Source organism: Pseudophryne corroboree, chromosome 10, assembly GCF_028390025.1.
Source record: "Pseudophryne corroboree isolate aPseCor3 chromosome 10, aPseCor3.hap2, whole genome shotgun sequence".
NCBI lineage: Eukaryota > Metazoa > Chordata > Amphibia > Anura > Myobatrachidae > Pseudophryne > Pseudophryne corroboree.
In genome coordinates, this window is record NC_086453.1 from 255590107 (window position 1) to 256701427 (window position 1111321).

The 1111321-nt window shown below is 46.3% G+C and overlaps 2 protein-coding genes, 6 long non-coding RNA genes and 2 pseudogenes across 14 annotated transcripts; 6 read left to right on the top strand and 4 right to left on the bottom strand.

Annotated features, from left to right (window-relative positions):
• The first annotated feature begins 8363 nt into the window (after nt 1-8363).
• LOC134965484 (uncharacterized) lies at nt 8364-8737 on the top strand. Its single transcript, XR_010188391.1, has 2 exons — nt 8364-8433; nt 8507-8737. It is a non-coding gene; the product is annotated as an uncharacterized LOC134965484 (long non-coding RNA).
• A 10317-nt stretch (nt 8738-19054) lies between these two features.
• On the top strand, nt 19055-19428 carry LOC134965485 (uncharacterized). Its single transcript, XR_010188392.1, has 2 exons — nt 19055-19124; nt 19198-19428. It is a non-coding gene; the product is annotated as an uncharacterized LOC134965485 (long non-coding RNA).
• Nucleotides 19429-29742: 10314 nt separating this feature from the next.
• On the top strand, nt 29743-30116 carry LOC134965486 (uncharacterized). Its single transcript, XR_010188393.1, has 2 exons — nt 29743-29812; nt 29886-30116. It is a non-coding gene; the product is annotated as an uncharacterized LOC134965486 (long non-coding RNA).
• Nucleotides 30117-40442: 10326 nt separating this feature from the next.
• On the top strand, nt 40443-40816 carry LOC134965488 (uncharacterized). Its single transcript, XR_010188394.1, has 2 exons — nt 40443-40512; nt 40586-40816. It is a non-coding gene; the product is annotated as an uncharacterized LOC134965488 (long non-coding RNA).
• A 7417-nt stretch (nt 40817-48233) lies between these two features.
• On the bottom strand, nt 48234-49692 carry LOC134965489 (uncharacterized). The gene is made up of 3 exons (XR_010188395.1): nt 49662-49692; nt 48546-48632; nt 48234-48352 (listed from the first exon to the last, which is right to left on the bottom strand). It is a non-coding gene; the product is annotated as an uncharacterized LOC134965489 (long non-coding RNA).
• A 155105-nt stretch (nt 49693-204797) lies between these two features.
• On the top strand, nt 204798-412546 carry TEX12 (testis expressed 12). Of its 4 annotated transcripts, none has more exons than XM_063943201.1 (6): nt 204798-204987; nt 250675-250810; nt 299292-299357; nt 391476-391575; nt 391655-391706; nt 412168-412546. In XM_063943201.1, exons 2-6 carry the CDS (start codon nt 250682-250684, stop codon nt 412310-412312), a joined length of 492 nt encoding a protein of 163 aa, XP_063799271.1. In that variant the 5' UTR covers nt 204798-204987; nt 250675-250681; the 3' UTR covers nt 412313-412546. The 4 variants fall into 4 exon arrangements, with proteins under 4 accessions (XP_063799271.1, XP_063799272.1, XP_063799274.1 ...); XM_063943204.1 differs by lacking the exon at nt 250675-250810 and adding an exon at nt 278098-278154 and having other exon boundaries at nt 204809-204987; XM_063943202.1 differs by lacking the exon at nt 250675-250810 and having other exon boundaries at nt 204806-205041.
• Nucleotides 318506-505334, bottom strand: LOC134966451 (uncharacterized). The gene is made up of 4 exons (XR_010188652.1): nt 505253-505334; nt 427191-427286; nt 345486-345631; nt 318506-319352 (listed from the first exon to the last, which is right to left on the bottom strand). It is a non-coding gene; the product is annotated as an uncharacterized LOC134966451 (long non-coding RNA).
• LOC134967850 (5S ribosomal RNA) lies at nt 461453-461571 on the bottom strand (annotated as a pseudogene).
• LOC134966447 (carotenoid-cleaving dioxygenase, mitochondrial-like) lies at nt 505042-910347 on the top strand. Of its 4 annotated transcripts, none has more exons than XM_063943198.1 (12): nt 505042-505515; nt 615736-615943; nt 619920-620131; nt 645204-645319; nt 772478-772580; nt 777288-777416; nt 795669-795829; nt 800362-800529; nt 815180-815317; nt 867252-867437; nt 887611-887721; nt 909916-910347. In XM_063943198.1, the coding sequence occupies exons 1-12, from the start codon at nt 505494-505496 to the stop codon at nt 910030-910032; spliced, it is 1671 nt and encodes a 556-aa protein (XP_063799268.1). In that variant the 5' UTR covers nt 505042-505493; the 3' UTR covers nt 910033-910347. The 4 variants fall into 4 exon arrangements, with proteins under 4 accessions (XP_063799268.1, XP_063799270.1, XP_063799267.1 ...); XM_063943197.1 differs by lacking the exon at nt 505042-505515 and adding an exon at nt 568095-568271; XM_063943200.1 differs by lacking the exons at nt 505042-505515; nt 867252-867437 and adding an exon at nt 568094-568271.
• Nucleotides 803991-804109, bottom strand: LOC134967081 (5S ribosomal RNA; annotated as a pseudogene).
• Nucleotides 910348-1111321: the final 200974 nt, after the last annotated feature.

The following is a 1111321-nucleotide window of genomic DNA, read 5'->3' on the forward strand; positions in this document are numbered from 1 at the left end:
GTGCCCCCCCCTCCCCCTGCAGTGCCTGTGTATGTGTGGGCAACATGGCGCGCTGCACTCCCGCCAGCCGCGGTACCTCAGCCATCACTTTTCTTGATAGAAGATCTGTCTTCTTCTACTCACCTGTCTTCTGACTTCTGGCTCTGTGAGGGGGGTGACGGCGTACTGTGGGAGTGAGCATCTAGACACGGCTAGTGTTCAGTACCCTTCAGGAGCTAATGGTGTCCTGTCAGCCAGAAGCAGAGCCATGAAACTCTTCAGGAAGTTGGTTCCTACTTCTGCCCCCTCAGTCCCACGAAGCAGGGAGTCTGTTGCCAGCAGTTCTCCCTGAAAATAAAAAACCTAACATAAGTCTTTTCAGAGAAACTCAGTAGAGCTCCTCAGAGTGCATCCAGTCTGCCTGGGCACATTTATAAAACTGAGGTCTGGAGGAGGGGCATAGAGGGAGGAGCCAGTTCACTCGCATTGAAAAGTCTTAAGAGTGCCCATGGCTCCTGCGGTACCGTCTATACCCAATGGTCATGAAGTGGACCCCAGCATCCTCTAAGACGTATGAGAAAAATAATTAATACCGACTCTCATTGCTCCTCCCACTTACAGTCTTGCCCAACTATTTTTGGTCAATATATGCCACACACTGCCCCCCAAACAAATTATATGCCACACAGTGCCCCAAACACATTTTATACCACAAGTTGCCCCCAAAAGCACATTATATGCCACTCGGTGTACGCCAAACACATTATAAGCTACAGAGTGTCCACGAAACAATTATATGGCACACTGTGCCCCCAAACATATATGCCACATGGTGCAAAACACATTATATGCCCCACAGTGTCTCCCAAACACATTATATTCCACATGGTGCAAAACACATTATATGCCCCACAGTGTCTCCCAAACACATTATTTGCCACATGGTATCCCAGCAGGTGGGGGAGACTTGCTAGGACCTGTAGACCTCCTGTAAAAGATAATATTATTTAAATTTTTACTGACTGCTATCAACTCAGCACCCACCATGAGGGGTGCCAGGGATGGCCCTGGGGGAATCATTGGGAGGTGGGACCTTTATTGAGGGGTTATCCACTTTCTGAGGAATCCCAAGGCTTGGGTGACTAGTTGAGAAAGTTGAATGCTTTACACAGGGAATCCCATCAAGTGTGTCCCCTGACTATGGCATTACCCCCCCCCCACTCCCCATCAGATTCCAGTGCTAGTTGTTGGACATAAGGGGGACCCCTACATATTTTTCTCCTGTATTTACGGGACCAGGGCCGACTTAAGAGCCCAGTGCTGGTTCAATGTAATATAGGGGACCCCACATCATTTTCGCCCCCATATTTCTTGTATCAGGATGATTAGCTCACACAGCCTTATGCTGGTTTTGCTTTTCGGGAGAAGAACTCCAAGCTGTGCTTTTTTTTTTACGTTGTCTTTGCAGCAAACACGCTGCTTTATTGCAGATAAATTCACACCTCACAATACTCCACAAAATGACTACATATACCATCGAAATAAAATACGCAAGCCAACACGATTATTAGTAAATGTGCAATTTGCGGTGCAAAAACATTTTGGCGATAAGGTGCAATCATAGATCGCAGCCAAAAACTATTCTTAGTACATTTCCGCCCTGTGGTACAACACTGCTTTGCCCAGATGCTTGCATTTTTGCTTTACTTAAAAACATAAATTAGGCCCATAGTTCCACAACTAGGAAAATAAAAAGAAATCTTAAGTTTAATTAATACAATCGTAACCATATATATCACTTTTATGAACCGTTTAAATTACACTATAATAGTTGTAATATAAAACAGATAGAATACAATACAGTACTTGTATTATATCTAACATGTAGATTTCCATTTCAGACTCAATTTGGTTTCTCTCCAATAGCTCACAGCAAGGAAACAGTCATGTCATCCTATTTTTTGGAAGACACCCAAATTTGCAAGATATATAGGAAACAAGGATGAATGAAGAACACTGACGGAAAGGACTGTAAATGCTAGATAAACCTAACTACCAGCTTCACTCTCTTCTGATTTATAAAATGGAAGCTGCTCAATTGAAATTAGTAATACTCCTCATGTGCTGAAAGGGAGGGGTTATTCTAAATTAGGAAGATGCACAAAACAGATTTTCCCCAGCACAACAAGGGGCATTATCAATAAGATTTGAAATACTACATGGTAGTACAGTAGATAATTCAGAGATCTTAGTTACATATATTTGCTAAAATATGGTCAACATCAAGGCTTCTCTGATACAGGAGGTCCCTACAGTGCATGATATCAGTACCCACTCTGAGACATATAATTGTCTACTGCACAGGTTCTCAAACTCGGTCCTCAGGACCCCACACGGTCCATGTTTTGCAGGTCACCTGTAGCTTTTTAAAATGTGACAGTTGGTGACACACAGTGCAGCTGCTGGGTGACATGGAAAACGTGAACCGTGTGGGGTCCTGAGGACCGAGTTTGAGAACCACTGGTCTACTGTATGGCTACATCATCAGTGGCCAACCCACGGCTCCCTTTGTGTGATGCAGCTCCCGCACCCCACACTGCTCCCACTGTCAGCCTGCCTCCTCTGACAGGCGCAACTGTTCAGAGGAGGCTTCACTTGCAGCTGGGAGGCACCAGCATTGCTCCACTCCATACGTGATGTGACATCATGCCACAGTGTCCCCCAAACACATTATATGCCACACAGTGGGTCTTATTCACTAATTTAGCAAAACTGCAACTGAAGATGAATAGGGTCCCGTGTCCCCCAAACACATTATATGCCACACACTGTCTTCCATTACCTCTGTGTAGTTGGAAGGGCACAAGGGCAGCTACCGATCCACGGAGCTGCCCAGGATTACCATGCTGCACAGACCAGCTCCTAGCTGTCCATCACCTCTTCTCACCGCTGCCCACAGACATGTTGGTGGCGGCCATCTCTGGAGGGAGCAATGCATCTTGAGATTTGTAGTTTATCTTTTACTGCTCAGAGCCTGATCAGTAAAAAAATAAACTACAAATATCATGCATCCCTCCTCCTGTTCTGGCCGACCAGGGATGACAGTCTCAGCTGCCTAACTGAGTGGTACCAGTATGGCTAGGTCATGGCCATCACCCGCAGCTTCCCCAACCTCTGCTGCCTGCAGGAGCAGCTAAGTTGGTGGGGCTGTGTGCTTAGGGGGGAGGGGTGATTGGCCTGATCATCTCCACGTAAATCCGCCTATGTGTGGGGGCCATATAAGTTTTATTTCTCTTACGTCCTAGTGGATACTGGGATCTTGTACTTTAGTACCATGGGGTATAGATCGGGTCCACTGGAGCCTAGCACTTTAAAACTTTTAGTGTGTGTATGTGTGTGCTAGTTCCTCACCTCAATGCCCCTCCTGCCAGACTCAGTTTAGAAAAATGTGCCCAAGGAGCCGGGTGCACTTATCTGGCGCTCCAGAATTTTTTTTCTTTATTATTATTTTAGTTTATTATTTTCAGGTAGCTCTGGTTGGCAACCAGACTACCTGCTTCGTGGGACTTAATTGGGGGATCGAACCAACCTCCTGAGGGTTAATGGTTCGTAATCCCAGCTGATAGGACACTGAACTCCTGAGGCGCTGATCACACATCGTTAGTATGTGTTCCCACGCCAGCAGCTAGCCGACACCCTCTAACAGATGGCAAAGTTACAAGGTGCGGTGAGTGTTACACCAGGGTCCCGGTTAGCGGGTCCCTGGTGCAGTTTTGGCGGCAAGTCATGCGGTGGTCACTGGCCCGGAGCTGCGGCGCTCACCATGGACAAACTGGCTCAGGGCTGTTGCCCCACAGTGCTCACTGTCTTAAAAGGCTTTGTGTCTACTGTAACAATGCATGCTTTACTGTTTTTAATGTGGCCAGTATAATCTGTATTAGGGACCGCGCACCATTGCAAGGGGCGGGGCTTCGTGGGGCGGGACCAGCGGCAGGAAGGCGCCATTTCCTGCTGCTGCGGATCTTAATGGCTGCATGCACGTTGCTCCTCAAGTGGCGCATGCAGGGGGGGGGGGGGGGGTTCCGAGTACCTGGAAACTCCCCTGATGATCTGAATTTAATATTTTAGAGACGGAGACAGCTGTGTCTCCGTCTCTGCAAAAGCCGTGATTGCAATCGCGACCACGGGGCTGCAGCATCAGAGAGCTCCATAGAATGTCCCGCCACTCAAATGCCTGTATATTTGCCGTGTGCCCTCCACCAACAGCAGAATGGGTAAATCCTGTGTTTCCCCTGTCCTCCATGACCCACGCAGCTACAGATTGTAAACTGGTACCAGGGGTCATAGCAAGGGGGGAATGCGCCAGCGGTAGCGCCACTGCACTAGTATCAGGTCAAACGTAGCCGCAGTAAGTCTTGATACACACACGGCCCCTGCTGTAGTAGGTCCTCTCGAGGAGGAAGAGGCCGAGGATCTTCTATGAGCAACTCCTGAAGATCTGGATACCAAGCCCTCATTAGCCAGTCTGGGGCAATAAAGATTGCTCAAACTCTTGTTCTTATTATTATTTTGAGAACTCTTGGAATCAGTGGAAGTGGAGGGAAAACATATACCGACCGAAACACCCACTGGGTCACCAGTGCATCCACTGCTATTGCTTGAGAGTCTCTTGACCTGGAACAATATCTCTGAAGCTTCTTGTTTAGACGAGATGCCATCATGTCTACTTGAGGAACTCCCCAAAGACTTGTCACCTCTGCGAAGACTTCTTGGTGGAGGCCCCACTCTCCTGGATGGAGATCATGTCTGCTGAGGAAGTCTGCTTCCCAGTTGTCCACTCCCGGAATGAAAATTGCTGACAGAGCTCTAACATGTCTTTCTGCCCATTGGAGAATCCTTGTCACCTCTGCCATTGCCGCTCTGCTTTTTGTTCCGCCTTGCCTATTTATGTACACGACTGCTGTTACATTGTCCGACTGGATCTGCACGGGATCTTGAAGAAGATGTACCGCTTGTAGAAGGCCGTAGTAAATGGCTCTCAATTCCAGAACGTTTATGTGAAGGCAGGCTTCCTGACTTGACCATTTTCCTTGGAAGCTTTCCCCCTGTGTGACAGCTCCCCAGCCTCGGAGACTTGCATCCGTGGTTATTAGGACCCAGTCGTGAATCCCAAACCTACATCCCTCTAGTAGGTGAGAACTGTGTAGCCACCACAGGAGCGAAATCCTGGCTTTGGGGGACAGGATTATTTTCCGGAGCATGTGTAGGTGGGATCCGGACCACTTGTCCAACAGGTCCCACTGGAATACTCAGGGATGAAATCGGCCAAACTGTATGGCCTCGTAGGCTGCTACCATTTTCCCCAACAACCGAATGCATTGATGGATCGACACGCTTGTTGGTTTCAATATTTGTTTGACCATTTTCTGGATTTCCAGAGCTTTTTCCACTGGAAGAAATACTCTCCGTACTTTTGTGTCCAGAATCATCCCTAAAAAGGACAATCTTGTCGTCGATTCCAACTGCGACTTTGGAAAATTCATGATCCAACAGTGTTGTTGGAGTATTGACAGGGAGAGTGCGATGTTCTGCACCAACTGTTCCCTGGATCTCGCTTTTATCAGGAGATTGTCCAGATAAGGAATTATATTGACTCCTTTTTAACGAAGGAGGACCATAATCTCCGCCATCACCTTGGTGAATACCCTCGGTGCTGTGGAGAGTCCGAACGGCAACGTCTGAAATTGGTAATGGCAATCCTGTACTGCGAATCTCAGATAAGCTTGGTGAGGAGGATAAATGGGAACATGCAAGTAAGCATCTTTTATGTCTACTGACACCATGAAGCCCCCCTCTTCCAGACTGGAAATCACTACCCTCAGGGATTCCATCTTGAACTTGAACCTTTTCAGGTAGAGATTCAGATTTTTCAGGTTTAAAATCGGTCTGACCGAGCCGTCTGGCTTCGGAACTACGAAGAGGCTTGAATAAAAAACATTGGCCTATATTTACTAATATTCGTGTTTGAGTCGGTTTATGTAGTGTTTAAACTCGTTTTGTATCGGGTGCATTTTCATTCAACTTTTTGAAACTATATACGCCAAGTTACTAAGCAGTCGAGTTTATGGTTTTCGTGTTTTCCGATGTCGATGCCAGTCGTTTTTTTTTTTGGCACAGTTACTGCCATCATTGTCGTTTGCGTACGTGTTTTTGTTGTTTTTACAGGGTTATTTTCTATGTTAAACGCGGCAGGGATTTTTTTCAACCACGGCCGCATTTTCACTTTGTTTCGTTTTTCATCCCCGTTCGTGATTGGTTGTGTTTCAGATGGAGTGTCTGTGCGCAACCATATAAATACACCCCAAACCGTCCGCACCTCGTGGGTTTAGTTAGTGGTGAGGAGGGAGGTTGTGCTGTGGAGGTTGGTGAGTAGTTGGTTTGGTGAGGAGTTTTTTGGGCGGTTTCTGAGTGTAGTATTGTGTTTGAAAGTAGTCTTGTCATTCTTGTAGTCTTTTTTTTTTTTTTTTGTCTCATTTTTTTGTCCAAGTTTTTTTGATTTAGAGTCCCTTGTCTTTTGTGTGTGTGTGTGTGTGTGTGTGTGTGTGTGTGTGTGTGTGTGTGTGTGTGTGTGTGTGTGTGTGTGTGTGAGTTGTGCAGTGGTAGTGGAGGAGTGTGTTGTTGTTGTTTTTTTATCTGTGTTAATTGTTTAACCAGACAATTATGTCTGACTCAGAGGTGAGTGAGGGGGAGGAGGTTGGTCAGGTGGAGGAGGTGAGTGAGAGTGAGGTTAGTGAGATGGAGGAGGTGGGTGAGGTTGCTGCAGCAGCCTCAAGTGACAGTGATAGTGACAGTCAGACAGCTCCGCAGCCACGCACCACTACTAAGACTGGGCGGAATGTAAAGTTTAGTTATGCAGAAAATGTGGCATTGGTGCGGGAGCTGATGAAGTATCAGCGGCAGCTATTTGGGCCTGAGTCCGCCAAGGTGCCAACACGGAAGACGGTGTTGTGGGCGAAAGTTGTTGCTGCTGTAAATAGTGAGGGGGTGGTCAAGCGGACAGAGGACACGTGCCGCAAACGGTACTATGACATAAATCGACGTGTCGAGTCCAAAATGGCCAAGGAGGTGAAGTTGGCTCGCAAAACCGGTGGTGGACAGCCCTATATTGCCAGATATCTGGACTATGAGGAGCCCATGCGGAGTTTAATACCTCCTGAAGTAGTGTCTGCAACCCATGTCCGTGATTCCGATCTGCCCAGGAAGGATGGTGAGCATGTGTATTTGTCTTATCATTCCATTCCATTACTTCTGTCTTTAGGTTTTTTGGTAATGTGTGTCATGTGTGCGTCAGCAAATACATTGTTTTTGGTTTGTTTTTTTACCAAAGCCAATATAACATAGTACTTTATAGTATGTCATGTGGTTTTTTTTTACAGTACATTTTCCATGTGTAGTTTGGATTTGGTGTGTCATTGAATTGTACAGCAATAATGTTTTCCTTTGACACATTTGCCAGTTTGCAAGTTGGCCTATGTTTTTGTTTTCAGTTATCCATGTGCAATGTTTGAAAATCAGTGGTTGACATGTTAGAGGCTGGAGTAGTGTAAAGTGGCTTTGAAGCCAGTTACATGTGTCATTTCATTAGTACTGTATGTAATGTTGTTTAAGACAAAACCACTATTTTTTGGTACATTTAGAGTCTGTATTTGTACCCTGACACAACACTGCAGACTTAGTTAGCGTACTATTATGATGGTTTTTTTTTATGTGTTTTGGTTTTTGCCTCATATTGTGCTAATGTGTGTTTGTAGTGCCACATCACAGAGCATTTTCTATATTGCATCTTTCATTAATGACATAACATTTTTCAATGAAGATGTATGTGTTTTGGGTAGTTAGTGTATGTATTCGTAATTGTGGGGCAGATTTATTAAGCCTGAAGTGATAAAGTTGATAAATTACCAAACAATAATAATTATAATAATAATTTTATTTATATAGCGCTCTTTCTCCAATAGGACCCAAGGCACTTCAGCTCATAACTTCCATGTTACAGGCTGGGTTTGCAAAATGTCACTTAGGAGGTGATTGGCTGGTGCTTTATTAACAACCACTTTATCATTTCACCAGGATTATTAAATCTGCCCGTGTCCTATGTCTGTGTCCTGTACATTATTTCCTGTGTTGCACTTTCCATAGTGCATATGGCTATTGGCCAATGTGTGTATTTTTTCAAAACATTTATGGTTTTGTACAGAAATTATGCGCACATAAATAAGCATCCATTTGAGAAATATTTAATGTTTGTAAACATAATGGGTGGATGTATCAACAATAGCATGAAGAAATGAGATCTTTTATTTGTTTCATTATTTACAGTGTTGAAAAAAAGCAGTACTGGTCGGCCTACAGTCACTCCCATTACATCTGATGATGATGACGCTGCGGAAGCAGGTAAAGTGTCCATTGTAGTATAGGTTATGTTTGTAAAGGAATGGCCATAACCAAAGTACACTTTAAATCCCAGGTCCATCCCAAGAAGTTTTGACCAGCAGAAGGAGGACTCCTGTAGCACACCAAACAAAAGTACATGTGGCAACAAAGAAAGCAAGGTCTGATGTCCAATCACAACCACAGCAGTCTACTCCGCCACGAAGATTGTCGACAGTTTCTTCGGTACCACCACTCCAAATTTTGGTCACACCTCCAAGACGCCAACCACACTCCCCTCATCTTGATTGTGAATAAGAAACTGTAATGATGAAATAAATTAATCATCTCATAATAATCCATTTAATGAGACTAATTAACTCTAAATTCCACAAAATCTGCTATACTTACCAAAAAAAAAAAAACATCAAATGGATTCTGACCAAAATGGCCTTGTCCACATCCAGTAAAGATACGTATGTCCACTTCAGCCATACAGCAGCAGATTGTGTTGAAGATGCTGCAAAATAAACACATGTGTAAGCTTGCAAAATAGTAATATTATTTTCCGCAATTTAACTTATGTGTTTGTCGTAACATTGGCACCAACATGCCAAAACATTACTAAGTTTAAGATTTAAACACTATAAGGCCAAAAAATAAGATTTTAAACCTACCGGTAAATCTTTTTCTCGTAGTCCGTAGAGGATGCTGGGGACTCCGTAAGGACCATGGGGATAGACGGGCTCCGCAGGAGACATGGGCACTTTAAGAAAGACTTTAGGTCTGAGTGTGCACTGGCTCCTCCCTCTATGCCCCTCCTCCAGACCTCAGTTAGAGAAACTGTGCCCAGAGGAGACGGACAGTACGAGGAAAGGATTTTTGTTAATCCAAGGGCAAGATTCATACCAGCCACACCAATCACACCGTATAACTTGTGATATACTACCCAGTTAACAGTATGAAAACAACATAGCATCAGTCCAAGACCGATGAAAACTATAACATAATCCTTATGTAAGCAAAACTATATACAAGTCTTGCAGTAGTAGTCCGCACTTGGGACGGGCGCCCAGCATCCTCTACGAACTACGAGAAAAAGATTTAGGTTTAAAATCTTATTTTCTCTTACGTCCTAGAGGATGCTGGGGACTCCATAAGGACCATGGGGATTATACCAAAGCTCCAAAAACGGGCGGGAGAGTGCGGATGACTCTGCAACACTGATTGAGCAAACAGGAGGTCCTCCTAAGCCAGGGTATCAAACTTATAAAACCTTGCAAGGTGTTTGAACCCGACCAAGTAGCCGCTCAGCACAGCTGTAGTGCCGAGACCCCTCGGGCAGCCGCCCAAGACGAGCCCACCTTCCTAGTGGAATGGGCCTTGACCAATTTAGGTAACGGCAATCCCGCCGCCGCACGCTCACTGAATCGTATTACAGATCCAGTGCGCAATACTCTGCTTTGAAGCAGGAGCGCCAACCTTGTTAGCTGCATACAGGACAAACAGTGCTTCTGTTTTTTCTGACTCTAGCAGTTCTGGCTACGTAAGTTTTCAAAACCCTGACCACATCAAGGGACTCGGAATCCTCCAAGTCACGTGTAGCCACAGGCACCACAATAGGTTGGTTCATATGAAAAGATGACACCACCTTAGGCAAGAATTGAGGACGGGTCCGCAATTCCGCTCTATCCATATGGAAAAACCAGATAGGGGCTTTTATGAGACAAAGCCGCCAATTCCGACACTCGCCTAGCCGAAGCCAAGGCTAACCACATGACCACCTTTCAAGTGAGATATTTTCACTTCACCATTTTAAGTGGTTCAAAACAGTGCGACTTAAGGAAACTCAACACCACGTTAAGGTCCCAATGCGCCACCGGAGGTACAAAAGGAGGCTGAATATGCAGCACTCCCTTCACAAAAGTCTGTACTTCTGGGAGAGAAGCCAATTCTTTTTGAAAGAAAATGGATAAGGCCGAAATCTGAACCTTAATGGAGCCTAATTCTAGGCCCAAATTCACTCCAGTTTGTAGGAAGTGAAGAAAAACGGCCCAGATGGAATTCTTCCGTAGGAGTATTCCTGGCCTCACACCAAGAAACATATTTTCGCCATATACGGTGATAATGTTTAGTTGTCACGTCTTTCCTAGCCTTTATCAGCGTAGGAATGACCTCATCCGGAATGCCCTTTTCCGCTAGGATCCGGCGTTCAACCGCCATGCCGTCAAACGCAGCCGCGGTAAGTCTTGGAACAGATAGGGCCCCTGTTGAAACAGGTCCTGTCTTAGAGGAAGATGCCACTGATCTTCTGTGAGCATCTCCTGCAGATCCGGATATCAGGCCCTTCATGGCCAATCTGGAACAATGAGAATTCTGTACTCCTCTTTTTCCTATTATTCTCAACACCTTTGGGATGAGAGAAAGAGGAGGAAACACCTAGACCGACTGGAAGACCACGGTGTCACTAGGGCGTCCACAGCTACCATCTGAGGGTCTACTGACCTGGCGCAATACCTTTTCAGCTTTTTGTTGAGGCGGGACGTCCTCATGTCTATTTGGGCCAGTCCCCACTGACTTGCAATCTGTGTGGAGACCTCCTGATGAAGTCCCCACTCCTGGATGCAGGTTGTGTCTGCTGAGGAAGTCTGCTTCCCAGTTGTCCACTCCTGGAATGAACACTGCTGACAGTGCGCTTACATGATTTTTCGCCCAACGAAGAATCCTGGTGGCTTCTTGCCAGTCTGCTCCTTGTGCCGTCCTGGCGGTTTACATGAGCCACTGCGGTGATGTTGTCTGATTGGATCAGAACTGGTAAGTCGCGAAGCAAGGTCTCCGCTTGACGAAGGGCATTGTATATGGCCCTCAGCTCCAGGACGTTGATGTGAAGACAAGTCTCTTGACTTGACCCAAGACCCTGGAAGTTTCTCCCCTGTGTCACTGCTCCCCAACCTCGGAAGCTCGCGTCTGTGGTCACCAGAATCCAGTCCTGAATGCTGAACCTGCGGCCCTCTAGAAGGTGAACACCATCACAGGAGAGATACCCTGCCCCTTGGGGACAGAGCGAACAAATGAATCTGTAGATGTGATTCGGTCCACTTGCCAGTAGGTCCCATTGGAAGGCTTTGTATGATGCCACCATCTTTTCCAGGACTCGAGTGCAGTAATGCACTGACACCTGTTTTGGCTTCAATAGGTTCCTGACCAGAGTCATGAGTTCCTAAGCCTTTTCTATCTGAAGATAAACCCTTTTCTGGACCGTATCCAGAATCATGCCCAAGAAGGTCAGACCAGTTGTAGGAACCAACTGCGACTTCGGGATATTGAGAAAACAGCTGTGTTGCTGTAACACCTTCAGTAAAAGTGATACACTGCTTAGTGACTGCTTTCTTGATCTCGCTTTTATGAGGAGATCGTCCAAGTACAGGATAATTGCGACATCCTGCTTGCGCAGAAGCACCATCATTTCCGCCATTACCTTGGTGAAAATCCTCGGTGGAAAGCCCTGGTAATGATAACCTGTACCGCAATTCTTAGGTACGCCTGATGAGGTGGATATATGGGAACATGAAGGTATGCATCCTTTATGTCCAGGGATACCATAAAATCTCCCCCTTTCTAGGCTGGCGATGACCGCTCTGAGCGATTGCACCTTGAACTTGAACCTTTTCAAGTATAGGTTCAAGGATTTTAAATGAAAAATGGGTCTGACCGAACCGTCTGGTTTTTTTACGTTGTCTTTGCAGCAAACACGCTGCTTTATTGCAGATAAATTCACACCTCACAATACTCCACAAAATGACTACATATACCATCGAAATAAAATACGCAAGCCAACACGATTATTAGTAAATGTGCAATTTGCGGTGCAAAAACATTTTGGCGATAAGGTGCAATCATAGATCGCAGCCAAAAACTATTCTTAGTACATTTCCGCCCTGTGGTACAACACTGCTTTGCCCAGATGCTTGCATTTTTGCTTTACTTAAAAACATAAATTAGGCCCATAGTTCCACAACTAGGAAAATAAAAAGAAATCTTAAGTTTAATTAATACAATCGTAACCATATATATCACTTTTATGAACCGTTTAAATTACACTATAATAGTTGTAATATAAAACAGATAGAATACAATACAGTACTTGTATTATATCTAACATGTAGATTTCCATTTCAGACACAATTTGGTTTCTCTCCAATAGCTCACAGCAAGGAAACAGTCATGTCATCCTATTTTTTGGAAGACACCCAAATTTGCAAGATATATAGGAAACAAGGATGAATGAAGAACACTGACGGAAAGGACTGTAAATGCTAGATAAACCTAACTACCAGCTTCACTCTCTTCTGATTTATAAAATGGAAGCTGCTCAATTGAAATTAGTAATACTCCTCATGTGCTGAAAGGGAGGGGTTATTCTAAATTAGGAAGATGCACAAAACAGATTTTCCCCAGCACAACAAGGGGCATTATCAATAAGATTTGAAATACTACATGGTAGTACAGTAGATAATTCAGAGATCTTAGTTACATATATTTGCTAAAATATGGTCAACATCAAGGCTTCTCTGATACAGGAGGTCCCTACAGTGCATGATATCAGTACCCACTCTGAGACATATAATTGTCTACTGCACAGGTTCTCAAACTCGGTCCTCAGGACCCCACACGGTCCATGTTTTGCAGGTCACCTGTAGCTTTTTAAAATGTGACAGTTGGTGACACACAGTGCAGCTGCTGGGTGACATGGAAAACGTGAACCGTGTGGGGTCCTGAGGACCGAGTTTGAGAACCACTGGTCTACTGTATGGCTACATCATCAGTGGCCAACCCAGGGCTCCCTTTGTGTGATGCAGCTCCCGCACCCCACACTGCTCCCACTGTCAGCCTGCCTCCTCTGACAGGCGCAACTGTTCAGAGGAGGCTTCACTTGCAGCTGGGAGGCACCAGCATTGCTCCACTCCATACGTGATGTGACATCATGCCACAGTGTCCCCCAAACACATTATATGCCACACAGTGGGTCTTATTCACTAATTTAGCAAAACTGCAACTGAAGATGAATAGGGTCCCGTGTCCCCCAAACACATTATATGCCACACACTGTCTTCCATTACCTCTGTGTAGTTGGAAGGGCACAAGGGCAGCTACCGATCCACGGAGCTGCCCAGGATTACCATGCTGCACAGACCAGCTCCTAGCTGTCCATCACCTCTTCTCACCGCTGCCCACAGACATGTTGGTGGCGGCCATCTCTGGAGGGAGCAATGCATCTTGAGATTTGTAGTTTATCTTTTACTGCTCAGAGCCTGATCAGTAAAAAAATAAACTACAAATATCATGCATCCCTCCTCCTGTTCTGGCCGACCAGGGATGACAGTCTCAGCTGCCTTACTGAGTGGTACCAGTATGGCTAGGTCATGGCCATCACCCGCAGCTTCCCCAACCTCTGCTGCCTGCAGGAGCAGCTAAGTTGGTGGGGCTGTGTGCTTAGGGGGGAGGGGTGATTGGCCTGATCATCTCCACGTAAATCCGCCTATGTGTGGGGGCCATATAAGTTTTATTTCTCTTACGTCCTAGTGGATACTGGGATCTTGTACTTTAGTACCATGGGGTATAGATCGGGTCCACTGGAGCCTAGCACTTTAAAACTTTTAGTGTGTGTATGTGTGTGCTAGTTCCTCACCTCAATGCCCCTCCTGCCAGACTCAGTTTAGAAAAATGTGCCCAAGGAGCCGGGTGCACTTATCTGGCGCTCCAGAATTTTTTTTCTTTATTATTATTTTAGTTTATTATTTTCAGGTAGCTCTGGTTGGCAACCAGACTACCTGCTTCGTGGGACTTAATTGGGGGATCGAACCAACCTCCTGAGGGTTAATGGTTCGTAATCCCAGCTGATAGGACACTGAACTCCTGAGGCGCTGATCACACATCGTTAGTATGTGTTCCCACGCCAGCAGCTAGCCGACACCCTCTAACAGATGGCAAAGTTACAAGGTGCGGTGAGTGTTACACCAGGGTCCCGGTTAGCGGGTCCCTGGTGCAGTTTTGGCGGCAAGTCATGCGGTGGTCACAGGCCCGGAGTTGCGGCGCTCACCATGGACAAACTGGCTCAGGGCTGTTGCCCCACAGTGCTCACTGTCTTAAAAGGCTTTGTGTCTAAAGTAACAATGCATGCTTTACTGTTTTTAATGTGGCCAGTATAATCTGTATTAGGGACCGCGCACCATTGCAAGGGGCGGGGCTTCGTGGGGCGGGACCAGCGGCAGGAAGGCGCCATTTCCTGCTGCTGCGGATCTTAATGGCTGCATGCACGTTGCTCCTCAAGTGGCGCATGCAGGGGGGGGGGGGGTTTCCGAGTACCTGGAAACTCCCCTGATGATCTGAATTTAATATTTTAGAGACGGAGACAGCTGTGTCTCCGTCTCTGCAAAAGCCGTGATTGCAATCGCGACCACGGGGCTGCAGCATCAGAGAGCTCCATAGAATGTCCCGCCACTCAAATGCCTGTATATTTGCCGTGTGCCCTCCACCAACAGCAGAATGGGTAAATCCTGTGTTTCCCCTGTCCTCCATGACCCACGCAGCTACAGATTGTAAACTGGTACCAGGGGTCATAGCAAGGGGGGAATGCGCCAGCGGTAGCGCCACTGCACTAGTATCAGGTCAAACGTAGCCGCAGTAAGTCTTGATACACACACGGCCCCTGCTGTAGTAGGTCCTCTCGAGGAGGAAGAGGCCGAGGATCTTCTATGAGCAACTCCTGAAGATCTGGATACCAAGCCCTCATTAGCCAGTCTGGGGCAATAAAGATTGCTCAAACTCTTGTTCTTATTATTATTTTGAGAACTCTTGGAATCAGTGGAAGTGGAGGGAAAACATATACCGACCGAAACACCCACTGGGTCACCAGTGCATCCACTGCTATTGCTTGAGAGTCTCTTGACCTGGAACAATATCTCTGAAGCTTCTTGTTTAGACGAGATGCCATCATGTCTACTTGAGGAACTCCCCAAAGACTTGTCACCTCTGCGAAGACTTCTTGGTGGAGGCCCCACTCTCCTGGATGGAGATCATGTCTGCTGAGGAAGTCTGCTTCCCAGTTGTCCACTCCCGGAATGAAAATTGCTGACAGAGCTCTAACATGTCTTTCTGCCCATTGGAGAATCCTTGTCACCTCTGCCATTGCCGCTCTGCTTTTTGTTCCGCCTTGCCTATTTATGTACACGACTGCTGTTACATTGTCCGACTGGATCTGCACGGGATCTTGAAGAAGATGTACCGCTTGTAGAAGGCCGTAGTAAATGGCTCTCAATTCCAGAACGTTTATGTGAAGGCAGGCTTCCTGACTTGACCATTTTCCTTGGAAGCTTTCCCCCTGTGTGACAGCTCCCCAGCCTCGGAGACTTGCATCCGTGGTTATTAGGACCCAGTCGTGAATCCCAAACCTACATCCCTCTAGTAGGTGAGAACTGTGTAGCCACCACAGGAGCGAAATCCTGGCTTTGGGGGACAGGATTATTTTCCGGAGCATGTGTAGGTGGGATCCGGACCACTTGTCCAACAGGTCCCACTGGAATACTCAGGGATGAAATCGGCCAAACTGTATGGCCTCGTAGGCTGCTACCATTTTCCCCAACAACCGAATGCATTGATGGATCGACACGCTTGTTGGTTTCAATATTTGTTTGACCATTTTCTGGATTTCCAGAGCTTTTTCCACTGGAAGAAATACTCTCCGTACTTTTGTGTCCAGAATCATCCCTAAAAAGGACAATCTTGTCGTCGATTCCAACTGCGACTTTGGAAAATTCATGATCCAACAGTGTTGTTGGAGTATTGACAGGGAGAGTGCGATGTTCTGCACCAACTGTTCCCTGGATCTCGCTTTTATCAGGAGATTGTCCAGATAAGGAATTATATTGACTCCTTTTTAACGAAGGAGGACCATAATCTCCGCCATCACCTTGGTGAATACCCTCGGTGCTGTGGAGAGTCCGAACGGCAACGTCTGAAATTGGTAATGGCAATCCTGTACTGCGAATCTCAGATAAGCTTGGTGAGGAGGATAAATGGGAACATGCAAGTAAGCATCTTTTATGTCTACTGACACCATGAAGCCCCCCTCTTCCAGACTGGAAATCACTACCCTCAGGGATTCCATCTTGAACTTGAACCTTTTCAGGTAGAGATTCAGATTTTTCAGGTTTAAAATCGGTCTGACCGAGCCGTCTGGCTTCGGAACTACGAAGAGGCTTGAATAAAAAACATTGGCCTATATTTACTAATATTCGTGTTTGAGTCGGTTTATGTAGTGTTTAAACTCGTTTTGTATCGGGTGCATTTTCATTCAACTTTTTGAAACTATATACGCCAAGTTACTAAGCAGTCGAGTTTATGGTTTTCGTGTTTTCCGATGTCGATGCCAGTCGTTTTTTTTTTTGGCACAGTTACTGCCATCATTGTCGTTTGCGTACGTGTTTTTGTTGTTTTTACAGGGTTATTTTCTATGTTAAACGCGGCAGGGATTTTTTTCAACCACGGCCGCATTTTCACTTTGTTTCGTTTTTCATCCCCGTTCGTGATTGGTTGTGTTTCAGATGGAGTGTCTGTGCGCAACCATATAAATACACCCCAAACCGTCCGCACCTCGTGGGTTTAGTTAGTGGTGAGGAGGGAGGTTGTGCTGTGGAGGTTGGTGAGTAGTTGGTTTGGTGAGGAGTTTTTTGGGCGGTTTCTGAGTGTAGTATTGTGTTTGAAAGTAGTCTTGTCATTCTTGTAGTCTTGTTTTTTTTTTTTTGTCTCATTTTTTTGTCCAAGTTTTTTTGATTTAGAGTCCCTTGTCTTTTGTGTGTGTGTGTGTGTGTGTGTGTGTGTGTGTGTGTGTGTGTGTGTGTGTGTGTGTGAGTTGTGCAGTGGTAGTGGAGGAGTGTGTTGTTGTTGTTTTTTTATCTGTGTTAATTGTTTAACCAGACAATTATGTCTGACTCAGAGGTGAGTGAGGGGGAGGAGGTTGGTCAGGTGGAGGAGGTGAGTGAGAGTGAGGTTAGTGAGATGGAGGAGGTGGGTGAGGTGCTGCAGCAGCCTCAAGTGACAGTGATAGTGACAGTCAGACAGCTCCGCAGCCACGCACCACTACTAAGACTGGGCGGAATGTAAAGTTTAGTTATGCAGAAAATGTGGCATTGGTGCGGGAGCTGATGAAGTATCAGCGGCAGCTATTTGGGCCTAAGTCCGCCAAGGTGCCAACACGGAAGACGGTGTTGTGGGCGAAAGTTGTTGCTGCTGTAAATAGTGAGGGGGTGGTCAAGCGGACGGAGGACACGTGCCGCAAACGGTACTATGACATAAATCGACGTGTCGAGTCCAAAATGGCCAAGGAGGTGAAGTTGGCTCGCAAAACCGGTGGTGGACAGCCCTATATTGCCAGATATCTGGACTATGAGGAGCCCATGCGGAGTTTAATACCTCCTGAAGTAGTGTCTGCAACCCATGTCCGTGATTCCGATCTGCCCAGGAAGGATGGTGAGCATGTGTATTTGTCTTATCATTCCATTCCATTACTTCTGTCTTTAGGTTTTTTGGTAATGTGTGTCATGTGTGCGTCAGCAAATACATTGTTTTTGGTTTGTTTTTTTACCAAAGCCAATATAACATAGTACTTTATAGTATGTCATGTGGTTTTTTTTTACAGTACATTTTCCATGTGTAGTTTGGATTTGGTGTGTCATTGAATTGTACAGCAATAATGTTTTCCTTTGACACATTTGCCAGTTTGCAAGTTGGCCTATGTTTTTGTTTTCAGTTATCCATGTGCAATGTTTGAAAATCAGTGGTTGACATGTTAGAGGCTGGAGTAGTGTAAAGTGGCTTTGAAGCCAGTTACATGTGTCATTTCATTAGTACTGTATGTAATGTTGTTTAAGACAAAACCACTATTTTTTGGTACATTTAGAGTCTGTATTTGTACCCTGACACAACACTGCAGACTTAGTTAGCGTACTATTATGATAGTTTTTTTTAATGTGTTTTGGTTTTTGCCTCATATTGTGCTAATGTGTGTTTGTAGTGCCACATCACAGAGCATTTTCTATATTGCATCTTTCATTAATGACATAACATTTTTCAATGAAGATGTATGTGTTTTGGGTAGTTAGTGTATGTATTCGTAATTGTGGGGCAGATTTATTAAGCCTGAAGTGATAAAGTTGATAAATTACCAAACAATAATAATTATAATAATAATTTTATTTATATAGCGCTCTTTCTCCAATAGGACCCAAGGCACTTCAGCTCATAACTTCCATGTTACAGGCTGGGTTTGCAAAATGTCACTTAGGAGGTGATTGGCTGGTGCTTTATTAACAACCACTTTATCATTTCACCAGGATTATTAAATCTGCCCGTGTCCTATGTCTGTGTCCTGTACATTATTTCCTGTGTTGCACTTTCCATAGTGCATATGGCTATTGGCCAATGTGTGTATTTTTTCAAAACATTTATGGTTTTGTACAGAAATTATGCGCACATAAATAAGCATCCATTTGAGAAATATTTAATGTTTGTAAACATAATGGGTGGATGTATCAACAATAGCATGAAGAAATGAGATCTTTTATTTGTTTCATTATTTACAGTGTTGAAAAAAAGCAGTACTGGTCGGCCTACAGTCACTCCCATTACATCTGATGATGATGACGCTGCGGAAGCAGGTAAAGTGTCCATTGTAGTATAGGTTATGTTTGTAAAGGAATGGCCATAACCAAAGTACACTTTAAATCCCAGGTCCATCCCAAGAAGTTTTGACCAGCAGAAGGAGGACTCCTGTAGCACACCAAACAAAAGTACATGTGGCAACAAAGAAAGCAAGGTCTGATGTCCAATCACAACCACAGCAGTCTACTCCGCCACGAAGATTGTCGACAGTTTCTTCGGTACCACCACTCCAAATTTTGGTCACACCTCCAAGACGCCAACCACACTCCCCTCATCTTGATTGTGAATAAGAAACTGTAATGATGAAATAAATTAATCATCTCATAATAATCCATTTAATGAGACTAATTAACTCTAAATTCCACAAAATCTGCTATACTTACCAAAAAAAAAAAAACATCAAATGGATTCTGACCAAAATGGCCTTGTCCACATCCAGTAAAGATACGTATGTCCACTTCAGCCATACAGCAGCAGATTGTGTTGAAGATGCTGCAAAATAAACACATGTGTAAGCTTGCAAAATAGTAATATTATTTTCCACAATTTAACTTATGTGTTTGTCGTAACATTGGCACCAACATGCCAAAACATTACTAAGTTTAAGATTTAAACACTATAAGGCCAAAAAATAAGATTTTAAACCTACCGGTAAATCTTTTTCTCGTAGTCCGTAGAGGATGCTGGGGACTCCGTAAGGACCATGGGGATAGACGGGCTCCGCAGGAGACATGGGCACTTTAAGAAAGACTTTAGGTCTGAGTGTGCACTGGCTCCTCCCTCTATGCCCCTCCTCCAGACCTCAGTTAGAGAAACTGTGCCCAGAGGAGACGGACAGTACGAGGAAAGGATTTTTGTTAATCCAAGGGCAAGATTCATACCAGCCACACCAATCACACCGTATAACTTGTGATATACTACCCAGTTAACAGTATGAAAACAACATAGCATCAGTCCAAGACCGATGAAAACTATAACATAATCCTTATGTAAGCAAAACTATATACAAGTCTTGCAGTAGTAGTCCGCACTTGGGACGGGCGCCCAGCATCCTCTACGAACTACGAGAAAAAGATTTAGGTTTAAAATCTTATTTTCTCTTACGTCCTAGAGGATGCTGGGGACTCCATAAGGACCATGGGGATTATACCAAAGCTCCAAAAACGGGCGGGAGAGTGCGGATGACTCTGCAACACTGATTGAGCAAACAGGAGGTCCTCCTAAGCCAGGGTATCAAACTTATAAAACCTTGCAAGGTGTTTGAACCCGACCAAGTAGCCGCTCAGCACAGCTGTAGTGCCGAGACCCCTCGGGCAGCCGCCCAAGACGAGCCCACCTTCCTAGTGGAATGGGCCTTGACCAATTTAGGTAACGGCAATCCCGCCGCCGCACGCTCACTGAATCGTATTACAGATCCAGTGCGCAATACTCTGCTTTGAAGCAGGAGCGCCAACCTTGTTAGCTGCATACAGGACAAACAGTGCTTCTGTTTTTTCTGACTCTAGCAGTTCTGGCTACGTAAGTTTTCAAAACCCTGACCACATCAAGGGACTCGGAATCCTCCAAGTCACGTGTAGCCACAGGCACCACAGTAGGTTGGTTCATATGAAAAGATGACACCACCTTAGGCAAGAATTGAGGACGGGTCCGCAATTCCGCTCTATCCATATGGAAAAACCAGATAGGGGCTTTTATGAGACAAAGCCGCCAATTCCGACACTCGCCTAGCCGAAGCCAAGGCTAACCACATGACCACCTTTCAAGTGAGATATTTTCACTTCACCATTTTAAGTGGTTCAAAACAGTGCGACTTAAGGAAACTCAACACCATGTTAAGGTCCCAATGCGCCACCGGAGGTACAAAAGGAGGCTGAATATGCAGCACTCCCTTCACAAAAGTCTGTACTTCTGGGAGAGAAGCCAATTCTTTTTGAAAGAAAATGGATAAGGCCGAAATCTGAACCTTAATGGAGCCTAATTCTAGGCCCAAATTCACTCCAGTTTGTAGGAAGTGAAGAAAAACGGCCCAGATGGAATTCTTCCGTAGGAGTATTCCTGGCCTCACACCAAGAAACATATTTTCGCCATATACGGTGATAATGTTTAGTTGTCACGTCTTTCCTAGCCTTTATCAGCGTAGGAATGACCTCATCCGGAATGCCCTTTTCCGCTAGGATCCGGCGTTCAACCGCCATGCCGTCAAACGCAGCCGCGGTAAGTCTTGGAACAGATAGGGCCCCTGTTGAAACAGGTCCTGTCTTAGAGGAAGATGCCACTGATCTTCTGTGAGCATCTCCTGCAGATCCGGATATCAGGCCCTTCATGGCCAATCTGGAACAATGAGAATTCTGTACTCCTCTTTTTCCTATTATTCTCAACACCTTTGGGATGAGAGAAAGAGGAGGAAACACCTAGACCGACTGGAAGACCACGGTGTCACTAGGGCGTCCACAGCTACCATCTGAGGGTCTACTGACCTGGCGCAATACCTTTTCAGCTTTTTGTTGAGGCGGGACGTCCTCATGTCTATTTGGGCCAGTCCCCACTGACTTGCAATCTGTGTGGAGACCTCCTGATGAAGTCCCCACTCCTGGATGCAGGTTGTGTCTGCTGAGGAAGTCTGCTTCCCAGTTGTCCACTCCTGGAATGAACACTGCTGACAGTGCGCTTACATGATTTTTCGCCCAACGAAGAATCCTGGTGGCTTCTTGCCAGTCTGCTCCTTGTGCCGTCCTGGCGGTTTACATGAGCCACTGCGGTGATGTTGTCTGATTGGATCAGAACTGGTAAGTCGCGAAGCAAGGTCTCCGCTTGACGAAGGGCATTGTATATGGCCCTCAGCTCCAGGACGTTGATGTGAAGACAAGTCTCTTGACTTGACCCAAGACCCTGGAAGTTTCTCCCCTGTGTCACTGCTCCCCAACCTCGGAAGCTCGCGTCTGTGGTCACCAGAATCCAGTCCTGAATGCTGAACCTGCGGCCCTCTAGAAGGTGAACACCATCACAGGAGAGATACCCTGCCCCTTGGGGACAGAGCGAACAAATGAATCTGTAGATGTGATTCGGTCCACTTGCCAGTAGGTCCCATTGGAAGGCTTTGTATGATGCCACCATCTTTTCCAGGACTCGAGTGCAGTAATGCACTGACACCTGTTTTGGCTTCAATAGGTTCCTGACCAGAGTCATGAGTTCCTAAGCCTTTTCTATCTGAAGATAAACCCTTTTCTGGACCGTATCCAGAATCATGCCCAAGAAGGTCAGACCAGTTGTAGGAACCAACTGCGACTTCGGGATATTGAGAAAACAGCTGTGTTGCTGTAACACCTTCAGTAAAAGTGATACACTGCTTAGTGACTGCTTTCTTGATCTCGCTTTTATGAGGAGATCGTCCAAGTACAGGATAATTGCGACATCCTGCTTGCGCAGAAGCACCATCATTTCCGCCATTACCTTGGTGAAAATCCTCGGTGGAAAGCCCTGGTAATGATAACCTGTACCGCAATTCTTAGGTACGCCTGATGAGGTGGATATATGGGAACATGAAGGTATGCATCCTTTATGTCCAGGGATACCATAAAATCTCCCCCTTTCTAGGCTGGCGATGACCGCTCTGAGCGATTGCACCTTGAACTTGAACCTTTTCAAGTATAGGTTCAAGGATTTTAAATGAAAAATGGGTCTGACCGAACCGTCTGGTTTTTTTACGTTGTCTTTGCAGCAAACACGCTGCTTTATTGCAGATAAATTCACACCTCACAATACTCCACAAAATGACTACATATACCATCGAAATAAAATACGCAAGCCAACACGATTATTAGTAAATGTGCAATTTGCGGTGCAAAAACATTTTGGCGATAAGGTGCAATCATAGATCGCAGCCAAAAACTATTCTTAGTACATTTCCGCCCTGTGGTACAACACTGCTTTGCCCAGATGCTTGCATTTTTGCTTTACTTAAAAACATAAATTAGGCCCATAGTTCCACAACTAGGAAAATAAAAAGAAATCTTAAGTTTAATTAATACAATCGTAACCATATATATCACTTTTATGAACCGTTTAAATTACACTATAATAGTTGTAATATAAAACAGATAGAATACAATACAGTACTTGTATTATATCTAACATGTAGATTTCCATTTCAGACTCAATTTGGTTTCTCTCCAATAGCTCACAGCAAGGAAACAGTCATGTCATCCTATTTTTTGGAAGACACCCAAATTTGCAAGATATATAGGAAACAAGGATGAATGAAGAACACTGACGGAAAGGACTGTAAATGCTAGATAAACCTAACTACCAGCTTCACTCTCTTCTGATTTATAAAATGGAAGCTGCTCAATTGAAATTAGTAATACTCCTCATGTGCTGAAAGGGAGGGGTTATTCTAAATTAGGAAGATGCACAAAACAGATTTTCCCCAGCACAACAAGGGGCATTATCAATAAGATTTGAAATACTACATGGTAGTACAGTAGATAATTCAGAGATCTTAGTTACATATATTTGCTAAAATATGGTCAACATCAAGGCTTCTCTGATACAGGAGGTCCCTACAGTGCATGATATCAGTACCCACTCTGAGACATATAATTGTCTACTGCACAGGTTCTCAAACTCGGTCCTCAGGACCCCACACGGTCCATGTTTTGCAGGTCACCTGTAGCTTTTTAAAATGTGACAGTTGGTGACACACAGTGCAGCTGCTGGGTGACATGGAAAACGTGAACCGTGTGGGGTCCTGAGGACCGAGTTTGAGAACCACTGGTCTACTGTATGGCTACATCATCAGTGGCCAACCCAGGGCTCCCTTTGTGTGATGCAGCTCCCGCACCCCACACTGCTCCCACTGTCAGCCTGCCTCCTCTGACAGGCGCAACTGTTCAGAGGAGGCTTCACTTGCAGCTGGGAGGCACCAGCATTGCTCCACTCCATACGTGATGTGACATCATGCCACAGTGTCCCCCAAACACATTATATGCCACACAGTGGGTCTTATTCACTAATTTAGCAAAACTGCAACTGAAGATGAATAGGGTCCCGTGTCCCCCAAACACATTATATGCCACACACTGTCTTCCATTACCTCTGTGTAGTTGGAAGGGCACAAGGGCAGCTACCGATCCACGGAGCTGCCCAGGATTACCATGCTGCACAGACCAGCTCCTAGCTGTCCATCACCTCTTCTCACCGCTGCCCACAGACATGTTGGTGGCGGCCATCTCTGGAGGGAGCAATGCATCTTGAGATTTGTAGTTTATCTTTTACTGCTCAGAGCCTGATCAGTAAAAAAATAAACTACAAATATCATGCATCCCTCCTCCTGTTCTGGCCGACCAGGGATGACAGTCTCAGCTGCCTTACTGAGTGGTACCAGTATGGCTAGGTCATGGCCATCACCCGCAGCTTCCCCAACCTCTGCTGCCTGCAGGAGCAGCTAAGTTGGTGGGGCTGTGTGCTTAGGGGGGAGGGGTGATTGGCCTGATCATCACCACGTAAATCCGCCTATGTGTGGGGGCCATATAAGTTTTATTTCTCTTACGTCCTAGTGGATACTGGGATCTTGTACTTTAGTACCATGGGGTATAGATCGGGTCCACTGGAGCCTAGCACTTTAAAACTTTTAGTGTGTGTATGTGTGTGCTAGTTCCTCACCTCAATGCCCCTCCTGCCAGACTCAGTTTAGAAAAATGTGCCCAAGGAGCCGGGTGCACTTATCTGGCGCTCCAGAATTTTTTTTCTTTATTATTATTTTAGTTTATTATTTTCAGGTAGCTCTGGTTGGCAACCAGACTACCTGCTTCGTGGGACTTAATTGGGGGATCGAACCAACCTCCTGAGGGTTAATGGTTCGTAATCCCAGCTGATAGGACACTGAACTCCTGAGGCGCTGATCACACATCGTTAGTATGTGTTCCCACGCCAGCAGCTAGCCGACACCCTCTAACAGATGGCAAAGTTACAAGGTGCGGTGAGTGTTACACCAGGGTCCCGGTTAGCGGGTCCCTGGTGCAGTTTTGGCGGCAAGTCATGCGGTGGTCACAGGCCCGGAGCTGCGGCGCTCACCATGGACAAACTGGCTCAGGGCTGTTGCCCCACAGTGCTCACTGTCTTAAAAGGCTTTGTGTCTACTGTAACAATGCATGCTTTACTGTTTTTAATGTGGCCAGTATAATCTGTATTAGGGACCGCGCACCATTGCAAGGGGCGGGGCTTCGTGGGGCGGGACCAGCGGCAGGAAGGCGCCATTTCCTGCTGCTGCGGATCTTAATGGCTGCATGCACGTTGCTCCTCAAGTGGCGCATGCAGGGGGGGGGGGGTTCCGAGTACCTGGAAACTCCCCTGATGATCTGAATTTAATATTTTAGAGACGGAGACAGCTGTGTCTCCGTCTCTGCAAAAGCCGTGATTGCAATCGCGACCACGGGGCTGCAGCATCAGAGAGCTCCATAGAATGTCCCGCCACTCAAATGCCTGTATATTTGCCGTGTGCCCTCCACCAACAGCAGAATGGGTAAATCCTGTGTTTCCCCTGTCCTCCATGACCCACGCAGCTACAGATTGTAAACTGGTACCAGGGGTCATAGCAAGGGGGGAATGCGCCAGCGGTAGCGCCACTGCACTAGTATCAGGTCAAACGTAGCCGCAGTAAGTCTTGATACACACACGGCCCCTGCTGTAGTAGGTCCTCTCGAGGAGGAAGAGGCCGAGGATCTTCTATGAGCAACTCCTGAAGATCTGGATACCAAGCCCTCATTAGCCAGTCTGGGGCAATAAAGATTGCTCAAACTCTTGTTCTTATTATTATTTTGAGAACTCTTGGAATCAGTGGAAGTGGAGGGAAAACATATACCGACCGAAACACCCACTGGGTCACCAGTGCATCCACTGCTATTGCTTGAGAGTCTCTTGACCTGGAACAATATCTCTGAAGCTTCTTGTTTAGACGAGATGCCATCATGTCTACTTGAGGAACTCCCCAAAGACTTGTCACCTCTGCGAAGACTTCTTGGTGGAGGCCCCACTCTCCTGGATGGAGATCATGTCTGCTGAGGAAGTCTGCTTCCCAGTTGTCCACTCCCGGAATGAAAATTGCTGACAGAGCTCTAACATGTCTTTCTGCCCATTGGAGAATCCTTGTCACCTCTGCCATTGCCGCTCTGCTTTTTGTTCCGCCTTGCCTATTTATGTACACGACTGCTGTTACATTGTCCGACTGGATCTGCACGGGATCTTGAAGAAGATGTACCGCTTGTAGAAGGCCGTAGTAAATGGCTCTCAATTCCAGAACGTTTATGTGAAGGCAGGCTTCCTGACTTGACCATTTTCCTTGGAAGCTTTCCCCCTGTGTGACAGCTCCCCAGCCTCGGAGACTTGCATCCGTGGTTATTAGGACCCAGTCGTGAATCCCAAACCTACATCCCTCTAGTAGGTGAGAACTGTGTAGCCACCACAGGAGCGAAATCCTGGCTTTGGGGGACAGGATTATTTTCCGGAGCATGTGTAGGTGGGATCCGGACCACTTGTCCAACAGGTCCCACTGGAATACTCAGGGATGAAATCGGCCAAACTGTATGGCCTCGTAGGCTGCTACCATTTTCCCCAACAACCGAATGCATTGATGGATCGACACGCTTGTTGGTTTCAATATTTGTTTGACCATTTTCTGGATTTCCAGAGCTTTTTCCACTGGAAGAAATACTCTCCGTACTTTTGTGTCCAGAATCATCCCTAAAAAGGACAATCTTGTCGTCGATTCCAACTGCGACTTTGGAAAATTCATGATCCAACAGTGTTGTTGGAGTATTGACAGGGAGAGTGCGATGTTCTGCACCAACTGTTCCCTGGATCTCGCTTTTATCAGGAGATTGTCCAGATAAGGAATTATATTGACTCCTTTTTAACGAAGGAGGACCATAATCTCCGCCATCACCTTGGTGAATACCCTCGGTGCTGTGGAGAGTCCGAACGGCAACGTCTGAAATTGGTAATGGCAATCCTGTACTGCGAATCTCAGATAAGCTTGGTGAGGAGGATAAATGGGAACATGCAAGTAAGCATCTTTTATGTCTACTGACACCATGAAGCCCCCCTCTTCCAGACTGGAAATCACTACCCTCAGGGATTCCATCTTGAACTTGAACCTTTTCAGGTAGAGATTCAGATTTTTCAGGTTTAAAATCGGTCTGACCGAGCCGTCTGGCTTCGGAACTACGAAGAGGCTTGAATAAAAAACATTGGCCTATATTTACTAATATTCGTGTTTGAGTCGGTTTATGTAGTGTTTAAACTCGTTTTGTATCGGGTGCATTTTCATTCAACTTTTTGAAACTATATACGCCAAGTTACTAAGCAGTCGAGTTTATGGTTTTCGTGTTTTCCGATGTCGATGCCAGTCGTTTTTTTTTTTGGCACAGTTACTGCCATCATTGTCGTTTGCGTACGTGTTTTTGTTGTTTTTACAGGGTTATTTTCTATGTTAAACGCGGCAGGGATTTTTTTCAACCACGGCCGCATTTTCACTTTGTTTCGTTTTTCATCCCCGTTCGTGATTGGTTGTGTTTCAGATGGAGTGTCTGTGCGCAACCATATAAATACACCCCAAACCGTCCGCACCTCGTGGGTTTAGTTAGTGGTGAGGAGGGAGGTTGTGCTGTGGAGGTTGGTGAGTAGTTGGTTTGGTGAGGAGTTTTTTGGGCGGTTTCTGAGTGTAGTATTGTGTTTGAAAGTAGTCTTGTCATTCTTGTAGTCTTGTTTTTTTTTTTTTGTCTCATTTTTTTGTCCAAGTTTTTTTGATTTAGAGTCCCTTGTCTTTTGTGTGTGTGTGTGTGTGTGTGTGTGTGTGTGTGTGTGTGTGTGTGTGTGTGTGTGAGTTGTGCAGTGGTAGTGGAGGAGTGTGTTGTTGTTGTTTTTTTATCTGTGTTAATTGTTTAACCAGACAATTATGTCTGACTCAGAGGTGAGTGAGGGGGAGGAGGTTGGTCAGGTGGAGGAGGTGAGTGAGAGTGAGGTTAGTGAGATGGAGGAGGTGGGTGAGGTTGCTGCAGCAGCCTCAAGTGACAGTGATAGTGACAGTCAGACAGCTCCGCAGCCACGCACCACTACTAAGACTGGGCGGAATGTAAAGTTTAGTTATGCAGAAAATGTGGCATTGGTGCGGGAGCTGATGAAGTATCAGCGGCAGCTATTTGGGCCTGAGTCCGCCAAGGTGCCAACACGGAAGACGGTGTTGTGGGCGAAAGTTGTTGCTGCTGTAAATAGTGAGGGGGTGGTCAAGCGGACGGAGGACACGTGCCGCAAACGGTACTATGACATAAATCGACGTGTCGAGTCCAAAATGGCCAAGGAGGTGAAGTTGGCTCGCAAAACCGGTGGTGGACAGCCCTATATTGCCAGATATCTGGACTATGAGGAGCCCATGCGGAGTTTAATACCTCCTGAAGTAGTGTCTGCAACCCATGTCCGTGATTCCGATCTGCCCAGGAAGGATGGTGAGCATGTGTATTTGTCTTATCATTCCATTCCATTACTTCTGTCTTTAGGTTTTTTGGTAATGTGTGTCATGTGTGCGTCAGCAAATACATTGTTTTTGGTTTGTTTTTTTACCAAAGCCAATATAACATAGTACTTTATAGTATGTCATGTGGTTTTTTTTTACAGTACATTTTCCATGTGTAGTTTGGATTTGGTGTGTCATTGAATTGTACAGCAATAATGTTTTCCTTTGACACATTTGCCAGTTTGCAAGTTGGCCTATGTTTTTGTTTTCAGTTATCCATGTGCAATGTTTGAAAATCAGTGGTTGACATGTTAGAGGCTGGAGTAGTGTAAAGTGGCTTTGAAGCCAGTTACATGTGTCATTTCATTAGTACTGTATGCAATGTTGTTTAAGACAAAACCACTATTTTTTGGTACATTTAGAGTCTGTATTTGTACCCTGACACAACACTGCAGACTTAGTTAGCGTACTATTATGATGGTTTTTTTTAATGTGTTTTGGTTTTTGCCTCATATTGTGCTAATGTGTGTTTGTAGTGCCACATCACAGAGCATTTTCTATATTGCATCTTTCATTAATGACATAACATTTTTCAATGAAGATGTATGTGTTTTGGGTAGTTAGTGTATGTATTCGTAATTGTGGGGCAGATTTATTAAGCCTGAAGTGATAAAGTTGATAAATTACCAAACAATAATAATTATAATAATAATTTTATTTATATAGCGCTCTTTCTCCAATAGGACCCAAGGCACTTCAGCTCATAACTTCCATGTTACAGGCTGGGTTTGCAAAATGTCACTTAGGAGGTGATTGGCTGGTGCTTTATTAACAACCACTTTATCATTTCACCAGGATTATTAAATCTGCCCGTGTCCTATGTCTGTGTCCTGTACATTATTTCCTGTGTTGCACTTTCCATAGTGCATATGGCTATTGGCCAATGTGTGTATTTTTTCAAAACATTTATGGTTTTGTACAGAAATTATGCGCACATAAATAAGCATCCATTTGAGAAATATTTAATGTTTGTAAACATAATGGGTGGATGTATCAACAATAGCATGAAGAAATGAGATCTTTTATTTGTTTCATTATTTACAGTGTTGAAAAAAAGCAGTACTGGTCGGCCTACAGTCACTCCCATTACATCTGATGATGATGACGCTGCGGAAGCAGGTAAAGTGTCCATTGTAGTATAGGTTATGTTTGTAAAGGAATGGCCATAACCAAAGTACACTTTAAATCCCAGGTCCATCCCAAGAAGTTTTGACCAGCAGAAGGAGGACTCCTGTAGCACACCAAACAAAAGTACATGTGGCAACAAAGAAAGCAAGGTCTGATGTCCAATCACAACCACAGCAGTCTACTCCGCCACGAAGATTGTCGACAGTTTCTTCGGTACCACCACTCCAAATTTTGGTCACACCTCCAAGACGCCAACCACACTCCCCTCATCTTGATTGTGAATAAGAAACTGTAATGATGAAATAAATTAATCATCTCATAATAATCCATTTAATGAGACTAATTAACTCTAAATTCCACAAAATCTGCTATACTTACCAAAAAAAAAAAAAACATCAAATGGATTCTGACCAAAATGGCCTTGTCCACATCCAGTAAAGATACGTATGTCCACTTCAGCCATACAGCAGCAGATTGTGTTGAAGATGCTGCAAAATAAACACATGTGTAAGCTTGCAAAATAGTAATATTATTTTCCGCAATTTAACTTATGTGTTTGTCGTAACATTGGCACCAACATGCCAAAACATTACTAAGTTTAAGATTTAAACACTATAAGGCCAAAAAATAAGATTTTAAACCTACCGGTAAATCTTTTTCTCGTAGTCCGTAGAGGATGCTGGGGACTCCGTAAGGACCATGGGGATAGACGGGCTCCGCAGGAGACATGGGCACTTTAAGAAAGACTTTAGGTCTGAGTGTGCACTGGCTCCTCCCTCTATGCCCCTCCTCCAGACCTCAGTTAGAGAAACTGTGCCCAGAGGAGACGGACAGTACGAGGAAAGGATTTTTGTTAATCCAAGGGCAAGATTCATACCAGCCACACCAATCACACCGTATAACTTGTGATATACTACCCAGTTAACAGTATGAAAACAACATAGCATCAGTCCAAGACCGATGAAAACTATAACATAATCCTTATGTAAGCAAAACTATATACAAGTCTTGCAGTAGTAGTCCGCACTTGGGACGGGCGCCCAGCATCCTCTACGAACTACGAGAAAAAGATTTAGGTTTAAAATCTTATTTTCTCTTACGTCCTAGAGGATGCTGGGGACTCCATAAGGACCATGGGGATTATACCAAAGCTCCAAAAACGGGCGGGAGAGTGCGGATGACTCTGCAACACTGATTGAGCAAACAGGAGGTCCTCCTAAGCCAGGGTATCAAACTTATAAAACCTTGCAAGGTGTTTGAACCCGACCAAGTAGCCGCTCAGCACAGCTGTAGTGCCGAGACCCCTCGGGCAGCCGCCCAAGACGAGCCCACCTTCCTAGTGGAATGGGCCTTGACCAATTTAGGTAACGGCAATCCCGCCGTCGCACGCTCACTGAATCGTATTACAGATCCAGTGCGCAATAGTCTGCTTTGAAGCAGGAGCGCCAACCTTGTTAGCTGCATACAGGACAAACAGTGCTTCTGTTTTTTCTGACTCTAGCAGTTCTGGCTACGTAAGTTTTCAAAACCCTGACCACATCAAGGGACTCGGAATCCTCCAAGTCACGTGTAGCCACAGGCACCACAATAGGTTGGTTCATATGAAAAGATGACACCACCTTAGGCAAGAATTGAGGACGGGTCCGCAATTCCGCTCTATCCATATGGAAAAACCAGATAGGGGTTTTTATGAGACAAAGCCGCCAATTCCGACACTCGCCTAGCCGAAGCCAAGGCTAACCACATGACCACCTTTCAAGTGAGATATTTTCACTTCACCATTTTAAGTGGTTCAAAACAGTGCGACTTAAGGAAACTCAACACCACGTTAAGGTCCCAATGCGCCACCGGAGGTACAAAAGGAGGCTGAATATGCAGCACTCCCTTCACAAAAGTCTGTACTTCTGGGAGAGAAGCCAATTCTTTTTGAAAGAAAATGGATAAGGCCGAAATCTGAACCTTAATGGAGCCTAATTCTAGGCCCAAATTCACTCCAGTTTGTAGGAAGTGAAGAAAAACGGCCCAGATGGAATTCTTCCGTAGGAGTATTCCTGGCCTCACACCAAGAAACATATTTTCGCCATATACGGTGATAATGTTTTGTTGTCACGTCTTTCCTAGCCTTTATCAACGTAGGAATGACCTCATCCGGAATGCCCTTTTCCGCTAGGATCCGGCGTTCAACCGCCATGCCGTCAAACGCAGCCGCGGTAAGTCTTGGAACAGATAGGGCCCCTGTTGAAACAGGTCCTGTCTTAGAGGAAGATGCCACTGATCTTCTGTGAGCATCTCCTGCAGATCCGGATATCAGGCCCTTCATGGCCAATCTGGAACAATGAGAATTCTGTACTCCTCTTTTTCCTATTATTCTCAACACCTTTGGGATGAGAGAAAGAGGAGGAAACACCTAGACCGACTGGAAGACCACGGTGTCACTAGGGCGTCCACAGCTACCATCTGAGGGTCTACTGACCTGGCGCAATACCTTTTCAGCTTTTTGTTGAGGCGGGACGTCCTCATGTCTATTTGGGCCAGTCCCCACTGACTTGCAATCTGTGTGGAGACCTCCTGATGAAGTCCCCACTCCTGGATGCAGGTTGTGTCTGCTGAGGAAGTCTGCTTCCCAGTTGTCCACTCCTGGAATGAACACTGCTGACAGTGCGCTTACATGATTTTTCGCCCAACGAAGAATCCTGGTGGCTTCTTGCCAGTCTGCTCCTTGTGCCGTCCTGGCGGTTTACATGAGCCACTGCGGTGATGTTGTCTGATTGGATCAGAACTGGTAAGTCGCGAAGCAAGGTCTCCGCTTGACGAAGGGCATTGTATATGGCCCTCAGCTCCAGGACGTTGATGTGAAGACAAGTCTCTTGACTTGACCCAAGACCCTGGAAGTTTCTCCCCTGTGTCACTGCTCCCCAACCTCGGAAGCTCGCGTCTGTGGTCACCAGAATCCAGTCCTGAATGCTGAACCTGCGGCCCTCTAGAAGGTGAACACCATCACAGGAGAGATACCCTGCCCCTTGGGGACAGAGCGAACAAATGAATCTGTAGATGTGATTCGGTCCACTTGCCAGTAGGTCCCATTGGAAGGCTTTGTATGATGCCACCATCTTTTCCAGGACTCGAGTGCAGTAATGCACTGACACCTGTTTTGGCTTCAATAGGTTCCTGACCAGAGTCATGAGTTCCTAAGCCTTTTCTATCTGAAGATAAACCCTTTTCTGGACCGTATCCAGAATCATGCCCAAGAAGGTCAGACCAGTTGTAGGAACCAACTGCGACTTCGGGATATTGAGAAAACAGCTGTGTTGCTGTAACACCTTCAGTAAAAGTGATACACTGCTTAGTGACTGCTTTCTTGATCTCGCTTTTATGAGGAGATCGTCCAAGTACAGGATAATTGCGACATCCTGCTTGCGCAGAAGCACCATCATTTCCGCCATTACCTTGGTGAAAATCCTCGGTGGAAAGCCCTGGTAATGATAACCTGTACCGCAATTCTTAGGTACGCCTGATGAGGTGGATATATGGGAACATGAAGGTATGCATCCTTTATGTCCAGGGATACCATAAAATCTCCCCCTTTCTAGGCTGGCGATAACCGCTCTGAGCGATTGCACCTTGAACTTGAACCTTTTCAAGTATAGGTTCAAGGATTTTAAATGAAAAATGGGTCTGACCGAACCGTCTGGTTTTTTTACGTTGTCTTTGCAGCAAACACGCTGCTTTATTGCAGATAAATTCACACCTCACAATACTCCACAAAATGACTACATATACCATCGAAATAAAATACGCAAGCCAACACGATTATTAGTAAATGTGCAATTTGCGGTGCAAAAACATTTTGGCGATAAGGTGCAATCATAGATCGCAGCCAAAAACTATTCTTAGTACATTTCCGCCCTGTGGTACAACACTGCTTTGCCCAGATGCTTGCATTTTTGCTTTACTTAAAAACATAAATTAGGCCCATAGTTCCACAACTAGGAAAATAAAAAGAAATCTTAAGTTTAATTAATACAATCGTAACCATATATATCACTTTTATGAACCGTTTAAATTACACTATAATAGTTGTAATATAAAACAGATAGAATACAATACAGTACTTGTATTATATCTAACATGTAGATTTCCATTTCAGACTCAATTTGGTTTCTCTCCAATAGCTCACAGCAAGGAAACAGTCATGTCATCCTATTTTTTGGAAGACACCCAAATTTGCAAGATATATAGGAAACAAGGATGAATGAAGAACACTGACGGAAAGGACTGTAAATGCTAGATAAACCTAACTACCAGCTTCACTCTCTTCTGATTTATAAAATGGAAGCTGCTCAATTGAAATTAGTAATACTCCTCATGTGCTGAAAGGGAGGGGTTATTCTAAATTAGGAAGATGCACAAAACAGATTTTCCCCAGCACAACAAGGGGCATTATCAATAAGATTTGAAATACTACATGGTAGTACAGTAGATAATTCAGAGATCTTAGTTACATATATTTGCTAAAATATGGTCAACATCAAGGCTTCTCTGATACAGGAGGTCCCTACAGTGCTTGATATTAGTACCCACTCTGAGACATATAATTGTCTACTGCACAGGTTCTCAAACTCGGTCCTCAGGACCCCACACGGTCCATGTTTTGCAGGTCACCTGTAGCTTTTTAAAATGTGACAGTTGGTGACACACAGTGCAGCTGCTGGGTGACATGGAAAACGTGAACCGTGTGGGGTCCTGAGGACCGAGTTTGAGAACCACTGGTCTACTGTATGGCTACATCATCAGTGGCCAACCCAGGGCTCCCTTTGTGTGATGCAGCTCCCGCACCCCACACTGCTCCCACTGTCAGCCTGCCTCCTCTGACAGGCGCAACTGTTCAGAGGAGGCTTCACTTGCAGCTGGGAGGCACCAGCATTGCTCCACTCCATACGTGATGTGACATCATGCCACAGTGTCCCCCAAACACATTATATGCCACACAGTGGGTCTTATTCACTAATTTAGCAAAACTGCAACTGAAGATGAATAGGGTCCCGTGTCCCCCAAACACATTATATGCCACACACTGTCTTCCATTACCTCTGTGTAGTTGGAAGGGCACAAGGGCAGCTACCGATCCACGGAGCTGCCCAGGATTACCATGCTGCACAGACCAGCTCCTAGCTGTCCATCACCTCTTCTCACCGCTGCCCACAGACATGTTGGTGGCGGCCATCTCTGGAGGGAGCAATGCATCTTGAGATTTGTAGTTTATCTTTTACTGCTCAGAGCCTGATCAGTAAAAAAATAAACTACAAATATCATGCATCCCTCCTCCTGTTCTGGCCGACCAGGGATGACAGTCTCAGCTGCCTTACTGAGTGGTACCAGTATGGCTAGGTCATGGCCATCACCCGCAGCTTCCCCAACCTCTGCTGCCTGCAGGAGCAGCTAAGTTGGTGGGGCTGTGTGCTTAGGGGGGAGGGGTGATTGGCCTGATCATCTCCACGTAAATCCGCCTATGTGTGGGGGCCATATAAGTTTTATTTCTCTTACGTCCTAGTGGATACTGGGATCTTGTACTTTAGTACCATGGGGTATAGATCGGGTCCACTGGAGCCTAGCACTTTAAAACTTTTAGTGTGTGTATGTGTGTGCTAGTTCCTCACCTCAATGCCCCTCCTGCCAGACTCAGTTTAGAAAAATGTGCCCAAGGAGCCGGGTGCACTTATCTGGCGCTCCAGAATTTTTTTTCTTTATTATTATTTTAGTTTATTATTTTCAGGTAGCTCTGGTTGGCAACCAGACTACCTGCTTCGTGGGACTTAATTGGGGGATCGAACCAACCTCCTGAGGGTTAATGGTTCGTAATCCCAGCTGATAGGACACTGAACTCCTGAGGCGCTGATCACACATCGTTAGTATGTGTTCCCACGCCAGCAGCTAGCCGACACCCTCTAACAGATGGCAAAGTTACAAGGTGCGGTGAGTGTTACACCAGGGTCCCGGTTAGCGGGTCCCTGGTGCAGTTTTGGCGGCAAGTCATGCGGTGGTCACAGGCCCGGAGCTGCGGCGCTCACCATGGACAAACTGGCTCAGGGCTGTTGCCCCACAGTGCTCACTGTCTTAAAAGGCTTTGTGTCTACTGTAACAATGCATGCTTTACTGTTTTTAATGTGGCCAGTATAATCTGTATTAGGGACCGCGCACCATTGCAAGGGGCGGGGCTTCGTGGGGCGGGACCAGCGGCAGGAAGGCGCCATTTCCTGCTGCTGCGGATCTTAATGGCTGCATGCACGTTGCTCCTCAAGTGGCGCATGCAGGGGGGGGGGGGGGTTCCGAGTACCTGGAAACTCCCCTGATGATCTGAATTTAATATTTTAGAGACGGAGACAGCTGTGTCTCCGTCTCTGCAAAAGCCGTGATTGCAATCGCGACCACGGGGCTGCAGCATCAGAGAGCTCCATAGAATGTCCCGCCACTCAAATGCCTGTATATTTGCCGTGTGCCCTCCACCAACAGCAGAATGGGTAAATCCTGTGTTTCCCCTGTCCTCCATGACCCACGCAGCTACAGATTGTAAACTGGTACCAGGGGTCATAGCAAGGGGGGAATGCGCCAGCGGTAGCGCCACTGCACTAGTATCAGGTCAAACGTAGCCGCAGTAAGTCTTGATACACACACGGCCCCTGCTGTAGTAGGTCCTCTCGAGGAGGAAGAGGCCGAGGATCTTCTATGAGCAACTCCTGAAGATCTGGATACCAAGCCCTCATTAGCCAGTCTGGGGCAATAAAGATTGCTCAAACTCTTGTTCTTATTATTATTTTGAGAACTCTTGGAATCAGTGGAAGTGGAGGGAAAACATATACCGACCGAAACACCCACTGGGTCACCAGTGCATCCACTGCTATTGCTTGAGAGTCTCTTGACCTGGAACAATATCTCTGAAGCTTCTTGTTTAGACGAGATGCCATCATGTCTACTTGAGGAACTCCCCAAAGACTTGTCACCTCTGCGAAGACTTCTTGGTGGAGGCCCCACTCTCCTGGATGGAGATCATGTCTGCTGAGGAAGTCTGCTTCCCAGTTGTCCACTCCCGGAATGAAAATTGCTGACAGAGCTCTAACATGTCTTTCTGCCCATTGGAGAATCCTTGTCACCTCTGCCATTGCCGCTCTGCTTTTTGTTCCGCCTTGCCTATTTATGTACACGACTGCTGTTACATTGTCCGACTGGATCTGCACGGGATCTTGAAGAAGATGTACCGCTTGTAGAAGGCCGTAGTAAATGGCTCTCAATTCCAGAACGTTTATGTGAAGGCAGGCTTCCTGACTTGACCATTTTCCTTGGAAGCTTTCCCCCTGTGTGACAGCTCCCCAGCCTCGGAGACTTGCATCCGTGGTTATTAGGACCCAGTCGTGAATCCCAAACCTACATCCCTCTAGTAGGTGAGAACTGTGTAGCCACCACAGGAGCGAAATCCTGGCTTTGGGGGACAGGATTATTTTCCGGAGCATGTGTAGGTGGGATCCGGACCACTTGTCCAACAGGTCCCACTGGAATACTCAGGGATGAAATCGGCCAAACTGTATGGCCTCGTAGGCTGCTACCATTTTCCCCAACAACCGAATGCATTGATGGATCGACACGCTTGTTGGTTTCAATATTTGTTTGACCATTTTCTGGATTTCCAGAGCTTTTTCCACTGGAAGAAATACTCTCCGTACTTTTGTGTCCAGAATCATCCCTAAAAAGGACAATCTTGTCGTCGATTCCAACTGCGACTTTGGAAAATTCATGATCCAACAGTGTTGTTGGAGTATTGACAGGGAGAGTGCGATGTTCTGCACCAACTGTTCCCTGGATCTCGCTTTTATCAGGAGATTGTCCAGATAAGGAATTATATTGACTCCTTTTTAACGAAGGAGGACCATAATCTCCGCCATCACCTTGGTGAATACCCTCGGTGCTGTGGAGAGTCCGAACGGCAACGTCTGAAATTGGTAATGGCAATCCTGTACTGCGAATCTCAGATAAGCTTGGTGAGGAGGATAAATGGGAACATGCAAGTAAGCATCTTTTATGTCTACTGACACCATGAAGCCCCCCTCTTCCAGACTGGAAATCACTACCCTCAGGGATTCCATCTTGAACTTGAACCTTTTCAGGTAGAGATTCAGATTTTTCAGGTTTAAAATCGGTCTGACCGAGCCGTCTGGCTTCGGAACTACGAAGAGGCTTGAATAAAAAACATTGGCCTATATTTACTAATATTCGTGTTTGAGTCGGTTTATGTAGTGTTTAAACTCGTTTTGTATCGGGTGCATTTTCATTCAACTTTTTGAAACTATATACGCCAAGTTACTAAGCAGTCGAGTTTATGGTTTTCGTGTTTTCCGATGTCGATGCCAGTCGTTTTTTTTTTTGGCACAGTTACTGCCATCATTGTCGTTTGCGTACGTGTTTTTGTTGTTTTTACAGGGTTATTTTCTATGTTAAACGCGGCAGGGATTTTTTTCAACCACGGCCGCATTTTCACTTTGTTTCGTTTTTCATCCCCGTTCGTGATTGGTTGTGTTTCAGATGGAGTGTCTGTGCGCAACCATATAAATACACCCCAAACCGTCCGCACCTCGTGGGTTTAGTTAGTGGTGAGGAGGGAGGTTGTGCTGTGGAGGTTGGTGAGTAGTTGGTTTGGTGAGGAGTTTTTTGGGCGGTTTCTGAGTGTAGTATTGTGTTTGAAAGTAGTCTTGTCATTCTTGTAGTCTTGTTTTTTTTTTTTGTCTCATTTTTTTGTCCAAGTTTTTTTGATTTAGAGTCCCTTGTCTTGTGTGTGTGTGTGTGTGTGTGTGTGTGTGTGTGTGTGTGTGTGTGTGTGTGTGTGTGTGTGTGTGTGAGTTGTGCAGTGGTAGTGGAGGAGTGTGTTGTTGTTGTTTTTTTATCTGTGTTAATTGTTTAACCAGACAATTATGTCTGACTCAGAGGTGAGTGAGGGGGAGGAGGTTGGTCAGGTGGAGGAGGTGAGTGAGAGTGAGGTTAGTGAGATGGAGGAGGTGGGTGAGGTTGCTGCAGCAGCCTCAAGTGACAGTGATAGTGACAGTCAGACAGCTCCGCAGCCACGCACCACTACTAAGACTGGGCGGAATGTAAAGTTTAGTTATGCAGAAAATGTGGCATTGGTGCGGGAGCTGATGAAGTATCAGCGGCAGCTATTTGGGCCTGAGTCCGCCAAGGTGCCAACACGGAAGACGGTGTTGTGGGCGAAAGTTGTTGCTGCTGTAAATAGTGAGGGGGTGGTCAAGCGGACGGAGGACACGTGCCGCAAACGGTACTATGACATAAATCGACGTGTCGAGTCCAAAATGGCCAAGGAGGTGAAGTTGGCTCGCAAAACCGGTGGTGGACAGCCCTATATTGCCAGATATCTGGACTATGAGGAGCCCATGCGGAGTTTAATACCTCCTGAAGTAGTGTCTGCAACCCATGTCCGTGATTCCGATCTGCCCAGGAAGGATGGTGAGCATGTGTATTTGTCTTATCATTCCATTCCATTACTTCTGTCTTTAGGTTTTTTGGTAATGTGTGTCATGTGTGCGTCAGCAAATACATTGTTTTTGGTTTGTTTTTTTACCAAAGCCAATATAACATAGTACTTTATAGTATGTCATGTGGTTTTTTTTTACAGTACATTTTCCATGTGTAGTTTGGATTTGGTGTGTCATTGAATTGTACAGCAATAATGTTTTCCTTTGACACATTTGCCAGTTTGCAAGTTGGCCTATGTTTTTGTTTTCAGTTATCCATGTGCAATGTTTGAAAATCAGTGGTTGACATGTTAGAGGCTGGAGTAGTGTAAAGTGGCTTTGAAGCCAGTTACATGTGTCATTTCATTAGTACTGTATGCAATGTTGTTTAAGACAAAACCACTATTTTTTGGTACATTTAGAGTCTGTATTTGTACCCTGACACAACACTGCAGACTTAGTTAGCGTACTATTATGATGGTTTTTTTTAATGTGTTTTGGTTTTTGCCTCATATTGTGCTAATGTGTGTTTGTAGTGCCACATCACAGAGCATTTTCTATATTGCATCTTTCATTAATGACATAACATTTTTCAATGAAGATGTATGTGTTTTGGGTAGTTAGTGTATGTATTCGTAATTGTGGGGCAGATTTATTAAGCCTGAAGTGATAAAGTTGATAAATTACCAAACAATAATAATTATAATAATAATTTTATTTATATAGCGCTCTTTCTCCAATAGGACCCAAGGCACTTCAGCTCATAACTTCCATGTTACAGGCTGGGTTTGCAAAATGTCACTTAGGAGGTGATTGGCTGGTGCTTTATTAACAACCACTTTATCATTTCACCAGGATTATTAAATCTGCCCGTGTCCTATGTCTGTGTCCTGTACATTATTTCCTGTGTTGCACTTTCCATAGTGCATATGGCTATTGGCCAATGTGTGTATTTTTTCAAAACATTTATGGTTTTGTACAGAAATTATGCGCACATAAATAAGCATCCATTTGAGAAATATTTAATGTTTGTAAACATAATGGGTGGATGTATCAACAATAGCATGAAGAAATGAGATCTTTTATTTGTTTCATTATTTACAGTGTTGAAAAAAAGCAGTACTGGTCGGCCTACAGTCACTCCCATTACATCTGATGATGATGACGCTGCGGAAGCAGGTAAAGTGTCCATTGTAGTATAGGTTATGTTTGTAAAGGAATGGCCATAACCAAAGTACACTTTAAATCCCAGGTCCATCCCAAGAAGTTTTGACCAGCAGAAGGAGGACTCCTGTAGCACACCAAACAAAAGTACATGTGGCAACAAAGAAAGCAAGGTCTGATGTCCAATCACAACCACAGCAGTCTACTCCGCCACGAAGATTGTCGACAGTTTCTTCGGTACCACCACTCCAAATTTTGGTCACACCTCCAAGACGCCAACCACACTCCCCTCATCTTGATTGTGAATAAGAAACTGTAATGATGAAATAAATTAATCATCTCATAATAATCCATTTAATGAGACTAATTAACTCTAAATTCCACAAAATCTGCTATACTTACCAAAAAAAAAAAAACATCAAATGGATTCTGACCAAAATGGCCTTGTCCACATCCAGTAAAGATACGTATGTCCACTTCAGCCATACAGCAGCAGATTGTGTTGAAGATGCTGCAAAATAAACACATGTGTAAGCTTGCAAAATAGTAATATTATTTTCCGCAATTTAACTTATGTGTTTGTCGTAACATTGGCACCAACATGCCAAAACATTACTAAGTTTAAGATTTAAACACTATAAGGCCAAAAAATAAGATTTTAAACCTACCGGTAAATCTTTTTCTCGTAGTCCGTAGAGGATGCTGGGGACTCCGTAAGGACCATGGGGATAGACGGGCTCCGCAGGAGACATGGGCACTTTAAGAAAGACTTTAGGTCTGAGTGTGCACTGGCTCCTCCCTCTATGCCCCTCCTCCAGACCTCAGTTAGAGAAACTGTGCCCAGAGGAGACGGACAGTACGAGGAAAGGATTTTTGTTAATCCAAGGGCAAGATTCATACCAGCCACACCAATCACACCGTATAACTTGTGATATACTACCCAGTTAACAGTATGAAAACAACATAGCATCAGTCCAAGACCGATGAAAACTATAACATAATCCTTATGTAAGCAAAACTATATACAAGTCTTGCAGTAGTAGTCCGCACTTGGGACGGGCGCCCAGCATCCTCTACGAACTACGAGAAAAAGATTTAGGTTTAAAATCTTATTTTCTCTTACGTCCTAGAGGATGCTGGGGACTCCATAAGGACCATGGGGATTATACCAAAGCTCCAAAAACGGGCGGGAGAGTGCGGATGACTCTGCAACACTGATTGAGCAAACAGGAGGTCCTCCTAAGCCAGGGTATCAAACTTATAAAACCTTGCAAGGTGTTTGAACCCGACCAAGTAGCCGCTCAGCACAGCTGTAGTGCCGAGACCCCTCGGGCAGCCGCCCAAGACGAGCCCACCTTCCTAGTGGAATGGGCCTTGACCAATTTAGGTAACGGCAATCCCGCCGTCGCACGCTCACTGAATCGTATTACAGATCCAGTGCGCAATAGTCTGCTTTGAAGCAGGAGCGCCAACCTTGTTAGCTGCATACAGGACAAACAGTGCTTCTGTTTTTTCTGACTCTAGCAGTTCTGGCTACGTAAGTTTTCAAAACCCTGACCACATCAAGGGACTCGGAATCCTCCAAGTCACGTGTAGCCACAGGCACCACAATAGGTTGGTTCATATGAAAAGATGACACCACCTTAGGCAAGAATTGAGGACGGGTCCGCAATTCCGCTCTATCCATATGGAAAAACCAGATAGGGGCTTTTATGAGACAAAGCCGCCAATTCCGACACTCGCCTAGCCGAAGCCAAGGCTAACCACATGACCACCTTTCAAGTGAGATATTTTCACTTCACCATTTTAAGTGGTTCAAAACAGTGCGACTTAAGGAAACTCAACACCACGTTAAGGTCCCAATGCGCCACCGGAGGTACAAAAGGAGGCTGAATATGCAGCACTCCCTTCACAAAAGTCTGTACTTCTGGGAGAGAAGCCAATTCTTTTTGAAAGAAAATGGATAAGGCCGAAATCTGAACCTTAATGGAGCCTAATTCTAGGCCCAAATTCACTCCAGTTTGTAGGAAGTGAAGAAAAACGGCCCAGATGGAATTCTTCCGTAGGAGTATTCCTGGCCTCACACCAAGAAACATATTTTCGCCATATACGGTGATAATGTTTAGTTGTCACGTCTTTCCTAGCCTTTATCAGCGTAGGAATGACCTCATCCGGAATGCCCTTTTCCGCTAGGATCCGGCGTTCAACCGCCATGCCGTCAAACGCAGCCGCGGTAAGTCTTGGAACAGATAGGGCCCCTGTTGAAACAGGTCCTGTCTTAGAGGAAGATGCCACTGATCTTCTGTGAGCATCTCCTGCAGATCCGGATATCAGGCCCTTCATGGCCAATCTGGAACAATGAGAATTCTGTACTCCTCTTTTTCCTATTATTCTCAACACCTTTGGGATGAGAGAAAGAGGAGGAAACACCTAGACCGACTGGAAGACCACGGTGTCACTAGGGCGTCCACAGCTACCATCTGAGGGTCTACTGACCTGGCGCAATACCCCCTTCTACAGTTTAGTGTTCTCCTTCCTGCCCCATCTGTGCAGTAAAGGAATAATTAGCAGAAATTATTTCTCCAGGTCCTACTGTACATACTGAGCGAAAGATAGAACCCCCCCTATCCCCCGCGGAGCATCAAAGCTGCCGCTGATAGCTCCCCCCACCCCTTCCGCTGGTGAGTGGGTAGGGGCCCCAGTGCATTGCTGTGTCCAGGGGCCCACACTGCTGTTAAGATGGCTCTAGTAATTGAGCTAGGGGATTGTGACGCTCCTTCAGCATTGCCCCTGGACTGTACCATACTGTATCTCACTCCATATCCAAGCGCTGCCACGTGCTGGGAGTTCACGGTCGGTGGCCATTTTGTCAGGTTGCTAAGCGATCCAGCTCGGTATAACGTAATGTACATAGACCTTGCTTATCCCGGTGTACTACAGGTATGTGCAGTAGTACTGAATGATTGCTATCACTTGTGGTGAAACACCTATCTTATCAAATACAGTAACTACTGTACAGTATAGTTGTTCGCACAGGTGATGGTAATCATACTGTATATTTAAACTGAAGTCCGTAACAGAGCATTCTGTCCCTCCTGCAGAGGTTCTTGTTGGGAGGCACAGGGAAAAAAGGCAAATACTGTACAGTACTGTATTTGCACTTTACTGTTGTGCACTTTATTTGAAAATGTACAGTTGTTTGCTATTTTTAGCATGCTGTGCTTTACATGTTTTCTTATTGTGGTTTTTATATTTTTAGACAAAAGACAAAGAATGCAGACTACCAGATTTTACGGGAGTGCCAAAACCCACCCATCAGTGGCACAGAAACTTGCTGCAGTAGTCCCACAAAAGAAGAAGAAAACTGCCAAGGCGGCTCAGAAAGAAAATGTGGTGAAACCACGAAAAAATGCCAAGGCAAAGAATAATACGTTGGAGATGATATGTGGTGTGGCAAATGATGTAATTGTTCCATCTCCTGCAGATCACAGTGTTCAGCCAATGAATCTGGAAATACCGGTGCTAGAGGACGTGACAAACACGCTGCATCAGGAAGCTTCTTTTTTGGACCATGTAGCCACCCCTGGACAAGAAGACATGACACATTCACCACGAAGAAAGTTGCATTTCACAGATGTGAACACCAAAGTGCAGGACTGCCAGTGTACCTGTCCTGTTTTACTAAAGGAGCTACTCAGTAAGGTGACCAATATGGAGTCAGAAGTTGGTGGACAGGTCAATCAGCTGCAGACCGATGTGGCTGGCCTTAAAGAAGGCATAAAGGAACAGATGGTAGAAGCCATGAAGAAAGTCATTGAACAAACGAGGGAAGAATGGCAAGTTGGAGTTTGCCGCACCATCATTGCAACACACCACCAAGCGGTTCAAGTCAGCGGCCTGGACGACCGAGGCCTGGAGGACCGCAGAGGAGGCCTGGACGACCGCAGAGGAGGCCTGGACGACGTCAGCGGCATGGAGGACCGCAGAGGAGGCCTGGAGGACCGCAGAGGAGGCCTGGAGGACCGCAGAGGAGGCCTGGAGGACCGCAGAGGAGGCCTGGAGGACCGCAGAGGCCTGGACCACAGCAGCGGACTGGACGAAGTCAGCGACTTGGACGACCGCAGAGGAGGCCTGGAGGACCGCAGAAGAGACCTGGAGGACCGCAGAAGAGACCAGGAGGACCGCAGAAGAGACCTGGAGGACCGCAGAGGAGGCCTGGAGGACCGCAGAGGAGGCCTGGAGGACCGCAGAGGGCTGGACGACCGCAGAGGAGGCCTGGAGGACCGCAGAAGAGACCTGGACGACCGCAGCGGACTGGACGAAGTCAGCGGCATGGAGGACCGCAGAGGAGGCCTGGACGACCGCAGCGGACTGGACGAAGTCAGCGGCATGGAGGACCGCAGAGGAGGCCTGGAGGACCGCAGCGGACTGGACGAAGTCAGCGGCATGGAGGACCGCAGAGGAGGCCTGGAGGACCGCAGAAGAGACCTGGAGGACCGCAGAGGCCTGGACCACAGCAGCGGACTGGACGAAGTCAGCGACTTGGGCGAACGCAGAGGAGGCCTGGAGGACCGCAGAAGAGACCTGGAGGACCGCAGAGGAAACATGGAGGACCGCAGAGGAGGCCTGGAGGACCGCAGAGGAGGCCTGGAGGACCGCAGAGGAGGCCTGGAGGACCGCAGAGGAGGCCTGGAGGACCGCAGAGGCCTGGACCACAGCAGCGGACTGGACGAAGTCAGCGACTTGGACGACCGCAGAGGAGGCCTGGAGGACCGCAGAAGAGACCTGGAGGACCGCAGAAGAGACCAGGAGGACCGCAGAAGAGACCTGGAGGACCGCAGAGGAGGCCTGGAGGACCGCAGAGGAGGCCTGGAGGACCGCAGCGGACTGGACGAAGTCAGCGGCATGGAGGACCGCAGAGGAGGCCTGGAGGACCGCAGAAGAGACCTGGAGGACCGCAGAGGCCTGGACCACAGCAGCGGACTGGACGAAGTCAGCGACTTGGGCGAACGCAGAGGAGGCCTGGAGGACCGCAGAAGAGACCTGGAGGACCGCAGAGGAAACATGGAGGACCGCAGAGGAGGCCTGGAGGACCGCAGAGGAGGCCTGGAGGACCGCAGAGGAGGCCTGGAGGACCGCAGAGGAGGCCTGGAGGACCGCAGAGGCCTGGACCACAGCAGCGGACTGGACGAAGTCAGCGACTTGGGCGAACGCAGAGGAGGCCTGGAGGACCGCAGAAGAGACCTGGAGGACCGCAGAGGAAACATGGAGGACCGCAGAGGAGGCCTGGAGGACCGCAGAGGAGGCCTGGAGGACCGCAGAGGAGGCCTGGAGGACCGCAGAGGAGGCCTGGAGGACCGCAGAAGAGACCTGGAGGACCGCAGAAGAGACCTGGAGGACCGCAGAGGAGGCCTGGAGGACCGCAGAGGAGGCCTGGAGGACCGCAGAGGAGGCCTGGAGGACCGCAGAGGAGGCCTGGAGGACCGCAGAGGCCTGGACCACAGCAGCGGACTGGACGAAGTCAGCGACTTGGACGACCGCAGAGGAGGCCTGGAGGACCGCAGAAGAGACCTGGAGGACCGCAGAAGAGACCTGGAGGACCGCAGAAGAGACCTGGAGGACCGCAGAGGAGGCCTGGAGGACCGCAGAGGAGGCCTGGAGGACCGCAGAGGAGGCCTGGAGGACCGCAGAGGCCTGGACCACAGCAGCGGACTGGACGAAGTCAGCGACTTGGACGACCGCAGAGGAGGCCTGGAGGACCGCAGAAGAGACCTGGAGGACCGCAGAAGAGACCTGGAGGACCGCAGAGGAGGCCTGGAGGACCGCAGAGGAGGCCTGGAGGACCGCAGAGGGCTGGACGACCGCAGAGGCCTGGATTCAAGTGTGCTGTTGCCAGGAACACCAATGATGACCAGCACACCTGCTCACAGGCCACTTCGCAATACATTCGGAGGCTCTCTGAACAATATTGCCCTGGCTGTCATCTCAACATCCCTGGACGACCATCTGTACAGAGCTTCAAATGGACATATTCAGAAATATGCATATTCTCTGTTCCAGCACCATGTACGGTACGACAAATACTTGACGTGGGCCAATCGTGTGAACTTTGATGGTTCCAAGGGCAAACTTCCGCTGCCCAAAAATCTGGTACATGACATCATGGCTAGGTGTGAACGCCGCGTGAGGATTGGTGATCCAGAAAAGAGGAAGATAAGGGATACCATAAACTCTGTGCTGAGAACGAAGAGGAAAATGACTTGGAAGCTCGACTATGATGAAACCAGATCATTACCTAACTCCTAGCTTCTGCACATCAGCTTCACACAGCTGAAGTTAAAAAATTGTGTCAATGTACCTGTATTACCTGTACATTTTCTGGGGCTGCATGCACTGTGCTGAATCCACTTGGAGCAGCTCGGTTACTCAAAGGGGAGTGCATGAACTTGGCTCACCACATTCCTGGTAATGTAAGGGCCTGTTACAAGTTGCCCCTTTTATTCCTGTTGATTTTTTCGGCGCTGCTGTATCTATCCAGTAGCAGCCGAGTCCATTGTGCTGTGTCCATCTGGGGCCTTGGGCTGCGTTTCCATCCAGGGGCTGCTGTTGTCAGTCCTCTATTCTGGTGTCCGTATGCGACAGTGTTAAAAAGCAAAAGACAAAAACGAAAAATAATTCCAAAAAGCAAAACCTAAAAATAAAGTACAAAAACCATTACCCCGCACCACCACCACAAAAAAATAAATTATAAAAATGTTAAAGTTGATATTGTTACTGTATTTGTGCTGTTACCTTTTGATTAAAGTACCGTACAGTATGTGTGATGTTGGCTTTATTACAATACAGTACAGTATGTGTGATGTTACATGTTCCAAATGACTTTGTCCGTAAATAAAGTGTTTCTTAAAATAAACATGACGTGGTTTCCAATGTTTGTATTCCCAACTTCCTGTACTGTATAAATTAGTACTACTGTATGATGGGAATTCAATTAAGAGTGGTATACTGTATGTAAAACAACTTGGTTAGGCATCTTGCATTTCATATTTTAATAAAAACCACAGGAAACTTCTATTTTTAAAAGTTTATTGAAGAAAAAAAAGGTGTTTTTTTTTTTAAATAAAGTTTGAAAGTTAATTAAAACAAAAAAGTAGTTTGTTCTTCGTTACATTCTTTTCTTGTGTATATAGATATCTGTGGGGAAAAAAAAAAAAAAAGTATTAAAGTAAAGACACTCATGTTCATTTGTTTTCCAAGAAAATTTGTGGAACCACACAGCCCAGCAATAAGTCATGCTGGGCTGTGTGGTTCCACAAAAGGCATGCGGTACAAAGTGAAATAGTGGTGTCAGTGGTCAGCACTTTGACACGCTAACATTTGTGGAACCACACAGCAATGGCTGACACACATAAAATGGCTGACACACACAAAATGCCTGACACACACAAAATGCCTGACACACACAAAATGCCTGACACACACATGCTGGAGTGAAAACACATGTTTGCCAAACAGTCGACAGCACATGTCGGCAAGATGGCCGACCAAACTTGCTCCAAATCACCCCAAACTGGCCAGAAAGCACCCCAGCACACTCAGGAGGTACTGTACACCACAGCTAAATTAGGAGAGAATTTCATTACAAACAGCCAGATCTTGCAGATTATCTGCCAGATAATTGTATGGTGTACAGTATGCCTATCTTATACAGTAGAAAAAGATACTATACAATGGAGTACAAGAACAAAAATTTTTATTAAATAAAATTAAATAAAACTTAATAAAATATTAAAATAGTGGTCCACTAGGAGGTGGTCCACCACCCGCTGGAGCTGGATGGCACGCCGCAACTGTTCTGTGGGAAAAAAAGGACAGTATTACAAAACAAATACTGAATACTTTACAGTGTAGTAATGGCAATACAGTACTGTACTTTACTCTATATTAGACAATATTGTTATTTACAATGTACAGTACTGTATTGTCAGTACAGTAAATCAAACACTACTGTATGCTGTCGAGGTAATTTAAACATTGCTTTAGTTTACCTCTTGTATAAGTGGGCTGCTGCCTGCCCGCTTCTGGGCCAGCCCACCTATCTTGCCCCTGTCTGGGGCCCCCATAAATAATTGGCACTATATTGGAGAAAAAAAAACATTTAGTCACATTCAAATAGTAAACAATTATTACTGTATACTGTAGGTACAGTATTATACTGTATTGCTGGTATTCAAAATATAAAGTACTGTACAAGAGTTTAGCTTCAATAGGTCATAAACAAATTGTCAAAGGAATTAAACACCACAGTACAAATACTGTAGACATTTACTGTATGTATTAGCAGTCATGACATTTCATGACCGCTTCAGAAAAAAGAGGGTTACAGTACTGTAGGTGGTGTTGTAGGGAGTACTATCCATAATAGTGGACTGTACTCAGAGCCAGCCATAAATAATATGATTCCCTAGTCAAGTTTTTGGATGCTGCCCCCTTGCACAGATGCTATTTCCGCCTCTGAGCCTGTACCCCTTTCCCAGCACCATCACCCCTCAACCATAGCAGTCGTCATTTTGGTGCTCCTCCAACTTACTGTACTGTATGTTTAAAATAGCAACAGTGTGCACATTCGGTGTGCATCCCAAAACGGTGCATGTTCTTGCTGGGAAGGGGCAAGGCCACACAGTAATTCCCCAATCTGAAATGACGCCACACAGTACTGCAACTTTATTCACAACATATCATGCAATAGTGTCTCTTTTTCTCGTTACATCATATGATAGTACCACATTACTCCTCAAAGTATTCCCACTTATTCACATTGCATCACATCATATTGCTCTTTGTTCACATTAGACCACACAGTAGTGCCCTTGCTACAGTATATGTTACACAACAAAGTACTGTATACACATAATGCTGCACATTAGTAATGCATTTTGTATGCACAGAATATACTGTAGGCATGCTGCATATCATATTAATCAGCAGAAGCTGCTTGTGCCCCTGGGCATTTGGCAAGTATGCCTATGCCTAGGGCAGGCTCAGTTTGTACAGTTTGTACTGTAAGGTTATGTCAGAGGGTGTGAAGATGATCAGCTCAGTGTTATACATGTTACAGTAAGTTAGAATACAGTACAGTGCATTATGTATTTCTATTTTATTACCAGGTGTCTCCTCCACTGGTTGGCGACGGACTGTAAAAAGATAATACAGTACAGTTAGTCATATCAGTTTGACTTAAAATAATGTTGGAGAAAAAAAAATACTGTAATTACAGTACCAACTATTGCTACTGTACAGTATATTTACCAAAAATGTATTCTGGCTCGTCGTCTGTGGGTAAAAGAGAAGAATATTATAAGATACAGTATACAGTAAAAAGTATAGTAATAGTACACTAGTGTCCAGGCCCAGTGTCAGGTGGGTAAAAAAAGGTATGCTTGTGACAGGCATGGTGATTCCAAGGGACCCCACCGAGACCATCAGAAAATTTGTGAGTGACCCGTATGCCGGTGATTATGACTAGAATAAGGTACAGTAGCAACTCTTTTTTCTTTTGAATTATGTATACTGTACAGTACTGTACTGTATGTGCATATTGTACAGTACACTTAAAATATTTAGCAGTTACTGTTGTGGTAATTTTTGGGATGACAGTATTAGCATACTGTAAGCATCCAACTGAGGCCCCCAAACAGATGCCGCCACTAGGTACAGTACGTGCCTCTCGTGCCTAATGGGAAATTCATCACTGACAGTATCTAGAGAGATGAATGGAGAGACAGTGACAAGGGGTGAGAGAGAGAGAGAGAGAGAGAGAGAAATTGAGTAAGATGGGTGTTTTTTTTAGAACAGGATGTTGTCCATACAGTAGCAACCAATCAAATATTACCTACTGTACTGTATTATCGTCTGTAAGTGTAACTAGATACTGTAAATGTTAATGTGGGATGTGATCGGTTGCTACTGTATGGGCAATATCACCAGTTCAAACAAAAACAATTTTCATCCGATTTCTACGCATTTGCCAGAAAAATCTGATGAAAAGTGCTACTCTGATGGCATCAGATCAATGTCAGTAATAATTCTTACCACTAAATGCAGCAGCATCATCATCATCCTCCTCCTCCTCCGTGGCCTGTTCCAGTGTAGGGCCTGTGAAAAAAAACATTAATGTGAAAAAAAAAAAAGGTTAATTCCAGGAAATACACATACCCTCCAACATGGTACAAAATGCTCTGGTTCTGGACTTCCCTCTTAATTTATTATTGCCATCACCTGTGAAGAAACAGCTTTCTTATCATATAACTAGTTCAACACAGGTGATGGAAATCATAAATTAAGAGGGAAGTCTAGAAACAGAGCAGTGCGGCGGGTCATGTTGGAGGGTCTGCATACAGAAACATAGAATTTGATGACAAATACTGTAAGAACCACTACAGGAGGCAGAGATATATTCATAATACAGTAGGAGCAGAATGACTGTCCAGCGGTAGGGGACATACAGTACTGTATTTAAAAGACCTGCTGTCTGGATCCCGACATTCAGAATGCAGAGTGTGGATTCAGAGTATGATTGGAGGGTTAGGCTAGTGGAGGGTGGGTCGGATGCACAATTTTGGGCACCATAATACAAAATGGATATCGTGGAACTACAAAAGGTTTAGAGGCGGGCGACCAAAGTGATGAAGTGGATTGAGAAGATGGAATACAAGGAAAGGCAGGCTAGGCATGTTTACATTGGAAAAGAGGAGATTAAGAGGGGACATGATTAACCTTTACAAATATACTGTATACAGTAAGGGGACAATACACAGGAACGGTTTTTGATAAGATGGACACAGAGGACACGTGCACAGTAACTCTTGTTGAAGTAGAGGCGATTTCGCACAGAGGCGAAAAGGGGTCTTCACAGTGAGGGAAATACTGTACAGTACATGTTTGGAATTCCCTGCCTGAAAAGTAATAAAAGTGGACTTGGTCAATACTTTTAAGAATGGGCTTGAGAAAATCCTACTGTACTTACTATAATCTGGCTCCTCTTCCCCCGAATCAATGGGAATGAGCTCCTCCTCTGTATCAATTACGAGGCGGTCTGTGTGTAAAAGATGACAAGTATTGTAAAATACAAAAATTACAGTAATACTGTAGGAAACTAGTGTGTCTGTAACAAAAAGTAATTATTACCACTTCCGGAGCTCTCGGATGCAGCAGCAGGTGGTGGTGGTGGTGGTGTTGGTACTGTGGGAAAAAAAATAACAGTACTGTAAGTGAAGCTGTCAATTTGAAACATGTACTGTACAGTATCCAGGACACATGTACAGTAGTGTAACAACGATGACAGTAGCACCAGAATTCTCGTTACACAATACCTGGCAGCGCAGCAGGTGGTGGTGGTGGTGGTGGTACTGTGGGAAAAAAAATAACAGTACTGTAAGTGAAGCTGTCAATTTGAAACATGTACTGTACAGTATCCAGGACACATGTACAGTAGTGTAACGATGACAGTCACACCAGAATTCTCGTTACACAATACCTGGCAGCGCAGCAGGTGGTGGTGGTGGTGGTGGTGGTGGTGGTGGTGGTACTGTGGGAAAAAAAATAACAGTACTGTAAGTGAAGCTGTCAATTTGAAACATGTACTGCACAGTATCCAGGACACATGTACAGTAGTGTAACAACGATGACAGTAGCACCAGAATTCTCGTTACACAATACCTGGCAGCGCAGCAGGTGGTGGTGGTGGTGGTACTGTGGGAAAAAAAATAACAGTACTGTAAGTGAAGCTGTCAATTTGAAACATGTACTGCACAGTATCCAGGACACATGTACAGTAGTGTAACAACGATGACAGTAGCACCAGAATTCTCGTTACACAATACCTGGCAGCGCAGCAGGTGGTGGTGGTGTTGGTACTGTGGGAAAAAAAATAACAGTACTGTAAGTGAAGCTGTCAATTTGAAACATGTACTGCACAGTATCCAGGACACATGTACAGTAGTGTAACAACGATGACAGTAGCACCAGAATTCTCGTTACACAATACCTGGCAGCGCAGCAGGTGGTGGTGGTGTTGGTACTGTGGGAAAAAAAATAACAGTACTGTAAGTGAAGCTGTCAATTTGAAACATGTACTGTACAGTATCCAGGACACATGTACAGTAGTGTAACAACGATGACAGTAGCACCAGAATTCTCGTTACACAATACCTGGCAGCGCAGCAGGTGGTGGTGGTGGTGGTGGTACTGTGGGAAAAAAAATAACAGTACTGTAAGTGAAGCTGTCAATTTGAAACATGTACTGTACAGTATCCAGGACACATGTACAGTAGTGTAACGATGACAGTCACACCAGAATTCTCGTTACACAATACCTGGCAGCGCAGCAGGTGGTGGTGGTGGTGGTGGTGGTGGTGGTGGTACTGTGGGAAAAAAAATAACAGTACTGTAAGTGAAGCTGTCAATTTGAAACATGTACTGCACAGTATCCAGGACACATGTACAGTAGTGTAACAACGATGACAGTAGCACCAGAATTCTCGTTACACAATACCTGGCAGCGCAGCAGGTGGTGGTGGTGGTGGTACTGTGGGAAAAAAAATAACAGTACTGTAAGTGAAGCTGTCAATTTGAAACATGTACTGCACAGTATCCAGGACCAAAAAGGGGTCCGGCCAATAAACAATCTGCATCAGAGAAGCAAGATACAGTATGCTTAAAGTATACAGTACTATATACTAGATCGCCAACAAACGTAAATTAACAAACAACTATCACTGGAATTTACCATCCTCATCCCGTAGCGAAGCACGGGTATTCAGCTATCTACAATGTTATTTATACTTTGTGTTTAATATTTACATTTAGTTTTGTAAACAGACATTCTTAACATTAACGGATTGCAGCGAGTTATCTGTGATGGTCAGGACAGGGGGTTGGGACTATAGAAATCACTATGTACTGTACACTACTGTATTTGACAATACTTACCAGCTTGGCGGCGCCTGTCCCGCCTCCTGTGACGTCGTGCTACCAGCCCTGTAAAAATATATATACAGTATAATGGCAGCATACTGTACAGCCAATGAAATTCAACATTGACAGCATCTTTATGACATCACAATAAATGGAATTGTTCATTCTAGTACCCTGCACCTAATCACTCAGGAGGGCATAGTGTACTGTACTGTCTTCAAAACTTAAGGGGCACATTTCTAAATGTGACATACAGTACACTTACAGTATCGCTACAGTACAGTAGGTCCAGGGTATTAGACAGAACACTACCTTTATAGACATTGTAACACACATAAGCATTGCCCTTATAAACATTATGACACACATCAGCATGCAGCCCTCCCACCCTTAACCATCTCAGTACTGTTCATTACATTACAAATTGATTTCATGACAGATGATGCAGTACTCACCTGAATTCATCTTATTCACGTCATGTCACAGTAGTGCAGTTTATTCACGTCACATTACTGTCCTTGATTCACGTTGTGTCACACAGTAGAGCACCGTATTCACGTCACAGTACTGTCCTTGATTCACGTTGTGTCACACAGTAGAGCACCTTATTCACGTCACAGTACTGTCCTTGATTCACGTTGTGTCACACAGTAGAGCACCGTATTCACGTCACAGTACTGTCCTTGATTCACGTTGTGTCACACAGTAGAGCACCTTATTCACGTTACTGTACGTCACAGTAGTGCAGTAGTATATCCACATTACGTCACAAAGTAGAGATCTGCCAGTCATGAACCTTATGCAAGAGTAATGCACGTCAGAACACATTAGGCCACTGTAACATCCCTTAGAATAATTTCTGCCAAAGTAACATCCCTTAGAACACTGTACTATCTGAAACACAAATTTCGGCACACTGCAATTAAACCACACAATGCACTGCACGACTGCGTGATATGACAAACTGCACATTTCCCTGCAAAATATGATACAATGTACACTACACAAAAAACTGCAATTACCACATGTGTATACAGTACACTGCACGACAGTGCTGGCCCTAGCCAGGTACAGATACAGCCGCAGTCACGCAAAATATAGGCATGCCGCATATCATTTTAATCAGCAGAAGCTGCTGGTGCCCCTAAGCATAGCAAATGCCCTAGGCATTTGCCTACTGTAGTTTGCCTATGCCTAAGGCCGGCTCTGCTGCACGATGTGATTCACTATGTATTACAATCACTGCACAATACCATATTCTGAATGTACACTGCATGACACGCTGCAATTACGCAGCACGATACACTGTGATACATTGCATATACTGTACACTGCATGATACTGTACACTGCACAATCGTAGACCACCTGGATTGTAAAGAACTACTGTATATACACAAGTTTAAAAAAATAACAATTGTTTTTGTAAAACGCATGTCGATCTTTTTCCATGTCAACTTAACGACCATGTCAACCTACAGTAACTGGTGTCAACCAATTTCAAAAGCCGCACCATCTAGGTCGACGCAAAAAAACAAATTGACCTTTTGACCCGGGTTAATGTTTGGTCCTTGTTTAACCATTTGTTTACCACAAATACTGTACAGTGCTGTATAGACCGGATACCTGCTGCTACAGCAGCCCCTGCTATAATGTACTGTACCTGTAACTACAGTAACTTAAAGTACAGTTATCTACAGTAATGTACTGTACTTACAATCCCTTATGGCCTGCAGGCGTCGTGGGGTCCGCCTCACGAGGTCACTCCACCTCCTCTGGAGAGACCTCACCGTTCTCCTCCTGTTATACTTCCGGAGGATGTCCCTGCTGGCCCTCCGGTATGCCCTCACTTTCTCCTCGTTGCTGGCGAGAGTTCTGTCCCGCCAGCGAACGAGGAGACGCAGCTCACCAAGAGCATAGGGACGGTCCCGTGCAGCAGCCATAACCGTCCTTATGCTCAATGAGCGTCTCAGACGTCGTGCGTCTCAGACGTCGTGCGGTCCAGGCATTCAACGTACAGTACTGTAGTTACTGTACTTTGTGACAGTTTCCCTTAGTTTTAAATATGCCCTTTCTTTGACCACAGTATTTTCCACTGTCTTGCCCTACGCCCTTCCCTCCTGGGAGCCTTCACAGGTCTTATGCAATACACAAATACCGAAGATGCACAGTCCGTCAGAATACACTCATTTCATTCCCGCTGTTTAGGTGCATTTAGCGTAAAGAATCGCTCCTGCAGATGTACTTTGATTTATGTGAAACCTGTGTGCATCCTTCCATTGACTGTCTTACAATGTAAATAAAATAATACAGTGCATTATTACAGAAAAAAAAAAAAAAAGAAAGAAAGCACATCAGGTCTCGAACCCTGGACTCCCAGCGAGGGAGGTGGGAGCCTTCACCCCTAGCCCACGACGCCTCATGAGAGATTTCCAATTTCATGTGTGAAAGTACTGCAAACAGCGCCCGGCCCCCGCCCCATTGCTGTTGGTTTATGCCTTAGAGGACTCGGACGCTCGCATTTGTAAAGCACGGTGTTTTCCTCCGCCTCCTGCTAGCCTGTTGCCCTTCCCCCATGGGAGCCTGCACAGATCATGCAGTAGACAGGGAGGGAATGCAGGTCATGTGCAATACACAAACGCCCACTGTAGTACTATTTTGCTCACTTACAGTACCGTACTGTAGGTTGCATTTAGCGTAAAGAATCGCTCCTGCAGATGTACTTTGATTTACAGTATGTGAAACCTGTGTGCATCCTTCCATTGGATGTACTGTATTGGAGAGAATTTTTTTTTTTTTAAAGTGAATGTCACGGGAACACATTAAAAATAAGGTTGGCACTTCCTTCCCATTGGTGTTGGTTTACAGTATGCCGTAGTGTACTCGGACGCTCATGTAATTGCATTTCAAAGGCACAGTATTTTCCATCGTCTCCCCCCTACCCCCATCGCCCTTCCCCCCTGGGGGCCTGCACAGGGAGGAAATTCAGGTCCTGTGCAATACACAAACGCTGAAGATCTACAGTACTGTTTTGCTCAGTTGGTAGCGTCAGAATACACTCATTTCATTCCCGCTGTTTAGGTGCATTTAGCGTAAAGAATCGCTCCTGCAGATGTACTTTGATTTATGTGAAACCTGTGTGCATCCTTCCATTGACTGTCTTACAATGTAAATAAAATAATACAGTGCATTATTACAGAAAAAAAAAAAAAAAAGAAAGAAAGCACATCAGGTCTCGAACCCTGGACTCCCAGCGAGGGAGGTGGGAGCCTTCACCCCTAGCCCACGACGCCTCATGAGAGATTTCCAATTTCATGTGTGAAAGTACTGCAAACAGCGCCCGGCCCCCGCCCCATTGCTGTTGGTTTATGCCTTAGAGGACTCGGACGCTCGCATTTGTAAAGCACGGTGTTTTCCTCCGCCTCCTGCTAGCCTGTTGCCCTTCCCCCATGGGAGCCTGCACAGATCATGCAGTAGACAGGGAGGGAATGCAGGTCATGTGCAATACACAAACGCCCACTGTAGTACTATTTTGCTCACTTACAGTACCGTACTGTAGGTTGCATTTAGCGTAAAGAATCGCTCCTGCAGATGTACTTTGATTTACAGTATGTGAAACCTGTGTGCATCCTTCCATTGGATGTACTGTATTGGAGAGAATTTTTTTTTTTTAAAGTGAATGTCACGGGAACACATTAAAAATAAGGTTGGCACTTCCTTCCCATTGGTGTTGGTTTACAGTATGCCGTAGTGTACTCGGACGCTCATGTAATTGCATTTCAAAGGCACAGTATTTTCCATCGTCTCCCCCCTACCCCCATCGCCCTTCCCCCCTGGGGGCCTGCACAGGGAGGAAATTCAGGTCCTGTGCAATACACAAACGCTGAAGATCTACAGTACTGTTTTGCTCAGTTGGTAGCGTCAGAATACACTCATTTCATTCCCGCTGTTTAGGTGCATTTAGCGTAAAGAATCGCTCCTGCAGATGTACTTTGATTTACAGTATGTGAAACCTGTGTGCATCCTTCCATTGGATGTACTGTATTGGAGAGAATTTTTTTTTTTTTAAAGTGAATGTCACGGGAACACATTAAAAATAAGGTTGGCACTTCCTTCCCATTGGTGTTGGTTTACAGTATGCCGTAGTGTACTCGGACGCTCATGTAATTGCATTTCAAAGGCACAGTATTTTCCATCGTCTCCCCCCTACCCCCATCGCCCTTCCCCCCTGGGGGCCTGCACAGGGAGGAAATTCAGGTCCTGTGCAATACACAAACGCTGAAGATCTACAGTACTGTTTTGCTCAGTTGGTAGCGTCAGAATACACTCATTTCATTCCCGCTGTTTAGGTGCATTTAGCGTAAAGAATCGCTCCTGCAGATGTACTTTGATTTATGTGAAACCTGTGTGCATCCTTCCATTGACTGTCTTACAATGTAAATAAAATAATACAGTGCATTATTACAGAAAAAAAAAAAAAAAAGAAAGAAAGCACATCAGGTCTCGAACCCTGGACTCCCAGCGAGGGAGGTGGGAGCCTTCACCCCTAGCCCACGACGCCTCATGAGAGATTTCCAATTTCATGTGTGAAAGTACTGCAAACAGCGCCCGGCCCCCGCCCCATTGCTGTTGGTTTATGCCTTAGAGGACTCGGACGCTCGCATTTGTAAAGCACGGTGTTTTCCTCCGCCTCCTGCTAGCCTGTTGCCCTTCCCCCATGGGAGCCTGCACAGATCATGCAGTAGACAGGGAGGGAATGCAGGTCATGTGCAATACACAAACGCCCACTGTAGTACTATTTTGCTCACTTACAGTACCGTACTGTAGGTTGCATTTAGCGTAAAGAATCGCTCCTGCAGATGTACTTTGATTTACAGTATGTGAAACCTGTGTGCATCCTTCCATTGGATGTACTGTATTGGAGAGAATTTTTTTTTTTTTAAAGTGAATGTCACGGGAACACATTAAAAATAAGGTTGGCACTTCCTTCCCATTGGTGTTGGTTTACAGTATGCCGTAGTGTACTCGGACGCTCATGTAATTGCATTTCAAAGGCACAGTATTTTCCATCGTCTCCCCCCTACCCCCATCGCCCTTCCCCCCTGGGGGCCTGCACAGGGAGGAAATTCAGGTCCTGTGCAATACACAAACGCTGAAGATCTACAGTACTGTTTTGCTCAGTTGGTAGCGTCAGAATACACTCATTTCATTCCCGCTGTTTAGGTGCATTTAGCGTAAAGAATCGCTCCTGCAGATGTACTTTGATTTATGTGAAACCTGTGTGCATCCTTCCATTGACTGTCTTACAATGTAAATAAAATAATACAGTGCATTATTACAGAAAAAAAAAAAAAAAAGAAAGAAAGCACATCAGGTCTCGAACCCTGGACTCCCAGCGAGGGAGGTGGGAGCCTTCACCCCTAGCCCACGACGCCTCATGAGAGATTTCCAATTTCATGTGTGAAAGTACTGCAAACAGCGCCCGGCCCCCGCCCCATTGCTGTTGGTTTATGCCTTAGAGGACTCGGACGCTCGCATTTGCTAGTCCTCCATTCCCATTATGCATTAGCGAACTCAGACGCTCATATATTTTAAAAGCACGGTGTTTATACATTGTACTGTACATTCTTCCTTTTACACAATTACTGTAGTTGCGTCTCCATACACATACTGTACAGTACTCCATACTTTTTCCACCGCCTCCCGTTACGCCTACAGTATTGCCAGAGCTGTAGATCAATCCGCCGCTATACTGTACGATCGAAAGTACTGGATTAGTGGAGCATTAGCGACACAGTGGTGGAGATGTGTAATGCATGATGAGTATCTAGATCGTCTCAACGCGCCTGCCTGTGATGAAACTCAGCTATCGCCTTAGCGTGGCTAAATGCCCGTCTCGGCGGAGAAACAGTCAAGGTAAAGGTGGCTACATCTGTATAGGAAACAAGGATGAATGAAGAACACTGACGGAAAGGACTGTAAATGCTAGATAAACCTAACTACCAGCTTCACTCTCTTCTGATTTATAAAATGGAAGCTGCTCAATTGAAATTAGTAATACTCCTCATGTGCTGAAAGGGAGGGGTTATTCTAAATTAGGAAGATGCACAAAACAGATTTTCCCCAGCACAACAAGGGGCATTATCAATAAGATTTGAAATACTACATGGTAGTACAGTAGATAATTCAGAGATCTTAGTTACATATATTTGCTAAAATATGGTCAACATCAAGGCTTCTCTGATACAGGAGGTCCCTACAGTGCATGATATCAGTACCCACTCTGAGACATATAATTGTCTACTGCACAGGTTCTCAAACTCGGTCCTCAGGACCCCACACGGTCCATGTTTTGCAGGTCACCTGTAGCTTTTTAAAATGTGACAGTTGGTGACACACAGTGCAGCTGCTGGGTGACATGGAAAACGTGAACCGTGTGGGGTCCTGAGGACCGAGTTTGAGAACCACTGGTCTACTGTATGGCTACATCATCAGTGGCCAACCCAGGGCTCCCTTTGTGTGATGCAGCTCCCGCACCCCACACTGCTCCCACTGTCAGCCTGCCTCCTCTGACAGGCGCAACTGTTCAGAGGAGGCTTCACTTGCAGCTGGGAGGCACCAGCATTGCTCCACTCCATACGTGATGTGACATCATGCCACAGTGTCCCCCAAACACATTATATGCCACACAGTGGGTCTTATTCACTAATTTAGCAAAACTGCAACTGAAGATGAATAGGGTCCCGTGTCCCCCAAACACATTATATGCCACACACTGTCTTCCATTACCTCTGTGTAGTTGGAAGGGCACAAGGGCAGCTACCGATCCACGGAGCTGCCCAGGATTACCATGCTGCACAGACCAGCTCCTAGCTGTCCATCACCTCTTCTCACCGCTGCCCACAGACATGTTGGTGGCGGCCATCTCTGGAGGGAGCAATGCATCTTGAGATTTGTAGTTTATCTTTTACTGCTCAGAGCCTGATCAGTAAAAAAATAAACTACAAATATCATGCATCCCTCCTCCTGTTCTGGCCGACCAGGGATGACAGTCTCAGCTGCCTTACTGAGTGGTACCAGTATGGCTAGGTCATGGCCATCACCCGCAGCTTCCCCAACCTCTGCTGCCTGCAGGAGCAGCTAAGTTGGTGGGGCTGTGTGCTTAGGGGGGAGGGGTGATTGGCCTGATCATCTCCACGTAAATCCGCCTATGTGTGGGGGCCATATAAGTTTTATTTCTCTTACGTCCTAGTGGATACTGGGATCTTGTACTTTAGTACCATGGGGTATAGATCGGGTCCACTGGAGCCTAGCACTTTAAAACTTTTAGTGTGTGTATGTGTGTGCTAGTTCCTCACCTCAATGCCCCTCCTGCCAGACTCAGTTTAGAAAAATGTGCCCAAGGAGCCGGGTGCACTTATCTGGCGCTCCAGAATTTTTTTTCTTTATTATTATTTTAGTTTATTATTTTCAGGTAGCTCTGGTTGGCAACCAGACTACCTGCTTCGTGGGACTTAATTGGGGGATCGAACCAACCTCCTGAGGGTTAATGGTTCGTAATCCCAGCTGATAGGACACTGAACTCCTGAGGCGCTGATCACACATCGTTAGTATGTGTTCCCACGCCAGCAGCTAGCCGACACCCTCTAACAGATGGCAAAGTTACAAGGTGCGGTGAGTGTTACACCAGGGTCCCGGTTAGCGGGTCCCTGGTGCAGTTTTGGCGGCAAGTCATGCGGTGGTCACAGGCCCGGAGCTGCGGCGCTCACCATGGACAAACTGGCTCAGGGCTGTTGCCCCACAGTGCTCACTGTCTTAAAAGGCTTTGTGTCTACTGTAACAATGCATGCTTTACTGTTTTTAATGTGGCCAGTATAATCTGTATTAGGGACCGCGCACCATTGCAAGGGGCGGGGCTTCGTGGGGCGGGACCAGCGGCAGGAAGGCGCCATTTCCTGCTGCTGCGGATCTTAATGGCTGCATGCACGTTGCTCCTCAAGTGGCGCATGCAGGGGGGGGGGGGGTTCCGAGTACCTGGAAACTCCCCTGATGATCTGAATTTAATATTTTAGAGACGGAGACAGCTGTGTCTCCGTCTCTGCAAAAGCCGTGATTGCAATCGCGACCACGGGGCTGCAGCATCAGAGAGCTCCATAGAATGTCCCGCCACTCAAATGCCTGTATATTTGCCGTGTGCCCTCCACCAACAGCAGAATGGGTAAATCCTGTGTTTCCCCTGTCCTCCATGACCCACGCAGCTACAGATTGTAAACTGGTACCAGGGGTCATAGCAAGGGGGGAATGCGCCAGCGGTAGCGCCACTGCACTAGTATCAGGTCAAACGTAGCCGCAGTAAGTCTTGATACACACACAGCCCCTGCTGTAGTAGGTCCTCTCGAGGAGGAAGAGGCCGAGGATCTTCTATGAGCAACTCCTGAAGATCTGGATACCAAGCCCTCATTAGCCAGTCTGGGGCAATAAAGATTGCTCAAACTCTTGTTCTTATTATTATTTTGAGAACTCTTGGAATCAGTGGAAGTGGAGGGAAAACATATACCGACCGAAACACCCACTGGGTCACCAGTGCATCCACTGCTATTGCTTGAGAGTCTCTTGACCTGGAACAATATCTCTGAAGCTTCTTGTTTAGACGAGATGCCATCATGTCTACTTGAGGAACTCCCCAAAGACTTGTCACCTCTGCGAAGACTTCTTGGTGGAGGCCCCACTCTCCTGGATGGAGATCATGTCTGCTGAGGAAGTCTGCTTCCCAGTTGTCCACTCCCGGAATGAAAATTGCTGACAGAGCTCTAACATGTCTTTCTGCCCATTGGAGAATCCTTGTCACCTCTGCCATTGCCGCTCTGCTTTTTGTTCCGCCTTGCCTATTTATGTACACGACTGCTGTTACATTGTCCGACTGGATCTGCACGGGATCTTGAAGAAGATGTACCGCTTGTAGAAGGCCGTAGTAAATGGCTCTCAATTCCAGAACGTTTATGTGAAGGCAGGCTTCCTGACTTGACCATTTTCCTTGGAAGCTTTCCCCCTGTGTGACAGCTCCCCAGCCTCGGAGACTTGCATCCGTGGTTATTAGGACCCAGTCGTGAATCCCAAACCTACATCCCTCTAGTAGGTGAGAACTGTGTAGCCACCACAGGAGCGAAATCCTGGCTTTGGGGGACAGGATTATTTTCCGGAGCATGTGTAGGTGGGATCCGGACCACTTGTCCAACAGGTCCCACTGGAATACTCAGGGATGAAATCGGCCAAACTGTATGGCCTCGTAGGCTGCTACCATTTTCCCCAACAACCGAATGCATTGATGGATCGACACGCTTGTTGGTTTCAATATTTGTTTGACCATTTTCTGGATTTCCAGAGCTTTTTCCACTGGAAGAAATACTCTCCGTACTTTTGTGTCCAGAATCATCCCTAAAAAGGACAATCTTGTCGTCGATTCCAACTGCGACTTTGGAAAATTCATGATCCAACAGTGTTGTTGGAGTATTGACAGGGAGAGTGCGATGTTCTGCACCAACTGTTCCCTGGATCTCGCTTTTATCAGGAGATTGTCCAGATAAGGAATTATATTGACTCCTTTTTAACGAAGGAGGACCATAATCTCCGCCATCACCTTGGTGAATACCCTCGGTGCTGTGGAGAGTCCGAACGGCAACGTCTGAAATTGGTAATGGCAATCCTGTACTGCGAATCTCAGATAAGCTTGGTGAGGAGGATAAATGGGAACATGCAAGTAAGCATCTTTTATGTCTACTGACACCATGAAGCCCCCCTCTTCCAGACTGGAAATCACTACCCTCAGGGATTCCATCTTGAACTTGAACCTTTTCAGGTAGAGATTCAGATTTTTCAGGTTTAAAATCGGTCTGACCGAGCCGTCTGGCTTCGGAACTACGAAGAGGCTTGAATAAAAAACATTGGCCTATATTTACTAATATTCGTGTTTGAGTCGGTTTATGTAGTGTTTAAACTCGTTTTGTATCGGGTGCATTTTCATTCAACTTTTTGAAACTATATACGCCAAGTTACTAAGCAGTCGAGTTTATGGTTTTCGTGTTTTCCGATGTCGATGCCAGTCGTTTTTTTTTTGGCACAGTTACTGCCATCATTGTCGTTTGCGTACGTGTTTTTGTTGTTTTTACAGGGTTATTTTCTATGTTAAACGCGGCAGGGATTTTTTTCAACCACGGCCGCATTTTCACTTTGTTTCGTTTTTCATCCCCGTTCGTGATTGGTTGTGTTTCAGATGGAGTGTCTGTGCGCAACCATATAAATACACCCCAAACCGTCCGCACCTCGTGGGTTTAGTTAGTGGTGAGGAGGGAGGTTGTGCTGTGGAGGTTGGTGAGTAGTTGGTTTGGTGAGGAGTTTTTTGGGCGGTTTCTGAGTGTAGTATTGTGTTTGAAAGTAGTCTTGTCATTCTTGTAGTCTTTTTTTTTTTTTGTCTCATTTTTTTGTCCAAGTTTTTTTGATTTAGAGTCCCTTGTCTTTTGTGTGTGTGTGTGTGTGTGTGTGTGTGTGTGTGTGTGTGTGTGTGTGTGTGTGTGTGTGTGTGTGAGTTGTGCAGTGGTAGTGGAGGAGTGTGTTGTTGTTTTTTTTTTATCTGTGTTAATTGTTTAACCAGACAATTATGTCTGACTCAGAGGTGAGTGAGGGGGAGGAGGTTGGTCAGGTGGAGGAGGTGAGTGAGAGTGAGGTTAGTGAGATGGAGGAGGTGGGTGAGGTTGCTGCAGCAGCCTCAAGTGACAGTGATAGTGACAGTCAGACAGCTCCGCAGCCACGCACCACTACTAAGACTGGGCGGAATGTAAAGTTTAGTTATGCAGAAAATGTGGCATTGGTGCGGGAGCTGATGAAGTATCAGCGGCAGCTATTTGGGCCTGAGTCCGCCAAGGTGCCAACACGGAAGACGGTGTTGTGGGCGAAAGTTGTTGCTGCTGTAAATAGTGAGGGGGTGGTCAAGCGGACGGAGGACACGTGCCGCAAACGGTACTATGACATAAATCGACGTGTCGAGTCCAAAATGGCCAAGGAGGTGAAGTTGGCTCGCAAAACCGGTGGTGGACAGCCCTATATTGCCAGATATCTGGACTATGAGGAGCCCATGCGGAGTTTAATACCTCCTGAAGTAGTGTCTGCAACCCATGTCCGTGATTCCGATCTGCCCAGGAAGGATGGTGAGCATGTGTATTTGTCTTATCATTCCATTCCATTACTTCTGTCTTTAGGTTTTTTGGTAATGTGTGTCATGTGTGCGTCAGCAAATACATTGTTTTTGGTTTGTTTTTTTACCAAAGCCAATATAACATAGTACTTTATAGTATGTCATGTGGTTTTTTTTTACAGTACATTTTCCATGTGTAGTTTGGATTTGGTGTGTCATTGAATTGTACAGCAATAATGTTTTCCTTTGACACATTTGCCAGTTTGCAAGTTGGCCTATGTTTTTGTTTTCAGTTATCCATGTGCAATGTTTGAAAATCAGTGGTTGACATGTTAGAGGCTGGAGTAGTGTAAAGTGGCTTTGAAGCCAGTTACATGTGTCATTTCATTAGTACTGTATGTAATGTTGTTTAAGACAAAACCACTATTTTTTGGTACATTTAGAGTCTGTATTTGTACCCTGACACAACACTGCAGACTTAGTTAGCGTACTATTATGATGGTTTTTTTTAATGTGTTTTGGTTTTTGCCTCATATTGTGCTAATGTGTGTTTGTAGTGCCACATCACAGAGCATTTTCTATATTGCATCTTTCATTAATGACATAACATTTTTCAATGAAGATGTATGTGTTTTGGGTAGTTAGTGTATGTATTCGTAATTGTGGGGCAGATTTATTAAGCCTGAAGTGATAAAGTTGATAAATTACCAAACAATAATAATTATAATAATAATTTTATTTATATAGCGCTCTTTCTCCAATAGGACCCAAGGCACTTCAGCTCATAACTTCCATGTTACAGGCTGGGTTTGCAAAATGTCACTTAGGAGGTGATTGGCTGGTGCTTTATTAACAACCACTTTATCATTTCACCAGGATTATTAAATCTGCCCGTGTCCTATGTCTGTGTCCTGTACATTATTTCCTGTGTTGCACTTTCCATAGTGCATATGGCTATTGGCCAATGTGTGTATTTTTTCAAAACATTTATGGTTTTGTACAGAAATTATGCGCACATAAATAAGCATCCATTTGAGAAATATTTAATGTTTGTAAACATAATGGGTGGATGTATCAACAATAGCATGAAGAAATGAGATCTTTTATTTGTTTCATTATTTACAGTGTTGAAAAAAAGCAGTACTGGTCGGCCTACAGTCACTCCCATTACATCTGATGATGATGACGCTGCGGAAGCAGGTAAAGTGTCCATTGTAGTATAGGTTATGTTTGTAAAGGAATGGCCATAACCAAAGTACACTTTAAATCCCAGGTCCATCCCAAGAAGTTTTGACCAGCAGAAGGAGGACTCCTGTAGCACACCAAACAAAAGTACATGTGGCAACAAAGAAAGCAAGGTCTGATGTCCAATCACAACCACAGCAGTCTACTCCGCCACGAAGATTGTCGACAGTTTCTTCGGTACCACCACTCCAAATTTTGGTCACACCTCCAAGACGCCAACCACACTCCCCTCATCTTGATTGTGAATAAGAAACTGTAATGATGAAATAAATTAATCATCTCATAATAATCCATTTAATGAGACTAATTAACTCTAAATTCCACAAAATCTGCTATACTTACCAAAAAAAAAAAAAACATCAAATGGATTCTGACCAAAATGGCCTTGTCCACATCCAGTAAAGATACGTATGTCCACTTCAGCCATACAGCAGCAGATTGTGTTGAAGATGCTGCAAAATAAACACATGTGTAAGCTTGCAAAATAGTAATATTATTTTCCGCAATTTAACTTATGTGTTTGTCGTAACATTGGCACCAACATGCCAAAACATTACTAAGTTTAAGATTTAAACACTATAAGGCCAAAAAATAAGATTTTAAACCTACCGGTAAATCTTTTTCTCGTAGTCCGTAGAGGATGCTGGGGACTCCGTAAGGACCATGGGGATAGACGGGCTCCGCAGGAGACATGGGCACTTTAAGAAAGACTTTAGGTCTGGGTGTGCACTGGCTCCTCCCTCTATGCCCCTCCTCCAGACCTCAGTTAGAGAAACTGTGCCCAGAGGAGACGGACAGTACGAGGAAAGGATTTTTGTTAATCCAAGGGCAAGATTCATACCAGCCACACCAATCACACCGTATAACTTGTGATATACTACCCAGTTAACAGTATGAAAACAACATAGCATCAGTCCAAGACCGATGAAAACTATAACATAATCCTTATGTAAGCAAAACTATATACAAGTCTTGCAGTAGTAGTCCGCACTTGGGACGGGCGCCCAGCATCCTCTACGAACTACGAGAAAAAGATTTAGGTTTAAAATCTTATTTTCTCTTACGTCCTAGAGGATGCTGGGGACTCCATAAGGACCATGGGGATTATACCAAAGCTCCAAAAACGGGCGGGAGAGTGCGGATGACTCTGCAACACTGATTGAGCAAACAGGAGGTCCTCCTAAGCCAGGGTATCAAACTTATAAAACCTTGCAAGGTGTTTGAACCCGACCAAGTAGCCGCTCAGCACAGCTGTAGTGCCGAGACCCCTCGGGCAGCCGCCCAAGACGAGCCCACCTTCCTAGTGGAATGGGCCTTGACCAATTTAGGTAACGGCAATCCCGCCGTCGCACGCTCACTGAATCGTATTACAGATCCAGTGCGCAATAGTCTGCTTTGAAGCAGGAGCGCCAACCTTGTTAGCTGCATACAGGACAAACAGTGCTTCTGTTTTTTCTGACTCTAGCAGTTCTGGCTACGTAAGTTTTCAAAACCCTGACCACATCAAGGGACTCGGAATCCTCCAAGTCACGTGTAGCCACAGGCACCACAATAGGTTGGTTCATATGAAAAGATGACACCACCTTAGGCAAGAATTGAGGACGGGTCCGCAATTCCGCTCTATCCATATGGAAAAACCAGATAGGGGTTTTTATGAGACAAAGCCGCCAATTCCGACACTCGCCTAGCCGAAGCCAAGGCTAACCACATGACCACCTTTCAAGTGAGATATTTTCACTTCACCATTTTAAGTGGTTCAAAACAGTGCGACTTAAGGAAACTCAACACCACGTTAAGGTCCCAATGCGCCACCGGAGGTACAAAAGGAGGCTGAATATGCAGCACTCCCTTCACAAAAGTCTGTACTTCTGGGAGAGAAGCCAATTCTTTTTGAAAGAAAATGGATAAGGCCGAAATCTGAACCTTAATGGAGCCTAATTCTAGGCCCAAATTCACTCCAGTTTGTAGGAAGTGAAGAAAAACGGCCCAGATGGAATTCTTCCGTAGGAGTATTCCTGGCCTCACACCAAGAAACATATTTTCGCCATATACGGTGATAATGTTTAGTTGTCACGTCTTTCCTAGCCTTTATCAGCGTAGGAATGACCTCATCCGGAATGCCCTTTTCCGCTAGGATCCGGCGTTCAACCGCCATGCCGTCAAACGCAGCCGCGGTAAGTCTTGGAACAGATAGGGCCCCTGTTGAAACAGGTCCTGTCTTAGAGGAAGATGCCACTGATCTTCTGTGAGCATCTCCTGCAGATCCGGATATCAGGCCCTTCATGGCCAATCTGGAACAATGAGAATTCTGTACTCCTCTTTTTCCTATTATTCTCAACACCTTTGGGATGAGAGAAAGAGGAGGAAACACCTAGACCGACTGGAAGACCACGGTGTCACTAGGGCGTCCACAGCTACCATCTGAGGGTCTACTGACCTGGCGCAATACCTTTTCAGCTTTTTGTTGAGGCGGGACGTCCTCATGTCTATTTGGGCCAGTCCCCACTGACTTGCAATCTGTGTGGAGACCTCCTGATGAAGTCCCCACTCCTGGATGCAGGTTGTGTCTGCTGAGGAAGTCTGCTTCCCAGTTGTCCACTCCTGGAATGAACACTGCTGACAGTGCGCTTACATGATTTTTCGCCCAACGAAGAATCCTGGTGGCTTCTTGCCAGTCTGCTCCTTGTGCCGTCCTGGCGGTTTACATGAGCCACTGCGGTGATGTTGTCTGATTGGATCAGAACTGGTAAGTCGCGAAGCAAGGTCTCCGCTTGACGAAGGGCATTGTATATGGCCCTCAGCTCCAGGACGTTGATGTGAAGACAAGTCTCTTGACTTGACCCAAGACCCTGGAAGTTTCTCCCCTGTGTCACTGCTCCCCAACCTCGGAAGCTCGCGTCTGTGGTCACCAGAATCCAGTCCTGAATGCTGAACCTGCGGCCCTCTAGAAGGTGAACACCATCACAGGAGAGATACCCTGCCCCTTGGGGACAGAGCGAACAAATGAATCTGTAGATGTGATTCGGTCCACTTGCCAGTAGGTCCCATTGGAAGGCTTTGTATGATGCCACCATCTTTTCCAGGACTCGAGTGCAGTAATGCACTGACACCTGTTTTGGCTTCAATAGGTTCCTGACCAGAGTCATGAGTTCCTAAGCCTTTTCTATCTGAAGATAAACCCTTTTCTGGACCGTATCCAGAATCATGCCCAAGAAGGTCAGACCAGTTGTAGGAACCAACTGCGACTTCGGGATATTGAGAAAACAGCTGTGTTGCTGTAACACCTTCAGTAAAAGTGATACACTGCTTAGTGACTGCTTTCTTGATCTCGCTTTTATGAGGAGATCGTCCAAGTACAGGATAATTGCGACATCCTGCTTGCGCAGAAGCACCATCATTTCCGCCATTACCTTGGTGAAAATCCTCGGTGGAAAGCCCTGGTAATGATAACCTGTACCGCAATTCTTAGGTACGCCTGATGAGGTGGATATATGGGAACATGAAGGTATGCATCCTTTATGTCCAGGGATACCATAAAATCTCCCCCTTTCTAGGCTGGCGATGACCGCTCTGAGCGATTGCACCTTGAACTTGAACCTTTTCAAGTATAGGTTCAAGGATTTTAAATGAAAAATGGGTCTGACCGAACCGTCTGGTTTCGGGACTACTAACAGGGTTGATTTACTACCCCTTCTCATGTAGAAGTAGGGGAACTTTGACCACCACCTGTTGATGATACACTTTGTGAATTGCATTTAACAGTAGCTCCCTTTCTGGGGGAGAAGCTGTTAAGGCCGATTTGAAAAACCGGCATGTTCGAATTCCAGCTTGTAACCCTGGGAAATAATTTCTATTGCCCCGGGATCCACCTGTGAGTGAACCCAGATGTGGCTGACAAGTCGAAGACGTGCCCCACCTGGGGCGGACTCCCTCATCGGAGTTCCCGCATCACGCTGTGGATATGATAGAGGCCAGGGAGGACTTCTGCTCCTGGGAACTAGCTGTGGTTGGCAGCTTGTTTTCCCTGACCTTACCTCTGGCAAGAAAAGACTATCTTCGTACTCTCTTGTTTTTATATAACCGAAAGGACCGCATGTGTTAATGTGGTGCTTTCTTAGGCTGTGAGGAAATACGTGGCAAAAATTTTATTCAGTTGCAGTAGTTGTGGAGACCAAGTCCGAGAGACCTTCCCCAACCAATTCCTCACCCTTGTAAGGTAAAACCTCCATATGCCTTCTGTCCATTGCCGGGTCCATAGGACTCGTCTAGCAGAAATCGACATAGCGGTGATTTCTAGAACTCAGTAGGCCAATGTCTCTTTGAGCATTTCCCATATATAAGACAGCATCTTTAATACGACCCAGGGTCTATAAACCGGTATCCTTATCCAGGGTATTAATTTCCTTCGATAAGGTACCTATCCTTTCTGCTACAGCGCTACAAACCCAAGCCGACACTAACGCCGGGTTGAGTAAGGTACTAGATTGTGTAAATGGACTTCCAGGTAGCCTGCTGTCTGCGATCAGCAGGATCCCTGAGGGTAGCCATAATGGCAGCGCTACATTTTTTGGATAAGCGTGTCCAAGCTTTTTTCCCTCTTGGGGAAGATTCTTACCGTATCCTGTCCTTAGTCGGGAAAGGATACGCCCTAAGAATCCATTTTTGGGAATCTGCAGTTTCTTGTCTGGAGATTTCCAAGCCTTTTCAATAACTCGTTCATGAGATGGGGGAAAGTTTACCTCAGGTTTCTTTACCCTATACATGTGTACCCTCGTGTCAGGGACAGGGGGTTTGATATGCAAATCATCTTTTATTACAATAATCATATATTGAATACTTTTAGCCAATTTTGGCTGTAACTTTGCATCATCGTAGTCGACACTGGAGTCAGAATCTGTGTCGGTATCTGTGACTATTATTTGGGATAGTGGGTGCTTTTGAGACCCTGAAGGCCCCTGCGACATAGGGACAGACATGGATTGACTCCCTGGCTGGTCCTTCTCATCTTTTGTGCAATAAATTCACATTAGCACTTAAACATTCCACATATCCATCCAGTCAGGTGTCGGCGTTGTTAACGTAGACACCACATTCATTTGTTCCCCCTCCTCCCTAGGAGAGCCTTTTACCTCAGACATGTCGACACACGCGTACCGACACACCACACACTCAGGGAATCCTCCTATCTGAAGACAGTTCCCCCACAAGGCCCTTTGGAGAGACAGAGAGAGAGTATGCCAGCACACACCCCAGCGCTATATGACCCAGAAAAAAACACAATAAACATGTTTACCCAGTAGCGCTGTGTATAAATGTATATATGCGCTTAATTATGTGCCCCCCCTCTTCTTTAAAACCCTCTTTAACCGTGGTATAATCAGGGGAGAGTCTGGGGAGCTTCCTCTCAGCTGTGCTGTGGAGAAAATGGCGCTGGTGAGTGCTGAGGGAGAAGCCCCGCCCCCTCGACGGCAGGCTTCTGTCCCGCTCAAATATACTGAAAACTGGCGGGGGCTCTTATATATATATACAGTGGCCAGCTGTATATATACTATTTTTTGCCAGAAAAAAGGTTTATATGCTGCCCAGGGCGCCCCCCCTGCGCCCTGCACCCTTACAGTGACTGCCGTGTGTGAGGTGTATGGGAGCAATGGCGCACAGCTTCACCGCTGTGCGTTACCTCAGTGAAGATCATGAAGTCTTCTGCCTCCTCTGAAGTCTTCTATCTTCTCATACTCACCCGGCTTCTATCTTCCGGCTCTGTGAGGAGGACGGCGGCGCGGCTCCGGGACGAATTCCAGGGTGAGACCTGTGTTCTGATTCCCTCTGGAGCTAATGGTGTCCAGTAGCCTAAGAAGCAGAGCCTTGAAACTCACAGAAGTAGGTCTGCTTCTCTCCCCTCACTCATTTGATGCAGGGAGTCTGTTGCCAGCAGGCTCCCTGAAAATAAAAAAACTAACAAATATACTTTCTGTCAGAAAGCTCAGGAGAGCTCTCTGAAAAGCACCCAGTCTCCACTGGGCACAGTATCAAACTGAGGTCTGGAGGAGGGGCATAGAGGGAGGAGCCAGTGTACACCCAGACCTAAAGTCTTTCTTAAAGTGCCCATGTCTCCTGCGGAGCCCATCTATCCCCATGGTCCTTATGGAGTCCCCAGCATTCTCTAGGACATAAGAGAAATTAAGATTTTAAGTGTGTTTTTATGGTGGAGTATGTCTGATCTACCATACAACTCATGTGCTTGTTTTAATAATGAAGTAACCAGACACATTTGCCACAAACAGGAATATGTCTGTTTTGTAGTTCTGAGTGATGATGTTGCTATGCTGGATATCTGAATGCACCATTTAAATACATGTGTTCCATGTTTATTGGCTTGCTTAAATTTTTCAAACATATGTCAAACTTACGCAAAAATGGTTCTAATTCCAGATTCTAGTACTGGTACCAGCATCCAGACGCAACAGCAGCAACACAGTGACATGGATGAGACAATCATGTTACAAATGCAGACATTAATCCAAGGAATTAGCCACCCAGCACCTGTGAGTACACCACCACAGCAAAGCACTCCACCACCACAACACAGCCCAACAACACCAGTAGCACAAGGCCCTGATCAAGTGTTTTGGGACAGTTGGGCTACACAGCAGGCCACTAATCAAGATTGCCTGCGTAGGCAGACCCAAATTTTTGCAAACCTACCAGCTCACCTCAGAAGAATCAGCAGAAATATCAGTCGCCAAAATGAACCAACCACCAGAATTGCCAATACCATGGAAATCATGCGTGCAGACATTACACATGTCATGGGCAACTTACAATGCATAATGGAAGAACAGCACAGACAACAGCAAAGCTACATCAACATCTTAGAAAACAATCAAATGATCAATGAATCTATCACCAGAATTTTAGAGAATCAAAATGCTGCAACACGTGAACTTAATGCCACCCTCACTAACCTCAATGAAACACTCAGATCCCAGCACCATCAGCAACCAAGCAGCAGTTCTGGTACGACTACTCCGATTCTATCGCCAGTGTCCTCACCACCAAGGCGCTCCACCAGAGCACGCAAACACGACAGTGGTAAAGGCAAAGGCCAGTTCAAGCAGCCAACCACAAAAAAATAAAAAATAGATACACCGATCTCTGTATAGAGAAGTAAATAAACACATTTAGTAAGTGTAGGTTTGTCACAATATCTATTACACTTACCACCTTAACAATTTTTTGTACATCATTAATTATAAGTGTTACAAACAACAACAGAATTTTGGCCAACACATTTATTCTTTCACATCTTTGAATTTTTTAGGAGGAGGACAAAGTTATTTGATCTGCACATTGATGTTAGCATGCAGTAACAAGACCACTTGATTTTTTTCTAATCATTACTCTTTCTAGATTCCAATCACTCTCATATCCTGCAGGCAGACTAATTGGCAGCCATGCAGAATGTCTTTAGCATGCAGTAACAAGACCACTTGATTTTTTTTTCTAATCATTACTCTTTCTAGATTCCAATCATTCTCATATCCTGCAGGCAGACTAATTGGCAGCCATGCAGAATGTCTTTAGCATGCAGTAACAAGACCACTTGATTTTTTTTCTAATCATTACTCTTTCTAGATTCCAATCATTCTCATATCCTGCAGGCAGACTAATTGGCAGCCATGCAGATTCATCCATGACCAATACAAATTACAATGTGATTGTTAACTCTTTTACCTTTCTTCTCTATACAACATTACAAGAATAACACAACTGAGTTGGCTAAAAAGGTCCTAATATGTTGTGATCGAATTTAGATAAATCAGTGCCAAAATGAATGTCATTATTGTTGGGCCATGTTTGTGTGTGTTAAAAATGAGTAATCAGTTTCTTACACATGATGCAGAAACAAATAGATTTTTTTTTTAATAAGCACAAATAATGTGTATAATAATGGATATATGTGGCAAACTGTGTATTGACTTACAAATCAGCAAGTTTACTGCAGCAAACATAACGAAATAAATTATTTTGGATGATACTAAGTTTGTGTCCCTTAAATACGATGGAGCATCACACATAGGGACACGTATTCCTCAAGGCTAACATATTATATGTGGAGGAGTGTTTAATTAGGACACAGGTTCTCAAACTCGGTCCTCAGGACCCCACAGTGCATGTTTTGCAGGTCTCCTCACTGAATCACAAGTGACATAATTAGTTCCACCTGTGAACCTTTTAAAATGTGTCTGTGAGTAATTCATACACCTGTGCTTCTACTGGGTCCATGCACTGTGTGGGGTCCTGAGGGCCGAGTTTGAGAACCTGTGCATTAGGACGTTACACACAATCATAAAGTAAAATACTAAATAAATTACTATGTGGTTTATGTGTGCTTGTAATAAATCATCTGTGTAAGTTTAATAACACTTATCCAGACTTCATGCATGCCACTCATAATCTGTTGTTTTGAGTTTTAAAATAAACACAAGACACATGCTACATTTGTTTTGCATAAAGCGAGGGTATGTTTGTATGTCTCAAGGAGACAGACACATTCTGAGTAATGGTTTGTAAATGAAAAATGGGGCAACATATATTTAGGCGTACACAACAAATGAAAGAAGCAAACAAAACTTACCTTAAAAATAACGATTTATGATGTCTTGCCTAACCTGTCTCCCTACATCTGTACTCCAAGTATCACCAGATGTATCTAATTCCTCTGCTTGCTGGCTGCTTTCTTCATCCTCCTCCTCCTCAACATGTGGCAGATGTTGTTGCAAACACATGTTATGAAGAAAGCAGCAGCAGAACACAATTTGAGTCACCTTCAAGGGACTATACAACAAAAGGCCACCAGACTTATCTAGACACCGAAACCTAGATTTCAGCACACCAAAACATCTTTCTATCACATTCCGCGTGGACTTATGTGCATGATTGTAATTTTGGTATATAGAAAGAAAGATAAAAACCAGCGCTGTTATTATTTTATAATAAAAACAATAAACACCGTTATATAAAACGTCTGACTAAGCTGTTATGCGAGTTAAAATTCAGATACTTGAAGTATCCATGCTGTGACAAACATCCATCTATTGCGGGACGTTTCTTGTTGCAGAATCCATGTGTGTTTTAGTCTCATCAAATAAATCTGTGTGTGATTTTAACTACATCGGTCTGCTGGTCTCCTGTCTACAACGTGTGGGAGATAAAGAAACCTTTCAGTGTACTCGAGACTGAATTTTAATGTAAGTCTTATTCTTATTGTTTGCTGTGTCATTGGAAAAAATCATCTTTTACTCTGCTATCAATATAAAAGATACCTTTATGGGAATGCGAGACTGAATTTGAAAGTGAGTGTCTTTCTAATTACGTTGAATCATCCTGAAGACCCCATTGGAACAACTCGCATAACAGCTTAGTCAGACGTTTTATATAACGGTGTTTATTGTTTTTATTATAAAATAATAACAGCGCTGGTTTTTATCTTTCTTTCTATATACCAATATTTGCACTTGTGGAATTTTGAGGGTGAATTCCATTGATTTAAGACCAGCTGCTCACATAACAGCGCAGGGCTGCATTCACTACATCTTTAATCCAAATGATTGTAATTTTGTTCAGCAGGGATATCAGGTCGGGACAATGGAGTTAGAAGCCAAGAGAAACAGCCATATCCTCCATCACCTAAAAGACAGATATAGTAACGTGATTCATGTTAAGATACAGCAACACATAAGTAACACACTGTGGGGCAGATGTATTAACCTGGAGAAGGCATAATGAAGTGATAAACCAGTTATATGTGCAAGGTAATAAAGGCAGCGGACAATCTGTTCCTAAATGATAATTTACATATTGGAGCTGATTGGCTGGTGCCTTTATCACCTTGCACATATCACTGGTTTATCACTTCCTTATGCCTTCTCCAGGTTAATACATCTGCCCCTGTATTTGGACAAAGTAGACACAGGCCTACACATATAAAATTACATACCCAGCAGCCATCCATCTGGCATTTGTCCGTCCTCAAACTTATCAAAGAGGGATGACTGACTGAGGATGAAGGAGTCATGGTAGCCCCCAGGGTAACCAGCAACAACACTCATTATTTTGAGATTTGCATCACAAACCACCTGCACATTTGTGGAGTGCTCTAGATGACGATTAGTATAGATGTGCTGCCTGCCCCTAGGTGGTCTCAGCTGAATGTGTGTGCAATCTATGGCTCCCAGCACATTGGGCATGCCAGCCAGCTCATAGAAATATACCCTGACAGCATGCCACTGAGACGCCTGGGTAGGGAAGCAGATTGAGGCATCGATGTGGGGCTGCAAAACAGCCAACACCTGTGTGTATATTTGAAAGAAAATTAAACATGAGATTTTAGGACAGAACTGGCCACCAAGTAATTAAAACCAACCAAAAACAGAAGAGGTAGTTAGGTATACATCACCTGTGTTAATATTCTAGAAAATGAGGGCTGTGAGATTCCTATGACATCCCCAGACACAGCCTGAAAGCTTATACGCAAAAAAGGCGTCCGCTACTGTTTAATGCCGAGGCAGTGAATTAAACATTGTACACACTCCCGGAAGGGAAAGATTACTTAGATAGACGAATGTGTATTTAGATAGCAATGTGCAGTATAGCATTCTAGCATGACAGTGATTTAGGTGGTTATTTGGACATCATACCCCTCGAAGGGTATTTTCACATAGACAGAAGGTGTGCTCGTGTCAGTGATCTAGTATGTCAGTATTTTAGACTGATACTTGGATATCACACCACTCGAAGGGTGGAATCACACAGATAGAAAGTGTGTCCAAATAGCCAGTTCAGTATATATTTATTTAGGTGAAAAACAGTGTGACAATAGTAACCAACAGTTGTCTGTATTAATAGGAGTTGAGCTCATGAGAAACAGTAACAAAACTGAACACTGAGCTACGATCAGTTTGTGTGACCTATGTTGATAGTAAAGGATACAAACGCTGTGTAATTATATCCATTGATAGCTGTCTGTACTGACAGGAACTAATTCTACTTAATTAATTACAACAGCGAAACACATGTGGGAATATACAAGTCACAATTAACTTATGTGTATGTACTGCAGACGAAGAATAGACACGTAAAAATAAGAATTTACTTACCGATAATTCTATTTCTCGTAGTCCGTAGTGGATGCTGGGAACTCCGTAAGGACCATGGGGAATAGCGGCTCCGCAGGAGACTGGGCACAAAAGTAAAGCTTTAGGACTACCTGGTGTGCACTGGCTCCTCCCCCTATGACCCTCCTCCAAGTCTCAGTTAGGATACTGTGCCCGGACGAGCGTACACAATAAGGAAGGATTTATGAATCCCGGGTAAGACCCATACCAGCCACACCAATCACACCGTACAACCTGTGATCTGAACCCAGTTAACAGCATGATAACAGAGGAGCCTCTGGATAGATGGCTCACAACAACAATAACCCGATTTAGTTAACAATAACTATGTACAAGTATTGCAGACAATCCGCACTTGGGATGGGCGCCCAGCATCCACTACGGACTACGAGAAATAGAATTATTGGTAAGTAAATTCTTATTTTCTCTGACGTCCTAGTGGATGCTGGGAACTCCGTAAGGACCATGGGGATTATACCAAAGCTCCCAAACGGGCGGGAGAGTGCGGATGACTCTGCAGCACCGAATGAGAGAACTCCAGGTCCTCCTCAGCCAGGGTATCAAATTTGTAGAATTTAGCAAACGTATTTGCCCCTGACCAAATAGCTGCTCGGCAAAGTTGTAAAGCCGAGACCCCTCGGGCAGCCGCCCAAGATGAGCCCACCTTCATTGTGGAATGGGCTTTTACAGATTTTGGCTGTGGCAGGCCTGCCACAGAATGTGCAAGCTGAATTGTATTACAAATCCAACGAGCAATAGTCTGCTTAGAAGCAGGAGCACCCAGCTTGTTGGGTGCATACAGGATAAACAGCGAGTCAGATTTTCTGACTCCAGCCGTCCTGGAAACATATATTATCAGGGCCCTGACTATGTCCAACAACTTGGAGTCCTCCAAGTCACTAGTAGCCGCAGGCACCACAATAGGTTGGTCCAGATGAAACGCTGAAACCACCTTAGGGAGAAAATGAGGACGAGTCCTCAATTCCGCCCTGTCTGAATGGAAGATCAGATAAGGGCTTTTACAGGATAAAGCCGCCAATTCAGACACGCGCCTGGCCTAGGCCAGGGCCAACAGCATGACCACTTTCCATGTGAGATATTTTAACTCCACAGATTCAAGTGGTTCAAACCATTGTGACTTTAGGAACCCCAAAACTACATTGAGATCCCAAGGTGCCACTGGAGGCACAAAAGGAGGCTGTATATGCAGTACCCCTTTTACAACGTCTGAACGTCAGGAACTGAAGCTAGTTCTTTCTGGAAGAAAATTGACAGGGCCGAAATTTGAACCTTAATGGACCCCAATTTTAGGCCAATAGACACTCCTGTTTGCAGGAAATGCAGGAATCAACCTAGTTGAAATTCCTCCATCGGGGCCATACTGGCCTCGCACCACGCAACATATTTTCGCCTAATGCGGTGATAATGCTTTGCGGTTACATCCTTCCTGGCTTTGATCAGGGTAGGGATGACTTCATCCGGAATGCCTTTTTCCTTCAGGATCCGGCGTTCAACCGCCCTGCCGTCAAACGCAGCCGCGGTAAGTCTTGAAATAGACAGGGTCCTTGATGGAGCAGGTCCCTTCTTAGAGGTAGAGGCCACGGGTCCTCCGTGAGCATCTCTTGAAGTTCCGGGTACCAAGTCCTTCTTGGCCAATCCGGAGCCACGAGTATAGTTCTTACTCCCCTCCGTCTTATAATTCTCAATACTTTTGGTAAGAGAGGAAGAGGAGGGAACCCATACACTGACTGGTACACCCACGGTGTTACCAGAGCGTCCACAGCTATTGCCTGAGGGTCCCTTGACCTGGCGCAATACCTGTCCAATTTTTTGTTTAGGCGGGACGCCATCATGTCCACCTTTGGTTTTTCCCAACGGTTTACAATCATGTGGAAGACTTCTGCTGAGGAAGTCTGTTTCCCAGTTGTCCACTCCCGGAATGAACACTGCTGACAATGCTATCACATGATTTTCCGCCCAGCGAAAAATCCTTACAGCTTCTCTACGTGGGCGACTGCCGTGATGTTGTCCAACTGGATCAGCACTGGCTGACCTTGAAGTAGAGGTCTTGCTTGGCTTAGGGCATTGTAAATGGCCCTTAGCTCCAAGATATTTATGTGAAGTGATGTCTCCAGGCTTGACCACAAGCCCTGGAAATTTCTTCCCTGTGTGACTGCTCCCCAGCCTTGCAGGCTGGCATCCGTGGTCAATAGGACCCAGTCCTGAATGCCGAATCTGCACCCTCTAGAAGATGAGCACTCTGCAACCACCACAGGAGAGACACCCTTGTCTTTGGTGACAGGGTTATCCGCTGATGCATCTGAAGATGCGATCCGGACCACTTTTCCAGCAGGTCCCACTGGAAAGTTCTTGCATGGAATCTGCCGAATGGAATTGCTTTGTAGGAAGCCACCATTTTTCCCAGGACCCTTGTGCACTGCTGCACTGACACTTGGCCTGGTTTTAGGAGGTTTCTGACTAGTTCGGATAACTCCCTGGCTTTCTCCTCCTGGAGAAACACCTTTTTCTGGACTGTGTCCAGGATCATCCTTAGGAATAGAAGACGTGTCGTCGGGATCAGCTGCGATTTTGGAATATTAAGAATCCAACCGTGCTGCCGCAACACTACTTAAGATAGTGCTACCCCGACTACCAACCGTTCCCTGGATCTTGCCCTTTTCCGGAGATCGTCCAAGTAAGGGATAATTAAAACTCCCTTCCTTCGAAGGAGTATCATCATTTCGGCCATTACTTTGGTAAAGACCCGGGGTGCCGTGGACAAACCAAATGGCAGCGTCTGAAACTGATAGTGACAGTTCTGTACCACAAACCTGAGGTACCCTTGGTGAGAAGGGTAAATTGGGACATGGAGATAAGCATCCTTGATGTCCAGAGACACCATATAATCCCTTTCTTCCAGGTTTGCCATCACCGCTCTGAGTGACTCCATCTTGAATTTGAACCTTTGTATGTAAGTGTTCAAGGATTTCAGATTTAAATTAGGTCTCACCGAGCCGTCCGGCTTCGGTACCACAAACAGCGTGGAATAATACCCCTTTCCCTGTTGTAGGAGGGGTACCTTGATTATCACCTGCTGGGAATACAGCTTGTGAATGGCTTCTGATAGAGTCAAATAACTACCTTTTAACATTAGCTATATATTAATACCGTGTAGCCGTAATGGCTGCTAAACCATGTGCACATGCTACGCACTCCGTACGCTATTTGCGTATGAAGACCTCGCACGTGGTACGCAAATAAAGTACACACGCTGTGCTGGGTGTACAGAATACCCACAGTGAGCACACACACAGACAGTAACCTTTATAAACTTTAAACACAGATTATGCTTACTCTGTAACCCTTGCATGCAACACACTATGATTGAGTTTGTGTTGTAAAACCTTACTACTGAAATACTGCAGCGATATAACGCTGCTTAACCTTGTTAATGTAAATGCTGTTAGAGCGATTTAGAATTCAGAAACCCTTTGTACCAGCTAGAGAGACACAGACACCCTGCTTAGGTTCTAACACCTTATATGAACGTTCTATTTGCAAAAGAATAATACAATACAAGTCATACACTACCAATATAACATAGACTACCTAACCAGATAACTGCACATGAAATACAATAACAGTACAATAACACTTAGGAGAAAGGAGAGAGAAAGAGGAGAGGAGAGAGAGATATGGCTCACAATAACAATAAAGACAATATGATTGCGGAGAACTTACGCACAAGGGAAACAATCGCATGCGCCTCTGGATATCCAGCTCCCGATTATCAGTGATGAGAACCGTTGAAGAGAATAGTAGAATGGGAGCTGGATCAGATCGGCTTGTCTTTTTATACCCTACACACAATACAGTACAATGGTCCCTATATTCTTATTGTTCATTGGACACAGGAATTCGTCTCCTCATTATAACAAAAGGTCATAGGTTGATTCATACAGGTGGGCTGTGACTATTTCAAACTGCTCAGGTGGGTGGGAAACTAGGTTTCCCCGCCGCATGGATAATAAAGTGTAAATAATAGTAAAAGTCCATAAACTTCTTATGTCCATAACTATTCGCACGAGCGATTAATCCGCTTCAAACCAACACCGGAATATTGCTAATTAAATACTCTTCCGATGGATACTAAACACCACTGTATAACCCTTGTCTGACCCTTCGTATCAAACAAAGAGGGATCTCTTTGTCTATGAACATGCTACATTAACTAAACTTTCAGATTCTATCAAAGGGACCATAATCTACAAAATACATTATATGGTTAAAATATGTAACGATCGAGTCGCCCGCTAGACGCACACAAACTCTACCGTAAATGCGCACACCGTGCGCCTGCGGGTGCCCGCAACGGCGAGTATGTGCACGCACGGCGGGGCTCATGAACGTGCAACAGGCACTCGCATGAGGTGCAAATATGGCAGTGTGTAGCGTGATATTTTTCTGACTTTGACACTTCCCATACCGCCTCCCTGTCGGAGGGAGACGTCGGTAAAGCAGACTTTAGGAAAACGGCGAAGGGGAGACGTCTCGAATTCCAATTTGTACCCCTGAGATACCACCTGAAGGATCCAGGGGTCCCCTGTGAGTGAGCCCACTGCACGCTGAAATTTTTGAGACGGGCCCCCACCGTGCCTGAGTCCGCTTGTAAAGCCCCAGCGTCATGCTGAGGACTTGGCAGAAAACGGGAGAGGGCTTCTGTTCCTGGGAACTGGCTGTTTGCTGCAGTCTTTTTCCTCTCCCTCTGCCACGGGGCAGAAATGAGGAGCCTTTTGCCCGCTTGCTCTTATGTGGCCCAAAGGACTGCACCTGATAATACGGCGTCTTCTTATGTTGAGAGGCTACCTGGGGTAAAAATGTGGATTTTCCAGCCGTTGCCGTGGCCACCAGGTCTGTTAGACCTACCCCAAATAACTCCTCCCTTTTATAAGGCGATACTTCCATATGCCTTTTGGAATCAGCATCACCTGACCACTGTCTTGTCCATAACCCTCTTCTGGCAGAAATGGACAGCGCACTTACTCTTGATGCCAGTCGGCAAATATCCCTCTGTGCATCACGCATATATAGAAATGCATCTTTTAAATGCTCTATAGTCAGTAATATACTGTCCCTATCTAGGGTATCAATATTGTCAGTCAGGGAATCCGACCAAGCCACCCCAGCACTGCACATCCAGGCTGAGGCGACTGCTGGTCGCAGTATCACACCCGTGTGAGTGTATATACATTTTAGGATATTTTACTGCTTTCTGTCAGCAGGTTCCTTAAGGGCGGCCGTATCCGGGGACGGTAGTGCCACCTGTTTAGACAAGCGTGTGAGCGCTTTATTCACCCTAGGGGGTGTTTCCCAACGTGCCCTATCCTCTGGCGGGAAGGGGTATGATGCTAATAACTTTTTAGGAATTAACAGTTTTTATCGGGGGAAACCCACGCATCATCACACACTTCATTTAATTCCTCAGATGCAGGAAAAACTACAGTCAGTTTTTTCTCACCCAACATAATACCCTTTTTAGTGGTACTGGTATTATCAGAAATGTGTAAAAACATTTTCCCTAGCCTCAATCATGTAACGTGTGGCCCTACTGGAAGTCACATTCGTCTCTTAATCGTCGACACTGGAGTCAGTATCCGTGTCGGCGTCTGTATCTGCCATCTGCGGTAACGGGCGTTTTAGAGCCCCTGATGGCTTTTGAGACACCTGGACAGGCACAGGCTGAGTCGCCGGCTGTCTCATGTCATCAATCTTTTGTAAAGAGCTGACTCACATAATTCCTTCCATAAGCTCATCCACTCAGATGTCGACTCCCTAGGGGGTGACATCTCTGTTACAGGCAATTGCTCCGCCTCCACCTCATTTTCCTCCTCATACATGTCGACACAACGTACCGACACACAGCACACACACAGGGAATGCTCTGATAGAGGACAGGACCCCACTAGCCCTTTGGGGAGACAGAGGGAGAGTATGCCAGCACACACCAGAGCGCTATATATATATATACAGGGATAACCTTATATAAGTGTTTTTCCCCTTATAGCTGCTGTATTGTTATACTGCGCCTAATTAGTGCCCCCCTCTCTTTTTTAACCCCTTTCTGTAGTGTAGTAACTGCAGGGGAGAGCCAGGGAGCTTCCCTCCAACGGAGCTGTGAGAGAAAATGGCGCCAGTGTGCTGAGGAGATAGGCTCCTCCCCCTTCTCGGCGGCCTTTTCTCCCGTTTTTCTGTGGAATCTGGCAGGGGTTAAAATTCATCCATATAGCCCTGGGGGCTATATGTGATGTATTTTTCGCCAGCCAAGGTGTTTTTATTGCTGCTCAGGGCGCCCCCCCCTAGCGCCCTGCACCCTCAGTGACCGAAGTGTGAAGTGTGCTGAGGAGCAATGGCGCACAGCTGCAGTGCTGTGCGCTACCTTGGTGAAGACAGGATGTCTTCTGCCGCCGATTTTCCGGACCTCTTCTTGCTTCTGGCTCTGTAAGGGGGCCGGCGGCGCGGCTCTGGGACCGAGCTCCGAGGCTGGGCCTGTGTTCGGTCCCTCTGGAGCTAATGGTGTCCAGTAGCCTAAGAAGCCCAATCCACTCTGCACGCAGGTGAGTTCGCTTCTTCTCCCCTTAGTCCCTCGATGCAGTGAGCCTGTTGCCAGCAGGTCTCACTGAAAATAAAAACCCTAAAACTAAACTTTCACTAAGAAGCTCAGGAGAGCCCCTAGTGTGCACCCTTCTCGGCCGGGCACAAAAATCTAACTGAGGCTTGGAGGAGGGTCATAGGGGGAGGAGCCAGTGCACACCAGGTAGTCCTAAAGCTTTACTTTTGTGCCCAGTCTCCTGCGGAGCCGCTATTCCCCATGGTCCTTACGGAGTTCCCAGCATCCCCTAGGACGTCAGAGAAAGTACAATATTTATTAGACTTGCAATACGCAGTACATTCAGCACACCCAGTCAGTGATCTAGTACATCAGTACTTTAGGCGGATACTTAGACATCACACCCCTTGAAGGGTGGAATCACAGATAGAAAGTGTGTCCAAATAGCCAGCTCAGCATATGATATATCTACTTAGGTGAATCACGTCCTAAAAACAGTGTGATAATAGTAACCAACAGTTGTCTATATTAATAGGTGTTTAGTTCATGAGAAACAGTAACAACACTGAACACTGAGCTACGATTAGTCTGTGTGACCTGTGTTGATAATAAAGGATATAAACGCTGTGTAATCACATCTATTGATAGCTGTTTCTAATTCTAGCGAACTAATCACAATAGTGAAATACATGTGGGAATATACAAGCCACAATTAGCTTATGTGAACATATCGCAGACGAACTGTCTGCATAGAAATGAAACAGTTACAAAATTGTAACTTACACAGCACTGTATGAGTCACAGTAAGACTACGTAACCAGGTTACCATTGAAGGACATAGTTACAGTGTAATGATTCTAACCAACAACTGCGTGTGCTGATAGAAGTCATCTCTGTGATAAATAGCTACATTACTGAAACATTCTGAGCTATACAGAAGCTGCAATTAGACTGTGTCATTTTTTGCTATCAATAAAGGACACACATATGGACTGGTGTGATCATATTTATCAATAGATATCTGTATAGAAGGGAATTAATCCCATAGAATTGATCATGATAATGGGCAGCATATGAATCACGGTTGGACAGCAAAGATTATATAACATTGAGCTATTGTGGCTTGCTTTGACTCTCCAGTGATACGATCTGATACTGACGTTTCAGGGCTCTTTTTGAGTGCAGACTGACTTCTTAAGAGACTACCATAGTGATTCTCTTATATATGGACTGAGTGGCAGTATATTCTGCTACTTGTGACTTATAACAGCCACACTGGAAATAAGGAATAATAGTATATAAACAATTAAAAATCACATGTCAATAAAGATAATAGAGAATAAGATATGAATTGCTAACAACTGCATTTTGCTTATCAATATAGAATCAGACACGAATCACTGCTGGGGATTACATAACGTTTATTTATAAACACGAAAAGACGTATAGATATTCGTAGATCACATAGGCATATAGAACCTGCAGTCTAGCGGACGCCCTGTGTGCAGGAAGTCATATATTTTAAATACTCTCTCTATCCTTTTATTTCTGTACATTTTATCTTATATTTCGCAATGGTTTTATTAACATAAATTAAAAGTTAAATTTTATTATTAGTAGCGTGCATCACAATAAGGCAATCTTGTTTTTCTCTTTTTTGTGTACGTACAGCCTGAAAGCTGCCAGTAGCCATAAAGTGCAACACAGCCAGGAGTTTGTGCAGGCCTGAGACAGAGCGAGAACGTGCTGTCTCAGGGTCTAGGCCCAGTTTGACAAGGTCATACAGACGGAAAATGTTGTCACGATTTAGACGGAACATCTGCATTCCCGTATCATCAAACAATGCGTTCAAGACGACTTCCGGTGGGCGGGGCATCCAGAATGGCCGCATCTTAACAGTCCTCCCGGCAGAAGCAGCTATATCCCTTCCTTAACACCCTCGGAGAGCGCTTCTACCCGAGAAACTTTTATAGCCTAAGGGAGCTGAGACAGTGTGGTCCCTAAAAATACCACCTGCGGGCCGGGAGATCGTCTTTACACCGGAGTCTAGCCTGATTTGTGAAAGGCGCGAATGACCGCCATTGCTTTGGCGCGAAAACTGGCGTGGAGCGAGGGACGCCTGATCTGACATAATCGGAAACCTTCAAGCACCTAAACATTGCAAGGGCCCTTGTCTAATGGGTCTCACACATGCAGATGCTCACCCGTGCAGATGAAAATTGGACAATTCCTCGTTCTGAGCTCGGACCGGCGAGGGAGAAGCCGCTTACGGTGACGGCCTGACTGAGATCCCGCTACTTCACTAGTTGCAAGTGTGGGAACAGAGGTGAGTGAATCTCATCTATATATGAGACTGTGAAAGCCTGCACCTGAAGCCTGCTCTCTACGACGGGGGCCGTGAGATGCTGTTGCAGGCTGGATGCAGCGGGCCCTCGCCGCTGTGAGCTGCAGGGAACTGGGTGGTACGGCCCGGAGCCGTGACTCGGACGGAGGCGGCGGATACGCCCGCACACTCGTATCTACACTGACATCCAGCACCAAACTTGCTGGGTATCCACAGAGAGGGGGTCCTGCGTGTGGATACATACCCTGTAGACATTTCCTCGTTGGAGGACAGGACTGCGGAACATGGACGATGCCCCTTGGAAACTCCCCACTACCCTGAACCCTGCTAGGATTGCCTGAGGCTGATGCAGATGCCGTGCAGCACCATTGCAGGTTGCTGAATTCCCCTGCCGTTGTACTCCGCATGGGCTGTTGGCAGTAGGGTCCGAGTGCCTTGGATCGGAAGGCGACGGTGGATGCACCCCCCCGCCGCTCATTGTATTATAAGCATCAAACAACAAACCCGCGGCATAATAGGGGAAAGAGACGTATGCAACGCAGGCTGACTTCTAGACACATCCCAGATACCCAACCCCGCTGGACGTGGTCTCCTCGCTCGGTACCCCCGCTCGCAAGGAGGCAACTTAGACACTCCTCGATACCCTTGTTGGTGGACACCTATCCTTTGGACTGGAGAAAGATCTGATGGTTCGTTGGCAGCGGTAGGGTAAAGCATCTCCCGGGGCCTTCCTGGCTACAGAAGGCACATTAACAAGACGACTGCACCTGCCCGCTGGTTCATTCTTGACTGTTACATCTCACGCCTTGCGGAATATCTGATGACCTGCCGTGTGTCTTTGCTCACGCCGTCTCCTGCCTGGTGAGTTCGTTCTGACTTGGGGAGGTATAGGTAACACTTAAACTTTGTGAATCCTCGCGACTGAGACTAATATCTCAGCTGGGACTTTTTGCATGAACATTGACAGCACGGTGCTTGTGCCCGGACGATCCGGGAACCTCATGCCCTTACCTCACACGGGAACGAATCGCTCCCTGCTCACTGAATTATATGTTCTGTGATACACATGCAGGCTACGTAGACCCGGGGCTTTATATTCCTGTCAGAGACACTAGTATTATCTTTTTGTTTTAGTTTTTGTTTCAAAAAACAGTGCCTGAAGTGGGATAGTTTGCTTTCCTCTGTATTGCAGGAGGATATCTTCACACTGTTCTATTATCCGTATTGTTTACTATGTCTAGGTTGTAACCTCAAATCGTTGTAATTTGAATACCTCACTGATATAGTGAGCTCCTTGCGGGCTTAATTATAGGTTATCAGTATCCTGTCAAATAGTTATATTAGAATTTAAAGGTGGGCCTTGAAATCCCCTTACTATACACGCCTGGGATACACTGACGCCTAATGACAACGGCACTTGTGGCGGCCGATTTTGTGTACCCACGCCATCTCAGATTAATACATTAGTATTTGAGGACCCTTGGTCATTGCCACCTTATATTTACTTATTTTGATTTATAACATCTCAAAACACATTGGGGTTTTTTTTTTTTTTTTTTTCTCCCTCTCTCTCTCTCTCTCTCTTTTTTCTTTCTCCCCTTCTTCTTTTCTCTCTCTCTTCTCTCCCCTCTCTTCTATTCTCCGTCCCCACACACCCCCAGTTCACATACTGGATAGGTATGACTTGTGTCAGACGATTCCTAAGATATTTTCGTAATAATATGTGAAAAAAGAAAAAATCTCCCCTATGGTGAGCCTATAGCCCTTCCTTGGTGCAAACAAATTCAGAGTAACAATTATCCTGCCGTCTGGGGCGCCTATTTAGTTAGCTCAGTGAAGGTGGCCGGTCAGGCCGGGTATGGACAGATTTGTGTCTAGAACAACTACTCCAAACTCATCAATATTCCCCACTGATACAAACATGGTTAGAAATAAAAAACGCTCTGCACAATCGCAGAATCCCCCATCCCCATCGGGATCATCTTCCTCTTCCACGGGAGGACTCTCAGCCCACACCCCAACTCCTCAAGGCGTTGCTATTCCGTCATCCACGGAAAACGCAAAAGAGGTAATCTCCATGCTAATGCCTTTAATGGATAAACGTTTTGAAGATCTACATGCCCGTCTTGATGCCTCTCTGGCTAAAATTGATGCCAATACGGCAAGAATAGAGGAAGTAGAACAACGCACCAGTGCGACAGAAGACTCTGTGCATTCATTACAGGTGACTGTTGCCTCTCAATCGCAGACCATTGACGCCTTAACAGAAAAGCTAGATAATCTAGAAAACAGAAATAGGCGGAGTAATCTGCGATTCATTGGTATCCCTGAGTCAGTCAAAGACGCCCAACTTGATGAATATATTAGTATCAGAATCCCTCAAGCTTTAGACTCTCCGGACATTTCTAATGTACCGCAACTAGAGAGAGTGCATAGACTAGGCCCCCAGAGACAACGTGAGGACTCTAGACCTCGCCCGGTCATAGCCAAGTTCTTGGATTATAGGGCCAAAGAACGGATGCTATCGGCCTATAGAGCCAAACAAAAGTTACTCTTAGATGGCAATCATGTCTTAATCTTCCAAGATTTCTCCACGTTGGTGACGCAGAGAAGAAAAGCCTTCTCTGAGGTATGCAAAATGTTAATTGACCAAAACCAGCGCTTTGCGCTCCTTTATCCAGCTAAACTAAGAGTGATGATTGATGGTCGACCAGTAATTTTTACTGACCCGCAGAGAGCCAAAGACCATTTTCAAAGACGGCGTTCACCCTCTCCACCTAGTTCTGTAGCGGGGTCTGCAGGGGGTTCCTGAGTAATTTTAACGATTAAGATTTGCACCTTTAACATACTTTGATAGATTATATTCTATAAAATTTGGGCTATAGGCCCCAGATTTCTCATACAAAATGTATTACATTGTAGCAATGACCTTTTTTTTGCATGTCCTGATTTATACACTTTTGTGGATTCTCAGGGGCGCCCCTCCTGATCCAGGAAGGGGCCCTCCAGTTTATCCGGTGGAGCAGATGTTCCTCCACCATGCTATATGTTTTGTAATTTTGTTATATGGAAAATGTTTACACCGCATTTTGTCACTGTTTTCAATTATTTTCTGTGTACTTGTTGCCTTCCCTGGGGGGGGGGGGATGGACGTGGGGCCGCACGGAGGGACTTTAGGCCTGTTTTCTGGGATGGATCATTTCCTTAACAGCCTGAATGGCAGCACAAAATAATGACGACCCTGCAAGTCGAGCCCCTTCTAGTGTTTCTCTGTTGTCATGGAATGTAGGAGGACTAAATTCTCCTATAAAACGCAAAAAGGTACTTACACATATTCGTAGATCACGCCCTCAGTTAATCTTTTTGCAGGAGACCCACTGGGTGGCGGGGGGTGGTTCTGCTCTCCGGGCTTCGTGGATTGGGGAATGCATATCGGCATCCTATCACTCAAAATCACGTGGGGTGGCCATTCTCTTCCATAGAGACTTGCGATATTCTATATTTGACTCAATGCTGGACCCTAATGGCCGATTTGTGGTGGTAGATGTGGAGCTGGAGGGAGCCAAATACACTCTAGTCAATCTATATGCTCCCAACGTAAACCAGAGCGAGTTCTTTCGTGACCTGGGTCAGAAACTGGCCAGTCGTACGTTATATCCTTTGGTTATTGGCGGTGACTTTAACACGGTAGATGACCCAAGCATCGATAAATCTCCACCTGCTGCCCGAACAACGTCACAATGTTGGCGCTGCATACAAGAGATGAAAAATATGTTTCATCTGGGGGACCCCTGGCGTCTATTGAATTTAACAGATAGGACATACACGCATCACGCTAGAGCACATAACTCGATGTCACGTATCGACTACCTCCTGGTGGCCTCTTCACTTTTAACCCAAGTTAAATCTACTGATATAGGAGACATAGTAATATCTGACCATGCCCCGATTCATTTATCTCTCTATTTACAGAACGCTTGCCCTCGAGACCGTTTTTGGAGATTCCCAGATTATCTGGCGCAATCAGAAGAGTTTAAACGGTTTCTAACTTACAATTGGACCAATTTTGTAGATGACAACGTTGAACACTGGGAAAATCCAGTGCTTTTCTGGGAATCATCCAAAGCGGTGATGCGGGGCCACATTATAGGATATGTTACAAAATTAAAAAAAGAAGCCGCCCGAAAATATCACACATTACAATCTGCGGTCTCTCACAGTTTCCAGGAACACGTCAGATGTCCCTCTGACCTAACATTGGAGGGCTATTTGCAACACAAAAAATTGTTAGAATCCTTTTTGACTGTGCAGGCAACCCAACGCTTAGATTATACCAAACATTCGTTCTATCGCTGGGGTAATAAACCAGGACGATTACTATCTATGATGTCGAAGCCTGGGAAGAAACGTACTTTTATATCTTCCATAAAGGATTCAACCTCGGGTAAACTTCTCCTTAAGACATCAGAGATACTATCTAAATTTACTCAGTTCTATACTGAACTATATTCAGCAAAATCTTTTGACTCTGACTTACATTCTAAACTACTGACTGATGCAAACCTTCCTGTACTTACACAGGCTCAGAGGGACATACTGTCGGCAGACATCACAGAGGAAGAGCTTGAAGCGGTGATTAGTAATCTCCTGCCACACAAGTCCCCGGGTCCGGACGGATACACGGGAATATACTTTAAACTTCTCCAAACCGAGATTACCCCTACCCTTCTTGAGCTTTACAGAACACTCTTTCAAACCACTCCGACATACCCCTCATTTTCTCAGGCACATACTACACTAATCCCCAAACCGGGCAAGGACCCTAATGAGGTAGACGCATATAGACCAATTTCATTGCTAAACAATGATTTTAAAATTTTTGCAAAAATCATGGCTAATAGACTCCAAAACATTCTCCCTGACTTGCTCACGCACCATCAGGTCGGATTTGTTAAGGGGCGCCATTCAGTAAAGGCAATACGAACGGCTCTTGCGTCAGTAATTGCCGCCTCTCAACCCATGGGCCCTGATTGCATGCTACTAAGTCTAGATACCCATAAAGCCTTTGATACAGTGATTTGGCCCCATCTATTTGGGGTCCTCGAGAAACGAGAATTCACCCCATCATTTATACAACTAATTCAATATTTCTACTCCTCGCCTACTACATCCTTGATTGTCAACGGAGTACGTGGCCCTATGATAAATATGCAAAGAGGCACACGCCAGGGATGCCCCCTTTCGCCCCTATTGTTCAACCTGGCAATTGACCCGCTATTTCGAATTCTTCAGGCCTCCCCCTCCTACAAGGGAATCAAAATCGGAACAGTAGAAACCCGCCTTACGGCTTTTGCAGACGACGTCCTATTGCATATATCCAACCCCCAAGACTCTTTACCCATAATTTTAAATATATTGACTGATTTTGGGCGGGTATCGGGCTTTGAGGTGAATATGTCTAAATCTATGGGCTTATTTCTGAAACCAGGGGTTACCCGGCCTGAGTGGAGTAGTCACCTGCCATTGTCTTGGGCCAAGTCGCACATAACCTATTTGGGGATTCAATTGCCAAAATCGCCATCGGCTCTCTACCGGCTAAACATCACTAAGGCTATCTCATCCATGGCGGCGGAGCTCGGGGGGTGGAGCCATCTCCTGCTATCTTACCTAGGTAGGGCAAGTCTAATAAAAATGGTCACCTTTCCACGTCTACTCTATTTATTTCAATCTTTGCCACTCCTTTTAACGCAAAAAGACACCCTACAGATCAATGCTCTATTCAGAAAATTTTTGTGGAAAGATAGGCGTCCCAGGATCGCCTTGGTGAAGCTGCAACAGACCAGGGGCAATGGAGGTATCAATTTCCCGAATATAACACACTATAACCATGCATCTCTTTTAAGACATTTACGTGATTGGTTACACGATAGTGACATCTATACAGACTCGTCTTTGGATAAACAATTTCTGTCGGAGGGTAACTTAATTACCTTCTTACATCAACATGATGCAGAAATTGATCAGGTAATACGAGAAAATCCACTGTTGTGGTCCACGAGGAAGGTGTGGCATATCCTACGCCATCAAAATAATTTAAATGCTCATAAATCCTTGTTTATGCCATTTCTGTCCAATCCGGACTTTCAAAGTGGATTAGCATCCTTCCCCTTTACATTGTGGAAGAGGGGAGGAGTGCAAGATATAAGTAATATAGTTGACACGTCTACTAAAAGTCTGATGACGTTTGAACAAGCTAAGGGAAAATACCCAGTTCTTCATAGTTTCCCCTTGGCATTCTTCCAGGCACAACATTATGCAAGCTCAATCATTAGGGCTCTTTCAGAGCAAGATTGGCAAAATGCCACCGATAGTATGCTTCGATTATCTCCACCGAATAAAAGGGCTATTTCTTGGCACTACTCGATTTTAAGAAAACATATGGAACACGGGCGGGTTACCTCGGGGGTTAGTCAATGGATATCCTCGTTCCCCTCCTTGTCATGCGACGATATACTAAAAAATCTCCGCAGTTGTTGTAAACTACTGCCCGCTGAACAATATAGAGAAATGTTCCTGAACATTTTTCACCGGTCGTATTTCACTCCCCATAGGCAATACTTGGCAGGTATGACGGCTTCTCATAACTGTTTGAGATGCATGTCCCCCCGAGCAGACTTCCTCCATTGCTTCTGGTCTTGTCCTTTGCTCCGGAGATTTTGGTTGGCGGTGAGGAAGTTCTCCTTGGAGCATCTGGTCAATTACATTCCATTTGACGCTGAATGGGCAATATTCGGGACGGTACCTACTACACAAAGAGTTGCTAAGGGTTGCAGGAAATTATTGTTAGCCATAAGCGCAGCTGCCCGCAAGTCTATACTGCAGTGTTGGATTTCTGCTTCCCCGCCTTCTATGCAGATGTTTAGAAATAAGCTGTTCCACATTTTTAATATGGACTGGATTGAAACTTCATTGAATAAAGAACGATTGGCTTCGCCCTTTTTTGAAACTTGGGAAAGCTATTTCCCTATTTTGCCCGGGGAGTTTCGGAACAGAATTATAGAATCACTTACGAACACAACGTGGTTCCACCAGAGAAGAGTTGCAGGTGATCTCCCCTTTGAAGTATGAGAAAGTGCGGTTAATGGCTTCCCCCCTCTTACTGCTCATAACTGACACTTCGAGGTTTGGCTCTTGCGGGCATGTGCGGCTCTTCGTCCTCTTTTCCCCCCCCCCCATTTTCTCCCCTTCCCTCTTCCGTCATTTCACTTGGCAATGTGTATTGTAAATGACAGTACTATAATGCTCTTTAGTTTACAGTTCTAACTGATAAATTATACACTGTCTTATAGATAAATGGATGGTCTTTTAACATTGATTACTCTATTTCACTGTGATATGATTACTTTATCTGATTTTAATTGATGTTTGAATACACATTGCTGAATAATATAATGTATTCTATGCACAGATTGTAAATTGATGTTGATAATTGCGGTGATTAATAAAAAATAATACTGAAAAAAAAAAAAAACAATGCGTTCAAGTTTAAACGCCCCCTAAAAAAACGAGGCCTTCGCAGCCTCCGCGGAACCTGTACAACCTGCTGACCATGTTCAGTTTCTTGGCCCTGGTTACTTACAGGCTGATGTCTGAGTCTGAGGAATCCCACAGCACACAAAATTTCACTGGTCCACAGTCCTGCTGCCATTTCTGAGTGTAGGTGGATTGAAATGGGCCAAAGATCCTTTTATAGGCATCCTAATTCAGGTGTGAGTGATTTGTTAGTTGCAACACATGTAAACACGCCTGAAAAAAGCAGGTCTATTTTTATGCCACTTTTTTGCCGAATCGCAAAAAAATACGACCGCAATTGAGCACTCAGAGACTAACACCCAAATACGAATGAATAGTGAATACCCGTGTTGTATGAAATAACAGCCGCGTTTGACCGATGGTCTATTCATTTGTATTTTTGAACTTTGCCGTTAAAACGATTACGAATAGCCCAAACACTGCCGAGATTTGTGCTTAGTAAATTCCCGTGTTGGGACATAGAAAAAAAAACACAAATCGGTCAAACTCGGATTATTAGTAAATATAGGCCCTTCTCCTTACTGTGCCAAGGGTACCAGGACAATGACCTGATCCTGACGAAATTTTTGAATTGCCGTTGTTACTGCCTCTCTTCCCGGAAGAGAAGCTGGCAAGGTCGATTTCAAAAATCAGCATGGGGGGACGTCTTGAAACTCTAGTTTGTACCCATGGGACACTATTTGTAAGACCCATTGGTCCAGGCCAGATTGAATCCAGATTTAGCTGAAAAGTTTCAAACGTGCTTCCACCCGAGCTGACTCCCGCAAGGGAGCCCCAGCGTTATGCTGCAGATTTGGCAGAAGCAGGGGTGGACTTCTGCTCCTGCGATCCGGGAGACGTTGCAGATTTCTTTCCTTTTCCCCTTCCCCTACCTGCAAAAAAAGGGGGAACCTTTGGCCTTTTTGCATTTGTTGGGCCGAAAGGACTGTATGTGAGAGTGATGTATCTTTTTTGTCGGTGTAGGAGCATAAGGCAAGATGTCGACTTACCTGCGGTAGCCGCATCACCAAACAAGGCCTCACCTTTATACGGGAGAGCCTCCATATTTATTTTGGAATCTGCATCAGCATTCCACTGGCGGATCCACAACGCCCTCTGAGCCGATACTGCCATGGTAGCTGTTCTTGATCCCAAGAAACCAATATATTTCATGGTTTCTAGTACGTACGCAGCAGCGTCTTTGATATGACCTAACGTTAGGAGTATCTCGTCTCCATCTATTGTGTCAATGTCTAATGACAAGTTTTCTGACCACTTTTCAATAGCACTACTCACCCAATCACAGACAATGGTAGGCCTGAGTAGTGTCCCATTGGCCACATCAATAGATCACCTCACTCACTTGCGGTCTGTCAGCTCCTTAAGTGAAGCCATTCCAGGCGCAGGAAGAAACACCTTTTCTCTTTTATGACAGGGCCCTGTCTAAAATGTGGGGTGACTCCCACATTTTCTGGAAAAAGGTAAGCTGCCTGAATATCTTTTGGGAATCTGAAATTTCTTTTCAGGTTAAATCAGACTCCCTGAGGTGAAGGGAAAATTACATTACTTCTTTACTAAAGTAAACCCTCTCCTTGTGGTAAAAGAGGGGGCTTCGTAACTTCTAACACCTCCTTTATAGCTAAAACATGTTTTGAATGCTTTTTTGCTAACTTAGGACCTATTCCCCTGGAATCACTAGTGTCGACACAGGAATCAGAGTCCGTGTCGGTATCAGTTTGTACTACTTGTGCAAATTTATATGTGACCCAGAAAGGTCCATGTGGATGAAAGGCAGAACTACTAAAAATCACATCTTCAACAGATTATTTTCATTTCCTGTATGAGATTCAGTCCAACCTCTTACTGATATGATTCACACCATCATGTAACTTTTCACCCAGTCAGGCTCTTGGTATCATATTACACATCTATGTCCCTAACATGTCTCCACAGAGTTCCCTGCCACAGACATGTCACACACGTGCACAACCACACCACAGACACTCCGGGACTTATAGGGGACAGACCCACAGTAAAATCTGTCAGAGGGACACAGATAGGATTTGCCAGTTCACAACCCAGCGCCGGTCACACAATGTCTGTGAGCACAAAATGCCCACTGACATGCAGCGCTTTTATAATGTTAATCACACAATTATATAGCACCAAATTCACTGTGGCCCCCCCTGTTTTGCACCCTGATACTTGTTCAGTAGTGGAGGAGGACCAGCGTTGTCTCTGCAGCCTGAGGAGAGAGAGAAAATGGCGCTGAGCAGTGTGCTGGCTGACTGAGGAGGAAGCTCCACTCTTCAATGGTGTGTTTCTCTTCAGCTTTTATGAGGTAATTTTTTATACTGGCGGGGGCAGGACTGTGCCTCAGCAAATTATGCCCTTTATTTATGCCAGTTTCTATAGGTTTCATGCTGCCCAGGGCCCCCCCCCCTCCCCTGCACCCTGCAGTGCCTGTGTATGTGTGTGCTACATGGCGCGCTGCGCTCCCGCCAGCCTCAGTACCTCATCCATCACTTTTCTTGATAGAAGATCTGTCTTCTTCTACTCACCTGTCTTCTGACTTCTGGCTCTGTGAGGGGGGTGATGGCGTGCTGTGGGAGTGAGCATCTAGACACGGCTAGCGTTAAGTACCCTTCAGGAGCTAATGGCGTCCTGTCAGCCAGAAGCAGAGCCATGAAACTCTTCAGGAAGTTGGTTCCTACTTCTGCACCCTCAGTCCCATGAAGCAGGGAGTCTGTTACCAGCAGTTCTCCCTGAAAATAAAAATCCTAACATAAGTCTTTTCAGAGAAACTCAGTAGAGCTCCTCAGAGTGCATCCAGTCTGCCTGGGCACGTTTCTAAAACTGAGGTCTGGAGGAGGGGCATAGAGGGAGGAGCCAGTTCACACGCATTGAAAAGTCTTAGGAGTGCCCATGGCTCCTGCGGAACCGTCTATACCCCATGGTCATGAAGTGGACCCCAGCATCCTCTAGGACGTATGAGAAAAATGATTAATACCGACTCTCATTGCTCCTCCCACTTACAGTCTTGCCCAACCATTTTTGGTCAATATATGCCACACACTGCCCCCCAAACAAATGATATGCCACACAGTGCCCCAAACACATTTTATACCACAAGTTGCCCCCAAAAGCACATTATATGCCACTCGGTGTCCGCCAAACACATTATAAGCTACAGAGTGTCCACAAAACAATTATATGGCACACTGTGCCCCCAAACATATATGCCACATGGTGCAAAACACATTATATGCCCCACAGTGTCTCCCAAACACAGTATATTCCACATGGTGCAAAACACATTATATGCCCCACAGTGTCTCCCAAACACATTATATGCCACATGGTATCCCAGCAGGTGGGGGAGACTTGCTAGGACCTGTAGACCTCCTGTAATAGACAATATTATTTTAATTTTTACTGACTGCTATCAAATCAGCACCCACCATGAGGGGTGCCAGGGATGGCCCTGGGGGAATCATTGGGAGGTGGGACCTTTATTGAGGGGTTATCCACTTTCTGAGGAATCCCAAGGCTTGGGTGACTAGTTGAGAAAGTTGAATCCTTTCACAGGGAATCCCATCAAGTGTGTCCCCTGACTATGGCATTACCCCCCCGCCCCAAACCAGATTCCAGTGCTAGTTGTTGGACATAAGGGGGACCCCTACATATTTTTCTCCTGTATTTACGGGACCAGGGCCGACTTAAGAGCCCAGTGCTGGTTCAATGTAATATAGGGGACCCCACACCCCACATCATTTTCGCCCCATATTTCTTGTAGCAGGATGATTAGCTCACACAGCCTTGTGCTGGTTTTGCTTTTCGGGAGAAGAACTCCAAGCTGTGCTTTTTTTTTTACATTGTCTTTGCAGCAAACACGCTGCTTTATTGCAGATAAATTCACACCTCACAATACTCCACAAAATGACTACATATACCATCGAAAGAAAATACGCAAGCCAACACGATTATTAGTAAATGTGCAATTTGCGGTGCAAAAACATTTTGGCGATAAGGTGCAATCATGGATCGCAGCCGAAAACTATTCTTAGTACATTTCCGCCCTGCGGTACAACATGGCTTTGCCCAGATGCTTGCATTTTTGCTTTACTTACAAACATAAATTAGGCCCATAGTTCCACAACTAGGAAAATAAAAATAAATCTTAAGTTTAATTAATACAATCGCAACCATATATATCACTTTTATGAACCATTTAAATTAATGATATTACACATTTATGAATGGTTTAAAAGAATCACACTATAATAGTTGTAATATAAAACAGATAGAATACAATACAGTACTTGTATTATATCTAACATGTAGATTTCCATTTCAGACTCAATTTGGTTTCTCTCCAATAGCTCACAGCAAGGAAACAGTCATGTCATCCTATTTTTTGGAAGACACCCAAATTTGCAAGATATATAGGAAACAAGGATAAATGAAGAACACTGACGGGAAGGACTGTAAATGCTAGATAAACCTAACTACCAGCTTCACTCTCTTCTGATTTATAAAATGGAAGCTGCTCAATTGAAATTAGTAATACTCCTCATGTGCTGAAAGGGAGGGGTTATTCTAAATTAGGAAGATGCACAAAACAGATTTTCCCCAGCACAACAAGGGGCATTATCAATAAGATTTGAAATGCTACATGGTAGTACAGTAGATAATTCAGAGATCTTAGTTACATATATTTGCAAAAATATGGTCAACGTCAAGGCTTCTGATACTGGAGGTCCCTACAGTACATGATATCAGTACCCACTCTGACACATATAATTGTCTACTGTAAGGCTACATCATCAGTGGCCAACCCGCGGCTCCCTTTGTGTGATGCAGCTCCCGCACCCGACACTGCTCCCACTGTCAGCCTGCCTCCTCTGACAGGCGCAACTGTTCAAAAAGACTTCACTTGCATCTGGGAGGCACCAGCACTGCTCCACTCTTTACGTGATGTGACGTCATGCCACAGTGTCCCCCAAACACATTATATGCCACACAGTGGGTCTTATTCACTAATTTAGCAAAACTGCAACTGAAGATGAATAGGGTCCCGTGTCCCCCAAACACATTATATGCCACACACTGTCTTCCATTACCTCTGTGTAGTTGGAAGGGCACAAGGGCAGCTACCGATCCACGGAGCTGCCCAGGATTACCATGCTGCACAGACCAGCTCCTAGCTGTCCATCACCTCTTCTCTCCGCTGCCCACAGATATGTTGGTGGCGGCCATCTCTGGAGGGAGCAATGCATCATGAGATTTGTAGTTTATCTTTTACTGCTCAGAGTCTGATCAGTAAAAAAAATAAACTACAAATCTCATGCACCCCTCCTCCTGCTCTGGCCGACCAGGGATGACAGTCTCAGCTGCCTTACTGAGTGGGACTAATATGGTCAGGTCATGGCCATCGCCCGCAGCTTCCCCAACCTCTGCTGCCTGCAGGAGCAGCTAAGTGGGTGGGGCTGTGTGCTTAGGGGGGAGGGGTGATTGGCCTGATCATCTCCACGTAAATCCGCCTATGTGTGGGGGCCATGAAAGTTTTATTTCTCTTACGTCCTAGTGGATACTGGGATCTTGTACTTTAGTACCATGGGGTATAGATCGGGTCCACTGGAGCCTGGCACTATAAAAAAATTTGTGTGTGTATGTGTGTGCTGGTTCCTCCCCTCTATGCCCCTCCTACCAGACTCAGTTTAGAAAAATGTGCCCAAGGAGCCGGGTGCACTTCTCTGGCGCTCCAGAATTTTTTTTCTTTATTATTATATTAGTTTATTATTTTCAGGTAGCTCTGGTTGGCAACCAGACTACCTGCTTCGTGGGACTTAATTGGGGGATCGAACCAACCTCCTGAGGGTTAATGGTTCGTAATCCCAGCTGATAGGACACTGAACTCCTGAGGCGCTGATCACACATCGTTAGTATGTGTTCCCATGCCAGCAGCCAGCTGCCACCCTCTAACAGATGGCAAAGTTACAAGGTGCGGTGAGTGTTACACCAGGGTCCCGGTTAGCGGGTCCCTGGTGCAGTTTTGGCGGCAAGTCATGCGGTGGTCACAGGCCCGAAGCTGCGGCGCTCGCCATGGACAAACTGGCTCAGGGCTGTTCCCCGCAGTGCTCACTGTCTTAAAAGGCTTTGTGTCTACTGTAACAATGCATGCTTTACTGTTTTTAATGTGGTCAGTATAATCTGTATTAGGGACCGCGCACCATTGCAAGGGGAGGGGTTTCCTGGGGCAGGACCAGTGGCAGGAAGGCGCCATTTCCTGCTGCTGCGGATCTTAATGGCTGCATGCACGTTGCTCCTCCAGTGGCGCACACAGGGGGGGTTTCCGAGTACCTGGAAACTCCCATGATGACCTGAATTTAATATTTTAGAGACGAAGACAGATTTGTCTCCGTCTCTGCAAAAGCCGCGATCGCAATCGCGACCGCGGGGCTGCAGCATCAGAGAGCTCCATAGAATGTCCCGCCACTCAAATGCCTGTATATTTGCCGTGTGCCCTCCACCAACAGCAGAATGGGTAAATCCTGCGTTTCCCCTGTCCTCCATGACCCACGCTGCTACAGATTGTAAACTGGTACCAGGGGGTCATAGTAAGGGGGGAATGCGCCAGCGGTAGCGCCGCTGCACTAGTATCAGGTCAAACGTAGCCACAGTAAGTCTTGATACACACACGGCCCCTGCTGTAGTAGGTCCTCTCGAGGAGGAAGAGGCGAGGATCTTCTATGAGCAACTCCTGAAGATCTGGATACCAAGCCCTCCTTAGCCAGTCTGGGGCAATAAAGATTGCTCAAACTCTTGTTCTTATTATTATTTTGAGAACTTTTGGAATCAGTGGAAGTGGAGGGAAAACATATACCGACCGAAACACCCACTGGGTCACCAGTGCATCCACTGCTATTGCTTGAGGATCTCTTGACCTGGAACAATATCTCTGAAGCTTCTTGTTTAGACGAGATGCCATCATGTTTACTTGAGGAACTCCCCAAAGACTTGTCACCTCTGCGAAGACTTCTTGGTGGAGGCCAAGCTCTCCTGGATGGAGATCATGTCTGCTGAGGAAGTCTGCTTCCCAGTTGTCCACTCCCGGAATGAAAATTGCTGACAGAGCTCTAACATGTCTTTCTGCCCATTGGAGAATCCTTGTCACCTCTGCCATTGCCGCTCTGCTTTTCATTCCGCCTTGCCTGTTTATGTACGCGACTGCTGTTACATTGTCCGACTGGATCTGCATGGGATCTTGAAGAAGATGTACCGCTTGTAGAAGGCCGTTGTAAATGGCTCTCAATTCCAGAACGTTTATGTGAAGGCAGGCTTCCTGACTTGACCATTTTCCTTGGAAGCTTTCCCCCTGTGTGACAGCTCCCCAGCCTCGGAGACTTGCATCCGTGAGGACCCAGTCGTGAATCCCAAACCTGCATCCCTCTAGTAGGTGAGAACTGTGTAGCCACCACAGGAGCGAAATCCTGGCTTTGGGGGACAGGTTTATCTTCCGGAGCATGTGTAGGTGGAATCCGGACCACTTGTCCAACAGGTCCCACTGGAATACTCTGGGATGAAGTCGGCCAAACTGTATGGCCTTGTTGGCCGCTACCATTTTCCCCAACAACCGAATGCTTTGATGGATCAACACGCTTGTTGGTTTCAATATTTGTTTGACCATTTTCTGGATTTCCAGAGCCTTTTCCACTGGAAGAAATACTCTCCGTACTTTTGTGTCCAGAATCATCCCTAAAAAGGATAATCTTGTCGTCGGTTCCAACTGCGACTTTGGAAAATCCATGACCCAACCGTGTTGTTGGAGTATTGACAGGGAGAGTGCCATGTTCTGCACCAACTGTTCCCTGGATCTCGCTTTTATCAGGAGATCGTCCAGATAAGGAATTATATTGACTCCTTTTTAACGAAGGAGGACCATCATCTTCGCCATCACTTTGGTGAATACCCTCGGTGCCGTGGAGAGTCCGAACGGCAACGTCTGAAACTGGTAATGGCAATCCTGTACTGCGAATCTCAGATAAGCTTGGTGAGGAGGATAAATGGGAACATGCAAGTAAGCATCTTTTATGTCTACTGACATCATGAAGTCCCCCTCTTCCAGACTGGAAATCACTACCCTCAGGGATTCCATCTTGAACTTGAACCTTTTCAGGTAGAGATTCAGATATTTTTAGGTTTAAAATCGGTCTGACCGAGCCGTCCGGCTTCGGAACTACGAAGAGGCTTGAATAAAAAACCTTCTCCTTACTGTGCCAAGGGTACCAGGACAATGACCTGATCCTGACATAATTTTTGAATTGCCGTTGTTACTGCCTCTCTTCCCGGAAGAGAAGCTGGCAAGGTCGATTTGGCAAAAACGGCATGGGGGGATGTCTTGAAACTCTGGTTTGTACCCATAGGACACTATTTGTAAGACCCATTGGTCCAGGCCAGATTGAATCCAGATTTAGCTGAAAAGTTTCAGATGTGCTCCCACCTGAGCTGACTCCCGCAAGGGAGCCCCAGCGTTATGCTGCCGATTTGGCAGAAGCAGGGGTGGACTTCTGCTCCTGCGATCCGGGAGACGCTGCAGATTTCTTTCCTTTTCCCCTTCCCCTACTTGCAAAAAAAGGGGGAACCTTTGGCCTTTTTGTATTTGTTGGGCCGAAAAGACTGTATGTGAGAGTGATGTGTCTTTTTCGCCGGTGTAGGAGCATAAGGCAAGAATGTCGACTTACCTGCGGTAGCCGCCGATACTAACGCATCCAGCCCATCACCAAACAAGGCCTCACCTTTATACGGGAGAGCCTCCATATTTCTTTTGGAATCTGCATCAGCATTCCACTGGCGAATCCACAATGCCCTCCTAGACGATACTGCTATGGTAGCTGTTCTTGAGCCCAAGACACCAATATATTTCATGGTTTCTAGTACGTACGCAGCAGCGTCTTTGATATGACCTAACGTTAGGAGTATCTCGTCTCCATCTATTGTGTCAATGTCTAATGACAAGTTTTCTGACCACTTTTCAATAGCACTACTCACCCACTCACAGACAATGGTAGGCCTGAGTAGTGTCCCATTGGCCACATCAATAGATCACCTCACTCACTTGTGGTCTGTCAGCTCCTTAAGTGAAGCCATTCCAGGTGCAGGGAAAAACACCTTTTCTCTTTTATGACAGGGCCCTGTCTAAAATGTGGGGTGACTCCCACATTTTTTGGAAAAAGGTAAGCTGCCTGAATATCTTTTGGGAATCTGAAATTTCTTTTCAGGTTAAATCAGACTCCCTGAGTGGAGGGAAATGACATTACTTCTTTACTAAAGTAAACCCTCTCCTTGTGGTAAAAGAGGGGGCTTCGTAACTTCTAACACCTCCTTTATAGCTAAAACATGTTTTGAATGCTTTTTTTGCTAACTTAGGACCTATTCCCCTGGAATCACTAGTGTCGACACAGGAATCAGAGTCCGTGTCGGTATCAGTTTGTACTACTTGTGCAAATTTGTATGTGACCCTGAAAGGTCCATGTGGATGAAAGGGAGAACTATTAAAAATCAAATCTTCAGCAGATTATTTTCATTTTCTGTATGAGATTCATTCCAACCTCTTACTGATATGATTGACACTATCATGTAACCTTTCACCCAGTCAAGCTCTTGGTGTCATATTACACCTCTGTGTCCCTAACATGTCTCCACAGAGTTCCCTGCCACAGACATGTCACACACGTGCACAACCACACCACAGACACTCCGGGACTTATAGGGGACAGACCCACAGTAAAATCTGTCAGAGGGACACAGATAGGATTTGCCAGTTCACAACCCAGCGCCAGTAACACAATGTCTGTGAGCACAAAATGCCCACTGACATGCAGCGCTTTTATAATGTTAATCACACAATTATATAGCACCAAATTCACTGTGCCCCCCCCCCCCCACCCACCCCTGTTTTGCACCCTGATACTTGTTCAGTAGTGGAGGAGGACCAGCGTTGTCTCTGCAGCCTGAGGAGAGAAAATAAGAATTTACTTACCGATAATTCTATTTCTCGTAGTCCGTAGTGGATGCTGGGGACTCCGTCAGGACCATGGGGATTAGCGGCTCCGCAGGAGACAGGGCACAAAAGTAAAAGCTTTAGGATCAGGTGGTGTGCACTGGCTCCTCCCCCTATGACCCTCCTCCAAGCCTCAGTTAGGATACTGTGCCCGGACGAGCGTACACAATAAAGGAAGGATTTTGAATCCCGGGTAAGACTCATACCAGCCACACCAATCACACTGTACAACCTGTGATCTGAACCCAGTTAACAGCATGATAACAGCGGAGCCTCTGAAAAGATGGCTCACAACAATAATAACCCGATTTTTGTAACAATAACTATGTACAAGTATTGCAGACAATCCGCACTTGGGATGGGCGCCCAGCATCCACTACGGACTACGAGAAATAGAATTATCGGTAAGTAAATTCTTATTTTCTCTGACGTCCTAAGTGGATGCTGGGGACTCCGTCAGGACCATGGGGATTATACCAAAGCTCCCAAACGGGCGGGAGAGTGCGGATGACTCTGCAGCACCGAATGAGAGAACTCCAGGTCCTCCTCAGCCAGGGTATCAAATTTGTAGAATTTTTCAACGTGTTTGCCCCTGACCAAGTAGCAGCTCGGCAAAGTTGTAAAGCCGAGACCCCTCGGGCAGCCGCCCAAGATGAGCCCACCTTCCTTGTGGAATGGGCATTTACATATTTTGGCTGTGGCAGGCCTGCCACAGAATGTGCAAGCTGAATTGTACTAGCAATCGTCTGCTTAGAAGCAAGAGCACCCAGTTTGTTGGGTGCATACAGGATAACATCAAGTCAGTTTTCCTGACTCCAGCCGTCCTGGAAACCTATATTTTCAGGGCGCTGACAACATCTAGCAACTTGGAGTCCTCCAAGTCCCTAGTAGCCGCAGGTACCACAATAAGCTGGTTCAGGTGAAACGCTGACACCACCTTAGGGAGAAACTGGGGACGAGTCCGCAGCTCTGCCCTGTCCGAATGGACAATCAGATATGGGCTTTTGTGAGACAAAGCCGCCAATTCTGACACTCGCCTGGCCAAGGCCAGGGCCAACAGCATGGTCACTTTCCATGTGAGATATTTCAAATCCACAGATTTGAGCGGTTTAAACCAATGTGATTTAAGGAATCACAGAACTACGTTGAGATCCCACAGTGCCACTGGAGGCACCAGACATGGTACTTGCTGAAGCAAGTCCCTTCTTAGCGGCAGAGGCCATGAGTCCTCTGTGAGCATTTCTTGAAGTTCCGGGTACCAAGTCCTTTTTGGCCAATCCGGAGCCACGAGTATAGTTCTTACTCCTCTACGTCTTATAATTCTCAGTACCTTGGGTATGAGAAGCAGAGGAGGGAACACATACACCGACTGGTACACCCACGGTGTTACCAGAACGTCCACAGCTATTGCCTGAGGGTCTCTTGACCTGGCGCAATACCTGTCCAGTTTTTTGTTCAGGCGGGACGCCATCATGTCCACCTTTGGTCTTTCCCAACGGTTCACAATCATATGGAAGACTTCCCGATGAAGTCCCCACTTTCCCGGGTACAGGTCGTGCCTGCTGAGGAAGTTTGCTTCCCAGTTTTCCACTCCCGGAATGAACACTGCTGACAGTGCTATCACATGATTTTCCGCCCAGCGAAGAATCCTTGCAGTTTCTGCCATTGCCCTCCTGCTTCTTGTGCCGCCCTGTCTGTTTACGTGGGCGACTGCCGTGATGTTGTCCCACTGGATCAATACCGGCTGACCTTGAAGCAGAGGTCTTGCTAAGCTTAGAGCATTGTAAATTGTCCTTAGCTCCAGTATATTTATGTGGAGAGAAGTCTCCAGACTTGATCACACTCCCTGGAAATTTTTTCCCTGTGTGACTGCTCCCCAGCCTCTCAGGCTGGCATCCGTGGTTACCAGGACCCAGTCCTGAATGCCGAATCTGCGGCCCTTTAGTAGATGAGCACTCTGCAGCCACCGCAGAAGAAACACCCTTGTCCTTGGAGACAGGGTTATCCGCTGATGCATCTGAAGATGCGATCCGGACCATTTTTCCAGCAGATCCCACTGAAAAGTTCTTGCGTGAAATCTGCCGAATGGAATCGCTTCGTAAGAAGCCACCATTTTTCCCAGGACCCTTGTGCAATGATGCACTGACACTTTTCCTGGTTTTAGGAGGTTCCTGACTAGCTCGGATAACTCCCTGGCTTTCTTCTCCGGGAGAAACACCCTTTTCTGGACTGTGTCCAGAATCATCCCTAGGAACAGTAGACGTGTCGTCGGAAACAGCTGCGATTTTGGAATATTTAGAATCCACCCGTGCTGTCGTAGAACTACTTGAGATAGTGCTACTCCGACCTCCAACTGTTCTCTGGACCTTGCCCTTATCAGGCGATCGTCCATTTTCTTTGAAGAAGAATCATCATTTCGGCCATTACCTTGGTAAAGACCCGGGGTGCCGTGGACAATCCAAACGGCAGCGTCTGAAACTGATAGTGACAGTTCTGTACCACGAACCTGAGGTACCCTTGGTGAGAAGGGCAAATTGGGACATGGAGGTAAGCATCCCTGATGTCCAGGGACACCATATAGTCCCCTTCTTCCTGGTTCGCTATCACTGCTCTGAGTGACTCCATCTTGATTTGAACCTTTGTATGTAAGTGTTCAAATATTTCAGATTTAGAATAGGTCTCACCGAGCCATCTGGCTTCAGTACCACAATATAGTGTGGAATAATACCCCTTTCCTTGTTGTAGGAGGGGTACTTTGATTATCACCTGCTGGGAATACAGCTTGTGAATTGTTTCCAATACTGCCTCCCTGTCGGAGGGAGACGTTGGTAAAGCAAACTTCAGGAACCTGCGAGGGGGAGACGTCTCGAATTTCCAATCTGTACCCCTGGGATACTACTTGTAGGATCCAGGGGTCCACTTGCGAGTGAGCCCACTGCGTGCTGAAACTCTTGAGACGACCCCCCACCGCACCTGTTTGTACGGCCCCAGCGTCATGCTGAGGACTTTGCAGAAGCGGTGGAGGGCTTCTGTTCCTGGGAATGGGCTGCCTGCTGCAGTCTTCTTCCCTTTCCTCTATCCCTGGCCAGATATGACTGGCCTTTTGCCCGCTTGCCCTTATGGGGACGAAAGGACTGAGGCTGAAAAGACGATGTCTTTTTCTGCTGAGATGTGACTCGGGGTAAAAAAGGTGGATTTTCCAGCTGTTGCCGTGGCCACCAGGTCCGATGGACCGACCCCAAATAACTCCTCCCCTTTATACGGCAATACTTCCATGTGCCGTTTGGAAACTGCATCACCTGACCACTGTCGTGTCCATAAACATCTTCTGGCAGATATGGACATCGCACTTACTCTTGATGCCAGAGTGCAAATATCCCTCTGTGCATCTCGCATATATAGAAATGCATCCTTTAATGCTCTATAGTCAATAAAATACTGTCCCTGTCAAGGGTATCAATATTTTCAGTCAGGGAATCCGACCAAGCCACCCCAGCGCTGCCCATCCAGGCTGAGGTGATCGCTGGTCGCAGTATAACACCAGTATGTGTGTATATACTGTTTAGGATATTTTCCAGCCTCCTATCAGTTAGCTCTTTGAGGGCGGCCGTATCTGGAGACGGTAACGCCACTTGTTTTGATAAGCGTGTGAGCGCCTTATCCACCCTAAGGGATGTTTCCCAACGCGCCATAACTTCTGGCGGGAAAGGGTATACCGCCAATAATTTTCTATCGGGGGAAACCCACGCATCATCACACACTTCATTTAATTTATCTGATTCAGGAAAAACTACAGGTAGTTTTTTCACACCCCACATAATACCCTTTTTTGTGGTACTTGTAGTATCAGAAATATGTAACACCTCCTTCATTGCCCTTAACATGTAACGTGTGGCCCTAAAGGAAAATACGTTTGTTTCTTCACCGTCGACACTGGAGTCAGTGTCCCTGTCTGTGTCTGTGTCGACCGACTGAGGTAAATGGGCGTTTTAAAGCCCCTGACGGTGTTTGAGACGCCTGGACAGGTACTAATTTGTTTGCCGGCCGTCTCATGTCGTCAACCGACCTTGCAGCGTGTTGACATTATCACGTAATTCCCTAAATACGCCATCCATTCCGGTGTCGACTCCCTAGAGAGTGACATCACCATTACAGGCAATTGCTCCGCCTCCTCACCAACATCGTCCTCATACATGTCGACACACACGTACCGACACCCAGCACACACACAGGGAATGCTCTGATAGAGGACAGGACCCCACTAGCACTTTGGGGAGACAGAGGGAGAGTTTGCCAGCACACACCAAAACGCTATAATTATACAGGGACAACCTTTATATAAGTGTTTTCCCCTTATAGCATCTTAATATATAATCATATCGCCAAATAAGTGCCCCCCCCTCTCTGTTTTAACCCTGTTTCTGTAGTGCAGTGCAGGGGAGAGCCTGGGAGCCTTCCCACCAGCAGTTCTGTGAGGGAAAATGGCGGTGTGCTGAGGAGAATAGGCCCCGCCCCCTTTTCGGCGGGCTTCTTCTCCCGTTTTTCTGACAACCTGGCAGGGGTTAAATACATCCATATAGCCCCAGAGGCTATATGTGATGTATTTTTAGCCAGTATAGGTATTTTCATTGCTGCCCAGGGCGCCCCCCCCAGCGCCCTGCACCCTCAGTGACCGTTGGTGTGAAGTGTGCTGAGAGCAATGGCGCACAGCTGCAGTGCTGTGCGCTACCTCATGAAGACTGAGAAGTCTTCAGCCGCCGATTTCTGGACCTCTTCTCTCTTCAGCATCTGCAAGGGGGTCGGCGGCGCGGCTCCGGTGACCCATCCAGGCTGTACCTGTGATCGTCCCTCTGGAGCTAGTGTCCAGTAGCCTAAGAAGCCAATCCATCCTGCACGCAGGTGAGTTCACTTCTTCTCCCCTAAGTCCCTCGTTGCAGTGAGCCTGTTGCCAGCAGGACTCACTGAAAATAAAAAACCTAATAAAACTTTTACTCTAAGCAGCTCTTTAGGAGAGCCACCTAGATTGCACCCTTCTCGGCCGGGCACAAAAACCTAACTGAGGCTTGGAGGAGGGTCATAGGGGGAGGAGCCAGTGCACACCACCTGATCCTAAAGCTTTTACTTTTGTGCCCTGTCTCCTGCGGAGCCGCTAATCCCCATGGTCCTGACGGAGTCCCCAGCATCCACTTAGGACGTCAGAGAAAATGGCGCTGAGCAGTGTGCTGGCTGACTGAGGAGGAAGCTCCACTCTTCAATGGTGTGTTTCTCTTCAGCTTTTATGAGGTAATTTTTTATACTGGCGGGGGCAGGACTGTTCCTCAGCAAATTATGCCCTTTATTTTTGCCAGTTTCTATAGGTTTCATGCTGCCCAGGGCGCTCCCATCCCCCGCGCCTTGCACCCTGCAGTGCAGAGCCGGTCATAGGCATAGGCAAACTAGGCAGTTGCCTAGGGCATTTGATATGCCTAGGGGCATCATCAGCTTCTGCTGATTAAAATGATATGCGGCATGCCTATATTCTGTATGTAGCATTTCATATGCAGATACAGCCACAGTCTCACACAGTATATTGGCATGCTGCATATCAGTTTAATCAGCAGAAGCTGCTTGTGCATCCTAGCCACATAGCAATGCAAATAAGATGCATTTTCATTAAAAAAAGGTGCCAGACGTTAGCATCGATGCAAGATTTGTGAGGACACATCTGTATCCAAGCAGAGGCAGAGGTCACAGTGTTAGTGGAAGTGTGAGTGCTGTGTGCATGTGAGTGGGTTGGTTGTGCAGTAGTGTTCAGAATATGTGTAAGGAGCATTATGTGTGTCATGTAAAAATGCATTAATAATGTGCAACATATGTGTAAAGGGCCACTGTGTGTGTCATTATGTGTATAAGGGCATTAATAATGTGCGGCATATGTGTAACAGGGTACTACTGTATGTGCGTCATTATGTGTATAGGGGCACTAATAATGTGCAGCAAATGTGTAGGGGGCACTATGTGTGTCATTATGTGTATAAGGGCATTAATAATGTGCGGCATATGTGTAAGGGACATTATGTGTAAAAGTGCATTACTAAAGGTTGTCATAATGTGTAAGGTGCATTATGTTTATTAGGACATTAATGTGTCTCATATGTGTAAGGGGCATTACTGCGTGGAATTGTGTAAAAATGCATTACTAATGTGTGGCATTATGTGTATAAGGTGCTCTACTATGTGGCGTTGCATATAGAAAGGGCACTACTGTTTCATCTAATGTGAATAAAGAGCAATAAGGTGTGGTGTAATGTGAATAAGGAGCAATTCAGTGTGATGTAATGTGAATATGGGGCTCTACTGTGAGGAGTAACGTTTATAAGGTAAAGTGATACTACTGTGGGATGTAATATGAATTATGGACACTATCGCAAGATAAAATGTGAATAAAGTTGCAGTACTGTGTGGCGTAATTGGAATTGGGGTTACTATTGTGTGGCCATGCCCCTTCCCAGCAAGAAGATGCCCCTTTTTGGGCTGTGCGTCAAATGTGCGAACTGTTTCTATTTAAAATATAGGGGGTACAAGGACTGGTATGGGTGAGGGGTGATGGTGCTGGGAAAGAGGTGCAAGGTCAGAGGCAGAACCAGCGGTGGTGCTAGGGGGCACCAGCCAAAATCTTGCCTAGGGCATCATATTGGTTAGGGCCGGCTCTGCTGCAGTGCCTGTGTATGTGTGGGCAACATGGTGCGCTGGGTTCCCGCCAGCCGCGGTACCTCAGCCATCACTTTTCTTGATAGAAGATCTGTCTTCTTCTACTCACCTGTCTTCTGACTTCTGGCTCTGTGAGGGGGGTGACTGCGTGCTGTGGGAGTGAGCATCTAGACACGGCTAGCATTCAGTACCCTTCAGGAGCCAATGGTGTCCTGTCAGCCAGAAGCAGAGCCATGAAACTCTTCAGGAAGTTGGTTCCTACTTCTGCCCCCTTAGTCCCACGAAGCAGGGAGTCTCTTGCCAGCAGTTCTCCCTGAAAATAAAAAACCTAACATAAGTCTTTTCAGAGAAACTCAGTAGAGCACCTCAGAGTGCATCCAGTCTGCCTGGGCACATTTCTAAAACTGAGGTCTGGAGGAGGGGCATAGAGGGAGGAGCCAGTTCACACACATTGAAAAGTCTTAGGAGTGCCCATGGCTCCTGCGGAACCGTCTATACCCCATGGTCATGAAGTGGACCCCAGCATCCTCTAGAACGTATGAGAAAAAGAATTCATACCGACTCTCATTGCTCCTCCCACTTACAGTCTTGCCCAACCCATTTTTGGTCAATATATGCCACACACTGCCCCCCAAACAAATTATATGCCACACAGTGCCCCAAACACATTTTATACCACAAGTTGCCCCCAAAAGCACATTATATGCCACTCGGTGTCCGCCAAACACATTATAAGCTACAGAGTGTCCACGAAACAATTATATGGCACACTGTGCCCCCAAACATATATGCCACATGGTGCAAAACACATTATATGCCCCACAGTGTCTCCCAAACACATTATATTCCACATGGTGCAAAACACATTATATGCCCCACAGTGTCTCCCAAACACATTATATGCCACATGGTATCCCAGCAGGTGGGGGAGACTTGCTAGGACCTGTAGACCTCCTGGAAAAGACAATATTATTTTAATTTTTACTGACTGCTATCAACTCAGCACCCACCATGAGGGGTGCCAGGGATGGCCTTGGGGGAATCATTGGGAGGTGGGACCTTTATTGAGGGGTTATCCACTTTCTGAGGAATCCCAAGGCTTGGGTGACTAGTTGGGAAAGTTGAATGCTTTGCACAGGGAATCCCATCAAGTGTGTCCCCTGACTATGGCATTACCCCCCCTCTCCCCATCAGATTCCAGTGCTAGTTGTTGGACATAAGGGGGACCCCTACATATTTTTCTCCTGTATTTACGGGACCAGGGCCGACTTAAGAGCCCAGTGCTGGTTCAATGTCATATAGGGGACCCCACATCATTTTCGCCCCATATTTCTTGTAGCAGGATGATTAGCTCACACAGCCTTGTGCTGGTTTTGCTTTTCGGGAGAAGAACTCCAAGCTGTGCTTTTTTTTTTACATTGTCTTTGCAGCAAACACGCTGCTTTATTGCAGATAAATTCACACCTTACAATACTCCACAAAATGACTACATATACCATCGAAAGAAAATACGCAAGCCAACACGATTATTAGTAAATGTGCAATTTGCGGTGCAAAAACATTTTGGCGATAAGGTGCAATCATGGATCGCAGCCGAAAACTATTCTTAGTACATTTCCGCCCTGCGGTACAACACGGCTTTGCCCAGATGCTTGCATTTTTGCTTTACTTACAAACATAAATTAGGCCCATAGTTCCACAACTAGGAAAATAAAAAATAAGAATTTACTCACCGGTAATTCTATTTCTCGTAGTCCGTAGTGGATGCTGGGAACTCCGTAAGGACCATGGGGAATAGACGGGCTCCGCAGGAGACTGGGCACTCTAAAAGAAAGATTAGGTACTATCTGGTGTGCACTGGCTCCTCCCTCTATGCCCCTCCTCCAGACCTCAGTTAAGGAAACTGTGCCCGGAAGAGCTGACACAACAAGGAAAGGATTTGGAATCCAGGGTAAGACTCATACCAGCCACACCAATCACACCGTACAACTTGTGATAACCATACCCAGTTAACAGTATGAACAACAAATGAGCCTCAGTAACAGATGGCTCATAACAATAACCCTTTAGTTAAGCAATAACTATATACATGTATTGCAGAGAGTCCGCACTTGGGACGGGCGCCCAGCATCCACTACGGACTACGAGAAATAGAATTACCGGTGAGTAAATTCTTATTTTCTCTGACGTCCTAGTGGATGCTGGGAACTCCGTAAGGACCATGGGGATTATACCAAAGCTCCCAAACGGGCGGGAGAGTGCGGATGACTCTGCAGCACCGAATGAGCAAAGGCAAGGTCCTCCTCAGCCAGGGTATCAAACTTGTAGAACTTAGCAAATGTGTTTGAACCCGACCATGTAGCAGCTCGGCAAAGCTGTAAAGCCGAGACCCCTCAGGCAGCCGCCCAAGAAGAGCCCACCTTCCTTGTGGAATGGGCTTTTACTGATTTAGGATGCGGCAATCCTGCCGCAGAATGAGCTTGCTGAATCGTGTTACAGATCCAGCTCGCAATAGTTTGCTTTGAAGCAGGAGCACCCAGCTTGTTGAGTGCATGCAGGATAAACAGCAAATCAGTTTTCCTGACTCCAGCCGTCCTGGCTACATAGATTTTTAAAGCCCTGACTACATCTAGTAACTTGGAGTCCTCCAAGTCCCGAGTAGCCGCAGGCACCACAATAGGTTGGTTCAAATGAAACGCTGATACCACCTTAGGGAGAAATTGGGGACGAGTCCTCAATTCTGCCCTGTCCATATGGAAGATCAGATAAGGGCTTTTACATGACAAAGCCGCCAATTCTGACACACGCCTAGCCGAAGCTAAGGCCAATAGCATGACCACTTTCCACGTGAGATATTTTAGCTCCACGGTCTTAAGTGGCTCAAACCAGTGGGATTTCAGGAAATCCAACACAACGTTAAGATCCCAAGGTGCCACTGGAGGCACAAAAGGGGGCTGAATATGCAGCACTCCCTTAACAAACGTCTGAACTTCAGGCAATGAAGCCAGTTCTTTTTGAAAGAAAATAGATAGTGCCGAAATCTGGACCTTTATGGATCCTAATTTTAGGCCCATAGTCACTCCTGACTGTAGGAAGTGCAGGAATCGACCCAGCTGGAATTCCTCTGTAGGGGCCTTCCTGGCCTCACACCAAGCAACATATTTTCGCCATGTACGGTGATAATGTTGTGCTGTCACGTCTTTCCTAGCCTTTATCAGCGTAGGAATCACTTCATCTGTAATGCCCTTTTCCGTTAGGATCCGGCGTTCAACCGCCATGCCGTCAAACGCAGCCGCGGTACAGACAGGGCCCCTGCTGTAACAGGTCCCGTTTGAGAGGCAGAGGCCATGGGTCCTCTGAGATCATTTCTTGTAGTTCTGGGTACCAAGTTCTTCTTGGCCAATCCGGAACGATGAGTATAGTTCTTACTCCTCTCTTTCTTACTATCCTCAGTACCTTGGGTATGAGAGGAAGAGGAGGGAACACATAAACAGACTGGTACACCCACGGTGTCACTAGGGCGTCCACAGCTATCGCCTGGGGGTCCCTTGACCTGGCGCAATATTTTTTTAGCTTTTTGTTGAGGCGGGACGCCATCATGTCCACCTGTGGCCGTTCCCAACGGTTTACAATCTGCGTGAAGACTTCTGGATGAAGTCCCCACTCTCCCGGGTGGAGGTCGTGCCTGCTGAGGAAGTCTGCTTCCCAGTTGTCCACTCCCGGAATGAACACTGCTGACAGTGCTAGCACGCGATTTTCCGCCCATCGGAGAATCCTTGTGGCTTCTGCCATCGCTATCCTGCTTCTTGTGCCGCCCTGGCGGTTTACATGGGCGACCGCCGTGATGTTGTCTGATTGAATCAGCACTGGTTGGTTTTGAAGCAGGGGCTCTGCTTGACTCAGGGCGTTGTAAATGGCACTTAGTTCCAGTATATTTATGTGTAGTGAAGTCTGCTGACTTGACCTCTGTCCTTGGAAGTTCCTTCCCTGAGTGACTGCCCCCATCCTCGGAGGCTTGCGTCCGTGGTCACCAGGACCCAGTCCTGTATGCCGAATCTGCGGCCCTCGAGAAGATGAGCACTCTGCAGCCACCACAGCAGAGACACCCTGGCCCTTGGGGACAGGGTGATCAACCGATGCATCTGAAGATGCGATCCGGACCATTTGTCTAACAGATCCCACTGAAAGATCCTTGCATGGAACCTGCCGAAGGGAATTGCTTCGTAAGAAGCCATCATCTTTCCCAGGACTCGCGTGCAGTGATGCACCGACACCTGTTTTGGTTTCAGGAGGTCCCTGACCAGAGATGACAATTCCTGGGCCTTCTCCACCGGGAGAAACACCTTCTTCTGTTCTGTGTCCAGACTCATGCCCAGGAAGAGCAGGAATCAGCTGCGACTTTGGGATATTCAGAATCCAGCCGTGCTGTTGCAACACTTCCTGAGAGAGTGCTACGCTGACTAACAACTGCTCTCTGGACCTCGCCTTTATAAGGAGATCATCCAAGTACGGGATAATTATAACTCCCTTTTTCCGAAGGAGTATCATCATTTCGGCCATTACCTTGGTAAATACTTTCGGTGTCGTGGACAGACCAAACGGCAACGTCTGGAATTGGTAATGACAATCCTGTACCACAAACCTGAGGTACTCCTGGTGAGGTGGGTAAACGGGGACATGCAAGTAAGCATCCTTGATGTCCAGCGACACCATAAAATCCCCCTCTTCCAGGCTTTCAATAACCGCCCTGAGCGATTCCATTTTGAACTTGAACTTCCTTATATAAGTGTTCAAGGATTTTAAATTCAGAATGGGTCTCACCGAACCGTCTGGTTTCGGTACCACAAACATTGTGGAATAGTAACCCCGTCCCTGTTGAAGGAGGGGAACCTTGATTATCACCTGCTGGAGGTACAGCTTGTGAATTGCCGCCAGTACTACCTCCGTTTCCCTGGGAGCAGCTGGCAAGGCTGATTTGAGGTAACGGCGAGGGGGAGTCGCCTCGAACTCCAGCTTGTATCCCTGAGATACAATTTGTACAGCCCAGAGATCCACTGGTGAGCGAACCCACTGGTTGCTGAAGTTTCGGAGACGCGCCCCCACCGCACCTGGCTCCGCCTGTGGAGCCCCAGCGTCATGCGGTGGACTTAGAGGAAGCGGGGGAGGATTTTTGTTCCTGGGAACTGGCTGCCTGGTGCAGCTTCTTTCCTCTACCCCTGCCTCTGGGCAGAAAGGATGCGCCTCTGATCCGCTTGCCTTTCTGAGGCCGAAAGGACTGTACATGATAATACGGTGCTTTCTTAGGCTGTGAGGGAACCTGAGGTAAAAAAGTTGACTTCCCAGCTGTTGCCGTGGATACGAGGTCCGAGAGACCGTCCCCAAACAATTCCTCACCCTTATAAAGGCAAAACCTCCATGTGTCTTTTAGAATCAGCATCACCTGTCCACTGCAGAGTCCATAATACTCTCCTGGCAGAAATGGACATTGCATTAATTCTAGATGCCAGCAGGCAAATGTCCCTCTGTGCATCCCGCATATATAAGACGACGTCTTTTATATGTTCTATGGTTAGCAAAATAGCATCCCTGTCGAGGGAATCAATGTTGTCTGACAGGGAATCAGACCATGCGGCTGCAGCACTACACATCCATGCTGAAGCAATAGCAGGTCTCAGTATAGTACCTGAGTGTGTATACACAGACTTCAGGATAGCTTCCTGCTTTCTATCTGCAGGCTCCTTTAAGGCGGCCGTATCCTGAGATGGCAGTGCCACCTTTTTTGATAAGCGTGTGAGCGCCTTGTCCACCCTAGGGGATGTTTCCCAACGTAACCTGTCCGTTGGCGGGAAAGGGTACGCCATCAGTAACCTCTTAGAAATCACTAGTTTCTTATCGGGGGAACTCCACGCTTCCTCACACAATTCATTTAATTCATCAGATGGGGGAAAAGTCACTGGCTGCTTTTTCTCCCCAAACATAATACCCTTCTTGGTGGTAACCGGGTTAATATCAGAAATGTGCAATACATTTTTCATTGCAGTAATCATGCATCGGATGGCTTTTGTAGACTGTGCATTTGTCTCATCCTCATCTACACTGGAGTCAGACTCCGTGTCGACATCTGTGTCTACCATCTGAGCTAGCGGGCGTTTATGAGCCCCTGATGGCCTCTGAGACACCTGGGCAGGCGCGGGCTGAGATCCCGGCTGTCCCAAGGCTGCAGCGTCATCGAACCTTTTATGTAAGGAGTTGACACTGTCTGTTAAGACCTTCCACATATTCATCCAATCCGGTGTCGGCCCCGTCGGGGGCGACACCACACTTATCTGCCCTTGCTCCGCCTCCACGTAACCCTCCTCATCAAACATGTCGACACAGCCGTACCGACACACCGCACACACACAGGGAATGCTCTGACTGAGGACAGGACCCCACAAAGTCCTTTGGGGAGACAGAGAGAGAGTATGCCAGCACACACCACAGCGCTATATAACACAGGGATTTACACTATACTGAGTGATTTTTCCCAATAGCTGCTTATTATCTTATTTGCGCCTAAATTTATGTGCCCCCCCCTCTCTTTTTTACCCTTCATGTACAGGATACTGCAGGGGAGAGCCTGGGGAGCGTCCTTCCAGCGGAGCTGTGAAGAGAAAATGGCACTGGTGTGCTGAGGAAGAAGGCCCCGCCCCCTCAGCGGCGGGCTTCTCCCGCATTTTGTATATCTTAATGGCGGGGTTTTTTGCACATATACAGTTTTCCAGACTGTATTATGTGCATAATGTGCCAAAAGCTATTCTTATTGCTGCCCAGGGCGCCCCCCCCCCCCCCCAGCGTCCTGCACCCTACAGTGACCGGAGTGTGTGGTGTGCAGTGGGAGCAATGGCGCAATACCTTAATGAAGACCGGAGTCTTCTGCCGCCGATTTCATCTCCTTTCTTCTGTCTTCTGGCTCTGCAAGGGGGACGGCGGCGCGGCTCCGGGAACGGACGATCGAGGTCAGGCCCTGTGTTCGAACCCTCTGGAGCTAATGGTGTCCAGTAGCCTAAGAAGCACAAGCTAGCTGCACGCAGGTAGGTTTGCTTCTCTCCCCTCAGTCCCACGAAGCAGTGAGTCTGTTGCCAGCAGATCTCACTGAAAATAAAAAAAACTAACAAATACTTTCTTTCTAGCAAGCTCAGGAGAGCCCACTAGGAGCACCCAGCTCTGGCGGGGCACAGATTCTAACTGAGGTCTGGAGGAGGGGCATAGAGGGAGGAGCCAGTGCACACCAGATAGTACCTAATCTTTCTTTTAGAGTGCCCAGTCTCCTGCGGAGCCCGTCTATTCCCCATGGTCCTTGCGGAGTTCCCAGCATCCACTAGGACGTCAGAGAAATAAATCTTAAGTTTAATTAATACAATCGCAACCATATATATCACTTTTATGAACCGTTTAAATTAATGACATTACACATTTATGAATGGTTTAAAAGAATCACACTATAATAGTTGTAATATAAAACAGATAGAATACAATACAGTACTTGTATTATATCTAACATGTACATTTCCATTTCAGACTCAATTTGGTTTCTCTCCAATAGCTCACAGCAAGGAAACAGTCATGTCGTCCTATTTTTTGGAAGACACCCAAATTTGCAAGATATATAGGAAACAAGGATGAATGAAGAACACTGACGGGAAGGACTGTAAATGCTAGATAAACCTAACTACCAGCTTCACTCTCTTCTGATTTATAAAATGGAAGCTGCTCAATTGAAATTAGTAATACTCCTCATGTGCTGAAAGGGAGGGGTTATTCTAAATTAGGAAGATGCACAAAACAGATTTTCCCCAGCACAACAAGGGGCATTATCAATAAGATTTTAAATACTACATGGTAGTACAGTAGATAATTCAGAGATCTTAGTTACATATATTTGCAAAAATCTCATGCACCCCTCCTCCTGCTCTGGCTGACCAGGGATGACAGTCTCAGCTGCCTTACTGAGTGGGACCAGTATGGCCAGGTCATGGCCATCGCCCGCAGCTCCCCCAACCTCTGCTGCCTGTAGGAGCAGCTAAGTGGGTGGGGCTGTGTGCTTAGGGGGGAGGGGTGATTGGTCTGATCATCTCCATGTAAATCCGCCTATGTGTGGGGGCCATGAAAGTTTTATTTCTCTTACGTTCTAGTGGATACTGGGATCTTGTACTTTAGTACCATGGGGTATAGATCGGGTCCACTGGAGCCTGGCACTTTAAAACTTTTCGTGTGTGTATGTGTGTGCTGGTTCCTCCCCTCTATGCCCCTCCTACCAGACTCAGTTTAGAAAAATGTGCCCAAGAAGTCGGGTGCACTTCTCTGGCGCTCCAGAATTTTTTTTTTTAAAGATATTTTTATTGAAATTTGTCAATATACATATTATAAGTATTTAAAGCAAATAACAATTAGTGTAGACAATTTTTCTATAAAAGAAAAGAAAAATGGACTGTATAGTGCAAAATCATAATAACAGGCTTGTTACAATGCTTAACATTAGATGTATGTCAGTTATAACCAGAGTTATCTCTATGTTAAGAATATAGATACATAACTACAAATAAAAGCATTATCTTCATCCTTAATCTCTTCTCTGACATTCTCGAGACATAGCCCTGAAATAATCAAACCTTATTGACTAATAACAGTCCCTAATCACAAATTAAAATACCTGGGAGGGAGGGAGGGAGGGAGGGAGGGAGGGAAAAGAATTTAGAATAGAAGAAGACCAAGAAGAGATAGAAGAAAATAGAAATAGAAAGGAAAAAGAAAATAGACATTAGACTATACTCCACAATTCAAAATCTTTCAAATACAAAAAGTGAATAATCCGGTGTAGGATCAATTATTTAATTATGTTCTTATCCATCTAAACCTTCTAAAAGGGGAACTGAGTCACATTTCAAAGTTATACCAATCTTACAGAGGAAAATCGCCAAAAATTCTGTAAATTTGTGTTTGAGTCTCAGATTCTAGTGTATTTATAAATGGAGCCCATTTGAGATAAAACTTTTGTATATTCACAGCCACATTTGAACACACGTATTTTTTTTCATAATATAACATATTTGTTAACTTACATTTAACTTCTGCAACTGTAGGGGCTGACTTTTTAGTCCAATGTAGTAGTATACATTTCTTACTTATAGTAAGAATAGTAATAAGAAGAGGTAAGATATGTTTTTTATTATGCCCTAAATACCAAACGGATAAACTAAGACCCAGACAGGCTTTCGCATCCGGTTTCAGCTGGAGGTCAAACACTGAATTTATAAAGCACATTATCTTACACCAAAAGTGTCTTAACTTATAGCAATCCCATGTGCAATGAATAAAATTTGCAATTGCAGCTCCACATTTAAGGCAGTTCCCCTGTTCATCCTTTACCATATGTCTCCTTTGATGCGGAGTAATATATGCTCTATGTAATATCCGTATATAGACCTCCTGCAAATATGCAGAAGACAAAGCTTTAAGAGAAATACCAGCTAGCTCTATCAATTCTGGGATGTCTGAAAATGAAGGAATATCTGCTTTCCATTTCTGCAGCAAATTATCCCATTGCACATGTTCATTATCACCCATTATTAATTGATATAAATATTTAACTTTATAACCTTTATTCAAAAGAAAAGTGAGTAACATATCCACAGATTTCACTTGTGACACATGAACACCCACTTTAGGTATAAAAGGTTTTGATGCCTTAATAGAAGTTAAAAAATGACGTGTTTGGAAATACATGAACATATGGTTTTGTGGAATAGAATAAGTAAGACATATATCAGAAAATGTTGAAATTAAGCCTCCTGGGTCAAAAACTTTGTATGACAAATCTAGCCCTTTCTTCTTCCACACTGTAAATCTTGAATTAGTCAAAGTTGGAGGGAATGAAGGATTTCCCCACAATGATATAAATTGAGTCACATAAGGATTAGTTTTAAATTTGTTATTTATGGCTAGCCATGCTGTATAGGTATCTTTGAAAAGAATATGAGACTTAATCCATTGAGGGATTACTGCTAATTTGGATTGTAGTAGTGCTCCCGGAGCATATGGGTAAAATATAGCTGATTCTAAATCAAAATCTACGTATTCAGATTTGTTTAAAATCCAGGCATTAATATATCTGAAAAAAATAGAAAGTGAATAAGCTGGCACATCAGGATATCCCAATCCTCCTTTCCGTTTATGTACAATCATTTTTGCCCTAGAGATCCGTGGGCGTTTACCTTGCCAGATAAATTTGAAAAATATAGAATCTAATTTCTTAATATCCGAAGCAGATAAAGCTATTGGGATTTGTTGCATACAATAAAACAGTTTCGGAAATAAAATAGATTGAACAACAGCCAATCTTCCCAAGAGAGAGAGCGGCAAATCTTTCCATGACTCAAGTCTTAATGCTATTTTGGCTATTACTGGAGTAAAATTGGCCGAATACATCTGAGAGAGATCTGAGCAAATCTGTATTCCTAAATATTTAAAACGGGAAGGAGCAAGAGCTAGTGGGATGTTCATAAATTTCAAAAAATCAGGATTTGTATTTCCTAACAAGAGTACTTCTGATTTTGTTATATTTATTTTATATCCCGATATTTTGCTAAAGGAATCAATCAGATTAAACAAAGCTGGTAAGGAACTAATAGGGTTTGAAAGGAAAAGAAGGGCATCATCTGCAAATAAGCCAATCTTTAATTCTACCGAATTGATTTTGATGCCTTCAATCGTCGATGACTCTCGAATAGCAACCGCTAAAGGTTCAATCGCAATAGCGAAAAGGAGAGGGGACAAGGGACAACCTTGCCTAGTTCCTCTGCCTAATAAGAAGGAAGAAGATAGAATACCGTTACAAGCTACCTGAGATTTAGGATTAGAGTATATAGTACGAAGAATATTAATAAATTGGGGGGGAAAGCCAAAATTAGATAGGGTTTTAAATAAATGAGGCCATAAAACTAAGTCAAATGCTTTTTCCGCATCTAATGTGACTACTATCGAATTAGAAGATGAAGAAAAAGCATTAGAGCATACATGTTGAATCGCAGCCAGGACCCTTCTTACATTCACCACTGAGTGGCGTCCTGTAATAAATCCAGTCTGATCTCTATGGATCAGTGATGGCAGAATCGGTTTTAAACGTTCAGCTAGTATTTTTGTAAATATCTTATAATCATTGTTTAGGAGCGATATAGGTCTATATGACCCTGGTATATTTAAATCTCGCCCTTCTTTAGGTAAGACCTTAATAATCGCATCCGAAAAGTGTAAAGGGAGTTCACCACTTGTGATAATATGGTTAAAACAATCTGCTAATTGTTTAACTATAAGCGGACTCATTAGATGATAAAATTCGGTAGAAAAGCCGTCTGGGCCCGGGGCCTTTGCTGCTTTCAGCTGTCTAATAACTGTAGATATTTCTTCAGTAGTAATCGGGTCTATCAATGATTGTGAATGGGGATTAGAGAGTTGAGGTAAAGGAAGAGAGTCCCAAAATAAAGAGGAAGTAAGTTCAGATTCTTTAGTATCTAAAGGGGGGGAATATAAATTTTTATAAAAAGTCTGCAAAATACTCGCTATTTGCTGGTCAGACGTAGTAAGAGAGCCATCTGAAGTTTTTAAAGGGTGTACTACTGTTTTCCGTCTAGATCCTTGTAGAAGATTGGTAAGAAGTTTTCCAGTCTTATTACCAAATCTGTAGAACTTAGAATTGACATTAAACAAATATTTATCTCCGCTTATTTTAAGGAATTCATTAAAATGTATTTGTGCATTAGTATATTGAGTCTTAGTAAGAGGAGAAGGGGATTGCTTAAATAATTGAAACGCATTAGAGAGCTGAGATTGAAGATTGATATATAAATCCTTTCTCTTTTTTGACATTTGGGATTGGTATTGTATGAGATCACCTCTTAAAACTACTTTGGCTGTCTGCCAAAAAATTGGGGGATTCTCCTTTGCATATTCCTCATTATAAGAAACATAATCCTTCCACTTTTGCATTAGATTATCTTTAAATAATTTTGAATTAATCAAATAAGCCGGGAACTTCCACACTGGGTTGGTATTATTAGGTTTATTTATGCGTAGGACTGTGCAGATCATAGGTGTGCGCAGGGGGGGTTCCTGGTGCGCACAGGCACCCCCTAATGTCTGGCACCCCAATCTCACATGCCTGATGCAGCAATTGCCGAGCAGGCTGATTACTGTCCCCTCTGCGCTGCACCCTGTCAGGATTGCATTACTGACCGGACGCCTGGGTTAATCAAGGGTGCCACTGCCACCGGCTTTCAAACTCCATGTACAAAAACATGCTCGCACGTCCTCTGCCACATGCCTACCTCTCTCCTTCTATGCTATGCCAACGCCAGCCACTGATGAGGATCAGCATGCAGCCAGCTTTCCTCTTAGGAAGACAAATTCAATACTGGCAGGCGGTCGGCAGCAGCATTGACACGTCACTCGTTTTTACCAGCAGCAGCAGTACTAGTCTGTGACTGTCAGTGTCAGTGAGTGACTGACTTGTAAGTAAGCTGCTGCAGCTTGCAGGAGAAAGAGAGGGGGAGCCAGACCAGGCTGAGGAGGAGCAGAGTAATTGCAGTGAGTGCCATCAGGGGTGTTTGTTTGGTGCACACCACAACATCTGACAATGTATCTGCTTTATTAGGATTGGTACAAGGGTGGATATTTTATATGCGTTGACCATCAATAGATGGTGCTAGACACGCCCATAAGGTGGTGCTAGACACACCCCTCCGATGGTGCACCCCCTAATAAAATGTGCTGCGCACGCCTATGGTGCAGATTAATCCATGATCTGATAAAACCGGAGGCTCTATAGTTGCCAATTCAACTTTAGGAAATAGGGAGTTAGCAACAAAAATGTAATCAATACGTGACCATGTGTTGTGAGTCATGGAAAGACAAGAATACTCTCTCTCTATGGGATTAAGTACTCGCCAGGAGTCTATTAAATTCAGTGATTTAGTAAAAAATTTAATACCTAACTTAGGAAGTCGTAATAAAGATTTCGGGGGAGGGGAGCGATCTAGAAAGGACGTAATTAAATTAAAATCTCCACAAATTATCAGTGTAGATGGATCATAAGTATGTAGTTTGGCTAGTATTTGTCTCATAAATGATTTTTTATACGGCGTAGGGGCATAAATACTGCAAATATCGTAACTAAAACCTGCCATTACTATTTTTACTATGACATAACGGCCCTCTAAGTCACTATCTACTGAGATAACCTGAAGATCAAGAGAGCGTTTAGCAAGGACTGCCACTCCGCTTGATTTTGTGGTATATGATGCCGATCCCAGTAATGCCCAATTTAACATTTGTAGTTTCTTGACTTCAGGAGCCAGCAAGTGCGTTTCTTGTAAACAGATAATATCCACAGACAATTTATTGAGATATGTCAATAATTTCCGACGCTTAGCTGGTGTATGGATACCACGAATGTTTAACGATCCAATTTTAACTGACATTAATACCTTATGAAAACATGCTATTAAATATAGTTTCGAATTGTGAAGTCAGACAAAGAGGAAATAGAGGGGGAGAGTAAGGGAAGAACAATAGGGGACACACACAAACCACTACATAAACAAACCGAATCTTGTCGGTAATAGAACAATTTGAGCAGAATAACAACATTTGCAAAGAAGACTCCCAGCTTTTAACCCCAGTCTGCACCTCCAAGGTTCCAGACATAGGGAGATCCAGTAGAAACATAACCATAAACTGAGAAAAATCCGGCTCAGCTCCTCCTTTTGCCCCAGCCTAAATCTGGCACAAATACCATCTAGACAAAACTGTCACCATAATTTCATGGCTCTAATAACAGATATGCACATAAACTAGAAAACAGGCATATTTAAAGAATCAGAAGCGATCACTTAAAAGGTAAAGTCACCCCTCGATACTGTTAGAATTACGTTTTCCATCGACTTCCTCCTTCAGAAAGGCTGCCGCATCCGCTGCATTAGTAAAGTCTAATTGTCCCGAATCAGTAAAAATCCTCAACCTTGCTGGGAACATCATGAAGAACTTGCGTTGATCTTTAACCAAAGCAGAACACACTAGTGAGAACGATTTCCTTAGCTTAGATAGCTCCACCGAAAAGTCCTGAAACAATCTTAGGGAATGGCCCTCCCATTCCAGGTTCTTAACTTTACGTGCTGCTTTCCATATCTCTTGCTTATGCAAATAATTTAAGGTCTTAAAAATAACTGCTCTCGGGCGATTCGGGGGAGGCTGTGCTGTGCCCCCAATTCTATGTACTCTTTCGATTATAAGATCGGCACAAGCATCTTCGATATGCAGCATCTTAGGAAGCGTGATTCTCACAAAATGGGCAAGAGAAGCTCCAACCAGCGATTCAGGGAGGCCAATAATTCTTAAATTATTTCTCCTTGTTCTATTTTCTATATTATCTAACTTCTCAGAAAGGCGTGTATTATCAGTCGTTAACATACGGACTTCTTTCTGTAAAGTGTCTATGTCGTCTCTAGCAGTACTGATGTGGCTTTCAGTATCAGACACTCTCATATTAAGATGTTGAAGCTGATTAGTAATATCTGACACAGCCTTATTTAAAAGGGGTTCAACAGTTGCTTGAATAGCAGCTATCATATCAGCGTATGTTGAGGTAAATGTACCTGAGCCAGTATTCCCATCTCCACCTGTCGCAGTCTCAGAAAAGAGGTCTGGTATCACCTTCTTAGATGCTGGCGTCCCCGGAGCTGTATCCGCACCCGGCGCCATGTTGTGCTCTCCACGGCGTTTCTCCTGACGCGTCTGCTGTAGCGGTGTTGGTGTTTTCGAAGCCGGAGACGCGGCCAGGTATTTGTCCATTGTGACCTCCGTGCGGCGGGGGGACCTTGACCTGTGGGTTCGTGAGGTAGACAGCTTTGATAGCATCAAAAGCTGGGGCTAGTTGCGGAGCTGATGAGAGACGCTGCTCACGCTCTCATGCCGGAACCGGAAGTCCCAGAATTTTTTTTCTTAATTATTATTTTAGTTTATTATTTTGAGGTAGCTCTGGTTGGCAACCAGACTACCTGCTTCGTGTTACTTAATTGGGGGATCGAACCAACCTCCTGAGGGTTAATGGTTCGTAATCCCAGCTGATAGGACACTGAACTCCTGAGGCGCTGATCACACATCGTTAGTATGTGTTCCCATGCCAGCAGCTAGCCGCCACCCTCTAACAGATGGCAAAGTTACAAGGTGCGGTGAGCGTTACACCAGGGTCCCGGTTAGCGGGTCCCTGGTGCAGTTTTGGCGGCAAGTCATGCGGTGGTCACAGGCCCGGAGCTGCGGCGCTCGCCATGGACAAACTGGCTCAGGGCTGTTGCCCCGCAGTGCTCACTGTCTTAAAAGGCTTTGTGTCTACTGTAACAATGCATGCTTTACTGTTTTTAATGTGGTCAGTATAATCTGTATTAGGGACCGTGCACAAATGCAAGGGGCGGGGCTTCCTGGGGCGGGACCAGCGGCAGGAAGGCGTCATTTCCTGCTGCTGTGGATCCTAATGGCTGCATGCACGTTGCTCCTCCAGTGGCGCACGCAGGGGGGGTTTCCGAGTACCTGGAAACTCCCTTGATGACCTGAATTTTATATTATAGAGACGGAGACAGCTGTGTCTCCGTCTCTGCAAAAGCCGCGATCGCAATCGCTACCGCGGGGCTGCAGCATCAGAGAGCTCCATAGAATGTCCCGCCACTCAAATGCCTGTATATTTGCCGTGTGCCCTCCACCAACAGCAGAATGGGTAAATCTTGCGTTTCCCCTGTCCTCCATGACCCACGCTGCTACGGATTGTAAACTGGTTTCAGGGGGTCATAGCAAGGGGTGAATGCTCCAGCGGTAGCGCCGCTGCGCTAGTAACAGGTCATACACATAATTCAACACATTGTGCTGCTGTGTTCTGAGTGCTGGTGCCTGTTCCTCAGTGTCACTCCAGGGGCTCTCTAGGGTCTGTGTAGGGTGTTGGTCAGTAGGCTATTGGTGTATTACTTCTGTATATGATGTCTGTTGACATGGTTATGTGAGCTACTTGCAATTCTACCCCCTCTTCAGCGGAGTCACTCATGTATGAGCAAATAATACATTTTGGAATTAGCTGCAGCTAAAAGAGAGAGACAGGTATTAAAACACTCTATTGATTGTGTGGCTAAAGCAGCAGATGCCAAGAAGGCTACTCAGCCCCCTCTAGTGGTGTCACATAAACGCTCACTCCCACAGGTGCTCCAATCTGATTCCGATCAGCCTGATGTGGATGATGATGATGATATGGATGAGGAGAGCTCTGTCCCCTGGGGTGGAGGCTCTCATTTTTGCTGTAAAAGAGGTTCTCCACATACCGGATCAGGAGGCGGAACCAGATGAGGAGTTATACTTAAATGTTAGACCCAAGAGCTCAGCAACTTTTCCGGTGTCTAAAGAATCCCTGGCCAGGGAGGCTTGATTAAACCCTGATAAAAAATTAAAAATTCCTCAAAGGTTTTTATCTACTTTTCCCCTCCCTGCTGAGGTTAGGAAGGTATGGGAAAAACCCCTGTCAGTCGATACGTCTGTGTCCAGACTTTCTAAAAAAAATTGGTACTGCCGGTACCAGGGGCTATATCCATAAAAGAGCCAGCTGACTAAAAGATTGAGACCATGGTAAAGGCAATATATATGGCAGCAGGCGCAGCACAACACCCCACAATTGTTTGTGGGTGGATTTCCAGGGCAGTAGTCAAGTGGTCAGATAATGCAATTAACGGTTTGGACTCTCTGCCCCGGGATGAGGTCATTACTCTACTGTAACATATACAGGATGCTGCAAATTTTATTGAGTGAGGCTATTAAAGAGTTGTGTAAGATAAATGGCCGCACTACTGCTATGGCTGTTTAGGCGCGCAGAGCTCTGTGGTTACGCAGTGGTTGGCTGATGCTGATTCCAAAAAGGGTGTAGAAAATCTTCGCTTTACAGGTGATGCCTTGTTTAGAGACAAATTAAATAAATGGATCTCCCAAGCAACGGCGGGTAAGTCTACCTATCTACCGTCGGCTGCAACACCTGCTAGACATTCTTACACTGGACCCTCCTTGCAGTCATTTCGTGTGGCAAGGTTCAGAGGCAGGGGCTGAGGGGTCTCCACTACTCCCAGAGGACCTCGTGGTAAGTCCCGTAAACCTGCGGCTGCTATCTCCCTGGACCAGACCACCGGATCCCCTGCCGCAAAGCCTTCTGCGTGTCGGTTGGCCCCAGCAGTAAGTCGAATTTCAGGTAGGTGCTCGCTCCAGAGGTGGGGGAGTTCCTGGTGTCTCTGGATGTCAAGGATACTTACCTACACATTCCCATGTGGCCTCCTCATCAGGCTTACCTCAGGTTCACCATATTGGATGACCATTTCCAGTTTCAGGCCTTACCCTTTGGATTATCCACAGCTCTGAGAGTCTTCACCAAGGTCATGGCAGAGGTAATGCTGCAACTGCACATGAGGGGGGTCAACATGGTCCCCTACTTGAACAATCTCCTCATAAAGGCTGTGACCAGGAAGCGTCTGCTGCATTGCATCGATCTGACAACTCACCTACTTACGGATCATGGGTGGATCCTAAATTTTCAGAAATCTCACCTGGAACCGACCCAACATCTTCAGTTCCTGGGAATGATATGGGATACAGTGTCTCAAAAGGTGTTTCTTCCAAAAGACAAGGCCTTGGCTATCCAGGCTATGGTCCGCTCGGTCTCAGTCCTCGCAAGGTTTCCATACATCTTTGCATCCGCTTACTGGGCAAGATGGTGGCTGCTTATGAGGCAATCCAGTACGGCAGATTCCATGCCCGGCCATTTCAACTGGATTTACTGGACAAATGGTCGAGTTCTCACCTTCACATGCATTGGGAAGTGACCTTTTCTCCGAAGGCCCGGATGTCTCTATTATGGTGGCTACAAGTGCCTCACCTGGTAGAGGGCAGCAGTTTCAATATCCACTCATGGATTCTACTGACAACGGATGCCAGCCTCCAGGGTTTGGGGGCTGTGTCCCAAGGGGTCCAGTTCCAGGGGATATGGTCGAGACAGGAATCGGCTCTGCCGATAAAAATCCTGGAACTCATGGCAATTTACAATGCCCTTCTGCATGCTTCTCATCTCCTGAAGGATTGGGCGATCCAGGTGCAGTCGGACAATGCTGCGGCAGTGGCGTAGATAAACAGACAAGGGGGAGCAAGAAGCAGAGCGGCGATGCAAGAGGTGTCAAGAATCCTCCTCTGGGTGGAGGCCAATGCAAGGCCCATTTCCGCTATAATTATTCCAGGAGTGGACAACTGGGAAGCGGAATTCCTCAGCAGACACGACCTCCATCCAGGGGAATGGGGCCTACACTCCCAGGTGTTTCAACAGATAATTCACCGGTGGGGCTGTCCACAGATAGATCTGATGGCTTCTCATCTCAACAAGAAGCTATGCCGTTACTGTTCCAGAACGAGGGATCTGCAGGCTGTAACAGTGGATGCGCTGATGACACCGTGGATGTTCCGGTATGTGTACCTGTTCCCTCCTCTGCCGCTAAGGGCGCTAAAAAGTCTACGAAGGAAAAGCGTTCAGGCAATTGTAATTGCCCCGGATTGTCCTTGACGGGCATGGTACTCGGATCTCCTGACCATGTCTCTGGGGGATCCCTCTGGAGACACTGGAGGAGCTGCTCCAAGACGATCTTCTTCAGCAAGGCCCGTTCATCTATACAGACTTACCCCTCCAGGGTTATTTCCACCATGGTCTAGGCCAGGAAGATGGTGACATCAAAGCATTATCATCGTATCTGGAAAAAATAGGATTTTAATTACCTACCAGTAAATCCTTTTCTCGTAGTACGTAGAGGATGCTGGGGTCAGATTTAGTACCATGGGGTATAGACGGGACCCTTGGGAGCCACTGGCACTTTAAGAGTTTAACAGTGTGGGCTGGCCCCTCCCTCTACGCCCCTCCTACCAGAACCAAGGAAACGGACATACTTAAGAGAGAAGGAAAACACAGATAGTGGTGAGATTCACACCAGCTCACACATAACAAAAGGAAAGACAAGCTAACCAACTTGGACCAATTCAGCAATGGCTGAAAACAATACTGAACCAAGTAACAATGCAGGAATATGAAGCACTGGGCGGGCGCCCAGCATTCTCTACGGACTACAAGAAAAGGATTTACCGGTAGGTAATTAAAATCCTATTTTCTCTTACGTCCTAGAGGATACTGGGGTAGAATTTAGTACCATGGGGATGTACAAAAGCTCCCAGTACGGGAGGGAGAGTGCTGAGGTTCCTGCAGAACAGATTGACCAAACTTTAGGTCCTCAGCGGCCAAAGTATCGAACTTGTAAAACTTAGCAAACGTGTTCGACCCTGACCAAGTAGCTGCTCGGCAAAGCTGCAAAGCCGAGACACCCCGGGCAGCCACCCAGGAAGAACCCACCTTACGAGTAGAGTGGTCCTTAACAACACAACCTTCGGAAGAAATTGCTGATGAGTACGGAGCTCAGCTCTATCCTCATGGAAAACCAAGCAGTGGCTCTTGCATGACAATGCCTCCAATTCAGACACACGTCTAGCCGATACCAATACCAACAGTGTGACCGCCTTCCAAGTAAGAAACTTGACATCCACCTCCCGTAAAGGCTCGAACCAATCCGATTGCAGGAAGTGCAACACCACATTAAGATGTGCGGAACCCCTTTCAAGAAAGTCTGAACATCAGGGAGAGCAGCCAATTGTTTCTGGAAGAAAATGGACAAGGCCAAAACCTGGACTTTTATGGAGACAAGCGTAGGCCCACATCCATACCTGCTTGCAGAAAAAGGAGAAACCGTCCCAGTTGAAACTCCACCGTAGAAAACTTTGTGGATTCACACCAAGACACATATTTTTTCCAAATGCGATGGTAATGTTTAGACGTTACTCCCTTTCTAGCCTGTATCATGGTAGGAATGACCTTGTTCGGAATACCCTTCCGAGCTAGGATCTGGCGTTCAACCTTCATGCCGTCAAACGTAGCCGTGGTAAGCAGAGCTGGATTAAGGCTTCGGGGGGCCTGGGGTACTTAAGACAGGGGGGCCCTAAGATTTAAAATTAAAATTATGTGGGTTCCAGTAGCAGGTGCTGCTGACAAATGTACCCTCTACCGCCCCTGCAGCGGCATGTCTGTCGCCGGGCCTGCTGACCGAGCATAGAGGGTGAGTGTAGGGAGGGAAGGGTCGGGTGGATGATGGACGCGGGTGTAGAGAGCGGGTGTGGGTGGGCGTAGCGAGCGGGATGTCTCTGCGCGCAGGAAGTCTGTGCGGGCGGACGGCCGTAGAGAGTGGGCTGTCAGTGCTGCTGGGCGGAGAGCGTGTGCGGGCGTACAGTGTAGTCACAGTCAGGAATAGAACTGAACGCTCAGTAATGAGTCAGCTACAGGCGTGTGTGAGGGGGGAGCTGGACATTAGGGGGTGCCTGTGTGCACCAGCCCCCCCCCCCCCCCCCCGTGCGCACGCCTATGATAAATATGTCTATAATACATACACATATATATATAATTTATATATATATATATATATATATATATATATATATATATATACACACACAACACACATATATATTCATATATATATATATATATATATATATATATATATATATTGTAACACTGTAGGGGTGCAAGGTGCCTTTTCCTGGGGAATATGGCAGCCCGCAGCAGCTGAGGAACAACACAAGTCCAGTTTCTGGTACAACTGACCCCGGCCAGTTTTATTGAAACAGAAAATAAAACAAACCCCAAAATAAAAATACCTTGCCTGTCCGGCACTAACTAAACATAAGATGTTCCTAACTGTCACTAAACAAAACACAGAGTTCTTCAGTACATACTGTATAGCTTACTTGCATCAGAAAGCGTGTCTCTCACACACAGATCCTGCAGCCTTCCCAGGCAGTCTGCCCATACTAATCAGGTTAGAAGCACTATATCACTCTTACACAGCTGAAACCCTGATTAGCCCTCTGTGAGGCCAAAGACCCGAACTGGGCCCAATGTCTAGAACTCGCCTTATCTCTCTCTCAGAGCCTTTTCCCAGCTTTTACAGCAAACTGAAAAGGTTCAGACAAAACAAAAAGCATTTTTCCTAGAAGTTAACATTTTCTAAAACATGTAAGACAAGAACCTGGGACAAATATACCTGCCCTCAAACACTATCCCAGTGTTCTTGTCACATATCCCCCTCCCCTGTTTCGACCTAGGGGCCGGAACACTTGTAGCCCCCAAACAGAAGATGCGAGACAATGCATCTGCATTGGCCAATTGTGTTCCCGGTCTATGTTCGACAGTAAACTTAAAGTCCTGCAACGCTAGAAACCATCTAGTTACACGAGCATTCTTGCCTCTATTTACATACATCCATTTTAAAGGGGCATGGTCTGTCACTAGTCTGAATTGTCTACCCAAGAGGTAATATCTCAAGGTATCTAGTGCCCACTTAATGGCCAAAGCCTCCTTTTCCACAATGGCATACCTTTTTTCATGCTCATTGAGTTTCCTACTCAAATAAATGATAGGGTGTTCGTCCCCATCTCTGGTTTGGGACAGCACAGCACCTATCCCTACCTCTGAGGCATCTGTCTGTACCACAAATTCTTTTGAAAAATCTGGTGTTATCAACACCGGTTGTGAACACAAAGCCACTTTTAATGCTTGGAACGCCTTTTCTGCATCAGGGTTCCATTTCACCACATTTGACTGCTTCCCTTTGGTAAGGTCTGACAACGGCACCGCTGTGGTCGCAAAATTAGGAATAAACCGTCTATAGTACCCAGTAATTCCCAAAAAAGCCCTTACCTGTTTTTTATTCACTGGACGAGGCCAGTTTTGAATAGCATCAACTTTATTCAATTGGGGCCTAATCAGACCTCTGCCTATGGTGAAGCCCAAGTATTTGACCTCCTCCATTGCGAGGCAGCACTTCTTTGGGTTAGCAGTTAACCCTGCCTCTCTGATTGAGTCCAGTACTGCTTGTACTTTAACCAAATGGGACCCCCAGTCTGTACTGTGAATTACCACATCATCCAAATAGGCAGCTGCATATTTTCTATGGGGCCTCAAAATTTTATCCATCGCCCGTTGAAAGGTTGCTGGAGCCCCATGCAACCCAAAGGGTAACATCTTATACTGGTACAGCCCCTCCGGAACCGAAAAGGCTGTTTTTTCTTTGGCGCTATCAGATAAAGGTATTTGCCAGTAACCTTTGGTCAGGTCCAATGTGGTGAGAAACCTGGCTGTTCCCAGCCTTTCTACAAGCTCATCCACACGGGGCATGGGGTATGCGTCAAACTTGGACACCTCATTTAGCTTACGAAAGTCATTACAGAAGCGTATGCTACCGTCGGGCTTCGGGATGAGCACTATGGGACTGGACCACTCACTGTTAGACTCCTCTATGACTCCAAGTTCTAACATGGTTTTAACTTCCTTAGAAATAGCTTCTCGCTGAGCTTCAGGAATCCTATATGGCTTTAAATGAACCCTGACCCCTGGTTCTGTGACAATGTCATGTTTTATTATGGTCGTTCGGCCAGGCAGCTCTGAAAATACCTCCCTATTTTGGATGAGAAATTCTTTAACCTGATTGTTCTGATCAGCTGATAATGTCTCTGACACCTTCACTGCGGGAAGCAACCGGGGTGAAGACACCGAAGGGCAAGGCTCCGCTGACAGAGACAACCTATCTTTCCAGGGTTTGATTAAGTTAACATGGTAGATCTGTTCGGGTTTTCTCTTTCCCGGCTGGTATACTTTGTAATTAACCTCATTCACTTTTTCCCTAATCTCAAATGGACCCTGCCATTTAGCTAGGAATTTGCTTTCCACAGTGGGTACCAAAACAAGAACTCTATCTCCAGGAGCAAATTCCCGTATCTTGGCACTCCGGTTATAGACCCTCTGTTGAGCACTTTGGGCCTGTCCCATGTGCTCTCTGACAACAGGTACCACGGCTGCAATCCTATCCTGCATTTGTGTTACATGCTCAATAACGCTTCTATAAGGAGTGGGCTGTCCTTCCCACATCTCTTTGGCAATATCCAACAGCCCTCTGGGGTGTCTACCATACAACAAATCAAATGGAGAAAACCCCGTAGAGGACTGAGGGACTTCTCTGATGGCCATTAACAAGTAGGGCAACAAACAATCCCAGTTTTTCCCATCTCTCTCAACAACCTTTTTTAACATACTTTTTAATGTTTTATTAAACCTTTCCACCAACCCGTCAGTTTGGGGATGGTAGATGGACGTCCTGAGGTGAGTGACCTTAAATAACTTGCACAATTCTTTCATGATCCTTGACATAAATGGAGTACCTTGGTCAGTCAAAATTTCTTTTGGTATTCCCACTCTACTAAATACCTGCACCAGCTCCCTAGCTATCGCCTTGGTTGTGATAGTGCGTAAAGGGACAGCCTCAGGATATCGAGTGGCATAGTCCATAATTACCAGGATATACTGATGGCCCCGAGCAGACTTTAACAAGGGCCCCACGAGATCCATGGCTATTCTGTCAAACGGGACCTCTATAATAGGCATGGGAACTAGTGGGCTCCTGAAATGGGGTCTAGGGGCATGATACTGGCATTCAGGACAGGAAGAACAATATTCAGACACTTCTTTATAAACCCCTGGCCAAAAGAACCTTTGTAAAACTCTTTCAGTGGTTTTTTCTGCCCCTAAATGTCCTGCGGTAACGTGACTATGAGCTAAATCTAGTACCGTTCTCCGATAAGGCTGGGGAACTACCAGCTGTTCCACCACATCCTCACCCCTTTTGACAATGTGGTACAAGAGCTCATTACAGATGGCCATGTGGGGATACGTAACCCTGTCACCTGGTACCACAGGTTCCCCATTAACAATCTTAACATTCTCTCTAGCCTTTATTAAGGTAGGATCCTTTAACTGTTCAGACGCAAACAGATCCTTCTTTACCTCCAGGTCAGGCACGCTTTCAGTTCTAACTACTATGTCTCTGTTCCCGGCAAGAGGGTCCTCACTGGACTCCCCATCTGTCACTTCCCCAGCCAAACTAGCAAAAGGCAAAGGGACAGAAAGTTCCGAAGACCCACGTACATCCATAAAATCACCGGTATTATCAACTGGTTTTTTACTTCTCACATCTGTTGATAACCGTGATTCCCACAGTTTCCAAAAATGAGGAAAATCCCTCCCTATTATGGCCTCATGCACCAAGGTAGGGACCAGTCCCACTTTAACCCTTGCTGACCCACAACAAGTTTCTATATTCACCTCAGCAGTGGCATAATATTGGGTATCCCCGTGTATGCAAGTTACCCCAATAGGTATTTGCTGGACCTTTAAGGGGTTCACTAACCCAGCTTTCACGAGGGTAACTAAACTTCCTGAATCTAGCAAGGCCTCTACCCGGTTACCTTCTAAGAACACATCACACATTTGTTTTTCCAGCTCAGGTGAAGGTACCACAGTACAGGCTAACCTAGCAAAGAAAGACATTCTGCGACATTCAAAGGCAGCATCACATTGCATGGGTTCTTGCGTGACTGGGCAATTGGCAATAACATGACCTGGCATACCACACCTAAAACATTTAACCACACGATTATCAACCCATTTGGGCAGCATAGACCGTTCTAGCCCCATTGGCCTGTTTCCAGGTCCAGTGTTTACAGTCTCTCCAGCCTTGCGTTCTCTTAACCGCCCAGCAACGTTTTCCCACGGAACAGTCTTACCAGTCTTTACTGAAGGGCGCTGTCGAGGACCTATGGGTTGCTGGGTGGTCATCAGTAGTTCCTCTGCTGCCAAATACCTCTCTACCATGTCCACTAATTGGTCAGCAGTACCCGGGTTTCCATGGCTCACCCACTTGCGCAGGACCATGGGCAAAGATCTCAAGTAGCGGTCCATGACGACTCTTTCCACCATCTGGGGACCAGTTAATGTCTCTGGCTGCAGCCATTTTTTTGTTAGCTGAATAAGGTCGTGCATCTGGGAGCGCGGAGGCTTCTCCATGGCGTACAGCCAACGGTGCACCCGTTGTGCTCGTACTGACAGCGTGACTCCCAGGCGGGTCAGGATCTCAGTCTTTAGTTTATCATAGTCCCGAGCCTCAGCAGGGCTTAAATCAAAGTAAGCTTTTTGGGGCTCACCTGACAGGAAAGGTGCCAGCAGACTGGCCCACTGTGCTTTCGGCCAGTTCTCACGCTCGGCAGTCCTTTCAAACGTGGTCAGATAGGCCTCCACATCATCAGCCTCTGTCATTTTCTGCAGGAAGTGACTGGCTCGTATAGAACTAGAGCTGGTTGGAGCACTGACGGCCACATCTCCAACCCGAGCTGCAAGTCTCTGCACCACTTCTGTTAAGGCCTCTCTATCCTGACGCTGTTGCCTGTAAAGTTCATCAACAACTGCCTGCTGTTGTCTCTTATTTTCCTCCATTGCCACCTGCTGTAGTCTCCAATTTTCCTCCATTGCCACCTGCTGCTGTCGGTTGGCCTCCTGCTGAGCCGCTGTAGCTTGCAGCAAGGCTTTAAGCAGATCCTCCATGTCAACAGATTTTTCAGGCGGCTTTGCAGCTGCTTTCACCCAGGACATATATCAAACCCTCAGGGGTGAGTCTCAGTAACTTCACACTGGGCTGTATCTGCATAAACCACCGTTTTCTGCAGGCCTCACAAAGCTGCTGCTTTCACTTATGCGCAGAACGGCCTGCTCGCATTCTCCACCAAGTTGTAACACTGTAGGGGTGCAAGGTGCCTTTTCCTGGGGAATATGGCAGCCCGCAGCAGCTGAGGAACAACACAAGTCCAGTTTCTGGTACAACTGACCCCGGCCAGTGTTATTGAAACAGAAAATAAAACAAACCCCAAAATAAAAATACCTTGCCTGTCCGGCACTAACTAAACATAAGATGTTCCTAACTGTCACTAAACAAAACACAGAGTTCTTCAGTACATACTGTATAGCTTACTTGCATCAGAAAGCGTGTCTCTCACACACAGATCCTGCAGCCTTCCCAGGCAGTCTGCCCATACTAATCAGGTTAGAAGCACTATATCACTCTTACACAGCTGAAACCCTGATTAGCCCTCTGTGAGGCCAAAGACCCGAACTGGGCCCAATGTCTAGAACTCGCCTTATCTCTCTCTCAGAGCCTTTTCCCAGCTTTTACAGCAAACTGAAAAGGTTCAGACAAAACAAAAAGCATTTTTCCTAGAAGTTAACATTTTCTAAAACATGTAAGACAAGAACCTGGGACAAATATACCTGCCCTCAAACACTATCCCAGTGTTCTTGTCACAATATATATATATATATATCTATATACACATACACACGAGCGTGTGTGTGTGTGTGTATATATATATATATATATATATATATATATAAAAACCCAGAACATATTGTAATGCAGCCTTACGTTTTTTTATGTGCTTTTGCACAGGTACAGGTAGCCAAGGAGTCCCCTGAGCTGGCTGAGAATGGGTGCTGTGCTTGCTGCTGCCTCCACGGAGTCCATGGGCGGCTGTCCGACTACTCCCTCCTCCTTCCCTGCAGCCTGCGTGCCCGGCCAATGACTGAGCCGCAGGCTGCTGTTCCTCACACTATTGGACAGCTGAGCCGTCGCTCAGCTGTCCTTCTATCACGGGCAGTTTTGTGTTTTTGTGTTTGTCTATATGTTTTGTCCTACCTGTATAGTATACCGTTATTATAATCTTTTATCTTATTATTAATAAACATTTGTGTATATTTCCATGCTTCCTCTTGATTTTGTATATATTGGAATACAGTTTTTCACTAAAATTTGCCACTTGTAAAGCTATATGGTAAGCGCAGGTTTGAGTAATAACCTTTGTGGTGTAGGTGAGGTGGAACTGGAACAATGACATTTGTTTGCACCAATTTTTGAATGGCATCTTGTAGGATAACCCCTTCTGTCAATGAAACTGGCAAGCCTTATTTGAAGAATCCGTGAGGTGGGAGATCTTGAAGCTCCAGTATGTACCCCTGGACAACAATATCTGTTACCCAGGGGTCCAGGCATGATGACGCCCAGATGTGACTGAAATCTTTTAGTCTCGCTCCCACCTGCCTGACTTCCAGGCTGGGAGGTCCACCGTCATTCAGAAGATTTTGAGGAAGCAGAACCCGGTTTCTGTTCCTGAGATCCTGTTGGTGCAGGTTTTCTGGATTTCCCCCGACCTCCCCTAAAAAAAGTGGGGTTTGGACTTCTTAGACTTTGCGGTCCGAAAGGACTACAGCGTAGACGCAGGATAAGGTTTCCTATCCTGTGGTGCTGCTGAGGGAAGAAAGGTTGACTCACTCGCAGTAGCCGTGGAAATCCACGCATCCAATGCATTCCCAAACAGAGCCTGACCTGTGAAAGATAGGTTCTCCACACTTTTCTTGGATTCTGCATCCGCAGTCCATTGGTGTAACCAGAGTCCTCTGCGTGCCGAGACTGCCATGGAAGTAGCCCTTGCATTCAGCATGCCAAGGTCCTTCATGGCCTCCACCATGAAACCTGCAGAATCCTGTATGTGATGCAAAAACAAGTCAATGTCACACCTATCCATGGTATCTAAATCCTCAAGTAATGTGCCTGAGCACTTTACTATGGCTTTAGAAATCCATGCACAAGCAATGGTGGGCTGTAAAGCTACACCAGTAGCTGTGTATACTGATTTAAGCATAGTCTCAATCTTGCGGTCAGCTGGCTCTTTTAAAGCGGTTGAACCAGGCACAGGTAAAACCACCTTCTTTGACAACCTGGATACAGAAACGTCTACTATAGGGGGGTTTCCCACTTTTTCCTGTCCTCCTCAGGAAAAGGGAAAGCAATGAGAACCCTTTTAGGGATCTGGAATTTTTTCTCTGGGTTTTCCCAGGATTTTTCAAATAAAGAATTTAATTCCTTAGAAGCGGGAAAGTAAGGGAGGATTTCTTACTATCAGTAAAATAAGATTCCTCTACCTGTTCAGGTACCGTCTCAGTAATATATAAAATATCCCTAATGGCTTCAATCATCAGTTGCACCCCCTTAGCGAGTGATGCATCCTTCCCTGCATATCCCCATCCCAGTCCCCTATATCAGAGTCGGTATCCGTGTCAACTTGCATTATCTGGGCAAGTGTACGTTTTTGTGGGTATGCAGGGGGGGGGGGGTCTTAGATGAAGCACTGGGGACTGAGTATGTCAAACCCTCCACAGATTTTTCAAAAACTGCGTCTCTTTCTCATTATGTAACATCCTAGTTGAAATTTAAAGAATCCACCAATGGGGGTTCGGATTCGGAAGGCTGAGAAAGCATATTACAGTCCTGAGTACATGCAAGAGACTCTTCAGGAGAAGATAAACACTCTGCAGCACAGGAGACAGAGGGGGTCATTCCGAGTTGATCGCACACTGCTGATTTTCACAGCGCAGCGATCAGGTTCCTACTACGCGTGCGTATGCACCACAATGCGCATGCGCGTCGTACGGGTACAAACAGTATTGTTGCTGTGCAATGCTTCTAGCGACGATTCCATTCGCACAGCCGTTCGCAAGGAGATTGACAGAAAGAGGGCGTTTATGGGTGTCAACTGACCATTTTCTGGGAGTGGTAGGGAAAACGCAGGCATGTTCAGGCGTTTGCAGGGCCGGTGTCTGACGTCAATTCCGGGACTGAACAGGCTGAAGTGATCGCAAGGGCTGAGTAAGTTCAGACCTACTCAGAAACTGCAAAAAACGTTTTCATCCCGCTCGGCTGCACATGCGATCGCACACTTGCAAGGAGAAAATACACTCCCCCATGGGCGGCGACTATGCATTTGCGCGGCAGCAAAAAGTAGCTAGTGAGCGATCAACTCAGAATGAGGGCCAGAGTTCTTAGACTTGGTAATGTGGGATATGCACACTTACACACATACAGGAAAATATCAGACACAGTTCCCCCAGAGTATATTCAGAGAGTCACAGAGTATAAGGAGACAGCCACACAGGGCCTGTACAGGCAGTTATTATGATAAAAGCCCGGCGCTGATCATATAACCTTAATAGATTAATTAACACCAGTAACACACTCCCCCCCTGTCTATAACACCCTGGTACCGCAGAGGATAGCTGGAGTCATGTGGAGGGCAGCGTTCCCTGTCAGCGTCCAGTTCAGCAGATCTGCAGGGAGAAAATGGCGCTGGTGAGAGCTGGAACCGCTCTGAGAAGCCCCACCCCCTGTAATGGCGCGCGGCTTCCCGCACTGTGTGATTATACTGGCCTGAGGATTTATTTGCTAACAGTGGGACAAACCCCTGTTAGCAGCGGTGACCAGTGTAGGGCATGTGCGCTGGCTCAGGACGCATCTCAAACGCTTAAACCATGTTACTGAGCCAACTTGGAGCACAGCCTGTCAGAGCTGCACTCCCACCCTTGTACCGCCATTCCCGCCGGCGACCCGCTAACCGGGCCGCCGGTGCTGTACTCACCACTCTTCTTTCTTCTGGCTCTGTTAGGGGCCGTATCCTCTAAGAGCCCTTATTTGATTTTTCATGAAGACAGGACACCAAAAGTGGTGTCAGCTTTTCATGTGAATCAGCCTATTGTGGTTCCGGTGTTGTCTGACTCTTCCGTTGGCCCTGAGACCTTGAATGTGTTTAGGGCTTTGAAGATTTACATCAAAAGGACAGCCCATTATCGGAAATCTGACCTGCTGTTTGTCCTTTATGATGCCTCCAAGATTGGTTGGGCTGCTTCTAAGCAATCTATTGCTCGTTGGCTTAGGTTGACCATTCAATAGGCCTATACGTCGGCGGCACTGCCCTTGCCGACGTCTATTCAGGCCCACTCGACAAGGTTGGTTGGGTCTTCCTTGGCGGCTGCCCGGTGTGTATCGGCCCTACAGTTGTGCCGAGCTGCTACTTGGTCTGGTTCGAACACTTTTGTTAAATTCTATCGGTTCGATTCTTTGGCCAAGGATGACCTTCAGTTTGGTCAGGCGGTTTTACAGGGGTCTCAGCACTCTCTCATCCGTTTGGGAGCTTTGGGACTTCCCCATGGTACTAAAGTACAAGACCCCAGCATCCACTAGGACATAAGAGAAAATAGGAATTTAATACCTACCAGTAATTCCTTTTCTCCTAGTCCGTAGTGGATACTGGGAACCCGCCTCAGTGCTTTGTTCCTGCTTACCTGTGTAAGTGTTTGGTTGGACCGACGTTGCGGTTCCATTCTGTTGGGATAGCTGTGCTATCCGTGTTAGGTTGGTGTTGTTATCCTCGGTTCTGGTTAGCACCCTCCTTTCGTTTATGGTTGTGAGTTGGCTTGTTGCCCCACCGGTGTTGTATTGTTCTTCTCACGTGTTATGTCCGTCTCCTTGGGCACAGTTTTCCTAGACTGGTAGGAGGGGCATAGAGGGGAGGAGCTAGCACACACATACACACACTAAAAGTTTTAAAATGCCAGGCTCCAGTGGACATGATCTATACCCTATGGTACTAAAGTACAAGATCCCAGTATTCACTACGGAGTAGGAGAAAAGGAATTACTGGTAGGTATTAAATACCTATTTTTTTCTCGTGTGGGCTTGTGCCTCTGGGCCATGAATCACATGGACAAGCACAGGCCCACAGGAAAAAGGTATACAAATAATAAGATTTTACTTACCGGTAAATCTATTTCTCGTAGTCCGTAGTGGATGCTGGGGACTCCGTAAGGACCATGGGGAATAGACGGGCTCCGCAGGAGACAGGGCACTTTAAGAAAGAATTTGGATACTGGTGTGCTCTGGCTCCTCCCTCTATGTCCCTCCTCCAGACCTCAGTTAAAGAAACTGTGCCCGGAAGAGCTGACAGTACAAGGAAAGGATTTTGGAATCCAGGGCAAGACTCATACCAGCCACACCAATCACACCGTATAACTTGTGATAAACTTACCCTGTTAACAGTATGAACAACAATAGAGCATCAGATCAACCCTGATGCAACTATAACATAACCCTCATGTAAGCAATAACTATATACAAGCATTGCAGAAAAAGTCCGCACTTGGGACGGGCGCCCAGCATCCACTACGGACTACGAGAAATAGATTTACCGGTAAGTAAAATCTTATTTTCTCTGACGTCCTAGTGGATGCTGGGGACTCCGTAAGGACCATGGGGATTATACCAAAGCTCCCAAATGGGCGGGAGAGTGCGGATGACTCTGCAGCACCGAATGAGCAAACACAAGGTCCTCCTCAGCCAGGGTATCAAACTTGTAGAACTTTGCTAAAGTGTTTGAACCCGACCAAGTAGCTGCTCGGCAAAGCTGTAATGCCGAGACCCCTCGGGCAGCCGCCCAAGAAGAGCCCACCTTCCTTGTGGAATGGGCTTTTACTGATTTTGGCAGCGGCAATCCCGCCGCAGAATGAGCCTGCAGAATCGTGTTACAGATCCAGCGAGCAATAGTTTGCTTTGAAGCAGGAGCACCCAGCTTGTTGGGTGCATACAGGATAAACAGTGACTCAGTTTTCCTGACTCTAGCCGTTCTGGCCACATAAACCTTCAAAGCCCTGACCACATCTAGTAACTCGGAATCCTCCAAGTCACGAGTAGCCACAGGCACCACAATAGGTTGGTTCATATGAAAAGATGACACCACTTTTGGCAGAAATTGCGGACGGGTCCGCAATTCCGCCCTGTCCATATGGAAAACCAGATAGGGGCTTTTATGTGACATAGCCGCTAATTCTGACACACGCCTAGCTGAAGCCAAGGCTAATAGCATGACCACCTTCCACGTGAGAAATTTTAACTCCACGGTTTTAAGTGGCTCAAACCAGTGTGACTTCATGAAACTCAACACCACGTTAAGATCCCAAGGTGCCACTGGAGGCACAAAAGGGGGCTGAATATGCAGCACTCCCTTTACAAACGTCTGAACTTCAGGAAGAGAAGCCAGTTCTTTTTGAAAGAAAATGGATAGGGCCGAAATCTGGACCTTAATGGAACCCAATTTTAGGCCCAAAGTCACTCCCGACTGTAGGAAGTGAAGGAAACGGCCCAGCTGGAATTCCTCCGTAGGAGCATTCCTGGCCTCACACCAAGCAACATATTTTCGCCATATACGGTGATAATGTTTAGCCGTCACGTCCTTCCTAGCCTTTATCAGCGTAGGAATAACCTCATCCGGAATGCCTTTTTCTGCTAGGATCCGGCGTTCAACCGCCATGCCGTCAAACGCAGCCGCGGTAAGTCTTGGAACAGACAGGGCCCCTGTTGCAACAAGTCCTGTCTTAGAGGCAGAGGCCATGGGTCCTCTGTGAGCATTTCTTGCAGCTCTGGATACCAAGTCCTTCTTGGCCAATCCGGAACAATGAGTATTGTTCTCACTCCTCTTCTTCTTATGATTCTCAGCACCTTGGGTATGAGAGGAAGAGGAGGAAATACATAGACCGACTGGAACACCCACGGTGTCACTAGAGCGTCTACAGCTATCGCCTGAGGGTCTCTTGACCTGGCGCAATACCTCTGTAGCTTTTTGTTGAGGCGGGATGCCATCATGTCTACTTGTGGCAGATCCCACCGACTTGCAATCTGCGTGAAGACTTCTTGATGAAGTCCCCACTCTCCCGGGTGGAGGTCGTGCCTGCTGAGGAAATCTGCTTCCCAGTTGTCCACTCCCGGAATGAACACTGCTGACAGTGCTCTTACGTGATTCTCCGCCCAGCGAAGAATTCTGGTGGCTTCCGCCATCGCCACCCTGCTCCTTGTGCCGCCTTGGCGGTTTACATGAGCCACTGCAGTGATGTTGTCTGACTGAATCAGCACCGGTCGGTCGCGAAGCAGGGTCTCCGCTTGACGTAGGGCGTTGTATATTGCCCTTAGTTCCAGGATGTTGATGTGAAGACAAGTCTCCTGTCTTGACCACAGACCTTGGAAATTTCTTCCCCGTGTGACTGCTCCCCACCCTCGGAGGCTTGCGTCCGTGGTCACCAGGACCCAGTCCTGAATGCCGAATCTGCAGCCCTCGAGAAGGTGAGCACTCTGCAGCCACCACAGGAGAGACACCCTGGCCCTGGGGGATAGGGTGATCAGCTGATGCATCTGTAGATGTGATCCGGACCACTTGTCCAACAGATCCCATTGAAAGGTCCTCGCATGGAACCTGCCGAAGGGAATGGCCTCGTATGATGCCACCATCTTTCCCAGGACTCGCGTGCAGTGATGCACCGACACCTGTTTTGGTTTTAATAGGTCTCTGACCAGTGTCATGAGCTCCTGAGCCTTCTCCATCGGGAGATAAACCCTCTTCTGGTCTGTGTACAGAATCATGCCCAGGAGGGGCAGACGAGTCGTAGGAATCAACTGCGACTTTGGAATATTTAGAATCCAGCCGTGCTGTTGTAACACTTCCCGAGAGCGTGCTACGCTGATCAGCAACTGCTCTCTGGACCTCGCCTTTATGAGGAGATCGTCCAAGTATGGGATAATTGTGATCCCTTGCTTTCGCAGGCGCACCATCATTTCCGCCATTACCTTGGTAAATATTCTCGGTGCCGTGGAGAGACCAAACGGCAACGTCTGGAATTGGTAATGACAATCCTGTACCACAAATCTGAGGTACGCCTGATGAGGTGGATAAATGGGGACATGAAGGCAAGCATCCTTTATGTCCAGAGACACCATAAAATCCCCCCCTTCCAGGCTTGCGATGACCGCTCTGAGCGATTCCATCTTGAACTTGAACCTTTTCAGGTATATGTTCAGGGATTTTAAATTCAATATGGGTCTGACCGAACCGTCCGGTTTCGGTACCACAAACATGGTCGAATAGTAACCCCTTCCCTGTTGAAGGAGGGGAACCTTTACCACTACCTGCTGAAGATACAATTTGTGAATTGCAGCTAACACTATTTTCCTCTCTAAGGGGGAAGCTGGCAGGGCCGATTTGAGGTAACGGTGAGGGGGCATCTCTTCGAATTCCAGCTTGTATCCCTGAGACACAATCTCTATAGCCCAGGGATCCACCTGGGAGTGAACCCACTTGTGGCTGAAATTTCGGAGACACGCCCCCACCGGGCCTAGCTCCGCCTGTGGAGCCCCAGCGTCATGCGGTGGATTTAGTGGAAGCCTGGGAGGACTTCTGTTCCTGGGAACTAGCTGTATTGTGCAGCTTCTTTCCTCTACCCCTGCCTCTGGCAAGAAAGGACGCACCTCTGACTTTCTTGCCTTTTTGTGATCGAAAGGACTGCATTTGGTAATACGGTGCTTTCTTAGGTTGTGAGGGAACATATGGCAAAAAATTTGACTTTCCAGCCGTAGCTGTGGAGACCAGGTCCGAGAGACCGTCCCCAAACAATTCCTCACCCTTGTAAGGTAAAACCTCCATGTGCCTTTTTGAGTCGGCATCGCCTGTCCATTGCCGAGTCCACAGGACCCTTCTGGCAGAAATCGACATTGCATTTATTCTAGAGCCCAGTAGGCTAATGTCTCTTTGAGCATCTCTCATATATAGGACAGCGTCTTTTATATGCCCCAGGGTCAGTACTATAGTATCCTTGTCCAAGGTATCAAGTTCCTCAGATAAGGTATCTGTCCATGCTGCTACAGCACTACACATCCAGGCCGACGCAATCGCCGGCCTTAGTAGGGTACCTGAATGTGTATAAATGGACTTCAGGATACCCTCCTGCTTTCTATCCGCAGCATCTTTTAGGGTGGCCGTATCCTGTGACGGTAGGGCTGCCCTCTTGGATAAGCGTGTTAAAGCTTTGTCTACCCTCGGGGAGGATTCCCAGCGTAACCTGTCCGTTGGCGGGAAAGGATACGCCATAAGCATCCGTTTGGAAATCTGCAGTTTTCTATCTGGAGATTCCCAAGCCTTTTCACATAACTCATTTAACTCATGTGAAGGGGGAAAGGTCACCTCTTGCCTTTTTTCCCCATACATATAAACCCTCTTGTCAGGGACTGGGGTTTCCTCTGTGATGTGCAACACATCTTTCATTGCTATAATCATGTAACGGATGGCTTTAGCCATTTTAGGCTGTAACTTTGCATCATCGCCATCGACACTGGAGTCCGAATCCGTGTCGACATCTGTGTCAACAATTTGGGATAGTGGGCGCTTCTGAGACCCTGACGGCCTCTGCGACATAGGATCAGGCATGGGCTGAGACCCCGGCTGTCCCAAGGCTTCAGCTTTATCCAACCTTTTATGCAAGGAAGTAACATTATCATTTAAAACCTTCCACATATCCATCCAATCGGGTGTTGGCGCCGTCGGCGGCGACCCCACATTAATTTGTTCCCGCTCTGTTTCCACATAGCCTTCCTCGTCAAACATACCGACACAAGCGTACCGACACACCACACACAGGGGATGCTCTATTTGAAGACAGTTCCCCCACAAGGCCTTTTGGAGAGACAGAGAGAGAGTATGCCAGCACACACCCCAGCGCTATATGTCCCAGGAGTCACACAGTAACTTAGTGTTAACCCAGTAGCTGCTGTATATACTGTTTTTGCGCCAAATTTATGTGCCCCCCTCTCTTTTTACCCTCTTCTACCGTGATTCTGCAGGGGAGAGCCTGGGGAGCTTCCTCTCAGCGGAGCTGTGGAGAGAAAATGGCGCTGGTGAGTGCTGAGGAAGAAGCCCCGCCCCCTCAGCGGCGGGCTTCTTTCCCGCGTTTCTGTGTAAAAATATGGCGGGGGCCCATGCACATATACAGTGCCCAACTGTATATATGCCCACTTTTGCCAAGAGGTCTCTAATTGCTGCCCAGGGCGCCCCCCTGCGCCCTGCACCCTACAGTGACCGGAGTATGTCGGTTTAGTGTGGGAGCAATGGCGCACAGCTGCAGTGCTGTGCGCTACCTCATATGAAGACTGGAGTCTTCTGCCGCCGATTTCGAAGTCTTCTTGCTTCTGTCACCGGCTTCTGTCTTCCGGCTCTGCGAGGGGGGCGGCGGCGCGACTCCGGGATCGGACGACCAAGGGTGCGATCCTGTGTACGATCCCTCTGGAGCTAATGGTGTCCAGTAGCCTAAGAAGCAGGACCTATCTTCAGTGAGTAGGGCTGCCTCTCTCCCCTCAGTCCCACGTAGCAGAGAGTCTGTTGCCAGCAGATCTCTCTGAAAATAAAAAAACCTAACAAAATACTTTCTTTTTAGCAAGCTCAGGAGAGCTCACTAAGTAGCACCCAGCTCGGCCGGGCACAGATTCAAACTGAGGTCTGGAGGAGGGACATAGAGGGAGGAGCCAGAGCACACCAGTATCCAAATTCTTTCTTAAAGTGCCCTGTCTCCTGCGGAGCCCGTCTATTCCCCATGGTCCTTACGGAGTCCCCAGCATCCACTAGGACGTTAGAGAAAATAAAATAACTTTATGCCCCCCCCCCCTGCACACACACATGGCCAGGAAGGGCATATTGGCATACCAATGGAGAACGCTGGGTAGTGATTGATACATGTCAGGACAACCAAGGTACATTCGGGTGGTCTCTCTTTCAAAGTAATCCAGGCCTGACACACACCTTCTGAGAAGAACATGGGGTGCCCTGTAATAGAACAGAAGAGAGCATATTCTGTGACCTGGAAGGCTGCGGCTGTGTAACACACAAACATAGAATTAGACAGCAGATAAGAACCATTTGGCCAATGGGGGTCATTCCGATTTGATCGCACGTAGCAACTTTTTGCTGCTCATGCGATCAACTTGGCGCCGCCTATGGGGGAGTGTATTTTAGCATAGCAGGGCTGCGATCGCTTGTGCAGCCCTGCTATGCTAAAAAGGTTTCCTGCAAAACAAGATCTGCCCTGCAGCTACTTACCCAGTGCGACGAATCCAGCGATGAAGGTCCCGTCTGTGACGTCAGACAACCGCCCTCCAAACGCCTGGACACGCCTGCGTTCGCCTTACCACGCCCGGGAAACGGTGAGTAGACACCCCAATCCTCCTTCCCGCTGTCAATCTTCTTGCGATCGTGCCTGCGATCACTTTCTTCGGTCCTGACGTCATTGCCCGGCGACTGCCGTCGTTGGGCAACGGCACGCGTGCACATTGCGGGCGCCGCGCAGCCGCAGTCCCAACCCGTTCACACCGCAGCAAAGAACCGCTGCGTTTGAACGGGTCGGAATGATCCCCTATGTACATACATACACACATTTACATAGGTGAATTGCCTCTAAACAAAAATTAACCCTAACAGTATATTTTTGGAGTGTGGGAGGAAACCGGCGTTCTGGAGGAAATCTACTCAACATGGGGAAGAATATACAAACTCCACACAGTTAGGACACTGGTGAGAATGGAACCCCAACCTCATTCGTATACCTACAGTATAATGGGGAGCATTTTGCACCCACCAGATGCACTTCTGCAGGAAAGCAAATTTCTAGGTGCCCTACTAGCAATGTTACCTATCATTGTACAGGTGGGGTAGGAGTCATGTGACTAGAGAACACAGGGCGAATAAAAACGCAGGTGCTGGGACTTACAGTACAACATTCTTTTTTGTCACTCTCATCAAAGCAATCGGGTAGCCCATCATACTGCCAGCCACATGAATAACTAATGGCTGGCACATGAATCTCCCGGGAATGTTACATTCTGTGGTGACATTACATAGTGATGAGCGGATTCGGTTTTACTCGGTTTTACTCGGTTCTCAAAACCGAATCTTATTGGCTCACTGATGTCACGTGTTTTGGATAGCCAATAAGATTCGGTCATTACATTACATAGTAATTGAGGTTGAATAGAGGCAAATTGCCCATCGTGTTCACAGAGCCCAGCAGGAGGTAGAAGAGCCACATGACCCCGCCCACCGACCGCTGAGCTGCACAGGCTGCGGCCCCTTTCTCATACCACTGCGCACATGTTACCTGGAGAGGTGGATCCATTCAGTGGTGTATCTATCCGGGAATCATTGCGGCTCACCAAGAAGTGTAGAGGAGGGCTGACGTGGGGCTGGAGCAGCCTCGTGGATACCAGGGTAATAATAAAGAAACCCTTTGTAAGTTAGTGTCTAGTGGTGCAATAGAATGTTACAAATAATAAATGAGTTCCCCTTTGTAAAAAAAAAAAAAAAAGTCTCCTATTAAATAACAACTGATTGTTTGTATATTATAGTAAAGTGGTGCCCCCATTTGGGGAAAAAGAATTGCCTACAAAGAAAGATTTCCCCTAACTGAAGACTTGGTTACGGAAAGTATCCTTAAAAGGTAGGGCACTTCCCGTGCAGTCAGCGGGGGTCATTCCGACCCGATCGCACGCTGTACTTCTTCGCAGCCGTGCGATCAGGTCGGAACTGTGCATGCGCCGGCGCCGCAGTGTGCCGGCGCATGGCAGTCATCGTTGCCTAGCGATCGCCTCTGAGACAGAGGCAGTCGCTAGGCGGGAGGGGGCTGAACGGGGGGAGCGGTCCAGCCAACGCAGGCGTGGCTGGACCTTTCGGGGGGAGGGCCGCAGCCGCTGCGGCCAGCGGGAGCGATGAGTAACTCCCGGCCAGCCGCAGGAGCTGCGCTGGCCGGGAGTTACTCCTCAAATACAAAGGATATGCAATGCTTTTGTATTTGTGCGGGGCAGGGGCCGCACTGACATGCTGGGCGGACTAGCCCTGTGTGAAGGGTGGTGCCCCCTTCCCCACGTCGCGTCGGGCAACGGAGCGACGGGCGGCGGCGCGGTGGGCAGGTCCCAGTCTGGAGGGGCTTGCATCTGAAAGGATTCAAGCCCCTCCAATCACCGCGGCGCATTTCAAACGGCGCGCCAAGCGCGAGCCAATCAGGGCTTGCGCCTTGGCCGCCAATCAGAGCTCGCCGCGGCGTGCCAATCGGGGCTCGCCGCGTCATAGCTCCGCCCACTCCCGGCGCCATATAAGAGGCGCTGCGGAGCGGGAGCAGTCAGTCGGGCGGCGGGCGGCAGCGGAAGAAGACGGCGGCCGAGCAGCGGGAGAAGACGTCGGCGGAGCAGCAGAAGAAGACGTCGGCGGAGCAGGAGAAGACATCGGCGGAGCCAAGCAAGAAGGCAGAAGACGGCGACCAGCGGCGGATGTCCGGCGGAGAGTGCTGCAGCGTGTGGAGAGCAAAAGAGCTAACGAAGCTCCCCGCTGCAGCCTCTCCCTCCGCGACAGGTAGGCGGCCTTGGGCCACCTCCACTTATTTATAACCCTCCCTAGAGCACCAGGGACAGGCACTAGGCCAGCGGGGAGAGTCAGGCCCTGTCGGCCTGTGCGCCCAGTAGGCAGGTTCCGGCCTGTGCCCACACCAGGCCTCCGGCCTGTGCCCACTCCAGGCCTCCGGCCTGTGCCCACTCCAGGCCTCCGGCCTGTGCCCTCACCCAGGCCTCCGGCCTGCGCCCCTCATTCAGGCTCCTGCCTGCGCCCCTCCGGCTGGAAGTGGGCTGTGCAGCAGCTCTTGAGGGATCAGTGGCTGTTGTTTGAAGCCGACCGGCCCCACGCGGTGTATGGCCCAGGGGATTGGAAGTGTGGAGTAACGTTCCCGTCCCACACGTCGCCATCCTCCGGCCGTCGGGAGTGGGCCACCGTCTGCTCCAGACCCCCGTCCTTCATTGCGAGCCGAAGGCACCGGCTGGTGTCCAACATCTGGAAGGTAGGACCGGTAAATCGGGGTATACTGTTGGGCCGGGGAATTGTTCCACTGACTTGCCGGGTAGTGAACGTGATTAATTAGTCCGGTCTCTGTTTGATTGGGGTAGAACCAGTAGCCTCCAGTTGTTTAAGTTAGTTTGTTTAGGCAGGCGTAGTTGGCTGTATCGTTGTTAGCCGTAGAGTAGCCTGCAGGTAGGGAGGCTGTTCTTCTTGCCCCAACAGGAGCGGAGAGGTGCGACAATCAAGGTGACCCGCAAGTTTGAAGTGAGTATCACCCTGTGCCTGTCTGTCTGTCATCCCCCCCCCCTGTATACCGGTCGGGAGGGTTTGCTCGCGGACGCGAGGACCCCCCTCTCACCACACAACGTGCGAGAGTGCGAGTGTGTGAGAATTGGGTAGCTGAGGCCTATTGGCCAGTGATGACCTTCCGCCCAGCCGGTGAAGGTCGCGGCTACCCCTGACGTGTCCCGTACTCGAGGCGGAGGTCGGGCGTACGTCTCAACCGGCATATCCCTCTCTTTCCAGACCCCCGTCGTCCGCGGTGAGGTGGTGTTCGCGCTGGTGCCTGGTCCGGAGAGCGGAGTCCCTACGCATCTGGATATCGTCTGTGACGGCATTGCACAGGTGGGTGAAGTGACGACACCTGCACAGCGGCAGGCAGTACATCCTTGTTAGGCCTGCCATATTTGGCGTAGTCGGCAGGATGGACGAGGATCGGTCACTACCCGCAGCCGAGAAGACATGGACAGATGCGCCGAAACAACGCACTCGGAGAGGCTCGACTGCCAGCTCCACTGATGTGGTACCGAGGGGAGAGGGCGACGAGCGACAAGGGTCATCGCGTCGACTCAACGTCGGACCAGCCCTCGCCCACCTACCCCGATACGACGGTCGTAATATGACCTTAGAGGACTGGAAGGCCCGACTAGAGGCGACGTTCCTCATCTATCGGGTGCCCGACGACCTGCAGGTGCCCCTCGCCCTGAATTCTCTGGAAGGCGAGGCTCGTCGGACAATTCTTTTACGACCCGACGATGAACGCGAGGAACTGGAGGAGATCTATAGTATCCTAGGGGACATCTATGGGGACACCTCCTCGGCGGGGACCCTCCGGCAGCGTCTGTTTGGTCGGTTCCAGAGGGAGGACGAGTCCATTCCCCAGTATGCCAACGCACTCCAGGAGATGATGGGAGAAGTACGTCGGAAAGACCCCGATGGGTTTGGGGCACTCACCAACACTAGTCAGATACTGCGAGATCAGTTCGCCATGGGACTCAGGAACGTGCCCCTGAGGCAAGTAATGCTGGATAAGATATCCCAAGATGACACCCTGACCTTCCATCAGGTGGAAATCGACGCCGTGGCCAGGGACCGCAATGCCAATTACGGCCCACACGCTGTATTTCCCCAATGGGTGCAGCCGATCTCCGCGCCCGTGGCTAACAGGGAGGCCAACCCGTTAGAGACCTGTGTACAAGACCTGAAAGAGGTCTTTCTCCGGGTGACCAAGGAGATGAGGGAAGAGGTCTCCCAGCTGAGGGAGGAGGTGTACCGGCGTGACCAGCGGGGCACGGAGTCCCGTGAGCGGGAAACCAGGCGGCCCCGTGGACGAAGCACGGGGCCCGACAGCCGTCCGGGAGAGGGCCGGGGCCCTCGTTGCTACCGCTGCCATCGGTATGGGCATATTGCACGAACCTGTACCGAAGCAATCCCGGAGGCGCAGTTAAACTGACCTCCCTCGCGGTAACGGGACCACCCGTGGGGGAGAGCGATGAGGGGAAGTCAGCCATTAACGAACAGGCTGAATTGGTAGGAGAGTGTCCCGTAGTAGTCAGCCGCCTCGGTGGGAAAGACCAGTCCTGCCTGTTGGATACCGGCTCTCAAGTATCCACCATTTCCGAGGCCTGTTTCCTTGAGCACTACGCCCATCTCAAAAGCGAGGTGTCCGAGAGCTTCATTACCCTCACGGCAGCTAATAACCTATCCATCCCCGTGGTGGGGGTGGTGTGGATGGAAATGGTAGTTTGTGGCCGAGAGCTTGGTAAGAAGGGGCTATTGGTAGTCAGCAGCCCGGGGCTGAGCCATGGCCCGGTGATCCTCGGGATGAACGTACTCCGATATCTCGACCAGCTCTTGTTCCAGGAAAGTGGGCCACAATATTGGAAGAATCTGGGAGTCCGGCGCCCTGTCCAGCAGGCTCTCCAACAAGTGGGGCGGCGGGGGACCAGGGCCCTAGGGGCTATCGATGAGCACCTGGGTCTTTTGAAGGTCGGTCACCACCAGCGCCTGGAGTTGCCACCTCGCCAAGAGGTCCTGATCCCTCTGGAAGTACGGACTCATCAGAGCCTAAATGGCATGGAGGTGATGGTAGAGCCCACTGATGTGCTGAGGGTAGGGTCTGGAGTGATGGTGGCACGTACCGTGTCGGTGGTGACCGGGGGGAAGGTCTCCGTCCGCCTTTGTAATCTCACCGATCAGCTTTGCCGAGTCCCGGCTGGGACAGTCATTGCTCAGGTGGTGGCGATTCACGAGGATAGCATTCAGGGTATGCGAAAACTCTCCCTACGGCCGGAGGCTTCCGAGGCATGGGCATTATCTGTTCAAGTGGAGGAGCAGGAGGGGGCCGGCCCCGAGTGGAACGGTACAATTATCCGTACGCAGATGGACGTGTCGCTGGAAGAGTGTGCGGCCGGGGACGTGGCCAAGCTGGACCAGATGCTCTGGAATCGTCAGAAGGTGTTCTCCCGGCATGAGGAGGATTTCGGGTATACGGAGGACCTGCAGCATGAGATCCGCACCGGAGACGCCCCCCCGGTTCGGGAGCGGTATCGGCCGATACCGCCCCGGTTGTACCAAGAAGTAAAGAGCATGTTGCGTCAGATGCTGGACAACCACGTGATCCAGGAGAGCAAGAGTCCATGGGCTGCACCCATTGTCCTGGTCCGGAAGAAGGACGGGACTATCCGGTTCTGTGTGAATTACCGGAAGTTGAATAGTTGCACCGTCCGGGATTCTTACCCTCTCCCTAGGATCGAGGAGTCCCTAGCTGCACTGGGCAATGCAAAATTCTTTTCAACCCTGGACCTGGCCAGTGGGTACTGGCAAGTGCCTGTAGCCCCCCAGGATAGGGAGAAGACCGCATTCGTTACTCCCATGGGGTTGTTCGAATTTTGCCGCATGCCGTTCGGGTTGAACAATGCGCCCGCCACATTCCAGAGGATGATGGAGAGGTGCCTGGGGGACTTGAATTTTGAGGCCTTGCTGATTTACCTGGACGACATCATCGTGTTCGCCGCGACCTTGGAGGAACACTTTTCTCGACTCTACATGGTTCTTCAACGGTTGGAGGAGTACGGCCTGAAGCTCAAGCCCCGGAAGTGCCACCTGTTGAAATCCAGTTTGGAGTACCTCGGGCACGTGGTGTCACGCGATGGGGTGTACCCAACCCCCAGCAAGGTGGCGGCCGTCCAGGAATGGAAGGTGCCCACCACTGTCACGGAATTGCGGGCATTCCTGGGTTTGGTGGGGTACTACCGACGCTTCATCAAGGATTTCGCCCGGATTGCGGAACCCCTACATGCCTTGCTTCGAGGGATTGCGACCACGAAGAAAGCTGCCCTGGAGACTTGGGGAGAAGCGCAGAACCTGGCCTTTGACCGACTGAAGGCAAGTCTCACGGAGGCTCCGGTGTTGGGGTACGCAGATTTTGAGAAGCCCTTCGTTCTATACACGGACGGAAGTCTGCAGGGGTTGGGCGCGGTCTTGGCTCAGGTTCAGGATGGGCAGGAGCGGGTGATTGCTTACGGCAGTCGTAGCCTGCGAGAGACCGAAAGGAACCCAGACAACTACAGTTCCTTCAAGTTGGAATTGCTGGCGGTGGTGTGGGCCGTGACCGAGAAATTTGCGGAGTACTTGACCGCCGCTCACGTGGATATTTTTACAGACAACAACCCCCTGGCGTACCTGGAGACCACCAAGTTAGGCGCCTTGGAGCAACGGTGGGTGGCCAGGTTGGCCAAGTTCTCCTACAAGATTCGCTATCGGTCGGGGAAAAGTAATACCAACGCGGATGCCCTGTCTCGCTTTCCAGTGGAAACCCCCGAACCTGGTGGAGAAGATGATGACTGCGGAGAAGAAATGCCGGATCTCACTCGTGTGCGGCAGCCCGTGGGCGGAGAGTTGTGTCGACAGAACGCCCAGGCTGCCTTACTTAGGTACACGGAGACGGACTGGGCACAGGAACAGCAGGCCGACGAAGGTTTGGACCTCATTCGACAGTGGGTACAGAGGGGTCAGATGCCATCTCGCCGGGAGCAGGATGGGCTGACCGGGTTCTGTAGGAAGGTGGTGCGTCGTTGGGACCAATTGCGGGTCTGCGCTGGTACCCTACGGAGACGATGCTACTTGGAACAGGAAATGCGTACTGTTGAGCAGGTGGTCGTGCCAGAAGGCCGGGTGCGGTCAGTGGTGGAGGAGGCGCACGAGCAGGGGGCCCATTTGGGACCCTATAAAACATACCATTGGTTGAGACGCCAATATTTCGCCCCCCGGCTGCAAGCGGTCGTGGACCAGGTATGTCGCGAGTGCAGGAGGTGTGCGGTAGTTAAGCCGCAGGAACAGCATGTGCCCATCCAGACGATCCGGACCAGTCGGCCGCTGGAGATGCTGATGATCGACTACGTGTTGATCGGGGAGTCAGTAAGTGGACACCAGTATGCCCTGGTAATGACTGACCACTTCACTAAATTCACGGTAGTGGTCCCCACCCGAAACCAGACTGCAGAGTCAGCAACACGAGCGATCGTCGAACATTTCATTCGGCAGTACGGTTGCCCCGAGCGGATCCATTCGGATCAAGGGTCCTGTTTCCAGGGGCAGCTGATGGAACGCCTCTGCCAGCTTTATGGCGTTCAAAAGTCCCGCACAACACCTTACCACCCGCAGGGGAATGGCGCCTGCGAGATGTTTAACCGGACTCTGCTGCAGATGCTCCGCGTGTTGGAGTGAGCTGAGAAGCAGCGATGGCCCGAACATGTTCAGGAACTGGTCTGGACTTATAACAACAGAGTCCATCACACCACGGGATTTTCCCCCTTTTTTTTGCTGTTCGGTCGACCAGGACGGGAGGCACACGACTTGCAACTGCCCGGGACTGAGGAGGGAACGCCCCTCGCCCCTGCCGAATGGGTCGAGGACCACCGCCTGCGGCTGAAGGCGGCACACGAGTTGGCTGGGAGGCTGATCGCAGACCACCAGCATCCACCCGTGAGGTCCCACGAGCCTGGACCGCTGGCCGTGGGCCAGCGAGTGTTGGTGCGAGAGGTTCGCCCGGGGGGGAAATTGTCTGAACGGTGGGAAGTTACCCCATACCTTGTTCGCCGTCGCTTGGCCCCAGGTGGGCCAGTGTATCAAGTGGAGTCTACCGATGGGACGGGACGCCTGCGCACGTTACATCGGAGTAAGCTGCGACCTTGTCCGTTCCTGGATCCGGTGAGCGAGGCTGAGCCCCCTGAAGCGGAGGACGGGGTGGGCGCCCCTGCCTGGGAAGCTCCGACCCCTCTGCCAGACGAGGAATGGTGGTCGCCGGTCGAGGAGAATCAGCCGGAGGAGGCATCGGAGCCTCAACCCCCAGCCGATGTAGTTGCCTCCCCCCTACCAAGACGCTCTCTGCGTTCGAATAGGGGAGTCCCAGGCCCTCGCTACGCGGATCCGAACTTTGTGTGGTCGGATTCTTGCAAAGGGGGGGGGGAATGTGAAGGGTGGTGCCCCCTTCCCCACGTCGCGTCGGGCAACGGAGCGACGGGCGGCGGCGCGGCGGGCAGGTCCCAGTCTGGAGGGGCTTGCATCTGAAAGGATTCAAGCCCCTCCAATCACCGCGGCGCATTTCAAACGGCGCGCCAAGCGCCAGCCAATCAGGGCTCGCGCCTTGGCCGCCAATCAGAGCTCGCAGCGGCGAGCCAATCGGGTCTCGCCGCGTCATAGCTCCGCCCGCTCCCGGCGCCATATAAGAGGCGCTGCGGAGTGGGAGCAGTCAGTCGGGCGGCGGGCGGCAGCGGAAGAAGAGCTCCAGCGGAAGAAGACGGCGGCCGAGCAGCGGGAGAAGACGTCGGCGGAGCAGCAGAAGAAGACGTCGGCGGAGCAGGAGAAGACATCGGCGGAGCCAAGCAAGAAGGCAGAAGACGGCGACCAGCGGCGGATGTCCGGCGGAGAGTGCTGCAGCGTGTGGAGAGCAAAAGAGCTAACGAAGCTCCCCGCTGCAGCCTCTCCCTCCGTGACAGGTAGGCGGCCTTGGGCCACCTCCACTTATTTATAACCCTCCCTAGAGCACCAGGGACAGGCACTAGGCCTGCGGGGAGAGTCAGGCCCTGTCGGCCTGTGCGCCCAGTAGGCAGGCTCCGGCCTGTGCCCACACCAGGCCTCCGGCCTGTGCCCACTCCAGGCCTCCGGTCTGTGCCCACTCCAGGCCTCCGGCCTGTGCCCACTCCAGGCCTCCGGCCTGTGCCCACTCCAGGCCTCCGGCCTGTGCCCACTCCAGGCCTCCGGCCTGTGCCCACACCAGGCCTCCGGCCTGTGCCCACACCAGGCCTCCGGCCTGTGCCCTCACCCAGGCCTCCGGCCTGCGCCCCTCATTCAGGCTCCTGCCTGCGCCCCTCCGGCTGGAAGTGGGCTGTGCAGCAGCTCTTGAGGGATCAGTGGCTGTTGTTTGAAGCCGACCGGCCCCACGCGGTGTATGGCCCAGGGGATTGGAAGTGTGGAGTAACGTTCCCGTCCCACACGTCGCCATCCTCCGGCCGTCGGGAGTGGGCCACCGTCTGCTCCAGACCCCCGTCCTTCATTGCGAGCCGAAGGCACCGGCTGGTGTCCAACATCTGGAAGGTAGGACCGGTAAATCGGGGTATACTGTTGGGCCGGGGAATTGTTCCACTGACTTGCCGGGTAGTGAACGTGATTAATTAGTCCGGTCTCTGTTTGATTGGGGTAGAACCAGTAGCCTCCAGTTGTTTAAGTTAGTTTGTTTAGGCAGGCGTAGTTGGCTGTATCGTTGTTAGCCGTAGAGTAGCCTGCAGGTAGGGAGGCTGTTCTTCTTGCCCCAACAGGAGCGGAGAGGTGCGACAATCAAGGTGACCCGCAAGTTTGAAGTGAGTATCACCCTGTGCCTGTCTGTCTGTCATCCCCCCCCCCTGTATACCGGTCGGGAGGGTTTGCTCGCGGACGCGAGGACCCCCCTCTCACCACACAACGTGCGAGAGTGCGAGTGTGTGAGAATTGGGTAGCTGAGGCCTATTGGCCAGTGATGACCTTCCGCCCAGCCGGTGAAGGTCGCGGCTACCCCTGACGTGTCCCGTACTCGAGGCGGAGGTCGGGCGTACGTCTCAACCGGCATATCCCTCTCTTTCCAGACCCCCGTCGTCCGCGGTGAGGTGGTGTTCGCGCTGGTGCCTGGTCCGGAGAGCGGAGTCCCTACGCATCTGGATATCGTCTGTGACGGCGTTGCACAGGTGGGTGAAGTGACGACACCTGCACAGCGGCAGGCAGTACATCCTTGTTAGGCCTGCCACACCTGTGCTGGGCGTCCCCCCGCATGTCTGAGTTAAGGATCGTAGCTGTGCTAAACTTAGCACAGCTACGATCAACTCGGAACGACCCCCTGTGACTGTTATCCGGACTACTCCAGCATTATGCAGCACAGCCTACCTTCTCCTGTATCCAGTAGCTGCAGCCTGCACCGCTGTTGTGCTCTCACTCCGGTAACCGAGACCTGGATGCCGCCTCATTGCTGAGGGTAATTGCCAGCCTCACCCCATTTGTCTTGCATCAGCTAATTGCTGCTATACTGGATATAGCAGTTTCTTCACACTGACGAACACCGCTGATCTACCTTTCGGAGTTACAGAAAGGAACTCCTACAGCGGTGAGCATAGACTTACAACTACTGGGTGAAGCTGTTACAGTGTCCAAATGGTTACACTGAGTGACTTTGTTACGCTAAGTGCTGTGACCAATTAGAGACTTCACACTGGAAATACATAATATTATAATTAATACTTTTCCTCCAGAACTATAACGAACTGTGTACTCTCCATGGGAGGTGATTAGCAACCAATTTATTACATTTATGTATCATGTTTTATCTATGAATTAAACATATAGGGGTATATTCAATTGAAGTCAGTTTTTGGATTCGACACTATTCGACAGCCGAAAACCCTCCACCCGGGACCCTGAATTCGACATATTCAATTAAAAACGGATTCAACACACCCTCTGTCGAAAAACGGACCAATCGTCGAATAGTGGGCGGCCTGGATTTGACTTCCCGCTGTTTGGAATCCTATATAGGGCTTGTTTGCTGCGTGCTCAGCAGCCATTTTGTGAACCTGCAGAGCAGAGTGAGGAGCTGCAGAGTGATCAATTTGGTTGTTTTTGCTGTGGTATCGTTTGTATCATACTTGCCGACTTTCTGGCTGCTCTCTCCGGGAGAGAGCAGCCAGGTCGGCTCAGCAGGGGTCGGGCAGTGATGGGGCGTGCAGGGGGGGGGGCGGGCCAGAGGCGTGACGGAGGCGGAATGGGGGCGTGGCTGTGGGATCGCGTTACGTAAGCCACGCCCCCGCTGTGTAATGCCGCTATTACCGGCATTACACTGCAGGGGGCGTGGCTATGATGACGCTTTTCAACAAGAATGGCGTCATCGCCTGCCCGGACCGCCCACTTTACTCGCTAAGTGGGCGGCCGGGCAGTGGGGAACACCTGAAATCGGGAGACTTGTCTGTTCTTCCGGGGGGGCGGGAGGGTCGCCCGAATTTCGTGAGCCTCCCGGCCATTCCGGGAGAGTAGGCAAGTCTGGTTTGTACACCCAGCAGACTTTAATCCAGGACGGACAGAAGACCTGTCATCCCGTAGGAGAGTCGTTTTTGGAGCGAATTCTACATTTGTAGGTAAGTACCACATGTGGTCTGGTGTTGCATGTAGGTGTTTGTGTAGTGTATGGGTGTTGTTTTGAGTGCTTGGCTACTGTTTTGGATGAGGTATGAGTGCCGTATGTAATGTTTGGGTGGTGGGGGGGTGCCACGAGGTGTACATGTGGCGTTGCTTTGGTGTGTTTAGGGTATGTATATGTGTACAGGTGTGTGTATATAGGTCCTGTTTGTATTGCTGCAGGTCCTGCTTGTATTGCTGCATGTATGGGGGTAGTTTTTCACGTTTTTGTTGTTGTTGCTGAAAATGTGTTTTTTGGTCATGCTTTAACACTGGTGTACTACCAGCATGACATGTTGGGGTGCAGGAATGCATTTACTGGCTTTTTGGGTTGTTTGGGTGAGGTTTTTCATGTTTTTTTGTGCCGTGTGGTGTACATTTGGTGCTGCTTTGGGGTGTTTGTGGTATGTATATGTGTACAGGTGTGTGTATATAGGTCCTGTTTGTATTGCTGCAGGTCCTGCTTGTATTGCTGCATGTATCTTTTGGAGTTTTGTGTTTGGGGTTAGTTTTTCACGTTTTTTTGTGTACTAAAAATGTGTTTTTGGTCATGCTTTAACAATGGTGTACTACCAGCATGACATGTTGGGGTGCAGGTATGCATTTACTGGCTTCTTGGCTTGTTTGGGCGAGGTTTTTCAAATGTATTTTTATATATATATATATATATATATATATATAAAATGTGTTTGGTCATGCTTGAGCACTTGGGTTCCAGCAGCATGACATGTTGGGGTGTCTATAATGGCTTTTTGGTAGGTTTTTCACGGGTTTTTTTTTAACAGTTTGGTCATGCTTCAGCACTGCTGCACCCCAACATGTCATGCTGCTGGCACATTTACGTGCTTTTTGGCAGTTTGAGCGTGGTTTTTCATGTTTTTTTATGTGCTAATGTGTGTTTGGTCATGCTTGAGCACTTGGGTCCCAGCAGCATGACATGTTGGGGTGTCTATAATGGCTTTTTGGTAGGTTTTTCATGTTTTTTTAACAGTTTGGTCATGCTTCAGCACTGCTGCACCCCAGCATGTCATGCTGCTGGCACACTTACGTGCTTTTTGGCAGTTTGGGCGTGGTTTTTCATGTTTTTTTATGTGCTAATGGTGTGTTTAGTCATGATTGAACACTGGGGTCCCAGCAGCATGACATGTTGGGGTGTCTATAATGGCTTTTTGGTAGGTTTTTCATGTTTTTTTTTTCAGTTTGGTCATGCTTCAGCACTGCTGCACCCCAACATGTCATGCTGCTGGCACATTTACGTGCTTTTTGCCAGTTTGGGCGTGGTTTTTCATGGGTTTTTTTGTGCTAATGTGTGTTTGGTCATGTTTGAGCACTGGGGTCCCAGCAGCATGACATGTTGGGGTGCATGTAATTATGTAATGTGGGGTACATATTGTTGGGGTATATATGTAAAAATACTTTTTCTTTTTACACCAGGGATGTCCAGGGACCAGCGCCCCTGATCCCCCCCTTCCTCCCACCCCTCAGAATTATTGCTGGACAGCAATGAGGAGTGGGAGCCGACCCAGGAGGAGAAAATGGATGAACAGGCATCCAGCGATCAGCCGCGGTCATCAAGGGACCAAACGGAAAGTAGAAAGAAAAAGAAAAGGCCAAGAAAGGTAATTCCTTTTAACACCTACAGCCTCAATAGTATCCAAGTTGACACACCCATGGGGTAGTTTGCGCACTGCCAGGTACACCTACAGGTATCTTTGTGCACTGCCAGGGACACTAACACACTCCCAGGGACATACAGATCATTGTGATAGTATTAATTGCATATTTTATTTCCGTAGAAGGCATGAAGCCAGCCAGAGGATCAGTCGGAGGAGGAAGCCTCTGGTGAAGATACAGGACGGAATATTCCGCTTGGACCCAGATACACCGAGGCGGAAAACTGTGCCCTAGTGGATGGCGTCGACAGGTCCTACAACGTTCTGTATGGACCAACGGCACAGACAACAGCAGCAAAGACGAAGAGAAACAACTGGGATGCCATCGCGAGACAAGTCACTGCAGTATCTGGAAATCGCCGGAGCACCAGAAACTGCATGAAGCGGTACAGTGATTGCCGTAGACAGACCAAGAAAAAGATGGGGATTCAGCGCCGACATGAGACAGGAACCAGAGGTGATCCGCCTCTCACTTTCAAGTGGTTGCCCTGGGAGGAAGTTATAAAAAGGCGCATGAACCCTGCCATGGTCCAAGGAGTTCATGGAGGTGTGGACTCCACCCGTCCTGCTGGCTTTCCCGAGGAGGAAGAAGAACCGCCCAGAAGACGGAAGACAGCGGGAGCACAGCAGTCCAAAAGGAGGCGTGATGGTAAGAATACATTCAGATGAGCTATACTAAACTTTTTTTGATTTTATTTTGTAATGTGTTTGTTCTTTCCCCTAGACACGCCTGCCCAGAGGACATCATCTGCGCGCAGGACGTCACCAGTGTGCAGACCATCACCTGCGCACCGGACATCGCCAGCACGCAGACCATCACCTGGGCGGCAGGCATCATCAGCGCGCAGACCATCACCTGCCTGGCAGACATCGTCAGCGCGCAGACCATTACCTGCGCGCCAGACATCGTCAGCGCGCAGACCATCACCTGCGCACCAGACATCATCAGCACGCAGACCATCACCTGCGCGCCAGACATCATCAGCATCCACACCACCACCTGGGCACCAAACTACATAACCTGCGCGCAGAGCATCCCCAGCTCGTTATCTAACCTCCAGGAGCTCAGAGACTGTGACACAAGAGCTTCAAGAAGACATTACCCTTGTGGACCCATCACCTGAACTGTTTGAGTCGACAGGGTTAACCGACGAGACATTTCTAGGGTTTAATGACAGCCGTGCAGACGCATCCAGCCATACCCAAGTAAAGTCTCCAGAATTGAGGACCAGTGAAGCTCCTGGAGCAGCGGCACCACAGGATGGAGAAGGTTAATATATAAATTAGTTTTTTTGGGCTGGGGGGTGACCATTTTGTATAGTTTATTACCTTTTTTTTGTGTTTTTTCTTTTGCAAACAGAGGTGCCACGGACCAGCAGCGGATTCGCGTCAGGGATTGGTCCCTACTTCAGGCCGGATCTCTTATAGGAAGAGTCGGCCGACGAGATGGAATTGCAGCAGCCCGCAGTTTCTACATCCCTGTGTGAGTAATTATATAACAAATTGTGAACCTTCAAACATATGTATGAATGTGTATTCTAATTTCTAATTTTCTTTACAGCTGCACAAATGCAATTGGTGGCAGACATTCAGCAAGGGCAGGATCCCTCAAATATTCAGAGGGTAAACACCCTGGCAACAGAGATGAATGCCCGCCAGAATAATTTTACGGATGTCGTTGATACCAGACTGGAGGCCATTGAGAAGACAATGGAGAAGATGGTAACCAGTATGGTTGAAATGCAGAAGGCTCTTGCCGACAGCACGGCAGAAACATGAAAGACCAGGCAGGAAGATCACAGGCAAACTATGGACATCCTTCACGTTCTGGTCACATCCATCAACTGGCTGGTGAATAACACTGGATGCCAGTCACACAGCATTCAGAACATGTCGGAGAGCCAGCGACATTCCTCAGCCAGCCAACAGATCATTGCAACAACGCTACAGATGATCTACTAAAAAACTCCCAGAGCCAGCTCATCAACATGCTGGTCAACCACCACATCCGCCACCACAAGCCACACTGACGCCTTCTGCCCTTGCTCCACCACATTCCTGGTATGGACAGTCACAGCTGTACCAAGGATATACAGGGATGTACCCCACTTACCAGATGCCTTCACCACCACCGGCCTCAACATCTACACCAGCACGGCCACCAAGGCAAAGACAACGCACTCCACAGCCGCCAAGGACACCGTCGCCACTTCAGGAGGAAGAGGATCCGGATAGCCCCCACACACCATAGCACAGTCGTATTATTTCATTATTTCCTATGTTTTTCATGTTTCCCTTTCTCTCCCTCCAATTATTATTTTTTTTTTTTTTCTATTGTTTAAATTTGAGTTCTCCTCCCCCACCCCCAACCGGGTACTACCAAGGAGCTATGTCTAGACATACATGCTCGGGCATGTATGAGTGTGGTAACTGATGAAAGCTCCTTGTGGTTACATATATGATGGGCCAAAGAGCTAATCTGATACCACTTTTAATTTTTTTAAATAAAAAATCCTTGTGAATTTGTGTAAATTAGGCATTCACTTTTGTGTTACTTGACCATTCACTAGTGTATGTTTGGACTTCTTCATAGGAATGGTTGAAAAATTGTCATGGACAGCGTTCGTGTTGTGCGTACCAAGGTGAGTAAAGCCATGTTTCAATGTATATATATATATAATTCAAGAAACTTTGTCCCGCCTGCCCTTGGGGAACAACACAGTCCAGCAATGGGTCATGCTGGACTGTGTGGTTCCACAAGTGCAGGCGTGTCAAAGTGCAGAACACTGACACCACGACTCTGCTACTTTGTCCCGCCTGCCCTTGGGGAACAACACAGTCCAGCAATGGGTCATGCTGGACTGTGTGGTTCCACAAGTGCAGGCGTGTCAAAGTGCAGAACACTGACACCACGACTCTGCCACTTTGTCCCGCCTGCCCTTGGGGAACAACACAGTCCAGCAATGGGTCATGCTGGACTGTGTGGTTCCACAAGTGCAGGCGTGTCAAAGTGCAGGACACTGACACCATGACTCTGCCACTTTGTCCCGCCTGCCCTTGGGGAACAACACAGTCCAGCAATGGGTCATGCTGGACTGTGTGGTTCCACAAGTGCAGGCGTATCAAAGTGCAGAACACTGACACCACGACTCTGCCACTTTGTCCCTCCTGCCCTTGGGGAACAACACAGTCCAGCAATGGGTCATGCTGGACTGTGTGGTTCCACAAGTGCAGGCGTATCAAAGTGCAGGACACTGACACCGCGACTCTGCCACTTTGTTCCGCCTGCCCTTGGGGAACAACACAGTCCAGCAATGGGTCATGCTGGACTGTGTGGTTCCACAAGTGCAGGCGTGTCAAAGTGCAGAACACTGACACCACGACTCTGCCACTTTGTCCCGCCTGCCCTTGGGGAACAACACAGTCCAGCAATGGGTCATGATGGACTGTGTGGTTCCATAAGTGCAGGCATATCAAAGTGCAGAACACTGACACCACGACTCTGCCACTTTGTCCCGCCTGCTCTTGGGGAACAACACAGTCCAACAATGGGTCATGCTGGACTGTGTGGTTCACAAGTGCAGGCGTGTCAAAGTGCAGAACACTGACACCACGACTCTGCCACTTTGTCCTGCCTGCCCTTGGGGAACAACACAGTCCAGCAATGGTTCATGATGGACTGTGTGGTTCCATAAGTGCAGGCATATCAAAGTGCAGAACACTGACACCACGACTCTGCCACTTTGTCCCGCCTGCTCTTGGGGAACAACACAGTCCAACAATGGGTCATGCTGGACTGTGTGGTTCACAAGTGCAGGCGTGTCAAAGTGCAGAACACTGACACCACGACTCTGCCACTTTGTCCCGCCTGCCCTTGGGGAACAACACAGTCCAGCAATGGGTCATGCTGGACTGTGTGGTTCCACAAGTGCAGGCGTGTCAAAGTGCAGAACACTTTGACACGCCTGCACTACTTCGTAAGACCTGTGGAAGAGAATAGTATGAAGTTCCAGGTATTTGGAATAGTGTCATCTTCCGTGGAAAAGAACAGGTACCAGCAACATTGCAAACAAACAGGATACATTTGCCTTTGTCCCAAATGCAATCCTCCAGCGGTTGAGAAACTATACATCCCAGCATGCCCTGACATAGCGTAAGCATTGTCTGATATCAAAGCTGTGTCAGGGCATGATTTGAGATGCAGTTTTGCAAAAGCTGGAGGGCCCCAGTTTGGACATGCCTGGGTTACTTGGACAAGAGGGACTTTGGGGCAATACATCTCACCTGAGTGGTATCTCTGCAACATGGCGGAGGTTCAGGCCACATCACAAGTAGGCCGACCATGGTAGAGCTGGGGTACTGTCGTGTCACTTTTACATCCACGCTGGGTACTTTGCACTTTGGGAAGGCTACTTCATAAGACCTGTGGAAGAGAATAGTATGAAGTTCCAGGTATTTGGAATAGTGTCATCCTCCGTGGAAAAGAACAGGTACCAGCAACATTGCAAACAAACAGGTTACATCTGCCTTTGTCCCAAATGCAATCCTCCAGCGGTTTAGAAACTATACATCCCAGCATGCCCTGACACAGCATAAGCATTGTCTGACATCAAAGCTGTGTCAGGGCATGATTTGAGATGCAGTTTTGCAAAAGCTGGAGGGCCGCAGTTTGGACATGCCTGGGTTACTTGGACAAGAGGGAGTTTGGGGCAATACATCTCACCTGAGTGGTGTCTCTGCAACCTCTTTACGGAGGTCCAGGTCCACATCACAAGTAGGCCGACCATGGTAGAGCTGGGGTACTGTAGGGTCACTGTACATCCACGCTGAGTACTTTGCACTTTGGGAAGGCTACTTCGTAAGACCTGTGGAAGTGAAAAAGGATTAAGTACCAGGTAATTTGAAAGCGTTTCCTCCATCCTGGGAAAAAACAAGAGGTCCCAGCAACACTGCGCATACACACAGGTTACTTGGACAAGAGGGAGTTTTGGGCAATACATCTCACCTGAGTGGTGTCTCTGCAACATGGCGGAGGTCCAGGTCCACATCACAAGTAGGCCGACCATGGTAGAGCTGGGGTACTGTATTGTCACTGTACATCCACGCTGGGTACTTTGCACTTTGGAAAGGCTACTTCGTAAGACCTGTGGAAGTGAAAAAAGATTAAGTACCAGGTAATTTGAAAGCGTTTCCTTTATCCTGGGAAAGAACAAGAGGTCCCAGCAACACTGCGCATACACACAGGTTACTTGGACAAGAGGGAGTTTTGGGCAATACATCTCACCTGAGGGTGGCTCTGTAACATGGCGGTGGTTCAGGTCCACATCACAAGTAGGACATCAAAACACAACGTCAACTGGACATCAACTGGCCAACTCTGTAATACATAAACATTTTTTTTTTAAATATGACAATCTGAGTTTACATGAAAATACAAATATTACAAGTATACTCACAGGCAGAGGAAAAAAAGTGTCGATAAGCGTCCTTCGAGATTCATTTCTTTCGTCCATACCCACCAGTGGAGAAGAAGAACGGTTCCCGTGGTGGAAAGCCCTGTGATGAAGAGTCACCGGCAAACGGTTTGCGACACATATGTTGTGTAAAATACAACATGCATTTACCATGCCGCAAACCTTCGCCGGTGAGTACAAAAGAGCACCACCGGAAGTGTCTAAACTAGTGATGAGCGGGTTCGGTTCCTCGGAATCCGAACCCGCCCGAACTTCAGCTTTTTTTACACGGATCCGAGCGACTCGGATCTTCCCGCCTTGCTCGGTTAACCCGAGCGCGCCCGAACGTCATCATGACGCTGTCGGATTCTCGCGAGGCTCGGATTCTATCGCGAGACTCGGATTCTATATAAGGAGCCGCGCGTCGCCGCCATTTTACACGTGCATTGAGATTGATAGTGAGAGGACGTGGCTGGCGTCCTCTCCGTTTAGAGAAGAAATAGATAGGAGAGTGAGAGTGAGACAGTGACACTTCATTTACTGGAGCTTAGGAGGAGTACTCAGACAGAGAGTGCAGAATTTTGCTGATAGTATTAGTTAGTTATACTAGTGACAGAGTGAGACAGTGACACTTCATTTACTGGAGCTTAGGAGGAGTACTCAGACAGAGAGTGCAGAATTTTGCTGATAGTATTAGTTAGTTATACTAGTGACTGACCAGTGACCACCAGTGCAGTTTTATATTATTTAATATAATCCGTTCTCTGCCTGAAAAAACGATACACAGTGACTCAGTCACATACCATATCTGTGCTCAGCCCAGTGTGCTGCTGCATCATCTATGTATAATATCTGACTGTGCTCACACAGCTTAATTGTGGGGGAGACTGGGGAGCAGTTAGGTTATAGCAGGAGCCAGGAGTACATATTAAAATTAAACAGTGCACACTTTTTTTCTGCAGGAGTGCCACTGCCAGTGTGACTGACCAGTGACCTGACCACCAGTATATAGTATACTATATTGTATTGTGAATGTCTGCGTGTAAAAGTTAAACACACGTCGTGTGACTTGTGTGGTGTTTTTTTATTCTATAAAATAAAAAACTCATTCTGCTGACAGACAGTGTCCAGCAGGTCCGTCATTATATAATATATACCTGTCCGGCTGCAGTAGTGATATATATATATATTTTTATATCATTATTTATCATCCAGTCGCAGCAGACACAGTACGGTAGTTCACGGCTGTAGCTACCTCTGTGTCGGCACTCGGCAGTCCATCCATAATTGTATACCACCTACCCGTGGTTTTTTTTTTCTTTCTTCTTTATACATACTACATCTCATTATCATCCAGTCTATATTAGCAGCAGACACAGTACAGTACGGTAGTCCACGGCTGTAGCTACCTCTGTGTCGGCACTCGGCAGTCCGTCCATAATTGTATACCACCTACCCGTGGTTTTTTTTCTTTCTTCTTTATACATACTACATCTCATTATCAACCAGTCTATATTAGCAGCAGACACAGTACGGTAGTCCACGGCTGTAGCTACCTCTGTGTCGGCACTCGGCAGTCCATCCATAATTGTATACCACCTACCCGTGGTTTTTTTTTCTTTCTTCTTTATACATACTACATCTCATTATCATCCAGTCTATATTAGCAGCAGACACAGTACAGTACAGTAGTCCACGGCTGTAGCTACCTCTGTGTCGGCACTCGGCAGTCCATCCATAATTGTATACCACCTACCCGTGGTTTTTTTTTCTTTCTTCTTTATACATACATACTACATCTCTTTATCAACCAGTCTATATTAGCAGTAGACACAGTACGGTAGTCCACGGCTGTAGCTACCTCTGTGTCGGCACTCGGCAGTCCATCCATAATTGTATACCACCTACCCGTGGTTTTTTTTTCTTTCTTCTTTATACATACATACTACATCTCTTTATCAACCAGTCTATATTAGCAGCAGACACAGTACGGTAGTCCACGGCTGTAGCTACCTCTGTGTCGGCACTCGGCAGTCCATCCATAATTGTATACCACCTACCCGTGGTTTTTTTTTCTTTCTTCTTTATACATACATACTACATCTCATTATCAACCAGTCTATATTAGCAGCAGACACAGTACGGTAGTCCACGGCTGTAGCTACCTCTGTGTCGGCACTCGGCAGTCCGTCCATAATTGTATACCACCTACCCGTGTTTTTTTTTCTTTCTTCTTTATACATACATACTACATCTCATTATCATCCAGTCTATATTAGCAGCAGACACAGTACAGTACAATAGTCCACGGCTGTAGCTACCTCTGTGTCGGCACTCGGCAGTCCATCCATAATTGTATACTAGTATCCATCCATCTCCATTGTTTACCTGAGGTGCCTTTTAGTTGTGCCTATTAAAATATGGAGAACAAAAATGTTGAGGTTCCAAAATTAGGGAAAGATCAAGATCCACTTCCACCTCGTGCTGAAGCTGCTGCCACTAGTCATGGCCGAGACGATGAAATGCCAGCAACGTCGTCTGCCAAGGCCGATGCCCAATGTCATAGTACAGAGCATGTCAAATCCAAAACACCAAATATCAGTAAAAAAAGGACTCCAAAACCTAAAATAAAATTGTCGTCGGAGAAGCGTAAACTTGCCAATATGCCATTTACCACACGGAGTGGCAAGGAACGGCTGAGGCCCTGGCCTATGTTCATGGCTAGTGGTTCAGCTTCACATGAGGATGGAGGCACTCAGCCTCTCGCTAGAAAAATGAAAAGACTCAAGCTGGCAAAAGCAGTAGCACCGCAAAGAACTGTGCGTTCTTCGAAATCCCAAATCCACAAGGAGAGTCCAATTGTGTCGGTTGCGATGCCTGACCTTCCCAACACTGGACGTGAAGAGCATGCGCCTTCCACCATTTGCACGCCCCCTGCAAGTGCTGGAAGGAGCACCCGCAGTCCAGTTCCTGATAGTCAGATTGAAGATGTCAGTGTTGAAGTACACCAGGATGAGGAGGATATGGGTGTTGCTGGCGCTGGGGAGGAAATTGACCAGGAGGATTCTGATGGTGAGGTGGTTTGTTTAAGTCAGGCACCCGGGGAGACACCTGTTGTCCGTGGGAGGAATATGGCCATTGACATGCCTGGTGAAAATACCAAAAAAATCAGCTCTTCGGTGTGGAACTATTTCAACAGAAATGCGGACAACAGGTGTCAAGCCGTGTGTTCCCTTTGTCAAGCTGTAATAAGTAGGGGTAAGGACGTTAACCACCTCGGAACATCCTCCCTTATACGTCACCTGCAGCGCATTCATAATAAGTCAGTGACAAGTTCAAAAACTTTGGGTGACAGCGGAAGCAGTCCACTGACCAGTAAATCCCTTCCTCTTGTAACCAAGCTCACGCAAACCACCCCACCAACTCCCTCAGTGTCAATTTCCTCCTTCCCCAGGAATGCCAATAGTCCTGCAGGCCATGTCACTGGCAATTCTGACGATTCCTCTCCTGCCTGGGATTCCTCCGATGCATCCTTGCGTGTAACGCCTACTGCTGCTGGCGCTGCTGTTGTTGCTGCTGGGAGTCGATGGTCATCCCAGAGGGGAAGTCGTAAGACCACTTTTACTACTTCCACCAAGCAATTGACTGTCCAACAGTCCTTTGCGAGGAAGATGAAATATCACAGCAGTTATCCTACAGCAAAGCGGATAACTGAGGCCTTGGCATCCTGGGTGGTGAGAAACGTGGTTCCGGTATCCATCATTACTGCAGAGCCAACTAGAGACTTGTTGGAGGTACTGTGTCCCCGGTACCAAATACCATCTAGGTTCCATTTCTCTAGGCAGGCGATACCGAAAATGTACACAGACCTCAGAAAAAGAGTCACCAGTGTCCTAAAAAATGCAGCTGTACCCAATGTCCACTTAACCACGGACATGTGGACAAGTGGAGCAGGGCAGGGTCAGGACTATATGACTGTGACAGCCCACTGGGTAGATGTATGGACTCCCGCCGCAAGAACAGCAGCGGCGGCACCAGTAGCAGCATCTCGCAAACGCCAACTCTTTCCTAGGCAGGCTACGCTTTGTATCACCGGTTTCCAGAATACGCACACAGCTGAAAACCTCTTACGGCAACTGAGGAAGATCATCGCGGAATGGCTTACCCCAATTGGACTCTCCTGTGGATTTGTGGCATCGGACAACGCCAGCAATATTGTGTGTGCATTAAATATGGGCAAATTCCAGCACGTCCCATGTTTTGCACATACCTTGAATTTGGTGGTGCAGAATTTTTTAAAAAACGACAGGGGCGTGCAAGAGATGCTGTCGGTGGCCAGAAGAATTGCGGGACACTTTCGGCGTACAGGCACCACGTACAGAAGACTGGAGCACCACCAAAAACTACTGAACCTGCCCTGCCATCATCTGAAGCAAGAAGTGGTAACGAGGTGGAATTCAACCCTCTATATGCTTCAGAGGTTGGAGGAGCAGCAAAAGGCCATTCAAGCCTATACAATTGAGCACGATATAGGAGGTGGAATGCACCTGTCTCAAGCGCAGTGGAGAATGATTTCAACGTTGTGCAAGGTTCTGATGCCCTTTGAACTTGCCACACGTGAAGTCAGTTCAGACACTGCCAGCCTGAGTCAGGTCATTCCCCTCATCAGGCTTTTGCAGAAGAAGCTGGAGACATTGAAGGAGGAGCTAACACGGAGCGATTCCGCTAGGCATGTGGGACTTGTGGATGGAGCCCTTAATTCGCTTAACAAGGATTCACGGGTGGTCAATCTGTTGAAATCAGAGCACTACATTTTGGCCACCATGCTCGATCCTAGATTTAAAGCCTACCTTGGATCTCTCTTTCCGGCAGACACAAGTCTGCTGGGGTTGAAAGACCTGCTGGTGAGAAAATTGTCAAGTCAAGCGGAACGCGACCTGTCAACATCTCCTCCTTCACATTCTCCCGCAACTGGGGGTGCGAGGAAAAGGCTCAGAATTCCGAGCCCACCCGCTGGCGGTGATGCAGGGCAGTCTGGAGCGACTGCTGATGCTGACATCTGGTCCGGACTGAAGGACCTGACAACGATTACGGACATGTCGTCTACTGTCACTGCATATGATTCTCTCAACATTGAAAGAATGGTGGAGGATTATATGAGTGACCGCATCCAAGTAGGCACGTCACACAGTCCGTACTTATACTGGCAGGAAAAAGAGGCAATTTGGAGGCCCTTGCACAAACTGGCTTTATTCTACCTAAGTTGCCCTCCCACAAGTGTGTACTCCGAAAGAGTGTTTAGTGCCGCCGCTCACCTTGTCAGCAATCGGCGTACGAGGTTACATCCAGAAAATGTGGAGAAGATGATGTTCATTAAAATGAATTATAATCAATTCCTCCGCGGAGACATTGACCAGCAGCAATTGCCTCCACAAAGTACACAGGGAGCTGAGATGGTGGATTCCAGTGGGGACGAATTGATAATCTGTGAGGAGGGGGATGTACACGGTGATATATCGGAGGATGATGATGAGGTGGACATCTTGCCTCTGTAGAGCCAGTTTGTGCAAGGAGAGATTAATTGCTTCTTTTTTGGGGGGGGTCCAAACCAACCCGTCATATCAGTCACAGTCGTGTGGCAGACCCTGTCACTGAAATGATGGGTTGGTTAAAGTGTGCATGTCCTGTTTATACAACATAAGGGTGGGTGGGAGGGCCCAAGGACAATTCCATCTTGCACCTCTTTTTTCTTTTATTTTTCTTTGCGTCATGTGCTGTTTGGGGAGGGTTTTTTGGAAGGGCCATCCTGCGTGACACTGCAGTGCCACTCCTAGATGGGCCCGGTGTTTGTGTCGGCCACTAGGGTCGCTTATCTTACTCACACAGTCAGCTACCTCATTGCGCCTCTTTTTTTCTTTGCGTCATGTGCTGTTTGGGGAGGGTTTTTTGGAAGGGCCATCCTGCGTGACACTGCAGTGCCACTCCTAGATGGGCCCGGTGTTTGTGTCGGCCACTAGGGTCGCTTATCTTACTCACACAGTCAGCTACCTCATTGCGCCTCTTTTTTTCTTTGCGTCATGTGCTGTTTGGGGAGGGTTTTTTGGAAGGGCCATCCTGCGTGACACTGCAGTGCCACTCCTAGATGGGCCCGGTGTTTGTGTCGGCCACTAGGGTCGCTTATCTTACTCACACAGTCAGCTACCTCATTGCGCCTCTTTTTTTCTTTGCGTCATGTGCTGTTTGGGGAGGGTTTTTTGGAAGGGACATCCTGCGTGACACTGCAGTGCCACTCCTAGATGGGCCCGGTGTTTGTGTCGGCCACTAGGGTCGCTTATCTTACTCACACAGTCAGCTACCTCATTGCGCCTCTTTTTTTCTTTGCGTCATGTGCTGTTTGGGGAGGGTTTTTTGGAAGGGACATCCTGCGTGACACTGCAGTGCCACTCCTAGATGGGCCCGGTGTTTGTGTCGGCCACTAGGGTCGCTTATCTTACTCACACAGTCAGCTACCTCATTGCGCCTCTTTTTTTCTTTGCGTCATGTGCTGTTTGGGGAGGGTTTTTTGGAAGGGACATCCTGCGTGACACTGCAGTGCCACTCCTAGATGGGCCCGGTGTTTGTGTCGGCCACTAGGGTCGCTTATCTTACTCACACAGTCAGCTACCTCATTGCGCCTCTTTTTTTCTTTGCGTCATGTGCTGTTTGGGGAGGGTTTTTTGGAAGGGACATCCTGCGTGACACTGCAGTGCCACTCCTAGATGGGCCCGGTGTTTGTGTCGGCCACTAGTGTCGCTTATCTTACTCACACAGTCAGCTACCTCATTGCGCCTCTTTTTTTCTTTGCGTCATGTGCTGTTTGGGGAGGGTTTTTTGGAAGGGCCATCCTGCGTGACACTGCAGTGCCACTCCTAGATGGGCCCGGTGTTTGTGTCGGCCACTAGGGTCGCTTATCTTACTCACACAGTCAGCTACCTCATTGCGCCTCTTTTTTTCTTTGCGTCATGTGCTGTTTGGGGAGGGTTTTTTGGAAGGGCCATCCTGCGTGACACTGCAGTGCCACTCCTAGATGGGCCCGGTGTTTGTGTCGGCCACTAGGGTCGCTTATCTTACTCACACAGTCAGCTACCTCATTGCGCCTCTTTTTTTCTTTGCGTCATGTGCTGTTTGGGGAGGGTTTTTTGGAAGGGACATCCTGCGTGACACTGCAGTGCCACTCCTAGATGGGCCCGGTGTTTGTGTCGGCCACTAGGGTCGCTTATCTTACTCACACAGCGACCTCGGTGCAAATTTTAGGACTAAAAATAATATTGTGAGGTGTGAGGTATTCAGAATAGACTGAAAATGAGTGTAAATTATGGTTTTTGAGGTTAATAATACTTTGGGATCAAAATGACCCCCAAATTCTATGATTTAAGCTGTTTTTTAGGGTTTTTTGAAAAAAACACCCGAATCCAAAACACACCCGAATCCGACAAAAAAAATTCGGTGAGGTTTTGCCAAAACGCGGTCGAACCCAAAACACGGCCGCGGAACCGAACCCAAAACCAAAACACAAAACCCGAAAAATTTCCGGCGCTCATCTCTAGTCTAAACATCTAAACCGGCTTTTAAGTACACCGAAGGCATGCTCAATTACTCCCCACGATGCAATGTGTGTCTCTTGGTACCGTTCTTCAGCTTCACTGACAGGATTAGACAATGGGGTCAAGAGCCAAGATTTGTTGGGATAACCCGCATTGCCTATGGGGGAAAAAAAATGGTGGGTAATATTAAAAAAAAGTAATAAAAAAGAATAAATAAAAAAATTACCTAACAGCCAGCCACCCGGCATTTGTCCTGTCTCAAAATCCTGAAACAGCGATGACTGGCTTAGGATGAAGGAGTCGTGAGATGATCCAGGAAATCCCACAAAAAGATTCGTAAATTTCATATAGGCATCACAGACCGCCTGTATATTCATGGAATGGAAGCATTTTCGGTTCCGAAAACATTCTTCCGAATTCCGTGGCGGCCTGATGTGCACGTGGGTACAGTCAATCGCGCCCAGAACATTGGGAAATTTGTGTTCGGTAAAAAAGCCTAATTTGATCTCACGCCATCCACTGTCCGTATCTGGAAATCTGATGAACTGGGTCGTCAATTTGCGGAAAGCCCTAATGACCTGGGTTATACAGCGCGACAGTGTCGGCTGTGAAAAACCGCATGTTTGTGACAAAGTAGGCTGGAATGTGCCTGCCCCAAAAAAATGTAATGTAGCCAGCAGTTTCTGGAAACCGCTGACTGCCCGATTGGTCCGTACCCGAGGCTCCAGGTCGGCCTCCAACAGATCGTACAGCGAATATATTTCGCGAGCTGATAAGCGATAATTTTGAATCACCTCGAACTCGGAGAGATCCTCCAGTACACGCCTAGTGCGATACTGGCGTGGACGTGGAAATGAAACATGCACTACTGACTCACCCAATGCAGACATTTGCTGACCACGATCCTGATGTTCATCAGCCTTTTCTTCCTCCATACTTGCAGCCAGCATGAACATCACAATCTGGTCAGAAAAAGGCTCCATTATTGTAGTCAGTAAAAAAACAGGATATATGTTGTAAAATGCAGGGATTGTCCTAAAAAAACGATTCCACAAGAGAGCTGACTGTAATGGCTCCTCTCCCTGAAGTCTCAAAAACGGGAGTGAGGAGAGAGGAGTGGCTTTGGAGAAGTGTATTCTGGGTAATAACTGTGGAATCATGGGTACATTTCCCTCAGCCGAGTAAAGGAAAAAATATTCTTTTAAAAAATCGATTATATAATACTGTGGGTCATAAATAGAAAAACCAAGTAGATAATCCCTTCAAATATAAATAGATATGATATTAGCAATCAAAAAAGCACCAAAAAATAAACAGGATTTTGATACCTAACGGTAAATCCTTTTCTCCTAGTCCGTAGAGGATGCTGGCATCCACTTCATGACCATGGGGTATAGACGGTTCCGCAGGAGCCATGGGCACTCTTAAGACTTTTCAATGGGTGTGAACTGGCTCCTCCCTCTATGCCCCTCCTCCAGACCTCAGTTATAAGAACTGTGCCCAGGGAGATGGACATTTCGAGGAAAGGATTTACTTTAAACTAGTGGTGAGATACATACCTCAACCATGCCGCACAACATGGCAGAACACACGCCAACAGGCATGAACCAATTACAGCAACATGCTGAAACTAATATAACACAACTTGTGTAACTCTAATAACAAAACTGCAGGTAAAGTACGCACTGGGACGGGCGCCCAGCATCCTCTACGGACTAGGAGAAAAGAATTTACCGGTAGGTATCAAAATCCTGTTTTCTCATACGTCCTAGAGGATGCTGGGGTCCACTTCATGACCATGGGGTTTATACCAAACCTCCAGTACGGGCGGGAGAGTGCGGATGACCCTGCAGCACCGATTGACCGAACTTGAAGTCTTCATCGGCCAAGGTGTCAAACTTCTAGAATTTAACAAATGTGTTTGACCCCGACCAAGTAGCTGCTCGGCAAAGTTGCAATGCCGAGACCCCCCGGGCAGCCGCCCAGGATGAGCCCACCTTCCTAGTGGAATGTGCCTTTACCGACGTCGGTAACGGCAATCCAGCCGTAGTATTAGCGTGCTGAATCGTACTTCTGATCCAACACGCAATAGTCTGCTTGGAAGCAGGACACCCAATCTTGTTGGGAGCATACAGGACAAACAAAGACTCTGTTTTCCGTATTCGAGCTGTTCTAGCGACATAAATCTTCAAAGCCCTAACCACATCTAGAGACTTTGACTCAGTGAACATGTCAGTAACTACTGGCACCACAATAGGTTGGTTTATGTGGAAAGATGAAACCACCTTCGGAAGAAAATGTTGATGAGTCCTCAACTCTGCCCTATCTTCATGGAAGATCAGGTAAGGGCTCTTGTGAGACAAGCCCCCAATTCAGACACCTGCCGCGTGGATGCCAATGCCAAAAGCATCACCACTTTCCAAGTGAGAAACTTCAACTCTATCTCTTGTAGAGGCTCAAACCAATCTGATTGAAGGAACTGCAACACCACGTTAAGGTCCCATGGTGCCACTGGAAGCACAAATGGAGGCTGGATGTGCAGAACCCCTTTCACGAAGGTCTGAACCTCAGGAAGAGAGGCCAATTGTTTTTGGAAGAACACTGACAAGGCCGAAATCTGGACCTTGATTGATCCCAATCGTAGGCCCGCCTCCACACCAGCCTGCAGAAAATGGAGAAAACGTCCCACTCAAACTCTTCCGTAGGAGCCTTCTTGGATTCACACCAAGACACATATTTTCTCCAAATACGGTGGTAATGTTTTGACGTTACTCCTTTCCTGGCCTGAATAAGGGTGGGTATGACTTCCTTGGGAACACCCTTTTGGGCTAGGATCCGGCGCTCAACAGCCATGCCATCAAACGTAGCCGTGGTAAGTCTTGATACATGCACGGCCCTGCTGCAGAAGGTCCTCGCGAAGAGGAAGAGGCCGAGGATCTTCTATGAGCAACTCCTGAAGATCTGGGTACCAAGCCCTCCTTGGCCAGTCTGGGGCAATGAAGATTGCTCGAACTCTTGTTCTTCTTATGATCCTGAGCACTTCTGGGATCAGTGGAAGTGGAGGGAAGACAAACACCGACCGGAACACCCACTGGGCCACCAGCGCATCCACTGCTATTGCTTGAGGGTCTCTCGACCTGGAACAATATTTCTGAAGCTTCTTGTTGAGACGAGATGCCATCATGTCTACTTGAGGAACTCCCCAAAGACTTGTCATCTCCGTGAAGACTTCTTGGTGTAGGCCCCACTCTCCTGGATGGAGATCGTGTCTGCTGAGGAAGTCTGCTTCCCCGTTGTCTACTCCCGGAATGAAAATTGCCGACAGAGCCTTTACATGTCTTTCTGCCCAGAGGAGGATCTTCTTCACCTCTGCCATTGCCGCTCTGCTTTTTGTTCTGCCCTGCCTGTTTACGTACGCGACTGCTGTTACATTGTCTGACTGGATCTGCACGGGATGATCTTGAAGATGTACCGCTTGTTGAAGGCCGTTGTAAATGGCTCTCAATTCCAGAACGTTTATGTGAAGGCAAGCTTCCTGACTTGACCTTTTTCCCTGGAAGCTTTCTCCCTGAGTGACAGCTCCCCAGCCTCGGAGACTTGCATCCGCGGTTACCAGGAGCCAGTCCTGAATCCCGAACCTGCGTCCCTCTAGTAGGTGAGAACTGTGTAGCCACAATAGGAGCGAAATCCTGGCTTTTGACGACAGGATTATCTTCCGGTGCATGTGTAGGTGGGATCCCGACCACTTGTCCAACAGGTCCCACTGGAATACCCTGGCATGGAACCTGCCAAACTGTATGGCCTCGTAGGCTGCCACCATCTTCCCCAACAACCGAATGCAATGATGGATCGACACACTCGATGGTTTCAATATCTGTTTTACCATTTTCTGGATTTCCAGAGCCTTTTCCACCGGAAGAAATTATCTCTGAACTTCTGTGTCCAGAATCATCCCAAGAAAAGACAATCTTGTCGTCGATTCCAACTGTGACTTTGGATAATTTATGATCCAACTGTGTTGTTGGAGTATTGACAGGGAAAGTGTGATGTCTTGTAACAACTGCTCCCTGGATCTCGCCTTTATCAAGAGATCGTTTAGATAAGGAATTATATTAACTCCTTTATGAAGCAGGAGAACCATCATCTCCACCATCACCTTAGTGAATACCCTCGGCGCCGTGGAGAGAAAGAAAGGTAACGTCTGGAATTGGTAATGGCAATCCTGAATCGCGAATCTCAGATAAGCCTGGTGAGGAGGATAAATAGGAACATGCAGGTAAGCATCTTTTATGTCTACAGACACCATGTAGTCCCCCTCCTCCAGACTGGAAATCACTGCCCTCAGTGATTCCATTTTGAACTTGAATCGTTTCAAGTAGAGATTCAGATTTTTCAGGTTTAGGATCGGTCTGACCGAGCCGTCCGGCTTCGGAACTACAAAAAGGCTTGAATAAAACCCTTCCACTTGTTGTGACAAAGGTACCAGGACTATGACCTGATCCTGACATAATGTTTGGATTGCCACTGTTACTGCTTCCCTTTCTGTAAGAGAAGCTGGCAAGGTCGATTTGAAAAATCGGCATGGGGGACCGTCTTGAAACTCCAGCTTGTATCCCTGGGACACCCAGGGATCCAGGCCAGACAGAATCCAACCTTGGCTGAACAGTTTGAGACGTGCCCCCACCCGAGCGGCCTCCCACAAAGGAGCCCCAGCGCCATGCTGAAGATTTGGCAGAAGTAGGGGTAGACTTCTCCTGGGAACCTGAAGCTGCTGTGGACTTCTTTCCCTTTCCCTTTCCCTACCCGCAAAGAAGGGGGAACCTCTCGCTTTTTTGTATTTATTGGGCCGAAAGGACTGCATGTGTGGGTGATATGTCTTTTTTGCCGATGCAGGCGCAGAGGGCAAAAATGTTGACTTACCTGTGGTAGCCGCCGAGACTAACTCATCCAGTCCATCGCCAAATAAGGCCTCACCTTTATATGGGAGAGCCTCCATATTTCTTTTGGAATCTGCATCCGCGTTCCACTGGCGAATCCACAACGCCCGCCGAGCCGATACTGCCATGGTAGCGGCTTGTGAACTCAAGAGTCCAATATCTTTCATCGCTTCTAGCATGTATGCGGCAGCGTCTTTGATATTCCCTAACTTAAGGAGTATCTCATCTTTATCAATCGTGTCAATTTCTGATGACACGCTTTCTGACCAATTTTCAATAGTGCGACTCACCCACGCGCAAGCAATTGTGGGCCTGAGCAGCGTACTATTGGCAACATAAATGGATTTCAATGTAGTTTCCATCTTTCGGTCTGCCGGCTCTTTTAGTGAAGCCGTGCCAGGTGCAGGGAGAATTACCTTCTTTGTCAACTTGGACAGTGCACTGTCTAACACAGGGGGTGACTCCCATTTTTTCCTGTTCTCCACCGGGAAAGGATAAGTTATCTGAATTCCCTTGGGAATAGGAAATTTATTTTCGGGATTCACCCACATCCCTTCAAAGAGTGTATTAAACTCGTGGGAAGGAGGGAAAGTGACCTTAGATTTATTTTCTTTATAGAAATAAGCCTTCTCCTGAGGTACATGAGTGGTTTCCGTGACTTCCAGAACTTCCCATATAGCTACAATCATATATTGTATATTTTTTGGCAATTTATGATCTATTTCTCTGGAGTCACTATCGTCAACACAAGAATCAGTGTCCGTGTCGGTATCAGTATTCACAATATTCGCAAATGGTCTCTTATGTGACCTAGAGGGGTCACCTGCGGATGGAAGAACAGAGCCCTGAAAAATCACATCCTTCACAGATTTTCTCCAGCACTCAGCATGAGATTCAGACTTATCTAATCTCCTATTGATATGATGCATACTATCACATATTTCTTTCACCCATGCAGGCTCTTGGTGTGCCGGCAGCGCCACCACATTACACTTCTTTGTCCCTAAAATGGTTTCCTCCGGGGAGGAACTCCCTGCCTCTGACATGTCTTACACACGTGTACAACACACACACAAACACAGTGGGACTTATAGGGGACAGACCCACAGTAAAATCTGTCAGAGGGACACAGTTTAGGAGCAGCCAGTTCACAACTCCAGCGCCAGTATCTAATGCCTGTGAACACAGAATGCCCACTGACATGCAGCGCTTTTTACACAGTAAAACACACTTGTAAAGCACCAAATTTGCTTGTGCCCCCCCTGTTTTGCACCCTGATACTTGTAGTCAGAAGTGAAGGAGGACCAGCGATGTCTCTGCAGCCTGAGAGAGAACATGGCACTGAGCAGTGTGCTGGCTGCCTGAGGAAGAAGCTCCGCCCTTTTTACCTCAGAAACTTTTCATAATATTTATACTGGCGGGGGTATGCCCCCTTTTTGCCAGTAGAGGTATTTTTGCTGCCCAGGGCGCCCCCCCCCCCCCCCCGTACCCTGCAGTGCCTGTGTGAGTGGGCAGCAATGGCGCGCTGCGCTCCCGCAAGCCGTGCTGTACCTCAGCCATCAATTTTCTTGATAGAAGATCTGTCTTCTTCTACTCACCTGTCTTCTGACTTCTGGCTCTGTGAGGGGGGTGACGGCGTGCTGTGGGAGTGAGCATCTAGGCACGGCTAGCGTTCAGTTCCCTTCAGGAGCTAATGGTGTCCTGTCAGCCAGAAGCAGAGCCATGAAACTCTTCAGGAAGTTGGTTCCTACTTCTGCCCCCTCAGTCCCATAAAACAGGGAGTCTGTTGCCAGCAGTTCTCCCTGAAAATAAAAAACCTAACATAAGTCTTTTCAGAGAAACTTAGTAGAGCTCCTCAGAGTGCATCCAGTCTGCCTGGGCACATTTCTAAAAACGGAGGTCTGGAGGAGGGGCATAGAGGGAGGAGCCAGTTCACACCCATTGAAAAGTCTTAAGAGTGCCCATGGCTCCTGCGGAACCGTCTATACCCCATGGTCATGAAGTGGACCCCAGCATCCTCTAGGACGTATGAGAAAAAGTATTTAAGATTTCTTATCAGCTCACGACAGAAAAAGGAGGCGCAATGAAATAGACTAAATGACTGTCGAAAAGCACTGATGTCGAATCGACATTCTTCAATTGAATATACTTTTGTCGAAATGACGCATTTTTAACATTACAGACATGAAATTGTCGAATAGTAAAAAGTCGAAACTGAAACGACAGTTTTTTTGTCGATAAGTGCCATATTGAATTGACGAATCCGATTCGACATGGTTTTTTTGTCGAATAAGGTCCATTTTTCGACAACTTCACTAATTCGACTTCAATTGAATACACCCCTTAATCAATTTAAATTTGGTATGAGCTCTCGTATATATTTGTTACAGAAACAAAATAACCCACCCAAATCTAAATTTCTCTGCACATGTTATATCTGCCCCACCTGCAGTGCACATGGGTGGTCATTCCGAGTTGATCGCAGCCAGCAACTTTTTGCTGCTGGTGCGATCAACTAATCCACGCCTATGGGGGAGTGTATTTTAGCTTAGCAGCGCTGCGTTCACTTGTGCAATCCTGCTAAGCTTAAAAAGTTTTGTGCTGCTCAAGAGTAAGTCTGGTTATACTTACCCTGTGCGACGGATCCAGCGATGATGGGGCTGGCTTTGACGTCACACCTCCGCCCTCCGTTCACATGGACATGCCTGCGTTTTACTTACCACTCCCAGAAAACGTCAGGAAACGGTAAGGTGACGCCCAGGAGTGCCCTCTTGCTGTCCATCTTCTTGCGGTCGCCGCTGCGACTGCTTTCTTCGTTGTCAGCGCAGCATTCCAGACCCGTTTGCACTGCATCGAAGTGCCTATTTTTTTGGAGGCATTGTTTTTTATCCAAATTGTGGCACAATTATTTTAATGAGGCACAACATTTTATTTTATTTTTTTAAATGGCTCACTAATTTATTATTTAAAAATGTTATTACAGCGTTAAATAATAACGTTAGTTTAGAAACTGTGCCCACTTTTTTAAAACAATATTATTTAGTGCCGTTTTTAATAATAAACTAGCTGGAGTACCCGGCATTGCCCGGGATTTTAAAAATGTCTTTTTACAAAAATGTATTTAAATATTAAACACACAGTATAAATAACATTGTAGATAGCTGAATACCCGTGCTTTTACGAAATGAGGATGGTAATTTAGAATGATAGTTGTTCGTTAATTTACGTTGGTTGGAGATCTAGTATATAGGCATATCTTGCTTCCCTGACGCTCTTTGTGTAGTGGCCGGACCCCTTTTTGGTCCCCCCAAGGGACCCTGCTCTTCCCACTATACAACTCTCAGTCTGTGGCTTCCCGCTGCCTCCATTCCCCTCCACACATCATGTCAGTGCCCCTGTGAAATTATCGATTTTACAGTTTATTATATAGTAGAGCACATTATGTATCTCCTGATACACTCGGTGTTGCTGGAGGACCGTGCTACTTCCACTATATAACTCTCAGTGTGTGGGTTTGTGCTACCTGCATTCCCCTCCTCACATCATGTCACTGACCCTGTCACATGCAGCCTTGTCATCACTGACATATCATGCATGTCCTGATATAGTCTGTGCTGCTGGCCTACCGCTAGGAGTGCTAGTGGTGTGTTACCTGCACAGTGTTTGTTCCCAGAGTGTAAGTCATATGTGTACCAAGTTTGGTGTAAATTGCTCCAGGCCTTCCACAGTTATGCTCTCTTCTGACATACTCTGTGCTGCTGTCCCACCCCTAGGGGTGCTAGGGGTGTCTGACCCCCACAGTGTTTGTTTCCAGAGTGAAAGTCATATGTATACCAAGTTTGGTGTAAACTGCTGCAGGCATTCCAGAGTTATGCTCTCTGCTGAAATACTCAGTGCTGCTGCCTCGCCCCTACGGGTGCAAGGGGTGCCTTCTCCCCACAGTGTTTGTTTCCAGAGTGTAAGGCAGATGTGTACCAGTTTTGGAGTACATGGGTCCAGCAATTCCGGAGTTATGCTGTCTCCTGATATACTCTGTGCTGCTGTCCTGCCCCCTAGGGGTGCTAGGGATTTCTAATATTTTTTGTTGCCTCCGGCGTGTTTTAATATGCTCGTATGCCAAATTTTACGATCTTCGTTTGTAAACTGTGGATCTGTATCTTCCCACCCAGGAAGTGAACAAGCCCTGCGGGGTGAAACGCGTTTTCCTGATACAGCGGGTCTGCCGGTACCAGTTTCAGCACATGAAATTACACCCTTAATACTGGACATATGCAGGTTATGCACACTAAACTGTGCCTGTAACAATATCTTGATATTGTTTATTCATTGTTACTTGTGGGATGACCTATATTTATTAACTTACTCTCTTGACCTGTGACAATAGTGTTTAACCATATTGGACCCTGACAGGCTTATTCAAAGCCAACATACATATGTGTCCCCTCTGTTTTTTGGTCATCCATATTGTTTATATAAATACACCACTTAGGCTGCCTTCTCAGCAGACCTTTTAGTCTAACACCAGCCTCTTCTACATATACAGGCATTTTGTACAATAGGAACTCCTAATCCTGGGTTAATCTGAGACTCTTCAGTTAAACCGACATAGGGACTCCATACCAATGTACAAATGTATTCCCTGTCTGGGTGATAATTATTTATGTGCTACAAGTGTGTATAATAACATGATTTGCATATATTTGTATACTTTATTGCAGTAACTTCTTTAGGATTATTCCAATATTTATTATACATAATTTGTGGGATTTCTGTTTTCATTTCTTGATTTACGTGGACTCTCATCTACGATCCAGGGTGCACAATACCACAGATGTGGGATTTGATGCATCCAGCCTAACGTAGAAAGCAGATCCACACCTTTATCCTAGTGACTAAACTGTCACACTCTCCTATTTTAGGTGCACTCCCATTGGTGTCCGACCCACCTTTTCTACTATCAAACCAAACTGCCAGCGCCCGATCTCGTCCGATCTTGGAAGCTAAAGTGTTGGGCTGGGTCAGTACCTGAGGAGGAGACTCACAGGGAATACCCAGTGTTGTAGAGTATGAATAATTTTATATGATGTGCGTTATATGACACCAACAGCAGTATCATCACTTGTCTCCACTTTTCAATAACCTTTTCTTGTTACTGCATACAGTAATTAAATTTATCTTAAAGACTAATCATAGCCGTGCGCAGCTAATTTTATTAGGGGGTGCAACCCCGGAGGGGCATGTCTAGCACTGCCTTTTGGACGTATCTAGCACCGCCCATAGACATGTCTAGAACTATTTTACAATCTCTCAGTAAAATCACATGGCTTAGTCTAATTTCTCCCTAATAATAAAGTAGATATAGTACACCCCAGAGTGAAAAAATGAAATATAATGGTGCGACCACCAGGCAGTACTTACGGTCCGCTACGGCATAACCCTGAGTGCTAGCTGAGTGCTGAGTGCCACTGTACCCTATCACTGCTTACACTTCCCCAATCTATCCCTGACCCAGTGGTGGAACTAGAGAGTGATGGGCCTAGGTGCATATACATTCCCCTCCCGACCCCCACCCCATACACACCCCTTGCACCCCCCAGCATTACACCCTAATTTTGAGTGGGCCACTCTGAAAAGTACGGGAGATTTACTGAGCCAAATGGGAGGCGATCACGAGCCTGCCTGGCGGAATACCGGCGCCACAGGCTTTTCTCCCTCTGTGGGTGTCCACGACACCCATAGAGGGAGAATAGATCTTGTGGCAAGCGGAGCGAGCCGGCGAGCCTGCAAGGGGCTTTCTAGCACTCGCCCAGCTGCAGGGCATACTGGTGGTCGGTATCCCACTGTCGGGATCATGACCGCCGGTAAGAGGTATGTATTCCGGGACGAACATTTCCATTTTAATATAACACAAGTAAGTTTATAATTTACACATGTGCCATCAGAGCCTCATTTGCCTCTTTCTATGCCAACAGACCCCTCCTCTGCAGTACACCAGCATTTGTCACATATGTCCCCATGCTCACCAGCTACTGACAGTAGTGCCCCTTATTCACAATATGAATCAAAATTCACATTATGCCACACAGTATGAGCCGAAATTCACATCACACCACACAGTATGAGCCGAAATTCACATTACGCCACACGGTATGAGCCGAAATTCACATTACGCCACACGGTATGAGCCGAAATTCACATTACGCCACACAGTATGAGCCAAAATTCACATTACGCCACACAGTATGAGCCAAATTCACTTTTTGACATACAGTATGAGCTGAAATTAACGTTACGCTACACAGTATGATCCAAAACTCACGTTATGTCACACAGTATGAGCCGGAATTCACATTATGGCAAACAGTATGCCCCCAGCAGTGCCAGATACACATAATATCCCCATGGTGCTCACCGCTATTATAAAAGTATAACACATTATTAATATTAAATATTTTGGGGGATATAAGTAATCCATAGTAATAAAAAATAATAATCTAAATTTAACATATATTAAAACAGAGCTGTCTCAGTGACACACTGACAGATAGGAGTGTGTCTTACCCTCTCTGCTGAGTGCTGAACTGTCTCAGGCTCACTCAGCTGTGTCCTCCGCTCCAGCGGCGGCTCCGATTCCTCCTGAGATGAACGCTACCTGGGCTGGGCCTGTGATGTTGGCGTGGCTGGCGGCGGCAGTTGCAGGACAGTGAGGACACGGCGCAGGAGCAAACACAGGATTTCTATGGGGGGGTTTATATATATATACACACACACACACACACACACACACACATATAGACAAGGTGTGGAGGCGGCACTCAGAGGCTTTCACACGGTGTATAAATCAAGCCAGGTGTGGTTATTCAAGTCAACGTTTCAGGGGACGAACCCCCTTCCTCAGGACACTACAAACAGTCCCCGAAACATTGACTTGAATAAACTCACCTGGCTTGATTTATACACCGCCTCTGTATCGGGGCTGCACCACCCCTAGGAAGGCACCAGGGCAAATACACCTTGGGGGATGTTGGAGTGCCGGACTGCTGGATGTACTAATATATATATATATATATATATGTTCGCAAAGCCGTCACTCCACTGCTGTACATAAATTACTTGCGGCCGGTGCCCTCCAGGTGTATTCGGCCAGAACGTTCAGTCACAATACATGTCACGGGTAGGCAGCACTTACGGCGGCTATGAATAATCACACGGACCCCAGCAGTTTGATCAACGTTTCAATCTTGTATTCAGATTTTATTTTTATTTTATTTTTTTCCACAAAAACAATGGGCGGAACTCTTAGGAGATGTTAATAATTAAACCACATCACAGCATGTCACCAATCACATAGTACACACACACACACACACACACACACACACACACACACACACACACACACCAGTATACATACACATACATGACATACTTACATGCATAAACACACAGACATAGCAGTAGTACACAAGGTGCATACATAAAGTAGACACACATAGTAGCATACATATACACAGCAGACACAGCTGACACCATAGTATATACTGTACACACACATCTCTTTCACAAAATATAAAACACAGCCACCATATGTAGACGCTGCCAGCCCCTGCCGGGTCAGCGAGAGCCCGCCCGGCCAGCATCTTTAATCAAAGACGCCCGCGTACCGATCCCCCCACCAGACCCGCCACTACTGCCGTCACCACCTGACGTGCGTCCCATACCTGCAGACAGGAGACCGTGCACCCGACTCGGCCAGTCCACCCCCATGAGAAGGGAAATGCCTGAGGAGCTGCTTGCCTCTCACTCACCCCGCTGCGTGCGCGTAGCCGCGGGAGAAGACTGGAGGGCGCGGGCGGGAGGTGGAGCTTAACCTCAGTCACCCCCTGTGCGTCCGCTGGGCAACCATGGCCCATTAGTGACAGCAGCATATGATGATGTGCCTCTAGTCTATAAATATATTGTCCACGGCGGCGGGCGCAGCAGCTCAGTTTGTCGGTGACAGACTGCAATGAGCAGCGCTGGCACAGCAGCAAGCTGAGATCGAGGGCTTATCATAGCCTGCGGCGATCATCGCAGGCAGGGGGTGCAGGACATTAGGGGGTGCCTGTGCGCACCAGGCACCCCCTGTGCGCACGCCTATGAGACTAATAACAGTCTTTTATATATATATATATATATATATATATATATATATTTTTTTTTTTTTTTATTATTTTTTTTTTCAACACACTAGTGCATTTCCTGGTAACCAGTATGAACTTTGTACTGTCTCATCAATTACTTTGACCCTCTTTATACAGACTTAATATCTAATCGACCACATAGTGGTCTCATTAATACAGATTGTCTGTACTGGTCGGGTTGAGATGGGTGTAAGACTTTGAAGTGTCTACAACCTTTCTTATCACATTCTGTGAGACAGGACCAGAACAATTTTACATATTTTTCCAATTCATATCTTATCCTCAACATGTTTATTTTGGATCATATCCTTTGCAATGGGCAATCATATTGATTTTAATGAATATCTAAATAAAGTTATGTCTTATCAGTATTGTCTATGATCAATTAAATAAGTATTGAAATTTATTTCAATTAATTAAGAATGCGCCCACACAAGAGCCTTCTCTTTCTCTCTTCTTTGACATATGTTTTTTCTGGCTCTGGGCGCACCACCAAACCGGACACAGATTTGATGATTTCATGCAAAATTGTCCAAGTTTTGGTTTTACCATATTAGATTCTGATTTTTGTATGACCAGTGCCGGGTCACTCCCCTTTTTTTTCTGTATAGAAAGACAGACAGAACGACAAATTTTCACTTTTATATAGTAGATTAGTCGGCACAATTTTCTTAATCAGTACACCATACCTCCCAACTGTCCCGATTTTTGGGCACTCTCTATATACAGCATTATTCATGGGAGACAGAGTGGATGAGGGGAAGCCAGCAGCTCACAGACATGCCCTCTTAGTGCTGAAAATGGAAGGTGTGGCTTATGATTGCGGCATTCCAGGGAAACCATATCCCTTTCACAGAGGCCACGCCTCCTTTTTGGGCGCACACGGCTTTGTCATACCAGAAGCCCCACATCTGTGTACATTAATCTTGGAAGGTATGGTGCACTGATAATAACAACCCAGGAGTGCCAAAAACATCCCAATGCTATTCAGGGCAGATTAGCTCTAGGTACTGTAGGCTGGGGCTGCACATTCATGTAGTAAGGCGGGGGGATGGGTGCACACAAATTATTATTTTGATTTTATAAAGGTTAAGGCACATTAGCACAAGTAGCCGACAATGTGTGGGTTCTTTTATACACACCTCACATGGCTGGCAGTTTGGGGTTTCACCCTCCACCAAATTAGAGGGCAGAATCGCAGTAAATGTAAAATCCGGGGATTGGGTAAAAACCAGAACGGTCCGGACTGGCTCCCTGCAACAAACTGTGCCATTCTGGAGCATGTAGTGTTTGTCAACATACGGCTGATGTCCCGTAAGCGTGACTGTCTGTAACAGCTGCCACCGGGGAAGCAGGTAGGTAGACATTACAGCCTCCCCATATGGTCCGAGATAGGGTAATAACCGTAACCATACAGGGAGGCTTTAATCTTTCCCTCCCTGCCTCCCTGGTGACAGCTGTCACAGGTACTCACCCCCGATGGACAGGAGATCCCCCCATATAGGGATGACAGGGACAAGCACTACAACCTCCACAATGACAGAGTTTGCTGCATGGAACCTGTCCTGTGACTATGGTACATGAGTTTGGATTCCTAGCAAGTGTAAACAGTACGTTCATGGGGTTGGTGTCAGGATCCCGGTGCTTGGGATGCCGGCAATCAGAATACCGATAGCGGCATCTTCTTACACCGTCCCCTTCTACACCCTTATCCCTCCCTTCCTGCATCATGACCCTAATTATCCCCTCCCCCCCACCTTCCCCTGCAGCCTGACCCTTCCCCTTTCTCCCGCAGCCTAACTCTCCCCGGTGGTGCCTAAACCTAACCTTCCTCACCCCACGTAGTATACACCAATGTAGCAACATCACTGACTCTGCCATTATATCATCAGTTGAACACAGTTCTGCCTCCTCCAGCTCACCTCACCCCATGTGTGCCTGGTGCCGGAGGGAGATGCCAGGCGCCCGCTGAGATTATGTTACCAATGTGCGCCCGGCTCCCTCTCCACAGTGGAAGCCGGCGGCAGGAGCACACTCCTGAGCTCTGGATTCCGTCTCCCAGCTCTGTCAGTGTGCGCTATGGGAGAGTCGTCATGATGTCTCTCCCATAGTGCCGAGGGGCGGACGCCAGAAGAACCACAGTGGTCGGACGCAGGAGCGGGGCTTGGTGAGTATGGTGTGAGTGTATTAGTGGCGCATCTGTTGGGGGCAAGCTACACGGGGCTAACTACTGGGAGCAAGCTACAAGGGGGCAAACTACAAGGGGGCAAACTACCGGGGGCAAACTACAAGGGAGCAAGCTACTGGGGGCAGACTACAAAGGGGCAAGCTACTGGGGGCAAACTACATGGGCACATTACTACTGGGGGCATAACTACAAGGGCAGTACTACTGGGGGCATTACTACTTGGGGGCAAACTACTGGGGCATAACTACAGGGGCTAAACTACTGTGGGCTAAACTACAAGGGGGCATTACTACTGGGGGCTAAACTAGCGGGTGCTGAACTACTCGGGGCATAACTACAGGGGCATTACTACTTGGGGCAAACTACATGGGGCTAAACTACAGGGGCTAACAACTTGAGGCTAACTACAAGGTGGCAAACTACAGGGGCGTATTACTACTGGGGCCATTACTACTGGGGGCATTACTACTGGGGCCATTACTACTGGGGGCATTACTACTTGGGGGCAAACTACTAGGGGCATAACTACAGGGACTAAACTACTGGAGGCATAACTACAGGGTCTAATTTACTGGGGGCATAACTACAGGGGCTAAACTACTGGGGGCATAACTACAGGGCCTAAACTACTGGGGGCATAACTACTGGGGCTAAACTACAGGCAGCTAAACGACTGGGGGCATTACTACAGGCGACATTACTACTGGGGGCAATACTACACAGGGGCATTAACATTAAGGGCATTACTAATGGGGGCACTACTAATGAGGGCATTGTAAAGGGGTCAATTCATAAGGGGCATCACTCCTGGGGACATAAGGGACACTACTACTGGGGGCATTGCATAAGGGGCACCACTACTATGGGCTCTATATAAGGGGCACTACCAGTACAGTGGACATTGCATAAGGAGCACTACTGTGGGCATTGTATAAGGGGCGCTACTGCTGTGGGCATTGTGTATTACGGGGTGCTACTACTGTGGGCATTATGTGTATTAGGGGTGCTACTCTGTGGGCATTATTACTATTGTGTGACCATGCCCCTTTCTTTTTGAGACCACGACCCTTTTTTGGGGCGCGCGTAATAACTTTATTACATGGGAGCCAGGGGGTGTTGGGAGGGGGGGGGGGTTGAGTTCCACCATATCTCTAGGACCACTTTAAGCACTGTATATTGTGACAAGAACACTGGAATAGTCTTTGAGGGCAGGTATGTTTGTCCCAGGTTCTTGTCTTACATGTATTAGAAAAATGAAAACTTCTAGGAAAATGTTTTGTTTTGTCAGAACCTTTTCAGTGTATTGGAAAAGCTGGATAAGGGCCCTGAAAGAGAGATAGGGCAAGTTTCAGACATTGGGCCCAGTTCGGGTCTTTTGCCTCACAGAGGGCTAATCAGGGCTTTCAGCTGTGCAAGAGCCTTTTAGGGCTGCTAGCCTGATTAGTGTAGGAAGATTGCCTGGGGAGAAACTGCAGAATCTCTGTGAGAGGAGCTTCCTTATACAAGTGAGCTATACAGTGTTTATTGGAGAACTCTGTGTTTTTGTTTAGTGATAGTTAGGAACGTCTTATGTTTAGTTAGTGCCGGACAGGCAAGGTATTTTCTTTTGATGTTTGTTTTGTTTTCTGTTCAATAAAACTGGTCGTGGCCAGTTACACCACACACTGGACTTGTGTGATTCCTCAGCTGCTGCATAGCTGCCATTTACCCCACGAAACGGCACCTTGTTCCCTTACAGTGTTACAACTTGGTGGAGAACGCGAGTAGATTTAGCTCATAGTCACGTTACAGCAGGACATTTAGGGGCAGAAAAAAACACTGAAAGAGTTTTACAAAGGTTCTTTTGGCCAGGGGTTTATAAAGAAGTGTCTGAATATTGTTCTTCCTGTCCTGAATGCCAGTATCATGCCCCTAGACCCCATTTCAGGAGCCCACTAGTTCCCATGCCTATTATAGAGGTCCCATTTGACAGAATAGCCATGGATCTCGTGGGGCCCTTGTTAAAGTCCGCTCGGGGCCATCAGTATATCCTGGTAATAATGGACTATGCCACTCGATATCCTGAGGCTGTCCCTTTACGCACTATCACAACCAAGGTGATAGCTAGGGAGCTGGTGCAGGTTTTTAGTAGAGTGGGAATACCAAAAGAAATTTTGACTGACCAAGGTACTCCATTTATGTCAAGGATCATGAAAGAATTGTGCAAATTATTTAAGTTCACTCACCTCAGGACGTCCATTTACCATCCCCAAACTGATGGGTTGGTAGAAAGGTTTAATAAAACATTAAAAAGTATGTTAAAAAAGGTTGTTGATAAAGATGGGAAAAACTGGGATTGTTTGTTGCCCTACTTGTTAATGGCCATCAGAGAAGTTCCTCAGTCCTCTACGTGGTTTTCTCCATTTGATTTGTTGTATGGTAGACACCCCAGAGGGCTGTTGGACATTGCCAAAGAGACGTGGGAAGGACATCCCACTCTTTATAGAAGTGTTGTTGAACATGTAACACAAATGCAGGATAGGATTGCAGCCGTGGTACCTATTGTCAGAGAGCACATGGAACAGGCCCAAAGTGCTCAACAGAGGGTATATAACCGGAGTGCCAAGATACGGAAATTTGCTCTTGGAGATAGAGTTCTTGTTTTGGTACCCACTGTGGAAAGCAAGTTCTTAGCTAAATGGCAGGGTCCATTTGAGATTAGGGAAAAAGTGAATGAGGTTAATTACAAAGTATACCAAGCGGGAAAGAGAAAACCCAAACAAATCTACCATGTTAACTTAATCAAACCCTGGAAAGATAGGTTGTCTCTGTCAGCGGAGCCTTGCCCTTCGGTGTCTTCACCTCGGTTGCTTCCCGCAGTAAAGGTGTCTGAGACATTATCAGCTGATCAGAACAATCAGGTTAAAGAATTTCTCATCCAAAATAGGGAGATATTTTCAGAGCTGCCTGACCGAACGACCATAATAAAACATGATATTGTCACAGAACCAGGGGTCAGGGTCCATTTAAAGCCACATAGGATTCCTGAAGCTCAGCGAGAAGCTGTTTCTAAAGAAGTTAAAACCATGGCCCTCATTCCGAGTTGTTCGCTCGTTCTTTTTCATCGCATCGCAATGAAAATCCGCTTAGTACGCATGCGCAATGTTCGCACTGCGACTGCGCCAAGTAACTTTACTATGAAGAAAGTATTTTTACTCACGGCTTTTTCATCGCTCCGGCGATCGTAATGTGATTGACAGGAAATGGGTGTTACTGGGCGGAAACACGGCGTTTCAGGGGCGTGTGGCTGAAAACGCTACCGTTTACGGAAAAAACGCAGGAGTGGCCGGAGAAACGGTGGGAGTGCCTGGGCGAACGCTGGGTGTGTTTGTGACGTCAACCAGGAACGACAAGCACTGAACTGATCGCACAGGCAGAGTAAGTCTGGAGCTACTCTGAAACTGCTAAGTAGTTAGTAATCGCAATATTGCGAATACATCGGTCGCAATTTTAAGAAGCTAAGATTCACTCCCAGTAGGCGGCGGCTTAGCGTGTGTAACTCTGCTAAATTCGCCTTGCGACCGATCAACTCGGAATGAGGGCCCATGTTAGAACTTGGAGTCATAGAGGAATCTAACAGTGAGTGGTCCAGTCCCATTGTTCTCATCCCGAAGCCAGACGGTAGCATACGCTTCCGTAATGACTTTCGTAAGTTAAATGAGGTGTCCAATCTGATGCATACCCCATGCCCCGTGTGGATGAGCTTATAGAAAGGCTGGGAACAGCAAGGTTTCTCACCACATTGGACCTGACCAAAGGTTACTGGCAAATACCTTTATCTGATAGCGCAAAAGAAAAAACAGCCTTTTTGGTTCCGGAGGGGCTGTACCAGTATAAGATGTTACCCTTTGGGTTGCATGGGGCGATGTATAAAATTTTGAGGCCCCATAGAAAATATGCAGCTGCCTATTTGGATGATGTGGTAATTCACAGTACAGACTGGGGGTCCCATTTGGTTAAAGTACAAGCATTCCTGGACTCAATCAGAGAGGCAGGGTTAACTGCTAACCCAAAGAAGTGCTGCCTCGCAATTGAGGAGGTCAAATACATGGGCTTCACCATAGGTAGAGGTCTGATTAGGCCCCAATTGAATAAAATTGATGCTATTCAAAACTGGCCTCATCCAGTGAATAAAAAACAGGTAAGGGCTTTTTTGGGAATAACTGGGTACTTTAGACGGTTTATTCCCAATTTTGCGACCACAGCAGTGCCGTTGTCAGACCTTACCAAAGGGAAGCAGTCAAATATGGTGAAATGGAACCCTGATGCAGAAAAAGCGTTCCAAGCGCTAAAAGTGGCTTTGTGTTCACAACCTGTATTGATAACACCAGATTTTTCAAAAGAATTTGTGGTACAGACAGATGCCTCAGAGGTAGGGATAGGGGCTGTGCTGTCCCAAACCAGAGATGGGGACGAACACCCTATCATTTATTTGAGTAGGAAACTCAATGAGCATGAAAAAAGGTATGCCATTGTGGAAAAGGAGGCTTTGGCCATTAAGTGGGCACTAGATACCTTGAGATATTACCTCTTGGGTAGACAATTCAGACTAGTGACAGATCATGCCCCTTTAAAATGGATGTATGTAAATAGAGACAAGAATGCTCGTGTAACTAGATGGTTTCTAGCATTGCAGGATTTTAAGTTTACTGTCGAACATAGACCTGGTACACAATTGGCCAACGCAGATGCATTGTCCCGCATCTTCTGTTTGGGGGCTACAAGTGTTCCAGCCCCTAGGTCGAAACAGGGGAGGGGGATATGTGACAAGAACACTGGAATAGTGTTTGAGGGCAGGTATGTTTGTCCCAGGTTCTTGTCTTACATATATTAGAAAAATGGAAACTTCTAGGAAAATGTTTTGTTTTGTCAGAACCTTTTCAGTGTATTGGAAAAGCTGGATAAGGGCTCTGAAAGAGAGATAGGGCAAGTTCCAGACATTGGGCCCAGTTCGGGTCTTTTGCCTCACAGAGGGCTAATCAGGGCTTTCAGCTGTGCAAGAGCCTTTTAGGGCTGCTAGCCTGATAATGTAGGAAGATTGCCTGGGGAGAGACTGCAGAATCTCTGTGAGAGGAGCTTCCTTATACAAGTGAGCTATACAGTGTTTACTGGAGAACTCTGTGTTTTTGTTTAGTGATAGTTAGGAATGTCTTATGTTTAGTTAGTGCCGGACAGGCAAGGTATTTTCTTTTGATGTTTGTTTTGTTTTCTGTACAATAAAACTGGTCGTGGCCAGTTACACCACACACTGGACTTGTGTGATTCCTCAGCTGCTGCATAACTGTCATTTACCCCACGAAACGGCACCTTGTTCCCTTACAGGGTTATACTATCATAATCAGTGAGTGATGCTGCTACATTGCTCTCTTGCACCCAATATTGGGCCTAATTCAGATCTGATCGCAGCAGCACATTTATTAGCTAATGGGCAAATCCATGTGCACTGCAGGGGGGGGGGGGCAGATATAACATGTGCAGAGAGAGTTAGATTTAGGGTGGGGTTTGTTCAAACTGAAATTTAAATTGCAGTGTAAAAATAAAGCAGCCAGTATTTACCCTGCACAGAAATAATATAATCCACCTAAATCTGACTCTCTCTACAAATGTTATATAGGTTGAGTATTCCTTATCCAAAATGCTTGGGACCAGAGGTATTTTGGATTTCGGATTTTTCCGTATTTTGGAATAATTGCATACCATAATGAGATATCATGGTGATGTTACCTAAATCTAATCACAGAATGCATTTATGTTACATATACACCTTACACACACAGCCTGAAGGTAGTTTTAGCCAATATTTTTTATAACTTTGTGCATTAAACAAAGTGTGTGTATATTCACACAATTCATTTATGTTTCACATACACCTTATACACACAGCCTGAAGGTCATTTAATACAATATTTTTAATAACTTTGTGTATTAAACAAAGTTTGTGTACATTGAGCCATCAAAAAACAAAGGTTTCACTATCTCACTCAAAAAAGTCCGTATTTCGGAATATTCCGTATTTCGGAATATTTGGATATGGGATACTCAACCTGTATCTGCCCCCCTTGCAGTGCATATGGTTTTGCCCATTTGCCAACAAATTTGCTGCTGCGATTAGCTCTGAATTACCCCCATTGTTCTGTTTAGACCCCCAGCAGACACATTTAATGGCAGGTACTAAGTGTAAGATTATTTATTATATGTGTCACGTGACGGTATAAAATATACAGGTATGTGGTGATACAGGTTATAGCAGAGAACAGTCCTCTGCTTTAACCTGTATCACTACCTGTCTGTTTCATATTGTATGTACTATAATTTTTACTTTCACGTGACATATATAATAAATAATCTTACACTGTGAGCATCTGCAATTAAATGTGTCTGCTGAACTGGCTAGAGAGAACAATATTGGGTGGACCTTGGAAGAGAGCAATGAAGCAGCATTACTCATTTATAAACTTACAGTAAATACATTATATGCAAATGCATGGGTTTTTAACCTTTTTTATTACTTGTGAAGGCGCAACAGCAGCGTGAATAACTCTGTTTCCCTCCGTCTGTCCCTTCCCACAGCGTCCACGTGGGTGGGTACTCAGTCAGGATGGCTCCTCCTGCTCCCTACTGTAGCTGCAGGTGCGCAATGCCGTAATTTTTCACGCCTCCCGTCAAAGGATCTGGAGGAGACGTGGGCGGACTAAATACAGGGGTTAAAGTGGGGCAGAACTGTGTTCCAAAACCTCTAATTGGAGGCAAAACCAGTTTGGACTCCTCCCGCCCACATTAACTAATAACTGAAACACAAGCACAGGCAGCGTCGCCATTAAAGAAACTAAAGGTGGATTACCAGTCCTCTCGGCGCTGCCAGGTTGAGCTGCTGAGGCGGCGCCACTGCCGGCTTCAAGTGCTGGGCTCAGGGCTGCCGTAAAGAATCCGACAATGGGAGGATGAGGCTGGCTTCAATTTTGGGGCTTCCCTATGCGCCGCCCACTGGAGCCATGGTTCCCCATACCAATGATGTGGTGATCAGTGGGCAGCACTTTAGAGGGAATAATTGATTTAGTCCGCCCACACCTCCATATCCTCTGTCCGCGGCACAACAATAGCCCCACCCATGCATACTTCCAGTGCTGTCATTTGAGATCCCAGGCTGATAACGTCCCTATTGGCTGACACGTTATGGCAAATGATCCTGGATAGTGATACTAAAAGGGGAGGGACCAGGGTGTGTGGCATCTGCCATGTGGGAGGGGCTAGAAGTATGGCATACCAGGTGGGAGTGGCTAGGGGTGTGGTACCCACAGTCGGGGTGAGTTCCACCACCTCTCTAAATCAATCATTCCCTCTATAGCCCATAGGGAAGCCCCGAAAATTGAAGACAGCCTCAGCCTCCCATTGTCGGATTCTTTGCGGCAGCCCAGAGCCCGGCACTCGAAGCCTGCCGACCCGTGGCGCCGCCTCAGCAGTTCAGTCTGACAGCGTAAGCCTCTTACTATTAATTCGCCTTTAGTTTATTTAACTGTTTATATAGCGTTGCCTGTGATCGTGTTTCAGTTATTTGTTAAGATAGGCGGAAGGGTCCGCCTCCAATTAGAAGTTTTGGAACACAGTTCCGCCCCACTTTAAGTCCTGCATGCAGTGGCGTAACTACTGCCCCCGCAGCCCTCACGGTGGCATGGGGGCGAGGGGCTGCGGGGGCGCCACTGATTTACAGCAGACTGACATGCGGACGAGCGTCCGCATGTCAGTCTGCGGTCTCCTTCCCTCCGCCGCTTGAACTTGGAGGGACACGGAGGGCACAGCGCGCCTCCCTGTGTCCCTCCTGCATCATCTCCGGCGGCCGCGGGTCTAATAGGAGGAAGTGCCGTCCGTGAGCTCTAATTGGCTCACGAACCGGCACTTCCCCCTATTAGACCCGCGGCCGCAGGAGATGATGCAGCAGGAGGGACACAAGAGAGGCGAGCTGTGCCCTCCGTGTCCCTCCAACCAACAAGCGGCGGCGGGAGGTGGGGGAAGAAATATCTGGCACTGGGGGCATATATGGCACTGGGGGGGGGGTTGAATATCTGGCACTGGGGCATATATGGCACTGGGGGAAATATCTGGCACTGGGGGGGGGATATCTGGCACTGGGGCATATATGGCACTGGGGGGGAATATCTGGCACTGGGGGCATATATGGCACTGGGGGGGAATATCTGGCACTGGGGGCATATATGGCACTGGGGGGGAATATCTGGCACTGGGGGCATATATGGCACTGGGGGGGAATATCTGGCACTGGGGGCATATATGGCACGGGGGGAATATCTGGCACTGGAGGCATATATGGCACTGGGGGGGGGGGAATATCTGGCACTGGGGGCATATATGGCACTGGGGGCATATTTGGCACTGGGGGGGAATATATGGCACTGGGGGCATATCTGGCACTGGGGGCATATGTGGCACTGGGGGGGAATATCTGGCACTGGGGGCATATGTGGCACTGGGGGGGTATATGTGTACCTGGCACATGGGGGGGGGGGCTATATTTGGCACTGGGGCATGTGAGTACCTGGCACCGTGGGGAATATCTGGCACTGGGGACATATGTGGCACTGGGAGCACAGCCCTAGCAACAAGAACTACCTCCTAGCAACGAGCATGACACCCAGTGCATGAAACATCTGGCAACGAGCATGACACCCAGTGCATGAAACACCTGGCAACGAGCATGACACCCAGTGCATGAAACCCCTGGCAACGAGCATGACACCCTGAGCATGAAAACCCCTGGCACCGTGCATGGAACCAAGAGCATGAAACCCCTGGCAACGAGCATGACACCCAGTGCATGAAACCCCTGACAACAAGCAGGTAATTGAAAATAAGAATTTACTTACCGATAATTCTATTTCTCATAGTCCGTAGTGGATGCTGGGGACTCCGTAAGGACCATGGGGAATAGCGGCTCCGCAGGAGACTGGGCACATCTAAAGAAAGCTTTAGGACTATCTGGTGTGCACTGGCTCCTCCCCCTATGACCCTCCTCCAAGCCTCAGTTAGGATACTGTGCCCGGACGAGCGTACACAATAAGGAAGGATTTTGAATCCCGGGTAAGACTCATACCAGCCACACCAATCACACTGTATAACCTGTGATCTGAACCCAGTTAACAGCATGATAACAGAGAAGCCTCTGAAAGATGGCTCACAACAATAATAACCCGATTTTTTTAACAATAACTATGTACAAGTATTGCAGACAATCCGCACTTGGGATGGGCGCCCAGCATCCACTACGGACTATGAGAAATAGAATTATCGGTAAGTAAATTCTTATTTTCTCTAACGTCCTAAGTGGATGCTGGGGACTCCGTAAGGACCATGGGGATTATACCAAAGCTCCCAAACGGGCGGGAGAGTGCGGATGACTCTGCAGCACCAAATGAGAGAACTCCAGGTCCTCCTCAGCCAGGATATCAATTTTGTAGAATTTTACAAACGTATTTGCTCCTGACCAAGTAGCTGCTCGGCAAAGTTGTAAAGCCGAGACCCCTCGGGCTGCCGCCCAAGATGAGCCCACCTTCCTTGTGGAGTGGGCATTTACAGATTTTTGGCTGTGGCAGGCCTGCCACAGAATGTGCAAGCTGAATTGTACTACAAATCCAACGAGCAATAGTCTGCTTAGAAGCAGGAGCACCCAGCTTGTTGGGTGCATACAGGATAAACAGCGAGTCAGATTTCCTGACTCCAGCCGTCCTGGAAACATATATTTTCAGGGCACTGACAACGTCTAGCAACTTGGAGGCCTCCAAGTCCCTAGTAGCCGCAGGCACCACCAATAGGTTGGTTCAGGTGAAACGCTGAAACCACCTTGGGGAGAAACTGAGGACGAGTCCTCAATTCCGCCCTGTCCGAATGGAAAATCAGATAAGGGCTTTTTCAGGATAAAGCCGCCCATTCTGACACGCGCCTGGCCCAGGCCAGGGCCAACAGCATGACCACTTTTCATGTGAGATATTTTAACTCCACAGATTTAAGTGGTTCAAACCAATGTGACTTTTGGAACCCAAAACTACATTGAGATCCCAAAGTGCCACTGGAGGCACAAAAGGAGGCTGTATATGCAGTACCCCTTTTACAAACGTCTGAACTTCAGGGACTGAAGCTAGTTCTTTTTTGGAAGAAAATTGACAGGTCCGAAATTTGAACCTTAATGGACCCCAATTTCAGGCCCATAGACACTCCTGTTTGCAGGAAATGTAGGAATCGACCCAGTTGAATTTCCTCCGTCGGGCCTTACTGGCCTCGCACCACGCAACATATTTTCGCCAATTGCGGTGATAATGTTTTTGCTGTTACATCCTTCCTGGCTTTGATCAGGATAGGGATGACTTCATCTGGAATGCCTTTTTTCCTTCAGGATCCGGCGTTCAACCGCCATGCCGTCAAACGCAGCCGCGGTAAGTCTTGGAACAGACAGGCTCCTGCTGGAGCAGGTCCCTTCTTAGAGGTAGAGGCCACGGATCTTCCGTGAGCATCTCTTGAAGTTCCGGTTACCAAGTTCTTCTTGGCCAATCCGGAACCACGAATATAGAGCTTACTCCTCTCCATCTTATCAATCTCAGTACCTTGGGTATGAGAGGCAGATGAGGGAACACATACCCTGACTGGTACACCCACGGTGTTACCAGAGCGTCTACAGCTTATTGCCTGAGGGTCCCTGGACCTGGCGCAATACCTGTCGAGTTTTTAATCATGTGGAAGACTTCTGGGTGAAGTCCCCACTCTCCCGGGTGGAGGTCGTGCTGAGGAAGTCTGCTTCCCAGTTGTCCACTCCCGGAATGAATACTGCTGACAGTGCTATCACATGATTTTCCGCCCAGCGAAGAATCCTTGCAGCTTCTGCCATTGCCTCCTGCTTCTTGTGCCACCCTGTCTGTTTACGTGGGTGACTGCCGTGATGTTGTCCGACTGGATCAACACCGGCTGACCTTGAAGCAGAGGTCTTGCTAAGCTTAGAGCATTGTAAATGTCCCTTAGCTTCAGGATATTTATGTGAAGTGATGTCTCCAGGCTTGACCATAAGCCCTGGATATTCCTTCCCTGTGTGACTGCTCCCCAGCCTCGCAGGCTGGCATCCGTGGTCACCAGGACCCAGTCCTGAATGCCTAATCTGCGGCCCTCTAGAAGATGAGCACTCTGCAACCACCACAGGAGGGACACCCTTGTCCTTGGTGACAGGGTTATCCGCTGATGCATCTGAAGATGCGACCCGGACCATTTGTCCAGCAGGTCCCACTGGTGCGAGGAATCTGTCGAATGGGATTGCTTCGTAGGAAGCCACCATTTTACCCAGAACCCTTGTGCATTGATGCACTGAGACTTGGCTCGGTTTTAGGAGGTTCCTGACTAGCTCGGATAACTCCCTGGCTTTCTCCTCCAGGAGAAACACCTTTTTCTGGACTGTGTCCAGGATCATCCCTAGGAACAGAAGACACGTCGTCGGAACCAGGTGCGATTTTGGAATATTGAGAATCCAATCGTGCTGCCGCAACACTACCTGAGATAGTGCTACACCGACCTCCAACTGTTCCCTGGATCTTACCCTTATCAGGGAATTGTCCAAGTAAGGGATAACTAAAATTCACTTCCTTCGAAGGAATATCATCATTTCGGCCATTACCTTGGTAAAGACCCGGGGTGCCGTGGACCATCCATACGGCAGCGTCTGAACTGATAATGACAGTTCTGTACCATAAACCTGAGGTACCCTTGGTGAGAAGGGTAAATTTTGACATGAAGGTAAGCATCCTTGATGTCCCGAGACATCATGTAGTCCCCTTCTTCCAGGTTCGCAATCACTGCTCTGAGTGACTCAATCTTGAATTTGAACCTCTGTATGTAAGTGTTCAAAGATTTTAGATTTAGAATCGGTCTCACCGAGCCGTCCGGCTTCGGTACCACAACAGTGTGGAATAATACCCCGTTCCCTGTTGCAGGAGGGGTATCTTGATTATCACCTGCTGGGAATACAGCTTGTGAATGGCTTCCAAAACTGTCTCCCTGTCAGAAGGAGACATCGGTAAAGACGACTTTAGGAAACGGCGAGGGGGAGACGTCTCGAATTCTAATTTGTACCCCTGAGATATCACCTGAAGGATCCAGGGGTCTACTTGCGAGTGAGCCCACTGCGCGCTGAAATTCATTGAGACGGGCCCCCCACCGTGCCTGATTCTGCTTGTAAAGCCCCAGCGTATACTGAGGGCTTGGCAGAGGCGGGAGAGGGTTTCTGTTCCTGGGAACTGGCTGATTTCTGCAGCCTTTTTCCTCTCCCTCTGTCACGGGGCAGAAATGAGGAACCTTTTGCCCGCTTGTCCACGAAAAGACTGCGCCTGATAATACGGCGTCTTCTCATGTTGAGAGGCGACCTGGGGTACAAACGTGGAATTCCCAGCTGTTGCCGTGGCCACCAGGTCTGAAAGACCGACCCCAAATAACTCCTCCCTTAATAAAGCAATACTTCCAATACGCATCACCTGACCACTGACGTGTCCATAACCCTCTACTGGTAGAAATGGACAACGCGCTTAGACTTGATGCCAGTCGGCAAATATTCCGCTGTGCATCACGCATATATAAAAATGCATCTTTTAAATGCTCTATAGGCAAAAATATACTGTCCCTATCTAGGGTATCAATATTTTCAGTCAGGGAATCCGACCACGCCAACCCAGCACTGCACATCCAGGCTGAGGCAATTGCTGGTCGCAGTATAACACCAGTATGTGTGTAAATACCTTTTAGGATACCCTCCTGCTTTCTATCAGCAGGATCCTTAAGGGCGGCCATCTCAGGCGAAGGTAGAGCCCTTACAAGCGTGTGAGCGCTTTATCCCCCCTAGGGGGTGTTTCCCAACGCACCCTAACCTCTGGCGGGAAAGGATATAATGCCAATAACATTTTAGAAATTATCCGTTGTTATCGGGGGAAACCCACGCATCATCACACACCTCATTTAATTTCTCAGATTCAGGAAAACTACAGGTAGTTTATCCTCACCGAACATAATACCCCTTTTTTTTGGTGGTACTCGTATTATCAGAAATGTGTAAAACATTTTTCATTGCCTCAATCATGTAACGTGTGGCCCTACTGGAAGTCACATTCATCTCTTCACCGTCGACACTGGAGTCAGTATCCGTGTCGGCGTCTATATCTGCCATCTGAGGTAACGGGCGCTTTAGAGCCCCTGACGGCCTATGAGACGTCTGGACAGGCACAAGCTGAGTAGCCGGCTGTCTCATGTCAACCACTGTCTTTTATACAGAGCTGACACTGTCACGTAATTCCTTCCAACAGTTCATCCACTCAGGTGTCGACCCCCTAGGGGGTGACATCACTATTACAGGCAATCTGCTCCGTCTCCACATCATTTTTCTCCTCATACATGTCGACACAAAAGCACCGACATACAGCACACACACAGGGAATGCTCTGATAGAGGACAGGACCCCACTAGCCCTTTGGGGAGACAGAGGGAGAGTTTGCCAGCACACACCAGAGCGCTATATATATACAGGGATAACCTTATATAAGTGTTTTTCCCCTTATAGCTGCTGTATAGTTAATACTGCGCCTAATTAGTGCCCCCCTCTCTTTTTTTAACCCTTTCTGTAGTGTAGTGACTGCAGGGGAGAGACAGGGAGCTTCCCTCCAACGGAGCTGTGAGGGAAAATGGCGCCAGTGTGCTGAGGAGATAGGCTCCGCCCCTTTTTCGCGGACTTTTCTCCTGCTTTTTTATGGATTCTGGCAGGGGTTAAATGCATCCATATAGCCCAGGAGCTATATGTGATGCATTTTTTTTGCCATCCAAGGTGTTTTTATTGCGTCTCAGGGCGCCCCCCCCCAGCGCCCTGCACCCTCAGTGACCGAAGTGTGAAGTGTGCTGAGAGCAATGGCGCACAGCTGCAGTGCTGTGCGCTACCTTGTTGAAGACAGGACGTCTTCTGCCGCCGATTTTCCGGACCTCTTCTGCCTTCTGGCTCTGTAAGGGGGCCGGCGGCGCGGCTCTGGGACCCATCCAAGCTGGGCCTGTGATCGTCCCTCTGGAGCTAATGTCCAGTAGCCTAAGAAGCCCAATCCACTCTGCACGCAGGTGAGTTCGCTTCTTCTCCCCTTAGTCCCTCGATGCAGTGAGCCTGTTGCCAGCAGGTCTCACTGAAAATAAAAAACCTAATCTAAAACTTTCACTAAGAAGCTCAGGAGAGCCCCTAGTGTGCACCCTTCTCGTTAGGGCACAGAGATCTAACTGGGGCTTGGAGGAGGGTCATAGGGGGAGGAGCCAGTGCACACCAGATAGTCCTAAAGCTTTCTTTAGATGTGCCCAGCCTCCTGCGGAGCCGCTATTCCCCATGGTCCTTACGGAGTCCCCAGCATCCACTTAGGACGTTAGAGAAAAGTAATTAGAAGCCTTACTGTAGGACTTAATGTGTAATGGGCATTACGGTGTGTGGCATAATGTATCACGGACATTGCGGTGTGTGTCATAATGTGTCACAGGCATTACGGTGTATGGTATACTATATCGCGGGCATTGTGAAATGTGGTATAATGTCTCAGGGTCATTGCAGTGTGTGGCATAATGTATCACGGACATTGCGGTGTGTGTCATAATGTGTCAGGCATTACGGTGTGTGGTATACTATATCACGGGCATTGTGGTATGTGGTATAATGTCTCAGGGTCATTGCAGTGTGGCATAATACATAACAGGCATTGCAGTGTGTGGCATAGGGTATAACGGGCAGGGCATTGCGGTATGTGTCACAGGCATTACGGTGTATGGTATACTATATCACGGGCATTGTGGTATAATGTCTCAAGGTCATTGCAGTGTGTGGCATAATGTGTCACAGGCATTGTATGTGCTATAATGTATCGGGCATTGCAGTGTGTGGCATAATGTATCACGGACATTGCGGTGTGTGTCATAATGTGTCACAGACATTGTATGTGCTATAATGTATCGGGGCATTGCAGTGTGTAGCATAATGTATAACGGGCATTGCGATTCCTGTCATAATGTGTCACAGGCATTACGGTGTGTGGCATAATGTGTCACAGGCATTACGGTGTGTCGCATAATGTGTCGGGGGCATTACAGTGTGTGCATATTGTGTCATGTGCATTATTGTGTGCGGTATAATGTCTAAGGGCCATTGCAGTATGTGGCATAATGTATACTGGGCATTACTATAAGGAGGAAAAATGACAAATAATGTAAGGGGCATGAATCAGGATTATTTTTCTTTCCTGTGGTGGCCAACGTATGGGCGTGCAGGTTGAAAAGCTGGGGTATAAGGTAGTCTTTTCCTGCAATGCCACGCCCCTTTATGCGAAACCACACCCATTCCAACAAAACCACGCCCCTTTTTTGGCGCGCGCGCCTTCGACGCGTGCATATTTATCCCTTTCTTGCTCCCGATTATGGAGCATGAAGGGCCAGGGGGGGTGCCGAAGAATTTTTTGGCTTGGGGGAGAAAAATTTCTAGTTACGCCACTGCCTGCATGTCACCATTATTTAATGCAGAAAACCCTTTCAACTAATTGTATGTACAATGACCATCCTTTACAGCAAAACAAGACACATCAATTGGTTACCTTTTCTATAATAGCAGAGCTACATGAACTTGTTATATAGTGCCTGACACAGGCCAGAGCCCTCATCATGGGCGCGGCCACGCGGTGCTACCGCCTCTCTCAGCAGCAGCACTGTGTCAGCAGCAGTGGCCGCTACATGATCCCGACCCGCCAGAAACAGTGCGGTCACGTGATCCCCTCCTCCGCGTCATCCGGGCACCTCGCTCTCGCTCTCTCTCACAGCTGAGCGGCCGCCTGTGGTGTTGTTGCGCTGGCTCCGCACCTGTCCCGCTGAGATTTGCGCACCTCGCCTGTGGCCTTTCCACGTTATAGTCGGTAAGCAGGATGTGGATTGTTGTTGTTATACACAGCTGATGCATGCATTGTCCGGTAAGCAGCAGAAAGTAGCAACCTGGGGGGCCGGGGGTTCTCCAGCTGTGGTGAAGTCACAGGTCCAAGCAGGCTGGTACTTGTAGTATCATATTAGCTAGAAAGTCCCAGATTGGCAAAGTCTGATTTACTGTAGCGTTAGGCCATTATCTGTGATATAACCTGGCCTGGTACAGGATCTTTCCTTAAGGTACTATCACGCTCACAATACGGGATGTATCATTGGGGGGAGGGGGGGGGGGAGTGATATTGGTCATTTACTGTGTTATTGCGCTATGTGCTGCACCAGAGCAGAACATTGCATCTGTTGCTTTAAAATTCATACCTGCCTATTCCCGAAATCGCCGGGAGGCTCCCGAAAATAGAGTGACCCTCCCGGCTCCCCGGAAGAGCAGGCAAGTCTCCTGATTCTTCTGGTCCCCCTGCCCAGACGCCCACTTAGTGAGTAAAGTGGGCGGTCCGGGCAGTAGTTGATGCGATTCTTGTTGAATCACGTCGTCATAGCCACGCCCACTGCAGTATAATGACGGTAACATCGGCATTACAGAGCGGGGGCGTGGCTTAAATGATGTGCCATGGTAACCACGCTCACCCCACCCCGCTCCCTCTGTTCGTCATTGTCCTGCCCCTTCCCCCTGCTGAGCCGACCTGGCTGCTCTATCCCGGAGGCAAGTATGCTTTAAATTGAATTTGCTCCATTTTGACCTCGGCCGTCTTAATAGCACAGTAGGCACCTGGCAAAGCAATGCACTGAGGCCCCTAACCACCCATTCACAGGAGCCAATTATAACATGCGCCTCCTTCGGTCCCACGCCGCCTCTCTACATGCTCGCTTATTGGTAGACAGCTCCTGACATCCACCAATCAGCATGCTGACAGCCCTCTACTGTCTGGCTGCAGGCTCTGATTGGAGGCCTCTGGAGTTGTGGGGCCCTGGGCAGCTCCCCAGTGTGCCTGTACCATAAGATGGCTCTGATTGTGTTTTAAACCAAAATAAGAAAATTCTTTGTATGGTGTTCAGCTCTTGTGTCCTTTCAAAACTGCCACAGATCGGAAGCCAACTTGTTGATGTGTACAGTGATAACATTACTGTATGTCACGAAAACAGGGTTGGGTTTGATGTACTGCCAGTGGTGGACATGCTTGGCCGGCTGGATCGCTGCTCATTTTGAACATCTGTTCAGCTGTTATCAAAGGCAGGGCACCAAACCCAAACCTGTTTCCGTGACATGACATTATCACCATACACCTCGACAAGTTGGCAATGAATTTCAGCTGCTGATTTGTCAGAAATCTGATCCCATTATGCCTAAGTTTCAAAAATAGGTGGATCCCTTCGTCTGCGCTAATATCAGCAGCTAAAACAGAAAATGCTCTAAAGAGTAATCCTCAAAACACTCTAAAAAATGCACATGTAGTCAGAAGGAAAGAGCAATTCAATTGTCAACGCTTAATATGGAGGTTTATACATTCCTTCACTTCCTGGATCAAGGGGGGTCATTCCGAGTTGTTCGCTCGCAAGCGGATTTTAGCAGATTTGCTCATGCTAAGCCGCCGCCTACTGGGAGTGAATCTTAGCATCTTAAAATTGCGAACGATGTATTCGCAATATTGCGATTACACACCTCGTAGCAGTTTCTGAGTAGCTCCAGACTTACTCGGCATCTGCGATCAGTTCACTGCTTGTCGTTCCTGGTTTGACGTCACAAACACACCCAGCGTTCGCCCAGACACTCCCCCGTTTCTCCGGCCACTCCTGCGTTTTTTCCGGAAACGGTAGCGTTTTTTCCCACACGCCCATAAAACGGCCTGTTTCCGCCCAGTAACACCCATTTCCTGTCAATCACATTACGATCGCCAGAACGATGAAAATGCCGTGAGTAAAAATCCTAACTGCATAGCAAATTTACTTGGTGCAGTCGCAGTGCGGACATTGCACATGCGCATTAAGCGGAAAATCGCTGCGATGCGAAGATTTTTACCGAGCGAACAACTCGGAATGACCCCCAATAAGCGGTGTCAGGTTTCTTTACTCCTCCCCTCTCCTTGACTTGTCAATTACCACGCAGATGTAGATTCTTCCACATTTAGCATGCGATATGGAAAACAGGAGAGGTGCATAGCATAGTACGTTCCATTTTCTCTTTCGTCCTAGAGGATGCTGGGGACTCCGTAAGGACCATGGGGTATAGACGGGCTCCACAGGAGACATGGGCACTATAAAGAACTTTACAATGGGTGTGCACTGGCTCCTCCCTCTATGCCCCTCCTCCAGACCTCAGTTAGATCCTGTGCCCAGAGGAGACTGGGTGCATTACAGGGGAGCTCTCCTGAGTTTCTCTGAAAAATAATTTTGTTAGGTTTTTTATTTTCAGGGAGCACTGCTGTCAACAGGCTCCCTGCATCGTGGGACTGAGGAGAGAGAAGCAGACCTACTTAAATGATAGGCTCTGCTTCTTAGGCTACTGGACACCATTAGCTCCAGAGGGAGTCGGAACGCAGGTCTCACCCTCGCCGTACGTCCCAGAGCCGCGCCGCCGTCCTCGCAGAGCCGGAAGATAGAAGCCGGGTGAGTATACGAAGAAAGAAGACTTCAAAGGCGGCAGAAGACTTCAGATCTTCTATGAGGTAACGCGCAGCGGTAACGCTGCGCGCCATTGCTCCCACACACTACACACACTGCAGGCACTGATGGGTGCAGGGCGCAGGGGGGGCGCCCTGGGCAGCAATAAACCTCTAGGACTGGCTCATATGAATATATAGGCTGCGGAGGCAATATATTTTATAATCCCCCGCCAGTATAAATAAATTTGAGCGGGACCAAAGCCCGCCGCTGGGGGGCGGAGCTTGATCTCACAGCACTAACCAGCGCCATTTTCTCCACAGCACACTGCAGAAGCTGGCTCCCCGAACTCTCCCCTGCTGAACACGGTGACAGAGGGCAAAAAAGAGGGGGGGGGGGGCACTTGTAAGGCACAGTGAGTGTATAGATTTATCTATATGATTATATAAAAGCGCTGTTTATCTGGGAATTTTGTTTCCAGTGTTATTGGCGCTGGGTGTGTGCTTACATACTCTCTCTCTGTCTCTCCAAAGGGCCTTATTGGGGGAACTGTCTCCATATATATATATATATATGGAAGATAAACTCCGGCACTCCAGTCCTCCCCCACGGGGTGTACCTTGCTCAGGTGCCTTCCCCAGGGAACCAGTCCCTGACATGTGCAAATTGAAGAAACCAGAGGCGGCACTCAGAGGCTTTAGAATCAGTGAAAAAAACTTATATTTGTGAGGTCAACGTTTCGGGGACCACCTCCCCGTCTTCAGGACAAACACACAGTGAAACAGTGAACATTAAATACACCCCCCCCTCCTCCTTTCGGTCTCCCCGCCAGCGCCCGCCGCAGCCACGCCAGCCGCACTTCCTGTCCGGCATTCTGTATGCATCCCGTGGGCGGAAGTGACGTCGCGGTACCCTGCGGGCCGCGTGACCATGGCAACGCTGGGGGGGGGAAAGAAACAAGTGCACACATGAATTTCCGTATTGCCTAACATTAGAAAGCCCACATCTATTGTACACATTCTAAAAATATGCAATAAATACACTAAGCTGAAATGCCATAAATTTTTCTAACGTCCTAGTGGATGCTGGGGACTCCGTAAGGACCATGGGGAATAGACGGGCTCCGCGGGAGACATGGGCACTTTAAGAAAGAATTTAGGTTCTGGTGTGCACTGGCTCCTCCCTCTATGCCCCTCCTCCAGACCTCAGTTTGATACTGTGCCCAGACGAGCTGGGTGCTTTTCAGTGAGCTCTCCTGAGTTTGCTGAGAGAAAGTATTTTGTTAGGTTTTTTATTTTCAGGGAGCTCTGCTGGCAACAGACTCCCTGCATCGTGGGACTGAGGGGAGAGAAGCAGCCCTACTCTCTGAAGCTAGGTCCTGCTTCTTAGGCTACTGGACACCATTAGCTCCAGAGGGACGTACGCAGGATCTCACCCTCGCCGTCCGTTCCCAGAGCCGCGCCGCCGTCCCCCTCGCAGAGCCGGAAGACAGAAGCCGGGTGAGTATGAGAAGGAAAGAAGACTTCACAGGCGGCAGAAGACTCCGTTCTTCACTGAGGTAACGCACAGCACTGCAGCTGTGCGCCATTGCTCCCACGCACCTCACATACTCCGGTCACTGTAAGGGTGCAGGGCGCAGGGGGGGGCGCCTTGGGCAGCATTTGGGACCTCTTTTGGCAAAAGTTAAACATATATACAGCTGGGCACTGTATATATGTATGAGCCCCCGCCAAAAAAATTGCATATTTAAGCGGGACAGAAGCCCGCCGCCGAGGGGGCGGAGCTTCTTCCTCAGCACTCACCAGCGCCATTTCTCTGACGTCCTAGTGGATGCTGGGAACTCCGTAAGGACCATGGGGAATAGACGGGCTCCGCAGGAGACTGGGCACTCTAAAGAAAAGATTAGGTACTATCTGGTGTGCACTGGCTCCTCCCTCTATGCCCCTCCTCCAGACCTCAGTTAGAATCTGTGCCCAGCCAGAGCTGGGTGCTCCTAGTGGGCTCTCCTGAGCTTACTAGTAAAGAAAGTATTTATTAGGTTTTTTATTTTCAGTGAGCTTCTGCTGGCAACAGACTCACTGCTACGTGGGACTAAGGGGAGAGAAGCAAACCTACCTGTTTGCAGCTAGCTTGTGCTACTTAGGCTACTGGACACCATTAGCTCCAGAGGGTTCGAACACAGGCACCTGTCCTCGATCGTCCGTTCCCGGAGCCGCGCCGCCGTCCCCCTCGCAGAGCCAGAAGAACAGAAGCTTGAAGACGACGAAATCGGCGGCAGAAGACTCCTGTCTTCATTTAAGGTAGCGCACAGCACCACAGCTGTGCGCCATTGCTCCCAGCACACTTACACACTCCAGTCACTGTAGGGTGCAGGGCGCTGGGGGGGGGGGGCGCCCTGGGCAGCAATTGAAGTACCTTTTGGCAATAAAAATACATATATACAGTCTGGCACTGTATATATGTAAAAACCCCCGCCATTTTTTTTACACAGAAAGCGGGACAGAAGCCCGCCACTGAGGGGGCGGGGCCTTCTTCCTCAGCACACCAGCGCCATTTTCTCTTCACAGCTCCGCTGGAAGCAGCTCCCCAGGCTCTCCCCTGCAGTATCCAGGTACAAGAAGGGTAAAAAAGAGAGGGGGGGCACATAAATTTAGGCGCAAATAAAACATATAAGGCAGCTATTGGGTAATCACTTATTATAAGTGAAAATCCCTGTGTTATATAGCGCTGGGGTGTGTGCTGGCATACTCTCTCTCTGTCTCCCCAAAGGACTTTGTGGGGTCCTGTCCTCAGTCTGAGCATTCCCTGTGTGTGTGCGGTGTGTCGGTGCGGCTGTGTCGACATGTTTGATGAGGAGGGTTACGTGGAGGCGGAGCAATGGCAGATAAGTGTGGTGTCGCCCCCGTCGGGGCTGACACCTGATTGGATGGATATGTGGAAGGTCTTAAACGACAATGTAAGCTCCTTACATAAAAGGTTTGATGACGCTGCAGCCTTGGGACAGCCGGGGTCTCAGCCCGCGCCTGCCCAGGCGACTCAGAAACCGTCAGGGGCTCATAAACGCCCTCTATCTCAGATGGTTGACACAGATGTCGACACGGAGTCCGACTCAAGTGTCGACGATGATGAGGCACATTTACAGTCTAAAATGACCAAGGCCATCCGATACATGATTATTGCAATGAAAGATGTATTACACATTTCTGAGATTAACCCTGTTAATACCAAGAGGGTTTATATGTTTGGGGAGAAAAAGCAGCCAGTGACTTTTCCCCCATCTGATGAATTAAATGGATGTGTAGTGCTGTAGCAGCATGGACAGATACTCTGTCAGACGACATAGATTCCCTCGACAGGGATACTGTTTTGCTAACCCTGGGCCATATAAAAAACGTTGTCTTATATATGCGGGATGCTCAGAGGGACATTTGCCTGCTGGGCTCTAGAATTAATGCTATGTCCATTTCTGCCAGGAGGGTCTTATGGACTCGGCAATGGACAGGAGATGCTGATTCTAAAAAACACATGGAGGTTTTGCCTTATAAGGGTGAGGAATTGTTTGGGGACGGTCTATCGGACCTCGTGTCCACAGCGACAGCTGGAAAGTCGACTTTCTTGCCTCAGGTTTCCTCACAGCCTAAGAAAGCACCGTATTATCAAATGCAGTCCTTTCGTTCTCAGAAAGGCAAGAGGGTCAGGGGCGCATCCTTTCTTGCCAGAGGCAGGGATAGAGGTAAGAAGCTGCACCATGCAGCCAGTTCCCAGGAACAAAAGTCCTCCCCTGCTTCCACTAAGTCCACCGCATGACGTTGGGGCTCCACAGGCGGAGCCAGGTGCGGTGGGGGCGCATCTCCGAAACTTTAGCAACCAGTGGGTTCGCTCACAGGTGGATCTCTGGGCTGTACAAATTGTATCTCAGGGATACAAGCTGAAATTCGAAGCGACTCCCCCCCGCCGTTACCTCAAATCAGCCTTACCAGCTTCCCCCATGGAAAGGGAGGTAGTACTGGCTGCAATTCACAAGCTGTACCTCCAGCAAGTGATTATCAGGGTCCCCCTCCTTCAACAGGGAAGGGGTTACTATTCCACAATGTTTGTGGTACCAAAACCGGACGGTTCGGTGAGACCCATTCTGAATTTAAAATCCTTGAACACTTATATAAAGAAATTCAAGTTCAAAATGGAATCGCTCAGAGCGGTTATTGCAAGCCTGGAAGAGGGGGATTTTATGGTGTCGCTGGACATCAAGGATGCTTACTTGCATGTCCTCATTTACCCACTTCACCAGGAGTACCTCAGGTTTGTGGTACAGGACTGTCATTACCAGTTCCAGACGTTGCCGTTTGGCCTGTCCACGGCACCGAGGATATTTACCAAGGTAATGGCCGAAATGATGATACTCCTTCGGAAGAAGGGAGTTATAGTTATCCCGTACTTGGACGATCTCCTCATAAAGGCGAGGTCCAGAGAGCAGTTGTTGATCAGCGTAGCACTCTCTCAGGAAGTGTTGCAACAGCACGGCTGGATTCTGAATGTTCCAAAGTCGCAGCTGATTCCTACGACGCGCCTGCTTTTCCTGGGCATGATTCTGGACACAGAACAGAAGAAGGTGTTTCTTCCGGTGGAGAAGGCCCAGGAATTGGCATCTCTGGTCAGGGACCTCCTGAAACCAAAACAGGTATCGGTGCATCACTGCACGCGAGTCCTGGGAAAGATGGTGGCTTCATACGAAGCCATTCCCTTCGGCAGGTTCCATGCAAGGATCTTTCAGTGGGATCTGTTGGACAAGTGGTTCGGATCGCATCTTCAGATGCATCGGCTGATCACCCTGTCCCCAAGGGCCAGGGTGTCTCTTCTGTGGTGGCTGCAGAGTGCTCACCTTCTCGAGGGACGCAGGTTCGGCATACAGGACTGGGTCCTGGTGACTACGGATGCAAGCCTCCGAGGATGGGGGGCAGTCACTCAGGGAAGAAACTTCCAAGGGCTGTGGTCAAGTCTGGAGACTTCTCTACACATAAATATACTGGAACTAAGGGCCATTTACAACGCCCTGAGTCAAGCAGAGCCCCTGCTTCGAAACCGGCCAGTGCTGATTCAGTCAGACAACATCACGGCGGTCGCCCATGTAAACCGCCAGGGCGGCACAAGAAGCAGGATGGCAATGGCGGAAGCCACAAAGATTCTTCGGTGGACGGCGAATCACGTTCAAGCACTGTCAGCAGTGTTCATTCCGGGAGTGGACAACTGGGAAGCAGACTTCCTCAGCAGACACGACCTCCACCCGGGAGAGTGGGGACTTCATCAAGAAGTCTTCACACAGATTGCAAAGCGATGGGAACTGCCACAGGTGGACATGATGGCGTCCCGCCTCAACAAAAAGCTAAAAAGATATTGCGCCAGGTCAAGGGACCCTCAGGCGATAGCTGTGGACGCCCTAGTGACACAGTGGGTGTACCAGTCGGTATATGTGTTTCCTCCTCTTCCTCTCATACCCAAGGTACTGAGAATAGTAAGAAAGAGAGGAATAAGAACAATACTCATTGTTCCGGATTGGCCAAGAAGGACTTGGTACCCGGAACTGCAAGAAATGCGCACAGAGGACCCATGGCCTCTGCCTCTCAGACAGGACCTGCTGCAACAAGGGCCCTGTCTGTTCCAAGACTTACCGCGGCTGCGTTTGACGGCATGGCGGTTGAACGCCGGATCCTAGCGGAAAAAGGCATTCCGGATGAAGTTATTCCTACGCTGATAAAGGCTAGGAAGGATGTGACAGCAAAGCATTATCACCGTATATGGCGAAAATATGTTGCTTGGTGTGAGGCCAGGACGGCCCCTACAGAGGAATTCCAGCTGGGTCGATTCCTGTACTTCCTACAGTCAGGGGTGACTATGGGCCTAAAATTGGGGTCCATAAAGGTCCAGATTTCGGCCCTATCCATTTTCTTTAAAAAAGAACTGGCTTCACTGCCTGAGGTTCAGACGTTTGTTAAGGGAGTCTGCATATTCTGCCCCCTTTTGTGCCACCAGTGGCACCCTGGGATCTTAACGTTGTGTTGGATTTCCTGAAATCCCACTGGTTCGAGCCACTTAAGACCGTGGAACTAAAGTATCTCACGTGGAAAGTGGTCATGCTGTTGGCCTTAGCATCGGCTAGGCGTGTGTCGGAATTGGCGGCTTTGTCATGTAAAAGCCCATATCTGATCTTCCATATGGACAGGGCAGAATTGAGGACTCGTCCCCAATTTCTTCCAAAGGTGGTATCATCGTTTCATTTGAACCAACCTATTGTGGTGCCTGCGGCTACTCGGGACTTGGAGGACTCCAAGTTGCTGGACGTAGTCAGGGCTTTGAAAATATATGTTTCCAGAACGGCTGGAGTCAGGAATACTGACTCGCTGTTTATCCTGCATGCACCCAACAAGCTGGGTGCTCCTGCTTCAAAGCAAACTATTGCTCGCTGGATCTGTAGCACGATTCAGCTGGCTCATTCTGCGGCTGGATTGCCGCATCCAAAATCAGTAAAAGCCCATTCCACAAGGAAGGTGGGCTCTTCTTGGGCGGCTGCCCGAGGGGTCTCGGCTTTACAGCTTTGCCGAGCGGCTACTTGGTTGGGTTCAAACACCTTTGCAAGTTCTACAAGATTGATACCCTGGCTGAGGAGGACCTTGTGTTTGCTCATTCGGTGCTGCAGAGTCATCCGCACTCTCCCGCCCGTTTGGGAGCTTTGGTATAATCCCCATGGTCCTTACGGAGTCCCCAGCATCCACTAGGACGTCAGAGAAAATAAGAATTTACTCACCGGTAATTCTATTTCTCGTAGTCCGTAGTGGATGCTGGGCGCCCGTCCCAAGTGCGGACTTTCTGCAATACGTGTATATAGTTATTGCTTAAATAAGGGTTATTGTTATGAGCCATCCGTTGAGTGAGGCTCAGTTGTTGTTCATACTGTTAACTGGGTAAGGTTATCACAAGTTGTACGGTGTGATTGGTGTGGCTGGTATGAGTCTTACCCTGGATTCCAAAAATCCTTTCCTTGTAATGTCAGCTCTTCCGGGCACAGTTTCCCTAACTGAGGTCTGGAGGAGGGGCATAGAGGGAGGAGCCAGTGCACACCAGATAGTACCTAATCTTTTCTTTAGAGTGCCCAGTCTCCTGCGGAGCCTGTCTATTCCCCATGGTCCTTACGGAGTTCCCAGCATCCACTACGGACTACGAGAAATAGAATTACCGGTAAGTAAATTCTTATTTTTTTCTCCACAGCTCCGCTGAGAGGAAGCTCCTCAGGCTCTCCCCTGCAGATACATGGTAGAAGAGGGTAAAAAGAGAGGGGGGGCACATAATTAGGCGCAAAAAACAATATATAAACAGCAGCTACTGGGTTAACATTAAGTTACTGTGTTATTCCTGGGTTTATAGCGCTGGGTTGTGTGCTGGCATACTCTCTCTCTGTCTCTCCTAAGGGCCTTGTGGGGGAACTGTCTTCAAAAAGGGCATTCCCTGTGTGTGTGGTGTGTCGGTACGCTTGTGTCAACATGTCTGATGAGGAAGGCTATGTGGAAGCAGAGCGGGAGCAAGTGAATGTGGTGTCTCCGCCGACGGCACCTGATTGGATGGATATGTGGAAGGTTTTAAATGATAATGTTAATTCCTTGCATAAAAGGTTAGAAAAAGCTGAAGCCTCAGGACAGTCAGGGTCCCAACCCGTGCCTGATCCTATGTCGCAGAGGCCGTCAGGGTCTCAGAAGTGCCTACTATCCCAAATTGTTGACACAGATACCGACATGGATTCTGACTCCAGTGACGATTACGATGATGCAAAGTTACAGCCAAAATTGGCTAAATCCATCCGTTATATGATTAAAGCAATTAAGGATGTGTTGCACATCACAGAGGAAATCCCAGTCCCTGACAAAGGGTACATATGTATGGGGAAAAGAAGCCGGAGGTAACCTTTCCCCCCTCACACGAGCTAAATGAGTTATGTGAAAAGGCTTGGGAATCTCCAGATAAAAAACTGCATATTTCCAAAAGGATTCTTATGGCGTATCCTTTCCCGCCAACTTACAGGTTTTGCTGGGAATCCTCCCCTAAGGTGGACAAAGCTTTAACACGCTTATCCAAGAAGGTAGCCCTGCCGTCACAGGATACGGCTACCCTCAAAGATGCTGCGGATCGCAAACAGGAGGTTACCCTGAAGTCCATTTATACACATTCAGGTACCTTACTGAGGCCGTCGATTGCGTCGGCCTGGGTGTGTAGTGCTGTAGCAGCATGGACGGATACCGTGTCTGAGGAAATTGATACCTTAGACTAGGATACTATATTGTTGACCTTGGGGCATATTAAAGACGCTGTCCTATATATGAGAGATGCTCAAAGAGACATTAGTCTACTGGGTTCTAGAATAAATGCTATGTCAATTTCTGCCAGAAGGGTCCTGTGGACTCGGCAATGGACAGGTGATGCCGACTCAAAAAGGCATATGGAGGTTTTACCTTACAAGGGTGAGGAATTGAAGTAGAGAGAAAAGAAGACTCTATTTTGGGGGCACTCTTTGAAATACAAAACAGGGCCAATGTTATCCTAGTTGTCTTAAAATATAACCTTTATTAATCCATTAAAATATATCATTGTAACAAACATAAGCATAATAGAACTTCACATTGATCTTCATAAAAGTACTGCAACACAACTATTCATATGTGTTGATTGAATAACCAAAATTGTTCCTCACTGTTAATAAATCAATCAATACCCTCTGTAGATATTACACTCCCATATAAAATTGTTGTGAGTTTCACAAGTGTGGCTATACCCAGGATTAAGGATAATAGTAAAGGGTTATCCCCCACTAAGACTGAAAATTGTATTTAAAGTTTACCATCTCAGCATACACGGACACCAAAAAATCTTCCATCAGTGTTTGTACATTAGTCAAAAAAAACCTAACTGTATTTATCTTTAGACCTCATTGTAGGTTTTTAAACACAATAAATGTAACACTCCTTAATATTAATAGTTGTCACTGAAAGTGGTGACAGTTTTAAGCGCTACAATAAACCTGTACCCATAATAGCCTGAAGTAGTTTAGCATTAAAGAAAGTCACTGTGTAACATAAGTAGTCTTTCCCCTTTCAACTTGTAAAAACAATGGGTATTTGTTTTAAAGGAAGATCAGCAACTCATAACCTGTTGCTTCTGCTGTCTCTCCGTCATGAGTTAGACAAAATTGTCTGAGAGACAGCAGAAGCAACAGGTTATGAGTTGCTGATCTTCCTTTAAAACAAATACCCATTGTTTTTACAAGTTGAAAGGGGGAAGACTACTTATGTTACACAGTGACTTTCTTTAATGCTAAACTACTTCAGGCTATTATGGGTACAGGTTTATTGTAGCTCTTAAAACTGTCACCACTTTCAGTGACAACTATTAATATTAAGGAGTGTTACATTTATTGTGTTTAAAAACCTACAATGAGGTCTAAAGATAAATACAGTTAGGTTTTTTTTGACTAATGTACAAACACTGATGGAAGATTTTTTGGTGTCCGTGTATGCTGAGATGGTAAACTTTAAATACAATTTTCAGTCTTAGTGGGGGATAACCCTTTACCATTATCCTCAATCCTGGGTATAGCCACACTTGTGAAACTCACAACAATTTTATATGGGAGTGTAATATCTACAGAGGGTATTGATTGATTTAAAAAACAGTGAAGAACAATTTTGGTTATTCAATCAACACATATGAATAGTTGTGTTGCAGTACTTTTATGAAGATCAATGGGAAGTTCTATTATGCTTATGTTTGTTACAATGATATATTTTAATGGATTAATAAAGGTTATATTTTAAGACAACTAGGATAACATTGGCCCTGTTTTGTATTTCAAAGAGTGCCCCCAAAATAGAGTCTTCTTTTCTCTCTACTTCTATTTGACTTTCTGACTCTGGGGAGCAACACCAACCTTTGCCTGTGACGGATTTCCACAGCAAGTATAGGTATCTGGTTTATAGACCCTTTGTGTATATTTACTTATCCTTCAACAATACTTATGTTAATAAGGGTTTTCTTGTTGCGGATCATCTCAACTGTCTTTTTTAAGGGTGAGGAATTGTTTGGGGAGGGTCTCTCGGACCTGGTCTCCACAGCTACTGCTGGAAAGTCAAATTTTTTGCCGTATGTTTCTTCACAGCCTAAGAGAGCACCGTATTATCAAATGCAGTCCTTTCGATCACAGAAAAACAAGAAAGTCCGAGGTGCGTCCTTTCTTGCCAGAGGCAGGGGCAGAGGAAAGAAGCTGCACAACACAGCTAGTTCCCAGGAACAGAAGTCCTCCCCGGCCTCTACAAAATCCACCGCATGACGCTGGGGCTCCACAAGCGGAGCTAGGCCCGGTGGGGGCACGTCTTCGAAATTTTAGCCACAAGTGGGTTCACTCCCAGTTGGATCCCTGGGCAATAGATATTGTGTCTCAGGGATACAAGCTGGAATTCGAGGAGATGCCCCCTCACCGATACCTCAAATCGGCCCTGCCAGCTTCCCCCCACGAGAGGGAAAATAAGATTTTACTTACCGATAAATCTATTTCTCGTAGTCCGTAGTGGATGCTGGGGACTCCGTCAGGACCATGGGGATTAGCGGCTCCGCAGGAGACAGGGCACAAAAATAAAGCTTTAGGGTCAGGTGGTGTGCACTGGCTCCTCCCCCTATGACCCTCCTCCAAGCCTCAGTTAGGATACTGTGCCCGGACGAGCGTACACAATAAGGAAGGATTTTGAATCCCGGGTAAGACTCATACCAGCCACACCAATCACACCGTACAACTTGTGATCTGAACCCAGTTAACAGTATGACAACGTAGGAGCCTCTGAACAGACGGCTCACAACAATAACAACCCGATTTCTTTGTAACAATAACTATGTACAAGTATTGCAGACAATCCGCACTTGGGATGGGCGCCCAGCATCCACTACGGACTACGAGAAATAGATTTATCGGTAAGTAAAATCTTATTTTCTCTAACGTCCTAGTGGATGCTGGGGACTCCGTCAGGACCATGGGGATTATACCAAAGCTCCCAAACGGGCGGGAGAGTGCGGATGACTCTGCAGCACCGAATGAGAGAACTCCAGGTCCTCTTTAGCCAGGGTATCAAATTTGTAGAATTTTACAAACGTGTTCTCCCCCGACCACGTAGCTGCTCGGCAGAGTTGTAATGCCGAGACCCCTCGGGCAGCCGCCCAGGATGAGCCCACCTTCCTTGTGGAATGGGCCTTGACAGATTTAGGCTGTGGCAGGCCTGCCACAGAATGTGCAAGTTGAATTGTGCTACAAATCCAACGAGCAATCGTCTGCTTAGAAGCAGGAGCACCCAGCTTGTTGGGTGCATACAGTATAAACAGCGAGTCAGATTTTCTGACTCCAGCCGTCCTTGAAATATATATTTTCAATGCCCTGACAACGTCCAGCAACTTGGAATCCTCCAAATCGCTAGTAGCCGCAGGCACCACAATAGGCTGGTTCAGGTGAAACGCTGACACCACCTTAGGCAGAAAATGAGGACGCGTCCGCAGTTCTGCCCTGTCCGAATGGAAAATCAGATATGGGCTTTTATACGATAAAGCCGCCAATTCTGACACTTTCCTGGCTGAAGCCAGGGCCAGTAGCATGGTTACTTTCCATGTAAGATATTTCAAATCCGCCGATTTGAGTGGCTCAAACCAATGGGATTTGAGAAAATCCAAAACTACATTAAGGTCCCACGGAGCCACTGGGGGCACAACCGGGGGCTGTATATGTAGTACTCCTTTTACAAAAGTCTGGACTTCAGGAACTGAAGCCAATTCTTTCTGGAAGAAAATCGACAGGGCCGAAATTTGAACCTTAATGGACCCCAACTTGAGGCCCATAGACAATCCTGTTTGTAGGAAATGTAGGAATCGACCCAATTGAAATTCCTCCGTGGGGGCCTTCCTGGCCTCACACCACGCAACATATTTTCTCCAAATGCGGTGATAATGTTGTGCAGTCACCTCCTTCCTGGCTTTTACCAGTGTAGGAATGACCTCTTCCGGAATGCCTTTTTCCCTTAGAATTCGGCGTTCAACCGCCATGCTGTCAAACGCAGCCGCGGTAAGTTTTGGAATAGACACGGTCCCTGCTGAAGCAGGTCCCGTCTTAGAGGTAGAGGCCACGGATCTTCCGTGAGCATCTCCTGAAGTTCCGGGTACCAAGTTCTTCTTGGCCAACCCGGAGCCACGAGTATCGTTCTTACTCCCCTTTGCCGTATAATTCTCAGTACTTTTGGTATGAGAGGCAGAGGAGGAAACACATACACTGACTGGAACACCCACGGCGTTACCAGAGCGTCCACAGCTATTGCCTGAGGGTCTCTTGACCTGGCGCAATACCTGTCCAGTTTTTTGTTGAGGCGAGACGCCATCATGTCCACCTTTGGTTTTTCCCAACGGTTCACAATCATGTGGAAGACTTCTGGATGAAGTCCCCACTCTCCCGGGTGTAGATCGTGTCTGCTGAGGAAGTCTGCTTCCCAGTTGTCCACTCCCGGAATGAACACTGCTGACAGTGCTATCACATGACCTTCCGCCCAGCGAAGAATCCTTGCAGCTTCTGCCATTGCTCTCCTGCTTCTTGTGCCGCCCTGTCTGTTTACGTGGGCGACTGCCGTGATGTTGTCCGACTGGATCAACACCGGCTGACCCTGAAGCAGGGGTTTTGCCAGGCTTAGAGCATTGTAAATCGCTCTTAGCTCCAGTATATTTATGTGAAGAGACATCTCCAGGTTTGACCATACTCCCTGGAAGTTTCTTCCCTGTGTGACCGCTCCCCAGCCTCTCAGACTGGCATCCGTGGTCACCAGGACCCAGTCCTGTATGCCGAATCTGCGGCCCTCTAACAGATGAGCACTCTGCAACCACCACAGAAGAGACACCCTTGTCCGTGGCGACAAGGTTATCCGCTGATGCATCTGCAGATGCGATCCGGACCATTTGTCCAGCAGATCCCACTGAAAAGTTTGTGCGTGGAATCTGCCGAATGGAATCGCTTCGTAAGAAGCCACCATCTTTCCCAGGACTCTTGTGCATTGATGCACAGACACTTTCCCTGGTTTTAGGAGGTTCCTGACAAGTTCGGATAACTCCTTGGCTTTCTCCTCCGGAAGAAACACCTTTTTCTGAACCGTGTCCAGAATCATTCCCAGGAACAGCAGACGTGTCGTCGGGATCAATTGAGATTTTGGAAAATTCAGAATCCACCCGTGCTGTTGCAGCACTATTTGGGTTAGTGCTACTACGTCCCCCAGCTGTTCCCTGGACCTTGCCCTTATCAGGAGATCGTCCAAGTAAGGGATAATTAATACGCCTTTTCTTCGTAGAAGAAACATCATTTCGGCCATTACCTTGGTAAAGACCCGAGGTGCCGTGGACAATCCAAACGGCAGCGTCTGAAACTGATAATGACAGTTTTGCACCATGAACCTGAGGTACCCTTGATGTGAAGGGCAAATTGGGACATGCAGGTAAGCATCCTTGATGTCCAGGGACACCATAAAGTCCCCTTCTTCCAGATTCGCTATCACTGCTCTGAGTGACTCCATCTTGAACTTGAATTTTTGTATGTACAGTTTCAAAGATTTCAGATTTAGAATAGGTCTTACCGAGCCGTCCGGCTTCGGTACCACAAATAGTGTGGAATAATACCCCTTTCCCTGTTGTAGGAGGGGTACCTTGACTATCACCTGCTGAGAATACAGCTTGTGAATGGCTTCCAATACCGTCGCCCTGTCTGAGGGAGACGTTGGCAGAGCAGACTTTAGGAACCGGCGAGGGGGAGACTTCTCGAATTCCAACCTGTAACCCTGAGATATTATCTGCAGGATCCAGGGGTCCACCTGTGAGTGAGCCCACTGTGCGCTGAAATTCTTTAGTCGACCCCCCACCGCCCCTGAGTCCGCTTGTAAAGCCCCAACGTCATGCTGAGGGCTTTGCAGAAGCCGGGGGGGGCTTCTGCTCCTGGGAAGAAGCTGCTTGGTGCACTCTCTTACCCTTTCCTTTGCCTCGGGGCAAATATGACTGTCCTTTCGCCCGCTTGTTCCTATAGGAACGAAAGGACTGCGGCTGAAAAGACGGTGTCTTTTTTTGTTGGGAGGGGACCTGAGGTAAAAAGGTGGATTTCCCGGCTGTTGCCGTGGCCACCAAATCCGATAGACCGACCCCAAATAATTCCTCCCCCTTATACGGCAATACTTCCATATGCCGTTTGGAATCCGCATCACCTGACCATTGTCGCGTCCATAAACTTCTTCTGGCAGATATGGACATCGCACTTACTCTCGATGCCAGAGTGCAAATATCCCTCTGTGCATCTCGCATATATAGAAATGCATCCTTTAAATGCTCTATAGTCAGTAAAATACTGTCCCTATCCAGGGTATCAATATTTTCAGTCAGGGAATCCGACCAAACCACCCCAGCACTGCACATCCATGCAGAGGCGATGGCTGGTCGCAGTATAACACCAGTATGAGTGTATATACTTTTCAGGGTAGTTTCCAGCCTCCTATCTGCTGGATCCTTGAGGGCGGCCGTTTCAGGAGACGGTAACGCCACTTGTTTTGATAAGCGTGTGAGCGCCTTATCCACCCTAGGGGGTGTTTCCCAGCGCGCCCTAACCTCTGGCGGGAAAGGATATAATGCCAATAACTTCTTTGAAATTAGCAGTTTTCTATCGGGGTTAACCCACGCTTCATCACACACTTCATTAAATTCGTCTGATTCAGGAAAAACTACAGGTAGTTTTTTCAGACCCCACATAATACCCTTTTTTGTGGTACATGCAGTATCAGAGATATGTAAAGCCTCCTTCATTGCCGTGATCATATAACGCGTGGCCCTACTGGAAAATACGTTTGTTTCTTCACCGTCGACACTAGATTCGGTGTCCGTGTCTGGGTCTGTGTCGACCGACTGAGGTAAAGGGCGTTTTACAGCCCCTGACGGTGTCTGAGACGCCTGTACAGGTACTAACTGGTTTGCCGGCCGTCTCATGTCGTCAACTGATTTTTGTTATGTGCTGACATTATCACGTAATTCCATAAATAAAGCCATCCATTCCGGTGTCGACTCCCTAGGGGGTGACATCACCATTACCGGCAATTGCTCCGCCTCCACACCAACATCGTCCTCATACATGTCGACACACACGTACCGACACAGCAGACACACAGGGAATGCTCTTATCGAAGACAGGACCCCACTAGCCCTTTGGGGAGACAGAGGGAGAGTTTGCCAGCACACACCCAAGCGCTATAAATATATAGGAACAACCCTATAGAAGTGTTGTCTCCCTTATAGCAGCTTAATATATATCAAAAACGCCAAAAAAAGTGCCCCCCCCTCTCTTTTTTACCCTGTTTCTGTAGTGCAGTGCAGGGGAGAGTCCTGGGAGCCTTCCTCGCAGCGGAGCTGAGCAGGAAAATGGCGCTGTGTGCTGAGAAGATAGGCCCCGCCCCCTATTTCGGCGGGCTCTTCTCCGGAGTTTGTGAGACCTGGCAGGGGTTAAATACATCCATATAGCCCCAAGGGCTATATGTGATGTATTTTTTTAGCCTGAACAAGGTATTCTCTTTGCTGCCCAGGGCGCCCCCTGCAGCGCCCTGCACCCTCCGTGACCGCTGGTGTGAAGTGTGTGACAACAATGGCGCACAGCTGCAGTGCTGTGCGCTACCTCATGAAGACTGAAAAGTCTTCTGCCGCCGGTTTCTGGACCTCTTCGCTTTTCGGCATCTGTAAGGGGGTCGGCGGCGCGGCTCCGGGACCGGACTCCATGGCTGGGCCTGTGTTCGATCCCTCTGGAGCTAATGGTGTCCAGTAGCCTAAGAAGCCAATCCATCCTGCACGCAGGTGAGTTCACTTCTTCTCCCCTAAGTCCCTCGTTGCAGTGAGCCTGTTGCCAGCAGGACTCACTGAAAATAAAAAACCTAAAAACTTTTTCTAAGCAGCTCTTTAGGAGAGCCACCTAGATTGCACCCTGCTCGGACGGGCACAAAAACCTAACTGAGGCTTGGAGGAGGGTCATAGGGGGAGGAGCCAGTGCACACCACCTGATCCTAAAGCTTTATTTTTGTGCCCTGTCTCCTGCGGAGCCGCTAATCCCCATGGTCCTGACGGAGTCCCCAGCATCCACTAGGACGTTAGAGAAATAGTGTTAACTGCAATTCACAAATTGTATCTTCAACAGGTGGTGGTCAAGGTTTCCCTCCTTCAACAAGGAAGGGGTTATTATTCGACCATGTTTGTAGTCCCGAAACCGGACGGTTCGGTCAGACCCATATTGAATTTAAAATCCCTGAACATATACCTGAAAAGGTTCAAGTTCAGGATGGAATCGCTGAGAGCGGTCATCGCAAGCCTGGAAGGGGGGGATTTTATGGTGTCTCTGGACATAAAGGATGCATACCTTCATGTCCCCATTTATCCACCTCATCAGGCGTACCTCAGATTTGTGGTACAGGATTGTCATTACCAATTTCAGACTTTTCCGTTTGGTCTCTCCACGGCACCGAGAATATTTACCAAGGTAATGGCGGACATTATGGTACTCCTGCGGAAGCAAGGAGTCACAATTATCCCATACTTGGACGATCTCCTCATAAAAGCGAGATCAAGAGAGCAGTTGCTGATCAGCTTAGCACTTTCTCTGGAAGTGTTACGGCAACACGGCTGGATTCTAAATATTCCAAAGTCGCAGTTGGTTCCTACGACTCGTCTGCCTTTCCTGGGCATGATTCTAGACACAGACCAGAAAAGGGTTTATCTCCCGATGGAGAAAGCTCAGGAATTCATGACACTAGTCAGGAACCTATTAAAACCAAAACAGGTGTCAGTGCATCACTGCACTCGTGTCCTGGGAAAGATGGTGGCATCATACGAGGCCATTCCCTTCGGCAGGTTCCATGCGAGGACTTTTCAATGGGACTTACTGGACAAGTGGTCCGGATCACATCTTCAGATGCATCGGTTAATCACCCTATCCCCCAGGGCCAGGGTGTCACTCCTGTGGTGGCTACAGTGCGCTCACCTTCTCGAGGGCCGCAGATTCGACATTCAGGACTGGGTCCTGGTGACCACGGATGCAAGCCTCCGAGGTTGGGGTGCAGTCACACAGGGAAGAAATTTCCAAGGTCTGTGGTCAAGTCAAGAGACTTGCCTTCACATCAACATCCTGGAACTAAGGGCCATATACAACATCCTACGTCAAGCGGAGACCCTGCTTCGCGACCAACCGGTTCTGATTCAGTCAGACAACATCACCGCAGTGGCTCATGTAAACCGCCAAGGCGGCACAAGGAGCAGAGTGGCGATGGCGGAAGCCACCAGAATTCTTCGCTAGGCGGAGAATCACGTAAGCGCACTGTCAGCAGTGTTCATCCCGGGAGTGGACAACTGGGAAGCAGACTTCCTCAGCAGACACGACCTCCACCCGGGAGAGTGGGGACTTCATCAGGAAGTCTTCGCACAGATTACAAGTCGGTGGGTACTGCCACAGGTGGACATGATGGCATCCCGCCTCAACAAAAAGCTACAGAGGTATTGCGCCAGGTCAAGAGACCCTCAGGCGATAGCTGTAGACGCCCTGGTGACACCGTGGGTGTTCCAGTCGGTCTATGTATTTCCTCCTCTTCCTCTCATACCCTAGGTGCTGAGGATAATACGAAAAAGAGGAGTGAGAACAATACTCATTGTTCCAGATTGGCCACGAAGGACTTGGTATCCAGATCTGCAAGAAATGCTTACAGAGGACCCGTGGCCTCTTCCTCTAAGACAGGACTTGTTGCAACAGGGGCCCTGTCTGTTCCAAGACTTACCGCGGCTGCGTTTGACGGCATGGCGGTTGAACGCCGGATCCTAGCAGAGAAAGGCATTCCGGATGAGGTCATTCCTACGCTGATAAAGGCTAGGAAGGACGTGACATCTCAACATTATCACCGTATATGGCGAAAATATGTTGCTTGGTGTGAGGCCAGGAATGCCCCTACGGAGGAATTACAGCTGGGCCGTTTCCTTCACTTCCTACAGTCCGGAGTGAGTTTGGGCCTAAAATTGGATTCCATTAAGGTCCAGATTTCGGCCCTATCCATTTTCTTTCAAAAGGAGTTGGCTTCTCTACCTGAAGTTCAGACGTTTGTAAAGGGAGTGCTGCATATTCAGCCTCCTTTTGTGCCTCCAGTGGCACCTTGGGATTTTAACGTGGTGTTGAGTTTCCTGAAATCCCACTGGTTTGAACCACTCAAGACGGTGGAGTTGAAATATCTCACGTGGAAGGTGGTCATGCTATTAGCCTTGGCTTCGGCTAGGGGAAGATTCCCATCGTATCCTGGCCCCATTAGGGAAAGGATACTCCCTGAGAATTCTTTTTGGGAAGCTGCAGCTTCTTGTCTGGAGATTCCCAATCTTTTTCTTCATGAGAGGAGGGAAATTTACCTCAGCTTTCTTCCCCTTAAACATGTGTACCCGGGGCGTGGTCACGGCAGCAGAGGAATAGGAAGCTAGTCCCGGGAGCTCCCCGGCTGCCACATCCTAAACTCAAATCCTGATCCCCCTCTGGTGGGCCAACCTGCTCTCGTCTCTCCCAGCACTGCAGGTCACCGGCGGGCGCCCTCCTCCGCTATCTCCGCGGTCCGGCGGGCTGCGGCGGCACACTTCCGGCCCTGCGGCCTACGACTCCTCCGGATCCCCGGTCTCAATTACGGAGCCCTCGGCCGCGTGATGCCCGGAGCTTGTGCGGCGGGCTCCCATCGCCGCCAGATGCCGCAGGACATTGGGGACGAAGCAGCTACCACTCCTTGACCTGACAGGCTGCGGCCCGGAGCCCTGACACCAGGAGGGGAGGCAGGTACTCCTGGGGAAGGGGAGAAGACACTTTGAGCCCGGCGGCCATTTTGGGAGCAGCTGCACAGATTATTCCACTGCTCTGTATTAATATTCTAGCCTGGAAGGGCTGTGAGCATTCTGGGGCTGCCTGACCTGCATTACTGTGCCCTATCTATGTACTGACTGTGTCTTATGAGAACATACTGCAGTCTGCTCTCACCTGCCCTTACTCTACATATTAATTTCCACGCTGTTCCTGACTTCACTTCTATTTTGGGACGCTGCCTGTGCATACCCTTCCAGTTGCCTATTATTCGGATACAGCTATATAACTCCACACTGAACGATTACGACTTCACTGCTATCAGCTTCTTTATACACTTCTGTACTGCGAGTCTACTTCCTTCTATTCATCATGGTTAAGGATGGCCAGCGCACAACTGCGGCTAGGCTGGAGAGGTTTGTGAGACAACCTAACCCCAGGGCCTCGTTGGCTCCTCCTCAGGGGGCCTCTCCGACTCACTCCTGCTCCCCGTCTGCGACAGCTGCCGACTCCCCTACGACACCCTCAGCTCCGTCTATTCAACAAGTGCTAGAGGCCATTGCAGGATCTGAACAGCGTCTTTCGGATAAGATGGAAAAAGTGCAATGTGACCTTTCCTTACTTCGGCAGGATCTCCAGCGCATCCGAGAGAGAGTGGGTGAAGCGGAGACTCGCGTCTCGAATTTGGAGGATATGTGTGGCCCTTTACAACAGTCTGTCTCCACAGTGACCCAGCAAGTTTCCTCCCTTCAGTCCAAGCTGCTAGACATGGAGGGTCGGCTACCTTGAAATAATGTAAGGTTTGTGGGCCTGCCGGAGAGGGAGGAGGGCTCTCACCCTGAGGATTTCCTTGAGTCATGGCTTAAGGAGCTGTACGGCGCTGAATCCTTTACGGCTCAGTTTACGGTGGAGCGTGCACACCGGATACCATCCCGTCCTCTTCCTCCTGGTGCCCCTCCGTGCACCTTCATTGCCAAATTTCTGCATTATAAAGACCGTGACTCGGTCCTCCGCTTGGGCCGCACAAAAGGCCCCCTTGTCAGGAATGGGGTTACGGTGTCGGCTTTCCCTGACTTTGCTGCAGACGTCCAGAAAGACAGAGCCCAGTTTATGCCTATGAAAAGCGCCTCAGAGACCTAAATCTCTCCTACTCCATGTTGTTCCTGTCTCGGCTCAGGGTGGTGGCGGATGGGGAAACCAAGTTCTTTAATTCCCCTAGAGAGGCGGCCCAATGGATGGACAGATATGCACCGGGTGCTCGTCAGATGGCTCCAGACTGATGTCCTGCATTCCATATGCTGTGAATTTGCTCACCAGAGGAGTCCACTTATTGTCCGGGGAGCCCCCCCCTCTGTTTTGGTGGCTCAGGACCTTTCTCTTTCTAGCGATTTGATTAAGGGTTGTACTGAGAAATTAGTTCTTGGTAGTTAGGGTTGGTTGTTTGGGATATAAGTATGCTGAAGTTAGGGGTGGTGTACGGGGTAGGGGGGGAAAGTTGTGGAACAGTCAGTTGCTGTTCCCTATGCCTGTTTTTTTTTTTTTTTTTTACAGTTTGCTGTTTTTCTTATGTTGGTATCTATATTTAATTTTTTTGATGTGGGAAGTATGTAGGATGCATCGGATACTGTGGTTTTCAAATCAGGGATTATATATGATAAGTGTTGTTACTGCCTTTGCTAATAATTTCCAGGAGTGGTGGTTGGAAGGTATATCCGCGGTGACACATAGAACCCTACCGGGAATATGGCTAATTTGAAGTTCTTGACATGGAATGTCCGAGGTTTGAATAACAAGATAAAATGCTCCTTAGTTCTGAATACACTTAAGAAATATGACCCGGACATTGCATGTCTTTGTGAGACTCATCTGGAAGGGAATAGGTTGTTGTCACTTAGAAGACCCTGGGTGGGGTGGGCCTACCATGCTTCTCACTCCTCCTTTTCCAGAGGGGTGTCGGTCCTGATAAAAAGTCGGTACAATTTGAGTTGCTGTCAGTCAGGACTGACCCGTATGGTAGGTTTGTCTTTATTGACTGTAAGCTGTGTTCCCGGCCCTACTACATTCTGGCGGTATATGTCCCCCCCCCTTTCTCATACGATGTGCTACAGCAGGCCGCTTCGTTCATAGCCTCCTCTCCTTGTACCCCGGTGATCTGCTTGGGTGACTTCAATAACATTCTGGATTTATCTCTAGACAGGTGGCGCTCTCCGAGGGCTGCTGGGGTGGGAGCTGGTTCTACTAAATTTGCTGATTTTTTGAATAACTTGCAGTGGGTGGATGTATGGAGATCTCGGCACCCTACTACTCGCCAGTTCTCATGTTTCTCCAGCACGCATGGCTCGTTTTCCAGAATCTACCTGATCCTACTGTCTCCCGTTCTTCTCCCCATGGTAATTGACGTCCATTACGAAGCCCGGGGTATTTCCGACCACTCCCCTCTGATGTTGACTCTTGCTATGGAGAGCCAGAGGGGACAGTCTTACTGGAAACTGCACCCTTCTTGGCTGGTACAACTGGGCGACTGCTGTGACCTGGTGACTCAGTGGGAGGGATATTTTAATGATAATGTATGGTCGGCCCTGGGAACATTGGTCTGGGATTCATTCAAGGCTTTTTTAAGGGGAACGTATATCAGACGTATATCTGCTCACAAATTATCCTGTAGAGAGAGGGAAAGGGCCTTTGAGAGTGACGCCAGAGATCTGGAATCCCTCTACTTTGTAGATGGTACCCCGGCAATGAAAACACGCTGGTTAGCGGCTCAGTCGGCTTGGTTGGCTCATCTGTCTGATAAAAACTCGCATTCGCTTCTGTTTCGGGCTACTAATATTTATATGCAGGCGGACAGGCCTGGTAGTCTGTTGGCTCGACTGATCCACCATGACCGGCCTGGCTCTACGATTACCCTAATGTCCGACGGTGATGGCTCCCTTGTAGACACCACCCCGGACATTGCGCGATTATTTCATTCTTACTATGCTGATGTTTATAGTTCGCAGTTAGGGTGCTCTGCTTTAGATATCTGCAATTATTTGGAAAATATTCCCTTACCCACACTCTCCTCTGGGGCCTATGCGGTGCTGGAGGCACCTTTGACGCTGGAGGAAGTGACTGCGGCCATTGGTCTATCTCCAAATGGCAAGGCACCGGGATGTGACGGCATTCCCTCTGAAGTATATAAAACCCATATTGATTTCTTCGGGCCCAGGCTTCACGCCTTGTACTCAGATATATTTGTTAATAATGAGCTTCCCCCTTCTATGTCGGAGGCGGTTATTATAGTGATCCCGAAACCCGGAAAGGACCCTAGGTTCCCGGAATCCTATAGACCGATCTCTCTGATTCCCACTGATGCTAAGATCCTGGCAAAAATTTTGGCAGTTCGGCTTAACACAGCAATTACCTCCATTATTCACCCTGACCAGACCGGCTTTATGCCGGGAATGTCCACTTCAATTAACCTGCGTAGATTATATACCATTTTACAAATCCCATATGACCTTCCCTCTGACTCGGCAGTGGTCTCGCTGGATGCCGCCAAGGCATTTGACAGTGTTGAATGGGCTTATCTATGGGAGGTCATGACTTGTATGGGCTTCGGGCCTAATTTCATAAAATGGTCTAAACTACTGTACCAACACCCGAGTGCCAGGATCTCGGTGAACGGCTATGTGTCTCCCTCATTCCGACTATCTCGCGGCACTAGACAGGGCTGCCCTCTGTCCCCCACATTATTTGCTCTTGCCATTGAGCCCCTAGCCTGTCTGATAAGGTCGCACCCGGGTATTGTGGGAATCCATACCGGCCCCCGAGAGGATAGGATTGCTCTTTACGCTGATGATATGATGTTGTTTTTGCAGGATTACACCAAGTCTATGCCTATTGCGTTGCAATTGATCGAGGAGTTCGGTACATATTCAGGCCTTCGTATCAACTGGTCTAAATCCTACATTATGCCAGTGATAGGCCCCCCTCCTACTGCTCCTAAAATCCCCCTGCCGATATGTTGGACAGCACAATTTAAATATCTCGGGGTTCAAGTAACCAATGACCCCTCCGACTTTGCACTTTTGAATCTCGATCCGATCATGCAACAGGTTGCTCGCAAATCTAAGACTTGGTGTAAGCTTCCACTGACTGTATCTGGCAGGGTCAGCCTTATCAAAATGATAATATTGCCTAAAATTATGTATATTATTCTTCAATCCCCTGTATACATTTATCCTTCCTTTTTTAGAAAACTGAATAGCATTTTGTCTTCTTTAATATGGGCTAACAAGCGGCCTAGAATTCAGCTGAACACTCTCACCAGGCAGCGTTGTGATGGTGGGCTGGCCTTGCCTAACTTTCAGACGTATTATTATGCCACTCAGTTGACTCATATTAGTGCATGGGTGCAGGATACTGGCGTCACTTCTCTACACTGCTATTTCCCTGATCTATCTCCTCTGCAGGTGTTGTTGAGTGGGAGCATAGCTCGATTCCTTCCCCCAATTATATTTCAGGCCTTGCGGATTTGGCAGGCCCTGAGGGACCTTTAACGGTTTGACAGTCTGGACCCGAACACCCCCCTCTGGTACTCTAGATGGCTCCCCGAGCTGCATACGCTTGAAGGGAGGGCGATTTGGGCTCCTAGATCAGTGGTTTCCATTTCTCACCTATATACAGATAATATATTTAAATCCTTCCAACAATTAAAGGAGGAATTTGACTTACCCAACTCATATTTTTTCAGATACCTTCAACTTCGACATGCTCTACAGTCCCAATTTGCTAGTTCTCCCCCCGAGATCCTTCCATTTCCCATTGAGACCTTTGTAAGTACGTTGGGTCGAGATAAGATGATTTCCCTTGCTTATGGTTATCTTCTTGCTAAAATCCATACATACCCTTTGACACATCTCCGTGGAAAATGGGAGGAGGATCTGGGCCCCATAACTGAAGAGGACTGGACCCTTGCTTTGGAATATCCGAGCACGGTTACCAAATCCATTAGGTATCAACAAATACAATTCTTCTTACTGCATAGAACATATATGACCCCGGTTAGAATGGCTAGTTTTGGGACAGGTCGCTCGGGTGACTGCCCTAAATGTGGGGTGGCTATGGGTACTTTTTGGCATCTTATTTGGGATTGCCCATTGCTGCGGGTGTTTTGGTCGGGAGTCAGGTCGGTTCTGGAGAATACAGGAATAGCTGGTGCTATGCTCACCCCACAGTTTTGTATTCTGGGGATGGGATGTTCTGTTATTGTTTCCAGCCCGGAGGGCCTCTATGCTCGCAGTATATGTGCCTTGGCAAAGGTGTGTATCGCGAGGTTGTGGTTGGCCCCCAGTGGCCCCTCGATACCTGCTCTTAAGGTCCTGATCAATGACACTATTTTTAAGGAACGCTACATATATATGAAGTATAATGCCTCTGCTTAATTTGACAGAATTTGGTCCCCATGGATAGAATCCCCATACTCCTTCCCTGACCCTACGATTTAAAGGTTGCTGGGATGCTGCTAGGTCCCTGAATTGCTATTTTGTCTTGTATGTTTTACTCTTAATCGATGCGCCTTGAATGGAAATCTAGCTGTGGGCCCTGGTAGTTAGGGTTTGAGCTAGATTGGATCTCTTCTGTGTCTCTTTTTCCCCCTTTCTCTGACGTCCTAGTGGATGCTGGGAACTCCGTAAGGACCATGGGGAATAGCGGGCTCCGAAGGAGGCTGGGCACTCTAGAAAGATCTTAGACTACCTGGTGTGCACTGGCTCCTCCCACTATGACCCTCCTCCAAGCCTCAGTTAGATTTCGTGCCCGGCCGAGGTTGGATGCACACTAGGGGCTCTCCTGAGCTCTTAGAAAGTAATAGTCTCAGATTTTTTTATTTTCAGTGAGACCTGCTGGCAACAGGCTCACTGCAGCGAGGGACTAAGGGGAGAAGAAGCGAACTCGCCTGATTGCAGCCGGATTGGGCTTCTTAGGCTACTGGACACCATTAGCTCCAGAGGGATCGACCGCAGGCCCAGCCTTGATGTTCGGTCCCGGAGCCGCGCCGCCGTCCCCCTTACAGAGCCAGAAGCAAGAAGATGGTCCGGAAAATCGGCGGCATGAAGACTCTGTCTTCACCAAGGTAGCGCACAGCACTGCAGCTGTGCGCCATTGCTCCTCTCACACACTTCACACTCCGGTCACTGAGGGTGCAGAGCGCTGGGGGGGCGCCCTGAGGCAGCAATAAAAACACCTTGGCTGGCTAAAATACCTCAATATATAGCCCTATGAGGTAAATACCCCTGCCAGAATTCCATAAAAAACGGGAGAATAGGCCGCGAAAAAGGGGCGGAGCCTATCTCCTCAGCACACTGGCGCCATTTTCCCTCACAGCTCCGCTGGAAGGAAGCTCCCTAGCTCTCCCCTGCAGTCTACAAAGGGTTAATAAAGAGAGGGGGGGCACTAAATTTAGGCGCAGTATACATTATATATAAAAACAGCAGCTATAGGGGACATAACTCAGTTAGTCCCTGCATTATATAGCGCTCTGCTGGCATACTCTCACTCTGTCCCCCCAAAGGGCTTTTGTGGGTCCTGTCCTCGTTTAGAGCATTCCCTGTGTGTCTGCGGTGTGTCGGTACGGCTGTGTCGACATGTTGAATGAGGAGGCTTATATGGTGACGGAACAGAGGCCGATATATGTGATGTCGCCTCCTGTGGGGCCGACACCAGAGTGGATGGATAGGTGAAAGGTATTAACCGACAGTGTCAACTCCTTACATAAAAGGGTGGATGACGTAACAGCTGTGGGACAGCCGGCTTCGCAGCCCGCGCCTGCCCAGGCGTCACAAAGGCCATCAGGGGCTCAAAAACGCCCGCTCTCTCAGATGGCAGACACAGATGTCGACACGGAGTCTGACTCCAGTGTCGACAAGGTGGAGACATATACACAATCCACTAGGAACATCCGTGACTTGATCCCGGCAATAAAAAATGTGTTATACATTTCTGACTTTAACCCAAGCACCTCTAAAAATGGGTTTTAGGTTTGGGGAGAAAAAACAGGCAGTGTTTTGTTCCCCCATCAGATGAATAAATGAAGTGTGTGAAAAGCGTGGGTTCCCCCGTTAAGAAACTGGTAATTTATAAAAAGTTACTGATGGCGTACCCTTTCCCGCCAGGAGGATAAGTTACGCTGGGCGATATCCCCTAGGGTGGATAAGGCGCTCACACGTTTGTCAAAAAAGGTGGCACTGCCGTCTTAGGATACGGCCACTTTAATAGGTACCTGTTGATAAAAAAACAGGAGGCTATCCTGAAGTCTGTATTTACACACTCAGGTACTAGACTGAGACCTGCAGATAGTGCTGCTGCAGCGTGGTCGGTGACCCTGTCAAACAGGGATACTAGTTGGCAAACATAAAAACATATTAAAGACATCGTCTTATATATGGGGGATGCACAGAGGGATATTTTGCCGGCTGGCATCCAAAATAAATGTAATGTCCATTCTGTCAGGAGGGTATTAGAGACCTGTCACTGGACAGGTGATGTTGACTTAAAAAGCGCATAGAGAGCCTTATAAGGGTGAGGAATTATTTGGGGATGGTCTCTGGGACCTCGTATCCACAGCAACTGCTGGGAAGAAATAATTTTACCTCAGGTTTCCTCACAGACAAAGGTACAGTCCTTTCGGCTTCAGAAAAGCAAGCGGGTCAAATGGCGCTTCCTTTCTGTACAGAGACAAGGGTTGAGGGAAAAAGCTGCACCAGTCAGCCTGTTCCCAGAATCAAGATTCTTCCCCCGCCTCCTGTGAGTACACACCATGACGCGGGTGCTCCACAGGTGTAGCCAGGTACGGTGGGGGGCCGTCTCAAAAATTTCAGCAATTAGTGGGCTCGCTCACAGGTGGATCCTTGTTTCTTTCAAGTAGTATTTCAGGGGTACAAGCTGGAATTCGAGATGTCTCCCCCCAGCCGTTTCCTAAAATATGCCTTGCTGACAACTCCCTCAGGCAGGGAGGCTGTGCTAGAGGCAATTAATAAGCGGTATTCCCAGCAGGTAATACTCAAGGTGCCCCTACTTCAACAAGGACGGGGTTACTATTCCACACGGGTTGGGGTACCGAAACCGCATGGTTCGGTGTGACCTATTTTATATTTAAAATCCTTGAACACATACATAAAAAAATTCAAGTTCAAGATGGAATCGCTCAGGGCGGTTATTGCAAGCCTGGACGAGGGGGATTACATGGTATCTCGGGACATCAAGGATGCTTACCTTCATGTCCCCATTTACCATCCTCGCCAGGAGTACCTCAGATTTGTGGTACAGGATTACCATTACCAAGTCCAGACACTGCCGTTTGGACTGTACATGGCACCGAGGGTGTTTTATCAAGGTAATGGCCGAAATGATGATACTCCTTCGAAAAAAGGGAGTTGTAATTATCCCGTACTTGGACAATCTCGTTATAAGGGCGAGGTCCAAGGAGCAGTTGGTAGTCGGGGTAGCACTATTTTGGAAAGTGCTACAACAGCATGGTTGGATTCTAAACAGTCCAAAGTCACAGCTGGTTCCTATGACACGTTGTTATGCACACCAGTGCCTGCAGGAATGTACTGGTGTCTGAACAGAGAGGGATGCAAAACAAATGAACTAACAGACAGACTGGGAAATATGACATCACGTACACAGAAAGTGATAGGGTAACAAAACCAACACAAAGTGAACAGAGAAGCCCAGAGGCTAAGAAACTGGGTGTCTCCCTAGTATTACAAATGCTAAGATGGAAAAAGCAAGATGTTGTGTTTTAATACGTAGAGAACCCGAAATGCTGTTGCTAAGGGCAACAGCAAAACCCTAAAGGGTTACCAACGGGTGTGGCAGCAAACTCCTTGGTCAGAGATGGAATAGTAGGCACAAGGAGAGTCTCCACAATCCTAATTCTCACTTGCAGGGCCCAGGTTCAGATTACTGCCACTAAACTGACACATGGACGCCCTGCACAGTGAGAGAGGATTAAGCATGCAGGTCTGAAAGTACAGCCACAAACCTGCTGGGTTCACAGAATAGCAAAAGAACCTCAGCAGGCTAAACGACTGACTCCAGTCTTACTGCTAGGTCTGGATTGGCAGAGTGTAGTACCAAATCCCCAGGCCTATTTGCAGTAAGCAATAACAAATACAAAGCTACACAGTACTGGCTAATTTTCAGGAACTGACTAACCAACAAAGATTCAGCAGCATCTGCTTAATCTGAGAAGAGGCCTTATAAAGCAGGTGCTGTCCACGCCCCACTCAGACCTCACAGACTGTGAGCACAAAAACCAGCACCGGATCCCCTGCCTGTAACCACTGCACAGCAAAAGACCCGAACCGGAGTATCAGCTGCGCTCAGGTTACTCCGCTAGCACTTGTCTCCCGGTTGCCATGACGACGTGGCAGCACAGGGCAGGAGACCCTAACAGTACCCCCCCTCTGACGAGGGGTCAAAGAACCCCTACCACCGGGTTTATCGGGGAACTGCGAGAAGAAAGAGCGTATCAGTCTGGGGGCATGAAGATCACAACTGCGCACCCACGACCGCTCCTCCGGGCCATACCCCTTCCAGTGCACCAAAAATGACAGCCGACCCCGAACCATCTTGGAGTCAAGAATCCTTTCAACAACAAACTCCCTCTGGCCACGTATCAGAAGAGGGGAAGGTCTTCCTCTGGAAGAAGGATTACTAATCGCCCGTTTTAAAAGGGAACAATGAAATGTTTTATTGATACCCAAAGAACGGGGCAGATCTAACTGAAATGCCACTGGATTGATAACCCTGGTAATCTTATAAGGGCCGATGAACCGGGGGCCTAACTTATGAGATGGCTGTCTCAACTTCAAATTCTTGGTAGACAACCAGTCGAAGTCTCCTAATTTGAAGCTGCAGGGTCTTTTCCGCTTATCAAAAACCCTTTTGGTCACTAATGACACAGACACAAGGGCTTTCTTCACTTTCCTCCAAATACCTCTAAGGACCGAAACGACAGAGGAACCACCAGGCGTGGAGTCCAGGGGGTCAAAAGAATTGGCCTTAGGATGATGCCCATACACACAAAGGAAGGGAGATATCCCTGTAGCAGAGTGAGCCGCGTTGTTATAGGCAAACTCCGCCATGGACAGATGAGCAACCCAGTCAGTCTGACACTTGGAGACATAACACCTGAGGAACTGCTCCAAGGACTGGTTCACCCTTTCAGTCTGCCCATTAGACTGCGGATGGTAGCCTGACGACAAGCTGACAGAAATCTGGAGATCGGAACAAAATGCCCTCCAGAATTTGGCCACAAACTGGGATCCGCGGTCAGAGACCACATCAAGTGGCAACCCGTGGAGACGCACAACATGCAGCATAAATAATTCAGACAGGCGTCTGGCCGATGGCAGCCCAACCAGTGGAACGAAGTGCGCCATCTTCGAAAACCTGTCAACGACAACCCAGATGGCTGTCATCCCCGAGGATTTGGGCAAGTCCACCACAAAATCCATTGAAATGTGGGTCCATGGCTTAGATGGAATAGAGAGTGGATGTAATGGGCCAACAGGAACCCCTCTAGGAGTCTTATTTCGGGCACAGATGTCACATGCCCGAACCCACTGATCCACATCCTTAGCCACCGAGGGCCACCACACCGCCCTAGATAGCAACTCCCGAGTTCTGGCAATACCCGGGTGACCTGCCGACTTCTTGGCATGGAATTCCAGGAACACTCGCTGTCTTAACCTAGGAGGCACAAACAAAAGACCTACCGGAAGGTCTGGAGGAGCCTGCTCCTGTGCTCTAAGGACTAATGACAAGAGGTCCTGGGTAATGCCCACTTTAATACATGATGGGGACACAATGGGCAACGGCTCCTCGGTGGTCTCTTGGATTGGAGCAAAACTCCGCGAGAGCGCATCAGCCTTGATGTTTTTTGACCCAGGGCGATATGTTATCAAAAAATTAAAGCGAGCAAAAAACAAAGCCCATCGTGCCTGCCTGGCATTGAGACGCTTCGCTGACTCTAAATATGCCAAATTCTTATGGTCGGTGAGAATTGAGACCACAAACTTAGCCCCCTCAAGCCAGTGTCTCCACTCCTCGAGTGCATCCTTAATAGCCAACAATTCCCGGTTACCCACGTCATAATTCATCTCGGCAGGCGAAAATTTACGGGAAAAGTAAGCACAGGGATGAAGGCGATTATCAGACACTCCCATCTGAGAAAGCACTGCCCCAATACCCATCTCAGAGGCATCCACCTCCACCACAAAAGGACGCTCTGGATCTGGGTGTCGCAGCACCTTGGCCGAAACAAATGCCCTTTTGAGACGGGCAAAAGCCGCTTTAGCCTCACAAGACCAGTGAGCAACATCCGCCCCTTTCTTAGTGAGTGCCACCAAGGGCGCCACTATAGACGAAAATCCAGCGATAAATCGTCTATAAAAATTCGCAAAGCCCAGGAAACGCTGAAGCGCCTTCAAACTAGTGGGCTGCACCCAATCCAGGACTGCCTGTACCTTGGAACCCTCCATTTGGAAACCTTCTGGGGAGATAATATATCCTAGAAATGCGATTTGCTGAACTTCAAATTCGCACTTCTCCAGCTTCGCCCCAAGCCGGTGGTCTCTGAGTTTCTGGAGGACTAAGCGTACATGCTTCCGATGTTCCTCCAGGGAATGGGAGAAGATTAGGATGTCATCTAAGTATACGACTAAGAATCTATCCAAATATTCCCTGAGCACATCGTTCATGAAATCCTGGAAGACTGCCGGGGCATTAGAGAGCCCAAAAGGCATCACCAAATATTCATAATGCCCTGAGTGGGTATTAAAGGCAGTCTTCCATTCATCCCCCTCTCTTATTCGGATTAGATTGTACGCACCGCGTAGGTCAATCTTAGAAAAAATGGTGGCAGTACGAAGCTGGTCAAACAAGACCGAAATGAGAGGCAGTGGGTATGAGTTTTTAATCGTGATACGGTTCAATTCCCTGAAGTCGATGCAGGGTCGCAATGAACCGTCCTTTTTACCCACGAAGAAGAACCCCGACCCAACTGGAGACTGTGAAGGTCTGATAAATCCCTTAGCCAAGTTCTCCTGAATGTACTCTGCCATAGCCTGAGTCTCAGGACGTGACAGGGAGTACAACCTGCTCTTGGGAAGCTTAGCATTCGGCAACAAATTAATGGCACAGTCATAGGGGCGATGGGGAGGTAGTACCTCTGCAACTTTTTTGGAGAACACGTCCGCAAAATCTGCATAACACCCTGGCAATCCTGGCAAACTTAGCTGCGAGAGCCTGACTGGAAGGCTCAAGCAACTCCTGAAACAATCAGTACCCCAACTAAGAATCTCCCCAGAGACCCAGTCAAATTGAGGATTGTGGGCCCTTAACCAGGGTAACCCCAACACCAATGGGGCAAAAGTACAGACAGTCACATAAAAGGACAATTTTTCAGAGTGTGTGGCTCCAATAAACAAAGAAATCTGGCTAGTGCAAGAGGTAATTTTACCCTGGGATAATGGTTCCCCGTTTAACCCACAAATTTCAATTTCCGACGCCAAGGGTACTAAGGAAACAGAGTGTTTCAGGGCGAATTGGCGGTCCATAAAAACCCCGTCGGCCCCACTGTCCACAAAGGCCTCAGTCTTGACAGTTTGACCGAGGATCTTCAAGGTCACCGGAATGATAAAAGTCTTCTTGGGAAATTCTGACTTCTGGCCTGACAGGATATTTCCCATCACCCTCAGGCCCTGAAGTTTTCCGGCTTTTCTGGGCATGATACTACCACATGACCCTTATTCCCACAGTACAAACACAACCCCTGCTGTCTCCTCCGCATCTTCTCACGCGAGGAGAGGCGGGTAGCCCCAATCTGCATAGGCTCCTCGGAAAATTCCTCAGAGTCTGAGGTTCCCTTGGGAAAGAAGGAAACCTCGGTCTCCCTTTCAAGCCTACGCTCTCTCAGCCGTCTATCCACCCGGATGGATAACTGCATGAGCTGATCCAAGCTATCAGGCAAGGGATATTGTACCAGTTGGTCTTTTATCTGGTTAGAAAGACCTCTTCGGTACTGGTGTCTCAGGGCTGGGTCATTCCACTGGGTATCATGGGCCAACCTCCGAAACTCCGTACAGTAAACCTCAACTGGCCTTCGCCCTTGCTTAAGGATCGAAATCTGAGCCTCGGCTGAGGCCGTCTTGTCAGGGTCATCATACAACATGCCCAGTGCCGTAAAAAAAGCATCAACACTTTTAAGCGACGGACAGTCAGGCTGCAACCCATATGCCCAGACCTGTGGGTCTCCTTGTAGCAAGGAAATCACTATGCCCACCCGCTGAATCTCTGACCCAGAAGACTGAGGCCTAAGCTGGAAATATAGCTTGCAGCTCTCCTTGAAACAAAAGAACTGCGAGCGATCTCCAGAAAAACGATCCGGAAGATTTACTTTCGGCTCCTTAACCCCTGAAGGTGCTGCTGCTGCGGGAGCTCCACCAGCGGCCTGAGAGGTGTGCATTTTAATGGACAAATCACTAAATTGACGAGTCAGGACCTGCACCTGATCGACCACCTGTTGCAACGTATTTTGAGGGGTATGCTCCATATTCCCACAAAATTTCAACAGGAGTATTGGGCTGCTGAATATGTTATGCACACCAGTGCCTGCAGGAATGTACTGGTGTCTGAACAGAGAGGGATGCAAAACAAATGAACTAACAGACAGACTGGGAAATATGACATCACGTACACAGAAAGTGATAGGGTAACAAAACCAACACAAAGTGAACAGAGAAGCCCAGAGGCTAAGAAACTGGGTGTCTCCCTAGTATTACAAATGCTAAGATGGAAAAAGCAAGATGTTGTGTTTTAATACGTAGAGAACCCGAAATGCTGTTGCTAAGGGCAACAGCAAAACCCTAAAGGGTTACCAACGGGTGTGGCAGCAAACTCCTTGGTCAGAGATGGAATAGTAGGCACAAGGAGAGTCTCCACAATCCTAATTCTCACTTGCAGGGCCCAGGTTCAGATTACTGCCACTAAACTGACACATGGACGCCCTGCACAGTGAGAGAGGATTAAGCATGCAGGTCTGAAAGTACAGCCACAAACCTGCTGGGTTCACAGAATAGCAAAAGAACCTCAGCAGGCTAAACGACTGACTCCAGTCTTACTGCTAGGTCTGGATTGGCAGAGTGTAGTACCAAATCCCCAGGCCTATTTGCAGTAAGCAATAACAAATACAAAGCTACACAGTACTGGCTAATTTTCAGGAACTGACTAACCAACAAAGATTCAGCAGCATCTGCTTAATCTGAGAAGAGGCCTTATAAAGCAGGTGCTGTCCACGCCCCACTCAGACCTCACAGACTGTGAGCACAAAAACCAGCACCGGATCCCCTGCCTGTAACCACTGCACAGCAAAAGACCCGAACCGGAGTATCAGCTGCGCTCAGGTTACTCCGCTAGCACTTGTCTCCCGGTTGCCATGACGACGTGGCAGCACAGGGCAGGAGACCCTAACACACGTCTACTGTTCCTGGGGATGGTTCTGGACATAAACCAGAAATAGTGTTTCTCCCGGAGGAGAAAGCCAAGGAGTTGTCATCTCTAGTCAGAGACCTCCTGAAGCCAAAATAGGTAGCGGTGCATCATTGCACGCGAATCCTGGGAAAAATGGTAGCTTCCTACGAAGCAATCCCATTAGGCAGGTTCCATACAAGAACTTTTCAGAGGGACCTGTTGGACAAGTGGTCCGGATCGCATCTTCCGATGCATAGGCTGATAACCCTGTCTCCAAGGACCAGGGTATCTCTACTGTGGTGGCTGCAGAGTGCCCATCTTCAAGAGGGCCGCTGGTTCGGCATACAGGACTAGGTCCTAGTGACCATGGATTCCTGCCTTTGAGGCTGGGGGGCAGTCACACAGGGAAGAAACTTCCAGGGACTTTGGTCAAGTCAGGTTATTTCCCTACACATAAATATTCTGGACCTGAGGGCCATTTACAATGCCCTGAGGCCGGCAAGGCCTCTGCTTCAAAACCAGCCGGTACTGATCCAATCAGACAACATCACGGCAGTCGCCCATGTAAACCAACAGGGCGGCACAAGAAGCAGGATGGCGATGGCAGAAGCCACAAGGATTCTCCGATAGGCGGAAAATCATGTGTTAGCACTGTCAGCAGTGTTCATTCCCGGAGTGGACAACTGGGAAGCAGATCTTCTCAACAGACACGACCTCCACCCGGGAGAATGGGGACTTCCTCCAGAAGTCTTCCAATAGGATTGTACACCATTGGGAAAGGCCACAGGTGGACATGATGGCGTCCCGCCTCAACAAAAAGCTATAAAAGATATTGCACCAGGTCAAGGGACCCTCAGGCGATAGCTATGGACGCTCTGGTAACACCGTGGGTGTACCAGTCGGTTTATGTGTTCTCCCCTCTGCCTCTCATACCAAAGGTACTGAGAATAATAAGAAGGCGAGGAGTAAGAACGATACTCGTGGATGGCCAAGAAGAGCTTGGTACCCAGAACTTCAAGAATTTATATCAGAGGACCCATGGCCTCTGCCACTCAGACAGGACCTGCGGCAGCAGGGGCCCTGTCTGTTCCAAGACTTACCGCGGCTGCGTTTGACGGCATGGCGGTTGAACGCCGGATCCTGAAGGAAAAGGGCATTCCGGAGGAAGTCATTCCTACGCTTACTAAAGCCAGGAAAGAGGTTACAGCAACTCATTATCACCGCATATGGCGAAAATATGTTGCATGGTGTGAGGCCGAAAGGGCCCCAACAGAGGAATTTCAACTAGGTCGATTTCTGCATTTCCTGCAAGCAGGAGTGACTATGGGCCTTAAATTGGGTTCCATTAAGGTACAGATCTCGGCTCTGTCGATTTTCTTTCAAAAAGAAACTAGCTTCAGTACCTGAAGTTCAGACCTTTATAAAAGGAGTGCTGCATAGTCAGCCCCCGTATGTGCCTCCTGTGGCACCTTGGGATCTCAACGTGGTGTTGAGTTTCTTAAAATCACATTGGTTTGAACCACTAAAAACCGTGGATCTGAAATATCTCACGTGGAAGGTGGTTATGTTATTGGCCTTGGCTTCTGTCAGGCGAGTATCAGAATTGGCGGCTTTGTCTTGTAAAAGCCCTTATTTGATTTTCCATATGGATAGGGCAGAATTGAGGACTCGTCCCCAGTTTCTCCCAAAGGTGGTGTCAGCGTTTCACCTGAACCAGCCATTTGTGGTGCCTGCGGCTACTAGGGACTTGGAGGACTCCAAGTTGCTAGACGTTGTCAGGGCACTGAAAATATATGTTTCCAGAACGGCTAGAGTCAGAAAATCTGACTCGCTGTTTATCCTATATGCACCTAACAAGCTGGGTGCTCCTGCTTCTAAGCAGACTATTGCTCGTTGGATTTGTAGTACAATTCAGCTTGCACATACTGTGGCAGGCCTGCCACAGCCAAAATCTGTCAATGCCCATTCCACAAGGAAGGTGGGCTCATCTTGGGCGGCTGCCCGAGGGGTCTCGGCTTTACAACTTTGCCGAGCAGCTACTTGGTCAGGGGCAAACACGTTTGCAAAATTCTACAAATTTGATACCCTGGCTGAGGAGGACCTGGAGTTCTCTCATTCGGTGCTGCAGAGTCATCCGCACTCTCCCGCCCGTTTGGGAGCTTTGGTATAATCCCCATGGTCCTTACGGAGTTCCCAGCATCCACTAGGACGTCAGAGAAAATAAGAATTTACTCACCGGTAATTCTATTTCTCGTAGTCCGTAGTGGATGCTGGGCGCCCATCCCAAGTGCGGTTTATCTGCAATACTTGTACATAGTTATTGTTAACTAAATCGGGTTATTGTTGAGCCATCTGTTGAGAGGCTCTATTGTTTCATACTGTTAACTGTGTTTCATATCACGAGTTGTACGGTGTGATTGGTGTGGCTGGTATGAGTCTTACCCGGGATTCAAAATCCTTCCTTATTGTGTACGCTCGTCCGGGCACAGTACCTAACTGAGGCTTGGAGGAGGGTCATAGTGGGAGGAGCCAGTGCACACCAGGTAGTCTAAGATCTTTCTAGAGTGCCCAGCCTCCTTCGGAGCCCGCTATTCCCCATGGTCCTTACGGAGTTCCCAGCATCCACTACGGACTACGAGAAATAGAATTACCGGTGAGTAAATTCTTATTTTTTTTTGTTTCTTCTTTCTCGTTTCCCCTTTTGTTTTTTGTTTTTTTGTTTTTTTTCTCTTTCCTTACCTTTTGTTTTGTTGTTAGTAAGTGTTAATATGGCATAAGAATAAAAAAGTTTAATGCGGTTTTCTACATTAAATTCCAGATTATGCAAGTTTATTTGATAAAAAATAAATGCATGTACATACACGTTCCTGTAATAACATGGTTTGTTATTATGTTGAAAGCGAATGATGTCTTACCAGTGTTATCCTGCCTTAATGTACATGTTCTGTCAACGTTATGTATTTTCTGGGATCAAACCGTTCTCCTCCGAAATAAAAATTACTCTATTAAAAAAAAAAAAACGTGTACCCTCGTGTCAGGGACAGATGAGTCATCAGTGATATGCAAAACATCTTTTATTACAATAATCATATATTGAATACTTTTCTGCCAGTCTTGGCTGTACTTTGCATTATCGTAATCGACACTGGAGTCAGACTCCGTGTCGATATCAGTGTCTATTATTTTGGATAGTGAGCGTTGTGAGACTCTGTGACATAGGGACAGACATGGGTAGATTCCCTGTCTGTTCTCTAATCTTTTGTAATAAATTCATCTTAGCACTTAATTTCACATATCCAATCAGGTGTCGGCGTTGTCGACGGAGACACCACACACACACATTTGCTCCATCTCTTCCTTAGGAGAGCCTTTTACCGCAGACATGTCGACACACACGTACCGACACACTCCACACACACAGGGAATCTCTTATCTGAAGACAGGTTCCCCCTTAGGCCCTTTGGAGAGACAGAGAGAGAGTATGCCAGCACACACCCCAGCGCTATATGACCCAGGAAAAAACACAGAATGTTTACCCAGTAGCGCTGCTGTAATGTATAATCGCCAAATATGTGCCCCCCCTTTACTTTAAAACCCTCTTTCACCGTGTGTCAAGCAGGGGAGAGTCCGGGGAGCTTCCTCTCAGCGGTGCTGTGGAGAGAAAATGGCGCTGGTGAGTGCTGAGGGAGAAGCCTCGCCCCCTCGGTGGCGGGCTTCTGTCCCGCTCAAACTTACTAAAATATGGCGGGGGCTCTTTTATATACATGTACAGTGCCCACCTGTACATGTATATAGTCTTTTGCCATAAGAGAGGTGTTTATATTGCTGCCCAGGGCGCCCCCCCTGCGCCCTGCACCCTTACAGTGACCGGAGTGTGAGAGGTGTGTGGAGCAATGACGCACAGCTGCAGTGCTGTGCGTTACCTCAGTGACGCTCTGAAGGCTTCTGCCGCCTGAGATGTCTTCTGACTTCGTTTCTTCTGGCTCTGTGAGGAGAACGGCAGCGCGGCTCTGGAAGTGAACGCCCAGGACGAACCTGTGTTCACCCCCTCTGGAGCTAATGGTGTCCAGTAGCCGAGGAAGCAGAGCCTATCATTTAAGTAGGTCTGCCCCTCTCTCCTCAGTCCCTCAATGCAGGGAGCCTGTTGCCAGCAGTGCTCCCTGTAAAAATACAAAAAAAATCCTAACAAAAATGCTTTCTAGGCAGATAACTCAGGGGAGCTCCCTGCAGTGCACCCATTCTCCTCTGGGCACAGTGTAAAACTGAGGTCTGGAGGAGGGGCATAGAGGGAGGAGCCAGTGCACACCCAGAATCCAAAGCTTTCTTAAGGTGCCCTATCTCCTGCGGAGCCCGTCTATTCCCCATGGTCCTTACGGAGTCCCCAGCATCCTACGAGAAATAGATTTACCGGTAAGTAAGATCTTATTATTACTATTTGCTTTTTACAGGAAATTAATGAGTCCCAAGCTGTCATTTAAATCTCCCGGTTTCATGGTGTTTAACCTGTGAATCCACCTAGATTCTAATCTCAGTAACTGTTGTCCTCTGTTCCCACCCCTAGGTAGTTCCGGCACATGATCTATGATCCTGTGCTTGAATGTTGCCATACCATGCCTATTTTCCAAAAAATGCCTGGCCACTGGCTGATCTCCACTGCCTGTGGCCAATGCATTACGGATAGCCTGCCTATGTTGGGCCATCCTCGTCTTGAACTGGCACTCAGTTTTGCCAATATAATAGCGCCCACATGGGCATATAATGGCATACACAACGAATTTCGTACTACATGTTAGCGGCCATCTGATTGGGAATTTCTTCCCGGTATATGGATGGACAATATTGTCTCCAGGTGACATATGTGAACATGTAGTACAGCCAGTGCACTTATAGCATCCGTTTTTGCGTGTCAGGAAATTTGTCGGGGTTGTTTTTAATTTTGACATGTCCGTTTTAACCACGATATCCCTAATGCTTCTGCCTCTCCTGTAGCTTGGCATTAGTCTTTTATCCTGGAAGATTTTTAAATCCGGGTCAGAAGTGACTATCGGCCATAACTTTATCACCTTCTGTTTAATGCCCTCACTTCTTGTTGAAAACTCATTGACCCATGGAATAACTTTAGACATATCCCTTACCCTGGATGGTTGTACAGGTTGAGTATCCCTTATCCAAAATGCTTGGGACCAGAGGTATTTTGGATATCAGATTTTTCCGTATTTTGGAATAATTGCATACCATAATGAGATATCATGGTGATGGGACCTAAGTCTAAGCACAGAATGCATTTATGTTTTATATACACCTTATACACACAGCCTGAAGGTAATTTTAGCCAATATTTTTTATAACTTTGTGCATTAAACAAAGTGTATTTACATTCACACAATTCATTTATGTTTCATATACACCTTATACACACAGCCTAAAGGACATTTAATACAATATTTTTAATAACTGTGTGTATTAAACAAAGGTTGCGTACATTGAGCCATCAAAAAACAAAAGTTTCACTATCTCACTCTCACTCAAAAAGTCCGTATTTCGGAATATTCCGTATGTCGGATATTTGGATATGGGATACTCAACCTGTAATAAATCCTCTCTATTTTTGTCTACAGCTTTCGATCTGGCTGCTCTCAACAATTTCAGAGGATATCCTCTCTGGAGGAATCTCTGTTCCATCTCATCTAGTTGTGTTAACATGTCGTTCCTATCGCTATTTACTCTACATACTCGTAGGAACTGAGAATAAGGGAGGCCTTTGACTGTTGCTGGGGGGTGAAAGCTATCATGTCTCAGCATGGTGTTGCGGTCTGTAGGTTTTTTATACAGCCCCGTAACAATCTGTTGATCTTGGATTCTAATACAGATATCCAAAAAGCAGATTTCCGTTTTACTGCATGTACTGGTGAATTTGATAGGACTGGTTGTGGCATTGTGTGTCTTCACCAAACTGTTCAATGCCTGTTCTGTGCCCTTCCAGAACAGCAATAGATCGTCTATGTAACGATAATAAATAAACAGACGCTCTGCCACTTCCTTCTCCGCAAAAAACAACTCTCTCTTTACCTCCCACATGTAGGAGTTTGCAAACGAGGGTGCCACCGAAGATCCCATGGCACACCCCGTTTGCTGCCTGTAATAACCCCCGTCAAAGATGAAAAAGTTATGGGTTAAGGTAAATTCTAACAAAGACATGAAAAAATCTACATCTGGTCCCCCATAATGCACATTACCTGTAATCAAACGCCTCACAGCCTGTAACCCCTGTGCATGTGGTATACATGTATACAGGCTTGTGACATCTAATGTTGCCAGTATTATATCTCTTGGTACTTCCTTGATAGACAAAAAATTTCTAAGTAACATGCTAGAATCTTTAAGGTGGGAAACTGTGCTCTGGATGCACGGCTGTAGATAAGTATCCAAGTACACTGCCACTGGTTCGCACAGCGACCCCCGGGCAGATATTATTGGTCTGCCCGGAGGCTTCTGTGTGTCCTTGTGTATCTTGGGGATCGTATAAAAAACTGGTGTTACCGGATATTCTGGGCACAACCTTTTAACAATATCTGCTGTTATAACCCCCGCGTCCTGCGCCTCCTGTAACAAATTCACCAATTGCATTTTGTACTTTTGTGATGGATCAGAACTCAATCTACAGTAAGTGTCTTGGTCACTCAAAAGTCTGTGACACTCAGCCTTATACTCTGCAACATCCTGCACCACTACAGCCCCTCCCTTATCCGCGTTGCAAATAACAATGTCTTTGCGGTTACCGGGGAGGACAAAATCAAAGGCAAGATCAAAACCGCCAAGGGGAAGACACGTTCATTTTCAATTTGTCCTCAACCCCCTCACTCCTGCAGAGGTGAGTGTACTAAACAAGGGGTTATCATATGTCCCTACTAATTTTGGTGATGACTTTGGGTGGACTGTTGACACATTTAAGTTACATCGTACCTTAAAGATTAAGGAACATTTCAGCAAGATTCCACCTGTTAAAGATAAAATTTAATTACCACCGAGAATACAGAGGTTGGGGCCCAAGTCGCGTTTTGATCCTATAACTCAAAATGCATCTCTGAAAACTTTTCATAGGATGCTGGAAACAGCAGGAAAGGATACAAGGTCTCATAGATATCATAATTTACAGAGAGAAGAACGTGTGGCTTTGAAGGGACGCGGTAACCGCAAAGACATTGTTATTCGCAACGCGGATAAGGGAGGGGCTGTAGTGGTGCAGGATGTTGCAGAGTATAAGGCTGAGTGTCACAGACTTTTGAGTGACCAGGACACTTACTGTAGATTGAGTTCTGATCCATCACAAAAGTACAAAATGCAATTGGTGAATTTGTTACAGGAGGCGCAGGACGCGGGGGTTATAACAGCAGATATTGTTAAAAGGTTGTGCCCAGAATATCCGGTAACACCAGTTTTTTATACGATCCCCAAGATACACAAGGACACACAGAAGCCTCCGGGCAGACCAATAATATCTGCCCGGGGGTCGCTGTGCGAACCAGTGGCAGTGTACTTGGATACTTATCTACAGCCGTGCATCCAGAGCACAGTTTCCCACCTTAAAGATTCTAGCATGTTACTTAGAAAGTTTTTGTCTATCAAGGAAGTACCAAGAGATATAATACTGGCAACATTAGATGTCACAAGCCTGTATACATGTATACCACATGCACAGGGGTTACAGGCTGTGAGGCGTTTGATTACAGGTAATGTGCATTATGGGGGACCAGATGTAGATTTTTTCATGTCTTTGTTAGAATTTACCTTAACCCATAACTTTTTCATCTTTGACGGGGGTTATTACAGGCAGCAAATGGGGTGTGCCATGGGATCTTCGGTGGCACCCTCGTTTGCAAACTCCTACATGTGGGAGGTAGAGAGAGAGTTGTTTTTTGCGGAGAAGGAAGTGGCAGAGCGTCTGTTTATTTATTATCGTTACATAGACGATCTATTGCTGTTCTGGAAGGGCACAGAACAGGCATTGAACAGTTTGGTGAAGACACACAATGCCACAACCAGTCCTATCAAATTCACCAGTACATGCAGTAAAACGGAAATCTGCTTTTTGGATATCTGTATTAGAATCCAAGATCAACAGATTGTTACGGGGCTGTATAAAAAACCTACAGACCGCAACACCATGCTGAGACATGATAGCTTTCACCCCCCAGCAACAGTCAAAGGCCTCCCTTATTCTCAGTTCCTACGAGTATGTAGAGTAAATAGCGATAGGAACGACATGTTAACACAACTAGATGAGATGGAACAGAGATTCCTCCAGAGAGGATATCCTCTGAAATTGTTGAGAGCAGCCAGATCGAAAGCTGTAGACAAAAATAGAGTGGATTTATTACAACCATCCAGGGTAAGGGATATGTCTAAAGTTATTCCATGGGTCAATGAGTTTTCAACAAGAAGTGAGGGCATTAAACAGAAGGTGAGAAAGTTATGGCCGATGGTCACTTCTGACCCGGATTTAAAAATCTTCCAGGATAAAAGACTAATGCTAAGCTACAGGAGAGGCAGAAGCATTAGGGATATCGTGGTTAAAACGGACATGTCAAAATTAAAAACAACCCGACAAATTTCCTGACACGCAAAAACGGATGCTATAAGTGCACTGGCTGTACTACATGTTCACATATGTCACCTGGAGACAATATTGTCCATCCATATATAGGGAAGAAATTCCCAATCAGGTGGCCGCTAACATGTAGTACGAAATTCGTTGTGTATGCCATTATATGCCCATGTGGGCGCTATTATATTGGCAAAACTGAGTGCCAGTTCAAGACGAGGATGGCCAAACATAGGCAGGCTATCCGTAATGCATTGGTCACAGGCAATGGAGATCAGCCAGTGGCCAGGCATTTTTTGGAAAATAGGCATGGTATGGCAACATTCAAGCACAGGATCATAGATCATGTGCCGGAACAACCTAGGGGTGGGAACAGAGGACAACAGTTACTGAGATTAGAATCCAGGTGGATTCACAGGTTAAACACCATAAAACCGGGAGATTTAAATGACAGCTTGGGACTCATTAATTTCCTGTAAAAAGCAAGTAGTAATATTTACTTTAAATCATCCCCTATACTCATAGAATGCCAGATATATCTAACAAAATAAAAAATATGTGACATAAATGGAGAGGTCTGAGTGGTAAGAGGAGAGGTAGCAAGGCAGTTTAATAGCCTGAGATCGATATTTATCATTGAGAGAAAAGGTATTAATTGCAATGAAGTATATGTAATGCACTGTTTTAAGACACATGTTAGTTTAGATGTGGGTTTGTGCACAAGAATACACTAGGTATTATATATCCTGTCATCAACTAATTATGGTGATGTACAGGTCTTAATCACTAGAGGAAATTTTTATGGGGGCAAGGTGAACACATGCATGGAATTTTAGACAAATGGGGCTCATATTTATTGCCACAGGTTTTAATGATATATTCATGGTATTTCAGCTTAGTGTATTTATTGCATATTTTTAGAATGTGTACAATAGATGTAGTCTTTCTAATGTTAGGCAATACGGAAATTCATGTGTGCACTTGTTTCTCTCCCCCCCCCCCCCCCAGCGTTGCCATGGTCACGCGGCCCGCAGGATACCGCGACGTCACTTCCGCCCACGGGATGCATACAGAATGCCGGACAGGAAGTGCGGCTGGCGTGGCTGCGGCGGGCGCTGGCGGGGAGACCGAAAGGAGGAGGGGGGTAAGTGTGTATTTAATGTTCACTGTTTCACTGTGTGTTTGTCCTGAAGACGGGGAGGTGGTCCCCGAAACGTTGACCTCACAAATATACGTTTCTCTAACGTCCTAGTGGATGCTGGGAACTCCGAAAGGACCATGGGGAATAGCGGGCTCCGAAGGAGGCTGGGCACTCTAGAAAGATTTAGGACTACCTGGTGTGCACTGGCTCCTCCCACTATGACCCTCCTCCAAGCCTCAGTTAGATTTTGTGCCCGGCCGAGGTTGGATGCACACTAGGGGCTCTCCTGAGCTCTTAGAAGAAAGATAGTCTTAGGTTTATTATTTTCAGTGAGACCTGCTGGCAACAGGCTCACTGCAGCGAGGGACTAAGGGGAGAAGAAGCGAACTCGCCTGCTTGCAGCCGGATTGGGCTTCTTAGGCTACTGGACACCATTAGCTCCAGAGGGATCGACCGCAGGCCCAGCCTTGATGTTCGGTCCCGGAGCCGCGCCGCCGTCCCCCTTACAGAGCCAGAAGCAAGAAAATGGTCCGGAAAATCGGCGGCATGAAGACATCAGTCTTCACCAAGGTAGCGCACAGCACTGCAGCTGTGCGCCATTGCTCCTCTCACACTTCACACTCCGGTCACTGAGGGTGCAGGGCGCTGGGGGGGGGGCGCCCTGAGGCAGCAATAAAAACACCTTGGCTGGCAAAAATACCTCAATATATAGCCCCAGGGGCTATATATGAGGTAAATACCCCTGCCAGATTCCATAAAAAAGCGGGAGAATAGGCCGCGGAAAAGGGGCGGAGCTATCTCCCTCAGCACACTGGCGTCATTTTTCCCTCACAGTTCCGCTGGAAGGAAGCTCCCTGGCTCTCCCCTGCAGACTACTCTACAGAAAAGGGTAAAAAAGAGAGAGGGGGGGCATTTAATTTGGCGCAGTATATAGTTTATATTAAAAAGCAGCTATAAGGGACATAACTCAGTTAGTCCCTGCCTTATATAGCGCTCTGGTGTGTGCTGGCATACTCTCACTCTGTCCCCCCAAAGGGCTTTTGTGGGTCCTGTCCTCTATATAGAGCATTCCCTGTGTGTGTGGAGTGTGTCGGTATGGCTGTGTCGACATGTTTGATGAGGATAATGAGGTGGAGGCGGAGCAGATGCCTTTAGAAGGGATGTCACCCCCTGGGGGGCAGACACCTGAGTGGATGTGCTTATGGAAAGAAATGAGTGCACGTATAGACTCATTACATAAGAAATTTGACGACATGCCGACTGCGGGACAGCCGAGTTCTCAGCTCGTGCCTGTCCAGGTGTCTCAAAAGTCATCAGGGGCTCTGAAACGCCCGCTATCTCAGATGGCACAAGTAGATGTCGACACGGATACTGACACCAGTGTCGACGACGATGAGTCAAATTTAATGCCCATTAAGGCCATTCACTGCATGATTGAGGCAATGAAAGAGGTGTTAAATATCTCTGATTTACATCCAGGTACCACAAAAAAGGGTATTATGTTTGGGGAGAAAAAACTACCTGTAGTTTTTCCCCCGTCAGATGAATTAAATGAAGTGTGTGAAGAAGCGTGGGCTTCCCCTGATAAGAAATTGGTAATTCCTAAGAAGGTACTAATGGCGTTCCCTTTCCCACCAGAGGATAGGTTACGTTGGGAAACACCTCCTAGGGTGGATAAAGCGCTCACACGTTTGTCTAAAAAGGTGGCACTACCGTCTCAGGATACGGCCGCCCTTAAGGAACCTGCTGATAGAAAGCAGGAGGCGATCCTGAAGTCTGTATATACACACTCAGGCATTATACTTAGACCAGCTATTGCGTCAGCATGGATGTGCAGTGCTGCCGCTGCGTGGTCGGATAAACTGTCAGAAAATATTGACACACTAGACAGAGACACGATTCTGCTAACAATTGACCATATCAAAGACTCAGTCTTATATATGAGAGATGCACAGAGGGAAGTCTGCCAGCTGGCATCTAAAATAAGTGCATTGTCCATCTCTGCTAGGAGATGCTTATGGACTCGCCAGTGGACTGGAGATGCAGATTCCAAAAGGCACATGGAAGTTTTGCCTTATAAGGGGGAGGAATTATTTGGGGATGGTCTCTCCGACCTAGTTTCCACAGCAACGTCTGGGAAGTCAGCATTTTTACCTCATGTCCCCTCACAGCCTAAGAAGGCGCCATTTTATCAGGTTCAGTCCTTTCGGACCCAGAAAAACAAGCGGGGAAAAGGAGGGTCTTTTCTCTCTAGAGGCAGAGGTAGGGGAAAAAGGCTGCAACAAACAGCAGGTTCCCAGGAGCAAAAGTCCTCCCCCGCTTCCTCTTCCAAGTCCGCCGCATGACGGTGGGGCTCCACAGACGGAGCCAGGTACGGTGGGGGCCCGCCTCATGAATTTCAGCGATCAGTGGGCTCGCTCACAGGTGGATCCCTGGATCCTTCAAATAGTATCTCAGGGGTACAAGCTGGAATTCGAGGCGGCTCCACCCCACCGGTTCCTAAAATCTGCCTTGCCGATTGCTCCCTCAGACAGGGAGGCGGTGCTAGCAGCGATTCACAAGCTGTATTCCCAGCAGGTGATAATCAAGGTACCCCTACTTCAACAAGGCCGGGGTTACTATTCCACACTATTTGTGGTGCCGAAACCGGACGGTTCGGTGAGACCCATTTTAAATATGAAATCCTTGAACACATACATAAAAAAATTCAAGTTCAAGATGGAATCGCTCAGGGCGGTTATTGCAAGCCTGGAGGAGGGGGATTACATGGTATCCCTGGACATCAAGGATGCTTACCTGCATGTCCCCATTTACCATCCTCACCAGGAGTACCTCAGATTTGTGGTACAGGATTGCCATTACCAATTCCAGACGCTGCCGTTTGGACTCTCCACGGCACCGAGGGTATTTACCAAGGTTATGGCGGAAATGATGATACTCCTTCGAAAAAAGGGAGTTTTAATTATCCCATACTTGGACGATCTCCTAATAAAGGCACGATCCAAGGAACAGTTGTTAGTGGGAGTAGCACTATCTCAGGAAGTGCTGCGCCAGCACGGCTGGATTCTGAATATCCCAAAGTCACAGCTGGTCCCGACGACACGTCTAATGTTCCTGGGAATGATTCTGGACACAGTCCAGAAAAAAGTGTTTCTCCCGGAGGAGAAAGCCAGGGAGTTGTCTTCTCTAGTCAGAGACCTCCTAAAACCAAAACAGGTATCGGTGCATCACTGCACGCGGGTCCTGGGAAAGATGATAGCTTCTTACGAAGCAATTCCATTCGGCAGGTTCCATGCCAGGATTTTTCAGTGGGACCTGTTGGACAAGTGGTCCGGATCGCATCTTCAGATGCATCGCTTGATAACCCTGTCCCCAAGAACCAGGGTGTCTCTTCTGTGGTGGCTGCAGAGTGCTCATCTTTTGGAGGGCCGCAGATTCGGCATACAGGACTGGGTCCTGGTGACCACGGATGCCAGCCTACGAGGCTGGGGGGCAGTCACAAAGGGAAGAAACTTCCAAGGACTATGGTCAAGTCAGGAGACTTCCCTTCACATAAATATTCTGGAACTAAGGGCCATTTACAATGCCCTAAGTCAAGCAAAATCCCTGCTCCTACACCAGCCGGTGCTGATCCAGTCAGACAACATCACGGCAGTCGCCCATGTGAATCGACAGGGCGGCACAAGAAGCAGGATGGCAATGGCAGAAGCCACAAGGATTCTCCGATGGGCGGAAAATCATGTACTAGCACTGTCAGCAGTGTTCATCCCGGGAGTGGACAACTGGGAAGCAGACTTTCTCAGCAGGCACGACCTCCACCCGGGAGAGTGGGGACTTCATCCAGAAGTCTTCCAAATGATTGTAAATCAGTGGGGTCGTCCACAGGTGGACATGATGGCGTCCCGCCTAAACAAAAAACTAGAGAGGTATTGCGCCAGGTCAAGAGACCCTCAGGCGATAGCTGTGGACGCTCTAGTGACACCGTGGGTGTACCAGTCAGTTTATGTGTTCCCTCCTCTACCTCTCATACCAAAGGTATTGAGAATAATAAGAAAGCGAGGTGTAAACACAATTCTCGTGGTTCCGGATTGGCCAAGAAGAGCGTGGTACCCGGAACTTCAAGAGATGATCTCAGAGGACCCGTGGTCTCTGCCGCTCAGACAAGACCTGCTACAGCAGGGGCCCTGTCTGTTCCAAGACTTACCGCGGCTGCGTTTGACGGCATGGCGGTTGAACGCCGGATCCTGAAGGAAAAGGGCATTCCGGAGGAAGTCATTCCTACGCTTATTAAAGCTAGGAAAGAGGTTACAGCAAATCATTATCACCGCATATGGCGGAAGTATGTTGCATGGTGTGAGGCCGAAAAGGCCCCAACAGAGGAATTTCAACTAGGTCGATTTCTGCATTTCCTGCAAGCAGGAGTTAATATGGGCCTAAAACTAGGCTCCATTAAAGTACAGATCTCGGCTCTGTCGATTTTCTTTCAAAAAGAACTAGCTTCAGTACCTGAAGTTCAGACATTTGTGAAAGGAGTGCTGCATATTCAGCCCCCATTTGTGCCTCCTGTGGCACCTTGGGATCTCAACGTGATGTTGAGTTTCTTAAAATCACATTGGTTTGAGCCACTAAAAACCGTGGATCTGAAATATCTCACGTGGAAAGTGGTCATGTTATTGGCTTTGGCTTCAGCCAGGCGTGTGTCAGAATTGGCGGCTTTATCATGTAAAAGCCCTTATCTGATTTTCCATATGGATAGGGCAGAATTGAGGACTCGTCCCCAATTTCTCCCAAAGTTGGTGTCAGCGTTTCACCTGAACCAGCCTATTGTGGTGCCTGCGGCTACTAGGGACTTGGAGGACTCCAAGTTGCTAGACGTTGTCAGGGCCCTGAAAATATATGTTTCCAGGACGGCTGGAGTCAGAAAATCTGACTCGCTGTTTATCCTGTATGCACCCAACAAGCTGGGTGCTCCTGCTTCTAAGCAGACTATTGCTCGCTGGATTTGTAGTACAATTCAGCTTGCTCATTCTGTGGCAGGCCTGCCACAGCCAAAATCTGTAAATGCCCATTCCACTAGGAAGGTGGGCTCATCTTGGGCGGCTGCCCGAGGGGTCTCGGCTTTACAACTTTGCCGAGCAGCTACTTGGTCAGGGGCAAACACGTTTGCAAAATTCTACAAATTTGATACCCTGGCTGAGGAGGACCTGGAGTTCTCTCATTCGGTGCTGCAGAGTCATCCGCACTCTCCCGCCCGTTTGGGAGCTTTGGTATAATCCCCATGGTCCTTTCGGAGTTCCCAGCATCCACTAGGACGTTAGAGAAAATAAGAATTTACTCACCGGTAATTCTATTTCTCGTAGTCCGTAGTGGATGCTGGGCGCCCATCCCAAGTGCGGTTTATCTGCAATACTTGTACATAGTTATTGTTAACTAAATCGGGTTATTGTTGAGCCATCTGTTGAGAGGCTCAGTTGTTTCATAATGTTAACTGGGATTCATATCACGAGTTGTACGGTGTGATTGGTGTGGCTGGTATGAGTCTTACCCGGGATTCAAAATCCTTCCTTATTGTGTACGCTCGTCCGGGCACAGTGTCCTAACTGAGGCTTGGAGGAGGGTCATAGTGGGAGGAGCCAGTGCACACCAGGTAGTCCTAAATATTTCTAGAGTGCCCAGCCTCCTTCGGAGCCCGCTATTCCCCATGGTCCTTTCGGAGTTCCCAGCATCCACTACGGACTACGAGAAATAGAATTACCGGTGAGTAAATTCTTATTTTTTTTCACTGATTCTAAAGCCTCTGAGTGCCGCCTCTGATTTCTTCAATTTGCATATATATATATATATACTAGGTGATTCATCGCGCCCTACGGGCGCTCTTCACACCGTCGTAAGGGGCTACGCCCCCGTGATCTCTCCAGAAAAGTTAAGGCAGTGATTTTCAACCTTTTTCAACTCGCGGCACACCTGCAAGACTTAAAAATTGCCAAGGCACACCATCAGTGCCCCACGGGATAAAAACTAGTGATGAGCGAGGTTCGGTTTTACTCGGTTTTACTCGGTTTTACTCGGTTCTCAAAACGGCATCTTATTGGCTATCCAAAACACGTGACATCCGTGAGCCAATAAGATGCCGTTTTGAGAACCGAGTAAAACCGAGTAAAACCGAGTAAAACCGAATCCGCTCATCACTAATAAAAACCCCATACACACACATTGGCCTCCACGGCAATTAAACAAAAACGCAGGCCCCAACAGAAGTGCAAACACATTGGCCCCCGCAGTATTAAAACTAATTTATAATAATGCCACACACTGTCCTCCAGAGTAATTCAACCACACACTGCCTCCCCAACTAATTTCACCTGCAACTTAACCTGGTCACTATTTACTCCTTATTTATAACTGTATAATGCAGAAGGAGTCATCAGGACCACGTCTAAAATTCCCCACCAGCAGTACAAAATTGCCACTTCATATATGCACAACTACATATTGCATAAACATTGTCCCCAACAGTAATGTCACACTGCCCCCCCAATAGAAATTCCACTCACTGCACCCCCCTAGTAATTCCACTCACTGCCCCCCCCCCCCCCCCCCCCCCCATAGTAATTCCATGCAATGTCTGCCCCCACCCCACAGTAATTCCACACATACATAATGGAAAAAAAATATATAAATAACCTATATCTGTTAATTCTGGGAGAAGTGAGGAGCATTGAGTGGATGGACCAGGCAGCGGCAGCAGCAGCACGGAGTAGCAGCAGTGGGTGGGCCGTGCGTGACCTATGACTCGGTGGGTGGGTAGCGGAAGTGCACAGCACTGCCGAACCGGCTACTGATTGCAGCGGCAGCTGTGCTGGCATCTCTGGCGGGCGGCGCAGGTCTCTGGCGGGCGGCAGCAGGTCTCTCTGGCGGGCGGCAGCAGGTCTCTCTCTGGCGGGCGGCACAGGTCTCTCTGGCGGGCGGCGCTGGTCTCTCTGGTGGGCGGCAGTGGCATCTCTGGCAGGCAGCAGCGGCATCTCTGGCAGACAGCGGCACACCTGGCAACCGCTCACGGCACACTAGTGTGCCGCGGCACAGCGGTTGAAAAACACTGAGTTAAGGTGTAGAATAGTAGTTGTATAGTTTGTATTGGTGGAATAGGAGGTTTGTTCGTGGATAGATGTAGTATGACAAAAGGGAATGTCATGGTGAATGGAGTTCAGGGTCTTGTGAGTGGGTGAACAGTGTCTGCAGGGGAGGGTGTATAGAATGTGGAAGGAAATGACATGTATAGTGAACATGGTTGCGTAAGTAAAGTATGTGGGTGTCAGGTGGCACATGGAAGACAGTGTATGTTGTGGTTGTGGGGAAGGTGGCCGTTGTACGGGGATGCTGGGGAATGTGCGTGTGCGGCGTGCTGCGGGACTATGTGGATGTAGTGTGAGCGATGTTGGAGAGGGTGGTTTGTAGGCTAGGTGTGTGAACGGGGCGTAACACAGTGTGCAGGGTCGGCAGACAATTTGTGTTGGGCTTGTGGGGAAAGTAGTCTGTGTGTGGGGGTGTTGGGGAGTGTGTGCGGGTGTGCTGCGGGACTCTGTGGGTGTGCCGTGGCTGTAGTGTGTCAGATGGTGGTGGTGCATGTATTAGTGGTGTGGGGAGGGGGTCCGGTGGCACACAGTGTGCAGGGATGGAAGGTAGTGTGTGTGGGGCTTGTGGGGAGGGTGTCCGCTGTGCGTGCGTGCTGGGGTCTGTATGCAAGTGTGGTGTGTGCATAGTGCTGCGGGATTGTGTGGGCGCGGGCTGGCAGGGGGTTAAGCGGCTGTACAGAGTGTGCAGGGAGGGAAGACAGTGTTCGTGTGGAGGGTGGCCTGTGGTCGACCATGCTGGGGAATATGTGCGTCCGTGCTGCGGGCGGTGTGCTGCGGGACGATGTGGGCATAGTGCACAGTGGACAGGAGTCTGTGTGGGGCGGTGTTGAGGAGTGTGTGCGTCCGTGCTGTCGGTGGGCGTGCTGCGGGACTGTGTGGGGGTGCCATGGCTGAGGTGTGTGAGATATTAGGGGGGGTGAATGTAGCAGGGGTGTGGAGCGGGAGGCCGGCGTCTGTCCAGACTGTGGAGGGGGGGGGGGGGGGAGTCCGGTGTGCGGCCGTGCTGCGGGAGTGTGTGAGGTAATTAGCGGGGTGAATGTAGCCGCGCCGTGTAGCGGCAGTCGGGCGTGTGAGCAGACTGTGTGGGGGGGGGGGAGAGAAGAGAGGAGGAGAGGAGGTGAGGGGAGAGAAGTCCGCTGTGCTGCGGGAGTGTGTGCGGTAATTAGCGGGGGGGGGGGGGGCGGGGGGGAGAAGTCCGCTGTGCGGCCGGAGTGTGTGAGGTAATTTGCGGGGAAGGGGGGGCGGGGGGTGGAGAAGTCCGCTGTGCGGCCGGAGTGTGTAAGGTAATTAGGGGGGGGGGGGTTTGAGAAGTCAGCAGTGCGGCCGGAGTGTGTGAGGTAATTACCGGGGGGGGGGGGGGGGGGGGAGAAGTCCGCCGGAGTGTGTGAGGTAATTAGCGGGGGGGGGGGGGGGGGGAGAAGTCCGCTGTGCGGCCGGAGTATGTGGGGTAGCGTGTAGCGGCAGTCCGGCGTGTGTGTAGACTGTGCGGGGGGGAGAAGTCCGCTGTGCGGCCGGAGTGTGTGAGGTAATTAGTGGGTTGAATGTAGCCGCGGCGTGTAGAGGGATGCCGGCGGCTGTACACACTGCAGGGGGGGAAGAGAGTGTACCTTGGTCTTGTGGGGAGGGTGGCCTGTGGTCTGAGACGTGCTGCGTACCTGGTTGGAGATGGTGGTGGGATGACGTGTGTGCTGCTCAGTTCTGGGCAGGAGCTGGTAACTCCACCCAGGCCTCTAACTCCGCCCAGCGTTAGAGGGCCAGGCACACACAAGGCAAATATATAGGAGATATATATATATATATATATATATATATACAATCCCTGTGGGTGTGTGTGTGTGGGTGTCGGTACGCCTGTGTCGGCATGCCTGAGGCGGAAGGCTCTTCTAGAGAGGAGGTGGAGCAGATGATTGTGGTGTCTCCGTCGGCAACGCCGACACCTGATTGGTTGGACATATGGAATGTTTTAAATGCAAATGTGACCTTGTTACATAAGAGATTGGACAAAGCAGAGTCCAGGGATAATACGGGGAGTCAATCAATGGCTTTGACGGTGTCACAGGGCCCTTCTGGGTCTCAAAAACGTCCCCTATCCCAAATAGCAGACACTGATACCGACACGGATTCTGACTCCAGTGTCGACTACGATGATGCAAGGCTACACCCAAGGGTGGCCAAAAGTATTCATTATATGATTATTGCCATAAAAGATGTTTTGCATATCACAGATGACCCCTCTGTCCCTGACACGAGGGTACACATGTTTAAGGAAAAGAAACCTGAGGTAACCTTTCCCCCATCTCATGAGCTGAACGCGTTATTTGACAAAGCTTGGGAAACTCCAGACAAAAAACTGCAGATTCCCAAAAGAGTTCTTATGGCGTATCCTTTCCCGGCACAGGACAGGGTACGGTGGGAATCCTCGTTCAGGTAGACAAAGCATTGACGCGCTTATCCAAAAAGGTGGCGCTACCGTCCCCAGACATGGCAGCTCTCAAAGATCCTGCTGATCGCAGGTAGGAAACGACTTTAAAATCAATTTAACACATACTGGTGCTTTACTCAAACTGGCTATAGCATCGGCTTGGGTCTGTAGCGCGGTAGCAGCTTGGACAGATACCTTGTCAGCTGATTTTGATACCCTAGATAGGGATACCATTTTGTTGACCTTAGGTCACATCAAGGACGCAGTCTTATATATGAGGGACGCTCAGAGAGACGTCGGACTACTAGGTTCAAGGGCCAACGCGATGGCGGTCTCGGCTAGGCGAGCACTGTGGACCCGCCAATGGACGGGTGATGCCGACTCAAAGAGGCATATGGAAGTTTTACCTTACAAGGGTGAGGTTTATTTGGGGAAGGTCTCGCGGACCTAGTTTCCACAGCTACCGCGGGTAAATCTACCTTTTTGCCTTATGTTCCCCGGCAACAAAAGAAAACTCCACAGTATCAGATGCAGTCCTTTCGGTCGCATAAGTCCAGAAGAGGTCGGGGCTCTTCCTTCCTCGCCAGAGGTAAGGGTAGAGGGAAAAGAATGCCTGCTACGGCCAGTTCCCAGGAACAGAAGTCCTCCCCGGCTTCTACTAAATCCACCGTATGACGCTGGGGCTCCACTGAGGGAGGCCGCACCGGTGGGGGCACGTCTTTGACTCTTCAGCCACGTCTGGGTTCAGTCGGACGTGGATCCTTTGGCGATGGAAATTGTATCCCAGGGCTACAAGCTGGAATTCGAAGACGTGCCTCCTCGTCGATTCTTCAAATCGGCTTTACCAGCTTCTCCCCCAGAGAGGGAGATAATTTTAGCTGCAATTCAAAAGCTGTGTCAACAGCAAGTGATTATCAAGATTCCCCTAACACAACAGGGGAAAGGGTACTATTCAACCCTATTTGTGGTTCCCGAAACCGGATGGCTCGGTCAGACCCATTCTAAATCTAAAATCCCTGAACCTGTTCTTAAAAAGGTTCAAGTTCAAGATGGAATCGCTCAGGGCAGTCATCTCCAGCCTGGAAGGGGGGGATTTTATGGTGTCATTAGACATAAAGGATGCATACCTTCACGTCCCCATATATCCTCCTCATCAGGCATACCTGAGATTCGCTGTACAGGACTGTCATTACCAGTTTCAGACGTTGCCGTTTGGGCTTTCCACGGCCCTGAGGGTGTTCACCAAGGTAATGGCGGAAATGATGGTGCTCCTACGCAGGCAAGGAGTCACAATTATCCCGTACTTGGACGATCTCCTGATAAAAGTGAGATCAAAGGAACAGTTGCAGAAAAGCGTGTCGCTCTCCCTGGGAGTGCTACAGCAACATGGATGGATTGTAAATCTACCAAAGTCGCAGTTGGTTCCAACATTTTGGCTGTCTTTCTTAGGCATGATTCTGGACACAGAACGTAAGAGGGTTTCTCTGACGTCCTAGTGGATGCTGGGTACTCCGTAAGGACCATGGGGTATAGACGGGCTCCGCAGGAGACTGGGCACTCTTAAAAGAAAGATTAGGTACTATATCTGGTGTGCACTGGCTCCTCCCTCTATGCCCCTCCTCCAGACCTCAGTTAGTATCTGTGCCCGGCCAGAGCTGGATGCACCCTAGGGGCTCTACTGAGCTTCCTAGAAAAGAAAGTATTTGTTAGGTTTTTTATTTTCAGTGAGATCTGCTGGCAACAGACTCACTGCTACGTGGGACTGAGGGGAGAGAAGCGAACCTACCTGCTTGCAGCTAGCTTGGGCTTCTAAGGCTACTGGACACCATTAGCTCCAGAGGGATCGAACACAGGCCCAGTCCTCGGTCGTCCGGTCCCGGAGCCGCGCCGCCGTCCCCCTTGCAGAGCCAGAAGAACGAAGAGAAGTTGAAAATCGACGGCTGAAGACTCTGGTCTTCATTAAGGTAGCGCACAGCACTGCAGCTGTGCGCCATTGCTCCCTTAGCACACCACACACTCCGGTCACTGATGGGTGCAGGGCGCTGGGGGGGGGGCGCCCTGGGCAGCAATTAGATTACCTTACTTGGCGAAAAGCACATAATACAGTCTGATAAACTGTATATGTGCATTAACCCCCGCCATTAAAGTACATAAAAGGACAGAAGCCCGCCGCTGAGGGGGCCGGGCCTTCTTCCTCAGCACACCGGCGCCATTTTCTCTTCACAGCTCAGCTGGAAGGAAGCTCCCCAGGCTCTCCCCGGCAGTATCCTGGTACACAAAGGGTAAAAAAGAGAGGGGGGGGGGCACATAAATTTAGGCGCAAAACTGTGTATATAAGCTGCTATAGGGGAAAAATCACTCAGTATAGTGTACATCCCTGTATTATATAGCGCTGTGGTGTGTGCTGGCATACTCTCTCTCTGTCTCTCCAAAGGGCCTGGTGGGGGAACTGTCTTCAAATAGAGCATCCCCTGTGTGTGTGGTATGTCGGTACGCGTGTGTCGACATGTCTGAGGTAAAAGGCTCCTCTAAGGAGGTGATAGAGCGGATAAGTGTGTGGGAGGGTGTCTCCGTCAACAACGCCGACACCTGTTTGGATATGTGTAAGTGCTGAGGTAAAATTATTGCACAAAAGGTTAGGGAACAGAAAGAAAATCTACCCTGGTCTGTCCCTATGTCACAGAGTCCTTCAGAGTCTCTCTATGTTCACTATCCAAAATAACAAAGTATCGACACAGAGTTTAACTCCACTGTCGACTACGATAATGCAAAGTTACAGCCAAGAGGGCTAAAAGATATTCAATATATGATTATTGGAATAAAAGATGATTTGCATATCACTGATGACTCATCTGTCCCTGACACGAGAGTACACATGTTAAGGGGAAGAATGCTGAGGTAAATTTCCCTCCTTTCATGAGGAAAAAGAGCGGGAATCTCCAGACAAGAGATGGCAGCTTCCCACAAGAGAATTCTCAGGCTGTATCCTTTCCCCACTAGGGCCAGGATGTGTTGAGAATCTTCCCCTTGGGTGTCCTGTTTGCACTAGCTATTCTCAGGGATCCTGCAGATAGCGTGCACATTCTAGTATACTACCCAGACCGGCGATTGTGTCGGCATGGGTTTATAGCGCTGTGGCAGCGTGGACAGGTACCTTATCAGCAGAGATTGAGACCCTAGTATGCATATAAATATTTTAAGATGCTGTCTTAAGTGATAGATATATAATTATAAAGCATGCCCAAAGGGTCATGAGTATACTGGGTCCTAGAGACAAAAGCTATGTCGATTTCTGCTTGACGTGTCCTGTAGAATATACATTGGACAGATGATGCCGACTTAAGAGGCATATGGAAGGCTGAGGATTGTGTGGAGAAAGGTTCTCGGGCCTGGTCTCCACAGTTATAGCTGGTAATTCTGATATTTTGCCTTATATTCCTGCACAGCCTAGGAAAGCACAACATTATTAAATGCAGCTTTTCGAATAAAGAAACAAGAAAGTCTGAGGTGCGTCCTTTCTTGTCAGAGCCGGGGGCAGAGGAAAGAAGCTGTACAACACAGCTAGTCCCCAGGAACAGAAGTCCTCCCCGGCCTCTACAAAAATCCACCGCATGTCGCTGGGGCTCCACAGGCGGAGCTAGGCCCGGTGGGGACATGCCTTCGTAAGTTCAGCCACAAGTGGGTTCACTCCCTGTTAGATCCCTGTGCAATAGAAATTGTATCGCAGGGATACAGGCTGGACTGTGAGAAGATGCCCCCTCACCGAGGACCCGGCGGGCTTCCCCCCAAGAGAGGGAGCCAGTGTTAACTGCAATTCGTAAATTGTATCTTCAACAGGTGGTGGTCAAGGGTCCCCTCCTTCAACAAGAGGGTGTTATTATTCGACCATGTTATAATCCCGAAACCAGACGGTTCGGTTAGACCCATATTGAATTAAAATCCCTGAACATATACCTGAAAAGGTTCAGGTTCAAGATGGAATCGCTAAGAGCGGTCATTGCATGCCTGAAATGAATCGGGACATAAGGGATGCATACCTTCGTGTCCCCAATTATCCACCTCATCAGGCGTACCTCAGAATTGCGGTACGGGATTGTCATTACCAATTTCACCAAGGTAATGGCGGATATGATGGTGCTCCTGCGGAAGCAAGGTGTCACTATTATCACATACTTGGATGATCTCCTCATAAAAGCGAGATCAAGAGAGCAGTTGCTGGACAGCGTATCACCTTCTCTGGAAGTGAAACGGCAACACGACTGGATTCTATATATTACAAAGTCGCAGTTGGTTCCTACAGCTCATCTGCCTCGCCTAGGCATGATCCTAGACACAGACCAGAAGAGGGTTTATCTCCCGATAGAGAGAGCTCAGGAGCTCATGACACTGGTCAGGAATCCATTGAAAACCAAAACAGGTGTCAGTGCATCACTGCACTCGAGTCCTGGGAAGGATGATGGCATCATACGAGGCCATCCCCTTCGGCTGGTTCCATGCAAGGACAATGGAACTTACTGGACAAGTGGTCCGGATCACATCTTCAGATGCATCGGTTAATCACCCTATCCCCCAGGGCCAGGGTGTCTCTCCTGTGGTGGCTGCGGAGTGCTCACCTTCTCGAGGGCCGCAGATTCGGCATTCAGGACTGGGTCCTGGTGACCACGGATGCAAGCCTCCGAGGGTGGGGGGCAGTTACACAGGGAAGAAAATTCCAAGGTTTGTGGTCAAGCCAACAGACTTGCCTTCACATCAATATACTGGAACTAAGGGCCATATACAACGCCCTAAGTCAAGCGGAGTTCCTGCTTCGCGATCAACCGGTTCTGATCCAGTCAGACCGCAGGGGCTCATGTAAACCGCCAGGGCGGCACAAGGAGCAGGGTGGCGAGGGTAGAAGCCACCAGAATTCTTCGCTGGGCGGAGAATCAAGTAAGCGCACTGTCAGCAGTGTTCATTCCGGGAGTGGACACGACCTCCACCCGGGAAAGTGGTGACTTCATCAGGAAGTCTTCACGCAGTTTTGCAAATTGATGGAAACTGCCTCAGGTGGACTACATGGCGTCCTACCTCAATAAAAAGATAAAAAAGGTTTTACGCTGGGTCAAGGGACTCTCAGGCGATAGCTGTGGTCGCACTAGTAACACCGTGGGTGTTCCAGTCGGTCTATATATTCCCTCCTCTTCCTCTCAGACCCAAGGGCTGAGAATTGTAATAAACGGAGGAGTGTGAACAATATTCTTTGCTCCGGATTGGCCAAGAAGGACTCGGTACCCGGAACTGCAAGAAATGCTCTCAGAGGACCCATGACCTCTGCCTCTCAGTCAGGACATGTTGCAACAGGGACCCTGTCTGATCCAAGATTTACCGCGGCTGCGTTGGACGGCATGGCGGTTGAACGCCGGATCCTAGCGGAAAAGGGCATTCCGGATGCAGTTATTCATACGCTGATAAAGGCTAGGAAAGACGTGACAGCAAGACTTTTTCACTGTATATGGCGAAAGTAGGTTGCTTGGTGTGTGGCCGGGATGGCCCTACAGAGGAATTCCAGGGGGGTCGATTCCTGCACTTCCTACAGTCAGGAGTGACTATGGGCCTAAAATTAGGATCCATAAAGGCCAAGATTTCGGCCCTATCCCTTTTTCTCTCAAAAAGAACTGGCTTCACTGCCTGATGTTCGGACGTTGTCACAGGGGTGCTGCATATTCAGCCCCTTTTGTGCCTCCAGTGGCACCTTGGGATCTTAACGTGTGTTGGATTCCTAAAATCCCACTGGTTTGAGCCACTTAAGAACGTGGAGCTAAAATATCTCACGTGGAAAGTGGTCATGCTTTTGGCCTTAGCTTGGACTAGTCGTGTGTCAGAATTGGCGGCTTTGTCATGTAAAAGCCCATATCTGATCTTCCATATGGAAAGGGCAGAATGGAGGACTCGTCCCCAATTTCTCCCTAAGGTGGTATCATCGTTTCATTTGAACCAACCTATTGTGGTGCCTGCGGCTACTAGGGACTTGGAGGATTCCAAGTTGCTGGACGTAGTCCGGGCCCTGAAACTTTATGTTTCCAGGATGGCTGGAGTCAGAAAAACTGACTCGCTATTTATCCTGCATGCACCCAACAAGCTGGGTGCTCCTGCTTCAAAGCAGACTATTGCTCGCTGGATCTGTAACACCATTCAGCTTGCACATTCTGCGGCTGGACTGCCGCATCCTAAATCAGTAAAAGCCCATTCCACGAGGAAGGTGGGCTCTTCTTGGGCGGCTGCCCGAGAGGTCTCGGCTTTACAACTTTGCCGAGCTGCTACTTGGTCGGGTTCAAACACTTTTGCAAAATTCTACAAGTTTGATACCCTGGCTGAGGAGGACCTTGAGTTTACTCATTCGGTGCTGCAGAGTCATCTGCACTCTCCCGCCCGTTTGGGAGCTTTGGTATAATCCCCATGGTCCTTACGGAGTACCCAGCATCCACTAGGACGCCAGAGAAAATAAGAATTTACTCACCGGTAATTCTATTTCTCGTAGTCCGTAGTGGATGCTGGGAGCCCGTCCCAAGTGCGGACTCTCTGCAATACATGTATATAGTTATTGCTTAACTAAAGGGTTATTGTATGAGCCATCTGTTGAGAGAGGCTCAGTTTTTGTTCATACTGTTAACTGGGTATAGTTATCACGAGTTGTACAGTGTGATTGGTGTGGCTGGTATGAGTCTTACCCTGGATTCCAAATCCTTTCCTAGTAATGTCAGCTCTTCCGGGCACAGTTTCCCTAACTGAGGTCTGGAGGAGGGGCATAGAGGGAGGAGCCAGTGCACACCAGATATAGTACCTAATCTTTCTTTTAAGAGTGCCCAGTCTCCTGCGGAGCCCGTCTATACCCCATGGTCCTTACGGAGTACCCAGCATCCACCACGGACTACGAGAAATAGAATTACCGGTGAGTAAATTCTTATTTTTTCTCCCGAGGGAAAAAGCCCAGGAACTCCAGAACATGGTAAGAGACCTGTTAAAACCGAAAAGAGTGTCAGTCCATCAGTGCACTCGAGTACTGGGGAAAATGGTGGCGACCTACGAGGCCATCCCCTTCGGCAGGTTTCATGCGAGGACGTTTCAGTGGGACCTTCTGGACAAGTGGTCCGGGTCCCACCTTCACATACATCAGAAAATAACTCTGTCCCCCAGGGCCAGGGTGTCTCTCCTGTGTTGGCTCCAGAGTGCTCACCTTCTAGAGAATCGCAGGTTCGGCATTCAGGACTGGGTTCTGGTGACCACGGACGCGAGCCTCCGAAGATGGGGAGCAGTCACACAAGGAAGGAATTTTCAGGGACTGTGGTCAAGCCAGGAGGCTTGTCTACACATCAACATACTGGAATTGAGGGCCATATACAACGGCCTACGACAAGCGGAGAATATTCTTCGCGACCTACCGGTTCTGATTCAATCAGACAGCGTCACAGCCGTGGCTCATGTAAACCGCCAAGGCGGGACAAGGAGCAGAGTGGCAATGGCGGAAGCCACCAGAATTCTGCGCTGGGCAGAAAATCACGTAAGCGCTCTGTCAGCGGTATTCATTCCGGGAGTGGACAACTGGGAAGCAGACTTCCTCAGCAGACACGATCTCCATCCAGGAGAGTGGGGACTTCATCAAGAAGTTTTTGCAGAGATAACAAGTCTTTGGGGACTTCCTCAAATAGACATGATGGCGTCACGCCTCAACAAGAAGCTTCGGAGCAATTGTGCCAGGTCAAGGGAGCCTCAGGCAGTAGCGGTGGACGCTCTCGTGACACCATGGGTGTTTCAGTCGGTCTATGTGTTCCCTCCTCTTCCTCTCATCTCAAAGATACTGTGAATCATAAGGCGAAAAAGAGTGCAGACAATACTCATTGTTCCAGATTGGCCTCGAAGGGCCTGGTATTCAGATCTTCAGGAGCTGCTCACAGAAGATCCATGGCCTCTTCCTCTCAGGGAGGACCTGTTACAGCAGGGGCCCTGCGTGTTCCAAGACTTACCGCGGTTACGTTTGACGGCATGGCGGTTGAACACCAAATCCTAGCTGGGAAGGGTATTCTGGAAGAAGTCATCCCTACTCTTATAAAGGCTAGGAAGGAGGTGACGGCGAAACATTATCACCGTATCTGGAGGAAGTATGTTTCTTGGTGTGAAGCCAAGAATGCTCCTGCGGAGGACTTCCACTTGGGCCGTTTTCTCCACTTTCTACAGACTGGAGTGGATATGGGCCTAAAGTTAGGCTCCATTAAGGTACAGATTTCGTCCCTTTCTATATTCTTCCAGAAAGAATTGGCTTCTCTCCCAGAAGTCCAGACTTTTGTAAAGGGAGTGTTGCAGATCCAGCCTCCTTTTGTGCCCCCAGTGGCACCATGGGACCTTAACGTGTTGTTACAGTTCCTAAAATCTCACTGGTTTGAGCCTCTTCAAACTGTTGAGTTAAATTTCTCACTTGGAAGGTGGTCATGTTGTTGGCCTTGGCATCTGCAAGGCGGGTGTCCGAATTGGCGGCCTTGTCTCATAAGAGCCCCTATCTCATTTTCATGTGGATAGAGCAGAGTTGAGGACTCGTCCTCAATTTTTGCCTAAGGTGGTGTCATCATTTCATATGAACCAACCTATTGTGGTGCCTGTGGCTACGGGAGATTTGGAGGATTCCAAATCCCTTGATGTAGTCAGGGCCTTAAAAATGTACGTAGCCAGGACGGCTCAAATTAGTAAAACAGAAGCTCTGTTTGTCCTGTATGCAGCCAACAAGGTTGGCGCTCCTGCTTCTAAGCAGACTATTGGTCGCTGGATCTGTAACACGATTCAGCAGGCTCATTCTACGGCTGGATTGCCGGTACCAAATTCGGTAAAGGCCCATTCCACTAGGAAGGTGGGCTCTTCTTGGGCGGCTGCCCGAGGCGTCTCGGCTTTACAGCTTTGCCGAGCAGCTACTTGGTCGGGTTCAAACACTTTTGCTAAATTCTACAAGTTTGATACCCTGGCTAATGAGGACCTCATGTTTGCTCAATCGGTGCTGCAGAGTCATCCGCACTCTCCCGCCCGGTTTGGAGCTTTGGTATAATCCCCATGGTCCTTACGGAGTTCCCAGCATCCTCTAGGACGTAAGAGAAAATAAGATTTTAAACCTACCGGTAAATCTTTTTCTCCTAGTCCGTAGAGTATGCTGAGCGCCCGTCCCAGTGCGGACATATTTCTGCATGACTTGTATATAGTTCTTGCTTACATAAGGGTTATGTTACAGTTAAGATCAGTCATTGACTGATACTGTTTGTTCATACTGTTAACTGGTTGCGTATATTCCAGGTTATACGGTGTGGATGGTGTGGGCTGGTATGAATCTTGCCCTTAGATTGACAAAATCCTTTCCTCGTACTGTCCGTCTCCTCTGGGCACAGTTTCTCTAACTGAGGTCTGGAGGAGGGGCATAGAGGGAGGAGCCAGTGCACACCCATTCTAAAGTTCTTTATAGTGCCCATGTCTCCTGCGGAGCCCGTCTATACCCCATGGTCCTTACGGAGTCCCCAGCATCCTCTACGGACTAGGCGAAAAAGATTTACCGGTAGGGTTAAAATCTTATTTACTTAGACACACAAACAACTAAACTGATAAAACACTGGATCTCTTAAAAACAAATCCACATACACCAAGTTAGGCTAATTACCAGAAGACAGTAATCAGTGTGGCATGGAAATTCCACTTAGTAATAGATACATTTCATTCAGAGACACTAAAAAAAAAATTGTGGCAGCTTGTATAGTGCTAATGTAACCCTGAAGGTAAACTAAAAATTGGATGTATCATAAATTAGCCTAATTAGCTATGAAACGTTGTTATGAGATGAAAGGTTCTGGGACCCTGCTGCTCTGCCCGCGAGGACAGAGGCAGTGATAGTAAAAGCCACGAGGCAACAAAGAACTGTTGGATGTGCGGGTGAAGGGCGGACGGGGGGTATAACGGAGAGGAGGAGAGAGAAGACGGGGCAGTGCGAGCAGGAAGGGAAGACGACAGAAGCCTCTTCCAGGGACTCCGTGAAGCTGTCAAAACCCGGTGAATCGCGGGGCGGTTAGGAGGAGACACCGAGAAGCCAACGCACGATCCTCTGTGTTAAGGATCCATCAGCCGCAGTGACCTCATGTGCGCTGGATTAGAAGATTCAGTGAAGGTACTTACCAACGCAGATCTCCGGTGCTCCGTGGCGGGGTACGAGGGACGTGAGCGGCCGTGGTTCCAGTGGATGGCGCTGGGCGGTGGAGTGGCCTCAGCATTGACATCACCGCTTTAGTCGAATCAGACTGGGCAGTGCCGATCGTCCAACCCCAGCCCACGCCCCGTGGGCCGGATAAGAACGGCTACACCAACCCGACGGGGACAGCTGTGACGCAGCAACAGTGAGTGACAGTAATGGGGAGTGAGAGGCGGCTCAAATCACTTCATCACAGGTGAGGAGTGGTCCTGCATAGACAGCATCAAAATAGGAGCTCCCTACAGCAGGGATTAATTACCATAATCCCTGATACATTATACATCAGTGGCATCCCACTTAGCCAACTGACACTGAAAGGGGAAATTATTCCATTTTGCATTATAGACTATACTTCCGTGGTATCCCACAGAAGGATAGATTAGCATTTTACTTCAAGTCAGCTTCGTGAAAGGAATTTTCTCTATCGTCCTAGTGGATGCTGGGGTTCCTGAAAGGACCATGGGGAATAGCGGCTCCGCAGGAGACAGGGCACAAAAAGTAAAGCTTTTCCAGATCAGGTGGTGTGCACTGGCTCCTCCCCCTATGACCCTCCTCCAGACTCCAGTTAGATTTTTGTGCCCGGCCGAGAAGGGTGCAATCTAGGTGGCTCTCCTAAAGAGCTGCTTAGAAAAAGTTTAGCTAGGTTTTTTATTTTACAGTGATTCCTGCTGGCAACAGGATCACTGCAGCGAGGGACTGAGGGGAGAAGGAGTCAACTCACCTGCGTGCAGGATGGATTGGCTTCTTGGCTACTGGACATCAAGCTCCAGAGGGACGATCACAGGTACAGCCTGGATGGTCACCGGAGCCGCGCCGCCGGCCCCCTTGCAGATGCTGAAGTCAGAAGAGGTCCAGAATCGGCGGCTGAAGACTCCTGCAGTCTTCTAAAGGTGGCGCACAGCACTGCAGCTGTGCGCCATTTTCCTCTCAGCACACTTCACACGCGGTCACTGAGGGTGCAGGGCGCTGGGGGGGGGCGCCCTGGGAGGCAAATGTAACCTATATAAAGGCTAAAAATACCTCACATATAGCCCCAGAGGCTATATGGAGATATTTAACCCCTGCCTGATTTCTCTAAATAGCGGGAGACGAGCCCGCCAGAAAAGGGGCGGGGCCTATCTCCTCAGCACACGGCGCCATTTCCTCTCACAGCTCCGCTGGTCAGGACGGCTCCCAAGTCTCTCCCCTGCACTGCACTACAGAAACAGGGTAAAACAGAGAGGGGGGGCAAATTTATGGCGATATTTTGATATAACAAAGCAGCTATAAGGGAGCACTTATTATAAGGCTATCCCTGATATATATATATATAGCGCTTTTGGTGTGTGCTGGCAAACTCTCCCTCTGTCTCCCCAAAGGGCTAGTGGGTCCTGTCTTCGTTAGGAGCATTCCCTGTGTGTCTGCTGTGTGTCGGTACGTGTGTGTCGACATGTATGAGGACGATATTGGCGTGGAGGCGGAGCAATTGCCAAATATGAGGATGTCACCCCCTAGGGAGTCGACACCGGAATGGATGCCTTTATTTATGGAACTACGGGATAGTGTCAACACGCTAAAGCAGTCGTTTGACGACATGAGACGGCCGGACAATCAATTAGTGCCTGTCCAGGCGACTCAAACACCGTCAGGGGCTGTGAAACGCCCTTTGCCTCAGTCGGTCGACACAGACCCAGACACAGGCGATGACTCCAGTGGTGACGGTGACGAATCAACCGTATTTTCCAGTAGGGCCACACGTTATATGATTTTGGCAATGAAGGAGGCGTTACATTTAGCTGATACTACAGGTACCACTAAACAGGGTATTATGTGGGGTGTGAAAAAACTACCTATAGTTTTTCCTGAATCAGAAGAATTAAATGACGTGTGTAATGAAGCGTGGGTTGCCCCTGATAAAAAGCTGATAATTTCAAAGAAATTATTGGCATTATATCCTTTCCCGCCAGAGGTTAGGGAGCGCTGGGAAACACCTCCTAGGGTGGACAAGGCGCTAACACGCTTATCTAAACAAGTGGCGTTACCCTCTCCTGAGACGGCCGCACTTAAAGATCCATCAGATAGGAGGATGGAAAATATCCAAAAAAGTATATACACACATGCAGGTGTTATACTACGACCAGCTATAGCGACTGCCTGGATGTGCAGTGCTGGGGTAGTTTGGTCAGAGTCCCTGATTGAAAATACTGATACCCTGGACAGGGACAATATTTTACTGTCGTTAGAGCAAATAAAGGATGCATTTCTTTATATGCGTGATGCACAGAGGGATATCTGCACACTGGCATCACGGGTAAGTGCTATGTCCATTTCGGCCAGAAGAACTTTATGGACGCGACAGTGGACAGGCGATGCGGATTCAAAACGGCATATGGAAGTTTTGCAGTATAAAGGGGAGGAGTTATTTGGAGTCGGTCTATCAGATTTGGTGGCCACGGCTACAGCCGGGAAATCCACCTTTCTACCTCAAGTCACTCCCCAACAGAAAAAGGCACCGACCTTTCAACCGCAGCCCTTTCGTTCCTTTAAAAATAAGAGAGCAAAGGGCTATTCATATCTGCCACGAGGCAGAGGTCGAGGGAAGAGACAGCAACAGGCAGCTCCTTCCCAGGAACAGAAGCCCTCCCCGGCTTCTACAAAAGCCTCAGCATGACGCTGGGGCTTCTCAAGCGGACTCGGGGACGGTGGGGGGTCGTCTCAAAAATTACAGCGCGCAGTGGGCTCACTCGCAAGTAGATCCCTGGATCCTGCAGATAATATCTCAGGGGTACAGGTTGGAATTAGAGACAGATCCACCTCGCCGTTTCCTGAAGTCTGCTTTACCAACGTCCCCCTCCGAAAGGGAGACGGTTTTGGAAGCCATTCACAAGCTGTACTCTCAGCAGGTGATAGTCAAGGTACCTCTTCTACAACAAGGGAAGGGGTATTATTCCACTCTTTTTGTGGTACCGAAGCCGGATGGCTCGGTAAGGCCTATTCTAAATCTGAAGTCCTTGAACCTGTACATAAAGAAGTTCAAGTTCAAGATGGAGTCACTCAGAGCAGTGATAGCGAACCTGGAAGAGGGGGACTTTATGGTATCCTTGGACATCAAGGATGCGTATCTCCACGTTCCAATTTACCCCTCACACCAGGGGTACCTCAGGTTCGTTGTACAAAACTGTCACTATCAGTTTCAGACGCTGCCGTTCGGATTGTCCACGGCACCTCGGGTCTTTACAAAGGTAATGGCCGAGATGATGATTCTTCTTCGAAGAAAAGGCGTATTAATTATCCCATACTTGGACGATCTCCTAATAAGGGCAAGGTCCAGAGAACAGCTAGAGATGGGATTAGCACTGTCTCAAGAAGTGCTAAAACAGCACGGGTGGATTCTGAATATTCCAAAATCCCAGTTAATGCCGACAACTCGTCTGCTGTTCCTAGGGATGATTCTGGACACGGTTCAGAAAAAGGTTTTTCTCCCGGAGGAAAAAGCCAAGGAGTTATCCGAGCTTGTCAGGAACCTCCTAAAACCAGGAAAGGTGTCTGTACATCAATGCACAAGAGTCCTGGGAAAAATGGTGGCTTCTTACGAAGCAATTCCATTCGGCAGATTCCACGCAAGAATTTTCCAAAGGGATCTGTTGGACAAATGGTCAGGGTCGCATCTTCAGATGCACCTACGGATAACCCTGTCTCCAAGGACAAGGGTGTCTCTTCTGTGGTGGTTGCAGAGTCCTCATCTATTGGAGGGCCGCAGATTCGGCATACAGGATTGGATCCTGGTGACCACGGACGCCAGCCTGAGAGGCTGGGGAGCTGTCACACAAGGAAGAAACTTCCAGGGAGTATGGACGAGCCTGGAAACGTCTCTTCACATAAACATTCTGGAACTAAGAGCAATATACAATGCTCTAAGCCAGGCAGAACCTCTGCTTCAAGGAAAACCGGTGTTGATCCAGTCGGACAACATCACGGCAGTCGCCCATGTGAACAGACAGGGCGGCACAAGAAGCAGGAGTGCAATGGCAGAAGCTGCAAGGATTCTTCGCTGGGCAGAGAATCATGTGATAGCACTGTCAGCAGTGTTCATCCCGGGAGTGGACAACTGGGAAGCAGACTTCCTCAGCAGACACGATCTTCACCCGGGAGAGTGGGGACTTCATCCAGAAGTCTTCCACATGCTGGTAACCCGTTGGGAAAGACCAATGGTGGACATGATGGCGTCTCGCCTCAACAAAAAACTGGACAGGTATTGCGCCAGGTCAAGAGATCCGCAGGCAATAGCTGTGGACGCGCTGGTAACGCCTTGGGTGTACCAGTCGGTGTATGTGTTTCCTCCTCTGCCTCTCATACCAAAAGTATTGAGAATTATACGGCAAAGAGGCGTGAGAACGATACTAGTGGTTCCGGATTGGCCAAGAAGGACTTGGTACCCGGTACTTCAAGAGATGATCACGGAAGATCCGTGGCCTCTACCTCTAAGGAGGGACTTGCTTCAGCAGGGTCCCTGTCTGTTTCAAGACTTACCGCGGCTGCGTTTGACGGCATGGCGGTTGAACGCCGGATCCTAAAGGAAAAAGGCATGCCGGAAGAAGTCATTCCTACTTTGATTAAAGCAAGGAAGGAAGTAACCGTGCAACATTATCACCGAATTTGGCGAAAATATGTTGCGTGGTGCGAAGATCGGAGTGCTCCGACGGAGGAATTTCAACTGGGTCGATTCCTACATTTCCTGCAATCAGGATTGTCTATGGGTCTCAAATTGGGATCTATTAAGGTTCAAATTTCGGCCCTGTCGATTTTCTTTCAAAAAGAATTGGCTTCAGTCCCTGAAGTCCAGACCTTTGTTAAGGGAGTGCTGCATATACAGCCTCCTGTGGTGCCTCCAGTGGCACCGTGGGATCTCAATGTGGTTTTGGACTTTCTAAAATCTCATTGGTTTGAACCACTAAAAAAGGTGGATTTGAAATATCTCACATGGAAAGTGACCATGCTTCTGGCCCTGGCTTCGGCCAGGAGAGTGTCAGAACTGGCAGCTTTATCTTACAAAAGCCCATATCTGATTTTCCATTCGGACAGGGCAGAACTGCGGACTCGTCCGCATTTTCTCCCTAAGGTGGTGTCAGCATTTCATCTGAACCAGCCTATTGTAGTGCCTGCGGCTACAAGTGACTTGGAGGACTCCAAGTTACTGGACGTTGTCAGAGCATTAAAAATATATATTGCAAGGACAGCTGGAGTCAGAAAATCTGACTCGTTGTTTATATTGTATGCACCCAACAAGATGGGTGCTCCTGCGTCTAAGCAGACGATTGCTCGTTGGATCTGTGACACAATCCAACTTGCACATTCTGTGGCAGGCCTGCCACAGCCTAAATCTGTAAAGGCCCACTCCACAAGGAAGGTGGGCTCATCTTGGGCGGCTGCCCGAGGGGTCTCGGCATTACAACTTTGCCGAGCAGCTACGTGGTCAGGGGAGAACACGTTTGTAAAATTTTACAAATTTGATACTCTGGCTAAGGAGGACCTGGAGTTCTCTCATTCGGTGCTGCAGAGTCATCCGCACTCTCCCGCCCGTTTGGGAGCTTTGGTATAATCCCCATGGTCCTTTCAGGAACCCCAGCATCCACTAGGACGATAGAGAAAATAAGATTTTACTTACCGATAAATCTATTTCTCGGAGTCCGTAGTGGATGCTGGGCGCCCATCCCAAGTGCGGATTATCTGCAATAATTGTACATAGTTATTGTTAACTAATTCGGGTTATTGTTGAAGGAAGCCATCTTTCAGAGGCTCCGCTGTTATCATACTGTTAACTGGGTTTAGATCACAAGTTGTACGGTGTGATTGGTGTGGCTGGTATGAGTCTTACCCGGGATTCAAAATCCTCCCTTATTGTGTACGCTCGTCCGGGCACAGTACCTAACTGGAGTCTGGAGGAGGGTCATAGGGGGAGGAGCCAGTGCACACCACCTGATCTGGAAAAGCTTTACTTTTTGTGCCCTGTCTCCTGCGGAGCCGCTATTCCCCATGGTCCTTTCAGGAACCCCAGCATCCACTACGGACTCCGAGAAATAGATTTATCGGTAAGTAAAATCTTATTATTGCAGCTCTTTATAATTGAGGGATAGACTTAACCCTGTTAATCCTTGAATAGTAGCATCTCCATCCAATATATGGATACCGACTCCCCTAAAGGGGGAATGAAGCAGCCACAATATATATCGCTAGTATATAATTAACAAGAGGGCCAAGTCAAGGGCTGATCCGGGAGAGTCAGTCTGAAAGAGAAGGAGACGCCTCTGTTAGAGGTAATTAATTGATACATAATTTCAATGAAAGGGACACTATAACTGAGAAGCTAATTGAGCCGCTAGTAGGACTGTCAATTGGAAGAGTGCCGAGGTGAAGAGCAGTGTCTATTACGGAAGAGAACTGCACAATTCGATTATAAACCTCTATATCCGTGCAAGAGACTTGGAGGAATGGACTGAATACGCCAATATTAACTGTATACATCATACTGCTGAGGGAGAGATTATAATTCTATAGCCCCTGAGTAGCATCCGACAGCGCTACTACTACTATATAGTGGGCAGTGTAGTCACTCATTAGAGGAACTTAAAGAGGGAAATAGTGTCCGTTACTACCCATTATTCTACTGAAGGGTATACGCCCTACCGGGTAACACTATCCACCAAGTGTGGGATACGATACTTGGTATTTCGCCTTCGTTAACGAGAATATTGTATGGATATGAAGGACTGAATTCTATTCACCTCCTAACTATTTATAGTTTAATTATAACTTACTCTGGAGACAAATTATAAATGGTAATAGTATATCCTATGAGAGTAGAAATAGCATGACTACATAAGTTTGAGTAAGATGTATGAGTTTGAATAAATATTATTATATACCGAACATTTATACCAGTTTGGGAACGTCCCATTTCGACTTTCCATGATCCTATTTGCTACCGGCCTACGTGGAATATAGAGAGACATCTACTACAGGGACCACCGAGGATCGTTCGACTAAGCAAGCTTGCCATAAATTAGTGTACTGCTGTAGACATTAACCTGTGTCACCAGCTTATAACCAGTAGCCGTTAATTGTAAAGGATATCCATCCCGTCTTGATAACTTTGATCCAAGAAAGCGAAAGGTACATCACCATTCCAACCTGAGTGGGACACCTTCCGGATTCATTCGATTTCAGGAGAAGGACTAGTTGGGACATGAATATTTATGGAGAAATTGACCTAGACTATTTCCAGTCCCCTAGTGTAAATTGATTTAGATATTAAGGGTAAACACTGAGCTCAGTTTTTTTATTGTTACCTAGGTACAACCATTTGTATTTTTTGTATTGCATGCACTTGAGCTTGTATAGGCCCAAATGTTAATTTGTTAATCTAGCCTATGTGTGTCTAAATATATATATTTCGCATTATACTGTTCCACGAGAGAGTCCGACTTCATTGTTTACACATACTTACCAGGAAGTGGATCCAAGGGACGTAATCCATAGAAGAGCTGAAATACACAGAAGAAAGAAGGTATTAATAGTAGTACGAGTAATATTATTGGGTATAAAGATAACTATTCTATCTTTATAGGCTTTCCCAAGCAAGCCTGTTTATGTTAAAGCTTGGGTGGAGGCACGTCATAGGAGGTAGTATCGTGGCCCTACTGCCATTACTCTAGGTATCCAGAGGGGTTACACTAGGTTACAAACAATTACCAGAATGAGGAAATAACTAGCATTTAGTCAGTCCTTTAGGGAACAAAAGATGTCATGTCACCAGTCTGCGTTCCGGAATCGCTGCCTGGGCTTCTGTCCGCTCTTGGTATGGTTCGGTCCTGGACACTATTGCTGCTCCCCACCACGCGTTTCAACTCCTACCTGGAGTCTTTATCAAGGTGATGAATGTCTCCCCCTGTTCCCTCCGGATATTTAAAGACCCTCTTATCCAATCCACAATGCTAGAGGCGATTTAATCATGATTTACAGGTGCCTCCGATTCCTGCCCAATCAGGTTTGTCCCATACTATCACATGATAACGAATATCATTATGTATCCTAGCAACCAGGCATAAACGGGAAATGGTGTTCTATATCCCGTGTACCGCTGTCATGGCAACTCTTTGTGTCCCTACGTCACAACCAATCACGTTTCTGTCCTGTGGTCACATGGTTAGTTATCCTCCCATGCTCCCCTTCGGCATCTCCCGTCACCTCTGTTGTTAATATTGGGCAGGAATCAAAGGCACCTGTAAATCATGATTAAATCGCCTCTGGCATTGTGGATTGGATAAGAGGGTCTTTAAATATCCGGAGGGAACAGGGGGAGACATTCATCACCTTGATAAAGACTCCAGGTAGGAGTTGAAACGCATCGGTGGGGAGCAGCAATAGTGTCCAGGACCGAACCATACCAAGAGCGGACAGAAGCCCAGGCAGCGATTCCGGAACGCAGACTGGTGACATGACATCTTTTGTTCCCTAAAGGACTGACTAAATGCTAGTTATTTCCTCATTCTGGTAATTGTTTGTAACCTAGCACTATACAAGCTGCCACAATTTTTTTTGAGTGTCTCTGAATGAAATGTAGCTATTACTAAGTGGAATTTCCATGCCACACTGATTACTATCTTCTGGTAATTAGCCTAACTTGGTGTATGTGGATTTGTTTTTAAGAGATCCAGTGTTTTATCAGTTTAGTTGTTTGTGTGTCTAAATAAATGGAACGTACTATGCTATGCACCTCTCCTGTTTTCCATATCGCATGCTAAATGTGGAAGAATCTACATCTGCGTGGTAATTGACAAGTCAAGGAGAGGGGAGGAGTAAAGAAACCTGACACCGCTTATTGGTGGTCATTCCGAGTTGTTCGCTCGGTAATTTTCTTCGCATCGCAGCGATTTTCCGCTAATTGCGCATGCGCAATGTTCGCACTGCGACTGCGCCAAGTAAATTTGCTAAGAAGTTTGGTATTTTACTCACGGCATTACAAAGTTTTTTCTTCGTTCTGGTGATCGTAATGTGATTGACAGGAAGTGGGTGTTTCTGGGCGGAAACTGGCCGTTTTATGGGAGTGTGTGAAAAAACGCTGCCGTTTCTGGGAAAAACGCGGGAGTGGCTGGAGAAACGGGGGAGTGCCTGGGCGTGTGTTTGTGACGTCAAACCAGGAACGAAACTGACTGAACTGATCGCAGTGGCAGAGTAAGTCCCGAGCTACTCAGAAACTGCAAAGAAATTTCTATTCGCAATTTTGAGAATCTTTCGTTCGCAATTTTGCTAAGCTAAGATTCACTCCCAGTAGGTGGCGGCTTAGCGTGTGCAATGCTGCTAAAAGCAGCTTGCGAGCAAACAACTCGGAATGAGGGCCATTGATCCAGGAAGTGAAGGAATATATAAACCTCTATATTAAGCGCTGATATTTGAATTGCTCTTTCCTTCTGACTACATGATCCCATTATGCACCTCAATGTTTGACCATGGGGGTAATTCCAAGTTGATCGCAGCAAGAAATTTTTTAGCAGTTGGGCAAAACCATGTGCACTGCAGGGGAGGCAAATATAACATGTGCAGAGAGAGTTAGATTTGGGTGGGTTATTTTGTTTCTGTGCAGGGTAAATACTGGCTGCTTTATTTTTAAACTGCAATTTAGATTGCAGATTGAACACACCACACCCAAATCTATCTCTTTCTGCACGTTATATTTGCCTCCCCTGCAGTGCACATGGTTTTGCTCAACTGCTAAAAAATTTCCTGCTGCGATCAACTCAGAATTAGGCCCCATGTTTCCGCCAGCCCCGCCATCTTACAACTGCTGTTGGAACAGTATAACTAATACGAGGCACAGTCTACTGGGTATGAGGGGAAGCAGTGGTCTACCTACTCTGGCCAGGCGGGAAATTAGAATGAAATAAAGAACATTACACACGTGAGAGGTCTTGTTACCTTACTTATTGAACCACCCTCATATATGCCATGCCCGGAATCAGTAATCTTGTAGTGAAAATTTCTGCAGCGGGGTATACTGGTATTCCACAGGGAATAACGTTGGGGTGTAGAGTTGGATCTTGAGGCACCAACAGGCTAAAGCTTTGACTGTTCCCAGGATGCACTGCACCGTTTCCTCTATAGCTTCGCCTGCAGGCACTAGAGCTCAGTTTGTAAGTTGGTGCCTGCGGGGCTGCACTAGGCAGCCCTGAAAAGAGCTTTTTTAGAAGACTTCAAGGGCCGTAGAACAAGTACTAGTTGCAGTGTATGTTAGGTTGACATTCTGTGCTGCGGCTCCATCACCTCCCTCAGCGGCGCTGTATACTCCCGCAGCCTGGTTCCCGGGTACTTACAGCGGAGGCACCGGTCATCAGGCACACATCACCGCTGCTGCTCTCCTGGATCACGTGGCCACACTTCAGGGAGGAGGTAAGAGGGTCCCCCAGGTGGGACCCACCAGTAAATCGCGGTCCCGGGAGACGGACCGCGCCGCTGGCGTGGACACTGTACTGTTCAGGGACCCCACTATATCCACCAGGGCAGGGTGCACAGGTCGGATTTACTAAAATCCCTTTTCTCATACGTCCTAGAGGATGCTGGGGATGCTTCAAGAACCATGGGGTATAGACGGGCTCCGCAGGAGACATGGGCACTTTAAGACTTTAAATGGGTGTGAACTGGCTCCTCCCTCTATGCCCCTCCTCCAGACTCCAGTTAGATTCTGTGCCCAGAGAGACTGGTCACACACTGAGGAGCTCTCCTGAATTTCTCAGAAAAATACTTTTGTTAGGTTTATTATTTTCAGGGAGACCTGCTGGCAACAGGCTCCCTGCATCGTGGGACTGAGGGGAGAGAAGCAGACCTACTTCTCTGAGTTCAAAGGCTCTGCTCCTTAGGCTACTGGACACCATTAGCTCCAGAGGGTTCGATCACTTGGTCCGCCTAGCTGCTTGTTCCCGGAGCCGCGCCGTCACCCCCCTCACAGAGCCAGAATATAGAAGCCGGGTGAGTATGAGAAGATCAGAAGATTTCAGTGACGGCAGAAGAAGCGTTTGAGGTACCGCGCAGCGGCCACGCTGCGCGCCATGCTCCCACACATAACACGGCACTGCAGGGTGCAGGGCGCAGGGGGGGTGCCCTGAGCAGCATGAAAACCTCAAACAGCACTGGCATAAGATAAAACAGTGCTAAGGCACTAGTTAAGGAACCCCCGCCAGTATAAATATAAGTTTAAGCAGGACTGAAGCGTGCCATGTAGTGGGCGGGGCTTAGCCCACACAGCTCTGACCAGCGCCATTTTCTCTTTATAGAAGCTGTAGAGGCGCTGGCCCTGACCTCCACACTGCTGTGCAAGTAACAGGGTGCAAAACAGGGGGGGGGGGGGGCACAAGTGATTTGGTGCTAATTGATATATATATATATATATATAAATAATAAAGCGCTAACAGGTCTGGGCAGTCTGTTTACTCGCTTCAGTACCGGGATAGGCGCTGGGTTGTGAGCTGGCAGAACTCCCTCTGTGTCTCTCTAACAGGCTTTGTTGTGGGTCTGTCTCCTATAGCCCCAGTGTGGTTGTGGGTGTCGGTACGTGTGTGTCGACATGTCTGAGGCTAAGTGCTCTTCCCAGGAGGAGGCTGGAGTGGGGACAGAAAAGACTGTGAGAGTGACCGTGTCGGCACCGCCGACGGATGATTGGGTAAATATGTTGAGTGTTTTGAATGCAAATGTGACTCGGTTGTCTAAGAGGTTTGATAAATCTGAGTCTAAGAACCAGACATGAAGAAAATCCATGGAGGATACATTGTCACAAGCTCAGACCCCTTTGGGGTCACAGAAACGTGCTTTTACCCAGATAGCAGATACAGATACCGACACGGACTTTGATTCCAGTGTCGACTATAGTGATGCTAGATTGAATCCAAAACTGGCTAAGAGCATTCAGTATATGATTGTGGCAATAAAAGAAGTGTTACATATAACAAAGGACCCTGCTGTTCCTGATACTAGGGTCTGTATGTATAAAGGAAAGAATCCTGAGGTAACGTTTCCTCCCTCTCATGAACTGAACGCTCTTTTTGAAAGGCTTGGGAAAATCCTGACAAGAAGATACAGGTTCCCAAAAGAATTCCAGTGGCATATCCGTTTCCTTTTGGGGACAGGGAAAAGTGGGAGTCAACCCCCACGGTAGACAAAGCTTTATCGCGTCTATCCAAAAAGGTGACACTTCTGTCTCCTGACACGGCAGCCCTAAAGGATCCTGCGGATCGTAAGCAGGAAAATACACTAAAATTCATTTATGTCACTACGGGTTCGCTACTCAGGCCTGCCGTTGCTTCGGCATCGGTGAGTAGCGCTATTGAAAAGTGGGCAGATAACTTGTCATCTTAGATAGATGCTCTAGACAGGGATAATGTGCTTTTGACTCTGGGTCATATCAGGGACGCTGCAGCATATTTAAAAGAAGCTGTAAGGGATATTGGCATTTTGGGATCAAGGGCCAATGCCATGGCGGTCTCAGCAAGGAGAGCATTGTGGATTCATCAATGGAATGCTGATGCTGACTCTAAGAAGGCGATGGAGTCTTTACCGTTTAACGGTAGTGTCTTGTTTGGTGACGGCCTCACTAATCTGGTATCTACGGCTACCGCGGGTAAGTCGTCATTTTTACCTTATGTTCCTGCACAACAGAAGAAAATGCCCCACTATCAGATGCAGTCCTTTCGGCCCAATAAATGCAAGAAAGGACGAGGGTCCTCCTTCCTTGCTGCGAGAGGAAGAAAAAGGGGAAAAAGGTCACCGGCTGTGGCAAGTTCCCAAGAGCAGAAGTCCTCTCCGGCTTCTACCAAATCCACCGCATGACGCTGGGGCTTCTCTGCGGGAGTCCGCACCAGTGGGGCACGTCTGAGGCTCTTCAGTCAGGTCTGGGTGCACTCGGACCTGGATCCTTGGATATTAGAAATAGTAGACCAAGGGTACAAATTAGAGTTTCAGGACATGCCCCCTCACCGATTTTTCAAATCGGCCTTGCCAGTTTCTCTTCCAGAAAGAGAGGTTGTATGCGCTGCGATACTAAAGCTGTGTCAAAATCAAGTCATTGTCATGGTACCCCCGTCATAACAGGGGGAGGGTTTTTATTCGAGTCTGTTCGTGGTACCAAAGCCGGATGGCTCGGTCAGACCGATTCTGAACCTAAAATCTCTCAATTTCTTTCTAAGAAAAAATTCAAATTCAAGATGGAATCTCTCCGAGCAGTGATCTCCAGTCTGGAGGAGGGCGATTTTATGGTGTCGGTCGACATAAATGATGCCTACTTACACGTTCCCATATATCCTCCACATCAGGCATACCTGAGGTTTGCTGTTCAGGATTGTCATTACCACTTCCAGACATTGCAGTTTGGTCTGTCCACGGCTCCGAGGATTTTCACCAAGGTTATGGAAGAAATGATTGTCGTTCCTGGGTATGATTCTGGATACAGAATTACAGATAGTTTTTCTTCCATTGGAAAAGGTTTTGGAAATACAGAACATGGTAAAACAGATTCTGAAACCGGCAAGAGTGTCGATTCTTCAATGCACTCGGTTGTTGGGGAAGATGGTGGTGGCCTACGAGGCCATTCAGTATGGCAGGTTCCATGCCAGGGTGTTTCAGTGGGACCTGCTGGACAAGTGGTCCGGGTCTCACCTGGACATGCACCGGAAAATATTCCTATCGTCCAGGACCAGGATCTCCCTTCTGTGGTGGCTGCACAGTTCTCACCTTCTGGAGGGACGCAGGTTCGGGATTCAGGATTGGATCCTGGTGACCACAGATGCAAGTCTTTGAGGATGGGGAGCAGTCACACAGGGGAGAAATTTTCAGGGAAAATGGTCAAGCCAGGAAGCTTGTCTGCACATAAACATTCTGGAATTAAGGGCCATTTACAACGGCATTCTGCAAGCGTATCATCTTCTTCGCGGTCTGCCCGTCTTGATTCAGTCAGACAACATAACAGCAGTGGCGTGCATAAACCGCCAGGGCGGAACAAGAAGCAGAGCGGCAATGGCCGAGGCCACGAGAATTCTTTGCTGGGCGGAGAAACATGCAAGCGCTCTGTCAGCGGTCTTCATTCCAGGAGTGGACAACTGGGAAGCAGACTTCCTCAGCAGACACGATCTCCATCCAGGAGAGTGGGGTCTTCATCAAGAGGTCTTTGCAGAAGTGAGAAGTCGTTGGGGAATTCCTCAAATAGACATGATGACGTCCCGCCTCAACAAGATACTTCAGAGATATTGTTCCAGGTCAAAGGACCCTCAAGCGATGGCGGTGGACGCCCTAGTGACACCGTGGGTGTTTCCGTCGGTATATGTGTTCCCTCCACTTCCACTCATTCCAAAGGTGATAAAGTTGATAAGAAGAACAAGGGTTCAGGCGATACTCATTGTTCGAGACTGGCCAAGGAGGGCCTGGTATCCCGATCTTAAGGAATTACTCATAGAAGATCCCTGGCCTCTTCCTCTACGAGAGGACCTGTTGCAACAAGGGCCGTGCGTGTATCAAGACTTACCACGGCTGCGTTTGACGGCATGGCGGTTGAGCGCCAAATCCTAGCCCGGAAGGGTATTCCCAGTGAAGTCATTCCCACACTTCTTCAGGCTAGAAAAGAAGTAACGGCAAAGCAAAGCATTACCACCGTATTTGGAGGAAATATGTGTCTTGGTGTGAATCTAAGAAGGCTCCTACGGAGGAATTTCAACTGGGGCGTTTGTTCCATTTTTTAGCAAGCTGGCGTGGATGCAGGCCTAAAGGTTGGGCTCAATTATAGTACACATTTCGGCCTTATCGATTTTCTTTTAGAAAGAATTGGCCTCCCTTCCAGAAGTTCAGACCTTCGTGAAAGGCGTACTACACATCCAACCTCCCTTTGTGCCCCCAGTGGCGCCATGGGATCTGAATGTGGTGTTGCAGTTCCTGCAATCTCATTGGTTTGAACCTTTGCGTAAGGTTGAGTTAAAGTTCCTTACTTGGAAAGTAGGCATGTTGTTGGCCTTGGCTTCGGCAAGACGGGTATCTGAATTGGTGGCTTTGTCTCACAAAAGCCCCTATTTAATCTTCCATGCTGATAGGGCAGAGTTGAGAACTTGTCAGCAATTTTTGCCAAAGGTGGTTTCATCGTTTCACGTAAACCAGCCTATTGTGGTGCCGGTGGCTACTGACGCTTTGGCGGAATCGAAGTCTCTCGATGTGGTCAGAGCTTTGAAAATCTATGTCGTCAGAATGGCTCAAATTAGGAAAACAGGCTCTGTTTGTCCTGTGGGCTCCCAACAAGCAGACTATTGCACGTTGGATCTGTAATATGATTCAGCAGGCTCACTGTACGGCAGGGTTGCCGTTACCTAAATCTGTGAAGGCCCATTCTACCAGAAAGGTGGGCCCATCCTGGGCGACTGCCCGAGGGGTCTCGGCATTACAGCTTTGCCGAGCGGCTACTTGGTCGGGATCAAACACCTTTGCAAAGTTTTACAAGTTTGATACCCTGGCTGAGGAGGACCTCTTGTTTGGTCAATCGGTGCTGCAGAGTCATCCGCACTCCCTCGCCCGTTCTAGAGCTTTGGTATAAACCCCATGGTTCTTGAAGCATTCTCTAGGACGTATGAGAAAATAGGATTTTAATACCTACCGGTAAATCCTTTTCTCTTAGTCCGTAGAGGATGCTGGGCGCCCGTCCCAGTGCGGGCTGTATCTGCAGTTTGGTTGTAGTTACGCTCATGTTGAATTAAGTACAGTCAGTCTGTGACTGATATTGGTCATGCGTTGCATGCGTTGTTGTTGAATGCCATGTTGTACGGCGTGTTTTGAGGTGTGAGCTGGTATGTATCTCACCTTAGTTTAAAAACGTTAAATAAATACTTTTCCTCAAAATGTCCGTCTCCCTGGGCACAGTTCCTATAACTGGAGTCTGGAGGAGGGGCATAGAGGGAGAAGCCAGTTCACACCCATTTAAAGTCTTAAAGTGCCCATGTCTCCTGCGGATCCCGTCTATACCCCATGGTTCTTGAAGCATCCCCAGCATCCTCTATGGACTAAGAGAAAAGGATTTACCGGTAGGTATTAAAATCCTATTTGTTATAGGCTCCATAGTACCCGACAGTGAAGTCCAACAGAGGGGATAAGGCGCTGACCTGTAGCCCCTCCCCCAGCTCCAGGCGCCATCTACAGCAGGTGTTCCCGCCCTGGAGCTGCATCTCTCTCTCTCCCTCATTCCCTGCCATTTCACATAGCTGCACTGATCCTGGGACTGCTGCCTCATCAGCGCTGTGCATTTACAGGACACTTAAGTATCCTACTTGTCATTTAGACAGCGCTGGTTACGAACAAGTGCATAACTATATGAATATTTAGTACAAGTATTCTGTGATATACATCCGGTGTTTACTGTGCATTGTTATATCTGTATACATTCATATCTCTATGTAGTATTACTAGTCAAGTGCAGTCTTATTGTTTTATATGTAATAATTTCTGCATTGTACCTGTGACTGTGTGTGCCTATAGCTGCTGTGTGGATTCTATTCTGTGTATCACACATATTGCTATCACTACATTCTGTACCCTGGGGAACTAAGTGCATCAGGGTCTCATATTCCATATATTGTTCCACAGGATACACTGTTTTGTATCTTTCACTGTGTGTTTCAGTCACCTCATACTGCTTAAATCCTCTGTTTCTGCTCTGCATTTGTGGTCACATAACACAGGGGTTTTTTGTCAGGTATTGTGTCTGGCTATATTGTACTGTTGGTCCCTTTGGCTACATTCCCAAAAATGTCTGCTACACAGGGTGGGAAATCCGCAGACGCTCCTGCATCATGCAGTGCTGGCGCCATGGATTTACCTGAGGAAACTATTTCAGCTGAGAGTTCAGTTACTGGGTGCCCTGCACCGTCTAGTCAGTCTGCAGCACCTGTGGCAAATCAAGACCCACCTTGGGCTGCATTTTTAAATATGCTGACTATGCTTGTAACACAACTTACACCCCCTGTGGGACCTCCTGTGCCATTACAGCCACATATTGTCCCTGTAGGTTAATCCACCATGGGCGGATACTCTGTCAACCCAGTTACAGCAACTAAATCAGTCCTTGGTTAAACACAAACCTAACCCTCGCCCTACTGGGACCAAAGGGTCCTCTAAGCGGGCCATTTCTTCGTCACAATCCACTAACATTTCGGATGATTCTTCCGATGAGGATGGGGATTATACCGATCCTTCAGATTCTGATACAGTTGTCTCTGATGAGGAATCTACAACTCAGCCTCAGGCTATCAATCTGATCCTCCAGATTGAGGATGAGATTGAACCTCCTGCTATGTCTAAGAAACCTGATAAGTTTAAACGTCAGAAGGTTGCTAATGTAGTTTTACCTCATTCTGACCTCTTAATTGACACACGCCAGGAATCCTGGTCATGTCCAGGAAATAAATTTTCCCTATCTAAAAGGATGTTGGCTTGTTATCCTATCCCTGCAAAGTTGAGTAACAAGTGGGAAACTCCACCGCCGGTGGACTCTCATGTGGTGTCTTCTACTCTGCCTGTCACCACTGTCACTTCACTGAAGGAACCGACGGATAAGCGTGTGGAGGAATGCCTGAAGTCTTGCTACACACTTACCGGTGCTGTACATAGACCCACTATAGCAGCCTCTTGGGCTGCAAAAGCTATTGAAGCATGGGTGCAGGCAATTGAGGATGAGCTACCTCTGAATTTCTCTGACGTCCTAAGTGGATGCTGGGGACTCCGTCAGGACCATGGGGAATAGCGGCTCCGCAGGAGACAGGGCACAAAAGTAAAAGCTTTAGGATCAGGTGGTGTGCACTGGCTCCTCCCCCTATGACCCTCCTCCAAGCCTCAGTTAGGTTTTTGTGCCCGGCCGAGAAGGGTGCAATCTAGGTGGCTCTCCTAAAGAGCTGCTTAGAGTAAAAGTTTTGTTAGGTTTTTTATTTTCAGTGAGTCCTGCTGGCAACAGGCTCACTGCAACGAGGGACTTAGGGGAGAAGAAGTGAACTCACCTGCGTGCAGGATGGATTGGCTTCTTAGGCTACTGGACACTAGCTCCAGAGGGACGATCACAGGTACAGCCTGGATGGGTCACCGGAGCCGCGCCGCCGACCCCCTTGCAGATGCTGAAGAGAGAAGAGGTCCAGAAATCGGCGGCTGAAGACTTCCCAGTCTTCTTAAGGTAGCGCACAGCACGGCAGCTGTGCGCCATTGCTCTCAGCACACTTCACACCAACGGTCACTGAGGGTGCAGGGCGCTGGGGGGGGCGCCCTGGGCAGCAATGAAAGTACCTATGCTGGCTAAAAATACATCACATATAGCCTCTGGGGCTATATGGATGTATTTAACCCCTGCCAGGTTGTCAGAAAAACGGGAGAAGAAGCCCGCCGAAAAGGGGGCGGGGCCTATTCTCCTCAGCACACAGCGCCATTTTCCTACACAGCTCCGCTGCTAGGAAGGCTCCCAGGCTCTCCCCTGCACTGCACTACAGAAACAGAGTTAAAACAGAGAGGGGGGGCACTTATTTGGCGATATTATTATATACAGGTTGAGTATCCCTTATCCAAAATGCTTGGGACCAGAAGTATTTTGGATATCGGATTTTTCTGTATTTTGGAATAATTGCATACCATAATGAGATATCATGGTGATGGGACCCAAGTCTAAGCACAGAATGTATTTATGTTTCATATACACCTTATACACGCAGCCTGAAGGTCATTTTAGCCAATATTTTTTATAACTTTGTGCATTAAACAAAGTGTGTGTACATTCACACAATTCATTTATGTTTCTTATACACCTTATACACACAGCCTGAAGGTCATTTAATACAATATTTTTAATAACTTTGTGTATTAAACAAGGTTTGTGTACACTGAGCCATCAAAAAACAAAGGTTTCACTATCTCACTCTCACTCAAAAAAGTCCGTATTTCGGAATATTCCGTATTTCGGATATTTGGATATGGGATACTCAACCTGTATTAAGATGCTATAAGGGAAAACACTTATATAAGGTTGTCCCTGTATAATTATAGCGTTTTGGTGTGTGCTGGCAAACTCTCCCTCTGTCTCCCCAAAGGGCTAGTGGGGTCCTGTCCTCTATCAGAGCATTCCCTGTGTGTGTGCTGTGTGTCGGTACGTGTGTGTCGACATGTATGAGGACGATGTTGGTGAGGAGGCGGAGCAATTGCCTGTAATGGTGATGTCACTCTCTAGGGAGTCGACACCGGAATGGATGGCTTATTTAGGGAATTACGTGATAATGTCAACACGCTGCAAGGTCGGTTGACGACATGAGACGGCCGGCAAACCAATTAGTACCTGTCCAGGCGTCTCAAACACCGTCAGGGGCTTTAAAACGCCCATTTACCTCAGTCGGTCGACACAGACACGGACACTGACTCCAGTGTCGACGGTGAAGAAACAAACGTATTTTCCATTAGGGCCACACGTTACATGTTAACATGTTAAGGGCAATGAAGGAGGTGTTACATATTTCTGATACTACAAGTACCACAAAAAAGGGTATTATGTGGGGTGTGAAAAAACTACCTGTAGTTTTTCCTGAATCAGATAAATTAAATGAAGTGTGTGATGATGCGTGGGTTTCCCCCGATAGAAAATTATTGGCGTTATACCCTTTCCCGCCAGAAGTTAGGGCGCGTTGGGAAACACCCCTTAGGGTGGATAAGGTGCTCACACGCTTATCAAAACAAGTGGCGTTACCGTCTCCAGATACGGCCGCCCTCAAGGAGCCAGCTGATAGGAGGCTGGAAAATATCCTAAAAAGTTATACACACATACTGGTGTTATACTGCGACCAGCGATCGCCTCAGCCTGGATGTGCAGCGCTGGGGTGGCTTGGTCGGATTCCCTGACTGAAAATATTGATACCCTTGACAGGGACAGTATTTTATTGACTATAGAGCATTTAAAGGATGCATTTCTATATATGCGAGATGCACAGAGGGATATTTGCACTCTGGCATCAAGAGTAAGTGCGATGTCCATATCTGCCAGAAGATGTTTATGGACACGACAGTGGTCAGGTGATGCAGATTCCAAACGGCACATGGAAGTATTGCCGTATAAAGGGGAGGAGTTATTTGGGGTTGGTCCATCGGACCTGGTGGCCACGGCAACAGCTGGAAAATCCACCTTTTTTACCCCAAGTCACATCTCAGCAGAAAAAGACACTGTCTTTTCAGCCTCAGTCCTTTCGTCCCCATAAGGGCAAGCGGGCAAAAGGCCAGTCATATCTGCCCATGGGTAGAGGAAAGGGAAGAAGACTGCAGCAGGCAGCCCCTTCGCAGGAACAGAAGCCCTCCACCGCTTCTGCCAAGTCCTCAGCATGACGCTGGGGCCGTACAAGCGGACTCAGGTGCGGTGGGGGGTCGTCTCAAGAGTTTCAGCGCGCAGTGGGCTCACTCGCAAGTGGACCCCTGGATCCTACAAGTAGTATCCCAGGGGTACAGATTGGAAATTCGAGACGTCTCCCCCTCGCAGGTTCCTGAAGTCTGCTTTACCAACGTCTCCCTCCGACAGGGAGGCAGTATTGGAAACAATTCACAAGCTGTATTCCCAGCAGGTGATAATCAAAGTACCCCTCCTACAACAAGGAAAGGGGTATTATTCCACACTATATTGTGGTACTGAAGCCAGACGGCTCGGTGAGACCTATTCTAAATCTGAAATTTTTGAACACTTACATACAAAGGTTCAAATCAAGATGGAGTCACTCAGAGCAGTGATAGCGAACCAGGAAGAAGGGGACTATATGGTGTCCCTGGACATCAAGGATGCTTACCTCCATGTCCCAATTTGCCCTTCTCACCAAGGGTACCTCAGGTTTGTGGTACAGAACTGTCACTATCAGTTTCAGACGCTGCCGTTTGGATTGTCCACGGCACCCCGGGTCTTTACCAAGGTAATGGCCGAAATGATGATTCGTCTTCAAAGAAAAGGCGTCTTAATTATCCCTTACTTGGACGATCTCCTGATAAGGGCAAGGTCCAGAGAACAGTTGGAGGTCGGAGTAGCACTATCTCAAGTAGTTCTACGACAGCACGGGTGGATTCTAAATATTCCAAAATCGCAGCTGTTTCCGACGACACGTCTGCTGTTCCTAGGGATGATTCTGGACACAGTCCAGAAAAAGGTGTTTCTCCCGGAGGAGAAAGCCAGGGAGTTATCCGAGCTAGTCAGAAACCTCCTAAAACCAGGCCAAGTGTCAGTGCATCAATGCACAAGAGTCCTGGGAAAAATGGTGGCTTCTTACGAAGCGATTCCATTCGGCAGATTTCACGCAAGAATTTTTCAGTGGGATCTGCTGGACGAATGGTCCGGATCGCATCTTCAGATGCATCAGCGGATAATCCTGTCTCCAAGGACAAGGCTGTCTCTTCTGTGGTGGCTGCAGAGTGCTTATCTACTAGAGGGCAGCACATTCGGCATTCAGGACTGGGTTCTGGTGACCACGGATGCCAGCCTGAGAGGCTGGGGAGCAGTCACACAGGGAAGAAATTTCCAAGGAGTGTGGTCAAGTCTGGAGACTTCTCTCCACATAAATATACTGGAGCTAAGGGCAATTTACAATGCTCTGAGCCTAGTAAGACCTCTGCTTCAAAGTCAACCGGTGCTGATCCAGTCGGACAACATCACGGCAGTCGCCCACGTAAACAGACAGGGCGGCACAAGAAGCAGGAGGGCAATGGCAGCAAGGATTCTTCGCTGAGCGAAAAATCATGTGATAACACTGTCAGCGGTGTTCATTCCGGGAGTGGACAACTGGGAAGCAGACTTCCTCAGCAGGAACGACCTCCACCCGGGAGAGTGGGGACTTCATCTGGAAGTCTTCCACATGATTGTGAACCGTTGGGAAAGACCAAAGGTGGACATGATGGCGTCCCGTCTGAACAAAAAACTGGACAGGTATTGCGCCAGGTCAAGAGACCCTCAGGCAATAGCTGGGACGCTCTGGTAACACCGTGGGCGTACCAGTCGGTGTATGTGTTCCCTCCTCTGCCTCTCATACCCAAGGTACTGAGAATTATAAGACGGAGAGGAGTAAGAACTATACTCGTGGCTCCGGATTGACCAAGAAGGACTTGGTACCCGGAACTTCAAGAGATATTAAGAAGGGACTTGCTTCAGCAAGGATCATGTCTGTTCCAAGACTTACCGCGGCTGCGTTTGACGGCATGGCGGTTGAACGCCTGATCCTAAGGGAAAAAGGCATTCCGGAAGAGGTCATCCCTACCCTGGTCAGAGCCAGGAAGGAGGTGACCGCACAACATTATCACCGCATTTGGCGAAAATATGTTGCATGGTGTGAGGCCAGGAAGGCCCCCACGGAGGAATTTCAACTCGGTCGATTCCTGCATTTCCTACAAACAGGAGTGTCTATGGGCCTCAAATTGGGGTCCATTAAGGTTCAAATTTCGGCCCTGTCGATTTTCTTCCAGAAAGAATTGGCTTCAGTTCCTGAAGTCCAGAAGTTTGTCAAGGGAGTACTGCATATACAACCCCCTTTTGTGCCTCCAGTGGCACTGTGGGATCTCAACGTAGTTCTGGGATTCCTCAAATCACATTGGTTTAAACCGCTCAAATCTGTGGATTTGAAATATCTCACATGGAAAGTGACCATGCTGTTGGCCCTGGCCTCGACCAGGCGAGTGTCAGAATTGGCGGCTTTGTCTCACAAAAGCCCATATCTGATTGTCCATTCGGACAGGGCAGAGCTGCGGACTCGTCCCCAGTTTCTCCCTAAGGTGGTGTCAGCGTTTCACCTGAACCAGCTTATTGTGGTACCTGCGGCTACTAGGGACTTGGAGGACTCCAAGTTGCTAGATGTTGTCAGGGCCCTGAAAATATAGGTTTCCAGGACGGCTGGAGTCAGGAAAACTGACTTGCTGTTATCCTGTATGCACCCAACAAACTGGGTGCTCTTGCTTCTAAGCAGACGATTGCTAGTTGGATGTGTTGTACAATTCAGCTTGCACATTCTGTGGCAGGCCTGCCACAGCCAAAATATGTAAATGCCCATTCCACAAGGAAGGTGGGCTCATCTTGGGCGGCTGCCCGAGGGGTCTCGGCTTTACAACTTTGCCGAGCTGCTACTTGGTCAGGGGCAAACACGTTTCAAAAATTCTACAAATTTGATACCCTGGCTGAGGAGGACCTGGAGTTCTCTCATTCGGTGCTGCAGAGTCATCCGCACTCTCCCGCCCGTTTGGGAGCTTTGGTATAATCCCCATGGTCCTGACGGAGTCCCCAGCATCCACTTAGGACGTCAGAGAAAATAAGAATTTACTTACCGATAATTTTATTTCTCGTAGTCCGTAGTGGATGCTGGGCGCCCATCCCAAGTGCGGATTGTCTGCAATACTTGTACATAGTTATTGTTACAAAAATCGGGTTATTATTGTTGTGAGCCATCTTTTCAGAGGCTCCGCTGTTATCATGCTGTTAACTGGGTTCAGATCACAGGTTGTACAGTGTGATTGGTGTGGCTGGTATGAGTCTTACCCGGGATTCAAAATCCTTCCTTATTGTGTAGCTCGTCCGGGCACAGTATCCTAACTGAGGCTTGGAGGAGGGTCATAGGGGGAGGAGCCAGTGCACACCACCTGATCCTAAAGCTTTTACTTTTGTGCCCTGTCTCCTGCGGAGCCGCTATTCCCCATGGTCCTGACGGAGTCCCCAGCATCCACTACGGACTACGAGAAATAGAATTATCGGTAAGTAAATTCTTATTTTTTCTGACACTGCCAGACAGTATCTGTCATATATTACTACAGCCTCTCACTATATTCAGGAGGCAGCCTCTAATGCCGGTGTAATGGCGGCCAAGGCGTCTACTACGTCTGTCCTGGCTCACCGGATTTTGTGGTTAAGGTCCTGGAAAGTGGACCTGGACTCCAAAAAGACCTTGGAGGTGCTCCCTTTTAAGGTGGACATACTGTTTGGGGAGGATCTGAACAAGATCGTGACTGATTTGGCAACAGCCAAGACTGCATTTCTCCAAAGTACTAATCTCTCTGCTCCGAAGGCTAAGAGTACCACTTTTCGTTCATTTTGACCTCCAGGTAAAGCAAAGGGTCAAGCGTATCCGAGACAGGCTCGTACTTCCAAATCCACCAAGCCCAAGTCTAAGCAATCTTGGGCCGCCCATCAGCCTGCTTCCAAAAAGGATAAGCCTGCAGTACGACGGGTGGGAGGCCGACTTCTGCAGTTCGCCGAGATCTGGTTAAGGACCACTTCAGATGCTTGGGTGCGGGAAGTTGTCTCTCACGGGTACGCAATCTCTTTCAAAAGATGGCACCATCAAAAGTTCTGCTCGACTGTTATCCCTTCGGATCCGCTGAAAGCACAAACTTTACACTTGGTTGTACATTCTCTCCTAGATACTGGAGTGATTGTGCCGGTACCTCTGTCTCAAAGTGGCAGGGGTTACTATTCGACCCTGTTTCTAGTCCCGAAACCCAATGGGTCCTCTCGGCCTATACTCAACCTCAAATCTTTGAACAAATTTGTGAGGGTATCCAAATTCCGTATGGAAACTCTGCACTCTATTGTATTGGCTATGGAGCCCAAGGACTATATGGTATCCCTGGACATAAAGGATGCTTACCTGCACATACCTATTGCCATGTCGCATCAACAATATCTGCGGTTTGCTATTGGCAACCTACATTATAAATTCCAATCATTGCCTTTCTGAATGACCATGGCTACTCGGATCTTCACCAAGGTCATGGCTCTTCTCCGCCGTCAGGGTGTCAGGATCATGCTGTATCTGGACGACTTGCTGATGCTTGCGTACGCCCCGGAGGTTCTCCTCAGTCATCTGGAACTGACGGTCCAATTCCTACAAGCCCACGGGTGGCTCATCAACTGGAAGAAGTCCTCGCTGGTTCCTACTCAAAGCATGGTGCACCTGGGGGCATTGCTGGACACACACAACCAAAGACTGTTTCTTCTCTCCAGAGAAAGTCCTGAAACTTCAAGACAGGATCAGATACTTCCTCTCTCGCCGGAGAGTGTCTATACACTCGGCAATGCAAGTACTAGGCCTCATGGTGTCGGCATTCGACATGGTATAGTTCGCTCAATTTCATTCCCGCCCTCTGCAACGATTAATCCTGTCCAAGTGGAATGGCCTGCCCCACCAGATCAGGTCTCAAATGATCTCCTTGACTCCGGAGGTTCGTCTGTCACTAAGCTTGTGGCTACAGAAACAACAGTTGAGCAGGGGCTGTCCCTTCTGGATCTCCAACTGGGTCCTTCTCACAACGGATGCCAGTCTGCGGGGTTGGGGCGCGGTGTTGGAGCAACACTCTCTTCAGGGTCGGTGGACCAGGGAGGAATCTCTCCTCCCGATAAACATTCTGGAATTGCGGGCAGTGTTCAATGCGTTGACTCTGGCCCTGCCTCTGGTACAGAACAGGCCTGTTCAAGTACAATCAGACAATGCCACCATGGTGGCGTACATAAATCATCAAGGCGGCACTCGAAGCCGCATGGCAATGATGCAAGTGTCAAAAATCCTCCAATGGGCAGAACGCCATCTGCCAGCCAAATCGGCAGTGTTCATTCCGGGAGTCCTCAACTGGGAAGCGGACGTCCTCAGTCGTCAGGACATGCACGCCGGAGAGTGGAGTCTTCATCCTGAAGAATTTCAATTCATAGTGGACAAGTGGGGCCTACCAGATGTAGACCTGATGGCATCTCGACACAATCCCAAGGTTCTGGTCTTCAGAACAAGGACAGGGGATCCTCAAGCAGCGTTCGTGGACGCACTAGCAATTCCATGGAACTTCTGCTTCCATACGTGTTCCCTCCAGTGTCACTCCTGCCCAGGGTCATACGGAAGTTCAAGAAAGAAGGAGGAATACTACTTCTAGTTGCTCCAGCGTGGCCCAGATGGCATTGGTTCTTAGACCTACAGGGTCTCTCGATAGAGCGTCCTCTTCTACTTCCTCAACGCCCAGACCTCCTCGTTCAGGGCCCTTGTGTCTACCCGGACCTGGCCAGACTGGCTTTGACGGCATGGCTCTTAAAACATCACTCCTGAGAGCAAAAGGATTCTCTGAGGCGGTCATTCAAACTATGTTGAAAGCCTGTAAACCAGCTTCGGCTCGGATTTATTACAGAGTCTGGAATTCTTACTTCACTTATTGTGCAGCTAAGAATTATGATGCGTATACTTTCAAAGCTTCCAGACTTTTGGATTTTCTCCAGCAAGGCCTAGACTTGGGCCTTCGTCTGGCCTCCCTCAAGGTTCATATATCTGCCTTGTCGGTGTGGTTTCAGAGAAAAATTGCGTCCCTCCCTTTCATTCAGGGTGTTCTACGAATTCAGCCTCCCTGTGTCCCTCCTGTGGCTCCATGGGATCTGTCTGTCGTCTTGAATGCCTTACAAGAGTCTCCATTTGAACCTCTTGAATCTGTGGACCTTAAATGCCTTACACTTAAGGTGTTATTTCTATTGGCTATTGCTTCTGCTAGGAGGGTGTCGGACTTAGGCGCTTTGTCCTGTCGTCCACCCTTTCTGATTTTTCGAACTCGCCCTGGTTATTTGCCTAAGGTGGTATCACTTTAACCAGGAGATTGTGGTTCCGGCCTTCACCTCTTCTGGTCTCTACTCCAAAGAAAAATCTTTGGAGGTGGTACGAGCTCTCCATATTTATGTGGAAAGAACTGCCTCCCATCAGGAGGTCTGATTACCTTTTTGAAATTTTTGGTTTTCACAAACGTGGCTGGCCTGCGAATAAGCAGACCTTAGCCAGATGGATTAAAATGGTGATTTCACAAGCTTATGCACAGGCTGGGCTACCAGCACCTGCTGCTATTAAGGCCTATTCTACTCGGTCAGGTTGGACCTTCTTGGGCAAAACAATTGTGCAAGGCGGCTAACGTGGTCCTCTGTGACCACCCTTCATCAGGTTTTATGCCTTCCTTTGGACGCCGGGTACTTGTGCCCGCTACAGTGTGTCCCCTCCCTTGAGGAACTGCTTTAGGACATCCCCGATGTTATTCCCTGTGGAATACCAGTGTACCCCTCTGCAGGAAAGGAGATTTATGGTAGACTTACCATTGTTAAATCTCTTTCTGCGAGGTACACTTGATTCCACAGGGCGCCCACTCTGACGCACTTAGCTTCTTTGGGTTTGTATGGCATTAGCCGCTGGTACCTTCTCTTGTCGTGAGAATGTGGTTCTATGTGGCTAACATCTACCGTCTCTATTTTACCTGCTACTGCATTAGACTGGTTAACGAAACTGAGCTCCAGTGCCTGGAGGCGGGGCTATAGAGGAGGCAGTGCAGTGCATCCTGGGAACAAAGCTTTAGCCTGTTGGTGCCTCAGATCAAGATCCAACTCTACACCCCGATATTATTCCCTGTGTAATCCTGTGTACCTTGCAGAAAGTGATATAACTATGGTAAGTCTACCATAAATCTTCTTTTCAGACATAAATTTATGTAGCGAAAATAACAGGTTTTATTGTTACACTTGATGACTTTTGCTCTTATAAGAGCAGCTGTGGAACTTTTATTTCTGCTCCTCTTTTTACATATTTAGTGGAACGGTATTGTTAATATATTGTAGCTTGCAGTTTCAAGAGCAGTTGTATACTGTAGGCTGCTTAAGGTGGGTAAACACTGAGCAATCTAGTATATCGACTTTATTGTGAGCCCATCAGCGGGTGTGTACCCTCTATATGCATGTCCTACTGCACATCCGATGGCCGATACATCTACATATATATTGTCGCATCTGGCTGTGTACTCTTTCTGGTGGGACCGACGGTGACTGACATCTCAAATGGGCGTCCATATGTGACATCAGGCACAACACATCGGGCGGACGAATGGTAAATGTGTATGCACTTACTAATCGTCAGGTCGGCGGATCGGCCGAAAGATGATCCGTCGGCCAGTTGTGTACCCAGCTTTATGCTGTGGCCGAAACTGCAGCCACTCTATGGTGGTAGCTTACAACAGTATCAGCCTTCTGAAGTTCAGTGTTGCTTACTGCTGGAAATGTGAGCACCAGCTGTCTGTGTTTAATTCAGTGATTCTATATTGCCTGTGCCTGTGATTGGATAGAGGAATAGGTGGTGTGGTGTAGACAATGGGGTGTGTGCAATAAATGATACCCCTTCAGACATAAACAAAAACCTGTGAATTTGACGGGGCTTGGCGAGTCGATACAGGTCCTGCTGATGTCTGAAAGGGACAGACCCAAGTTGACAGTCCCGGGTCCACAACCCTGGATTTGAAACCTTGGTCAGTGCATCGGCTTATGTGTGAAAGGTATTTCCTGGGTCTATATAACACGAGTCATGCCTAAAAGGTGTTCATTTGTGGCCACAGTAGCACTTACACATTACATAATCTCCAAGCGTCCACTACTAGACGGAAGACCAAGGGTAATGGATCCAGGATATTCCATAGTCATCGCTTTAAGTACTGAAGCCACGCCTTCATCCCATGTTCCGCGTCCAGGGTCTGAGCAGGGGTTTATATCTGAAAGTGGTACTGTATAACTTATTTTGTCCACTGTGGGACTTCGTCAGGGATGAGATGCTTATAGTACAGTATAGTAAGCTGATTTTTCTGTGTTTTTTTTAATCCTTTTAGGTTATAATGGCAAACATTGCACTAAAATATGAAAGCAAATGTTTAAAACGCAAGAAAGAGATGGAGGTGAGTATCTTTTGCTAAATAATGTTATTTACTGTAAGTTTCGAGTTAATGATAGTTAAAAATGCGACAACCACAACCTTTTTGTTTAATAGACACAGTAGATGTGGAAATAAAGGCCCTCATTCCGAGTTGTTCGCTCGGTATTTTTCATCGCATCGCAGTGAAAATCCGCTTAGTACGCATGCGCAATGTTCGCACTGCGACTGCGCCAAGTAACTTTACTATGAAGAAAGTATTTTTACTCACGGCTTTTTCTTCGCTCCGGCGAACGTAATGTGATTGACAGGAAATGGGTGTTACTGGGCGGAAACACGGCGTTTCAGGGGCGTGTGGCTGAAAACGCTACCGTTTCCGGAAAAAACGCAGGAGTGGCCGGAGAAACGGTGGGAGTGCCTGGGCGAACGCTGGGTGTGTTTGTGACGTCAACCAGGAACGACAAGCACTGAAATGATCGCACAGGCAGAGTAAGTCTGGAGCTACTCTGAAACTGCTAAGTAGTTAGTAATCGCAATATTGCGAATACATCGGTCGCAATTTTAAGAAGCTAAGATTCACTCCCAGTAGGCGGCGGCTTAGCGTGTGTAACTCTGCTAAATTCGCCTTGCGACCGATCAACTCGGAATGAGGGCCAAAGTTATAATAAAAAAATGCATTTTAACTTATTGCCTTGCCTTAGTGTAGTTATATGCACTGTTCCTACCATTCCTCACTGCAGACGGTACTCAGTAGCTACAGCTGCTACAATGACGCAATTTTGGTAACTTTCAAATGCGTTTTTTTGGCCTCAGTGCAACGTGAGATACCTGGGGCGAGTGAGCCGCCAGGTCCCATGCAACTCTATTAGCGACAGCGTTGGGCGTCTCTTATGCAAATAATGTGTTTTAGTCATAACGCGATGTGACTAGGATGCACCAAAAGACTCTGCTGATTTATTTCATCTGTGTGACTGAATCTGTATATGAATGAGAGTCTGTAAACAGAGCACAATGAACTTGTATTGGAAAAAGCTGCATCTGCTACTTTGTAGCGCTTCATATAGAGATTTAGAGACTAAGTTGCACACAAGTATACAAGTGTCGCATATTAAACTAATCAGCACAGTCCATTGGTGCATCCCTGCAGCATCGTGTTGCAACTAAGATGCATTTTTGGCAAAAAAGCTACCCAACATTAGCAGAAGTATGTTGGGACCTGGCGCACCGAGAGGGGCTGTTTGGCGCCACTGCGGCAATGATGTATGAGGACACATCTGTAAACATCTTCAGTATCAGTACAATTTTATTTAAGCCTTGTCTTGAGCTGATTTCAGTGTAACCAAGAGCAGTGACAAGATGAGATCCCAAATGCTGATCCTGGTATCTTATTACGCAGAACTGATGTATATTTTCCCGTACTACCTACTTAGCACTTTGGTTGCACAATTTTTTTTAAATTAACATACGTATAAATGCTTATATACTCCTGAGGGGTTTTGAAATTCCGGAAATAAAAATAATAATTTAATAAATGAGCCACATAATGAAAATGAATAAAAAAAGCTGTAATGGCTCCACCTTGTGGTTTCTTTATTTAGGTTACTGCTATCAACAATTTTCTATAAGTTAATAGAGCCATATAGGGCCCGATTCAGACCTGATCGCTGTTGTGCGAATTCGCAAGGCAGACGATTCTCAATCGACTGCGCATGCAGACGGATCTTAGTGCGCACGCGCGAGGCCAAACTGCGAAAAAATCCAGCTTCGGTTTTGATCGCTAGGCGTGCGCAAGTTGATTGATAGGAAGCCGGCGTTTGGGGGTGGTAACTGCCCGTTTTCTGGGAGTGTCAGGAAAAACACAGGCGTGCCCAAGCATTTTCATGAAGAGTGTGTGACGTCAGCTCCGGCCCAGATCAGCCTGATTCTATCGCACTGTAGGAGTAGGTCCTGGGCTACGCACAGACTGCACACGCTGGAAAAATAACTCGATGGTGAGTGAGTTGCGAACAGATTTTGTAGCTGACCAGCGTTTGCAGAGATTTTCACAAGGCGTACGCAGACTTGCACAGGGTGGGTATTCACTCTGTCTGGGTGGCGACTATCTGATCGCAAACCTCTGCAAATTCGCAGAGGAGTGATCAGGTCCGAATTAGGCCCATAGTGTTATAGCAGTAGGGGATCCAGAGAGAAAGATGCAGAGTTGAATGCATGTCAGCATTAAGTGCTCCCAAACTACAGTATGTACAGCACTAAGGGGGTCATTCCGAGTTGTTCGCTCGCTAGCTGCTTTTAGCAGCCGTGCAAATGCTAAGCCGCCGCCCTCTGGGAGTGTATCTTAGCTTAGCAGAAGTGCGAACGAAAGGATCGCAGCACGGCTACAAAAAAAAGATTGTGCAGTTTCTGAGCAGCTCCAGACCTACTCCTAGCTTGCGATCACTTCAGACTGTTTAGTTCCTGTTTTGACGTCACGAACACGCCCTGCGTTCGTACAGCCACGCCTGCGTTACCCAAGGCACGCCTGCGTTTGTATCTGACATACCTGCGTTTTTACACACACTCCCCGAAAACGGTCAGTTACCTCCCAGAAACACACACTTCCTGTCAATCACTCTGGCCAGCAGTGCGACTGAAAAGCGTCGCTAGACCTTGTGTGAAACTGCATCGGCTGTTGTGAAAGTACATCATGCGTGCGCATTGCAGCGCATACGCATGCACAGAAATGCTGCTTTTTTTACCTAATTGCTGCGCTGCGACCGAAAATAGCTAGCGAACAACTCGGAAAAACCCCCTAAATGTGTAATTTATCCAAATGCAGAGTTATATACATCTCTGTGGCTGGACTAGTATGCATGGTTTTATAGCTTTCATCATATTCGCTGCGCATACACACCAGCCCTATATGAGGTTGCATCTGAAAATAGGTGTAATTGTACTCTGCATAGCCCGCAATTCCTTCGACATACCCTCAATAAATGTTGCCTAGATGTGAGCTCCGCATCACCATTCAGTTACTGTACAGACAATCTCCAGATATGTATCTGTGTTCACTCAGCTCCTGAGCCTACACAAAGCAAAAACATACAGGCATGTGTATAGGAGGGAGGTAGCACATGTATATGCAGTGAAATACTGAATGGGGCTTAACCCGTAACTGCAGTTCCCAGGCAGTGGATTGGCGAATAAGAAAGCACCATAGTAGACAGAATGGAGGAGCTCATTTATTCTCACAGAGGTCAACAAAGATTTTACAGTGTTAGTAGACATTGACAGCAAGGTAAGGCTGTTTTAAATAATTTTGTTACGAATTGTGGTGCGATGACTTGTGTCTCACCACAATTGCCCACATTTCTGTGGGATCAGCTCCCTTCAAGAGAGAGGAAACAAGACCTGCACATTATGCACCTGCATTAGTAATTTGGAACTCCGGGCTATCTGAATTGCACAGCTCCAATTGGAAAAATAGAAGCCCGGGTTACTGCAGCAGGGTACATTGGGTTCCACAGGAAAATATCGGGGTGTAAAGTGGATCTTGATCCAGAGGCACCAACAGGCTAAAGCTTTAGGCTGTCCTAGGATGGATTTGGACCTCCTCTATAATCTCCGCCTCCAGGCACTGGAGCTCAGTTTCGAGTTGGTGCCTGCAGCAGCAGGTCGCTTAACAGGGGGGCTGCGCTGGGCAGCCTTGAAAAGCTTTCTAAGAAGACTTAAAGAGCTACAGTGCTGATATGTCAGTGTGACATTTAGTGCTGCGGCTCCACCACCTCCCAAGTAGCGTCACATACTCCCGCGGCCTTTCCCAGGTACTTGCGGCGGAGACTCTCCGGCTTTAAGAGGGTTCCCCAGGCAGGACCCGCCATTAAATCACGTTCCTGTTGCGGTCTAGGGAGATGGACCACGACGCTGGCATGGACACTGTCACCGAGCAGGGACCCCACTAGACCGCCAGGGCATAGGAGTACAGGTCAGGTGTACTAACGCCCATTTTAATAAGACTCCGTAGTACCGGTGGTGAGGACTAGCATAGGGGAGCCGCACTTGACCTGTAGCCCCTTCCCCAGCCCAGGGAGCCATCTACTTCAGATTTTCCCGCCCTGGAGCTAGGTCATACTCTCCCTCACTGCCTGACTGAGACGCTGAGGCGCCATCTTCTAAGCATAGCTGAGGCTGGTCTCTGGGACTGCAGCGCAAGGTCTCCCTTGTAAAGCCGCCTGTATACAGCACTGTGAATTTACAAACACTTGAGTATTTTACATGTCTTTATAGAGACAGCGTTAGTTAAGAAAGAGTGTACCTATTACAGGATATAGTGGGGGTAATTCTGAGTTGATCGCAGCAGGAACTTTGTTAGCAGTTGGGCAAAACCATGTGCACTGCAGGGGAGGCAGATATAACATGTGCAGAGAGAGTTAGATTTGGGTGGGGTGTGTTTAATCTGCAATCTAAATTGCAGTGTAAAAATAAAGCAGCCAGTATTTACCCTGCACAGAAACAAAATAACCCACCCAAATCTAACTCTCTCTGCACATGTTATATCTGCCTCCCCTGCAGTGCACATGGTTTTGCCCAACTGCTAACAAAATTCCTGCTGCGATCAACTCAGAATTACCCCCAGTGTTCGAGTATTCTGATATATACCTCCTGTCTAGGATTGCGCTGTGTTATATAAATATTTGTACTTATACTAGTCCAGTGCAGTTTTATTGTCATAATAATTATCTGCATTTTCTGTGACTGTGTGTGCCTGTATCTGCTGTGTGGTTTCACTTTCAGTGTTTCCCAGATATATCTATCACTATGCTCTGTACCCCAAGGGACTAGGTGCGTCTGGGTCATATATATAGTGCGTCACAGTATTTACCCATTACGTGTATTCTATTGTGTACTCAGTCACATAATACTGGATTTATTCGCAGATTTTGGGCACTGTGTATTCAGTCACATACTAACGGATTTATTTGTAGGTATTGTACTCTGTCTGGCGTTACTGTACTCTGTTGTTGCATTTGTGTACAATGTCTAACAAGAAGGGCAGTAAGTCTGTGGACGCTCCTGCATCATACAGAGCATGCGCCATGGATTTACTAGAGGGGGAAGTTTTGTATGATGGTCTGTGTACTGTGTGTCATACATCTCCCAGTCAGTCCGCAGCTCCTGTAACCAATCAGAAGCCACCCTGGGCTGTGTTCACAAACCTACTAGGTACTCTGGTGAAACGCCTTACGGCTCCTATGGGACTAACTGTGCCACAACAGCCACAGATTGTCCCTATGGTTAATCCGCCTTGGGTGGAAAATTTGTCTAACCAGTTGCAGCAATTAAATCATTCCTTGGTCAGACAAAAACCTACTCCAGGTCACTCCCGTGTCTCTGTGTCATCTAAGCAGGCTGCTTCCTCCTCACAATCCACGTATTTCTCAGATGTTTCCTCTGAAGAGGAGGGGGAGCATACTGTCATGTCAGACACTGAATCAGGTGTTCCCGACGAGGATTCTCCATTACAAATTGATGTCCCTGTCCTAGTGGTTGCTATTAAGCAGATCCTACAAATCACTGATGATGAGAATTCCACTACTGTGGCTAAGAAAACTGATATGTTTCAACGGCAGAAGGTGGTTAAAAATCTATTTTTTCCTTCGTCCTAGAGGATGCTGGGGACTCCAAAAGGACCATGGGGTATAGACGGGATCCGCAGGAGACATGGGCACTTTAAGACTTTAAATGGGTGTGAACTGGCTCCTCCCTCTATGCCCCTCCTCCAGACCTCAGTTAGATTCTGTGCCCAGAGGAGACTGGTTGCACACTAGGGGAGCTCTACTGAGTTTCTCTAAAAAAGACTTTTGTTAGGTTTATTATTTTCAGGGAGCACTGCTGGCAACAGGCTCCCTGCTTCGTGGGACTGAGGGGAGTGAAGCAGACCTTCTTCTGTGAGTTCAAAGGCTCTGCTTCTTAGGCTACTGGACACCATTAGCTCCAGAGGGTCTGATCACTTGTTGCTCCTAGCCGCGCCGCCGGAGCCGCGCCGCCGTCCCCCTCACAGAGCCTGAAGAGAGAAGCCGGGTGAGTAGTAGAAGCAAGAAGACTTCGAAGGCGGCAGAAGACTTCAGATCTTCCTGAGGTACCGCACAACGGTCGTGCTGCGCGCCATTGCTCCCTCACACAAGGTTCCGGTATGAATGGTCGACCATGTTATGGTCGACAGTCATTAGGTCGACCACTATTGGTCGACATTGACATGGTCGACATGGACACATGGTCGACACATGAAAATGGTCGACACATGAAAAGGTCGACATGAGTTTTTTAACTTTTTTGGTGTCGTTTTTTGCGTAAAGTGACTGGGAACCCCAATTAGTGCACCGCGTCCCCTCGCATGGCTCCCTTCGCTCGCCATGCTTCGGGCATGGTGCCTTCGCTCCGCTACCGCTTCGCTCGGCACAGATTACCGTTCCAATCGTAGTCCACGTGGATCGTAAAGTATGGAAAAGTTCCCCGAAAGGAAAAAAAGTTAAAAAACGCATGTCGACCTTTTCATGTGTCGACCTTTCATGTGTCGATCATTTTCATGTGTCGACCATGTGTCCATGTCGACCATGTCAATGTCGACCAATAGTGGTCGACCTAATGACTGTCGACCATAACATGGTCGACCATGTGAACGGATACCCTCACACAAGCGGCACTATATGGGTGCAGGGCGCAGGGGGGGCGCCCTGGGCAGCAATAAAACCTCACTTTTGATACTGGCATGACAGTATACATTGCATAGGCAATGTATACAGACCCCCGCCAGTATAAATAAAAGCGGGACCGAAGCGCGCCATGTAGGGGGCGGGGCTTCCTCCTTCAGCTCTAACCAGCGCCATTTTTTCCATAGCTTGCTGCAGAGACGCTGCTCCTGGCCCTTCACTGCTGTACACAAGTAACAGGGTGCACGAAACGAGGGGGGGGCACGAAAATTTGGTGTTGATTACTTGGTATAAAAGCGCTTACAGGTCTGGGGCATTATTTAATTCCTTCAGACCGGTGAGGCGCTGGGTGTGAGTTGGCAAACTCCCTTTCTGTCTCTCTGAAGGACCTTACTGTGGTGTTTGGGGGTGTCGGTACGCGTGTGTCGACATGTCTGAGGTTGAAGGCTCTTCCCAGGAGGAGGCTGGTGTGGGAGCTGAACAGAATGTGGGAGTGACTCCGTCGGCACCGCCGACTGCTGATTGGGTAGATATGTGGAGTGTTTTAAATGCAAGTGTGGCTTTATTGCATAAGAGGTTAGATAAATCTGAGTCTCAGAACCAAGCATGGAGACAATCCATGGGAGATGTTTTGTCACAATCTCAGACCCCCTCAGGGTCACAGAAACGTTCATTTACCCAGATAGCAAACACAGATACCGACACGGATTCCGACTCCAGTGTCGACTATAATGATGCCAAGTTACATCCTAAGGTGGCTAAGAGTATTCAGTACATGGTTGTGGCAATTAAAGATGTGTTACATATCACAGAAGACCCCACTGTCCCTGACACAAGGGTCTGTATGTTTAAGGGAAAGAAACCTGAGGTAATGTTTCCTCCCTCTCATGAACTGAACGCTCTTTTTGAAAAAGCTTGGGAGTCTCCTGACAAGAGACTGCAGATTCCCAGGAGGATTGCTATGGCGTATCCTTTCCCCTCGCAGGATAGGTTACGGTGGGAATCCTCACCCACGGTGGACAAAGCTCTGGCGCGTTTGTCCAAGAAGGTGGCGCTACCGTCCCCTGACACGGCAGCCCTAAAGGATCCTGCGGATCGTAAGCAGGAAACTACCTTAAAATCTATTTATGTTACTACGGGTACGCTGCTTAGGCCAGCCGTGGCATCGGCATGGGTGAGTAGCGCTATTGAAAGGTGGGCAGATAACTTCTCATCTGACATAGACACCCTGAATAGGGATAGCGTGCTTTTGATGCTGGGCCACATCAGGGACGCAGCGATATATCTAAGGGAGGCGGCGAGAGATATTGGCCTCTTGGGATCAAGGGCCAATTCCATGGCAATCTCGGCTAGGAGGGCGTTGTGGACTCATCAATGGAATGGTGATGCTGACTCTAAAAGGCTATGGAGGCTCTGCCCTTCAAAGGTGAAGTTTTGTTTGGTGAGGGCCTCGCGGACCTGGTTTCTACAGCTACCGCGGGTAAGTCTTCTTTTTTGCCTTTTGTCCCTTCACAGCAAAAGAAGACGCCTCAATACCAGATGCAGTCCTTTCTGTCTCATAAATTCAGGAAAGGACGTGGATCTTCCTTCCTCGCGGCCAGAGGTAAGGGAAGAGGAAAAAGTTCGCCGGCTGTGGCAAGCTCCCAGGAGCAGAAGTCCTCCCCGGCTTCTACCAAATCCACCGCATGACGCTGGGGCTCCGCACCGGTGGGGGCACGTCTTCAGCTCTTCGGTCAAGTCTGGGTTAGCTCGGGCCTGGATCCTTGGGTGCTGGAAATTGTGACCCGAGGATACAAACTGGAGTTCCAAGACGTGCCTCCACACCGATTTCTCTAACGTCCTAGTGGATGCTGGGGACTCCGTCAGGACCATGGGGAATAGCGGGCTCCGCAGGAGACAGGGCACATCTAAAAAGCTTTTTAGGTCACATGGTGTGTACTGGCTCCTCCCCCTATGACCCTCCTCCAAGCCTCAGTTAGGTTTTTGTGCCCGTCCGAGAAGGGTGCAAACTGGATGGCTCTCTTAAGGAGCTGTTTAGTAAAGTTTTTTTTTAGGTTTCTAATCAGTGATTCCTGCTGGCGACAGGATCACTGCAACGAGGGACTTAGGGGAGAGACTTGCAACTCACCTGCGTGCAGGAGGATTGAAGTTTTAGGCTACTGGACACTGAGCTCCAGAGGGAGTCGGAACACAGGTCAGCCTGGGGTTCGTCCCGGAGCCGCGCCGCCGATCCCCCTTACAGACGCTGAAGAAAGACGGCGGAACGGAGGTCCGGAAACAGGCGGCAGAAGACTTCACAGTCTTCAGAGAGGTAGCGCACAGCACTGCAGCTGTGCGCCATTGTTGCTACACGGCTCACTGACACGGTCACGGAGGGTGCAGGGCGCTGCTGGGGGCGCCCTGGGCAGCAATATAAATACCTATTTGGCAAATAAATACATCACATATAGCCATTAAGGCTATATGTATGTATTTAACCCAGGCCAGTTTTCCTAATAACCGGGAGAAAAGCCCGCCGTGAAAGGGGCGGAGCTTATTCTCCTCAGCACTCAGCGCCATTTTCCTGACCAGCTCCGCTGGTGAGGAAGGCTCCCACTCTCCCCTGCACTACAGAAACAGGGTTAAAGAGAAGGGGGGCATAAATTGGCGATATAATTATATATTAAGAGCCCATATATAGAAACAACACCTTCTAGGGTTGTTATATACATTATGGCGCTTTTGGTGTGTGCTGGCAAACTCTCCCTCTGTCTCCCCAAAGGGCTAGTGGGTCCTGTCCTCTATCAGAGCATTCCCTGTATGTGTGTGCTGTAGGTCGGTACGTGTGTGTCGACATGTATGAGGAAAATGTTGGTGAGGAGACGGAGAAAATTGCCTGTAATGGTGATGTCACTCTCTAGGGAGTCGACACCAGAATGGATGGCTTACTTATGGAATTACGTGATAATGTCAACACGCTGCAAGCCGGTTGACGACATGAGACAGCCGGCGGACAAATTAGTATCGGTCCAGGCGTCTCAGACACCGTCAGGGGCTTGTAAAAACGCCCAATTACCTCAGTCGGTCGACAGACACTGACACGGACACTGACCCCAGTGTCGACGGTGAAGAAACAAACGTATTTTTCCTTTAGGGCCACAAGTTACATGTTAAGGGCAATGAAGGAGGTGTTACGTATTTCTGATACCACAAGTACCACAAATAAGGGTATTTTGTAGGGTGGGAATAAACTACTTGTAGTTTTGCCTGAATCAGATAAATTAAATGAAGTGTGTGATGATACGTGGGGTTCCTCCGACAGAAAGTTATGGGCGGTATACCCTTTTTCCCGCCAGTAGTAAGGGCGAGTTGGAAAACACACCTTAGGGTGGACAAGGCGCTCACACGCTTATAAAAAACATGGCGTTACCGTTTCCAGATACGGCCGCCCTCAAGGAGCCAGCTGATAGGAAGCTGGAAAATATCATAACAGTATATACACACATACTGGTGTTATACTACGACCAGCAATCGCCTCAGCCTGGATGTGCAGCGCTGAGGGGGCTTGGTCGGATTTCCTGACTGAAAATTTTGATACCCTTGACAGGGACAGGATTTTATTGTCTATAGAGCATTTTAAGGATGCATTTCTATATATGTGTGATGCACAGAGGCATATTTGCATTCTGGCATCAAGAGTAAATGTGATGTACATATCTGCCAGACGAAGACACGACAGTGGTCAGGTGAGGCAGATTCCAGACGGCATATGGGAGTATTGCCGTATAAAGGGGCGGTCCATTGGACCTGGTGGCCATGGCAACAGCTGAAAAATCCACCTTTTGTTACCCCGAGTCACATATTGGCAGAAAAGGACACAGTCTTTTCAGTCTCAGTCCTTTCGTCCCCATACGGGCAGGCGGGCGAAGGCCAGTCATATCTGCCCAGGGGGAGAGGAAAGGGAAGAAGACTGCAGCAAGCAGCTCATTCCCAGGAACAGAAGCTCCTCACGGCTTCTGCCAAGTCCGCAGCATAACGCTGGGGCCGTACAAGCGGACTCAGGTGCGGTAGGGGGTCATCTCAAGAGTTTCAGCAACACTCGCAAGGGAACTCCGGGATCCTACATGTAATATCCCAGGTGTACATTGGAAATTCGAGACGTCTCCCCCTCACACAATTCACAGGCTGTATTCCCAGCAGGTGATAATCAAAGTACCCTTCTTACAACAAGGAAGGGGGTAGTATTCCACACTATATTGTGGTACTGAAGCCAACCGGCTCGGTGAGATCTGAAATATTTGAACACTTACATACAAGCGTTCAAATCAAGATGGAGTCACTCGGAGCAGTGATAGCGAACCAGGAAGAAGGGGACGATATGATGTCACTGGATATCAGGGACGTTTACCTACAGGTCCAAATTTGCCCTTCTCACCAAGGGTACTTCAGGTTCCTGGTACAGAACTGTCACTATCAGTTCAGACGCTGCCGTTTGGATTGTCCACGGCGCCCCGGGTCTTTACCAAGGTAATGGCCGGAATGATGATTTTTCTTAAAAGAAACATGGACGCTTTCCTGATAAGGGCAAGGTCCAGAGAACAGTTGGAGGTCGGAGTAGCACTATCTTAAGTAGTTCTACGACAGCACGAGTGGATTCTAAATATTCCAAAATCGCAGCTTTTTCCGACGACACGTCTACTGTTCCTAGGGAAGATTCTGGACACAGTCCAGAAAAACGTGTTTCTCCCAGTGGAGAAAACCAGGGAGTTATCCGAGCTAATCGGGATCCTCCTAAAACCAGGAAAAGTGTCAGTGCATCATTGCACAAGAGTCCTGGTAAAAATGGTGGCTTATTACGAAGCAATTCCATTCGGCAGATTTCCCGCAAGAACTCTTCAGTGGGATCTGCTGGACAAATGGTCCGGATCGCATCCTCAGATGCATCAGCGGATAACCCTATATCCAAGGAAAAGGGTGTCTCTCCTGTGGTGATTACAGAGTGCTCATCTTCTAGAGGGCCGCAGATTCGGCATTCAGGATTGGATGCCGGTGACCACGGAGGCCAGCCTGAGAGGCTGGGGAACAGTCACACAGGGAAAAAATTTCCAGGGAAGTGTGATTAAGTCTGGAGAATTCTCTCCGCATAAATAAGCTTAGAGCAAATTTATAATGCTCTAAACTTAGCTAGACCTCTGCTTCAAGGTCAGCCGGTATTGATCCAGTGGGATAACATCACGGCAGTCGCCCACGTAAACAGAAGGGCGGCACAAGAAGCAGGAGGGCAGTGAAAACTGCAAGGATTTTTCGCTAGGCGGAAAATCATGTGATAGCACTGTCAGCAGTGTTCTTTCCGGGAGTGGACGACTGGGAAGCAGACTTCCTCAGCAGGCATGACCTCCACCCGGGAGAGTGGAAACTTCATAGGGAAGTTTTTCAACATGATTGTGGACCGTTGGCAAAGACCAAAGGTGGACATGATGGCGTCCCGCCCGAACAAAAAACGGGACAGGTATTCCGCCAGGTCATGAGACCTTCAGGCGATAGCTGTGGATGTTCTGGTAACACCGTGGGTGTACCAGTCTGTGTATGTGTTCCCTCCTCTGTTTCTCATAACCAGGGTATTGAGAATTATAAGACATAGAGGAGTATGAACTATACTAGTGGCTCCGGATTGGCCAAGAGGGACTTGGTACCCGGAACTTCAAGAAATGCTCACAGAGGACTAAGGGCCTGGGGAGCTAAGAAGGGACTTGATTCAGCAAGTACCATGTCTATTCCAAGACTTACCGCGGCTGCGTTTGACGGCATGGCGGTTGAATGCCGGATCCTGAGGGGAAAAGGCATTCCATAAGAGGTCATACCTACCCTGGTCAAAGCCAGGAAGGAGGTGACCGCACAACGTCATCACCACATGTGGTGAAAATAGGTTGCGTGGGTGAGGCCAGGAAGGCTCCACGACGGAAATTCAACTAGGTCGATTTCTACACTTCCTGAAAACAGGAGTGTTTTGGACCTCAAATTGGGGTTCATTAACATTTAAATTTCGGCCCGGTAGATTTTCTTCCAGAAAGAATTGACTTCAGTTCCTGAAGTCCAGATTGTAAAGGATGTATTGCATATACAGCTTTTTTGTGCCCCTAGGGGCACCGTGAGATCTCAACATAGTGTTGGGATTTCTTAAAATCATATTGGTTTGAACCGCTCAAATCTGTGGATTTGAAATATCTCACATGGAAAGTGACCATGCTGTTGACAAATATCTCACATGGGAAGTGACCATGTTGTTAGCCCTGGCCTCGGCCAGGCGATTGTCAGAATGGGCGGCTTTGTCTTACAAAAGCCCATATTAAAATTTTCCATTTGAACAGGACAGAACTGGGACTCGTCTCCAGTTTCTTCATAAAGGGGTGTCAGCGTTTTCACCTGAAACAACCTCTTGTGGTGCCTGCGGCTACTAGGGACTTGGAGGACTCCAAGTTACTAGACGTGGTCAGGGCCCTAAAAATATATATATATATATATATATATATATATATAGTTAGGACGGCTGGAGTCAGAAAGTCTGACTTGCTGTTTATACTGTATACACCCAACAAGCTGGGTGCTCATGCTTCTAAGCAGTCTATTGCACGCTGGATTTGTAGTACAATTCAGCTTGCACATTCTGTGGCAGGCCTGCCACAGACGAAATATGTAGATGCCCATTCCACAAGGAAGGTGGGCTCATCCTGGGCGGCTGCCCGAGGAGTCTCGGCATTACAACTTTGCCGAGCAGCTACGTGGTCAGGGGAGAACACGTTTGTAAAATTTTACAAATTTTGATACTCTGGCTAAGGAGGACCTGGAGTTCTCTCATTCGGTGCTGCAGAGTCATCCGCACTCTCCCGCCCGTTTGGGAGCTTTGGTATAATCCCCATGGTCCTGACGGAGTCCCCAGCATCCACTAGGACGTTAGAGAAAATAAGAATTTACTTACCGATAATTCTATTTCTCGTAGTCCGTAGTGGATGCTGGGCGCCCATCCCAAGTGCGGATTGTCTGCAATGCTTGTACATAGTTATTGTTACAAAAAATCGGGTTATTACTATTGTTGTGAGCCATCTTTTCGGAGGCTACTTCGTTTTGTTATCATACTGTTAACTGGGTTCAGATCACAAGTTGTACGGTGTGATTGGTGTAGCTGGTATGAGTCTTACCCGGGATTCAAGATCCTTCCTTATTGTGTACGCTCGTCCGGGCACAGTACCTAACTGAGGCTTGGAGGAGGGTCATAGGGGGAGGAGCCAGTACACACCATGTGACCTAAAAAGCTTTTTAGATGTGCCCTGTCTCCTGCGGAGCCCGCTATTCCCCATGGTCCTGACGGAGTCCCCAGCATCCACTACGGACTACGAGAAATAGAATTATCGGTAAGTAAATTCTTATTTTTTCAAATCGGCCTTACCAGTTTCTCATCCAGAGAGAGAGGTAGTGTGTGCTGCAATACAAAAGCTATGTCAACAGCAAGTCATTGTCACGGTTCCCCCGTTACAACAGAGGAAAGGGTTTTATTCAACCCTGTTCGTGGTCCCGAAGCCGGATGGCTCGGTCAGACCGATTCTGAACTTAAAATCCCTCAACCTGTATTTAAAAAGATTCAAATTCAAGATGGAATCTCTCCGAGCTGTGATCTCCAGTCTGGAGGGGGGGGATTTTATGGTGTCAGTCGACATAAAGGATGCATACCTACATGTCCCCATATATCCTCCTCATCAGGCGTTCCTGAGGTTCGCTGTTCAGGATTGTCACTACCAATTTCAGACGTTGCCGTTTGGTCTTTCCACGGCCCCGAGGATTTTCACCAAAGTAATGGCGGAAATGATGGTGCTGCTGCACAAGCAAGGGGTCACAATTATCCCATACTTGGACGATCTCCTGATGAAGGCGAGATCAAGGGAGCAGTTACTAAAAAGCGTTGCGCTCTCCCTGAAGGTGCTGCAACAACATGGATGGCTCCTAAATTTACCAAAGTCGCAGTTGATTCCAACTACTCGGCTGTCGTTTTTGGGCATAATTCTGGACACGGAACTGCAGAGGATCTTTCTCTCGTTGGAAAAGGTCAGGAACTCCAGAACATGGTCAGGGAACTTCTGAAACCGCCAAGAGTGTCGATTCATCACTGCACTCGAGTGCTGGGGAAAATGGTGGCGGCCTACGAGGCCATTCAGTTTGGCAGATTCCATGCAAGAACTTTTCAGTGGGACCTGCTGGACAAGTGGTCCGGGTCCTATCTGCACGTGCACCGGAAGATAAGCCTGTCCCCCAGGGCCAGGGTTTCTCTCCTGTGGTGGCTCCAAAGTTCTCACCTTCTAGAGATCCAGGATTGGGTTCGGGATCCAGGATTGGGTTCTGGTGACTACGGACGCGAGTCTCCGAGGTTGGGGAGCAGTCACACAGGGACAAAATTTCCAGGGAAAATAGTCAAGCCAGGAAGCTTGTCTGCACATAAACGTACTGGAGTTCAGGGCCATCTACAATGGCCTTCGGCAAGCGGACCATCTTCTTCGCGACCTGCCCTGATTCAGTCGGACAACATTACAGCCGTGGCGCACATAAACCGCCAGGGCGGAACAAAGAGCAGAGCGGTGATGGCGGAGGCCACCAAGATTCTTTGCTGGGCGGAAAAACATGCAAGCGCTCTGTCAGCGGTCTTCATTCCAGGAGTGGACAACTAGGACGAAGGAGAAAATAGGATTTTAATACCTACCGGTAAATCTTTTTCTCTTAGTCCGTAGAGGATGCTGGGATCTGTAGTAATTGTAAATAGTTATTGCTTATGTTACACAAAGGTTGTGTTTTGGTAAAGGTCAGCCTGTTGCTGGTCTCTTTGGTTCACGCTGTTAACTGGTTTTAGTTAAATGCCATGTTGTACGGTGTGTTGTGGTATGAGCTGGTATGTATCTCACCCTTAGTTTAACAAAATCTTTTTCCTCGAAATGTCCGTCTCCTCTGGGCGCAGTTCCTATAACTGAGGTCTGGAGGAGGGGCATAGAGGGAGGAGCCAGTTCACACCCATTTAAAGTCTTAAAGTGCCCATGTCTCCTGCGGATCCCGTCTATACCCCATGGTCCTTTTGGAGTCCCCAGCATCCTCTACGGACTAAGAGAAAAGGATTTACCGGTAGGTATTAAAATCCTATTATCCCATTCTGACCATTTGGTGAACATCAGGCATGAACCCTGGTCTAATCCAGGGAAGAAATTTCCTCTGTCTAAACGGGCCTTGGCTCGCTATCTTCTCCCTGCAGAGTTATGTAACAAGTGGGAAAATTCACCGCAGTGGATTCTCATGTCACCCACCAAGTGGTGTCGTCTACTCTGCCTGTCACTACTGTCACTTCACTGAAGGAACCAACAGATAAGCGTGTGGAGGGATGCCTGAAATCTATTTTCTCCCTACAGGTGCTGTACTTAGACCCACTATTGCAGCCTCTTGGCCTGCAAAAGGTATTGAAGCATGGGTTCAGGCATTAGAGGAAGAGCTTTCCAGACAATACCTGTCTCACATTACCACCGTCGCCTATTACATTCAGGAGGAGTCCTCTGAGGTGGGTGTGTTGGCAGCCAAGGCGTCGACTACGTCTGTCCTGGCTCGCCGTATTCTGTGGTTGAGGTCGTGGAAGGTGGACCTAGACTCCAAAAGGACCTTGGAGGTACTCCCCTTTAAGGGGGACATTTTGTTTGGGGAAGACCTTAATAAAATTGTGTCTGTGTTAGCAACTGCCTAAGACTGCTTTTCTCCCAAATACTAATCCTTCTGTACAGAAGGCAAAAGGTACCACTTTTCATTCCTTTCGGCCTCAATTGGAAAAATAGAAGCCCGGGTTTTCCAGCTCACGCAGAGCCGGCAGTAAGTCAGTAGAAGGAGAGGAGTTTAAAACTCCCATACACCCACTACACAGGGCACTAATGCCTGTTAGAGGCCAGCGAGTAGGCTATAGTTTTATAGTGCTAGGACCCTTAAATGTGGCTGCAGGTCGTTGCAGCAGAATACTGTTGAGTATGGGGAGTGCTAAGACATTTACTTTTCATTTGTTCACTTTAATGGGGTGATTCTGACCTGATCGCTAGCAGGCTACTGCTGCGATCAGGTAGTCACCGCCTACAGGGGAGGGGGGAGTTGCTGTGCAGGGCTGCGAACCGCTGTGCAGAGAGCTTCACAAACAAAAGTTTGTGCAGTTTCTACACAGCTCAGGACTTACTCACCCGCTATGATGATCTTGTCTGGAGCTGACGTCAGGATCCCTCCCTGGAGACGGCTGGACATGCGTGTGTTCGCTCAGACACGCCTTCAAAATGATGAGTAAACACCCCCGGCCGGCCTCTTCCTGTCAATCTTGTAGCGTTCGCCGCTGCGACCGCTTTCTTCATTCATTTCATCGCTGCTCGGCGACGGCCGTTGCAGGACAGCGACGCGTCTGCGCATTGCCGCGCGAGCGTATGCGCAGTTCTGACCCGTTTGCACGGCTGCTAAAAATTGCAGGGTGCGAACGGGATTGAGTGACCCCCTAAGTTATGTACCTATGTGACCAGGCCCAAGCAGTGTCTGATGCCAGTAAAGACACTGGGGTAAATTTATTAAGATTGGAGTTCTATTTAAGATGGGATGTCACCTACCTATCAGATTCCAGGTATTATGTTCTAGAAGGTGCTAGATACCGTATATACTCGAGTATAAGTCGACCCGAATATAAGCCGAGGCACCTAATTTTACCACAAAAACCTGGGAAAACTTACTGACTCGAGTATAAGCCTAGGGTGGGAAATGCAGCTCTAGCCGTACACAGCCCTCATAATGCCAGATATGCCCTCATACTGCCAGATATGCCCCCACAGTGCCAGATATGCCCTCATGCTGCCAGATATGCCCCACATTGCCAGATATGCCCTCATGCTGCCAGATATGCCCCACAATGCCAGATGTGCCAGATATGCCCCACAGTGCCAGCTATGCCCTCATGCTTCCAGATATGCCCCACAGTGCCAGATATGCCCTCATGCTGCCAGAGTTGCCCCACAGTGCCAGATGTGCCAGATATGCCCCACAGTGCCAGATATGCCCTCATACTGCCAGATATGCCCCACAATGCCAGATGTGCCAGATATGCCCCACAGTGCCAGATATGCCCTCATGCTTCCAGATATGCTCCACAGTGCCAGATATGCCCTCATGCTGCCAGATATGCCCCACAGTGCCAGATATGCCCCACAGTGCCAGATATGCCCTCATGCTGCCAGATATGCCCCACAATGCCAGATGTGCCAGATAGGCCCCACAGTACCAGATATGCCCTCATGCTTTCAGATATGCCCCACAGTGCCAGATGTGCCAGATATGCCCTCATGCTGCCAGATATGCCCCACAGTGCCAGATGTGCCAGATATGCCCTCATGCTGCCAGATATGCCCCGCAGTGCCAGTTACTTACCCTCCGTCGCTCCCGCGCTGTCTTCTGATGGAGGGACACGGAGGACACAGCGCGCGGCTCTCCTGTGTCCCTCCTGCGTCTCCGGCGGCAGCGGCGTGTGTGTGTTAAAGGAAGTGCCGGTGTTAAAGGAAGTGCCGGTGTGTTAAAGGAAGCTGCCGCCGGAGACACAGGAGAGCCGCGCGCTGTGCCCTCCGTGTCCCTCCTAAATACTGATTCGAGTATAAGCCGAAGTGGCTTTTTCAGCACAAAAAAAAGTGTTGAAAAAGTCGGCTTATACTCGAGTTTATACGGTAAATGAGAAGTAAAATCTGATTGGTTGATATGGGCAACATCCCATCTTAAATAGAACTCCCATCTTAGCAAATTTACCCCTCTGTTTTACTGGAAGACCTGCCTATGGGTCCTATTTAAAGTACCCGTTTTACAGAATTAATTCCTCAAAACTTGAAATATAAAAATGTACCCCATATAAATAGGATATCACCGCATTTTAGGGATTAAGGGCCTAATTCAGACCTGATCGCTCCTCTGCGATTTTGCAAAGGGTTGTGATCAGATAGCCACCACCCACAGAGAGTGAAAACCCGCCCCATGCAAATGTGCGAATGCATGTGTACGCCATGAGAAAACTTCGCCAGACAGTGAACATCTGCAAATCTGTTTGCAGCTCACCATCGAATAATTTTTCCAGTCTGTGCAGTCTGTGCGTAGCCCAGGACTTTTTTCCTATAGTGCGATACAAATAGGTTGACTGGTCCGGAGCTGACATCATACACCCTCCCTGAAAACGCTTGGGAACGCCTGCCTTTTTCCTGACACTGCAAAAATTCAAGATAAATCCAAAGTGCGCAGTTAATGCTAACAAAGGGCAGCCGTCACATAAAACTAAGGAAACACCACATCCCTCAGTAAATATCAAAAGAAAAAGATTGGTATATGTGCATAGGCGCCCTTGTAGCAAAGATGAACAAAACACAAAGGTGTTTATATAAAACACAAATTTATTAAAACGATTGTCACATACAACATATAGATTGCACTGATCCCAAAAATTTCTCACTCTCTTAGTGATTTGCGGTGGGCAGATGGCTTTTTCAACAAAAAGCAATCAAATCCCGGTGGAGTTGGTAGAGCACCACCGCAAAAAACTTTTTTCTTTTAGGAGGCTGAGTAGGGAATCCAGCAGTGCATCACATAAGGGTATCCATGTCTTCCAAACGACGCGTTTCGGAGAAACTCTCCTTTTTTAAGCTTGGATGACATGGATCTTCAACAGCCAAATATTTATACCCTTACTAATTAGTGCAATAAGCCAATTAAGCTACTCTGACTTCCGGGTTCCCCAACCGGAAGTGACACGTGCGTTTCATTTTCAACTTCCGGTTGCGTTTCATCAAAAATGACCTCTATAGCTGTACATTATAAAACATCATAACCAGCATAATATAGGCTGTCCCGGGTATTCAGTCTATTGAAATATACAGTTATGCCAGAGTTAGCATGAAACGTGCACTCAAAGATAAAAAGCGGGTATTAACTTCCGCTTTCGGAATCCGGAAATGATGCGTGCGTTCCACCGGTGCGTTCCATCTAGCGGCCATTTTGTAACATATCTGTTGTTATTCATTCCGCCCACCAGGAAGTACAGCATGCGTTCCACCATAAAAATCCTTACGATGATGATCTTATTTCAAATAATACAGTTTTTACTTCAAAACTTGACATTAATTATATCCATGGAGAAAATCACTTTACCATTGATGGGATTTTCTGATGCCATATCTCCTCACCCTATCTTAGCCGTACTTTATATTCCGGGCCAGTCCATCCCTAATACCGGGAGATAGGCATCCCAAAGTGTGAATACGTATCTTTACTCCAATATTGATCTCGAGAAGAGAGGAGAGAGAAATAATATAATTAGCTCTTAAATAAATAGGATATAGAAAACCTTAAAGGATGCAATAAAAGATCAAAATTAAAAATAATTTACTATTCTAAAAACCATTTTAACTCAAAATCAGCATTGTGTCCTTCGGGTTGTAAAGTGTTCAGGTTAAAAATCCACCTCATTTCGCTCTGTGCAAGTTTCTTTTCTAAAATTCCAATTCCCTCTTATTAATTGGATGCCAAGAAACCTTTTAATTCCTCTTTCACATTTATTATGGACCAGAGAAAAATGTTCAGATAATGGATGAGTACTAAGACCCTTCTTGATGTTATAAATATGTTCTGCAGTTCTTGTTTTCAAACACCTAGTGGTCTTGCCTACATAGTATTTACCACAATTACATTCTATAAGGTAAATAACATTGCGCGAATGACAAGTAGTACATTATTTTATTGTATATTTTTTCCCTTGTATCTCAAACTCTGTGGTTTTTCTTTCTATTCCATTTCTTGTGGTAGATTTACACATAAGACATGTTCCACATCGATGGAATCCAATACTCCGTTCACTAACCACCTTTTCGTTTTTTAATGCACTTTGTACTAAGATATTCTTAAGAGAGGGTGCTTTTTTGTAGATAAACCTAGGTTGATCAGGTATGATAACACATAAAATGGGATCATCTTTTAAAATTCTCCAATTTTTTCTTATAATGGCCTCCACTTTTTTATGATGGGCCCCATATTTAGTAATATAGGCCCATTCATACTGAGTATCCTTTTCTATCAGTTTAGATTTTTCTTTAAGGAGTTCTTTTCTTTCTATGGTTTGGACTTTTTGTTTTGCAGTTTCCAGTAAGTGTTCTGAATAACCTTTTTGTTGGAAACGTGTAATCATTTAATTCGTTTGTTCATGTAAAGTGTTTTCACTCGTGCAGTTTCTTTTTAGCCTTTTTAGTTGACCCAACGGAATATTCTCCAACCATCTTTTATAATGTTGACTTGATATCTCAATATATGAGTTGGAGTCCGTGGGTTTCCTGTGTGTCTTGGTGCAAATATGTCCATCTTCTATATATATCACCAAGTCTAAAAAGGCTAAAAATTCTGTACTCTTGTTAAAAGTCAGTTCAATATTAAAATAATTTTGATTCAAATTTTCGCAGAACATGTCGAGGGACTCTTCTCCTCACTGCCATATAAAGAACACATTGTCTATGAACCGCCACCAGCATACCAGGTTTGCCCCCAGGGTGGGAGAGTGAATAGTATTCATCTCCCAATAAGACATGAATAAATTAGCATAACTAGGGGCAAACCTGGTGCCCATGGTGGTTCCCCTAATTGGAAGGTAATAAAACCTGTTAAAATAAAAATAATTGTTTTTTAAGATAAAATCTATAGGCTCTAAAATAAATTCTGCGGTGGCAGGCGGCTACTCGCCATGTTTTGGGTCGCAGCAACGATCCGGACATGCTACGAGCGTCGCCGGCCTGCCCTGTGACCGCCTCTGCCTGTCAATCAGGCAGAGGCAATCGCACCAGTGAGATGCTTTCACATCTCACTGTGTGCGCATGTGCAGTGCAGCCGCTGCGCTTGCGCACAACACAATGAGCTTCAGGCTGCGATCGCTTCCGTTGCAGCGATCAGCTCTGAATAATGCCGTTTAACAAGTGTTGTTTTTTTCTTGGCATTTTTCATAAAAAAAGACTGTAATAAATGCTCTGAGCTGAAGTGCTGCAAATAGCACTCACATTAACCCTTCAACCTCTTGAAGGGTTAATGGCCCTGATCCCCGCTGACAGAACTGAGTTCAAGAGGGACCTATTTGCAAGCCCCACCAAGGCGAGCGTACAGTCCACCTCTAACGCCGCCACCCCTAACAGAGCCAGAAGAATGAAAAGTGGTGAGTAGTGAGCCGGCGCCCCGGCTAGCGGGGCGCCGGCCATTATGGCGGCATGAGGGTACAGAGACACACGGCTTCTAAACGGAGTGGAATGCGTCTCCGGACACAGTACACAGCTGCGTCCCCGTACACTGTACACAGTACCCATACTGGCACAACAGTCTTAAAACGGTTGTCGAAGTTGGAAAATATTACAGTACACACATCACGGACAAACTCCACACAGATGGCCTCCGTGCGCATACTTGTTCTGCCGTGCGTGCGCATATTCGCAAGTTGCGTATGAACGCTCACGCGGTCCTGCGTATTAGCTCGTGGTATGAGTAATTACGGTAGCATTTGTATTCGCATGAAAAAGCCACAAAGACATATCTCATATTTAATCCACATAGTGCACAATGTACACATAGCCGACACGCACCACACCAGCAAGTTATACTTGTTTAAAAGGTACAACAACAAAGGGATTCACCTTTACAAGATATGAGGGGACAGCATTAGGTTATGAGGTGGTGTTTGGTATCCAACTGTAGGGTATTTTAAGGGCAACATTCCGGTATTAGTTTGCAGAAGATAGCACGCTCCTGCACATAATTATGCGCAGGAACAGGATATTAATATTATACTGTGTTTTCTGTACTCTGATATTTGGCGGGAACCCAGTGGAGACCAACTGCAAGCACACTTGGACCAGACATAGCCCACCTATTCAAACCAACCTATGACCCCTCCTGTACTGTAAATGACCAGCCCTTTGTCCTATAGATGAAGAGGTTACAGTTTCTATTGTATTGTGTTTTGACCAACTGTATAAAAGCCAAGCTGCCTAGCCGGTCATTCATCTCTCTCTGAAGGTCATCTTGCTAGATTGACTGAGCACCGGACCGTGTGGCGCTGGCGAAACCAAACGTATGTACCGTTGTATTGTAGCCTCTTTTCTGTTATTGTGATTGTATATCTGTTGTAACCCCCTTTCAGCAATTATATGTTGGGTCGGATCACAACATCTTAAATACAATTGGTGTCGTGTCTCTTTATCTGCTAAGGTATTAAGTGTAATTCAGCTACACGTGAAGCTGCATTGTGCTCTCAGCGTGTTGGTGTGTGTGTATGCACTGCGTGTACTTTGTAAGTCTGTTGCGGCATGTGTACGCAAAGTGCGTACACGGTACGGGCCTTTGTACGCTAACTAAGTAAAAAGTACGTAGGTTAAGGTTTGAATACAGCGGCTCGAATTTAAAGTGTATTAAGGTATTGCTTTTAGTCCTGTAAGTAAAACAGCATTTACAATTGGGGGCTCGATACGGTTTTTCACACACTTGCTGGCTTGCAGATCATAGCAGACTTTAATCTATCAGCAAAGCGTGGAGATACATCTTTAAGTAAAACCTTTTCCTGGTTCCTTGGATGTTTTAAAACCCTATTTTGTGCTGTTAGATTGCGTCTGCTCTTTCTAGTCTGTAGAGGTGCTGATAGAACCCGGAGGTAAACAGGAAAAAAGCTATTTAAAAATCTGTGTAATTATTTTTTGGCGCCAAAAGCGTACACAAAGGGTACCGATATTTTGCATACTCTCCCACATATTGTTGCCATAGGTTATTAGTCATTATAGATCTGTGCGAAATTGGATACATAGCTATATAGATAAATTTGAAATAAATGTATTTAAGGGTGCAATTATAAAACACAAAACGCAGTTTCAGGCCTAGTCGTTTTAGGTTTATACAGAACAAGTGTGGGTTGTGTTTGTGAACGATAGTAGCTTTTATCGATCACATTTATAGAGATTGTGTGATTTGTTTTATTGCAGACGCACGTTTGTACACGTGGTCCGGACAAAGTACAGGAGCGCGCACACGGCGTAAAAGGCACGCACGGTCGCGTGTTTATGCAAGGTTACGTAGGAGTATGGACGCTAAGTACAAATCACACAATAGTTTGTTCAATTAAAGACGGGATAGCATACATTTAATACAATAGCACATAACTATCCGATTTCAAAAACAGGATACCTTAAATATTTTGTTTAAAACTGTAAGTACCTCTGGGGTAAAGTAACCAACCTAAGGGAGTGAAATTTTCTGTACAGAAAAGAAAAACAAGGTGTATTTGAGAAATAGGGTGGTGATAATACATACAAGCGCCCCTGCAGGGACTGTGGTGTATTTTACAAAGTCCTTCCTCAAGCAGATTTCAATGTCATGTAACATGGAAAGAAAAGTGCATATACAGGTTGAGTATCCCATATCCAAATATTCCGAAATACGGAATATTCCGAATTACGGACTTTTTTGAGTGAGAGTGAGATAGTGAAACATTTGTTTTTTGATGGATCAATGTACACAAACTTTGTTTAATACACAATGTTATAAAAATATTGTATTAAATGACCTTCAGGCTGTGTGTATAAGGTGTATATGAAACATAAATGAATTGTGTGTATGTACACACACATTGTTTAATGCACAAATTTATGAAAAATATTGGCTAAAATTACTTTCAGGCTGTGTGTATAAGGTGTATATGAAACATAAATGCATTCCGTGCTTAGATTTAGGTCCCATCGCCATGATATCTCTTTATGGTATGCAATTATTCCAAAATACGGAAAAATCCGATATCCAAAATACCGCTGGTCCCAAGCATTTTGGATAAGGGATACTCAACCTGTAGTGATGTACAGTTTAAACACATTTAAAATTTAATGTACAAACACATGACACTTAACATTAAAAAACATATACACAACAGTGTGTAATGAAAGGTAAGGAGTCCCAAGTGCGTAATTACCAGCGGTAGGAAAGAACTGTCTCGCGGCAGTTCTACAAGCATGTGTGTATAAACTCCACGGCAACCGCGGCTGTCATCCCCCCGTCTGGATAGATGGTCTCTCGCACTGGTTCCCCCGCTCTCTGTCCACGGATATAGCAGCCAACGCGTTTCTCCCCTTAGCGGGTCTTTCTCAAGGCATCCGGTGTAGTGAACTCTCCTTCTCTGTCCATTTTTAAATGTACATCTTCCAATCCCAGTGCGGCGGGCGCAGGTGGCTCCTATACATGTAATTTACCTACAAGTCCCGTGAGCCCTCTCCGCGTCCAGCCGTCACTTCCTCCCTCTGTCTTCCGGTATCGCTTATCTCCCCTTCTCCTCTGTGTCCTTCACACTTAGTTCAGCCGGATATGCGTCATGAGTCCGTGTCCATGGTAACCCGGTAAAACATTTTATACTCGGTAGCAGGGTTAATTTCATCCATACCAACGATTCCCTAATGTTTCTACACCCTCTCTCTTTGGATGTCCTCGGGGTGTTGATTTAAATAAACATGGGAAGATAATAAAATATATTGATTAACATTCTGATTCGTAATGTGGTGAAAGATTTTACATTCCCCCAATAAAGTGCTTATTTAGTGCAGTGTCACCACAGTGCAATTTCTTATTATTGTCCCATAAAGGAGGTGATAAGAAAAGACATGTCCCTATCTCCATAATCTACAGGAACCATTTTATCTCAAATTCTGCGTTCAAACCCCCCGGTTGTAAGGTGCCACACTCATAAATTTGTCTCATCTCTGCCTTGGCCAGCTGGGCGGGCAGATCCCTTTGTCTCCAATGTCCCTTAACCCATTGTAATCCTATAAATCTTTTTATTGCAGAGATGGATTTATGGTGGCATTTGGAGAAATGATCCGATAGGGCATGGGTGTTCAAGCCATTCTTTATATTACGTAGGTGCTCGCCTATCCGCACCTTTAGGGGTCTTGAAGTCCTTCCGATGTAATATAACCCGCAAACACATTCTATGGCGTAAACCACATTTTTTGTGTTGCATGTTATAAATTCGGAAACATTAAGTTTCTTTTTATTGATGGTTATTTCAGTGATTTTGTTGGTTCCGTCCCCTTTTATATTGCGACAGCCAAGGCACGTACCGCACCTGAAAAATCCCTTCGATTTAATTGTTGGTAACGATCTTACTGGTGGTAAAGCCCCCCTAACCAAGACATTGCTTAAATTGGGTGCTCTCCTATATATGCACTTGGGTTTATTGGGGAGCTTGTCTCCTACAATGGGATCCCTTTTTAGTATTCCCCAATGTTTTTTCAGTATTTTTTCGACATCCTTATACTGACTGTTAAAGGACGTAATAAACGCCCATTCATAAGGAGTGGGTGACGCAACATTTTTGGCCTTTTTTTGTAAGAGATCTTTTCTGTCAAGTTTCCCCATTTTTACAGTGGTGTCTTTTATTGCACATGGTTTATACCCAGATGCAACAAAGTTTTTTTGCATTTCTTCTGCTTGTTCTTCAAAGACATTGATCTCCGTGCAGTTTCTACGCAAACGGCGTATCTGGCCACACGGTATGGATCCAAGCCAGTCTGGATGGTGACAACTGTTTTGTTGAAGGTATGATCTTGAATCCGTTGGTTTCCGATAGTTCTTTGTCTGTAGTATGCCTTCCTTGGGGTATACTGTGACGTCCAGGAAGTGTATTTCCTCACTGCTCATTTCAAAGGTGAAGGTGATGTTGATAGAGTTTTGATTTAGGTAGTCACAGAACTCTTTCAATGTGTTGGTGTCTCCTCTCCATACAAAAAATACATCATCTATGTACCTAGTCCAGGACACTAGGCTCGCTCCAAAGGGATTGTTGTCCCAGATGTGTTGATCTTCCCACAACCCCATAAAGAGGTTGGCATAACTTGGAGCGAACCTGGTGCCCATGGCGGTACCCACCTTCTGCACATAGAAGGTGTCCCTAAAATGGAAATAATTATTTCTTAGGATAAATTCCACACCTTCTACTATGAATTTCTGTTTCCCTCCTGATAGATCACTTTGCCTTACAGCTTCTGTGATGGCGGTGAGTCCATCCTGGTGATCTATCACCGTATACAGCGACCTCACATCCGCTGTCACCATGATGAAGTCGTCTTCCCATGAGATGGTGGTCAAGAGATTGAGGAAATCAGTGGTATCCTTTAAATGGGACCTGTTGTTACATACCAGGGGCTGTAGATGATAATCCAAATACTCTGATAAATTACAAGTTACAGAATTTATACCCGATACAATCGGCCTCCCTGGTGGTCTTAGTGGGTCTTTATGTATTTTGGGTAAAATGTAGATAATTGGAATGGTAGGTTCCTCATTCAACAAATATCTGTATTCCTTTTCCTCTATGATGTTCTGTTCCAAATATCTTTCTAGAAACACTCGTAATTTGCCCAAAATATCATTTGTGGGGTCCTTCTTCAACTTAGCATAAGTACCTTGATCTTCCACCTGTCTCAACACTTCTTCCTCATACATTTGTTTGCTGAGGACAACCACCCCACCGCCTTTATCGGCGGGCTTAATGACCAAATCTGTATTCTCTTTGAGAGATTTCAACGCTTGTCTCTCTTTCCAAGTTAAATTGAAATTGATTCTCCCATTAGGCAAATCTTTCAGGTCTTGATGGACCAAATCATAGAAGGTATCTATGTGTTTCCCCTTCATATGAGTTGGATAGAAGGTCGGTTTAGGCCTGAATGGGGTGGTTGGTGGCTCTGTGGTTGGTTGAACATTGTCTTCCTTACCCATAAAAAAACGTTTGAGTGTTAACTTCCTAATAAATCTGTTGCACACTCTCTTTTAGACACGCTTGTACATTGCTGCCATGTTTAAACACAGGGATAATAGAAGAGCTATATTTGATAATGCCTTTAAAGAGGAGGGTGACCCCCCCATTGTGGTAGATACCAATTTAGGAGAAGCTATGAGAGAGCTGGAACATACCCTATTGAAAGAAAGCCGCATATGGTGGGAGGTACTCACATTGGAAAAATACCTTAATGACCAGATCATACCAAAAGGTCTGGTCATACAAAAGAACGCCTCTTTTTCATCTGCAAACGAGACTTTTAAACAGGAATGGGATAAGATATTACGTTCCTGTTCCTTTTCACTTATCAATTTAATTATAGAAGATAGGAAGAAAGAATTGAATAAACTAGAAGGGGCTATCACTTCTCAGAAGAACTTGACAGCCCAGTTTGCAGATACAGAGGAATATAAGGGGTTTGAAAATAGGATTGAGGCTAATTTAAAAAGAAATGAAAAGATCCTTATGGAAAGGAAGGTCAAAAAGTACAATAGAGACCGGGGTGTTAGGAGCGAGATAACACAGGGGATCTCCCCAGAGACTCCAAAACACCCGTGTTCCACCAAGGACAACAGGGTTAAGCTGAATAAAAGAAACCAATCAGGATCACGCAACCGAGGAGGGGAGTTTCAAGTCCAAGAAAGGGTGGCAAATCGTGCCAGGGGACAGGAAAGACCACTTCCCCAAAGGGTTAACCATCGGAGGGATGGAAGACAGAGACGCCATACCATTAGGGAAGGTACATCACTACGAGGAGAAGAGAGAGATACACTGGGGAATACTCCACTGAGGCTACCTGGATCCTATTGGGAAAGAAGAAGGGCCGTATTGAAATCCACACGATCCCACCACTCTCCAGTTCAGAATCAGAGAAGTGAAGGGTCGCCTTTTTTAGGGGTGGGCCGTGTCACCAACAAGTACAAATAAAGAGACGGGGTTGCAGAGGGGGAAAACCAAAAAAAAGAGTAAAAAAGAAAAAAACCAGGAGAAGGAGCAAAGGAAAGGAGACAAACAATGAGGAAATTCAGGGATCTATGTGTGAGGAGACTGGTGGCAAAGTGAAAATCTTTAATCTCAGCAACCACACCCTGACCGGAGAGGAACTCTCGGTCTTAGAGAAGGGACTCAAATTTGCCCCCTCAGTCCCCATCAATAGATTTTCCACCTTCATAGATCTTAACAGATTTATTAGGAAGTTAACACTCAAACGTTTTTTTATGGGTAAGGAAGACAATGTTCAACCAACCACAGAGCCACCAACCACCCCATTCAGGCCTAAATCGACCTTCTATCCAACTCATATGAAGGGGAAACACATAGATACCTTCTATGATTTGGTCCATCAAGACCTGAAAGATTTGCCTAATGGGAGAATCAATTTCAATTTAACTTGGAAAGAGAGACAAGCGTTGAAATCTCTCAAAGAGAATACAGATTTGGTCATTAAGCCCGCCGATAAAGGCGGCGGGGTGGTTGTCCTCAGCAAACAAATGTATGAGGAAGAAGTGTTGAGACAGGTGGAAGATCAAGGTACTTATGCTAAGTTGAAGAAGGACCCCACAAATGATATTTTGGGCAAATTACGAGTGTTTCTAGAAAGATATTTGGAACAGAACATCATAGAGGAAAAGGAATACAGATATTTGTTGAATGAGGAACCTACCATTCCAATTATCTACATTTTACCCAAAATACATAAAGACCCACTAAGACCACCAGGGAGGCCGATTGTATCGGGTATAAATTCTGTAACTTGTAATTTATCAGAGTATTTGGATTATCATCTACAGCCCCTGGTATGTAACAACAGGTCCCATTTAAAGGATACCACTGATTTCCTCAATCTCTTGACCACCATCTCATGGGAAGACGACTTCATCATGGTGACAGCGGATGTGAGGTCGCTGTATACGGTGATAGATCACCAGGATGGACTCACCGCCATCACAGAAGCTGTAAGGCAAAGTGATCTATCAGGAGGGAAACAGAAATTCATAGTAGAAGGTGTGGAATTTATCCTAAGAAATAATTATTTCCATTTTAGGGACACCTATGTGCAGAAGGTGGGTACCGCCATGGGCACCAGGTTCGCTCCAAGTTATGCCAACCTCTTTATGGGGTTGTGGGAAGATCAACACATCTGGGACAACAATCCCTTTGGAGCGAGCCTGGTGTCCTGGACTAGGTACATAGATGATGTATTTTTTGTATGGAGAGGAGACACCAACACATTGAAAGAGTTCTGTGACTACCTAAATCAAAACTCTATCAACATCACCTTCACCTTTGAAATGAGCAGTGAGGAAATACACTTCCTGGACATCACAGTATACCCCAAGGAAGGCATACTACAGACAAAGAACTATCGGAAACCAACGGATTCAAGATCATACCTTCAACAAAACAGTTGTCACCATCCAGACTGGCTTGGATCCATACCGTGTGGCCAGATACGCCGTTTGCGTAGAAACTGCACGGAGATCAATGTCTTTGAAGAACAAGCAGAAGAAATGCAAAAAAACTTTGTTGCATCTGGGTATAAACCATGTGCAATAAAAGACACCACTGTAAAAATGGGGAAACTTGACAGAAAAGATCTCTTACAAAAAAAGGCCAAAAATGTTGCGTCACCCACTCCTTATGAATGGGCGTTTATTACGTCCTTTAACAGTCAGTATAAGGATGTCGAAAAAATACTGAAAAAACATTGGGGAATACTAAAAAGGGATCCCATTGTAGGAGACAAGCTCCCCAATAAACCCAAGTGCATATATAGGAGAGCACCCAATTTAAGCAATGTCTTGGTTAGGGGGGCTTTACCACCAGTAAGATCGTTACCAACAATTAAATCGAAGGGATTTTTCAGGTGCGGTACGTGCCTTGGCTGTCGCAATATAAAAGGGGACGGAACCAACAAAATCACTGAAATAACCATCAATAAAAAGAAACTTAATGTTTCCGAATTTATAACATGCAACACAAAAAATGTGGTTTACGCCATAGAATGTGTTTGCGGGTTATATTACATCGGAAGGACTTCAAGACCCCTAAAGGTGCGGATAGGCGAGCACCTACGTAATATAAAGAATGGCTTGAACACCCATGCCCTATCGGATCATTTCTCCAAATGCCACCATAAATCCATCTCTGCAATAAAAAGATTTATAGGATTACAATGGGTTAAGGGACATTGGAGACAAAGGGATCTGCCCGCCCAGCTGGCCAAGGCAGAGATGAGACAAATTTATGAGTGTGGCACCTTACAACCGGGGGGTTTGAACGCAGAATTTGAGATAAAATGGTTCCTGTAGATTATGGAGATAGGGACATGTCTTTTCTTATCACCTCCTTTATGGGACAATAATAAGAAATTGCACTGTGGTGACACTGCACTAAATAAGCACTTTATTGGGGGAATGTAAAATCTTTCACCACATTACGAATCAGAATGTTAATCAATATATTTTATTATCTTCCCATGTTTATTTAAATCAACACCCCGAGGACATCCAAAGAGAGAGGGTGTAGAAACATTAGGGAATCGTTGGTATGGATGAAATTAACCCTGCTACCGAGTATAAAATGTTTTACCGGGTTACCATGGACACGGACTCATGACGCATATCCGGCTGAACTAAGTGTGAAGGACACAGAGGAGAAGGGGAGATAAGCGATACCGGAAGACAGAGGGAGGAAGTGACGGCTGGACGCGGAGAGGGCTCACGGGACTTGTAGGTAAATTACATGTATAGGAGCCACCTGCGCCCGCCGCACTGGGATTGGAAGATGTACATTTAAAAATGGACAGAGAAGGAGAGTTCACTACACCGGATGCCTTGAGAAAGACCCGCTAAGGGGAGAAACGCGTTGGCTGCTATATCCGTGGACAGAGAGCGGGGGAACCAGTGCGAGAGACCATCTATCCAGACGGGGGGATGACAGCCGCGGTTGCCGTGGAGTTTATACACACATGCTTGTAGAACTGCCGCGAGACAGTTCTTTCCTACCGCTGGTAATTACGCACTTGGGACTCCTTACCTTTCATTACACACTGTTGTGTATATGTTTTTTAATGTTAAGTGTCATGTGTTTGTACATTAAATTTTAAATGTGTTTAAACTGTACATCACTATATGCACTTTTCTTTCCATGTTACATGACATTGAAATCTGCTTGAGGAAGGACTTTGTAAAATACACCACAGTCCCTGCAGGGGCGCTTGTATGTATTATCACCACCCTATTTCTGCAGTTTACCTGAGAGTTTCTCTTGGTGGGGGTACTGGAGGGTTACCCCAGTGTGACAAATACATTCTTTAGCCGCCTAGTTTTTGGGGGCGCATTGTACTTACTGTCTATCCTTTGATTTGGTTTTCAAGGTGTATTTGAGTGAGTGAAAGCGGAGTGAGTGGATTTGAACCCCGGAAATCGGGTCCCGTGGTACACCAAGTAAGTGGAGGCTTGGTGGCGTGAGGCGGCTGACTTACGTTAATACAGATAGAAATAATACGCAAATCGTGAGGAGATTTGCAGAGGAGCGTGATATAGAATTGTAGACAACAGTGATAGCAAGAAAACTGAGGTACCCAACAGTGCGCACAAGGCAGCTAGTGGTGCAGTAAACCAACAAGAGGCTTTTCCCACCTCCCAAGTGAAGCATACAATAAAAAGATACGTGGAATACCGCTTAACCAGCGCCTTACTACAATATGACAGTATGTTTTTTCAATCTGTAGAATCCATACACCTCCTTCCGGTTTTCCTGTATATGAAGAGGTTCTCAGACCTCAGACACGTTATAGGTACCGGAAAGAGAAATAGTGGGCAAAATAGTGTAATACTGTTTAAAAGTTTAATGACATACAAGACATGTATTAAAACAAATTTCCAACACAGTATCACATAATTAAGGTGAAGACTTAAAATCCTGCAGCTGACACCCTCAGTGTCGGTGGGAGTAATGGCTAATTACCGGATCTTTGAAGAAAACGGGCTCATAAGAATATGATGGACGTAAGTCTGAGCAGAGTAAATCACCAGGCTGCAGCTCCGGGATTCCTCAATCACAGGATTCTTTCAAAGGTCAGGTCAGTCTGTCCTCCTCATCGTCCACGTCTGGGGTCAGTTCAGGAAAACGAGCACCCACGCGTTACGACCCTCCCCGGGTCTTTCTCAAGGTCAGCTCAAAGTTGGAACTTTGAGCTGACCTTGAGAAAGACCCGGGGAGGGTCGTAACGCGTGGGTGCTCGTTTTCCTGAACTGACCCCAGACGTGGACGATGAGGAGGACAGACTGACCTGACCTTTGAAAGAATCCTTTGATTGAGGAATCCCGGAGCTGCAGCCTGGTGATTTACTCTGCTCAGACTTACGTCCATCATATTCTTATGAGCCCGTTTTCTTCAAAGATCCGGTAATTAGCCATTACTCCCACCGACACTGAGGGTGTCAGCTGCAGGATTTTAAGTCTTCACCTTAATTGTGTGATACTGTGTTGGAAATTTGTTTTAATACATGTCTTGTATGTCATTAAACTTTTAAACAGTATTACACTATTTTGCCCACTATTTCTCTTTCCGGTACCTATAACGTGTCTGAGGTCTGAGAACCTCTTCATATACAGGAAAACCGGAAGGAGGTGTATGGATTCTACAGATTGAAAAAACATAGTGTCATATTGTAGTAAGGCGCTGGTTAAGCGGTCTTCCACGTATCTTTTTTATTGTGATATAGGGGGTAATTCCAAGTTGATCGCAGCAGGAATTTTTTTTGCAGTTGGGCAAAACCATGTGCACTGCAGGGGGGGGCAGATATAAGGTGCAGAGAGAGATAGATTTGGGTGTGGTGAGTTCAATCTGCAAACTAAATTGCAGTGTAAAAATAAAGCAGCCAGTGTTTACCCTGCACAGAAACAAAATAACCCACCCAAATCTAACTCTCTCTGCACATGTTATATCTGCCCCCCCTGCAGTGCATATGGTTTTGCCCAACTGCTAAAAAATTTCCTGCTGCGATCAACTTAGAATTACCCCCATAGAATTGTGCATTGTGCAGAAGTATGGAAATTGTGAATTGAAGTTTAAAGGTTTTGTGTTACGCTCCGGCTGAGGAGCGCAGCTTGTATATTCGACTCCAGTGATCGTAGGGCGGATAGGTAATAAGTACCTATACGCTGTGCGATTGGACCGCATGTTTGTGGGTGCGATACGTAGTGCAACTTGATACCCCTTTACGAGCTTTGCGTAAAATCGCGGTATCAGCGCTGTGTAGAGCATATGCAAGCGTGATTTGTGTACGTCAAAAAGGGAAGTTTTCGCTGGTCTCTCTCAAGAAAAATCTTCAATGGTAGATATTCACTGGAAAAGGTAAGTCACTACTAAAACTTCCAGTGAATAGAAGCCAGTTAGGGTCTCACTGGGTACGCGGTGGTAACTATTGGAGTGAGTCGTGGTACGTCAGCGGAGAAGGAGTGGGTGAAAGCGCTCTGAGAACTTTCACCGTCTATTTGTGTTGTGCATTTGGGGATTGCGTTTACAGGCAAAAGGTCCGCGATGGGATCCAATTGCACAAGCAGTGGGCGTTTGGTAGCTAGGGTTCAGGCTGAAGAATTGGGATCTAGAGGGTCAGAATTGCGGCCGAGAGGGTCAGCGAGGTTTATTATGTGTGAGAAATATGGTTCACACATGGAGGCTTTTTGCAATGAGTGGGTACGTAGGACTGCTGAAGATAGGGCCTCATTCCCCAGGGTGGGCAGCTTTTAATCAGAGGTACTGCAGAATGTAAAGATTAGAATATGTCTTATCCAATCTAGAAAACAAAGGATCAGACATAACGATTGTTTAAATCTGTGGCAACAAGAGGGGGAGGTGCAAATGGAACTAACTCACACAGCAAGTTCCAAACCTGGCAGGAATTCGAGTATGAGTACACCATTACCGACACAAGTTGAAGGGGAGGAAATGGCTACAATCAATGGTACATCTGTAAATGATAGTAGAATGCAGAAGCAATGTGTTAACCCTAACCCTTGCAAGTTGTATCCTGTTTTGAAATCTCTCCAAGGTTATAGGTCACAGGAAGATGAAGGATCCAGCCTAATCTCAGCCCTCATTCAGGCAGTCACCTTACAGGAAACTTAGGTGGGCCCGGCCCAACCAGTAAGAGCAGTAACAGTATCCCCCACTGAAAGGACTGGTGAGATCACAGACATCGGTAAGTGTGAGACTGTTCATTACACAGAGACATTAATACCTCACAGTGAGCAAATTAGGAATGGAATGGTAGGATTACATCCTGTCTTGGAAATAGTAACTCCAAATAGGAGGACCGATAGTCAGGGAATAATCCTCACCAGGAATAATGCAATGTATTGCCCGTGGTCCAGATCAGAGCTGCGGTCAATCATTTCAGAATTCCTCGATCCCGAGAAGCATTTAGCCAGATGTCAGAAGTTTATCAGGGATCTGGGTAATACCCATGAACCGGCAAACAAAGATTGGCGGACATTCTTGAAAGCATGCCTACCCCCTAATATTGACACCCAAAAATGTATTACGGATTGTAAATTAGAGTCGGATGGTCCTATGACTGACGAACACAATCAGGAGAACGTGGAACGAATTAACATGCAACTAGGATTGTATTTCCCGACTAGTGTTAAGTGGAGAAAAAATTTCTCCATAAAGCAGAGAGAAAATGAAATGACATCTGAATATTTCCTTAAGGTTTTGCAAATAATGGCTAGATACACTGGGGTATCGTATATAGGGAACGATGAGAATTACAGGGAGGTGGCTGTCTCTGTGCTAATGGACAGGCTCAATAAGGCATTGAGGGCCAGGGTGCAAACCTCTTTGCCAAATTGGAGAGGGGTCACAGTAGATAATCTCATAGAGTGCGTTATGGAACATTACAGGAATATCGCTTTATGCAAAGAACAACAGGAGGAGAGGCTGAGGACTGAAAATATACAGGCTCTTACAGCAAAGTCCCATCTACCTAAACCCCAGACCCTTGATGTTTGGAAAATATCAAGACTATGTTACATTTGTAGGAAGAAAGGACATTTTGCCAGAGATTGTAGGAGTAGTAGGATATATAGTCAATATAGACCCCCTAGACAACACAAGCCACATTATTAAACACACAGACGGGACCAAGGGACATATAGTAAGGATTCAAAAGCCATATAGAAAACACAGATTCGGCTAATGGAAAGAACAAAATAAACGCAACACTACCCTTTGACAAAACTTGCTGGGGTTAAGATGGGGCCTCTAAACTTTTGCTTCTTTTTCCTAGCAGAAATGGCCCCCGATTAACTTAACAGGAGCTTTGTTAGATATGATATACATATAATGTGCTCCCGTTCAGGAAGTACAAAGTATGTTAGACACCCACGAAGACTAATGTTGCATTTCACTGTTCTAGATTAATGTCCATCACAGGTAGAGGAAAATGTCTCGCTAAAATACCAGGTTCCCTATGAACTTAGGATGGACAGGACACTGGATTGATGGCTGGGATAGTCCCAGTAGAGATACAACACACATAGAATTTTTTTTAAGGGGAGTAGACCAAGTAGAAAGTCATTCCCCATAGTGCCCAATCCAGTTGTCAAGTTTTATAAAATCCTCTTTGCCTCTACAAACTTATCTGTTACTAACCTCTATGTGATTTTTCTTCACAGTTTCCTTTTCATCTTTTACGTTCACCTACAGTAGTACATGGACCCGATTACAGTTCAAACACCACATGCCTAATTGGTCCTTCAGAGTTCTGCCCAAACCCAGTATATCTCACCAGCACAATGACACCAGTATTACTACAATGTGCCTGGTCATGCACAAAGGGTGGAGAATGAGAATACTGGTGAAAGGGAAACTGTGTACAGACATTGATATGCATGATGGTGTGACGACCTGATGGTAAACGCAAACCTTTCATTTTCTTTTTATTCCCCTCTTTTCTCTTTTCCACAGATGGTTTTACTCCACACAACAAATACACAACATTCAAAACATACAAAAAAAATTGTGTTCCCTACAGGAAAAGGCAGTCTGGAAGGCGAAGGGATATGGTCAGGAGTCCTCAGGACTTTGGACAGATGGACACGGTAAGCCCCAGAGCATGTCTTCCAAGCCTAGCTGAGGTGGCACACAGTCTGACTCATCTGGGCAAGGAGGGTATGTGCAAGCTGGTAAGAGCCTACTGGAGTGCGCCAGGATTCTCTTCTCATGCAGGTAAGAAAGCAATGACATGTCTTACTTGCTTGAGGAAGAATATCGGTAAGGCAATACCAACGGAGCCATCCCATATCCCTCCTACAGACGGACCTTTTCAGGTAATACAAATCGACTTCATACAGTTACCACCCTGTAGGAATTTGAAATATGTGTTAGTATGTACTGATGTGTTTTCCAACTGGGTACAAGCATTCCCCACTGCCACAAATACTGCTGTGTTCACTGCAAAGAAAATCGTGCAGGAATTTGTGAGCAGATATGGTATCCCTAGAATGATTGAAAGTGATAGGGTACCCATTTTACAGGTGAAGTCTTTCAGGTCATGTGCAAACTGATGGGAATTAATAGCAAGCTGCATACTCTGTACCGACCACAGGCGAGTGCAAAGGTGGAGAGAATGAACAGCACTATTAAGAATAAGCTGAGCAATGTGATGGCTGAAACTGGATTGCTGTGGCCAGAAGCTTTGCCACTAGTGTTGTACAGCATCAGAACCACTCCCAGGTCACCGCTTAACTTATCACCTTTTGAAATTCCTTTTGGTCGACAACCCCAGGATGATTTGAAATGCAATAACGAAATAACTGTGAAATAATTGGTTAGGATGAGCCAGCAGCTGAGAAATCAACAAAGAAATCTAAAGCTGGTGATTCCTGACCTACCGAACAGTAATTGTCATGACATTGAGCCTGGGGATTATGTGATGATTCGAAACTTTTTACGCTCAGGTTGCCTCATAGACAGATGGGAAGGACCGTATCAAGTCTTGTTAACCAGCATGACAGCACTAAAGGTCGCCGAAAGAGAGACTTGGGTCCACTCGTCCCACTGCAAGAAGGTCGCTGACTCTGAGAAAACTCGTGACAAAGAGCAAGGCGAAGAGAACCTCGTATAACTAGAGTGTTTGTTCCAGAAAAGCTGAGAGGCAGGACTGTTGAAACGGCATCTGAGCGCGGATAACAACAAGATCAAAGACGGTTGTCGTACCAGTTTTCTTTTTTTCACCTCCCACTGCCCTTTTCTCTCTCTCCTCCTTCTTATTTCCCTTCTTTTACCCTAACGAAATGGATCTACCTCAAGAGACTGCGTTTCAGGTTTTTCTGGTAATTCTGTTTTTGCCCAGGACAATCTGTTTTGGTGTGGGTCCCAGAGAAGTCGAGCAAGGATCTGGAATGGGTTCTGATGGCGAGTACGAATTTGTAGTATCTCAGGAGCAGCACATCACTCTAGTAAAGGCTGGTATCAGTAGTCACGGAGCTCGGAAGCAATGTGAGGGGTTATTGTCTGATGAATACTGTATTTGTAGATATTGCGAAAACATAGTCGAAGATGGGTGCATCCAGAGATGTCAGTCCAAAATTAATATCGACATGGACCGACATCCATTGAGTGATTACCACTCATTAGTGGGTAAGGTCTTAAACCAGACAGAATGTTGGGTGTGCTCACAGGTACCTCAAGGACAGAGTAAGTCAGGATTATTACCATACCCTTTAGCAATAGATGAGGTACTCGAATTACGGGCTGGGAGACCGGTGGACAAGAAATTCAATATATCTAGGCCCCCTAGTTTGAAGCGCCACCAGTATCATGTAGATAGGTCACTGTTGTGTTTTAATATTTCCAATTTCCGAAAACCAGGAAATTGGGAAGCGACGTGGAATAACCAGACAATGACCTTTTCGCACAGAGCTGATAGGATACCTATTGACTTTGAGCTTGTACGCAAGATAGACAACAGTGGGAAGTATTTTAGGTACCGGTATACATGTGGAAGCAAAACCATGTGGGTTGAAAAGGTATCGCAGGGGTATTGTGCCCACATCATCCAGCCCGATACTTGTACTGAGCAAATGGGAGATCTAGGGATTGGTTTCTTTACATGGAAGATTTGCAATGTGGTGTTGTTACATTTTGTCCCCTATGTTCTCCCAGATGATGCCTATTTCATATGTGGAAGGAAAGTGTACAAGTGGCTTACTCCGAGCTCTGAGGGATTGTGTTATATTGGGAGAGTACTACCAGAGGTCATGGCCATAACCCACGATAAAATGAAAGACGTTCACCGCAACACTCAGACTCCTTATACTCATACCCATTATGAACACATCATCAAGAGACACCTCATAGATAGGGCAGAGCACGCAGCCTCTGATTTGATCCACGAATCCACCGGGATTCGGTTCCTTCTCGCATTAGATATCACCCGTACTGCCAGAGGAACTATAAATTATAGGTACATCTATGCGCTAGCGAACTTGATAGATAATATCACTGAGATGTATGATGACACCTTCAGGTATACAGGAAGGGAGTTACAAGCCTACAAAAAGGAATTGATCCAGCATAGGATGGTCCTGAATTACGTTACAGCTGTGACAGGTGGGTACCGTGTTACCCTGGCAACTCAATATGGCGTGAAGTGCTGTACGTATATTACGAATAGCACTGACGACCCCACGGAGATCATCGATCAAAAGATGGATGAGATCTTACATTTGAAGTGGGAGTTCAGGATGAAGCACATCCTTACCTTGACGGCTGTAGGTAATGAACATACATGCTTTATTATCCCACTAGGCTATACATTTCCCACCTACAACTCTCCCCCGATCACCCAAGCTTGTATACATATTGTATAGGTAATATTTTTAGTTTATTAGTTAAGAGTGGCAGTTATTGATGACTGCCAAAGGGTGGACTGTCGAAGTCGGAAAATATTACAGTACACACATCACGGTCAAACTCCACACAGATGGCCTCCGTGCGCATACTTGTTCTGCCATGCGTGCGCATATTCGCAAGTTGCGTATGACCGCTCACGCGGTCCTGCGTATTAGCGCGTGGTATGAGTAATTACGGTAGTATTTGTATTCGCATAGAAAAGCCACAAAGACGTATCTCATATTTAATCCACATAGTGCACAATGTACACATAGCCCACACGCACCACACCAGCAAGTTATACTTGTTTAAAAGGTACAACAACAAAGGGATTCACCTTTACAAGATATGAGGGGACAGCATTAGGTTATGAGGTGGTGTTTGGTATCCAACTGTAGGGTATTTTAAGGGCAACATTCCGGTATTAGTTTGCAGAAGATAGCACGCTCCTGCACATAATTATGCGCAGGAACAGGATATTAATATTATACTGTGTTTTCTGTACTCTGATATTCGGCGGGAACCCAGTGGAGACCAACTGCAAGCACACCTGGACCAGACATCGCCCACCTATTCAAACCAACCTATGACCCCTCCTGTACTGTAAATGACCAGCCCTTTGTCTTATAGAAGAAGAGGTTACAGTTTCTATTGTATTGTGTTTTGACCAACTGTATAAAAGCCAAGCTGCCTAGCCGGTCATTCATCTCTCTCTGAAGGTCATCTTGCTAGATTGACTGAGCACCGGACCGAGTGGCGCTGGCGAAACCAAACGCATGTACCATTGTATTGTAGCCTCTTTTCTGTTATTGTGATTGTATATCTGTTGTAACCCCCTTTCAGCAATTATATGTTGGTGCGTCGGATCCCAACATCTTAAATACAATTGGTGTTGTGTCTCTTTTCCTGCTAAGGTATTAAGTGTAATTCAGCCACACGTGAAGCTGCATTGTGCTCTCAGCGTGTTGGTGTTTGTGTATGCACTGCGTGTACTTTGTACGTCCATCGCGGCGTGTGTACGCAAAGTGCGTACACGGTACGGGCCTTTGTACGCTAACTAAGTAAAAAGTACGTATGTTAAGGATTGAATACAGCGGCCGCAGCGGCTCGAATTTAAAGTGTATTAAGGTATTGCTTTTAGTCCTGTAAGTAAATCAGCATTTACACGGTACTCTCCATTTTAAGCAACAGATTCCTCAGCCAGGTTAAATAAAGCGTGAAGACCGTGTGCCATTGAAGGGGCGGGGCTTCACTATGAGAGGATCCAGCAGCTCACCAGCGCCATTTTCCCTCTGTAGTGGACACAGACGCTGACAGGAGAGGGATGTGCAGCTCCTCCAGTGTGACTCCAGATTACCTCAGCGGTACCAGGGGGTCATACCAGGGGGGGAGCAACTATAAGTGTAGTAAGTCCCCTATCAGGGAACTTGGTCTGCTACCCAGCTAAGCTTGGCATTAGCGATAAGGGCATGGTGGGGGCTGGCTCTTAACAACTCTGTGTCTCCCTGAATGGCTCTTTGTGGGTTAATTGCTCTTAACCTTTTCCTGTGTGTGTGTGTGCTGTCACATTACATTGGGGGTCATTCTGAGTTGTTCGCTCGTAATTTTTTTTCGCTACAGAGCGATTAGTCGCAAACTGCGCATGCGCAATGTTCGCAGTGCACCTGCGCCAAGTAAATTAGCAAAAAAGTTTGGTATTTTACTCACGGCGTAACAAAGTTTTTTCATCGTTCTGCTGATCGGAGTGTGATTGACAGGAAGTTGGTGTTTCTGGGCGGAAACTGACTGTTTTCTGGGAGTGTGCGGAAAAATGCAGGCGTTTCAGGGAAAAACGCGGGAGTGGCTGGAGAAACGGGGGAGTGTCTGGCCGAACGCTGGGTGTGTTTGTGACGTCAAACCAGGAACGAAACTGACTGAACTGATCGCAATGTAGGAGTAAGTCTCGAGCTACTCAGAAACTGCTAAGAATTTTCTATTCGCAATTCTGCTAATCTTTCGTTCGCAATTCTGCTATGCTAAGATACACTCCCAGAGGGCGGCGGCTTAGCGTGTGCAATGCTGCTAAAAGAAGCTAGCGAGCGAACAACTCGGAATGAGGGCCATTATGTCAGGCAAAGAGTGTGTTTCTTGTACAGCGGAGTGTTCCTCTTCACCAGGGGGCTTACTACTGGGTACTCAGGGTTCACAGGCTAGCAGGGCTGAACCGGAATGGGTTCATTCTGTTAAGGGAATGATCTCAACTCTTTCTACAAAATTGTCCCGCAGTGAGAAAGAGATGTTCTGCATATTCCTGATAATGTGTCAGAGGAATGTGATTAATCTTATTTTAATGTAAAAAAGAAGTCCTCAGTCACTTTTCCTGCGTCAAAGGAATTGAATACCCTGTTTGAAGAACCATGGGTTAATCCTCATAAAAGTTTCAGATCCCTAAAAGGTTGTTCTCATCTTTTCCTTTTCCTCTGGCGGATAGGAAAAAATTGGAAAATCCACCGATAGTGGGCGCATCAGTCTCTAGGCTGTCACATAAGATTGTATTGCCTGTTCCTGGTGCAGCCTCTCTGAAAGACACGGCTGATCGTAAAATTGAGACTACACTCAAATCTTTGTACACAGCTGCTGGGGTGGCCCAAAGACCCACTATTGCATGTGCGTGGATCAATAAAGCCATTGCTAAATGGTCAGGTAACCTAATTGAGGGGTTAGATTCCTTATCTAGGGGCTATGTTGTCTTACTCCTGCAGCATATATAGGACTCTGTGAACTTTATGGTGGAAGCCATAAAGGAAATAGGCGTGCTTAACTCTCGCACCACTGCTATGGCAGTGTCTGCACGCCGGGGCTTGTGGCTACGCCAGTGGACTGCTGACGCGGATTCCAGGAAAGGCGTGGAAGGCCTACCATTCACAGGAGAGGCCTTGTTCGGAGATGAATTAGACAAATGGATCTCCACAGCTACTGCGGGTAAGTCTATGTATCTTCCTTCCGCAGCCCCCCCAACCAAGAAGACTTATTCAGCTTCTAAGTTACAGGCCTTTCGGACGGCCAAGTTCGAGGGCAAATCCAGAGGTGCTTCTACGTCCTCCAGCGGCGCAAGAGGTAAACCACGCAAACCAACAGCAGCAGGTACTCAGGAACAGAGCTCAGGCTCCGCTTCCTCAAAGACTTCAGCATGTCGGTGGACCGCAATGCCTGGAAGGCTGTTAGGTGGGAGCACGCCTACAATTCTTCAGTCAAATCTGGTCAAATTCGTGCCAAGATCCCTGGGTCTTAGATCCTATTTCCCAGGGCTACAGACTAGAGTTCCACCTCACAGATTCTTCAAACCAGGCTTGCCAGTTTCACAAGAGGCAAGTATAACTTTACAACATGCCATCCAAAAACTGGTACTGACTCACGTCATTGTTCCAGTTCCACCTCATCAGCTAAACAAGGGGTACTATTCCAACTTGTTTGTAGTACTGAAACCAGTCGGTTCGGTAAGACCAATTTTGAACCTCAAGTCGTTGAACCCGTACTTACGAATGTTCAAATTCAAGATGGAGTCTCAGAGCAATAATCTCAGGTCAGAAGGAGGGGGAATTCCTAGTGTCTCGATATCAAGGATGCGTACCTTCACATTCCGATCTGGCCGCCTCATCAGGCTTATCTACGGTTTGCACTGCAGGACTGTCACTACTAATTCCAGGCCATGCCATTTGGCCTCTCCACGGCACTGAGGGTGTTCACCAAAGTGATGGCAGAGATGATGCTTCTACTCCGCAAACAGGGAGTGAACATAATTCCGCACCTGGACGATCTCCTGATAAAAGCACCGTCCAGGGAAAGGGTGATGGACAGCATTGCTCTCTCAACCAAACTTCTCCAGGATTATGGGTGGATTCTGAACCTTCCGAAATCTCACCTAGAGCCAACACGGAGGCTCCCATTCCTGGGAATGATACTGGATACGGAGTCACAGAAGGTGTTCCTTCCATTGGAAAAGACATTAGTAATCCAGTCGATGGTTCGGGATGTCCTGAAGCCAACCCGGATATCGGTGCGTCTATGCATTCGCCTTCTGGGTAAAATGGTGGCCTCTTACAAGGCTCTTCAATACGGAAGGTTTCACGGACGACCCTTCCAGCTCGATCTGTTGGACAAATGGTCAGGATCGCATCTTCACATGCACCTGAGGATCCGTCTATCGCCAAAAGCCATGATCTCCCTTCTGTGGTGGCTACAGACTTCTCACCTCATCGAGGTTCAGAATTCAGAACTGGATTCTACTAACTACAGAAGCAAGCCTCAGAGGTTGGGGAGCAGTCACTCAGGGGGTGCAGTTTCAAGGAAGAATGTCCAGTCAGGAAGTCATCCTTCCAATAATATCAACACAGATCGACATGATGGTCTCGTCTCAACAAGAAGCTCAAGCAGTATTGTTCCAGGTCGAGAGACCCACAGGCGGTGGCAGTAGACGCCCTGATGACTCCATGGGTCTATCAGATTGTGTACGTGTTTACTCCACTTCCTCTGATCCCAAGAATTCTAAAGAGAATAAAAAGGGAAAAGGTTCAAGCAATTCTAATTGCTCCGGACTGGCCAAGAAGGGCCTGGTACGCGAACCTTCTGGAGATGCTCCTCGAAGATTCGTGGCCTCTACTTTTTCGCAAGGATCTTCTGCAACAGGGCCCGTTCATCTATCAGGACTTACTACGGCTACGTTTGACGGCATGGAGGTTGAACGGCTGATTCTAGCCAGGAGAGGGATCCCTAACAAGGTTAACCAAGCCAGGAAGGGGGTAACGTCTAAGCATTAACATCATATTTGGAAGAAATATGTCTCTTGGTGTGAGAGCAGAAAAATTTCTGCGGTGAATTCCATCTAGGACGGTTCCTGATTTTTCTACAAGCAGGAGTAGATGTGGGCCTACGTCTGGGCTCCATAAAAATCCAGATTTCGTCCTTGTCCATTTTCTTTCAGAAACAATTGGCTTCTCAACCTAAGGTCCAGACGTTCTTGAAAGGTGTTCTGCACATCCAACCTCCCTTTGTGCCTCCCATGGCACCTTGGGATGTCAATCTGGTGCTGTAGTTCCTCCAATTGGGCTGGTTTGAGCCATTACAGGAGTTGGACGTAAAATATCTTATGTGGAAGACCGTCACACTGTTGGCCTTGGCTTCAGCAAGACGTGTGTCGGAGCTGTGGGCTTTGTCTCACAAAAGTCCCTATTTAATTTTCCATGAGGACAGAGCTGAACTCAGGCCTCATCACGTTTCACATTAACCAACCTATTGTGGTCCCGGTTGTCACCGACACCTCTGCTACTTCAAAGTCTTTGGATGTTTTGAAGGCTTTGAAGGTATATGTGAAAAGAACAGCTCGTCACAGTAAGACGGACTCACTGTTTGTTCTTTATGATCCCAATAAGATTGGGTGTCCTGCTTCAAAGCAGACTATTGCACGCTGGATCAAACTTACTATACAGCATGTTTTTTCCATGCAGTAGCGGATCTTGCCACGGGCAAGCAGGACTTTTGCCCGGGGCGCCGCCATCCGGAGGGCGCCGGCGCCTTCTGGAGGGCGCCGCACCATGGCAAGATCCGCTGCTGCTGTCAGTGCTGTGCCCCCCGCTGCCGCGGCCCCCCGCCGTGAAGGGAACTAGACGCTACGCGTCTAGTTTCCCTTCGTGGAGAGGACCTTTACTGTGCGGTGCGCGATGACGTCATCGCGCACTGCACATCATTTCAGCCACGCCCCTATTGCCCGCCCGGGGCGCTGAAAACCGTGGAACCGGCCCTGATTCCATGGCAAGTTTGCCATGTCCAGTATCTGTACAGACCCACTCTACTAGGTTGGTGGGTTCTTCCTGAGCGACTGCCCGGGGTATCTCGGCTTTACAGCTCTGCCGAGCAGCTACTTGATCAGGTTCGAACACGTTTGCTAAGTTCTACATGTTCTGAATCTTACCACTATCCTTATCTATCCTTATTTCAAAGCATGTCCGTCTCCTCGGACACAGTTTCCTAGACTGAGTCTGGTAGGAGGAGCATAGAGGGAGGAGCCAGCCCACACTATCAAATTCTTACAGTGCCCATGGCTCCTAGTGGACCCGTCTATACCCCATGGTACTAAGTGGACCCCAGTATCCTCTACGGACTACGAGAAAATTATTTACCGGTAGGTAATTAAAATCCTATTTTTACAGGGCATGACCTTATATCTATGACAGGATGATGCATAGAGTATGGATGGTGTAATGATTAGCAATACTGCCTCACATCACTGAGGTAATGAGTTCGATTCCCACGATGGTCCTAACTATGTGGAGTTTGTGTATTCTCCCACAAAGGTTTACTCCAGGTACTCCGGTTTCCTCCCACAATCCAAAAATATACTGTACAGTAGTAGGTTAATCGTCTCTTACCAAAATTAACCCTAGTGTGAATTCGTGTGCGTGTACATATGATAGCGAATATAGATTATGAGTTCCACGGGGCAGGGAGACTGATGTGAATTGCCAAATATGGAAATGGACAAATGCGGAATGTGTGTGCTCTATATAAATGAGTAGTAATACATAAATAAATAATCGAGTACAAGCTAGGCCAAAACTGTATTTTGAGGTCTTGCTGGAAATACAGTAATGTGGCGTGTGCAAGTAAATGCAGAGGTAACTGAAATGTAGCATACTTGCCGACCGTCCCGGAATGTACAGGAATCTACTGATTTTTGGGAAGTCGTTGGCTCCCAGGAGTGCGGGCCATCCTCCCGCATCCCACATGCTTCCAAGTAAAATTTGTGGGACAGGTGAGTGAAGATACGATTGGCCTTGTCTCCTATGTAGCGAGAGATTAAAGAAACATAAACACAGTAAAGCTGGAAAGTAATGTAATACCCTGTACATTTGTAAAAACTATGTTCCAGTAGTATGTCGCCATATGTAAGAGAGGCTAAATCATGAAAAATTGCCAGAAAACCATTTTTTTTCCAAACAAAAGTCAATGCAAGTTGCTTTCTAGATTTTTCCACTTAACTGAATACAAATTGCAGAATGTAATAAGTAGTTTATAAGTCACCGGAAACATTATCGAAAAATGTTTGAACAGTAGAGGTGCCTCTGTCTGGCGAGTAAGCTTTCCATTTGCCTAAACTAGATTTCTAAAAAAACAAAAACAACATTTGTGGAGAGAGCAATCCTATATGATCGCCTGGAGTCCTGTTGGAGAAAGAGCGCTATATAAATGCTATATAAATTACTATTATTAAAATAAAAGGCTAACATTGCTCTTCACCCATGAGGGGTATACACGTCGGTGGTTCCTCATAAAAAAAATTAAACATCAATAAACCTTGACATATAATCAATAATATTGCTCTTATAATAAAATTAAACAATAATTTCCCCCTAATATATTAATAAAACAGTATTTCCATCATAAGAAAATTATCAATGTTACATTATCTGCCTCCTCATTGAATACATAGGTGGCCTATTTATCAAACAATATTTGCAGTATAGGGTGTTTCTGCAACAGGGTACACTGTGTTCCACAGGGAATACATTGGGGGTGTAGAGTTGGCTATTGATCCAGAGGAACCAACAGGCTAAAGCTTTGACTGTTCCCAGGATGCATTGCATGGCCTCCTCTATAACCCTGCCTCCGGACACTGGAGCTCAGTTTGTAAGTTGGTGTCTGCAGAGGTCACTTAACAGCCCTGAAAAGAGCTTTTGTTAGCAGATTCTTCAAGGGCTGCAGCACTTTTATGTCCTAGTGACATACTGTGCTGCGGCTCCAACACCTCCCCAGCAGCGCCGCATACTCCCGCTGGCCGAGTTCCCGAGTACTTGTGGCGGAGGCGATCCGGTTTCCAGGCACACACCGCTGGCGCTCTCCAGGGTCGCATGACTGCTTCTTTGGGAGGAGGTAAGAGGTCCCCCAGATGGGACCCGCTGAAATCGTGTTCCGGTCGCGGTCTTAGGAGATGGATCGCAACGCTGGCGTGGACACTGGTCATACAGGGACCCCACTATATCCACCAGGGCAGGGAGCACAGGTCGGATTTCACATAAATCCTTTTCTCTATCGTCCTAGTGGATGCTGGGGTTCCTGAAAGGACCATGGGGAATAGCGGCTCCGCAGGAGACAGGGCACAAAAAGTAAAGCTTTTCCAGATCAGGTGGTGTGCACTGGCTCCTCCCCCTATGACCCTCCTCCAGACTCCAGTTAGATTTTTGTGCCCGGCCGAGAAGGGTGCAATTCTAGGTGGCTCTCATAAAGAGCTGCTTAGAGAAAGTTTAGCTTAGGTTTTTTATTTTACAGTGATTCCTGCTGGCAACAGGATCACTGCAACGAGGGACAGAGGGGAGAAGAAGTGAACTCACCTGCGTGCAGGATGGATTGGCTTCTTGGCTACTGGACATCAGCTCCAGAGGGACGATCACAGGTACAGCCTGGATGGTCACCGGAGCCGCGCCGCCGGCCCCCTTGCAGATGCTGAAGTAAGAAGAGGTCCAGAATCGGCGGCTGAAGACTCCTGCAGTCTTCTAAAGGTAGCGCACAGCACTGCAGCTGTGCGCCATTTTCCTCTCAGCACACTTCACACGCAGTCACTGAGGGTGCAGGGCGCTGGGGGGGGGCGCCCTGGGAGGCAAATGAAAACCTATTAAAAGGCTAAAAATACCTCACATATAGCCCCCAGAGGCTATATGGAGATATTTAACCCCTGCCTGGATTCACAAAATAGCGGGAGACGAGCCCGCCGGAAAAGGGGCGGGGCCTATCTCCTCAGCACACGGCGCCATTTCCTCTCACAGCTCCGCTGGTCAGGACGGCTCCCAGGTCTCTCCCCTGCACTGCACTACAGAAACAGGGTAAAACAGAGAGGGGGGGCAAATTTAATGGCTATATTTTGATATATATAAAGCAGCTATAAGGGAGCACTTATTATAAGGCTATCCCTGTCATATATAGCGCTTTTTTGGTGTGTGCTGGCAGACTCTCCCTCTGTCTCCCCAAAGGGCTAGTGGGTCCTGTCTTCGTGTAGAGCATTCCCTGTGTGTCTGCTGTGTGTCGGTACGTGTGTGTCGACATGTATGAGGACGATATTGGTGTGGAGGCGGAGCAATTGCCAAATATGGGGATGTCACCTCCTAGGGGGTCGACACCAGAATGGATGCCTTTATTTGTGGAATTACGGGATAGCGTCAACTCGCTTAAGCAGTCGTTTGACGACATGAGGCGGCCGGACAATCAATTAGTGCCTGTCCAGGCGCCTCAAACACCGTCAGGGGCTGTGAAACGCCCTTTGCCTCAGTCGGTCGACACAGACCCAGACACAGGCACTGATTCCAGTGGTGACGGTGACGAATCAACCGTATTTTCCAGTAGGGCCACACGTTATATGATTTTGGCAATGAAGGAGGCGTTACATTTAGCTGATACTACAGGTACCACTAAACAGGGTATTATGTGGGGTGTGAAAAAACTACCTATAGTTTTTCCTGAATCAGAAGAATTAAATGACGTGTGTGATGAAGCGTGGGTTGCCCCTGATAAAAAGCTGATAATTTCAAAGAAATTATTGGCATTATACCCTTTCCCGCCAGAGGTTAGGGAGCGCTGGGAAACACCTCCTAGGGTGGACAAGGCGCTAACACGCTTATCTAAACAAGTGACGTTACCCTCTCCTGAGACGGCCGCACTTAAAGATCCATCAGATAGGAGGATGGAAAATATCCAAAAAAGTATATACACACATGCAGGTGTTATACTACGACCAGCTATAGCGACTGCCTGGATGTGCAGTGCTGGGGTAGTTTGGTCAGAGTCCCTGATTGAAAATATTGATACCCTGGACAGGGACAATAGTTTACTGTCGTTAGAACAAATAAAGGATGCATTTCTTTATATGCGTGATGCACAGAGGGATATCTGCACACTGGCATCACGGGTAAGTGCTATGTCCATTTCGGCCAGAAGAGCTTTATGGACGCGACAGTGGACAGGCGATGCGGATTCAAAACGGCATATGGAAGTTTTGCCGTATAAAGGGGAGGAGTTATTTGGAGTCGGTCTATCAGATTTGGTGGCCACGGCTACAGCCGGGAAATCCACCTTTCTACCTCAAGTCACTCCCCAACAGAAAAAGGCACCGACTTTTCAACCGCAGCCCTTTCGTTCCTTTAAAAATAAGAGAGCAAAGGGCTATTCATATCTGCCACGAGGCAGAGGTCGAGGGAAGAGACAGCAACAGGCAGCTCCTTCCCAGGAACAGAAGCCCTCCCCGGCTTCTACAAAAGCCTCAGCATGACGCTGGGGCTTCTCAAGCGGACTCGGGGACGGTGGGCGGTCGTCTCAAAAATTACAGCGCGCAGTGGGCTCACTCGCAGGTAGATCCCTGGATCCTGCAGATAATATCTCAGGGGTACAGGTTGGAATTAGAGACAGATCCACCTCGCCTTTTCCTGAAGTCTGCTTTACCAATATCCCCCTCCGAAAGGGAGACGGTTTTGGAAGCCATTCACAAGCTGTACTCTCAGCAGGTGATAGTCAAGGTACCTCTTCTACAACAAGGGAAGGGGTATTATTCCACTCTATTTGTGGTACCGAAGCCGGATGGCTCGGTAAGGCCTATTCTAAATCTGAAGTCCTTGAACCTGTACATAAAGAAGTTCAAGTTCAAGATGGAGTCACTCAGAGCAGTGATAGCGAACCTGGAAGAAGGGGACTTTATGGTATCCTTGGACATCAAGGATGCGTATCTCCACGTTCCAATTTACCCCTCACACCAGGGGTACCTCAGGTTCGTTGTACAAAACTGTCACTATCAGTTTTAGACGCTGCCGTTTGGTTTGTCCACGGCACCTCGGGTCTTTACAAAGGTAATGGCCGAGATGATGATTCTTCTTCGAAGAAAAGGCGTATTAATTATCCCATACTTGGACGATCTCCTAATAAGGGCAAGGTCCAGAGAACAGCTAGAGATGGGATTAGCACTATCTCAAGAGGTGCTAAAGCAGCACGGATGGATTCTGAATATTCCAAAATCCCAATTAATGCCGACAACTAGTCTGCTGTTCCTAGGGATGATTCTGGACACGGTTCAGAAAAAGGTTTTTCTTCCCGAGGAAAAAGCCAAGGAGTTATCCGACCTGGTCAGGAACCTCCTAAAACCAGGAAAGGTGTCTGTACATCAATGCACAAGAGTCCTGGGAAAAATGGTGGCTTCTTACGAAGCAATTCCATTCGGCAGATTCCATGCAAGAATTTTCCAAAGGGATCTGTTGGACAAATGGTCAGGGTCGCATCTTCAGATGTACCTGCGGATAACCCTGTCTCCAAGGACAAGGGTATCTCTTCTGTGGTGGTTGCAGAGGGCTCATCTATTGGAGGGCCGCAGATTCGGCATACAGGATTGGATCCTGGTGACCACGGACGCCAGCCTGAGAGGCTGGGGAGCAGTCACACAAGGAAGAAACTTCCAGGGAGTGTGGTCGAGCCTGGAAAAGTCTCTTCACATAAACATTCTGGAACTAAGAGCAATCTACAATGCTCTAAGCCAGGCGGAACCTCTGCTTCAAGGAAGACCGGTGTTGATCCAGTCGGACAACATCACGGCAGTCGCCCATGTAAACAGACAGGGCGGCACAAGAAGCAGGAGTGCAATGGCAGAAGCTGCCAGGATCCTTCGCTGGGCGGAGAATCACGTGATAGCACTGTCAGCAGTGTTCATCCCGGGCGTGGACAACTGGGAAGCAGACTTCCTCAGCAGACACGATCTTCACCCGGGAGAGTGGGGACTTCATCCAGAAGTTTTCCACATGATAATAAACCGTTGGGAAAGACCAATGGTGGACATGATGGCGTCTCGCCTCAACAAAAAACTGGACAGGTATTGCGCCAGGTCAAGAGATCCGCAGGCAATAGCTGTGGACGCGCTGGTAACACCTTGGGTGTACCAGTCGGTGTATGTGTTTCCTCCTCTGCCTCTCATACCAAAGGTATTGAGAATCATACGGCAAAGCTGAGTAAGAACGATACTAGTGGCTCCGGATTGGCCAAGAAGGTCTTGGTACCCGGAACTTCAAGAGATGGTCACGGACGATCCGTGGCCTCTACCTCTGAGAAGGGACCTGCTTCAACAGGGTCCCTGCCTCTTTCAAGACTTACCGCGGCTGCGTTTGACGGCATGGCGGTTGAACGCCAGTGTCAGATTGTGTTTTGACTGTGTCCCCGGAGGGGGCGCTAGTGGGTCAGTGGAGGTGGATGGGAGAAAACGAGGAGGCTGGATAACGTTTCTGCGTATGAGCGCAATGATATTTATTCAACAGATGGTTAACAGAACGGCAGCAGAAATAATCATAATAATAAATGCAAATGTCAATCACACAGCGTAATAGCTGAAAGTCTTATGGCAACGGAATGAATGATGACTGAGAAATGATAACCGGTAAGATAATAAACAGATGAAATGATAACTTGTAAAGATGATTCTGGTATGGAAACCAGTGCAGGTTAAAACATGGAACTTGGTAGTGAAGATGTTAAATGGCAAACCTGGTAGCAGAGGCAGGAGTCTGACTAAGTCCACAGTGCAGGTGGTGAAGCACTGACAGCAAGCAAGCTGTATCACAGGTGGAGGAATGGAACACACCTGGAGTCAGTCTCTACTGCAATGCTGAAGCACACAAGATGATGATGGGTGTGAAGCCTGTTGATGAAATGCAGGTATTGCTGGGACTTGAAGTTCCACGGAGCTGTGTAATAACCAGGAGTACAAGTCTTAGGTAGAGAGCCAGGAACACGGAGGAAACAGGAACAGATCCTTTCACATGGGTCGCAGGAGTGACACAAAGTCCAGGATGCCTGCAGACTGATCCTGCAGTCTCTTATATACCCCTTGGTTCACAGACATTGGTGGAGTGAGGGAAAGTGGGTGCGGCCAAGCACCGGATTGGCCGCTGTATGCTGACTGTTGGAAACTGTCATGGCGGCGCCCATGCCGCGGCCTAGCGGGAACGCGGCGTGCTACACGCCCGCTGTCACAGGAGCGCTCCCAGGCCCATGATGGCGTCCGATGGCAGGGACGTGGACGACAGATGACCGCAGGGACCCAGGACGGAGTCCGCAGCGGCGGACAGATGTCAGCTTGGTGAGTCGATTCCTGACAGTACCCCCCCCTTTAAGGGTGGGCACCGAACACCCACGTGGCTTGGAAGGATGAGTGTTATGGAAGACACGGACCAACCTTGGAGCATGGACATCCATCGAATTTACCCAACTTCTCTCCTCTGGGCCATAACCGGACCAATCGACCAGGTACTGGAGACGTCCATACCGGCAACGGGAATCCAGAATTTTGCCAATCTCGAATTCCACGCCCCGCTGAGTTCGAATTTTGGGGCCAACTGGAAGAGCACTCTGAAAACGGTTCAGGACTAAAGGTCTGAGGAGAGAAACATGAAAAGCATTAGGTATTCGAAGAGAAGGTGGTAACTTCAGTTTGTAGGCCACAGGGTTAATGACTTTTTCGACAGGAAAGGGACCAATGAAACGTGGTGCAAATTTCATAGACGGGACCCTAAGACGGAGGTTACGGGTCGACAGCCAAACCTTGTCCCCAGGTTTCAGGCTAGGAACCGCGCGTCTTTTGCGGTCAGCAAAGTATTTATACCGGCTGGAGGCCTTCTTGAGAGAAATGTGAATCTTCTTCCAGATTGAAGAAAACTGAGTCAATGCAGTAGTGGCAGCAGGAACGTCCATATGAGGGAGTTCTTGGAAGTCTGGAACACGAGGATGCTGCCCATATACCGCAAAGAATGGTGTTGTCCCAGTGGCAGTGTGGTAGCGGAAGTTGTGGGCAAACTCGGCCCATGGGAGCAGATCGAACCAGTCATCCTGAGAAGATGAAACATACAATCTTAAAAACGTCTCTAGTTCTTGATTTACCCTCTCTGTCTGCCCATTCGTCTGAGGATGGTAAGATGACGAAAACTTCAGCTTGACTTGCATGGCAGAACAGAGAGCCCTCCAAAACCTTGCTACAAACTGTACACCTCGGTCGGATATTATTTCTGAGGGTAGACCGTGTAAGCGGAAAATCTCCCGTAGGAAGATTTGGGCAAGTTTTGGGGCAGAAGGGAGACCCTGGAGAGGAACAAAATGGGCCATCTTGGTAAATCTGTCCACTACGACCCAGATGGTATTGTATCCTTGGGAAGGAGGAAGGTCGGTGATAAAATCCATGGACAGGTGTGACCAGGGACGACTAGGAACAGATAATGGTTGTAACTGACCTGCTGGAGACTGACGAGGAGTCTTGTGCTGCACACACTTAGGACAGGATGCCACGAAATCCTTGATGTCAGCCTTCATCTTTGGCCACCAGTATGTCTCAGAGAGAAACTTGAAGGTCTTCAGGACACCAGGATGACCGGTGAACTTGGATTGATGGGCCCAAGATAGCAACTTAGGGCGGAGTTCTGGGGAAACAAAAGTCTTACCAGGAGGAGGAGCTGGGGAGACTTGAGATGCAGCGAATACCACTGGACTCAGGATGGAATGTGGAACTGAGTCAGGCGTTTCCTCTTCGGATTCCATAGATCGGGATAAAGCGTCAGCTTTAACATTCTGCGAACCTGGGCGGAAATGAAGCTTAAAGTTAAAACGTGAGAAAAACATAGCCCACCTGGACTGGCGAGGATTAAGGCACTGGGCTGCCTTTAAATATAGCAGGTTTTTATGATCCGTATAGATGTTGAACGGATGTTTGGCCCCTTCTAGGAGATACCTCCATTCCTCGAGGGCCAGCTTGATCGCCAGTAGTTCTTGATCTCCAACGGAGTAGTTAGCTTCTGCAGGAAGGAATTTACGAGAATAAAATCCACAGGGGTGGATTTTCCCATCGGTTCCCTTCTGGGAGAGAACAGCTCCAACTCCAACTGTGGAGGCATCCACCTCTAACTCGAACGGTCTATTTACATCTGGCTGAGACAGGACTGGAGCAGACATAAAGGCCAGCTTGATCTTCTGGAAAGCTGCTAAAGCTTCTTCTGACCAGTTGGAATGATTTGCCCCTTTCCGAGTCAGGTTGGTAATGGGAGCGATGAGAGTGGAGAATCCCCGAATAAATTTCCTATAGTAGTTGGCAAATCCCAGGAACCGCTGAATAGACTTGAGAGAATTTGGGATGGACCAATTGGCAATGGCTTCCAACTTTGTCGGGTCCATCTGGAGATCCGATCCGGAAATTATATAACCCAGGAAGGGTATAGAGGGAACTTCAAAGGTGCATTTGGATAGTTTACCGTAGAGCCGATTCTCACGAAGACGTCGGAGGACTTCACGGACTTGTAGACGATGAGATGGAAGGTCTTGGGAGAAGATGAGGATATCATCCAGATAAACAACGAGGTACTTATACAGAACGTCACGGAAGATTTCGTTCACAAAGTGTTGGAACACTGCTGGAGCATTACTCAACCCGAATGGCATTACCAGGTACTCGTAATGGCCATCTCGAGTGTTAAAGGCTGTCTTCCATTCGTCACCACTCCGGATTCTGATGAGATTGTAGGCACCGCGGAGATCTAACTTGGTGAAGATGCGGGCTCCTTTAACTCTGTCGAATAATTCGGTAATGAGTGGTAATGGATAACTATTTTTAATGGTAATGTCATTGAGACCTCGGTAGTCAATGCATGGACGCAGTCCTCCATCCTTCTTTTTGACAAAGAAGAAGCCTGCACCAGCGGGTGATGATGAAGGACGGATGAATCCCTTCTGTAGGTTCTCCCTGATATAATCGCTCATCGCCTCAGTTTCAGGAACAGACAACGGGTAGGTGCGCCCCCTAGGTGGCTTCTTGCCAGGAAGGAGATCGATGGGACAATCCCATTCCCTATGGGGCGGCAGGACATCTGCGGCCTTCTCACAAAAGACATCAGAGAAATCTTGATAAGCCGCAGGTAGACTTGACTGTGTCTTTACTTCAGTAGACTTTATGGGACAAATTTGGGCTAAACAGGACTGATGGCAATGTGAACCCCATGAGGTAAGCTGTAACGTTGACCAGTCAAACTGTGGATTATGTAGCTGGAGCCAGGGCATGCCCAAGACGATCTCCTGGGTGGCTTGAGGAATGACTAAGAACTTAATCAGTTCAGAGTGTAGGAATCCAACTCCCAAGACCACTGGTACAGTTTGATGGGAAATATTCCCCTTGGAGATTCGACTACCATCCACGGCGGTAATATAAACTGGACAGGAAAGTTCACAAATAGGCAAGGAAAATTTTTTTACCGCAGCTTGGGTGATGAAGTTTCCTGCAGCTCCACAGTCCACTAATGCTGATGCGGACTGGAGCCCAACTGAAGTCTCTAATGTCACTGGAAGGATAAGGTCTTGATTAGAAGGAGCTTGTCTAGAAGATCCCAACTTGACTCCTCCTTTACAAGTCAGGATCTGGCGTTTCCCGAACGCACTGTGCAGGAGTTAATCTGGTGGCCTGCAGCCGCACAATACAGACAAAGTCTCTCACGAATTCTTCTTGCCCGCTCTTCAGGAGTTAGGCGGGACCTATTTACTTGCATAAGCTCGTCAGAAGAGGGAGACTGGAACTGTACGGAGGGTATCATCCTTGATCTGCGTGGCTCACTCCGAGCGCGTTCATTATTGCGTTCGCGGATGCGAGAGTCCAACTTGATGCACAAGGAAATTAATTCAGACAATTGTACAGGAAGGTCGCGGGTCGCCAGTTCGTCTTTGATCCGGTCAGAAAGTCCATGCCAGAAAGCTGCTACCAGGGCCTGATTGTTCCACTGAATCTCTGCGGCCAACGTCTGGAACTGAATGACATATTGTCCCATACTACGGGTACCTTGACGAAGTTGGATCAGGTCAGCAGAAGCTGATGTTGCACGACCAGGCTCGTCAAAGATCCGTCTGAAGGTTGACACGAATTCTGTGTAGTTGTTAATCAGAGGGTCAGCACGTTCCCACAGAGGAGACACCCAGCTCAGAGCAGATCCAGAAAGTAAGGAGATGATGTAGGCAACCTTGGATCTTGGCGTGGGGAAATTATGTGACAACAACTCAAACTGGATTTCACATTGGTTGAGAAACCCGCGACATAACTTTGGACTGCCATCATACTTGCTTGGCACGGGCAGGTGCAGACGTGACGCTGGAGCTGATGCAGCCGGTGTAGAGGAACTCACAGTACTGGCAGGTGCTGGAGTAACAGGAACTGCAGAAGTGTGTACACTAGGCAGGGATTGCTGTAGTGTATCTATCCGGGAGGACATCCCTTGCAGGAACTGGAACATCTGCTGCTGCGCAGCCTCTTGACCATCCAGACGGGAGACCAGATTTTGCAAGGCCTCTGACCCCACACTCCGTCCACCATCCGAGTCCATCGATCCTGGACTTACTGTCAGATTGTGTTTTGACTGTGTCCCCGGAGGGGGCGCTAGTGGGTCAGTGGAGGTGGATGGGAGAAAACGAGGAGGCTGGATAACGTTTCTGCGTATGAGCGCAATGATATTTATTCAACAGATGGTTAACAGAACGGCAGCAGAAATAATCATAATAATAAATGCAAATGTCAATCACACAGCGTAATAGCTGAAAGTCTTATGGCAACGGAATGAATGATGACTGAGAAATGATAACCGGTAAGATAATAAACAGATGAAATGATAACTTGTAAAGATGATTCTGGTATGGAAACCAGTGCAGGTTAAAACATGGAACTTGGTAGTGAAGATGTTAAATGGCAAACCTGGTAGCAGAGGCAGGAGTCTGACTAAGTCCACAGTGCAGGTGGTGAAGCACTGACAGCAAGCAAGCTGTATCACAGGTGGAGGAATGGAACACACCTGGAGTCAGTCTCTACTGCAAGGCTGAAGCACACAAGATGATGATGGGTGTGAAGCCTGTTGATGAAATGCAGGTATTGCTGGGACTTGAAGTTCCACGGAGCTGTGTAATAACCAGGAGTACAAGTCTTAGGTAGAGAGCCAGGAACACGGAGGAAACAGGAACAGATCCTTTCACATGGGTCGCAGGAGTGACACAAAGTCCAGGATGCCTGCAGACTGATCCTGCAGTCTCTTATATACCCCTTGGTTCACAGACATTGGTGGAGTGAGGGAAAGTGGGTGCGGCCAAGCACCGGATTGGCCGCTGTATGCTGACTGTTGGAAACTGTCATGGCGGCGCCCATGCCGCGGCCTAGCGGGAACGCGGCGTGCTACACGCCCGCTGTCACAGGAGCGCTCCCAGGCCCATGATGGCGTCCGATGGCAGGGACGTGGACGACAGATGACCGCAGGGACCCAGGACGGAGTCCGCAGCGGCGGACAGATGTCAGCTTGGTGAGTCGATTCCTGACAGCCAGATCCTAAAAGGAAAAGGCATTCCAGAAGAAGTCATTCCTACCTTGATTAAGGCAAGAAAGGAAGTCACCGCGAAGCATTATCACCGCATTTGGCGGAAATATGTTGCGTGGTGCGAGGATCGGAGTGCTCCGACGGAGGAATTTCAACTGGGTCGTTTCCTACATTTCCTGCAATCAGGATTGTCTATGGGTCTCAAATTGGGTTCTATTAAGGTTCAAATTTCGGCCCTGTCAATATTCTTCCAAAAAGAATTGGCCTCAGTCCCTGAGGTCCAGACTTTTGTCAAAGGAGTACTGCATATACAGCCTCCTGTGGTGCCTCCGGTGGCACCGTGGGATCTAAATGTAGTTTTAGATTTCCTCAAATCCCATTGGTTTGAACCACTAAAAAATGTGGATTTGAAATATCTCACATGGAAAGTGACTATGTTACTGGCCCTGGCTTCCGCCAGGAGAGTATCTGAACTGGCGGCTTTATCTTATAAAAGCCCTTATTTAATTTTCCATTCGGATAGGGCAGAGCTGCGGACGCGTCCGCATTTTCTCCCTAAGGTGGTATCAGCGTTTCACCTGAACCAGCCTATTGTAGTGCCTGCGGCTACAAGCGACTTGGAGGACTCCAAGTTGTTGGACGTTGTCAGAGCTTTAAAAATATACATTTCAAGGACGGCTGGAGTCAGAAAATCTGACTCGCTGTTTATACTGTATGCACCCAACAAGTTGGGTGCGCCTGCTTCTAAGCAGTCGATTGCTCGTTGGATTTGTAACACAATTCAACTTGCACATTCTGTGGCAGGCCTGCCACAGCCTAAATCTGTTAAGGCCCGTTCCACAAGGAAGGTGGGCTCATCTTGGGCGGCTGCCCGAGGGGTCTCGGCATTACAACTCTGCCGAGCAGCTACGTGGTCAGGGGAGAACACGTTTGTAAAATTCTACAAATTTGATACCCTGGCAAAAGAGGACCTGGAGTTCTCTCATTCGGTGCTGCAGAGTCATCCGCACTCTCCCGCCCGTTTGGGAGCTTTGGTATAATCCCCATGGTCCTTTCAGGAACCCCAGCATCCACTAGGACGATAGAGAAAATAAGAATTTACTTACCGATAATTCTATTTCTCGGAGTCCGTAGTGGATGCTGGGCGCCCATCCCAAGTGCGGATTATCTGCAATACTTGTACATAGTTATTGTTAACTAATTCGGGTTATTGTTTAGGGAGCCATCTTTCAGAGGCTCCTCTGTTATCATACTGTTAACTGGGTTTAGATCACAAGTTGTACGGTGTGATTGGTGTGGCTGGTATGAGTCTTACCCGGGATTCAAAATCCTCCCTTATTGTGTACGCTCGTCCGGGCACAGTACCTAACTGGAGTCTGGAGGAGGGTCATAGGGGGAGGAGCCAGTGCACACCACCTGATCTGGAAAAGCTTTACTTTTTGTGCCCTGTCTCCTGCGGAGCCGCTATTCCCCATGGTCCTTTCAGGAACCCCAGCATCCACTACGGACTCCGAGAAATAGAATTATCGGTAAGTAAATTCTTATTTTCTCTATCGTCCTAGTGGATGCTGGGGTTCCTGAAAGGACCATGGGGAATAGCGGCTCCGCAGGAGACAGGGCACAAAAGTAAAGCTTTCCGATCAGGTGGTGTGCACTGGCTCCTCCCCCTATGACCCTCCTCCAAGCCAGTTAGATTTTTGTGCCCGGCCGAGAAGGGTGCAATCTAGGTGGCTCTCCTAAAGAGCTGCTTAGAAAAGTTTAGCTTAGGTTTTTTATTTTACAGTGAGTCCTGCTGGCAACAGGATCACTGCAACGAGGGACTTAGGGGAGAAGAAGTGAACTCACCTGCGTGCAGGATGGATTGGCTTCTTGGCTACTGGACATCAGCTCCAGAGGGACGATCACAGGTACAGCCTGGATGGTCACCGGAGCCTTGCCGCCGGCCCCCTTGCAGATGCTGAAGTAAGAAGAGGTCCAGAATCGGCGGCAGAAGACTCCTCAGTCTTCTAAAGGTAGCGCACAGCACTGCAGCTGTGCGCCATTTTCCTCTCAGCACACTTCACACGGCAGTCACTGAGGGTGCAGGGCGCTGGGAGGGGGGCGCCCTGGGAGGCAAATGAATACCTATTTTGGCTAAAAATACCTCACATATAGCCTCCGGAGGCTATATGGAGATATTTAACCCCTGCCAGAATCCGTTATGAGCGGGAGACGAGGCCGCCGAAAAAGGGGCGGGGCCTATCTCCTCAGCACACAGCGCCATTTTCCCTCACAGAAAGGCTGGAGGGAAGGCTCCCAGGCTCTCCCCTGCACTGCACTACAGAAACAGGGTTAAAACAGAGAGGGGGGGCACTAATTTGGCGTTAGAAATATATAAAAAAGATGCTATAAGGGAAAACACTTATATAAGGTTGTCCCTATATAATTATAGCGTTTTTGGTGTGTGCTGGTAAACTCTCCCTCTGTCTCTCCAAAGGGCTAGTGGGTCCTGTCCTCTATCAGAGCATTCCCTGTGTGTGTGCTGTGTGTCGGTACGTGTGTGTCGACATGTATGAGGACGATGTTGGTGAGGAGGCGGAGCAATTGCCTGTAATGGTGATGTCACTCTCTAGGGAGTCGACACCGGAATGGATGGCTTATTTAGGGAATTACGTGATAATGTCAACACGCTGCAAGGTCGGTTGACGACATGAGACGGCCGACAAACAATTAGTACCGGTCCAGACGTCTCAAAAACACCGTCAGGGGTTTTAAAACGCCCGTTTACTTTAGTCGGTCGACACAGACACAGACAGGGACACTGAATCCAGTGTCGACGGTGAATAAACAAACGTATTCCTTATTAGGGCCACACGTTAAAGGCAATGAAGGAGGTGTTTCATATTTCTGATACTACAAGTACCACAAAAGAGGGTATTATGTGGGATGTGAAAAAACTACCGTAGTTTTTCCTGAATCAGATAAATTAAATAAAGTGTGTGATGATGCGTGGGTTCCCCCCGATAGAAAATTATGGGCGGTATACCCTTTCCCGCCAGAAGTTAGGGCGCGTTGGGAAACACCCCTTAGGGTGGATAAGGCGCTCACACGCTTATCAAAACAAGTGGCGGTACCGTCTATAGATAGGGCCGTCCTCAAGGACCAGCTGACAGGAGGCTGGAAAATATCATAAAAAGTATATACACACATACTGGTGTTATACTGCGACCAGCGATCGCCTCAGCCTGGATGTGCAGAGCTGGGGTGGCTTGGTCGGATTCCCTGACTAAAAATATTGATACCCTTGACAGGGACAGTATTTTATTGACTATAGAGCATTTAAAGGATGCATTTCTATATATGCGAGATGCACAGAGGGATATTTGCACTCTGGCATCAAGAGTAAATGCGATGTCCATATCTGCCAGAAGATGTTATGGACACGACAGTGGTCAGGTGATGCAGATTCCAAACGGCAAAAAGGTGTATTGCCGTATAAAGGAAGAGGAGTTATTTGGGGTCGGTCCATCGGACCTGGTGGCCACGGCAACTGCTGGAAAATCCGCCGTTTTTACCCTAAGTCACATCTCTGCAGAAAAAGACACCGTCTTTTCAGCCTCAGTCCTTTCGTCCCTATAAGATCATATCTGCCCAGGGATAGAGGAAAGGGAAGAAGACTGCAGCAGGCAGCCCATTCCCAGGAACAGAAGCGTTCCACCGCTTCTGACAAGTTCTCAGCATGGCGCTGAGACCGTACAGGACCCCTGGATCCTACAAGTAGTATCCCAGGGGTACAGATTGGAATGTCGAGACGTTTCCCCTTCGCAGGCTCCTGAAGTCTGCTTTACCAAGGTCTCCCTCCGACAAGGAGGCAGTATGGGAAAAAATTCACAAGCTGTATTCCCAGCAGGTGATAATTAAATTACCCCTCCTACTACAAGAAAAGGGGTATTATTCCACACTATATTGTGGTACTGAAGCCAGAAGGCTAGGTGAGACCTATTCTAAAAAAAAAAAAAAAAAAAAAAAAATTTTTTTTGAACACTTACAAAGGTTCAAATCAAGATGGAGTCACTCAGAGCAGTGATAACGAACCAGGAAGAAGGGGACTATATAGTGTCCCGGGACATCAGGGATGCTTACCTCTATGTCCCAAATTTGCCCTTCTCACTAAGGGTACCTCAGGTTCGTGGTGCAGAACTGTCACTATCAGTTTCAGACGCTGCCGTTTGGATTGTCCACGGCACCCCGGGTCTTTACCAAGGTAATGGCCGAAATGATGATTCTTCTTCGAAGAAAAGGCGTCTTAATTATCCCTTACTTGGACGATCTCCTGATAAGGGCATAGTCCAGGGAACAGTTGGAGGTCGGAGTAGCACTATCTCGGATACTGCTACAACAGCACGGGTGGATTCTAAATATTCCAAAATCGCAGCTGATCCCGACGACACGTCTGCTGTGCCTAGGGATGATTCTGGACACAGTCCAGAAAAAGGTGTTTCTCCCGGAAGAGAAAGCCAGGGAGTTATCCGAGCTAGTCAGGAACCTCCTAAAAACAGTGCATCATTGCACAAGGGTCCTGGTAAAAATGGTGGCTTCCTACGAAGCAATTCCATTCGGCAGATTTCACGCAAGAACTTTTCAGTGGGATCTGCTGGACAAATGGTCCGGATCGCATCTTCAGATGCATCAGCGGATAACCCTATATCCAAGGACAAGGGTGTCTCTCCTGTGGTGGTTATAGAGTGCTCATCTTCTAGAGGGCCGCAGATTCGGCATTCAGGATTGGATGCTGGTGACCACGGAGCCCAGCCCGAGAGGCTGGGGAGCAGTCACACAAGGAAAAAATTTCCAGGGAGTGTGATCAAGTCTGGAGACTTTTCTCCACATAAATATACTGGAGCTAAGGGTAAATTTATAATGCTCTAAGCTTAGCAAGACCTCTGCTTCAAGGTCAGCCGGTATTGATCCAGTGGGAAAAACATCACGGCAGTCGCCCACGTAAACAGACAGGGCGACACAAGAAGCAGGAGGGCAATGGCAAAAACTGCAAGGACTTTTCGCTGGGCGGAAAATCATGTGATAGCACTGTCAGCAGTGTTTCATCCCGGGAATGGAAACTGGGAAGCAGACTTCCTCAGCAGGCACGACCTCCACCCGGGAGAGTGGAAACTTCATCGGGAAGTTTTTTCCACATGATTGTAAACCGTTGGGAAATACCAAAGGTGGACATGATGGCGTCCCGTCTGAACAAAAAACGGGACAGGTATTGCGCCAGGTCAAGAGACCCTCAGGCAATAGCTGTGGACGTTCTGGTAACACCGTGGGTGTACCAGTCGGTGTATGTGTTCCCTCCTCTGCTTCTCATACCTAAGGTGCTGAGAATTATAAGACGTAGAGGAGTAAGAACTATACTCATGGCTCCGGATTGGCCAAGAAGGACTTGGTACCCGGAACTTCAAGAGATGCTTACAGAGGTCTTATGGCCTCTGCCGCTAAGAAGGGACTTGCTTCAGCAAGTACCATGTCTGTTCCAAGACTTACCGCAGCTGCGTTTGTCGGCATGGCGGTGGAAAGCCGGATCCTAAGGGAAAAAGGCATTCCGGAAGAGGTCATTCCTACCCTGGTCAAAGCCAGAAAGGAGGTGACCGCACAACATTATCACCACATGTGGCGAAAATATGTTGCGTGGTGTGAGGCCAGGAAGGCCCCACAAAGAAATTTCAACTCGGTCGTTTCCTGCATTTCCTGCAAACAGGAGTGTCTATGGGCCTCAAATTGGGGTCCATTAAGGTTCAAATTTCGGCCCTGTCGATTTTCTTCCAGAAAGAATTGGCTTCAGTTCCTGAAGTCCAGAAGTTTGTCAAGGGAGTATTGCATATACAACCCCCTTTTGTGCCTCCAGTGGCACTGTGGGATCTCAACGTAGTTCTGGGATTCCTCAAATCACATTGGTTTAAAACCAGTCAAATCTGTGGATTTGAAGCATCTCACATGAAAAGTGACCATGCTCTTGGCCCTGGCCTGGACCAGGCGAGTGTCAAATTGGTGGTTTTTTCTCAAAAAAGCCCATATCTGTTTGTCCATTCGGACAGGGCAGAGCTGCGGACTCGTCCCCAGTTCTCTCCCTAAGGTGGTGTCAGTGTTTCACCTGAACCAGCTTATTGTGGTGCCTTGCACCTACTAGGGACTTGGAGGACTCCAAGTTGCTAGATGTTGTCAGGGCCCTGAAAATATGTTCCAGGACGGCTGGAGTCAGGAAAACTGACTTGCTGTTATCCTGTATGCACCCAACAAACTGGGTGCTCTTGCTTCTAAGCAGACTATTGCTAGTTGGATGTGTAATACAATTCAGCTTGCACATTCTGTGGCAGGCCTGCCACAGCCAAAATATGTAAATGCCCATTCCACAAGGAAGGTGGGCTCATCTTGGGCGGCTGCCCGAGGGGTCTCGGCTTTACAACTTTGCCGAGCAGCTACTTGGTCAGGGGCAAACACGTTTGCTAAATTCTACAAATTTGATACCCTGGCTAAGGAGGACCTGGAGTTCTCTCATTCGGTGCTGCAGAGTCATCCGCACTCTCCCGCCCGTTTGGGAGCTTTGGTATAATCCCCATGGTCCTTTCAGGAACCCCAGCATCCACTAGGACGATAGAGAAAATAAGAATTTACTTACCGATAATTCTATTTCTCGGAGTCCGTAGTGGATGCTGGGCGCCCATCCCAAGTGCGGATTATCTGCAATACTTGTACATAGTTACAAAAATCGGGTTTTTATTGTTGTGAGCCATCTTTTCAGAGGCTCCGCTGTTATCATACTGTTAACTGGGTTTAGATCACAAGTTGTACGGTGTGATTGGTGTGGCTGGTATGAGTCTTACCCGGGATTCAAAATTCCTCCCTTATTGTGTACGCTCGTCCGGGCACAGTACCTAACTGGCTTGGAGGAGGGTCATAGGGGGAGGAGCCAGTGCACACCACCTGATCGGAAAGCTTTACTTTTGTGCCCTGTCTCCTGCGGAGCCGCTATTCCCCATGGTCCTTTCAGGAACCCCAGCATCCACTACGGACTCCGAGAAATAGAATTATCGGTAAGTAAATTCTTATTTTAACAAGGCTCCACAGCACCCGGTGGTGAGGACCAGCATAGGGGATAAGGTGATTGACTTGTAGCCCCTTCCCCAGCTCCGGGCGCCATCTTCTGCTGGTGTTTCCACCCTGGAGCTGCTCTTTACTCTCCCTCACTACCTGACAGAGATTTGGGAGCCATCTTTACACAAGTAGCTGCGGCTGATCTCCAGGACTGCAGGGCAATGTCTCCTCTGTAAATCCGCCTGCTTACTCAGCGCTGTGCATTTACAGTCATTTAAGTATTCTACATGTCATTTTAGACAGTGTTAGTTAAGAACAAGTGTACTTCTACCTGAATATTTAGTACAAGTATTCTGAGATAAACATCCAGTATCTGACTGTGTGTTGTTCTATCTATCTATCTATCTATCTATCTATCTATCTATCTATCTATCTATCTATCTATCTATCTATCTATCTATCTATCTATCTATCTATCTATCTATCTATCTATATGTGTGTAGTTTTACTAGTCCAGTGCAGTTTTATTGTTTGTCTGAACAAATTTCTGCATTGTAACTGTGAATGAGTGTACCTGTAGCTGCTGTGTGGATTTCACTCCTCGTGTATCACACCTATTGCTATCACTGTATTCTTTACCCTGGGGGGGATAAGTACGCCAGGGTCTCATATATAGTGCTACACAGTATATACAGTTTAGTGTGTTTTACTGTGTATTGCAGTCACCTCATACCGCTTTAATTCTTTAATTGTGTCCTGTATTTACTGTCACATAAATCAGGGGGTTATTTGCTGGTATTGTATTTGTCTGGCTATTTGTACTGTTATGCTCTGCGGCTTCATTCCCTATAATGTCTGCAACACAGGGCGGGAAATCCGCGGACACTTCTGCATCATGCAGTGCTTGCACCAAGGATTTACCTGGGGGGAAGTTTTAATGAATGGTTTGTGTACTGGGTGCCATACATCTCCCAGTCAGCCCGCAGCCCCTGTAGCCAATCAGGAGCCACCTTGGGCAGCATTCTCCAGTATGCTGAATATGCTTGTGACACGTTTTACGCCCCCTGTGGGACCTCCTGTGCCATTGCAGCCACATATTGTCCCTGTAGTGAATCCACCCTGGACAGACACTCTCTCTTCCCAGATACAACAATTAAATCAATCTTTGGTGAGACAAAAGTCTACCCCACGTCACTCTGGGGTCATCTAAGCGGGCCGCTCCCTCATAATCCAGTAATATTTCAGATAATTCTTCTGGTGAGGATGGGGAATATACTGATCTGTCAGACACTGATACAGTTGCTTCTGACGAGGAACCTACAACTCAGGTTTATGTTCCTGACCTAGTGAAGGCTATTAAGCCTATTCTACAAATTGATGATGAGGTAGATCCCACTACTGCATCTAAGAAACCTGATAAGTTCAAACGTCAGAAGGTTGCTAAAGTAGTCTTACCATATTCTGACCATTTAATCGACATACGTCAGGAGTCCTGGTCTTCTCCAGGAAAGAGATTCTACCTATCTGTCACGATCCGGGTATCTGGACGCCATTACTTACTCTTCAGATGCCTCCTAAGGCTGGCTCAGCGTTCCAGGACCGGATCCCGCTGTTCCTGAGTTTCCACATGCAGAATGTCAGAGTGGTGATTTCATCAGCCGCGGCCTCCGCTGTGCCCGCGTGGTTAAATGTGCGCTTGTCAGTCTGGCGTCTCCTGTGGCCGGCGTCGCCATTACTGTTTCAATTCTCACATGGATTACAAACCAAACTTCCCTCCAAGTGTCTGCATGGGCGCAGCCATCTTGGATTTTGTCATCTGATCATTTCCACCAATCTGCTGTCTGTATTGTTGATTTGCATAATTGCCTAGCCAACCCCTTCCTTGCTGCAGGTATAAGTAAGCTGTGCCTGAGCAAGGAAGGCGTCAGTGCTTTGGTTGTCTAACCTAGTTCCAGTTTGTCTCTCTCCTGTGGTTGTCTTCCAGGTTCCAGCTCCTGTCTCCAGACTTCTGCTATAGAGACCCGCACCAGCATTCCATCTGCGGTGTAGCCTGACTCTCCGATCCATTCTGGACTCACCTGTTTCCAGTTATCAATCACCTGCTTCCAGCCCAGCTTCCAGCAGTATACAGCTTCTCTTAAAGGGCCGGTGTCCTTTCTGCAGTTTACCACTCTCCACCGGTATTATTATTTCACCGCTCTCAAACTCCAAACTTCATTATCAATCACCTGCTTCCAGCCCAGCTTCCAGCAGTGTACAGCTTCTCTTAAAGGGCCGGTGTCCTTTCTGCAGTTTACCACTCTCCACCGGTATTATTATTTCACCGCTCTCAAACTCCAAACTTCATTATTATTTCATCGCTCTCAAGTTCGTTTATTATTTAACTGGTTCCAGCCAGTATCCACTCCGTACCAACAACAGTCTGGTTCCAGCCAGTATCCACAGCAGCCGTTTTATCTTCAGCAGCCCAGCCTTTCCTGGAACACCAGCTGGTACGATCCTGGGTTCTCTCCATTGCTACAGTCAGGCCTGGTAAGGACTTTCCAACTAGAAGATTATAAGAACTGTCTCACACTACCAGTGCCTGTGGCCCTTGCCACCCTGTAGTACCCAGGAATTGTATTTATCCTCTGTTGACTTTTATGTTTCCTTTACTGCTGCTGTGTTACGGAGTTTGTCATAATAAACATCATTGACTTTTATCCTGGTTGTCGTGGTCACGCCTTCGGGCAGTTATTCTACATGTTACTTACATGTCTAGGGGTCTGATACAACCTCCCAGGTTCCGTTACATCTCAGCCCCTACAACTAAGGCTGCCTCCCGTCAGCTCAGGCCCTCAGTTGTGACACTATCTAAGTAGATGCAAGCTCGTTATCCTATCCTTGCGGAGTTGAGTAACAAGTGGGAAAATCCACCGCCGGTGGACTCTCATGTCGCCCATCTTGTGGTGTCATCTACTCTGCCTGTCACCACTGTCACCTCACTGAAGGAGCCAACGGATAAGCATGTGGAGGGATGCCTGAAGTCTATTTACTCCCTTACCAGTGCTGTACATAGACCCACTAGAGCAGCCTCCTGGGCCGCAAAAGGAATTTAAGCATGGGTTCAGGCATTAGAAGAAGAGCTACCTGAGGATATTTCTGACACTGCCAGACAATATGTGTCTCATATTACAACCGTCTCTCACTATATTCAGGAGGCGTCCTCTGAGGCTGGTGTAATGGCGGCAAAGGCATCTACTACGCCTATACTGGCTCGCCGAATTCTGTGGTTAAGGTCCTGGAAGGTGGACCTGGACTCCAAAAAGATCTTGGAGGTGCTCCCTTTTAAGGGAGACATCCTATTTGGGGAGGATCTGAACAAGATTGTGACTGACTTGGCAACTGCTAAGACTGCGTTTCTCCCAAGTACTAATCCTCCTGCGCTGAAGGCTAAGAGTACCACTTTTCGTTCCTTTCGACCTCCAGGGAAAGCAAAGGGTCAGGCATTCAGGCTTGTGCTTCCAAAATCAATAAGCCCAAACCTAAACAATCCTGGGCTGCCCGTCAGCCTGCTTCCAAACAATACAAGCCTGCTGCATGACGGATCTGGCCTCTCCCTGGGGGATCCCAGGGTGGGATGCTAACTTCTGCAATTCGCCCAGGTCTGGTTAAGGACCACTTCAGATGCCTGGGTGGTACACTGTCTCTTTCAGGAGACGTCCCCCTCGCCAGTTCTGCACAACAGTTATTCCTTTGAATCCATTGAAAGAGCAAGCTCTACACTTGGTTGTGTGAGCCCTCTTGGACACAAGAGTGGTAGTTCTGGTACCTCTGTCCCAGAGAGGCAGGGGATACTATTCGACCCTGTTTCTAGTCCCAAAACCCAATGGGTCCTTCCGGCCTATACTCAACCTCAAATCATTGAACAAATTTGTGAGAGTGTCCAAATTCCGTATGGAAACACTGCGCTCTATTGTACTGGCCATGGAACCCGAAGAGTATATGGTATCCCTGGGCATACAGGCTGCTTACCTGCATATACCTGTTGCCATATCGCATGAGCAATATCCGCGGTTTGCTATTGGCAACCTACATTATCAATTCCAGGCTCTGCCATTTGGGCTGGCCACGGCACCTCAGATTTTCACTAAGGTCATGGCCGTGATGACGACCCTTCTCCGCCGTCAGGGAATCAGGATCCTACCGTATCTGGATGACTTGCTGATCCTGGTGAAATCCCAAGATGTGCTCATCAGTCATCTGGACCTGATGGTACGATTCCTACATGCCCACGGGTGGCTCATCAACTGAAGAAGTCCTCGCTGGTTCCTGCTCGGAGCATGGTGCACCTGGGGCACTGCTGTAGACACACAGCCAAAGACTGTTTCTTTCCCCAGAGAAAGTCCTGAAACTTCAGGACAGGATTAGATACTTCCATTTTTCGCTCAAGAGTGTTGATGCACTGCAAGTACTAGGCCTCATGGTGTCAGCTTTCGATATGGTAGAGTACGCTTAATTTAATTCCCGCCCTCTGCAGAGGTTAATCCTCGCCAAGTGGGATGGCCTGCCCCATCGGATCAGGTCTCATGATCTCCTTGACTCTGGAGGTTTGTCTGTCACTGAGCAGGACCAACAGTTGAGCAGGGGCCGTCCCTTCTGGATCTCCAACTGGGTCCTACTAACAACAAACGCCAGTCTGTGGGGTTGGGGCGCGGTGTTGGAGCAAAACTCTCTCCAGGGTCGATGGACCAAGGAGGAATCTATCCTCCCGATAAACATTCAATGCGTTGATGCTTGCCCTGCCTCTGATACAGAACAGGCCTGTTCAAGTACAATCAGACAACGCCACCACGGTGGCATACATAAATCATCAAGGAGGCACTCGAAGCCACATGGCAATGACGGAAGTATCAAAAATCCTTTGTTGGGCGCAACGCCATCTCCTCAGTCGTCAGGACATACACGCCGGAGAGTGGAGTCTTCATCCGGAAGTCTTTCAACTCCTAGTGGGGCCTACCAGATGTAGACCTAATGGCGTCTCGACACAATCACAAGGTTCTGGTTTCCGGATCAAGGACAAGGGATCCACAAGCAGCGTTTGTGGACGCACTAGCAATTCCATGGAACTTTTGGCTTCCATACGTGTTCCCTCCTGTGTCACTCCTGCCCAGGGTACTACAGAAGTTGAAGCAAGAAGGAGGACTACTACTTCAAGTCGCTCCAGCATGGCCCAGACGGCATTGGTTCTCAGACCTGCAGGGTCTATCGATCGAGCTTCCTCTTCTACTTCCTCAACGCCCAGACCTCCTCGTTCAGGGCCTTTGTGTCTTCCCGGACCTGGCTTTGACGGCGTGGCTCTTGAAGCTTCACTCCTGAGGGCCAGAGGATTCTCCAAGGCGGTTACCCAATCTATGTTGAAGGCCCGCAAACCGGCTTCTACACTGATTTATTACAGGGTCTGGAATTCTTACTTCACCTGGTGTGCTGCCAAGAATTACGATGCACACAAATTCATAACTGCCAGACGTTTGGCTTTTCTACAACAATGCCTAGACTTAGGCCTTCGTCTGACCTTCCTCAAGGTTCATATTTCTGCCTTGCCGATGTGGTTTCGCGTCTATCCCTAACGTTCATACTTTCACTCAAGGCGTTTTACGGATTCAGCCTCCCTATGTCCCTCCTGTGGCTCCATGGGATCTGTCTGTTGTCTTCAATGCCCTACAAGAGTCTCAATTTGAACCTCTTGAGTCTGTGTACCTTAAACATCTTACGCTTAAGGTCTTGTTTCTGCTGGCTATTGCCTCTGCTAGGAGGGTATTGGACGTAGGAGCTTTGTCCTGTCGTCCGCCTTTTCTGATTTTTCACCGTGACCGGGCAGTTCTTTGAACTCACCGTCGTTATTTGCCTAAGATGGTGTCATCTTTTCACCTTAACCAAGAGATCGTGGTTCCGGCTTTTATCTCTTCTGGTTTGTCCTTCAAAGAGCGGTCTTTGGATGTGGTACGGGCTCTCCATATTTACGAGAGTACTGCCTCTCTTAGTAGGTCTGATACCCTTTTTGTACTTTTTGGTTTTCACAAACGTGTCTGGCCTGCGAATAAGCACACCTTGGCCAGATTGATTAGAATGGTGATTGCACAAGCTTATGTACAGGCTGGCCTTCCATCTTCTGCTGCTATCAAAGTCCATACTACCCGGTCTGTTGGACCTTCTTGGGCTGCTTGCAAAGGCGCTTCTGCTGAACAATTGTGCAAGGCGGCTACGTGGTCCTCAGTGAACACGTTCATTAGGTTTTATTCCTTTGATACTTCCGCCTCCCAGGATGCTTACTTTGGACGCCGGGTTCTTGTTCCCGCTACGGTGCATCCCCTCCCATGAGGAATTGCTTTAGGACATCCCTGATGTATTCCCTGTGGAACACAGTTCACCCCGCTGCAGAAAAGGAGATTTATGGTAGACTTACCATTGTTAAATCTCTTTCTGCGAGGTACACTGGGTTCCACAGGGCACCCACCCTGACGCATTTAGCTTCTTTGGGTTTGTATGGCATTAGCTGCTGGTCCCTTCTCCTGTCGTGAGAATATGGTTCTAGGTGACTAACATCTGCCTTCTCGTTTACCTGCTGCTGCATTGGACTGGTTAACGAAACTGAGCTCCAGTGTCCGGAGGTAGTGTTATAGAGGAGGCCATGCAGTGCATCCTGGGAACAGTCAAAGCTTTAGCCTGTTGGTGCCTCTGGATCAAGATCCAACTCTACACCCCCGATGTATTCCCTATGGGAACCTAGTCTACCTCGCAGAAAGAGATTTAACTATGGTAAGTCTACCATAAATCTCCTTTTTTGGGGGTTAGATGCAAATGTTAATTATCCATGGAGTATATAAAGGAGAGATCGCAGCAGGAATCTTGCGATCCCTCCATTGCCACCCGTAGCCGCATCCCCCATAGGATTCCATGGGGGATGCAATATGGCCAGATGCAGTGTCGGACTGGTGCATGTAGGGCCCACCGGGGGAATGCAGTGGTAGGGGCCCATTTTTAGAGGTGTGACCAGTCCGCGGAGAGGGTGTGTCCTGCCACCTCATTGGTTTGACTAACCATTAGAGAGTGCAACGTCTGGGCCCCTTCATAAATATATACAGTAAATTCAGCTGCTGCAAGCATGATAATGTACCAGATTAATAACAGCGATGCACTGTAGAAAATACACTATAGTCCAGTATAAGGTAACATATGTATGATGTAGAATTCAAGTGCATAGTCTGGAACCTGATCTTTAGAGCCGGAGGTGGGCCCCCAGGCTGTAGGGCCCACCGGTGGTTTCCCCTGTACCCCTGTGGGCCAGTCCAAGCCTGGCCAGATGTATCAATGTCGGTACTGCGAAGCATTCCCGATATTGTTCCCCGCAGCTACCACAGTCTTTTGATTGTGGTAGCCCATCGTAGCCTATGGGCTACACGTCAGAGTTTGCAGATCCAGCAGGGTTGCCCAGGAACCCCCTCCCTGCCGGAAATGATCCCGGTACATGTTGGACACGTGACCAGGCATATGTCCCTGCCTGTGCCAAGTGATAAATGCATCTGATAGGATCACATATTGCAAGCGATCCTGGGCAGTAATATCCCGCTCAGATCGAATTCAATATGTGATTCATGATAAATGGGCCCCATAATCATTACTATTGTTAGTAGGGCAGACTTGATGGGCCAAGTGGTTCGTATCTGCCGTCAATTTCTATGTTTCTACTAGCTTCGCTCACGTGTATGTCTATTATTCTCAGGGGAGCAAATTTGACAAAGAGCAGTGCCATTTACTTTTGTGATGTATATGTTATATTGTATATGTTGATCACACATTTCTTTGTAAACAATGGGTATGTTTACTAAGATTTTCATCTCGGCTGACATCGGCAGTGTGAGAATGCAACTTTAAAAAAAATAAAAAATGGTAATTTACTAAACTACCGTGTTTTTTCAATTTGAATTCACCGATGTCAGTGTAATTGGTATTGCTGGCAGTGTTTTACGGGAGAGAATAGTAAAACACTGCCTGACTTAACACAATGAGTGTGAGATCCGGTGGTGAAAATGGTGGGAAAAATTGCGGTCTGCGGCTAACCTCAAGGTTATTAACGATAAGGGCGCTGGTTCCATACTCTCTCTGTGTCTCTCTGGAAGGGCTCTTTGTGGGTTAATTGTGCTTTTAACCTTTTCCTGTGTGTGCTGTTACCAGAGGCGTAACTAGGGTTTTCGGAGCCCAGGGCAAGATGGAAAATGGCGCCCCCCCCCCCCGAAAAAAAACATACAAAAAGAATCATGTTTCGGCGCGCGCGATGAGAAAATGGGCGTGGCCACACACCAGAAGGGGTGTGGCCACGTTCCAGAAGGGGTGTGGCCACTGAAAATGGCCCACAGTGCCAGTTACATTGCCCCACAGTGCCAGTTACATTGCCCCACAGTGCCGGATACATTGCCCCACTCAGTGCCAGTTACATTGCCCCACAGTGTGTTATGCACACCAGTGCCTGCAGGAAAGTACTGGTGTCAGAACTGTTATGCACTCCAGTGTCTGCAGGAATGTACTGGTGTTTGAACTGTTATGCAAAACAGATGGACTCACAGACAAACTGGGGGATATGACATAATGTACACAGAAGGTGATAGGGTAACAAAATACACACAAAGTGAACAGAGAAGCCCAGAGGCTAAGGAACTGGGTATCTCCCTTGTATTAGAACTGCTCAGATGGAAAAGCAAGATGTTGTGTTTTAATACGTAGAGTACCCGAAATGCTGTTGCTAAGGGCAACAGCAAAACCCTAAAGGGTTACCAACGGGTATGGCAGTAAACTCCTTGGTCAGAGATGGAATGATAGACACAAGGAGAATCTCCACAATCCTAATTCTCACTTGCAGTGCACAGGTTTTAGCTTACTGCCACTAAACTGACCCCTGACACCTAGCACAGTGAGACAGGATTAGGCAGGCAAGTCTTAGAATACAGCCGCAAACTTGCTAAGTTCACAGAGTAGTAACAGAACCCCAGCAAGCTAAACGACTGACTCCAGTCTTACTGCTAGGTCTGGATTGGCAGAGTGTAATACCAAATCCCCAGGCCTATTTGCAGTAAGCAACAAACAAATACAAAGCTACACAGTACTGGCTAACTTTCATGAACTGACTAACCAACAAAGATTCAGCAGCATCTGCTTACCCTGAAAAGAGGCCTTATAAAGCAGGTGCTGTCCACGCCCCACTCAGACCTCACAGACTGTGAGCACAAAAACCAGCACCGGATCCCCTGCCGTGCACAGAGCCTATAACCACTGCACAGCAAAAGACCCGAACCGGAGTATCAGCTGCGCTCAGGTTACACCACTAGCACTTGTCTCCCGGTTGCCATGACGACGTGGCAGCACAGGGCAGGAGACCCTAACACAGTGCCAGATACATGCCCCACTCAGTGCCAGATACATGCCCCACAGTGCCAGTTACATTGCCCCACAGTGCCGGATACAATGCCCCACAATGCCAGATACATTGCCCCACAGTGCTAGTTACATTGCCCCACAGTGCCAGTTACATTGCCCCACAGTGCCTGTTACATTGACCCACAGTGCCAGTTACATGCCCCACTCAGTGCCAGTTACATTGCTCCACAGTGCCAGTTACATTGCTCCACAGTGCCAGTTACATTGCCCCACAGTGCCGGATACATGCCCCACAGTGCCAGATACATGCCCCACAGTGCCAGATACATGCCCCACTCAGTGCCAGATACATGCCCCACAGTGCCAGTTACATTGCCCCACAGACAGTGCCAGATACATGCCCCACAGTGCCAGGCCCCACTTGGTGCCAGATACATGCCCCCCCCGTGCCGCCGGACCCCCCCCATCCTCACTTACCGGCCGGCAGGCGCTTGTTGCTATGTGAGGGGAGGAGAGCGCAGCGCCTCTCCTTCCCCTCGCCGCTCCAGGTCTCCGGCGGCTGTCTGGCGCCAGTTCGCTAGCCAATCAGAGCTCGCGGACCGGCAGCCAATCAGGAGCCGGTCCGCAAGCTCTGATTGGCTAGCGCCGGAGACCGGACACACGCAGCGCTGCTGGCAGCGCTGCTAGTGCTGGCAGCGGCGGTAAGGGGAGGGAGAGACGCTGCGCTCTCCTCCCCTCACATTTAGGGTTGACAGGGGCGAGTGGGGCATGATGCCCTGGACGCCGGCGGCGCCCCCCTCTCCTGGGCCTGCCAAGGCGCCATGGGCACGTGCCCCACTCGCCCTACCCTAGATACGCCTCTGGCTGTTACTACTGCAGTATGTCAGGCAAAGAGTGTGTTTCATGTAAGGCACAGTGTTCCTCTTCTCCAGGGGGTTCACTAGTGTGTACTCAGTGTAGTATCCCTTCCCAGGCTAGTGGGGCAGCACCAGCATAGCTGGACTCCATTAGGGGAATGATTTACACCATTTCTACTAAATTATTATGAGTTTATGAAAAAGGACTCAGTACACATTCTAACCCGCTGTTAAGCACCTGAATCACCTCAGCCAGTAAAAAAAAAAAAGAGAAGACCATGCGCCATTGAGGGGGCGGGGCTTCACTATGAGCGGATCCAGCAGCTCACCAGCGCCATTTTCCCTCTGCAGACAGACGGACAGGGAAGCGCAGCTCCTCCACAAGGACTCCAGATTGCCTCAGCGGTACCAGGGGGTCATAGCAAGGGGGGGGAAAGCAATATTAGAATACTAAGCCCCTATTAAGGGTACTTAGTTTGTGACCCAGCTAAACTTCAAAATTAGCTATAAGGGCACGGTGTGGCTGGCTCCATCATGCTCTGTCTCTCCCTAGGGGGCTCTGTGTGGGTTAACTGTGCTTTTAACCTTTTCTCCTGTGTGTGTGTTCTTTTTACATTTTACAATGTCAAAGGAGTGTGTCTCATGCACGGCAGAGTGTTTTTCTCACTCAGGGGGATCACTACAGTGTACTCAGGATAGTACACATTCTCAGGCTAGTGGGTCCGAACCAGTATGGTTGGATTCATTAAAAGGGATGCTCTCAAATATTTCAAATAAATTATCCCAAAATAAGAAGGAGACACAATACTTAAGACAGTCTGTAGATGACCTAATGAATAGAGATTCAGTGGCCATGCCAACATCTCAGACCCCTGCCATTTGTCCACAAAAGCGTACACTGGCCCAAATCCTTCAGGCTGACACTGATGTTGATGTATCAGACGCCGAGGAGAGTGAGGTGGACTCGGGAGGGGGGTATGCAGCTTTGTCACAGGGAATACAGGCCCTGATAGAAGCTATTAGAAACTTGGATTAATCCTGACAAGAAGTTTCAGATCCCTAAATGGTTACTGATATCCTTCCCTTTTACTCAGGATGATAGAAAAAAATGGGAAAACCCACCAATTGTTGACGCATCGGTATCTAGGTTGTCACGTAAAATAATCTTACCGGTCCTGGGGGCAGCCTCCTTAAAGGATGCGGCAGACTGCAAGATTGAGACCACTCTCAAATCTCTGTACACAGCTGCTGGGGTGGCCCAGAGACCCACTATAGCTTGTGCATGGATCACTAGGGCCGTTGCAAAATGGTCAGGTAACTTAATTGAGAGGTTATATTCCTTACCCAGAGATGAGATAATTTTACTCCTGCAGTATATACAGGACTCTGCAAATTTTATGGTGGAGGCTATAAAAGAGATAGGATTGCTCAATGCACGCACCAGGGTCATGGCAGTGTCAGCACGCAGGGGCATATGGCTACGTCAGTGGACGGCGGATGCGGATTCTAGAAAAGTTGTGGAAAGCCTACCATTCACAGGTGAGGCCCTGTTTGGAGATGAACTGTATACGTGGATATCCAAGGCTATGGCGGGAAAGTCTACATAGCTTCCTTCCGCAGCCCCCCCAGCTAAGAAGACCTACTCTGCTCCGACTCTGCAGTCCTTTCGTATGGCAAAATTTAAAAATAAAGCAAAAGGTTCTTCTACAGCCTTCAAAGGCAATAGGGGTAACCCCAGAAAACAAGCAACTGCAGGTTCACAGGAACAGAACTCCGGTTCTGCTTCCTCAAAGCCTTCAGCATGACGGTGGACCGCACTGCCTGGAAGACAGGCAGGTGGGAACCCGATTAAGAGATTTCAGTCACATATGGACGACAACATGCCAGAATCCCTGGGTCAAAAAGCTCATCGCCCAGGGGTACAGACTGGAGTTTCAGGAACTCCCATCTCACAGATTCTTCAAATCAGGCTTACCAGCTTCTCAGGAGGCAAGTATAAATTTACAGATACAATTCAAAAACTGGTACAGACTCAGGTCATTGTTCCAGTTCCGCCTCAGCTACAGAACAAAGGTTATTATTCCAACCTGTTTGTGATACCGAAACCGGACGGTTCGGTAAGACCCATTTTAAACCTCAAGTCGTTGAACCCGTATATAGGGGTGTTCAAATTCAAGATGGAGTCTCAGAGTGGTGTTCTCAAGTCTGGAGGAAAGGGAATTCTTGGTGTCTCTGGATATCAAGGATGCATACCTTCATATCCCCGATCTGACCTCCTCATCAGGCTTATCTAAGGTTTGCCACTACCAGTTCCAGGCCCTGCCATTTGGCCTCTCCACGGCACCGAGGGTGTTCACCAAGGTAATGGCGGAAATTATGTTTCTCCTCCGCAAACGGGGAGTGAACATAATTCCGTACCTGGATGATCTGCTGATAAAGGCACCATCCAGGGAGCGGTTATTGGACAACATTGCCCTCTCAACTCGAGTACTCCGGGATCACGGGTGGATTCTTAACCTACCAAAATCTCACCTGGAACCAACACGGAAGCTACCGTTCCTGGGGATGATTCTGGATACGGAGGCACAGAAGGTATTCCTTCCATTGGAAAAGGCATTGGTGATCCAGTCGATGGTGCGGGATGTTTAAAACAAACCCGGATATCAGTGCATCTAGGCATTCACCTTCTGGGAAAGATGGTAGCCGCTTACGAGGCGCTGCAGTACGGAAGGTTTCACGCAAGGCCCTTCCAGCTGGATCTGTTGAACAAATGGTCCGGATTGCATCTACACATGCACCAGAGGATACGTCTGTCGCCAAGAGCCAGGATCTCTCTTCTGTGGTGGCTTCAGACTTCTCACCTGACCGAGGGCCGAAGGTTCGGGATTCAAGATTGGATTCTGCTAACCGCAGACGCAAGCCTCCAAGGTTGGGGAGCAGTCACTCAGGGGGAATACTTCCAAGGAAAATGGTCAAGTCAGGAAACCATTCATCCAATCAACGTTCTGGAACTGAGGGCCTTATACAATGCTCTTCTACAGTCGTCACATCTTCACCAAGATCGGGCCATCCAGGTTCAGTCGGACAATGTGACGGCAGTGTCATACATAAACCGACAGAGCGGAATGAAGAGCAGAGCAGCAATGTCAGAGGTATCAAGGATTCTCCTCTGTGCAGAAAGACATGCTGTGGCATTGTCCGCGATCTTCATTCCAGGAGTAGACAGCTGGGAACCAGACTTCCTCAGCAGATACGACCTCCACCCAGGAGAGTGGGGCCTTCACCCGGAGGTGTTCGGGTGCTTGACACGTCGGTGGGGAATTCCACAAATCGTCATGATGGCTTCTCGTCTCAACAAGAAGCTCACGCAGCATTGTTTCAGCTCGAGAGACCCCCAAGCAGTGGTGGTGGACGCTCTGGTGACTCCATGGGTCTATCAGATGGTGTATGTGTTTCCGACACTTCCATTGATCCCAAGAATTCTCAAAAGAATAAAAAGGGAAAAGGTTCAAGCAATTCTCATTGCTCCGGATTGGCCAACGAGGGCTTGGTACACAGATCTACTGGAAATGCTTCTGGAGGATCCGTGTCCTTTACCTCTTCAAGAGGATCTTTTGCAACAGGGGCCATTTGTCTATCAAGACTTACCATGGCTACGTTTGATGGCATGGAGTTTAAGCATCAAATTTTAGCCCAGAAAGGGATTCTGGACAGGGTAATTCCTACCTTGGTCCAAGCCAGAAAAGGGGTAACGTCTAAACATTACCACCGGATTTGGAGAAAATACGTGTCTTGGTGTGAAAACAGGAAATTTCCTGTGGTGGAATTTCAACTGGGTCGGTTTCTGCTTTTTCTGCAATCAGGTGTGGATGTGGGCCTACACCTGGGCTCCATAAAAGTCCAGATTTCGGCCTTATCCATTTTCTTAAAAAAACAGTTGGCTTCCCTCCCTGAGGTTCAGACGTTCTTGAAAGGTGTTCTGCACATCCAACCGCCCTTTGTGCCTCACACAGCACCTTGGGATCTCAATGTGGTGTTGCAGTTTCTACAATCTGAATGGTTTGAGCCTTTACAGGAGGACCGGCACACTGTTGGCCTTGGCTTCGGCAAGATGTGTGTCAGAATTGGGGGCGTTGTCTCACAAGAGCCCCTATTTGATTTTTCATGAAGATAAAGCTGAACTCAGAACTCGTCAGCAATTTCTTCCAAGGTGGTGTCTGCGTTTCACATCAACCAACCTATTGTGGTCCTGGTGGTTATCGACACCTCTTCTACTTCAAAGTCCCTGGATGTTGTGTGGGCTTTGAAAATCTGTGTGAAGAGGACAGCTCGTCACAGAAAATCGGACTCGCTGTTTGTGCTTAATGATCCCAATAAAATTGGGTGTCCTGCTTCAAAGCAGTCTATTGCTCGCTGGATCAAGCTTACTATCCAGCATGCTTACTCTACGGCAAGTTTGCCAATTCCTAAATCTGTACAGGCCCACTCTACTAGGTTGGTGGGTTCTTCCTGGGTGGCTGCTCGGAGTGTCGGAGTGGCTTTACAACTCTGCCGAGTGGCTACTTGGTCGGGTTCGAACATGTTTGCTAAGTTCTACAAGTTCGATACTTTGGCCTCTGAGGACCTTGAGTTTGGTCAGTCAGTTCTGCAGGAACCTCAGCACTCTCCCACCCGGTTTGGGAGCTTTGGTATATCCCCATGGTACTAAATGGACCCCAGTATCCTCTAGGAAGTAAGAGAAAATAGGATTTTAATTACCTACCGGTAAATCCTTTTCTCGTAGTCCGTAGAAGATACTGGGCGCCCGCCCGGTGCTTCGTTTTCTGCACTGTTACTTGGTTAAGTAATGTTGGTTCAGCTGTTGTTGTTTCTGTTTCATGTTTGGTTAGCATGGCTTTCCTGTTGTTGTGTGTGCTGGTTCGGAAACTCACCACTATACTTATCTTTCCTTCTCTCAAAGTATGTCCGTCTCCTCGGGCAGAGTTTCTAGACTGAGTCTGGTAGGAGGGGCATAGAGGGAAGAGCCAGTGCACACTATTGATTTCTTAAAGTGCCCAAGGCTCCTAGTGGACCTGTCTATACCCCATGGTACTAAATGATGATGAAAGGATTTACCGGTAGGTAATTAAAATCCTATTTCTCTTACGTCCTAGAGGATGCTGGGGACTCCAAAAGGACCATGGGGTATAGACGGGATCCGCAGGAGACATGGGCACACTATAAGACTTTGAATGGGTGTGAACTGGCTCCTCCCTCAATGCCCCTCCTCCAGACCTCAGTTAGATTCTGTGACCAGAGAGACTGGACACACACTAGGGGAGCTCTCCTGAGTTTCTCTGAAAAGACTTTATGTTAGGTTTTTATTTTCAGGGAGACCTGCTGGCTACAGGCTCCCTGCTTCGTGGGAGTGAGGGGAGAGAAGCATACCTACTTCTGAGTTAAAGGCTCTGCTTCTTAGGCTACTGGACACCATTAGCTCCAGAGGGTTCGATCACTTGGTGCGCCTAGCTGCTTGTTCCCGGAGCCGCGCCATCAACCCCCTCACAGAAGCCAGAAGAAAGAAGCCGGGTGAGGAACAGAAGACTTCAGTGATGGCAGAAGACGAGGTACAGCGCAGCGGTCGCGCTGCGCGCTATGCTCCCACACATACTTCCAACGGCACTTGCAGGGCGCAGGTGGGGCGCCCTGGGCAGCAAGTTACTGAGGTTAACACTGGCTAAAGAGATATATAATGAGTGCCTAGGCACTAAATATAAGCCCCCGCCAGTATAAAGATTCAAAATTGAGCGGGACTACAGTGCGCCGAGGTGGGGGCGTGGCTTAGCCCTCACAGCTTACCAGCACCATTTTCTCTCTTCACAGACTGCAGAGACGCTGGCCCGGATCCTCCACTCTCCTGATCAAGTGACAGGGAGCAAAACGGGGGGGCACAGTAATTTGGTGCTATTATAACAGCGCAGACATCTGATATTCTTTCTCAGTATTGAAATAGGCGCTGGGGTGTGAGCTGGTAAACTCCCTCTGTGTTTCTCTAACAGGCTTCCCTGGGGGTCTGTCCCCTATAGCCAGTGTGTGTGTGTGCGTGTCGGTACGGTGTGTCGACATGTCTGAGGCTGAGTGCTCCTCCCCGGAGGAAGTTGCTGGGGGCGCAGAGAAGGATTTGGGAGTGACTCTGTCGGCACTGCCGACTGCTGATTGGGTGAATATGTTGAGTACATTGAATGCAAATGTGGCGTTATTGACTAAAAGGCTGGAAAATCTGATTCTCAGACACAAACGTGGAGGAAATCCATGGAGGATGCCTTGTCTCAGGTACAGGCCCCCTCAGGGTCACAAAAGCGTTCATTTACCCAAATAGCGAATACCGACACGGACTCTGACTCCAGTGTCGACTATAGTGAGGCCAGTTTACATCCAAAATTGGTTAAGACTATTCAGTACATGATTGTGGCTATTAAAGAAGTTTTACATATTTCTGAAGTACCGGCTGTTCCTGATACTAGGGTTTGTTTGTATAAGGGAAAGAAGCCTGAGGTGACGTTCCCCCCCCCCCCCCCCCCCCTCATGAACTGAACGCTCTTTGTGAAAAGGCTTGGGAATCTCCTGATAAAAGGTGGCAGATTCCCAAGATAATTTTTATGGCATATCCTTTCCCCTCTGACAACAGGGAAAAGTGGGAGTCATCTCCCAGTGTGGACAAGGCTCTGTCACGGCTGTCCAAGAAGGTGGCGCTTCCGTCTCCCAACACTGCTGCCCTCAAGGACCATGTGGATCGTAAGCAGGAAACGACATTAAAGGCCATTTATGTCACTACAGGGTGCACTCCTCAGCCCTGCCGTGGCGTCGGCATGGGTGAGTAGTGCTATTGCTAAGTGGGCGGATAATTTGGCATCTGACATGGATACCCTGGATAGGGATAACATTCTTTTAACTCTCGGTTATATCAGGGACGCTGCAGCTTACCTAAAGGATGCGGCGAGGGCTATTGGCCTCTTGGGATCAAGGGCCAATGCCATGGCAGTCTCGGCCAGGAGAGCGCTGTGGATTCATCAATGGAATGCTGATGCCGACTCCAAGAAAGCTATGGAAGCTCTCCCATATAGAGGTAGTGACTTGTTTAGTGACGGCCTCGCTGACCTGGTGTCTACCGCTACAGCGGGTAAGTCATCCTTTCTTCCTTATGTTCCAGCACAACAGAAAAAAGGCACCCCATTATCAGATGCAGTCCTTTCGGCCTAATACAAAAAAGGAAGAGGGTCGTCCTTCCTTGCCTCTAAAGGTAGAGGTAGGGGAAAAAGGTCGCCTGCAGTGCCAGGCTCCCAGGACCAGAAGTCCTCCCCGGCCTCTGCCATGTCCACCGCATGACGCTGGGGCTCCCCTATGGGAGTCCGTACCGGGGGGGGCGCGTCTCCGACTCTTCAGTCAGATCTGGTTTCACTAGGGCCTAGATCCTTGGGTGTTAGAAATAGTGTCCCAAGGGTAAAAACTGGAGTTTCAGGAGATGCCCCCCCACCGATTTTTCAAATCAGCCTTGCCAGTTTCTATCCCAGAAAGGGAAGTAGTGAGTGCTGCAATACAAAAGCTGTGTCAACAGAGTGTCATTGTCCCGGTAACCCCGTCTCAACCGGGAGAAGGGTTTTATTCGAGCCTCTTTGTCGTACCAAAGCCGGACGGCTCAGTCAGACCGATCCTGAACCTAAAATCCCTCAATCTGTATTTGAAAACTTTCAAGTTCAAGATGGAATCTCTTCGAGCAGTGATCTCCAGTCTAGAAGGGGGGGATTTTATGGCGTCAGTCGACATAAAAGATGCCTACTTACATGTCCCAATATATCCTCCACATCAAGCTTTCCTGAGGTTTGCGGTGCAGGATTCTCATTACCAATTTCAGACGTTGCCGTTTGGTCTTGCCACGGCCCCGAGGGTCTTTACCAAAGTGATGGCGGAAATTATGGTACTCCTACGCAAGCAGGGTGTCACAATTATCCCGTACTTGGACGATCTCCGGATAAAGGCGAGATCAATAGAGCAGTTGCTAAGAAACGTGGAACTCTCCCTGACGGTTCTGCAACATCATGGTTGTATTCTAAATTTGCCAAAGTCACAGTTGATTCCGACAACTCGGCTGCCTTTCTTGGGCATGATCCTGGACACGGAACTGCAGAGAGCGTTTCTTCCAGCGGAAAAAGCTCTGGAAATTCAGTGCATGTTCAAGGAGATCCTGAAACCGGCAAGAGTGTCGATTCATCATTGCACTCGAGTGCTCAGGAAGATGGTTGCGGCTTACGAAGCCATTCCGTTTGGCAGGTTTCATGCTCGGGTGTTTCAGTGGGACCTGCTGGACAAATGGTCCGGGTCTCACCTGCACATGCACCGGAAAATAAGTCTTTCTTCCAGGACCAGAATATCTCTCCTGTGGTGGCTTCAAAGTTCTCACCTCCTAGAGGGACGCAGGTTCGTGATCCAGGATTGGGTCCTGCTGACCACGGATGCAAGTCTCCGAGGCTGGGGAGCAGTCACGCAAGGAAGAAGTTTCCAGGGAAAATGGTCAAGCAAGGAAGCTTGTCTCCACATAAACGTTCTGGAATTAAGGGCCATTTACAACGGCCTTCTGCAAGCGGAACACTTTCTTCAAGGTCTACCTGTCCTGATTCAGTCGGACAACGTAACAGCGGTGGCGTACGTAAACCGCCAAGGCGAAACAAAGAGCAGAGCGGCGATGGCGGAGGCCACAAGAGTCCTCCGCTGGGCGGAAAAGCACGTGAGCGCTCTGTCAGCAGTCTTCCTTCCGGGCGTGGACAACTGGGAAGCAGACTTCCTCAGCAGGCACGATCTCCATCCAGGAGTGTGGGGTCTTCATCAAGAGGTCTTTGCAGAAGTGACAAGTCGTTGGGGAATTCCTCAAATAGACATGATGGCGTCTCGCCTCAACAAGAAGCTTCCGAGGTATTGTTCCAGGTCAAGGGACCCTCAAGCCAGTGCAGTGGACGCCCTGGTAACTCCGTGGGTGTTTCAGTTGGTATATGTGTTCCCTCCACTTCCACTCATTTCAAAAGTGTTGAAGATTATAAGAGGAACAAGAGTTCAGGCAGTACTCATCGTTCCAGATTGGCCACGGAGGGCCTGGTATCCGGATCTTCAGGAATTCCTCATAGAAGATCCTTGGGCTCTTCCTCTCAGGGAGGATCTGTTATTGCAGGGGCCATGCGTCTTCCAGGACTTACCGCAGCTGCGTTTGACGGCGTGGAGGTTGAACGCAAAATCCTAGCTCAAAAGGGTATTCCCGGGGAAGTCATCCCCACTCTCCTTAAGGCTAGAAAGGAGGTCACGGCGACGCATTATCACCGTATTTGTAGAAAGTATGTGTCTTGGTGTGAAGCCAAGAAAGCTCCTACGGAGGAGTTTCAGCTGGGTCGTTTCCTCCATTTTTTGCAGGCAGGCGTGGATGCAGGCCTGAAATTAGGTTCCATTAAAGTGCAGATTTTGGCTTTATCTATTTTATTTCAAAAAGAATTGGCCGCCCTTCCAGAGGTTCAGACTTTCGTGAAGGGAGTGCGGCACATCCATCCTCAGTTTGTGCCACCCGTGGCACCGTGGGATCTTGACGTGGTGTTACAATTTCTTATGTCTCACTGGTTTGAACCTTTGCGAAAGGTTGAGTTGAAATTTCTCACTTGGAAAGTGGTCATGCTTTTGGCCTTGGCGTCCGCAAGACGGGTGTTGGAATTGGCGGCTTTGTCTCACTATTTGATTTTCCATGTGGATAGAGCAGAATTGAGGACTTGTCAACAATTTCTGCCGAAGGTGGTTTCTTCGTTTCAGATAAATCAACCTGTTGTGGTGCCTGTGGCTACGGATGCCGTAGCATGGCAAAATCTCTCGATGTCGTAAGAGCTTTGAAAATTTATGTCGCCAGAACGGCCCAAATTAGGAGATCAGAGGCTCTGTTTGTCCTATATGCTCCCAACAAAATTGGGGCTCCTGCTTCCAAGCAGATTATTGCACGCTGGATCTGTAATACGATTCAGCATGCCCATTGTACGGCTGGATTGCCATTGCCGAAGTCAATGAAAGCCCATTCTACCAGGAATGTGGGCTCATCTTGGGCGGCTGCCCGATGAGTCTCGGCGCTTCAACTTTGCCGAGCAGCTACGTGGTCGGGTTCAAACAGTTTTGCTAAGTTCTACAAGTTTGATACCCTGGCTGATGAGGACCTCATGTTTGCTCAATCGGTACTGCAGAGTCGTCCGCACTCTCCCGCCCGGTCTGGAGCTTTGGTATAGACGCCATGGTCCTTTTGGAGTCCCCAGCATCCTCTAGGACGTAAGAGAAAATAGGATTTTAATACCTACCGGTAAATCCTTTTCTCCTAGTCCGTAGAGGATGCTGGGCACCCGTCCCAGTGCGGACTGTTACTTGCAGTTGTATTGATAGTTATTGTTTCGGTTACACGAAGGTTGTGTATTGGTTATATTCAGCTTGTTGCTGTTTTTAGTTCATACTGTTAACTGGTATTGCTTGCAAACCATGTTGTACGGTGTTTGTGGTGTGAGCTGGTGTGTTCTCACCCTTGGTTAACAAAAATCCTTTTCCTCGAAATGTCCATCTCCCAGGGCACAGTTCCTATAACTGAGGTCTGGAGGAGGGGCATAGAGGGAGGAGCCAGTTCACACCCATTCAAAGTCTTAGAGTGTGCCCATGTCTCCTGCGGATCCAGTCTATACCCCATGGTCCTTTTGGAGTCCCCAGCATCCTCTACGGACTAGGAGAAAAGGATTTACCAGTAGGTATTAAAATCCTATTTTCTCTAACGTCCTAGTGGATGCTGGGGACTCCGTCAGGACCATGGGGAATAGCGGCTCCGCAGGAGACAGGGCACAAAAGCAAGCTTTTAGGATCACATGGTGTGTACTGGCTCCTCCCCCTATGACCCTCCTCCAAGCCTCAGTTAGGTTTTTGTGCCCGGCCGAGAAGGGTGCAATCTAGGTGGCTCTCTTAAAGAGTTACTTAGAAAAAGTTTTTAGGTTCTTTATTTTCAGTGAGTCCTGCTGGCAACAGGCTCACTGCATCGAGGGACTTAGGGGAGAGATTTTCAACTCACCTGCGTGCAGGATGGATTGGATTCTTAGGCTACTGGACATAGCTCCAGAGGGAGTCGGAACACAGGGCTCGCCCTGGGGTTCGTCCCGGAGCCGCGCCGCCGACCCCCCTTGCAGACGCTGAAGATGAAGAGGTCCGGAACCAGGCGGCAGAAGACTCTCAGTCTTCATCAGGTAGCGCACAGCACTGCAGCTGTGCGCCATTGTTGTCAGCACACTTCACACAGCGGTCACGGAGGGTGCAGGGCGCTGGGGGGGGGCGCCCTGGGCAGCAATGTATAATACCTGTATGGCGAAAAATACATCACATATAGCCCTTGAGGCTATATGGATGTATTTAACCCCTGCCAGATATCTAAAACTCCGGAGAAGAAGCCCGCCGAAAAGGGGGCGGGGCCTATTCTCCTCAGCACACAGCGCCATTTTCCCTCACAGAAAGGCTGGTGGGAAGGCTCCCTGCTCTCCCCTGCACTGCACTACAGAAACAGGGTTAAAACAGAGAGGGGGGGCACTGATTTGGCGATATGTATATATATTAAAATGCTATAAGGGAGGAACACTTATATAAAGGTTATCCCTGGATAATTATAGCGTTTTGGTGTGTGCTGGCAAACTCTCCCTCTGTCTCCCCAAAGGGCTAGTGGGTCCTGTCCTCTATCAGAGCATTCCCTATGTGTGTGCTGTATGTCGGTACGTGTGTGTCGACATGTATGAGGAAAATATTGGTGAGGAGGCGGAGCAAATTGCCTGTAATGGTGATGTCACTCTCTAGGGAGTCGACACCGGAATGGATGGCTTATTTATGGAAATTACGTGACAATGTCAACACGCTGCAAGCCGGTTGACGACATGAGAGGGCCGGCGAACAAATTAGTATCTGTCCAGGCGTCTCAAACACCGTCAGGGGCTGTAAAATGCCCATTTACCTCAGTCGGTCGACACAGACCCAGACACGGACACTGATTTCAGTGTCGACGGTGAAGAAACAAACGTATTTTCTTTTAGGGCCACACGTTAAGGGCAATGAAGGAGGTGTTACATATTTCTGATACTCCAAGTACCACAAAAAAGGGTATTATATGTGAGGTGAAAAAACTACCTGTAGTTTTTCCTGAATCAGATAAATTAAATGAAGTGTGTGATGATGCGTGGGTTTCCCCCGATAGAAAATTATTGGCGGTATACCTTTTCCCGCCAGAAGTTAAGGCGCGGTGGGAAACACCCCTCAGGGTGGATAAGGCGCTCACACGCTTATCAGAACAAGTGGCGGTACCATCTACGGATAGGGCCGTACTTAAGGAGCCAGCTGATAGGAGGCTGAAAAATATCCTAAAAAGTATACACACACATGCTGGTGTTATACTGCGACCAGCGATCGCCTCAACCTGGATGTGCAGAGCTGAGGTGGCTTGGTCGGATTCCCTGACTAAAAATATTGATACCTTTGACAGGGACAGTATTTTATTGACTATAGAGCATTTAAAGGATGCATTTCTATATATGCGAGATGCGCAGAGGGATATTTGCACTCTGGCATCAAGAGTAAATGCGATGTCCATATCTGCAAGAAGATGTTTATGGACACGACAGTGGTCAGGTGATGCAGATTCCAAACGGCACAAAGATGTATTGCCGTATAAAGGGGAGGAGTTATTTGGGGTCGGTCCATGGGACCTGGTGGCCAGGGCAACTGCTGGAAAATCCACCGTTTTTTACCCTAAGTCACATCTCTGCAGAAAAAGACACCGTCTTTTCAGCCTCAGTCCTTTCGTCCCTATAAGAGTCATATCTGCCCAGGGATAGAGGAAAGGGAAGAAGACTGCAGCAGGCAGCCCATTCCCAGGAACAGAAGCCCTCCACCGCTTCTACCAAGTTCTCAGCATGACGCTGGGACCGTACAGGACCCCTGGATCCTACAAGTAGTATCCAAGGGGTACAGATTGGAATGTCGAGAGGTTTCCCCTCTCGCAGGTTCCTGTAGTCTGCTGTACCAATGTCTCCCTCCGACAGGGAGGCAGTATTGAAAACAATTCACAAGCTGTATTCCCAGCAGGTGATAATAAAATTACCCCTCCGACAACAAGGAAAGGGGTATTACTCCACACTATATGGTGGTACTGAAGGCTAGGTGAGACCTATTCTAAATCTGAAAAATTTGAACACTTACAAGGGTTCAAATCCAGATGGAGTCACTCAGAGCAGTGATAGCAAAGAACAAGGGGACTATATAGTGTCCCGGGACATCAGGGATGCTTACCTCCATGTCCCAAAATTTGCCTTTTCTCACCAAGGGTACCTCAGGTTCGTGGTACAGAACTGTCACTATCAGTTTCAAGACGATGCCGTTGGATTGTCCAAGGCACCCCGGGTCCTTACCAAGGTAATGACCGAAAGGAGGATTCGTCTTCAAAGAAAATGGACGACCTCCTGATAAGAACAAGGTCCAGAGAACAGTTGGAGGTCGGAGTAGCACTATCTCAAGTAGTTCTACGACAGCACGGGTGGATTCTAAATATTCCAAAACCGCAGTTGTTCCGACGACACGTCTGCTGGTCCTAGGGATGATTCTGGACACAGTCCAGGAAAAGGTGTTTCTCCCAGAGGAGAAAGCCAGGGAGTTATCCGAGCTAATCGGGATCCTCCTAAAACCAGGAAAAGTGTCAGTGCATCATTGCACAAGAGTCCTGGTAAAAATGGTGGCTTATTACGAAGCGCTTCCATTCGGCAGATTTCACGCAAGAACTCTTCAGTGGGATCTGCTGGACAAATGGTCCGGATCGCATCTTCAGATGCATCAGCGGATAACCCTATATCCAAGGACAAGGGTGTCTCTCCTGTGGTGATTACAGAGTGCTCATCTTCTAGAGGGCCGCAGATTCGGCATTCAGGATTGGATGCTCGTGACCACGGAGGCCAGCCTGAGAGGCTGGGGAGCAGTCACACAAGGAGTGTGATCAAGTCTGGAGAATTCTCTCCACATAAATATACTGGAGCTAAGAGCAAATTTATAATGCTCTAAGCTTAGCAAGACCTCTGCTTCAAGGTCAGCCGGTATTGATCCAGTGGGATAACATCACGGCAGTCGCCCACGTAAACAGAAAGGGCGGCACAAGAAGCAGGAGGGCAGTGGCAAAACTGCAAGGATTTTTCGCTAGGCGGAAAATCATGTGATAGCACTGTCAGCAGTGTTCATTCCGGGAGTGGACGACTGGGAAGCAGACTTCCTCAGCAGGCACGACCTCCACCCGGGAGAGTGGGAACTTCATCGGGAAGTTTTCCGCATGATTGTGAACCGTTGGGAAAGACCAAAGGTGGACATGATGGCGTCCCGCCCGAACAAAAAATGGGACAGGTATTGCGCCAGGTCACGAAACCTTCAGGCGATAGCTGTGGACGTCCTGGTAACACCGTGGGTGTTACAGTCGGTGTATGTGTTCCCTCCTCTGCTTCTCATAACCAAGGTATTGAGAATTATAAGACATAGAGGAGTAAGAACTATACTCGTGGCTCCGGATTGGCCAAGAGGGACTTGGTAACCGGAACTTCAAGAGATGCTCACAGAGGACTAATGGCCTCGGGAGCTAAGAAGGGATTTGCTTTCAGCAAGTACCATGTCTGTTCCAAGAGGAACCGTGGCATCGGCCTTTAAGAAAGGACCTGCTCCAGCAGGGACCTTGTCTGTTCCAAGACTTACCGCGACTGCGTTTGACGGCAGGGCGGTTTGAACGCCGGATCCTAAGGGAAAAGGCATTCCGGAAGAGGTCATACCTACCCTGGTCAAAGCCAGGAAGGAGGTGACCGCACAACGTTATCACCACATGTGGTAAAAATATGTTGCGTGGGTGAGGCCAGGAAGGCCCCACGAAAAAAATTTCAACTAGGTCGATTTCTGCACTTCCTGCAAACAGGAGTGTCTATGAGCCTCAAATTGGGGTCCATTAAGGTTCAAGTTTCGGCCCTATAGATTTTCTTCCAGAAAGAATTGGCTTCAGTTCCTGAAGTCCAGACGTTTGTCAAGGGAGTATTGCATATACAGCCCTTGTGTGCCTCCAGTGGCACCGTGGGATCTCAACGTAGTGTTGGGATTCCTCAAATCATATTGGTTTGAACCACTCAAATCTGTGGATTTGAAATATCTCACATGGAAAGTGACCATGCTGTTGGCCCTGGCCTCGGCCAGGCGATTGTCAAAATTGGCGGCTTTGTCTTACAAAAGCCCATATTTGATTTTCCATTCGGGACAGGACAGAACTGCGGACTCGTCCCCAGTTTCTTCCTAAGGTGGTGTCAGCGTTTCACCTGAAACAACCTATTGTGGTGCCTGCGGCTACTAGGGACTTGGAGGACTCCAAGTTGCTAGACGTTGTCAGGGCCCTGAAAATATATATATATATATATATAATTCCAGGACGGCTGGAGTCAGAAAGTCTGACCTGCTGTTTATATTGTAGGCACCCAAAAAGCTGGGTGCTCCTGCTTCTAAGCAGACTATTGCTCGTTGGATTTGTAGTACAATTCAGCTTGCACATTCTGTGGCAGGCCTGCCACAGCCAAAATCTGTAAATGCCCATTCCACAAGGAAGGTGGGCTCATCTTGGGCGGCTGCCCGAGGGGTCTCGGCTTTACAACTTTGCCGAGCTGCAACTTGGTCAGGGGCAAACACGTTTGCTAAATTCTACAAAATTTGATACCCTGGCTGAGGAGGACCTGGAGTTCTCTCATTCGGTGCTGCAGAGTCATCCGCACTCTCCCGCCCGTTTGGGAGCTTTGGTATAATCCCCATGGTCCTGACGGAGTCCCCAGCATCCACTAGGACGTTAGAGAAAATAAGATTTTACTTACCGATAAATCTATTTCTCATAGTCCGTAGTGGATGCTGGGCGCCCATCCCAAGTGCGGATTGTCTGCATTACTTGTACATAGTTATTGTTACAAAAAAATCGGGTTATTATTGTTGTGAGCCATCTTTTTTAGAGGCTACTTCATTGTTATCATACTGTTAACTGGGTTCAAATCACAAGTTGTACGGTGTGATTGGTGTGGCTGGTATGAGTCTTACCCGGGATTCAAGATCCTTCCTTATTGTGTACGCTCGTCCGGGCACAGTACCTAACTGAGGCTTGGAGGAGGGTCATAGGGGGAGGAGCCAGTACACACCATGTGATCCTAAAAGCTTGCTTTTGTGCCCTGTCTCCTGCGGAGCCGCTATTCCCCATGGTCCTGACGGAGTCCCCAGCATCCACTACGGACTATGAGAAATAGATTTATCGGTAAGTAAAATCTTATTTTTTATTGCGACAAGTGTCATTGAGTCTGGTTTTTCTTTACTGCTCCGTACCTGTTTTGTTATAGGTCACTAAACTATACAATAGTGAAAACGTGATCCATATTCATCCAATAGTTTTTGAGTAATGCCGGAATAAAGACAAACAGACAATTTTTTTTCCTCGTCTTAATAGCTCTTAAATATTCCCTAGAAGTATGCTTCTAAAAATGCTATGTACAAACACAACCCATACAGTTTTATTATATGTGTAGATGTAAAAATGCTAGGCTTGAGGCATGTTGTTACACTCACATATTTAGAAACAGATTGCTTGGGTTATATTGCTTTATTTCAATGTATGTTTTGTATCTGATTGATTCCTCATCTGCTAATATTTCCTTTTCATGAAACCATTAAATCAATGCATCTCTTGCACTTGAAGCCTGTCTTACAGTACTGTAGGTCAAACAGCTAGCAATGACTTAAATGATAATGTTGAGTGCAAAATAGTAGGTATGTACATTAAAGCATCTGTTCTGTACAGTTTAACTAAGTGCTTGCATTCTGGTTTTCACACAATGACAGATCCTAGATTCTGAAATAATACAGTGTTCTTCACCAACAAGCCAGCCCTCAGCTCCTTCTGACAGCTCTCCAGTTGGGGACATAGAGGCTATAATGAAAGGTTAGTATTGAGGGATTTCCTTGCATAGTGCATGGGTTTAAAACAATATGTCACACAATTCTTGTTTTCCTGTTAACAGATCTAAGCAAGGAATTAAACCTTCTTTTTTGTAATTACGCAAAGACACTGAGGTAAGCACCATTGCCATCATTCCAATACCATACTATTTGGACAAGTTATTGTATTATTATTGCTTTACTGAAACATATGAGTAAGTTTAAAGGTTGTTTTTTACATCATTAATAATTTAAACATTTACTTATGGGATGATAAGGTTACAAAAAGAAATCATTTAATGGAATAAAAAAAAAATATTAAATGAACTGGCAAATAATATGACCACTGAACAGGACCGTCACTACGGGTGTGAGCGCAACCGTTGCACAAGGCGCAGGACCATGAGGGCAACACCGTCGTTGTCCCATGTCACCTGCATGTGGCTTGCAGGCTGCCTGGAACTGGACCCTGCAAGTAGTATTACTGCAGAGCCACCAGCAGCCTGCAGGCAGAGCTCTACTTTCCAGAGCTCGTGGCCCCACACCCTAGGCATGACATCATGAAGTTACTGGTTTAGCGTAAAGCGCTATCTACAGCGTAAAGAAGAAGAAGGAGTCCTGGAAGTGATGATGCCCACATAGAACCCTGATCTCAACATCATCGAGTCTATCTGGGATTACATGAAGCGATAGAAGGATCTGAGCAAGCTAACATCCACAGAAGATATGTGGTTAGTTCTCCAAGGTGTTTGGAACAACCTCCCTGCCAAGTGCCTTCAAATACTGTGCAAGTGTACCTAGAAGAATTGATGCTGTTTTGAAAGCAAAGGGTGGTCACACTAAATATTGATTAGATTTAGATTTATCTTCTGTTCATTCACTTTGCATTTTATTAAATGATAAAAATAAACTATTAAAGCATTCTTACTTTGCAGCATTTTTCCCACACCTGCTTAAAACATGCACTGTACTGTATATCTTTGCTGCAGTCACACCAAACAGCTGAAAATGCATCTTATTTGTAATGCAATGGGACTAGAACACACAAGGAGACTGTGCTGATTAATTTGATATATGACACTTGTACATATATGTGTGTGCAACTGAGTCTCTGAATCTGTACACTAAGTGCTACAATGTAGGGGGCCACAGCTTTTTTCCAATACAAGTTCTGTTCTGCTCCATATACAGACTCAGCCACACACAATATACAAGCGTCATCAAATCTCCTCGTGTGTCCTAGTCACATTGCATCTTGCTCTGCATGGCATATTGAGGCTGGATGTATGAGGACACATCTGTATCATGGTAAACTAATGGATTAGCAGAGTGGCACAACTGATGAATTGTTGCATGTCTAGTTGAGTCTTGCAGCAACGTTCAGATTTATTGCATAGACTTCGGACTGGACAACCAGAATGCTGGAGGTTGCAGTAATCAAGGAGGGAAATTATAGGGGATTGGATTACGATCTTGATGGGCTTCTATGGGGTAAATTTACTAAAGCTTCTAAAAATGAAAAGTAATGATGTTGCCCTTAGCTACCAATCAGATTCTGTATATCATTTTCTAGGATGTAATAGAGAAATTATAGACAGAATGTGATTGGTTGCAATGGGCAGCATCCCCACTTTTCATTTTTAGAAGCTTTAGTAAATATATCCCTATGTCTTTTGGAAATGTTGTGGAAGTGGATAAACTTGGAGATTTTCTGAATGTGGATCAAGAGTTTGAGGGTAGTTCCAAAATGAAAACCTTTTGAAATCCATGAGCACATGGCCAAAGGACGCTTGCAGATGTTCACAAGAGAGGATATAGAGCAGAGATCTGAGTATCCTGCATTCATATTTTTTAGAAAGAAAAAAAAAGAGTAAATGAGCTGACAGCTAAAGTGCCAAACAGCGGCGGCTCCTACTTACAATTAGTAAGGGGCTACCACTACCCCCGTGCACTCAGAAGAGAGGAGACAGCCAGCCCCGGGTCCCGTCACCTGAGTAATGGCATGTGCAGACACCGCAATGCGACTTTGCATGCGTAAACCTCTGGCTTTTATGGACTGCATCTGCCCCAACCCATAGAAGCTGGATTGGGCTGCACGAAAGCCAGAGAGTGGCTTCCTACAGGAAGGCAGCTCTCTGCTTATCGCACCTGGTCTGGCAGTCCCAGAGCTAGGAAACATCTCTCAGTAGGACTGCCTGTAGTGTCTGACTGACAGGTAGGACTTCCAATAGGAAGTCACTGCCACTCACAGTGAAGCACATCTGGTTTCACAGGCACTGATCGGGGTGGCGGATTTTACCGGGTGGTGGGGCTACAGTCCTGTAGCACATAGGTAAAATCCGCGACTGGTGCCATATAACCTAGAAACACTCAGATCAGTCTGCTGCTTTCACCTTAGGGAAATCTGCAATTCCCTGACTGGAGAATAAAGTGTAAAGTAACTTAAAGAGCTCACTGATCAAGTTAACAGAACAAAAACTGGGGTATGAAAAAAATTAGTTTATTCAATCAACCACAAAAATTCTGCTGAGTGCAGTCAGATTGAATCCGAACATTGGTATAAAAGAGAATATCCATAATAAAAAGCAGCTCTAAATACAAAGAGAATATTAGGACTAATTAAAATAGATAATTAAACTACATGTATATGCATCTACAATAATTTAAATTCTAAAGTAACTTTGTATCAAGATAAGTAGAGTTCACAGATATAGGGGTATATGCAATTGCGGTCGAATTCCCGAAATTGTCGAATTTCGGGTCATTTTCGACCAAAAAAAAAAAAACGCCTATGCAATTCAGTGCTTTCCGACCAAAAAACGGACTTTCAAAATTCGACTTTTTGAAATTCGAATTTTTGCAAATTCGACTTTTCTGCAATGATACAAGTGCTGCAATTCGACCAAAGCATATTCAATTCAAGTTTGGAAATTCGACAGCAGTGCTTTTAGACAGCAAATTCGTCATTTTCAATCCGCCACACTTTGGAGGGTGAAAACAAATAAAAAAAATTTAAACATGTTTTTTTTTGTGTTTTTTTGGGGGGGAATAGCAGATCTATTTATATTAGAAGGGATTAGGTACTTTTTTTTTTTTTTTTTTGGAGGCACAAATATTATTTATATATTTTTTAAAATATTATTATTATTATTTTTTTTTTATGCTGGAACGGTGAAATCATAAAAAAAAATGGCGTGGGGTCCCCCCTCCAAAGCATAACCAGCCTCGGGCTCTTCGAGCTGGTCCTGGTTCTAAAAATGCGGGGGAAAAATTGACAGGGGATCCCCCGTATTTTTAAAACCAGCACCGGGCTCTGCGCCTGGTGCTTGTGCCAAAAATACGGGGGACAAAAAGAGTAGGGGTCCCCCGTATTTTTAACACCAGCATCGGGCTCCACTAGCTGGACAGATAATGCCACAGCCGGGGGTCACTTTTATGCCGTGCCCTGCGGCCGTGGCATTAAATATCCAACTAGTCACCCCTGGCCGGGGTACCCTGGGGGAGTGGGGACCCCTTCAATCAAGGGGTCCCCCCCCCCCAGCCACCCAAGGGCCAGGGGTGAAGCCCGAGGCTGTCCCCCCCCATCCAATGGGCTGCGGATGGGGGGGCTGATAGCCTTTTGTGATAATAAAAAGATATTGTTTTTTCCAGTAGTACTACAAGTCCCAGCAAGCCTCCCCCGCAAGCTGGTACTTGGAGAACCACAAGTACCAGCATGCTGGAGAAAATCGGGCGCGCTGGTACCTGTAGTACTACTGGGAAAAAAATACCCAAATAAAAACAGGACACACACACCGTCGACAGTAAAACTTTATTTCATACGTCGACACACACATACTTACCTATGTTCACACGCCGACATCGGTCCTCTTCTCCATGTAGAATCCACGGATACCTGAAAAGAAAAGATCAATATACTCACCCCAGCCATGGTCCAGAGATAAATCCACGTACTTGGCAAAAAAACAAACCGAACACCCGCTCCATGCCGGACTGAAAGGGGTCCCATGCTGACACATGGGACACCTTTCCACGAATGAGACCTGTCAGTGACAGCTGTCACAGAAAGGTCTCTAAAGCCAATCAGGAAGCGCAACTTCGTTGCGCTCACCTGATTGGCTGTGCGCTGTCTGTACTGTGACAGCACATCGCAAAGCCGCTCCATTACTTTCAATGGTGGGAACTTAGCGGCTAGCGGTAAGGTCACCCGCCGGTCAGCGGCTGACCGGCGGGTGACCCCACCGCTAGCCGCTAAGTTCCCACCATTGAAAGTAATGGAGCGGCTTTGCGATGTGCTGTCACAGTACAGACAGCGCACAGCCAATCAGGTGAGCGCCATGGAAGTAGCGCTTCCTGATTGGCTGAAGGGACTTCAGTGACAGGAGTCACGTGATGTCCCGGCATTCGGGAGAAAGGGGTCTGATGTGAAAGCATTGGACCCCTTTCTAGTCCGGTATGGAGCGGGTATTTGCGTGTTTTTTTTTTTTTACAAGTACGTGGATTTATCTCTCTGGACGTGGATTTATCTCTGGACGCAGGAAGGTGAGTATCATTTTTTCACAGGTACCCTCGGATCGTCGGAGACCGTGGCAGTCGGCGTGTCAACATAGGTAAGTATGTGTGTGTCGGTAGTGTGTAATAAAGTTTTACTTGTCACGTTGTCTGTGTCCTGTTTTTATTTGGGTATTTTTTTCCCAGTAGTACTACAGGTACCAGCGGGCCCGTTTTTCTCCCGCATGCTGGTACTTGTGGTTCTCCAAGTACCAGCTTGCGGGGGAGGCTTGCTGGGACTTGTAGTACTACTGGAAAAAACAATATCTTTTTATTATCACAAAAGGCTATCAGCCCCCCCATCCGCAGCCCATTGGATGGGGGGGGACAGCCTCGGGCTTCACCCCTGGCCCTTGGGTGGCTGGGGGGGGGGACCCCTTGATTGAAGGGGTCCCCACTCCCCCAGGGTACCCCGGCCAGGGGTGACTAGTTGGATATTTAATGCCACGGCCGCAGGGCACGGCATAAAAGTGACCCCCGGCTGTGGCATTATCTGTCCAGCTAGTGGAGCCTGATGCTGGTGTTAAAAATACGGGGGACCCCTACTCTTTTTGTCCCCCGTATTTTTGGCACCAGCACCAGGCGCAGAGCCCGGTGCTGGTTTTAAAAATACGGGGGATCCCTGGCCAATTTTTCCCCTGCATTTTTAGAACCAGGACCAGCTCGATGAGCCCGAGGCTGGTTATGCTTTGGAGGGGGGACCCCACGCCATTTTTTTTCCGTGTTTTTCACTTTTTTTACCGTTTTTTAAAATCGCGGCAAAATCCGCCAAATCGGCCGATTTTCGCCCGCGACTCTGGCGAATCCGTTTTTCATTGAATATGGTGAATTCCGGAAGCCACCTTCCGGGATTCACATGTCGAATTGAGTCGAATTAAAAAACGGCGAAAATTGCCGCGAATTCGACCGCAATTGCATATACCCCATAGAGATTAAACCGGTGCAAATAGTCCTTCACCTTGAAAATAAGCGGTTGGTATCCTGAATGTTCTTTTCCTCCTTTAATGACTTGGCTGTACTGTAGGTCACACTGAAGGCTCAATGCCACTGATGCACAATATCCTAGAAGCAAAGGGCTTTGGAACACTGGATCCCCCTTTAGCAGCTGAGATGTACAAAAATCATTCACGTGTCTCACTGCACTGTGATATACACAGTTTCATCGGTTTAATTTTTGCTCTAAGAACACCTTAGTCAGTTTTCTGGATTGTTCTAGAAAAAAGTCTTGTGTATTACGTTTACACCTAATTTTTCTGTATTGTCCATTGGGGATATTTTGTATCCACATCTTATCATGTTTACTTGTGTAAACAGTGTTGTAGTTGTGTATGACTACAGAAAATACCTAGAACCCTCATTAGAAGAAGCTATGTTCAATACATCGAGGTGGAGAAGGAACATCTATTAGTTAAAAAGATAAGGAAAAAAAAACTTTTGACAGTTCAGCTGTCTTCATATCTAAATTTAACATAAAATTAAAAATGTTATAAAAAAAAATAATAGTTTCCTCAGTGCCAGTCCAATCTTAAACAATTTTAACCCTCAAACTAAACCAAGCTTCGGTAAATCAGAATTCTGGATTCTACTTACCCATTGGCTGTGTTCCCGTGTTTATGCCCTGGCTTCTGCTGAATGCCTCTCTCTGGCTTTTGATCTCTGACTTCGGATTATTATTGTCGATGGTTCTTAAACTCTAGCTTTGGACTAAAACCTCCCTGGCTGTAGGTCCCGGCTACTCCCTGGACTTTACCATTTCCTGGGTCCCCAGTTTCACATTATGTACTTAAAGACTGTTCTTATCACTCCTGTTGGATTTCATAAGCAGGGCTGTTCCTACTGTTGCCATCTGCATTTTCTCTTACGTCCTAGAGGATGCTGGGGTCCATTTAGTACCATGGGGTATAGACGGGTCCTTTGGGAGCCACAGGCACTTTAAGAGTCTAATGGTGTGGGCAGGCTCCTCCCTCAATGCCCCTCCTACCAGACTCAGTTTAGAAAATGTGCCCGGAGGAGCTGGTCACAACTAGGGAAGCTCATAGGAGTTTTTCTAGTTTTATTATTTTCTGAGTTTGTTAGGTTACAGGAAGGCTGCTGGCAACAGCCTCCCTGCTTCGTGGGACTTAGGGCGGGGGAGTAGAAACCAACTCTTGAAGTTAATGGTTCTCTATCTCCGCTGACAGGACACTGAGCTCCTGAGGGTGCTGATCGCAAGCCCACAAGGCGACCGCTCACTCCCGCAGCACGGCCGCAACCCCCTAACAGAGCCAGAAGAAAGAAGAGTGGTGAGTACAGCGCCGGCGTCCCAGTTAGCGGGTCGCTGGCGGGTATGGCGGCACAAGGGTGGGAGCGCAGCTCTGACAGGCTGCGCTCCGGAAAGCTCAGCAACACTGTGTAAACGCTTTGAGGGGTGTCCTGAGCATGCGCAATTCACCCAAAATTGGTCACTCAGCTAACGGGCTAATCCCACTGTTAGCAACAAACACCTCAGGCCAGTATAAACAATGAGTGCGGGAAGCCGCGCGCCAATGCAAGGGGCGGGTTTCCTATCAGAGCGGATCCAGCACTCACCAGCGCCATTTTCTCCCTGCAGATACATAGGAAAGAACGCTGACAGGGAGCGCTGCTCTCCACATAACTCCAGCATACCTCTGCGGTACCAGGGTGTTATAGACAGGGAGGGAGTGTGATACTAGTACTAATTACCCTATTAAGGGTAGTTAGTCAGCGCCAGGCTTTTATCATAATAATTGCCTACAGGGGCGCTGTATGGCTGGCTCCTTATACTCTGTGACTCTCTGAAGGTACTCTGGGGAAACTGTGACTGACATTTTCCTGTGTGTGTGTGTGTGTGTGTGTGTGTGTGTGTGTGCGTGTGTGCGTGTGTGTGTGTGTGTGTGTATATCCCACATTACCATGTCTACTCCTGTCCTGTGCTGCAGAGTGTTTATCTTCTCCTGAGGAGTCTATTCCATGTACTCAGGACTGCAATATGCTGTCTCAGCCTTCTGAATCCAAACCCCCATGAGTGGATTCTTTAAGGGGAAGGATATCCCAGATTTCAAATAGGATGTCACATACTGAGAAAGAGACACAGTTTTTGAGAAAATCTGTACAGAGTTTGAAGTATTCAGCTCCCACTACTTCATCTAAGAGCCCACCTACATACCCGCAAAAGCATACACTTGCCCAGATAATGCATGCTGACACTGATACCGACTCTGATACAGGGGACGGTGATGGGTATATGCAGGGGGGAGATGCATCCCTTGCTAAAGGGGTGCAGCTCATGATTGAAGCCATTAGGGATGTTTTGCATATTAGAAGGTACATGAGCCGGAAGAGGAATCTCTTTTACAGTAAATAAGAAATCCTCGCTCACCTTCCCTGCTTCAAAGGAGTTAAACTCCTTATTTGAAAAATCCTAGGAAAACCCAGAGAAAAAATTCCAAATCCCTAAAAGAATTCTCATTGCTTTCCATTTCCCTGAAGAGTATAGGAAGAAGTGGGAAAACCCACCTATAGTAGACGCTTCTGTATCTAGGTTGTCTAAAAAGGTGGTTATACCTGTCCCTGGTTCAACCACCTTAAAGGAGCTGGCTGACCACAAAATTGAGACTACGCTCAAATACACGGCTACAGGCGTGGCCTTAAGGCCCACTGTTGCTTGTGCGTGGATTTCTAAAGCCATAGTAAAATGGTCAGGCACCTTACTAGAAGACTTAGATACTATGGATAGGAGTGACATTGACTTGTTTTTACGTCACATACAGGATTCTGCAGGATTCAATATGGAGGCCATGAAGGACATTGCGTAGAGCTGAGGTATATCCCGTCAGAATTTTTCTTTGTCAGGTCTCCTCATCAGCGTGGTACACCCGGAAAGAGAAATCAAACTCCAATAGTGTAACACCGTTTTATTCAACATTAAAAAACATGTAAATGGAAGATATAGATGGTCTCTCACCAATAGAATTGGTCCACCATACGGCAGACAAAACAGCAAGGTTAAAGATGATATACACAGGCGTCCCTGGAACCCGCAGTACAAATCCACTGGTGAAATCACAAATATTCCCCAAAGACAATCCTCCTTCCAACGCGTTTCGACACGTCCTGTGTCTTTTTCAAGGCAAGTCTTTTTCAAGGCAACGCGTTGGCAGGAGGATTGTCTTTGGGGAATATTTGTGATTTCACCAGTGGATTTGTACTGCGGGTTCCAGGGACGCCTGTGTATATCATCTTTAACCTTGCTGTTTTGTCTGTCGTATGGTGGACCAATTCTATTGGTGAGAGACCATCTATATCTTCCATTTACATGTTTTTTAATGTTGAATAAAACGGTGTTACACTATTGGAGTTTGATTTCTCTTTCCGGGTGTACCACGCTGATGAGGAGACCTGACAAAGAAAAATTCTGACGGGCTATACCTCAGCTCTACATAAAGTGTGTCTGTCTACCAATTTAACGTAGACCAATCATTCTGGTACGGGAGATTTGAAATTTTCCTAACAGTGAAATGCTTAATAAGAAGATGGTATACACTATGTATGTTCTTTTTTTCTTTTCTTTCATGAGCGCTCATGGACTCATGGTGATTTTCTTGCGACTGTATCTAATCTGAAGTGATAGGCGACACTTCCTTTCCATTTTTGAGACCAGAGGGCAGCCATTTTGGCGCACGGTATAATATTCAAATATTCTTGTTCCATGAAGGACATTGGCCTGCTTAATGCGAGGGCTACTTTCATGGCAGTATCGGCACGCAGAGAACTCTGGCTACGCCCATGGACTGCAGATGCAGAATCCAAGAAAAGTGTGGAGAACCTACCCTTCACAGGTAAGGAACTATTTTGGGACGCATTGGATGCGTGGATTTCCACGGCGACTGCGGGTAAGTCCACATTTCTTCCCTCCGCAGCAGCACCAGCTAGGAAATCTTATCCTACGCCTACACTGCAGTCCTTTCAGACCGCAAAATTAAAAAAATCCAAACCTCCCACCACCTTCTTTAGAGGAGGTAGGGGAAAATCCAGAAAACCTGCACCAACAGGTTCCCAGGAACAGAAACCAGGTTCTGCTTCCTCAAAATAACCAGAATGACGGTGGACCTCCCAGCCTAGAGATCGGGCAGGTGGGAGCGAGACTGAAAGATTTTAGTCACGTCTGGGAGTCGTCATGCCTAGACCCTGGGTGACAGATATTGTTGCGCAGGAGTACAGACTGGAGTTTCAGGAACTCCCACCTCACATATTTTTCAAATCAGGCTTACCAGTTTCACTGACAGAAAGTGCTATCCTACAGGAAGCCATTCAAAAATTGGTAAGAACAACTGTCATTGTTCCAGTTACACCTCACCTAAAGGCCAAGGGTTATTACTCAAACCTGTTTGTGTTACCGAAACCGGATGGTTCGGTAAGGCCTATATTGAACCTGAAGTCATTGAACCCCTACTTGAGGGTTTTCCAATTCAAGATGAAGTCTCTGAGAGCGGTGATCTCAGGTCTGGAGGAGGAGGAATTCCTAGTATCCCTGGATATCAAGGATGCGTGCTTTCACATTCCAATCTGGCCGCATCACCAGGCCTATCTATGGTTTGCACTACAGGACTGTCACTATCAGTTCCAGACATTGCCGTTTGGCCTCTCCACTGCACCGAGGGTGCACCATGTGCTAATTGACCAAATGAACTGACACAAGGACTTTAATACTATAGTAACAGACTGAGAGGTCAAAAAAGCTCATGAGCAGTTATTCCGGATAAGAGCTATATTGTTGAGTATGTGTCATGTGAGTAATGGCCCTCATTCCGAGTTGTTCGCTCGCAAGCGGATTTTAGCAGATTTGCTCATGCTAAGCCGCCGCCTACTGGGAGTGAATCTTAGCATCTTAAAATTGCGAACGATGTATTCGCAATATTGCGATTACACACCTCGTAGCAGTTTCTGAGTAGCTTCAGACTTACTCGGCATCTGCGATCAGTTCAGTGCTTGTCGTTCCTGGTTTGACGTCACAAACACACCCAGCGTTCGCCCTGACACTCCCCCGTTTCTTCGGCCACTCCTGTGTTTTTTCCGGAAACGGTAGCGTTTTTTCCCACACGCCCATAAAACGGCCTGTTTCCGCCCAGTAACACCCATTTCCTGTCAATCACATTACGATCGCCAGAACGATGAAAAAGCCGTGAGTAAAATTACTAAGTGCATAGCAAATTTACTTGGCGCAGTCGCAGTGCGGACATTGCGCATGCGCATTAAGCGGAAAATCGCTGCAATGCGAAGATTTTTACCGAGCGAACAACTCGGAATGACCCCCAATATCTGTTCCTCTTGGGATTCAATATAAGTTATAGTTGCTGAACAAATAAGGAGAGGGATCCCAATAGAGTGGGAGCGGATATATCCACATGTGTACATAAATTAATTTTTTAGAGAATAATTATTAATTTCTCTAACGTCCTAGTGGATGCTGGGGACTCCGTAAGGACCATGGGGATAAACGGGCTCCGCAGGAGACATGGGCACTTTAAGAAAGAATTTAGGTTCTGGTGTGCACTGGCTCCTCCCTCTATGCCCCTCCTCCAGACCTCAGTTTGATACTGTGCCCAGACGAGCTGGGTGCTTTTCAGTGAGCTCTCCTGAGTTTGCTGAGAGAAAGTATTTTGTTAGGTTTTTTATTTTCAGGGAGCTCTGCTGGCAACAGACTCTCTGCATCGTGGGACTGAGGGGAGAGAAGCAGCCCTACTCTCTGAAGCTAGGTCCTGCTTCTTAGGCTACTGGACACCATTAGCTCCAGAGGGATCGGTACGCAGGATCTCACCCTCGCCATCCGGTCCCGGAGCCGCGCCACCGCCCCCCTCGCAGAGCCGGAAGACAGAAGCCGGGTGAGTATGAGAAGCAAAGAAGACTTCACAGGTGGCAGAAGACTCTGTGTTCTTCACTGAGGTAACGCACAGCACTGCAGCTGTGCGCCATTGCTCCACACACCTACACATACTCCGGTCACTGTAAGGGTGCAGGGCGCGGGGGGGGGGGGGGGGGGGGGGCGCCCTGGGCAGCATTTGGGACCTCTTTTGGCAAAGTTAAGCATATATACAGCTGGGCACTGTATATATGTATGAGCCCCCGACAAAAAATTGCATATTTAAGCGGGACAGAAGCCCGCCGCCGAGGGGGCGGGGCTTCTTCCTCAGCACTCACAAGCGCCATTTTTTCTCCACAGCTCCGCTGAGAGGAAGCTCCCCAGGCTCTCCCCTGCAGATACACGGTAGAAGAGGGTAAAAAGAGAGGGGGGGGCACATAATTAGGTGCAAAAAGCAATATAAACAGCAGCTACTGGGTTAACATTAAGTTACTGTGTTATTCCTGGGTTTATAGCGCTGGGGTGTGTGCTGGCATACTCTCTCTGTCTCTCCAAAGGGCCTTGTGGGGGAACTGTCTTCAGAGAGGGCATTCCCTGTGTGTGTGGTGTGTCGGTACGCTTGTGTCGACATGTCTGATGAGGAAGGCTATGTGGAAGCAGAGCGGGAGCAAATGAATGTAGTGTCTCCGCCGACGGCGCCGACACCTGATTGGATGGATCTGTGGAAGGTTTTAAATGATAATGTTAATTCCTTGCATAAAAAGTTGGAAAAAGCTGTAGCCTCGGGACAGTCAGGGTCCCAACCCGTGCCTGATCCTATGTCGCAGAGGCCGTCAGGGTCTCAGAAGCGCCCACTATCCCAAACTGTTGACACAGATACCGACATGGATTCTGACTCCAGTGTCGATTACGATGATGCAAAGTTACAGCCAAAATTGGCTAAATCCATCCGTTATATGATTATAGCAATTAAGGATGTGTTGCACATTACAGAGGAAACCTCAGTCCCTGACAAGAGGGTGCATATGTATGGGGAAATGAAGTCGGAGGTAACCTTTCCCCCCTCACACGAGATAAATGAGTTATGTGAAAAGGCTTGGGAATCTCCAGATAAAAAACTGCAGATTTCCAAAAGGATTCTTATGGCGTATCCTTTCCCGCCAACGGACAGGTTACGCTGGGAATCCTCCCCTAGGGTGGACAAAGCTTTAACACGCTTATCCAAGAAGGTAGCCCTGCCGTCACAGGATACGGCTACCCTCAAAGATGCTGCGGATCGCAAACAGGAGGTTACCCTGAAGTCCATTTATACACATTCAGGTACCTTACTGAGGCCGGCAATCGCGTCGGCCTGGGTGTGTAGTGCTGTAGCAGCATGGGCGGATACCTTATATGAGGAAATTGATACCTTAGACAAGGATACTGTATTGTTGACCCTGGGGCATATTAAAGACGCTGTCCTATATATGAGAGATGCTCAAAGAGACATTAGTCTACTGGGTTCTAGAATAAATGCTATGTCGATTTCTGCCAGAAGGGTCCTGTGGACTCGGCAATGGACAGGTGATGCCGACTCAAAAAGGCATATGGAGGTTTTACCTTACAAGGGTGAGGAATTGTTTGGGGAGGGTCTCTCGGACCTGGTCTCCACAGCTACAGCTGGAAAGTCAAATTTTTTCCCTTTTATTCCCTCACAGCCTAAGAGAGCACCGTATTGTCAAATGCAGTCCTTTCGATCACAAAGAAACAAGAAAGTCCGAGGTGCGTCCTTTCTTGCCAGAGGCAGGGGCAGAGGTAAGAAGCTGCACAACACAGCTAGTTCCCAGGAACAGAAGTCCTCCCCGGCCTCTACAAAATCCACCGCATGACGCTGGGGCTCCACAGGCAGAGCTAGGCCTGGTGGGGGCACGTCTTCGAAATTTCAGCCACAAGTGGGTTCACTCCCAGGTGGATCCCTGGGCGATAGAAATTGTGTTTCAGGGATACAAGCTGGAATTCGAAGAAATGCCCCCTCACCGATACATCAAATTGGCCCTACCAGCTTCCCCCCACGAGAGGGAAATAGTGTTAACTGCAATTCACAAATTGTATCTTCAACAGGTGGTGGTCAAGGTTCCCCTCCTTCAACAGGGAAGGGGTTCGACCATGTTTGTAGTCCCGAAACCGGACGGTTCGGTCAAACCCATATTGAATTTAAAATCCCTGTACATATACCTGAAAAGGTTCAAGTTCAAGATGGAATCGCTGAGAGCGGTCATCGCAAGCCTGGAAGGGGGGGATTTTATGGCGTCTCTGGACATAAAGGATGCATACCTTCATGTCCCCATTTATCCACCTCATCAGGCGTACCTCAGATTTGTGGTACAGGATTGTCATTACCAATTTCAGAAGAACAGAAAAGGGTTTATCTACCGATAGAGAAAGCTCAGGAACTCATGACACTGGTCAGGAACCTATTAAAACCAAAACAGGTGTCAGTACATCACTGCACTCGAGTCCTGGGAAAGATGGTGGCATCATACGAGGCCATTCCCTTCGGCAGGTTCCATGCGAGGACCTTTTAATGGGACTTACTGGACAAGTGATCCGGATCACATCTTCAGATGCATCAGTTAATCACCCTATACCCCAGGGCCAGGGTGTCACTCCTGTGGTGGCTGCAGAGCGCTCACCTTCTCGAGGGCCGCGGATTCGGCATTCAGGACTGGGTCCTGGTGACCACGGACGCAAGCCTCCGAGGTTGGGGAGCAGTCACACAGGGAAGAAATTTCCAAGGTCTGTGGTCAAGTCAAGAGACTTGCCTTCACATCAACATCCTGGAACTAAGGGCCAAATACAACGCCCTACGTCAAGCGGAGACCCTGCTTCGCGACCAACCGGTTCTGATTCAGTCAGACAACATCACCGCAGTGGCTCATGTAAACCGACAAGGCGGCACAAGGAGCAGGGTGGCGATGGCGGAAGCCACCAGAATTCTTCGCTGGGCGGAGAATCACGTAAGCGCACTGTCAGCAGTGTTCATCCCGGGAGTGGACAACTGGGAAGCAGACTTCCTCAGCAGACATGACCTCCACCCGGGAGAGTGGGGACTTCATCAGGAAGTCTTCGCACAGATTACAAGTTGGTGGGAACTGCCACAGGTGGACATGATGGCATCCCGCCTCAACAAAAAGCTACAGAGGTATTGCGCCAGGTCAAGAGACCCTCAGGCGATAGCTGTGGACCCCATGGTGACACCGTGGGTGTTCCAGTCGGTCTATGTATTTCCTCCTCTTCCTCTCATACCCAAGGTGCTGAGGATAATAAGAAAAAGAGGAGTGAGAACAATACTCATTGTTCCAGATTGGCCACGAAGGACTTTGTATCCAGATCTGCAAGAAATGCTCACAGAGGACCCGTGGCCTCTTTCTCTAAGACAGGACTTGTTGCAACAGGGGCCCTGTCTGTTCCAAGACTTACCGCGGCTGCGTTTGACGGCATGGCGGTTGAACGCCGGATCCTAGCAGAGAAAGGCATTCCGGATGAGGTCATTCCTACGCTGATAAAGGCTAGGAAGGACGTGACAGCTCAACATTATCACCGTATATGGCGAAAATATGTTGCTTGGTGTGAGGCCAGGAATGCTCCTACGGAGGAATTCCAGCTGGGCCGTTTCCTTCACTTCCTACAGTCCGGAGTGAATTTGGGCCTAAAATTGGGTTCCATTAAGGTCCAGATTCGGCCCTATCCATTTTCTTTCAAAAGGAGTTGGCTTCTCTACCTGAAGTTCAGACGTTTGTAAAGGGAGTGCTGCATATTTAGCCTCCTTTTGTGCCTCCAGTGGCACCTTGGGATCTTAACGTGGTGTTAAGTTTCCTGAAATCCCACTGGTTTGAACCACTTAAAACGGTGGAGTTGAAATATCTCACGTGGAAGGTGGTCATGCTATTAGCCTTGGCTTCGGCTAGGCGTGTGTCAGAGTTGGCGGCTTTGTCACATAAAAGCCCCTATCTGGTTTTCCATGTGGATAGAGCAGAATTGCGGACCCGTCCACAATTTCTGCAGAAAGTGGTTTCATCTTTTCATATAAACCAACCTATTGTGGTGCCTGTGGCTACTACTGACTTGGAGGATTCCGAGTTGCTTGATGTGGTCATGGCTTTGAAGGTTTATGTAGCCAGAACGGCTAGGGTCAGGAAAACAGAGTTGTTGTTTATTCTGTATGCATCCAACAAGCTTGGTGCTCCTGCTTCAAAGCAAACTATTGCTCGCTGGATCTGTAACACGATTCAGCAGGCTCATTCTGCGGCGGGATTGCCGCTGCCAAAATCAGTTAAGGCCCATTCCACTAGAAAGGTGGGCTCTTCTTGGGCGGCTGCCCGAGGGGTCTCGGCATTACAACTTTGCCGGGCGGCTACTTGGTCAGGTTCAAACACTTTTGCAAAGTTCTACAAGTTTGATACCCTGGCTGAGGAGGACCTCTTGTTTGCTCAATCGGTGCTGCAGAGTCATCCGCACTCTCCCGCCTGTTTGGGAGCTTTGGTATAATCCCCATGGTCCTTACGGAGTCCCCAGCATCCACTAGGACGTTAGAGAAAATTAGATTTTACTTACCGGTAAATCTATTTCTCGTAGTCCGTAGTGGATGCTGGGCGCCCGTCCCAAGTGCGGACTTCTTCTGCAATGCTTGTATATAGTTATTGCTTCAATAAGGGTTATGTTATGGTTGCATCAGGGTTTGACCTGACGCTCTGTCGTTTATCATGCTGTTAACTGGTTGTTTTCACATGTTTTACGGTGTGATTGGTGTGGCTGGTATGAATCTTGCCCTGGATTACCAAAATCCTTTCCTTGTACTGTCAGCTCTTCTGGGCACAGTTTCTCTAACTGAGGTCTGGAGGAGGGGCATAGAGGGAGGAGCCAGTGCACACCAGAACCTAAATTCTTTCTTAAAGTGCCCATGTCTCCTGCGGAGCCCGTCTATCCCCATGGTCCTTACGGAGTCCCCAGCATCCACTATGGACTACGAGAAATAGATTTACCGGTAAGTAAAATCTTATTTTTTTCAGTTGTGTACTGTGATTTATACTGTATTTTTATGTATTGCCGGCCGGCATTAAGTACAAAATGTGCTAAATTATTATAGATAAAAAATAAAATCCACATCAGATGTGAATAGCGCTCTCTTGGTTGTTTTTTCTTTAGTTTCATTTATAGGGGTATAAAAACCAATTGCCCCTGAAAGAGCTGCATACATATCTGTACAAATCACAGCGCCAGGAATTGTTTATTCTTGAAGGGAGTTCTGCACATCCAACCACCCTTTGTGCCTCCTATGGCACCTTGGGTCCTAAATGTGAATGTTGCAGTTCCTGCAATCGGATTGGTTCGAACCGTTACAGGAGTTTCTTACTTGGAAGGCAGTCACACAGTTGGCATTGGCATCTGCTAGACATGTGTCTGAATTGGGGGCATTGTCACACAAAAGCCCCTACTTGGTTTTCCATGAAGATAGAGTTGAGCTCAGAAAGCGTCAGCAATTTCTTCCAAAGGTTGTGTCAGCTTTTCACATCACCCAACCTATTGTGGTGCCAGTGGCTACTGATACCTCGATTACTTCAAAGTCCCTGGATGTTGTGTGGGCTTTGAAAATATATGTGAAGAGAACTGCTCGTCACAGGAAGTCGCACACACTATTTGTCATTTATGATCCCAACAAGGTTGGGTGTCCTGCTTCTAAGTAGACAATTTCTCGCTGGATCAGGCTTACTATCCCAGGGTGCCTCAGCTATTCAACTTTGCCGAGCGGCTACTTGGTCAGGGTCGAAAAGTTCTACAAGTTCGATACTTTGGCCTCTGAGGACCTTCAGTTTGGTCAGTCTGTTCTGCAGGACCTTCAGCAGTCTCCCTCCCGTACTGGGAGCTTTGGTACATCCCAATGGTACTAAATGGACCCCAGTATCCTCTAGGACGTAAGAGAAAATATGATTTTAATTACCTACCGGTAAATCCTTTTCTCGTAGTCCGTAGAGGATGCTGGGCGCCCGCCCAGTGCTTCGTATTCCTGCATTGTTACTTGGTTAAGTTTGTTGGTTCAGCCGTTGCTGATTCGTTCCAAGTTGGTTAGCTTGGCTTTCCTTTTTTGTTATGTGCGAGCTGATGTGAATCTCACTACTATCTGTGTATTTCCTTCTCCTCGGGCACAGTTTCTAGACTGAGTCTGGTAGGAGGGGCATAGAGGGAGGAGCCAGCCCACACTATTAAACTCTTAAAGTGCCAGTGGCTCCCAAAGGATCCGTCTATACCCCATGGTACTAAATGGACCCCAGCATCCTCTACGGACTACGAGAAAAGGATTTACCGGTAGATAATTAAAATCCTATTTTTTAAATCACTATACATTAATGGGCTGATTCAGAGGTAGACCAAGAAGCGCCAGCAGCTGTGTCTGTTGGCAGTGGCTCGTCTGCGACTTTATGCAAATTCCGATTCAAAATCTTTTCCTTGTATACATGTGTGTCTAAATGTACAAGGCCCATTGTCCCTGTATGCACCTGAAATGACAGCAGCGAAAACATCGGGATGCATGTGCAGTGCATCTTAGAGGCAGGCGCAGTAGCAAATAATCGCTCCATTACACCTGATATAGGCAGTGCATACACATCTGAGTCAGGCCCTATTATCTTTTATCTATTGTATGATTTGTCTTGCCCATTGTCCTGCTGTTTATAATACCTCATGTTAGCCTCCAGGTGTCACTGTTGTAGTTGCTATTTATTAATATATATATAAAGCATTTGGCAGATGCTGTTTCTGTAGGACAATGAAAACTGAATGCACCCAAAAATTCTTAAGACTTCTATTCTCAATTGACATCCTATCATATATATTTCCCAGACTGATTTATTATATTGATCACACATATGGTACTCTATTGAACATATGTATACATAAGGAGAAAGGGCAAATATTTATCAGCCTTCCATGACACTGCTTGGGATTACACTCCAGGATAATTGTCAGTGAGTTCAAAGTACACAGCACCAAAAATGACGCTGTTACATGGTGAGCCCCGAATCTAGCAACTAAACATTTCATTAATAACAATTGCTTATGGATAAAACCCACGGCTAACTGTATTTGCCACATAGAAAATATTGGTGTATGTTATTTTATCTATCTTTTTCATAATAGGAATATGAATGATGTCACAATATTCATTTCCATGTTAAGTTTTGTCTTGGCCACTTCAGTCTTGTGTATAAATGGTCCTCATTAAATTGATTGTATCATTGAAATGTTGACCAAGGAGACAGTGTTTGTTTTATTTTTTCCCCTGAGTGCCGCTACAACATGCATTGAATAGATAAATAGATACTGTAGATAGATAGATAGATAGATAGATAGATAGATAGATAGATAGATAGATAGATAGATAGATAGATAGTGTATCCGTTCTCTAGGTCAACCACACTTAGGTCGACAGTCATTAGGTCGACCACTATTGGTCGACATGCATTAGGTCAACAGGGTTTCTAGGTCGACATGGTCACTAGGTTGATATGTTCTATGTCGACATGACAAAAGGTTGACATGAGTTTTTCACAATTGTTTTCATTTTTTGAATTTTTTCATACTTTACGATCCACGTGGACTACAATTGGGAACGGTAACCTGTGCTGAGCGCAGCAGTTGCGGAGCGAGGCACCTTGCCCGAAGCTCGCGAGCCATGTGAGGGGACACGGTGCACTAATTAGGGTTCTCGGTCACTCTGCGAAGAAAATGACACAATTATTTTTTAAAAACCCATGTCGACCTTTTGTCATGTCGACCTTGCTCATGTTGACCTAATGCTCGTGTCGACTTAGTTACTGTTGACCAATAGTGTTCAACCTAGACACTGTCGACCTAAGTGTGGTCGACTCTATGAACCACACGCATAGATAGATAGATAGATAGATAGATAGATAGATAGATAGATAGATAGATAGATATTCTAACTTAATAATGGAATACTATATATATTTTATTCATCATGTTTTTCCTTTTATTATATCTAAATAATCACATTAATTGTATATTTAGGACACAGCAATTTTACATGATTTGCAGATTCAACAATTTACTTTACACATTTATAAGATCAGGGGGGTCATTCCGAGTTGTTCGCTCGGTAAATTTTTTCGCATCGCAGCGATTTTCCGCTTAGTGCGCATGCGCAATGTCCGCACTGCGACTGCGCCAAGTAAATTTGCTATGCAGTTAGGAATTTTACTCACGGTTTTTTCCTCGTTCTGGTGATCGTAATGTGATTGACAGGAAGTGGGTGTTTCTGGGCGGAAACTGGACGTTTTATGGGTGTGTGTGAAAAAACGCTACCGTTTCTGGGAAAAACGCGGGAGTGGCTGGAGAAACGGAGGAGTGTCTGGACGAACGCTGGGTGTGTTTGTGACGTCAAACCAGGAACGACAAGCACTGAACTGATCGCAGATGCCGAGTAAGTCTCGAGTTACTCAGAAATTGCAGAGATGTCTTATCGCAATATTGCGAATCTTTCGTTCGCAATTTTAAGAAGCTAAGATTCACTCCCAGTAGGCGGCGGCTTAGCGTGTGCCACGCTGCTAAAAGCAGCATGCGAGCGAACAACTCGGAATGACCCCCCATATACAGCACATGAAAGATATAACCGATACAAACACTACATTAGAGGAGGAGGCCTGTGTCCAGCCTCCTCCATCCGGGCCCCCTCCTCTCTGCCAGGCGCCGGTGCAGCGCTGTAAAGAGTCTGTGCTCAGACCCTAATACGCATGCGCAGATCTTCGGGAAAATGGCGCGGCATCCATTTTCCCTGTGATTTCTACAGCACTGCTGGGACTGCGGAGGGGTAAGTATTAAAACAGTGGGTGCAGCCTGTTTTGTTTCGTATTTCCTAACACTCCTGTGAGATTTCTCTGCTTGGATAGCCTGCAATGCACTGTATTAGCCCAAGATGTTCTGACTGAACCTTGCAGTTAGTTGAATCGCCCACTAAATGTCATGGAAAACAGCTCATAGGGAGATTTGCATCCATCCATGGTGTTGGTAATGCTGGTTAAAATAAAGTAAATATTGCTCTGATTTTATATCTTTTCATTGCTTACTCAAACTGTGCGCAACTTGGAATCTGCCTACACCAAAATATATATATATATATTCATTTTTTTTTAGTGAAAGAGCAGCTGTGGATGTACTGTATGTGCATGAATTTGATGAAATACTTAAGGATGCCAGATCATTGGAAATGCAGTTAAAACAGAAGATGGAAAGCCTTAAGAACAATCTTACTATGATTGCAAATAATTTATCTTTCTAAAGTACTGTAATTTAATGTTTTAAAATACGTTTGTAAAAGCTGCTTGATTGTGTACTGTCTGCACTGTTTATATTTTTTTTTCTGCACAAATTATGTAAAGTGTCTGTTGCTTAAATGTTACAGTTTTATAACAAAGTTGTTCTTCAAATGTTAAATAGAAGCTACTTAGAATAGAGTTGTGTATTTAAGAAACATTTAGAATTAAATCAGTTCCCAGTCTGTCAAAAGTAACAATGTGTATGTTGTTCCTGTAGTTATTTTTTATTAACCACTTAACTGACGATTTTTTGTCACCAAAATTGGTCAGAAATTGTTGTGTTTTTTTAAATTGTAATATGGCGTAAAAAGCTATTTTTAAAAGTATATTTAAACAAATATATATATATTTTTTTTTTTGGGGGGGGGGATATTCTTAGTGGGTGCCTTGCACCACCCTGTGTCCATTAGCCCCCATTGTAAAATACATTTTTTGATTCCCCATTATTTGCACCCCATCTCCTCCTCCTCCTCCTCCTCCTCCTGTGAACAGTGTAGATATATTTTTTGTATTATTTTAAACATCCCCCCAGCGTCATTTTACTATTTTACACCCCACCACCACCCCCTAATATGCAGAGAGCAGCCGCTGCCGGGAACATGCTCTGCTGTGGGGGGAACAGCACTGACATCCCGGTGGCTGCTGCACTCTGCAACCGCCGGGTACATACAGGGGGAGCGATGCTGACATCCCGGTGGCTGCTGCACTCTGCAACCGCCGGGCACATACAGGGGGAGCGGTGCTGACATCCCGGTGGCTGCTGTACTCTGCAACCGCCCTGGACATACAGAGGGAACAGTGCTGACATCCCAGCGGCTGCTGCTCAGTCTCAGTAGCTGCCGTGGGAGGGGGTGATGCCCGGCTTCCTGATCAATGTTGCCACAGTGATCGGGACACACTAGAGAAGGAGCCATAAGCTCCACAGGTGCCGGGAGGTCCCTCTTACATTGCTGGTTGTGGGAAGAATTTCTTGCCACAGCAGCACAGTGGGCATTTCTGACTGGTCGCATCAGATGCGACCATGTCAGGGAAAGCCCAGCCTGGTGTGGTCGCATCTGCTGCAACCATGCCAGTTAAGTGGTTAAAGAATAAACCCTATTCTAGTATTTTTACTTTACCAGCAGAGTAAATAATGCATGATGTTTGTATCATAAAAACTGTTGTGATATACTGTCAGTACCAGTAATCTGGAAGGTAAAATCCTTGCTACAGTATATGGGCATTATTATTATTATTACCAGTTATTTATATAGCGCACACATATTCCGCAGCTTTACAGAGAATATTTGCCCATTCACATCAGTCCCTGCCCCAGTGGAGCTTACAATCTATATTCCCTACCACATGCACATGCACACACATTCGGGTTAATTTTATTGGGAGCCAATTAACCTACCAGTATATTTTTGGATGGTGGGAGGAAACCCATGCAAGCACGGGGAGAATATACAAACTCCACACAATTAGGGCCATGGTGGGAATCGAACCCATGACCTCAGTGCTGTGAGGCAGTAATGCTAACCATTACACCGTCTGGGCATAATAATTTATCATAGCATAATGAAACACATAGCATATATGAAAATGCTAAATACTATTTATAACAGTCTGTTATAAATATCTTTTTTTAATATTTTAATAATTCTCCCCCCCCCTGTGGCTGCTTGTGAGGGACAGCTGGGAGGCAGCGGGAGAGGTGCCTCCCGCTGCTAACACTAAAAGTCCGGGGAGCGGGCAGGGGGCGGGGCGCAGCAATGGGCTGTGAAAGCCCATTGAAAATGAATGGGGAAGCGGCACCTATACTGGTGCCGCAATGACAGGGGCGTGCATTCAGCCCCGATAAATGCACGCCCCTGTCAGTGCCCCAGATGTGATTGGCCCAGCGGATCCAGTGCTGGATCCACTGTCCAATCACTAGCGAGCCCCCTTCCCGGCTGCAGCAGGCGCCGTGGGCTGTGTGGGCGCCCGCTGCAGCCAGCGCCGCTGACTGACACCAGAGGTCATAATTGACCCCTGGTGTCTGAGCGGCGCTACTATGGGAGAGACGTCATGAGTCATGACGTCTCTCCCATAGTACAGCAGAGACGAGCCGGAGGACAGCGCTGCAGGAGCGGTAAGTATGTGTGTGGTTTTTTTTTTATGTGTTTGTGTTGGGGGCAGAGCAACAGCAGCACAGCAACTGGGGGGCACAACAACAAGGGGCACAACTATAAGGGGCACAGCAACAGGGGCACAACTATAAGGGGCACAGCAACTGGGGGGCACAACAACAAGGGGCACAGCAACAGGGGCACAACTACAAGTGGCACAGCAACTGGGGGGCACAACTACAAGGGGCACAGCAACAGGGCACAACTATAAGGGGCACAGCAACTGGGGGGCACAGCAACAGGGGCACAACTATAAGGGGCACAGCAAAAGGGGCACAACTACAAGGGGCACAGCAACTGGGGGGCACAACAACAAGGGGCACAGCAACTGGGGGCACAACTACAAGGGGCACAGCAACTGGGGGGCACAACTACAAGGGGCACAGCAACTGGGGGCAAAATTACAGGGGTCACAGCTACTGGGGGCAAAGCTACAGGGTGCACAGCGACTGGGGTCACAGCTACTGGGGGCAAAGCTAGAGGGGGCACAACTACTCGGGGCACAGCTATAGGGGGCAAAGCTACAAGGGGCACAGCGACTGGGGTCACAACTACTGGGGGCACAGCGACTGGGGGCAAAGCTACAGGGGCCACAGTGACTGGGGGCACAACTACTCAGGGCACTGCTACAAGGGGCACAGCTACAGGGGTCACAACTACTGGGGGCACAGCCACAAGGGGCAAAGCTACAGGGGGCACAACTACTCGGGGCACTGCTACTGGGGGCACTGCTACAGGGGGCAAAGCTACTAGGGGTATAGCTACTAGGCTCACAACTATCAGGGGCGCCTGCTCCATCATCCCAGCTAGCAGCAGCACTCTCCCCTGTCTGTGCTAACGTCCTCCCGCGTCAGCGAGTGTATAATATTCATTAATTTCTCTCTTCCTGTGGATTACTTTGTAAGTATAATTTTCATTTTTACAGGTACCGGCCCTGTTGGATTCTACTGGACAAGTGGACGTGACCGGCGTGGGATGTAGGTAAGTAATCTCTCATTTTTACAGGAACCACCTATTGGATTCTACATGGACAAGTGGACGTGACCGGCGTGGGATGTAGGTAAGTATGTGTGAGTGTGTAAGTGTGTTTTAATAAATTTTTACTTTCACGGTGTGTGTGTTGTGTTTTTATTTGGGTATTTTTGTTGTTGTAGAACTACAGGTACCAGCGGGCCCATTATTTCCCCGCATGCTGGTACTTGAGGTTCTCCAAGTACCAGCAAGCGGGGGAGGCTTGCTGGGCCTTGTAGTTCCACGACAAAAAGCAATATTCTTTCTCTATCGTCCTAGTGGATGCTGGGGTTCCTGAAAGGACCATGGGGAATAGCGGCTCCGCAGGAGACAGGGCACAAAAAGTAAAGCTTTTCCAGATCAGGTGGTGTGCACTGGCTCCTCCCCCTATGACCCTCCTCCAGACTCCTGTTAGATTTTTGTGCCCGGCCGAGAAGGGTGCAATCTAGGTGGCTCTCCTAAAGAGCTGCTTAGAAAAAGTTTAGCTTAGGTTTTTTATTTTACAGTGAGTCCTGCTGGCAACAGGATCACTGCAACGAGGGACTGAGGGGAGAAGAAGTGAACTCACCTGCGTGCAGGATGGATTGGCTTCTTGGCTACTGGACATCAGCTCCAGAGGGACGATCACAGGTACAGCCTGGATGGTCACCGGAGCCGCGCCGCCGGCCCCCTTGCAGATGCTGAAGTCAGAAGAGGTCCAAAATCGGCGGCTGAAGACTCCTGCAGTCTTCTAAAGGTAGCGCACAGCACTGCAGCTGTGCGCCTTTTTCCTCTCAGCACACTTCACACGCAGTCACTGAGGGTGCAGGGCGCTGGGGGGGGGCGCCCTGGGAGGCAAATGTAACCTATATAAAGGCTAAAAATACCTCACATATAGCCCCCAGAGGCTATATGGAGATATTTAACCCCTGCCTGGATTCACTAAATAGCCGGAAAAGGGGCGGGGCCTATCTCCTCAGCACACGGCGCCATTTCCTCTCACAGCTCCGCTGGTCAGGACGGCTCCCAGGTCTCTCCCCTGCACTGCACTACAGAAACAGGGTAAAACAGAGAGGGGGGGGCAAATTTATGGCGATATTTTTATATATATATAAAGCAGCTATAAGGGAGCACTTATTATAAGGCTATCCCTGTTATATATAGCGCTTTTGGTGTGTGCTGGCAAACTCTCCCTCTGTCTCCCCAAAGGGCTAGTGGGTCCTGTCTTCGTTAGGAGCATTCCCTGTGTGTCTGCTGTGTGTCGGTACGTGTGTGTCGACATGTATGAGGACGATATTGGTGTGGAGGCGGAGCAATTGCCAAATATGAGGATGTCACCCCCTAGGGAGTCGACACCAGAATGGATGCCTTTATTTATGGAACTACGGGATAGTGTCAACACGCTAAAGCAGTCGTTTGACGACATGAGACGGCCGGACAATCAATTAGTGCCTGTCCAGGCGACTCAAACACCGTCAGGGGCTGTAAAACGCCCTTTGCCTCAGTCGGTCGACACAGACCCAGACACAGGCACTGACTCCAGTGGTGACGGTGACGAATCAACCGTATTTTCCAGTAGGGCCACACGTTATATGATTTTGGCAATGAAGGAGGCGTTACATTTAGCTGATACTACAGGTACCACTAAACAGGGTATTATGTGGGGTGTGAAAAAACTACCTATAGTTTTTCCTGAATCAGAAGAATTAAATGACGTGTGTAATGAAGCGTGGGTTGCTCCTGATAAAAAGCTGATAATTTCAAAGAAATTATTGGCATTATACCCTTTCCCGCCAGAGGTTAGGGAGCGCTGGGAAACATCTCCTAGGGTGGACAAGGCGCTAACACGCTTATCTAAACAAGTGGCGTTACCCTCTCCTGAGACGGCCGCACTTAAAGATCCATCAGATAGGAGGATGGAAAATATCCAAAAAAGTATATACACACATGCAGGTGTTATACTACGACCAGCTATAGCGACTGCCTGGATGTGCAGTGCTGGGGTAGTTTGGTCAGAGTCCCTGATTGAAAATATTGATACCCTGGACAGGGACAATATTTTACTGTCGTTAGAACAAATAAAGGATGCATTTCTTTATATGCGTGATGCACAGAGGGATATCTGCACACTGGCATCACGGGTAAGTGCTATGTCCATTTCGGCCAGAAGAGCTTTATGGACGCGACAGTGGACAGGCGATGCGGATTCAAAACGGCATATGGAAGTTTTGCCGTATAAAGGGGAGGAGTTATTTGGAGTCGGTCTATCAGATTTGGTGGCCACGGCTACAGCCGGGAAATCCACCTTTCTACCTCAAGTCACTCCACAACAGAAAAAGGCACCGACTTTTCAACCGCAGCCCTTTCGTTCCTTTAAAAATAAGAGAGCAAAGGGCTATTCATATCTGCCACGAGGCAGAGGTCGAGGGAAGAGACAGCAACAGGCAGCTCCTTCCCAGGAACAGAAGCCCTTCCCGGCTTCTACAAAAGCCTCAGCATGACACTGGGGCTTCTCAAGCGGACTCGGGGACGGTGGGCGGTCGTCTCAAAAAATTACAGCGCGCAGTGGGCTCACTCGCAAGTAGATCCCTGGATCCTGCAGATAATATCTCAGGGGTACAGGTTGGAATTAGAGACAGATCCACCTCGCCGTTTCCTGAAGTCTGCTTTACCAACGTCCCCCTCCGAAAGGGAGACGGTTTTGGAAGCCATTCACAAGCTGTACTCTCAGCAGGTGATAGTCAAGGTACCTCTTCTACAACAAGGGAAGGGGTATTATTCCACTCTTTTTGTGGTACCGAAGCCGGATGGCTCGGTAAGGCCTATTCTAAATCTGAAGTCTTTGAACCTGTACATAAAGAAGTTCAAGTTCAAAATGGAGTCACTCAGAGCAGTGATAGCGAACCTGGAAGAGGGGGATTTTATGGTATCCTTGGACATCAAGGATGCGTATCTCCACGTTCCAATTTACCCCTCACACCAGGGGTACCTCAGGTTCGTTGTACAAAACTGTCACTATCAGTTTCAGACGCTGCCGTTCGGATTGTCCACGGCACCTCGGGTCTTTACAAAGGTAATGGCCGAGATGATGATTCTTCTTCGAAGAAAAGGCATATTAATTATCCCATACTTGGACGATCTCCTAATAAAAGCAAGGTCCAGAGAACAGCTAGAGATGGGATTAGCACTGTCTCAAGAAGTGCTAAAACAGCACGGGTGGATTCTGAATATTCCAAAATCCCAGTTAATGCCGACAACTCGTCTGCTGTTCCTAGGGATGATTCTGGACACGGTTCAGAAAAAGGTTTTTCTCCCGGAGGAAAAAGCCAAGGAGTTATCCGAGCTTGTCAGGAACCTCCTAAAACCAGGAAAGGTGTCTGTACATCAATGCACAAGAGTCCTGGGAAAAATGGTGGCTTCTTACGAAGCAATTCCATTCGGCAGATTCCACGCAAGAATTTTCCAAAGGGATCTGTTGGACAAATGGTCAGGGTCGCATCTTCAGATGCACCTGCGGATAACCCTGTCTCCAAGGACAAGGGTGTCTCTTCTGTGGTGGTTGCAGAGTGCTCATCTATTGGAGGGCCGCAGATTCGGCATACAGGATTGGATCCTGGTGACCACGGACGCCAGCCTGAGAGGCTGGGGAGCAGTCACACAAGGAAGAAACTTCCAGGGAGTATGGACGAGCCTGGAAACGTCTCTTCACATAAACATTCTGGAACTAAGAGCAATCTACAATGCTCTAAGCCAGGCAGAACCTCTGCTTCAGGGAAAACCGGTGTTGATCCAGTCGGACAACATCACGGCAGTCGCCCATGTGAACAGACAGGGCGGCACAAGAAGCAGGAGTGCAATGACAGAAGCTGCAAGGATTCTTCGCTGGGCAGAGAATCATGTGATAGCACTGTCAGCAGTGTTCATCCCGGGAGTGGACAACTGGGAAGCAGACTTCCTCAGCAGACACGATCTTCACCCGGGAGAGTGGGGACTTAATCCAGAAGTCTTCCACATGCTGGTAACCCGTTGGGAAAGACCAATGGTGGACATGATGGCGTCTCGCCTCAACAAAAAACTGGACAGGTATTGCGCCAGGTCAAGAGATCCGCAGGCAATAGCTGTGGACGCGCTGGTAACGCCTTGGGTGTACCAGTCGGTGTATGTGTTTCCTCCTCTGCCTCTCATACCAAAAGTATTGAGAATTATACGGCAAAGAGGCGTAAGAACGATACTAGTGGTTCCGGATGGGCCAAGAAGGACTTGGTACCCGGAACTTCAAGAGATGATCACGGAAGATCCGTGGCCTCTACCTCTAAGGAGGGACTTGCTTCAGCAGGGTCCCTGTCTGTTTCAAGACTTACCGCGGCTGCGTTTGACGGCATGGCGGTTGAACGCCGGATCCTAAAGGAAAAAGGCATGCCGGAAGAAGTCATTCCTACTTTGATTAAAGCAAGGAAGGAAGTAACCGTGCAACATTATCACCGAATTTGGCGAAAATATGTTGCGTGGTGCGAAGATCGGAGTGCTCCGACGGAGGAATTTCAACTGGGTCGATTCCTACATTTCCTGCAATCAGGATTGTCTATGGGTCTCAAATTGGGATCTATTAAGGTTCAAATTTCGGCCCTGTCAATTTTCTTTCAAAAAGAATTGGCTTCAGTCCCTGAAGTCCAGACCTTTGTTAAGGGAGTGCTGCATATACAGCCTCCTGTGGTGCCTCCAGTGGCACCGTGGGATCTCAATGTGGTTTTGGACTTTCTAAAATCTCATTGGTTTGAACCACTAAAAAAGGTGGATTTGAAATATCTCACATGGAAAGTGACCATGCTTCTAGCCCTGGCTTCGGCCAGGAGAGTGTCAGAACTGGCAGCTTTATCTTACAAAAGCCCATATCTGATTTTCCATTCGGACAGGGCAGAACTGCGGACTCGTCCGCATTTTCTCCCTAAGGTGGTGTCAGCATTTCATCTGAACCAGCCTATTGTAGTGCCTGCGGCTACAAGTGACTTGGAGGACTCCAAGTTACTGGACGTTGTCAGAGCATTAAAAATATATATTGCAAGGACAGCTGGAGTCAGAAAATCTGACTCGTTGTTTATATTGTATGCACCCAACAAGATGGGTGCTCCTGCGTCTAAGCAGACGATTGCTCGTTGGATCTGTAGCACAATCCAACTTGCACATTCTGTGGCAGGCCTGCCACAGCCTAAATCTGTAAAGGCCCACTCCACAAGGAAGGTGGGCTCATCTTGGGCGGCTGCCCGAGGGGTCTCGGCATTACAACTTTGCCAAGCAGCTACGTGGTCACGGGAGAACACGTTTGTAAAATTTTACAAATTTGATACTCTGGCTAAGGAGGACCTGGAGTTCTCTCATTCGGTGCTGCAGAGTCATCCGCACTCTCCCGCCCGTTTGGGAGCTTTGGTATAATCCCCATGGTCCTTTCAGGAACCCCAGCATCCACTAGGACGATAGAGAAAATAAGATTTTACTTACCGATAAATCTATTTCTCGGAGTCCGTAGTGGATGCTGGGCGCCCATCCCAAGTGCGGATTATCTGCAATAATTGTACGTAGTTATTGTTAACAAATTCGGGTTATTGTTGAAGGAAGCCATCTTTCAGAGGCTCCGCTGTTATCATACTGTTAACTGGGTTTTGATCACAAGTTGTACGGTGTGATTGGTGTGGCTGGTATGAGTCTTACCCGGGATTCAAAATCCTCCCTTATTGTGTACGCTCGTCCGGGCACAGTACCTAACTGGAGTCTGGAGGAGGGTCATAGGGGGAGGAGCCAGTGCACACCACCTGATCTGGAAAAGCTTTACTTTTTGTGCCCTGTCTCCTGCGGAGCCGCTATTCCCCATGGTCCTTTCAGGAACCCCAGCATCCACTACGGACTCCGAGAAATAGATTTATCGGTAAGTAAAATCTTATTTTTTTATACACACTTATGGCTATCAGCCCGGCACCCACCGCCCAGGGGTGCTGGGGACAGCCTCGTGCTTCACCCCTGGCCCTTGGGTGCCTGGAGGGGGGGGGACCTCTTGATTTAAGGGGTCCCCACTCCTCCAGGGAACCCCGGTCAGGGGTGACTAGTTGGGGGGGTAATGCCACGGTCGCAGGGACCTACATAAATGTGTCCCCCGGCTGTGGCATTATGTCCCTGGCTAGTGGAGCCCGGTGCTGGTTTTAAAAATACGGGGGACCCCTACATCTTTTGTCTCCCGTATTTTTTGAACCAGGACCGGTTTAAGAGCCCGGTGCTGGTTGTCTAAATACGGGGAACCCCTGTCCAATTTTTTCCCACTATTTAAACAACCAGGACCGGCTCAAAGAGCCCGAGGCTGTTCATACTTAGGAAGGGGGGCCTCACGCATTTTTTTTTACCTTTTTTAACCCATTCAGACCCTTCTCCATTAAGTTAATGGAAGCCCTGGACAACAAAATTGCATTCATGTCCTCTTCCCACTCCCTTCCCAAACACTAATTTTTATTTTTTTTCTATAAAAATGCACAAGTATGATGAGCAGGCAGGCATTGGCGGCATCGGATTGAGATGCAAATTAGTGGCGGAGGGCTGGGTCAGTTGATGGTGGGCAAGTTTGTAAGCCATTGGCGGTGGCAGCAGGCATCGGCTCAGAGGCAGTAGCGGGCATTGGCTCGGCGGTGGTAGGGGTCATCGGCAGGATTCGGCGGACATTATGGCTGTAGTGCCTCACCAGCCTTTGACCTCACTGCACGCCACTGAAAGTGATTGATAGATTTTCACAGATTGCAGTACTGCATTTCTATGGCTAAAACAAAGGATGCAGCCTAAATACTACTAAGGGGGGAATCAGTTAGCCCTGTTAATGTACCGGTGGTGAAATAGGGTGGTAGCCTCTGGCTTTAAAGTCCATGGCTGTCCAAATAAAACCCCTTTTTGTCTTACGTCCTAGAGGATGCTGGGGTCCACATTAGTACCATGGGGTATAGACGGGTCCACCAGGAGCCATTGGCACTTTAAGAGTTTGAGAGTGTGGGTTGGCTCCTCCCTCTATGTCCCTCCTACCAGCATCCACTAGGACGATAGAGAAAATAAGATTTTACTTACCGATAAATCTATTTCTCGGAGTCCGTAGTGGATGCTGGGCGCCCATCCCAAGTGCGGATTATCTGCAATAATTGTACGTAGTTATTGCTAACAAATTCGGGTTATTGTTGAAGGAAGCCATCTTTCAGAGGCTCCGCTGTTATCATACTGTTAACTGGGTTTTGATCACAAGTTGTACGGTGTGATTGGTGTGGCTGGTATGAGTCTTACCCGGGATTCAAAATCCTCCCTTATTGTGTACGCTCGTCCGGGCACAGTACCTAACTGGAGTCTGGAGGAGGGTCATAGGGGGAGGAGCCAGTGCACACCACCTGATCTGGAAAAGCTTTACTTTTTGTGCCCTGTCTCCTGCGGAGCCGCTATTCCCCATGGTCCTTTCAGGAACCCCAGCATCCACTACGGACTCCGAGAAATAGATTTATCGGTAAGTAAAATCTTATTTTTTTATACACACTTATGGCTATCAGCCCGGCACCCACCGCCCAGGGGTGCTGGGGACAGCCTCGTGCTTCACCCCTGGCCCTTGGGTGCCTGGAGGGGGGGGGACCTCTTGATTTAAGGGGTCCCCACTCCTCCAGGGAACCCCGGTCAGGGGTGACTAGTTGGGGGGGTAATGCCACGGTCGCAGGGACCTACATAAATGTGTCCCCCGGCTGTGGCATTATGTCCCTGGCTAGTGGAGCCCGGTGCTGGTTTTAAAAATACGGGGGACCCCTACATCTTTTGTCTCCCGTATTTTTTGAACCAGGACCGGTTTAAGAGCCCGGTGCTGGTTGTCTAAATACGGGGAACCCCTGTCCAATTTTTTCCCACTATTTAAACAACCAGGACCGGCTCAAAGAGCCCGAGGCTGTTCATACTTAGGAAGGGGGGGCTCACGCATTTTTTTTTACCTTTTTTAACCCATTCAGACCCTTCTCCATTAAGTTAATGGAAGCCCTGGACAACAAAATTGCATTCATGTCCTCTTCCCACTCCCTTCCCAAACACTAATTTTTATTTTTTTTCTATAAAAATGCACAAGTATGATGAGCAGGCAGGCATTGGCGGCATCGGATTGAGATGCAAATTAGTGGCGGAGGGCTGGGTCAGTTGATGGTGGGCAAGTTTGTAAGCCATTGGCGGTGGCAGCAGGCATCGGCTCAGAGGCAGTAGCGGGCATTGGCTCGGCGGTGGTAGGGGTCATCGGCAGGATTCGGCGGACATTATGGCTGTAGTGCCTCACCAGCCTTTGACCTCACTGCACGCCACTGAAAGTGATTGATAGATTTTCACAGATTGCAGTACTGCATTTCTATGGCTAAAACAAAGGATGCAGCCTAAATACTACTAAGGGGGGAATCAGTTAGCCCTGTTAATGTACCGGTGGTGAAATAGGGTGGTAGCCTCTGGCTTTAAAGTCCATGGCTGTCCAAATAAAACCCCTTTTTGTCTTACGTCCTAGAGGATGCTGGGGTCCACATTAGTACCATGGGGTATAGACGGGTCCACCAGGAGCCATTGGCACTTTAAGAGTTTGAGAGTGTGGGTTGGCTCCTCCCTCTATGTCCCTCCTACCAGACTCAGTTTAGAATATGTGCCCGGAGGAGCCGGTCACAGCTAGGGGAGCTCCATAGGAGTTTCTTTAGTTTTTTTTATTTTAAAAGAGTTTAGGCACAGGGTGGCTGCTGGCAACAGCCTCCCTGCTTCGTGGGACTAAGGGGGGGAGTAGTGTCCGCCCTAAAGGGTCTGAGCCACTATCTCCGCTGACAGGACACTGAGCTCCTGAGGGGACAGATCGATCGCCGCCACAGGGGATCGCTCACCCCAGCAGCAAGCCTCCAACCCCTTTACAGAGCCAGAAGACTTCAGTGGCGAGTGAGTCACCGCCCCCCTGGCAAGCGGGGAGCCGGTGTGAAGATGGCGGCAACAGGGTAGGATGCGCAGTACTGACCGCTCTGGGGCTTAGCGGTATATGGTGCGGCGCTGTGAGGGGCGCCCTGAGCCAGCGCCTTCACCCTAAACTGGTCACACAGCCTGTCGGGGACCCCAGATCACTGCCAGCAATATACCTCAGGCCAGTATAAATTCAAACAAGAGCGGGAGCCAGCGCCAGAAAAGGGGGCAGAGCTTCTCAGTGCGGACCCAGCAGCGTTCAGCGCCATCTTTCCTGCATGCAGAGCTGCTGACAGGGGAGAGCTGTCCCTCCACTACAACTCCAGCTATCTGTACGGTACCAGGGGGTTGTAGAAAGGCAGGGGGCAGTGTAATAGACTGTGTAACCTATTAAGGTACACAGTTGGCGCTGGTAAAGGGTGTCCTTTATCTTTGGAAGCGCTGTGTGTGGGTTGGCTCCAAACTCTGTGTCTCTCTTGGCATGCTTAGGGGGTAAACTATGTCTGCATTTCCCTGTGTGTGTGGGTGCTTGTTTGCTCACAAAAAGAACCATGTCTAGGGACTCTGTCATATGCTGCAGAGGATATGTCCTCTCAGGATGATCCCATTCCATGTAATCAGGATTGCACTGTTTTAGCACATATTCCTATAAGAGAACCGGAGTGGTTATCCTCTATTAAAAGTATGATCTCTCCAATTTATACTAGGGTAGCACAGAATGAAACTGCAGCTCAGGTTTTACAGAACTCTATGGCTGTTTGGTCCGGATCGGCACCTTCAGGGCCCCCTGGCACTCACTCTCAAAAACGTGCTCTTGCACAGATTATGCAAGATGACACGGATACCGACTCTGACACGGTAGACTGTGATGGGGACGTGCTGAGGGGGGCAGCATCTCTCGCAAAAGGGGTGCAGTTGATGATTGAAGCCATTAGAGATGTGTTAAATATTGCTAACGCAATACCTGAGCAGGTTGAGGAGGCTTACTTCACGGATAATAAGAAGGCCTCGCTAACCTTCCCTGCGTCACTCTAAGGAGTTAAATGCTATATTTGAAAAATCCTGGGAAAACCCAGAGAAAAAATTCCAAATCCCAAGAAAGGTTCTGGTTGCTTTCCCCTTCCTTGAGGAGGATAGAAAGAAATGGGAAACCCCACCCATAGTTGACGCATCTTTGTCCAGACTGTCAAATAAGGTGGTTTTACCTGTCCCGGGATCTGCCGCGTTGATCAAACATTTTGGTTGTTGCGAACATTTTGGTTGTTGCTTGCTGGGCTGTGGAATAGATAGGAATTTTAACAAGAGACCAATCGTCCGCCTGATATGTCGTGCCTGGAGTCACAACTGGGTGGGACTTTACATGTGTCCGCCCAGTTGTGCTGTCAGTCACATGCGTCTCTCTGCAGGAAGAGTACAGGTGGTTGACTGACTGCCCATACACACAGCACACCGCGGAAACAGATATATCGGCTATTGGCTGTGCTGGTTCATTATGATGGGCACCGGCTGTCCAAAAAATTTTCAAAGTAGCCTCTTACAGTAGCTCATAACGGGCGGATTTAGGGTTCAGGCCACCCCTAGGCACATTATGACTGCTGCCACCACCCCCCAAAAAAATCACATAATTGCCCCTTTCATTTCGGGTGCCTGTCCGGATGCCTCAAGACCACAATAGCAGGCCCAGCCTCACTTTATTACCGACTCCTGGACCACAATTTGCCGCCAATTGTCTCACCCCTGTAATTTGCTAAATAAATATAAAAAAATAAGTAGTAAAGATGAAAAAAAAAGAATCACCTGGCCCTTATCGGCGTAGTGTGCTGCCCCCCCCCTGCAAGTGCCACCCCTAGGCACGTGCCTCAGGTGCCTAGTGGAAAATCCGCCACTGTCTCATAATGTACCGGGTATGATACACCCTTTTTCAGAGTATCACACTGATTTGTACAAGAGGCCCCAAATTGTCTTTTTTTCCCTTTCATAATTCAAAGGGACTGTGGGCCTGATTCAGATATAAATCCATCAATTAACGCACATCTCCGATGTATTGAGGTCTGCTGATGTGCAGTACTGATCCCGCGTTTCCGGCCAGTGTTTCCAGAAACGAAGGCGTGTTGCCCATTTTCTGGGAGGGGAGAGCCAGGGGTCTGCGTGTCATTATGCAGACTTCCTAGCTTCACAGTCATCACTCTGTGAAGCTTACTCAGCTGGCCTTTTGCGATGGTCGTGATGTTGGATCCCAGCTTGCCAAGTTGGTTGCAGTGCTGGGATCGCAGCTATGTGCAGGAGGTGTCTCTTCTACTGAGATGTCTCCTGCTTGTCCCTCCTGAAGATTGGATAAAAATACAATGCTGCTTGCATGCAGCATTGCATTTACGTCCATCTCTGAACCAGGCCCTGTGTGAGATGCAAATTTGTAAAATGGCATTAAAATAATCCTCCATTATACTAACACAAACTATCAGATTGTGGGGATGTAGTTAGCAAGCCGATGCTCAGGATACCGGAGGACAGAAGATTGGCTGTGGAATCCCAACACCGCTTAGAATACAGAAGCCAGAATCCCAACATCCGTCATCCAAAACATATATATCGGGGGAGGTAAGGGCTACGCTGAAGGAAGGGGAGGGATAGGGTTAGGCTGCAGTAAGGGAATGTTAGGGCTAGGCTGCATGGGGGGGACGGTTAGGCTGCGGAGAGGAAATGTTAGGGGAAGGGGAAGAATTAGGCTTACCTTCATTATGAAGAACTGTCAGGATTCTTACTGTCGGGATGGCGTTGTCAGTATTCTGACCACCAGCAACCTGAAAGCCGGGATCCCGTATCGCACCTACAGTAGATTGAGATGTGGTAGAGGTGTCAATATATTTAAGCATTTCTTTAAAGACTAATGTGACAATAATCTTTGACATTGGTATGCTCTGTTGGCTCATTATCATTATGAGAAGGTGAGGTTTCCCTGGCTGAAGCATGTGCAGGAGAAGATGGAGGAGTTGTGTCATATATGACATGAGCTGACAGATCAACAGATGATCGCAAAATTTACTCTACACTCAAATCCATATACACGGCTTCGTGGGCGATACTACGGCCTACCATTGCCTGTGCATGGATTTCTAAAGCTATAGTAAAGTGGTCTGGCATGTTACTTGAGGAATTGGATACAATGGATAAAAGTGACGTTGAATTGTTCTTACGTAACATACAGGATTCTGCGGGATTTATGGTGGAATCTATGAAAGACCTGGGTTCGATGGCTGCAGGGATATCTTCCATGTCGGTCTCGGCTCGTAGAGGACTCTGGCTGCGCCAATGGTCTGCCGACACGGAATCCTGGAGAGGCGTGGAGAACCTACCCTACACAGGTCAGGCTCTATTTGGAGAAGCGCTAGATGTGTGGATTTCCACGGCAACTGCGGGTAAGTCATCTTTTCTCCCTTCAGCTGCGCCTGCTATGAAGAAACCCTTTTCAGCTACGTCACAGTCCTTTCGGACTCCTAAAACAAGAAAGAACAAGCCACATAACACCTTCTTTAGAGGAGGGCGGACAAAATCCAAAAAACCTACTGCAGGCCCCCAGGACCAGAAGCCTGCTTCTGGTACACCAAAATCCTCAGCATGACGGTGGATCGCCCGGCCTGGAGAAAGGGCTGGTGGCGGCGAGGCTCAGATGATTCAGCCATGTGTGGGTGTCATAAGGCCTGGACCCCTGGGTATAGGATATTGTGTCCCAGGGGTACAGGCTGGAGTTTCAAGTACTCTCGCCTCACCGATTCTTCAAATCAGGCTTACCAGCTTTGCTGGCAGACAGGGCTATCCTACAGGAAGCCATCCAAAAATTGGAATGGTCACAGGTCATTGTCCCAGTTCCACCTCATATGCACAAGGGTTACTATTCAAACCTTTTCGTGGTACCGAAACCGGATGGTTCGGTCAGGCTAATTTTGAATTTGAAATCATTAAACCCCTATCTGAGGGAGTTCAAGTTCAAAATGGAATCTCTGGGAGCAATGATCTCAGGTCTGGAAGAGGGGGGGGGGGTTTCTGGTATCCCTGGATATCAAGGATGCATATCTCCACATTCCAATTTGGCAGCTGCATCTGGCTTATCTCCGATTCGCACTGGTAGACAGTCACTTTCAGTTCCAGGCACTGCCGTCCGGTCTCTCCACGGCACCGAGAGTGTTCATCAAGGTGATTGCAGAGATGATGGTTCTCCGCAGGCAGGGAGTGAACATAATTCCATACCTAGATGATCTACTGATAAAGGCAGTGTCCAGGGAGAGGTTATTGTAGTCCATTACTGTTACGAATCAACTGCTCAGGAATCATGGTTGGATCCTGAACCTTCCAAAATCACATCTGGAGCCGACAAGGAGATTGTCTTTCCTGGGAATGGTCCTCGACACGGAAGTGCAGAGGGTGTTTCTTTCAAGAGAGAAAGCGTTGGTGATACAATCCATGGTCCGGGATGTCTTGAAACCTGCCCGGGTATCGGTTCATCAGTGCATTCGCCTTCTGGGGAAGATGGTTGCCTCCTACGAGGCTCTACAGTACGGGAGATTCCACGCTCGACCCTTCCAACTGGATCTCCTAGACAAATGGTCGGGATCTCATCTGCACATGCACCAGAGGATACGTCTCTTACCGAAGGCAAGGATTTCTCTCCTCTGGTGGTTGCAAATGCCTCACCTTCTGGAGGTCCACAGGTTCGTAATCCAGAACTGGATCCATCTGATCATGGATGCAGGTCTCAGAGGTTGGGGCGCGGTCACCCAAGGGGAAACCTTCCAGGGAAGATGGTCAAATCAGGAATCCATTCTTCCAATAAACATTCTGGAACTAAGAGACGTGTACAACGGTCTTCTCCAAGCGGCTCATCTTCTACAAGATCGGGCCATTCAAGTATAGTCGGACAATGTGACAACAGTGGCCTACATAAACCGACAGGGAGGAACAAAGAGCAGGGCTGCGATGTCAGAGGTGACAAGAATCCTCCTCTGGGCAGAAAGGCACGCTTTGGCGCTGTCAGCAATCTTTCTTCCAGGAGTGGACAACTGGGAAGCAGACTTCCTCAGCAGACACAAACTCCATCCAGGAGAATGGGGCCTTCATCCGGAGGTGTTCACAGACGTGACCAGTTGTTGGGGCGTGCCTCAAATAGACATGATGGCCTCACGTCTCAACAAGAAACTTCGGAGGTACTGTTCCAGGTCAAGAGACCCACAAGCAGTGGCGGTGGATGCCCTGGTAACTCCGTGGGTGTTCAAGTCAGTGTATGTGTTCCCTCCACTTCCACTCATTCCAAGAATTCTAAAACTCATAAAGAGAACAAGGGTTCAGGAAATTCTCATTGCTCCGGACTGACCAAGGCGAGCTTGGTACGCGGATCTTCTGGATCTACTGCTGGAAGAACCGTGGCCTCTTCCTCTTCGCGAGGACCTTCTGCAACAGGGGCCATTCGCTTATCAGGACTTACCGCAGCTACGTTTGATGGCATGGCAATTGAACGCCAGATCTTAGCCCGTAAGGGTATTCCAAGCAAGGTTATGCCTACCCTGATACATGCTAGGAAAGGGTTAACGTCTAAACATTACCATCGCATTTGGAAAAAATATATGTCTTGGTGTGAATCCAAGAAATTTCTTACGGTGGAGTTTCATCTTGGACGGTTTCTCCTCTTCCTGCAAGCAGGTGTGGATATGGGTCTGTGTTTGGTATCCATAAAGGTCCAGATTTCGTCCTTATCCATTTTTTCCAGAAACAGTTGGCTGCCCTCCCTGAGGTTCAGAACTTTTTGAAAGGGGTTTTGCACATCCAGCCTCCCTTTGTGGCGCCGACGGCACCCTGGGATCTTAACGTGGTGTTGCAGTTCCTGCAATCGGATTGGTTTGAGCCTTTACAGGAGGCTGAGGTTAAGTTTCTTACGTGGAAGGCTGTCATTTTGTTGGCCTTAGCTTCTGCTCGACTTGTGTCGGAATTGGGGGCTTTGTCCTGTAAAAGCCCCTATTTAATATTCCATGAAGATAGAGCTGAGCTAGGGATGCATCAGCAGTTCCTTCCAAAGGTTGTGTCGGCTTTTCACATCAACCAACCTATTGTAGTGCCAGTGGCTACTGACTCCTCAATTACATCAAAGTCCTTGGATGTTGTGAGGGCTTTGAGGATCTATGTGACCTCTTCTTCTGTTTGTTCTGTATGATCCCAAGAAAATTGTGTGTCCTGCTTCGAAGCAGACGATTTCTCACTGGATCAGGTTCACTATCCAGCATGCATATTCTACTGCAGGATTGCCGTGTCCGAAATCAGTTAAGGCCCTAAGACTCTACTCGTAAGGTGAAGTCTTCCTGGGCAGCTGCCCGGGGTGTCTCAGCTTTACAGCTTTGCCGAGCGGCTACTTGGTCAGGGACGTACACGTTTGCTAAGTTCTACAAGTTCGATACTTTGGCCTCTGAGGACCTAACGTTTGGTCAATCTGTTCTACAGGAGCCTCCGCACTCTACCTCCCATTCTGGGAGCTTTGGTACATCCCCATGGTACTAATGTGGACCCCAGCATCCTCTAGGACATAAGAGAAAATAGGTTTTTAATTATCTACCAGTAAATCCTTTTCTCGCAGTCCGTAGAGGATGCTGGGTGCCCGCCCAGCGCTTCGTTTTCCTGCAGTGGTTATTTGGTTCAGTACAACTTTGTTTTTAGTTAAGTACTGCATTGTTACTTGGTAAGTAATGTTTCAGCGGTTGCTGAGTTTCAAGCTAGTTAGCTTGGTTTGCCTTGTATGTGTGAGCTGGTGTGAATCTCGCCACTATCTGTGTATAATCCTTCTCTCGAAGATGTCCGTATCCTAGGGCACTGTTTCTAGACTGAGTCTGGTAGGAAGGGCACAGAGGGAGGAGCCAGCCCACACTCTCAAACTCTTAAAGTGCCAAAGGCTCCTGGTGGACCCGTCTATACCCCATGGTACTAATGTGGATCCCAGCATCCTCTACGGATTACGAGAAAAGGATTTACCGGTAAATAATTAAAATCCTATTTTCTCTTATGTCTTAGGGTTACTGGGAATCCATTTAGTACCATGGGGTGTAGAGGGGTCCACTAGGAGCCATGGGAACTTTAAGAAATTGATAGTGTGCGCTGGCTCCTCCCTCTATGCCCCTCCTGCCAGACTCAGTTTAGAAAAAGTGCCCAGAGGAGCCAGTCACGTCTCTGGAAGCTCCTGAGGAGTTTTCTGCATTTATTTTCTGTTTGTTGTTTTCAGGCAGGACTGGATGGCATCAGTCTGCCTACTTCGTGGATCTTAGGAGGAGGATAGGACACTAGCTCCTGAGGGAACTATTCGCAAGCCCCACCACGGCGAGCGTACATTCCCGCAGCACGCCTCCATCCCTAACAGAGCCAGAATAAAGAAGAGTGGTGAGTACTAAGCCGGTGTCCTTGTTAGCGGGTCGCCGGCCATTATGGCGCCATGAGGGTACGGAGTCGCACGACTTGGAAAGGGGCGGAATGCGTCTCCCGCTGTGTACGGACACAGACGCTGATACGCCAGCCACAGTACCCAGGCTGGCAACAAAGCCATAAAAGGAGTCAGTGTTCATTTTATGCACTTAGACACATACAGCCAGTATAAAAAAGAGCGGGAAGACCGTGCGCCATTGAAGGGGCGGGGCTTCACTATGAGCGGATCCAGCAGCTCACCAGCACCATTTTCCCTCTGCAGCTAACAGATGCTGACTGACAGGGATGCGCAGCTCCTCCAGAGGCACTCCAGATTACCTCAGCGGTAACGTGGTCATAGCAGGAGGGGGGAGCTTACCAGAACTGGGAGGCTTACCAGTTTCACAAGAGGCAAGTACAACTTTACAGGACGCCATTCAAAAACTGGTACAGAGTCGGGTCATTGTTCCAGTTCCACCTCATCTGCAAAACAAGGGGTCCTATTCCAACTTATTTGTAGTACCGAAACCGGACGATTCGGTAAGAACGATTCTGAACCTCAAGTCGTTGAACCCGTACTTATGAGTGTTCAAATTCAAGATGGAGTCTCTGACAGCGGTGATCGCAAGTCTGGAGGAGGGGGAATTCCTAGTGTCTCTGGTTATCAAAGATGCGTTCCTTCACATTCCAATCTGGCCGCCTCATCAGGCTTATCTTCGGTTTGCACTGCAGGACTATCACTACCAGTTCCAGGTCCTTCCATTTGGTCTATCCACGGCACCGAAGGTGTTCACCAAAGTAATGGCAGAGATGATGTTTCAACTCAGCAAACAGGGAGTGAACATAATTCTGTACCTGGTTGATCTTCTGATAAAGGCACCATCCAGGGTACAGTTGTTGGACAGCATTGACCTCTCAATCAGACTACTCCTGGATCACGGGTAGATTCTGAACCTACCAAAATCTCACCTAGAACCAACACAGAGGCTTCCTTTCCTGGGAATGATACTGGACACAGAGTCTCAGAAAGTGTACCTTCCCTTGGAAAAGGCAGTGGTAACCCAGTTGATGGTTCGGGCTGTCCTGAAGCCAATCCAGATCTCGGTGCATCTGTGCATTTGCCTTCTAGGGAAAATGGTTGCCTCTTACAAGGCACTTAAGTATGGAAGGTTTCATGCGATGTCCTTCCAGCTAGATCTGTTGGACAAATGGTCTGGATCGCATCTTCACATGCACCAGAGGATCCGTCTGTCGCCGAAAGCCAGGATCTCCCTCCTGTGGTGGCCGTTCATCTAGCAAGACTTACCACGGCTGCGTTTAACGGAATGGAAGTTGAACGGCTGATTCTAGCCAGGAGAGGGATTCCTGACAAGGTCATCCCGACTATGATCCAAGCCAGGAAGGGGGTAATGACTTATTCTGCAGTAGGGAGTGGATGTGGGCCTACGTCTAGGCTCCATAAAAGTACAGATTTCGGCCTTGTCTATTTTCTTTCAGAAACAATTGGCTTCTCTCCCTGAGGTCTAGACATTCTTGAAAGGTGTTCTGCACATCCAACCTCCCTTTTGTGTCTCCCATGGGAGGTTCATTAAGACATTTGTCTGAGCTGGGGGCGGTGTCTCACAAGAGCCCCTACTTAATTTTCCATGAGGACAGAGCTGAACTCAGGACTCATCAGCAATTTCTTACTATGGTGCTGTCCGCGTTTCACATCAACTGTTACGGACGCCTCTGCTACTTCAAAGTCTTTGGATGCCGTAAGGGCTTTGAAGGTCTATGTGAAGAGAACAGCTCGTCACAGGAAATCGGACTCGCTGTTTGTTCTTTATGATCCCAATAAAATTGGATCTCCTGCTTCGAAGCAGTCCATTGCGCACTGGATCAGGCTCACTATCCAGCATGCTTATTCCACGGCAGATTTGCAGATTCCAAAATCTGTTCAAGCCTACTCTACTAGGTTGGTGGGTTCCTCTTGGGCGGCTGCCCGGGGTGTTTCGGCTTTACAGCTTTGCCGAGCAGCTACTTGGTCGGGTTTGAACATGTTTGCTAAGTTTTACAAGTTCAATACTTTGACCAAACTGAAGGTACTCAGAAGCCAATCAGTTCTGCAGGAACCTCAGCATTCTCCCACCCAGTTTGGGAGCTTTGGTACTTCTCCATGGTACTAAATGGATTCCCAGTATCCCCTAGGACGTAAGAGAAAATAGGATTTTAATTACCTACCGGTAAATCCTTTTCTCGTAGTCCATAGGGGATACTGGGCGCCCGCCCAATGCTTCGTTCTTCCTGCACTGTTACTTGGTTAAGTATCTGTTTTTTTCAGCTGTTGCTGTTCATGTTTCAAGTTTGGTTAGCATGGCTTTTGTCGTGTTTGTGTGTGCTGATTTGTAATCTCACCACTTTCCTTATCTATCCTTCTCTCAAAGTATGTCCGTCTCCTCGGGCGGAAGTAACCTCCAGCAGAGTTCTCCATTTTCTTTAACACTTTATCCATTTTTCAACACTCGTTTTTAAAATTTACAGAACATATTAGCTTTGTTACACAGTCATATCACATATTATACGCATAATCAATTTTGAATACATTATACCAATATGTTTTTTTTAACATCATGATGGGAGGAAGTGATGTCATATGTAGTCTCCTACTTGATAAGGGTATAAATATAAGACATGTCCCAGCACGAGATCACCCTTGATGAAGTCCTGACGGACGAAACGCATTGGTCACTCCATGATCGTTCCCTAGACTGACCTCCATACTTAAGATAAGAGCTTATTATATGCATTTTATATACAGATATCTTACCTTTTACAAATTTTTTGTTTTTTTATTCAACTTTTTTAGTTCTGAACTTCTATGTTTGAGTCATTTTAAGTTTACTCTTTTTATGTAGAATAAAAATATATTTTTTTATTACATTGAGATATTTTTATTATATGTTCCTTTACGCTAGACACCATTGGTCGTTGATGCCAGTATTTTTGCTTTCTATGTTTATATATATGTTTCTCTTACGTCCTAGAGGATCCTGGGGTCCATATTAGTACCATGGGGTATAGACGGGTCCACCAGGAGCCATTGGCACTTTAAGAGTTTAATAGTGTGGGCTGGCTCCTCCCTCTATGCCCCTCCTACCAGACTCAGTTTAGATAATGTGCCCGGAGGAGACGACAAACTTCGAGAGAAGGAATTACACAGATAGTGGCGAGATTCATACCAGCTCACACAACATGCAAATCCGGCCAACATGAGGGGGCGGAGCTTCTCAGAGCAGACCCAGCAGCGTTCAGCGCCATTTTCCTGCCTGCAGCTCACTGCCAGCGGATACACAGGTCCCTCCAGAGCGACTCCAGCTATCTGTATGGTACCAGGGGGTTGTAGAAGGGAGGGGAGGCTGTGTGAAGACTGTGTCACCTATTAAGGAACACAGTCAGCGCGGGTTTAGGGTCTCCCTATACTCTAATAGTGCAGTGTGTGGGTTGGCTCCAATCTCTGTGTCTCTGCCATTCTTGGGGGGGAAACTCTCTGCCCAGTACCCTGTGTGTTTGGTGGGTGTGTGACAACATGTTTAGGGACACTGTTTCATATGCTGCAGAGGATTTGTCTGCCCAGGAAGACTCCATTACATGTAATCAGGATTGCACTGTTTTAGCATAGATCCCTGCTAGAAAGCCAGAATGGTTAGTCTCTCTGAGGGGGACTATTTGTCAGATTTCTGATAGAGTTGCTAGGACTGAGCATGCCACTCAGGTCCTCCAGTCCTCTATGGTTGTATGGTCTGATACTGCCTACTCGGGGTCCCCTGCGGTACATTCTCAAAAACGTGTACTTGCAATTATGCAGGATGACACGGACACCGACTCTGACGCTGCAGACGGTGACGGAGATGTGTTGAGGGTGTCAGCATCACTCGCTAAGGGGGTGCAGTTGGTGATTGAGGCTGTTAGGGATGTTTTACACATTTCAGACACAGCTCCAGAACAGGTGGAGGATGCCTTCTTTACAGATAATAAGAAGCCCCCCCCTTCACCTTCCCGGCGTCCAGATAATTAAATGCTATCTTTGTAAAGGCATGGGAAACTCCGAAAAAAAAATTACAGATTCCCGAAAGAGTCTTGGTTGCTTTTCCCTTCCCAGAGGAAGATAGGAAGAAATGGGAGTCCCTACCGATAGTCGACGCATCTGTCTCCAGGCTGTCCAAAAAGGTGGTGTTACCGGTCCCGGTATCTACCGCGTTAAATGACCCGGCAGATCGCAAGGTGGATGCTACGCTGAAATCCATTTACACGGCTTCAGGGGCTATATTGCGGCCTACTATAGCCTGTGCTTGGATTGCTAAAGCTATTGCCAGGTGGTGAATCACTCTGCAGGAGGAATCGACTACGCTGGATACAGGTGACGTTGATTTATTTATACGCAATATTCAGGATTCTGCAGGGTTCCTGGAGGATTCTATGAAGGACCTGGGTTCCATGGCTGCGGGTATCTCATCCATGTCCGTCTTGGCGCGCAGGGGTCTCTGGCTGCGCAACTGGTCTGCGGACGTGGAATCCAGGAACAGTGTGAAGGGCCTACCATACAAGGGTCAGGCTCTCTTTGGGGAGGCGCTGGATGCGTGGATTGCCACGGCTACCGCGGGTAAGTCTCCTTTTATCCCCTCAGCTGCACCGGCTACGAAGACGCCTTTTTCATCAACCACGTCACAGTCCTTTCTGCCCGCGAGGCATAAAAAGAACAAACCTTCGAACACCTTCTTCAGAGGTGGTCGTGCCAAAGGAAAGAAACCTGCTCCCGCAGGTTCCCAGACCCAGAAGCCCGCTTCTGATACCCCTAAGTCCTCTGCATGACGGTGGACAGCTGGGCCTGGAGGAGGGTCAGGTGGGGGCAAGACTCCGGCAGTTCAGCCACGTCTGGGTGTTGTCGGGTCTGGACCCCTGGGTCCTGGATATAGTGTTCAGAGGGTACAGACTGGAGTTTCAAGATCCTCCGCCTCACAGTTTCTTCAAGTCAGGCTTGCCAGCCCTGCTGGCAGACAGGACAATTCTTGTGGAGGCCATCAGAAAATTGGTGGTGTCAGAGGTCATTGTTCCGGTCCCACTCCAGCAGTGGAACAATGGTTATTATTTGAACCTTTTTGTGGTACCTGTTATGATTCCAGCACTCCTGGCCAGAGGAGATCTTATGACTATGACCGGAGCACTGGAATGGAATGCTGGGAACGGGAGCAGGAAAGAATAATAGCCCCTGGCGCCCTAACTCTGTTGTCTCACCCGTGCTATCGGAAATCCCTTGCGAGACTATGGTTTCTTGAGCCCTTGGCAGCCGCGTTTGAAGGGCAGATTATGTCTGCCCAACTTCGATGCCCCCCGGTCTTAATGAGAGACAAAGGGAAATCCGAGGCAGGATGATAACAAGAGGACCTCTAACTAACAAACAGGCCAGGGGCTACGAGCTAACTAACAAACCTAAAGTATGTGCGGAAAAAACGCCAGGGAAAAGGACAACCAAAATCCACTTATCCAATACTCCTACCCGGCACCGCCGGATACCAGAGTGGACCTGTGGAAGCGGAACCCTCCGCAAAATGCTCCAAACACAAATAGCAAAGGGTAAAGCGGCCGAGCCGCTACACACGGCAGAGCCGCGACTCACGAACACCACTGGATGTCAAACGGTGGTCGGTCAGGACTCCAGGGCGAGATGACAACTCCCGAGTACAGGACTTCAGAGGACTGGAACGACCGGATACAGCAGGACTGGAAACAGACTCTCAGCAAACAAAGACAGCATGCAGGAAGCTATTACCGGCGTCTGTGAGAAGCCCTGAGAGTGTATTTAAACAGGAGTCCTCCAATCAGCTGCTGACAGCTGATTAGAATGAATGCTGTGCAGCTGCCTTGCTGCACGGCCAGAAAACAGGTACACCTATAATTTAAACAGGACCCAGCAACGGGGAACGCGGTCCGCCAGTGGCGTCCCCGTTGCTAGGGTCCGTGCGGCTCAGCGCGCCCGGCGTCTAGCGTTGCTAGGGAGCCGGCGGCTGCACGCGCACGGCGTCCCTAGTTGCTAGGCGCCGGGCCGCGCAGACGAGCGGACCCGGCGCCTAACAGTACCCCCCCTTGAGGAGGGGTCAAGGAACCCCTAAAGCCAGGTTTCCGAGGAAATTCCCGAAAAAATGCCCTCTTGAGCCTCGGGGCATGAAGATCCTTATCCAAGACCCAAGATCTTTCCTCCGGACCATAGCCTCTCCAGTGAACCAGAAAATACAGCCGGCCCCGGGACAATTTGGAATCGAGAACCTTCTCCACCAAGAACTCCTGTTGTCCCTGTACATCCACCGGAGATCTACCCTGAGAGATCCTCCGAGGAAATCTACTGGAAGAAACGTATAGTTTCAACAGGGAGCAATGAAACGTATTTCCAATCCTAAGAGATTTTGGTAAACGTAACCGGAAGGCAACCGGGTTGACTCTTTTAATAATAAGAAATGGCCCAATAAATTTGGGTCCCAATCTAGCCGAGGATTGTCGAAGCCTGATGTTACGAGTCGACAACCATACCCTATCTCCCACCTTAAAAGTGCAAGGACGTCGGAGCCTGTCAGAAAATTTCTTCTCTCGAAAGGCCGCTTTTCTGAGAGCAAGGTGCACTTTTTTCCAAATGGCTCTGAGATGGGAGGTTAAGGTTAGCGGGGAGACTGAGGAATGATGAAAAAAAGAATTGGCTCTGGGGTGAAAACCAAAAACTGAAAAGAATGGAGACACTTTAGTGGAGGAATGACAGGAATTATTGTAAGCAAACTCTGCCAACGGAAGAAACTCGGACCAATCATTCTGGAGTTTGGCTGAATACAAACGCAGATACTGTTTCAATGATTGGTTAACTCACTCGGTTTGCCCGTTGGATTGTGGGTGGTAACCGGATGTTAACGACAATTTCATCTTTAATGAAGCACAAAAACACTTCCAGAATTGTGCGATGAATTGTGGACCCCGATCAGAAACAATATCAGTAGGCAACCCATGAAGTCTGAAAATATGACGGAGAAACAAAACTGCCAACCCTTGGGCAGATGGCAGTCGGGGAAGAGCAATGAAATGAGCCATCTTGCTAAAACGGTCCACTACCACCCATATGACTCGGAACCCGGCTGAAAGGGGAAGGTCTACCACAAAATCCATGGAAATATGAGACCATGGCCTGAGAGGGACATTCAAGGGCATAAGTTGCCCGATAGGCAAGGAACGGGGAACCTTATGCTGTGCACAAACCTGACATGAATAAACAAACTCCTTAACGTCTTTAGAAAGACCAGGCCACCATACTGAGCGGGAGACTAACTCCAAAGTCTTAGAGATTCCCGGATGCCCGGAAACTTTGTTATCATGGAATTCAGTCAAAACAGTAGCTCTCAAAAACTCAGGGACGTAAAGACGACCAGCAGGAGCATTACCAGGAGCTTGGTGTTGCAGCTGTTTTAACTGGGTAAATAAATCTTGTGTGAGGCCTGCCCAAATGACCAAAGATGGAAGTATGGGAGTAACAGGACTGTTATTGTGAACCGTAAGAAAGCTGCGTGACAGGGCATCAGCCTTGGTATTCTTGGAACCAGGCCTGAAAGTGATTATAAATTTGAAACAAGTAAAAAATAAAGCCCAACGTGCCTGCCGGGCATTAAGCCGCTTAGCTGATTCGATGTATTGCAGGTTTTTATGGTCAGTAAATACTGAAATAGTATGTTTTGCTCCCTCCAGCCAATGCCTCCACTCCTCGAAAGCCCACTTTATCGCCAGTAACTCCCGATTACCAACGTCATAGTTGGATTCAGCGGAGGAGAATTTCCTGGACATAAAGGCACAAGGATGTAACTCCAGAGACTCCGGATCCTTTTGAGAAAGGACAGCCCCCACTCCAACCTCCGAGGCATCAACCTCCACAACAAAGGGCAGTTCCGGATTGGGATGTCTGAGGACTGGAGCCGAGACAAAGGCTTGTTTCAAGGCCCGAAAGGACAACTCTGCTTCACGTGACCAGTTGGTAGGATCCGCTCCTTTCTTTGTCAGAGCTACAATGGGAGCAACCAGGTCAGAAAAAGAATGAATGAACCTCCTATAATAATTCGCAAACCCTAAAAAGCGCTGAATTGCTTTTAAATTGGTGGGTTGCGCCCAACTAAGGATGGCCTGGAGCTTCTTTGGTTCCATGGAAAATCCCCGAGGGGAAATAATGTACCCTAAAAAAGATACCTCCGTGACATGAAACTCACACTTCTCCAGCTTGGCAAATAAATGATTCTCACGTAACTTCTGAAGAACCAGACGCACCTGGGCAACATGTTGTTCCATTGATTCAGAATAAATCAGGATGTCGTCTAAGTAAACGACCACGAATTTCCCTAGGAAGTCACGGAGCACATCGTTAATGAGGTCTTGAAAAACTGCTGGAGCATTGGACAAGCCGAACGGCATCACCAGGTACTCGTAGTGACCTGATTGAGTACTGAAGGCCGTCTTCCACTCATCTCCAGATTTGATTCGGATGAGGTTGTACGCTCCTCTAAGGTCAATTTTAGAAAAAATCACAGCCGAACGTAACTGATCAAAGAGTACAGATATCAGCGGCAAAGGATAAGTATTTTTAACTGAGATCTTATTCAGGGCTCTAAAGTCAATACAAGGTCTAAGCGAGCCATCCTTTTTCTCCACAAAGAAAAAGCCTGCACTTAAAGGAGATTTTGATGGTCTAATAAATCCCTTCCCTAGGCTCTCCTTAACATAATCATTCATGGCCGCAGTTTCTGGCCCGGACAAAGCATATAATCTTCCCTTTGGTAATGCGGCACCAGGAATTAACTCAATAGCACAATCATAAGGCCGATGGGGAGGCAGAATGTCCGCATCGCCTTTGGAGAACACATCAGCAAACTCTTGGTATTCCACAGGAATGAGTTCAGGAATGGCAGCTGCTACTCTGACTGGAAACGTAATACACTCCTTATCACAAAAGGTACCCCATTGTGAAATCTCCCCCGACCGCCAATCAATGGTGGGATTATGAAAGGCCAGCCAAGGGTGACCCAGAACTACTGGAACTGCTGGGCAATGAGTAAGGAAGAACTCGATTTTTTCAGAATGTAGAGCTCCTACTGTAAGTAATACAGGGGGTGTACGGAGAGAAATAACCCCATTGGACAGCGGACTCCCATCCAAGCCATGCATGGTGACACACCTACCCAAAGGTAACTGAGGAATGCCTAAGGCCTTAGCCCAAGTTAAATCCATAAAGTTTCCTGCAGCTCCACTGTCAACAAAAGCCGACACCAAAGAACTGAGGCTGCCAAAGGAAACTTTAACTGGGACTAAAAGGGAGTTATTCGAGGAGATAAGCTGCAGATCTAGGTGAACCCCCTCACAATTCACCTGGTCAAAGCGTTTCCCGACTTGTTCGGACAATTACGAGCAAAATGTCCCTTGCCCCCACAGTACAGACAAAGACCAGAATTTTGCCTTCTGGCTCTTTCTTCAGGAGACAGCCGGGAGAGACCCATCTGCATGGGCTCCTCTACGTCCTCAGGAATGGAATATACACACGGACTTGACCTTACAGGTGCTCCTTTTTCAGCCCTCCGCTCTCTGAGACGACGATCTATCTTAATAGAAAGCTCCATGAGCTTATCGAGAGTCTCAGGAGCGGGGTACTGAAGGAGACTGTCTTTTATAGACTCTGATAAGCCGAGGCGAAACTGACTGCGCAGGGCTGGGTCATTCCAGCCACAGTCGTTCGACCAACGGCGAAACTCCGTACAATAAACCTCTGCAGGATTTCTACCCTGCCTGAGAGCGCGCAACTGACTTTCAGCGGACGCCTCTCTATCAGGGTCATCATACAAGAGCCCTAAAGACCCAAAAAAAGCGTCCACTGACAACAATGCCGGATCCTCTGCTTTTAAACCAAATGCCCAGGTCTGAGGATCCCCCTGGAGCAAAGAAATAATAATCCCGACCCGCTGAGATTCAGTACCCGAGGAAATCGGTCTTAAACGAAAATAAAGTTTACAGGATTCTTTAAAATTAAAAAACTCTTTCCTATCACCAGAAAAACGGTCAGGCAAATGCATCTTTGGTTCAGGGACTACCCTCGGGGAAGCTCGCAAAAGATCTTCCTGCGACTTCACCCGAAGAGAAAGATCCTGAACCATCTGAGTAAGTTCTTGAATCTGGCTGACTAAGAGCTGACCAGGATTTGGCCCTAAACCTGTTGGATTCATGAGGCCGATAAAGTCTCACAAAACTGAATGAGAAAAAATTAAACCCTGTTTAATTTTAAGTTTTGGTATTGGCCGGTAATAATGTTATGATTCCAGCACTCCTGGCCAGAGGAGATCTTATGACTATGACCGGAGCACTGGAATGGAATGCTGGGAACGGGAGCAGGAAAGAATAATAGCCCCTGGCGCCCTAACTCTGTTGTCTCACCCGTGCTATCGGAAATCCCTTGCGAGACTATGGTTTCTTGAGCCCTTGGCAGCCGCGTTTGAAGGGCGGATTATGTCTGCCCAACTTCGATGCCCCCCGGTCTTAATGAGAGACAAAGGGAAATCCGAGGCAGGATGATAACAAGAGGACCTCTAACTAACAAACAGGCCAGGGGCTACGAGCTAACTAACAAACCTAAAGTATGTGCGGAAAAACCGCCAGGGAAAAGGACAACCAAAATCCACTTATCCAATACTCCTACCCGGCACCGCCGGATACCAGAGTGGACCTGTGGAAGCGGAACCCTCCGCAAAATGCTCCAAACACAAATAACAAAGGGTAAAGCGGCCGAGCCGCTACACACGGCAGAGCCGCGACTCACGAACACCACTGGATGTCCAACGGTGGTCGGTCAGGACTCCAGGGACGAGATGACAACTCCCGAGTACAGGACTTCAGAGGACTGGAACGACCGGATACAGCAGGACTGGAAACAGACTCTCAGCAAACAAAGACAGCATGCAGGAAGCTATTACCGGCGTCTGTGAGAAGCCCTGAGAGTGTATTTAAACAGGAGTCCTCCAATCAGCTGCTGACAGCTGATTAGAATGAATGCTGTGCAGCTGCCTTGCTGCACGGCCAGAAAACAGGTGCACCTATAATTTAAACAGGACCCAGCAACGGGGAACGCGGTCCGCCAGTGGCGTCCCCGTTGCTAGGGTCCGTGCGGCTCAGCGCGCCCGGCGTCTAGCGTTGCTAGGGAGCCGGCAGCTGCACGCGCACGGCGTCCCTAGTTGCTAGGCGCCGGGCCGCGCAGACGAGCGGACCCCGGCGCCTAACAGTACCAAAACCGGATGGTTCAGTACGGCCTATTCTGAGAGCCGTCATCTTTGGACTGACGGAGAGGAAGTTCCTGGTGTCTCTGGACATAAAGGATGCTTACCTCCACATTTCCATTTGGGCACCGCATCAAGCATTTCTCAGGTTTGCTCTGTTGGACGATCACTTTCAGTTCCAGGCGCTGCCATTTGGCCTCTCCACAGCACCGAGGATCTTCACCAAGGTGATGGCGGAGATGATGGTTCTCCTCCGCAAACAGGGGGTGAACATAATTCCATATCTGGACGATCTCCTGATCAAAGCTTCATCCAGGGAGAGGTTGTTGCAGTCCATCGCACTCACGACACAGCTGCTCAGGAAGCACGGTTGGATCCTGAACCTTCCAAAGTCTCATCTGGAACCGACAAGGTGGCTGTCTTTCCTGGGAATGATCCTCGACATGGAAGTGCAGAGGGTATTTCTCCCGGTGGAGAAAGCGTTGGTGATTCAAACAATGGCCCGGAATGTCCTAAGGCCTACCCGGGTATCGGTTCATCAATGCATACGCCTTCTGGGGAAGATGGTTGCAGCCTTAGAGGCTCTGCAGTACGGCAGGTTTCATGCTCAACCTTTTCAGCTGGACCTCTTGGACCAGTGGTCGGTCTCTCACACATGCACAAGAGGATACGCCTGTCTCCAAAAGCCAGGATTTCACTCCTCTGGTAGCTGCAACTTCCGCACCTTCTGGAAGGGTGAAGATTCGGAATTCAAGACTGGATCCTTTTAACCACAGATGCAAGTCTAAGAGGTTGGGGGGCAGTCGCTCTGGGGGAAACCTTTCAGGGACGATGGTCGGATCAAGAATCACTTCTCCCAATAAACATCCTGGAACTGAGGGCCGTGTACAGGGCCCTTCTGCAAGCTGTACACCTTCTACAGGATCGGGCTGTTCAGGTGCAGTCGGTCAATGTGACCACAGTGGCCTACATAAACCGACAAGGCGAAACGAAGAGCAGGGCTGCCATGTCAGAGGTGTCAAAAATCCTCATCTGGGCAGAAAGGCACACGGTGGCGATGTCAGCAATCTTCATTCCGGGCGTAGACAACTGGGAAGCAGACTTCCTCAGCAGACACGATCTCCATCCAGGGGAGTGGGGCCTCCATCCGGAGGTGTTCAAGGAGGTAACTGTTTGGTGGGGGGTTCCTCACATAGACATGATGGCCTCCCACCTCAACAAGAAGCTACTGAGGTACTGTTCCAGGTCAAGAGACCCACAGGCAGTGGCGGTGGACGCACTGGTAACTGCGTGGGTGTTCAAGTCAGTGTATGTGTTCCCTCCACTTCCTCTGATACCAAGGGTTCTTCAGCTCGTGAGAAGAACAAAGATTCTGGCAATCCTCATTGCTCCTACCTGGCCAAGTAGGGCTTGTTACGCAGATCTACTGGATCTTATGTTGGAAGATCCACGGCCTTTACCTCTTCGGGAGGATCTGCTCCTGCAGGGGCCGTTCGCTTATCAAGACTTACCACGGCTACGGCATGGCAGTTGAACGCCAAATCTTAGCTCAGAAAGGTATCCCGAGTGAGGTCATTCCTACCCTGATACAGGCCAGGAAGGGGGTAACGTCTAAACATTACCATCGCATTTGGATGAAATATGTTTCTTGGTGTGAGGCCAAGAAATTTCCTGCGGTGGAGTTTCAACTTGGACGTTTTCTCGTTTTCCTTAAAAGATCTCTGCTTTGTCCATCTTCTTCCAAAAACAATTGGCTGTTCTTCCTGAGGTTCAGACCCTTTTGAAAGGGGTTCTGCACATCCAGCCTCCCTTTGTGGCACCTACGGCACCATGGGATCTTGATGTGGTGTTGCAGTTCCTGCAATCTGCTTGGTTTGAGCCTCTACAGGAGGCTGATCTCAAGTTTCTCACATGGAAGGCGGTCACCTTGTTTGCCTTGGCTTCTGCACGACGCGTGTCGGAATTGGGGGCTTTATCCTGTAAAAGCCCCTATCTGATCTTCCATGAGGAAAGGGCGGAACTTAGGACTCGTCCACAGTACTTGCCTAAGGTTGTGTCGGCTTTCCATATCAACCAACCTATTGTGGTGCCAGTGGCTACTGACTCCTCAATTACTTCAAAGGCCTTGGATGTAATGAGGACTTTGAAGATTTACGTGAAGAGTACGGCTCATCATAGGAAAAAGTGACTCTCTGTCCTTTATGATCCCAAGAAAATTGGATGTCCTGCTTCTAAGCAGTCGATATCACGCTGGATCAGGTTCACTATCCAGCATGACTATTCCAGGGCAGGATTGCCGTTTCCAAAATATGTAAAGGCCCACTCTACTCGTAAAGTGGGCTCTTCCTGGGTGGCTGCCTGGGGTGTCTCAGCTGTACAACTCTGCCGAGCAGCTACTTGGCTGGGTCGAACACGTTTGCCAAGTTTTACATGTTCGATACTTTGGCCTCTGATGACCTCAAGTTTGGTCAAGCAGTGTTGCAGGAGCCTCCGCGCTCTCCGTCCCGTGCCGGGAGCTTTAGTACATCCCCATGGTACTAATATGGACCCCAGCATCCTCTAGGACGTAAGAGAAAATAGGATTTTGGTTACCTACCGGTAAATACTTTTTTCGTAGTCTGTAGAGGATGCTGGGTGCCCGCCCAGTGCTGCGTTTTCCTGCTTTGGTTTATAGTTCAGTTCTGCCTGGTTCCTAGGTAAGTTCTGCGTTTTTTACGGTTTTCAGCTGTTGCTGAGTTTTTCCGGCATGTTGGCCGGATTTGCATGTTGTGTGAGCTGGTATGAATCTCGCCACTATCTGTAATTCCTTCTCTCGAAGTTTGTTGTCTCCTCGGGCACAGTTTCTAGACTGAGTCTGGTAGGAGGGGCATAGAGGGAGGAGCCAGACCACACTAGTAAACTCTTTAAGTGCCAATGGCTCCTGGTGGACCCGTCTATACCCCATGGTACTAATATGGACCCCAGCATCCTCTACGGCAGGGGTGGGGAACCTCCGGCCCGCGGGCCGTATAAGGCCCGCAAAGCCAACTGACCCGGCCCGGCCACCCGCTGCTGTGTGAGACAGGGGAGGAGAGCGCGGCGTGCGCCTCTCCTGCCCCTTTGAGCTCTGTCCGGCCGTGGCGGCTTGTGTCATCTGCAGGGAGGAGAGCGCAGCTACAGTATGTCCACTGTCCAGCGGCGGCGTGTAGGATCTCAAACCAGCCGCCGGTTCGTGAGCCAATCAGAGCTTGCGGACCGGCAGCCAATCAGGAGCCGCGCTGCCGATCTGTGAGTTCTTATTGGCTTACGAACTGGCGGCTGGTTTGAGATCCTACACGCCGCCGCTGGACAGTGGACATAGCTGCGCTCTCCTCCCTACAGATGACACATGCCGCCGCGGCCGGACTGAGCTCAAAGGGGCAGGAGAGGTGCACGCTGCACTCTCCTCCCCTGTCACACACAGCAGCACAAAGGGGCAGGAGAAGGCCAGCAGCAGCGGTGAGCAGGGCGGGGGCATATCTGTATCTGGCACTGTGGGGGCATACTGTATCTGGCACTGTGGGGACATATCTGTATCGGGCACTGTGGGGACATGTGTGTACCTGGCACTATGGGGGCATATCTGACACTGTGGTGGCATATCTGTATCTGGCACTGTGGGGACATATATGTATCTGGCACTGTGGGGACATATATGTGTCTGGCACTGTGGGGACATGTGTGTACCTGGCACTACGGGGGCATATCTGTATCTGGCACTGCGGTGGCATATCTGTATCTGGCACTATCTGTATCTGGCACTGTGGGGACATATCTGTATCTGGCACTGTGGGGACATATCTGTATCTGGCACAGTGGGGACATGTGTGTACCTGGCACTATTTGGGCATATCTGTATCTGGCACTGTGGTGGCATATCTGTATCTGGCACTGTGGGGACATGTGTGTACCCCTCACTATGGGGGCATACCTGTATCTGGCACTGTGGTGGCATATCTGTATCTGGCACTGTGGTGGCATATCTGTATCTGGCACTGTGGTGGCATATCTGTATCTGGCACTGTGGTGGCATATCTGTATCTGGCACTGTGGTGGCATATCTGTATCTGGCAATGTGGGGGCATATCTGTGTCTGGCACTGGCGGCATATGTGTATCTGGAGGTGCACTACTGGCGGCATATCTGTATCTGGCACTGTGGCGGCATAGGTGTATCTGACACTTTGGCAGCATATGTGTATCTGGCGGTGCACTACTGGCGGCATATGTGTATCTGGCACTGTGGCGGCATATGTGTATCTGGCAGTGCACTACTGGGGGCATATCTACTGGGGCATAACTACTAGGGGCAGGCTAATTTTAAGTTGATAATTTTTGTATGGCCCCCGAAGGATTTTATAAATGTCTAAATGGCCCTTGGTAGAAAAAAGGTTCCCCACCCCTGCTCTACGGACTACGAGAAAAGGATTTACCGGTAGGTAACCAAAATCCTATTTTATATATATCTAATTTCTAAAAATGAAAATTTGTCCTGTCATTCTGTCCTTCTGTCTTGCTATACAAATCCACAGTTTACAAGCGAAGATCATGAAATTTTACATATAGGCGTATTAAAACATGGCGGAGGCAACTAAAACAATTTGAAATCCCTACCAACCCTAGGGGGGCAGACAGCAGCACAGAGTATATCAGGATACAGCATAACTCCGGATTTGCTTGAGCAATGTACACAAAAATTGGTACACATATGCCTTACAATCTGGCAACAAACACTGTGGGAGGAAGACACCCCTAGCACCCTTAGGGGTGAGGCAGCAGCACTGACTATTTCAGCAGACTGCATAACTCTGGAATGCCTGCAGGCTGCAGCAATTTACAACAAACTTGGTACAGATATGACTTACAATCTGGGAGCAAACTCTGTGGGGGTTAGACAGCCCTAGCACTCCTAGGGGTGGGACAGTGGCACAGAGTATTTCAGGAGACAGCATAACTCCCAAATGGCTAGACCAATTTACAACAAACTTGGTACACATATGACTTACACTCCGGAAACAAACACTGTGGGGGTCAGACACCCCTAGCACACCTAGGGGTGGGACAGCAGCACAGAGTATGTCAGCAGACAGGATAACTGTGGAAGGCCTGGAGCAAATTACACCAAACTTGGTACACATATGACTTACACTCTTGGAACAAACACTGTGGGGGTAATACACCACTAGCACCCCTAGGGATGGGCCAGCAGCACACACTATATCAGGACATGATATGTCAGTGATGACAGGGCTGCATGTGACAGGGGCAGTGACATGATGTGAGGAGGGGAATGGAGGTAGCACAAACCCACACACTGAGAGTTATATAGTGGAAGTAGCACGGTCCCCCAGCAGCACAGAGTATATCAGGAGATACATAATATGCTGTGCTATATAAGAAACTGTGGAGTGTTTGGGGGAGGAGGATAATATGTTATTTATACTGTGTGTTTAATATGTAAATAAATTTTTGTAAACAAACATTCTTAAAATACCGGGCAACGCCAGTTACTCCAGCTAGTATATATATATATATATATATATATATATTGTATGTACAGTGCAACCGGAAAGTATTCACTGTGCTTCAAAATTCGACATACAATACCCCATAATGACAACATAAAAAACTTTTTTTTTTTAGATTTTTGCTAATTTATGAAAAATATAAAACTAAAAATCGCATGCACATAAGTATTCACAGCCTTTGCCATGAAGCTCAAAATTTAGCTCAGGTGCATCCTGTTTCCACTGATCATCCTTTAGATGTTCCTACAGCTTAACTGGAGTCCACCTGTGTTAAATTGAGTTGATTTGACATGTTTTGGAAAGGCACACACCTGTCTATATAGACAGTGCATGTCTGAGCACAAACCAAGCATGAAGTCAAAGGAATTGTCTGTAGGGGTGGTCTTCTGTATGCCGGCGGTCGGGCTCCCGGCGCTCAGTATACCGGCGCCGGGAGCCCGACAGCCGGCATACCGACACTTATTTTCCCTCGTGGAGGTCCACGACCCCCATAGAGGGAGAATACCGTGCCCGTAGCGTGGCGAGCGCAGCGAGCCCGCAAGGGGCTCATTTGCGCTCGCCACGCTGTCGGTAAGCCGGCGGTCGGGCTCCCGGCGCCGGGATGCTGGTCGCCGGGAGCCCGACCGCCGGCCAGCCGTAGTGAACCCGTCTGTAGACCTCCGAGATAGGATTATCTCGAAGCACAAATCGTGGGAAGGGTACTAAAAAATATCTGCTGCTTTGAAGGTCCCAATGAGCACAGTGGCCTCCATCATCCGTAAATGCAAGAAGTTCAGAACCACCACCGACTGTCTAATCTGAGCGATCGGGGGAGAAGGGCCCTAGTCAGGGAGGTGTCCAAGAACCCGATGGTCACTCTGTAAGAGCTACAGCTTTCCTCTGTGAAGAGAGGAGAACCTTCCAGACGGACAACCATCTCTACAGCAATCCACCAATCAGGGCTGTATGGTAGAGTGGCCAGACGGAAGCCACTCCTTAAAAAAAAGCACAATGGAACCCACCTGGAGTTTGCCAAAATGCACCTGAAGGACTCTCAGACCATGAGAAACAAAATTCTCTGGTCTGATGAGACAAAGATTGAACTGTTTGGCATGAATGCCATGTGTCATATTTGGAGGATACCGGGCACCGCTCATCACCAGGCCAATACCATCCCTACAGTGAAGCATGGTGGTGGCAGCATCATGCTGTGGTGGTGTTTTTCAGCGGCAGGAACTGAGAGACTAGTCAGGAAAGAGGGAAAGATGAATGCAGCAATGTAGAGAGACATCCTGAACGAAAACCTGCTCCAGAGCGCTCTTGACCTCGGACTGGGGCTGCGGTTCATCTTTCAGCAGGACAGTGACCCTAAGCACACAGCCAAGATGTCAAAGGAGTGGCTTCAGGACAACTTTGTGAATGTCCTTGAGTGGCCCAGCCAGAGCCTAGACTTGAATCTGATTGAACATCTCTGGAGAGATCTGAAAATGGTTGTGCACCGACGCTTCTCATCCAACCTGATGGAGCTTGAGAGGTGCTGTAAAGAGGAATGGGTGAAACTGCCCAAAGATAGGTGTGCCAAGCTTGTGGCATCATATTAAAGAAAACTTGAGGCTGTAATTGCCAAAGGTGCATCAACAAAGTATTGAGCAAAGGTGAATACTTATGTACATGTTATTTCTCATTTTTTATTTTTAAGAAATTTTCAAAAATCCCCCAAAACTTTTATCACGTTGTCATTATGGGGTATTGTGTGTAGATTTTTGAGGGAAAAATGAATTTATTCCATTTTGGAATAAGGCTGTAACATTACAAAATGTGGGAAAAGTGAAGCGCTGTCACTGACCTAGGTTGGGGGTGTTGTGAACTCGGGGGTTCTCCCGATGGTAGGGGAGAGGAACCACAGCTTGGTCAGAACAGGGATGGCTTAATATAGGTCTTCCTCATACAGGACTCTGACAGTAAAGCTTGGTGAAAATATTAAAGAACTTTATTGCAGGAAGAGAGCAACACAATGTCACATAGCAGAGCAGGAACGTATGGGGAAATGTCCAGGCCTATAGGAGAACTTGTAAGCAATGCTGAGGATTCCAGGAAAAGAAGTACTTGTGAGTGTTGGTACAAGATAATAATGACTGAAGAACTTGTAAGTGATATTTTGAAAGATACTGGTGATTTGAAGAACTGGTGAACGGTGGTTAAAGACTCTGACGATTTGAAACACTTGTGAGCGGTGGTTAAAGACACTGATGATTTGTAGAACTTGAGAACGGTGGTTAAAGACACTGATGATTAGTGGAACTTGAGAACGGTGGTTAAGGACACTGATGATTTGTAGAACTTGAGAGCGGTGATTAAAGACACTGATGATTTGTATGACTTGAGAGCGGTGATTTGAGACACTGATGATTTGTAGAACTTGAGAGCGGTAATTAAAGACACTGATGATTTGTATGACTTGAGAGTGGTGATTATCCCGCAGCACACGCTGACTCCAAGAAGCACTGGTGACTGGATTGCAGAGAAACACACCAGCCGCAGTATACGCTGAACTATGCAGCAACTGGCACCTGGAAGTGCTGGAGACACTGGGGTACGACTGCAGAGAGATACGTCGGGAACAAGACCACTGGCATCCACGTCAGGGGAAAAGACGATACTCAGGCGCCGAGGCTCTGCCCGGCGTCTGACTTTGAATCTCGCGCCTCCGCTGGATTGGCGTAACAGTCTGATGATGTCACCTGCTCCCCGCCCACATGATGCCGGGTGTCATGGTGGCACCCCTGCCCCGGGGAACCGCCGGGAGCTGCGCCAGCCAGACGCCGTAGCCCGTGGACCACCGAAGGCAGAGGCCGCAACACAGACCAGCACGCACGCAGGGGTAAGCGTGGTGAACGCCGCCTATGGCGTGTGACAGTACCCCCTCCTCCAGGAGTGGCCCCCAGACACTTTCCAGGTTTTGTTGGATGTCTGGAATGGAAAATCCGCACCAGTCGGGGAGCCATAACTTCAGTAGCCTTGACCCAGCATCTCTCCTCGGGGCCAAAACCTTTCCACTCCACTAAATACTGTAAATTCTTGTGAAGATAACGAGAGTCAAGAATAGCTTTGATTTCAAAGTCCGTTCCAGCTTCAGACTCTGCAGAGGTTGGCCTTGGGGACTTTAAATGGAATCGGTTTAAAATAAGAGGGCGAAGGAGAGAAACATGAAAGCCGCTGAACCCGGAGGGAGGCGGAGAAACGCGTAAAAGGACTCACGTTACTTTTATCCAAACCACCGCCAGTGGATACGCTCACCGCCAATTGCAGCTCCAAGCCGTTTCATATCTACATATGGACTTGATCCTCCAGAGATGACTGCCCTCTAAGGTTATAAGCACCAGCAGCCGGGAGGAGTCCTGTGTACATATCTAGCTGGAGAGTGCGGTGAGAATAATTACCTTGTCTGGCCAGACGATTCAAATAAGTCTATTTTGTCATGCTCAATATAGACGGTTATTGACTGCTAAACGGACTGTTCTATATTCTGTGTTTTTCAAGACACCAACCAGCCGCAGGAATCAGTGTGTTTCATGTCACGTTGGTATAGTGACATAACATTATTAAGCACTGAGTGGATTGCCAGTGCTAAAATGGATTGATCAATCTAGTGTGTCTGTGAAGTTATTCATGAGAAGTGTGACTGTTACTTATTAGTCACAAAAGAAAGTTGTTTAGAGTGCCATATTGTTACATCCTTTAGCGATTTAGTGATATTAATTCCTGACTGAGCCTCTATACATTCTTGTGTTTATTCAGACAGATATTTTAGGTGGGAGTGATTCCTTGTGGATGTATTAATTAAGTTTCAGTGTGTCTATTCACATAAGATATTTTATTAGACGAATATGCTGTGTTATGTTTTTTTACATTTTAGTATACCAGTCATTTAAATTCACTGGCCGGTGGTTTTGGATTCTTAAATGTAATTTTAGAATGAAATAGTACTATCAGTAAATAATAAAAAATGAAAATAAAAATCTTTGCCCAACTTATGTGCGCTGCAATATTTTTTGCTTTTTCTATCTGATTTTCTAAGGTTGAGTAGCCTTAATTTGCTGGCAGCACATGGGTTTGGAGTGACTGAGCGCTTGGCTATATTTTTATTTTTGTCTTCTATAAACATGAAAGGAGTTTGGTATCCGGAGGTGGGAAGGCAATCCCAATTTGCAGACAACCGGATTCAGGACTTGTAACACGGGGTAAGGACCAATAAACTTTGGGGCGAACTTCATAATGGGCACTCTTAACCGGAGGTTGCGGGTGGAGAGCCATACCCTGTCACCAACCTTGTATTAGGGAGCTGCTCGTCGCTTACTATCCGCAAAGAACTTATAGCGGCCGGAGACTCTCTTGAGATTAGCATGAACTCGACTCCAAATTTGACTGAAGTGCCGAAGTGTAGAGGCTGCAGCAGGAACATCCTCCGGAGGACAAATGGGTAATTCAGGAACTTGAGGATGGAACCCATAATTAATGAAAAATGGGGACTCACCAGTCGAAGAGTGGTACAGATGATTATGGGCAAACTCGGCCCATGGCAACAGTTCCACCCAATCATCTTGCGAGGGAGAGAGATAAACATGGAGAAAAGTCTCTAAATCTTTATTGACGCGTTCAGTTTGCCCGTTGGTCTGTGGATGGTAAGCGGATGAAAACTTGAGTTTTATTTGTAAAGCCATACAAAGAGCTCTCCAGAATCTTGCAGTGAATTGTACCCCCCGGTCAGAGACGATTTCCTGTGGTAAACCATGCATGCGGAAATGTTCTCGGATAAATAACAAAGCCAACTTGGGCGCTGATGGTAACCCGGTTAAAGGTACAAAATGTGCCATCTTAGAGAAACGGTCGATAATTACCCAGACAGTATTGTGACCCTTGGAGAGGGGCAATTCAGTGACAAAGTCCATAGAGATATGGGTCCAAGGCCTCTGAGGAATGGACAGTGGATGCAACAACCCCGCAGGAGGCAAACTAGGAATTTTGTGCTGAGCACACTGAGGACATGAGTTAATATCCTTCTTCATAGTGTCCCACCAGTAAGACCTTCAAAGAAACTCCCACATCTTTTGAACTCCAGGATGACCGGAAAACTTGGAAATATGAGCCCACTGCAACAAGCTTGGTCGAAATTTAGCTGGCACAGACATTCTCCCAGGAGGAGGACCCAGAGCGGTGGTAGCCGCCGACATAGAAACTGGACTGAGAATCAAAGCCTTCTCAACGGAATTCTCCTCATCCGAAGCTGTTAAGGAACGGGATAAAGCATCAGCCTTGGTGTTAAAAGTCCCAGCCCGGTACTTAATGACAAACGAAAACCGAGTAAAGAAGAGCGCCCATCTAGCTTGACGGGGATTCAAGCACTGGGCCATCTTGAGGTACAGCAAATTCTTATGATCAGTGAAAATTGTAATTAGGTGTTTAGCACCTTCCAAAAGATATCTCCATTCCTCCAAGGCAGATTTTATTGCCAAAAGTTCTTTGTCTCCAATGGTGTAATTCTGTTCCGCAGGAGAGAATTTGCGAGAATGGAAACCACATGGATGTAACTTCCCATCTGGAGCGTACTGCGAAAGCACAGCACCTATGCCTACCGTGGAAGCATCAACCTCCAAAAAGAATGGTTTTGAAAAATCTGGTTGCTGAAGTACTGGAGCGGACATAAAGGCTGCCTTTAACTGAGCGAATGCTGCTATAGCTTCGGAGGACCAATGACTTGGGTCAGAACCCTTCTTGGTTAGGGCAGTAATAGGTGCCACGATGGTAGAGAATCCCTTTATGAATTTCCGGTAGTAATTTGCAAAGCCCAGAAATCGTTGTACTGCTTTCAAAGAAAGAGGCTGAGTCCAGTCCCGGATGGCAGTGAGTTTCTCTGGATCCATATAAAGCTCCGTGCCCGAAATGATGTAACCAAGAAATGGAATAGAAGAAACCTCAAAGGTACATTTGGAAATCTTGCCATAAAGATGATTCTCTTGTAATCGAAGAAGTACCTCTTTGACCTGTATTCTGTGCTCTGTGAGATTTTTAGAAAATATCAGAATGTCATCCAAATATACCACGACACTTAGGTATAGCATATCCCGAAAGACTTCGTTAATGAATCCCTGGAAGACGGCAGGAGCGTTGCTGAGGCCAAACGGCATTACCAGGTACTCGTAATGCCCGTCCCTGGTATTGAAGGCCGTCTTCCATTCGTCTCCCTGTCGGATACGTATCAAATTATAAGCTCCCCTTAAATCAAGTTTGGTGAAAACTCGGGCTCCGCGAACTCTATCAAAGAGCTCCGTAATGAGCGGCAAAGGATACTTATTCTTAATGGTGACTTCATTTAGACCACGATAGTCAATACATGGTCTTAGCCCTCCGTCCTTTTTCTTCACAAAAAAGAAACCCGCCCCCGCCGGGGAGGTAGAGGGCTGGATGAATCCTTTCTGCAGATTAGACTTGATATAGTCCGACATAGCTTGGGTCTCGGGTAATGATAAGGGATAAGTGCGACCCCGAGGTGGCATTTCCCCCGGAATGAGCTCAATGGGACAGTCCCAGGGTCTATGCGGTGGTAGGAGATCGGCCGCTTGCTCCGAGAACACGTGAGAAAACTCCCGATAGGCCTCCGGAATGAGCCCTTCATCTGACTCGGAAGATACACGGAGCGGATAGACAGGGGTGAGACAATTTGAATGACAAAAAGGACTCCAAGATGTTATTTGTGTCGAACTCCAGTCGACGTGAGGGTTGTGAAGTTTAAGCCAAGGAAGGCCAAGAACCAGATCGTGGGGCATCTCCCGAATCACTAGGAACTCCAGATGTTCTTGATGCAGAGCTCCCACTTGCAGTTTGACTGGTACTGTACAACTTGAAATCAGACCGTTAGAAATTTGGGTACCATTGATAGCAGTCAACATAATAGGTCGTTCGACCGACCGTAGCTGAAAACCCAGATTCTGAGCACAGGAAAGGGAAATAAAATTTCCTGCAGCCCCAGAGTCCAGCAGAGCCTTAACGGGTTTGGCTATTGACTCGGAGAACAAAGACACGGAGAGTAAACAGTCCACTGATGGAGAAGGTTTAGAAGAAACCCCTAGCTCGACTCCTCCGGAACAAGCTAGGACTGCCCGTTTCCCGGACGAGACTTGCAAAACTTGAGAAAATGATCCGCGGCTCCACAGTAGAGGCAGAGTCTACCCTCACGACGACGCTGACGTTCCTCTGGGGACAGCCGAGATCGATTAATCTGCATGGGTTCATCAGGACTTGGAATAACCGTTTGCTTAGACGGAAAAGATCGAACCCTTGATCGATCTGACCGACTACGTTCGCCACCTCGTTCCTGCGTGCGAAGATCCACCTTTACACAGAGCGAGATCAACTGTTCCAAAGAATCCGGCAAATCTCTAGTGACCAACTCGTCCTTTAGACGATCAGAGAGCCCGTTCCAAAAGGCAGCCCGAAGGGCATCATTATTCCAACGCAGTTCTGAGGCTATGGTCTGAAAATTAATCACATACTGTCCCACTGAACGAGAGCCTTGTCGAACACGAAGCAAGTCTGCAGAGGCAGCGGTCATCCTGCCTGGCTCATCAAAGATCCTCCGGAATGACGTAATGAAATTGGTGTAACTAGAAACCAATGGATCAGATCGCTCCCATAACGGAGACACCCAATCCAACTCTGAACCCTCGAGCAAAGAAATAATGTATGCCACCTTGGACCGATCAGTAGGGAAGTTATGTGAAAGAAGTTCAAAGTGTACCTCGCACTAATTGAGAAAACCACGGCAATTCTTAGGATTCCCATTATAACGAGAAGGAGTAGGGAGCTGAAGGCGTGACCTGGTTCCAGAGGAGGATGGAACATTACTAGAAACAACCACTGGAGCAGGTACTGGAGCTGGGACCGGTACTACTGAAGCCAGAGAAGTCTGAATTTGATCCAGCCGGCCAGACAATTCCTGGAGATAATGCATCATCTGGCCCTGTGCTGCTTCCTGACTTTGTACTAGAGAAATCAAGTCCTGGATGGTACTTGCCTCTGGGCTCCGATCACCCGGGTCCATGAGGCCTGAGTATACTGTCACTGACCTAGGTTGGGGGTGTTGTGAACTCGGGGGTTCTCCCGATGGTAGGGGAGAGGAACCACAGCTGGGTCGGAACAGGGATGGCTTAATATAGGTCTTCCTCATACAGGACTCTGACAGTAAAGCTTGGTTAAAATATTAAAGAACTTTATTGCAGGAAGAGAGCAACACAATGTCACATAGCAGAGCAGGAACGTATGGGGAAATGTCCAGGCCTATAGCAGAACTTGTAAGCAATGCTGAGGATTCCAGGAAAAGAAGTACTTGTGAGTGTTGGTACAAGATAATAATGACTGAAGAACTTGTAAGTGATGTTTTGAAAGATACTGGTGATTTGAAGAACTGGTGAACGGTGGTTAAAGACTCTGATGATTTGAAACACTTGTGAGCGGTGGTTAAAGACACTGATGATTTGTAGAACTTGAGAACGGTGATTAAAGACACTAATGATTTGTATGACTTGACAGCGGTGATTTGGGACACTGATGATTTGTAGAACTTGAGAGCGGTGATTAAAGACACTGATGATTTGTATGACTTGACAGCGGTGATTTGAGACACTGATGATTTGTAGAACTTGAGAGCGGTGATTAAAGACACTGATGATTTGTATGACTTGAGAGCGGTGATTAGCCCGCAGCACACGCTGACTCCAAGAAGCACTGGTGACTGGATTGCAGAGAAACACACCAGCTGCAGTATACGCTGAACTGTGCAGCAACTGGCACCTGGAAGTGCCGGAGACACTGGGGTACGACTGCAGAGAGATACGTCGGGAACAAGAGCACTGGCATCCACCTCAGGGGAAAAGACGATACTCAGGCGCCGAGGCTCTTCCCGGCGTCTGACTTTGAATCTCGCGCCTCCGCTGGATTGGCGGAACAGTCTGATGACATCACCTGCTCCCCGCCCACATGATGACGGGTGTCATGGCGGCGCCCCTGCCCCGGGGAGCCGCGTCAGCCAGACGCCGGAGCCCGTGGACCACCGAAGGCGGAGGCCGCAACACATACCAGCAGGCACGCAGGGGTAAGCGTGGTGAACGCCGCCTATGGCGTGTGACAAGCGCTATGAATACTTTCAGGATGCACTGTAGATAGCAATTGTATCTGGCACTCACTGTAATAGTAGAAAGGTACTTGCCCCATTGCCCTCCGCATAAATACTCATACCAAGATCAGGCTGAGTAATATACATCTCAAAATCGGCAGCACTCGGGAATATAAAGAAAGAAGACACCGCTCTGGATGAAAATGCTGAGCCATTAAAATTGCTGTCTTCTTTCTTTATTTTCCCGAATGAAATAAATTCTTATACTGTATATATATACAATGCTTTTGTATTTGTGCGGTGGGGGGGCCGGACTGACATGCGGGGCAGACTAGCCCTGTGCTGGGCATCCCCCCGCATGTCAGGGAAGATGATCGTAGCTGTGCTAAAGTTAGCACAGCTACGATCAACTCGGAATGACTCCCTAGAATCTCATGGGACATAACAACACTAAACAATTATGCCAAACAAAAGATCAGCCCTAGAGGCTTAAGGGCCAAAAGTCTTTCCTGCATTTCCCTTGGCTACTGACAGTCTGAAAAAAGACTGGGAAACCGCACTATTAAAATGCTCCCAGGAGCTAATTCAGATTCTAATAAAACATGATAATCTTTTTCTCGATCAATGCGAGAGAGCCATCGGAGAACTTGGCAGAAAATTAGAAACATGGGAGAAAGATGCGTCTTTCCAGATGGCATTTGAACATAACAGAAAAGAACTTGAGCAATACGAACAGATGATTATAGACATTAAATGCCAAACGTTTAGTAGAGACAGAAGGGATTTTTCTGAGGTTACTATATTCAAGTGGAATAATCGGTCAGATTTTCATTCTCAAAGAAAACCGCAAGGGGACTATAGTTCATCGGACATTGAGACCTCGGCAGGAGAAGACACTTCACAAGACCCAGGGGATCATTGCAACTCTTGCTATAGAGAAGATGACATCTTTGGAGAACAGTCTTTTTTAGGGAGAGGACAGAGGAACAGAGGCAGACACAGAATAAGAGGAAGAAAAGGAGAGGGCGCAAGAAATACAGGAACGTGGGCGACACAAAGAACATCACAATATCCCATGAGATCCAACCGGAAATAAGGATTCCCCCAACTACGGTCAGCCTCCAAATAATCAACTTGTCTGACAACATTTTGTCCGATGAACAACAAGATGTCCTGAGTAGGGGTCTGTCCTTCTCCCCTACTGGAACATTTTATAGATTCATGTGGGAGAAAGATTTACACCTTTTCGGGCGTAAATTATTGCTCAAAAAATTATTTGCCCAACATAAGGACATGACCAGTATAATCACTCCACAACAGGATTTAGTAACACCATCGAGTATCCCTCAACCGGAAGCAACAATACTCTCAATGGAGGAACAAGAAGCTCTGGAGGCATTGGAGGAACTACAAGGAGAATCCAATGACAGACCATTCCATAATACAGCCCAACGACCTCAATGCAAAACCAAATCCACCTTTTTTCTGTCAGTTGACCTGAGTCCCGAAGTTCAAGTCTTTCTCAAAATGGTCTCACTGGAATTTGACACCATACACAGGAAGAACCTAAGAAGACCTGGTGGTTTTAATTCCAATCTGAAACCCGGAGAAAGAAGAGCACTAAAAGAAATTTAGGAATGGAAGGACGTGGTAATAAAACCTTCTGATAAAGGGGGTAACATCGTCCTATGGCCCACTTCTGAATACATGAGGGAGGCTAAGAGACAATTAAATGACCCTTCATGCTATCATAGGTTATTCTCCAACCCTACTGAGGAGTTCACTCAATCCTATAATCGAATGATTCAAGATGCCAATACCAAGGGCATTATCTCAAAACAAGAACTAAAATACTTAACAGTAACGAAACCCAAGGTGCCAACCTTTTACCTACTACCGAAGGTGCATAAAAAGCTTGACCAACCTCCAGGTAGACCCATTGTCTCAGGGATAGGGGGTCTCCTGGAGCCACCAAGTCGATTTCTAGACCACCACCTGAGGGAATTTGTACTCACGCTTCCATCATACCTCAAAGATATGGCTGACGTCCCTACAAAATTTTAGGAAGTCCAGATGGAGGAATCTTTTTTACTTGTAACATTGGACGTGGAGGCCTTATATACAAGCATAGACCGTGCAACAGGTATTGAGGCCACTAAATACTTTCTCAAAATGAATGAAGACCCCCAGTTTAATGAATTTATACTCAAGCTCCTTGAATATGTTCTCAGAAGAAACTACTTTACATTCGGGGATCAATTTTTCCTCCAGGTCAGAGGGACTGCAATGGGGGCAGCGTGTGCACTCACATACGCAAACCTCTTCCTGGGCTTGTGGGAGGCTGAATATGTCTTTCAAGACTCACACGAGCAATACACCTCACATGTACTTAGTTGGTTACGGTATATAGACGACATCATCCTTCTCTGGGATGGCAGTAGATCATTGCTGGAAGAATTTATCGGGGCACTGAACAATAACAACCACAATATCAGACTGACTTACACCATCAGCTCAGAAAAAGTATCATTCCTGGATTTAAACATCTATAAGGCAAGAGACAGCATGCTAACAACTGAGCAGTTCCGTAAAGAAACTGCAACTAATAGCATTTTTACTACAAACCAGCTCGCGCTTTCCACCTACGGTAGAAAATATACCGAAAGGCGAGTTTCTTCGCCTCCGCAGGAACTGCACTGAAGATCACACGTTCAAATCTCAAAGTAAAGAATTGACGACTTGATTGATTGAACGTGGTTACAGCAAAAGATCACTCAAACGTGCACAGAGAATAGTCAGCCAAATGGAGAGAAACATCCTAATCTTTCCCAACAAATTACCCCCAGCAAAAACTGACAACAAACTAAGATTTGTTGGAACTTTCTGCAAAGAATGGTGGGAGGTGAAGGGTGCCATTGAGAAACACTATCCTATTCTGAAATCAGACCCAGACTTAGCCCAAAACCTAGAACCAAAGGTTCAAATGACCTGGTGTAGGTCAAAAAATTATCTATGGTGAAAGAGAAAGAAGGCTCTTGTGTGGGCACAATAAATTTGAAATAAATTTCAATGAATTACAAATTAATGAAAAACATGTTTAAGACATAACTTTATTAATTGACAATTAAAATTGATATGAATATCCAATGAGGAAAAATGATCCAAATACATTTAAAAAATAATAATACTAATAAGGTAAGTGTTTGAGCATGTATGAAAAAAATATGGAATGTTCTGGTCCTGTCTCACGAAATGTGTTTAGAAAGGCTGTAGATACTCTAATATTCTACACCCATTCCAGCCTGACCAGTACAGAAATCTGAATTGATGAGACCACTATGTGGTCGATTGTATAGTCAGTCTACAATGAAAATGTCAAAATAATAAGACAATGCTCAAAATTAATGTTGGTCACCAAAATTTGCACAAGTGATTGTAAACAAGGAAGACTGTAATAGTCTAGATAATTGTATGCAGTAACAAGATTGGAGATGGAGAAAAGTGGTGATACTGCTGTTGGCATCATGTAACACACGTCAAATGAATTGACACCTGTTCTACAACACTAGGTATTCCCTGTGAGTCTCCTTCTCAGGTACTGACCCAGCCCAACACTGTTTAGCTTCCAAGATCGGATGAGATCAGGCGCTGGCAGTGTGGTTTGATAGTAGAAAGGTAAGTGGGTCTAGACGCCAATGAGAGTGCACCTAAATAAGGTGATGTCACAGATTGTGACATAGATAAAAGAGTGGATCTGCTTTCTGCGTTAGGCTGGACACATCAAATCCCACTATAGTGGTATTGTGCACCCTGGATCGCAGATGAGAGTCCACAGAAAAAGAACTAGGATGAGGAGCAGAAATAAAATATTACATCCAAGGTAAAATGATATAATTGAAGTAATTACAGGTCAAAAAATCTCAGAGACCACTTAGTACGCAGTCATTTTATCAAACATCCAAGAAGACAGGACAGAGATACCAGAACATACCCTTGTGGTTCATGTAGAGCTTGCACCTACATTTTAAAAACCAACACAGTAGTAGACAAGTATGGACAGAACATCAAGGTTAAGCAATACTTTAACTGCAATACCAGTGGAGTCATTCACTGCCTGACATGCCCATGTGGGCTAAAGTACATTGGCATGATGACTCGGGCATTTAAACAGAGGATTTTGGAACATGCCGGGAACATCCGTAATGCGCCCTCAGACATCATCAGGATGAAAAAACTTACTTCGGTGGCCCGACACTTTCATCTACACCATCAAAACTCCACAAATAATATGAAGATCTTCGGCCTTGAACATGTACTCCTGGGTATTAGAGGCGGAGATTTAACACACGAACGATTCCGCAAAGAGAGTAATTGGACCTTCCAATTGGGAGGACTTAAACCAACAGGCCTTAATGAGATGATCAATTTCAACACTTTTGTCTGATAGTCTCCTTTTCTCTTTAACTTGATATATGGTACACTTTACAATCTACCCTGATTTGAGTGATACTCCTTAGCCCTATCACATAGACCCACCTACACAGATGGACTACACATTTGATCCTTACTTACACTTTCCTTCACTTCTCACACCACTAAACACTTATTTCGCATTTTCACACACGTCATTCCCTAGTATCACACATGTACCTTTCACTTGTACCTATCAACTGATCAGTACACGACCAGTTACACTCATCAACCCCACTACACTCCCCCCCCCCCCCCCCGTTTTATTGGTTAACTTCACACTTAATTCTCACTCTCTGTCGCTACAACTTGTAATATGAGCATCCGAGGCTCTTATTATTATCTCATTCCTTTTTATTTGCTAGTCAGCTTTTCATTAATTGTTATAGTCTTTTCCAATACTTTCGCTATGCACACCTCTACGTGTGCTTTTTCTCAACAATAACACTATAATGGCAGTCATTATCTATCATCTACACCAAGTAATCCCTCTCTACTATTTCAGTTATTCCTTTCCCTCACTCCCCTCTTTTCTCTTTCTGCACCTATAAATGGTACCAACCCCATGTCTCACCAATTTACCCCCAGTTCACTTACAATAATTCCAGCTTTTCCAGATTCACCACCCCTTTGAGGGTTTAGATTATTTTTCTGATTTATTACAATTTTTTCTGCTTTATTACAATTTACAATAGGCTATAGGTACCCAATGGTGCCTCCACAGGCACTAATATAATAATATATATTTTCTCTGTAATCTGTTCCCCTTCTCAGGTTATATAGGCTACAGGTACCCAAGGCAGCCTCCACAGGCACTAATATAATATTATACCCTTTCTCTGTATTCTGTTCCCATTCTCTGGTTACATAGCAACCCTACTGTCCGATGTTCTTCCAATTCAGACCTCATATTCATGCTTCAACTCACGTAATAACTCTGTTATGTGTATTTATTAGTTATATTTTACACCATTTATTAGCATTTATTTTATATCATTAGTACATCCCCTCAGCAACAAGCTATATCCTTCTTTTCAGTATCGTTCTTTTCATACCCCATATACTTCAGTTTGTTTACATCGGGTCTAAGGGGTGTGTCACATGACCACACACCCCTGATGGACCAATGAAAGACAAGCTCCCCGCCCCTGGGCATAACAATAGAGCATCAAGCCGGGGGAACTCACTACAGGAAGTGAGCAAGCCCTTCTATGGGTGAAATGCGTCTTCCGGGAACATAGGCGGCAAAGGGTGATGGGTCCCACCAGCGCACCTCCCATAGCTGCATCCTTTCGGGGATGGGTGAGTCTGCACGTGGGTACACACCACTGCAATACCAGCTGGACATACTCTATTCCATTTTCAGCATCGGCGATGGAGACCATGGGTCCCATGCAGCGCACCCCTCACAGCGGCACACACAGGGACAGGTGAGCCGGCATGCGGCACCCCCAGTTTACCTACCATCAGCATCTTCCCCACGTCCCCTTTTCCCCAGCAGTGTTACACACAGGCACAGGTGAGCCAGCACACGGCAACTCCAGCCACCCCACCATTAGCCTCCTCCCTTTGTCCCGCCCTCCTTTTTTCAGCAGCACTGTGGCAGCCCAGTGGTTCTCTTATTCCACCATCTGAGGTCTGATAGAGCACGGGGAGGTCATTCACAGAACCAAGACGGGCGAACCACTGTGCTGCCCACACTATTCCACCACAGAGGGTCCTCTTGACCCACTCCCGGCCCAATCCCTGCTAATACCACCTATTTGTGTGCTCTTGGGGTGTTTGGGCTGCTCATGTTAGCACAGTGTCAATTCATCATCTTTTGCTGAGATATAACACTTGCTTATTGATTGGGGCACTATAGCTCTGAATATTGTTTTTTATTTGCCAGTGTGTATTTACTTCAGGCGGTACATTTTGTGTATGCATTGCGATTACATTCCATGCAATTATAGCTAGTATTGGTTTCCCAAGTGACCTTAAGATAATATACATGTTTATAGGAGTAAACCAGCTGCTTTAACACAGGTTTGTCACATGACTACTCAGAGTCCATTACGGCACATCCACTTTTTTGCATAGCACACAAGTGCTGTTGAAACAAGGCAAACGTGTTTAAACTTATATGTTACCTAAAGTATAATTTTCTAGTGTGTCGTTACATCAGGTATGACACTCTGTGTATACACTGTAACTATATTTTGTACCATTATATTGTGTGGTTGCTACAAACCTGCAACTGTTTGCCCAAGTAATAATAAGAGTACTTGACACATGAAAATAGCAGCTTTTCCCAAGGTATAATACGGACTTAGCGTCATTACATCTTTATATTAGTATACAACCATCTACCACAACCCAGTAGTGACAAGAACCTAGGTGCAGTTTCATTCAGTAGGCAGTGCATCTATCTTTAGCTTACTAATTTACAGATTTAATGCTGCTTAAAATCTTTTACTGCTCCTTGGTATCATTACGGTATCGGGTATACTCTTAATTACTTACCTGGAGGTGCAAGCATCGCATGTACATATCTGCCCTAACAGGACTCCTTGCCCCTGTGAGTATATATTCAGTGTCCACTATAAACATCTCATTAGTTATATGTGTGATTACAGTACCATTTGCACAACGATAACTGCCTATTCAGTGGGACAAATTAATCCCCGTTCTGTTTTCCCCAGTCCGTAAGGTGGACATGTGTGTGGTTTCCTTTACCGCCCATACATTATCATAAAAGATAATTCTTTACTTCTTTTCAGGGACTCTCATTGGTGATTCAGTGTCCCCGCCTACGGAAGTTTTCCAACTGGTAGACTTACCACACTGCCTAACACCAACAGCAGATCCCGCTCTTATTCTTCTTTTCTCCATTTATTCACAAACTCTCATCAATGATTCTGGAGAGGAGGCAATTAAGATTCCTGTGACCTACTATCATACCATACTGCATATGCCCAATCTTGAAAATCGAAAAAGAGGTTTTCATCCACACCAGAGACACAAATTAATTACTAAACAGAGTTTCAGGGACTGATGGTCCTTTTAGTTATTAACAAATTATGGGGCATATGTATTAACCTGGAGAAGGCATAAGGAAGTGATAAACTAGTGATATGTGCAAGGTGATAAATGCACCAGCCAATCAGCTCCTAACTGTTCATTTACATACTGGAGCTGATTGGCTGGTGCATTTATCACCTTGCACATATCACTGGTTTATCACTTCCTTATGCCTTCTCCAGGTTAATACATCTGCCCTTATGTTATTTGAATAGTTATGACCATTTTCATGGGTGCTACCCTCCAATTAAATGACAATCTGGGAGTTTAACAAAAGCAAAAAGAATTGGATTTTAGTGGGTGCACTCCATCCCCTCAATTTATTGTTTAAAATACAATTTATTTCATTTATTAAAATTAGGTATAGACATACCTCCCTTATCTAAAAGCCTGTAGGGCTAAAGTATATGATTTTCTAATTCAGCCTTATTTCAGGCTGAGTAAAGCGAAGTATTAAAGAATAAATGAAAAGAAAATGTGACAAGAATAATGTGATGAAAATAAAGTAAATTAAATGTGTATTAGTGAATAAGTATTAAAATTATTTTGTACCCGTTCTGTCGTGTGGATTGATTTATTATAGACTTCTCCTAGTGTTAATTTCTGGTAAGTATGCAGTACAAGCATGAATAATTTGTCATATGAGTAAAATAAACAGAACACAGCCTGAGGGAATTGTGACGTGAAATTGTGTGCAAATTACCCCACATACACAATTGGATATTAAGGGCACAGCAGATGAAGCAATCGCTTGTGCAATAATGCAGCACAGACACTGGATGTTATAACAGCCGATATAACAAGCGTGCTGGGCACATATGTAGAATCACATGCAGCATTAGTTCTGCCGAGATCAAGTATTCATGTGAGCAGAAACAAACTATAAATACACAAAGGGGACTGGATGTAAACAGTATCATTATTTACAAACTGCCAATCATCACTATAGACAGCTGGCATAACAAAACCCCTGGTCTGTTTATAAAGGCATATTATCATAAGTGGTTTAATGTATACATTTGATTCAACATAGCATTATTTTGATTGATATATTTAATATTACATCTCATTCAGAGTGCCAGAGTAGAAGGGTAAACTCCCTACAATAAGGCATACTTCCTAACATAATATTTTACACACAAAGTATCAAAATCATAGTGGATACAAATGTATCAATTAATACTCAGCATTTAAACACCTGGCTTTGGGCTTTTAAGCATTGGTAGTAGGACCAGAAATTAACACTAGGAGAAGTCTATAATAAATCAATCCACACGACAGAACGGGTACAAAATAAATTTGATACTTATTCACTAATACACATTTAATTTACTTTATTTTTATCACATTATTCTTGTCACGTTTTTCTTTTCATTTATTCTTTAATACTTTGCTCAGCCTTAAATAAGGCTGAATTAGAAAATAATATACTTTAGCCCTACAGGATTTTAGATAAGGGAAGTATGTCTATACCTAATTTTAATAAATGAAATAAATTGTATTTTAAACAATAAATTGAGGGGATGGAATGCACTCACTAAAATCCAATTATTTTCTCTTTTGTTAAACTCCCATATGCCCAATCTTGTCCGATCTTGGAAGCTATACAGTATAGGGCCGTGTCAGTACCAGGCAGGAGACCACCTGGGAATACTCGGTTTAGTAGGCTGGAGATTTGGGAACACTCCGGTCTAGCATTGACAGCAGATTCATCCTGTCACTATATTCCTTTTCAATAATAAACTTTGGCGGTTTTATGAATGTTTCCTAACCACACAATGCTGGACAGTTAGGCATGGAACTCAAATTGCTTATGTAGACAGTATACCTGTGATAGTGGCGAAGCATTATTACAAGATAGTATAGCACATTGGTTGCGCAAACAATCCAATTTAGGATTTTCATTAGGGGATCTCATTCCTGTCACCACTGCTGCCTTTTTTTTCACACTGACATTCATCAGTAATTAGTTAATTTATAGCTAATCAATTTTCTTCTTATTAAGGGACTATATTTTATGATCTCCACCATATACACATTGACATACGTCTTTCCTCTAAGAGTGCACCAACCAAGAGTCTTCTTTCTTTTTCTTTTGTTTCGTATCTCCAACCTTTTGACCCTGTTGAAGTTTTGACTGTTGACCTTTTGACCCTGTCTATCTTTTGCCTGTCAACCTTATGGTGTAGACCTAACGAATGTCTCTGAATGAATTTTTTGAATGTCTAGCTTCTATACCACACCCTTCCTGATAAAGCCTGTGTTTACTTTCACTGCAGTTGTAATACAGTTGTGTCCCCTTATTTGACTTGCTTGACTGTCCCTCTCCCTTTATTCTTTTAACGCTATTACTTTAATACTGAGTCCAGTGTTCTATATGCTCTGAAGTTAACCTCTTCACAACTACTAACAGTCTACTGACATCCTGACAGAATCCACCAACCACTGTATTATTAGAAGATTCAGATAAACTGCCAAAATCTTGTTCTACCGTTCTGCCGCAGGCTTCCGTTGGCTGGGCCTAGCTTGGCTTCTGGGAGTCATCTGATCATGTTGTGCTTTATGCTATAGTATACATTAGCTAAAACAAATTTGAACAGCAAACATGCATAACTCAGATGAATAATGTTTCATTCGTGTGGGTGTGGGTAGGTTTCAGTAGTTCAGATATGTATAAGCAGTGCCAGATTAAGGTCCTAATGGGCCTGGAGCTGAACTTTCTGAAGGGCCTATTATGTGCCACTGCAGGGGGTGTGGCTACTGATATGGGGACATGATGACTGCTGTAAATATATATATATATATATATATATATGTAATTTTTTATTATGTGTGTATGTATGCATGTATGCGTTTGAAAAATAGAAAACTCTCAGCATTTAAATGATCAATTATTTCCAACAGCACCAACACATGCTCTATACAAGCTTTTATTCCATTAGATGGAGGATAGGGCATTCACTGGACTTTATCAAATGTTTATTGACCAAAACCCATAGCAAAAAGTCAGTCAGCATTTTGATTCCTCCAAACATTTGGGGCTGCATCAAAGCACAAGTGCAGCAGATCAGGCAGATATTACAGCACTGTCTCACAGGCCTTTCTACTCATACCATCAAAACCATGTGTAAAATGGCTCCAAACTAGATGTGTTCCAACTTAGAACGCCTGGCCTCCCGTGAAGAGATATCAGTTCATCTACCAGTGGTTCCCAAAGTTTTTGAAATCAAGGCGTACTATAGCATCAGAATTTTTTTTCACGGCACCCCTAGGCCAACAGTTTCTCGTTGAGAAATTTAGAAGGAAATATATTAAGTAAATTGTGTTTATATGTCATACTTAGGTTCAATTATGAGGTGAGAGACAAGATTAACTTCTGTTTCTCCAAATATTTTATGATTGACAGCCACCAGCACTGGTTTTGCTTATAACGTTGACCATAAATAATTTGAATTGGTCCTGGACCACCAATCCAAGGTACCCCTGCAAGAGTCACAAGGCACCCCACGGTGCCACGGCACACAAGGACAGATATACTAAGCAGTGAAAAAAGTGCAAAAGTGAGCCACTGGACAAGTTTCCCATGGCAACCAATCAGCATTGATGTAACATTTAGAATTTGCATACTATAAATATATACAGAGCAACTGATTGGTTACCATGGGCAACTTCTCCACTGGCTCACTTCCCCACTCTTTTCACTGCTTAGTACATCTTCCCCATAATTTGAGAACCACTGTCCTATACTGAAGCAACAATATTAACATAAGGTCCAAAAGGTCCAAGCCCAACAGAAAACAGAACACTTAAGTCATGTAATTGGTTAGGCAAAGTTGTACCGCTCTGCCTGTAACCTCAGGATATCACATGAACATCATGTGGTACTGATGAACCAGAACTGTGCGTCTCACGCTGGAACAGAAAACTGGATGTCCACAACTAGCTACTCCCATGGAACGCAAACAACTTCTAATGCAGCTACCAGTTACCAAGTAACATCAGTGCACACGGACTAATAAGGACCATATCATAGCACTGATCCAAAGATTTGAAGGACTAGCTAAATTACAGGAATCATTCTGAACATCCCTTTATCTCATGGCTCCACCGGGAGAACATACCTACGCATACAATACTAGCAAACGCTATCTAAATGAGCAAATTACAAATACAAACATTTATATTTGTATGTATATATATATATATATATATATAGAGATCCGAAAGAAACAGCGGCACTCGAGGATTTTGATGAAACAATCAAATTTGTATTCAAAAAAGGTTTACAAAAAAGCCAACGTTTCGGGGCTTACATGCCCCTTTGTCAAGGTGTGTAACAGTGAGTGAGTGCAAAAGCTTACCTTATATCCCCGTGGAGTTCAATGCAGTGCAGGTGTGTGGACGGAGCCGCCGGACTTCCGGTCGCATCTCTGTGACGTCTGATGTGCTGTGCCTGTTGCTATGGTGACCGGAACGCCAAGGACGTTGGCCGTGGTTGGGCGGTGTCTGAGTGAAGGGGCGTATGGTCATGGCAACAGGGACGCTTAGTGCCGAGTGCATTAGTCAGTGTATCCGTGAGCACCCGTGTTTAATGAAAAATATCTAAAGGAAAGTGCGCTGTGCGTGCTGCCAAAGTGCATGGGAACCATTACTCCTCCATGGGGCTCGATGTGAACCGGGAGCCGGGGGATGGGTGAATGTGTCAAGACCTGGTGGATGCCATACTGCTGTGGCTGTATGCATGTGTCTGACTGATCAGGGAATGGGTGAAACATACAAGTGAAACCGACCTTAGGCCTGGAAAATAGCCCCAAATAACTCCCATGGAGGAGTAATGGTTCCCATGCACTTTGGCAGCACGCACAGCGCACTTTCCTTTAGATATTTTTCATTAAACACGGGTGCTCACGGATACACTGACTAATGCACTCGGCACTAAGCGTCCCTGTTGCCATGACCATACGCCCCTTCACTCAGACACCGCCCAACCACGGCCGACGTCCTTGGCGTTCCGGTCACCATAGCAACAGGCACAGCACATCAGACGTCACAGAGATGCGACCGGAAGTCCGGCGGCTCCGTCCACACACCTGCACTGCATTGAACTCCACGGGGATATAAGGTAAGCTTTTGCACTCACTCACTGTTACACACCTTGACAAAGGGGCATGTAAGCCCCGAAACGTTGGCTTTTTTGTAAACCTTTTTTGAATACAAATTTGATTGTTTCATCAAAATCCTCGAGTGCCGCTGTTTCTTTCGGATCTCTACATTGCTTCTACAGAAGGCACCGGGGTACTTGAACGCCAGTCAGGAGAGTGCCAGTCCCATTTGGGATATATATATATATATATATATATACACATATATACATACACACATATACATTACATATATAATTCTATACACACACATACATAATATATATTAACAAACTGTACCAGTATATTTTTGGATTGTGGGAGGAAACCTGGAGTACCCGGAGGAAACCCACGCAAGCACAGGGAGAATATACAAACGCCACACAGTTAGAGCCATGGTGGAAATTGAACCCATGACCTCAGTGCTGTGAGGCAGTAATGCTAACTATTACACCATCCGTACTATCGAATATACATAATGAACCCTCTGTGTAACGCTATGGCTCCACCGGAGAAAGAATAGGCGGCACTTCTGACGTTTTTTTAAGTGATATGTTTTTCGATCGACTTTATTTATGGATTTCAATTGAATAACATATCACTTGAAAAAACGTCAGGAGTGCAGCTTATTCTTTCTCTAGTGGAGCCGTAACGTTACACAGGGGTTTCGTAGAAACACAGGAAAAACAAAAACACAGGGGGAAAAAACTGATTCATTCCCTATACATCATTTTTGCTCCTTATAGTAATGCCCCTTATACTTTATGCCACACACCATAATGCCCATTACACATTATGCCACACACCATAATGCCCATTACACATTATTCCACACACCTTAATGCCCATTCCACATTATGCCACACATCATAATGCCTATTACACATTATTCCACACACCGTAACGCTTATTACACGTTATGCCACACATCATAATGCCCATTACACATTATGCCATACATCATAATGCCTATTACACGTTATGCCAGACACTGTAATGCCCATTACACATTATGCCACATAAGTGACATGCGGTGGGGTGAGGCAGGTGAAGCAGAGCCTTTCCTGTCATATTAACATTTGTACCAGAGTTTTGATTGTATAAAGTATATGAAAAATACAAAGATTATGTTTCAAATATCTTCTTTGCATTATTCTAATAATTTTTATAACCAAAACTCTGGAGTAAAAAGTCTATGGCAGGTGAGGCACTCTGACCTTTTCCGTACTTCTCAGATCAAAACTCACTAAATTTCCAGAAGTTTATACTGCTGCACCTGTGTATAATGCCCAGATGTACCCTATGGCTCATATATTGGGTTTAAATCCATTTAGCTCACCGCAAGTCCCTGCGCCACATACAGTTATGCCCCCGACACCATTTTATGCTCCACAGTAAACATTAAGGGACTAATAAAGAAGTGGAGGAATATGCCCTAAGTAGGTACACTGGAAAGTGATGAACATACAAAAAAAACAACAACATATTTTTATAGTCAGATGTATCTGAAGGTGGGTTTAGCCCCAAAATACTTACCGCAGGCCACTCTGCTGATGCCATTAAAATGAGGCCATTTTCAACAGACAGGTAGAGGACTGCATGCTCCAGAGGCTGCATTTTCGGGAACCTGGCGAACCCCACGTGGGTGCCCAGTAGGCTCTAGCAGCGGCAAGTGTGGGAACCAGGCACGCCCCACGTCGGCGCCAGTGGTGGCGGCTATATTAACCGGGTGCATCACACGTTGGCGCCGCGCAGGCTCCATCGGGGGCGGGTTCGGGAACTGGGTACACCACACATGGGCATCTGGTGGGCTCCAGTGGCGGTGGCTATGGGAACTGTGTGCAGTGCACTCCACATGGGTGCCCTGCAGGTTCCAGTGGCAGTGGGTGCGGGAACCAGGTAAACCCCACGTGGACACATAAGAAGAGTAGCTTCCTCGCTTGTAAACAGTGCAGCAGGCCGGCCACCTGCTGTACAGCACTGCCTGTACAGTGTCAATGGCTCTGCACACTACTATTCGTGAAAAAAAAAAAAAAAAAAAATCTCTGAGTCAGTGACGAAGTGCCGGTATTCCATACCGCTGCATACCGGCCCACTTCGACATATGAAAATATATATATATATATATATATATATATATATATATATATATATATATACACACATACACACACACATAGACACACACATACATACATACATACATACATACATACATACATAGAGGTAAATGTACACATATGTGTAATATATATACATACGTACATACATACATACATACACTAGATACATAGAGGTAAATGTACACATATGTATATACACGCACATATACAGTACACATGTATATATATTCACATTACACACACACACACACATATATATATATACACATAACACATACATGTTTTTATATCTATGTATACTGTATATATGCATGTATATGCACAGTATACACACATATATATATATATATATATATATATATATATACACACACACACACACACAGTATGTTTTAAATACGTGTAAAATATATATATATATTTATATACACACATACACACACACGGTATGTTTTAAATACGTGTAAAAAAAAAAAAAAAAATATATATATATATATATATATCACTACAGTATGTGTGTGATATATATATATATATATATATATATATATATATATATATATTTATTAGGAACATTGTATGTACCAAAAGAGAACATTCAATTAAGATAAGAAGTGAAGTTGTATAATACTACAGTTTTCATTTTTCACTAAGGTACTGTGTATCTTTTAAGCAGTAATGTTGCATGCATCACTGTTCAGGATTCATAACAAATATACAAGTAAAAATACAAATGTAAAAAGATGACAAAAGATATATTAAACCATGATCAAAATAATCCTGGCATTAGCCTATGAGCATGTTAATAACTACTATAGAAAGTAGTGTAATCTGCATATTAAAGCTCATCCCCATCCTGATCTGTCTGATCAGCCACGCAGACAGTGTAACATATTTATAGGGCTGTGATGCGTGATAGGAATGTGTCTACAAGCAAAATGAAATACACCAGCTGCAGGTTCTGTACTGTCTTCTATAGCTTTTGGGCAACGCCTTAAATTTAATACATTTTCTTTTTTTCTCCTAGCACACAATATTATTTGTTAGGGTACAATTAAGCTAAGGGTAAATCTGGGATATATGTGTCACATTTGTTCATACATATTGATTTAAGTGGGCTTCCCTGTAAAGAAAGCACATAGGTGGAGCATAAAGCATCTCATCCAAAATTGTGTTTGCTCCATGATTTGTCCCAATCGATAGAATCTGTAAGAATCCTGTCCTTATGTGGGCTAAAAAGATATCTCCAGATACGAATAAGGCTCCATTATGGCCTGATTCTGAGTCATATTCAAAGTAGGCTGCAGTTGTGTGCTATGCTAATGCAAGAATCTTTAGGGCTAATGCGGGGGGTTGTAAGCCTGCAGACAGAAGCTGTACCGCCCATTGATATGACGCCATCTGCCACAACTGACAGCATGTTTCTGGCCTTGCACCAGGCCCATGGTAGGTACAAGAAATTCGTCAGAAACAGGCTTCCCTTCCCCATAATTACAACTGAGAATCGCACAGAACATTTGATATATGAACATGACACTCTCATGAAACTTTCACAAATCAGTCTAGAGATGAGCGCCGGAAATTTTTCGGGTTTTGTGTTTTGGTTTTGGGTTCGGTTCCGCGGCCGTGTTTTGGGTTCGACCGCGTTTTGGCAAAACCTCACCGAATTTTTTTTGTCGGATTCGGGTGTGTTTTGGATTCGGGTGTTTTTTTCAAAAAACACTAAAAAACAGCTTAAATCATAGAATTTGGGGGTCATTTTGATCCCAAAGTATTATTAACCTCAAAAACCATAATTTACACTCATTTTCAGTCTATTCTGAATACCTCACACCTCACAATATTATTTTTAGTCCTAAAATTTGCACCTAGGTCGCTGGATGACTAAGCTAAGCGACCCTAGTGGCCGACACAAACACCGGGCCCATCTAGGAGTGTCACTGCAGTGTCACGCAGGATGGCCCTTCCAAAAAATACTCCCCAAACAGCACATGACGCAAAGAAAAAAAGAGGCGCAATGAGGTAGCTGTGTGAGTAAGATAAGCGACCCTAGTGGCCGACACAAACACCGGGCCCATCTAGGAGTGTCACTGCAGTGTCACGCAGGATGTCCCTTCCAAAAAACCCTCCCCAAACATCACATGACGCAAAGAAAAAAAGAGGCGCAATGAGGTAGCTGTGTGAGTAAGATAAGCGACCCTAGTGGCCGACACAAACACCGGGCCCATCTAGGAGTGTCACTGCAGTGTCACGCAGGATGTCCCTTCCAAAAAACCCTCCCCAAACAGCACATTACGCAAAGAAAAAAAGAGGCGCAATGAGGTAGCTGTGTGAGTAAGATAAGCGACCCTAGTGGCCGACACAAACACCGGGCCCATCTAGGAGTGTCACTGCAGTGTCACGCAGGATGTCCCTTCCAAAAAACCCTCCCCAAACAGCACATGACGCAAAGAAAAAAAGAGGCGCAATGAGGTAGCTGTGTGAGTAAGATAAGCGACCCTAGTGGCCGACACAAACACCGGGCCCATCTAGGAGTGGCACTGCAGTGTCACGCAGGATGTCCCTTCCAAAAAACCCTCCCCAAACAGCACATGACGCAAAGAAAAATTAAAGAAAAAAGAGGTGCAAGATGGAATTGTCCTTGGGCCCTCCCACCCACCCTTATGTTGTATAAACAGGACATGCACACTTTAACCAACCCATCATTTCAGTGACAGGGTCTGCCACACGACTGTGACTGAAATGACGGGTTGGTTTGGACCCCCACCAAAAAAGAAGCAATTAATCTCTCCTTGCACAAACTGGCTCTACAGAGGCAAGATGTCCACCTCATCATCATCCTCCGATATATCACCGTGTACATCCCCCTCCTCACAGATTATCAATTCGTCCCCACTGGAATCCACCATCTCAGCTCCCTGTGTACTTTGTGGAGGCAATTGCTGCTGGTCAATGTCTCCACGGAGGAATTGATTATAATTCATTTTAATGAACATCATCTTCTCCACATTTTCTGGATGTAACCTCGTACGCCGATTGCTGACAAGGTGAGCGGCGGCACTAAACACTCTTTCGGAGTACACACTTGTGGGAGGGCAACTTAGGTAGAATAAAGCCAGTTTGTGCAAGGGCCTCCAAATTGCCTCTTTTTCCTGCCAGTATAAGTACGGACTGTGTGACGTGCCTACTTGGATGCGGTCACTCATATAATCCTCCACCATTCTTTCAATGTTGAGAGAATCATATGCAGTGACAGTAGACGACATGTCCGTAATCGTTGTCAGGTCCTTCAGTCCGGACCAGATGTCAGCATCAGCAGTCGCTCCAGACTGCCCTGCATCACCTCCAGCGGGTGGGCTCGGAATTCTGAGCCTTTTCCTCGCACCCCCAGTTGCGGGAGAATGTGAAGGAGGAGATGTTGACAGGTCGCGTTCCGCTTGACTTGACAATTTTCTCACCAGCAGGTCTTTCAACCCCAGCAGACTTGTGTCTGCCGGAAAGAGAGATCCAAGGTAGGCTTTAAATCTAGGATCGAGCACGGTGGCCAAAATGTAGTGCTCTGATTTCAACAGATTGACCACCCGTGAATCCTTGTTAAGCGAATTAAGGGCTCCATCCACAAGTCCCACATGCCTAGCGGAATCGCTCCGTGTTAGCTCCTCCTTCAATGTCTCCAGCTTCTTCTGCAAAAGCCTGATGAGGGGAATGACCTGACTCAGGCTGGCAGTGTCTGAACTGACTTCACGTGTGGCAAGTTCAAAGGGCATCAGAACCTTGCACAACGTTGAAATCATTCTCCACTGCACTTGAGACAGGTGCATTCCACCTCCTATATCGTGCTCAATTGTATAGGCTTGAATGGCCTTTTGCTGCTCCTCCAACCTCTGAAGCATATAGAGGGTTGAATTCCACCTCGTTACCACTTCTTGCTTCAGATGATGGCAGGGCAGGTTCAGTAGTTTTTTGTGGTGCTCCAGTCTTCTGTACGTGGTGCCTGTACGCCGAAAGTGTCCCGCAATTCTTCTGGCCACCGACAGCATCTCTTGCACGCCCCTGTCGTTTTTAAAAAAATTCTGCACCACCAAATTCAAGGTATGTGCAAAACATGGGACGTGCTGGAATTTGCCCATATTTAATGCACACACAATATTGCTGGCGTTGTCCGATGCCACAAATCCCCAGGAGAGTCCAATTGGGGTAAGCCATTCCGCGATGATCTTCCTCAGTTGCCGTAAGAGGTTTTCAGCTGTGTGCGTATTCTGGAAAGCGGTGATACAAAGCGTAGCCTGCCTAGGAAAGAGTTGGCGTTTGCGAGATGCTGCTACTGGTGCCGCCGCTGCTGTTCTTGCGGCGGGAGTCCATACATCTACCCAGTGGGCTGTCACAGTCATATAGTCCTGACCCTGCCCTGCTCCACTTATCCACATGTCCGTGGTTAAGTGGACATTGGGTACAGCTGCATTTTTTAGGACACTGGTGAGTCTTTTTCTGAGGTCTGTGTACATTTTCGGTATCGCCTGCCTAGAGAAGTGGAACCTAGATGGTATTTGGTATTTAAATAAGGCTGAATTAGAAAATAATATACTTTAGCCCTACAGGATTTTAGATAAGGGAAGTATGTCTATACCTAATTTTAATAAATGAAATAAATTGTATTTTAAACAATAAATTGAGGGGATGGAATGCACTCACTAAAATCCAATTATTTTCTCTTTTGTTAAACTCCCATATGCCCAATCTTGTCCGATCTTGGAAGCTATACAGTATAGGGCCGTGTCAGTACCAGGCAGGAGACCACCTGGGAATACTCGGTTTAGTAGGCTGGAGATTTGGGAACACTCCGGTCTAGCATTGACAGCAGATTCATCCTGTCACTATATTCCTTTTCAATAATAAACTTTGGCGGTTTTATGAATGTTTCCTAACCACACAATGCTGGACAGTTAGGCATGGAACTCAAATTGCTTATGTAGACAGTATACCTGTGATAGTGGCGAAGCATTATTACAAGATAGTATAGTACACATTGGTTGCGCAAACAATCCAATTTAGGATTTTCATTAGGGGATCTCATTCCTGTCACCACTGCTGCCTTTTTTTTCACACTGACATTCATCAGTAATTAGTTAATTTATAGCTAATCAATTTTCTTCTTATTAAGGGACTATATTTTATGATCTCCACTATATACACATTGACATACGTCTTTCCTCTAAGAGTGCACCAACCAAGAGTCTTCTTTCTTTTTCTTTTGTTTCGTATCTCCAACCTTTTGACCCTGTTGAAGTTTTGACTGTTGACCTTTTGACCCTGTCTATCTTTTGCCTGTCAACCTTATGGTGTAGACCTAACGAATGTCTCTGAATGAATTTTTTGAATGTCTAGCTTCTATACCACACCCTTCCTGATAAAGCCTGTGTTTACTTTCACTGCAGTTGTAATACAGTTGTGTCCCCTTATTTGACTTGCTTGACTGTCCCTCTCCCTTTATTCTTTTAACGCTATTACTTTAATACTGAGTCCAGTGTTCTATATGCTCTGAAGTTAACCTCTTCACAACTACTAACAGTCTACTGACATCCTGACAGAATCCACCAACCACTGTATTATTAGAAGATTCAGATAAACTGCCAAAATCTTGTTCTACCGTTCTGCCGCAGGCTTCCGTTGGCTGGGCCTAGCTTGGCTTCTGGGAGTCATCTGATCATGTTGTGCTTTATGCTATAGTATACATTAGCTAAAACAAATTTGAACAGCAAACATGCATAACTCAGATGAATAATGTTTCATTCGTGTGGGTGTGGGTAGGTTTCAGTAGTTCAGATATGTATAAGCAGTGCCAGATTAAGGTCCTAATGGGCCTGGAGCTGAACTTTCTGAAGGGCCTATTATGTGCCACTGCAGGGGGTGTGGCTACTGATATGGGGACATGATGACTGCTGTAAATATATATATATATATATATATATATATATATGTAATTTTTTATTATGTGTGTATGTATGCATGTATGCGTTTGAAAAATAGAAAACTCTCAGCATTTAAATGATCAATTATTTCCAACAGCACCAACACATGCTCTATACAAGCTTTTATTCCATTAGATGGAGGATAGGGCATTCACTGGACTTTATCAAATGTTTATTGACCAAAACCCATAGCAAAAAGTCAGTCAGCATTTTGATTCCTCCAATCATTTGGGGCTGCATCAAAGCACAAGTGCAGCAGATCAGGCAGATATTACAGCACTGTCTCACAGGCCTTTCTACTCATACCATCAAAACCATGTGTAAAAAGGCTCCAAACTAGATGTGTTCCAACTTAGAACGCATGGCCTCCCGTGAAGAGATATCAGTTCATCTACCAGTGGTTCCCAAAGTTTTTGAAATCAAGGCGTACTATAGCATCAGAATTTTTTTTCACGGCACCCCTAGGCCAACAGTTTCTCGTTGAGAAATTTAGAAGGAAATATATTAAGTAAATTGTGTTTATATGTCATACTTAGGTTCAATTATGAGGTGAGAGACAAGATTAACTTCTGTTTCTCCAAATATTTTATGATTGACAGCCACCAGCACTGGTTTTGCTTATAACGTTGACCATAAATAATTTGAATTGGTCCTGGCCACCAATCCAAGGTACCCCTGCAAGAGTCACAAGGCACCCCACGGTGCCACGGCACACAAGGACAGATATACTAAGCAGTGAAAAAAGTGCAAAAGTGAGCCACTGGACAAGTTTCCCATGGCAACCAATCAGCATTGATGTAACATTTAGAATTTGCATACTATAAATATATACAGAGCAACTGATTGGTTACCATGGGCAACTTCTCCACTGGCTCACTTCCCCACTCTTTTCACTGCTTAGTACATCTTCCCCATAATTTGAGAACCACTGTCCTATACTGAAGCAACAATATTAACATAAGGTCCAAAAGGTCCAAGCCCAACAGAAAACAGAACACTTAAGTCATGTAATTGGTTAGGCAAAGTTGTACCGCTCTGCCTGTAACCTCAGGATATCACATGAACATCATGTGGTACTGATGAACCAGAACTGTGCGTCTCACGCTGGAACAGAAAACTGGATGTCCACAACTAGCTACTCCCATGGAACGCAAACAACTTCTAATGCAGCTACCAGTTACCAAGTAACATCAGTGCACACGGACTAGTAAGGACCATATCATAGCACTGGTCCAAAGATTTGAAGGACTAGCTAAATTACAGGAATCATTCTGAACATCCCTTTATCTCATGGCTCCACCGGGAGAACATACCTACGCATACAATACTAGCAAACGCTATCTAAATGAGCAAATTACAAATACAAACATTTATATTTGTATGTATATATATATATACACATATATACATACACACATATACATTACATATATAATTCTATACACACACATACATAATATATATTAACAAACTGTACCAGTATATTTTTGGATTGTGGGAGGAAACCTGGAGTACCCGGAGGAAACCCACGCAAGCACAGGGAGAATATACAAACGCCACACAGTTAGAGCCATGGTGGAAATTGAACCCATGACCTCAGTGCTGTGAGGCAGTAATGCTAACTATTACACCATCCGTACTATCGAATATACATAATGAACCCTCTGTGTAACGCTATGGCTCCACCGGAGAAAGAATAGGCGGCACTTCTGACGTTTTTTTAAGTGATATGTTTTTCGATCGACTTTATTTATGGATTTCAATTGAATAACATATCACTTGAAAAAACGTCAGGAGTGCCGCTTATTCTTTCTCTAGTGGAGCCGTAACGTTACACAGGGGTTTCGTAGAAACACAGGAAAAACAAAAACACAGGGGGAAAAAACTGATTCATTCCCTATACATCATTTTTGCTCCTTATAGTAATGCCCCTTATACTTTATGCCACACACCATAATGCCCATTACACATTATGCCACACACCATAATGCCTATTACACATTATTCCACACACCTTAATGCCCATTCCACATTATGCCACACATCATAATGCCTATTACACATTATTCCACACACCGTAACGCTTATTACACGTTATGCCACACATCATAATGCCCATTACACATTATGCCATACATCATAATGCCTATTACACGTTATGCCAGACACTGTAATGCCCATTACACATTATGCCACATAAGTGACATGCGGTGGGGTGAGGCAGGTGAAGCAGAGCCTTTCCTGTCATATTAACATTTGTACCAGAGTTTTGATTGTATAAAGTATATGAAAAATACAAAGATTATGTTTCAAATATCTTCTTTGCATTATTCTAATAATTTTTATAACCAAAACTCTGGAGTAAAAAGTCTATGGCAGGTGAGGCACTCTGACCTTTTCCGTACTTCTCAGATCAAAACTCACTAAATTTCCAGAAGTTTATACTGCTGCACCTGTGTATAATGCCCAGATGTACCCTATGGCTCATATATTGGGTTTAAATCCATTTAGCTCACCGCAAGTCCCTGCGCCACATACAGTTATGCCCCCGACACCATTTTATGCTCCACAGTAAACATTAAGGGACTAATAAAGAAGTGGAGGAATATGCCCTAAGTAGGTACACTGGAAAGTGATGAACATACAAAAAAAACAACAACATATTTTTATAGTCAGATGTATCTGAAGGTGGGTTTAGCCCCAAAATACTTACCGCAGGCCACTCTGCTGATGCCATTAAAATGAGGCCATTTTCAACAGACAGGTAGAGGACTGCATGCTCCAGAGGCTGCATTTTCGGGAACCTGGCGAACCCCACGTGGGTGCCCAGTAGGCTCTAGCAGCGGCAAGTGTGGGAACCAGGCACGCCCCACGTCGGCGCCAGTGGTGGCGGCTATATTAACCGGGTGCATCACACGTTGGCGCCGCGCAGGCTCCATCGGGGGCGGGTTCGGGAACTGGGTACACCACACATGGGCATCTGGTGGGCTCCAGTGGCGGTGGCTATGGGAACTGTGTGCAGTGCACTCCACATGGGTGCCCTGCAGGTTCCAGTGGCAGTGGGTGCGGGAACCAGGTAAACCCCACGTGGACACATAAGAAGAGTAGCTTCCTCGCTTGTAAACAGTGCAGCAGGCCGGCCACCTGCTGTACAGCACTGCCTGTACAGTGTCAATGGCTCTGCACACTACTATTCGTGAAAAAAAAAAAAAAAAACATCTCCGAGTCAGTGACGAAGTGCCGGTATTCCATACCGCTGCATACCGGCCCACTTCGACATATGAAAATATATATATATATACACACACATACACACACACATAGACACACACATACATACATACATACATACATACATACATACATAGAGGTAAATGTACACATATGTGTAATATATATACATACGTACATACATACATACATACACTAGATACATAGAGGTAAATGTACACATATGTATATACACGCACATATACAGTACACATGTATATATATTCACATTGCACACACACACACATATATATATATATACACATAACACATACATGTTTTTATATCTATGTATACTGTATATATGCATGTATATGCACAGTATACACACATATATATATATATATATATATACACACACACACACACACAGTATGTTTTAAATACGTGTAAAATATATATATATTTATATACACACATACACACACACGGTATGTTTTAAATACGTGTAAAAAAAAAAATTATATATATATATATATATATATATATATCACTACAGTATGTGTGTGATATATAGATATATATATATATATATATATATATTAGGAACATTGTATGTACCAAAAGAGAACATTCAATTAAGATAAGAAGTGAAGTTGTATAATACTACAGTTTTCATTTTTCACTAAGGTACTGTGTATCTTTTAAGCAGTAATGTTGCATGCATCACTGTTCAGGATTCATAACAAATATACAAGTAAAAATACAAATGTAAAAAGATGACAAAAGATATATTAAACCATGATCAAAATAATCCTGGCATTAGCCTATGAGCATGTTAATAACTACTATAGAAAGTAGTGTAATCTGCATATTAAAGCTCATCCCCATCCTGATCTGTCTGATCAGCCACGCAGACAGTGTAACATATTTATAGGGCTGTGATGCGTGATAGGAATGTGTCTACAAGCAAAATGAAATACACCAGCTGCAGGTTCTGTACTGTCTTCTATAGCTTTTGGGCAACGCCTTAAATTTAATACATTTTCTTTTTTTCTCCTAGCATACAATATTATTTGTTAGGGTACAATTAAGCTAAGGGTAAATCTGGGATATATGTGTCACATTTGTTCATACATATTGATTTAAGTGGGCTTCCCTGTAAAGAAAGCACATAGGTGGAGCATAAAGCATCTCATCCAAAATTGTGTTTGCTCCATGATTTGTCCCAATCGATAGAATCTGTAAGAATCCTGTCCTTATGTGGGCTAAAAAGATATCTCCAGATACGAATAAGGCTCCATTATGGCCTGATTCTGAGTCATATTCAAAGTAGGCTGCAGTTGTGTGCTATGCTAATGCAAGAATCTTTAGGGCTAATGCGGGGGGTTGTAAGCCTGCAGACAGAAGCTGTACCGCCCATTGATATGACGCCATCTGCCACAACTGACAGCATGTTTCTGGCCTTGCACCAGGCCCATGGTAGGTACAAGAAATTCGTCAGAAACAGGCTTCCCTTCCCCATAATTACAACTGAGAATCGCACAGAACATTTGATATATGAACATGACACTCTCATGAAACTTTCACAAATCAGTCTAGAGATGAGCGCCGGAAATTTTTCGGGTTTTGTGTTTTGGTTTTGGGTTCGGTTCCGCGGCCGTGTTTTGGGTTCGACCGCGTTTTGGCAAAACCTCACCGAATTTTTTTTGTCGGATTCGGGTGTGTTTTGGATTCGGGTGTTTTTTTCAAAAAACACTAAAAAACAGCTTAAATCATAGAATTTGGGGGTCATTTTGATCCCAAAGTATTATTAACCTCAAAAACCATAATTTACACTCATTTTCAGTCTATTCTGAATACCTCACACCTCATAATATTATTTTTAGTCCTAAAATTTGCACCTAGGTCGCTGGATGACTAAGCTAAGCGACCCTAGTGGCCGACACAAACACCGGGCCCATCTAGGAGTGTCACTGCAGTGTCACGCAGGATGGCCCTTCCAAAAAATACTCCCCAAACAGCACATGACGCAAAGAAAAAAAGAGGCGCAATGAGGTAGCTGTGTGAGTAAGATAAGTGACCCTAGTGGCCGACACAAACACCGGGCCCATCTAGGAGTGTCACTGCAGTGTCACGCAGGATGTCCCTTCCAAAAAACCCTCCCCAAACAGCACATGACGCAAAGAAAAAAAGAGGCGCAATGAGGTAGCTGTGTGAGTAAGATAAGCGACCCTAGTGGCCGACACAAACACCGGGCCCATCTAGGAGTGTCACTGCAGTGTCACGCAGGATGTCCCTTCCAAAAAACCCTCCCCAAACAGCACATGACGCAAAGAAAAAAAGAGGCGCAATGAGGTAGCTGTGTGAGTAAGATAAGCGACCCTAGTGGCCGACACAAACACCGGGCCCATCTAGGAGTGTCACTGCAGTGTCACGCAGGATGTCCCTTCCAAAAAACCCTCCCCAAACAGCACATGACGCAAAGAAAAATTAAAGAAAAAAGAGGTGCAAGATGGAATTGTCCTTGGGCCCTCCCACCCACCCTTATGTTGTATAAACAGGACATGCACACTTTAACCAACCCATCATTTCAGTGACAGGGTCTGCCACACGACTGTGACTGAAATGACGGGTTGGTTTGGACCCCCACCAAAAAAGAAGCAATTAATCTCTCCTTGCACAAACTGGCTCTACAGAGGCAAGATGTCCACCTCATCATCATCCTCCGATATATCACCGTGTACATCCCCCTCCTCACAGATTATCAATTCGTCCCCACTGGAATCCACCATCTCAGCTCCCTGTGTACTTTGTGGAGGCAATTGCTGCTGGTCAATGTCTCCACGGAGGAATTGATTATAATTCATTTTGATGAACATCATCTTCTCCACATTTTCTGGATGTAACCTCGTACGCCGATTGCTGACAAGGTGAGCGGCGGCACTAAACACTCTTTCGGAGTACACACTTGTGGGAGGGCAACTTAGGTAGAATAAAGCCAGTTTGTGCAAGGGCCTCCAAATTGCCTCTTTTTCCTGCCAGTATAAGTACGGACTGTGTGACGTGCCTACTTGGATGCGGTCACTCATATAATCCTCCACCATTCTTTCAATGTTGAGAGAATCATATGCAGTGACAGTAGACGACATGTCCGTAATCGGTGTCAGGTCCTTCAGTCCGGACCAGATGTCAGCATCAGCAGTCGCTCCAGACTGCCCTGCATCACCGCCAGCGGGTGGGCTTGGAATTCTGAGCCTTTTCCTCGCACCCCCAGTTGCGGGAGAATGTGAAGGAGGAGATGTTGACAGGTCGCGTTCCGCTTGACTTGACAATTTTCTCACCAGCAGGTCTTTCAACCCCAGCAGACTTGTGTCTGCCGGAAAGAGAGATCCAAGGTAGGCTTTAAATCTAGGATCGAGCACGGTGGCCAAAATGTAGTGCTCTGATTTCAACAGATTGACCACCCGTGAATCCTTGTTAAGCGAATTAAGGGCTCCATCCACAAGTCCCACATGCCTAGCGGAATCGCTCCGTGTTAGCTCCTCCTTCAATGTCTCCAGCTTCTTCTGCAAAAGCCTGATGAGGGGAATGACCTGACTCAGGCTGGCAGTGTCTGAACTGACTTCACGTGTGGCAAGTTCAAAGGGCATCAGAACCTTGCACAACGTTGAAATCATTCTCCACTGCACTTGAGACAGGTGCATTCCACCTCCTATATCGTGCTCAATTGTATAGGCTTGAATGGCCTTTTGCTGCTCCTCCAACCTCTGAAGCATATAGAGGGTTGAATTCCACCTCGTTACCACTTCTTGCTTCAGATGATGGCAGGGCAGGTTCAGTAGTTTTTTGTGGTGCTCCAGTCTTCTGTACGTGGTGCCTGTACGCCGAAAGTGTCCCGCAATTCTTCTGGCCACCGACAGCATCTCTTGCACGCCCCTGTCGTTTTAAAAAAAATTCTGCACCACCAAATTCAAGGTATGTGCAAAACATGGGACGTGCTGGAATTTGCCCATATTTAATGCACACACAATATTGCTGGCGTTGTCCGATGCCACAAATCCCCAGGAGAGTCCAATTGGGGTAAGCCATTCCGCGATGATCTTCCTCAGTTGCCGTAAGAGGTTTTCAGCTGTGTGCGTATTCTGGAAAGCGGTGATACAAAGCGTAGCCTGCCTAGGAAAGAGTTGGCGTTTGCGAGATGCTGCTACTGGTGCCGCCGCTGCTGTTCTTGCGGCGGGAGTCCATACATCTACCCAGTGGGCTGTCACAGTCATATAGTCCTGACCCTGCCCTGCTCCACTTGTCCACATGTCCGTGGTTAAGTGGACATTGGGTACAGCTGCATTTTTTAGGACACTGGTGAGTCTTTTTCTGAGGTCTGTGTACATTTTCGGTATCGCCTGCCTAGAGAAGTGGAACCTAGATGGTATTTGGTAACGGGGGCACACTACCTCAAGAAATTGTCTAGTTCCCTGTGAACTAACGGCGGATACCGGACGCACGTCTAACACCAACATAGTTGTCAAGGCCTCAGTTATCCGCTTTGCAGCAGGATGACTGCTGTGATATTTCATCTTCCTCGCAAAGGACTGTTGGACAGTCAATTGCTTACTGGAAGTAGTACAAGTGGTCTTCCGACTTCCCCTCTGGGATGACCATCGACTCCCAGCAGCAACAACAGCAGCGCCAGCAGCAGTAGGCGTTACACGCAAGGATGCATCGGAGGAATCCCAGGCAGGAGAGGACTCGTCAGAATTGCCAGTGACATGGCCTGCAGGACTATTGGCATTCCTGGGGAAGGAGGAAATTGACACTGAGGGAGTTGATGGTGGGGTGGTTTGCGTGAGCTTGGTTACAAGAGGAAGGGATTTACTGGTCAGTGGACTGCTTCCGCTGTCACCCAAAGTTTTTGAACTTGTCACTGACTTATTATGAATGCGCTGCAGGTGACGTATAAGGGAGGATGTTCCGAGGTGGTTAACGTCCTTACCCCTACTTATTACAGCTTGACAAAGGCAACACACGGCTTGACACCTGTTGTCCGCATTTCTGATGAAATACCTCCACACTGAAGAGCTGATTTTTTTGGTATTTTCACCAGGCATGTCAACGGCCATATTCCTCCCACGGACAACAGGTGTCTCCCCGGGTGCCTGACTTAAACAAACCACCTCACCATCAGAATCCTCCTGGTCAATTTCCTCCCCAGCGCCAGCAACACCCATATCCTCCTCACCCTGGTGTACTTCAACACTGACATCTTCAATCTGACTATCAGGAACTGGACTGCGGGTGCTCCTTCCAGCACTTGCAGGGGGCGTGCAAATGGTGGAAGGCGCATGCTCTTCACGTCCAGTGTTGGGAAGGTCAGGCATCGCAACCGACACAATTGGACTCTCCTTGTGGATTTGGGATTTCGAAGAACGCACAGTTCTTTGCGGTGCTTTTGCCAGCTTGAGTATTTTCAGTTTTCTAGCGAGAGGCTGAGTGCTTCCATCCTCCTGTGAAGCTGAACCACTAGCCATGAACATAGGCCAGGGCCTCAGCCGTTCCTTGCCACTCCGTGTGGTAAATGGCATATTGGCAAGTTTACGCTTCTCCTCCGACAATTTTATTTTAGGTTTTGGAGTCCTTTTTTTACTGATATTTGGTGTTTTGGATTTGACATGCTCTGTACTATGCCATTGGGCATCGGCCTTGGCAGACGACAGTGCTGGCATTTCATCGTCTCGGCCATGACTAGTGGCAGCAGCTTCAGCACGAGGTGGAAGTGGATCTTGATCTTTCCCTAATTTTGGAACCTCAACATTTTTGTTCTCCATATTTTAATAGGCACAACTAAAAGGCACCTCAGGTAAACAATGGAGATGGATGGATACTAGTATACAATTATGGATGGACTGCCGAGTGCCGACACAGAGGTAGCTACAGCAGTGGACTACCGTACTGTGTCTGCTGCTAATATAGACTGGATGATTGATAATGAGATGAAATCAATATAAATATGTATGTATATATAATATCACTAGTACTGCAGCCGGACAGGTAGATAATATATTTATTAGGTATTGGTAATGATGACTGATGACGGACCTGCTGGACACTGTCAGCTCAGCAGCACCGCAGACTGCTACAGTAAGCTACTATACTATAGTAGTATGTACAAAGAAGAAAGAAAAAAAAAAAACCACGGGTAGGTGGTATACAATATTATATATATATATATATTATATACAATTATATATATATTAAACTGGTGGTGATTGATTATTAAACTGGTGGTCAGGTCACGTTGCAACTTGCAACTAGTACTCCGAGTCCTAAGCAGACAATCACAAAATATATTATTATACTGGTGGTCAGTGTGGTCACAACAATGGCAGTGTGGCACTGACTCTGGCAGCAAAAGTGTGCACTGTACGTTATATGTACTCATGAGTCCTGCTCTCAGACTCTAACTGCTCCCCACTGTCAGTGTCTCCCCCACAAGTCAGATAATACACTTACAGTCACACTATCTAATCTATAAATATCACTTCAGCAAGTAGTATAGTAGTATACAGTATAGTAGTACTCCTCCTAATAATGCTCCCCAAAATACTGTGTCTGAGTAGTATACAGTATAGTAGTACTCCTCCTAATAATGCTCCCCAAAATACTGTGTCTCTCTCTTCTCTAAACGGAGAGGACGCCAGCCACGTCCTCTCCCTATGACTCTATAAATATCACTTCAGCAAGTAGTATAGTAGTATACAGTATAGTAGTACTCCTCCTAATAATGCTCCCCAAAATAGTATACTGTGTCTCTCTCTTCTCTAAACGGAGAGGATGCCAGCCACGTCCTCTCCCTATGACTCTATAAATATCACTTCAGCAAGTAGTATAGTAGTATACAGTATAGTAGAACTCCTCCTAATAATGCTCCCCAAAATACTGTGTCTCTCTCTTCTCTAAACGGAGAGGACGCCAGCCACGTCCTCTCCCCCTATGACTCTATAATATCACTTCAGCAAGTAGTATAGTAGTATACAGTATAGTAGTACTCCTCCTAATAATGCTCCCCAAAATACTGTGTCTCTCTCTTCTCTAAACGGAGAGGACGCCAGCCACGTCCTCTCCCTATGACTCTATAAATATCACTTCAGCAAGTAGTATAGTAGTATACAGTATAGTAGTACTCCTCCTAATAATGCTCCCCAAAATAGTATACTGTGTCTCTCTCTTCTCTAAACGGAGAGGACGCCAGCCACGTCCTCTCCCTATGACTCTATAAATATCACTTCAGCAAGTAGTAGAGTAGTATACAGTATAGTAGTACTCCTCCTAATAATGCTCCCCAAAATACTGTGTCTCTCTCTTCTCTAAACGGAGAGGACGTCAGCCACGTCCTCTCCCCCTATGACTCTATAAATATCACTTCAGCAAGTAGTATAGTAGTATACAGTATAGTAGTACTCCTCCTAATAACGCTCCCCAAAATAGTATACTGTGTCTCTCTCTTCTCTAAACGGAGAGGACGCCAGCCACGTCCTCTCCCTATGACTCTATAAATATCACTTCAGCAAGTAGTATAGTAGTATACAGTATAGTAGTACTCCTCCTAATAATGCTCCCCAAAATACTGTGTCTCTCTCTTCTCTAAACGGAGAGGACGCCAGCCACGTCCTCTCCCTATGACTCTATAAATATCACTTCAGCAAGTAGTAGAGTAGTATACAGTATAGTAGTACTCCTCCTAATAATGCTCCCCAAAATACTGTGTCTGAGTAGTATACAGTATAGTAGTACTCCTCCTAATAATGCTCCCCAAAATACTGTGTCTCTCTCTTCTCTAAACGGAGAGGACGCCAGCCACGTCCTCTCCCCCTATGACTCTATAATATCACTTCAGCAAGTAGTATAGTAGTATACAGTATAGTAGTACTCCTCCTAATAATGCTCCCCAAAATACTGTGTCTCTCTTTTCTCTAAACGGAGAGGACGCCAGCCACGTCCTCTCCCTATGACTCTATAAATATCACTTCAGCAAGTAGTAGAGTAGTATACAGTATAGTAGTACTCCTCCTAATAATGCTCCCCAAAATACTGTGTCTCTCTCTTCTCTAAACGGAGAGGACGCCAGCCACGTCCTCTCCCCCTATGACTCTATAAATATCACTTCAGCAAGTAGTATAGTAGTATACAGTATAGTAGTACTCCTCCTAATAATGCTCCCCAAAATACTGTGTCTCTCTCTTCTCTAAACGGAGAGGACGCCAGCCACGTCCTCTCCCTATGACTCTATAAATATCACTTCAGCAAGTAGTAGAGTAGTATACAGTATAGTAGTACTCCTCCTAATAATGCTCCCCAAAATACTGTGTCTCTCTCTTCTCTAAACGGAGAGGGCGCCAGCCACGTCCTCTCCCTATGACTCTATAAATATCACTTCAGCAAGTAGTATAGTAGTATACAGTATAGTAGTACTCCTCCTAATAATGCTCCCCAAAATACTGTGTCTCTCTCTTCTCTAAACGGAGAGGACGCCAGCCACGTCCTCTCCCTATGACTCTATAAATATCACTTCAGCAAGTAGTAGAGTAGTATACAGTATAGTAGTACTCCTCCTAATAATGCTCCCCAAAATAGTATACTGTGTCTCTCTCTTCTCTAAACGGAGAGGACGCCAGCCACGTCCTCTCCCTATGACTCTATAAATATCACTTCAGCAAGTAGTATAGTAGTATACAGTATAGTAGTACTCCTCCTAATAATGCTCCCCAAAATACTGTGTCTCTCTCTTCTCTAAACGGAGAGGACGCCAGCCACGTCCTCTCCCTATGACTCTATAAATATCACTTCAGCAAGTAGTAGAGTAGTATACAGTATAGTAGTACTCCTCCTAATAATGCTCCCCAAAATACTGTGTCTCTCTCTTCTCTAAACGGAGAGGACGCCAGCCACGTCCTCTCCCTATGACTCTATAAATATCACTTCAGCAAGTAGTAGAGTAGTATACAGTATAGTAGTACTCCTCCTAATAATGCTCCCCAAAATACTGTGTCTCTCTCTTCTCTAAACGGAGAGGACGCCAGCCACGTCCTCTCCCTATGACTCTATAAATATCACTTCAGCAAGTAGTAGAGTAGTATACAGTATAGTAGTACTCCTCCTAATAATGCTCCCCAAAATACTGTGTCTCTCTCTTCTCTAAACGGAGAGGACGCCAACCACGTCCTCTCCCTATGACTCTATAAATATCACTTCAGCAAGTAGTAGAGTAGTATACAGTATAGTAGTACTCCTCCTAATAATGCTCCCCAAAATACTGTGTCTGAGTAGTATACAGTATAGTAGTACTCCTCCTAATAATGCTCCCCAAAATACTGTGTCTCTCTCTTCTCTAAACGGAGAGGACGCCAGCCACGTCCTCTCCCTATGACTCTATAAATATCACTTCAGCAAGTAGTAGAGTAGTATACAGTATAGTAGTACTCCTCCTAATAATGCTCCCCAAAATACTGTGTCTGAGTAGTATACAGTATAGTAGTACTCCTCCTAATAATGCTCCCCAAAATACTGTGTCTCTCTCTTCTCTAAACGGAGAGGACGCCAGCCACGTCCTCTCCCTATGACTCTATAAATATCACTTCAGCAAGTAGTATAGTAGTATACAGTATAGTAGTACTCCTCCTAATAATGCTCCCCAAAATAGTATACTGTGTCTCTCTCTTCTCTAAACGGAGAGGACGCCAGCCACGTCCTCTCCCTATGACTCTATAAATATCACTTCAGCAAGTAGTATAGTAGTATACAGTATAGTAGTACTCCTCCTAATAATGCTCCCCAAAATACTGTGTCTCTCTTCTCTAAACGGAGAGGACGCCAGCCACGTCCTCTCCCTATGACTCTCAATGCACGTGTGAAAATGGCGGCGACGCGCGGCTCCTTATATAGAATCCGAGTCTCGCGAGAATCCGACAGCGGGATGATGACGTTCGGGCGTGCTCGGGTTAACCGAGCAAGGCGGGAGGATCCGAGCCTGCTCGGACCCGTGGAAAAAAGCTGAAGTTCGGGCGGGTTCGGATTCAGAGGAACCGAACCCGCTCATCCCTACAAATCACGGTGGTTACCTATATTCATGTAACTCTTTAGGGGGTAAAATAAATTAATGGGGAGATATACACTGCATCTGAAAAGTATTCACAGCGCTTTACTTTTTCCACATTTTGTTATGTTACAGACTTATTCTAAAACTAGGTGATTCATCGCGCCCTACGGGCGCTCCTCACACCGTTGTAATGGTCTACGCCCCCGTAGCCTCTACAGAAAGGTGAAGGTGTAGAATAGTAGTTGTTTATTTGATTGTGGTGGAATGGGACTTTTGCTGTTGGTTAAATATAGCATGGCAAAAGGAAATGTGATGGTGAATGGTGTGTAGGGCGTTGTGAGTGGGTGAACAGTGTATGCAGGGCACGATGTAGATAATGTAGGTGTGCTGGATTGTGGAGGGTGTAGAAGGGAATGTGTGTGGTGGAGTGTTATTTGTAAGGTGTACGTAGTGTGGTGGGTGGTTTTCTGAAATGCTGTTGGTAATGATTTATGGTGCTTGGCCAAGTGCGTGGAGGGGGGTCACTGTCTGTATATGTTTTTGCGTAGGGGTGAGGGATGGGGCTGGTGCAGTGTGGGATGGAGTGGTGGTTGTGGGTGGCAGGGGGATGGGGGAGGGGGTTTAAAGTTTGCAGGGGCGGAGGAGGTCCACATAGGATGGGTGGGTGGATGGGGGAGGGTTTTGTGGGGTTTGTGGTGTGTGCATGGGAGTGGAGGGGAGTGGTGGTGTTGGTTGGAATAGTCAGATGGGTAAGGTTGTGCTGTGGTGCAGGGGATGTTGGATGGGTGTGATAGTTGTGGAGGGTATGTGGGAGATATGGGGTTATTGGGGGTGTGGGATGGGCTTGCGGTGTGTGCGGGGGTGTTGGACAGGTGGTTGCGTGGGTGTGGGTTTGTTTGTTAAAATTACTGCTGCTTGTGTTTGTTTGGTTTTTTTTGCTGTTGGAATTGGCGAATTAGTGCCTTTAGAATATGGCGGTAGTGTTGTGGGGTCACTGGTGTTTTGATGGTTTGACCGAATTAGTTGGTTGCAGGGAGGTGGGTGTGGGATAGGGTTAGGGTGGTGTTGAACGGAAGGTGCGTGGTGGAGTTTTACTTGTAAGGGTTACGTAGTTTGCCATGTGGTGTTCTGCAATGCTGTGGGAAATGATTTATGGTGCTTGGGCAAGTGCGTGAAGGGGGTTTCCTGCCTGTATATGTTGTTGCGTAGTGGTGAGGGATGGGGGTGGTGACCGGAGGTGCAGTGGGGGAGGCAGTAGTGGGTGGCAGGGGGATGGGGGAGGGGGTTTGAAGTTTGCATGGGTGGAGGAGGTGCACATAGGATGGGTGGGTGGATGTTGGAGTGTTTTGTGGGGTTTGTGGTGTGTGCAGGGGAGGGGAAGGGAGGGGGGTGTCTGGATTAGTCATAAGGTTAAGGTTGTGCTGTGGTGCAGGGGGTGTTGGATGGGTGTTGTATTTGTGGAGGGTGGGTAGGAGGTATGGTGTTATTGGGGGTGGGTGATGGGCTTGCAGTGTGCGCGGGGTGTGCGGGTGTCAGTCGGCTCCCGTCCAGCGTGTCCCATCAGTGGCTGGATGTGGGAGCTGGGGATGGGGTGTTGCGGAGGGAGGGTTTTGTGGTCCGGCGTGCGGGTGTCCGTGGGCTCCCGGGCAGTGTGTTCCGACAGTGGCTGGATGTGGGAGCTAGTGAAAGGGTGTTGCAGAAGGAGGGTTCCGTGGTGTGAGGTGTGGGTGTCATTTGGGGTGTGGGTGGCTGTGTGTTGCGGGGAAACAAAGGGAGGGGTGTATGGGGTGTGGTGTGGGGGTGTATTGTGGTACCATGCACGGTGGAGCATCCGTCCAGTGGTGTTTTCCTCTGATGATGGTGGGCGTATTATGTGGCTGCTACTGCTGCCGCTGTCCACCTCCCTACGTGTAGCTAGTGTAGCAGGTGACTCCGCCCAGGCCTGTGACTCCACCCAGCATTGCAGGCCCAGGCACAGAGTCACAGATTTGGCCTAATATATAGGAGATGGAATAAATACATTTTCTCCCTAAAAATTCTACACACAATACCTCATAATGCCAATGTGAAAAAAGTTTTTTAAGACTTTTGCAAATTTATTAAAACTAAAAAAACTAAGAAATCACATGCACATAAGTATTCACAGCCTTTCCTCAATACTTTGTTGATGTGCCTATGACAGCAATTACAGCCTCAAGTCTTTTTGAATATGATGCCACAAGCTTGGCACACCTGTCTTTGGGCAGTTTCGACCATTCCTCTTTGCAGCACCTCTAAAAGCGTCATCAGGTTGGTTGGGAAGGGTCAGTGCCCAGCCATTTTCAGATCTCTCCAGAGATGTTCAATCGGATTCAAGTTTAAGCTCTGGCTGGGCCACTCAAGGACATTCACAGAGTTGTCCTGAAACCACTCCTTTGATATCTTGGCTGTGTGCTTAGGGTTGTTGTTCTGCTAAAAGATCAACCATCGCCCCAGTCTGAGGTCAAGAGCCCTCTGGAGCAAGTTTTCATCCAGGATGTCTCTGTACATTGCTGCATTCATTTTTTCCTCTATCCTGACTAGTCTCCCAGTTCCTGCTGCTGAAAAACATCCCCACAGCATGATGCTGCCACCACCATGCTTCACTGTAGAGATGGTGCATGGTTTCCTCCAAACATGACGCCTGGCATTCACGCCAAAAAGTTCAATCTTTGTCTCATCAGACCAGAGAATTTTGTTTTTCATGGTCTGAGAATCCTTCAGGTGCATTTTGGCAAACTCCAGGTGGGCTTCGATGTGCTTTTTACTAAGGAGTGGCTTCCGTCTGGCCACTCTACCATACAGCCCTGATTGGTGGATTGCTGTAGAGATGGTTGTCCTTCTGAAAGGTTCTCTCTCCACATAGGAAAACTGTAGCTCTGACAGAGTGACCATCGGGTTCTTGGTCACCTCCCTGACTAGGGCCCTTCTCCCCCCCATCGCTCAGATTAGACGGCTGTCCAGCTCTAGGAAGAGTCCTGGTGGTTCCGAACTTCTTGTATTTACGGATGATGGAGGCCACTGTGCTCATTGGGACCTTCAAAGCAGCAGATATTTTTTAGTACCCTTCTCCAGATTTGTGCCTCGAGATAATCCTGTCTCAGAGGTCTACAGACCATTCCTTTGATTTCATGCTTGTTTTGTGTTCAGACATGCACTGTCAACTGTGGGACCTTATATAGACTAGAGATATGCAGAGGGCACTTTTCGTGTTTTGGTTCTGGCTCTAATTCTACTTTCGTGTTTTGGTTTTGGCTTGGTTTTGCCAAAACCACCCTTTCGTGTTTTGGTTTTGGATCTGGATGATTTTTGGAAAAAAAAACATAAAAGCTAAAATTACAGAATTTGGAGGTAATTTTGCTCCTACGGTATTGAGGAAGATAGATGTATTTAGCTTAAGCATGTCAGCCATTTTGTTAAGCAACAGCCATGATTTGGAAAAGTAGCAGTATGCTTTGCTGGTTAGCACTGTTAGTATGTTCTGTACGAAGCAAGGTCATATCTATAAGTCTTGAAAACATGTTATTAGACAGTCTCTGTGTGTTTAGACTTATGTGAAGGACACGTAGGAGGGTGACAGCCTGAGAGGAGTTATGAGAAGAGATGCATTATTGTTTTGAAATATGACGTGTATCGAGTGTTCATGCAAGTACCTTTTATCTCTATATAATGTCAGGCTAAATAAAGTGAAGCCAGTCTCATTTTAATGGACATAACTACGTGTATTGTCTGCTTCCTGGGATTCCCAATCGATTGGTAAACAAAGGGTAACAAACAGACAATTGAAGAGGATTGACAGTAGGAGGCTTATCTCCAACAGTTACATGGGGGCTATTGTTCCGGGATCGATGAGCTTATCAATATCAGATAACGATGCGACTGCTGGATGTGTGTGCAACTGCTGACATACCCGGGTAAGTAATCTGAAGCTTGATCATTATATATCAACTGGATTACTTTGTCAGTACTTGTATATACATTCATCTGGTCTGTTCATCTGATTAGGTAAGCAATACTTGATTATTTGGACCCAATTGTCTGTCTGTTTGATAAACATTCATTATTTGTCTGTGTGCGCTGATAAGTTTTAGGTTCACTGTTGCAAGAGAAAAAATGTGGTTTTATTTTAGAGTTTTAAGTTTCACTTTCACTTTTGCACGGAAAAATGGGGTTTTATTTTTAGATAACGTGTCATAACTGCAAATGTTCAGAATTTTTGTGGGGTAATCCTGCTATTGAGTCAGAATATTGTGAATTTAAAGGTATATTTGCAAAATAGTGATTTCAGATTTGTAAGGAACCTAAGACAGGTTTTGCAACAGTTGTGGGGTGTCATTTTGATAAGGTGGTGATAGAAAAATGTATTGGTGATACAATTCTGTATTGTCTTGATAAATTAATTACCTGTTAATTATATACTCCTTGGTTCCAGAGCTATAGTTGGTGAAGGAAATCCTACTGACTATAAACAACGTTTAACCAGATGGCATAGACTTAGGTTAAGACATTTAAAAACATACTCAGTCTTTGCAATCCAGTACAGTCAGGTGTGTGTGTGTGTGTGTGTGTGTGTGTGTGTGTGTGTGTGTGTGTGTGTGTGTGTTAATACAAGAAAACTGCAGTCACTTTGACATATAAGATTTGGTAATAGTCAGTTTTTCATAGAAAAGTGCACTAGCTGATATATTGCAGTATATGGTCTACGCTTGTCCATCTATTAATCACTTGTCACCAGAATTTATTTCTGTCTGTTCAAAGAGTTTAATATTATTAGAAGAAAAAAAGTTAAATTTATTGTTGCCAAAGGTAAGTCATTTGCATATGAGAAGACATATGACTCAGTGATTTAAGAAGTCTTTGTAAACTTGATAAAGTCAAGTCAGTAATGACAGGATTTTGGGTTTGTTGTGTCAGAGGATTAAAAATCCAAGTGGTTTGCTTCATTTGGTCCTGCATTGCTGATGAATATAGAAAACACTTAAATAAGAAGTGTGATGTTTAAGAGAGGCAAGTCTCTTAAACTGAGGTATTTTCCTAAGAAAACACTTCATTCAAGTAAGTGTGATGTTTAGAATTCTAAGTTTTCTAAACTGAGAGTTCCCTAGAAGACACTTATTACTGTAAGTGTGATGCTGGAAGGAGTTAATTATTTTAAGCTGAGGTATATACTGACTTGTTGTTTTAATACTGCGCAGTACAATTAAAGGTGCATCCCAAAGGATTTTGCAAAGTGAATTGATCAATCACGCAAAGGGACCGCATAGTGAGCCCCTGTCAGTACTAGGGAAGGAAAAATAGGCACAATTTGTGTAAGGGGCAAACTTCCTAGAGGAAGGGAAGTGTTTACTAATGAGGGAGATTTGATCCAAACAATGAACACTGGATTGATAAACAAGGTTTTACTGACACTGTTAAGAATTTGACAAACTGTTTCAGGGGCATAAGGTTTAATACGTCACCTGTATGAATAAGTAGTTAAAAGCATATACACATGTCGACAGACGAATTATGCTCAGAATGTTTGTGTGTGGCATTTATAGAAAATAAAGGGCAGGGTCCTTTTATATACTCAGTAGAAAGTATTTATATATTGATGGGATGTCACTTTATTCCAAAACCAAGTGATATCGGTAGAGAGTGGCTAAGTTTCCTTGCTATGTCAGGAAATCGAGCACATAGCTGCATATCCTACGATCCTTTAGATCCTGGATATTGATACTTGGAAAAGTACCTAAGTGTTAAATGTTTAATGGTTTGGTTGTATCCAACCTCCAGAATAGTTTTATTATGTCATCCACAAGAACAGTGGATCCAAATTGTTCCCTGGTTTATACAAACTGTAATGTTCCTAGTTCTGGAAAAAGCAGAACTGATAAGTCTGGCATACTGCCCACAGCACGTACTGCTAGAAGTGGTAATAAGAAAAAGCAAAGGGTTACTCCCTATAAGCAAGGTTCCTGAAAAAAGTTGAGAAGTAATTTGAAGGTCCCATGAAAGTTTGGAGACTAAAGGAAGTCTGCTTTAAGAAGGACAAAGAAAGACATCTGACAAGTGGTCAGTACTACATGGCAAGATTACAGAGATGATGCCTTGATTAGAAGATTTAAAGCACCAACAGCTCTGGGGTATAAAGCAAATAATAAGGAACAAGACAGAAAAAGTCCCAGAAGGCAAATGAATGATGCTCCTTCTGCCAATATGAAGTACAAGCTTCTTCAGGTGCTCCCCAGTCAACCTAATGTCTCCACAGGAAACAGCAGAAGGTATGATTACAGTCACCTTGCCCACTGGAGAAAGACATTTGTGTCTAATGAATACTGGAGCCAGCACACGCAGAAGACAGCAGAAGGAGATACCACAAGAACTGATGATATCAGAAATACTTAAAAGGACAGGAGATGCAAGAACTACAGTCACCAATACCAGCCCAGTTTTTGACCTCAGAGTACATGTCCAGTGCCTTTGCTGGAGCACAATGTACTAAAGCTTATCCAAGGAGATTACAGTACACACCACCAGAAGTTGAACTTTCCAGCAACTTATCAAAGGAAAGAACAAAAAGCCATTAAGAAGCAAGTTGGAACAGAAGTTCAGTATTGGCTCATTCCCGCAGTACCAGTTGTGGAAGAAAGTAAGCAATACTACTGGACCAGGATACCCCAGGGAGGGGCTACAGCACCCAGTGATTTATCCAGAAGACACAACTAATATAAAAGAAGTACCAAGAAGAGACATTGTCCTTATTGAAGTTTCTGGAAGAACAAGACTGCAGAGCCTAGGAAGGAGAAATTGCAGCTAGCCAAGCAAGAGGTAATCTTCCTAGGACACTCAAGGTACCCGACATCTAACAAAAGTGAGAAGGGAGAAATTCATACTGCAAGCTAAGATGCCAACTAGTGTCAAGCAAGGCAGACGATCATTCCTGGGCCTAGTAGGACACTACAGAACACAGATACCTCTAGCACCAGTCTACATGCAAGCATTGTATGACAACACTGAAAGGGAGGAGGGTCCGCATCCTACACCCGCCAACAGATGGATGTAGCAATTGAACAATTGGAAGCAGCAGTTGCCTCATCACAAGCCCTAGAATTACCTGACTGTTGAAGAAGGAGGCCATACACAGAAGTACTTATGCAAAATTATGGACTGAGGCAAAGACCAGTGGCCTACCACTCAAGCAAGAGCAGTACTCAAGGAGCACCTACCGGCATCAGAGCAGTGGCACCAGCAACAGTCCTGGAAGAGTACAAGAGCACAGACACAGTCCTGAATCAGCAGTCCTAGAAGAGGACAAGCGCACAGGCATAGTGCTGAATCATGAACTTATCATCCAGGTACCACATGCAGGTACAAAAAAGCTTCAGCAAGCAAGAACCAAACACCTGTCAGCAGCAAGGCTGACCATGTATGAAGTAGCACTGCCTAAGTGCGACAAGTAACCATCAGAAGATGTACTACCCTCAACCCAGCAACCCTTGTCCAGTATTAATCAATAAAGGTGTTGAATCTCAAGATTCAAAAGGAGGGAAGAACAGATTATCTGGAGGGAAAAACAGATTATCTACTGATGAATCCGAAAGCAAGAAGTTGATGATAAGAACCAGGAAGGTGGTCCAGAAGAGCAAGATACAGACAGATCATCATGGATGCAGGACCGAAGGGATGGTCCAGAAGAGGAAAAGAATAATTCTAGTAATCAAAAATTTTCCTTTTCCTTGTGTGGCGTTACTGGAACAAGAACCTCAGCTTGCCATATGTTACATACACAGCCCTACCTAATGCTCAGCATGAGCTATATGTGGATGGATCAAGATACCATGAGGATGGAATTCCTTATACAGGAGTAAGTGACCACTGAACATGGAGTTGTGGATTCAAGATCCTTACCATCCCAGTACAAGAGTGTGGGCCAGATATGGAAAAGCAGAGGCTTCAAGAAGGCAAGTGGCAAAGACAAACAACATGCTTCCCTGATCAGACACCAGTTCAGAGCTTTGCAAGGGCCACAGAAAAGGTTGCAGTAATGAAGATCCAGGCACATGCAAGAATGACACTCCTGAAACAAGAGGCAACAATCTGGCAAGATGCTGAAGCCAAGAGTGCAGCAAGATGCCCCCAGCAGGAAAGGCAAGTCTATCCAGTAACCATTCCAGTGCCAGACTAGATACGCTGATTGAACTTCAGAACCAAGCAAGAGAGAGTGAGAAAGTAGCCTGTGGATAAAGAAAGCAACCAAACAACCAACCAACCAACCAACCAACCAACCAGTAAAGGTAGCCATCTACACCACACAGACAGAAGTAACAGAAAGAAGCAAGGCCTCAAATGCCTGATCTACAGGATTTGAAGAAATTTCAGGAACAAGCAGGTCCTGAAGAAAAAGCAGCATGGTAAAGAAGAAGAGCCAGACAAGAAGAAGACACTGGCTTATGAAAATTAGAAGAGAAGTTATACTTACCCAGAAGCTTATATCCACATATGTGTTAAGTCAACCATGGACTCACACACCTGGGAGAGGATCAAATGGAAAATGTAGTTAATGGAAGAGGGATAGCTCCAGGATGTTATCCAGCTGCAACCAAGTTTGTACAAGCCTACTAAATATGTAGGCCTACTGGAAATATCCAATCCAGGACAGGAGGTCAAGTCAACCCTTGGAGCAATCCCCCAAAAGTTATTTTCCATTTCAAAGACTGCCAAAGGTGTATTGGTAGCCACAGACATTTTCAGTTATTTGCCATTGGCAAAAGCCATAGCAAAATCAATAGCTAGAAACTTAGTTTTAGAAGTTATGTGCAGATATGGAGTACAAGAGTTATAGTAGCACATAGCGGTATTTATTTAATTAACGAGATAATGTAGTAAACAAGGTATAATTTGGGAATACAACAGGCATTCCATGTATCCCCCACAGGTTAGTGGGTATGTCACAGAAACAAGAAAGGGATGCTAAATTGTTTATTTTTAGTACTGGTTAATAGTAGAACCATATTCAGTAAAACCATAGGTTATTCACCTTATGAAATATTGTTTGATAGCATACCTAAGATAGGATGTTGTTATCCGTAAGAGTTACAGCATAAATATTTATGAGGTAGTTGTTTGACTAAGCCAAGCAACACAAACAATTGGCCCATCTAGGCGTGGCACTGCAGTGGCAGACAGGAGGGCAGATATAAAAAAAAGGCCCCAAACAGCACATCATGCAAAGAAGAAAAAGATTTGCAATGAGGTAGTTGTATGACTAAGCCAAGCGACACAAAAATTTGCCCATCAAGACGTGGCACGCAGTGGCTGAATGTCGAGAGTGGACCGCAATTGTTCGGTCCACTGACAGCATCTCCAGCGCGCTCCAGTCACTCTAAAAAAAAATCTGCAATTGGTGGACTTATACGGCGGTGCCCCAGGACTAATACAGCAGTACCCCTGGACTCATGCGGCAGTTTCACACAGAATGGCAATTTTCAAAAACTAGGCCCCAAACAGCACCTCATGCAAAGATGTCGAAGAGGTGCAATGAGATAGCTGTATGACTAAGCCAAGCGACACAAACAATTCCAACGTGAATTATACGTCCAAATCACTGGAATTAATTGGCAAGATCACTGTAATTAATCATTGTAAATCACTGACATTAATTGGCAAAATCACTGTAATTATACGTCCAAATTACGGGAATTAAATGGCAAGACCACTGTAATTAATAATTATAAATCACTGACATTAATTGGCAAAATCACTGGAATTATACGTCCAAATCACTGGAATTAAATGGCAAAATCTCGCTATTGCCTGCCTAGTGAAGTGGAATCTAGATGGGATTTTGTACCGGGGACACAATAACTCCATCAATTCTCTAAATACCACTGCACTAATGGCGGATACCGGGCGCATGTCTAACACCAACATAAGTCTCAAGGCCTCAGTTATGAGGGCTTCCATCGTCATGTGAAGCTGAACCACTAGTCATAAACATAGGCCAGGGCCTCAGCCGTTCCTTGCCACTCCGTGTCGTAAATGGCATATTGGCAAGTTTACGTTTCTCCTCAGACCATTTCAATTTCTTTTTTTGGGTCTTTTTACTGAACTTTGGCTTTTTGGATTGTACATGCCCTCTACTATCACATTGGGCATCGGCCTTGGCAGACGACGTTGATGGCATTTCATTGTCTATGTCATGGCTAGTGCTAGCAGCTTCAGCACTAGGAGGAAGTGGTTCTTCTTGATCTTTCCCTATTTTATCCTCAAAATTTTTGTTCTCCATTATTTTTTGGGAGTTATATGAGACAATATGCGTCACAGGAATGACTGGAATGATTGATGGACAGGACACTACCACTGGTCTGATACAGCACAACAACACTGTAAGGGACTTGTGGTTGTTGTTGTTATAATTATTATACTGCAGCAGTGGACATATAGCAGCAGCGTATATCGTCACTGGAATTACTGATGAGACAGGACACTACCACTGGTCTGATGCAGCACAACAGGTTGTTGTTGTTATAATTATTATACTGCAGCAGTGGACATATAGTAGCAGTGTATATCGTCACTGGAATTACTGATGAGACAGGACACTACCACTGGTCTGATGCAGCACAACAGGTTGTTGTTATAATTATTATACTGCAGCAGTGGACATATAGCAGCAGTGTATAACATCACTGGAATTACTGATGAGACAGTACACTACCACTGGTCTGATGCAGCACAACAGGTTGTTGTTATAATTATTATACGGCAGCAATGGACATATAACAGCAGCGTATATCGTCACTGGAATTACTGATGAGACAGGACACTACCACTGGTCTGATGCAGCACAACAGGTTGTTGTTATAATTATTATACTGCAGCAGTGGACATATAGCAGCAGCGTATATGGTCACTGGAATTACTGATGAGACAGGACACTACCACTGGTCTGCACAACACAGCACCACTTTATACAGCTACACTGGATATATGGCAGCAGAGAACACCAACACTGTGACTGGCTGGACTGATGCAGCACAATACACTGAGTGACTACACTGGACTGGACTGAGCAGCACAACACTTGCCACCCCACTTTCCCGCCCTCACATAGACACTGAACACTGAGGACACGTCCTCTCTATACACTCTCCAAGACTGGAGTGAAAATGGCCGCAACGCACGGCTCCTTATATGGAATCCAAATCCCATGAGAATCCGACAGCGGGATGACGACGTTTTACCACGTACGGGTTTCCGAGTCAGGCGGGAAAACCCGAGTCGGGCTCGGATCCGGGCTCGGAAGGCAAAGTCCGGTAGGGTTCGGTTCTCTGAGAACCGAACCCGCTCATCTCTAATATAGACAGGTGTGTGCCTTTCCAAATCATGTCCAATCAACTGAATTTACCACAGGTGGACTCAAAATAAGCTGTAAGAACATCTCAAGGATGATCAGTGGAAACAGGATGCACCTGAGCTCAATTTTGAGCTTCATGGCAAAGGCTGTGAATACTTATGCACATGTGATGTCTTCGTTTTTTTACTTTTAATAAATCTGCAAAAATCTAAAAAAAAATTCACATTGTCATTATAGGGTATTGTGTGTAGAATTTGGAGTGAAAAAAATTAATTTATTCCATTTTGGAATAAGGCTGTAACATAACAAAATGTGGAAAAAGTGAAGCACTGTGAATACTTTCCGGATGCACTGTATATGTGTGTATATCTATCTATCTATCTATATATATATATATATATATATATATATATATACACACACACACATACAGTTCATCCGGAAAGTATTCACAGCACATATATATATATATATATATATATATATACATATGTGTGTGTGTGTGTGTGTGTGTGTGTGTGTGTGTGTGTGTGTGTGTGTGTGTGTGTTATATGTAATTGTATTAAAATTGTATGTAGAATTCATTTCTGTACACATGTATGAATTTTACGGTTATATTTATGACATGGAAAATAGTAACATAAATTTGATACAATACAAATGTAGCTACTGACATTTGCAAGAAACTATAGTGCTCAAAGAGGATACATTTATCCTGTGGTTACATGTGAGTTTTGGGTGTGGATCATTAGGTCGACATACAAAAGGTCGACAGAGTCAATAGGTTGACATGGAAATAGGTAGAGAAAGTAGAAAAGGTCAGCATGACAAAAGGTCGACACGCCATTTTTAATTTTTTTTGGGGGTAGTTTTCTTTGTCAGAGCACATGGAACTCCAATTAGTGCTTTGGGAAAGGTGCCTCGTTCTGCTACCGCTGCACTAGGCACAGATTATTATTCCTAATTGTAGTCCATGTGGATGGTAAAGAATTAAAAATGTGCTAAAACTCCAAAATAGCCATGATCATAAGCACTATCTATCTTTTACATGTTGACTATTTACTTGTTGACCCATAGTCGGGATGCCGTGAGTTTTATAGAGGAGAAAGTAAAATATAAAAAAGATTAATTTTCACCACCAGGACCCTCCATAGAGCATTTGTTGTAGATTTTTTTCATAACTACAAAAAGCATCATTGAGCAGAGAAATATTTCAGCTATTAAAGCCCAAACCAATAAGTAGAAATACCATTTTACATACAGTAGGTGTCTGGTGCTTCACACTAAGGCAGTGGTTCCCAAACTTTTTTGAATCACGACATCCTAGAGTATCAGAATTTTTTTCACGGCACCCTAGGCCTAAAATTTCTTATTGAGAAATGTAAAAAGAAATATTAAATTAAGTAAATTGTATTTATATGTCATCCTTAGGTTCAATTGTGTGGTGAGGGACAGGATTCGCTTCTGTTTGTCTACGTATTGTATGATTGACAGCCACCAGCACTGGTTTTGCCTATTACATTGACCATAAATAATTTGAATAGGTCCTGGACCACCAACCAAGGGCACCCCTGCAAGGGTGCCCAGGGTGCCATGGCACATAGTTTGAGAACCACTGCACTAAGGGGTAATTCAATAAACTGTAAATTGGTCGCCCAGCTGAATCTGTGCTGCACATTATGACAGTGAGATATCAGTGGGGAGATATTACATTTTCCCCATACTAAGCTGCTGCTAATCCTGCATGGAGCCGCTGTCACAGGGTAAAGTGAAACTAGAGAGAGACGGTACAGCTTCTAACCACCTGCTGCTGCTGCCGGACATACTGTCTGCTGCTGCTTATAATAATAGTTTATTTAACACTGCTGCATACGGAGAGAGAGGGCTATGGGGGGAAGATATTTTCAATGTAGTATTACATATAATTACCCCTTGCTCACGCGTTCTGAAAGCTCCACAGTGGCAGAGGTTGCTGCAGAGAGCTGATCTTGTCCAGTGATCTGGAGTCTGGACTATTCCGGTTTCCCCCAATCCCACTAGCAGGGCCAGCTGCAGTGACAGGGCCTGCATCCAGCGGTGCTGAAGCACTCCGATGAGTAAATCGAGAATCTGGCAGCAGCAGGCTATAGTAAGATCACCCTGCAGGGTCAAGCTGTGAGAGGGATAAGTGATGTGGCTGTCATTCCATAAAGGTAAGGAAAGAGGATATAACATTAGCAGTGGTGCAGTCTCACATACTGTATACTTCAAAGGGGATATAAACATGTTCTTGGTTGTTTTGTTTACGTACAGCTTTCTGTGTATGTGGAACAGGGCACATTCTGGCTATGTATATATTTTAACTATTGTTTTTTTTTTACTGCCTTTTACTTTTCCTTTACTGATACTATGGGGCTAATTGCTCAGTCTCTTCCTGTCACCCACAGCCTCTCATTGTTACCGTCTGATTGTCACCCACTGCCTCTCCCCCTCACACACTGCTTCTCCCCATCGTCTGCCTCTCCCTGTCACCCACTGTCTCTCCCCATCACCCACTGCCTCTCAGTGTCACCATCTTGTGGAAAGCATATCCTGTGAGAACACAATCATTGCAGTAAGGCCACGCCCCTTCCTCAGTAGCACACACACAAATATCAGTATCCCTATTGTTCCCACACCACTTCCCTTATTATGGTGTCCCCCTGTCATTTTCTTCTTGATCCGTCCCTGAGTATACCCACGTAGTTTTATTGTTTTTGTATTGCATGCAACTGTATAGGCCTGTGGTTCCCAAACTTTTTTGAATCATGGCACCCTAGAGGATCAGCATTGTTTTCACAGCACCCCTAGAATAAAACTTTATTTATAGATTTGGGGGGGAAAAATAAATTAAGTCATCCTTAGGTTCAATTATGTGGTGGTTTAACTGTTGTGCTTCTGGTGGTACACATGTTTCATGATTAATAGCCACTAGTACTGGGATTGCCTATCATTTTCACCATAAATAAGTTGATTTGGTCCTGGACCACCAACCCCATGCAGTTCTGCAAGAGCCTCGTGGCACAGCTTGGGAACTACTAGTATAGGCCATATCTATTATTTAGTTTAGCGTATTGAGAAGAAATGTATAAGTACAGTAGGTGACAATATTTGCTGTTAATTATTTATTTACATGTTTGAACCTATATTAAAATACAAGCAGAGAGAGAAAAAAAAGAAGACAGCTATATTGGAATATTGATGTGACCAAGCCAGGCTGAGCATTCCCTGATATGGTCGCATCTTATGCAACCGGCCAGAATAATCTTCCAGTAGCTGCCACTCTCAGAGGGATCTCCTCTGCTTACTTATTCCCTCCCCCAGTGCCGGCCTTGCTGATGATCACTGCTGTTCGGGCAACCCAGTGGCACCCCCACCCTGTAGAAATATAAATGAAACAGCTCTCACCTTCCATGTGTACAACCGGTGGCTGCAGAGAGGAGCAGCCAGTGGGGAAAAACAAAGCAGTGATGGTGCAATGATCCGTGTTTCGCTATACTGTATCGCTCAAGTAATGTTTTTTATATTTTTTTTACGAATGTAAACAAAATTATTATTTACAAATAAAATCATACTGGATAAGTTTTAAGTGGATATTTTTCATATTCAGTCATAAAAAAAGGATATCGGCGATTAAAAAAATAAATATATTAGCCAGTTAAGTAGTTAAACATGGGCGCATTGGTGACGGTTGGCCCAGCCTATCCTGTTACCTCGGACCTACCTTCATGAAATTGGGTGGATGTCAGGGTGAAGTCATTCCAAGATGGCAGCACCCGTGGACCAGAGCCACGGGAACTGCCAGTTTGAACGCAAGGCTTGGTGTGGACGCTGTATATTATAGTAGAGTGTTTCTTAAACTTAGTTCTCGGGACCCTGAATTGTTCATGTTTTCTAGGTCACCTGTGGATCCTTAAAATGTTACATCTTGAAAATGTGAAATGTTAGGGGTCTAGGGACTGGGGCTTAGAAATGCGGATATAGACTATCCTCAACATTACCTTTTATCTTTTCATATTTATTGTTCTTTTAGGGACGTCCTCACCTTTTCTCTTTCTGTATGTGGCCTGTGGATTCCTGCATGCCTTTTTCCTATGTTGTTATGTATTTTTGTTTGCTGACGCAGGTGGGAGAGGTCAGAGTTCACACCAACTCATTGAATTCCAATGTGATGAAATCATATTGGTCACTTCTCTATGGAAGCATTTAATAGTGTAGTATTCTCAACTCCGGGAAACACATATGAAATATGGGTAATGTGCTTACTTATAAAATATCAAATACAATCTATATGAAGTGTTACGCTGGGTACATACTTGTCCAATCCTTGGGAGATCCGACTTCCGACCGACTGGTTTGTCTGACATTAGACCAGTGTGTACCCTCCGCTAACTTACCCCTTCCCCTGATCCTGGTCGCCTGTTACAGTAGGTCTCCTGGTTTGCAATCGTGCTTAAAAACCTTGCGACCTGACCAGCTGACCAATATACAAGTAAGTAGGCTGCTGAGACTGGAGCAGGCAACCAATCTCTGGTCCCAGCAGCCCTGCACACCACCAGGATATTGATGAGAGATATTGGCACCATCTGCCAATGCTGCGAGACCAAGCACGATGCAATGGTGGTGGCGGGAGGCAGCGGGATAGCGTGGGTGTTGCCGTGGCACTAGATTCTAGAAGATCCAGTCCCTGCCAGCCAGTAGTGCAGAGTTCTGCAGCGGGTGTGCTAAGGCAGCACTTCTCATTTTAAAAATAAAACTGCAGTGCAACTTTGGTAATTCAAGATGGTGAGCTGCATCATTTCCCTGCCCCCTTGTACTGTGTAATATTAGCAAATGTGAGACAGCGGCTGTCAGCCCGACGGCAGAGGAGGAGCGAGGAGGAAAGAGGATGCCATCTCAAGACCTGATGAGTGGTGGCTATGCAAAAGAGCTTACAGGCTGCAGCCCCCCCAGGTGAAGTTAAAAGAGGATGCTGCCACAAGCCCTAGAGTGGCAGCAGCCATCAAAAGAGCAGGTGAAGAACATAGAGGAAAATGCGACAAGTCCTGTGAGAGGTGGCTGCAATGCAAAGCAGCTTAAAGGGCGCCCCGTTCCCCAAGTGAAGGTGCTGTATAATAAATTATTACCACATTAGGTGTTGTGCCCTTATCTTAATTTTTTTTTGTTTTACAGGTGGACTACAGGTACCAGCAGGAATTTAATGTCCGGGAATGCTGGCACTTGTGGTTCTCCAAGGTCTTGCTTGGACCTGTATGCTGCCTGTAAAGAACAATATTAACATACTTTAAACCCTGCACCCACCACCACCAGGGGTGCTGCTCGGGAGGGGGGAACATCATTTTATGGCTAGTTAATCTGATGGGGGGGGGGGGGGGGGGGCATACTGAGTCTCCCTCCTGCTATGGCATTATACCCCTGGCTGGTGCAGCCTGGTGCTGGTTTTTGGAAAATAAGTTGAACCTCACTCTGGTTTTATGGACTCAGATTTCAGGTTGGACCACCATATGCATGCTGCAGGTGCCTTCTCAACGGCCCCGGCTCTATTGTGCGGCACCTGCAGCATGCATATTATTGCCTTTACTCAATCTGTGCCAACAACACCGAGCAGCAGTCAGCAGCATACCCATCAGGGATTAGGATACTTGCACTTGACTAGGAGGACCCAATGCCCACATGACACATACAGTATTTGGTATATAGATTTGTTTGGTTTGCAAAAAGTGTGTATAAGTATCCCAATCCCCGATACACATGCTGCGATGGCTGCTCGGTGTTGTGGACTCAGTTTTCAGGTTGGACCATGATACGCATGCTGCAGGTGCCTTCTCAATGGCCCTGGCTCTATTGAGCAGCACCTGCAGCATGCGTATCATTGCCCTTCTTCAATCTGTTCTAACGCTAACAACACCGAGCAGCAGTCAGCAGCATACCAAGCAGGGGTTAGGATACTTTCACTTGACTAAGAGGGGTGGGGTGGCATCACAGGCTAAATAGGTCTGGGCTGTCCGCCTCAGATTTCAGTATGGTCGAGAATGCACTGGAGTTGGTGGGTGGTGCAACAGGTGGGCTGAAGGAGGTTGCTGGAACAGCATCTTGTTTGGAGGAGGTGGGGGGAGCACCTTGGTTGGAGGAGCTGGGAGCACCTTTGTTGGAGGTGCTGGGTGGATGAGCACTTTGGTAGGAGTAGGTGGGTGTGGGAGCACTGTGGTAGGAGGGGGCAGGTGGTGGAGCGGTTGGTGGGGGACCTGGTTGGACCTGGTTGGTAGAAGGTGGATGGGGGAGCAGGTTGGTAGAAGGGGGCTGTTGGGGGAGCAGGTTGGTAGGAGGTGGATGGGGAGCAGGTTGGTAGGAGGTGGGTGTGAAGTTTGTCTCTATGGTGAGGAGACCGTTGCAACCTTTGAAAATAAGCTCCAATGTAAGATGCTTAAATAGCCTCTGTTGTATGTCCAAGGCTCTGTGAGCATTGGGACATGTGAGCCAAGGAGTCATTTTCGTCAAGTGCCTTGAGTAAAGCTGCCCTTGCTTGAGTTAGCAGTGGGTCCTCCTCCGTATTTTTTTTTTCATGCACTGCTTCTTTGGCAGGGGGTTGGTCTGAGTCGTGGCACTGGGGTCAGGTGTGTTGGAAAGGGTAGGTCTCTGTTAAAAAAGAAAAAAAAAACACATGCATGCATTAATATATAATTTTCATTTACAGTTCCCAACAAGCATGGAAGAGTCAATAGCCATTGCGGATGAATTTGACAGCCATTGGCAGTTCCCTAACTGTGGAGGCGCTATCAATGGGAAGCACATTCGCATTATCTCACCTGCCAACAGCGGGTCATTCTACTATAATTACAAAGGGTTCTTCAGTGTGGTCCTAATGGCGGAGGTGAAATGTAACTACGAGTTTCTGTTAGAGGTGGGGAAGAATGGCCATGCCTCTGACGGTGGCTCCTTTAAGCACACGGCATTCTACAACTGTCTCACTAACAAGACCCTTCATTTGCCATCTAGAGACGCAGCAAAACACGGCCTAAACTGTTATGAACTGAGTATTTGGAACTGTGGAGAGTGGGTGACGACTGGGAGTTCCAGTACTCACCTGTGGAGCTGTGGCAGGATGTGGATAAACACCGCTACACCTACTCTAACCACTGACTCCGTTATTCCTCCCAGTAGTTGGTTGGTGCCTGCAGAGCTAGTCTTCTCCTATGGCAGCCGCATTTGAATGGGCGAATTAGGTCCGCCCAGATTCCGATGCCCCCAGGTCTTACAAGGTAACAAGGCACCAACTGAGACTTAGAGTTAATAAGGGGAAAGCTAACTAAGACTAGCGTGACTAGCCATGGGTGAAAATACAGAGAAAACAATAAATATGTAAATACCACACAGCACAGAATGCTATCAGCAACAGGACCATACATACAACAATGCACAAGATAGTATGAATAATAACTCATTACGTAGTGCGTTCCGAAGGAACTTGGCAGAGCAAGGCAAGGTACTGTATAGATAACCAGAGTACTTAGCTGCAGGAGACCCCTGGCTTCCAGGCAAGGCAGGACCAAGCAAGACAAGGCAAGGTAAGGCTTGAGCTGTCAGAAAGTACTTCCAGGATAGGTCTCACATGCACAATCAGGAATTCAGGTGACAGGGATAATGTGCTCAGGGCTCTGGCAGGACAGGACACACAGGATTCAAACTGGACTGGGTATCACAAGCAATGCAATAGCACCAACTGCACGGATTAAAGATTCCACCATAGGACAGGTACCGGGCACAAGTACATACAGGAACAAGTAAGCTATAGCCAGCCTCAGGTGAAGGACAAGCTGGGTAATAAAGAGAGCAAGCACCAATCAGAGCAGCCAGGAAAACTATGCCCCCTGATGAGGAGACTCAATGCATCTGTTCAGCCCAACACACACAGACAAAACTCCTAATTATACTGTAGCTGAAGCAGAACACACAGGGAACCTGCAGGAATAAGAAATGCACTGAGAATGCAGGAAAACATTGCATGCTGATCAAATAGAAACAGAAAACTAAAGATAATGGCCTGCTCAGACCACACATACAAGAGATAGGCTGTAGTTACACTGAACACAAGCAGGAATGAGCCACAGCAGTGGCTCATAACACTAAACTATGTATTCATTGCCGATGAGGCCTTTGCCCTCCATGAGAATGTCATTAAGTCATTCCCACAAAGGGCCCTCAATAAAGACAGGCGCGTCTTCAATTACCGCCTGTCTCGTGCAAGGCGGATAGTTGAAAACACCTTTGGGATCTTGAGCAACTGATTCCGGATCTTCCATATGGCAATTAATGTGAAAATGGAGAAGATTGACTGGCACTGCCTGCCGTGTCCTGCCCAACTTCATGCACATGAAATTCACACAACAAAGGACAGTGGGCGCAGCTGTGTTGGAAGACCCAGAACATCCAGAAGAGGTTGCTCAGTTCACCTCAGTGGCGGTACCACCAGTGTGCGAAAGCGGGACTACACTGGCCAAAAGGTCAGAGAGGAATATATGGCTTCTTCAACGGAGATGGTGCGATGCCGTGGCAGGGGGGGAAACTTATGATAAAGAGGAGTAGTGGAGGGTACTATGGTACAATTGTCTGGGGTATGAGTTTGCTGTGACTGTACTTTTTTAATTCTTTATTAAACTTTTCTTTGTTTACACAAATACTAATTCGCATCTTCACATTCTTTGTACAATGTACATTTTCATTCAATATATATGACATAAATATGCAACAACTCCCCCCCCCAACAACATAAGAAATAAAAACACAACCCATGAATTTCTCCCCTGCTCCACCTCTTCTCCCCCTGCAAGGAGATCTCATCATGTCATAATACATTTTAGTAAATTTTCTCTCTCTTGAGTTCTCTGGTCCCTCCAACCTTTTATATGAATATTTCTTTAATTAGTATCCCTATATATATATATATTAGGGAATAAACCTTCCCATTCCCAATATGTGGCACTAAACATCATACTGTATATTAATCTTAATCACTCTGTGCACTATATAGTGATTGTACAGTACAATAGTTTTACCTTATCTTTTCATACCATTTTCCTTTATTCCATAGTAAATTCACTTTTCATTCCTTTTACGTTTATGTACAGTATATCCCGGGGACGTGCAGTCAGGGGAGGCAGGGGAGGCAGTGCCTCCCCTGTCATAATGATTAAGATAATACTAAGAAGATGCATATGACACATATTCTGTGTCATATGTATCTTCTTTATATTATTCTTTACATTTCTCCCCTCTCTATGTATTTGGGAGGCACCGATCGTGGTGCCTCCCGTTGTCACTGCGGAAAGTATGGAGAGCGGGGGGCGGGCACGGGCGGGGACTAGCCTTGGGCTGTAAAAGCCCATTGAAAATATATGGGAAAGCGGCACCATTAGTGGTGCCGCTTTCCTACAGGGACGTGCTTTCAACCTATGAAAGCACGTCCCTGTCAGTGAGGCCACAGTGATTGGCCAGCGGATCCGTCCCTGGATCCGCTGTCAATCACTGTGTGGGCGACGCGGGGGAGGAGGTGCGGGCGGCTGGATGCGGCGATGGTGCGGGCGGTGGGATGCGGCGGTGGAGCGGGCGTCGGCGGTGCGGGTTGCGGCGGTGGTGCGGCGGCGGAAATTACCTTTATTCTGCAGAGTTTGGCAGCGGAGCGGTTCCAGTTTCAAAAATGGCGCCTCAGCGTCATTTTTGAAATTCAAGATGGCCACCGCGAGCCAATCACGGCTCGCCGCGTCATCGCCCCGCCCCCGCCGGCTGACTTATATAAGTCAGCGCGAGGCGGAGGAGAGTCAGTCCGACGGCGGAGGAGGAGCAGTGAAGAGCTCCTGAAGAATGAAGACGCCGGAAGTCCTGGCTGGGCGGCGGCTATGCAAAAGAGCTTAGCAGCCGCCGCCCACCAGGTGAAGACGCTGGAAGCCCTGGGAGGGTGGCGCCCCCCCAGGTGAAGACGCCGGAAGCCCTGGGAAGGCGGCGGCCACGCAAAAGAGCTTAAAGGCCGCCGCCCCCAGGTGAAGACCCAGTTTAATAAAGTTTATTTTCAAGATAGTGTGGTGTTTTTATTTTAATATTTTCTTTACAGGTGGACTACAGGTGCCAGCGGGCACTTTATGTCCGGGCATGCTGGCACTTGTGGTTCTCCAAGTGCCAGCATGCTGGGGCAGGCTTGCTGGGACCTGTAGGCTACCTGTAAAGAACAATATTACTATTCTTTGCAGGTGGACTACGAGTGCCAGCAGGCCCTTTGTGTCCGGGCATGCTGGCACTTGTGGTTCTCCAAGTGCCAGCATGCTGGGGCAGGCTTGCTGGGACATGTAGGCCACCTGTAAAGAACAATATTAACACACAATGAACCCCGCACCCACCGCCACCAGGGGTGCGGGGCATAGCACTGGGCTATCAGCCCAGTGCTGGTTACTGCTCGGGAGGGGGGGACCCCATTTTTATTTTTTGGGGTTCCCACTTTCCGAGTAATTCCAACCCTGGGCTGACTGGCTGGGGGGCAGATTAATGTAATGGCAGGGGGACCCCACACTGAGTGTCTCCCCTGCTATGGCATTACTCCCCCTAGCTGGTTCTGCCTAGTGCTGGTTTTACTGGTGTGTTGGGGGACCACACTTTTTTTTTTTTTCAGGGGGGGGGGGGGGGGAGGGCTACTTAGCTGCCAGTGCCTCCCCAACCAGTGACCTCACCGCACGTCACTGGTATATCCTACATTATTAAATTACTTTCTTTTTCTCCTTAAAAAAAGAAAATCTTTATACATACACTTCTGAAACCTAATTTATTTTAACCAACTATTAATAGCCCTTTCCAGACGTATCCACATTATCTTCCTGTAATCTTCCCAGTCTCGACTAAATCCATCTATCCCATTTATCATTAAATTTACCCACAGCATTCCGGGAGGCAAACATAAATCTCTAATGCCTGATTGTTTCATTTACCAAAGTCCTCCACTTACCCAATTCTGGAGGGTTACATGTAAACCAACCCTGGGCTCTAATTACTTTAGCCAGTGTAGATAGACTCATTATATAACTGTAACTCACATAAGAATGCATACCTCCCAACATGACCCTCTCCAGGACGGACAGAATACTCTGCTCCTGGACTTTTCTCTTAATTTATGATTGCCATCACCTGTGCTAAAACACCTTTCTTATTCATTAACTAGTTCAACACAGGTGACAGCAATTTTAAATTAAGAGAAAAGTCCAGAAGCAGAGCATTGTGTCCCTCCTGGAGAGGGTCATGTTGGGAGGTATGAGAATGTGTCTCCACCACACCAATACCATACAAGCATATTTGAGGATTTAAACCAGAGGTTCTCAAACTCGGTCCTCGGGGGCACACACAGTGCATGTTTTGCAGGTAACCCAGCAGGTGCACAGGTGTATTAATTGCTCACTGACACATTTTAAAAGGTCCACAGGTGGAGCTAATTATTTCACTTGCGATTCTGTGAGGAGACCTGCAAAACATGCACTGTGTGTGCCCCCGAGGACCGAGTTTGAGAACCTCTGATTTAAACCATACTTGCCTACCTGACCCTCTCCATGAGGGAGAAAATGCTCTGTTCCTGGACTTTCCTGGTAACGTATGATTGCCATCACCTGTGGTGAAACCCCTTTATTATCAATTAACTAGCTCACCACAGGTGAGGGCAATCATACATTACCAGGAAAGTCCAGGAACAGAGCATTTTCTCCCTCATGGAGAGGGTCAGGAAGGCAAGTTTGATTTAAACCTAGTAATGATGGGACCATATGCAATATATCCCTCCACATGAGTTCCCAGAAAGAATAAACCAATGGGCATTCCCAGAACAAGTGCCAAAATCCTGCATTTTCCTTTTGACATCTAGGACAAAATGAGTTATCTTGTATACCAGCATGTTGCAGGGTCAATGGTGTATAATAAACCCTATGTAGCACATAAAAGTGCACCTGCTGGTATCTCACACATGCTGTTGCTATTTTTATTGAACTGAAAACCTGTGTCCTTTGGGCCTAATTCAGAGTTGATTACAGCAGCAAATTTGTTAAAAGTTGGGTAAAACCATGTGCACTGCGGGGGGGGGGGGGGGGGGGGGGGGCAGATATAACATGTGCAGAGAGAGTTAGATTTGGGTGGGGTGTGTTCAAACAAACAAAATAACCCATCCAAATCTACAGTAACTCTCTCTGCACATGTGATATCTGCCCCCCCCCCTCCCCCTGCAGTGCACATGGTTTTGCCCAACTGCTAACAAATTTGCTGCTGTGATCAGCTCTGAATTACCCCCATTGTTCATCTGGAATCCAGCCCAGGTCCAACCCTCCCTTTGTTTTTAACTGCCACAATAACTCATGTGAGGCTCTATCTTTTGTGGCAGCATACACAGTGGACATCCGGCCCTTAGATCTCAATTTAGCCAATAACTTTTTAATTGGAAAGGCCGACATTTTTCTGTAAAAACTGGGCCTGTACGGCATGCTGCAACTGCAAATACCGAAAAATACCTTCCTTGTTACATTAAATTCATTCTGCAGCTGTTGAAATGTTTTAAAGATACCTGCGTTATATAGTTGTCCCATTGTACATAACCCCCTCTGTAACCAAATATTATCATGTGAAATTTTAAACAACTCAGGATATGCATTATTGAATCACAACGGAGATTCTTCATCTAAGGGGGTAATCCAGACCTGATCGCTAGGCTGCGTTTTCGCACAGTGGGTGATCAGGTCCAAACTGTGCATGCGTATGCACCACAATGCGCAGGCGCGTCGCACAGGTACAAAGCAGATCGCCGCTCAGCGATGGGTTTGTGCAACGGATCTGTTCGCATGGGCGATCGCAAGGAGATTGACAGGAAGAAGGCATTTGTGGGTGTCAACTGACCGTTTTCAGGGAGTGTCTGGAAAAACGCAGGCGTGTCCATGCATTTGCAGGGAGGGTTCCTGACATCAATTCTGGTCCCGGACAGGATGATGTGATCGTATTGTCTGAGTAAGTCCTGGGCTGCACAGAGACTGCACAAGATCTGCTTGTATAGCTCTGTTACACATGCGTTCGCAAACTTGCACAGCTGATATACACTCCCCCTGTAGGCGGCGACTATTTGTTGGCAGCAGTGCAAAAATCGCTTGCTATTAGGCTCTAAGGGGCCCTACACACTCGGCGATGCGCCGCCGAGGTGCCCGACGGCCGATACGGCCGACGAGCAACCCGGCGGCGGGGGGGCAGTGACGGGGGGAGTGAAGTTTCTTCACTCCCCCCGTCACCCGGCTGCATTGAAGTGCAGGCAAATATGGACGAGATCGTCCATATTGGCCTGCATGCACAGCCGACGGGAGATCAGCGATGAACGAGCGCGGAGCCGCGCATCGTTCATCGCTGGAGTCTCCACACTGAAAGATATGAACGAGTTCTCGTTCATTTATGAACGAGATCGTTCATATCTTTCAGAATATCGGCATGTGTGTAGGGCCTTTAAGTCTGCCCATTCAAACACTGTATGTGCATACCACCAAACCAACAGTGCTTGACGAAGTAAATTAAGTAGGTTTTTACTTAGCCACTGTCCCTGACAATAGGAACATTACAGACGAAAAGACAGTCCCCATTTGGTCAACCAGTAAAACCATGTAGTGCTGATCCATTTGGATCAGCCATCCATTCTCCCATTTGAACCAGTTGTGCGGCTACGTAATAAAGCCATAAATTAGGTAGACCCAGCCCACCCCTAGTCTGATCCCTGTACAATGGGGGTCATTCAGACCTGATCGCTCACTGCAGTTTTTCGCAGCGATTAGGTCACTACTGTGCATGCGTATGCACTGCAATGCGCAGGCGCGTCGTACGGGTACAAAGCGGATCGATGCTGAGCGATGGATTTAATGAAGAATCCATTCGCACAGCCGATCGCAAAGAGAATGACAGGAAGAAGGCTTTTATGGGTGTCAACCGACCGTTTTCTGGGAGTGGTTGGAAAAACGGAGGCGTGTCCAAGCGCTTGCAGGGAGGGTGTCTGACGTCAGTTCCAGGACCGGACAGGCTGAAGTGATCGCAAGAGCTGAGTAAGTTCAGAGCAACTCAGAAACTGCACAAACTATTTTTGTACCGCTCGGCTGCACATGCGATCGCACACTTGCACAGCAAATATACACTCCCTGGGCGGCGACTATGCGTTTGCACGGCTGCAAGAAGTAGCTAGCGAGCGATCAACTTGGAATGACCCCAAATGTTTTTATAGATACTCTGGCCGATATTTCCCCCCATATAAATCATGATAATATATTCTCAATTAATGTAAACACCTTTTTTTGGAATATACACTGGAGAATGCTGTAAACAAATTTAGGCTGAATACACATTTCAAACAAATTAGTATGCCCCATAACTGACAGAGGCAATTTTCTCCAAACATGAGCCTTTGCCTTAAAATTAACCATAACTGGGTCAATATTTTAGCGTACATATTCTGTGGCATGCATTGTAACCCATATACCAGGATATTTAAATCTCACTAACCACTGCAAAGGGCAAGAACCCTGTTACACAACCGGGATCTGATCAGAAATAGGAAAAATAGTCGACTTATCCCAATTTATAAGAAATCCTAAAAAAAATAAAAAAATAAAAAAATGTATTAACCATTTGTAACATACACTGCTCAAAAAAATAAAGGGAACATTAAAATAACACATCCTAGATCTGAATAAATGAAATATTCTTATTAAATACTTTGTTCTTTACATAGTTGAATGTGCTGACAACAAAATCACACAAAAATTATCAATGGAAATCAAATTTATTAACCCATGGAGGTCTGGATTTGGAGTCACACTCAAAATTAAAGTGGAAAAACACACTACAGGCTGATCCAACTTTGATGTAATGTCCTTAAAACAAGTCAAAATGAGGCTCAGTAGTGTGTGTGGCCTCCACGTGCCTGTATGACCTCCCTACAACCCACACAAGTGGCTCAGGTAGTGCAGCTCATCCAAGATGGCACATCAATGCGAGCTGTGGCAAGAAGGTTTGCTGTATCTGTCAGCGTAGTGTCCAGAGCATGGAGGCGCTACCAGGAGACAGGCCAGTACATCAGGAGATGTGGAGGAGGCCATAGGAGGGCAACAACTCAGCAGCAGGACCGCTACCTCCGCCTTTGTGCAAGGAGGAACAGGAGGAGCACTGCCAGAGCCCTGCAAAATGACCTCCAGCAAGCCACAAATGTGCATATGTCTACTCAAACGATCAGAAACAGACTCCATGAGGGTGGTATGAGGGCCCGACGTCCACAGGTGGGGGTTGTACTTACAGCTCAACACCATGCAGGACGTTTGGCATTTGCCAGAGAACACCAAGATTGGCAAATTCGCCACTGGCGCCCTGTGCTCTTCACAGATGAAAGCAGGTTCTCACTGAGCACATGTGATAAACGTGACAGAGTCTGGAGACACCAAGGAGAACGTTCGGCTGCCTGCAACATCCTCCAGCATTACCTGTTTGGCAGTGGGTCAGTAATGGTGTGGGGTGGCATTTCTTTGGGGGGCCGCACAGCCCTCCAGAGGTAGCCTGACTGCCATTAGGTACCGAGATGAGATCCTCAGACCCCTTGTGAGACCATATGCTGGTGCGGTTGGCCCTGGGTTCCTCCTAATGCAAGACAATGCTAGACCTCATGTGGCTGGAGTGTGTCAGCAGTTCCTGCAAGACAAAGGCATTGATGCTATGGACTGGCCCGCCCGTTCCCCAGACCTGAATCCAATTGAGCACGTCTGGGACATCATGTCTCGCTCCATCCACCAACGCCACGTTGCACCACAGACTGTCCAGGAGTTGGCGGATGCTTTAGTCCAGGTCTCGGAGGAGATCCCTCAGGAGACCATCCGCCACCTCATCAGGAGCATGCCCAGGCGTTGTAGGGAGGTCATACAGGCACGTGGAGGCCACACACACACTACTGAGCCTCATTTTTACTTGTTTTAAGGACATTATATCAAAGTTGGAGCAGCCTGTAGTGTGTTTTTCCACTTTAATTTTGAGTGTGACTCCAAATCCAGACCTCCATGGGTTAATAAATTTGATTTCCATTGATAATTTGTGTCATTTTGTTGTCAGCACATTCAACTATGTAAAGAACAAAGTATTTAATAAGAATATTTCATTCATTCAGATCTAGGATGTGTTATTTTAGTGTTCCCTTTATTTTTTTGAGCAGTGTATTTTCTACTGAGTTCTCTGAGTCTTTCAAGAATATCAACATGTCATCCGCATATAGGGGGTCATTCCGAGTTGATCGCTCGCTAGCAGTTCTTAGCAACCGTGCAAACGCATAGTCGCCGCCCATGGGGGAGTGTATTTTAGCTTTGCAGGAGCGCGAACGCCTGTGCAGCAGAGCGCCTGCAAACACATTATGTGCAAAGCAACACCAGCCCTGTAGTTACTTATCCTGTGTGATGATTGCTGCGAAGAGTGACACGGTAATGATGTCAGATACCCGCCCAGCAAACACCCGGCCACACCTACGTTTTTCCAAACACTCTCAGAAAACGGTCAGTTGACAGCCAGAAACGCCCTCTTCTGATCAATCTCCTTGCATTCGGCTGTGCGATTGGAATCGTCGCTAGAACCAGTGCAAAACCACAAAGGACTTCGTACCCGTACGACGCGCGTGCGCATTGCGGTGCATACGCATGCGCAGATTAGCCATTTTTTGTCACTGATCACTACGCAGCGGACAACGGCAACTAGCGATCAACTCGGAATGACCCCCATAGGGCCTTATTCAGAGCTGATCGTAGATGTGCTAAATTTAACAAATCTATGATCAGTTTCAGTGCTAGTCCGCCCCGCATGTCTGGCTCTGCCCCCCACACAGGTACTAAAGCATTGCACGGTGGCGATGCTTTTGTAATTGATGAGTAGCTCCCTGCCAGTGCTGCTCCTGCCGCATCCCGAGTCGCAGCGGCTGCGTGTGCACCTGCGGACTGCCCACCCAATGGTCCGGACATGCCTCCGTTGTCCAGACCACGCCTCGTGACTGCCTCTGCCTGACAATCAGGCAGAGGTGATCGCACCAGTGAGATGCTGATAGCATCTCACTGGACTCCCAGAATGCGCACGCGCAGTGTGGCCGCTGCACGTGCTCACTCCACAAAGTAATTCAGACTGCAATCACTGCCGCTGCAGCGATGCAGTCTGAATTACCCCCATAGTGCTATCACATCCTCCCTCTGTCCCAGCCTAATACCACATATTCCTTGGTCTGCTCCATAAGGCTGGCAAGGGGCTTGATCGCTAATGCAAATAATACGGGTGACAATGGACATCCTTGACATGTACGCCTAGTCAGGGGGAACGACTCTGACATGTATCCATAGACTGATACCCGTGCTGTTGGTAGAGCGTACAAAAGTTGGACCCATTTTATAAACCGGGGCCCAAATGAAAACTTTTCTAATACTGCCCATAAATACCCCCATTCTATCGAGTAAAAGGCCTTGGCCACATCAAGTGATATGACCACTGCCCCAGACCCTACTACATCACCACCCTGCAGATGGAAAAACAATCTATGCAGGTTCTGTGTTGCAGATTTCCCTGGCATAAAGCCCATTTGGTCAGGATGGATAATTGTCAGAATTACTGAGTTTAACCGCATTGCTAAGATATTGGCAATTATCTTTACATCTGCTGTCAAGAGTGATATGGGTCTATACAACTCAGTAAAAGTGGGATCCTTCCCTTTTTTAGGTAATACAATAATGACTGCCTCTGTCATAGAGGGGGCAATAGACCCCCACTCATATAATGAATTAAATAAAACTAACAGATATGGAAAGGAAAATTCCATACATTTTTTTATAAACTTCTACAGGAATTCCATCTGATCCTGGGGCTTTAGATGCTGGAAGAGAGGAGACCGCAACTTCAATCTCCTCCAGCATAAAAGGAGCATCCAGCATTTCCACTGCCTCCCGAGACAACATGGGTAATGCAATTTGTCCCAAATAATTTTGGAGCTGTTCTATATTGTACGAAACCCTGGAGGCATACAATAATGAATAATAATTCCCAAACACCTATGCAATTTCTGACCTCAAATAACATTCCTGCCATTGAGGGCAGGGTCGGTTCTAGACCTTGTGGCGCCCAGGGCAAAAGCTTCCTTTGGTGCCCCCCACAGGCTAAACAGGGTTAGTGCGCACCGGAGGCGCAGCAAAATATCGGGGCGTGGCTTCATAGGGAATGGGCGTGGTCACAGTTATGCCCCCTGTAGTTGTGCCGCCTGTAGAGTTGTGCCCCCTGTAGCTGTTCCCCCAGTAGAGTTGTGCCCCCTGTAGCTGTGACACCAGTAGTTGTGCCCCCTGTAGTTTTGCCCCTAGTAGTGCCGCTTACAAAACAAAACAAAAAATAATAAAAAAAACACTCACCAGCCCTGCTCCTGATTTCCGACCACTGCTGCTGTCTCTTTGAATGCCCGCTCCGAGGCTCTATGGGAGAGAGGTCATGACGTCTCTCCCATAGTGCCGCACAGACACTAGAGGTCAATTAGGACCTCTATCGTCTGCGGCCGCTCCCAAAATGCTGTGTGGTGTGCGATGACGTCAAGCGCACCGTATGGCAGCATGTGGGAGGGTCAGGTGGCACAGCAGCAGCAGCCACGTCCTTAAGGATGCGGCGCCCCGGGAAAAAATCCTGCTTGCCCACGGCAAGAGTCGCTCCTGATTGAGGGTTACGAATGCATTGGATTTAGCTTCCAAAAGGTGGATCCATTATCCCTAGCTAAATTTATGACTAAGGCCCTCATTCCGAGTTGTTCGCTTGTTATTTTTTTCCGCAACGGAGCGATTAGACGCTAATGCGCATGCGCAATGTTCGCACCGCGCCTGCGCCAAGTAAATTTGCTAAGAAGTTTGGTATTTTACTCACGGCTTTATGAAGAAATTACTTCGTTCTGGTGATCGGAGTGTGATTGACAGGAAGTGGGTGTTTCTGGGCAGAAACTGGACGTTTTATGGGTGTGTGCGAAAAAACGCTTGCGTTTCTGGGAAAAACGCGGGAGTGTTTGGAGAAACGGGGGAGTGTCTGGGTGAACGCTGGGTGTGTTTATGACGTCAAACCAGGAACGAAACTGACTGAACTGATCGCAGTGGCAGAGTGAGTCTCGAGCTACTCAGAAACTGCAAAGAAATTTCTATTCGCAATTCTGCTAATCATGCGTTCGCAATTTTGCTATGCTAAGATTCACTCCCAGTAGGCGGCGGCTTAGCGTGTGCAATGCTGCTAAAAGCAGCTAGCGAGCGAACAACTCGGAATGAGGGCCTAAGTGCACAGGAGAGTGGTCAGATATACCCCTAGGCAAATAATCTATTTCAGTAACCAGAGGAACCAACCAAGTTGAGACCAAGGAAATATCTATTCGTGACAATGTATGATAGGATGTGGACTTGAGTATCTAAGATCTGTAGGATTAAGAATCCTCCATATATCCTTCCAACCCATCTTATCAATTAGTCTATCAAATGGTGTGGGGGAAGAAGATGTTATATCTAAAGCTTGATTTTTTCGCAGTTTATCCAGCCTATTGTTCATAACATTATTAAAGTCACCTACACTTATCACAGGTGTGAATTTCCATATTTTTAAAAAACATTTAAATGCCAGAGTTAATACATACTGCGGACGCAAGGCGCATCTTATTACCATATACGATAAAAGTGCACTGAGCGTTGCAGCACTATGGCCCTCATTCCGAGTTGTTCGCTCGCCAGCTGCTTTTAGCAGCATTGCACACGCTAGGCCGCCGCCCTCTGGGAGTGTCTTAGCTTACCAGAATTGCGAACGAAAGATTACCAGAACTGCTAATAAGTAACTCTTTGCAGTTTCTGAGTAGCTCCGGACCTACTCACAGATTGAGATCAGCTCAGTCCGTTTAGTCCCTGGATTGACGTCACAAACACGCCTGCATTCAGCCAGCCACTCCCCCGTTTCTCCAGACACTCCCGCGTTTTCCCCTGATGCCTGCGTTTTTTAGCACACTCCCGGAAAATGCTCAGTTACCTCCCAGAAACACCCATGTCCTGTCAATCATTCACCGATCAGCAGTGCGACTGAAAAGCGCCGCAGAATCCACAGCAAATCTATGAAGTTTTTAGTTAAATAACTAAGCGCATGCGCCCTGCGTGCCTTGCGCATGCGCATTTTGCAACAAATAGCAGCATAGCGAAAATCGGCAACGAGCGAACAACTCGGAATGACCTCCTATATCCCTTAAGAGAAAGCAAGCAGTCGCACACATTTTATACTGAGGTCCAACGCTCAGATAGATATATATATATATATATATATATTTATATATATATATATATATATATTTGATATTAAAAGTTATGCATACAAAATAACATATGTACAGTATATCAATCAGTATAACATATATAAATATAAGATAGGGTTACAGTGTTACAGTTACATAAGAATCAGTTCCAGCCAGCATACACCACCCTTTCCCATAGAACATTTCCTCCATCCTTTCTTCTCAGCAACAGCAACTAACTATGCCTATATCAAACAGTGGGAGTTACCAGGTTGTTGGTTTCGGTCTCCTTCCATTGGCCCAGGAGAGGCAGGTTTCTCATTCATTGTGTGTTATTGGTCAGTTTATATGCAATGTCCAGTTTCAAAATGCAGTTATAGGGGTTAACCACTGGGCTTCTCTGCACACATGCTTTCTCAGGAATGTCCTTTGTTTCTCTTAGAATGTGGCTGTATATTTCTTACGTTTGGTCATAACTAATCATTGCAATGTGCTACAATTTACCCATAGCTATCAAATTAATCCACACATTCTCCTGATCATTCTGACGCTAAGCATGATATAATTAACTTGTTCCGTCCCAATAATACATATATATCTGGTTTTACACTGTATTATATAAATACAATTATAATACAAGTCTGGTGCCAACCATGTTCTGTCTATGTGTAATCTATGTGTTGAATATGTCTTTGTGGCTTCTCTGTGCGAATGCGTATGCTACCGTATATCTTGTGCACGCTGCGTGTATGTGCACGCACGCCGGTAATGCACACTAACAGAGGCCTTTCTGTTTGGAGTTTGTATGTTGTGTGTATGTAATATTTTTTACTTTGAGACAGGGGTATCTGGTGATTGATCAATAAACAAAGCTGCCTGCCTCAATACTTCATTGTTATATGGGGGAGGAACATGCATAGCCAATATATGCAGTAATGTTTGATTAAACATTGCCCGTAAAAAAAAAAAAACCTCTTAGACGGATCTATCATACTGGATTCCAGATGAAACTTCACAGAGCTCCTCACAAGAACTGCTACTTCTCTAGCATTATGTGAGAAAACTGAGTGAGACAAACACTCTATCCATGCTTTTTTTAGGGATAACACCTTGCTACCATGCAGATGCGTTTCTGTGAGTCATATTATGTCAGCTTTATATTTCCTAAGTTGGGTCATGACAAATGATCTTTTTACCTTGTCATTAACCGCTCATACGTTCTAGCCCACCACCCTTATTTTTCCAATATCTTCACTCATCAATCCATCTTATTCATATATACAACCCCCAAGGCAGCCATACTTAGTAAGCAAAGGTTACCCCCTTTCATCATTACTGTATTACATCATATATGGTATTCATATGATACATATTTCCATTCCATATATTCTTGTACAACTTGAAGAAGAGGAGAGAAGAAGAAGAAAGGAGAGAGAAAAAAGCACACTATACATCAGTGGTTTCCAAATTTTTTTGAATCACGGCGCCCTAGAGTATCAGAATTTTTTTCACGGCACTCCTAAGCCAAAAATTTCTTGTTGAGAAATTTAGAAAGAAATATTAAATTAAGTCAGTTGTGTTTATATGTCATCCTTAGGCTCAATTGTGTGGTGAGGGACAAGATTTGCTTCTGTTTGTCCCCATATTTTATGACTGACAGCTGCTAGCACTAGTTTTGCCTATTATATTGACCATAAATAATTTGAATTGGTCCTAGACCACCAATCCAAGGCACCCCTCCAAGTGTCCCGAGGCACCCCAGGGAGCCACGGCACACAGTTTGGGAACCACTGCTATACATATACCTTCACTTCCCCCCACCCTGTATATCCAACACATTCTGTGGTAAACCTATTCCCCATCAACATTCAACCCTTATAAAACCCTTATAAAACTCCCAACCCAATCACTTGTGAGTTATAGGGAGCTAACCCTATAGCCATACTCAGCCCTATCAGTTCCCTGGTGGAACAATTTACATGTACCTAGCCATATAGTTCTATTATCATACAGCCCGTAAGCTCATTGTACCTGTAAAACACTATACTAGCCTTCACCAGTGCAGTAACACCGCACTATACTGTAAATCATGCCCAGAAATAACTAAATAAATCTTGTCTCCCCATCCATTTAAGCAAGAAGAGCCTGAAGCTACCTACTGTCTATAACTTTTTTTCCCTCCCCCCCTTTCTTTGTATGGCTGCCATCAGCAATAATTGATTTTTAACGCTCAGTTTAAATACTTATATCCTTGTACCTCTTTTTCTATTTGACACATGTTCTATTGTTGCTTACTGTTACCTAAAGCCATTTGGGCCCTTTTCAATTAACTGTAGGTAGAAAAAAAAAAATAACATATCCATAAAGTATTAAACAATTCTAGCATTCATAATCAAATCGCCACCGGCTGCCGATCCAATCATTCCTCTACATCTTTAGGGGACACAAAAAACTGAGTAGAGTTGTTATACACTACACTCCAACATATTGAATATAACATAGAATATTGTATATTTCTGTCTTTAAGCTTGCGCTTAACCTGCAGAAATTGATGACTTTATTTGCACTTCTTGCGCAAAATCCAGGTAAAAGGAGACTGTGTGGTTTTCAAACTGTACTTAGGCCTTTAGTACGCGCTAGTCACAAAATGGCATCTCTATCCCTGTAATGAAGTATACGAGCAATAAATGTTCTAGCGGGAGGCCCAGGTATAGGAAGCCTTGCTGGCAGTCTAAGGGCTCGTTCCACAGAGAAAAGAGAGCTAAAGGCTTCACATGTAAATAAATGGATTAGCCAATCTTCAAGTAATTTTTCACCCATAGACCCCTTCGCCCTCTATGGGAGTCCAACAAGATGTACAGTATATTGTTGCATCTAAGCCGCCCTCCAAATCTAATAATTTTGCCTGTATAGCTAATACCTGAGATGCCAATCCCTCAATTTTGTTTCTTAAAGGTGCAGAGCCGTCCTCTAAATCAGAAACATGTCCTTACATTTCTCCCACTCTCCCTCATGTTTTGTAAATCTTGACAAAGCAGGGAAACATCCACTTGTGCCTAGCTGGTTTTATCTGTAACCCTTTTTTCAGAGGACGTTATACTGTAGCTTGAAGAATTTGTTGAGTAAAAATAGGGTTATTACTACTTTCTGCTGTTTGCTCAGGCTTCAATGGAGAACACGGATTTTATGCAGCTCCTGAGGGGGGCTGGGATGATCTTGTGTATTTCTTCCTTTGCAGCTGCAGCAGCAGTACATGCGTTCCCCATTTTAGAATTAACTGAGTATTAGCAAGTATGAGTACTTTGGTATTACGGTTTGAAATATTATCCAAAATAAACCCAAAACAAAAATCAATTTCCAATAACAGCTTTACTTAAGCTTCCAACTAAGTATTGTAACTGGTAGTGATCTCTTAGAGCAATATTAGCAATACCTTCCGGTACCTGCCAACTTTAGGAATCCGCACATAGGGGGTCATTCCAACCCATTCGCTCGCTGCGTTTTCATGCAGCAGAGCGAACGGGTCCCTGCTGCGCATGCGCCGGTGCCTTTGTGCACCTGCACATGCGGCACAGCCGACGGCCGTGGCAGGACAGCGATCACCTGTGCCTGATTGACAGGCAGAGGCAATCGATGGGTGGGAGGGGGCGAAACGGCGTCGTTTGGCCGCCGTTTCATAGGCGCGGTCCGGCCAACGCAGGTGTGGCCGGACCGAACGGGGAGCGGGCCGCAGCAGCTGCGTGATGTCATACGCAGCCACTGCGGGCCAGGGAGCGAGGAGTAGCTCCCGGCCAGCTCGCTAAAGCTGCGCTGGCCGGGGAGTTACTCCTGAAGTGCAAAGGCTTCGCTGCTGTGCGATGCCTTTGCACTTCTGCGAGGGGGGGCCAGACTGACATGCGGGGCGGACTAGCCCCATGCTGGGCGTCCCCCCGCATGTCAGGAAAGTTGATCGTAGCTGTGCAAAAATTTGCACAGCTACAATCAACTCGGAATGACCCCCATAGCTCAATGCCACCAAGATTGATCCAAAATAATGGCAGCAAAAGAGTCAATTTAGGCACAGGGTGCTATATTGTACTGCATCTGACTAGGGGATTCAGTAAAAGTCACATTAGGTGCAGAGCACCAAGAGCAGCAGGGTATACAATACTTCCAGTTCACCCCATGCCGAAGTGCTTTATTGTACTACAGCTGACTAGGAGGCATCAGTAGGCACCCAGTGGCTGTAGCCCCACACCAACAGGCTTTGCCCCAGTAAGTATCCCTGCATCTCTGAAGCTGTGCCAAAATGGCTGTTGCCGAGAAAAGAGGATGGTCACTCCGGACTCAGAGCATCCCAAACAACAGGACGCCCACACTTCCTAGCAGACAGCAGACTGGCACACAGCACCACAGCCAAACCGGCACTCCCACAACTGACCGGCAGCAGCAGTTCCAGGGTCCTCCATAACAAAGCGGACAATGTGGTCTGGCAACAGCAATCACTCCCGGTGCACATCATCCACCTCAAGTATCGTCAAGCCCGCTCTCCTCCTCCTGCCCCCAGATGAGGCTACAGGGCACCAAGGACATCCAAGGGGTCCGAGTACCAACAGACAACCCCTCCTGAAGCTACGGCTGCACAACGGTAAGGGTGGGAAAGGTGGGGTATTGTCACAGCAGCCTGCCTTGCTGTACGAAACCCCACTGGTACTGGCTCACCCACACTTCAGAGCACCTCAGATTCCACCAAAGGGGCCAGGGATAGATCACACACCAGCCCAGGGAGTCTATATCAAAGTCCACCAGAGAAGCAGAATTTTGGCAGGATTTGTACTGCGGGAGCTACAGCTACACGCTGCTCCTCCATACTGCACCAAGCCACGCTCGCTCCGGATTCTTCACCTGTCCTCTTTACATTTCTTCTCTGCTGGGACTGTACTTACTGAAGAGGCATCAGGACTGGTTCCTGATGGATGAGGAACATGAGCTGGTCGTAGTACCACAAGTTTGACGTCCTTTGTCCCCGCTCCTGACTCTTCTATTTTCTTGTGTTACTTCAGGAACTCAGTCTGGAGATTTTGAATCTTCTTGTGCACCCAGAGGACGGATGCCACGTCATCAGAGGCGTAACTAGGGTTTTTGGAGCCCAGGGCAAGATCAATAATGGCGCCCTCCCCCCCCCCCCCAAAAAAAAAAAAAAAAATTCTAATAAAAATAATAAATTAATAAAATGCTAATAATAAAAAAAAAAAAAATACAAAAGGAAAGTATGTGCAGACGCCACCAGTGTCACTGCATATAAAGATGTCAGGGTGTGTATGTATGTGTATGTAGGTGCAGTGGTCGAAGTAGAATTTTGAAGGTGGAATGAAAGAGTTTAGATAGCAATTAGATAGCTCCGGAAAAGGGGCGCAGTCACTCAAAAGGGGCGTGTCCTTCAGTGTATTAGGACCCCTTGTACTATCTAGTACTGGTGCCCCTTTCACATTATAGCACACGGTATGAGCCGAAATTCACATTATAGCACACAGTATGAGCCGAAATTCACATTGCCCCACACGGCATGAGCTGAAATTCACATTATGGCACACAGTATGAGCCGAAATTCACATTACCCCACATGGTATGAGCCAAAATTCACATTACTCCACATGGTATGAGCCAAAATTCACATTACCCCATATGGTATGAGCCGAAATTCACATTACAGCACACGGTATGAGCCGTAATTCACATTACAGCACACGGAATGAGCCAAAATTCACATTACCCCACATAGTATGAGCCGAAATTCACATTATAGCACACGGTATGAGCCAAAATTCACGTTACAGCACATGATATGAGCCAAAATTCCCATTATAGAGTTAGGGGATCCTACCCCCAGAATTAACATGGCCTGTGGGGCACTATGATGAGGGAGCCCACCCCCTTAATAGACTAATTGCAGAGTTTAGCAGCAGAAGGGCTGCAGCGGTTTCTCACCCCAAGCTGCGGCGCTTCTGCCACCTCCGACACTCCACATCTTCGGCACGACCCGGGATGCAGAGCACCGCACCGGGTATGCACCCTTTTCAGTGTGGTCTGCTGCGCTCTGAAGGGGTTCTTGTTTCATGCTGCAGGATTCCGATGTGCACCTTCCTCCCCGCTGTTACTGTCACGGTAAGCATTAGTATCGATTACCGCAGAGGCCATTTTCTGAGGCATATGTGTTAAACCTCAGGAACTGAGATGCCCTTCTCACCATACAGCTGTGTGGCCGAGCCGGGCGGGGGGACAACCAGCAGCAGCATGCCGGATATCAGCAGCAGAGGGTGCGGGCTGTACATACTTGAGGTAGCTGGATATTCAACAGTGCTGAAAGCCTCCGGAGCCCGCACCCCCGGAGCTGCAGTACACCGGCAGAGGACACCCATCCTCCGAACCCTGCGTAGCCCAAAGCTGGACATCAGCAGCATGTTGAACGCGGAAGCAGAAGCTGCTTATTGCCGGTCAACGTGCTGCTGATCTCCGGCTTTGGGCTCTGCATGTGCATTACAGCCCCCACCCTCGGCTGCTGATATCCGGCATACTGCCCCTGCTGCTGGCTTTCCACCCGCCCGGCTCGCCCACCCAGCTGGATGGTGAGTGAGAAGGGCATCTCAGTGCCCGTGGTTTAATACATATCTCTCTTCGGTAAATGGCCATTAGTACATCCCACACACACTGATTACACACACACACAGACTGGCCACCCCCAAATCCTACACACACCCACTCAGACTACACACACGCACACACACACACACACACACACACACACACACACACACACACACACACATTCTCATACTTTCCTCTCCCCCACACACACACACTGGACTGCAAAAATTTACACACACTGACACTGTTCCACACACACACACTCACACTGTCCCACACACACAATTAACACACACGCACACTGTCCCACACACACAATTAACACACACGCACACTGTCCCACACACCAGTGGCGTGCGGTGAGGTCAGTGGCGTGCGGTGAGGCACTACAGCATAATGTCTGCCGAATCCTGCCAATGAGCCCTACCGCCACCGAGCCAATGCCCGCCACTGCCTCTGAGCCGATGCCCACTGCCACCACCAATGGCTTACAAACTGGCCCACCATCAACTGACCCAGCCCTCCGCCACTAATTTGCAACTCAGTCCAAAGCCGCCAATGCCCGCTGCATGCCTGCTCATCATACTTGTGATATATTGTACAATTTTATAGAAAAAAATAATAATTAGTGTTTGGGACTGGGAAGGGAGTGGGAGGAGGACATGAATGCAATTTTGTTGTCCAGGGCTTCCATTAACTTAATGGAGAAGGGTCTGAATGGGTTAAAAATGTCAAAAAAAAACTGCGTGAGGTCCCCCCTCCTAAGTATAACCAGCCTCGGGCTCTTTGAGCCGGTCCTGGTTGTTTAAATACTGGGAAAAAATTGGACAGGGGTTCCCCGTATTTAGACAACCAGCATCGGGCTCTTAGTCCGGTCCTGGTCCCAAAAATACGGGGGACAAAAGATGTAGGGGTCCCCCCGTATTTTTAAAACCAGCACCGGGCTCCACTAGCCAGGGACATAATGCCACAGCCGGGGGACACATTTATGTAGGTCCCTGCGGCCATGGCATTACCCCCCCAACTAGTCACCACTGGCCGGGGTTCCCTGGAGGAGTGGGGACCCCTTAAATCAAGGGGTCACCCCCCCTCCAGGCACCCAAGGGCCAGGGGTGAAGCCCGAGGCTGTCCCCCCCATCCGTGGGCTGTGGATGGGAGGCTGATAGCCATGTAAGTAAAAAAGAATATTGTTTTTTGTTGTGGAACTACAAGGCCCAGAAAGCCTCCCCCGCTTGCTGGTACTTGGAGAACCTCAAGTACCAACATGCAGGGAAATAACGGGCCCGCCGGTACCTGTAGTTCTACAACAGAAAAAATACCCAAATAAAAACACAACTCACACACCGTGACAGTAAAAATGTATTAAAACACACTGACACACTCACACATACTTACCTATATCCCACGCCGGTCACGTCCACTTGTCCAGTAGAATCCAATAGGGGTAGCTGTAAAAATGAGAGACACATTACTTACCTACATCCCACGCCGGTCACGTCCACTTGTCCAGTAGAATCCAATAGGGGTACCTGTAAAAATGAGAGAGAGATTACTTACCTACATCCCACGCCGGTCACGTCCACTTGTCAGTAGAATCCAATAGGGGTACCTGTAAAAATGAGAGAGAGATTACTTACCTACATCCCACGCCGGTCACGTCCACTTGTCAGTAGAATCCAATAGGGGAATCTGTAAAAATGAGAGACAGATTACTTACCTACATCCCACGCCGGTCATGTCCACTTGTCCAGTAGAATCCAATAGTGGTACCTGTAAAAATGAGAGACAGATTACTTACCTACATCCCACGCCGGTCACGTCCACTTGTCAGTAGAATCCAATAGGGGCACCTGTAAAAATGAGAGACAGTTTACTTACCTACATCCCACGCCGGTCACGTCCACTTGTCAGTAGAATCCAATAGGGGTACCTGTAAAAATGAGAGAGAGATTACTTACCTACATCCCACGCCGGTCACGTCCACTTGTCAGTAGAATCCAATAGGGGCACCTGTAAAAATGAGAGACAGATTACTTACCTACATCCCACGCCGGTCACGTCCACTTGTCAGTAGAATCCAATAGGGGTACCTGTAAAAATGAGAGACAGATTACTTACCTACATCCCACGCCGGTCACGTCCACTTGTCAGTAGAATCCAATAGGGGTACCTGTAAAAATGAGAGAGAGATTACTTACCTACATCCCACGCCGGTCACGTCCACTTGTCAGTAGAATCCAATAGGGGTACCTGTAAAAATGAGAGACAGATTACTTACCTACATCCCACGCCGGTCACGTCCACTTGTCCAGTAGAATCCAATAGGGGTACCTGTAAAAATGAGAGACAGATTACTTACCTACATCCCACGCCGGTCACGTCCACTTGTCCAGTAGAATCCAATAGGGGTACCTATAAAAATGAGAGACACATTACTTACCTACATCCCACGCCGGTCACGTCCACTTGTCCAGTAGAATCCAATAGGGGCACCTGTAAAAATGAGAGACAGATTACTTACCTACATCCCACGCCGGTCATGTCCACTTGTCCAGTAGAATCCAATAGGGGTACCTGTAAAAATGAGAGACAGATTACTTACCTACATCCCACGCCGGTCACGTCCACTTGTCCAGTAGAATCCAATAGGGGCACCTGTAAAAATGAGAGACACATTACTTACCTACATCCCACGCCGGTCACGTCCACTTGTCCAGTAGAATCCAATAGGGGCACCTGTTAAAATGAAAATGATACTTACAAACTTCAATCCACAGGAGGAGAGAGAGAGAGAGAGAGAGAGAGAGAGAGAGAGAGAGAGAGAGAGAGAGAGAGAGAGAGAGAGGGGGGGGGGGGGGGGGTAGGAGAGAGAGACTAACCTGCTGCTGCTGCTGGGGAGACCGGCACACACTGCAGGGCCACGACGGGAGGACGGAGCCGGCGGAGCAGGGGGAGAGCCGCACAACACCGCTCCTGTCAGCAGCAGCGGAGGAGGACGGGGGCGCACACTGCAGACACCAATCACCGCCGGGACAATTAACACACGCACACTGTCCCACACACGCACACACACAATTAACACGCACACTGTCTCACACACACACACACACGCACTGTCCAACACACACGCACACTGTCTCACACACACACACGCACACTGTCCCACACACACAATTAACACACACGCACACTGTCACACACACACAATTAACACACACATAAACTGTCACACACACAATTAACACACACGCACACTGTCACACACACACATACAATTAACACACACACACGCACACTGTCCCACACACACACACAATTAACAAACACACACTGTCCCACACACGCACAATTAACACACTCACACAATTAACACACTCACACTGTCCCACACACGCACAATTAACACACTCACACAATTAACACACTCACACTGTCCCACACACACACAATTAACACACTCACACAATTAACACACACTCACACACACACACTGTCCCGCAACCTTCTCTCCCGACAAAAAAAACTAAAGTCCACTCCGCTCACCTGGCTGTTAAACCCGCTCACTGAAGCCGCGCAGGCGCAGGCGCGGTCGCGCGATCGCGCACAGTACAATGTGTAGGGAGACGGAGAGAGGGGGAGGGCCGGGGGAGATGAGCGGAGCCTCCTGGCTGCCGCTGCCTGTCCAGTGTGACAGGCACAGCAGCCGGGAAGACAGGGAGAGCGCCGCAGGTAGCGTCGGCGGAATCCCTGTTGCATGGGGTGAGCGGGCCGTGCCGGTGGCGCCCCCTCTGTTGGGGCTTCCACAGCGCCCAGGGCACGTGCCCTGCTCGCCCCGTGCTAGATACGCCTCTGCACGTCATTGAATGGTTTGCTGTATGCAGCAATCTCCTCATATGCCTGGGTGCACTTAACCTTGTTGGCTTATTCTCTGGATTTAACTATCCACAGGCATTCATGCTGCCGGTATAGATCAATGAACCCAGTAATAAAATCATGCTCTGTATGCAGTGACATATCTAGAAATAAAAGAGAGACATTTTATATTAATGGACATTGGGGGTCATTCCATCCCGTTCGCACGCAGCGGTGCGAACGGGAGCAGAAAGCACATGCGCATGCGCGGCAGCTGCAGTGCGTTGCCCGGCGACAGGGGTTGCCGAGTTACGTCGTGTCTAAAGAAGAAAGCGGTTGCAGGACGGACCGCAAAGAAGATTGACAGGAAGAAGGCATTCCAGGGCGGGTTCCGGACCATTTGGAGCCGTTTTTGGGGAGTGGTGAGTATAACACAGGCGTGTCCAGGAGAACGGAGGGAGGAGGAGTGACATCAAAGCTGGACCCATCATCGCTGGATCCATCGCACAGGGTAAGTATGTCAAGGCCTAGTCTAGTTTTGCTTGAATTTTTTTTAGCTTAGCAGGGCTGCACAAGCGATCGCTAAAATACACTCTCCCATAGGCGTGTACTAGTTGATCGCAGGAGCAGCAAAAAGTTGCTGGCTGCGATCAACTCGGAATGACCACCCTTATTGCAAAATTGAGATACAAAATTACAAGATTAGAAAATTGTGGGCCCCAAATAATGAGGCCCTAAAAAGACTGGTATTCTGGCCACCCCCATCAGTGGGGGTGTCAAGAGGATTACACTATTGTGGCCCCTAAATAATGGGGGCCAAGCATGAACAAATGTTATTATATTTTAGGTTTTTGTTTGTAAATAAAAAAAGCCCACCAAAATTGGCCGCCGCCAAGGCGGAGACAGACTCAGGAGGTCACATTTGACCTCTAGCGCCTGTCTCCCCAGCAGCGGTCATTTTAAGGGTTTATTTACACTGCAATGTATGGAAGCGCTTCCGCAGCCCCCAGCGCATCTCAATTCACTGCAGGGGCTAGCAGTATACATATTGATGCACGCACGCACCCACCCTCCCATACTTTACTGGGGCAGCGGCCAGGAGACCTCTGGCAACGTGCATGTAACACCGGGCAATGCGCAGGAGACCCCTGGTAACGTGCATCAAACCCCTGGCAACGCGCAGGAGACCCCGGGCAACGCTCATGAAACCCCTGGCAACGTACTTGAAACACCTGGAATTGCGCAGGAGACCCCTGACAATAGGCAGGTAATTTAAAAGTAATTAGAAGCCTTACTGTGTGGCATCATTTGTAAGGGGCATTATTGTGTCAGGGTCATAACTGTGTGTGGCATCATATGTAATTGACATTACAGTGTGTGGCATAAAGCATAATGGGTGTTACGGTGTGTAGCATAACGTGTAATAGACATTACGGTGTGTGGCATAATTTGTTATAGATATTACGGTGTGTGGCATGTTGCGTAATAGACATTATGGTGTGTGGCATATTGCATAATGGGCATTACAGTGTGTGGCATAATGTGTAATAGGCATTATGGTGTGTTGCATAATGTGTAATGGGCATTATGGTGTGTTGCATAATGTGTAATGGGCATTACGGTGTGTTGCATAATGTGTAATGGGCTTTACAGTGTGTGGCATATTGCGTAATGGGCATTATGGTGTGTTGCGTAATGTTTGATGGGCATTATGGTGTGTGGCATATTGTGAAATAGACATTATGGTGTGTGGCATATTGCGTAACGGTTTGTTGTATAATGGGCATTACGGTGTGTTGCATAATGTGTAATGGGCATTACGGTGTGTTGCATAATGTGTATTTGGCATTAGTCTCTGCTGCAGCCACTCATTCATTCCCACTGCCGCCTCCCGTCGAGCACCCACCAGCAAAAACATAAATCGGCACTTATGTCTTCCAGTGACAGCAACTCCAAGGAGGATCCCCCCTGATTGTTTGTACTGGTGTAAGCATACTAGGATCCTCCGTAAGTTACAGTTACGATGGGAGTGCATATTTATATTTCTCTTGATTTAGGTTCTGAACAATAATATTTATTCTAATCTTCAGCTAAGTACAAAGAATGTCCTGGCTACATTTAATCTTTAGGTGTGTACACACGGTAAGATTTTTGCGCCCGAATTTTGACTATATAGTCAGAATCGCAAGGAAAGTTAGTGCAGATCGCAAGGTGAAAGTCACCTTGCGATCCCGATGCGATACCGATGTGCTGTCCGTGAGGTCGGTAACACAAGCCTAGATAGACTGTGCAGGCAAGTCAATTTTGACTATCTAGTATAAAAGCATAGTCAAAATTGACACTTAGCCAAAATCGCACATAGTCAGTATCGCAAGCACAGTCATCTAGGCTCGCAATACCGACCTAGGCCCTCATTCCGAGTTGTTCGCTCGCAAGCTGCTTTAAGCAGCATTGCACACGCTAAGCCGCCGCCAACTGGGAGTGAATCTTAGCTTAGCAAAATTACGAACGAAAGATTCTCAAAATTGCGAATAGAAATTTCTAAGCAGTTTCTGAGTAGCTCGACACTTACTCTTCCAGTGCGATCAGTTCAGTGCTTGTCGTTCCTGGTTTGACGTCACAAACACACCCAGCGTTCGCCCAGACACTCCCCCGTTTCTTCAGCCACTCCCACGTTTTTCCCAGAAACGGCAGCGTTTTTTCACACACTCCCATAAAACGGCCAGTTTCCGCCCAGAAACACCCACTTCCTGTCAATCATACTCCGATCACCAGAACGCAGAAAAAACCTTGTAATGCCGTGAGTAAAATACCAAACTTCTTAGCAAATTTACTTGGCGCAATCGCAGTGCGAACATTGCGCATGCGCAATTAGCGGAAAATCGCTGCGATGCAAAGAAAATTACCGAGCGAACAACTCGGAATGAGGGCCCTAGTCCCTATCGCATAGTGAGAATCGGGCATAGCCAAAATCTCACAGTGTGTACACACCTTTAGAGTCAACATTCCATACTACAAATAAATACACAAACTATGATCCAGTTTAATTTAAAAAAAACAATTAACCTAGTATGTTTATGGATAGCCATTAATGTTGCCATGTAGGTCATTCTTTGAATAAAATATAAATGAAGAATATTAAGATTAGAGATATTGTCTGAATGAAAATATAATTAATGATAAATAATTGATTATATACATAGTGATTGATATAGATTTATATATTTGTAGTAAGGAATAGATTAAATAGGTTTAATGTATAAATACTAGTGATGTGCACCGGAAATTTTTCGGGTTTTGTGTTTTGGTTTTGGGTTCGGTTCCGCGGCCGTGTTTTGGGTTCGAACGCGTTTTGCAAAACCTCACCAAATTTTTTTTGTCGGATTCGGGTGTTTTTTTCAAAAAACCCTAAAAAACAGCTTAAATCATAGAATTTGGGGGTCATTTTGATCCCATAGTTTTATTAACCTCAATAACCATAATTTACACTCATTTTGAGTTTATTCTGAACACCTCACACCTCACAATATTATTTTTAGTCCTAAAATTTGTAACGAGGTCGCTGGATGGCTAAGCTAAGTGACACAAGTGGCCGACACAAACACCTGGCCCATCTAGGAGTGGCACTGCAGTGTCAGGCAGTATGGCACTTCCAAAAAATTGTCCCCAAACAGCACATGATGCAAAGAAAAAAAGAGGCACACCAAGGTCGCTGTGTGACTAAGCTAAGCGACCCTAGTGGCCGACACAAACACCTGGCCCATCTAGGAGTGGCACTGCAGTGTCACGCAGGATGGCCCTTCAAAAAAATACTCCCCAAACAGCACATGACGCAAAGAAAAAAAGAGGCGCAATGTGGTAGCTGTGTGACTAAGCTAAGCGACCCTAGTGGCCGACACAAACACCTGGCCCATCTAGGAGTGTCACTGCAGTGTCACGCAGGATGGCCCTTCAAAAAAATATTCCCCAAACAGCACATGATGCAAAGAAAAAAAGAGGTGCAATGAGGTAGCTGTGTGACTAGGCTAAGCGACCCTAGTGGCCGACACAAACACCTGGCCCATCTAGGAGTGGCACTGCAGTGTCACGCAGGATGGCCCTTCAAAAAAATACTCCCCAAACAGCACATGACGCAAAGAAAAAAAGAGGTGCAATGAGGTAGCTGTGTGACTAAGCTCAGCGACCCAAGTGGCCGACACAAACACCTGGCCCATCTAGGAGTGGCACTGCAGTGTCACGCAGGATGGCCCTTCAAAAAAATACTCCCCAAACAGCACATGACGCAAAGAAAAAAAGAGGCGCAATGAGGTAGCTGTGTGACTAAGCACAGCGACCCAAGTGGCCGACACAAACACCTGGCCCATCTAGGAGTGGCACTGCAGTGTCACGCAGGATGGCCCTTCAAAAAAATACTCCCCAAACAGCACATGACGCAAAGAAAAATGAAAGAAAAAAGAGGTGCAAGATGGAATTGTCCTTGGGCCCTCCCACCCACCCTTTGGGCCCTCCCACCCACCCTTATGTTGTATAAACAGGACATGCACACTTTAACGAACCCATCATTTCAGCGACAGGGTCTGCCACATGACTGTGACTGAAATGACTGGTTGGTTTGGGCCCCCACCAAAAAAGAAGCAATCAATCTCTCCTTGCACAAACTGGCTCTACAGAGGCAAGATGTCCACCTCATCATCATCATCGTCCGATTCATCACCCCTTTCACTGTGTACATCCCCCTCCTCACAGATTATTAATTCATCCCCACTGCTGAAATCCACCATCTCAGGTCCCCGTGCACTTTCTGGAGGCAATTGCTGCTGGTGAATGTCTCCACGGAGGAATTGATTATAATTCATTTTAATGAACATCATCTTCTCCACATTTTCTGGAAGTAACCTCGTACGCCGATTGCTGACAAGGTGAGCGATGGCACTAAACACTCTTTCGGAGTACACACTGGAGGGAGGGCAACTTAGGTAGAATAAAGCCAGTTTCTGCAAGGGCCTCCAAATTGCCTCTTTTTCCTGCCAGTATACGTACGGACTGTCTGACGTGCCTACTTGGATGCGGTCACTCATATAATCCTCCACCATTCTTTAAATGGTGACAGAATCATATGCAGTGACAGTAGACGACATGTCAGTAATCGTTGGCAGGTCCTTCAGTCCGGACCAGATGTCAGCACTCGCTCCAGACTGCCCTGCATCACCGCCAGCGGGTGGGCTCGGAATTCTTAGCCTTTTCCTCGCACCCCCAGTTGCGGGAGAATGTGAAGGAGGAGCTGTTGACGGGTCACGTTCAGCTTGACTTGACAATTTTCTCAACAGCAGGTCTTTGAACCCCTGCAGACTTGTGTCTGCCGGAAAGAGAGATACAACGTAGGTTTTAAATCTAGGATCGAGCACGGTGGCCAAAATGTAGTGCTCTGATTTCAACAGATTGACCACCCGTGAATCCTGGTTAAGCGAATGAAGGGCTCCATTCACAAGTCCCACATGCCTAGCGTAATCGCTCTGTTTTAGCTCCTCCTTCAATGTCTCCAGCTTCTTCTGCAAAAGCCTGATGAGGGGAATGACCTGACTCAGGCTGGCAGTGTCTGAACTGACTTCACGTGTGGCAAGTTCAAAAGGTTGCAGAACCTTGCACAATGTTGAAATCATTCTCCACTGCGCTTGAGACAGGTGCATTCCACCTCCTTTGCCTATATCGTGGGCAGATGTTAAGGCTTGAATGGCCTTTTGCTGCTCCTCCATCCTCTGAAGCATATAGAGCAGGCATTCCCAACCACGGTCCTCAAGGCACACTAACAGTGCAGGTTTTAGTGATATCCAGGCTTCAGCACAGATGGCTAAATCAAAGTAACTGAGCTACTAATGAAGTCACCTGTGCTGAAGCCTGGATATCACTAAAACCTGCACTGTTGGTGTGCCTTGAGGACCGTGATTGGGAAAGCCTGATATAGAGGGTTGAATTCCACCTCGTTACCACCTCTTGCTTCAGATGATGGCAGGGCAGGTTCAGGTGTTTTTGGTGGTGCTCCAGTCTTCTGTACGCGGTGCCTGTACGCCGAAAGTGGCCCGCAATTCTTCAGGCCACCGACAGCATCTCTTGCACGCCCCTGTCGTTTTTTAAATAATTCTGCACCACCAAATTCAATGTATGTGCAAAACATGGGACGTGCTGGAATTTGCCCAGATGTAATGCACGCACAATATTGCTGGCGTTGTCCGATGCCACAAATCCCCAGGAGAGTCCAATTGGGGTAAGCCATTCTGCGATGATCTTCCTCAGTTGCCGTAAGAGGTTTTCAGCTGTGTGCGTATTCTGGAAAGCGGTGATACAAAGCGTAGCCTGCCTAGGAACAAGTTGGCGTTTGCGAGATGCTGCTACTGGTGCTGCCGCTGCTGTTCTTGCAGCGGGAGGCAATACATCTGCCCAGTGGGCTGTCACAGTCATGTAGTCCTGAGTCTGCCCTGCTCCACTTGTCCACATGTCCGTGGTTAAGTGGACATTGGGTACAACTGCATTTTTTTAGGACACTGGTGACTCTTTTTCTGAGGTCTGTGTACATTTTTGGTATCGCCTGCCTAGAGAAATGGAACCTAGATGGTATTTGGTACCGGGGACACAGTACCTCAATCAAGTCTATAGTTGGCTCTGAAGTAACAATGGATACCGGAACCACGTTTCTCACCGCCCAGGCTGCCAAGGCCTCAATTGCTTACTGGAAGTAGTACAAGTGGTCTTCCGACTTCCCCTCTGGGATGACCATCGACTCCCAGCAGCAACAACAGCAGCGCCAGCAGCAGTAGGCGTTACACGCAAGGATGCATCGGAGGAATCCCAGGCAGGAGAGGACTCGTCAGACTTGCCAGTGACATGGCCTGCAGGACTATTGGCTTTCCTGGGTAAGGAGGAAATTGACACTGAGGGAGTTGGTGGTGTGGTTTGCGTGAGCTTGGTTACAAGAGGAAGGGATTTACTGGTCAGTGGACTGCTTCCGCTGTCGCCCAAAGTTTTTGAACTTGTCACTGACTTATGATGAATACGCTGCAGGTGACGTATAAGGGAGGATGTTCCGAGGTGGTTAACGTCCTTACCCCTACTTATTACAGCTTGACAAAGGCAACACACGGCTTGACACCAGTTGTCCGCATTTCTGTTGAAATAATTCCACACCGAAGAGCTGATTTTTTTTGTATTTTGACCAGGCATGTCAATGGCCATATTCCTCCCACGGACAACAGGTGTCTCCCCGGGTGCCTGACTTAAACAAACCACCTCACCATCAGAATCCTCCTTGTCAATTTCCTCCCCAGCGCCAGCAACACCCATATCCTCATCCTGATGTACTTCAACACTGACATCTTCAATTTGACTATCAGGAACTGGACTGCGGGTGCTCCTTCCAGCACTTGCAGGGGGCGTGCAAATGGTGGAAGGCGCAAGTTCTTCCCGTCCAGTGTTGGGAAGGTCAGGCATCGCAAACGACACAATTGGACTCTCCTTGGGGATTTGTGATTTCGAAGAACGCACAGTTCTTTGCTGTTCTTTTGCCAGCTTAAGTCTTTTCATTTTTCTAGCGAGAGGCTGAGTGCTTCCATCCTCATGTGAAGCTGAACCACTAGCCATGAACATAGGCCAGGGCCTCAGCCGTTCCTTGCCACTCCGTGTCGTAAATGGCATATTGGCAAGTTTACGCTTCTCCTCAGATGCTTTTAATTTTGATTTTTGGGTCATTTTTTTACTGATCTTTTGTGTTTTGGATTTTACATGCTCTGTACTATGACATTGGGCATCGGCCTTGGCAGACGACGTTGATGGAATTTCATTGTCTCGGCCATGACTAGTGGCAGCAGCTTCAGCACGAGGTGGAAGTGGATCTTGATCTTTCCCTATTTTTTTAACCTCCACATTTTTGTTCTCCATATTTTAATGCGCACAACTAAAAGCCACCACAGGTATACAATGTAGATGGATGGATAGTATAGTATTATATTACTTATGGAGGACGAGTGCACTGACGACACAGAGCCGTGGCCTACCGTACTGCTATATATATATATAATATACTGTATAATAATAATGGACCTGGTGGACACTGTCAGCAGACTGCTAAACTAGTATGAAGAAAAAAAAAGCCACCACAGGTATACAATGTAGATGGATGGATAGTATAGTATTATATTACTTATGGACGACAAGTGCACTGATGACACAGAGGTAGGTACAACTGTGGCCTACCGTACTGCTATATATATATATATATATACTGTATAATAATAACGGACCTGGTGGACACTGTCAGCAGACTGCTAAACTAGTATGAAGAAAAAAAAGCCACCACAGGTAAACAATGTAGATGGATGGATAGTATAGTATTATATTACTTATGGACGACGAGTGCACTGACGACACAGAGGTAGGTACAGCCGTGGCCTACCGTACTGCTATATATATATATATATATACTGTATAATAATAACGGACCTGGTGGACACTGTCAGCAGACTGCTAAACTAGTATGAAGGAAAAAAAGCCACCACAGGTATACAATGTAGATGGATGGATAGTATAGTATTATATTACTTATGGACGACGAGTGCACTGACGACACAGAGGTAGGTACAGCCGTGGCCTACCGTACTGCTATATATATATATAATATACTGTATAATAATAACGGACCTGGTGGACACTGTCAGCAGACTGCTAAACTAGTATGAAGAAAAAAAAAGCCACCACAGGTATACAATGTAGAAGGATGGATAGTATAGTATTATATTACTTATGGACGACGAGTGCACTGACGACACAGAGGTAGGTACAGCCGTGGCCTACCGTACTGCTATATATAATTACCTGTATAATAATAACGGACTTGGTGGACACTGTCAGCAGACTGCTAAACTAGTATGAAGATAAAAAAAGCCACCACAGGTATACAATGTAGATGGATGGATAGTATAGTATTATATTACTTATGGAGGATGAGTACACTGATGACACAGCGGTAGGTACAACCGTGGCCTACCGTACTGCTATATATATATATATAATATACTGTATAATAATAACGGACCTGGTAGACACTGTCAGCAGACTGCTAAACTAGTATGAAGAAAAAAAAGCCACCACAGGTATACAATGTAGATGGATGGATAGTATAGTATTATATTACTTATGGAGGACGAGTGCACTGACGACACAGAGGTAGGTACAGCCGTGGCCTACCGTACTGCTATATATATATAAACTGTATAATAACAACGGACCTGGTGGACACTGTCAGCAGACTGCTAAACTAGTATGAAGAAAAAAAAGCCACCACAGGTATACAATGTAGATGGATGGATAGTATAGTATTATATTACTTATGGAGGACAAGTGCACTGACGACACTGAGGTAGGTACAGCCGTGGCCTACCGTACTGCTATATATATATATATAATATACTGTATAATAATAACGGACCTGGTGGACACTGTCAGCAGACTGCTAAACTAGTATGAAGGAAAAAAAAGCCACCACAGGTAAACAATGTAGATGGATGGATAGTATAGTATTATATTACTTATGGACGACGAGTGCACTGACGACACAGAGGTAGGTACAGCCGTGGCCTACCGTACTGCTATATATAATATACTGTATAATAATAACGGACTTGGTGGACACTGTCAGCAGACTGCTAAACTAGTATGAAGAAAAAAAAGCCACCACAGGTATACAATGTAGATGGATGGATAGTATAGTATTATATTACTTATGGAGGACGAGTGCACTGACGACACAGAGGTAGGTACAGCCGTGGCCTACCGTACTGCTATATATATATATATAATAAACTGTATAATAATAACGGACCAGGTGGACACTGTCAGGAGACTGCTAAACTAGTATGAAGAAAAAAAAAGCCACCACAGGTATACAATGTAGATGGATGGATAGTATAGTATTATATTACTTATGGAGGATGAGTGCACTGACGACACAGAGGTAGGTACAGCCGTGGCCTACCGTACTGCTATATATATATATATATATATATAATATACTGTATAATAATAACGGACCTGGTGGACACTGTCAGCAGACTGCTAAACTAGTATGAAGAAAAAAAAGCCACCACAGGTATACAATGTAGATGGATGGATAGTATAGTATTATATTACTTATGGAGGATGAGTGCACTGACGACACAGAGGTAGGTACAGCCGTGGCCTACCGTACTGCTATATATATATATATATATATATATATACTGTATAATAATAACGGACCTGGTGGACACTGTCAGCAGACTGCTAAACTAGTATGAAGAAAAAAAAAGCCACCACAGGTATACAATGTAGATGGATGGATAGTATAGTATTATATTACTTATGGACGACGAGTGCACTGACGACACAGAGGTAGGTACAGCCATGGCCTACCGTACTGCTATATATATATATATACTGTATAATAATAACGGACCTGGTGGACACTGTCAGCAGACTGCTAAACTAGTATGAAAAAAAAAAAAAAGCCACCACAGGTATACAATGTAGATGGATGGATAGTATAGTATTATATTACTTATGGACGACGAGTGCACTGACGACACAGAGGTAGGTACAGCCGTGGCCTACCGTACTGCTATATATAATATACTGTATAATAATAACGGACCTGGTGGACACTGTCAGCAGACTGCTAAACTAGTATGAAGAAAAAAAAAGCCACCACAGGTATACAATGCAGATGGATGGATAGTATAGTATTATATTACATATGGACGACGAGTGCACTGACGACACAGAGGTAGGTACAGCCGTGGCCTACCGTACTGCTATATATAATTACCTGTATAATAATAACGGACTTGGTGGACACTGTCAGCAGACTGCTAAACTAGTATGAAGAAAAAAAAAGCCACCACAGGTATACAATGTAGATGGATGGATAGTATAGTATTATATTACTTATGGAGGACGAGTGCACTGACGACACAGAGGTAGGTACAGCCGTGGCCTACCGTACTGCTATATATATATAATATACTGTATAATAATAACGGACCTGGTGGACACTGTCAGCAGACTGCTAAACTAGTATGAAGAAAAAAAAAGCCACCACAGGTATACAATGTAGATGGATGGATAGTATAGTATTATATTACTTATGGAGGACGAGTGCACTGACGACACAGAGGTAGGTACAGCCGTGGCCTACCGTACTGCTATATATATATATATATAATATACTGTACAATAATAACGGACCTGGTGGACACTGTCAGCAGACTGCTAAACTAGTATGAAGAAAAAAAAAGCCACCACAGGAATACAATGTAGATGGATGGATAGTATAGTATTATATTACTTATGGAGGACGAGTGCACTGACGACACAGAGGTAGGTACAGCCGTGGCCTACCGTACTGCTATATATATATATATATATATATATATATATATATATATAATATACTGTATAATAATAACGGACCTGGTGGACACTGTCAGCAGACTGCTAAACTAGTATGAAGAAAAAAAAAGCCACCACAGGTATACAATGTAGATGGATGGATAGTATAGTATTATATTACTTATGGACGACGAGTGCACTGACGACACAGAGGTAGGTACAGCCGTGGCCTACCGTACTGCTATATATATATATATAATATACTGTATAATAATAACGGACCTGGTGGACACTGTCAGCAGACTGCTAAACTAGTATGAAGAAAAAAAAAGCCACCACAGTAGTGTTTTTCAGGCAGACAAACGTATACTGGACTGGTGGTCACTGTCAGCAAAACTGTGCACTGTACTCCTGCTATAACTGCTCCCCAGTCCCCACAATTAGGCAGTGTGAGCAGTGCACTCAGCACAGATATATCATGCAGCACACTGAGCACAGATATGGTGGAGCGTTTTTTTCAGGCAGAGAAACAACGGATTAAACTCACTGGTGGTATTATAATCAAAACCCTGGACTGTACTCCCTAACAGCTGCTCCCCGTCCCCAATCCTCCCCACAATTATAACTAAGTCACTCTTTTCTACTATAACGGAGAGGACGCCAGCCACGTCCTCTCCCTATCAATCTCAATGCACGTGTGAAAATGGCGGCGACGCGCGGCTGCTTATATAGAATCCGAGTCTCGCGAGAATCCGACAGCGGTATGATGACGTTCGGGCGCGCTCGGTTTACCCGAGCCACACGGGAGAATCCGAGCACGGCTCGGACCCATGTAAAAAGGCTGAAGTTCGGGGGGGTTCGGTTTCCGAGAAACCGAACCCGCTCATCACTAATAAATACATGGGTAGTTAAGTTAGTAAATGGTGTTTTGTATATGTGTGCATATTGGTATATAGAGATGTGCGGCGGACACTTTTCGGGTTTTGTGTTTTGGTTTTGGATATGGATCTCCATTCATGTTTTGGATCTGGATTGGTTTTGCCAAAACCACCCTTTCGGGTTTTGGTTTTGGATCTGGATGTGTTTAAAAAAAAATATAAAAACGGCTAAAATCACAGAATTTGGGGGTAATTTTGATCCTACGGTATTATTAACCTCAATAACATTCATTTCCAGTCTATTCTGAACACCTCTCACCTCACAATATTGTTTTTAGGCCAAAAGGTTGCACTGCGGTAGCTTGATGACTAAGCTAAGCGACACAAGTGGGCGGCACAAACACCTGGCCCATCTAGGAGTGGCACTGCAGTCGCAGACAGGATGGCAGTTTTAAAAAACTAGGCCCCAAAGAGCACATAATGCAAAGAAAAAAAAAGTGACGCAAGATGGAATTGTCCTTGGGATCTCCCACCCACCATTATGTTATTTAAACAGGCCCACCAATATGTAATTTAAACAGGACATACACAGTTTAATAAACCCATAATTTCAGCGACAGGTGGTCTCCCTGGAAAAAGCTTGTCAAGTTTTCCGAATCATAGCTAGCTATAAACATACCACCTCCTTCTTTGATGATTTTTCACATTATGAGAAGAGTCAAGAGGAAGAGGACAGTTTGGATACAAAAGAGAAAGGACCCCTGGTGCGCTACAATATGAAGGACGTAAGTCCGAAAGCGCTCAAGCAGGGAGACGTGCCAGACGAGTATTTGTGGAGAGGAACTGCTACCCTGAGCCGGTGAAGACGCTGGAACACTGGGACTTTGTGGTGACTATACCCGGGGCTAGCAGTCCAAACCATGTGGATGTCTTCAATACTTTTTGCTGATTTTAATTAGATGTTTTGTGAGTGCATTTTATATTAAACTACTTGTCTTTATAAAAAAAGACGGTGTTGCACTATTATTGTCATTTCTTATTCAAAGTGTATTGAGGAGGAGGATTCCGTTATAAAGTGAAAGCCATCCTTCATATCCTGTGATTTTCTACATGCAATATAAATTACATCCTTATGTGAGTGGGACCGACACAACCAAAACACCCATTGATTTTTTAACAGTATTGCACTATGCTCTGTATATTCTATGTTTTTTAGCTCTGTTCTCAAACCAAGACAGCTGTCAGATCTGAAATGCCATGTGATTACACTGGCTATGTTCCCAAATTAAGACAGTTGTGAAATCTGAAATTCCATGTGATTACACTGTGTAAGTTTTTTTCTGATGGTATTTAAGTAGCGCCACGTGGAGTTCCAAGCTTTTTATATTTATAGGAAGAGGACAGTGTCAAGAAGTTGATTAAGAATTAGAGAGGCACACGTAATCAGGAACAACACACAGGCTTTCACCTCCACTCCTATCTTGGTGTGGAACGGAAAGATCTTCAACCAAGAAAATATATAATTACCACATTACTGGATAAACTGAAAAACTAGCGGCCAAAGCCTCCGAATTTGTACCCCCTTCTCCATTTTCAGGGATTACGATAATCTGTGATTTAATGCTGGGTTGCAAATAAATTGGCGTATACCGCAGAATGAAGATTGGATATTTTTCCCCTCCACAGAGTCTGGAGACTTACAGTATTTTGTGAAAATCTTGTGGGTTTCTTTTTTTCAATTTTTTATTGCATTTTTATTTACATATTTTGTTGCAGATGCCTTATTTTCATTTTTCACAGCTCCCAGTTACATGCATGTGAGCATACCTGTGTGTCCAGTTACACGCATGTGAACATACCTGTTCGTCTTGTTTATTTTATTCATATTTTATTTTTAAATAAAGCATCCCCTTAGATATTTTAGCAGCCCTCTTGAGCCCCCACAGCAGCCCCGGATGGGGCAAATTGAGTTCGGGTGGGTTCGGTACAGTACTAAGCAGGACGGTGCAGTGATTTTTTTGTTATTCAGCCCCTGTCCTAGTGGAGCTTACCACTCTACAGTCGAAAATCATTTCATACTATAAGCAGGACTGTGGGAGGAAGCAATGCTAACCTCTGTGCCCACAGCATGACTCAGCTTGGCAAGCTAGACATCTTCCTGGCTGTAAGCCACCATGAGACTTCATACTTGGCCTTATTCAGTAACTGTTTGTGCCTCACAGGAGCCACTAGCCCATCTAGTGCTGTAGTGCAATGGAAAGCTGATGCAACGTAACATCACTGAAACTCTGTTTTTCTAACACCGCAAGGTCTTGCGATAACCCTACGCAGCCCTTAGGAAAAGAACCCTGTACAACAAATGTGCATCTTGTAAATAAATAATCCCAAAATGTGGAACATTAATAATAAATCAAAATTAAGGTTGACTAATTGGAACCATTCATTTGAGTGAGTCCCTAACATGAAATAATTGAGAAGAACCTCTCTCTAATGCTCCGGCAGAAAATATCACTTTTACCTCTCTGGCAGTTGCGCTGTATTATGATTCTGTCTCTTCTGAGTCTCACTGACTTTGGCCACAAATGTAGTCTCATTGGAAAACACTTTGTCAATATTGCAATTTCCACTTCCACTTTTGCGGCTATGTTTTCACAAATCTGTCTGTGATGTTGAAGCTTGTTTCATATTCTGCTCTAGGCTTTAATTTAAACCTAGGGTCAAGTACAGCAGCCCCTCTGGAATTATGCGGCAGTACCCCTGGACTTATACAGCATAGTCAGCACCCCTGGAGAATAACACAGCACAGCAGACAGGCAATAGCACCCCTGGACTTAAACGGCAGTGGGGCAGCACCCCTGGACTGATAGGGCAGAGGGGCAGCATCCATATAGGGCAGCACCCCTGAAATGATGTGGAAGACAAAGAAAAGACTTGCAAGATGGAATTGTCCTTGGACCCTCCCACCCACCCTTATGTTGTATAACAGGACATGCACACTTTAACAAACCAATCATTTCAGCAACTGGGTCTGCCACACGACTGTGGCTGAAATGATTTGTTTGTTTGGGCCCCCACCAAAAAAGAAGCAATTAATATCTCCTTGCACAATCTTTCTCTATAGAGGCAAGATGTCATCCTCATCCTCTGAGTCCTCACCCCCTTCAGTGATTACATCCTCATCGTCACAGAGAAAAAATTCCACACCGAAGAGATGGATTTTTTTGTATTTTGCCCAGGCATGACAATGGGCTTTTTCATCCCATGGCCAACAACTGTCTCCACTGGTGCCTTATACAAACAAACCACATCACCATCAGAATCCTCATTGTCAACTTCCTCCTCAGTGCCAGCTACACCAATATCCTCATCCTGGTGTATTTCTACAGTGACATCCTCAATCTCAATATCAGTGACTGGACTGTGGGTGCTCCTCCCAGCACTTGCAGGGTGTAGGAGCCTCCTCTTTCCATACAGTCTTGGGAAGGTCAGGTCTAGACATTGCAACCACGGACACACTTGGATTCTCCTTGGGGATTTGTGATATCTCTGAATGCACAGTTGTTTATTTCTGTGCTTTAACAAGCTTTATTTTTTAATTTTTCAAGCGAGAGGAGGGCTTCCATCTTCATGAGAAGCTGAACCACAAGTCATGAACATAGGCCAAGGCCTTAGCCTTTCCTTGCCACTTCGTGTCGTGAATGGCATATTGTTCATTGTATGTTTCTTACCAGATTTCCTTTTTTTTTGGTTCTTAATTTTTGCTTCTTGGATTTTACATGCCCTCTATGACATTGGGCATTGGACTTAGCAGACGACGTTGATGGAATTGCATCGTAAATGTCATGACTGGTGGCAGCAGCAGCTTCAGCACTAGTACTAGGAATTGGAAGTGGTTCCTGATCTTCTACTATTTTTCCCTCAACATTTTTGTTCTCCATTTCACAGGACAGCACCCCTTTATTATTACAGCCCACAGAACAATGCTCCTTTATTTTCACAGCACCCCTGTAATTTTACAGCAAACAACACTGGGTCAGTGTACCTTTGTTTTAACAACAGCACCCCTGTATTTTTACAGCATACAATACAGGGCTAGTGTATACTTATTTTCACTGCACCCCTGAATTTTACAGCATACAAGACAGGGCCAGTGTACATTTATTTTCACTGCACTCCTGAATTTTTACAGCATACAAGATAAGGCCAGTGTACATTTATTTTCACTGCATTTCTGAATTTAAACAGCATACAAGACAGTGCCAGTGTACATTTATTTTCACTGCACCCCTGAATTTTTACAGCATACAAGACAGGGCGAGTGTACATTTATTTTCACTGCACCCCTGAATGTTTACAGCATACAAGACAGGGCCAGCACCCCTGTATTTTCACAGCATACAGAAGGACAGTGCCCCTGCCCCCTGTACAACACAGTGACAGCAACACCCATGTACAGCTGCAGCACCCCTAACAGCACATGAAACACCAGTGACAGCCAGCACAGCACACCTAACATCACAGGGACACCAAAGTGACAGGAACAGCACCCCTAGAGAGCACACACTGACACCACCACCCACTCAAGGACTTTCACAGAGTTGTCCTGAAGCCACTCCTTTGATATCTTCGCTGTGTGCTTAGGGTCGTTGTCCTGCTGAAAGATGAATTGTCACCCCAGCCTGAGGTCAAAAGTGCTCTGGAGCAGGTTTTCATCCATGATGTCTCTGTACATTGCTGCATTCATCTTTCCCTCTATCCTGACTAGTCTCCTAGTTCCTGCCACTGAAAAACATCCCCACAGCATGATGCTGCCACCACCATGCTTCACTGTAGGAATGGTATTGGCCTGGTAATGAGCAGTGCCTAGTTTCCTCCAAACATGACGCCTGGCATTCACGCCAAAGAGTTCAATCTTTGTCTCATCAGACCAGAGAATTTTGTTTCTCATGCTCTGAGCGTCCTTCAGGTGCATTTTGGCAAACTCCAGACAGGATGCCATGTGCTTTTTACTAAGGATTGGCTTCCGTCTGGCCACTCTACCATACAGGCTCGATTGGTGGATTGCTGCAGAGATGGTTGTCCTTCTGGAAGGTTCTCTCTCCACAGAGGAATGCTGTAGCTTTGACAAAGTGACCATCAGGTTCTTTTTCACCTCCCTGACTAGGGCCCTTCTCCCCCGATCGCTTAGTTTAGACGGCTGGCCAGCTCTAGGAAAAGTCCTGGTGGTTCCAAACTTCTTCCATTTATGGATGATGGAGGCCACTGTGCTCATTGGGACTGGGACCTTCAAAGCAGCAGATATTTTTCTGTACCCTTCCCTAGATTTGTGAAGCGCTGTGAATACTTTCTGGATGCACTGTATATATATATATATATATATATATATATATATATATATATATATATATATATATATATATATAGTAGACGTGGAGACTGCGGCACTCAATTTCAATAATAAGGCTTTTTACTGAAGCATGTTAGAAGGTTACAGGATGCCTAGACAAGGCCGACGTTTCGGTGCTGCAAGCACCGTTTTCAAGGCAGGCATGAAATGTAAGGTAAGAATAGCTAACAAGACTAACAAACATAGATTTTTTACCTAAATAGGGGAACAGCCATCACGCCGCTGGAGAGCCGAGACCGGCGTCCGCTTCCGCCCGCCGCAGCTGCGTATGCGTCACTTCCGGTGACGTCAGTCGACTTTCTTTCACGTTACCATAGCGACGCGTCCCGTAGTCACGGCGACGCGTCTGAATGCCTGGCCGCCTCTGTGGAGCCGCTGACTGATCTCCCCGGCCCTCCATACAGCGCTCTGCCACAAAACACAAGGGGACACGTCATGGAGAGTTAAAATGTACAGATAGGCAATACACTATAAGCATGTAAATGCAATAAAGCGTAGGTGGGCACGTTAGTGTAACAGTCATATAAGTGCTTGTACAAAAGATATCATAAATCGTATGTACAGTAAGGGATGAAGGAAGAAGAAAAGGAAGACAAAAGGAAGGAAACACACTAAATGACCAGTTTGATCTGGCATCATAGCACTCATATATGATGCCAGATCAAACTGGTCATTTAGTGTGTTTCCTTCCTTTTGTCTTCCTTTTCTTCTTCCTTCATCCCTTACAGTACATACGATTTATGATATCTTTTGTACAAGCACTTATATGACTGTTACACTAACGTGCCCACCTACGCTTTATTGCATTTACATGCTTATAGTGTATTGCCTATCTGTACATTTTAACTCTCCATGACGTGTCCCCTTGTGTTTTGTGGCAGAGCGCTGTATGGAGGGCCGGGGAGATCAGTCAGCGGCTCCACAGAGGCGGCCAGGCATTCAGACGCGTCGCCGTGACTACGGGACGCGTCGCTATGGTAACGTGAAAGGAAGTCGACTGACGTCACCGGAAGTGACGCATACGCAGCTGCGGCGGGCGGAAGCGGACGCCGGTCCCGCCTCTCCAGCGGCGTGATGGCTGTTCCCCTATTTAGATAAGAAATCTATGTTTGTTAGTCTTGTTAGCTATTCTTACCTTACATTTCATGCCTGCCTTGAAAACGGTGCTTGCAGCACCGAAACGTCGGCCTTGTCTAGGCATCCTGTAACCTTCTAACATGCTTCAGTAAAAAGCCTTATTATTGAAATTGAGTGCCGCAGTCTCCACGTCTACTATTCACTATTTCTACTGAGGGCACCAAGGAGCAACTTTTTCCAGCACGGAGTGACGGTTCACACCAGTTCTGTATATATATATATATATATATATATATATATATATATATTGTACTGTACGCCCGGCACTCACTCTTAACGGTAGTACATGCTGCGGTGCCCTCCTGGAGGCTAATACCTCTGGATACTGGTAGGAAAAAAGGCGACACTCAAGCAGGCGTCTTATGCAAGTAACTCCGTGGTCAGTTTACTCCGACATGTTTCGGGGTAATCACCCCGTCCTCAGGGTCATCATAGATGGCCCTGAGGATGGTGTGATTACCCCGAAACATGTCGGAATAAACTGACCACGGAGTTACTTGCGTAAGACGCCTGCTTGAGTGCCGCCTTTTTTCCTACCAGTATATATATATATATATATATCGCTACTGTATATATCTTATTCTGTACAGTATGTTTGATTAGCCTGTGAATACAACAAATAAATAGATAATAAGGGGTTGCAGTTATGTGTCCGGTGGTCAGGAGATGGCGGGCAATATACCAGCCACCAAATCCCACCTGCTCATAATCCCCATGGTCGGCATGCCGATCAACAGGGACCTGTCACAACTGAGGGCTGGTGCTGACCAGGGGAAGCCTCAGTTGCAGGGGCTGAGGTGTATGTAAACCTGGGAGGCAATATGGGATTCTTTGACATGCAGATGAGCTTGCAGTACCAATGCCCGAAGATGTGACCACTAGTGATGAGCGGGTTCGGTTCCTCGGAATCCGAACCCCCCCGAACTTCAGCCTTTTTACACGGGTCCGAGGAAGACTCGGATCTTCCCGCCTTGCTCGGTTAACCCAAGCGCGCCCGAACGTCATCATCCCGCTGTCGGATTCTCGCGAGGCTCGGATTCTATATAAGGATCCGCGCGTCGCCGCTATTTTCACACGTGCATTGAGATTGATAGGGAGAGGACGTGGCTGGCGTCCTCTCCGTTTAGAATAGAAATAGATAGAGAGTGAGAGTGAGACACTTGATTTACTGGAGCTTAGGAGTACTCAGAGAGTGCAGAGTTTACTAGTGACTGACCAGTGACCACCAGTGCAGTTTTATTATTATTTAATATAATCCGTTCTCTGCCTGAATAAAAACGATACACAGTGACACAGTATACCATATCTGTGCTCAGCCTCAGTGTGCTGCATCATCTATGTATATCTGACTGTGCTGAGTGCTCACTGCTCACACAGCTTAATTGTGGGGGAGACTGGGGAGCAGTTATAGCAGGAGTACATTAACAGTGCACACTTTTGCTGCCAGAGTGCCACTGCCAGTGTGACTGACCAGTGACCACTGACCACCAGTATATTGTGATTGTCTGCCTGAAAAAGTTAAACACTCGTCGTGTGGTGTTTTTATTCTATAAACACATTCTGCTGACAGTGTCCAGCAGGTCCGTCATTATATAATATATACCTGTCCGGCTGCAGTAGTGATATATATATATATTTTTATATCATTATCATCCAGTCTATATTAGCAGCAGACGCAGTACGGTAGTCCACGGCTGTAGCTACCTCTGTGTTGGCAGTCGCTCGTCCATACATAATTGTATACCACCTACCTGTTGTGGTTTTTTTTTCTTCTATCTTCTTGATACTAGTAGCTTACTTTAGGAGTCTGCAGTGCTGACAGTGTCCAGCAGGTCCGTCATTATATAATATATACCTGTCCGGCTGCAGTAGTGATATATATATATTTTTTATATCATTATCATCCAGTCTATATTAGCAGCAGACGCAGTACGGTAGTCCACGGCTGTAGCTACCTCTGTGTCGGCAGTCGCTCGTCCATCCATAAGTATACTAGTATCCATCCATCTCCATTGTTTACCTGAGGTGCCTTTTAGTTGTGCCTATTAAAATATGGAGAACAAAAATGTTGAGGTTCCAAAAATAGGGAAAGATCAAGATCGACTTCCACCTCGTGCTGAAGCTGCTGCCACTAGTCATGGCCGAGACGATGAAATGCCATCAACGTCGTCTGCCAAGGCCGATGCCCAATGTCATAGTACAGAGCATGTAAAATCCAAAACACCAAATATCAGTAAAAAAAGGACTCAAAAATCTAAAATAAAATTGTCGGAGGAGAAGCGTAAACTTGCCAATATGCCATTTACCACACGGAGTGGCAAGGAACGGCTGAGGCCCTGGCCTATGTTCATGGCTAGTGGTTCAGCTTCACATGAGGATGGAAGCACTCAGCCTCTCGCTAGAAAAATGAAAAGACTCAAGCTGGCAAAAGCACAGCAAAGAACTGTGCGTTCTTCGAAATCACAAATCCACAAGGAGAGTCCAATTGTGTCGTTTGCGATGCCTGACCTTCCCAACACTGGACGTGAAGAGCATGCGCCTTCCACCATTTGCACGCCCCCTGCAAGTGCTGGAAGGAGCACCCGCAGTCCAGTTCCTGATAGTCAGATTGAAGATGTCAGTGTTGAAGTACACCAGGATGAGGAGGATATGGGTGTTGCTGGCGCTGGGGAGGAAATTGACCAGGAGGATTCTGATGGTGAGGTGGTTTGTTTAAGTCAGGCACCCGGGGAGACACCTGTTGTCCGTGGGAGGAATAGGGCCATTGACATGCCTGGTGAAAATACCAAAAAAATCAGCTCTTCGGTGTGGAAGTATTTCAACAGAAATGCGGACAACATTTGTCAAGCCGTGTGTTGCCTTTGTCAAGCTGTAATAAGTAGGGGTAAGGACGTTAACCACCTCGGAACATCCTCCCTTATACGTCACCTGCAGAGCATTCATCATAAGTCAGTGACAAGTTTAAAAACTTTGGGCGACAGCGGAAGCAGTCCACTGACCAGTAAATCCCTTCCTCTTGTAACCAAGCTCACGCAAACCACCCCACCAACTCCCTCAGTGTCAATTTCCTCCTTCCCCAGGAATGCCAATAGTCCTGCAGGCCATGTCACTGTCAATTCTGATGAGTCCTCTCCTGCCTGGGATTCCTCCGATGCATCCTTGCGTGTAACGCCTACTGCTGCTGGCGCTGCTGTTGTTGCTGCTGGGAGTCGATGGTCATCCCAGAGGGGAAGTCGTAAGACCACTTTTACTACTTCCACCAAGCAATTGACTGTCCAACAGTCCTTTGCGAGGAAGATGAAATATCACAGCAGTCATCCTGCTGCAAAGCGGATAACTGAGGCCTTGGCATCCTGGGCGGTGAGAAACGTGCTTCCGGTATCCATCATTACTGCAGACCCAACTAGAGACTTGTTGGAGGTACTGTGTCCCCGGTACCAAATACCATCTAGGTTCCATTTCTCTAGGCAGGCGATACCGAAAATGTACACAGACCTCAGAAAAAGACTCACCAGTGTCCTAAAAAATGCAGTTGTACCCAATGTCCACTTAACCACGGACATGTGGACAAGTGGAGCAGGGCAGGCTCAGGACTATATGACTGTGACAGCCCACTGGGTAGATGTATGGACTCCCGCCGCAAGAACAGCAGCGGCGGCACCAGTAGCAGCATCTCGCAAACGCCAACTCTTTCCTAGGCAGGCTACGCTTTGTATCACCGCTTTCCAGAATACGCACACAGCTGAAAACCTCTTACGGCAACTAAGGAAGATCATCGCGGAATGGCTTACCCCAATTGGACTCTCCTGTGGATTTGTGGCATCGGACAACGCCAGCAATATTGTGTGTGCATTAAATCTGGGCAAATTCCAGCACGTCCCATGTTTTGCACATACCTTGAATTTGGTGGTGCAGAATTATTTAAAAAACGAGAGGGGCGTGCAAGAGATGCTGTCGGTGGCCAGAAGAATTGCGGGACACTTTCGGCGTACAGGCACCACGTACAGAAGACTGGAGCACCACCAAAAACGCCTGAACCTGCCCTGCCATCATCTGAAGCAAGAAATGGTAACGAGGTGGAATTCAACCCTCTATATGCTTCAGAGGTTGGAGGAGTAGCAAAAGGCCATTCAAGCCTATACAACTGAGCACGATATAGGAGGTGGAATGCACCTGTCTCAAGCGCAGTGGAGAATGATTTCAACGTTGTGCAAGGTTCTGCAACCTTTTGAACTTGCCACACGTGAAGTCAGTTCAGACACTGCCAGCCTGAGTCAGGTCATTCCCCTCATCAGGCTTTTGCAGAAGAAGCTGGAGACATTGAAGGAGGAGCTAACACAGAGCGATTCCGCTAGGCATGTGGGACTTGTGGATGGAGCCCTTAATTCGCTTAACAAGGATTCACGGGTGGTCAACCTGTTGAAATCAGAGCACTACATTTTGGCCACCGTGCTCGATCCTAGATTTAAAACCTACCTTGGATCTCTCTTTCCGGCAGACACAAGTCTGCTGGGGTTCAAAGAACTGCTGGTGACAAAATTGTCAAGTCAAGCGGAACGCGACCTGTCAACATCTCCTCCTTCACATTCTCCCGCAACTGGGGGTGCGAGGAAAAGGCTCAGAATTCCGAGCCCACCCGCTGGCGGTGATGCAGGGCAGTCTGGAGCGACTGCTGATGCTGACATCTGGTCCGGACTGAAGGACCTGACAACGATTACGGACAATGTCGTCTACTGTCACTGCATATGATTCTCTCCCCATTGAAAGAATGGTGGAGGATTATATGAGTGACCGTATCCAAGTAGGCACGTCAGACAGGCGGTACTTATACTGGCAGGAAAAAGAGGCAATTTGGAGGCCCTTGCACAAACTGGCTTTATTCTACCTAAGTTGCCCTCCCACAACTGTGTACTCCGAAAGAGTGTTTAGTGCCGCCGCTCACCTTGTCAGCAATCGGCGTACGAGGTTACATCCAGAAAATGTGGAGAAGATGATGTTCATTAAAATGAATTATAATCAATTCCTCCGTGGAGACATTCACCAGCAGCAATTGCCTCCAGAAAGTACACAGGGAGCTGAGATGGTGGATTCCAGTGTGGACGAATTGATAATCTGTGAGGAGGGGGATGTACACGGTGATATATCGGAGGATGATGATGAGGTGGACATCTTGCCTCTGTAGAGCCAGTTTGTGCAAGGAGAGATTAATTGCTTCTTTTTTGGTGGGGGTCCAAACCAACCAGTCATTTCAGTCACAGTCGTGTGGCAGACCCTGTCACTGAAATGATGGGTTGGTTAAAGTGTGCATGTCCTGTTTATACAACATAAGGGTGGGTGGGAGGGCCAAAGGACAATTCCATCTTGCACCTCTTTTTTCTTTCATTTTTCTTTGCGTCATGTGCTGTTTGGGGGGTGTTTTTTGGAAGGGCCATTCTGCGTGACACTGCAGTGCCACTCCTAGATGGGCCAGGTGTTTGTGTCGGCCACTAGGGTCGCTTATCTTAGTCACACAGCTACCTCATTGCGCATCTTTTTTTTCTTCTTTGCGTCATGTGCTGTTTGGGGAGTAGTTTTTTGAAGGGCCATCCTGCGTGACACTGCAGTGCCACTCCTAGATGGGCCAGGTGTTTGTGTCGGCCACTAGGGTCGCTTAGCTTAGTCACACAGCTACCTCATTGCGCCTCTTTTTTTCTTTGCGTCATGTGCTGTTTGGGGGGTGTTTTTTGGAAGGGCCATCCTGCGTGACACTGCAGTGCCACTCCTAGATGGGCCAGGTGTTTGTGTCGGCCACTAGGGTCGCTTAGCTTACTCACACAGCTACCTCATTGCGCCTCTTTTTTTTCTTCTTTGCGTCATGTGCTGTTTGGGGAGTAGTTTTTGGAAGGGCCATCCTGCGTGACACTGCAGTGCCACTCCTAGATGGGCCAGGTGTTTGTGTCGGCCACTTGGGTCGCTTATCTTAATCACACAGCTACCTCATTGCGCCTCTTTTTTTCTTTGCGTCATGTGCTGTTTGGGGGGTGTTTTTTGGAAGGGCCATCCTGCGTGACATTGCAGTGCCACTCCTAGATGGGCCAGGTGTTTGTGTCGGCCACTTGGGTCGCTTATCTTAGTCACACAGCTACCTCATTGCGCCTCTTTTTTTCTTTGCGTCATGTGCTGTTTGGGGGGTGTTTTTTGGAAGGGCCATCCTGCGTGACACTGCAGTGCCACTCCTAGATGGGCCAGGTGTTTGTGTCGGCCACTAGGGTCGCTTATCTTAGTCACACAGCTACCTCATTGCGCATCTTTTTTTTATTCTTTGCGTCATGTGCTGTTTGGGGAGTAGTTTTTTGAAGGGCCATCCTGCGTGACACTGCAGTGCCACTGCTAGATGGGCCAGGTGTTTGTGTCGGCCAATAGTGTCGCTTAGCTTAGTCACACAGCTACCTCATTGCGCCTCTTTTTTTCTTTGCGTCATGTGCTGTTTGGGGGGTGTTTTTTGGAAGGGCCATCCTGCGTGACACTGCAGTGCCACTCCTGGATGGGCCAGGTGTTTATGTCGGCCACTTGGGTCGCTTAGCTTAGCCACACAGCTACCTCATTGCACCTCTTTTTTTCTTTGCGTCATGTGCCGTTTGGGGAGTAGTTTTTTTAAGGGCCATCCTGCGTGACACTGCAGTGCCACTCCTAGATGGGCCAGGTGTTTGTGTCGGCCACTTGGGTCGCTGAGCTTAGTCATCCAGCGACCTCGGTGCAAATTTTAGGACTAAAAATAATATTGTGAGGTGTGAGGTGTTCAGAATAGACTGAAAATGAGTGGAAATTATGGTTATTGAGGTTAATAATACTTTGGGATCAAAATGACCCCCAAATTCTATGATTTAAGCTGTTTTTTAGGGTTTTTTGAAAAAAAACACCCGAATCCAAAACACACCCGAATCCGACAAAAAAAATTCGGTGAGGTTTTGCCAAAACGCGTTCGAACCCAAAACACGGCCGCGGAACCGAACCCAAAACCAAAACCCGAAAAATTTCCGGTGCTCATCACTAGTGACCACGACAACAGGAGAAAAGTTAATGAGTTTTTATTTAGCACAGTTTAGATGGTACATCGGCAGTTGCAGTAGTCAGGTATGATAAATGAACAGATACAGTACACAGTTCATAGGAATGCAGCAGTGGTTGGGATGTCCTTGGGTGCGGTATCGTAATAAGACAGTCTTGAGATATCAGGAGGTGGAAAGTCCTTTAACCAACACCCATCCGCTGAGTAGTGAAATGAGAACAGGAACTGACAGGCTGATGTTATACTGGAAGCTGGAAGTACTGTATAGTCAATGGTACTGGATAACCACAAGTGGACTGCCGGGTTTGCCAGATAGAACCGGACCAGGTGATGAACTGTGTGGAAGTGCTGGTGAACTACTGTAGCAGGAGAACAGATGAATGACACTGGTGATGCTAGGGATTGGTGGTTATTAGGAATCGATGACGGAACACCGATGGTATCTGGAAACCGATGGCGGAGCACCGATGGTATCTGGAAACCGGTGGCGGAGCACCGATGGTATCTGGAAACCGATGGCGGAGCACCGATGGTATCAGGAGACTGAACACCGCTGGAAGCCAGACGCTGGAAGCCGGGGGTTAGGAAACTGCCAGTCGCAGGGTGCAATAAGGACACTGCAGAGTCAGGCTGCACCGCAAGGTGATAACTGGTGCGGGTCTCTGGTGGAGTGAAGACAGGAGCTGGAAATACCTGGAGCTTAGCAAATCAACCACAAGGAGGAGAGACTGGATACACTGAGTATGACAACCAAATCACTGACAACTTCCTGGTCCAGGAACAGGATATTTATACCTGCTGTGAGGCAGGCATTGGCTGATCAATTATGCAGGGTTCAGCAGTGCAGCGGATAGGTGCAGTGATAGCATGTGACTGGAAAAACATGACTGCGCCCATGTTTAGCATTTGGAGGGAAAGTCAGTTTGTGAAACCATGTGGAGAAATGACAGTAATGGTGGTGGAGGCCGCGGAGGGCAGGAGATGCCATATTTGATTATTTACACACTGGAGCCACAGGGATGGTGGCGGAGGCCGCAGAGGGCTGGAGATGCCATTTTAGGATTAAACAAATCAGACTTATGAAGCTGCTGTGACAGCGCTGCGGGATTACAGGGAGGAGATGTGAAGTGAGGATATCAGCAATGCAGCTGGGATCCGGCCCTGGAACGCTGAGCCAGCCTCAGGAGACACTTGTAAGGTAAATAATGGCATCCTGTTACAGGACCATTTCTACCCAAGCCAATAATAAGAGCTGTAATTTCATGTCTGAACTCACTTTAAGGTATCATAAGTTTATAAAGAGCTTATTGCACTCGCCTCTACCCCGCTGGCCGGCATTCCGCTGTAGGGACACCGGCGTCTGTATGCTGAGGCGGCGGGGTCAAGCATACCCAACCCGATAAATAGAGCTGTAATTTCATGTCTGAACTTACTTTAAGGAATCATAAGTTTATAATTTCATAATTCTTATGCATCAGCCGCCTAGTTTGTATGTATATATTTATGTATATATATACATTTAGTATACATACATACATATATTATTGTGTAAAAAATAGAAGTAATCAGTGCCTAATAATGCCTAGAAAATGACGGTGGGGACATAGAATGATATTTAGTGAAAAAAATGGGACAAGCACTTATCTCAGATAGGAATCTTCGGTCCTCAGACCAATATCATCACAGTAATATGCAAAAGAGAAAAAGAAACAACCAACAGTGTGTACCGTTTAAACCTATATGTACTTATAGCATTTTTCTACTTAGTGAGTGTTAATTGGAAATGCTCCCAGAATATCACACTCCACAATAGCATAGTAGAAAGATAATTTTTCACATTTAATTAAGTACATAAAATATATCCACGCTTTAAAACGAGCAGGTATCGCACATACAAGAAACAAATGATATAGAAGCTTATCTGTCCATAAAAATAGGGTCCAGAATATCTCCCTTCACATTTACTTTAGTACATAAATTAAACCATGGTTTAAAACAAGCAGATATCACACATACAAGAAACAATAGATATAAAAGCTTATCTGTCCATCAAAAGAGGGTCCAGGGTAACTCCTGATGCGTTTTGTCCCAATGCAAAGGACTTCATCAAGGGGATAATGTCCCAGAGGCATTTAGATGTATTTATACCTCTGGCACTTAAGATGGTGGAGACATGTGGAAACAAACAACATGACCTCACTACCTGTCATCAGCTGACAGGAAGTGATTAGGAATATGGAACAAACAACATGACCTCACATCCTGTCATCAGCTGACAGGAAGTGATTAGCAATGTGGAACAACATGACCTCACTTCCTGTCATCAGCTGACAGTAAGTGATTAGCAATGTGGAACAAACAACATGACCTCACTTCCTGTCATCAGCTGACAGGAAGTGATTAGCAATACATACAAAAACTCTTTAATTTGTAACGGAGAGAAGAATAAAGATAGAAAACAGGGGGGTTATAGCTTAATTGCAAAATGTTAATCTAATTTTAAAAACTAGAGCAACTTTCTTAAAACGCATTTGTGATATGTAATTAACGTCACTTCCAGCCCCGGAAGCGGCGAATGTGTTAAAACCAATATAAGTGCAACAATGGAGTAACATAAGTATATGGCTACTAGTGTCTTAACATATAAACTGGCTTTAGCTAAAAGGAAGTCAGCCAGGGATCACATTTCCGAGCGCTCCTGTGCGCTATACACTGCTGACCCGCACACCGTGCTTCCTGTCAGCTCAATGGAACGCACTTCCTGTAGGTCACGGAAGTGGGGCCGTGGAGCGCAAGAGGACTTCCAGTCACGAAGAGTTAATCGTTGTTGCGGACTCTGGATGTGTAGCAAATTAATACAATATTATTTTGTATGCAAAGTTCATCTGTTAGGATGTCAGAAAAGTACTGGTCCAATCTTAAATAAGATTCATTGATATTATAAATCCTTTGGTGGTCCATTAATTGAGGTAGTCCTGTATAAGTGATATATAAGCAGCTGAAGTGATGATTCCAATTGATTCCGTGATCGGTGCTAATATGGAAATCTCAATGAGTATTATTTCATACATATGTAACAATCATAAAAAAGGTAAAATATATAAGAAATATATAGGAATATATAAAGTGACTTTGTTTCTTGTACGATACCTGCTCGTTTTAAACCGTGGATATATTTTATGTACTTAATTAAATGTGAAAAATTATCTTTCTACTACGCTATTGTGCAATGTGATATTCTGGGAGCATTTCCAATTAACACTCGCTAAGTAGAAAAATGCTATAAGTACTAGTGATGAGCGGGTTCGGTTTCTCGGAAACCTAACCCCCCCGAACTTCACCCTTTTTACACGGGTCCGTGCCATACTCGGATTCTCCCGTATTGCTCGGGTAACCCGAGCGCGCCCGAACGTCATCATCCCGCTGTCGGATTCTCGCGAGATTCGGATTCTATATAAGCTGCCGCGCGTCGCCACCATTTTCACTCGTGCATTGCAGGGCCGTAACTACGTGTGTGCCAAGGGGGCTTGGCACACAGCGCAGTTGCCCTGGGGGCGCACGGCCAGCGGCATGTAATGAGTCAAATTGACTCATTACATGCCGCCTCTGAACTGCGCCGTGCGCCGCGCTGGAGGAGAGAAGACAGGAGCGCCGGGCAGCGGAGGAGGAGGGAGGGGGAGCAGAGAGCCGCAGCAGCGCTATTTGATTGGTAGTAAGCGCTGCTGCAGCATCCCCCTCTCCTTCTGTATTGGCTGCCTGGCGCTGCTGTGGATGCATCCCAGCATCCACAGCAGCGCCAGGCAGCCAATACAGAAGGAGAGGGGGATGCTGCAGCAGCGCTTACTACCAATCAAATAGCGCTGCTGCGGCTCTCTGCTCCCCCTCCCTCCTCCTCCTTCTCAACTGACTTCACACGACTGCACCGAGAGGGAGCTGCACGAGGAGCCTGTCAGCGGGGAGAAGGTAAGTATGTCTCTCTTTCTCTCTCTCTCTCTCTCTCTCTCTCTCTCCTGCAATGTGTAAAAAGGGGTCCCATCTGCTGCAATGTGTAAAAAGGGGTCCCATCTGCTGCAATGTGTAAAAAGGGGTCCCATCTGCCGCAATGTGTAAAAAGGGGTCCCGTCTGCCGCAATGTGTAAAAAGGGGGACTGGCTGCCGCAATGCGTAAAAAGGGGTCCCGGCTGCCGCAATGTGTAAAAAGGGGTCCCATCTGCCGCAATGTGTAAAAAGGGGTCCCATCTGCCGCAATGTGTAAAAAGGGGTCCCATCTGCTGCAATGTGTAAAAAGGGGTCCCGTCTGCCGCAATGTGTAAAAAGGGGTCCCGTCTGCCGCAATGTGTAAAAAGGGGGACTGGCTGCCGCAATGCGTAAAAAGGGGTCCCGGCTGCCGCAATGCGTAAAAAGGGGTCCCATCTGCCGCAATGCGTAAAAAGGGGTCCCATCTGCCGCAATACGTAAAAAGGGGTCCCGTCTGCCGCAATGTGTAAAAAGTGGTCCTGGCTGCCGCAACGTGTAAAAAGGGGGACTAGCTGCCGCAATGTGTAAAAAGGGGGACTGGCTGCCGTAATGTGTAAAAAGGGGTCCTGGCTGCCGCAATGTGTAAAAAGGGGGACTGGCTGCCGCAATGTGTAAAAAGGGGGACTGGCTGCCGCAATGTGTAAAAAGGCGGACTGGCTGCCGCAATGTGTAAAAAGGGGGACTGGCTGCCGCAATGTGTAAAAAGGGGGATGCTGTCTGCTGTAATGTATAAAAGGGGCTCTACCTGGTGTAGTGGCGCTACTGTGCAGCGTAATTTAAATAATGGAGACTACTGTGCACCGTAGTATGAATTGCTATTATTTTGTTGCCACGCCCCTTCCCGTGAAGCCACGCCCCTATATATTTTTCGCGCGCCTGCGGCGCGCACTGCGCCTATCTTGTACGGGGGGGGCGCCAATGTCAGTTCTTGCACACAGCGCTAAAATGCCTAGTTACAGCACTGGTGCATTGGAAATGTTAGGGAGAGGACGTGGCTGGCGTCCTCTCCGTTATTGTTGAACTTGATTGTGCTGTGCACTATTGCTTAATTGTGGGGAGGGCAGGGGAGCAGCTGTATAATATAGGAGGAGTACAGTGCAGAGTTTTGCTGATCAGTGACCACCAGTTATCCGTTCTCTGCCTGAAAAAAACGCTCCATATCTGTGCTCAGTATGCTGCATATATATCTGTGCTCACACTGCTTAATTATGGGGATTGGAGAGCAGCTGTATTATATAGCAGGAGTACAGTGCAGAGTTTTGCTGACAGTGACCACCAGTATACGTTGTCTGCCTGAAAAACACTCCATATCTGTGCTCAGTGTGCTGCTTTATTGTGGGGACTGGGGACCACCAGTATAATATTATATAGGTGGAGTACAGTGCAGAGTTTTGCTGACCAGTGACCACCAGTATATAATATATAGCATTACGGTACAGTAGGCCACTGCTGTACCTACCTCTGTGTCGTCATTAAGTATACTATCCATCTACATTCTATACCTGTGGTGCATTTTAGTTTTGCAGTTTGCTGACACAGTGACCACCAGTATACTATATATAATAGCAGTACGGTACGGAAGGCCACTGCTGTACCTACCTCTGTGTCGTCATTAAGTATACTATCCATCTACATTCTATACCTGTGGTGCATTTTAGTTTTGCAGTTTGCTGACACAGTGACCACCAGTATACTATATATAGCAGTACGGAAGGCCACTGCTGTACCTACCTCTGTGTCGTCATTAAGTATACTATCCATCTACATTCTATACCTGTGGTTCATTTTAGTTTTGCAGTTTGCTGACACAGTGACCACCAGTATACTATATATAGCAGTACGGAAGGCCACTGCTGTACCTACCTCTGTGTCGTCATTAAGTATACTATCCATCTACATTCTATACCTGTGGTGCATTTTAGTTTTGCAGTTTGCTGACACAGTGACCACCAGTATACTATATATAATAGCAGTACGGTACGGAAGGCCACTGCTGTACCTACCTCTGTGTCGTCATTAAGTATACTATCCATCTACATTCTATACCTGTGATGCATTTTAGTTTTGCAGTTTGCTGACACAGTGACCACCAGTATACTATATATAGCAGTACGGAAAGGCCACTGCTGTACCTACCTCTGTGTCGTCATTAAGTATACTATCCATCTACATTCTATACCTGTGGTGCATTTTAGTTTTGCAGTTTGCTGACACAGTGACCACCAGTATACTATATATAATAGCAGTACGGTACGGAAGGCCACTGCTGTACCTACCTCTGTGTCGTCATTAAGTATACTATCCATCTACATTCTATACCTGTGGTGCATTTTAGTTTTGCAGTTTGCTGACACAGTGACAACCAGTATACTATATATAGCAGTACGGAAGGCCACTGCTGTACCTACCTCTGTGCCATCATTAAGTATACTATCCATCTACATTCTATACCTGTGGTGCATTTTAGTTTTGCAGTTTGCTGACACAGTGACCACCAGTATACTATATATAATAGCAGTACGGTACGGAAGGCCACTGCTGTACCTACCTCTGTGTCGTCATTAAGTATACTATCCATCTACATTCTATACCTGTGGTGCATTTTAGTTTTGCAGTTTGCTGACACAGTGACCACCAGTATACTTTATATAGCAGTACGGAAGGCCACTGCTGTACCCACCTCTGTGTCGTCATTAAGTATACTATCCATCTACATTCTATACCTGTGGTGCGCCTCTTTTTTTCTTTGCATCATGTGCTGTTTGGGGACTATTTTTTTGTAATGCCATCCTGCCTGACACTGCAGTGCCACTCCTAGATGGGCCAGGTGTTTGTGTCGGCCACTTGTGTCGCTTAGCTTAATCACACAGCGACCTTGGTGCGCCTCTTTTTTTCTTTGCATCATGTGCTGTTTGGGGACTATTTTTTTGAAGTGCCATCCTGCCTGACACTGCAGTGCCACTCCTAGATGGGCCAGGTGTTTGTGTTGGCAACTTGTGTCGCTTAGCTTAGTCACACAGCGACCTTGGTGCGCCTCTTTTTTTCTTTGCATCATGTGCTGTTTGGGGACTATTTTTTTGAAGTGCCATCCTGCCTGACACTGCAGTGCCACTCCTAGATGGGCCAGGTGTTTGTGTCGGCCACTTGTGTCGCTTAGCTTAGCCATCCAGCGACCTCGGTGCAAATTTTAGGACTAAAAATAATATTGTGAGGTGTGAGGTGTTCAGGATAGACTGGAAATGAGTGGAAATTATGGTTATTGAGATTAATAAAACTATGGGATCAAAATGACCCCCAAATTCTATGATTTAAGCTGTTTTTTAGTTTTTTTTGTAAAAAAACACCCGAATCCAAAACACACCCGAGGCCGACAAAAAATTTTCGGTGAGGTTTTGCCAAAACGTGTCCGAATCCAAAACACGGCCGCGGAACCGAATCCAAAACCAAAACACAAAACCCGAAAAATGTCCGGTGCACATCACTAATAAGTACATATAGGTTTAAAAGGTACACACTATTGGTTGATTATTTTTCTCTTTTGCATATTACTGTGATGATATTGGCCTGAGGACCGAAGATTCCTATCTGAGATAAGTGCTTGTCCCATTTTTTTCACTAAATATCATTCTATGTCCCCACCGTCATTTTCTAGGCATTATTTGGCGCTGATTACTTCTATTTTTTACATATTCTAATCACCAAAATTTGTTATCAGCTGCCACCCACGTTTGTGAGGGATGCATGTGAAAATATTTTAATTATAAGAAAATATTTTAATATTTTACTACAGATTATATTTGATGCACATGAGCGCACACTTATACATTTTGACGATACATATATTATTATTGAAGATACCCTTTTCAATAATTAGCACCTAAAATATGAATTATATTATAATAAAAGATTCCTCAATACTAGTTAAACTTCTATACAGGAGGACCTGCCGCTTAATATAGAAGATAATGAGGTCACGTGTTACTGCACTAGGCTTTTATTATGAAGTGCACTGTAGGCTGTTTATTCAGAACACAGGGCTTGCCAGCCTCCTGCCAGCTACAGACAAAAAAGAATTCTGCCGCTGTCCAACTGAATCAGCTCTCGGTTCACTATACCCCTATACGTTTAACCAAAAAAAACCATCAAAACTTCAATCTATACATATTACTTCTAAAAGTCTTCAATGGATTATATTTTATCTGCATTTTACAACATTCCAGGTAAAGTAAATTATAGAAGCTTTGAATAATGCTGCCGTCTCAGTGACATGTTATTTGTGAACATGCTGCTACTGTAAGTGGGAATTTGTACAGCTTGTTTTGTTTTACAGTATCAGTTTAGTACAGTATTTCCCAATGATTGCAATAATAGCTTTTGTAATAATGATGGTTTGTGAATTTGCTGATTACGGCACGATTTGTAGCCTGCTAATTCATTAGAGACAATATAGTCTTTTATAGTGGTTAAGGTAATCACACAAGAATACTTTATTGCGGTAGTGGCAGTTATATATTAATTTCACATTTTAAAAATACCTAGAATACAAATAATACCAATTCTTGTATTATACTACATGTTTATTCTGTACTCCATCTATGCCCTTTTACATAAAAAGTTATATAAGATATCTGGAGTATGTAATATAGTGATATACATACTAAATATAAAAATGTGTTTGAGCGTAATCATTTTCATGAACATCAGTCTGTGTATTGCTGAAGTTACAGTAGTTATTTACTAAATAGAACAATAGAATTAGCCTTATGTAAATAAAATGACACAAACAGAACATTCATATTGTTATTTTCTTTGGTTTGGCAGATAGAAGTGTTTATGTTCTGTTTTTCTGATGTGCCCTTTATGTTTAGTGAGTAACCAAGAAACTATAGTACATACTGTCGCAAAAACATATGTTCAAATAGTTAACTGATAATATAGCCATTTCCCTATTCTTACTTTAAGCTGGCCACTCCATATGCTTGGCCTGACTTACTATAAGTGTCTCACAGAGTTAAAGTACCAACCACACAGCTCCTGTCATTTTTCAAACACAGCCTGTAACATGACAGTAAGTAGCTGATTGGCTGGCACTTTATCTCTCTCCACTTATCACTGTCCAAGGCTTAGTACATCTGCCGTATATTACCACAGCTGGATAGGGATTGCATGCCCAGTAAGATTTGGTCCCAGCCACATTGATCTGTTTGTGCCCATCAGGGGCGGAACTGCCGGAGACAACGGAGTCGGATGTCGCCGGGCTCCTGCTTTGAAGAGGGCACCTGCTCCGTTGTCCCCCGTTCCGTCCAGAGTATCCATTTTGCACCTGTCCTGCAGCCACTGGAGGACCCGCCAAGCGCATCGCCTATCAAACTCAGCGGCGCTTGCTCGCTCCTCCCCTGATGTGTTTAGGAGCTATCTCTCTGGCTCTGCTGCTTTGCTCTGGTTGCGTGACATCCGTCCATGACCCAGAGCCTGAGTGAGCAGCCGGCCAGGACGCAATGTGGGCGAGTGGTGCCTTCAGGGTATGTACACTGCTCTGTGGGACTCCATTGTTGGGGAGAAGGGGGGGAGAGAAGTCTGCAGCTGCGGGGCTCCATTTGTGGGGAGAGGGGGGAGAAAAGTTTGCAGCTGCGGGGCTCAGTTGGTGGGGAGGGGGAGAAGAAATCTGCAGCTGCGGGGCTCAGTTGGTGGGGAGAGGGGGAGCCATTCCTATATATATATATATATATATATATATATATTCAAAACAAATACTCTCACTCTGCGCTAGTTTGTTAAAACTATCACCCTAAAATGAAATGTATACTTTTTGGTACAGGCAGCCTATTCGACTAAGTCCCCTGTTAGAAGGGACCAAAGATAGAGAATATGCAACAATAGAAGAATTGGCGCCAAGGAGTCACATCAACTCCCACTATTCCAACCCTAAATTGGTTGTTACTTTTTAACATAAAATAATAACATGTTCCATCATAAAACATTTATTAAAAACATATTCAAATCAATACAGAGGAGATGTATTATTATTCCACACTTTAGGATGTATGACTCTTAGCTCTGAATACAAAATGTTGAAGGTTCACAACAATCTCCTCCTTCTCCTTACAGTTGGTTCGGAGATAGCTTCAGAACACAGACAACCCAACGCGTTTCATCTTATACAAAAGACTTAATCAGGGGTTTCTCTCAAGTGGCTGAGAAGTATAGTTGTTTATACAAAAAGTATAATGCGACAAAACTTGTTCATACACGCATGATGGAAACTCCTATATAACACCGAGGCTTTCTGATGAACAATCAGTGTAGCCTTATGGTGAGATAACTTGTACAAAAATTCGGAAACCCAGGTACTGAAGGGTCACTTTAGAAAGGAGACCTTCTATGTGTCTGCTATGGATGCTCAGTACCAGTGCAATTCCTCCGCCCCCGGGTGTCTAGCATGCGCCACTTCCTGCCTTGTGGGACGCAGGCTGGAGTCAGGTGGAACGTATGAGGACGTTCCCTAGACGACGGCTGGAAACGGAGGTAGATGATCAGTGACGTATGCGGAAGCGGGTCCGGAGTGCGGGCGCGAACGAGGGGGACAGCGGCGTCAGCGGCATTCGGGTATTTAGGAGGGTAAGTGCAATACTTATATGTCTGTACTGTTGCGGTTTGTCCTGACGATGAGGCTTTGAGCCTCGAAACGTTGACTTGTGGAAATTAATAGTCCTTTTTTTGCAACTATGTCTCTGAGTGCCATTCTTCGTTGGAACTTTATTCTTCTTGTTTGTTTGGCACCTGAGCACGTTGAGAACTATTATGGGAGTGCTGCTGCTGTATATATATATATATATATATAAAATATACAGCTAGGGGTCCGGCACTCCATGTAATAGTTAACTGTCCCTGGTGCCCTCACAGGTAAGGAATGTACAGCGCAAAGGGCTGTATCCTGATGACAATCTTAAGAGATTGAAACGTTGATAATACACCTGACGTGTGCTTCGTTTTATTTACAATCCTGAGTGCCACACCTTTGTGCTGTGTATATATTAGAGATGAGCGCCTGAAATTTTTCGGGTTTTGTGTTTTGGTTTTGGGTTCGGTTCCGCGGCCGTGTTTTGGGTTCGAACGCGTTTTGGCAAAACCTCACCGAATTTTTTTTGTCGGATTCGGGTGTGTTTTGGATTCGGGTGTTTTTTTCAAAAAACACTAAAAAACAGCTTAAATCATAGAATTTGGGGGTCATTTTGATCCCAAAGTATTATTAACCTCAAAAACCATAATTTACACTCATTTTCAGTCTATTCTGAATACCTCACACCTCACAATATTATTTTTAGTCCTAAAATTTGCACCGAGGTCGCTGTGTGAGTAAGATAAGCGACCCTAGTGGCCGACACAAACACCGGGCCCATCTAGGAGTGGCACTGCAGTGTCACGCAGGATGTCCCTTCCAAAAAACCCTCCCCAAACAGCACATGACGCAAAGAAAAAAAGAGGCGCAATGAGGTAGCTGTGTGAGTAAGATTAGCGACCCTAGTGGCCGACACAAACACCGGGCCCATCTAGGAGTGGCACTGCAGTGTCACGCAGGATGGCCCTTCCAAAAAACCCTCCCCAAACAGCACATGACGCAAAGAAAAAAAGAGGCGCAATGAGGTAGCTGACTGTGTGAGTAAGATTAGCGACCCTAGTGGCCGACACAAACACCGGGCACATCTAGGAGTGGCACTGCAGTGTCACGCAGGATGTCCCTTCCAAAAAACCCTCCCCAAACAGCACATGACGCAAAGAAAAAAAGAGGCGCAATGAGGTAGCTGTGTGAGTAAGATTAGCGACCCTAGTGGCCGACACAAACACCGGGCCCATCTAGGAGTGGCACTGCAGTGTCACGCAGGGTGTCCCTTCCAAAAAACCCACCCCAATCAGCACATGATGCAAAGAAAAAGAAAAGAAAAAAGAGGTGCAAGATGGAATTATCCTTGGGCCCTCCCACCCACCCTTATGTTGTATAAACAAAACAGGACATGCACACTTTAACCAACCCATCATTTCAGTGACAGGGTCTGCCACACGACTGTGACTGATATGACGGGTTGGTTTGGACCCCCCCCAAAAAAGAAGCAATTAATCTCTCCTTGCACAAACTGGCTCTACAGAGGCAAGATGTCCACCTCATCTTCACCCTCCGATATATCACCGTGTACATCCCCCTCCTCACAGATTATCAATTCGTCCCCACTGGAATCCACCATCTCAGCTCCCTGTGTACTTTGTGGAGGCAATTGCTGCTGGTCAATGTCTCCGCGGAGGAATTGATTATAATTCATTTTAATGAACATCATCTTCTCCACATTTTCTGGATGTAACCTCGTACGCCGATTGCTGACAAGGTGAGCGGCGGCACTAAACACTCTTTCGGAGTACACACTTGTGGGAGGGCAACTTAGGTAGAATAAAGCCAGTTTGTGCAAGGGCCTCCAAATTGCCTCTTTTTCCTGCCAGTATAAGTACGGACTGTGTGACGTGCCTACTTGGATGCGGTCACTCATATAATCCTCCACCATTCTATCAATGTTGAGAGAATCATATGCAGTGACAGTAGACGACATGTCCGTAATCGTTGTCAGGTCCTTCAGTCCGGACCAGATGTCAGCATCAGCAGTCGCTCCAGACTGCCCTGCATCACCGCCAGCGGGTGGGCTCGGAATTCTGAGCCTTTTCCTCGCACCCCCAGTTGCGGGAGAATGTGAAGGAGGAGATGTTGACAGGTCGCGTTCCGCTTGACTTGACAATTTTGTCACCAGCAGGTCTTTCAACCCCAGCAGACCTGTGTCTGCCGGAAAGAGAGATCCAAGGTAGGCTTTAAATCTAGGATCGAGCACGGTGGCCAAAATGTAGTGCTCTGATTTCAACAGATTGACCACCCGTGAATCCTTGTTAAGCGAATTAAGGGCTGCATCCACAAGTCCCACATGCCTAGCGGAATCGCTCCGTGTTAGCTCCTCCTTCAATGCCTCCAGCTTCTTCTGCAAAAGCCTGATGAGGGGAATGACCTGACTCAGGCTGGCAGTGTCTGAACTGACTTCACGTGTGGCAAGTTCAAAGGGCATCAGAACCTTGCACAACGTTGAAATCATTCTCCACTGCACTTGAGACAGGTGCATTCCACCTACTATATCGTGCTCAATTGTATAGGCTTGAATGGCCTTTTGCTGCTCCTCCAACCTCTGAAGCATATAGAGGGTTGAATTCCACCTCGTTACCACTTCTTGCTTCAGATGATGGCAGGGCAGGTTCAGTAGTTTTTGGTGGTGCTCCAGTTTTCTGTACGTGGTGCCTGTACGCCGAAAGTGTCCCGCAATTCTTCTGGCCACCGACAGCATCTCTTGCACGGCCCTGTCGTTTTTTAAAAAATTCTGCACCACCAAATTCAAGGTATGTGCAAAACATGGGACGTGCTGGAATTGGCCCAGATTTAATGCACACACAATATTGCTGGCGTTGTCCGATGCCACAAATCCACAGGAGAGTCCAATTGGGGTAAGCCATTCCGCGATGATCTTCCTCAGTTGCCGTAAGAGGTTTTCAGCTGTGTGCGTATTCTGGAAAGCGGTGATACAAAGCGTAGCCTGCCTAGGAAAGAGTTGGCGTTTGCGAGATGCTGCTACTGGTGCCGCCGCTGCTGTTCTTGCGGCGGGAGTCCATACATCTACCCAGTGGGCTGTCACAGTCATATAGTCCTGACCCTGCCCTGCTCCACTTGTCCACATGTCCGTGGTTAAGTGGACATTGGGTACAGCTGCATTTTTTAGGACACTGGTGACTCTTTTTCTGAGGTCTGTGTACATTTTCGGTATCGCCTGCCTAGAGAAATGGAACCTAGATGGTATTTGGTACCGGGGACACAGTACCTCCAACAAGTCTCTAGTTGGCTCTGCAGTAATGATGGATACCGGAACCACGTTTCTCACCACCCAGGATGCCAAGGCCTCAGTTATCCGCTTTGCAGTAGGATGACTGCTGTGATATTTCATCTTCCTCGCAAAGGACTGTTGAACAGTCAATTGCTTACTGGAAGTAGTACAAGTGGGCTTACGACTTCCCCTCTGGGATGACCATCGACTCCCAGCGGCAACAACAGCAGCGCCAGCAGCAGTAGGCGTTACACGCAAGGATGCATCGGAGGAATCCCAGGCAGGAGAGGACTCGTCAGACTTGCCAGTGACATGGCCTGCAGGACTATTGGCATTCCTGGGGAAGGAGGAAATTGACACTGAGGGAGTTGGTGGGGTGGTTTGCGTGAGCTTGGTTACAAGAGGAAGGGATTTACTGGTCAGTGGACTGCTTCCGCTGTCACCCAAAGTTTTTGAACTTGTCACTGACTTATTATGAATGCGCTGCAGGTGACGTATAAGGGAGGATGTTCCGAGGTGGTTAACGTCCTTACCCCTACTTATTACAGCTTGACAAAGGGAACACACGGCTTGACACCTGTTGTCCGCATTTGTGGTGAAATACCTCCACACCGAAGAGCTGATTTTTTTGGTATTTTCACCTGGCATGTCAACGGCCATATTCCTCCCACGGACAACAGGTGTCTCCCCGGGTGCCTGACTTAAACAAACCACCTCACCATCAGAATCCTCCTGGTCAATTTCCTCCCCAGCGCCAGCAACACCCATATCCTCCTCATCCTGGTGTACTTCAACACTGACATCTTCAATCTGACTATCAGGAACTGGACTGCGGGTGCTCCTTCCAGCACTTGCAGGGGGCATGCAAATAGTGGAAGGCGCATGCTCTTCACGTCCAGTGTTGGGAAGGTCAGGCATCGCAAACGACACAATTGGACTCTCCTTGTGGATTTGGGATTTCAAAGAACGCACAGTTCTTTGCGGTGCTTTTGCCAGCTTGAGTCTTTTCAGTTTTCTAGCGAGAGGCTGAGTGCTTCCATCCTCATGTGAAGCTGAACCACTAGCCATGAACATAGGCCAGGGCCTCAGCCGTTCCTTGCCACTCCGTGTGGTAAATGGCATATTGGCAAGTTTACGCTTCTCCTCCGACAATTTTATTTTAGGTTTTGGAGTCCTTTTTTTTCTGATATTTGGTGTTTTGGATTTGACATGCTCTGTACTATGACATTGGGCATCGGCCTTGGCAGACGACGTTGCTGGCATTTCATCGTCTCGGCCATGACTAGTGGCAGCAGCTTCAGCACGAGGTGGAAGTGGATCTTGATCTTTCCCTAATTTTGGAACCTCAACTTTTTTGTTCTCCATATTTTATAGGCAGAACTAAAAGGCACCTCAGGTAAACAATGGAGATGGATGGATTGGATACTAGTATACAATTATGGACGGACTGCCACGGTTAGGTGGTATAAAAAAACCACGGTTAGGTGGTATATATTATAATAATAATACAATTATGGATGGACGGACTGCCTGCCGACTGCCGACACAGAGGTAGCCACAGCCGTGAACTACCGCACTGTACACTGGTTGATAAAGAGATAGTAGTATACTCGTAACAATTAGGATGACACTATGACGGTATAAAGAATGAAAAAAAAACCACGGTTAGGTGGTAGGTATATAATAATAAATAATACAATTCTGGTCGGACGGACTGCCTGCCGTGTGCCGACACAGAGGTAGCCACAGCCGTGAACTACCGCACTGTACACTGGTTGATAAAGAGATAGTAGTATACTCGTAACAATTAGGATGACACTATGACGGTATAAAGAATGAAAAAAAAAACCACGGTTAGGTGGTAGGTATATAATAATAAATAATACAATTCTGGTCGGACGGACTGCCTGCCGTGTGCCAACACAGAGGTAGCCACAGCCGTGAACTACCGCACTGTACACTGGTTGATAAAGAGATAGTAGTATACTCGTAACAATTAGGATGACACTATGACGGTATAAAGAATGAAAAAAAAACCACGGTTAGGTGGTAGGTATATAATAATAAATAATACAATTCTGGTCGGACGGACTGCCTGCCGTGTGCCGACACAGAGGTAGCCACAGCCGTGAACTACCGCACTGTACACTGGTTGATAAAGAGATAGTAGTATACTCGTAACAATTAGGATGACACTATGACGGTATAAAGAATGAAAAAAAAACCACGGTTAGGTGGTAGGTATATAATAATAAATAATACAATTCTGGTCGGACGGACTGCCTGCCGTGTGCCGACACAGAGGTAGCCACAGCCGTGAACTACCGCACTGTACACTGGTTGATAAAGAGATAGTAGTATACTCGTAACAATTAGGATGACACTATGACGGTATAAAGAATGAAAAAAAAAACCACGGTTAGGTGGTAGGTATATAATAATAAATAATACAATTCTGGTCGGACGGACTGCCTGCCGTGTGCCGACACAGAGGTAGCCACAGCCGTGAACTACCGCACTGTACACTGGTTGATAAAGAGATAGTAGTATACTCGTAACAATTAGGATGACACTATGACGGTATAAAGAATGAAAAAAAAAACCACGGTTAGGTGGTAGGTATATAATAATAAATAATACAATTCTGGTCGGACGGACTGCCTGCCGTGTGCCGACACAGAGGTAGCCACAGCCGTGAACTACCGCACTGTACACTGGTTGATAAAGAGATAGTAGTATACTCGTAACAATTAGGATGACACTATGACGGTATAAAGAATGAAAAAAAAACCACGGTTAGGTGGTAGGTATATAATAATAAATAATACAATTCTGGTCGGACGGACTGCCTGCCGTGTGCCGACACAGAGGTAGCCACAGCCGTGAACTACCGCACTGTACACTGGTTGATAAAGAGATAGTAGTATACTCGTAACAATTAGGATGACACTATGACGGTATAAAGAATGAAAAAAAAACCACGGTTAGGTGGTAGGTATATAATAATAAATAATACAATTCTGGTCGGACGGACTGCCTGCCGTGTGCCGACACAGAGGTAGCCACAGCCGTGAACTACCGCACTGTACTGTGTCTGCTGCTAATATAGACTGGTTGATATTTAAAGAGATATTAGTAGTATACAACAATACTATACTGGTGGTCAGGCACTGGTCACCACTCCTGCAGCAAAAGTGTGCACTGTTAATTAATATAATTGTACTCCTGGCTCCTGCTAACAACCTGCAGTGCTCCCCAGTCTCCCCCACAATTAATTATAAGCTTTTAATTTATACATTGATGACTGTGCAGCACACTGGGCTGAGCTGAGTGCACACAGACTGAGTCACACTGTGTGACTGACTGTGCTGTGTATCGTTTTTTTTTTCAGGCAGAGAACGGATATAGCAGAGAGAAGTGAACGGATATATTATATTAAATAAAAGTTAACTAGCAACTGCACTGGTCACTGACTGTGGTAAACTAACTCTGTCTGCGACTCTGCACAATCTCTCTCTCTCTATCTAATCTATCTCTATTCTAATGGAGAGGACGCCAGACACGTCCTCTCCCTATCAATCTCAATGCACGAGTGAAAATGGCGGCGACGCGCGGCTCCTTATATAGAATCCGAGTCTCGCGATAGAATCCGAGCCTCGCGAGAATCCGACAGCGTCATGATGACGTTCGGGCGCGCTCGGGTTAACCGAGCAAGGCGGGAAGATCCGAGTCGCTCGGACCCGTGAAAAAAAACATGAAGTTCGGGCGGGTTCGGATTCCGAGGAACCGAACCCGCTCATCTCTAGTATATATATATATATATATATATATATATAATGTATACATACATGTGCACACAGGGAGCGCTAAATAATCATAATTATCTAATTTATTTAGACAATAAAAAATAGAATGACAATGCACAATTTAATAATAATAAGATATATCAATTAAAAAATTTAAAAAAGTTGTTTCATTTCTATTTACACTGATTGTGTTTCAAAAACCTGGATAAGGCACCAAACTAATTACCTGTTTATTCTACACCTGTTATTTAATGGACAATGCCTTTTGATTGGATGGCCACTGTTTAAATATCTTCCAAAGTGGACACTGAGTATACCTTCTGATGAAACCGCTACTCTACCTATAGCGGAGAAACGTGTCAAGGAACCTGCAATTTCTCTGTGGAAATCAACTTTTATCTATCCGTCACCACTTTGCTCCATGCTGCCCGCATCCAGCTCTCTCCCCCAGTCTGCAAATCAGGCTCCACATCACTGCCGGAGACGTCCGGCTATGCGGCCACGGTTCATCAGCACACACTGGTAAGCCTGCAGGGGAGACGAGGACACCGCTGAACAGCAATAGATGGGAGTTTGGAAACACTTCCAACAGCGGTGAGCTTAAATTTAATTGGCATTGGACTGCTACAGTACATCTTTTAACAGTTAAAAGCTACTTGCTGGTGACATTAACGATATACTAGGATTCTGGACTTGCTCAGCAATTATTGGCTAAATAGCCTAATCTGGACCCTTTATTTCCACGAGAGATGTCCATTTGATATGGTTTTTAATTTTTTAATTGATATATCTTATTATTATTAAATTGTGCATTGTCATTCTATTTTTTATTGTCTAAATAAATTAGATAATTATGATTATTTAGCGCTCCCTGTGTGCACATGTATGTATACATTATTGTAATTTCTTGTTCAACTTGAATAATTGCAGATTATTAATTGGGAGCAGCATTGTAGATCTTCCTTATCCAGGTTATTTAAAGTTGGTAATAAGTGCGCCTGATTGCCTCTTTCTAAGTAAAATTAGTGTGAGTTTTATAATATATATATATATATATATATATATATATATAGTAGAGATGTGCACCGGACATTTTTCGGGTTTTGTGCTTTGGTTTTGGATTTGGTTCCGTGGCCGTGTTTTGGATTCGGACGATTTTGGCAAAACCTCCCAGAAAATTTTTTGTCGGATTCGGGTGTGTTTTGGATTCGGGTGTTTTTTTACAAAAACCCCTCAAAAACAGCTTAAATCATAGAATTTGGGGGTCATTTTGATCCTATAGTATTATTAACCTCAATAACCATAATTTCCACTCATTTTCAGTCTATTCTGAACACCTCACACCTCACAATATTATTTTTAGTCCTAAAATTTGCACCGAGGTCGCTGGATGGCTAAGCTCAGCGACCCAAGTGGCCGACACAAACACCTGGCCCATCTAGGAGTGGCACTGCAGTGTCACGCAGGATGGCCCTTCCAAAAAACACTCCCCAAACAGCACATGACGCAAAGAAAAAAAGAGGCGCAATTAGGTAGCTGTGTGAGTAAGATAAGCGACCCTAGTGGCCGACACAAACACCGGGCCCATCTAGGAGTGGCACTGCAGTGTCAGGCAGGATGGCACTTCAAAAAAATAGTCCCCAAACAGCACAAGATGCAAAGAAAAATGAAAGAAAAAAGAGGTGCAAGATGGAATTGTCCTTGGGCCCTCCCACCCACCCTTATGTTGTATAAACAGGACATGCACACTTTAACAAACCCATCATTTCAGCGACAGTGTCTGCCACACAACTGTGACTGAAATGACTGGTTGGTTTGGGCCCCCATCAAAAAAGAAGCAATCAATCTCTCCTTGCACAAACTGGCTCTACAGAGGCAAGATGTCCACCTCCTCCTCATCGTCCGATTCCTCACCCCTTTCACTGTGTACATCCCCCTCCTCACAGATTATTAATTTGTCCCCACTGGAATCCACCATCTCAGGTCCCTGTGTACTTTCTGGAGGCAATTGCTGGTGAATGTCTCCACGGAGGAATTGATTATAATTCATTTTGATGAACATCATCTTCTCCACATTTTCTGGAAGTAACCTCGTACGCCGATTGCTGACAAGGTGAGCGGCTGCACTAAACACTCTTTCGGAGTACACACTGGAGGGTGGGCAACTTAGGTAAAATAAAGCCAGTTTCTGCAAGGGCCTCCAAATTGCCTCTTTTTCCTGCCAGTATACGTACGGACTGTCTGACGTGCCTACTTGGATGCGGTCACTCATATAATCCTCCACCATTCTTTCAATGAAGAGAGAATCATATGCAGTGACAGTAGACGACATGTCAGTAATCGTTGGCAGGTCCTTCAGTCCAGACCAGATGTCAGCACTCGCTCCAGACTGCCCTGCATCACCGCCAGCGGGTGGGCTCGGAATTCTTAGCCTTTTCCTCGCTCCCCCAGTTGCGGGAAAATGTGAAGGAGGAGCTGTTGACGGGTCGCGTTCCGCTTGACTTGACAATTTTCTCACCAGCAGGTCTTTGAACCTCTGCAGACTTGTGTCTGCCAGAAAGAGAGATCCAACGTAGGTTTTAAATCTAGGATCGAGCACCGTGGCCAAAATGTAGTGCTCTGATTTCAACAGATTGACCACCCGTGAATCCTGGTTAAGCGAACTAAGGGCTCCATCCACAAGTCCCACATGCCTAGCGGAATCGCTCTGTTTTAGCTCCTCCTTCAATCTCTCCAGCTTCTTCTGCAAAAGCCTGATGAGGGGAATGACCTGACTCAGGCTGGCAGTGTCTGAACTGACTTCACGTGTGGCAAGTTCAAAGGGTTGCAGAACCTTGCACAACGTTGAAATCATTCTCCACTGCGCTTGAGTCAGGTGCATTCCCCCTCCTTTGCCTATATCGTGGGCAGATGTATAGGCTTGAATGGCCTTTTGCTGCTCCTCCATCCTCTGAAGCATATAGAGGGTTGAATTCCACCTCGTTACCACCTCTTGCTTCAGATGATGGCAGGGCAGGTTCAGGACTGTTTGCTGGTGCTCCAGTCTTCGGCACGCGGTGGCTGAATGCCGAAAGTGGCCCGCAATTCTTCAGGCCACCGACAGCATCTCTTGCACGCCCCTGTCATTTTTTAAATAATTCTGCACCACCAAATTCAATGTATGTGCAAAACATGGGACATGCTGGAATTTGCCCAGATGTAATACACGCACAATATTGCTGGCGTTGTCCAATGTCACAAATCCCCAGGAGAGTCAATTTGGGGAAAGCCATTCTGAGATGATGTTCCTCAGTTTCCGTAAGAGGTTGTCAGCTGTGTGCCTCTTCTGGAAAGCGGTGATACAAAGCGTAGCCTGCCTAGGAACGAGTTGGCGTTTGCGAGATGCTGCTACTGGTGCCGCCGCTGCTGTTCTTGCTGCGGGAGGCAATACATCTACCCAGTGGGCTGTCACAGTCATATAGTCCTGAGTCTGCCCTGCTCCACTTGTCCACATGTCCGTGGTTAAGTGGACATTGGGTACAACTGCATTTTTTAGGACACTGGTGACTCTTTTTTTCTGAGGTCTGTGTACATTTTCGGTATCGCCTGCCTAGAGAAATGGAACCTAGATAGTATTTGGTACCGGGGACACAGTACCTCAATCAAGTCTCTAGTTCCCTGTGAATTAACGGTGGATACCCGCTTTGCAGCAGGATGACTGCTGTGATATTTCATCTTCCTCGCAAAGGACTGTTGGACAGTCAATTGCTTACTGGAAGTAGTACAAGTGGTCTTCCGACTTCCCCTCTGGGATGACGATCGACTCCCAGCAGCAACAACAGCAGCGCCAGCAGCAGGAGGCGTTACACTCAAGGATGCATCGGAGGAATCCCAGGCAGGAGAGGACTCGTCAGACTTGACAGTGACATGGCCTGCAGGACTATTGGCTTTCCTGTGTAAGGAGGAAATTGACACTGAGGGAGTTGGTGGTGTGGTTTGTAGGAGCTTGGTTACAAGAGGAAGGGATTTAGTGGTCAGTGGACTGCTTCCGCTGTCATCCAAAGTTTTTGAACTTGTCACTGACTTATGATGAATGCGCTGCAGGTGACGTATAAGGGAGGATGTTCCGAGGTGGTTAACGTCCTTACCCCTACTTATTACAGCTTGACAAAGGCAACACACCGCTTGACACCTGTTGTCCGCATTTGTGTTAAAATAATTCCACACCGAAGAGGTGATTTTTTTTGTAATTTGACCAGGCATGTCAATGGCCATATTCGTCCCACGGACAACAGGTGTCTCCCCGGGTGCCTGACTTAAACAAACCACCTCACCATCAGAATCCTCCTTGTCAATTTCCTCCCCAGCGCCAGCAACACCCATATCCTCATCCTGGTGTACTTCAACAGTGACATCTTCAATTTGACTATCAGGAACTGGACTGCGGGTGCTCCTTCCAGCACTTGCAGGGGGCGTGCAAATGGTGGAAGGGGCCACCTCTTCCCGTCCAGTGTTGGGAAGGTCAGGCATCGCACCCGACACAATTGGACTCTCCTTGGGGAATTGTGATTTAGAAGAACGCACAGTTCTTTGCTGTGCTTTTGCCAGCTTAAGTCTTTTCATTTTTCTAGCGAGAGGATGAGTGCTTCCATCCTCATGTGAAGCTGAACCACTAGCCATGAACATAGGCCAGGGCCTCAGCCGTTCCTTGCCACTCCGTGTTGTAAATGGCATAATGGCAAGTTTACGCTTCTCCTCAGATGCTTTTAATTTTGATTTTTGGGTCATTTTACTGAACTTTTTTTGGGGGGATTTTACATGCTCTCTATTATGACATTGGGCATCGGCCTTGGCAGACGACGCTGATGGCATTTCATCGTCTCGGCCATGACTAGTGGCAGCAGCTTCAGCACGAGGTGGAAGTGGATCTTGATCTTTCCCTATTTTACCCTTCACATTTTTGTTCTCCATTTTTTAATGTGTGGAATTATATGCCAGTATCAATAGCAATGGCCTATTACTATATATACTGCGCACAACTGAAATGCACCACAGGTATGGATGGATAGTATACTTGACGACACAGAGGTAGGTAGAGCAGTGGCCTACTGTACCGTACTGCTTTATATAGTATACTGGTGGTCAGCAAACTGTGCAAAACTGAAATGCACCACAGGTATGGATGGATAGTACACTTGACGACACAGAGGTAGGTAGAGCAGTGGCCTACTGTACCGTACTGCTATATATTATATACTGGTGGTCAGCAAACTGTGCAAAACTAAAATGCACCACAGGTGTGGATGGATAGTATACTTGATGACACAGAGGTGGGTAGAGCAGTGGCCTACTGTACCGTACTGCTATATATTATATACTGGTGGTCAGCAAACTGTGCAAAACTGAAATGCACCAGAGGTATGGATGGATAGTATACTTGATGACACAGAGGTGGGTAGAGCAGTGGCCTACTGTACCGTACTGCTATATATCATATACTGGTGGTCAGCAGACTGTGCAAAACTGAAATGCACCACAGGTATGGATGGATAGTATACTTGACGACACAGAGGTAGGTAGAGCAGTGGCCTACTGTACCGTACTGCTATATATCATATACTGGTGGTCAGCAAAATTATGCACTGTACTCCTACTATATACTACAATGCAGCACAGATATGGAGCGTTTTTCAGGCAGACAACGTATAATACTGGTGGTCACTGGTCAGCAAAACTCTGCACTGTACTCCTCCTATATAATACTGCTGGTCCCCAGTCCCCACAATAAAGCAGTGTGAGCACAGATATATGGAGCACACTGAGCACAGATATAGAGCGTTTTTCAGGCAGAGAACGTATAATACTGGTGGTCACTGGTCAGCAAAACTCTGCACTGTACTCCTCCTATATAATATACTGGTGGTCCCCAGTCCCCACAATAAAGCAGTGTGAGCACAGATATATGCAGCACACTGAGCACAGATATGGAGCGTTTTGCAGGCAGAGAACGTATAATACTGGTGGTCACTGGTCAGCAAAACTCTGCACTGTACTCCTCCTATATAATACTGCTGGTCCCCAGTCCCCACAATAAAGCAGTGTGAGCACAGATATATGCAGCACACTGAGCACAGATATGGAGCATTTTTTCAGGCAGACAACGTATACTGGTGGTCACTGGTCAACAAAACTCTGCACTGTACTCCTCCTATATAATACTGCTGGTCCCCAGTCCCCACAATAAAGCAGTGTGAGCACAGATATATGCAGCACACTGAGCACAGATATGGAGCGTTTTTCAGGCAGACAACGTATACTGGTGGTCACTGGTCAGCAAAACTCTGCACTGTACTCCTCCTATATAATACTGCTGGTCCCCAGTCCCCACAATAAAGCAGTGTGAGCACAGATATATGCAGCAGGGACGTGCAGTCAGGGGAGGCAGTGCCTCCCGTAGACTATGGGAACGGGGACAAAGCAGGGGGCGGGGCCAAGCTCTGGGCTGTAAAAGCCCATTACAAATTAAGGGGAATGCGGCACTTATACAAGTGCCTCGCTGTCTGGGAAAGCACGGCCCTGCCAGCGAGGCACATGTGATTTGACAGCGGATCCAGCACTGGATCCGCTGGTCCAATCACACATAAGCGGCGGGGAGAAGCAGCGGCGGGACCTGGAAGTTACTGCTGCACAGGAGAGGACCGGGAGCGGCGGCGTGGACACGTGGATGACAAGCGGGCTCTCCTGATCGCCCTGGACCAGCTCCCCCTGCTGAAGGTCAGAGCCAGAAGAGCGGTGATAGATGTGCCCAGGCGGCGGGAGTGGGAGCCCCTGCTACTGCCCGTTTGTGACGGAGGCGCTGCTGCTGTGTCACGGCCGCTGCTGCTTCGGCTCCCAGGGGACTTGTTTACAGTCTGCCCACCTGCTGCCCTCATCTACCTGCTGCTATGTGGGTGCTGCTGTACAAAGTGTGTGCGTGTGTGTGTGTGTGTGTGTATATACAATGCTGTGTGTCCCCCCCCTATATGTTGATGATGATGATGCCGTGCCAGTGCCACACAAAGCTCTCTCCTCCTCACACAGCCCCCCAACAGCCCCCCCCCTCCTCAGATCCCCACACCCAGCCCTGGCCGCCCCTCCTCACATAGATTGTATTTGGTTGGGGGGGGGGGAAAGGTGCCCCCGTGCCTCACCAGTTGGTGCCCTCACCGCACGTCACTGATATGCAGCACACTGAGCACAGATATGGAGCGTTTTTCAGGCAGACAACGTATACTGGTGGTCACTGGTCAGCAAAATTCTGCACTGTACTCATCCTATATAATACTGGTGGTCCCCAGTCCCCACAATAAAGCAGTGTGAGCACAGATATATGCAGCACACTGAGCACAGATATTGAGCATTTTTCAGGCAGACAACGTATAATACTGGTGGTCACTGGTCAGCAAAACTCGCACTGTACTCCTCCTATAATACTGCTGGTCCCCAGAATAAAGATATTTGCACTGCAGCCCCCTGAAACAAAGTGAGAGGACGCCGGCCATGTCCTCTCACTATCATTTCCAATGCACGAGTGAAAAATGGCGGCGATGCGCGGCTCCTTATATAGAATCCGAATCTCGCGAGAATCCGACAGCGGGATGATGTCGTTCGGGCGCGCTCGGGTTAACCAAGCAAGGCGGGAGGATCCGAGTCTGCCTCGGACCCGTGTAAAAAGGGTGAAGTTCGGGGGGGTTCGGATTCCGAGGAACCGAACCCGCTCATCACTAATATATAGCATGCATGGTACCTGTTATCAGCGTACTGGCCACGGTGCCCTCTCATCAAATGTAGATACAAAGACTCCAAGTGTGGCACTCGCAAGCTCACAAACTCAGGCTGTAGTTGGCATATACAGTAACCTTTCAGTGCCTCTTTATTAACAACACGGCACTTTCCTCAGACAATACAACACACTACAAAACACTCACCTATATAAGAGATTCATCCCCATGAGTGGCAAATGGCAGTAAACGGGACCTCCCACCCGCCTGGCGCCGCACCGCTGATGACGGAAACAGGCCACGTACCGCATCAAGGTGGGGCTCCATGTCGTCATCACCCCCCTCATTACCATAGTAACCGAGATGCATAGCTGGCAACAAAAGCATAGTACGGTTTATTAAGTACTAATTCTAAAGAATACATTTCATATGTCACCATCATTACTTCTTATAAGGCACATACTACTACAAGAAGAAATTAGGTATTAGGACCGCTATTGTTCAATATTTTCATTAACGACCTAACAGAAGGTCTAGAGAGCATGGTGTCAATTTTTGCAGATGATACCAAATTGTGTAAGGCTATAAATACAGAGGAGGATGCCGAGTCTCTTCAGAACGACTTAGTTAAATTAGAAGCATGGGCAGCCAAATGGAGAATGCGCTTCAACACAGACAAGTGTAAGGTAATGCACTTGTCACAACTGAGGGCCTGAGCTGACGGGAGGCAGCCACAGTTGTAGGGGCTGAGATGTACCGGAACCTGGGAGGTTGTATCAGACCCCTGGACATGTAAGTAACATGAATAATAACTGCCCGAAGGCGTGACCACGACAACTTGGATAAAAGTCAATGATGTTTATTATGACAACTCCGCAACACAGCAGCAGTAAAAGAAAACGTAAAAGTCAGCAAAGAATAAATACAGTTCCTGGGTACTACAGGATGGCAGGAGCCACAGGGCACTGGTAGTGTGAGATAGTTCTTATGATCTTCTAGATGGAAAGTCCTTACCAGGCCCGACTGTAGCAATGGAGATAACCCAGGATTGTGCCAGCTGGTGTTCCAGGAAAAGCTGGGTTGCTGAAGATAAAACAGCTGCTGTGGATACTGGCTGGAACCAGACTGTTGTTAGCACGGAGTGGATACTGGCTGGAACCAGTTAAATAATAAATGAACTTGGGAGCGATGAAATATGAACTGAAATGTAGAACTTGAGAGCGGAGAAATAATAATACCGGTGGAGAGTGGTAAAGTGTAGAAAGGACACCGGCCCTTTAAGGGAAGCTGTACTCTGCTGGAAGCTGAGCTGGAAGCAGGTAATGTTGTAGCTGGAAACAGATGAATCCACAATGGATTGGAGAGTCAGGCTACACCGCAGGTGGAATGCTGGTGCGGGTCTCTATGGTGGAAGTCTTGAGACAGGAGCTGGAACCTGGAAGACAATCACAGGAGAGAGACAAACAGGAACTAGGTTTGACAACCAAAGCACTGACGCCTTCCTTGCTCAGGCACAGTGTATTTATACCTGCAGCAAGGAAGGGATTGGCTAGGCAATTATGCAGATTAGCAATACTGAGAACAGATTGGTGGAAATGATCAGCTGACAGAATCCAAGCTGGCTGCGCCCATGCAGACACTTGGAGGGAAGTTTGGTTTGTAATCCATGTGGTAATGAAAACAGTAATGGCGGCGCCGGCCACCGGAGACAGGAGGCGCCAGGCTGACAGATGCACATCCAACCACGCGGACACAGCGGAGGCCGCGGCTGACGTAATCGCCACTCAGACACTCTGCATGCAGAAGTTCAGGGACGGCGGCGGAGGCCGCGGGAGACGCCATGCCAGGTGTAATATGGCGTTTACTGTGACAGCGTCCCAGAGTGACAGGAGAGGATACAGGAATGTACACATCAGGATAACAGATGGGATCCGGTCCTGGAGCGCTGAGCCAGCCTTAGGAGGCATCTGATGGGTAAGAAATAGCGTCCAGATACCCGGATCGTGACAGCACCCCCCCCTTTAGGAGTGGCCCCAGGACACTTCTTTGGCTTTTGAGGAAACTTGGAATGGAATCTCCGGACCAAGGCAGGAGCATGGACATCAGAAGCATTGGTCCATGAACGTTCCTCAGGACCATAACCCTTCCAGTCAATAAGATATTGTAGTTGACCGTAACGGTGACGTGAGTCCAGGATCTTGGCCACTTCATACTCAACGCCTCGTTGAGTTTGGACTTTCGGAGTTGGAGGAAGTGAGGAATGAAACCGATTCAAGATCAGCGGTTTCAACAGGGAAACATGGAATGTCCTGGGTATTTTTAAGAAGGGAGGCAACTGGAGTCTGTAAGCAACAGGATTGATGACTTGTTCAATCTTGAAAGGACCGATATAGCGAGGTGCAAACTTCATACTGGGAACTCTTAACCTCAAATTCTTCGTGGATAACCATACCCGATCACCCACCTTGAGAGCAGGAACTGCTCGACGCTTCTTATCCGCAAACTTCTTGTACCTGAACGATGCCTTGAGCAGAGCTGATCGTACGCTCTTCCAGATATTGGCAAACTGATGCAAGGTGATATCCACTGCGGGAACAGAAGTTGCTGGAAGCGGTTGGAACTCAGGGACTTTAGGGTGGAATCCAAAGTTAGTGAAGAATGGTGTTGAAGCAGATGAAGAATGATACTGGTTGTTATGACAGAACTCGGCCCAGGGAAGTAATTGAACCCAGTAATCTTGAGAGGAGGACACACAGATGCGGAGGAAGGCCTCCAAGTCCTGATTCACCCTCTCGGTTTGACCATTGGTCTGAGGATGGTAAGCCGTGGAAAACTTTAGCTTGACTTGGAGGACTTGACATAAACTTCGCCAGAATTTGGCTGTGAATTGAACTCCTCGATCTGAGATAATTTCTTCAGGAAGACCGTGGAGTCGGAAGATCTCTTGTATGAATACTTGAGCCAACTTGGAAGCTGACGGAAGACCGGTAAGAGGAATGAAGTGTGCCATCTTGGTGAACCGGTCAACTACCACCCAGATGGTATTGAACTTGTTGCACATGGGTAAGTCTGTAATGAAATCCATCGACAAGTGGGTCCATGGTCGACGGGGAACGGATAGTGGAACCAGTTGCCCCGCAGGCGACTGGCGGGATACTTTATGTTGGGCACACTTTGGGCAAGATGCAATAAACTCCAAGACGTCCTTTTTCAGAGTTGGCCACCAATAGGACCTAGAGATAAACTCCAGGGTTTTTTGGATACCTGTATGTCCGGAAAAACGGGAAGCATGGGCCCAATGCATGAGCTTCTTCCTTAGCATCGGCTTCACAAAACTTTTCCCTGATGGGGGCGTAGAGTCCATCCCTACCGTGGAGAATGCCAACGGATTTATAATAGGATGCTTGTCTGAAGACTCTGACTCATTTTCTTGCTCCCATGAGCGGGAAAGGGCATCGGCCTTGCGATTCTGAGAGCCCGGACAGAACTGGAGTTTAAAGTCGAACCTGGAAAAGAAAAGTGCCCATCTGGCCTGACGAGGGTTGAGACATTGTGTGCCCTTCAGGTATAAAAGGTTCTTGTGGTCTGTAAGTATGGTGATTGAATGAGAAGCTCCCTCCAACAGATACCTCCACTCTTCTAGAGCGAGTTTGATGGCTAGCAACTCCTGGTCGCCAATCGCATAGTTGCGCTCAGCTGGGGAGAACTTCCGGGAGAAGAAACTGCAAGGGTGTAAATGGCCATCTTTAGCCCTCTGAGATAACACCGCTCCTACTCCAACGGAGGAGGCATCCACCTCTAAGATGAAAGGAGAGTCGATGTCAGGCTGTTTCAGAACAGGCGCAGAGATGAACCTTTGTTTTAAAAGATGAAATGCTTGCATGACTTCTTCAGACCACTTGGACGGGTTAGCACCCTTCTTAGTGAAAGCAGTAATAGGCGCCACAATGGTGGAAAAGTCTCGTATAAACTTTCGGTAATAGTTGGCGAACCCTAAGAACCTCTGGACCCCTTTGAGGGTTAAGGGTACCGGCCAATTTTGGATTGCTTGTAGTTTCTCAGGATCCATCTCTAGTCCGGAACCGGACACAATGTACCCTAGAAACGGAATGGACTTGACTTCAAAGACGCATTTTTCTAATTTGCAATAGAGATGATTGACACGGAGACGGGACAGAACCTCTTTAACCCAAAAACGATGTTCCTCTAAATCGTTGGCAAAAATGAGGATATCGTCTAGATAGACCACGACATGACGGTATAGAATGTCTCTGAAGATCTCATTGACAAAATGCTGGAAGACAGCTGGAGCATTGCTCAATCCGAAGGGCATGACGAGGTACTCATAATGTCCGTCACGGGTGTTAAAGGCGGTCTTCCACTCGTCACCCTCACGGATCCGGATGAGATTGTATGCACCTCGCAAGTCCAGCTTTGTAAAGATGGTAGCTCCGCTAACTCTGTCAAAGAGCTCAGTAATCAGGGGTAAAGGATAACGGTTCTTGATGGTAATGTCGTTCAAACCTCTGTAGTCGATGCACGGCCGCAGACCACCATCTTTCTTTTTTACAAAAAAGAAGCCTGCGCCGGCTGGAGAAGAAGAAGGTCGAATGAACCCCTTTGCTAGGTTCTCTTTAATATATTCCTCCATAGAATGCGTCTCAGGCAGAGACAACGGATAAGTTCGGCCTCGAGGTGGAACCTTCCCTGGAACGAGATCAATCGGACAGTCCCATTCTATATGAGGAGGAAGGATATCAGCAGAAGCTTTACTGAACACATCCGTGAAATCTTGATATGGAGGAGGTGGAACATCAGACGACCTGGGGGAGGAAGAACAGACAGGCAATACTTTAAACAAACATGTCTCAGCACAGGAGGAACCCCATGCCAGGATCTGCGTAGTCGTCCAATCAATTGTAGGATTGTGAAGACGGAGCCATGGAAGGCCCAGGACCACAGGATGTGTGGCTCTTGGAATCACTAAAAAAGAAATAAGTTCGGAATGAAGAACTCCCACTCTCAGACGAACTGGTAGAGTCCTTAAAGAAATAACTGCATCAAAAATTTTGCTGCCATCCACGGCAGTTAAAGAAATGGACGAAGGAAGTCTCTCGGTGGGTAGGGACCACCGTTTAACATAGGCTTCGGTAATAAAGTTCCCAGCTGCTCCGGAATCAAGGAGGGCAATGACGTTCCGATAACGTTGAGCAACTTGAAGCGAGACTGGGAGATTACAATCTTGAGGAGATGGAGAGGAGATCATTACTCCTAGCCGGCCCTCTCCTTGGCGAGCTAGGATTTGGAGTTTACCGGACGTTTGGGACAGGCATTAATGGTGTGAGACGGAGCTGCACAATAGAGACAGAGAAACTCGGAGAGACGTCTTCGGCGCTCAGCAGGAGTTAAACGGGAACGGCCAAGTTGCATGGGCTCATCTTTAGATGGTGACAGTTGACGAGGAGGAGGAGCAGAAGATTTTGGAGCAGATGATCTTCCACGCTCAGTTGCTCTCTCTCTGAAACGTAAATCAACTTTCGTGCAGAGTGAGATTAGCTCATCTAACTTAGAAGGTAAGTCTCTGGTAGCTAACTCATCTTTAATACGCTCAGATAAGCCATGCCAGAATGCAGCATATAGGGCCTCGTCGTTCCATGCCAGTTCGGATGCCAGGATCTGGAACTGTATCAGATATTGTCCTACAGTACGTGACCCCTGGCGTAAACGGAGAATCTCGGATGAAGCTGAGGTTACCCGGCCTGGCTCGTCGAAGATGCGCCTGAATGTTGACACGAAGGCAGTGTAGGAAGATAGCAGGGTGTCGGACCTCTCCCATAACGGTGATGCCCAATCAAGGGCTGAGCGACTGAGAAGAGAAATAATGTAGGCAATTTTTGTACGGTCACTGGGAAAATTGCCAGGTTGTAGCTCAAACTGAATCTCACACTGGTTGAGAAATCCCCTGCAGAATCTTGGAGATCCGTCAAATTTTGCTGGCGTTGGAAGATGAAGACGTGGAGCAGAAATGGGTAAGGTGGGTGGGGTTATAGCTGGAGTCACTGTGGTTGACGCACCAGACGCTCCTGATCCACGGAGAGTTGTCTGAATCCCATCCAGCCGAGTAGAGAGATCCTGGAGACAGCGGATGATGTGGCCCTGTGCAGCCTCCTGATGTTCTAGTCGGGCTGCCAGTTTTTGCATCGGCCTGGCCGCTTGATCCTGGTCTCCGGCTGGATTCATTAGGTCAGTGCTTACTGTCACAACTGAGGGCCTGAGCTGACGGGAGGCAGCCACAGTTGTAGGGGCTGAGATGTACCGGAACCTGGGAGGTTGTATCAGACCCCTGGACATGTAAGTAACATGAATAATAACTGCCCGAAGGCGTGACCACGACAACTTGGATAAAAGTCAATGATGTTTATTATGACAACTCCGCAACACAGCAGCAGTAAAAGAAAACGTAAAAGTCAGCAAAGAATAAATACAGTTCCTGGGTACTACAGGATGGCAGGAGCCACAGGGCACTGGTAGTGTGAGATAGTTCTTATGATCTTCTAGATGGAAAGTCCTTACCAGGCCCGACTGTAGCAATGGAGATAACCCAGGATTGTGCCAGCTGGTGTTCCAGGAAAAGCTGGGTTGCTGAAGATAAAACAGCTGCTGTGGATACTGGCTGGAACCAGACTGTTGTTAGCACGGAGTGGATACTGGCTGGAACCAGTTAAATAATAAATGAACTTGGGAGCGATGAAATATGAACTGAAATGTAGAACTTGAGAGCGGAGAAATAATAATACCGGTGGAGAGTGGTAAAGTGTAGAAAGGACACCGGCCCTTTAAGGGAAGCTGTACTCTGCTGGAAGCTGAGCTGGAAGCAGGTAATGTTGTAGCTGGAAACAGATGAATCCACAATGGATTGGAGAGTCAGGCTACACCGCAGGTGGAATGCTGGTGCGGGTCTCTATGGTGGAAGTCTTGAGACAGGAGCTGGAACCTGGAAGACAATCACAGGAGAGAGACAAACAGGAACTAGGTTTGACAACCAAAGCACTGACGCCTTCCTTGCTCAGGCACAGTGTATTTATACCTGCAGCAAGGAAGGGATTGGCTAGGCAATTATGCAGATTATCAATACTGAGAACAGATTGGTGGAAATGATCAGCTGACAGAATCCAAGCTGGCTGCGCCCATGCAGACACTTGGAGGGAAGTTTGGTTTGTAATCCATGTGGTAATGAAAACAGTAATGGCGGCGCCGGCCACCGGAGACAGGAGGCGCCAGGCTGACAGATGCACATCCAACCACGCGGACACAGCGGAGGCCGCGGCTGACGTAATCGCCACTCAGACACTCTGCATGCAGAAGTTCAGGGACGGCGGCGGAGGCCGCGGGAGACGCCATGCCAGGTGTAATATGGCATTTACTGTGACAGCGTCCCAGAGTGACAGGAGAGGATACAGGAATGTACACATCAGGATAACAGATGGGATCCAGTCCTGGAGCGCTGAGCCAGCCTTAGGAGGCATCTGATGGGTAAGAAATGGCGTCCAGATACCCGGATCGTGACAGCACTGTGGTAACAAGAACAAAAATTACACCTACCTACTAAATGGGGTAAAACTAGGGGATTCTGTACTGGAAAAGGACTTAGGTGTCCTCATAGATAGCAAGCTAAGCAGTAGTACCCAAAGTAGGACTGCAGCAAAGAAGGCTAATAAGATATTAGCATGCATAAAACGGGGTATTGATGCTAGGGACGAGAGTATTATACTCCCATTATATGGGCGACCAAACTAATTAAGGGCATGGAGACGATGGAATACAAGGAAAGGCTTGAAAGACTAGGCATGTTTACATTGGAAAAGCGGAGACTAAGAGGGGATATGATCAACATCTACAAATATATAAGGGGACAATACTCAGAGCTTGCGCGGGACCTGTTTTTGGTTAGATCAACACAGAGGACTCGTGGACACTCGCTCAGGTTAGAGGAGAGGAGATTCCGCACAATACGGCGTGAAGGCTTTTTCACGGTAAGGACAATACGTGTTTGGAATTCCCTGCCCGAGGGAGTTGTAATGGCGGAATCTGTCAACACCTTTAAGAATGGGTTAGATAAATTCCTATTGGATAAGGATATCCAGGGGTATGGTGCATAGTCATGCATTATAGTTACTATTTAGTCAAATCATCATGCAGAGGACACCACAAATAGGTTGAACTCGATGGACAATTGTCTTTTTTCAACCTCAGATACTATGTTACTATGTTACATAGAGAAATACATAACGAAACATGAGTAAATTATCGGTGATAGTATACAACATGTATCTGTGCTATATTGCAATAGTATACAACATGTATTTTCAATTGGGATCTATTATAAGTAGAAAAAAAACGGGTATCAATACTCATACCCACTATCTAATACCTATAATCTACTACCAATAATAGTTCACAGAAACCAATTAAGACCTAAGTGTTCATTAAGTCCCTTTGGATTTAGGGTATTTAATCTAAAGATCGATTCAGATTCACGCTGGACTAACTTAAGTGACCTATTATCTCCTCTAATTAGGGGCGGTATGTGGTCAATCACACGGTAGCGCAATGTGGCTAACGAGTGAGAATGAGTACAAAAATGCTGCGCGACAGGCTGATCACTGTCGCCTTTAGAAATAGCTTTATGATGGAATAGCGGTGAGCCGCTATACGTTCTTTGAAAGACCTTTCAGTCTTGCCTACATATGATTTGCCACATGGACATAAAATTTGGTACACTACATATTTGCTATTGCAAGTTAATTGATGTCTAATTTTTTACGCCTTACCTGATAAGGGGTGAGCCAAAGTATCACCCGGAATCAGGAATTGGCATGTAGTGCACGAGCATTTGCTATTACCCATTTTTTTACGAAGAAAGCTGCCCCTACCTGAATTACTACTGGACCTGACATTAGTTTTGACAAGGATGTCCCTGATATTACGACTCCTAGTGTAACAATCCATCTTAAGGCTATCATCAGATTGTATCACAGGCCGTAATTTTTTAGATCATTTATTAACCTGGTGACTACATTGTTTATATTGCTGAACCCATGGCATTATTGCTCTATTCTCACTTACTTTTTTGCGTGTTAACAGCAGATAGAGATGACCATTTTCATGTTGACCTTTTGACCCTGTCGACCTTTCTTACTGTCTACCTTTTTATGTCGACCTTTTGACCCTATCGACCTAATGTCTGTCTAACATATGGTGTCTATCTTTTGACTGTCTAACTAGACACCGTCTAGCTGTCAACCGGATACCCTCTCCAATGCCGGAGTGAAAATGGCGGGGACGCGTGACTCCTTATATGGAATCCAAATCCCGCGAAAATCCAACAGCGGGATGATGACATTTTGCCTTGTTCTGGTTTCCGAGTCAGGCGGAAAAACCCGAGCCGGGCTCGGAACCGGGTTCAGAGCGTGAAGTTCGGTACGGTTCGGTTCTCTGAGACCCGAACCCGCTCATCTCTAGTTAAAATATCAGGACACTTTGCAGAACCCCTTAGATGACCCCCTCTACTCACTGATTATGCAATTGGAAGTTTCCAGTTAACTTAATTAGCCCAATAATTACATATCATATTTTTGGGGTTTAAAAAAAATGGTCCCAAATTACCCCAAAATCAACTTTTACTTTGCTTTATGCACCCCAACTTTAGAGTATTTTATTTAAATTGCTTTTTATTTATTTTTTTAAAAGTCACCTCAAAGTACCCCAAAAACGTATTTTTCCTACTTGTTTTTGCATTTTTTATTTTTCATATGAAAGTAAATGAGAAAAGTTTACTTTTTATAATTTAACTTTTAAAAATAAAGCACAAATCATCCTTCTAGCACTGTTTAAAAATCTCCTGTATTTTCCTTATGACCACTAACAGCTTTCTGTAGGATTCTGTAAATGAAAATTTTTGGGGTCCAGGAAGGTTGCCCCACTTTTTTCATACACTTCTCTCCATTTGCATAAGGCTGACAATTCGCAAATCCCCGCTGCATTTTTAATTGGATTGGAGAATTCTCGGGAGCGCGCATTTGTGCGAATGTCTGCCATTTTCATGAAACTACTATCAACTTGCACCTAATAGGATTGACCCCTAAGTCTCCAGCAAGTTTACAAACATTCCTTATGCAATTGTATGTTTTTAATATCAGAAATAGATTTAAAAAAAAAAAACATCCTCTGGAGAATATAATATATTCCATGTTTATTGGCTTCACTTACAGCAGATGTCTGGACTTATGTGCTTAAGTGGCACATAGCACAAATATTTATGGAAATTAATCTACTGTATGTTGTTAGTTAACTTTCGCTATGGGTAATGAATAATACAGGGAAGGGAAGAGAACATTTTGCAAAAAAATGTAAACAAATAAACAGGTGACAGTGCTTAAGCCCTATTGTCACGTCAAATAAAAGAGCACTGTAACCCAACAATTCTGCTTATCTCACTATACCCCTTTCAGACTGCCTGAGGTGGGTCTCATCTGGGAGCCTGACATGGGAGATCCCAGGGTGCGACCCGCCTCAGGCACCCCGCTGCCGCTTTCTGCAACCCTGGCATATTGCTGGGTTAGTGACATCAGCGGTGACGTGCCGGGGGGGGCTCCCGTTCACACTGCACAACGACCCAGGTTGAAATCGAGTTAAACCCTGATAGCTACCAGGGTTTAAAACTGGGTCGCTCGACCCAGTATATTTCCCCCTGGCACCTTTCAGACCGCACATGAACACGGGTTATGCGCGCTCATGTGCCAATAACCTGTGTTCATAGCTGGTGGTCTGAAAGGGTTATAACTTAGCTATGGCCCAGTTTCCAGGGTCTTTACTTTGTTCCAGTTCTGTGATGGGGAACCTATGGCACTTATTCTACCACACTGGTGTCCAACTATACTAACTAAACAATTGGCACTAATGACATCTGTATGTTTTGTCCCATCAGTCCCATAATGTTGGAAGGTGAGGTAAAATGTTTAACACTAGAGTGCCCAAAATGAAAGAAACAATAGAACCCAAAAAAAGACTCCTAGACTATTATAAACATAAACAATAGGGAAAAATTATTTTTATCCAGTAATGACGTATTTGTCTCAAATTAAAGGTTCCGTTCCATAACTTTGTACATATACTGTTTCATCGCTGCCTGAATCCTGCTCTATTTCTCCCACTTTTTAGTTGCATTGAGTTTAATTACAAAAAAAAATGTAAGAAGTATATAGGGGGTGATTAAAATGTTTTTTTTTTTTTTGGGTGCCCAAAGTAACGGGCGCCCATCAGAGCAACTCAGTTGTTGCTCCGATCGTACACTAATTATTTTCTAAGCACCCAAAAGCACCAGGTTTAGCCGTTGAAAACGACCAAACCAAACTAAAATAGCGTTGGGAGGAGAAATAAGAAGAAACTGTATAGTTGACGCACTAGAAAGAATTAATTAATCATAAAATGTAACCTTTATTACATTTATATTAAAATGTGAAATTTCATTGACCCAGACTACAGTGAAACATAAGAGTTAAAATCAAACAAACTGACATATATGTGAAACCTACAAGATAGGAGCTGGTGAATAAAGAAATTTAAAAAGCGTGTCCTGCGTGTGTTTTATATATATCACCTATAGGTTTCTTATACCCATTCAGAAATCACCAATATTTAATCCATTATAAGTATGATTCTGTTTAGATAATGGCTGTTACAGCAGATAATGATAGTTAGCACTCTCCCGGCTAATAATTCCAGAGAGTCAATACTATCTGATATATATCGTCGTTCACTCCACAAAAATAACCTCTGAGAATTTCTCCCAGATATAGGGACTGTGAGTGTCAGTAGATATAAATGTAATAGAGAGTTAATTGGATAGTGTATGAGCCCCAACTGTAGCCAAAAATATTTATGTATCATATACTGCTAGATCAAGGTCAGCTGAAAAATGGGTATCAAGATCTATGGCATAATCTTGGCACAAAAATATATATTATCCCACATTGATTATAGCACATATAATTATCTGGGCATATATATGGGGAAAACAGGGAAATAATTTTCTTCACCCAAGAGATATGGCAGTCCCCACTTCGTGTGGATTATTTTAAGGGATATAGCAGTCCCAATTTTTAATCTCCAGTAATCCACGTATATTTCCAATCCAACTAGGTTCTAGATATTACAATTCAGATTTACTTAAGGGATATAGCAATCCTCATATCTGTGTGGGTCTTTTAAGGGAATATGGCAATCCCAGATTGTAATCTCTAATAACCCACATATGACCTAAATAGGTTCTATGAACTGCAATATGTCACAATAACTTGAGTTCATTCTCTGTTTCTTTTATTCAAAGATGTAAAGCTATTATTCAAGGAGATAGCACTCCTAATCATGATGTACATCAACCCCATATATTGTGTCCCTTTAGCTTATATGAATTTCACTGTGTGATTAAACATGCAGTGCAGGATAGTGCCCGATGCATTAGATACCCCTTGGGGACTGATAAGATATATTATCCCCACAATCCATATGTTGTCAAGGAATTTAGTATTCCATTAATTAATGTAGCTGCCAATAAGTATTGCTTTGTAATAATGGCTACAGTATGGTATTCTTATATTACACTATTTCAGTGTTCAGTCATACAGCTATCATCTGTTTCCAAATGTTGCCACATTGTCTGTTACAATATGGTATATTAAGTGTTACTGCTAGCACTGTCTCATCCTTTCCTCAAGATGTCTCATTGTAACAGCTTAATGTGAAGATAGTATAGCTCAATTATTCCAGCTGACGTCTAAAACATTTAAAATAAGCCCTTCAAAATGATATAATTGTAAGCACCAGCATATACTAATACTGGTAATCTATTAACATAGGTAAAGATCCACTTAGCTGCTGTTCAATATTAGTAAGTATCAGCTGCTATCAGCACATAGTAATAGAGACATCAGCTGCTGTCAGCATGTGATGTTATAGACATTTGTTACAAATTGTTATCCAAGATACTTTGTTGCAGATTCTAATATTATCTTATCCTCCTGCGTTAGTGTCTATTTCTGGTTGTGTCTATGTTGCCTTCGTGCAAAGGACCTGGACGTGACAAAACGAGTGGGCAGGACAGAACTTCCGCCCTTACAGCTCCTAAATGTTTTCTTCGTTCTCTGACCGTTTGGGGTTTTTTTTTTTTTCTATGCAGCATTGGACCCTCGCGGGCTCGCTTCGCTCGCCACGCATCGGGCACGGTGTCTCGCTCCGCTCGCCACACTTTTCTATTCCAAATAGATTGTGACATGGACCCAGGGGGTTATGGGAAAGGTCCTCTGCACAAAGAGAATCTAGACGCTACTGTCTATTTCTGGACAGTCTAGTATAGCCTCTCTAATGATTAACTCTAACAGCCATGGTGATATAAATATTAACACATTTGTTTTTTATATGACATTGTATATTTTATATGACATTGTATATTAAACACACGCGTGCCTGCGTGTGCTTAATATACAATGTAATTTAAAAAACAAATGTGTTAATATTTATATCACCATGGCTGTTAGAGTTAATCATTAGAGAGGCTATACTAGACTGTCCAGAAATAGACGGTAGCGTCTAGATTCTCTTCGTGCAGAGGACCTTTCCCATAACCCCCTGGGTCCATGTCACAATCTATTTGGAATAGAAAAGTGTGGCGAGCGAAGCGAGACACCGTGCCCCATGCGTGGCGAGCGAAGCGAGCCCGCGAGGGTCCAATGCTGCATAGAAAAAAAAAATACCCCAAACGGACGGAGAACGAAGAAAACATTTAGGAGCTGTAAGGGTGGAAGTTCTGTCCTGCCCACTCGTTTTGTCACGTCCAGGTCCTTTGCACGAAGGCAACATAGACACAACCAGAAATAGACACTAACGCAGGAGGATAAGATAATATTAGAATCTGCAACAAAGTATCTTGGATAACAATTTGTAACAAATGTCTATAACATCACATGCTGACAGCAGCTGATGTCTCTATTACTATGTGCTGATAGCAGCTGATACTTACTAATATTGAACAGCAGCTAAGTGGATCTTTACCTATGTTAATAGATTACCAGTATTAGTATATGCTGGTGCTTACAATTATATCATTTTGAAGGGTTTATTTTAAATGTTTTAGACGTCAGCTGGAATAATTGAGCTATACTATCTTCACATTAAGCTGTTACAATGAGACATCTTGAGGAAAGGATGAGACAGTGCTAGCAGTAACACTTAATATACCATATTGTAACAGACAATGTGGCAACATTTGGAAACAGATGATAGCTGTATGACTGAACACTGAAATAGTGTAATATAAGAATACCATACTGTAGCCATTATTACAAAGCAATACTTATTGGCAGCTACATTAATTAATGGAATACTAAATTCCTTGACAAAATATGGATTGTGGGGATAATATATCTTATCAGTCCCCAAGGGGTATCTAATGCATCGGGCACTATCCTGCACTGCATGTTTAATCACACAGTGAAATTCATATAAGCTAAAGGGACACAATATATGGGGTTGATGTACATCATGATTAGGAGTGCTATCTCCTTGAATAATAGCTATACATCTTTGAATAAAAGAAACAGAGAATGAACTCAAGTTATTGTGACATATTGCAGTTCATAGAACCTATTTAGGTCATATGTGGGTTATTAGAGATTACAATCTGGGATTGCCATATTCCCTTAAAAGACCCACACAGATATGAGGATTGCTATATCCCTTAAGTAAATCTGAATTGTAATATCTAGAACCTAGTTGGATTGGAAATATACGTGGATTACTGGAGATTAAAAATTGGGACTGCTATATCCCTTAAAATAATCCACACGAAGTGGGGACTGCCATATCTCTTGGGTGAAGAAAATTCTTTCCCTGTTTTCCCCATATATATGCCCAGATAATTATATGTGCTATAATCAATGTGGGATAATATATATTTTTGTGCCAAGATTATGCCATAGATCTTGATACCCATTTTTCAGCTGACCTTGATCTAGCAGTATATGATACATAAATATTTTTGGCTACAGTTGGGGCTCATACACTATCCAATTAACTCTCTATTACATTTATATCTACTGACACTCACAGTCCCTATATCTGGGAGAAATTCTCAGAGGTTATTTTTGTAGAGTGAACGACGATATATATCAGATAGTATTGACTCTCTGGAATTATTAGCCGGGAGAGTGCTAACTATCATTATCTGCTGTAACAGCCATTATCTAAACAGAATCATACCTATAATGGATTAAATATTGGTGATTTCTGAATGGGTATAAGAATCCTATAGGTGATATATATAAAACACACGCAGGACACGCTTTTTAAATTTCTTTATTCACAAGCTCCTATCTTGTAGGTTTCACATATATGTCAGTTTGTTTGATTTTAACTCTTATGTTTCACTGTAGTCTGGGTCAATGAAATTTCACATTTTAATATAAATTTAATAAAGGTTACATTTTATGATTAATTAATTCTTTCTTTCTAGTGCGTCAACTATACAGTTTCTTCTTATTTCTCCTCCCAACCCTAGTGCATATATACTGTAATTGACAGCACCCCCTCATGTTACTGAGTATTATTTAAGATAAAATAAAAGGGGTTCCGTACAGTGATTGTATGGTGATGATTCACATACACTCACACCATTGAAAACATATAGTGAGTGTGCAGATACCCAACCCTTGTGCAATGCAAACAAAAATAGCCCAAGGAACGATAACATTTTCAATTTAGGTGCACAAACAGGACACTTTTCGCCAATTTCTGTTCACCACTTCTGGAGGCTGCGAGCAGAAATCACGGTGTTGGTGGTGATCGCGCCTGAACATCAGAGCAATTGAATTACTGCTCTTGGGAGCCATCTAGAGGTGGGTGCCCAAAAAACAAATGAATCGCCCACTTCAATTGTTTTATGTTGGAGAAAATATGAAATTGTTTATAATTGCTTATATGTTGTTAATCTCTGTGCTAATATGATTTCACCCTATACAACCAGCGCTTGGTTAATGCAACAATACTATTGGCTAGAGTTCATATCATTCTAAAGCAACAGCTTTACTTTACAGAGAAATACTTTATACTTTTACATGTGTTTATATATTGGAATAAGCATTAAATACCTCTAAGAAGCAACTGTTGATATAGTGACATTGGTGGACATAGGATTTACTGTACAGTTTGTGTCTACAGTGGAATAATGAGGATCTAGAGTCTCAGCATATTTTACCAGCAATACATATTGCTTCAGAGTGATTTCACTGGAGAGACACTGGTTCACTGGAGAGACACTGGTTGTTGCTACGTTACCATGGTTAGAACCCAGGAGGTGGTATTTGTTGCCATCAATTTTAACAGGAAAAAAACTATGTGTTCCCTGATGCACACCGAGTGAAAAATATTATAGTCAGATAATACGGAGATCTTAGTTGCGTATATCTGCAGATATAGGGTTAAGCCCCCAGGCCGATCGACAAGGCTTCTCCGTCACTGGGGGTCCCTAATACTAGGTATGGGTCCGGGGTGCAGGACCCCACGATGTCGGCACAGGTCGGCCACCCCAGGTCAGCACACAGGTGAGAATTAATAGGGGTTAATAAGAAGCACAGAAGTGCTATGTAAGTGGTGTGATTAAAATAATATATACAAAGTGATAGGGAAAATCATAAGTGTTAATAAAGTGTTAGGGTGTGCCGACCTGAAGCAGCCCAGCCATACCGACACAGGGGCCACCGCACCCCACACCCACCCCATAAATAATTACAAATATGTCTGGGTTAAATTCCCAGTGTAAGGCCACATGGTAATGGCTCCTACAGCATCTGAGAGCCAGCTTACCTGGGGATACCCCTGGCTTCCCCTATGGCACTCTGGAGTCAGCAATCCCTCCTAATGCTGACCCATCCATGCCTCTCTAAATACAATGCACAAAATGGAAAGCTGCTCAATCAGATTGTAATGTCACTCAGGTGCTAAAAGGGAGGGGTAATTCTGTGTAGGAAAAAACTATGTGTTCCCTAATGCACACCGAGTGAAAAATATTAATACATAGTAATATTTTTCACTCGGTGTGCATTAGGGAACACATAGTTTTTTTCCTACACAGAATTACCCCTCCCTTTTAGCACCTGAGTGACATTACAATCTGATTGAGCAGCTTTCCATTTTGTGCATCAATTTTAACATCCTACCCCCATGTGACTGAATTGACAGTGTCTGCTAACATTTTTTCATACACACGGCCCGGGTCTGAGAAGATTCTCTAGCCTTTATTAGTTTATTCTGCGTTGGTATGACTAAAATAGTTTTTTTTTTACAATAATAATAACAACAACTACATAACATTTGTATAATACCTTCTCATTACAAGGCACTGTTAAACACCTAAATGCCACAGCTCAACCAATTCCTGTCTACACCTAGGGGTTTATTTACTAAAGTCACGATTTTGTCCGATTTTTTTTTTTTTCAAAGTGTCAAAACGGGAATTTACTAAGCACAAATCTTGGCAGTGTTGGGGCTAGTCGTAATGGTTTTCACGGCAGAGGGCAGAAGTACGAATGAATAGACCATCGGTCAAATGCGGCTGTTTGTTCATATAACACGGTGATTTACTATTCATTCGTATTTGGGTGTTTGTCTGTGAATGTTCAATTGTGGTCATATATTTTTACAAATCGTAAAAAAAAAAGCAGCAAAAAAATAGACCTGCTTTTTCCTGGCGTGTTTGGATAGTCATGCACGGATCAGTGAGATCTGAGAATGCTTATCTGTGGCAAGCTGCTCAATCAGATTGTGATGTCACTCAGGTGCTAAAAGGGAGGGGTAATTCTGTGTAAGAAAAAACAATTTGTGCTCCCTAATGCACACTGAGTGAAAAATAATACTACATAATAATCAGATAATATGGAGATCTTAGTTGCGTATATCTGCAGGTATATGGTTAAGCCCCTAGGCCGATCGGCAAGGCGTCTTCATCACTGGGGGTCCCTTATACTAGGTATGGGTCTGGGGAGCTGGACCCCATCACGTCAGCACAGGCCGGCTACCCCAGGTCAGCACACAGGTGAAAATTAGTAAGGGTTAATAAGAAACACATAAGTGCTATATAAGTAAAGTGTGATTAAAATAGTACAAAAATATATACAAAGTGATAGGGTAAATCATAAGTGTTAATAAAGTGTCAGGGTGTGCCGACCTGAAGCTGCCCAGCCATACCAACATAGGGGCGACCGCACCCCATTAGGAGGGATTGCTGACTCCAGAGTGCCTTTGGAGAAGCTAGTGGTGTCTCCAGGTAAGCTGGCTCTCAGATGCTGTAGGAGCCATTATCATGTGGCCTTACACTGGGCATTCAGACCCAGACATATGTGTAATGATTTATGGGGTGGGTGTGGGGTACGGTGTTTTTGCACAGTGGGCGATCAGGTCCAAACTGCACATGCACCGCAATGCGCAGGAGAGTCGCAGGGGTACAAAGTGGATCGCCGCTCAGCGATGGGTTTGTGCGACAGATCTATTCAAAAGGGCAATCACAAGGAGATTGACAGGAAGAAGGCGTTTGTGGGTGGCAACTGACCGTTTTCAGGGAGTGTCTGGAAAAACGTAAGCGTGTCCATGCATTTGCAGGAAGGGTTCCTGACGTCAATTCTGGTCCCGAACAGGCTGAAGTGATCGCAGTGGCTGAGTAAGTCCTGGGCTGCGCAGAGACTGCACAAAATCTGTTTGTACAGCTCTACTACACATGCGTTCGCACACTTGCACAGCTAAAATACACTCCCTCTGTAGGCAGCGACTATCTGATCGCAGCAGTGCAAAAATCGCCTGCTAGCGATCAGGTCTGAATTACCCCCATGTACAGTCCACTATGTATATGCACATGTGGTAGGGAATATAGATTGTAAGCTCCCCTGTACTCTGTACTGATGTGTGGCCAAATTTCCTCTTTAAAGCACTGTGGAATATGTGTGTGCTGTATCAATAAGTGGAAATAAATGAATAAATAAAAAGTTTCAGATGCTGTGTGTATATATGTGTATATATTAGTGATAAGCGGGTTCGGTTTCTCGGAAACCGAACCCCCCCGAACTTCACCCTTTTTAGATGGGTCCGAGCCATACTCGGATTCTCCCGTATGGCTCGGTTAACCCGAGCGCGCCCGAACGTCATCATCCCGCTGTCGGATTCTCGCGAGATTCGGATTCTAGATAAGCAGCCGCGCGTCGCCGCCATTTTCACTCGTGCATTGGAAATGATAGGGAGAGGACGTGGCTGGCGTCCTCTCCGTTATTGTTGAACTTGATTGTGCACTATTGCTTAATTGTGGGGATGGCTGGGGAGCAGCTGTATAATATAGGAGGAGTACAGTGCAGAGTTTTGCTGATCAGTGACCACCAGTTATCCGTTCTCTGCCTGAAAAAAATGCTCCATATCTGTGCTCAGTGTGCTGCATATATCTGTGCTCACACTGCTTAATTGTGGGGACTGGGGAGCAGCTGTATTATATAGGAGGAGTACAGTGCAGAGTTTTGCTGACAGTGACCACCAGTTATCCGTTCTCTGCCTGAAAAAAACGCTCCATATCTGTGCTCAGTGTGCTGCATATATCTGTGCTCACACTGCTTAATTGTGGGGACTGGGGAGCAGCTGTATTATATAGCAGGAGTACAGTGCAGAGTTTTGCTGACAGTGACCACCAGTATACGTTGTCTGCCTGAAAAACACTCCATATCTGTGCTCAGTGTGCTGCTTTATTGTGGGGACTGGGGACAACCAGTATAATATTATATAGGAGGAGTACAGTGCAGAGTTTTGCTGACCAGTGACCACCAGTATATAATATATAGCATTATGGTACAGTAGGCCACTGCTGTACCTACCTCTGTGTCGTCATTAAGTATACTATCCATCTAGATTCTATACCTGTGGTGCATTTCAGTTGTGCAGTTTGCTGACACAGTGACCACCAGTATATATAGCAGTACGGTACGGAAGGCCACTGCTGTACCTACCTCTGTGTCATCATTAAGTATACTATCCATCTACATTCTATACCTGTGGTGCATTTTAGTTTTGCAGTTTGCTGACACAGTGACCACCAGTATACTATATATAGCAGTACGGTACGGAAGGCCACTGCTGTACCTACCTCTGTGTCGTCATTAAGTATACTATCCATCTACATTCTATACCTGTGGTGCATTTTAGTTTTGCAGTTTGCTGACACAGTGACCACCAGTATACTATATATAGCAGGACGGTACGGAAGGCCACTGCTGTACCTACCTCTGTGTCGTCATTAAGTATACTATCCATCTACATTCTATACCTGTGGTGCATTTTAGTTTTGCAGTTTGCTGACACAGTGACCACCAGTATACTATATATAGCAGTACGGTACGGAAGGCCACTGCTGTACCTACCTCTGTGTCGTCATTAAGTATACTATCCATCTACATTCTATACCTGTGGTGCATTTTAGTTTTGCAGTTTGCTGACACAGTGACCACCAGTATACTATATATAGCAGTACGGAAGGCCACTGCTGTACCTACCTCTGTGTCGTCATTAAGTATACTATCCATCTACATTCTATACCTGTGGTGCATTTTAGATTTGCAGATTGCTGACAGTGACCACCAGTATATATAGCAGTACGGTACGGAAGGCCACTGCTCTACCTACCTCTGTGTCGTCAAGTATACTATCCATCCATACCAGTGGTGCATTTCAGTTGTGCGCAGTATATATAGTAGTAGGCCATTGCTATTGATAGTTACTGGCATATAATTCCACACATTAAAAAATGGAGAACAAAAATGTGGAGGTTAAAGTAGGGAAAGATCAAGATCCACTTCCACCTCGTGCTGAAGCTGCTGCCACTAGTCATGGCCGAGACGATGAAATGACATCAATGTTGTCTGCCAAGGCCGATGCCCAATGTCATAGTAGAGAGCATGTAAAATCCAAAAAACAAAAGTTCAGTAAAATTACCCAAAAATCAAAATTAAAAGCGTCTGAGGAGAAGCGTAAACTTGCCAATATGCCATTTATGACACGGAGTGGCATGGAACGGCTGAGGCCCTGGCCTATGTTCATGGCTAGTGGTTCAGCTTCACATGAGGATGGAAGCACATCCTCTCGCTAGAAAAATGAAAAGACTTAAGCTGGCAAAAGCACAGCAAAGAACTGTGCGTTCTTTTAAATCACAAATACCCAAGGAGAGTCCAATTGTGTCGGTTGCGATGCCTGAACTTCCCAACACTGGACGGGAAGAGCTTGCGCCTTCCACCATTTGCACACTCCCTGCAAGTGCTGGAAGGAGCACCCGCAGTCCAGTTCCTGATAGTCAAATTGAAGATGTCACTGTTGAAGTACACCAGGATGAGGATATGGGTGTTGCTGGCGCTGGGGATTCTGATGGTGAGGTGGTTTGTTTAAGTCAGGCACCCGGGGAGACACCTGTTGTCCATAGGACGAATATGGCCATTAACATGCCTGGTCAAAATACAAAAAAAATCAGCTTTTCGGTGTGGAATTATTTCAACACAAATGCGGACAACAGGTGTCAAGCCGTGTGTTGCCTTTGTCGAGCTGTAATAAGTAGGGGTAAGGACGTTAACCACCTCGGAACATCCTCCCTTATACGTCACCTGCAGCGCATTCATCAGAAGTCAGTGACAAGTTCAAAAACTTTGGGTGACAGCGGAAGCAATCCACTGACCACTAAATCCCTTCCTCTTGTAACCAAGCACCTACAAACCACACCACCAACTCCCTCACTGTCAATTTCCTCCTTACCCAGGAAAGCCAATAGTCCTGCAGGCCATGTCACTGGCAAGTCTGACGAGTCCTCTCCTGCCTGGGATTCCTCCGATGCATCCTTGAGTGTAACGCCTACTGCTGCTGGCGCTGCTGTTGTAGCTGCTGGGAGTCGATCGTCATCCCAGAGGGGAAGTCGGAAGACCACTTGTACTACTTCCAGTAAGCAATTGACTGTCCAACAGTCCTTTGCGAGGAAGATGAAATATCACAGCAGTCATCCTGCTGCAAAGCAGATAACTCAGGCCTTGGCAGCCTGGGCGGTAAGAAATGTGGTTCCGCTATCCACCGTTAATTCAGAAGTAACTAGAGACTTGATTGAGGTACTGTGTCCCCGGTACCAAATACCATCTAGGTTCCATTTCTCTAGGCAGGCGATACCGAAAATGTACACAGACCTCAGAAAAAGACTCACCAGTGTCCTAAAAAATGCAGTTGTACCCAATGTCCACTTAACCACGGACATGTGGACAAGTGGAGCAGGGCAGACTCAGGACTATATGACTGTGACAGCCCACTGGGTAGATGTATTGCCTCCCGCAGCAAGAACAGCAGCGGCAGCACCAGTAGCAGCATCTCACAAACGCCAACTCGTTCCTAGGCAGGCTACGCTTTGTATCACCGCTTTCCAGAAGAGGCACACAGTTGACAACCTCTTACGGAAACTGAGGAAGATCATCGTAGAATGGCTTACCCCAAGTAGACTCTCCTGGGGATTTGTGACATCGGACAATGCCAGCAATATTGTGCGTGCATTACATCTGGGCAAATTCCAGCACGTCCCATGTTTTGCACATACATTGAATTTGGTGGTGCAGAATTATTTAAAAAACGACAGGGGCGTGCAAGAGATGCTGTCGGTGGCCCGAAGAATTGCGGGCCACTTTCGGCATTCAGCCACCGCATACAGAAGACTGGAGCACCACCAAACATTCCTGAACCTGCCCTGCCATCATCTGAAGCAAGAGGTGGTAACGAGGTAGAATTCAACCCTCTATATGCTTCAGAGGATGGAGGAGCAGCAAAAGGCCATTCAAGCCTATACATCTGCCCACGATATAGGCAAAGGAGGGGGAATGCACCTGACTCAAGCGCAGTGGAGAATGATTTCAACGTTGTGCAAGGTTGTACAACCCTTTGAACTTGCCACACGTGAAGTCAGTTCAGACACTGCCAGCCTGAGTCAGGTCATTCCCCTCATCAGGCTTTTGCAGAAGAAGCTGGAGACATTGAAGGAGGAGCTAAAACATAGCGATTCCGCTAGACATGTGGGACTTGTGGATGGAGCCCTTAATTCGCTTAACTAGGATTCACAGGTGGTCAATCTGTTGAAATCAGAGCACTACATTTTGGCCACCGTGCTCGATCCTAGATTTAAAACCTACGTTGGATCTCTCTTTCCGGCAGACACAAGTCTGCAGAGGTTCAAAGACCTGCTGGTGAGAAAATTGTCAAGTCAAGCGGAACGTGACCCGTCAACATCTCCTCCTTCACATTCTCCCGCAACTGGGGGTGCGAGGAAAAGGCTAAGAATTCCGAGCCCACCCGCTGGCGGTGATGCAGGGCAGTCTGGAGCGAGTGCTGACATCTGGTCCGGACTGAAGGATCTGCCAACGATTACTGACATGTCGTCTACTGTCACTTCATATGATTCTCTCAAAATTGAAAGAATGGTGGAGGATTATATGAGTGACCGCATCCAAGTAGGCATGTCAGACAGTCCGTACGTATACTGGCAGGAAAAAGAGGCAATTTGGAGGCCCTTGCACAAACTTTATTCTACCTAAGTTGCCCTCCCTCCAGGGTGTACTCCGAAAGAGTGTTTAGTGCAGCCGCTCACCTTGTCAGCAATCGGCGTACAAGGTTACTTTCAGAAAATGTGGAGAAGATGATGTTCATCAAAATGAATTATAATCAATTCCTCCGTGGAGACATTCAACAGCAGCAATTGCCTCCACAAAGTACACAGGGACCTGAGATGGTGGATTCCAGTGGGGACGAATTAATACTCTGTGAGGAGGGGGATGTACACAGTGAAAGGGGTGAGGAATCGGAGGATGATGATGAGGTGGACATCTTGCCTCTGTAGAGCCAGTTTGTGCAAGGAGAGATTGATTGCTTCTTTTTTTGGTGGGGGCCCAAACCAACCAGTCATTTCAGTCACAGTCGTGTGGCAGACCCTGTCGCTGAAATGATGGGTTTGTTAAAGTGTGCATGTCCTGTTTATACAACATAAGGGTGGGTGGGAGGGCCCAAGGACAATTCCATCTTGCACCTCTTTTTTCTTTAATTTTTCTTTGCATCATGTGCTGTTTGGGGACAATTTTTTCGAAGTGCCATCCTGCCTGACACTGCAGTGCCACTCCTAGATGGGCCAGGTGTTTGTGTCGGCCACTTGTGTCGCTTAGCTTAGCCATCCAGCGACCTCGGTGCAAATTTTAGGACTAAAAATAATATTGTGAGGTGTGAGGTGTTCAGAATAGACTGGAAATGAGTGGAAATTATGGTTATTGAGGTTAATAAAACTATGGGATCAAAATGACCCCCAAATTCTATGATTTAAGCTGTTTTTTAGGGTTTTTTGTAAAAAACACCCAAATCCAAAACACACCCGAATCCAAAACACGGCCGCGGAACCGAATCCAAAACCAAAAAACAAAACCCGAAAAATGTCCGGTGCACATCACTAGTATGTGTGTATATATATATATATATATATATATATATATATAATTTATTTTTTACTTTGTATTACCACTTACTTATATAGTGCACACATCCCGCGTTGGTCACAAACGTATAGATATGACGCATAGGGAGCGGCAGTGTCAGATCCAGGGGCCAGCAGTAGAGAATGGCGGAGGTGGCATGGAGGCAGGGACAATCGCTCCCCCTGCATCTCTTTCCTTAGACCAGCGCGTGTGCAGTGTAGAGAACTGGGTAGAAGCTGGGTAGAGAAGCTGCTGCAACAGTGAAGGGGAGCAGCGGGACCCAGGCCCTTCAACAGGCCTGGGCCTGGTAAAGAGTAACCGCACCCTCCCTCCCTTTCTTGGCAACATTGTATATGTTAAAACCATATGACTGATATTGTGTAGGTTCCCCTTGTGCTGCCAAAACAGCTCTTACCTGTCAAGTCATAGAGTCCTGAGGTATCTGGCACCAAGATGTTAGCAGCAGATCTTCAAGTCCTGTCATTTACAAGTTAGGGACTCAGGCCCTCATTCCGAGTTGTTAGCTCGCTAGCTGATTTTAGCAGCATTGCACTCGCTAGGCCGCCGCCCTCTGGGGGTGTATCTTAGCATAGCAGAATTGCGAACAAAAGATTAGCAGAATTGCGAATAAATAATTCTTAGCAGTTTCTGAGTAGCTCCAGACTTACTCCTACACTGCGATCAGCTCAGCCCGTTTCGTTCCTGGTTTGACATCACAAACACTCCCGGCATTCGGCCAGCCACTCCCCCGTTTCTGCAGACACTCCCGCGTTTTTCCCTGACACGCCTGCGTTTTTTTAGCAAACGCCGGGAAAACGCTGAGTTGCCGCCCAGAAATGTCCCTTTCCTGTCAATCATTTACCGAACACCAGTGCGACTGAAAAGCGCCGCAGAAGTCACAGCAAAACAGCTAAGTTTTGTGTTAAATATCTAAGCGCATGCGCTCTGCGTACCATGCGCATGCGCAGTAAGCGACTAATCGCAGCATAGCGAAAATCGGCAACGAGCAAACAACTCGGAATGACCCCCTCTGTGCCTTGGACCTCTTTTTCCAGCACAGCCCACAAATGCTCGATTGGATTGAGATCTGGGAAGTTTGGAGGCTAAATCAATACCTTGAGCTCTTTGTCATGTTTCTCAAACAATTCCTGAACAATGTTTTCAGTGCGGTAGGGCGCATTATCCTGCTGCAAGAGACCACTATGGGCTTAATCCAATTAGATACAATGAACTCGCGGGTGTGAATTTTCCTGGCAGCCACCGCACTTTACAGCTGCCTAAACTTGCTCGCTTCCCCATAAGGCACCGAGCAATTTTGTGTGAATTCAGGCTGAAATCAACCCGCAAAGGGTGCTAGATCTGGTGCCATTGCCAGCAACATTGCACCATTTACAAGCAGTTGGATGGAGCCCTTGGTCTGCTCCATTGTTTAGGTAGGTGGTACAAGTACATGTCAAAGTAACATTTAAATGAATTATTAGATCAGTTGTTCCATATACCGGTATGTGAAGAGAAAACAATCTGGATCTCAGTAATTAAGGGGGGCACGTATTGGGACACAAGAGGGGGTCCCCTTTTTCAAATTATGCATTATCTGGTGATCACTTATGATTACCAGACAATGTAACCCTGTGATATGGAATACATGTTTTTCATATATGGGCAGGAGGGCACTAACTGAGAAGATTGCAGTTGATAATACTTAATAACTTCATATACCATAGTAGCTTACCCTCCCGCATTCTGCAGGAGACTCCCTGAAATAGTAGCAATCTCCCTGACTCCCTGAATAGACCATCAATCTCCCTGATTGCCCCTTATCCCCCATAATGTAGCTGTTACAGTCTTGGGGAAAAAGAGAAATCGGAGATATATACATTCAAAAGGGAACATCAGTGCCATTTCCCTGCATTTTCAGGATTTGTTTGTGAATGTTGTGTTTTACAAGAAGTTCCATATACTGTAAGTGGTCACGAGAAACCTTATTTAAAATGCATGTAGCCATAAGGATCATTGTGCCTTATAACCAATAAGGCACAATGATCCTTATGGCTACATGCATTTTAAATAAGGTTTCTCGTGGCCACTTACAGTATATGGAACTTCTTGTAAAACACAATACACAAACAAATCCTGAAAAATATCAGTGTCTTTTCTTCAACAAGTAGATCTTACTGACTTTGGGGCTCATTTACATTTGGATGTCAGTCATCTTTATGACACGCCTCTCCGATGTAGCAGTACGCGCCTGCGCTTTTAGTTGTTACTTTCCCAGTCTGCCCGAAATGCTTTTTCAAAAGTAGGCAAGTATATCATATACTGTATTTAAGCTGCTTTAATAAAAAATATTGTTATAATAACATGTATTAATGTTATAGAGTTATATTGAGCTTGTATATTGTGCCAAACAAAACAGTTTTTCAGATAATGTAGAATCATTAGTAATTAATTTTGGCATACTCTTTAGCAAATTATTATAGCATACAGCTGTAAATGATAAAGATATTTGAAATTGCAAATGCTAGATGCTAAGAAACTTGTTTCTTTAAATAAAAAGAAGTGTATGTTTAGGCTAAAAGGTATTGTGTTACAGGGCCATAAGGGGGGGCAGTGCGGCCAGTGCTGCACACAGGGTGCAGTGTCTCAGGAGCGGCACCCTCGCTGATCCCGCATCTGGCTAGCAGATTTTATTGCTGCAGTGCTGCCTGGCATTTGCTTTGGACATTCTGGCCACACAGCCTGCAGGCTGTACAGTCCCTTCTTAGTACACGGAGTGCTGCAGTAGTGCCCCGGTGATAGCGGTCCCACCGTCCTACCCCAATGGGTGTAGTTTTATGATGGCATCTGCTCAGGGGGGATTGATAGTGGCTGTCACCCAGTTATGGGGCTGTCCTGTTATAGATAAATATAACTATTACCAATGTTTAATCTCAGAAATAACATGTGCAGAGAGAGTTAGATTTGGATTGGGTGTGTTAAAACTGAAATCTAAATTGCAGTGTAAAAATAAAGCAGCCAGTATTTACCCTGCACAGAAACAAAATAACCTACCCACATCTAACTCTCTCTGCACATGTTATATCTGCCCCACCTGCAGTGCACATGGTTTTGCCCAACCGCTAACAAATTTGCTGCTGCGATCAACTCTGAATTACCACCATGGTTTTGCCCATTAGAGAACAATTTTGCTGCTGCGATCAGGTCTGAATTAGGCCCATTGTCTGGTGTCTAGCTGGTGACTGCTGAAGGATAGAAAATTGTAAATTAATTCTTGAACATGTTGAGACATAAATATATTCTAATCCTATGAAAAAGGGAAATGACGTTTAGACATTGCCCCAGAAGGTGAATACTTTTCATAAGCTCCGTAATTACTTTTGTGATACATGTTACAGAAACAGTGTCACCAAAAATATAATTAAAGGGATTAGTTAAAAATGTTGGCAAAATATGTGTACAGTATATGTACTTTAAAGTGTAGTATGTTTAATGAATGCCTTTTGTCTGCAAAAGAAACTAGTTGAATAAGTTCAGCACACCTCTGACAGCAAAGGACTATTAGACCAGACAGGTTTATGTTAGACTAAGTGAATATGACAGCCGCCAAATTATTTTTCACTCCATCAGTCACCATTACGATAATCGTAATTTATATATTAAACACCTAAAAGATAACATCACATTAGCGGCAGATGGTATTACCAAAGTGACATGTGACCTAAAGCGACATCTTTATGCAATTTCTGCTTAACAACTTCTGGACATTGATTGAGCAACTACCCTTCTGTGCATCAACTTCGGGACATTCCCTAATAACAAAACATCTATCACATGGAACAAATATGAGCATAAAACCATTATCCAATTACTGTCTAAAGTCATGTGTTTCATAAATAGTTTATCACAGAACAACCCTACAGGCAATAAGTTCTTGTCAGGACACATCCAGGGATGTAATGGGTTTCCTGGGTCGACCCTATTTAGGTCAACACTCACTAGGTCGTCGCCTGGAAAATGACAACATGGTCGGCAGGTCGATGTGGAAAAAGGTGTTTGTTTGTTCTCTGGTGTTTTCTTTGTAAAGTGACCAGGAATCCCAATTAGTGCACCGTGTCCCCTCGCATGGCTCGCTTCACTCGCCATGCTTTGGGCAAGGTGCCTCGCTCTGCTATCACTGCGCGTAGCACAGGTTACTATTCCCAATCGTAGTCCACGTGTATCTTAAAGTGTGCAAAAGTTAAAAAAATGAATATATGTAAAAAAAAATCATGTTGACCTTTTCATGTGTCAACCTTTGCCATGTCGACTTTTTACAGGTGACAGCCTAATGTATGTCAACCAATAATGGTCGGCCTAATAACTGTCGACCTAAGTGAGATCAACCTAAGGACCGTATCCCCCAGGGACCCTTACATCAAAGATTTCTCTCAGAAAACAGCACGGCCAAATTCATATAAACATGACATTTCTACTAACCTTATCCTCTACTTTAATGTGAGATATTTATATTAAATAATTATATTCATGTCTCTTCAATTCCTTTCTAACTCTCTTTTTAAATTGTACCCCAAGAGGACTAGAAACATTTAAACCATATGGGCGATGTATCATTGGTAGCAATGGGTGTGGTATGTTACATCAATAACCATCAAGTCAACATGTATCAAGTTGACGTGGATATGATATCATGGTCGCAATGTTGATATGCCTAGCATACATGTCTACATGGGTGCTATGTTGCCATGACAGAATGTCAATCTGACTTCTCTGGTGGCCCAGCAGTCAGTTTCCTTGTCCTGGCAGCTGCACTGATCATCCTATTCGCGTGGTTTTACAAATAAGACACATTTTAAGAGAAAAAGTCACAAAAAAAGACGCTCAGTACTACAGTGTCACAGCATGGCATGATTAGAAGTGCTGTCCAACGTACCAGGAGGCTAGATGTATGTGGACACACCTGTATTGGCAGGGGTGAATTTAGGGGTCAGGCCCCTAGGCACATAATTGGCTGCCGCCCCTCCCCCCCCCACCCCCACCCCCACCCTTCATCATCACGTCATTGCCCCCTTCATTTCAGGTGTCAGTCCGGATTCCTTGAGACCATCAAAGCAGACCCAACCACACCTTACTACCAACTCCTGGACCAAAATTTGCTGCCCATTGTCTTACCCCCATTATTTGCTAAAATATATATATATATATATATATATATATATATATATATATATATATAGTTGTAATGATGGGGAAAAAAATAATAATTTGGCCCGTATAAGCCAGGTGTGGTGCCGCCCCCCAGCAAGTGCCGCCCCTAGGTTTGCATCCTATTACATTGGTCTAATTTACAAAATGTGCGAGTTTAGCGCCAAATGTGCACATTTTGCAAACTCAAACAGTATTACATTTGGCCGCATGTGTCTTAATCAGTACCATGTACACACCATGGAATGCATGTGCTGTATGAGTTTTCAGGGATTTACATACATGCACTGTAACAAAAAGTCCAGGAACTCCATGAACATCAGCCCTGCGTGTGGCCCTAAACCCTTATCATTTATTGTACCAAGATTCAACTTGTTTTTTTATTTTTCAACGAGGTCATAATTTTACTTTCTGTTGTCCTCAGGTCTGAAATATTTTTTTAGCCAAGAGAAAAGACAACAGAGCATGTCTAGCACAGAAGAAGGAGGTAAAGAATACATCGCTCCCCTATTTCAGACTGTGGAAGAGGTTCTGCAGCCTATCCCGACTCGGATAACTGGGACAGTCCCTGAATGGATAAAGGGCAGCCTGCTCCGCATCGGTCCTGGCAAATTTGAGTTTGGAAATGACAAGTGAGATCAGATTATATTCTATGTTATCCCCTTACAGTCTGAAATGAAATGTTCCAGTATCTCAATCAACCAATAAATTACCTGTTTAAGGGAATGTACGCAGCTATGGGGGTGATTCAGAGCAGATCGTATATGTGCGAAAAAACTCACATCTATGAACAGAATCAGAGGCGTGCGGGGGGACGCCCAGTACAGGGCTAGTCCGCCCCGCATGTCAAGCCCTCCCTCCCCCCCCCCCCCGCAGAGGTGCGAAAGCCAGTGCCGTAACTAGACATTTTAGCGTAGACATCTTAGCACTGTGTGCAACAAACAACATCGGCACACTCCCCCAAAAATAGATATAGGGGCGTGGCTTCATGGGGAAGGGGCGTGGCCACAGAGCTTCCGTTTACACATTGCGGCTGGCAGAGTCCCCTTTTTACACATTACGGCAACAGAGTACCCCTTTTTACACATACCGGCAGGCAGAGTCCTCCTTTTTACACATAATGGCAGGCAGAGTCCCCCTTTTTTACACATTACAGCAGCAGAGTCCCCCTTTTTACACATTACAGCAGGCAGAGTACCCCTTTTTACTCATTACAGCAGGCAGAGTCCCCCTTTTCTACACATTAGGCAGGCAGAGTCCCCCTTTTTTCACAATAACCTAACCCTTCTTGACAGCTCAACTCCCCCCCCATCCTCCCTGCAATCGGTCAATGCACTTACAGTATTGCAGGGTGTGTGACAGACTGAATGTATAGCCACGTTGTGATGCAGGTGCCTGTGCTGAGCATACCCTGCCACTGGGGACTGGACTGCCCACTTCCCAACTTCCCCGCCCAAATGCAGCGGCAGGGTACTGTGGGAGCAGGCTAGACTGGGAGAGAGACATCACACGTCTCTCCCAGTAGACATTGCAGGCGGAAACAGGGTAAGCCGGGAGGGGGCGGAGCATACAGGGGGAAGCTGCGCTGCTGCTGCGCTGCTTTGTATGTAGTGGTGTGTAGAAGGAGCCGAGGTCACCACTACATACATGACAGTGGCGGCTGTGGTGAGCGGCCTGATGGTGAGCCCACAGAGCATATGCACTGTGGTCAAAGCACTGCAGGCACACACCTAGTGACGACTCTGACAAAAGCATTGCATGGCGGCGATGCTTTCGCACCCGGTGAGTAGCTCCCTACTCGCCATGTTTTGGGTTGCAATGGCTGCATGTGACGTCATGCAGCCACCACGGCCTGTCCCAGCAACGATCTGGACACGCCTGCATTGTCCGGACTGCGCCCCCCCCAATGGCATTCACATGCCGCTGGCATGTCCCCTCCCGCACCTCTGCCTGTCAATCAGGTAGAGGCAATTGCACCAGTGAGATGCTTTTGCATCTTACTGTGTGAGCACGCACAGTGTGACCGCTGCACGTGCGCACACCACATAGGGCTTCAGGCTGCAATCGCTGCCATTGCAGCGATCAGGTCTGGATTAGGCCCTGTGTTTGCTAATTATGCCATTCTGCAGCAAGTTGAAATGATAGGGATATGCAGAGTATTTTCTCATATACTCTATATAAATAATAAACATACTATGGGACTCATCTAAAGTTGTGAGCAAGTTGGTTATAATTGGTCCCGCATTGCGTACATGGGGCCTGATTCAGGTCTGGTAGGAATTGCACAGCTGCAAAGAAGCAGCTGTACAATTACAAGTCATTCAAATTCTAATGCAGCAGGTAAGCTGAGGCTCACTCAGGCTGGCCGTAGGATCCAGACACCAGGAACCAGGAAGTCTGCGTCCAACTACACAGACCCTGGACCCGTCACGCCTTCAAAACGGGGATGACACACCACCATTTTGAAGAATGGTGCTGGGTTCTGTCCCCCAAATGCTGACATGCTGCAGCTGACAGGGCTGCAAGCAACATAGTAAAACTCGTTCTGCACCTGCACAGACCCCAAAACATCATATTTATAAACAAACCATCGGTTTTATGTACAAATATGAATTAGACCCATGGTACTTAGGGCGTTTTTTCTACCTGTCAGGGCGGCACTTTTCTACTCGCAGACAACTACAATTTTTCAGACTAGCGCTCCATGCTGAATTAGGCTCTAAATGTATATGCACAGTTCCGTACACACTGATCATTACCCACTGAGAACGTCCCATTATGTCCTGTCAGATACATGTGGTGTTGAGACTGAAATGTATATGACTGTATAACTTGCACCTGTGTATGACTGTACCGGAGCATGGTCAGTGCAGAAACACACAAGATACACTCAACCCTGCATCAGCCCCTATATGAACATACACACCAACATACATATGAACATCCACTTATCAATTGGAAAGTTCTAGGAGTTTAAAATGTATGTTACATATAGGCAATGGATGAATAGAAGGGCTCTGAGCACCATTTGCAGGCCACACTCACATTTTAACCCATTTATGACCAGATATATGAAACACCTTTGACAAAACATGTCACACGTTTGCTATTTTATTGTTTTTTTTTTTATTTTTAACAATGCAACCTGTCTCCCTTCTCCCCTCTTTTCATTTTTTATCTATCCATGGTGATCAAGATCTTGCAGCTGATGAAATTTCAGCCAGTGTTAGATGTATACAGTATGTCAGTGCTGATGTACAGGGGAGGTGTTGCAGTGGTGTGGCAGCTCTGCACTGGGAGTAATCCCCTATGTAACACGGCTACCAGTGCACAGTGCAGCAATCTTCTCCATTGAGAAGTATACCAAATTATTTAAACAGTGATCAGGTGACCATAAACCATCAGTGACTTCACCTGAAAGCTGTAATTTACTTTTATATGCCTCATCATATAGTCTAACTGTAGCGACAGATTGGTACTTAAAATTGGCAACAGTGTCCAGCTCCTGGTACCCTCCTCTTGGTTTCTTGGCTCAGGTCCTAATTCTGATAGCTGTTGTGCGAATTCGCAAGGTGGACGATTATCGAATGACTGTGCATGCGCAAGGTCAAACTGCAAAATAAATTAGCGTCTTTTTGATCGCTAGGCGTACGCAGGTTGATTGACAGGAAGCATAGGTTTGTGGGTGGGAACTGTCCGTTTCCTGGGAGTGTCAGGAAAAACGCAGGCATTCCCAAGCGTGTTTAGGGAGGGTGTGTGACGTCAGCTCCGGCGCCGATCAGCCTGTTTCTATTGCACTGTAGGAGTAATTCCTGGGCTACGCACAGCCTGCACACACTGGAAAAAACATTCGATGGTGAGTGAGTTGCGAACAGATTTGCTGCTGACCGGTGTTTGCAGAGATTTTTGCGCGGTGTACGCAGACTTGCACACGTTGGATTTTCACTCTTTCTGTGCCGTGGCTATCCGATTAGGCCCTAAGTCACTCCCAGTATGCGCCACATCATCATGTTGTACATCCTTCTTGTTGAGTAAAGCACTGGAAGGAGAGCTGCTCAACCAGGACTCTGAACAACTCAGCCACTAAGTGACAACTCAGTGACGGCTCTAGACTTTTCTTTTAGAGTGGCATCGTAACAATTAATATAAACTCATGCCCTTTCTGTTCCTGACTCTTGCTACTTAGTCCATACAAATATAATTAAAACAAAAACAAGATACACACAAAACAACTCTTCCTGCAGGGTACTCAAACTCGTAACCCCATGTGCCATGGTCAGACATTTAACTGGTGAGCTATATAATTATGTATTATGTGCTTGCAGCCCCGGAAATGGTTAGGGTTAGGCTGCTGGGAAGGGACGATTAGGTTTAGGCTGCGGGAAGGGGGGGTTAGGTTTAGGCACCTCCGGGGAGGTTTAGGGTCAGGTTGAGGGGGGAGAAGGTTAGGGTTAGACTGCGGGAAGGGAGGGTTATGGGGGTAAGGGAGAGTAGGGGATTAACTGGAAAGCATTATTGATGAGTTACGCAATCACAGAGAAACAGAAATAGCTGAGCATACTCCATCTGCACTGAGGCTGACTGCAATGTAAATGTCTTTATTGGCAGATTTAATCATTGGTTTGACGGAATGGCGCTCATGCACAAATTCACAATCGAAAATGGAACTGTGATGTACATGAGCAGGTTTCTACAAAGTGACGCCTATAGGTCAAATGAAAGTCATAACAGGATTGTAGTCTCCGAGTTTGGAACTGTAGCCTTGCCTGACCCGTGTAAGAGCTTGTTTCAGCGCTTTGTGTCTACATTTGAGTTACCAAGTAAGTGGTTATTAGTGATATTTTATAATACTGAATACAATCTTTGTTCTCAAACCTAAATTAGCTCTTCTGCTGCTCTCTGGCTACTGCTATCTCTCAGAATGCCTAAAATATAGAACTTAAAATCAGAATATTCTGCAAAACAATGTACCAGCTGTATGTAGAGCTTTGCCTATCACCATACTGCTCTTTTTTCTTGGGTCTAATACCAGTCTTCTTATGAGAAACAAAGGTGATCTGGGAGTTCAGTGCTGCTACTCTGAAGGACGACTCAGATGGCGCTTTACCTGAAATATCCCAGGTACCACCTGCGTCCCGAGACAAGTGGTATAACGTTTCCTCCGGAGGTTTCAAATATCGTAATCTGTCATATGAAATGAAAATGACAATGCAAACCTTTGTTCTCAGTTACATACACTCTTTATTAACTGTGCTTATACGTGAACAATTAAAGTGCAATTAAATACACACAATATAATAAAATACACTCACATACTTCTAGGGGTTAATGACTTGCAATTGACTTGCAATTGACATTAATATGGTCATTGCAGTGGTCACTGCCATTTTTATTATTAAGTAAAAATGATAAATAATAAAAAAAATCACTAAACTGTGTAAGATGTCAATTACTTTGGGTGTGGTTTACTAGATAGACAGTGTTTAGTTAGACAGTCGATAGATAGACACCATGGGCCAAATGTAATAGAGTGAGAGTTTCAGAAAGTGAGGTTTTGCAGATTTTTTTTTTTAAATTGGCAATCATTTACACTGCAAAACCAGGTTGATCTTGCTGTGTAAATGATTGCCACTTTTAAAAAAAACTGTAAAACCTTACCAAATCTCTCACTTTCTGAAACTCTCATTCTGTTACATTTGGCCCCTCATGTTAGTCCGTCAAAAGGTAGACAGTGTCAAAAGGTAGACGGGGTCAAAAGGTCAACATGTAAACGGTCGACATAAAAAAGGTAGACACTTATTTTTCTGTTTTTCATTTTTGGGGTTTGTGTGGATAGTTTTGTCATCTGAGACTCCCATTTGTAGAAAGGCATACCCATGCGGGGCTCTCTTCGGGCTCGGTGGCTCGCTGTGCTTGCCACAAGGTTTATAACCAACTCTATGCCGACATGGATAGAGAAGGTATGAAAAAGTCCAAAACCATGTAAAAATGTAAAAAAAAAACCCAGGGGTATATTTACAAAGAGTCGTGTTTTTGATGTTTTTAAGGGTGTTTGAACTCGAATGGTATCGGGTGCATTTTACTGCAACTTTTTGAATCCTGATACGATCATTCACTAAGCTGCCGATTTTTCCAAATTCGTATTTTCCGATGTCGATGTGATTCGTAATGTCAGGCAGTGTTTTACGGGAGTGATGAGTAAAACACTGCCTGACAAAACACAAGGAATCCCGGCCGGATCTGTGAGATCCGTGCAGGGCTTCATTGTGTACCTTAAGAAGGTATTTAAAGTGTTAAAAATTCAGAAAAAAATTGCGTGGGGTCCCCCCTCCTAAGCATAACCAGCCTCGGGCTCTTTGAGCCGGTCCTGGTTGAAAAAATATGGGGAAAAAAATGACAGTGGTTCCCCCATATTTAATCAACCAGCACCGGGCTCTGCGCCTGGTCCTGGTTAAAAAAATACGGGGGACAAAAAGCGTAGGGGTCCCCCGTATTTCTTAAACCAGCACCGGGCTCCACTAGCCAGGTACATAATGCCACAGCCGGGGGACACTTTTATTGTGGTCCCGGCGGCCCTGGCATTACATACCCAACTAGTCACCCCTGGCCGGGGTACCCTGGAGGAGTGGGAACCCCTTAAATCAAGGGGTCCCCCCCCTCCAGCCACCCAAGGGCCAGGGGTGAAGCCCGAGGCTGTCCCCCCATCCAAGGGCGGCGGATGGGGGGCTGATAGCCAAGTGTAAAAAATCAGAATATTGTTTTTAGTAGCAGTACTACAAGTCCCAGCAAGCCTCCCCCGCAAGCTGGTACTTGGAGAACCACAAGTACCAGCATGCGGTGGAAAACCGGGCCCACTGGTACCTGTAGTACTACTACTAAAAAAATACCCAACAAAAAACAGGACACACACACCGTGACAGTATAAGTTTATTACATGCATGCACACCTCCAAACATACATACTTACCTATGTTCACACGAGGCTCGGTCCTCTTCTCCATGTAGAATCCTCGGGGTACCTGTGAAAAAAATTATACTCACATAATCCAGTGTTGCTTGTCTTCTTTGTATAATCCACGTACTTTGCAAAACAAAAAAACAGAAACCCGAGCACGCACTGAAAGGGGTCCCATGTTTACACACATGGGACCCCTTTCCCCGACTGCCAGGACCCCCCCTGACTCCTGTCAAAGAGGGTCCCTTCAGCCAATCAGGGAGCGCCACGTCGTGGCACTCTCCTGATTGGCTGTGTGCTCCTGTAGTGTCTGTGAGGCTGCACACGGCAGAGATACAATGTAGCGCCTATGCACTCCATTGTATCCAATGGTGGGAACTTTGCGGTCAGTGGTGAGGTTACTTTCGGTCAACCGCTGACCGCAAAGTTCCCACCATTGGATACAATGGAGCGCATAGGCGCTACATTGTATCTCTGCCGTGTGCATCCTCAGACATCGCAATAATGAAATCACATCACAGCAGGTCGTTAGTTGGTATGTATATATACAGCTGTACATACACACACAGCATACTTGTAAACACACACATAGCATACATACATACACACACACAAACAAACACATAACATACTTGTAAATACACGCACAGCGTACACACATACCTTACAAACATACCATATATACACACAGCATACCTACATAAATACATACACACAGCATACATACACAGTGTGCATACATACATACACACATACATACATATATACAGTGCACATAGTAAACAAACACACAACATGCATGCATTCATACACACATAGAATACATACACACATACATACAGTAGATTACATACACACTAACAGTATATACACACACATTACATACTTACAAACAAACAAACACATACATACATACATACATACATACATTTATTCACACAACATGCATACATACAAACACAAACATAAATACCTCCCAACTTTTGAATCGATGAAAGTGGGACCTCGTGTGCCGCAGGGGAGTGTGACTTCTGGTGAAGGGGCGTGGCCTTGTTGCATAACTCCCGTTATCATAATTTTGGGGGCATGCCCAGCTCTCCCCAAGCAGCTGGGCAGCCCCCGGCTCACCTCGCTGCACATGCACGCAGCATCTATTCAATGATCACCGGCTGCTTTGCAGAGAAGAGCAGAGGTGATCACAGGCTCTCCCAACCTGCCCCCTGTCCACTGGACACTGCGGCCCCACAGTAGGGACATACGGATAGTGTCCAAATAGCAGCTCTGTCCCACTATGCCTGTGCTCTGCTCCATCTAAAAAAAAAATTCTGCCTGCTGTGCCAATGGATCGGGGGAAGGGAAGGGGGAAGGGAGCGTGTTCCAGGCAGGGCTGCCAGCAGAAATTGTGGGGCCCGGGACTGACAAAAAAGAAGGGCCCCTCCCCCCCTCAAAATAAGATTATGCCACACTTCTCCACCCCTATGTGATGTCATGTATTGTGATATTACATATAGGTGGAGTGTTGCGGACCTACAGAAACAGTTCACAGAGAGCTGATGCGCGGTTGAAGGCTTGTTTTAAAAGGTCTTCACTCTGCAGCTCTACAGGTATTGGTAGTAGAAGCCATGGGTGGACCCCCCTCTCTGTAAGGGCCCAGGACACCAGTCCCCACAGCCCCCCCCTGATGGCTGCCCTGGTTCCAGGCACTCGATAACCCCCAATGTGTGCACGTATGGCATACCCTCCAACTGTACCTTTTTAGCAGGTACAGTACCTTTTTTCTCTTACGTCCTAGAGGATACTGGGGTCCACATTAGTACCATGGGGTATAGACGGGTCCACTAGGAGCCTTGGGCACTTTAAGAAATCAATAGTGTGGACTGGCTCCTCCCTCTATGCCCCTCCTACCAGACTCAGTTTAGAAAATGTGCCCGGAGGAGCCGGTCACGCTTAGGGAAGCTCCTGAAAAGTTTTCTACAGTTTATTTTCTGTTTGTTATTTTACAGGCATTGCTGGGTGGCACCAGCATGCCTGCTTCTTGGGACTTAGGGGGGAGAACGGCCCAACTTCCTAAAGAGTTAATGGTCCCGTTTCTCCACTGACAGGACACTGAGCTCCTGAGTGAGTCATTCGCAAGCCCCACCACGGCACGCTGCCACCCCTAACAGAGCCAGAAGAAAGAAGAGTGGTAAGTAGAACGCCAGTATCCCAGTTAGCGGGTCACCAGCGGGAATGGCAGCACAAGGGTAGGAGCGCAGCGCTGACATGCAGGCTGCGCTCGGGGGGCACGCTGTAAGGGGCGCACTGAGCCACCAATGATACCCACACTGGCACCATACCTAACAAGGGTTCTAACCCTTTGATATATACATAAAGACCTCAGGCCAGTATAAAAAAATGGGAAGACGAGCGCCATTACGGGTGTGGGGCTTTACTATGAGCGGATCCAGGAGCTTACCATTGCCATTTTCCTTCTGCAGCTTGCACTGTCAGGACTCACAGGGAAGCATAGCTCCGCCACGAACACTCCACATCTCCTCAGTGGTACCAGGGGGTCTTAGAAAGGGGGGGAGTGTGGTAGAATAATGAGCCCTATTAAGGGACTTAGTGTGGCGACATGGCTGAGTTTTTACTTGGCTAAAAGGGCGCGGTGTGGCTGGCTCCTTTTTCTGTGTCTCCCTGCAGGCTCTGTGTGGGTTAAACTGTGTTTTCACCTTCTGAGCGTGGTGTGTGTCCCTTCATGTTACCATATCCAGGGACTGTGTTTCCTGCACAGCAGAGTGTCTGTCCTCCCCCGGTGACTCTCTACCGTGTACCCAGAATAGTATACATTCTCAGGCTAGTGGGGCAAATCCCCCATGGTTAGATTCCATTAAGGGGATGATATCTAATATTTCTACAAAATTATTCCATACTGAGAAAGAGACACAATACTTAAGACAGTCTATGGATGAACAAAACAAAGAATGTAGCGCCTATGGTCATCAATGAGTGAGAACAGTCATTAGTACCATACAATTTATTAATAAAACATAATAGTGCACTTATTTAAAAACTCATTGTAAAAACAAGTGAGATGCTACTCCTGTAAATGTTGGAGATCAAATATGAAATGTTCAGCGAACCTGTTCCATTTATAAAAGTCCCTTAAGGATCCCGCACGGGCCGATGTCAGTCACAACCGTAAATGTATAGTTACCACCATAGTGTAGAAGGCATTTAAGCAGAACAGCGTCCGCAGATGGCAGTCCCTTATTCAGTAGTGGTAATTGAATTGTCCACGGTGTGAGTCGTCCCTTTTTAAGGAATCCAGTTGATAAGGTGCAATAGTCAGGGGCTTGGTCCAGGTATTTGATCCTCCAAATAGTTGGATAGGTAGTAGACTTGCAGCAACAGATCCCACCAACGCGTTTCGTTGCATTTACGCAACTTTTTCAAGGTGCTCCTGATCCTATGAGGGGTTTTTATACCCCTTTCCAATATGGATGCTCATTTGCATATGTGATACATTTGACCTTTTCATCTCAATAAACGACCAAAATAATGACAGACATACTACCATTGGATGATCCCTATTCACACATATAATTATATGTATGATAATCATATTGCAATTCATAGTATACACTAGAAAACGGTTTTTATATATAAAGCTGATCACATGACCATTCGTTCTCATCTATAAATAGGTTAATATAAAAAGTGGGGTGGACCTGATAAAATATATTGTGGACACACTGGGTATAGATGGTTGCATATAGCCACATTTTGCATATACCCCTTATGTTATACTAATATTGTGGAGAAAGACAGCTGTGTATTTGCTGTCCTCATCATGTGGACACTTATAAATAGTGAGAATATATACTTAGCAATATACACAATATTAAATGCAAAAAATTACAAATCTGCGAGAAGGATGTTTATATATATATATATATATATATATATATACACACACAGAAGGGAAAGAAAGGGTGGAGAAACATATGAGTAGGAAAAAAGCCTGGATGACCTGATGAATAGAGATTCATTTCCCATACCTGTGTCTCAGACCCCTGCCATTTGGCCACAAAAGCGTACTCTGGCCCAGCTCATGCAGGCTGATACTGATGATGATACATCAGGCACAGAGGAGGGCAAAGTGGATGCGAGTGGTGGGGGTGCAATCCTGTCACAAGGAATACAGGCCCTGCAGATGTCCTGCACATTCCTGACAAGGTGGCGTATTCAGGACTCTGCTACCTTTATGGTGGACGCCTTAAAGGAAATTGGTTTGCTTAACGCACGCACCACTTCCATGGCAGTGTCAGCATGCAGGAACTTGTGGCTACGCCAATGGACTGCGGACACGGATTCCAGAAAAGGCATGGAAAGCTTACCATTCACAGGTGAGGCCCTCTTTGGAGATTAACTGGATACGTGGATATCCAAGGCTACGGCGGGTAATTCTACGTACCTTTCTTCCGCAGCACCCCCAGCTAGGAAAACCTACTCTGCTCCAACTCTGCAGTCCTTTCGGACTGCAAAATTTAAAGGCAAATCCAAAGGTTCTTCTATAGCCTTCAAAGGTAATAGAAGTAAACACAGAAAAACAGCAACTGCAGGTTCTCAAGAACAGACCTCCGGTTCTGCTTTCTCAAAGCCTACAGCATCATGCTGGAAGACAGGCAGGTGGGAGCCCGGTTACGTTATTTCAATCACATTTGGGCAACATCATGCCAGGATGCCTGGGTCAGAGACCTTATCGCCCATGGATACAGACTGGAGTTTCAGGAACTCCCACCTCACAGATTCTTCAAATCAGGCTTACCAGCTTCTACAGAAGCAGGTCTGATTTTGCAGGCTGCAATCCAGAAACTGGTACAAACTCAGGTCATTGTCCCAGTTCCACTTCAACTACAGAACAAAGGTTATTACTCCAACCTGTTTGTGGTACCGAAACCGCACGGTTCGGTAAGGTCCATTTTAAACCTCAAGTCACTGAACCCGTACTTAAGGGTGTTCACGTTCAAGATGGAGTCTCTGAGAGCCATGATCTCAGGTCTGGAGGAGGGATAATTTCTGGTGTCTCTGGACATCAAGGATGCATACCTTCATATTCCAATTTGGCCGCCTCATCAGGATTACCTAAGGTTTGCACTACAGGACTGCCAGTTCCAGACCCTGCCATTTGGCCTCTCCACGGCACCGAGAGTGTTCACCAGGATAATGGCAGAGATTATTTTACTCCTCTGCAAGCAGGGAGTGAACATAATACCGTACCTGGATGATCTGCTGATAAAAGCACCATCCAGGGAGAGGTTGTTGGACAGCATTGCCCTCTCAACCTGACTACTCCAAGATCACGGGTGGATTCTGAACCTGCCAAAATCTTACCTGGAACTAACAAGGAGGCTTCCATTCCTGGGGATGATTCTGGATACGGAAGCACAGAAGGTATTCCTTCTGTTGGAAAAGGCATTGGTAATCTAGTCGATGGTGCGGGATGTTCTAAAACCAACCCGGATTTCGGTGCATCTATGCATTCGCCTTCTGGGGAAGATGGTAGTCTCTTACGAGGCTCTGCAGTACAGAAGGTTTCACACAAGACCCTTCCAGCTGGATCTGTTGGACAAATGGTCCGGATCCCATCTTCACATGCACCAGAGGATACGTCTTTCGCCAAAAGCCAGGATTTCTCTTCTGTGGTGGCTTCAGACGTCTCACCTGACCGAGGGTCAACGGTTCGGGATTCAAAATTGGATTCTGCTAACCACAGACGCAATCCTCAGAGGTTGGGGAGCAGTCACTCAGGGGGAACAGTTCCAAGGAAAATGGTCAAGTCAGGAAACCATTCTTCCGATCAACGTTCTGGAACTAAGGGCCATATACAACGCCCTTCTACAGGCATCGCATCTTCTTCAAGATCAAGCCATTCAAGTTCAGTCAGACAATGTGACGGCAGTAACGTACATAAACCGACAGGGCGGAACGAAGAGCAAAGCAACAATGTCAGAGGTAACAAGAATTCTCATCTGGGCAGAAAGACATGCAGTGGTGCTGTTGGAGATCTTCATTCCGAGAGTAGGCAACTGGGTAGCGGACTTCCTCAGCAGACACGACCTCCACCCAGGAGAGTGGGGTCTTCACCCGGAGGTGTTCGAGTCCTTGACATGTTGGTGGGGGACTCAACAAATCGTCATGATGGCCTCTCGTCTCAAAAAGATTCTCAGGCGGTATTGTTCCAGGTCGAGGGACCCACATGCAGTGGCAGTGGATGCTCTGGTGACTCCATGGGTCTAGCAAATGGTTTACGTGTTTCCACCTCTTCCATTGATCCCAAGAATTCTCAAAAGAATAAAAAGGGAAAAGGTTCAAGCAATTCTCATTGCTCCAGACTGACCAAGAAGGGCCTGGTACGCGGATCTACTGGAGATGCTCCTGGAGGACCCGTGGCCTCTGCCTCTTCGCAAGGATTTTCTACAACAGGGGCCATTCGTCTATCAAGACTTAACACGGCTACGTTTGACGGCATGGAAGTTGAGCGTCAAATTCTAGCCTGGAACGGGATCACCGACAGGGTTATTCCAACTCTGATCCAAACCAGAAAAGGGGTAACGTCTAAACACTACCATCGTATTTGGGGAAAAATACATCTCGTGGTGTGAAAACAGGAAATTTCCTATAGTGGAAATTCAACTGGGATGTTTCCTCCCTTTTCTACAGTCAGGTGTGGATGTGGGCCTACGTTTGGGCTCTTTGAAAGTCCAGATTTCAGCCTTATTCATTTTCTTCCAGAAACAAATGGCTTCCCTCCCTGAGGTTCAGACGTTCTTGAAGGGTGTTCTGCACATCCAACCGCCCTTTGTGCCTCCAACGGAACCTCGGGATCTCAACGTGGTGTTGCAGTTTCTGCAATTGGAATGGTTTGAGCCTTTACAGGAGGTTGATGATAAGTTTCTTACGTGGAAGACTGTTACACTGTTAGCTTCAACAAGGCGTGTGTCGGAACTGGGGGCGTTGTCTCACAAAAGCCCTTATTTGATTTTTCTTGAAGATAGAGCTGAACTCAGCAATTTCTTCCTAAGGTGGTGTCTGCGTTTCATATCAACCATCCTATTGTGGTTCCAGTGCTTACAGACACCTCTGCTACTTCAAAGTCCTTGGATGTTGTGAGGGCTTTGAAGATCTATGTGAAGCGGACAGCCTGTCACAGGAAATCTGACTCGCTGTTTATTCTCTATGATCCCAAGAAAATTGGGTGTCCTGCTTCCAAGCATTCTATTGCTCGCTGGATCAGGTGTACTATCCAGCAGGCTTATTCTATGGCAGGATTGCCGGTTCCTAAAGTACAGGCCCACTCGACTAGATTGGTGGGTTCTTCCTGAGCAGCTGCCCAGGTTGTCTCGGCTGTACAGCTCTGCCAAGCAGCTACTTGGTCAGGGTCGAACACGTTTGCTAAGTTCTACAAGTTTGATACTTTGGCCTCTGAGGACCTTCAGTTTGCAGGAACCTCAGCACTCTCCCACCTGGTTTAGGAGCTTTGGTACATCCCCATGGTACTAATGTGGACCCCAGTATCCTCTGGGATGTAAGAGAAAATAGGATTTTAATTACCTACCGGTAAATCCTTTTCCCGTAGTCCGTTGAGGATACTGAGCGCCCGCCCAGTGCTTCATGTTTCCTGCACTGTTACTTCGTTAAGTATTGTTGTTGGTTCAGCTTTTGCTGTTCCTGTTCAAGTTTGGTTAGCATGGCTTTCCTCTTGTTTGTGTGTGCTGGTTCGAATCTCACCACTGTTCTGTTAAATCCTCAGGATATGTCCGTCTCCTCAGACACAGTTTCTAGACTGAGTCTGGTGGGAGGGGCATAGAGGGAGGAGCCAGTGCACACTATTGATTTCTTAAAGTGCCCAAGGATCCTATTGGACCCGTCTATACCCCATGGTACTAATGTGGACCCCAGTACCCTCTACGGACTACGAGAAAAAGATTAATTAAAATTAAAATATTATTTTATTTGGTCTGTACCAATCCATTGGCTCTCCAAACTTCCATCAAAAGTATAGGAAAAGGGGCGTGGCCACGCACCCTTTAGCCATGGCTACACACCATTTGTACCTATTTTTATGTGTAAAATGTTGGAGGATATGGTATGGGCATAGTGATAATGGAAGATAGTGACATAGGGGGTAATTCTGAGTTGATCGCAGCAGTAAGTTTGTTAGCAATTGAATGTACTTATACTGTAAACATTTGTGCAGTGACAATGTGTAGATGTAATAGATGTAATGCAGTGTAACCTTGTTAGCTTAAAAGCTGTATGTGCGACTATGACGCTCTGAGAAACCTTTATGCATTTATAATAACCAATCAAATACCGGTCTAAGGTTCTAACGCCTTTAGTAAGAATGTTATTACTTGCAAAAAGAGTAATACAGTACAAGTCACACACTACAATATAACACAGACTAACTAACCAGATAACTACACAGGAAATACAATACAATTATGTTTAAGGGAAAATGAGAGAGAAAGAAGAGAAGAGAGAGAGAGAGAGAGAGAGAGAGAGAGAGATGGCTCACAATAACAATAAAGACAATATGTTTGCAGAGAAGCTTACACATGTGAGGAACAATCGCTGCGCAGTTAGTCAATGCTGAGAATCTTTGTGGAGAAAATACTTGACCTTACCCATACTGGCTGTCCCTATATACACAACCCTACAATACCGCATGGGACAGAAGCTAGACTCCATTTTGGGAAACCTCCCATGATTCCAAGGACTGCAACACATGGTTGAAAGGGGGATGCTAGCAGCCATTTTAGATTTGCAGGTCCAAACACATGGCACTCTCTGCTACACCACAATCACATAGCAGAAGACACAAGACTCCATTTTATTCCAAAATGTCCAAGCCTCAAAACAATGCATATGTTCTGATTTTACAATTCCAAACCATCTAAATCACCTTTCACAATTTCAAGCAAACACAGTATCTCAATAACCAGAGCATACGAGCTATCACAAGACCAGACCACCAGGTACCCACAAGTATCAGCCTGCCATTGCAACACGCACATATTCAAAGGTAACTGCATGATGGTATTCATGATTAACAAGATATATTATAACATACCAGCACCATCTATTTTAAATCACCATAGGCAAACAAATACCACAAATGCTATGCTACAGGTTGTCTAATGTCCCAGCTACCATCACAGATTCCCAGATCTATCACACAAACAAGTTACAATATCCTATTTAAACCAGCACCATTGACCTTAAAGCAATCTGTCTATATTTCCTTATCTAGCCATGCGAATTCAATACTTAGCCTTTAGCTTGGAGGTCAGTCCTGGGGATGCAGCCGCCATGCTGCTGGGTGCCAGGTAGCTGTGTGAGTGAGTGAGCCCTGTGATTTCCAGTGGATAATATCATACCTGCATTCCAGCTGTGGGGGGGTGTCAACCACAGGAAATGTGTCTTTCACAGTATGTGGGCTGTCTTGTATCAGTGGCCTTGGTTATGCAAAATGTTGGGTGATGACTAACACATTCCTGTCTTCTGGAGAGCTATTGTTTGGCGAATACAAAACAAAACCCTGTCTCTGGGTTTTGTTCGATATTCATGATGTCCACTTTCAGTTGAGACAATGACATCTCAGCAATCATTCTTCTGGAGACAAACCCTAACCCATTCGTAAACACAGGTGTTGGCCCTCCTCATTGAGTCTCAAAGCTCAGTGTAATTAAAGGCTATTGTACTCCGTCTGCGGGAAAGATACTGATTTGGAATACAATTAATCTTCAATTACTATTCCTGTGCTTAACTATGCATATGAAGATGTGAAGCCCTCCCAACATGCATACTATTGTTTGGGGAATCTCTAAGGTCAAAGAGCCATTTGAGACCCACTGATACCTGCTGGACTCAGGGGAATATTAACTTATAAAATACATTATATGGTTAAATTATGTAACGATTGAGTCGCACGCTGGGCACACAGAAACTCTACCGTAAATGCGCATACAGTGCGCCTGCGGGTGCACGTAACAGCGGGTATGCGCACGCACAGGAGTGCGCACACATGCGCAGCGCGGACATGTATGAGGTGCAAATATGGCAGTGTGTATAGTGATATTTTTCTGACTTTGACAGTCCACCCTTTGGCAGTCAACAATAACTGCCACTTCCTAAAACATTTCAAAAGGAGAAAAATATATGTCAAGTGTAAATACATTTCCATGGTTGGGTTGGGGAGGAGAAAGAGAAGGTGTGAAAAGGGTATGACCTAGTGAGATAGCAAAAGCATGTGTGTATGAATCCATGTTTGGGGGGTCATGTATCATCGTGCCGTACGTGTTTTAAATCAAGCTTCGAGGTATTGCGAAGTATACATTTGAATTCCTTCTTATCCCGTATCAAGGGTCTGTGGATGGGCTGTCAAACTCTACCGAGCTCATTTCGTCGTTTTGCGACAAAATGGGGGAGCACATTTTAGTTGATGATACATGAATGGGGGGGATATGTGATTGCTGATATCTGTGCCTGTATTCCCTATCGACTATGTGTGTCATTACCTGAGGGTTGTAGAAATGAAGATAAAGAACACTTATGGTAAATGCAGTGGTATTCTATGTCAGGTTAATGAACATTTGTCGGCTGAAGTCTTGTTCGGTGTCTGTTGAATGCAGTCTTCTTTGTGCTTTTGCTCATAAGGTGCGAGCAAAAAGCTTTGTCAATGTCCATAGACTTACAAAAGTGTTGGGCTAGCGTAATTTTAAAATTTCTAGGGAAACTGGGGGTCTATGGCATAGTTCATCAAATATCTGTGTATAAGGTTGTCAAAACGTCTTCTTTAATCCATCAGTTGTCTGTATACAGGCTCGTCAAATTCCTCGTCCAAGTGGGTCTTTTTACCTTGGAGAAAACGGAAAAAACAGGTGAAAGAAACAGGTCGTGGTATCACTTTTTATCACAGCGTGGTTTCAATGGTTGGGTCGTAAATCAAATCCATTTTGTTATGCGATACAGTCATTATTTCAGGCAGTACTTTTCCAATATAACACAATCCTTCAGAGTTTGGGGCAAGCCACTTTATACGCCTTCCTCCCGCATATGAAATATGCATCATCGGGGAGAACATATGGGACAGAGTAGGACATAACCATATTACACATCCTCCATGTGAAATCTCCTACCCCTAATTCTCCCATCTGTCTAGTACACGTATCAGCTTGTACGATATGTGCACAGTATCCTGGTGATACCTCTCCAACTTTCGTAATCCTACTTCCTAGGGTATACCTATATCGGAAAGATTTTTCTCTACTGGCTATGTGGCGTATAAGCTCTGTATCTGTTGGCATTCTATCTGCTCTATATGAAAAGGTCATGGTTTGGTTACTCCATGACACTTCCCAATTTCCCGGCTTTCGGGGATTGGAAATGTTAAAACATATTAGGGATCTATCCACATGATATTGGTGGAGCTTCAAGCTAGGAGGACTGGAGATATTAAACCTCCTGTCCACCGGTCTCCCACCCTTTAGCTCAAGTACCTCCCCTACCGTTAAAGGAAATGGTACTAGCCCTGATTTGCTATGACCTTGAGGTACTTGAGAGCATACCCAACAATCTGTCTTATTTAACACACTACCCACTAAGGAGTGATAGTCACTCAATGGATGCCGGTCCATGTGGATATTAAAACTGGATTGGCATTTCTTAATGCACCCATCCTCAACTACATTGTCACAGAGCCTACAGATACAGTTTTCTTCAGCTAACAATCCTTCACAATGTTTACAAATAACATGGCTGTTAGATCGTTTCCGGTACTCGCCTTTGCTTGGTGATTGTGTTGCTAATGGAAATTTACACCTCCGTCTCAGCCATCAGAAACCCATTCTGGATCCTTTCTCGACCTCACTGGTACTCTCACCGAAACAGACTGCTCTGGTCAACATCAGGGTCAACATGAAAACACGGATCACAGTCTCTTGAGGCGAGTCCATCTTACAGGAGGAGAAAAGTAGAAATTTGTAATGGGGGGATGGGAAAACATTTTGAGGGGGAGAGAAACTTGTTACGATAATTAGTTCTCTAGTCTTGTTGTTCTTCTTGTTCTGCTGTCATCTCAAAGGTGCTGTCTCTCAGTTTTCCAAACGAACATTCCGGTGATGCAATATTCCTTCCAAACCAGCGAACTTTCTGTAAGGAGCAAAAAATCTTGCATTACCATTTGTCTAACTGATGTGTGACATACCATCTTTAAAACATGAAAACATGAGTGAGAAGAGAGAAACCAAAAACAAAAACAAAAGAGAGAGAGAACAATTCATATATATATATATATATATATATAACATAACACATCAATAAACAACAACAGGAAAAAAAAAATTTTCAGACATTTTAAAACATTGTCAGATCATCAGGCTGTCATATCTACATGTCCAATGGTTTCCTTGCGCAGTCCCTCCCACCAGCACCTCCATACTCCACCCTCTGTATCTGGCCAGGATACATTGATGCGGATAGGTCATGCTGGGGTTTGGTAGACTTCTGCAAAGACCAAGCAGATATGCAATGTTTGAGTCCTATCAATAATCGTCAGAGATGGGGAGAGAAAAGAAACATTTCACAGATACATTTACAACGTTTCACCCGGTCATTCCTGTGTCTTCAGGGAACGACCTCCCAATTTATTAACTGTTACCTCAGGCTTACCATCAGTCCTAATGATCACCTTTTATAATTTGGTGTGTCATATTCATGCTCATATTCATGTCTAGGGGGTCTGACTTTATGTGGGCTGTTGCAGTTACTGGCATAATGCCCTTCTCTTTTGCAAAGATCACAAACCCTGGGCTTCCTCCAAGTGTCAGTGAAATGGGGTCTTGGTTGATTTGATGCCTCCTCAAACGCTTGTATGCTCATCACCATCAACCGCTTTCCCTGTACCTCCCTGATTCCTTGGATACCATGATTATGTCGTTGTCTAGGGAGTTGATATACCTTCTGTGAATCTTTGATCATACACTTAGATCTTTCCTAGGATCTGGGAAATCAGACATGATTGATCTCAATTCTGTCCGGGACCAGGGATGGCGCATTGCACTGTCCTTGACAGGAATGATTCCCTGATCGTCAGTCTTCCCATTGGGGACTGTGATCACCCTGACAGGACTAAACTCAATTACATCACCTTGTGTTGGTCTTACAATATGGGGCACATTTGTTTGTGCGTGATATAAAACTTTGTACGTACCTGTGGACACGACCTCACCTGACCCTCCGTTAGGGGGTTTGATTATTGCCTTTACCGATTTGGTCGCGTCCACCTGGATGTCTTGTAGGATGGCTTCTGGAAGAGGTGCCGACATCGTTCTGGGCTCACTTTCTTGTTTGTATTCCTGAGGGAAGTTTGACATGGGGTGCGACTTGCACAGGTTAACATTTGTGATTTTTACACTTTCATTTTTATAAACATTATGACATTTGTTACTTTCGTTCTTAATACAGTTACTAAGTGCATTTTTATCGTACAACATTGTGCCATTTCTCTGCAACCATAATCCTCTCCATTGCCATGTCTCTCTTCCCAAGATGACGGTCAGATATGTAAGTTAACTCTCTTTGCAATTCACTTTCCTGTTGCCATAACTGTAAATAATCAAAATGTTTGATTCGTCTCTTTGCTGATTTAATGAGACCTATCCTCCTCCTTAGATTTTATAACACTTCTGGGCTAAAGCTGCCTATTTTTGGGAACTTCTCCCCGTCATGTACAGTCATTCTCTCCCATTCATCACATAAAACCTCTGTGTGTAAACCATATTTTTCACACATTACGTACCTTGCCGACCCGACTGGTCGGTTCACTGAATCAACCCGAACCGAGGTTGATCGCCCCCTTCCTGAACAATTGGCCCCCATAACTTGCAGGTGTTGCTTTCACCACCTCTGACCTTTAATCAGGGTCTTCAGCGAACCCTTACAAAAACCAAAATGTTCACGATAGGCTGACGGTGGCGGTTTACCGAGTACCCCACTCACTCGCCCATATCGACCAATACGACCTACACACTGCCTTAGCGCTGGCGTACTCGACCCAGGGCCCCTATGAACCTCTATTTACTGGAACATGCGAGGGATATCCGCAGAACACTTACTCTTTCCAGTAACTATTGGTTGTTGGACAATTCCTGAGTGACCAGCGAACTTCCCTTCAGAAAATAAAAAATTACACAAATCACGTCAGAATGTACAAATAGTGTTTATGACCGGTTTCGTACACAAATGGTACTGGTCAGATTACTAATGCACACAATTTCGTGCGGTACAATCGTTCAGCACATAAGCAACTAATCTTATGTGCAAAGCGACCAGTGGAATCGAAAATTTCGGCTGCGAATTCCTTCAGCCAGAGCTTTATTGGCCTATATGGGTTCTGCACCAACCCCCTGGGTTGTGCCTTTTTCTCTTATTTATAGCGGACTTCTTTGTCTGCTGTACCTGGACCTCCTGGTCTGTGCTACAGTGTGACCTCCTGGTCTACTATACTCTACTGCTCAAATTTTATGTTTAACCAGAGATGCCTCCCTAGCCACCATGCACGTCACTTACATGTATGTACTCCTGCGAGAACTCGACTTCTTGTGGTTCAACCTCAAAAATTGTATAAACTTAAAAACACTCACTCATCACATGTACACTTTTGTTTCTATTTCTATTTCTGCGCAGAAATTTTCTTTAGACCAAATGTGTTGTGAATTTGGAGAAGGATCTGTTAATCTAAATTTCAGACACTAAAATAGACTTGCGCTACTTACCACGTTGCCACCTTTCCGCCTGTTGCAATAACACTATCGTGTGATTTGAGTTACGTGGGCGTACCCGGACGCTCCGTTGCGTAATATACGCTGCGTGCGTCGGCCTTTGAGTTGCGTACGCGAGTCTCAGCCCTTTGTTAGAGACACGTGCACGCAAAGCAAATATCCACCGTAACACAATGTACACGTTTATCAATGTAGATGATCCCCGATCATCTACCGAGCACCACACTGACTTCTCCTTGTATCTCAGGCAAAGCTGTGTGTGTTTGTCTACACCTTAATGTATTACTTTTACTCTTTAACTATGAAATAGCGGCAAATCTCTCTTAGCACGTTTATCAATTATAAAAATGGCAACCAGGAAAGTGAGATGTGAAGATTACACAAATGAACATGCAATTCTAAATTAATCTAATAACATATATTGATGTAAGCACACGCATATAGATATTACATATAAGTACCAATCACTATTACTTATGATTGACTATGATATAGATTAAATAAATGCATTAAAAAAAAAACTCATTAAATGATGATTTCTTTTTGACAATGGATGGCTGATTATTTCCTGAGTCAACTGAAAATCAGCCGCTTAGGAAAAAAAATAAAAATGTGACCTTCCCAAAATGGCCGCTGCTCCTCCCCCTTTCACCTCAATGAGGGTCACACAAAATGGTGGACAGACCATGCTGCTTCTTGTCACAAAGAAAGTCATCATTCAAACTCCTAAAGTTATCATGCTATGCAGAGCGATTAAAAATAATTTTAAACCTATTTAAACAGACAAACCATCCAATCTGCGTGTGTAGTTGGCACCAAATAGAAATAAAAACTAGATTTACAAAGACAATAACGTACTGTTCTTACCTTCCAGTTCCGGATTCCTTCAGCACCCTTTACTAAGCGAAACAGACGCTTATCCAGACAGCACTACGAGGAATATGATCTCCCGCCCTTTGCTGATGGATAATGTCTGCTGGAATTACCTAGTATAGATATGTGAAGGACCGACGAGCCGCCAATTGACAATGTCTATAATATTTGTCCTATTAAAAACACGTTAAAGGTTAAAGAACACAGTACGCCATTGGCGCAAAAAGTACCGCAAGGGTACTCCCTTAACTATACCTTAAGGAATGTACTTATACTGTAAACATTTGTGCAGTGACAATGTGTAGATGTAATGCAGTGTAACCTTGTTAGCTTAAAAGCTGTATGTGCGACTATGACGCTCTGAGAAACCTTTATGCATTTATAATAACCAATCAAATACCGGTCTAAGGTTCTAACGCCTTTAGTAAGAATGTTATTACTTGCAAAAAGAGTAATACAGTTCCTATCACACACTACAATATAACACAGACTAACTAACCAGATAACTACACAGGAAATACAATACAATTATGTTTAAGGGAAAATGAGAGAGAAAGAAGAGAGAGAGAGAGAGAGAGAGAGAGAGAGAGAGAGAGATGGCTCACAATAACAATAAAGACAATATGTTTGCAGAGAAGCTTACACATGTGAGGAACAATCGCTGCGCAGTTAGTCAATGCTGAGAATCTTTGTGGAGAAAATACTTGACCTTACCCATACTGGCTGTCCCTATATACACAACCCTACAATACCGCATGGGACAGAAGCTAGACTCCATTTTGGGAAACCTCCCATGATTCCAAGGACTGCAACACATGGTTGAAAGGGGGATGCTAGCAGCCATTTTAGATTTGCAGGTCCAAACACATGGCACTCTCTGCTACACCACAATCACATAGCAGAAGACACAAGACTCCATTTTATTCCAAAATGTCCAAGCCTCAAAACAATGCATATGTTCTGATTTTACAATTCCAAACCATCTAAATCACCTTTCACAATTTCAAGCAAACACAGTATCTCAATAACCAGAGCATACGAGCTATCACAAGACCAGACCACCAGGTACCCACAAGTATCAGCCTGCCATTGCAACACGCACATATTCAAAGGTAACTGCATGATGGTATTCATGATTAACAAGATATATTATAACATACCAGCACCATCTATTTTAAATCACCATAGGCAAACAAATACCACAAATGCTATGCTACAGGTTGTCTAATGTCCCAGCTACCATCACAGATTCCCAGATCTATCACACAAACAAGTTACAATATCCTATTTAAACCAGCACCATTGACCTTAAAGCAATCTGTCTATATTTCCTTATCTAGCCATTTGAATTCAATACTTAGCCTTTAGCTTGGAGGTCAGTCCTGGGGATGTAGCCGCCATGCTGCTGGGTGCCAGGTAGCTGTGTGAGTGAGTGAGCCCTGTGATTTCCAGTGGATAATATCATACCTGCATTCCAGCTGTGGGGGTGTGTCAACCACAGGAAGTGTGTCTTTCACAGTATGTGGGCTGTCTTGTATCAGTGGCCTTGGTAATGCAAAATGTTGGGTGATGACTAACACATTCCTGTCTTCTGGAGAGCTATTGTTTGGCGAATACAAAACAAAACCCTGTCTCTGGGTTTTGTTCGATATTCATGATGTCCACTTTCAGTTGAGACAATGACATCTCAGCAATCATTCTTCTGGAGACAAACCCTAACCAATTCGTAAACACAGGTGTTGGCCCTCCTCATTGAGTCTCAAAGCTCAGTGTAATTAAAGGCTATTGTACTCCGTCTGCGGGAAAGATACTGATTTGGAATACAATTAATCTTCAATTACTATTCCTGTGCTTAACTATGCATATGAAGATGTGAAGCCCTCCCAACATGCAAACTATTGTTTGGGGAATCTCTAAGGTCAAAGAGCCATTTGAGACCCACTGATACCTGCTGGACTCAGGGGAATATTAACTTATAAAATACATTATATGGTTAAATTATGTAACGATTGAGTCGCACGCTGGGCACACAGAAACTCTACCGTAAATGCGCATACAGTGCGCCTGCGGGTGCACGTAACAGTGGGTATGCGCACGCACAGGAGTGCGCACACATGCGCAGCGCGGACATGTATGAGGTGCAAATATGGCAGTGTGTATAGTGATATTTTTCTGACTTTGACATGAGCATCAGATATTATCACCCAATTCAACTCTACCTGTATCAGCAGTTGGTGGGTTTTGTGGGTGATAGTTGAATGAGTATTTATATTAATTGTTTATTTTTCACTAGAAAGAAAGATTTCCAGCTGTTTGCAAATACTCTTCAGCGCTCCCAATATTTCTACGGCCTTTCTCCTACTCTAATAGGTGAAAGTCCGGCTGAGGGGTATGTATATGTTTATCTAAGGTAAATGGGAATGCAAGGATTACTTTGGTTGCTCAAATAAATGAGCACTAAGGATAACAGCCCTGGGGTGCGTGACTGTTGAGAATGGACACACAACCAGGGGACATTGATTCGTCAAGGTTAGGTAAACATAACCTGACATATATATTTCAACTTTTGAGTATGGGCTGCGAGCCCATCCCAAACAGGGAGGAATCCATAGTTAAAATTACTCCATCCGCACGAGTATAACAAAATGGCCAGAAACGATAATGAGACCCCATCCTACCCTAGAGTAGGAGTGGAAAAAGGATGCTGGCTCTCGTAACGGAGGGCGAACCATTAGAGGCGTAAACAACTAAAGGAGGCCAGTAAATGCTTCCAAATTCCCAAATATTATTTTTGCATAGCGGAGCATGTCTGAGAGTTAGTCATATATATATACTTATCAGGTTAATATAAAGGTTAGCATTCCGATCTTGGATATATCTCTCAAATGGGTTCCACAGTAGGGGAAAGAATTCCATAACAATGGTGGGCTTTCCCTGCTTAGTCTGTTAACGGGACATTCTTAATTATTGCAGTCCCACTGAAAAAGAAGGGTCGTAGGTAGGTTAGAATTGACATGGAAATCCAACTTCTACTGGCAAGACCTTCTCACACGGACCTAGGAGGTTCGTGTTTCGGTAACGCGGCTTTAGTTACCGGGTTGGAAGGCGATTTCCCTGGGAGGGGAAGCTTTCCTTAGTCTACTGGTTTTCAGACAAGTGGAGTGAAATCAGATCTTCTGCCCACCGGGTATCATAGAACTATACCAATAGGCAGCAGCAGTTACTCTGGTCCATTATTCAACTAGTTTGGTTCTCAGTCTCGTGCTGGAGGAGTCTCGGATAAAAGAAACTATTCCCAATAGTCATTAATCGGGTCTCTACACAAACTCACCTTGGACCTCCTAAGGGGGTAAGGGTTGGAAAGGTCTAAGGAGACAGGGTCTGAGACTTGAGAAGAGAATTTTGTATCAACAGGGTTTGTCTCCCTATATTAAAGATAGATATTGACAGCGCCTAAGCTGTCATTCCGTTCAAAAGCGAAGGCATTACTGATGACAATTTGGAAATTGCTACACACATCCCTACTCTAAAGGAGGAAAGGGGTTCTCTTCGAATCTTTTTGTCGTGCCCACAGACGGTCACACAGATACTCAATTTAAAGTTTTTGACCCAGTTTCTACCGGCCTACAGATTCAAGATGGAATCATTCCAATCGGTCATTGCAGGCCTAGACCCGGTGGAGTCATAGTGTCTTTGGACATGAAGGATGCATTCCTTCATATCCCGATTTGAACTCCTCTCCAAGCATACTTAGGATTCATACTGGTGAAAGATCATTACCAGTTGGGACATTACCATTCGGTCTATCATCGACCCAGAGAATTTTTACATAGATCAGGGTGATAAGGGTCGCAAGTTGGAGACTGTTAGGGGTCACGATCATACCTTATCTAGATAATCTGCTGATCTACGCCACCTTCCAGGAATAGCCGATCAAAGTAGACGACTCATCAATTTCTCACTCAACATGGGTGGATTGTGATTTCTAGAAATCCAACCTAATGCCAATTCAAAAGGATTCAATTTTCAGGTCTCATCTTGGACTCAGTACAATTGAGGGTAGTCCTACTAGAGAGCAAGATCCAGGACATACAGAGGCTGGTGTCTCAGGTACTGCAGGCACAGCCGGTTTCTCTACACAGAGGTGTACTACTTCCCGGGAAGATGGTGCTGTCTTTGGAGGCTCTACAGTATGGCAGTCTTCACTCCCAACCATTCCAGGTGAACCTCATTGCTCAGGGAGCAGGTTCGCACTGGTTTTCTATATCACAGGTTTTGGCTTTCACTCAAGTCCAAGCTTCCCTAATATTGGTGGTCGTTACACACAAATCTCGCAGCAGGTAAGAGATTCGGCATTTCGATCTGGGGGATCCTCACAATGGATGCCAGTTTCAGAGGTTGGGGTACCGTCCTAGAGGAACATCAGTTTCAGAACAGATGGACGTCATGAGAAAGCAGTCTACCCATAGACATTCTCGAGCTGAGTGCAGTTACACTACAACTTCTCTTAGCCGAAAACCTAGTGATCGGTCAACACTTGAAGATGCAGTCGGACAATATCACAGCGACGGCATACATAAACCATCAAGAAGGAACAAGGAGCAAGATGGCATTAAAGTAGCCACAAAGATCTTGTTGTGGGCAGGCAGGCGCAACATCGTCCTTTCAGTGTAGTTCATTTCAGGAGTGGAGAACTGGGAAGCAGATTATCTCAGTCGCCAGGACATGCATCCAGGAATCGAGATGGTGATAGGAAGATGGGGGCTACCTCGAGTGGACCTAGTGGCCTCTCGACACAACCATCAGCTGCCCAGGTATGTGGCCAGCATATGAGATCCAGCAGCGAACGGAGTGGACGCATTGACACTTCCTTGGTCTTCCAGAAATGTCTACCATTTTCCATAATTTCCTCTCAAACTCAGGGTACTAAGGACGGCCAAATGGAAAGGAGTGTGGGCAATTATCATTCCACCAGAATGGTCCCGCAGGAGTTGTTACTCGGTCTTGAGATGTCTACTAGCGAAAGATCACTGGAGACTATTTTTCTGAGAGAAGACCTGCTATCACATGGGCCGTTCCTCCTCCCAGACTTAAATGGGTTGCATTTACCTGCGTGGCTAGTGAGGCCCGGATATTGAAAGAGAGGGGGATACCAAAGGCGTCTATTCCTACAATGATAACAGCTAGGAAGCTGGTCACGGCCATGCATTGCTACAGACTATGGAAGGAAAGATGAACTGGTGTCAGGGGATTCCACCTGTCTAGACTTTTACATTTTCTCCAGGCCGGTTTACATGGAGGCCTATGTTAGGCTCCTTTAAGGTTCAGATTTTCGGCTCTCTCCATCCTCTTTAAACAGCACTTAGAATCTTTACAGGAGGTTCAGACCTTCTTACGGGAAATTCTGAGAATACAAACTCTTTTCCTGGCCTCCCACAGCACCGTGGGACCTAATCTTGGGGTTGGAATATTTCAACCTCTGAGCCGTTAGAGAGAGCAGGATGAATATCTCTCCAGGAAAGTCATGTTGTTACTTGCCTTAGTTTCGGCCAAACAGGTCTCCGATTTGGTATTTTTCCATGACGATGGGCAGTACTCCGTACGTGGGCTGAGTTTCTCCCAAAGGTAGTTTGGGGGTTTCATGTAAACCAGCCAATTGTGAGACCATCTTTTCGAGAGGTTGCAGATGGGGATGTGTCTTTGGAGGATGTAAAAGCTCTACAGGTATACGTACAAGTTTCGTCGTCCATCAGAACATAGGACCATTTGTTTGTTCTTTATGATGGTACAAAGAGGGGTTGGCCAGCAACTAAACAAACTTTGACCAGATGGATTAGGCTTACCATTATGCAAAAATTATCCTGTGGTATGCGGTTTCCGGTTCAGACTGGTGCCCATACCACCAGATCAGTGGGTACCTCAGGGGCGGCAGCCAGAGGTGCAGCTACTACTCAACATTACAGAGCGGCAACGTGGTCTTCAGCACACACGTTCACTAGTTTGATACTTTTGCGTCCAAATATTCAAAGTTTGGATGTCTAGATTTGCAGGCTACTGACAGCACTCCCACCCTTGGGAGTAACTTTGGGACGTCCCCTACTGTATATGATGTTCCAGTGTCCCCTAGTGGATGAAAGAGAAAAGAGGATTTTGGTACTTACCGATAAATCCATTTCTCTGAATCCACTCGGGGACACTGGACGCCCGCCTCGGTGCTGTCAACCTGCTGTGTTCAATGTTCTTGTTGAACGGTTAATTCAAATAGCATTGATTTTCTGTTAACAGAGTTCTAGGATACTGTTTAAATTATTGTACGGTGGGCTCCTCCCCATTGGTTTTGTAGTCTCATGTCTTAGTCTCTCAGTCAAATTTTCCAAACTGAGGGATGAGGGGCGTGAAGGGGGAGGAGCCAGCTGTGCAGACAATGTTTAATTTTAGATTGTGCCACACCTCCGGTTGCAAGCTTCACACCCCTACTGTATATGATGTTCCAGTGTCCCCTAGTGGATTCAGAGAAATGGATTTATCGGTAAGTACCAAAATCCTCTTTTTGCTATTGGATGTTCTGAAAAGGGGGGTCATTCCGAGCTGTTCGCTCGTTGCCGATTTTCGCAACGGAGCGTTTAAGGCAAAAATGCGCATGCGCATGGTATGCAGCGCGCATGCGCTAAGTATTTTAGCTCAAAACTTAGTAGATTTACTCAGGTCCGAACAAAGAATTTTCATCGTTGAAGTGATCGGAGTGTGATTGACAGGAAGTGGGTGTTTCTGGGCGGAAACTGACCGTTTTCTGGGAGTGTGCGGAAAAACGCAGGCGTGCCAGGATAAAACGCGGGAGTGTCTGGAGAAACGGGGGAGTGGCTGGCCGAATGCAGGTCGTGTTTGTGACGTCAAACCAGGAACGAAATGGGATAAGCTGATCGCAGTGTAGGAGTAAGTCTCGAGCTACTCAGAAACTGCTAAGAATTTTCTATTCGCAATTCTGCTAATCTTTCATTCGCAACTCTGCTAAACTAAGATACACTCCCAGAGGGCGGCGGCCTAGCGTGTGCAATGCTGCTATAATCTGCTAGCGAGCGAACAACTCGGAATGACCCCCAAGGTTTTAACATAACACAGCAATGAGACAAAAGCATAAATAAGAGCAAATTAAGTGTTAAGTTTCATATAATTTGCCTATTTTGTATGGCACAATTTCCATTAAAGGTTTAAAATTGACTGAATATTGTTATTTTAGAACCAACTGACAATGGGAATATAAACTTCATGAAATACGAAAAGGATTATTACGTCAGCACAGAGACAAACCTGATGTGTAAAGTGGATCCAGTGATGTTAGAAACTAAAGAACAGGTGATTTTGTTTATGTCAGTAAAATACAAGTAACATGTTTAAAATTGGAAGATTATGACCTTAATGTCAGCAGACAGAAAGTCAATGCCTGGAATCCTTCCTATTGAACACAATTAATAATAATAATAATAATAATAATAATAATGCACTGATCTTTGAGACTAAGGTGTCATCTACCATTTTCTCTGCAAATTCACATTTTTCAATCCAATGATAAATTCGCACAGAACCAGTAAACTCGCATACTTCTGTTCGCACCTCACTAAGGATGAGAGATGGTAGGGAAAATCCTTTTTTTTTTTTTTTAGGTTAAAATGTTGGGACACCTTACAGAACCCCTTGGACACCACCCGTAATGACTAATTAGCTTAATTAGTCCAATTACATGTCTTTTTTTTGTTGGGGGGGGGGGTGTTTAAAAAAATGGCCTCAAGTTACCCCAAAATCAACTTTTCGCTGCTTTATGCACCCCAAATGTATTTTTTTAACAACTGTTTTTATTCTTTTCTACCATTTTTTTAAACTCACCTCAAAGTACCCCTACAGTGTCTTTTTTCCTTTTTTCTTTTTTTTGTTGCTTTTTCTATAATAGGATTTTAATTACCTACAGGTAAATCCTTTTCTCGTAGTCCGTAGAGTATACTGGGGTCCATTTAGTACCATGGGGTATAGACGGGTCCACTAGGAGCCTTGGGTACTTTAAGAATTTGATAGTGTGCGCTGGCTCCTCCCTCTTTGCCCCTCCTACCAGACTCAGTCTAGGAAACTGTGCCCAAGGAGACGGACATACCTTGAGAGAAGGATTTAAAGGACAGTGGTGAGATTCGAACTAGCACACACAAAACAAGAGGAAAGCCATGCTAACCAAACTTGATGAGGAAAAGCAACAGCTGAACCAACAACAGTACTTAACAAGTAACAGTGCAGGAAAACACGGAGAACTGGGCAGGCGCCCAGTATCCTCTACGGACTATGAGAAAAGGCTTTACCGGTAGGTAATTAAAATCATATTTTCTCTTACATCCTAGGGGATACTGGGGTCCATTTAGTACCATGGGGATGTACCAAAGCTCCCAAACCGGGTGGGAGAGTGCTGAGGTTCCTGCAGAACAGATTGACCAAACTGAAGGTCCTCAGAGGCCAAAGTATCGAACTTGTAGAACTTAGCGAACGTTTTCGAACCTGACCAAGTTTCTGCTCGGCAGAGCTGTAAAGCCGAGACACCCCAGGCAGCCGCTCAGGAAGAACCCACCGACCTAGTAGAGTGGGCCTGTACAGATTTTGGAACCGGCAAACCTTCCGTAAAATAAGCATGCTGGATAGTAAGCCTGATCCAGCGAGCAATAGACTGCTTTGAAGCAGGACACCCAATTTTATTGGGATCATAGAGAAAAAACAGTGAGTCTGATTTTCTGTGATGAGCTGTCCGCTTCACATAGATCTTCAAAGCCCTCACAACATCCAAGGACTTTGAAATAGCAGAGGTGTCGGTAACCACCGGAACCACAATAGGTTGGTTGATATGAAACGCAGACTCTACCTTAGGAACAAATTGCTGACGAGTTCTGAGTTCAGCTCTATCTTCATGATAAATCAAAGAGGGGCTTTTGTGCGACAACGCCCCCTGTTCCGACGCATACCTTGCTGAAGCTAAGGCCAACAGTGTGATGGTTTTCCACGTAAGAAACTTTACGTCAACCTCCTGTAAAGGCTCAAACCATTCTGATTGTGGAAACTGCAACACCACGTTGAGATCCCAAGATGCCGTGGGAGGCACAAAGGGCGGTTGGATGTGCAGAACACCTTTCAAGAACATCTGAACCTCAGGGAGAGAAGCCAATTGTTTCTAGAAGAAAATGGATAAAGCCGAAATCTGGACTTTTATGGAGCCCAAGCGTAGACCCACATCCACCCCTGACTGCAGAAAAAGGAGAAAACGTCCCAGTTGAAATTCCACCACAGGAAATTTCCGGTTCTCACATCAAGAGACATATTTTTTTTTACATTACCCCCTTTCTGGCTTGGATCAAGGTAGGAATAACCCTGTCCGGGATTCCTTTCCGGGCTAGAATTTGACGCTCAACTTCCATGCCATCAACATAGACGTGGTAAGTCTTGATAGATGAATGGCCCTTGTTGCAGAAGATTCTCGCGAAAAGGTAGTGGCCACGGGTCCTCTAGGAGCATCTCCAGTAGATCCGCGTACCAGGCCCTTTTTGGCCAGTCCGGAGCAATAAGTATTGCTTGAATCTTTTCTCTTTTCATTCTTTTGAGAATTCTTGGGATCAGTGAAAGTGGTGGAAACACGTACACCATCTGGTAAACCCATGGAGTCACCAGAGCGTCCACCGCCACAGCCTGTGGGTCTCTCGACCTGGAACAATACCGCTTGAGCTTCTTGTTGAGATGAGAGGCCATCATTTCGATTTGAGGAACCCCCCACCGATGTGTCAAGCACCCGAACACCTTCGGGTGAAGGCCCCACTCTCATGGGTGGAGGTCACGTCTGCTGAGGAAGACTGCTTCCCAGTTGTCCACTCCCAGAATTAAGGTTGCCGACAACGCCACAGTGTGTCTTTCTGCCCAGATGAGAATCCTTGTTACCTCTGACATTGTTGCTCTGCTCTTCGTTCCACCCTGTTTGGTTTATGTACGTTACTGCCATCACATTGTCCAACTAAACCTGAATGGCTTGATCTTGAAGAAGATGTGATGCTGGTAGAAGGACGTTGTATATGGCCCTTAGTTCCAGAATGTTGATTGGAAGAATAGTTTCCTGACTTGACCATTTTCCTTGAAACTGTTCCCCCTGGGTGACTGCTCCCCAACCTCTGAGGCTTATGTCTGTGGTTCGCAGAATCCAATTTTGAATTCCAAACCTTCGGCCCTCTGTCAGGTGAGACGTCTGAAGCCATCACAGAAGAGAAATCCTGGCTATTGGCGACAGACGTATCCTCTGGTGCATGTGGAGATGCGATCCGGACCATTTGTCCAACAGATCCAGCTGGAAGGGCCTTGCGTGAAACCTTCCATACTGCAGTGCCTCGTAAGCGGCTACCATCTTCCCCAGAAGGCGAATGCATAGATGCACCGATATCTGAGTTGGTTTCAGAACATCCCACACCATCAACTGGATTACCAAAGCTTTTTCCAATGGAAGGAATACCTTCTGTGCCTCCGTATCCAGTATCATCCCCAGGAATGGAAGCCTCCGTGTTGGTTCCAGGTGAGATTTTGGTAGGTTCAGAATCCACCTGTGACTCTGGAGTAGACGAGTTGAGAGGACAATGTTGTCCAACAACCTCTCCCTGGATGGTGCCTTTATCAGCAGATCGTCCAGGTACGGAATTATGTTCACTCCCTGTTTGCAGAGGAGAAAAATAATCTCTGCCATTACCTTGGTGAACACCCTCGGTGCCGTGGAGAGGCCCAATGGCAGGACCTGGAACTGGTGGTGACAGTCCTGTAATGCAAACCTTAGATAAGCCTGATGAGGTGGCCAGATTGGAATATGAAGGTACGCATCCTTGATATCCAGAGACACCAGGAATTCCCCCTCCTCCAGACCTGAGATCACCGCTCTCAGAGACTCTGTCTTGAATTTGAACACCCTTAAGTACAGGTTCAGTGAGGTTTAAAATGGGTCATACTGAACCGTCCAGCTTCGGTACCACAAACAGGTTGGAATAATAACCCTAGTTGCGCAGATGAGGTGGAACTGGAACAATGACCTGAGTCTTTACCAGTTTTTGAATTGCTTTCTGTAAAGTCATACTTGCTTCCTGAGAAGCTGGTAAGCCTGATTTGAAGAATCTGTGAGGTGGGAGTTCCTGGGAGTGGCAGTGCGGTCCACCGTCATGCTGGAGGCTCTGAGGAAACAGAACTTGAGTTCTGTTCCTGTGAACCTGCAGTTGCTGGTTTTCTGGAGGCTATAGAAGAACCTCTGTTTTTATTTTTAAATGTGGCCATCAGAAAGGGCTGCAAAGTTGGAGCAGAGTAGGTCTTCCTAACTTGAGGGGGGGGCTGTGGAAGGAAGATATGTAGACTTACCCGCCGTAGCCTTGGATATCCACGTATCCAGTTCATCTCCAAATAGGGCTTCACCTGTGAATGGTATGCTTTCCACGCCCTTCCTGGAATCCACATCCGCAGTCCACTGACGTAGCCAATTCTTCCTATCATCCGGAGGAAAAGGGAAGGATGCGAGTAACCTTTCAGGGATCTGAAATTTCTTATCAGGATTAACCCAAGTCTCTTCAAATAGGGAATTCAACTCTTTTGATGCAGGAAAAGTAGCAGAGGATTTCTTTTTTACATTAAAATAAGTTTCCTCATTCTCCTCTGTCACCTTATCAGGAATGTGCAGGACGTCTCTAATAGCTTCTATCAGGGCCTGTATTTCCTGTGACAGAGCTGCATCCACCCCTCCTGAATCCACCTCACCCTCCTCCACGTCTGATACATCATCATCAGTGTCAGCCTGCAGGATCTGGACCAGTGTACGCTTTTGCGGACAAATGGTAGGGGTCTGAGATGCTGGTATGGGAACTGAATCTCTATTCTTTAGGTCATTCACAGACTGCCTTAAGTATTGCGTCTCTTTCTCATTATGGGATAATTTATTTTAAATAATTTAAATAATCCCTTTAAGGGAATCCAACCATGCTGATTCGGACTCACTAGCCTGAGAATGTATACTATCCTGGGTACACTGTAGTGAGCCCCATGGGGAAGAAAGACACTCTGCTGTGCATGAAACACACTTCTTGCCTGACATTGTAAATGTGAAGCACACACACACACACACACACACACACACACACACACACACACACACACACACACACACACACACGTTAAAACACAGTTAACCCACACAGAGCCCTTCCAGGGAGACACAGAGTATATATGGGAGCCAGCCACACCGCACCCTTAGTGCTAATGCCAAGCTTAGCTGGGTCACAGACTAAGTACCCTGATAGGGGCTTAGTACTCTAATAATGCTCCCACCCCCTTACTATGACCCCCTGGTACCGCTGAGGTAAGCTGGAGTCCTTCTGGAGGAGCTGCGCTTCCCTGCCAGTCTGTCCGTGTAGAACTGCAGAGGGAAAATCGCGCTGGTAAGCTGCTGGATCCGCTCATAGTGAAGCCCCGCCCCCTTAATGGCGCACGGTCTTCACAGTTTTTGTAAACTGGCTGAGGTGTTTTAAATGCTTACACAGTGGAACATAGCCCCTGTAAGCATATTTGCCAGTGTGGGCACTAGAGATGAGCGGGTTCGGTTTCTCTGAATCCGAACCCGCCCGAACTTCATGTTTTTTTTCACGGGTCCGAGCGACTCGGATCTTCCCGCCTTGCTCGGTTAACCCAAGCGCGCCCGAACGTCATCATGACGCTGTCGGATTCTCGCGAGGCTCGGATTCTATCGCGAGACTCGGATTCTATATAAGGAGCCGCGCGTCGCCGCCATTTTCACACGTGCATTGAGATTGATAGGGAGAGGACGTGGCTGGCGTCCTCTCCATTTAGATTAGGGTTGAGAGAGAGAGAGAGAGATTGACCTGAGGCTGTGATACTGTAGAAGAGAGTGCAGAGTTTAGTGACTGACGACCACAGTGACCACCAGACAGTGCAGTTGTTTGTTTTATTTAATATATCCGTTCTCTGCCTGAAAAAAACGATACACACAGTGACTCAGTCACATACCATATCTGTGTGCACTGCTCAGCCCAGTGTGCTGCATCAATGTATATATATATCTGACTGTGCTCAGCTCACACAGCTTATAATTGTGGGGGAGACTGGGGAGCACTGCAGTGCCAGTTATAGGTTATAGCAGGAGCCAGGAGTACATAATATTATATTAAAATTAAACAGTGCACACTTTTGCTGCAGGAGTGCCACTGCCAGTGTGACTAGTGACCAGTGACCTGACCACCAGTATATATAATATTAGTAGTATACTATCTCTTTATCAACCAGTCTATATTAGCAGCAGACACAGTACAGTGCGGTAGTTCACGGCTGTGGCTACCTCTGTGTCGGCACTCGGCAGCCCGTCCATAATTGTATATACCACCTAACCGTGGTTTTTTTTTCTTTCTTTATAGTCATACTAGTTACGAGTATACTATCTCTTTATCAACCAGTCTATATTAGCAGCAGACACAGTACAGTGCGGTAGTTCACGGCTGTGGCTACCTCTGTGTCGGCACTCGGCAGCCCGTCCATAATTGTATATACCACCTAACCGTGTTTTTTTTTTCTTTCTTTATACATACATACTAGTTACGAGTATACTATCTCTTTATCAACCAGTCTATATATTAGCAGCAGACACAGTACAGTGCGGTAGTTCACGGCTGTGGCTACCTCTGTGTCGGCACTCGGCAGCCCGTCCATAATTGTATATACCACCTAACCGTGGTTTTTTTTTCTTTCTTTATACATACATACTAGTTACGAGTATACTATCTCTTTATCAACCAGTCTATATTAGCAGCAGACACAGTACAGTGCGGTAGTTCACGGCTGTGGCTACCTCTGTGTCGGCACTCGGCAGCCCGTCCATAATTGTATATACCACCTAACCGTGGTTTTTTTTTCTTTCTTTATACATACATACTAGTTACGAGTATACTATCTCTTTATCAACCAGTCTATATATTAGCAGCAGACACAGTACAGTGCGGTAGTTCACGGCTGTGGCTACCTCTGTGTCGGCACTCGGCAGCCCGTCCATAATTGTATATACCACCTAACCGTGGTTTTTTTTTCTTTCTTTATACATACATACTAGTTACGAGTATACTATCTCTTTATCAACCAGTCTATATATTAGCAGCAGACACAGTACAGTGCGGTAGTTCACGGCTGTGGCTACCTCTGTGTCGGCACTCGGCAGCCCGTCCATAATTGTATATACCACCTAACCGTGGTTTTTTTTTCTTTCTTTATAGTCATACTAGTTACGAGTATACTATCTCTTTATCAACCAGTCTATATTAGCAGCAGACACAGTACAGTGCGGTAGTTCACGGCTGTGACTACCTCTGTGTCGGCACTCGGCAGCCCGTCCATAATTGTATATACCACCTAACCGTGGTTTTTTTTTCTTTCTTTATACATACATACTAGTTACGAGTATACTATCTCTTTATCAACCAGTCTATATATTAGCAGCAGACACAGTACAGTGCGGTAGTTCACGGCTGTGGCTACCTCTGTGTCGGCACTCGGCAGCCAGTCCATAATTGTATATACCACCTAACCGTGGTTTTTTTTTCTTTCTTTATACATACATACTAGTTACGAGTATACTATCTCTTTATCAACCAGTCTATATATTAGCAGCAGACACAGTACAGTGCGGTAGTTCACGGCTGTGGCTACCTCTGTGTCGGCACTCGGCAGCCCGTCCATAATTGTATATACCACCTAACCGTGGTTTTTTTTTCTTTCTTTATACATACATACTAGTTACGAGTATACTATCTCTTTATCAACCAGTCTATATATTAGCAGCAGACACAGTACAGTGCGGTAGTTCACGGCTGTGGCTACCTCTGTGTCGGCACTCGGCAGCCCGTCCATAATTGTATATACCACCTAACCGTGGTTTTTTTTTCTTTCTTTATACATACATACTAGTTACGAGTATACTATCTCTTTATCAACCAGTCTATATTAGCAGCAGACACAGTACAGTGCGGTAGTTCACGGCTGTGGCTACCTCTGTGTCGGCACTCGGCAGCCCGTCCATAATTGTATATACCACCTAACCGTGGTTTTTTTTTCTTTCTTTATACATACATACTAGTTACGAGTATACTATCTCTTTATCAACCAGTCTATATATTAGCAGCAGACACAGTACAGTGCGGTAGTTCACGGCTGTGGCTACCTCTGTGTCGGCACTCGGCAGCCCGTCCATAATTGTATACTAGTATCCAATCCATCCATCTCCATTGTTTACCTGAGGTGCCTTTTAGTTGTGCCTATTAAAATATGGAGAACAAAAATGTTGAGGTTCCAAAATTAGGGAAAGATCAAGATCCACTTCCACCTCGTGCTGAAGCTGCTGCCACTAGTCATGGCCGAGACGATGAAATGCCAGCAACGTCGTCTGCCAAGGCCGATGCCCAATGTCATAGTACAGAGCATGTCAAATCCAAAACACCAAATATCAGTAAAAAAAGGACTCCAAAACCTAAAATAAAATTGTCGGAGGAGAAGCGTAAACTTGCCAATATGCCATTTACCACACGGAGTGGCAAGGAACGGCTGAGGCCCTGGCCTATGTTCATGGCTAGTGGTTCAGCTTCACATGAGGATGGAAGCACTCAGCCTCTCGCTAGAAAAATGAAAAGACTAAAGCTGGCAAAAGCAGTAGCACCGCAAAGAACTGTGCGTTCTTCGAAATCCCAAATCCACAAGGAGAGTCCGACTCCAATTGTGTCGGTTGCGATGCCTGACCTTCCCAACACTGGACGTGAAGAGCATGCGCCTTCCACCATTTGCACGCCCCCTGCAAGTGATGGAAGGAGCACCCGCAGTCCAGTTCCTGATAGTCAGATTGAAGATGTCAGTGTTGAAGTACACCAGGATGAGGAGGATATGGGTGTTGCTGGCGCTGGGGAGGAAATTGACCAGGAGGATTCTGATGGTGAGGTGGTTTGTTTAAGTCAGGCACCCGGGGAGACACCTGTTGTCCGTGGTAGGAATATGGCCGTTGACATGCCTGGTGAAAATACCAAAAAAATCAGCTCTTCGGTGTGGAAGTATTTCACCAGAAATTCGGACAACAGGTGTCAAGCCGTGTGTTCCCTTTGTCAAGCTGTAATAAGTAGGGGTAAGGACGTTAACCACCTCGGAACATCCTCCCTTATACGTCACCTGCAGCGCATTCATAATAAGTCAGTGACAAGTTCAAAAACTTTGGGTGACAGCGGAAGCAGTCCACTGACCAGTAAATCCCTTCCTCTTGTAACCAAGCTCACGCAAACCACCCCACCAACTCCCTCAGTGTCAATTTCCTCCTTCCCCAGGAATGCCAATAGTCCTGCAGGCCATGTCACTGGCAAGTCTGACGAGTCCTCTCCTGCCTGGGATTTCTCCGATGCATCCTTGCGTGTAACGCCTACTGCTGCTGGCGCTGCTGTTGTTGCTGCTGGGAGTCGATGGTCATCCCAGAGGGGAAGTCGTAAGCCCACTTGTACTACTTCCAGTAAGCAATTGACTGTTCAACAGTCCTTTGCGAGGAAGATGAAATATCACAGCAGTCATCCTGCTGCAAAGCGGATAACTGAGGCCTTGACAACTATGTTGGTGTTAGACGTGCGTCCGGTATCCGCCGTTAGTTCACAGGGAACTAGACAATTTATTGAGGCAGTGTGCCCCCGTTACCAAATACCATCTAGGTTCCACTTCTCTAGGCAGGCGATACCGAGAATGTACACGGACGTCAGAAAAAGACTCACCAGTCTCCTAAAAAATGCAGTTGTACCCAATGTCCACTTAACCACGGACATGTGGACAAGTGGAGCAGGGCAGGGTCAGGACTATATGACTGTGACAGCCCACTGGGTAGATGTATGGACTCCCGCCGCAAGAACAGCAGCGGCGGCACCAGTAGCAGCATCTCGCAAACGCCAACTCTTTCCTAGGCAGGCTACGCTTTGTATCACCGCTTTCCAGAATACGCACACAGCTGAAAACCTCTTACGGCAACTGAGGAAGATCATCGCGGAATGGCTTACCCCAATTGGACTCTCCTGTGGATTTGTGGCATCGGACAACGCCAGCAATATTGTGTGTGCATTAAATATGGGCAAATTCCAGCACGTCCCATGTTTTGCACATACCTTGAATTTGGTGGTGCAGAATTTTTTTAAAAACGACAGGGGCGTGCAAGAGATGCTGTCGGTGGCCAGAAGAATTGCGGGACACTTTCGGCGTACAGGCACCACGTACAGAAGACTGGAGCACCACAAAAAACTACTGAACCTGCCCTGCCATCATCTGAAGCAAGAAGTGGTAACGAGGTGGAATTCAACCCTCTATATGCTTCAGAGGTTGGAGGAGCAGCAAAAGGCCATTCAAGCCTATACAATTGAGCACGATATAGTAGGTGGAATGCACCTGTCTCAAGCGCAGTGGAGAATGATTTCAACGTTGTGCAAGGTTCTGATGCCCTTTGAACTTGCCACACGTGAAGTCAGTTCAGACACTGCCAGCCTGAGTCAGGTCATTCCCCTCATCAGGCTTTTGCAGAAGAAGCTGGAGACATTGAAGGAGGAGCTAACACGGAGCGATTCCGCTAGGCATGTGGGACTTGTGGATGGAGCCCTTAATTCGCTTAACAAGGATTCACGGGTGGTCAATCTGTTGAAATCAGAGCACTACATTTTGGCCACCGTGCTCGATCCTAGATTTAAAGCCTACCTTGGATCTCTCTTTCCGGCAGACACAAGTCTGCTGGGGTTGAAAGACCTGCGGGTGACAAAATTGTCAAGTCAAGCGGAACGCGACCTGTCAACATCTCCTCCTTCACATTCTCCCGCAACTGGGGGTGCGAGGAAAAGGCTCAGAATTCCGAGCCCACCCGCTGGCGGTGATGCAGGGCAGTCTGGAGCGACTGCTGATGCTGACATCTGGTCCGGACTGAAGGACCTGACAACGATTACGGACATGTCGTCTACTGTCACTGCATATGATTCTCTCAACATTGATAGAATGGTGGAGGATTATATGAGTGACCGCATCCAAGTAGGCACGTCACACAGTCCGTACTTATACTGGCAGGAAAAAGAGGCAATTTGGAGGCCCTTGCACAAACTGGCTTTATTCTACCTAAGTTGCCCTCCCACAAGTGTGTACTCCGAAAGAGTGTTTAGTGCCGCCGCTCACCTTGTCAGCAATCGGCGTACGAGGTTACATCCAGAAAATGTGGAGAAGATGATGTTCATTAAAATGAATTATAATCAATTCCTCCGCGGAGACATTGACCAGCAGCAATTGCCTCCACAAAGTACACAGGGAGCTGAGATGGTGGATTCCAGTAGGGACGAATTGATAATCTGTGAGGAGGGGGATGTACACGGTGATATATCGGAGGGTGATGATGAGGTGGACATCTTGCCTCTGTAGAGCCAGTTTGTGCAAGGAGAGATTAATTGCTTCTTTTTTGGGGGGGGTCCAAACCAACCCGTCATATCAGTCACAGTCGTGTGGCAGACCCTGTCACTGAAATGATGGGTTGGTTAAAGTGTGCATGTCCTGTTTTGTTTATACAACATAAGGGTGGGTGGGAGGGCCCAAGGACAATTCCATCTTGCACCTCTTTTTTCTTTTCTTTTTCTTTGCGTCATGTGCTGTTTGGGGAGGGTTTTTTGGAAGGGACATCCTGCGTGACACTGCAGTGCCACTCCTAGATGGGCCCGGTGTTTGTGTCGGCCACTAGGGTCGCTTATCTTACTCACACAGCTACCTCATTGCGCCTCTTTTTTTCTTTGCGTCATGTGCTGTTTGGGGAGGGTTTTTTGGAAGGGACATCCTGCGTGACACTGCAGTGACACTCCTAGATGGGCCCGGTGTTTGTGTCGGCCACTAGGGTCGCTTATCTTACTCACACAGCTACCTCATTGCGCCTCTTTTTTTCTTTGCGTCATGTGCTGTTTGGGGAGGGTTTTTTGGAAGGGACATCCTGCGTGACACTGCAGTGCCACTCCTAGATGGGCCCGGTGTTTGTGTCGGCCACTAGGGTCGCTAATCTTACTCACACAGCTACCTCATTGCGCCTCTTTTTTTCTTTGCGTCATGTGCTGTTTGGGGAGGGTTTTTTGGAAGGGACATCCTGCGTGACACTGCAGTGCCACTCCTAGATGGGCCCGGTGTTTGTGTCGGCCACTAGGGTCGCTTATCTTACTCACACAGCGACCTCGGTGCAAATTTTAGGACTAAAAATAATATTGTGAGGTGTGAGGTATTCAGAATAGACTGAAAATGAGTGGAAATTATGGTTTTTGAGGTTAATAATACTTTGGGATCAAAATGACCCCCAAATTCTATGATTTAAGCTGTTTTTTAGGTTTTTTGGAAAAAAACACCCGAATCCAAAACACACCCGAATCCGACAAAAAAATTTCGGTGAGGTTTTGCCAAAACGCGGTCGAACCCAAAACACGGCTGCGGAACCGAACCCAAAACCAAAACACAAAACCCGAAAAATTTCCGGCGCTCATCTCTGGGCACTTTATAGGATGACTCAGCTCGCCCCTCATAGCGTTGCAGCGTGCGCTGATCTGAGCCTGGAGATGCAGCCTTTTCCTCAGTGCTGCACTCCTGACCCTCATGCCACCATAATAGCCGGTGACCAACTAACCGGGATGCCGGCATAACACTCACCACTCTTCTTTCTTCTGGCTCTGTTAGGGGCGGCGGCGTGCTGTGGGAATGTACACTCGCCATGGTGGGGCTTGCCAACAGTTCCCTCAGGAGCTAGCGTCCTGTCAGCGGGGAACGAGACCATTAACCCTATAGGGGGTTGGGCCATTCCCCACCTAAGTCCCACGAAGCAGGCAGGATTGTGCTATCCAGTCCTGCCTGAAAATAACAAATAGAAAATAAATGCAGAAAACTCTTCAGGAGCTTTCCTAAGCGTGACCGGCTCCTCCGGGCACTTTTTCTAAACTGAGTCTGGTAGAAGGGGCATAGAGGGAGGAGCCACAGCACACTATTAAATTCTTAAAGTGCCCAAGGCTCCTAGTGGACCCGTCTATACCCCATGGTACTAAATGGACCCCAGTATCCTATAGGACGTAAGAGAAATATATCTTTTTTTAAAGGCACTAATCAGCCATTTGACACCTTTTAAAGGCATCTAGTGTTTTCCTTTTACCCACTAACAGCTATATGTTTCTGCTAATGAAATGGTTACTTTTATGGGTTACGGAAGGTCTTCCCAGTTTTTCACATACTTCTCTCACATCGCATATGACTGACAATCCTAAAACTTCTACTGCCAGTACCGCAAATCAGCATTTTTTTATTGGATTGGAAAATTCTTGGGAGCGCTCATTTATGTGAATGTCTGCAAGTTTCATGAAACAACTTGTAATTCGCACCTAATTGGAATGGCCTATAAGAATTTTAATATTTGCTATGTTCTTAAGGCCCTAATAAATATGAATTGACTACAGGAATATATATCAATTGTTGTGGTCAGCAATCTTAGTGTAAATAAACTGGTGGCACTTCTCATTGTAATGCACAAACCCAATGAAGGCGATGCAGTCAATATACCGGCTGTCGGCAGTTCAGAAGACCAATGCCAGAATCCAGACAGCTGGTGAAATACCAGCACCCGCAATCCCGACACACGCAGGGTATTCCCACTTGGTTGGTGGGTCCACAAGACCAAAAGAGTGGGAATAGAACCTGTGGTGAGCGAAGCAAGCCACCGGGCCTGATGCGTGGCGAGCACAGCGAGCCCGCGGGGGGACTCACTGCTGGAATTTTATTAGACAGGATGCCGCTTTCGGTATAGTGACAGCCGGCATCCCATCTGTCGGGATCAAATGTATCCCCATTGAAGATATGCTGCTAAATCATTCAACTTTTGGGGAAAAATAAGGGATACTTATGGAAATTGTTCTACAGGGAGATAAAGTGTGGGGTATTGGAAGCAATTAGATTATGTCATCCTAACACAGCTTGAAAATGAAGTCTTATGACTATTTGGCTGTTATGCATACGCGTGAGTACCTAGAACCCCCCCCCCCTTCGAATCCATCGCTGCACCGGCACAATTTATTTCTTTTCAGGGAGCTCCAAATAGCTGTGGCAGTGAGTGATCTACCGCACATGTACAGCAGCTCATAGGCGTGCGCACGGGGGGTGCCTGGTGCGCACAGGCACCCCCTAATGTCCGGCACCCCCCGCACGTCACGCCTGCGTTCCGATCATTGCTGTCTGTGTGCTGCTGTTGTAGCAATGCTACTACAGCAGCACACTGATAGCGATGATTGGATCACCTGCATTGCTTCCCGGGCTGTTCCACAGTCACCCCCTCCCGCTGCGCCGCCGGTAGGACAGACTCACTGCTGTGGGTGGGTGGCTGGCTGCACAACCCAGCCCACCTGCCATCATGATCCGATTGCGTGGTGTGACGTCAGCACGTCACACCGCGCTGCCTCTCTCTCTTCCTTCCCGCCCGTGCTCAGTCGCTAGTCCAGTCACTCGTGTGTGCCATGCCCTGTTCAACAGCCCAACACATGCCAGGAGGACTGTCTGGAGCCTAGGACTAGCCGCCACTGGAGGAGGACAGTGATGGTCTCGTCTGGACACAGCTTTCCTGCCTGAGCCTTGAGAATGTGAGTCAAAACTTGAATGAATGAATGATCACTCACTCACTGTGTGCACCAGGCGAAAGACTGAGAGGGGTTCAGGCCAGCCAGGGGTGGGGGGATAAAGTTCTGCGTAAAAAAAAAAGGGTTATTACCTTATTCTAAAAAAAATCAATTATATATATATATATATATATATATAAATAATTAGCTGAGCTAAGCAATCAGTAGTTTCCTGAGTGTACCTATAGTCTATAGGTACACTCACTAAACTACTGATTGCTTGGCTCAGCGCACACTGTAGCGGATCTTGCCACGGGCAAGCAGGACTTTTGCCCGGGGCGCCACCTTCCGTAGGGCGCCGGCGCCATCCGGAGGGCGCCGCACCATGGCAAGATCCGCTACTGTGCCCCTCGCTGCCGCTGTATCCCCCACTGGTCCCCCCGCAGTGAAGGGAACTAGACGCTACCTGTCTAGTTTCCCTTCGTGGAGAGGACCTTTGCTGTGCGCGATGACGTCATTGCGCACCGCACAGCATTGTGGGACTGGCACAGACGCTAGGGTCATGATTGACCTCTAGTGTCTATGCTGTGCTATGGGAGAGACGTCATGACGTTCTTCCATAGATCCGAGGAGAGGAGCGGCGCCAGCGGAGGTCTGCAACGGTTGGGACTCAGGAGTGGGGATTGTAAGTATTAATTTTTTTTAAAGCGGCGCTACTGGGGGCACAAATGCGGACGCTACTGGGGGCACAAATGCGGGCGCTACTGGGGGCACAACTCTACAGGGGGCGTAACTGACCATGCCCCTGTAGGAAACCACGCCCCTATTTTTTGCCTGGGGCGCCACAAGGGCTAGAACCGGCCCTGAGCGCACACACATGTCACACTCACATACTCAGGAAAAATCAGCAGCCGAGGTGTCCACCGGATACCAAGGTATCATAAATATAGAAACAGTCCAACAGGGGGCACTCTCCGGACTTCTGTATATAATGAAGAATAATAAATTTATTGAACATACTCAACTTGCACAGGTTACTTCCCAAATGTTTCCGCTTCCGTTTGGGAAGTAACCTGTGCAAGTTGAGTATGTGCAATAAATTTATTATTCTTCATTTTATATAGAACTCTGGAGAGTGTCCCCTGTTGGAATGTTTCTATAGTGCTGCAGCCTTTCACTGAATATATATCTCTATATTGCTGAAGGCATTGACTGCTAATACTTGGTGCCAGGCATGCCTAGTAGGCGGTGCTAGGCACGCCACTCTAGTCGTGCACCCCCTAATAAAATGTTCTGCGCACGCCTATGCAGCAGCTCCTCATACAGCCACAGACAGAGACGGCTGGCACACTCTTGGGGGAGCTGCAGCGATGGCATGCAGCTCTTCCCAAGCACAGTTCCTTCCTATGGGCTTTGAGACCTGTATGATAGGGTGTAGTATTGTATGCCGGCGGCCGGGCTCCCGGCGACCTGCATACCGGCGTCGGGATCCTGACCACCGGCATACCGACAGCGTGGCGAGCGCGAATGAGCCCCTTGCGGGCTCACTGCGCGCCACGCTATTTATTCTCCCTCCAGGGGGGGGTCGTGGACCCCCAAGAGGGAGAAAAAGTGTCGGTATGCCGGCTGTCTGGATTCCGGCGCTGGTATACTGCGCGCCGGGATCCTGACAGCTGGCAATCTGAAGACCACCCGTATGACAGGCACACTCTCCTCCTCCTCCTCTAAAGACCTCTGAGGTGGCCCCCTGTGTGTGGCCGCGATGCATGCGGGGGCGCTGGGGGCTCGGGGCATCTATGCCAAATTCATGTGCAGCAATAGCAGTATGTGCAGTGTTGATAGCATCCAGTATTTCCTGCAGTGTGTATGGAGGTGTGTGGAGAAGGAAGGGGGGGGGGGGGTGTATAATAAATAATGGCAGCATTCTACAGTATATATCTGCTGTGGTGCATGTGTGTGAGTGGGGATGGGCAGTAGTTTGTGTTTGCAATGGGGTAGGGTGTCTAATAAATTGTGGCAGCAGCATGTGTTTGGTATGGGGGGAGGGGGAGTGTGTAAAAAATTATGGTAGCAGCCTGTGTTTGCTGTGGTGCATATGTGCAGAGGTGTAGCAAGGTGTCATGGTGCCTTGCGCAAGGTATGTTTTGGCACCCCCCTCCCCTTTACTGAATTGGGGGGGGGGGTGGGTGGCCAACATGCGAGGGCATACATCTGTACGATAGATATATATATATATATATATATACTGCAGATAATCCGGCGGCACTCAAGCAGTCTGGACTAATAAGTTAAATGCAAGGATCTTTATTAGACCATCCAACGGCGTTTCGGGGTTCTACCCCGTCGTCAGGGACAAAGTGTTCAACACTTTGTTCAACACTTTGTCCCTGACGACGGGGTAGAACCCCGAAACGCCGTTGGATGGTCTAATAAAGATCCTTGCATTTACCTTATTAGTCCAGACTGCTTGAGTGCCGCTGGATTATCTGCAGCATATCGAGTGGGAGCTTACCACTTACGGAGGGCACCGCAGCACCTCAACTTCACTATCCCTCGAGGAGTGCCGGGTGAACATTTTTGTGTGTGTATATATTAATATATATATATATATATATATATATATATAAAGATTCCAAAGATGTTCGGCACTCCACTTAACTGTGAATCACAGCATGCTCCGGTGCCCGGCCCAGAAACACTGTATGCAAGCAAGCCAGCAGGACGGCACTCACGGAGACTGGATACAATGAACAAACTGACAGCTAAAGCTGGTGTGAAGTTGACTTCACACCAGCTTCAGCTGTCAGTTTGTTCATTGTATCCAGTCTCCGTGAGTGCCATCCTGCTGGCTTGCTTATATATATATAATATATATATAAAAATATATAATATATATACATATAATATATATATTTTTTATATATATATATTGTATATATATATATATATATATAAAAATAATATATTATATATATATATATATATATATATATATACATACACACACTTTCGAAAAACCTAGCATGGCTCTACAGCAAGTCAGCAACATCCATTATACTGCACGCACGCATTATTAATTATATAAAGTGTGCCGCCCGGCACCCTCAGCAACACTCTATTGTTTCACTCTCAGCCAGGCACAGCAGGATGGACTCCAGTCCGTCCCTCTGAGTCTGGCAGCGTCCCCGCCTGTCTTATGTCACTGACGTCATGACGTCAGACGTCCGTGCGTGTGACGCATGACGTCACACGCAAGCCAAGATGTGGAGGGTAGAGGAGGTGAGCAGAGGGGAGCGGAGGAGGGAGAAAGTTGCCGCTCGAGCTGTAAGCGGTCAGTGACTGACAGCTGCGGCTGCGAGCAGCCTGCAGCGGTTCCGGTGGAGTCGAGCTGCAGCGCCCTCTACTATCTTGGGCACCTGGAGCTTGAGCTCCAACGGAACCACCCTCCCTACGCCCCTGCATATGTGTGAATGGGTGCGGCATATACATGTGTGAATATATATATGTACAGTATATATATATATATATATATATATATATAAAATGTAAAAAATCAAGGAAGGCACTCCTGGGGTTAAGCAATAAATACTCATAAGCAGCAGATTTTGCTAAGTCAACGTTTCAGGGATTTTCATCGTTTTATCAAGACTTCTGGATGAACAAGAGTAACACAAAAACAGAGTTTAAAAACACTTACCAAATGTGTACACCGGGATCCCCGCCAGCAGCCCGCCAGGCCACCAATTACATGTTCAGTGTGCTGCACGCCAGGACGATCGGTCCTCTCACGCAGGCGTGGCTCAGGCAGAGCAGGCCCTAACCAATATGATGCCCTAGGCAAGATTTTGGCTGGTGCCCCCTAGCACCACTGCTGGTTCCGCCTCTGACCTTGCACCTCTTTCCCAGCACCATCACCCCTCACCCATAACAGTCCTTATTTTGGTGTTTGTACCCCCTATATTTTAAATAGGAACAGTTTGCACATTTGGCGCACAGCCCAAAAAGGGGTGTATTTTTGCTGGCAAGGGGCATGGCCACACAATAGTAACCCCAATTCCAATTAAGCCACACAGTGCTGCAACTTTATTCACATTTGATCATGCGATAGTGTCCATAATTCATATTACATCCCACAGTAGTATCACTTTACCTTATAAACGTTACTCCTCACAGTAGAGCCCCTTATTCACATTACATCACACTGAATTGCTCCTTATTCACATTACACCACACCCTATTGCTCTTTATTCACATTAGATGACACAGTAGTGCCCTTTCTATACGCTACACCACATAGTAGAGCACCTTATACACATAATGCCACACATTAGTAATGCATTTATACACAATTCCACACAGTAATGCCCCTTACACATATAAGACACATTAATGTCCTTATAAACATAATGTGCCTTACACATTATGACAACCTTTATTAATGCCCTTTTACACATAATGTCCCTTACACATATACCACACATTATTAATGCCCTTATACACATAATGACACACATAGTGCCCCCTACACATTTGCTGCACATTATTAGTGCCCCTATACACATAATGACACATATACAGTAGTACCCTGTTACACATATGCCGCACATTATTAATGCCCTTATACACCTAATGACACACATAGTGCCCCTTTACACATATGTTGCACAATATTAATGCATTTTTACATGACACACATAATGCTCCTTACACATATTCCGAACACTACTGCACAACCAACCCACTCACATGCACATAGCACTCACACTGCCACTAACACTGTGACCTCTGCCTCTGCATGGATACAGATGTGTCCTCATAAATCTTGCCTCAATGCTATCGTTGGGCACCTTTTTTTATGAAAATGCATCTTATTTGCATTGCTATGTGGCTAGGATGCACAAGCAGCTTCTGCTGATTAAACTGATATGCAGCATGCCTATATACTGTGTGAGACTGCGGCTGTATCTGCATATGAAATGTTACATACAGAATATAGGCATGTCGCATATCATTTTAATCAGCAGAAGCTGCTGATGCCCCTAGGCATATCAAATGCCCTAGGCAATTGCCTAGTTTGCCTATGGCCGGCTCTGGGCTCAGGGCATGTTAACAATCACCTAGGAAACCCATAAACAAGAGGTGAAAACAAAAACAAAACAAGTACACTAAAAACAATATTGATCACGAACTGCAAGGATGTATACAGACAATAAGAGGCACTGTGAAGCGCCTAGCAATCGGCCTGTAGGCTGTATAGCAAAAAATGTATATGTAGTCGTGATCAACTGGTACGTATCAGAAAATTATGCCTCTGCAATATAATAGGAAATTAAGCTATACGGATACCTAATACACATTATATAGAGGTAACCAACCATGGTAATTATTTAGAACAAGCGATGCGGACAAAAGACAACATAGTGGGAAATAACTAAAGGGTAATGACTTATACATGTGGTGTGGCTGTATAATTAGTACCACAAATGAGACTATATGGGCATAGATCTAGCATCCATTAGATAAGCTGAAGGCTGCATAAGCCTGAGGCCATATAAGCGATCAACTTTTTGTGATTGGTTGTTAAATGACTAAGCAGTTGCTAGGCAGATCAGTTTTCCCGGTTGGTTTTTTCCTATTGGTTTAAGGGGTTGTGCATCAGGATGAAGAGGAGGGTCTTAGGTTAGTATATAGGGGGTGGCCATCTTGCTAGACTCCCTCTTGCCTTTCAGTTTATGCCCGCCCGCCCTCCCAGATTGCGTCTACGTTTTTTGTTCTTGCTGTGGGCTATTGAAAGCCAGATTGGCGGGAAATCGCTGCCAACCAGCTGTCACACAGGCATAAGTGGTCATTGTGGGGCTCCCTCTTTAAATGGACGGCAGGTGTGTCCTTTTCTTGCGGTTGGACATTTAGACGTTCCCCTGCGGGAACCGAACGTTTGCCAGAGAAAGAGGGGTAAGGCCAGCACAATGCGGGTTATGCGGGAAGGAGGCGGGGTATGTGTACTCCCCTCCTTGGTTTGGTGGTTTGTCATCTAGGTGACGGGTGCTGGTGTTTGGCAGCGGTTTTCTGTTTGCCATCCTCCAAACTAAAGTTAATATATATTCAATTCAATTCTAATTCGGCCTCAATTATTAGTTTAAAGAGTTGGTCAGCGATTAATAAACATCGTCTGACCTTTAACTCCAGCTACTGTGTCCGTGTCTTTATTTCAGTGTGTGGTGTGGTTTTATTTAGTGATAAGCTAGCTTAAGTAAAAGGTTTATGTAATCACAATAAAGTTATGAGCGGCTTATAAATATGATACCATCAACAGTATCAAATAGAAACAAACTGGTTACACAGTATATAAGGTAGAAATAGGTAGCAATTAGTGTGGAAAAAAAATCACATAATAAAAAGATCACGTTATAGAAAACAGCTGAACGATAGGGTCTCATTTAAACCGTATGGCTGTACAGTTTGTATAGTATGGATCCAGCAAGCTTATTTTTGTTGAAGAATTTTGCCTCTGTCACCTGCCCGTGCATTGGGGGGTACCCAGGCAATAATACTGTATCGAAGTGTTGCAAGTCCATGTTGAAAATTTTTGAAGTGTCTTGCGACCAGCTGGTCTGCTCCTTTACCCTCCAGTGCTGCCCGGATGCTGGAGCGATGCATCGCCATACTTTCTTTCAATTGTCTAGTGCTTTTTCCGATGTAAATGAGCCCACACAGGCAACGAATATAATAGACAATAAATTTAGTGGAACATGTTACTGGATAATTAATATAGAACTTTTTCCCGGACCTGGGATGATAGAAAGTATTTCCCGTCTCTAAGTAGCTGCAAGTAGTGCAACCTGTGCATTTATAGTTGCCACCCTTAACATATCATTATGGACCACCACGTCCTTGATATTTTCCACCCATCTGAATAAAGACAAAATCCGAGATTCAACCAGGGCCGGCAAGCTTTGGTCACGATTGACTATGGGCCAAATTCTCCATGCCTGATGTAGGATTGATTTACTAGCTGGAGTATAATCTTGTTGTCATACCACTTGATTAGGGCATTCCTTCTTTAGATTTTGTGCCAATGCCTTACTTCTGCTCTTGGATAGTACTGCTGTTTTCACTTTAAGCATTTTTCCCATCATAACCTCTTTTTAGAAATTGTATCAGCATTAGATCCATTTGTTTTTCCACATGTTCTGGGTCACTGCAAATGTGTAGTGCTTAGAGAAACTGGGAGTGTAGTAACCCCCATTTGGAGGAAGCTGGATGGAAACTGTCCGCATGTAGAGTAATGTTCCGATCCATGTTTTTATAATACATTGAGGTAATGAGTTCCCTATTTGCATTAAAGGTCACCTTAACATCCAAGAAGTGTATTTCACGCTCCTCACAAGAATAGGTGAATTTTATGGCATCATGTTTGGAATTAATTAGTGATGTGCACCGGAAATTTTTCAGGTTTAGTGTTTTGGTTTTGGATTCGGTTCCGCGGCCGTGTTTTGGATTCGGACGCGTTTTGGCAAAACCTCCCTGAAATTTTTTTGTCGGATTCAGGTGTGTTTTGGATTCAGGTGTTTTTTACAAAGAACCCTCAAAAACAGCTTAAATCAAAGAATTTGGGGGTCATTTTGATCCCATAGTATTATTAACCTCAATAACCATAATTTCCACTCATTTCCAGTCTATTCTGAACACCTCACACCTCACAATATTATTTTTAGTCCTAAAATTTGCACAGAGGTCGCTGGATGACTAAGCTAAGCGACCCAAGTGGCCGACACAAACACCTGGCCCATCTAGGAGTGGCACTGCAGTGTCAGACAGGATGGCACTTCAAAAAATAGTCCCCAAACAGCACATGATGCAAAGAAAAAAAAGAGGTGCACCAAGGTCGCTGGATGGCTAAGCTAAGAGACACAAGTGGCCGACACAAACACCTGGCCCATCTAGGAGTGGCACTGCAGTGTCAGACAGGATGGCACTTCAAAAAATAGTCCCCAAACAGCACATGATGCAAAGAAAAAAAGAGGCGCAATGAGGTAGCTGTGTGACTAAGCTAAGCGACCCAAGTGGCCGACACAAACACCTGGCCCATCTAGGAGTTGCACTGCATTGTCAGACAGGATGGCACTTCAAAAAAATAGTCCCCAAACAGCACATGATGCAAAGAAAAAAAGAGGTGCACCAAGGTTGCTGGATGGCTAAGCTAAGCGACACAAGTGGCCGACACAAACACCTGGCCCATCTAGGAGTGGCACTGCAGTGTCAGACAGGATGGCACTTCAAAAAAATAGTCCCCAAACAGCACATGATGCAAAAAAAAAAAAAGAGGTGCACCAAGGTTGCTGGATGGCTAAGCTAAGCGACACAAGTGGCCGACACAAACACCTGGCCCATCTAGGAGTGGCACTGCAGTGTCAGACAGGATGGCACTTCAAAAAAATAGTCCCCAAACAGCACATGATGCAAAGAAAAAAAGAGGCGCAATGAGGTAGCTGTGTGACTAAGCTAAGCGACCCAAGTGTCTGACACAAACACCTGGCCCATCTACGAGTGGCACTGCAGTGTCAGACAGGATGGCACTTTAAAAAAATAGTCCCCAAACAGCACATGATGCAAAGCAAAAAAGAGGTGCACCAAGGTCGCTGGATGGCTAAGCTAAGCGACCCAAGTGGCCGACACAAACACCTGGCCCATCTAGGAGTGGCAATGCACTGTCCTCCTACTATATATACTGTGCACAATGACTAAAATGCACCACAGGTATGGATGGATAGTATACTTGACACAGAGGTAGGTAGAGCAGTGGACTACTGTACCGTACTGCTATATATTATATACTGGTGGTCAGCAAAATTATGCACTGTCCTGCTACTATATATATACTGTGCAAAACTTAAATGCACCACAGGTATGGGTGGATTATATACTTGACGACACAGAGGTAGGTAGAGCAGTGGCCTACTGTACCGTACTGCTATATATTATATACTGGTGGTCAGCAAAATTATGCACTGTCCTCCTACTATATATATACTATGCAAAACTTAAATGCACCACAGGTATGGATGGATAGTATACTTGACGACACAGAGGCAGGTAGAGCAGTGGCCTACTGTACCGTACTGCTATATATTATATACTGGTGGTCAGCAAACTGTGCAAAACTGAAATGCACCACAGGTATGGATGGATAGTATACTTGACGACACAGAGGTAGGTAGAGCAGTGACCTACTGTACTGTACTGCTATATATTATATACTGGTGGTCAGCAAAATTATGCACTGTGCTCCTACTATATAAGTATATATACTACAATGCAGCACAGATATGGAGCGTTTTTCAGGCAGAGAACGTATAATACTGGTGGTCACTGGTCACTGGTCAGCAAAACTCTTCACTGTACTCCTCCTATATAATACTGGTGGTCCCCAGTCCCCACAATAAAGCAGTGTGAGCACAGATATTTGCAGCACACTGAGCACAGATATGGAACATTTTTCAGGCAGAGAACGTATAATACTCGTGGTCACTGGTCACTGGTCAGCAAAACTCTGCACTGTACTCCTCCTATATAATACTGGTGGTCCCCAGTCCCCACAATAAAGCAGTGTGAGCACAGATATTTGCAGCACACTGACACAGATATGGAGCGTTTTTCAGGCAGAGGACGTAGATATTTGCAGCACACTGAGCACAGATATTTGCAGCACACTGCAGCACACTGAGCACAGATATTTGCAGCCCCCTGAACGTCCTCTCACTATCATTTCCAATGCACGAGTGAAAAATGGCAGTGACGCGCGGCTCCTTATATAGAATACGAATCTCGCGAGAATCCGACAGCGGGATGATGACGTTCGGGCGCGCTCGGGTTAACCAAGCAAGGCGGGAGGATCCGAGTTGCTCGGACCCATGCAAAAAAAGGTGAAGTTCGGGCGGGTTCGGATTCCGACGAACCGAACCCGCTCATCACTAGAATTAATGTCAAACATAATTTTCTCAAAAGTATCCCTAGAGCCATACCAGAGGATGAAAATATTGTCGATGTAATGATGGAATGCTTTTATGTGTGAATATATAATGTTATCTGTGTAAAAGAGATCTTTCTCAATTTCAGACATGAAGATGTTTGCAAAACTCGGGGCTATGCATGACCCCATAGCGCACCCCGACTTCTGGATGTACAGCTTGCTATCAAAGTGGAAATAATTACGAAATAATGTAACTTTTAATAATTCCAAAAAGAAACAGGTGTCTGGACCTGAGTAGGCCATCTGCTGAATCAGAAATTTGCACATAGCCTCAATCCCACGAGCATGTGGTATGCTCGTATACAGGCCAACAACATCGATGGTGCATAGTATACAATTTCCTGAAAGTGGGGACAACTCCTGTAATTTGAGTATAAATGACGTGGTGTGTTTAATGAATGTCGGTTGTGATTGAACAAGCTGTTAGAGGAAATAGTCGAAATATTGGGATATTGTATAATACAGAGTCCCTCACCGCAATGATCGCTCTCTCAGGCGGAGACCCAAGATCCTTGTGCAGTTTTGATAACGTGTATATCACTGGTATTTTAGAATATTCAATACTCTTTTATTTATGATGAAATCGTCCAGGGCTTGTTGCAGAATATCATCAAGTTCTTGTTTATACGTATTGGTGGGATCTAGAGTAAGAGGTTCATACACATCTAAATCCAATAATTGTCTATACAATTCTTGCTTGTATGCCCCTAAATCCTGCACTGCTATACCCCCTCCCTTATCCGCAGAACGAATAACTATACCTTGATAGCTTCCCAGATCTCTCAGTGCCTTTCTTTCAGCATATGACAAATTTCATTGTTTGGTAGATTTTTCAGAAAGGAGACGGTCGATAACGCAGCCCATGTGGCTGGTAAAGCTTTTGATGTTGATGTTCGTTGTGGGGGGTTCGAAAGTAGACTTTTTATGTACCAGCTGTTTGATAATAGGAGTGGTGGAGGCTCCAAAATGCTCCCTAAGGGTTAGTCTTCTGTTGAATTTGAATAGAGCAACTTTAATATTAAACACATCAGTTGGTTGTGTGGGGACAAACGAAAGTCCTTTATTTAACACGGCCATTTCATCTTGTGTCAGAGTACGGGCAGACAAGTTGAACACTACTGTAGGTTCTCTTGTTGGTGGCCTTTTTTGGCTTCCCCACTCCCATTGACCTCACCGACGTGTGCGGGATCTTTTTTGCTGCTGGTCTTTGCCCTGGTGACCACCCCTAAATGGGGTTTCTGTGTAGATGTTGAAGTGCCTGCACATTCTCCTTCACCGGATGACTGTGCTCCACTGGATTCTTCTGATTCCAAGCCAAATTTTCTAAATCGCCTTCTGAATTTGGTCACCCTGTCTTTATTAGGGCCCCTAGAATATGTCCAGCTGTAGAATCTGTTCCTCGTAATCTTTATTGACTGTAATCAGTTTAGATTTTTTAAACTGTATAAGGTCCGCCCTATACTTGTCTACTTGCTGGCTCAATTGAACAAGCCACTCCTGTGAGCCATCTGCACTAATTCTAGTTAAATGGATAGCCTCAAAATGTGATATTTTTTCTTTAACAATGTTCAGTTCCCTCCGTGACTCCTCAGGGACTAATAGAATTAAGTCAAAAGAACATTTGTTCAACACGGCAGCCCATCTCATGCAAAAAATTGGATTATGTCTCCCAATTGTGGGGATGTTTCGCACTCTAAAACCTCTGGGGATTTTTTAATCCCTAAAGTAATCCGACAAAGTAACTCCATGTAGGAAAAAGTCGATTTCTCTTTTCTGTAGTTTAAGCGGTTGCACTGTCAGTTGCTCAGATGTATCTTCTCCTGCAGTGGTGTTCAGATTATCCGAAAAGAAAATGGACTCCGCCTCTGTGTCTGTGAGGTGGAGTGTTTCACCCTGAGTATTGAATATCCTAAAATATCAGTGATATTCACGTTCCCAAAACTGCACAAGGATCTTGTGTCTTTGCCTGGGAGAGCGATCATTGTGGCGAGGGTCTCTCTGTATTATACAGTATCCCAATATTTTGACTTTTTCCTCCAACCGCTGGTTCGTTAGCAACCTACATTTATTAAAGACACCACATAATTTATACTCAAATTACAGGAGTTGTCTTCACTTTCAGGAAATTGGCTACTATGTACCATCAGTGTCGTTAGCCTGTGTTAGCCTGTATACAAGCATATCACATGCACGTGGGATTGAGGCCATGCGCAAATTTCTGCTCCAGTAGATGGCCTACTCAGGTCCAGACATCTGTTTCTTTTTGGAATTAAAATTTACATTATCTCGTAATTATTTCTGCTTTGATAGCAAGATGTACATCCAGAAGTTGGGGATGCGCTATGGGGTCATATGTAGCCCCCGAGTTCTGCAAACATCTTCATGTTTAAAATTGAGAAAGATCTTTTTCACAGATAACATGATATATTCACACATAAAAGTGTTTCATCAATGATATTTTCATCCTTTGGGATGGCTCTAGGGATATTTTTGGCAAAATGATGTTTGACATTATTTCCAAAGATTATGCCATCAAATTCACCTATTCTTGTGATGAGCGTGAAATACACTTCTTGGATGTTAAGGTGATCTTGAATGCAAATAGGGAACTCATTACCTTGATGTATTATAAAAACATGGGTCGGACTCGGAACACTACATGCTGACAGTTTCCATCCAGTTACCTCTAAATGGGGTTTACCGTACTCCCAGTTTCTCCAAGTACTACGCATTTGCAGTGACCCAGCAGATGCGGAAAAACAAATGGATCTAACGATCATAAAATTTCTAAAAAGATGCTGTAGTAAGAAGGTCTGGGGGTGCAGAGAAGCGCCATTACAGCTATCTGCATTATTTTTAATTGCATGGGCTCTGTCCAATGAAATCCTATTGATATTCCATATGGTGAATTATTATCTTACATATTCCTAACATTTGATCTGCTTATTGGAGATTTGTTACGCTGAATACTCTTAATGCAGTATTTTGATTGTTAACCCCTGATGAAGTCCTGTGGATGACATGCGTTGGGTTATTAGACAGCGATCCTGTTACTACTTCAAAGAAGAATATATTGTATGTCAGAAAATATTTACGACTCTAATGGAATAATTTCAATATGAACTTCTGTATGAATTAAGAACATCAAAGTCTACATTTACTGTTTATTTAATGAATAAAAATTGGTTTTATATAATCGTGACTGATTAATGTGAAATTGAGTTCTAAACATACCAAAATTATATCAGCTCCCTTGGGCAAATGTTCTCTTTCTCTCTCTCTCTCTCTCTCTCTCTCTATATATATATATATATATATATATATATATATACATACATACACTGCTCAAGAAAATAAAGGGAACACTTAAACAACACAATGTAACTCCAAGTCAGTCACACTTCTGTGAAATCAAACTGTCCACTTAGGAAGCAACACTGATTGACAATTTCACATGCTGTTGTACAAATGGAATAGACAACAGGTGGAAATTATAGGCAATTAGCAAGACACCCCCAATACAGGAGTTGTTCTGCAGGTGGTGACCACAGACCACTTCTCAGCTCCTATGCTTTCTGGCTGATGTTTGGTCACTTTTGAAAGCTGGCGGTGCTTTCACTCTAGTGGTAGCATTAGACGAAGTCTACAACCCACACAAGTGGCTCAGGTAGTGCAGCTCATCCAGGATGGCACATCAATGCTGTCAGAATCCGTTTGGACTTCCCTCTGTATGAACATATTCACAGGGACTTATGTTCATGGTACAATAGTAAGTTTATTCATACAGGGTAAAGCAACTGTAAACAATAAGTATAAATTGGAGAACACAAAATGAAAGGGAGAACTGGAATTGCACTTACAATGCTGGGAGTCTGAGGGGACATGGGATGCCAGGAGACTGTGAGTACACGGGATGCCAGGAGACTGTGATCACATGGAAATGGTGTAGACTGTGGAAACACTTGAGACACTGTGGACTGTGGTAGAGTATGCAACGTAGCAGGATAACAGGATTGCACTGTAGCAGGATCACAGGATAGGACTGTGGTAGAGTATGCAACGTAGCAGGATAACAGGATTGCACTGTATCAGGATCACAGGATAGCACTGTGGTAGAGTATGCAACGTAGCAGGATAACAGGATTGCACTGTAGCAGGATCACAGGATAGCACTGTGGTAGAGTATGCAACGTAGCAGGATGACAGGATTGCACTGTAGCAGGATCACAGGATAGCACTGTGGTAGAATATGCAACGTAGCAGGATGACAGGATTGCACTGTATCAGGATCACAGGATAGCACTGTGGTAGAATATGCAACATAGCAGGATGACAGGATTGCACTGTAGCAGGATCACAGAATAGCACTGTGGTAGAGTATGCAATGTAGCAGGATAACAGGATTGCACTGTAGCAGGATCACAGGATAGCACTGTGGTAGAGTATGCAACGTAGCAGGATGACAGGATTGCACTGTAGCAGGATCACTTGAGCATAGAATGCAGGGTTGCAGGATTGCACTGTAGCAGAGTCGCGACACAGGATAGCTGTTAGAACCTGGCAGTTCTATGGATGATTTAGCAGTAGAGACCAGCATAACCAGGACCAGGAACTGAGACAACCTTAACACGATGAACTGGCAACAGGGAGCCTGTGTGGCTGGCCTAAGTAGTGAGTTCAGGTGCTGCTCACAGCTGTGGTAACAGCTAATAATCAAGCTGCAGATACAGAGCAGAGTACTGAGCACCAGAGCAGAGAGCGCCACCCCAGGCATGGAGGAGAAACTGCATGGATCGTGACAGTACCCCCTCCCTAAGGAGCGGATTCCAGACGCTCAACACATGTCAGAGTCTGAATCAAAAAGTAGAGGGCATATCAGGGTATCCTCATGCTGCCAAGGAAGTCCAACAGAGGCTTTCAACTTAGACTTTCCCTTTTTCTTCCTTCTCCTTTTTGTAGATTTCCCAGCAGGAACAGTAGACTGAAGCTGAAGAAAACCAACAGGTAAGCTGATTGCTGGAGTCTCTGAGCTGGCAACAGGATTCTCGGATGAACCAAGATAGATAGGAACCTTAGATGGCCCCGGCTGGGCAGGAACCTCAATTGAGACTGAAGACTGATAAGAGCATGAAGTGAATTTCTTAATTACCACCTCACTGAAGGCCACAAGATTGAGAAGAACTGGGATATTGGTTTCAATTAGTGGACTAGCCCATTCCAAGGCTTCTCCTCTGAAGGTCAGGAATAAAAATGTAACTATGTTGGATGGAGTAATTCCGAGGGAAGGGTCTGTCTCCATCATGATAAGATATCGGTTAACTAGTGCAAAGTATTGCATTAAATCTCCATCAAAGTTATCCAAAGATGGAGCGTTGGATGAATTCTGTGAAGTGGAAGCTTGATTTTCTGGAAACACTGGAGATGGAATAAAAAATGGAGCATCAGGACACTGAGGAGGGGACAGACTTTCAGGAGACTGGTCAGGAATACATGATGATCCTAACCGAACATTGACTAGAGATTTGGATGGCACTTTCTGGATTTGGTCCTTCCTGGAAGTCCTGTGAGACTGAGTTGTACCCAAATCGTGAGTCAACAAGTTAGTAGTAGGATTGGAACCCAGGACTACAGCAGTGCCTACGTGCCTAGATATATGGCCTGTGTTGTGAGAAACGGGAGTGCTAGATCCTTCTTCGGAGATTGGCATAATGCTCAGAGCCCCCTCCATAAGGCAGGAGCCCCCTCTTCACGGGGCTGGGCTGAGGCAGGAGCCCCCTCTTCACGGGGCTGGGCTGAGGCAGGAGCCCCCTCTTCACGGGGCTGGGCTGAGGCAGGAGCCCCCTCTTCACGGGGCTGAGGCAGGAGCCCCCTCTTCACGGGGCTGGGCTGAGGCAAGAGCCCCCTCTTCACGGGGCTGGGCTGAGGCAAGAGCCCCCTCTTCACGGGGCTGGGCTGAGGCAAGAGCCCCCTCTTCACGGGGCTGGGCTGAGGCAAGAGCCCCCACTTCTCGGGGCTGGTCTGAGGCAAGAGCCCCCACTTCACGGGGCTGGGCTGAGGCAAAAGCCCCCACTTCACGGGGCTGGGCTGAGGCAAGAGCCCCCACTTCACGGGGCTGGGCTGAGGCAAGAGCCCCCACTTCACAGGGCTGGGCTGAGGCAAGAGCCCCCACTTCACGGGGCTGGGCTGAGGCAAGAGCCCCCACTTCACGGGGCTGGGCTGAGGCAAGAGCCCCCACTTCACGGGGCTGGGCAGCACTCTGTAGACTCTCTGGCTGGGCAGCACTCTGTAGACTCTCTGGCTGGGCAGCACTCTGTAGACTCTCTGGCTGGGCAGCACTCTGTAGACTCTCTGGCTGGGCAGCACTCTGTAGACTCTCTGGCTGGGCAGCACTCTGTAGACTCTCTGGGGCTGGACCCTCTGAACCCCCTCCTGGGGCTGGATGCTCTGAACCCCTCAGTGGGGCTGGATGCTCTGAACCCCTCACTGGGGCTGGACGCTCTGAAGAACCCCCTCCTGGGGCTGGACGCTCTGAAGAACCCCCTCCTGGGGCTGGATGCTCTGAAGAACCCCCTCCTGGGGCTGGACACTCTGAAGAACCCCCTCCTGGGGCTGCACACTCTGAAGAATCCCCTCCTGGGGCTGGACCCTCTGAAGAACCCCCTCCTGGGGCTGGACACTCTGAAGAACCCCCTCCTGGGGCTGGACACTCTGAAGAACCCCCTCACTGGGGCTGGACGCTCTGAACCCCATCCTGGGGCTGGACACTCTGAAGAACCCCCTCCTGGGGCTGGACACTCTGAAGAACCCCCTCCTGGGGCTGGACACTCTGAAGAACCCCCTCCTGGGGCTGGACACTCTGAAGAACCCCCTCCTGGGGCTGGACACTCTGAAGAACCCCCTCCTGGGGCTTGGCACTCTGAAGAACCCCCTCCTGGGGCTGGACGCTCTGAACCCCTCACTGGGGCTGGACGCTCTGAACCCCTCACTGGGGCTGGACGCTCTGAAGAACCCCCTCCTGGGGCAACAGGCTCGGAAACCTTAGGTGGAAGACCAGTTTTGAGACAGATGGTACTTAAAGATTGGAGATGCACTCTGCCCCCATTCCTTGGTTTTCGAATGGGACAAGTTAGAATAAAATGTCCTTGACCCCCACAATACAGGTGAAGTTTATTGTCTCTGCGATGCTGGCGTTCCGTTTCTGAGAGGCTAGGTCGAGGGAAACTTTGGAACCTGCCTCTTGTCTGCGGAGGAGAGGTGCCCCTAGCATGCCTAGTCCATGGGTCAGAAGAAACCTCCTTTCTGGAGCTATTTTGCTGGGGTCTACCAGTCTCCCCAGGAATTCAGGTAAAATGCATAGAATACTGGATACTAAAGTCTGTAGCTGGTCTAACTTTTCCTTTAAAATCCCCAGTCGTAAGGAATCTAAAGAAGGTGATGTTTTGGGAGCTGCGGGGTTAACGAGCTGTGAGAAAACTCCCTCAGGCAGATTGCAATTAGCTCCCCTGCTGTTTTTGGGCCAGTTCATACTGTCAGAATCCGTTTGGACTTCCCTCTGTATGAACATGTTCACAGGGACTGATGTTCATGGTACAATAGTAAGTTTATTCATACAGTGTAAAGCAACTGTAAAAATAAGTATAAATTGGAGAACACAAAATGAAAGGGAGAACTGGAATTGCACTTACAATGCTGGGAGTCTGAGGGGACATGGGATGCCAGGAGACTGTGAGTACACGGGATGCCAGGAGACTGTGATCACATGAAAATGGTGTAGACTGTGGAAACACTTGAGACACTGTGGACTGTGGTAGAGTATGCAACGTAGCAGGATAACAGGATTGCACTGTAGCAGGATCACAGGATAGGACTGTGGTAGAGTATGCAACGTAGCAGGATAACAGGATTGCACTGTAGCAGGATCACAGGATAGCACTGTGGTAGAGTATGCAACGTAGCAGGATAACAGGATTGCACTGTAGCAGGATCACAGGATAGCACTGTGGTAGAATATGCAACGTAGCAGGATGACAGGATTGCACTGTAGCAGGATCACAGGATAGCACTGTGGTAGAATATGCAACGTAGCAGGATGACAGGATAGCACTGTGGTAGAGTATGCAACGTAGCAGGATAACAGGATTGCACTGTAGCAGGATCACAGGATAGCACTGTGGTAGAATATGCAACGTAGCAGGATGACAGGATTGCACTGTAGCAGAGTCGCGACACAGGATAGCTGTTAGAACCTGGCAGTTCTATGGATGATTTAGCAGTAGAGACCAGCATAACCAGGACCAGGAACTGAGACAACCTTGACACGATGAACTGGCAACAGGGAGCCTGTGTGGCTGGCCTAAGTAGTGAGTTCAGGTGCTGCTCACAGCTGTGGTAACAGCTAATAATCAAGCTGCAGATACAGAGCAGAGTGCTGAGCACCAGAGCAGAGAGCGCCACCCCAGGCATGGAGGAGAAACTGCATGGATCGTGACAAATGCGAGCTGTGGCAAGAAGGTTTGCCGTGTCTGTCAGCGTAGTGTCCAGAGCATGGAGGCACTACCAGGAGACAGGCCAGTACATTAGGAGATGTGGAGGAGGCTGCAGGAGGGCAACAACCCAGCAGCAGGACCGCTACCTCCGCCTTTGTGCAAGGAGGAACAGGAAGAGCACTGCCAGAGCCCTGCAAAGTGACCTCCAGCAAGCCACAAATGTGCATGTGTCTACTCAAATGATTAGAAACAGACTCCATGAGGGTGGTATGAGGGCCCGACGTCCACAGGTGGGGGTTGTGCTTACAGCCCAACACCGTGCAGGACGTTTGGCATTTGCCAGAGAACACCAAGATTGGCAAATTCGCCACTGGCGCCCTGTGCTCTTCACAGATAAAAGCAGGTTCTCACTGAGCACATGTGACAAACGTGACAGAGTCCGGAGACGCCAAGGAGAATGTTCTGCTGCCTGCAACATCCTCCAGCATGACCGGTTTGGCAGTGGGTCAGTAATAGTGTGGGGTGGCATTTCTTTGGGGGGGGGGCCCGCACAGACCTCCATGTGCTCACCAGAGGTAGCCTGACTGCCATTAGGTACCAAGATGGGATCCTCAGACCCCTTGTGAGACCATATGCTGGTGCGGTTGGCTCTGGGTTCCTCCTAATGCAAGACAATGCTAGACCTCATGTGGCTGGAGTGTGTCAGCAGTTCCTGCAAGATGAAGGCATTGATGCTATGGACTGGCCCGCCCGTTCCCCAGACCTGAATCCAATTGAGCACATCTTGGACATCATGTCTCGCTCCATCCACCAATGCCACGTTGCACCACAGACTGTCCAGGAGTTGGCGGATGCTTTAGTCCAGGTCTGGGAGGAGATCCCTCAGGAGACCATCCTTCACGTCATCAGGAGCATGCCCAGGCGTTGTAGGGAGGTCATACAGGCACGTGGAGGCCACACTACTAGGCATCATTTTGACTTGTTTTAAGGACATTACATCAAAGTTGGATCAGCCTGTAGTGTGTTTTTCCACTTTAATTTTGAGTGTGACTCCAAATCCAGAACTCCATGGGTTAATAAATTTGATTTCCATTGATAATTTTTGTGTGATTTTGTTGTCAGCACATTCAACTATGTAAAGAACAAAGTATTTAATAATAATATTTCATTCATTCAGATCTAGGATGTGTTATTTTAGTGTTCCCTTTATTTTTTTGAGCAGTGCATATATCTATATATATAGATAGATAGATAGATAGATAGATAGATAGATAGATAGATAGATAGATAGATAGATAGATAGATAGCGGTAATGGGATCGGCACTCAGAGTGGGGGCTGCTGGAATACTTGCTGCGGTGCCTTCTGTGATCTATTGCAAGATCCAATGTAGTAGAAGGAGAAATCAGCGGCACTCAGCAGTCGGAATTATGCAGTATAGAAAACTTTTATTGCAGTCCTACGGCATTTCGGGGAACAAGCCCCGTCTTCAGGGACAAAACATGTCATGTTTTGTCCCTGAAGACGGGGCTTGTTCCCCGAAATGCCGTAAGACTGCAATAAAAGTTTTCTATACTGCATAATTCCGACTGCTGAGTGCCGCTGATTTCTCCTTCTACTATATATATATATATATATATATATATATATATATATAAAAATAAGGAATTTAATACCTACCAGTAATTCCTTTTCTCTTGTAGTCCGTAGTGGATACTGGGGGACTGTGCTTTTGTACCGTGGGGTATAGATCGGGTCCACTAGAGCCTGGCACTTTAAACCTTTAGTGTGCGTATATGTGTGTGCTGGCTCCTCCCTCTATGCCCCTCCTACCAGACTCAGTCTAGGAAACTGTGCACGAGGAGACGGACATACCATGAGAGAAGAAAACAGACAACAGCGGTGAGGCAACAAGCCAACACACAACCAAACGAACAAGAGCGCTAACCGAACAGAGGATAGCTACAACCTGCATAATAAGGACAGCAAAGCTAATCCAACATAGGAAAGGGGCGGCAACTGCGGCCCAACCAACACTTACATCCAGTAATCAGGATACGAAGCACTGAGGCGGGTGCCCAGTATCCACTATGGACTATGAGAAAATGAATTACCGGTAGGTATTAAATTCCTATTTTCTCTTATGTCCTAGTGCAGTGGTGGCCAACGCATGGCTCTTGAGCCACATGTGGCTCTTTCTTCTCACTGATGTGGCTCCTGACAGTCTGCACTCTACACACTTTGACACGCGGCCGTCTCCCACCTTGCAGGGATGCTGGGAGTGGAGGCAGGAGTGCCACGCCGGCACTACATCATGGCCACATTACCTGCCCTGTCTAGGACTCCTGCCATTGCCGTGAAGAAGTGGCACCTGTCTGGTCTCACTGTACGCTGTCACACTGTCATGCTACCAGTGACCGGAGAGGGGAGAGATAGAGGGAGAGGATGCTAAAAGACACAGAGTGAAGGGTGGGCAGGCTGAGAGGCAGAGGGAAGGGGGAACAGGCAGAGAGGCACAGACTGAAGGGGGAGCCGGCTGAGAGGCACATACTGAAGGGGGAGCCAGCTGAGAGGCACAGAGTGAAGGTGAAGCAGGCTGAGAGACGCACAGTGAAAAGGGAGCAGGCTGAGAGACACAGAATAAATGGGGGGCAGGCTGAGAGGCACAGAGTGAAGGAGGGCAGGCTGAGAGGCACAGAGTGAAGGGGAAACTGTGAGGCACAGAGTGAAGGGGGGAGGCTGTGTTGTTTCAGTGTATTATATGTGGATCTTTATTGTTTCAGTGTTTTTCGCTCCCCAGTGTGACTAAAAATGTGGGTGTGACACATGGTCATGCTCCTACAAACGTCATACCAAAGGCGGGCACACAACAATGGGGTGTGGCCTTGTGCCAGTTGGGCCATGCCCCACTTTCTGCATGCGCACCTTTGGTGTGAGCATAATACCGGCTCTTTGAGTTGACTACAGATATTTTTGCGCTCTTTCCCTCTGACTGGTTGGCCACCCCTGTCCTAGTGGATACTGGGGAACTGTACTTTAGTACCGTGGGAAAGTCCCAAAGCTCCCAAAATGGGTGGGAGAGTGCTGAGACCCCTGCAAAACTGCCTGACCAAACTAAAGGTCATCCTTCGCCAAGGTGTCGAACCTATAGAACTTCACAAACATTTTCAAACCAGACCAAGTAGCAGCTCGGCACAACTGTAAAGCAGAGGCACCCCAGGCAGCCGCCCAGGAAGAACCCACTGACCTAGTGGAGTGGGCCTGAATAGACGTCGGCAAAGGCAGAGTCGTCAAAGTATAGGACTTTTAAATAGAGATGAGCGGGTTCGGTTTCTTTGAATCCGAACCCGCACGAACTTCACTTTTTTTTCCACGGGTCCGAGCGACTCGGATCTTCCCGCCTTGCTCGGTTAACCCGAGCGCGCCCGAACGTCATCATGACGCTGTCGGATTCTCGCGAGGCTCGGATTCTATCGCGAGACTCGGATTCTATATAAGGAGCCGCGCGTCGCCGCCATTTTCACTCGTGCATTGAGATTGATAGGGAGAGGACGTGTCTGGCGTCCTCTCCATTAGAATAGAGATAGATAGATTAGATAGAGAGAGATTGTGCAGAGTCGCAGACAGAGTTAGTTTACCACAGTCAGTGACCAGTGCAGTTGCTAGTTAACTTTTATTTAATATAATATATCCGTTCACTTCTCTCTGCTATATCCGTTCTCTGCCTGAAAAAAAAAACGATACACAGCACAGTCAGTCACACAGTGTGACTCAGTCTGTGTGCACTCAGCTCAGCCCAGTGTGCTGCACAGTCATCAATGTATAAATTAAAAGCTTATAATTAATTGTGGGGGAGACTGGGGAGCACTGCAGGTTGTTAGCAGGAGCCAGGAGTACAATTATATTAATTAACAGTGAACACTTTTGCTGCAGGAGTGGTGACCAGTGCCTGACCACCAGTATAGTATTGTTGTATACTACTAATATCTCTTTAAATATCAACCAGTCTATATTAGCAGCAGACACAGTACAGTGCGGTAGTTCACGGCTGTGGCTACCTCTGTGTCGGCACACGGCAGGCAGTCCGTCCGACCAGAATTGTATTATTTATTATTATATACCTACCACCTAACCGTGGTTTTTTTTTCATTCTTTATACCGTCATAGTGTCATCCTAATTGTTACGAGTATACTACTATCTCTTTATCAACCAGTGTACAGTGCGGTAGTTCACGACTGTGGCTACCTCTGTGTCGGCACACGGCAGGCAGTCCGTCCGACCAGAATTGTATTATTTATTATTATATACCTACCACCTAACCGTGGTTTTTTTTTCATTCTTTATACCGTCATAGTGTCATCCTAATTGTTACGAGTATACTACTATCTCTTTATCAACCAGTGTACAGTGCGGTAGTTCACGGCTGTGGCTACCTCTGTGTCGGCACACGGCAGGCAGTCCGTCCGACCAGAATTGTATTATTTATTATTATATACCTACCACCTAACCGTGGTTTTTTTTTCATTCTTTATACCGTCATAGTGTCATCCTAATTGTTACGAGTATACTACTATCTCTTTATCAACCAGTGTACAGTGCGGTAGTTCACGGCTGTGGCTACCTCTGTGTCGGCACACGGCAGGCAGTCCGTCCGACCAGAATTGTATTATTTATTATTATATACCTACCACCTAACCGTGGTTTTTTTTTCATTCTTTATACCGTCATAGTGTCATCCTAATTGTTACGAGTATACTACTATCTCTTTATCAACCAGTGTACAGTGCGGTAGTTCACGGCTGTGGCTACCTCTGTGTCGGCACACGGCAGGCAGTCCGTCCGACCAGAATTGTATTATTTATTATTATATACCTACCACCTAACCGTGGTTTTTTTTTCATTCTTTATACCGTCGTCATAGTGTCATACTAGTTGTTACGAGTATACTACTATCTCTTTATCAACCAGTGTACAGTGCGGTAGTTCACGGCTGTGGCTACCTCTGTGTCGGCACTCGGCAGCCCGTCCATAATTGTATATACCACCTAACCGTGGTTTTTTTTTCTTTCTTTATACATACATACTAGTTACGAGTATACTATCTCTTTATCAACCAGTCTATATATTAGCAGCAGACACAGTACAGTGCGGTAGTTCACGGCTGTGGCTACCTCTGTGTCGGCACTCGGCAGCCCGTCCATAATTGTATACTAGTATCCAATCCATCCATCTCCATTGTTTACCTGAGGTGCCTTTTAGTTGTGCCTATTAAAATATGGAGAACAAAAATGTTGAGGTTCCAAAATTAGGGAAAGATCAAGATCCACTTCCACCTCGTGCTGAAGCTGCTGCCACTAGTCATGGCCGAGACGATGAAATGCCAGCAACGTCGTCTGCCAAGGCCGATGCCCAATGTCATAGTACAGAGCATGTCAAATCCAAAACACCAAATATCAGTAAAAAGCCTCTTTTTTTCTTTGCGTCATGTGCTGTTTGGGGAGGGTTTTTTGGAAGGGACATCCTGCGTGACACTGCAGTGCCACTCCTAGATGGGCCCGGTGTTTGTGTCGGCCACTAGGGTCGCTAATCTTACTCACACAGCTACCTCATTGCACCTCTTTTTTTCTTTGCGTCATGTGCTGTTTGGGGAGGGTTTTTTGGAAGGGCCATCCTGCGTGACACTGCAGTGCCACTCCTAGATGGGCCCGGTGTTTGTGTCGGCCACTAGGGTCGCTAATCTTACTCACACAGCTACCTCATTGCGCCTCTTTTTTTCTTTGCGTCATGTGCTGTTTGGGGAGGGTTTTTTGGAAGGGACATCCTGCGTGACACTGCAGTGCCACTCCTAGATGGGCCCGGTGTTTGTGTCGGCCACTAGGGTCGCTAATCTTACTCACACAGCTACCTCATTGCGCCTCTTTTTTTCTTTGCGTCATGTGCTGTTTGGGGAGGGTTTTTTGGAAGGGCCATCCTGCGTGACACTGCAGTGCCACTCCTAGATGGGCCCGGTGTTTGTGTCGGCCACTAGGGTCGCTAATCTTACTCACACAGCTACCTCATTGCGCCTCTTTTTTTCTTTGCGTCATGTGCTGTTTGGGGAGGGTTTTTTGGAAGGGACATCCTGCGTGACACTGCAGTGCCACTCCTAGATGGGCCCGGTGTTTGTGTCGGCCACTAGGGTCGCTTATCTTACTCACACAGCGACCTCGGTGCAAATTTTAGGACTAAAAATAATATTGTGAGGTGTGAGGTATTCAGAATAGACTGAAAATGAGTGTAAATTATGGTTTTTGAGGTTAATAATACTTTGGGATCAAAATGACCCCCAAATTCTATGATTTAAGCTGTTTTTTAGTGTTTTTGGAAAAAAACACCCGAATCCAAAACACACCCGAATCCGACAAAAAAAATTCGGTGAGGTTTTGCCAAAACGCGTTCGAACCCAAAACACGGCCGCGGAACCGAACCCAAAACCAAAACACAAAACCCGAAAAATTTCAGGCGCTCATCTCTACTTTTAAATAGTCAACCTGAGCCAACGAGCAATAGATTGCGTAGAAGCCAGCCGACCAATCTTGGAGACATCATAAAGGACAAACAACGAGTCAGATTTCCGATGACGAGAAGTCCTCTTGACATAAATCCTCAGAGCCCTCACCACATCCAAGGACTCTGGGGCAACTGAAGCATCAGACAACACTGGAACCATAATCGGCTGATGTACATGAAAGGCTGACACCACTTTAGTCAAAAACTGAGGCCGGGTCTTGAGCTCAGACCTATCTTCATGAAATATCAAGTACGGGCTCTTACAGGATAAGGCCCCCAATTCAGAAACCCATCTTGCCGACGCCAATGCCAGCAACATGACAGTCTTCCAAGTGTGAAATTTAAATTCCACCTTCAGTAAGGGTTCAAATCAATCCGATTGAAGAAAGGACAAAACCACATTTAGATCCCATGGAGCCGTGGGAGGGACGGACGAAAGTTGGCTGCATATGAAGACCTCCTTTCAGGAAAGTCTGCCCCTCAGGGAACAATTCAAGTTTTTTCTGAACGAAAATAGAGAGACGAAATCTGTACTTTGATGGTGCCCAACTGTAGGCCCATATCCATACCTATTTGCAGGAAAAGCAGAAAACGACCAATTTGAAATTTCACGGGAGAAACTTTTCTTCCCTCACACCAAGAAACATATTTCTTCCAGATACGGTGGTAGTGCTTCGACGTAACCACATTCTAGGCCTGTACCATAGTGGAAATAACCTTGGAAGGGAGACCTTTTCTGGCTAGAATCTCCCTTTCAACTTCCAAGCCGTGAAACATAGCCGCTGTAAGTCTGGATAGACGAATGGACCTTGTTGTAGAATAGGGGTGGGCAACATGCGGCCCGCGGGCCTGATGCGGCCCGCGAACCGATTCTGCCTGTCCCGCTGTCCCATACCACTGTGCAATGACAAGCGGCCCGGCTGAGCCGCTTGTCATTGCGCTACGAAGCTCCGAGATGCGGCGCCGCTGAGGAAATACCCGGTCACGCCATAGGTTCTGCTGACCGGGATTTCCTCTGTGACATCAGGCGCTGGGCGGCATAAGGGGCGGAGCCACGGCAGGAGCGTGCAGAGGGCAGCGGATCGCAGATCTGGCAGAAGGCAGTGGAAAATCTGGGCAGCAGATCTGCCACTGTGAAAGAAATACATCAAAGGTAAAGCTGCTATATGGGTCTGGGGGGGGGAGAAGGAGAGGAGGGAGGTAGAGACTGCTGTATAGGTTCAGGGGAGGGGGGGAAGGGGGGTAGTGACCGCTATATGGGTTCAGGGGTGGGGGAAGGGGGGTAGAGACTGCTATATGGGTTTAAGGGAGAGTGGAGGTTTGAGACTGCTATGTGGGTTCAGGGAAGAGGAGGAGAGGGGGGGGGGGGGGGGGGGAGCTAGTAACCAGCTGTGAATACGATTGATAACAGCATTACACAGGATGCTGTTTGTTTGTTTTCAGCAGTTTTTTTTTATTTATTTTTATTAGTGGATGTGTTTTTTAGACATTTGTATTTTGCCTGTAAAAAACTACGTATGCGGTGTAATGTATATTGTGTGTGTGTTTTTATAGTTTTATATATATATATATATATATATAATACTATGTTTTTATAGTTAGCTAGGGTGTGATTTTTGCACTGCTACGATCAGGTAGTCACCACCTACAGGGGGAGGGAAATCACTGTGCAGGGGTGCGATCGCATGTGCAGGGAGCTGCAGAAACAGAAGTTTGTGCAGTCTCTGCTCAGCCCAGGACTTACTCTTCCAGTGCGATGATCGGGGCCGGAGCTGACGTCAGAAACACTCCCTCCAAACGCCTGCTCCCTCCTGCATTTTTCCATGCACTCCTCTAAACCAGTCAGTTGCCACCCACAAACGGCCTCTTCCTGTCAATCACCTTGCGATCGCCTGTGCGATCGCTTTGTTCGCACTATCCCATCACTGCCCGACGCTCCCCAGCGCAGCGGACCGACGTGCCTGCGCACTGCAATGCATGCGCAGTTCAGACCCGATCACCCGCTGTGCGAAAATACACAGCAGCGACCGGGTCAGAATTGGGACCTATAACGGGTCTTATTTTGAGTTGGCTGCATTTGCATCTTGCAGCAACTGCTGACTAAGGGGCTGATTCAGACCTGATCACTGTGCTGCAAATTTTGCTGTCCTGCGTTCGGGTAGTCGCCGCCCCCAGAAGGAGTGTAAATTCGCCAGTGCAAGTGTGCAATCGTATGTGTACGCAGAGCTGCAAAAATCTACTTTGTGCAGTCTCCGCGCAGCCCAGGACTTACTCCTACAAATATTTGTCATTCATATAAGGCCCCGCCCTTGTGTGTGGCCCTCGAAGATTCACTGGAAGTGTTAAGCGGCCCCCCAGCTGAAATAATTGCCCACCCCTGTTGTAGAAGATCCTTTTGAAGCGGCAGAGGCCAGAGTTTCTCCAGAGACATGGTCAGGAGGTCTGTGTACCAGGCCCATCGAGGCCAATCCGGGGCAATTAGAATCGCCCAAACACTTTCCTTTTTGAGTCTTTTTAGAACTATTGGAATGAGCGGGATTGGATGGAACAGGTAAACAAACTGGTAAAATACATGGGGTCGTCAGCGCGTCCACTGCCACAGCCTGCGGGTCCCTCGATCTGGAACAGTAATGGCGTAGCTTCTTGTTGAGGCGAGAAGCCATCAGGTCAATCTGCGGACACCCCCACGGTGAACCAATTGTTGAAACACCTGAGGATGAAGGCCCCATTCCCCCGGATGGAGGTTATGACTGCTGAGGAAGTCCGTCTCCCAGTTGTCCACTCCTGGAATGAATATGGCTGAGATGGCCCTTGCGTTGGCCTCCACCCAGAGGAGTATCTTTGACACTTCTTGCATTCCTGCTCTGCTTCTTTTCGGTTTATGTATGTCACCGCCATGGCGTTGTCCATCTGAACTTGGATGGCTTGATCCTGGAGAAGGTAGGAAGCTCGAAGAAGGGCATTGTATATCGCCCTGATTCCAGGACATTGATCGGAAGTGCCGATTCCTGACTCGACCACCATCCTTGGAACTGGGCCCTGTGAGTCACAGCCCCCCAACCCCGGAAGGCAGGCATTCGTTGTCAGTAGAATCCATGGCTGGGTACTGAAACTCCGGCCTTCCACCAGGTGAAGAACTTGTAGCCACCACAACAGAGAAATATGTGCTTTCGGAGACAGGGTCACTGTCTGATGCATGTGCAGGTGAGACCCTGACCACTTGTCCAGCAAATCCAACTGAAAAGGCTGGGCATGAAACCTGCCGTATAGGACTGCCTCGTACACGGCCACCATCTTGCCCAGCAAGCGTATGCAAAGACGTATTGAAGCCTTGAGGGGTCTGAGCACTGAGCGCACCATAGCTTGGAGAGTGAAAGCCGTGTCCATAGGAGAAACACCTTCTGAGACACCGTATCCAGTATCATCCCCAGGAACTGAAGACGATGGGAGTGAGACTTCTGAAAATTTAGGATCCATCCATGATCCGTCAGCAGATTAGTTGTTAGGTCGATGCTTTGCAGCAGACATTCCCTGGACACTGCTTTTATCAGGAGATCGTCCAAGTAGGGGACAATAGTGACCCCCCAGTTTGTGCAGTTGTAGCATCCTCTCCACCATGACCTTCGTGAAGACACTTGGAGCTGTCGAGAGACCAAAGGGTAATGCCTGAAACTGGAAGTGACTGTCCAAGATGGCGAACCTGAGGTAAGACTGGTAAGGAGGTCACAGACCGGAAACCACTGCCCGCAGGGATTCCATCTTGAACTTGAATACCCGCAGATAAGAGTTCAAAGCTTTCAGATTTAATATGGGCCGTACCGAATCGTCCGGAACTCACCGCACCTGCGTCTCTTCGGCATCTGTTAGAGGGTGGCGGCTTGCTGCTGGTGTGTGCACACACACTGTGGTGTGTGAAACAGCACCTCAGGAGCTCAATGTCCTGTTAGCAGGGATTACAAACCATTAACCCTCAGTAGGTTGGTTTGGTCTGCCCTCTAAGTCCCACGAAGCAGGTAGACTGGTTGCCAACTAGTACTACCTGAAAAAAAGAAACTAAAATAAACAAATTAAAGAAATTCTCTGGAGCTCCAGCGGAATGCACCCGACTCCTTGGGCAATTTTTTCTAAACTGAGCCTGGTAGGAGGGGCATAGAGGGAGGAGCCAACACACACACACACACACACACACACACACACACACACACACACACACACACACACACACACACACACACACACACACACACACACACACACACACTAAAGCAGGGGTGGCCACCCAGTCAAAGGCAAAGAGCCAGAAAAGATATGTAGGCAAGGGAAAGAGCCACTATCATGCAAGTGCCAAAATGGGGGCGTGGCCTGGTTGTCAACAGCCACACCCCATTTTTGTGCGCACACCTTTCGGTATGATATTTGTAGGACTATGACCTTGTGTCATAACCCCGTTTTTAGTCATGTTGTACAGTGCCACATACCTATAATGCCCCAGGACAGTGCCACATACATATAAAAACGCCCAAAAATGGGTGCCTTCACAGTGCCAGATACATATATGCCCCACAGTGCCAGGTAAATATATGCCCCCAGTGCCAGATACACATGCCCCCATAGTGCCAGATACACATGTCCCCACAGTGCCAGATATATATATATATATATATGCCCCACAGCGCCAGGTACATATATGCCCACAGCGCCAGATACATATATGCCCCACAGTGCCAGGTACACATATGCCCCACAGCACCAGGTACACGTATGCCTGACAGCGCCAGGTACACGTATGCCCCACTGTGCCAGGTACACATATGCCCCTCAGTGCCAGATACACATATGCCCCACAGTGCCAGATACACATATGCCCCACAGTGCCAGATACACATATGCCCCACAGTGCCAGATACACATATGCCCCACAGTGCCAGATACATATATGCCCCACAGTGCCAGGTACACATGGCCCCACAGTGCCAGATATGCCCCCAGTGCCAGATACATATGTCCACACAGTGCCAGATACATATATGTCCCACAGTACCAGGTACATATATGCTCCACAGTGCCAGATACATATATGCCCCACAGTGCCAGATATGTCCCCAGTGCCAGATACACATCCCCAAAGTGCCAGACACACATGCCCCCACAGTGCCAGATATGCTCCCAGTGCCAGATACACATGCCCCCAAGGTGCCAGATATGTCCCCAGTGCCAGATACACATGACCCCACAGTGCCATATATGCCACACAGTGTCAGACACACGTCCCAACAGTGCGAGATACACTGCCTCCACAGTGCCAGATATGCCCCCAGTGCCAGATACACATGTCCCCACAGTGCCAGAAATGCCCCCAGTGCCAGATGCACATGTCCCCACAGTGCCAGATGCACATGTCCCCACAGTGCCAGATGCACATGTCCCCACAGTGCCAGATATGCCCCCAGTGCCAGATACATGTCCCCACAGTGCCAGATATGCCATCAGTGCCAGATGCACATGTCCCCACAGTGCGTGCCCCCCCCTTCCCCCTGCTCACCGCGCTGCTGCTGTGCATGAGGGGAGGAGAGTGCAGCGTGCACCTCTCCTGCCCCTCAGTCTCCGGCTGCGGTGACTATCTTTGATTCAGCGCCGGCCTGTGAGCCAATAAGAGCTCACGGTCCGGCAGCCAATCAGGAGCATTAGCTGCCGGTCCGCAAGCTCTGATTTGCTCACGGGCCGGCGTTTAATTGAAGATAGTCACCGCTGCTGGAGACGTATGTGTGTGTGATGTGCCGGGATGTGTCGGGCAGCGGTGGCCAGGAGTGGATCGAGACGCATGCGGAGGATGAAAGAGCCGCATGAAGCTCGAGAGCTGCTGGTTGGCCACCGCTGCACTAAAGGTTTTAAAGTGCCAGGCTCCAGTGGACACAATATATACCCCACAGTACAAAAGTACAGTTCCCCGGTATCCACTAGGACAGAGATTTTCAACCTTTTACAACTCGCGGCACACTGAACAAGATTTAAATATTGCCAAGGCACACTCAAATATAATGGTGATGCATGGTGCAGTTGCGTGTCCTAGGATGTCATGTCGCAGCTTCTCCATAGGTAACGCCTAAGCCACATCTGAGAAAGCCAGAAGAGCCCAACACTGCCCGGGCCCAAATTTAGAACTGACTCTGCAACCACTAAACCCACCAGTATTGATCGCTTTAGGGCCTCAGTAGCATCAAAACACTGACGGGCCTGGCTGTGCTTCTATGGCGGCACACCTGGAGACTGCTCAGGGCACACTAGTGTGCCACGGCACAGTGGTTGAAAAACACTGCACTAGGATGTAAGAGAAATATAATATTATATATATATATATATATATAGATATACATATACACACACACACACACACACACACACACACACACACACACACACACACACACCTATAAAAATCTTGCGTTTGCCCCTGTTATGGGCCATGGTATGGGGGATATTTATCAAATCTTATAAACATGGACTAGAGCAACCAATACAATTCTAGCTAACATTAAATAGAAAGTACTAGATAGTACTGTAATGGCTAGAATCTAATTGGTTGCTTGATACACAGCACAGTTTATATAAATGTTCCCCTTTGCAATCTAAAAGACTAACTAATCTGTTATTAAGAAGTTGTGAAATGGTAATTTCAGATGGGGAAAGATTATTTCCTATTATACTGCCAGGTGGCACACTGTACATGCCAGCTGCATATTCTGGCAGGAATAAGGACGTGCCATTTATTGCTGTAACTCTGCATTGCGAGCAGTGCTATAATCCCTGTCTACATGAACAAAGCTAAAGAAGTCCTTTCTGCCAAACAGGGAACTCACAGAACAGGGTATGATGGGAGAAGTAAAAGAAAAAAGTGGATCATAAATTTGTGGTGCATAAGAGCTAAATAGTTCTGATAACCACTTATTATTTCCCAGTTAAAATATATTTTTTATTTTATTTCAGATACAGTATATTAAAATCAACTTATTTTTTACAGAGAACACTAAAATCTGATGAAATATTAGTTAAAAAATATATGGAAAGTGTAGAAATAGTAATGATTCGTAACACAGAGAAATGAATAATGCAAATTAAAACTCTTATAGATCCCGTACCTGTCATTTGTTATATAATTTTTATTATATTATTTACAGTATCTATATTATAGTGTCATTCCCATATTTCTCTATCGTCCTAAGTGGATGCTGGGGTTCCTGAAAGGACCATGGGGGGAATAGCGGCTCCGCAGGAGACAGGGCACAAAAAAGTAAAGCTTTACTAGGTCAGGTGGTGTGCACTGGCTCCTCCCCCTATGACCCTCCTCCAGACTCCAGTTAGATTTTGTGCCCGAACGAGAAGGGTGCAATCTAGGTGGCTCTCCTAAAGAGCTGCTTAGAGAAAGTTTAGTTTAGGTTTTTTTTCTTTACAGTGAGTCCTGCTGGCAACAGGATCACTGCAACGTGGGACTTAGGGGGAAAGTAGTAAACTCACCTGCATGCAGAGTGGATTTGCTGCTTGGCTACTGGACACCATTAGCTCCAGAGGGATCGAACACAGGCCCAGCCGTGGAGTCCGGTCCCGGAGCCGCGCCGCCGACCCCCTTGCAGATGCTGAAGCGTGAAGAGGTCCGGAAACCGGCGGCTGAAGACTCCTCAGTCTTCATAAGGTAGCGCACAGCACTGCAGCTGTGCGCCATTTTCCTCTCAGCACACTTCACTGGGCAGTCACTGAGGGTGCAGAGCGCTGGGGGGGGGCGCTCTGAGAGGCAAATATAAACCTTATACAAGGCTAAAAATACCTCACATATAGCCCATAGGGGCTATATGGAGATATTTAACCCCTGCCTGACTGGAAAAATAGCGGGAGAAGAACCCGCCGAAAAAGGGGCGGGGCCTATCTCCTCAGCACACGGCGCCATTTTCTGTCACAGCTCCGCTGGTCAGAACGGCTCCCAGGTCTCTCCCCTGCACTGCACTACAGAAACAGGGTAAAACAGAGAGGGGGGGCACATTAATGGCTATATATATATATATTAAAGCAGCTATAAGGGAGCACTTAATATAAGGATATCCCTTGTATATATAGCGCTTTGTGGTGTGTGCTGGCAGACTCTCCCTCTGTCTCCCCAAAAGGGCTAGTGGGTCCTGTCTTCATTAGAGCATTCCCTGTGAGTTTGCGGTGTGTGTCGGTACGTGGTGTCGACATGTATGAGGACGATATTGGTGTGGAGGCGGAGCAATTGCCAAATATGCAGATGTCACCCCCCAGGGGGTCGACACCAGAATGGATGCCTTTATTTGTGGAATTACGTGATGGTTTATCTTCCCTTAAACAGTCAGTTGAGGACATGAGGCGGCCGGACAATCAATTAATGCCTGTCCAGGCGCCTCAAACACCGTCAGGGGCTGTAAAACGCCCTTTGCCTCAGTCGGTCGACACAGACCCAGACACGGGCACTGATTCCAGTGACGACGGTAGAAATTCAAACGTATTTTCCAGTAGGGCCACACGTTATATGATTTTGGCAATGAAGGAGACGTTACATTTAGCTGATACTACAGATACCGTAAAACAGGGTATTATGTATGGTGTGAAAAAACTACAAACAGTTTTTCCTGAATCAGAAGAATTAAATGACGTGTGTGATGAAGCGTGGGTTGCTCCTGATAAAAAGTTGATAATTTCAAAAAAGTTATTGGCATTATACCCTTTCCCGCCAGAGGTTAGGGCGCGCTGGGAAACACCCCCTAAGGTGGACAAGGCGCTCACACGCTTATCCAAACAAGTGGCGTTACCCTCTCCTGAGACGGCCGCACTTAAGGATCCATCAGATAGAAAGATGGAAGTTATTCAAAAGAATATATACACACATGCAGGTGTTATACTACGACCAGCTATAGCAACTGCCTGGATGTGCAGTGCTGGAGTAGTTTGGTCAGAATCCCTGATTGAAAATATTGATACCCTAGATAGGGACAATGTTTTACTGTCGTTAGAACAAATAAAGGATGCATTTATCTATATGCGTGATGCACAGAGGGATATTTGCACACTGGCATCTCGGGTGAGTGCTATGTCCATTTCAGCCAGAAGAGCCTTATGGACACGACAGTGGACAGGCGATGCGGATTCAAAACGTCACATGGAGGTTTTGCCGTATAAAGGGGAGGAGTTATTTGGAGTTGGTCTATCAGACTTGGTGGCCACGGCTACTGCCGGGAAATCCACTTTTTTACCTCAAGTCACTCCCCAACAGAGAAAGGCACCGACCTTTCAACCGCAGCCTTTTCGCTCCTACAAAAATAAGAGAGCAAAGGGCTTGTCGTACCTGCCACGAGGCAGAGGAAGAGGGAAGAGACACCAACAGGCAGCTCCTTCCCAGGAACAGAAGCCCTCCCCGGCTCCTGCAAAAACCTCAGCATGACGCTGGGGCCTCTCAAGCGGACTCGGGGACAGTGGGGGGCCGTCTCAAAAATTACAGCGCGCAGTGGGCTCACTCGCAGGTAGACCCCTGGATCCTGCAGATAATATCTCAGGGGTACAGGTTGGAATTAGAGACGGATCCTCCTCATCGTTTCCTGAAGTCTGCCTTACCAACCGTCTCTTCCGAAAGGGAGAGGGTGTTGGAAGCCATTCACAAGCTGTACGCTCAGCAGGTGATAGTCAAAGTACCCCTATTACAACAAGGAAAGGGGTATTATTCCACTCTATTTGTGGTACCGAAGCCGGATGGCTCGGTAAGGCCTATTCTAAATCTGAAGTCCTTGAACCTCTACATAAAAAAGTTCAAGTTCAAGATGGAGTCACTCAGAGCAGTGATAGCGAACCTGGAAGAAGGGGACTTTATGGTATCCTTGGACATCAAGGATGCGTATCTACACGTTCCGATTTACCCCGCACACCAAGGGTACCTCAGGTTCATTGTTCAAAACTGTCACTATCAGTTTCAGACGCTGCCGTTCGGATTGTCCACGGCGCCTCGGGTCTTTACCAAGGTAATGGCCGAGATGATGATTCTTCTTCGAAGAAAAGGCGTATTAGTTATCCCATACTTGGACGATCTCCTAATAAGGGCAAGGTCCAGAGAACAGCTGGAGACAGCTTTAGCACTATCTCAAGAGGTGCTAAGACAACACGGGTGGATTCTGAATATTCCAAAATCCCATTTAATCCCGACAACTCGTCTGCTGTTCATAGGAATGATTCTGGACACGGTTCAGAAAAAGGTTTTCCTTCCAGAGGAAAAAGCCAAGGAGTTATCCGATCTGGTCAGGAACCTCCTAAAACCAGGAAAAGTGTCAGTACATCAATGCACAAGAGTCCTGGGAAAAATGGTGGCTTCTTACGAAGCAATTCCATTCGGCAGATTCCATGCAAGAATATTCCAAAGGGATCTGTTGGACAAATGGTCAGGGTCGCATCTGCAGATGCACCTGCGAATAACCCTGTCACCAAAGACAAGGGTGTCACTTCTGTGGTGGTTGCAGAAGGCTCACCTATTAGAAGGCCGCAGATTCGGCATTCAGGATTGGATCCTGGTGACCACGGACGCCAGCCTGAGAGGCTGGGGAGCAGTCACACAAGGAAGAAACTTCCAGGGAGTATGGACGAGTCTGGAAAAGTCTCTTCACATAAACATTCTGGAACTAAGAGCAATCTACAATGCTCTAAGCCAGGCGGAACTTCTCCTGCAAGGAAAGCCGGTGTTGATTCAGTCGGACAACATCACGGCGGTCGCCCATGTAAACAGGCAGGGCGGCACAAGAAGCAGGAGTGCAATGGCAGAAGCTGCCAAGATTCTTCGCTGGGCGGAGAATCACGTGATAGCACTGTCAGCAGTGTTCATCCCGGGCGTGGACAACTGGGAAGCAGACTTCCTCAGCAGACACGATCTTCATCCGGGAGAGTGGGGTCTACATCCAGAAGTCTTCAACATGTTAATAGACCGTTGGGAAAGACCAATTGTAGACATGATGGCGTCTCGCCTCAACAAGAAACTGGACAAATATTGCGCCAGGTCAAGAGATCCACAGGCAATAGCTGTGGACGCACTGGTAACTCCTTGGGTGTACCAGTCAGTGTATGTGTTTCCTCCTCTGCCGCTCATACCAAAGGTATTGAAGATCATACGGCAAAGAAGAGTAAGAACAATACTAGTGGTTCCGGATTGGCCGAGAAGGACTTGGTATCCGGAACTTCAAGAGATGCTCACGGACGAACCGTGGCCTCTACCTCTGAGAAGGGACCTGCTACAGCAGGGTCCCTGTCTTTTTCAAGACTTACCGCGGCTGCGTTTGACGGCATGGCGGTTGAACGCCAGATCCTAAAAGGGAAAGGCATTCCAGAAGAAGTCATTCCTACCTTGATTAAGGCACGGAAGGAAGTCACCGTGAAACATTATCACCGCATTTGGCGAAAATATGTAGCGTGGTGCGAGGATCGGAGGGTTCCGACGGAGGAATTCCAACTGGGTCGTTTCCTACATTTCCTGCAATCAGGATTATCTATGGGTCTCAAATTGGGATCCATTAAGGTTCAAATTTCGGCCCTGTCAATATTCTTCCAAAAAGAATTGGCCTCTGTCCCTGAGGTCCAGACTTTTGTCAAGGGAGTACTGCATATACAGCCTCCTGTGGTGCCTCCGGTGGCACCGTGGGATCTAAATGTAGTTTTAGATTTCCTCAAATCCCATTGGTTTGAACCATTGAAAAAGGTGGATTTGAAATATCTCACATTGAAAGTGACTATGTTACTAGCCCTGGCCTCTGCCAGGAGAGTATCTGAATTGGCGGCTTTATCTTATAAAAGTCCTTATCTAATCTTCCATTCGGATAGGGCAGAACTGCGGACTCGTCCGCATTTTCTCCCTAAAGTGGTATCAGCATTTCATCTGAACCAACCTATTGTGGTGCCTGCGGCCACTAGCGACTTGGAGGACTCCAAGTTGTTGGACGTTGTCAGAGCCTTAAAAATATACATTGCAAGGACGGCTGGAGTCAGAAAATCTGACTCGCTGTTTATATTGTATGCACCCAACAAGTTGGGCGCACCTGCTTCTAAGCAGTCGATTGCTCGTTGGATTTGTAACACAATTCAACTTGCACATTCTGTGGCAGGCCTGCCACAGCCTAAAACTGTAAAAGCCCACTCCACAAGGAAGGTGGGCTCATCTTGGGCGGCTGCCCGAGGGGTCTCGGCATTACAACTCTGCCGAGCAGCTACGTGGTCGGGGGAGAACACGTTTGTAAAATTTTACAAATTTGATACCCTGGCAAAGGAGGACCTGGAGTTCTCTCATTCGGTGCTGCAGAGTCATCCGCACTCTCCCGCCCGTTTGGGAGCTTTGGTATAATCCCCATGGTCCTTTCAGGAACCCCAGCATCCACTTAGGACGATAGAGAAAATAAGAATTTACTTACCGATAATTCTATTTCTCGGAGTCCGTAGTGGATGCTGGGCGCCCATCCCAAGTGCGGATTATCTGCAATACTTGTACATAGTTATTGTTAACTAATTCGGGTTATTGTTAAGGAGCCATCTTTAAGAGGCCCTTTCTGTTGTCATACTGTTAACTGGGTTTAGATCACAAGTTGTACGGTGTGATTGGTGTGGCTGGTATGAGTCTTACCCGGGATTCAAAATGCCTCCCTTATTGTGTATGCTCGTCCGGGCACAGTACCTAACTGGAGTCTGGAGGAGGGTCATAGGGGGAGGAGCCAGTGCACACCACCTGACCTAGTAAAGCTTTACTTTTTTGTGCCCTGTCTCCTGCGGAGCCGCTATTCCCCCCATGGTCCTTTCAGGAACCCCAGCATCCACTACGGACTCCGAGAAATAGAATTATCGGTAAGTAAATTCTTATTTTTCTCAATAAACATGTGATAAATTGTCTTATGATAGTGTTTACTTTTGTCCCTTACTTGACTTTAATCCAGTTTTTTGTTCCATACCTGTGTACACTGAAATGAGAATAAAATAGCCAACGACACAAGCAGTGGCGGAAGAATTGGAGACAGTGGAATCAGCTGTCACCGGGCACCAACCCTAAAGGGGCGCCTCCTCCATTGCTCCAGTGTTAGGGATAGATTACCTGCAGCATGAGCCCTGCAGTACCCGTCATCCAGAGCCGTAACTAGGTGTGTGCCGATGGTGCCTTGCCCTGAGGGCGCACCATCGGGCATCACACCTGTTAGCTCCGAGCCCAGACTGCTGAAGGCGGCGCCGCCTGTGTCCCGCTGACGGCGGCGCCGCTCGGCCGTGTCCCTCTGAAGCCGCCGCCCGCCCGCCTGGACACAACCGTGTCCCGCTGAAGCCGCCGCCACCCGCCCACCTGTTTTCCGCAACTTCCTCTGAATTTGAAGCCGCCGCCCGCCTGTGTCCTGCTGAAGCCGCCGGCTTCAGCTGGACACAGGCGGGCGGGCAGCTTCAAGTTCAGAGGAAGTTTTCAAGCCGATGCGGCGTCTGTGTGACAGGCAGCCTTTTCAATGGCCCAGCGGCATGTCATGTTTTGTCCCTGAAGACGGGGCTTGTTCCCCGAAACGCCGTAGGACTGCAATAAAAGTTTTCTATACTGCATAATTCCGACTGCTGAGTGCCGCTGATTTCTCCTTCTACTATATATATATATATATATATATATATATATATATATATATATATAAAAATAAGGAATTTAATACCTACCAGTAATTCCTTTTCTCTTGTAGTCCGTAGTGGATACTGGGGGACTGTGCTTTTGTACCGTGGTGTATAGATCGGGTCCACTAGAGCCTGGCACTTTAAACATTTAGTGTGCGTATATGTGTGTGCTGGCTCCTCCCTCTATGCCCCTCCTACCAGACTCAGTCTAGGAAACTGTGCACGAGGAGACGGACATACCATGAGAGAAGAAAACAGACAACAGCGGTGAGGCAACAAGCCAACACACAACCAAACGAACAAGAGCGCTAACCGAACAGAGGATAGCTACAACCTGCATAATAAGGACAGCAAAGCTAATCCAACATAGGAAAGGGGCGGCAACTGCGGCCCAACCAACACTTACATCCAGTAATCAGGATACGAAGCACTGAGGCGGGTGCCCAGTATCCACTATGGACTATGAGAAAATGAATTACCGGTAGGTATTAAATTCCTATTTTCTCTTATGTCCTAGTGCAGTGGTGGCCAACGCATGGCTCTTGAGCCACATGTGGCTCTTTCTTCTCACTGATGTGGCTCCTGACAGTCTGCACTCTACACACTTTGACACGCGGCCGTCTCCCACCTTGCAGGGATGCTGGGAGTGGAGGCAGGAGTGCCACGCCGGCACTACATCATGGCCACATTACCTGCCCTGTCTAGGACTCCTGCCATTGCCGTGAAGAAGTGGCACCTGTCTGGTCTCACTGTACGCTGTCACACTGTCATGCTACCAGTGACCGGAGAGGGGAGAGATAGAGGGAGAGGATGCTAAAAGACACAGAGTGAAGGGTGGGCAGGCTGAGAGGCAGAGGGAAGGGGGAACAGGCAGAGAGGCACAGACTGAAGGGGGAGCCGGCTGAGAGGCACATACTGAAGGGGGAGCCAGCTGAGAGGCACAAAGTGAAGGTGAAGCAGGCTGAGAGACGCACAGTGAAAAGGGAGCAGGCTGAGAGACACAGAATAAATGGGGGGCAGGCTGAGAGGCACAGAGTGAAGGAGGGCAGGCTGAGAGGCACAGAGTGAAGGGGAAACTGTGAGGCACAGAGTGAAGGGGGGAGGCTGTGTTGTTTCAGTGTATTATATGTGGATCTTTATTGTTTCAGTGTTTTTCGCTCCCCAGTGTGACTAAAAATGTGGGTGTGACACATGGTCATGCTCCTACAAACGTCATACCAAAGGCGGGCACACAACAATGGGGTGTGGCCTTGTGCCAGTTGGGCCATGCCCCACTTTCTGCATGCGCACCTTTGGTGTGAGCATAATACCGGCTCTTTGAGTTGACTACAGATATTTTTGCGCTCTTTCCCTCTGACTGGTTGGCCACCCCTGTCCTAGTGGATACTGGGGAACTGTACTTTAGTACCGTGGGAAAGTCCCAAAGCTCCCAAAATGGGTGGGAGAGTGCTGAGACCCCTGCAAAACTGCCTGACCAAACTAAAGGTCATCCTTCGCCAAGGTGTCGAACCTATAGAACTTCACAAACATTTTCAAACCAGAGCAAGTAGCAGCTCGGCACAACTGTAAAGCCGAGGCACCCAAGGCAGCCGCCCAGGAAGAACCCACTGACCTAGTGGAGTGGGCCTGAATAGACGTCGGCAAAGGCAGAGTCGTCAAAGTGTAGGACTTTTAAATAGTCAACCTGAGCCAACGAGCAATAGATTGCGTAGAAGCCAGCCGACCAATCTTGGAGACATCATAAAGGACAAACAACGAGTCAGATTTCCGATGACGAGAAGTCCTCTTGACATAAATCCTCAGAGCCCTCACCACATCCAAGGACTCTGGGGCAACTGAAGCATCAGACAACACTGGAACCATAATCGGCTGATGTACATGAAAGGCTGACACCACTTTAGTCAAAAACTGAGGCCGGGTCTTGAGCTCAGACCTATCTTCATGAAATATCAAGTACGGGCTCTTACAGGATAAGGCCCCCAATTCAGAAACCCATCTTGCCGACGCCAATGCCAGCAACATGACAGTCTTCCAAGTGTGAAATTTTAATTCCACCTTCAGTAAGGGTTCAAATCAATCCGATTGAAGAAAGGACAAAACCACATTTAGATCCCACGGAGCCGTGGGAGGGACGGACGAAAGTTGGCTGCATATGAAGACCTCCTTTCAGGAAAGTCTGCCCCTCAGGGAACAATGCAAGTTTTTTCTGAACGAAAATAGAGAGACGAAATCTGTACTTTGATGGTGCCCAACTGTAGGCCCATATCCATACCTATTTGAAGGAAAAGCAGAAAACGACCAATTTGAAATTCCACGGGAGAAACTTTTCTTCCCTCACACCAAGAAACATATTTCTTCCAGATACGGTGGTAGTGCTTCGACGTAACCACATTCCAGGCCTGTACCATAGTGGAAATAACCTTGGAAGGGAGACCTTTTCTGGCTAGAATCTCCCTTTCAACTTCCAAGCCGTGAAACATTGCCGCTGTAAGTCTGGATAGACGAATGGACCTTATTGTAGAAGATCCTTTTGAAGCGGCAGAGGCCAGAGTTTCTCCAGAGACATGGTCAGGAGGTCTGTGTACCAGGCCCATCGAGGCCAATCCGGGGCAATTAGAATCGCCCAAACACTTTCCTTTTTGAGTCTTTTTAGAACTATTGGAATGAGCGGGATTGGATGGAACAGGTAAACAAACTGGTAAAATCCATGGGGTCGTCAGCGCGTCCACTGCCACAGCCTGCGGGTCCCTCGATCTGGAACAGTAATGGCGTAGCTTCTTGTTGAGGCGAGAAGCCATCAGGTCAATCTGCGGACACCCCCACGGTGAACCAATTGTTGAAACACCTGAGGATGAAGGCCCCATTCCCCCGGATGGAGGTTATGACTGCTGAGGAAGTCCGTCTCCCAGTTTTCCACTCCTGGAATGAATATGGCTGAGATGGCCCTTGTGTTGGCCTCCACCCAGAGAAGTATCTTTGACACTTCTTGCATTGCTGCTCTGCTTCTTGTCGGTTTATGTATGTCACCGCCATGGCGTTGTCCATCTGAACTTGGATGGCTTGATCCTGGAGAAGGTAGGAAGCTCGAAGAAGGGCATTGTATATCGCCCTGATTCCAGGACATTGATCGGAAGTGCCGATTCCTGACTCGACCACCATCCCTGGAACTGGGCCCTGTGAGTCACAGCCCCCCAACCCCGGAAGGCAGGCATCCGTTGTCAGTAGAATCCATGGCTGGGTACTGAAACTCCGGCCTTCCACCAGGTGAAGAACTTGTAGCCACCACAACAGAGAAATATGTGCTTTCGGAGACAGGGTCACTGTCTGATGCATGTGCAGGTGAGACCCTGACCACTTGTCCAGCAAATCCAACTGAAAAGGCTGGGCATGAAACCTGCCGTATAGGACTGCCTCGTACACGGCCACCATCTTGCCCAGCAAGCGTATGCAAAGACGTATTGAAGCCTTGAGGGGTCTGAGCACTGAGCGCACCATAGCTTGGAGAGTGAAAGCCGTGTCCATAGGAGAAACACCTTCTGAGACACCGTATCCAGTATCATCCCCAGGAACTGAAGACGATGGGAGTGAGACTTCTGAAAATTTAGGATCCATCCATGATCCGTCAGCAGATGAGTTGTTAGGTCGATGCTTTGCAGCAGACGTTCCCTGGACACTGCTTTTATCAGGAGATCGTCCAAGTAGGGGACAATAGTGACCCCCAGTTTGTGCAGTTGTAGCATCCTCTCCACCATGACCTTCGTGAAGACACTTGGAGCTGTCGAGAGACCAAAGGGTAATGCCTGAAACTGGAAGTGACTGTCCAAGATGGCGAACCTGAGGTAAGACTGGTGAGGAGGTCACATAGGGATGTACAGGTAATCATCCTTGACATCCTGGGAAACTAGAAATTCTCCTTCCTCCAGACCGGAAACCACTGCCCGCAGGGATTCCATCTTGAACTTGAATACCCGCAGATAAGAGTTCAAAGCTTTCAGATTTAATATGGGCCGTACCGAATCGTCCGGAACTCACCGCACCTGCGTCTCTTCGGCATCTGTTAGAGGGTGGCGGCTTGCTGCTGGTGTGTGCACACACACTGTGCTGTGTGAAACAGCACCTCAGGAGCTCAATGTCCTGTTAGCAGGGATTACAAACCATTAACCCTCAGTAGGTTGGTTTGGTCCGCCCTCTAAGTCCCACGAAGCAGGTAGACTGGTTGCCAACCAGTACTACCTGAAAAAAAATAAACTAAAATAAACAAATTAAAGAAATTCTCTGGAGCTCCAGCGGAATGCACCCGACTCCTTGGGCAATTTTTTTCTAAACCGAGTCTGGTAGGAGGGGCATAGAGGGAGGAGCCAACACACACACACACACACACACACACACACACACACACACACACACACACACACACACACACACACACACACACACACACTAAAGCAGGGGTGGCCACCCAGTCAAAGGCAAAGAGCCAGAAAAGATATGTAGGCAAGGGAAAGAGCCACTATCATGCACGTGACACAATGGGGGCGTGGCCTAGTTGTCAACAGCCACACCCCATTTTTGTGCGCACACCTTTCGGTATGATATTTGTAGGACTATGACCTTGTGTCATAACCCCGTTTTTAGTCATGTTGTACAGTGCCACATACCTATAATGCCCCAGGACAGTGCCACATACATATAAAAACGCCCAAAAATGGGTGCCTTCACAGTGCCAGATACATATATCCCCCACAGTGCCAGGTAAATATATGCCCCCAGTGCCAGATACACATGCCCCCATAGTGCCAGATACACATGTCCCCACAGTGCCAGATATATATATATATATATATATATATATATATATATATGCCCCACAGCGCCAGGTACATATATGCCCCACAACGCCAGATACATATATGCCCCACAGTGCCAGGTAAATATATGCCCCCAGTGCCAGATACACATGCCCCCACAGTGCCAGATACACATGTCCCCACAGTGCCAGATATATATATATATATATATATGCCCCACAGCGCCAGGTACATATATGCCCACAGCGCCAGATACATATATGCCCCACAGTGCCAGGTACACATATGTCCCACAGCGCCAGGTACACGTATGCCTGACAGCGCCAGGTACACGTATGCCCCACAGTGCCAGGTACACATATGCCCCTCAGTGCCAGATACACATATGCCCCACAGTGCCAGATACACATATGCCCCACAGTGCCAGATACACATATGCCCCACAGTGCCAGATACATATATGCCCCACAGTGCCAGGTACACATGGCCCCACAGTGCCAGATATGCCCCCAGTGCCAGATACATATGTCCACACAGTGCCAGATACATATATGTCCCACAGTACCAGGTACATATATGCTCCACAGTGCCAGATACATATATGCCCCACAGTGCCAGATATGCCCCCAGTGCCAGATACACATCCCCAAAGTGCCAGACACACATGCCCCCACAGTGCCAGATATGCTCCCAGTGCCAGATACACATGCCCCCAAGGTGCCAGATATGTCCCCAGTGCCAGATACACATGACCCCACAGTGCCAGATATGCCACACAGTGTCAGACACACGTCCCAACAGTGCGAGATACACTGCCTCCACAGTGCCAGATATGCCCCCAGTGCCAGATACACATGTCCCCACAGTGCCAGAAATGCCCCCAGTGCCAGATACACATCCCCACAGTGCCAGATATGCCCTCAGTGCCAGATGCACATGTCCCCGCAGTGCCAGATGCACATGTCCCCACAGTGCCAGATGTACATGTCCCGACAGTGCCAGATGCACATGTCCCCACAGTGCCAGATGCACATGTCCCCACAGTGCCAGATATGCCCCCAGTGCCAGATACATGTCCCCACAGTGCCAGATATGCCATCAGTGCCAGATGCACATGTCCCCACAGTGCGTGCCCCCCCCTACGCCCTGCTCACCGCGCTGCTGCTGTGCATGAGGGGAGGAGAGTGCAGCGTGCAGCTCTCCTGCCCCTCAGTCTCCGGCTGCGGTGACTATCTTTGATTCAGCGCCGGCCCGTGAGCCAATAAGAGCTCACGGTCCGGCAGCCAATCAGGAGCATTAGCTGCCGGTCCGCAAGCTCTGATTTGCTCACGGGCCGGCGTTTAATTGAAGATAGTCACCGCTGCTGGAGACGTATGTGTGTGTGATGTGCCGGGATGTGTCGGGCAGCGGTGGCCAGGAGTGGATCGAGACGCATGCGGAGGATGAAAGAGCCGCATGCAGCTCGAGAGCTGCTGGTTGGCCACCGCTGCACTAAAGGTTTTAAAGTGCCAGGCTCCAGTGGACACAATATATACCCCACAGTACAAAAGTACAGTTCCCCGGTATCCACTAGGGCAGAGATTTTCAACCATTTACAACTCGCGGCACACTGAACAAGATTTAAATATTGCCAAGGCACACTCAAATATAATGGTGATGCATGGTGCAGTTGCGTGTCCTAGGATGTCATGTCGCAGCTTCTCCATAGGTAACGCCTAAGCCACATCTGAGAAAGCCAGAAGAGCCCAACATTGCCCGGGCCGAAATTTAGAACTGACTCTGCAACCACTAAAGCCACCAGTATTGATCGCTTTAGGGCCTCAGTAGCATCAAAACACTGACGGGCCTGGCTGTGCTTCTATGGCGGCACACCTGGAGACTGCTCAGGGCACACTAGTGTGCCACGGCACAGTGGTTGAAAAACACTGCACTAGGATGTAAGAGAAATATAATATTATATATATATATATATATATATATATAGATACACATATACACACACATATACACACACACACACACACACACACACACACACACACACACACACACCTATAAAAATCTTGCGTTTGCCCCTGTTATGGGCCATGGTATGGGGGATATTTGTCAAATCTTATAAACATGGACTAGAGCAACCAATACAGTTCTAGCTAACATTAAATAGAAAGTACTAGATCAGAGATTTTCAACCTTTTACAATTCGCGGCACACTGAACACGATTTAAATATTGCCAAGGCACATTCAAATATAATGGTGATGCATGGTGCAGTTGCGTGTCCTAGGATGTCATGCCACAGCTTCTCCATAGGTGATACATGAGCTACATCTGAGAAAGCCAGAAGAGCACAACACTGCCTGGGCCCAAAAGGAGAATTGGCTCTGCAACCACTAAGCCCACCAGTATTGATCGTTCCAGGGCCGAGTCAGTAGCGGCAAAACACTGATGGGCCTGGCTGTGCATCTATGGTGGCACACCTGGAGACTGCTCAAGGCACACTAGTGTGCCACGGCACAGTGGTTGAAAAACACTGTACTAGATAGTACTGTAAGGGTTAGAATCTAATTGGTTGCTTGATACACAGCACAGTTTATATAAATGTTCCCCTTTGCAATCTAAAAGACTAACTAATCTGTTATTAAGAAGTTGTGAAATGGTAATTTCAGATGGGGAAAGATTATTTCCTATTATACTGCCAGGTGGCACACTGTACATGCCAGCTGCATTCTCTGGCAGGAATAAGGACGTGCCATTTATTGCTGTAACTCTGCATTGTGAGCAGTGCTATAATCCCTGTCTACATGAACAAAGCTAAAGAAGTCCTTTCTGCCAAACAGGGAACTCACAGAACAGGGTATGATGGGAGAAGTAAAAGAAAAAAGTGGATCATAAATTTGTGGTGCATATGCATAAGAGCTAAATAGTTCTGATAACCACTTATTATTTCCCAGTTAAAATATATATTTTTTTTAATTTCAGATACAGTATATTAAAATCAACTTATTTTTTACAGTGAACACTAAAATCTGATGAAATATTAGTTAAAAAATATATGGAAAGTGTAGAAATAGTAATGATTCGTAACACAGAGAAATGAATAATGCAAATTAAAACTCTTATAGTTCCCGTACCTGTCATTTGTTATATAATTTTTATTATATTATTTACAGTATCTATATCATAGTGTCATTCCCATATTTTCTCAATAAACATGTGATAAATTGTCTTATGATACTGTTTACTTTTGTCCCTTACTTGACTTTAATCCAGTTTTTTGTTCCATACCTATGTGCACTGAAATGAGACTAAAATAGCCAACGACACAAGCAGTGGCGGAAGAATTGGAGACAGTGGAATCAGCTGTCACCGGGCACCAACCCTAAAGGGGCGCCTCCTCCATTGCTCCAGTGTCAGGGATAGATTACCTGCAGCATGAGCCCTGCAGTACCCGTCACCCAGAGCCGTAACTAGGTGTGTGCCGATGGTGCCTTGCCCTGAGGGCGCACCAATGGGCATCACACCTGTTAGCTCCGAGCCCAGACTGCTGAAGGCGGCGCCGCCTGTGTCCCGCTGATGGCGGCGCCGCTCGGCCGTGTCCCTCTGAAGCCGCCGCCCGCCCGCCTGGACACAACCGTGTCCCGCTGAAGCCGCCGCCACCCGCCCACCTGTTTTCCGCAACTTCCTCTAAATATGAAGCCGCCGCCCGCCTGTGTCCTGCTGAAGCCGCCGGCTTCAGCTGGACACAGGCGGGCGGGCAGCTTCAAGTTCAGAGGAAGTTTTCAAGCCGATGCGGCGTCTGTGTGACAGGCAGCCTTTTCAATGGCCCAGCGGCAGCCCAGCCACCCTCCCCTGCAATTCGGAAGCCGCTGCCGCCCTCAAGACTCTTGCTGCTGAAGCCGCCACCCGCCCGCCCGTGTCCCGGTGAAGCCGCCGCCGCCCGCCCACAACAGCACTTAAGTGACTACACTACACTATACTACACTATATTACACTACACTTCACTACAGTAAACTACACTACACTACACCACAGTACACTTCACTACACTACACTACACTACACCACACCACACCACACCCTAAGGGTAGGAGGGGGTGGTGGCGTAAGGGGGAATCTGCCTGCCGTACTGTGTTAAAGGGGGACTCTGTCTGCTGTAATGTGTAAAAGGGGACGCTGTCTGCTGTAACGTGTAAAAGGTGGACGCTGTCTGCTGTAATAAGTAAAAGGGGTACGCTCTCTGCTGTAATGTGTAAAAAGGGGACGCTCTCTGCCGTAATGTGTAAAAAAGGGGACGCTGTCTGCCGTAATGTATAAAAAAGGGGACGCTCTCGGCCGTAATGTGCAAAAAAGGAGACGCTGTCTGCCGTAGTGTGTAAAAAGGGGGACGCTGTCTGCCGTAATGTGTAAAAAGGGGACGCTGTCTGCCGTAATGTGTAAAAAAAGGGGGACGCTGTCTGCCGTAATGTGTAAAAAGGGGACGCTGTCTGCCGTAATGTGTAAAAAAGGGGGGACGATGTCTACCGTAATGTATAAAAAGGGGACGCTGTCTGCCGTAATGTGTAAAAAAGGGGACGCTGTTTGCCGTAATGTGTAAAAAAGGGGACGCTGTCTGCCATAATGTGTAAAAAAGGGGGACACTGTCTGCCGTAATGTGTAAAAAAAGGGGACTCTGCTGTAATGTGTAAAAAAGGGGACGCTGTCTGCCGTAATGTGTAAAAAAAGGGTACTCTGTCTGCCGTAATGTGTAAAAGGGGCTCTACCTGGTGTAGTGGCGCTACTGTGTGGTGTAATTTGAATAATGGAGACTACTGTGCACCATTATATGAATTGGTATTATTTTGTGGCCACACCCCTTTCCCGTGAAGCCACACCCCTATATTTTTTGCACGTGCCTACGGCGTGCACTGTTGCCGGTTTGCGTTAAGGGGGGGCGCCAATGCCGTTTCTTGCTCACAGCGCTAAAATGTCTAGTTACGGCACTGCCGTCACCTGTGGAGCCTGAAGCTCATTGAGCGGTCAGTGCCTCCATACAGGGGGTGTGGTGTAGGCGTGTGGTGCTCCATATTTATTTCCCCTTTTTACAGGGGGAGCGAGGGCTCTGAACTCTAACTTGTCTCCGGGCGACTGGGATGAACTTACGCCACTGGACACAATGTGCATATGAGCAAATATTAATTATAAATGGACTTTCTCTGACGTCCTAGTGGATGCTGGGACTCCGTCAGGACCATGGGGAATAGCGGCTCCGCAGGAGACAGGGCACAAAATTTAAACGTTTGACCACTAGGTGGTGTGTACTGGCTCCTCCCCCTATGACCCTCCTCCAAGCCTCAGTTAGGTTTTTGTGCCTGTCCGAGCAGGGTGCAATCTAGGTGGCTCTCCTAAAGAGCTGCTTAGAAAAAGTTTGTTAGGTTTTTTATTTTCAGTGAGTCCTGCTGGCAACAGGCTCACTGCAACGAGGGACTTAGGGGAGAAGAAGTGAACTCACCTGCGTGCAGGATGGATTTGCTTCTTAGGCTACTGGACACTAGCTCCAGAGGGACGATCACAGGTACAGCCTGGATGGGTCACCGGAGCCGCGCCGCCGACCCCCTTGCAGATGCCGAATAGAGAAGAGGTCCAGAAACCGGCGGCAGAAGACGTCTCAGTCTTCATGAGGTAGCGCACAGCACTGCAGCTGTGCGCCATTGCTCTCCGCACACTTCACACCAGCGGTCACTGAGGGTGCAGGGCACTGGGGTGGGCGCCCTGGGCAGCAATGTAATATACCTATTCTGGCTAAAATATATCACATTTAGCCCCTGGGGCTATATGGATGTATTTAACCCCTGCCAGGTTCCAAAAAAACCGGGAGAAGAAGCCCGCCGAAAAGGGGGCGGGGCCTATTCTCCTCAGCACACAGCGCCATTTTCCTGCCCAGCTCCGCTGCGAGGAAGGCTCCCAGGACTCTCCCCTGCACTGCACTACAGAAACAGGGTAAAAACAGAGAGGGGGGGCACTTATTGGCGATATTTATAATATTTGAGCTGCTATAAAGGGAACACACTTATTAAGGTTGTCCCTATATATATTTATAGCGCTTGGGTGTGTGCTGGCAAACTCTCCCTCTGTCTCCCCAAAGGGCTAGTGGGGGCCTGTCTTCTATCAGAGCATTCCCTGTGTGTCTGCTGTGTGTCGGTACGTGTGTGTCGACATGTATGAGGACGATGTTGGCGTGGAGGCGGAGCAATTGCCTGTAATGGTGATGTCACCCCCTAGGGAGTCGACACCAGAATGGATGGCTTTGTTTATGGAATTACGGGATAGTGTCAGCACGCTACAAAAGTCGGTTGACGACATGAGACAGCCGGCAAACCAGTTAGTACCTGTCCAGGCGTCTCAGACACCGTCAGGGGCTGTAAAACGCCCTTTACCTCAGTCGGTCGACACAGACCCAGACACTGACACTGAATCCAGTGTCGACGGTGAAGAAACAAACGTATTTTCCAGTAGGGCCACACGTTATATGATCACGGCAATGAAGGAGGCTTTGCATATCTCTGATACTGCAAGTACCACAAAAAGGGGTATTATGTGGGGTGTGAAAAAACTACCGATAGTTTTTCCTGAATCAGAGGAACTGAATGAAGTGTGTGATGAAGCGTGGGTTACCCCAGATAGAAAACTGCTAATTTCAAAGAAGTTATTGGCATTATACCCTTTCCCGCCAGAGGTTAGAGCGCGCTGGGAAACACCTCCTAGGGTGGATAAGGCGCTCACACGCTTATCAAAGCAAGTGGCGTTACCGTCTCCTGATACGGCCGCCCTCAAGGATCCAGCTGATAGGAGGCTGGAGAATACATTAAAAAGTATATACACACATACGGGTGTTATACTGAGACCAGCAATCGCCTCAGCCTGGATGTGCAGTGCTGGCGTGGCTTGGTCGGAGTCACTGTCTGAAAATATTGATACCCTGGATAGGAACAGTATTTTACTGACTATAGAGCAGTTAAAGGATGCATTTCTTTATATGCGAGATGCACAGAGAGATATTTGCACTCTGGCATCAAGAGTAAGTGCGATGTCCATATCTGCCAGAAGAAGTTTATGGACGCGCCAGTGGTCAGGTGATGCGGATTCCAAACGACATATGGAAGTATTGCCGTATAAGGGGGAGGAATTATTTGGGGTCGGTCTATCGGATCTGGTGGCCACGGCAACGGCCGGAAAATCCACCTTTTTACCCCAGGTCACCTCCCAGCAGAAAAAGCCGCAGGCTTTTCAGCCGCAGTCCTTTCGTTCCTATAAGAACAAACGAGCAAAAGGACATTCCTATTTGCCCCGAGGCAAAGGAAAGGGTAAGAGACTGCAACAAGCAGCTCCTTCCCAGGAGCAGAAGCCCTCCCCGGCTTCTACAAAGGCGTCAGCATGACGCTGGGACCTTACAAGCAGACTCAGGGGCGGTGGGGGGTCGCCTCAAACATTTCAGCGCACAGTGGGCTCACTCGCAGGTGGACCCCTGGATCCTGCAGGTAGTATCTCAGGGTTACAGGTTGGAATTCGAGAAGTCCCCTCCTCGCCGTTTCCTAAAGTCTGCTTTGCCAACGTCTCCCTCCGACAGGGCGACGGTATTGGAGGCCATTCACAAGCTGTATTCTCAGCAGGTGATAGTCAAGGTACCCCTCCTACAACAGGGACAGGGGTATTACTCCACGCTATTTGTGGTACCGAAGCCGGACGGCTCGGTAAGACCGATTCTAAATCTAAAATCTCTGAACCTGTACATACAAAAATTCAAGTTCAAGATGGAGTCACTCAGAGCAGTGATAGCGAATCTGGAAGAAGGGGATTTTATGGTGTCCTTGGACATCAAGGATGCTTACCTTCATGTTCCAATTTGTCCTTCACACCAAGGGTACCTCAGGTTCGTGGTCCAAAACTGTCATTATCAGTTTCAGACGCTGCCGTTTGGATTGTCCACGGCACCCCGGGTCTTTACCAAGGTAATGGCCGAAATGATGATCCTTCTTCGAAGAGAAGGCGTCTTAATTATCCCTTACTTGGACGATCTCCTGATAAGGGCAAGATCCAGAGAACAGCTGGAGGTCGGAGTAGCACTAACCCAAGTAGTGCTCCAACAACACGGGTGGATTCTGAATTTTCCAAAATCCCAACTGATCCCGACGACACGTCTGTTGTTCCTAGGGATGATTCTGGACACTGTTCAGAAAAAGGTATTTCTTCCGGAGGAGAAAGCCAGGGAGTTATCCGATCTAGTCAGGAACCTCCTAAAACCAGGAAAAGTATCTGTGCATCAATGCACAAGAGTCCTGGGAAAAATGGTAGCTTCTTACGAAGCGATTCCATTCGGCAGATTCCATGCACGAACTTTTCAGTGGGATCTGCTGGACAAATGGTCCGGATCGCATCTGCAGATGCATCAGCGGATAAAATTGTCCACAAGGACAAGAGTGTCTCTGCTATGGTGGTTGCAGAGTGCTCATCTGTTAGAGGGCCGCAGATTCGGCATACAGAACTGGGTCCTAGTGACCACGGATGCCAGCCTGAGAGGCTGGGGAGCGGTCACACAGGGAAGAAACTTCCAGGGCGTGTGGTCAAGCCTGGAGACGTCTCTTCACATAAATATACTGGAGCTAAGAGCAATCTACAATGCTCTAAGCCTGGCAAAACCTCTGCTTCAGGGTCAGCCGGTGTTGATTCAGTCGGACAACATCACGGCAGTCGCCCACGTAAACAGACAGGGCGGCACAAGAAGCAGGAGGGCAATGGCAGAAGCTGCAAGGATTCTCCGCTGGGCAGAAAATCATGTGTTAGCACTGTCAGCTGTGTTCATCCCGGGAGTGGACAACTGGGAAGCAGACTTCCTCAGCAGACATGATCTGCACCCGGGAGAGTGGGGACTTCATCCAGAAGTCTTCACATGATTGTGGTCCATTGGGAAAGACCAATGGTGGACATGATGGCGTCCCGCCTCAACAAAAAACTGGACAGGTATTGCGCCAGGTCAAGAGACCCTCAGGCAATAGCTGTAGACGCTCTGGTAACACCATGGGTGTACCAGTCAGTGTATGTGTTTCCTCCTCTGCCTCTCATACCGAAAGTACTGAGAATTATACGGCAAAGGGGAGTAAGAACGATACTCGTGGCTCCGGATTGGCCAAGAAGAACTTGGTACCCGGAACTTCAGGAGATGCTCACGGAAGATCCGTGGCCTCTACCTCTAAGACGGGACCTGCTTCAGCAGGGACCGTGTCTATTCCAAGACTTACCGCGGCTGCGTTTGACGGCATGGCGGTTGAACGCCGAATCCTAAGGGAAAAAGGCATTCCGGAAGAGGTCATCCCTACCCTGGTAAAAGCCAGGAAGGAGGTGACTGCACAACATTATCACCGCATTTGGAGAAAATATGTTGCGTGGTGTGAGGCCAGGAAGGCCCCGACGGAGGAATTTCAACTGGGTCGATTCCTACATTTCCTGCAAACAGGATTGTCTATGGGCCTCAAATTAGGGTCCATTAAGGTTCAAATTTCGGCCCTGTCGATTTTCTTCCAGAAAGAATTGGCTTCAGTTCCTGAAGTCCAGACTTTTGTAAAAGGAGTACTACATATACAGCCCCCGGTTGTGCCCCCAGTGGCACCGTGGGATCTTAATGTAGTTTTGGATTTTCTCAAATCCCATTGGTTTGAGCCACTCAAATCGGTGGATTTGAAATATCTTACATGGAAAGTAACCATGCTATAAGCAGACGATTGCTCGTTGGATTTGTAGCACAATTCAACGTGCACATTCTGTGGCAGGCCTGCCACAGCCTAAATCTGTCAAGGCCCATTCCACAAGGAAGGTGGGCTCATCTTGGGCGGCTGCCCGAGGGGTCTCGGCATTACAACTCTGCCGAGCAGCTACGTGGTCAGGGGAGAACACGTTTGTAAAATTCTACAAATTTGATACCCTGGCTAAGGAGGACCTGGAGTTCTCTCATTCGGTGCTGCAGAGTCATCCGCACTCTCCCGCCCATTTGGGAGCTTTGGTATAATCCCCATGGTCCTGACGGAGTCCCCAGCATCCACTAGGACGTCAGAGAAAATAAGATTTTACTTACCGATAATTCTATTTCTCGTAGTCCGTAGTGGATGCTGGGCGCCCATCCCAAGTGCGGATTGTCTGCAATACTTGTACATAGTTATTGTTACAAAAAAATCGGGTTGTTATTGTTGTGAGCCGTCTGTTCAGAGGCTCCTACGTTTGTCATACTGTTAACTGGGTTCAGATCACAGGTTGTACGGTGTGATTGGTGTGGCTGGTATGAGTCTTACCCGGGATTCAAAATCCTTCCTTATTGTGTACGCTCGTCCGGGCACAGTATCCTAACTGAGGCTTGGAGGAGGGTCATAGGGGTGGAGCCAGTACACACCACCTAGTGGTCAAACTTTTAAATTTTGTGCCCTGTCTCCTGCGGAGCCGCTATTCCCCATGGTCCTGACGGAGTCCCAGCATCCACTACGGACTACGAGAAATAGAATTATCGGTAAGTAAAATCTTATTTAAAAAACTGTCTAAAAGTCATCTAAGAGACAAAATAAAAGTCATTATCCTACTGTTAAACAATGTATCACGTTTATTGAGAAAATATAGTTGGTTTAATAGGTTTTAAGTTTTAATGTTTGCTAGCAACTGAAAAGCCCCAGGGTATGGCATGCTGGAATATGTAACACATCTATTGCATGACAGGGTGAAAGAATTTCACAGGATTTGGAACCCTTGCTTGGTTCATGTCTAACAGCAGCTTCCCCCTAGGTACAGTACCTCTTAATCTAGGCCAAGCATAAGGACTAGCACCTATTCATTAAGCTATATTACATCCTGAAATTACTAGGAGATATTTCCCTCAAACCTTCTGTATCTCCTATTTCCCTAATCACCTCATTCCCCCTTTCCAAACCATTCAGCTATAATTCAGACCTGATAGTAGCCCTGCAAAATTTAGCACAGGGTTAGCCCGCCCCGCATGTCAGTGCCGGCCTCCCCCAGCAGAAGTACAAAAGCATTGCACAGTGGCGATGCTTTTGTACTTCAGGAGTAGCTCCCGGCCAGTGCAGCTCCTGCGTGCTGGCCGGGAGCTACTCATTGCTGCCCTGGTCGCAGCGGCTACGTGTGACATCACGCAGCCGCTGCGGCCCGCCCTCGGCAAGGTCCGGCCACGCCTACTTTGGCCAGACAACGCCCACAATACGGCGGCCAAACACCGCCGTGCCGCACCCTCCCGCCCGGCGACTGCCTCTGCCTGTCAATCAGGCAGAGGCGATCGCTAGGCTACGACAGCCGTCGGCTGTCAGCCATGCGCCGGCGCACTGTGGCGCTGGCGCATGCGTACTTCAGACCCGATTGCTGCTTTGCAAAAAAATAGGATTTTAATTACCTACCAGTAAATCCTTTTCTCGTAGTCCGTAGAGGATGCTGGGGTCTATATTAGTACCATGGGATATAGACGGGTCCACCAGGAGCTATTGGCACTTTAAGAGTTTAATAGTGTGCGCTGGCTCCTCCCTCTATGCCCCTCCTACCAGACTCAGTCTAGAAACTGTGACCGAGGAGACGACATACTTCGAGAGAAGGAATTACACAGATAGTGGCGAGATTCATACCAGCTCACACAACAGACAAATCTGGCTAACATGCCGGAAAAACTCTGCAACAGCTGAAACAGTACTGAAACAGTAACAACACAGAAATTACCAAGGAACCAGGCAGTACTGAACTGTAAAATCAATGCAGGAAAACGCAGTGCTGGGCGGGCTCCCAGCATCCCCTACGGACTACGAGAAAAGGATTTACCAGTAGGTAATTAAAATCCTATTTTCTCTTACATCCTAGAGGATGCTGGGGTCCATATTAGTACCATGGGGATGTACCAAAGCTCCCAGTACGGGAGGGAGAGCGCGGAGGCTCCTGCAAGGCTGCTTGACCAAACTTGAGGTCATCAGAGGCCTAAGTATCGAACTTGTAAAACTTGGCAAACGTGTTCGATCCAGACCAAGTAGCAGCTCGGCAAAGTTGTATCGCCGAGACACCCCGGGCAGCCGCCCAGGAAGAGCCCACTTTACGAGTAGAGTGGGCATTTACAGATTTTGGACACAGCAATCCTGCCGTAGAATATGCATGCTGGATGGTGAACCTGATCCAGCGTGAAATCGACTGCTTAGAAGCAGGACACCCAATTTTCTTGGGATCATAGAGGACAAACAAGGAGTCAGTCTTTCGATGACGAGCTGTCCTCTTCACATAAATCTTCAAAGCCCTCACAACATCCAAGGCCTTTGAAGCAATTGAGGAGTCAGTAGCCACTGGCACCACAATAGGTTGGTAGATATGGAAAGCCGATACAACCTTAGGTAGGAACTGTGGACGAGTCCTAAGTTCCGCCCCTATCTTCATGGAAGATCAGATAGGGACTCGTACAAGATAAAGCACCCCAATTCCGACACCCATCGAGCAGAGGCTAAGGCCAACAAAGTTACCGCCTTCCACGTGAGAAACTTGATGTCAGCCTCCATCAGAGGCTCAAACCAAGCAGATTGCAGGAACTGCAGCACCACGTCCAGATCCCAGGGTGCCGTTAGCGCCACAAAGGGAGGCTGGATTTGCAGGACCCCTTTCAAAAAGGTCTGAACCTCAGGGAGGACAGCCAATTGTTTTTGGAAGAAGATGGACAAAGTAGAGATTTGGACCTTGATGGAGCCCAACCTCAGGCCCATATCCACACCTGCTTGCAGGAAAAGGAGAAAACATTCAAGTTGAAACTCCACCGCAGGAACTTTCTTGGATTCACACCAAGAAACATATTTTTTCCAAATACGATGGTAATGTTTAGACTTTACCCCCTTCCTAGCCTGTATCAGGGTAGGAATAACCTCACTCGGGATACCTTTCCAAGCTAAGATCTGGCATTCAACCGCCATGCCATCAAACATAGCCGTGGTAAGTCTTGATAAGCGAACGGCCCCTGCAGTAGCAGATCCTCCCGAAGAGGTAAGGGCCTTGGATCCTAAAACAGAAGATCCAGCAGATCCGCGTACCAAGCCCTCCTTGGCCAGTCCAGAGTAATGAGAATTACCAGAACCTTTGTTCTTCTTACGAGTAGAAGAACGTTTGGTAACAGAGGAAGTGGAGGGAACACATACACTCTCGACCTGGAACAGTACCTCCGTAGTTTCTTGTTGAGGCGGGAGGCCATCATGTCTATGTGAGGAACCCCCCACCAACTGGTTACCTCCTCGAAAACACCTCCGGATGGAGGCCCCACTCTCCTGGATGACGATCGTGTCTGCTGAGGAAGTCTGCTTCCTAGTTGTCTACACCCGGAATGAAGATTGCCGACATCACCACCGCGTGCCTTTCTGCCCAGAGGAGGATTTTTGACACCTCTGACATGGCAGCTCTGTTCTTCTTTCCGCCTTGTCGGTTTATGTAGGCCACTGTGGTCACGTTGTCCGACTGCACCTGAACAGCCCGATCCTGTAGAAGGTGTGCGACTTGCAGAAGGCCGTTGTACACGGCTCTTAGCTCCAGAATGTTTATCGGGAGAAGGGATTCTTGATCCGACCACCTTCCTTGGAAGGTTTCCCCCTGAGCGACCGCTCCCCAACCTCTTAGACTTGCATCCGTGGTTAGATGGGTCCAGTCCTGAACTCCAAACCTTCAGCCTTCCAGAAGGTGAGGCAGTTGTATCCACCAGAGGAGTGAGATCCTGGCTTTCGGAGATAGACGGATCCTCTGGTGCATGTGTTGGTGAGATCCCGACCACTGATCCAAGAGATCCAGCTGAAAGGATTGAGTATGAAACCTTCCGTACTGTAGAGCCTCGTAGGAGGCAACCATCTTCCCCAGAAGGCGGATGCAGTGATAAACCGAGACCCGGGTAGGCTTTAAGACACTGCGGACCATTGATAATAATTGATAATAATAATCCATATCAATGCTTTCTCCACCGGCAGGAACACCCTCTGCACTTCCGTGTCTAGGATCATTCCCAGGAAAGACAGCCTCCTTGTCGGCTCCAGATGAGACTTCGGAAGGTTCAGGATCCAACCGTGCTCCTTGAGCAGACGTGTCGTGAGAGAAATGGATCGCAACAACTTCTCCCTGGATGACGCCTTGATCAGGAGATTGTCCAGATACAGAATTATGTTCACCCCCTGCTTGCGCAGGAGAACCATCATCTCCGCCATCACCTTGGTAAAGACTCGTGGTGCTGTGGAGAGGCCAAACGGCAGCGCCTGAAACTGATAGTGATCGTCCAACAGTGCAAACCTGAGATATGCCTGATGTGGAGACCAGATGGGAACGTGGACACTAGGATCTCTCCCTCCGTCCGACCTGAGATGACAGCTCTCAGAGATTCCATTTGGAATTTGAACTCCCTGAGGTAGGGGTTCAAAGATTTTAAGTTCAGAATTGGTGTACCGAACCATCCGGCTTCTGTACCACAAAAAGGTTCGAATAGTAACCTTTGTTCCACTGGTGAGGTGGAACTGGAACAATGACCCTGGACACCACCAACTTTTGGATAGCTTCCAGAAGAATTGTTCTGTCAGCCAGCAGAGCTGGTAAGCCTGACTTGAAGAAGCGGTGAGGCGGGAGATCTTGAAACTCCAGTCTGTACCCTCTGGACACTATATCCAGTACCCAGGGGTCCAGGCCCGACGACACCCAGACGTGGCTGAAATGCCAGAGTCTTGCCCCCACCTGACCTTCCTCCAGGCCCAGCTGTCCACCGTCATGCGGACGACTTAGGGGTATCAGAAGCGGGCTTTTGGCTCTGGGAGCCAGCGGGAGCAGGCTTCTTTCCTTTAGCACGACCACCTCTGAAGAAGGTGTTCGAATGTTTGTTCTTTCTACGCCTCGCGGGCCGAAAGGACTGTGACGTGACTGGTGTAAAAGGCTTCTTCGTAGCCGGTGCAGCTGAGGGGAGAAAAGGAGACTTACCCGCTGTAGCCGTGGCAATCCACGCATCTAGCGCCTCCCCAAAGAGAGCCTGACCTGTATACGGAAGACCCTCCACACTTTTTCTGGATTCTGCGTCCGCAGACCATTGACACAACCAGAGACCTCTGCGAGCCGAGACTGACATGGAGGAGATCCCCGCAGCCATGGATCCCAGGTCCTTCATGGAATCTACCAGGAATCCTGCAGAATCCTGAATATGGCGTAAAAATAAATCCACGTCACATTTATCCATCGTAGTCGATTCCTCCTGCAGAGTGATTGACCACCTGGCAATAGCTTTTGCAATCCAAGCACAGGCTATAGTAGGCCGCAGAATAGCCCCTGAAGCCGTATAAATGGATGTTAGCGTAGCATCCACCTTGCGATCTGCTGGGTCTTTCAACGCGGTAGTTCCAGGGACTGGTAATACCACCTGTTTGGACAGCCTGGAGACAGAGGCGTCAACTATCGGTGGAGACTCCCACTTTTTCCTATCTTCGTCTGGGAAGGGAAAAGCAACTAAGACCCTCTTAGGGATCTGGAATTTCTTTTCCGGATTTTCCCAGGCTTTTTCAAAGATAGCATTCAATTCTTTGGACGCCGGGAAGGTAAGGGGGGGCTTCTTACTGTCAGTGAAAAAGTCCTCCTCCAACTGATCAGGAGTTGCGTAAGTAATGTGGAACACATCCCGTACAGCTTCAGTCATCAACTGCACCCCCTTAGCAAGTGATGCCGTCCCCCTTGACACATCCCCGTCACCATCTGCAGCGTCAGAATCGGTGTCCGTATCATCCTGCATAAGCATTGCAAGTGCATGTTTGTGAGAATGTACCGCAAGGGACCCAGAGGAAGCAGTATCAGAGCATACAACCATAGAGGATTGTAAGACCTGAGTGGCATGCTGAGTCCTAGCAACCCTATCAGAAATCTGAGAAATAGTCCCCCTCAGAGAGGCTAACCATTCTGGCTCTCTAGCTGGGATCTGCGCTACAACAGTGCAATCCCGATTACAAGGTATGGAGTCTTCCTGGGAAGATAAATCCTCTGCAGCATATGAAACATTGTCCCTAGACATGTTGTCACAAGTGATGTGCATCTGAAATTTTTCGGGTTTTGTGTTTTGGTTTTGGGTTCGGTTCTGTGGCCGTGTTTTGGGTTCGAACGCGTTTTGGCAAAACCTCACCGAATTTTTTTTGTCGGATTTGGGTGTGTTTTGGATTCGGGTTTTTTTTTTCAAAAAACCCTAAAAAAACAGCTTAAATCATAGAATTTGGGGGTCATTTTGATCCCATAGTATTATTAACCTCAATAACCATAATTTCCAGTCATTTTCAGTCTGTTCTGAACACCTCACACCTCACAATATTATTTTTAGTCCTAAAATTTGCACCGAGGTCGCTGGATGGCTAAGCTAAGCGACACAAGTGGCCGACACAAACACCTGGCCCATCTAGGAGTGGCACTGCAGTGTCACGCAGGATGGCCCTTCCAAAAAATACTCCCCAAACAGCACATGACGCAAAGAAAAAAAGAGGCGCAATGAGGTAGCTGTGTGACGACTAAGCTAAGCGACCCTAGTGGCCGACACAAACACCTGGCCCATCTAGGAGTGGCACTGCAGTGTCAGACAGGATGGCACTTAAAAAAATAGTCCCCAAACAGCACATGATGCAAAGAAAAAAAGAGCTGCACCAAAGTCGTTGTGTGACTAAGCTAAGCGACCCAAGTGGCCGACACAAACACCTGGCCCATCTAGGAGTGGCACTGCAGTGTCACGCAGGATGGCCCTTCCAAAAAATACTCCCCAAACAGCACATGACGCAAAGAAAAAAAGAGGCGCAATGAGGTAGCTGTGTGACGACTAAGCTAAGCGACCCAAGTGGCCGACACAAACACCTGGCCCATCTAGGAGTGGCACTGCAGTGTCACGCAGGATGGCCCTTCCAAAAAATACTCCCCAAACAGCACATGACGCAAAGAAAAAAAGAGGCGCAATGAGGTAGCTGTGTGACGACTAAGCTAAGCGACCCTAGTGGCCGACACAAACACCTGGCCCATCTAGGAGTGGCACTGCAGTGTCAGACAGGATGGCACTTAAAAAAATAGTCCCCAAACAGCACATGATGCAAAGAAAAAAAGAGCTGCACCAAAGTCGTTGTGTGACTAAGCTAAGCGACCCAAGTGGCCGACACAAACACCTGGCCCATCTAGGAGTGGCACTGCAGTGTCACGCAGGATGGCCCTTCCAAAAAATACTCCCCAAACAGCACATGACGCAAAGAAAAAAAGAGGCGCAATGAGGTAGCTGTGTGACGACTAAGCTAAGCGACCCAAGTGGCCGACACAAACACCTGGCCCATCTAGGAGTGGCACTGCAGTGTCACGCAGGATGGCCCTTCCAAAAAATACTCCCCAAACAGCACATGACGCAAAGAAAAAAAGAGGCGCAATGAGGTAGCTGTGTGACAACTAAGCTAAGCGACCCTAGTGGCCGACACAAACACCTGGCCCATCTAGGAGTGGCACTGCAGTGTCACGCAGGATGGCCCTTCCAAAAAATACTCCCCAAACAGCACATGACGCAAAGAAAAAAAAGAGGCGCAATGAGGTAGCTGTGTGACGACTAAGCTAAGCGACCCTAGTGGCTGACACAAACACCTGGCCCATCTAGGAGTGGCACTGCAGTGTCAGACAGGATGGCACTTAAAAAAATAGTCCCCAAACAGCACATTATGCAAAGAAAAAAAGAGCTGCACCAAAGTCGTTGTGTGACTAAGCTAAGCGACCCAAGTGGCCGACACAAACACCTGGCCCATCTAGGAGTGGCACTGCAGTGTCACGCAGAATGGCCCTTCCAAAAAATACTCCCCAAACAGCACATGACGCAAAGAAAAAAAGAGGCGCAATGAGGTAGCTGTATGACGACTAAGCTAAGCGACCCTAGTGGCCGACACAAACACCTGGCCCATCTAGGAGTGGCACTGCAGTGTCAGACAGGATGGCACTTAAAAAAATAGTCCCCAAACAGCACATGATGAAAAGAAAAAAAGAGCTGCACCAAAGTCGTTGTGTGACTAAGCTAAGCGACCCAAGTGGCCGACACAAACACCTGGCCCATCTAGGAGTGGCACTGCAGTGTCACGCAGGATGGCCCTTCCAAAAAATACTCCCCAAACAGCACATGACGCAAAGAAAAAAAGAGGCGCAATGAGGTAGCTGTGTGACGACTAAGCTAAGCGACCCTAGTGGCCGACACAAACACCTGGCCCATCTAGGAGTGGCACTGCAGTGTCAGACAGGATGGCACTTAAAAAAATAGTCCCCAAACAGCACATGATGCAAAGAAAAAAAGAGCTGCACCAAAGTCGTTGTGTGACTAAGCTAAGCGACCCAAGTGGCCGACACAAACACCTGGCCCATCTAGGAGTGGCACTGCAGTGTCACGCAGGATGGCCCTTCCAAAAAATACTCCCCAAACAGCACATGACGCAAAGAAAAAAAGAGGCGCAATGAGGTAGCTGTGTGACGACTAAGCTAAGCGACCCAAGTGGCCGACACAAACACCTGGCCCATCTAGGAGTGGCACTGCAGTGTCACGCAGGATGGCCCTTCCAAAAAATACTCCCCAAACAGCACATGACGCAAAGAAAAAAAGAGGCGCAATGAGGTAGCTGTGTGACAACTAAGCTAAGCGACCCTAGTGGCCGACACAAACACCTGGCCCATCTAGGAGTGGCACTGCAGTGTCACGCAGGATGGCCCTTCCAAAAAATACTCCCCAAACAGCACATGACGCAAAGAAAAAAAGAGGCGCAATGAGGTAGCTGTGTGACGACTAAGCTAAGCGACCCTAGTGGCTGACACAAACACCTGGCCCATCTAGGAGTGGCACTGCAGTGTCAGACAGGATGGCACTTAAAAAAATAGTCCCCAAACAGCACATTATGCAAAGAAAAAAAGAGCTGCACCAAAGTCGTTGTGTGACTAAGCTAAGCGACCCAAGTGGCCGACACAAACACCTGGCCCATCTAGGAGTGGCACTGCAGTGTCACGCAGAATGGCCCTTCCAAAAAATACTCCCCAAACAGCACATGACGCAAAGAAAAAAAGAGGCGCAATGAGGTAGCTGTATGACGACTAAGCTAAGCGACCCTAGTGGCCGACACAAACACCTGGCCCATCTAGGAGTGGCACTGCAGTGTCAGACAGGATGGCACTTAAAAAAATAGTCCCCAAACAGCACATGATGAAAAGAAAAAAAGAGCTGCACCAAAGTCGTTGTGTGACTAAGCTAAGCGACCCAAGTGGCCGACACAAACACCTGGCCCATCTAGGAGTGGCACTGCAGTGTCACGCAAGATGGCCCTTCCAAAAAATACTCCCCAAACAGCACATGACGCAAAGAAAAAAAGAGGCGCAATGAGGTAGCTGTGTGACGACTAAGCTAAGCGACCCTAGTGGCCGACACAAACACCTGGCCCATCTAGGAGTGGCACTGCAGTGTCAGACAGGATGGCACTTAAAAAAATAGTCCCCAAACAGCACATGATGCAAAGAAAAAAAGAGCTGCACCAAAGTCGTTGTGTGACTAAGCTAAGCGACCCAAGTGGCCGACACAAACACCTGGCCCATCTAGGAGTGGCACTGCAGTGTCACGCAGGATGGCCCTTCCAAAAAATACTCCCCAAACAGCACATGACGCAAAGAAAAAAAGAGGCGCAATGAGGTAGCTGTGTGATGACTAAGCTAAGCGACCCTAGTGGCCGACACAAACACCTGGCCCATCTAGGAGTGGCACTGCAGTGTCAGACAGGATGGCACTTAAAAAAATAGTTCCCAAACAGCACATGATGCAAAGAAAAAAAGAGCTGCACCAAAGTTGTTGTGTGACTAAGCTAAGCGACCCAAGTGGCCGACACAAACACCTGGCCCATCTAGGAGTGGCACTGCAGTGTCACGCAGGATGGCCCTTCCAAAAAATACTCCCCAAACAGCACATGACGCAAAGAAAAAAAGAGGCGCAATGAGGTAGCTGTGTGACGACTAAGCTAAGCGACCCTAGTGGCCGACACAAACACCTGGCCCATCTAGGAGTGGCACTGCAGTGTCAGACAGGATGGCACTTAAAAAAATACTCCCCAAACAGTACATGATGCAAAGAAAAAAAGAGCTGCACCAAAGTCGTTGTGTGACTAAGCTAAGCGACCCAAGTGGCCGACACAAACACCTGGCCCATCTAGGAGTGGCACTGCAGTGTCACGCAGGATGGCCCTTCCTAAAAATACTCCCCAAACAGCACATGATGCAAAGAAAAAAAGAGGCGCAATGAGGTAGCTGTGTGACGACTAAGCTAAGCGACCCTAGTGGCCGACACAAACACCTGGCCCATCTAGGAGTGGCACTGCAGTGTCAGACAGGATGGCACTTAAAAAAATAGTCCCCAAACAGCACATGATGCAAAGAAAAAAAGAGCTGCACCAAAGTCGTTGTGTGACTAAGCTAAGCCACCCAAGTGGCCGACACAAACACCTGGCCCATCTAGGAGTGGCACTGCAGTGTCACGCAGGATGGCCCTTCCAAAAAATACTCCACAAACAGCACATGACGCAAAGAAAAAAAGAGGCGCAATGAGGTAGCTGTGTGACGACTAAGCTAAGCAAAACTAGTGGCCGACACAAACACCTGGCCCATCTAGGAGTGGCACTGCAGTGTCACGCAGGATGGCCCTTCCAAAAAATACTCCCCAAACAGCACATGACGCAAAGAAAAAAAGAGGCGCAATGAGGTAGCTGTGTGACAACTAAGCTAAGCGACCCTAGTGGCCGACACAAACACCTGGCCCATCTAGGAGTGGCACTGCAGTGTCACGCAGGATGGCCCTTCCAAGAAATACTCCCCAAACAGCACATGACGCAAAGAAAAAAAGAGGAGCAATGAGGTAGCTGTGTGACGACTAAGCTAAGCGACCCTAGTGGCCGACACAAACACCTGGCCCATCTAGGAGTGGCACTGCAGTGTCACGCAGGATGGCCCTTCCAAGAAATACTCCCCAAACAGCACATGACGCAAAGAAAAAAAGAGGCGCCATGAGGTAGCTGTGTGACGACTAAGCTAAGCGACCCTAGTGGCCGACACAAACACCTGGCCCATCTAGGAGTGGCACTGCAGTGTCAGACAGGATGGCACTTAAAAAAATAGTCCCCAAACAGCACATGATGCAAAGAAAAAAAGAGCTGCACCAAAGTCGTTGTGTGACTAAGCTAAGCGACCCAAGTGGCCGACACAAACACCTGGCCCATCTAGGAGTGGCACTGCAGTGTCACGCAGGATGGCCCTTCCAAAAAATACTCCCCAAACAGCACATGATGCAAAGAAAAAAAGAGGCGCAATGAGGTAGCTGTGTGACAACTAAGCTAAGCGACCCTAGTGGCCGACACAAACACCTGGCCCATCTAGGAGTGGCACTGCAGTGTCAGACAGGATGGCACTTAAAAAAATAGTCCCCAAACAGCACATGATGCAAAGAAAAAAAGAGCTGCACCAAAGTCGTTGTGTGACTAAGCTAAGCGACCCAAGTGGCCGACACAAACACCTGGCCCATCTAGGAGTGGCACAGCAGTGTCACGCAGGATGGCCCTTCCAAAAAATACTCCCCAAACAGCACATGACGCAAAGAAAAAAAGAGGCGCAATGAGGTAGCTGTGTGACGACTAAGCTAAGCGACCCTAGTGGCCGACACAAACACCTGGCCCATCTAGGAGTGGCACTGCAGTGTCAGACAGGATGGCACTTAAAAAAATACTCCCCAAACAGCACATGACGCAAAGAAAAATAAAAGAAAAAAGAGGTGCAAGATGGAATTGTCCTTGGGCCCTCACACCCACCCTTATGTTGTAAAAACAGGACATGCACACTTTAACGAACCCATCATTTCAGCGACAGGGTCTGCCACACGACTGTGACTGAAATGACTGGTTGGTTTGGGCCCCCACCAAAAAAGAAGCAATCAATCTCTCCTTGCACAAACTGGCTCTACAGAGGCAAGATGTCCACCTCATCATCATCGTCCGATTCATCACCCCTTTCACTGTGTACATCCCCCTCCTAACAGATTATTAATTCGTCCCCACTGGAATCCACCATCTCAGGTCCCCGTGTACTTTCTGGAGGCAATTGCTGCTGGTGAATGTCTCCATGGAGGAATTGATTATAATTCATTTTAATGAACATCATCTTCTCCACATTTTCTGGAAGTAACCTCGTACGCCGATTGCTGACAAGGTGAGCGGCGGCACTAACACTCTTTCGGAGTACACACTGGAGGGAGGGCAACTTAGGTAGAATAAAGCCAGTTTGTGCAAGGGCCTCCAAATTGCCTCTTTTTCCTGCCAGTATACGTACGGACTGTCTGACGTGCCTACTTGGATGCGGTCACTCATATAATCCTCCACCATTCTTTCAATGGTGAGAGAATCATATGCAGTGACAGTAGACGACATGTCAGTAATCGTTGGCAGGTCCTTCAGTCCGGACCAGATGTCAGCATCAGCAGTCGCTCCAGACTGCCCTGCATCACCGCCAGCGGGTGGGCTCGGAATTCGTAGCCGTTTCCTCGCACCCCCAGTTGCGGGAGAATGTGAAGGAGGAGATGTTGACGGGTCGCGATCCGCTTGACTTGACAATTTTCTCACCAGCAGTTCTTTGAACCTCTGCAGACTTGTGTCTGCCGGAAAGAGAGATCCAACGTAGGTTTTAAATCTAGGATCGAGCACGGTGGCCAAAATGTAGTGCTCTGATTTCAACAGATTGACCACCCGTGAATCCTGGTTAAGCGAATGAAGGGCTCCATCCACAAGTCCCACATGCCTAGCGGAATCGCTCTGTTTTAGCTCCTCCTTCAATGCCTCCAGCTTCTTCTGCAAAAGCCTGATGAGGGGAATGAACAGACTCAGGCTGGCAGTGTCTGAACTGACTTCACGTGTGGCAAGTTCAAAAGGTTGCAGAACCTTGCACAACGTTGAAATCATTCTCCACTGCGCTTGAGACAGGTGCATTCCACCTCCTTTGCCTATATCGTGGCCAGATGTATAGGTTTGAATGGCCTTTTGCTGCTCCTCCATCCTCTGAAGCATATAGAGGGTTGAATTCCACCTCGTTACCACCTCTTGCTTCAGATGATGGCAGGGCAGGTTCAGGTGTTTTTGGTGGTGCTCCAGTCTACTGTACGCGGTGCCTGTGCGCCGAAAGTGGCCCGCAATTCTTCTGGCCACCGACAGCATCTCTTGCACGCCCCTGTCATTTTTTAAATAATTCTGCACCACCAAATTCAAGGTATGTGCAAAACATGGGACGTGCTGGAATTTGCCCAGATGTAATGCACGCACAATATTGCTGGCGTTGACCGATGCCACAAATCCCAAGGAGAGTCCAATTGGGGTAAGCCATTCTGCGATGATCTTCCTCAGTTGCCGTAAGAGGTTTTCAGCTGTGTGCGTATTCTGGAAAGCGGTGATACAAAGCGTAGCCTGCCTAGGAACGAGTTGGCGTTTGCGAGATGCTGCTACTGGTGCCGCCGCTGCTGTTCTTGCAGCGGGAGGCAATACATCTATCCAGTGGGCTGTCACATTCATGTAGTCCTGGGTCTGCCCTGCTCCACTTTTCCACATGTCCGTTGTTAAGTGGACATTGGGTACAACTGCATTTTTTAGGACACTGGTGAGTCTTTTTCTGACGTCCGTGTACATTCTCGGTATCGCCTGCCTAGAGAAGTGGAACCTAGATGGTATTTGGTAACGGGGGCACACTACCTCAAGCAATTGTCTAGTTCCCTGTGAACTAACGGCGGATCCTGGACGCACGTCTAATACCAACATAGTTGTCAAGGCCTCAGTTACCCGCTTTGCAACAGGATGACTGCTGTGATATTTCATCTTCCTCGCAAAGGACTGTTGGACAGTCAATTGCTTACTGGAAGTAGTACAAGTGGTCTTCCGACTTCCGCTCTGGGATGACGATCGACTCCCAGCAGCAACAACAGCTGCGCCAGCAGCAGTAGGCGTTACACTCAAGGATGCATCGGATTAATCCCAGGCAGGAGAGGACTCGTCAGACTTGCCAGTGACATGGCCTGCAGGACTATTGGCTTTCCTGGGTAAGGAGGAAATTGACACTGAGGGAGTTGGTGGTGTGGTTTGCGCGAGCTTGGTTACAAGAGGAAGGGATTTACTGGTCAGTGGACTGCTTCCGCTGTCGCCCAAAGTTTTTGAACTTGTCACTGACTTATTATGAATGCGCTGCAGGTGACGTATAAGGGAGGATGTTCCGAGGTGGTTAACGTCCTTACCCCTACTTATTACAGCTTGACAAAGGCAACACACGGCTTGACACCAGTTGTCCGCATTTCTGTTGAAATTATTCCACACTGAAGAGCTGATTTTTTTTGTATTTTGACCAGGCATGTCAATGGCCATATTCCTCCCACGGACAACAGGTGTCTCCCCGGGTGCCTGACTTAAACAAACCACCTCACCATCAGAATCCTCCTTGTCAATTTCCTCCCCAGCGCCAGCAACACCAATATCCTCATCCTGGTGTACTTCAACAGTGACATCTTCAATTTGACTATCAGGAACTGGACTGCGGGTGCTCCTTCCAGCACTTGCAGGGGGCGTGCAAATGGTGGAAGGCGCAAGCTCTTCCCGTCCAGTGTTGGGAAGGTCAGGCATCGCAACCGACACAATTGGACTCTCCTTTGGGATTTGGGATTTCGAAGAACGCACAGTTCTTTGCTGTGCTTTTGCTGCAAGTCTTTTCTTTTTTCTAGCGAGAGGATGAGTGCTTCCATCCGCATGTGAAGCTGAACCACTAGCCATGAACATAGGCCAGGGCCTCAGCCGTTCCTTGCCACTCCGTGTCGTAAATGGCATATTGGCAAGTTTACGCTTCTCCTCAGACGCTTTTAATTTTGATTTTTGGGTCATTTTTTTACTGATCTTTTGTGTTTTGGATTTTACATGCTCTGTACTATGACATTGGGCATCGGCCTTGGCAGACGACGTTGATGGCATTTCATCGTCTCGGCCATGACTAGTGGCAGCAGCTTCAGCACGAGGTGGAAGTGGATCTTGATCTCTCCCTATTTTTTTAACCTCCACATTTTTGTTCTCCATATTTTAATGCGCACAACTAAAAGCCACCACAGGTATACAATGTAGATGGATGGATAGTATAGTATTATATTACTTATGGAGGATGAGTGCACTGACGACACAGAGGTAGGTACAGCCGTGGCCTACCGTACTGCTTATATATATAATATACTGTGTATAACGGACCTGGTGGACACTGTCAGCAGACTGCTAAACTAGTATGAAGAAAAAAAAAACCACCACAGGTAGGTAGGTATACAATACAATGTAGATGGATGGATAGTAAGTATAGTATTATATTACTTATGGACGACGAGTGCACTGACGACACAGAGGTAGGTACAGCCGTGGCCTACCGTACTGCTTATATATATAATATACTGTATATAACGGACCTGGTGGACACTGTCAGCAGACTGCTAAACTAGTATGAAGAAAAAAAAACCCACCACAGGTAGGTAGGTAGGTATACAATACAATGTAGATGGATGGATAGTAAGTATAGTATTATATTACTTATGGACGACGAGTGCACTGACGACACAGAGGTAGGTACAGCAGTAGCCTACCGTACTGCTTATATATATAATATACTGTATATAACGGACCTGGTGGACACTGTCAGCAGACTGCTAAACTAGTATGAAGAAAAAAAAAACACCACAGGTAGGAAGGTATACAATACAATGTAGATGGATGGATAGTAAGTATAGTATTATATTACTTATGGACGACGAGTGCACTGACGACACAGAGGTAGGTACAGCCGTGGCCTACCGTACTGCTTATATATATAATATACTGTATATAACGGACCTGGTGGACACTGTCAGCAGACTGCTAAACTAGTATGAAGAAAAAAAACCCCACCACAGGTAGGTAGGTATACAATACAATGTAGATGGATGGATAGTAAGTATAGTATTATATTACTTATGGACGACGAGTGCACTGACGACACAGAGGTAGGTATAGCCGTGGCCTACCGTACTGCTTATATATATATATAATATACTGTATATAACGGACCTGGTGGACACTGTCAGCAGACTGCTAAACTAGTATGAAGAAAAAAAAACCCACCACAGGTAGGTAGGTATACAATACAATGTAGATGGATGGATAGTAAGTATAGTATTATATTACTTATGGACGACGAGTGCACTGACGACACAGAGGTAGGTACAGCCATGGCCTACCGTACTGCTTATATATATAATATACTGTATATAACGGACCTGGTGGACACTGTCAGCAGACTGCTAAACTAGTATGAAGAAAAAAAAAAAAAAACACCACAGGAGTGTTTTTCAGGCAGACAAACGTATACTGGACTGGTGGTCACTGTCAGCAAAACTGTGCACTGTACTCCTGCTATAACTGCTCCCCAGTCCCCACAATTAGGCAGTGTGAGCAGTGCACTCAGCACAGATATATCATGCAGCAGTGCAGCACACTGAGCACAGATATGGTGGAGCGTTTTTTTAAGGCAGAGAAACAAAAGGATTAAACTAACTCACTGGTGGTAAACCCTGCACTGTACTCCCTAACAGCTGCTCCCCGTCCCCAATCCTCCCCACATAACTAAGTCACTCAGTTTACTCTGTTCTTTTTTAATATAACAGAGAGGACGCCAGACACGTCCTCTCCCTATCAATCTCAATGCACGTGTGAAAATGGCGGCGACGCGCGGCTCCTTATATAGAATCATAATCTCGCGAGAATCCGACAGCGGGATGATGACGTTCGGGCGCGCTCGGGTTAACCGAGCAAGGCGGGAGGATCCGAGTCGCTCGGACCCGTGTAAAAAAAAGGTGAAGTTCGGGCGGGTCGGATCCCGAGGATCCGAACCCGCTCATCACTAGTTGTCACACACACACCAAACACCCCACAAACACACGGGGTATTGGGTAGACAGAGTTTCCCCCCAAGAATGGCAGAGAGACACAGAGATTGGAGCCAACCCACACACAGCACTCTCAGAGGTATAGGGAGACCCTAACCCGTGCTGACTGAGTTCCTTAATAGGAGACACAGCCTGTATACAGCCTCCCCTCCCTTCTACAAGCCCCTGGTACCGTACAGATAGCTGGAGTTGCTCTGGAGGGACCTGGACATCCACTGGCAGTGATTGCAGGCAGGAAAAATGGCGCTGAATGCTGCTGGGTACGCTCTGAGAAGCTTTGCCCCTTCAATGGCGCTGTCTTCCCGCTCTTGAAGATTATACTGGCCTGAGGAATTTTTAGCTGGCTGAGATCCGCGGACCCTGACAGGCTGGATGTGGTCTGTGTAGGGTTTTGCTGCTGGCCCAGGGCGCACCTCACAGAGCCGCACCGCAGTACCGCTGAGCCTTACTGGAGCGCGGTTAAAACCGCGCTACCACCCCTAAGCTGCCCTCTTCACACTGACCCCCCGCTTGTAAGGGGGGACAGTGACTAACTCGCCACACTTCAGCACTGTGAGGGGGAGGCGGCTGGCTGCCGGGGTGAGCGTTCCTCTGTGGCAGGGCGCGATCTGTCCCCTCTGGAGCTCAATGTCCAGTCAGCGGAGTCAGTGGCTCAAGACCCCGCAGGGCAGGCACTGCAATCCCCCCTCAGTCCCTCGATTCAGGCAGGCTGTTGCCAGCAGCCTCCTGTAAAAAAACAAACTCTAAATAAAACTTTTCTAAATAAGCTCTGTAGAGCTCCCCTAGCTGTGACCGGCTCCTTCGGGCACATTTTCTAAACTGAGTCTGGTAGGAGGGGCATAGAGGGAGGAGCCAGCCCACACTATTAAACTCTTAAAGTGCCAATGGCTCCTGGTGGACCCGTCTATACCCCATGGTAATAATATGGACCCCAGCATCCTCTAGGACAGGCATTCCCAACCACAGTCCTCAAGGCACACTAACAGTGCAGGTTTTAGTGATATCCAGGCTTCAGCACAGGTGACTTAATTAGTAGCTCAGTTATTTTGATTTAACCATCTGTGCTGCAGCCTGGATATCACTAAAACCTGCACCGTTGGTGTGCCTTGAGGACCGTGGTTGGGAATGCCTGCTCTAGGACGTAAGAGAAATACACAGCAGCGATCGGGTCTGAATGACCCCCAGTGTTGGCATCTAGACTCCAATTTCTTAATAAGTAATGCAATTAGAACTCTCAACCATTTTGATTTTATATATATACAGACCCTCCAACATGACCCGCCCCACTAGGTACAAAATGCTCTGTTCCTGGACTTCCCTCTTAATTTATTATTTCCATCACCTGTGTTGAACTAGTTAAATGATAAGAAAGCTATTTCTTCACAGGTGATGGCAATAATAAATTAAGAGGGAAGTCCAGAAACAGAGCATTTTGTACCTAGTGGGGCGGGTCATGTTGGAGGGTATGTATATATCTCCTATATAATTGCCCAGATCTGTCACTCTGTGACTGTGTGGATAATGCTGGGCGTGGCTAGGAGCTCTCATTGGGTTAGCAGAAGGTCTATCACACCCAGCCCACAGCTGATTGGGCGAGAAACGCCCTCCCACACAGGTTACATCCAATGTGAGGTTCAACTTCTGCCATTTGGCTGCTGTGTGTTCACAGAGCAGGATTAACAATGGGGCTGATGGAGCTGCAGCTTCAGGTCCACACTCCAAAATAGGCCTACTGCATCTGCAGCAACATACTCTCCAACAATTTACACCTAAAACTACAAATGGGAACAGGGGCGTGGCCATGGTACAGTGACGTGGCCACGCCCCTTTTCCTATACTCTCAATGGAAGTTTGGAGAGCCAAAAATCAGTACAGACCATAAAAAAAGGTACTGTACCTGCCAAAAAGGTACAGCTGGAGGGTATGTCACTGCATCTGCAGGAAGTCTCTGCGCTGTAGATAGGGAAAACAAAAAATCCTTTTACTGGAGCATCCTATGGGGTCATTCCGTGTTGATCACACGTAGCAACTTTTTGCTGCCCATGCGATCAAGTAGGCGCCGCCTATGGGGGAGGGTTTTTTTGCATAGCAAGGCTGCGAACCCTTGTGCAGCCGAGCTATGCAAAAACATTTTGTGCAGTTTATGAGTAGCTCTGGAGTCACTTACCCACTGTGATGTCTTTAGCCTGTCAGGTCCCGGAATTGACGCCAGACACCCGCCTTGCAAACACCTGGACACGATTGCGTTTGCCGCACCACTCCCAGAAAACGGTCAGTTGACGCCCTTTAACGCCTTCCTCCTGTCAATCTTCTTGCGATTCGATTTCTTCATTCTTCTTGTTGTTGCCCGCAATGACACGCCTGCGCATTGCGGCCACCGCGCTTGCGCAGAACTGACCCGCTCGCACCGCTACAAAAAACAGCAGCATGCAAACGGGTCAGCATGGCCCCCTATGTCCTGCTGCCAGTCCGCCTGCCCCCTCCGGCATCAACAATCCTCACTCCCTAGCCACTGCGCAGGTGGAACAAAAGCTGCTGCGGCCACAGGCATAGATGTGTATGAAATTGGCGCAGCGGAAGCCTTTCATAGCCCTCCCTGCGCCGCATACTCTCTGAGCCCCGGAGCATCCTCTGCATGTGATGTCACAGAAGTGGCTCCCCACCACAGCCACGCTCAGATCCCCAGCGGCCCTGACTCCGCAACACAGCACCTGGGCTGCCGGCCTGGAAGCCCCGAGATGGCTAATGTAACGGATAGAGTGGGTGATATCGCGGAGGGTAATGTCTGGACGCTGAATCAATGTAAAAGGTGACTGTGCAGTGCAGTGGGTGTGCAGTGTCACTGACACTGTACAGCACTCTCACCTTTTAAACTGATTCAGGCAGTCAGTCAGTTCTGCCAGCCAGTCACTATTGTTAGCATTACAGGGAAGTAGACGCACTAAATAAACTACACCTCCGAGCAGCCCTTAACGCCAAAGCATTCCGGCGCTAAGGGCTGCTGGGAGCTGTAGGTTATTGAGTGCATCTTCTTCCATGTAATGTGGCGCGTTGGGACAGCGGCACTAACAATAGTGACTATCTGCTGTGCGAGTCTCCGTGAGAGCCATTGCCAAAGGGAGGACAGCAGCTTAGCTGCTTCCAGGAGGAGGAGCAGGAGAAGCATTACGTGCCCCTCACCCACTCGCAGTACCTCTGGGCCCCATCCGCGGCACCCCCACACACATCCCTCCACCACCTGTGGTGGCTCCGGACCCCCACCCGCAGCACCCACGCACCCGCCCCTTCCCCAACCGCCACACCCCCACAACTGCCCCTCCCCAACCCGCGGCACCCCCACACCCGCAGTGGCTCTGCACACACACACACACACACACACACACACACACACACACACACACACACACACACACACACACACACACACACACACACACACACACACACACACACACCACTCGGAAAGTATTCAGAGCGCTTCACTTTTTCCACATTTTGTTACGTTACAGCCTTATTCCAAAATGGAATAAATTAATTTTCCCCCTCAAAATTCAACACACAATACCCCATAATGACAACGTGGAAAAAGGTTTTTTTGTGATTTTTGCAAATGTATTAAATTAAAAACTAATTCGCCCGACACACTGGGCGATAACACTGCAAGACATGAACGATCTCGTTCATTAATGAACGAGATAACGTTCAAATCTGTCAGTGTGGAGTCACCAGCGATGAACGATGCGCAGCCCCACGCTCGTTCATCGCTGGTGCCCCGTCGGCTGTGCATGCAGGCCAATATGGACGAGATCGTCCATATTTGCCTGCACTTCTACGTAGCCGAGTGATGGGGGGAGTGAAGAAACTTCACTCCCCCGTCACTGCCTCCCCCGCCGCCGGGTCGCCCATCTGCCGTATCGGCGGTCAGGCAGCTCGGCGGCATATCGCCATGTCTGTAGGGCCCATAAGACATCACATGTACGCAAGTATTCACAGCCTTTGCCATGTAGCTCAAAATTGAGCTCGGGTGCATCCTGTTTCCACTGTTCATCCTTGAGATGTTCCGTACAAAGTGATCAACCTGTAGCAAGACATTGGGTACAAGCGAGACACAATTTGTCTTGTCTATGGCACAGGTTCTCAAACTCGGTCCTCAGGACCCCACAGAGTGCATGTTTTGCAGGTCTCCTCACAGAATCGCAAGTGAAATAATTAGCTCCACCTGCGGACCTTCTAAAATGTGTCAGTGAGTAATTAATACACCTGTGCACTTGCTGGGTTACCTGCAAAACATGCACTGTGTGGGGTCCTGAGGACCGAGTTTGAGAACCACTGGTCTACGGTATAGGTTTATAGATCATGTACCAATGTCTGCTAGGGAAGGTGATCGGACACATTTGTTATTGCAAAGGGAGGCACAATGGATTTTCTGGTTACAAGCATTGGCTCCGAGAGGGCTAACCGAACAATCTAGGTTAAAGTTTTTAAACTGCTTTTTTTAATTGTGTGTTTTGTATAGTATACTATTTTTAGATGCTATATGTCTGATATATTCCATCTCTGTCTGCCATAGTCTATATGAATACTACAAAATTTGCATATGACTATGCAACATTTGTCAAAAAGTTTTGCTAAAAAGTGCATATAGAGTCATTGCCAATTACTAATATGTATGTACTATGATCATCTATTCAGGATTTTCCTAAAGGGGCAATAGCAATGGTTAAAGGGTTAACAGATGCAAGGAATAGACTTGTGATTGCATTCTGTGCACCTGAGAGGGGAAAGAGGGTGTGCACTTGTGAATGGTTTGAACTAGTGATGAGCGGGTTCGGTTCCTCGGGATCCGAACCCCCCCGAACTTCACCCATTTTACACGGTTCCGAGGCAGACTTGGATCTTCCCGCCTTGTTCGGTTAACCCGAGCGCGCCCGAACGTCATCATCCCGCTGTCGGATTCTCGCGAGATTCGTATTCTATATAAGGAGCCGCGCGTCACCGCCATTTTCACTCGTGCATTGGAGATGATAGCGAGAGGACGTGCAGCGTTCTCCAGTTTCTGTGCTCAGTGTGCTGCAAATATCTGTGCTCAGTGTGCTGCAAATATCTGTGCTCAGTGTGCTTGCAAATATCTGTGCTCAGTGTGCTGAAAATATCTACGTTCTCTGCCTGAAAAACGCTCCATAGCTGTGCTGCATTGTAGTATATAGTAGGTGGACAGTGCAGAATTTTGCTGACCACCAGTATATATATAGCAGTATGGTACAGTAGTCCACTGCTCTACCTACCTCTGTGTCGTCAAGTATACTATCCATCCATACCTGTGCTGCATTTTAGTTGTGCGCAGTATATAGTAGAAGGGGACAGTGCAGAATGTTGCTGTGACCACCAGTATATATATAGCAGTACGGTACAGTAGTCCACTGCTCTACCTCTGTGTCGTCAAGTATACTATCCATCCATACCTGTGCTGCATTTTAGTTGTGCGCAGTATATAGTAGGAGGGGACAGTGCAGAATGTTGCTGTGACCACCAGTATATATATAGCAGTACGATACAGTAGTCCACTGCTCTACCTCTGTGTCATCAAGTATACTACAAAAGTTCAGTAAAATGACCCAAAAATCAAAATTAAAAGCGTCTGATGAGAAGTGTAAACTTGCCAATATGCCATTTACGACACGGAGTGGCAAGGAACGGCTGAGGCTCTGGCCTATGTTCATGGCTAGTGGTTCAGATTCACATGAGGATGGAAGCACTCATCCTCTCGCTAGAAAACTGCAGTGCCACTCCTAGATGGGCCAGGTGTTTGTGTCGGCCACTTGGGTCGCTTAGCTTAGTCACACAGCTACCTCATTGCACCTCTTTTTTTCTTTGCATCATGTGCTGTTTGGGGACTATTTTTTAAATCTGCCATCCTGTCTGACACTGCAGTGCCACTCCTAGATGGGCCAGGTGTTTGTGTCGGCCACTTGGGTCACTTAGCTTAGTCACACAGCTACCTCATTGCACCTCTTTTTTTCTTTGCATCATGTGCTGTTTGGGGACTATTTTTTAAATCTGCCATCCTGTCTGACACTGCAGTGCCACTCCTAGATGGGCCAGGTGTTTGTGTCGGCCACTTGGGTCACTTAGCTTAGTCACACAGCTACCTCATTGCACCTCTTTTTTTCTTTGCATCATGTGCTGTTTGGGGACTATTTTTTAAATCTGCCATCCTGTCTGACACTGCAGTGCCACTCCTAGATGGGCCAGGTGTTTGTGTCGGCCACTTGGGTCGCTTAGCTTAGTCACACAGCTACCTCATTGCGCCTCTTTTTTTCTTTGCATCATGTGCTATTTGGGGACTATTTTTTGAAGTGCCATCCTGTCTGACACCTGCAGTGCCACTCCTAGATGAGCCATGTGTTTGTGTCGGCCACTTGTGTCACTTAGCTTAGCCATCCAGCGACCTTGGTGCACCTCTTTTTTTCTTTGCATCATGTGCTGTTTGGGGACTATTTTTTGAAGTGCCATCCTGTCTGACACTGCAGTGCCACTCCTAGATGGGCCAGGTGTTTGTGTCGGCCAATTGGGTCGCTTAGCTTAGTCACACAGCTACCTCATTGCACCTATTTTTTTCTTTGCATCATGTGCTGTTTGGGGACTATTTTTTAAATCTGCCATCCTGTCTGACACTGCAGTGCCACTCCTAGATGGGCCAGATGTTTGTGTCCGCCACTTGGGTTGCTTAGCTTAGCCATCCAGCGACCTCGGTGCAAATTTTAGTACTAAAAATAATATTGTGAGGTGTTCAGAATAGACTGGAAATGAATGGAAATTATGGTTATTGAGGTTAATAATACTATGGGATCAACATGACCTCCAAATTCAATGATTTAAGCTGTTTTTGAGGGTATTTTGTAAAAAAAACTCCCGAATCCAAAACACACCCGAATCCGACAAAAAATTGTCAGGGAGGTTTTGCCAAAACGCGTCCGAAACCAAAACACGGCCTCGGAACCGAATCCAAAACTGACAAAACCTGAAAAATTTCCGGTGCACATCACTAGTTTGAACACATAAATTGTCTGTCTATGCACTTGCTGTTTGTACACTGATGAGAACGCCACAACAAAGCATTGAAACGTTGATCTGAATATTGGGAGTACGTTGCTTAATTTACAAGTCGCCTAGAGTGCTGCCTCTTTGACTACTGTGTGTATGTGTATGTATATATATATATATATATATATATATATATATATATAAAATAAGATTTTAAACCTACCGGTAAATCTTTTTCTCCTTGTCCGTAGAGGATACTGGGGACTCCGTAAGGACCATGGGGTATAGACGGGCTCCGCAGGAGACATGGGCACTCTAAAGACTTTAGAATGGGTGTTCACTGGCTCCTCCCTCTATGCCCCTCCTCCAGACCTCAGTTAGAGAAACTGTGCCCAGAGGAGACGGACAGTACGAGGAAAGGATTTTTGTTAATCTAAGGGCAAGATTCATACCAGCCCACACCATCCACACCGTATAACATGGAATATATACGCAACCAGTTAACAGTATGAACAAAACAGCATCAGCCAAAGACTGATCTTAACTGTAACATAACCCTTATGTAAGCAGCAACTATATACCAGCCTTGCAGAAATATGTCCGCACTGGGACGGGCGCCCAGCATCCTCTACGGACTAGGAGAAAAAGATTTACCGGTAGGTTTAAAATCTTATTTTCTCTTACGTCCTAGAGGATGCTGGGGACTCCGTAAGGACCATGGGGATTATACCAAAGCTCCAGACCGGGTGGGAGAGTGCGGATGACATGAGGTCCTCATCAGCCAGGGTATCAAACTTGTAGAATTTTGCAAAGGTGCTTGAACCCGACCAAGTAGCTGCTCGGCAAAGCTGTAAAGCCGAGATGCCTCAGGAAGCCGCCCAAGAAGAGCCCACCTTCCTAGTGGAATGGGCCTTTACCGAATTTGGTAACGGCAATCCAGCCGAAGATGGAGCCTGCTGAATCGTGTTACAGATCCAGCGAGCAATAGTCTGCTTAGACGCAGGAGCGCCAACCCTGTTGGCTGCATACAGGACAAACAGTGCCTCTGTTTTCCTATCCCGAGCTGTCCTGGCTACGTAAATTTTTAAGGCCCTGACTACATCAAGGGACTTGGAATCCTCCAAGTCTCCCGTAGCCACAGGCACCACAATAGGTTGGTTCATATGAAACAATGAAACCACCTTAGGCAAAAATTGAGGACGAGTCCTCAATTCTCCTCTCTCCACATGGAAAATCAGATAGGGGCTTTTGTGAGACAAAGCCGCCAATTCGGACACCAGCCTTGCAGATGCCAAGGCCAACAACATGACCACCTTCCAAGTGAGAAATTTTAATTCAACTGTTTGAAGAGGCTCAAACCAGTGAGATTTTAGGAACTGTAACACCACGATAAGGTCCCATGGTGCCACTGGGGGCACAAAAGGAGGCTGGATGTGTAGCACTCCCTTTACAAAAGTCTGGACTTCTGGGAGAGAAGCCAATTCCTTCTGAAAGAATATAGATAGGGCCGAAATCTGTACCTTAATGGAGCCTAACTTCAGGCCCATATCCACTCCTGTCTGTAGAAAGTGGAGAAAATGGCCCAGGTGGAAATCTTCCGTAGGAGCATTCTTGGCTTCACACCAAGATACATACTTCCTCCAGATACGGTAATAATGTTTCGCCGTCACCTCCTTCCTAGCCTTTATCAGAGTAGGGATGACTTCCTCCGGAATACCTTTCCCAGCTAGGATTCTGTGTTCAACCGCCATGCCATCAAACGTAACCGCAGTAAGTCTTGGAACACGCAGGGCCCCTGCTGCAACAGGTCCTCCCTGAGAGGAAGAGGCCATGGATCTTCTGTGAGCATCTCCTGAAGATCTGAATACCAGGCCCTTTGAGGCCAATCTGGAACAATGAGTATTGTCTGCACTCTTTTTCGTCTTATGATTCTCAATATTTTTGAGATGAGAGGAAGAGGAGGGAACACATAGACCGACTGAAACACCCATGGTGTCACCAGGGCGTCTACCGCTACTGCCTGAGGGTCCCTTGACCTGGCACAATACCTCCAAAGCTTCTTGTTGAGGCGTGACGCCATCATGTCTATTTGAGGAAGTCCCCAAAGACTTGTTATCTCTGCAAAAACTTCTTGATGAAGTCCCCACTCTCCTGGATGGATATCGTGTCTGCTGAGGAAGTCTGCTTCCCAGTTGTCCACTCCCGGAATGAAGACTGCTGACAGAGTGCTTACGTGATTTTCCGCCCAGCAAAGAATCCTGGTGGCTTCCGCCATTGCCACTCTGCTCCTTGTCCCGCCTTGGCGGTTTACATGAGCCACGGCTGTGACGTTGTCTGATTGAATCAGAACCGGTAGGTCGCGAAGAAGATTCTCCGCTTGTCGTAGGCTGTTGTATATGGCCCTTAATTCCAGTATGTTGATGTGTAGACAAGCCTCCTGGCTTGACCATAGTCCCTGAAAATTTCTTCCTTGTGTGACTGCTCCCCATCCTCGGAGGCTCGCGTCCGTGGTCACCAGAACCAAGTCTTGAATGCCGAACCTGCGACCCTCTAGAAGGTGAGCACGCTGCAGCCACCACAGGAGAGACACCCTGGCCCTGGGGGACAGGCTTATTTTCTGATGAATTTGAAGATGGGACCCGGACCACTTGTGCAGAAGGTCCCACTGAAATGTCCTCGCATGAAACCTGCCGAAGGGGATGGCCTCGTAGGTCGTCTCTGACCATGTTCTGGAGTTCCTGGGCGTTTTCCATTGGGAGAAAAACCCTCTTTTGTTCTGTGTCCAGAAAGATAGCCGAGTCGTTGGAACCAGTTGTGACTTTGGTAGATTTAGAATCCAGCCATGCTGCTGCAGCACTCTCAGGGAGAGCGACACGCTTTTCAGCAACTGATCTCTCGATCTCGATTTTATCAGGAGATCGTCCAAGTACGGGATAATTGTGACTCCCTGCCTGCGCAGGATCACCATCATTTCCGCCATTACCTTGGTGAAAATCCTCGGGGCCGTGGAAAGCCCAAACGGCAGCGTCTGAAACTGGTAATGACAGTCCTGTACAGCGAATCTCAGGTACGCCTGATGAGGGTGATATATGGGGACATGAAGGTATGCATCCTTTATGTCTAGTTACACCATAAAATCCCCCCCCATCCTTCCAGGCTGGAGATATCTGCCCGGAGCGATTCCATCTTGAATTCGAACTTTTTCAAGTACAGGTTTAGGGATTTTAGATTTAGAATGGGTCTGACTGAGCCATCCGGTTTCGGAACCACAAACAGGGTTGAATAGTACCCCTTCCCCTGTTGAACTATGGGAACCTTGACAATCACTTGCTGTTGACACAGCTTTTGAATTGCAGCTAAAACTAACTCCCTCTCTGGGGAAGAAGCTGGTAAAGCCGATTTGAAAAATCGGCACGGAGGCACCTCTTCGAATTCCAGCTTGTAGCCTTGGGATACAATTTCCATCGCCCAAAGATCCACGTCTGACTGAACCCAGACGTGGCTGAAGAGTCGAAGACGTGCCCCCACTGGCGCGGACTCCCTCAGTGGAGCCCCAGCGTCATGCGGTGGATTTAGTAGAAGCCAGGGAGGACTTCTGCTCCTGGGAACTAGCCGTAGCAGGCATTCTTTTCCCTCTACCCTTACCTCTGGTGAGGAAGGAAGAGCCCCGACCTCTTCTGGACTTATGCGACCGAAAGGACTGCATCTGATATTGTGGTGTTTTCTTTTGCTGTGGGGGAACATAAGGCAAAAAAGTAGATTTACCTGCGGTAGCTGTGGAAACCAGGTCCGCGAGACCTTCCCCAAATAAAACATCACCCTTGTAAGGCAAAACTTCCATATGTCTCTTTGAGTCGGCATCACCCGTCCATTGGTGGGTCCACAGGGCTCGCCTAGCAGAAATCGCCATGTCGTTGGCTCTTGAACCTAACAGCCCAACGTCTCTCGAAGCATCTCTCATATATAAGACTGCGTCTTTAATGTGACCCAAGGTCAATAAAATGCTATTCCTATCTAGGGTATCAATGTCAGCTGACAAGGTATCTGGCCAAGCTGCTACTGCGCTACAAACCCAAGCCGACGCTATTGCCGATCTAAGCAAGGCACCCGTATGTGCATAAATTGATTTTAAGGTAATTTCCTGTCTGCGATCAGCAGGATCCTTGAGGGCTGCCGCGTCAAAGCCTTGTCTAGCCTGGGCGAGGATTCCCACCGTACTCTGTCCTGCGCGGGGAAAGGGTACGCCATAAGAATTCTATTGGGAATCTGCAGTTTCTTGTCTGGAGTTTTCCAAGCTTTTTCAAATAATGCGTTCAGCTCATGAGATGTGGGAAAGGTAACCTCAGGTTTCTTTTCCTTAAACATGCATACCCTCGTGTCAGGGACAGAGGGATCATCTGTGATATGCAAACATCTTTTATTGCAATAATCATATAATGAATACTTTTGGGCACCCTTGGGTGTAACCTCGCATCATCGTAGTCGACACTGGAGTCAGAATCCGTGTCAGTACCAGTGTCTGTTACGTGGGACAGGGGACGTTTCTGAGACCCTGAAGGGCCCTGTGACACAGTCAAAGCCATGGATTGACTCCCTGTTATATCCCTGGACTCTGCTTTGTCCAATCTCTTATGTAATAAAGACACATTTGCATTTAAAACATTCCACATATCCAACCAATCAGGTGTCAGCATTGCCGATGGAGACACCACAATCATCTGCTCCACCTCCTCCTTAGATGAGCCTTCCACTTCAGACATGCCGACACACACGTACCGACACCCCCACACACTCAGGGATATATCTATATGGAGACAGTCCCCCAATAAGGCCCTTTGGAGAGACAGAGAGAGAGTATGCCAGCACACACCCAGTGCCACCGGACACTGGAATAAAATCCCAGTTAGTACAGCGCTTTTATATAAATATGTAAATACACTCACTGCGCCAATTAAATGTGCCCCCCCCCCCCTCTTTTTTGCCCTCTGTAACCGTGTTCAGCAGGGGAGAGTCCGGGGAGCCAGCTTCTCTGCAGTGTGCTGTGGAGAAAATGGCGCTGGTTAGTGCTGGAGGATCAAGCTCCGCCCCCTCACCGGTGGGCTTCGGTCCCGCTCAAATTGTTTATACTGGCGGGAGTTTTTCAATATACTGCCTCTGCAGTATCTAGTCTATTTGCCAGTGTCCCTTGAGGTTAATATTGCTACCCAGGGCGCCCCCCCTGCGCCCTGCACCCTTACAGTGCCCGCTGTGTGTGTATGTGTGGGAGCAATGGTGCGCAGCGGTTACCTCAGTGAAGATCTGAAGTCTGCTGCTGCCTTTGAAGTCTTCTTTCTTCTTAATACTCACCCGGCTTCTATCTTCCGGCTCTGTGAGGAGGACGGCGGCGCGGCTCCGGGACGAACGACGAGGGTGAGACCTGCGTTCCGACCCTCTGGAGCTAATGGTGTCCAGTAGCCTAAGAAACAGAGCCTATCATTTAAGTAGGCCTGCTTCTCTCCCCTCACTCCCACGATGCAGGGAGCCTGTTGCCAGCAGTGCTCCCTGAAAATAAAAAACCTAACAAAAAGTCTTTTTCAGAAAAACTCAGTAGAGCTCCCCTGCAGTGCACCCAGTCTCCTCTGGGCACAGGATCTAACTAAGGTCTGGAGGAGGGGCATAGAGGGAGGAGCCAGTGCACACCCATTCTAAAGTCTTTAGAGTGCCCATGTCTCCTGCGGAGCCCGTCTATACCCCATGGTCCTTACGGAGTCCCCAGCATCCTCTAGGATGTAAGAGAAATATATATATATATATATATATATATATATACAGACATACACATACACAAACACATACTGTACAGTGCATCCGGAAGGTATTCACAGCGCTTCACTTTTTCCAAAATTTGTTGTATTCCAGCCTTATTCCAAAATTAAATAAATGAATTTTTTCCCTCAAAATTCTACACACAGTGCCCCATAATGACAACATGGAAAAAGTTTGTGATTTTTGCAAATTAAAAAAAATAAAAATAACTAAGAAATCACATGTACATACGTATTCACAGCCTTTGCCATGAAGCTCAAATTCAGCTCAGGTGCATCCTGTTTCCACAACTTGAGTCCACCTGTGGTAAATTCAGTTTATTGGGACATGATTTGGAAAGGCACACACCTGTCTATATAAGGTCCCACACTTGACAGTGCATGTCTGAGCACAAACCAAGCATGAAGTCAAAGGAATTGTCTGTAGCCCTCCGAGACAGGATTGTCTCGAGGCACAAATCTGGGGAAGGGTGCAGAAAAATATCTGCTGCGTTGAAGGTCCCAATCATCCATAAATGGAAGAAGTTTGGAACCACCAGGACTCTTCCTAGAGCTGGCCGGCTGTCTAAACTGAGCGATCAGGGGAGAAGGGCCCTAGCCAGGGAGGTGACCAAGAACCCGATGGTCACTCTGTCAGAGCTACAGCATTCCTCTGTGGAGAGAGGAGAACCTTCCAGAAGGACAACCATCTCTGCAGCAATCCACCAATCAGGAATGTATGGTAGAGTGGCCAAATGGAAGTCACTCCTTAGTAAAAAGCACATGGCAGCCCATCTGGAGATTGCCAAAATGCACCTGAAGGACTCTCAGACCACGAGAAACAAAATGCTCTGGTCTGATGAGACAAAGATTGAACTCTTTGGAGTGAATGCCAGACGTCATGTTTGGAGGAAACCAGGCACTGCTCATCACCAGGCCAACATCATCCCTATAGTGAAGCATGGTGGTGGCAGCATCATGCTGTGCAGATATTTTTCAGCAGTAGGAACTGGGAGACTAGTCAGGATAGAGGGAAAGATAAATGCGGCACTGTACAGAGACATCCTAGATGAAAACCTGCTCCAGAGCGCTCTTGACCTCAGACTGGGGCGACGGTTCATCTTTCAGCAGGACAACAACCCTAAGCACACAGCCAAGATATCAAAGGAGTGGCTTCAGGACAACTCAGTGAATGTCCTTGAGTGGCCCAGCCAGAGCTCAGACTTGATAGATCTGAAAATGGCTGTGCACCGACGTTTCCCATCCAACTTTATGGAGCTTGAGAGGTGCTGCAAAGAGGAATGCGCAAAACTGCCCAAAGATAGGTGTGCCAAGCTTGTGGCATCATATTTAAAAAGACTTGAGGCTGTAATTGCTGCCAAAGGTGCATCAACAAAGTATTGAGCAAAGGCTGTGAATACTTTTGTACATACATGTGATTTCTTAGTTTTCATATTTTTAATAAATTTGCAAAAAAAAATAAAAAAATAAAAAATTCACATTGTCATGGGGTATTGTGTGTAGAATTTTGAGGAAAGAATTAATTTATTCCAGTTTGAAATAAGCTGTAACATAACAAAATGTGGAAAAAGTGAAGCGATGTGAATACTTTCCGGATGCACTGTATTAGTGTGTATGTAAATAATTGGCTCTGTATTTGTATAAATAGTTCAGTGCTCTTTGTAGGAGGAATTTTTCCTGAACAACTAAAGGAAGCAATTGTCAGACCACTTCTTAAAAAATCTAATTTAGACCCGAACTGCATGACCAACTACAGACCAGTATCAAACCTTCCTTTTCTAGTAAAGGTAATTTAGAAAGTGGTAGCAACTCAACCCATGATATTTATGATCCAATCCAGTCAGAGTTTAGGAGAGGACATAGGGCCTAATTCAGACCTGATCGCTCGCTCGGGTTTTATTGCACTGCTGCGAACAGATAGTCGCCGCCCATAGGGGAGTGTATTTTTTACTTTGCAAGTGTGCGATCGCATGTGTATCAGAGCTGTACGAAAAGATCGCATCAGCCTGTCCGGGACCGGAATTAACGTCAGGAACCCTCCCTCCAAACACTTGGACACGCCTGCATTTTTCAAAGCACTCGCTGAAAACGGTCAGTTGCCACCCACAAACGCCTTCTTCCTGTCAATCTCTTTGCGAACAGCTGTGTGAATGGATTCTTCGCACAAACCTATCGATGAGCGGCGATCAGCTTTGTACCTGTGCGACGCACCTGCGCATTGCATACGCATGCGCAGTTCTGACCTGATCGCAGAGCTGCAAAAAACGCTAGCGAGCTATCAGGTCTCAATTACCCCCTTAGTGCTTGATTCTAGCTATGTTCATCAGATAAAAGAATGAGGATTTGATTGTGGCAGATACCTGATGTTTGAATGTGCACTTATTGGTGTTCCCCATCACTTTACGAAGAAAACGACACCAAAAAAAGTAAAAAAAACTCCTCATGTCGACCTTTTGACCTGTTGACCTAGTACGTGTCGACCTAATGACCATGTCGACCTAGTGACCCTGTAGTTTTCTTCGTAAAGTGACAGGGAACCCCAATTAGTGCACCGTGTCCCCTCGCAGGTTACCATTCCCAGTTGTAGTCCACGTGGATCGTAAAGAATTGAAAAGTCCAAAAATTTGAATTTTTTTTTTTAAAACTCACGTCGACCTTTTCACCTGTCGACCTAGTACATGTCGACCTAGTGACTCTGTTGACCTAATGCATGTTGACCTATAGTGGTCAACCTAATGACTGTCGACCTAAGCTGTGTCGACCTAATGACCGTATCCCAATGTAAAGCACTTAAAGACCTATAAGGAGAATATTGCTAAACTAGGTGAATCATCGCGCCCTACGGGCGCTCTTCACACCGTCGTAGGGGCTACGCCCCCTTAACCCTTGCACACCCTTGTGGCGTGCAATATTTTTATTATATGGAGTATGACATCCAATCATAATTGTGTGAGTGGTTAAATATTGCACGGACAAAGGGCGTGCAATGGTTAAGGGGTGGAAGTCCCTTGCAACGGCGTGAACAGCGCACGCATGGCCTGGTGAATCACCTAGTAGGTGCTTTGGTTGGGGGAGTAGGGGGTGCGGGGAAGAGGCGGATGGGATCCTGGGGTGCCACGGAAGGGGCGGTTGCGGTGGTGCCACAGGTGGGGGATGGTGCGTGGGTGCCGCGGGTGGTGGTCCAGAGCTGCTGCGGGTGGGGGAGGAGCAGTTGCGGGATTGCCCTGGGTGGGGGAGGGGTGGATATGGTGGTGCGGCGGGAGGTACGGGGTTGCTGCGGGTGGGGGAGGGGGTCTGGAGCTATCACGGGTGCTGGAGGGGGGGTGTGGGGGTGCCGCGGATGGGGCCCGGAGGTACTGTGAGTGGGGGAGGGGCGGGTAATGCTTATCCTGCTTCTCCTCCTGTCAGCACCTAAGCTGCTGTCCTCCCTTTGGCAGTGGCTCTCCCAGAGACTCGCACAGCAGGCAGTCACTATTGTTCGCACCGGTGTCCCAGTGCACCGCATTACAGGGAAGAAGATACGCAATAAACTACAGCTCCCAGCAGCCCTAAGGGGCGGAATGCTTCGGTGCTAAGGGCTGCTGGGAGCTGCAGTTTATGTAGTGTGTCTACTTCCCTATAATGCGGCGCATTGGGACACTGGTGCTAACAATAGTGACTGGCTGGCAGAACTGTGTGACTGGCTGAATCAATGTAAAAGGTGAGAGTGCTGTGCAGTGTCATTTGACACTGCACACAGGGGCGGCACTAGCCGCTCAGCAAAGGGATGCAGTGCAGGGAGGCCCCAGGAAGGGGAGACATTCTCCCTGCTCTGCATCCCTGTGCTGAGCTTCTGCTGATATCCCTGCTGCTGTCGGCTGCTGTCACACATGCAGCGGCACCGTCAGCACAAAACTTTTTCTCCCCCTCGGCGCCGGCAGCACAAAGCCTCCTCTCCCCCTCGGCGCCGTCAGCACAAAACCTCCACTCCTCCCTCCCTTCCCCTGTGTGACATTCAGTGGACGGGAGCCAAAGTGCGCGGACCTAGATGGGAGTAAGTGGCGGAGCTACACGGGACCATGCTGCAGCAGGAGGATGAGCTGCTACAGCTTCGGCCAGCCAGACTTCATTAGATAAGTGTCTGGAAAGAGAGTGAGTGCGTGTGTGTATGTACAGTGTCTGTGTATACTGTATATATGTGTGACTGTGTATGTGTGTAATGTATGTGTGTGTGTTTGTATATATATGTGCCTGTTGTGTGTGTGTGTGTGTGTGTGTGTGTGTGTGTGACAGCTGCATAATGTGTGTAAGCGTCACTGGTACAGGGGGCGTTACGTGTGTAAGTGACACTGGTACAGGGGGGCGTTATGTGTGTAAGCAGCACTGCTACAGGGGGTGTTACGTGTGTAAGCGGCACTGGTACAGAGGGCGTTATGTGTGTAAGCGGTACTGGTACAGGGGGCATTACGCGTGTAAGCGTCACTGGTACAGGGGGCATTACGTGTGTAAGCGTCACTGGTACAGGGGGGGCGTTACATGTGTAAGCATCACTGGTACAGGGGGGGCGTTACGTGTGTAAGCGTCTCTGGTACAGGGGGCATTACATGTGTAAGTCTCTGTACTACAGGGGTCATTATGTGCGTTGTGCGTTTGTAAAGTATGCGAGGCTGCAAATGTATAGTTTGCAGGGGGGGCGCTGAACACTCTAGCAACGTCCCTGACTGCACACCCACTGCACTGCACAGCACTGTCACCTTTTACATTGATTTAGCGTCCATACATTACCCTCGCGATATCACCCTCTCTATCCGCTACATTAACCATCTCGGGGCTTCCAGGCCGGCAGGCCAGGTGCTGTGTTGCGGAGTCAGGGCCTCTGGAGATTTGGGTGCGGCTGTGGTGGGGAGGCACTTCTGTAACATCACACACAGAGCAGGCTCCGGGGCTCAGAGAGTATGCGGCGCAGGGAGGCCTATGAAAGACTTCCGCTGCGCCGCTTTCATACACATCTATGCAGGTGGCCGCATCAGCTTTTGTTCCACCTGCGGCACGGCTAGGGAGTGGGGATTGTTGTTGCCGGAGGGGGCAGGTGGACTGGCAGCAAGACATTGGTGGTCATTCCGAGTTGATCGCTCGCTAGCAGTTTTTAGCAGCCGTGCAAACACTATGACGCCGCCCACTGGGAGTGTATTTTAGCTTAGCAGAAGTGCGAACGAAGGTATGGGAGAGCGGGTACAAAAAATGTTTGTGCAGTTTCAGAGTAGCTTCAGACCTACTCCTAGCTTGCGATCACTTCAGACCATTCAGTTCCTGATTTGACATCATGAACACGCCCTGCGTTCGCCCAGCCACGCCTGCGTTTTTCCGAACACTCCCTGAAAACGGTCAGTTGACACCCAGAAACGTCCTCTTCCTGTCAATCACTCTGCGGCTGCCTGTGCGACTGAAAAGCATCGCTAGACCCTGTGTAAAACGACATCGTTCGTTGTAATAGTACGCCGCACGTGTGCATTGCGCTGCATACACATGCGCAGAAGTGCAGAGTTTTTGCCTGCAGCTAGCAATCAACTTGGAATGACCCCCATAGGACGCTGCAGTAAAAGGATTGTTTCTTCCCCTATCTACAGCACAGAGACATGCTGCATATGCAGTGACATACCCACCAGCTGCACCTTTTTGGCAGGTACAGTCCCTTTTTTTTATGGTCTGTACCGTTTTTTGACTCTCCAAGCTTCCATTGAAAGTATAGGAAAAGGGGCGTGGCCACGCCACTGTACCCGTGGCCACGCCCCCTTTTCGAATTTGCATCAATGTTTATGTGTAAATTGTTGGAGGGTGTGTTGCTGCAGATGCAGTGGGCCTATTTTGGGGTGTGGGGCTGGAGCTGCAGCTCCATCAGTCCCATTGCTAATCCTGCTCTGTGAAAACACAGCAGGCAAAGGGCAGAGCCTCCCATTGGATGTAACCTGTGTGGGAGGGCGTTTCTCGCCCAATCAGCTGTGGACTGGGTGTGATTGACCTGCCACTAACACAATGAGAGTTCCTAGCCATGCCCAGTGTTAGAGACCCAAGCACAGAATCACAGGGCTATTATATAGGAGATAAATAACATTATTATTAACATTATTATAATGTTACAGCATGATGCAGAGCTCTGTTGTTTCCAGAGTCATCAAAAATAAACTCTGCTGTGGCGTGGCTAGACCAGCTAGCTGGATGGACGTGTCTGGGGAGAGCTCTGAAAGATACCGCTGAATAAAGTGCCTTTTGTCCTATTTCCCAACTGCTTGTCCTGCCCGAGTCATCATTGCACCAACTGTCCATGCCTGGCTTCATCGCCCTCAGTGGGTGGATTTAGCACTGCGGAGGGGACAGGGCCTCTCGTCCTTGCGGGTCACGGCCTTTCCACCATACAAGAGCCGGGACCTCACTTTGGCTGCTGCCTGCCGGGATCCGCTACAACTGAGAGGTCTGCTCTCTACTCCCGCCTCCGGTGCGGCTGTACCGCCAAGTCCGGGCAGTGCTGGTGAGACAACAGGTGCCTGGGGGCTGTGCTGGCCAGTCTGCTGGAGCTTTCCCCGCCGGAGATCATAGGCATCAGCCATAATGGATAGGGGAAGGGGGGAGACGCTGCACCCTATTCCAGCTGCCTTTGACTGCCGAAGAAGCTGTGTGTGTTGTTTCAGCAGCACTGGATGACCTCCTCTCTGGCTGCTCTTGACACAGGGAAAATGTACCTTATCGGTGGGTGGTGAGTACAGGAAGAGAGACGCTGCACTCCTTGTACCCTCCATCACCACCCCAGCCCTTCTGCAATTTGTTTTACTGAGGCCATAAAGAGTTGTTTTTAAGCTGTTGTACTCCTGTTTGTGTATATATATATATATATATATATATATATATAATTTCAGATTGGAGGTACTACTGTATCTACTGTCTCTTAGCCCTCTTAATGATCTGAAGCCGTGGCTTCCTCCACACGCCACATATTGGATTCTCCCCCGGGGAGGCTGGTGCTGCGTCCTGCCAGCATTCAGTAGGTCTGCTTCAGAGGTAATTTACTCATCAGCACAGAGAGGGACTCCTGCCCCTCTTAATTTCCAGCGGTGGAGACACGCTGTCCATGTTATCCTCAGGTTTTTTATGCCTCTCCCTGTCACCTGCCTGGAGACTGAGTTGGACTGTGTTGTCGGTGTGTCCTGCGCTGGCACGGTCTCTCCTCTTGCTATTTTTAACTAGCCTCCTGATACCTGTCCGCCATACCGACTTCACCGCCATTAGTCTCTGCCCCGGGGCGGAACCTGCGTGCAGGAGCTACATAATGATGTGTGCGCATTAAGATTACTCTGCGCATTCCGTCACTCCAATATGCTGTGATTTTATAGTCTTCAGATGGAAGCTTGCAGCGGTGCTTTCTCTATACACTGTTCTTTTGTCGCTGTCTCCGAACTCTGGTTTAACAAGGAGATGCCGCCTAAACGCCCAAAAGAACCGGCTACAGTAGTTCATCCAGTGAATTTCTTCAAACTCTCTCCCCCTTCCAAGGCCTCGGGAATGTCGGATACACGCCTTAAATCATTGCAAGGATCTGATGCTGCTATGGATCAATAATCCTTGGCTACCTCTAAGAAATCCGACCTCGGCGATGACGCTCCGCTTACGTCGGGCTCCTTGAAACATTTGCTTGCATTCATTTAAAGTGAATATCTCTGCAGATTTCAACGCAGCCCTACAGATGTGCCAGCAATCAGTCGATGCTGTAGGTCAACGCACTGACCACCTCGACAATAAATTAGAGGAAGTTGTGAAAACCCACAATGAACTGATTACGCATTACAAGGACCTCCAATCGGTGGTGGCAGAGCTGGGTGTGTTATGGAGGGTCGACCACACTTAGGTCGACAGTGTCTTAGTCAACCACTATTGGTCAACAGTAACTAGGTCGACAGGGATTCTAGGTTGACAGGGTTTCTAGGTCGACATGTTCTAGGTCAAAAGGTCGACATGAGTATAAAAAAAATGGTGTCATTTTCTCCGTACAGTGACCGGGAACCCCAATTAGTGCACCGTGTCCCCTTGCATGACTCGCTTCGCTGCCCATGCTTTGGGCAAGGTGCCTCACTCTGCTACCGCTGTGCTTGGCACAGGTTACGATTCCCAATCGTAGTCCACGTGGATTGTTAAGTATGAAAATGTTAAAAAATAAAAAAAAATGTGTAAAAAGTATGTCGACTTTTTGACCTGTTGACCTAGAACATGTCAACCTATAGACCCTGTTGACCTAGAAACCCTGTCGACCTAGTTACTGTTGAACAATAGTGGTTGACCTAGACACTGTCGACCTAAGTGCGGTTGACCTGGAGACCGGATACCGGCAGAGCTGAGACGGAAAACTAGTGACCTAGAGGACCGGTCGTGACGGAACAATATTAAGATCTGTGGCATTCCATAATCTGTTTCCAATTCCGACCTCAAAGATTTTGTCACTGATTTATTCATGAAGCTTCAGCCTACCACGTCTATTAATGACTTTCTTCTGGATCGCATTCATCGCCTTCCTAAAGCTAAGAATGCGCACTGGATGCCCCTAGGGATACCTTAATGCAGCTTCACTACTTCCATGTTAAGGAACGGATCTTACGTGCGGCAATCCCTTCAGCTGTCTCTTTACCTATACTGGGAGATCTTCAGGTCTTCGGTGACCTCTCAGCTTCAACGTGTGCGATCCGGAGGTCCTTTTACCCTGTCACTAGGGCGCTACGCAAGGCTGATATACATTACCGCTGGGGTTTCCCGATGAAGCACTATCTCATTTTGCTAAGTGTAAAGCCAACATAGCCGCCCTACAGGAAACTCACTTTATAGCCTCGTCCCCACCATTGTTTATGAATAACAGGTTCCCACATTGCTACATGGCCAATGGCCCAGCTAAGAAAGCTGGCATTGCTTTACTGTTTTCTAATACCTGTGACTTCATCTTAGATAAACAGATCTCGGACCAAGACGGCAGATACCTGATTTTAGTGGGTAAACTAGAAAATAGACCTACTACCTGTCAGGTTGTCAGGATTCAGATTTAGTCTGTTCCCGGAGGGGGCACTAGTGGGTCAGTGTTGGAATGACATATGAGACGTGGAGGTTGCATAAAGAGTCCTGTGCACATGCGCTGAGGTTTATTAAACATAAAAGTCACAGAGAAATGATATAGCAGTGGATGATAACTTAGAACCGGCAGTAACAGATGAAATAATAAGCAGTAACTGAATCCAAGGTAATAATCAAAAGTCTCTGGCAACACAAATATAGAAGATAACTTGATGACTGAATGCAAATGGTTTCAAGCAAAGCAAAGTCTCTGGTAACAAACGTAGAATGATTTGGTAACTGGATGCAAATGGTTTAAAGCAAAATAAAGTCTCTGATAACACAAATGAGGAATGAAGATAACCTGATAACTGAATGCAAACGGGTTTGAAAAATATAAGGTCACTGGTAACTGTGATTGATGCAAACAGAGCTTTGGTATTTGTAAGAAGCACACAGTCTCTGTAACATAAAAGTTCTTTTAGTCAAGCAAGGCCCAGGCAGGAGACAGTCCTAACTCAGCATGTTTGTTAAGTGCTGGATGCAATGCACAGAATGGAACGCTGGTAACAAGGTGCATAGATTAGGCAAAGAATAACAACTGAGGAGAGTCTCTAACTGCTGTTGAACTGTGGCTGGAGTCTGGAGCAAGCAGGAGAAATGCAGAATGATGTATGGAATGAAATGATGAGAGGAACCACTGGAGACTGGAACACGGGGAACCACCGGAGACTGGAACACGGGGAACCACCGGAGGCTGGAACACGGGGAACCACTGGAGGCTGGAACACGGGGAACCACTGGAGACTTGACACACCAAATGTGACTCATTGGCCAAGGCAATGTGAATGAGCTAGGAACTGGAGTTTATACACCTTGCTCTGTGATGATAGGATGAATCTCTGCGAGAACACACCCTCCAGGATTGGGTGCCCAGATCAGCTGAGAGTTAACTGGAGCTGGTGATTAACCGGGAGAATAATTCTGTAGACAGTTAATGCAATGCACTGCTGGCTGGGATCAGAAGTGCACCGGGAGTTAATGCTGTTTAACTAGAATCCACTGTGTACTCCAGGCTGCTGGCTAAAACCAGTGATTACCAAAAGACAGAACTGGTTAGGTGGAGCACAGTGAGCTGTGGGCTGCAGGAGACTGAAGACTGGAACTGCTCGGACCTGTAGTTCCACAGGTCCAATTCACAGGGAATACTCTGAAAACAGAGGACTGAAGCCAGAAGATGCCTGTTCACTGGAAGTGATGCAATGGAGAATGCGGATTCCTGACAGTACCCCCCCTTTTATGGGTGGGCACCGAACACCCACGCTGGAACTTGGAGGATCCTTGAAAAAGAATTTAGGAATACACAAAAGCAGAGGTCCTCAAAAGTCTTCCCAACTTTCATCTTCAGAACAAGTAGACCATTCATGGTCATTTGAGACAGAATTTACTTCCTGGGAGAAGGCATAGCTCGGAAGGATAGAACCCCCCATAAAGTAACTTGAGTCGTCATCAACAAACTCACTTTCAGAGTCAGAATCCAGGTCTAGTGTGGTCATGGGAGCCTTTTGTTTAGGAACAATATCTGAGACAACCTGTGGACCAGTGAATTTGAAGCTATATGAGACACCAGGACTAGGGTTAACGGCAGCATAGCCAACACTTACGTCAACAGATGGTAGACTTTGAACTGGTTCTGGAGCTCTCCAATGCCTGTAATTCTTGAAATCTCTGATACATTGATTCAACAGAACCTGATCGTGTTTGGAAAGAGTTGAGTCGAAAAACTGAACTGGAAGACTGATCAGAAGACTGAGCAGATGTTGAATCCGGGGAGTCAATAGTTTCAGAAGTGTTGCTGTAGGATGGAGACACGGAAGTATATGCAACTTTCAAATCTGAAGTCTGAGAACCTTGTCTTGACTTTGCAGCTTGGAAATCTTTAATAGCTTGGTCTAATGTATCCTGATCTTGCACAGACAGAGATGTTGGAGAGGATTTAGCAGCAGACAAACTGTTGACAAATTGGCCAGAATGCCCAGATGACTTTGAATGCATAAACTTTGGAGCAAACTCCTGTTTTACGGCTTCGCAGAAAGCGGGAAGATCACTCAGTAGCGGATCTTTAGATTCAATGAGAGGATTCGCCCAGTCAAGTGCTCTACCTTTGAAGAACAGGAGGAAGTATCTGATTGCATTGGCTGGAGTAATACTCACTGAAGATTCTGACTCAGTAAAAGCGAGGTATTGACTCGCCACTGCACGGAACCGAGCATAGTCACCATCAAAGTAGACTAGAGCTTGTGTATCTAGTGGACACTTGGAAGGCTGAATGTCAGTTGAAATCTCGGAAGACAATGTAGGACACTTGAGAGTAGAGGACTGGAATAAGCATTCAGAAGCAGGAGTAGAATCAACTTGAAATGCTCGAGGGTGGAGAGAGGACATCATCTCCTGGATTGACTGACGGGAATTCTCAGCTGAGGTTGACAGAACGCTAGAAGCTTCATCTTGGGGTGAGATGCTTAGAGCCTCCATCTGGGTTGAGGCAACTGCAATATCTGCAAGAACTGTAGACTCTGGACATAGCGACAGGAGTTGCTTACTTGAAACACTGGAGAGAACCACACCGGGTTCGGAGGAACTGGAATCGGTAGGAACCGACGACAACTTTGGACAAACGGATGGAACAGGGATTTGTCCAGGACTACTTGAATTGACTTGAACTGTAAGAGGCTGATCTGGACAGACGGATGGGACCGGATTGGGTCCAGATAAGCTTGAACCGGATTTGATACGAAGAGACTGGAATCGGCTGGAACCGAAGGAGTCCTCGGACTGACGGATAGGACCGGATTTGATCCGAGGATGCTGGAATCGGCTGGAACCAAAGGAGGTAGCTCAGCATTGGAAACAGAGCTACTCGGGCTGGCTGGAACCAGAGGAGGCTGATCTGGACAGACGGATGGGACCGGATTGGGTCCAGAAAAGCTTGAACCGGCTGGATCCGGAGGAGTCTTCGGACTGACGGATAGGACCGGATTTGATCCGAAGATGCAGGAATCGGCTGGAACCGAGCTAGGTCCATTGACACTTGACTCTGTATAGACAGAATCCGGATGTTCTGATGATCCCTCTTGGAGTGGTACTGAGCTGGTAGCACTCTCTGTAGTTGGCAAACAAAAGTTCATGTCTGTATCTGTGGCTTTAAGAATTCCTCCTGGGATCTTGGCCCTGGATTCCTCACTTGAGGCTGAAACTCCAAAGACCCCTCCTGGGGTTAATAGATCAGACACACTTCTTTGAGTTGCATGCCCGGATGCCACTTCTGGAACCTGAACATCAGATACCCCTTCTGGGATCACATAATCAGATGCCCCACCTGGGGCTGTAAACACAGACACCCCTTCTCGGGCTGTAGGCACAGATGCCCCTTCTCGGGCTGTAGGCACAGATGCCCCTTCTCGGGCTGTAGGCACAGATGCCCCTTCTCGGGCTGTAGGCACAGAAACTACTTTAGTTATGGGTAACATAAATAGTCTCTTTTGATTTCTGAACTTGTGATTGGGTCTATTTGTCACAGGACCCCAATCATAGACTTTTTGGACACTCCTGTCCGGGGTAAAGGAACTTGAAACTGTAGAGGATACGTTGGAAGGTTTGCAGGTGAAAACTCTGTGATGTTGAGACCTGTCACCAACTTTTGAGTTGCGGAAGGAACAGTCCTTAATAAGATGACTAGAACTCCCACAGTAAAAGCAGAGGTGAAGCTGCTTGCGATGGCGGCGTTCAGCTTCCGTGAGTTTGGAGCGCGGGTAGCTCTGGAATCTGCCCTCTCTCTGCATAGGAGATGAGACTTGAGTTTGCAGGAAGCTTGACACGGAGGTCGCACTAGTCTCAATACATTGAGCAGGACTCTTCACTGTATTTAAAGCACCACCTAGGATTTCTGGCATTATTGGAATGATTTTTGTTAGGAGACTTTGAAGTTGTTCCAATAGATGATAAAGAGTGCTTATTGGTTCAGAGTTCACAGCAGACAACAAAGGAGTCTTGAAGCTTTCAAAGGAGGAAGTCGCTCTCTCAGGAGAATTAGCTGTAAAGGGACTGCCATAGGACTGACTTGAGCAAGATCCATCCACAGGAACGGATTGTGCAGGGAAAGTTGAAATGACTGGAGCAGGAGTGACTTGAACAGGAACTGGAGAAACAACAGAACTTGGAAGGGATTGCTGCAAGGTATCCAAACGGATAGACATTCCCTGTAGAAACAGGATCACTTGTTGTTGTGCTGCCTCATAGCCATTGAGTCGTGACACCAAACTCTGGAGTGACCCTGACCCCACACTCTGACCACCGTCCGGGTCCATGGGCCTTGGACAAACTGTCAGGTTGTCAGGATTCAGATTTAGTCTGTTCCCGGAGGGGGCACTAGTGGGTCAGTGTTGGAATGACATATGAGACGTGGAGGTTGCATAAAGAGTCCTGTGCACATGCGCTGAGGTTTATTAAACATAAAAGTCACAGAGAAATGATATAGCAGTGGATGATAACTTAGAACCGGCAGTAACAGATGAAATAATAAGCAGTAACTAAATCCAAGGTAATAATCAAAAGTCTCTGGCAACACAAATATAGAAGATAACTTGATGACTGAATGCAAATGGTTTCAAGCAAAGCAAAGTCTCTGGTAACAAACATAGAATAATTTGGTAACTGGATGCAAATGGTTTAAAGCAAAATAAAGTCTCTGATAACACAAATGAGGAATGAAGATAACCTGATAACTGAATGCAAACGGGTTTGAAAAATATAAGGTCACTGGTAACTGTGATTGATGCAAACAGAACTTTGGTATTTGTAAGAAGCACACAGTCTCTGTAACATAAAAGTTCTTTTAGTCAAGCAAGGCCCAGGCAGGAGACAGTCCTAACTCAGCATGTTTGTTAAGTGCTGGATGCAATGCACAGAATGGAATGCTGGTAACAAGGTGCATAGATTAGGCAAAGAATAACACCTGAGGAGAGTCTCTTACTGCTGTTGAACTGTGGCTGGAGTCTGGAGCAAGCAGGAGAAATGCAGAATGATGTATGGAATGAAATGATGAGAGAAACCACTGGAGACTGGAACACGGGGAACCACCGGAGACTGGAACACGGGGAACCACCGGAGGCTGGAACACGGGGAACCACTGGAGGCTGGAACACGGGGAACCACTGGAGGCTGGAACACGGGGAACCACTGGAGACTTGACACACCAAATGTGACTCATTGTCCAAGGCAATGTGAATGAGCTAGGAACTGGAGTTTATACACCTTGCTCTGTGATGATAGGATGAATCTCTGCGAGAACACACCCTCCAGGATTGGGTGCCCAGATCAGCTGAGAGTTAACTGGAGCTGGTGATTAACCGGGAGAATAATTCTGTAGACAGTTAATGCAATTCACTGCTGGCTGGGATCAGTAGTGCACCGGGAGTTAATGCTGTTTAACTAGAATCCACTGTGTACTCCAGGCTGCTGGCTAAAACCAGTGATTACCAAAAGACAGAACTGGTTAGGTGGAGCACAGTGAGCTGTGGGCTGCAGGAGACTGAAGACTGGAACTGCTGGGACCTGTAGTTCCACAGGTCCAATTCACAGGGAATACTCTGAAAACAGAGGACTGAAGCCAGGAGATGCCTGTTCACTGGAAGTGATGCAATGGAGAATGCGGATTCCTGACACTACCTTAGCTGTTGTATATGCACCCAATACAAAAAGATCCCCCTTTTGAGGAAGTTTTGTAATGTCTTACAGAAGTGTAGCTCGGGATCTCTTATGGTGTTGGGTGATTTCAATATGGTCCTGGACCCGTGTATTGACAGATCCTCAGCTCACCGAGCCTGTAGAGTTCTGCCAGTCCATGATCACTCCCACACCTTTAGGTACATCCTTCATGAATACAATTTATTTGATGTTTGAAAAGCCAAGAACCCATCTTGTAGGGAATATACCTATTATTCTGCAGTACACGGCTCCTACTCTAGAATAGACCTTGCTATCTCGGACAAATGGACTCTTCAGAGACTGAAGGGGGCTTCTATCCTGCCAGTCTCTTGGTCTGATCACTCAGCACTTTTAATATGTTGGGACCTTAATTCCCCTAGACCCTGGCACCTTCTTGCTGCAGACCATCTCCCAGACACTATTCGTGTACTTGGACACTAATTACCCAGTAGAGACTTATCACTTTACTCACTGGTGTGCTCTCAAAGCAGTAGTTAGAGGCTCTGCAATTCAAGCTGCAGCTCGTATCCAAAGAGCATCCCGTAAACGTCATGCAGATATTGAAAGAAATTTGCTGAACTTGGAAAGTCAACTTAAAGCCTTCCCGTCCAACAAGACTATTTACCGAGAACTACCTAAAGTTAGGGACGGATGGAACATCTTAGCTCTGACAGAGGTACATAGGAACCTTTTCAAATGAAAACAGAGGTTTTATGTTCAAGGGAACAGGGCGGGGAGAATGTTGGCAAGGAAATTCAGAGGGAAAATCACTAAAGAATGGGTGAAAACAATTACCAATTCGAGAAACGTTAGAGTTACTGACCCCTCGGCTATGGCCGATGCCTTTGCGGACTATTATTCCTCCCTTTATAACTTGAAGGATGATCCTTCAACTCCACAACCCATGCACTGACACCCGTCAGTTCCTTGAACACCCATGGTCTCCCGAGGAAATAGGCAGTGTGATAGATTCCCTACCACTGGATAAGGCACCTGGTCCTGATGGCTACACCAATGTATTCTATAAATGCTTTAAGGACTCCTTAGTGCCGGTACTGAAGTTGGTCTTTAGTAAAGCCTCTTCCTTCAGAACCTTTCTGGCAGAGATGCTGGAGGCTCGAATAGTAACCTTTCCGAAACCTGGTAAAAATCCTGCCCTCATGTCCAACTACCATCCCATAGCTTTGCTTAATACGGACGTGAAAATATATGCAAAGTGTCACGGACCTGCCGGTCGCTTCTCCAGATATGCCAATCTGAGAAGCACTGCCTGTGACGGGGTCACTTTGAACACGCGGGGTAATTCAAACACATTCACCACCACCAGCAAGAGGGATTTTAGCATCTAAACACAAGGTAGCCTTCGCTTCTACCTGTCACGCACAGTTATTAATACTTAGAAAAATCAGTAACATGGGCCACACGATGCCTTAGGTTCTAAGAATCACAGAATCTGGACTAGAATTTGTAATTTTAATTCCAAGAATACTTCAGAGCTTTAGTTACAAAAAGTGTTACAAAGATTATTAAGAATATTTTAAATATACACACAGAGTACAGTACAATCTCAAATAAAAATAAAAAGGGTTAAGAATTCCGAAGCCTAGACTTACTGAATGAACACATATTACTGAGAGAGTGATAGTTATACCCTTCAGCTGTACTCACATCCTCCCACCCTTGGGATTTTTAACCAGCTCAATTCTGGATTGCTGGACACTGGCCTTAAGGTATCATACACCCTCTTCACATAGTTGTCTTGCAAGAGTTAGGGGAGGGGGATTACCCCACATGGAAACAGAACTCCAGGCTGTTTGCTTTATGACCTAAGTGACCAGTTTGTTTGAAGATGAGAGCTCAATGATGCATTCTTCCACCCCCAATATTTATGATAGGATGAGAGACCAGAACATGAACATAGATTCCTTCTCCCACCTTATTGCTGGGTTTTGATCTTGTCACTACTAAACACATTTATGGCCTCAGTACAGAGTGGCTTGGGGAAATGCACTCAGTGATAACCCCCTGGGGTTATGTCCACAATATGTACAACCTAGCAGATGGAAATGGCAGGCAGACCTCTTGGGGTTATGTCCTCAAGCACTTCACAGGAAATAACATCTTACATCACACACATGTGATAGCCGGGGAGCGGCCGGTCCTTTAGTCATATTAAAAAGCATTGTCACGCCAGGCTTTCTCATGACATAAAAAAGCAGTTTATTCACAGTTCAGACAGGGTTATCACAACAGTAACATTTAACTCCTTGTTCTCCTCTCCAGCGCAATATTCATATGGGTTACATCAAGTTACATCTCCTTTCATTTGCTTCACGGGCAATAACAGCATTTACAGTGATGTGACATCATTACAGTACAGTACATACCAGCGCAGTCTCTGGGAATCAGTAGTGCGGCTTTCGCAAACTGAAATTCATTTTAGTGTGCTCTCCCCCATTCGCTAGGGGCTCTATCTAAACGGGATCTCATGTACACGTTACTGGGGGCCTTCAGCCAAACGTGGTTCCTACCACTCACCCAGCTCGTCCTATCCCGCAGACTCACACCTCCCGTCCAGCTTCTTGGGTACCCCTGAAGGTCCTCTGTTCCTGGTTCCTTCCACTGTACTCTGCATACTGTGGCTCTCACACTGCACTCTCCATCTCTCACTGAAGCTGCTGGCTCTCCCTCTCTTCATAGCAACACCCACACGCTGCTCTTCTTTCCATCATGCCAGGGACTGTGGAGTGCCATTCTTGTTCCACAGTCCCCAGCCTGCGTTTCTCCTGGACACTTAGCCTGTGCCCTCCATCCTCAGTCCTCAGCTCACACTGAACTGTCCTGTGTTTTTTTCCTTCTTCTAAAATCCCCCTGCACTTCCTGTCCTAACCCCCTACATGTGGCAGGGTCTGCTAGAACTGGTTTGGGGCCATAAAACTCCCCCACTCACTGATAAGAATTAAATGGCTTTTGGAACTTTGCAATATCTATTGTCTCCTAACATTCCAGTATGCCACATACACCCCTGCTAAAATCTTGCGTGTCCCCACGCAATATACCTATGAGCTTGCAGAAAGTCTAGCAAGGAACAGTCTCTTATACTCTACAGCAAGGTCAAAACATAACACACAATAAACAAGCATAATTGCAGTATACATCACACACAGTATAACAATCACATGAGCAGAAAAACATGGCATGCAAACACACAATATAACAATCACATGAGCAGAAAAACATGGCATGCAAAACATCACATGAAATACAAATCACATATACTGCTGCCTATTTCTTGTGAATTACAGTCCTGGGTCACAGATGATCATGAATGTTCCAACATCTTCTGGCAATTGTGCCAAACACTTAGAACCTGCCCGTGCCGGCCCTTGTCTCCCCCAGTTTGCTGGGTCAAAAGAGATAGGTGGCTTTCATGGGCCCCTCCCAATAAAGGTTTCCCCAAATTGTCAAATAAATCTTCGGTACCGATCCTGTTCGCGGACGCCAAATTGTGATAGCCGGGGAGCGGCAGGTCCTTTAGTCATATTAAAAAGCATTGTCACGCCAGGCTTTCTCATGACATAAAAAAGCAGTTTATTCACAGTTCAGACAGGGTTATCACGACAGTAACATTTAACTCCTTGTTCTCCTCTCCAGCGCAATATTCATATGGGTTACATCAAGTTACATCTCCTTTCATTTGCTTCACGGGCAATAACAGCATTTACAGTGATGTGACATCATTACAGTACAGTACATACCAGCGCAGTCTCTGGGAATCAGTAGTGCGGCTTTCGCAAACTGAAATTCATTTTAGTGTGCTCTCCCCCATTTGCTAGGGGCTCTATCTAAACGGGATCTCATGTACACGTTACTGGGGGCCTTCCGCCAAACGTGGTTCCTACCACTCACCCAGCTCGTCCTATCCCGCAGACTCACACCTCCCGTCCTGCTTCTTGGGTACCCCTGAAGGTCCTCTGTTCCTGGTTCCTTCCACTGTACTCTGCATACTGTGGCTCTCACACTGCACTCTCCATCTCTCACTGAAGCTGCTGGCTCTCCCTCTCTTCATAGCAACACCCACATGCTTTTCTTTCCATCATGCCAGGGACTGTGGAGTGCCATTCTTGTTCCACAGTCCCCAGCCTGCGTTTCTCCTGGACACTTAGCCTGTGCCCTCCATCCTCAGTCCTCAGCTCACACTGAACTGTCCTGTGCTTTTTTCCTTCTTCTAAAATCCCCCTGCACTTCCTGTCCTAACCCCCTACATGTGGCAGGGTCTGCTAGAACTGGTTTGGGGCCATAAAACTCCCCCACTCACTGATAAGAATTAAATGGCTTTTGGAACTTTCCAATATCTCTTGTCTCCTAACATTCCAGTATGCCACACACACAATAGGAGAAACATCATATTTTGGGATCCGATCATGTTATGGATCGTGACACAAAGCTTATAGCAAATAGACTTAACCCCTTGCTCCCATCTCTTATTTATCAGGACCAGGTGGGATATGTTCCTGGTCAGCAATCCCATGATAACTCTAGGCGGGTTATTAGTATCATAGATGCCTTCTCCGCTTCAGATGAACCCTTATTATTGCTCTCATTGGATGTGTAGAAATCATTTGATCGATTGCACTGGGGATATCTCTATACAGTTCTCTGAAAATTTGGAATAGACAGGAGGGCTCTTTCTTCTATATCGGCACTTTACTCCAACCCAATCAGCCCGAGTGTTTGTGAATGGGATGCTTTCTTCGATCATTCAGATTTCCAATGGTACTCGCCAGGGCTGCCGCTTATCTCCCTTGGTCTTCGCTCTAGCAATTGAGCCCTTCTCTGAGAAAATAAGATCCACTGATTCCATTAAGGGCCCAGTTCTCTTCGGCAGGTCTTATAAGGTCTGTTTATTTGCGGACGACATTCTCCTCACTCTAATTGAGCCGATACATTCTTTGCAGGCTCTACATGCTGTGTTAGGAAAATACTCTAAGGTCTCCTATTATAAGCTAAATGGTTAGTTTCCCTCCTCTTCTTTTACAATCCTTGAAAGCCCACTATACCTATGTCTGGCAGGATAGGAGCCTCAAATACTTGGGGTTCCAGGTCCCCCTGAGAGTGGCTGATCTGATTTCAGCTAATTATCCCCCACTTTTGCGTAAAATAATTTTTTTTATTACAGAATGGATGATGCAACATGTGTCTTGGATAGGACACATTATGGCCTTGAAAATGATGATTCTATCCAAGTTACTTCACTTATTTAGAACTATCCCTATCTTACTTCCAAATCACTTACTGAATAACTTTAATTCTCTCTTTATTAAATATATATTGCAGGGTAAGAAACCGAGGCTAGCACGAAAAACAATGTCCCTTCCCAAGTCGGAGGGAGGCTTGGCCTTCCCTGATCTGCGGTCTTGTCAATTAGCTTGTGTCCTTGCCCAGATGGGAGCGTGGACTTGTCAAGATGATCCCAAATCTTGAGTCCAACTGGATCGAGCGTTCCTATCCCCGTTTCCTCTGGAGGACGTGTTGTGGCTTCCAGCAAAAGAAGGGAAACATGTGGCTGCTAGGTCATGTATGGTACAATCCATGCGTAAGGCATGGCTAGATCTAGCATCCAAAATTAATGATGTCTCCCTCCCCTCCACTGACCTTTCACTGAGGGGTCTGGCCTGCCTTATACCAGATCTACGGTTTGACTCATGGATGTCCAGAGGGGTGGTATCTCTCAGTGATGTGACCGTGGGGGGCTCTCTACTGCCTTTTAATCAAATACAATCACAATTCTCCTTATCTCATAAGGGCTTTTACAAATTCCTTCAATTAAGACATTGCTGTCGGGAGCCGCACGGTCTCCTTATGGAGTATCCACCATACCTAAATATGTTCTTGACTTAATTACTTAAATGGATAGTAGGGGGATGTATCACGTGATGGTATACCCTTGTAATTGGATCTCAAACCTCAAAGAAATTCACATCCTAGGTTAAATGGGAAGCTGATCTAGCCTGTACTCTTTCAGACGAGGAATGGACATCAATTTTCCAAACCAGATTTTGACTATCAAGATGTTTGTCCCATTCTGAACTGTTTTAAAAACTTCTCCACTGTCTGTATTTAACACCTGCTCGCCTACACGCCATGCAACCCTTTACCTCTAACCTATGTTGGCAAAATTGTGGCAATGTGGGAACACTGTTCCATATCTTTTGGTCATGCTCCGCAATCACTAATCTTTGGAACTCAGTATTTATTCTTACCACAAGAATCCTAGGATTTCTGGTGTCCCCTCATCCAAAACTAGCTATTCTCCATGTATACTTTGGCGACCTTTCACCTAATGACCGATACATAATAGGGAATATACTTGTTGCAGCCAAACTTCTGATAGCTCGTCACTGGCGTACACCAATGGTTCCCCCTATTGAAGCTATTGAAACTATGATCCAGTCACATTATGAGTTTGAAATGGCAGGGGCAACTTATTATTCTTCAGCCACTTGTCCCTGGCAGCATTGGCTTTTGTGGAGCAATTATTGGGCGGTGAGAGACAATAGGCCAGATGTTAGGTCTTCCTTGCCGCATATGAACCCGTAAATGTATATTTATTTTTGTATGCGTGGGATCAAGCCATGTTCTATTGCTGTGTGACATGATTTGTATGTATCTCCATGTGATTTTCATTTTGGTCCTCGATGCATTATGTATAATTTTTTGTTCATTCTTGTGTACCTCCAAACTCCTTCCCCCTATATTTCTCTTCTTTTTTTCTGTAACCGCCCCGCCACCACCATTACTGTTAAAATTCAATAAAAATATAGTATGAAAAAAATAAAAATAAAATAAAAATAAACTCTGCCTAGATTACCTACTAGGCTTGATGAAGTTCTCAGAAAGGCACCAGATAGATGAAGCAGTGCATCTAGAAAAGCAAGAGAACATTTACAAATATTACATTAAACTCTTTAGAAGATAGAAAATCCATTGGTTTAACCCTTTCTTGCATAGAGGCCATTACAGTGGACATTATCTTCTATCGTTTGACATCACTAGTGCATTGTGTCCTCTTCTTAGGAACTCTACCAAAATTAGAAGGTATGCCACCTAGTGGCAATTTTTAATTCCTACAAAAACAATAAGGTCAAAATGAAATTGAAGAAAAAAAGTCCACCAGCACTCAGCACTTCAGGGATTTCTGTAAAATATTAAATATATTTTACGTACAGAGCAGGTACACATAATAAATTCAAGGAAAATAACATTATGGGCATAATATGGTAGACGATTAATCAAATACTCAATTTATTTTTTCACAGTTCAGTGGACTTAATGCAAAATAAAAACATCCATACTGTGTTCAAGGCTTATCCAGGTATACAGGCCTAACTTAAATATTTCCTCATATAATAGCTCTAGTCGCCGCCCCCAGGGGAGTGTAAATTCACTGTGCAAGTGTGCGATCCCATGTGAACGCTGAGCTGCAAAAATCCAGTGTGTGCAGTCTCTGCACAGCCCAGGACTTACTCCTACAGTGCAATGAGAACAGGCTGATCGGGGCCGGAGCTGATGTCAGACACCCTCCCTGAAAATGCTTGGGCACACCTCCATTTTTCTGGACACTCCCAGTAAACGGTCAGTTACCACCAGGGCCGGCGCTAGGGTGTTCGGTGCCCACCTGCAAACTATACATTTGTGCCCTCCCACCCATACTTAATAAAGGGACAGTGCACAAATAAAGGGGTGTGGTCTCACAAGGAAGGGCTGTGTCCACACAATAATATATCCAATACATATTACGCCACACAGTAGCACAATCAAATAATAAGTACGCCCCGAATGTACATAACTAGGAACCAAAGCAGATATTAGAGATATCTGCTGCATTCTCCCATTTTTGCTTTCAAGAAGCAGCCCCTACTGTATAGGTTTTTATAAGAGCTGCTTTTTAGCTGAATTTACCAAGTTCCGGAATGTGGTGCATTACGGAGTTTGACCCGGTAGCTAAACATCATCTGAAGATGGTGTTAGCCCACAGTATTGTGTGCAGCTCCTGAAGAAGTAGTGAAGGGAGTGCGACTGCAATCCCTTTATTACTTATACCCCACAGAGTGTATTTTAATACATTCAGACGAATCATGATTTTGTATTACCATGATTAGAGTCAATAAGAAATGATAATTGTGGGGTCTAAGACCTGATAATTAATAAATATATCCTTAAATAACATACAGTACAGTAAAATACTTCCTAAACCGAAAAATATTTGTATGTTCCCTTTTATGAAAGAAGCAAGAATTTCCTTCCAAAAAAACAAAAACCCAAATAGGTATCTTCACATAAGTCAATGCAGATGAGGCAATGGTGATGACATCCCCCATGGGCTCTGCATGTAAGGCCGATGGAGGATGTCACTGACGACCTTCGGGAGTGCGCACTGTCAGTGACACAGTGGGTACACACTAGACAATGTGTGCGATATGTCAGTCCAAGCTGCTGGATCAGACAACATATCGTCTAGTGAGTACCAAACTTTACTTTATTAGAAAGTATGGTACCGTACTCACAAAATGTGTATGTATGTGTGTGTGCGTGTGTGGGGTGGGTGGGGGTGGCAGAATGGTGGGGAGTCTGGCAGCATGGCAATAAGGGGGAGAAGTCTAGCAGTATGGAGGGAGAGCCTGGAAACATGAACCATGGCATGGAATATGAGTAGCAGCAAGAAGGGGGTGTCTGGTAATTGGGAGGTGTAACGTCTGTGGTATTGGTGACAGGAGTGGTGTTCTGGAAGCAGTGAGGGAGGGAAGGTGGTGTCTGGAGGCAGGGAGTGGAAGGAGGGCTTGTGTCTGCAGGCAGGGTATCTGGAAGCAGGGGAGAAGTAGGCCGGTGGGTGGGTGGGGTGGATTTATGGAGGCAGGGAGTCAGGGTATGGGTGGGGTTCTGTTTGGAGACAGAGATGGTAGGAGGTGTCTGTAGAAGGGACACACACACATGACCTTACTGTATATTAGTCAGCACAGAAAGTATGATTGATGGTGTGACACTAACCTCATTTGAAAGCATATTTAATGCCGGGGGTCTCATCTGTCTACTGCCTGGGACTCTGGGAGTGACGAGGTGGGGGCTCTACCTCAGGCACTCTGCCTGAGGTGAGGGAAGAGTGGGTCTTTCCTGCTGCTGCTCTGTGTGCTTCAGTGTCATCGGCGTGTGTCTGCAACAGGACATCGGGTGGAAGGTTCTAGATTCCTGTGCTGGAGTGTACACGTACACAGCACATCTCAGACAGTCCAGGAGCCAGGAGAATAAAGAGACTCGCAAGATGATTATATCATCTCGCTAGACCAGTAGCTCCGAGGCTGTGTGTGTGTGGTGCACGTTAAGATACTAGGACCTTAGGAAGGAACATATTATGTATCTCCCCTCCCATTCCCAGCTGCTGCCCGCCTGAGGCAGTATAGTGAAAGATTATATGAAGCACTTTGAAATTACCTCCCGGTGACCCTGCATTAGGGTGTGCCTGTGCGCACGAGGCACCCCCTGTGCGCACTCTTGTGTATGTAGATAGATAGATAGATAGATAGATAGATAGATAGATAGATAGATAGATAGACAGATAACAAAAAAAAACCTCACTCAGTTAAGGCCCATACACACTAGGATATTTTCGTTTCAAAATACTTTGACAACATCTCTGAAAGATATATCTTTCACCCAGTGGCGTAACTAGAACTTTTTCTCCCCCAAGCCAAAAAAATTTCCGGCGCCCCCCCCTCCCATCCCCCATAATTAGCACTAGTAAAGGGATAAACTTGCGCGCGACGAAGCTGCGCGCTGCAAAAAGGGCGTGGCTTCGTTGAAATGGGCGTGGCTTTGCATAAAGGGGCGTGTCATTGCAGGAAAAGACTACCTTATACCCCAGTTTTGTAACCTGCACACCCAGACGTTGGCCACCACAGGAAAGAAAAATAATCCTGATTCATGCCCCTTACATTATTTGTCATTTTTCCTCCTTATAGTAATGCCCAGTATACATTATGCCACATACTGCAATGGCCCTTAGACATTATGCCACACACAATAATGCACATGACACAATATGCACACACCATAATGCCCCCGACACATTATGCCACACACCGTAATGCCTGTGACACATTATGACAGGAATCGCAATGCCCGTTATACATTATGCTACACACTGCAATGCCCCTGATACAGTATAGCACATACAATGTCTGTGACACATTATGACACACACCGCAATGACCCTGAGACATTATACCACATACCACAATGCCCGTGATATAGTATACCACACACCGTAATGCCTGACACATTATGACACACACCGCAATGTACGTGATACATTATGCCACACACTGCAATGACCCTGAGACATTATACCACAACCCACAATGCCCGTGATATAGTATATCACACACCGTAATGCCTGTGACACATACCGCAATGCCCGTTATACCCTATGCCACACACCACAATGCCCGTTATACATTATGCCACACTGCAATGCCCCTGAGCCTGAGACATTATACCACATACCACAATGCCCGTGATATAGTATACCACACACCGTAATGCCTGTGACACATTATGACACACACCGCAATGTCCGTGATACATTATGCCACACCGTAATGCCCATTACACATTAAGTCCTACAGTAAGGCTTCTAATTACTTTTAAATTACCTGCTCATTGCCAGGGGTTTCATGCTCTTGGTTTCATGCACGGTGCCAGGGGTTTTCATGCTCAGGGTGTCATGCTCGTTGCCATGGGTTTCATGCACTGGGTGTCATGCTCGTTGCCAGGGGTTTCATGCTCTTGGTTCCATGCATGGTGCCAGGGGTTTTCATGCTCAGGGTGTCATGCTCGTTGCCAGGGGTTTCATGCACTGGGTGTCATGCTCATTGCTAGGGGGTAATACTTGTTGCCAGGGCTGTTCTCCCAGTGCCACATATGCCCCCAGTGCCAGATATTCCCCCACAGTGCCAGGTACACACATGCCCCCAATGCCAAATATGCCCCCCCCAAGTGCCAGGTACACATATACCCCCCAGTGTCACACATGCCCTCCCAAGTGCCAAATATGCTCCCCCTCCCCCAGTGCCACATATGCTCCCCAAGGTCCAGGTACAGCTCCCCCCCCCCCCCCGCGCGCACGCACGCTCCCCGCTGCTTTGTGAAGGAGGACACGGAGGGCACAGCGCGCGCCTCTCCTGTGTCCCTCCTGCGTCTCCGGCGTGCCTGTTAAATGAAGTGCCGGTTCCTGAGCCAATCAGAGCTCACGAACAGGCACTTCATTCAATAGACCCGCCGGGGACGCAGGAGGGACACAGGAGAGGCGCGCGCTGTGCCTTCTGTGTCCCTCCTTCACAGAGCGGAGGGAAGGAGAGAGAGGAGACAGCAGATTGACATGCGGACGGCTGTCAATCTGCGCTAAATCAGTGGCGGCGCCCCCGCAGCCCTGTGCCTCCAAGCCACCGCGAGAGCTGCGGGGGCAGTAGTTACGCCACTGCTTTCACCCAAAGTAGTGCAGCTATTTTCCCAAAGAGCAAGAGATTTTCAGGAGACGAAAGACTTTGCTGAAAATCTTTCATTAGAAAGGCTATTTACATAATGGGCTGGGTTTGAATTTCAAGGGTGGGAGCATGGGCCACTTTACGACTCTGCTGCCGTAATGTGTAAAAAGGGGGACTGCTGCCATAATGTGTAAATAGGGGGACTAGAGATGGAGCAGCGCTCATCTGAGGCGGTTCCATCGCATATGTGCACTCCTGGCATGACAAGGCGATCTGTCCACCTTGGCCTTCCGGGTGTGCATAGAGACGCTCCCCCATTCTAGTGTGCCCCAGACGGAGATGGTCTTGGCTATAGGCAATTAGCGTTGCTCCATCTGTACTGCCATAATGTGTAAAAAGGGTGACTCTGCTGCTGTAATGTGTAAAAAGGGGGACTGCTGCCATAATGTGTAAAAAGGGGGACTTCTGCCATAATGTGTAAAAAGGGGGACTGCTGCCATGATGTGTAAATAGGGGGACTAGAGATGGAGCAGCGCTCATCTGAGGCGGTTCCATCGTATACGTGCACTCCTGGCATGACAAGGCGATCTGTCCACCTTGGCCTTCCGGGTGTGCATAGAGACGCTCCCCCATTCTAGTGAGCCCCAGACGGAGACGGTCTTGGCAATAGGCAATTAGCGTCGCTCCATCTGTACTGCCATAATGTGTAAAAAGGGTGACTCTGCTGCTGTAATGTGTAAAAAGGGGGACTACTGCCATAACATGTAAAAAGGGGGACTGCTGCCATAATGTGTAAAAAGGGGGACTTCTGCCATAATGTGTTAAAAGGGGGACTGCTGCCATAATGTGTAAAAAGAGGACTCTGTCTTCAATGTATATATTATGTATATATTATACATAATCATTGGTGGCCAGTGGTGCCAGCAATATATACATTGCTGCCATCTGCCAGCAATGTATATATTACTGGCATACATAATCATTGGTGGCCAGTGGTGCCAGTAATATTTACATTGCTGGCCTCTGCCAGCAATGTATCTATTACTGGGGGACAGTCATAATGAACATTGGTGGCAGTGGACTCACTGTTTTGACTGCCGCTGCCTGCATGTGATGTGATCATTCTCAGCTGCTGCTGTTCCGTGAAGCCGCTTGGGGAAAGAGTGGGGAGGGAGCAGGGTGGGTCCGCCGGCTGCTGCTGCTCCATGAGTGGCTTGGGGAGAGAGCTGGGAGGGAGCGGGGCGGACTCCAGGTCGACAACAAAAAGGTCGACACACCTTAGGTCGACGCCAATTGGTCGACACACCTTAGGTCAACATGGACAAAAGGTCGACATGGACAAAAGGTCGACAGGAACAAGGTCGACATGGAAAAAGGTCAACATGAGTTTTTCACAATTTTTTTTCTTTTTTGGAACCTTTTCATACTTAACGATCCACATGGACTACGATTGGAATGGTAATCTGTGCCGAGCGAAGCAGAGCGAAGGCACCATTCCCGAAGCATGGCGAACGAAGCGAGCCATGCGAGGGGACGCGGTGCACTAATTGGGGTTCCTGGTCACTCTACGAAGAAAACGACACCCAAAAAACATAAAAAACTCATGTCGACCTTTTTCCATGTCGACCTTGTTCCTGTCGACCTTTTGTCCATGGTGACCTAAGGTGTGTCGACCAATTGGTGTCGACCTAAGGTGTGTCGACCTTTTTGTTGTCGACCTGGAGTCCCAGACCCGCGGGGCCGGAGTTCATCCATCATCGCTCGGCGCGTACACACTGAGCGATGATGGATGAACAAGGAGCGAGGTGGGCAAAACATTGTGCAAAACTCACGATTGCCCACCTCACTGGTGATGATGCGGGAGCGCGCATCAGCGCTCATCGCCCGTCCATACACACCAGTAGATTTTGAGCTCAGAGCAGCTCAAAATGCCAAAAGTGTGTATAGGCCTTTACTCTGTAGGACCCCAGGCTGGCATTCCATGAGATTTTTCAGAGCTCCACAGTGGTTTCTTTGGAATCCCCCTCTGTACTCTTCCCAGTCTCTCTATTTGTGCTGAGTTCTCCTAAAGTTTGTTTGTCATTGTCAGTCACCACCTCATCTGCCAGTTCGGGGTCAGCATTCACAGTGCAGTAGATCCAAGTTCTGGCAGGTGAGGTGGCTCAGTCACTGTAGATGGGGGCATCTAGTGGCTCCTGGCAGTGCTGCAGGCAGCACACTAACTGCAGCTCTCTTCTCCCTGACAGCTCATGAAGAGCCATCCTCTGCTTGTCTGCCGGCCAGTCATAATCGGGGGGGAGGGGGGGACTGGAGACAGAAGTGCAGTGCTTGTGACACTGCCGGCGCCGCTGCCTGTGACAAGGCGTGGGGGAGAAAGGGACTGGAGACAGAAGCGCAGCGCTTGTGACGCTGCCGGTGCTGCTGCCTGTGACAAGGCGCAGCGGCAGCCACCAGCATCAGCGGAATGCAGCGCAGAGCAGGGAGAGCGCCTCTACAACCAGGCGCCTCCCTGCACTGCATCCCTTTGCTGAGCGGCTAGCGCCGGCTCTGGTTACCACCCACAAAGGGCCTCTTCCTGTCAATCACCTTGTGAACACCCGTGTGATCAGAATTTTCGCACCATCCTGTCATTGACCTTGCGATGCCCGTTGTTGTCCGACGTGCATGAGCGTCATACGCATGTGCAGTTATGACTTGATCACCCACTGTGCGAAAACGCACAGCAGTAATCAGGTCTAAATCACCCCCTTTGTGTACAGGGGGCTTCTCCAGCTTCACCAAGCATTAAAATCAGTCAGAGTCACTGTTACCCAACGAAGTGTCTTTAGTTTTGTAGTTTACAAAAATGTTTAACTTTTTTTGTTTTTATAAGCCCCGAAGAGTAATAATTTTTTTTTTTTTAATCTTAGTTTAGCTTATCATAATTCATGCGTGAAAGGGTTAGAATTGCCAGTCAGTTTAAAAAACAATCAAAAATAATCTCTGAATTGTTCCATGGCTACTACTATACTATCCCATTGCAGGTTAACTGGAGTGATTATATTGCTGTGAATGCGGCAACAGCTCATCCTCATTATGACCCTAATGGAACTGCATATAATATGGGAAATTCCTTTGGGAAACAAGGTAAGAGGCTTATTTTCACATAAACTAGCAGCAAATAATGCTAAAAGCAGATAGAGAGATTCAAAGAGGCATATATATATATATATATATATATATATATATAAATGATCAGGTTTAAGACCTACATGTGCGGCGGTCATTGCCAGGGAGGGTTCCGGTCCTCTCAGGCACAACTGCAGCAAAAGACACAAGGAAGGACAATTGCGTACAATCAGGCCCTATTAGGAGGTATTCTGTCCCCCTCAACAGACCCCACCCCCTCAACAGACCACACCCCCATTGGGGTTGCTTTCATAAATTTCCCAAGCTAGTTTTCCAAACCAATCCACCCCTGGTTCCGGAGGAACCCTCTCCCGGCAAATTTTGTGGACTGTAGCCCAAAGTTTACGTAGACTAATGCCATCTTCAGATGGTGTTAGCTGCAAACTCTGGCATACTTCGCATTCCAGAGCTTGGAAAATATAACGGCTTTGCATCCCCTATAGAAACCTTTGGTGGCTGCAACTGTTGTCAGAAGTGGAGGGGCTGCAATAGATATCTTGGATACCTTCTGTTATCCCTTCTTCATGCATTAGGGTGATATTAGATATTTGTGGGTATTCCCCAAAAATGGGTGAAAAAAATATGTGTCAAGCCACATGTTGCAAAGGAGAACATTTGTTCTCTTCAGCAGTTTATCCAGGGCCATCCAACAAGCCCAGAACCAGGCAACCACCCTGTCAGCGCCCCTTCTTGAGTACATTGTGATTCCTTTTATTTGCTGTATTTACAGTATTGTTTAAAATATTGCTAATTATTTATGGTTAATATAGTTAGCAATAATTTAAAACAAATATTTACTGCATGTACTAAAACATTTACCAACTCTATGCATGATAGTCAGTCAGCTTCAGAAGTTGGCAGATAAGGAAGACACTAATACACCTTTCATATCTATATGCCAGGTTACACCAGGGATTTTGAACACAGGTACAATCTCCAAGCCCCGACTCTTCCTATGCTGTAAATTGGTCCTGGGTCAGATGACCTGAGTTACGTTTACACTGCGCCACGACCCAGATTGATCCCAGGTCCAACCCTGGTAGTACCCGAGCTGAAATGCCAGGTCACTTGACCTGGGTTATTTTTTCTGGCCCCTTACAAACTGAGCAAAATTCCAGGTTGGTGCACATTCATGTGCAATAATCCAGGATTTTTCTGCTGGTCTGAAATGAGTATTAGTGATTTGCTCCTCATTTAGACACAATGGGCCTCATTTAAATAGATCATACATCAATTTGTTTGTGTGTAACAAATGCTAGCACTGCACAGTACTTCATCAATTTGCCCTCTAGCTATATTATAACAAGTTGCTGCCGTCTGTTCATATTACATTTTTGTCATTTCTATTTGGACTACTGCTGTAAAGTTTCCATTGCAGTTTTATGTAACATAGGGATTTGTGTATCTGCTCACATTTTGCATGGAAAATTAAAATTTCACATGTATTAATAACACTATCAAGGCACTATTCTCTCTTTTGTATATAACACTTGATTACATTTATTGCGTACAAATATGGCAATGTGACATTCCCATTGACTACTAACACGGTCAAGTAAGATCTGCACGCAGTCTTAGCGGCATAAGTATATACATTTATCCAGCTGATGTACAGCTTACTCAGAAATACTGCTATTTTTGGATATGCAGGTAACATATGACACATGCAACGCAACATACACAGATAGCTAAACTTTCCTTGTGACAGAATATTTACACATACATTTAACCACTTAACTGATGATTTCATAGGCAAACGCAGGGGGGTTTCCGGTTGCTCGGAAACCCCACTCCTCTCATTCCCAGTGGTAGAAATTTGCTGTGTGTGCGGATCTGAGTCCTCAATCAGTGCACTGGACCAGAGAGTAGCTTCCAGGAAGAAAAGAGAGGAGCCTTACCATGTGATGGGAGAATGTCTGCTTAGAAAGAGCAGTACTGGTTCTATTATGTTAGTGTATGTTTTTATTATGGTATGTTTAACCCAGTGGTGGAACTAGCGAGCAATGGGCCCAGGTGCGACAAAATGCTTTGGGCTCCCCATCCCATCCAAGTCCACCCCCTCACCCCTGGAGAGGATCTGGTGAGGGGGACCTGCTAAGGGCCAGAGAAATGGATACCTAGCAACAGTGCCGTAACTAGACATTTTAGCACTGTGTGCAAGAAGCGGCATCGGAGCCCCACCCCTGCATGCAAAACAGGGGCAATGTGCGCCGTAGGCGCGCGCAAAAATACATAGTGGCGTGGCTTCGTGGGGAAGGGGTGTGGCCACAAAATAATACCAATTCATAAAACGGTGCACAGTAGTCTCCATTATTCAAATTACGCCGCACAGTAGCACCACTACACCAGGTAGAGACTGTTTTACACCTTTACGGCGGACAGATTCCTCTTTTTACACATTACAGCAGACAGCGTCCCCTTTTTACACATTACGGCAGACAGCGTGCCCTTTTTACACATAGCGGCAGACAGCGTGCACTTTTTACACATAACGGCAGACAGCGTGCCATTTTTACACATAACGGCATCCAGCGTGCCCTTGTTACACATAGCGGCTGACAGCGTACACTTTTTACAAATAACGGCAGACAGCGTGCCCTTGTTAAACATAGCGGCAGACAGCGTACCCTTTTTACACAGATTCCCCCTTTTTACACATTGCGGCAAGCAGATTCCCCCTTTTTACACATTGCGGCAAGCAGATTCCCCCTTTTTACACATTGCGGCAAGCAGATTCCCCCTTTTTACACATTGCGGCAGACAGTCCCCCTTTTTGTAGAAAGAAAGATAAGAAAGAAAAGAAAGAAAGAATGAATTATACTTACCCTGTCAGCTGGCTCAGGCTCCTCGGTGCAGCTTCTGGTCACTCACGACTCCAGGGCAGGAGAGAAGGAGGAGGAGGGAGGTGGAGGAGGGAGCCGCAGCAGCGCTGTGTTATTGGTGGAGGCGCTGCTGCTGCTGCCCCTCTGCTTCACTATAGGCTGTTCTCGGAAGACAGCCTATAGTGAAGCAGAGGGCCAGCAGCAGCAGCGCCTCAACCAGTAGTAAAGCGCTGATGCGGCTCCCTCCAACCCCTCCCTCCTCCTCCTTCTCTCCTGCCCTGGACAGAGGCGGGCCCCAGTGCAACGCACTGGTTGCACCGGCGGTAGTTCCGCCTTTGGTTTAACCTATTTCTGACCACTTAGTTATATTATTTAAATATGTTTGCTACAGCCTATACTAGAGACCAATCAATAGTGTTAAATCTTTACACAGTATTCCATACAGTATCCAGTGTATAAAAAGACCATTGTTTACATTAATGGCCAGGGTTGTTACTAGGATCTTCTGCCACTCCCCCAGACTCCTGTACTTGCTACAATGTTCTGCAGAATGAGAAATTGTGAATTGCATTTAGAAACCCCCTTGTAGAAATCCTGCGTTTGTCACTGGATTTTTCCCTTCAAAATCATTCATAATTTTTTATTTTATATGGTTTAAAAAGTATTTTTTTAAATATTTAAATATTATATTATGCACAGCTACAGATTGGCCAGGATCCCGACTGCCGGAATGCCGTGGACACCCCAAGAGGGAGAATAATTGTAGTTATACCGGCTGTCGGGATCCCGGCGCCGGTATGCTGAGCGCCGGGATCCCGACTGCCGGTATATCGAGTGCCTCCCCTGCAGGACGGATCTCCTCGTCAATAATTGGGGGACACAGTGAGGCGGCGTGGTTGCATGTGATCTGACCATGCCAGTTAAGTGGTTAAAGCACAAAATTCTTCAACTATGAGACCCAATGTAGTCGGCCATTTTGTTTGTTGACCCTATCCCAACCTATCAGTTCACTAGTGACACTTCCTGCTTCACACTAAATTGGGAAGAAGGATATCCACACCAAGATTTCTATATATATATTTTCCAATAAGGGGGTCCATCACTGTATTGTACCAAGTTTCTATCACTTCCTCTTCTCTTATATATGATTGGACAGATATTAAAGGTGCCAACCACTGGTTTAGTTGAACAAACAGTACTCAAAAGAAGAAAAATAACCAGTTTCAGAGTAGGTGCACTCTGCCCTCAAAAATAGTTTTTGTAAAATCACTTTTTATTAGATATAATTTAAAATTTGGTATCCAAATATTGACACAGATGTGTGTTACTTATTATATGTATAGTAGTATCTATTTCTTATTTCATCTGTATGTTCACATAATATCCTTATAGTGAAATATTAAAAGAGAATTATAGAAATTCACATAAAGAATAATATGATTGAATATAAACAAACTGCCGCCCAGTGTGTATGCCCCGGCGATGAGCGCTCATACGCGCTCCCGCTTCATCGGCGGCGGCAGCCGTTCATCTGCTGGTATCACCAGCAGATGAACGGCAGGGTGAACGGCTTTCCATAGCGTCCTGCTGTGGAAAGCCGTTCACACTCGCTGACATCGCTGGGCAGGGAGGAAAATAGCTCAGTGTGTATGCACTGAGTGATTTTCAGCCCAGCGATGTCAGCGATCATCGCTGTGCATACACGATGGGCAAGAACACCCAGTGTGTATGCACCTTAAGTAATGGTCAGCTATAATGCTTGGTTATTATCATGGAAATTAAGTAGGTTGTGCACAAGTATACATATGGCAACATTCTTATTTCATTATGCTCATATTTATAGGCACATTTTACAACATTATTAAGGTGCCTGTACAGGAATCAGAGGATGAAGGCACACTGCACGGTGCACAAGTAATCTGCTCCATACCAGCAAAGGACAAATGGAACCCATCTTACTACCATAGTTTTGGTAAGTGCCTTTCTTATGTAATATTATTGTACATTAAGGCTTAATGACTACAGTGGCTATAAATACACAGTATGCATCATGCCAGGGCCGTAATTAGGTGTGTACCAGTGGTGCCTGGAACACAGCGCAGATTCACTGTGGGCGCAGGACCACTGGCAACACCCGCCTGGCTGCTTCGCCACCACTTCACTGTGGGGTCTGCATCCACCTGCCGTCACCGCTCGGCAGCATTGCCCAGCTACCTCTTCTCACATAGGTAGCCGGGCAGCGCTGCAGCTCCTCCTCCGCTCCCCTCCCCACCTGTGTGCTGGGAGAGATGACTTCTCTCCCAGCCCGCCCCCAACCCACCCACAATGCACTGTGCTCAGTTCCAGATTAAGGTCCACATGGGCCTGGAGATGAAATTTATGAAGGGCCTATTGTTACCACTGCAGCAGTTGTGACCAGCATGTCAGGTGTGTGACTACTGATACGGGGGTAAGGTGCTTTACTTACAGTAAAAGCTTCATAAAATCTGATTATATACAGTAGCATATAAATCAATGCATTCATCTGATAGAATATTGGTTACAAGCAATGTTCGGCTGGGGCATAATGGGCCCACCTGGGGAATATAATGGCAGGGGGCCGCAGGGGTGTGACCAGCCATTGGGTAAGTATTGACATAAACTGTTGGGTTATGGCCACCTCTCAAAAGACACATCATAGTTGTCGAATAATATTCTGTGCCCCTTTTATAATATTATGCACCCCCTTCAGTAGAATAGTAAGCATATGTGCTCGGTTTAGTTTTTCAACATAATGTTCCTCCCTATCAGTTTAATAAATAGAATGTGCATCCCACTAAGCCACACTGCCCCGCCCACACGTTATCCTCACACTTACTGAGCGATTGAGGCAAGTATTAGTCACCAGATGACCAACTGCACCCTGAGCGCATTTGATGCCTATGTGCATCCACCTGATGACAGTGTGACCACCACAACAACTGATTAACACAGGCTTGTGGACAGGGCCAGTGCAAGGTTTCTTGACACCCTAGGCAAAACTTCAGCCTGCCCCCCCCCCCCCCCCCCAACCCGCGGGGGAAGGAGAGATTCATGGGGAAGAGATAACATGGGAAGAGGGAGATGGAGTAAGAGCTGGGGACAACTGCTAGGCTAGTATATTTTTATACAACATAATTTGTGACACTTTTTATTAAACATTACCTTTACAATATGGTAATACAATATATATAATAGCTATATAGAATAGCATACATAAATGCAAGCTGGGGGGAATTAAATTAGCATGGTGTAGACGTAGCTCCTGGGTTAAATGCCCATAGCTATTCAATTGACTGAATCACACCCAGCACTTTACCGCAACTATTGCCATGGGCTTAGTCATGGTAAAATGCATCTCCTGGATTAAGTGCTGGGTGCAATGGTGTTACCACATGCAGTAACACCTCAACTAACCCCAACGCACTAGTTAACATGTGCATACCACACGGGCAATTGAATAGCTCCAGACACATCCTCGTGATGCTAATTGACTGTACCCCATTGCATTCTGTAACTAACTTAAACACATCAATGGCCCTCATTCCGAGTCGTTCGCTCTGTATTTTTCTTCGCATCGCAGCGTTTTTCTGCTTAGTACGCATGCGCAATGTTCGCACTGCGACTGCGCCAAGTAATTTTGCTATGAAGAAAGTAATTTTACTCACGGCTTTTTCTTCGCTCCGGCGATCGTAATGTGATTGACAGGAAATGGGTGTTACTGGGCGGAAACACGGCGTTTTATGGGCGTGTGGATAAAAACGCTACCGTTTCCGGAAAAAACGCGGGAGTGGCTGGAGAAACGGGGGAGTGTCTGGGCGAACGCTGGGTGTGTTTGTGACGTCAAACCAGGAACGACAAGCACTGAACTGATCGCAGATGCCGAGTAAGGTTGAAGCTACTCAGAAACTGCTAAGTAGTTTGTAATCGCAATATTGCGAATACATCGTTCGCAATTTTAAGAAGCTAAGATTCACTCCCAGTAGGCGGCGGCTTAGCGTGTGTAACTCTGCTAAAATCGCCTTGCAAGCGAACAACTCGGAATGAGGGCCAATATGCACTTCAAAAGCACCAAAGAAAATCAAATACAAGTTATTACACACACACACACACACACACACACACACACACACACACACACACACACACACACACAGAGTAAGTTATCATGTTTACATGCATGGCACATGTGCAGGGGTTGATTGGCCATAGGGCTCATAGGGAAGATTCCAGGTGGGCTGATGTGCCTCAGAGGGTATCCGGACTCCAGGTCGACAACAAAAAGGTTGACACACCTTAGGTCGACGCCAATTGGTCGACAGACCTTAGGTCGACATGGACAAAATGTCGATATGGACACGGTCAACATTGAAAAAGGTCGACATTATTTTTTTTATGATTTTTTTCTTTTTTGGAACCTTTTCATACTTAACGATCCATGTGGACTACGATTGGAACGGTAATCTGTGCCGAGCGAAGCGGAGCGGAGCGAAGGCAGCATGCCCAAAGCATGGCGAGCGAAGCGAGCCATACGAGGGAACGCGGTGCACTAATTGGGGTTCCCGGTCACTCTACGAAGAAAACAACACCAAAAAACATAAAAAACTCATGTCGACCTTTTTCCATGTCGACCTTGTTCATGTCGACCTTTTGTCCACGTCGACCTTTTGTCCACGTCGACCTAATGTGTGCCGACCAATTGGCGTTGACCTAAGGTGTGTCGACCTTTTTGTTGTCGACCTGGAGTCCCAGACCCGCCTCAGAGACCTGTTTTGTTTGTTGACATGTGAGGGGTGGTGCTGCCGCCATGGTTATATGGTACACCTCTGGTGCTGCCCCTGTGAGGCCACTTCTACAAATTTTTCCAGGGCCACTTTCAGTTCCCAATCCACCCCTGCACATGTGCATGTAGTCACAATTCAACAGCCAAAGACCTGCCGCCCCTGCTACCAAACTTCCACCATCATCTGCCTGGACAGCAGCTCTCGCTAATCAGCAGCATACAGATGATTCCTGGCTGCTGCTCCTGGTTCCCCCTCTCTGTATATCTGCGCTCTAACAAAACTGGAGCTGTTACCTTCACTACCCTGGCATCTTCTATCCAGGATCTGGGCAGATTGGTGTCTCCAGCCCTCCTCCCAAGTCCTACGTCTCCTACTCAGCTTTGCCCTACCCTCAGTGGGCCAGAGCCTGCTTGCCTCTTACCCTACTCACATGGGCTCAGACTGGGTGCTCCATGCACATACTCAGCTGCAAGGCAATTGTGGCACTGCAGTCTGCAGGCCACACATAGACGCTTGCTTTTGCTGTCATTAGCTTTCTACTGGAAAGCTACGTCAGCGGGCATTTGCAGCATAGCATCTTGTGGTATTCCCGCGTATGCATCACGTGAGAGATTGCTACAAAGACACAAAAAGACACATCTATACTTACACCCAACATACAGTAAATATATACACACCCTGTGCATATACATATACTCCCCGGTGGCACTACATACACTGGCTAACACTGCATAAGTTATCAACAGCAGCCAGCAGGAACACTGTGACTTACCTATTCCGATCAGCAATCACTACACCTGAGCCGGACTGCCTCCATGGAGCTATGTTGGGTGGTGTGGTAGCACCTATGTTGCTTTACAAAGCCCGTAGGAGGCTATAAGACACTATTATGCAGCACAGGAAGGGCAAGTGAAGTTGGAGGACTCTGCTGCCGTAATGTGTAAAAGTGTAACTCTGCCACCATAATGTGTAAAAGAGGGACTCTGCCTGCTGTAATATGTAAAAAGGGAACTCTGTTGCATAATGTGTTAAAAGGGGAACTCTGCTGCCACAATGTGTAAAAATGGGACTCTGCCAGCCTAATGTATAAAAAAGGAGGACAATGTCTGGTGTTATGTGTAAAAAGGGGACTCTGCCTGCCATAATGTGCAAAAAGGAGGACTTTGCTGCCGTAATGTGTAAAAGTGGAACTCTGCCACCATAATGTGTAAAAGGGGAACTCTGCCTGCCTAATGTGTAAAAAGGGGAACTCTGCTGCCATAATGTGTTAAAAGGGGACTCTGCCTGCCGTAATGTGTGAAAAGGGGGACTCTGCTGCCGTAATGTGTAAAAGGGGACTGTACCTGCTGTAATGTGTAAAAGGGGACTGTATCTGGTTAATGTGTAAAAGGGGACTCTACCTGCCTTGTTGTGTAAAAAGGGACTCTACATGTGATAGAGGCTCTACCTGGAGTAATGTGTAAAATGGGGCTGTACCTTGCATAATGTGTGACAGGGGCTCTACCTGGTGTAATGTATAAAAGGGGCTCTAGCTGCACAGTAGCGCCACTTACACACATTACGTGTGTAAGTGGCGCTACTGTGCAGCGTCATTTGAATAATGGAGCCTACGGCGCGCTCTGGCCCTGTTTTGTAAACACAAAAAATCCTCAGCTGTTGTGAAAATGATACATCTCGGCCATGTGTAATCTTTGTGTAGATGCTATTAACATATTAAAGATAAATTGTAAGTAAGTGTAAAACTTTAAAATTATACAACCGGGTACAGATACAGTGCAACCTCACTATCAAGGAACACTAGATCCATCGATTCTGGAAGCTGGTGGGTCAGGATTCCGGCATCAGTATTTCGACTATCTATCTATCTATCTATCTATCTATCTATCTATCTATCTATCTATCTATCTATCTATCTATCTATCGTTCCATCTATCCACACACACTGACATATGATATGCACACATTTATGTTAAAAACAGCATAAAAGACACTATAGGGAAAACAGATAATAGTGTATTAGACAACAATAAAAGGACTATATACTATTTATTGAGTTTTAAATAATTGCTTATTGCTCCTGTTTGGGGTTGCAGCGAGTAAGGGTGGTGGAAAATGACAAAGGGAGAGCTGAAGGGGAAGAGGGGAGGAACATATGAAGTGTCAGGTGAGAGGCTCAGGGCTGGTTGCACAGTGACTAGCCACACATTGTAGAGGCTGGAGCTTGGTGCAGGGGGCAGGAGGGCCCTGGAGGCAGGTGGAGAAGGGCTGTGGGGAGGAAGGAGGTTGAGTAGCCAGAAAGGGGACACCTATGACTCCAGGTAAAATCAATGAATGAAATAAACTGCATGTCAATATACCGACATCAACATTGCTGTCAGTACAGATGTCATCTGATCGAATGATCAGTGATTGGAGGATCCTGGTTAATATTCTGGCATCAGGTAACAAACAGTTTAGTAGTCTTCAAGAAGCTTAAGAGAAACACGGAAGCATTACTCTATGTGTAGATGTATTAATGGGCGTTATGGGGAGAAGCGGTATCAGCGCCGTTATGCAAGCAGATACCACTTCTTCCCCATGTACTGTATAAAGGAGGAGATGTGTGTTAAATGTGCCCCTGTCATTATTGCCGCTGCTATCTACAAGATAGTGCACGAGTGTGCGGGGGCAGTGTATGAACGGCCAGTGGCGCTTACCATTCCATCAACTCAGGGGCGTTTCTACAGAGGAGGGGGCCCGTGTGCACCTCCGGGTGGGCCCCCTCCTCTGATCGGCGCTGTAGACTCCAGCAATGTGCCGGAGTCTACTGAGCATGCGCAGGTCTCTGGAAACATGGCGCCCGCCATGATCCAAAGACCAATTTGGCTACAGCGCATGCACAGCGGCAATTTTGGCGGTGATTTCCGCCGCGGACGTTGGTTCCGCTGCTGGACTCCGGTAAGGTAAGTATTTAAATGGATGCAATGTGTGCACCGCACACATTGCACCCATTATAGAAATGCCAATACATCAACTGCAGCTATCAATTTCGACAGCTGTAATTGTTGTTGCCCATACGTCACAGTCAGGGACAGGGCTGTCCCTAGCTGTGGTGGCTGCCGGCTGTGTGAAATCTTGTGCATGTCCAGTGATCCGGCGAGGAGGAGATACACTGTGTCTAGCAGTAGCACTAGGCTGATGCACTGTGGGAGTTCTGACGGGGATCGCTGGAGGGGGTAGTGAAAGCTGAATACATCTCGTCACTAGTACTTCCTGCTTCACCTCAGTAAAGAGGCGAAGCAGGAAGCGTTATATCTGCATGATATGTGCGGGTATAGGCCCTCATTCAGGTTCAACTATTGTAATGTTTATAAAGAACTCACTAAACAACAAGGATTGTGAGAAATATTTGGCAGTGATAAAAGAGTTTTCACATTCAGGGGAACCAGAACACAGAAAGCGAAAATATTCTTATATGTTATTACACTAGTTATTACCTGTATATCTTAAGGTATTGTCAGCAGATACTGTAAATATTAAGTACTATCAGTACCACTATAATTTTTGTCATATGATATATAACTTGTGGGAGTCTAACATAAAAACCTCAGATTATGGTTCCTTTTTAATGGCTCATAACTAATTTATAGTAAACGGAGCCTTGTATAAATAAATCAGACAATGTAAATGGTGGTTAAAAACCCTCAGCGCTTGGGTTAGACAAACAATGGGCAGCTAGGTTTATTTGCGCCAGGAAGGGGTATGCATTCACATTACTTGTATACATTAATATTCACCAGTATACAGTGCATCCGGAAAGTATTCACAGCACTTCACTCATTTCACATTTTGTTATGTTACAGCCTTATTCCAAAATGGAATAAATACATTTTTCCCTCAAAATTCTAAACACAATACCCCATAATGACAATGTGAAAAAAGTTTTTCTGAGATTTTTGCAAATTTTATACAAATAAAAAACTAAGAAATCACATTTACATAACTATTCACAGCCTATGCTCAATACATTGTTGATGCACCTTTGGCGGCAATTACAGCCTCAAGTCTTTTTTAATATGATGCCACAAGCTTCGCACACCTATCTTTGGGCAGTTTCGCCCATTCCTCTTTGCAGCACCTCTCAAGCTCCATCAGATTGGATGGGAAACGTCGGTGCACAGCCATTTTCAGGTCTCTCCAGAGATGTTCAATCGGATTCAAGTCTGGACTCTGGCTGGGCCACTCAAGGACATTCACAGAGTTGTCCTGAAGCCACTCCTTTGATATCTTGGCTGTGTACTTAAAGTCGTTGTCCAGCTGAAAGATGAATCATCGCCCCAGTCTAATGTCAAGAGCGCTCTGGAGCAGGTTTTCATCCAGGATGTCTCTGTACATTGCTGCATTCAACTTTCTTTTTATCCTGACTAGCCTCCCAGTTCCTGCCACTGAAAAACATCCCCACAGCATGATGCTGCCACCACCATGCTTCACTGTGGGGATGGTATTGGCCTGGTGATGAGCGGTGCCTGGTTTCCTCCAAACATGACGTCTGGCATTCATGCCAAAGAGTTCAATCTATGTCCCATCAGACCAGAGAATTTTGTTTCTCATGGTCTGAGAGTCCTTCAGGTGCATTTTGGCAAACTCCAGATGGGCTGACATGTGCTTTTAACTAAGGAGTGGCTTCCGTCTGACCACTCTACCATACAGGCCTTATTGGTGGATTGCTGAAGAGATGGTTGTCCTTCTGGAAGGTTCTCCTCTCTCCACAGAGAAATGCTGTAGGTCTGACAGAGTGACCATCGGGTTCATGGTCACCTCCCTGACTAGGGCCCTTCTCCCCCGATCGCTTAGTTTAGACGGCCGGCCAGCTCTAGTAAGAGTCCTGGTGGTTCTGAACTTCTTCCATTTATGGATGATGGAGGCCACTGTGCTCATTGGGACCTTCAATGCAGCAGATATTTTTCTGTACCCTTCCCCAGATTTGTGCCTCGAGACAATCATGTCTCGGAAGTCTACAGACAATTCCTTTGACTTCATGCTTGGTTTGTGCTCAGACATGCACTGTCAAGTGTGGGATCTTATATAGACTGGTGTGTGCCTTTCCAAATCATGTCTAATCATCTGAATTTACCACAAGTGGACTCCAATTAAGCTGTAGGAACGTCTCAAGGATGATCAGTGGAAACAGGATGCACCTGAGCTCAATTTTGAGCTTTATGGCAAAGGCTGTGACTACTTATGTACATGTGATTTCTCCGTTTTTTTTTTTTTTTTAAATGTGCACAATTCTCAAAAAAACTTTTTTCATGTTGTCATTATGGGGTATTGTGTGTAGAATTTGAGGACAAAAATGAATTCATTCCATTTTGGAATAAGGCTGTAATGTAACAAAATATGGAAAAAGTGAAGCGCTGTAAATACTTTCTGGATGCACTATATGTGCAGAATAATCTTCGCACAAGTAAATAGAGTTATAAACAGTCTGTAAAATAATCCATAAACAAAGTTCTATAGTTTTACAATAGTCTGCATAGAAAGATATTTACTAGTAAGAAACTTTCTTTTGGAACTAATAGAAATCATCTAGAATACCAACTCAAGACATTGCAGACTATTAATTGCAACAAATTGAAACATTGTGCCAACTTGATGTTATTTTGAAACATGGTACTGCACATGTAACATTACAGACCAGATCTGAGCCACTGTATTTGATTGCTGGTTACGTAGTATAAACATCTCATTCTAACTCTCTGTTCCATGCTCTCTGACCTAATTCAGACCTGATCGCTGTGGAGCAAAATCGCAGAGCGGCCAGTTATCGAATGACTGCGCATGCATATAGATTGTAATGCGCAGGCCATGCGCCTGCGCATTACAATCCATATGCATGCGCAGTCAAACAGCGAAAATAATCCTGCTTCTTTTTTTATCGCTATGCGAACACAGGTTGATTGACAGGAAGCGGACATTTGTGGGTGGTAACTGGCCGTTTTCTGGGAGTGTCAGGAAAAACACAGGCATTCCCAGGCGTTTTCATGGAGGGTTTGTGACGTCAGCTCCGACCCGATCAGCCTGTTTGTATCACACTGTAGGAGTAAGTCCTGGGCTCATCATAGACTGCACAGCTGGAAAAATCATTCGATGGTGAGTGAGTTGCGAACGGATTTGCAGCTAACCGGCGCTTGCAAAGCTTTCTCATTACGTACGCAGACTTGCGCAGGGCATTTTTTCTCTCTGTCTGTGCGGCGACTATCCAATCGCAAAACCTCTGAAAATTCCCAGAGGTGCGATCAGGTCTTAGTTAGGCCCCCTGTCTACCCCATCTGTGTCACCCCTGTCTGTCCCTTCCCTTTAGAATGTAAGCTCTCACAAGCAGGGCCCTCTTCCCTTATGTGCTTATCCTGTTCTTACTTTAATAATCTTTGACTGCACCAAATCCCTCAGTTTTCTGCCACCCTGATACTTATTTCATTGTCACCTGCTGATGTAGCTATGTTTATTTATCCTGTACTTTATTGTCTTCAACTGTAAATCGTTATTTTCCTGTTTTGATTATTCGTTTATGTACTCTGTATCAGAATTTTTTTCACGACACCCCTAGGCCAACTCAGGGCACCCCTGCAAGTGCCCTAAGGCACCCCAGGGTGCCAATTTTAGTACATGGAGCATACAGCAGTCAATGTGTTTTTAATTTCCTTTCTTTTTTTATTTTATTTTCTACCACACCTAGATTTCTCTATATTTTCAATAAATATTTCACTTAAAACTATTACAAAAGTGGGTTATCCAATTAGCCACCTGGTTTTCCGAATGGGAAATAGCTTCGAATTTCACTCCCTGAGCTATTCTATAAAACGGCTTTTTCCCCATGTGGTAAACCATGGGACCTTTGAAAAAGCTGCAGGTCCTGCAGCGAAACGCGTCAGTATTCCAGATCACCTTGCCCATTTGGAAGTTGTATGAGCTACATCTGGACCTTTAGTGGACTTTGACTACTCATACAGATGACCAGATGAACCATCATCCTATATTGGTGACACCCAATTACCAACTCAGCATTGAGGATTCCGCAATCTAGTGAGGACTAAGGACCCCAAAGATCCCATCCATTCAAAGGGACGCCATCCAGAGGACTCCTTCCCTCCAGCGGTAATCATTGTGGTAACTATCACCAACAGGACTGTGCCATCAGTCCTAATGTTCATTCTGATTTGATTCATCTGACGTCCACACTAATTAAGGAACGGACACACACCTAGTAGCTCCCTGGTGATCTGAATATTGATCTTACTAGTTATCAATTTCTAAATGTATTTTTAATATTGCCTTCGCAATGTTGTGCACTTTTAATTATTCATGCTATTAAATAATTTGGTACCTTTTCTTTTCAGTCCATTCATCTCCATTTGTTCCAAAGCGATATACATTGTTGTGTTGATTATACATTCCAATTGTTGACTGTAGCGCTGCTATTTTGTTTGTTATTCGTTGTTTCCATATTTGCAGGATTGACTAGTCCTGCTTGTGTAGCAGCCGCTCAAAATTAGCACAGCAGCCCTTCTTGCGCCTGATTTAACTTTAGTTAAATCCCCCTTTTTAATCCAATTAGCCACCTGGTTTTCCGAATGGGAAATAGCTTCGAGTTTCACTCCCTGAGCTATTCTATAAAACGGCTTTTTCCCCATGTGGTAAACCATGGGTTAATGCACACTAAACCATTGATTCCACGTAAAATGTGGAATCAATGGGTTTCCCTGTGTGTTATACCCCAGAGGGTGCTTTTTGTCACAGACCTTTCCTTGCTGCTACTGAAGCTGCAAGAAGAAAAATCCCCTTGACCCCGCAGCTAACTGGTTTCCCCATCTAAGGGCCGGATGTGATCACGCCTGAATTCAGTGGCCGCGCAGGATGCCTGGCCGAACTCAGATGTTTTTTTAAAGGGGCAATCACTTACAAAGCAAAAACCTTGTAAGTGATTGCTCTAATATATAGATTTTAATAATATTATTAATAATAACATTTGTTATGTTAACAATGAATATAATCCCTGCTGTACTGCCACAAGGACTTACTTTTTCTTCTCGTCTTGTTTGATTATTGATTTATGCACATCCAGAGTCTTATAGATTCACTGTGTATACTATAAACTATTGTATAAAGGGATAAATTCAAAAATGAATATGTGAGATGAGTATAATTTATCTATAGAGTATAGTACGCAAAATTCTATTATATATAAGTGATGATTAGTCATTGATCAGTGCATTACTACTAATAAATAATGAAGCGCTTGTTGTCACCTTCTGGCAAACCCTATTGGACAAATGAAGGATGAATAAGTATACTGGAGGGTGCCATCATCCTTGGATGATTTAATATTCCTGCATCATTCCTGTGGGGGAGTCATGAGATGAGACAGAGAGGTAGGGAAATAGCTAGTATCACACAGACCAATGGGATGAAGGATTTGCAGGAGGAGAGGGTGGTCCATGTCATCAAAAGCGGAAGAGAGGTCAAGAAGAATAAGCAGAGAGTAGTGGCCCTTAGATTTTGCAGCATGGAGGTCATTGCAGACTTTTGTAAGGGCAGTTTCAGTGGAGTGGAGAGAACAGAAGCCAGACTGATATGGGTCAAGTAGTGAGTGGGAGGAAACAAAGACAGTAAGGTGGTTGTATACAATATGCTTGAGGAATTTTGAAGCAAAAGGGAGGAGAGAGATAGATCAGTAGTTGGAGACAGTGTTAGGATAAAGGGATGGTTTTTTAAGAATAGGTGAGATGGGCATGCTTGAAAGCAGAGGGGACAGTGCCTGATAATAGGGAGAGATTGAGAAGGTGGAGAAGATGGGAACAGGCAGAAGGAGAGAGGTAGTGGAGGAGGTGGAAGGGGATAGGGTCTAATTGGGGAGGTGGTTGGGGAGGACTGGATGAGGGCCATTACTTGATACCCAGATATAGGGGAAAAATAAGTCAGAGTTTTTGAGATACATGGGGAAGGGTGATGCCCTGACATATGACATAAATTTTGGAAGTAAAGTAGGTGGCAAAGTCAAGGGCAGAGAGTGAGGAAGGGAGTCGAGGTGGGGGTGGTCCAAGAAGGGAGTTGGTGGTGGTAAAGATACACCGTGGGCTCAAAGACTGGGAGGAGATGAAGTTCTTCAAGTATGACTGTTTAGAGCTGGAAAGGGCAGCACTGTAGGTATGTGAACATAAATTTTAAATTAAGGAAGTCTGCTTTAGAGCATGATTTCCTCCTCAGCGATACAGGAACATTTTTGCAGATATCTGGTGATTTTGGAATGCTATGGTTGAGGTGTGATCTGCAAGGGTGAATAGTGTTTGCTGAAGCAAGAGAGTCAAGAGCAGAAGTAAGGGAGGCATTGTATAGGGAAGTGGCTTGTTTAGTACAGGATAGAGAGATAATAGGAGGGAGAAGTGAGTTGAACAGGAAGGATAAAGAAATGGTGTATACGGCCTCAATGTTACGCTTAGTGATGGTAGCCTTGGCAGGTAGAAATGGAGAAGCATAGAGTAATAAGTTAAAAAAGAGCAGGTGATGGTCAGAGAAGGGGAATGGGCAGAAAGGAGAACGTAGGTCCAATAAAAGATGAATTTGGAGTTTTGATAAATGATGACGAAACAAAAGCGGAAATACTGAACAAATTTTTTTCATCTGTGTTCACCAGAGAAGAAGTGACGGTGGGAGTAGTGCATAACGATAGTGAAAGCAATGATTCCTGGCTAGATACTTGTTTAAGTGAGGAGGTAGTCCGTGAGAGACTAAGCAAAATTAAGATTAATAAATCACCTGGACCTGATGGACTTCAACCGAGGGATCTTATGGAGCTTAGGTCACAACTAGCAAGACCCCTATACTTGATTTTCAATAGTTCTATTAGATCAGGCATGGTACCTATGGATTGGCGTATAGCTGAGGTAGTGCCATTATTTAAAAAGGTATCTAAAAATCATCCAGGAAATTACAGACCAGTTAGTTTGACATCTATAGTGGGGAAATTATTGTAGGGAATTTTAAGGGATAGCATACAAGAGTATCTGCATGCCGCTAAGTTTATTAGCAAGAACCAGCATGGGTTTGTAAGGGACAGATCATGTCAAACTAACTTAGTTAGCTTCTATGAGGAAGTGAGCGACAATCTTGACCAAGGAAAAGCAGTGGATGTGGTATACTTAGATTTTGCAAAAGCCTTCGATACAGTGCCTCACAGGAGACTGATCATCAAATTAAAGGAGCTTGGCCTAGGAAAAACTATTTGTACATGGATAAGTAATTGGCTGGATAACAGGGTACAGCGAGTAGTGGTCAATGGAATGTCCTCCAGCTGGGCACCAGTAGTCAGCGGAATACCACAAGGGTCCATACTTGGGCCACTACTGTTCAACATATTTATCAACGACCTGGAAATAGGCTGGAAAGCACAGTGTCAATCTTTGCAGATGATACTAAATTGTGTAAGGTAATTAATGCGGAAATAGATGTGGAATCTCTACAGAACGACTTATCTAATCTTGAAATCTGGGCGTCTAAATGGAAAATGGGATTCAATATAGAAAAATGCAAAGTTATGCACTTCGGGACCAAAAACAAACTTGCATCCTACATATTACCAAAGTAAAGAAAAAAGAAATTTTGAAAGCGCTGACACACTGTAGAATGTGTATAAAGAATTACTTTTATTTATTTGTATTCTTTTAATAGTATATAGTAAAAAGCAAAAATATATGTATATATATATCTCAATTAAAAAACTCTATATCAATAAAATTCACAGTCACCCTCTCCGTATATATCACATATAGGTATCTCACCCCTTCCTCTGATCTCCAGTGACTGCTCCAATTTTGTATTATTTTAATAGCTTTCTATTTATATCAAAGCAGTCTCTGCAGAGCAGAAAAATTAGTTACTCCCCTATACTTTGCAACAAATATATCTCATTTATTTAAACATTTAAAAGACAATTCTTAATACTCTAAAATAGCATGGCACTGTCCACATTCAAATAGTTTCTGTTGAATAATCACTAGAACATTATCTTCAGTCCGTTTGTAATTGGACTTAATTGATGGACTCGACTGGAATACGTTGCAGTTCACAGTGATAATTATTTTCCTTTCCACAGTGTGTTTTGTTAGGATCTTAAAGTCCTTTTATTCTATTATGATAAACAGTTATTTGCACCATTAGTGCTAGGTTATCTACATGGCCATGTAGCTATTTAATGGATGAATTCACTTTACCCCGTTTGTCGTCTGTGGACAAATGAACAGGTCAGTCCGCTCCCGGCTCTGGTAGCTGAATTTCCTTTCCGTGAGCCTTATCCGGAGACTCTGATCCTTTCTACACAGGCTTGTAGGGGATTTGTAGAACAGAGAGGATCCGTATAACTGCTGCTGATAGTCACATACGCGTTTCTCCGCCTCCTATCACTCTCGGCGGCTTCCTCAGTTAGTGGTTGGCGCTGGGAATATTTTTCTGTTATCCTACATATTAAATGGGGAAAATCTAGGGGTAACTGTATTGGAAAAAGATTTTGGGGTACTCATTGATAATAGGCTAAACAACCGTACACGATGTCAAAGTGCAGCAAAGAAGGCAAGTAAGGTACTAGCGTGCATAAAATGGGGAATTGAGACAAGGGACGAGAGTGTAATCCTGTCCCTGTACAAATTATTGGTATGTCTGCACCTGGAATATTGTGTTCAATTTTGGGCACCACATTATAAAAAAGATATCTGTGAACTCGAAAGGATTCAAAGGCATGCTACTAAATTGATTAAAGGGCTAGAGGGACTGGAGTATGAGGAAAGGCTCACTAGGTTGAAACTGTATACACTAGAAAAGAGGCGTCTAAGAGGAGACATTATCAATATCTTCAAATATATAAAGGGAAATTACAAAGAGTTATCAGAGGAATTGTTTATTAAAAGAACTCTGTATAAGACGCAAGGTCACTCGCTGAGGCTTGAGGAGAGAAAATTCCATACGCTACGTAGGAAAGGGTTCTTCACTGTTAGGGCAATAAGGATCTGGAATTCCCTGCCAGTGAAGGTGGTAATGGCGGACACTATATATGCATTTGAATACTGAAGGTTTGTAGGGGGTACCCCTGGCGCTTGGTCTCTTATGGATGATTCTGAGTGTCCTACTCAGAAGCAATAAATCGCATGCCAAATATTTCTAAATGGCCTGATCAAAAGCAATACATATCTGACACATGTGACTCAATCAATGAAGAGGGAACAATGTTTAATATTTACTAAAAACAACACATGTAAACATGACATAAACAATGAAAAGATAAAGTGACTTGTGCATCCAATGATGAATAAAATCTTTCACCATAGGAGAGTAGCTGATATATTCAACCCTACTAGAGGGCTACTACCCAATGGGCTTTACCTGGTGAATACCACAACTAGTCACCACAGACCTGGTTCAAATGCAGTGATTGTATAAGGTCTCTGTGCAAAGACAAGCAACAATAAAGTGATTGGTGCATGAAGTGGAAATATGGATCCATTCTTGAGAAAGGTCGCCATTTTGGACCGAAACGCGTTGTTTGGAGAAAGAGCTACACACTTCCAGGACTTATTGCTATTTCAAATCTGCTTTGAAAAAGGGACAGGACAGTCCTGAAACACGTCAGCATTGCCCTGCTGTGCTCATCTTCATCATTGACGGACATCCAGAACTTTTCATCCACGGCTGGTGAGATTAACCTCTTGGAGCCTAAGCAGGGTATATCCCGGGATACCTTGCTTCTTTGACACCTGTGGCTCCATCTGCCTTCACCGGTATAACTTTTTCCTGCCAGTATTGTCTATGGTTTTAGTCACATCATCGCATGTTTTTTATCGTGTATTGTGTATGTCATTTTTCAGTAAAATTTAATTATTTTATTGCTGGTATTCGTTATTGACACCTAGCCATAGGTGGTCACAGGTTTCGGGCGCCACACTAACAAGGGGGAGCGAACCTTTCTACCATAGGAGATTCAGGGAGTTGGAGATGAAAAGGTCATGGGTGGAGAACAATTTGTTACAGACAGATTTAACATTACAGAGGACACAGGAGAGAGGGAGAGAGTTTGTGGGAGAGATGTGAGTGAGATTGTCAGGGTTCCTGTAGCATAGAGGTGAGATTAACTCAGTAGGTAGGGATGATGTGAGAGTAGTGATGGTGCGGGTGCCAGAGCTAGGAAGAGAAACTGCAAGTGATGGGCAATGAGGGAGTTCAGTATGAGGCGTTTGTATGGTGGTGGAAAATAAACCGTTATGTACATGACAATACATCCCAATGTGTAAGTTGGGTTTACGTCTTCATCTTCACTCTACCACTCATTTCTACATGGAGGGTGCCACTGTGTATGTTAAATAGTGAATTAAATTGTACTACACATGTATTATTTATTTTTCCTTGCATAAATCTTGCAAATGTCACTGGAGGATATAAGGAGGGATTCACCCCAAAAAGCATTGCTGAATTGCTGAAAGATACCTTTATGTGATTTAACCAGATTCAGATCTCTGTGAGTGGGCTATGCCTATCTCTATATCTCCAAATACTTTCTGAATATGTGGTATCCTAGAGATGGAAAAGAAACCTTTATATGCAAGTTTATACATTATAAAGTGTGAGTTGGGTACGCTAATATCCACACACTACCTCTCTGCCACACAAAAGGTGCAATCTTATGTATATAGCAAACAACAAAAAACTGTTCTACACATACTGTATGTATATCTCTTTCCTTTACATGACTTGACACTGCAAATTGGAGGATAAAAGAAGAAAACTTCTTCTGAACATCGCGGTGGTTGTCAATGCCTCATAAAAGGGACATTTTAGTATCTGTTTGTCTATTAGCGCCAATTGTCTGAGTCACAACATTGTTGTGTATTTGCTGTATTTAAAATCTGGTGAGGTTTCTTGTTGTGAATCACTGAGGCCACATGTAGCACTCCAATGACTTAGGATTCACATTGTATTGTATTATACCCACTTTGAGCGTCTTTAGTCTTTCAAATACCACTTGGTATGTCTATAGACACAACCATTAGCTACACCAATGGGACTTGCACCAGCCCCATAATAGGTACAGACAGCCCATCAGATTCTGGCCTCCATTGTGAAAGATCATGTGTCTGAGTTTGCAGTGACACACCCATAAGACGGACCACCATCCAAAGAGACATTTTCCAGTTACCACCCTGGAAAGCCCAATACATTTTCAAGACATTTCTGAGATCATGAATCTAACTCACAACTGCAAGCATGTGTGCACTGGATGCATGTGCAGTGCAACTTACACGCAAACGCAGAAGAAAAAACATCTCCCAACTGCGTGCGACACTAACTTTGCAACAGACTAATAGACCCTACACACTTCGCGATGTTTCCGATTTGGACAATGTTCGTTTCAACGGTTAACGACATTGTCCAAACTGGCTTGCTATGTTTAACAAGGGAAAACCAATGATGAACGCACATCGTTCATCGTTGGTGCCTCAACACTAAACGAAATGAACGATATATCGTTCACTTATGAGCGATATCGTTCATATCGCTCGTGTACGTCGCCAAGTGTGTAGGGCCCTTCAGAATCAGGCCCTCCATCTTTTGTTTTTCCAGGCTTAATATAAAAAATGAGAGCTCCAAACCTGGTAAGAGACATGCCTCAACAATGCGTGAGCCCTGACAATAAGTCACAGTTTTGTTAGATAAATGGCTCTGTGTTAGTGGTGTTAACTAACACGTTAGCTAACTATGGGGCTAATTCAGCATCAGAAGCTGTTCTACTGAAATCGCTACGGAGTGATTTCAGCACATGAGCGCATGTGCGTATACACATGGTCTTAGACTGCGTTTTCTAAAGAACATAGTCTAAGACCAGGAAGAGGTGGGAACGGGTCATCAACACCGTGTTTTGTGGGCATCGGCACTCCATTTAAGGGGTGTGGTCCGGACAATGGAGGCGTGTCTGGACCGTTGCTGGGGCGGGTTGCTGAGGCTGTGTGACATCACATGCAGCCGCAGCAGTTAAAAAGATGTCGGGTAGCAGTCTGCCATCGCAGCTAGGCTCCGTAGGCAGGGGACAACCCTAATCCTGCAAGCCCATCACTGTATAGCAATGCACCCGCATGTTCATGGAGGGCAGGACCCTGCATGCGGGGTGGCCTTGACCTGTGCTGGCGAAAAGAGTTGTAGTTTTGCTACTTTTAGCAAAACTAAAACTCATGCTGAATTAGGCACAATGTTAGTTATTTTCTCAAGTCTGTGTTTACTATTGTAGGCCATGCATTACCACATGACAGCTTTGGTTGACCTGATACTGTATAATATTGCTATACATCACCCTAAGGTTTTATGACAATGAAAACATGTCATTCTTTTTGCTTATCTATTTTTTTTAGGGATGACAGAAAACTTCATTGTGTTTATGGAACAACCTATAAAATTGAATGTGCTGAAAATAATTACTAGCAAAATAACAGGGAAGCCTATATTGGACTCCTTTCGTTGGGATCCAATATTTGACACAGTGTTCCATGTGGCAAATAAACACACAGGAGAGGTAAGGCGGCTTTTTTATGGCAGGGATAGAAATTGGCCATAATTTACAGGAATGATGTGGCTGAAGCATGGGTCTTACTGGTATCCGTTCAGATGGTCGACCATGTTATGGTCGACAGTCATTAGGTCGACCACTATAGGTCGACATTGACACGGTCGTCATGGACACATGGTCGACACATGAAAATGGTCGACACATGAAAAGGTCGACATTATTTTTTTAACTTTTTTTTCTTTTGGGGAACTTTTCCATACTTTACGATCCACGTGGACTACGATTGGAACGGTAATCTGTGCCGAGCGAAGCGGTAGCGGAGCGAAGGCACCATGCCCGAAGCATGGCGAGCGAACGTGGTGCACTAATTGGGGTTCCCAGTCACTTTACGCAAAAAACGACACCCAAAAAAGTTAAAAAAACTCATGTTTATTTTGTTTCTGTGCAGGGTAAATACTGGCTGCTTTATTTTTACACTGCAATTTAGATTTCAGTTTGAATACACCCCACCCAAATCTAACTCTCTCTGCACATGTTATATCTGCCCCTCCTGCAGTGCACATGGGCCCTCATTCCGAGTTGTTCGCTCGCTAGCTGCTTTTAGCAGCATTGCACACGCCTACTGGGAGTGAATCTTAGCTTTGCAGAATTGCGAATGAAAGATTAGCAGAATTGCGAATAGAATAGCGATTAGAAATTTCTTTGCAGTTTCTGAGTAGCTCGAGACTTACTCTGCCACTGCGATCAGTTCAGTCAGTTTCGTTCCTGGTTTGACGTCACAAACACACCCAGCGTTCGCCCAGACACTCCCCCGTTTCTCCAGCCACTCCCGCGTTTTTCCCTGAAACGCCTGCGTTTTTTCACACACACCCATAAAACGGTCAGTTTCCGCCCAGAAACACCCACTTCCTGTCAATCACACTCCGATCACCAGAACGATGAAAAATCTTCGTTAAGCCGTGAGTAAAATACCAAACTTTTGTGCTAATTTACTTGGCGCAGACACACTGCGAACTTTGCGCATGCGCAGTTTGCGACTTATCGCACCGATGCGAAGAAAAAGAACGAGCGAACAACTCGGAATGAGGGCCATGGTTTTGCCCAACTGCTAACAAAATTCCTGCTGTGATCAACTCAGAATTAGGCCCTCTGTGATAATGTTGACATAGATAAAAAAAAGAATGGTGACCAGTCACAACAGTCAAGTATACAAGATAGTGACCCATGAAAGAGCACTGAACATGTGCAAACACTGATTGTGTCATCCACATGGGCCCTCATTCCGAGTTGATTGCTTGCTAGCTACTTTTTGCAGCCGTGCAAATGTATAGTCATCGCCCACTGGGGAGTGTATTTTCGCTTTGCAAGTGTGTGCGATCGCATGTGCAGCCGAGCAGGACGAAAACGTTTTTGCAGTTTCTGAGTAGGTCTGAACTTACTCAGCCCTTGCGATCACTTCAGCCTGTCCGGTCCTGGAATTGATGTCAGACACCCGCCCTGCAAACGCATGCGTTTTCCCTACCACTCCCAGAAAAAGTACTTGCGATCGGTTGTGCGAATGGATTCATCGCTAGAAGCATTGCACAACAGCGATGCTGTTTGTACCCGTATGACGCGCGTGCGCTCTGCGGTGCATACGCATGCGCAGTAGTAACCTGATCGCTGCGCTGCCAAAAACGGCAGCGAACGATCAACTCGGAATGAGGGCAATTGTCTGATGTGTCTAACTGTCATACCAAGATATGTGTAGAACAGGGTTAGGTAGCTTGTGGAATGCCAGCCTCCGTGGTACTACAAATGCCAGCATGCCCTGCCATAGATTTGCTGTTAGGGTATGCTGATGTGTAGTTCCACAGCATCTGGACTTCCACAGTTTGCATACATAGGCAAGGGCACTGTGCAACTGGCATCTTTCCCTAAAGTCACATAAGAAAATGTCACCTCCCAGGTAGAGAACTTTGCACTGACTAGCTGCAGACACCCAGGGCCGTAACTACGTGTGTGCCAAGTGGGCTTGGCACACAGCGCAGTTGCCCTGAGGGCGCACGGCCAGCGGCATGTAATGAGTCAAATTGACTCATTACATGCCGCCTCTGCTGTGTGCGCCGCGCTGGAGGGAGAAGAGACCAGCGCCAGGCAGCGGACAAGGAGGAGGAGGGAGGGGGAGCAGGGAGCCGCAGCAGCGCTATTTCATTGGTAGTAAGCGCCACTGCAGCATCCCCCTCTCCTTCTGTATTGGCTGCCCGGCGCTGCTATGGATGCTGGGATGCGGTTCCTTCATCCCAGCATCCACAGCAGCGCCAGGCAGCCAATACAGAAGGAGAGGGGGATGCTGCAGCGGCGCTTACTACCAATCAAATAGCGCTGCTGCGGCTCCCTGCTCCCCCTCCCCCTTCTCATCTCACTGCCTGCACCGAGAGGGAGATGCCAGCACGAGGAGCCTGTCAGCGGGGAGAAGGTAAGTATCTCTCTCTCTCTCAGGGGGACACCGTCTGCCGCAATGTGTAAAAAGGGGGCCTGGCTGCCGCAATGTGTAAAAAGGGGGACTGGCTGCCACAATGTGTAAAAAGGGGTCCTGGCTGCCGCAATGTGTAAAAAGGGGTCCTGGCTGCCGCAATGTGTAAAAAGGGGTCCTGGCTGCCGCAATGTGTAAAAAGGGGGACTGGCTGCCGCAATGTGTAAAAAGGGGGACTGGCTGCCATAATGTGTAAAAAGGGGGACTGGCTGCCGCAATGTGTAAAAAGGGACTGGCTGCCGCAATGTGTAAAAAGGGGTCCTGGCTGCCGCAATGTGTAAAGAGGGGGCCTGGCTGCCGCAATGTGTAAAAAGGGGGCCTGGCTGCCGCAATGTGTAAAGAGGGGGCCTGGCTGCCGCAATGTGTAAAAAGGGGGACTGGCTGCCGCAATGTGTAAAAAGGGGGCCTGGCTGCCGCAATGTGTAAAAAGGGGGACTGGCTGCCGCAATGTGTAAAAAGGGGGACTGTCTGCTATAATGTGTAAAAAGGGGGACGCTGTCTGCTGTAATGTATAAAAGGGGCTCTACCTGGTGTAGTGGCGCTACTGTGCAGCGTAATTTTAGTAATGTAGACTACTGTGCACCGTAGTATGAATTGCTATTATTTTGTGGCAACGCCCCTTCCCGTGAAGCCATGCCCCTATAAATTTTCCGCGCGCCTACGGCGTGCACTGCCCCTATCTTACATGGGGGGGGGGGGGGGGCGCCACTGTCGTTTCTTGCACACAGCGCTAAAATGCCTAGTTACAGCACTGCAGACACCTCATGAGCTGCACCATAAATTGCTGAGACCATAGTGCTAAACCCTGCCACAGTAACAGTAAGCCCTTTAATAGTTGACCCTTCATTAATATTTATTGTTGACTTATACAAGGTCGAGTCAAATGATTATGACCACCAGCTAATAGTCAGAGTAACTGCTTCAGAGCCCCGTACACAGCAGGGTTCGCTGAACTGTCATTTAAGACACATGTCTGGTAGCCCCCAGGTTCATTTTGACAGTGAGCTGCTCCACTGTAGCGTTTCGGTCGTCCCTTGCACACCTTCATAGCCGACGTTCATCTCTCACATCAATAGCATGTGGTGCTCTGCAGTTTCCACTTCAGTTATCCTCAATGGCGCCATTTGTCCAGTCACGATACACCTTCACCACAGCAGCATGCGAACAGTATACAAACTGCACTGTTTCAGAAATACTACTCCCCTCGCCCGAAAGCCAATAATCATCCATTTTTGCAACTCTGATAAATCGCCCCTTTTACCCATGACAGCAATGAGTGATATTTGTGCAGACGGCCTATCGCACTCCCTATGTACCCACCAACCCAGCACACAACACGTGACGTACTTCATGGACTACACGCTGCCAACGTCAAATGTAGGAGGTGGTCATAATAATGTGACTCGACCATGTAGTTTATGTAGACATTTTTGGTGGGTGTAGTATGGTATGCCGGCGGCCGGGCTCCCGGCGACCAGCATACCGGTGCCGGGAGCCCGACCGCCGGCATACCGACATCGTGGCAAGCGCAAAGGAGCCCCTTGCGGGCACGGTTTCACGCTACGCGTGCCACGCTATTTATTCTCCCTCCAGGGGGGTCGTAGACCCCCACGAGGGAGAATATCTGTCGGTATGCCGGGTGTCGGGATTCCGGCGCCGGTATACTGTGCGCCGGGATCCCGACATTCGGCATACTGAAGACCACCCATTTTGGTTGTCTACTTAAAGTACCTCTCAACATTATGGTGTCTATATACCCAATGTAGTTATAGAAGGATATTAGATAAAATATGGAAAGAGAGAGATCACCCTCTAACAAATAACAAGTTTTCATTTTTAGATCTTTTAATTTGACTTTTGCTGTTATTTTGAAATTGTTTTTATTTTGGGAAAAATTGAGTATTATTGGCTTTCTACTCCCTTTATATATTACCTCACCATATAACATATTCCAAAAATAACATTAACTATTTAATTTTGATAACGTTCTGAAATGACCTGAAAGTGTTTTTCCTTGATGCAGTTGCACTCTGTAACATTCCACACTGCCGCTGTTATGATGTATCACCAAATCAATAGCTATGAAGATCAGGGCTGCATCGTGATAGACATCTGCTGTCAGGATGATGGGAAAGGTTATGGCCTATATCAGCTTCACAATCTGCGCGAATCTGGGAAAGCTTTGGATGAGGTATTGTATTACTCAGCAAATACACTACATCATGTCTGTGGTGGAAAACTGAGCCTTGTTAGCTGTGTTATTAAACCAAAGGACATCTGCACAACACAAAAACAGCCACTTTATACTTACTATGGAATCAATCCAATTCCCCGTGAAGGGTGCAAGGTGCCGTTGCCGTGGCGTGTAGAAACCAGCGACAGTACCAAAACTTGCACCCCTCGCATTCCATTTAAGTGCCCAACTTACAGACTTTTGCTCACAGCTTGAACAGAAATCTGCGAGTCAGCGGTACTGTAAGTGCGGCATAGCACCACACTTACTCGCACCCACAAAAACATTGTGGGGAACAGGATTGACCCCTATATGTTACTTGCTTCATAAATACGGGTAAGCATTAAAAGCATCTTTGAGTTAAATACATATATTCTCTTAAGCTCTGACATGAATTTTTGTATCAGAATTTAAGTGTCATTTTACATTGTGGCTACCATCTCACCAAATAGTCCTTCTCGGTACCCAAGGTCTTGGGCAAATCGGCTGTGACGAATGTCTTTCTGGGTCAAAATTAGCATTTTGATATGAATATATAAAACAATTGGCTGCAACAAAACTACATTACTGGCTTACACTGATCATTTTGATGGTCGACATTTGCACATCTATAATTTGGTATCTGAGGGCGCTTTAGTAAATATAATCCATACATTTCTATCACCTAAAAATTTTTGCCATTTGTTGGGCTATCAATAATGCCTTTTTAGAGATAAGACAGACATTTATTCACAGTTAAAACGGGTGGTATTCATGTGACCAGCGGTCGGGTGACCGACGGTCACATGACCTCCACCGACATCCCGCCCCCTCACTATCCCGATGGTCGGCATGCCGACCAACAGGGACTATTTCCACTCGCGGGTGTCAGACATACTACATTCGTTAAAACATAACATTTACAGAAGTGAATCCACATACAAAAGTACAAAAATTATTCAAATTCCAATTTGTAAGAGTGTTACTTCTTTAAAAGGTGTTATTCCACAGGTGAAGGTTTTTTTCTGAAATGATGTGGACCTTGATTCGTAACCCTACGCATTTCATCCAAAGAACTGCATGAGGGATTTTATCTGTGTCTTTTTTTTCCGGTGGAAGCACGTATGATAAGACAGCTAATTGTTATATTTACAACTGTTGGGGATTCTAATTTCCCATCCGCAATACTTGTGCCATCTTTGATGTGAATTTGATTAATTATTGATTATGTCATATCTTGGAATTCCATCACCGTGTGTAAAAATTCAAACCTTGAAAATGTTCTCTCTCTTTTGGTATTGTGAATGTCCATCATTTTATTGATCAAGCCCCTGATGAAGTCCTTTGACAAAATGCATAGGGTTGCAAATCAAAGTCTACATTGTTTCAGAGAAAACCTTCACCTGTGGAATAACACCTTTTAAAGAAGTAACACTGTTAAAGATTGGAATTTTAATAATGTGTGTTGATTTGTATGTGGATTTACCTTCATGAGTGTTAGGTTTTTACTGTGAATAAATATCTTTATAATCTCTAAAATGGTGTTATTGGTAGCCCAAGAAAGAGCAAACATTTTAGGTGGGACAACTATATGGATTATATGGGTTACATTTACTAAAGAGCGCTCAGATATCTCATTGTATTTATTTTTTGTTGTACCCCCACTAACAAGGGGTTAATCTTGAGGTGCTGCAAACAAGTATATAGCGCAAGATAATTACATTTTTCCATTTGTACGTCTATGTGCGACTGATTCTGAATCTATAATAAAGGCACCAATGTGAGCGGCCATGGCTTTTCTTCTTGCTGCAACTTTATATGTGTGTAAACCTAATTCCAGGTCACAGCCTAGCATCCGACGTGCACTGTGAGTGGTTTTTTGCTGTGTCTGCGATGTGAATTAGATAAAAAATGTAAAGAAAAATACAGTACACTACTCCACACGGGGCATCCTGTGCCATATGCATCACAGAGACATCTGTATTTGGTTTGCTGGTGACTACTGAGTAATGTCAGTGTTCCAAGTTTGCCAGCTCCATCTATGGACAAATCTGGATCCAGAGCCAAGAGCACTTCTCCACCCTAGCTTCAGGCTACCCCAGTGCAGCTCTTCCTTTCTTCTACAGATCAGGTTACTTTTCACAAACATTGGGGAAAAAAGAGAAAAGAAGACTCTTGTTTGGGTGCACTCTTCATGTTGTAAATCGAAAAGGAAAGTTGTTGTTTTTTTTACAGTAAATTTAAAACTATTAATTATTTATTATTTCTTCACCTAAAATATTATTTGAACAACATCCATAAAGCTACAATACTTAAAAAATAAGGTATGTTCTGATCCATCAACATATAGAATGATTTCAGGCAGAAAAATAGATACACACAATTCTACTTCTGTCTGCCTTGGATCAGTACAAAATGAATTTGTATTTTTTTGCTAATTTTGCTGATTTGCGATCCTTGCTGAATTAGGCCCTAAATTAACAGGGGTCGCCGGGTTATGTCGCGACTTACAAAGGAAGCGGTCGCAGGGCTGACCGCAAAGAAGATTGACAGGAAGGAGGCGTGCCAGGGCAGATCCGGACCATTTGGAGCCATTTTTGGGGTGTGGTGAGTATAACGCAGGCGTGTCCAGCAGAACGGAGAGTGGAGGAGTGACGTCAAAGCTGGCCCCATCATCGCTGGATCCATCGCACAGGGTAAGTAGGTATAGGCCTAGTCTACTTCTGCTTTAAATTTTTTTAGCTTAGCAGGGCTGCACAAGTGAACGCAGTGCTGCTAAGCTAAAATACACTCCCCCATAGGTGTGGACTAGTTGATCGCAGCAGCAGCAAAAAGTTGCTGGCTGCGATCAACTCGGAATGACCACCAATGAGTGTAAGGGAAGACCCACTCATGGAATTTACAATAATAATACCAATAGTGCCTATTGAAATGCAGATATATCACAGATAACTGTGTTGGTTATTCTTGATGTTATATGTACCGTATAGAAAGAAGTAACTTTTGGTGAATAAAAGGGATAGATACAAGTGGTGATCCTGCTGTTAGGGTGTGTACACACGGTGAGATCCTTGCTATGCCCGATTTTCACTTGCAATTTCCCTTGAACTCCCTGGAGCCCAGATAGCACAGATTTTGACTAACTTTTCTTGAGACATGGACTATGTGTGCTTACGATTTTGGCTTATGTGAAATGTCATTGACATGTGAGATGAACAAGATAGTACACCGATCTAGCAAGGATTGACTTGCCTGCATAGTCTATCTTTTCTTGCGATGCCGACCTGGCGGGACTGTGCATCGGGATCGCAAGGTGACTTTCACCTTGCGATCTGCAATAACTTTTCTTGAGATTTTGACTATATAGTCAAAATCAAAAGAAAATATCTCACCGTGTGTACACACCTTTAGTGTTATTTGTCAAAAGATCTATCAGTACCTTCCTACTCCACTGGGTATTCCCTGGGGGTCTCCTATCCAGGTACTGACCCAGCCCATCACCGTTTGGCTTCCAAAATCAGACGAGGTTGGGCATTTGCGTTGGGGTATGGTAGTAGGACAATATGGCTGATAGTTTAGACACACTAATGAGAGTGCACCGAATTTTTTGAGTAGAATTTTTTTTTCTACTCAAAAAATTTGGTGCACTCTCATTAGTGTTAATTTAGGGCCTAATTCAGCAAGGATCGCAAATCAGCAAAATTAGCAAAAAAAGCGTAAAAACGCAAATTCTGCAACTTAAATAGCAAAAACTGAGAAAAAATAAAACCAATTCTGAGACTTAGCAAAAACTGCATTTGCACTACGAAAAGTAGGCATGTAGGGGGCGTACTGAAGGGCTGGACTCGCAAAAACTACGATCAGGGGCGTGTTGTGGGCGTATGCTGATGGTCAGTGGGTGGTGCATTCGCAATTTTTACAACAGATCGCACATTTCTGATGTGCAGTTTCTGAGTGACTACAGGTCTACCTTAAAAATTGCACAAGCTGACCTCAGTTGTTAACATTTTTGTATTTTTTTTAAACAACCAACATTTTTTTGTTAAACAAAACATATATTTTTTTTAATTTTATTTGTGCGCTACACACATAAACATATGTTGAAGAACAGCAACACCATCTTTTTATTTTCAAGTTTTGCAAATTCTGCTCCATTTGTATATTTATTGAAACAAATATTTACACATAATTCCTTAAAGTAAGGTATGTAAATAAAAGCAAAGAAACAATAATAATCTTTGACCACTTCACAATCAAAAACACACTTTTTTTTTTATAAAAATGTTACTGTTGTTTCCAAATTAAAATATTTTGACTCCAAAAAAAGTGTGTTTGTGAAAACATATACCAATAATTGCTGTTGTGTAGGGTTTAGAGGCTAGAATACACACTCTCTCTAATTGAATACAGTATATTTGAACACAGTTATGTGCATTAGTCAATGTTTGAAGAAAAACACTATGGTGTCTTTAAGCTAATAATTGCTAAATTACCAAAAGATCATTTGACCAATTAAGTGATGATTGAATTGATTTACAATTGTTGAGTAGTTTCTTTAATTCGGGTGCAGGAAAGTTGTGCAATTTTTAAGGGAAAAACACTGTTGTTAGCAAAAAATGCAATATCAGAAACATGTACGCAAAAATTGCGTTCATTTGTAATATGTACACAAAAATTGTGATTATTAAGGTGGTTTTTGCAATATTTGCACATTTCACAAGGCCACCTTATTTTTGTTAAATTAAATTAGTGTTGCAGTTTTTCCGTTTGGGCGTGCTTTCGCGATTTTGCTTTTGCTCACAATTTTTGCTAATTTGTAATTTTTGCAATCCTTACTGAATTTACCCCTTAGTCCAGAAAGCTTTTATTCCATCCCTTCACTAATATATTAACTCCCTGTGAAAAGTGACAGGCATACAGATGAGCCATTTTGGATTATTATAATATGACCTGTCAGAACTTGAAATTATGTTTTCATCCACGTACTTTTTGGAGCAGAGTCAGCAAATGTGATGATACAAGGGGAAACCCATCCAAATCTATCTATCTTTGCACATGTTACATTTGCCACACCTGCAGTGCACATGGGCCCTCATTCCGAGTTGTTCGCTCGCTAGCTGCTTTTAGCAGCATTGCACACGCTAAGCCGCCGCCCTCTCGGAGTGTATCTTAGCATAGCAGAATTGTGAACGAAAGATAAGCAGATTTGCGAATAGAAATTTCTTAGCAGTTTCTGAGTAGCTCCAGACTTACTCAGCCATTGCGATCAGTTCAGTCAGTTTCGTTCCTGGTTTGACGTCACAAACACACACAGCGTTCGCCCAGACACTCCCCCGTTTCTTCAGACACTCCCGTGTTTTTCCCAGAAATGCCAGCGTTTTTTTGCACACTCCCATAAAACGGCCAGTTTCCGCCCAGAAACACCCACTTCCTGTCAATCACATTACGATCACCAGAACGATGAAAAATTCTCGTTATGCCATGAGTAAAATACCTAACTTTTGAGTAAAATAACTAAGCGCATGTGCTCTGCGAACCTTGCGCATGCGCAGTGAGCGACTAATCGCAATATAGCAAAACTCGGCAACGAGCGAACAACTCGGAATGAGGGCCATGGTTTTGCCCAACTGCTAACAAATTTGCTGCTGCAATCAGATCTGAATTACCCCCTGTGTATCCATCTGCCACTCTATCTCATTCAGTGGCACAGCATTGCGCAGGTGCGTCATTGCCCGGCAATGGCTGTCGCCAGGGAGCGACGCCACGTACGAAAAAAGTGGTCGCAGCAGCGACCGCAAGAAGATTGACAGGAGGAAGGCGTTCCGGGGCGTCAACTGTCCGTTTTATGGGAGTGGTTCGCAGGCGTGTCCACGTGTTTGGAGGGCGGATGTCTGACATCAATTCCGGGACCTGCATCGCTGAAATCATCGCACCAGGTAAGTATGTCTAGGGCTAGTCTAGTTTTACACAAAACTTTTTTTAGCATAGCAGGTCTGCACAAGCGATCGCAGCCCTGCTATACTAAAATACACTCCCCCATAGGCGGCGTCTAGTTGATCGCACAAGCAGCAAAAAGTTGCTATGTGCGATCAACTTGGAATGACCCCCACCATTCGCTCTGCAGTACTGGATTAGTGGAGCATTAGCCACCCAGTGGTGAATATGTTTATTGCATGTATGTTGTCACACCTCAAAGAGCCACTCCGTGCAACAACTTAACAACCTGAGCTATAGCTAAGGCACGACAAATACTCTATTTAGGCAGATAAACTGCAACGATGAGGGAGGCTCCATCTGTATGTACAGCAGTAAATGTAATTCCCAATGGAATACCACCGGTAGTAGTTATGCCCAATACTGCATCACTGGGTGGCTCCATGTCTAGTAATGTTTCAACAGTGCTACTAGTAATGGCAATAATATGACTCAGCTGTAGTTGGCATGATATTGGGTTACCCTATAGCTATTTTCATTATGCCAACCAGTGAAAAGAGCATGCACAGGAATAAGTGGCAAAAACTCTCACACCAATTGCGCACTTACAGGGCTACATTCAGCCTCTTGACCACCCTTAATATTGTGAACCGGGGAACATACTCTACCTCATGCCCAGGCAAATATCCAGCACTATGGGGGTCATTCCGAGTTGTTCGCTAGCTGCTTTTGTTCGCTGCGCAGCGATCAGGCAAAAAAAACAGCACTTCTGCGCATGCGTATGCTGCTCAATGCGCACGTGCGTCATACTATTAAAAAGAATGATATCGTTTCACACAAGGTCTAGCGAAGCTTTTCAGTCGCACTGCTGGCCGCAGAGTGATTGACAGGAAGAGGGCATTACTGGGTGTCAACTGACCGTTTTCAGGGAGTGTTCGGAAAAACGCAGGCATGGCTGGGCGAACGCAGGCATGTTTGTGATGTCAAAACAGGAACTGAATAGTCTGAAGTGATCGCAAGCATTGAGTAGGTTTGAAGCTACTCTGAAACTGCACAAAAATATTTTGTAGCCGCTCTGCGATTCTTTCGTTTGCACTTCTGCTAAGCTAAAATACACTCCCAGTGTAGGCATAGCGTTTGCACGGCTGCTAAAAACTGCTAGCGAGTGATCAACTCGGAATGACCACCTATGATCTTTAAGGTTTATTATTAAAAACAATATCAGCATTGATTAAAGTAGGGATAGGGGTGTATACAAACAGATACTATAGTGCAGGGATTTTCAACCTTTTACAACTCGCGGCACACTGAACAAGATTTAAATATTGCCAAGGCACACTGAAATATAATGGTGATGCATGGTGCCGTTGCGTGTCCAATGGATGTCATGTCGCAGCTTCTCCATAGGTAACGCCTGAGCCACATCTGAGAAAGCCAGAAGAGCCCAACATTGCCCGGGCCGAAATTAGAACTGGCTCTGCAACCACTAAACCCACCAGTATTGATCATTCCAGGGCCTCAGTAGCAGCAAATCACTGATGGGCCTGGCTGTGCTTCAATGGCGGCACACCTGGAGACTGCACAGGGCACACTAGTGTGCCATGGCACAGTGGTTGAAAAACACTGCTATAGTACTTTATGAAAGGGGTAATAAAGACATACTGCTATGATTGTGATTAGGAAAAAAAACATGTGTACAGCACTTTAAAGTTCTGTCAGTGGCCACCCCTTGGTACCCACCCTGATCTTGAATCAACGTTGCAGTGCCCTCTTCCCTGGCTTTCCTGCTTCACTCTCACTTCTCTGAGACCTTAATTAAGGAAGAAGATGCCAATCCATGGATTTAGTAGCCCTCTGATTCTCCCGTAGGTCCTTTAGAAACCATAGCCCCTCCCCAGTCCTGATGTCTATTTCTTGAACATCCAGGAGTGCAATATGGAACTCCCATAGTACAGAGATGTGTGCTATATATATGGAGCTAAAACTTGTCTCCATCTCTGCCAAAAATTCAAATAAGCAATTGAAATACTGCAAGCAATGCTGTAAAGCATGGCTTCCGACTTCCACTCCTGTTAGACAATCAGGACAGGTAATTCAGGCTAATGCTCTATAAAGGCAATCTTTACATTATAGAGGTAAATGCTTTATTGGCATCAGCTGCGGGTGTAGTATGGTATGCCGGTGGCTGGGCTCCCAGCGGCCAGCATACCGGCGCCGGAATCCCGACCGCTGGCATACCAACAGTGGCGCGAGTGAAAATGAGCCCCTTGCGGGCACGGTGGCGCGCTATGCGCACAACGCTATCTATGCTCCCTCCAGGGGGGTTGTGGACCCCCAAGAGGGAGAAAAGGTGTCGGTATGCCGGGTGTCGGGATTCCCGCGCCGGTATACTATGCGATGGGATCCCAACAGCCGGCAAACTGAAGACCACCCTCAGCTGCAATGCACACACTCTGGAGTCAATGCATATTCCACCTAAATATAACATCTAGTGATGGGTTCAGTATGAATTACCGGTGGACAGAATGCCGACCGTCAGTATACCAACAGCGGCATCCAGGCCACCAGTATGCCGGCAGCGGGGCGATTGCTAGAAAGTCCCTTGCGGGCTCGCTGTGCTCACCATGCTGTGGGCATGGTGGCTCGCTGGGCTCTCCACAGGTTATATTCTCCCTCTATGGGTGTTGTGGACACCCACAGAGGGAGAATAGCCTGTGTCACCAATATTCCGGGGGGATTCCAGCATTGGCATTGTGACCGGCAAAGGTTGCACAGATGAGCCCCGGGCATTGCTCCATCCTGCCTTCTGGGAATGTTGCTGTAGGATATTTTGCTCCACAGTCATGGCCTAGCTTCTACTCTCCTGCAAGTGGAGCTGCTGATATCCTGGGCATGTACTTGTATCAGCAGTCATGCATGGTACTGGGTGTCAGGGCAGCTGAGCGGGCACATTGGCACTGTACTGCAGTGGAGCTGGAGAATGGAAACCCTCTGTCTGACAGCTGCTGCTTCTCTTCCTTGTGCTGACACTGACTGTGTCTCCCCAGCGGCAGCACAGCAGCAGCATCCTGACCGTTTCCACTCCTCCTCACATGTAATGTATATTAGTAGTGGTGCACCCGGAAGAGAAGGAGCCAGGCGCACCCCAACTATTATACATTGCAGCGGGCAGTAGAAGACAGCTAGTAGCAGTGGCACATACTTGGTCAGTGATCATGGGTGGAGGCGAACGGTTCCTCCCACAGGGCATGTGCGCTATGTGCCACGCACCGTACACACCACCTTAATTACAGCACTGTCTGTGAATATTATGGATCTCAGTGTTCAATGTAAGTGAAGATGCGGTAAAACAGGACTGTTGCCTTTCCTAGAACCCCAGGGAAAGCCTCCATCACAGCATTGATAGAAGCCAGATCAAATATCGAGGGGTGGCTAGTGACAGACTGGTAGGATGATTACTGCTGATATTGTCAATGCTGTTTAAAGTAATTCTGTACTTTTCATATGTGTGTTATGATCGCTGCGTTATTTTCCACATCTAAGCTTTTCATTGGTATTGTACTTTTTAACAATAATAATATAATAATATTGTTCAAGTTTTTTAATGAATTCTTGTCTAGGTGTGACATATACTCCCACATCCATGATAATGAAGGACAGGTGGTGTGCACCGCATATAGCGCTGCAGAGTAGGGGACACTGTTGCAGCACTTGTCAAAGATCTGTTTTAATTACTTTCACTTGTAGCTTACCCCCTTTTTGAAGCCCAGCAACGCCTGACCTCCCCTGCCTCCTTCCCTCACCCCTTTCCATTGCTAATTCCTATACAACATACATGAACCTATCTTGATAGCTCTTTGTTATTCAGGTACACTGTCCTTTATTACATTTCAGGATGCTGACATACCGGAATTCAAACCCATTGCATGTTGCATTGCAGTCACTCTATTAATTGAGCTATCTGCCTTTACAGAAAAATCTAGAGAATTCTAAGCATGAGTATTCTAAATATTTGAAGCATACCTTGCAGTTTGTGAAAAACATTTATCAGCATAGCAGATGAGCAGATCTATGTAGTGTGTGGCTGGAAGGGATTGGATTTGTGGCTGCACACTACATAGATCTGCTCAGTTGCAATGCTGATTTTTTTTTTTTTTTACAAAGTACAATTAGCTTCATATCTCATAGTTTCTATGCAGGATGAAATAGACCAATGAGTAGGGTGTTTGACTGCAATGCAACAGGTTATAGGTTTGAACCCTGGGTATGGCAGTATATTGAAATGTGGTATTTAATAAATGGTATTGTAACTAAATAACAGCGAGCTCTCCACATATAAAGATTTGAGTCCAAATCATTTTCTTCCAGTGTTCTGTATATGTGTGTGAATTTTATATATATAAATGTGGGAAGTGCCATAATAGCGTGGGCTTTCTCTGGGATCAATTTTGTCATAGCCCTGCTCACGAGGCATGCGCCTTATGTCCCTATGGGCAGATGTATTAAGCCTGGAGAAGTGATAAAGCAGTGATAAGTGCAAGGTGATAATGCACCAGCCAATCAGCTCCTAACTGTAAATGTACATATTGGAGCTGATTGGCTGGTGCGTTATCACCTTACACTTATCACTGCTTTATCAGTTCTCTTGGCTTATTACATCTGCCCCTGTGTCTCTTTCTGGCATGGGGCACCAAAAAGTCTAGTTATGGCTTTGCTAACCTGGTGCGACAGATATTGCCAGCCAGTCCTTGACAAAGCTTTCATGGGTTGGCAAGTGCAAAATAGCCGCTAGTTTACAACATTAGTGTCAAATGACAAGGTTCTTGTCTGCAATACCTTACAATCCCCACTCAGAGAACAAGTGAAGCCAATAGAGCCTGATGCAGAGGTCAATGTTCCAATGCAGTGGAGCAAACTTTTGCTACTGCGTAACTACGTATCATGGCTGCACTGTGCACATCTAGAAAATAATTAGCGACTGCAAACGAAGTGTGAATTTATTTGCAAAGGGCCTGATTCAGAGGTGCACACAGATCACGCACTGCTGCAATTTATCACTGATTCTCAAGTGCAGACAGAGGCAGAACTCTGGGAGGCAACGGAGTCATCTGCCGCCGGGCTCCTGCTCTGAAGGGGGCACCTCTCCTCCCATTCTGTGACACCATTCAATTAAGTTAATTGATAGGTGCTGCTGTCTCTTCAGTGTCCGACTTCCTCACTGGTCCCTGCACCTTACAAATCACACCCTTTTCATTATACTGAATATACACATATTACAAGTATCACACCCAGGATTAGAAACCACAACCTATTACACTGGAAGCAGACACCTTACTGATGGAGCTATTTGCTCCTGTATAGGAAATATGAGAATTTTAACTATATAAAGATACTTCTCTGACAATTACACGTAACTTCATATAGTTAGAATTCTCATGCTTCCTCTACAGGAGCAAATAACTCCATCAGTAAAGTGTCTGCTGTCAGTGTAACAGGTCATGGGTTCTAATCCTGGGTATGACTGCTAAGAAATGTGTGATTTAAAATAAAAGACAATTAAATGTATAAATACAGTATATACATTTTTTTCAGAACACACACACACACACACACACACACACACACACACACACACACACACGTGTGTATATATATATATATATATATATATATATACGCACATCTACATACATATATTTATCTTAATATAGTAAATAGGGGGGCACCAATATATATCTTGCCTCCGGGCAACTGGGACGAACTTACGCCACTGAGTGCAGACATATGCAAATGCCAGTGTAAGGATTCCCCTTGTGCACTACCATGCAATGGGCTGAGCAAATCCTGCGGTGCCTACTTTTTATTATCTGAGCATTGCACAATCGCACTGGAAGATCCATTCTCTCCACTATCGATGCACCAACGGTTGCACCATCGACTGTTCAAGCAGCCCCTGTCTGGGTCAGAGTCCCCCTTATAACTACGTTCCCATAACATGCCCATGAAACCTCTTTCTGCAATAACCTTAGGTCATCTCCCAGTCTCCACCCTGACCTGCCCATGGTTTGCAGCAGCCAAAACAAGTAACTGTGATGTCCTTTGCAAATAAGTACACTATCGCACAGCTTGGATCATGTGTGTGCACTAAGAGCTTCCGACACATTTGATGCATGCACAGCATTGAAAAAAATCACTCAAATGCACAAACACTGGAACTGCGTGCACCTCTGAACCAGGCCAAAAGTAAGTGACATGAGTGAACAGTTGGGGGAGGTTACGGGGATGGCTACAAAAATGTAGGCGGTTCGCAATTATATTCTAGATGTGTCCCAATCAGCCACCGTGAAGCCATTTGCAGTTGCACTTGCGCTGGCGTCTTAGTTGAGCCAGACATTCTAAAACAACAGTGAGTTGTTCAGAAGTTCAATCACTTTACCACTTGCCTGATACTGTCACTTGATGTGACCAGAGCCAGGTGTACATTACCTGGCTTGGTTGCATCACATGCGACATGCGACATTGCCTGCTGTGTATTCCCCCCCCCCGCTTATAGATGAGCCCGATCTTCTGGAGTGATGCTGCTGTCCCTAACCACCGACATCACTTCCAGAATCGGTCCCCAGAATGCCATGCGGCCGGCATTATGCAGCGCATGCTCTGGGGAATCATAGTGCGGTAGGGATGGCCATCGGTGTGGTTGCCATTGATGGTTGCCATTGAGGTTGCCATCAATGTGATATGGCAAGTAACCATCGATGCCTGCCAACTTTGCAGTGGATGGCCATCAATGGTTTCCACAACCAATGGTCATCCCTATTCTTTCATTGACTGGCCTATGGACAATAAGAACATGGGGCCGGGTCTTCGTGGGTGTTGTAGAGCAGAGCTATACTCCGTGTCCAGGCACTTCATTAAAAATGTTTTTTTAAATATATATATATATATTTGGTTATGCCTTTCCATCGATGAAGGGAAACCATCTGGTTCTCCCCCATCGATGGCAAATGTATTCTACATTGGCCATAAACCATTGATGATTTTGAATCATCGTTGGTCGATGGCCATCCCTACAGTGTGGGGAGGGGAACGTAGTTCTTCTCCAAGCACATTTTGGCTGATCTATGCATGTACAGATATCAGCTGCAGCAAGGGGACTGATGACGGGTGGTCTTCAGTATGCCTAATGTCGGGATCCCGGTGCACAGTATACCGGCGCCGGAATCCCGACACCCAGCATACCGACATATATTCTCCCTCGTGGGGGTCCATGACCCCCCTGGAGGGAGAATAAATAGCGTGGTGCACATAGCGCGCCACTTTGCGATCGCCACGGTGTCGGTATGCCGGCGGTCGGGCTCCCGGCGCCGGTATGCTGGTCGCCGGGAGCCCTGGCCGCCGGCATACCATACTACACCCCTGATGACACATGATCTGCTGCCCTCTGCATGGGGAGGAGGGGTGTGCGTGTGTATGCCTATGGGGGGGGGGGTGCATAAAAGGGTAATTTTACAGGTGGGTGGGGATTATAAAGCATGGACTTGTTTTTTGATTATTGTTTTTTGCTACTAAGGGGGTGTGGGGTTACTATTATTAGGGTTTAAGACCACTGGTGGGGCTGTATTGCCAATGGGGTTGGAAACTCATTTTATAATGGGGGCCTATGGACACTGGAGGGATGGGGGATGCAAAACACTTCATAGATATATATTTTTATAATAAAATATTTTAATATATTATTAAAAATACTTTTTCAACAATTTCTGAGCGTTTTTTCAGGGAAAAATCATCAGTTAAGTGATAAAAGGCTGAGAAGTCAGAGAGTAATCTAATGGCACAAGAGAGAGGACTCCTGAACAGAAAGCCATCCTGTAGCTATGTATCATTGCTTAGGGGGAGATGTCTCAAGCAATGATGCTCAAATGAACCAATAAGCTTCTGTCATTTATCTAACACAGTCTATGAAATGATAAAGCTGATTAGTTGCTTTGGGTAACTTCTGTACTCTATCTCTCTCCGAAGCTTGATATATCTCCCCTTTATTAGCAGAGCTGGTGCAGCAGAAAGTCATGACAACAGAAGGGTTGGTATCAGGATCCCAGTGCTTGGGATGTTGGGATGCCGGCAGTCAGAATACCGATATCGGCATCTCGACACTCAGGATCCCAACACCCACTTAGTAAGTATACTACCCCTAATCACTAACCTCCCTAACCCTCCTTTCCCGCAGTCTGACCCTAACCCCCCGCAGCCTAACCCTAACCCTAACCCCACCTGCCTGCAGCCTAAACCTACCCCTCCATCCCCCGCAGCCTGGCCCCCCCTGGGGTGCCTAACCCTAACCGGAGCAGCCTAACCCTGACTCTCCCCCCACAGCCTAAATTTATCCTCCTCCCCCACCGCAGCTTACCAGTCTGGAGTCCTGACAGTCCTTTGTTCGGGATCCCGGCATTTGGGATTCTGACATTTCGATCCATGCTGGGATCCCCACGTCGGTATTCCAAGCAGTGTCAGGATTCTGGTGTTGGTATTCCTACTGTCGGGATCCTGAATGCCAGGTTCCTGACCAGATCCCCAACAGAGAACAGTGCGACTTCATGCTTTATGTACGAACATTTCAATTTTGGTGTTTAGAGATCCTTTAAGCTGCTTATACAGCAATGATGCCGTATAGTAAACTATATTTATTATTTAACAGGTCTATAAGTTGGTACCAAAGTCTATTCCTCGCAGATTTGTGCTTCCTCTGGATATAACCAGTGAGACACCACAAGGCATAAACATCAATCCTCTCACATATACATCGGCCACTGCTGTGATAAGAGCAGATGGGACGGTAAGTTCATATGTGAAGTTTTATGAAAGTATCAGGAAAATACCACAAATCACAGTGTGCATACCTCCCAACATCTGTATTAGTGAAGTCGAGACCCCCTGCGCGGCGACGCTGCATGGCGCCAAAAAGGAAGTGTGGCCTGTGGGAAAAGGGGTGTGGCTTCATGGAACTGCCGCAATCATGGGCCACGCCTCCCATTTTAGTCACAGTGAGTGCATGGCAGCTCTCTGTGAGCTGCTGGCCGTTCCCCCAGTCCCTCTGGCTCCCATGCGCACAGCGTCTATTCACCACTGCTCTGCTTTGCACTAAGCAGAGCAGCAAGCGACAAGGAGGGACAGCGGGACAGACCCCCAAAAACGGGACTGTCCCGCGAAAATCAGGACAGTTAGGAGGTTTGCAGGGTGCTTTCATATTTTCAAATGGGAAATGTTCTGTTTTATAAAATAACTGTAAGAATACTGAGGCTGATGCATAGTGAGTACTATGCCAGCTTGATTTCACTCTAAAAGTACAGAAAGCAAATGCTCACTTGTCTATGCAGACTTGCACAGTTCTGCTACTTAAGAGCCTGCCCCAGGTCTACTAGCATCCTTTTCAAGAATCAGTGGTTGGCTGGGCAGGGTACCAGACTGCCATATACTCCCCAGGCCAATAAGATTTCAGAGCCCTGGGCCAGCAGTGTGCAAGCAGAGGATGCTCCCCGTCCGCTCAGTTTATATTACAGGATAATCAGCGCCACCAATCAGATTCTTCTTATAACAAACTAAGCGGCTGGGGAGCATCCTCTGCTTGTCCCCTGGCTGCCAGACAAGACACGTGCAGTGGGGTGGCATCTGATATGCCGGCTGTTGGGATCCCGGCGCTCAGTATACTGGCGCCGGAATCCCAACAGCCGGCATACCGACAACTATTCTCCCTCTTAGGGAATCCACGACCCCCCTGGAAGGATAATAAATGCGCCACCGTGCCCACAGCGTGACGAGCATGGTGAGCCCGGAAGGGGCTCTTTTGCGCTCGCCCCACTGCCGGCATGCCGGCGGTCGGGATCCCGGTGCCGGGATCCCGACAGCCCGCATAACATACTACACCCGTGCAATGCACCCCTCTTTAGCGTGCATGTCTGTTGCAGTTGCCTCTAACAGCGGAGAAGGGGATGGAGAGATCACTGAAGCTGCTGCTGCAGAGAGGAGACTTTCAGGGAGACATGAAAGTGTCCGGGAGCAGCAGCAGTAGATCAGAAGGCTGTCACATCTCACTGGGGAGAGGGGAGCCAGGATCCTCCCCAACCGCAACGGTCTCCTCTACATGGCGTCCTCTGCCTGAGATCAGCCACCCTCCTAACACCAGCACATGAGCGGGAAGGTGGCAGAGAGGTAGCACCAGTATCATATATATATATATATATATATATATATACACTAGGTGAATCATCGCGCCCTACGGGCGCTCTTCACACCGTCGTAGGGGCTACGCCCCCTTAACCCTTGCACACCCTTGTGGCGTGCAATATTTTTATTATATGGAGTATGACATCCAATCATAATTGTGTGAGTGGTTAAATATTGCACGGACAAAGGGTGTGCAATGGTTAAGGGGTGGAAGTCCCTTGCAACGGCGTGAACAGCGCACGCAGGGCCTGGTGAATCACCTAGTAGGTGCTTTGGTTGGGGGAGTAGGGGGTGCGGGGAAGAGGCGGATGGGATCCTGGGGTGCCACGGAAGGGGCGGTTGCGGTGGTGCCACAGGTGGGGGATGGTGCGTGGGTGCCGCGGGTGGTGGTCCGGAGCTGCTGCGGGTGGGGGAGGAGCAGTTGTGGGGTTGCCCTGGGTGGGGGAGGGGTGGATATGGTGGTGCGGCAGGAGGTACGGGGTCGCTGCGGGTGGGGGAGGGGGTCTGGAGCTATCACGGGTGCTAGAGGGGGGATGTGGGGGTGCCGCGGATGGGGCCCGGAGGTACTGTGAGTGGGGGAGGGGCGGGTAATGCTTCTCCTGCTTCTCCTCCTGTCAGCACCTAAGCTGCTGTCCTCCCTTTGGCAGTGGCTCTCCCAGAGACTCGCACAGCAGGCAGTCACTATTGTTCGCACCGGTGTCCCAATGCACCGCATTACAGGGAAGAAGATGTACGCAATAAACTACAGCTCCCAGCAGCCCTAAGGGGCGGAATGCTTCGGTGCTAAGGGCTGCTGGGAGCTGTAGTTTATGTAGTGTGTCTACTTCCCTATAATGTGGCGTGTTGGGACACTGGTGCTAACAATAGTGACTGGCTGGCAGAACTGCGTGACTGGCTGAATCAATGTAAAAGGTGAGAGTGCTGTGCAGTGTCAGTTGACACTGCACACAGGTGCGGCACTAGCCGCTCAACAAAGGGACGCAGTGCAGGGAGGCACCAGGAAGGGGAGACATTCTCCCTGCTCTGCATCCCTGTGCTGAGCTTCTGCTGCTATCCCTGCTGCTGTCGGCTGCTGTCACACATGCAGCGGCGCCGTCAGCACAAAACCTTTTCTCCCCCTCGGCGCCGGCAGCACAAAGCCTCCTCTCCCCCTCGGCGCCGTCAGCACAAAACCTCCACTCCCCCCTCCCTTCCCCTGTGTGACATTCATTGGACGGGAGCCAAAGTGGGCGGACCTAGATGGGAGTAAGTGGCGGAGCTACACGGGACCATGCTGCAGCAGGAGGATGAGCTGCTACAGCTTCGGCCAGCCAGACTTCATTAGATAAGTGTCTGGAAAGAGAGTGAGTGCGTGTGTGTATGTACAGTGTCTGTTTATACTGTATATATTAGAGATGAGCGCCGGAAATTTTTCGGGTTTTGTGTTTTGGTTTTGGGTTCGGTTCCGCGGCCGTGTTTTGGGTTCGACCGCGTTTTGGCAAAACCTAACCGAATTTTTTTTGTCGGATTCGGATGTGTTTTGGATTCGGGTGTTTTTTTCCAAAAAACCTAAAAAACAGCTTAAATCATAGAATTTGGGGGTCATTTTGATCCCAAAGTATTATTAACCTCAAAAACCATCATTTCCACTCATTTTCAGTCTATTCTGAATACCTCACACCTCACAATATTATTTTTAGTCCTAAAATTTGCACCGAGGTCGCTGGATGACTAAGCTAAGCGACCCTAGTGGCCGACACAAACACCTGGCCCATCTAGGAGTGGCACTGCAGTGTCACGCAGGATGTCCCTTCCAAAAAACCCTCCCCAAACAGCACATGACGCAAAGAAAAAAAGAGGCGCAATGAGGTAGCTGTGTGAGTAAGATAAGCGACCCTAGTGGCCGACACAAACACCGGGCCCATCTAGGAGTGTCACTGCAGTGTCACGCAGGATGTCCCTTCCAAAAAACCCTCCCCAAACAGCACATGACGCAAAGAAAAAAAGAGGCGCAATGAGGTAGCTATGTGAGTAAGATAAGCGACCCTAGTGGCCGACACAAACACCGGGCCCATCTAGGAGTGTCACTGCAGTGTCACGCAGGATGTCCCTTCCAAAAAACCCTCCCCAAACAGCACATGACTCAAAGAAAAAAAGAGGCGCAATGAGGTAGCTGTGTGAGTAAGATAAGCGACCCTAGTGGCCAACACAAACACCGGGCCCATCTAGGAGTGGCACTGCAGTGTCACGCAGGATGTCCCTTCCAAAAAACCCTCCCCAAACAGCACATGACGCAAAGAAAAAAAGAGGCGCAATGAGGTAGCTGTGTGAGTAAGATAAGCGACCCTAGTGGCCGACACAAACACCGGGCCCATCTAGGAGTGTCACTGCAGTGTCACGCAGGATGTCCCTTCCAAAAAACCCTCCCCAAACAGCACATGACGCAAAGAAAAATTAAAGAAAAAAGAGGTGCAAGATGGAATTGTCCTTGGGCCCTCCCACCCACCCTTATGTTGTATAAACAGGACATGCACACTTTAACCAACCCATCATTTCAGTGACAGGGTCTGCCACACGACTGTGACTGATATGACGGGTTGGTTTGGACCCCCACCAAAAAAGAAGCAATTAATCTCTCCTTGCACAAACTGGCTCTACAGAGGCAAGATGTCCACCTCATCATCATCCTCCGATATATCACCGTGTACATCCCCCTCCTCACAGATTATCAATTCGTCCCCACTGGAATCCACCATCTCAGCTCCCTGTGTACTTTGTGGAGGCAATTGCTGCTGGTCAATGTCTCCGCGGAGGAATTGATTATAATTCATTTTAATGAACATCATCTTCTCCACATTTTCTGGATGTAACCTCGTACGCCGATTGCTGACAAGGTGAGCGGCGGCACTAAACACTCTTTCGGAGTACACACTTGTGGGAGGGCAACTTAGGTAGAATAAAGCCAGTTTGTGCAAGGGCCTCCAAATTGCCTCTTTTTCCTGCCAGTATAAGTACGGACTGTGTGACGTGCCTACTTGGATGCGGTCACTCATATAATCCTCCACCATTCTTTCAATGTTGAGAGAATCATATGCAGTGACAGTAGACGACATGTCCGTAATCGTTGTCAGGTCCTTCAGTCCGGACCAGATGTCAGCATCAGCAGTCGCTCCAGACTGCCCTGCATCACCGCCAGCGGGTGGGCTCGGAATTCTGAGCCTTTTCCTCGCACCCCCAGTTGCGGGAGAATGTGAAGGAGGAGATGTTGAAAGGTCGCGTTCCGCTTGACTTGACTATTTTGTCACCAGCAGGTCTTTCAACCCCAGCAGACTTGTGTCTGCCGGAAAGAGAGATCCAAGGTAGGCTTTAAATCTAGGATCGAGCACGGTGGCCAAAATGTAGTGCTCTGATTTCAACAGATTGACCACCCGTGAATCCTTGTTAAGCGAATTAAGGGCTCCATCCACAAGTCCCACATGCCTAGCGGAATCGCTCCGTGTTAGCTCCTCCTTCAATGTCTCCAGCTTCTTCTGCAAAAGCCTGATGAGGGGAATGACCTGACTCAGGCTGGCAGTGTCTGAACTGACTTCACGTGTGGCAAGTTCAAAGGGCATCAGAACCTTGCACAACGTTGAAATCATTCTCCACTGCACTTGAGACAGGTGCATTCCACCTCCTATATCGTGCTCAATTGTATAGGCTTGAATGGCCTTTTGCTGCTCCTCCAACCTCTGAAGCATATAGAGGGTTGAATTCCACCTCGTTACCACTTCTTGCTTCAGATGATGGCAGGGCAGGTTCAGTAGTTTTTGGTGGTGCTCCAGTCTTCTGTACGTGGTGCCTGTACGCCGAAAGTGTCCCGCAATTCTTCTGGCCACCGACAGCATCTCTTGCACGCCCCTGTCGTTTTTTTAAAAATTCTGCACCACCAAATTCAAGGTATGTGCAAAACATGGGACGTGCTGGAATTTGCCCATATTTAATGCACACACAATATTGCTGGCGTTGTCCGATGCCACAAATCCACAGGAGAGTCCAATTGGGGTAAGCCATTCCGCGATGATCTTCCTCAGTTGCCGTAAGAGGTTTTCAGCTGTGTGCGTATTCTGGAAAGCGGTGATACAAAGCGTAGCCTGCCTAGGAAAGAGTTGGCGTTTGCGAGATGCTGCTACTGGTGCCGCCGCTGCTGTTCTTGCGGCGGGAGTCCATACATCTACCCAGTGGGCTGTCACAGTCATATAGTCCTGACCCTGCCCTGCTCCACTTGTCCACATGTCCGTGGTTAAGTGGACATTGGGTACAACTGCATTTTTTAGGAGACTGGTGAGTCTTTTTCTGACGTCCGTGTACATTCTCGGTATCGCCTGCCTAGAGAAGTGGAACCTAGATGGTATTTGGTAACGGGGGCACACTGCCTCAATAAATTGTCTAGTTCCCTGTGAACTAACGGCGGATACCGGACGCACGTCTAACACCAACATAGTTGTCAAGGCCTCAGTTATCCGCTTTGCAGCAGGATGACTGCTGTGATATTTCATCTTCCTCGCAAAGGACTGTTGGACAGTCAATTGCTTACTGGAAGTAGTACAAGTGGGCTTACGACTTCCCCTCTGGGATGACGATCGACTCCCAGCAGCAACAACAGCAGCGCCAGCAGCAGTAGGCGTTACACGCAAGGATGCATCGGAGGAATCCCAGGCAGGAGAGGACTCGTCAGAATTGCCAGTGACATGGCCTGCAGGACTATTGGCATTCCTGGGGAATTAGGAAATTGACACTGAGGGAGTTGGTGGGGTGGTTTGCGTGAGCTTGGTTACAAGTGGAAGGGATTTACTGGTCAGTGGACTGCTTCCGCTGTCGCCCAAAGTTTTTGAACTTGTCACTGACTTATTATGAATGCGCTGCAGGTGACGTATAAGGGAGGATGTTCCGAGGTGGTTAACGTCCTTACCCCTACTTATTACAGCTTGACAAAGGCAACACACGGCTTGACACCTGTTGTCCGCTTTTCTGTTGAAATACCTCCACAATGAAGAGCTGATTTTTTTGGTATTTTCACCAGGCATGTCAACGGCCATATTCCTCCCACGGACAACAGGTGTCTCCCCGGGTGCCTGACTTAAACAAACCACCTCACCATCAGAATCCTCCTGGTCAATTTCCTCCCCAGCGCCAGCAACACCCATATCCTCCTCATCCTGGTGTACTTCAACACTGACATCTTCAATCTGACTATCAGGAACTGGACTGCGGGTGCTCCTTCCAGCACTTGCAGGGGGCGTGCAAATGGTGGAAGGCGCATGCTCTTCACGTCCAGTGTTGGGAAGGTCAGGCATCGCAACCGACACAATTGGACTCTCCTTGTGGATTTGGGATTTCGAAGAACGCACAGTTCTTTGCGGTGCTTTTGCCAGCTTGAGTCTTTTCAGTTTTCTAGCGAGAGGCTGAGTGCTTCCATCCTCATGTGAAGCTGAACCACTAGCCATGAACATAGGCCAGGGCCTCAGCCGTTCCTTGCCACTCCGTGTGGTAAATGGCATATTGGCAAGTTTACGCTTCTCCTCCGACAATTTTATTTTAGGTTTTGGAGTCCTTTTTTTACTGATATTTGGTGTTTTGGATTTGACATGCTCTGTACTATGACATTGGGCATCGGCCTTGGCAGACGACGTTGCTGGCATTTCATCGTCTCGGCCATGACTAGTGGCAGCAGCTTCAGCACGAGGTGGAAGTGGATCTTGATCTTTCCCTAATTTTGGAACCTCAACATTTTTGTTCTCCATATTTTAATAGGCACAACTAAAAGGCACCTCAGGTAAACAATGGAGATGGATGGATACTAGTATACAATTATGGATGGACTGCCGAGTGCCGACACAGAGGTAGCTACAGCCGTGGACTACCGTACTGTACTGTGTCTGCTGCTAATATAGACTGGATGATAATGAGATGTAGTATGTATAAAGAAGAAAGAAAAAAAAACCCACGGGTAGGTGGTATACAATTATGGATGGACTGCCGAGTGCCGACACAGAGGTAGCTACAGCCGTGAACTACCATACTGTGTCTGCTGCTAATATAGACTGGTTGATAATGAGATGTAGTATGTATAAAGAAGAAAGAAAAAAAAAACCACGGGTAGGTGGTATACAATTATGGATGGACTGCCGAGTGCCGACACAGAGGTAGCTACAGCCGTGGACTACCGTACTGTACTGTGTCTGCTGCTAATATAGACTGGTTGATAATGAGATGTAGTATGTATAAAGAAGAAAGAAAAAAAAAACCACGGGTAGGTGGTATACAATTATGGATGGACTGCCGAGTGCCGACACAGAGATAGCTACAGCCGTGGACTACCGTACTGTACTGTGTCTGCTGCTAATATAGACTGGATGATAATGAGATGTAGTATGTATAAAGAAGAAAGAAAAAAAAAACCACGGGTAGGTGGTATACAATTATGGATGGACTGCCGAGTGCCGACACAGAGGTAGCTACAGCCGTGGACTACCGTACTGTACTGTGTCTGCTGCTGATATAGACTGGATGATAATGAGATGTAGTATGTATAAAGAAGAAAGAAAAAAAAAACACGGGTAGGTGGTATACAATTATGGATGGACTGCCGAGTGCTGACACAGAGGTAGCTACAGCCGTGAACTACCGTACTGTGTCTGCTGCTAATATAGACTGGTTGATAATGAGATGTAGTATGTATAAAGAAGAAAGAAAAAAAAAACCACGGGTAGGTGGTATACAATTATGGATGGACTGCCGAGTGCCGACACAGAGGTAGCTTCAGCCGTGGACTACCGTACTGTACTGTGTCTGCTGCTAATATAGACTGGATGATAATGAGATGTAGTATGTATAAAGAAGAAAGAAAGAAAAAAACCACGGGTAGGTGGTATACAATTATGGATGGACTGCCGAGTGCCGACACAGAGGTAGCTACAGCCGTGGACTACCGTACTGTACTGTGTCTGCTGCTAATATAGACTGGATGATAATGAGATGTAGTATGTATAAAGAAGAAAGAAAAAAAAAACCACGGGTAGGTGGTATACAATTATGGATGGACTGCCGAGTGCCGACACAGAGGTAGCTACAGCCGTGGACTACCGTACTGTACTGTGTCTGCTGCTAATATAGACTGGTTGATAATGAGATGTAGTATGTATAAAGAAGAAAGAAAAAAAAAACCACGGGTAGGTGGTATACAATTATGGATGGACTGCCGAGTGCCGACACAGAGATAGCTACAGCCGTGGACTACCGTACTGTACTGTGTCTGCTGCTAATATAGACTGGATGATAATGAGATGTAGTATGTATAAAGAAGAAAGAAAAAAAAAACCACGGGTAGGTGGTATACAATTATGGATGGACTGCCGAGTGCCGACACAGAGGTAGCTACAGCCGTGAACTACCGTACTGTGTCTGCTGCTAGTATAGACTGGATGATAAATAATGATATAAAAAAATATATATATCACTACTGCAGCCGGACAGGTATATATTATATAATGACGGACCTGCTGGACACTGTCTGTCAGCAGAATGAGTTTTTTAATTTTTATAGAATAAAAAAACACCACACAAGTCACACGACGAGTGTACTTTTTCAGGCAGACATTCAATCACAATATATATACTATACTGGTGGTCAGTGTGGTCAGGTCACTGGTCACAGTGGTCAGTGGTCAGTCACACTGGCAGTGGCACTCTGGCAGCAAAAGTGTGCACTGTTTAATATGTACTCCTGGCTCCTGCTATAACCTATAACTGCTCCCCAGTCTCCCCCACAATTAAGCTGTGTGAGCACAGTCAGATATTATACATAGATGATGCAGCACACTGGGCTGAGCACAGATATGGTATGTGAGTGTGACTGAGTCACTGTGTATCGTTTTTTTCAGGCAGAGAACAAGAACAGAACGGATTATTAAATAATAATAAATTATAAAACTGCACTGGTGGTCAGGTCACTGGTCATCAGTCACTAGTATAACTCCTCCTAAGCTCCAGTAAGTAAATGAAGTGTCTCACTCTCACTCTCCTATCTATTTTAATTTCTAAACGGAGAGGACGCCAGCCACGTCCTCTCCCTATCAATCTCAATGCACGTGTGAAAATGGCCGCGACGCGTGGCTCCTTATATAGAATCCGAGTCTCGCGATAGAATCCGAGCCTCGCGAGAATCCGACAGCGTGATGATGACGTTCGGGCGCGCTCGGGTTAACCGAGCAAGGCGGGAAGATCCGAGTCGCTCGGACCCGTGTAAAAAAACATGAAGTTCGGGCGGGTTCGGATTCAGAGAAACCAAACCCGCTCATCTCTAGTATATATGTGTGACTGTGTATGTGTGTAATGTATGTACAGTATGTATGTGTGTGTGTTTGTATATATATGTGTCTGTTGTGTGTGTGTGTGTGTGTGTGTGTGTCAGTGGCGTAAGTTTATCCCAGTTGCCCGGAGGCAAGGAAAATATTGGTGCCCCCCTCCCCCCCCCATATATCATCCGTGAGCCAATAAGATGCCGTTTTGAGATCCGAGTAACACCGAGTAAAACCGAACCCGCTCATCTCTAATTCTAACCATATGAAGCTACTACAAAACTGTTGCAACTAGGCAGATCTATGTAGTGGTCCAACCACACACTACATAGATCTGCTCAGTCACTCACAAGGCTGATTATTTCTCTGACAATTAATTTGCAAATGTCATATCCAGGATTAGAACCCACAACCTTTTACACTGGTAGCATGCACCTTACTGATGGAGATATCTGCTCTTGCGTAGGAAGTATGAGAATTCAATTTCTAACTATATGAAGTTACGTGTAATTGTCAGAGAAATAGCTTCATATAGTTAGAATTCTCATGTTTCCTTTATAGGAACAAATAGCTTCATCAGTAAGGTGCCTGCTTCCAGTATATCTATAATAAAGAGGGTGTGATTTGTAAGGTGCAGTGACTAGTGTGGAAGTCGGCTACGGAAGAGATACTGGCTGCTGTCAATTAACTTAACTGATTAATGTCGCTGAACACACGGAACAGGAGGAGAGGTGCCCCCCTTCAAAGCAGGAGCCCGGCGGCAGCTGACTCCGTTGTCTCCCAGAGTTCTGCCTCTGGTGTATGTGTGACTGCTGCATAATGTGTGTAAGCGTCACTGGTACAGGGGGCGTTACGTGTGTAAGCGACACTGGTACAGGGGGGCGTTATGTGTGTAAGCAGCACTGCTACAGGGGGCGTTACGTGTGTAAGCGGCACTGGTACAGAGGGCGTTATGTGTAAGCGGTACTGGTAGAGGGGGCATTATGCGTGTAAGCGTCACTGGTACAGGGGGCGTTACGTGTGTAAGCGTCACTGGTACAGGGGGTCGTTACGTGTGTAAGCGTCACTGGTACAGGGTGCGTTACGTGTGTAAGCGTCTCTGGTACAGGGGGCATTACATGTGTAAGTCTCTGTACTACAGGGGTCATTATGTGCGTTGTGCGTTTGTAAAGTATGCGAGGCTGCAAATGTATTGTTTGCAGGGGGGGCGCGGAACACTCTAGCAACGGCCATGACTGCACACCCACTGCATTGCACAGCACTGTCACCTTTTACATTGATTTAGCGTCCATACATTACCCTCGCGATATCACCCTCTCTATCCGCTACATTAACCATCTCGGGGCTTCCAGGCCGGCAGGCCAGGTGCTGTGTTGCGGAGTCAGGGCCTCTGGGGATCTGGGTGAGGCTGTGGTGGGGAGGCACTTCTGTGACATCACACACAGAGCAGGCTCCGGGGCTCAAAGAGTATGCGGCGCAGGGAGGCCTATGAAAGACTTCCGCTGCGCCGCTTTCATACACATCTATGCCGGTGGCCGCAGCAGCTTTTGTTCCACCTGTGGCACGGCTAGGGAGTGGGGATTGTTGATGCTGGAGGGGGCAGGTGGACTGGCAGCAAGACATTGGTGGTCATTCCGAGTTGATCGCTCGCTAGCAGTTTTAGCAGCCGTGCAAACACTATGCCGCCGCCCACTGGGAGTGTATTTTAGCTTAGCAGAAGTGCGAACGAAGGGATGGGAGAGCGGGTACAAAAAATTTTTGTGCAGTTTCAGAGTAACTTCAAACCTACTCCTAGCTTGCGATCACTTCAGACCATTCAGTTCCTGATTTGACATCATGAACACGCCCTGCGTTCGCCCAGCCACGCCTGCGTTTTTCCGAACACTCCCTGAAAACGGTCAGTTGACACCCAGAAACGCCCTCTTCCTGTCAATCACTCTGCGGCTGCCTGTGCGACTGAAAAGCATCGCTAGACCCTGTGTAAAACGACATTGTTCGTTGTAATAGTACGCCGCACGTGCGCATTGCGCCGCAGACACATGCGCAGAAGTGCAGAGTTTTTGCCTGATCGCTGCACAGCGAACGAATGCAGCTAGCAATCAACTTGGAATGACCCCCATAGGACGCTGCAGTAAAAGGATTGTTTTTCCCCCTATCTACAGCACAGAGACATGCTGCATATGCAGTGACATACCCACCAGCTGCACCTTTTTGGCAGGTACAGTCCCTTTTTTTTATGGTCTGTACCGTTTTTTGACTCTCCAAGCTTCCATTGAAAGTATAGGAAAAGGGGCGTGGCCACGCCACTGTACCCGTGGTCACGCCCCCTTTTCGAATTTGCATCAATGTTTATGTGTAAATTGTTGGAGGGTATGATGCTGCAGATGCAGTGGGCCTATTTTGGGGTGTGGGGCTGGAGCTGCAGCTCCATCAGTCCCATTGCTAATCCTGCACTGTGAAAACACAGCAGGCAAAGGGCAGAGCCTCCCATTGGATGTAACCTGTGTGGGAGGGCGTCTCTCGCCCAATCTGCTGTGGACTGGGTGTGATTGACCTGCCACTAACACAATGAGAGTTCACTGGGACGCCGGTGATTTGGGTACTAGAACTATACGGGAGAGTTATTCTATATTTTAACCATTTAGCTATTAATATTATGTTTGCATGCTGCATAATATATTATTAATATAGAAGATCTGTTAATTTATTTATACAAATATTTTATGTACGTATTGATGTGTTTTTCTTATATGTTTTGATAAAATATTATATTTTATTTGAGTCTCACTGAGCCGATTCTGTTGTGATATAAAGCACAATTGGGTTCATATACTGTTTAAGCGCAGAGTGTTCTAGTTTTCTTGTTTAACCTGACGATAGTGCAATAAAGCACTGAAACGTTGTTTAAGAATATCTTGGTCTGCTGACTACTTTCTTAGCTGAGTGCCACACCAACCAGAGTATATATCTCCTATATAATAGCCCTGTGATTCTGTGCCTGGGTCTCTAACACTGGGCATGGCTAGGAACTCTCATTGGGTTAGTGGCAGGTCTATCACACCCAGTCCACAGCTGATTGGGCGAGAAACGCCCTCCCACACAGGTTACATCCAATGGGAGGCTCTGCCCTTTGCCTGCTGTGTTTTCACAGAGCAGGATTAGCAATGGGACTGATGGAGCTGCAGCTCCAGCACCACACCCCAAAATAGGCCCACTGCATCTGCAGCATCATACCCTCCAACAATTTACACATAAACATTGATGCAAATTCGAAAAGGGGGCATGGCCACGGGTACAGCGGCGTGGCCACGCCCCTTTTCCTATACTTTCAATGGAAGCTTGGAGAGTCAAAAAAACGGTACAGACCATAAAAAAAAGGGACTGTACCTGCCAAAAAGGTGCAGCTGGAGGGTATGCCACTGCATCTGCAACAAGTCTCTGTGCTGTAGATGGGGGAAAAAACAATCCTTTTACTGCATACTTGCCTACTTTTAAAAACTAGTTTCAGGGAGATTGTAGGTGTAAGCAGAATGCAGCGTGTTACGTTCCACCAAAAGGGTGTGTCTAGCTCCACCTATGGGCGTATCTATTTTTGTCTCACCCAAAATGGTTGCCTCCATATGGGACACAATGGCCCTCATTCCGAGTTGTTCGCTCGCTAGCTGCTTTTAGCAGCATTGCACACGCTAAGCCGCCGCCTACTGGGAGTCGAAAGGTTCGCAGAATTGCGAATAGAATAGCGATTAGAAATTTCTTTGCAGTTTCTGAGTAGCTCGAGACTTACTCTGCCACTGCGATCAGTTCAGTCAGTTTCGTTCCTGGTTTAACGTCACACACACGCCCTGCGTTCGCCAAGCCACTCCCCCGTTTCTCCAGACACTCCCGCGTTTTTCCCTGAAACGCCTGCGTTTTTTCACACACACCCATAAAACGGTCAGTTTCCGCCCAGAAACACCCACTTCCTGTCAATCACACTACGATCAGCAGAACGATGAAAAATCTTCGTTAAGCCGTGAGTAAAATACCAAACTTTTGTGCTGATTTACTTGGCGCAGACGCACTGCGAACATTGCGCATGCGCAGTTTGCGACTTATCGCACCGATGCGAAGAAAAAGAACGAGAGAACAACTCGAAATGAGGGCCAATATCCTTAAAACATGGATTTTAAGGGGGCAGCATTTACAGTAAATCTAGTTTTTTTTTTACAACAAATCTGCTAACACATGATAAGCTTAATCAATGCCATACAACACCCCAAATGAGCCGCATGGACTATGTAGTGGTTAGCATTGCTGCTTCATGGCACTGAAGTCATGGGTTTGATTCCTACCACGTCCCTAACTGTGTGGAGTTTGTATATTCTCCCATTGCTTGGGTATCCTCAGGGTACTTCCGGTTTGCTGGTGGTATATTTAATTAGGCTCTCAGTTAATTGGATCCCAATAAATTTTACCCTAGATTGAATGTGTGTCTGTGTGTACATGTGGTAGGGAATATAGAGTGTAAGCTCTATGTGATGTGAATGACCAAATATTCTCTGCAAAGCGCTGCGGAATGTGTGTGCTATATAAATAACTGGAAATAATAATAATAATATTTTTTTTTTTTAAACTGCATTTAAAATGTAAACATCATGGGGGTAATTCCAAGTTGATCGCAGCAAATTTGTTAGCAAGTGGGCAAAACCAGGGCCCTCATTCCGAGTTGTTCGCTCAGTAAATTTCATCGCATCGCAGCGATTTTCCGCTTAGTGCGCATGCGCAATGTCCGCACTGCGACTGCGCCAAGTAAATTTGCTATGAAGATAGGATTTTTACTCACGGCTTTTTCTTCGCTCCGGCGATCGTAGTGTGATTGACAGGAAATGGGTGTTACTGGGCGGAAACACGGCGTTTTATGGGCGTGTGGATAAAAACGCTACCGTTTCCGGAAAAAACGCGGGAGTGGCTGGAGAAACGGAGGAGTGTCTGGGCGAACGCTGGGTGTGTTTGTGACGTCAAACCAGGAACGACAAGCACTGAACTGATCGCAGATGCCGAGTAAGTCTGAAGCTACTCTGAAACTGCTACGAGGTGTGTAATCGCAATATTGCGAATACATCGTTCGCAATTTTAAGAAGCTAAGATTCACTCCCAGTAGGCGGCGGCTTAGCGTGTGCAATACTGCTAAAATCGCCTTGCGAGCGAACAACTCGGAATGAGGGCCCATGTGCACTGCAGGGGAGGCAGATATAACATGTGCAGAGAGAGTTAGATTTGGGTGTGGTGTGTTCAATCTGCAATCTAATTTGCAGTGTAAAAATAAAGCAGCCAGTATTTACCCTGCACAGAAACAAAATAACCCACCCAAATCTAACTCTCTCTGCAAATGTTATATCTGCCCCCCCTGCAGTGCACATGGTTTTGCCCAACTGCTAAAAAATTTCCTGCTGCGATCAACTTGGAATTACCCCCATATCGGTCTACACAACCATTGAAAAGCAATTTCACATTAAATGGATGCAGGGAGTGACTTAACAAACAATACTTATGGACATCCATGCTTGACAAAGCACGAGATCACATTTTCTCTAAAAAATACCCTATAAAATCACCTGTGCTCAAGCAGGACTATCCTTAAAACATAGATTTTCAGGGGGCAGCATTTAAATCTAGCTTCTACAATACACCTGGTAACTAGAGATGTGCGGGTTCGGTTTCTCTGAATCCGAACCCGCACGAACTTCATGTTTTTTTTCACGGGTCCGAGCGACTCGGATCTTCCCGCCTTGCTCGGTTAACCCGAGCGCGCCCGAACGTCATCATGACGCTGTCGGATTCTCGCGAGACTCGGATTCTATATAAGGAGCCGCGCGTCGCCGCCATTTTCACACGTGCATTGAACTTGATAGGGAGAGGACGTGGCTGGCGTCCTCTCCATTTAGATTAGGAGAGAGAGAGAGAGATTGACCTGAGGCTGATACTGTAGAAGAGAGTGCAGAGTTTAGTGACTGACCACAGTGACCACCAGCAGTGCAGTTGTTTTATTTGATATATCCGTTCTCTGCCTGAAAAAAACGGTACACACAGTGACTCAGTCACATACCATATCTGTGTGCACTGCTCAGCCCAGTGTGCTGCATGCCTGCATCATCTATGTATATATTATATATCTGACTGTGCTCAGCTCACACAGCTTATAATTGTGGGGGAGACTGGGGAGCACTGCAGTGCCAGTTATAGGTTATAGCAGGAGCCAGGAGTACAAGACAGTCACATACCATATCTGTGTGCACTGCTCAGCCCAGTGTGCTGCATCATCTATGTATATATTATATATCTGACTGTGCTCAGCTCACACAGCTTATAATTGTGGGGGAGACTGGGGAGCACTGCAGTGCCAGTTATAGGTTATAGCAGGAGCCAGGAGTACATATTATATTAAAATTAAACAGTGCACACTTTTGCTGCAGGAGTGCCACTGCCAGTGTGACTGACCAGTGACCTGACCACACTGACCACCAGTATAGTTAGTAGTATACTATATTGTGATTGCCTGAAAAAGTTAAACACTCGTCGTGTGACTTCACTTGTGTGGTGTTTTTTTTTTTTATTCTATAAAAAACTCATTCTGCTGACAGACAGTGTCCAGCAGGTCCGTCATTATATAATATATATACCTGTCCGGCTGCAGTAGTGATATATATATATTTTTTATATCATTATTTATCATCCAGTCGCAGCAGACACAGTACGGTAGTTCACGGCTGTAGCTACCTCTGTGTCGGCACTCGGCAGTCCATCCATAATTGTATACCACCTACCCGTGGTTTTTTTTTCTTTCTTCTTTATACATACATACTACTACATCTCTTTATCAACCAGTCTATATTAGCAGCAGACACAGTACAGTACGGTAGTTCACGGCTGTGGCTACCTCTGTGTCGGCACTCGGCAGTCCGTCCATAATTGTATACCACCTAACCGTGGTTTTTTTTTCTTTCTTCTTTATACATACATACTACGACATCTCTTTATCAACCAGTCTATATTAGCAGCAGACACAGTACAGTACGGTAGTTTACGGCTGTGGCTACCTCTGTGTCGGCACTCGGCAGTCCGTCCATAATTGTATACCACCTAACCGTGGTTTTTTTTTCTTTCTTCTTTATACATACATACTACGACATCTCTTTATCAACCAGTCTATATTAGCAGCAGACACAGTACAGTACGGTAGTTCACGGCTGTGGCTACCTCTGTGTCGGCACTCGGCAGTCCGTCCATAATTGTATACCACCTAACCGTGGTTTTTTTTTCTTTCTTCTTCATACATACATACTACGACATCTCTTTATCAACCAGTCTATATTAGCAGCAGACACAGTACAGTACGGTAGTTCACGGCTGTGGCTACCTCTGTTTCGGCACTCGGCAGTCCGTCCATAATTGTATACCACCTACCCGTGGTTTTTTTTTCTTTCTTCTTTATACATACATACTACTACATCTCTTTATCAACCAGTCTATATTAGCAGCAGACACAGTACAGTACGGTAGTTCACGGCTGTGGCTACCTCTGTGTCGGCACTCGGCAGTCCGTCCATAATTGTATACCACCTAACCGTGGTTTTTTTTTCTTTCTTCTTCATACATACATACTACGACATCTCTTTATCAACCAGTCTATATTAGCAGCAGACACAGTACAGTACGGTAGTTCACGGCTGTGGCTACCTCTGTGTCGGCACTCGGCAGTCCGTCCATAATTGTATACCACCTAACCGTGGTTTTTTTTTCTTTCTTCTTCATACATACATACTACGACATCTCTTTATCAACCAGTCTATATTAGCAGCAGACACAGTACGGTAGTTCACGGCTGTAGCTACCTCTGTGTCGGCACTCGGCAGTCCGTCCATAATTGTATACTAGTATCCATCCATCTCCATTGTTTACCTGAGGTGCCTTTTAGTTGTGCCTATTAAAATATGGAGAACAAAAATGTTGAGGTTCCAAAATTAGGGAAAGATCAAGATCCACTTCCACCTCGTGCTGAAGCTGCTGCCACTAGTCATGGCCGAGACGATGAAATGCCAGCAACGTCGTCTGCCAAGGCCGATGCCCAATGTCATAGTACAGAGCATGTCAAATCCAAAACACCAAATATCAGTAAAAAAAGGACTCCAAAACCTAAAATAAAATTGTCGGAGGAGAAGCGTAAACTTGCCAATATGCCATTTACCACACGGAGTGGCAAGGAACGGCTGAGGCCCTGGCCTATGTTCATGGCTAGTGGTTCAGCTTCACATGAGGATGGAGGCACTCAGCCTCTCGCTAGAAAAATGAAAAGACTCAAGCTGGCAAAAGCAGTAGCACCGCAAAGAACTGTGCGTTCTTCGAAATCCCAAATCCACAAGGAGAGTCCAATTGTGTCGGTTGCGATGCCTGACCTTCCCAACACTGGACGTGAAGAGCATGCGCCTTCCACCATTTGCACGCCCCCTGCAAGTGCTGGAAGGAGCACCCGCAGTCCAGTTCCTGATAGTCAGATTGAAGATGTCAGTGTTGAAGTACACCAGGATGAGGAGGATATGGGTGTTGCTGGCGCTGGGGAGGAAATTGACCAGGAGGATTCTGATGGTGAGGTGGTTTGTTTAAGTCAGGCACCCGGGGAGACACCTGTTGTCCGTGGGAGGAATATGGCCGTTGACATGCCTGGTGAAAATACCAAAAAAATCAGCTCTTCGGTGTGGAACTATTTCAACAGAAATGCGGACAACAGGTGGCAAGCCGTGTGTTCCCTTTGTCAAGCTGTAATAAGTAGGGGTAAGGACGTTAACCACCTCGGAACATCCTCCCTTATACGTCACCTGCAGCGCATTCATAATAAGTCAGTGACAAGTTCAAAAACTTTGGGTGACAGCGGAAGCAGTCCACTGACCAGTAAATCCATTCCTCTTGTAACCAAGCTCACGCAAACCACCCCACCAACTCCCTCAGTGTCAATTTCCTCCTTCCCCAGGAATGCCAATAGTCCTGCAGGCAATGTCACTGGCAATTCTGACGAGTCCTCTCCTGCCTGGGATTCCTCCGATGCATCCTTGCGTGTAACGCCTACTGCTGCTGGCGCTGCTGTTGTTGCTGCTGGGAGTCGATGGTCATCCCAGAGGGGAAGTCGTAAGCCCACTTGTACTACTTCCAGTAAGCAATTGACTGTTCAACAGTCCTTTGCGAGGAAGATGAAATATCACAGCAGTCATCCTGCTGCAAAGCGGATAACTGAGGCCTTGACAACTATGTTGGTGTTAGACGTGCGTCCGGTATCCGCCGTTAGTTCACAGGGAACTAGACAATTTATTGAGGCAGTGTGCCCCCGTTACCAAATACCATCTAGGTTCCACTTCTCTAGGTAGGCGATACCGAGAATGTACACGGACGTCAGAAAAAGACTCACCAGTGTCCTAAAAAATGCAGTTGTACCCAATGTCCACTTAACCACGGACATGTGGACAAGTGGAGCAGGGCAGGGTCAGGACTATATGACTGTGACAGCCCACTGGGTAGATGTATGGACTCCCGCCGCAAGAACAGCAGCGGCGGCACCAGTAGCAGCATCTCGCAAACGCCAACTCTTTCCTAGGCAGGCTACGCTTTGTATCACCGGTTTCCAGAATACGCACACAGCTGAAAACCTCTTACGGCAACTGAGGAAGATCATCGCGGAATGGCTTACCCCAATTGGACTCTCCTGTGGATTTGTGGCATCGGACAACGCCAGCAATATTGTGTGTGCATTAAATATGGGCAAATTCCAGCACGTCCCATGTTTTGCACATACCTTGAATTTGGTGGTGCAGAATTATTTAAAAAACGACAGGGGCGTGCAAGAGATGCTGTCGGTGGCCAGAAAAATTGCGGGACACTTTCGGCGTACAGGCACCACGTACAGAAGACTGGAGCACCACCAAAAACTACTGAACCTGCCCTGCCATCATCTGAAGCAAGAAGTGGTAACGAGGTGGAATTCAACCCTCTATATGCTTCAGAGGTTGGAGGAGCAGCAAAAGGCTATTCAAGCCTATACAATTGAGCACGATATAGGAGGTGGAATGCACCTGTCTCAAGCGCAGTGGAGAATGATTTCAACGTTGTGCAAGGTTCTGATGCCCTTTGAACTTGCCACACGTGAAGTCAGTTCAGACACTGCCAGCCTGAGTCAGGTCATTCCCCTCATCAGGCTTTTGCAGAAGAAGCTGGAGACATTGAAGGAGGAGCTAACACGGAGCGATTCCGCTAGGCATGTGGGACTTGTGGATGGAGCCCTTAATTCGCTTAACAAGGATTCACGGGTGGTCAATCTGTTGAAATCAGAGCACTACATTTTGGCCACCGTGCTCGATCCTAGATTTAAAGCCTACCTTGGATCTCTCTTTCCGGCAGACACAAGTCTGCTGGGGTTGAAAGACCTGCTGGTGAGAAAATTGTCAAGTCAAGCGGAACGCGACCTGTCAACATCTCCTCCTTCACATTCTCCCGCAACTGGGGGTGCGAGGAAAAGGCTCAGAATTCCGAGCCCACCCGCTGGCGGTGATGCGGGGCAGTCTGGAGCGACTGCTGATGCTGACATCTGGTCCGGACTGAAGGACCTGACAACGATTACGGACATGTCGTCTACTGTCACTGCATATGATTCTCTCACCATTGAAAGAATGGTGGAGGATTATATGAGTGACCGCATCCAAGTAGGCACGTCACACAGTCCATACTTATACTGGCAGGAAAAAGAGGCAATTTGGAGGCCATTGCACAAACTGGCTTTATTCTACCTAAGTTGCCCTCCCACAAGTGTGTACTCCGAAAGAGTGTTTAGTGCCGCCGCTCACCTTGTCAGCAATCGGCGTACGAGGTTACATCCAGAAAATGTGGAGAAGATGATGTTCATTAAAATGAATTATAATCAATTCCTCCGCGGAGACATTGACCAGCAGCAATTGCCTCCACAAAGTACACAGGGAGCTGAGATGGTGGATTCCAGTGGGGACGAATTGATAATCTGTGAGGAGGGGGATGTACACGGTGATATATCGGAGGGTGATGATGAGGTGGACATCTTGCCTCTGTAGAGCCAGTTTGTGCAAGGAGAGATTAATTGCTTCTTTTTTGGGGGGGGGTCCAAACCAACCCGTCATATCAGTCACAGTCGTGTGGCAGACCCTGTCACTGAAATGATGGGTTGGTTAAAGTGTGCATGTCCTGTTTTGTTTATACAACATAAGGGTGGGTGGGAGGGCCCAAGGACAATTCCATCTTGCACCTCTTTTTTCTTTTATTTTTCTTTGCGTCATGTGCTGTTTGGGGAGGGTTTTTTGGAAGGGACATCCTGCGTGACACTGCAGTGCCACTCCTGAATGGGCCCGGTGTTTGTGTCGGCCACTAGGGTCGCTAATCTTACTCACACAGTCAGCTACCTCATTGCGCCTCTTTTTTTCTTTGCGTCATGTGCTGATTGGGGAGGGTTTTTTGGAAGGGACATCCTGCGTGACACTGCAGTGCCACTCCTAAATGGGCCCGGTGTTTGTGTCGGCCACTAGGGTCGCTAATCTTACTCACACAGTCAGCTACCTCATTGCGCCTCTTTTTTTCTTTGCGTCATGTGCTGATTGGGGAGGGTTTTTTGGAAGGGACATCCTGCGTGACACTGCAGTGCCACTCCTAAATGGGCCCGGTGTTTGTGTCGGCCACTAGGGTCGCTAATCTTACTCACACAGTCAGCTACCTCATTGCGCCTCTTTTTTTCTTTGCGTCATGTGCTGATTGGGGAGGGTTTTTTGGAAGGGACATCCTGCGTGACACTGCAGTGCCACTCCTAAATGGGCCCGGTGTTTGTGTCGGCCACTAGGGTCGCTAATCTTACTCACACAGTCAGCTACCTCATTGCGCCTCTTTTTTTCTTTGCGTCATGTGCTGATTGGGGAGGGTTTTTTGGAAGGGACATCCTGCGTGACACTGCAGTGCCACTCCTAAATGGGCCCGGTGTTTGTGTCGGCCACTAGGGTCGCTAATCTTACTCACACAGTCAGCTACCTCATTGCGCCTCTTTTTTTCTTTGCGTCATGTGCTGATTGGGGAGGGTTTTTTGGAAGGGACATCCTGCGTGACACTGCAGTGCCACTCCTAAATGGGCCCGGTGTTTGTGTCGGCCACTAGGGTCGCTAATCTTACTCACACAGTCAGCTACCTCATTGCGCCTCTTTTTTTCTTTGCGTCATGTGCTGATTGGGGAGGGTTTTTTGGAAGGGACATCCTGCGTGACACTGCAGTGCCACTCCTAAATGGGCCCGGTGTTTGTGTCGGCCACTAGGGTCGCTTATCTTACTCACACAGTCAGCTACCTCATTGCGCCTCTTTTTTTCTTTGCGTCATGTGCTGATTGGGGAGGGTTTTTTGGAAGGGACATCCTGCGTGACACTGCAGTGCCACTCCTAGATGGGCCCGGTGTTTGTGTCGGCCACTAGTGTCGCTTAGCTTAGTCATCCAGCGACCTTGGTGCAAATTTTAGGACTAAAAATAATATTGTGAGGTGTGAGGTATTCAGAATAGACTGAAAATGAGTGGAAATTATGGTTTTTGAGGTTAATAATAATATGGGATCAAAATGACCCCCAAATTCTATGATTTAAGCTGTTTTTTAGTGTTTTTTTAAAAAAACACCCGAATCCAAAACACACCCGAATCCGACAAAAAAAATTCGGTGAGGTTTTGCCAAAACGCGGTCGAACCCAAAACACGGCCGCGGAACCGAACCCAAAACCAAAACACAAAACCCGAAAAATTTCAGGCGCTCATCTCTACTGGTAACACATGACAAGCCTAAACAATGACGTAGACCATCCCTATCCTAACCCTCACCCTAGATTGCTAACCACAAACATTAACCCTAACACCCTGTCCCTGGACCTAATACCCTAACCCATCCGTCATTCCAAACCTCTCCCTTACCATAACCCCTAACCTTAATATCTAAACCCAAACCGCTAAACCAACCCTAATATCCTATCCCTATAACATTGACCCTATACTATAACACTGGCAATGCTCCCCCTGGGACGACTGTTTGACAGCTTGGGCTTGCAGGTGGTTGTGCAGTACAGGAAGGGATTTGTCAGTAAAAACTTTTTTACACTCGGCACCCACTTTATTGTTTTTTCCTAAGCCAAGCCCTGCCCTCCCTAGCCCAGGCACCATGAATCCCATCCATGAAGCGGGTTTACCTTACATTTTAAACAGGCCGCCACTTCTGTGCTGCTGCTGATGTGGCTGCCGCTGCCGAAACTGCCATTGCCGCTGCTGCCATGCATACAGATAGCCTCTCCTGGCTCTGCTCACTGTTATGCGGCCACCGCTACACAAACCCCGGGGTGGCTAGCATTTAAACGAAATGACGTCACATGCCGTGACATCGCCCATGCAGACCCCCGCCCTCAGCACTTCCGGACTGGTGCATGAGCAATCGCACTTTCACAGGGCAGTGATGAAAAATCGGGAGAGCCCAGAAGATTTGTGGGGCAGCAGGAGGCTCATGTAAAAAACGGGAGCCTCCCGCTGGAGGGTAGGCAAGTCTGATACAAACAGAGGTCCCCTACACACACAGGGGTCAGTGCCACCCTACACACACACACACACACACACACACACACACACACAATATCAGAGGTCACCTACACACACAGGGGTCAGTGCCACCCTACACACATACACACAAACAGAGGTCACTTACACACACGGGTGCCACCGTACACGCACACATACAAACAGAGGTCATCTACACAAACACAGGGGTCAGTTCCAGCCCACGCACACACATACACACAGAGGTCTCACACACACATAGGGGTCAGTGCCATCCCACGCACACACATACACACAGAGGTCACCTGCACACACACACACACACACACACACACACACACACACACACACACACACACACACACACACACACACACAGTGCCAGCCTATGGAGCTGCTGATGTAGAGCCACATACACTGACATATACCTCCTCCTTCTTCAGCCTGTCCTCTGAGCTCCCAGCTGCCCCGGCCGTCAAACTTCCCAATAGATAAGAGCTGCTTCCGCGCAAGCTCCCCAAGCCATCACTCCGCCTCCTGGATGTCCTGCATCTGCCAACATGAGAGGAGAGACGGGGAGGGATCCGCCGCTGTTTCCACGGCCTCTGGAGAGGGAGCTGCATTGTAAATGCTCTCCATCGTGGCTGGCCCCTCACAGGCTCTAGTGGGCTGATCGGATGTGACGCTGCCCACGGGACATGGCGCTTGGCAGGATAGTTTTGCATGCTCCTGCCAAGCTCCGCCCACATTTCGGCCGGACTCGCGCATGCGCGTCCGAATTTAAAGATGGGGTTGCGGAATTCCAGGAGATTGGGAGGACTGTGTGGGGCACCGGGGTACAGAGCGGTAAAACGGGAGACTCCCGCAGAATGCGGGAGTGTCGACAAGCATGTTTTACTGCAGCGTCCTATGGGGGTCATTCCAAGTTGATTGCTAGCTGCATTCGTTCGCTGTGCAGCGATCAGGCAAAAACTCTGCACTTCTGCGCATGTGTATGCAGCGCAATGCGCACGTGCGGCGTACTATTACAACGAACGATGTCGTTTTACACAGGGTCTAGCGATGCTTTTCAGTCGCACAGGCAGCCGCGGAGTGATTGACAGGAAGAGGGCGTTTCTGGGTGTCAACTGACCGTTTTCAGGGAGTGTTCGGAAAAACGCAGGCGTAGCTGGGCGAACGCAGGGCGTGTTCATGATGTCAAATCAGGAACTGAATGGTCTGAAGTGATCGCAAGCTAGGAGTAGGTCTGAAGCTAATCTGAAACTGCACAAAAAAATTTTTGTACCCGCTCTCCCATCCCTTCGTTCGCACTTCTGCTAAGCTAAAATACACTCCCAGTGGGCGGCAGCATAGTGTTTGCACGGCTGCTAAAAACTGCTAGCGAGCGATCAACTCAGGGCCGTTGCTAGAGTGTTCAGCGCCCCCCCCTGCAAACTATACATTTGCAGCCTCGCATACTTTACAAACGCACAACGCACATAATGACCCCTGTAGTACAGAGACTTACACATGTAATGCCCCCTGTACCAGAGACGCTTACACACGTAACGCCCCCTGTACCAGTGACGCTTACACACGTAACGCCCCCCTGTACCAGTGACGCTTACACACGTAACGCCCCCTGTACCAGTGACGCTTACACACGTAACGCCCCCTATACCAGTGACGCTTACACACGTAACGCCCCCTGTACCAGTGACGCTTACACACGTAACGCCCTCTGTACCAGTGCCGCTTACACGCGTAACGCCCCCTGTAGCAGTGCTGCTTACACACATAACGCCCCCTGTACCAGTGTCGCTTACACACGTAACGCCCCCTGTACCAGTGACGCTTACACACATTATGCAGCAGTCACACATGCACACACACACACACACACACACACACACACCAGACACATATATATACAAACACACACACACACATACATACTGTACATACATTACACACATACACAGTCACACATATATACAGTATACACAGACACTGTATATACACACACGCACTTACTCTCTTTCCAGACACTTATCTAATGAAGTCTGGCTGGCCGAAGCTGTAGCAGCTCATCCTCCTGCTGCAGCATGGTCCCGTGTAGCTCCGCCACTTACTCCCATCTAGCTCCGCCCACTTTGGCTCCCGTCCAATGAATGTCACACAGGGGAAGGGAGGGGGAGAGGAGGCTTTGTGCTGCCGGCGCCGAGGGGGAGAAAAGGTTTTGTGCTGACGGCGCCGCTGCATGTGTGACAGCAGCCGACAGCAGCAGGGATAGCAGCAGAAGCTCAGCACAGGGATGCAGAGCAGGGAGAATGTCTCCCCTTCCTGGTGCCTCCCTGCACTGTATCCCTTTGCTGAGCGGCTAGCGCCGCCCCTGTGTGCAGTGTCAACTGACACTGCACAGCACTCTCACCTTTTACATTAATTCAGCCAGTCACTCAGTTCTGCCAGCCAGTCACTATTGTTAGTACCAGTGTCCCAACGCGCCGCATTTTTGGGAAGTAGACACACTACATAAACTACAGCTCCCAGCAGCCCTTAGCACCGAAGCATTCCGCCCCTTAGGGCTGCTGGGAGCTGTAGTTTATTGCGTACATCTTCTTCCCTGTAATGCGGTGCATTGGGACACCGGTGCAAACAATAGTGACTGCCTGCTGTGCGAGTCTCTGGGAGAGCCACTGCCAAAGGGAGGACAGCAGCTTAGGTGCTGACAGGAGGAGAAGCAGGATAAGCATTACCCGCCCCTCCCCCACTCACAGTACCTCCGGGCCCAATCCGCGGCACCCCCACACACCCCCTCTAGCACCCGTGATAGCTCCAGACCCCCTCCCCCACCCGCAGCGACCCCGTACCTCCCGCCGCACCACCATATCCACCCCTCCCCCACCCAGGGCAACCCCGCAACTGCTCCTCCCCCACCCGCAGCAGCTCTGGACCACCACCTGCGGCACCCACGCACCATCCCCCACCTGTGGCACCACCGCAACCGCCCCTTCCGTGACACCCCAGGATCCCATCCACCTCTTCCCCGCACCCCCTACTCCCCCAACCAAAGCACCTACTAGGTGATTCACCAGGCCCTGCGTGCGCTGTTCACGCCATTGCAAGGGACTTCCACCCCTTAACCATTGCACACCCTTTGTCCGTGCAATATTTAACCACTCACACAATTATGATTGGATGTCATACTCCATATAATAAAAATATTGCACGCCACAAGGGTGTGCAAGGGTTAAGGGGGCGTAGCCCCTACGACGGTGTGAAGAGCGCCCGTAGGGCGCGATGAATCACCTAGTATGATAATACTTCTCCACTAGGTTACACAGCAATGTTAGTTTGTTAGTACCGTGCCTGCTAATATATTTACCAACGTGTTGGTTCCTTTATGTTGATGTTCAAGGTTCCTTTAGATATATTTTACACGTGGTATAGAACTCCGTGAAACAGCTGCAGCTTTGTATATCTGGCCCGCACAGTGCCAGATATACATTGCCCCACAGTGCCAGATACACAAATGCCCCCACAGTACCAGATATACATTGCCCCACAGTGTCAGATATACAGATGCCCCCACATTGCCAGATATACAAATGCCCCCACAGTGCCAGATATACAAATGCCTCCACAGTGCCAGATACACAAATGCCCCAACAGTGCCAGATATACATTGCCCCACAGTGCCAGATACACAAATGCCCCCACAGTACCAGATATACATTGCCCCACAGTGTCAGATATACAGATGCCCCCACATTGCCAGATATACAAATGCCCCCACAGTGCCAGATATACAAATGCCCCCCCATAGTGCCAGATACACAAATGACCCCACAGTGCCAGATATACAGTGCCCCCCACTGCTCACCGCTGCCTCTTGTTTCTGCTGTGTGAGGGGAGGAGAGCGCAGCGCCTCTCCTGCCCCTCAATACTCATGTAGTCCGATCTCTGCAGCTCCGGTGGTGGGTATCTCAAATGAGGCGCCGGTTCGTTAGCCAATCAATGCTCGCAGACTGGCAGCCAATCAGGAGCCGCGGCTGCCAGTCCGTGAGCTCTGATTGGCTAGAAAACCGGTGCCTTATGAGATTCACCCTGCCACCGCCGCAGCCGCCGGAGACCGGACAATCCATCCCAGAGAACTGAGGGGCAGGAGAGGCGCTGCGCTCTCATCCCCTCACATAGCAACCAGCGGGAGGCAGGTATGGTGGACAGCCCGGCGGTATGGTGTACCGGCTGGAAATTTCTTACCGTCTTACTGTCTATTGTGCCGGCGCTGCACCCCCCAGGACCATGCGCTCCCGGCTGTAGTCTGATCAGCCTATTGGTTGATCAGGCCCTGGCCTTAACCTACAAAAATATGGCACCTGCATGACTGCTGCCGGGTCCAGTCTGTGTAGCCAGAGGTTTATCCCTCAGCCCAATGTTTTTTGTTCTTGCGCAAAGGCTGCAAATGTGTATGCAATTGCGAATGAGTTGCGGCAGCTCCGGTGGGCATCTCTTTTCATTTCTGTGCAGCGTCAGTTGCTGATATCTGCAGTTGCATTGCGGACTATATCGCACTTGCAGCTGCATTAGTGTACTTCTCTGAATCATGGCCCTCATTCCGAGTTGATCGGTCGCAAGGCGAATTTAGCAGAGTTACACACGCTAAGCCGCCGCCTACTGGGAGTGAATCTTAGCTTCTTAAAATTGCGACCGATGTATTCGCAATATTGCGATTACTAACTACTTAGCAGTTTCTGAGTAGCTCCAGACTTACTCTGCCTGTGCGATCATTTCAGTGCTTGTCGTTCCTGGTTGACGTCACAAACACACCCAGCGTTCGCCCAGGCACTCCCACCGTTTCCCCGGCCACTCCTGCGTTTTTTCCGGAAACGGTAGCGTTTTCAGCCACACGCCCCTGAAACGCCGTGTTTCCGCCCAGTAACACCCATTTCCTGTCAATCACATTACGATCGCCGGAGCGAAGAAAAAGCCGTGAGTAAAAATACTTTCTTCATAGTAAAGTTACTTGGCGCAGTCGCAGTGCGAACTTTGCGCATGCGTACTAAGCGGATTTTCACTGCGATGCGATGAAAAAGAACGAGCGAACAACTCGGAATGAGGGCCCATGCCCATTGTGCTCCCAACTACCCTCCTCCTACTGTGCCTGTCTGTTTTTATTCACTTGTTCACCCGGTATGTAGTCAATAGATCTGCCTTGTGCTAGTTAGACAGTCAATAGGTTGACACCAAATGGTCGACATGTATTAGATCAACATGGTCATTAGGTTGACCTATGAAAGGTCGGCAGTGCTTATGGTCGACAGGTACAAAAGGTCAACAGGTTCAAATGATCGTCATTCCAGTGGCCGACACACATATGCTCGACATGTTTTGCTTTTTTTGCAACTTTTTCATACTTTACTATCCACGTGGACTACAATTGAGAATAGTAACCTGTGCTGAGCACAGTGGTAGTGGAGCGAGGCACTTTGTCTGCAACATGGCGAGCAAAGCGTGACATGCGTGGGGACGTGGTGCACTAATTGGGGTCCAGTTGCTCAGACCGCAAAAACGACACCAAAAAAAAAAAAAATGTTGTGCCCAATTTCCATGTCGATCTTATAGTGTACACCTTTTGTACCTGTCGACCATTCCACTGTCGATCATATGGTGTCGACCTAATGATTGTAGACCTTCTTACTGCAGATCTATTGATCCGTAATGGTTCATTTACCCAGGTTCACAGACTGACTCAGTAAATTGCCCCAATTGTTTGAATATTCGTGTAACAAACCACTAAACTGAGACAACTACAAATCCACTGTGCAGTAAAGTAATTCATAACATTGCACCTGGTGCCCTTCAAATGTGTCAGAGCCCCTGTTTGTATAAACCCTTACTAGGGATTAGAGATGTGCGGCGGGCACTTTTAGAGTTTTGGTTTTGGATCTGGAGCCCCGCTCGTGTTTTGGATGTGGATTGGTTTTACCAAAACCACCCTTTCATGTTTTGGTTTTGGTTTTGGATCTGGATGATTTTTTTTTACAAAAACATAAAAACAGCTAATATCACAGAATTTGGGGGTAATTTTGATCCTATGGTATTAGTAACCTCAATAACATTCATTTCCACTAATTTCCAGTCTATACTGAACACCTCACACCTCACAATATTATTTTTAGGCCAAATGGTTGCAATGAGGTAGCTGGATGACTTTGCTAAGTGACACAAGTGTGCGGCACACACACCTGGCCCATCTAGGAGTGGCACTGCAGTGCCAGACAGGATGGCACTTTTAAAAACTAGGCCCTAAACAGCACATCATGCAAAGAAGAAAAAGAGGTGCAATGAGGTTGCTGGATGATTTTGCTAAACGACACAAGTGTGCGACACAAACACCTGGCCCATCTAGGAGTGGCACTGCAGTGTCAGACAGGATGGCAGATTTAAAAAATAGGCACCAAACAGCACATCATACAAAGAAGAAAAAGAGGTGCAGTGAGGTAGCTGGATGGCTAAACTAAGCGACATAAGTGTGTGGCACAAACACCTGGCCCATCTAGGAGTCGCACTACGGTGTCAAACAGGATGGCAGATTTAAAAACTAGGCCCCAAAAAGCACATCATGCAAAGAAGAAAAAGAGGAGTAATGATGTAGCTGGATGGCTAAACTAAGCGACACAAGTGTGCGACACAAACACCTGGCCCATCTAGGAGTGGCACTGCAGTGGCAGACAGGATGGCACTTTTAAAAACTAGGCCCCAAACAGCACATCATACAAAGAAGAAAAAGAGGTGCAGTGAGGTAGCTGGATGGCTAAACTAAGCGACATAAGTGTGCGGTACAAACACCTGGCCCATCTAGGAGTCGCACTACGGTGTCAAACAGGATGGCAGATTTAAAAACTAGGCCCCAAAAAGCACATCATGCAAAGAAGAAAAAGAGGAGCAATGATGTAGCTGGTTGGCTAAACTAAGCGACACAAGTGTGCGGCACAAACACCTGGCCCATCTAGGAGTGGCACTGCAGTGTCAGACAGTATGGCAGATTTAAAAAATAGGCCGCAAACAGCACATCATGCAAAGAAGAAAAAGAGGTGCAACGAGGTTGCTGGATGGCTAAGCTAAGCGACACAAGTGTGCGGCACAAACACCTTGCCCATCTAGGAGTGGCACTGCATTGTCAGACAGGATGGCAGATGTAAAAAATAGGCCCCAAACAGCACATCATGCAAAGAAGAAAAAGAGGTGCAATGAGGTTGCTGGATGACTTTGCTAAGCGACACAAGTGTGCGACACAAACACCTGGCCCATCTAGGAGTCGAATGCACAAAATGGTAAGCTGCTCAATCAGATAGTGATGTCACTCAGGTGCTAAAAGGGAGGGGTAATTCTGTGTAGGAAAAAACAATGTGTTCCCTAATGCACACCGAGTGAAAAATATTACTACATAATAGTCAGATAATACGGAGATCTTAGTTGCGTATATCTGCAGATATAGGGTTAAGCCCCCAGGCCGATCGACAAGGCTTCTCCGTCACTGGGGGTCCCTAATACTAGGTATGGGTCCGGGGTGCAGGACCCCATATAGTCGGCACAGGTCGGCTACCCCAGGTCAGCACACAGGTGAGAGTTAATAAGGGTTAATAAGAAGCACAGAAGTGCTATGTAAGTGGTATGATTAAAATAATACAAAAATATATACAAAGTGATAGGGAAAATCATAAGTGTTAATAAAGTGTTAGGGTGTGCCGACCCGAAGCAGCCCAGCCATACCGACACAGGGGCCACCGCACCCCACACCCACCCCATAAATAATCTAGGAGTCGCACTGCAGTGTCAGACAGGATGGCAGATTTAAAAACTAGGCCCCAAACAGCACATCACGCAAAGAAGAAAAAGAGGAGCAATGATGTAGCTGGATGGCTAAACTAAGCAACACAAGTGTGCGACACAAACACCTGGCCCATCTAGGAGTGGCACTGCAGTGGCAGACAGGATGGCACTTTTAAAAACTAGGCCCCAAACAGCACATCATGCAAAAAAGAAAAAGAGGTGCAATGGGGTAGCTGGATGGCTAAACTAAGCTCCTGGCCCATCTTGTAGTCGCACTGCAGTGTCAGACAGGATGGCAGATTTAAAAACTAGGCCCCTAACAGCACATCATGCAAATAAGAAAAAGAGGAGCAATGAGGTAGCTGGATGACTTTGCTAAGCAACACAAGTGTGTGGCACAAACACCTGGCCCATCTAGGAGTGGCACTGCAGTGGCAGACAGGGTGGCACTTTTAAAAACTAGGCCCCAAACAGCTCATCATGCAAAGAAGATAAAGAGGTGCAATGAGGTAGCTGGATGGCTAAGCTAAGCGACACAAGTGTGCGGCACATACACCTGGCCCATCTAGGAGTGGCACTGTAGTGGCAGACAGGATGGCACTTTTGAAAACTAGGCTCCAGGCAGCACATGCAAAGATGAAAAAGAGGAGCAATGAGGTAGCTGTATGACTTTGCTAAGCGACACAAATGTGCGGCACAAAAACCTGGCCCATCTAGGAATGGCACTTCAGTGTCAGACAGGATAGCAGATTTAAAAAATAGACCCCAAACAGCACATCATGCAAAGAAGAAAAAGAGGTGCAGCGAGGTTGCTGGATGGCTAAGCTAAGCATGAGAAACTGAGCCACCAGTCATGAACATAGACCAAGGCCTTAGCCTTTCCTTGCCACTTCGTGTAGTGAATGGCATATTGCCAGGGGTTAAAGTGAGCCGGAACAGGCCGGAACTGCGTTCCGTCAGTTCCAGTTGGAGATGGAACACAGTTCCGCCTCCTTCGGCTCACCTAACGTGATGTGTGCCCAGCGCTGCAGGGAACCCAGCTCTCTCTCCACAGTGGAAGCCGGAGGCAGGAGCTCACTATCAAGCTCCGGCTTCCAGCTCTGTCAGTGCGCGCTATGGGAGAGACGTCATGATTACTCTCCCATAGTGCCGAGGAGCGGACACCAGGAAAACTGCAGTGGTTGGACACGGGAGCTGGGCTTGGTGAGTATGGTGTGATTTATTTTTTTTTTCATATGTGTGAGTGCTTCTACTGGGGGCAAACTACAAGGGGGCAAACTACTGGAGGCAAACTACAAGGGGGCAAACTACAAGAGGGCAAACTATAAGGGGGGAAACTATAAAGGGGCAAGCTACAAGGGGGCAAACTACTGGGGGACAAACTACAGGGGGGCATTACTACTTGGGGGCATTTCTACTGGGGGCTAAACTACAGGGGGCATTACTAATGGGGGCATTATTACAAGGGGGCAAACTACAAGGAGGCTAAACTACTGGGGGCATAACTACAGGGGTTAAACTACTTGGGGCATAACTATAGGGACTAAACTACAGGGGGCATTACCACTTGGGGGCAAACTACAAGGGGGCAAACTACAGGGCGGCATTAGTACTGGGGGCTAAGCTACAAGGGGGCAAACTACAAGGGGCTAAACTACTAGGGGCATTACTACAGGGGCTAAACTACTGGGGGCATAACTACAGGGCCTAAACTACGGGGGCATTACTACTTGGGGGCTAAACTACTGGGAGCATTACTAACGGGGGCTGACTACTGGGGGCAAACTACATGGGGGATAAACTACAGGGGCTAAACTACTGGGGGCATTACTACTGGAGGGCTAAACTACTGGGGGCATAACTGCAGGGGCTAAACTACAGGGGGCATAACTGCAGGGGCTAAACTACATGGGGCATTATCACTGGGGCTAAACTACAGGGGGGCTAAACTACACGGGGCAAACTACATGAGGGCTAAACTACAGGGGCTAAACTACTGGGGGCATTACTACTGGGAGGCTAAACTAAAGGGGGGGTAAACTACCGGGGTCATAACTGCAGGGGCATTACCACTGGGGGCTAAACTACGGGGGGCATAACTACTGGGGCTAAATGACTGGGGGCATTACTACAGGCGATATTACTACTGGGGGCAATACTACACAGGGGCATTACCATTAAGGGCATTACTAATGGGGGAACTACTAATGAGGGCATTGTAAAGGGGGCACTTCATAAGAGGCATCACTCCTGGGGACATAAGGGGCACTATTACTGGAGGCATTGCATAAGGGGCACCACTATTATGAGCTCTAAATAAGGGGCACTACCACTGTGGGCACTACCAGTACAGTGGACATTGCATAAGGAGCACTACTACTGTGGGCATTGTATAAGGGGCACTACTGCTGTGGGCATTATGTGTATTACAGGGTACTACTACTGTGGGCATTATGTGTTTTAGGGGTGCTACTACTGTGGCCATTATTACTATTGTGTGGCCACGCCCTTTTTGAGACCACACCCCTTTTGGTGATGCGCACCGTAGGCGCATGCAATACCTTTATTGAATGGGCACCGCCAGAGAGGGGTTGAGTTCCACCACCTCTCTAGGACCACTTTATCCACTGCATATTGCCAATTTTACATTTCTCATCAGATAATTTCTTTTTTTTTCTGATTATTAATTTTTGCTTCTTGGATTTTACACACCCTCTATGACATTGGGCATCGGCCTTAGCAGGCGACGTTGACGGTATTGCATCATCAATGTCATGACTGGTGGCAGCAGCAGCTTCAGCACTAGTACTAGGAACTGGAAGTGGTTCCTGATCTTCCACTATTTTTTCCTCCAAATTGTTCTCCATTTCACAGGACAGCGCCCCTTTATAATTACAGCACACAGAACAGTGCCCCTTTATTTTCACAGCGTCTCTGTATTCTTACAGCATATAGGACCAGTGTAATGTTATTTTAACAGCAGCAGCACCCCTGAATATATACAACATACAGGACCAGTGAAATGTTACAGCACCCCTATATTTTACAGCATACAGGAACAGTGTGCTTTTAATTTCTCTAACGTCCTAGTGGATGCTGGGGACTCCGTCAGGACCATGGGGACCAGCGGCTCCGCAGGAGACAGGGCACAAAAATAAAGCTTTAGGATCAGGTGGTGTGCACTGGCTCCTCCCCCTATGACCCTCTAACAAGCCTCAGTTAGGTTTTTGTGCCCGTCCGAGCAGGGTGCAATCTAGGTGGCTCTCCTAAAGAGCTGCTTAGAAAAAGTTTTTTAGGTTTCTTATTTTCAGTGAGTCCTGCTGGCAACAGGCTCACTGCATCGAGGGACTTAGGGGAGAGAAGTGAACTCACCTGCGTGCAGGATGGATTGGCTTCTTAGGCTACTGGACACCATTAGCTCCAGAGGGAGTCGGAACACAGGTCTCACCCTGGGGTTCGTCCCGGAGCCGTGCCGCCGACCCCCCCTTGCAGATGCCGAAGATTGAAGAGGTCCAGAAACAGGCGGCAGAAGACTTTTCAGTCTTCATAAGGTAGCAAACAGCACTGCAGCTGTGCGCCATTGTTGTCAGCACACTTCACACAGCGGTCACTGAGGGTGCAGGGCGCTGAAGGGGGCGCCCTGGGCAGCAAATGTATAATACCTTTTATTATGGCTAAAAATACATCACATATAGCCCTTGAGGCTATATGGATGTATTTAACCCCTGCCAGATCTCACAATCTCCGGGAGGAAAGCCCGCCGAAATAAGGGGCGGGGCTTATTCTCCTCAGCACACAGCACCATTTTCCTGCTCAGCTCCGCTGTGAGGAAGGCTCCCAGGACTCTCCCCTGCACTGCACTACAGAAACAGGGTAAAACAGAGATGGGGGGGGCACTTTTTTTGGCGATATTATTATATTTAAGCTGCTATGAGGATACAACACTTATATAGGGTTGTTCCCATATATATTATAGCGCTTGGGTGTGTGCTGGCAAACTCTCCCTCTGTCTCCCCAAAGGGCTAGTGGGGTCCTGTCTTCAATAGAGCATTCCCTGTGTGTCTGCTGTGTGTCGGTACGTGTGTGTCGACATGTATGAGGACGATATTGGTGTGGAGGCAGAGCAATTGCCGGTAATGGTGATGTCACCCCCCAGGGAGTCGACACCGGAATGGATGGCTTTGTTTATGGAATTACGTGATAATGTCAGCACGTTACAAAAATCAGTTGACGACATGAGACGGCCGGCAAACCAGTTAGTACCTGCCCAGGCGTCTCAGACACCGTCAAGGGCTGTAAAACGCCCTTTACCTCAGTCGGTCGACACAGACCCAGACACGGACACTGAATCTAGTGTCGACGGTGAAGAAACAAACGTATTTTCCAGTAGGGCCACACGTTATATGATCACGGCAATGAAGGAGACTTTACATATCTCTGATACTGCAAGTACCACAAAAAGGGGTATTATGTGGGGTGTAAAAAAACTACCTGTAGTTTTTCCTGAATCAGAGGAATTAAATGATGTATGTGATGAAGCGTGGTTTAACCCAGATAGAAAAGTGCTAATTTCAAAAAAGTTATTGGCATTATACCCTTTCCCGCCAGAGGTTAGGGCGCGCTGGGAAACACCCCCTAGGGTGGATAAGGCGCTCACACGCTTATCAAAACAAGTGGCGTTACCGTCTCCTGATACGGCCGCCCTCAAGGATCCAGCTGATAGGAGGCTGGAAACTACCCTAAAAAGTATATACACTCATACTGGTGTTATACTGCGACCAGCCATCGCCTCTGCATGGATGTGCAGTGCTGGGGTGGTCTGGTCGGATTCCCTGACTGAAAATATTGATACCCTGGATAGGGACAGTATTTTATTGACTTTAGAGCAATTAAAGGATGCTTTTCTTTATATGCGAGATGCTCAGAGGGATATTTGCACTCTGGCATCGAGAGTAAGTGCGATGTCCATATCTGCCAGAAGAAGTTTATGGACGCGACAGTGGTCAGGTGATGCGGATTCCAAACGGCATATGGAAGTATTGCCGTATAAAGGGGAGGAATTATTTGGCGTCGGTCTATCGGATCTGGTGGCCACGGCAACTGCCGGAAAATCCACCTTTTTACCTCAGACCCCCTCCCAACAGAAAAAGACACCGTCTTTTCAGCCGCAGTCCTTTCGGTCCTATAAGAACAAGCGGGCAAAAGGACAGTCATATCTGCCCCGAGGCAGAGGAAAGGGTAAGAGAGGCCAGCAAGCAGCTCCTTCCCAGGAACAGAAGCCCGCCCCGGGTTCTGCAAAGCCCTCAGCATGACGCTGGGGCTTTACAATCGGACTCAGGAGCGGTGGGAGGTCGACTCAAGAATTTCAGCGCGCAGTGGGCTTGCTCACAGGTGGACCCCTGGATCCTGCAGGTAGTATCTCAGGGTTACAGGTTGGAATTCGAGAAGTCTCCCCCTCGCCGGTTCCTAAAGTCTGCTCTGCCAACGTCTCCCTCAGACAGGGTGACGGTATTGGAAGCCATTCACAAGCTGTTTTCTCAGCAGGTGATAGTAAAGGTACCCCTCCTACAACAGGGAAAGGGGTATTACTCCACACTATTTGTGGTACCGAAGCCGGACGGCTCGGTAAGACCTATTCTAAATCTAAAATCTTTGAACCTGTACATACAAAAATTCAAGTTCAAGATGGAGTCTCTCAGAGCAGTGATAGCGAATCTGGAAGAAGGGGACTTTATGGTGTCCTTGGACATAAAAGATGCTTACCTGCATGTCCCAATTTGCCCTTCACATCAAGGGTACCTCAGGTTCGTGGTGCAAAACTGTCATTATCAGTTTCAGACGCTGCCGTTTGGGTTGTCCACGGCACCTCGGGTCTTTACCAAGGTAATGGCCGAAATGATGATTCTTCTGCGAAGAAGAGGCGTATTAATTATCCCTTACTTGGACGATCTCCTGATAAGGGCAAGGTCCAGAGAACAGCTGAAGGACGGACTAGCACTAACCCAAGTAGTGCTGCAACAACACGGGTGGATTCTGAATTTTCCAAAATCTCAGTTGACCCCGACAACACGTCTGCTGTTCCTGGGAATGATTCTGGACACGGTTCAGAAAAAGGTGTTTCTTCCGGAGGAGAAAGCCAAGGAGTTATCCGAACTTGTCAGGAACCTCCTAAAACCAGGAAAAGTGTCTGTGCATCACTGCACAAGAGTCCTGGGAAAGATGGTGGCTTCTTACGAAGCGATTCCATTCGGCAGATTCCACGCACGAACTTTTCAGTGGGATCTGCTGGACAAATGGTCCGGATCGCATCTGCAGATGCATCAGCGGATAACCTTATCGCCACGGACAAGGGTGTCTCTTCTGTGGTGGTTGCAGAGTGCTCATCTGTTAGAGGGCCGCAGATTCGGCATACAGGACTGGGTCCTGGTGACCACGGATGCCAGTCTGAGAGGCTGGGGAGCGGTCACACAGGGAAGAAACTTCCAGGGAGTATGGTCAAGCCTGGAGATGTCTCTTCACATAAATATACTGGAGCTAAGAGCGATTTACAATGCTCTAAGCCTGGCAAAACCCCTGCTTCAGGGTCAGCCGGTGTTGATCCAGTCGGACAACATCACGGCAGTCGCCCACGTAAACAGACAGGGCGGCACAAGAAGCAGGAGAGCAATGGCAGAAGCTGCAAGGATTCTTCGCTGGGCGGAAGATCATGTGATAGCACTGTCAGCAGTGTTCATTCCGGGAGTGGACAACTGGGAAGCAGACTTCCTCAGCAGACACGATCTACACCCGGGAGAGTGGGGACTTCATCCAGAAGTCTTCCACATGATTGTGAACCGTTGGGAAAAACCAAAGGTCGACATGATGGCGTCTCGCCTCAACAAAAAACTGGACAGGTATTGCGCCAGGTCAAGAGACCCTCAGGCAATAGCTGTGGACGCTCTGGTAACACCGTGGGTGTTCCAGTCAGTGTATGTGTTTCCTCCTCTGCCTCTCATACCAAAAGTACTGAGAATTATACGGCAAAGGGGAGTAAGAACGATACTCGTGGCTCCGGATTGGCCAAGAAGAACTTGGTACCCGGAACTTCAGGAGATGCTCACGGAAGATCCGTGGCCTCTACCTCTAAGACGGGACCTGCTTCAGCAGGGACCGTGTCTATTCCAAGACGTACCGCGGCTGCGTTTGACAGCATGGCGGTTGAACGCCGAATTCTAAGGGAAAAAGGCATTCCGGAAGAGGTCATTCCTACACTGGTAAAAGCCAGGAAGGAGGTGACTGCACAACATTATCACCGCATTTGGAGAAAATATGTTGCGTGGTGTGAGGCCAGGAAGGCCCCCACGGAGGAATTTCAACTGGGTCGATTCCTACATTTCCTGCAAACAGGATTGTCTATGGGCCTCAAATTGGGGTCCATTAAGGTTCAAATTTCGGCCCTGTCGATTTTCTTCCAGAAAGAATTGGCTTCAGTTCCTGAAGTCCAGACTTTTGTAAAAGGAGTACTACATATACAGCCCCCGGTTGTGCCCCCAGTGGCTCCGTGGGACCTTAATGTAGTTTTGGATTTTCTAAAATCCCATTGGTTTGAGCCACTCAAATCGGCGGATTTGAAATATCTTACATGGAAAGTAACCATGCTACTGGCCCTGGCTTCAGCCAGGAGAGTGTCAGAATTGGCGGCTTTATCCTATAAAAGCCCATATCTGATTTTCCATTCGGACAGGGCAGAACTGCGGACGCGTCCTCATTTTCTGCCTAAGGTGGTGTCAGCGTTTCACCTGAACCAGCCTATTGTGGTGCCTGCGGCTAATAGCGAATTGGAGGATTCCAAGTTGCTGGACGTTGTCCGGGCATTGAAAATATATATTTCAAGGACGGCTGGAGTCAGAAAATCTGACTCGCTGTTTATACTGTATGCACCCAACAAACTGGGTGCTCCTGCTTCTAAGCAGACGATTGCTCGTTGGATTTGTAGCACAATTCAACTTGCACATTCTGTGGCAGGCCTGCCACAGCCTAAATCTGTCAAGGCCCATTCCACAAGGAAGGTGGGCTCATCCTGGGCGGCTGCCCGAGGGGTCTCGGCATTACAACTCTGCCGAGCAGCTACGTGGTCGGGGGAGAACACGTTTGTAAAATTCTACAAATTTGATACCCTGGCTAAAGAGGACCTGGAGTTCTCTCATTCGGTGCTGCAGAGTCATCCGCACTCTCCCGCCCGTTTGGGAGCTTTGGTATAATCCCCATGATCCTGACGGAGTCCCCAGCATCCACTAGGACGTTAGAGAAAATAAGATTTTACTTACCGATAAATCTATTTCTCGTAGTCCGTAGTGGATGCTGGGCGCCCATCCCAAGTGCGGATTGTCTGCAATACTTGTACATAGTTATTGTTACAAAAAAATCGGGTTGTTTATTGTTGTGAGCCGTCTGTTCAGAGGCTTCTACGTTTATCATACTGTTAACTGGGTTCCGATCACAGGTTGTACGGTGTGATTGGTGTGGCTGGTATGAGTCTTACCCGGGATTCAAGATCCTTCCTTATTGTGTACGCTCGTCCGGGCACAGTATCCTAACTGAGGCTTGGAGGAGGGTCATAGGGGGAGGAGCCAGTGCACACCACCTGATCCTAAAGCTTTATTTTTGTGCCCTGTCTCCTGCGGAGCCGCTGGTCCCCATGGTCCTGACGGAGTCCCCAGCATCCACTACGGACTACGAGAAATAGATTTATCGGTAAGTAAAATCTTATTTTCTCCTACGTCCTAGAGGATGCTGGGGACACTTAAAAAAACCAATGGGTATAGACGGGATCCGCAGGAGACATGGGCACTTTAAGACTTTAAAAGGGGTGTGAACTGGCTCTTCCCTCTATGCCCCTCCTCCAGACTCAGTTAGATTCCGTGCCCAGTTAGACTGGATGCACTCTGAGGAGCTCTCCTGAGTTTCTCTGAAAAATACTTTTGTTAGGTTTATTTATTTATTATTTTCAGGGAGAACTGCTGGCAACAGACTCCCTGCTTCGTGGGACTTAGGGGAGAGAAGCAGACCTACTTCTGTGAGTTTCAAGGCTCTGCTTCTTTTGGCTACAGGACGTCATTAGCTCCTGAGGGTCTGAACGCTAGGTACGCCTAGATGCTCGTTCCCAGAGCCTGCCAACACCCCCCTTACAGAGCCAGAAGTCAGAAGACGGGTGAGTAGAAGAAGATCTGAAGACTTCAGTGACGGCTTTGAGGTACCGCACAGCGGCCGCGTTGCGCGCCATGCTCCCACACACAGATGGCACTACAGGGTGCCGGGCCCCCCGGGGGGGGGGGGAGGGGGGTGCCCTGGGCAGCATAAAAATCCTCAATATAGACTGGCAATGTGGTTTTTAAGTGCCTAGGCACTAAATCCGAACCGCCGCCAGTATAAATAATTTTTTTAAATAGCGGAGCTGAAGCGCCCCATTAAGGGGGCGGGGCTTAACCCTCACAGCTCTCATCAGCTCCATTTTCTCTTCACAGAGCTGCAGAGACGCTGGTCCTTCCTCTACACTGCTGTACAATTAACAAGGTGCAAAACAGGGGGGGGGGGGCACAGTTATTTTGGTGCTGTATATGTAATTATAAAAGCGCTAACTGGTCTGAGGCTTTAGATAAGGGATTTCGGAACCAGGATAAGCGCTGGGTTGTGAGCTGGCAAACCCCCTCTGTGTTTCTCTGACATGCTTTACTGTGGGTCTTTCCCCTATATGCCCAGTGTGTTTGTTGGTGTCGGAACACGTGTGTCGGCATGTCTGAGGCTGAGTGCTCTTCCCAGGAGGAGACTGGATTAGGGAAAGAAACGGCTGTGGGAGTGACCCTGTCGGCACCGCCAACTCCTGATTGGGTAAATGTTTTGAGTGCTTTGAATGCGAATGTGGCTTTGTTAAATAAGAGATTAGATAAATCTGAGTCTCAGAGCCAGGCATGGAAAAAATCCGTGGAGGATGTGTTGTCACAAGTTCAGACCCTCAGGGTCACAAAAGCGTTCATTTACCCAGTTAGCAGATACGGATACCGACACGGACTCTGACTCCAGTGTCGACTTTAGTGATGCCAGATTAAATCCAAAACTGGCTAAAAGCATTCAGTACATGATTGTGGCGATAAAAGACGTGTTACATATCACGGAGGACCCTGCTGTTCCTGATACAAGGGTCTGTATGTTTAAAGGAAAGAAACCTGAGGTAACGTTTCCTCCCTCTCATGAACTGAACGCTCTTTTTGAAAAAGTTTGGGAAAATCCTGAAAAGAAGTTTCAGATTCCCAAGAGAATTCCGGTGGCATATCCGTTCCCCTCTGGTGATAGGGAAAAGTGGGAGTCACCCCCCAATGTGGACAAACCCCTATCACGGCTGTCCAAAAAGGTAGCGCTTCCGTCCCCTGACACGGCAGCCCTAAAGGAACCTGCGGATCGTAAGCAGGAAAATCCATTGAAATCCATTTATGTCGCTACGGGTACGCTGCTCAGACCTGCTGTTGCATCGGCGTGGGTGAGTAGCGCTATTGAAAAATGGGCAGCTAACTTGTCATCTGAGATAGATACCCTGGATAGGGATAGCATTCTTTTAAAGCTGGGTTATATCAGGGACGCTGCAGCCTACCTAAAGGAAGCGGCGAGGGATATTGGCCTTTTGGGATCAAGGGCCAATGCCATGGCAGTCTCAGCTAGGAGAGCATTGTGGATTCATCAATGGAATGCTGATGCTGACTCTAAGAAGGCGATGGAGTCTCTGCCGTATAAAGGTGGTGTCTTGTTTGGTGACGGCCTCGCTGACCTGGTATCTACGGCTACCGCGGGTAAGTCATCCTTTTTACCTTATGTTCCTGCACAACAAAAGAAACCGCACCACTATCAGATGCAGTCCTTTCAGCCCAATAAATCCAAAAAAGGGCGAGGGTCTTCCTTCCTTGCTTCTAGAGGAAAGGGAAAGAGGTGACCGGCTGTGGCAAGTTCCCAAGAGCAGAAGTCCTCTCCGGCTTCTGCCAAATCCACTGCATGACGCTGGGGCTCCTCTGTGGGAGTCCGCACCAGTGGGGGCATGTCTCAAACTCTTCAGTCAGTTCTGGGCTCGTTCGGCCCTAGACCCATGGGTTTTGGAAATAGTGTCCCAGGGGTACAAGCTAGGTTTCAAGACGTTCCCCCTCACCGATTTTTCAAATCGGCCTTACCAGCTTCTCCTCCAGACAGGGGGGTGATATGCGAAGCAATACGGAAATTGTGTCAAAATCAAGTCATTGTCAGGGTTCCTTTGTCGCAACAGGGAGAAGGCTTCTATTCGAGCCTGTTCGTGGTCCCGAAGCCAGACGGCTCAGTCAGACCGATCCTGAACCTCAAATCCCTCAATTTCTACCTACGGAAATTCAAATTCAAGATGGAATCTCTCCGGGCAGTGATATCCAGTCTGGTGGAGGGGGATTTTATGGTGTCGGTAGACATAAAGGATGCCTATTTGCATGTTCCCATTTTTCCTCCACATCAGGCTTACCTGAGGTTTGCAGTGCAGGATTGCCATTATCAGTTTCAGACGTTGCCGTTTGGTCTGTACACGGCTCCGAGAATTTTCACCAAAGTAATGGCGGAAATGATGATTCTCCTGCGCAAGCAAGGAGTCACAATTATCCCGTACTTGGACAATCTCCTGATAAAAGAGAGGTCCAAGGAACAATTACTGCAGAACATTACGCTCTCCCTGACAATTCTGCAACAACATGGTTGGCTCCTAAACTTGCCAAAATCACAGTTGGTTCCGACGACACGTCTGTCGTTCTTGGGTATGATTCTGGACACGGAATTACAGAGAGTTTTTCTTCCAGTGGAAAAGGCTCTAGAAATTCAGAACCTAGTCAAACAGATTCTGAAACCAGCAAGAGTGTCGATTCATCAATGCACTCGGTTGCTGGTGGCGGCCTACGAGGCCATTCAGTTTGTCAGATTCCATGCCAGAGTGTTTCAGTGGGACCTGTTGGACAAGTGGTCCGGGTCCCATCTGCGCATGCACCGACAGATAATCCTGTCTTCCAAGACCAGAATCTCACTCCTGTGGTGGCTGCACAGCTCTCACCTCCTAGAGGAACGCAGGTTCGGGATCCAGGACTGGATCCTGGTGACCACAGATGCGAGTCTCCGAGGCTGGGGTGCAGTCACACAGGGGGAAAATTTCCAGGGATATTGGTCAAGCCAGGAAGCTTGTCTACACATAAACATTCTGGAATTAAGGGCCATTTACAACAGCCTTCTACAAGCGGAACATCTTCTTCGCGATCTGCCCGTCCTGATTCAGTCGGACAACATAACAGCAGTAGCATACATAAACCGCCAGGGCGGAACGAAGAGCAGAGCGGCAATGGCAGAGGCCACAAGAGTTTTCAGCTGCGCGGAAAGACATGTAAGCGCTTTGTCAGCGGTCTTCATTCCAGGTGTGGACAACTGGGAAGCAGACTTCCTCAGCAGACACGATCTCCATCCAGGAGAATGGGGTCTTCATCAAGAGGTCTTTGCAGAAGTGACAAGTCGTTGGGGAATTCCTCAAATAGACATGATGGCATCTCACCTCAACAAGAAACTTCCGAGATATTGTTGCAGGTCGAGAGACCCTCAAGCAATAGCGGTGGACGCCCTAGTGACACCGTGGGTGTTTCAGTCGGTATATGTGTTCCCTCCGATTCCACTCATTCCAAAAGTGATAAAGATCATAAGAAGAACAAGGGTTCATGCAATCCTCATTGTTCCAGACTGGCCAAGGAGGGCCTGGTATCCAGATCTTCAGGAATTGCTCGTAGGAGATCCCTGGCCTCTTCCTCTACAAGAGGATCTGTTACAGCAGGGGCCGTGCGTGTACCAAGACTTACCGCTGCTTCGTTTGACGGCTTGGAGGTTAAACCCCGGATCCTAGCCCGAAAGGGTATTCCCAGTGAAGTCATTCCCACACTTCTTCAGACTAGAAAAGAAGTAACGGCAAAACATTATCACCGTATTTGGAGAAAATATGTGTCTTGGTGTGAATCCAAGAAGGCTCCTACGGAAGAATTTCGGCTGGGCCATTTTCTCCATTTTCTGCAAGCAGGTGTGGGTGCGGGCTTAAAATTAGGCTCAATTAAAGTACAAATTTCGGCCTTGTCAATTTTCTTTCAAAAAGAATTGGCCTCCCTTTCGGAAGTTCAGACTTTCGTGAAAGGCATGCTGCACATCCAACCTCCCTTTGTGCCCCCGGTGGCACCATGGGATCTTAACGTGGTGTTGCAGTTCCTGCAATCTCATTGGTTTGAACCTTTACGTAAGGTAGAGTTGAAATTCGTCACTTGGAAAGTGATCATGCTGTTGGCCTTGGCCTCTGCAAGGCGGGTGTCTGAATTAGCGGCTTTGTCTCACAAGAGCCCCTATTTGATCTTCCATGAAGATAGAGCAGAGTTGAGAACTCGTCAGCAATTTCTGCCGAAAGTGGTGTCATCGTTTCACATGAACCAACCTATTGCGGTGCCAGTGGCTACTGACGCCTTAGCGGAATCGAAGTCTCTAGATGTGGTCAGAGCTTTGAACGGCTCAGATTAGGAAAATGGAGGCTCTGTTTGTCCTGTATGATCCCAACAAGATTGGGGCTCCTGCTTCCAAGCAGACTATTGCACGCTGGATCTGTACTACGATTCAGCAAGCTCATTCTACACCTGGATTGCCATTACCGAAATTGGTGAAGGCCCATTCTACCAGAAAGGTGGGCTCATCCTGGGCGGCTGCCAGGGGGGTCTCGGCATTACAGCTTTGCCGAGCAGCTACTTGGTTGGGTTAAAACACTTTTGCAAAGTTTTACAAGTTTGATACCCTGGATAAGGAGGACCTCTTGTTTGGTCAATCAGTGCTGCAGAGTCATCCGCACTCTCCCGCCCGTTCTTGAGCTTTGGTATAAACCCCATGGTTCTTGAAGTGTCCCCAGTATCCTCTAGGACGTAGTAGAAAATAGGATTTTAATACCTACCGGTAAATCCTTTTCTCTTAGTCCATAGAGGATGCTGTGTGCCCGTCCCAGTGCGTACTGTATCTGCAGTCATTGGTTATGGTTACACACGTGTTGTGTTGCATTTATAGTCAGCCTGTTGCTGTCGTTATTCATGCCGTTGCATGCGTTGGGTTAAATGCCATGTTGTACGGCATGCTTGAGGTGTGAGCTGGTATGTATCTCACCTTAGTTTAAATCAAAATAAATCCTTTTTCCTCAAAATGTCCATTTCCCTGGGCACAGTTCCTATAACTGGAGTCTGGAGGAGGGGCAGGGAGGAGCCAGTTCACACCCCTTTTAAAGTCTTAAAGTGCCCATGTCTCCTGCTGGATCCCGTCTATAACCCAAGGTTCTTGAAGTGTCCCCAGCATCCTCTACGGACTAAGAGAAAAGGATTTACCGGTAGGTATTAAAATCTTATTTTTTAACTGCACTCAAACTTTTATAGCAGACAGGGCCAGTGTAATGTAATTAAGACATCAGCACCCCTATATTTCACAGCATACAGGAGCAGTGTACTTTTAATTTTTAACTGCACCCAAACTTTTTAGCAGACAGGGCCAGTGTAATGTTATTAAGACATCAGCATCTCTATATTTCACAGCATACAGGAGCAGTGTGCTTTTAATTTTTAACTGTACCCAAACTTTTATAGCAGACAGGGCTAGTGTAATGTAATTAAGACATCAGCACCCCTATATTTAACAGTGCCCCTGCCCCCTGTACAACACAGTGACAGCCAGGACAGCAACACACATGTACAGCTGCAGCACCCAGCAGTAACACCAGTGACAGCCAGGACAGCACCTCTAACACAGCACAGATAAACCACAGTGACTGCAGCAGCCCCAACAGAGCACACACTAACCCCACGCCACCACCCACAGAGACACAGAGATCTGTCTCCCTCACTCTCCAAGTCCGGAAACTTCCCGGCCGGGACTTCCCGCCAGACTCGAATCCCAGAATGAGGCAAAAACTTCATTATCCCGCTGTCGGATTCTCGCAGGTTTTGGATTTCATATAAGGAGCCGTGTGTCACCGCCATTTTCACTCCGGACTTGGAGAGTGAAGGAGAAAGACCTCTGTCTCTCTGTGGGTGGTGGTGTCATGTGGGATCAGTTTGTGCTCTTTAGGGATGCTGTACAGGGGTGTTGTCCTATGGTGTCCTGTGCTGTTAGGGGTGATGTCCTGGGGTGTCCTATGCTGTTTGAGGTGCTGTACCGGGGTGTTGTTTTCCTGTGCTGTACAGGGGTGTTATCCTATGATGTCCTGTGCTGTTAGGGCTGCTATCCTGTGCTGCTAGGGGTGCTGTCCTGTGTACTGTAAAAATATAGGGGTGCTGTAAAAATAAAGGAATGCTGTGGCCCTGTCCTGTATGCTGTAAAATTATAGGGGTGCTGTAAAAATAAAGTAATGCTGTGGCCCTGTCGAGTGCTGTAAAAATATAGGGGTGCTGTAAAAATAAAGGAATGATGTGGCCCTGTCCTGTATACTGTAAAAATATAGGGGTGCTGTAAAAATAAAGGAACGCTGTGGCCCTGTCCTGTATGCTGTAAAAATATAGGGGTGCTGTAAAAATAAAGGAATGATGTGGCCCTGTCCTGTATACTGTAAATATATAGGGGTGCTGTAAAAATAAAGGAACGCTGTGGCCCTGTCCTGTATGCTGTAAAAATATAGAGGTGCTGTAAAAATAAAGGAATGATGTGGTCCTGTCCTGTATACTGTAAAAATATAGGGGTGCTGTAAAAAGAAAGTAACGCTGTGGTCCTGTCCTGTATACTGTAAAAATATAGGGGTGCTGTAAAAATAAAGGAACGCTGTGGCCCTGTCCTGTATGCTGTAAAAATATAGGGGTGCTGTAAAAATAAAGGAATTATGTGGCCCTGTCCTGTATACTGTAAAAATATAGGGGTGCTGTAAAAATAAAGGAACGCTGTGGCCCTGTCTTGTATGCTGTAAAAATATAGGGGTGCTATAAAAATAAAGGAATGATGTGGCCCTGTCCTGTATACTGTAAAAATATAGGGGTGCTGTAAAAATAAAGGAACGCTGTGGCCCTGTCCTGTATGCTGTAAAAATATAGGGGTGCTGTAAAAATAAAGGAATGATGTGGCCCTGTCCTGTATACTGTAAAAATATAGGGGTGCTGTAAAAATAAAGGAACGCTGTGGCCCTGTCCTGTATGCTGTAACAATATAGGGGTGCTGTAAAAATAAAGGAATGATGTGGCCCTGTCCTGTATACTGTAAAAATATAGGGGTTCTGTAAAGATAAAGGAATGCTGTGGCCCTGTCCTGTATGCTGTAAAAATATAGGGGTTATGTAAAATTAAAGGAACGCTGTTGCACTGTTCTGTTTGCTGGGGGAAAAAGCAGCGCTGTCCTGTGGAATGGAGATGAAAGATTTGGAGGAAAAAATTGTGAAAGATGAGGAACCACTTCCTAGTATTAGTGCTGAAGTTGCTGCCACCAGTCATGACATTGACAATACAATTCCATCAATGTCTTCTGCTAAGGCCGTTGCTCAATGTCATAGAGGGCATGTAAAATCCAAGGAGCAAAAATTAATAACCCCCCCCAAAAAAGAAAAAGAAATTATCTGATGAGAAACATAAAACTGGCAATATGCCATTAACGATATATGGCAAGTGGTAAGGAAAGGCTAAGGCCTTGGCCTATGTTCATGACTGGTGGCTCAGCTTTTCATGAAGATGGACTCCCTCTCAAAAAATAAAAAAAATAAAGCTGTGCGTTCAGAGAGTCCAAGTTTGTCCGCTGTTGCGATGTCTAGTCCTGACCTTCACAACACTGTATGGGAAGAGAAGGCTCCTACCACCATTTTCATGCCCCCTGCAAGTGCAGGGAGGAGCACCACTAGTCCAGTTACTGATATTGAGATTGAGGATGTTACTGTAGAAGTACACCAGGATGAGGAGAATATTGATGTAGCTGGCACTGAGGAGGAAGTTGACGATGAGGATTCTGATGGTGATGTGGTTTGTTTGAATAAGGCACCAGTAGAGACAGTTGTTGGCCATGGGATGAAAAAGCCCATTGTTATGCCTGGGCAAAATACAAAAAAATCCACCTCTTTGGTGTGGAATTATTTCTCTGTGAGGATGAGGATGTAAACACTGAAGGGGTGTGGAATCAGAGGATGAGTATAATGAGGACAAGATCTTGCCTCTGTAGAGCCAGTTTGTGCAAGGAGAAATTAATTGCTTCTTTTTTTGTGGGGGCCCAAACAAACCAATCATTTCAGCTACAATCATGTGGCAGACCCTGTCGCTAAAAAGATTGGTTTGTTAAAGTGTGCATGTCCTGTTTATACAATATAAGGGTGGGTGTGAGGGCCCATGGACAATTCCATTTTGCATGTCTTTTCATTATCTGCCACATCATTCCAGGGGTGCTGCCCTATATGGGGTGCTGCCCCTATGCCTTATCAGTCTAGGGGTGCTTCCCCACTGCTGTTTAAATCCAGGGGTACTGCTGCCTTTCTACTGTGCTGTGTAATTCTCCAGGGGTACTGCCTATGCTGTATCAATCCAGTGGTGCTGCCGTATAATTCCAGGGGTGCTGCTGTACTTAATCCCAGGTTTAAAGTTTAAAATAAAGCCTAGAGCAGAATATAAAACAAGCTTTAACATCACAACCAGATTTGTGAAAACATATAGCCGCAAAGGTGGAAATAGAAATTTCAAGTTTGACAAAGTGTTTTCCAATAGAGTGGGGAGAGACCACATTTGTGGCCAATGTCAGTCAGATTACATTTGTGGCCAATGTCAGTCAGATTCAGAAGAGACAGTATCATAATCCAGCGGAATGTGACATGGCAACATTTCTTACTACATTTTCTCTGGCAACTGCTGGAGAAAACTAGATTTTCTAAACACACCTATGTCTATATGTCTGCCATATATTTCCAGGAGTGCCCTCTCTGAACCCGCTCATCTCTAGTAGATATATCTTCTAGTGTGCAGTGCACTGTGTACCCAGAAATAGAGAGTGGTTCAATTATTTCATATTAGGGACTCAAATGAATGGCTCCAATTAGTAAACCTTTATTTTGAGTTATTAATATTCCACATTTTGGGCTTATTTATAAGATGTGCATTTGTTGTACAGGGTTCTTTTCCTTTATTTTGTAAATGTTTTCTCCTTAATAATTGTACAGTGTAATGGCTGCATAGGGTTATCACAAGACCTTGCGGTGTAAGAAGAACAGAGTTTCAGTGATCTTGCACTGTATCAGCTTTCCATTGCATTGCACCACTATATGGGCCAGGAGCTCCTGTAAGACACAAACAGTTACTGAATAAGGGCCCAGTATGGAGTCTCATGGGGTCTTACAGCTATGAAGCTGTCTGGCTTGCCAGGCTGAGGCATGTTGGTGGCACAGAGGTTAGCATTACTTCCTCTCACAGTCCTACATGTAATATGAAATGAGTTTGGACTAGAGTGGTAAGCTCCACTAGGGCAGGGGCTCAATAACAAAAAATTAACAGCACGGTCCTGCTTAGTACTGTACCAAGACAAAACCAAAGGATATTAACTGTTAAACAAGCGCCTCAGCAAAGGATGAGAATGATAATTGTTGAAACCTATTTCAGAAATCCTGCGCTAGCCAAGACTATATGTGTAATAGTGTGGCAATAGATAAACAAACAAGAAAGGACGGCTGCGCTGGATTTCAGAAATACATGTGATGTAATCAGTAGAGAGAGCCAACGTGTCAATTATTAAAAAATAACAGATTTATTAAAACACTAACAGTGTACTGAATAAAAAGCAATAAACATGAATATTCCTCAATAACTTAGTCTCAAGGTGTCAATCATTTTGCAGCTGTGACATGTATTGTTAAAGTCCGTGTTCCGTAGCTGAAAGTGGTGCTGCTCGTAGTGCACAAAAATGAGTGCCCGGTTAACGGACCAGCCCACTGGAGAGGTACTAATTATTGAATGACCCACCGGCAACACACCGTCACTCCATTATAGGAGCATTACAATTGCATTCTGTGCTCATTTTTGTGCACTACGAGCAGCACCACTTTCAGCTACGGAACATGGACTTTAACAATACATGTCACAGCTGCAAAATGATTGACACCTTGAGACTAAGTTATTGAGGAATATTCATGTTTATTGCTTTTTATTCAGTACACTGTTAGTGTTTTAATAAATCTGTTATTTTTCAATAATTGACACGTTAGTACTGTACCAAACCTACCTGAACTCAACTTGCCCCATCCGCGGCTGCTGTGGGGGCACAGGAGGGGCTGCTAAAACATCTAAGGGGATGCTTTATTTAAAAATAAAATATTACTAAAATAAACAAGACACACAGGTATGCTTACATGCGTGTAACTGGGAGCTGTAAAAAATGATAATAAGGCATCTGCCACAAAATATGTAAATAAAAATGCAATTATAAAATGGAAGAATAGAAACCCACGAGATTTTCACAAAATAAGTCTCCAGACCCCGTGGAGGGTTAAATATCCAATTTTGATCTTGTGGTATGCACCAGTTAATTTGCATCCCAGCATTAAATCCGAGATTATCGTAATCCCTGAGAATGGAGAAGGGGGTACAAACTCGGAGGCTTTGGTCCCTAGTTTTTCAGTTTGTCCAGTAATGTGGTAATTATAGATTTGCTTGGTTAAAGTCCTTTCTTTTCCACAACAAGATAGGAGTGGAGGTGAAAGCCTGTGTGTTGTTCCTGATTGTGTGTGCCTCTCTAAAGGCCCATATACATGGGAGAGATGTGTGCTGAGCGAACCGCTCAGCACACATTTCTCCCGCCGCTCAGCACAGCGCAATGTGTGCTTAGTGACGTGGGGGGAGGACGGGGAGCCGCTCATTTCACTCAGTGGGTGAAATGAGCGACGTGCTAGATTGGCCTGCATGCAGGCTCAATCTAGCACCGGCGATAGTGATGCTGTAGGGGGTACACACGAGTGATCTGTGCTTAAAATCTAAGCAATCTAGTCAGATTGCTTAGATTTTAAGCATGGATATCTCCGTGAGTACCCCCCCTAAGTATTAATCACCTTCTTGACACTGTCCTCTTCCTCTTGCCTCTTCTCATAATGTGAAAAGTCATTAAATATGGAGGTGGTATGTTTGTAGCTAGTTATGATTCGGAGAACTTAGCAAGCTTTTTCCAGGGGGACCACCTGTCGCTGAAATGATTGGTTTATTAAACTGTGCATGTCCTGTTTAAACAACATAAGGGTGAGTGGGAGGGCCCAAGGACAATTCCATTTTGCACCTCTTTTTTTTCTTTGCATTATGTGCTCTTTGGGGCCTAGTTTTTAAAACTGCCATCCTGTCTGCCACAGCTGTGCCACTCCTAGATGGGCCTGGTGTTTGTGCTGCCCACTTGTGTCGCTTAGCTTAGTCATCCAACTACCTTGGTAAAAGCTATTGGCTTAAAAACAATATTGTGAGGTGCAAGGTGTTCAGAATAGACTGGAAATGAGTGGAAATTAATGTTATTGAGGTTAATAATACTGCAGGAACAAAAAACAAAAACAAATTCTGTGACTTTAGCTGTTTTTATGTTATTTAGAAAAAAAAATCCAGATCCAAAACAAAAATCAAAACCCGAAAGGGTGGTTTTGGCAATACCAATCCAGATCCAAAACAAGAAAGGAGATCCAAAACCAAAACCCGAAATGTGTTCGGTGCACATCTCTAACCTTTACACTTTTCTTTGTCTTGATGCTAAAAAGTGAGAGATTATTTGGGGGATTTGGTATAATTAATGCTTTTCTAGGTGTGGTGCACTCATGAAAACCTATGTGATGAGGAGTCATTTGAGGAGATTGGATGTTTGGACTTTCCAGCGATCAATTATTCCAAGTACAACACCAAGAAATACCGCTATTTTTATGGATGTGGATTCCAGCATCTCATAGGGACTTGTCTTGTCAAAGTGGACGTTGTAACCAAGGGTCTAAAAGTAAGTCACTTGTAGCTTATGTCTTCTTCACATGACTTGAGATATTGTGATGTGATCTGTTTCATAGAATATTCATGTAACAAAACACTGAATTGAAACAATTACAAATCCACAGTGCAGTAAAATTAATTCATAATATTGTATATGGTGTGCTCAAATTGTGCCCATCTAGTGTGCCACGGGCATTGTCACTTAGTCGTGCCATCCATATTGCCAGAGACTTTTTTTTACAAAATAATTGTCTTATTTGCATCACTAATTTGACAGAATTACTTTGTTCGGGAATCCTAGATACTGGTGTTGGCAGTGCATGCAGCTGCTGTGTGCAACTCAGACGCTAACCTGGGTAAAAAGGCAAAAGACAGAGGTCCATTTCGAGTGACCTGCACCCTGCATTGTTCTGCTCAATCTGTGACTTTAAAGTTTTACCAATTCCTGTGGGTCACAAATACTAATCCTAAATGCCTAGGACACTGCAAGCGACTTTGTATGCAGTTATGGTGTGAGTAAGATGCAAAATTCAGGTAATGTCCATGTTACACCAGACGTCTTGCACTACTGTATATGGCCCAAAAATATACTGTAGGTGTGTGAGGATGTGTACTTGGTCAGGGACATACTGCATTTGCAGTGTTTGTGGTGGGAAACATGGAGAAGCAGTGGGCTTAGGTAATCATGCATGTTTATTACACTGGTGCTCCTGGACTTTGGGGAACATGTATCAAGACTCTTAAAGAGTGGACAAGTGGAGAATTTGCCCATAGCACCAATGGATGTGGTATAATACTGTAGATCTACACATTTTAGATAGATAGTTAATAGGTTGACACCATATGGTCGACTTTCAAATGGTCGACATTCAAAAGGTCAGCTGTGTCTAAGGTCGACAGGTACAAAATGTCGACATGGACATGGTCAACACAAAAAGGTCTATATGTTTTTTGCCCAAAATGTGTCCATTTCACACACTGAGACCACAATTAGTGCAAACATAAACCCTTGTGGGCTCACTTTACTCCCCACACTCCAGGCAGGTTACTATTACCATTCAAAGCCCACATAGACAGTAAATGTTGAAAACAATCCCAAAAAGTTGTGTTGACCTTTTACCAGTCGATCTTTTGACCATGTCGACCTAATGCACGTCGACCATATGGGGACGACCTATTGACTGTCTATCTATACATTGGAACCCAGCACCAAACACCTTCTAGCTGGCATTTATCAAGTACAGTCTATAAATTGCTAATTATAAGCTGCTATTGGCAACTCCTCCACTTGTTCACTTCTCTAATCTTTAGGCTTCATACTTCTCCCCTTTGTTCTCATGTTTCAAGGTGTTGAGTCACAAAGTATGAATTGCTTTGGTGGGTGGACAGGCAAGAGACATCCCATGGCAAACGTGTTCCTGTACTGGGGTAGTGACAATGGAATGGAACAGGTGGGAGTGTTGTATGAACATCCTGAAGACACTGTGTTGGGTAATAACTTGGGACATAAACAGGCCAGTTATTCTGTGTGGGTAAATAGCTGCAGATCAGAGTCTAGATGCAATGGACTTTGGTGTCTGCATCTACAGAAGCATGATATTTAACTACATGTATACTTATTTAAATGTGGTTGTTACTAGAGATTAGCGGGTTCGCTTCCCTGAGAACCAAACCCCTCCGAATTTCACTATCTGAGCTCGGATCCGAGTCAGGCTCGGGTTTTCCCGTCTGACTCGAAAACCATAAACGTCATTATTGCGCTGTTGGATTCTCACGGGGTTTATATTCTATATAAGGAGCCGCGCGTCGCCGCCGCCATTTTCACTCCGGCATTGAAGAGTGTAGAGAGAGGACGTGTCTCCGTCCTCAGGGGGTCATTCTGAGTTGATCGCATTGTTGCCGCCCACTGGGGAGTGTATTTTCGCTTTGCAGAAGTGCGAACGCTTGTGCAGCAGAGCGCCTGCAAAATCGTTTTGTGCAAAACAAGACCAGCCCTGTAGTTACTCTTCGTGTGCGTTGATTCTAACGACGGAGGGACAGCTTTTGACATCACACACCCGCCCAGTGTTCGCCCAGCCACACCTATGTTTTCCCCGACACTCCTACGTTTTTCTAAGCACTCCCTAAAAACGGTCGGTTGACACCCAGAAACGCCCACTTCATGTCAATCTTCTTGCATTGTGCTGTGCGACTGAAAGCTTCGCTAGAACCTGTGCAAAACCACAAAAGGACTTTGTACCCGTACGTCGCGCGTGCGCATTACGGTGCATACGCATGTACAGATTAGCCGTTTTTCTCTATCGTCCTAGTGGATGCTGGGGTTCCTGAAAGGACCATGGGGGATAGCGGCTCCGCAGGAGACAGGGCACAAAAAGTAAAGCTTTAGGATCAGGTGGTGTGCACTGGCTCCTCCCCCTATGACCCTCCTCCAAGCCTCAGTTAGATTTTTGTGCCCGGCCGAGAAGGGTGCAATCTAGGTGGCTCTCCTAAAGAGCTGCTTAGAAAAGTTTAGCTTAGGTTTTTTATTTTACAGTGAGTCCTGCTGGCAACAGGATCACTGCAACGAGGGACTTAGGGGAGAAGAAGTGAACTCACCTGCGTGCAGGATGGATTGGCTTCTTTGGCTACAGGACATTAGCTCCAGAGGGACGATCACAGGTACAGCCTGGATGGTCACCGGAGCCTCGCCGCCGGCCCCCTTGCAGATGCTGAAACAAGAAGAAGGTCCAGAATCGGCGGCATGAAGACTCCTCAGTCTTCTTAAGGTAGCGCACAGCACTGCAGCTGTGCGCCATTTCCTCTCAGCACACTTCACACGGCAGTCACTGAGGGTGCAGGGCGCTGGGAGGGGGGCGCCCTGGGAGGCAATGAAAACCTATTTTTGGCTAAAAATACCTCACATATAGCCTCCGGGGGCTATATGGAGATATTTAACCCCTGCCAGAATCCGTTAAGAGCGGGAGACGAGGCCGCCGAAAAAGGGGCGGGGCCTATCTCCTCAGCACACAGCGCCATTTTCCCTCACAGAAAGGCTGGAGGGAAGGCTCCCAGGCTCTCCCCTGCACTGCACTACAGAAACAGGGTTAAAACAGAGAGGGGGGGCACTAATTTGGCGTTAGAAATATATAAAAAAGATGCTATAAGGGAAAACACTTATATAAGGTTGTCCCTATATAATTATAGCGTTTTTGGTGTGTGCTGGCAAACTCTCCCTCTGTCTCTCCAAAGGGCTAGTAGGTCCTGTCCTCTATCAGAGCATTCCCTGTGTGTGTGCTGTGTGTCGGTACGTGTGTGTCGACATGTATGAGGACGATGTTGGTGAGGAGGCGGAGCAATTGCCTGTAATGGTGATGTCACTCTCTAGGGAGTCGACACCGGAATGGATGGCTTATTTAGGGAATTACGTGATAATGTCAACACGCGCCAAGGTCGGTTGACGACATGAGACGGCCGACAAACAATTAGTACCGGTCCAGACGTCTCAAAAACACCGTCAGGGGTTTTAAAATGCCCGTTTACTTTAGTCGGTCGACACAGACACAGACAGGGACACTGAATCCAGTGTCGACGGTGAATAAACAAACGTATTCCTTATTAGGGCCACACGTTAAGGGCAATGAAGGAGGTGTTACATATTTCTGATACTACAAGTACCACAAAAGAGGGTATTATGTGGGATGTGAAAAAACTACCGTAGTTTTTCCTGAATCAGATAAATTAAATGAAGTGTGTGATGATGCGTGGGTTCCCCCCGATAGAAAATATGGGCGGTATACCCTTTCCCGCCAGAAGTTAGGGCGCGTTGGGAAACACCCCTTAGGGTGGATAAGGCGCTCACACGCTTATCAGAACAAGTGGCGGTACCGTCTATAGATAGGGCCGTCCTCAAGGAGCCAGCTGACAGGAGGCTGGAAAATATCATAAAAAGTATATACACACATACTGGTGTTATACTGCGACCAGCAATCGCCTCAGCCTGGATGTGCAGAGCTGGGGTGGCTTGGTCGGATTCCCTGACTAAAAATATTGATACCCTTGACAGGGACAGTATTTTATTGACTATAGAGCATTTAAAGGATGCATTTCTATATATGCGAGATGCACAGAGGGATATTTGCACTCTGGCATCAAGAGTAAGTGCGATGTCCATATCTGCCAGAAGATGTTTATGGACACGACAGTGGTCAGGTGATGCAGATTCCAAACGGCACAAAGGTGTATTGCCGTATAAAGGAAGAGGAGTTATTTGGGGTCGGTCCATCGGACCTGGTGGCCACGGCAACTGCTGGAAAATCCACCGTTTTTACCCTAAGTCACATCTCTGCAGAAAAAGACACCGTCTTTTCAGCTTCAGTCCTTTCGTCCCTATAAGAGTCATATCTGCCCAGGGATAGAGGAAAGGGAAGAAGACTGCAGCAGGCAGCCCATTCCCAGGAACAGAAGCGTTCCACCGCTTCTGACAAGCTCTCAGCATGACGCTGAGACCGTACAGGACCCCTGGATCCTACAAGTAGTATCCCAGGGGTACAGATTGGAATGTCGAGACGTTTCCCCTGCGCAGGCTCCTGAAGTCTGCTTTACCAAGGTCTCCCTCCGACAAGGAGGCAGTATGGGAAACAATTCACGAGCTGTATTCCCAGCAGGTGATAATTAAATTACCCCTCCTACAACAAGAAAAGGGGTATTATTCCACACTATATTGTGGTACTGAAGCCAGAAGGTTAGGTGAGACCTATTCTAAATCTAAAAAAATTTGAACACTTACAAAGGTTCAAATCAAGATGGAGTCACTCAGAGCAGTGATAACGAACCGGGAAGAAGGGGACTATATGGTGTCCCGAGACATCAGGGATGCTTACCTCCATGTCCCAAATTTGCCCTTATCACTAAGGGTACCTCAGGTTCGTGGTACAGAACTGTCACTATCAGTTTCAGACGCTGCCGTTTGGATTGTCCACGGCACCCCGGGTCTTTACCAAGGTAATGGCCGAAATGATGGTTCTTCTTCGAAGAAAAGGCGTCTTAATTATCCCTTACTTGGACGATCTCCTGATAAGGGCAAAGTCCAGGGAACAGTGGAGGTCGGAGTAGCACTATCTCGGATACTGTTACAACAGCAGGGGTGGATTCTAAATATTCCAAAATCGCAGCTGATCCCGACAACAAGTCTCCTGTGCTTAGGGATGATTCTGGACACAGTCCAGAAAAAGGTGTTTCTCCCGGAAGAGAAAGCCAGGGAGTTATCCGAGCTAGTCAGGAACCTCCTAAAATCAGTGCATCATTGCACAAGGGCCATGGTAAAAAAATGGTGACTTCCTTCGAAGCAATTCCAGTCGGCAGATTTCATGCAAGAACTTTTCAGTGGGATCTGCTGGACAAATGGTCCGGATCGCATCTTCAGATGCATCAGCGGATAACCCTATATCCAAGGACAAGGGTGTCTCTCCTGTGGTGGTTACAGAGTGCTCATCTTCTAGAGGGCCGCAGATTCGGCATTCAGTTTTGGATGTTGGTGACCACGGAGACCAGCCCGAGAGGCTGGGGAGCAGTCACACAAGGAAAAAATTTCCAGGGAGTGTGATCAAGTCTGGAGACTTTTCTCCACATAAATATAGCTAAGGGTAAATTTATAATGCTCTAAGCTTAGCAAGACCTCTGCTTCAAGGTCAGCCGGTATTGATCCAGTGGGATAAAACATCACGGCAGTCGCCCACGTAAATAGACAGGGCGGCACAAGAAGCAGGAGGGCAGTGGCAAAAACTGCAAGGACTTTTCGCTGGGCGGAAAATCATGTGATAGCAATGTCAGCAGTGTTTCATTCCGGGAATGGAAACTGGGAAGCAGACTTCCTCAGTAGGCACGACCTCCGCCCGGCAGAGTGGGAACTTCATGGGGAAGTTTTCCACATGATTGTAAACCGTTGGGAATTACCAAAGGTGGACATGATGGCGTCCCGTCTGAACAAAAAAACGGGACAGGTATTGCGCCAGGTTAAGAGACCCTCAGGCAATAGCTGTGGACGTTCTGGTAACACCGTGGGTGTACCAGTCGGTGTAGGTGTTCCATCCTCTGCTTTTCATACCTAAGGTACTGAGAATTATAAGACGTAGAGGAGTAAGAACTATACTCATGGCTCCGGATTGGCCAAGAAGGACTTGGTACCCGGAACTTCAAGAGATGCTCACAGAGGACTTATGGCCTCTGCCGCTAAGAAGGGACTTGTTTCAGCAAGTACCATGTCTGTTCCAAGACTTACCGCAGCTGCGTTTGACGGCATGGCGGTGGAACGCCGGATCCTAAGGGAAAAGGCATTCAGGAAGAGGTCATTCCTACCCTGGTCAAAGCCAGAAAGGAGGTGACCGCACAACATTATCACCACATGTGGCGAAAATATGTTGCGTGGTGTGAGGCCAGGAAGGCCCCACGAAGAAATTTCAACTCGGTCGATTCCTGCATTTCCTGCAAACAGGAGTGTCTATGGGCCTCAAATTGGGGTCCATTAAGGTTCAAATTTCGGCCCTGTCGATTTTTCTTCCAGAAAGAATTGGCTTCAGTTCCTGAAGTCCAGAAGTTTGTCAAGGGAGTATTGCATATACAACCCCCTTTTGTGCCTCCAGTGGCACTGTGGGATCTCAACGTAGTTCTGGGATTCCTCAAAACACATTGGTTTAAAACCAGTCAAATCTGTGGATTTGAAGCATCTCACATGAAAAGTGAACATGCTCTTGGACCTGGCCTGGACCAGGCGAGTGTCAAATTGGTGGTTTTTTTCTCAAAAAAGCCCATATCTGTTTGTCCATTCGGACAGGGCAGAGCTGCGGACTCGTCCCCAGTTCTCTCCCTAAGGTGGTGTCAGTGTTTCACCTGAACCAGCTTATTGTGGTGTCTTGCGCCTACTAGGGACTTGGAGGACTCCAAGTTGCTAGATGTGGTCAGGGCCCTGAAAATATAGGTTCCAGGACGGCTGGAGTCAGGAAAACTGACTTGCTGTTATCCTGTATGCACCCAACAAACTGGGTGCTCTTGCTTCTAAGCAGACTTTTGCTAGTTGGATGTGTAATACAATTCAGCTTGCACATTCTGTGGCAGGCCTGCCACAGCCAAAATATGTAAATGCCCATTCCACAAGGAAGGTGGGCTCATCTTGGGCGGCTGCCCGAGGAGTCTCGGCTTTACAACTTTGCCGAGCGGCTATTTAGTCAGGGGCAAACACGTTTGTAAAATCCTACAAATTTGATACCCTGGCTAAGGAGGACCTGGAGTTCTCTCATTCGGTGCTGCAGAGTCATCCGCACTCTCCCGCCCGTTTGGGAGCTTTGGTATAATCCCCATGGTCCTTTCAGGAACCCCAGCATCCACTAGGACGATAGAGAAAATAAGAATTTACTTACCGATAATTCTATTTCTCGGAGTCCGTAGTGGATGCTGGGCGCCCATCCCAAGTGCGGATTATCTGCATTACTTGTACATAGTTACAAAAATCGGGTTATTATTTGTTGTGAGCCATCTTTTCAGAGGCTCCGCTGTTATCATACTGTTAACTGGGTTCAGATCACAGGTTGTACAGTGTGATTGGTGTGGCTGGTATGAGTCTTACCCGGGATTCATAAATCCTTCCTTATTGTGTACGCTCGTCCGGGCACAGTATCCTAACTGAGGCTTGGAGGAGGGTCATAGGGGGAGGAGCCAGTGCACACCACCTGATCCTAAAGCTTTACTTTTTGTGCCCTGTCTCCTGCGGAGCCGCTATCCCCCATGGTCCTTTCAGGAACCCCAGCATCCACTACGGACTCCGAGAAATAGAATTATCGGTAAGTAAATTCTTATTTTTTCACTGATCGCTGTGCTGCGAACAACGGCAGTTAGCGATCAACTTGGAATGACCCCCTCAGTGTCCAGCATCAGTTCAGTGGTAGTGTCTTGTGCTGCATCAGTCCAGTCACAGTGGTGGTGTCCTCTGCTGCCGTATGTCCAGTGCTGCTGTATAAGTCCAGTCCAGTGGTGCTGTGTTGAGCTGCATCTGTCCAGTGGTGGTGTCTTGTGCTGCATCAGTCCAGTCACAGTGGTGGTGTTCTCTGCTACCATATGTCCAGTGCTGCTGTATAAGTCCAGTCCATTGCAGTGGTGCTGTGTTGTCCTGCATCAGTTCAGTGGTAGTGTCTTGTGCTGCATCAGTCCAGTCACAGTGATGGTGTCCTCTGCTGCCATATGTTCAGTGCTGCTGTATAAGTCCAGTCCAGTGGTGCTGTGTTGAGCTGCATCTGTCCAGTGGTGGTGTCTTGTGCTGCATCAGTCCAGTCACAGTGGTGGTGTTCTCTGCTACCATATGTCCAGTGCTGCTGTATAAGTCCAGTCCATTGCAGTGGTGCTGTGTTGTCCTGCATCAGTACAGTGGTAGTGTCTTGTGCTGCATCAGTCCAGTCACAGTGATGGTGTCCTCTGCTGCCATATGTCCAGTGCTGCTGTATAAGTCCAGTCCAGTGGTGCTGTGTTGTGCTGCATCAGTCCAGTGGTGGTGTCTTGTGCTGCATTAGTCCAGTGCTGCTGTATAAGTCCTGTCCATTGCAGTGGTGCTGTGTTATCCTGCATCAGTCCAGTGGTGGTGTCCCTGTGCTGCTGTATATGTCCAGTGGTACTGCCGTATATGTCCAGTGATACTGCCGTATGTGTCCAGTGATACTGCCGTATATGTCCAGTGGTACTGCCATATAATTCCAGTAATACTGCCGTATATGTCCAGTGGTACTGCCGTATAATTCCAGTGATACTGCCATATAATTCCAGTGATACTGGCGTATAACTCCAGTGGTGTTGCCGTATAAATCCAGTCCAGTGGTACTGCCATATAATTCCAGTGATACTGACGTATAATTCCAGTGATACTGCCGTATAATTCCAGTGGTACTGGTGTATTCGTCCAGTGATACTGCCTTATAAATCCAGTCCAGTGGTACTGCCATATAAGTCCAGTGGTACTGCCATATAATTCCAGTGATACTGCCGTATAATTCCAGTGATACTGCCGTATTATTCCTGTGGTACTGCCGTATAAGTCCAGTCCAGTGGTGCTGCCATATAAGTTCAGTGGTGCTGTACTGTGCTGTATATTATTTACTCCAAATAAAGGGGTTATTAATATTTAATCCAAATAATTTTCACAGGGTTTGCCCTGTGTGGTGTAGAGGTAATCTCTCCTGTACCGTATATTGTTATATAACTCCAGAAAAATAATGAAGAACAAAAATTTGGAGGATAAAATAGGGAAAGATCAAGAACCACTTCCTCCTAGTGCTGAAGCTGCCACTAGTCATGACATAGACAATGAAATGCCATCACCGTTGTCTGCCAAGGCCGATGCCCAATGTGATAGTAGACGGCATGTAAAATCCAAAAAGCCAAAGTTCAGTAAAAAGACCCCAAAAAATAAATTGAAATGGTCTGAGGAGAAACGTAAACTTACATATATGCCATTTACGACACAGAGTGGCAAAGCACAGCTAAGGCCCTGGCCTATGTTCATGACTAGTGGTTCAGCTTCACATGACGATGGAAGCCTTCATCCTCCAGCTAGAAAAACGATAAGAGTTAAGCTGGCAAAAGCACAGCAAAGAACTGTGCATTCTAAGATGGTATCACAAATCCCCGAGGAGAATCCAAGTGTGTCGGCGGTTACGATGCCTTACCTTCCCAACACTGGATGGGAAGAGGTGGCTCCTTCCACCATTTGCATGCCCTCTGCAAATGCTGGAAGTAGCACCCACAGTCCAGTTTATTATATTCAAATTGAAGATGTCACTGTTGAAGAACACCAGGATGACGATATGGGTGTTGCTGGCGCTGAGGAGGAAGTTTACAATGAGGATTCTGATGGTGATGTGGTTTGTTTAAATCAGGCACCGGGGGAGACACCTGTTGTCCGTGGGATGAAGAAGCCCATTGTGATGCCTGGGCAAAATACCAAAAAAGCCACCTATTCGGTGTGGAATTATTTCTCCACAAATTCGGACAACAGGTGTCAAGCCATGTGTTGCCTCTTGTCAATCTGTATTAAGTAGAGGTAAGGACATTAACCACCTAGGAACATCCTCCCTTATATGTCACCTGCTGCGCATTCATCAGAAGTTAGTGTCAAGTTGTGAAACTTTGGGTAAAAGCGTAAGCAGTTCACTGAGACCTAAATCCCTACTTCCTCTTGTACCCAAGCTCCTGCAAGCCACACCACCAACTCCCTCAACGTCAACTTCCTCCTCAGTCAGGAACGTCAGTAATCCTGCAGGCCATGTTACTGGCAAGACTGAGGAGTCCTCTCCTAACCGAGATTACTCTGGAGGTTCCTTGAGTGTAACGCCTACTGCTGCTGTTGCTGACGCTGCTGTTGTTGCTGCTGGGAGTCGATCATCAACCCAGAGGGAAAGTCGGAAGACCACTTGTACTACTTCAACTAAGCAAATGACTGTCCAACAGTCCTTTGTGAGGAAGATGAAATATGACAGCAGTCATCCTGTTGCAAAGTGGATAACTGAGGCCTCGACAGCTATGTTGGTGTTAGACGTGCATCCGGTATCCGCCATTGGTTCAGTGGGACTTAGAGAATTAATGGAGGTAGTCTCCCCCAGGTACCAAATCCCATCTAGGTTTCCACTTCACTAGGCATGCGATATCGAGAATGTACAGAGATGTCAGAAAAAGTGTCCTCAGTGTCCTAAAAAATGCAGTTGTACCCACTGTCCACTTAACCACGGACATGTGGACAAGTGGAGCAGGGCAAACTAAGGACTACATGACTGACAGCCCACTGGGTAGATGTATTGCCTCCCACAGCAACAACAGCAGCTGCACCAATAGCAGCAGCTCATAAACGCCAGCTCGTTCCTAGGCAGGCTACGCTGTGTAACACCGGTTTCTGTAAGAGGCACACCACTGACAACCTCTTTCGGAAACTGAGGTACATCATCGCACAATGGCTTACCCCACTTAGACTCTCCTGGGGATTTGTGATATCGGACAACGCCACTAATATTGTGCGTGCATTACATCTGGGCAAATTCCAGCATGTTTTGCACATACAATTAATTTAGTGTTGCAGAATTTTTTCAAAAATGACAAGGGCGTGCAGGATATGCTGTCGGTGGCCCGAAAAATTACGGGCCACTTTTGGCGTTCAGCCACCGCGTGCTGAAGACTGGAGCACCAGCAAACACTCCTGAACCTGCCCTGCCACCACCTGAAGCAACCTGGTAATGAGGTGGAATTCAACACTCTATATGCTTCAGAGGATGGAGGAGCAGCAAAAGGCCATTCAAGCCTATACATCCCTCTACGATATAGGCAAAGGAATGCACCTGATTCAAGCGCAGTGGAGAATGATTTCTGTCTTGTGCAAGGTTCTCCAACCCTTTGACTTTGCCACATGTGAAGTCAGTTCAGACAGTGCCAGCTTGAGTCAGGTCATTCCCCTCATCAGGATTTTGCAGAAGCAGCTGGAGAAATTGAAGGAGGAGCTAAGACGGAGCGATTCCGCAAAGTATGTGGGACTTGTGGATGGAGCCCTTTTCTTTGCTTTGCCAGGATTCAAAGGTGGTCATTCTGTTGAAATCAGAGCACTACAATTTGGCCACCGTGCTCGATCCTAGGTTTAAAGCCTACGTTGTATCTCTCTTTCCGGCAGACACAAGACTGCAGAGGTTCAAAGACCTGCTGGTGAGAAAATTGTCAACTCAAGTGGAACGTGACCCATCAACAACTCCTCCTTCATTTTCTTCTGCAACTGGGGCTGCGAGGAAAAGGATAAGATTTCCTAGCCCACCCGCTGGCGGTGATGCAGGGTAGTCAGGAGCGAGTGCTGACATCTGGTCTGGACTGAAGGACCTGCCAACAATTACTGACATGTCTACTGTCACTGCATGAATGTTGGAGGATTACATGAGTGACAGCATCCAAGTAGGCATGTCAGACAGTCCATATGTATACTGGCAGGAAAAATAGGCAATTTGGATGCCCTTGCTCAAACTGGCTTTATTTTACCTAAGTTGCCCCGCCCCTCCAGTGTGTACTCCGAAAAAGTGTTTAGTTCAGCCGGTCACCTTGTCAGCGATCGGTGTAGGAGGTTATTTCCACAAAATGTGGAGAAGATGATGTTCATCAAAATGAATTGTAAATTCCTCTAGGAAGACCTTTACCAGCAATTGCCTCCAGAAAGTACACAGGGACCTGTGATGGTTGATTCCATTGGGGATGAATTAATACTCTGTGAGGAGGAGGATGTACACACTGAAAGGGGTGAAGAATTGGAGGATGAGGTCAACATCTTGCCTCTGTAGAGCCAGTTTGTGCAGGGAGAGATTGATTGCTTCTTTTTTGGTGGGTGCCCAAACAAACCACTCATTTCAGCCACAGTCGGGTGGGAGACCCTATCGCTGAAATGATTGGTTTGTTAAAGTGTGCATGTCCTGTTTATACAACATAAGGGTGGGTGGGAGGGCTCAAGGACAATTCCATCTTGCACCTCTTTTTCTTCTTTGCATCATGTGCTGTTTGGGTCCTAATTTTTAAAAATGCCATCCTGTCTGACACTGCCATACAACTCCAGTGGTACTGCCGTATGAGTCCAGGGGTACTGCCGTATAAGTCCAGTCCAGTGCTGCTTTCTTGTGCTGCATCAGTTCAGTGGTGGTGTCTTGTGCTGCTATAAGTCCAGTGGTGGTGTCCTGTGCTGTTTATTATTTACTCCAAATAAAAGGGTTATATACATTACTTATATTATTATCCAAATCATTTTTACAGGGTTTGCCCTGTGTGGTGTAGGGGTACGCTCGCCTGTGCTGCATATTATTATAATAGCTCCAAATAAAAGGGTTATTATTACCCAGATTAATTTTACAGGCTCTGCCGTGTGTGTGTGTGTATGTGTGTGTGTGGTTTAGGGGTACGCTCTCCTATGCCACCAATATTGTGCGTGTATTACATCTGGGCAAATTCCAGCACGTCCCATGTTGTTTGTGCCGCACACTTGTGTCGCTTAGCTTAGTCATACAGCTACCTCATTGCACCTCTTTTTCTTCTTTGCATGATGTGCTGTTTGGGGCCCAGTTTTTTTAAGTGCCATCATGTCTGCCATTGCAGTGCCACTCCTAGATGCGCCAGGTGTTTGTACCGCACACATGTGTCGCTTAGCTTAGCCATCCAGCTACCTCATTGCACCTCTTTTTCTTCTTTGCATCATCTGCTGTTTGGGGCCTATTTTTCTCATACGTCCTAGAGGATGCTGGGGTACACTTCAGTACCATGGGGGTATAGACGGTTCCGCAGGAGCCATGGGCACTTTAAGACTTTTCAAGAGTGTGAACTGGCTCCTCCTTCTATGCCCCTCCTTCAGACCTCAGTTTAGAAAATGTGCCCAGGCAGACTGGATGCACTCCAGGGGAGCTCTACTGAGTTTTTCTGAAAAGACTTATGTTAGGTTTTTTATTTTCAGGGAGAACTGCTGGCAACAGTCTCCCTGCTTTGTGGGACTTAGGGGGCAGAAGTAGGAACCAACTTCCTGAATAGTTTCATGGCTCTGCTTCTGGCAGACAGGACACCATTAGCTCCTGAAGGGAACGGAACGCTAGCTGCGGCTATGTGCTCACTCCCACAGCCCGCCGTCACCCCCCTTAAAGAGCCAGAAGTCAGAAGACAGGTGAGTGTAAGAAGAATTCTTCAGACATCGTGACGGCTAAAAGGTACCGCGCAGCGGGCGGAAACGCTGCGCGCCATGCTACCCACACATACACAGGCACTGCAGGGTGCAGGGCGGGCACCCTGGGCAGCATGAAACCTAGTAAAACTGGAAAATAAAGGGGCATAAGATGCTGAGTCACAGTCCTACCCCCGCCAGTATAAGAATTGCCTCATAAATGCTGAGGAGAAACGCGCCATTACAGGGGCAGGGCTTCCTTCTCAGTCAGCCAGCACACTGCTCAGCGCTATTTTCTCTCCTTCCAGGCTGCAGAGAAGAACGCTGGTCCTCCTCCACTGCTGAACCAAGTATCAGGATGCAAAACAGGGGGGGGCCACAGTGAAATTTGGTGCTATATATTGTGTGATTACCATTATAAAAGCGCTGCATGTCAGTGGGCTTTTTGTGTTTCACAGACAATTTATTACTGGCACTGGGTTGTGAACTGGCAAATCCTATCTGTGTCCTTCTGACAGATTTTACTGTGGGTCTTTCCCCTATAATCCCACAGTGTCTGTGGTGTGTTTGTGCACGTGTGTAACATGTCTGAGGCAGGGAGCTCTTCCCCTGAGGGAGCCATTTTAGGGACACAGAGTTGTAATGTGGTGGGGCTGCCGGCACACCACGAGCCTGAATGGGTGAAAGAATTACGTGATAGTGTGAATCATATCAGTAAGAGATTAGATAAGTCTGAGTCTCAAGCAGAGAGCTGGAGAAAATCAGTGGAAGATGTGATTTTTCATAGTTCTGCCTTTTCATCCACAGGTGACCCCTCTGGGTCACATAAGAGACCATTTGCACAAATAGTACATACTGATACCGACACGGATTCTGATTCCTGTGTCGTAGATAGTGATTCCAGGGGGATAGATCCTAAATTGGCAAAAACCATTCAATATATGATTGTTGCTATAAAGGAAGTTTTGGAAGTTACGGAAGCCCCTCCTGTACCTCAGGAGAAGGCATATTTTTATACATGCAAGAAGCCATGAAAGATATTGGACTCTTGGGTTCAAAAGCCGCTACCATGGCAGTATCAGCTCGGAGGGCATTGTGAATTCGCCAGTGGAATGCTGATGCAGATTCCAAAAGAAATATGGAGGCTCTCCCATATAAAGGTGAGGCCTTGTTTGGAGATGGGCTGGATGCGTTAGTATCTGCGGCTACCGCAGGTAAGTCGACATTCTTGCCTTATGCTCCTGCACCGGCGAAAAACAAATACAAAAATACCAAAGGTTCCCCCTTCTTTGCCGGTAGAGGAAGGGGAAGAGGAAAGAAATCTGCAGCATCTCCAGGATCGCAGGAGCAGAAATCAACCCCTGCTTCTGCCAAATCTGCAGCATGATGCTGGGGCTCCCTTGCGGGAGTCCGCTCGGGTGGGAGCACGTCTGAAACTTTTCAGTCAGATCTGGCTTCAATCTGGCCTGGACCCATGGGTCTTACAAGTAGTGTCCCATGGATACAAACTGGAGTTTCAAGACGTCCCCCCATGCCGATTTTTCAAATCGACCTTGCCAGCTTCTCTTCCAGACAGAGAAGTCGTAACAGCTGCAGTTCAAAAATTGTGTCATGATCAAGTCATTGTCCTGGTACCCTTGTCACAGCAAGGAGAAGGTTTTTATTCAAGCCTTTTCGTAGTTCCGAAGCTGGATGGCTCGGTCAGACCAATTTTAAACCTGAAAAATCTGAATCTCTACCTCAAAAGGTTCAAGTTCAAGATGGAATCTCTGAGGGCAGTGATTTCCAGTCTGGAGGAAGGGGAATTCATGGTGTCAGTAGACATAAAAGATGCTTACTTGCATGTTCCCATTTATCCTCCTCACCAAGCTTATCTGAGATTCGCAGTACAGGATTGCCATTACCAATTCCAGACGTTGCCGTTCGGGCTCTCCACGGCACCGAGGGTATTCACCAAGGTGATGGCAGAGATGATGGTCCTCCTTCGACAACAAGGAGTCAATATAATGCCTTACCTGGACGATTTCCTGATAAAAGTGAGATCCAGGGAACGGTTGGTGCAGAACATTGCACTCTCCCTGTCAGTACTCAAACAACACGGTTGGATCATGAATTTTCTGAAGTCACAATTGGAACCAACGACAAGATTGTCCTTTCTGGGGATGATACTGGACACAGAAGTACAGAGAGTATTTCTTCCAGTAGAAAACGCTCTGGAAATCCAGAGAATGGTCAAACAAATTTTGAAACCAACAAGAGTGTCAATACATCAATGCATTCGGTTGTTGGGGAAAATGGTGGCGGCCTACGAGGCCATACAGTTTAGCCGATTCCATGCCAGAGTATTCCAGTGGGACCTGTTGGACAAGTAGTCCGGATCCCACCTACACATGCACCGGAAGATAATCCTGTCCTCCAAAGGCAGGATTTCGCTCCCGTGGTGGCTACACAGTTCTCACCTACTAGAGGGACGCAGGTTTGGGATTAAGGACTGGGTCCTAGTAACCACGGATGCAAGTCTCTGAGGCTAGGGAGCAGTCACACAGGGGGAAAGCTTCCAAGGAAAATGGTCAAGTCAGGAAACCTGCCTTCACATAAACGTTCTGGAATTGAGAGCCATTTACAACGGCCTTCTACAAGCGGTACATCTTCTTCAAGATCAACCCGTGCAGATCAAGTCAGACAATGTAAGAGCAGTCACGCACATAAACCGTCAAGGCAGAACGAAAAGCAGAACGGCAATCGCAGAGGTGACAAAGATCCTCCTCTGGGCAGAAAGGCATGCAAGAGCTCTGTCAGCAATTTTCATTCCGGGAGTGGACAACTGTGAAGCAGACTTCCTAAGCAGACACGATCTCCATCCAGGAGAATGGGGCCTCCACCAAGAAGTCTTCACAGAGGTGACAAGTCTTTGGGGAGTTCCTCAAGTAGACATGATGGCATCTCGTCTCAACAAGAAGCTTCAGAGATATTGTTCCAGGTCGAGAGACCCTCAAGCAGTAGCAGTGGATGCACTGGTGACCCAGTGGGTGTTTCGGTCGATATATGTCTTCCCTCCACTTCCACTGATACCGAAAGTTCTAAAAATCATAAGAAGAACAAGGGTTCGAGCAATCCTCATTGCCCCAGACTGGCCAAGGAGGGCTTGGTATCCAGATCTTCATGAGTTGCTTATAGAGGATACACGGCCTCTTCCTCCTCGCGAGGACCTGCTGCAGCAGGGGCCGTGTGTATATCAAGACTTACCGTGGCTACGTTTGACGGCATGGCTGTTGAGCGTCGGATCCTAGTCCGAAAGGGTATTCCCAAAGAAGTCATCCCCACTCTTATTCAGGCCAGGAAAGGAGTAACGTCTAAACATTACCACCGTATTTGGAGAAAATATGTGTCTTGGTGTGAATCCAAGAAGGCTCCTATGGAGGAGTTTCAGTTGGGACGTTTTCTCCATTTTCTGCAGGCTGGTGTGGATGCGAGCCTACGATTGGGTTCAATCAAGGTCCAGATTTCGGCCTTGTCAGTTTTCTTTCAAAAACAATTGGCCACCCTTCCAGAGGTTCAGACGTTCGTGAAAGGGGTGCTGCATATCCAGTCTCAATTTGTGCCTCCAGTGGCACCATGGGACCTTAATGTGGTGTTGCAGTTCCTTCAATCGGATTGGTTTGAACCTCTACAGGAGATAGAATTTAAGTTTCTCACTTGGAAAGTGGTGATGCTTTTGGCCTTGGCATCCGCAAGGCGGGTGTCTGAGTTGGGGGCCTTGTCTCACAAGAGCACTTACCTGATCTTCCATGAAGATAGGGCAGAGTTGAGAACTCGCCAACAATTTCTTCCAAAGATGGTTTCGTCTTTCCATATGAACCAACCTTCTCCGTCTGTCCTCCGTGGTGGTTTGAAAAAGCACCTGTGTGCGAAACGCGTTAGTGAATTGCTGTTCACCCTGCTGAGTGACACCCCACTGCCGGACTGGGAGCTAAGGACAACTAGCGAGACCTCATACACCTGCCACCTAAGCTGAACCGCAATCAGAAGAGACGCCGCCAGCCAGGTGGAGAGTCTGCTCTGCAAGCGTCCACATACAAGCAGCCCCAACACGCCGAGGGATAGAGACCATCTAGTACCGCTACCACCACGGAGGACAGATGGAGAAAGGGAGAGTAAACACTGCCGCTGTGCACAGCGAGGATCTCCCCAGCACGTCTATGTTCACGGATACGGCGGTAAGCGGCTTATACCAGTCATTAAACTGACAGTCTATGGACTATGCCCAGTATATGAACAAGAACTATGTCTATATGTAGAGGACTGAGTTCCATCATATTTGGAAAAACACCACTTATTGCCGTAGAAATACAAGCTATGTTTTATTCACATTATATTAGTGGAACAAACAATTGTTCTTAACAACAGGTCCGAGCACTGGATGCTTAAACAGAGAAATAGTGTTACAGTTTTAGAATGAGCTCTTAATGAATATGCATGCATATTGAGTTTTCTAATATATTGTTGTGTGAGATATATAATTTTTGCACCAAAATAAAAACCAGAGAGGTGATTTTAAACGTGTCTTTATTCATATATGCACCTGGGGAGACAGCGCAATCAGTCATTTCCTTTTCTTGTGCAGTTCTTTGGTTAATGAGGAGGGAGAACAAGAGAGCTCTCCACCTCATAATCAATTTTTTGCTGTACGAACACAGGTACAGCTGGACGGAGGTTGCAGCTTATAGTATATTACAAATTAAAAATTAAGTATTATGATTAATTAATTAGCGCCTGGATCAGTGTTGTTTTTTTCTGTTTTTGTCCTGCTTCTAAGCAGACTATTGCGCGCTGGTTCAGAGGGATGATAGAAAGGTGGGCTCATCCTGGGCAGCTGCCCGGGATGTCTCGGCATTACAACTTTGCCGAGCAGCTACTTGGTCAGGATCAAATACGTTTGCAAAGTTCTACAAGTTTGACACCTTGGCCGATGAGGACCTCAAGTTTGGTCAGTCGGTGCTGCAGGGTCATCCGCACTCTCCCGCCTGTACTGGAGTTTTGGTATAACCCCATGGTACTGAAGTGGACCCCAGCATCCTCTAGGACATATGAGAAAATAGGATTTTAATACCTACCGGTAAATCCTTTTCTCCTAGTCCGTAGAGGATGCTGGGCACCCGACCCAGTGCGTACTTTACCTGCAGTAGTTACTTTGTTGTAGTTACACAAGTGTTGTGTTACAATTATTTTCAGCATGTTGCTGCAAATGGTTCATGCCTGTTGGTGTGTGTTATGTTGAATGCCATGTTGTGCGGCATGGTTGAGGTGTGTGAGCTGGTATGAATCTCACCGTTAAATTAAAAGTAAATCCTTTCCTCGAAATGTCTGTCTCCCTGGCCACAGTACCTATACTGAGGTCTGGAGGAGGGGCATAGAGGGTGTAGCCAGTTCACACCCTTGAAAAGTCTTAAAGTGCCCATGGCTCCTGCGGAACCGTCTATACCCCCATGGTACTGAAGTGGACCCTAGCATCCTCTACGGACTAGGAGAGAAGGATTTACCGGTAGGTATTAAAATCCTATTTTTAAATCTGCCATCCTGTCTGCCACTGCAGTGCCACTCCTAGATGGGCCAGGTGTTTGTGCCGCCCACTTGTGTCGCTTAGCTTAGTCATCCAGCCACCTCGGTGCAACCTTTTGGCCTAAAAACAGTATTGTGAGGTGTGAGGTGTTCAGAATAGACTGGAAATGAGTGGAAATGAATGTTATTGAGGTTAATAATACCGTAGGATCAAAATTACCCCCAAATTCTGTGATTTTAGCTGTTTTTATGTTTTTTTCAAAAATCATCCAGATCCAAAACCAAAACCAAAACACGAAAAGTGCCCGCCACACATCTCTAGTTTTTATATAGGGGGTCATTCCGAGTTGATCGCTCGCTAGCTAGTTTTAGCAGCCGTGCAAACGCTATGCCGCCGCCCACTGGGCAGTGCATTTTAGCTTTGCAGAAGTGCCGAGCTCTGCAAAAACAAGTTTGTGCAGTTTCTGAGTAGCTCTGAACCTACTCAGCGCTTGCGATCACTTCAGCCTATTCGTGTCCGGATTTGACGTCATACACCCGCCCAGCGAACGCCCAGCCACGCCTGCGTTTTTTCAGACACGCCTGAAAATGGTCAGTTGACACCCAGAAACGCCCCCTTCCTGTCAATCTTCCTGCGGCCGTCAGTGCGACTGAAAACTTCGCTAGAACCTGTGCACAACCACAACGGGCTTTGTACCCGTACGACACGCGTGTGCATTGCGGTGCATACGCATCCGCAGAAATGCCAAATTTTAGCCAGATCGCTGCGCTGCGAACAACGGCAGCTAGCGATCAACTTGGAATGACCCCCAAAGTCTTCTCTGTCTGCAATTATTCCTACTGTGTACGTTATTCCTACTGTGTAAGTAAAATGTAGGATGGTACATGCTGATTGTGACTTTGTGTTGTTCATATATATTAATAATGTCAATATTATTTTCTTTCAAAGGTTTGGCAAGAAGATGGTTTCTACCCCTCCGAGCCAGTGTTTGTCCCCAGCCCAGATTCCAATGAAGAAGATGACGGTGTGATCCTTTCAGCTGTTGTCTCTCCCAACCAGGTAGGTTACAAGTTAGAGCAAGCTAACATGGTGATTGCCAGTAATGACATTCCCATGAGGTTACAAGCTGCGGGGCATATACTGTAGTGTTGGACAATAATGGAAATTGTTTCTACCCGCAAAATTTATCGGAGTTTTGTTAGACTGCTGTAGCATTTTATAATCATTTTATTATACAGCTTTTGTCTAAAGATATTGATGCCTAGTTTGGCTGAGTGCTGGTAAACACCCAGATTCCATAGCTACACCAAATTGTGAAATAAACTAATTATACATTCACTGCTAGATTAAAACTTCATTACTGGAATGAGTTTAAGGGGAAAAACACTAAGGGAGACATGTACTAAGCAGTGATAAAAGTGGAGAAGTGAGCCAGTGGTGAAGTTGCCCATGGCAACCAATCAGCTGCTCTGTATATGTTGATAGTATGCAAATTCTAAATGTTACGTCAGTGCTGATTGGTTGCCATGGGCAACTTCTCCACTGGCTCACTTCTCCACTTTTATCACTGCTTAGTACATGTCCTCCTAAATCCCAAATAAGGGAAGTTACAGAGAGGTACAGATGCATCCCGCCACCGCCTTGTTGCTTTTAGCAGCGTGCTGTAGCGGGACTGCAATACATACGCAGCATGCAACATGTGTACACATTGCAAGCGGCACCCATTAGAATGTTGTGGTCTGTGTGCTGCAATGCCAATGCATCCAGCAGTTGCAACAGATGTGTCACTGTCCTCATTCACCTTTGCTCGAGTTGCCCCGTTTTGTGGGCCACAGACTTTGCGACTCAGCCGATCCAAGAGTCGTTTTCCTTAAATAAATGTTTTAGTTGCATCACAGTACAATGTAAGGGTACACTGACTACTGGGGCTGGCTTTACGTGTACTTCTCTGAGCAGTTAAGTCACAAATCTGGGTACAAAAGGCAGTACCTCCCGTCACGCATCATGCTTAATCTGAGACTTTAAACACACTTTATACCAATTCCTGTGCAACAGAAGTATTAATCTAGTGTCCCAGGTACACTGTGAGCATCTCTATGTGTGGCTATGATGCGACTAAGATGTACAATTTCTGAAAGTATGCATTATTACCCAGGTCTGGAAACAGGGGGCGTCAAAGGGGACATCTGTCCCGGGCCCCGAGGATCAGAGGAGCCCCAAGAATAGGACACTTAGTGCCTGGCAGGGATGTGAGATGTCTTGTCCAAATAGGGCAGCGAGCTGTAGGCGGTGTGGGCGCATCCTCAGAGTGACTAGAGCCTCGCACACACAGTGACTGTGCGGCACAAGTGTGCACATACTCTTCTGGGTCCAGCTCTGCTGCAGGCAGTTACAGGACATGGCAGGAGTTCCGCTGCCCGGGATTCCCATGCCCTACGCCGACCTCTTTTGATGAGATCTGCTGTGAGGTGTTTGGGTCTGTGTACTGGGAAGTGCAGGGCAGATGAGTCTCTCCCCGGAGTAAGAGAGGCTTGGTGAGGGGATACAGGGCTTTGAGATGTGGTTGGGGAGCTGGGAATGCAGTATGGAGTCATTGGGGAGAGACAGACTGTTGGGTGTGTGGGAGGAAGGAGAGAGGTAGACACAGACTGTGGTGTGTGTGGGGGAGGAAGGAGAGATCAGAGGAGGATTTACCACTAGGCACCCAAAGCAGCTGCTGGTCCCAGGGGGCCTGTCGACAAGCGCATTTCTGGCAGACCACGAGCCTGGCTGACTGAATACTCCCAGCAGGCTGTCAGTAATTAGACAGCTGTTGGGTGCCAGCTCCAGCGCATGCCTGTGTCCCCAGTCCATGTAGTACTGTGCATCTGACCAGTCATGACACGTGGGTATGACGTCAGGTGCTTAGACAGGAGCCAGGATGTGTACAGAAAAACACGAGTTCTTCTAGTGTACTTTATTACAGTATTCTTTACATTTTATATAACATCCACCACCTACTTCAAATTCCAAAGAGGCATAAGTGGGGGTTGATGGGGCGAGACAGTGGGCCTAATTCAGATCTGATCGCAGTAGCAACTTTGTTAGCAGTTGGGCAAAACCATGGGCCCTCATTCCGAGTTGTCCGCTCGCTAGCTGCTTTTAGCAGCATTGCACACGCTAAGCCGCCACCTACTGGGAGTGGATCTTAGCATAGCAGAATTGCGAATAGAAATTTATTAGCAGTTTCTGAGTAACTCGAGACTTACTCTGCCACTGCGATCAGTTCAGTCAGTTTCGTTCCTGGTTTGACGTCACAAACACACCCACCGTTCACCCAGACACTCCCCCATTTCTTCAGACACTCCCGCGTTTTTCCCAGAAACGCCAGCGTTTTTTCGCACACACCCATAAAACGGACAGTTTCCGCCCAGAAACACCCACTTCCTGTCAATCACACTCCGATCACCAGAACGATGAAAAATCTTCGTTAGGCCGTGAGTAAAATACCAAACTTTTGTGCTAATTTACTTGGTGCAAGCGCAATGCGAACATTGCGCATGCGCAGTTTGCGACTAATTGCTCCGTTGCGAAAAAATCTAACGAGCGAACAACTCGGAATGAGGGCCCATGTGCACTGCAGGGGGGCCAGATATAACATGTGCAGAGAGAGTTAGATTTGGGTGAGGTGTGTTCGAACTGAAATCTAAATTGCAGTGTAAAGATAAAGCAGTCAGTATTTACCCTGCACAGAAACACTATAACCCACCCAAATCTAACTCTCTCTGCACATGTTAAATCTGCCTCCCCTGCAGTGCACATGGGGCCTAATTCAGACCTGATCGTAGATGTGCTAAATTTATCTACGATCAGTCAGACAGACATGCGGGGAGGCGCCCAGCACAGGGCTAGTCTGCACCGCATGTCAGGCCTGACCCCCCCCCCCCCCCCACCCCACACACACACACACAAGTACAAAAGCATCGCACAGCGGTGATGCTTTTGTACTTTAGGAGTAGCTCCCTACCAACGCAGTTGCTGTGCGCTGGCAGGGAGATACTCATCGCTGTGAGGGTCGCAGCGGATGTGTGTGATGTCATGCAGTCGCCGTGGCCCACCCCCCGCATGGCCCGGGCAGGTCTGCGTTGCCTTGACCGTGCCCCCTAAATGGCGGGTAAACACCGCTGGCCCGCCCCCTCCCGCCCAGTGCATGCCAGACAGCCGACGGCCATCTCAACCCTGATTGACAGGCATAGGCGGTCCCAGGGCTGAGATGGCTGTCGGCTGTCTGGCATGCGTCAGCACACTGCGCCGCCGGCGCATGCGCAGTTCAGACCTGATCGTCTGCTGTGCAAAAACATACAGCATCCATCAGGTCAGAATTAGGCCCATGGTTTTGCCCATTAGATAACAAATTTGCTGCTGCAAACAGATCTGAATTACCCCCTGTGTTATTTTAAGTACAGTGTCTAACATCTAGGAAAATGTGGTTATGAATACACTATAACAAGGCGCCACCTCTAAATTGTGCAACCGTCACTTCTGTGGTGGAAATATTGAAAATATATTTACGTTCCTTGTATGTACACCACTATCCTCTTTGCTCCAGAGCCTGGATCTCACATGCTCAGCATATGCAAGGATAAATAAAATCTCATGTGTGGTAATGTCAATTTAATACATAGATTTTATACAACACACATACAGTAGATGTAACATAGACAATGACAAAAAGGTTCCCACTATGGTTCCATCAAATGTCCCCAGAGGACTGAAACAATTACCAGATGTTGTAGAGAACTGGTGGATAGACAGTTCTCAAACAAGCGTTGTTAAATATCCGAAGTCAGTTCACCCGGGTAGGCAACTCCAGAAGAGGCATCAGGTACCGTTCAGTGCTCTCCAAACAGCTTCAGGAACCAGGGGATCAGCAACACCTTACAGCCAACGCGTTTCAACCCCTGTAGTCAGGGTCTTTTTCAAGGCAGTGTGTTGCTCTGTTCAACTATTCCCTCTTTTAAACAAGGAGTGTCCAATCAGAAGAGCCGTTCCATTCCCGCTAATCCTATCACCGGAAATACGTCGCACATAGCTCCGCCCACTACACCCAACGATGCCCGTGCTCCCGGAAGCATCAGAATGTCCTTCTATAACCGCGCCTCCTCTTTCCGGAAGTGTATCGTCGAGTGTTGCGCCCGCTACAGCCAGCGGCGCCCAGACTCCCGGAAATACGTCATCGTCATTCGTCTATTGCCGGAAGTTCCATACTGCATCTATACGGAAATAGGTGATCTCCTGTAATCGGGATTGGCCATGATTGTCCCCTCATGCTTCCCGTCCATAAAGCGGAAGTGTCAATAAATTGTAAACAACATTCATCATTACTGGTCCCCTTCTCATAAACGTCCTTACAAACTATTATTATCTGATCTGTAAACATAAAAACTAGAGATGAGCGCCGGAAATTTTTCGGGTTTTGTGTTTTGGTTTTGGGTTCGGTTCCGCGGCCGTGTTTTGGGTTCGACCGCGTTTTGGCAAAACCTCACCGAATTTTTTTTGTCGGATTCGGGTGTGTTTTGCATTCGGGTGTTTTTTTCAAAAAACCCTAAAAAACAGCTTAAATCATAGAATTTGGGGGTAATTTTGATCCCAAAGTATTATTAACCTCAAAAAACATAATTTACACTCATTTTCAGCCTATTCTGAACACATCACACCTCACAATATTATTTTTAGTCCTAAAATTTGCACCGAGGTCGCTGTGTGAGTAAGATAAGCGACCCTAGTGGCCGACACAAACACCGGGCCCATCTAGGAGTGGCACTGCAGTGTCACGCAGGATGGCCCTTCCAAAAAACCCTCCCCAAACAGCACATGACGCAAAGAAAAAAAGAGGCGCAATGAGGTAGCTGACTGTGTGAGTAAGATTAGCGACCCTACTGGCCGACATAAACACCGGGCACATCTAGGAGTGGCACTGCAGTGTCACGCAGGATGTCCCTTCCAAAAAACCCTCCCCAAACAGCACATGACGCAAAGAAAAAAAGAGGCGCAATGAGGTAGCTGACTGTGTGAGTAAGATTAGCGACCCTAGTGGCCGACACAAACACCGGGCCCATCTAGGAGTGGCACTGCAGTGTCACGCAGGATGTCCCTTCCAAAAAACCCTCCCCAATCAGCACATGATGCAAAGAAAAAGAAAAGAAAAAAGAGGTGCAAGATGGAATTATCCTTGGGCCCTCCCACCCACCCTTATGTTGTATAAACAAAACAGGACATGCACACTTTAACCAACCCATCATTTCAGTGACAGGGTCTGCCACACGACTGTGACTGATATGACGGGTTGGTTTGGACCCCCCCCAAAAAAGAAGCAATTAATCTCTCCTTGCACAAACTGGCTCTACAGAGGCAAGATGTCCACCTCATCTTCACCCTCCGATATATCACCGTGTACATCCCCCTCCTCACAGATTATCAATTCGTCCCCACTGGAATCCACCATCTCAGCTCCCTGTGTACTTTGTGGAGGCAATTGCTGCTGGTCAATGTCTCCGCGGAGGAATTGATTATAATTCATTTTAATGAACATCATCTTCTCCACATTTTCTGGATGTAACCTCGTACGCCGATTGCTGACAAGGTGAGCGGCGGCACTAAACACTCTTTCGGAGTACACACTTGTGGGAGGGCAACTTAGGTAGAATAAAGCCAGTTTGTGCAAGGGCCTCCAAATTGCCTCTTTTTCCTGCCAGTATAAGTACGGACTGTGTGACGTGCCTACTTGGATGCGGTCACTCATATAATCCTCCACCATTCTATCAATGTTGAGAGAATCATATGCAGTGACAGTAGACGACATGTCCGTAATCGTTGTCAGGTCCTTCAGTCCGGACCAGATGTCAGCATCAGCAGTCGCTCCAGACTGCCCTGCATCACCGCCAGCGGGTGGGCTCGGAATTCTGAGCCTTTTCCTCGCACCCCCAGTTGCGGGAGAATGTGAAGGAGGAGATGTTGACAGGTCGCGTTCCGCTTGACTTGACAATTTTGTCACCAGCAGGTCTTTCAACCCCAGCAGACCTGTGTATGCCGGAAAGAGAGATCCAAGGTAGGCTTTAAATCTAGGATCGAGCACGGTGGCCAAAATGTAGTGCTCTGATTTCAACAGATTGACCACCCGTGAATCCTTGTTAAGCGAATTAAGGGCTGCATCCACAAGTCCCACATGCCTAGCGGAATCGCTCCGTGTTAGCTCCTTCTTCAATGCCTCCAGCTTCTTCTGCAAAAGCCTGATGAGGGGAATGACCTGACTCAGGCTGGCAGTGTCTGAACTGACTTCACGTGTGGCAAGTTCAAAGGGCATCAGAACCTTGCACAACGTTGAAATCATTCTCCACTGCACTTGAGACAGGTGCATTCCATCTCCTATATCGTGCTCAATTGTATAGGCTTGAATGGCCTTTTGCTGCTCCTCCAACCTCTGAAGCATATAGAGGGTTGAATTCCACCTCGTTACCACTTCTTGCTTCAGATGATGGCAGGGCAGGTTCAGTAGTTTTTGGTGGTGCTCCAGTCTTCTGTACGTGGTGCCTGTACGCCGAAAGTGTCCCGCAATTTTTCTGGCCACCGACAGCATCTCTTGCACGCCCCTGTCGTTTTTTAAAAAATTCTGCACCACCAAATTCAAGGTATGTGCAAAACATGGGACGTGCTGGAATTTGCCCATATTTAATGCACACACAATATTGCTGGCGTTGTCCGATGCCACAAATCCACAGGAGAGTCCAATTGGGGTAAGCCATTCCGCGATGATCTTCCTCAGTTGCCGTAAGAGGTTTTCAGCTGTGTGCGTATTCTGGAAAGCGGTGATACAAAGCGTAGCCTGCCTAGGAAAGAGTTGGCGTTTGCGAGATGCTGCTACTGGTGCCGCCGCTGCTGTTCTTGCGGCGGGAGTCCATACATCTACCCAGTGGGCTGTCACAGTCATATAGTCCTGACCCTGCCCTGCTCCACTTGTCCACATGTCCGTGGTTAAGTGGACATTGGGTACAACTGCATTTTTTAGGACACTGGTGAGTCTTTTTCTGACGTCCGTGTACATTCTCGGTATCGCCTGCCTAGAGAAGTGGAACCTAGATGGTATTTGGTAACGGGGGCACACTGCCTCAATAAATTGTCTAGTTCCCTGTGAACTAACGGCGGATACCGGACGCACGTCTAACACCAACATAGTTGTCAAGGACTCAGTTATCCGCTTTGCAGTAGGATGACTGCTGTGATATTTCATCTTCCTCGCAAAGGACTGTTGAACAGTCAATTGCTTACTGGAAGTAGTACAAGTGGGCTTACGACTTCCCCTCTGGGATGACCATCGACTCCCAGCGGCAACAACAGCAGCGCCAGCAGCAGTAGGCGTTACACGCAAGGATGCATCGGAGGAATCCCAGGCAGGAAAGGACTCGTCAGACTTGCCAGTGACATGGCCTGCAGGACTATTGGCATTCCTGGGGAAGGAGGAAATTGACACTGAGGGAGTTGGTGGGGTGGTTTGCGTGAGCTTGGTTACAAGAGGAAGGGATTTACTGGTCAGTGGACTGCTTCCGCTGTCACCCAAAGTTTTTGAACTTGTCACTGACTTATTATGAATGCGCTGCAGGTGACGTATAAGGGAGGATGTTCCGAGGTGGTTAACGTCCTTACCCCTACTTATTACAGCTTGACAAAGGGAACACACGGCTTGACACCTGTTGTCCGCATTTCTGGTGAAATACCTCCACACCGAAGAGCTGATTTTTTTGGTATTTTCACCTGGCATGTCAACGGCCATATTCCTCCCACGGACAACAGGTGTCTCCCCGGGTGCCTGACTTAAACAAACCACCTCACCATCAGAATCCTCCTGGTCAATTTCCTCCCCAGCGCCAGCAACACCCATATCCTCCTCATCCTGGTGTACTTCAACACTGACATCTTCAATCTGACTATCAGGAACTGGACTGCGGGTGCTCCTTCCAGCACTTGCAGGGGGCATGCAAATAGTGGAAGGCGCATGCTCTTCACGTCCAGTGTTGGGAAGGTCAGGCATCGCAAACGACACAATTGGACTCTCCTTGTGGATTTGGGATTTCAAAGAACGCACAGTTCTTTGCGGTGCTTTTGCCAGCTTGAGTCTTTTCAGTTTTCTAGCGAGAGGCTGAGTGCTTCCATCCTCATGTGAAGCTGAACCACTAGCCATGAACATAGGCCAGGGCCTCAGCCGTTCCTTGCCACTCCGTGTGGTAAATGGCATATTGGCAAGTTTACGCTTCTCCTCCGACAATTTTATTTTAGGTTTTGGAGTCCTTTTTTTTCTGATATTTGGTGTTTTGGATTTGACATGCTCTGTACTATGACATTGGGCATCGGCCTTGGCAGACGACGTTGCTGGCATTTCATCGTCTCGGCCATGACTAGTGGCAGCAGCTTCAGCACGAGGTGGAAGTGGATCTTGATCTTTCCCTAATTTTGGAACCTCAACTTTTTTGTTCTCCATATTTTATAGGCAGAACTAAAAGGCACCTCAGGTAAACAATGGAGATGGATGGATTGGATACTAGTATACAATTATGGACGGACTGCCACGGTTAGGTGGTATAAAAAAACCACGGTTAGGTGGTATATATTATAATAATAATACAATTATGGATGGACGGACTGCCTGCCGACTGCCGACACAGAGGTAGCCACAGCCGTGAACTACCGCACTGTACACTGGTTGATAAAGAGATAGTAGTATACTCGTAACAACTAGTATGACACTATGACGACGGTATAAAGAATGAAAAAAAAACCACGGTTAGGTGGTATATATTATAATAATAATACAATTATGGATGGACGGACTGCCTGCCGACTGCCGACACAGAGGTAGCCACAGCCGTGAACTACCGCACTGTACACTGGTTGATAAAGAGATAGTAGTATACTCGTAACAATTAGGATGACACTATGACGGTATAAAGAATGAAAAAAAAACCACGGTTAGGTGGTAGGTATATAATAATAAATAATACAATTCTGGTCGGACGGACTGCCTGCCGTGTGCCGACACAGAGGTAGCCACAGCCGTGAACTACCGCACTGTACACTGGTTGATAAAGAGATAGTAGTATACTCGTAACAATTAGGATGACACTATGACGGTATAAAGAATGAAAAAAAAACCACGGTTAGGTGGTAGGTATATAATAATAAATAATACAATTCTGGTCGGACGGACTGCCTGCCGTGTGCCGACACAGAGGTAGCCACAGCCGTGAACTACCGCACTGTACACTGGTTGATAAAGAGATAGTAGTATACTCGTAACAATTAGGATGACACTATGACGGTATAAAGAATGAAAAAAAAACCACGGTTAGGTGGTAGGTATATAATAATAAATAATACAATTCTGGTCGGACGGACTGCCTGCCGTGTGCCGACACAGAGGTAGCCACAGCCGTGAACTACCGCACTGTACACTGGTTGATAAAGAGATAGTAGTATACTCGTAACAATTAGGATGACACTATGACGGTATAAAGAATGAAAAAAAAACCACGGTTAGGTGGTAGGTATATAATAATAAATAATACAATTCTGGTCGGACGGACTGCCTGCCGTGTGCCGACACAGAGGTAGCCACAGCCGTGAACTACCGCACTGTACACTGGTTGATAAAGAGATAGTAGTATACTCGTAACAATTAGGATGACACTATGACGGTATAAAGAATGAAAAAAAAACCACGGTTAGGTGGTAGGTATATAATAATAAATAATACAATTCTGGTCGGACGGACTGCCTGCCGTGTGCCGACACAGAGGTAGCCACAGCCGTGAACTACCGCACTGTACACTGGTTGATAAAGAGATAGTAGTATACTCGTAACAATTAGGATGACACTATGACGGTATAAAGAATGAAAAAAAAACCACGGTTAGGTGGTAGGTATATAATAATAAATAATACAATTCTGGTCGGACGGACTGCCTGCCGTGTGCTGACACAGAGGTAGCCACAGCCGTGAACTACCGCACTGTACACTGGTTGATAAAGAGATAGTAGTATACTCGTAACAATTAGGATGACACTATGACGGTATAAAGAATGAAAAAAAAACCACGGTTAGGTGGTAGGTATATAATAATAAATAATACAATTCTGGTCGGACGGACTGCCTGCCGTGTGCCGACACAGAGGTAGCCACAGCCGTGAACTACCGCACTGTACTGTGTCTGCTGCTAATATAGACTGGTTGATATTTAAAGAGATATTAGTAGTATACAACAATACTATACTGGTGGTCAGGCACTGGTCACCACTCCTGCAGCAAAAGTGTGCACTGTTAATTAATATAATTGTACTCCTGGCTCCTGCTAACAACCTGCAGTGCTCCCCAGTCTCCCCCACAATTAATTATAAGCTTTTAATTTATACATTGATGACTGTGCAGCACACTGGGCTGAGCTGAGTGCACACAGACTGAGTCACACTGTGTGACTGACTGTGCTGTGTATCGTTTTTTTTTTCAGGCAGAGAACGGATATAGCAGAGAGAAGTGAACGGATATATTATATTAAATAAAAGTTAACTAGCAACTGCACTGGTCACTGACTGTGGTAAACTAACTCTGTCTGCGACTCTGCACAATCTCTCTCTATCTAATCTATCTATCTCTATTCTAATGGAGAGGACGCCAGACACGTCCTCTCCCTATCAATCTCAATGCACGAGTGAAAATGGCGGCGACGCGCGGCTCCTTATATAGAATCCGAGTCTCGCGAGAATCCGACAGCGTCATGATGACGTTCGGGCGCGCTCGGGTTAACCGAGCAAGGCGGGAAGATCCGAGTCGCTCGGACCCGTGAAAAAAAACATGAAGTTCGGGCGGGTTCGGATTCCGAGGAACCGAACCCGCTCATCTCTAATAAAAACCCGTAAGATACATAAAATACATATGGGTAACATTAAAATTCATTAGGAAGACAGAAACCGTGATTATAAAATATTGAGAATTGTTCTATAAAATTATTCTATGAGAATATCTCCATTTGCAACTTGATCCATTAATATAGAAAATTTATAAAAACTGATGGATCAATTTAAAATTAATAGACCATTAAAAATTCATCAGACTATTCCCCTAGGTTATTACAATACAAATGGCACTACTTATTTTTCTAATAAATCATAGCAACCATTTAAGTTCAAAGTCATTGTTTAAACCGTGTGGGTGTAATGTATTGCACTCATAGATTAGCTGCATTTCTTTCCTAGCCAAGCTAGAAGCAGTATCTCGTTGGCGAAGATTGCCTTTTACCAGTTTTAATCCTGTAAATCTAATAATATTTTTCGTGGAGCAATTGTGAAATTTCTTAAAGTGGGACGAGAGAGCATGTGTCTCCAGTCCCTTCTTTGTGTTTCTACAATGCTCCCCGAGCCTGACCTCAAGGGCTGTAGAGGTGCGTCCTATGTAAAATAGGTGGCACGTGCATTCAATACAGTAGATGACATTGCTCGAGTTACATGTCATAAATTCATTGACAGTTAACTTTTTGCCATTTATCTGAATGCTATCAAGTTTTTTTGTGCCATCACTGCTAATCTACCTACAGCCTATACACATTCCACATCTGTGGAAACCTTTAGTGACAATCCTTGGTTCCCGTCTTATTGGTGGAAGATAGCTGTTAACTAACTTGTTTTTTATGTTAGGGGCTTTCCTATAAATAAAGGTAGGGTGTTCAGGAATTTTATTACCCAATACTGGGTCCTTCTTTAAAATATTCCAGTTCTTCCTAATGGACCGTTCTAAAGTTCTATATTGAGAATTATAGCTAGTAATAAATGCCCACTCAAATGTTTCCTGCTTGGTTTGTTTTAAAGTGCTAGTGCTTAAAAGATAATTTCTTTTGACACTACTAGCCTTTTGCATTGCTGATTTTATGATGTCCTCTTTATATCCACAATTTTCAAATCTTGTCTTTAGTTCATGTGCTTGCTGTGTATAGATGGCCTCATTGGTGCAATTTCTTTTAATGCGCTTAAATTGGCCGTTGGGGATAGAATTAAGCCAGTTAATATGATGACAGCTAGTGTATTCGATATATGTTTTTGAATCAGTTGTTTTGGTGTATGTTTTAGTCTGTATTTGATTATTTTCTACAAACACCGTGATATCTAAGAAATCAATCTTCAACTTGTCGATATTAAAAGTGAGCTCAATATTTAAAACATTATCATTAAGATATGAACAAAAAAGATCCAGGCTGTCACGATCCCCTCGCCATATGAAAAAGATATTGTCTATAAAGCGTTTCCAGGACACCAGGTTCGCTCCGAATGGGTTGTTGTGCCAAATAAAATCCTCTTCCCATTGACCCATAAAAATATTAGCATAACTCGGAGCGAACCTGGTGCCCATGGCTGTGCCCACCTTTTGTATATAAAAATTGCCATCAAAGGTAAAATAATTGTTTGTTAAAATGAACCTAATCCCTTCTTTAATCAAATCCTGAACATGATCCTCCAAAGTGCTCCTTCTTAAATATGTAGTTATGGCCTGTAATCCTAATTCATGATTAATGATGGAGGGTAAAGATTTGACATCCGCAGTTACAAATATAATATTTTCTTCCCATTGTAACGTGGACAGGAAGAGCAAGAAATCTTTTGTATCCTTTAAATGGGAAACATTTTGTAAAACAAGTGGCTGAAGAAAAAAATCTATATATTCTGATAGATTAGACGTGGCGGAATCAATCCCAGATACTATAGGTCTACCTGGGGGATGGGTGGGATTTTTGTGGACCTTGGGAAGCAAATAAAGTGCTGGTGTGACAGGTTTTGAAATTTGTAAAAATTTAACTTCCCTTTCTTCAAGGATTCCCAAGTCCTCATATTTTTTGATTAAAACTTGTAACTCTGAGGTTATCCTATCTGTTGGATCTGATTTGAGTTTGGAGTAGGTGACTTTATCATTAACATGTTCTTCAACTTCCTTGATATACCAATCCTTGTTCGTCACTACCACCCCCCCCCACCTTTATCTGCAGGTTTTATGACTAGATCGGAGTTTTTCTTAAATTCCTTCAATGCAAATCTTTCCTTATATGTCAGGTTTGATTTTATCCCTGACGGTTTAATTTCTCTGGGATCTCCCTTAATAAGTTCACAAAAAGTTTCAATAAAAGTACCTTTTACATATGCAGGGAAGAAGATAGACTTAGGCTGGAAACGTTTTATAGACGATATCTTTTTCAAATGGTGAGGGGATCGTGACAGCCTGGATTTTTTTTGTTCATATCTTAATGATAATGTTTTAAATATTGAGCTCACTTTTAATATCGACAAGTTGAAGATTGATTTCTTAGATATCACGGTGTTTGTAGAAAATAATCAAATACAGACTAAAACATACACCAAAACAACTGATTCAAGAACATGTATCGAATACACTAGCTGTCATCATATTAACTGGCTTAATTCTATCCCCAATGGCCAATTTAAGCGCATTAAAAGAAATTGCACCAATGAGGCCATCTATACACAGCAAGCACATGAACTAAAGACAAGATTTAAAAATTGTGGATATAAAGAGGACATCATAAAATCAGCAATGCAAAAGGCTAGTAGTGTCAAAAGAAATGATCTTTTAAGCACTAGCACTTTAAAACAAACCAAGCAGGAAAAATGTGAGTGGGCATTTATTACTAGCTATAATTCTCAATATAGAACTTTAGAACGGTCCATTAGGAAGAACTGGAATATTTTAAAGAAGGACCCAGTATTGGGTAATAAAATTCCTGAACACCCTACCTTTATTTATAGGAAAGCCCCTAACATAAAAAACAAGTTAGTTAACAGCTATCTTCCACCAATAAGACGGGAACCAAGGATTGTCACTAAAGGTTTTCACAGATGTGGAATGTGTATAGGCTGTAGGTAGATTAGCAGTGATGGCACAAAAAAACTTGATAGCATTCAGATAAATGGCAAAAAGTTAACTGTCAATGAATTTATGACATGTAACTCGAGCAATGTCATCTACTGTATTGAATGCACGTGCCACCTATTTTACATAGGACGCACCTCTAGAGCCCTTAAGGTCAGGCTCGGGGAGCATTGTAGAAACATAAAGAAGGGACTGGAGACACATGCTCTCTCGTCCCACTTTAAGAAATTTCACAATTGCTCCACGAAAAATATTATTAGATTTACAGGATTAAAACTGGTAAAAGGCAATCTTCGCCAACGAGATACTGCTTCTAGCTTGGCTAGGAAAGAAATGCAGCTAATCTATGAGTGCAATACATTACACCCACACGGTTTAAACAATGACTTTGAACTTAAATGGTTCCTATGATTTATTAGAAAAATAAGTAGTGCCATTTGCCATTGTAATAACCTAGGGGAATAGTCTGATGAATTTTTAATGGTCTATTAATTTTAAATTGATCCATCAGTTTTTATAAATTTTCTATATTAATGGATCAAGTTGCAAACGGAGATATTCTCATAGAATAATTTTATAGAACAATTCTCAATATTTTATAATCACGTTTTCTGTGTTCCTAATGAATTTTAATGTTACCCATATGTATTTTATGTATCTTACGGGTTTTTATGTTTACAGATCAGATAATAATAGTTTGTAAGGACGTTTATGAGAAGGGGACCAGTAATGATGAATGTTGTTTACAATTTCTTGACACTTCCGCTTTATGGACGGGAAGCATGAGGGGACAATCATGGCCAATCCCGATTACAGGAGATCACCTATTTCCGTATAGATGCAGTATGGAACTTCCGGCAATAGACGAATGACGATGACGTATTTCCGGGAGTCTGGGCGCCGCTGGCTGTAGCGGGCGCAACACTCGACGATACACTTCCGGAAAGAGGAGGCGCGGTTATAGAAGGACATTCTGATGCTTCCGGGAGCACGGGCATTGTTGGGTGTAGTGGGCGGAGCTATGTGTGACGTATTTCCGGTAATAGGATTAGCGGGAATGGAACGGCTCTTCTGATTGGACACTCCTTGTTTAAAAGAGGGAATAGTTGAACAGAGCAACACACTGCCTTGAAAAAGACCCTGATTACAGGGGTTGAAACGCGTTGGCTGTAAGGTGTTGCTGATCCCCTGGTTCCTGAAGCTGTTTGGAGAGCACTGAACGGTACCTGATGCCTCTTCTGGAGTTGCCTACCTGGGTGGACTGACTTCGGATATTTAACAACGCTTGTTTGAGAACTGTCTATCCACCAGTTCTCTACAACATCTGGTAATTGTTTCAGTCCTCTGGGGACATTTGATGGAACCATAGTGGGAACCTTTTTGTCATTGTCTATGTTACATCTATGTGTGTTGTATAAAATCTATGTATTAAATTGACATTACTACACATGAGATTTTATTTATCCTTGCATATGCTGAGCAAGTGAGATCCAGGGCTCTGGAGCAAAGAGGATAGTGGTGTACATACAAGTAACGTAAATATATTTTCAATATTTCCACCACAGAAGTGACGGTTGCACAATTTAGAGGTGGCGCCTTGTTATAGTGTATTCATAACCACATTTTTCTAGTTAACTTTACGAGTGTAATTGGAGGGACGCTCATTTTTGAATCTGCTGGACAGGGCTGCCTGATTGTTTTTGCGCAGACGATTTATCACCTTAAGTGCTTTCTTTACACAGTGTCTAATATCTGTCTGCAACAGTCATGGCTGGGGAGGAGGCACATACTGACTGGTGATATATCAATATGCTATAATACTGTATTTAAGTACTACCGTGTATTGGAGATGCCTGCTACAATCAGTGGGGCACTGATATATAATCATTACAGTCACACTGACTGAGGGGTGTAATAATGAGTATTATAAGGGATGGGGGACCTACGAGGCTGCTACAATTAGTAAGGAGGGAGGCGCTGTAATGCAGTCAACACTAATGTAATTGGGTGTAATAATAAGTATTATAAGGTATGGGTGCCTGCATTATATATCAGTGCCTCCCCCCCCACACACACACACACACACATAGTGATTGTAGCACATTACCCATCCCCTTTTAGCAGGTCCCCCATCCCTTATCATATCCATTATTGCACCTCTCAGTGACTGTGACTGTATTGCAGTGGTGCAAGTAGAAATATTTTTTTTGTGGTACTGAGGGCTGAAAGATGGGTGTGACCATGTACTATGAGGGGCGTGGCCATATGCCACTAGGGGGAGTGGCTATATGGCATTAGTGGCTTGGCCACATGACACAGCCCCATTTCTTTGCACTCTGGAGGCAAGGCTAGAAATATTAAATATATAGTGATACCCCCAGTATAATAGAACTACTGTATATAGTAGTGTCCACATTACAATAGAAATATATAGTATTGCCCTCATAATAATAGAAATATATAGTAGTGTCCACATTATACTAGAGGATTGTTTAAGGAAGGAGGGCCTCAAATGGGTGTCTTGCTTAGGGCCCCATGTGGTCTAAATCTGCCTCTGGGAGAGATATACATATTTATATATGTGTATAGTTAAATAAATATATATATTTATTTATTAACAGTTTCTTATATAGTGCAGCAAATTCCGTTGCACTTTAATATAAATATATATATATTAGAGATGTGCACCGGACATTTTTCGGGTTTTGTGTTTTGGTTTTGGATTCGGTTCCGCGGTCGTGTTTTGGATTCGGACGCGTTTTGGCAAAACCTCCCTTAAGATTTTTTTGTCGGATTCGGGTGCGTTTTGGATTCGGGTGGTTTTTTTTTAAAAAAAACCCTCAAAAACAGCTTAAATCATAGAATTTGGGGGTAATTTTGATCCTATAGTATTATTAACCTCAATAACCATAATTTCCACTCATTTCCAGTCTATTCTGAACACCTCACAATATTATTTTTAGTCCTAAAATTTGTACCGAGGTCGCTGGATGACTAAGCTAAGCCACCCAAGTGGGCGGCACAAACACCTGGCCCATCTAGGAGCGGCACTGCAGTGTCAGACAGGATGGCACTTAAAAAAATAGTCCCCCAAACAGCACATGATGCAAAGAAAAAAAGAGGTGCACTGTGGTCACTGGATGGCTAAGATAAGCGACACAAACACCTCAATATCACAGGAATTATTCGTTCTAATCAATGGTATTATTTATTGGTCCAAATCACTGGAAGAAAATGACAAAATCACTGGAATTAAAAGCCAGTATCACATGAATTATTCGTTCTAATCAATGGTATTATTGGTCCAAATCACTGGAAGAAAATGACAAAATCACTGGAATTAAATGGCAGTAATGTCGGGAATTATATCAAATGGCAGTACCACTGGACATATACGGAAGTGCCAGACAGGATGGTACTTTAAAAAAAAAAAATTTTTTTTATATGACAGGGACAAACCCACTGTCCTAACAATTGGCAGGGCTGATTAAACAAACAGCCAGGGGGAAACTCCTGAATCCAGTTTCTAACCCTGGGTAATAATTTTTATTACCCGGGATATAATAATAATCATTAAGGCTCCCCTGTAGTGATGTAGATGAGACCCCCCCCCCCCCACATGGGAGTCCCACATGGGAGTCCTTCCACGTCACTCTGAGGACGCTAAGGGAGTAGAATCCAACCTCTGAACCCGTTCACCTGTAGAGGGTGCAGACTTTTTGCTCTTTCTATGGCCTAGCCTCGTGCAGAAGTAGGCCCTCCCGAATTTTCTCGATCTGGCAGCCCAAGGGGACTGCATCAGAGAAGCAGAGTTACGTCTTCTCACAGGTGGTGCTGCGGAAGGATTTGTATTCAGAGTGTCCCCAAGCGGTGTCTCACCTGCAAAGGGGAGGTACCTCTTGGATTTGGCGTCTGCGTTCCATTGTTAGATCCAGAGACCTCTGCGAGCCGCTACTGCCATGGAGGATGCTCTAGAATTCATCAGCCCAATGTCCCTCATGGCTTTCAGCATGAATTTAGCCGAATCCTTTATGTGACCTAGAATCAAGACAACGTCATCCCTATGGATTGTATCAAGGTCTTCTATTAAATTGTCTGACCATTTTAACATAGCCCTAGCTACCCAAGTGCATGCAATAGTGGGCCTAAGGGTGGCTCCAGTAGCCGTGTAAATGGATTTTAGAGTTGTCTCTATCTTGCGGTCAGTCGGCTCCGTTAACGAGGTCGAGCTTGGTACAGGTAATGTAATTACCCCTGATGGTCTGGACACCGAAATGTCCATTATGGGAGGAATCTCCCATCTCCTTCTATCCTCCTCAGGAAAGGGATATGTCTTATTGGGGATGTGAAAAACCTCTTCTGGGTTTAACCAGGATCTTTCAAATAGGGTATTCAACTCTTCCAAAACCAGGAATGTCACTAATGATTTTGCAGTTAGCATACAAGAATTTTCCTCTATTTGTATAGGTATTTCTAACACATCCCTAATAATAGCATTGATAAATTGCTGAATTTTATATTCCAATCTATCATAGTGCCCCCTCTAACTTCTGTGTCGATCCCTGTGTCGGCATCGATGTCCGCGTTGGCCTGCAAGACCTGTGTATCAGGAGCTGAGGGGGTCCTAGATGAAATGGACTGATCCATATCTAGAGCATTCTTCGTAGCTTTTTTCCAGCAACTTAATAGAGTATGCCCTAATGAACTCTGAGGAATCTTATTTCCTAGGCTATCCAGCCATTCTGTCTCCATCCTAATGGGATGAATCCACTCAAGGCAATCCTGAGTATCTGGTACAGACTCCTCTGAGGAAGACACCTACACAACCTCCAAAACATTTTGTTCTGACATGACACTGACCAGTGATACTGAGCACTGTTCAGGATACTAGAAGTGACACGGAGCAGCAAGATACAGCATTGGGCTACTGTACTGTACTACTATATACTGGTCACCACAATGCAGCACTGACACTGAGTACAGATATTGAGCACTGTTCAGGATAATAGAACTGACACTGGGCAGCGAGAACAGCACTTGACTACTGTACTGTACTACTATATACTGGTCAATGGTCACCACAATGTAGCAATGATAATAATGAGCACAGATATTGAGCACTGTTCAGGATAATAGAACTGACACTGGGCAGCGAGAACAGCACTGGACTACTGTACTGTACTACTATATACTGGTCAGTGGTCACCATATTGCAGCAAATGAGCACAGATATTGAGCACTGTTCAGGATAATAGAACTGACAGTGGGCAGCGAGAACAGCACTGGACTACTGTACTGTACTACTATATACTGGTCAGTGGTCCCCACAATGCAGCAATGATAATAATGAGCACAGATATTGAGCACTGTTCAGGATAATAGAACTGACACAGAGCAGCAAAATACAGCAATGGACTACTGTACTGTACTACTAAATACTGGTCACCAAAATACAGCAATGATAATAATGAGCACAGATATTGAGCACTGTTCAGGATAATAGAACTGACACTGGGCAGCGAGAACAGCACTGGATTACTGTACTGTACGACTATATACTGGTCAGTGGTCACCACAATGCAGCAATGATAATAATGAGCACAAATATTGAGCACTGTTCAGGATAATAGAACTGACACTGGGCAGCAAAATACAGCAATGGACTACTGTACTGTACTACTATATACTGGTCACCACAATGCAGCAATGATAATAATGAACACAGATATTGAGCACTGTTCAGGATAATAGAACTGATACGGAGCAGCAAAATACAGCAATGGACTACTGTACTGTACTACTATATACTGGTCACCACAATGCGGCAATGATAATAATGAGCACAGATATTGAGCACTGTTCAGGATAATAGAACTGACATTGGGCAGCGAGAACAGCACTGGACTGCTGTACTGTACTACTATATACTGGTCACCACAATGCAGCAATGATAATGAGCACAGATATTGAGCACTGTTCAGGATAATAGAACTGACATGGAGCAGCAAAATATAGCAATGGACTACTGTACTGTACTACTATATACTGGTCACCACAATGCAGCACTGATACTAAGCACAGATATTGAGCTGATATTGGGCTATTCAGGCAGAGAATATAGCCACGTCCTCTCCGCTCAATCTACAATGCACGAGTGAAAATGGCGGCGACGCGCCGCTCTTTATATGGAATCCGAATCTCGCGAGAATCCGACAGCGGGATCATGATGTTTTCCCCCGTTCGGGTTTTGCGAGTAAAGTGGGAAGAACCGAGGCTGCCTCGGACCCGTGTAAACCACATGAAGTTCGGGGGGGTTCGGATCTCGACGAATCGAACCCGCTCATCTCTAATATATATCATCTGAGGGGGCCCCAGAGATATAACTGTACCAGGCCCCAAAATTTCTGTTGCCGGCCCTGTCACTACCTATGGTGGAGCGTCTAAGTTACACCAAGTGTCTCAAGCCATATGGCGCAAAAACAATACTTGAATGATGACATATCTGCGCAGTTCCTTCCCATACCTTGCTGGCTGCTGCAACTGCCATGCTGCAGGATTGATGGGAGAAGAGCTGCAGTCCACCCATCATCACGCCCACCATTGTGCACTTTTGTCGTTTTCCCCGTCTAAACTGTGGTGGGGTAATTAGGATAATTTACTTAAGTTTACTTTTGTTACTTAAGTTTACTGAGACAGCGTGGTTCTAAAACAAATACTCCTACATTATATAGTTCAACAGTTGGTGACCCCCTGAGAGTTGGGGCCCACGTGAACCGCGGAACCCCTCTGAGCCTCTCATGGCCCAGTACAGATGTCCCCCATAGTATCCCCCTTTCACCAGACCTGCATCTGTAGGTGATGCCCAACTTTTCCCTGACTTCTATTATAAGGACTGGTAGAAGTGCTGTAGTAGAAGTGAACTTACTGCTTGGGATGTTTTTCTAATCTTACCACAAGGGGGCATCCATATATTAATGTTTGTTATGGTTCAGCCAACCAGGAGAAAGGTAAACTCATTACTCCAACAGGAAAATATCTAATTACTAAGTCAGATATAACAAGTCTCATTGGATGCAATACAAGTAGTGCATTATAAAATTGGTATTTACAGCAAAAGCTCTGCTGTTTAATCATAGTATTTCCAGTAGAATATATATTCTAGATTTAAACAGGCTGAAACTGGACATGCCGTACATTAACCTTCATAATAGCATTGGGAAGTAGTATGGATTTTGCTAAATAGTAAAAGAAAAGGCTAACAATTTACGACATTTTGAGCAATTGTAAGTGAAGCGGAGAGTGGTGGCTTTAGAACTGAAAATGCATCAATGAAATTGAACAAATAATGATAATATTGTTAAAGCAAGTAAAATGTTAATTTAATCTTCCTGCAAAATATAACGTTTAGGAAAGCAGTGTGCACTTCAGTATTGGAATTATCATAGAAGCACATGCATATAACAATATTGGTGTATTGCTAGACCAGGCTATTTTAATCTTAGTACCCCTCAAGCGCACCTTTTAGATTGCTACCTGTTCTTATATGTAGTGCCACTATACTACAATGCAAGAAGTACAAACAAAACTATTCAAATACCTGGCACTCAGGGGTGTATCTATAACGCCATGCAGTGCACACAGGCACCTGGGTCAAGAGGGACCCATCTGGCATACCCTGCATTTCAGAACAAGGTTCAACCGGGCTGATACCAGCACCACATTTTGGGAGAAATAGATGGAGTCACGCCCAGAAGATAGGAAGGTCTCTGGCACTATACTTACTGTATTTAAAATAAAAAATAAGCATCTCTTATATTAAGACATATTTATCTCCAACACTATGTCATTCTGTAAATATAAATAGCACATACAATAAAAGTGTCCTTATGGTCCAGTTATTACCCTTATCGAATCCATTGTTAATGTTGGTATATACAGTACAATCTATTTTTTCTGACCCCCGGGATACACGTATATATTTGTTGGAGAAAAATAGGGTGTTGAATTTGTGATATTACATTTATTACACTACTGTATATTTTCCTTTTCTCTTCATTTTTTACGAGTGCCAGATATTTGAATAAGAAACTGAATTTGGTTCTGATGGATGTCATATTTGTGTTTTTAATTGTTGGTAAGGTACAATTACGCCATTACGAGTCATTTTAGGAGCATCAGGTATGTAAATTAGTGCTTACTGTACAATTGCAGATTTTCCAGTTAGTGAAGGATTAATCACTTTAAAATTAACAGTAAAGTAAAAAGTATTTAATCATATATTGTTTTTTTTTTTATAGGACAAAACCACTTTTCTACTTTTTTTAGATGCCAAAAACTTCACAGAACTCTGCCGAGCTGAAGTTCCTGTACTAATACCTTATGGAATACATGGAATCTTCCTGCCTCAGAAATAATTCATCTACTTCTTAAGGACCTACAGTATACACCTGTCATCACTGCAGTTCACAAACATTATAACAGAAAATACTTCATTTCACCTTTATATAATGAAACTTCCTTTATATACTATAAGCATGATTCCTACAGTCACCAACCTTTAGGTGTTTACTATTTATACTCTTTATTTGCCTCTCCATACCTTTCCTTTCCTACCCATTCCTTGCAATAAGGATATAACCATGTTTATAATGGGACGCATGTGTTTTCCCCCAAATTTTAAAGAATGTCTTTAAGGTATGGTTTTAGAAAGATATATATAATTAATAATATTTGCTATTGGCTCTGTTTCATGATTTCATATATAATTAGTCTGTTTTCTCTTTCTTTCTCTACTTTTTTTTCTATAAGGCTAATTTATAAGGTATTTATTTTCAGAAAGAGAATACCGAAATGTGGGTGGAGTTACAATGTATTTATTTTCATGCACTGACATGCGGCTGGATACATTTATACAATTGAACTTATATCCTTAAATGATCAATAGACAACATAAAGCTTTCAGATAGTAAATACACCTCCCAGCAGTCTTTGTGAACCACTAATCAAGCAGTAAATGGATCATATAGGCAGATGCAGGTACAGACAGTCAGAGCATCAAGATTCCTACCTACTGTATATTTACCAATGTGTCCACTTATATCGAGCTTCCTGGCACATTAAATAGCTCTTCTAGTCACGCCATGCCTTGGCGTGACTTGGTTTTGGCGAGTGTCTTTTCATGCCTTATTTTCTGTTAAAATGTGTTTTATTCGTAAAATTATGCAAATAAGACGCACAAGCAGACTCTGCTGACTAATATTATATGCAATATGCCTATATTCTCTGTGAGACTGCAGCTGTATCTACATATAAAATGCTGCGCTATGGTGTTATCCCAGAAAATACTATAACATACCATTTCATATGCAGTTACAACTGCAGACACACAGGGAATATAGGCATGCTGCATATCATTTTAATGTCTGCTTGTGCATCTTATTCTGCTTGTGCATTCTATTCACATAGCGATGTGAATAAGAAGCATTTTCTGCTATTACATATTTAATTACTATATAGATATGTAACAGGCACAACGAAATGTACAAATAATATTCTCAGTAGATCATGTGCCAATAAACATCAGTGATCACATCAGCTGACTGAGGGAGATACTGTATATGTCCGTAAACACTATAGTACTGCTGTGCACCATATCTGCTGCCTCGGGAATAACCATTGCAGCCTTGTAAGCTGCTTGTCCCATGTATCTGTTTTCTGGCAGCCCTTACGCTGAATACATAGTCATTATCATACGAATAGACTAGTATGATATACTGTACACAGCAGTGACGTGCGGTGAGGGCAGTGGCAGTGACTGGGGAGGCACTTAGTGACGTACAAACCACCCCCAACCCCCCCCCCCCCCCCACACACACACACACACACAAAAAACCCCAACAAAAAACATAGGGTTCCCCCTATTTAAACAAATCCAGCACTAGACTGAACCAGCCAGGGGGGATAATGCCATAGCAGGGTAGACACTCAGTGCGGGTTCCCCCTGCCATAGCATTAAACACCCCCCCAAACCAGTCAGCACAGGGTTGGCATTCCTCAGAAATTGGGGACCCCAAAAATTTAAATGGGGTCCCCCCTATTGAGCAACAACCAGCACTGGGCTGAAAGCACAGTGCTATGCCCCGCACCCCTGGTGGCGGTGGGTGCGGGGTTCATGGCATACTAATATTGTTCTTTACAGGCGGCCTACAGGTCCCAGCAAGCCTGCCCCAGCATGCTGGCACTTGGAGAACCACAAGTGCCAGCATGCCCGGACATTAAGTACCCAATGGCATCTGTAGTCCGTCTGTATAGAAAATATTAAAATAAAAACAGAGACACCTAATGTTGTAATAGTTTATTTAGCTGCACCTTCACTTGGGGGCGGTGGCCTTTAAGCTCTTTTGTATGGCCATTGCAACCCCAGGGCTTCCGGCATCTTCACTTATGGGGCAGCGGCCTTTAAGCTCTTTTGCATGGCCGCCGCCACAGGGCTTCCGGCATCTTCTATCTTCGGGAGCTCTTGCTTGCTCCCTCCCCGCCACCGGACTGACCGCCGCTGGCTTATATAAGCCAGTTGAGGGGGTGGGGCAGTGACGTGGCAAGCCGTGATTGGCTCGCGGAGGCCATCTTGAATTTCAAAAATGACGCTGAGGTGCCATTTTTGAAATGGGAAGCTGCTCTCTGCTGCTGAGCTCTGAAGAATGGCTGGCAGGGACTGGATCCTTTCGGATCCAGGTCTGCCGCTAGCCACCCTATCTCCACCGAGTTCCGCCGCCATCATGCCTGCCGCAGCATGCGCCCACTGGCCAGCGGATCCACTGGATCTGTTGGTCCAATCACATCTGGTGGACTGACAGGTGCATGCATTCAGGTGGACTGAATGCATGCCCCTGTCATTGAGGCACCAGTATACTGTAGGTGCCACTTCCCCATACAATTACAATGGGCTTTTATAGCCCATGGCTTCGCCCTGCCCCCTGTCTGCCCCGCTACCCGAACTTTAGTATTGACAGCGGGAGGAACCTCTCCCGCTGCTTCCCAGCCCAACATGCAGGGATTTTCATGGGAGGTAAATAATTAAAATAATAAAAGAAGATATTTATCACAGAATCTGTGTTATAAATATCTTCTTTGTATTATTTTTATTATTATGACAGGGGAGGACTGCCTCAACTGACTGCACGTGCCTGGTACACAGGAGATAGTAATCAGATACGTACAATATAAACTGATAATGGGAACTGTATGTGACATAGTAAAGGCAATGAGGGTCATTTTATTATGTAAACATGGTGCCTATCTGCTACATCTCATATACATACAATAGATGCACTGCTTTACAGTTTCAGAAATAGACAGTCCTTGTAAAATCTTTATCACAGATTCAGTATGATATTCCATTCGACAGGATGCTGGCAGTCAGAATACCAACAACAGCATCCCGACCATCAGAAAGTTAGACAAGCTTCCATGCTATTAATACAGTGACTACTGTCTATGGGCCTTATTCAGGTTTGTTAGAAAGCAAAAAAGGAAAGAAACTGGATAAAACCATATTGCACTGCAGGTGGGGCAGATGTAACATGTGCAGAGAGAGTTGGATTTGGGTGGGGTGTGTTCAAAGTGAAATCTAAATTGCAGTGTACAAATTAAGTACCTAGTATTTAGCCTGCACAGACACAATAAAACCCTCCCAAATCTAAATCTTTCTGCACGTTACAGCTGCCACACCTGCAGTGCAACATGGTTTTGCCCAATTGCTTACTGTTTTGGTTTGCTAACAAACCTGTATAACCTCCTACGGGCCCTATCATGATCCTAGGCATGGCGATTCCCCAGGTACGCCAATCTGCAAATCCCTGCCACGTGACACCATTACTGGATACCTGAGCACGTGCATTAATTTCAACACGGTCACTGCCACCAGCCAAAGTACAAATGTTTAGGGTATGACCCAAGGCAAACTTATGGCTTTTACATGCACCCAAAATTATCAATATTTTGGTAACGCCTCTTTCAGAGAGTTGGGTTGGATACACAACAGAAAACCAGAGCTAAAATTGATTATTTAATTTAAGTAAAACACTTCAAAGCTTATGTTACATAAAATATAAAGTTACAAGAATATAATGATAAAATTTCAAAGTTATATCAGAAAAGACAATTTCCAGAAAAATAAAAATAGGGAGATAAAAACCCACCGATCCTAGCACATCCAGAGTGGAACGATGGGATTAAGTGAAGCCTCTTCAGATATTCGGGACATTACAGAACCAGGATGCTTCTCCTGACTCGCCTCTTTGATAATGCACGCTTTGCAGCCTGTGTTTCTCCTATTTAAAACTCAGGTTGCCTGTTCAGCCCCCCTCCCCCTGGAGTGTTTGTTTTTAACCCTTCCAAAGCTAGAGAAGGTATTGTCAGCTCATACTGGGCTTCTAGGCCACTCGCACAGGGGATAATGGCCTTATCTTCTTCTCCTTTGACGCTCTGGCCATGGTTATTGTGTAAACAGATGGCTAGTTCTGAGAGGACACAGACCAGGAAGAGCTTAACACCTTTCTTGCCATAGCTCTGGTTCTGGGGTAATTACTAGCTCTGGTCATGAGGAATTTCACACCTAAGCAGTCAGTGTGTCTCTGAGTTCTGTGGCTACAATGAAATGCCAGATCAATCAAGCTGCTACCATTTGACATGCAAAGACAGTTATCACATACTGATACATTCATACATCGTACAAGGAGAAAAACATAGAGTTATGGCTAAAGATTCTCTTTGTGGGGCACTCAGGTATATAAACTTAAATGTTTACCATGATGTGTCGAACAATTCAGAATAATACTTAACTTTTAATGACAGTTGAAAAATAAAAAGGAGTGAGAAACTCCTGTAGTTCTAAAAGGCGAAATATGACAATGAACGATAATCATACAACTAAAACAATTAAAAATGTACTGGTGTTATACACTGGTTTCTGGCCTCAGCTTCTACCCAATAAATATATAGCAGAAAATTCTGCTAGTTAATATGTGATAGAAGTAGGCAAGGTCTTGTGGTATGGTTCTGAGTTCTGCTTCCCCGTATCTGCTATGCATCGAATACGGGGTGAGAGACCCTTATTAATACCAACCCATGTAGTCATAGAGTGGTCTAGGGGTGTATGCAGGGGTGCCAGTTAGTTAAAGACTATTGGCTGATGACAGATGTCAGTACAAATGTGAGTCCCATGTCGGTATTCCATCACCCCTGTGACAAGAATGAAAGACAAAGAAAGAATTCTATATGTCAAGGGAGATAAACATTTGATCTCTGAATCCTATTATATGCTTTTATCAAAATTCCATCTTATATTGGGTTTTAACTTTCCCTCTTTATTAAACTATAAGCATATTGGTAAACAGTATATAGATGAACCACTCTATAGAATTGTAACTAGTACTATGACTAGTGTATTAATCATGGGTGGTACATGTATCTCGTAAGTGTCCTACATTTGCAAGGAAATTATGGAGTCTAAGGACAGAAAAACATTGACCATAATAGAAATGGATCATAGGTGCTAGTGTGCTATATCATGTCTGTGCCTTACAGAATCAGGCGGAAAGAGAAGGGAATAGACAAAGCCTTAAGGTATAATCTGGGATTCTGATGACATGCATGGTAAATGTGTGGCTTAGGGATTGGTGCAGGAAAGAAGGGTTTGTGTTCCTGGAACACTGGGCGGACTTCTCAGTCAGGCTCCATCTCTTTTGTCGTGATGGATTGCACCTGAATGAGGAGGGGGCAGTGGTGCTGGGGGGAATGATGGTTAGAAGGTTGGGGGAGATTTTAAACTAGGAGCCTGGGGGCAGGGTTTAGCTAGAAACTACAGGTCATGCAGTGAGAATAGTGGGGATGGTGATAGTAACCGAAATGGGGGAGAAGTTGGGGGGAGGGTAAGAGCAGGCAGTAAGGTTACTAACATGGGTACTAAAAGAGATTTTACCAAAGCACTAACCAATGACGATTACAGGTCATCATTGCTACATAAGGGGAAAGATGTCCGTAACGCAAGGGAAAATACTTATCTTAGTTGTATGTATGTGAACACTAGAAGCAATACTGGTTAAAAGGGCGAACTAGAAATACTTGCAGCAAGCAAACAGTATGATATTATAGGCATTAGTGAAACTTGGTGGGACGAATCTCATGATTGGACAGTCAATCTAGAGGGCTATACACTGTTTAGGAGAGACAGACTAAATAAAAAGGGTGGAGGGGTGTGTCTTTACGTAAAGCCGTTTTTAAAACCTGATATATGGGAAGATATTCAGGAGGGGACTGTAGACACTGTCGAGACGTTATGGGTAGAAATTGCATGCGGGGATAAAGGAATAAAAAAGATAGTATTGGGTGTATGCTACAGGCCACCTGGTATTAATGTATCTGATGAGGAATTGTTACTGAAGCAAATTGAAAGAGCAGCAGGAGTAGGTGACATAGAAGTGATGGGAGATTTTAACTATCCAGAGATAAACTGAAAAAACGATTCATGTGATACTGCTAGGGGTAATATGTTTTTAAACACACTAAATGATAGCTACTTAGTTCAACTCATTGAGGAACCTACCAGGTACAATGCAATCTTAGACCTGGTATTAACAAACAATGGGGATTTGGTATCAGGTATTATAGTAGGGGAACCCGTAGGAAACAGCGACCACAATATGGTCACATTCAATATCAGTTTTCATAAACAGTCCTATACTGGCTCAACTAGGACTCTAAACTTTAGCAAAGCCAACTTTGAAATGATGAGGGAATTTTAAGGGATATTGAATGGGAAGGTTTGTTTCTAGGAAAAAATACTACGGAGAAATGGGATGTACTAAAATTCCTGCTAGCTAAAATACTCTCAAATTTATTCCTACGAGCAGCAAAAACAGGAATAAAAATCATAAACCGATGTGGCTTAACAAAAAGAAAAAGGAACTTATGGACAAGAAAAGGCGAGCATTTAAAAAATACAAATCTGACGGGGAAGCGGAGTCATTTCAGCACTATAAGAACTGTAACAAAATATGTAAAAAGGAAATAAGAGCGGCTAAAGTAGAAACTGAAAAACTAGTAGCAACGGAAAGCAAAGCCAATCCCAAAAAAATATTTAAATACATTAATAGCAAGAGATTAAAGAAGGAGAGTATAGGCCCTTTAAAAGACAAGTTGGCAGTCTTAAGCAAAAATGATAATGACATAGCGGACACACTAAATTAGTTTTTTTCAACAGTATTTACTAGAGAGGACCCAATTCAGGGACTAACACACAATCTCAATAATGAGAATATCCCACTGATAGGTACTTATTTAAGCGGGTAGGTAGTCTGTGACCGATTAAAACATTCAAAGATTAATAAGTCACCGGGTCCCGATGGAATTCACCCAAGGGTTCTAATGGAGCTTCACTCTGAACTTGCAAAACCGCTATTTTTGATCTGTAAGGATTCAGTAATATCGGGTATGGTTCCCAAAGACTGGTGTATAGTGGAAGTAGTGCCTATATTCAAAAAGGGAAGTAAAGCTGAACCAGGTAATTATAGACCAGTTAGTCTTACATCTATAGTGGGGAAAGTATTGGAAGGTATTCTAAGAGATAGTATTCAGAAGTTCCTTGAAGTCAATAAGGTCATTAAAAGGAATCAACATGGATTTGTGAAGGACAGATCCTGTCAAACCAACTTACTTGGCTTTTATGAAACAGTAAGTGCAAACCTCGATCAGGGTAAAGAGGTAGATGTAATCTTTTTAGACTTTGCCAAAGCTTTCGACACTGTACCGCACATGAGACTTAGCTACAAGCTAAAAGAAATAGGGCTAGGAAGCACAATATTCACTTGGATCAAAAATTGGTTAGATAATAGGAAACAGCGTGTTATGGTTAACGGATCTTTTTCAAATTGGACTGAAGTGCTAAGTGGTGTGCCACAAGGCTCAGTATTAGGACCGCTATTATTCAATATTTTCATTAAAGACCTAACAGAAGGTCTAGAGAGCATGGTGTCAATTTTTGCAGATGATACCAAATTGTGTAAGGCTATAAATACGGAGGAGGATGCTGAGTCGCTTCAGAATGACTTAGTTAAATTAGAAGCATGGGCAGCGAAATGGAGAATGCGCTTCAATACAGACAAGTGTAAGGTAATGCACTGTGGTGACCAGAACAAAAATAACACCTACATACTAAATGGGGTAAAATTAGGGGATTTTGTACTGGAAAAGGACTTAGGTGTCCTCATAGATAGCAAACTAAGCAGCAGTACCCAAAGTAGGATTGCAGCAAAGAAGGCTAATAAGATATTAGCATGCATAAAACAGGGACTTGATGCAGGGGACGAGAGTAACATAGTAACATAGTAACATAGGATCTAAGGTTGAAAAAAGACAATTGTCCATCGGGTTCAACCTATTTGTGGTCTCCTATGCATGATTATTTTGTATAAAATTTTGACTGAAGTTGCTGACTGCCGTCTTGATTAACCCCTCTTTTTTATAATAACCATAGTGCGTGACTATGCCCCGTAACCCTGGATATCCTTATCCATTAGGAATTTAACCCATTCTTAAAGGTGTTGACTGAGTTGGCCATTACAACTCCCTCAGGCAGGGAATTCCAAACACGTATCGTCCTTACCGTAAAAAAGCCTTTACGCCGTATTGTGTGGAATCTCCTCTCCTCTAACCTGAGCGAGTGTCCACGAGTTCTCTGTGTTGATCTAACCAAAAACAGGTCCTGCGCAAGATCTGCATATTGTCCCCTTATATATTTGTAAATGTTGATCATGTCCCCTCTTAATCTCCTCTATTCCAGTGTAAACATGCCTAGTCTTGCAAGCCTTTCCTCGTATTCCAGCGTCTCCATACCCTTAATTAGTTTGGTCGCCCGCCTTTGAACCTTTTCTAGCTCCAGGATATCCTTTTTGCAGTATGGTGCCCAGAATTGTACACAGTATTCAAGGTGTGGCCTCACTAGTGATATATATATAGGGAGTATAACACTCTTGGTGAGTAATCAGGAGGAGGAGGGGCTGACTAAAGCAGCTGGCTGTGCCTATATAATCAGTGATTAGACTCTTTTGAGCTTGCTCTTTGTAAGGGCTTGTATTTTAAAGTGCTGCTTGGATGTGTAAGTGTGAGTTGGTAACAGCAAAAGGTGAGTTCTGATTATTGTGAGAGAAAATTAATCTGAATCTGATTGTTTGTATCTATACTGGGTTTTTTTGTGTTTGTATCTGTACTGGGTTTTTTTTGGAGGGGGAAAAAAAGTGTGAGGTGAAAAGCCAGAGGGAGAGGGTTGAATCAGGTGTGAGTAATCAGGAGGAGGAGGGGCTGACTAAAGCAGCTGGCTGAGCCTATATAATCAGTGATTATACTCTTTGGAGCTTGCTCTTTGTAAGGGCTTGTATTTTAAAGTGCTGCCATTGGGACCTGTTTTTGGTTAGATCAACACAGAGGACTCGTGTACAATCACTCAGGCTGGATGAGGAGTTTGGAATTCCCTGCCTGAGAGAGTTGTAATGGTGGACTCAGTCAACACCTTTAAGAATGGGTTAGATAAATTCCTAATGGATAAGAATATCAAGGGTTATGGTGCATAGTCACACACTATAGTTACTATAAAAAGAGGGATAAAACGTAACGGCAGACATCAGCATCAGTCAAAATTTTAGACCAAATAATCCTGCATAGGAGACCACAAATAGGTTGAACTCGATGGACAATTGTCTTTTTTGAACCTTAGATACTATGTTACTATATGCATGGTGAGAGACCCCAAGTCACACCAGCTTCTAGAAATGTAGACAGTGCCAGGGTCTATAGGTTTTTCTGTTCATTTCTGCTTTTGGCTGATAAATAAATCAGTGCAGCCAATGAGAGAACGGATGGTGAAACCAAACCTGGTGTGAAATATTATCAAGCAGATGTTATTCCATATAGCGCATTATTATACACATACCAATCACTATTGTTATCAGGATATAGATATTTATCCAATATTCTGAAAAGAGGTATTTGTGTCACATTAAGACATATCACACTGGAGATCTGTGCCTAATGTTACATATGCTCATAATTAAGAGGATATTCCACAAATTACATGGATTCTCTGTCTGTCTTTCAATAGTACTCCTTGACCGTGTATCAGTCTCAATTGTTAAACATTATTATAGCCCAAAGGTAAAATAATAAGGATGTTATTCCATATAGCACATTAATTTAAACACATCAATAACTATTATCCTAGGGATATAGATAATTCATCCAGTCTTCAGAAAGAACCCCTTGCTACTGACACATCTAGTAAGCTCCAAACACAGAGTCATATCAAACCACATATATAAATGGCCATATCAGTATATTACATGAAGAAAAATTATTGTAGTACAACAGTGTTACCGGTACATAGCGGGCGGCCCGCCGTGCTCAATCAGGGGGCTGCCCGGGGGGGCTCCTTCCTAACGTACGTTTCGCCAGGATGGCTTGCTCACAGGGGGAACAGCAAGGGGTTTTGATGCCTAGTTACCGCTATGCCTAGAACCTTTAGGCTGGTATAATGTTCAGCAATTGAGACTGATATACGGTCAAGAGCATTAATTAATAATAGAGGAGTTATGCAATTTAAGGAATGTCATCTTATTTAAGAGTGCATTCTACACTAGGCACAGACCTTCGGCCTGATTTGTCTTAATGGGACACACATTTATCTTTCTGAATACTGGATTAATTATCTATATCCCTAGGATAATAGTTATTGATGTGTTTAAATTAATGTGCTATATGGAATAACATCCTTATTATTTTACACCAGGATTTAGGCTCTACCATCCGTTCTCTCATTGCTGCGCTGTTCTATCTGCCGGCAAAGAGCAGAGATGGACGGGGAAACCTGTAGACCCTGGCACTGTCTGTACCTCTCTAGGCTGGCGTGATTGGGAATCACTCGCCACGCGTGTGATGTATTGCACATGACTTTACCATTATTGTTTGGAGCCAGCTGGGTGTGTCAGTAGCATGAGATTCTTTTATGCCCAGTGACCGTTATGCTTAGAACCTTTGGGCTATAATAATGTTTAACAATTGAGACTGATACACGGTAAAGGAGTATTATTGAAAGACAGACAGAGAATCCATGCAATTTGTGGAATATCCTCTTAATTATGAGCACATGTAACATTAGGCACAGATCTCCAGTGTGATATGTCTTAATGTGACACAAATACCTCTTTTCAGAATATTGGATAAATATCTATATCCTGATGATAACAATAGTGATTGGTATGTGTATAATAATGCGGAATATGGAATAACATCTGCTTGATAATATTTCACACCAGGTTTGGTTTCACCATCCGTTCTCTCATTGGCTGCACTGATTTATTTATCAGCCAAAAGCAGAAACGAACAGGGAGACCTATAGACCCTGGCACTGTCTACATTTCTAGAAACTGGTGTGACTTGGGGTCTCTCACCACGCATATAATGCATTGCACATGCGTGGCAGCACTTTGTCTATTCCCTTCTCTTTCCGCCTGATTCTGTAAGGCACAGACATGATATAGCACACTAGCACCTATGATCCATTTCTATTATGGTCAATGTTTTTCTGTCCTTAGACTCCATAATTTCCTTGCAATTGCAGGACACTTACGAGATACATGTACCACCCATGATTAATACACTAGTCATAGTACTAGTTACAATTCTATAGAGTGGTTCATCTATATACTGTTTACCAATATGCCTATAGTTTAATAAAGAGGGAAAGCTAAACCCAATATAAGATGTAATTTTGATAAAAGCATGTAATAGGATTCAGAGATCAAATGTTTATCTCCCTTGACATATAGAATTATTTCTTTGTCTTTCATTCTTGGCACAGGGGTGAGAGAATGCCGACACGGGACTCACATTTGCTGCACTGACATCTGTCATCAGCCAATAGTCTTTAACTAACTGGCACCCCTAGACCACAATATAACTACCTGGGTTGGTATTAGTAAGGGTCTCTCACCCCGTATTCGATGCATAGCAGATATGGGGTAGCAGAACTCAGAACCATACCACAAGACATTGCCTACTTCTATCATCTCACATATTAACTAGCAGAATGTTCTGCTATATATTTATTGGGTAGAAGCTGAGGCCAGAAACCAGTGTATAACACCAGTACATTTTTAATTGTTTTAGTTGTATGATTATCGTTCATTGGCCCTCATTCCGAGTTGATCGCAGTAGTTCATCGCATCGCAAACGGCAAAAAAATCACAAACTGCGCATGCGCGAAGGCAGAAATGTGCGCGCGCAAAGGGAGCGATACGACGCTTGTGCAAAATTACTAACTGAAAATTAGTGATGTGCACCGGACATTTTTCGGGTTTTGTGTTTTGGTTTTGGATTCGGTTCCGCGGCCGTGTTTTGGATTCAGATGCGTTTTGGCAAAACCTCACCGAAAATTTTTTGTCGGATTTGGGTGTGTTTTGGATTCGGGTGTTTTTTTCAAAAAAACCTAAAAAACAGCTTAAATCATAGAATTTGGGGGTCATTTTGATCCCATAGCATTATTAACCTCAATAACCATAATTTCCACTCATTTCCAGTCTATTCTGAACACCTCACAGCTCACAATATTATTTTTAGTCCTAAAATTTGCACCGAGGTCGCTGGATGGCTAAGCTAAGCGACACAAGTGGCCGACACAAACACCTGGCCCATCTAGGAGTGGCACTGCAGTGTCAGGCAGGACGGCACTTCAAAAAAATAGTCCCCAAACAGCACATGATGCAAAGAAAAAAAGAGGTGCACCAAGGTCGCTGTGTGACTAAGCTAAGCGACACAAGTGGCCGACACAAACACCTGGCCCATCTAGGAGTGGCACTGCAGTGTCAGGCAGGATGGCACGTCAAAAAAATTGTCCCCAAACAGCACATGATGCAAAGAAAAATGAAAGAAAAAAGAGGTGCAAGATGGAATTGTCCTTGGGCCCTCCCACCCACCCTTATGTTGTATAAACAGGACATGCACACTTTAATGAACCCATCATTTCAGCGACAGGGTCTGCCACACGACTGTGACTGAAATGACTGGTTAGTTTGGGCCCCCACCAAAAAAAGAAGCAATCAATCTCTCCTTGCACAAACTGGCTCTACAGAGGCAAGATGTCCACCTCATCATCATCCTCCGACTCCTCACCCCTTTCACTGTGTACATCCCCCTCCTCACAGATTATTAATTCGTCCCAACTGGAATCCACCATCTCAGATCCCTGTGTACTTTGTGGAGGCAATTGCTGCTGGTGAATGTCTCCACGGAGGAATTGATTATAATTCATTTTGATGAACATCATCTTCTCCACATTTTCTGTAAGTAACCTCGTACGCCGATTGCTGACAAGGTGAGCAGCTGCACTAAACACTCTTTCGGAGTACACACTGGAGGGAGGGCAACTTAGGTAGAATAAAGCCGGTTTGTGCAAGGGCCTCCAAATTGCCTCTTTTTCCTGCCAGTATACGTACGGGCTGTCTGACGTGCCTACTTGGATGCGGTCACTCATATAATCCTCCACCATTCTTTCAATGGTGAGAGAATCATATGAAGTGACAGTAGACGACATGTCAGTAATCGTTGGCAGGTCCTTCAGTCCGGACCAGATGTCAGCACTCGCTCCAGACTGCCCTGCATCACCGCCAGCGGGTGGACTTCTTAGCCTTTTCCTCGCACCCCCAGTTGCGGGAGAATGTGAAGGAGGAGATGTTGACGGGTCACGTTCCGCTTGACTTGACAATTTTCTCACCAGCAGGTCTTTGAACCTCTGCAGACTTGTGTCTGCCGGAAAAGAGAGATACGATGTAGGTTTTAAATCTAGGATCGAGCATGGTGGCCAAAATGTAGTGCTCTGATTTCAACAGATTGACCACCCGTGAATCCTGGTTAAGCGAATTAAGTGCTCCATCCACAAGTCCCACATGCCTAGCGGAATCGCTCTGTTTTAGCTCCACCTTCAATGTCTCCAGCTTCTTCTGCAAAAGCCTGATGAGGGGAATGACCTGACTCAGGCTGGCAGTGTCTGAACTGACTTCACGTGTGGCAAGTTCAAAGGGTTGCAGAACCTTGCACAATGTTGAAATCATTCTCCACTGCGCTTGAGTCAGCTGCATTCCCCCTCCTTTGCCTATATCGTGGGCAGATGTATATGCTTGAATGGCCTTTTGCTGCTCCTCCATCCTCTGAAGCATATAGAGGGTTGAATTCCACCTCGTTACCACCTCTTGCTTCAGATGATGGCAGGGCAGGTTCAGGACTGTTTGGTGGTGCTCCAGTCTTCTGTACGTGGTGGCTGAATGCCGAAAGTGGCCCGCAATTCTTCGGGCCACCGACAGCATCTCTTGCATGCCCCAGTCATTTTTTAAATAATTCTGCACCCCCAAATTCAATGTATGTGCAAAACATGGGACGTGCTGGAATTTGCCCAGATGTAATGCACGCACAATATTGCTGGCATTGTCCGATGTCACAAATCCCCAGGAGAGTCCAATTGGGGTAAGCCATTCTGCGATGATCTTCCTCAGTTTCCGTAAGAGGTTGTCAGCTGTGTGCCTCTTCTGGAAAGCGGTGATACAAAGCGTAGCCTGCCTAGGAACGAGTTGGCGTTTGCGAGATGCTGCAACTGGTGTCGCCGCTGCTGTTCTTGCTGCGGGAGGCAATACATCTACCCAGTGGGCTGTCACAGTCATATAGTCCTGAGTCTGCCCTGCTCCACTTGTCCACATGTCCGTGGTTAAGTGGACACTGGGTACAACTGCATTTTTTAGGACACTGGTGAGTCTTTTTCTGAGGTCTGTGTACATTTTCGGTATCGCCTGCCTAGAGAAATGGAACCTAGATGGTATTTGGTACCGGGGACACAGTACCTCAATCAAGTCTCTAGTTGCCTCTGAATTAACGGTGGATACCGGAACCACGTTTCTCACCGCCCAGGCTGCCAAGGCCTGAATTATCTGCTTTGCAGCAGGATGACTGCTGTGATATTTCATCTTCCTCGCAAAGGACTGTTGGACAGTCAATTGCTTACTGGAAGTAGTACAAGTGGTCTTCCGACTTCCCCTCTGGGATGACGATCGACTCCCAGCAGCTACAACAGCAGCGCCAGCAGCTGTAGGCGTTACACTCAAGGATGCATCGGAGGAATCCCAGGCAGGAGAAGACTCGTCAGACTTGCCAGTGACATGGCCTGCAGGACTATTGGCTTTCCTGGGTAAGGAGGAAATTGACACTGAGGGAGTTGGTGGTGTGGTTTGCAGGAGCTTGGTTACAAGAGGAAGGGATTTAGTGGTCAGTGGACTGCTTCCGCTGTCACCCAAAGTTTTTGAACTTATCACTGACTTATGATGAATGTGCTGCAGGTGACGTATAAGGGAGGATGTTCCGAGGTGGTTAACGTCCTTACCCCTACTTATTACAGCTTGACAAAGGCAACACACGGCTTGACACCTGTTGTCCGCATTTGTGTTGAAATAATTCCACACCGAAGAGCTGATTTTTTTTGTTTTTTGACCAGGCATGTCAATGGCCATATTCGTCCCACAGACAACAGGTGTCTCCCCGGGTGCCTGACTTAAACAAACCACCTCACCATCAGAATCCTCCTTGTCAATTTCCTCCCCAGCGCCAGCAACATCCATATCCTCATCCTGGTGTACTTCAACAGTGACATCTTCAATTTGACTATCAGGAACTGGACTGCGGGTGCTCCTTCCAGCACTTGCAGGGGGCGTGCAAATGGTGGAAGGGGCAAGCTCTTCCCGTCCAGTGTTGGGAAGGTCAGGCATCGCAACCGACACAATTGGACTCTCCTTGGGTATTTGTGATTTAGAAGAACGCACAGTTCTTTGCTGTGCTTTTGCCAGCTTAAGTCTTTTCATTTTTCTAGCGAGAGGATGAGTGCTTCCATCCTCATGTGAAGCTGAACCACTAGCCATGAACATAGGCCAGGGCCTCAGCCGTTCCTTGCCACTCCGTGTCGTAAATGGCATATTGGCAAGTTTACACTTCTCCTCAGACGCTTTTAATTTTGATTTTTGGGTCATTTTACTGAACTTTTGTTTTTTGGATTTTACATGCTCTCTACTATGACATTGGGCATCGGCCTTGGCTGACGACGTTGATGGCATTTCATCGTTTCGGCCATGACTAGTGGCAGCAGCTTCAGCACAAGGTGGAAGTGGATCTTGATCTTTCCCTATTTTAACCTCCACATTTTTGTTCTCCATTTTTTAATGTGTGGAATTATATGCCAGTGTCAATAGCAATGGCCTACTACTATATATACTGCACACAACTAAAATGCACCACAGGTATAGAATGTAGATGGATAGTATACTTAATGACGACACAGAGGTAGGTACAGCAGTGGCCTTCCGTACCGTACTGCTATATATAGTATACTGGTGGTCACTGTGTCAGGAAACTGCAAAACTCAAATGCACCACAGGTATAGAATGTAGATGGAGAGTATACTTAATGATGACACAGAGGTAGGTACAGCAGTGGCCTTCCGTACCGTACTGCTATATATAGTATACTGGTGGTCACTGTGTCAGCAAACTGCAAAACTAAAATGCACCACAGGTATAGAATGTAGATGGATAGTATACTTAATGATGACACAGAGGTAGGTACAGCAGTGGCCTTCCGTACCGTACTGCTATATATAGTATACTGGTGGTCACTGTGTCAGCAAACTGCAAAACTAAAATGCACCACAGGTATAGAATGTAGATGGATAGTATACTTAATGATGACACAGAGGTAGGTACAGCAGTGGCCTTCCGTACCGTACTGCTATATATAGTATACTGGTGGTCACTGTGTCAGCAAACTGCAAAACTAAAATGCACCACAGGTATAGAATGTAGATGGATAGTATACTTAATGACGACACAGAGGTAGGTACAGCAGTGGCCTTCCGTACCGTACTGCTATATATAGTATACTGGTGGTCACTGTGTCAGCAAACTGCAAAACTAAAATGCACCACAGGTATAGAATGTAGATGGATAGTATACTTAATGATGACACAGAGGTAGGTACAGCAGTGGCCTTCCGTACCGTACTGCTATATATAGTATACTGGTGGTCACTGTGTCAGCAAACTGCAAAACTAAAATGCACCACAGGTATAGAATGTAGATGGATAGTATACTTAATGATGACACAGAGGTAGGTACAGCAGTGGCCTTCCGTACCGTACTGCTATATATAGTATACTGGTGGTCACTGTGTCAGCAAACTGCAAAACTAAAATGCACCACAGGTATAGAATGTAGATGGATAGTATACTTAATGACGACACAGAGGTAGGTACAGCAGTGGCCTTCCGTACTGTACTGCTATATATAGTATACTGGTGGTCACTGTGTCAGCAAACTGCAAAACTCAAATGCACCACAGGTATAGAATGTAGATGGAGAGTATACTTAATGATGACACAGAGGTAGGTACAGCAGTGGCCTTCCGTACCGTACTGCTATATATAGTATACTGGTGGTCACTGTGTCAGCAAACTGCAAAACTAAAATGCACCACAGGTATAGAATGTAGATGGATAGTATACTTAATGACGACACAGAGGTAGGTACAGCAGTGGCCTTCCGTACCGTACTGCTATATATACTGGTGGTCACTGTGTCAGCAAAACTCTGCACTGTACTCCTCCTATATAATATTATACTGGTGGTCCCGACTCCCCAGTCCCCACAATAAAGCAGCACACTGAGCACAGATATGGAGTGTTTTTCAGGCAGACAACGTATAATGGTGGTCACTGTCAGCAAAACTCTGCACTGTACTCCTGTACAGCTGCTCCCCAGTCCCCACAATTAAGCAGTGTGAGCACAGATATATGCAGCACACTGAGCACAGATATGGAGCGTTTTTTTCAGGCAGAGAACGGATAACTGGTGGTCACTGATCAGCAAAACTCTGCACTGTACTCCTCCTATAGTATACAGCTGCTCCCCAGCCCTCCCCACAATTAAGCAATAGTGCACAATCAAGTTCAACAATAACGGAGAGGACACCAGCCACGTCCTCTCCCTAACATTTCCAAAGCACGAGTGAAAATGGCGGCGACGTGCGGCTGCTTATATAGAATCCGAATCTCGCGAGAATCCGACAGCGGGATGATGACGTTCGGACGCGCTCGGGTTAACCGAGCCATACGGGAGAATCCGAGTATGGCTCGGACCCGTGTAAAAAGGGTGAAGTTCGGGGGGGTTCGGTTTCCGAGAAACCGAACCCGCTCATCACTACTGAAAATCAGCTCGTACTACATCACCGAAAACAGGGAGTGATGAAGGCGTGACAGAGGCTCGGCTTCGCTATCTAACGAAATGGGCGTGAAAGTGGGCGGCTAGTGTGGGAGTATGCAACCGGCAGTAGGCATGTTTTGAGCAGAAATGCGTATCCGATGGTAAAAAGTACACAACAAATGTTCGCTATCTTAACGCAGCCGAGGAGTAAGTCTGCAGCTACTCAGCACTTGTGAAGTATTGTTACAAGTGTGTCTGCCCTATTTAGCAATTAATTAGCAAATGAATTCACCTTTTCAGCAATTACTTGCCAAACATTGCAGTTACAAATGACTCCAAACAGCAATTGTATGCCCAAAGAACAAATGTACATTTACAAGGTCTAAATCTGACACACGCACAAATAATGCAGTCTTTTAATTATTTGGTAAAATACTTTGATGTTAACTGCATGTTTAAATTATTTGCTGAATACTTTGCAATTTAATCAAGTGTGAATAAACCAACTTATAAACTACATCAGCTAAATGTTCTCGACATAGACATATTCCTTTGTACATACCAAATAACATGAGCAACATAATTCAGCCTACACTTAATGTTACTTAATAACACTGTTCTTTTTTTTTGGAATATGTGTCCATATCTAATACTATGCCATGTTGCCCCTAGTAACCCAAGTTCAATTCCAAGTTTTTTTTTGTTTTATATGCCCAGTTAAGTGTTGTGCAAGGCATACATTTTTTACATTATAATCTTCAATGTTTGTAAGAATATTCTGATTGTTCCCTTGTTCCACAAATGTAAATATGCCATGTTAAAGTTTACAGGGCACAGTTTTCAAGAGTGCATAACCTTAAATAAAACACACAAACAAGTGTTTTCAATTTTTTTTACACTTCAATAAATAAAGTAAAGCAGCAACACAACATGGCTACAAATGAGCATCACATACATGGACATAGCAACAAGCAGCTGCCAGTGGCAAATTTGACATAGCAGAACCCAGTACTATGGTAACCCCATCTACTGGCAAAATATGAAGTATAATATTTACTAAGTATATGTTGTGAACCCCCAGCCAGACGATACTTTTAGGGGAACTGAGGTCGATTCTGGAACCAATACACCAACCCTAACATACACAGCACGCTAGGAAGAGGAAGATGGCTCAAGTGTACAGGAAAATAACTCACAGGCTACAAATCCAAAAAGAACACAACCCCCTTTCACCTTGAGGGAGTTGTACATTCTGGCCACACAAGCCAAAAAAAAACCATAGAGGCAACATGTCAAACATGGGTGCTGGGCATCTGGAGAGACATCACTTTCTCTTCTTTTTCCCCGCCTGATCTTGTTCTTCACGGCTCGGTCTGCGAAGTGACCTTTGAGGGCCCTGACCAGTGGGATGTTCTTCCTGGGCAGAGGGAGGGGAGGGAGCAGATATGGGTGGCTCTCTGCCACTGTGGGCAAGGCAGCCAGCGATGTCCTGGAGCCCTTGCAGAATGGAATTGGCAATTTGTTGGAACGAGGAGGCGAATGGCTCTTGGCCCTGCCTGATCTCTGCCAGACCTTGGCAGAGTTGAGCTACACCTTGCTCCACACTGGTTCTGTGCTCAGTGAGCCGGACAGGTATCTGGCTTACCTCCTGGATCATCCTGTCCTGAAAAGCATTCAGGCTTTCACCATACCTGGCAATTTGAGACAGGATGTCCGGGATAGCAGAGGGTTGGGTGGGGGGGCCAGTTGGAATCTGGGCAAATGGAATATGTGGTCCCACACTGGCAGAGACACTAGGTTCCCCCACCTCAGCCTCAGCCACATAACCATCCTCTGACTCTACCTGCTCACCCACCTGTGCTGTGTTATGTTAAAAGCAAATAGAAGAATGAGTGGAAAAAGGGAAGAAAAAATCAACATTAGACTTTTGGAACCACTAAATTAGATTTTTAGGAATATGTGTGTAAATTTACCTGGCAAGTCATGTAGATTAACTATTTCAGGCAGGTCCGTGTCCATATGAGACACCCCACCCGCCTCCTCATAGCTCACACAGTCCATCGCCAGCTCCTCAAGATCTGTGTATTCCACAGTGGCAGCTGGACCTCCCCCTGATGCCCTCGAGGCATTCCACTCTGCAGACCTCTTGCCCTTCAGGCGGGATTTGAAGTCGGCCCAACTACATATGTGAGTAGAATTAGGGGTAAGGGACATAAAAGTTATGAATACCTGTTTTTATTGATAGTACACATGTTATGTATTTGGTTGCTATAGGCAACATCACATCTAGCTAAGTTTGTAATAATAATTAGGACAGAAAATGGTGTGTCAATATACACTTACCGTCTTCTAAGTTCCTGTGAGGTGCGGACAATTGAGCCGACTTCATTAACAGAATCAGTGATGTCCCTCCAGATTTGATCTTTGGTTGCAGCACCCATGTTTTTGCTGCCTCTATGAATTTTTTCCATGGCCTGTGTGACCAAAACACGTAACTCCCTCTTAGTGAAGGCGGGCTGTCTTCTTCGTTTTTTGGATGTAGCCTGTGAGCTATCGTCCTGTCCCTCCTCACCATCTTCCTCTTCACTAGCTGGTTGTGTACTTTGGGTTTGAGATGGTAGTCCAGAATCGCCCTCAGTTTCCCCAGTATCTATGTCTGGCAGGGGATTCACACCTAACTCCTGTGTATCAGAAGATGGGATTTCAACAGTACTGGGTCCTGCTATTTCAACATCCGCACTGGCAGCTTGCAGCATCTGTCTCCACAGCGCTAGGCACCTAGCTGTCAATGCAGACATCTGCTGCTGCACCATGTCCATCTCTGCTGCCATCTGCCCACTGTGTAGCCATGTTGCTGGTGGCATGTGTGTTTGCACATCTGTCTTGCGATTTATAGCTGCGTGTGATTTCCAGTGCGGTAATTCGCACAGGTGCCAATTATGCAAATAGGTCCAGTAATTGTTGTACTGGCTATTTAAACGCCTTGTATGCAGCCTGTGTGAGTGGGTGTATGGTGAAAAATACTGAAGCAAGACAGAAGCAAGGTGGACGTGGTGCATAGCACATTTCTGAGTGAGTTTTTATTGCAGTATATTGCATAAAAATGTGCGTTTGTTAGCTTGCACATTTCTTACTGTTGTGTTGCGGTTGGCGTATTTAACACAACTTTAAAAAAAAATAGTTAGTATATTACAAAACAGAGTATGTATGGGTGTGCAATGCTCCTTTGTAGTGGTTTATAATTTGTTCATTTTGTATGGTGTTTAATGTTTAATTTATTATCTGTGTTTACATGTAGTATCTAATAGTTATGTTACATGTAATTTGCAGTGTGCCCATTCTAGTGCTGACAGTGTGTGTGTTGCTTTTCTTATTGGCCTTTTCTCTCTCTTGTAAGTGGCTCTATTGTTTTCTAGGCAGAATATATTTTTCTAGCCGAAGTAGGCCTTTTTTTGTTTCTGTTTGGGGCAAAGTTTCCATTTATTTTCTGAGCAGGTAAGTGGCCTGTCCCTGGGTGGCATGTTGTGGGAGTGCTGACAGTGTGTGTGTTGCTTTTCTTATTGGACTTTTCTCTCTCTTGTAGGTGGCTCTGTTGTTTTCTAGGCAGAATATATTTTTCTAGCCGAAGTAGGCCTTTTTTTGTTTCTGTTTGGGACAAAAGTTTCCATTTATTTTCTGAGCAGGTAAGTGGCCTATTATCTTACTCCTTTTGTTTTTTATATTTTTAAATTATTTCATACTTAGTAGGTAATTCATATCTTGTTGCAGTAATTATATGGGTATGTTTGTTTTTTTAATTTAATTGTTATTTGTAATGGTAACCTATGTTGTAGCTACGTAGCTAACTGTGGCTTAATGGTTTTCTTTTTGGTTTATTGTTCCGTATTTTCATCATGAAGATATGGAGTACGCTCCTGCAGTAAGTGTTTGAACACCCATACACTTTGTGTTTGTTTTTTTGGCAATGTGTGTTGTTAATTGATTGTGTGTTGTAATGATTCTTACCTTCATTTGAAGTTGGTGATGTCAATATATGTGGCAGCGAAGCCCTCCCACCCCAACCTGTGGAAGTACTCCCACCCCAACCTGCGCATGCCCTCCAACCCCAACCGGCTCCTCATCCTCCAAGGCAACGGAGGCGTGCAAGGCCACCAATTTTCCGTACCCGTGTCCTCCTTTTTGGGATGCCTGATGATGTTGTCTTGCGCAGATACAGACTGCCACCTCATCTAATCCTAGACGCTCTCTCCATAATAGAGAGTGATCTAGAACAATCCATGAGGTATCCTACATAAATACCAGCATTGACACAATTCCTTGCTGTGTTACATTTTTTGGCCACTGGTTCGTACCAGCATGTAGTTGGTGATCTGGTTGGCATGTCGCAAGGCCAGTTCAGTAAGGTCAGCCAAGCATTCATAACCAGAGTGAAGCAATTTATCACAATGCCTTTGGATGCTGGTGCCCTGGCTGTGGTGAAGCGGCAATTTCAGGAAGGGGGTAGTCGCTTCCCACACGTTATTGGGGTTGTGGATGGGACACATGTTGCCATTGTTGCGCCAAGACATAATGAAGAAATCTATAGAAACAGGAAACTGTTTCATTCTCTGAATGTAATGGTTGTTTGTGGCCCATCCCTCCAGATCCTGTCCCTGAATGCTAAGTTCCCCGGGAATTCCCATAATGCACATGTCATTAGACAATCAGGGATATGGCAAAGATTAAGATCGATGGAAGGCCAGGACATGTGGCTATTGGGTGAGTTTTTTATTTTTTAGTATTGTAACAGTCATATTGTTTGAATTACATTCTTTAATGTTGCTTTTATCCTTTTTCTCTTATCATATTATCAAACAGGAGACCGTGGATATCCTTGCACCCTCTGGCTCATGACCCCTTACAGTAAACCCAGGCCAGGACCACAGTTGGCATTTAACTCCACGCTTACTGCCACTAGACAGCTGGTGGAGCGCACGATTGGTGTACTTAAAGGGCATTTTCGTGTGCTCTACCGCACTGGTGGCAACATCATGTATTCGCCGGAGATGGCAAGTAAATTTGTGGTCCTGTGCGCTATCCTCCATAACATCACTGTGAGGAGTCGCGTAGAGCTTCCCCACATGGAGGAATTGCCGGATGAGGAGCCAGGGGTTGGGCGGACATTCCGTGGGGGGAGTGTGAACCACCGGGGTAATGCTGTAAGGGCTCGAATTGTGCGTGATTATTTCAGGTATTTATATATTTTGTTTTGTTTTGTCTCCACAAACTGTCTGTACGTGTTTACTTTTTTGGACTGATGGCATTTAGGTAGCTTGGTAAAGTTCAGAGTGTGTTGCTTGTGTTTTGTGATTATTTTATATTGTTTCAGTACAGAATTTATCTGTAATGTTCTCCTTATCATGTTTGTTGTGTAAGATTGTTGTATACAATGGTATTACTGTTTTTCTTTTTTCTTTTTTTAGTTTTAAATTTGGGGTAATTGTGTTATTAAACAACAATAACAGCAGTTTTTTTTTATGTTTGGCTTGTGCATCTGTTTACCATAAAAATGACACAACATCTGATCCAAAAAAACATAAACTTTGTGACTTTGTGTAGCTGATTGTTCCTGCAAAATGTGGTGAGTAAACAGATTTTTACACTTAATTGTGTTTTTCTTACCCCAAAAATAGGAAAAAAAATATGTGTGTGTTTTTTTGTGCTCTCTCTGTTTCTCTCTCTCTCTCTCTCTCTATATATATATATATATATATAGATAGATAGATAGATAGATACATATATATATATATATATATATATATAAATATGTAGACAGAACTATCTAGAGACATATATCTAAACATTGTCATGTTTGTTTGATTTTGCTTTTATCCTACAAACCTACAATGCTATTAATTTAGAAGCATGACTTTGGAAAACAAATTAAAAAAATAAGAATTTACTTACCGATAATTCTATTTCTCGTAGTCCGTAGTGGATGCTGGGGACTCCGTCAGGACCATGGGGTTTAGCGGCTCCGCAGGAGACAGGGCACAATAATAAAAGCTTTAGGATCAGGTGGTGTGCACTGGCTCCTCCCCCTATGACCCTCCTCCAAGCCTCAGTTAGGATACTGTGCCCGGACGAGCGTGCATAATAAGGAAGGATATTGAATCCCGGGTAAGACTCATACCAGCCACACCAATCACACCGTACAACCTGTGATCTGAACCCAGTTAACAGTATGATAACAACGAAGGAGCCTCTGAAAAGATGGCTCACAACAAGAATAACCCGATTTTTGTAACAATAACTATGTACAAGTATTGCAGACAATCCGCACTTGGGATGGGCGCCCAGCATCCACTACGGACTACGAGAAATAGAATTATCGGTAAGTAAATTCTTATTTTCTCTAACGTCCTAAGTGGATGCTGGGGACTCCGTCAGGACCATGGGGATTATACCAAAGCTCCCAAACGGGCGGGAGAGTGCGGATGACTCTGCAGCACCGAATGAGAGAACTCCAGGTCCTCCTCAGTCAGGGTGTGCCCCTGACCAAGTAGCAGCTCGGCAAAGTTGTAAAGCCGAGACCCCTCGGGCAGCCGCCCAAGATGAGCCCACTTCCTTGTGGAATGGGCTTTTACTGATTTTGGCTGTGGCAAGCCTGCCACAGAATGTGCAAGCTGAATTGTACTACAAATCCAGCGAGCAATCGTCTGCTTAGAAGCAGGAACACCCATCTTGTTGGGTGCATACAGGCTAAACAGCGAGTCAGATTTTCTGACTCCAGTCGTCCTGGAAACATATATTTTCAGGGCCCTGACAACGTCAAGTAACTTGGAGTCCTCCAAGTCCCTAGTAGCCGCAGGTACCACAATAGGTTGGTTCATGTGAAAAACAGAAAACACCTTAAGGAGAAATTGAGGACGAGTCCTCAATTCTGCCCTGTCAGAATGAAAAATTAAGTAAGGGCTTTTATATGATAAAGCCGCCCATTCTGACACACGCCTGGCTGAAGCCAGGGCTAATAGAATCTTCACCTTCCATGTGAAATATTTTAATTCCACAGTGGTGAGTGGATCAAACCAATGTGACTTTAGGAAACTCAAAACAACATTGAGATCCCAAGGTGCCACTGGGGGCACAAAAGGAGGCTGTATATGCAGTACCCCTTTTACAAACGTCTGAACTTCAGGCACTGAAGCCAGTTCTTTCTGGAAGAAATTCGACAGGGTCGAAATTTGAACCTTAATGGACCCTAATTTTAGGCCCATAGACAGTCCTGTTTTCAGGAAATGTAGGAAACGACCCAGTTGGAATTCCTCTGTAGGGACCTTCTTGGCCTCACACCACGCAACATATTTTCGCCAAATGCGGTGAAAATGTTTTGCGGTTACATCCTTCCTGGCTTCGACCAGGGTAGGGATGACTTCATCTGGAATGCCCTTTCAGGATCCGGCGTTCAACTGCCATGCCGTCAAACGCAGCCGCGGTAAGTCTTGGAACAGACAAGGCCCCTGCTGGAGCAGGTCCTCTCTTAAAGGTAGAGGCCACGGTTCTTCCGTGAGCATCTCTTGAAGTTCCGGGTACCAAGTCCTTCTTGACCCATCCGGAATCACGAGTATCGTTCTTACTCATCTCCTTCTTATGATTCTCAGTACTTTTGGTATGAGATGCATAGGAGGGAACACATACCCTGACTGGTACACCCACAGTGTTACCAGAGCGTCCACCGCTATTGCCTGAGGGTCCCTTGACCTGGCGCAATATCTGTCTAGTTTTTTGTTCAGGCGGGACGCCATCATGTCCACCTTTGGTTTTTCCCAACGGTTTACAATCATGTGGAAGACTTCCCGCTGAAGTCCCCACTCTCCCGGGTGGAGGTTATGCCTGCTGAGGAAGTCTGCTTCCCAGTTTTCCACTCCCGGAATTAACACTGCTGAGAGTGTTATCACATGATTTTTCGCCCAGCGAAGAATCCTTGCAGTTTCTGCCATTTCCCTCCTGCTTCATGTGCCGCCCTGTCTGTTTACGTGGGCGACTGCCGTGATGTTGTCCCACTGGATCAATACCGGCTGACCTTGAAGCAGAGGTCTTGCTAAGCTTAGAGCCTTGTAAATTGCCCTTAGCTCCAGTATATTTATGTGGAGAGAAGTCTCCAGACTTGATCACACTCCCTGGAAATTTTTTTTTTTTTTTTTTGTGTGACTGCTCCCCAGCCACTCAGGCTGGCATCCGTGGTCACCAGGACCCAGTCCTGAATGTCGAATCTGCGGCCCTTTCATAGATGAGCACTCTGCAGCCACCGCAGAAGAAAACACCCTTGTCCTTGGAGACAGGGTTATCCGCTGATGCATCTGAAGATGCGATCCGGACCATTTTCCCAGCAGATTCCACTGAAAGGTTCTTGCGTGAAATCTACCGAATGGGATCGCTTTGTAAGAAACCACCATTTTTCACAGGACCCTTGTGCAATGATGCACTGATACTTTTCCTGGTTTTAGGAGGTTCCTGACTAGCTCGGATAACTCCCTGGCCTTCTTCTCCGGGAGAAAACATCCTTTTCTGGACTGTGTCCAGAATCATTCCTAGGAACATTAGACGTGTCGTCGGAAAAAGCTGCGATTTTGGAATATTTAGAATCCACTCGTGCTGTCGTAGAACTACTTGAGATAGTGCTACTCCGACCGCCAACTGTTCTCTGGACCTTGCCCTTATCAGGAAAGCGTCCATATTTCTTTTAGGAAGAATCATCATTTCGGCCATTACCATGGTAAAGACCCGGGGTGCCGTGGACAATCCAAACGGCAGCGTCTGAACTGATAGTGACAGTTCTGTACCACGAACCTGAGATACCCTTGGTGAGAAGGGCAAAATTTGGACATGTAGGTAAGCGTCCCTGATATCCAGTGACACCATATCGTCCTGGTTCGCTATCACTGCTCTGAGTGACTCCATCTTGATTTGAACCCTTGTATGTAATTGTTCAAATCTTTTAGATCTCACCGAGCCGTTTGGCTTCAGTACCACAATATAGTGTGGAATAATACCCCTTCCCTTGTTGTAGGAGGGGTACTTTGATTATCACCTGCTGGGAATACAGCCTGTGAATTATTTTCCCAATACTGCCTCCCTGTCGGAGGGAGACGTTGGTAAAGCAGACTTCAGGAACTTGTGAGGGGAAGACGTCTCGAATTTCCAATGTACACCTGGGATACTACGTGTAGGATCCAGGAGTCCACTTGCGAGTGAGCCCACTGCGTGCTGAAACTCTTGAGATGACCCCCCACCGCACCTGAGTCCGCTTGTATGGCCCCAGCGTCATGCTGCGGACTTGGCAGAAGCTGTGGAGGACTTCTGTTCCTGGGAATGGGCTGCCTGCTGCAGTCTTCTTCCCTTTCCTCTAACCCTGGGCAGATATGACTGGCCTTTTGCCCGCCTGCCTTTATGGGTACGAAAGGACTGAGACTGAAAAGACTGTGTCCTTTTCTGCTGAGATGTGACTTGGGGTAACAAAAGTGGATTTTCCAGCTGTTGCCATGGCCACCAGGTCCGATGGACCGCCCCTTTATACGGCAATACTTCCATGTGCCGTCTGGAATCTGCATCACCTGACCACTGTCGTGTCTATAAACATCGTCTGGCAGATATGGACATCACATTTACTCTTGATGCCAGAATGCAAATATCCCTCTGCGCATCTCGCATATATAGAAATGCATCCTTAAAATGCTCTATAGTCAATAAAATATTGTTCCTGTCAAGGGTATCAATATTTTCAGTCAGGAAATCCGACCAAGCCCCCCCAGCGCTGCACATCCAGGCTGAGGCGATTGCTGGTCGTAGTATAACACCAGTATGTGTGTATATACTTTTTAGGATATTTTTCAGCTTCCTATCAGCTGGCTCCTTGAGGGCGGCCGTATCTGGAGACGGTAACGCCACTTGTTTTTATAAGCGTGTGAGCGCCTTATCCACCCTAAGGTGTGTTTCCCAACTCGCCCTCACTTCTGGCGGGAAAGGGTATACCTCCAATAATTTTCTATCGGAGGAAACCCACGTATCATCACACACTTTAATTTATCTGATTCAGGAAAAACTACAAGTAGATTATTCCCACCCTACATAATACCCTTATTTGTGGTACTTGTAGTATCAGAAATATATAACACCTCCTTCATTGCCCTTAACATGTAACGTGTGGCCCTAAAGGAAAATACGTTTGTTTCTTCACCGTCGACACTGAAGTCAGTGTCCGTGTCTGTGTCTGTGTCGACCAACTGAGGTAAATGGGCGTTTTTACAAGCCCCTGATGGTGTCTGAGACGCCTGGACAGGTACTAATTTGTTTGCCGGCCGTCTCATGTCGTCAACCGACCTTGCATCGTGTTGACATTATCACGTAATTCCTAAATAAGCCATCCATTCCGGTGTCGACTCCCTAGAGAGTGACATCACCAATACAGGCAATTTGCTTTGCCTCCTTACCAACATCGTCCTCCTACATGTCGACACACACGTACCGACACACAGCACACACACAGGGAATGCTCTGATAGAGGACAGGACCCCACTAGCCCTTTGGGGAGACAGAGGGAGAGTTTGCCAGCACACACCAAAAACGCTATAATTATACAGGGACAACCCCTTATACAAGTGTTTTCCCTTATAGCATTTTTATATATGTAATCATATCGCCAAATAAGTGCCCCCCCTCTCTGTTTTAACCCTGTTTCTGTAGTGCAGTGCAGGGGAGAGCCTGGGAGCCTTCCTCACAGCAGAGCTGAGCAGGAAAATGGCGCCGTGTGCTGAGGAGAATAGGCCCCGCCCCCTTTTCGGCGGGCTCTTCTCCCGGAGTTTGTGAGATCTGGCAGGGGTTAAATACATCCATATAGCCTCAAGGGCTATATGTGATGTATTTTAGCCATAAAAAGGTATTATACATTGCTGCCCAGGGCGCCCCCCCCAGCGCCCTGCACCCTCAGTGACAGTTGGTGACTGTTGGTGAAGTGTGCTGACAACAATGGCGCACAGCTGCAGTGCTGTGCGCTACCTTATGAAGACTGAAAGTCTTCTGCCGCCTGTTTCTGGACCTCTGGACCTCTTCAACTTCGGCATCTGCAAGGGGGGTCGGCGGCACGGCTCCGGGACGAACCCCAGGGTGAGACCTGTGTTCCGACTCCCTCTGGAGCTAATGGTGTCCAGTAGCCTAAGAAGCAAATCCATCCTGCACGCAGGTGAGTTTACTTCTCTCCCCTAAGTCCCTCGTAGCAGTGAGCCTGTTGCCAGCAGGTCTCACTGAAAGAAAAAAACCTAACTTAAACTTTTATTCTAAGCAGCTCAGGAGAGCCACCTAGATTGCACCCTTCTCGGCCGGGCACAAAAATCTAACTGAGGCTTGGAGGAGTGTCATAGGGGGAGGAGCCAGTGCACACCACCTGATCCTAAAGCTTTTATTATTGTGCCCTGTCTCCTGCGGAGCCGCTAAACCCCATGGTCCTGACGGAGTCCCCAGCATCCACTTAGGACGTTAGAGAAAAATAAGTGTTTGTGTGTGTGTGTGTGTGTGTGAGTGTGAGTGTGTGTGTGTGTGTGTCCGCGGGTGCGAATCTGTACACACTGTCCTGCACATTAATGTACACATATCAATAAAGTTTAATACAGATGACACCATAAAATTACAACCAATCAAATGCCACCACACACTATAAATATATGCCCATGTATGGAAAACGCCATTGGCACCATGTGCGCAGCTGCCTTTACACGCCGGGAGCTGCACGTACTAATAGCTGTAATGGACCACCATGTAGGCCGCGCAGGGCCCTTTATACCCAATAGGGTTAAGCGCAAGGCCTACGCGGAGGTCCGCCGCATGCAGCGGACCAGGACACGGCGCACAATAATACAACTTGAGCGGAGGTGGAGTGACCTCCGCCGTCGCACACCGGAGCTGTTGGCGGAGCTGCGCCAACAAATTCGCAGTCGCCGTAGACGCAATAAGTTAAACACATTACATTAAATATGTTTATTACACTGAGATTAGTAGCAGAAACTTTAAATGTAAATACTGCACATTTTCACTAAGAAGTGCTATAGTGAGATAATTAGCAGACTGTGTAATTACACTATTGTAGCACAAACATGACACAAGTTCCCAAATTGTGTGTGGTTATGGCTTGCAGTACTGACTGTGTAGCAAAGTGCTTGTGAAAAAGTCAATGTTGTTGTACTGAGTCGCTACACAGGCTGTCAGCTGAACACAATAACTTGCTCTGTGTATTTAACATGGGACAGAACAATGTAATTTTGAAATGCTGATGGGTTTTATTTTTCACCAAAACCTAATTATTATATATGTCATTGTAGGGCAAGCACAACGGCATGCAGCGGCTGGAAGGCCTCCAATTGCAAGCCCAGCCCAATCCCCTTCTCCGCCACCCTCCCCTTCTGTGGCACAAGCCCCCTCTCTGCCCCCCTCCCCCTCTCTTTCCCAATCCCCCTCTCCACCCCCCTCCCCCTCTCTTAACCAATCCCTTTCTCTGCCCCCTCCCTCTCTCTTTCCCAATCCCCTTCTCTGAACCCCTCCCCCTCTCTTTCCCAATCCCCCTCTCCGCCCCCTCCCTCTCTCTTTCCCAATCCTCTTCTCCACCCCCCTCCCCCTCTGTGGCCCAACCCACCTCTCTGCCCCACTCCCCCTCTCTTTCCCAATCCCCCTCTCTGCCCCACTCCCCCTCTCCACCACCCTCCCCCTCTCTTTCCCAATCCCCCTCTCCACCACCCTCCCCCTCTGTGGCCCAACCCACCTCTCCGCCCCCCTCCCCCTCTCTATCCCAATCCCCTCTCTGCCCCCCTCCCCCTCTGTGGCCCAACCCACCTCACCACCACCCTCCCCCTCTGTGGCCCAACCCACCTCTCTGCCCCCCTCTGTGGCCCAACCCACCTCTCCGCCACCCTCCCCCCTCTCAATCTGACCCACCCTCTCCCCCTTCCATTCTCTTTCCCCAATCCAGACTCCTTCCCCCATCCAGCCTCCTTCCGCCATCCAGCCTCCTTCCCCCATCCAGCCTCCATCCCCACCTTCTGAATGGGCAGCAGGGGCCCCGGAGGCACTTCAGGCAGGTGCTCAAGTGGCAGAGGAGAGTATGTTGACACACATTGACATTTAATTTGTTACCTAATTTAACTTAACATTCTAATAAATGCAGTGTTGTACTGGGGCAAATCTTGTGCCACGGTAAAATGTTTGTCTTCTTTATCATGGTATGGATGTTGCATTTACATTTGTGTGAGGATCATTAGATGTACAGTGTCTTCGTCTGCAATGTTTATGCTGTCCACTCTAGGTCAACACTCATTATGTCGACAGGGTTGCCTGGACAACAGGGTTTATATGTGCTAGATTATCAGCAAAACAGTTAGACCTGAGTGGAGTTTGGTATGTTGTTGGACTTTTACACTTGTGCCTGGGGATTCCAATATTTGCACATTCAACTTGCATGCTTCACTTTGTTAGGCAGGCTAAGGACACAGTGATTTGTGTTGTGAAAGTTACACTCAAAAAATGATTAATTTTTAATAAAAAAAACTGTTTGACCTTATGTAGTAAGGCAGGCTTTCAGGGAGTGTGGGCATGCTAGGATATGTTCTCATTCTGAAGATGCTGATATGCAGTGTGATGATTCAGGGCCAACCCCAAAAAAGATAAGTCTGCTTCACTCCAGATGTGAATGAATCCCAGCATGGGGTTACATTAACTAAGATCAGATTCTACTCTCATTTATTTAGCACCTTCTAGAAGATAATATGTGGAATCTGATTGGTTGCTATGGGCAACGTCCCATCTTAAATAGAACTCCCATCTTAGTAAATGTACCCCATGGTGTGGTACACTTTTTGAAACTTTTTTTTAACAATAACAAACATTGCTGAGCAGGCTTGTGTGTTGGTCTGCTACTGTTTTCTCATTAAAACATCCATGATGTAGTCACTTTGCCATTAAAAAATAAACCAAGATAAACGGGCGCCCGTAGCCTTCAACCCTATGGGAACTTCCTAATGCTGCACAATTTGGCAAAATGGGGAAGGTTGCTAACCCCCAAAAAACGAAATAAGTAGAAAAAAACACTTGAGAACATTTGGTTTTTATATTTATATATTTTGTATTTTTATCTATTATACATTGTATAGTTGAAATACTTATAATGCCTTCATTAAAATGCTTATCAGAATGGCTTGAAAGAAGGCAGAACTATTTAAAGGAAGAGTCCAATCATTTAGAACAAAGTGTGAATAGTGATAAGATAGATATGTTTTCGTTATTTAATGAACTGGAGGACTTATTTATCTCTGAGACACGTCATTGGTGGGATCAAGTTACACTACAAAAGTATCTTGATAAAGAAATGATCCCAAGGGGCCTCCGAATATTTAAGTCCTGTTCCTTTAAGGATGATTCTGCATTTACTCAGGAATGGAATGGAGTTTTAGATAATTGCTCAAAGAGCCTTATGAAACTCCTGATTAAACATAGAGAACAGAAAGTTCTTAAAATTCAGCAGGAGATTGAGAAGGTACAGGGTTCCCTTTTTGCCTTTTCTAAACATCCAGAATTTGATGCCAAGGATATTAAATTGAATAGAAAAGTAGAGGACTTTGAGAAAAATCTTATTGCCCTTAAGGATAAGAAATTATATTGGGATAAGAATGATTATCAGACAGATCAAGTCCGCACATTTAATAAGAGGTTTAGGACACCATCAAGAAATGGACGACTAGATATGTCTCCAAATAGATCCTCTGATAAATTTAATATTGACTATAATGAACGTAAGATAGTCTCAGGGAGATTTGGGAATAGACAGGAGAGGAGGAGGAAACCTAGTTATAGACAGAGATACGATTCAGGTCCAGCTAGGAATCATATGGGGAATAGAAATATTGAGACCACTTCATGGAGGAATGTGAATTACTCAGAGAGATCCACTAGGGGGCACCATAGAACACGCGATGATATGGATAGGTATATACATGCGAACAGATATGACCCTCTAAATGACAATATCCCTACCCATAGAGACAGATCAGATCAAGGTGGACCGTCCTCGGTTCATTTTTTAGACAGGAGAAATGCATCACTTCGAGAATCACAGCAATTAAATCAGAGGGAGCAAATAAGGAACAGATACACTCCAAAAAGGAGAAGAGAAGAAGAACGCGAGGTTGTAGAGGAGGAATTAAGAAATCAAACAAGCAGTCAGCTAACTCAAAAAAATCTAAGAAACTAACAGCTAATAAGGGTATTTTCAATCTTTCAACAAAGACCCTTACTCCAGGTGAAATCACCCTCCTGAATAAAGGCTTGAAATTTGCCCCAGAAACTAAACCGAATTTATTTACATTATTTGTTGATTTGAACAAATTCACTCGGACTTTAAGTCGTAAGAGATACTTTACGATGAAATCTTTACAGAAACAAAAAATTGTAGGCACTCCAGTCTGTCTTGATAAGGATGATATCCTATCACTAGACATTTTGGAATCTCTGATTGATGTAAGTGAAGAAAGGTCTTGTTTAGAACCCATTAAAATATTTGATATTATGAGCCCTAGTAATGAGAAAATATAAAAATTTAAGAAAGCGTCAGATTTCTATCAACTCCAGCACAGAGGGTTTTTATTCCACTATGTGGAGGGTTTTTATTCCACTACTATGCAAGACTTCAAGAGTCTATGTGATAGACAGGAAAAAAAGTCCTTTAAAGATAATTTATCTAAATCAGAAAGATTGGCACTTAAGAACCTTACTAAAGATAAGGCCATTATAATTAAACAAGCAGACAAAGGGGGTGGGGGGTGGGGGGTCTGGTCATTCAAGACCAGACTAAATACCTTAAGGAAGCCTATAGACAACTTAATGACGAGATATTCTACAGGAAGCTACCCGCTGATCCCACGGGTGTCTTTCTGGAAGAATTCAAATCTCTGATTGATTCAGCATTAGAACAGCAAGTCATTACTAAAGACATTTGGAATTATTTGTGGATACCTTATCCCATTATTCCAATTTATTACCTCCTTCCAAAGGTGAATAAAACATTAATTTCCCCCCCAGGATGACCTATTATATCTGGAGTAGGATCTCTTACAGCAAACCTTCCTTCCTTTATTGATGCTCATTTACAAAAAATATGTTACTTCTCTCCCTTCACATATAAAAGATACGACTCATTTTTTACAGAAGTTAGAAGGAGTTAAGTGGAAAGATGGATATGTACTATCTACATGTGACATAGAGTCTTTATATACGAACATATCACACGAGTGGGGTTTAGTGGCTATTAATTATTATTTGACACGTGATTCAGAAGTCTCTGATGATTTACGTCATTTTATATTACTGTCAATTAGATTTATTTTAGAACACAATTATTTTTCCTTTGATTCTCGGTTTTATTTACAGAACAAGGGGACTGCCATGGGGACTAGATTCGCGCCAAGCTTCGCCAACCTATTTTTAGGTTGGTTTGAGGATAGTTATATTCTCAATACCACCATTGGCGCGAGTCTAGTCCTCTATGGCAGGTTCATCGATTATATTTTTATTATTTGGGAGGGTGGCATTGAATCATTAGTAGGCTTCACTAACTACCTTAATCTAAATTTGTTGGGTCTTAAATTTACGAATAATTACAGTCCCATTAGTCTTAACTTTTTGGATATCACAGTCTCCATTAAGGATCGAAAAATAGAATCCTCTACATATATCAAGGAGGTGGATTGTGGTAATTATTTACATTATAAGAACAGTCATTATAATCCCTGGAAAAACAACATTCCCAAAGGTCAGTTTCTCCGGTTACGTAGGAATTGCTCCTCTGAAGAAATGTTCAATCTACAGGCCAGGGACATGTATATGTCATTCGTTAAACAAGGATACCCGACCCACCTCCTAGATAAGGCATTAGAACACACTTCAAGTCAGTCGAGATCACTGATGTTAAATTCTAATAATAGAACATTTCGAAAAAACAGGAGATCTGATCAATCACCCACATTTATTACACAATATAATTCAGCTGCGGGTCAAATTAAGAGGATTATTTCTAAGAATCTTACTATTTTACAATCAGATCGTTTCTTAGAAGGTGTCATTTCGGATAAGAACCCTGTGGTTTTTAAAAAAGCACAAAATCTAAAACAGAGACTAGTGCCAAGCATGTTCAGAAGAGAACCTGTAATATCTGGTGTAGACACTGAAGAACCCATTTTTAGATTGCCCCCTAAACCAAGGGGGTTCTTTAAATGTGGGAAGGACAGATGTCTGACATGCTCATATGTTGACCATAGATGCACTACTATTAATTCACATATAACTAAGGAGAAATTTGAGATAACTACTTTTCTTAATTGTAGATCTAATTATGTAATATATGTAATCCAATGTCATTGTGGCATTCAATATGTAGGTAGGACCATACGTCCCCTACATATGCGATTTCTTGAACATAGGCGCAATATTATGAAGGGCGTGAAAACACATACTCTCTCTAATCATGTTAATTTATGTCAGAAGGGGAACCTTAAAGGCCTCACAGTAAGGGCGATTGAACAAGTCAAGCCCACAGTCAGGGGGGGTGATAGGTTCAACAGACTTTGTAAACGTGAAGCCTTTTGGATTTTTCAATTACAAACACTATCTCCACAAGGTCTGAACGATACAGTTGAACTGAATAATGTTTAATGTATTAAACGATCCCTTAGGGATTTGGTGGTCAGTAGAAATCATTCAATGAAAAGACCTTTTGAATTTTTTCTCTTTCTATTATGAAACTAGGTCTGCAGAACATGGCTCTATAATTTAGTAACCTATGGGTATTTGAGCGTGACTATATCAATATAGATATTTAGATAATTAGGTCATGTGCGTCTACATTTATGTATGTACGGAGTGTTACGTATATGCATGTGTGTAGATGCATGGATATATAATAATTTTTATTCATTTTTCACATACTTATTTGTTTATAGAGTCACGTATGTAGGGTTTATAATATATTATTATACCATATTTTTTAATATACTAGGAATTGATAGTGGTATTGCATTTGAGTTGTGTGTGTAGTTTTGATGGATGGACGACGGACACATTCTGGATGAGTTTAAATATATCTCTCCTGGATGCGTTTGGTCGCCCCTCGGTCGACTCCACAGACCGATTCGTTTAGTTTAGAATTTATTTGAATTCGTCACTGTAATAATACAATTAATAATAATAATATTAATATCAATAAAATTAATTTTGTACATGTCTTTCAGGTAAAAGGTTTTAAACGAATTAAATCACATTTTGATAGATTATATTTATATATTATTGTTATTGATTGGTAACTTTTATAACACTTTATTGATGTGTATATATATATATATATATATATCTATATAGACAAATTACTTTTTATAATTTAAAATATATAGTTATGTATTGATATAGTGTTTGTATCTATATGTTATTTACTATTCCATTCCTGAGTACTATAGTATTTGGATTTATTGTGTGGATTTACATGTATAAATTTCATGGTCTCTCCATCACTTCAACTTGATCCACATGCTTGATTAAGTCTATCAGCTGCTTGTATTTAGACAATTATTTAGGGGCTTTAAATATGGTCGGACTGGAACTTCCTTTATTCTATCTACCTCTGATGAAACGACTTGGGCTAATGGTCGAGAAACGCGTTAGGTGACGGCTTTGGAGTGACCCCTTCATTTGGATCATCTACTACTGCCCTATTGCTGGGTAATAATCATAACATTTAACCCGCTGCAAGGGACTCCGTATATTTCTGTACATTTGATTCCGGCTCTAAAGGACTACCCAGCTGCGCTATCTGGATAGCACCCAGGCAGCGCGGGGAATGCCGTTACGTGGAGTACAGACAGCGGAGGTCTCGAGTTATCCCAGCAAGCTAACCAGTGCGGGTGTCGGCGAGAGGCAGCACGAGACGGTTGCCTGATATTATTATCCCCAGCAAACAGCTTTGTACACCAGCGGCACGGGAAGGATAAATACCGCTCGGCTGGATGGGACACTCGCTATACACCCACGCTACTTTACTGGTCGGTATGTAAGCGGTCCAACTGCACGGTGACTTTTTCTTCATTACTCTAATTCCAGTATTGTGTCAGACACTTTACATACAAATTAACTGACTCCTTTGGATGAATTTTTGGTGAATCAATATGCATCTCATTTAAATACAGGCTGGCCAGCCTATGCGGACATTCCATAAATAATTAAAAAATTTATTTGTGCTAATTGTTATAATATTATAATTGTGTGGTCACTCCTAAAGATTATATTTTATTTTTCTTATTTCTATCCAATATTGGATTATTAATAAAACAATTTATATTTAATTGTGATCCTGTTGCGCACAGATTGTTTTTTTCTACTTACTTTGCCATTAAAGCAGGCATGTCCAAACTGCGGCCCTCCAGCTGTTGAGAAACTACACATCCCAGCATGCCCTGACACAGCTTTAGCATTCTCTGACAGCAAAACTGTGTAAAGGCATGCTGGTATATGTAGTTTCACAACAGCTTGAGGGCCACAGTTTGGACATGCCTGCATTAAAGTGTGCTTTGTGCCTTGCTTGTATAATAGGTAATGTGAGTAAGTTAGTAATGTTTATTTTGCCTCTTAATTTCAGATGTTGCAGTTGGAGATCCCACAACTTTTGCGGGCATTCTGGCCAGCATGAAAATTAATCTTGAAGCCTTGCTGGCTAATGTAGACAAGCTTCAAAAATTTGTTTAAAACAAAATAAAATAAAAATTGCAAAAAATTAAATGAACAAAAATATTTTTTTGTCAAAAAATAAAAACATTTTTTTCAAGTTAAGCGGGTGTTGTGTTTATTAATGCAATAAAGGAACAGCAGATTGGCTAGCAGAAATTGGTTACCTTAAACATTTCACACATCTAACTTAAGAATAGTATTTCTATTTAAAAAAAAAACTTTTTATGAGAGTTAGGAGCTTATTGTTTAGAAAAACTTGTAAACACATTTATTCACACACTACACCACTACACAAAAACCAGCAAATTAACATTAGGCAGTTTCCACATCTATTTCACTTATTTTAAAAACATGTTAATGGGCAATTATGCCTACAAAGTGTTCTGCAGGTATTCTTTGAAGACTTAATTGGTCATGACCATTATCATTCATTACACTAATTGTAATCGTAATTGAGGAAGGCTTGTGGAGTTTTAACTGAAAGGTGTAATTTAACTGAAAAATAAGCCATTGCTGTGCGGTTTTTAGCAAAAGCGTGTGCAATTTTAAGAAGAATGTGTAAATCTACAAGAAGTTAGGATTTTTACAATTAGGTTTGTGGTAATGCGATGGGTTCGCATTAGTGCGATGTCATTTGACATACGCCTACTTTGTGTAATACTGCGTACGAAATAGCAAAAATACGTTGGGGGCAGATATTCGCTATTGTGCAATGTGTTCACAATTTTGCGTCTATGTTGTGCGAACGAAAAAAATAGCGATCAACTCGGAATTACCCCCATTGTTTGTCATATTTCGCCTTTTAGAACTACAGGAGTTTCTCACTCCTTTTTATTTTTCAACTGTCATTAAAAGTTAAGTATTATTCCGAATTGTTCGACACATCACGTTTAAGTTAATATACCCGAGTGCCCCACAAAGAGAGTCTTTAGCCATCACTGTATGGTTTTTTCCTTGTATCTTGTTTTTACTCTTAGGGAGCACCATCCACCTTGTTAAAAAATAAATAACCACATGTTTAGCATAAGATAGGGTTTGGGTATACAATATTGTTCAACACTATGCTGGTTAAATCAGTGCGGCTGGCCCACAACCCCCTTTTCTTGTCACATTCATACATCGATCAGAATATTGATATCACATACATTGATTTTAACAGGCCTATTTCTACTTGAAATAGCCTAGATCAGTGATTTTCAACCTTTTTTTACTCGTGGCACACCGAACAATATTTTAAAATTGCCAAGGCGCACCATCAGTTCCCCACAGAAAAAATACAAAACACACGCACTGGCCCTCACAGTAAAAAAAATTCCACACATACATTGGCCTACACAGAAAAAACAATCGCATTGCTCCCCACATAAATCATGTTGCTCAATACATAAATCCTATTGCTCCCCACATAAATCAATCACATTGCTCCCTTCATAAATCATGTTGCTCCCCACATAAATCAATCATATTTGCCCCACATAAATCCTAGTGCTCCCCACATGAATTATTCACATTGTTCCCCCCCATAAATCCTTATTCTCCCCACATAAATCCTATTGTTCCCCACAGGAGAAATAAAATAACAAATATTAGCCCCTACCGGTCAGCTGTCCTCCTTCCTGTCCGTCAGTGGCGGGGGTTGTTCATAGTGGAGTGCTGCGAATACTGAGCAGCGGGCAGTCGCGCAGGTGTGGATGTGGGTGGGCAAGGAAAGCTGTGTATGCAGGCAGGAACTGGAAGATGTGTATGGAGGCCGGTGGGCTGCCTGGGTGGTGAGACGTGGCGGCCATGACCTATGATATCAGCACGACTAATCCTCTAAGAAGAGCCCAGGCCAACAGTTCACTCTGAAGGTGCAGGAAGCTGCTCTGGCTCCACGGCACACCTTGCAACTGCTCGTGGCACACTAGTGTGCCACGGCACACTGGTTGAAAAAGCCTGGCCTAGATCATAACAGGCCCTATTCAGGTTGGATTGCAAAGAGCGATCCAACAGCAAAAACTGCTAAGTCCCCACAGGCGCAATCACAAAAATGGCGGTGAGCCTCATGTGGGCGCCGGCAGGAGGCTAACCTATTTTTAGTGATCACACTGAAATTATGGTGCAACCGCAATTTCAGTGTGCTCAAAGAGGGGGGTGGCGGCGGTCAGCATGCCAGGAGGCCTTGCCTTACAATGTTTGCCCACCAGCATGTGATCAAAAGGATTACAAATTCTGCTACTTAGCAGAATCTGCAATCCTTACTGAATCAGGGGGGTCATTCAGATCTGATCGCTGTGGCAAATTGCATTGCAAGCGTCGATTTTTATGTAAATGTGCACGCGCAAAGTGACATGTGCACTTGTGCCGGACACGATGTACACACATACGAAAGAAAAATTTGAACGCATACAGGCAACGACAGAGAGGTGTGCCGGGGGACGGTGTGGGGGTAAGGCTTCGCAGGCAAGTGAAAAGGGACGTTAAGTTGGGCGTGTAGCGGGGGTGTGTGCCATGGGCTGCAGGTGGGGTTTTCGCACAACTGCACAGCAATTCTCTGTCACTGTACATTGAGCGTTCGCAGATGCCAAGTAAGTCTAGGGCTGCGCTCAGCATGCAAATGCTCAACACAGGTGTCCTGCCATTAATCTTCCTGCAAGTAATAGCACAATCACACCCACCTGTCTACAATCCTAACTCCTCAATACCTCATTACATCTCTAGATCTCTGTGAAATGGTATGCAGCCTATCATTCCCTGCATATGTGCAACACACAATCTACACGTATGTTTGATTACAACTACTACTACTACTACATACAGTATGTATAACATTTTAAACATTACACTCTTACAACAGATGAACTCATTTTTAAATCCCTGTTTGTGTTTTTACATTGCTTTGAGCTGCCTTTCTAACTGCTGTATGCAATCTAAAAAGACTTGCTGTATGCACGTCTCCCACCTACATGGCATGTTTACGGAAATAATACATTTCTTGTGTTACTCATATTACACCATTACCAGCATGCTGCAAGTGTTGTTATACTGTACTGAACTCATGCTACAGTTAAAAGATTAACAATATACAGTAGATGGTTTAATATTATAAATCTTTATTATTTATGCATTTTGGCTTTTTAAAATAATTTAGCATTAACATGCATCAAACAAAAATGTACACAATATCATTGGGCAAAGTGTAAACCAATAAAAAAACATATCTTTAGTAAAAACAAGCACCTGGCTGTGTATAGAAGGAGCTTACAGTACCCAGTAGGCAGTTACCCCCATCTCCGTAACAAACAGAAGAAGCTGGTCCCAGTTCCCTGGCCGGGGAATATGTGAGCCAAACAGAAGAAGAAACTGGGCCCAGTACCCGGACACAACAATCTTGGCCACAAACAGAAGAGAAAGCTGACCCAAGTTCACAGTCTACTCAATTGCAGCCAGGTAAAGAGAAAAAAAAAATCCCCATTTGGCAGGAGGGAGTAGCACATTCTTATCTCACAAGCCATGAAGCAAAGCCACTACATTTGCTGAATTTGTTGTACACTTCATTTTCTTTCTGCCACTGGTAAGTATATGGTGGTTTGTAGCGTTGGTTTAATTTTTTTTTTTTTCATTGTAAATAATCAATTAGTAATTTTTTAACTTTCCTTCCCTCCTGTTGTGTAATATTCAGTGATGGAAAACATCACAACTGTAAGTTATTTTCGTAATATACTTAGCTTGACCACAATATTTTATTCATTTACAATTTAAAAACTTTAAAAAATGTAGTTTGCAGTTTGCTTCGGCTGTGTTACTGTATGTCTTATACGGCCAACCCCAAAATGCACCTCATCCTCAAAGGCAAAGGATGTGTGCAAGGCCTAGGATCTTTCGACCCCATGTCACCATTTTTGGGTTGGCAGATGATGATGATGAGGTGTGCAGCACTATAGGCTGCCCCCTCATGTCATCCTAGAAACTCTCTCAATAATAGAGAGTGATCTAGAGAGTAAAAAGTGCAATCCTACAGCAATTCCTCCACTGACACAATTCATTGCTGTCTTACACTTTTGCGCCTCATGGTCCTTCCAGCATATTGTTGGAGTCCTGGAAGGCATCTCCCAGGGCTCATTCTCAAAGGTCCTGAGGCGTGTAATTGGCGCTTTCCTTAAAAGAACTAAGCAGTTCATATCAATGTTATTGGATGTGGAGTCCCTAGCTGTGGTGAAGCAGCAATTCTGTGCAATTGCTGGCTTCCCACACATTACTGGGGTAGTGGATGGCACACACATAATTAAATAATTTTTAGGAAAAGAAATATGTTCCATTCTTTGAATGTGATGGTGGTTTGTGGCCCATCCCTCCAGATCCTTTCCCTGAATGCCTGGTACCCAGGAAGTGCTCATGATTCACACATGATTCGGCAATCAGGGATATGGCAAAAATTATCCCTGTTGGAAGGCCATGACATGTGGATTTTGGGTGAGTTTTTCTGACATCATGTGTAAATTTCAGTGTGTGTGTAGTTAAAAAAAACACAGTAGGGGACCAAAAAATGTGTAATTTTGAATTTTGGATAAGGGATACTCAACCAGTATAGCACCGCATTATACAAATAGCACCACATTACATATGTAGCCACTGCATTACATAAATAGGCTAATCATCATGGACAGACATTGGGTAGCTATAGGGCTGAAGGACTTTGCATTAGAGATTGTCCCAGGGCTGGCTGTGAGTGCTGCCTGATCAGCTGGCATCCTGAGAACAAGGTACATCCTGCTTCTGTCCAGTCCCCAAACCATAAATGTGACCGGGAACACCCTAACCCTATCACAAACATGATAATGCAAATAATGTAATTAAACACAACCTCTCTGCCGGGTCCTCTTCAGTGCTCAGTCGCTGCTCTGGCCAGTCCAGTGAGAATGCGGGAGCTAAGGTGGCGGCGGGTATAGAAAACCCGGCTCCAACCATCGCTATTCTGCTCCTCCCAGGCCAAACTCATTGAAGAGACCTTTGGCCGGGGCCAGGGAGAGGTTGCTGCTAGGCTGGTTAACTTTCTCCAAGTCCCTCGTTGGTAGAACAGCTTCACCACTTTTCATGGCTAGCGGCACCCGGAAGTCTTTTCCAGCCTAACTTCCGAATTACGTTCCAATGAACCACAAGTACTGGAAGCAGTGTGAGCCAGCCCACCCTAAGTGTGTGAATCGGCCAGCCTAAGTGTGTGAATCGGCCTGGGGATATGGAACCAGCCCATTGGATTCTGTCATGGTGTCCTGGTGGGCTAATCCGCCCCTGTTTGTAGGCCTGTGATGCATGATAGGAATGTGTCTACAAGAAAAATTAAATACACCAGCTCCAGGTTCTGTACTGTTTTATATCTTTTGGGAAACACCTTAAAATTATAAAATTTTCTTTTTTTTCTCCTAACCAGTGTCAGAATGGGGCATGAATGGCCCACCGGGGAATGCAGTGGAAGGGGCACATGTTTGGGAATGTGTCCTGTTTCCAGAGAGGATAGGGCCAGCTGCCACAGAGGTTTCGCTAACCATTAGAGTGCATGGTCTGGGCCCTTTGATAAATATACATAGTAAACACTGCTAGTGCATGCATGCTATGTATCAGATTAATAACAGCAAAGCACTGTAGAAAATACACCATAGTCCTGTGCAGTATAAGATAACATATGAATAATTCAAGTGTACAGTTTGCAATCTGATCCCTAGAGGAGGAAGTTGGCCCCCAGCCAGTGGGGCCCACATGGGGTTTCCCCTGTACCACTCTGGGACAGTCCAACCCTGCTCCTAACATACAATATTATTTGTTAGGGTACAATTAAGCTAAGGGTGAATCTTGCGCTCTGGCGCAATCCTGTCGGTTCCAGCTATGCAACATTGCTCGCATCAGGCCATTTCTCTCAACTAAACTTATCATCCACTCACTGGTCATCTCACGGCTCGACTACTGCAACGTTCTCCTCACTGTCCTCACTCTCTCCCATCTCACTCCCCTCCAATTTGTCCTCAACTCCACAGGTAGGCTTATCTTCCTCTCCTGCCTCGCCACTTCTGCCATTTCCTTTTGACAAAATCTGCACTGGCTCCCATTCCCCTACAGAATCCTCTTCAAACTCCTCACCCTCACAAACAAGGCCATCTCTAATTCCACTGCTTACTACATCTCCAACCACCTCTCCCTTCATACTTCCTCCCGCCCCCTACAATTGGCCAATGACCGTCGCCACTCCTCTACCCTGGTCACTGATTCCCATGCTCGAGTTCAAGATTTTTCCCATGCTGCACCCCTTCAGTGGAACGCGCTCCACTGCTCCATTAGACTCTCCCCAACCTTTCAAAGCTTCAAACTGGCACTGAAAACTCACTTATTCATTGAAGCATACTCTTCTGAAGCATAACTTAGTCCTGAGGCTGTTCCTCCAACCCCTTGCCTCATGCCTTGACCATCTCTGCTTTGCATACATCCTGCCTTCAGGCTACCTCCCACTTGCTTGCACCTCATTTCATCTGTCTGTCACCCTTTCCCACTAGATTGTTAGCTCTTCAGAGCAGGGCCCTCTTCCCTTTTGTTGTCAAAGCCCTCTTCTCCTCACATTTCACTTACAGCTCTCTGCTACTCAGCAACCATTTCTACCTGCATACTTTCCTACTGGTAAAGGCTCATCTCTATCTATGGCCGCCAGCCCCTAGTAGTACGCTGATTACTCCCTCACTACTTACATCTAATCTGTATTGTGTATTGAGAATTGTGGTGCTCTTTATTACCTGTACTCGATTTTTGTTATTTTTTACTGAAATGTTAAATTCTGTCTCCCTGTACTGTTCTATTGTATGGCCATTGTTTGGCACTGCAAAACACTTGTGGTGCCTTATAACTAAAATGTAATACAGGTTGAGTATCCCTTATCCAAAATGCTTGGGACCAGAGGTATTTTGGATATGGGATTTTTCCGTATTTTGGAATAATTGCATACCATAATGAGATATCATGGAGATGGGACCTAAGTCTAAGCACAGAATGCATTTATGTTTCATATACACCTTATACACACAGCCTGAAGGTAATTTTAGCCAATATTTTTTATAACTTTGTGAATTAAACAAACTGTGTGTACATTCACACAATTCATTTATGTTTCATATACACCTTATACACACAGCCTGAAGGTCATTTAATACAATATTTTTAATAACTTTGTGTATTAAACAAAGTTTGTGTACATTGAGCCATCAAAAAACAAAGGTTTCATTATCTCACTCTCAATCAAAAAAGTCTGTATTTCGGAATATTCCGTATTTCGGAATGTTTGGATATGGGATACTCAACCTGTAATAATAATTTGTCCAAACATATTGATTTAAGTGGGCTTCCCTTAAAGATAGCACCTAGAAGGAGAATAAAGCATCCCATCCAATATTTTGTTTGCTCCCTGATTTGTCCCACTCTATAGATTTTATAAGACTCCGGTCCTTATGTGGGCTAAAAAGATAACTCCAGATACAAATAAGGCTACAACGGCTCGCTTATGGCCTGATTCTGAGTTGTATGCAAAGCGGATATAGTTTTGTGCTATGCTAATGCAAGAATATTTAGGGCTAATGCAGGCATTTGTGCGTCTTCAGAAGGAAAGCCGTACTCACCAAAACTGTCAGCATGTTTCTGCACTTGCACCAGGCCCATGGTAGGTACAAGAAATACGTCAGAAACAGGCTTCCCTTCCCCATGCGTACAACTGAGAATTGCACAGAACTTTTGATAAATGCACATGACACTTCTATGACACTTTCACAAATCACGGAGGGTACGTGTATTCATGTAACTACTGTATATAGGGGTTCAAATAAATGTATATATATATATATATATATATATATATAATATGTGCATGTGTATTCTCCATGCTTCGGGAAAGGTGCCTTGCTCCACTTCTGCTACACTTGGCACAGGTTACTATCCCCAATTGTAGTCCATGTGGATTGTAAAGTTTGAAAAAGTTGATAAATTCCAAGAAAGCCAAGTTGACCATAAGCACCATCTACCTGTTATATGTCGACCATTTACCTGTTGACCAATATACCAAAGTCTGGATACACTGAATTTCATAGCGGAGAAAGGAAAATATAAAAAGGATTACATTTCACCACCAGGACCTCAACTCTGCTCCATAGAGCATTTGTTGAACAATTTCTTCATAATTTAACTACTAAAAGCATCATTGAGCAGAGAAATATTTCAGCTATTAAAGCCCAAACCAATAAGAACATTTACCATTTGTATAAGGAGTGATAAAAATATGTTACACTGTTTTCAATCTCATGCTTTTAGGTGTTTTTAGCACCAAATGCAAAGTACAGAATGAGTAAACATACTGAAGATAGTACTAGTTACCCATTACATGTCAGGTTGTATGCTGACTATACACAATTCATCTTATTTGATGTTTTTAACTTCATTTGATTATTATATTAGCACTTTATTTTATATTTTAGAAAGGTGGTTGGTGTTTGTTATGAATATAATATGGTGTTTTTAATAGGACAAGAAGGGGGGACATATATATATATATATATATAATATATTTATTACAAGGGAAATATATATATTTATTACAAACTGATGTGTTTCTGTCTGTGCCAGTGTTTCTGACAGAGGTATATTTTACAAGCAAGAGCAATGTGTTTGGAGTTGGACATACTGTACGTCAACGTTAAAATATTTGTGTCTTAATCTTGTGACAATGATGTTTCATTTTGTGTCTTAATCCATATAATCCATGTTTCCTAGCATTTATGTATATTTCGTAATTTGACCTTTGTACATATGAAATTGCTTATTCAGGAGTTTTTCTGCCTACAGAAGATAGAAATTGTGAGAGTTAACTTAGCCTCTGCCTGGATGAACCACTGACTGCATTAAGGGCCTAATTCAGACTTGATCGCTGTTCAATGTGCACGCAGTGTTCACAAGTGTGCAAACAGAATGCAAGAGTGCGATCAGACACAAAATCACGCCTACCACGTACAGTAAGAGCGCACAAAAATAGGTTTACTATTTGCATTGCATGGGAGTGATGCATTCGCAAGGTTGCTATTCGCAGCACTTGCAACATGGAGCTTGTCGTACATGTGCATTGCATTCGCTAGCTTGCAAATAATCACACAATGGGTTTTGTTTATAACTAAAAAAACAATCACCCTAAGGAATTGTAATGTGATTGACCAGTTAAGTGATCAAACACTGCAAAATGAAAAGTAAGACAACCTACCATATATACTCGAGTATAAGTTGACCCGAATATAAGCCGAGGCACCTAATTTTACTACAAAAACCTGGGAAAACTAATTGACTCGAGTATAAGCCTAGGGTGGGAAATGCAGCTCTTGCCGTACACAGCCCTCATAGTGCCAGATATGCCCTCATACTGCCAGATATGCCCCCACAGTGCCAAATATGCCCCACAGTGCTAGATGTGCCAGATATGCCCTCATGCTGCCAAATATGCCCCACAGTGCCAGATATGCCCCACAGTGCCAGATATGCCCTCATACTGCCAGATATGCCCCCACAGTGCCAGATATGCCCTCATGCTGCCAGATATGCCCCACAGTGACAGATATGCCCTCATGCTGCCAGATATGCCCCACAGTGCAAGATGTGCCAGATATGCCCCACAGTGCCAGATGTGCCAGATATGCCCCACAGTGCCAGATATGCCCCACAGTGCCAGATATGCCCTCATGCTGCCAGATATGCCCCACAGTGCCAGATGTGCCAGATATGCCCCACAGTGCCAGATATGCCCCACAGTGCCAGATATGCCCTCATGCTGCCAGATATGCCCCACAGTGCCAGATGTGCCAGATATGCCCCACAGTGCCAGATATGCCCCACAGTGCCAGATATGCCCTCATGCTGCCAGATATGCCCCACAGTGCCAGATGTGCCAGATATGCCCCACAGTGCCAGATATGCCCCACAGTGCCAGTTTGTTACTTACCCTCCATCGCTCCCACGCTCTCCTGTCGCTCCCGCGCTGTCTTCTGAAGGAGGGACACGGAGGGCACAGCGCGCGGCTCTCCTGTGTTCCTCCTGCATCTCCGGCGGCAGCGGCGTGTGTGTGTTAAAGGAAGTGCCGGTTCGTGCACTTCCTTTAACACACCCGCCGCTGCCGCCGGAGACGCAGGAGGGACACAGGAGAGCCGTGTGCTGTGCCCTCCGTGTCCCTCCTAAGTAAATACTCACTCGAGTATTAGCCGAAGTGGCTTTTTCAGCACAAAAAAAAGGTGCTGAAAAAGTCGGCTTATACTCGAGTATATACGGTAATTGCTCAATAACATTCAGCAATTAAGGCAACAAACAGTATCACTTTAATTAATTTGTTGTCCTACTGTATTTGCATTTTACATTTTAAAAAAAGGGAAATTGTACCGTATGTCATTTATTATGAGATTGTAAAAACCGCGAACGTATGACATACATTATATACCCAGTAAACGCTTTTGCATATATGCTAAATCTTTTTGAAAGTGTTTAAGAGGGGTGTGATAAAGTTCTAAACAATCTGCTCCTCAGTGCCGTAACTAGCCATTTTAGCGCTGTGTGCAAGAAACGACAGTGGTGCCCCCCCCCCCCATGTAAGACAGGGGCAGTGCGCGCCGCAGGCGCGCACATTTTTTTATAGGGGCGTGGCTTCACGGGGAAGGGGCGTGGCCACAAAATAACAGCAATTCATACTACGGTGCACAGTAGTCTACATTATTCAAATTACGCTGCACAGTAGCGCCACTACACCAGGTAGAGCCCCTTTTATACATTACAGCAGACAGCGTCCCCCTTTTTACACATTACGGCAGCCAGTCCCCCTCTTTACACATTGCGGCAGCCAGTCCCCATTTTTACACATTGCGGCATCCAGTCCCCCTTTTTACACATTGCGGCAGCCAGTCCCCATTTTTACACATTGCGGCAGCCAGGCCTCCTTTTTACACATTGTGGCAGCCAGGACCCCATTTTACACATTGCGGCAGCCAGGACCCCATTTTACACATTGCGGCAGCCAGGACCCCATTTTACACATTGCGGCAGCCAGGCCCCCTTTTTACACATTGCGGCAGCCAGTCCCCCTTTTTACACATTGCGGCAGCCAGTCCCCCTTTTTACACATTGCGGCATCCAGTCCCCCTTTTTACACATTGCGGCATCCAGTCCCCCTTTTTACACATTGCGCCAGCCAGTCCCCCTTTTTACACATTGCGGCATCCAGTCCCCCTTTTTACACATTGCGGCAGCCAGTCCCCATTTTTACACATTGCGGCATCTAGTCCCCCTTTTTACACATTGCGGCAGCCAGTCCCCATTTTTACACATTGCGGCAGCCAGGCCTCCTTTTTACACATTGCGGCAGCCGGGACCCCATTTTACACATTGCGGCAGCCGGGACCCCATTTTACACATTGCGGCAGACGAGACCCCATTTTACACATTGCGGCAGACGAGACCCCATTGTACACATTGCGGCAGACGAGACCCCATTTTACACATTGCGGCAGACGAGACCCCATTTTACACATTGCGGCAGACGAGACCCCATTTTACACATTGCGGCAGACGGTGAGAGAGAGAGAGAGAGAGAGAGAGGGGGGGGATATACTTACCTTCTCCCCGCTGACAGGCTCCTCGTGCAGCTTCCTCTCGGTGCAGGCTGTGTGAGGTGAGAAGGAGGAGGAGGGAGGGGGAGCAGAGAGCAGCAGCAGCGCTATTTGATTGGTAGTAACCGCCGCTGCAGCATCCCCCTCTCCTCCTGTATTGGTTGCCTGGCGCTGCTGTGGATGCTGGGGAACCGCATCCCAGCATCCTTAGCAGCGCCGGGCAGCCAATACAGGAGGAGAGGGGGATGCTGCAGCGGCGCTTACTACCAATCAAATAGCGCTGCTGCGGCTCTCTGCTCCCCCTCCCTCCTCCTCCTTCTCTCCGCTGCCCGGCGCTGGTCCTCTTCTCCCTACACAGCGGGGCGCACGGCGCAGACTTCGGCGGCATGTAATGAGTCAATTTGACTCATTACATGCCGCTGGCCGTTGCGCCCTCAGGGCAACTGCGCTGTGTGCCAAGCCCCCTTGGCACACACGTAGTTACGGCCCTGCTGCTCCTAACTACCATGTAACAGCCTGTATATTTAAAAATGCAGTTAGGAGTTTTTTTGATGGTACTGTATCACTCTCCATTTTAACACTTTCAGTGATGCTACATCTCTACGTATATGATACTGCCCTTTTAAAAAACACAACACATGAAAATTTTTATAATAAATTTTTACTTATAATGTAACAAAATATATAAGTATGATTGAGAAAATAAAAAAATAACCAAAACATTAATCTTCTCAAGGAGGCCGCGCACATGCTGCTCCATCCGGAGCAGAGACAAACGGATTGGAGCATTTCCGATCTCCAACATCAGCATCTGTAAAGAATGTTTGAACAATAATTATAATTCATTTCAGACATTATGCAATATAGAAGCAATGTACAAAACACACTTCTACAGCTCACTGTCTAGGTCAGGGATGGTGAACCTTTGGCACTCCAGCTGTTTTTGAACGACACGTACCAGCATGCCCTGCAACAGTTTTAACATGGACAAATGGAAAAACTGTTGCAGGACATGCTGGGATGTGTAGTCCTTCAGCAGCAGGAGGCCTGCAGTTTGCTGATCCAGGACCTAGACCAGGCCTAGAGGGAGAGGGAGGTTGAGTGGGGGCTGGAGGTTGAGGGTACCTCCCATTTCTTCTTTCTGCTCTGCCTAAGGAGAGAGAAACACAGTTTATTGTTTTTTGAAAATATAAGTTTACAATACACATTCCCTAATGAATAAGCCACATTAAACCATCTTTATGGTTTAAAAAAAAAACATTATTATAGTCAATTAAAACACAATGGGGGTAATTCCAAGTTGATCGCAGCAGGAAATTTTTTAGCAGTTGGGCAAAACCATGTGCACTGCAGGGGGGCAGATATAACATGTGCAGAGAGATCTAGATTTGGGTGTGGTGAGTTAAATCTGCAATCTAAATTGCAGTGTAAAAATAAAGCAGCCAGTATTTACCCTGCACAGAAACAAAATAACCCACCCAAATCTAACTCTCTCTGCACATGTTATATCTGCCCCCCTGCAGTGCACATGGGCCCTCATTCCGAGTTGATCGCTCGCAAGGCGATTTTAGCAGAGTTACACACGCTAAGCCGCCGCCTACTGGGAGTGAATCTTAGCTTCTTAAAATTGCGACCGATGTATTCGCAATATTGCGATTACTAACTACTTAGCAGTTTCAGAGTAGCTTCAGACTTACTCTGCCTGTGCGATCAGTTCAGTGCTTGTCGTTCCTGGTTTGACGTCACAAACACACCCAGCGTTCGCCCAGACACTCCCCCGTTTCCCCGGCCACTCCTGCGTTTTTTCCGGAAACGGTAGCTTTTTTTCCCGCACGCCCATAAAACGGCCTGTTTCCGCCCAGTAACACCCATTTCCTGTCAATCACATTACGATCGCCGGAGCGAAGAAAAAGCCGTGAGTAAAAATACTATCTCCATTGTAAAATTACTTGGCGCAGTCGCAGTGCGAATATTGCGCATGCGTACTAAGCGGAATTTCACTGCGATGCGATGAAAAATACCGAGCGATCAACTCGGAATGAGGGCCATGGTTTTGCCCAACTGCTAAAAAATTTCCTGCTGCGATCAACTTGGAATTATCCCCAATGTTAATAATGGTATGCAAATGTCAGATCCACTGTTTGTACATTAGTCAAAATACAACCCACACACACACTCTATACATCCATACAAAAATCTATGCATACCTACATACATTTTCTCTATCTACAGGCTAAACAACATACTGTACACACACTTATGGATGCAAATCTTACAACAAATTTAACTGTAAACACACTCGTGCACACAAATGCTACAGTATGCATTACCTATGGTCTTGAATTTGCTGGCGTATCTCCGCCAGCAAACGCGGCTGTCTGCAGAGATCCGACCACCGCCGGTCTAATTGTACTGTGGTCTGCCGGGTGCGGACTCTCGGCTGCAGTTTTCTGCGGTCCTCCACGTAGGCCACACGCTTATGGGCATTGGGCACATAAGGGCCCGTGCAGCCTATGTGGCGATCCATCACAGACGTGAGGATCCGCAGCTCCCTAATGGAGAAAGCAGCAGCTCGCATGGTGCCAGTGGCGTATTAATCATAAATGTTAATATTTCTACTGTCTGCCTGCTGCTGATTGGCCGACAGCTGTGATGCTCATAAATACAATTAAAGCTTTATTGCTATTAATGCACATTAACAGTATGGTCCATGGCCCTCATTCCGAGTTGTTTGCTCGCTAGCTACTTTTGGCAGAAATGCAAACGCAAAGCCGCCGCCCTCTGGGAGTGTATCTTAGCATAGCAGAATTGCTAACGAAAGATTAGCAATTCTGCTATTAAGTATTTCCTTGCAGTTTCTGAGTAGCTCCAGACCTACTCATAGATTGCGATCACCTCAGTCCATTTAGTTCCTTGTTTGACGTCACAAACACGCCCAGCGTCCGGCCAGCCACTCCTCCGTCTCTCCAGCCACTCCTGCGTTTTTACCTGGCACGCCTGCTTTTTTTTTTTAAACTCCCTGAAAACGGCCAGTTTCCACCAAGAAACACCCACTTCCTGTCAATCACACTACAATCAGCAGAACGATTGAAAAGCTTTGTTCGCCTGTGAGTAAAATAGCATAGTTTTGTGTAAAAATACTTAGCGCGTGCGCCCTGCTGTGCATATGCATGCGCAGAACTGCCGGATTTTAGCCTATTAGCAATCCTGCTAAAAATAGCAGCGAGCGAACAACTCGGAACGAGGGCCTATGTTCTCAGTTGCGTACGCAATTGCAAGTGTATGCTAGTGTAATTGGTGAGTTTGCAAAATACTTACCAAATATCTCTGTTCCTCACTCAACTAAACATTGCAGGATTGCTGTGTTTGATTATATGTGTTTTTTTAAAAAAAGGGAAAAAAATTGTTAAAATTACTTAGGACACATACATGTATGACAAACAACACATATGCAGTATCATATTTTTAAAACTCATACTTTAAAAAAAAAAACATAGCCACATTGTTTTTTTTTAACAAATATCTATGTTGGCAACACAACACCACTTGTACAGTACTGGTGTTCATTAACGCATGACATGCTTAATTTGTTAAAAAGAATAATTACAGTATGTTTTAGGTACAGCAACTAACATTACTGTAAATAGGCATATTTAACACACAAATGCAGTAATAATGTTTTTAAACACATTAAAATCTACAATCAATGTAAAAAAGGTTTTATAGAGTAGATAAATATTCAAACAACAGAAAATACAAATATGGATTTTTCAAACCAAAAAACACTTGTCTGACGTGTTCATAACTCAAACATACCTGAAATATTGTGCCACTATTCTGTCCCTTCGGACAAGGCCGCATTGTGTTTCTGGGCCATGCCTCCATGTACGGCCAACCCCTGGCTCCTCATACTCTGGGCCCTAAATTAGGTTTTGAGCCAGGTCTACATGCCTTCTTACAGCAATATTGTGCAGTATTGCACACAGGACCACTATCTTACTAACCATTGAATACATGAGGTCACCACCAGTGCGGTGGAGCACATGAAAATGGCCTTTTAATAGCCCAATTGTGCACTCCACCACCTGTCTGGTGAATGAAAGCACGGAATTAAATGCAGATTGTGGTCCTGGTGTTGGTGTGCTGTAAGGAGTCATGAGCCAGGTGGTGCAAGGATATCCACAATCTTCTACAAAAACACAATAAAATAAAAAAATGGATAACAATTAAACACCAAAAAACTGTACCTTTACTACATGATATGGCTCAAACTCACCCAAGATCCACGCGTCTTGCCGTTCCAACATGGTTAATTTTTGCCATATCCCTGTTTGCCGAATCACGTGAGAATCATGGGCACTTCCTGGGTATTCAGGGAAAGGATCTGAAGGAATGGTACACAAACAACCATCACATTCAAAGAGTGGAACATTTTTCTATTCATAAAGATTATTTCATTATTTGATGGTGCCACAAATGGAACGTGAGTACCATCCACGGGTCTGAGACTCCGGGTCGACATCAAAAAGGTCGACACACCTTAGGTTGACACCAATTGGTCAACACACCTTAGGTCGACATGTACAAAAGGTCGACATGAACAAGGTCGACATGGAAAAAGGTCGACATTAGTTTTGTGTTTTTTTTTTGGTGTAGTTTTCTTCGTAGAGTGACCGGGAACCCCAATTAGTGCACCGCGTCCCCTCGCATGGCTCACTTCACTCGCCATGCTTTGGGCAAGGTGCCTTGCTCCGCTACCACTGCGCTCGGTACAGGTTACCATTCCCAATCCTAGTCCACGTGGATCGTAAAGTATGAAAAAGTTAAAAAAAATGAAAAAATGTAAAAAAACTCATGTCGACCTTCTTCATGTCGACCTAAAGTGTGTTGACCAATTGGTGTCGACCTAAGGTGTGTCAACGTTATTGGTGTCAACCTGGAGTCTGGATACCGCCATCCAGTACCCCAATAACATGTGGGAAGCGACCGTGTTCACGGAATTGGTGCTTCACCACAGCTTGGAACTCCACATCCAACGGCATTGATATGAACTGCTTAGTTCTTTTGAGGAACGCAGCAATAACACGCCTCAGGATCCTGGAGAATGAAGCTTGGGAGACGCCTCCCAGGACTCCAGCTATATGCTGGTAGGACCCTGAGGCTCAAAAATGTAAGACAGCAATGAATTGTGTCAGTGGTGGAATTATGATGATTATTATTATTATTATCCTTTATTTATATGGTGCCACAAGGGTTCCGCAGCGCCCAATTACAGAGTACATATGCACATAATCAAAACAGGAAGACAGTGACTTACAGTTGAAGACAATACAGGACAATTACAGTGTAACTAAGCATAATTACACCAGTAAACGACAGAGATAAGTTCCAGGTGGCCAAAAACTGCGGCATTTGGGCAGTTGAGGATTATTAAAGAGAGAAAAGGATAAGCACATGAGGAAAGAGGGCCCTACTCGTGAGAGCTTACATTCTAAGGGGAGGGGTAGACAGACAGGGGTGACACAGATGGGGTACATAGAGAGCGTGGAACAGAGGGTTAGGATGAGATTTGGCTGGGAATGGTAAAGAAATGGGTCTTAAGAGCCAGTTTGAAGTTTTGTAGAGAGGTGGAGAGTCTGAGGGGGAGAGGTAAAGATTTCCAGAGAAATGGAGCAGCATGTGAAAAATCTTGGAGATAGGAGTGGGAGGAAGTAATCAGAAGACAGGAGAGTCGGCATGCATTAGCAGAGTGAAGAGGATGGGTGGGAGAGTAAAGGGAGATAAGGTCAGAGATGTAAATGGGAGAGGAGTGGGTGAGTGCTTTGTAAGTGAGTGTGAAAAGTTTGAATTGGATTCTGAAAGGGAAGGGAAGCCAGTGAAGGGCTTCTAGGAGAGGAGAGGTGGACGTAGTGCGTTTGGTGAGTAAGATGAGCCGGGCAGCAGCATTGAGGATAGATTGGAGTGGAGAGAGGTAATTGTCAGGGAGGCCAGTTAGGAGGAGATTACAGTAGTCCAGTCTGGAAATAATCAGTGAGTGAATAATGATCTTAGTGGCATCCTGGGGGAGAAAAGGTCTGATCCTGGAAATGTTTTTGAGATGAAAATGACAGGTTTGTGAGAGGTGCTGAATGTGTGGTTTGAAGGAGAGGGAGGAGCCAAGGATTACGCCAAGACAGCGTACTTGGGGGCTAGAGGAGATAGTCGTGCCATCAATGGATAATGAGATTGTGGGAGGTGAGGTTGTGTGGGAGGGTGGAAAGATGATCAGCTCAATCTTAGACATGTTGAGTTTAAGAAAGCGCTGGGATATCCAGGAAGAAATAGCAGAAAGACAGTTGGAGGTACGAGTGAGGAGAGCCATGGAGAGATCAGGGGAGGAGAGGTAGATTTGAGTGTCATCAGCATAGAGGTGGTATTGGAAGTTAAAAGAACTAATGAGTTCACCTAAAGAGGACGTATAGAGAGAGAAAAGGAGAGGACCAAGAACAGAGTGTCAAAGTCGAAAAATATTGCAGTACACATATCACGTACAAACAACACACAGATGGCCTCCGCGCGTGTACTTGTTCTGCTGTGCGTGCACATATTCGTAATTTGCGTATGGTCGCTCCCGCGGTCGTGCGCATCAGCGCGTGGTATGGGTATTTACGGTAGAGTTTGTGAACGCATGGAGAGCTATCAAAACACATTACATATTTAATCCAAATAGTGCACAAAGTACACATAGTCCCCCTGCACCACATATGAAATTAACAACAGTTTAAATGGTTTCAGAACAAAGGGATTCACCTTTACAGAATAGGAGGGGACAGAACAAGGTTATAAGGTGGTGTTTGGTATCCAGCTGTAGGGTATTTTAAGGGTAACATTCCGGTGTTGGTTTGAGGAAGATCGCATGTTCCTGTGGATAGTTATGTGCAGAAGCAGAATATAGATATAAACTGTATTTACTGTACATTATGTATGCGGCGGGAATCCAGAGGAGACCACCCACAAGAGCAGTTGGGAAAGACATCGCCTACCTATTCAAACCGACCTATGACCTCTCCTGTACTGTAAAAGTGCATTCCTGTGTCCAATGGACAAAGGGATTACAGTATCTATTGTATTGCTTTTGGAAGAATTGTATAAAGAGAGCCTGCTTCTGGCCTGGTAAAACACAAGACTCACAAAGTTATCTATTTGATGACCGAGGACTGGGCCGGGAAGCGCAAGCGAATCTACTCAAGTATGTACCATTGAATGTAGCCATTTACTCTGTTATATTGTATTGTATTATTTGTATTGTAACCCCCTTTCAGCAATAATCCACTGTGGTGTCGGAACCCAGCGGTTAAATCACAATTGGTGTCGTGTCTTCATTGCCCTGCTAAGGTTTAAAGTGTTTTATCATTGCATTGCATTGCATTACTGTGAAGGTTTAAAGTGTATCTTGTATCTCTGGGTGTGTGCGCGCTGTGTGTACTTTGTACCCCCAGCGCGGCGTTTGTGAGGGCAGTTTCAGTGGAGTGCAGACTTTTGTGAGGGCAGTTTCAGTGGAGTGGAGAGAACGGAAACCAGACTGGAATGGATCAAGCAGTGAGTGAGAGGAAAGAAAGGCAGTGAGGCGATTATAAACAATACCCTCAAGAAGTTTGGAGGCAAAGGGGAGGAGAGAGATGGGTCGATAGTTATAGAGAGTGTTAGGATCAAGGGTAGGTTTTTTAAGAATAGGGGAGACAAGAGCATATACTTACCAGACGAAAACACCCCCCAAAAATACAGCAAAAGGCTGTAAATAACTTAAAAAGCCTATTTTGGGCAAAAAAAAAACTACAAAAATGAAGCTCCCTTGAGAAGAAAAGAAAAACAAACACTTAATAAACACACTAAGAGAAAACAACACCCCACCACTCAAAACACACCTATGAACATGCATATACTTACCAGCTGAGAGCTGTAGTACCAGGTTTATATCCAGATAGTTTGTCAGGAAAAAAAAAACTTTTTTCTTTCATCAACTAAACGTGACTGCTGGTCAGTTTCTATTTTCTCTTCTGGAAAAAGTGAGTGTTTGTATCAATTGCCAGGACCCTGCACCTAAATATCAATTTTATTTTATGGACATTGAGTGCTGTCATTCTGCTATGCTTTATATATATATATATATATATATATATATATATATGAATATGGGTAGGTAGGGGTTCTGGCGACCAACTGGTATTTATATAAAAAATACTTAGCGGACTAAAATGCAATTTATAAAGGACATGGTAAAAAAGCCTTTTTTGTAAAAAAGTAAAAACAATTTATTTTGCAAAATACATAAAAACACTAGTTTTAAGCAGAAACTGTTTTTTTACACAGAACTACATATATGGTAAAATGTGGTAAAACAGTATATATACTAAAAAATTGGGTATGTAAAAATCATAAGACATAAAAGGAATAAAGACAATTGTAACTATTAAAAATAGCTTAACTTAAGATGGAGGGTCATACAGGATATTCCAACGCGTTTCGTCAATCTGACTTCATCTTAACCTCTGACCCTCCATCTTAAGTTAAGCTATTTTTAATAGTTACAATTGTCTTTATTCCTTTTATGTCTTAAGATTTTTACATACCCATTTTTTTAGTATATATACTGTTTTACCACATTTTACCATATATGTAGTTCTGTGTAAAAAAACAGTTTCTGCTTAAAACTAGTGTTTTTATGTATTTTGCAAAATAAATTGTTTTTACTTTTTTACAAAAAAGGCTTTTTTACCATGTCCTTTATAAATTGCATTTTAGTCCGCTAAGTATTTTTTATATAAATACCAGTTGGTCGCCAGAACCCCTACCTACCCATATTCATCCTAACACTATACAGCATCTTACCAATGCTGAAATTTTAGGGGATGACTGACACCCTATTATTCATAAGGGAGTGTTTTTTCCATATAAGTATTTAAAAAAAAAAACCCTTTAGGTGTTTTTTTTCCTCACATGTGGCGCTATACTCCTATTACACACACACATATATATATATATATATATATATAAAACCACCAGGTACTAGGCGGCACTCAGAGACTCTTCAAGCCATAGGTTTAAAGTGCACAAAAGCCCCGTAGGGTGTGCTTTATTTGTGCCATTTCGGGGATAGCTTCCCCGTCTTCAGACAAAGCGAACAGTGAAAACAGTGCATTTATAACAGTAACGGACTTACCCCCTTCCTGCCTGTTCCCGCGGGCTCCCGGTCCCGGCAAGCGCTCTCCGTAGCGCGCACTTCCGGACGCGGCTGGACCCGTTGCGCCGGAAGTGACATCACCCGTCCGGCGTCCGCGACCATGGCAACCCGCTGTAAACAGACAGGGAGCGATGTGAATCACGTCCTCATTGTGCAAAACATCAACATATGAGCATGAGCAAATGCCCTGCAGTCAGTGAAAAACATCTTTAAAACAATATTGTCAGCATAACTGCATAAAATAGTGTACCACACTGAACCTCTGTAGTCCAGAGTGGCACACTCCCACCAATGGAACAGCCAGCTCCGTGTGTGTCAGCAAGCCTTTCTAAACCTGAAGACATGTGTCTGTAAACATATTAAACATAGCATCCAATATATTGCACAAGATGACATCGTTCAAACTAAACCACAATGACGGATTAATGATGCCTAATACCTTACTTAGCTGTCCTGGGACCACCCCATTCATGCAAATAGACCCTATGTCAAATACCGGGTCATTTGATGCACCAAGGGGGTGCAGCCAAGGCTGGTGTCCCACTACCACCTGGTGGCTAGTCAACAACTTGGGGTCCTGAAACCATATGCCCTAGAAGTCGATCTAGCTAATTTTTATTAGCACACACTACTGAGCCTCATTTTGACTTGTTTTTAGGACATTACATCAAAGTTGGATCAGCCTGTAGTGTGTTTTTCCACTTTAATTTTGAGTGTGACTCCAAATCCAGACCTCGATGGGTTAATAAATTTGATGTCCATTGATAATTTTTGTGTGATTTTGTTGTCAGCACATTCAACTATGTAAAGAACAAAGTATTTAATAAGAATATTTCATTCATTCAGATCTAGGATGTGTTATTTTACTGTTCCCTTTATTTTTTGAGCAGTATATATAAATATATATATATATATATATATATAGAGCAAATGAAATCAGCCTGGCACTCCACTCCAAATGGTAACAACTGCTGAGGTGCCTTCCCGATGGGGGATGCATGCAATCCCAAGTAAATAGTAAAGGTAGTATGGGCGGCACTCATACAGACTCCACAGCATGTGAAGAATAATTTACTTTATTACGGCCAACATGTTTCGGGGACGTAACCCCGTCCTCAGGGCCGTAATAAAGTAAATTATCCTTCACATGCTGTGGAGTCTGTATGAGTGCCGCCCATACTACCTTTACTCTATATATATATATATATATATATATATATATATATATATATATCTCAAAAGAGCAGAATAGAAAAAGAAAAAGGCCACTTTGACAAATAACAAAAGGAATCTGATGTTCCCTTGGGAAGAAATGACAAAATAAAAAATAAAAAAATTAGTATATCAGTCAGGTCATTCACACCTCAAACATCCTTAAATACAAACATAAAACCCATTATGAAAAACAAATACAACATGCAATGTTTGTCCTATACACCACATAAATACACCGCATCCCAAAACACACTACACAAGGACGGGTTGCAAACACACGCTGTGCGGAATCACACAACTATCACCATGCCACATACTTGCCAGAAAAATTACACAAAAATCCAAAATCTGTACGACTCTACATAACACATTACATTAACATTACTCCAAGAAAATATGATTAAAACCTACATATGATTAAAACTTACCTACATATTTAAAAAAAAACACAAAAGAAAAACACCTCCAAAAACCTCTCTCCAACTCTCACCACTGCACACCACAACTCCTTATCCTCCATACACCTACAAACCACAGATGGCTAGAAAATGCTTAAATAGTGTAAGCAATCAAAGTAAATGTAGCAATTGTGTATGCATCACCCGTGCTAATTTACACTAAGCATGCATACGCAGCTATAAAACAACACCCCCTGAACCATACGCACATGCTACCTGCATCATGTCTTCAGATAGTGATACAGCACAAGAGTTTAGAAGGCTAAGATCTGAATATGAAGCTACAGTATAAAACAAAGACTAAGAGAAAGGAAAGAAAGACGACGCCAAATGGTACAGCAACAATCACCTGGCTGTGCAGAGGAGAGTGGAGCAAGACCCAGTAGTGACGTACCCCCATCTACTGTGTAAACACAACAAGAAACTGATCTCAGTTCCCTGGCTGAGGAAGATGTGGGGCAAACTGAGGAAGATTGTGGGCCCACTACCCAAACGCAACAATCAGGCCCGCAACTGTAGAGCAGGGATGGGAAACCTTTGGCCTTCCAGGTGTTGCTGAACAACATATCCCAGCATGCCCTGCAACAGTTTAAGCATGGCCAAATAGCAAAACTGTAGCAAGCCATGCTGGTATGTGTAGTTCAACAACAGCTGGAGGACCAAAGGTTCCCCACCACTGCTGTAGAGGAAGCTGGGGCAAATTCACAGGCTACTGCATCGCAGCCAGTGAAAGAATAGAGAAGATGCCAACCCCCATTTCCCAGGAGGGAGTTGGACATTCTTGTCCCACAAGCCATTGACAAAATTCATTTTGGAAATAAGAACATGGGCGATGCGACCAAGGAACATATCTGGAGAGAAAACCGAATGAGGTGGCACCAATTCTCCGCACACCACAAGAAGTAAGGAGATGGTAAGCAGGGGCTGGCTGGCAACTTTTAGCCTGGAGGGCAAGTCCAGAGCACTGGCCCATAAGTAATGGTGCCATCTTAAATGGAGGTTTTTTTGTTTAAAAAATAATTTATTAATGAAAAAAAATTAGGCCTGGTGTAAATTATCCCAAAGATACTTTATTAGAAATTTGTCAGTGCGGCCGCAGCTTCAGCAGAGCTGTGTAGTGCAGGGGTGGCCAACCAGTGAGTGGCAAAGAGCCAGAAAAGATCTGTAGTCAAGGGTAAGAGCCGAAGGAGTGTGAGCAAAAATGGGAGCGTGGCATAGTTGTCACAAAGCCACACCTTTCGGTTTGACGTTTGTAGGTGTATGACCTTGTGTCATAACCCCATTTTTAGTCATGTTGTACAGTGCCACATACAAATAAAGCCCCTGTACAGTGCCACATACATATTAAAAACACCCAAAAATGGGTTCCTCCACAGTGCCAAATACATATATGCCCCCACAGTGCCAAAAACATATATGCCCCCACAGTGCAAGATACATATATGTCCCCACAGTGTCAGAGACATATATTCCTCCAAAGTGTCAGATACATATATATGCCCCCACTGCCAGATACACATCTACCCAGTGCCAGATATGCCCCCACTGCAAGATACACATCTCCCCAGTGCCAGATATGCCCCCAGTGCGAGATACACATGTCCCCCCAGTGCCAGATATGCCCACAGTGCCAGATATTCCCACAGTGCCAGATACACATGTCCCCTCAGTGCCAGTTATGCTCCCAGTGCCAAATATGCCCCCACTGCCAGATACACATGCCCCCCAGTGCCAAATATGCACCCACTGTCAGCTACACATCTCCCCAGCGCCAGATATGCCCCCACTGCCAGCTACACGTCTCCCCGTGCCAGATATGCCCCTAGTGCCAGATACACGTTCCCCCAGTGCCAGATATGCCCCCAGTGCCAGAAACACATGTCCCCCCAGTGCCAGATATGCCCCCAGTGCCAGAAGCATGTCCCCCAGTGCCAGATATGCCCCCAGTGCCAGATAAGCCCCCAGTGCCAGATACATGTCCCTCCAGCGCCAGATATGCTCCCAGTGTAAGATACACATGTCCCCACACTGCGCCCCCCCAAGTGCTGCTCACCGCCGCGCTGCTGCTCTGCTCAGTCTGCTGCTTGTGAGGGGAGGAGAGCGCAGCGTGCGCCTTTCCTGCCCCTCAGTCTCCACTCTCCGGCGGCATTGATTCTCTCTAATTAGGTGCCGGTCCATGAGCCAATCAGAGTTTGCGGACCGGCAGCTAAGACTCCCGATTGGCTGCAAGTACATGAGCTCTGATTGGCTCACAGGCCGGCGCCGGGCACTGCAGACTAGGGCAGCGTGAGGCGCCGTAGGAGCTTACAAGATGCATGCGGAGATAGAAAGAGTCGCATGCAGCTTGAGAGCCGCTGGTGTAGTGGAAGGTGGCGGCTGGCCCATGACACTTGGCAGTAGCGTTGCCCAGGGGGCACATGGCACCCTGCCCCCCGGGCCAGCCTGCCTCTGATGGTAAGTACATACAGAATCACAATCTAAAACACTATTGTGTGCATTTATTAAGATGGTAGTTCCTTTTTAGATGTGATGTTTCCTATAGCAACCAAGACTTATTAGGTATATTCAATTGAGGTCGGATCCATTCCAACATGCATTTGTCGGAATGAATCCGACAAGGGCTATTCAATGCCCATCTCAATTCGACTTTAAAAAAGTCGAATTGAGATGAGGGACCGGAGAGGGGGGAGAGTCGCGGGCAGATGGGGACAGCAGCGCTGCAGGAGGATGTGGCACAGCCGCCAGACCTCACAGCAGCGTCCACCCGGCTCCAGCAAGCAGGACCTCACTTGCTGGAGCCAGGTGGATGCTGCCATGAGCGGCGGCTGTGCCACATCCTCCTGCAGCGCTGTGCTGTAGCGCTGCTGTCCCCCACCTGCCCACGGCTCTCCTCCGTCTGCCTGCGGCTCTCCCCCCTCTCCTCCTCTCAGGTCCCTCATCTCAGTTCGACCTTTTTTTTAAGTCGAACTGAGATGGTCAGAAACGGGGCCAAAACCTGTCGAATTTTGCCCCGTTTCCGTCAGAAGCACGTGAATCGGCAGTTATACCGCCAATTCACGTACTATTCGACAAGTCGAATTCACCGACTTGTCGAGTAAAAATGCTGGGGACTGTATAGATCGGAACCCCTTCCGACCTGAATAAGTCGAAAACTGCCGTCTTTCAACAAGACGGCAGTTTTGACCTTAATTGAATATACCCCATAACCTTCTAGAAGGTGCAAGATAAATGAGCAGTTGCTATGTGCCAAATTCTATCTTGAATTACAAATTACGTTTTACAAAATGTACTGTTATGTGTACAAGTAGAAGTTGTCCAGAGTTATTTAGGGTATGATATTTTTGATTGTTTGATGTATACAATTGCATCAATAACTCTACTACAATAAAATAAAAGTAGACGGTAGGAATCTTCAAACATGAAAATGTAAAAAATGTAAACAATGTAATAATGGAATATTAAAATATGTTTTTTATTTTTAAAAAAACATCTGTAGTTGGGCTGACTTCAAGTGCCACCTGAAGAACAAGATGTCTGCATGGTGAAGATCTGTGAGGGGAACAGGGGGAGGGCGAATCCCCGAGATTCTTGAATACATGGCCTTGGAGGAGCAAGCCTTGGTCTGTGTGGTAGATGAGGAGGTGGCAGGTGTGTCTGAAATGGACACAGACATGCCTGCCTTTGAATCTCCACATGCCTTGACAGGTAAATTTTTACTATTTTTTTTTAATAAAAAACAAACAAACAAAAAAAAAATACAAAATGGGATTACTAATGTGCTGTTGTTTTTTGTCTCCTCTTCCAATCACAGCACAGGAGGTGCAGCTCACTGAGCCTGTGGAGGGTGCTAACGACGACAGCTCCAGTGTGTGCCTAGAAAGCCCACCATCCCGCCAACACACTGAGGCACACCCCCCAACCATTGGCGTTTCTATGATGGATGCAGTGTTTGCGGTGCACATGGGCCCCTGAGTCCTGTGGGGCCCACACCGCACACACTGCACCCATTTCTCCTATACTTACCTTTCCGAGAGTCCATCACTGACCGTGTGTGGGCCCCCTCCTCTCCCATAGTCGTTGCGCCACTGCTAGCACACTGGCCACTAGAGACTTCAAAAAAATGGCGAGATGGACATTTTTTGGAGTCCTGCACATGTACTGTAGACTCTGGCACTGTGCCAGAGTCTACAGCACTCAGAGTGCTAGCAGTGGAGCAATGGCTACGGGAGAGGAGGCCAACACATGGAGTCTGCACATGGGTCCCCTCCTTTCTAGAGACGCCCCTGCCCCCAACCCAGTCTCCAGGAGCTTCTGGTGCAAATTGAGCACCAAAGCCAAAACAATGCAGACTTCCAAGAACAGATGCTCCTGGAGGTCCATGAGCCTACCTCCACTATGCGACAACTCATGTGTGAGATCTCCTCAAGGCATGTCTGACATCTCCGCCACTATTGCCCAAGGCATGTCTGCGATCTCAGCCAGTATTGGCCAAGGCATGTAGACCATCGCAGCCCTCCATAGCCAGACTCTCAGGGAGGCTACAACACCTGCCCAATCCCCTAGCCCCACCCAGGAAAAGATCTTCCTGGGCAGGCCCCTTGCAGATCCACGCACAGATCCCACTCTGAAGAACAACCCCTTCAGCCGGCCAAAAAAAGGGCCAGATGGTGATTTCTCTCCAGATGTGGTCCTTGGTTCCAGCACTTATGTTTTTGGTGACATAGTGAATTCTGTCAATGGCTTGCAGGACAATAATGACTAACTCCCTTCTGCATTTTCTCTTCTCTTTCCCTGGCTGCAATGTAGTAAACTGTGAACTTGAGTAAGCTTCCTCTTCTGTTTGTGGGCCTGATTGTTGTGTCTGAGTACTGGGACCAGTTTCTTCTTCTGTTTGCTTCACATACTGTATTCCTCAGCCAGGGTACTGAGACCAGCTTTTTGTTGCGTTTGTTGCAGAGATGGGAGTAACTGACTACTGGGTACTGTAATCCTCTTTTCTGCACAGCCAGGTGCTTGTTGCTGTGCCATTTGGCATAAGTCTTTCTTTTCTTTGTCTTTGTCTTATGATTAAAATATTTATGATTTATGTTTATCATTTTTTACTCCCCTTACACTGTGTCCGCAAATAGTGTTTTTTTTTTTTTTTTATTGTGCTACATGGTAATGGCTGATTAATTTTATTCAAAAAATGTTATGAGTAATTTTTTGGGGTAAATTAAAAAACTATACTATTAATCTAGTACCTGAAGCATCATTACTGAACATTATATGTAAACTTGCAGTATGGTGGTAATGTTGTAATATGAGTCACACAACAAATATATTCCTCCAGAAAACATGGCATGTACATAACTCCCAACATTTGCCTACCTGACCCTCTCTATGAGGGAGAAAATGCTCTGTTCCTGGACTTTCCTGGTAATGTATGATTGCCATCACCTGTGTTGAGCTAGTTAATTGATAAGAAAGGTGTTTCACCACAGGTGATGGCAATCATACATTACCAGGAAAGTCCAGGAACAGAGCATTTTCTCCGTCATGGAGAGGGTCAGGTAGGCAAGTATGCCTCTGCCTCACTGGAATAGAAGCCGCGTGAATGCGCACAGCGTCTATTCCTCGCTACTCTGCTCTGAACTGAGCAGAGCAACGAGTGATAGGGAGCCTTCCAGCTGCCCCCCCCCCCCCCCCCCTTACCACGGGACACTGCGCCTGTGAAATAAATGGGACTGTCCTGCTAAAATCAGGACAGTTGGGAGGTATGCATGTATGTGGGTGAGATCCATACAATATGTGTATTTAGAAAGCACAATGCAGCTTGATAGACATCTCAAAGCAATGTGAACACAGAAAGAGGCCCTTTACAATATGTCACACAAGTAAAGTGTTTGGAGTGAAAACATGGCATGTATGTGTATGTGGGTGAGATTCATTCAATATGTATATTTAGAAGGCACAATGCAGCTGGATAGACAGCTCAAAGCAATCTAAACACAAGAAAGAGGGCCTTTAAAATGAGTTAATGTGTTGTGTGTAATGTGTACAATTGCTTGACAAATGGCACATGTAGTACATGTACAGTACACATGTAATAGTTGTAAACAAACATGTGTGTAGATTGTGTATTGCACATATCCAGGGATTGAGAGGCTACATACCATTTCACAGAGAGCTAGAGATGTACTGAGATGTTGAGGCATTTGCATTGCAAACAGGTGTGATATGCAATTATTTGCTTGGAGACTGCTGACAGGACACCTGTGCTAAGCGTTCGCAAGCTGTGCACAGCCCTAGACTTACTCGGCATCTGCGAACGCTCGGTGTGCATTGACAGCTATTTGCTTTGCAGACGTGCAAAACCCCCGCCTGCAGCCCATAGCACACTCCCCCGCTACACACCCACCTTCATGCCCCTTTTCGCTAGCCTGTGAAGCTTTGCCCCTGCACCGCCTTCACCACGCCTCTCTATCGTTGCCTCTCTGCATTAGCAAATTTCATGTGTATGTCTGCACATTTGTCGCACGGCGAGGCCGGCACATGTGCACTTGTGACTTTGTGCATGAGCATTCAGCAAAAAGACGCCGCTTGCGATGCGATTTGTAGCAGTGATCAGGTTTGAATTAGGCCCTAAGTTCCAGGGTTACTGAGTTTGCTGTGATTGCTGTATTGAACATCTGATTAATTGAATTGAATAACCTTAGCTAAGTATACAATAAATTCATAAATATATTTTCAAGTTATTTGTTGAAGTAACATAGTAACTAAGGTTGAAAAAAGACAATTGTCCATCGAGTTCAACGTATTTGTGGTCTCCTATGCAGTCTTATTATAGGACTAGTTATTTTTGTGTTAGGACTAGTTAAATTAACTATAATGCGTGCCTACGCACCATAACCCTGAATATCTTTATCCAATAGGAATTTATCTAACCCATTCTTAAAGGTGTTACTACTCTCTCAGGCAGGGAATTCCAAACACGTATTGTCCTTACTGTGAAATAACCTTTTCGCCTCAATGTGCGGAAACCCCTCTCCTCCAACCTAAGTGAGTGACCACGTGTTCTCTGTGCTGATCTTATAGAAAACAGGTCCCTCCCAAGCTCTGTGTATTGACCCCTTATATATTTGTAGATGTTGATCATGTCCCCTCTTAGTCTCCTCTTTTCCAATGTAAACATGCCTAGCCTTGCAAGCCTTTCCTCGTATTCCAGCATCTCCATGCCCTTGATAAGTTTGGTCGCCCGCCTCTGAACCTTTTCTAGCTCCAGGATATCCTTTTTGTAATATGGTGCCCAAAATTGCACATAGTATTCAAGATGTGGCCTCACTAGTAATTTATATAATGGGAGTATAATACTCTCGTCACTTGCATCAATTCCCCGTTTTATGCATGCTAATATCTTATTAGCCTTCTTTGCTGCACTCCTACATTGGGTACTGCTGCTTAATTTGTTATCTATGTGAACCCCTAAGTCTTTTTCCAGTACAGAATCCCCTAATATTACCCCATTTAGTATGTAGGTGACTTATTAATCTTTAACTTTTTTAATCGGTCACAGACTACCTCCTCACACAAATAAGCATTTAGCAGTGGGACACCGTGGCGCACCCAGGGGGGGTTTCCATGCACCCAGAAACCCCCCTCCAGCAGAAAAATATATATATATTTTTTTTTTTAGCTGCATGAGTATTATTAATGGCTGTCTAGCATCCTCTGCAGCCTGCTGTCTTCCTGGTGGCACTTGTAAGTGCTTAATAAAAGTTTACTTTATTTTAATTATAGTACATATATATCCATGTGCATACATATATACACACATGTATATACATACATATAAACACACACACATATGATATATATACATGCGTATATATGTGTACTGTATGTATATATATATATATATATATGCATGTTTAATATGCTATGTGTATATGTATATATATATTGTATGTATGTATATCCCCTCGGGAGGGGGGGGGGGCAGTTGGGAGGCTCTGTCTCTCACTGCCCTGCTTAGCAGAGCAGCAGTGAATAGACGCTGTGCGCATGCGCCCAGCATCTATTCACTGGAGTCAGAGGGAGAGGGGGCATGCCAGCGGCTCACAGAGCGCTGGGCATGCCCCCTTAGTGCCGAAAATGGGGGGCGTGGCCCACGAGCGCAGGTCCTCTGTGAAACCACACCTCTTTTCTTAGGCCACACCCCTTTTCTGGAGCACGCACGGCTTCACCGCGCGTGTGTCCCTCATTCCAGATATGAAAAGTTGGGAGGTATGTATATATACACACAGACACACTAGTTTTACGGACCCAGCATATACTGGGTCATCTCAGTCCCCACCCCCGTGCTTGGCTCCACCCAGTTCTGGAAACCCCACCATGCAAATCCTGCATTTGCCACTGGGACATTATCTTTGTTGAGATTTTGTGTTAGACCCAGCATTTGGTCCTCTCTGGTAAATACCGTTGAAAAAAACGTATTTAGTTTGTTTGCTTTGTCATCATTTTGGATTAAGACTCCCCTCTTGTCCTTTAAAGGGCCTATACGCTCCTTCTTTAGTCTCTTACTGTTGATGTACTTAAAAAAAAAATTGAGATTCGCTTTGCTTTCCTTTGCTACTAGTCTTTCAGTTTCTACTTTAGCAGCTCTTAATCCTTGTTTGCATATTTTGTTACAGTCCTTATAGTGTTGAAATGACTCCGCATCCCCCTCAGATTTGTATTTTTTAAATGTTCGTCTTTTTTTGTCCATTAATTCCTTTATATTTTTGTTAAACCACATTGGATTGGGATTTTTATTCCTTTTTTTGCTGCTGGTGGGAATAAATTTACGAGTATTATTAATTAGCAGTGATTTTAATACATCCCATTTCTCTGTAGTATTTTTTCCTTGAAACAGAATTTCCCATTCAATGTCCCTTAACGCTTCCTTCATCATGTCAAAGTTGGCTTTGCTAAAGTTTAGAGACCTAGTTGAGCCAGTATAGTACTGCTAATGAAAACTGATATTGAATATGACCATATTGTGGTCTCTGTTACCTATGGGCTCTCCTACTTCAATATTTGATACCAATTCCCCATTGTTAGTTAATAGCAGGTCTAAGATTGCATTGTACCTAGTTGGTTCCTCGATTAATTGAACTAAGTAGTTATCATTTTGCATGTTTAAAAACATATTGCCCCTAGCAGTATCACATGAATTGATTTTCCAGTTTATCTCGGGATAGTTAAAGTCTCCCATCACTACTATGTCTCCTACTCCTGCTGCTCTTTCAATTTGATTCAGTCACAATCTCTCGTCGGACACATTAATACCAGGCGGCCTGTAGCATAACCCCAATAATAACTTATTTATTCCTTTACCCCCGCATGCAATTTCTACCCATAACGTCTCAATAGTATTTACAGTCCCTTCTTGAATATCTTCCCGTAGAACAGGTTTTAGAAATGGCTTTACGTAAAGACATACCCATCCACCCCATTTATTTAGTCTGTCTCTCCTGTACAGCGTGTAACCCTCTAGATTGACTGTCCAATCATGAGATTCGTCCCACCATGTTTCAGTAATGCCTATAATATCATATTCCTCACTTGCTGCAAGGATTTCTAGTTCCCCCTTTTTACCTGTAAGGCTTCTAGCATTTACATACATACAATTGAGATATGTATTTCCCCTTATGGTAGGGACATCATAATTCTTATGCAGAAAAGATGACCCGTTATCGTCGTTGTATACTGTTACTCTAAAACCCTTTTTAGTTCCCATATTACTACCTTTGTCATCTGCTCTATTCCTCCCCCTTACTCCTCCCCCGTTTTGTTCACTAATGCCACCCCTGCTATTCTTACTGAATGACTTGTAATTTCTTGCTAAACCCTCCCTTTTCTGGGGATCCACCCATCTGGGTCTCCTCGAATTTAACCCACCTGTAACAACATTTTACACAATTGGCTGGTGCTTTACACTAAGGGGGAATTCAATTACCGGCTAATTGTTTGCCCAGCTGAATCTGTGCTGCAGTTTATGATGGTAGGATCACACACAAAGTGTTTGCTATTCCGTAGGGTAGCGAGCACTATTGTGCGAATCGGCTGGGCGAAGGTTGCAAGGTGAGATGACGTTGCCGGTGTTTAAATGCTGAGGCAACAGCTTGGCCAGCAGATGAATTCTCACATTAGGATAAAATGTATTTAAAGAACTGTGACAGCTATTTGGACTCAGGGCTTCATATAAGGGTCCCAGTATGCACCAACATTCGACAATGGGACAAATAATACCTGTTTACTTTACATCCAGGTGCAGATCCAGGAAGGGGGCACAGGGGCCTCCTGTCCTTTCTGGCACTTTTTCTTCTAAAGGAGATCAGCAGCAGCACTGCTGTGTTGTCTTCATTTAAGAGAGCCGGTGGCCCCTAGGACCCGGCAAAACCATAACCAGCCGGACTGTCGGACCAGAATGGCTCCCTGCAGCAACCTGTGCTATGGGGGTTTCTGTGCATGCTCCCACCCGGGGGTATGTGTGGCTGGCAGCTGTCACCTGACACATGGAGGAGATATTACATTTTCCCCATACTAAGCTGCAGCTCATCCCTGCATGCAGCCACTGTCACTGGGTAAAGTGAAACTAGGTACAGCTCCTAACCGCCTGCTGCTGCTGCCGGACATAATGTCTGCTGCTGCTTATAATAATAGTGTATTTAACACTGCTGCGTAAGGAGAGAGGGAGTATGGGGGAAGATATTTTTAATGTAGTATTACATATTAAAAACAAAAAGATTCTGCAGTTTACGTCGAATCAGTGAGTTTCAACGCCTAAAGCTCAATTCTTTGGCATAGGAAAAAGCTATTTAATTGAAAACCCTTAGCCACGCTGTGTGGAGTTTTGCTGGCAATTAGTCATGGAGTAAACCTTGCAGATAATTGACTACCCACCTTTTTGTCTAATTTTGGCCATCTCACTTAGCTTTAACTGAAGTTTTACTGACACAGATGTCACCCCTTCCCCATCATCTTCTGCCTCTCCCAGTCACACAAAGCCTCTCCCCATTACTATCTGCCTCTTGTTGCCACCCTCTCTCTGCCTCTTCCCGTCATCCACAGCCTCTCATTGTTACCGTCTGATTGTCACCCACTGCCTCTCCCCCTTACACACTGCTTCTCCCCGTCATCGTCTGCCTCTCCCTGTCACCAAATGCCTCTCCCCATCACCCACTGCTTCTCACTGTCACCATCATGTGGAAAGCATATCCTGTGAGGCCACAAGCCTTGCAGTGAGGCCATGCCTCTTCCTCAGTAGCACATGTGCAAATATCAGTATCACTATTGTCCCCACACTACTTCCCTTATTATGGTGCCCCCCTGTCATTTTCTTCTTGATCCGCCCGTGCCTGGGTATACCCATAAGGTGTTATTGTTTCTGTATTGCATGCAACAGCAACTGTATAGGCCGGTAGTTTCCAAACTTTCTTGAATCAAGGCACCCTGGAGGATAAGCATTGTTTTCACAGTACCCATGCAATAAAACTTTATTGATAATGTTGTTGTTGTTTTTTTTTGTTTGGGGGGGGGGGGGGGTGGAATAAATGAAGTAAACCTGTCATCCTTAGGCTCAGTTATGTGGTGGTGTAACTGTTGTGCTTCTGTTGGTCCACATGTTTCATAATTGGCAGCCACCAGCACTGGTTTGCCTATCTTTTTTTTTTAAATAGAGTAATTTTTATTCAAAATAAGTTATCGCATGAATCACATGACATCAAATACAGCACAGAATCATACTACAGCAGTATGGAACAGATACAAAACATAATCATCAGATGTATATAGCCAAATCTGTAAGCTTGGTATGAGACAACATGAAAATGTTTACATTTTCCCCCATTTACCGTGCGTTTGCAAGTAACTAACAACGCTAAATAAAATCTTCAAAAAACAAACAAAAAGAAAAAAACAAAAGAAAAGAAAAAGGAGTGGAAAGGAAAATAAAACCATCAACAAGTGGAGGAGAAGAAGAAAAAGTGAATGTAAAGTATATAACATGTATAAAGTACACCAGGCTCGACATCAACCCAGGGCACAGATTATGAGAAAATCACAATGCCCACTATAGTGCAAGGGTCAGGGGAGGAGTACGAGGACTCAAGCCAAGGGGACCAAATTTTCTCGAATTTAGAAATAGCATTGTTTTTCATATATATGTATCGGTCCTTGAGAATAGTATCATTCACCAGGGTCTTAAAAGCAGATATCGAAGGGCAGATATGGGCCATCCATAGTCTCGCAATACACACCTTAGCCAAGGCACATAAACTGCGAGCATATAGACTCTCCCACTTGGATATTGAGTCAAGGCCCCCCATTCCCAAAAGACAACCTCGGGGTAAGCACACTTCCATGAATCCCTGTCCGCTCCAGAACCGACCTGATACCAGACCAAAATACCAGCAGCGATGGATAGTCCCACATGAGGTGCCAAAAAGAACCCCTAGTAATCCCACATTTAGGGCAAACATCCAAGTGACCAGCCCCACTCCTAGCCAGTCTAACTGGTGTCATGTAAGTTCTATGTAAAAAAGAGAGCTGTATCTGTTGAAATCTAGGGGACTTAGTGACCAAACTCTGGAACACCAGGGCAAGTTCCCAGTCTTCTGCATCGATGGGGCCCTAATCACCCTCCCACCTCTCACGGAGATGAGAAAGTGGGTCAGTATGAAGTTTAGTTAGGAGGTATGAGTAGGTGAAAGAAATCACCTTAACTTGACCTAGTTTACTTACAAAGGTCTTAATGGGAAATGGGAGGATCACAGGGGGCAAAGTCTTAAACTGAGACTGTAGGGCACGTCGAAGTTGTAGGTATCTATAAAAGTATAAGTTGGGTAAATTAAACTCATCCTTCAATTGCTGGAAAGATTTTAAAGTGCCATCACTATACAGTTGGGATATGGAGACTATTGAATAAGAAGCCCAAACCTCTCTACCCTCTAAAGTTTTCAATTCAGGGAGCCAAGCAGAATACCAGAGGGGAGTATCCGGGTCCAGGCCGTCAAAACCAAGAAGAGCCCTTAGAGCACGCCAAATTTTTGCAGCCTGAAAGACAATGGGAGGTGAAAACCGAGATATATGCCCGCTCAGAAGAACCTGTGTAGGAGAGAGGCCTGGATAGTAGCATTGAAGAAAAGCCCAGTGTAGAGAGCCAACATAACCACCCTGTATCCAGGTACTAATATGTGACAGCTGGGTGGCGTAGTAATACAATTGAAAATTGGGCAACACCAATCCACCATCAACTTTTTGTCTAGTGAGAATATTCAACTGTATTCTATGTCTATTATTGGCCCATATCAAAGACAATAAGATACTATTCAATTTCCTAAAGAATGTCAGGAAAATATATACCGGAGATTTACGCCAAGATTTTGATTTGTGTGTGATCTATTGCAGGAGTGGGTCAAGGTTCAGAGGTATGAAGTCAGAGTGGTTATTCGTAATTTGGATACCGAGGTATTTAAATTGGTCTGTCCAACAAAGCGGCAAATACATTTTTGGAACATTGGGTGGGGGGCCAATGACAGGCATAATAAATGACTTAGTCCAGTTGATATGAAGGCCAGAGAAGCTGCCAAAGTCCTCAACGACTTGTAGTAGAATGGGCATAGATGTGGCATAATCATGCAGAAACAACAGCAGGTCATCTGTATAAAGGGCAATCTTGTCCATCTAAGGGCCAGTAGCAATACCTACAATGTCAGGGTGTGATCGTATCACACAAGCCAAAGGCTCGATAGCTATGGTAAACAATGTGGGGGAAAGGGGGCATCCCCTTGATTGCTAACAAATAAATCTAAGAATAAAGAATGTAACCTGGGGGCAAAAAAATTGATGTGTTGTTTGTATATTTCATTGGGGAGTCCGTCAGAACCCAGGGATTTACCGTTGGGAGACAAACCCAGTGCCGAAGTCACCTCACCTAATGTAATAGGGGTGTCTAGGAAGGCACAAGCCTCAGGGGAGAGTTTGGGGAGGGATATATGTTCCGCATACTGATGTAGGTCTGCTTCGGAGCAAGCTAGCCGAGACCTATAAACATCCCCCTAGTAAGAGAGGAACAGCTGCGCAATGTCAGGCGTGGTGTCAACAATGGTGCCATCAGGACCAAACACTTGCGTAATGGTATTCCCAGGTCAGTCATAATAAACTAAATGAGCCAAGAAGCTGCAAGGTCTATCTGCTTGCATGTATATATTAGTGTCTCAAAATAAAAGAGAACGTGAGTTGTCATCAGCAAGATGGGTTAACCATGCCCACTGAGCCACCAACCAACATCTTTTAAGCTCAGGGGTGCCGTCTGTCAAGCAGTGATGTGCGGTGGGATGAGGCAGGTGAAGCAGAGCCTTTCCTGTCATACTTATGTTTAATAGAGATGAGCGCCTGAAATTTTTCGGGTTTTGTGTTTTGGTTTTGGGTTCGGTTCCGCGGCCGTGTTTTGGGTTCGAACGCGTTTTGGCAAAACCTCACCGAATTTTTTTTGTCGGATTCGGGTGTGTTTTGGATTCGGGTGTTTTTTTCAAAAAACACTAAAAAACAGCTTAAATCATAGAATTTGGGGGTCATTTTGATCCCAAAGTATTATTAACCTCAAAAACCATAATTTACACTCATTTTCAGTCTATTCTGAATACCTCACACCTCACAATATTATTTTTAGTCCTAAAATTTGCACCGAGGTCGCTGTGTGAGTAAGATAAGCGACCCTAGTGGCCGACACAAACACCAGGCCCATCTAGGAGTGGCACTGCAGTGTCACGCAGGATGTCCCTTCCAAAAAACCCTCCCCAAACAGCACATGACGCAAAGAAAAAAAGAGGCGCAATGAGGTAGCTGTGTAAGATTAGCGACCCTAGTGGCCGACACAAACACCGGGCCCATCTAGGAGTGGCACTGCAGTGTCACGCAGGATGTCCCTTCCAAAAAACCCTCCCCAAACAGCACATGACGCAAAGAAAAAAAGAGGCGCAATGAGGTAGCTGTGTGAGTAAGATTAGCGACCCTAGTGGCCGACACAAACACCGGGCCCATCTAGGAGTGGCACTGCAGTGTCACGCAGGATGTCCCTTCCAAAAAACCCTCCCCAAACAGCACATGACGCAAAGAAAAAAAGAGGCGCAATGAGGTAGCTGACTGTGTGAGTAAGATTAGCGACCCTAGTGGCCGACACAAACACCGGGCCCATTTAGGAGTGGCACTGCAGTGTCACGCAGGATGTCCCTTCCAAAAAACCCTCCCCAATCAGCACAAGATGCAAAGAAAAAGAAAAGAAAAAAGAGGTGCAAGATGGAATTGTCCTTGGGCCCTCCCACCCACCCTTATGTTGTATAAACAAAACAGGACATGCACACTTTAACCAACCCATCATTTCAGTGACAGGGTCTGCCACACGACTGTGACTGATATGACGGGTTGGTTTGGACCCCCCCCAAAAAAGAAGCAATTAATCTCTCCTTGCACAAACTGGCTCTACAGAGGCAAGATGTCCACCTCATCTTCACCCTCCGATATATCACCCTGTACATCCCCCTCCTCACAGATTATCAATTCGTCCCCACTGGAATCCACCATCTCAGCTCCCTGTGTACTTTGTGGAGGCAATTGCTGCTGGTCAATGTCTCCGCGGAGGAATTGATTATAATTCATTTTAATGAACATCATCTTCTCCACATTTTCTGGATGTAACCTCGTACGCCGATTGCTGACAAGGTGAGCGGCGGCACTAAACACTCTTTCGGAGTACACACTTGTGGGAGGGCAACTTAGGTAGAATAAAGCCAGTTTGTGCAAGGGCCTCCAAATTGCCTCTTTTTCCTGCCAGTATAAGTACGGACTGTGTGACGTGCCTACTTGGATGCGGTCACTCATATAATCCTCCACCATTCTATCAATGTTGAGAGAATCATATGCAGTGACAGTAGATGACATGTCCGTAATCGTTGTCAGGTCCTTCAGTCCGGACCAGATGTCAGCATCAGCAGTCGCTCCAGACTGCCCTGCATCACCGCCAGCGGGTGGGCTCGGAATTCTGAGCCTTTTCCTCGCACCCCCAGTTGCGGGAGAATGTGAAGGAGGAGATGTTGACAGGTCGCGTTCCGCTTGACTTGACAATTTTGTCACCAGCAGGTCTTTCAACCCCAGCAGACCTGTGTCTGCCGGAAAGAGAGATCCAAGGTAGGCTTTAAATCTAGGATCGAGCACGGTGGCCAAAATGTAGTGCTCTGATTTCAACAGATTGACCACCCGTGAATCCTTGTTAAGCGAATTAAGGGCTGCATCCACAAGTCCCACATGCCTAGCGGAATCGCTCCCTTTTAGCTCCTTCTTCAATGCCTCCAGCTTCTTCTGCAAAAGCCTGATGAGGGGAATGACCTGACTCAGGCTGGCAGTGTCTGAACTGACTTCACGTGTGGCAAGTTCAAAGGGCATCAGAACCTTGCACAACGTTGAAATCATTCTCCACTGCACTTGAGACAGGTGCATTCCACCTACTATATCGTGCTCAATTGTATAGGCTTGAATGGCCTTTTGCTGCTCCTCCAACCTCTGAAGCATATAGAGGGTTGAATTCCACCTCGTTACCACTTCTTGCTTCAGATGATGGCAGGGCAGGTTCAGTAGTTTTTGGTGGTGCTCCAGTCTTCTGTACGTGGTGCCTGTACGCCGAAAGTGTCCCGCAATTTTTCTGGCCACCGACAGCATCTCTTGCACGCCCCTGTCGTTTTTTAAAAAATTCTGCACCACCAAATTCAAGGTATGTGCAAAACATGGGACGTGCTGGAATTTGCCCATATTTAATGCACACACAATATTGCTGGCGTTGTCCGATGCCACAAATCCACAGGAGAGTCCAATTGGGGCAAGCCATTCCGCGATGATCTTCCTCAGTTGCCGTAAGAGGTTTTCAGCTGTGTGCGTATTCTGGAAAGCGGTGATACAAAGCGTAGCCTGCCTAGGAAAGAGTTGGCGTTTGCGAGATGCTGCTACTGGTGCCGCCGCTGCTGTTCTTGCGGCGGGAGTCCATACATCTACCCAGTGGGCTGTCACAGTCATATAGTCCTGACCCTGCCCTGCTCCACTTGTCCACATGTCCGTGGTTAAGTGGACATTGGGTACAACTGCATTTTTTAGGACACTGGTGAGTCTTTTTCTGACGTCCGTGTACATTCTCGGTATCGCCTGCCTAGAGAAGTGGAACCTAGATGGTATTTGGTAACGGGGGCACACTGCCTCAATAAATTGTCTAGTTCCCTGTGAACTAACGGCGGATACCGGACGCACGTCTAACACCAACATAGTTGTCAAGGACTCAGTTATCCGCTTTGCAGTAGGATGACTGCTGTGATATTTCATCTTCCTCGCAAAGGACTGTTGAACAGTCAATTGCTTACTGGAAGTAGTACAAGTGGGCTTACGACTTCCCCTCTGGGATGACCATCGACTCCCAGCGGCAACAACAGCAGCGCCAGCAGCAGTAGGCGTTACACGCAAGGATGCATCGGAGGAATCCCAGGCAGGAGAGGACTCGTCAGAATTGCCAGTGACATGGCCTGCAGGACTATTGGCATTCCTGGGGAAGGAGGAAATTGACACTGAGGGAGTTGGTGGGGTGGTTTGCGTGAGCTTGGTTACAAGAGGAAGGGATTTATTGGTCAGTGGACTGCTTCCGCTGTCACCCAAAGTTTTTGAACTTGTCACTGACTTATTATGAATGCGCTGCAGGTGACGTATAAGGGAGGATGTTCCGAGGTGGTTAACGTCCTTACCCCTACTTATTACAGCTTGACAAAGGGAACACACGGCTTGACACCTGTTGTCCGCATTTCTGGTGAAATACCTCCACACCGAAGAGCTGATTTTTTTGGTATTTTCACCTGGCATGTCAACGGCCATATTCCTCCCACGGACAACAGGTGTCTCCCCGGGTGCCTGACTTAAACAAACCACCTCACCATCAGAATCCTCCTGGTCAATTTCCTCCCCAGCGCCAGCAACACCCATATCCTCCTCATCCTGGTGTACTTCAACACTGACATCTTCAATCTGACTATCAGGAACTGGACTGCGGGTGCTCCTTCCAGCACTTGCAGGGGGCGTGCAAATGGTGGAAGGCGCATGCTCTTCACGTCCAGTGTTGGGAAGGTCAGGCATCGCAACCGACACAATTGGACTCTCCTTGTGGATTTGGGATTTCAAAGAACGCACAGTTCTTTGCGGTGCTTTTGCCAGCTTGAGTCTTTTCAGTTTTCTAGCGAGAGGCTGAGTGCTTCCATCCTCATGTGAAGCTGAACCACTAGCCATGAACATAGGCCAGGGCCTCAGCCGTTCCTTGCCACTCCGTGTGGTAAATGGCATATTGGCAAGTTTACGCTTCTCCTCCGACAATTTTATTTTAGGTTTTGGAGTCCTTTTTTTACTGATATTTGGTGTTTTGGTTTTGACATGCTCTGTACTATGCCATTGGGCATCGGCCTTGGCAGACGACGTTGCTGGCATTTCATCGTCTCGGCCATGACTAGTGGCAGCAGCTTCAGCACGAGGTGGAAGTGGATCTTGATCTTTCCCTAATTTTGGAACCTCAACATTTTTGTTCTCCATATTTTAATAGGCACAACTAAAAGGCACCTCAGGTAAACAATGGAGATGGATGGATTGGATACTAGTATACAATTATGGACGGGCTGCCGAGTGCCGACACAGAGGTAGCCACAGCCGTGAACTACCGCACTGTACTGTGTCTGCTGCTAATATATAGACTGGTTGATAAAGAGATAGTATACTCGTAACTAGTATGTATGTATAAAGAAAGAAAAAAAAACCACGGTTAGGTGGTATATACAATTATGGACGGGCTGCCGAGTGCCGACACAGAGGTAGCCACAGCCGTGAACTACCGCACTGTACTGTGTCTGCTGCTAATATATAGACTGGTTGATAAAGAGATAGTATACTCGTAACTAGTATGTATGTATAAAGAAAGAAAAAAAAACCACGGTTAGGTGGTATATACAATTATGGACGGGCTGCCGAGTGCCGACACAGAGGTAGCCACAGCCGTGAACTACCGCACTGTACTGTGTCTGCTGCTAATATATAGACTGGTTGATAAAGAGATAGTATACTCGTAACTAGTATGTATGTATAAAGAAAGAAAAAAAAACCACGGTTAGGTGGTATATACAATTATGGACGGGCTGCCGAGTGCCGACACAGAGGTAGCCACAGCCGTGAACTACCGCACTGTACTGTGTCTGCTGCTAATATATAGACTGGTTGATAAAGAGATAGTATACTCGTAACTAGTATGTATGTATAAAGAAAGAAAAAAAACCCACGGTTAGGTGGTATATACAATTATGGACGGGCTGCCGAGTGCCGACACAGAGGTAGCCACAGCCGTGAACTACCGCACTGTACTGTGTCTGCTGCTAATATATAGACTGGTTGATAAAGAGATAGTATACTCGTAACTAGTATGTATGTATAAAGAAAGAAAAAAAAACCACGGTTAGGTGGTATATACAATTATGGACGGGCTGCCGAGTGCCGACACAGAGGTAGCCACAGCCGTGAACTACCGCACTGTACTGTGTCTGCTGCTAATATATAGACTGGTTGATAAAGAGATAGTATACTCGTAACTAGTATGTATGTATAAAGAAAGAAAAAAAAACCACGGTTAGGTGGTATATACAATTATGGACGGGCTGCCGAGTGCCGACACAGAGGTAGCCACAGCCGTGAACTACCGCACTGTACTGTGTCTGCTGCTAATATATAGACTGGTTGATAAAGAGATAGTATACACGTAACTAGTATGTATGTATAAAGAAAGAAAAAAAAACCACGGTTAGGTGGTATATACAATTATGGACGGGCTGCCGAGTGCCGACACAGAGGTAGCCACAGCCGTGAACTACCGCACTGTACTGTGTCTGCTGCTAATATATAGACTGGTTGATAAAGAGATAGTATACTCGTAACTAGTATGTATGTATAAAGAAAGAAAAAAAAACCACGGTTAGGTGGTATATACAATTATGGACGGGCTGCCGAGTGCCGACACAGAGGTAGCCACAGCCGTGAACTACCGCACTGTACTGTGTCTGCTGCTAATATATAGACTGGTTGATAAAGAGATAGTATACTCGTAACTAGTATGTATGTATAAAGAAAGAAAAAAAAACCACGGTTAGGTGGTATATACAATTATGGACGGGCTGCCGAGTGCCGACACAGAGGTAGCCACAGCCGTGAACTACCGCACTGTACTGTGTCTGCTGCTAATATATAGACTGGTTGATAAAGAGATAGTATACTCGTAACTAGTATGTATGTATAAAGAAAGAAAAAAAAACCACGGTTAGGTGGTATATACAATTATGGACGGGCTGCCGAGTGCCGACACAGAGGTAGCCACAGCCATGAACTACCGCACTGTACTGTGTCTGCTGCTAATATATAGACTGGTTGATAAAGAGATAGTATACTCGTAACTAGTATGTATGTATAAAGAAAGAAAAAAAAACCACGGTTAGGTGGTATATACAATTATGGACGGGCTGCCGAGTGCCGACACAGAGGTAGCCACAGCCGTGAACTACCGCACTGTACTGTGTCTGCTGCTAATATATAGACTGGTTGATAAAGAGATAGTATACTCGTAACTAGTATGTATGTATAAAGAAAGAAAAAAAAACCACGGTTAGGTGGTATATACAATTATGGACGGGCTGCCGAGTGCCGACACAGAGGTAGCCACAGCCGTGAACTACCGCACTGTACTGTGTCTGCTGCTAATATAGACTGGTTGATAAAGAGATAGTATACTACTACTAATATTATATATACTGGTGGTCAGGTCACTGGTCACTAGTCACACTGGCAGTGGCACTCCTGCAGCAAAAGTGTGCACTGTTTTAATATAATATTATGTACTCCTGGCTCCTGCTATAACCTATAACTGGCACTGCAGTAGTGCTCCCCAGTCTCCCCCACAATTATAAGCTGTGTGAGCTGAGCAGTCAGACAGATATATAATATATATAGATGATGCAGCACACTGGCCTGAGCCTGAGCAGTGCACACAGATATGGTATGTGACTGACTGAGTCACTGTGTGTATCGCTTTTTTCAGGCAGAGAACGGATATATTAAATAAACTGCACTGTGTGTCTGGTGGTCACTCACTATATAATATATTATGTACTCCTGGCTCCTGCTATAACCTATAACTGGCACTGCAGTAGTGCTCCCCAGTCTCCCCCACAATTATAAGCTGTGTGAGCTGAGCAGTCAGACAGATATATATAATATTATATATAGATAATAGATGATGCAGCAAACTGGCCTGAGCCTGAGCAGTGCACACAGATATGGTATGTGACTGAGTCACTGTGTGCTGTGTATCGCTTTTTTCAGGCAGAGAACGGATTATAAATAAAACTGGTGGTCACTATCAGCAAAACTCTGCACTGTACTGAGTACTCCTAATGCTCCCCAAAATTAGTAAATCAAGTGTCTCTCTAATCTATTCTAAACGGAGAGGACGCCAGCCACGTCCTCTCCCTATCAATCTCAATGCACGTGTGAAAATGGCGGCGACGCGCGGCTCCTTATATAGAATCCGAGTCTCGCGATAGAATCCGAGCCTCGCGAGAATCCGACAGCGTCATGATGACGTTCGGGCGCGCTCGGGTTAACCGAGCAAGGCGGGAAGATCCGAGTCGCTCGGACCCGTGAAAAAAAACATGAAGTTCTGGCGGGTTCGGATTCAGACAAACCGAACCCGCTCATCTCTAATGTTTAAACCAGAGTTTTGACTGAATAAAATATATGAAAAATACTGATAATTTGTTTGAAATATCTTCTTTGCATTATTCTAAACATTTTTATAGCCAAAACTCTGGAGTAAAAAGTCTATGGCAGGTAAGGCAGTGCCTCACCTGCTTATCTTTTCCGTACATCTCTGATCAAAACTCACCAGATTTCCAGGAGTTTATGATGCTGCACCTGTGTATAATGCCCAGATGTACCCTTTGGCTCATATATTGCCTGCAAATCTGGCTCTGGGGTTAGCCAGTGCCTCCTGAGCCATTTAGCTCACCGCACGTCCCTGCTGTCAAGTATCGAATCCCCATATCCCTAAAGTCAGATTAAAGGGTTTTCTCTTTTTCTCTATTGGACACTTTATGGGCAGCTATCCGTCCAATCAACGTGCCCCGTAAAAAATCCGTGAACAAATCCCAAACTACAGACACCGGGGCTGATCCTACATTATCTGCGAAATATCCCTCCCACTGAAATTTTAGATCTGAACAGTCACCCAACTGGACCAGCCAGGATGGGTGTAATTTCCAATAGGACTGTCCCTTCTGGCACTTCACATTAAGTGACATCATTACAGGTGAATGATCAGATACACTCCTAGCCTCATAATGAACATCTGAGATATTAGGTAACAGTGCAGGGGAACCAGGATCAGGTCAATTCTAGAGAAGGAACTATGCGTGCTTGAAAAACAAGAACATTGCCGAAGCGTAGGCTATCGAGTCCTCCATTCATCTATCCACTGTAGACTTCACACAAAATCAGCAAATTTAGATGGGCCCCCCCACATCCCGGGGACAGGAGAAGACTTCCACCTATCTAGAGAGACATCAAGAACATTATTAAAATCCATTAAACAAATAACAGGAGTAGAAGGGGAAGAGGCAATAAACGAGTTTACATTCAATAAACACATATCTACCATACGGATCAGTGGCAACCGTAAATAACTCAAATTGCACAGTTTTTTTAATCAATGCCGACACCCCACGAGAGAAGGATGAGTGTGAGGAGTGGTAGGCCCACCCCACCCAGGGTCTGCAGAGCGACATTAGTCTGGTGCCCTCTAAATGGGTCTCACTTAAACAAACTATGTCCGGGCTGTATTTCCCAATCATTTTAAGTACTAGGGAACGTTTTATTTTATTGTTAACACCACGGACATTCCAAGCCATAAGTTTCAGGTCAGGCATTGCACTTGTGAAAGTATCTGATCCATAACGGATTAATACCATATAATATAGGTAAGCTGACCCATTAGCAATAGCAGCCAAATGTACAGGTGCTTTAACAGTGCGAATATAGGGTCAACAGTACCCGGGAGAGACTTTACATAGAATATCCCAAGAGAGTGACGGAGTCCAACCACTCGCCGTCCGCTTTCCCCGGGCCGGGTGCCCAGCCAAACACTACAAAATACCTCCACATCACAGGCAGAAATACAGAAGAAAAACAAAAAACTAAAGAATGAAAAAAAAAACACAAAAACAGACAGAACCCGCTGAACAATCCCCCACCCCATATACCGCCCCAAACTTTGACATACTCATATCCCTAACCCTTACAATCTAAATTCCCAAGAGAAACCTATACGTAAGTATCACTGTACAATGGATCCCGGAACCACCAAGGCATAGAAGTTCGGAAATAGCAATGCAGGAGGTCAATCTGGAGCCAGCTGACGGGCGCCCAGAGCATATCTGTCCAGCCAGGCAGCAGCCTCTCTAGGAGAATTAAAGAATTTGGTCTCCCCGTCCGCCACCACACGAAGCCTGGATGGGAACAGCATAGAATAGGAGAAATTCAGGTCCCGGAGACGACGCTTGATGGGCAGGAATTGGGCTCGATCATTTTGGACATCCGCAGCAAAGTCCGGAAATGCTGACACCCTGACACCATTCCTAAGGAGTGGGCCCCTCATGTAACCCAGACAAAGGACAGAGTCACGGTCTTTATAGTGTGAGAATTTGGCAATAAAAGTTTGCGGAGGTAAAGGCCAAGAGGGTATTCTGTGGGATGGAGGGGCAGGTCGAGTAGAGACGGATGATTTAGGAGATGACTGCAGACTGACAAGCATACTTCTCCAATTTAGCCGCAGCCACGCGCTGGCCATCCTTCACCATGGTAACAAGGGTGAACCGGCAAACAGACAGAGAAGGGAGTTCAGGCAATATGACAGAGTACAGGCACAGACAGGCTCAGGTGGCACTTAAGTCCCAAATATTCTGTGTCAAGAAAGGCAGTAGAATTCCAGATATTCAGTATCAATAAAGGCAGTAAAGTCCCAAATATTCAGTGACAAAAAAAGGCAGTAAGGTCCCAACTATATATAGTCAGAAAAGACAGTCTATAACAGAGTTATAGGAGATCAGAGCAGCATGCCTATAGACAGCTCACCCAGCCAAACAGACCCCACGGTTTATAGTGCTGTGCAATGCTGTGTTACTGAGGGAGCTGCTTCCAAGATGGCCGCCGGACCCACAGCTCCCCCTCCCCTTATGCAGGGATGCAGACTACGAACTCCGGGGACCCAGAGCGGCCAGGTGGGGGCTCTCAGGGGCTTCAGGGGGTCACTCCATACCCCAGGGACCCGGTGGTGCCGAACTCTGCCGCGGATTCGCGCCCGTGGTAACCCGGGTAGCAAATGCGATGATGTTGCGATGATCCATGGTTTGATATATCGCTCAAACACATTGTTTTATATTTTACGAATGTAAACAAATAAAATTATTATTTTTAAATAAAATCATACTGGATAAGTTTTAAGTAGATATTGTTGATATTCAGTCACAAAATAATGATAATCTCAGCGATTTAACAAAAATATATATCAGCCAGTTAAGTGGTTAAACATTGTGCCATTAGTGGCGATTAGCGCAGCCTATATGTGACCTAGGACCTGCCTTCATGGGATTGGCTGGATATCAGGGTGAAGTCATTCCAAGATGGCAGCACCCGTGGACCAGAGCCGCGGAAACTGCCAGGTTGGTTGCCAGGCTTGGTGGGTAATGGACGCCGTATATTATAGTAGAGTGGTTCTCAAACTTGGTTCTCGGGACCCTGAATTGTTCATGTTTTCCAGATTAACATGAACAGACAAATGGAGTACTTTCAGGTGAGCGCAGTACTGAAAATAGTGCTGCCTGGGTCCAATATGAAGGAGATAAACACTAATCTCCAAAAAGTGCATACAAAAAGGAAGTAATATAGGACCCCTGGCGCACAATATTCATAGATGCTAATTAGTACTTTTTGGTACTAAATGATAGAACCAACATGTGCAAATTTTGAATACACAAAAAGCTCAATATTTTATTAAAACACAATCCCAGACTGGGTAGGTATAAAAACAAAAGTGCAAGTTGGGGTGAGGTAGATGGGAACCAGGTGACTTAGTAAAGTGCTTTTCGTGCTTTAAGTCCTCCTTAAATAGAAAACAATCTCTCACCATAGTCCATAGGTGCGGTGGGCTAGCTTTGGAAGGTAGCTGGGGTCTTAGGCTGAATGGCCCAGCACCACCGCACTGTGCGTGTCAGTTTAAGGTCTCCTGTCCCGAAATGCACCCCTCCCTGTTCCTTGTCCAAATAACGCGTTTCGGTCCTTTAATGGCCTTTCTCAAAGATGGATGAGGAATATCCAAGGTCCCTGCTTTTTATACCATCACTAATAGCTGTATAATCACCGATAAACAGTTCAACCTGGTGCTTCCTGGTTCATTCCCGGAAGTGACGCGTCTGCGTTTCAAAATCACTTTCCGGAAGTGACATACGTGCGTTCCACCGGCGATTACCAGTGTTCTAACGCGACTTCCGGGTATTCCCTCCGCGGGTCACATGTTTGCGGTTCATTTGTAGCCGGAGGTGACGTACTTGCGGTCCAAACGTCACTTCCTCCATGACGAATACCGGGTTTTTATGCGATCCACCATATACAAAACGGCTGATTGTAACCATTTCTTATCCATTATTCCATATGCTGGTTCATAATCAAAAACAGACTCTCCATATATGGATGGTACATTGGTGACAGTTAAACACACCCCATCTTAACCAAACTAGGTGGTACTTTATGTTCCCAACCAGTCCATCCCTATTACCCGGATGGGGTGCATGGCTGTCACGTATATTCATTCCAATGGGTACATGTAATAATTGGAAATGAAGAGAGAAAGAGAAAGAGAATTAATACATAATTAGCTCAAAAATGCATATTAAAAAATTGCATATTTAAAAAAAAAAATTTTATTACATATTATTAAAAAAAACTACATGTTTTAAAAAACTACATATTTAAAAAAAAACAGTTAAAACAAGGCACAGAACACTGAGAAAAAATGGGCAGAAAATCCTAAAAACCATTTTAACTCGAAATCAACATTAAGTCCATTCGGTTTTATGGTATTTAACATGTAGATCCACCTCATCTCACTCTTCGCTAATCGGGTTTCTACATTGTTACTTCTCCAATTTGATTTGATTTGCTGTATACCCAGATATCTCTTAATCTGACCTTCGCATTTACCATGAACGGTCCTGAAATGTTCTGATAAAGGGTGAGTCTCCAGACCCTTCCGAATGTTATATACGTGTTCGGCTGCTCTTGTTTTCAATGATCTCGATGTTTTCCCAATATATACATGGCCACACCCGCACTCAAGTAGGTAAATGACATTTTTAGAATGGCATGTGATAAAATCTTTAATTTTAAACACTTTGCCCTTATATTCAAATTCTGTAGTCTTTCTTACTATATCTTTTTTTGTGGCGGTCCGACACATAATACAGGACCCGCACCGATGAACCCCTTTATTGCACGTTCTAACCATGTTTTTATCTTGAAGACTACTTTGTACTACATGGTCCTTGATGGACTTGGCTTTCTTATAGATGAATACCGGTTTGGGCGGTAAATACCTTCCCAAAATATAAATATAAATAGCGAACATCATCAGAGATGGCTATATAATATCCCCGTAGGCCAATACAAACGGCTAAAGAGAAACTGCACTGATCCCATCATTTTAGACTCACAAATAGAGGAAATGTCAAAAAGATTTTTAGAAAAAGGATATGATCCATCATCATTGGAAGTAGCAAAGAAGAGGGTTGAAAAAATAGAAAGAAAAGATCTTTTGAAAGTAAAGGAGACACAACCCCGAGGAGATAACCCTTACCAATGGGCCTTTATCACCCAGTATGGTGGAAATCATAGAAAAATAGAAAAAAAACTTCAAAAATAATTGGCGTATATTATTGGATGATCCCATTTTGGGAAGGTATTTACCGCCCAAACCGGTATTCATCTATAAGAAAGCCAAGTCCATCAAGGACCATGTAGTACAAAGTAGTCTTCATCGGTGCGGGTCCTGTATTATGTGTCGGACCACCACAAAAAAAGATATAGTAAGAAAGACTACAGAATTTGAATATAAGGGCAAAGTGTTTAAAATTAAAGATTTTATCACATGCCATTCTAAAAATGTCATTTACCTACTTGAGTGCGGGTGTGGCCATGTATATATTGGGAAAACATCGAGATCATTGAAAACAAGAGCAGCCGAACACGTATATAACATTCGGAAGGGTCTGGAGACTCACCCTTTATCAGAACATTTCAGGACCGTTCATGGTAAATGCGAAGGTCAGATTAAGAGATATCTGGGTATACAGCAAATCAAATCAAATTGGAGAAGTAACACTGTAGAAACCCGATTAGCGAAGAGTAGGATGAGGTGGATCTACATGTTAAATACCATAAAACCGAATGGACTTAATGTTGATTTCGAGTTAAAATGGTTTTTATGATTTTCTGCCCATTTTTTCTCAGTGTTCTGTGCCTTGTTTTAACTGTTTTTTTTTTTCAAATATGTAGTTTTTTAAAACATGTAGTTTTTTTTAATAATATGTAATAAAAAAAAATTTTTTTAAATATGCAATTTTTTAATATGCATTTTTGAGCTAATTATGTATTAATTCTCTTTCTCTTTCTCACTTAATTTCCAATTATTACATGTACCCATTGGAATGAATATACATGACAGCCATGCACCCCATCCGGGTAATAGGGATGAACAGGTTGAGAACATAAAGTACCACCTAGTTTGGTTAAGATGGGGTGTGTTTAACTGTCACCAATGTACCATCCATATATGGAGAGTCCGTTTTTGATTATGAACCAGCATATGGAATAATGGATAAGAAATTATTACAACCAGCCGTTTTGTATATGGTGGAACGCATAAAAACCCGGTATTCGTCATGGAGGAAGTGACGTTTGGACCGCAAGTACGTCACCTCCGGCTTCAAATGAACCGCAAACATGTGACCCACGGAGGGAATACCCGGTAGTCGCGTTAGAACACTGGTAATTGCCGGTGGAACGCACGTATGTCACTTCCGGAAAGTGATTTTGAAACGCAGACGCGTCACTTCCGGGAACGAACCCGGAAGCACCAGGTTGAACTGTTTATCAGTGATTATACAGCTATTAGTGATGGTATAAAAAGCAGGGACCTTGGATATTCCTCATCCATCTTTGAGAAAGGCCATTAAAGGACCGAAACGCGTTATTTGGACGAGGAACAGTGAGGGGTGCATTTCGGGACAGGAGACCTTAAGCTGACACGCACAGTGCGGTGGTGCTGGGCCATTCAGCCTAGGACTCCAGCTACCTTCCAAAGCTAGCCCACCGCAGCTATGGACTATGGTGAGAGATTGTTTTCTATTTAAGGAGGACTTAAAGCACGAAAAGCACTTTACTAAGTCACCTGGTTCCCATCTACCTCACCCCAACTTGCACTTTTGTTTTTATACCTACCCAGTCTGGGATTGTGTTTTAATAAAATATTGAGCTTTTTGTGTATTCAAAATTTGCACATGTTGGTTCTATCATTTAGTACCAAAAAGTACTAATTAGCATCTATGAATATTGTGCGCCAGGGGTCCTATATTACTTCCTTTTTGTTTGCATGTTTTCCAGGTTACCTGTGGATCCTTAAATGTTACATCTTGAAAATGTGAACTGTTAGTGGTCCTAGGGACTGGGGCTTAGAAATGCATATATAGACTATCCTCAACATTACCTTTTATCTTTTCATATTTATTGTTCTTTTAGGGACGTCCTCACCTTTCCTCTTTCGGTATGTGGCCTGTGCATTCCTGCGTGACTTTTTCCTATGCTGTTACTGTATGTATTTTTGTTTGTTGATAATAGGATTTTAATACCTACCGGTAAATCCTTTTCTCCTAGTCCGTAGAGGATGCTGGGGACTCCAAAAGGACAATGGGGTATAGACGGGATCCGCAGGAGCTTGGGCACACTAAAAAGACTTTGACTGTGTGTGAACTGGCTCCTCCCTCTATGCCCCTCCTCCAGACCTCAGTTATAGGAACTGTGCCCATGAGAGACGGACATTTCGAGGAAAGGATTTTTTTGTTTAAACTAAGGGTGAGAAACATACCAGCCCACACCACAAACATACCGTACAACCGGAGTAGGAACAAACCAGATAACAGTATGAATTAACAACAGCAACAAGCTGAATAGAACTAATATACCACCCACGTGTAATCAAATATAACCAGTAATAATACAACTGCAAGTAACAGTCCGCACTGGGACGGGCACCCAGCATCCTCTACGGACTAGGAGAAAAGGATTTACCGGTAGGTATTAAAATACTATTTTCTCTTACGTCCTAGAGGATGCTGGGGACTCCAAAAGGACCATGGGGTCTATACCAAAGCTCCAGACCGGGTGGGAGAGTGCGGACGACTCTGCAGCAACGATTGAGCAAACATGAGGTCCACATCAGCCAGGGTATCAAACTTGTAAAACTTAGCAAAGGTGTTTGAACCCGACCACATAGCTGCTCGGCAAAGCTGAAGTGCCGAGACTCCTCGGGCAGCTGCCCAAGATGAGCCCACCTTCCTGGTAGAATGGGCCTTTACTGACTTCGGCAACGGTAGCCCAGCCGAAGAATGAGCTTGCTGAATCGTATTACAAATACGGCGTGCAATAGTTTGCTTAGAAGCAGGATTTCCAATCTTGTTGGAAGCATACAGGACAAATAACGCCTCTGTTTTCCTGGTAAGAGCTGTTCTGGCGACATAAATTTTCAAAATTCTTACAACATCAAGAGACTTTGGAACCGCCACAGCATCCGTAGCCACAGGCACCACAATAGGTTGATTTATGTGAAACGAAGAAACCACCTTCGGCAGAAATTGTTGACAAGTCCTCAATTCCGCTCTATCCGAATGGAAAATTAAATAAGGACTCTTGTGAGACAAGGCCGCCAACTCTGACACTCGCCTGGCAGACGCCAGAGCGAAAAGCATGACCACCTTCCAAGTAAGAAACTTTAACTCAACCTTACGCAAAGGTTCAAACCAGTGAGACATAAGGAACCGCAACACCACTTCAAGATCCCACGGCGCCACAGGTGGCACAAATGGAGGATGGATATGCAGCACTCCCTTCACGAAAGTCTGAACCTCTGGAAGAACGGCCAACTCTTTCTGAAAGAAAATAGATAAAGCCGAAATCTGCACTTTGATGGAACCCAATTTCATGCCTGCATCGACACCTGCCTGCAAAAAATGGAGAAACCGACCAAAGTGAAACTCCTCCGCAGGAGCTGCTTTAGTTTCACACCACGAAACATACTTTCTCCAAATATGGTGATAATGTTTCGCCGTAACCTCCTTCCTAGCTTTAAGGAGAGTGGGGATGACCTCCCCGGGAATACCTTTTCGAGCTAAGATTTGGCGCTCAACTTCCACGCCGTCAAACGAAGCCACGGTAAAGTCTGGAAACACGCAGGGCCCCTGCCGTAACAGGTCCTCTCTTAGAGGAAGCGGCCAAGGATCTTCTACAAGCAATTCCCAAAGATCCGGATACCAGGCCCTGCGTGGCCAATCTGGAACGACGAGAATCGCCTGAACTCTTGTTCGATGTATGATCCGCAGCACCTTTGGAATGAGAGGAAGCGGAGGGAACACATACACCGACTGAAACACCCACGGAGTCACCAGGGCGTCCACTGCACTGGCTTGGGGGTCCCGTGACCTGGAACAATACCTCGGAAGCTTCTTGTTGAGGCGAGACGCCATCATGTCTATCAGAGGAATTCCCCAACGCCTTGTCACTTCTGCAAATACCTCTTGATGAAGGGCCCACTCTCCCGGATGAAGATCGTGTCTGCTGAGGAAGTCTGCTTCCCAGTTGTCCACGCTCGGGAGGAAGACTGCTGACAGGGCGCTCACGTGCTGTTCCGCCCAGCAAAGGATTCTTGTGGCCTCCGCCATAGCCGCCCTGCTCCTTGTTTCGCCTTGATGGTTTTCGTACGCCACCGCTGTCACGTTGTCCGACTGGATCAGGACAGGAAGACCCTGAAGAAGGTTCTTTGATTGCAGCAGACCATTGTAAATGGCTCTCAACTCGAGAATATTTATGTGGAGACAAGTTTCCTGGTTTGACCATTTTCCCTGGAAATTTCTTCCTTGCGTGACTGCGCCCCAGGCTCGGAGACTTGCATCTGTTGTCAGCAGGACCCAGTCCTGGATTCAGAATCAGCGTCCCTCTAGAAGGTGAGAGCTTTGCAGCCACCACAGGAGAGAAATCCTGGCCCTGGAAGATAGACTTATTTTCCGGTGCAAGTGCAGGTGAGACCCGGACCATTTGTTCAGCAGATCCCACTGAAACACCCGGGCATGAAACCTGCCAAACGGTATGGCTTCGTAAGCCGCAACCATCTTCCCCAGAACCCGAGTGCATTAATGAATTGACACACTTGTCGGCCTCAGAAGCTCCCTGACCATTGTCTGGATTTCCAGAGCTTTGTCTTCCGGAAGAAACACTCTCTATAGCTCCGTGTCTAGTATCATGCCCAGGAAGGGCAGCCGAGTGGCCGGGATCAACTGAGACTTTGGCAAATTTAGAATCCAACCGTGTTGTCGCAGAACCGACAGGGATAGAGCCACATTTCTTAACAACTGTTCTTTGGACCTCGCCTTTATCAGGAGATCGTCCAAGTACGGGATAATTGTAACCCCTTGCTTGCGAAGGAGAACCATCATTTCTGCCATGACCTTGGTGAAAACCCTCGGGGCCGTGGAAAGCCCAAACGGCAACGTCTGAAATTGGTAATGACAATCCTGCACCTCAAACCTCAGAAAGGCCTGATGCGGAGGATATATCGGGACGTGTAAGTAGGCATCCTTTATGTCGACTGACGCCATAAAATGCCCCCCTTCTAGGCTGGAGATCACAGCTCGAAGAGATTCCATCTTGAACTTGAAAGTTTTCAAGTATGGATTGAGAGATTTTAGGTTCAGAATCGGTCTGACCGAACCATCCGGCTTCGGTACGACAAAGAGGCTCGAATGGAACCCTTCCCCCCATTGGGATGGGGGAATGGGAACAATGACCCTCTGTTGACACAACTTTTGTATTGCAGCATTTACCACTTCTCTTTCCGGAAGAGACACTGGCAAGGCCGAAATGAAAAAGCGGTGAGGGGGCATCTCTTGAAACTCCAGCCTGTACCCCTGAGACACTATGTCTAAGACCCAAGGATCCAGGGCTAATTGAATCCAGACCTGACTGAAGATCCGGAGACGGCCCCCCCACCGGTCCGGACTCCCCCAGGGGAACCCCAGCGTCATGCGGTGGACTTGGTAGAGGTGGGGGAGGACTTTTGGTCCTGGGTGCCTGATCCTGCAGGCGACTTCCTTCCCCGTCCTCTACCCTTTGAAGCGAGGCAGTACGAGCCTTTACCTCGTTTGTATTTATTAGGTCGAAAGGACTGCATCTGTTGATGTGGTGCCTTTTTCTGTTGTATGGGAACATAAGGAAGAAAAGATGACTTACCCGCAGTAGCAGTACACACCAGGTCAGCCAAGCCCTCACCAAACAAGACACTACCTTTGAAGGGGAGAACTTCCATATTTTTCTTGAAATCAGCATCAGCATTCCATTGATGGATCCACAGCGCCCTCCTGGCCGAGACCGCCATGGCATTGACTCTTGATCCCAAGAGGCCAACATCCATCGCCACATCCTTCAGGTAATCCGCAGCATCCTTGATATAACCAAGAGTCAAAAGAATATTATCTTTATCAAGGGTATCCATATCAGAAGCTAAATTATCAGCCCATTTAGCAATAGCACTACTCACCCATACCGACGCCACAGCAGGTCTGAGCAATGCACCCGTATTAACGAAAATGGCCTTCAAAGACGTTTCCAGCTTGCGATCCGCCGGATCCTTAAGAGCCGCCGTGTCAGGGGACGGAAGCGCCACCTTCTTGGTCAAACGGGATAGAGCCTTGTCGACATTCGGAGACGACTTCCATTTTTCTCTGTCATCAGAGGGAAAAGGATACGCCATAAAAATTCTCTTGGGAATCTGCCACCTCTTATCCGGTGACTCCCAAGCTTTTTCACAAAGAGCATTCATTTCATGAGAGGGGGGAAACTTCACCTCAGGTTTTTTCCCTTTAAATAGGTAAATCCTTGTTTCCTGAACCGCAGGTTCGTCAGAAATATGTAAAACATCTTTAATAGCCACAATCATGTACTGAATACTCTTAACTACCCTTGGGTGTAAAGTAGCCTCATTAAAATCGACATCGGAATCTGAGTCCGTGGGGTATATTTACAAAGATTTGTGTTTTGGCCGTTTTGAAGGGTGTTTGAACTCGAATGGTATCGGGTGCATTTTACTGCAACTTTTTGAATCCTGATACGATCATTCACTTAGCTGCCGAGTTTTGCACAATCGTTTTTTCCGATGTCGATGTGATTCGTAATATCAGGCAGTGTTTTACGGGAGTGATGAGTAAAACACTGCCTGACAAAACACAAGGAATCCCGGCCGGATCTGTGAGATCCGTGCAGGGCTTCATTGTGCACCTTAAAAAGTTGATTAAAGTCTTAAAAAATCTGAAAAAAATTGCGTGGGGTCCCCCCTCCTAAGCACAACCAGCCTCGGGCTCTTTGAGCCGGTCCTGGTTGAAAAAATATGGGGGGAAAATTGAATCCGCTCATCACTAGGGAAAAATGACAGGGGTTCCCCCATATTTAATCAACCAGCACCGGGCTCTACATACATGCACACCCCCATACATACATACATACATACATACATACATACATACTTACCTATGTTCCCACGAGGCTCGGTCCTCTTCTCCATGTAGAATCCTTGGGGTACCTGTGAAAAAAATTATACTCACATAATCCAGTTTAGAATCAGACCTTTGTATAATCCACGTACTTGGCAAATTAATAAAACGTAAACCCGACCACGCACTGAAATGGGTCCCATGTTTACACATGGGACCCCTTTCCCCGACTGCCAGGACCCCCCCTGACTCCTGTCAAAGAGGGTCCCTTCAGCCAATCAGGGAGCGCCACATCGTGGCACTCTCCTGATTGGCTGTGTGCTCCTGTAGTGTCTGTGAGGCAGCACACGGCACAGATACAATGGAGCGCCTATGCGCTCCATTGTAGCCAATGGTGGGAACTTTGCGGTCAGCGGTGAGGTTACTTTCGGTCAACCGCTGACCGCAAAGTTCCCACCATTGGCTACAGGTGTGCATGTATGTAATAAAATTATACTTTCACGGTGTGTGTGTCCTGTTTTTTGGGGGGTATTTTTTTAGTAGTAGTACTACAGGTACCAGCGGGCCCGGTTTTCCACCACATGCTGGTACTTGTGGTTCTCCAAGTACCAGCTTGCGGGGGAGGCTTGCTGGGACTTGTAGTACTGCTACTAAAAACAATATTCACATTTTTTAAAAAGGCTATCAGCCCCCATCCGCCACCCTTGGATGGGGGGGACAGCCTCGGGCTGGGTGACTAGTTGGGTATGTAATGCCAGGGCCGCAGGGACCAGTATAAAAGTGTCCCCCGGCTGTGGCATTATGCACCTGGCTAGTGGAGCCAGGTGCTGGTTTCAAAAATACGGGGGACCCGTACGCTTTTTGTCCCCCATATTTTTGGAACCAGGACCAGGCGCAGAGCCCGGTGCTGGTTGATTAAATATAGGGGAAACCCTGTTATTTTTTCCCCCATATTTTTTCAACCAGGACCGGCTCAAAGAGCCCGAGGCTGGTTATGCTTAGGAGGGGGGACCCCACGCAATTTTTTTTTCAGTTTTTACACTAAACAGACCCTTTCCCATAGATAACCATGCACAGATCTCACTGATCCGTGCATGGGGGGTAATTCCAAGTTGATCGCAGCAGGATTTTTGTTAGCAATTGGGCAAAACCATGTGCACTGCAGGGGAGGCAGATTTAACATGTGCAGAGAGAGTTAGATTTGGATGGGGTGTGTTCAATCTGCAATCTAATTTGCAGTGTAAAAATAAAGCAGCCAGTATTTACCCTGCACAGAAACAAAATAACCCACCCAAATCTTACTCTCTCTACACATGTTATATCTGCCTCCCCTGCAGTGCACGTGGTTTTGCCCAATTGCTATCAAAAATCCTGCTGCGATCAACTTGGAATTACCCCCATGGTTATCCAAACTCGACTGGAAAAAGCAGGTCTATTTTTTTGCTGCTTTTTTTAACTAATCGAAAAAAAACAGACCCGCACTTGAGCACTCAGAAACTAACACCCAAATACGAATGAATAGTGAATGCCCGTATTGTATGAAAAACAGCCGTGTTTGACCGATGGTCTATTCATTCGTATTTCGGAACTTTGCAAATCAAACCATTACGAATAGTCCAAACACTGCCGAGATTGGTGCTTTGTGAATTCCCGGATTGGGACTTAGAAAAAAAACACAAATTGGACAAACTCGAATTCTTAGTAAATATTGGCCCGTGTCGGCATCTGTATATACCATCTGTGTAAATGAACAATTTTGTGACCCTGAGGGTGTCTGCACCTGAGCCAAAGCATCCTCCATGGATTTTCTCTATGTCTGTGTCTGAGAATCAGATTTATCCAACCTCTTAGACAACAAAGCAACATTAGCATTAAGTGTACTCAACATAGCTACCCAGTCAGTAGTCGACTGTGTCGACAGAGCCATTTCCAGCTCCTTTTCTACGCCCCCAGTAACAACCTCCGGGGAGGAACACTCAGCCTCAGACATGCCGACACGAAGTACCGACACCCACCACACACACTGGCCAATAAAGGGGACAGCCTACAGGGAAGCCCAGAGAGAGAAACACAGAGGAAGTCTGCCAGCTCACACCCCAGCGCCCATATATTATGCCACACTAATATATGTCAGCAGCGCTGTAGCAATAATAAGAAAAACACCAAAAAATGTGTGCCCCCCCCCCCCCCCCGCCGTTTTGCTCCCTGTTACGTGTGAGGAGCCTGGAGATCCAGGCCAGTGTTCTCTGCAGCGGCTGTGGAGAGAAGAAAATGGCGCTGGTGAGCTGTGCGGCTAAGCCCCGCCCCTCCCAGGCGCGCTTCAGTCCCACCGAATAATGTCTTTTGCCAGTCTAAAGCACTTCAGTAACTGCTGCCCACGGCGCCCCCCCCCCAACGCCCTGCACCCTGCGAGTGCCGTTAGTGGTATGAGTGGGAGCATGGAGGGCAGCGCTACCACTGCGCTGTACCTTCCGTTACTGAAGTCTTCTGCCGTCTGAAGTCTTCGGTTCTTCTAATACTCACCCGGCTTCTGGCTTCTGTGAGGGGCAGTGGCGCACCCAGGGGGGGTTTCCGAGCACCCAGAAACCCCCTCCACCAAAAAAAAAATAATATATTTATTTATTTTTGCTGCATGAGTATTATTAATGGCTGTCTAGCGTCCTCTGCAGCCTGCTGTCTTCTTGGTGGTACTTGTAATTGCTTAATAAAAGTTTACTTTATTTTAATTATAGTACATACAGTATATATCCATGTGCATGCATATATATATACACACACACATGATATATATACATGTGTATATATACGTGTACTGTATGTGTGTATATATAAATATATATATATGTATGCATGTTTAATAAGATATAGATATAGATATATATATATATATTATAAGGGCACGGTCGTGCCCTTATATTAAGGCTGAATCGAACAAACGGAATTCTCCCATAGGGAACTTCTGAGATGGGGGCATGGTGTTTGAGGGGCTACACCTCAAAACTGATTGGACGTACTGAGCTCAAATTTGGCATGGGAGCGTAGAATCGTCACCTGCTGCTGCATGCCAAATTTCAGGGCAAAATAATAAAAAATGAGGAATTGGGAGTAACCTAAAGCTCCAACTGTCAGTTTTTTTCTGCCACTCCCTCAGTGGCTTTTTGACATGGTTTTCCTATAGAGTGAATGAGGAGATTTTTGGGAAGGCATAACTCAGGATAGAGGACGAATTAAGACTTGGGGTTTGTTTTATTAGATAGAGTATGTCCCAGTGTAGTGCCTTTTGGGGTTGTGGTTTTTGAGAAAGTTATAGGTTTTTTTTAATTAAGTAAAATATGCCCCATTATAAAGATAGGGCTTTTCAATTTGTTGCGGCTGCGCAGTGGCCGCCAGCAGGGGGTGTACAAACAGTAGCTTCAAATGGGTGTACAAATATGGCTGACATCTGCACAGAAGCGGACATCGGATCTGCGATCCTCCTCGCAGCCAGAACACTCTGCCGGTCCCCTCCTTAAATTGACGCTTGGCCAGCAATAAGGTATCCGGGGGGAGGGGGGAAAGGGGCAGTAAGTGAGCGGCGCGGGTGGCTCATTTATACACCGGGCGCCCTGTGCGGCGGTGTAATATTGCCCCCCGCCCCCGCCGCGTGTGCTGACCTGGGAGGGGAATGCTGGCACAGGAGTGCAGACTACCTCTCTGGCTAATGGGTGATGAGAGGTATCTGCAGTGCATGAGCGGCTCCCCGGCCCTGCTGCTAGTACGGTGTGAGTGCGGCCAGGCAGAGGTGTCAGTGTGGAATCGCCAGCGAGTCACCCAGCGACCCGTCAGAGCAGCGGAGGAGGGATGCGGCGTCAATACACCCAGCAGCAGCATCTCCGTCCTCACAGCCGCTGCCCGGACACCGCACACACAGCTGCTGCCCGCTCCTTGCTGCTGGACACTATTGGGGAGGGCCTGGCATGTGCCAGCGGCGGCTGCCCGGGGATATATACTGTGCACCGGTCCCTGGGCTGGGAGTCTCTGTGCTGCACTTGCACAGTGTGAGGAGGACACAGAGGGAAGGGGGTTTTATATCCACACACACAGGAGACACGCTGAACCGCACCATCAGGAGGATCCCACCACCACAGTCCAGAGAAGCCTGTGTGTGTGTCCGTGTCCGTGTCCCCTCCCCCTTCACCTCCCCCTCCATCTCCTCCCCCCCCTCCTCTCCCCCTCCCTGCTGTTTGTCCGGCCTCCCTCCCCTCCCCTCCCCTGCTGTGTGTCCGGCCACCCCCCCCCCCCCCGCCCGCCCGCCCCCTGCTGTGTGTCCGCCCCCCCCCGCCTGCCCCTGCTGTGTGTCCGGCCACCCCCCCCCCCTCCTCCCCTGCGGTGTGTCCGGTCACCCTCCCCTCCCCTGCTGTGTGTCCGGCCACCCCCCCCACCCCCGCCCCTGCTGTGTGTCCGGCCACCCCCCACTTCTCCCCTGCTGTGTGTCCGGCCACCCCCCCCTCCTCCCGCTGTGTCCGGCCACCCCCTACCACCTTCCCTCCCTGCCGTGTGTCCGGTCACCCTCCCCTCCCTGCCGTGTGTCCGGTCACCCTCCCCTCCCTGCTGTGTGTCCGGCCGCCCTCCCCTCCACTGCTGTGTGTCCCCCCCCTCCTCCCCTGCTGTGTGTCCGGCCACCCCCCCCTCCTCCCCTGCTGTGTGTCCGGCCACCCCCCCCTCCTCCCCTGCTGTGTGTCCGGCCACCCACCCTCCTCCCCTGCTGTGTGTCCGGCCACCCCCCCCTCCTCCCCTGCTGTGTGTCCGGCCACCCCCCCCCCTCCTCCCCTGCTGTGTGTCCGGCCACCCCCCCCCCACTCCTCCCCTGCTGTGTGTCCGGCCACCCCCCACTCCTCCCCTGCTGTGTGTCCGGCCGCCCTCCCCTCCACTGCTGTGTGTCCGGCCACCCCCCCTCCTCCCGCTGTGTCCGGCCACCCCCTACCACCTTCCCTCCCTGCCGTGTGTCCGGTCACCCTCCCCTCCCTGCTGTGTGTCCGGCCGCCCTCCCCTCCCCTGCTGTGTGTCCAGCCACCCCCCCCCCTCCTCCTCCTCTCTGCTGTGTGTCCGGCCGCCCCCCCCCCTTCCCTCCCTGCTGTGTGTCCGGCCACCCCCCCTCCCTGCTGTGTGTCCTGCCACCCCCCCCCCACCCCCCCAGACACGCCTGACGCACACGCATATGCAGCGCCTGACACACACGCAGCACCTGACACACACACACACAGACGCAGCACCTGACACTCACACGGACCTGACGCACACACACGCAGCGCCTGACACACACACACAGACACGCAGCGCATTTGACACACACAGACACGCAGCGCATTTGACACACACAGACACGCAGCGCATTTGACACACACAGACACGCAGCGCATTTGACACACACAGCGCATTTGACACACACACACACGCAGCACCTGACACACGCACACCTGACAGACGCACTCACACGCTGCACCTGACATACACACACGCAGCACCTGACACACACGCAGACACGCAGCACCTGACACGCACACACACAGCACCTGACACGCACACACGCAGCACCTGACACACACGCAGCACCTGGCACACACGCAGCACCTGGCACACGCAGCACCTGACACGCAGCGCCTGACACGCGCAGACACGCAGCGCCTGACACGCGCAGACACGCAGCGCCTGACACGCGCAGACACGCAGCGCCTGACACGCGCAGACACGCAGCGCCTGACACGCGCAGACACGCAGCGCCTGACACGCGCAGACACGCAGCGCCTGACACGCGCAGACACGCAGCACCTGACACGCGCAGACACGCAGCACCTGACACACACACACAGACATGCAGCACCTGACACACACATGCAGCACCTGACAGACACACACACACAGACATGCAGCACCTGACACACCCACACACAGACATGCAGCACCTGACACACCCACACATATACAGACATGCAGCACCTGACACACCCACACACATACAGACATGCAGCAACTGACACACACACACACACACACACACACATACAGACATGCAGCACCTGACACACCCACACACATACAGACATGCAGCACCTGACACACCCACACACATACAGACATGCAGCAACTGACACACCCACACACATACAGACATGCAGCAACTGACACACCCACACACATACAGACATGCAGCAACTGACACACACACATACAGATATGCAGCACCTGACACACACACACACACACACAGGCAGCACCTGTCACACAAATATACATGTGGCATTTAACGCACACACGCACAGCACCTGACACACAATCATATACACTCAGAGCATCTAACACACACATACACACGCAGCACCTGCCACTCACACATATATACACATGCAGCACCTGCCACTCCCACATACATGAACAGCACCTAACACACACATATATACATGCAGCACCTGACACACACATACACGCGCAGCACCTGACAGTCACACACATATAGATGCGACACCTGACACAAACACATACACGCTCAACACCTGACACCCACGTGGCAGCTGACGCATACAAATGCAGCACCTGAGATACACACATATACACGTGCAGCACCTGAGACACACACATACACGTACAGCACCTGACATACACACACACATGTATGTACAGGCGCGGCTCCAGGCACACACATACATACATACGTACGTACGTACACACACGGCACTTGACACACACACACACACGTACACGCGCGGCACCTGACACACACACGTACGTACACGTGTGGCACCTGACACACACACACACGTATGCACACGTGTGGCTCCTGACACACACACACACGCATGGCTCCTGACACACACACATGTACTTACACGCGCGGCTCCTGACAACCACACGCATGTACACGCGCGGCACCTGACACATACACGCGTGTACGTACACACATGCACAGCACCTGACATACACACATGTAGGTACGTGCCACCTGACACACACACGTACACGCACGACACTTGACACACACGTACGTGCACGCACGGCACTGACACGTACGTACGTACGTACGTACGTACGTACGTACGTACGTACGCGCACGGCACCTGACACACACGTACATACTAGTGATGAGTGGGTTCGGTTCGTCAGAATCCGAACCCCCGAACTTCACCCATTTTACAAGGGTATGAGGCAGGTTCGAACCTTCCCGCCTTGCTCGGCTAACCCGAGCGCGCCCTAACGTCATCATCCCGCTGTCGGATTCTCGCGAGATTCGGATGTCTGCATTCGTGGAAAGGGGTCCTATGTGTAAACATGGGACCCCTTTCAGTCCGTGTGGTCCGGGTGTTCGGTTTGTTGTTTTGCCAAGTACGTGGATTTAATCTGGAACCTGGATCAGGTGAGTATAATTATCTTTTATTTTCAGGTACCTGTGGATTCTACTTGGAGAAGAGGACCGACTGCTTCGTGTCAACATAGGTAAGTATGTGTGTGTCGGCAGGTGTGAAATAAAGTTTTACTTTCACGGTGTCTGTGTCCTGTTTTTATTTGGGTATTTTTTCCCCAGTAGAACTACAGGTACCAGCGGGCCCGTTTTTCTCCTGCATGCTGGTACTTGTGGTTCTCCAAGTACCAGCTTGCGGGGGAGGCTTGCTGGGACTTGTAGTACTACTGGAAAAAACAATATTCTTTCAATTTTCTCAAGGCTATCAGCCTCCCATCCGCAGCCCTTGGATGGGGGGGACAGCCTCGGGCTTCACCCCTGGCCCTTGGGTGGCTGGGGGGGGACCCCTTGATTGAAGGGGTCCCCACTCCCCCAGGGTACCCCGGCCAGGGGTGACTAGTTGGATATTTAATGCCACGGCAGCAGGGCACTGTATAAAAGTGACCCCCGGCTGTGGCATTATCTGTCCAGCTAGTGGAGCCCGATGCTGGTGTAAAAAATACGGGGGACCCCTACTCTTTTTGTCCCCCGTATTTTTTTGCACCAGCACCAGGCGCAGAGCCCGGTGCTGGTTTTAAAAATACGGGGGATCCCCTGTCCGTTTTTCCCCCGGATTTTTAGAACCAGGAGCGGCTCGAAGAGCCCGAAGCTGGTTATGCTTTGGAGGGGGGACACCACACAATTTTTTTTCCGTTTTTTTCACATTCCATTTAAAAAAAAGAAAAAAATAATAATCTTTTAAAAAATATATAAATAATACTTGTGCCTCCAAAAAAGACAAACCAAGTACCTAATCCAGGCATTCCCAACCGCGGTCCTCAAGGCACACCAACAGTGCAGGTTTTAGTGATATCCAGGCTGCAGCACAGATGGTTAAATCAAAATAACTGAGCTACTAATTAAGTCACCTGTGCTGAAGCCTGGATATCACTAAAACCTGCACTGTTAGTGTGCCTTGAGGGCCGCGGTTGGGAATGCCTGACCTAATCCCTTCTAATATAAATAGATATGCTATTACCAAAAAAAAAAAAACAGCAAAAAAACAACATGTTTTTAAATTTTTTTATTAGATTCCGCCAGCAAAGTGTGGTGGATTGAAAATGACGAATTTACTGTTTAAAAGCACTGTTGTCGAATTTACAAACTTCAATTGAATATACTTTTGTCGAATTGCCGCATTTGTACCATTGCAGAAAAGTAGAATTTGTCAAATGTCGAATTTAAAAAAAAATAGAATTTTGAAAGCCTGTAAGAATAGGCCCCGCCCCCTTCTTCACATCAGCCGTCCCCTTCTACCCCTGTACCTTGCTCTCTCCCGTCTGTAGGACTAGGCCCCGCCCCCTTCTTACCCTCCAGTGACTGCTCTCTCCTGACAAGTGGACCAGGCCTGCCCCCTACACGCTGCTGGTGTCTTCATTGTTACTTGGTCTGGAGCTCCGCTGGGGAGAGAACTCACGTGAGCTCATTAAGAATGAGGAACTGGGATGTTTTAATTTTATTGTGAGTAGTGTAGTGTGGTGATGTAGTATGTTGTATGGGGGGTATAGTGTAATTATGAAGTGCAGCATATGGGAGGGCTATAGCATAGTGATGTAGTGTGGCATATGGGGGGTGGTAGCGCATAGGCGTGCGCACAGGCACTCCCTAATGTCCAGCACCGCTGCACGCCACGCTTGCTGTAGCACAGTGATCGCTGAGTGTGTGATCGGTGGAGCCTAGCCTGCTGCTCATTTCCGTACCTCCCACCACCGCTGCGCCCGCCCCCCCCCTGCCTGCTGCTAATACTATGCTGAGTGCATTCGTCGGCGGCCTCACTGGGGGGACTGGCGTCACCTTGCAATGTGACGTGGTGATGTCCGCCCATGCTCTCCTCCCGCCCACCTGTGCTTTCCTCCCGCTGCGGTCTCTCAGTCCTAGTGTGCAGCGGCCGCCACACCACTGGCAGTGTTCCTCTAGGAGGGACTGGGAGCCGCCAGCAGACACATTCTGCTGAGACTTACTTGTCAGTGCGGGTTCCGGATGGCAGGCGGCGGGTGGGAGGGAGGGCAGACGGGGAGCAGGTGTCACAAGGAGTGTGTGGGTAACTAATTCACAATACTTCCGCTCAACGTGGCACTGCTGGTCCTTCATCTCCCATGTCTCTTCACCAGGTGGTGGGCGGCCTGGAAATGAAGTGATGTGTTGTGCAGCAGTCAGTGTGAAGTGACTGTGAGTAACACTGGTGGTGCTGATGATGCTGCTGCAGAATCGGGAAGCAATTAATTCATAAATATAATGTACTCTATCAGTGTATTATACATACATAAACATGTACATACGTGTATTTGTGTATACATGTTTATACATGAGTGTGTGTGTGTGTATATATATATATATATATGACTTGGGGTTTGTTTTATTAGATAGAGCATGTCCCAGTGAAGTGCCTTTTGGGGTTGTGGTTTTTCAGAAAGTTACAGGGTTTTTTTAATTAAGAGAAATATGCCCCATTACAGAGATGGGGCATTTCAATTTTTTGCGCCTGCGCAGTGGCCGCCAGCAGGGGGTGTACTACAGGGCCTTCACTTGAGAGCCGCAATATGGCCGCCTTCTCCCCGGTTATTCTGTAAATAGGAAAATAACCTCACAGGTTCACATAGGGCAGAGTTGCCACTACTAGTGCAGGGCTGTAACATACAGTACTAAGGAAAAGCCATATTCTAAAGCGGCACGGTGACCTCACCCCTCTCAGAGACACCAGGGCGCAGCACACTGTATGGGGTACACTTGGTACACACACCTGTTAGCTCAGGGCAGCACTATAGGACCCTCCTGTAATGCTGTGCTGGCGGCGTGTAGTGATCAGGGCACTGGGAGACTGGCTGGCTGGTCTCCGTCTCTGCTGCCTATAGAACTTCCACCTCTGTTATATATCAGGGCTGCTCTCCTGTGTGTTCTCTTCCTCTCCTACCTCACACTGGAACTGGCCGCCCAGAGAACGAGAGGGCAGCGGCTGACAGAGAGGGTGCAGCAATCTGTGTGGGCAGAGCCCTTCACAGCAAGGTGTCCTTATGCTGTGCCCCGTGTAGTCACTGTGATCAATAAAGACTCTCACCCTGGTATGCTCTCTATTTATTATTTATTTTTTTACACTGCGGCATGCTCGAGGGAAGGGAGCAGGCACCCCCCCACCCCACCGCCACTACTCCGCCAGCATCACTGCAGAGCCGGTCAGTGTTCCGTCGGCAATGAGCAGTAGGCAGCCACCAGCAACAACAGTCAGGAAGCTGTTACTCCCGGCAGCAGTAGCGTCAAGCTGCAATTCAGCCAGCGGCACGATGATCCGGGAGACAGTGGCAGCACAGGGAAGCAGTACCCCCTCCAATCGCAGCACCAACCAGGAGACTGAGGCAGCAACCTACCCCCAGCAGCAGCACCACCCTGATGATAGGTAAGATGCATTTTGGTGTCACAAGAAGGTGGCCGGAGTAGTGGCTGGCTGTGGTCACACCCCGGGGAAAAGTGATAGTGATTTCAGTGTTCCCTTGAGCAGTGATTGGATGTGTAGCTGTATGGAGGCTATGTATGTATAGATGTGAGCGGCAGTGTGCGGATGTATGGGGGCGGCAGTGTGCGGTTGTAAGAGTGCGGCAGTGTGCGGTTGTAAGAGTGCGGCAGTGTGCGGTTGTAAGAGTGCGGCAGTGTGCGGTTGTAAGAGTGCGGCAGTGTGCGGTTGTAAGAGTGCGGCAGTGTGCGGATGGATGTAAGAGTGCGGCAGTGTGCGGATGGATGTATGAGAGCGGCAGTGTACGGCTGTATAACTGCGTCGGTATGTGGCTGTATAACCGCGTCGGTGTGCGGCTGTATGAGAGCAGCAGTGTGCGGATGTATGAGAGCGGGGTTGTACGGCTGTATGAGAGCGGCAGTGTGCGGATGTATGAGAGCGGCAGTGTGCGGATGTATGAGAGCGGCAGTGTGCGGATGTATGAGAGCGGCAGTGTGCGGATGTATGAGAGCGGCAGTGTGCGGCTGTATAACTGCGTTGGTGTGTGGATGTATGAGTGCGGTGGTGTGTGGATGTATGAGAGCGGCAGTGTGCGGATGTGTGAGAGCGGCAGTGTGCGGATGTGTGAGAGCGGCAGTGTGCGGATGTGTGAGAGCGGCAGTGTGCGGATGTATGAGAGCGGCAGTGTGCGGACGTATGAGAGCGGGGTTGTTCGGATGTATGAGAGCGGCAGTGTATGGATGTATGAGAGCAGCAGTGTACAGTTGTGTGAGAGCGGCAGTGTGCGGATGTATGAGAGCTGGGTTGTACGGATGTATGAGAGCGGCAGTGTGCGGATATATGAGAGCGGCAGTTTACAGCTGTATGAGAGCGGCGGTGTGCGGCTGTATGAGAGCGGCAGTGTGCGGATGTATGAGAGCGGCGGTGTGCGGATGTATGAGAGCGGCGGTGTGCGGATGTATGAGAGCGGCGGTGTGCGGATGTATGAGAGCGGCGGTGTGTGGATGTATGAGAGCGGCGGTGTATGGATGGCAGCGTCATAGGGAGGGATGTCAGAATGCTGTTATAGGATTCCTAATACAAAATGGAATCCCTATAGTGGGCGGGGCTGACACCATGGCACCACGTTGGGCTTGATGGGCAGGTAGTGCAGCAAGCACACCCAAATTGGCGTCTGACGTCGCCTGCAGTCCACACTGTTGTGAGGAGTCCGAGTTAATTTTGACTGTGTAGTGCACTCACAGAGGACCTACCGCCCGTCCCCTCCTCGCATCTGAGCAGCAGGTCAGGCTCTTATTTTCTTTTTAATCAGGAGAGGCCGAGTGAACTGTGAGCAGGGGGGCAGAGCTACATGGGACCCAGAGGGGCTGCTGTGCTGTCAGAGAGGGAGAGGAAGAGAGAGATGAAGCTACTGCAGATCCCCAGCTGATTGTGAGGTGCCAGGTTGAAGGGTGATGTGATCACCCTTCTCCCTCGCTGCCGCTGGGGACCGCATCTAGGCTTCCTCCATCGAGGGCACGCGGCGCAGCAGTGGGCAGCATGTAATGAGTTTGTCTGACTCATACTGCTGCCTGTTGTGGACACCTCCGTCCGTACGGACTGGTGTACATGCCCAGCACAGAGGTGACAGTGTTGGTGGAAGTGCTGCCCGGCTCTGACCCTGCAGGCCTCCCTGATCTGGCTGCAGCCGCTGCTGCTGCGGCCTGAAACCCCTGCCGGTCCCCTCCATAGACTTCTGCCTGGCCAGCACTGAGGTACTAGGGGTAGCCCAGCTGCGGGAAGGGTATGTCTCTGGCTTTCTCTCCGGCAGGGGAAGGTGACAGCGGGGGAGGAAGCGTTGCCCACCTCAGACACTACAGGCCTCCCCGATCCAGCTGCGGCCACAGCTAATGCTGCCAGAACCCCCTGCTGCTCTCCTTTGTTGACTGCCGCATGGCCAGTGCTGAAGTACTGGGGGTAAGCCAGCTACGGGAAGAGTGTCTCTGCCTCGGGCTCTCTCTCTGGCTGGGGAAGGAAGGGCTGATTCTCTGGCACAACAGGGAGGGCTGGGCTGCAGGAACACAGCACTGGAAGAAACAGGAGGCCGAACTCATGACCAAAAAGTGAGCAGTGCCGTGATCAGCCCCCTGGTCTTTCCCTCTCTCTGGGTGCAGAGCTGTATTCTATAGAGAGAGCTGGGATGGGAAGAAGGGGAACGGCACCTGACACACACATACACGCGCAACACCTGACACACACACATATACACGTGCGGCACCTGACACACACACACACACACACGTAGCATCAGACACAATAAAATAAACATGCAGCACCTGACACACACATACACACGCAGCACCTGACACACACACATATACACGCAGCACCTGACACACACACATATACACGTAGCACCTGACACATACATATACACGCAGCACCTGACACATACATATACACGCACACCATTAGACACACTAATATACACACGCAGCACCTGACACACACATACACACGCAGCACCTTACTCACACACACATGTACACGCGCAGCACCTGACGCACACACATGTACACGCGCAGCACCTGACGCACACACATGTACACGCGCAGCACCTGACGCACACTCATGTACACGCGCAGCACCTGACGCACACTCGTGTACACGCTCAGCACCTGTTGCACACTCGTGTACACGCTCAGCACCTGTTGCACACTCGTGTGCACGCGCAGCACCTGACGCACACTCGTGTACACGCGCAGCACCTGACGCACACTCGTGTACACGCGCAGCACCTGACACACACACACATACACGTGCGGCACCTGACACACACACACGTAGCATCAGACACAATAAAATAAACATGCAGCACCTGACACACACATACACACGCAGCACCTGACATATACATATACACATGCGGCACCTGACACACACACACATACACGTAGCACCTGACACATACATATACACGCACACCATCAGACACACTAATATACACACGCAGCACCTGACACACACATACACACGCAGCACCTTACTCACACACACATGTACACGCGCAGCACCTGACGCGCGCACATGTACACGCGCAGCACCTGACGCACACACATGTACACGCGCAGCACCTGACGCACACACATGTACACGCGCAGCACCTGACGCACACACATGTACACGCGCAGCACCTGACGCACACACATGTACACGCGCAGCACCTGACGCACACACATGTACACGCGCAGCACCTGACGCACACACGTGTACACGCGCAGCACCTGACGCACACTCGTGTACACGTGCAGCACCTGACGCACACTCGTGTACACGCGCAGCACCTGACGCACACTCGTGTACACGCGCAGCACCTGACGCACACTCGTGTGCACGCGCAGCACCTGACGCACACACATATACACGTGCGGCACCTGACACACACACGTAGCATCAGACACAATAAAATAAACATGCAGCACCTGACACACACATACACGTGCGGCACCTGACACACACACACGTAGCATCAGACACATAAGATAAACATGCAGCACCTGACACACATATACACACGCAGCACCTGACACACACATATACACGTGCGGCACCTGACACACACACACGTAGCATCAGACACAATAAAATAAACATGCAGCACCTGACACACACATACACGTGCGGCACCTGACACACACACGTAGCATCAGACACAATAAGATAAACATGCAGCACCTGACACACACACACATACACACGCAGCACCTGACACACACACATATACACATGCGGCACCTGACACACACACATATACACGCAGCACCTGACACATACATATACACGCACACCATCAGACACACTAATATACACACGCAGCACCTGACACACGCATACACACGCTGCACCTGACACACACATACACACGCAGCACCTTACTCACACACACATGTACACGCGCAGCACCTGACGCACACACATGTACACGCGCAGCACCTGACGCACACACGTGTACACGCGCAGCACCTGACGCACACTCGTGTACACGCGCAGCACCTGACGCACACTCGTGTACACGCGCAGCACCAGACGCACACTCGTGTACATGCGCAGCACCTGACGCACACTCGTGTACACGCGCAGCACCTGACGCACACTCGTGTACACGCGCAGCACCTGACGCACACTCGTGTACACGCGCAGCACCTGACGCACACTCGTGTACACGCGCAGCACTTGACACACACACATATACACGTGCGGCACCTGACACACACACGTAGCATCAGACACAATAAAATAAACATGCAGCACCTGACACACACATACACGTGCGGCACCTGACACACACACACGTAGCATCAGACACAATAAGATAAACATGCAGCACCTGACACACATATACACACGCAGCACCTGACACACACACATGTACACGCAGCACCTGACACATACATATACACGCACACCATCAGACACACTAATATACACACGCAGCACCTGACACACACATACACACGCAGCACCTTACTCACACACACATGTACACGCGCAGCACCTGAAGCAACACACATGTACACGCGCAGCACCTGACGCACACACATGTACACGCGCAGCACCTGACGCACACTCATGTACACGCGCAGCACCTGACGCACACTCGTGTACACGCGCAGCACCTGACGCACACTCGTGTACACGCTCAGCACCTGACGCACACTCGTGTGCACGCGCAGCACCTGACACACTCGTGTACACGCGCAGCACCTGACGCACACTCGTGTACACGCGCAGCACCTGACGCACACTCGTGTACACGCGCAGCACCTGACGCACACTCATGTACACGCGCAGCACCTGACGCACACTCATGTACACGCGCAGCACCTGACGCACACTCATGTACACGCGCAGCACCTGACGCACACTCATGTACACGCGCAGCACCTGACGCACGCAGCACCTGACACAGACATACGTATTCATGCACAGCACCAGACATACACTTGTACACACGCGGAGCACCTGATACACACACATATACACCCGCAACACCTGACACGCACACACACACACACACACACACACACACACACACAGGACCTGACACACACATACACAGGCAGCACCTGACACCACGCACTCACACGTACAAGCAATGCATTTCACGCCTACCTCCAGCCTCAGTCACAGGCTGCTGCCGCCTACCCCCCTCCCTGCATCAGCTGCAAAGGCAGCAAAATATTTTGACCAAAGTCTAAAGGCCCATACACATTAAACAATGTCGATCTGTGAGCGACATCGTCTAATGTTTCCCCCTCCCGGGCCGGCGGCCGACTGTACACACTGAGCGATATGACCGCTCATATCGCTCAGTGACGTCACGCCCCCGCCAGCCCTGCACGAAGGTCGTGGACGACAGTCCACATCCTTCATGCATGCCCTACCGACAGCGACGATCGTTGCCGACCCGCGGGGCCGCGCATTCGTTCGTCGCTGGCAGCATACACACTTAACGATAAAACGAGCAATGTCGCTCAAGGAGGGGGAAAATGAGCGACGTCGCTCATTAAATCGTTAAGTGTGTACGGACTTTAAACAATTCGGTTTGGTAAATAAAATAATTTTGCACAGAATAGTGATGTTATACGAACATTTTCATTAAACATTTAAAAAATCAAATGTTTATTCTTACAGTGAAATTTTACATTTCTGAATAAAAAAAATAAATTTAAAAAAAGCGATGAAATTCCATAGACAAAAAACCTTACGGTTTCACATGTCCCATTAAGGCTTCTTAGACATGATCGAAATTTCAGAAACCTGTTGTAACTCTTCCACTCAAACTCCAAAAAGCAATGAAATTCCGATCATTAAGGCTGACACCTTAATGGACGTGTTCCTTGTGCAATACAGATATGGTATGCCATCACAGCCTGTGGGTAAGTGCAGATTCAGCACTCTCACAGAGTGACATTGCTGTCACTCACACAATGGTGGAGCTGCTAATTCACAGATTTGTGTGCTCATTGGAATACACACATGCAGTCTATGCAACTGAAGGTCTGAGCGGAAGACAAAGCTGCTCGGATGAGGTAAGAGTGTTGTTGGTTGGAGGGAGGAGACAGCATTGTGGATGGGGGAACAAAAGTGTGTGGCTAGAGGGAAGACTAAGCAGCACTAATGGGGGGGACAAAGAAACACAGGGGATAATTCAGACTGCAGCGATCGCAGTCTGAATTAGTTTGTGGGGTGCGAATGCACAATGGCTGCACTGTGCGTGCGTACCCGGGAGCGCAGCGGGGGGAGGGGAGGGCCTGACATGCTGGGTGGATTAGCCCTGTGCTGGGCGTCACATTGCATGTCAGAGTAAATGATTGTAGATGTGCTAAATTTGGCACATCTACAATCAACTGAGCAGCACTGAGCAGCACAGAGAGAAGGAAACGGTGGTACAGACAAGGCACAGGTGGGGAAAGGCAGATGGTACAGATAAATTAGTACAGACTAGCACAGATGGGAGAACACAGCAGTAGGGATTGGGGAAGACAGAGCAGCATGGGGGTGTAGGGGAAGTAAGTGTAGATGCATAGACCGTAGATGTGGTATTATAGTTTTAGCAATTAACCAAGATGTTTGAGGGAGCTAAATGTGTATTCTAAATGAGATGGATGTATGGAGTTAGAAGGATGTTGTAACAAGGTGGGATTGTTGTGACTGAATGGGATGGTTGTGAGGACTGTGTGGGATGGGAGCACCACATAACTGCTCAGACCTTCAGTTGCATAGACTGCATGTGTGTATTCCAATGAGCACACAAATCTGTGAATTAGCAGCTCCACCATTGTGTGAGTGACAGCAATGTCACTCTGTGAGAGTGCTGAATCTGCACTTACCCACAGGCTGTGATGGCATACCATATCTGTATTGCGCAAGGAACACGTCCATTAAGGTGTCAGCCTTAATGATCGGAATTTCATTGCTTTTTGGAGTTTGAGTGGAAGAGTTGCAACAGGTTTCTGAAATTTCGATCATGTCTAAGAAGCCTTAATGGGACATGTGAAACCGTAAGGTTTTTTGTCTATGGAATATATATACCAAACAAATACTCTCCTCCTGCGCTATTTTATAGGTATTAGATAAAGTGAGATAAGAAAGTTTCTTAAGAAGGGCAGCCTGTTTCACTGAGTTCCTTGTTAGACTGAACTAGGTATAGAAATGTGGAAAAAAAGAGGAAATTGGTGCCCAGGGATTAGTATAACCCGTAGAATGTACAGAACCCTATGGGTTTCACAAATATTACTGATTTTAAAACAAAAACATGAACTGTTCCTTCATAAAAGTTTATTAAAATTTACAGAAACAAAATAACATGTCCATCATGTTACATAGACATTATGATGTAATTTCTCTTATAATGATCCATCACTGAAATTGTGGAGGAGTGTAGACACTTTTAAGCAATATCTTAAATCCTTCCTCATAGGATATTCAGAGATCACATCAAGTACAAAAACCCAATGCGTTTCGTCTAGTAACTAGACTTCATCAGGGGTATGTCTAAAAATCATAAGACAACTAGTCAATATATTATACAGTATTACATAAAATAGGACAATAAAACAAAATAGTACATGGAACAGTCCAATAACAAAAATGTGCGAAACATGTTGGAACAGAGCTAGAGATGATCAATAGACCATCAACATGATAGAAAGCATTCCAAAAAATAATAATAGTAATAATGAAAGTCCATTTGTATCTTAGATACTTTACATACCTTTTGATATTAACGTCAATCTAAAAGTACTCAGTCAAGGTGGTCTATCAGAATTGTTCGAAGGATGACTTCAAAGCATCACTAATAGGTACTGCTGAGGATTCAAGCCGGCCTAATTTTAGAACATAATTGATTCTTAATTGCAATCTAATAAGTTGCTAACTATTATAAAGTCCATATGTCTAAGAGAACACATACCTCGTAGATTCAGTGTTCAGAATTCATATAATTCCTATGTTTAGCCTTCAAAGGAATAGCGGAATCAGCAAATTCATGCCAAAATGGACCTGGCAAGTTAATCAGTACTAATTAGTATATGCCAGATCTCCTTAGGACTAAGAGATAAGAAGAGAGGGGGGAGGGAGCCAACCTTAACAATTTTAACAATTTTCAATAGTGTCCCCAATTAAAGGGACACACGTATATCTAATATATAAATCACAATGTATCCACCTAACTGGTTAGTGTATACTGACATATTTTAAGTGAGGCATCCTGATGTTAATTCAAAACAATACTATTGGGCATATCATAAAGGACCCCAATGGTAAAGGGCAACTACGTACATCAAATTTCACAATCATATAAATATACTGGGGTTTTTACAGACAAGGCTCATCAAGTACCATAACATACCTCATGGATCAACTATAGGCGTGAAATATGGATACGGATTTGTTGTCCTTACAGAGTCACACAGGTAAAGACCTAAAGGGTCAAGTAAATAATAATAATAGATGACTATAAATGATATAATGATGCTATACCAATGTGCAAAAGGACTAATTAGATCCCATGCCTATGTGTATATATAATACATCAAAGAACTAGGGGATTAGACATTGCTCACAGCATAACAGGTATGTAATGAGACATTCACCTGAATGGTGTTGTTTGTCATCATATAGAGAACACACTACAATTTGTAGATCATGACAGGGTATCAAACCAAAATATATATATATATATATATTTATATGTATTTTTGAACATAATGTTTACCAATATATAGGTTAATTCAAAAGTTAAGCACCTTTTGGGCCTATTGGTGAAAATATACATACAAAATCATAAATTAAAATGGAGCCTTTTTCTAAAACATATGAAAGATCCTTAGTTTCCCAAGAAGAGCCAGTTGTGATCCAGTATCCATGCAATGCAGCATGGGAGCTGGATTTGAACTTATATAGGGGAAGTGATATGACATCACTTCCCTAATTGGGCTAATAGATACTAAGTTTACCTGTGCTTATCTAATATAAAGATATACTTTTATTGTTAGTGCAGTTAATTCTGTGTGTAAACATAAAACTTCTGATATGTTTACATCAAATCTTATTATATGAAAAGTGCTATATAAACCTTAATTAGTCCAATTGCCCCTAATATAACAATAAAAATAGTCAAGTGTGCACCTGAGCTACACCGAGTGACAGTATACCTAACCAATGGGGATAATGGGGGGCGGGACATACATCAAGCTGGATGTTTAAATAAACAGTGGAGGTGGTATAGATTAAATTGTCTCACATTCCACCTATACACGCCATACATGGCGCCTCTCCTAGACATACAATTTCGGCGCCACGATCCGAGCACCGCAAAGCGCCAAGGGAGCCGTCCCCGTCAGTCCGTGTCCCGTGGGCCAACCACGTGATGCGGAACTAGAGCTGCTTCCGTTCCAGCGCTATGACGACCAGCGCTACGCAAAGCCGCCTGTGTGTACCCTTATTAGCTCCGGCCGCGAGGTGCTGGTGTCCCGGTGGGGAAGCAAAGAAATCAGTAGTTAGTGAACAGAAGTGTTAGTTTAGCAATATAGAGTGAACAATACCTTATTTAGAGGTTTAACCCTATATATTGGTTAGAATACTATGTGTACTATAACATGCTATCTTAAAAGTGTATATAAAAATAAAAATAATTATAAAGATAAGGCCATGGATTTAGTTTGTGTTTACAGTTCTGGTGTTGATCCAGGCAGTTATATTGCTTTATACAGTGCTTCCTTAATCCAATATCCTAATAACTATCACATTTTAAATTAATGCTGACAGTAACTTGTGACTCAATCTAATTCATATTATAAAGAGAAAGGCTCCATTTGTACATTAAAAATTTTTTCCTCCTTTCCTTAGAATGAATACAGTATATATAATTATTTTTTGCAATGTGAACATATACAATTTTGCTTTGCCCCCCAACATGATGTTATTCCTAACTATTGTCATTATACAAAAACTCAGCATTCTAAACACTGTGTTAACTAATTAGTAACATATTGACCCAGTTACACTACGTTGCTACATACAATTGGTAGGGGGGGGGGGGAGAGACAGAACCAGTAAATTGAAAAAAGAAAAAAAGAAAAGAAAACAAGGCTTGGCCTATAAGGGACAAGACGTGATATTGTTCTCTTTTGAGATGCCTTCACTAAAGGAAACATGCCATGTCAATGTTCTCATTGAGTCCATTAGGGATAAGGGTGTTCAAGGTGTATATCCAGTAGGATTCTCTCTGGGCTAAATAAAGATCCCTATCACCTCCTCTTTTGTTCTCCGTGATGTGATCAAGGACTGTGAACGTCAAACCCTGGATTTCAGAATTATGACATTCCTGAAAGTGTCGAGGGAGACTATGATTCTGAACTTTATTCCTGATGTTACGTAAGTGCTCCTGAATTCTTGTTTTCAGACATCTCCTGGTTTTACCAATATAAGAAAGCTTGCAGGGACAATCAATTTTATAGATGACATAATTAGTGTTACATGTTACTACAGTTCTCAATTTATGTAATCGGCCTCTTTCATCTTTCCAGCTAGAACTTTTTTTGTCAATGTGACGACAGCAAATGCATTTATTGCAAGGGAATAGACCTGTTCTTAACATTAAAGGGTGCTTAATAGAGCTACCTCTTTGAGGTTGGCAGGATTGTAACTGGCTTGGGGCCAGAATGTTTTTAAGGTTTCTGGACTTTCTAAATACTACATTTGGTCTATCGGGCAAGTGTGGACCCAAAATGGGATCTCTGAGCAGGAGATGCCAGTGTTGGTTCAAAATACGTCTAATTTTCACGTTCTCTTGATTAAATTGGGTAATGAATGGTCTCTCAATCTTTTGATTCTCCTTTCTTATACCTTCTATTGCAAAGAATCTCTTTCTATCGATCTTTGATGCTCGGATTTGATCGTTTCGAAGCACTGTCTTATCATATCCCCTATCAACAAATTGTTTTACCAAGGCTGACGATTGTTCCCAATAGCTGGACAAATCACTACAGTTCTTTCTCATCCTCATAAATTGTGAATAAGGTACTGTCGTCTTCCATCTGTTAAGGTGGCAACTGTTGTGCGGAATGAAGCTGTTAGCATCTGTATCTTTAAAGAAGGTTCTGGTGTTTAGAGTGCCATCATCTTCTATGATAAGAAGGATATCCAAATAGTCGATGGTACACGGATGATGTTTGTATGTGAACCTGAGATTGTAGGGATTGTTCTGAATAGATGAGATAAAGCAAGTCAAAGTCTCTAGGTCTCCATCCCAGATCAAAATCAGGTCATCTATATACCTTTTGTAGAATTTAATGTTAGGATATTTAAACCCATCATTAGTATAGATATTCTCATGCTCCCACCGGTCAATATAGATATTGGCATACGATGGGGCAAACTTTGTCCCCATCGCTGTGCCTTGTTGCTGTAAGTAGAACTGTCCCTCGAACTCAAAATAATTCCGGTTCAACACGAACCATATGCTTTCCAGCATGAAATCTCTCTCATCTTTGGAGACCAAATTATCGGCTAGCAGGATTCTCTCCACTGCTTCTAATCCTTTGTTATGAGGGATGGAGGTATAGAGGGCCTGAACATCGATGGTGACCCATCAGTAGGAGGAAAGCCACTGAACCTCATTGAGACTCATTAAAAGGCCAGTTGAATCTTTCAAATATGACAACTCCCTCTTCACATATGGCTGTAATTTAATATCCAGGAAATGTGACAGGTTGGCTGTTAAGGAATCCACACCTGCCACTATTGGTCTACCGGGAGGTGGAATTATACCCTTATGGACCTTGGGCAGGTGATAGAATATAGGTATTTTAGGTTTCTTATTAAACATATATTCAAATTCTTCTTTGAGGATCACCTCTTTGTTTTTAGCCCCATGTAATAGATTATGGAGTTCTTCTACGAATTTTTCTGTTGGATCTTCTTTAAGCAATTCATAAGTGGAAGTGTCATTAATTTGTTTAAGAGCTTCACTAACATAAGCAGACCTCTCTTGTATAACGACAGCGCCTCCTTTGTCTGCCATTTTGATCACTATTTCGTCATCATTTTTAAGCTGTTTAATAGCTAATCTCTCCTGGGGTGTGAGGTTGTCACAAAATTTATCATTTTGGAGCTTCAATTTCCTAAAATCCTCTTTAACGGAGTCGAAGAAGAAATCTATATGGTGACCCCTGGACTCCACCGGATAATATCTCGAGTGGGGGACAACTAAGGGTTTCATTCGAGGCTCATAGTTCAAATTCTGTACAGGATTTTTTAAGAAATGCCTCTTAAGGGTTAAACGACGTACATATTTATTGAGGTCAACAAATAGGCCGAATTTATTTACATGTTGGTTTGGGGCAAATTTGAGACCTTTATTCAATATGGATGTCTGTGGGTGGGATAATTCCTTTTTAGTAAGATTGATGATGCCTGGTTTGGAGGTTCTTGTAGGAAGTTGATGGCCCTTCTTTTATTGTTGGGCGATTTTTCTTCCGCCCCTTGTGCCTCTTCTCCTGGGTTCAAATGCCTCTTTATTCCTTGTGGGGAATCCAAGCGAGTATGAAGTTTGTATTGGGATTAATAAACGAGGACTTTAACATCAAGTGGAATAGGATTCTTGATGAGAGCGCTGCTAAGCTCGTGGACCTGATTGTGACTGAGAGAAAGAAAGAACTAGAAGGACTAGAAGTCAAACTAAATAAACTAGAATCAGTTCTCATCAAATTTAATGATGATGAGGAGTTCAAGAGGGATGTGGCAGATCTCCAACACAAATTGGACTCTTTAGAGAATGAGATCCTCTTGCGTAAGCAAAAGAAATTCGCCAGGGACAAATCTGATTATACCAATGGAAAAGTACATGATTGGGATAATAGTGACTCCGCTAAACAAGATTTTAGGGAACACTATGTACAGGGGGGAAGGAGAAGAGAACCTGATGACTATGATGAGGAAGTATTCCATCAAAGAGGTAATTACATCCCCAGACAACGTCCTAAACGAGAAAACAATTATAGGAGGAGGAGAAGGAGCTCCAACCAGTCCCCTGGGCGAAGATTTGGGAGAAAGCTTTCATACCAATTCCAACAGTCCCCAGTTGAACTAAGAGAAAAATACTCACACTACAATCGTTATGAACCTCTAAGGTCAGATTCCCCTAAGAGAGGGCCTTTTTTAGGGAGGAGGAGAAATGTCGGTTTTCCATATCGACAAGAGAGAGAACAACTTCATACTCGCTTGGATTCCCCACAAGGAATAAAGAGGCATTTGAACCCAGGAGAAGAGGCACAAGGGGCGGAAGAAAAATCGCCCAACAAAAAAAGAAGGGCCATCAACTTCCTACTAGGGATGAGCGGGTTCGGTTCCTCGGAATCCGAACCCGCCCGAACTTCATGTTTTTTTACACGGGTCCGAGCGACTCGGATCTTCCCGCCTTGCTCGGTTAACCCGAGCGCGCCCGAACGTCATCATCCCGCTGTCGGATTCTCGCGAGGCTCGGATTCTATCGCGAGACTCAGATTCTATATAAGGAGCCGCGCGTCGCCGCCATTTTCACACGTGCATTGAGATTCATAGGGAGAGGACGTGGCTGGGGGGGGGGGGGGGGAGAGACAGAACCAGTAAATTGAAAAAAGAAAAAAAGAAAAGAAAACAAGGCTTGGCCTATAAGGGACAAGACGTGATATTGTTCTCTTTTGAGATGCCTTCACTAAAGGAAACATGCCATGTCAATGTTCTCATTGAGTCCATTAGGGATAAGGGTGTTCAAGGTGTATATCCAGTAGGATTCTCTCTGGGCTAAATAAAGATCCCTATCACCTCCTCTTTTGTTCTCCGTGATGTGATCAAGGACTGTGAACGTCAAACCCTGGATTTCAGAATTATGACATTCCTGAAAGTGTCGAGGGAGACTATGATTCTGAACTTTATTCCTGATGTTACGTAAGTGCTCCTGAATTCTTGTTTTCAGACATCTCCTGGTTTTACCAATATAAGAAAGCTTGCAGGGACAATCAATTTTATAGATGACATAATTAGTGTTACATGTTACTACAGTTCTCAATTTATGTAATCGGCCTCTTTCATCTTTCCAGCTAGAACTTTTTTTGTCAATGTGACGACAGCAAATGCATTTATTGCAAGGGAATAGACCTGTTCTTAACATTAAAGGGTGCTTAATAGAGCTACCTCTTTGAGGTTGGCAGGATTGTAACTGGCTTGGGGCCAGAATGTTTTTAAGGTTTCTGGACTTTCTAAATACTACATTTGGTCTATCGGGCAAGTGTGGACCCAAAATGGGATCTCTGAGCAGGAGATGCCAGTGTTGGTTCAAAATACGTCTAATTTTCACGTTCTCTTGATTAAATTGGGTAATGAATGGTCTCTCAATCTTTTGATTCTCCTTTCTTATACCTTCTATTGCAAAGAATCTCTTTCTATCGATCTTTGATGCTCGGATTTGATCGTTTCGAAGCACTGTCTTATCATATCCCCTATCAACAAATTGTTTTACCAAGGCTGACGATTGTTCCCAATAGCTGGACAAATCACTACAGTTCTTTCTCATCCTCATAAATTGTGAATAAGGTACTGTCGTCTTCCATCTGTTAAGGTGGCAACTGTTGTGCGGAATGAAGCTGTTAGCATCTGTATCTTTAAAGAAGGTTCTGGTGTTTAGAGTGCCATCATCTTCTATGATAAGAAGGATATCCAAATAGTCGATGGTACACGGATGATGTTTGTATGTGAACCTGAGATTGTAGGGATTGTTCTGAATAGATGAGATAAAGCAAGTCAAAGTCTCTAGGTCTCCATCCCAGATCAAAATCAGGTCATCTATATACCTTTTGTAGAATTTAATGTTAGGATATTTAAACCCATCATTAGTATAGATATTCTCATGCTCCCACCGGTCAATATAGATATTGGCATACGATGGGGCAAACTTTGTCCCCATCGCTGTGCCTTGTTGCTGTAAGTAGAACTGTCCCTCGAACTCAAAATAATTCCGGTTCAACACGAACCATATGCTTTCCAGCATGAAATCTCTCTCATCTTTGGAGACCAAATTATCGGCTAGCAGGATTCTCTCCACTGCTTCTAATCCTTTGTTATGAGGGATGGAGGTATAGAGGGCCTGAACATCGATGGTGACCCATCAGTAGGAGGAAAGCCACTGAACCTCATTGAGACTCATTAAAAGGCCAGTTGAATCTTTCAAATATGACAACTCCCTCTTCACATATGGCTGTAATTTAATATCCAGGAAATGTGACAGGTTGGCTGTTAAGGAATCCACACCTGCCACTATTGGTCTACCGGGAGGTGGAATTATACCCTTATGGACCTTGGGCAGGTGATAGAATATAGGTATTTTAGGTTTCTTATTAAACATATATTCAAATTCTTCTTTGAGGATCACCTCTTTGTTTTTAGCCCCATGTAATAGATTATGGAGTTCTTCTACGAATTTTTCTGTTGGATCTTCTTTAAGCAATTCATAAGTGGAAGTGTCATTAATTTGTTTAAGAGCTTCACTAACATAAGCAGACCTCTCTTGTATAACGACAGCGCCTCCTTTGTCTGCCATTTTGATCACTATTTCGTCATCATTTTTAAGCTGTTTAATAGCTAATCTCTCCTGGGGTGTGAGGTTGTCACAAAATTTATCATTTTGGAGCTTCAATTTCCTAAAATCCTCTTTAACGGAGTCGAAGAAGAAATCTATATGGTGACCCCTGGACTCCACCGGATAATATCTCGAGTGGGGGACAACTAAGGGTTTCATTCGAGGCTCATAGTTCAAATTCTGTACAGGATTTTTTAAGAAATGCCTCTTAAGGGTTAAACGACGTACATATTTATTGAGGTCAACAAATAGGCCAAATTTATTTACATGTTGGTTTGGGGCAAATTTGAGACCTTTATTCAATATGGATGTCTGTGGGTGGGATAATTCCTTTTTAGTAAGATTGATGATGCCTGGTTTGGAGGTTCTTGTAGGAAGTTGATGGCCCTTCTTTTATTGTTGGGCGATTTTTCTTCCGCCCCTTGTGCCTCTTCTCCTGGGTTCAAATGCCTCTTTATTCCTTGTGGGGAATCCAAGCGAGTATGAAGTTTGTATTGGGATTAATAAACGAGGACTTTAACATCAAGTGGAATAGGATTCTTGATGAGAGCGCTGCTAAGCTCGTGGACCTGATTGTGACTGAGAGAAAGAAAGAACTAGAAGGACTAGAAGTCAAACTAAATAAACTAGAATCAGTTCTCATCAAATTTAATGATGATGAGGAGTTCAAGAGGGATGTGGCAGATCTCCAACACAAATTGGACTCTTTAGAGAATGAGATCCTCTTGCGTAAGCAAAAGAAATTCGCCAGGGACAAATCTGATTATACCAATGGAAAAGTACATGATTGGGATAATAGTGACTCCGCTAAACAAGATTTTAGGGAACACTATGTACAGGGGGGAAGGAGAAGAGAACCTGATGACTATGATGAGGAAGTATTCCATCAAAGAGGTAATTACATCCCCAGACAACGACCTAAACGAGAAAACAATTATAGGAGGAGGAGAAGAAGCTCCAACCAGTCCCCTGGGCGAAGATTTGGGAGAAAGCTTTCATACCAATTCCAACAGTCCCCAGTTGAACTAAGAGAAAAATACTCACACTACAATCGTTATGAACCTCTAAGGTCAGATTCCCCTAAGAGAGGGCCTTTTTTAGGGAGGAGGAGAAATGTCGGTTTTCCATATCGACAAGAGAGAGAACAACTTCATACTCGCTTGGATTCCCCACAAGGAATAAAGAGGCATTTGAACCCAGGAGAAGAGGCACAAGGGGCGGAAGAAAAATCGCCCAACAAAAAAAGAAGGGCCATCAACTTCCTACTAGGGATGAGCGGGTTCGGTTCCTCGGAATCCGAACCCGCCCGAACTTCATGTTTTTTTACACGGGTCCGAGCGACTCGGATCTTCCCGCCTTGCTCGGTTAACCCGAGCGCGCCCGAACGTCATCATCCCGCTGTCGGATTCTCGCGAGGCTCGGATTCTATCGCGAGACTCAGATTCTATATAAGGAGCCGCGCGTCGCCGCCATTTTCACACGTGCATTGAGATTCATAGGGAGAGGACGTGGCTGGGGGGGGGGGGGGGGGGAGAGACAGAACCAGTAAATTGAAAAAAGAAAAAAAGAAAAGAAAACAAGGCTTGGCCTATAAGGGACAAGACGTGATATTGTTCTCTTTTGAGATGCCTTCACTAAAGGAAACATGCCATGTCAATGTTCTCATTGAGTCCATTAGGGATAAGGGTGTTCAAGGTGTATATCCAGTAGGATTCTCTCTGGGCTAAATAAAGATCCCTATCACCTCCTCTTTTGTTCTCCGTGATGTGATCAAGGACTGTGAACGTCAAACCCTGGATTTCAGAATTATGACATTCCTGAAAGTGTCGAGGGAGACTATGATTCTGAACTTTATTCCTGATGTTACGTAAGTGCTCCTGAATTCTTGTTTTCAGACATCTCCTGGTTTTACCAATATAAGAAAGCTTGCAGGGACAATCAATTTTATAGATGACATAATTAGTGTTACATGTTACTACAGTTCTCAATTTATGTAATCGGCCTCTTTCATCTTTCCAGCTAGAACTTTTTTTGTCAATGTGACGACAGCAAATGCATTTATTGCAAGGGAATAGACCTGTTCTTAACATTAAAGGGTGCTTAATAGAGCTACCTCTTTGAGGTTGGCAGGATTGTAACTGGCTTGGGGCCAGAATGTTTTTAAGGTTTCTGGACTTTCTAAATACTACATTTGGTCTATCGGGCAAGTGTGGACCCAAAATGGGATCTCTGAGCAGGAGATGCCAGTGTTGGTTCAAAATACGTCTAATTTTCACGTTCTCTTGATTAAATTGGGTAATGAATGGTCTCTCAATCTTTTGATTCTCCTTTCTTATACCTTCTATTGCAAAGAATCTCTTTCTATCGATCTTTGATGCTCGGATTTGATCGTTTCGAAGCACTGTCTTATCATATCCCCTATCAACAAATTGTTTTACCAAGGCTGACGATTGTTCCCAATAGCTGGACAAATCACTACAGTTCTTTCTCATCCTCATAAATTGTGAATAAGGTACTGTCGTCTTCCATCTGTTAAGGTGGCAACTGTTGTGCGGAATGAAGCTGTTAGCATCTGTATCTTTAAAGAAGGTTCTGGTGTTTAGAGTGCCATCATCTTCTATGATAAGAAGGATATCCAAATAGTCGATGGTACACGGATGATGTTTGTATGTGAACCTGAGATTGTAGGGATTGTTCTGAATAGATGAGATAAAGCAAGTCAAAGTCTCTAGGTCTCCATCCCAGATCAAAATCAGGTCATCTATATACCTTTTGTAGAATTTAATGTTAGGATATTTAAACCCATCATTAGTATAGATATTCTCATGCTCCCACCGGTCAATATAGATATTGGCATACGATGGGGCAAACTTTGTCCCCATCGCTGTGCCTTGTTGCTGTAAGTAGAACTGTCCCTCGAACTCAAAATAATTCCGGTTCAACACGAACCATATGCTTTCCAGCATGAAATCTCTCTCATCTTTGGAGACCAAATTATCGGCTAGCAGGATTCTCTCCACTGCTTCTAATCCTTTGTTATGAGGGATGGAGGTATAGAGGGCCTGAACATCGATGGTGACCCATCAGTAGGAGGAAAGCCACTGAACCTCATTGAGACTCATTAAAAGGCCAGTTGAATCTTTCAAATATGACAACTCCCTCTTCACATATGGCTGTAATTTAATATCCAGGAAATGTGACAGGTTGGCTGTTAAGGAATCCACACCTGCCACTATTGGTCTACCGGGAGGTGGAATTATACCCTTATGGACCTTGGGCAGGTGATAGAATATAGGTATTTTAGGTTTCTTATTAAACATATATTCAAATTCTTCTTTGAGGATCACCTCTTTGTTTTTAGCCCCATGTAATAGATTATGGAGTTCTTCTACGAATTTTTCTGTTGGATCTTCTTTAAGCAATTCATAAGTGGAAGTGTCATTAATTTGTTTAAGAGCTTCACTAACATAAGCAGACCTCTCTTGTATAACGACAGCGCCTCCTTTGTCTGCCATTTTGATCACTATTTCGTCATCATTTTTAAGCTGTTTAATAGCTAATCTCTCCTGGGGTGTGAGGTTGTCACAAAATTTATCATTTTGGAGCTTCAATTTCCTAAAATCCTCTTTAACGGAGTCGAAGAAGAAATCTATATGGTGACCCCTGGACTCCACCGGATAATATCTCGAGTGGGGGACAACTAAGGGTTTCATTCGAGGCTCATAGTTCAAATTCTGTACAGGATTTTTTAAGAAATGCCTCTTAAGGGTTAAACGACGTACATATTTATTGAGGTCAACAAATAGGCCAAATTTATTTACATGTTGGTTTGGGGCAAATTTGAGACCTTTATTCAATATGGATGTCTGTGGGTGGGATAATTCCTTTTTAGTAAGATTGATGATGCCTGGTTTGGAGGTTCTTGTAGGAAGTTGATGGCCCTTCTTTTATTGTTGGGCGATTTTTCTTCCGCCCCTTGTGCCTCTTCTCCTGGGTTCAAATGCCTCTTTATTCCTTGTGGGGAATCCAAGCGAGTATGAAGTTTGTATTGGGATTAATAAACGAGGACTTTAACATCAAGTGGAATAGGATTCTTGATGAGAGCGCTGCTAAGCTCGTGGACCTGATTGTGACTGAGAGAAAGAAAGAACTAGAAGGACTAGAAGTCAAACTAAATAAACTAGAATCAGTTCTCATCAAATTTAATGATGATGAGGAGTTCAAGAGGGATGTGGCAGATCTCCAACACAAATTGGACTCTTTAGAGAATGAGATCCTCTTGCGTAAGCAAAAGAAATTCGCCAGGGACAAATCTGATTATACCAATGGAAAAGTACATGATTGGGATAATAGTGACTCCGCTAAACAAGATTTTAGGGAACACTATGTACAGGGGGGAAGGAGAAGAGAACCTGATGACTATGATGAGGAAGTATTCCATCAAAGAGGTAATTACATCCCCAGACAACGACCTAAACGAGAAAACAATTATAGGAGGAGGAGAAGAAGCTCCAACCAGTCCCCTGGGCGAAGATTTGGGAGAAAGCTTTCATACCAATTCCAACAGTCCCCAGTTGAACTAAGAGAAAAATACTCACACTACAATCGTTATGAACCTCTAAGGTCAGATTCCCCTAAGAGAGGGCCTTTTTTAGGGAGGAGGAGAAATGTCGGTTTTCCATATCGACAAGAGAGAGAACAACTTCATACTCGCTTGGATTCCCCACAAGGAATAAAGAGGCATTTGAACCCAGGAGAAGAGGCACAAGGGGCGGAAGAAAAATCGCCCAACAAAAAAAGAAGGGCCATCAACTTCCTACTAGGGATGAGCGGGTTCGGTTCCTCGGAATCCGAACCCGCCCGAACTTCATGTTTTTTTACACGGGTCCGAGCGACTCGGATCTTCCCGCCTTGCTCGGTTAACACGAGCGCGCCCGAACGTCATCATCCCGCTGTCGGATTCTCGCGAGGCTCGGATTCTATCGCGAGACTCAGATTCTATATAAGGAGCCGCGCGTCGCCGCCATTTTCACACGTGCATTGAGATTCATAGGGAGAGGACGTGGCTGGGGGGGGGGGGGGGGGAGAGACAGAACCAGTAAATTGAAAAAAGAAAAAAAGAAAAGAAAACAAGGCTTGGCCTATAAGGGACAAGACGTGATATTGTTCTCTTTTGAGATGCCTTCACTAAAGGAAACATGCCATGTCAATGTTCTCATTGAGTCCATTAGGGATAAGGGTGTTCAAGGTGTATATCCAGTAGGATTCTCTCTGGGCTAAATAAAGATCCCTATCACCTCCTCTTTTGTTCTCCGTGATGTGATCAAGGACTGTGAACGTCAAACCCTGGATTTCAGAATTATGACATTCCTGAAAGTGTCGAGGGAGACTATGATTCTGAACTTTATTCCTGATGTTACGTAAGTGCTCCTGAATTCTTGTTTTCAGACATCTCCTGGTTTTACCAATATAAGAAAGCTTGCAGGGACAATCAATTTTATAGATGACATAATTAGTGTTACATGTTACTACAGTTTTCAATTTATGTAATCGGCCTCTTTCATCTTTCCAGCTAGAACTTTTTTTGTCAATGTGACGACAGCAAATGCATTTATTGCAAGGGAATAGACCTGTTCTTAACATTAAAGGGTGCTTAATAGAGCTACCTCTTTGAGGTTGGCAGGATTGTAACTGGCTTGGGGCCAGAATGTTTTTAAGGTTTCTGGACTTTCTAAATACTACATTTGGTCTATCGGGCAAGTGTGGACCCAAAATGGGATCTCTGAGCAGGAGATGCCAGTGTTGGTTCAAAATACGTCTAATTTTCACGTTCTCTTGATTAAATTGGGTAATGAATGGTCTCTCAATCTTTTGATTCTCCTTTCTTATACCTTCTATTGCAAAGAATCTCTTTCTATCGATCTTTGATGCTCGGATTTGATCGTTTCGAAGCACTGTCTTATCATATCCCCTATCAACAAATTGTTTTACCAAGGCTGACGATTGTTCCCAATAGCTGGACAAATCACTACAGTTCTTTCTCATCCTCATAAATTGTGAATAAGGTACTGTCGTCTTCCATCTGTTAAGGTGGCAACTGTTGTGCGGAATGAAGCTGTTAGCATCTGTATCTTTAAAGAAGGTTCTGGTGTTTAGAGTGCCATCATCTTCTATGATAAGAAGGATATCCAAATAGTCGATGGTACACGGATGATGTTTGTATGTGAACCTGAGATTGTAGGGATTGTTCTGAATAGATGAGATAAAGCAAGTCAAAGTCTCTAGGTCTCCATCCCAGATCAAAATCAGGTCATCTATATACCTTTTGTAGAATTTAATGTTAGGATATTTAAACCCATCATTAGTATAGATATTCTCATGCTCCCACCGGTCAATATAGATATTGGCATACGATGGGGCAAACTTTGTCCCCATCGCTGTGCCTTGTTGCTGTAAGTAGAACTGTCCCTCGAACTCAAAATAATTCCGGTTCAACACGAACCATATGCTTTCCAGCATGAAATCTCTCTCATCTTTGGAGACCAAATTATCGGCTAGCAGGATTCTCTCCACTGCTTCTAATCCTTTGTTATGAGGGATGGAGGTATAGAGGGCCTGAACATCGATGGTGACCCATCAGTAGGAGGAAAGCCACTGAACCTCATTGAGACTCATTAAAAGGCCAGTTGAATCTTTCAAATATGACAACTCCCTCTTCACATATGGCTGTAATTTAATATCCAGGAAATGTGACAGGTTGGCTGTTAAGGAATCCACACCTGCCACTATTGGTCTACCGGGAGGTGGAATTATACCCTTATGGACCTTGGGCAGGTGATAGAATATAGGTATTTTAGGTTTCTTATTAAACATATATTCAAATTCTTCTTTGAGGATCACCTCTTTGTTTTTAGCCCCATGTAATAGATTATGGAGTTCTTCTACGAATTTTTCTGTTGGATCTTCTTTAAGCAATTCATAAGTGGAAGTGTCATTAATTTGTTTAAGAGCTTCACTAACATAAGCAGACCTCTCTTGTATAATGACAGCGCCTCCTTTGTCTGCCATTTTGATCACTATTTCGTCATCATTTTTAAGCTGTTTAATAGCTAATCTCTCCTGGGGTGTGAGGTTGTCACAAAATTTATCATTTTGGAGCTTCAATTTCCTAAAATCCTCTTTAACGGAGTCGAAGAAGAAATCTATATGGTGACCCCTGGACTCCACCGGATAATATCTCGAGTGGGGGACAACTAAGGGTTTCATTCGAGGCTCATAGTTCAAATTCTGTACAGGATTTTTTAAGAAATGCCTCTTACGGGTTAAACGACGTACATATTTATTGAGGTCAACAAATAGGCCGAATTTATTTACATGTTGGTTTGGGGCAAATTTGAGACCTTTATTCAATATGGATGTCTGTGGGTGGGATAATTCCGTTTTAGTAAGATTGATGATGCCTGGTTTGGAGGTTCTTGTAGGAAGTTGATGGCCCTTCTTTTATTGTTGGGCGATTTTTCTTCCGCCCCTTGTGCCTCTTCTCCTGGGTTCAAATGCCTCTTTATTCCTTGTGGGGAATCCAAGCGAGTATGAAGTTTGTATTGGGATTAATAAACGAGGACTTTAACATCAAGTGGAATAGGATTCTTGATGAGAGCGCTGCTAAGCTAGTGGACCTGATTGTGACTGAGAGAAAGAAAGAACTAGAAGGACTAGAAGTCAAACTAAATAAACTAGAATCAGTTCTCATCAAATTTAATGATGATGAGGAGTTCAAGAGGGATGTGGCAGATCTCCAACACAAATTGGACTCTTTAGAGAATGAGATCCTCTTGCGTAAGCAAAAGAAATTCCCCAGGGACAAATCTGATTATACCAATGGAAAAGTACATGATTGGGATAATAGTGACTCCGCTAAACAAGATTTTAGGGAACACTATGTACAGGGGGGAAGGAGAAGAGAACCTGATGACTATGATGAGGAAGTATTCCATCAAAGAGGTAATTACATCCCCAGACAACGTCCTAAACGAGAAAACAATTATAGGAGGAGGAGAAGGAGCTCCAACCAGTCCCCTGGGCGAAGATTTGGGAGAAAGCTTTCATACCAATTCCAACAGTCCCCAGTTGAACTAAGAGAAAAATACTCACACTACAATCGTTATGAACCTCTAAGGTCAGATTCCCCTAAGAGAGGGCCTTTTTTAGGGAGGAGGAGAAATGTCGGTTTTCCATATCGACAAGAGAGAGAACAACTTCATACTCGCTTGGATTCCCCACAAGGAATAAAGAGGCATTTGAACCCAGGAGAAGAGGCACAAGGGGCGGAAGAAAAATCGCCCAACAAAAAAAGAAGGGCCATCAACTTCCTACTAGGGATGAGCGGGTTCGGTTCCTCGGAATCCGAACCCGCCCGAACTTCATGTTTTTTTACACGGGTCCGAGCGACTCGGATCTTCCCGCCTTGCTCGGTTAACCCGAGCGCGCCCGAACGTCATCATCCCGCTGTCGGATTCTCGCGAGGCTCGGATTCTATCGCGAGACTCAGATTCTATATAAGGAGCCGCGCGTCGCCGCCATTTTCACACGTGCATTGAGATTCATAGGGAGAGGACGTGGCTGGCGTCCTCTCCGTTTATAGTGAAGAGAGTGAGACAGTAGAGAGAGACACAGTAGTAATTTTGGGGAGCATTAGGAGGAGTACTAGTTACTTGCTGAAGTGATAGATAGTGTGACTGTATATTATCTGACTTGTGGGGGAGACACTGACAGTGGGGAGCAGTTAGAGTCTGAGAGCAGGACTCAGGAGTACATATAACGTACAATGCACACTTTTGCTGCCAGAGTGCCACACTGCCATTGTGACCACACTGACCACCAGTATAATATATATTGTGATTGTCTGCTTAGGAGTACTACTTGCAAGTTGCTGATAGTGTGACCAGTGACCTGACCACCAGTCACCACCAGTTTAATATATATATATATATATATATATAATTGTATATAATATATATATTTAATATTGTATACCACCTACCCGTGGTTTTTTTTTTTTCTTTCTTCTTTATACATACTACTATAGTAGCTTACTGTAGCAGTCTGCGGTGCTGCTGAGCTGACAGTGTCCAGCAGGTCCGTCATCAGTCATTACATAATAAATATATATACCTGTCCGGCTGCAGTACTAGTGATATTATATATATATATATATTGATTTCATCTCATTATCATCCAGTCTATATTAGCAGCAGATACAGTACGGTAGTCCACGGCTGTAGCTACCTCTGTGTCGGCAGTCGCTGGTCCATCCATAATTGTATACCACCTATCCGTGTTTTTTTTTTTTTTCTTTCTTCTTCTTTATACATACTACTATAGTAGCTTACTGTAGCAGTCTGCGGTGCTGCTGAGCTGACAGTGTCCAGCAGGTCCGTCATCAGTCATTACATAATAAATATATATACCTGTCCGGCTGCAGTACTAGTGATATTATATATATATATATTGATTTCATCTCATTATCATCCAGTCTATATTAGCAGCAGACACAGTACGGTAGTCCACGGCTGTAGCTACCTCTGTGTCGGCAGTCGCTGGTCCATCCATTATTGTATACCACCTACCCGTGTTTTTTTTTTTTTTCTTTCTTCTTCTTTATACATACTACTATAGTAGCTTACTGTAGCAGTCTGCGGTGCTGCTGAGCTGACAGTGTCCAGCAGGTCCGTCATCAGTCATTACATAATAAATATATATACCTGTCCGGCTGCAGTACTAGTGATATTATATATATATATATATTGATTTCATCTCATTATCATCCAGTCTATATTAGCAGCAGACACAGTACGGTAGTCCACGGCTGTAGCTACCTCTGTGTCGGCAGTCGCTGGTCCATCCATAATTGTATACCACCTACCCGTGTTTTTTTCTTTTTTTTCTTCTTCTTTATACATACTACTATAGTAGCTTACTGTAGCAGTCTGCGGTGCTGCTGAGCTGACAGTGTCCAGCAGGTCCGTCATCAGTCATTACATAATAAATATATATACCTGTCCGGCTGCAGTACTAGTGATATTATATATATATATATTGATTTCATCTCATTATCATCCAGTCTATATTAGCAGCAGACACAGTACGGTAGTCCACGGCTGTAGCTACCTCTGTGTCGGCAGTCGCTGGTCCATCCATAATTGTATACCACCTACCCGTGTTTTTTTTTTTTTTTCTGTCTTCTTCTTTATACATACTACTATAGTAGCTTACTGTAGCAGTCTGCGGTGCTGCTGAGCTGACAGTGCCCAGCAGGTCCGTCATCAGTCATTACATAATAAATATATATACCTGTCCGGCTGCAGTACTAGTGATATTATATATATATATATATATATATATATATTGATTTCATCTCATTATCATCCAGTCTATATTAGCAGCAGACACAGTACGGTAGTCCACGGCTGTAGCTACCTCTGTGTCGGCAGTCGCTGGTCCATCCATAATTGTATACCACCTACCCGTGTTTTTTTTTTTTTCTTTCTTCTTTATACATACTACTATAGTAGCTTACTGTAGCAGTCTGCGGTGCTGCTGAGCTGACAGTGTCCAGCAGGTCCGTCATCAGTCATTACATAATAAATATATATACCTGTCCGGCTGCAGTACTAGTGATATTATATATATATATTGATTTCATCTCATTATCATCCAGTCTATATTAGCAGCAGACACAGTACAGTAGTCCACGGCTGTAGCTACCTCTGTGTCGGCAGTCGCTGGTCCATCCATAATTGTATACCACCTACCCGTGTTTTTTTTTTTTTTTTCTTTCTTCTTCTTTATACATACTACTATAGTAGCTTACTGTAGCAGTCTGCGGTGCTGCTGAGCTGACAGTGTCCAGCAGGTCCGTCATCAGTCATTACATAATAAATATATATACCTGTCCGGCTGCAGTACTAGTGATATTATATATATATATATATTGATTTCATCTCATTATCATCCAGTCTATATTAGCAGCAGACACAGTACGGTAGTCCACGGCTGTAGCTACCTCTGTGTCGGCAGTCGCTGGTCCATCCATAATTGTATACCACCTACCCGTGTTTTTTTTTTTTCTTTCTTCTTCTTTATACATACTACTATAGTAGCTTACTGTAGCAGTCTGCGGTGCTGCTGAGCTGACAGTGTCCAGCAGGTCCGTCATCAGTCATTACATAATAAATATATATACCTGTCCGGCTGCAGTACTAGTGATATTATATATATATATATTGATTTCATCTCATTATCATCCAGTCTATATTAGCAGCAGACACAGTACGGTAGTCCATGGCTGTAGCTACCTCTGTGTCGGCAGTCGCTCGTCCATCCATAATTGTATACCTCCAACCCGTGGTTTTTTTTTTCTATCTTCTTGATACTAGTAGCTTACTTTAGGAGTCTGCAGTGCTGACAGACAGTGTCCAGCAGGTCCGTCATTACATAATATATACCTGTCCGGCTGCAGTACTAGTGTGATATATATATATATTTTAATTTTATCTCATTATCATCCAGTCTATATTAGCAGCAGACACAGTACGGTAGTCCACGGCTGTAGCTACCTCTGTGTCGGCAGTCGCTCGTCATCCATAAGTATACTAGTATCCATCCATCTCCATTGTTTACCTGAGGTGCCTTTTAGTTGTGCCTATTAAAATATGGAGAACAAAAATGTTGAGGTTCCAAAAATAGGGAAAGATCAAGATCGACTTCCACCTCGTGCTGAAGCTGCTGCCACTAGTCATGGCCGAGACGATGAAATGCCAGGAACGTCGTCTGCCAAGGCCGATGCCCAATGTCATAGTACAGAGCATGTAAAATCCAAAACACCAAATATCAGTAAAAAAAGGACTCCAAAATCTAAAATAAAATTGTCGGAGGAGAAGCGTAAACTTGCCAATATGCCATTTACCACACGGAGTGGCAAGGAATGGCTGAGGCCCTGGCCTATGTTCATGACTAGTGGTTCAGCTTCACATGAGGATGGAAGCACTCAGCCTCTTGCTAGAAAACTGAAAAGACTCAAGCTGGCAAAAGCACCGCAAAGAACTGTGCGTTCTTCGAAATCCCAAATCCACAAGGAGAGTCCAATTGTGTCGTTTGCGATGCCTGACCTTCCCAACACTGGACGTGAAGAGCATGCGCCTTCCACCATTTGCACGCCCCCTGCAAGTGCTGGAAGGAGCACCCGCAGTCCAGTTCCTGATAGTCAGATTGAAGATGTCAGTGTTGAAGTACACCAGGATGAGGAGGATATGGGTGTTGCTGGCGCTGGGGAGGAAATTGACAAGGAGGATTCTGATGGTGAGGTGATTTGTTTAAGTCAGGCACCCGGGGAGACACCTGTTGTCCGTGGGAGGAATAGGGCCGTTGACATGCCTGGTGAAAATACCAAAAAAATCATCTCTTCGGTGTGGAAGTATTTCACCAGAAATGCGGACAACATTTGTCAAGCCGTGTGTTGCCTTTGTCAAGCTGTAATAAGTAGGGGTAAGGACGTTAACCACCTCGGAACATCCTCCCTTATACGTCACCTGCAGCGCATTCATAATAAGTCAGTGACAAGTTCAAAAACTTTGGGCGACAGCGGAAGCAGTCCACTGACCAGTAAATCCCTTCCTCTTGAAACCAAGCTCACGCAAACCACCCCACCAACTCCCTCAGTGTCAATTTCCTCCTTCCCCAGGAATGCCAATAGTCCTGCATGCCATGTCACTGGCAATTCTGACGAGTCCTCTCCTGCCTGGGATTCCTCCAATGCATCCTTGCGTGTAACGCCTACTGCTGCTGGCGCTGCTGTTGTTGCTGCTGGGAGTCGATGGTCATCCCAGAGGGGAAGTCGTAAGCCCACTTTTACTACTTCCACCAAGCAATTGACTGTCCAACAGTCCTTTGCGAGGAAGATGAAATATCACAGCAGTCATCCTGTTGCAAAGCGGATAACTGAGGCCTTGACAACTATGTTGGTGTTAGACGTGCGTCCGGTATCCGCCGTTAGTTCACAGGGAACTAGACAATTTCTTGAGGCAGTGTGCCCCCGTTACCAAATACCATCTAGGTTCCACTTCTCTAGGCAGGCGATACCGAGAATGTACACGGACGTCAGAAAAAGACTCACCAGTGTCCTAAAAAATGCAGTTGTACCCAATGTCCACTTAACCACGGACATGTGGACAAGTGGAGCAGGGCAGGGTCAGGACTATATGACTGTGACAGCCCACTGGGTAGATGTATGGACTCCCGCCGCAAGAAGAGCAGCGGCGGCACCAGTAGCAGCATCTCGCAAACGCCAACTCTTTCCTAGGCAGGCTACGCTTTGTATCACCGGTTTCCAGAATACGCACACAGCTGAAAACCTCTTACGGCAACTGAGGAAGATCATCGCGGAATGGCTTACCCCAATTGGACTCTCCTGTGGATTTGTGGCATCGGACAACGCCAGCAATATTGTGTGTGCATTAAATATGGGCAAATTCCAGCACGTCCCATGTTTTGCACATACCTTGAATTTGGTGGTGCAGAATTTTTTTAAAAACGACAGGGGCGTGCAAGAGATGCTGTCGGTGGCCAGAAGAATTGCGGGACACTTTCGGCGTACAGGCACCACGTACAGAAGACTGGAGCACCACCAAAAACGCCTGAACCTGCCCTGCCATCATCTGAAGCAAGAAGTGGTAACGAGGTGGAATTCAACCCTCTATATGCTTCAGAGGTTGGAGGAGCAGCAAAAGGCCATTCAAGCCTATACAATTGAGCACGATATAGGAGGTGGAATGTACCTGTCTCAAGCACAGTGGAGAATGATTTCAACGTTGTGCAAGGTTCTGCAACCTTTTGAACTTGCCACACGTGAAGTCAGTTCAGACACTGCCAGCCTGAGTCAGGTCATTCCCCTCATCAGGCTTTTGCAGAAGAAGCTGGAGGCATTGAAGGAGGAGCTAAAAGGGAGCGATTCCGCTAGGCATGTGGGACTTGTGGATGGAGCCCTTAATTCGCTTAACAAGGATTCACGGGTGGTCAATCTGTTGAAATCAGAGCACTACATTTTGGCCACCGTGCTCGATCCTAGATTTAAAACCTACCTTGGATCTCTCTTTCCGGCAGACACAAGTCTGCTGGGGTTCAAAGACCTGCTGGTGACAAAATTGTCAAGTCAAGCGGAACGCGACCTGTCAACATCTCCTCCTTCACATTCTCCCGCAACTGGGGGTGCGAGGAAAAGGCTCAGAATTCCGAGCCCACCCGCTGGCGGTGATGCAGGGCAGTCTGGAGCGACTGCTGATGCTGACATCTGGTCCGGACTGAAGGACCTGACAACGATTACGGACATGTCGTCTACTGTCACTGCATATGATTCTCTCACCATTGAAAGAATGGTGGAGGATTATATGAGTGACCGCATCCAAGTAGGCACGTCAGACAGTCCGTACTTATACTGGCAGGAAAAAGAGGCAATTTGGAGGCCCTTGCACAAACTGGCTTTATTCTACCTAAGTTGCCCTCCCACAAGTGTGTACTCCGAAAGAGTGTTTAGTGCCGCCGCTCACCTTGTCAGCAATCTGCGTACGAGGTTACTTCCAGAAAATGTGGAGAAGATGATGTTCATTAAAATGAATTATAATCAATTCCTCCGTGGAGACATTGACCAGCAGCAATTGCCTCCACAAAGTACACAGGGAGCTGAGATGGTGGATTCCAGTAGGGACGAATTGATAATCTGTGAGGAGCGGGATGTACACGGTGATATATCGGAGGATGATGATGAGGTGGACATCTTGCCTCTGTAGAGCCAGTTTGTGCAAGGAGAGATTAATTGCTTCTTTTTCGGTGGGGGTCCAAACCAACCCGTCATTTCAGTTACAGTCGTGTGGCCGACCCTGTCACTGAAATGATGGGTTGGTTAAAGTGTGCATGTCCTGTTTATACAACATAAGGGTGGGTGGGAGGGCCCAAGGACAATTCCATCTTGCACCTCTTTTTTCTTTCATTTTTCTTTGCGTCATGTGCTGTTTGGGGAGTGTTTTTTGGAAGGGCCATCCTGCGTGACACTGCAGTGCCACTCCTAGATGGGCCAGGTGTTTGTGTCGGCCACTAGGGTCGCTTTTCTTACTCACACAGCTACCTCATTGCGCCTCTTTTTTTCTTCTTTGCGTCATGTGCTGTTTGGGGAGTGTTTTTTGGAAGGGCCATCCTGCGTGACACTGTAGTGCCACTCCTAGATGGGCCAGGTGTTTGTGTCGGCCACTAGGGTCGCTTAGCTTACTCACACAGCTACCTCATTGCGCCTCTTTTTTTCTTCTTTGCGTCATGTGCTGTTTGGGGAGTGTTTTTTGGAAGGGCCATCCTGCGTGACACTGCAGTGCCACTCCTAGATGGGCCAGGTGTTTGTGTCGGCCACTAGGGTCGCTTATCTTACTCACACAGCTACCTCATTGCGCCTCTTTTTTTCTTCTTTGCGTCATGTGCTGTTTGGGGAGTGTTTTTTGGAAGGGCCATCCTGCGTGACACTGCAGTGCCACTCCTAGATGGGCCAGGTGTTTGTGTCGGCCACTAGGGTCGCTTATCTTACTCACACAGCTACCTCATTGCGCCTATTTTTTTATTCTTTGCGTCATGTGCTGTTTGGGGAGTGTTTTTTGGAAGGGCCATCCTGCGTGACACTGCAGTGCCACTCCTAGATGGGCCAGGTGTTTGTGTCGGCCACTAGGGTCGCTTAGCTTACTCACACAGCTACCTCATTGCGCCTCTTTTTTTCTTCTTTGCGTCATGTGCTGTTTGGGGAGTGTTTTTTGGAAGGGCCATCCTGCGTGACACTGCAGTGCCACTCCTAGATGGGCCAGGTGTTTGTGTCGGCCACTAGGGTCGCTTATCTTACTCACACAGCTACCTCATTGCGCCTCTTTTTTTCTTCTTTGCGTCATGTGCTGTTTGGGGAGTGTTTTTTGGAAGGGCCATCCTGCGTGACACTGCAGTGCCACTCCTAGATGGGCCAGGTGTTTGTGTCGGCCACTAGGGTCGCTTATCTTACTCACACAGCTACCTCATTGCGCCTCTTTTTTTCTTCTTTGCGTCATGTGCTGTTTGGGGAGTGTTTTTTGGAAGGGCCATCCTGCGTGACACTGCAGTGCCACTCCTAGATGGGCCAGGTGTTTGTGTCGGCCACTAGGGTCGCTTATCTTACTCACACAGCTACCTCATTGTGCCTCTTTTTTTCTTCTTTGCGTCATGTGCTGTTTGGGGAGTGTTTTTTGGAAGGGCCATCCTGCGTGACACTGCAGTGCCACTCCTAGATGGGCCAGGTGTTTGTGTCGGCCACTAGGGTCGCTTATCTTACTCACACAGCTACCTCATTGCGCCTATTTTTTTATTCTTTGCGTCATGTGCTGTTTGGGGAGTGTTTTTTGGAAGGGCCATCCTGCGTGACACTGCAGTGCCACTCCTAGATGGGCCAGGTGTTTGTGTCGGCCACTAGGGTCGCTTAGCTTACTCACACAGCTACCTCATTGCGCCTCTTTTTTTCTTCTTTGCGTCATGTGCTGTTTGGGGAGTGTTTTTTGGAAGGGCCATCCTGCGTGACACTGCAGTGCCACTCCTAGATGGGCCAGGTGTTTGTGTCGGCCACTAGGGTCGCTTATCTTACTCACACAGCTACCTCATTGCGCCTCTTTTTTTCTTCTTTGCGTCATGTGCTGTTTGGGGAGTGTTTTTTGGAAGGGCCATCCTGCGTGACACTGCAGTGCCACTCCTAGATGGGCCAGGTGTTTGTGTCGGCCACTAGGGTCGCTTATCTTACTCACACAGCTACCTCATTGTGCCTCTTTTTTTCTTCTTTGCGTCATGTGCTGTTTGGGGAGTGTTTTTTGGAAGGGCCATCCTGCGTGACACTGCAGTGCCACTCCTAGATGGGCCAGGTGTTTGTGTCGGCCACTAGGGTCGCTTAGCTTAGTCATCCAGCGACCTCGGTGCAAATTTTAGGACTAAAAATAATATTGTGAGGTGTGAGGTATTCAGAATAGACTGAAAATGAGTGGAAATTATGGTTTTTGAGGTTAATAATACTTTGGGATCAAAATTACCCCCAAATTCTATGATTTAAGCTGTTTTTTAGGGTTTTTTGAAAAAAACACCCGAATCCAAAACACACCCGAATCCGACAAAAAAAATTCGGTGAGGTTTTGCCAAAACGCGGTCGAACCCAAAACACGGCCGCGGAACCGAACCCAAAACCAAAACACAAAACCCGAAAAATTGCAAGTGCACATCCCTACTTCCTACAAGAACCTCCAAACCAGGCATCATCAATCTTACTAAAAAGGAATTATCCCACCCACAGACATCCATATTGAATAAAGGTCTCAAATTTGCCCCAAACCAACATGTAAATAAATTCGGCCTATTTGTTGACCTCAATAAATATGTACGTAGTTTAACCCTTAAGAGGCATTTCTTAAAAAATCCTGTACAGAATTTGAACTATGAGCCTCGAATGAAACCCTTAGTTGCCCCCCCCCTCGAGATATTATCCGGTGGAGTCCAGGGGTCACCATATAGATTTCTTCTTTGACTCCGTTAAAGAGGATTTTAGGAAATTGAAGCTCCAAAATGATAAATTTTGTGACAACATCACACCCCAGGAGAGATTAGCTATTAAACAGCTTAAAAATGATGACGAAATAGTGATCAAAATGGCAGACAAAGGAGGCGCTGTCGTTATACAAGAGAGGTCTGCTTATGTTAGTGAAGCTCTTAAACAAATTAATGACACTTCCACTTATGAATTGCTTAAAGAAGATCCAACAGAAAAATTCGTAGAAGAACTCCATAATCTATTACATGGGGCTAAAAACAAAGAGGTGATCCTCAAAGAAGAATTTGAATATATGTTTAATAAGAAACCTAAAATACCTATATTCTATCACCTGCCCAAGGTCCATAAGGGTATAATTCCACCTCCAGGTAGACCAATAGTGGCAGGTGTGGATTCCTTAACAGCCAACCTGTCACATTTCCTGGATATTAAATTACAGCCATATGTGAAGAGGCAGTAGTCATATTTGAAAGATTCAACTGGCCTTTTAATGAGTCTCAATGAGGTTCAGTGGCTTTCCTCCTACTGTTGGGTCACCATCGATGTTCAGGCCCTCTATACCTCCATCCCTCATAACAAAGGATTAGAAGCAGTGGAGAGAATCCTGCTAGCTGATAATTTGGTCTCCAAAGATGAGAGAGATTTCATGCTGGAAAGCATATGGTTCGTGTTGAACCGGAATTATTTTGAGTTCGAGGGACAGTTCTACTTACAGCAACAAGGCACAGCGATGGGGACAAAGTTTGCCCATCGTATGCCAATATCTATATGGACCGGTGGGAGCATGAGAATATCTATACTAATGATGGGTTTAAATATCCTAACATTAAATTCTACAAAAGGTATATAGATGACCTGATTTTGATCTGGGATGGAGACCTAGAGACATTGACTTGCTTTATCTCATCTATTCAGAACAATCCCTACAATCTCAGGTTCACATACAAACATCATCCGTGTACCATCGACTATTTGGATATCCTTCTTAGCATAGAAGATGATGGCACTCTAAACACCAGAACCTTCTTTAAAGATACCGATGCTAACAGCTTCATTCCGCACAACAGTTGCCACCTTAACAGATGGAAGACGACAGTACCTTATTCACAATTTATGAGGATGAGAAAGAACTGTAGTGATTTGTCCAGCTATTGGGAACAATCGTCAGCCTTGGTAGAACAATTTGTTGATAGGGGATATGATAAGACAGTGCTTCGAAACGATCAAATCCGAGCATCAAAGATCGATAGAAAGAGATTCTTTGCAATAGAAGGTATAAGAAAGGAGAATCAAAAGATTGAGAGACCATTCATTACCCAATTTAATCAAGAGAACGTGAAAATTAGACGTATTTTGAACCAACACTGGCATCTCCTGCTCAGAGATCCCATTTTGGGTCCACACTTGCCCGACAGACCAAATGTAGTATTTAGAAAGTCCAGAAACCTTAAAAACATTCTGTCCCCAAGCCAATTACAATCCTGCCAACCTCAAAGAGGTAGCTCTATTAAGCACCCTTTAATGTTAAGAACAGGTCTATTCCCTTGCAATAAATGCATTTGCTGTCGTCACATTGACAAAAAAAGTTCTAGCTGGAAAGATGAAAGAGGCCGATTACATAAATTGAGAACTGTAGTAACATGTAACACTAATTATGTCATCTATAAAATTGATTGTCCCTGCAAGCTTTCTTATATTGGTAAAACCAAGAGATGTCTGAAAACAAGAATTCAGGAACACTTACGTAACATCAGGAATAAAGTTCAGAATCATAGTCTCCCTCGACACTTTCAGGAATGTCATAATTCTGAAATCCAGGGTTTGACGTTCACAGTCCTTGATCACATCACGGAGAACAAAAGAGGAGGTGATAGGGATCTTTATTTAGCCCAGAGAGAATCCTACTGGATATACACCTTGAACACCCTTATCCCTAATGGACTCAATGAGAACATTGACATGGCATGTTTCCTTTAGTGAAGGCTTCTCAAAAGAGAACAATATCATGTCTTGTCCCTTATAGGCCAAGCCTTGTTTTCTCCCTATTTCTCTTTTTTCAATTTACTGGTTCTGTCTCTCCCCTCTCCCCCCCCCCCCCCTACCAATTGTATGTAGCAACGTAGTGTAACTGGGTCAATATGTTACTAATTAGTTAACACAGTGTTTAGAATGCTGAGTTTTTGTATAATGACAATAGTTAGGAATAACATCATGTTGGGGGGCAAAGCAAAATTGTATATGTTCAAATTGCAAAAAATAATTATATATACTGTATTCATTCTAAGGAAAGGAGGAAAAAAAATTTAATGTACAAATGGAGCCTTTCTCTTTATAATATGAATTAGATTGATTCACAAGTTACTGTCAGCATTCATTTAAAATGTGATAGTTATTAGGATATTGGATTAAGGAAGCACTGTATAAAGCAATATAACTGCCTGGATCAACACCAGAACTGTAAACACAAACTAAATCCATGGCCTTATCTTTATAATTATTTTTATTTTTATATACACTTTTAAGATAGCATGTTATAATGCACATAGTATTCTAACCAATATATAGGGTTAAACCTCTAAATAAGGCATTGTTCACTCTATATTGCTAAACTAACACTTCTGTTCACTTACTACTGATTTCTTTGCTTCCCCACCGGGACACCAGCACCTCGCGGCCGGAGCTAATAAGGGAACACACAGGCGGCTTTGCGTAGCGCTCGTCGTCATAGCGCTGGAACGCAAGCAGCTCTAGTTCCGCATCACGTGGTTGGGACACGGACTGACGGGGACGGCTCCCTTGGCGCTTTGCGGTGCTCGGATCGTGGCGCCGAAACTGTATGTCTGGGAGTGGCGCCATGTATGGCGTGTATAGGTGGAATGTGAGACAATTTAATCTATACCACCTCCACTGTTTATTTAAACATCCAGCTTGATGTATGTCCCGCCCCCCATTATCCCCATTGGTTAGGTATACTGTCACTCGGTGTAGCTCAGGTGCACACTTGACTATTTTTATTGTTATATTAGGGGCAATTGGACTAATTAAGGTTTATATAGCACTTTTCATATAATAAGATTTGATGTAAACATATCAGAAGTTTTATGTTTACACACAGAATTAACTGCACTAACAATAAAAGTATATCTTTATATTAGATAAGCACAGGTAAACTTAGTATCTATTAGCCCAATTAGGGAAGTGATGTCATATCACTTCCCCTATATAAGTTCAAATCCAGCTCCCATGCTGCATTGCATGGATACTGGATCACAACTGGCTGTTCTTGGGAAAGTAAGGATCTTTCATATGTTTTAGAAAAAGGCTCCATTTAATTTATGATTTTGTATGTATATTTTCACCAATAGGCCCAAAAGGTGCTTAACTTTTGAATTAACCTGTATATTGGTAAACATTATGTTCAAAAATACATATAAATATATATATATATATATATATATATATATATAGATATTTTGGTTTGATACCCTGTTATGATCTACAAATTGTAGTGTGTTCTCTATATGATGACAAACAACACCATTCAGGCGGATGTCTCATTACATATCTGTTATGCTGTGAGCAATGTCTAATCCCCTAGTTCTTTGATGTATTATATATACACATAGGTATGGGATCTAATTAGTCCTTTTGCACATTGGTATAGCATCATTATATCATTTATAGTCATCTATTATTATTATTTACTTGACCCTTTAGGTCTTTACCTGTGTGAAACTGTAAGGACAACATATCCGTATCCATATTTCACGCCTATAGTTGATCCATGAGGTATGTTATGGTACTTGATGAGCCTTGTCTGTAAAAACCCCAGTATATTTATATGATTGTGAAATCTGATGTACGTAGTTGCCCTTTACCATTGGGGTCCTTTATGATATGCCCAATAGTATTGTTTTGAATTAACATCAGGATGCCTCACTTAAAATATGTCAGTATACACTAACCAGTTAGGCGGATACATTGTGATTTATATATTAGATATACGTGTGTCCCTTTAATTGGGGACACTATTGAAAATTGTTAAAATTGTTAAGGTTGGCTCCCTTCCCCTCTCTTCTTATCTCTTAGTCATAAGGAGATCTGGCATATACTAATTAGTACTGATTAACTTGCCAGGTCCATTTTGGCATGAATTTGCTGATTCCGCTACTCCTTTGAAGGCTAAACATAGGAATTATATGAATTCTGAATACTGAATCTACGAGGTATGTGTTCCCTTAGACATATGGACTTTATAATAGTTAGCAACTTATTAGAATGCAATTAAGAATCAATTATGTTCTAAAATTAAGCCGGCTTGAAGCCTCAGCAGTACCTATTAGTGATGCTTTGAAGTCATCCTTCGAACAATTCTGATTGACCACCTTGATTGAGTACTTTTAGATTGACGTTAATATCAAAAGGTATGTCAAGTATCTAAGATACAAATGGACTTTCATTATTACTATTATTATTTTTTGGAATGCTTTCTATCATGTTAATGGTCTATTGATCATCTCTAGCTCTGTTCCAACATGTCTCGCACATTTTTGTTATTGGACTGTTCCATGTACTATATTGTTTTATTGTCCTATTTTATGTAATACTGTATAATATATTGACTAGTTGTCTTATGATTTTTAGACATACCCCTGATGAAGTCTAGTTACTAGACGAAACGCGTTTGGTTTTTGTACTTGATGTGATCTCTGAATATCCTATGAGGAAGGATTTAAGATATTGCTTAAAAGTGTCTACACTCCTCCACAATTTCAGTGATGGATCATTATAAGAGAAATTACATCATAATGTCTATGTAACATGATGGACATGTCATTTTGTTTCTGTAAATTTTAATAAACTTTTATGAAGGAACAGTTCATGTTTTTGTTTTAAAATCAGTAATATTTGTGAAACCCATAGGGTTCTGTACATTCTATGGCTTATACTAATCCCTGGGTGCCAATTTCCTAATTTTTTTCACATTTCTATACCTAGTTCAGTCTAACAAGGAACTCAGTGAAACAGGCTGCCCTTCTTAAGAAACTTTCTTATCTCACTTTATCTACTACCTATAAAATAGCGCAGGAGGAGAGTATTTGTTTGGTGTATTTATTCTTGTTAGTCACTCTCCATTGCAGCTCGGCATAATGCCTCTATTCAATGATCGTAAAAGTAGGAACCTAAAATGTAAGACAATCTTTTTAGAAGATGTGCCAGACATGGAACAAACAGAGGAGGATAATGATGAATATTATCATTTACTCAATAGAATGGAAAAATTAGCTACCAGAGAATTAAAAAGTTGGTATGACCTAATTACTCTTGAGAAATACCTTGAAGTAGGCCGGATCCCAAGAGGTCTTAGGCTGATAAGACACCTGTATTGGGATTAATAAACGAGGACTTTAACATCAAGTGGAATAGGATTCTTGATGAGAGCGCTGCTAAGCTAGTGGACCTGATTGTGACTGAGAGAAAGAAAGAACTAGAAGGACTAGAAGTCGAACTAAATAAACTGGAATCAGTTCTCATCAAATTTAATGATGATGAGGAGTTCAAGAGGGATGTGGCAGATCTCCAACACAAATTGGACTCTTTAGAGAATGAGATCATCTTGCATAAGCAAAAGAAATTCGCCAGGGACAAATCTGATTATACCAATGGAAAAGTACATGATTGGGATAATAGTGGCTCCACTAAACAAGATTTTGGGGAACACTATGTACAGGGGGGAAGGAGAAGAGAACCTGATGACTATGATGAGGAAGTATTCCATCAAAGAGGTAATTACATCCCCAGACAACGTCCTAAATGAGAAAACAATTATAGGAGGAGGAGAAGGAGCTCCAACCAGTCCCCTGGGTGAAGATTTGGGAGAAAGCTTTCATACCAATTCCAACAGTCCCCAGTTGAACTAAGAGAAAAATACTCACACTACAATCGTTATGAACCTCTAAGGTCAGGTTCCCCTAAGAGAGGGCCTTTTTTAGGGAGGAGGAGAAATGTCGGTTTTCCATATCGACAAGAGAGAGAACAACTTCATACTCGTTTGGATTCCCCACAAGGAATAAAGAGGCATTTGAACCCAGGAGAAGAGGCACAAGGGGCGGAAGAAAAATCGCCCAACAAAAAAAGAAGGGCCATCAACTTCCTACAAGAACCTCCAAACCAGGCATCATCAATCTTACTAAAAAGGAATTATCCCACCCACAGACATCCATATTGAATAAAGGTCTCAAATTTGCCCCAAACCAACATGTAAATAAATTCGGCCTATTTGTTGACCTCAATAAATATGTACATAGTTTAAAGGCATTTCTTAAAAAATCCTGTACAGAATTTGAACTATGAGCCTTGAATGAAACCCTTAGTTGCCCCCCCCCTCGAGATATTATCCGGTGGAGTCCAGGGGTCACCATATAGATTTCTTCTTCGACTCCGTTAAAGAGGATTTTAGGAAATTGAAGCTCCAAAATGATAAATTTTGTGACAACCTCACACCCCAGGAGAGATTAGCTATTAAACAGCTTAAAAATGATGACGAAATAGTGATCAAAATGGCAGACAAAGGAGGCGCTGTCGTTATACAAGAGAGGTCTGCTTATGTTAGTGAAGCTCTTAAACAAATTAATGACACTTCCACTTATGAATTGCTTAAAGAAGATCCAACAGAAAAATTCGTAGAAGAACTCCATAATCTATTACATGGGGCTAAAAACAAAGAGGTGATCCTCAAAGAAGAATTTAAATATATGTTTAATAAGAAACCTAAAATACCTATATTCTATCACCTGCCCAAGGTCCATAAGGGTATAATTCCACCTCCCGGTAGACCAATAGTGGCAGGTGTGGATTCCTTAACAGCCAACCTGTCACATTTCCTGGATATTAAATTACAGCCATATGTGAAGAGGCAGTTGTCATATTTGAAAGATTCAACTGGCCTTTTAATGAGTCTCAATGAGGTTCAGTGGCTTTCCTCCTACTGTTGGGTCACCATCGATGTTCAGGCCCTCTATACCTCCATCCCTCATAACAAAGGATTAGAAGCAGTGGAGAGAATCCTGCTAGCTGATAATTTGGTCTCCAAAGATGAGAGAGATTTCATGCTGGAAAGCATATGGTTCGTGTTGACCCGGAATTATTTTGAGTTCGAGGGACAGTTCTACTTACAGCAACAAGGCACAGCGATGGGGACAAAGTTTGCCCCATCGTATGCCAATATCTATATGGACCGGTGGGAGCATGAGAATATCTATACTAATGATGGGTTTAAATATCCTAACATTAAGTTCTACAAAAGGTATATAGATGACCTGATTTTGATCTTGGATAGAGACCTAGAGACATTGACTTGCTTTATCTCATCTATTCAGAACAATCCCTACAATCTCAGGTTCACATACAAACATCATCCGTGTACCATCGACTATTTGGATATCCTTCTTAGCATAGAAGATGATGGCACTCTAAACACCAGAACCTTCTTTAAAGATACTGATGCTAACAGCTTCATTCCGCACAACAGTTGCCACCTTAACAGATGGAAGACGGCAGTACCTTATTCACAATTTATGAGGATGAGAAAGAACTGTAGTGATTTGTCCAGCTATTGGGAACAATCGTCAGCCTTGGTAGAACAATTTGTTGATAGGGGATATGATAAGACAGTGCTTCGAAACGATCAAATCCGGGCATCAAAGATCGATAGAAAGAGATTCTTTGCAATAGAAGGTATAAGAAAGGAGAATCAAAAGATTGAGAGACCATTCATTACCCAATTTAATCAAGAGAACGTGAAAATTAGACGTATTTTGAACCAACACTGGCATCTCCTGTTCAGAGATTCCATTTTGGGTCCACACTTGCCCGACAGACCAAATGTAGTATTTAGAAAGTCCAGAAACCTTAAAAACATTCTGGCCCCAAGCCAGTTACAATCCTGCCAACCTCAAAGAGGTAGCTCTATTAAGCACCCTTTAATGTTAAGAACAGGTCTATTCCCTTGCAATAAATGCATTTGCTGTCGTCACATTGACAAAAAAAAGTTCTAGCTGGAAAGATGAAAGAGGCCGATTACATAAATTGAGAACTGTAGTAACATGTAACACTAATTATGTCATCTATAAAATTGATTGTCCCTGCAAGCTTTCTTATATTGGTAAAACCAAGAGATGTCTGAAAACAAGAATTCAGGAGCACTTACGTAACATCAGGAATAAAGTTCAGAATCATAGTCTCCCTCGACACTTTCAGGAATGTCATAATTCTGAAATCCAGGGTTTGACGTTCACAGTCCTTGATCACATCACGGAGAACAAAAGAGGAGGTGATAGGGATCTTTATTTAGCCCAGAGAGAATCCTACTGGATATACACCTTGAACACCCTTATCCCTAATGGACTCAATGAGAACATTGACATGGCATGTTTCCTTTAGTGAAGGCTTCTCAAAAGAGAACAATATCACGTCTTGTCCCTTATAGGCCAAGCCTTGTTTTCTCCCTTTTTCTCTTTTTTCAATTTACTGGTTCTGTCTCTCCCCTCTCCCCCCCCCCCCCCCCCCCTACCAATTGTATGTAGCAACGTAGTGTAACTGGGTCAATATGTTACTAATTAGTTAACACAGTGTTTAGAATGCTGAGTTTTTGTATAATGACAATAGTTAGGAATAACATCATGTTGGGGGGCAAAGCAAAATTGTATATGTTCACATTGCAAAAAATAATTATATATACTGTATTCATTCTAAGGAAAGGAGGGAAAAAAATTTAATGTACAAATGGAGCCTTTCTCTTTATAATATGAATTAGATTGAGTCACAAGTTACTGTCAGCATTAATTTAAAATGTGATAGTTATTAGGATATTGGATTAAGGAAGCACTGTATAAAGCAATATAACTGCCTGGATCAACACCAGAACTGTAAACACAAACTAAATCCATGGCCTTATCTTTATAATTATTTTTATTTTTATATACACTTTTAAGATAGCATGTTATAGTACACATAGTATTCTAACCAATATATAGGGTTAAACCTCTAAATAAGGCATTGTTCACTCTATATTGCTAAACTAACACTTCTGTTCACTAACTACTGATTTCTTTGCTTCCCCACCGGGACACCAGCACCTCGCGGCCGGAGCTAATAAGGGAACACACAGGCGGCTTTGCGTAGCGCTGGTCGTCATAGCGCTGGAACGCAAGCAGCTCTAGTTCCGCATCACGTGGTTGGCCCACGGGACACGGACTGACGGGGACGGCTCCCTTGGCGCTTTGCGGTGCTCGGATCGTGGCGCCGAAATTGTATGTCTGGGAGGGGCGCCATGTATGGCGTGTATAGGTGGAATGTGAGACAATTTAATCTATACCACCTCCACTGTTTATTTAAACATCCAGCTTGATGTATGTCCCGCCCCCCATTATCCCCATTGGTTAGGTATACTGTCACTCGGTGTAGCTCAGGTGCACACTTGACTATTTTTATTGTTATATTAGGGGCAATTGGACTAATTAAGGTTTATATAGCACTTTTCATATAATAAGATTTGATGTAAACATATCACAAGTTTTATGTTTACACACAGAATTAACTGCACTAACAATAAAAGCATATCTTTATATTAGATAAGCACAGGTAAACTTAGTATCTATTAGCCCAATTAGGGAAGTGATGTCATATCACTTCCCCTATATAAGTTCAAATCCAGCTCCCATGCTGCATTGCATGGATACTGGATCACAACTGGCTGTTCTTGGGAAAGTAAGGATCTTTCATATGTTTTAGAAAAAGGCTCCATTTAATTTATGATTTTGTATGTATATTTTCACCAATAGGCCCAAAAGGTGCTTAACTTTTGAATTAACCTATATATTGGTAAACATTATGTTCAAAAATACATATAAATATATATATATATATATATATATATAGATATTTTGGTTTGATACCCTGTTATGATCTACAAATTGTAGTGTGTTCTCTATATGAGGACAAACAACACCATTCAGGCGGATGTCTCATTACATACCTGTTATGCTGTGAGCAATGTCTAATCCCCTAGTTCTTTGATGTATTATATATACACATAGGTATGGGATCTAATTAGTCCTTTTGCACATTGGTATAGCATCATTATATCATTTATAGTTATCTATTATTATTATTTACTTGACCCTTTAGGTCTTTACCTGTGTGAAACTGTAAGGACAACATATCCGTATCCATATTTCACGTCTATAGTTGATCCATGAGGTATGTTATGTTACTTGATGAGCCTTGTCTGTAAAAACCCCAGTATATTTATTAGAGATGAGCGCCTGAAATTTTTCGGGTTTTGTGTTTTGGTTTTGGGTTCGGTTCCGCGGCCGTGTTTTGGGTTCGAACGCGTTTTGGCAAAACCTCACCGAATTTTTTTTGTCGGATTCGGGTGTGTTTTGGATTCGGGTGTTTTTTTCAAAAAACCCTAAAAAACAGCTTAAATCATAGAATTTGGGGGTAATTTTGATCCCAAAGTATTATTAACCTCAAAAAACATAATTTACACTCATTTTCAGCCTATTCTGAACACATCACACCTCACAATATTATTTTTAGTCCTAAAATTTGCACCGAGGTCGCTGTGTGAGTAAGATAAGCGACCCTAGTGGCCGACACAAACACCGGGCCCATCTAGGAGTGGCACTGCAGTGTCACGCAGGATGTCCCTTCCAAAAAACCCTCCCCAAACAGCACATGACGCAAAGAAAAAAAGAGGCGCAATGAGGTAGCTGTGTGAGTAAGATTAGCGACCCTAGTGGCCGACACAAACACCGGGCCCATCTAGGAGTGGCACTGCAGTGTCACGCAGGATGGCCCTTCCAAAAAACCCTCCCCAAACAGCACATGACGCAAAGAAAAAAAGAGGTGCAATGAGGCGCAATAAAAAAACCACGGTTAGGTGGTATATATTATAATAATAATACAATTATGGATGGACGGACTGCCTGCCGAGTTCCGACACAGAGGTAGCCACAGCCGTGAACTACCGCACTGTACACTGGTTGATAAAGAGATAGTAGTATACTCGTAACAACTAGTATGACACTATGACGGTATAAAGAAAGAAAAAAAAATACCACGGTTAGGTGGTATATATTATAATAATAATACAATTATGGATGGACGGACTGCCTGCCGAGTGCCGACACAGAGGTAGCCACAGCCGTGAACTACCGCACTGTACACTGGTTGATAAAGAGATAGTAGTATACTCGTAACAACTAGTATGACACTATGACGACGGTATAAAGAATGGAAAAAAAACCACGGTTAGGTGGTATATATTATAATAATAATACAATTATGGATGGACGGACTGCCTGCCGACTGCCGACACAGAGGTAGCCACAGCCGTGAACTACCGCACTGTACACTGGTTGATAAAGAGATAGTAGTATACTCGTAACAACTAGTATGACACTATGACGACGGTATAAAGAATGGAAAAAAAACCACGGTTAGGTGGTATATATTATAATAATAATACAATTATGGATGGACGGACTGCCTGCCGACTGCCGACACAGAGGTAGCCACAGCCGTGAACTACCGCACTGTACACTGGTTGATAAAGAGATAGTAGTATACTCGTAACAACTAGTATGACACTATGACGACGGTATAAAGAATGGAAAAAAAACCACGGTTAGGTGGTATATATTATAATAATAATACAATTATGGATGGACGGACTGCCTGCCGACTGCCGACACAGAGGTAGCCACAGCCGTGAACTACCGCACTGTACACTGGTTGATAAAGAGATAGTAGTATACTCGTAACAACTAGTATGACACTATGACGGTATAAAGAAAGAAAAAAAAATACCACGGTTAGGTGGTATATATTATAATAATAATACAATTATGGATGGACGGACTGCCTGCCGACTGCCGACACAGAGGTAGCCACAGCCGTGAACTACCGCACTGTACACTGGTTGATAAAGAGATAGTAGTATACTCGTAACAACTAGTATGACACTATGACGGTATAAAGAAAGAAAAAAAAATACCACGGTTAGGTGGTATATATTATAATAATAATACAATTATGGATGGACGGACTGCCTGCCGAGTGCCGACACAGAGGTAGCCACAGCCGTGAACTACCGCACTGTAAACTGGTTGATAAAGAGATAGTAGTATACTCGTAACAACTAGTATGACACTATGACGACGGTATAAAGAATGGAAAAAAAACCACGGTTAGGTGGTATATATTATAATAATAATACAATTATGGATGGACGGACTGCCTGCCGACTGCCGACACAGAGGTAGCCACAGCCGTGAACTACCGCACTGTACACTGGTTGATAAAGAGATAGTAGTATACTCGTAACAACTAGTATGACACTATGACGGTATAAAGAAAGAAAAAAAAATACCACGGTTAGGTGGTATATATTGTAATACAATTATGGATGGACGGACTGCCTGCCGAGTTCCGACTGCCGACACAGAGGTAGCCACAGCCGTGAACTACCGCACTGTACTGTGTCTGCTGCTAATATAGACTGGTTGATAAAGAGATAGTATACAATACATACAACAATATACTACTATACTGGTGGTCAGGCACTGGTCACCACTAGTCACACTGGCAGTGGCACTCCTGCAGCAAAAGTGTGCACTGTTTAATTTTAAATTAATATAATATTATGTACTCCTGGGGGCTCCTGCTATAACAACCTGCAGTGCTCCCCAGTCTCCCCCACAATTATTATAAGCTTTGCCTTTTATACATTGATGTGCAGCACACTGGGCTGAGCTGAGTGCACACAGACTGAGTCACACTGTGTGACTGGCTGCTGCTGTGTATCGTTTTTTTTCAGGCAGAGAACGGATATAGCAGAGAACGGATATATATTAAAATAAATAAAAGTTAACTAACAACAACTGCACTGGTCACTGTGGTAAACTCTGTCTGACTCTGCACAATCTCTCTCTCTCTTCTAATCTAATTTCTAATGGAGAGGACGCCAGCCACGTCCTCTCCCTATCAATCTCAATGCACGTGTGAAAATGGCGGCGACGCGCGGCTCCTTATATAGAATCCGAGTCTCGCGAGAATCCGACAGCGTCATGATGACGTTCGGGCGCGCTCGGGTTAACCGAGCAAGGCGGGAGGATCCGAGTCTGCTCGGACCCGTGAAAAAAACATGAAGTTCGTGCGGGTTCGGTTTCAGAGAAACCGAACCCGCTCATCTCTAATATTTATATGATTGTGAAATCTGATGTACGTAGTTGCCCTTTACCATTGGGGTCCTTTATGATATGCCCAATAGTATTGTTTTGAATTAACATCAGGATGCCTCACTTAAAATATGTCAGTATACACTAACCAGTTAGGCGGATACGTTGTGATTTATATATTAGATATACGTGTGTCCCTTTAATTGGGGACACTATTGAAAATTGTTAAAATTGTTAAGGTTGGCTCCCTCCCCCTCTCTTCTTATCTCTTAGTCCTAAGGAGATCTGGCATATACTAATTAGTACTGATTAACTTGCCAGGTCCATTTTGGCATGAATTTGCTGATTCCGCTATTCCTTTGAAGGCTAAACATAGGAATTATATGAATTCTGAATACTGAATCTACGAGGTATGTGTTCCCTTAGACATATGGACTTTATAATAGTTAGCAACTTATTAGATTGCAATTAAGAATCAATTATGTTCTAAAATTAGGCCGGCTTGAAGCCTCAGCAGTACCTATTAGTGATGCTTTGAAGTCATCCTTCGAACAATTCTGATTGACCACCTTGACTGAGTACTTTTAGATTGACGTTAATATCAAAAGGTATGTCAAGTATCTAAGATACAAATGGACTTTCATTATTACTATTATTATTTTTTGGAATGCTTTCTATCATGTTGATGGTCTATTGATCATCTCTAGCTCTGTTCCAACATGTCTCGCACATTTTTGTTATTGGACTGTTCCATGTACTATATTGTTTTATTGTCCTATTTTATGTAATACTGTATAATGGCCCTCATTCCGAGTGGTTCGCTCGGTAAAAATCTTCGCATCGCAGCGATTTTCCGCTTAATGCACATGCGCAATGTCCGCACTGCGACTGCGCCAAGTAAATTTGCTATGTAGTTAGGATTTTTACTCACGGCTTTTTCATCGTTCTGGCGATCGTAATGTGATTGACAGGAAATGGGTGTTACTGGGCGGAAACAGGCCGTTTTATGGGCGTGTGGGAAAAAACGCTACCGTTTCCGGAAAAAACGCAGGCGTGGCAGGAGAAACGGAGGAGTGTCTGGGCGAACGCTGGGTGTGTTTGTGACGTCAAACCAGGTAGGTACGACAAGCACTGAACTGATCGCAGATGCCGAGTAAGTCTGAAGCTACTCAGAAACTGCTACGAGGTGTGTAATCGCAATATTGCGAATACATCGTTCGCAATTTTAAGATGCTAAGATTCACTCCCAGTAGGCGGCGGCTTAGCATGAGCAAATCTGCTAAAATTCACTTGCGAGCGAACAACTCGGAATGAGGGCCAATATATTGACTAGTTGTCTTATGATTTTTAGACATAACCCTGATGAAGTCTAGTTACTAGATGAAACGCGTTGGGTTTTTGTACTTGATGTGATCTCTGAATATCCTATGAGGAAGGATTTAAGATATTGCTTAAAAGTGTCTACAATCCTCCACAATTTCAGTGATGGATCATTATAAGAGAAATTACATCATAATGTCTATGTAACATGATGGACATGTCATTTTGTTTCTGTAAATTTTAATAAACTTTTATGAAGGAACAGTTCATGTTTTTGTTTTAAAATCAGTAATATTTGTGAAACCCATAGGGTTCTGTACATTCTACGGGTTATACTAATCCCTGGGCGCCAATTTCCTCTTTTTTTCCACATTTCTATACCTAGTTCAGTCTAACAAGGAACTCAGTGAAACAGGCTGCCCTTCTTAAGAAACTTTCTTATCTCACTTTATCTAATACCTATAAAATAGCGCAGGAGGAGAGTATTTGTTTGGTGTATTTATTCTTGTTAGTCACTCTCCATTGCAGCTCGGCATAATGCCTCTATTCAATGATCGTAAAAGTAGGAACCTAAAATGTAAGACAATCTTTTTAGAAGATGTGCCAGACATGGAACAAACAGAGGAGGATAATGATGAATATTATCATTTACTCAATAGAATGGAAAAATTAGCTACCAGAGAATTAAAAAGTTGGTATGACCTAATTACCCTTGAGAAATACCTTGAAGTAGGCCGGATCCCAAGAGGTCTTAGGCTGAATAAGACACCTGTATTGGGATTAATAAACGAGGACTTTAACATCAAGTGGAATAGGATTCTTGATGAGAGCGCTGCTAAGCTAGTGGACCTGATTGTGACTGAGAGAAAGAAAGAACTAGAAGGACTAGAAGTCGAACTAAATAAACTGGAACCAGTTCTCATCAAATTTAATGATGATGAGGAGTTCAAGAGGGATGTGGCAGATCTCCAACACAAACTGGACTCTTTAGAGAATGAGATCATCTTGCATAATCAAAAGAAATTCGCCAGGGACAAATCTGATTATACCAATGGAAAAGTACATGATTGGGATAATAGTGGCTCCGCTAAACAAGATTTTAGGGAACACTATGTACAGGGGGGAAGGAGAAGAGAACCTGATGACTATGATGAGGAAGTATTCCATCAAAGAGTTAATTACATCCCCAGACAACGTCCTAAACGAGAAAACAATTATAGGAGGAGGAGAAGGAGCTCCAACCAGTCCCCTGGGCGAAGATTTGGGAGAAAGCTTTCATAACAATTCCAACAGTTCCCAGTTGAACTAAGAGAAAAATACTCACACTACAATCGTTATGAACCTCTAAGGTCAGGTTCCCCTAAGAGAGGGCCTTTTTTAGGGAGGAGGAGAAATGTCGGTTTTCCATATCGACAAGAGAGAGAACAACTTCATACTCGCTTGGATTCCCCACAAGGAATAAAGGGGCATTTGAACCCAGGAGAAGAGGCACAAGGGGCGGAAGAAAAATCGCCCAACAAAAAAAGAAGGGCCATCAACTTCCTACAAGAACCTCCAAACCAGGCATCATCAATCTTACTAAAAAGGAATTATCCCACCCACAGACATCCATATTGAATAAAGGTCTCAAATTTGCCCCAAACCAACATGTAAATAAATTCGGCCTATTTGTTGACCTCAATAAATATGTACGTAGTTTAACCCTTAAGAGGCATTTCTTACAAAATCCTGTACAGAATTTAAACTATGAGCCTCGAATGAAACCCTTAGTTGCCCCCCCCCCCCCCCCCTTGAGATATTATCCGGTGGAGTCCAGGGGTCACCATAGAGATTTCTTCTTCGACTCCGTTAAAGAGGATTTTAGGAAATTTAAGCTCCAAAATTATAAATTTTGTGACAACCTCACACCCCAGGAGAGATTAGCTATTAAACATCTTAAAAACGATGATGAAATAGTGATCAAAATGGCAGACAAAGGAGGCGCTGTCGTTATACAAGAGAGGTCTGCTTATGTTAGTGAAGCTCTTAAACAAATTAATGACACTTCCACTTACGAATTGCTTAAAGAAGATCCAACAGAAAAATTCGTAGAAGAACTCCATAATCTATTACATGGGGCTAAAAACAAAGAGGTGATCCTCAAAGAAGAATTTGAATATATGTTTAATAAGAAACCTAAAATACCTATATTCTATCACCTGCCCAAGGTCCATAAGGGTATAATTCCACCTCCCGGTAGACCAATAGTGGCAGGTGTGGATTCCTTAACAGCCAACCTGTCACATTTCCTGGATATTAAATTACAGCCATATGTGAAGAGGCAGTTGTCATATTTGAAAGATTCAACTGGCCTTTTAATGAGTCTCAATGAGGTTCAGTGGCTTTCCTCCTACTGTTGGGTCACCATCGATGTTCAGGCCCTCTGTACCTCCATCCCTCATAACAAAGGATTAGAAGCAGTGGAGAGAATCCTGCTAGCTAATAATTTGGTCTCCAAAGATGAGAGAGATTTCATGCTGGAAAGCATATGGTTCGTGTTGAACCGGAATTATTTTGAGTTCGAGGGACAGTTCTACTTACAGCAACAAGGCACAGCGATGGGGACAAAGTTTGCCCCATCGTATGCCAATATCTATATGGACCGGTGGGAGCATGAGAATATCTATACTAATGATGGGTTTAAATATCCTAACACTAAATTCTACAAAAGGTATATAGATGACCTGATTTTGATCTGGGATGGAGACCTAGAGACATTGACTTGCTTTATCTCATCTATTCAGAACAATCCCTACAATCTCAGGTTCACATACAAACATCATCCGTGTTCCATCGACTATTTGGATATCCTTCTTAGCATAGAAGATGATGGCACTCTAAACACCAGAACCTTCTTTAAAGATACTGATGCTAACAGCTTCATTCCGCACAACAGTTGCCACCTTAACAGATGGAAGATGACAGTACCTTATTCACAATTTATGAGGATGAGAAAGAACTGTAGTGATTTGTCCAGCTATTGGGAACAATCGTCAGCCTTGGTAGAACAATTTGTTGATAGGGGATATGATAAGACAGTGCTTCGAAACGATCAAATCCGAGCATCAAAGATCGATAGAAAGAGATTCTTTGCAATAGAAGGTATAAGAAAGGAGAATCAAAAGATTGAGAGACCATTCATTACCCAATTTAATCAAGAGAATGTGAAAATTAGACGTATTTTGAGCCAACACTGGCATCTCCTGCTCAGAGATCCCATTTTGGGTCCACACTTGCCCGATAGAACAAATGTAGTATTTAGAAAGTCCAGAAACCTTAAAAACATTCTGGCCCCAAGCCAGTTACAATCCTGCCAACCTCAAAGAGGTAGCTCTATTAAGCACCTTTTAATGTTAAGAACAGGTCTATTCACTTGCAATAAATGCATTTGCTGTCGTCACATTGACAAAAAAAGTTCTAGCTGGAAAGATGAAAGAGGCCGATTACATAAATTGAGAACTGTAGTAACATGTAACACTAATTATGTCATCTATAAAATTGATTGTCCCTGCAAGCTTTCTTATATTGGTAAAACCAAGAGATGTCTGAAAACAAGAATTCAGGAGCACTTACGTAACATCAGGAATAAAGTTCAGAATCATAGTCTCCCTTGACACTTTCAGGAATGTCATAATTCTGAAATCCAGGGTTTGACATCCACAGTCCTTGATCACATCACGGAGAACAAAAGAGGAGGTGATAGGGATCTTTATTTAGCCCAGAGAGAATCCTACTGGATATACACCTTGAACACCCTTATCCCTAATGGACTCAATGAGAACATTGACATGGCATGTTTCCTTTAGTGAAGGCTTCTCAAAAGAGAACAATATCACGTCTTGTCCCTTATAGGCCAAGCCTTGTTTTCTCCCTTTTTCTCTTTTTTCAATTTACTGGTTCTGTCTCTCCCCCCCCCCCCCCCCCCTACCAATTGTATGTAGCAACGTAGTGTAACTGGGTCAATATGTTACTAATTAGTTAACACAGTGTTTAGAATGCTGAGTTTTTGTATAATGACAATAGTTAGGAATAACATCATGTTGGGGGGCAAAGCAAAATTGTATATGTTCACATTGCAAAAAATAATTATATATACTGTATTCATTCTAAGGAAAGGAGGAAAAAATTTTTAATGTACAAATGGAGCCTTTCTCTTTATAATATGAATTAGATTGAGTCACAAGTTACTGTCAGCATTAATTTAAAATGTGATAGTTATTAGGATATTGGATTAAGGAAGCACTGTATAAAGCAATATAACTGCCTGGATCAACACCAGAACTGTAAACACAAACTAAATCCATGGCCTTATCTTTATAATTATTTTTATTTTTATATACACTTTTAAGATAGCATGTTATAGTACACATAGTATTCTAACCAATATATAGGGTTAAACCTCTAAATAAGGCATTGTTCACTCTATATTGCTAAACTAACACTTCTGTTCACTAACTACTGATTTCTTTGCTTCCCCACCGGGACACCAGCACCTCGCGGCCGGAGCTAATAAGGGAACACACAGGCGGCTTTGCGTAGCGCTGGTCGTCATAGCGCTGGAACGCAAGCAGCTCTAGTTCCGCATCACGTGGTTGGCCCACGGGACACGGACTGACGGGGACGGCTCCCTTGGCGCTTTGCGGTGCTCGGATCTTGGCGCCGAAATTGTATGGCGTGTATAGGTGGAATGTGAGACAATTTAATCTATACCACCGCCACTGTTTATTTAAACATCCAGCTTGATGTATGTCCCGCCCCCCATTATCCCCATTGGTTAGGTATACTGTCACTCGGTGTAGCTCAGGTGCACACTTGACTATTTTTATTGTTATATTAGGGGCAATTGGACTAATTAAGATTTATATAGCACTTTTCATATAATAAGATTTGATGTAAACATATCAGAAGTTTTATGTTAACACACAGAATTAACTGCACTAACAATAAAAGTATATCTTTATATTAGATAAGCACAGGTAAACTTAGTATCTATTAGCCCAATTAGGGAAGTGATGTCATATCACTTCCCCTATATAAGTTCAAATCCAGCTCCCATGCTGCATTGCATGGATACTGGATCACAACTGGCTGTTCTTGGGAAAGTAAGGATCTTTCATATGTTTTAGAAAAAGGCTCCATTTAATTTATGATTTTGTATGTATATTTTCACCAATAGGCCCAAAAGGTGCTTAACTTTTGAATTAACCTATATATTAGTAAACATTATGTTCAAAAATACATATAAATATATATATATATATATATATATATATATATAGATAGATATTTTGGTTTGATACCCTGTTATGATCTACAAATTGTAGTGTGTTCTCTATATGATGACAAACAACACCATTCAGGCGGATGTCTCATTACATACCTGTTATGCTGTGAGCAATGTTTAATCCCCTAGTTCTTTGATGTATTATATATACACATAGGTATGGGATCTAATTAGTCCTTTTGCACATTGGTATAGCATCATTATATAATTTATAGTCATCTATTATTATTATTTACTTGACCCTTTAGGTCTTTACCTGTGTGAAACTGTAAGGACAACATATCCGTATCCATATTTCACGCCTATAGTTGATCCATGAGGTATGTTATGGTACTTGATGAGCCTTGTCTGTAAAAACCCCAGTATATTTATATGATTGTGAAATTTGATGTACGTAGTTGCCCTTTACCATTGGGGTCCTTTATGATATGCCCAATAGTATTGTTTTGAATTAACATCAGGATGCCTCACTTAAAATATGTCAGTATACACTAACCAGTTAGGCGGATACATTGTGATTTATATATTAGATATACGTGTGTCCCTTTAATTGGGGACACTATTGAAAATTGTTAAAATTGTTAAGGTTGGCTCCCTCCCCCTCTCTTCTTATCTCTTAGTCCTAAGGAGATCTGGCATATACTAATTAGTACTGATTAACTTGCCAGGTCCATTTTGGCATGAATTTGCTGATTCCGTTATTCCTTTGAAGGCTAAACATAGGAATTATATGAATTCTGAATACTGAATCTACGAGGTATGTGTTCCCTTAGACATATGGACTTTATAATAGTTAGCAACTTATTAGAATGCAATTAAGAATCAATTATGTTCTAAAATTAGGCCGGCTTGAAGCCTCAGCAGTACCTATTAGTGATGCTTTGAAGTCATCCTTCGAACAATTCTGATTGACCACCTTGACTGAGTACTTTTAGATTGACGTTAATATCAAAAGGTATGTCAAGTATCTAAGATACAAATGGACTTTCATTATTACTATTATTATTTTTTGGAATGCTTTCTATCATGTTGATGGTCTATTGATCATCTCTAGCTCTGTTCCAACATGTCTCGCACATTTTTGTTATTGGACTGTTCCATGTACTATATTGTTTTATCGTCCTATTTTATGTAATACTGTATAATATATTGACTAGTTGTCTTATGATTTTTAGACATACCCCTGATGAAGTCTAGTTACTAGACGAAACGCGTTGGGTTTTTGTACTTGATGTGATCTCTGAATATCCTATGAGGAAGGATTTAAGATATTGCTTAAAAGTGTCTACACTCCTCCACAATTTCAGTGATGGATCATTATAAGAGAAATTACATCATAATGTCTATGTAACATGATGGACATGTCATTTTGTTTCTGTAAATTTTAATAAACTTTTATGAAGGAACAGTTCATGTTTTTGTTTTAAAATCAGTAATATTTGTGAAACCCATTGTTATGATTCCAGCACTCCTGACCGGAGGAGATTTTATGACAAGGACCAGAGCGCTGGAATGGAATGCAGGTAACGGGAGCAGGGAAGACTAGTTGCCCCTGGCGCCCTAACTCTATTGTCTCACCCGTGCTATCGGAAATCCCCTGCGAGACTATGGTTTCTTGAGCCCCTTGCAGCCACGTTTGAAGGGCGGATTATGTCTGCCCAACTCCGGTGCCCCCCGGTTTTAGTGAGAGACAAAGGGAAATCCGAGGCAGGATGATAACAAGAGGACCTCTAACTGACAACAGGCCAGGGGCAACAAGCTAACTAACAAAAACAGAAGTATGTGTGGAAACCCGCCAGGGAAAAGGACAACCAAAATCCACTTGTCCAATACTCCTACCCAGCACCGCCGGATACCAGAGTGGACCTGTGGAAGCGGAACCCTCCGCAGAATGCTCCAAAACACAAATAATAAATAATAAAGCGGACAAGCCACAACACACGGCAAGGCCGCGACTCACGAACACCACTGGATGTTATATGGTGATTAGTCAGGACTCCAGGAATAAGATGACAAACTTCCGAGTTCAGGACTTCCGAATACTGGAATGACCGGATACAGCAAGACTGGAACAGACTCTCAGCAAACAGAAACAGCATGCAGGAAGCTATTACCGGCGTCTGTGAGAAGCCCTGGGAGTGTATTTAACAAGGAGTCCTCCAATCAGCTGCCAAAAGGCTGATTAGAATAAATGCCGTGCAGCTGCCTTGCTGCATGGCCAGAGAGCAGGAGAATACATTAACTCTTAAAACCTAGCAACGGGGAACACGGTCCGCCAGTGGCGTCCCCGTTGCTAGGGTCCGTGCGGCTCAGCGCGCCCGGCGTCCAGCGTTGCCAGGGAGCCGGCGGCTGTCCGCGTACGGCGTCCCTGGTTGCTAGGCGCCGGGCCGCACCGACGAGCGGACCCCGGCGCCTAACAGTACCCCCGCCTTGAGGAGGGGTCAAGGAACCCCTAAAGCCAGGCTTCCAAGGAAACTCCCGAAAAAATGCCCTCTTGAGCCTTGGGGCATGAAGATCCTTATCCAGGACCCAGGACCTTTCCTCTGGACCATAACCTTTCCAGTGAACCAGAAAATAAAGCCGGCCCCTGGACAACTTGGAATCGAGAACCTTCTCCACCAGGAACTCCTGTTGTCCCTGTACATCCACTGGAGATCTTCCCTGAGAGATCTTCCGAGGAAATTTATTGGAAGAAATGTATGGCTTCAACAGGGAGCAATGAAACGTATTATCAATCTGAAGAGATTTTGGTAAACGTAACCGGAAAGCAACTGGGTTAACTTTTTTAATGATATGAAATGGTCCAATAAATTTGGGTCCCAACCTAGCTGAAGATTGTCGAAGTCTAATGTTACGAGTCGACAACCATACACTATCTCCCACCTTAAAATTGCAAGGACGTCGGAGCCGGTCAGAAAAAATTTTCTCACGAAAGGCCACTTTTCTGAGAGCAAGGTGCACTTTTTTCCAAATGGCTCTGAGATGGGAGGTTAAGGTCAGCGAGGAAACTGAGGAATGTTGAAAAAAAGAATTAGCTCTGGGGTGAAAACCAAAAACTGAAAAGAATGGGGACACGTTGGTGGAGGAATGACAAGAATTATTGTAAGCAAACTCCGCTAATGGAAGAAACTCGGACCAATCATTCTGGAGTTTGGCTGAGTACAAACGCAAATACTGTTTCAATGATTAGTTAACTCGCTCGGTTTGCCCGTTGGACTGTGGGTGGTAACCAGATGTTAATGACAATCTCATCTTTAATGAAGCACAAAAACACTTCCAGAATTGTGCAACGAATTGTGGACCCCGATCAGAAACAATATCAGTGGGCAACCCATGAAGTCTGAAAATATGGCGGAGAAACAACACTGCCAATCCTTGGGCAGATGGCAGTCGGGGAAGGGCAATGAAATGAGCCATCTTGCTAAAACGGTCTACTACCACCCAAATGACTCTGCATCCAGCTGAAAGGGGAAGGTCCACCACAAAATCCATGGAAATATGAGACCATGGCCTGAGAGGGACATTCAAAGGCATAAGTTGCCCGATAGGCAAGGAACGGGGAACCTTATGCTGTGCACAAACCTGACATGAAGAAACAAACTCCTTAACGTCTTTAGAAAGACCAGGCCACCATACTGAGCGGGAGACTAACTCCAATGTCTTAGAGATCCCTGGATGCCCGGAAACTTTGTTATCATGGAACTCAGTCAAAACATTAGCTCTCAGGAACTCAGGGACGTAAAGACGACCAGCAGGAGAATTTCCAGGAGCTTGGTGTTGAAGCTGTTTTAACTGGGTAAATAAATCTTGTGTGAGGCCTGCCCAAATGACTGAAGATGGAAGTATGGGAGTAACAGGACTGTTATCATGAACCGGAAGAAAACTGCGTGACAGAGCATCTGCCTTGGTATTCTTGGAACCTGGCCTGAAAGTTATAATAAACTTGAAACGAGTAAATAACAAAGCCCAACGAGCCTGCCGGGCATTCAGCCGCTTAGCTGATTCGATGTATTGCAGATTCTTATGGTCAGTCAATACTGAAATGGTATGTGTTGCTCCCTCCAGTCAATGCCTCCACTCCTCGAAAGCCCATTTTATTGCCAGTAGTTCCCGGTTACCAACGTCATAGTTGGATTCAGCGGAGGAGAATTTCCTAGACATAAAGGCACAAGGATGTAGTTCCTGAGACTCTGGATCCTTTTGAGATAGTATAGCCCCTACTCCAACCTCCGAGGCATCAACCTCCACCACGAAGGGCAATCCTGGATTGGGATGTCTAAGGACTGGAGCCGAGACAAAAGCTTGTTTCAAGGCCCGAAAGGACAACTCCGCTTCACGCGACCAGTTGGTAGGATCCGCTCCTTTCTTTGTCAGGGCCACAATGGGAGCAACCAGGTCGGAGAAGGAATGAATGAACCTCCTGTAATAATTCGCAAACCCTAAAAAGCGCTGAATTGCTTTTAAATTGGTGGGTTGCGCCCAACTAAGGATGGCCTGAAGCTTCTTTGGTTCCATGAAAAATCCCCGAGGGGAAATAATGTATCCTAAAAAAGTTACCTCCGTGACATGAAACTCGCATTTCTCCAGTTTGGCATATAGATGATTCTCACGTAACTTTTGAAGAACCTGACGCACCTGGGTAACATGTTGTTCAATAGAGTCAGAATAAATCAGGATGTCGTCTAAGTAAACGACCACGAATTTCCCTAGGAAGTCACGGAGCACATCGTTAATGAGGTCCTGGAAAACTGCTGGAGCGTTAGACAAGCCGAGCGGCATCACTAGGTACTCGTAGTGACCCGACTGAGTACTGAAGGCTGTCTTCCACTCATCTCCGGACCTGATTCGGATGAGGTTATACGCTCCTCTTAGATCGATTTTGGAGAAAATCACAGCCGAACGCAGCTGATCAAAGAGGACAGAAATCAGCGGCAGAGGATAAGTATTTTTAACGGAGATTTTATTTAAGGCTCGATAGTCAATGCATGGTCTGAGTGAGCCATCCTTTTTCTCCACAAAGAAGAAGCCTGCACTTAAAGGAGATTTAGATGACCTAATAAATCCTTTCCCTAGGCTCTCTTTAACATAGTCATTCATGGCCGCAGTTTCTGGCCCGGATAAAGCATATAACCTTCCCTTTGGCAATGCGGCACCAGGAATTAGCTCAATGGCGCAATCATAAGGCCGATGGGGAGGCAGAAGGTCTGCATTGCCCTTGGAGAACACATCAGCAAACTCCTGGTACTCCACGGGAATGAGTTCAGGAATTGCAGCAGCTATTCTGACTGGAAACGAAATACATTCCTTATCACAGAAGGCACCCCATTGAGAAATCTCCCCTGACCGCCAATCAATGGTGGGATTGTGAAAGGCCAGCCAAGGGTGACCCAGAACCACTGGAACTGCTGGGCAATGGGTAAGGAAGAACTCGATCTTTTCAGAATGAAGAGCTCCTACCGTAAGTAGTACAGGGGGTGTACAGAGGGAAATAACCCCATTGGACAGTGGACTCCCATCTAAACCATGCATGGTGACACTCCTACCCAAAGATAACTGAGGAATGCCTAAGGCCTTGGCCCAAGTTAAATCCATAAAGTTTCCTGCGGCTCCACTGTCGACAAAAGCCGACACCGAGGAACTGAGGCTGCCAAAGGAAACCTTAGCTGGGACTAAAAGGGAGTTATGCGAGGAGATAAGCTGCAGACCTAGGTGAACCCCCTCACAATTCACCTGGTCAAGGCGTTTCCCGACTTATTCGGACAATTACGAGCAAAATGTCCCTTACCCCCACAGTACAAACAAAGACCAGAGTTTTGCCTTCTGGCTCTCTCTTCAGGAGACAACCGGGAGAGACCCATCTGCATGGGCTCCTCTATGTCCTCAGGGATGGAATATACACACGGAGATGACCTGACCGATGCTCCTTTTTCAGCCTTCCGCTCTCTGAGACGACGATCAATCTTAATAGAAAGCTCCATGAGTTTATCGAGAGTCTCAGGAGCGGGATACTGGAGGAGACTGTCTTTAATTGATTCTGATAAGCCGAGGCGAAACTGACTGCGCAGGGCTGGGTCATTCCAGCCACAGTCGTTCGACCACCGGCGAAACTCCGTACAATAAACCTCTGCAGGATTCCTACCCTGTCTGAGAGCGCGCAATTGACCTTCAGCGGATGCCTCTCTATCAGGGTCATCATATAACAGTCCTAAAGACCCAAAAAAGCATCTACTGACAAAAACACCGGATCATCTGCTTTTAAACCAAATGCCCAAGTCTGGGGATCCCCCTGGAGCAAAGAAATAATAATCCCGACCCGCTGAGATTCAGTACCCGAGGAGATCGGTCTTAAACGAAAATAAAGTTTACAGGATTCTTTAAAATTAAAAAACTCTTTTCTATCACCAGAAAAACGGTCAGGCAAATGCATTTTTGGTTCAGGAACTACCCTCGGGGAAGTTCGTAAAAGATCTTCCTGCGACTTCACCCGAAGGGAAAGATCCTGAACCATCTGAGTAAGTTCTTGAATCTGACTGACTAAGAGCTGACCAGGATTTGGTCCTAACCCTGTTGGATTCATGAGGCCGACAATTTCTTACAAAAAACTGAATAAAAATTAAACTCCGTTTTAATTTTAAGTTTTGGTATGGCCGGTAATAATGTTATGATTCCAGCACTCCTGACCGGAGGAGATTTTATGACAAGGACCAGAGCGCTGGAATGGAATGCAGGTAACGGGAGCAGGGAAGACTAGTTGCCCCTGGCGCCCTAACTCTATTGTCTCACCCGTGCTATCGGAAATCCCCTGCGAGACTATGGTTTCTTGAGCCCCTGGCAGCCACGTTTGAAGGGCGGATTATGTCTGCCCAACTCCGGTGCCCCCCGGTCTTAGTGAGAGACAAAGGGAAATCCGAGGCAGGATGATAACAAGAGGACCTCTGACTGACAACAGGCCAGGGGCAACAAGCTAACTAACAAAAACAGAAGTATGTGCGGAAACCCGCCAGGGAAAAGGACAACCAAAATCCACTTGTCCAATACTCCTACCCAGCACCGCCGGATACCAGAGTGGACCTGTGGAAGCGGAACCCTCCGCAGAATGCTCCAAAACACAAATAATAAATAATAAAGCGGACAAGCCGCAACACACGGCAAGGCCGCGACTCACGAACACCACTGGATGTTATATGGTGATTAGTCAGGACTCCAGGAATAAGATGACAAACTTCCGAGTTCAGGACTTCCGAATACTGGAATGACCGGATACAGCAAGACTGGAACAGACTCTCAGCAAACAGAAACAGCATGCAGGAAGCTATTACCGGCGTCTGTGAGAAGCCCTGGGAGTGTATTTAACAAGGGGGTAAATTTACTAAGATTCGTATTTTCCCGTTTCAGGTCAAAGTTCAATCACGAATGACATCGAAAGTGTAAAACTGCAACTTTTTGAATTGATTACGACTAATTTACTAAGCTGTCGTATTCGGGTTTTTCTTTTGTTCCGATGTCGATGTCATTCGTGGGTTTTTTTCTATTTTTACGGCAGTGATTAGCAAAACACTGCCGACTTTTTTTACAATCAATCTCGGCCGGATCTGTGTGATCCGTGCTGGGGTTTTTTTTTTTTTTTTTTTAATTAAACACTGTAAAATAATAAAAAAAAATGCGTGGGATCCCCCCTCCTAAGCATAACCAGCCTCGGGCTCTTTGAGCCGATCCTGGTTGCAAAAATATGGGGGGAAAAATGACAGGGGTTCCCCCATATTTAAGCAACCAGCATCGGGCTCTGCGCCTGGTCCTGGTCCCAAAAATACGGGGGACAAAAAGAGTAGGGGTCCCCCGTATTTTTAAAACCAGCACCGGGCTCCACTAGCTGGACAGATAATGCCACAGCCGGGGGTCACTTTTATATAGTGCCCTGCGGCCGTGGCATCAAAAATCCAACTAGTCACCCCTGGCCGGGGTACCCTGGGGGAGTGGGGACCCCTTCAATCAAGGGGTCCCCCCCCCCAGCCACCCAAGGGCCAGGGGTGAAGCCCGAGGCTGTCCCCCCCCCATCCAATGGGCTGCGGATGGGGAGGCTGATAGCCTTTGTTGTAAAAGAAAAGATATTGTTTTTAGTAGCAGTACTACAAGTCCCAGCAAGCCTCCCCCGCATGCTGGTACTTGGAGAACCACAAGTACCAGCATGCGGCGGAAAAACTGGCCCGCTGGTACCTGTAGTACTACTACTAAAAAAATACCCAAAAAAAGACAAGACACACACACCGTGAAAGTATAATTTTATTACATACATACACACATACATACATACTTACCTTAAGTTCCCACGCAGGTCGGTCCTCTTCTCCAGTAGAATCCAAGGGGTACCTGTTGAAGAAATTATACTCACGAGATCCAGGGGTCCAAACTCCTCGGGAAATCCAGGGGTAATCCACGTACTTGAAAAAAAAAAAAAAAAACGGTGTCCCGACCACGAACTGAAAGGGGACCCATGTTTGCACATGGGTCACCTTTCCACGAATGCCAGAAACCCACTAACCAATGATGGGAACTTTCTGCTCAGCGGTGACGTCACTTTAGGTCAACCGCAGGGCAGAAAGTTCCCATCATTGGTTACAATGTAGCGCATAGGCGCTACATTGTAACACTGCCGTGTGCTGCCTGTCAGTGAGGACAGGACCACACAGCTGATCAGGAGAGTGCTACAACGTGGCGCTCCCTGATTGGCTGAAGAAACCCACTTAGACAGATGTCAGAGTGGGTTTCTGGCATTCGTGGAAAGGTGACCCATGTGCAAACATGGGTCCCCTTTCAGTTCGTGGTCGGGACACCGGTTTTTTTTTTTTTTTCAAGTACGTGGATTACCCCTGGATTTCCCGAGGAGCCTGGACCCCTGGATCTCGTGAGTATAATTTCTTCAACAGGTACCCCTTGGATTCTACTGGAGAAGAGGACCGACCTGCGTGGGAACTTAAGGTAAGTATGTATGTATGTGTGTATGTATGTAATAAAATTATACTTTCACGGTGTGTGTCTTGTCTTTTTTTGGGTATTTTTTTAGTAGTAGTACTACAGGTACCAGCGGGCCAGTTTTTCCGCCGCATGCTGGTACTTGTGGTTCTCCAAGTACCAGCATGCGGGGGAGGCTTGCTGGGACTTGTAGTACTGCTACTAAAAACAATATCTTTTCTTTTACAACAAAGGCTATCAGCCTCCCCATCCGCAGCCCATTGGATGGGGGGGGACAGCCTCGGGCTTCACCCCTGGCCCTTGGGTGGCTGGGGGGGGGGACCCCTTGATTGAAGGGGTCCCCACTCCCCCAGGGTACCCCGGCCAGGGGTGACTAGTTGGATTTTTGATGCCACGGCCGCAGGGCACTATATAAAAGTGACCCCCGGCTGTGGCATTATCTGTCCAGCTAGTGGAGCCCGGTGCTGGTTTTAAAAATACGGGGGACCCCTACTCTTTTTGTCCCCCGTATTTTTGGGACCAGGACCAGGCGCAGAGCCCGATGCTGGTTGCTTAAATATGGGGGAACCCCTGTCATTTTTTTCCCCATATTTCTGCAACCAGGATCGGCTCAAAGAGCCCGAGGCTGGTTATGCTTAGGAGGGGGGACCCCACGCAATTTTTTTTGAAAAAATAAGCACTTTCCCACCCCTTCCCACTGATATACATGCACGGATCTCATGGATCCGTGCATGCCTATCCAATCACGAATAAAAAAAAAAGGTCTGGTTTTTTTTAGCACTTTTTTACGAGTTGTAATTTTTCACGGCAGTGTTTGTTTTTTTTTTGCTTTGCACTTCTTAGTAAATGACCGAGATTCATACTTAAACAGCCGCGTTTTGACCGATGGTGTATTCATTCGTAATTTTTTACTTGGACTTGCAAAAAATTACGAATGCCCTCATCTCTGCCGTGATTAGTGTTTAGTAAATTACCGAGATGACACTTTGATGAAAAAACGGCATCTCAGTCAAAATCGGGAGCTTAGTAAATTTCCCCCAAGGAGTCCTCCAATCAGCTGCCAAAAGGCTGATTAGAATAAATGCCGTGCAGCTGCCTTGCTGCATGGCCAGAGAGCAGGAGAATACATTAACTCTTAAAACCTAGCAACGGGGAACACGGTCCGCCAGTGGCGTCCCCGTTGCTAGGGTCCGTGCGGCTCAGCGCGCCCGGCGTCCAGCGTTGCCAGGGAGCCGGCGGCTGTCCTCGTACGGCGTCCCTGGTTGCTAGGCGCCGGGCCGCACCGACGAGCGGACCCCGGCGCCTAACACCCATAGGGTTCTGTACATTCTACGGGTTGTACTAATCCCTGGGCGCCAATTTCCTCTTTTTTTCCACATATATATATATATATATATATATATATATATAGGTGTATATACGGTTGTAGTATGGTATGCCGGCTGCCGGGCTCCCAGCGACCAGCATACCGACACTGGGCCACGCTATCTATTTTCCCTTCATGGGGGTCGTGGAACCCCACGAGAGAGAAAATCTGTCGGTATGCCGGCTGTCGGGATTCCGGCGCCGGTATACTGTGCGCCGGGATCCCGATAGTCGGTATACTGAAGACCACCCGTATATACGGTGTATATATATGTGTAGATATTTGTGTGTGTATATATATATATATATATATACAGCATATATTGGGTCACCGCAGTCCCCACCCCCGTGATTGGCTCCACCCAGTTCTGGAAACCCCCCCATGCAAATCCTGCGTTTGCCACTGAGGGGGATGACGGCGCGGCTCCGGGAACAAGCAGCTAGGCAAACCAAGTGATCGAACCCTCTGGAGCTAATGGTGTCCAGTAGCCTAAGAAGCAGAGCCCTTAACTAAGAAGAAGTAGGTCTGACTTCTCTCCCCTCAGTCCCTCGAAGCAGGGAGCCTCTAGCCAGCAGGTCTCCCTGAAAATAAAAAACCTAACAAAAGTCTTTTCCCAGAGAAACTCAGGAGAGCTCCCCTAGTGTGTGTCCAGTCACTCCTGGGCACAAAGTCTAACTGAGGTCTGGAGGAGGGGCATAGATAGAGGAGCCAGTTCACACCCAGTCTTTTTAGTGTGCCGAAGCTCCTGCGGATCCCGTCTATACCCCATGGTCCTTTTGGAGTCCCCAGCATCCTCTAGGACGTAAGAGAAAAGATGATATTATTACTGGTTGTTATTTGAGAGTTTGTCATGTCATCCTGAGGAAGCATGTGATAAATAAATATAGCAAATTCTAGAAGTGTTTGGAGACTGTACATTTGTATTATGAATGCTGTGTAAGTGACATCACTGACGCTGGAAGGAGAGGTCAGAGTCCACACCAACTCATTGAATTCCAATGGGATGAAATCATTTTTATCACTTCTCTATGGAAGGATTTAATAGTGTAGTATTCTCAACTCCAGGAAATGCGTATGAAATATGGGTACACATATACAGTGTTACACTGGGTACACACTTGACCAATCCTCGGAAAATCCGACATCCGACCAACTTCTTTGCTCGACATTAGACCAGTGTGTCCCCTCTGCCGACTGACCCCTTCCCCAGATCATGGTCGCCTGTTAGGTCTCCAGGTTTGTAAACATGCTTAAATACCTGGAGACCTGACCAGCTGACCGATATACAAGTATGTAGGCTGCTGAGACTGGAGCAGGCAACCAATCTCTGGGGTATCCGTTCACATGGTCGACCATGTTATGGTCGACAGTCATTAGGTCGACCACTATTGGTCGACATTGACATGGTCGACATGGACACATGGTCGACACATGAAAGGTTGACACATGAAAGGTCGACACATGAAAAGGTCGACATGAGTTTTTTTACTTTTTTTTCTTTTGGGGAACTTTTCCATACTTTACGATCCACATGGACTACGATTGGAACGGTAAAGTGTGCCGAGCGAAGCGGTAGCGGAGAGAAGGTACCATGCCCGAAGCATGGCGAGCGAAGCGATCCATGCGAGGGGACGTGGTGCACTAATTGGGGTTCCCAGTCACTTTACGCAAAAAACGACACCAAAAAAAGTAAAAAAACTAATGTCGACCTTTTCATATGTCGACCTTTCATGTGTCGACCATTTCCATGTGTCGACCATGTGTCCATGTCGACCATGTCAATGTCGACCAATAGTGGTCGACCTAATGACTGTCGACCATAACATGGTCGACCATTCATACCGGAACCATCTCTGGTCCCAGCAGCCCTGCACACCACCAGGATATTGATGAGAGATAATTTTGACACCATCTGTCAATGCTACAAGGCCCAGCATGACACAGTGGTGGGAGGCAGCTGGATGATGCAGGCATGGTGACAGGACAATACGGGTGTTGCAGTGGCACTAGATCCAGGAAGATCCAGTCCCTGCCAGCCATTAGTGTGGAGTTCTGCAGTGGGTGTGCTAAGGCAGCACTTTTCATTTAAAAATAAAGCTGCAGTGCCATTTTTAGAATTCAAGATGGTGAGCTGCATCAGTGCCCTGCCAGCGACTGGTAGTCCGACGGCAGAGGAAGAGCTGCTGAAGAAAGAGGATGCCGTCGCAAGCCCTGGTGGGTGTTGGCCATGCAAAAGAGCTTACAGGCCACCACCCCCAGGTGATGATAGAAGAGGACTCCACCATTGCAAGCCCTGGGGTGGTCTGACCAATTTTGAGGATAGTAAATGTGATGGTGTGCATGTGGAGGGGTTGCAGCATACTGAGACTCCCAACTGCTATGGCATTATACCATACTTGCCTACTTTTGAAAACTAGTTTCAGGGAGATTTTAGTCGGCATCAGAACGCGCCGTGCACAGCACGGACCTCTGTTTAGGGGGCGTGTCATTCTCCACCCAAAGGGGTGTTCTGCAGTAGCAGGTGGTAATTTAAGTGCAGCGTGCTTTTGTATGGGTGGCATGTGCAGTTGTAAAAATTGCTAATTTACATTGCACCCAAGTCAGAATGATCCCCAGTATGTGACAATGGTTGACTCAACAAAAATTAGTCCTGAGTAATGAGTATTTTTAAAACCTCCGTTTGGGCACCCCAGTGGGCAGTGCCATCCTACACACACACATACACACACGGACAGTGCCATCCTACACACACACAGGCAGTGCCAACCTACACACACGGGCAGTGCTATCCTATACACACACACAGGCAGTGCCATCCTACACACAGGGGCAGTGCCATATTACACACACACACGCTGGAGTCAGTGCCATATTACACACACACACACACACACACACACACACACACACACACACACACACACACACACACACTGGGGGCAGTGTCATATTACACACACGCACACTGGGGACAGTGCCATATTACACACACGCACACCCACACACACACACACACTGGGGACAGTGCCATTTTACACACATGCACACTGGGGGAAGTGCCATATTACACACACACACACACACACACACTGGGGGCAGTGCCATATTACACACACGCACACCCACACCTGGGACAGTGCCATTTTACACACATGCACACTGGGGGAAGTGCCATATATCACACACACACACACACACACACACACACACACACACACACTGGGGGCAGTGCCATATTACACACACACACACACACACACACACACACACACACACACACACTGGGGGCAGTGCCATCCTAAACACACACTCACTGGGGACAGTGCCATATTACACACACACACACACACACACACACACAATGGGAGCAGCACCATCCCACACACACACACACACACACACACACACACACACACACTGGGGGTAGTGCCATCCACAACACATACACTGGGAGTAGTGCCATCCTGAACACACACACACAGGGGGCATTGCCATATTACACACACTGGGAGTAGTGCCATCCTGAACACACACACACACTGGGGGCATTGCCATATTACACACACACACGCAATGGGAGCAGCACCATCCTACACACACACACACTGGGGGTAGTGCCATCCAGAACACACACACTGGGAGTAGTGCCATCCTGAACACACACACACACACACACACACACACACGGGGCATTGCCATATTACACACACTGGGAGTAGTGCCATCCTGAACACACACACACTGGGGGCATTGCCATATTACACACACACTCACACACACAATGGGAGCAGCACCATCCTACACACACACACACACACACACACACACACACACACACACACACACACACTGGGGGTAGTGCCATCCAGAACACACACACTGGGAGTAGTGCCATCCTGAACACACACACACTGGGAGCAGTGCCATCCTACACACACAGGGGGCAATGGGTGGGCAGAACTATGTAGCCCTGTGTGTGGGGGTATGGCTGTGGATAGAAGTAGGATGAGCATTGTAAATGACCAGATGTAAGGAGTGGGTGGGGGCAGGGGAGTATGTAGTAGCAGGGAAGGTGAGCACCCAATGTAATGGGAGGGAGAGAGGAGCTGGGGATTACCAAGTGGTGGGGGAGGAGGTATTCACTTACTATGTGGTAGGGGGTGTTACTGCTGCTCTCAGCTGTCCTTCTGGCTCCCAGTCCCCAGCCGGCCGTTGCTGTCACATCGCTGGGCGGCTCTATGATTACTTCAGAACAGTACCGCGGCCAGCATTTTGCTCCCTCTGTGCGGGACATGTGGTACTACACTGCCCAATCACTGCCCAGAAATGTCATCACTAGAGGCAGCATGTAATCAGCTGCTGTGTCTTCAGATAGGCTGCTATTTCCTGTTGCTAAATGCTATGTACTGGTCTCCAGGAAAATGATGACCTGTGCATGCATTACAGTCCGGGCGCTGCAGTTAATAATCCGGGGGATTTGCGTGGTGTGTCGGGGCAGCGTGAGATTCCACTGTGATCCGGGAGTCTCCCGCAGGATGCGGGAGGGTAGGCAAGTATGCATTATACCCTGTTTTTTGGAAAATAGGGTGAACCCCATGCTGGTTTTACCCTTAATTTCCATAACCAGATCAGGTTGAGGGGTTTAGGGCTGGTTATTGAGTTTGTGGGGAGACTACACTATTTTTTTTTTAAATATGGGAAACATCATTCACAACAGTCAATATTCTCAACCTCCCCCCTTCACCATTAGCAATAAATTCCTTTCCTTCCCCCACCACATTATTAATAAATCCCTGTTCCCCAGAGCCAAATTTATTTTTTCAGCAAATTGTTTCACCAGACACAGATTGGAAGTGTACTGAAAAATTGGACAAGTGTGTAGCCATGGATTGGATGTAGAATCTGCGATGCATTAGGATTGTATAAACCATCTGATCTGCTGAGGATTGGACAAGTGTGTACCCAGCTTTAGTCTCTTAAGGGCAGTACACACGTGGCTATGTGTGCTTAATTTCTAAACAATCTGACTAGATTGCTTAGAAACTAAGCACACATCACTCCATGTGTAAAGGTCCTGGCGACAGCGATGCAGAGCCCCGCACATAGCTATTGCCAGCTCTAATGGGCCCTAGCTGCCCGATGGCGGATACGGCCGACCCGGCGGCGGGGGGGGGGGGGGCAGTAACGGGGGGAGTGAAGTTTCTTCACTCCCCTCGTCACCCGGCTCCATAGCAGTGCAGGCAAATATGGACGAGATCGTCCATATTGGCCTGCATGCACAAGCGACCGGGCAGCAGCGATGAACGAGCGTGGGGGCCGTGCATTGTTCATCGCTGGTGTCCACACTGAAAGATATGAATGGTATCGCGTTCATTATTGAATGAGATCATTCATATCTTTCAGTTTTATCGCCCAGTGTGTAGGGCGCATTAATTTGGCAGCATGCATGCCAGATCTGGCCAGATTGCTCACTTCACCACTGGGTGAAGTGAGCGTTTTTTTTTTTCCCCTCAGCACATATGGCGCTGTGTGCTGAGTGTCCAGAGATGTGCTAGATCGCTCATCACACATCTTTGGGAGAAATCTCTACATGTGTAGCCCCCTATAGAGTAATTCTTCTATTCAATCCAACAAAAACTTCTACAGGCTTAAATTATAATATGCCCACATACCAGAAATCACCCAAAAATAAATCCAAATAGTATTTATTTTGACAAAAAAACCAAATAGATAAAATATACATAAAGATACACAGTTTAAACACTTATCTGATTTAAGTCTGTCCTCAGAGTTTTCTCAGCAAATCCCTTGCATTTGGGTCCAGAAGTGAGCTCCTACCAGTGACAGCAACTCCAAGGAGGATCCCCCTGATTGTACTGGTGTAAAGCCCCATACACACTGGACGAGAAAGTAAAAGATCTCACTCAGAAGGTGCCAATCTGAGCGAGATCTTTTACAGTCTCGTCCATTGTGTACACTCAATGTCTTTAACGATGTGCTCTCCTGTGCATCGTTAATGACTCACTCCCTCATCTGAACATGTACAGATGCAGCATGGCTGTCATTCCCACCGATGTCCCTCCCCGCCATTGCTCATTTCCCCGCTGGCATCGGCAAGTGTGTATGCACTTGCCGATGTTGGCACCTCGCCGCCGCCAATATGGGCGTCGGCTCGGGTAGTGTGTATGGGGCTTAACTGATGAGAGTGTATATTTGTATTTCTCTTGATTTATGTCCTGAACAATAACAATATTTATTCTAATTTCTGCAGCTAAGTACAAAGAATGTCCTGGCCGCATTTAAGATTAAGGTGGGTACATACTAGACGATGTACATACTAGGCTATGAGTGATGTCGCATAGTGTGTTCCCTTCCCTGGGCTGTGCATGCAGTTTTTGGATGACAGTCCAAATTGAGCTGCATGCACGGCCAACAGCGAGGGCTGTTAACAACCCATGGGGCCGCGCCTTGCTCGGCGGTGGCGGCATACACAGCGGTAAATTAAAAGACATTGCTTAGGAAGGGTCAAAATGAGCGACTTTGTTTAATTTATTGCTAAGTGTGTACCCACCTTTAGAGTCTACGGGGGTCATTCCGAGTTGTTCGCTCGCAAGCGGATTTTAGCAGATTTGCTCATGCTAAGCCGCCGCCTACTGGGAGTGAATCTTAGCATCTTAAAATTGCGAACGATGTATTCGCAATATTGCGATTACACACCTCGTAGCAGTTTCTGAGTAGCTTCAGACTTACTCGGCATCTGCAATCATTTCACTGCTTGTCGTTCCAGGTTTGACGTCACAAACACACCCAGCGTTCGCCCAGACACTCCCCCATTTCTCCAGCCACTCCTGCGTTTTTTCCGGAAACGGTAGCGTTTTTTCCCACACGCCCATAAAACGTCCTGATTCCGCCCAGTAACACCCATTTCCTGTCAATCACATTACGATCGCCAGAACGATGAAAATGCCGTGAGTAAAATTCCGAAGTGCATAGCAAATTTACTTGGCGCAGTCGCAGTGCGGACATTGCGCATGCGCATTAAGCGGAAAATCGCTGCGATGCGAAGATTTTTACCGAGCGAACAACTCGGAATGAGGGCCTACATTCTGTACCATCAATAAATACACAAACTATGATCCAGTTTAATCAAAAGCCAATTAACCTAGAATGTTTTAGGATGGTCATTAGTGTTGCCATGTAGGTACTTGTTTGAATAAAATATAATTTAAGAATATTAAGATTAGAGAGATTGTCAGAATCAAAATATAATGAATGATAAATAATTGATTTTATCCATAGTGGATAGTATAGATAAATATATTTGTAGTAAGGAAGAGATGAAATAGGTTTAATGTATAAGTGAAATGTGTAGATAAGTTAGTAATGGTGTTTTGTATATGTGTGTATATAGGTACACTGCATCCAGAAAGTATTCACAGTGCTTCACTTTTTCTACATTTTGTTATGTTACAGCCTTATTCCAAAATGGAATAAATTCATTTCTTTCCTCAAAATTCTACACACAATGGGGGTCATTCCGAGTTGATCGCTAGCTGCCGTTAGTGAGCAGTGGAAAAAATGGTTAATCTGCGCATGCATAGGCACCGCATTGTGCACGCGCGTCGCACCTCCTCATATCAGGTCAGTGCCCCTGTGAAATTATTGATTTATTTACAGTTTCTTATATAGTGCAGCACATTATGCATCTCCTGATATACTCTGTGCTGCTGGGGGACCCTGTTACTTCCACTATAGAACTCTCAGTGTGTGGGTTTGTACTACCTCCATTCCCCTCCTCACATAATGTCACTGCCCCTGTCACATGTGACCCTGCTCTGCCTGACATATTATGCATCTCCTAATATACCACCACAGTGTTTGTTCCCAGACTGTAAGTCATCTGTGTACCAAGTTTGGTGTAAATTGATCCAGGCATTCCAGAGTTATGGTGTCTGCTGAAATATTCTGTGCTACTGCCTCACCCCTAGGGACGCTAGGTGTGTCCTACCCCCACAGTGTTTGTTCCCAGATTGTAAGTCGTATGTGTACCAAGCTTGGTGTAAATTGCTGCAGGCATTCCGGAAAATACATATACACATACATAAATACATACATATACATACATTCACACATCCATTTTTGGCGATTACCATGGATAGACAGTGACATTTGTAAAATCGGTTCTTAGCAAGCACTTGGGACCTAAGCAGAAGCTATCTGCCAAGTTTCAAGATTGTAGGCCTTGTGGTTTAAGAGATTTCCTTTTTTGACATTTATAGATATAGATAAAAAATAAAGAAATCACATGTACATAAGTATTCACAGCCTTTGCTCAATACTTTGTTGATGCACCTTTGGCAGCAATTACAGCCTCAAGTCTTTTTGAAGTATGATGCCACAAGCTTAACACACCTATCTTTGGGCATTTTCACCCATTCCTCTTTGCAGCACCTCTCAAGCTCCATCAGGTTGTATGGGAAGCATCAGTGCACAGTCATTTTCAGATTTATCCAGAGATGTTCAATCGGATTCAAGTCAGGGCTCTGGCTGGGCCACTCAAGGACTTCCACATAGTTGTCCTGCAGCCTCTCCTTTGATATCTTGGCTGTGTGCTTAGGGTCATTGTCCAGCTGAAAGATGAACCGTCGCCCCAGTCTGAGGTCAAGAGCATTCTGGAGGTTTTCATCCAGGGTGTCTCTGTACATTGCTGCATTCATCTTTCCCTCTATCCTGATAAGTCTTCCAGTTCCCACCACTGAAAAACATCCCCACAGCATGAGACTGCCACCACCATGCTTCACTGTAGGGATGGTATTGGCCTGGTAATGAGTGGTGCCTGGTTTCCTCCAAACATGACGCCTGGCATTCACGCCAAAGAGTTCAATCTTTGTCTCATTAGACCAAATAATTTTGTTTCTCATGGTCTGAGAGTCCTTCAAGTGCATTTTGGCAAACTCCAGGTGGGCTGCCATGTGCTTTTTACTAAGGAGTGGTTTCCATCTGGCCACTTTACCATACAGGCCTGATTGGTGGATTGCTGCAGAGATGGTTGTCCTTCTGGAAGGTTCTCCTCTCTCCACAGAGGAATGCTTTAGCTCTGATAAAGTGACCATTGGGTTCTTGGTCACCACCCTGACTAGAGCCCTTCTCCCCCGATTGCTCAGCTTAGATGGCCGGCCATCTTTAAGAAGAGTCCTGGTGGTTCCGAACATCTTCCATTTACGGATGATGGGGGTCACTGTGCTCATTGGGACCTTTAAAACAGCAGATATTTTCCTGTACCCTTCCCCAGATTTGTGCGTCGAAACAATCCTGTCTCGGAGGACTACAGACAATTCCTTTGACTTCATGCTTGGTTTGTGCACTGACATGCACTGTCAAGTGTGGGACCATATAAAGACAGGTGTGTGTCCTTCCAAATAATGTCCAATCTACTGAATTTACCACAGCTGGACTCCAATTAAGCTGTAGGAACATCTCAAGGATGATCAGTGGAAACAGGATGCATCTGAGCTCAATTTTGAAATTCACAGCAAAGGCTGTGAATACTTATGTGCCTGTGATTTCATAATTTTTTATTCTTAATAAATTAGCAAAAATCTCATAAAAACTTTTTTCCCGTTGTCATTATGGGGTATTGTGTGTAAAATTTTGAGGGGAAAAAATAATTGATTCCATTTTGGAATAAGGCTGTAACATAACAAAATGTGGAAAAAGTGAAGCGCTGTGAATACTTTCCGGATGCACTGTCTATATTTGTGTTTTACTGAAAGACTATGGGTCATTGTGTAGCTGACAGGTTTTAGTGCTTAAGCAATTAAGGGGGTAATTCAGACCTGATCGTTAGGGTGCGTTTTTTGCATCCCTGCAATCAGGTAGTCGCCGCCTACAGGGGGAGGGGGAATACGCTGTGCAGGTGTGCGATCGCATGTGCAGGACAGCTGCACAAACAGAAGTTTGTGCAGTCTCTGCACAGCCCAGGACTTACTCAGCCGCTGCAATGTCAGGAATCCTCTCTAGAAATGCCCGGTCCTTCCTGTGTTTTACCGGACACTCCCTAGAAACGGTCAGTTGCCACACACAAATGCCCTCTTCCTGTCAATCTTCTTGCGATCGCCGGTGTGATCGGATTTTTCGCACCATCCTGTCGCTGCCCGGCACTCCCTGTCGCTGCAGACCATCGCGCCTGCGCATTGCGGTTGTCAAAGACGAAAAATATTGCAGTACACACATCACGTACAAACTACAAACAGATGGCCTCTGCGTGTGTACTTGTTCTGCCGTGCGTGCACATATCCGCAATTTGCATATGGTCGCTCCCGCGGTCCTGCGCATTAGCGCGTGGTATGGGTATTTACAGTAGAGTTTGTGAAGGCATGGAAAGCTATCAAAACACATTACATATTTAATCCAAATAGTGCACAATGTACACATAGTCTCCCTGCACCACATCAGAAAGTAACAGCAGTTTAAATGGTAACAGAAAAAAGGGATTCACCTTTACAGGATAGGAGGGGACAGAACAAGGTTATAAGGTGGTGTTTGGTATCCAGCTGTAGGGTATTTTAAGGGTAACATTCCGGTGTTGGTTTGAGGAAGATCGCATGTTCTTGCGGATAGTTATGTGCAGGAGCAGAATATAGATATAAACTGTATTTACTGTACATTATGTATGCGGCGGGAATCCAGAGGAGACCACCCACAAGAGCAGTTGGAACAGACATCGCCTACCTATTCAAACCAACCTATGACCTCTCCTGTACTGTAAATGACCATCCCTGTGTCCAATGGACAAAGAGATTACAGTATCCATTGTGTTAAGTTTTGGATGAATTGTATAAAGAGAGCCTGCTGCAGGCCTGGTCAGACACAAGACTCACAAAGTTATCTATTAGATGACCGAGGACCGGACCGGGTAGCACGGCGAATCCAATCACGTATGTACCATTGAATGTAGCCATTTACTCTGTTATATTGTATTGTATTGTTTGTACTGTAACCCCCTTTCAGCAATAATACGCTGTGGTGTCGGAACCCAGCGGTTTAATTACAATCTGGTGTCGTGTCTTCATTGCCCTGCTAAGGTTTAAAGTGTATTATCATTGCATTGCATAGCTGTTAAGGGTTTGCGGTGTATCTCTGGGTGTGTACACGCTGTGAGTACTTTGTACCGTCAGCGCGGCGTTTGTACGTAAAGTCCGTACACAGTACGGGACTTTGTACGCTAATAGCGTACAAAGTACGTAGAGTGTGTATTAAGTATAGCGGCCGCAGCGGCTCCATGGTAAAGTGTATTTAAGGTGTGTTTAAAGTATAGCTTTCATTCCTGTAGATAAATCAGCATTATCAATTGGGGGCTCCGTCCGGTTTTCCACATACTCACTACCTAACAGGTCACAGCAGACTTAATCTATCAGCAAAAGGGTGGACAGAAAGTATCCTACGTATCCTTTTCCTGGTCGATGGATGCACTGAAAACCCTACTTGATTGCTGATTAGATGGCGTCTGCTCTGTATGGTTCGTAGAGATGCTGGTAGAACTCGTAAGGTAAACAGAAAAAAAAGCTATTTAAAATCTGTGAATTTTTTTGGCGCCAAAAGTGTACACGGCACCCATACTCTTTGTATATCCTCACATTGTTGCCATAACATTCAAATTGCTAAATCATTTAAACTTGTGTGAAACTGGAGATATTTGTTGCTATATAGTTAAAACTAAAATAAGTATTTAAGGAAGTGAGAGTAAAATCACAAAACGCAGTTCTGATCCAGTAGTAAGAGGGTTAAAACGGAACAAGTGTGGATTGTGTTTAGTGGGCAATAGTAGTTTTATTGCTCACATTTATAGAATTGTATGATTTGCGCTATTGCGGACGTACGGTTTTGTACACGTGTCTCGGACTGCACACGCGGCGTAAGAGACACGCACGGTCACGTGTTTACGCAAATTGCGTAAGAGTACGGGCGCTAAGTACAAATTACACAATGGTTAGTTTAGTTTAAAGGTGGGACAGTAGCCACGCTACAATAGCACAAAACTACCCGGTTTCTAAAAAATTTAGTATAAAAACGAAATTTAGTATAAATATATATTTTTTGAATTGCCTCTGGGGGTAAAGCTGCCAACTTGAATGAATCCTACTTTTCTGTACAGAAAAACAAAGTATACCTGAGTGAGCGAACGTAGGAGTGAGTGAAATTCGAACCCAGTAATTCAGAATCCCGTCGTTTGGTACATCAAGTGAGTGGAGACTTGGTGGCATGAGGCGGCTGACTCACGTTAGTATAAGGTTTAATACGCAAATCGTGAGGTGATTTGCAGAGGAGCGTGATAGTGCATAGTATTGCGAATTATTGAAGTTAAAAGGTTTTTGTATTACGCTCCGAACTGAGGGTCGCAGTTTGTACATCGACCCGTGGTCGTACGGCAGATAGGTAACAAGTACCTATATGCTGTTAGATTGGACAGCACGTTTGTGGGTGCGATAGATAGTGCAACGTGATATCCTTTTTTTACGAGCTTTTGCGTAAAATCGCTGTATCATTAGCGCTGTGTAGAGCATACGCAAGTGTGATTTGTGTATAAGGTTATAGGGAGTCTTCGCTGGTCTCTCTCAGGAAAATCTCCAGCGGTGTATATTCATTGGAATAGGTAAGTCACTCCGAAACACTTCCAGTGAATAGAAATCAGATAGGGACCTCACTGGGTTCGCGGTGGTCACTATTGGAGTGAGTCGTGGTACTCAGCGGAGAAGGAGTGGGTGAAAGCGCTCTAAGAACATTCACCGTCTATTCGTATTGTGCATTGGGGATTGCGTAAAAGGAAAAAGTCCGCGATGGGATCCAATTGCACAAGCGGTGGACATTTTGTAGCCAGGGTTCAGGTTGAAGAGCCGCGGCCCAAGGGGTCAGCGAGGTTTGTTATGTGTGGTAAATATGGATCACACACTAAAGACTTTTTGTCTGAATGGGTACGTATGACTGACCAAGATAGGGTACCATTCCCTAGGGTGGGCAGCTTTGAACCAGAGGTATTACAGAATTTAAGGTTAAGGATATGTCTGATAAAATCCAAGAAACAAAGGATTAAACATACAGATTGTTTAAATTTATGGCAACAGGAGGGGGATATGCAAAGGGAATTAGCTCGCGCAGCAGGTTCCAAACCTAGCTGGAAAACAATGGTGACCGCACCACCACCACCATATATTGTGGGGGAGAAAGTGGCTACAGACAATGGTACATTGGTACAGGATAGGAGAGTAATTGATAAATGTACTAACCCTAACCCTTGCCAGTTGTATCCTGTTTTAAATTTTCCCCAGGACTGTGAGCAGGAAGATGAGCCCAGCACGATATCGGCACTCTCTCTAGCAGCCACCATACAGGACACCCAGGTGGGCACGGCCCAACCAACAAGAGCAGTAGTCAGGCCCCCTAGCGGAGGGATAAGTGAGGTCGTGTCCACAGGTAAGTACGGTACCATACATTATGCAGAGACAATAGCACCTCACATTGTAGAATCAAACCAAAATGATGTAATTGAATTAAATCCTGTCAGGGTGATCGCAGTCCCCAATGGGAAGACTGACGCCCAGGGAGTAACTCCCATCAGGAACATTGCCATGCATTGTCCTTGGTCCCGGGCAGAGTTAAGGTCAATTATGTCAGAATTTCCCGATCCCAGAAAAGATCTAGTCGCATGCCAAAGGTTCATTAAAGAATTAGGTAACGCCAATGAACCCACAAACAAAGATTGGCGAATAGTGCTACGGGTATGTTTACCCTCAAATATTGACCCCGCAAAATTCATAACCGATTGTAAGTTAGATGCAGAAGTACCTCTCACTGATGAATCCAATCAGGAGAATGTACGGCAAATCAATCTGCAATTAGATGTATATTTCCCTACTGTTGTCAAATGGATTAAAATCTTTTCCATAAGACAAAAGGAAGGTGAAATGGCATCCGAATATTTCCATCGAGCACTGCAGGAAATGTTTAGATACACTGGGATCGAGGACATAAAAGATAATGCGCATCACAGGGAGGTAGCTGTTACTGTATTAATGGACGGGTTAAAGGAGGCATTAAGAACAAGGGTACAGACCTCTCTACCAAACTGGAGAGGTATCTCGTTGGCTGCATTGAGAGAGTCCGCTATCGAGCACGATAGGAACATCAGTAAGCACAGGGAGTCTCAGGGGAAAAGCTTATGACTGTGAGTATAGACGCACTTACAAAAAGGCCATATCAGCCGAAATCCCAGACCACTGATGGTAAGTCACATGTAGTAACATGCTATACTTGTCACAAGGTAGGACATTACTCAAGGGAATGTAGGAATAAAGGTACACATCATGTATACCGACCCCCTAGACCAGAGTATGAACCGCACTACAATGCACATAATTGGGATCAGGGACCACTTAGGAGAAATTACGTGCCACACGCAGGGGAAACAAGGAGGTACCCACAAAGAAGGGACTGGCAGGCCTCCGAAAACTCACAGCTACCCCCCTCACATACTGTAGCTGCCAATGCGCTGCGGGAGGGTCTCACCACACAATAGGGGTTGGGCCACACCTGTAGTCTGCAGCCAGTGAAGTTGATTGCTAGCCTTGGTAGTGAACCTGAGGTTACGGTTGATGTAGCTGGTGTACCATTACCTTTCCTTCTAGATACAGGGGCGGCCAGGTCAGTGTTAAATTCGACAGTAGGCTTGAAAACCACGGGTAAAACAATTTCGGCAATGGGAGTAACAGGAACGGTGCAACAATACCCTTTGAGTAGACCTGCAGAGATTACGATAGCGCCCTTGCAAACCAAACATTCTTTCCTGTTGGCTGCATCGGCTCCGACTAATCTACTCGGGAGAGATTTATTGTGTAAAATGCGTTGTGTCATATACTGTACTCCTGAGGGTGTCTTCTTGGATATACCTGGGAACCACGCTCAAGAAGTACAGGACGTATTAGACACCCCTCAAAGGCTAATGTCGCATTCTACTGTTATAGACTAGTGTCCATCAAAGGTAGAGGAAATGATCTCACAAATACCGGGTTCCCTTTGGACCAAAGATAGACAAGACACTGGATTGATGGCGAATGTAGCTCCAGTAGTAGTGCAAGTAAAAGATGGTAGGATAGCTCCAAAAATCCCTCAGTATCCTCTGAAGCCAGAGGTAGAATTAGGAGTGTACCCCGTCATAGAGCGGTTGCTACAACAGGGCATCCTAGTCAGGACGTCCAGCACTGCCAATAGTCCCATCTTCCCTGTTAAAAAGAGTGGGGGGAGGGGTTACAGGCTAGTGCAGGATCTAAGGGGGATAAACAAGATAGTTGAGAGCCAATTCCCCGTAGTGCCCAATCCAGCTGTCATCCTCTACTGCAAAATTCTTCACTGTCATCGACCTCTGTTCTGCCTTCTTTTCTGTCCCTCTGCACCCTAACAGCCAATATCTTTTTGCTTTTACATACAGGGGAGTACAGTACACATGGACTCGTCTCTCGCAAGGTTTCATTGACAGCCCGAGTATTTTCTCCCAGGCCTTGCATGACTGTTTACAATCCTTTCAACCTGAGAGTGGATCAGTGCTAATACAGTATGTCGATGACTTACTGTTGTGACCTGACTCACTCGAATCGTCCTTGAAAGACACGAAACAGCTTCTGTTTCATCTTTCCTAAACGGGACACAAGGTTTCAAAGGATAAGTTGCAGTTGTGCCAGACCAGGGTAAAATATTTTGGACATTGCTTGACTCAAGGACTTAGACACCTCACCGCTGATAGAATACAGGCGATTCGCGACATGACTCTGCCACAAACGCAGCAACAGATCCGCACTTTCCTTGGAATGTGTGGGTACTGTCGAAACTGGATTCCAGGGTTCTCTATACTGGCTATACCTTTGCAAGAAATGGTCTCTTCAAACAAACCAGAATGGGTCTCGCACACAGATGAGTCCGAACTGGCATTTGAGAGACTCAAACAGTGCCTATCACAGGTACCTGCATTAGGTATACCAGATTATGAGAAGCCCTTTGAATTATACGGTACAGAAAGTGCAGGGTGCGCGGCAGGAGTTTTAACCCAGAGACATGGTGATGCCAGCAGGCCAGTAGCTTACTACAGTGCACAATTGGACACCGTAGCGCGGTCTCTCCCCACATGCTTGCGGAGTGTTGCAGTGATAGCTTTGCTAGTAAGTAAAAGCGAGGATGTAGTGTTAGGACACAACCTGACCATCTATACACCTCATGCAGTATCAGCCTTACTGAACTCCGCCCAAACCAGACATGTCTCATCTGCTCGGTTTACAAAGTGGGAATTATCACTGATGGCCCCTGTAAACATCACCATTAAGAGATGCAGCTCACTAAATCCTGCAACTTACTTACCAAGTGTGCCTGGACAGGCACAAAGGGTGGAGAATGAAAATGATGGTGAAGGAGGATTTAGTGCAGACACTGATACGCATGACTATATGGAATACCTGAATCAGACTTTCACTGCGAGACCTGACATCAGTGACAAACCACTGGACGGGGTAGAATTTACCTTCTACACTGACGGTAGTTGCCACAGACAGACGGACTCGGGAGACCTGTGCACTGGATATGCAGTTGTAGACGACAGAGGTATCATAGAAGCTGAACCCCTGGGCCCACCGCACTCAGCACAAGTTGCTGAGTTGGTTGCCCTAACCACAGTGTGTGAATTGGCCAAGGGTAAGTCAGCTAATATATACACAGATTCTAGGTATGCCTTTGGAGTGGTGCATGATTTCGGGGCCCTATGGCGCCTCAGAAATTTCATGATGGCAGCTGGCACACCTGTAGCGCATGCGTCCCACATAAAAAGACTTCTAACAGCGATACAGGAACCAGACAGAGTGGATGTTATCAAGTGCAAAGCACATACTTACAACCAAGACCCAATTTCACTTGGTTACAGCCGGGCAGACGAAGCTGCTAAATCAGCAGCCAGCACCCCCATACAAACGAACATCACACCACTGATGACATTTAACACGATCAACACACAACAATTAATTGAAATGCAAGATTTGTGTTCTTTACAGGAAAAGGCAGTCTGGAGGTCAAAGGGATATGGCCAGGAATCCTCAGGACTGTGGACAGGTGGACAAGGTAAGCCAGTGGCCCCCAGAGCATATCTTCCAAGCTTAGCTGAGGCGGCACACAGTCTGACTCATCTGGGTAAAGAGGGTATGTGTAAGCTGGTGAGAGCCTACTGGTGTGTGCCAGGATTCTCTTCTCATGCAGGTAAGAGAGCAATGACATGTTTTACTTGCTTTAGGAAGAATATTGGAAAGTCAATACCAACAGAGCCATCCCATATCCCTCCGACAGACGGACCTTTTCAGGTAATACAAATCGATTTCATACAGTTACCACCCTGTAGGAATTTAAAATATGTGTTAGTTTGTATTGACGTATTTTCCAACTGGGTAGAAGCGTTCCCTGCTGCCACAAATACTGCTACGTTCACTGCAAAGAAAATTGTGCAGGAATTTGTGTGTAGATATGGTATCCCTAGAATAATTGAAAGTGATAGGGGTACCCATTTCACAGGTGAAGTATTTCAGGTCATGTGCAAACTGATGGGAATTAATAGCAAGCTGCATACTCCGTACCGTCCACAGGCCAGTGCATAGGTGGAGAGAGTGAATAGCACTATTAAGAACAAGCTGAGCAAATTAATGGCTGAAACTGGATTGGCATGGCCGGAAGCTTTGCCACTAGTGTTGTACAGCATCAGAACCACTCCCAGGTCTCCCCTTACCCTGTCACCCTTGAAATCCTTTTTGGTCGACAACCTCATGTAATGATAGACCCCCGGGATAATTTGAAATGTAATAATGAAGTGACTGTGAAATATTTTGTTGGGATGAGCCAGCAGCTGAGAAATCAACAAAGAAATTTAAAGCTGGTGATTCCTGACCTACCGACCAGTAATTGTCATGACATTGAACCTGGGGATTATGTGATGATTCGAAATTTCTTACGCTCAGGTTGCCTCATAGACAGGTGGGAAGGACCATATCAAGTCTTGTTAACCAGCACAATAGCATTGAAGGTCACCGAAAGAGAGACTTGGATCCACTCGTCCCACTGCAAGAAGGTCGCTGACCCGGAGAGAACTCGTGACAAAGAGCAGAGTGTAGAGAATCTCGTATCACTGGAGTGTCTGTTCCAGGAAAGTTGAGAGGCAGGACTGTTGAAAGGCATCTGGGCACAGAGAGTAACAAGAGCTAGAACGGTTGTCGTACCACTTTCTTTTTTCACCTCCCCCTACATTTTTCCTTTCTTTTCTCCTTCTTATTTTCCTCCTTTCCCCTAACGAAATGGATCGATCACAAGAGACTGCGTTTCGGGTTCTGTTAGTAATTCTGGTTTTGATAAGGACAGTTTGTTTTGGTGAGGGTCCCAGAGAGGTCGAGCAGGGATCTGAAATGGGTTCTGATGGCAAGTATGAATTTGTAGGATCTCAGGATCAGCGCATCATTTTAGTAAAGGCTGGCATCAGTAAGCGCTCTGGTAGTCAGGGAGCTCGGAGGCACTGTGAGGGGTTATTGTCTGATGAATATTGTATTTGTAGGAATTGTGAGAATATAGTTGAGGATGGGTGCATCCAGAGATAAAAGTCCAACCTTAATATCGACATGGACCGTCATCTGTTGAGTGATTACCACTCACTAGTGGGTAAGGTCTTAAACCAGACAGAATGCTGGGTGTGCTCACAGGTACCTCAAGGTCAGAGCAAGTCAGGATTAGTACCATACCCTTTAGCAATAGATGAGGTACTCGAATTACGGGGTGGGAGACTGGTGGACAAGAAATTCAATATTTCTAGGCCCCCTAGTTTAAAGCTCCACCAGTATCATGTAGACAGATCCTTATTATGTTTTAATATTTCCAATTACAGAAAACCGGGAAATTGGGAAGTGATGTGGAATAACCAGACAATGACCTTTTCACACAGAGCTGATAGGATACCCATAGACTCTGAACTTGTACGCCAAATAGCCAACAGTGGGAGGTATTTTCGGTATAGGTATACTCGTGGAAGCAAGACCATGTGGGTTGGAAAAGTATCGCCAGGGTATTGTGCCCATATCATCCAGCCCGATACTTGTACTGAGCAGATGGTAGAAATAGGGATGGGTTTCTTTACTTGGAAAGTTTGTAATATGGTGATGTTATATTTTGTCCCCTATGTTCTCCCAGATGATGCCTATTTCATATGTGGGAGGAAGGTGTATATGTGGCTTGCCCCGAGCTCAGAGGGATTGTGTTATATTGGGAGAGTACTGCCAGAGGTCATGACCATAACCCATGATAAGATGAAAGACGTTCACCGCAGTGCTCAGGCTCCTTATACTCATACTCACTATGAACACATCATCAAGAGACACCTCATAGATAGGACAGAGCACGCAGCCTCTGATTTGATCCATGAATCCATTGGGATTCAATTCCTTCTCACATTAGACATCACCCATACTGCCAGAGGAATTATAAATTATAGGTATATCCATGCGCTAGCGAACTTGATAGATAATATCACCGAGATGTATGACGACACCTTCAGGTATACGGGAAGGGAGTTACAAGCCTACAAGAAGGAACTGATTCAGCACAGGATGGTCCTTAATTATATCACAGCCGTGACAGGTGGGTACTGTGTTACTCTGGCAACTCAATATGGTGTGAAGTGCTATACGATATCTTGCAGTTGAAGTGGGCGTTCAGGAGGCAGCACAACCTTACCTTGGCGACTGTGAGTAATGAACTGACCGGCTGGGTCTCATGATTGAACCCACGAAATTGGTTCTCAGGTTTAGGAGAGTGGGCTCAAAATGTCATCATGAGTGTAGGGAAGTTTCTCCTTTGTATCCTGGGAGTCTTCATAATTATTGGTTTTATATTTAGGTGTGTTCGAATTCTGACGCGGCGCAAGCACGGCACAAAGTTGATGAGTCTAAGGAGCGAGGGCGCTGTTATAGCATCAGATTTAATTTATGACCCATCCATAGAGACAGTGTTATGATAAGGATTGCAAATGAATTTCATGGCCTGTTTCTTTCACCCGTTTTTCTTTTGTTTCCCCCTCTGCCCAGATACATCCATCCGGAAAAGACATCCGCCCTACCCAAAATGTTTATGTTAATGTATTTTAGATATGTGTCTTATCTTCATCTCTGCAACCTCCAGTTAACAGCACACATAGTCGACAGGTGATATCCACATATACTAGCACTCACATATGTTTCCCCCTCCATGTATCTAAATGTGCACCCCATTTGTTTTAACAAGAAGCCGAAAAGAGCTCGGTAGTGTTTGTTGGCCCATTTACAGACCCTTAATACGGGATGAGAAGGATTTAATGTATACTTCGCAATACCTCGTAGGCTTATTTAGAACATATACGGCACGATGATACATGCCCCTCAGACATGGATTCATACATACATGCTTTCTACTATCCCACTTGGTCATACATTTCCCACCTACATCTCTCCCCCGACCATCCAAACTTCTGTAGATATTGTATAAATATTTTTCTGTTTAGTGATTAGATAATGGCAGTTATTGGTGACTGCCAAAGGGTGGACTGTTAAAGTAAAAAAATATTGCAGTACACACATCACGTACAAACTACACACAGATGGCCTCCGCGCGTGTACTTGTTCTGCCGTGCGTGCACATATCCGCAATTTGCGTATGGTCGCTCCCGCGGTCCTGCGCATTAGCGCGTGGTATGGGTATTTACGGTAGAGTTTGTGAACGCATGGAAAGCTATCAAAACACATTACATATTTAATCCAAATAGTGCACAATGTACACACAGGGGTAAATTTACTAAGATTCGTAATTTCCGAAAAAAGGTCAAAGTTCAATCACGAATGACATCGACAGTGTAAAACTGCAACTTTTTGAATTGATTACGATGGATTTACTAAGCTGTCGTATTCGGGTTTTTCTTTTCTTCCGATGTCGATGTCATTCGTGGTTTTTTACCTATTTTTACGGCAGTGATTAGCAAAACACTGCCGACTTTTTTTACAATCAATCTCGGCCGGATCTGTGTGATCCGTGCTGGGGTTTATTTTTTTTTTTTTTTAAATTAAACACTGTAAAATAATAAAAAAAAATGCGTGGGGTCCCCCCTCCTAAGCATAACCAGCCTCGGGCTCTTTGAGCCGATCCTGGTTGCAAAAATATGGGGGAAAAAATGACAGGGGTTCCCCCATATTTAAGCAACCAGCATCGGGCTCTGCGCCTGGTCCTGGTCCCAAAAATACGGGGGACAAAAAGAGTAGGGGTCCCCCGTATTTTTAAAACCAGCACCGGGCTCCACTAGCTGGACAGATAATGCCACAGCCGGGGGTCACTTTGATATAGTGCCCTGCGGCCGTGGCATCAAAAATCCAACTAGTCACTCCTGGCCGGGGTACCCTGGGGGAGTGGGGACCCCTTCAATCAAGGGGTCCCCCCCCCCAGCCACCCAAGGGCCAGGAGTGAAGCCCGAGGCTGTCCCCCCCCCATCCAATGGGCTGCGGATGGGGAGGCTGATAGCCTTTGTTGTAAAAGAAAAGATATTGTTTTTAGTAGCAGTACTACAAGGCCCAGCAAGCCTCCCCCGCATGCTGGTACTTGGAGAACCACAAGTACCAGCATGCGACGGAAAAACGGGCCCGCTGGTACCTGTAGTACTACTACTAAAAAAATACCCAAAAAAAGACAAGACACACACACCGTGAAAGTATAATTTTATTACATACATACACACATACATACATACATACTTACCTTATGTTCCCACGCAGGTCGGTCCTCTTCTCCAGTAGAATCCAAGGGGTACCTGTTGAAGAAATTATACTCACGAGATCCAGGGGTCCAGGCTCCTCGGGAAATCCAGGGGTAATCCACGTACTTGCATAAAATAAGAAAACGGAAAGCCGAGCCACGAACTGAAAGGGGCCCCATGTTTTCACATGGGACTCCTTTCCACGAATGCCAGAAACCCACTCTGACTGATGTCTAAGTGGGTTTCTTCAGCCAATCAGGGAGTGCCACGTTGTAGCACTCTCCTGATCGGCTGTGAGCTCCTGTCCTCACTGACAGGCAGCACACGGCAGTGTTACAATGTAGCGCCTATGCGCTACATTGTAACCAATGATGGGAACTTTCTGCCCTGCGGTTGACCTAAAGTGACGTCACCGCTGAGCAGAAAGTTCCCATCATTGGTTACAATGTAGCGCATAGGCGCTACATTGTAACACTGCCGTGTGCTGCCTGTCAGTGAGGACAGGACCACACAGCTGATCAGGAGAGTGCTACAACGTGGCACTCCCTGATTGGCTGAAGAAACCCACTTAGACAGAAGTCAGAGTGGCTTTCTGGCATTCGTGGAAAGGTGACCCATGTGCAAACATGGGTCCCCTTTCAGTTCGTGGTCGGGACACCGTTTTGTTTTTTTTGTCAAGTACGTGGATTAGCCCTGGATTTCCCGAGGAGCCTGGACCCCTGGATCTCGTGAGTATAATTTCTTCAACAGGTACCCCTTGGATTCTACTGGAGAAGAGGACCGACCTGCGTGGGAACTTAAGGTAAGTATGTATGTATGTGTGTATGTATGTAATAAAATTATACTTTCACGGTGTGTGTGTCTTGTCTTTTTTTGGGTATTTTTTTAGTAGTAGTACTACAGGTACCAGCGGGCCCGTTTTTCCGTCGCATGCTGGTACTTGTGGTTCTCCAAGTACCAGCATGCGGGGGAGGCTTGCTGGGCCTTGTAGTACTGCTACTAAAAACAATATCTTTTCTTTTACAACAAAGGCTATCAGCCTCCCCATCCGCAGCCCATTGGATGGGGGGGGACAGCCTCGGGCTTCACCCCTGGCCCTTGGGTGGCTGGGGGGGGGGACCCCTTGATTGAAGGGGTCCCCACTCCCCCAGGGTACCCCGGCCAGGGGTGACTAGTTGGATTTTTGATGCCACGGCCGCAGGGCACTATATAAAAGTGACCCCCGGCTGTGGCATTATCTGTCCAGCTAGTGGAGCCCGGTGCTGGTTTTAAAAATACGGGGGACCCCTACTCTTTTTGTCCCCCGTATTTTTGGGACCAGGACCAGGCGCAGAGCCCGATGCTGGTTGCTTAAATATGGGGGAACCCCTGTCATTTTTTCCCCCATATTTCTGCAACCAGGATCGGCTCAAAGAGCCCGAGGCTGGTTATGCTTAGGAGGGGGGACCCCACGCAATTTTTTTTGAAAAAATAAGCATTTTCCCACCCCTTCCCACTGATATACATGCACGGATCTCATGGATCCGTGCATGCCTATCCAATCACGAATAAAAAAAGCAGGTCTGTTTTTTTTTAGCACTTTTTTACGAGTTGTAATTTTTCACGGCAGTGTTTGTTCTTTTTTTGCTTTGCACTTCTTAGTAAATGACCGAGATTCATACTTAAACAGCCGCGTTTTGACCGATGGTGTATTCATTCGTAATTTTTTACCTGAACTTGCAAAAAATTACGAATGCCCTCATCACTGCCGTGATTAGTGCTTAGTAAATTACCGAGATGACACTTTGATGAAAAAACGGCATCTCGGTCAAAATCGGGAGCTTAGTAAATTTCCCCCACAGTCTCCCTGCACCACATCAGAAAGTAACAGCAGTTTAAATGGTAACAGAACAAAGGAATTCACCTTTACAGGTTAGGAGGGGACAGAACAAGGTTATAAGGTGGTGTTTGGTATCCAGCTGTAGGGTATTTTAAGGGTAACATTCCGGTGTTGGTTTGAGGAAGATCGCATGTTCCTGCGGATAGTTATGTGCAGGAGCAGAATATAGATATAAACTGTATTTACTGTACATTATGTATGCGGCAGGAATCCAGAGGAGACCACCCACAAGAGCAGTTGGAACAGACATCGCCTACCTATTCAAACCGACCTATTACCTCTCCTGTACTGTAAATGACCATCCCTGTGTCCAATGGACAAAGAGATTACAGTATCCATTGTGTTAAGTTTTGGATGAATTGTATAAAGAGAGCCTGCTGCAGGCCTGGTCAGACACAAGACGTAAGTACGTAGAGTGTGTATTAAGTATAGCGACCGCAGCGGCTCCATGGTAAAGTGTATTTAAGGTGTGTTTTAAGTATAGCTTTCATTCCTGTAGATAAATCAGCATTATTACGGTGCATATGCATGCGCAGTTCAGACCTGATCGCCTGCTGTACGAGAACGCACTCTAGCGATCAGGTCTGAATGGTTCCGGTATGAATGGTCGACCATGTTATGGTCGACAGTCATTAGGTTGACCACTATTGGTCGACATTGGCATGGTCGATGTGGACAAATGGTCGACACATGAAAATGGTCGACACCTGAAAGGTCGCCACATGAAAAGGTCGACATGAGTTTTTTTACTTTTTTTGGTATCATTTTTTGCGTAAAGGGATGGGGAACACCAATTAGTGCACCACGTTCGCTCGCCATGTTTCGGGCAATGTGCCTTCGCTCCGCTACCACTGCGCTCAGCATAGATTACCGTTACCATTCATAGTCCACGTGGATAGTAAAGTATAAAAAAGTTCCACAAAAGAAAAAAGTAAAAAACTCATGTCGACCTTTTCATGTGTCGCCCATTTTCATGTGTCGACCATGTGTGCATGTCGACCATGTCAATGTCGACCAATAGTGGTCGACCTAATGACTGTCGACCATAACATGACCATAACATCCAAACGGATACCGGTCTGAATTACCCCCTAAGTCAGAATGCATAATGATGTTACTTTGGACATCACACAAATAAATTCCCTAAACATCCTTTATGTGAGATGAGTCCCACATCGCACAATGAGCCCTGGGTTCCACTGAGCACAAATAAAGGGCAAAGCTCTCAGCATAACCAACACAATATTCCTGTGGTTGTAAAACACATAGGTAAGAAACCTGGGTCAAATATAACTGCCTTCCACAACTATTCCAGTGATCGCGTCACATTATAGGAAGGAATGATCCTTAGGTACAGTAGCTATGAATATTCCATCATTCTATTTGTAGTGCAGGGCTCAGTCATAAGTTGTCCGATGAATGTTGGTGTTCAGTCAGAGTGAGGTTAATAAGTAAAGATCGATGTACAGATCTTATCACTGTGTGTTCTGTAATAACCTAGGCTGTGGTTAAAATAAGATTTTACTCACCGGTAAATCTATTTCTCGTAGTCCGTAGTGGATGCTGGGACTCCGTAAGGACCATGGGGAATAGCGGCTCCGCAGGAGACTGGGCACAACTAAAAGAAAGCTTTAGACTACTGGTGTGCACTGGCTCCTCCCACTATGACCCTCCTCCAGACCTCAGTTAGGATACTGTGCCCGGAAGAGCTGACACAATAAGGAAGGATTTTGAATCCCGGGTAAGACTCATACCAGCCACACCAATCACACCGTATAACTCGTGATACAATACCCAGTTAACAGTATGATAACAACTGAGCCTCTCAACAGATGGCTCAACAATAACCCTTTAGTTAGGCAATAACTATATACAAGTATTGCAGACAATCCGCACTTGGGATGGGCGCCCAGCATCCACTACGTACTACGAGAAATAGATTTACCGGTGAGTAAAATCTTATTTTCTCTGACGTCCTAAGTGGATGCTGGGACTCCGTAAGGACCATGGGGATTATACCAAAGCTCCCAAACGGGCGGGAGAGTGCGGATGACTCTGCAGCACCGAATGGGCAAACTCTAGGTCCTCCTCAGCCAGGGTGTCAAACTTGTAGAATTTAGCAAATGTGTTTGACCCCGACCAAGTAGCTGCTCTGCAAAGTTGTAGAGCCGAGACCCCTCGGGCAGCCGCCCAAGAAGAGCCCACTTTCCTCGTGGAATGGGCTTTCACTGATTTAGGATGCGGCAGTCCAGCCGCAGAATGTGCAAGCTGAATCGTACTACAGATCCAGTGAGCAATAGTCTGCTTTGAAGCAGGTGCACCCAACTTGTTGGGCGCATACAGGATAAATAGCGAGTCAGTCTTTCTGACTCCCGCAGTCCTGGAAACATAAATTTTCAGGGCCCTGACTACGTCCAACAACTTGGAAGCCTCCAAGTCTTTAGTAGCCGCAGGCACCACGATAGGTTGGTTCAGATGAAAGGCTGATACCACCTTAGGGAGAAATTGGGGACGAGTCCTCAATTCTGCCCTATCCATATGGAAAATCAGATAAGGGCTTTTACATGACAAAGCCGCCAATTCTGATACACGCCTGGCCGAAGCCAAGGCCAACAACATGACCACTTTCCACGTGAGATACTTCAATTCCACGGTTTTAAGTGGCTCAAACCAATGTGACTTTAGGAAATCCAACACCACGTTGAGATCCCAAGGTGCCACAGAAGGCACAAAAGGGGGCTGAATATGCAGCACTCTCTTAACAAAAGTTTGAACTTCAGGTAGTGAAGCCAGTTCTTTCTGGAAGAAAATCGATAGAGCCGAAATCTGGACCTTAATGGAACCCAATTTTAGGTCCATAGTCACCCCTGACTGTAGGAAGTGTAGGAAACGGCCCAGCTGAAATTCCTCAGTTGGGGCCTTCCTGGCCTCACACCACGCAACATATTTTCGCCATATGCGGTGATAATGGTTTGCGGTTACTTCTTTCCTAGCTTTAATCAGCGTAGGAATGACTTCCTCCGGAATGCCCTTTTCCTTCAGGATCCGGTGTTCAACCGCCATGCCGTCAAACGCAGCCGCGGTAAGTCTTGGAACAGACAGGGCCCCTGCTGCAGCAGGTCCTGTCTGAGCGGCAGAGGCCATGGGTCCTCTGACATCATTTCTTGAAGTTCCGGGTACCAAGCTCTTCTTGGCCAATCCGGAACAATGAGTATAGTTCTTACTCCTCTTCTCCTTATTATCCTCAGTACCTTTGGTATGAGAGGAAGAGGAGGGAACACATAAACCGACCGGTACACCCACGGTGTCACTAGAGCGTCCACAGCTATCGCCTGCGGGTCTCTCGACCTGGCGCAATATCTTTCTAGCTTTTTGTTGAGGCGGGACGCCATCATGTCCACCTGTGGCCTTCCCAACGGTTTACAATCAGTTGGAAGACTTCTGGATGAAGTCCCCACTCTCCCGGGTGGAGGTCGTGCCTGCTGAGGAAGTCTGCTTCCCAGTTGTCCACTCCCGGAATAACCACTGCTGACAGTGCTAACAGGTGATTTTCCGCCCATCGGAGAATCCTTGTGGCTTCTGCCATCGCCGTCCTGCTTCTCGTGCCGCCCTGTCGGTTTACATGGGCGACTGCCGTGATGTTGTCTGACTGGATCAGTACCGGCTGGTTTTGAAGCAGGGGTTTTGCCTGACTTAGGGCATTGTAAATGGCCCTCAGTTCCAGAATATTTATGTGTAGGGAAGTCTCCTGACTCGACCATAGTCCTTGGAAGTTTCTTCCCTGTGTGACTGCCCCCCAGCCCCGAAGGCTGGCATCCGTGGTCACCAGGACCCAGTCCTGTATGCCGAATCTGCGGCCCTCTTGAAGATGAGCACTCTGCAGCCACCACAGCAGAGACACCCTGGTCCTTGGAGACAGGGTTATCAGCTGATGCATCTGAAGATGCGATCCGGACCACTTGTCCAACAGGTCCCACTGAAAAGTTCTCGCATGGTACCTGCCAAATGGAATCGCTTCGTAGGTAGCTACCATCTTTCCCAGGATCCGCGTGCAGTGATGCACCAACACCTGTTTTGGTTTTAGGAGGCCTCTGACTAGAGATGACAGCTCCTTGGCCTTCTCCTCCGGAAGAAACACTTTTTTCTGTTCTGTGTCCAGAACCATCCCCAGGAACAGTAGACGTGTCGTAGGGACCAGCTGTGACTTTGGAATATTTAGAATCCAGCCGTGCTGTTGTAGCACCTCCCGAGATAGTGCTACCCCGACCAACAACTGCTCCCTGGACCTCGCCTTTATCAGGAGATCGTCCAAGTACGGGATAATTAAAACTCCCTTCTTTCGAAGGAGTATCATCATTTCGGCCATTACCTTGGTAAAGACCCTCGGAGCCGTGGATAGACCGAACGGCAACGTCTGGAATTGGTAATGACAATCCTGTACCACAAATCTGAGGTACTCCTGGTGAGGATGGTAAATGGGGACATGCAGGTAAGCATCATTGATGTCCAGTGATACCATGTAATCCCCCTCGTCCAGGCTTGCAATAACCGCCCTGAGCGATTCCATCTTGAACTTGAATTTTTTGATATATGTGTTCAAGGATTTCAAATTTAAAATGGGTCTCACCGAACCGTCCGGTTTCGACACCACAAACATTGTTGAATAGTAACCCCGTCCTTGTTGAAGTAGGGGCACCTTTACTATCACCTGCTGGGAATACAGCTTGTGAATTGCCTCTAACACTGCCTCCCTGCCTGAGGGAGTTGTTGGCAAGGCAGATTTGAGGAAACGGCGGGGGGGAGACATCTCGAATTCCAGCTTGTACCCCTGAGATACTACTTGAAAGATCCAGGGATCCACCCGTGAGCGAGCCCACTGATCGCTGAAATTTCTGAGACGGGCCCCCACCATACCTGGCTCCGCCTGTGGAGCCCCAGCGTCATGCTGTGGACTTAGAGGAAGCGGGGGAGGACTTTTGCTCCTGGGAACTGGCTGTATGCTGCAGCTTTTTCCCTCTACCTCTGCCTCTGGGCAGAAAGGACGCACCTTTAACCCGCTTGCCCTTATTGGGCCGAAAGGACTGTACCTGATAATACGGTGCTTTCTTTGGCTGTGAGGGAACATGGGGTAAAAATGTAGACTCCCCAGCTGTTGCTGTGGAAACGAGGTCCGAGAGACCATCCCCGAACAACTCCTCACCCTTATAAGGCAAAACTTCCATGTGCCTTTTAGAATCTGCATCTCCAGTCCACTGCCGAGTCCATAACCCTCTCCTGGCAGAAATGGACATTGCACTTATTTTGGATGCCAGCCGGCAAATATCCCTCTGTGCATCCCTCATGTATAAGAGTGCGTCTTTAATATGCTCTACGGTTAGCAATATAGTGTCCCTGTCTAGGGTATCAATATTTTCCGACATGGAATCTGACCACGCAGCTGCAGCACTGCACATCCATGCTGACGCAAAAGCTGGTCTCAGTATAACACCCGTGTGTGTATATATAGACTTCAGGATAGCCTCCTGCTTTCTATCAGCAGATTCCTTCAGGGCGGCCGTATCCGGAGACGGTAGTGCCACCTTCTTTGACAAGCGTGTGAGCGCTTTATCCACCCTAGGGGATGTTTCCCAACGTGACCTATCCTCTGGCGGGAAAGGGTACGCCATTATTAACCTCTTAGAAATTACCATTTTCTTATCGGGGGAAGCCCACGCTTCTTCACACACTTCATTTAATTCCTCAGATGGAGAAAAACCAATGGTAGTTTTTTCTCTCCAAACATAATACCCTTTTTTGTGGTACCTGGGGTAACATCAGAAATGTGCAACACATTTTTCATTGCCTCAATCATGTTACGTGTGGCCCTATTGGAAGTTACATTTGTCTCATCGTCGTCGACACTGGAGTCAGTATCCGTGTCGACATCTGTGTCTGCCATCTGAGGTAGCGGGCGTTTTAGAGCCCCTGATGGCTTTTGAGACGCCTGGGCAGGCACAGGCTGAGAAGCCGGCTGTCCCATATTTGGTATGTCGTCAAACCTTTTATGCAAGGAGTCGACACTGTCGCGTAATTCCTTCCACAGAACCATCCACTCAGGTGTCGACCCCGCAGGGGGTGACATCACATTTATCGGCATTTGCTCCGCCTCCACATACGCCTCCTCCTCAAACATGTCGACACAGCCGTACCGACACACCGCAAACACACAGGGAATGCTCTGATAGAGGACAGGACCCCACAAAGCCCTTTGGGGAGACAGAGAGAGAGTATGCCAGCACACACCAGAGCGCTATATAACACAGGGATCCCACTATAATGAGTGTTTTTCCCTTATAGCTGCTTATTATATATATATATATATATATATACTGCGCCTAAATTTAGTGCCCCCCCCTCTCTTTTTTACCCTTATGTAGCTTGTCACAATGCAGGGGAGAGCCAGGGAGCGTCCTTCCAGCAGAGCTGTGAGGGAAAAATGGCGCCAGTGTGCTGAGGGAGATAGCCCCGCCCCTTTTTCGGCGGACTTCTCCCACTTTTTCTGGAATTCTGGCAGGGGTATTTTTACACCTATATAGCCTTCCTGACTATATATGGTGTAGATTTGCCAGCCAAGGTGTCTTATATTGCCCTCAGGGCGCCCCCCCCCAGCGCCCTGCACCCATCAGTGACCGGAGTGTGAGGTGTACATGAGGAGCAATGGCGCACAGCTGCAGTGCTGTGCGCTACCTTGTTGAAGACAGAAGTCTTCTGCCGCCGATTTTCCGGAACATCTTCTTGCTTCTGGCTCTGTAAGGGGGCCGGCGGCGCGGCTCCGGGAACGAACACCAAGGTCGGGTCCTGCGGTCGATCCCTCTGGAGCTAATGGTGTCCAGTAGCCTAAGAAGCCCAAACTACCACCAGTTAGGTAGGTTCGCTTCTTCTCCCCTTAGTCCCTCGCTGCAGTGAGCCTGTTGCCAGCAGGTCTCACTGTAAAATAAAAAACCTAAAATATACTTTCTTTCTAGGAGCTCAGGAGAGCCCCTAGTGTGCATCCAGCTCAGCCGGGCACAAGAATCTAACTGAGGTCTGGAGGAGGGTCATAGTGGGAGGAGCCAGTGCACACCAGTAGTCTAAAGCTTTCTTTTAGTTGTGCCCAGTCTCCTGTGGAGCCGCTATTCCCCATGGTCGTTACGGAGTCCCAGCATCCACTTAGGACGTCAGAGAAAGGTAGAGTGTAAGGGAAGCCGCACTGGTTTAGCTAAATGTAATATGATAGCTGTCCTCTGAAAATACTATGTGATTCAGAATAAATGTCTTAAATGGGTAACCATACACTTTGCGGCACGTTACCATCTGTATAGCAGTGACGTGCGGTGGAGTTAGGCAGGTGAGCTCAACACACGTCCCTGCTGTATAGTGTATGCTAGGTAACCGTCAGTGGTGCTCCCCTGAGTCAGTGAGTATAGGATTAATCACAGAAAGAAAAAGGGAACGGAAGACTCTTGTTAGGGAGCACTCTCTTTCAGGAGGGCTTGTACAGTTCAAATACAAATGACTGATCAATTTAAAATTAGGGAGTTCCGGCAGAAATTATATGTTTAAAAAGCACAAGCGAAAATATAGACTAAGATATACACAATTGTTAGTCAAATACTAAATTTGTTAGTACAGTAAGCCGGATTAACTGTAGGCAGTGGTCAGTATATACTATGCATTAAGATGCTTTTTATTGGTGTCTAGATGATTGAAAAAATGACCATGATTTATCCTGCATGTATCCCAATGGGAAAGGAGTTTGCAGGGAATTAAATCATAGGTCTGACCACCGTTTGTTATTGGAACCATCAAATATTTTTTCACTGCTCTTCAAAATAAACTTGTATGAGGGAAAAGGAAATGGGAAAACTACTGCATTAGTATATATCAAGTTTCACATATGGGAACCCCATATTACCATCACATATATCAAATCCAAGTCCGGGGGTGCTGCCACAATTGATATTGTTGCCAATATACTAGATTATACACAAAGAAAGAAGGGAAAGAATTGGTCTTATAGTGGCGCACTGATGGTCATATTAATTCCCTCATAAAATATAACTTTTATTGTATTCATTAAAATGCCTGTAACTGTGAAATATTAAAACAACATACACATATCAAGACAAACAATGACATGTAATGTAAAAAACTACACATTGCGCTTGTATGTGTTAGCATTGTACTAATTAAGAATTGTATTCCACAGGGTACTATAACTAACTATATTGGATTATATACTCTTCCAGGGTGTATCTTATGGTGAATAAAGATAACAAATCATGTCTCTGTGTGTTTTCTTATAAATGTAAAGAGCTTATCTTAATTACAGATATCAATATATTATGTATTATTGGTAACCCAATATCATAAAGTATGCAGAAGGTTCAATTAAGTTTATATATTAACATAAACGCTGATAGATGTAATAGTACCAATTTGGTATAAAGATTATGCTGGCTGTTGTGCCCCTATCTGTGACAATATAATGAGTCAAATGGGCACATTAATTGGGTGGTACCAACTTATATCATTGCTGAGCTGCCAGTAATATCTTTTACAGTTGGTGAATCACTGTTGGTTAAATCAGCCTTTTATTACAGTGATGGGAATTATAGATAATTAATGAATCTCATATGTAGATATTGACGGATTACTATGAATAGTGGCTGCTCTATTATTACAGTAATCAGATATTGGAATATATGGATATGACTGTTGGCAGCATCCAACAAGTATTACAGCAGTTATGTCTCACATATAAATAGTGCCCAATTGGTTCGCAATGGGAGGATTAATATAGGCAATTTCCCTTATCCTGTAATAATATATTCGCTTGCCCAATGAATAATCCTCTCCTTTAATGTCTTAAATGGCTAACCATACAC

Excerpts from the sequence above, each read along its gene's own strand:
- TEX12 (XM_063943201.1), top strand. The coding sequence starts at position 250,682 with ATGGTCACGCGGCCCGCAGGATACCGCGACGTCACTTCCGCCCACGGG. Across the intron at positions 250,811-299,291 it reads AGACCGAAAGGAGGAGGGGG|GTTATAATGGCAAACATTGC; the intron begins GTAAGTGTGTAT and ends TAATCCTTTTAG. Across the intron at positions 391,707-412,167 it reads AATTACGCAAAGACACTGAG|TGAAAGAGCAGCTGTGGATG; the intron begins GTAAGCACCATT and ends ATTTTTTTTTAG.
- LOC134966447 (XM_063943197.1), top strand. The coding sequence starts at position 568,235 with ATGGATTATATTTTATCTGCATTTTACAACATTCCAG. Across the intron at positions 772,581-777,287 it reads AAATTCCTTTGGGAAACAAG|GCACATTTTACAACATTATT; the intron begins GTAAGAGGCTTA and ends TCATATTTATAG. Across the intron at positions 867,438-887,610 it reads TTGTAACCAAGGGTCTAAAA|GTTTGGCAAGAAGATGGTTT; the intron begins GTAAGTCACTTG and ends TTTCTTTCAAAG.